This window comes from Microcaecilia unicolor, chromosome 10 (assembly GCF_901765095.1).
Source record: "Microcaecilia unicolor chromosome 10, aMicUni1.1, whole genome shotgun sequence".
Taxonomy (NCBI): domain Eukaryota; kingdom Metazoa; phylum Chordata; class Amphibia; order Gymnophiona; family Siphonopidae; genus Microcaecilia; species Microcaecilia unicolor.
This window is the reverse complement of record NC_044040.1, coordinates 49,490,433-50,377,625: the sequence shown is the minus strand read 5'-3', so window position 1 is coordinate 50,377,625 and position 887,193 is coordinate 49,490,433. Positions and strand designations below refer to the sequence as shown.

The window sequence follows — 887,193 nt, the reverse complement described above, 5'->3', positions numbered from 1 at the left end:
GGGGAAACCCGTATTATCGAAACAAGATGGGCGACCATCTTTTGTTTCCATAATACGGTCAGGGACGCCCAAATCTTGACACGTAGGTCATCCCTAGAGATGGTCGTCCGTAGACTTGGTCGTTTCTGTTTTTCGGCGATAATGGAAACCAAGGACGCCTATCTCAGAAACGACCAAATCCAAGCCATTTGGTCGTGGGAGGAGCCAGCATTCATAGTGCACTGGTCCCCCTCACATGCCAGGACACCAACCGGCAACCCTAGGGGGCACTGCAGTGGACTTCACAAATTGTTTCCAGGTGCACAGCTCCCTTACCTTGTGTGCTGAGCCCCCCAAAACCCACTACCCACAACTGTACACCACTACCATAGCCCTTACGGGTGAAGGGGGGCACCTAGATGTGGGTACAGTGGGTTTGTGGTGGGTTTTGGAGAGCTTGCTGTTTCCTCCACAAATGTATCAGGTAGGGGGGGTATGGGCCTGGGTCCGTCTGTCTGAAGTGCACTGCAGTACCCACTAAAACTGCTCCAGGGACCTGCATGCACTGTCATGGACCTGAGTATGACATCTGAGGCTGGCACGGCGTATTTTTAAGGATGTTTTTTGAAGGTAGGAGGGGGTTAGTGACCACTGGTGGAGTAATAGGTCATCCCCAATTCTCTCTGGTGGTCATCTGGTTATTTCAGCACCTTTTTGTGCCTTAGTTGTGATTGAAACAGGTCTAGCCAAAAATGTCTTAATTTTGGCCCTAGATGTTAGGTGTCACCCATGTTCTACCCCCAACACACCCCCTTGAAATTTGGACAAACTGTGGAGCAAAACTTCTAAAATCAGGGTGTTAAAATTGCAACTTGAATGTTTTTGAGATTTTTTTTTTTAAACCTTCTTTTGCCACCTTATGACATTTTTGGACTTTTTACTCTCTTGATGAACTTGAAAGGCTATGGGAGATATCAAGGTATCAGGAAAGGGGTCTAAGTGTCATTGTTGATACCCTTTGCTCAGTGTGCAGCGGCGGCAGCTAAGAAAGCAAATAGAGTGTTAGTTCCCATCTTTGCACATGGGTTGTGGGACCCATTACAACATTTCATCTGCAAACATGCTCACGATTTAAACCCAAAAAAGAATGTAAACTAGTAGAAATTGGAAAGGGGTCATGGAGGCACTTCACTTAGATAAGGAGCCATTTTCATGCAACATGTTGTCTTCAACATTTTACCAAATGTAGCAGAAGTAATTGTAAGCTGCAGTGACCATCTTAAATTCATAAGCCAAACTTAATTTTTGGCATTTCATTGTCATTTATGAAGTTAGCCAGAAATCCATCAATGTTTTTATTAGGATATATGTCTATTATATTATTGCTGTCTGAACTTTAATATTCATTTTCCTTTCTTATCTAGTGTAACCTAGCTGCAGCTTGGAGAAGGCATTCAACTTTACTATTAATCTTAGTATTGTTGGTCATGTAGGTGGAGATTACCTCAAGTGAAGTTATTCTCCAAAGGCAGAAGTTGGCAAAACACTAACCATATTCAAATAAGTGTAGAACTGCTTGGGGAAAATAATTTATTTTATTTATTTAGTTCATGTTGGAAAGAGAATCGATAGTTTAATTAAATGCATAGAGAATTTGATATTCTGACTCGCCAAAATAGATCTGAAGAAGTAGATGTTTTATTCAACTTTTAAGGTTCGTTATGTTCCCCAAATTGTTAAATAAGTAACTAGGGGAGGTCTCTTACTGAAGCTTAATGCAAGTTATTTTAGGAATTTAGCAAAAGACCCCCTAATCCTACATAATAATTCTCACCTCCAACGTTCTGTCTTGCCTGGGACTGTGCCTCCCTCGGAGGTGGTCTGGTAGGCTCCGTAGATCAGACAGAGACGTCACTGGCCGCATTATGATGTCAGCTGATCGACACCCACGAACTGACGCGCGCAAAATTAAAAAAAAAACAAAAAGGCTCGAGACTGGCTGCCGCCCTCCCCAAACTGCCCCGCTCACCAACTGCCCTCACAAAACCTAGCAGCTGACAACACTGCCGCCCTCCCGAACCTGCAGCCCTCAAAAAAAAAACAACATAGCAGCTAATGAGACTGCCGCACTCCCAAAACGCCCTCCCGAACCTCCCGTCCTCAAAAAAAAACCAAACAGCTGACGAGACTGCCCCCCACGAACCGCCAACACGAACCTGCCACTCTAAAAAAAAAACAGCTGATGAGAGCCGCCCTCCCGAACCTACCGCGCTCAACGAACGCCCTCCCGAACCACCACTGACAGAACAGACAACTCCTGCTGCCATGACACAGGCGCCTGACAGGCAGCTCCAAAATCAAAATGAAGATGATGTCAAACGTACTGAGAAACCTGTAACTGTTCTGCAGCTCCAAAATCAAAACGAAGATGATTTCAATACTACTGAGAAGCCTGAAACTGTTATGTGTAAGTGTCCTACTGGGTATTATCTCCTGCGAAAAATGGAAAGGGGGGGAGGGAACGTCATGCAGAGCAACCTTACATTGCCACTCACACAGGATGGGATGGGGGCAGGAACTTCGAACGGAAAGGGGGGGGACCTGCACCTAGGACGGAAGGAGGGGGTCATGCACACACACACATACTCTGGCACAGTGTAGCTCAATGTCACACACACACACAGTCTTTCACTCTGTGTCTCACTGTCACACACACTCTATCAAAAACACACAGACACACACACTCTGTCTCTCTGTCACACACACACTCTTTCTATGTCACACATACACATACACTGTCTCACTGCCCGCCCCTGTGGTCCTGCAAGGGAAAGGACTGTGGATGTTACTAGAAGAAAGGAGTGATGCAGAGCACCCGTACATTGGCACTCTCACAACTCTGGCTGGGGGGGGAGTAGGGGAGAGAGGAGGGTCGCTGGACATGGGTGGCTGCAGGGGGGGCAGGGGAGAGAGGAGGGTCGCTGGACATGGGTGGCAGGAGGGGGGGCAGGGGAGAGAGGAGGTTCGCTGGACATGGGTGGCTACAGTGGGCGCAGGGGGAGAGGAGGGTCGCTGCACATGGGTGGCTGCAGGGGGAGAGGAGGGTCGCTGCACATGGGTGGCTGAAGGGGAGCCGAGGAAAACCTTGCTAGCGCCCGTTTCATTTGTGTCAGAAACGGGCCTTTTTTACTAGTTTAATATATTATTTTCCTTCAGTTGAGCCTAACTGGATCCAGTTTATATAGACTAAAGTATTCTGCAGTCAACTCTTTCACAATGCAACCACCTCAGATAAGTATGTTTAATATTATTTCTTTCTTAATTCAACTTAACACTGAATTTTTTAAAAATTTCCAGAAAGATTAATTCATTGTATAATTTCTTTCAGGATATGAACTGCTCCCCAGATTCAAGATATTATTGGGTATGTATATTTCTTTACTTTTCTTTTCTTTCTTTACTACTGAGTTGTTTGTTTAAATGTCACTTATTTCTCCTTTCATGTAAGGTGGGTCCCTTTATAGAAATGTCCTTCTTCTGGACTTCATCTTTTTACCTACTACACTAACTTTAAAAAAAATCACTAAAAAAAGGAAAACATCTCTCCCTGTTGTCTTACTGTAATGCTTCTGTCTCTGAGGCATATTTTCAAAGCACTTAGACTTACAAAGTTCCATAGGTTACTGTGGTACTCATTTTCAGAGCACTTACAAAATTCCATAAGTTACTATCAGGCTTATTTTCGAAAGAGAAGGGCGCCCATCTTTTGACGCAAATCGGGAGATGGGCGTCCCCAACTGCTTTCCGTCACTGAGATGACCAAAGTTCCCGGGGGCGTGTCGGAGGCGTAGCAAAGGCGGGACTGGGGCGTACCTAACAGATGGGCGTCCTCGAGCGACAATGGAAAAAAAGGGCGTCCCTGACAAGCACTTGGGCGACTTTACTTGGTCCATTTTTTCTTACAACCAAGCCTCAAAAAGGTGCCCAAACTGACCAGATGACCACGGAGGGAATCAGGGATGACCTCCCCTGACTCCCCCAGTGGTCACTAACCACATCCCACCCCGAGATAAACAACTTTAAAAACTTTTTTTGCCAGCCTGAAATGTCATACTCTGGTCCATCGCAGCAGTATGCAGGTCCCTGGGGGGAGAGGTATGTGTGTGTCAGCAGAGGCATAGCGAAGGCATGGACGTCCTTCTTTCAAACATGTTGGACGTCCTGAACTGCCTCTCCCCCACAGGGACGGCCAAATTTCAAGGGAGTGGAGTGGAGGAGTGGCCTAGTGTTTAGAGCACTTGTCTTGCAATCCACAGGTGGCCAGTTCTAATCCCACTGCTGCTACTACTTGTGATCCAAAATACAAATAAATAAAGGGTGTCGGAGGCATAGCAATGGCATGGATGTCCTTCTCACAGAAACATCCAGGCATGGACATCCTTCTCACAGAAACATCCACATTTTGGACGTCCTCAACTGCCATCGCAGGGATGGAGGGATAGCGAAGGACGTCCTTCACCCATACTCTTAAAAAAAAAAAAAAAAAAGATGTCCCTGATGAGCACTTGGACATTTTCACCAGGACTTGTATTTTTCTAAGGTTGTAGATGGCAATTTATTTAAGGTTGTAGACGGCTATTATACATGCAGCTTCTCTTCGCGTATGAAGCTGTCTTTGGCATGCACAGAGCAGCCAGGCATAATGCTTGGCTGCTTTGCACTGGCTTCCCCTCCTTAGGAAGGAAATTGTTTGCAAATGAGCTAACAGTGAGCAGCTCATTTGCTTGTGATTTCCTTCATGCATGCCTGTTCCTTTCCGAATCGCTAAGGGATCAGTAAGGGAAGGGCTTTTTCCATTCAGTTAGTGCATCAGTTAGTCCACAGCAGTGCCCCCTAGGGTGCCCGGTTGGTGTCCTGGCATGTCAGGGGGACCAGTGCACTACGAATGCTGGCTCCTCCCAAGACCAAATGAGTTGGATTTCGTCGTTTTTGAGATGGGCGTCCTCGGTTTCCATTATCGCCGAAAACCGGGGACGACCATCTCAACATTTAGGTCAGCCATCTCTAAGGTCGACCTAAATGTTGAGATTTGGGCGTCCCCGACCATGTTATCAAATGAAAGATGGATGCCTATCTTGTTTCGATAATACGGGTTTCCCCGCCGCTTTGCGGGGACGTCCTGCGAGGACGCCCTCAGGAAAACTTGGGCGCCCCGTTCAATTATGCCCCTCTATGTAACTTTGTAAGTCAAAGGTCCTTTTACTAAACCACAGTAAAATGTGGCCTGCAGTAGTGCAGGTGCTTCTTTTGGGCGCATGCTGGGCCAGTTTTTACCGCATCTGGGAAGAAGGGCTTTTCTTCAGTGGGCTGGGAAATGAGCGCGCCTATTTACAGCCTGAGCCTTTATCATGCCCCGCAGCCACTCATTCATTTCCAGGACACAAGCTTCTCTGTTTTGGCCATCTCCCTTGACAGAGAGGATCGATGAGTGTACTGCCGGTACACCTATTTGCTTTACCCTCTCTCCCAGAGCCATGAAGACACAAATGATTCTGCTAGATAGCTGCCAACTTATCAAAAGTGACAACATGGGTGAGCAGCATGGGATAATGGTCAGTAGGATTGATGAGTCTCAGTATACTTTCTCTACCATCTCAAATATTGACACCAGGCAGTCAGTCAGTGCATCTCCCAGGACATTTGTATCATTTTATTTTGGATCCCTGTTTAGATTCTCTTTATATAACTGTGGGGAATGGAATGAGATATTAATTTGTTTAAACAATGTTGCCTGTCAGGATATACTTGGAAGGTTCAGACAAAGGAAGGTAAAAGAGGGGGAGGGGTCATGTTTCTAACTTTTCATCAGATAAGTGTCTGAAGTTTCATTGGAAGTTCTTATGTCTTTCATGTGAGTAGCTTTTTGTTTGATGTATTGGCCTTCTAGATCATGTGATAATTATTCTTTAGTAGTAGAAGTCTCACTTTCCACAGATGATGATGATGGTCTTGAGAATTCTAGAATTTTAGATGATTTGAGCCCATTTTATCACTGATTTCTTATTAACAATGGATGCCTAGGGTTTGTGCAAATTGCAAATCAGGCCACTTATCTGGGTGATAATACTCTAAATTTATTTTTTCTTGATAAATATAATTCTTTGTTTAACATGTGTTTTCTTTCTTTTACGGGTCCTTATAGGAGCCTACCAGGTAAGTAGTAGTAGTTATTTTTCAGGTTTATGTGTATATTCTGAGCTCAGTTTTATTTTCTGTTTCTTTAAAGAATAAATGGCCATGTGTATTTTTTCTCCAATTTATCTTACTCCTGCTTTCTTGTTTTAATTTTTCTTGATCTGTCTAGGTCTTCTTTCTTCAGGTTTTTTCTTCTTCTTGTACCTGTTTTCTAGCTTTACTTGTAAATAAATAAAAGAAACTATTCTCCCTCAGTGTGTGTGTTTACTGGTGGTCCTGCCTTATTTCCTACTGAAATGTATATTTTAAAAATCAAGTAATGATTTGATATTCCTCACTATTAAAACCTTACTATCTGTTTAACTTTTCTCCCAGTCTAACTAATGGGATGTTCTGGCAAAAACTTCAGCTGTTATAACCAAGTACCAGCTCTCTTTCAGTAGCAAAATTTTGTCTTCTAAAAAAAAGTTTTTTTCACTCAAATCCTCTAAGAGTAGAACACCACAAGTTGTTTTTACTAAAGTTTTCCAGTAATACTCTAGTTCAGCATGAAACTGAGCTCCTCTTGTGTTTCAACTACAGAATCACATTGCTGTTCTTAGGAATTTATTTTTCTTCAGAGAATTTTGTTTTTCTTCTCGGAGGTAAATTTCTAAAAAAAAAATTGTATCAAATAGATACAGAGGGGCATTTTCGATTTGACATCCAAATGTAATTTTGGATGTTTTACAAAAAAAGTCCAAAAATGAGGGGCAATCAAGGGATCCCTTTTACCTGTTCACAGTAAAAAGTGGCTTGTGGGATTACTATGTGCCAGGCCATATTTTTTTACCATTTCAGGAAAAAAGCATTTTTTAAAAGTTGTTAATGGCTGTATGCTAATATCAAAATTAGTGCATGTCCATATTCTGCCTGAGCCCTTACTGCCACCTATTCAGTAGGTGGTCACGCACGAACCTGGCGGTAATCAGGTAGTGTGCAACAATGAGCCTACGCTGATTACCATCGGGAACACATACTCACCAAGCTAGAAACGGCATGCAACAAACTCGGAACTGCTGTTGGGCACGCCTGGTAGTACTGCTATTTTGCCAAACACTAACCACATGGTATCTCTACCACTGCTTGATAAAAGGGCCCCAGGTCATCTTTGAACCAGAAAGAGGTCTATCTTTTTGGTTTGAAAATCACCCTATTTTAGACATTTTTGTGCTTGGTGCATCATTCATTTTAAGGGCCATTTTCAAACCAAGAACTCTCAAGGGAAAAATGCACAAAAGCAAGCCATTGGGATGTCTGGAGGCCAGCAGTCTTACTTGACTGGCCACACCGACCTCCCATTACAGCAGTGGGGCAGCGTAGGTGGCACTGCAGTGAACCTTACATAAAAAGTCTGTTATGGCTGTGAGTCCCTGTGCCCAATGAAGCACAGATGAGACAAGCTCAGACCTGAGCTCCGCAGAGCGGCTGAACAATCCCGAGACTTCACCTGGAGCGACCCCTTCCCCCGGGGGGTTGAGCCCCCAGGACCGGGGGCCAACAGGACTTCCGAACTCCAACCGGGAGTGGTCAGACGACAGGCAAGAGTCGAGGCTGGCGGCAAACAAAGGGGTAGTCAGGATACGGGCAGTGATCAGGTCAGGCAGCGAACAAAGAGGTGGTCAGGATTCAGGCAATGGTCAAGGCAGGCAGCAAACAGGTGGTCAGGATTCAGGCAATGGTCAAGGCAGGCACAAACAGAAGTAGTCAGGATTCAGGCAATGGTCAAGGCAGGCAGCAAACAAGTAGTCAGGATTCAGGCAATGGTCAAGACAGGCAGCAAACAAAGAAGTAATCAGGATTCAGGCAATGGTCAAGGCAGGCAGCAAACAGAAGTAGTCAGGATTCAGGCAATGGTCAAGACAGGCAGCAAACGAAGTCAGGATTCAGGCAATGGTCAAGGCAGGCAGCAAACAAAGAAGTAGGATTCAGGCAATGGTCAAGGCACGCAGCAAACAAAGAAGTAGGATTCAGGCAATGGTCAAGGCACGCAGCAAACAAAAAAGTAGGATACAGGCAGTGATCAAATCCACAAACCAACAGGAAACACCACAAACTCCACCAAAGTAGAAGCCAAAACAAACTGATGATAGAGTTCTGTTCTTAAATAGGCCTCTCATCAGGAGATCCCTGCCACAGCTGACAGGCGAGGAACCTCATTGGGCACACCCATAGGAATAAGCCTCTCAAGATGGCTTCCCCTCAGGAACCGATGCAGATGCTCTTCTCAAGATGGCTGATCTTCAGGAACTGATACTGATGAAGCTCTCAAGATGGCCACCGCCAGGAGCAGCAAGGTAGGAGTGTAACAAAGTCCTAGGTATATATCGCATCATAACCCCTTTATATTGTATGGTGATCCCTCCAGGAGTAGCAAAAAAATGTAGTGGTGTACAGCTGGATACAGTACAATAGACCTTATGCCTGTAGGTGTCACCTATTTGTGGTTTCAGTAGGAATTTTAAGGATTTTGGGGCACTCGCATTTTCCACCACAAGTGTACCAGTTACAGTGGGATATGGTCCTAGGTCATCTTCTCTACAGATGAACCTAGTTAATTCTGATACTATGGTTATAATACATCCATCAAATAAGACCTCAACAAAATCATAGGTGATAGGTGATAAGTCTTTGGAAAATTCAAAAACTTCAAATTTCATTCTCTATATAGATTTTCCAAGTTTTCTACCTAATCTCAGATTCTATATATATATATGGCAATTAAAGTTGTACGTGCAAATCAGCATGTCTAGCCAATTTGCATATTTTATAACACTTTGTGTGGGGGCATAGACAGGGGCATTCCCAGAATTTACACGCATTCTTACAGAATTGCCTAGATTAGCAGAATAGACTTGATCATAATTGCCAGTGGCTAAAGTTAAGCATTGTTTATGCACTTAGTCGATTTTTGGCGCCATTTATGGACTCTATCCAATATGTGTAAAGTATCTTTTGTATGGGCCACTCCCACAGACTTTACTGCTTGCACTTAGGGCCCTGTTTGCTAAGATGCACTAGCATTTTTAGCACACGCCTAAAATTAGCGTGCACTAAACGCTAGAGACACCCATATATTCCTATGAGTGTCTTTAGCGTTTAGCATGCGCTAAAAACGCTAATGTGCCTTTAGCGCTGCTTAGTAAACAGGGCCCTTAGGCATCTAATTTCTGAATTACCTTCTCAGTTTGTTGTAACCTAGAGTCCTAATCCTGCAGTTAACACATACTACTTATGAAAATGTCACTATCTGTTTCATGTTACCAGCCAAAAACAAATTGGTCTTCTGAAGCAAAATCCAAACATCTTTTAAGGTAATCTCCTGAGGCTATATATCCTCAAGATGTGGCTCCAAGGCTGCTTCCGTTGACAATACAATCGTGTGCGATAAAAGAATCAAACTAGAGGGACCAAAGGATAATATGGACCAGTGGTGTAGCTATGTGGGAGCAGGGCCCTTGGTTTTGCTGGCGGGGGTCCCCAACCCCCACCAGCTGAAGCCTTGTCCAGCGCCGGTCTCCGATGCTGCCGTGTTGCCTGCCCTGCTCTGTCTTCCCCTCACATCCAGCACGCTCCTTTTAGTGAAACTGACCATGCTCAGTCTCACTAAAAGGAGCATGCAGGACATGAGGGGAAGACAGATCAGGACAGGCAGTCCGGCGGCACCAGAGACCGGCGCTGGACAACGCTTTAGCTGGCAGGGGTTGGGGACCCCCGCCAGCGAAGGTATTCGCTGTGGCAGTTGGTGGGGAGCGGCAGGGCAGCGGGGAGGATTGGGGGAGGTGGCGGGGGGGCAGCAGACTAAAATGTGCCCCCCCCCCCCCACCTTGAGCACTGGCCCCTTCCCACCGCGTGGTCTGGCTATGCCCCTGATGGACCCAGAAGGGAGAAAGGGGGGTTCCCCCTCCCTGCTCACCAATCATAAGCTTGTTCTCAGGAATAGGAGGAGGTGTTCTCAAAACAGTGCTTTAAAGGTACCCCTGAAGAAGGAGATGTGCTTCCATTCGGAGAGAACATTTTAGTTGGAAGTTTTGAAACAACATATCTATGCATTGGACCTACTGGGGTTTCAGATGATTCTGGTACAAGCGTCACTCTTTCCTTCTGCATTCCCATCTTACCACCAGGTGCTCTAATTACCAAATAATTCTAGAGTATTTCCAAAGTATTCTGCACTGCCCCTCCATGGGAAGACTGGATTTTAAGCAGCAACCTAATGATGTCAGACTGGGATGGGCAACGTCCCTGCGCTCCACAGCAGACAAGCAAGCTCCCCTCAATCATCAGCATTGCAACAGAGCCCAAAAAGCAGATAACAAGCCTCCATCTTTTATTTTCTAAATAAAACTACAATTGCTACTCCATGCAGTGTAATGTGGCAGGAATAGTCAGTTTCCAAGTAGAAAGGATTGCTGTATATGTAAAAGAGAAAATTCTCCCAGGTCAATATCAATGTTTAGTGGCTGCCCACACCACTAAACATTTACGTCATCTATCTGTGAATCTTCAATGCCACTATGTGGATAATGTGCAAAACCAGAAACCATATTAAATCCAATACAATCAAAGGCAAAATCATGTACAAAAATATAAATAAATTATATAATTATTGTGTGCTCGGTTTTTTTTGGTGTATATACAGAGACTCGGGAATTGAGATGTAAAACACCTTGTATACATCATTGTACGCCCTGCCTCCTCCTAATAAAAAACTAAGTAGGGTCTTGCTTTTAAGTGCAGCAGTTATATGCACATATTATACTATTACTTAGCTTAAGCAGTAAATTTCAGTCCGATTGTTTGACGTGCATGCAATATCCAATCTTGCTTCCTGGTCAGTGCAATACTTTTCTAGTGTAGCTTGTTTCACATCACAAAATTAAAACAAAAAAATCAAAAAAAGTCTCTCAAGTTCCCTACATGGGCCATGTTTCGCCAGCAAAGCAGCATTTTTAGGGGAACAAAAGGTACAGCAGCTTTGGGAGGAACCCTCTCCAAATCAGTCTAAGTCCAGGACTTAGACTTTTTGGAGAGGGTTCCTCCCAAAGCTGCTGCACCTTTTGATCCCCTAAAGACGCCGCTTTGCTGGCGGAACATGGCCCATGTAGGGAACTTGAGAGACTTTTTTTGATTTTTTTGTTTTAATTTTGTGATGTGAAACAAGCTACACTAGAAAAGTATTGCACTGACCAGGGAGCAAGATTGGATATTGCATGCACGTCAAACAATTGGACTGAAATTTACTGCTTAAGCTAAGTAATAGTATAATATGTGCATATAACTGCTGCACTTAAAAGCAAGACCCTACTTAGTTTTTTATTAGGAGGAGGCAGGGCGTGCAATGATGTATACATGGTGTTTTACATCTCAATTCCTGAGTCTCTGTATATACACCAAAAAAAACTGAGCACACAATAATTATATAATTTATTTATATTTTTGTACATGATTTTGACTTTGATTGTATTGGATTTAATATGGTTTCTGGTTTTGCACAAATTGATATATAAGAAACTGAATTTAAAGAGTACCCATTTGTTAGAACTATGTGGATAATGCCAAGACCATTTTACTGAGGTGTGGCAAAATGCCCAACTATACGAATAGCAGAAATATTCATTTGCTATCTGTAAAGCCAGAAAAAAGCTGCATAGTTATGCATATAGCAGCTTAATATCAGCACTATACATATAGCCAGTAGCTGTGACTGCCTTATACATAAATTCAGTGTCAGCACTGCTCTATCTATATACATATGTTTTTAAATGTCTTGGCCAGTGTTCAAAAAATGCAGTCACCACTAACTACCCTTTACTATTAACCTATCTGTTTTCAACATCTTTGCTATGACTTGCTTTCCTGAATTTCTGTCAGAAATGAAAAAGTAAGAATGGCCATTTTTGGCTGCACGCCCTTCCTCTGCAATGATATCACCAGTTATGAGTATGCTCGCTGCTTCAGTTCCAGATTTGTCTGCTGTTTTCAGGAGGAAAATATTGAGAACAAAGCCAAGGTTTAGAGGCTGCAAACCCCAATTAAATATGAAAGCTGAGGTTTGCAAATTCTTTCTGGCACCATTTTCCAAAAATGAATTCAGCATTTTTATTTGATAGTCATTACAAATGTCCCTGTACATGATTTTTCACACACCACCTAAGTAGTTGAATCTAGCAGGGAGCAGTATCTCCAAATGGGCTAGCATCTATGTGCACATTCATATGCTGAAGAGAGAGAAGTAAAATAATTAATAAAGATAAATTAAGCATGAAAGAGAAAGGGTCCTCTCAAATATACACAAAAATATAAGCCAGACCCTACAACTTAATGCTATATTCTCTAAGCTAAAGAATGCTATCAGCTGAGTACTGTTACTGGAAACTGCCTAAATGCTATCCTGGATAATTTATTTCAGTGGAAGAGCATTTATTATTGTGGAATAATTTCTGTTAAAGAAAATGATGGATCTCAGAAATGCATTAAGTTATACGTAAAATCATTTTGAAGTTTTCTCCTTTTAAAATGTCTTATAAAAGATTTATGATAAGTCCTTATTTTGATCTGAAAAGAACAGAGATATATGAAACATTCTGGCCCCAGTTTACAAAAGCTTAATGTGTGATAACATAAAATAGTCTTTTTGGCAAATAATGCACGTTAATATTGTTATCACATGCTAAGCATTAAGAAATAGGGGCCTGTATGAATAAAATACCCAATTAAAAGAACCAATTTGCATCAAATAATGGAATTGGCAAATAAATCAAGGAAATTTGTTCAATGCATGCTTGATAAATAGAAAGGAAGTCCATTTGAAATTTGGAACAGATATACAAAAGCGTTTTGACCATTTGCCAAAATAATTAGCTTTCTTGCATCTTTATATTTATGGTATATGAGCAGTGTTGAAAAATGCATGAGCATCTCCATTTTATCCCTAAAACAGACTTGTACAATGCTGTTTTTTTGCTGCTAAGAAAATTTACTTTGTTAATCCTATTTATGAATTTATTACTTTTTCAGTTGTAGCTCAAGGTGAGTTATATTCAGGTACAGTCGGTATTACAGACCTTAAATACAGGATGTATCCTGTCGCATTCTCCATTTGTCCATCTCCCAAGTCGTTTCCAAAAGTCGCTCTTTTCAAACTCTGATAGTACCAAAACGTATTCATTACCCCTCCATCCTACCAACCCCTGCATTTATACTTATCACATTGAAAATCCATCTATCTGGTCAAAAGCTCAAGGTGAACGACCACAGAGAGCTGCACAGGAACAGGGACAGCGGGAATCCTGCAGTGATGGACCCCAAGTCCTGCAGGGTTTCCACTGAACTGTACGGCGAACTGAGCTTTGTTTTCCCTCCCCCTAGCCTCCACACACATACCTCAAGGCACCCTGGTGGTTTAGTGGCTCCTGCAGCGCAGGAAGATCCCCACTCTTTCCTGCCCGCTGCCGCCGCTTCTTTAAAATGACTGCTGAGACTTCATGCGGTGGCCTCACTCAAAAACTTCAAATTTGGGGGGGAAGGGGCATGTCAGGGCATTCCTGCACTAATCAGTTAGTGCAGGTACATTACCGCATGCTAGCTGGTTAGTGCCAGATTACCAGGTGAGCCCTCACTACCTACAAAATAGGTGGTAGTAAGTGACCAAGCAGTAATTTTTATTAATGACTGCATCCACATGGCTATTAATACAAAAAATAGGCCACGGCTGCTGCAAAAATAGCCTTAGCGTGCAGGAAAAACTCATGCAAGGGTACGCTACCGCGTAGTAAAAGGACCCCACAATTTTTCTTTACCTTTCTTTGCTGTGTTTTAAAATGATGTAAAGTACACATCAAAAATATCTTAACTTTTATATTATAACTAGTAAAAAAGGCCCATTTCTGGAACGAATGAAACGGGCGCTAGCAAGGTTTTCCTGGGAGTGTGTATGTTTGAGAGAGAGAGCCAGAGCGAATGTGCGGGTGTGTGACAGAGTGAGACTGTGTGACAGTGTGTGTGTGTGTGTGAGAATGAGAGTGTGTGACAGGGCCCCCTCCCCTGTTCCTAATGCCCCTCACCCCGTTCCCTCCCCTCCTTTTCCTCCTCCTTCCCACACTTTGGGTTCCTTAAGGCTTTCAAAAGTCTATGTACCCCCGTGGCCCTAACGCCCAGTATCCGGATACCCCACCGCTTTCCTCCTCACCCCTCCCCCAAGATGTAATACTTTCACGTACTTCATTTTTTTAAAAAAGTGTCCTATCTACCCGGTGTACAAATGCCCGGCATTCAGATTGTGTTCCTCTCGTAAATTTTCATTTCTTTCATTCATTCAGAACTTCCCCCCCCCCCCCCCCCCCCGCCCCCGAACACTTTTGGTTCCTTCAGTCTTTTAAAACTCTCCTATGTACCCTGTGTGCTAATGGCCAGCATTCAGATTGTTCCCAAATGAACTCCCCCCCCCCCCCCCCCATTTAACACTTTCGGTTCCTTCAGTCTTTTAAAACTCTCCTATCAACCCTGTGTCCTAATGGCCAGCACTCAGATTGTTTTGCTTTGCAAAATTGTCTGTCACTGATGTCACTGAGGTCAGAGCATGCCTGCCTAGCAGACCACTTCCGGCAGGCACGGTCCCAAGCACATCCTGTTGGAGGTGAGAATTATTATATAGGATCTCCAACTGGCACTTATCTTTTAGCTCCCTCGCCCACCAGCTTTTTCAAGGGGAAACTGTACAGTAACGTGTCATTACAAATGCTGCCTCATCATTTGCTATTCGTCTTAAAACATTCTTTAAGCCTGGAGATATATAAAAGTGTATTTAAGATATTTTTGATGTGTACTTTATATCATTTTAAAGCACAGCAAAGAAAAGTAAAGAAAAATTTCAAGCACTGCTGGAGGTTTTTGGCCAATGACAAAGCGAGTGTCTGTTGAATACTGAAAATGTTTCTATGAGTCATCATTGAGTACCACAGACTTTTGAAGTCTTTCCTCTAAGCTGTTTTAAATGATGTGCTAAGCATTTGATATTCATGTCACATTGTTTTGGATAAGGTATTCTTATAGTCTGTATTTATTTATTTATTGCATTTGTATCCCACATTTTCCCACCTATTTGCAGGCTCAATGTGGCTTACATGATGCCGTAATAGTGATCGCCATTTCCGGAATGAGAAATACAGAGTGGTATAAGTGACAGAGTAAAATAAGCAGGCAAGTATAAAGAGTTCAGTTTTGGTCAGTCTACTACTACTACTACTACTTAACATTTCTAGAGCGCTACTAGTGTTACGCAGCGCTGTACAATTTAACAAGAAGGACAGTCCCTGCTCAAAGGAGCTTACAATCTAATGGACGAAATGTCAAGTTGGGGCAGTCTAGATTTCCTGAATAGAGGTACAATGGTTAAGTGCCAAAGGCGACATTGAAGAGGTGGGCTTTGAGTAGGGATTTGAAGATGGGCAGAGAGGGGGCTTGGCGTATGGGCTCAGGGAGTTTATTCCAGGCATAGGGTGAGGCTAGGCAGAAAGGGCAGAGCCTGGAGTTGGCAGTGGTGGAGAAGGGAATGAGAGGGATTTGTCCTGTGAGCGGAGGTTACGGGTAGGAACGTAATGGGAGATGAGGGTAGAGAGGTAGTGAGGGGCTGCAGATCGAGTGCATTTGTAGGTAACTGTATGCGGTACCTGATCGGAAGCCAATGAAGTGACTTGAGGAGAGGGGTGATATGGGCATATCGGTCCTGGCGGAAGATAAGATGTGCAGCAGAGTTCTGAACGGAATTGTAGGGGGGATAGATGGCTAAGTGGGAGGCCAGAGAGGAGTAGGTTGCAGTAGTCAAAGCGGGAGGTAATGATAGAGTGGACAAGTGTTCGGGTGGTGTGCTCAGAGAGGAAAGGGCGAATTTTGCTGATGTTATAAAGAAAGAAGCGAGAGGACTTGGTTATCTGCTGGATATGCGCAGAGAAGGAGAGGGAGGAGTACACTTCCCCCGATCCCGAAGTATTCTAGGATGTTTAGTAGTATTTTATGGTCTTCCATGTCGAATGCACTAGACATGTCGAATTGTAGGGGAAGTACACTATTGCCAATTGCAATTTCTTGTTTGAATTTGGTTAGGAGAGTGATTAGTACTGTTTCAGTGCTGTGGTTGGATCGAAATCCTGATTGAGATTCGTGTAGTATTGAGAATTTGTTTAAGTAGTCGGTGAGTTGCTTGTAGAAAGTTTTCTTTTGGAAGTGATCTTTGTTCCAATTCTTGAAACAAGAAAATGCTTGCGTGACATTAATTACACACCAAGAGCCTAGATTGTTTACTCCTGTACTAAATTTTCCCCCCCACTGTAGTTCCTTTTTAGAGGACTGCAAACTATGGAGACAGCTGTTTTTAAAAACCTGTGTTCATATTTCCCTCTCCATACCTACCCTCATTTTATATTGTAATCTTTCCCTTTTCCTAGAACCCTCTTGTAATTCAATGTCTTAATATTTGTTAGTGCTTTTATTATTTTATATCGCTCCCCTTTCCCACTTTCTTTTGTTTTGTAAACCACTAATGGAGGGATATGAGACCTATCACCCACCATTATAGCATGCAAATAAATGTAATGCCAATATATCAATAATTAAGACCAGAAACTTGCCTGGGTATAAAAGGCCGCAGCTTTGTTTATTGGTGACATACAGAACCCAAGCTAATAAATATCCAATAACATTATTTATTCAGTAGCAGCACTTGACTACCTTTCATTTAACAGGAGTTATAGCCAAAGCATTAAAACCACACTACCTTAACCAGCATATCAGCATGGCTTAACTCTCAAAGATGTGGACCTCCACGTCTATATTGAGTTGGCCCAGTGTCCACTGCTGGGTGAACCCTTGAGGCCCAAGACATGGACCGCCACATCTGTATTGTACTGTGGCCCAATGTACACCGCTGGGTGAACATTGAGGCCCTGTCCAGAAGGACCTCTGCACAGACTTTAGTTCGGGTAACCCCCCCCCCCCCCCCCGCCCAAAGCTGCGACAAAGATGCACATCCTTTATTCTTGAAGGCCCCTAGAAAAGCAAAGGGTGGGATGGGCGTGTGAGCAAACTTCCTCAGAGGAGCAGGAAGGATCCTGGTTCTCGGAGGGGCTGGCCTTATATCAGCACTGCTAAACCCACCCTTCCCCAACCAGAGTCGCCTTCCCATTGACAGGTGATTCCCGCCAGCAACATGACAGCCCAATAATGGCTCACCATGTTCTCTTGCACAGTCCAGGTGAAGGTTCACCTTTCCATCTTGACAACTGGATGTCTCAGCCTGAGTGCCAGAAAATGTGGGTTGGCTCATCCCCCCATTAAGGGACGGGCTCCAGATGGGCCATTTACCCTATCACCCATCTTTTCCTTAGATATAATTATAACATGCAAATAAATGTAATACCAATACATCACTAATTAAGACCAGAAATTTGCTTGGGTATAAAAGGCTGCAGCTTTGTTCATTGGTGACATACAGAACCCGAGCTACTAAAGATCCAATAACATTATTTATTCAGTAATAACACTTGACTACCCACCACTTAACAGCTAGGCATAATCTATAAACTACGCCTAGATTTTGACGTGGTTTATAGAATACACCTAAGCGCATTTATAGAATACGCCTAGCGACCATGTCAGCACCTAACTAGGTGCATCCATTTACGCCAAGGAAAACTTGGTGTAAATACCGGCACCTAAGTTAGGCATGGAGCAGATGTATTCTATAAACCTGCATGTAAATTTTTGGAACATCCATGAACCATCCATTCCACACCCATGGCCATACTCCCTTTTTGTCAGTGCACATTAGAATTTACATATACAACTTTATAGAATACGCTTAGCAAGTAGTGCATGTAAATTCTAATTAATGCTAATTAGTGCTGATAATTGGTTAACATCCAATTATCAGCACTGATTAGCTTGTTAACCAATTAGGTTATGCACATTGTTATGGAATATGCTTTAATTTCCGTGCAGAAATTTCAGCACTATATATAGAATTCAGGGGGAAATGTGTATCAATGAAACACCTAGGAATCGGGACCCAGGATAACATTTTTAAAAAGCAAAAAATGACCAAAACAACCCCCCCCCCCCCAAACAAAAAAGGAACCAACAAAGAATAACAGAACCGGAAAAAAAACTAATTACAAACTATACTAACTTACCCCTAAGGGGTCACATTTACCTACTCTTAAGCTCACAAAACTTAAAAAATTCTCATGCTGTCCCAATGTCAATTCTCATGCTGTCCCAATGTCAACCTTACAAAACTAATAGTCTTCAGGTATATTAATCCAGCTCAAAGTCAGTCACAATCAGGAGTACAAGTTATTTTCCTGCCCAAGGTTGCTTATAAACTATGGGCCCTGTTTACTAAGCCGCGCTATAGGCACACTAGCGTTTTTTAGCACATGCTAACACCAGAGACACCCATATATTCCTATGGGTGTCTCTGACATTAGCATGTGCTAATTTTTAGTGCATGCTAAAAATTCTAGCGCACCTTAGTAAACAGGGCCCTAAGGGCATTTTTAGTGTGTGCTAAAAATTAGCGTGCACTAACCGTGTAGATGGCCATAGGAATATTATGGTCATCTACACGGTTAGTGCATGCTAATGCTTAGCACATGCTAAAAACACTAGTGCACCTCTAGTTCAGTATAGTAAATGGGGCCCTAAGTGGTATCTGAGGCAAATGAAAATGACTCACCTAAAGTCACAAAATGTCAGTAAGAGAAGCTGCTCTGACTACTAGGTGGTTACTTCACATTTTTTAACACGAGTTTTACATTTACTTAGCAATTCTGACTGTTCAGTCCTCTCATGCATCCTTCTAATTAATGTTTAGGAATTATGTCCTCACCACTTCAGACACATATGGTAGGCAATTCCGACTTGAAGCTTAGAGCCTAGAGCCTAATAAAGACAGACAGCTAACACGGACAAAACATATGGTATGAGGGACTTAGATTTAAAAATGCAAAATAACCAATTCAGTTTACACAGTCCACAGCTCATTTAGTTGCATTTTGGTCTTTGAGTTAAATCAGTGAGGCCAGCTGCAAGAAGTGGGGCTTCTTGAGTCTCAAAGCTAATTGAATGGTTGGATCCTTAACACCATAAATAATAGTCATGTAGCAAAAAGCCTCTCAAGGACAAACTTGTTTATCAAGATCTTGGTATTCAGTGGCAGTGGTAACCATGTTAATTTAAATGTCTGTACCTACATTTAAATTAATATATTCAGTGCTATTATACATATACTGCCAGATTCTATGTAGTGCACCTAGAGATCCGCGCTGAAATCCAGGTATAAAGCTTAATTGGCTTAACAAGCTATGGCTATGCAGAGGAAAATGGTCGTTCTGTGGGCATTCCCAAATTTGCATGCATAGTTATAGGATATGGCCAGTGAGCATTAAATCTATATGCAGGGATTTACGCAACATTTTTGGTATAAATGGAGGCGCATAGTTTCAGGTGCTGGAATATCAACTAAGCGTATTCTATATACCGCACCTAAATCTAGGCACCGCTTATTGAATATGCTTAAGTGGGAATGTTTACTATGTAGATTTTTTAGGTGCCTTATGTAGAATCTGGCCCAAAGTGCTAAATTCTATAAATGGCACCTGAAAAATCGGCGGTGAAAAACCATGATCCTAGTGCGATTCTATAAACTATGCCTAAAGTTAGGCTTACTTTATAGAACATGCACATGTGCTGTTCTTGCAACTACAATTTAGGCGCACCCGTTTAGGCCACCTAAAACCAGGCCTAAATACCTGCGCCTAACTTAGGCACAGATCAGGTGTATTCCATAATAGTGTGCCTAGATTTTTGAAGTGCCCACAACCTGCCCATGGCCACGCCCCCTTTTCAGCTGCACACATTAGAATTTATGTGCACCACCTTAAAGAATACGCCTAGAATGTTGTGCACGTGCATTCTAATTAAAGCCAATTAGTGTGGCTAATTAGTTTCAATTATCAGCGTCCATTAATCAAGTGTGTACAATTTGGTCTTGCGGCCAAATTGTCATGCAAAACTCAAGGCGCCATTTATAGAATTTGAGGAATAGTCAGCATTACTGAATATATATGGGAAGGGCAATTGTACAGATTACCAGCACTTTTATGGGTAACTGTAAACTTACGTAAGTGGCTGTAAAATAACGAAGCACTATTCTGAATCCTGAGAGCACATGTCAGGGGGGACTTGTGTTGTGTTCTGGAGACTGAACTTTGCCTATGGAATAAGATTCTCAGGCTGCTCCACTAACCACTAGGCTATTCCTCCACTTAGGCCCTTAACTAGCTATGTTTCTGCTGGATGCATATACCCAGAAATTCAATGCCGGAGCTCAGATATGGCCAAGCATTGAATTTCCATGGATAACGCCAGTAATGCTCAGCAAAAAGCTGATCACTGCCTGCTGAATATTGGGCCCATTGTTTAATTCAAATTTATTTATTTATTGCATTTGTATCCCACATTTTCCCACCTCTTTGCAGGCTCAATGTGGCTTACAATACATCATAAGTGGTAGAAGTACATTAAAAATAGACATTTAGTGTTACAGAATAATCTTGGACAGCATAATAATGATAAAACATGGTAGTGGTATAACAAGCATATATTGTAAGACAGTTTTGACTATGTGTGGGGGAGTTATGTGTATTCCATTGGTTGATCTTTGTGGTAAGCCTTATCGAAGAGATGTGTCTTCAGTAGTTTGCGGAAGTTCATTAGTTCGCTGATCGTTTTCAAGTTGCGCAGCAGTGCGTTCCATATCTGTGTGCTTAAGTAGGTAAAGTTTGACGCGTGCATTAATTTGTATTTTAGACCTTTGCAGTTAGGGAAGTACAGATCAAGGAATGTGCGGGATGATCTTTTGGCATTCCTGGGTGGGTGGGATCAAACATCCCAAAAAAAAATGTTTCGCCTGCCTACTTGCTGCATGTAAAGGTTTATTTTCTTTTTAACTAAATTTCTCTAGTTCAAATATTCATTTAAATGTTTTGAATTTTCCCTATATTCAGTTCTCTCTTGTCTTGCAGCAGTCACACTAATTTTCTCAGTGAACAGAAAATTTCTTCAGCTTGAATTTTAAAATAAACCAATCCTTCTGAACAATGCCAAAAAACAGTTTCACTTGAACAATTTACTATCATATGAGTGCATATGAATTCACATTTGTTCGTTTCATTGTTCAAATGTTCTAGCAACAAGCTAATGCACAACCCAGAGCAAAATGATCATGAATTACACTACAAGACTGACATCTGTTGGCTAACAATATGCTTACTTGTAACAATAAATATACAGCTCTATATTTTTCAGGTGTAGAAAGATAAACTAGAATATAGCATGTGGGTGAAAGAGTTACAGTAGACTAAATTAAAACACGGTTTTAATCCAGTCAAAATTTTAGTTGTAATGTGAATTTTAAGTTATGTCTCACAAATTTTGTATATAACATTTTTCAAGTAAAATAAAATATGTATGCCAACAAATGTTTATTTAATAAGAATAAGGAAGAGGATCGAAAGGTGCACACTATCCCCCACATTCTAAAAATGGCATGCAAATTTACATGCACAGAATTGCATACTATTCTGAGATGCATGTGCAACTAAGTTGGCTTACGATCCAATTAGCACCAATAATTGGGTGCTATAATCAATTACTGGTATTAATTGGCACAATTTGGATTTGCACTATTCTATAAAGACCCATGTGCAAATATTTTAGCATGCAACTCCAGAGTGCGTGGCCATAGAAGGGGCATGGGCAGGTCAGGGCCATTCACTATAGATGGGCAAAGTATTACTGAATACCGGGATCTGCACCTAATTTACACAACAGGATTTGCACCAGGTTTTAGTTGGTGTAAATCCTCACACCCAAAGTTTGGCATGGAAATTGGCTCTAAGAGCTATTCTATAAATAGCACACAACTAGGAGCACTGTTTATTTTCGGCACCCAAATTTGAGCGCCACTTACTGAATTTAGTTCTATTTCCTAGACAAGCAGGTAGCAATAGGGGAAAGGGGGAAAGGGAAATGGGATTTATATACCACCTTTCTGAGGTTTTTTTACAACTACATTCAAAGCGGTTTACATATATTCAGGTACTTATTTTGTACCAGGGGCAATGGAGGGTTAAGTGACTTGCCCAGAGTCACAAGGAGTTACAGTGGGAATTAAACCCAGTTCCTCAGGATCAAAGTCCACTGCACTAACCACTAAGCTACTCCTCCACTAGCAACATTCCATGTAGAAGCCTGCCCTTGCAGATCAGCAATGTGGCCGCGCAGGCTTCTGTTTCTGTGAGTCTGACATCCTGCACATACATACGTGCAGGACGTCAGACTCACAGAAACAGAAGCCTGCGCGGCCGTGTTGCTGATCTGAAAGGGCAAGCTTCTATATGGAATGTTGCTAGTGAAATAGCAACATTCCATGTAGAATCTCAAATAGTAGCAACATAATCTCATAGTAGCAACATTCCATCTAGAATCTCAAATAGGGAAAGGGAAATGGGACTTGATATACCGGCTTTCTGAGGTTTTTTTGCAACTACATTCAAAGCAGTTTATATATATTCAGGTACTTATTTTGTACCAGGGGCAATGGAGGGTTAAGTGACTTGCCCAGAGTCACAAGGAGCTGTAGTGGGAACCGAACTCAGTTTCCCAGGATCAAAGTCCACTGCACTAACCACTAGGCTACTCAGAGAGAGATGATAAATTTGGTCAGTGCATTTTTAGCTGGATTTCCATGACTGCAATTTTATTCATTGTAAGTAAGAGCAGACAGTCATCTCTTATGTGAATCTAGGGGGGGTCTTTTACAAAGGTGTGCTAGCTTTTTAAGCGCATGCTACAAATTAGCATGCGCTAACCATGTAAATGCCCATAATATTCCTATGGGCATCTACACAGTTACTGCATGCTAGAAATGCTAGTGCACCTTTATAAAAGGGGCCCCTAGTGAATTAAATCTGTGTTTCCCAAGGCCAGTCCTGGAGTACCCCTTGCCAATCAGGATTTCAGGATATCCACAATGAATATGTATGAACTTGATTTGCATGCACTGTCTCCATTATATGCCAATCTCTTTCATACACATTCATTGTGGATATCCTGAAACCCTGACCGGCAAGGGGTTGTCCAGGACAGGACTTGGGAAACACTGATTTAAATACAGCAAAACTTTGTATAGTATAGATGTTCATTCTGCCCATTCATTTTTCCTTTCCTTAATATGCTTTATAATTAGAAATCACAGGAACAATTTAGTGCACCAAAGGTCATTGTTTACAATCAGTGTTCTTTATTATATCATATCAACAGTTCTGTAATGTAATGGAGTGCTTGATGCAGTAGCTCTCCCTCAATGTTCTTATGAAGGTAGAGAAGTGTAGGCTGAGAAAGCTGTCCTGTGCTTTGGAATAAACTTTCAGCATCTTTAAAATGTGAGTTGGACTTCATGGCCTTCTATAAAACTTTAAACCTCCTTTTTTGGATCAACTTGCAACTATGGTGTGTCACAGGGGCAGTCACGGGGGGGGGGGGGGGGGCAGGTCTGACGCCTCCCACTTTGGGCTCAAGCCCCCTTACCGGGTTAATGGCTGGTGGGATGCCTGAGCTCCACCAGCCAAAGAGGTCCACTGCCTGAGCTCCCGCCCTTGCGGTCTGAGTAGTGCAAAAGTCAGCGGTATGTTTCAGCCACCCATGCTAACACTCTCACACTAATTGGTACTTCTTAACACCAATTATTAGTATTTTTCACCAGTTTAGTGCCAATTAGTTGTGTTATGCACATAACTGGCCCTATTCTATAATTGCACACCCAATTGCGTACCTAACTTTGGGCGTAGTTTATATAATTTGGGGGTTAATGTGCATTCATCTATGAATTAGTGCATGTATAATCAATTTGCACATATTAAAAGGTTTCACAGTACATTAAACAATTTGTTAAACCAAATATATTTTTTAAAAAAGCTAAAAATTGAAACCATATCTGAAAATTCCAAAAATGAACCAAAACATTTTTGGCTGTACTCATCCCTAGCCAGCCATAAAAAGCATATGGGGTCCTTTTACTAAGGTGCACTAACAGATTTAGCACTTGCTAAATGATGACTCCCATAGGAATGTCATGGGCTTCTTTTCATTTCACACAAGCTAATCATTAGCACATGCTAAATCTATTAGTGCACTGTAGTAAAAGGACCCCTTTATAACAGAACATAAGATATGAAAATGCATTTGCTAATTGACCACACACACACACACACACACACCAGCCAAATTTGACATAAAATGAGAAAAATAGAAAAAGGATTTTTCTGCACAAAATATCCTTTATTTGGCAGCCTGACACCCTAGCGGTAGTACTGTGAGACTACTGCTCAAACATTCCTGAGGGTCAGAATAGACTTCCTGAGCCGGTACATCAAGCTCATCTGTGGCCATCTTCAAATCTAGGCAAAAAGCCCACCTTTTGATGCTGCTTTTAACTCCTAACCCTTACTCACCTGTCAATACTCATGATTATCATTCCCACCTTAGTAATTCCCTGATCCCTTATTTGTCCTGTTTGTCCTAATTAGATTGTAAGCTCTGTAGAACAGAAACTGTCTGTTCATGTTCAGTGTACAGCGTAGTGTACGTCTAGTAGCACTATAGAAATGATAAGTAGTAGTGCTGAGGCATCCATTTTGATGCTGGGAGCTGTAAGGCAGGAGCATGTGGGTATTACTACTGCCCCCTACTCACCACCCCCCCTGAAAACCTTCCAGTAGGTGCCAAAGGGAGAGTGTAGGGGTTGGAGGGCTTTAAGAAGAGGAGCAAATGAGATGGATTGGGCCTAACTTGGGGTTCCTATCTTTGTGTTGCTGTGGCTTGGAAGCTGGAGCAGTGCAAAATTAAAATTTACTATGCAAGTCAGAAGTCTTTCATACTGCAGGTTAGTAGAGGCACAGCCTAATGGTTACTGCAGTAGGCTACAAACCTGGGGAACTGAGTTCAGTTCCCATTATAACAACTTGTGACCCTACGTAAGTCACTTAATCCTCCATTGCCCCAGATACAAAAAAAAACTTAAGATTGTGAGCCCACTAGGGACAGAGAAAATGCCTGTGTATAATATATGTTAACTGCTTTGGTTGTTCCACAGAAAGGCGTTATATTAAATCAATGACCCTTTACCCCTCATTTAGTGATTCACCTATTAAATTTTGCGAAAGTAAAATATCACATTTTACCACAGCTTAGTAACTAGAGCTGTGGATACAGCACTTCAGTTTACAGTTCACCATTTATATGTTAGCTGCCACCTTCTAGTTTATATCCTTTGAAGGTGCAATCTATAGACTTGCACACATTGCTTCAAATGAGATCTCACCAAGCCCTTCTACAGAGAGACTGTCACCTCCTTTTTTTTTTTTTCTGGTGACCATTCCTCTTCCTATGTGCCCAAGCAGCCTTCTGTCTTTTGTCATCAGGTTATCTTCCTATTTGGCTACTTTAAGTTTATGCGATGTGATCACCCCCCAGATCCTGCTCTTTAAAACAGAACTTCACCTTCTATACACTCCTGGGTTTTTGCAGACCAAATGGACGGCTCTGAATTTTTTCACATTTAATCTTAGCTGCCAAACTCTAAACCATTACTCAGGATCACTAGATCAGCCTCATGTTTTTCACCTTTCAGGGTGTCTATCCTGATGCAGATTTTGGTATCTGCAAAAAGGCAAACCTTTCCTAATGGTACAACTTTCAATATCTCTCACAAAATATTGAAAAGAACAGACTAAAGACTGATCCATGTGGCATAACACCGGAAAAGCCTCTTTTACTTTGAATGCTGACTGCCCTGGCTGAATAATTGGGCCATTGTTATTGTTAATATTTTAAGTGATCTAATGGTGCCTTATCACAACTGACTTCATTTTTTCACATGTATTTTAAGTTACAAAATTAGCAATACATGACTATTTTCACTTTGGTAGTAGCATAATAAAGTCTTACAACATGTTGACCATCTATTGGAAACATTTGTATTCGCTCCACTTCACTCCTTCCTACAATAATGCTTCCCCTCCTCCTCATGCCATTTCCATTCTCAAAATGGTGGTTGAGACTTCCTGCAGCAGTCTTGGCTGCCATTTTCACTATACAGCAGACAGGGACAGGAGCAACTTGGAATCGTTCCTACTTCAAAGAGGTCACTAGACCACCGGGGCTTTTAGTAAGTAGGCCCGGAGAGGACCTATGGATGAGAGGTGGGGAGAGGGTAGTGTTGATGGGCAGTGGCACAGACTGGTCATGGGGGCAGAGAGTTTCGGTTTTAGCCAAAAATGCACTGGCACCTGACCCATATTTCTGGCCAGTTTCGGTGCCAAATCCGAAACTAAATCTGAAATTCTGTCGGCTCTAATCAGTTGCATATACAGATTTTTATCTTCATCTTCTAATTCTTATCCCTAGACCAGGGGTTCTCAACCATGTCCTTGTGACATACCTAGCTCATCAGGTTTTCAAGATATCCACTATGAATATGCATAAGAAAGATTTGCATACGATGAAGGTAGTGCATGCAAATGTATCTCATGTATATTGATTGTGGGTATCTTGAAAACCAGACTGGCTGGGTATGTACTGAGGACTGGGTTGAGAACTCTTGCTCTAGGGATAGGAATTAGAAGATAAAAATAAAAATCTGTGTATGCAACTGGGTTTAGAACCCCTGCCCTTGATCTGGGAAACTCTGACCAGTACAAGGAACTTAAGTAGTGCCTCTCATATTGTTTATCTTTCTGGATTACATTGTATATCTTTTCTTGTCACTTTTGTTCATGCTTATTTTCTAATGATTTTTATTTAAACCCTTTGAACAACAAATTAGTCTATATTGATTAAAGATTATACTACAGTAAAGCAGACATATTTCTTTCTAAGTCAGCATATCATAGTTTCATTATGAATCATCACATGTGGTTTTCTATTCTGCTAACCCTGAATATCCCAATAAAGATCAAGAGTCTGTGATAATATGGTACACTTACTACTACTACTTAGCATTTCTAGAGCACTACTAGGGTTACGCAGCGCTGTACAGTTTAACAAAAAGGATAGGATAGTCCCTGCTCAAAAGAGCTTACAATCACTTGTTATCCTAACAAGTTTAAATGCTCTATGAAAAAATAGTTTGACTTTCTATGCATTTTATCTCAGTTCTGATTAACTTTGATGCTATATAAATGCAAAAGAAGGATAATTTGTGTAATTTATTATATATTAACATAACATAGCATGATGGTTCTTATATACCATGTTAACACCAAGAGGCTCAGAACGGTTCATAACAGGATAAAAAATACATATTAACTACTAACAAAATAGTAAAATTCCTACATACAAATACTAATTATCCTGCATGAGAATACAAACCTTAACTGTGATTCATGAATAGTACTTAGAGAAAAGCCAAGACTTAAATGATTTCCAGAATTACATGTAATTTGTTTCAGTCCAAATAGTTATAGGCAAGGCATTCCATAAAGGGACCATAGCCAATGTGAATAATCTCTTGGTAGTAGAAACCAAATGAGATCTAAAGAAAAAAAGGAATCTATAACGTATTTATTTATTACATTTGGATCCCGCGCTTTCCCGCTCATCACAGGCTCAATGCGGCTTACATAGTAACAAGAGAATATTCATGTTGTGGGGACTAAGCACATATTACCAAATCCAAAACAGAGTTGGTACTGAGTGAGAGGAATAATTTACCTTTAGCACTCTGGAAAAATAAACAAGCCAATCTTACAACAATCTCTCACTCGTGATCCTAATTCGCAGTCCAAAATTATGCTTATATACACTATTACTTTATACTGAAAGTAATAGACACATGGCTCAGATGTTATTATAGGAAAGTAAGCTGTTTATTGTACCATACTGACAGCAGACAATAATAGATGTAATCAGAGACAGTGAATTATGCTAACTTAGAATGATGGTACAGGGTCTAAGTGATAAGATAGCGCACACTCCCCTAATCCTGAAATATTAGGATACCTAGCGCCCCCAGGCATTCATAGGCACTAAGGAGATAACAGTTCAGACCTGAAAGATGATATCACACAACACTGGGTCAGGAGACAGTACAGGAACTGATGATGCTGAATCAGGATCAGGAACACAACACTGATAATGATGAAATCAGGACTCAGGAACACAGGTACTGATGATGATAAATCAGGACTCAGAAACACAGGCAGCAGATGGACTCCCCAGCCAAGAAAGTTTACAGGCAGGCGATGCCACAGATTAACGAGCCTTCATTCTGGTTGAAGGCTCAAAGCTAGATGATGGCCGTTACTGAGGTTCCAACAGATAACAGCTCATGTGCCAGCTAATTCATAACACCTTCATGGATGGGGTCTTTATACCTTTCTCCCCAAGGCTTGATGCCAGGTGTTCTGTAACATGACGTCCTGAAGTCTCTGCAATGACATCCACACTGATAACAATATAACAACAAAAAGTTGTTATTTTTTTGTTACATTTGTACCCCATGCTTTCCCACTCATGGCAGGCTCAATGTGGCTTACATGGGGCAACAGAAGGTTAAGTGACTTGCCCAGAGTCACAAGGAGCTGCCTGTGCCAGGAATCAAACTCAGTTCCTCAGGACCAAAGTCCACCACCCTAACCACTAGGCCACTACTCCACTCCAAGTTGTTTTGCTTTTAGCAGACTGGATGACTCTTCATGTACCTTTACACAGTACCAAGCCTCTGCATTAGGTCTGCAAAAGGTTAAGTCTATAAAAGTCAGGTTCATATTGCAGGCCAGTGCCTAAATGTAGTGTCTTATGCAGTGTTTTAGCCCTTCAATGTGGATAAGTCTAGTAGTGGTTCTGTAAGGTTGAATACAAATCAAGGTTGAAAGATATTTTGGACAGAATCCATTTAAGATCTTAAAAATAAAGCATAAAGCTTTAAAATGGATTTGAGCTTGAACCAGTAACCAGTGAAGGATCTTTTGCAAAGTTACTAGCCCATGCTTTAAAGGACCAGCTGTAGTAATAGAGGGAGCCAGAACAATTAAAAATAGTGGGCCTGATATTCAGCCCACAGCAGTAAGCAGCTTGTAAACCACTCACAGCTATGGACTGAACTAACCTTAGATATTCAACGTTGGAGCGAGAGACTTCCAGCATTGAATATCTCGGTATATGTGACAACCCGGAAGTTTGCCAAAACCAACTGGTATTCAAACTGGTGCCCAATTAACTTGCCGGATAAAGTTAGGACAGCTCTTTTGCTCTCCTAAATGTATCCGCATACTTAGCCAGTTAGCTGACTGAATATCACTGCTAACGGGCTCATTTTCAAAGCATTTAGACTTACAAAGTTCCATAGGTTATCATGTAACTTTGTAGGCCTAAGTGCTTTGAAAATACACCTCAACGTTACTCTGCCTCCAGACCATCCCTAACCTAGCCAATCAGGAAATGGCCAGTTAGTGGTGTTATTCAGCAGCATTAGCTGGTTAATTGCCGCTGAATATTGACAACCGGCCATCTCACTGGGGTTTAGCCAGGCAAGTGTCTATCCTGTCCAGTTAAACTCCTTGGAATTTGGATTCCAATCATATTTATCCTGTAATACAGAAATGGGTATTACGGAGGATGTCACTTTTCTTGCTTATCAGTCCATCTCTGTGCAATAGTCAAACCTTCCTGCCAGTAACAAAACAACTCTTGAGTGACCTAGAATCCGTCTAGAACCTTACTATACCATAAATATTACACTGGGCAGACCCTAATACACCAATATACCACCCATACGAACATCACAGACCATCAACAATATGAAACAAGGGATCATATCACAATTCTCATGTATAGCCACAAAACATCATTTTAGGGTGGATGGTATTCACAATGAGCTCCTTTTATTAATGACCAGATAGAGATAAGAGTTTTCAAATTTCAGTTTTGGCACAGTATAAGCCATCAAAAACACATAGAACACAGATACATCCTCACCAAGTATAGAATAAGTAACCACAAACTAAAATAGAAATATATAGACAAAAATTAAACTGAACCCCCAAGAGGCCAGATTCCACATTCAATGCAACACCACAGAAACAGTGATGCATATCCCTAGTACTGTGCAAAATATAAAGATAGCAGACGTAAATTTGAAAAAAAAAACTGACAAATACCAATCACCATTTTATAAATTAAAAAATAGAAATAAAACAAAACAGAGAAAATAAGATAATACCATTTTATTGGACTAATACTTTTTCAATTAGCATTCAGAGGCTAAAACCTCCTTCCTCAGGTCAGTACTGCTGTTACGGTCCTGTCCTGACTGAAGGATGGAGGTTTTGGTCTCTGAAAGTTGGTCAAAACTGTATTAAAATTAGTCCAACAAAAAATCACCTTATTTTCATTTCTATTTATCACCACAGCTACAATACTACTTTATTCTAAAGCAAATAAATAAATCTTTTTTTCTACCTTTGTCTCTGGTTTCTGCTTTCCTCGTCTTCTCTTCACTCTCTGCCTTCCATCCAGCATCTGCTCTCTTTCTCTCTCCCTTTCATCCAGCGTCTGTCTGCTTTCTCTGCCCCTTCCATCCACTGTCTGCCCTTTTCCCCTTTTCATATGGTGTCTGGCAGCTTTCTCTGCCCCTTCCATCCACTGCCTGCCTTTTCTTTCCCTCCTGCCTGTGTCTTCCTCTTTTCTTTTTACTTATGCATTCCAGTATCTCCCCCCTCCATCTTTATTTCTCCTCTCTCTGTTTCATATTCATCTTCTGCTTACCTCCTATTTGAGTTTTTTCTCTCCATGTCCACTGTCATTCCCTCTGACTCACTATCTCTCCTATCCATAACCTCCCCTGTCCCCTCTGTGTCTCTGTCCCTATTCCACCCATATTCAGCATTTGCTCTCTGTGTTCCCATCCCTGTTCCCCCTATGTTCCGTATTTGCTCTCTGTGTTCCCATCCCTGTTACCCCCAAGTTCAACATCTGCCCTATGTCCCCTTCCCTTGATGTTCCTCACCCTTCTTTCTCCCTCTCTCCTGTACTCCCACCCCAGGGCCAGTATCTCTCCATCCTCTTCTCTCCACCCCCCTTTCCCTTTGGTCTGGCTGGAATCACTCTCCCTCCGTCCTCCCCCCCCCCCCCCCCGATTAGTGCGGTATTGCACTCCCCCTCCTCACTCCAAGACCGCTCCTGCATGCCTCCAAGGTTCCAGGCTCGCCAGCAGCATCTCAGCAGTAATGAATGTGCTGCCTTCTGCCTGCCCCAGAAGCCTCCTCTATACAACTTCAGCGTCCGCTGAACAGAGAATGCTTCCAAGGATGGCTGAAGGCAGCACTCACATTGCTGATGCTGCCGGAGGCTTCGAAATTTAAACAGTAGCAGAGTGGGGCGAGCGATACCGCACTAGTTGGAGGGGGGAGAAGCTGGGACACCCCATGCAGGACCGCACGGAACCTAAAGTGGCTACTGCATTTCGGGACCAGCCGCGGAACAGGCATTGCTGCATTCTGCATAGGCAGCGGGCGCGCCTTCCGATTCTGCAGCTCTCAGTCGCCGGGGGCGGGGCCCGGGAGAGGAAATGACGTCAGGGAGGGGGAGAGGCTGGGAAAGTCGGCAGCTGTGAGTCTACATGTTGATGTGACCCCCGCTGCAGCTCTCTTGTGTTTTGGTGGTACTTCTAAACCGGCAGCAGTGGCAGAGTTAGCAATAGAACGGGAGGAAGGTAGAAGTCATGGTTGGGGCTGGGGAGGCTTAGCCTCCCCAAGCCTCTTATACCGGGCGCCTATGCATGTTAGGAACCAGGACCTGTGAGAAAGATAAGTGCACTTGCTAAAGCAATTTAAATATATTGAGCATTTGTCATCTTCGTTGGATGCGAATGCACAGCGAAATCAACCAGTTTGAGTCCTCGGTAACCCTGAAGCAGAAATCGAAACCTTGGCCAATGTCGGGCCGTGGGTAGTTGAAAGAGCTTCAACGAACAACTGGACAGCTGGAAAGCTAAGTCTTTTTCAAAATTACATAAAAGTACTTAAACAAGTGATTTGAAGAGCTGTAAATTAAGTAGCCAGGAGGTTTTTGCCAGTGATAAGTCCGCAGGTCTCCCTAAAGTTGATTCGTTAACATAAGGAGTGCCTTAACAGTTCGTTTGAGGCTTTTTCCTCCATTTAGTACCTATCTTTGCATATGTAGATATCTTGTATTTGATTGGTTATTACAATGAACAGAAACATCTGATAACCACTTCAAGTTATATAGAACAAATAGAATCAAAACCTGATCATTTCAATTTAACAGATAATTTAGATGAAAAACATTGTAATAACAAGAAGAATATTGTGAATCATGAATGTTACGATCTTACCAAGTTTTTAGCAGTTTACGAAATATGAGATATTTAGTTGTGTGATGTAATTGTTTGCGCAGGGAATTCCATCTTTTAATGCATTTTCATAAGAATCCAGCCATGTGACTTGTTTTGTATTTAATTTTATTACATTGTCGAAAGTGTAAAGCAAGGAAATCTCTAGAGGATTTCTTAATATTATGCATTGGCAACTCAATAAGATTTGTGTATATGTTGAAGAGAGACCATAAATTATTTGATAAATGAATACCCATAGTTTGAATGTGATGCATGCATTTATTGGAAGCCAATGTGGTTGTAGTAGTAGTGGAGTCACTTTGAAGTAACAGGGAGCTCTAAGTACAAGGCGAGCTGTTGTGTTCTGTGCAGTTTGTAATTTTCTGATTAATGAGGTTTTTAGAACTGTATAAATGGCATTGCAATAATCAAATTTAGATAACACTTATAATTGAGGGGCCATTGTACTAAGGTGTGTAGGCCCCTATGCGCGTCCAATATGTGACAAATTGACACTACTGCCCGGCTACCATATGCCCTGGGCGGTAATTCCATTTTTGGCATGCGCCCAAAACACACAGTAGAAAATATTTTCTATTTTCTACCGTGGGGCGCTTACCCAGTGGAAATCGGCAGTTGGTGCACACTGGACACTAACCGCCCAGTTAGCATGCGAGACCTTACCATTAAGTCAATGGGTGGCATTAAGGTCTCAGGCCAAAAATGGATGCGCGCTGGTTTTCATTTTGCCGCACATCCATTTTCTGGCACAATAAAAAAAATCCCTTTTTTCTAAGTGCGCTCAGGAAATGGACCATCACACATCCAAAACATACGCCTACACCAGCGCAGGCCACTTTTGGGCATACCTTAGTAAAAGGGCCCCTGAGTTAGGGATCTGAAGACTGATCTGAAGAGTTGAACATGCTGTTCAATTCGAACCAATGTAATTCTGCTAAAAATGGTGTAACATGCTCTGAAATGCTGCAGTATGTTGCAGTTTTTGTGGGACTGTCTTTAAGAAATAGACCCGTATTTTTATATCTTTCTCCTGAGATACTTTACCTGACTCCATTCCAATGAAAGTGGATAGTGCTGCACAGCTAAGAAGATTCTTCACTTGAGGAAATGAAAACAACCCCTTTTCTCTAATACTGAAAATAATGCGAAATAATATAGGATAAAAAGGGAGCAGAGTAGAAGTTTTAGGGTGGTGTATATAACCTAAGTACTGTATCAACATGAGAAAATAACTTTGAATATCATTTTTGGACTATTCCAAATAAGGATTAGAATTTAAAAACATACCAAATAGCAGGTGAATAACCCCTTTTTATTATAGTAGGTGTTCTGGAAAATGTTATTTGGTTGCAAGTCACCTGTTGCAGTATAAAACTGCCAGGAAGGAAATAACCTATAACTGTAAGGTTACTGAAATTGTTAACTGATAAAATTTTATTAGCAAGATATTCTAATGATTTGGTTCTCCCATAAGCCAAACAAATTAGCAATTCATGAATCGATTCATTTCTATATCTGCCTGCCCACTGTACAAACTATTGACCAGCTGTGTTGTTGCATCTGAAACCCCTCTGAAATCTGAACAGCGTAGCAAGCGAGACTGAGGATTCATTTTGATTTAAAAGAATACCCAGATGGTTATCCTGACTGTGACAATAACAGCTGGTCATTCTAAATTGAAAACACTCTATAAATGATTTGTTTTTTTTGTTGCTTGAATCTATGTGCAGTGCCCCTAAATGTGGGATCTTGAGACATTATAGAGGTACTTCTCTAAATGCATTTTTGAGCATATGATAGTATATGTGCTTAAATGGTACACGTGGAGGGGCATAATCGAACGCAAACGCCTATCTCCATGGGCATTTATCTCCGAGAACGGGTCCGTGAAGGGGCGGGCCGAACCGTATTTTCGAAAAAATGGACGTTTTTGAGCTGGGCGTTTGTTTTTTTTAGCGATAATGGAAACTACAAACGGCCAGCTCAAAAACGTCCTAATCCGAGCCATTTGGTCGTGGGAGGGGCCAGGATTCGTAGTACACTGGCCCCCCTGATATGCCAGGACACCAACTGGGCACCCTAGAGGTCAGTGCAGTGGACTTCAGAAAAAGCTCCCACATGCATAGCTCCCTTACCACGAGTGCTGAGCTCCCAACCCCCCTCCCCCAAAACCCACTACCCACAAATGTACAACACTACCATAGCTCTTAGGGGTGAAGGGGGCACCTACATGTGGGTACAGTGGGTTTTGGAGGCCTCCCATTTACCAGCACAAGTGTTACAGGTAGGGGGGATGGGCCTGGGTCCACCTGGCTGAAGTGCACTGCGGTACCCACTAAAAGTGCTCCAGGGACCTGCATACACGCAGGCCTCTAGGACTTGTTGCTGCTGTATAACATTGACACACCAGTTTACACCTGAAGACTAATCTCTCCGAAAACGTCCTTTATTGGAATAAGCACGTTTACTCACAGTTAACTGCAGATCAGAGGTTGTGCCCCACTGGCAACGAGTCTCCCTGGTACTGAGATTAGCAGTAGGTCAGAGCTGGCAGAATGCTGTACAATGCCCTCTTTCAGCCACATTCAAGGTAAGAACTAAGTTCTCTAACGTGACTAACACATGAAAGGGATCTAAAACTGGCTTACAAAAATGGCCACTACCTCGTGGAATACCGGAAACAAAACTGGACACAATCTCTGACCCAGTAGGCAGGGGGAAAAGCACCATGGGAGAAGAGCCTACCAACTACCAACATCGTGAGACTGTAACACAAGCTAGTGAAATCACGGAGCCCAGTACCCTACACCCACCACAATGCAATGCTGATGTGACCTTGTAGTGCACCCGAGAGCCACATCTGACCCAGGGAAAGGCTGTGAGAGGATCGAACACATTCTGCTGTCATGGCGGTGGGTACTGTTGGAATGTAATTGTATTTTACATGCATTGCCTGTCACCTATTATTTCTCTGTGATTACTCTGTGACCTCTGATGTGAATTACTTAGAGAGGTCACACAGCTATGCAACTTCCTGTGTGGGGGTTAGATGCAGCACATGCAGCACATGGAGCACATGGAGCTCATGATCTCTCCTAACCTGAGAGGATCTATGGTGGTGTGAGCATCCATTACCATCTAAGCACATGGAAGGAGCTGATAATACAAATGTATAATAATATGTATATATAAGCCTGTCTGATTATAATCTAACTACAAACTGTGAGTAAACAGATGTTTTGTTACTTCAACTTTAAAGTGACTCAGCAGTGAATTATTCAGGGGTGAATGAGAGAGAGATGAAGAAAGAAATTAACATTTCTAAAGCTGAAGCTGTGTGTACTAAAATCTGCTAATTATTTACTACAAATAATCCAACAAAAGGGTTATGGGCCCAGGGCCAGGAATTGAAAAAGAAGAGAAATATTACCAGGCAGAAAAAAAGGCCACATTTTTCTCTTAAGTTTTAAAGGAAAGATTCAGTCTGTCTCTCTCTCCCCCCACACAGCAGACAGAAGGCTAAGAAAATGGCTGAGGGAAGAAATTCACCATTTTTCTATTCTCTCAAGGTGCCTAAATTAAATGAGTTTAATTATCAGCAGTGGGAATTAAGATTCATATGTCTCCTTCGAGCAAAAAGATTAAATATATGCTTAGACCAAGACAGAACAGCTGAAAATATGGCTGAATGGGACAATGCAAACTATTATGTGAAGTGCATGCTTTTGGAAGCTCTCTCAGAGAAACAAGCCATATTAGTGGAGGGAAAAGATACACCAAAGGACATTTTATGTAAGCTGAGAACTATGTATGCAACTACATATGCAAAGCAGCAACCAATTTGGTTGGCAGAGTTGAATGAAACCAAATTAAGGGATAAAAGTAAATGTAATGATCACATTATGTATCTTATGTCTTCATTTCAAAAGCTAGAACTTTCTGGAATTCCCATGTGTGATGCATTGAAAAGAGCATTTCTTTTTACCTCACTATCAAAGAAGTTTGATGTTTTTAGGTCTGTAAATGAGGCCATTGAAGGGCAATCTTTTGAACAGACAACATCAAAACTAAGGCAGGAATGCATAATAAATGATTCTGAGGAGATGTGTTCTCAAAGCAAGTCAGAGAGAAATGAAACAAATTTCTTGGCAAAGAACAGAGGAAGGCGGAGCTATGGGAAAACTCCACCCAAGGGCAAGCTGATTTGCTACTCATGTGGAAAGGAGGGACATGTATCTAAATGGTGTAAGGAAACACAAAACACTCCCTCTAGCTCACCTAAGCCAATGGAACTAAAGAATTTTCAAACCAGGAAATGTATGAAGGACAAAGATAAACACAAGGGCTTTCTAATGGCAGAAAAATCTTTGACTATGGTAAATAATAATTCAAATGAAAGTACTTGGATTTTGGATTCGGGGAGCACATGCCATTTAACCAATTGTAAGGATTTCTTTCAGGAAATGTGTCCAGAGGAAGGTATTCTTAAAACTGCAAACGCAGGGACTGCTAAGATCCAAGCAAAAGGTATTGGATTCTTAAAATGCAAAGTGTCTAATGAAGTTAAAGAAATTCCTGTAAGTGATGTCTTGTATATTCCCCAAGCAGTTTGCAATATGCTTAGTGTATCTACATTAGATAAGAAGGGATTTGTGATTCATTTTGAAAACAGTAAGTGCACAATCTCTAAAAATGATGAAGTGTATGCTGAAGCTTTTATGCATAATGATGTTTATAAACTGAGCATTTCAGGTGAAGCCTCACATATGGCGCAAGTAAGGAAGAATGAAGGTAAATGTAGTCTGGAAATCTGGCATCGCCGCCTGGGACATCGTGATTCTAAGGTGATCCAGGATCTTTACAGTAAGCAACTGGCCACCGGCATTCAGATAAGTGCAGATGCTGGTAATATGGAGAAATGCATAGACTGTGTTACTCAAAAAGGTGTGAGACCCTCATTTCCTGCATACACAGGAAATAGGAGTAATAAAGTGCTGGACTTAATACACAGTGACTTATGTGGACCGTTTAATATCCCATCATTGGGAAATAACAGATTTGTGCTGATATTCTTGGATGATTTCTCTAGATATTGTGTGGCCTATTTGCTGAAAGAGAAAAGTCAAGTCACAGACATGCTGAAGAAATACGTAGCCATGGTGAGCAATAAATTTGAAAGAAAACCAAAGGTTCTTCAGACCGACAATGGTGGTGAGTTCACTTCACAAAGCATGCGCACATTTCTAGAACAAGAAGGCATTCAGCATATCACAACAGTAGCTTATACACCAGAGCAAAATTCTGTTGCAGAGAGAAAATTTAGGTCAATTGTGGAAATGACCAGATGTATGCTGTCAGATAGCAATCTCCCTAAAAGACTATGGGGGGAAGCCATTCTCACAGCAGTGTACCTACAAAACAGAATGCCAACTAAGGGCGCTGAGCGCACACCACATGAGACATGGCATGGTAGGAAGCCAAACCTGTCACACATAAGAACATTTGGAAGTACAGCATATGCTCATATACCAAAACAAAGAAGGCATAAGCTGGATTCCACAACAGAAAGGGGCATTTTAGTTGGCTATGCTCCAGGACACAAAGGATATAGAATTTTGAATCTGAAAACTGGCATTGTTGGCATAAGACATGTTACATATTTTGATGAAAACAAAAGGGTTGATAAAGGCTGGATTATCCCAGATGAGCCTTATCATCCAGAATATGAAACTAGAACCATAATAGACATGCCAGTGTATATAAATGCCATACCAAGGCAGATGTCTGAAAGCAACTCATCTGTATCTAACGAGGAACAGGCAGAGGAAGCAGACACAGAAAGGATCATTGAAGAAGACAGTACAGTTGGAGAAGGGGAATCAATTGGAGAAGAACTCTCAGATTTAGAGGATGCGGAAAGGTCAGACCAACCTGTTGTCAGACGCTCATCCAGGGAAAACAAAGGTGTTCCACCCCCAAGACTGTCTTACCTAACAAAGTCAGCAGAAGCTCAAGAGCCCTTAACATGGGATGAGATTGAGAAAATGCCAGCAGAAGAAGCTGCTGAATGGCATAAAGCTGCACAAGAAGAAATTGATGCATTGGATAAAAATAATACTTGGATTCTTACAAAATTACCTCCTGGCAAGAAAGCTATAGGATGCAAATGGGTATTCAAGTTAAAAAGGAATGCACAAGGAAAAGTGGAAAGGTATAAAGCCAGATTAGTGGCAAAGGGATATCTTCAAAAATATGGAGAAGATTTTGATGAAGTGTTTGCACCTGTAGTGAAACACACGACAATCAGAACACTTCTGAGCATTGCAGTCTCAAAAGGCATGCAAGTCAAACACATTGATGTGAAAACAGCATTTCTTCACGGAGATATAACTGAAGACTTGTACATGGAACAGCCAACAGGTTTCATAAATACAAAACAAAGACAGCTAGTGTGTAAATTAAACAAAGGTCTTTATGGATTAAAGCAAAGTGCAAAATGTTGGAATGATAAATTGCATGAAATATTGACAAATTTAGGATTTAAGCAAGGTGAAGCAGATAAATGTTTGTACACTAGGTGCACAAATGGACAATATGCATACATTTTAGCTTTTGTTGATGATCTGCTCATTGCAAGCAAAAGTGAGCAAGAGTACAAGGACATTGTAAAGTGTTTAAACCTCAATGTTGAGATAAAAGAACTTGGTAATGTGTCATACTATCTTGGTATAGAAATTGAGAAACAAAATGATGGTTCTTATCTTCTAAGCCAGAAGCAGAAAATAAATGAGCTTATTGAAAGTTTAGGTATGCAAGATGCCCGAGTTGTAAGCACTCCCATGATCACTGATTTTCTGAAGGATGAAACAGTAAGAGAACCTTTACCAGATAACATCCAATATAGATCAGCCATAGGTAAGCTTTTATATCTAGCTACCACATACAGGGCTGATATAGCAAATGCAGTAGGAATTTTGAGCAGAAGGGTCAGCTCACCTACCAAATCAGATTGGACTGCAGTTAAAAGGATGGTAAGGTATTTAAAGGGTACCATTGATTGTAAATTAAAGATTTCAGCCAATAGTAATCCAAAACTAATATGTTACTGTGATTCAGATTGGGCAGGGGATCATTCTGATTATAAATCCACAAGTGGATATGTGTTTATGTATGGAAATGTACAAATTTCATGGGCCAGTCATAAACAAAGTATTGTGAGTTTGTCTTCTACAGAAGCTGAATACGTGGCTGTATCGGAAGCGTGCAGAGAACTGATGTGGATTGAAAAACTTTTGCTGGATTTTGGAATAGCTGAAAAGAGACCAATCCAGATAATGGAAGATAATCAGAGCTGCATCCGACTGTCACAGAATGACAAGGTTCAGTCACGCACCAAGCACATCGCAACGAAATACCACAACGTGCGAGAGTTGGCGAAAGAAGGGGTCATCAGTCTACACTATTGTCACACCAGTGAGATGACAGCTGACATCATGACCAAACCGTTACCCAGAGAACATTTTGTGAATCTGCGTATAAAGCTTGGACTTTGTATGAATAAATAATTGCATGACAGTTATGCATGAGAAGGGGTTTGTTGGAATGTAATTGTATTTTACATGCATTGCCTGTCACCTATTATTTCTCTGTGATTACTCTGTGACCTCTGATGTGAATTACTTAGAGAGGTCACACAGCTATGCAACTTCCTGTGTGGGGGTTAGATGCAGCACATGCAGCACATGGAGCACATGGAGCTCATGATCTCTCCTAACCTGAGAGGATCTATGGTGGTGTGAGCATCCATTACCATCTAAGCACATGGAAGGAGCTGATAATACAAATGTATAATAATATGTATATATAAGCCTGTCTGATTATAATCTAACTACAAACTGTGAGTAAACAGATGTTTTGTTACTTCAACTTTAAAGTGACTCAGCAGTGAATTATTCAGGGGTGAATGAGAGAGAGATGAAGAAAGAAATTAACATTTCTAAAGCTGAAGCTGTGTGTACTAAAATCTGCTAATTATTTACTACAAATAATCCAACAGGTACGGCATTTGAGGTTGGCATAGAGGCTGGAAAAAAAGTTTTTAAAGTGGGGGTTTTTTGGTGGGAGAGGGTTAGTGACCACTGGGGCAGTCCGGGGAGGTCATCCCCGATTCCCTCCAGTGGTCATCTGGGCAGTTGGGGCACTTTTTTGGGACTTGTTCGTGAAAAAAAAGGGTCCAAAAAAAGTGACCCAAAATCACGGTAAAAACACCTTTTTTTGTCGATTATCAACTAAAGACGCCCATCTCTTCTCGGCTGATAACCACACCCCAGTCCCGCCTCCGACACGCCCCCGTCAACTTTATTCGTTTCCGCGATGGAGTGCAGTTGGAAATGCCCAAAATTGGCTTTCGATTATACCAATTTGGGCGCCTTTGCGAGAAAAACACCCATCTCCTGATTTGGGTCAAAATATAGGCGTTTTTCTCTTTCGATTATAAGCTGGATAGTGACCAGTATGCACATACGTTTACATAGCATTGGTGTATGTGTATTTGGGGGCAGGTTTTAGGCAAAATATGGGCAGAGCATGGTTGGTGTTATGATTTATGCATGTATGTATTTTGGGATAGATTCTATATATGGTGGCAAAAAAATTGGCCCCTGCAAAAAATCATTATTCTATAAGCCACACTTAAAATTAGGCATGATTTATAGAATAGCTCTTACACCTGAGAATCATGTCTAACTTTAGGTGCAGTCACAATATACTAATTTCCACTGAATTAAAGAATAAAAATATTCCACTATAGCACCATTCAATGTATAAGAGGAAAAAAGACCTCACAGAGCTCCTAGACTATGAACATCTATCGGAGCTTAAACGGATCACTTTAGACCCTCTGTTCATTATTGGCCAAAAACCTCAAACAGTGTGTGATGTTTTAGAGTCCTTCACAACACTAGATACATATAAATTCTTATCTTGATTCTGTCTTCTTGTCTTGCTACACCGAGCTACTTAACAAGATGATATAATGAATATATGTAGTTTGAAAGAACACATATCTTTCAGACCGCTCACGCTAGGACATTCAAACAATTAACGTTTCCAACATGCCTAGGTGTAATATTTTTGCAATTGGATTTTTCAGGCGCCATATATAGAATCTAGCCCTTTATCACTGTTGCTAACAGCTGCATTTACCTGCCAAAAAAAAATGAAATGATACAAGAAACGTTTGGAACAAAATATGAAAACAAGTGGAACTAACATATCACTAGTTACTTCTTGGTAAATATCATAATCAGCTAAAACATTTGCAAGATGTTTTCTTAACCTACACATCCTCAATAATCTCTTATAGAAATTGTTCTCTGTATTTTAAGGATAGTTAGATTGTTTCCAGTGTGATATATCTTTTTTTCTATATTATAACAATTACCAGCTATTCATGAGAGACAAAATAATTGGCAGTGCTGTTGTTCCTTATCTATTTTTATGTATAATTATGGGCTTCAGTACACTAGAAAGAATTTAATGTTCTTGAAAATATATACTGTTAGATGATTTCAAACAAAAAAAAATGATGGTCATGAAAATTAATAGTATAAGAAATTACAGCATTTCACAGACCAATAAGCTTTTTTGGTGCTGAATATTTGATAGTATCCTAAATCTGACTGACTCCAAATTATCTTCATAATTGAGTTATAGGGAACATTTCAACTTGCACAGGTCGAAGGAAAAGTTCAAAGTAGGGTAGAGTAAGGTGAAAAAGACAATTCAGGTACACAATTGCTAAATGCAAGGTAGTCCATCTAATTTAATTGGAGAAGTAATATAAAAGTTAATCAAATAATCAGATCAGTTTACAGCGTTCATTAGAGAGGGATGGGGGTGGGAGAGAGAGAGAAAGAAAGGAAGGAAGGGAGAATGAGTCTTCTATCATTGGGGAAGGGACCAGAACATGACAGATGTTTGAGTCGAAATGACAGAAGATCAGCTGCTTCATGAGTCTTCCTCACAACCTTATCACTTAAATATGATTGTGGAGGAGTGGCCTAGTGGTTAGGGTGGTGGACTTTGGTCCTGAGGAACTGAGTTTGATTCCCACTTCAGGCACAGGCAGCTCCTTGTAACTCTGGGCAAGTCACTTAACCCTCCATTGCCCCATGTAACCCGCATTGAGCCTGCCATGAGTGGGAAAGTGTGGGGTACAAATGTAACAAAAAAAAAATAGAGTCCTTTGGTGTGTGTGTGTGTGTGTGTGTGTGTGTGTTGGTGGGGGTGGGGGGGGGGGTGAGAGTTAAATTCAGTGTACAGCCTCAGTAATTAGACCACCCTGTGCTGGCATTGTAGTATGAGTTGCTTCAGAGATTTTGCAATCCTTATAAACAACTGTGTACAGAGAGAGTAGAAAAATAGAAACAAAGAAACATAAAGGCAGATAAGGGTCAAATGGCCCATCCAGTCTGTCCATCCTCACTAACCTCTAACTCCTCTTTTTCCTAAGAGATCCCATGTGCTTGTCCCACACTTTCTTAATAGTACCTGTCTCCACGACCTCCACCAGAGGCCATTCAATGCATCTTAGATTCCTCCTAAACCTATCTCCTCTTACCGTCATCCTATGCCCTCTCATTCCAGAGTTTTTCTTCAGTTGAAAAAGGCTCACTTCCTGTACATTAATGCAACTGAGGTATTTAAATGTCTTTATCATATCCCCTCATTTCTGCCTCTCTTCCAGTTTATACATGTTGAGGTTCATAAGCCTGTCCCTATATGTTTTATGACAAAGACCGTTGACCAAATTTGTAGCCACCATCTGGACCGACTCCATCCTGATTATATCTTTCTGTAGGTATGGTCTCCAGAACTCTAAATGGGGCCTCACCAGAGACTTATACAAGGGCACCATCACCTCCTTTTTCCTGCTGGTCATCCCTCTCCATATGCTCCCAAGCATCCTTCTGGCTTTGACCATTGCCTTTTTTACCTGTTTGGCCACCTTAATATCATCACCCCCAAGTCCCGCTCTTCTTTCATACACAGAAGCTCTTCATCCCTTATATTGTACTGTTCCCTTGGATTTTTGTAACCCAAGTGCATGACCTTGCATTTCTTAGCATTAAATCATATTTGCCAATTATTGAACCATTAGATGCTATCTCACTGATCTCCAAGGCAGGCAGTTTGAGAATTAGTGGCCTGTTTTTTTGTTTGTTTGTTTGTTTTAGTTTGGGTGAGTTAAGATTATATAACTTGTAGAATTATTTAGAAGGTGATCTTAAGGGACAGAAGTATATGTACATGGAACATCTTGATAGGCCTAGATTGTCATTTAAGTCTCCTATGGATTCTTTACTCAACTATTATGATTTTTTTATTTGTCTTGGTAGATGTTGGCATGCCCTTTTCTGAATTATTTGTTGATGATCTGATCATGCATTATGTAGACCGCTTTCATTAGTTTTCACCATTTATATGTGACATCAATAAAATGAGACACCCAGATAAGTTCACCTCTAGTTTATCTAAGTTGGACAGACAAATCAGAATTTACTGAAACCTTGTAATAACTCATGTTTGTTCACACTTTAAAAAATTGTGAACAAAAAATTTCCAACAGAACTCATGAATTGGGCCAAGTAATTGTAGTTGAAAGAAACATAATCAATAGGTCAAGCAGGATAATTCATTTGATGCAATTACTGAAACATACAACAGTATTTACTTGCATTATAAAGGTTATCAATAGAAATCAAACAAAATAAAACATGGAAAAGAAAATAAGATGATACCTTTTTTATTGGACATAACAATACATTTCTTGATTAGCTTTCAAAGGTTGCCCTTCTTCGTCAGATCAGATAGTATATATAAGAGAAACATCAAAGCATTACTTTGACAGTCTGACAGAGTGGGAGGGTGGGGGTATGCATGGGGACATCAAAGCATTTCATTGATATTCTAACAGGATGGGTGTTGATAGGTGAGAGGAGGATAATAAACAGAGAAATAAAGAGAGAAATACAGCTTTATGGTTTATAATGGGTTAGAAAACCCAGATCCTTATTAAGTCCTGTTTGTTGGGTGTCAAAATATTCAATCATTCTTATTTCAAAGGTCTTACGTTCCTGTTCCTGTTCCTGTATTGTTTTAAAATTACCTTTCAGTATTCTTACTGTGAAATCACTGGTGCAGTGTTCTGGTCTTGTGAAGTGTTGGCCCACAGGGGAGGGGGCCTGACTGGCACCGGCTATTTTCATGTGATGTCTGTGCAGATTGAATCTTGTCTTAAGCATCTGGCCTGTTTCTCCAATATAGCATCCTTCGTTACATTTTTTACACTGAATGATATATACTACATTGGAAGATGAGCATGTAAAATAGTCCTTTATGTTGAATATTTTTCCTTTGTGAATGACCGTGGGGTCTTGTGAAATGTTTTGACATAGTTTGCAGCTGGCTGTGTTACAGGGAAACGTGCCCTTTTCTTTTTCCGTCTGTGTTGGAAGTTTACTTCTAATCAGCTTGTGTTTTAAATTTGGTGGCTGTCGGAAGGCCAGCACTGGTGGGGATGGGAATATCTCTTTCAGTAATTCATCTTCCTGGATTAGTGGCTGTAGGTTTCTTATGATTTTCCTCAGTTTCTCCAGCTCTAGGTTGTATGTCACTACAAGGGGAATTCTGTCTGTGGCTTTTTTTTCTTTGTACTGTAGCAGATTTTCCCTGGGTGTTTTGATGGAGGATTGATAACCTTAAAGAGTGGACTAACACGGCTACCACACCTCTCTACTTTGCATTATAAACAATTCCTGTACAGTTGCTAAGTAATGTAGGATATCTTTCATTTTCTTCACAGAATCCTCTGAGATATATTATCTTTCTTGCTTTTACATTTTTGCTTTTGGTGATATAAAAAGTGTTTAGAACCTTTTGGAGCCCCCATGAGTGATTGGCTTCTCTATTATGGAAAGCTCTATTATGTCAAAATGGCCCTGCTTTCAAATCAAGCAGAACATTTGCATTTCTTTCACTTATACTCTGACATTTTAAATCAGGGTTTGAAACTATAAATTAAATACCTAATAGGTGCTGAGTGTGTTTATGCATTCACTGAATACCTATTGTGGGTATATATCCTGAATTTTAAATAGTGCAACAAGGTGGATGATGCATATAAAATAAAGATTTGTGCAATATTATGTTTGCACCTGTTACATTTGCATAATATAATAGTTTAATATGAGACTAATGCAATTTTCATGAAGTGACATTCATAAATGTTGTTAAAAAGGTAGGAAAACTGCAAAATGTTTATATATATATATATATATATATATATATATATATATATATATATATATATATATATATAAGAATGGTAAGCTTGGAGAGCTGAATCATTTTTCCTCGGGAGAGCAAGTTGTACATTATGAAGGATGAGGATGTCAAAGTTTAGGTAAATAATTGTAACCTAAACCAAAATACTCTGTCATTTTTTGGGGTTGTGTCTTCTGAAAGGAACTTCTTTTGCCAGCTCTCTCTGGGACATCTTCTCCCTACCATAGATTATCTAACTTCTGCTCTTAATCCCAGAGTCCTGTTTTCAGTGCAGCTCATAGAAGGCTTTATGCAAAGATATTTTCCATAGTCACAGAATTAGGAAACAGTCCTTTTTCAATAAGCCCACAGAATAGATAAGCAGCTACAGCTGCTCTTACGTAGACCCCTCCAAACCTGATCAACAGGAAAAGGAATGCAGGAAAAGCAAAGAAAAGATGCTGGTTGGTAGGCTGCAGCTTAGCATATACTATCCATCCATGCTCCATTTGAAAGACATGTGGAGCAATTCTATAGGCTGGTGCCTAGAGGTACACACTACTTAGGCATGTCAAAGGTGTTATTGACAGGTGCCTATGTGCACTAGGTACTATTCTATAATGAAGCACCTAGCTGCAAGGGGGCATACAGAAAGAGAGAGCATGGGTGGGCCATGGGTGTGTCTCCAAGTTATGTGCAGTTTATTGAATACTATAAGTTATGCACATCACTTGGGGGCTAAAGCACAAAGACTTACAAAGTTCCATAGGATACTCAAGTAACTTTGTAAGTCTAAGTGCTTTGAAAATATGCCTCCATGTACACTTAGACATGCCAGCTTATGCCTGCCATTGACATGCTGTATAAGGGCACAATGCCAACATGCAGTAGTATTGTTTAATGAAATCTTGGTGCTAAGGGATGAATTCTATATTTGGCACCAAAACAAAATGCTAGTTTATAAACCACATTAAGTTAGGCACAGTTTATAGACTAGCACGCCTAACTTTAAATGCAGTCATTTGCACCAACTAAAAAGTGGTGAATGCCCTTATTCTCTAACTACATATGTAACTTAAAGGAACATCCCCAATCTGCCAATGAGACACCATTGTCACTCTTTCAAAAGCAGGAACTAGGTTAGTGAGCCCTTGGGCCACTGCCGAGGAGCGGCATATGTAGTTAGAGAATAAGGGCATTCATGCCTAACTTTAAATGCAGTCATTTGCACCAACTAAAAAGTGGTGCAAATACCTGCACGTAAATTTAGGCATGAATGCCCTTATTCTCTAACTACATATGTAACTTAAAGTAACATCCCCAATCTGCCCATGACACACCATTGTCACTCTTTCAAAAGCAGGAACTAGGTTAGTGAGCCCTTGGGCCACTGCCGAGGAGCGGCAGTGGCAGGCAAAACCACCCCACCCCAGGAACAAGACAGAACTCAGATAGGAACAGCAAGACTTCACCTGCACTAGCCACCCTTCCCCAGGAGTTGAGCCCCTGACTGCAGGCAGCCGACAGGACTTACAGGACAGGGAAGGAACTGGAAGCTGCAAGCAGCCACTAAAACAGGGAACAAACACTGACAAACACAAGACAGAACTGAAAGCTGACAAGCAGCCTCTGAACAAGAGAGACAGAAAAACAGAAACTAAACACAAAAGACAGACAAGGAACAAGTCTAGGAAACAAACAATAACCCTAAGCTAAACTACACACAGACTAACTAGCATCAGACAAGGAACTAGAAAAAAAAAACCAAGCTAGGCAGAAGTGCAACAAGCACCAACAAACCAGGGCCTTAGGCGATGCAAAGGCAAAGCAGAGAGCTTCCAAATGGCTAATAAGCCCAGCAGCAGCTGAGATTCAGCTGCAGCAATCACCAGGCAGCTACGGGTGCTGTGCAGGCTCAAACAAGACAAGCAAGTCTGGCAGGCCGGAAGATCCAGACTGGACTGGGCTGAAGTCTGGAACGGGAAACAGCACACAGACAATCCAATGCGGCCACCAGGTCTGGCCACCAGGGGGCGAGATGACTGAGAGCCTGAAACCAGGGCACGACCGTGACACCCATGACCTTCCCATTTCCATACCCCCTTTTTGATTCGCATGTAAAATTTAGGCGTGGATCCCATGCCTAAATTTACACACATACATTTTAATTAAATCTAATTAGTGGCAATAATTTCTTATTAAAAAGCCAATTATCAGTGCTAATTAGCTCATTATTCAATTAAATTGCACATGAAAATTTATGCATGCAATTTTTAGTGACTTTTATAGAATTATAGGGTAAGCACACCACATTGGGCACCTAAACTGAGACAATTTATAGCACTGACCCAATTACCTCCTTTCCTCCACTACCTAACACCTGAGCAGAAAGCTTAACCTAACCCTCCCAAGCCTTGTTACCTTGTACATATTTTATGTGGTTTGGCTAGTCTGGTTTTAATTAATTAATTTTATTTTATTTATTAACCTTTCCATACCCTATTCTTGGCAAAACCAATCAAGATGGTTTACAAAATGATCTAAATTACAATAAAAACAATAAAACATCACATCATATTAGAAATAAATAAAATTTTGGAGTCTTTCTAAAAGAGATGATATATATTTAAATTCTTCTTAATTTTACTTTACTATTATTCGATACTCGATTCATCTAAAATAAGTCTCAAGGCTGCTTATTTTTGAAGGAGATGGCTGGCCATCTTCCGACACAAATCGGGAGATGGCCGGTCATCTCCTAAACCTGGCCAAATCGGTATAATCGAAAACCAATTTTGGCCGGCACCAACTGCATTCCATCGCAGGGCCGGCCAAAGTTTAAGGGGGCGTGTCGGCAGGGTATGGAAGGCGGGAAGGGGGGGGGGGGTTACGAGATCACCGGCTTCAGCCGATAATGGAAAAAAGAAGGCCGGCTCCAGCAAGCACTTTGCTGGCTTCACTTGGTCCATTTATTTTTAGGATCAAGCCTCCAAAAAGTGCCCCAACTGACCAGAGGACCACTAGAGGGAATCAGGGATCACCTCCCCTTACTCCCCCAGTGGTAACCAGCCCCCTCCCACCAAAAAAAAAAATTAAAAATCATTTTTTTGCCAGCCTCTATGCCAGCCTCAAATGTCATACCCAGCTCCATGACAGCAGTATGCAGGTCCCTGGAGCAGTTTTTAGTGGGTGCAGTGCACTTAATGCAGGTGGACCCAGGCCCACTCCCCCTACCTGTTACACTTGTGGTGGTAAATGGGAGCCCTCCAACCCCCCCCCCAACCCACTGTACCCACATGTAGATGCCCCCCTCATCCCTAAGGGCTATGGTAGTGGTGTACAGTTGTGGGGAGTGGGTTTTGGGGAGGATTTGGGGGGCTCAGTACACAAGGTAAGCGAGGTATGCACCTGGGAGAAATTTTTGAAGTCCACTGCAGTGCCCCCTAGGGTGCTCGGTTGGTGTCCTGGCATGTGAGGGGGACCAGTGCACTACAAATGCTGGCTCCTCCCACAACCAAATGCCTTGGATTTGGCCGGGTTTGAGATCGCCGCCATTAGTTTCCATTATTGCTGAAAACCAATGCCAGCCATCTCTAAAGCCGGCTCAAATTTTGAGATTTGGCCTGCTCCGACCGTATTATCGAAACGAAAGATGGCTGGCCATCTTGTTTCAATAATACGGTTGGGATGCCGCTTTATGGGGCCGGCTGTATAGATGGCCAGCCATATAGATGGCCGGCCCCGTTCGATTATGCCCCTCAAGGTGAGTTACAGTTTAAAAAGCTATTTTTTTTCCAGAACAAGCTTATTAAAAACTACTTTAAAACATCATTTAAAAAACAAGCTTTACGTTTTCTTTTAAAAGATCCATAACAGACCAACACCTCTGTTTACTAAGCAGTGCTAAGTGCACCATAGCACTTTTAGCATGTGCTAACCATGTAGGCACCCATACTATTCCTATGGGCGCCTACATTGTTTGTGCATGCTAATTTTAAGCACATGCTAAAAACACTAAAGCACCTTAGTAAACATACCCCCAACTGTCTAAGCTCCAACAGGGTACTATTCCATAACTTTGGACCCACGTGACTAAACACACTGGCAAATTATTCCATCCCACTACAACCAGCTGACTAAAAGCCCTCCTGCACCATGTCTTCTTCCAAAAAAAAATCACCCATCTGGTATATGCAACAAGTTCTTCTGTGCAGAGTGTAACAATCAAGTTGGGACATTGTGAGGCATGTTTTCAAAGCACTTATGGGCCGATGATCAGAAGCAAATGCTGACACTAGAGCCTATTAGTGCCATACTAGCACCCATGTTTGCTACCGTCACATAATCAGAGCCCCCAAGTGCATGAAACAATGCCCTCCTGGGCTCTGACTGCAAGAAGTACACAAGTGCATGCTAAACACGACTCTTACTGCAAGTAGTATGCAAATGCATACTAAACATATTCCTCTCCATTGATCAGCGGGCAGCATACCAAACATTGGCATGCTGCATGTGGCAAACCCTATACCAGCTCGGAGCTGGTGTTAGGGTTTGTGGAACATTGGGGTGGAATGGAAAGCCCGGTACAGCATGCATTCGCATACTAGCAGGCCCCCCCATCCCACTCCCCCTGCAGGAGCCCGAGCCCCCACCCCAAGCTGGCAACATAGGGGCTAGAGGTCTGGCGTACCTGCAGCCCCCCAACCCACCGACACAATTTCACCCCTAAAATAGCCCTGGTGGCCCAGTGGCCACAAACTCAAGCACCCCCCCCCAAACCTGGTGGTCTAGGGGCCCGCCCCCAGTACCTTAACAGTGGAGATGGGAATGTAGTAGTACACGTCCTCCTTTTCCAGTACCGCCTTGAAAATGGCAGTGCCTGGCCCTGCCCATCCTGAGAAACTCCCATATATGGTGGTGATGCATTGGGCAGGGTTGGGTGCTGCCATTTTCAAGGTAGTGCTGGAAGAGGAAGGAGTGTACTACTCCCTCCACCGTTAAGGTGCCGGGGGTGGGCTGCTAGACCACCAGGTTTTGGGGGTGCTTGAGTTTGTGGTCCCATGTCGCTGGCTTGGAGTGGGGATGTGGGGGTTTGAGGGGCACTAGGCCACAAGGGCCTTACAGTTGCAGGGGGGGTCTGGAGGTCCCACGGACCTCTAGCCCCTGTGCTTGACAGGTCTGGGGTTTTGACAGCCCGGACCTGTCAAACAAGTGCAGCAGGTTGTGCCTGTGCTATCCTCCTGCACTTTACCCTATGATCTGAGATAATAGCGTGCATAAATTTGCATGCTATGATCGCTGATCATAGGGGTGGTAAAGCCCCAAGCTTTTCCAGTGCTATTTTTAGAGTGCTGTTTGGAACAGCCCGGGGCTTTTGATCATCTGCCCATTAGATTTACAAAGTTCCATAATAATTTTGTAATTTTAAGTGCTTTGAAAATGAGCCCCAGTGTGGAATAAAAAGACATAGCATTAGGCACACCTGAAGATGTGAAAACCTTAAAGCTCATACGTTCCTGAATCTGCAGCCAATGTATTTGATGCAGCAGTTTGAGGCAATAGTATTTCTCCTGCAGCTCAACAAAATTCTTGTCACAGTATTATGGGCAGTAATATATTATTTTTAAAAGTAACAAGTAATTGTAATGATTACTTTTGTGCAAATGTAATGAAATAACTCTAATCATTACTTTTTCCACTAACGAGTAATATAACGTCTTATTACTTTATATAGTCACAGTAACTTAACATTACTTTTATTAAACAAGCAACTAGTAGCTGTAATAGTTTATGTTTACAAAGTAACTAGTAACTAGGGGGCAACTAGAGGACTTTGGGAGAGATGGACGCATGAACAGAGAGCTTCCTCCTGGGCACAAAGACTTAAATATTTTTCAGTGTCTCTAGCTACAATTTTTATGTGATGATTCTTTATTACAAATAATAAAGATGTCCTCTGACAAAGTGCATAAAAAGGAATCTGGATCAGCATCATCCCTCAGAGTAAAGCAGTGGCGTAGCCACAGGTGGGCCTGGGTGGGCTGGGACCCATCCACTTAGGGCTCAGGCCCACCCATTTAGTGCTAGCTAGTGGGGATCCCAAGCTTCGTCAGCTGAAGACCTCCCCCTGATGGTGCTGAAAACACTGCTTTCCACTTCAGCAGTCTAAGCTTCCTAAGCTGCTGATATTGGCCTCATTGCATTTGGGGGGGGGGGGGGGGAGGAGAACACTTGGTGCCCACCCACTTCTTGACTAGGCCCACCCAAAATCTGCTGTCTGGCTACGCCCTTGGAGTAAAGCAATCGAAATGTGACCCACCTTCCTCTGAGAAAATGATGCCAAGCAGAGCCAGAACAACATTGACAGAAACTCTCATGGAAGAGCTTAAAGCTCTACATGAACTTACAAGGAAACACTTTGAAACAACATGTGGCCTTAAAAACGACCTGGCCATGTTCTCTTCCTCAATGGCAGATTTTCAAATCTGACTAGATGTGGCTGAACAGAAATCGTAGACTACAGCTAACAAATTACAACAACACATGGACATTTCACGTGATAAATTTCAGATTGTGGAATGGCAACTTGAAGACCTATCAAATAGAAGCAGGAGGAACAAAATCAGAATTCTGGGAATGCCCGTGCAAGCAGAAGGCTCTGACATTACCAAATGTTTAATCTCACGGTTGATCTCTATCCTGCAACTTCTGCCAGACACCATGTTGGAATTTGAGCATGCCCATTGCTCTCCAGGGAAACTAAGAACAAATGCCAAAGGCCCATGACCAATCATCGCAAAATTGCTCCATTACCCTCAGGCGCTGATGATCCTTACAACGGCTAAAGCAATTCCATCCATTTTGTTCAAGGGTAGGAGGATGAATATCATTCCAGACCTTTCAAAAACTATCAATATCTTTGGCAACACTTTTTCTTATATCTTCTTAGGAACCTTCAACTCTAAACATACGATCATATAAGGATCCTAAAACCAATTACACTCACCCTACTTTATCCATACAGCATCATCACACTTCTCATATTTCTTACTATTCGCCTCAGCAGTGCTCATATCCAACTTTCATTCAATGTTGGAAATGTATAAATGCACCAAATTCTTCATGGGACATTTCAGATCCCCCGGTCCGATTAATTGCTAAGATAAGTACTTTATGGAGGAAGTTTAAATAATATTATTAAACTAAGCCAACAAAGTTGATGAAATTAATGCGATATAAATTGCCCATGAAGAATTTGGTGCATTTATACATTTCCAACATTGAATGAAAGTTGGATATGAGCACCGCTGAGGCGAATAGTAAGAAGTATGAGAAATGTGATGATGCTGTACGGATAAAGTAGGATGAGTGTAATTGGTTTTAGGATCCTTATATGATCGTACTTTCAAAACAATGACATTTCTACAAATGTGACCAAGACTTAAAGACCTTGGGCTAGATATGGTCTCCAGTTTCCAGCTTGGATGACTGTCACACTCGACAGTTTCACCCCTGTTTTTGACACTCCTGAGGCTTTACAATCCTTTGTCAATACAGGGCTTCAGAGGGTATGGCTGAATGAATGTACCAGTTCTGTTTGCATTCAAACTTGCCTGCATTATGCATTTGTACTACTAGAATTTTCATTTCATTTCAGTATTTATATGCCGCTTAGGCCTAAGTGGTTTACAGTTTCATTTTACAGGTACTGGGTCTGTCCCTAGTGGGCTCACAAGCTAAGGGCCCCATTTACTAAGCCGTGCTAGAGGCACGGTAGTGCATTTAGCATGCACTAACCATTAGCATGCGCTAACTGTGTAGGTGCCCACAATATTCCTATGGGCACCCACAGAGTTAGCATGCACTAATTTTGTGCACACGCTAAAAATGGTAGCGCACCTTAGTAAATAGGGCCCTAAGTAGTAGATTGTACCACTATTGTACCTGGGGCAACAGAGAGTTAAGTGACTTGCCCAGGGTCACACAGAGCTGCAGAGGGAACTGAACCTGGTTCCACAGGATCTCGACACACTACAGACCATCAGTTCCCCAGGTCTGCAACCCACTGCACTATTACGCCACTCTTCCACTCCCTATAAATGCCTATGAAATTTACTAATTGCTTGCTTGCTTATTTATTTATTTATTTATTTATTTATTTGTTGGGATTTATTAACCACCTTTATGAAGAGATTCACCCAAGGCAGTGTACAGTGGGTACAGTTTAACATAGAACTCACAATTTTGTTAACAGCTTAACAATAGTAAAATAACCAAGAATAAACTAAAAAAAATAAATGAGGTAAACTTGAAAACATTATTAATTGTTTACTGCATATCAAATTTTATTCATATTAATGGTTAGTAAGTTACTGTGATGCAAAACATGCAGTGCAGCTCATTAACTCTTAAGATATTTAAACTATGCAGTAATTGGATCCACAGAATATTTTTTCACAATAAGGTGTAGCTATTTTGGTGTTTTACTAAATTTAGTACTCTCATGCCTATAAAACTTAGTTCTACACATTCTTGATATAAGGATTCTTTCAGTGCTGGCCCTGTGTCTGCATGCTCAAAAGTGAAATGCCTAGAATAATCCAGCTCTGCAATTGCATATTGTAAGACCTTTCTCATTGATTATTTCAATATCATTTATACTTGTTTGTGCACAAGTGTGCACACTCATTACTAAGGTGCCTCCAATAATTTCACTCTGCAATCATTTGGTACAAGGTTCCATTCATTGTTTTGTGCAATCAGTTAAAAAGAAAAATAATGTCATTTGTATAGTTAAATGTTCTCATTTAAGTTTAGGTGCAAAGACCTTTAGTTGCACAACTAAGACGCTTACCGTATTTTTCGGACTATAAGACACACCGGACCATAAGACGCACCTAGGTTTTAGAGGAGGGAAAAAGGAAAAAAAAATTTTCCTTTTTCCCTCCTCTAAAACCTAGGTGCTCCGGTGCATCTTGTCCGAGTTCGGGATCGCCCTCCCCCCGAGTTTGGGATTGCCCTCCCCTACTCACGTCACGCAATGCTCCCTGGTGGTCTAGTGATGTCGGGGCAGGAAAGAGCCCCCTCTTTCCTGCCCAGCGCGCTGCTCTCCGTCCTCCTGTATGCTGCCTGACGGTCTCGGCGAGATTCAAAATGGCCACCGAGACTTCAATTCTCGGCAGCCATTTTGAATCTCGCCGAGACCGTCAGGCAGCATACAGGAGGACAGAGAGCAGCGCGCTGGGCAGGAAAGAGGGGGCTCTTTCATGCCCCGACATCACTAGACCACCAGGGAACATCGCGTGATGTGAGTAGGGGAGGGCGATCCCGAACTCGGGGGGAGGGCGATCCCGAACTCGGAACTCGCTACCTTCAGACTATAAGACGCACCCCCCATTTTTCTCCCAAATTTGGGGGGAAAAAAGTGCGTCTTATAGTCCGAAAAATACAGTATATTTTCATAAATAATAACAGTTTGCTCTTGTTACCCTTAAGGCCCTGTTTACTAAGGCGTGCTAGCGTTTATAGCGCACGTTAAAAATTAGCATGCGCCAACACTAAAGACACCTATATATTCCTATGGGTGTCTCTTGCATTACCATTCGCACTGCCCAGTTACTTCCAGGTTAGTGCGGGACCCTTTACTGCCACCTCAATAGGTGGCGGTAAGGGCTTCCCCAAAAATGGTGAAGCAGCAAGTGCTTCACTTGCCACATGGCCATTTCTTTAAAAAAAGACCTAACTTTTACCTGCTGTGGTAAAAGGGGGCCTCGGCACTCATCAAAAATGCTTTTGCCGCACCTTGGTAAAAGGGGCCCTAAGTTAAAATTTTATACACAAACCCAACAGCACGAATTCTTGACAACAACACCCTCTCCAATAATATATCCCTTCAGAGAGGAACATGTCAAAGGTGTCCACTATCACCTCTAATTTAGCTTTAGAGCCATTATTTATAATACTCAGACTGGACGTAGGAATTCAAGGTATTACCTTAAATAATGCTGAGATCAAGGCAGCAGCTTATGTTGATAATGTATTTTTTTTTTCTAATCCCAGATCTTCTATTCCTAACTTCCTCAATTTAGTAGATAACTACTCTAAATTCCCTGGATATAGAATCAACTATCAAAAAATGGAGGTTCTTCATCTCAATATGCATGCAACACTTAGACATTGGATCAGCTTTTCGGCTAATTTGGTCCTCCAAAGGATTTAGATACTTAGGTTTAGATTTATTGCCTGACACAGACTCTACTTTGGAAACTAATTCAAAAAAAAAATTCCTTAATATTATCAAAGAATTAAAGCTATCCTGATGTCTTCTGCATTTAAAATGGTGAAAGAGACTGGAATCTATTAAAATGATTAATGCTAAGATTAACTTTATTCTTAGCATGCTTCTAGAACTCTTTCCTAACTCCTTTTATCATTGTATAGATACCCTACTGCCTCAGGGGTCCTTTTACTAAGCCATGGTAAAAAGTGGCCTGCAGTAGTGTAGGCGCATGTTTTGGGCATGCGCCTTGCCAGTATTTACCGCATCTGCAAAAAAAAGGGCTTTTTTAATGGGACGGGAAAAGGGCATGTGGTAAAACTGAAACCAGTGACTGCCTAAAACCGGTCTGAGCCCTTAATGCCACCCATTAATCTAGCAGTAAGAGCTCACACACTACACATGCGGTGACCGGTTGACGCATTCCAACTGATGATTACCACCAGAAACGCTGCATGTGGGAGGAAACAAATAAATCATCCAGGCAATATGGGCATGTGGCAAATCTGAAATTATTGCCAGGGAGCAAGGTAGCCTGGCAGTAGTCTCATTTAGGCATGTGCTACACATGCATAGAGCCTATGTGCCTTTGTAAAAGGGCCCCTAAATTTTTATGGGTCTCTAAAATCCCTAAGATAGCTCTCAAAACCTTGAAACAACCAAAGGAACTCCCTGGTGTCTCCTTTCCAGATTTTCTTACCTACCATAGATCCTTTATCACTCAACAAGCCTGTTACTGGGTTAACACGCCAACAAGATATATTCCTGTATGGTTTCAATTAGAAAAAGAATTGTGGAGCCATTACTTAATACAAAATATTATCCCTTTTTTCTTACCTAAGCATCTGGCTACAAACCCAATCATAAATGGAGGAGTAGCCTAGTGGTTAGTGCAGTGGATTTTGATCCTGGGGAACTGAGTCTGATTCACACTGCAGCTCCTTGTGACTCTGGGCAAGTCACTTAACCCTCCATTGCCCCTGGTACAAAAATAAGTACCTGAATATATGTAAACCGCTTTGAATGTAGTTGCAAAAACCTCAGAAAGGCGGTATATCAAGTCCCCTTTCCCCTCTCATGAATGTCTTTTAAAGCTAGATACCTTCATGGAAATTATGAGTGAGGCATCCACACACTCTGATTTAGGGCAACCCACATATCAAAATAAATCTTCTTTCTTTTAGAATGAATGGTACAATAAAGGAATTTGGCTAATGGACCAAATACTTAAAGAGAGACATTTTATTTCATTTCAAACATTGCAAAAACAATTTTTGTTACCTCATAATCAAATATTTAAATGGTCTCAACTACAGCATTACTTTTCCAGAATTGAATCTAAAGTTGTTAGTACTCCAACAACCGTCAATATCCTCCTTTATAGGAAAGCTTTTTTGTACTGGACACATTGCCTCATGTCTCTACAAACTTTTCATTTCTAAATCATCTAGTTCTAAACATGGACTCATGCAATCATGAGAAGCAGACTCAGATTACAAAATGTCTTTAGAGCAATGGGAACTTTTTTGGTCCAAAATTAGTAGACTTTTATGATCAGCTACCATTGTGCAATCTTTGTATTTCCTCCACCGCTGCACCATTTGGACCCCACAGAAGATGGCAGTTGAGGGATTACTTCATAACAACTCTTTTGGTCCTGTAAAAACCATCCAGGCACTTTAAAATACATACTATTCAATTGTAGTATTACACAAAACTTTTGGCAACAAGTTTGGAAAATTATTTCATCAGTCCTACAAATACATCAACCATTACCCATGAAAGTCATAATTTTTAGAGCACTCTCTTTGGATATAGATTTGGATAAATATGACTCAAAGCTTCTACATATCCTCCTTGCTTTAGCCTTGAAGACAGTATTAAGTAACTGGAAAGACAATTCTTATATCAATATTCATTTCTGGTGGCAATCTGTAATACAAGTTCATAAATTTGAAACCTCATTAGCAGATAAACATGGCTCCCTGCTTTCAGTATCTAAGGTATGGGCTAAGCTTGACCAATATATGTCCATTACTTAAATCATGCCTCTTTAGACAGCTACTAGGTATTGATTTGCATATGGATTTTCTTTACTAACTGTTGCTACATCTATAAAAGAAAATGTATGAATTTAAATGTATAACTCATAATTTGCAAAATAACATTTTGCCTTTCCTATCTTAAGTGTCACGTTTTTGTTACATCTTCTTTGTATGAGTACACATAAATAAATAAACATACTTGGACAAAAGAAATTAAGCAACTAGTAATTGTAATAGATTACATTTATAAAGTAACTAGTACCTGTAATGTATTATTTTTCACAGTAACTGATTAAACACGCAACTAGTAACGTTAATAGATTACATTTGCAAAGTAACTTGGACAACACTGATTATGGGCTACCTGAAGTTTCATCAACAATTTGCTAGATAAACCTGCATATAAAGTATTACAATAATTGAAGGAACTAATAATAACAGCCTGTACCACCTTCCTAAACTATGGAATCAATGCCTAAAGAGATAAGATTAGAATATAATTATCTTAAATTGTGGAAAGCCATTAATCTTGGCTATTTAAACAATAGATGAAGCAATTCAATCTGGGAAAATTAGATTAAGGAAAGGGTTTTGTATAAATTGGGAATTTGTATTGTATTTTTTTTCGAATAATATCATTTACATTAGTTACATCTGTCATTCGTAATGAAGAACTGATCTAAGAAATGTAATTAAACTACAGTCAGAATACATATTATTGAGAACTGTTATAACCATGTAATGATTATTTTATTGATTATGATGTAAACTGCCTAAGCCCCTATGGGGGATAGAAGCAGGTTATAGATTCCTGATTAAATGTTACCTATAATGTCACCTACCACATAATAAGGTATGCAAATTGTCAGAGCATAAAAGCAAAATTTCAGTGTTATGTAATGGTAAAAATGTACAAAATCACATGAACGATCTGGAAACTAGAATGTGTAATGCCCTAACTAGCTGAGTCACAGGAATCTGAGAAAGTGCCAATCAAAAATGGAGACCCATTAACAAGTCTAGAGTTTCTTCCAATTAGGCTATGTAATTTTTGCAGGTTTTTGAATAAAGTAATCTGGTTGCCATATTAATCCACCTAGATTGGCCTGATGAAAGGAGTGTAGCTCACCAAAGCCAGTCACAAATGTATTAAGTTAGTCTAATATCAAAGCCAGTTGCAAATATACTAAGACTAATTACCTAATATTTGGTGGTCTCTGTAATTTAACTCCCTTGCAAACAGTCCTCTGCTTTCATATCACTGAACAAACTAATTAACTGGATCAGACCTATCCAAAGTGAGAGATGTGAATAGAATGAAAACCAGTCTGAGGTCTGAATCATTAACCTCCTTGGCTACTTGGCAGAGTTCCTCCTCAATGTTCCAACCAAATCTACACATAAGGAAAGGGTCACTTATCCTTTCACCCTCTCCTCTCCTTGAAAAGGAGATGGGATAAACCTGCAACAGCTGTCACTGTTTCCTCTAAGGTACCCACTGGCCATCTCACTTTGAATGTACAGATCTTCTGTTAGAATACAATCAGAAAATGTAGTGATTTCAGTGGTGTTTTGTAAAAACATATATAGAGAAACATAAATACCCATTTTGGAGGGTATTCAAGAAATGATTTGTATTGAGTGGCCTTTACACATACCTGCAGGGCAGAAATGGTTTTTTTTTGTTTTTTAACAAACTACACACTTGAGACTGGCTTTTTTGAAGACATGGATAAACACATGGATGTCTTTCTGATAAATGAATAGCTATAGTGAAATAAAAAGCACACAACTAAATGTATTTCCATTTCTAAAGTTATCACTAATTCAGATTCCAGCATAAAGTTGCTAATATGGCAGGAAGTTATAAATGACCCTGCAATCAGAGGAAGAATTACAAGGCATGGAATAAAGCCATTAGGATTGTTTGTGACAAAAAGAAATGGAGGAACTCTAGCCACTAAATCTTCTCTGTTTTCACACACCCTGCTCCAACCTGTTTCTAGAGGAAGGTACCCTTCCATGCTTGGAGTTATCTGACACAGCGGCATCTCTACAACTTTATCCAAGCTGTGCCAATACAGAGAAACCTATAGTCATCAACATATCTCTGCAAAAGACAGTCTTAAGATAATTTCCCATTGTCTTTGCTCATTTGGTCTAAAATATCTGCTTTATGATTTTGGCATATTTACATCATGTCTGGGGGTTTTTTTTTCGTCGGGTGGGGAGGGGAGTTGAATTTGTACTGCACGGAGTGTTGAGTAATGTGAATGTTTTAGGCGCTAGTTTTGTGTGTGTAAACGTTTTGTTAAAACAAGTACTGCAGAATAAATAACCTTTGTCAGGATACCTATTAAGGCACTAAAAGGCTTTACTACATTCATCTGAGACGCGTAGACCTAGCAGTTGCAACAATGAGTGCGATAAGCAGCTGCAAGCAGGTTGAATTGAACTCTTCGACAATAGAAAAGTTTTCAGACCCAAATACCAGGAATCAAAGAGAATTTTGCATATAATCCAAATGAAAGGAAATAAGAAGAAGAAAAATGCTGCCCAACTCTACATCAGTTAGCATAAGGTTGCCAACTAAAACATGTCAGCTTAAGAGTGGGCCGCAGCTCCATTCTTTTGTAGAACTATTTTTCCAAATAATCCCAGATGGCATGCCACCATTTCGATTCATTGAAAAAGCCTTCTTTGCTGTTATTATGTGATTGAAAGTGCAAAAGCAAGTTTCCATTCTCATGGCAGTATTTGCATTGGCTATTATCCCCTAAAATCCCCTTTAAACAGATACATTGTCAGCCTACAGACCTCATTTAGGGCTACAAAAAAGCCCAGATTAATTCGATCAAAGGCAGAGCCAAGTACAAAATGCACTTTTCAAACTGTATCAGAGCAGGTCCCTTTTAGAGATCGTTGCATCGCAAGAGCACTGTAAAAAATACTTTACTGAAATAAAGCTTATTTAAAAAAGAGAAATAACTGTTTTGCCTCTAGTTTCACTCTTTAGGAGTCCCTGATAAATCTGCAATTAAATCTGATTACAGAAAAATTCTGTTTGAAGAAAATTTGCAAAACCAGCAGAGCAGTATGTATCATTTGTGCCTTTGGCTGTCTGCCATCATTGCCCGCAGGCAGTCTGATGAATAGTTTAGGATACCTTGTTAGCTGCAGACATTTGAGGCCTTTCTGGCTGTAGAGTTTAACTCAATTCTGAAATGAGAGATTTAGAAATTGATCTGTAAGTGTAAATAATTCACTTGGTGTATTTGAACACCACAACGAAAGGTTTTCTATAAAGATAAAGGTTAATACAATTTTGAGAAAATAATCTTATGAAAGAAATATGTGAACTCTAATCATGCTGCAGGCCAATTCTAGCCAGACTAACTTGAAGACCTTTTTTTGTTTTGTTATAATCCCATTTATGAGATTAGGATTAAGGAACAAAACTGCATATTGTACATAGGTGTCTATTGGGCTCATTTTCGAAAGAGGACGTCCATCTTTTCACATTTATTTATTTATTGCATTTGTATCCCACATTTTCCCACCTCTTTGCAGGCTCATAAAAATCAATTGGACATAAATCGGAAGATGGACGTCCTTCTCCCAGGGATGTCAAAATCGGTATAATCAAAACCCGATTTTGGACATCTCCAATTGCAGTCTGTCGCAAGGATGGCCAAAGTTCAAGGGGGCATGTCGGAGGCATAGCGAAGATGGGGCTTGGGCGTGCCTAACACTAGGATGTCCTTGACCCATAATCGAAAAAACAAGGACGTCCCTGACAAACACTTGGAAGTTTTCACCCGGACATGTTTTTATTGCGACTAAGGCACAAAAAGGTGCCTGAAATGACCAGATGACCACCGGATGACCACCCTCAAAAAACATCTATGCCAGCCTCAGATGTCATACTCAGGTCCATGACAGAGCATGCAGGTCCCAGGAGCAGTTTTAGTGGGTACTGTAGTGCACTTCAGACAGGCGGACCGAGGCCCATACCCCCCCCCCCCCCACCCCACCTGTTACATTTGTGGAGGAAACAGCGAGCCCTCCAGAACCCACCAGAAACCCACTGTACCCACATCTAGGTGCCCCCCTTCACCCATAAGGGCTATGGTAGTGGTGTACAGTTGTGGGTAGTGGGTTTTGGAGGGATTTTGGAAGGCTCAGTACACAAGGTGAGGGAGCTATGTACCTGGGAGCAATTTATGAAGTCCACTGCAGTGCCCCCTAGGGTGCCCGGTTGGTGTCCTGGCATGTCAGGGGGGACCAGTGCACTAGAAATGCTGGCTCCTCCCACACCCAAATGGCTTGCATTAGGACATTTTTGACATGAACGTCTTTGGTTTTGAAAATCCCCGAAAGTCAGAAACGTCCTTGTCTAGGGACGTCCAACTCTAGGGACGTCCAAATTTAAGTATTTGGACATCCCTGATGGTATTTTCAAAATGAAGGATGGACGTCCATCTTGTTTCAAAAATACGGGTTTCCCCACCCCTAGATTTCGCCGTTTTGCAAGGACGTCCAAATTGCAACTTGGACGTCCCTTTTCGAAAATGCCCCTCTTTGTCTCAAAGAATTCTTTAGATACTAAAGGGTATATATACAAATATTAAAATCAGGAGTCAACACAGGCCAACTCACCAGTGTTAACATACATTAGCCTCAAGGGATGCTGGTGAGCTGAATGCTGGTGAGCTCACTGCAGATGACGGAGTAGGAGAGTTGCTATTGGCAGACAGCCTATAATTTGCTTATGAGCTCTGACATTGGTTACACCATGACTCTAGAATATGTAATCATTTTGGTTCCCTGAATATTTTGCCAAGTCCAAACCAGAGTCCAGTGTACCTTCTCACTGAGTCCAGTGGTCAGTGCTCCAAGCCCGAGATGACCTCCCCTTATAAGATGGTGTCTGAATCTAAACAGGAAGAGCCACTTTGGTGATGATTGTGGCAGAGATACTCTCACTGAAAGATATCCATACCATCAATGAAATGAAAGCAGATCTTGCCCTGCTCAGAGAGGAGGTGGCAACTTCCAATGCCTGAGTAACTGCACCTGTGGAGCGCACTGCAGATGTGGAAAATGAGCTAGGCTGTCCTCAATGCAAACGTCATACAGTCAATGCGCTAGAGAAAGTCCTTGAAGACTTAAGCAACTGGAACTGGTGTAATAACTTTCTTTTATTGTCAGTTCCAGAGGGGTCTGAAGGCACAGATGCTGTAAGCCTTCACTAAATCCTTCGTGCCTAAATGTTTTTGGACTGCAATTTGAAAAGCCTTTTGAAACTGATAGGACACATCATGTGCCTGCCCTACTGATTCAAGGCCTAGATATCTGTGGTCTATGGTGGTGAAAGCTCTGCATTATCCTTATGTGGTGCAAATTCTGGATAAGACTAAACAGCATGCCCCATTGATATAAATCAATTCATTCTTCTTTGTTCTTTGTCAGCATTTCTAATGCAGACATCCGTCTTTATCCTCCACAGAGCAGTGTGAACACTTTATAAAGTTGCCCAACCAATCCTACACTCAATGCTGGTTTTTCCAGTGAGAGAAAGGTGCTCTCTCCCCCAAGCTGTATCATTGTTCTATGTTGTGTGACTACTAGAAGAGAATGGGAGAAGCTCAGCAATATTTTTCAGCTTAATGAGTCAAAGCATTTTAAACATGTAATTTGGAAATCTTTGGGTTTATCCCAGACCGTTGTGAAACCTCACCATAAACATTTTTGATTTGTTAACTGCTGTGGCTCTTCAAGTTATTTTGTACAACTGGAAAGACTGTTCATGTATAGAATATAATGTATGGTGGAACATGGTATGTCATGTCACAATGTTTGATGTTGTTGCAGCTGAGCATCTCAATTGCAAACAATCCCATCACAAAATGTGAGGACCCTTGAATGATAACTAATTGTACCACACCTGCAATCCACATTATTGTTTCTGTACATGGTCTATATTGTTGATTTGTTTTCTGCTTAAATCTACAATAAAATGTTGAACTAAAAAAAACCATACATTAGCCACATTAATGTAAAATGTACTAAGGGGTTGACATTCAGCATGAGTTAACCAGTTAAGAAAGACTCTTAACTGATTAACTAATGCTGACTGGAAGATAGAGGCCTGCTGTCTATTCTTCCTGTCATTTTGTGACAGGATTTAACACTAGTATTAATATAATAAAGGCTAAAGGCTAAACAATGATTGAAAATTTGTGCAAAAAATAGAATGAGTACTGTAAATAGATCATTCAGTAAATGAATTAACTCCTAGACTGTATTCATAGAACCATTCAAGAGTTTATACAGTAGAAACACAGATCCAAGTAGTAGGCACATGCATTACTTTAGCACTGCATTGTTCAAGGATGTTAATTTTATTGTAATTCAAAAGAGTTCATTCAACTATCTCCCTCTCACTATTCGGTCTGTACAAAGAAAGGTTTCTGGAGAAGTTTTGCTGGTTTGAGAATATAAATGAACAGGCAGTTGCTAGGCGGCACTGCTTCTTCCCTCACTGCCATGGAACCAAACAGGCTTAGCAGTGATTCGATAGCAACACCAGTAACTGGGAAGCAAAGTCAGTGCTGGGCAAGTTTCTACGGTCTGTGCCCTGATTGTGGCTGGACAGATTGAGCTTCAGTAGCTGGAGAACAAGGTCAATGCTGGGCAGACTTCTACAGTCCATGACCTGAAAATGACAAATCATGATCAAGTATACATATGTAGTTCACATCATACTTTATGCAATGAGTTATCATTTTGGGCAGACTGGATAGACTGCACAGGTCTTTATCTACTATCAGGCTTATTTTCGAAAGAGAAGGACGACCATCTTTTGACACAAATCAGAAGATGGACATCCTTCTCACAGGGTCGTCCAAATCGGTATAATCGAAAGCCGATTTTGGACGTCCCAAACTGCAGGGACGGCCAAAGTTCACAGGGGCGTGTCCTCGACCCATAATGGAAAAAACAAGGATGTCCCTGACGAACACTTGGACGACTTTACCTGGTCATATTTTTCTTACGACCAAACCACAAAAAGGTGCCCGAACTGACCAGATGACCACCGGAGGGAATCAGGGATGACCTCCCATTACTCCATCAGTGGTCACTAACCCCCACCCACCCTCAAAAAATATCTTTAAAAATATTTTGTGCCAGCCTCAGATGTCATATTCAGCTCCATCACAGCAGTATCCAGGTCCCTGGAGCAGTTTTAGTGGGTGCAGTGCACTTCAGGCAGGCAGACCCAGCCCCATTCCCCCCCCCCCCCACCTGTTACGTTTGTGGAGGTAACAGTGAGACCTCCAAAACCCACCACAAACCCACTGTACCCACATCTAGGTGCCCCCTTCACCCGTAAGGGCTATGGTAGTGGTGTACAGTTGGGGGTAGTGGGTTTTGGGGGGGGTTGGGGGGCTCAGCACACAAGGTAAGGGAGCTATGTACCTGGGAGCAATTTTTGAAATCCACTGCAGTGCCCCCTAGGGTGCCCGGTTGGTGTCCTGGCATGTCAGGGGGACCAGTGCACTACAAATGCTGGCTCCTCCCATGACCAAATGGCTTGCATTTGGTTGTTTCTGAGATGGACATCCTTGGTTTCCATTATTACCGAAAATCAGAAACGACCAAGTCTAGGGATGACCAAATCTAGGGACGACCAAATTTAAGGATTTGGAAGTTCCTGACCGTATTATCGAAACAAAAGATGGACGTCCATCTTGTTTCAAAAATACGGGTTTCCTCGCCACTGGTTGGGGACATTCTGCGAGGACGTCCTCATGAAAACTTGGACGTCCCTTTCGATTATGCCCCTCCACTAAACTTGAGGATGAAATACGGTTATAACCAAGATTCCATCATGTTTGGCTGTCTGTATGGTTGGCATAGTAGAGAATTGCCAAAATCAGTAATAGGAGCAGGAGTTACATATATCTAATTTTATTGAAAAGGAGGAAAAGACCTCAGAAGCTCGGCTTTTTAACAGAATTATTGATGACTGAGATAGCTGCGCAAACATCCTCATGGGTCTAAAAACCTCCTCTTATTTTTATGCCAATTTGTTTAGTTGTATGATGCATAATTCAGATTATCTATACATTGTGTGACTGATTTCTAACTCAAAAGTGAAAACATGAACACACTTATCTGCAGCATAGGAGTCAATATTTTGCTTGACCAAGTTGATCAACAGTGCACCTGTTTCACTGTGCGTTCCTTCAGGAGCAAGATCGTCAATTTTGCTTTTTGATCCTGGTGCGGTTTCTTCATAAGTTTTGCCTCTATGCTGCAAAATTGTGTTGGTTGTAAGTTACATGACATCTTTTCAGATACAGAATAATATTGTAGAAGTTTTCTGAGGTTGTGATTGTGAATTCTACAGATTCTTTATAGTGTGGTAATTGAAATACACCCATTTTTATTGTGTTACCCAGTTTATTAGTCTCCCTAATTTCTACTAACAAGTCTGCATCTGTCTGTTCATTCTGGCCAGGTGGATAATAGTACACTCCTGTCACTATCCTTTTCCCCTTCACACATGTAATTTCTATCCATAAGGATTCCAAAGTGTATTTTGTGTCCTGCAAAATTTTTACACTATTCGATTCAAGGCCCTCTTTAACATATAACGCTACCCCTCCACCAATTCAAACCACCCTATCACTACAATATAATTTATACCCTGGTATGACTGTGTCCTACTAGTTAACTTCCTTCCATCAGACCTCAGAGATGCCTATTTTATCTATCTTTTCATTTAGTGCAAAATATTCTAACTATCCCTTCTTAATTTTTAGGCTTCTGGCTTTTGCATACAGACATTTCAAACAATATTTTTTATTCCTATTTACAACTTGCTCTGCAGTTGACAGTGATCATTTGCAGTCTTTAAATTCTGTCTGCTCTTTATTTAAAGACACCTGCTCTACTATGGCCTTTATTGCAACCTCACTACTTGGATACCCTATACTCTCTGTTTTGGTGATATCCTTCAAAGATACCTGTTCCAAACTGCATGCTTTTGAGCGACTGTCAGCCTTCCCCCCAATTTTTTTTTTGTTACATTTGTACCCCGCGCTTTCCCACTCATGGCAGGCTCAATGCGGCTTACATGGGGCAATGGAGGGTTAACTGACTTGCCCAGAGTCACAAGGAGCTGCCTGTGCCTGAAGTGGGAATCGAACTCAGTTCCTCAGTTCCCCAGGACCAAAGTCCACCACCCTAACCACTAGGCCGCTCCTCCACTCCTTCTAGTTTAAAAGCTGCTGTATCTTCTTTTTAAATGTTGATGTTAGCATCCTGATTCCACCTTGGTTAAGGTGGAACCCATCATTTTAGAATAGCCTCCTCACGTCCACCAGCCATCCAGCTATCTACATGCTTAATGATCAAATCTCCAACTTAAACAGCTGTCCTAACCCCTTCCTTCTGAGGTTTCCTGTGACAATTAGCTGTGCTCTATACTGATACTATGGTAAACTGTAAAATAACCCCTTTAAATGATAGCCTATAGAACTGTAAGGGAGACTAAATCTTAGAAAACAAATAAGCAGAATAACTTAAAATAAAATCACTGAGGTTATCTATTTAGCTCTACCTTTCCCAAAGTTTAAAAGAAACTTCCCAGCAAATACCAGTGAAGCAGGGGTGGGCTGACAGTGGTCGGGGATCCTGGGCATACAAGTCATTGGGACCCCCCCCCCCCCCCAGCCATTGCCCACTGTCCCATTAATGCACCATCGCCCCACCACTGCACTTCCACCCCCTTGCACACTACAAACCCCACCAACACCGCAGTTGCTGCCCTCCCTCCCACACATTACAGACCCCTGAGCCAAATTGGGCCCTCCCTGATCCTACCTTGAAGGGCCTGATGGTCTAGTGGCTTCTTCAGGGGCAAGAAAGAACCCCACTCTTTCCTACCTGTTATAGCCACTAAGCCAGGCACTGCCATGTTTTCAAAATGGCTGCCGAGACTTCCTGTGGTAGTCTCGCGGGTCTCGGCAGCCATTTTTAAAACACGGCACCACCACCAGGCAGAGTAGCAGCAGTAGGCAGGAAAGAGTGGGATTCTTTCCTGCCCCTGCAGAGGCCACTAGACCACCAGGGCCCTTCAAGGTAGAATCAGGGATGGGCTATAATGTGCGGTGGTGGCAGGCGAACTGGAACGAGTCTCTGGGCCCCCTAGAGCCTCTGGGCCCTTTGGCACTGCCTTATTGCCTGAATGGTCAATCCACCCCTGCAGTGAAGGTTTTTCCCTCTTTGGAAGTCCTCTCACAGCACAGTGTTCTATAACTTACATGTATAAGTGGGTGTCCCACCATGCTCCACCCATGAGTATGCTCTCTTTACAAATATGTACTATATAATTTATGTGCATATATATGTATGTGCACAAATACATGTATAAAGGAGCAAGTCTGAAGTCTAACAGGGCACCAGGTTCCTTCCTCAAAGGAAGAGTGCTTATAGTGTGAACATGATAAGGATACCAGTTGAATGTAATTCCTGATACACAGGATCTTTGGAAAACCTAAAAACATTTATCTACTATGTATTCATTAAAATGAAAATTATTTAAAGAGAAAAAGGTATAATAATCAGCTACCTTTTTAATTAGGTCAGTACAAAACTGATAACAACCACATGAGGTAAAGGTTCCCTGAGATTATATTAGTTCAGTGTAAATCAGTGATTAAATGCACCTGACTTCATTTAAAACTTAATATCTTTCCAAGGTCTAGGTCTGGTTGAATTATGAAGTTCTGGCAGCTGATCTCTATTAGAAGACAAATCAAGCCCATTTTGCTGTTTTCCATTATTTTATTAGTTAAAGCTTTCTCTAAGCAGTTTGCAGAGCTACATCTAATTCAAAACCAAAGGTTTATCTAAAGCCAAGGGATATAAGGGATCCTGGCACTGCAATAGAAGCAGAGTGCAATTATTCTAAATGTGATAATAACATACTTTAAATCTATTAGTTGCAGCTAAAATAATCATATGCTATCATTTTGATATCAATGTTGAAAAAATGTATATGAATTATGAGGTTTTAATCTCTGATGGTGCTTTACTATGATTGGCAGATACTTATCAGTCATTAATAGAATATAAGTATGTATGCAATTATATGTTAATGCTGTTACAAAATAGATACAGGTACAGTAGGGTAAATGTTGCAGAAGCCCTCCCATGCAGGCTATAAATACACCAGCACTTTTGCCCATCCAGTTTCCATATGGTGTGCATATTTACTGATCTTTCTCTTCACAGTCTGCTCGTCTTGGGGGGCTTTTTAAGCTACTCTAGATTTGCTGAGGAAAACATAATGTCTGGATTCCTTCCCTTAGGTGGAACACATTTTTGTACCACACTAAACCTGCATAAACTCTCAGAACATCAAAAAATATCTTCAATCTGCTGTGCAGATGAATGAACCTAATTAACTCGACCATTTGCCTCCAACTCAAAGTTTACCAAATGTTTCTTATCACTGTAACAGATGCTGACTTTGGAAGTTGCAATATATACTAGAAATCATTAATGAGCGGCTATAACAGGAGCATGTGAAGAAATAGTGAGAAGGATTATTGGATTTTACTGACTAAGAAACAAGTTTGATGAGAAATGCAACTTACCAACGCCCCAGAATTTGTAATTTGGTTTCATGCTTAATAGATAGTGAGAAGGCTTATTGGTTTCTACTGACTAAGAAACAGGTATGATGAGAAATGCTACTTACCAACACTCCAGAATCTGTAATTTGGTTTTGTGCATACTTAAATATATATAGTAAAAAAAAAAAAGTCAGACCATGAAATAAATCTTCCACAGCATATCCAGTGAAACTTGCACAAAATAAATGTGTATGACTTGTTAAAATAGCTACAGTGGGTCCATTAAATAGCCACTTAGGTGATAATTCTGTGAGACATACATAGAGAACAACATTTTTGGGTTTTTATTGGGGATGTGACAGTCAGTATGGATTACTGAAGAATGTGACTCAGCCCTGTTCTAGCATTAGACAATGTGGTGTCAGAATCAAATATTTCTATTTTTTTATCTACAGACCTGAGCTTATACCACCCAAATAATAAACAGAACTAACTCCATACCCAAGGGTATTAAACAAAAAAAATAGAGTGCTTATTTATTTATAATAGCAGCAAAACAGTTGCAGTTCTTATCATAGAAAAAGCTCAGAGTAAACACATGAGAAGATTTATAATTCAGTCAGCTACACTATCCACAGCACTTACAAAATGGCTATATATGACTACTATACAACCTGGCGCAGACATCCAGCAGATGGAAGAATGTTCCTCAGATGGTTGGTCAGATGGGAAGCAGGGGCTGCTCAGATGGAAAAAAAGAAACCCTTGTCCTCACTAATGTGCTTCTTCTAGAAGAAAAAAACAGCTCCAGGTGACATGGTGATTTCACTCCTGGCTTGGCCCAGATGCCATATGTTCTGTGAAACAAGCTTGTTTGTTACAGATTGGTATGACTTAAGGACCATAATACTGTCTCATTGGCATCACAATAAAGGGTTCTTGAAACACAAAGCTAGGGTTTCAGGGAGGAAAGTGTTTTTCCTGAGATACAACTGTGTTACCATGTCTAAGACAATAGGCCTGGGATTTTCCATCATTGTGATTTGCAGATCCAACCACTATATCACATCCGCAATGTACCACCACTCTGACCGTGGACTGGAATGTCCCAGGAAACAACATGTTAACATGTTTTTGATATTATGTATCTCCAACCATTATGTAAGCTCAGTCACCAAGAGAATTTCCAGTGGTCTTTGGATGGCCCACGGTTTTTGATGAGATCTGCAGTGTCCTTGCTGACTGTGCCACCACCACCACCACCACAAACACACACACAGGTCTTAGCAGTGAAAGATTAAGTTAGCCAAAGTCTGTATTTAAAGTCAGGTTGGAAATGCTGAATAGTGCCATGTACTGTACATAGTGCTTTATACAGGTGCCCTTTGCCCCTACAATTCTGTAAGTTGCCTCATTTTAGGCACCCCTGGTGCCATAGTAATGTATGGGTTAATATGTACAAACAGGCAAAAGACCACAAAATACTTTAACATACACTCTAGCACACGCAAACATGCTATTGCAGAAACATGTCCTATCATAGGAAGATGAGGACCCTGAGCCAAGCTGGCCTTATAGAATGACTACTTGATATGAGTTTAGTCCCGGTGCCCTCTCACACAGTTAAGGCAAAAACATTGTAACCCTGCATGGGAGGTCAGGGAAGGCTATATGGGGAGGTGGTAGGGGGGGACTAACCCTTCTGGTTTCTAGTCATACAATTCACCCTAACTGTAAAGATAGACCTAAATAAAGACCCTACAGCTGGTGAGCCTAAAGAGTTAGAGGCTGTTCTCCCTCCCAAAGGTGAGAGACTGTTCTACTGGAGACAGTTGCTGGCTTTGTGGACTCATCTTTTCCTGGATTACCGAAGTGGACCATGGACTGACTTCTGTTCAGAGGAACAAAGCCAGACGACAATGATCAAACAAGACTGTTTGTACATGCTAACCCATGTGTTACCAATTTTATAAAAATGTTTTTTGGAGTGGGCATAATACAGAGTTAACAGGGAAGCACTTGGGCAGTAAGTGCTCCTGTTTTAATTCTAGGCAGGTACTACATGCACTACCTACATTAAAATATTTTTTTTAAACCCCAAAGGTGTTGCGTTAAATCCAGGCTTAATACGAGGTAAAATACCAGGATACCACCCACTAAGCACAGATTCTAGTGCATTTTAGTAAAAGAGCTGCTTAGGGGTCTTTTTACTAAGCTGTGGTAAAAAGTGGCCTTATTACTTCCCAATTAATGGCCATGTGCTACTGTTGCCATTGGTGTGCAGCCATTAACAAAAATTAGCATGAGAGACTTTACCACCACCCATTTCATAGGTGGTAGGGGTTCATGCACTAATCTTACTCTAACCAGTTAACACAGAGTAATGTGGCTGTGCTAACTAATTCACACCGTCACTCCCGCTCTCCACCCTCCCACCCTCAGACATGCCCCCTCAGAGAAAAATTCTGAAAGATTTTTAAGCGCATGGTTTACATATGCATATTGGAATTTTACCACAGGACGCCTCAACGCATCCCTTTTAGCTTGTGGTATGCATGTGCTAGTGCTTACCACAGCTTAGTAAAAGGATCCCTTAGGGCTTCTTTTACAAAGCCATGCTAATGATTCCCATGCAACAAATGAGAGGAAGCCCATAGGAACTAAATGGGCTTTCTCTCATTTGCTGCACTAAGAATCAGTAGCACAGCTTTGTGAAAGAAGCCCTTAGTGACTTATGTATATGCCTAAGTGTACACCTACCCATGAAAGTGCTGGTATTCAGTACATTTACAAATACAAGTAGTACATAAATGTAGACAACCAGTTATAGAATTGCCCTTCACATGAGTGATGCAGCATATGTATCCAATATTGTTCACGCTAATTTAGCTGAAAGTCGCAATCCCCTTCACACAGATGTGCAGGTACATAATCAGTAATCATCTGTAGAATACCTGTAACATTATGTTGTGCTTGCAACCAATGTTGTACTTTGCAGTTACTACTTGTCCTGAGATGGCTCATATATTCAGATGTAGCCATATCAGTTTTTTTGTTCAACCTACATTTGTTTGTGGACAAGGACAGATGATAACATACACTATGTAAGGTGTTTCACAATTAGTTGCACCTTTTAACACAACATTGGTTGGATGATCAACATAATATTACAAATATCCTATGGGGGATTATTGATTATGTACTTGCAAAAAGAAGCAAGGTCTTGATACTTCGATTCCAGCAATTTTCTGCCTACAGCTAATCCTCCTTTTTTTTTTTTGCTAATTTCACAGAGAAGTCAGTACACCAGCAGATTATTCATTTCTGGAGCACTAATAACATTTCATCTCAATCAATCTGGTTTCTGGGAGATTCATTTCACTGAGACACCTCTTGTTTCTATGTTAAATGATATCGAGGCATATTTTCAAAGCACTTTGGGAGGCTAAGTGCCATAGATTTCTATGGAACTTTGGGAGGCTAAGTGCTTTGAAAATAAGCCTCAATATCTGCCACATGGACGACAGGAAAGATATTATGCTCATTCAGCAGTACTTACAGAAAGTTCTACATTTTATACTGTTGATTATTACCTTCTTCTTTCCCATATTCAAGAGACTGGTGTGAAAGGTTTGGCATTAAAATGGTTTTGTCATACCTTTCAGATGTGATGACGTCATTGGAATACACATACTGGAATGCATAAGCTCTACGGCATTTGAAACATCTTTTGAGCATTTTTATGGCTTAAAATTAAGGAAATAGTATTATTCTACTAACTCAAGTATACTCTTTCAGAATTTGTCATCATTTGGTTTTTTAGATTTTTTAGAAAATCTGCCATTTTACAGCATTGGGAGCATTGGCAGTGTCCCAAAGTTGTTTTACATGTCTTTTTTTTTTCATTAACCACAGTTCTTTAGGGAGGCATTGTACCATTTTAAATTTGTAAATACTTTTAGTGTGGTTTTTAGGAGAGGTTTCTTAGCTAATTAAATTATGCTGTGACCTATGACCCCCACACGTGGCTTTTAAAGCAAGTATCAGCACAGATGAGGCAGATTTACCACGAATTGCTGCTGTATAGAGTTAAGGTATGTTGGTTATGCTTTCACTTTGAAAATGATTTAAAGTTGTTTAAAATGATTTGTTATTAGCCATAGTTCCCTAGCAGGACCATAATTCCTTTGCATATTGGACCCTATATTTTTACCCTTATAGAAGGTACACAGATTCTATCTGCAAGTAACAAATCAGCAAAAGCATCCAGTGCCTCTACCAGTATTAGAAAGAAGAACTTTTGACTTGAAAGATCTTGCAGTTTCCAGAACAAGGTGTTCTGTCCTGCCTGATTAGCAGTACTGGGAGGGGGAAAACTTTGGTGGGAAACTCTTGGGTAGTATAAATGCCAAGCCCAGGGGGAAGTATTTGGCTTTTTGCTACCTTGGCTGCTGTACCATTTAATAAGGGGGAAGCTTGTGATTGACTAATATTGCCAGTTCACAGGGGGAGAGAAGGAGTGAGGAAACACTAACACAACCTACACCATAGGCGGTCGGTGGCCCAACTGTTTGGGGAGGCTAAAGGGGGTGGGGCCAGGGGTGGAGCTTAAATCCATAATTGTCTGATAACACACAGAAAAAATAAATAAAAATAAAAGTCACAATTAATACCTTTTATTAAATTTAGATATTATATATGTATCTTATGTCAAAGAATAAAGTGGTTGCTCAAAGCATATTCTAAGCACAATCGCTCAACTGCAAAACACTATGCACAACTTTGTGCAAAAAAAACACTCAGAATCTTACTGTACCATAAATAGTACATTGGGCAGAACCTAATACACCAATATACCACCCATACGGAAAATGCAGACCGTCAACAATATGAAACAAGGGATCATATCATCACAATTCTCATGTAGAGCCACAAAACACCCTAATTCATGTTTAATGTGGGATAAAATGCCATAAATAAGTAAATAAATATAAACTTTTAATGTTGAGCACCTGATTCTCAAAGTGGACATATTCCAAACACTATAATGAAAATAAAAAGATCTTTTCTACCTTTGTTGTCTGGTGACTTTTTCTGATCATGCTGGCCCAGTATCCGATTCTGCTGCTATCTGTCCTCAGTGCAGGTCAGGAAGTCATCCTCGTTAAATATCTCCCTGGCAAACCAGGACACCTCCAGCCAACCTCCCCTGCTCTCCCAGCAGTAAAGTAAACAAATTAAACCATAAACCAATTTCTACAACTGGTTACACAAGGCTAGAGGGCTTTCACTGCAGCTCCTGCTGTGAGGATGGAGGTAAATCAACAATTTAAACCCCTCAGAGCACAGCAGGGGAGGCTTAGCCTCTCCAAGCCTCTTATACCGGGCACCTATGACCTACACAATTACTGCACTGATATCCAGAAGTCATCAACATTGACTTCACAGGAGAACAAGGGAGAAGGATAGTGGAAATATCTATCCAGAAGAAGCATCGGGATAAAGAGCACCAGTAGTGCATTCCCAATGGGGAAGTAATCCTCTACCACTCTACCAGCTTCCTGAAGAGCTATCTACCTCATAGCAGCCCTTCTCTGGCACCAGAGTCCAGCGAGAAAGAGAGCAGCTGTAAAGAACTTTCTATAAAGAACCTCTTCCCAGGCAGAAGGTTCAGCAGAGCTACTACAAAAGAGACTGTAGGTGTTGGTTATTATCTTTATATTAATAGAGACTTCTGACTGGAAATAGTTGATGCTGAGAAGTTGTCCCATGTTTCTTTCCCCTCATCATCCATGTTTGAGTAAACCTTGGTTAGAATTGCATCTTCTGGCCTGGACTGACTTATTAGATGAAAGGAATGTGCTGAATGAATGGATTTGCAGCGCCTTTGTTTTCCCCTCCAACTACTGTCAATAAGGTAGGAGAGAACACCCTTGTTCTGAAAACTTGCAATCGTGTGCCCTAAATATAGCCACTGGGTGTCACCATTGCATGATGGCTGAATCTCTTTCTGACAATAGCTCTGAATGCTGCTTCTGTAGTATCACTTAACATAAAAAAAAAACTGGCACATAAAAATTCCCACAAAATATCTATCAAAAACTGAGCAGTGGAAAAGGGATACACACTAACTGAATGCAACTCCAATACACATAACTATCCACATATTAGGAGGAAAGGGACCTCAGAACAAGAGTTTTTGTGCCACTTCCATGTGGCTTAAAATAACAACTGTTAGCGACAATTCAATTACTGGTCCCGGAAAGCCTCCTACCAGTCTTTATGACTTTATTTAACTTCTTGCTGGTCTCTCTCATTATTACACAAAAATATTTTCAACTTCTTGCTCGTCTCTCATCAAAAATATTTTTATTTTTTTTTTATCTTTTTTAAAATTATTAGACTCATTAACCTTGCTTGAGAGTGTCTCCTTACTCAAGCTTATTGCATGCCATGATTTCTCAGAACACACTTGCCAAAACATTTCACAGGATCCCACAGTCACTCAGAAAGGAAAAATATTCAACATAAAGGAATCCTTCACAATCGCATCTTCCAATGTGGTATATATCATTCAGTGTAAAAAATGTGATGAAGGGTGCTACATTAGAGAAACAAGCCAGATGCTAAAGAAGAGATTTAATTTACATAGACATTATATGAAAAATACCAGTACCAACCAGGATGTCACTTCTGTGGGGCAGCACTTTACAAAACCAGAACACTGTACCAATGGTTCTATGGTGAGAATACTAAAAGGGAACTTTAAAACAACACGGGAACGTAAGACCTTTGAAATCAGAATGATTAAATATTTTGACACCCACCAGACAGGACTTAACAAAGATCTGGGTTTTCTAGCCCATTATAAACCATAGAAATTCTACTGCCTTGTCACCCTCTTATCACCATGCATATCTGTTCTATATCCAGTTCCTGACTCAGGATTAATCTTTTTTCCAATTGGTCATCTCTAAAATATCCAGTGCTGATTAGCTAGTTAACCAATTAAGTTATGGGCATAGTTATTGAATACACCTCTGTTTCTGTGCGGATTTTCAGGCACCATATATAGAATCCGGGGGATAGGGGGGAATTCTATAAATGACACCCAAAGTTAGGTGCCAGGAAGATCCGCACTAAACTAGTATTCTGCAAAAGGTGCTCTCCGCACAGGGTCCTTTATAGTATACTAGTTTAGCACAGATTTTGTGCATAACTTTGAGCATCACATTTATGCCTCCTGGAACCTGGTATAAATGCTGTTGCACAACTAATTTATATGTAATACACAGTCCAGGTTCACACAATCATCATTTTTGACTTCATGGATGATTTTTTGTACGGGGATCATCAGAATATTTGACAGCAAGACCCATTCGGGAGCAGCGTCCCATAGTTTATGGCGCTGCATACATCGTCATAGATCACCCGATTTCTTTTAAACCTCTTTTTTTTCTTTTTTTCTTTTATCTATATTCGTCAATCTTTTTCTTATTTTTAATTTAAGATTTTGAGATGCTTATAGGTAGTACTTAGTAGTAGTAATAGTACTTAGCTTTGGCAGTAATTTTTCACTCACGCTAAACCTCCTTGTTTGGGACAAATCGATCTGAAAAATTTAACATAAGTCCCCACACATATACTGTGAGGTCCTTTTAAATTGGTTGCACAACTAATGGCAGTTGGGAGCGTAAATAACCCTATTCTATAACATTGCACCTAATTTCTGGGAATGCCCCTGACCTGCCAATGGCCACACCTCCTTTTCAGTTGTACGCTAAAAAAATAGAATAGGGCAGATCCACATGTAAACTTAAATGAGTGCCAATTAACACCAATTATGGATTGTTAATAGCTCATTAATTAGTTTGTGCACGGATCTGGGATCTGCACCCAAATTTGAGTGATCTATATAGAAATCAGGGGATGGAGTACATCCTAGATTAGGGGTTCTCAATCCATTTCTCAGGACATACTGAGCCAGTGTGGTTTTCAGGGTCTCAATAATAAACAGAAATCAGCATGTGCTGCCTGCATTGTATGCAAGTATATCTCATTCAGAGTCATTGTGGATATTCTGACAATCTGACTGTCTGGGTATGTCCTGAAGATTGGACTGAGAACCAGTAGCATAGACTGTGTATATCTTAGCTTGTCACTAACATGTGCAAGGTCAATTTAGACACACAGATGCCCTGGACAGAAACTTAAGTACCCTTCTCTACCCACCTGCCCCCCATCACCAATTTCTCTTCTCTTCTGTTCCTTCTTCATGATCCATTCACAAGTTTTCCACCTATCCCCTTCCTCCTTGAGCTTTAGCAGGTCCTTTCTCTCCCACTCCTACCCAACATTTTTCACCCCATTGCTCTTCTTCTACTTCTTTCTCTTCTACCCCTTTTTAACCTTTCCCAACCCCTCTTCCTCCTATGACCTCCTATTAACCCTATGGCCCCTTCCTGCGTACTTTCCCTCCTCTCACCTTTCCTAATGGTCCCTTCTCAACTCCTCTTACGGCCTCTTCCCCAGTGATTCTTCCCTGCTCCTCTCTCATCTGCCATACTCACAGACCCATTGGAGAACCCATCCTTTGCATGGTGTTCTTTAACACCAAAAGACACACATGCAATATGAAGATATGTGAATGTGAGCTGGATCATAGGCCCTGCAAGGATTTTCACTGCAGTGCTTCCACCAACTGCCCATTGATGAGCTGTGTTTTTCACATCCTGGTAGACCTGTGGCTCCTCTGTGGTGTGGGGCACTTGGGCAATTGTCCTAGTTGACTCTTCTCCTCCTACAACACCAGCCCTGGGTACTATGGAACTCTCTTTGTCTTTTCAATGTTGGATTCAACTTAACTCTGTTCTGAAACATTGAACTCTGAACAATAAACTGTTTTTGATATATAGTGTTACGTAAAATATATGCATCGCTAGTATATCATGCTCCTTTTTTGTGAATTGCCATATGCTGAGAGGAATTAATCTGACCAACAATGACATTTTTTTTATTCCTTTGTGTTTCTTTAGAGGTAGGACTGAATTAAAATCTGTTGGAATTGTAAAGTTTAATGTTCAGTTTCCCAGAGAATAAAAGGAACTGGCCGAACACTAGAAAAGAAAGTCCAATTGCATGAAGCTATGTATAGATCACAGGATCTCTTTCAGGGAGACAGCAGAGTGTAGTCAGTTACACAAGCATGCTCAGCATGGTTTTCTTACTTTATTCTATATGAGACAGACATTGCCTAAGTGACTTTGCATGCCTAAAAAGCAATAATGAGGCTCATGCATAGGAAAATGAGGCAGTTAAGGCACTCCACAGTTGGGAGCAGGTGGGCTTGCAATACTTCATTGTTCACTCATTATCACCCAATTTGCCCCTATTCATTCTAGGATGCAACCTCTGATCCAGCATTAAATAGCAAATATATTTATTCATAAGGGTTCCTGAACATCTTTTTGTGTCTGCATCCTTTCTAGCCTCACAATCAGGGATCTCAAAATTACAGTATATTACCAGAAACAACAAGTATGTAACTCTTGTTTGCCCAGTGAACATAAAGAATGTGACTATAACTAGAATTACGAACTGTTGTTGGGGTCACGGCTGCGGCCAGCAGAGCTCAAAGGCCAGATGGTACAGTAAATCCACACACACTACTTCCCTCACACAATAATGTGATCCATGCCCTTGTCTGTAAGCTCCAACCAAATATTTACGCAACCTGAGTGATGTAAAACATCAACAAACCACTTCTTTCGGGAACTATTTACAGTCACACAAAGTATTCAGTAGAAATCTGTTTCCAAAGTTGGTATACTTGAGGTTTTCTTTAGAAAGTTCTTATTGGTTCTCTCTCTCTCTCTCTCTCTCTCTCTCTCTCTCTCTCTCTCTCTCCCTCTCTCTCTCTCTTTGGGATCCAGTTCCAGAAAGGATTGCTTTGAGGTAGATGGATATTTTTCTCTGAGGAAGGTGAGCTCTTTGAGCCTGCAGTACACAGTCCTGGTAGAGGCTTATTCCCCCATTGGGAACACACTACTGGGTTCTCTGATCTGGTACTTCTCTTGGATAAAGGTTCTCCCACTGCTCATTTCCTTAATTTCTTCTATGAAGTGGTGTGGAGGTGTGATCCCTGCTCCAAACTCTCCTTGGACTCAGCTCAGCAAATTTACAGATTCTGCAACTGATTCCCCACTTCCCTTCTTCCCTTTTGGGTGTGAGGGACATGCTGTGTTCAATCCCTTAATCCCTCAGACTTGATATCCCGGGGCTAAGATGGAATGCACCATATTGGTCCCACTCATCTCCTAAGGTACATTCAACAAATAACACTGGTTCTTTCCTCCAGACCTTCCTTTCTGCCTGTATCTCTGCAAGGGGTATAGCTATCAATATGGACTATCATTAAGATGTGTTATTTTACCATTAATTTGTGCTATTTTAGTATAGGTTCCATTTTATGCAATGAGACCTAGTTACTAATAACAGGGGTTAACAGTAAAATAATACATAAGAATATAAGAATAGCCATACTGGGTCAGACCAATAGTCCATCTAGCCAAGTATCCTGCTTCCAACAGTGGCCAATACTGTTCACAAGTACCTGGTAGAAATCCAATTAGTAGCAACATTTCATGCTACCAATCCCAGGGCAAGCAGTGGCTTCCTCCATTTCCATCTCAATAACAGGCTATGAACGTTTCCTCCATGAACTTGTTCAAACCTTTTTAAAACCCAGATACACTAACTACTGTTACTACATCCTCCGGCAGAGAGTTCCAGAGCTTAACTATTCGTTGAGTGAAAAAAATATTTCCTCCTGTTTGTTTTAAAAGCTAACATAGACAGCTCCTTACCCTGTACAAGGCCTACTCAGCCATGATGAAAGATATCTCTTTGCTGCCCCTTCACATCTCAAACTTCTGCCAGCCTCAAGAATAACTCCCTCTAAATCATGCAGGCTCTTCCTCCATTAAATCACAGCATCCACATCACATGAGGAGTAGAAACTTCAGAACTGACCTCATTTCAAATACAGATGGACATTTCCTGTGGTCCTGCTACCACTACAAGGGATTACCCAGTGCACATACATTTATCCACACTAAGGAAATATGTTTTTGGAGATGTGTATTGGGCAGGATCTAAAAATGATGCATGTGGATTTTGTTTTCAAGCCTACACACCTTAAAAAATCTACCTGAATACAAAGCAGGTGCAGGAGGATGAAGGACCTGCAGCATGTTTCAAAGAGGAGGTATGTGCAACCTTTGAAATTCAATGCAGAGTCCACAGGTGAAAAGTACTCACGGACTTTGACCCAAATCAAGCATCTTGAAAGCGTCTAGGGATGTGTATTCATTAGTGCAGATTAGGTTTATTTGGGTTTCTAAAAAAAAAAAGTAATCTCAGAATGGACTGCACATATATATACCTTAGAATCTATGTACATATAATTGATTTGCACACATTAAAAAAAGTTCTAACGTGGAGATTTTAAAAATTAAAGCAAATGTGTGAAATGAACCCATAATACACTCAAAAATCTGGAAAAAAATATTTCAACAGAAAGTGAAAATGAACGAAAAGGTTTTTGGCCATACACATCCTTAAAAACTGCCCCTACTGAGGTCCCTTTCAGCTGTGCTGTCTTTCGCTTACAGTTCATTTATTTTTTGAGTCTGTTTCACTGGCATTTTCCCTCTGCCTATTCAAAGACCAGAGTATGTTTGGCGACCAGCTGTTCCTGGCCTCAAAACCAAAGGCAGGGTCCCAATTCTAAGAGAGTTGTCCCAAGTTTTTAAAATGCATACCACTATATCCTGTGCCAGTAGCCTTCAGCAAAGATCCCTGCTGTTAAAGCACAGATGTCAAGGGTCCCCACGGCATAGCTAGATAGATGCTGATGGACAGGCTGGCAGAGATAAATGTTCCTGAAAGCAGCAGATTTTATGATTCATTCACCTTTTGGGGCAAGGTTAAAAGTAATGAGAAATGATACTTGCTTTCTACAGAGGCTCTCTTTCAGAACAGTAGTGGTATCTATCAGTGAAGATTCTTTACAGAGGTGTGCTATTGTACAAGAGAAAAGAAATGATGAAATTGTAATTAAAGTGAGTTGTGGTCAGCACAGTTTCCAATATCTTTTGGTGTGTAGGACTTCCAAGTTTTAGCCTGCTAACTGATATAATGTATGGATATAAAATACTGTACTATAAGATGATACAGTGTGAAATACTGTACTTGAGAACCAAATATGCTATGAAGTGCTTCATCTGATATATGAAATAAGCAGAGCAGGAAAAGATGTGCCCTATAAAAAAGGCACACTATGAAACTACATCTAACATATAAAACAGATACAAGATGAAATAATATACCTGAGCTATGAACTGAGACCATATGAAATGCTCTACACATGAAATAGATACTGTATGAAATGCTATGAAACAAAAGCATTATGAAACTTGGTACTCTACTAATGACATAGAGGGGCATAATCGAACGGCACCGGCCATCTATTTGGCCGGCGCTGCAAAAAGCAGTCCCGAATTGTATTATCGAAAAAGATGGCCGACCATCTTTTGTTTCGATAATACGGTTGGGACCGGCCAAATGTCAGAGATGGCCAGGTTTGAGATGGCCAGCATTGGTTTTCGCTGATAATGGAAACTGAAGCCAGCGACCTCAAACCCGTCCAAATCCAGGTCATTTGGTCGTGGGAGGAGCCAGAATTTGTAGTGCACTTGTCCCCCTGACATGCCAGGACACCAACCGGGGACCCTAAGGGGGCACTTCTAAAAATGAAAAATAAAAATAGCTCCCAGGTGCATAGCTCCCTTACCTTAGGTGCTGAGCCCCCCCCAAATCCCCCCCAAAACCCACTCCCAACAACTCTACACCACTACCATAGCCCTTATGGGTGAAGGGGGGCACCTACATGTGGGTACAGTGGGTTTTTGGGGGGGGGTTGGAGGGCTCCCATTTACCACCACAAGTGTAACAGGTGGGGGGGGGGTGGGCCTGGGTCCACCTGCCTAAAGTGCATTGCACCCACTAAAAACTGCTCCAGGGACCTGCATACTGCTGTCATGGAGCTGGGTATGACATTTCAGGCTAGCATAGAGGCTGGCAAAAAAGTTTTGTTTTTTGGGGGGGGTGGGACGGGGTTGGTGACCACTGGGGGAGTAAGTGGAGGTCATCCCCGATTCCATCCAGTGGTCATTTGGTCAGTTGGGGCACCCTTTTGAAGCTTGGACGTGAAAAAAAAGAACCAAGTAAAGCCGGCGAAATGCTCATCAAGGCCGGCTTTCTTTTTTCCATTATCGGGCGAAGCCGGCCATCTCAAAGCACGCCCCATCCCACCCCCTCCCGCTTTTGCTACCCTACCGAAACGCCCCCTTGAAGTTTGGCCAGCTCTGCGACGGAAAGCAGTTGGCGTCGTCCAAAATTGGCTTTCGATTATACCAATTTGGCCGACTTTAGGAGATCACCGGCCATCTCCCGATTTGTGTCGGAAGATGGCTGGCGATCTCCTTCGAAAATAAGCTGGATAGGCACATTATGAAACATTGTAACTGATATGAAAAAGTCATATGATGAGATGTACATGAGAAGAAATATAGGGGCCCTTTTACTAAGCCATGGCAAAATTTGGGCTTAGTGTGTGCTAACGCAGGACTTTCCCACACACAAAGGCCATTTTAAATTTATTATTATTATTATTTTGCAGGTCCTGCATTACATTTCCATTAGTGCATGGGATTTGCACCTACCACCTCCTTTTTAGAGGTACTAACCCCCGGATTTTATATTGGTTGCCCAAAGTTGGGCACGGAGCCCAGATGCGCATGTAAACTAATTAGTCATTTATGTGCTAACAACCAGTTATGGCGTTAATTAGTCAACCGGCACTAATTTGGATTTATGTGCACATGTGCCGTTGCGCTATTCTATAATGCTGTGTGCCCAAATTGTCTTGCGTGCATACCAAAATGGGGCATGGCCATGGGAGGGGCATGGGTGGGTTAGAGGTGCTCCAAATGTTTCAGTGCAGTGTTGTAGAATTCCAGGGTTGCATGCCCATCTTGTGTATCAGGATTTGCACCAGGTTTCAGCAAGCATAAATCCTTGTGCCCAAAGTTGTGCATGGGAATCTGCATTAAGTGCTAGTTTATAAAAGGTGCGCAGTCCGGAGTGCTTGCTTTCGAATAGCACTTGGCACAGATCTTTCCCTGTATCTATTTTTTAGCACCATTTATAGAATTTCCTCCTACATGCTCCAGCGTTGTTGGTATTATCCAGCTAGCGCATGCTAATGCGATCCTGCCAGCTGGCTAACACTTTGATGCTCATTCCCCAACCATGACATGCGCACGCCTTCAAAAAAAAATTTTTATTTGCTGACAGGCAAATTACCACAAAACACTTCAACACATTTTATGGTAAGCCTTTTTCTCACATTAAGGGCCAGATTCTATATATGGTACCTAAAAAAATCATATGGTAAACATTTCCACCTAAGCATATTCTATAAGCTGCTTTGCCCAAAGGAGGGCGTGTTGAAATTGAAGCAGTAGCAGTGTTGGGCCGCATCGTGAATGCAGCAGCAGCACTATAAAAATGTAACCCCCAATCTCTGATTTTGGAATGTTTATCTTTATGTTCTTTGTGGTCCTAGAAAGATGCCAATGAATTTTTTTCAAGCAATGGGTTGAATTTGGCTCACACTCCCCCCCAAAAAAGGCAAGATCCCTGAAAAACAGCAGGATCATATTCAACTCATCCCATATTTTATTTATTTATTTATATATTTGTTGCATTTGTATCCCACATTTTCCCTTTTTGCAGGCTCAATGTGGTTTACAGTATGCCGTAGTGGCGATCGCCATTTCCGGAATGAGAAATACAACGTGGTATTGCATTGGAGGAGTGGCCTAGTGGTTAGGGTGGTGGACTTTGGTCCTGAGGAACTGAGTTTGATTCCCACTTCAGCCACAGGCAGCTCCTTGTGACTCTGGGCAAGTCACTTAACCCTCCATTGCCCCATGTAAGCCACATTGAGCCTGCCATGAGTGGGAAAGCGCAGGGTACAAATGTAACAAAAAAAATGGTAGAGTAAATTATGAGGGCAGTCTCTGTTCTGATTGCTTGAACAGTGTGAAAGTACCTCGTAGACATTCTGGCCTCTGCCCATCACTGAGGCTAATTACCAAGCAAGCATAATATGGAAAATGATGACCTGACATTTTTTGGATCCATTTCTTTCCTATTCTATAACAATCCATTTTTTTTTACAGGGTGAGGCTTCTTCTATCTACTAGTAACATTACCTTGTGCAGAAAGTAACAGTAATCTGCCATTGTAGAGCAATATGCATATGGAGGGGAGGCATGGCCTAGTGGTTAGAGCACTGATCTTGACATCCTGAGATACCCAGTTCAAATCCCAGTGCTGCAGCTTGTGACCTTGGGCAAGTCACTTAACCCTCCATTGCCTCACGTACAAAATTAGATTGTGAGCCCTCCAGGGACAGAGAAATACCCAGTGTACTCAAATGTAACCCACCTTGAGCTACTACTAAAAAAGGTGTGAGCAAAATCCAAATAAGTAATAAGCAATGCCTAGATTTAGGCACAGTTATCCCAGTGCTTAAAACTAAATACATCCACTTACACCAATGAAAACATGGCATAAATCCCTGCATGTACCTGTATGGGCCATATTCTATAACATGATAAAAAGTGAGGAGAATGCAAAAACAAAAGGAGGTGAAACCCTCACGAAACCATGTTCTTGGGGCCTAGTAAAGCCTGCTGAGATTGAGCAGACCAAGAAAGGGGACGGGTGAAAAGTAACTAGCTCCATATTTCTTTGTCATTACAGATATCTGTACATTTTCTGTTGGGAGTCAAAGAGACTACATGGCAGGCAAGTGGTCTTATGAATTGTAATGTATCAAGGTTTCATTGGAGATCACCTGCTGTGTCTACTGGAAAGAATGTGTCATTTACCAGCCAGTCTGCACCCAGGATTTGCAGGTACAAAAATGGGAGACAAGGGAAGTTCTCCAGTTCTCTGAAGCATGCTTCATATGCCAGAGAAAAAGAAAGCTCTAATCTGTGGTGTGTGCAGTCTTTTTTGATGTCTGACATATAAAATATGAAATAATAATTTTAAAAAAAAACCTCCAACCCTGAAATATATTCCAAACTCGATCAGGAAGAGGGATGACAGCACCATTTTGAGATATTTAGTTGCACTTTGTATGACATTATTTTGGAAATCAACACCTTTTTTTTTAGTTGCATCTATAATTTTATTAAAAATTGAATTGAATTAGACTGGACCAATGGTTGAAAGGTAGATTTTGATTAGCCCTGTACTCACACACAGCCAACTCCTCATATCAAATAGCAACATTAGTAATTATAATAACCACATTAACTCTAATTTAGAATTGATGCAAGTTGGTGCATTTCAGGATTGGTTTTTTTTGTTGTTGATGGTGGTGGGTTTCTTTTTTTAAATGTTTTATGTTGGATTTGCCATTCCTGTGAGGGTAGTTTGCTTCAGTGATGTCCCATATGATATATGGAATAGACACAGCATGAACTACTATATAAAATGCCACAACACAAAGTGCTCATAGCAGGAAATAGAATAAGTAGCAGTGACATGGAACAGCTGTGCTATGAAACTATGCTGCAAATCATCCTTATGTGCAATATTGTTGTTTCCAATTCCCAGAGCTTACTATCTATTTTCCACTAGATGGCACTATAAAAACAGACATGGAGCCTCTAGTTGCTGTTCAGAGGTTTGAGAGTTCTTTCCAGAATACATAGCTTTTTCTCCTCTACACAGGAGGTAAGCATACTTTCATTTTAGATGGTGTAGGTTTTTTTTGTATTTATAAAGTAATTAAATTTCGAATGTATATAATGCCTCTGTATCACTCCACGGCATGACCTCACCTTGTCTATTTCATTCACTTCCCACCACTGTCTCAACAAAAGATATAGCAGAACTAGAAAAAATTCAAAGAAGAGCGACCAGAATGATTTAAGGAGATGGAATGCCTCCCATATGAGGAAAGGCTGAAGAGGTTAGGGCTCTTCAACTTGGAAAGGAGCCGAAGTGGCTGAGGGGGGATATGATCTTTAAAATCCTGAGTGGTGTAGAATGGGTAAAAGTGAATCAATTTTTCACTCTTTCAAAAAGTACAAAGACCAGGGGACACTCAATTAAATTACATAGAAGTACTTTTAAAACAAATAGGAGGAAATATTTTTTCATTCAAAAAATAGTTAAGCTCTGAAACTTGTTGCCGGAAGATGTTGTAACAGCAGTTAGCATATTGGGGTTTTAAAATGTTTGGACAAGTTCCTGGAGGAAAAGTCCATAGTCCATTATTGAGATGGACATGGGGGAAACAACTGCTTGCCCTAGGCTTGGTAGTATGGAGTGTTGCTACTAAGTGGGTTTCTGTCAGGTACTTGTGACCTGGATTGGCCATTGTTGGAAGCAGGATACTGGGTTAGATGAAATATTGGTCTGACCCAGTATGACAATGTACACCTGACAATTGGTGCTTTTGCTAGCTATTCAATTGGCTTCTTCCTGCACAGAGCCTATGATTGGTTGAGAGAACTGGGGAAGAGGACTGGAAGACAGAACTGTCAGGAAAAAGTCCTATGACCAGATAGAAATAGAATGGTTAGAGAACTTGCAATCAGAGGTTTTTCTGATGGGTCTATGACCAGTGATGGTACTGGGAAAAGAAGACATTTAGCATTAATTTATGTCAAGGGGGGGGTGGAGGGTGGATATTGCCAAACAGGAATCTCCTGGGTTCAAGGAGCCCACAACTGAGAGTGCTTTTTAAGATTCCTGATAAAGAACCATAAGTACAGAATGAATTCCAATCCAGAAACTGAGAAGGAGAGATTTCAAAAGTAATAAACCCACCTCTCTTTTCAGTGGTTTTGGCCTTTTCCTTTCTTTGTTTTTACTTGTCAAGTCTGTGAAAATAACAGATGAACTGTATAATTACTGATTCACCCAGTAGATTATGGGGTCAGTATTCAGGTCATGGCACTTAGCTGGCTGAATTGTCTGGATATTCAATGCTGGGTCTAATCCAGACACCAGCACTAACTATTCATATCTTGCCCCACCACTGGAAAAGTTGTCCGGTGCTGGTCTCTATTCAGTGTCAATACCTGGCTAACTATCTGGGCAAATTAGGCCTGCTATTTGTATGGTCCTACTTGCTCGAATAGTTATCCGGCACTGACATTCTATATCAGCGGTGCCTGGATAACTTATGGGTCCACCCTGACTTTACCCCTGGACCGACTTGGTTCATTTACCAATTCATGCTAGAAAGTTCCAGGCGCTGGTAGGTGCACTCTCCTTGATGCTCCCAGAAGTGCCATGGGGTCTGCACAGATGCATCTCCAATGTCCTCTCGGCCTCAGCAGTCACATCAGACACAGGGACTGACTTGTCTCAGCGGGACATTTAATCTCCCCAAACTGGGGCTTCAGGGCTTTTGCGTCGTTGGCCACCTGTGTTCCTTAGATGCTGCCTTTCCAAGGAAGTTCCCTAATCACTGCCTTGCCCTTTGTGGGTTCCTGAGATACTTCCAGCTTCTCTGTGTGAGTGGATTCCTGTAACACTTCCAGCTTCTGTGTGTGAGTGGGTTCCTGAGACACTTCCTACTTCTCTGTGTGAGTGGATTCCTGAGACACTTCCTACTTCTCTGTGTGAGTGGGTTCCTGAGACGCTTTCAGCTTCTGTGTGTGAGTGGATTCCTGTAACACTTCCAGCTTCTGTGTGTGAGTGGGTTCCTGAGACACTTCCAGCTTCTCTGCGTGAGTTGATTCCTGTGACGCTTCCAGCTTCTGTGTGCCAGCCTTGTTCCTGAGATGTTGAGGCACTGCTTTGTTCCTGCCAAGCTTCTATCCAGCCTTGTTCCTGAGATGCTGAGGCGCTGCCTTGTTCCTGCCAAGCTTCCATCCAGCTTAGTTTCTGAGATGCTGAGGTGCTACCTTTTTCCTGCAAGCCTATCCAGTCTTGCTCCAGAGACGCTGAGGCCTTATCTTGCTCTTACCAAGTTCCCTTGCCCTACCGGAGATTTGTCTACCATAGTTCCATTACTATGAACGGGCTCACTGTCTGGACCAAAACAGCAAGAACTTTAAACTTCCTGTGAAAAAGCCTTTTTAAAATACTTTTTTGCCAATATAGCTGAGCTTCTGCAATCTGAGTCTTCCACCACAAGGTATAATAAGATTAACTACTATTCATTAGATTTCACTAAGACACTGAAACAATTATGTGTTAAAAAAAATAATTCCTCAGCAAATGATGCATAAAGGAATACATCTGTGCAAAATCAAAAAGCTATAATTCAATCTAAACTTCTGGAGATGAGATGGTAAACAATATTGATATATTGATATTGCTAAAGTTTTAGCAAAGTTTATATGCAGAACAACAAATAACTACTGTTCCATCATCTTTATAGGTAGAAGAATTTAAAAATTTTAGAGCTTTGCAATGAACCCCTGTTGCATTAGGACCACATGTTCCAAAGTGTTTGTGCAGTGTCTGTGCAGTGGTATGATGGTTGGATATATTCATCACTTAGAAATCCATAAGTACATAAGTAATGCCACACTGGGAAAAGACCAAGGGTCCATCGAGCCCAGCATCCTATCCACGACAGCGGCCAATCCAGGCCAAGGGCACCTGGCGAGCTTCCTAAACGTACAAACATTCTATACATGTTATTCCTGGAATTGTGGATTTTTCCCAAGTCCATTTAGTAGCGGTTTATGGACTTGTCCTTTAGGAAACCGTCTAACCCTTTTTTAAACTCTGCCAAGCTAACCGCCTTCACCACGTTCTCCAGCAACGAATTCCAGAGTTTAATTACGCATTGGGTGAAGAAAGGTTTTCTCCGATTTGTTTTAAATTTACTACACTGTAATTTCATCGCATGCCCCCTAGTCCTAGTATTTTTGGAAAGCGTGAACAGATGCTTCACATCCACCTGTTCCACTCCACTCATTATTTTATATACCTCTATCATGTCTCCCCTCAGCCGTCTCTTCTCCAAGCTGAAAAGATCCTAGCCTCCTTAGTCTTTCTTCATAGGGAAGTCGTCCCATCCCTGCTATCAGTTTAGTTGCCCTTCGCTGCACCTTTTCCAGTTCCACTATATCTTTCTTGAGATGCGGCGACCAGAATTGAACACAATACTCAAGGTGCGGTCGCACCTTGGAGCGATATAACAGCATTATAACATCCTCACACCTGTTTTCCATACCTTTCCTAATAATACCCACCAGTTTAGGATGGGCTGGAGAGGGCTTCGACAGAGACTCCAGTAATTTGTAATTTGAGGATAGTGCCAGGCAGTATTTATGATCTGTGTGCCGCAAACGACATGACAGATTCAGGTATGCTGGAATGGGCTTTGACGGCATCTCCAGTAGTTGGAATGTAAGGACAGAGCCGGGCAGACTTCTACAGTCTATGTCCCAGGAAAACAAAGGAAGACCGTGATTAAGTATATAATCTCACATTCATTGTTGATTTAATCTTGAATTGATAATGAATGTGACTGTAGGGCAGACTGAATGGACCATTCAGGTCTTTATCTGCCATCACTTACTATGTTACTTTTAATAGGTGGCTGTGCTGGAGGTCCATAAAAATTAGGTTCAGACATCTTGAAGGATATTGCTATGTGTAGAAAGACTCCTAGTGGTTTTAGACTTAAGAACAGTAGTTTCACATCTGCAGGAGGCAGCTGAAATGAAAATTTTTCATGCTACCCCTTGGCTCCATCATGAACTTCCAGCTTTCCAAATGACTGAAGGAAGAGGCAGCACAACCTTTAAGAATTCCCTATATCAAGGAGTCCTCTTTATCATTTTCCCATTCTGGGAAAGACCAAAGGTCCATCGAGCCCAGCATCCTGTTTCCAACAGTAGCCAATCCAGGTCACAAATACCTGGCAAGATCCCAAAAAAGTACAAAACATTTTATACTGCTTATCCCAGAAATAGTGGATTTTCTCCAAGTCCATTTAATAACGGTCTATGGACTTTTCCTTTAGGAAGCCGTCCAAACCTTTTTTAAACTCTGCTAAGTTAACCGCCTTTACCACATTCTCCAGCAATGAATTCCAGAGTTTAATTACACGTTGAGTGAAGAAACATTTTCTCCAATTCGTTTTAAATTTACTACATTGTAGCTTCATCGCATGCCCCCTAGTCCTAGTATTTTTGGAAAGCGTAAACAGACGCTTCACATCTACCCGTTCAACTCCACTCATTATTTTATAGACCTCTATCATATCTCCCCTCAGCTGCCTTTTCGCCTTGGTTACTGTAAATAAATAATTTCTTCTGTGCAGGGTTTCTGAAGTATCAGTCCCCTTAGCTGAAATCTTCATTTTCCTGATGTTTTTATCCGTAATGTGTTATCAGTTCATATAAGCAGATACTAAGAAATAACTGTTGTGCCCTTGCAGTACCGGTGAACCAAAAATTTAAATATGTAATCCCCTACAATTCCACTGGTATCAATCAATGAACCAACACACACAAACTAGGGTTTTAGAACTTTCTTTTAAAAAACCCCAAAGGGAACAGATAGAGAGCTACATAAATGCTACTGTGCACTTAAAAAATATTTTGTGTGAAAGGGAGAAATACTCAGAGGTAAGACTCAACCAAGCGGTGTATCACCATACAGTTTGAAGGCGATCCCTAGAGGGTGGATGGGTTTCTCTATCATTAAAAATCTCCCAAATGTTCAACAGAACAACAGTGAGCTACACCAGTGCTAATCAAGAAACTAACACAACAATAAATGTGTAAATAAAGTTACTTCATAAATGAAATAAAGCTCTCCAACTGTATCCTAATATCTAAAAAGATTAACTGTCACTTACATACCTACACTCACTCACACAAAACATTCATCCCCCGTAACATATTATTTCATTTACACATTTCATATTATTCATACTATAACATGGTCACAATATGTTGGCATTAGTTGCATTAGTATTACCTAACATCAATATGGTATATAAGTATTCACATATTCACTTACATTCCGACTAGTCTTTAGAAAAAGTTGTCCTACATGTTACCATACTATGTAATGCCTTACAATACCAATGTTCTTTTACTTCTCTTTTTGGATCCAAAAATACAATTAAAATACATTAACGTATATACTTCTTAAATGCAATAAAGTAAATCTTGCCCGTGACCACTAACCGACATGCAAATCTTTCTGTATATCCATGAGCATTTCTCTAAACCACATACAAATAATATGAGAGGAAAAAGGACTCTTCAATGAGAGTATTGTGAGAAAAGAGGCGCACTTATCTTAATGCTGCCGAGTGTGTGCACTACACCTGGCACCTATTACTTCTCCAGACGTTGCAAATTTTCTACGCCACTGTGTCCATCTATGTCCATCAATTTTTCGCTGCTGTGTGCTATACAAGAAGAATATCATCTGTGTAAAAGTAGAAACTAATACTATGGGTCTGAATTAGTTAGGCCAAGGGACTTAAGAGATTAAAGAGATTAACACGGCTACCACACTCCTCTACTAGAGATTAAAGAGGAAAGGAGAAAGAACAGAGCCCTGAGGAACACCACAGGAAAGATCAAAAGGAGAGGAGAGAGGAGACTGCATAACCTGAAAAATGTGATGCTCCAAGAAAAGAAGAAAACCAGTTCAGTATTGTCCCAGAAATTCCAATAGATGCTAAGCACTGGAGCAATAAATATCCACTGTGTTACATAATGTAGTGTTCCAGAAATCAACTTGTTCATCTAGTGATTAATATTGAAAATTAGGTGGAAATAGATGAAGACGGGATGGACGAGAAGATTGATCAGTGTGATGAAAGTGTCTTGTCCAATAATCAGCAGAATCAGATGCCGATGAGGTTTTTTTTTTCTTACATTTGTACCCCGCGCTTTCCCACTCATAGCAGGTTCAATGCGGCTTACATATTATATACAGGTACTTATTTGTACCTGGGGCAATGGAGGGTTAAGTGACTTGCCCAGGTTGACATTAGTGTTATTGAAAAGAACAAACAAAGATGATCAGACCATGAAACTGAAATAGTGCGTAAATTAGAAAAGGTAATAGATGAACTTTGAGTGATGGCCAGATTGCAGTATAAGTACTGTTGCTGTAAACCTAGATCAGTCAAGAAAGATGAGAAATAGGCACAGCATGGATGAGATGAAACATCAACATGAAGTTTCCTAGAAATAAAAGATTAGGAAATTTAGCCGAGGCATCTGCCACTATTTGATACACTAATGGGCTCATTTTCAAAAGAGAAGGACGCCCATCTTTCATCATAAATCTGAAGATGGACATCCTTCTCCCAGGGTCGTCCAAATCGGTATAATTGAAAGCCAATTTTGGATGTCCCTAACTACACTCTGTCTCAGAGATGGCCAAAGTTCAAGGGGGCGTGTCGGAGGCGTAGCGAAGACGAGACTTGGGCGTGCCTAACACTTGGACGTCCTTGACCCATAATTGAAAAAAACAAGGACGTCCCTGACAAACACTTGGACGTTTTCACCCGGACCTGTTTTTCTTACGACTAAGGCAAAAAAAGGTGCCCAAACTGTCCAGATGACTACCAGAGAGAATCTGGGATGACCTCCTGTTACTCCCCCAGTGGTCACTAACCCCCTCCCACCCTCAAAAAACATCTTTAAAAATATGTCGTGCCAACCTCTATGCCAGCCTCAGATGTCATACTCAGGTCCATGACAGCAGTATGCAGGTCCCTGGAGCAGTTTTAGTGGGTGAGTGCACTTCAGACAGGCAGACCCAGGCCCATCCCCCCACCTGTTACATTTGTGGAGGAAACAGCGAGCCCTCCAAAACCCACCAGAAACCCATTGTACCCACATCTAGGTGCCCCACTTCACCCGTAAGGGCCATGGTAGTGGTGTACAATTGTGGGTAGTGGGTTTGGGGGGGGGATTGGGGGGCTCAGCACACAAGGTAAGGGAGCTATGTACCTGGGAGCAATTTATGAAGTCCACTGCAGTGCCCCCTAGGGTGCCCAGTTGGTGTCCTGGCATGTCAGGGGTACCAGTGCACTACAAATGCTGGCTCCTCCCATGACCAAAGGCTTGCATTTGGTCATTTCTGAGATGAACGTCATTGGTTTCAAAAATCGCTGAAAATCAGAAACAACCATGTCCCTGATGGTATTTTTGAAATGAAAGATGGATGTCTATCTTGCTTAGAAAATACGGGTTTCCCTGCCCCTGGATCGGGATGTTTTGCAAGGATGTCCAAATCGAAACGTTGATGACCCTTTCGAAAATGTCCCTCCATGTCCACTCCTCAGTCCTCAAAGAGGGTGGACAATAGATCATCAAAATATGAAACAGTGGCTTTGTAGAAATTTCCACCAAAAGTAACTCTGGATAGGAAAAATCACTAATAGATAATTCTGTAAGGTGAGAGTAAATTGCTGAATAATTGGATTGGAGACAATGGAACAAATAGGCTTCCTAACCTTGAAGAAAATATCTAAATGATAAGTAGTTATGATATCATGAAATAAATGAGATTTCTGTCTAAGAGACAGGCAGTTGAGACATGGAAAATAAAGTTGCATATTTATTTTATTTATTTATTTTTACATTTATAACCCGTGGGTTACATAAAAACATTCATAAAAGTATCACAATATCGTATGCTGCAAGCAGGGCTGTAGGACAGTCCAAGGACTAAATCTCTACAAATACCTGTACAAAATAAGAAGTCTATAAAATTTCTTCAATTGTTGCTTGCTAGGGCATAATCTTAAGCAACAAGGTAAATTATTCCACAATTCTGCACCTGCAATAGAGAAGGATTGTTTTCGTGTGTCAGAGAAGAGGCAAGTCATAACACATAGTTATGACTTGCAACACATAGTTGCTTCACCATTTCTGAACGAAGAGCTTGATTTGGTCGATACTTGGTCAAACTATCCTGCAAAATGGGCATAAAAGACTTGCAGCAAGGAACAAGATGATTTACCTGTGTATGTCAGTGAATTTGCAAGATAGCCTGTGGGCAGTGTCTCCACCAAGGTGGTATAGAGAAAGTCCCTGAGTCCATACAGGAGAGTGGAAAACATGAAAAAGGATCTGTGGAAGCTAGAAGAATGGTCTAAGGTTTGGCAATTAAAATTCAATGCGAAGAAATGCAAAGTGATGCACTTAGGGAGTAGAAATCCACGGGAAACGTATGTGCTAGGTGGTGAGGGTCTGATATGTACGGACAGGGAAAGGGATCTTGGGGTGATAGTATCTGAGGATCTGAAGGCGACGAAACAGTGTGACAAGGCGGTGGCCGTAGCTAGAAGGTTGCTAGGCTGTATAGAGAGAGATGTGACCAGCAGAAGAAACAAGGTTTTAATGCCCCTGTATAAGTCGTTAGTGAGGCCCCACCTAGAGTATTGTGTTCAGTTTTTGGAGACCGTATCTTGCTAAGGATGTAAAAAGAATTGAAGCGGTGCAAAGAAAAGCTACGAGAATGGTATGGGATTTGCGTTACAAGACGTATGAGGAGAGACTTGCTGACCTGAACATGTATACCCTGGAGAAACAGGGGTGATATGATACAGACGTTCATATATTTGAAAGGTATTAATCCACAAACGAACCTTTTCCGTAGATGGGAAGGCGGTAGAACTAAAGGACATGAAATGAGATTGAAGGGGGGCAGACTCAAGAAAAATGTCAGGAAGTATTTTTTCACGGAGAGTGGTGAATACTTGGAATGCCCTCCCGCAGGAGGTGGTGGCGATGAAAATGGTAACGGAATTCAAACATGCGTGGGATAAACATAAAGGAATCCTGTTCAGAAGGAATGGATCCTCAGAATCTTAGCAGAGTTTGCGTGGCAGAGCCGGTGGTGGGAGGCTGGGCTAGTGCTGGGCAGACTTCTATGGTCTGTGCCCTGAAAATAGCAGTGCAAATCAAGGTCAGGTATACACAAAAAATAGCACATATGAGTTTATCTTGTTGGGCAGACTGGATGGACCGTGCAGGTCTTTCTCTGCCATTATCTACTATGTTACCACGTTACTATGTTACAGGCAAAGCCACATAGAGATAGCAGTTAGAGCCAATGACATCAGGGCATACTAGTGACATAAGAGAAATAAAAAAAGAGTTATTGCTATTGAATTTGGTACAGATGCTCACCTATCCCTAATCATTTGCTTAAATTAGAAATGATAAATAGTAGTAGTAGTAGTAAATTAGCTGCACTATATCCACAAATGAATTTTATGCTTTGTGAGAAGCAGCATACTTCAAATATTTTATCAGGTGAGTTTTGGCATGACTGGTAGATTGGGGGGAGGGGAGTTTAATAGTTATTCATGTAAACCCAGCACAGCTGCTTTTAGTTCTCAGACACATAAAACTTTAATAATCTGATCCTTTCCCCTGTGTCTGAGAGATGACTGTGATACTGTAATAGATTCTCAAGTATGCATCTGTACAAATGTATAAATTCTTTAAAGCAACAGTGAGGAAGCTTCCTTCATTTTCTTCTTTGCTTTCATTCACCATTTTATTCAACTTTTCCTTACAATCGATACCAACTCTTTTGTCTACAAGAGAGGTCCCCAAACTTTCCAAGAGAAAGGGCCACCATGGACATTTCAAATCAATTTTAGTTATTCTTACACCAATTATTGAAAGTCAACAGAGTGTTAACTCATTTTCCCATCACCGATGTTTTGGCATCCCTTGTGCCTGTTTCGGGGGCTGTGTAAAAAGTGCTACATTTTGCTGAACCTTGAGGGATGCTTGTCAGTTTATGCAGGTTTATTCTAGACCCTTGATTTGTATACTGCTTTCGACACCCTTCAGGCTGGGAAAGCAATATAAGTTTTGTTAAATAAATAAAATTTGAGATAAGCTAACCATATCAATTGTTTTGTTTCAAATATCAACCTCATCTTTATGAACTTTCTATCTACCTCATCTCTGGGGATCCTGGCTTATGTTTTTCAAATTAACAAATGGACCAGACTCCAAAGAGGCCCACCTCCACCATTAAACAAAACTCCAAAGAAAACCCCCTGCCTCACTAAGCAAAACTCCAAAGGGATCCTCTATCTCACAAAGGAAAACGTCAAAAGGGGACCCTACCCCCACTAAGAAAGACCAAATAGGATACCCCACCCCACATGAGCTCTCCCAGTGATTTAAAATATCCTCAGTGGCACTTCTCTTGGAAAGTTTGCAGACCCTCTTGTAGACAAAAAAGTTGGTATCATTGTAAGGAAAAGTCAAACAAAAATGGTGAAAAGAATGAGAGCAAGCAGGAAAATGAACGAAGCTTCCTCACTGCAGCTTTAAAGAATTTATGCATTTCTACAGATGCTGAGTTGAAAATCTATTACAGTTTCACAGTCTTATCTCTCAGACACAGGGAAAAGGATCAGACTATTAAAGTTTTATGTGTCTGAGAACTAAAAGCAGCGGTGCTGGGTTTACATGAATAACTATTAAACTCCCCTCCCCCCAATCTACCAGTCATGCCAAAACTCACCTGCTAAAATATTTGAAGTATGCTGCTTCTCACAAAGCATAAAATTAATTTGTGGATAAGGCAGAGTAAGGGCTATAATGCTGCTAGTTTTAAATAAGTGATTAGAGATAGGTGAACTTTCTCTGACATGGTTCATATCCAGATTTAGGCCTTGACATTTTTGGCCTGAGATATGTGTCGATTATTGGTTTCACACAGACCCTTTTTAAAAATTCACAATTTATTCAAATTGATATGGAACTGTAAATGCCTATGTGAAGATTGTCATCTGGTCATTTACATCTACACAGCTCAATAGATTACAAGTGAGTATCGGAGCTGCCTTTGAACCCTGATTCATCTGTTGTTAGTGATTGAAATACAAGCGCAAGATTGCTGGGGAAATAGCCAAGAGATAAATCAAAAAACAGAGAGAAGAAGAGAGAGAAAGTGTAAGAGACTTTCTATTTAGCTTTTCTAGAAAACAGAATTTTACTACATGTTAACTTATTTTAGTTTTTTTTAGTCCATTTGTTACAATTTTACATATAAAGCCCCGTTTTACATAGAACATAGAGATTAAAATTGAGACATTAGGTTAAAACGTGCTCAATTTTGGTGGTATTTGGAAAAGGAATTGCCAACAAAAGGCCTCTTCTAAAATGCCCACTTATAGGTATGCACAGTACATATTGAAACATACATGTTGAAAACTGGATGGCATGAAACCGGTAGCTTCCACATGGAATGCAAAAATTATAGGGACAGGATTTTGAACCTCAACATGTATACGCTGGAAGAGAGGAGGGAGAGAAGAGACATGATAGAAATGTTTAAATATCTCAAGGGCATTTATGTACAGGAAGAGAGCCTTTTTCAAATGAAGGAGAGCTCTGGAATGAGGGGGCATATGACAAAGTTAAGAGGGAATAGGCTTAGGAGTAACCTAAGGAAGTATTATTTCACAGAAAGGGTGGTGGAGGCGTGGAATGGCCTCCTGGTGGAAGTGGCGGAGTCGAGGACTGTTCCAGAATTTAAAAAGGCATGGGATAAGCATGTGGGATCGCTTAGGAACAGGAAGAATTAGGGGTTACAGTGGATGAGCAGACTGGATGGGTCATATGGCCTTTATCTGCCATCATGTTTCTATGCGTTGGTAGCACTTACACCTGGTCAGGGGATTGACCACTGGGACAATAGGGCAGTGCCCAAGGGCCTACAGCAGTAAACTTCTATCTAGTTTAATCACTTTGATAGGTGATCAGGGAGCTATGACACTTAATTCCCAGGGGCCAAGATCACTGTCAGTCCACCCCTGCACCTGGAAGTGGCAATTTCACAACTTCATGTACATCGTGCCACTTCAGGAATAGCTGCCCCAGTTTACAAACCTATTTATGTAAATGCAGCCAATTAAGGTATTGAGGCCACGGTTTTAACATGGTTTCATTTTGGCAGTGGAAAAAAAATACATATTATTAAGACTAATGATTCCTTTAATCCCTCATGTAAAGCTCTGGCTGAAAGGAGCACCTTTTAAAAACCTATATATGCCTTTGAGCTGGTGTAAAACTTGACGTGGAACCTTTTCCTCATAAATATGTATTCCCTTTGTTAAAAGTGAATACACATGTAGCTTTTAGTTCCACCCTGACCATGCTCCCCTTGAAATCTGGTGTGGATCACTTGGTAGGTATATGCAGTCATTTACAATGACAGAAGAATTGTCAACAGCATCTCTTCTGTAGTTGCCTGTTAGTAAAATGAAAATGGGCATAGTTTCATTTGCCAATGACAAGATCACACATAAAAGCCCCTCCCCTTACGATTCCAGTCCTCATTCCATATCCCAGTGCCTCTTCACTGCAGCCCCCCCCCCACAAACAAACACACACAAAACCCAAGGATTCCCCCCCCCCCCCAACCTACCTTAATCATTGGCGATCAGCATGAGCAATGCCTACCTTGCCAGATCACCAATGATTCTGTAGACTCGGGAGGCCTACAGGGGGAATGGGCTTCTGGCACAGGGGAACAGGAAGGAGGCCTGGCATGGTGGGGGTAGGAAGAAAGTACAGAATGTTGTCATGTTATCTCCTGTGAGAACACAAGGGGGGGAACCCCAAACGAAATGGGAAACTCTCCACCCCCACCTAAATTACACGGAAAATGACATGAACATTTTTGGGTACCCATCCCTAGTAAATAGCAACCTTCTGAAATTGTGATGTAATAGAAATAGACAAATGCCACAATGTACCATTGGATATATTTGTAAAATAATGGCCTTTATATATATTTTTATTTTTTTTTCTATTATCTATGGTGTGCTAATCATGAGAGTGGTGAATTTCATGTATGCCTGACTCTGAAACATATCTGAAGAGAGAATTTGAGGAGTGTGTCAAGATTATGCAAGTGATGATAGTGAAGTTAAAAGAAGAAATTAGACCCAGATGTGGACATAAGGGTGGAGGCTGAAAAGTTTGAGTGGAGTATTGTGTTAGAGGAGATGAGGAACAGCAAACCAAGGAGTAGAGTGAAGAGATGGCACTTCCAAAAACCACAAGGGAGACGTATCAGTCCAATTCAATGGTGTTTATTAAAAGCACATCAAAATACTTAACATAGCAGCTGTGTTTCGGCGCTCAAGGCACATGCCTCAAGACTCTATAAATCTACTATAATAAAACTCACCCTCAACGTTGTGAAGACAACGTTCTGAAGTCACTCAGTCACTCCCTGAAGGGTTCATGGATTCATGGTGGTGAAGCCACAACACTGACCATGTCTCTCTGCCCCGCCCTCGCATGACGGACCAATCAGAAAAAACACCCTCAACATTCTGAAGCACAAAGGACCATCACAACACCGTTCCCAGGCAACACTAGACAACGTAAGATGGACCAATCAGAGGAAACTACGTGACAATAAGGGAGGAGCATTCCGCAGCAGAATGGCTCATTATCTGTGCAGCACGGAGAGCCCAGAACCACCGCTGGAAAAAACAAAACAAAAAAAGACACACATCAACAACCTGCACACATACCGCACCCTCACACACTCACACACACACACACACAAAATAACTCTGTGACACATACACACACACAAAAAAAAAAGCCACATGCTAGCGCCCGTTTCATTGGTTTCGGAAACGGCCTTTTTTACTAGTTGTATATAAAATAAATATAAATTACAAATGGTAATAAACATTTAAAGAACAAAATCTAAAAATAACACAAACTTGTTAAATATAACATGTAAAAAAAAAGTATGCAAAAGAATATCAACATAATGAATAAACAATGTAAACATTACATATAAAAAAAAGTATACTAAAATGGCCATGCAATATTTTTATGATAATAAAGACAAGCTAAATAAAAACATAAATCTAAAGTCTGTCTCTATACATTAATCAAAAGGATTATATAGGAAAATAAGGACACTATTACAAAAAAAGCTATAAATCTTAAAAACTGATACAATCTTCTGGCTGTGTTATCATTAAGCTCCACTTCACAATAATTATGGTTTCTTACAAAAGGGGGACAGAAAAACACAGACATAAAGAAGACTACCTGAAAGTGAATGTGTAGAAATATAGTTCTACAAAAACAGGTGCTTAAAATACCCAAAGTACACTGCTTTAAAGAGACCATACCTATAAATTAAGGGAACAACATAAGAGATATACACAATATGGGCCATGAGCAAAATGACGGTTTACACGGTGACCAAGCTGAACAAATATCAATGCGCGAGTATTACCTAAATGTGCTTTGAAGAAGGAATATCTACCAGGACATGAACAACATACAGTGAACAGAAGCGGTTATGACCCACGAAATACAGAGAATGCTATAATGAGGTGCAAAAAAAATTCTTGTCTTCTGAAGACGCTCATGCTGATGCCCCAACATAAAGAAACGTTGTCAAAGAGATTAGCGTTGCTGTGCACTACCGTGACACTGAAAACATTCCTTGTAAAATAAAACAAGAGCAGTGGAAGCCTATAGAGTACCTGGACAAAAATAACACAGTAAGGACAGTGGTGTTTAAGTCATTGAAAAAAACTCCCGTGACACTGAAACCTTCCATAGTGCGGTAAACAAGAACCGTGAAAGCACAAGTACCTTGTCAAAAATACTATCATAAAGTGCTGGAATATAGATGTACCTTGTGAACATACTTGAGTGCAGTCTCAAAAAATCAAAGCATCCGATAAAGCTGAATAGTAAAAGTGTGCCGCACTCCAAAGATAAATATTTATCCAGTGGCATCACTGACTAGTTAGCGCCAATAATGTACTGCACCATGTGTACCCGTAAACTAAACAGAGCACTATGAGAAAAAAGAGGGATAACCATCAAAATGTAAACAAAGATAAATATATGCAAACGGTGAAGGAAATAGTGAGTGGTTTTATAAAATAATGTGTTCACATTTTTGGATAATAGCACTAAAATAAAATTATACAGTGGGGGAAATAAGTATTTGATCCCTTGCTGATTTGTAAGTTTGCCCACTGACAAAGACATGAGCAGCCCATAATTGAAGGGTAGGTTATTGGTAACAGTGAGAGATAGCACATCACAAATTAATCCGGAAAATCACATTGTGGAAAGTATATGAATTTATTTGCATTCTGCAGAGGGAAATAAGTATTTGATCCCCCACCAACCAGTAAGAGATCTGGCCCCTACAGACCAGGTAGATGCTCCAAATCAACTCGTTACCTGCATGACAGACAGCTGTCGGCAATGGTCACCTGTATGAAAGACACCTGTCCACAGACTCAGTGAATCAGTCAGACTCTAACCTCTACAAAATGGCCAAGAGCAAGGAGCTGTCTAAGGATGTCAGGGACAAGATCATACACCTGCACAAGGCTGGAATGGGCTACAAAAACCATCAGTAAGACGCTGGGCGAGAAGGAGACAACTGTGGTGCCATAGTAAGAAAATGGAAGAAGTACAAAATGACTGTCAATCGACAAAGATCTGGGGCTCCACGCAAATCTCACCTCGTGGGGTATCCTTGATCATGAGGAAGGTTAGAAATCAGCCTACAACTACAAGGGGGGAACTTGTCAATGATCTCAAGGCAGCTGGGACCACTGTCACCACGAAAACCATTGGTAACACATTACGACATAACGGATTGCAATCCTGCAGTGCCCACAAGGTCCCCCTGCTCCGGAAGGCACATGTAGCGCCCGTCTGAAGTTGCCAGTGAACACCTGGATGATGCCGAGAGTGATTGGGAGAAGGTGCTGTGGTCAGATGAGACAAAATTGAGCTCTTTGGCATGAACTCAACTCCGCCGTGTTTGGAGGAAGAGAAATGCTGCCTATGACCCAAAGAACAACCGTCCCCACTGTCAAGCATGGAGGTGGAAATGTTATGTTTTGGTGGTGTTTCTCTGCTAGGGCACAGGACTACTTCACCCGCATCAATGGAGAATGGATGGGGCCATGTACCGTACAATTCTGAGTGACAACCTCCTTCCCTCCGCCAGGGCCTTAAAAATGGTCGTGGCTGGGTCTTCCAGCACGACAATGACCCAAAACATACAGCCAAGGCAACAAAGGAGTGGCTCAGGAAGAAGCACATTAGGGTCATGGAGTGGCCTAGCCAGTCACCAGACCTTAATCCCATTGAAAACTTATGGAGGGAGCTGAAGCTGCGAGTTGCCAAGCGACAGCCCAGAACTCTTAATGATTTAGAGATGATCTGCAAAGAGGAGTGGACCAAAATTCCTCCTGACATGTGTGCAAACCTCATCATCAACTACAGAAGACGTCTGACCGCTGTGCTTGCCAACAAGGGTTTTGCCACCAAGTATTAGGTCTTGTTTGCCAGAGGGATTAAATACTTATTCCCTCTGCAGAATGCAAATAAATTCATATACTTTCCACAATGTGATTTTCCGGATTTAATTTGTGATGTGCTATCTCTCACTGGTTACCAATAACCTACCCTTCAATTAGGGCTGCTCATGTCTTTGTCAGTGGGCAAACTTACAAAATCAGCAAGGGATCAAATACTTATTTCCCCCACTGTATGTTACAAGATGACTAATATCTTATACTGACACCCTCTGTAGTCTATGCATTCACACAGTGCAGAACGTTCTATTACACAAATAAAGCAATTGAATACAAATAATACTCATACTAAATATACATCACAATATACCCTGCCTCCATGAATATGGGGGCAGAACAATAACAACAAAACCCAAAGATATTATGGGTGAAATGGTATCTCACATCAGAATTGAGAGCTATTAAGCTAGATCCAGCTCAGGATTGGTTCATGTTCCAAATATGAAGGGCTGGGAAGAAAATTAGTTGAATCCCTATACTACACATGCAGTGTAAGTTCAGTATGAGTTTCACTATAATTTTACAATACCAACATAGGAAGTGTCAACGTCCCTCCACTGTGGTTGTCCAGTAAATGGGGTCAAAGAGAGACAGGATTGGCCCTGCAACTAGGAGAACTAGGCAAGGTAGCATTTGGGCGGGAAGGGTAAGGCGAGCAGCATCTCCTCTCCCCACCCCTCCACCCCTTGTCCAGTATTTTTCCCCTCTGCTCTGCCCCAGCCCAGTCGCAAGGTAGGCACTGTGCCAGTGAAGGGCATTTAAACACAGCCTAAGCTCATGCCCTGGTGCATCCTGCACTCACTCTCTTCAACAGGAAGTGCTAGAGTGTTGAACAGAATGAGGCAGTGCCTCAGTGTGGGCCTGTATTTAAAGGTCCCTGTGTTGAAGTCCAGATCTACTTGTGACTTGGGCCAGGACCAAGTAGGGTAGTAGTGGCCGGCAGGGGGGAGCAGTGCTGGGTATGGACAGGAAAGAGGGTTCTGATAGGGGGATAGGGATGGAAAGGGGATGTGCTGGCCACCTGAGGAGGGACATAGGGAGTGGCTATTCTTTGGGAAGGGTAGAGAGGGAAAGGGGAAATGGTGGAGGTTCAGGGAATTAGGGCCTAAAGCCTCTCCAGGAGAGAGAGCACAAGGCTGAAAATTTACCTGGTGCATCAGGTACCCCTTGGTCACCAAATGGCACATATGCTACAATCTGTCAGTAACTCAATTCAATGAACATCATTTTGTTCGATAAGCCTTCATTTGACCTAATTTTGACATGAAGATCTTACTAAAATAGAAACTGTTGGCTGCCTCAGTAAGCAGCAGCAAAGAAAACACACAAAAAAGGAGGAATATATATCAGGAAATTATATGTCTTTCTTATTAACAGCACTGATGTTTTCTTCTCCTAACTCATGCAGAGGTTAAAAAATTGCCCCTGCATCTTTGGATGCCGACATAGTTAGTTAAATCTAGACTGCTTTCTTTTGGAGACAATGAGTGATTTTTTTTTCCTCCCCTCAGCATGCACAAGTTTTCAGTAATAAAGAAAATGGATGATAAGGGTTTTTTCAGTTGCCCACTATTGTGTTAAAAGGAATTTAAAATAAGGACATGCAAGAAACCTATTGCATGCTAATTTTTCTTTTTCTTTTTTTTTTTTTTTTTTGCATTTTTACACTTGAGTGGATTTAATATCAGGAAATGTTTTGGATTAATGGCACAAGAACTGAGATTACTATCTCTCCTACAAGTGGACCGTCTCTAGGGGAATGGTAATTTAGGATTATTAAAAGAACCTGACTTAAAACCAGATAAACCTAAAGCTCTCATACTTTTGTGATAATAAAATTAAAGTTTACATGTTGATTTACAGGTATTGACACAGAGCAGAGAAGCTGGTCTGTATTTGGACCTGATGGCCACACTGGGTTTATGGGTTCCTCCTGGAAGGTGCTAAAACAGGGAGTGCCCATGGAAGGCTGAGGGATAGGTGTTGGTTCCCCTCCTTTAGGGCTGATGGTTGAACAGTGACATCACTTCTAACCAGACAATGTTGCTTCTGTTCAGAAGTAAAATGCTCTTAGGACCTGACTCACTATCGTGGAAGCAATGGAAACCTCATGTGGCCCTGCCGTGACCCATAGGCTATAGCTTATCCACCTCTGCTCTACAGGGACTGATTCCAGTGCACACTTCCAATAGTTGAAGCAAACAAATCCTACATGAGAGCTTCTCCACATTCACTGGAATGTTTCAAATTGGGATGAAGGTAGAATTCAAAAAAAGTGATCATGTTCTTAGATTTGTACAATGGAGTTTTGATACTCTTTATTTATTTATTTATTTATTTACTTACTTACTTACTTACTTACTTATTTATTTATTATGGCATTTCTACCCCACATTTTCCCAAGAACGCTCAGGTTCAATGTCGCTTACATAACAAATTAAGAAGAAGCATTACAAGACAATATTAATACAACTATTTAAAAAAATGTTTCTTTTCATATTAGCTGAAAACAGATCTAAAGAACTGGGCGTTAAGTAAACATCTAAATAACGTATAATCGACTGAGTGTCTGAGCATCTTGGCTACTTAATTTAAACAGAAAATAGCAAAAATCAGACTACAACTTAACAATACCACTTCATCTATAGACTATTTTCTCTATTTACATGATCCTTTACTGCCTCATTCACATTCAGATAGAACCTGGTCCATTTTTCATCCAATCACAACTGATCAGGTCAATCACGCATTACACAAATACACAAATTGTCTGCTTGATACATGCCCTACTTATCTCCTCAAGTCAGCTCCTGATTTATTCTTACATCATTTGTACTCGAATCTTACTTTGATGTTGTCTCAAGATTTCTTTCCCTCTGACAATGCAATATTTTTTTGACTCCTATACCTAAAAATACCAAAACTAGCCTAAGTTTAGTTTTCACCTATAGACCAGTAGTCTCAATTCCTCTTCTTGTTAAAGTCATGGAAGGACTTGTCATGTGCCAACTTATGTGAGTTATGTCAAGTAATTCCTTAGAAGAAGGAAGACCGCAGAAGCAGAAGACTGAGGTCCACTACATATAAGAATACACACACAAAAAAAAAAGGAGTAGTGTGACCAGCAAGGCACTTCCAAAACGCAACAGGAAGACAGAGCTACAGTAGAAAAACTTTATTCTTATAATGCCCGACACGGCACCATGTTTCGGCCAAGTGCCTGCCTCAGGGGTCTACAATAAACAAAAACAGAACTCAGATGATTAGTCTAGGAATAAAACTTATGGAATCATGGGCTTCTAATTTCAAAATAAAACTTAATACAGGTAAAACTAAGTTTCTAATTATAACTAACTATCACCATCCTATGAATCTTAGTAACTTTACTATTAAGAACAAAACCTATTCCTTTGAGTCATCAATGAAAATCTTGGGAGTCACAGTAGATCATTTCCTCACCCTTGAAACCAACTCTCTAAGTTGACCTCGAGTGTCTTTCACGCACTTTGGAAGCTAAAGAGATTGAGGCCATTTTTCTCTAAATCTGTCTTTCGTACTTTGGTTCAATCCCTTGTCCTCACCAAATTCGACTATTACAATTCCATCTATGCTGGACTTAAAGATGGTCTTCTCAAAAAATTACAAACAGCTCAAAATGCTGCTGCTCGTCTTATATATAGATCTCCTCACTCCACCAAAGCCACTCCTCTTTTATATGAGCTACATTGGTTACCCATAAGAGATAGAATATCTTTCAAATTATGCATTTTCATTCACCATATTCTGTTTGGTCAAGACCCATCATATATAAATAATCTTATTGAATTACCCCCTCATAATGCTGTTTCATCTTCTAGAGAATATCTTGTCTTAACATTTCCCTAGCTGTAAGAATGTGATATATAAAATAATTCACTCTGCTAATTTCTCCTATCAAGGCACCAAAATTTGGAATTCTCTTCTTAAATCAATCAAGTTTATAAATGATTTAACTTTTAGAAGTCTTCTAAAAACACATTTCTTCAGTCTGGCCTTTCTAAATACTGTAATAGGACAGGGTCCTTGAAACCTCCCTTGAAGCCAGTAGAGTTAGAACTATCGTACCCAGAAGCCAGCAAGGGAAGGGGTGAGACCCAAAACCCGGATCAGATTCCCTTATTGGGAGCGGGCCCGAGCACTTAGCAGTAAGGGGGATGCAGAAACACCAGCAGCCAGGAAGGGGAGCAGGAATGGGGAGAACCAGTTTCCCTGGGTCAGGAAGCAATATGTAATTCCTGCCACCTGTGAGGGAGAGAGGGCTGCCTTTCTGAAGTCTTTGAGGAACGGAGGACTGGAGGAGATCTTTGGTGAGGAGAAAAAGGACATGGAATGGGAGGAGAGTGGAGCTGATCTCCCAGCCGCTGCACCCTATGAGGAGGAGCAGATGGACCTAGAAAGTTAAAGATAAGTGACTTTTTACAACTGTGGGAGAGAGCAGTGTGTGGGAGGCCACAGAGTGTTTGTTGCTGTGCAGAGGGTGGAGCACTGCTCAGTCTGAGAACCAAAGTACTGTGGTTCCTGACTAAGAAGAGAAACTGATTTGGACTTTGTGGAAGCCAAGGACTACTAACTGTAGAACACTTGAAAATAAGGAACTTTATTTGGGAGGGAAGGGGAGAGGGGGGAATGGACCGAGGTTTGCGGGCTGAGAGAGGAATCTCAGCTCACCTGTTGGTTCTTTGATATTCTGGGGATTGTGGATTTCTGTTAGGACGCTGCACTTGCTAAAAGCTGAGGACCTCAGAATTGTTTTCCTGAGTTTAAAGGGGGGGAAGCGCCAGTGAACAGCGCTCCTGTACTGAGGAGGATTGGAACTACAATAAGAAGGATTTTTATTCAACCAGTGTGGTATATGTGCTGTGCCCACAGGGACAGTTGCAGCTGGTGTTGCACCTGGGGGAGGAGGCCGAGCCCTACGGAAGAAGAGCGGAGTTTACAATACAAAGAACTCTGAATTTCACCCACACCTTTTTCTTAATCTCGTTTCCCATCTTGTCCTGCTTAATTATGCTCTCACCTATCCACCCTTAATTATTGTCTTTGAGATAGTTTAAATCCATGGTTACTTACTGCACATGTATTAATTTGCTTCTTGAACTTAATTGTAATTTGTGTTATATTCTGTGCATTATTATGTTTTATTCACTTTATTGTTTGTAAGCCCCATTGAACTTCAATCTATTTCCGGCTAATGTGGGCTATAAATGTCATGAATAAATAAATATACTTGGGTAATAAATTCCAGAGTTTGGTACTTTGGTAAGAAAAAGTAGCTTTATGTAGGTTTTGTAGGATAAGGTTTTACAACTTGGGAAATGTTATATGAGATATTCTATAGATGATGAGGGTGGCATTTCTTGGTGATAAACTTAATGAGATCTATCATATAAATGGTAAGATACCATAAAGAATTAGGATGAACAAAAACACAGAGTTTAAAATGAAATCTTCCATTGATAGGTAACCAATGTAGATCCTTAAGAAGAGGAGATGCTTTAACCTAACACGGTGAGAGCAGGCCAGCATGTTTGTGCAGTGTGTAGTTTTTTTAGGAGACTCTTCTTAATACCGCATAAATTGAATTGCAATAGTCAAATTTGGTTCGACTAACGACTGAACTAAAGTGCAAATGCTGATCTTAATCTTTAAGTTCCCACAATTAATTAAAGACATTGAGACTATTTGGGAAATTTGACAATCAAAAGAAACTGAAAGATCCCCAAGATTTTCATTGTTGAATCCAAAGAATAAGTAACACTATCAATCTTAAAATTGAGATGGTTATTGGGTGATAAGGGCTAGTTAGTATATAATTTAATTTTATCAATACTAAGTTCAATTTAAAATTAAGAGCCCAGTAAATTAAGTCGATACCTACTTTGATTTTGTTTGCAATCTCATGAAATTCTTTGATGAATTGGGATATAAATTGTAATGTCATCGCTAATATTGAATGCTGCAAACCCATTTGATTCTAGCAATGACCTAAAGGGATAATCATAATAGATGATAGAGGAGAACCCTGTGGCACTCCAATACAAGAAAACCCATGACGACGAGATAGTACCCAGTTGTATAATTTGGTGAGACCTGGATTTTAAAAATCCAGAGAACCATTTCAGACAGTTCTACAGATCTATATAATCAAGTATGTTTAAAAGGATGTCATGATCTACGGTATGAAATGCACTAGACATTTCAAATTGGGATTGCCTAAGCTTAATTCTCATCTAAGATGGCTACTAATGTAGTAAGAATGGTTTTCAGTACTATATGAGAGCTTGAAACCTAATTGATATTATGTAGAATTGAATTATGATGAAGATTTCCATAACTGATAATATTCTTTGTGTCTGGGACTCATAGCCTGTTGGTGCATATTTTATTTTGTTTTATACCAGGGACTGAATTAACTATTTTTATGTAATTAATGGAATTATCCTTTATTGTTTATTAATGATAGCAGATTTGTTTGTGTTGCCAAACCCTCTCTCACTACCAGGAAATGCTAAACATTATCTTTTCAACTTTCTTAGTCTAAAGAGCAAGTTAAACACTAGGAATGAACCTTACATAGGATAAACATCTATTTGAAAGGAATGCATTTCCAAATGCTTTAATGTCAAGATCAGACATAGTAAACATTTCTTTAATACTATTACATATTGGAATCTAAATCTAATTAACCTATGGAACAGAAATAAGTTCACCCTTTCCTCACCTCTAGGATATCTCCAGCACTTGTTATGAAACTCGTTAACTGAACTTGGTTAACATATCCAGATTCCTTTCCCTTCTTGGTCTGTCTTGAACTTTCTTATTTTCAGCTGTCTTTGACACTACTTCCTGTCACTCTCCTTCTCTCTCTCGGGTTCCAGTTTTGATAGGGACACCAACTGACTCACAATCTGTACCGAAAGAATGCTAGGGTCAAGGCCACTATGAACAGAGCTCCTCATAGGGTGAAGAGTATACTGGTCACTTTGAGGGTAATTTTTTAAACAGAGCTCTAGACAGAAAAAGGCATATATATGATTTTATAAAATATACCAGTGACAGTAGGCACACATATTTACATCTATTCCAAGGCAGGTGGAATTATGTGCATGTATGTGGAGTTTTTACACCCAATGATAGGAATCTGGGCGGGTGTTACTTTTGATATTAGTAACCTCGCTCTAAACCTGTCTGTCCCAGGTTTCTGAGGGTTTTCTCCACTTCTAAGCACATTATTTTGAAACTTTGCTTCCTAGAGTCACTGCATATTTTGTATCTAGTTAAGTTTGTACCTTGTGTGAAGCTTCTGTTGACTTTAGAGTTTGTGTCCAGTGTGAAGTAAATGTAGAAACTAGAGGGGTGGTCAAAAGCAGTGGAGCAGCAGCTTGACTGTTAAGCTGAAGAAACAAGGAGAAAGAAGCCAAATTCAGGAACTGGACTACTGGAGGAGGTACTGTGTTCAAGATTATTCTTTTTGAGAATGGTCTGTGTGAAAGTGGATCCCAGAAAGAGAAACTGTGTGTTGACTCAGAAGGAATAGGTTGGCTCTGAGCATCTGGTAGAGGGGAAGCCTTTTACCCCTAAGACTGATTATTACTGGAAAAGATCACACGCAGGTAAAGGAAGAGTGTGGAGCATTACAGTGTATATGCAATGCTATCCAACCTCAGGACAGAACTAAACATTTGGGGCAGAATTCAGTAAATAGAGCCCAAAGTTAGGCATCGGGAAGATCCGCACTAAAGTACATTCTGCAAATGGTGCTCGGTGCAGAGCACCCTTTACACAATACTAGCTTAGTGCAGATCTTGTACCTAACTGACATGGAACTTATGCCTGTCAAAACCTGGTGTAAATGCTGGTGCCCAACTAATGAAACTTAGGCACACAAATGACATCATTCTATAACATGTGGAGGAGTGGCTAGTGGTTAGAGCAACAGTCTTGAAATCCAGAGGTGCCAGTTCAAATCCCATTGCTGCTCTTTGTGATCTTGGGCAAGTCACTTAACCCTCCATGGCCTCAGGTACAAACTTAGATTGTGAGCATACCTGAATGTAACTCACCTTGAGCTACCACTGAAAAAGGTGTGAGCAAAAATCCAAATAAATAAACATTGTGCCTAATCCTGGGAATGCCCCTGAACTGCCCATGCCCCTCATATGGCCACACCTCCTTTTGAGCTGCACACTATGAATTTTAGGTGCACTGTTACATAATTGGACACAAAGCAGTTCCATACGTATTTTCCAATTATTGCCAATTAAGTGCTAGTTAATTCCAATAGTATTTTCCAATTATTGCCAATTAAGTGCTAGTTAATTCCAATTATTAATGCCTAATTAACTAATTCGTTTGTGCTGAATGCAAGAAGGCAGAGTTAGACATCACCTTGAAGCTACTACAGCAAGAAAAAGAAGCAGCTTTCCTCAAGGCCAAAATAATAGCACTTCAAGAAGCCACAAGGCAGGATAGAGGGAAGAGCCAGCTCAGTCACATTGTCGCAGAAGATTCTGCCATGCAAACAGCAGAATATGTGAAGGTTCATACTCTGTCTCACAAAAGTGCACAGTCACAGTCTATCTCAGAAAAGTCATCAGATTCTGAGCAAGCATGTTCCTCTAAACCAGAGCCTAATTCACATGAAAGAAGCAAGCCTAAGGCCAAGCATGCTACAGAGGTGAGCTGCCACCACAGTGATCCACATATTCACATGCAACGGATGCAACTACCATGGGCTGTTGCTCCAGGAAAGCACACCAAGGGAAATACTTCCTTTCAACACGGACTCTGACACTACCCAGGAACTGGGCTCAGACAAAAGTTGAGCAGCTATGCTCAGCAAAACACCCTGTAATTAAGCAAGAGCCATCTGAGCAGCCACACTTCTGACAAACCCAGCACACAGCCAGCCACAGGTATCTGCTGCCAGTGTGCTAAGGACTTCAAAAAGAGAAGATCTAGCAACATACATGGCTCACAAAAAGATGGTGAATATGGGGCTACCCAGTTCAATGACTGCCCTGAGAAAGTATAGAAATGGAAATCTAACTTTAAGATGCCATATCAATTATGAAGCCCACCCTGAGCCAAGAAATAAACCTGATATAAAATGGTTGGAATATAGTCATCTGAGTGTGTGCAGGGATTACTGGGTGGTATTTGCATGACCCCTTGAGAGGTTGAAAGAAATCTGGAGGAGACTTGACTAGCACTATGGAAGCCCAGAGGCTATCCAACAGGCACTGATGAAAGAATAGTTACCTAAAGGTGACAAATAGAGATAATGGACAAGTTACACAGATTAGGAGACCTCTTCCAGGAACTGGAAGAATTCAAACTGATCCAAACCTTCCTTGCCTATACTACTTCGATACAGCTTGGGGCATAAATGAGATTATATCAAAGATGCCATATGATGTAAGAGAAAAATAGTCATCAGTAAGTATCAAGTATAAAGAAGACCACCAAGAGAGGTTTGCTCCTTTCACAATCTTTGTGAAGTTCATCTGAGATTTGGAATAAAAGAAGAAATGACCCCAGCTTCATTTTGATGTACCTGAAGCAGTCAAGACAGGCTACTTCCCGAGTAAAAGGCTGGTCAAGAAGTATGGCAACACCAAGAAACCTGTAGCTGTACATATGATGGATGTCACCCATAGCAATCCTACCAACTTATCATCCTCCTAATACAGAAAGGTAGAGGATCCTGATAGACAGTGTCCTATACATAAGAGGATTTAGGGAGAAACCTTTAAGAGATCATAAAGAGCTGTTGAAAAGTACAGAATCTGCTACAAAGTTGCTCTTCATCCAAGCTTATAGCTAAATACTGTAAAGCAGAGCCATCAAATGTTACAGATTACAATATTGACCAGCATGTCCAGTGCCTTATATCATGACAGAAGTGAAACCTACTTCTACAGGAACCCCAGCCTCAGAATCAAGCCACAACAGAAAGAGTGAGGCAGAGCAAGCATCAACCCCACCAAATGTTACTCTAAACTATACACAAGTGTGCGGAGAAGGCTGCAGTGGACAGTCATGCACCAAGATTTCTGTAGCTAAAGTATATCCAAAAGAGCAACTAGAAAAGTAGTAAAGACGTATATCATTATAGAAGAGCAGAGTAACCAGTCCTGGTATGGATAGAATTATTTGACTTATTTGACATCAAGGGAGATTGCTATCCCTATAGCCTCAAGACCTATACAGGGATGACTAAGAGGATGGGGAGAAGAGCAAGTGGATATGTGATAGAAGTGATGGATGGCAGCAACAAGACCCAGCTACCAATTCTTATTGAGTATAATCAAATACTTAATAACAGAAAAGAAATTCCTACCCCAGAGGTTGTGCAATCATCTCATTTGCAACCTATAGCTGAGTATCTGCAGCATTTGGACTCAAATGCCAAGATCTTGCTCTTGTTGGGAAAGATTCACCAACATTGATCAGAGTTTGTGAGGTCATGTGCAGGGTCACTGATGCTCCATGTGCCCACCGACTCACCCTGGGATGGGTAATAGTGGGTGACATCTGTCTAAACAGACTGAGGAGACCAAATGAAGACATATAAGTATACAAATGAGCATCTTGGAGAATGGGCGCACCACCTTGTTCAAGCCATGTCATAATCATTTGCATGTGAAGGAGGTTTACAGCTTGGAAGAATCAGACCCAGGCTCAACTATCTGTCAGAACACTTCTCCAATAGATTTAGGAGAACATCTGGGGAATTCAGTGTTCCAACTCACCAAGGATGAAGACAAACCAACTTGTTCAGTAGAAGACAGAGTTCTTAAGAGTCATGAATATGGAATTCTACAAGGATGAGTCCAATAGCTGAGTGGATCTGCTACTTTTCCAGACACCCAGAGCAGGACTATCTACCAACAGAGAGCAAGCCCTCTGTCATCTCATTTCATTGCAAATGACTCTGAGAAGGAAACCAGAGAGAACAGAGCACTTTACAACATTCATGCAGAACATGCTGAATAATGGCCATGCAGATCCAGCTCCACCATTAAAAGACAATGAAGTATATTGGTATGTACCTACCTTTGGTGTGTATCATCCACAAAAACCAGGTCAGATCCGGATTGTGTTTGATTCTAGTGCTCAATTTCAAGGAATCTCACTCAACAATGTGCTGCTTTCTGAGCCAGAGATGATTAGCAACGTATTAGCAGTCTTGATTCGCTTCAGAAAGGACCCTATAGCCCTAATAGCAGATATCCAGCAAATGTTCTATTCCTTTGTTGTACACCCAGACTACAGAAATTACTTGAGATTCCTGTGATACCGTGATAATGACATCAACCAGGAAATTGTAGAATACAGAATGAGAGTTCATGTCTTAGGTGATAGTCCATCACCTGCAGTAGCAACCTACAGGCTTAGAAGGACATCCCAAGACGGAGAAAGAGAACATGGCACCGATTCCAGATGCTTCATTGAGAGACACTTTTATGTAGACGATAGTTTGAAGTCCTTACCAACTGAAGTAGAAGTCATTGACTTGCTAAAGAGAACACAAGTAGTGTGACAGAGGCCAATCTGAGACTTCATAACATTGCCTCCAATAGTCCAGAAGTAGTGAGAACATTTCCTGCACAGGATCATGCCAAAGATTTAAAGGACCTAGATCTAAGAGTAGATACCCATCCACTTCAGAGAAGCCTTGGATTACATTGGGATCTAACGAGAGACATTTTCACCTTTCAAGTCTCCACTCCAGGGGTGTAACCAGACCTTGTGGTGGGAGGGGGTCAGAGCCCAAGGTGGGGTGGCACATTTTGGTGTGCTGCCCCACTGCCATACCCCCCCCCCCCGCCACTCCCTGCCTCCTTGCCATTGCAAATACCTTGGCTGGCAGGGGTCCCTAACCCCTGCCAGCTGAAGCCTTCATCCAATGCCAGTCTCTGTCACCGCCATGTTGCCTACCCTGCTGTCTCTTCCCTTCATGTCCTGCACACTCCTTTTAGTGAAATTGAGCTTCAGCATGCTCAATTTCACTAAAAGGAGAGTGCCGGACATGAGGGGAAGAGACAGCAGGGCAGGCAATGCTGCAGCACCGGAGACCAGTGCTGGATGAAGGCTTCAGCTGGTGGGAGTTGAGGACCCCCGCCAGCAAAACCAGGGGCACAGAAGAAATTTGGGGGGGCCCAGGCCCCCGTGGCCCCACCTAGCTATGCCACTGCTCCACTTAAGAGAAACTGTATAAACGCAGAGGTGTCTTGTCTACAGTTAATAGTCTGTATGATTCACTGGGGTTTGTGGCTCCAGTCACTATTCAAGGGGTTTATTTTACCTGTGCAAGCCACGGCAGAGTTTCTTGAACCAGACAGAGCTATAACTGAGCAATCGGAACAGAACACAGAACAAGCCAGGAAAAGCTCTCAAAAATCTGTCTTTTAGAAAAACTCTAGCTCAAAGTAGAACAAGAAATGCTTGAAGTTCCAAAGAGAAGCAAGGCTAGGAGCCTAAATACTGACCAGCTGCAAGCAGTCTATAAGCAATATCAACATAAATCAGAAGAGTACTGTCAATTTCTTAGCAAGAAAGATACTTTAGTGTGGCCCAAAGAGAGAGGCAACAGGTCTTTGTTTATTCTGAGTACTACAATAAAGATTTGCTTAAGAATTGAGAGTCTTCTAAATGAGGATGGTTTAAGCTAGCTGTTGAAGCTACTCTATACTTTGCCTAGAACAGCACAGTTGTTGTTCATTTGTTTTGTTTAGTTTTTTGAAGCAGTAACTATTTTGAGAAGAATTCTCCTACTGACTTGCTGTTCCTGAAGCAGTATTTCCCCTGAAACAGCAGTTGGCGAAATAGAGACTTAATTGGGAGCTTGAAATAGTTTTTTGGGATTAGTTGAGCATGTTTATCTACTCCTACCCTAGCTGAGATAATATTAAACCATCTCTGACCTCATGTGCAACTTTCGTTAAATTAATCATCTTACTTTCTAACTCTTCTTACTCTCTTACCTATCTATACGTTATATCTTTGCTTTACCCTTCACTATCAATTACAATGTTCTATTACATATTGTGTTGATATTGTAAGTAATATACTATCATACTTTTTATTGTTATTTGAATATTTTTACTGCTGTGATTGCCTATTGCTCATGTTTGATCCATTCTTACTGTATTCCCCCTTGAATGAATTCCTTCAAAAAGGCAGTAAATAGATCCTAATAAATAAGTAAATAAATGATCTTGGAATTTTGTTGAATAATTGAAGCTAAGTATATTTTTCATATTAACATTTGGAAGTGGTTTCTGGATGTAACAGAGGAATATTTGACCTATGATTGAAGCCAAATAGTCTGTTAGGTTACTGAAGTTACCTGGGCTTCTCTCACTACCAGGAAGTTGTTCAACAAATAGAACAGTCATTGATCAGTGTTAATGGTATATATTGTTATAAATAATAATAACATCTGTCACTAAATATATCCTGCTGTATTTATACCTTGGAGATTAAATAAGTATCTGCTGGCCCTTTATTTAAGGGATATTCCTATTCCCTGAGGAAGCTGGGAGTGGTAGCACCTATATGAGATGTATTCCCTAAAGGAATATGGAAGAGAATATTCAGATATATTGATGTGATCAGTTGCAGTATAAAAACTCCTGCTGGGAGAGATTTTGCCATATTTTCTTGTCTTATTTTTTTCTGCTACTCTAATAGAGTATTGGATGCTCAGGAGTATAGATCCTCGGCTAAGAGGTCTGCAGACAGAAGACACTTTGAAGTCAGATAGGGAACTTTGAAATCCACAGGCACTGTTTTCATTAAATCCCTCTTCAGTATATGCAAAATGAAAAAAAAATATATAGGAAATTTGATTCATAACACCTTTAAAAAAGAGATGAAATAGAAAAAAACATAGTCTTGAAAACCACTCAAGCAATGTGTTGCAGCTGTAGGGATTGTTATTTCTTTGGAACTGCCCTTATTGAAATTAATGAATGCATTACATGTAGGAACATTTAATGCATTTATTATTATGCATCATTATCATATATTCCCTATCTAACTTTACAAGTTTAAAGTACATTCTATTTCAGTTTTCATTTTCATGTAAAGTTCCCAAGGGCAACAGGGGCAAATTTAATCCTCAGCATCTAAAGTAACTCAGTTTTGTATAAGACTTGACAATGCAACAAACATAAAAAATATGTTCAATACAAATAAAAGATCATTTTCCCAGACCTGATATCAGAAGGTTGGACTAATCGCACCTGCATCCAAGACTGCAATGTCCTCATCAGCTATTTTTCCCCTCTTTGGCTGTTAATAAAACACTATTATGCTGCCAACCATTCCATAACCATTCCATTCGTCGGTCATCTCTGTCTCCCTTTCTTTTTCCTTCATTCCCTGTTTTCCCACTCTAATTTACTAAAATGTAACTGCAATGTATTTGTTTTTATTTATTTTTAATAAGTTCATTGTAAGCCGCTTTGGGGCCGCAACACTGTGGCAAAAGGCGGGGTGTAAATGTACTGAAATAAATAAATAACCATAATTACGGTGTGGCAACATCTCTATCTCAGGCAACAGAAGTCTGATAGTTTAGTAAACCTGGACTAGATCCCAGGTTCAAGTAATACATGACAGAAGAGTCAAAACCCCACTGCACAGACCGTATAGTGAAACAAAGAGCAGAGGGGTAAAAGATTTAGCAGGTGCATTCTGTGTGTCACCTAAGCAGACTCCTAGCACAGGGTTAGGCAGTTCCAGTTCTCAAGAACCCCAGGCAGGTTAGATTTCAGGACATCAACAATGAATATGTATGAGATGGATTTGCATGTACTGCCTCCTTGGTATGCAAATCTATCTCCTGCATAGTCATTGTGGATATCCTGAAAACCTGACTTGCCTGGGGCTCTTGAGGACCAGAATTGCCTACCCCTGGCATGTACCTGGATAATGGATAACCCTGCACGTAATCAAGATTTATTGGTTGGGACTAAGGCCAAGAATAGCATACACCACAAGGCCAAATAAGCAGCTCCACTCTTGTTCCACACTGTTCAGTCTCTCAGTGCCTAAGGCCAAGTCAATGCTGTGTTCTGAACCAACAGTTTAGTAAAATCATTTAAATGGCAATCACAATACAATATTGCAGAGGCAGTAGTGATAATGGGAAGTAACAAGCATCAACAGAAAACATTTACAAAGTCAATAAAACTATTCACTCCTAACTCCAATCTTAGAGGTTATTGAGGGTAGCGAGGAGTAAACACAGTTCCTTTAAAGCAGGGAGGGGCCACCTCGGTCCTCGAGGGCCACAACCCAGTTGAGTTTTCAGGATTGGACCATTCGGTTCCAGTTGTCCCTTCATTCAGATATCTTCAGATGACAATTGATACACATTTGACTTTTGGGGACCAGATTTCCTCAGTGGTGAGAGCAGGGTTCTTTGTGCTGCACTAGCTTAAGGCTTTGAGGGATTACTTTGATGAGGACTCTTTGCATACTTTGTGGCATGCTCTTCTGATCTCTAAGTTGGAATACAGTTATGTGGTATACGTGGGGGGTTAGCCAGGCTGCGGTGAAGAACTTTCAGACTTTCCAATAGTGATATGATTGTTGGGGAAGGCACGTCTACGGGATCATGTGACACCTTTATATGTCCACTAGCACTGGCTCCCTCTTAAGTACCATGTTGATTTTAAGGTACTTTTGCACACAGGACCTTTCAGTCTGGGTTCCCTTCACATTTGGCAGAGCTGCTTCTTTCTTATGTGCTGGGTAAATCACTTCAGTCTTCCTCTGCGCATAGGATGTCTGTAGTAGCTGCTTCTAGGGTTTACCTGGTGGCTACCCATCCTAGCACATTTTTTTTTTGTTGGCCCCTACTTTGTGAAGTGTTCTTCCTTTGCCACTGCGGTTGCAGCCATCCATTAAGAGGTTCAGGATACCATTGATCCTTTTGTTTTCCAAGGCCTTTGGATGGTCTGGATAACTCATGAGAGCAGTAGGGAGCTAATTCCACTTCAATACCTTTGGTGTAAGACAAAATCTTGGGACCATGCTCTTATCCCTCGGACTCAGGGATTCTTATCCTTCAGGATAGTGCTTCACTGAGTCTCATCTTGACTCACTCCCAAAAGCACACATGAAGAAGCACATTCCAAATGGAAGAAAAAAAGCTCATCCTTTATCCATCGGAGCTCCGAAGAGCCCTTGGCTGCCTCCCGCTGTTCCCTGAGGTCCTCAATCCCCTTTCTGGTCCACCATCCTTCATATGGTCATGATGCCGAAGGATTCACCATCCCTCCTTTTATATTCCTGCCCCAGTATTGAAGAGGAGCTGCTCCTCTCTTAAATCTACATTGAATCTTTTCATACCTGGATAGTTCCCCTTTTCTGCACAAACAGTAGGACATGCTGTATAAATACACTGAAATAGCTCAAAGGATCTCCACATTTATATCACACTTGGCTCTTTTACTAAACCGTGGTAAAATTTGCAGTTATTGAGGCTTAATGCAGGACTTTAGCGCACGGGAGCTACAAATTTTAACACAGTAAGCACTGGGGGCATTCTCACTATTTTGTATTGCAGTCTGTGTATTAACATTCAGATTAACAGTGGTACCGGCTCCCAATTAAAGCAGAAACACTTAGAGCCAACTATTTAGTTGCCAGTAAGTGGTCCTGCATTAAGTTTGCATTAAAGGTCCAAAAAAAAAAACCAAATAGGCAATCGAACTACAAGATCCAGTATGGAAAAAAGAAGCAATAGATCTAAAAAAAAAAAACCCTTCAAGATGTGCAAAATGTATAAAATGTTCAATTTATTCACCACTATTGCTGCTGCTGCTTCTTCTGAGGAGAGAGTAGTTTAAAACCAGTAAGTGAAGCATTCTGTCAACACAACTGGGTTCTGTTTCAAGCCCTGATGCAGCTCTTTGAGAGGGTGAAACATGGCCATGTCAGGTTTTAATTATCTATGTATTTTTTTTTTTTTTTAAGTGGTGAATGCATTGAACATTTTGTACATTTTGCACATCTTGGAGTTTTTTTGAGATCTACTGCTTATTTTACATTAGGCAGCACAACACATTAACTGCCAAATGCTTTCCATGCTCACTCTCCACTCATACCATGCCCCCTGGCACAAAGAACACTTAAAGCACGGTTTACCGTGTGCTAACTATGAAAATACCAAAACTCTGCATTAGCAGTTAATGCAGTTTAAATTGGGCATATATCCCAGGATTCTATATATGTACCCAAATTTGGGGGTGCTGCCAACATATGCATGCAGATTGGTTAATGAACTCAACTATCAATATTTGGGTGCCAACTACCAATTATTGATGTTAATTGGTACTCATTAAAATTTGCGCACACATCTGGCTATGCACTATTCTGTAAGACAGGATGCCTAACTCCCATAGGAGGTCTTTTACTAAGCCACAGTAGCGTTTTTAGCACGTGCTAATGATTAGCACACAGTAAACAGTAGAGACGCCCATAGGAATGTATGGGCGTCTCTAGCGTTTAGCATGTGCTAGTCATTAGCATGTGTCACGTTCTCAAGGCTGGAAACTAGGTTGTGAGCCCTTGGGCCACTGCCACCCCACGCTAGAGGCAGGGCAAATCTCAGGCAAACAGTTAGGCTTCACCTGCACTTGGCCACTTTTCACCAAGAGTTGAGCTCTGTGGCTTCAGGTGGCCGGCAGGACTTGCTGGACAGGGCAGGACTGGATAACAGCAAGGCAGCACGGGGACTGAGGGTCAGAGGGGAAAGGGAGGAACATGGGCAGCAAGGCAAGAGACTGGCCAAGGAAGGGAAAGCTAAAGGGCAGAACAGAAAGCTGCAGAACAGCCACTAAACAGGGAACAAACACTGACTAACAAGACACAGAACTAAGAGCTGCAAGCAGCCCCAAAGCCAGAACACAGACCAACAGAAACTAAACACAGAATTACAAACAAGAAACCAGGCAAGGAAAGCAAGCAAAACCTAAACTAAACACAGACTAACTAGAAACAGGCAAGAATCTCAGGCAAACACTGGACTAGCAGAAGTGCAACAAGCACCAACATACCAGGGCCTTAGACGCAATGCAAAGGCAAAGCAGCAAGGTTTCAGAATGGCTAATAAGCCCAGCAGACCTGGAGCTCAGCTGCAACCATCACCAGGAAACTACGGGTGCTGTGTAGATTCAATCCAAGCAAGCAAGTCTGGCAGCCCAGAAGATCCGGACTGGGCTGAAATCTGGAATGGGTGACGGTCCACAGCAGCCACCGGTTCTGGCCACCAGAGGGTGAGGTCAGCACAGACGTGACAGCGTGCACTAAAATCACTACCGCAGCTTAGTAAAAGACCCCCATAGTGTGTATCTCAAAAGGGGATGTGGCCATTAGGTGGTGTGTGTGTGTGTCAGGGCATTCCGAAAAGTTACGCACGTAAATATAGAATACTGGGTAAGTGCTCCTAACTTGCATGCCAGAATTTACACCAGGTTTCAGCAGGTACAAGTCTGGCATCCACAGCTAGGCCCTGGAATCCACACTACATGCTATTCTACGAAGGGTACATGCCCTTTATAGAATAGTGCTTACTGCTGATTTTTTTTGTACCCATTTTGAGTGCTATTTATAGAGTTCTCTGATCATGTGTCTCTTTATCTGATTTTTCAGTCCTGTATAAAGTTTGAATGAAGAAACGTCATTCTTATTTATCTCGGGGAATTTTATGGGCTTGTAAAAGGGTTAGTTTGATTGGACTGTCCGTAGCTCAAGATTTTGAACCTGCTTTCATATTCAAATATTCAAAAGTAATATCCAGGATCAGTGAGGTGGCGGTCGTGGAGACAAGGACTGTCAGAATTTAAGAAAGCATGGGACAGGCATGTGGGATCTCTTAGGAAAAGGAGGAGTTAGTGGTTACTGAGGATGGGCAGACTGGATGGGCCATTTGGCCTCTATCTACTGTCATGACTCTATGTTTCTATGCTTCTATTTTTAAGATGTATTAGATGTTTTTCTTTATCCTCTTTTTAGTTTTGTTTTAATGGAGCTTTCTTCATGAATCCATCTAGGACACTAATTGATCTTAAATGGCTTTTTCCAGACCTCTTTAATCATTATTATTTTCCTAATAAATAATTTCTTCTATTTACTGAACAAACAAATCATTAAGCATAGCGGCCATAAAATTTGTTTCATTATTGCCTTTTGCTTTCAGATCATTTGCAAAATTACTTTTTCTCAGTTTGCAACATGCAGTGATTAACACACAAGGCAACTGATTGAGTCTTTTGACCAATAGACGAGTGCTTTCTGAATGGTGCTTAGGTGGGGTTTTGTTTTTTGTCCCTTGATATGTATTAGATATGTTAACTTTTTCCAAAATATATGCTTCTACATGTCAGCAAATTAATTAGTTTTATAATGCATTCTATCAAGTGCACACTTCATTATCTTTATTAGAACTGAACATGCAAATATATCTACTAATATTGGTGAGCTTCATCATTCTAAATAGGGTATTCTTTTTTAGGTTTCTTATGTTATCATATGTATTAGACTATCATCCAAATACCAGGTAGATGTTTTATTCTTCATCTGATTCTCAAGTTTAAATTCAGTTTCTTCCCTGGCATTGTCTATTTATTTATTTGAAAAGACTTCAATGCCACCTTTCCAATCCAAAAGGAAGTCCAAAGCAATGCACAGTCAAATCAATAAAACATTGTTTTATTAGTTTTATTTAACTATCAATCAAATAAATCAGTCTCACCAACTCATAAAACTGAATCACTACCTGCCTACTCCCTGAGGGCTTCGCTAAAGATGGCATGGAAATAACTAGGCCTTAACCTTGCTTTGAAAGCTCAAATAATTTTCTTCCAGCTGAAAGTACTAGCTCTGAAAAAGGTTTCACATACTCTGCACGTACTCTGTATGTACATGCATGTCATCAACAAAGATGAGGTGAATTAGAGTGCAGACAACATAAAAATCCCCATTTTGCATAGGGACTCCACAGGGGAAATGGGATGTTTTATTCAACATTTTTTTAGCTGGTCTTTTGACCTTGATTCAATCTTTAAAGTCTTACTGGTTTTGCCTGTGCAGATGCATTAAACTTAAAATCAGATGTCATTATGAACTGCTTATTTCATAATCAACTTAACCCACAACGTTCCCATATGGGAACAAATCAATTTGTTCCCATATGGCTTATTATGGGAACGTTGGGTTAAACTAAATTCTGACAAGACTAAAAGGTATTATTTTTTTCCAGAAAAGAAGCGAGACTACCAATAAATACTAATCTTGATTGCTAGGGTCCATGTAGTTATTGTTCCCTCCTTGACAATTTTAGGTGTAGTTCTTGATTCAGATTTATCATTTCATGTATACATTAACTATGTTAAATTTCTTTTCAGACTGGATCTGAGTCAAAATGCTGTAAAAAAAATTGCGTACGCCAGCTCCCATTTCTCAGCAATAGTTTTCTGAGATGTGGAGGGGCATAATCGAACGGGAGCGGCGTACCCGACTGTATTATCGAAACAAGATGGCCAGCCATCTTTTATTTCGATAATCTGGTTGGGGCCGGCCAAATCTCAACATTTGGGCCGCCCATAGAGATCGCCGGTGTTAGAGATGGCCGCCATTGGTTTTCGCCAATAATGGAAACTAATGGCGGCTATCTCAAATCTGGCCAAATCCAAGCCATTTGGTCGTGGGAGGAGCCAGCATTTGTAGTGCACTGGTCCCCCTCACATACCAGGACACCAACCGGGCACCCTAGGGGGCACTCCAGTGGACTTTACAAGTTGATCCCAGGTGCATAGCTCCCTTACCTTGGGTACTGAGCCCCCCAAAACCTACTACCCACAACTGTACAACACTACCATAGCCCTTAAAGAGTAACGGGGAGCACCTACATGTGGGTACAGTGGGTTTCGGGTGGGTTTTGGAGGGCTCCCATTTACCACCACAAGTGTAACAGGTGGGAGGGGATGGGCCTGGGTCCGCCTGCCTGAAGTGCACTGCAGTACCCACTAAAAACTGCTCCAGGGACCTGCATAGTGCTGTGATGGAGCTGGATATGACATTTGAGGCTGGCATAGAGGTTGGCAAAAAAATGTTTTTTTAATTTTTTTGGGGGGTGGGAGGGGGTTGGTAACCACCTTTTCAAGGCTTGGTCGTGAACAAAAAGGGACCAAGTTAAGTCGGCCAAATGCTCGTCAGGGCCGGCCTTCTTTTTTCCATTATCAGCCGAGGCCAGCCATCTCTTAACCACGCCCCTGTCCCGCCTTTGGTACACTGCCAACACGCCCCCTTGAACTTTGGCCGGCCCTGCGACGGAAAGCAGTTGAAGCCAGCCAAAATCGGCTTTCGATTATACCGATTTGGCCGGCCTTAGGAGAAGGCTAGCCATCTCCCGATTTGTGTCGGAAGATGGCCGCCCTTCTCCTTCGAAAATAAGCAGGATAGGCTCCAGCTAAAACCACGCTAGGTGAAACGGACGGCTCCGTAGAGCCCAAAAGATGTAATTAGCCAGTGAAAGACAAGTTCTTCACTTATCTCATGTATCTTATTATAATATTAAGAAGAGATTTTGACAAGTTTAAATGCAACGTATTGATTTCAAATGCTATCAGGGTTTGCAAGAAAAGCTGCCAAAAATAAAAATAAGGTGAAAGTGAGTGTTTTTCTAACCGATAATGGTGCTATGATTGTGAGATTCTTCCATGCATTCCTTATTGGAAGTATGAGAGCCACTGAGGTTTTTTCCCTCCTCTCAATAAATGCTTAAGAAAATGTAATTTATTGTTATTTAGTTATCCTTCCTATATTCAGAGTTCTAATTAGGGATTTGTATGAACATATTTCTACCATTCTCAGGAAATGTTTCTACAAACAAAGCTGCAGCAAAAAGTGACCTTAGCACGCCCTTATGTGGGTGCGTGGGTGTTTCCCACATACTAAGGCCACTTTTTACTGCAGGCCAGAAAATGGCTGATTTTCCAATTTCTGATTTAATGGCCATACGCTAATTTTGCCATTAGCATGTGGCAATTAAGAAACATTAGTGCATGAGCCTTTACCGCCATCTATTTTGTAGGTAGTAAGGGCTCAAGCTCTAATCCTGTTTACCACATGGGTAGCGCACGCATATGTGCACCATACCGTGGGACACTTCAGTGCTCCCCATGGTTCGCCATTTTGAGCAGCAGTAAACACATGTTAGTGTTTACCACAGCTTGGTAAAAGGGCCCTTAAACTGATTCATTCTGTAAAATCACTATTAACAGGAAAAACATTAAACTTTAGTTCATTCATTAGTCCTCACACACTTGGATTATTGTAATTTCTTATATGACAGTATTCGTTTGACAGAAATTTGTTGATTACAATTAATGCAAAATACTGCAGTAAAGCTTACAGATGGTGCAAATAAATTCATTCATGTTACCTTTATTACAGAAAGAACACTGGATCCCAATAAAACATTGCATTGCATACTCCTATACATCAATATTTATTTTATTTATTTGGATTTTTGCTCATACCTTTTTCAGTAGTAGCTCAAGGTGAGTTACATTCAGGTACACTGGGTATTTCCCTGTCTCTGGAGGGCTCTCATTCTAATTTTGTACTGGAGGCAATGGAGGATTAAGTGATTTGACCAAGATCGCAAAGAGCAGTAGGGGGGATTTAACTGGCCATCTCAGGATGTCAAGACCAGTGCTCTAACCACTAAGCCACTCCTCCACTTTATTATTCAGGTTTACCAGTATTTCTATCTAGGCATTTAATATCATATTATACCTCACAGACATTACATTCTTCTCAACAAAAGTGGCATTTCATGTTATTTTTAAGGCTGCATTATAATCGCAGTTAACTCTGCGATTAATGCATTAATCATAATCGTGATTTTAAAAATTTAGCACATTGCATCTCCTGTCTCCTCCAAACATCTCTTCTACTGTCTTCCACTACCAACCCCTGTCCAGGATTTAGTTGGGTTAAGGACAAAACCATGTGAAGAAAGCCAGTTAACTGATGAACCCAAGCAAACCTGAATAGCTGAGAGATTGGGGGATAACAGATCGATCAAAAGGTTATAGTCCATGTATATGTATTCCTTGACCAGGAATGTATGAATGAGAGTCACTAAAGGGCTCAAGAAGAGGTAAAGAAAAGGGGAGAGAGGCTACTAAGATGGTTAGTGGTCTTCATCATAAAGCATATGAGGACAGACAAAGATCTCAATATCTACACTTTGCAAGAAAGGCAGAAAAGGGGAAATATGATAGAGACATTTAAATAAATGCACAGGAGGTGAGTCTCTTTCAATTGAAAGGAAGCTCTGGAATGAGGGGGCATAGGATGAAGGTAAAAGGGGGCAAACTCAGGAGTAACCTGAGGAAATGCTTCTTCACAGAAAGGGTGATGAATTTGTGGAATGGCCTCCCACTGAAGGTGGTGGAGACAAAAACTATCTGAATTCAAGAAAGCTTGAGACAGGTATATAGGATCTCTAAGAGAGAGGAAGGAATAGTAGATGACATGAATGGGCAGACTGAATAGGCAAAATGGTCTATATCTGTCTTCATTTTTCTAGGTTTCAGTGTTTCTCTCCAGCTTTTTCTACTGTACTGACTGGTGTACTTTCAAATCAATGTGGAGGAAAAAGGGATGGAGAAAGGAGTGAAATACTGTTTTTGCAGGGTACCTTCTGGTTTCCCAAAGCAAAGATTATGCTTTCTTAGCCACAAGAAGGCCCACAAAATACTAGATCAGTACTCATTCTTCTACCCCTCCCAGTGCTACGACCCCACCACCCAAAAGATCTAAATAGTGCTCTATACAACAACAAAGTTAAAATACCTATACCTTATGTTACCCAGGCAAACAGATCAGACTTTAAGTATGCCTCATCATTCACATCAGGGAACATAACAATCTTCTTGGAAGAGGTTTCTAATCAAATGGTAAATTTGCAAACAATACATTATTTGGATGCTGAAATAAAAACTGAAGAATTTGAAAACCGATCTACTGATGCTTTTCAAATGATTTTGAAGATGTGGATGTTTAATTAACTGGATAACCATTTGTAGTGAGAGACATAAAAAAAAAACAAGAGATGATGGAGAGAGAGGATAATCACATGGACAACCATGACAAAGTGTAGCTAAGTAATACATTTGCTGATGCTCTAGCAATGAACCATATCACTTAGAGAATACACAGAGCTTCACAATAATCACCAGAATGCAACACAGATGATCACAAATAATAGTTATGAATCGCACATTATCTTTATAATTCTTATATATTTCCTAAATATCTCTTAATATGTCTGCTTGTTAAAATACGTCCATGTTCTATCATTATCATGTTACCAAAAATTCTCTGCTATTACTAAATGTATACTTTCTCATGTATTCTTACTATTCATGATGTATTGTAAGCCACATTGAGTCTGCAAAGAGGTGGGAAAATGTGGGATACAAATGCAACAAATAATAATAATAATAATAAGACTAGCTTTTGGGAAAGTTGTTTTCCTCTTTAGCATTAACAGTTTAATTTGTAAGTGGACCAGCCCAGTGACTTAAGTGGTTGTACAATACAATGCTATATGAAATACCTGGGTTGAGTTCTTCGCCTCTTAACAGTCAAAAAGTAGGTTTAAGTCTCAGTGGTTAAGTTTTACGTTATTTTCAGCAAAGTGTTGTGACTGAAAATGTGCCTTGACATCACCAGCTACTGAGGCTCATAAGCCAAATGTAAATGGCCCTATTATTGGCTAGGCAACTACGGAGAATTTTAGCTTCCACGCTAAGATCTATGTTTCCTCTGGGAACAATTCAGCTATTTGAGTTACATTGGGAATACTTAGGGCTCCTTTTACAAAGTGCTGCTACTGATTAGCATGCACTGCATGCGAAGAAGCCCATGGGAATTGAATGGGCTTCTTTGCATTCAGCACATTGCTAATCAATAGTGCCGCTTTGTAAAAGGAGCCCTTAATAAATAGAAATATCGAAAAGTAGCTAAAATCCTGAAAAATATTTTGGGGTCAATATTCAAAGGCATTACTACTTGCTGGTTAAATTGCCTGTTTGGGGCTAACTGCAAATATTCAGTGGCATTTACCTGGTTAGTGCTGCTGAAAATAACCAGTTAGTGTCAAACTGAAAATCAGCTATTTTGCCACTATTCAGCGCTTAACTGACAAGGGTAACTGCATAAAAGTCAGTCCTATCTTTATGCAGTAACAGATAGCTGGTTAACTGCTGAATATTGCTCTAACAGGCTATCCAGCTTATTTTCGAAGGAGAAGGGCGGCCATCTTCCGACACAAATCGGGAGATGGCCGGCCTTCTCCTAAGGCCAGCCAAATCGGTATAATGGAAAGCCGATTTTGGCTGGTTTCAACTGCTTTCCGTCGCAGGGCCAGCCAAAGTTCAAGGGGGCGTGTCGGCAGTGTACTGAAGGCGGGACGGGGATGTGGTTAAGAGATGGCCGTCCTCGGCCGATAATGGAAAAAAGAAGGGCGGCCCTGATGAGCAGTTGGCCGACTTTACTTGGTCCCTTTTTGTTCACGACCAAGCCTTGAAAAGGTGCTCAAACTGACCAGATGACAACCGGAGGGAATCGGGGATCACCTCCCCTTATTCCCCCAGTGGTCACCAACCCCCTCCCACCCCAAAAAAAATTTTAAAACATTTTTTGCTAGCCTCTATGCCAGCCTCAAATGTCATACCCAGCTCCATCACAGCACTATGCAGGTCCCTGGAACAGTTTTTAGTGGGTACTGCAGTGCACTTCAGGCAGGCGGACCCAGGCCCATCCCCCCCTACCTGTTACACTTGTGGTGGTAAATGGGAGCCCTCCAAAACCCACCTGAAACCCACTGTACCCACATGTAGGTGCATTCTGAAGATGATAAATCTGATTCTGAAATCTTACAAACCATAATCTCTTCACTTGACTTGTCTAACTTGTCAATGTCCATGGCAAACTTTTCTATTCTCATAATAAAAGAGTAGCACTTGAGTACACGGTGGTGACATAATCTTTCCTATCATACATCCAATGTAAGTAACTGAGATGCCTCCAGATGATATCTCAACACCTCTACTTTTTGATGTTGGAATCCAGTTTTATTCTCTCTTCTAAAGTTTCTCATTCACATGCATATCCATTCATTGAGAACTAATTTAGGTCAGCCTGACTTATTTTTTTCCATGAAGATTTCTTTTTATCATGTCTCTTTGTCCTGTTTTTGTTCACAGTTGAAAAGAGAAGTTTTATCAATATTTAATTTAGATAATACCCAACAGATTCATATTAGCTGTTCTTCTAAGATATTCATTATCAGTGGCTTGTTGAATAATGTCTCACTTATGTTTTTGTATTGTTAAAAAAAAAATTTCCAAGATAGCTTGGCATTTTTATGTGTGTTTGGACAAAAGACCAATTTTGTTCTTGTTGTTGATGATGTAATGGGCCTAGATGAATTTCCAGATCTTTTTCATTAATATCTTTCAAGGGTTATGCAGGGGTGGGAAGGGTGGGGGTGAGCTCAGTCGCACTTCTTGTACTCAGGGAGGTTGGGAGGGAGGGAGGGAGGGGAATTAGAAAGGGGACATCTACATCCTTCATGTGGGTCCCAGCTAAATATTGGCCAGAACCTGCATAAGTTCTAGTGGTCAGCACAACTGTAATTAGCCCTGGATATTCAATGGTGGTGCCCAACCAAGGCCCAGCAATGAAATCTATGACCAATTCTGCCCGCAGAGATCATAGTAACATAGTAGATGACAGCAGATAAAGACCTGTATGGTCCATCCAGTCTGCCCAACAAGATAAACTCATAGGTGCTGCTTTATATGTATACCTGACCTTGATTTATCCTTGCCATTTTCGAGGCATAGACCGTAGAAGTCTGCCCAGTACTTGCCCTGCCTCCCAACGACCGGTGCTGCCATCCAATCTCCACTAAGCTTCTGAGGATCCATTCCTTCTGAACAGGATTCCTTTATGTTTATCCCACGCATTTTTGAATTCAGTTACCGTTTTCATCTCCACTACCTCCCGCAGGAGGGCATTCCAAGTATCCCGTGGGAGGTGGAGGAGATGAAAATGGTAACGGAATTCAGTATGTAAAAAATCACACACTGAAAATTGATTGATTAGTTTTCTTTACAGAATGATGGTGGGAGGCGGGGCTGGTGGTTGGGAGGCAGGGATAGTGCAGGCCAGACTTATATGGTCTGTGCCAGAGCCAGTGGTGGGAGGCGGGGATAGTGCTGGGCAGACTTATACGGTCTGTGCCAGAGCCGGTGGTGGGAGGTGGGGCTGGTGGTTGGGAGGCGGGGATAGTGCTGGGCAGACTTGTATGGTCTGTGCCCTGAAAATGACAGTTACAAATCAAGGTAAGATATACAGAAAAACTAGCACATATGAGTTTGTCTTGTTGGGCAGACTGGATGGACCGTGCAGGTCTTTTTCTGCTGTCATCTACTATGTTACTATGTAATTAGGTGCCTTCTAGATGCTGCTGAAATCCATGGATGGGTCTGACTGGATAACAGTTGCCATTATCTGGATAAATGAATATCAGTGCTGTAGTGTTAAGAGTCTCACTAAGGTCCCTGAAATGATACCTATGTCTCCTGAGCCATAAATGAATTATACCCAGTCCCTAGGTAGACTGTGTGTGGTAGCTCAAGGGACCTAGAAATACAGTGATGTGAAAAAGATTTACCCCATTCTGATTTCCCCTATTATTGCATATATATCATACTGAATGGATTCAGATCTGTAAACAAAATGTAATATTGTATTAAACAAAGGGAACCTGAGTAAAACCATAACACAGTTTTTCAATTATTTCATTTATTTAAAGAACAAAATTAGCCATCATCCATATCATCCATGTGGAAAAGTAACTGTCCCTAAACTTAACTGATTGCACCACTTTTAGCAGCAATATTTTCAACCAAACTCTTCCTATATTTGATCAGTCATTCACATCACTGCTGAAGAATCTTAGCCTACTTTTGTAGAACTGCTTTAATTCAGACACTTTCATAAGGTTTTTGTGCATAAACTGCCCATTTCTGGTCCTGCCACAGCATCTCCATTGGGTTCAAGGCAATCCAAAACTTTAATTTTGTTTCTCATCAGACATTTATATGTAGACTGGCTGTACTCTATGCTATTCAATGTAATGCTACAGCTTTAGGGAGAATTCTGGAACAGTCAAAAGGTCTTATATATATATATATACTGCTGATATCACCATTCTCTTACCAGCTTCAAAAGTACATATGGATACTCTAAGTGAAATTCGGAAACGTTATTAATGTTATTGAAAGTTGGCCACAGGAATTTAGATTAAAACTAAATCAGGACAAGAGAAATTTATTTGGCTTGGTTCCCCAAAAGAGATTGAGGGTAAGGAAGATTTTGTTATTGATAACACTCAAATGTTTTTTATTTATTTTTTAAAATACTTTATTTATGCAAGCGTATGCGGTTACAATAATAAGGTAGTCAACAGTCTTATTATTTATCATTTTGTCATAAATCCCCATATACACTTGCTTAACCCCCCCAAAAAACTAAATAAACCAACCCCCCCCCCCCCCTCAGGTTCCCTCTCCCACTCCCATACCACCTTCTCCCTCCCCTGGAGGACATCAACCATGCAGGTGTTAACGTATCCCAGAAGGAGGACCAGCCTTGCAAGAGGCGGTCCCTTCGCTGTGAGGCCAAAACCCGAACGTCCCTGAGTTGCATCGCACTCAGGGAGATCATAAGGGACCGCCACTGTTGAATCGAGGGATGGTCAGGAAGTAGCCAGCCACTCAATATGTTTTTTTTCCCCCCATCAGAACCCGCCTTAAAAAGTTTGTCATACCCCATATAGTACACATCAAACAACAATGCGGGGGAGGGTCGCCACTTAATCCTCCAAATCCCAGACACATGGGCACAAAGGGTCATCCAGAATGCCAGGACTGGAGGACAAAACCAGAACATATGGCCCAAGTGGGCCCCAGTTCCCACACACTTCAGACAATCATCACAGGGGCGCAAGGTTGCCCTAAAGGCCTTATGCAGTGAGATGTATAGGCACATAGTAAATTTATACTTCAGCTCCCAAATATCAGCACTCCCAAAAGCCCCATAACAGGCACGTAAGCTAGTTTGCAGTGTTTTATCTTGAATCTGGTATCCCAATTCCCCAGACCAACTCTGCGCCAAGTCCCTATAGCACACCTCAGGCAACGCCTCTCTTAATTAACTATGAAAGTATTTCAAGGGAACTGCCAATTGTGCATCTAGGTCATATATCTCAACTAGTTGTTCCCATTTCATCAGAGACAAGGAGGCCTGTGGCAACGAGGCAATATAGTGACGCAGTTGTAGATAGGGGAGAAAGGCCCAAGGGGTCAGATGTTTACTTGTACACAAGTCCTTAAAGGCTTTACATGTGCCATCTTTATTTAAGACCTGGAAGAGAAAAATGGTCCCCTCCTCCCTCCACCCGCGGAAAACCGCCGAAGACCTACCCACAGGGAAGTCTGCATTCCCCCAAATTGGCAACAAGGGGGATACATGAGGGTCAAGGTTATGAAGTTTACAAATCCATCGCCATGCCCTCTGCAGGGGAAGGAAGAGGGGAGCAAAGCTTGGCCTCGTGGCCGCTCAACCAAGGCCGCGTGAAGCCAGTAACTAAAATGTTGCGGGCTCATCACCATAACCTTCAGTAACCGGGAAGGAAAAAAACGTTGTACCCCTAAACCAATCACTCAGATGCCTCATACAGCCAGCCACTGAAAACACTTTAATACTTCGCACTCCAAGGCCACCCTTGGCCATAGGAAGGTAGGTCTGCAAAAAAGAGACTCAGGCTCACCGTTCATTCCACCTTATGGGTGAAACCCTTCACGTGACTATTTTAATCACAGACAAAAACCCCTTCCGGCCGATGTGTGCTACAAATTTTTGTGAACACTCACTAATCGTGTTACTATTTATTTTTCATATTTTCTGTATTTTTTGCATTTTTTTTTGGTTGTTCTTAATTGCTGTCGTGCACACACACACTGCTGATTCTTCACATCATAATACTACACATGGCAGGCTTAAAGTGGTCACTTATCTGAATAATCAGTTGTGCTGAACACTCACTGGACCCCACAGGTGCCTGTTTCACTTTCAAGCTTTGTCAAGGGATCTTCAGTTCATTAGCACCGGATCTGTTAAAAAAAGACAACGCCTGTCAGCTGCTGCATTCACTGCATTATCCCACTCAATCATTCAGGATGGAGGCTCACATCCACTCGACCTCGTCCTCAGTGTGCCGCCACATGAAACAAATGGTAGCAGCGTCTTATAACTAGTCACTTCACCTGGTCCTGTTTTTCTTACAACCAAGGCATAAAAAGGTGCCTGAACTGACCAGATGACCACCGGAGAGAATTGGGGATGACCTCCCCTTACTCCCCAGTGGTCACTAACCCCCTCCCACCCTCAAAAAACATCTTTAAAAATATGTCGTGCCAGCCTCAAATGTCATACTCAGGTCCATCACAGCAGTATGCAAGTCCCTGGAGCAGTTTTAGTGGGTGCAGTGCACTTCAGACAGGCAGACCCAGGCCCATCCCCCCTACCTGTTACACTTGTGGTGGTAAATGTGAGCCCTCTAAAACCCACCAGAAACCCACTGTTCCCACATCTAGATGCCCCCCTTCACCCCTAAGGGCTATGGTAATGGTGTACAGTTGTGGGTAGTGGGGTTTGGGGGGCTCAGCACACAAGGTAAGGGAGCTATGTACCTGGGAGCAATTTGTGAAGTCCACTGCAGTGCCCCCTAGGGTGCCCAGTTGGTGTCCTGGCATGTCAGAGGGACCAGTGCCAGTAGCATAGCTAGAAGGGGCACCAGGGGAGCAGACGCTCCCCCAAATGGAGTTCTGCCATTGCTTATTTTTTTTCATCCTGTTGCACTGAAAATGTGCGCCGGTGGAAGTCCGCTCACGCTCCCCCCACGCCGTCATCCTACCTCATCCTGGCTCCGCTTCTTACCAGTGCACTATGAATGCTGGCTCCTCCCACAACCAAAGGGCTTGCATTTGGTCGTTTCTGAGATGGACATCCTTGGTTTCCATTATCGCTGAAAATCAGAAACGACCAATTCTAGGGACAACCATCTCTAAGGAAGACCTAAATTTCAGGATTTGGGCATCCCCAACCGTATTATCAAAACAAAAGATGGACATTCATCTTGCCCCTCCATTGGGACGTTTTGTGAGGATGTCCTCAGCAAAACTTGGGCGTCCCTTTCGATTATGCCCACATGATCCATATGGAACTGTGTAGGTCATTGAGGAATAGAAGCCTACAATATAATGTAATGTAATTGTTGTCTTACTGCATAAACCAATTACACATAAGTACATAAGTATTGCCATACTGGGAAAGACCAAAGGTCCATCAAGCCCAGCATCCTGTTTCCAACAGTGGCCAATCCAGGTCACAAATACCTGGCAAGATTCCAAAAAAGTACAAAACATTTTATACTGCTTATCCCAGAAATAGTGGATTTTCCCCAAGTCCATTTAATAACGGTCTATGGACTTTTCCTTTAGGAAGGCATCCAAACCTTTTTTAAACTCTGCTAAGCTAACCGCCTCATTGACAAATGACCAGACATTTTTCTTAAGGATTTTTTGGTACAATGCAGAATTCATGGTTCCTTCCTTAATGGCAAGTTTTCTAGGTCCTGAGGCAGCAAAGCATCCCCATACCATCGCATTACCACCACCATATGTTACTGTTGGTATGATGTTTTTACCGTAAGATGCTTTATTTATTTTATGCCATACATAATGAGATCTGTGTTATCCACAGAGTTCCACTTTTGACTGATCTTTACATAGAGCATTATCCCAAAAGGCTTGGAGATCATTCCAGTGTGTTTTTGCAAAAGTGAGACAAGTATTGATGTTACTCATGGATAGCAGCAGTTTCTGCCTTGCTATTCTCCTATGAATCCCATTTTTGCCCAGTCTCTTTCTCATTGTGGAGTCATGAACGCCAACTTTAGCTAATGCTAGAGAGGCTTGCAGTTCTTTTGATGTCCTTCTGGAATGTTTTGTGACTTCCTGGATGAGTTTTTACTATTCAATTGGAGTAATTTTGGCAGGCCAACCACTCCTGGAAAGATTCATCACTGTTTCAAGTCTTCTCCATTTGCAGATAATGGCTCTCACTGTGGTTCAGTGGAGTCCCAGGGCTTTAGAAATGACTTTGTAATGCTTTCCAGACTGATATATTTCAACAAATTTTTCCTCATCTCTTCTGGAATTTCCTTTCATCATGGCATAGTGTTCTTGTAGAAACTTTGTGGTAAGCACTTCATCCTCATTGTATGGTTCAATATATATTTAACTTTAGATTCAACAGAGCTGGCTGAAATCAGACCTGGCTGTATTTAATCAGCTGAATCTAATTAGCAATTAAATTTGGTCAATTGCTTGATTGTGTGGTGGGGAAGATTGCTCTTCAAGACCCTAGTTCTGCTCCCATTGTCTCTCACCCTCTTCCTCCAAGCACACAGTCACCTCATCAAATATCATTGTCCATGTCAGAAGATAGTCTTTGATTTACACACAATCTTTATTGGATGAATTAAAGAAACAGATAAAGTTCATCTTTTATATCCACAGATAGAATGCAGAACCAAAAACTGCAAAATTAGAGAGTTAAAAGATACTGGACATTGTTCTTTTTCTTATTCTGGTGGACTCTTTATTACCCTTCTCCTTTCAGACTTGAGCCCATATCCAGAAGTATTCTCTTCTTCTGATAACTCTCTAGATCTTCTAACAAGACATCCCCCCCCCCCCCACCACCACCACCACCACCACTCACACACACACACGCGCGGACACCATTCCTGTTCATCATCCTCTATACAGCAACTCCTCTTTGCCCCTAAATGTCCGGATACTTCTCTCTTTTCATTCCTTTTGGTTATGAGTACCCTGAAGCTAGAGAATACAGGCTGGCAATCTCTCCAACTTCCAACATTGACAAAACCTCAAGCTCTTTTGTAAGCTCCCACACTACACCCCTTTTCTCTCCATAGCCATCTCTGCATAGCCTGAGATTTCTTCCCTTGAGCACCCACCTGCTTCTGGGAGGCTGAAAAGAAGCCAAAAAAAAATGTCTTTCCTCAAAAAAACACCTCTACTTATAGACTCAGTGACCTACTTATTTACTTATTTGTTTGTTTATATAATTTGGTATACTGCAAAATCACCAGAGTATCGATGCAGTTTACAATAAGCCTTAGAATAAAGCAGAACAACACATTAATTAAACAAAACACCATGAAACTGATACAATTTTAAAAGATACAAAAGGAAGCATGACCAAGACAGCTGAGATAAAAAAATGACTCTAAATAGAACATAAGAGGAAATAACACTAGACAGAACACAAGAGGAAATAACTCTTACCCTGGCCACATCCTAGTGGGGGAATCCAAGTTCAAGATCATTTCCCTTTGTTTTAGTACACAGGGTTGGACCTTCCACTAGATGGACTAGTATATCCACCTAGAGCATCAGAACTGGGGAAATGGTGGAGTGGCACCAGCATGTCCAGAAAGACAAGGCACTGCAGCACTTTATAAGCTGCCGTTAGCTCATAGTCAGCCTTTCACAGACTCAAGGACTATCACATCCTGCTACCTCTGACAGAAAATTTACATCGTAGAAAGTGGGACATGACAAACCTTCATGGGGTACATGTGCTCAAGGTAGCTTACAACAAATTGTGGAGCATTAGGAATTGGAAAGCTCAGCTGGAGGTAGGGTATGGCAGCAGTGGAGGCAAAAGAACGGAGGAAGCAGGCTGCAGAAGGGAATACAGGGGTGTAGGGAAGAGTGTTGGATTATTTGTAGTAAATAATTAGCAGATTTTAGTACACACAGCTTCAGCTTTAGAAATGTTAATTTCTTTCTTCATCTCTCTCTCATTCACCCCTGAATAATTCACTGCTGAGTCACTTTAAAGTTGAAGTAACAAAACATCTGTTTACTCACAGTTTGTAGTTAGATTATAATCAGACAGGCTTATATATACATATTACTATACATTTGTATTATCAGCTCCTTCCATGTGCTTAGATGGTAATGGATGCTCACACCACCATAGATCCTCTCAGGTTAGGAGAGATCATGAGCTCCATGTGCTCCATGTGCTGTGTCTGCTGCATCTAACCCCCACAGGAAGTTACATAGCTGTGTGACCTCTCTAAGTAATTCACATCAGAGGTCACAGAGTAATCACAGAGAAATAATAGGTGACAGGCAATGCATGTAAAATACAATTACATTCCAACAAACCCCTTCTCATGCATAACTGTCATGCAATTATTTATTCATACAAAGTCCAAGCTTTATACGCAGATTCACAAAATGTTCTCTGGGTAATGGTTTGGTCATGATGTCAGCTGTCATCTCACTGGTGTGACAATAGTGTAGACTGATGACCCCTTCTTTCGCCAACTCTCGCACGTTGTGGTATTTCGTTGCGATGTGCTTGGTGCGTGACTGAACCTTGTCATTCTGTGACAGTCGGATGCAGCTCTGATTATCTTCCATTATCTGGATTGGTCTCTGTTCAGCTATTCCGAAATCCAGCATAAGTTTTTCAATCCACATCAGTTCTCTGCACGCTTCCGATACGGCCACATATTCAGCTTCTGTAGAAGACAGACTCACAATACTTTGTTTATGACTGGCCCATGAAATTTGTACATTTCCATACATAAACACATATCCACTTGTGGATTTATAATTAGAATGATCCCCTGCCCAATCTGAATCACAGTAACATATTAGTTTTGGATTACTATTGGCTGAAATCTTTAATTTACAATCAATGGTACCCTTTAAATACCTTACCATCCTTTTAACTGCAGTCCAATCTGATTTGGTAGGAGAGCTGACCCTTCTGCTCAAAATTCCTACTGCATTTGCTATATCAGCCCTGTATGTGGTAGCTAGATATAAAAGCTTACCTATGGCTGATCTATATTGGATGTTATCTGGTAAAGGTTCTCTTACTGTTTCATCCTTCAGAAAATCAGTGATCATGGGAGTGCTTACAACTTGGGCGTCTTGCATACCTAAACTTTCAATAAGCTCATTTATTTTCTGCTTCTGGCTTAGAAGATAAGAACCATCATTTTGTTTCTCAATTTCTATACCAAGATAGTATGACACATTACCAAGTTCTTTTATCTCAACATTGTGGTTTAAACACTTTACAATGTCCTTGTACTCTTGCTCACTTTTGCTTGCAATGAGCAGATCATCAACAAAAGCTAAAATGTATGCATATTGTCCATTTGTGCACCTAGTGTACAAGCATTTATCTGCTTCACCTTGCTTAAATCCTAAATTTGTCAATATTTCATGCAATTTTTCATTCCAACATTCTGCACTTTGCTTTAATCCATAAAGACCTTTGTTTAATTTACACACTAGCTGTCTTTGTTTTGTATTTATGAAACCTGTTGGTTGTTCCATGTACAAGTCTTCAGTTATATCTCCGTGAAGAAACGCTGTTTTCACATCAATGTGTTTGACTTGCATGCCTTTTGAGACTGCAATGCTCAGAAGTGTTCTGATTGTCGTGTGTTTCACTACAGGTGCAAACACTTCATCAAAATCTTCTCCATATTTTTGAAGATATCCCTTTGCCACTAATCTGGCTTTATACCTTTCCACTTTTCCTTGTGCATTCCTTTTTAACTTGAATACCCATTTGCATCCTATAGCTTTCTTGCCAGGAGGTAATTTTGTAAGAATCCAAGTATTATTTTTATCCAATGCATCAATTTCTTCTTGTGCAGCTTTATGCCATTCAGCAGCTTCTTCTGCTGACATTTTCTCAATCTCATCCCATGTTAAGGGCTCTTGAGCTTCTGCTGACTTTGTTAGGTAAGACAGTCTTGGGGGTGGAACACCTTTGTTTTCCCTGGATGAGCGTCTGACAACAGGTTGGTCTGACCTTTCTGCATCCTCTATATCTGAGAGTACTTCTCCAATTGATTCCCCTTCTCCAACTGTACTGTCTTCTTCAATGATCCTTTCTGTGTCTGCTTCCTCTGCCTGTTCCTCGTTAGATACAGATGAGTTGCTTTCAGACATCTGCCTTGGTATGGCATTTATATACACTGGCATGTCTATTATGGTTCTAGTTTCATATTCTGGATGATAAGGCTCATCTGGGATAATCCAGCCTTTATCAACCCTTTTGTTTTCATCAAAATATGTAACATGTCTTATGCCAACAATGCCAGTTTTCAGATTCAAAATTCTATATCCTTTGTGTCCTGGAGCATAGCCAACTAAAATGCCCCTTTCTGTTGTGGAATCCAGCTTATGCCTTCTTTGCTTTGGTACATGAGCATATGCTGTACTTCCAAATGTTCTTATGTGTGACAGGTTTGGCTTCCTACCATGCCATGTCTCATGTGGTGTGCGCTCAGCGCCTTTAGTTGGCATTCTGTTTTGTAGGTACACTGCTGTGAGGATGGCTTCCCCCCATAGTCTTTTAGGGAGATTGCTATCTGACAGCATACATCTGGTCATTTCCACAAGTGACCTAAATTTTCTCTCTGCAACAGAATTTTGCTCTGGTGTATAAGCTACTGTTGTGATATGTTGAATGCCTTCTTGTTCTAGAAATGTGCGCATGCTTTGTGAAGTGAACTCACCACCATTGTCGGTCTGAAGAACCTTTGGTTTTCTTTCAAATTTATTGCTCACCATGGCTACGTATTTCTTCAGCATGTCTGTGACTTGACTTTTCTCTTTCAGCAAATAGGCCACACAATATCTAGAGAAATCATCCAAGAATATTAGCACAAATCTGTTATTTCCCAATGATGGGATATTAAACGGTCCACATAAGTCACTGTGTATTAAGTCCAGCACTTTATTACTCCTATTTCCTGTGTATGCAGGAAATGAGGGTCTCACACCTTTTTGAGTAACACAGTCTATGCATTTCTCCATTTTACCAGCATCTGCACTTATCTGAATGCCGGTGGCCAGTTGCTTACTGTAAAGATCCTGGATCACCTTAGAATCACGATGTCCCAGGCGGCGGTGCCAGATTTCCAGACTACATTTACCATCATTCTTCCTTACTTGCGCCATATGTGAGGCTTCACCTGAAATGTTCAGCTTATAAACATCATTATGCATAAAAGCTTCAGCATACACTTCATCATTTTTAGAGATTGTGCACTTACTGTTTTCAAAATGAATCACAAATCCCTTCTTATCTAATGTAGATACACTAAGCATATTGCAAACTGCTTGGGGAATATACAAGACATCACTTACAGGAATTTCTTTAACTTCATTAGACACTTTGCATTTTAAGAATCCAATACCTTTTGCTTGGATCTTAGCAGTCCCTGCATTTGCAGTTTTAAGAATACCTTCTTCTGGACACATTTCCTGAAAGAAATCTTTACAATTGGTTAAATGGCATGTGCTCCCTGAATCCAAAATCCAAGTACTTTCATTTGAATTATTATTTACCATAGTCAAAGATTTTTCTGCCATTAGAAAGCCCTTGTGTTTATCTTTGTCCTTCATACATTTCCTGGTTTGAAAATTCTTTAGTTCCATTGGCTTAGGTGAGCTAGAGGGAGTGTTTTGTGTTTCCTTACACCATTTAGATACATGTCCCTCCTTTCCACATGAGTAGCAAATCAGCTTGCCCTTGGGTGGAGTTTTCCCATAGCTCCGCCTTCCTCTGTTCTTTGCCAAGAAATTTGTTTCATTTCTCTCTGACTTGCTTTGAGAACACATCTCCTCAGAATCATTTATTATGCATTCCTGCCTTAGTTTTGATGTTGTCTGTTCAAAAGATTGCCCTTCAATGGCCTCATTTACAGACCTAAAAACATCAAACTTCTTTGATAGTGAGGTAAAAAGAAATGCTCTTTTCAATGCATCACACATGGGAATTCCAGAAAGTTCTAGCTTTTGAAATGAAGACATAAGATGCATAATGTGATCATTACATTTACTTTTATCCCTTAATTTGGTTTCATTCAACTCTGCCAGCCAAATTGGTTGCTGTTTTGCATATGTAGTTGCATACATAGTTCTCAGTTTATATAAAATGTCCTTTGGTGTATCTTTTCCCTCCACTAATATGGCTTGTTTCTCTGAGAGAGCTTCCAAAAGCATGCACTTCACATAATAGTTTGCATTGTCCCATTCAGCCATATTTTCAGCTGTTCTGTCTTGGTCTAAGCATATATTTAATCTTTTTGCTCGAAGGAGACATATGAATCTTAGTTCCCACTGCCGATAATTAAACTCAGTTAATCTAGGCACCTTGAGAGAATAGAACAATGGTGAATTTCTTCCCTCAGCCATTTTCTTAGCCTTCTGTCTGCTGTGTGGGGGGGGAGAGAGAGACAGACTGAATCTTTCCTTTAAAACTTAAGAGAAAAATGTGGCTTTTTTTTCTGCCTGGTAATATTTCTCTTCTTTTTCAATTCCTGGCCCCTGGGCCCATAACCCTTTTGTTGGATTATTTGTAGTAAATAATTAGCAGATTTTAGTACACACAGCTTCAGCTTTAGAAATGTTAATTTCTTTCTTCATCTCTCTCTCATTCACCCCTGAATAATTCACTGCTGAGTCACTTTAAAGTTGAAGTAACAAAACATCTGTTTACTCACAGTTTGTAGTTAGATTATAATCAGACAGGCTTATATATACATATTACTATACATTTGTATTATCAGCTCCTTCCATGTGCTTAGATGGTAATGGATGCTCACACCACCATAGATCCTCTCAGGTTAGGAGAGATCATGAGCTCCATGTGCTCCATGTGCTGTGTCTGCTGCATCTAACCCCCACAGGAAGTTACATAGCTGTGTGACCTCTCTAAGTAATTCACATCAGAGGTCACAGAGTAATCACAGAGAAATAATAGGTGACAGGCAATGCATGTAAAATACAATTACATTCCAACAAAGAGTAGGGTGGAGAAAGAAAGGGATTATGGTTAGATGTCGGACTATGGGGAGATGCTGGTCTAGGGGGCAGAGGTAGAGCCTTGAGTTGCCAGGGAGTATACAGCTGAAGGTTTGCCTAGGGTAGCTACTGATAGGCTGGCCCTATTACTACTCCATACCCACTGTGTAAGTAAGGGAGTAAAGGAGTAGCTTAATAGTACAGTGGACTAAGAACCTGCGGAACTGGGTTCAATTCCCACTGCAGCTCTTTATAATCCTGGGCAAGTCATTTAACCTTATATTGTTCCAGGTACAAAAACTTAGATTGTGAGCCCACTACAGACCGAAAAAGTACCTGAATGTACAATGTAAACCAACTTTGCTGTACCACACAAAGGTAATATATCAAATGTCACTCTCTCCATGCACACAGCCTCCACATAGGTACTCTTAGTGACAAGGGTCACAAAAGTAAAATTATTTAAATTTGAGTTTTGAAATCAAAATTTAAGGTATTTACTGTACCTGTGATCAATGCCCTCTGCAGGTAAAAGCATGCATGCATGCTGCTAACAGTGCGTTTATCTTTCTTAATTGAGGAATTGGGGAAGGCCACAAAAAGTAAGCAGATTTCAGATTTCTATGGGAAACTGATTAAGGAACCATCCTCCAAAACTCAAAGTTTTTGAATTTTCAGGTGGGTTTGAACCTTAACAAGGTAAGCACAATTCACCCTTGAAGTTCATCTTCAAAGCCCAAGTGCAAATGAGAAGTAAGCCAATAATTATGGGTAGCTTGAAATTTTCATGGATATGTGTATATTATCATTCTTAAGTACAGAATGCGTATATATTTGAAGGACTGTCCAAATTATGCCCAGAACACACTTTCTTGAAACCTGCTTATGCTGCAGGATATATGTATATACCTCCTTGGGAATGTCCCTGGGTTTGGGGTCTGATCTCATAGGAGTTCCTCTTAAGCAGGCTCCATCATTCCCTTAAGTGTGTGGCACCTGGTACTTCTACCTAGATCAGAAATGTGTTAGTGGTTGAGATTTCCCTCCCTTTTTCCCAGGACAATTGAAACAAATATGGTTTATGGTTTATTGGTTTTAATTTACCGCCTTTCGTGACTAACGGCAAAGTGATGTACAACAATTTTTTAAAAAAATATAAGAAAGTGGGAAATGAACTACAATATCTTCTAGAAAAAAAAAGCAGAGTAGAGTGAATATGCATTTTAAATGTGCAAATGGCATGTAACTGTTCTCAAGTTACCTCCTTAGATTGGTAGTTGCTAAACTGCAAAATTTACTGCATAAGTCACTAGCCTATGTTGCCTCGGTACCAAAGATTAATAACTCATGCAATAAATTTCATTTTGCATTGCTGTGGCCAGGAACATTGCATGCTCCTGGCCACACCAACAGAAACACAGCAGCCTCTAAGTTGGACTCACTATCTTTAAATCCTGGTGACTAAAAAATATACCACCCTAAGGCACCCCCACCCAATCCAAACCTCTCACCTTATCTTCCACAACATATTATCTCAAACTTCCCCCCCCCCCCCCCCCAATCTACCCCTGGCACCAACTGAGGGTTTCCTTGGAGGCTAGTGGGGGGCAATTTCTTTGATGTTCCTTTCCTGTCACTGCCCAGGTTCAAATGGGACTACTGTACTCAACTACTAGTGATAATTCCAAAATAATACCTCTAGGAGTCCAAGCTCCAGCCCCATTATAAAGCTCCCCGGGAGCATCAGGTCACTCCTTAGTGATCTGATGCTCCTGGGGAGGAAAGATAATGCCAGCTCAACGCTGGCATTATCTTTCCATAAATAACATAGCTTCTGAGGTCAAATTCAAACTGTGCTATCCATTTTGCATAATAATGAGCTGCTTGGCATGCATGTTCATGCTTTGCATCTCATTATTATTTAACTGGCATGACATTAAAAAAATGTGGATTAAGGGAAAATATTACACACTTTAACCATTTAGTGCAATGTTTTTAAATGTTATTTTTAACTATTTAGTGCAAATTTGTCAATAAACTTGTGCTGTTCCCGTAATGCATGTTAGTAACCTCTCCTCTCAATGTGTTACTTGGGCAATACTTGTAAAATTGTCGTGCTAATAAAATTTGAAGCTGACACTGAAAAAAGCTCAGCAATGATCCTTGATCTGCAGGGAAAGTTGTGGGTGTTTCCTGAAACATTCTTTTCATTCCAAAACACAAGACCAACAAAACAAGACAGCTCTAACCAAGGCATCAAAAGCCAAATTCAAGTCTCCAATGTGCTTGTGAGCCATTTACTGAAAGAATGGAAATAAAAAATAGATGAAAGGCAGATGCCAGTCTTCCCTACCCTAGCTACAGTCACCTTTGAATAAAAGTGTACTTTAATACAACTTATCCATAGCAGACACTTTTGTACTGCTATCAAAGCAATTATATTTCTACAGCTGAACAGTGAAAGCAGTAGCTAAAGTGTTTAAGCTCCATGGAATGTAATCTCCCAAGAAATGACGTGTGAATGTTTTTTTGTGAATGGTGTTCATTTTTCCCTGCCTTGAATACTTCCCATGGAAAGGTGTGTTACAAATTCAAAACAGTAGAGAATATATAGATATGCCTTGATCTTGTTTAATGGGAAGTCATGCTGTCTGATAATTGTTATGGATACTGATGACTCCTTTCACTACCATAACCTGTGTATGGTAACATCTAATCACAAGTAAAAGAAATACAAACCTGAATTTCTTGACATAGTCCTAATAACACCCTATGAGAAATGTGCACCTAGGTGACACTGGTCCAGTTCTGGAATGGGTACCCAATATGTGCATCTTCGGCTCTTGTATCTTGGAGCCCGAGGTCTGTGTGAGAGGAAAGAATAAACCAGACACCAAAGTATATGTATGGCAAAAACTTTAGGAAAGCAGTTTCACAGTTGCAAAATCTAGCAGCCTTGCTCAATTGACTTCTGACTTCCCTTCTAAGTTCTGGCTTTTTATTAGCAATAATCAAGCATGACTGCACATTCCATACATGATCACAAATTTGGTGAACAATATACTTCTCTATTTCTTCCACATTGCTTGCAACATTTACAGCCCACCTTATCTTCTTTGGCTAGACTACACGCACATTTCCTCCCTTATGCTTTGTTTCTCAAGATCCTATATAATACATTCTGGTTCAGCAATTACAAACAGCAGATAATATTAACAGCTTGTTACCTCCAAGGTTACAGCACTCATCAAAAGAAGAATTTAATAATTCTTCTTTATATAACTGGCACAAATTCTCCATTTCTCCATTAGTCTCCTACTGAACCCCAATGACACAAATTCTCCACTTTCTCTTGGTCCCCTACTGGACCTCCTCCACAAAATCTGATGCAATGCCATTCCCTACCACCCTATATTTAGCACTCATTTCCTCCCCCATCCTAGCAATGATCATTTACTAGGGGGTGCACAGTGGGGAGGGGGTTTGTTTATTTTTGTTGTATTGTTCTTTCATTTTTTTACATTTTAACTTTTTTTCTCTTTGTTTTCATTTATTTAGTGTATGCTATTTTTCAGTAGTGCATGCTAAAAACTGGTCTCCAAACCCCATTATAATCTGCCAACTAAACATGATTAAAGTCCCCCCCCCCCCCAAAGCTTAGCAAAATATCCCTCAGCTCCAGAAGCCCTTGGAGCCCACCATCCTCTCTGATTGGGTGGACAGCTCCAAGGTTGAACGCATATTGTTCGAAACCAAATGAGACACTTACAAATTGAAAATCTTTACTGAGATTTACTAGAAATTATAGACTAATACCTAGATTCTTCTCTTATTCCTAACTCCTAGAAAACCCTCCTTCCCTTGTTTTTTAGAATTTTAGGCTTTCTCAATAGTTTTAGGACTCCCTGGACCCCCAAGAACACTTTTTGATTACTGACATCCAATTCCTGAATATCTCCTTAGTTCTCCTCTCGTCTTCTAGAATTCTTTGAGCTTCTGGATCTACAATGGTGCAAGGAGGAGGGTTTTAGATTTGTCAGGAACTGGGCAACATTCTGGCGAAGGGGGAACCTATTCCAAAAGGATGGACTCTAGCTTAACCGGGATGGGATCAGGCTGCTGGCATCAACATTTAAAAAAGAGAGCAGCTTTTAAACTAGGAACGGGGGGAAGTCCGACAGTCGCACAAAAGCGTATGGTTCGGAATAAGGTATCTTGCAAAGATATCGCCCAAACAAAGAAGACAGGTTTATGGATAGTGAGTATGAAAAAGAGACTGTAGTGGATTCGATGTCCATAAGTAAAAATAACAAAAACCGGACAAAAGATAGCAAATTAATACTGTCAAGTAATCAACATGCTGTAATAAGGAATAACAAGTCTAGCTTGAAGTGTCTATATGCAAATGCTAGGAACCTAAGACATAAGATGGGAGAATTGGAATATATTGCACTGAGAGAAGAATTGGACATAATAGGCATCTCTGAGACCTGGTGGAAGGAGGATAACCAGTGGGACACTGTCATACCGGGGTACAAATTATATCATAGTGATAGAGTGGACCGGATTGGGGGAGGAGTAGCACTGTATATTAACGAGAGCCTTGAATCAAATAGATTGAAAATTCTACAAGAAACAAAAGACCCCTTGGAATCATTGTGGATCAAAATTCCAAGTGTTAAGGGGAAAAGGATGGTGATAGGGGTGTACTACCATCCGCCCGACCAGGATGAGCAGACGGACGCAGTCATGGTAAAGGAAATTAGTGACGCTAATAAAGTAGGCAACACAATAATAATGGGTGATTTTAATTACCAAATTTAGCCAATAGTTCTACAATTGTAATCAAGGTGTTCAAAGGTGAATGTGGTAATCAACAATGAAAAATTGTGGAGAAAAAAGACCTCAGTGTGACCGGAGACACCTCTTTTTTAAAAGGACACGCTAGTCTTAAAAAAAACTCCACATTGCTTATATTCATAATACAGATACCACTACACTCTTTCAAACACCTATAGGTTGAGACACTGATATTAAATTAAAAGTAACTAGAAAAATGTTACTTATCTTGGATGGTGATTGTACAATATTCTTCCACTGACTAATAGTCTCGTTATCTAATCGTGCACTCTCACAAACGCCCGATAGGGAAACCCTGTTTCGCCAACAGAAGGCTGCTTCAGGGGAAATTCCAAGCATATTGTACACCTTGTGGTTTCCGTTTGGCACCAGTACAAAATGGCGGTCTGCTTCTTCTTCAAACATCCTGATTTTATATTTAGCGTGTGATGTCAACTGACGTCTCTTCCACTCATTTATGCAACTCTATTAAAGAAAAGCTTTCCATTCGATGGAAACATTTAAACCCGTCGGAATCACTGATTGTAAAATAAATATCCATTGTTGCTCTTTTTGTCTTAATAATTGTCTAATATCCCCTCTTCGTTCTATTACTTTTATCTGTTCTACAACGATACATTTCAGTTCACAAAACTTATGTTGTCTCATCAAGCAATGTGATACCATGGGTTCCTGTGTTTTTTCTGCTTGTATACAGTGTCTGTGTTCAATCAACCATGTCTTCAGAGGGCGAGATGTTTGCCCTACATAATATAATTTACACGGGCAACATGTATATGACATTATCTGAAGTGCAAGTAGTTGTAGCAAAAAGGGGATAAACCTTGTTAGTACACGTATTTATAAACACATTTGACTCAATCATGATTCCACACACAGAGCAGCTGCCACAAGCTTTGTGGGAACCTTCCTTGGCATTGATGTTATTCGTGCGGTTCCATGTATCAGCGGGACACAATGTATCATTCAGGTTATTATTTCTTTGAAAAGCAAATAGAGTTGCACATCCCAGGATGCATCAGGCAGGGCAGAGAACTGGCATTTTGAGAAGGCGCCAGCAGAGGAGGGAGGGAGGAAGTGTAGTCTCTCCCTCCTCCAACTATGAGGTAGGCCACGAGGGAGGGGGGTACCGGTGCAGATGTGGAGGGCTAGAGGTCCCACTGGATCACCAGGGTCTTTTTAGTGTTTGGGGGGTAGGCTTAGGTTTGACAGGTCTGGGAGAAAATCTCAGACCTGTCAAACCTCTTCTGTTGGTCTCCCTCATTCCTCCCTTGTTGGTAAATCCTAACGCTAGCTCTGAACTGGTGTAGGGTTTGCAGAAGAAGCAGCGCCCTTGTTTGGCGCTGCCTACTGATCATAAGGGAGGAATGCAGGAGACCCTTGTTTATTAGCAATCAGAGCCGGCGAGCACATTGTTTCATACACTCGCTGGTTCTGATCCTGGGGCACAAGCAAACATGGGTGATAGTCCGGTGCTAACAGCCTCTAGTGCCTGCGTTTGCTTCTGATCATCAGCTCCCTGGTTCTGCCCCGCTCCCCCCTCTTTATCTTTAGTGAGTTGCACAATGCTTTCTGTTTAGTCATAAGAATATGCTGATGAGAGATATTTCCTGTCATTTCTTTTGCTAAATCTGCCTTACTTGTTCAATTCATGAGGTTGTTAAAATTCAAAATGATTAAAAATAAAAGCACTTTATTTAAATAAAAGCACAAAAGATTTCTATTGTGCATTACATTTTCTATTATTTTCTGCAAATATTCAAGTTGTCCATCAGCAATGATTCATTAGTTTCAAATGTCCGGATTTTCTCTTCGTTCTCACAAAGGCTTGTAACCTTTTCCCCAAATCCTCTTTACTTTGAGATGAGCCATCTGAGATTTCAGTATTTGATGGGATAAACTTTGAATCTGCCTGGAACAGGTATACTGCAGACCTTAAGTAGCTTCCCAAATCATCTCAAACATTAAACACAGATGGCCACAGTGGAAGATAATTGAGAAATACTCCCTCACTGCTACCAAAGCTACAGCTCAGTAATTCAAGCCATGTCCATTCCTGCCCACTTGGGGCCTTTCTTCACTCATAGAGACTATCTCAATGGCATCCTGCCACAGCCCTGCCTTTCCATTGCTAAGATCCTCCTTCCAGGCAGCGGGCACTAGCAGCACAACATCAGTAGGCACAGATCGTTCTAGCAACTCAGTTCTTTCAGCTGCTGGCAGCTTTGGAGACGCCCACATTCCAAGAGAAAGGAGCAGTGCTCCAAGGATGAATGAGGGCTCTCCACACTTCCCTCACTAACCAACAATGTATCAACTGAAGACGTGACTGGCCCTTGAAAAATGTAGCATCAGGCCATATGTTAACTGCTGTGGTGTGCACACACCGGATACATATAAGGTATGCTCAGAGTTTTCCTTTCCTCTTGACTTACACAAGAGGGCGAGGGCATCACACACCACTAGCTATATCTATCATCTTAGACACACACACATCCAGCTTCCCCTGACTCCCAAAACATTTCAGGAAAGTCTCTTATCCAAAAGTTCATTATTCTTTTCATTTTGGGTTCCCTAAATCTTTCACACTGAAGAACAGCATTTGAGGAAAGAATCTTTAAAGACTGTAGAACTGGCTTTTAATGTGTCATTAACCATATCTTCAGAATATGTTTCAGCTGGTCTTATAAAAGGTATCTCTACTTATGGTGCCTTTGATCAAGCAGATTAAGATCATTGCTACTGGCTTAGATGCTAACGGATTAAAGCTCAATCTTAAAAAAATAAAATAAAAAACAGAATTGTTGATATTATGTTCAACTACATCAGTAAGTTCCGCAACAGTGATGGGAAATGCACTCCAAATATAGAAATATGTTTGATACTTAGGAATAGTAATGGATGTTGACCTAACATTTAAGCTACATTAGTTGAATATTAGATAAGTGATCATGCCTTGCATAAGTCTTTTTGGTAGGTGATTTTCATACTGTTTTACAAGTATTCCTTACTACAACTGACTACTGTAACATTTTATATTTAAGACTTCCATCATCATCAGTAAAGGCCTTACAACTAGTGCAAAACATGACTGCATGCTTTTTTTTTTTTAATGGGTATCAACATGCAAGCTCATATCACTCCTGTGTTTTCTGAATTCTATCAGCTCCCAGTCATATGGTAGGTTATATTTAAAGTGTTCCTGTTAAGTAAGACTTTATATGGTCCTGTCTTCTTTGTACTTTATGGCTCTGTTGATGCGTTATTGTGCGTCCAGAGATTTATGGTCTCAGGAACAAGAACTGACAAATGTGCTCTCCCTCAAAGTTACTCATAAGTCATTCATTCAAAGCTGGGCTTTGTTTATTGTCAATCTCTTGGTAAGGAACCAATTGCCCACTCACTTATGATTTGAGAAAGACAATGAAATTTTAAAAGGGTGTTAAATCCTGCTTGTTCATTCAAGCTTTTAACACTGATTATTTAGTTAGCTTCTCTTCTTTTTTAAAGTTAGAAATGTTATAACCAAAAAATATTAGGTAATGATTTTTTTTACTATGAATTTATGAGATTCTTTACAGATTTTAGTATATTATGATGTACTGTTATGTTATTTTTGCTGTCAATGATTGTTTGAACTTTTAAAATAAACTCACAAATAATTCACTTTTCTCCTGAACCAATACTCTCAAAACTTGTTTTAATGACCAAATATGTTTTTTTATAGCTGAATTTGGGTTTATGCAACAGTTTTAAATATCAACCCATAATTACCTTCCCATAATCTGAGTAATTCTTTACTACATCTTCTCCTCAGCAGGTTTAATAAAGATTTATCACATTTCAACTTCTCAAGTGATTGTAATTCCTGCTTAGTTAGCATCTTCTCTGCTTCCTTTATCTGCAGGTTGTACATACATTAACTATGATGAGCCTAGTTAACCTTCTAACATAGTAACATAGAGGGGAATAATCGAACGTCGCCTGCCAAATAGTTCGCCGGCGATCTATTGTGGCGGCGGCGCTACAGCTGGCCGGAACCGTATTATCGAAAAAGATGGCCGGGCATTTTTTTTTCGATAATACGGTTTAGCCCGGCCAAATGGCTTGGATTTCGCTGGGTTTGAGATGGCTGGGTTTGTTTTTCAGCGATAATGGAAAAAAATACCGGCGATCTCCAATCCGGCGAAATCCAAGCCATTTGGTCATGGGAGGAGCTAGCATTTGTAGCACACTGGTGCCCCTGACATGCCAGGGCACCAACTGGGCACCCTAGACATGTGGGTACAGTGGGTTTTGGAGGGCTCCCATTACCAGCACAAGTATTACAGGTAGGGGGGGATGGGTCTGGGTCCGCCTGCCTTAAGTGCACTGCGGTACCCACTAAAAGTGCTCCAGGGACAGGACTTGTTGCTGCTGTATACGCTTGGCACACAGGTTGACACCTGTAGACTAATCTCTTCGAAAAAGTCCGTTATTTGAATAAGCACGCTTACTCACAGTTAACTGCAGATCAGAGGTTGTGCCCCACTGGCAAAGAGTCTCCCTGGTACTGAGATTAGCAGTAGGTCAGAGCTGGCAGAATGCTGTACAATGCCCTCTTTCAGCCACATTCAAGGTAATAACTAAGTTCTCTAACGTGGCTAACACATGAAAGGGATCTAAAACTGGCTTACAAAAATGGCCACTACCTCATGGACTAACGGAAGTAAAACAGGGCACACTCTGACCCAGTTAGCGGGGAGGAAAGCAGCTTGGGAGTACAGCCCAGTACCCTACACCCACCACAATGCATTGCTGATGTGACTCTGCAGTGCACCTAACAGAAAAGGTGTCACACTCACAACCAGGGAAAGGCTGTCGGAGGACAGAACACAATCTGCTGTCATGGAGGTGGGTACAGCATTTGAGGCTGGCATACAGGCTGGCAAAAAAAGTTTTTAATTTTATTTTTTTAGTGTGGGAGGGGGTTGGTGACCACTGAGGGAGTATGGGGGGGTCATCCCCATTCCCTCCGGTGGTCATCTGGTCAGTTGGGGCAGCTTTTTGAGGCTTGGTCGTGAAAATAAAAGGACCAAGTAAACCCAGAGAAATACTGCTTATTGCCGGGTTTTTTTTCCATTATTGGTGAAAGCCGGCCATCTGGTAGCCACGCCCACACCCGCCCATGTCCCGCCTTCACTTAGCCGGTGACACACCCCTTTGAACTTTCGCCGGCGAGGCGACGGGAAAGCGGTGATGCTGTCAAAAAAGCAGCTTTCGATTATACCGATTTTGCCGCTTTTCCAAGATCGCCGGTCATCTCCCGATTTATGTCGGGAAATGGCCGGCGATCACTTTCGATTATAAACTGGATAGTAAATGACAGCAGATAAAGACCTGAATGGTCCATCCAGTCTGCCCAAAAAGATAAACTCATTTTACATGGTATGTGATACTTTATATGTATACCCGAGTTTGATTTGTCCTTGCCATTCTCAGGGCACAGACCGTAGAAGTCTGCCCAGCACTCTTCTTGTACTAAAAGTTCTGAAGCTAACGTCGAAGCCCCTTAAAATTTACACTTTATTTAGTCACGATCAGGGCGTAGACTGTAGAAGTCTGCCCAGCACCAGTTTTAAGTCATGGCAGATAATGACCTGAACAATTCATCCCGTCTGCCCAACAGTCACATTCATTATCAATTCATGATTAAATCAACAATGAACTTGATATTATATTGATATCTACCTTCTTCGCCCATCAATAGATCCATGCCATGTGTTCATACATTGCTTCTCTCTGTTGTCCTTTCCCACCTAGACTACTGTAATGCCCTTTATGCTGGTATTCCTCTCTACTAAACATCTATAGTTAATCCAATCAACCGCTTTAAGCTTCTGCATTTTTCTCTCTACTAATAGAAATACTAAAGGTGATTTTTGTCTGTCTGTATATTCCTGAACTATCCAAGGTATTTAGGGGTCCTTTAATGAGATGCCCATTATATTCCTATGGGCATCTTATCATTTAGGGTGCACTAAATCTGTTAGAACACCTTAGTAAAAAGACCCCTTAGTGTCCTACAGGAGCTCAGATAGACTCTGTGGAAATGGGTAAAAAAATTCTATAGCACAATTGTTGAGATTATGTTACATATGAAAAAAATGTAGGTTTTTATTTTGTTTTATGTTTTAAAGAAACATTACAATGGAAATAAAAGTGTAAAATTATCTTGAAGATCACAAATATGGAAATAAGGATATTATTCAGCAATATAAGCATTTTTTAATCAAGTTCTACATTTGAAAAAAATTGAGTAGTTTCGCTACATCTGTTAGTCCAATAAATGATCAAAACCCCTACCAGGATGGCAATAAACTCTGTAGTAGATAAATATAACCACTTCTAATAAGAGTGTAATGAGGGTACTAGAGAACAGCTCACAATAAAAAGGAAACAAGATTTTCCTTCATTAAATCCATGTTGACTTTGTCTCATTAATCCATGCTTTTGAATATGTTCTGTAATTTTGTTCTTTATAATAGTCTCTACCATTTTGCCTGACACCAACGTCATACTCACCAGTCTATAATTTCCCGGATCTCCTCTGGAATCCTTTTTAAAAATCGGCATTACATTTGCCACCCTCCAATCTTCCGGTACCACGCACGATTTTAAGGATAAATTACATATTACTAATAATAGCTCCGCAAGTTCATTTTTCAGTTCTATCAGTACTCTGGGATGAATACCATCTGGTACAGGTGATATGCTACTCTTCAATTTGTAGAACTGCCCCATTACATCCTCCAGTTTTATAGAGAATTCATTCAGTTTCTCTGACTCGTCAGCTTCAAATACCATTTCTGGCACTGTTATCTCACCCAAATCTTCCTCGGTGAAGGCCAAAGCAAAGAATTCATTTAATCTCTCCGCTACGGCTTTGTCTTCCCTGATCGCTCCTTTTACTCCTCGGTCATCTAGCGGTCCAACCGATTCTTTTGCCAGCTTTCTGCTTTTAATATACCTAAAAAAAAAAAATTTACCATGTGTTTTTGCCTCCAACGCAATCTTTTTTTCGATGTCTGTCTTAGCCTTCCTTATCAGCACTTTGCATTTGACTTGACGTTCCTTATGCTGTTTCTTATTATTTTCAGTCAGTTCCTTCTTCCATTTTCGGAAAGATTTTCTTTTAGCTCTAATAGCTTCCTTCACTTCACTTTTTAACCATGCTGGCTGTCGTTTGGTCTTCCATCCTTTTTCAATACGCGGAATATATTTGGCCTGGGCTTCCAGGATGGTGTTTTTGAACAGCATCCACGCCTGATGTAAATTTTTGACCCTCGCAGCTACTCCTCTAAGTTTTTTTTCACCGTTCTTCTCATTTTATCATAGTCTTCTTTGAGAAGAGATATGGCTGATGGGAGATAAGATAGAGGTTTATAAAATGCTGAATGGAGTGGAACAGAAAAAAAAACAATTTGTTTATTCTTTCAAAATGTATAGAGACTAGAGAACACTCCATAAAGTTACATATTAAATAGGAGAAAATATTTTTACACTCAACCTATAGTTAACCTTTGGAACTCATTGCCAGAGCATGTGGTAAAAGCTGGGTTTAAAAAAGGTTTGGACAAGTTCCTGAAGGAAAAGTCTATAAACCATTATTAAGGTAGACCTAGGCAAAGCCACTGCTTATCTCTAAGATTAAATAGCATGGAATCTTGTTATTTTTTTGGAGACTTCCACTGTTAGAAACAGGATGCTGGGCTAGACAGATCCTTGGTCTGACCCAGTAAAGCAACTCTTAAGTAAAATGGCTGCCAAAACCCAGTAGTAATATCGAGGTATTACTGCTAAGGGTCAAGCTTCCATATATGAGAGTTTTCAACCTGGGGGGGGGGGTTTAGCCTTCGAGGAGGATACAACATGGTGGGCAATTGCTCACACTTGGGTAGGGGTTGGTGCTACAGGATGCGGAACATTGCTATAGGGGGCCACTGACAATCGGGACCCTTTCCAGAGGGAACAGCAATGTTGACAACTGCTCCTATGTCTATGCTTGCAGCTTTCTAAAAATCATTGCTCCCTCTATAAGTGGAGGAGCTTTGGCATGCAGTCCTGCACCTATTTTACAAGAGGCTCACATTTGGCAGATCCTCTTGTAAAATAGTATGGGAATTCCTCTCTACACATTCTTTCTAAAATCTGCCTCCACATTATTCAAATACCTAATCAGGGAATACTTGAGTAAAAAAATAATATCTTTAATTATGAAAAGTAGCCAAACTGGAGACAGGAAACAATTCCAAAGAAAAGGGATATTATAGCTAAAAGCTGTTTTTCTACTGTAAACCAATGTGACTGAGGCCAACGAAGGAGTGACAAAAAGATTTTTTTGAGTCAAGCATAATATTCAACTTGTTTAATAGAGTGGAAGCAGATTTGGAGATACACAGGTGCAAGGTGTTGATGACATTTGAAGATTAATGACCAAAACTTTAAATTTAATTCTCCATTTAATAACTGTCTTCCTTTCCTTGGTTAATCCAGCCTTATCAATAAAAACCTCCATGCATCCACAAATTTCTTCTAGAATCTTTTCATCTTTAGGAACGTAGCAGGTGCACTATTAGTAATTGCTCTCCTATTTCAAATCAAGGCAGAAATCAACTTAGCATTCCTTAATCATTCAACTAAGCAAAATTCAAGCTGCTAAAAAATACACAGTGGGAAAAACAGGCAAGCAGCAGAACCTCGATCAAAGTAAAGCTGGCTCTTTTTTAAGCTTTATTTTGTTTGCCACAAGTAAGTGCTCCATACCTGAGAAAACCATCATGTGTAGTTATATTTATTTAATTTATGTTCCCTGTGTATTCAATCCTGGGCACATTGGGTCACAAATATTCTCCAGTGTGTTCTATCGGCCACAACAGTTTCCATCTCTTCCCCGCAGAAGAACTTTGAATCTGTTATGCCAGGTTTTATTTTGGCCTCCCTCTTTTCCTCTTCCTGCCTGTTGATATCTATTGCATTGCATTTTTGGAATGTCAGTAATTATTTAGTGTTAGAATATGTCCAACCTTCATCCCGCTACAATATCTTGAGCCAGTATGAGTCATTTCTCAGGATCTCCTTATTGGTAATATGGTCAAGATAGGTGATACCAAGAATCCTTTGCAGGCACCACTGAAGTAATACATTCAGTTTTTGTTCTATCTGTGTAGTAATTGTTTTTGTTTTGAAAGCAGAGATCACATTTGGCAGGCCAATAGCATTATGGAGCTTAATTTTCATCAGTGTTGATTATTGTTGTTGCCCACATTCGACACATCTGCTGAAATATGATGCCACCTTGCAAAGCTCATAATTGGTATCCCTCTCAGTACTAACATCACTAGACATAAGTCTGCAAAGGCAGGGGAAATTGTCCACATCCTCAACTAGGTATTGGTTAATGATTTTTTATGTAGAGGCTTAACCACCAACTTGTATCTTCTTGATCTTTTCATCATAGATTCTCAGTCCAATCTTCCCAGCAGACTTCTCCAGGCTGGTGGTCAGTTCCTAGAGGTCTTCTCTTATTTCTCCCTGCAGTGCTATATCATCAGCAAAGTCCAAATCTGTGAGCCAGTTTTGATCATTCAACTGAATGCCAACATTTGGCCTCTTCAGTATGTGTTGTATGACAAAATCTATAGCTAGAAGAAACAAATGTGAGGAGAGTACACAGCTTTGTCACATACCAGTGATGAAGAAATCTGTGGTGCTGACGCCTATCTTTTAAACAGCAAAGAGATTTCCGAAAATATTCTTGAATATGTTGATGTACTATTGACGAGTGCTATATTTTCTTGCAGTGCTCCAGATTGATTTCCTTTGCAGGCTATCAAATACCTTTTTGAAGGTGATGAAATTTATTGACAGTGGATTTTGAAACTCCAATCTTTGTTCAATGTCTGCAGTGTACAGATTTACTCAGTGTGTGATCCCCACTGTGAAAACTTGCTTACTGTTCTTACAGGATAATATCAACAGCATGTTGCAACCACTTAAGCAGCATGGTACAGAAGTCCTTACCAAGGACCAACTGAAGTGTAATGCCTTCCAGTTGCCGCACTCCATGTTGTCACCTTTCTTTGGTAATTTAACAATCGCTGCTCACTTCCATTCTTCTAGGACACATTCTGCATACCACCATAAGTTCAATAGTCTTGTTAGTTTTTCACCATTCCACTATCACCATACTTCATCAGTTCTGCTGGAATCTGGCCTAATCAAACGGCCTTGTTACTTTTCAATGCTCCTATTGCCATATTGACTTTGTCCATAATTTCCTAAGCAGATCACAAAATCGACATAGATGGTTCGTTAAACAATACAGTCACCCTGTTGGCTAATTCTGGAACCTCCTCCACATATATCTTCCTTATCATCCCAGAACCAAGGAGATATAGATATGAAAACAAGATAAAGAACCTACAGCACAGATAAATAAAGACCAAAGGAGCAGTAGGGAAATCAAAACGGAGGCACAAGAAATCTCTAATGAAATATAATATACATTTTTAATAGTACATTGCAAACAATGTAAAAAATACAAAAGTAAAAAAACTGGTCATGCTATATCAATCAAGCGCCTGACATATTTCAGTAACTGCCTGCATCAGGGATAACGAGTCTAACAATGTAGATGTCGAAAAGACCAGCAATTATCTTTAAAATTCTGTTATGAAGATGATTTGTTATGCTAAGAGATTTGATCATGTTACTCCTCTATTGAGAGAACATCACTGGCTTCCAATCAGATATAGAATTAATTTCAGGGTTATTAATGATTGTCTGTAAAGCCATATTGATCAGCCAACCTACTTATTTAATTAGTCATATTATTCCCTATTCCCCTCCACATACTTTGAGGTCCACTAGCTTGAATCTCATGATAGTGCCCTCTCCAATTGGGATACAACTGGAAGGTACATGTAAAACTGCCTTTAAAAAAACTGTCTTTGACTATCAGATGTTGATTTTGTGGAACTTTCTTCCTAATGACTTAAGAACTAATTTAACTTGTTCCATTTTCTGGGCTAAAACGTTTTGGTCTATAACAAGAAACTCCTTTATATGGTAATTAGGCCCAACCCAATGCATCGCAGGATGCATTGAGCAGGGCAGGGCACTGCCATTTTGAGATGTGTCTAGTGGGAGGAGGGACTAGGACTGTGTCTAGGACTAGGACTGTGGATTTGGTGGGGTTGCTGCTAGACCACCGAGGATGTCTTCAGGTGGGGGCCTTGACAGGGTACTACTGGACCACCAGGGTTTCTAGTTTTTATGAGTGTCTGGTGGTAAACCAGACCACTGGGGCATTACCTATTGGGGAGTGGGGGGTCCTGGGGTCCACCGGACTACTGGGACCTTGCCTATTAGGGGGGTAGGGGCCTGATGTCCACTGGATCACCAGAGCTCGGCAGAACCCTAACACCAGCTCCAAGCTGACATAGGGTTTGCCACGGGAAAAGTGCCCTTGTTTGGCTCTGTGCCCGCTAAGCATTGGGGAGGAATGCAGGAGACCCTCTTTTGAATGCCAATTGCATTCACAGCTAGCAAGCTCATTATTTCACATGCTTGCCGGCTCTGAACAATAAGTGGTAGCAAATGCAGACACTAGACCGGCGCTAATGACCTCTAGCACCCGCATTTTCTTCTGAGCATCAGGGCCTCAGTGCCAAAGCCACCAATGGTAGAACAGAACAAATACCAGTCAAATTAAGATCAAATTAGACCTGATTAACCCACCCCAAACATAACTACTACAATCACATAAAAGCATGCGCATATTTGTCATTATATGTACTTGTACACATGGGTAATTTTACAAGCTGCATTTTATGTGCATATACTGTAATATATACATGAAAATTCCTTTATAAAATTCCCCCAGTTGGACCATGCAATGCTGTTAACCAGCATAGTGTACTTTAATGGTATGAGTACACACCAACTGTTAGTAAATGATGTCATTAGAGTTACTAGCTGAAGATGCAAAAAAGTATTTGGGCTTTATTTATATTAACCCAGGGGTGTGCTGGTAAATTGTTAACAGGGGGTTCTCTCTCGCTAGCAAAGTAAAAGAGAATTCAAGAGGGGCCCAAGCCCACATTTTGGGATCCATTTGTTAAAGTAGCCATGGAGAAACGGCTCCCAAAATTTTTAAAAACTTAACAAACGGCTCTCGAGAGCCGGTGAGAGCCTGCTCCAGCACACCACTGCATTAACCCCCAACTCATACTTTAGAGAAGCACAATTTTGACTGCACCAAAGGCTATAAATTAAAACTTTTTGACACTACTCTGTGCATGAAGTGCAAAGCAGAAATTGGCAGCTTGTTACATTCTTTTATTGAGTGCTGCCTTTAAAAGTATTTTGGTGTGATGTATTCTCTTGGGTACAGTTATTTGTGGGAAAACAAATTCTCATGCAGCTGAACATAATCATTTTAGATTAAGAGGATATACTCTCAAATGTTTACCCTGGGCCAACTATTTTGAGGGCTGTGAAGGGTAAGCCAGTGAGATAGGCTTTAGGCACCCTTGAACTTTGACACTCTGAGCCAGAGCTTCACCTGTGACTCATGGCTTAAGCTGACCTTAATTTTACCAAAACAGATCACAGAGTTGTTTACACATCCTTCCTAAAGGATGATTTTAACCTTCTGAATGAAAGATCAGCCCCTGCTCTAGAGCATTACGTTATTTTATAGCATGTGTTCTATTCCGCCGCTGCCTTTACAGTGCAAGGTGGATTTCATTAATAAAGAAACCGGACCAACCTATCCAGGCATTACAGTAGTAAACAATCAGAATTTAAAACATAACCAGAAGTATTATACCCCAAGAGATTATAACACTTAGGGCCCTATTTAATAAGCCGCACTATAGACATAAGTACATACGTAAGTACATAAGTAGTGCCATACTGGGAAAGACCAAAGGTCCATCTAGCCCAGCATCCTGTCACCGACAGTGGCCAATCCAGGTCAAGGGCACCTGGCACGCTCCCCAAACGTAAAAACATTCCAGACAAGTTATACCTAAAAATGCGGAATTTTTCCAAGTCCATTTAATAGCGGTCTATGGACTTGTCCTTTAGGAATCTATCTAACCCCTTTTTAAACTCCGTCAAGCTAACCGCCCGTACCACGTTCTCCGGCAACGAATTCCAGAGTCTAATTACACGTTGGGTGAAGAAAAATTTTCTCCGATTCGTTTTAAATTTACCACACTGTAGCTTCAACTCATGCCCTCTAGTCCTAGTATTTTTGGATAGCGTGAACAGTCGCTTCACATCCACCCGATCCATTCCACTCATTATTTTATACACTTCTATCATATCTCCCCTCAGCCGTCTCTTCTCCAAGCTGAAAAGCCCTAGCCTTCTCAGCCTCTCTTCGTAGGAAAGTCGTCCCATCCCCACTATCATTTTCGTCGCCCTTCGCTGTACCTTTTCCAATTCTACTATATCTTTTTGAGATACGGAGACCAGTACTGAACACAATACTCCAGGTGCGGTCGCACCATGGAGCGATACAACGGCATTATAACATCCGCACACCTGGACTCCATACCCTTCCTAATAACACCCAACATTCTATTCGCTTTCCTAGCCACAGCAGCACACTGAGCAGAAGGTTTCAGCGTATCATCGACGACGACACCCAGATCCCTTTCTTGATCCGTAACTCCTAACGCGGAACCTTGCAAGACGTAGCTATAATTCGGGTTCCTCTTACCCACATGCATCACTTTGCACTTGTCAACATTGAACTTCATCTGCCACTTGCACGCCCATTCTCCCAGTCTCGCAAGGTCCTCCTGTAATCGTTCACATTCCTCCTGCGACTTGACGACCCTGAATAATTTGTGTCATCGGCGAATTTAATTACCTCACTAGTTATTCCCATCTCTAGGTCATTTATAAATACATTAAAAAGCAACGGACCCAGCACAGACCCCTGCGGGACCCCACTAACTACCCTCCTCCACTGAGAATACTGGCCACGCAATCCTACTCTCTGCTTCCTATCTTTCAACCAGTTCTTAATCCATAATAATACCCTACCTCCGATTCCATGACTCTGCAATTTCTTCAGGAGTCTTTCGTGCGGCACTTTGTCAAACGCCTTCTGAAAATCCAGATATACAATATCAACCGGCTCCCATTGTCCACATGTTTGCTTACCCCCTCAAAAAATGCATTAGATTGGTGAGGCAAGACTTCCCTTCACTAAATCCGTGCTGACTTTGTGTCATCAGTCCATGTTTTTGTATATGCTCTGCAATTTTATTCTTAATAATAGCCTCGACCATCTTGCCCGGGCACCGACGTCAGACTCACCGGTCTATAATTTCCCGGATCTCCTCTGGAACCCTTCTTAAAAATCGGAAGTAACATTGGCTACCCTCCAGTCTTCCGGTACTACACTCGATTTTAGGGACAGATTGCATATTTCTAACAGTAGCTCTGCAAGTTCATTTTTTAGTTCTATTAATACTCTGGGATGAATACCATCAGGTCCCGGTGATTTACTACTCTTCAGCTTGCTGAACTGACCCATTACATCCTCCAAGGTTACAGAGAATTTGTTTAGTTTCTCCGACTCCCCCGCTTCAAATATTCTTTCCGGCACCGGTGTCCCCCCCCAAATCCTCCTCGGTGAAGACCGAAGCAAAGAATCATTTAATTTCTCCGCTACGGCTTTGTCCTCCTTGATCGCCCTTTAACACCATTTTCGTCCAGCGGCCCAACCGACTCTTTGGCCGGTTTCCTGCTTTTAATGTATCTAAAAAAATTTTTACTATGTATTTTTGCTTCCAACGCTAATTTCTTCTCAAAGTCCTTTTTTGCCCTCCTAAAAATTAGCACGCGCTAATGCTAGAGACACCCATAGGAATATATGGGTATCTCTAGCATTTAGCACAGAATAATTTTACCATGTGCTAAAAACTCTAGCTCTCCTTAGTAAACAGGGTGCTAAACTAGAATTCCAGAACTCTGGATAACCCACAAGACTTCTGGAAAAATGTTCTTTGGTTAATATGGCCAAAAACTGAACTTTTCCGTCACAGTAACACATTTTTTGTTTGGCAAGAAGCAAAAAAACTCCCTTCCAAGCAAAACTTTGTATCTGTCAAGCATAGTGGTGCAGGTATTATAGTGTGAGGCTGCATCAAAAACTGGATGACTTGCCATTACTGATGGAACTTTGAATTACTGGATGACTTGCCATTACTGATGGAACTACGAAATATGTGTTAGATCATAAAATTCTACAGGAGAATGTCAAGGTCCATGAGCTGAAAAAATTGGGATAGGCAGCAAGAGAATGACCGTTAGAGGTCACAGCATCCATTTTCAGGATGCTACCACTAGGGTCAGGAGAGAGGGGGTTTAGATCTTCCCTCTCCCCCCCCCCCCCCCCCCCATCATCCTCACTGGACCACCAATGCTTGGAAGTAGGCACGGGGCCTATTGAGACTTTGGGGGTGGGAGGGGAAATGGGATGAGGAGCCTCTTTCTGTAGGCCTGAAGGGGCTCAGAGGGCTTCACAAAGGGTTTTCATGGTTATGTGGGTCCTGACTGGTATTCAGTGCCGGGATCCTCATAGCTACCCCTGTCAAGTTAGAACAGAGTAGCAGATCAACCTTGGATTCAGAGGACGCTTATGGCTGCAAATCATGCAAAAAATACCTCTCTCTTAGTTGAAGCTTTAGTAGTACTTTAACTCTGTTAGCAGGAATCCCTGGGGCTCTGGGGTCAACTGCAGCATCCAGTCTCTCCTGTGGTTTCCTCTCAGCTCCCAAATGAATCTTTTTCTCCAGCTGCATCAGAACCACCCCCCACCCCGAGTTTAAAACAGCCCATGGAAGCCGACTCTGTCACTGCTGGGAGGGGCTGAGTAATTCAGCAATTTACAGTGGGTTTCACTGTGGTACATCAAAGGAATCCATTCAAGGATTTGTCCATAGCTGCCTGCAGGGTGTACTTGAGTCATAAAGCAAGCAGCAATGTCTCTGTTTCTGTTTTACTCAACCAGGGAAGGAATCTGCAGAAATCTGTTAAGATTTGTACTCACAGGCCAATGCTTGGAACTCCCGCGGTAGAGCCAACAGCGCAGAACAGGGGCGTAGCCAGACAGCAGATTTTGGGTGGGCCAAGGCAAGAAGTGGGTGGGCACCAAGTGTTCTCCCCCCAACATCAAAAAAATATTTCAGCTGGTGGAAAAATGTTTCTCTGCACCTTGGCAGTCTGCAGCAAGCATGTGCTGAAAACTATTGTGGAGAGAAGTGTTTTTGTTACCATCAAGGGGAAGTCTGACCAAGCTAAATGTGTGCTACTGTTGGGTGGGCCTGAGCCCTAACTGGGTGGGCCGAGGCCCACCCAGGCCCATCTGTGGCTACGCCACTGGCGCAGAACCCACACCACTGGAACAGAACAGAAAATTAGCTTGCCAAAGCTCAAAGCGTGACATATAGGATCCAATGTGATCATTGAAATGAATGACACCATCCTTGGAAATCTGTAAATGTCGAAGCACAGCCCCTGAGGAAGACATTGGAGTGAAATGGATCTGGACACCATCGGGTGTCAGCTAAGTGCTCAACTTTTTTTCTTTTAGAAATAAGTTCAATATAAAGTGATTATGAAATAAATAATAAAGGAATGCTGTCTTCACTGAAAAATTAAGAAGAAAAGAAATAAGAAAAAATATATGTTTTAAACTAAGGATTAAAATTTAATAAATAAATACAAATTTGAGAAAAAATAGAAAAAATATACCATGAGGTTTTTAGACTGATGATGATCACCACAACCCCAGCTAAAGACGCTAAAATCTAAGTAAGCGTTTGGGTGTACTGAGGTCTTTTGCTCATTTCAAGCAAGAGTAGTGACATATATCTTGCAATAATACTGGACTCTTCAATATTTTGTCTAATTTGATTTTTTAGAGCCACAGTTACCTTTCTTCTTTTTTTTTAATACTAGGCACTATAAAGGAGCCATTCCTAGAAATAAGGTTTGAAGGGAGATGCTGGGTAGAGAAAAGGATAAAGAAGAGAGGAGAATGAAAGAAATGCTAGATGGGGGAATGGAAGAGGAGAATGCTAGGCTGGGGAAAGGAAGAGGAGCATGCTGGATGGAGGGAGAAGGGAAGAGAGAAGAATAAATGTTGGATCATGTGGGAGGGGAGGAAGAGAGAGGGAAGATTCTGAGCCATATAGGAGAAGGGAGGAGGAGATGCTGGAGAGGAGGGGAAAAGGGGAGAGGAAAAGGAGGGGAATGCTATATGGGGCATGGAAGAGAGGAGAGTACTGGATGGAGGGGGAGGGAAGAGAGAAGTAATGCTGACTCATGTGGGAGGGGAAGAGAGAGAGAGTGTGGGAAGATGCTGGACTATGTAGGAGGAGGAGAGACAGAGGTGGAGAAGAAAAGTGGGAGAAGGAAAAGGGAAGAGGAGAAAGAAGAGAATCCTTGACAGAGGGGGAGAGAGGAAAAATGCTGGGCAATGTAGAGGAGGGGAAGCAGATGTAATATGTTGGATGGGAGAGGACTGGAGATGAAAGAAGAGAGACAGACAGACAGACAGACAAGAAGCTTGATGCTGGCAGATGGTAGGGTGGGGGAAGAGAACATCATATTAGATGAAGGGTCTGATGCTGGGGCTGGGAGAAGGAGGCTGGGGGCTAATAATAGCAGATGCTGGGTTCAGGAGAAGGAGATGCTGCTGGTGGATACTGGTGATGTGACAAAAGGGTTAATTTTGGGATAAGAGCTAATGCTTGAGACAGAAGAAGGAGCTTAATGCTGGTGGAGCGAGAAGGAAGAGGACAGCCTGTAGAGAGAGGGAGAGAGAGAGAAGGAGGGAGAAAAGGGGAAGGAAAAGAGAAAAGCATGTAATGTGAAAAGGGAAGGAGGACAGAAGAGCCTGTAGTGGGAGAGAGAGGAGAGAAGGAGGAAGAACCTATAGTGAGAAGGAGGGAAAGAGTGTATGAAGGGAGAAATAGAGACTTGATGTGAAAGATCTGGAGGTTGAGAAGCAGTATACGGAGGCAAGACTGTGGCAGGACAGAAAAAAAGTAGAAATAGGAAGCTGGGTAGAGGCTAAGAGAATAAAGACTGAGGGTGCCAGGAGGGGTTGAGTTACAGAGAAGGAATTGAGTCTGGTGAGGGAACTGAGGCAGAGAAAGATGGATGAAGACTTGGGAAGTGAGTACAGAGGATGGAACTGATGAACTAAGGAGTGGATGAAAAGGAGAGAATAGGCTGGGAAAGAAGAAAGAGAAAAAGAGAGAGAGAGAGGACAATGGAAGGACTGGGAAGGGGTAAAAGTGGAGACTGAGAGATGAAAATAAGGAGACTGAGAACCAAGTAGGGGAAATGAGCAATAAAACCTAACTATGAATGAAGAAGCAGAGAAGAGAGAAACTGAGAAAAAAAGATGAAGGAAGATAACAGACAGATGTAGAGAGAGAAGAGAAGAGGGGAAAAAGAAATGGAAAGAAGATACTTTAGAAGACAATTTAGGAGAAGACTGACGAAAGTGGAAAACAGACTGGAATCATAGAATTAGAAAAATAAAATGCCAAGGCAACAATAGAAAACAAATTTTAAAATATAACATTTTTAGGGGTTGAAATGTGTCAGCTACAGGAAATGAGTATCTTTTCTATTTTTATATTTTGCAGAGTACAAACGGAAATGCATTTCTGTTTCTTTTTCCAGTATTGCACTGCTTATTAAATCTGGCTTTTGGGGATTTCCATTTCTGTTTTTGCTTTCATGTTTCTGTTTGTTATTTGTGGTCTTCTATTCTGTATTAGATTAAAGTCTGTCCATGTGCCACATGTGTGACAGAGGTGAATGATTGTGCTAGTGTGTAGTGTCTGTGTAAGAATCTGTAAAAGTCCAGCTCATTCTTATTTATCTGTAGTAGGTGTATTGATGCTCTAAAACCAGGCTTAATTTTTACAATGCTGTCTTTTCATAGGCCACTTAACAATGAAATAACCCTCAAGGGAGAAATAAAACAGCAGCAAAAAAAGAATCAATCCCGTTAAAGAATATGAATACATATATCGCTTAAAAACCAACCTGGGACCTGTACCGCCAAATATATATCCATGCTGTATTAATATATATAAAGAGAATCTGGAAGAGGAACAGGAAAATACAGTATAGGCTGTGAAATACAGTCGAACTTAATTTCAGTGAGCATTGCCGCATTTACGGCTCACTTAGAAAGCTCTGTACATCATTAGAACTCCTGCCATTATTCCCCTCCCATTTTTCCATTTGTTTTAATTTATCCAAATAAAATTTTTTTTGTTTTATTATATAAAAATAATAATAGAAAGAGTCCTTTGCTAACTTTTGAAGACATAGCACTGGCGTCCCTGATGAAGGAGTTCTTAAATGGAGTGCTCTGTTGGACGTCTTAGAGCAGCTTATGAAAAAATGATGAAAGTTTCAAGTATCGGAGATTGAGGTAAGTTTCGCTTCTAACTGCTTCCTTTTGAAATTCCGGTGCTGGTTTATCCAAAAAAATTTTGAACTTGTGATTGTTTTTTCAGTTTATGGACATTGTAATATAACACTTACTAGACCATTATGGACCTGTTAGTCTTTTATATAATAAACAAACAAACAAAACAAAACGGAGTTTGGCAGGAGTTCTAATGATGTATAAAGCTATCTGGTCGATAGTGGTTCAGAGAAAAGCGACAAAAATGGTAGGGGGTTTAGGCAGCAAGACGTACATGGAAAGACTTGCTGATCTAAACATGTATACACTGGAGGAAAGGTATTAATTTGCAAACAAACCTTTTCCAGAGATGGAAAGGTGGTAGAACTAGAGGGCATGAATTGAAATTGCAAGGGAGCAGACTCAGGAATAATGTCAGGAAGTATTTTTTCACTAAGAGGGTGGTAGATACCTGGAATGTCCTCTCCAGGTGGTGGAGATTAAAATGGTAACAGAATTTAAAAATGTGTGGGACAAACACAAAGGAACCTTGTTTAGAAGGATCGGATCCAAAGAAGCTTAGGGAGATTAGGTAGGAAAACCGCTGCTGGGCTGACTTCTACGGTCTGTGCCCTGATGGAAGCTGAGTAGATTTGGATGGGCCGGCGTGGAGCTTTTGGGTGCTTTGACAACAACTTCAGAAATTTTAGAACAAGGCCAGTGCCAGGCAGACTTTTACGGCCTATGCCCTAAAAATGACAAGGATAAATCAAGAACAGTTATACATATGATGTAACACTTCATACCATATGTAATGAGTTTATATTGTTAGGCATACTGGATGAACCGTACACATCTTTTATCTGCTGCTGGAAATATACCCATTTTTAAAAAAAGAAAAACGCTTTTTTTTTTTCTTTTTTTTTAAATACTGTTTGGAACAAAGTTTTATGCTTTGTGTCTCTATCTTTTTATGCCATTTTTGAGAAAAAAAGTACAAGTTAAAAATGAACAAAATCAAGCCATTGAAGAGCATTCCAGGAGAGCAATGGGGCACCCTAGGGTGCACTGCTATGGACTTCATATAAATGATCCCAGGTACACAACTCACCGTTACTCCCTTATCTTGACTGCTGAGCCCTCCAAAACCCACCCAAAACTTACTACCCCCAACTGTACACTACTACAATAGCCCTTATGGGTGAAGGGGCTATATGTCAGTACAGTGGGTTTCTGGTGAATTTTAGAGGGCTCACAGTTTCCATTACAAGTGTAACAGATAGGAAGAGGTATGGGCCTGGGTCCAACTGTCTACAGTGCCCTACACCCACTACTATACAAATCCGGGGACCTGTATGCAGCTCTAATGGACCTGGCTATAACATCTAGGGCTGTCATCGAGGCTGGTAAGTACTATTTTTATTCACATTTTTTAGGGGTGGGAGGGTGTCAATGACCACTGGGGGACTAAGGAGGGGGGTCATCCCTGAATCCCTCCAGTGGTCATTTAGGGCACCTTTTTTGTGTCTTATTCATTAGAAAAACAGGTCTAGACCAAAACATTGAAGTGTAAAGCACACCATAGTCCCTCCTTTGAAACAGCCCGACACGCTCCCTGCACTGCAAACAAAATGCATAGACATCTGCAAAACATTTCAAAAATACCAATTTGGACATTTTGAGAAGAAATCCATCCAAATGTGCTTTATGACACTTTTTAGATATTTTTCTGTTTTGAAAATGAGCCCCATAGAATAGGTTGCTAAGTGCTTAGAAAATGAGCCCTGTGATAGGCACCCAAAAAAATGTTTTTCTGTGCAAATCGTTTGTATGCATCCACCATAGAAGTCTGCCCAACACTGACCTTAGTTACAACTGGAGTTGCAGTCTAAGCACCATTCAACCCTTCAACACACATGCAGTCATTTAAGGTTTGTTTTTTATACCATCCATTTCCTAATTAGGGATCCTCAGTGTTCATCCCATGCCCTTTTGAATTACATCATTGTTTTTGTCTCCACCATCTCTCTCGGGAGGGCATTCCAGGTATTGACCACCCTCTCCTTGAAAAAGATTTTCCTGACATTACTCTTAAGTCTATCACCCCACAACCTCAATTCATGTCCTCTAGTTTTACCCTTTCCCTATCTCTGGAAAAGATTTGTTTCTATACTTTTAAAATATTTAAACATCGGTATCATTATCTCCCCTGTCACCTTCTTTCCTCTAGGGTATGGTATTCTAGTCTCTTCTCATACATCTTTTGACACAACTTTTGCAGATTACTTTTCATGTTGTCCACTCCCTCTGGGAAGTGTATTCTGTTGCAAATCTTGGTATCATCCGCAAAAAGGCAAGCTTTACCTTCTAACTCTTTGGCAATGCTGATCATAAATTGTCCCGTTCCACATTCCTACCTGCGCTCCTGTTGTGGGGGGCGATGGTCGGCGGCCCTCGCGGTGTCCGGGGCTGCGAGGATGGACCTCCGGAGAGGCCGGTGCTGCCGCGGTCGGGCCGAGACCGGCGACCCGCTGGAGCGAGCGCCGGCCTCGGAGAGCGAAGCGTTGCGCCGGCCAAGATGGCGGCACCGGCGCCGACGCCTCCCGGGGCGGACCAGCGCGGAGGCTCCACCTACCTCACGCCGGATGGACGCGCCGGGGCTAAACCTCCGCCTGGAGGGCGGGCTGGCCAATCCGGAGGCTCCATCGCCTTCCAGGGTCGGGTTGGTTGGTTCCTCTCCCGGGGAGGGGGCGGGGCGGCGCGATATTTAAACAGGAGGACTGGAGGACTCAATTGCTTCCGTTTCATGTATGCTGAAGCCGGCACAGTGGGTTTGTTGGAGTGCTAGCCGCCCTTGCTAGCCACCTTTCAGAGACTGTGCTACTTGTCCTCTCGGAGTGCTAGCCGCCCTTGCTAGCCACCTTTCAGAGACTGTGCTACTTGCCCTCTCTGAGTGCTAGCCGCCCTTGCTAGCCACCTTTCAGAGACTGTGCTACTTGTCCTCTCGGAGTGCTAGCCGCCCTTGCTAGCCACCTTTCAGAGACTGTGCTACTTGCCCTCTCGGAGTGCTAGCCGCCCTTGCTAGCCACCTTTCAGAGACTGTGCTACTTGCCCTCTCGGAGTGCTAGCCGCCCTTGCTAGCTACCATTCAGAGACTGTGCTACTTGTCCTCTCGAAGTGCTAGCCGCCCTTGCTAGCCACCTTTCAGAGACTGTGCTACTTGTCCTCTCGGAGTGCTAGCCGCCCTTGCTAGCTACCAGTCAGAGGCTGTGCTACTTGTCCTCTCGGAGTGCTAGCCGCCCTTGCTAGCTACCCTTTAGAGACTGCGTTGCTGACTACCCGCCAGGTCAGCCGTCACCCCGCGGTTCCAGCAGTCCTGCTGGCCGCCTGCAGCTGGGGGCTCAACCCTTGGTGAACGGCGGCCGCCGCGGGTGAAGATTCGGGGTGCACGGCTGTCCTCTGAGGTCTTGCGGGGCCTTAGGGAACCTAAGGGCTCACCACTAGAAACAGGACATAAATGTATTGAATAGAATCAGTCCCAGCACTGATCTTTGAGGCACTCCTCACCTTTTCTTCCTCCAAGTGAATTCCATTAACCATCACCCTCTTGAAGTCTGTCTGTCATCTAGTTTCTAAACCAGTTCACCACTCACGGGTCCTAACTTCAGCACATTGAGTTTATTCATGAGCCTCTTATGAGGAACCATGTCAAATGCTTTCCTGAAATCCAAGGTTATCAATAGAAATCAAAATAAAACATGGAAAAGAAAATAAGATGATACCTTTTTTATTGGACATAACTTAATACATTTCTTGATTAGCTTTCGAAGGTTGCCCTTCTTCGTCAGATCGGAAATAAGCAAATGTGGTAGCAGATAGTATATATATAAGTGAAACATCCAAGCATTACTTTGACAGTCTGACAGGGTGGGAGGGTTGGGGTGGGTAGGAGGTATGCATGGGGACATCAAAGCATTTCATTGATATTCTAACAGGATGGGTGTGGATAGGTGAAGAGGAGGGTGATAAACAGAGAAATACAATTTTATGGTTTATAATGGGCTAGAAAACCCAGATCCTTGTTAAGTCCTGTCTGTTGGGTGTCAAAATATTCAATCATCCTGACTTCAAAGGTCTTACGTTCCTGTATTGTTTTAAAGTTACCTTTCAGGATTCTAACTTTGAAATCACTGGTGCAGTGTCCTGGTCTTGTAAAATGCTGGCCCACGGGGGTGGGAACCTGACTGGCACCGGCTATCTTCATGTGACGTCTGTGCAGATTGAATCTTGTCTTAAGCATCTGGCCTGTTTCTGCAATATAGCATCCTTCGTTACATTTTTTACACTGAATGATATATACCACATTGGAAGATGAGCATGTGAAAGATTCCTTTATGTTGAATATTTTTCCTTTGTTTCACTTATATATACTATCTGCTACCACATTTGCTTATTTCCGATCTGACGAAGAAGGGCAACCTTCGAAAGCTTATCAAGAAATGTATTAAGTTATGTCCAATAAAAAAGGTATCATCTTATTTTCTTTTCCATGTTTTATTTTGTTTGATTTCTATTGATAACCTTAAGAGTGGACTAACACGGCTACCAAACCTCTCTACTGAAATCCAAGTAGATTACATCTAGTGCATGTCCTTGATCCAATTCTCTGGTCATCTAGTTAAAGAAATCAATCAGATTCATTTGACAGGATTTATCTTTGATAAAACCATGTAACCTTGGATCTGGAATTCCAGGTTATTAATTATCCTTTACTTCAGTAGTGTTTCGAATACTTTTCCAATGACTGAAGTGAGGCTTTCCGGACTGTAGTTTCACACTTCTTCTCTGTCACCACTTTTGTGAAAAGGACCATATCTGCTCTTCTTCAAATCCTGCGGAGCCTTTCCTGTCTCCAAAGATTTATTAAGCAAGACCCACCAGAACCTCTCTGAGCTTCTTCGGTATCCTAAGATGGATCCCATCCGGTCTCACGACTTTGTCCACTTTTAATCTTTCAAGTTGTTCATAAACAGTTTCTTCTGTGAATGATGCAGTATCTACTCCATTCTCTTATGTATCTTTGTCAGCCAACTGTGGTCCTTCTCCAGGATTTTCATGAACATAGAAGTATTTGTTTAGCATGTTCACTTTTTTTCTCCTCACTCTCCACATAGTTCACAGCATCTTTCAGTCTTACAATTCCATTTTTAGCCTTCCTCTTTTCACTAATATACCTAAAAAACATCTTGCCAACTCTTCCTTATATTTTTAGCCATTTGTTCTGCTTTTGCTTTGGCCAGCTATATATCTCTATTCACTTCCTTCAGTTTCATCCGGTATTCTTTTCTGTGTTCCTCTTTTTGAGTTTTTCTGTAGGTGGAATGTTCACACTCTGTCCTTACTCAACCCAGCTCTATCCAGATAGTGTGAGGCAGTTGGTAAGAATATTGAGCGGCACTATCTAGAAACTGTATCTGAATATTGGTAGTTAGGGCACTTATCTATGTTTCTCATATTGATCTTTTTATAAATAAATTACCAATATACTTTTTTAAAAATTTAATATTTAGTATTTATTGTATTGCAAACAAAAGCACAAACAAACACTTGCTACGGAAATATGAACTAATGCTGAAGAAAACTGATCAATAGCTTCAAAGGAACTTGGGCCCCATTAGTCTCACAACATAGGGGGAAAGGTGTAAAAAAAAGTTAGAACATAAGAACCTAACATAAGAACATAAGAGTAGTCATACTGGGTTAGACCAATGGTCCATCTAGCCCAGTATCCTGTTTTCCAAACAGTGGCAAAGCCAGGTCACAAGTACCTGGCAGAAACCCAAATCGTGGCAACACTCCATACTACAAATCCCAGCACAAGCAGTTGCTTCCCATGTCTGCCTCAATACCAGACTATGAACGTTTGCTCCAGAAATTTGTCCAAACCTTTTTTAAACCCAGATACCCTAACCACTGTTACCACATCCTCCGGCAAAGAGTTCTAGAGCTTAACTCTTCGTTGAGTGAAAAATATTTCCTTCTATTTGTTTTAGAAGTATTCTGTGTAACTTCCTAGAGTGCTCCCTAGTTTTTGTACTTTTGGAAAGAGTAAATAATCGATTTACTTCTACTTGTTCTACACCACTCAGGATTTTGTAGACCTCAATCATATCTAACCCTCATCCATCTCTTTTCCAAGCTGAAGAGCCCTAACCTCTTTAGCCTTTCCTCATACGAGAGGAGTTCCATCCCCTTATCATTCTGGTCTCGCTTCTTTGAACCTTTTCTAATTCTGTTACATCTTTTTTTTGAGGTACAGCAACCAGAACTCAAGTTACAAATGCACCATGGAGCGAAACAAAGGTATTATAGAATTTTTGGTCTTATTCACCATCCATTTCCTAATAATTCCCAGCATCCTGTTTGCTTTTTTGGCCACCGCCACACACCGAGCAGAAGATTTCAGCGTATTTTCTACGTATTTTCAGCGTATTTTCGTTTTCCTGAGCACTGACCCCAGTGTAGACCCTAGCATCAGGTAACTATGATTCGGAAATATGAGGAAACATGAGCAATATACTTCCTATATACACTTCTGAGAAAAAGTTAGTAAACACCTACTAGGGTGGTTTTTACATTAGAACAATTAATATCAGTGGTGTTTCCTAAACATTTGGGCCCTATTTACATGCCTAGTTTGCTTATACTTGACAAGGACCTGACTGAAATCGCGACCAAAATAATCCAAGGAGTCCTAGAATCCTGGGCAAATGCATTCAAATTAAAACTGAACAAAGAGAAAAACACAATTCTTAATCTTCATATGCACCTACTGCAAGAACACTTTCTCCAGCATCAATCTAAATGGATTTACCCACCCAATAGCAGACAGCCAACGATAGTTCTAGGGATAACATTAGACAGAAACCTGACCTTTGAACAACCAACAACAAATGTCATAATGAAAATATTCCAAGCAATGTGGAAACTAAGATGCATAAGAGGCTAGTTTCCAAGAACAGACTTCTGCATGCTTGAGCAAACATTAACCTTAGCACATCTAGACTACAACAATGGAATCTATGCCGGGTGCAAAGAGCAGGTCTTAAGAAAATTACAAATAGCCCAAAACACAGCCGTACGACTAATTCACAGAAAATCTCACAATGACAGTGCCACACCACTACTCTAGGCCTTACATTAGCTTCCCGTCCAGGCAAGAATTACCTTCAAGTTATTTATACTCATCTACAAAATCATATTCAGTCTAGTTCCAAGATACATGGCAGACCTAATAACCCTACCAATGCGCAACATAAACACGGATTCAAGAAACCACTGCCCCAACTGCAAATGACTGAGATACATATCAGTTTACTCATCGAGCTTCACATATCTATGCACACAGAATTGGAATGCACTCCCGAAAGCCTTAAAAATTACGAACAACTACTTGAACCTTCTGAAAACAACTCACAGTGTTCTTCTTCAAAAAGTTCTGTTACGAAGACTAAAGAGAACTCCACAGTAGACCTATTAATCAGATGATTCCTTGTTAACTTGAATTTCATCTCCAATCTGTATTTCACTTCTCTTCCTATCACCGACACATATCATTCCATTAATGTAACTACTCTATTTGGTTTGTAAGCCACATTGAAACAATGTCAATTAGAAAATGTGGGATATAAATGCCAAAATTAAATAAAGCAAATAAATAAAATACATTTGGGGGACCTTTTACTGAGCTGCAGTAAGCACTAGCATGTACTTACCGTGTACTAAAAACCACTACTGCAGGGCGTTAAGGAACCCCACGGTAGTTTTAGCATCTGTGCGTACTTCTCGTGTGCTAAAAAAATCAATTTTATTTTTTAGTGCTGCGGGCACGTTTAGGGGCAGAGAGTAGGTGTATCCAGCACTAATTGGTTAGCGCATCTACATCACCACTCACTAACTGATTAGCACGTGAGCCCTTAATGCCTAGAAAATAGGTGTAGTTAAGGGCTCATGTGCTAATGGTCATGGATTAATAGGAAAATCAACGCATGGCCATTATTGCTAAATGGAAAATGTGGCCATTTTACAGCCATGCTAAAAGTGGCTTCAGCGCGTTGGGAAACCCATGCAATAGTCATAGCACAGCTTAGTAAAAGGGCCCCTTTATAAACAATTTTCCTTTGTCAAAGCTTAGGGTGACTTTTACTGCCAAAGAATTCACCTGATTGGCTATACCCAGAACAGGATTAACCCTTTGATGGACAGTAGACAAACAAGTATATTGCATCACAATATAAATACATTTATGCATTTCCAAATGAAAACAAGGCACGGGAAGTGAGGAGCACATACAGATGTCGATGTGTGGAAGTACCTCTGTGTCACGATCTCAGGTTCAAAACATACAGTCACTAGAACGTGAGCCCTTAGGCTACTGTCGAGGAGCGGCAGCAGCAGGCAGAAACCCCAGCCGGGACTGGGCAAACAAGCAAGGCTGGAGCTGGAATCTTGGAATGGACTTGGCCAGAATGACAGGACTAGAACTGTGGCTGGAACCACAGGACTGGGATAACAGGAGGCAAACAGGACTGGAGCAGCTCCGGGTTTCACCCGCTCTGACCGCCATTCCCCAGAGGTTGAGCCCCTAGGTGCGGGCGGCCTGCAGGACTTACAGGATGGAGCTGGACTGGATCAGGATTCAAAGACAGACTAGGCAGACAGGGCGTACATAAAGGCTTGGCAGAAGCAGGATTCAGGATATGCATACAAGCTTGGCAGAAGCAGGGGTTTAGGCTATACATACAAGCTTGGGAAGAGCAGGGGTTAGGTTATACATACAAGCTTGGCAGGAGCAGGGTTCAGGATATGCATACAAGCTTGGCAGAAGCAGGGGTTTAGGATATACACACAAGCTTGGCAGAAGCAGGGGTTTAGGATATTCACTCAAGCTGGGCAGAAGCAGGGTTCAGGAAATTCACACAAGCTGGGCAGAAGCAGGGTTCCAAACAGAGGGAAGAAAGCTGAAAGCAGACAGGGTAGACCAGGAGCAGACCACCTGCACAGCAGAGAGCTAATTAGGGACAATGCTGGCTACTGCAGCAGACACTCAGAATAACAGACCAGGGCTCCACACACAGGCAACAGAACAGAACCAAGACTGAAGGCTGACAAGCCGCCACAAACAGGGACACGTAGGCACAGACACAAGAACCAAGGCTGAAGGCTGCAAGGCAGCCACAAACAAGAACACAGACAATGAACAAGGCAAACACAAGGACTGGAAGCCCACAGACAAGAGCAAGACAAAGCAGAAGGGCAAGAGCCCACAGAAAAAGGCTAGGTAAACCGTGCAACAGCACACTGACTAACCTGACGACCCTTGGCAATGCAAAGGCCCTGAATGTAAGTGCACCACTTCCTTATAAAGACTCTCACTGATGATGTCACCTACTGCAGGACAAGAGCAGGGAACAGACTGACACCAAAGAGAGGCATGGAACACACAGGAAGTGAGCACACAGGAAAGACAGACAGGAGCCATCTTGGAAGCTGGACAGACAGGAGCCATCTTGGAAGCTGAACATCAGGAAATAAAGTGAGTAAAAAAGGAGTCGCGACCACAGTTGTGACACTCTGTCTCCTATTCCCTCCCCTTCAAACACAATCATTCTTCTTTCTGCCAGCAGCTGACTTACCAGGCCATAACCTGTCTTGGGAACCACAGAATTAGCACATCTGAGAAGACCTCTCCTAAATATTTGTACTCTAGAGATGTGCCTAGCATGCCTATGCCTTAATTCTGCCCTGCCTGTACCTCCATTCAGAAGGATTGAGCCATCTCCAGTTCCTACCTGAATTCTGAACATTATCATGACTTATAATTCTGTAACAATCCTATATCACCATATGCTCTTTTGTTTTGTCATATTTTCCCACACGTTAGGATTCTCTTTTCTTTCTCAAATTGATATCCACTGCAGCAGCCTTGCATCATGGGCTTTTATCTGTGCCTGAATTATTTCAGTTTCCCAACAAGCTTGCATCACTTCCATTTCTTTTAATTGTGGTTTTTTTTAAATAAAATGTTTGGATCTCTATTGCCAGACCTATCACCAGTCCAACCAGCATCCCTGGCACTCTGGGAACTAGCTGCAGGGGATGAGTTTCCTCCAGGGGCGTAGCCAGACAACAGATTTTGGGTGGGCCTAGGCAAGAATTGGGTGGGCACCAAGTGTTCTCCCCCCCCCCAAAAAAAAAAAAAATTATCTCAGCTGGTGGGAAAACACTTCTTTCCACCTTGGCAGCAGGCATGCACTGAAAACTGAGTATGCGCAGGTGGCGGTGGTGTGGAAAGTAGCATTTTCGTTACCATCAGGGGGAAATCTTCAGCTGGCAGAGCTTGGGATTCCCACCAGTTATCACTAAACATGTGCTACTGTTGGGTGGGCCTGAGCCATAAATGGGTGGGCCCTGGGCCCACCCAAGCCCACCTGTGGCTACGCCACTGGTTTCCTCCAATGACGCATCTGTTGCATTTGAGATTTTGAAGCCACAGCCTGACAAAGTATGTTAGCACCTACCAGGTCTGGTACAGCAGTAGTGCCCAACCTCATCCATCCCTTCCAATAGCCCTTCCTAGGTAGATAAATGTTAAAGCCTGCTTTTGTAGAACCTCTAATTGGGCATGCTGAAAGATGAAAAATGAAAACAAGGCAAAGACGATCCCCTAATGTAAAAACAAATGTAAATAAAAGGGAGTGGGGGAGGACCAATCTAATTCCAACAAAAGGGTAACTTACAAAGTCTTTAATTAGAAAGTCTAGGGGGCGTGTCAAGACGGCGACACGCTGCTGATCGCTGCTTGATTCTCTCGTGGAAAGCGCTGAATTAAAACTTTTTTTCAAACTTAATGCCTCATACTAAACGTAAAGGAACGATCAAGGCCGGTTTCTCGATGACCAGAACCTCCTCACCTCAGCAGCAAACCATTGAGAGATTTTCAACTAGAGTTCCCACCCATAACGCCAGGAAAATCCCTGTTGTTGCTCCAGGAGGAGTTGACACCGGAGACTTGGGGCTAGATATCACTCTCTCACCCCCGGCGCTCAACCCTCCACCTCTCCCCGAAGGACCCGTGTCTCAGTGGAGGTCTCCTGAACTCAAAGAAGTTGCAGGAAGTCCTCCGGATTAAGGCATTGAGAACACGGGACCATTGGGAGATTTGAAACCTTTTTGTGATTCGATTGAGCGTGTTACGTCATTAAAACAGCCAGAGTCAGTAACGCTGGAGACTATCTGGGAAGTTCTCCAGCAGTTGGATAATACAGTGGCTAAATCTACAACTGAAGTCTCGACTTTAGTGAGTACTGTTGAAACTTTATCAAATACCTTAGTAGATATAAAGACAGAATTTAACACTCAAGTGAGTAAAATTAAAGAAGATGTAAGGAATTTGCAAGATTGTGCCGCAATGGTGGTAAAAGATAAAACGATATTACACCGTAAGATTGAACAGATAGAAAACTATAATCGTAGATTAAATCTTCGCTTTCTGAATTTCCCAAAATCTCTGGGTATTACCCCTTTGGAAGTATTTAAGAAATATTTGCTTGAGATTTTGAAATTTACCCCGGAAACGATTCCACCGATAAATCGGATATACTATTTACTTAATCAGAAAATCTCTGAGAGTTCTCTGGAAATGTCTGGTCAAGAAAAGAAAGACATTAAATATATCTGAACTTTTGGAAACATCATTATCTTCAGACTCGGAAAGAATGACTTTATTGGTCTCATTTGTGTTTGAGCAAGATTTGGAAGCGGTGAGGTTATCCACTCCGTAATTTACAAACTTTGTTCTATGGGAAAAAAGTCTGGATATTTCCAGACGTAACAAAGCAAACACAAGATAGGAGGAAAGCATTTTTGGCTTTAAGAACGGATACCTTGGCATTAGGGGCTTCCTTTTATCTTAATTACCTATGCAAATATGTGTTAAATATCTTGGCATGTCTTTTTTTCTTCCGTAACAGTTACGTGCCTTTATAGATTTGAAAAGGATTCATACTGTATTACCCTCAGTTGAGAATAAGTAAAAGGGGTGGGGAATAGCATGCTATAGCATTTATGCTGTGATCTGTGTAATGATTTTGTGTAGCTTTTCTCCTGAGCTCTGTGTTATGTACCCCCCCCCCCCCCCCCCCCCCCCCCCCCCCCACAATTGTGGTCTAAAAGAAGATTAACCATTTGTTTTCCTTAGTCTTTATATTACTGATGTAAAGCTTTTATTTTATTTTCTGAATTTCTTGATCAAGTGTTATGACTTGTAAATTGATTATATACTAAGAAAAAAAAAGAAAGTCTAAAATACAAAATACAGTGGACGCAACACAGATCTGTGTTTCGGCACCCAAGCACCTGCCTCAGGAGTCTACTGTTTGGTTTCAAAGGTTATGGACAGCAAAGTTCACAAAGTATTTGAAAACAAGCATGCTCAATTGCACATACCACGTAAATGATGCCAACATAGAATGTAGACTATAGCGATTTGTGAGAGATTCACTTAAAGTGCAACTTGCCCACAAAACAACAGTAGCCCTTGCTAGGTAGATAAAGGGTTAAAACCTCTTTTTTCAGAACCACTAATTGGTCATGCTGAAAGAAACCAGGAATGTAGGAAATAATAACATCACTGTAACAATTCTAGTGATAACCAAAGAGATTGATCTTTAATTATTAATAGACATGGGTGCACTGAGGGCTCTTAAAAAGTGGTTTAGAAAAGTACAGGGTAAGATGCTCTGATCTGGGAGAAATGGACATTTGGAACACTTTCACAGCAAAATAATTGCCATGCTTAAACCTAAGTATTTCATCTAACATTCTGGAATGTTGTTTTGACTTGGATATGTTGTCTGCTTGCATTTTTCTGAACAGAAAAGAGAATGTTTAATATGTATTACCAGGGGCGTAGCCAGACTCCCAATTTTTGGTGGGTCTGGGCCCAAGATGGGTGGGCAGAAGAATCCTGCCTCATTCCACAAGTGATTTGGTCTCTCCTTCTCTCACCTGCAAGCCATATAGGTCTCTCAAACATCCACCCTCTCCTGCGTATCTTTTACGTAGCAGATTTTCACTGGCAGCGAGCAGCAACTAGTACACACTGCTCATGTTGGCCCCACAGCCTTCCCACTGATGCAACTTCCTATTTCCACATAGGCAGGAATATGTCAGAGGGAAGGCTGTGGGGCAGGTGCAAGCAGTATGTATCAGTCGCTGCTTGCTACAGGGGAAGATCTGCTATTTACAAGGTATGCAGGAGGAACAATCCCAACAATTGTTGGGAGTTTTCAGCTGGTGGGGCATCATAGGTGTGCTGCTACTGGATGGGCCTGAACCCAAAGTGGGTGGGCCTGGGCCCACCCTTGGCTACGCCACTGTGTATTACAGCTTTTTAGTTGAACTTTGTGTGGGTACCGGAAGGCTGCAAGAAGATGTTCACAGTTCATAGTAAACAATAGCAGATGTGGTCTATCTAGTCCAGAGCTGACCAACCTCAGTCCTCGAGGGCCGCAATCCAATCGGGTTTTCAGGATTTCCCAATGAATACGCATAAGATCTATTTGCATGTACTGCCTTCATTGTATGCAAATAGATATCTACATATTCATTGGGGAAATTCTGAAAACCCAACCCGGCAAGGACCAAGGCTGGACACCCCTGCCCTGATCTAGTCTGTCCACTAAAGTGGCTACAGTGGTACCTGCCACTGTATACATAAATAGATGTAACCTGTACAGAGTAGCAGGTACACCTTAAACAAAGGCTACTCTGTGCAGGTTACACCTCTTTGTGTCTTTTCTGATGTGTGTGGAAGTCATTTAAGTTTTGCTTGATCCTTTGTGTTTATCCATTCCCTTTTTGAATTCCATCACTGGTTTTCCCCACCTCCACTAGAAGGGCATTACAGGCATCCACCAGCCTTTATGTGAAAAAGTAGAGTCCTGATGTTCTAAAGTTTACTTATTTGCATTTCATTTCATGTTCTCTAGTTCTACAGCTTCCCAGTCTTTGAAAAAGATTTGTGTGTTCATTAATACCTTTTATATCTCTCCTGTCTCTCCTTTGCTCTGGAGTGTACATATATTGACAAAAAAGCAAATCGTTTTATTGACAAAAGCAATAAAACAGCAACCAACACATAGTTTTTCTTCCATTGTTGGCTCTATATATTTAATCATAAGCAATGCTGTTATGTTTCCCCCTACCCAAACCTTCCTCCTCATCTTCTTTTACTCCCAGCCACCAAACATGGTATATTCTTTCCTGACAATTGTCCCCGAGTCAGAGAGTACTCGCAGAAATTAGTGTTCAGTCCTCTTTTTGTTCAAACTCTGATTTATTTTTTAAATAAATAATCCTGAGCCTGCTGACAACACATTAAGCCCTCCAATTTTTATAACACTACTGGACAGTGGCTGCCCTACCATTAGGCCAACTGAGGCAGTGGCCTCAGGCGGCTCTCTCGATGGAGCAGCACTCTCCCCTTCCCTCCTCAACACTCTTTCCCAAGTTTACCTTATTCTTTTCTTTTCCAAAAGGTAGCAGTGACAGCAGCAGCGATTGCCATAGGCTGCCCTGCTGCTGGCACCGGCCTCTTCTCCCTAGTGTGGCCCACCTCTTCACGTAACTTCCTGTTTCCTTGGAGGCGGGACGCAGTAGAGCAAAGAGGCCGCTGCCATCGGCAAGGCAGCCAATGGGAATTGCTGGCTCCTTTTGTAAAAGAAAAAAATAAGGTAGACATGGGGAAGAGGGTTGAGGAGGGAAGGGGAGATGCTAGACCAGGGGCGTAGCCAGACAGCAGATTTTGGGTGGGCCTAGGCAAGAATTGGGTGAGCACCAAGTGTTCTCCCTCCCCCACACACACAAAAAAAATATCTCAGCTGGCGGGAAAATGCTTCCCTCCACCTTAGCAGTCTGCAGCAGGCATGCAGTGAAAACGGAGCATGTGCAGGTACCAGTATTGTGGACAGCAGCATTTTTGTTACCGTTGGGGAAGTCTTCAGCTTGCGGAGCTTGGGATCCCCAACAGCTACCGCTAAACATGTGCTACTGTTGGGTGGGCCTGAGCCCTAACTAGGTGGGCCTCAGCCCACCCAGGCCCACCTGTGGCTACGCCACTGTGTTAGACCATGCAGGTGTGATATTCAGCCAGCAGCGGTCAGCGTTTTGCTGGTTGCCACCAGCTTTATTTCCAGATATTCAATGCCAAGTCATGTCCGGGCATCTGTATTGAATACCTGGGCATATGCAGTCAGACAAATCCTAGCCAGTTAAGTGCAATGAACTTAACTGGCTAGGATGAACCTTATAAAGACAGGATTGTGTTTTATGTGGCCCTATTTACGCAGTTATCCTATCAGATTAAGGACTGAATACTGGCACTTAACTGGCTAAGTGCTAATTGCACCCCTAGAACACCCACTAAGAAGCTGGTTTCAGCTTAAGCGCTAACCGGGCATTTTGAGCAGCACTATCCGATTAATTGCCGCTACATATGACCGGTTAACCCTGGACAAGCAATTTAAACAGGCAGCAGATTGCTTTGAATATCGTCCCCTATGTTGCAATCTGAGTAGGAAACCATTTATCCCTGTAAAATTGCTTGGATAACTTTTATATCAGTCCTCTGTATATCTTTTAAACTCCTCCCAACACAGTCTGCCTACTTGATCCTCAGGATACCTTGCTGCTCGAAAAGCTAGAGAAGGTTGTTCTGCAGAGTGGAGCCTCAGAGACACATTGTCTGCTGGGGGTCATTCCCCCTAACTCTATAAAGAAGGGCACCCAACTCTTGCAAAGTTGCCCATGCAATTTACAGAATAAGGTCAGTCCATTACGTACCTAACTTCATTTTTGTAATTAGATGCTAATTGGCTAAGGCTTTAACAAACAATAATTGCCAAATACTGGCGTTGGTGCTAACTGACTCCAATTGGCAGTTAGGGATATAATTAGCTTAATCGGCATTCTATAAACTGAGAATAGGATTTCCATAGTCTGCAACTGGATCTGGGAGGGGCATGGCAGGTCAGGGGCATGCCTAGGAGCTACACATGTTGGTTATAGCAGCGATTTTCTACCAAGGAGGCTTCCCAGATGTGCCTTTGTCAAGAGGGAATCTCATGGGGATATCCTCTCCTGCCCTTCTCTGCCTTTGCAACTGTGTGCACTCTTAAGAAGCTGCAGCCAGTTTTCACTGATGATTTGGCCCAGGTTCAGCAGTACATCCCACTCCACCTCTTGTGGGAGTATACAAACTTCTCGGTGAGCACCTTCATACCTAAAGGTCCTCCAAGACATCCAAGTACTACCTCATCCTCCTCCCTCCAATAATTCAGTGCAGCCACAATTACTCTCTGCCTGGGCTGATGCAGCAAGGCTCACACTGACACACACATGGGCCAACAGCATCAGAGATTACCTGATCTACTGGTGCACATGTGTAGTGACCTCCAAGTGCAGCTGGCCCGTGTGCGTGTCAGTGTGAGCCTTGCTGCATCAGCCCAGGCAGAGAGCAAGTGCAGTGCTGAATTACTGAAGGGAGGACCCAGAGGTCTTGCACACTGGCAGTTAACCATGGTTTGTCACCAAAGCACTAAGTATGTGTTTGATTTTATGAGTCTCAGATGAGGACATATAGGGGGCTGGAGTGTGGGTGCAGGGACGGGAGTTGGAAAAAATGTGGCTAGTATGTGGGAGCAGGGGGGTTGGAAATAGATGGATGGTGTGTGTGTGTGTGTGTCATATTGTCTTTATTGAAACTTGCAACAAGACAAACCAAGCATACAAACAAGCGATAAAACAAGCAATAAAACTCGCTAACTAATACATAAATAAAACCTTACTGGCCAAAACCCCTGCCCCTCAACAAACCCTCCTACTCAGGGAGGCTGAAACGAAAAACCCCTCCAATGCCTTGCCCACTGTAGTCCAGAACAATGCTCCTTCTCCCTCACTGCCAGCTGCTGGACAAAATGTACCACATCCCCTGCCACCTCCTGTACAGACAGCCACTTCCGATATAATGAAGCTTGGCAGCGTGCCTGCCACAGGAAGTAACAAAGGGCTGCAGCGATGATATACAGTGTCTCCCTACACCACCCCTTTCCTTTTGGAAACCCTCCATAGGCCCATTCTGCATAAGATAGCTGGTGGAAGAAAGGAATCCCTAATTGGCGGGCTACTGCCTGACAGACTTGTTGATTGAACGGGCACTTGAGGAGGAAGTGGTCCATTGTTTCATCCTCCGTCACGCACTCCCCCCTCGGGCACTTACGATCATTGCTGTTTCTATTTTTCATGTTAGCTCGAACATAAAGCCGGCTGTGGAAAGTCAGCCAGGCCATGTCCGCGATCTTCCGGGGGAGGCGTGATGAATTGAGGAAAGCCAGACCTTCCTCCTGTATTGGACCTGGGCAGTCCCTCAAGGCTAGACGTGTTGAAAAGTGTGTCTGAATAATGCGGTGTTGTAGCTGCCTCCTGTCCTCCTTCTGGATTTCCTGTACTGTGATGCCCCATCTCTTCACCAATCTCAACAGAGGTGAGATGTACTGTGGCAAGTATCCCGCCTTCCCTCGCAGGGGCATTGCCTGACCTCCCCTCACCCAATCCCTCAAGTACCGCTGAAGCCAGGAGGCCATGCAGTCTGCCCAAGCCGGCCTCCCTTCCCGCAAGACCCCTCCCAGATTTTGTTGGAAAAAGAAACAACTAAAATGTACCACAGGGTTGACCATTCCCAACCCCCCCTCCCTTTTGGGCAAATAGGTCACCTCCCTCCGGATAATATTCATCCTGTTCCCCCATAGCTGTTGGAAAAACAAGCTGTATACTCTGGCATGTAACGATATAGGCAGTAAACAGACCTTGGATATGAACAGGAGAAGGGGTATCAGATAGGTCTTAATGACATGCAGTTTTTCCACAAACCGCAACTTATATGATTTCCACTGGGCCACCCTTTCCTCGACTCTCCCCAGCCCCTTCTCCCAGTTGATCGTATCATAGTCCTGTCTGCCTACCCAGAGACCCAGGATCCGTACTTCATCCCTTGCTACTGGGTACTGACTGGGAAGTTTGAAGCTGGTCTGCCCTGTCCTACCCAAATTGCGGAGCTCTTATCCTGGTTTATCTGGGCCCCCGCAGCCTGTGTGTATTCTGCCATCCAGGTCTGAACTCGCTCGGCTTCCTCCTTGCTACTGATTACTACTGTGACATCATCTGCGTAGGCGACACATCGCCATGTGTGTGAACCCAAAGAGATGCCCTCTAGTTGACCGCTAAACCCTCCACTCAACCTTCTGAGGAAAGGATCTAAGGAAAGGACGTACAGCAAGGGGCTGAGGGGACACCCCTGCCGTACCCCTGACCTCACTGCAAAGCTCTTGCCCACCCAACCATTTATCAGAGTGCTACTCCTTGCATTGCGATACAAAGTCTGGATCCACCCTATAAACTGGTCGGGTATCCCATAGCACCGAAGCACTAGCCATAGGTACTCCTGGGACACCCTGTCAAAAGCCTTAGACTGATCAAGGGTCAGCAAATACTTTCCCTTTGTCCCACCTTGACTCCTTTCCACTATTTCACGGATGGTACAAACTGCTTCCACTGCCCCTTTCCCCTTCACCGAGCAAAACTGTGCTGAGGACAAGAGACCACCCATTGCCCCAGCCAGGCGGTTGTAAATAATCCTGGCCATTATTTTCCTATCTACATTCAGAAGACTTATGGGTCTCCAGTTCTCGATAAGTTCCAGATTTCCCTTCTTTGCGAGGAGAACCAAAATAGAACACTGCTGTGAAGGGGCCAAACGCCCGTTCTGCAAACAATTATTAAAAATTGCAGCTAACACTGGAATCAGGACCACATGGAATTTTTTTTAGAACTCTGGGGTCAGCCCATCGGGACCCGGAGTTGTACGTGCTGATAGCGTATCAATAGCATCATCTACCTCTCCTGTGGTAATGGGCCTAAGCAGTTGTTCCATCTTCCCCTCCGAAACCTTTTCCAAGCCTGGGGCACTCTGCACATATGATAGCATGAAGTTAGAAACCAAGCTCTCTTTCCCCCACAATTGGGTGTAAAACCGAATGACCCTGGCCTCGATTGAACGTTGGTTCGTCAATCGCTGCCCTGCTTCATCTCTCATAGCATAAATGACCTTGTGTCCTACTGCTACCTTGCAATTCTGGAAAGGATCCGGGGAATACCGATGCCCATATTCCCTTTCCAGAAGCAAAGCCGCGTATCGATCATATTGCAACATCCTCAACTGGGCCTGCAAAGCTTCTATCTCTCCCTTCTCCAGATGGTTGAAGACCGCGTGGTCCAATTGCTTACGAAGACGACAGCACTGTGCCTGTAACCCCTGACTCTGCTTCCTGGCTAGGGACCGGAAAAGGGCCTTGACTCGCCCCTTTACCATGTCCCACCAGGCTCCCTTATCATCCATCACCTCCCATAGTGTTTCTTGGTCTGCTAAAAAACCCTCAAATATTTGTCTGTTTTCCTCTACTTCTAATAACTTTGCACTCAGTTTCCAAAATCCTGGGCCTTTCTGCGCCCCTTCGCATATTGTTAAGACTGTGGAAACTAAGGCATGATCTGAATATTCCGTCCATCTATTCGGCTGCCCCTGAAACCTAGCCAACCCGCCTACAAAGAGCCAGTCAATACGGCTCTCCGTGTCTCCCCTTCTAAAAGTGAACCCCTTCCCTCCCGCCACCTCCAGTCTTGCCTGTTTTACAATTGCTGCCAGCTGGAGGCTGTCATAACCCACCTGACGCCTGGACCCCTTTCTATCTGCTTGCTGTAAGACCATATTAAAGTCTCCTCCAAATACCACCAATTTGCTTGTATATAAATACGGTTTCACCCGGAGCAACAGCTGCTTGCGTTCCCAACTAATCTGGGGCCCATAAAAGTTAATGATTCGCACTGCTACCCCTCTAATGAAAACGTCTAAGACAACACACCTCCCTATCTCCACCTCTATTTCCCTCGTAATCTCCACTTCTCGGGTGGCAAAAAGAATAGCCACCCCTGCGCATCTTTCTTTGGCCAGAGACCAGAATGAGGGCCCCCCTTTCCAATCTCTCTTGGCCCGGTGCAGGAGCTGCAAAGAATCCAAATGAGTCTCCTGCAACAAGATGCAGTCTACCTTGCACTGGGTCAAATCGCTAAAGGCGACAAATCTAGTTCTCTCTGCCTTTATGCTGGCTACATTCAGAGTTGCAAAGATTAAGGACAAGGCAGCCATGGTTTATTTCTTAAATTTCTTACCCCTCCTCATCTCTTCACAGATATTCCTGCCCCCATCATTTCTTCAGGATCCTCTATAATTTCTTCTAATTCCAAATCCTCCCACTCTGAGTCATCTTCCCCGGCTTTCTTTCTACCCTTTTTTTTTCTTGGTTTCCTCTGGACCAGCCCTTTCCCCTTTCACCCCTTCCTTACCCTCCTCTATTTCCTGCATGAGGCCCTTCGTTAAACTAGTAGGATGTGATGTTAGACTTGGGGGTAACACTGCTGGCTCCTCTCTGTTAAGTCTTTCAGATGATTCATTCCTCGCTCCCCTCCCCTCCCTCCTCTTCTCCTCCAAAACCTCCCTTTGGGGTGGATTCATCTCAAGATCACCCTCTCCTTCACCTGAAACCTGAAACACTGCATATCGATTACTCTGGCTCTTCTCCAGAATATCTGTTCTCCCCGCTCGGGCTAGCCCCCTCCCCTCCTTCCTCCGACCCCCCTTCCCTCCATGTTTCCCTACCAGGGCCCATGCTTCCCCTTCTTCTCCCCCCTTCTCCCCACCTCCTTCTTCCATCCTTTCACAAATACCCCTTCTTTGAATGTGATCCAAACCTGATGCCCTTTTCTCCCCCTTTCCCTTAGTGCCTGCCTCTGTATGAATAGCGGTATTTGATTTCTCCATTAATCCCTTTAATGCTTCCCGCTTCTGTCCTTGTATCCTTGTAGTTTCTGCTTGTGCCCCTTCCTCCCCCCTCCTCTCTCCCTCTACCTGATTGTGCGATGCTTGTGGGCACTTGCTAAAAGGGTGCCCTAAGCCCCCACACAGGTTACAGCATATGGTAGTGCAGTCGCTGGTGTCATGATCTGTACTGCCACATCGAGAGCACTTTAACACTGTACACGACATGCTTAAGTGACGGAAAGATCCGCACCTGTAGCACTGTCTGGGTTGTCCTGCATAAAAGCATTGAATTCGATCCCTTCCAATGTATGCGGCTGAAGGTATATGTTGGGTGACATAGCCTGCCTGTTTTAATTTTACAAGGGCACTCCACCCCCCCCCCCCCCCCCCCCCCCCCCGCCCACACACGACTCTGGTCTGGTATTTTGCTTAATGGGGTCCTAATTTCGGCATACCGTCCCAACCAGTACGACAGGTCTGCAGCGGTAAGAGACTCATTACGTACCAAAATGGTAATCTGGACTGCGTCCTGTCTACTGATGGGGACAGCCTTAAAATCCACCCATCTACCCTGATGCTGCACCTCTGTGTACTTTTCCCAAAACAGGTCCAAACCTCGCCCTGTTAAGAAACTAATATCATATTCAGGGATTCCCACAGGGTGTATGCATGCATACAAATCTTCAGGGATAAAGCCAAGGGAGAATACCATTCTTAAAACAACCTCTCTAGGTGGTGCTACCCCTGTGCCCACCCAACGCAGCTGGACAACATTTCGACGTTTTGGGGTAACACCGCTCCCGGGACCCCGCAACGGACCAGAAAATGGATTTCCCCTTGTCCCCATGTCTGACTCCTGCCTCCCCTCCTCCTTCCCTGTCTCTGCCCCTCCTCTCCGTACTACTGCTGCAAAGGATAAAGGGGCTGATACCAGTATGCTCCCCCCTTCCCCACTCCCTTCCCCAACATCTTCTTCTTGCCTTCCTCCCCTCCCCCTCTCTTCCCCTCCCTCCTCTCCCATGTCCACTAACCCCACTATGTTCAGTTCACTTGTGCTGTTTCTGTCTCTTCCCCCTCTGCAATATTCTACTTCCAGTCCTTTGCCAGTTGCTGCTGTTCCCAACCAGCACTCGTTCCCTTGCTCTGCAACTGTCCCACTCAGACCAGGTCTGGGATCTGTCTCCTCTTGTAGCTGACACTCTCCTCCATGCATTTTCTCTGTTTCTGACACTGTCATACTCAGTCTGAGTCTTGGTTCTGCCTCCCGGTGCAGCTGACACTCTCCTTTATGTACTCTCTCTGTATCTGGCACTGTCTTACTCAGTCTGGGTCTTGGCTCTGCCTCCTGGTGCAGCTGACACTCTCCTCCATGCACTGTCTTACTGGGTCTGGGACTTGGCTCCGCCCCCTGGTGCAACTGACACTCTCCTTCATGTACTCTCTCTGTATCTGGCACTGTCTTACTCAGTCTGGGTCTTGGCTCTGCCTCCTGGTGCAGCTGACACTCTCCTCCATGCACTGTCTTACTCGATCTGGGTCTTGGCTCCGCCTCCTGGTGCAGCTGACACTCTCCACAATTCTCTCTCTCCTTTCTGGGACTCCTGCTTTGATGGGCATGAGTTTCTGAGAAGCTCCCTTCTGCTCTTTCTTCTTGTTTCTGAGTGGCAGAATCTATTGGGAGCCCCTGCCTGTCACTGAGCTTCCCCCATGATGTCATCAGCACTTCTGATTGAGATTGGATGGCAGCTCTTGGACAGCCCTGCTCAGAGGTCTGCCCTATCAATTCTGTCCATGAGTGACTGTGGTGTTCCCACGATGTTCCCGCCCTCTGTCCACCATATTTGCTCTCAGCTTCTTCCATCTCTTGTAGTACTCCACTACTCCATTCCTGTACTTTCCCATCCTCTTTAGTCTCTGTCTCCATCTGCAAAACCCCTTGTTTTTGCTCTACTTTCCCTCCCGTTGTTCCTGGTAACTTCTGTACTTGCTCAGTGTGTAGTGATTCTTCTCCTACCTCAGCATTCAAACTGTTCTGATTCTCCAGGCTGTCTTTCTTCTCTGTCTCTCCCAGCAAACCTGAGCTCTTCTCTGTGGGTTCGGCTATGCCCTGCCAGCTCTCTAAGTATAATGGACGTTTTTGAATTTTTTTCAGTTTCATAGCTCTTTTGTGTTCCAAACTTGCCAGGCTCTCTTGCTGCATGCAGTGCTGGAGCCCCTCCTTATCCACAGTACCTGCCACAACTGGACTAGGAGCCTCTGTTCTACAAGGCTGGTAAGTGGATGGAGCACCTAGCTCTTGGGAATCCTGTAGGAAATAAAATACTGGTGATAACTGGGAATTATTTGTGTCAGTCTTGTCTTTCCCTCCTTCTGGCTGCTGCTGTTTCTCTTCCCCTGCTGTCCCTTCCAGCATAGCCTCTGGGGTGTCTGGAACCATGGAGTCCTGTGTGTCTCTGGGTTCTGCTTCCTGCTGGATCTGGGACTGCGTCTGGGTCTGCTGCATGCGTTCCCTGTTCAGGAAAACCTCACGAAGGGGATTATCTCTGCAGTTCTTTAGTTTTTGTAGCTGCCTTTGTTTTGCTGTAAGCCGCTTCTGGAGTGCTTCAACTCCCTTAACCAGGGGTGTAGCCACGGGTGGGCCTGGGTGGGCCCAGGCCCACCCACTTTTGCCCAAGGCCCACCCAGGAACGGCGCTGTCCCCAAGTTGCATCCATTCCCTAGCTGACTCGCTCCCTTCCCTTCGCTCCCACTCGGCGAGTCCTTCGTTTTGTTTTGTTTTTAATTCTGTAGCGGTGCTTCCAAATTAAGAGCCCCGCCCGCCCGGAAGGTCATCGCTGTGTTTTTCCTCCCTTGTTGCTCCTTTCCCTGTGCTCCCACCTCATTCCGCGAGTCCAGCACTTCAGTTTTTTTTTCTCCCTGCTTTTGCCGCGGTACTTCTAACTGGCGTGCGTGCGCAGCGATTCACACACACAGGCCGGCTTCAGGGTTCGCTCTTCCGCATCCCGCCCTCTCCGATGCAACTTCCTGTTAGGGCACGACGCACGCGGCAGAGGGAACCTCGGAGCCGGCCCGTGTCTGTGAATTGCTGCGCACGCACGCCAGTTAGAAGCAAGCACCGCGGCAAAAGCAGGGAGAAAAAAAACTGACTCGCGGAACGAGGTGAGGCACAGGGAAAGGAGCAATAGAAGGGAGGAAAAAGACAGAGATGACCTTCCGGGGGGGGGGGGGAGCGGAGGGAAGGGAGACAAGTGCTGCCCTGTGGGAGTGGCTGTAGGGAGAGTGAGTGGCTGCATGGGTGCTGGACATATGGGGGGGGGGGCTTTAGGGAGAGAGGCTGGAGGGAAGGGAGAGAAGTGCTGGATCCATGGGGTAGGCTCAGGATGGAGAGAAGGGAGAGGGGTACTGGACATGTGGAGGGGGATCTGGAGGGAAGGGAGACAAGTGTTGCCCTGTGAGAGTGGCTGTAGGGAGAGTGAGTGGCTGCATGGGTGCTGGACATATGAAGGGGGCTGTAAGGAGAGAGGAGCTGGAGCTGTGGGGGAGGGGCTGGAGGGAAGGGAGAGAAGTGCTGGACCCATGGGGGTAGGCTGGAGAGATGGGAGAGGGGTACTGGACTTGTGGGGGGGGGTCTGGAGGGAAGGGAGAAAGGTGTTGGACCCTTTGGGGGGAGGGGGGAAGGGAGAGAGGTGTTGTACTCATGGGAGGCGGCAGCGGTTGACTGGCTGGAAGGAAGAGAGGTGCTGAACCTGGGAGAAGGGAAAGGAAAGAGGTACTGAAGCCAAGGGATGAAAGAACAGGGAGTCAAATACTAAACAAAGAGAACAAGTGAGAAAAGGAGGGAGGGCAGGCAAGCCAACTGCGGGCGGGAAAGAGGGAGGGGAGAGAAGCTGGATGGGGAAAGATAGTGGCACAAAGATGGATGGTGAGCATGAAGAGAGAAGAAATGTCAAATGAACAGAAGACCCTAGTGAGAGAGTTAAGAGAAGGCAGTGGTTAGCAGAAATCAGAGCCTGGGATGAACATTATTTGGAGAAAAAAAAAAGACCAAACAACAAAAGGTAGAAAAATATTTTTATTTTCTATTTTGTGATTAGAATACATCAGACTTGAAATGTACATTCTGCCAAATGTGGTGTTAGATATGGCTGGGGCCCAGGGCAGAAATCTAGGAGGGACCCCAAAGCACATTATCAGGCTGCACCTTCTTCAAGTTCTGGCAGGCTTGGGGCTGTCTCTGGCCAGGAGGCCAAGGGCAGTTGCCCTAGCTGCACTCCTCTAACACCATCCCTGGCATGTGTCATCTTTCTTTTTTGCACAGTATAGGAGGAAATGCATCTCTTTCTATTTCTCTGGTATTGTACTACATGAAAAGGCTGGCTTCTTGGGATTTCGGTTTAATTGATGTTTATATTTGTGGTCACCTATTCTGTATTTGGCATTTGTGTTCTGTGTGTGTGACCAAGGTATACTTTTAGTATGAATTTTCTATGTAGCATTCTGTAGTAATTTGGCTTGTTCAGTTTTCCTAATAGATGTTGATATTTTAGGGCATTACTGTAATATTTAGGCCCCTAAAATATCATAGGTAGAATCCTTGTTTTGGGACCTAGTGCTGAAATGATAGATTTGATCTAGGTTCTGAGTAGCTTGAATTACTTTACACATCTGTTATTGAGATTACACAAGAGATTTGGTGAGTTTTATGGGGAAGTGTCCTAGCCCTGCTCTGCATCCACTGTTGGGGAAGGGCCAGGGGGTTCTGTGGATGCAGAATGTATTTGGCTTCAATACCATATAAGACAGAGCTTCCAAAACTGTGGGGTCACAACTTGAGTGGGCTCTCTATGGTACATTGTTCTGCACCTTCGGGGGGGGGGGGGGGTCACATAATTTTATTTGGCCACTATTATGGGGTTGTGGCCACAAAAGAATTGACAAACCCTGATACAGGAGAAGCATAAATGTGTTGGGGGACCATGGCTCAATGGGGACTGAAGCGTGCAGTCTTTTGGACTTCCCTCTAGCTTCAGTGTGTCCTGCACTGCTACCCTCATTGAAGTTATTGGGAGCGAAGTAGGGGTGGAGCATGGGGTGAGGCAGAGCACGGGTGCATCAGGTGGTGGGTTTTTCTCTTTCAGAAAGTTGGCAACCCTAGTGCCCACCCATCCAACCTGTTGGCCCACCCAAAAATTGCCTTCTGGCTACGCCACTGCCCTTAACATACTTGTCTCGTGGGCCAGTGAAAGCCAGGTTACACATAGTTTTTGCTAGCTTCAGCCGCTTCCTCAGTACCTCTATTTCACCTTCTACTCGATTCATTTTCTTCACTGATCTAATTACCTCTTCAGGAGTCATATGCTGGGCCTCTTTCTTCTGCCAGGCCCTAGGCCTGGATTCCTTCTCCTCCTCTTCTTCCTCACTAACGTCCTCTTCAGACTCTCCGCTATTCTCTTCCACCACCTCTCCTCTGATACTGGATGCAGAGAACCCTGCTCTGGAACCCGGGCCCTGCCTTCTTGCCCCCTGTTCTTCACCCAGCTTAGGAATGTTATGGCCAGGACTTACAGTCAGGGTGAGCTGGCTCCTCAGCAAGCGCTGCTGGGCTCTGGTCCTTCCTCCGTCCACAGGCCTGGGCTCTCCTGGTTCTCCTGGTTGCATGCTTGGGGCTTGGGTGGAGGAAGCCTCCCCTTCATAGTGTTTCTCAGCTCCAAGTGTGCTAGGCCTTTCAGCCTGGGGCCCTCCTGCAGGGGGGCCCCCTCCCCTCTGCATTGTTCAGCAGCCACAGGGTACAGCAGCTCTCCTTTCAGCACCTCTTCACCACAGGTCTGTACTCTGTGTGTGTGTGTGTGTGTGTGTGTGTGTGTGTGCAGGGGGGTCCAGAAAAAAGGTGGATGGAGTGTGAGTGCAGAAAGAGGGTCTGGAAAAGAGGTGAATGAAGTGTGAGTGCAGGAAGAGGGGCTGGAAAAAAAGGTGGATGGAGTGTGGGTGCAGGCAGAGGGGCTGGAAAAAAGTTGGATGGAGTACGAGTGTAGGGAGGGGGCTGGAAGAAAGATAGATGGCATGTGGGTATAGGGAAGGGGCTGGAAAAAATATAGATGTTATGTGGGTGCAGGGAGAGGGGCTGAAAAAAGGTGAATGGATTGTAAGTATATGGAGGAGGTCTATAAAAAAAAGATGGAATGTTGGTGCATGGAGTGGGGCTGGAAAACAGGTAGATGAAGTGTGGGTGCAGGGAGGAGGCCAGGAAAAATATGAATGCATGTGGTGCAGGGAGACAGGCTAGAAAAAAGGTGGATGGGGTGTGGATGAAGGGAGGGGGGCTGGAAAAAATATCACCAAGCACAGACTTCCCACCGAGTTATTTTTTTAAAGATGAGGATGATGGGTGGGTTGGGGGGATTCACTTTAAAATTGTTGGTTTTCAAATGCATGTTATTTGTGGCTATAAAGATAACACAGTGCTAAAATTTTAATTATTAAACTTTAAACACAATCTTAATACTCGTTTGTTAAATGATAAAATGGTGTGCCTTGATAACTTTTACATAAGAACATAAGAATAGCCATACTAGGTCAGACCAATGGTCTATCTAGCCCAGTATCCTGTTTCCAACAATGGCCAAGCCAGGTCACAAGTACCTGACAGAAACCCAAAATCATACCAAAATTCCATAAACCAATCCCAGAGCAAGCAGTGGCTTCCCCATGTCTGTCTCAATAGCAGACTATGGTCTTTTCCTCCAGGAACTTGTCCAAACCTTTTTTAAACCCAGATACACTAACCACTGTTACCATATCCTCCAGCAAAGAGTTCTAGAGCTTTAACTATTCATTGAGTGAAAAAATATTTCCTCCTGTTTGTTTTAAAAGTATTTCCATGTAACATAATTGAGTGTCCCGTGGTCGTTGTACTTTTTGCACCATGAAAGTGTGCTTCAAGATGAAAAAGTTTGAAAATCACTCGGTTATAGAATACCAGCAGATATATGCCTGCCTATACTTATGCGCAAACACCTATTCTAGCCATTTGGCTGGTGTAAGAGCTCATGCCTAAAGTTAGGCATGGAACTGTGAACTTACACTAGTATTCTATAATGACAGATCCATGTGGAACTTTCATTATATAATTCATGCTTTGCTTGCACCATCCCGGCGCCTAAATTTTGGCAATCTTTTGAGAATTTACCCCACTGTGTATTAAAGCACTTCCACAACATGCCACAGGTCAACTGGTCACAAAGCACAGGGGATACATACTCTAATCTCTAACGTGCAGTGCCATTATCTGAGCACAGAGGTTGCCTATGTTATAAACTCTACAGAATCTTCATGAACCTGTCATGGGATTCATGTTTTCTACATAGCAACATGCTTCAAATATCTGGAACACTCACTGGTGATCATTGGGGTGGGGGGGGGGGGTTCTATACGCTGAAGGTATTGTAAGCACCAAGTATTTCTACATAGGACATAGTAAGAAATTCTACTATCATATGTGTATCAAAGACTTTCAAGCAAAATGTGTTTATTGAAATATTTTCCCGTTGTCTTCTATGTTGGAAAAGAAATGGATGAGAGGGGATATGATTGAGGTCTATAAAATCCTGAGTGGTGTAGAAGAAGTACATAAACATAAGAACATAAGAGTTGCTATACTGGGACAGAGCAAAGGTCCATCAAGACCGGTATCCTGTTCCCACAATGGCTAATCTAGGTCACAAGTGCTTGGCAAGATCCCAGAACAGTTATCAAGATTTTTATGCTGCTTATCCTAGAAATAGGCAGTGGATTTTCCCAAGTCCATCTTAATAATGGCTTATGGATTTTTCTTTTATTAAAATAGCCAAACCTTTTTTAAACCCTGCTAAGCTATTTTTACCACATTCTCTGACAATGAATTCCAGAGTTCAACTATTCATTGAATGAAGAAATATTTTCTCCAATTTGTTTTAAATTTACTACTTATTAGCTTCATTGCGTTCTCCCTAGTCCTAGTATTTTTGGAAAAAGTAAACAAGTGATTCATGTCTACCCGTTCCACTCCACTCATTATTTTATATACCTCTATCATATCTCCCCTCAGCCATCTTTCCTCCAAGCTAAAGAGCCCTAGCCACTTCAGCTTTTCCTCATAGGGAAGTCGACCCATCCCTTTTATAATTTTTGTCGCCCTTCTCTGTACCTTTTCTAATTCTGCTATATCTTTTTTAGCACAGGAATTGCACACACTATTCAAGGTGCAGTTGCACCACGGAGCAATACAAAGGCATTATAATATTCTCAGTTTTGTTTTCCATTCCTTTCCTAATAATTCCTAGCATTCTACTTGCTTTCTTAGCCACCGCTGCACACTGAGCAGAGGGTTTCAAAATATCATCAATGATGACACCTAGATCCTTTTCCTGGGCGGTGACTCCTAATGTGGAACTTTGCATCACGTAACTATAGTTTGGATTCCTCTTTCCCACACGCATCACTTTGCACTTACTCACATTAAAAGTCATCTGCCATTTGGATGCCCAGTCTTCCAGTCTAGTAAGGTCCTTTAGCAATTTTTCACAATCCTCTTGCGATTTAACAACTTTGAATAACCTTGGGCCCCTTTTACCAAGCTGCGGTAGTGTTGGCACCAGTGGCATGGCTACGTGGGGCCTGGGGGCCTGGGCCCCCCATAGATTTGGCCCTGGGCCCCCTGCCGACGACCCGCCCAACCCCCCCTCCCGCCGCCAACCCGCCGTCACCATCGCCTGCCTTTGCTGGTGGGGGACCCCACCCCCCACCAGCCGAGGTCCTCTTCTTCTCACAAAAGGCTTCCTTCTGTTTCTGACGTCATGCAGGATGTCAGACTCACAGAATGAAGCCTTGCAGATCAGCTGATCTGTAAGGCTTCGTTCTGTGAGTCTGGCATGCAGGACGTCAGAAACAGAAGGAAGCCTTTTGCAAGAAGAAGAGGACATCGGCTGGTGGGGGTTGGGGCCCCCGCCAGCAAAGGCAGGCGACAGCAACGGCGGTTTGACGGCGGGAGGGGGTTTGGGCGGGTCGTTAGCAGGGGGGTCCAGAGCCAAATCTGCCATGCTTTGTTCTGTGAGTCTGACGTCCTGCACATACAACGTGCAGGACGTCAGAAACAGAAGGAAGCCTTTTGCAAGAAGAAGAGGACATCGGCTGGTGGGGGTTGGGGTCCCCCGCCAGCAAAGGTAGGCGACGGCGGGTTGGCAGAAGGAAGGGGGGGTCGAGAGGGTCGGCGGCAGGGGGGGCAAAGTCGGCAATGGCGGGGGGTCGGCGGCGCGGGGGGGGGGCTAAAATGTGCCCCCTCACCTCAGGCTCTGGACCCACCAAAGTCTGGCTACGCCCCTGGTTGGCACATGTTTTGGATACATGTCAAGGCCCCCTTTTACTGCAGAAGGTAAAAGGCTGGGGTTTTTTTATAAGGAAATGATCCTGTGCTAATCACAGGGATTGTTATGCGGCCATTTCTGTAGGGGGAGGGGAGCCCTTACCGCCACCTATTTAAGTGATGGTAAGTGCTCCTTAACTAACCTGAAGCCCCAGTGCTACAAAAATACAGGGGGGCCCTTTTATAAAGGCGTGCTGAAAAATGGCCTGTGGTAGTGTGTATACCTTGAACACACTGGCCTCTAAATCACCTAAATTTATCATTTTTATCCAAGCAAACTACATTGAATTGAATTATAGAGAATCCAATAACTAATTGCCTTACTGTGATTTAGAAGATTATTTGAGTGTTTGACCTATAGTTGGATATATCTGGTTAAATTAATTCTTTTTAATTCTTTTGGCTTTATACCAAATATAATGCTGCTGTTTTAAAATTAAGATGTAAGACACAGGAAAGCACAACTGTTCATGGAGGTTGTGCAAACAAAGAATGTAGTTGTCAAAGTATACATTTTTGGTCTTTCCTTCAATGCCATACCTCTCCAGTGTCAAAATATGAGAAATGTGAGTCTCTGCTGTATTAAGATATATTCATTTGCTGAACTCTAGGTAACATAGACTTGACTGTTGAATGGAAGGCTATTATGCCGGTTACCGCTCTCTGAAATAGAACCTATACTGTAGTAAGTTGAATTGCAATTTGAAACTAACCTTTCTCTGAGGTGCAGTCAGCCGTGTTACTTCAAGAAATAGAATAATAGAGATGTGAAAAACATAATAGACTTCTTGCCATGAAAAATTCATGTAAATGGCCCAATTTAAGTCTTCACCTACTAGATATGTCATAAGAAAAGGCACAGGCACTTATTTTAGAAACACCATTCATGTTTTAGATATGCATAAAGTGGCACTTAAATGTTCACAATGTATAAACATCAAAGAGGCATAGTTATCAATATGGGCTACTGTTAAAATGTGTTTTTATGTTTAAATCATTTTTATTAAAGGCACCAAAAAGAAATGAACAACTTTACAAGTTATATTATCCAAAAACCAAGTAACAACTCTTCTCCTTAATCCACCCCCTTTTTCTACCCCCCCCCCCCCCCCCCATCCCCATCCCCATCCGGTCCACCTCTAGTCCAACATATTACCAGTATAGTCTAAAGATTTAACAGATGGCTATGCACCACCGGCGAAAGTGTGTTCCAAAATTTGCTCCAAATCAGCATACTCCTGGTTGTGATTGATGTCTTACACCACCAGCCGTTCCATCTTTAGCAAAGGTATCCAGTGAGAGCACCATTGTTGTAGTGAAGGTGCCGTTGGAGAGATCCAACCTTACCTACGAATATCATTTTCTTTGCCATAAGCCCTGCTCTCTGCAAAAACTTAGTCATTTCCTGGGCACTGGGGATTGCAAAGTAGAACAGTCAAAAACTGTAGGGGACTCTTTTTTTTTTACTCTACAGGTCCATAAAGACAATATGTACATTGATAATTGATGCCAAAATCCAGATATCTTTGGGCACTGCCAAAACATATGACCCAAAGTTGCTGCTTGTAGTTGACCTTTTGGCAAGGTGCTGGAGGCCAATATGCCAGCTCTCTGTGCCCTTGTGGGAGATACATAAAGCCATAATGCAAACTTCTACTCAGAGGCGCAGCCACGGGCAGGCCTGGATGGGCCCAGGCCCAGCCACTTTCCCTCCAGGCCAGCCCACCCAACATCCCCTTGCCCGGGGTTTAAATCTTTTTTACCTCCGTCGAAGCGGCTGCGTCATTGAAAGCCCTGCCCATCAAGCCTTCCCTTCATGAGTTCGTTCCCTCAGAGTCCTGCCTTCTGATGTCATTTCCTCTTTCCACGAGGGCGGGACTCTGAAGGTACGAACTCACGAAGGGCAGGCTTGATGGGCTGGGCTTTCAATGACGCGGCCGCCTCGACAGAGGTAAAAAAGATTTAAACCAGAGGCTGGCCCCGGTGTAAGTGTTCTTTCTGCTAGGAGGAGATCTTCTGTTGACGGGGCTTGTGGATCCCCTGCCAGCTCAGGTATTTCTTTTGGTTTTATTGGGGGGAGGAGAGAACCAGAGGGAGGCTGAGGAGAGCACCGGAGGGGGAGAAGGAGGGCAGGGAGAGCACTGGAGAGGGGCTGAGGAGGGCAGGGAAGAGATGAGTTTTCGGGCCCACCTTCTTTGGGCTCAGGCCCACCTTAAATTTGCCAGCTGGCTACGCTCCTGCTTCTACTGTAATTCTAATGCCCAAAACATAAACAGTAAACATTTCTCAGGATATCTCACTGGCCAATTCTGTGCGCCAGGCTGATGACAGCCTACTATAATCAAACTCTGTCGAGTAGATGGTTTTTTTTGGTATGACAGTGGCACCTTTAATTGGGAGCCTAGTGTGAAAGCTGATGTAAGCTGCTCTTGTAGATCATCACTCAAGTCCTCCCTTAATAAACTCGTTACATAGTGTCTTAATTGCATTTATGCAAAAAAGAAATATTGTTTATTTTATTTTTATTTATTTATTGCATTTGTATCCCACATTCCCCCACCTATTTGCAGGCTCAATGTGGCTTACATAGATTTGATAATATTGTCATATCAGGACATCAGATACAGTTAGTAATGTGTGGCGATTAGGAAGGGAGGAGAGAAGAAGGAGAGAGTGAGGTGACTTAATGAGGTCATAGGTTCTCATTGTAGGCCTTGTTGAAGAAGAATATGAAGCAGATATAGAAAACTCCTGTTGTAAATCCGCAAATAATTTGTTACTATATCTTACTCCTACAGCATCCCATTGACGAAATACCCTGTTGATCTTTTCCGGCAGGAAGGAGGGGTTTTGAAAAATAGCAAAGAAGCAATGACATTTGCAAATTCCTCACTACACAGACATGGAAGACATGTTTTTTTCTTTTGTTAACCCCAGATATTACTAAAGGTCTCATTGCATAAAATGGAGCGTGTGCTAAAATAACATGAGTGAAGGGTGCAGCTTCTGTTACGACATGTTATTTTACCACTAACTCGTGCTATTTTAAGTTTGGGTAAAATAAATGTTTATGCTTCAGAAATGCCTAAACATTTATGTTCAGTGACATGGATGTTTGTGTTGCTATTCCACAACACGAACATTTATGTGCCGGCACATTAAGCTTATGTGCTGTTTTGACTCATTGATATTTTAGTCATTTATTAGTATAAAATGAATGTTCATGCCGCATGTAACTGGTGCATAAATGTCCATTTCTCCTTGTATTTTAGAATGGGCTTGTTGGCAGATCCTGTTCTAAAACACCACCAGAACTTGAGCTGTTCCAACCTGGATGTCTCAATTCTGATTAGTATGTTATTTCTAAAATGCCACTTTCAGTGTACTTTTTTCACATCTGTGTGCCAATGTGTAATCTGTGGCAATGTGAAGTGGACAGAAAATCACATATAATCTTCATAAGAACATATGAATAGCCATACTAGGTCAGACCAATGGTCCATCCAGCCCAGTATCCTGTTTCCAACAATGGCCAATCTAGGTCACAAGTACCTGGCAGAAACCTAGTTAGTAGCAACATTCCATGCTAAAAATCCCAGAGCAAGCAGGTGCTTCCCCATGTCTGTCTCAAAAGCAAAGCTACAAGATCCAAATTAAACTTGACCTACCCGCTGTTGTGCTTCCAGTTCACAGGTAAGTGACGAAGATGAATGCACGTGACCTTTGCTCCTTCCCTCTGGACCTCTCTGGCCTAACTGTGTCCTGAGCTTTATGCTTCCTAGTTCCTCTCTTCCTGGATCCACCCTTACCATGTCACTTATGGATCTTAAGGCAGCCCTGGCACTGTGATGGAGTATCCAGTAGGGGGAGTGGTAACACCCTATAGACTCCCTCACACTATCTTTATTCATTTTTGAAACATTGGTCAATATTACAAATTTATCCTGCATTTGATATGTCAGTCACCAACTATGCCTGTACTCGAACATGCAACTTGAGAAATATGTTGGTTCATTTGATGTTTGTTTCTTCTTTAGTTGTTAATATAGACTGCTTTGGATCAACCTTGTGGTCAATGTTCAATCTGTCAGGCAGATCATTTGTAACTAAGGGCCTGTTGTACCAAACCGCCCTAACGATTTCTGCACAGCAGTGCTGACGAAGTCCATTCAAAGTGAATGGGCATTGTCGGCATTGCCACACCGGGAATCACTTGTGTGGTTTGGAAAAGGAGGTCCTAAGACAGATTACACAATTGCTTTGACTTTTTCTAGCACTTGTGCAACAAGGGATATGATGTATTTATTTGTTTGTCCTTCTCATCAGTATCATTTTGGCAACCCAAAATGATTATTGTGAACCAGAATGATTGGACATAGAAGCTGCATTCTCAATACATGAATTAAGGCTCCATTGATTCCCATTGCATTCATAAACAATATTCATTTGATTTATAATTTATAGCCCTTAAAAAATCATAATTTAATGTGGGCATGTGGCCCCATCAGAGGTGTCCCGCCCAGTAGACCTTGAATCCCTGGTGGGCCAAAGCATCACTGTAGGCTTTCCCAACTCACAGTGACTAAAAAAATTACTATGAAATTTTCTGGGAAGCTCCACCCTTTTTTAGCCCACCCCCCTTTGATAAAACAGGTTTCCAAAGCCCCTTTAGAAGTGTATGAGTAGCCTAATGATTAGCATAGCAGTCTAAGAACTAGAGAAGCCAGGGCTCAAGTCCCACTACCACTCCTTATGATCTTAGGCAAATCACTAAACATTCCGTTGCCACAAGTACAAACTTAGGGGCCCTTTTACTACAGCTTTACACATTCTAACAGACATTGATGTACGCTAAGTGCCTTAGGGCCCATAGGTAAAAATAGGGCATGCAGCATTTAGTGCACACTAATGTCCATTAGTGCATGCTAAGCTTTTGTAAAAAGGACTCCTTAGTCTGTAAGCTTTCTGGGGCAAAGAAAACACTTACTGCACCTGAATGTAACTTATCTTGAGCTACTACTGAAAAAGGCATGAGCTAAATCCCAAATCCCTTTTTTGCCCCCTACCTGATCTCTCACAAAGTTTAACCTAAGCAGCCTTTCTTAATAGGGAACAGGAACACTCCCCAGCATGGACTTACTCCTATCAGCACTTTCATTAATTTAAACCAGCACTGAACTTCAGGTTCCTCCTCACTGTTTCTCCACCTCTGCCACAGGAACCACACAGTAAGAGACTGAGGAAGTGAACCACCGCACATTGTGGCACATCCTCCTCATCTGCTGGCCTAGATCCGACTGTTTATGTGAACCACGCAGGCCTCTGAACATCCCTGTGGTTCATATAAATAGTTGGGTCTGTGCTGCCAGAGGAAGTGGCCTGATGTGCAGTGCTTCACTTCCTCCTCCTCCCCCTGTTGCCTTGTAATCTCTGTGGGAGAGGGAGAAAGAGACCAAGGAGAGACCTGACACCAGCTGAGCATATGCCATGGGGATGAGAAGGGAGCAGAGTAAAGTGAGGGGGTGTGCCATAGGGATGGAGAGGGACAGAGGAAGGTGAGAGTATACCATGTGGATCGGGGAGAAGACCAAGGGGAGAGTGTGATATGGGAATGGGGGACAGAGCAAAGTTGTGAGTGTGCCATGAAGATAGTGGAAGCAGGAAAACTGAGACTGTGCCATGGGGGTGGGGACAGAGCAGTCAAAGAGTGTGTCAGTGGTGTGGAAGGAGATCAAGCCTGAGGGTGTGCCATGGAGGCAGAGATACAATGATAGGTGGGGAACAGAGGAGGAGGGGATGTGTGCCTTGGAGGAGGGAGCATGAGAGGCAGGAATATTGCATGCAGGAGAAGACTTTGGGGACAGACAGAATTAGGGGTCTTGCTGGGATTTAGGAGTGAAGATTGCAGCTGGAGTGAGAGAGGGAACTGGGAAGGTTGAAGAATAAAAGGGAAAAAGCAGGAGGGAATTTCAGGCAATAGGATGGAGAAATTCTGTGCAAAAAAAACTCCCCCCCGCAATATTCAAAACTGTTAAATTGGCCAGGGATGACTCCTGGTCAGTTAAATAGTGTTTAAGCACCTAATCATGGATATTCAGCAGGAGATAACTATTTATCTCCCTCTGAATATCTCGGTTAACAACTATAATCACACAACATAACCAGTTAGGCATGGATATTCAGCACCAAATCGGCTATGTTGAGCGGTCAAAATAGGCCACTTAAATAGCAGGCCTATCTCTGACTGCTAAAAAGTTAACCGGTTAGCGCTGAATATTGGCATGACTAGTTAACTTTTTATCAGCCAAAATAAACCTGGATATTCAATGCCAGTCACGGTGGCAGTGAATATTCAGGTTTAATGCTGGTGGCAGACCTCAAACGCTCTGCCCACTGCTGTCTGAACATTGAGCACACTAAAAATAAACAATGCAGAATTAGGCCAAATTTTAAAATATGGTGTGCAGAATTTTCAAAAATTGTACACAGAATTCTCCCAGGAGTAAAGCATTATCCACTCTATAGAAACAGGAATCAATGTTTAACCTTTGCCTATCATGATAACATAGATTACAGCATCATCATATCCAAAACATGACAACTCTGATCAGTAGAAGTGTCTTCCAAAAATCAATGAGAGGATATTTCTCCTACTAATAGAAATGTTTCATAATTAGTATGGAGGAACATGCTAATGCAAATATAATGAAAATTCTATTTAAATTTGGATGATTTTTCCACCAGATTAAATATGTTTGCATGCACCATGTGGGATGAAAAGATCTGATCTGAATAAGCCCATTTAAAACAGGTGTAGGAATATTTATACAGAATAAACCTTTAATTAAGCACAATTATGGTTCGTAGCAGAATATGCAGAGAAATTCTCCTTGCAACAGTGACATTTTCATAATTTTTCAAAGAAGCAGTAAACTGAAATGTGCCCTGGCATCTCATTTTCAATATTATAAAGTCAAAGGATATTTTTGTAAACCATGAAAAAAAAAACATGATCTGCCACAATACAAGTTTGGTGGTTTCTGAGAGGGAAATTGCAGGCTCTAATTCTGAAACAAAACGTCTTGGGTTATTAAGGCAGTGTAGCTGATGCAAAGTTTTGAATTCTGTCTTGAGTGATCCAGCCCTTTGTTTTTAGAAGGGTTGTCTAGGAATGATTAGAGAATACCATGCTTTGATTGTTTTTGGTTCTCCATGGCACAACCTTTCTATAATGCGAGACCAGAGGAAGTTGTTTTTTTCACTTCTTTTCATCTTCAGAAGAGAGAATGGAGAAGGTAGAGAGGGGAGAGGGGTAGAGAAAAAGGGAGACACTGGAGAGAGAAGAGAAATCATAACAGTGGTATCTGTATATTGCTATAGCTGTAAAGTTCTAAGCAGTTCACGAACAAGCTCATTTTCAAAGCACTTAGCCTCCCAAAGTTCCATAGAAACCTATGGAACTTAGCCTCCCAAAGTGCTTTGAAAATATGCCTCTTCTGCTAGGAAACCAAGATAACCTCCCAGGAATTACAACACTCAAATCATTAAAAAAAAAAAAAAAAACTCTATTTGAGAAAGCAAACTTCTTGAAAAGATAAGTTTTAAGATTCCTCCTAAATAAAACATGGGAGTCAGATTGAGTAAAACATAGTGAGAATTCTTGCCAAAATTTAGGGGCTTGATAGGCCAACAATAGCTCATGAATTTTCAATCTCCTAAAACCTTTGGCTGAAGGAAAGCTAGAAGGAGAATTGTTTACGGTTCTTTGGGATCTAAGGGGGTCTTTTAAAAAGCCGCGCTAGCGTTTTTAGCTGGCGATAAATGCTGAGACACCCATACGAACATAATGAGCGTCTCAGCATTAACCACCAGAATAGTGTGACTTTATAAAAGACCCCTTAGTGAAGATGTGAACTGAAAGTTATCCAACATATAAACTGGAATAGCTCCATCTAAAACCTTAAATAAAAGACAAGCAAGCTTGAACAAAACCCTGGCCTCTATCGGCAACCAGTGTAACTTTACAAAATACCCCAAGTTCTCATCTGATTTTTTTAAAAAACAAATTAAATGCACCACTTTGTTCTGTATTGTCTGACGCTTTCTTCATATATATATTTTTTGCACTTCCCAGAAAAATCAAATTACAATAATAAAACTTCGACAATATTAGCGATTGGACTAGAAGTCTGAATCTGTCAATTTCAAAAAAGCATCTCACCCGTCTGTTTTCTTAATAGGAAAAACAAGACTTTTAACTATGAGAGTCCAGAAAGAGAGTACTATCCGCATAGAGCCCTAAAAGTTTGATTACTAAGGAAAAAGTGTGCTTGACCTGAATATCCTATATAATAAAAAGCACCGCCAACATTCTGAAGCCGAGAAAGTGAAGCCTTCAAGCCTTGAAGCATTCCTGCAACGTTCCGGAACTACGTGTCGTCAATTGAGGAGATGGAGCCTTACAGAGCGCACGAATGCTTCAAGGCTTGAAGGCTTCACTTTCTCACACACACACACTCACTCTCTGTCTCTCACATACACTCTCTCTCACACACTCTCTCTCTCACACACACACTCTGTCTCTCACACACTCTCTCTCTCTCTCTCTCTCTCTCTCTCTCTCTCTCTCTCTCTCTGACACAAACACACATACACTCTCTGTCTGTCTGTCTCTATCTCTCACTCATTCTCTTTCACATACACACTCCATCTCTCACCCACACACTCTCTCTCAAACATACACACTCCGAGGAAAGGGGGGCATGGAACACGCTGGGGAGGAGAGGGAGGGGGCATGGAACTCGGAGGGAAGGGGGGCCAAGAACTTGGAAGGGAGGAGAGAGAGGGAGGGAGGAGAGGAGAGAGAGGGAGAGGAGAGGGAGGGGGCCTGCACCTCGGACGGAAGGGGGGCCTGGAACTCGGAGGGGAGGAAAGGGAGGGAGGGAAGGAGGGGATCATGGAACTTGGAGCCCCACACACACACACTCACTCTCTGTTTCTCACATACACTCTCTCTCACACACACACACTCTATCTCTCTCTCTCTCTGACACAAACACACACACACACTCTGTCTCTCACTCATTCTCTCTCTCACTCACACACACACACACTTTCTCTCTCTCTCAAACATACACACTCCAAGGAAAACCTTGCTAGCGCCCATTTCATGTGTGTCAGAAACGGGCCTGTTTTACTAGTGATTTAATAAAGAATCAGGGTTATTGGATAATAGCAAGAATTTAGTCTTCTCTGGATTTAACCTAAGTTTGTAATTCAACATCCAAGATGAGATAAGATCTAGACAATTCTTAACTAACAGAATAGCCCGACTTACGGTCTGATAAACGTGGATCACAACAGTAATATTGTCAGCATAGATATAGCACAAGGATCCCTGAGATTCTAAAAGTGAACCTAGGCTATGTAAAATTATATTAAACAATGTTGGTGACAGTGGAGACCCCTGCAGAACACCACAGGGATTACTCCAAGAGTTAGACTAATCTGATTTTTGCTTAACTCTATAAGATCTTAAGAGAAGAAAACCTCTAAACCAACAGAGGACAATAGATAAGGGGGGAATAAAAGTGGAGGTAATGGGAGAAATGAGAAAAAATAAATGGATATACATATTCTGGAAAGAGAGGGAGAAATGTGGGGGGAAAGGAGAGAATAAAGTGGAATGCAGGGATGAAGTGAAGAGAGAAGGGGAGATTTTGGTGAAGAGAAGAGAAAAAGGGGGACATTGACATAGAGGAGAAAGAGAGAGGGTGACAAACTAACCCCCCTGTTTTCAAAGCCATGCTAGCAGCTGGCAGTGCAGTAATGCCGACACAACCCATTCACTTCGAATGGCTGTATCAGCAATGCCATGCGGCTTTGTAAACAGGGGCCTAAGTGAGGGGAAAAGAAAAGATGAGATGCTTATGTGGCGGGGGGGGTAGGGGAAGAAGACATTGGAAGAGAATAGTAGGTGATGGCAGATAAAGACCTGCATGGTCCTTCTAGTCTGCAAAAAAAGGTGGAATAAAATATGCATATTTGATCTGATCCGTCTTTGCCATTTTTGGATCCGTAGAAGTCTGCCCAACACTGACCATACTTCCTAGCTACTGGAGTTGTCATCAAAGCCCACTCCAGCCCATCCTGATCTATCTTTGCCATTTTTAGAACATAGACTGTAGAAGTCCACCTAGTAATATCCTTACTTTTCCACTGTAGAATTGCTTTCTAAGCACCACTCCTGCCCATTATAACACACAATTGTCATGAGATCATTTAAGTTTTGTTCTGAATCCATCCTGTATCTATAAAAGGATCCTCTGTATTTCTCCCACACATATTTGAATTCCGTCACTGTATTTATCGCCACAGCCTCCTCTGGGAGAGCACTCCAGGCATCCACCACCCTCTCCATGAAAAAGTATTGCAACTTCAGTTTATGTCCTCTAGTTCTGCAACTTCCCTGTCTCTGGAAAAGATTTGTTTCAATATTAATACCTTTCAAGTAGTTAAATATCTGTTCTAACATCTCCCCTGTCCCTCCTTTCCTAGGATATACCCATTTAGTTCTTCATCTCTTCTCATATGTCTTTTGGTGCAAACCTCATTCTCTGAATTGCTTGAAGTCTTTTTATGTCCTTAGCAAGACAGCCTCCTAAACTGCACACAAGACTCCATGTGGCCTCCACAGTCACTTGTACAGGGGTATTAACACTTCCTTCCATCTGTTGGCAATGCCTCTCACTATGCAGCCTAGCATCCTCCTGGCTTTGGCCACCACCTCATCATATTGTTTCACTACCTTAGGATCTTCAGACACTATCACCCTCTCCCAGTCCATGCATATTGGCCTCTTGCCCCCTAATTCATACAGCTTCTTTGAATTTCTACTTCTCAGTTATTTAGTCTTACTGTAGATAGTCTAGGAGCCTTTAGTATTCTGATCTTACTATGTCCTCTCAGATTTCAACTGTGACTAGATCGTCTTCACATTATCTGACAGCTGAACACTTTTATGGGGTGGCCACGCTTGTCTACACTAATGCAAGTATTTCATTAAGTATAGGTTAGATTAGTGCAAACTTTTATAGATGGGGCTTCCTAAAAACTTACATACATGGAAATTACAATTAATTCAGAATATGGCTGCTGAGGTCTTATCTGGTTGCAACATCATAATCACAGCTGTCCAGTTCTAAAACAGCTTCACCATTTGCAGGTTGAATCTAGAATCCTTTTCAAGTGTCTAACTGAAAGTCCTACATGAGCAGCTAGTTATTTCATGAAGGTTTTATTTGATATTTTCCGTGTCTTGCATTCATATTGTTACATCTGTGGCCATGACCACCCTCAGACTTACCCTGTTTCTGGGAGTCAGTGGCTGTGCTGGCTTCTGCTTGTCTCTGTGTCTGTCTCTGTCTTAGTTTCTCTCTGGCTCTGTGTGCTGATTGCCCTACTGAACCTCACCTGTGTGGGCTATGCCTTTTCCAAGATGGCTGCCGCCGACTCATCTATGCCAGTATCCAAGATGGCTCCCGCTGGGCTGACTTCTCTGTGTGTCAAGCCTCTGTTTGGATGCAAGGTGATTGCTGCAGCTGTGCCTCTGGTGTGGAAGGGCTTTATTAATCACTTAGAGACTACAGCCCTGGCCTTTGCAGTTCATCTAAGGGCCCTGGTGTATAGAGTGCTCTGTACACTGTTTCAGTGTTTGCTCTGTGTGAGTTTCTATGTTTGACTAGATAGCTTAGGCACCATGTGGCTTGTTAGCCTGTGTATAGCTTTGCTAGTGCTCTGTGTTTGTTTAGACTAGCCAGCTTAGGCACCGTGTGGCTTGTTAGCCTGTGTATAGCTTTGCTAGTGCTCAGTGTTTGTTTAGGCTAGCCAGCTTAGGCACCGTGTGGCTTGTTAGCCTGTGTATAGCTTTGCTAGTGCTCTGTGTTTGTTTAGACTAGCCAGCTTAGGCACCGTGTGGCTTGTTAGCCTGTGTATAGCTTTGCTAGTGCTCTGTGTTTGTTTAGACTACCCAGCTTAGGCACCGTGTGGCTTGTTAGCCTGTGTATAGCTTTGCTAGTGCTCTGTGTTTGTTTAGACTACCCAGCTTAGGCACCGTGTGGCTTGTTAGCTTGTGTATAGCTTTGCTAGTGCTCTGTGTTTGTTTCCAGTGCATGACTTGTTAGCTTGGGCACAGCTTTGTTGTTAGCTGGTGTATAGCTTTCAAGTCTCCTGAGTGTGCTCTGTGTATGTTTCTTGTGTACGACTGGTTTGCCTGGGTATAGCGTTTCTATTAGCCTAGGTACAGTTTACCAGTCATTGTGTTTAAACCTGCCGACTGCCAGAACCCGGACAGTCCCTGCCTGTCTGCTTTGCCTGCGCCTAGGTGCCAGGGGGCACTCCTGGATCTTCATTCCTGCTGTTCCTGCTTGCAAGTTCCAGTTCCGGGTTTTCCTGTAAGTCCTACCGGCTGCCAGAACCTGAGGGCTCAACCCTCGGGGAAAGGTGGTCAAGCGTAGGTGAAGCCTAGGTCCAGTGTGTTCCAGTCCAGCGGGTTTCACTCCTGTATGTTCCAGTCCTGTGGGGCCCTCCAGTGTGTTCCAGTCCAGCGGGCCCCACTCCAGTGCGCACCCGTCCGGTGCGTTCCAGTTCCGTGTATTCCGGTGTAGAACTCCAGTCCGGGGTTCCGGTCCAGTTTTGTCTCATCTCTACCTTGGAGGTGATCTTGCCTGCCACTGCCGCTCCACTGTAGTGGCCCATGGGCTCACGAACCCAGTGCTCCCGGGGAAGAAGCCTGACAGTATGCCAAGGTCCTCGAGCACGCGACACATATCAACCTTAGGATGTGTGTTTTCTATCTCCCTCTTTAATGAATGTGTAGGTGGTGTCAATCAGATAAGGGTTTCTTTGTACAGTGGCAGCTATGTGGAATTTGATACCCAGCCTCTGTTGTCAGGACAATCCTGTAATTTTTCAATGTGACTTAATGACTATGGGTTCTTGCCCAAAGCATTTACATGATACTGGTGTTTCTTTAAATGGTATTCCTAGGGTTTGAATGTGATGTGGGGAGTTTTGGGAAGGTCATCTTGGGGATTGCCAAGAAGAAACTCCAATCCTTGATCCAATTTTTTATTTAATACAGTTGATGACAAGATAAAACAAATCAAATCACTTACAGTTGCATTGAACCAGATTAGGGATTCTGTTTATATAGAGTGAGTCTGTGTCTATGATTAGCCCTTCTCCCAGAGAGGAGGAACTGTCAGTGACTGGTAATTTGAAACACTGAAACAGCACTAACAGTGACCACAGCAGCAGCTGCAACAGGTGAAAAATCAGTATGGATTACTATTCTGAGAGGAAAAACAAACAGCAGTTTACTACCTCAGCATGGAAAGTTCAAGGCCTCTACATGCTGGATCTATAACCTAAGTACAGCTACCATCTGTCTCAATTTACCTCAAGAGAGAAATCGGAAAGAGGGGGAATTCTGCTCCCCCCAGCATGCCCAGAGGAAGGCAGTAACAACAAAGCTCCAAAAGGCCCTGAAAGCAGAACACAGGTATTCATAAAGGTTAATCACAGAGGACCACAGAAATGCAGGGACCTGGTTCATCATACACAGTTAAATGTACAGATATATAATCTGTTACACATAGACAGCACAAGCTGCCACATGCAGTGGGGTCAGAACACTACTTACCTGATGTCAGTGTATATCACTATTAAGCCTTTACCAATAGCTAAACATTTTAGGCATGCAAGTCCACATAAGCTGGATCTTTTGTTGCTTGATGAACTGCTTGTCATCTCAGGTTCTCTTTCATCCAGGCGATTTCTTCTGCCTGTCTCACAGAAGCTGAAATGAGAAACAAACAATATAAAAGAGAGAAAGAGAAAAAGTCTCCGAGTCTCTGGAGTAGACAATGGTCCACAGAGTTCATGTCTCTTTATGAGATATGAGGAGCACCACTTTGGTAACTGGTTGGATGAAAGTCTTCACTATTCCTTAGTCTTCACTTGCATCTTGCGGACTTTTACCATCTTAACTAGGAAAGGTCTTGATGACAAGCTCCAAAAGCCAATTGCTGCGTTGGGCTTGATTGTATTTCAGCAGGACAAGGTCTCCTTCTTGGATGTTAGGTTCTGTGAATTGCCATCTGTTTCATGACTGTAGTGTTGGAAGGTACTCCTGCTTCCAGTGATCCCAGAAGACATTAGATAGGGTTTGAACTTGTTTCTAGGATGTGTATATATGGGGTGGAGGGGGAGGGCAGAGTGTTATATACTGGAGGAAATGTGAGTATATGAGGAAAACTGGTGAGGGATGCACATTTGTAGGCTGCATGAGTACAGGTCTATTTATTTATTTATTTATTGCATTTGTATCCCACATTTTCCCACCTATTTGCAGGGTCAATGTGGCTTACGTAGTATTGTTATGACATTGTCATTACAGGATATCAGATACAATTAGTAATGTGTAGAGATTAAGTAGGGAAGAGAGAAGGAAGTGATTAGGGTAAACATAGAAGGTGAACTTTCATAACTCGTATAGGAGATATGGGTCTGAGCTACTGCCTAATTGTGTGAGTTTGAGGTATGTGTATACAGTATATAAGGGGAATGTAGGGTAGGTGTGAATGTGGGTGAAGGCAGGGGAGTGGGAGGTGATTTTAGATTCTGACAAACTGCAGATCCTCAGATTTTATTAGTAACTAGTCATACAATTTTCAGCTTATGTAGGGTTAAATATCTTACAGAAAAAAGTACAACTGGGCCTTCCAGACTTTGATGTTTTACTTTAAATGATGATGTTCCACAGGAGCCACTGCTTTCTTTTCAGTGGGGAATTATACATTTAACCTGATATATGCTCCCACAGAGCTCCCTACCTTGATTCTATACTTGGACCCCTGAGGCAGGCGTTATGTACGCCAAAACACAGCCCGTGTCGGGTCATTTACCAATAAAGGACCCGTGCTGTCCCAGTCTTGAAGGCTCAGTTGTGCTTTTTTCTGTTTGCTATTTTGTGTATACTATTTGACCCTCTCTGGTTGTCTTGGGTTAAATATCTTCACCTGTTGTTTGATAGGGCTGCTTTTATTATAATCATTTATGCTTATGTGTTGTCTCATTTAAATTACTGTAATGTTTTATATGAAAAAATGTATGTAAATTACAAATGGTTAGACAAGTTGCATCCCAGGTTTTAAATGACAGTAGATATTTTGAGAGAATCCCATCTATTTTACAGGATTTCCATGATCTTCCTATAACCTACTGGATGGAAAATATAATTAATTTAATTTAACTTAAAGACATTAAATCATGATGGCCTTTAATACATAAGCATCCACCTTAAATTCAACCCTCATTGTCTATGGTCAGTAGCTAAAAAAAAATAATAATTTGTTTGGGAATATTTTTTTCCACCACTTGATATTGTTCTTAAAACTTGCTACAACTCATACTTTCTAGTAATAGGCTTTGATCTATTAAATTTAGTTTCCAAAAAAGGCCCAACAAACTGGACACATACTCCCCATTTGCACTCTCCCCCATACTTAGAGGTTGATGCAGAAAAAAATTCACCATTTGTGTATCATATTCAGTGCAATCATGGACACATAATACAGGAAGTTTAGCACAAGCATAATCTATGACAGAGTTCTGCTTATTATAATTGCATAGTAATGTGCTCTGTGTAATATAATGGCATGGTAATGAGGTAATTTGCCATTTCACCCAGATGCAAAATGTGTGCAGAAGAGCAGAAGGCCAAGCACAGGGTTTCTTAGTGCTCTGCATTTAGTGCATAGCGTAAGATGGAGTAAAAATGCTACTTACTGTGGCATTAACCTTTATTGTGCCAGAAACTGAAATGTTTTGTGCAGGTGTGAGTTACCTGTAACTTCTTTTACCATTCACGAATCTATATGAGGACGCTGGAACAGGAGAAGATGAAAGAGAAAGTAGAGAAAATAGAACAAAGGAGAAAGAAGGTCAGGGAGACAGAAGAAAAAGGGCAGGAGAAACATCAGGGGGACAGGCTCAAGCTATCATCCTGAGGCCCCATGGCAACCATAGAGGGACTTAAAGAGAGACATGTGGTGAATACCTATCATTTGTGCAAAAGGACAATTTTGTCCATGTATTTTATTTTAATTATTATTTATTTATTTATTTATTTATTGGGATTTATTTCATAAAGAGATTCACCCAAGGTGGTGAACAGCAGGTACAATTTAACATAAAACTTACAATTTTGTTAACAGTATAACAATAGTAAAATAACCAACAATAAACATAAATACAGCCTGTGGGTATGACTCAGCAGCACTTGAACACAAGTTTCTACTGAAAGGTCCCATGTTGGCACTGAGTTCTTTTAGCTAGGAAGAGGTACTGCAACTGTGGCAATGGCAGAGGAAAGAGAATTTGGACACAGGGGCAGGAAAGGGAAGGGGACATGAAATGCTGGACATGGGGGGTGGGGTTAGTGGAGAGGAGAAGGAGGGATATGGCTATCTGGGGGAGCAGAGAGGGGTAAAGGGAGGGAAAGGGAAATGGGACTTGATATACCACCTTTCTGAGGTTTTTGCAACTACATTCAAGGTGGTTTACATATATTCAGGTACTTATTTTGTACCAGGAGCAATGGAGGGTTAAGTGGCTTGCCCAGAGTCACAAGGAGCTGCAGTGGGAATTGAACTCAGTTCCCCAGGATCAAAGTCCACTGCACTAACCACTAATCTACTTCTCCACACCCTAAAGGGGTTGCTGGTCACCTTGGGGGAAGTGTAGATGCTGGATAAAGGGGGGAGCACATGGCTGCAGTTTCACCTATGTCATCAGGAACCCTTAGGCTGACCCTGCTCTCCTAGAAGTCACAGCACTTCTTATTTTCTGTGACCTATTGTTATCCACTTGCTTTACTGCAATAACTATTGGATAAGAGTACGTGGAGGGGCATAATCAAACGGGGATGACCATCTCTAAGGGCGCCCATCTCTAAGGACGTTCCGGTGAAGGGGCGGGGAAACCCATATTATCGAAACAAGATGGACGTCCATCTTTCGTTTTGATAATACGGTCGGGGACGCCCAAATCTCAACATTTAGGTCGACCTTAGAGATGGTCGACCTAAATGTTGAGATTGTCGACCTTAGAGATGGTGGTCCCCAGTTTTCAGCCATAATGGAAACCGAGGACACCCATCTCAAAAATGACCAAATCCAAGCCCTTTGGTCGTGGGAGGAGCCAGCATTTGTAGTGCACTGGTCCCCCTCACATGCCAGGACACCAACCGGGCACCCTAGGAGGCACTGCAGTGGACTTCACAAATTGCTTCCAGGTGCATAGCTCCCTTACCTTGGGTGCTGAGCCCCCCAAACCTCCCTAAAACCCACTCCCCTCAACTGTACACCACTACCATAGCCCTTAGGGATGAAGGGGGGCACCTACATGTGAGTACAGTGGGTTTCGGGTGGGTTTTGGAGGGCTCACATTTACCACCACAAGTGTAACAGGTGGGGGGGATGGGCCTGGGTCCGCCTGCCTGAAGTGCACTGCACCCACTAAAAACTGCTCCAGGGACCTGCATACTACTTTGATGGAGCTGGGTATGACATTTGAGGCTGGCAAAAAGGCTGGAGAAAAATGTTTTTAAATTTTTTTTTAGGGTGGAAGGGGGTTAGTGACAACTGGGGGAGTAAGATGAGTCATCCCTGATTCCCTCCGGTGGTCATCTGGTCAGTTCTGGCACCTTTTCGAGGCTTGGTCGTGAAAAAAAAGGGACCAAGTAAAGTTGACCAAATGTTCATGAGGGACGCCCTTCTTTTTTCCATTATCAGCCGAGGACGCCCATCACTTAACCACGCCCCCGTCCTACCTTCGGTCACTGCCGACATGCCCCCGTGAACTTTGGTCGTCCCCGTGACGGAAAGCAGTTGAGGATGCAAAAAATCGGCTTTCGATTATGCCGATTTGGGCGACCTCGGGAGAAGGACGCCCATCTCCCGATTTGTGTCCGAAGATGGGCGTCCTTCCCTTTCGAAAATAAGCCTGATCATGTATTCATAGCAATAACTTTGTTGCATAGCACCTTAAAAACACATTTATAAGCTCGTTTATATATAGGTTTTACTATGTAAGCCGCATTGAGCTTGCTATTGAGTGGGAAAGTGCGAGGTACAAATGTTATAAATAAAATAAATAAATAGGTGCATTTATATGTGCTTCTATAAGCACAGGTTCAAGTTCTATTTATGCATTCCCTGCGTTGCGACCATGCCGATCCTAATCACTTTCCAGTTGTATGCATGCACCTTATATATCTATATAAATAAAATCCCCCCTCAGACGTTCTGAAGCTCACTCCATCTGTTCTGAACTCCTGTCCTCCTGGTAGGCTAGGCTATTCGGACTACTCACCCTCAGCCACGCCCATCTGGGCCGTAGGCCAAGCCCCATCTGCACATAAAAAGCACCCTCAACGTTCTAAAGCACACTCTGAGGCTTCAACAGTTCGTATGTTCGAAGCTCTGTAACCATTTTTAAGCACACTACATCTCTGCCCCGCCCTCACCTATCAGAAAAGGGAGGAGTGTCACAGCTGCACCGCTCTGACCTATCAAAGGGAACTGAAACAGGAAAAGGGAGGAGCGTCACACCGAATGACGGACCTATCAGAGGGAAGTGAAATACAAGAAGGGAGGAGCATCAGAGGCCAAGGGGACGGCCGTATCTACGTCTCATAGGTTTCCTTGCTTTCTTTTCAGTGTATTGCAGCTGCAGCCACTTAGGTAAGTCTAGCAAGCCTGTCAGCTACTGAATACAGAAAGCAAAAGATAGCATGTGGGAACTTGCTCCATTTTGTTCTCTGGAATGCAGTGATTATTATACAAATGGTCTTGCTTTCATTATTTTGTTAGGGGCTGCCTTCATGACTGTCCACAGTCCCCCCAGTCCTGACACCTGACAGGAAGGACAGGGAAGGACACTCACTGTCTCACATAAGCACTCGCTCACACTCATTCTCACACACACGCTCTCTCACAGACACACTCACACCCACTCTCTGTCACACACACACACTCTTGCACATTCTCACTCTCACACAGTCACTCTCACAGACACTCTCTCAAACATACACACTCCGCGCAAAACCTTGCTAGCGCCCGTTTCATTTCAGCCAGAAACGGGCCTTTTTTTTACTAGTGTTAGATAATGATCTTTTAAGTACTATTACCTTTTATGTGATTCTGCTTCTGGTACCCAGTTCAAAAAAAAAAACTTGTGCACATATACCACTGCAATGTGTGCATATTTTTGCATTGGCTTTGCTGAATGGCTGGTGGGAGTCAGGAAAAGAAAGGATGCCTATGAAGAAATTAGAGGAGATGTGCTGGAATAAACAGTAAAGTGCTGAACTGCTCACATTAATATTTCTGCATAGAATTATATTAACGTTTCTGCACAGACTAGCATTCCAGCACACGCAACAATGTAACCCGCTAGCTTTTTCTTGTGAACATAATATGGCTGCCACTAGTACAAACTGAACAGAGAGGGTAAACAGCATACATAGGAAGTACACGAACCAAAAAGCAACACTGGGCCTTCAAGATTGAGACAACAGGAGTATTTTATTGACAAGTGACCCGACACGGGCCATGTTTCGGCATAAAACAACGCCTGCCTCAGGGGTCAGGGTATAGATGTAATTAGTATAAAATGTATATATCCAATATCTCCAATAGTAGACGGAGAAAATCTTTGCAACAAGCTCGTCTGTCAAAATGGACAGACGTGATGTAGAGTGAAAAACTCCTGTATTGGTCTTTGCTTCATTTGATTTTTCACTCTACATCGGATATGTGAGGGCTGTGGGAAGTGGATATATTGTGAGGATATAGGTATGCGGGTGAAGTGAATGCCACCATGGTTGTAAATGTATGTGGTGATTTAATATTATGGTGGGGCAGAGGGTGAGTATGATGTGTGTGTATTCTGATGAGCATATTGATTCTGGGTTTAAAGGCAGAGGAGGAAAGAGTCCCTTTCTCCCGAAAACCCTGGAACCCACGTGGAGCAGGTACTAGATAGTAGAGGCAGCAGGAGAAATAACTGCCCTTATCAGCAGATAATGTCACCAAGTCCCTGGGAAGCTGAGAAGGAAAAGGTGGGGGAAGGGTATATATGTTTCAATGAACAGGGCATACCCAAGGAATCAGGGGAAATGAGACCCCGCCCTTCCACCCAGTGACAGACGAGGAAGATAACCAATCAGAGGAATCTAGGCATTGGGGCAGAGTTTTAACCATCCCTTCCCCTGAACGAAGAAGGAGAGAAAGGAGCTTTCAGAAAACTCTGAAATGCTTTCTGAATGAGAAGAAATGGAAATGCCCATGGATAACTCAGAGCTGGAGACCCAAATGGAGATGGATATTGATAATTAAGCTGCTGGATGGAGAGCCAATCTAGATAACATACTTGAGGGGTCTTTTACTAAAGCTTAGCTAGAGTTTATCTGTAGCAGGGACCACAGGAATAAAATGGCCTTTTCTGCAGATAACTTGAGCTAAGCTTTAGTAAAAGACCCCCTTGATCACCTGAAAGGTTTGGGGAGTGGGGAGGCCAGTTTATAGAGGCATTTGCTGGTGTGAAGCTGTGAAGCTTGCAGGTGGTGGCCTTCCTCCTTTTCTTTCCTCAATTCGATTGGAAAGAAAGGCTTGGAGGGGCATAATCGAAAGAGAAGGGCGCCCATCTTTCGACACAAATCGGGAGATGAGCGTCCTTTTCTCAGGGTCGCCCAAATCAGCATAATCGAAAGCCGATTTTGGGCGTTCCCAACTGCTTTCCGTCGAGGGGACGACCAAAGTTCACGGGGGCGTGTTGGCACAGTACCGAAGGCGGGACTGGAGCATGATTAAGAGATGGGCGTCCTCGGCTGATAATGGAAAAAAGAAGGGCGTTCCTGACTAGCACTTGACCAACTTTACTTGGTCCATATTTTTCACAACCAAGCCTCAAAAAAGTGCCTGAACTGACCAGATGACCACCAGAGGGACTCGGGGATGACCTCCCCTGACTCCCCCATTGGTCACTAACCCCCTGCCACCCTCAAAAAAACAACTTTAAAAACTTTTTTGCCAGCCTTTATGCCAGCCTCAAATGTCATACTCAGGTCCATCGCAGCAGTATGCAGGTCCCTGGAGCAGTTTTAGTGGGTGCAGTGCACCTCAGGCAGGCAGACCCAGGCCCATCCCCCCCTACCTGTTAAACTTGTGGTGGTAAATGTTGAGCCCTCCAAACCCCACCACAAACCCACTATACCCACATATAGGTGCCCCCTTTCACCAATAAGGGCTATGATAGTGGTGTACAGTTGTGGGGAGTGGGTTTTGGGGGGGGCTCAGCACCGAAGGTAAGGAAGCTATGCACTTGGGACCAATTTGTGAAGTCCACTGCAGTGCCCCCTAGGGTGTCTGGTTGGTGTCCTAGCATGTGAGGGGGACCAGTGCACTACGAATGCTGGCTCCTCCCATGACCAAATGACTTGGATTTGGTCGTTTTTGAGATGGGCGTCCTCGATTTCCATTATGGGTGAAAACCGGGGATGGATCTTTTTGTCAAGGCTCATTCATTAAAGAACTGTGTTCCATTTTTAAAGGCCCGTGGTGCTGTTTTTTTTGTTTGAAAACCGGGGACGACCATCTCTAAGTTCGCCCATCTCGACATTTTTTTTTTTTCAATTTTCAATAACCTTTATTATCCTTTCAATCTGCACGTCAGTGTACTTATAACTCTATTTGTACTTGTATCTCTGTACTCATATCACACTCATTCCTCAGCCCATCTCGACATTTAGGTCGACCATCTCTAAAGTCGACCTAAATGTTGAGATTTGGGCGTCCCCGACTGTATTATCGAAACAAAAGACGGATGCCCCTTCGCAGCACCGTCCTTACAGATGGGTACCCTTAGAGATGGTCGTCCCCGTTCAATTATTCCCCTCCACGTATGCTTTTTTCTTCTGTTTCCCTCTACTAGGTTTATTGTGACTTAAAGAGAAACCCCATTAGTGTGGAGTCTAAAGGAAAAGAAAGTGGATGTTTGAAACCCATGAAAGTACAAGAAACAAGGTCCAGTTTTATTAAACTATAAACTGAACTGAAAAAGGAATTCAATAGAAAGAGCAGACTGGTATTTATTGTGGGGGGGGGGGGGGGGTTCTTGGGATCCAGTTTACATATGCAGTGCCTGCTGGGAAGAACTGGGCTAAATTGCATATGCAAGGCTTGCTGGTAAATTGTTTCCATGCAAAAAGAAGATAAAACATAAAGACATTACAGAGCTAAGTTGTACAAAGTGGAAACCTGGATGACTGACATTTGAGATATTGTACTGGGGGAAAAACTAAATGGTGGTCTCCATTTGTGTCACCCTGAATGTAAAGGAACCCAAACCCACAGTGTGACTAGCTGACACAGATCTGGTTCTTTTTCCAGTAGTTCCTGGAAGCTACAGCCTTAACAGTGTGATACCAGCTCCATGCTCAGCACCTTACTGGAATTTTTAGTATGACAGTATTCATGTGGGTGATAGGTGTTGGGAGGTAAGGGTTGGGCTGAGTCTGGAAGGAGAGGTACAGGGGTATAAATAAGGACACAGCCCTTAGCTTTCTGCATCAGATTAGGGTAGATTCTATGGCAACAATTAGAAAATTCTGCAGCAGTGTGAAGAGGTATACAAAATACTGCCCCTCACCTTTAAGGATAGTCCCTCAGATAGCCAGAGCCACCTTAAACCCATTAGTCCCACGCAGGGAGGGAGTGAGACAGGAGAGGTGGAGTCGAAGGTACAGGAAAGAGGAAGTATAAAAGGTAGGAGACTGGGGTTAAGGAGACCCAGAGAAGGAGGAGTTGAACCCCCACCATATGCCTCTACAACTTATGTCTCATGACTGTGACTTGGCTGAGGAAAACTACTTTTGACTTCGGACTTGTAAGCCTTGCCCTAAGGTCTGGCTAGAGCTAGACCTGGAACTCAGAGTTTGAAAGAGAAGAGTAAGCAGGCTGTGCTTGGGGCATGGCAGCCAACAGCCTCAGATTGTGTTTGGGCCCTTTCAACCATAGGCCAACCATAGGCCCTGGATAAGACTGTATTCGTTAAATCAAAGAGACTTTTCACCCTGTGTTCCTAAACCTGTGATGTAACAGGCCTCAGGTTTTCAGTTAATAAAGTAATTATTTTCAGTTTTACATCTTTGTCTGGCTGTGTTATTGTGCAGGCCTTTCCCCAACCCTCACTCACAGTATCACAAGCAATTATGCAGCATATGTACATTAATTCTGAATAGCAAAAATAATGTAATTTTCAAACCTTCTTTGTGCCTGAATATTTAATTTTAATAAGTACAAACTTACTTGTAAGCATCAAGGAACAGGAAAAATAGCAGTTGTACCTGAATGTAACCCACCTTGACCTACAATTGAAAAAGGCTAAATCCAAAATCTATTCTTTTAGGAGATTAATGGCTGTGGAATTTCAGGTATTGATGTGAAGGAAAAGCAAAGGTGAGAAACTTGAAAGAGAAAGGAAGAGGATTGGGAATGGGGAGACAAGGAGGAGGACAGAAGGAGCATTGGGCATAGGGATATGTGAGAAAGAGGGAAGATCAGAATGGGGGAAGGGAAGGGATCATGATAGAGAATGGAGGAAGGCGAAAGGAAAGGAGGTTATGGGATCTTGAAGATACAGAGTAGAAGAAAGGAGTTCCGGGATCTCCTCACCTTCTCCCCAGCTGTAGTCCCTAATCTCTCTCTCCTCCTTCCACCCCACCTTTTTTTTTTTCTCATTTCCTCCCTCTTTTATATGTCCCCATCCTAATTGTCCATACACACACACACACATATTTACTATTACTACTACTACTTATCATTTCTATAGTGCTGCAGCGCTGTACACTTATTTGGATTTAGCTCACACCTTTTCAGTAGTACTTCAAGGTGTTATATTTAGGTATAGTTCCCAGAAGGCATACCCAGGATCACAGAGAACAGCAGCAGCAGCAGCAGGATTTAAATCAGGCTTCCTTGGTTGTCAGCCCAGTGCTCTAACATCATCTTCTGTCTCCTCTATTCCACAAAGTCCTAAACCCTGAAACCAATGACATAGGAAAATGGTACATGTGGGCTCTTCCCCAGCACTATCTAAAAACTTATCTAGGTGATGCGTGAGCTCTGCCACCTTCACACCAGGCAAGCAAGTGACCAGGCGATCCTCATGTTAACCAGCGACCCAGCTATCTACATGCCTAATGATCGAATAACCAACTACAACAGTTGTCCTAACCCTTCCCTCCTGGGCAGAAGCTCCTGGAGACACATCCTCAGTGTGAGAGGCATCCCCTGGTGGACAAGTCCTGGCTACAGGATTACTTACTATTTCACCAAAGTGATGATCTCTTTCTAGGAGACTTCCATCCTCCAAGACAGCACAGGGGCTGCCAGACTGGAAGTGGGACTTCTTTACAACATCCCTGTAGGCCTCCTCTATGTACCTCTCTGTCTCCCTCAGCTCCTCCAAGTCTGCTACTCTAGCCTCAAAAGAATGGACTTGTTCTCTGAGAGCTAGGAGCTCTTTGCATCAAGCAGACACATATATCAGCATGTTAGTTTTTGATATAAAGCTCAGAAAATGCAAAAACCGCACTTTAGTTAACAGACCCCTTAGTGATGCTCAGTTTACAGAGCTTTTATTCAAACCAAGCCCATTGTATTGTGCCAATAAACAAAATGTCTGTAAGGATCAAATTATAACTTCTCTCTAGAATTCTGATCAAAGATGTCTGGAAAAGTCAAGTCCAGACATGTACAAGAAGCTGCTTTGTACATATGAGGCACATTTTCAAAGCGCTTCGACTTAAAAAGTTACATAGTAACCTATGGAACTTAGTAAGTCTAAGTGCTTTGAAAATGAGCCCCTATAGTCACTTCGAGTGGAGGAGTAGCCTAGTGGTTAGTGCAGTGGAATTTCATCCTGGGGAACTGAGTTCAATTCCCACTGCAGCTCCTTGTGACTCTGGCCCAAGTCACTTAACCCTCCATTGCCCCTGGTTACAAAATAAGTACCTGAATATTTGTAAACCACCTTGAATGTAGCTGCAAAAACCTCAGAACGGCAGTATATCAAGTCCCATTTCCCTTCCCCCTTTCTATTTTTATCCTGGATACTGCATGTTTTGACTACTTCTGCATTTCTACTATTAGGTGCCAAGTGCAAACATACAGCAATGGCCAAAAGTTTGCAACCACCGTTTTCGTTATTTATGACCAATATATAACAACATACACATGAAACAAATCAGATTTTAAAGCGTTTGCATAGAATGGAAGCAGTGAATGCAAATCTATCTCATGTATATTCATTGTGGGTATCCTGAAAACCTGGCTGGCTAAGTGTGTCCTAAGGAATGGATTGAGAAACCCTGGTCTAGAAAGCAGCATTGATGATTCACTGGAGGACACATATCCATCTGAGCCATTATGGAGTGGCCGCTTCAGCTCTGGGTGTACATTTGTAATAGATCCCATGATGCTTATTCACAGTTTAGGAATGTTAATTCTAGTGTTCTGGTTAAATTCCAGTGTGGTTTGTACAGCCTGGTTTTACTGTGTAAACGAAAAACTCATAAGTCAAACAGAAACAGACTCCCACTCACAAAACATGAAACCGTAAAAAAAGCAAACAGTCAAAAACATATAGTAGCAGCTGATAGACATTGATAAGATATCAGACAAAAATGTTATACAATCTTATAGACCTTTAGTGCAACAGACTTATCATACTGTAAAACTCTACTGCATGTACTCGCCCTAACGTATTCAAAATATTTTATTTCAAAAATCTTCCTGTATAAAAAAAAATGTTCTCTTCTTAGCCAAAAACCCACAAAGTATGATGAAAATGTGAAAACAATACCCTATACTAAAATCCAACAAAGGCTCTCTTCAGCATATAATTACCTGCTTTGGGAGAAAGTATTTGAAAAACCTAAGGATTTGGCAACCACAAAAGCCTTACATCCTGCAAACAAATCTGTTATTACTGCTATTGTTCATCCAAAATTTGCCAGACAACAGTCTCCAAAATGTGCCAAAAGTATTTATTATTTTCAGCCTGAGAACACCAAGATCTAGACCAGGGATTCTCAATCAAGTCCTCGGGACACACCTAGCCAGTCAGGTTTTCAGGATACCCATAATGAATATGCATGACATAGATTTGCATAGACTAGAGAAAGTGCATGCATATCTATCTCATGCATATTTTAATTTTTTTATTTTTGTTACATTTGTACCCCGCGCTTTCCCACTCATAGCAGGTTCAATGCAGCTTACATATTATATACAGGTACTTATTTGTACCTGGGGCAATGGAGGGTTAAGTGACTTGCCCAGAGTCACAAGGAGCTGCCTGCGCCTGCAGTGGGAATCGAACCCAGTCCCCCAGGACCAAAGTTCACCACGCTACTACTACTACTGCTTAACATTTCTAGAGCGCTACTAGGTTTACGCAGCGCTGTACAGTTTAACAAAGAAAGACAGTCCCTGCTCGAAGGAGCTTACAATCTAAAGGACGAAATGTCAAGTTGGGGCAGTCAAGATTTCCTGAATAGAGGTGTAGTGGTTAGGTGCCGAAGGTGACATTGAAGAGGTGGGCTTTGAGCAAGGATTTGAAGATGTACAGGGAGGGGGCCTGGCGTATGGGCTCAGGGAGTTTATTCCAAGCATGGGGTGAGGCGAGGCAGAAAGGGCGGAGCCTGGAGTTGGCGGTGATGGAGAAGGGTACTGAGAGGAGGGATTTGTCTTGAGAGCGGAGGTTACGGGTAGGAACGTAAGGGGAGATGAGGGTAGAGAGGTAAGGAGGGGCTGCAGATCGAGTGCATTTGTAGGTTAGTAGGAGAAGCTTGAACTGTATGTGGTACCTGATCGGAAGCCAATGAAGTGACTTGAGGAGAGGGGTGATATGAGTATATCGGTCCAGGCGGAAGATAAGACTTGCAGCCGAGTTCTGAACAGACTGAAGGGGGGATAGATGGCTAAGTGGGAGGCCAGTGAGGAGTAGGTTGCAGTAGTCAAGGCGAGAGGTAATGAGAGAGTGGACGAGAGTTTGTGTGGTGTGCTCAGAGAGGAAAGGGCGAATTTTGCTAATGTTATAGAGGAAGAAGCGACAGGTCTTGGCTATCTGCTGCTAACCACTAGGCCACTCCTATTCATTGTAGATATTCTGAAAACCTGACTGGCTAGGTGTGTGCCGAGGATGGGGTTGAGAACCCCTGATCTAGACAGATACTGTGTACATAGATCATCTCAGATTGGAGAAAAACAGAAAAGGCTGTTTGAAATGTTCTGAAATCAACTAGCAAACCATTCAGAGAAAAGCAGAGACAGAATTTCAAAAGTGCAAATCAAACAACATGCTGTAATATCTGAAAAGGTCTTCCATACAGACTGGAAAAACCATAGGGACAAAATGAAGGGACTTAAAATCGCATCCATCAACCCCAGTATCTTGTTTTCCAGTGCCCAATCCAATTCATAAGCAGAGCCAGAGTTAGCCATGCTGGGGCCCAGGGCAGAAATTTGTAAGGGAGCCCCAATAACTGCCAGCAAGCTACCTTCAGTGTTGAGCAGGCTTGGGACCCATTCTAGCATGGAGGCCAACGGCAACTACCCTGTTTGCATCTCATTAACACTGACCCCAGTCACAAGTACCAAAAAATAGTGAGATTCTGTGTGGCTAATCCCCAAGGCTAAGCATTGGTTTTCCACAGTTCTACCTTAATAACAGTTATTATACTTTTTCAAATCTTTTTTTAATCCCACCTCTGCTAACTGCTTTTACCACATCCTCCAACAATGAATTTCAGAGCTTAACTATGAGTTGAGTGAAAAAATATTTACTCTACTTGGTTTAAAAATACTATTTAGTAACTTCATGGTGCATACCCTAGTCTTTGTACTTTTTGAAAGCATAATTGATTCATGTGTATCCATTGCACTCCATCTGTCGTTTGACCGCCTAGTCTCCCAGTCTGCATGTGATTTAACAATTTTGATTTGGCTATTTAAACCAGTTCCCAATCCACAGTAGGATATTGCGTCCTATCCCATGGTTTTCTATTTTCTTCAGGAGACTCTATGAGAGGGACTTTGTTGAATATGTTTTGAAAATCCAGATACACTATGGCCCTTATTTGTTTTATTTTTATTTTTAAAAATGTCCATCTAAAGAAACATTACCTCTAGTAGAAATACTGCAATATTACCACTAGGGAACTCAGTGGCTATTTTTGAGACTCAGCAGCCATGAGGCAGGAGTGAGTGGGCATCACTTCTAAATCAAGAGATACCAGAGACCCCTAGTAAGCCTGGGGATTGGGTTGAGAGAGTTGGCTTTGGAGGGCTAGTGACTCAATGGCTATTTTATAGGGCCTTGGGTCTCACAGATGAGTGTGGGGGGAGGCAGCCACATGTTGGGATTGTGCCCACATGTGGGGACTTCAGGGTGGTCTTGTTGGGGAGTCAGGTTTGTTGTGAGGTTTTGGATGTGTGGGGGTCTCAGGTGTCATGTCAGGGGTGGATGTGCTCTGAGGTCTTTGGTATGATGCGGGATGGATGGGGAAGCTGCATCAGAATGGAGATGTGATGGAGGGGGCCACCAATGCTGGGATCAGGGAGCAGCAATTTTAGAAAGCTGTTCCCATGTCTACGTGTGGGTGATGGGGAGGGGAAGTACTTTTTCTCCATGTCCAGCCTTCTAAAATTGCTATTTCCTCTGGACTTAGATAAGCAGCTCTGCTCCTATTTTACAAGAGGTGTTATATTTGGCAGAGGATCTTGTAAAATAGTATGAGAATTCCACACATCCCAAGTTGGACATTTGAATTCTTCTCTACACATCCTTTCTAAACTCTGCCTCCATATCAACAGGATCACCTTTATCCACATAATTGTTCCTGCCTTCAAAAATATGTACCAGATTGGTGAGGCACGACTTCTTTTGACTAAATCCATGTCAGCTTTGTTCCATCAAACCATGACCATCTATGCATTCAGTAATTTTATTCTTTATGATTTTGCCCAGCACTGACCTCAGGCTCACCAGTCTGTAGTTTCCCCAATAACCCCAGATCTCTTTCTAAAAACTGACATTATGTTGGCTACCCTCCAATCTACAGGTGCTGCTGCTGATTTTAATGATAGGTTACAGATTACTAATAGCAGTGCCGTAGCGAGGGCTAATGGCACCCGGGGCGGGTCGCCGCTGTGCACCCCCCCCCCCGGGTGCAGCATGGCGTGATCCCCCCCCTCTGCGGTGCACCCCCCCCCCAGACCGCATTCTTACCTGCGGGAGGGCCGATCCGCCACGAGTGCACGTCACTCGGAGCTGCGTCAGCCCCGGAACAGGAAGTAACCTGTTCCGGGACAGAGAGAGCAGGGTACCAGCGGGGCCGGCACCCCCCGAGCGCGTGCACCCGGGGCAGACCGCCCCTCCCCCCCTTCCTACGCCACTGACTAATAGATCCACAATTTCATTTTTTAGTTCTTTCAGTAATCTGGGATGTATACTACTAGTCCAGGTAATTTGTTAGATTAGTTTTTTTATTTGCTCTATTACATATTCCAGATTCATTGTTTCCTTTCCTCCAAATTGTCACCATTAAATACCATTTCTGGCATGGGTAGCTCTCTAATATCTTCCTCAGTAAAGACTGAAGCAAAGAATTCATTTAGAGCGGCATTTTAGAAAGGACGTCCAAGTCTGTATGTCACAACTGGGCGTCCATTTCTCATGTATTTTAGAATAGAATCTACCAACATACAGCCTGTTCTAAAATACATGAGAAATGGACCTCCAGCATGAGCATCCATTTTACAAACTGAAACGTCCAAATTTTGAATGGGGCAAAACAAGAGACATGGATTTCTTTATGGCAGCAGAGGACCTTCCATGTTATAAAATGGTCACATAGGCATACATGCAGAGCGGAGGAGTAGCCTAAACATTAGAGCAGTGGGCTAAGAACCAAGGGACCCAGTTGTTTATGATTTCTCTCTTTTAAATTTATTTTATTTATTTGGATTTATTTACCGCCTTTTTTAAGGAATTCACTCAAGGCGGTGAGCCCTCCTGGGATAGAATAATACCAACTGTACAATAATGTATACCACAGTACATTCAAGTATAGTAGGTATTTTTATGTCCCTGGAGGGCTCACAATTTTAAAAAAATCACAAAGAACAAAACTGTAATTTGAACCCCAGTTCCCTGGTTCTCAGGCCACTGCAATAAACTACTTATCAACTCTGCATGGAAATCATAAGTTAATTTTTAAAAAGATTTTAGGACCATGAACATCCATAGTTCCTTAAGTTGTCATAGAGCCCAGTATCCCTTTCTCATTTCACATTTAGAGGTAGGAGGGGAACAACAACCCCTGGGGACTTAAGGAGCTGACTTACCTTAATCCCTTCAATGAACAGCTGCTCAATCAGAGCATCTTTCTGTTACCTGGATATGCCAAGTACCAGGTCTAAATAACAACGCCCATCCTTTTGAACATAGATGTCCCTTCCCCTTCTGAAATCAGAGTTGGATATCCATATTTTAGCCCCTCCCTAGACCTACCAAAAGTCACTCAGATCATGCTGCCTTGCCATAAGAACATACTGTAGTTTTAGATGTCCATACCCTGGCTTTATCAAATCGAGCTTCTAAAATAAGGGCCTTACCAGTGGCGTCGGAAGGGTGGGGCAGTGGGGCGGTCTGCCCCGGGTGCACGTGCTGGGGGGGTGTCGGCGCCACTGGTTACCTGCTCTCTTTGCCCCGGAACAGGTTACTTCCTGTTCCGGGTCAGAGAAAGCAGGGAACCAACGGAGCCAACACAGCTCCCAGAGACGACGTGCACTCGGTGGGGCGGAGCGCCAGTGGTAAAGATGCACTCCGGGGGGGTTGTGCGCGCCGAGGGGGGGGTGCACCGTGCTGCACCGGGGGGTGCGCAGAGGCGACCTGCCCTGGGTGTCAGCCGGCCTCGCTATGCCGCTGGGCCTTACACACCCTTTTACAAAGCCGTGCTAGCGGCTGCCAGTGCGGTAATGCCAACACAGCCCATTCATAGTGAATGGGCTATGTCAGCATTACTGTACTGTACTGTGCAAAAGGAGGGGTTCGTCTTTCAGGATTTGCCTAATTCTTCCCAAGTATCCCTTTTACTCTCAGTTCATGGTAAAACTCACTCACTCATAGACTTCATGTTTTCAATGTGCCTGAAAACATTTTGTATTATGAGTTTTTGCCTCTATGGCAAGCTTCTTTTCAATTTCTCTTTTTTGCCTTGATTTGATTTATTAACATTATATACCACTTTTTACACTATTGCATTAAGGCTGGCTAAAACCAACATCACAATAACATTAAAATTATATAAACATGTAAATCATCATAATACTTAAAATCTAACTGTTGAATCTCTAGGCACAGATTGTAAACTGCAACAGCTAAATTTACTCTTTGGGCTGTAAATCAATTTAATTATAGTTCTTAGTAAACAACCTTATCAATGATTTGCATCTAACTTGCCAGAACTTATGTTGTTTTCTGTTTTCTTCATTTGAGTCATTTTTTCCATTTTTTGAAAGATGTTCTTTTTGGCTACAATAACATTTCCTCACTTTAAAAAAAACGCTAGCTCTCATTTGGCCTTCCTTCTGTCTTTTTTAATGTATAGAATACGTCTGCTCTGGGCTTCCAAGATCATATTTTTAAACCATGTCTATGCCTGATGGAAACCTTTGCAGTTGTCTCATGATCCTATACAGAAGACAGACCTATCCAATTTTTCATTCAGTCCAAATGGAGGCAGCATTGTGAGGTGGACTATCTACCTCTGTTCAAGTTGTAACAAACCATAAAGCAAAATGTCCCTTACACTAGACAATTGCAAAACTGTATACCCAATAAGACCAATGTGAATAACCAAGCCATATATGAACTTAAGACATTTATGTGCAAATGAAAAGAGCCCTAAAGAAGTTTTGGCAATAAAACCCACGTTGTTGAGCGTTTAAGGCCCTGGGCAGAAAAACTGAGTTGGGTCTCCTACCCCCCATAACACTATTGCTCCCTAAATGGCGGGGACGGGGGTGGGGAGAATGCACATTTCTCAAAGCTGGCATACAACAGTTAATAAATTAAGAAAAAAATACTTTTTTCTACCTTTGTTGTCTGAGCAACACTTTGGTCCTATTGTCTCTTTCTGCTTTCTTTTCTTAACTTTCTCCAGGGTCTCTATGTCTACCATCCATCTTTCCTGTGTGTCCCTGTTCCTATCCTCCTCCCCCCCCCCCCCCCCCCCCATGTTCAGCATCTCTCCTCTATTCCCTTGTGACCAGTATTGCCCCTCTGTGTCCCTGTCCCTATGCTTCCTCCACGGCAAGCATCTCTTCTATGTCCCTGCTTCTCTCCTCTCTCTTCCCTTCCTCCTGCACCCCCTACCCTCTGTGATGTGGCATCTCTCCCCACCTCCCTCTTGGTCCAGCATCTCTACCCCTCTCTTCCCTGATCCAGTCTCTCTCTCTCTCTCTCTCTCTCTCTCTCTCTCTCTCCTCCCTCCCCCAAGTCCAGCATCTGCCCCTCCCTCCCCCTTTGGTCCAGATCTCTCTCTCTCTCTCTCTCTCTCTCTTCCATCTATTCTCCACTCCCCACCCCAACCCCTGCACGGCATCTGCCCCCTCTCTTCCATGTCCCATTTGGTCCAGGTCTCTCTATTACTGTTCCATCTGCCCTCCCCCCCCCCCCCCCATCAAGGTCCAGCATTACACTCCCTCTCTTCCCATTCCCCTATGCTCACTCTCTCTCCACATCTTTCCTGCCCAGCTGCCCTCCATTCCACCCCCCACCCCCAATCTCTCTGGTTTCTCCCTGGTGCTGCAAAAAGTGGCCAGGTCTCCAGCTGGCTGCGTTCTGCCCACAGGAATTTACATTAAAGAGGCAAGATGTGAGAGAGGAAAGGCCTCACCTGTCAGAGAAAGATAGTTTTCAGCTCTACCTCTGCCTCTGCCAGCCACCTGCCACTGTATCAGGGAGAAGCAAGAGAGACAGGGGATGGGGGGGATGGAGCAATGACAGACTGGGCTACTCCGGTCATGGGGAAAGGGGGAGGAGGAGGAGAAGAGGGAGAGAGGTAGGAATGTTAGAACTGCAGGTGAGGTGGGAGCAGCTTCAGGTGGCCCTTACCATTGGGCAGCACTGGGTATTTTGCTAGGCTTGCTCAATGGTAGCTATGCTCCAGGGAGGGGGGAAAAAGGCTTTTTTAAACAATACATTTGAATCTGATCACACTGGTTGGTGCTGGTTCAAGCACAGATAAGCTACTCTGGTTTTGTACTATTATGAAAATATTTTTGATGCTATAATTTGAATCTGGGACTTTAATTATTTGGCCTTTTAATTGTGTTAGTTTGGACATGGAATCAGTACAAGGGAGCACAAGGACATTGTACATTATTTATTGCCATAAAAGGACCTGATGAAAGATAACTCATAGTCACCTTGTCAATCCTTTCTAATAAAGGGTCAATACATTGGTGAAAGGGCTCCTTTTATTTACATAAAAAATTATTAAGTTCATATATAGATTGGGTATTCACCCTGGTCTCATTGGGTACACAGCTAACTGTACTACTACTACTACTTAGCATTTCTATAGCGCTGCCAGGGTTACGCAGCGCTGTACAAGTTTAGACAAGGGGAAGGACAGTCCCTGCTCAAGAGAGCTTACAATCTAAAGGTAATAAGCTATGTAGTCAGTGTATGTATCTGGAATGGGGAAGGTGGTTAGGCGCCAAAAGCAAGGGAGAAGAGATGGGCTTTGAGTAAGGACTTGAAAATGGGCAGGGAGGGCGTATGGGCTCGGGAAGTCTGTTCCAGGCATAAGGTGATGCGAGGCAGAAGGGTCGGAGTCTGGAGTTAGCGGTGGTGGAGAAGGGTGCAGATAGGAGTGATTTGTCCTGAGAGCGGAGGTTACGGGTGGGAACATACGGGGAGAGGAGGGTAGAGAGGTAATGGGGGGGCTGCAGATTGAGTGCACTTGAAGGTCAATAGGAGAAGCTTGAATTGTATACGGTAGTGGATCGGGAGCCAGTGTACCCAAAATAGAAAATTACATATCATCTAATATATGCCCATGTCATAGTAGATAGTGTAAAAGAAAAAAGGGAGAAACCCCCCTACAAATGTTTACAGGTCTCAGTAAAGGGAGAAAGGGAGGACCAATGCAAATAGATCTCATGCATATTCATTGGAGAAATCTCGAAAACCTGACTGGGTTGTGGCCCTTGAGGTCCAAGGTTGCCCATCTCTGCCTTAGAGCCTCCTAAATATAAGACAGTAACATTAGCACATGGCCAGAAAAGGATATAATTAGAAAAGGCTGAATTTATGGCCATGCTAGAAATGGGCTTAGCATGTGGAAAAGTCCCATGTTAGGACTTGCTAAGCCTATTTACTACAACAGCTTAGTAAAAAAAAAATAAAAAAAAAGACACCTTTTATCGTTGTCATATTGGTCCTCCTAAGTTTTATTTTTTATACATACCATCTTTCATAAAATACTGAGCCAGAACTGGCAGCCCCACACCATTGAGCCAATAAAACTGCAAACCCACCTGCTTCAAATCTGTGAGGAACAATTCAGACCCTTAATTACTCATTGGCATTCCCATCCTGCATATTGACATACACAGATTTACATACAAATCCATGAACATTCTTTCCCCATTCATACCCTTATATCTAACCCATTTGGCACAGAATTACTGCTTTCCTTAACCATTTCTCAAAACCACACTCCTGCTTCATCAGATCCTGTCAAACAAGAATAGATTTCAAAGTCCAGTTCTTCAACCATTGTTTCCTCTCTCTTGTGTTGCTGTTATTCTTTTCTGCTGCTTCAGTGGTGACTCTTTCTCTTCCTATCCCAACATTTTACAGCCTTCTTCAGGCTTCTTGCGTAAATCTTTGTCTGCTACATTTGAAATTTCATAAAATTTGAACCCCAAGCAGGATCTCTTTCTGGAATTGTTTCACCTATGAAAACCTCTCTCTGTAATGTCCGTCCCTGCTCTCACCAAATCTTGAAAAATTATATATATATAAAGTCTCGATTATCCAACATAAATGGGACCGACCTATTGTCGAAGAAGTGAAAAGTCAGATAATACGGAAAACAATAGTAACCCCTCAAACAATGCATAAACAAAGGCTGTAAAATCAGGGTCTCAGGTCACAACAGTGCTGTTTTGCTGTAAAAGCAGGGTCCCGGGTCTCAGGTGCGAAACTTTGCCAATGTGCACCGTTTCTGTTTCTTTGGTTTTGCACTGTACGCAGAGTATGGCTTCTTGGGGTTTCGTTTAATGTGCTACCCTAAAAAATGGAGAGAGACGATGATGACATCGATGTCCGGGGGGGGGGGGGGGTGGTCTGATATGCCGGATAGTCAGATAGTCAGATAATCAAGATTGTACTGTGTATATATTTTGTTTTCTTCCAAAACAGTGTTCTCTCGAACTCTGATTATTTTTTTAAGGCTAAATTCAATAAACGGCACCTTAGGCGCCAGGATGATGCCCGCTCAGCACAAATTATATAATTGCAGTTCTATGAGGTTTTCCGTTATACAATACTAACTTGCACATTCACACCTAACCTTAGGCATGAGCACTTATACCATGTCAAAGGGTATACGTGTTAACGCCTAACTTTTCACAGTTATGTGCATGACTGCTAGTATTCTATAACCTGCGTGCATGCCCCTCCTATGCCACATGCCCCTAGAACTTGCACATGATAGACAGTGCATGCGCAGCTTCTAGAACAGTGACTTAGGTCAGTTGTACGTGCAACAGTCAATTGGTGCCAATTAACACACATTTGAGTCAATTAGCTGTTAATGCCAATTAATAGCTAAATATGAAATTAAGTTGCATGTGCAACTGACCATATTCTAATAAATTGGGTGCCCAGCTTTGTAGGCTAAGCATAAAGTTGGACATCCAATTTTATAGAATTAGGGGGTTATTGTCGTTCCATGATTCCCTGTACCAATTTTTCCACTTAAATTATTTTACTGTCCGAGGCCTGTAGAGTCAAATCTCTTTTCTCCATCCACACGTGTCCATTTTCACCTGCAAAATGCCTTTTTTAATATCCCCAATATCTCCTATAGTTTTAAATATACCAGTAATTGAGTTCTTATATGTACGTTTTTACTGTTATACCTGTCATGGATTCCTCTCTTTATGAGGTCATTCCCTTTCTTAGGACATTCTGCCAAATGCATTCAAATACTGGATTAGGGCCACTCAGACTTTCCTCAACTTATCTTCGCCTTCTAATGGGACAATTTTGGGGGTTGGCTCATGAATGGATCTTTGTGATTTCAGTCAGATATGGGTGCTGGAGGGAACAGCCATCACATTATTCTATCATCCATAATAGGATCCCATGATCCTCCCTCTCCCCATTCCTTAACCAATCTAGATGTAATCAGAGCTGCTTTTTCAGGTACCCAAATCTGAATTAATGCTAAGATGGCACATGGTCTCATTTTTCATTTGGAAAATATCAGAAGAAAGAAGACTCCAGAGAAGGTCTAGGTGGAACAATGGATAATCATTGGAGTCACACAATGTTTCTGCATATGCCTGCATCAAAGGTCCTTAATTCTCCATGTAATCAGTTACATCAATGTAAGTACACAGAGAAAATCCTCACACAAAACTGTGTGTTCCAGTTAAAGTGACTGGCGCTTCAGCTCTTCATGCAGCAAAAGTCAAAACAAAAAATACTAAAGCAACAAACGGCTTCTCCAACAACAGCTGCTAGGGAAGTCCAGATCGTAAAGAAAGGTTCTAACCATTGGCATAGGATGGGGTAAGCCACAGAGGCCATGGCCCTGCCTATTCTTGTACCCCAGACAGCAACAGCAACCAGAGAAGTTGAGGCACAGGGTCAGAGTTTGACTTGTTTGGCCCTCTCAGGCAAAGAGATGTTCCACAGCCCAGAAACAAACAACTGCAAAAGTGAATCTAACAACTGCAGAAGTCATAGGGAGGTAAGGACATCGCTTTACTACTACTACTACTACTACTTAACATTTCTAGAGTGCTACTAGGGTTACGCAGCGCTGTACAGTGAAAGCTGAGCTGACTTACATTGATCATCACAACCACCCAGTGCTGGCTCAACCATTAGGTAAGACTAGGCAATTGCCTAAGGCAGCAGCTTCCAAGGGGTAGCAAAAAAGCAACTGCAGTCAAACTCCTGACAGCCAGGACTCAAAGAAACATCAGCACCTAGTTTCATCTGTAAAACAAAGTTTAATATAAAAAAAATAGTCAATTATCTGTTTTTATAGAAATAGCTGTAGGGTGATCATGATTGTACAAGTTTACAGGGCCAGGAGCAATTTTCAAAAGCTGTTTTTCAGCGGGTAAACACGCGTGTGCTTCAAGCTTTTGCAAGTTACCCCTAAGGTGGACAGAAGACCCAAGTTCAACACGTGAGAAAGAATGCAAATGAGAGGCAAGTAATGCAGTGAGAAGTCAGGACCTGAAACACCAAAGCTTTGCGTCTATCCTGGAGCACATTTATAACTAAAAAAAAAAAAAATCTCATTCTCCCTTTAAATATCAAAGTTACATTCCATAGCTGCAGGGGGAAAGGTCTAAGACAGACAAATTCCTTTAATACTTTATGATGTCTAAAGAGAATTTGTGCTGATTCTTACTCCTAACTTTTATTAACACTCAGAGATAGAAGCTGGCGAGGCTGGCTGGTCTTGCTCTTTGCATTCATTACAGGCAGTATATCAAGGTGCAAGATCAAGGGAAGCAAAGATTTATGGAAGAAGAACTGAGTTAATATTTGATATGCTAAACAACCTGGCATCAGCACAAGAGCCTGGGGTGTGCTTCTTCAGAGATTTATTTTTGATTCAAGAAACAATCCTAACGTTTTTATCAACAATGGGTTTGTTCAAGGAGGAGCTCTGAGAAGTGATTCCTCTCTTGCAATGTTCCCTGCTCTCAAATTTCTAATGAATTAGTGCTCCAGAAGGACAGAGCACAGTGACTGCACTGACAACCAAATCCAATTTGCCAGCTGCTATGAGCTACTCTTAATCCAGCCCAGGGTGGGCAGATAACCAAGCTGCATTTGTCTTGTTTCCAAATTTATAACCATGTCACATCAAACAATATCAGACATGGTATATCTGTAATTAACAACTCAGCTATGTAAATGTTAGGTTTCATTCTATGGGCCGTATTTAAACATTTTTCTTTCATTTTGTCTCAATGTAAAAGAAAAACTGCTATCAAACAAAGGCCCGTAAATTGGTAACCCCAAAACTTTATTCACCTGCAGCCCCATTTTACAAAGAAACATTCCATGACCACAGCCCTACCCTATCTCCATGCCATCATCTGCAACTGGTCAACAATGCCACAACAGGCCTTTCCTCCCACTGAGCCTATATAGGTTGTTATAGCACTCTCCTAGGTTAGCTTTTTATTGGGGGGGGGGGCACTGTCACAACCCCAAATGAAGTTCTTGCAACCCCATTTTGGGATGCAACCCGAGTTTGGGAATCACTGCCATAAACTCTCAGGGGTCAATATTCAAAGTGGTTGCTGGCAAAAAGGGGCTGAATCGGAAAGCTATGCTGTTCACTTTAACTGGTTAAGCTGGCCACCAGTTACCACAAGTTGTATGCCCACATTACTTTCTGACAGCAACACGGAGAAGGTCAAAGAACAAGTGCGTAAACAACAAAGAAAAGCACCAAGAGCCTTCGAAGTAGGACAAATCTTTAATTCCTGGACCAGACATGGGCCACGTTTCGGCACACAGCGCCTGCGTCAGGGGTCATAGAAAGACAAAATCTCAATCACAGCAAACCCAGCCTCAGGGTTCTGGCTAATGCAGTGCCAGAGACCATCCAGAGTCAGCGTTTTGCTTAGAAATGCCACTGACTCATTGAAGAATTCTGGAAGGATTCCTGATGCATGGCCCCAGGTCAAGGATTTCCACTGCAATGATTGCCCTTTAGTATACTGGAAAGGAATATAAACATAGGAGAAAAAAGCACCTTCTTAGTTATGGATAAAGTCTTATGATGCCAGATACAAAATAGAAGAAAAATCAGCAGGTAGTGAAAATGAAAGCTCAAGACACCAGATTCCAACCTGGGTCTGATTCATTAGGAAAGAAAGGGAACAGGATAGAACTACAGACCCCAGTCCTTGGTCCAATTGAGCTGGATGCACAAAGAAGCAGGAAGAAATTGCTGGGGTCTGTAGTTCGCTCCTATTCCATTTCTCTCCTGAGGAATCAGGCCCAGGTTGAAATCTGGTGTCACGAGCTTTCATTTTCACTACCTGCTGATTTTTCTTCTATTTTGTATTCCCCTTCCCCCTCCCCAAGCATACTCAGTTAAGCAATTGCAGTGACCATCCTGGTCCAAGGGCCATATGTGCCAGCTTGCTTTGGAGCCTTGCAATCATAGGCCTTAACTTTGATTGTCTAAATATCACTGCCAACTAGAGCAAGTGCAGTCTCTCCCCCCCCCCCCCCCCCCCCAAGATTGTGAATACTGCTTGCATAGCATCTTCAGCCCCAGCTGACCTGGAGAGAAATCTAGTCATGGACTAAGGTGCAGCACTTACCATCTGAGCCCTGCACTGGCCCACAAAAAAGTCAAAACAGAAATCCGCGGGAGCGGAGAACTGTATGATCCCACGAGGATACACAAACGGAAATAGTGGGTGATGGACCATGGATTCCAGCGGCAAAAGAGACAATCTTGAGTTGTAAACGTTTATTGATAAAAGACTCGACCCAACGCTGTGTTTCAGCCACAAGGCCTGTCTCAGGAGTCTTTCTTTTTTGTGAGAGTTACTTCAGGATTTCAAATATGTGGCACTTTTAAATCAGATAAAAGTGGTCTTGATAAAGACCTTTGTAGATAAACAATGCATGCCTTCTAGGGCCAGATGCACTAAACTTAACGAGCCATTAACGTGGGTTTTAAACTGGTTCTAGCTAGTTTAACGTGCAAGTAGTAAACCAGGACATGCATAAAAGGGCATTGTCCTATCACGGTAGCAGCTAACGAAAATGGAATGCAGATGAGAAAATTAGTATTATAATGTGTATAAATCGTATTGTAATGAGATGCACTACCGTTTTCCGATTGCCTAACAATGGAAAATCTAACGGGAGGTCTGCACCTCTCGTTGGGGCTGAGCGGGATTTATTCGCCTTGTAAAAACTTCTGTACATTTAACAAAAAAAAAATCGGGAAAAAAACGTCCAAGTGCTCGTCAGGGACGCCCTTTATGGACATCCTTCACTCAAAACAACAACAACAAAAAAGGTTGTCATACTTCTTTTTACTCTCGTTCTATCAGTTTTAAATCTTCCTTTAAAAACTCGACATTCAAAAGCTTCGCTAGACACGAGTAACCCTAAAGTAGGGATAAACGGCAGTTTGTACTGTGCAGCCGCAAAGCGTACATTTCAAGGTGCACTGGAAAGCAACCAGCCGGAAACCTTTGCCTAGCCACATCCAAGTGCTCGTCAGGGCCATCATTCTAAAGTGCCTAACATGGACGTCCTTCACTAAAACCAAAAAAGGACGTCCCTGACAAGCATTTGGACGTTTTTCCCCCAGATTTTTTTGTGATGAGTACTTGTAATGACCACCGCCGGAATCGGGACGTGCAAGGACATCCAAATCAAAAAACTATTTGGACATCTCTTTCAATTATTCCCCTCCTCCAGGCAGTGGCGTACCAAGGGGGGGCAGTGGGGGCGGTCCGCCCCGGGTGCACGCCGCTGGGGGGGTGCCGCGCACCGGTCAGCGTCGTTCATTTCCATGCATGGAAACGAACGACGCTGACCGGCCCGCAGCACCCCCCCAGCGGCATGCACCCGGGGGGTTCTTTTGCCGGGGTGGGGGGTGTCCCTTCACCAGGACGGGGTCACGATGCACGGGGGGGTGCTGCACCCGGGGGGCGGGGCGCATCGGCGATCCGCCCCGTGTCAGCGCCCCTCGGAACGCCACTGCCTCCAGGTCTCTCTCAGCCAATCACAGCCCGTTTAGCTGACACCAGTGACAGCTAAACGCGCTGTGATTGGCTGAGAGAGACCTGGAGGAGGGGCATCAGATGTGCTGCTAACACCCCGGGGCAAACAGAAATGAGCAAGGCGGCCCGCCGATAGCTGTCAGCAGCATCGGGAGCCTCCTCGTAGCTGCTGCTGCTGCTGCAGGCTCAGCCGGCAAGCAGCGAGATGTAACATTTTCCCCGCACCATCCTGTCTTCACCTGCCTGGATTTTTCTTGTGGATGGCATTGATTTGGTGTATCTTGTTGCAATGAGCTGCTACTGCTGCCCTTTGATCTCCCTCCCCCTTTGATCTCCCTCCCGAATATGGGGACGACTTGTTTTTTTGAGTGAAGGACATCCATAAAGGACATCCTTGGCATGCGCAGAGCAGCAAGCATAACGTTTGGCTGCTCTGCGCATGCTCAGCTGGCAGACTGGCTTGGAAGGAAATCCCATGCAAATGAGCTAGCAGCGACCAGCTCATTTGCATGGGATTTCCTTGATACATTCCCATTGCTTACCGATTCGCTAAGGAATCGGTAAGGGAAGGGCTTTAACGATTGTTTTAGTGCATCTACCCCCTAGTCTGGTAAAAGTCGAGCAGAGAACAAACCCAAAAAAAGTCAAGACATATGCCCAGAGTTTGAATTTCACAGGATCTTATCAGATAAGTCTCTTTATTCAAATTAAAATACTTTTCCTAGTAGATAGCATTAGGGTCATTTAATTTCCTTCCAGCACAAAGTCCTTCAAATGCTTTTTTATTACCATATTTCAGATAATGATCCCCTTTTTTGTGTAATTTAGATAGTTCTTGGAATATCTCTGCAATAGAAAGTAAAATTATTGCCGTCAGTGCTTGAAACATCAGATCCACCAAAGTAATATAATTAGATCATTACTGTAGTTCTTTTCTAAAGTCCAAGTCTCTAAAGTCCATTTCTATTCAAAGGATTCATCTCATTCAGCCCATGTTAAAGAAAACCTTAATCATGTTGTGTCTTTTGTTGTGATTAATATGACTCAAGCAAGATAAGACCATGAAAGATTCCACTTTTAATATTACAGATGGCATTTCCATGTAAAACAGCTCTGTCTCCTTTTTCATTTGAAACCAACAGTTTCTAAATGTCCTGAGAGCAGAACTAAATCAAGAAAGAAATCAAGAGAAATAATCAGAAAGATCAGATAAGTGGACAACAGAAATTAATCTGATCATTTTCCTTCTGATGTAGTTGCAGAGATGGGTTTGATACTGGCTTGAAAAGTAGTGAAGTAAAAGTATAAAGTCTTATAAAAAAAACTTAAGTAAAAGTAATAAAGTACAACTCTTAAAACTACTTTTTTACTACAAAGTAAAAAGTATTCTTAACAAATTGGACCACAGAATCTAGTACGTTTACAAGCTAACTTTCGGGGGGTTACACAATGTCCTTCCTAGAAAAAAAAACCCTGAACATTGCAGTAGGCAGAAGAACATTAATACACCTACTGGAAAACAAAACAAGCTGAGAGCTCCTTTTACAAAGCCGCAGTAAGTGCAACGAAGCCCCTAGAAACTGAATGGGCTTTGTTGCATTTTCTGCATGGGAATCAGTACCGCTGCTTTGTAAAAGGAGCCCTGAATTAGTACAGATCAGTCCTACAGAGACTCATGATGCTAACAGAATATGCGGCCTTTTTCACACATGAACAGAGGTAGCCCCTCATGAAGTACAGAATAAGCAGGGCTTTTTCTGAGGGGGTACTTGGGGGTACTGAGTACCGGCACCTTTTCCATTGTGTGCTGAAATTTGCCCATGGTCCACAAGTTTTAATGAAAGAGCTCAGATTCTACACACCGATTATGCTTTGTCATAGATTCTGTGACTGCTTGCAGGGGTCCTGGCTATTGTGGGGTGAGTCCCTCAGTGATCACCTCATCCCTGAAGGGTGGCCTGACATTTGAGTACTGGCACCTTTTTTTGCTAGAAGAAACACACTGAGAATAAGTAACCATAAACTAAAAATAGAACTATGTAGACAAAAATTAAACTGAACCCCAGGAAGCCATACTCTGCATACAGTGCAAAACCAAAGAAACAGAAACTGTGCACATTGGCAAAACTGTGGGATGCTCAAAATGGGCCCCTCTCTCTCCTTCCATCCTTCCTTCCTTACTTCCCTCCCTCCCTGTAGCATCTGACATTCCCTCCCTTTCCCAAGGTATCCTGTCATGGCCGGCTCTCAGAATGTTTCACCTCTCCTACCTGCACCCACACTCCATCCACCTTTTTTACAGCCGCCCCCCCCTCCCCCCCGCCCATGCTTCATCCATCATTTTTACAGGCCCCAGGCCCTCCCCCTCACTGGATGAGCTTGGCTGGCTGGCTGGCCCTGGCCTCCCCTTTTTTTTACAGCATACCACTGCTCTCCGTGATACCACCACATATTCAAAATGACCACTGAGACTTCAAACAGCAGTCTCATTACTTTTACTTGTAACGAGTTACATTTTATGCTATACTTTTTACTTGTGATTCATTACAAATAAGCGGTACTTTTGTACTTAGTAACAAAGTACAAGTTAAGAAAGTATTTTTTTTTTAAGTATTTTTCCTGTCTCTGCTTGAACTCGATTGGCTACAGCGGTCCCCGTTCCTTCAGCATCCAAGCAGAGGCAGGGAAAATAGTGAAGCTCTGGAACTCATTGCCGGAGGATGTGGTAACAGTGGTTAACGTATCTGGATTTTAAAAGGTTTGAACAAGTTCCTGGAGGAAAAGTCCATAGTCTGCTATTGAGATAGCATGGGGAAGCCCTGGGATTGGTAGCATGGAACTGTGCTACTAATTGGGTTTCTGCCAGGTAATTGTGGCTTCGATAGGTCACTGTTGGAACAGGATACTGGGCTGAATGGACCATTGACTTGACCCAGTATGGCTATTCTTATGTCCATTTAGGCACCCAAGTTATGTGGGCTGGGAGCCTGTTCTATATGGACGCTTGGGCACCCTAGCTTCCTTATTGGATACTAGTGTTTATCAGTGGCATAGCCAGACAGCTTATTTTGGGTGAACCTAATCCAAAAAGTGGCTGGGCACAACATTTTGTCACCCCCCCCCCCCCCCCACCACCACCACCACGGTTCTCTGCCTCCTCCCAGTCCTCATCTCCAAAAGTATAAGCACTTGAGCTGCAGCTGCAGGGACCCCCAACGGCCATCAGCTAAAGATCTCCTCTCCTGGCAGCCAGGACTTTTAGAAAGTATACAAGAAGCATTCATGTGAGCACCTTTGAGTCAGAGGGGTAAAACAGCACAAATAAGGTTTACTTAAGAGGCGTACCAAGGGCAGGGCAGTGGGGGCAGTCCGCCCCGGGTGCATGCTGCAGGATGGGTGCAGGGAGCAGCCGCACAGCTGACGGCTCCACTGGTTCCCTGCGTCCTCTGCTGTTACTTCCTGTTCCAGGGCAGAAGGAGCAGGGAACCAGCATAGCCGACAACCACATGGCTGCTCCCTGCACCCCAGCAGGTAAGAAGAAGGCACGGGGGGGGGGGGGGGGGGGAGGAGAGTTATGCAGTGGCAATCCGCCCTGGGTGGCAGCAGACCAAGGAATACCACTGATTTACTTCTTGAACATACCCCTCCAAAGCTGCTGGTGGGATTTTATCCTTCTGAAGCTGTGTGTCTGGCGGAGAATGGGGAGTCTCCCTCGAAAGATATATTATGATTGATGGGGAATTTGGCTTTTACTTTTTTCAGTTGTAGTTCAAGGAGAGTTACATTCTTACACAGTTAAGGCTGCCAACTGACTTCAGATTCACCCAGCTGGCGAATTCAGTCCTTGTTTTACCCCACTGCATGCAGGTACTTTTAGTCTTGCTTTTCTTAGGGAATCCATTTTAGAAATTAGAACTACAAGTAATAGGGTAAAACAAGGTTCTGGATTTACCCTGTCAGGTGAATCTGGAGCTAATTCACAACCCTAGGTATAGGAGGTATTTCTCTATCTTGGAGAACTTACAATCTACATAATGCACCATGATGGGGTGGTTAGAAATCCAGGACTGGGACAAAATCTCCAGCCTGGAACTGGGTAACTTGGCATCTCTGCCAACTGGCTCCCGATTCGTCTGACAGGATTGATCCAGTCCATGTTTTACAACATTGTATGAAGGGACTTGTAGTTCTGATTATCCAAACTGGATGCCCTAGGAAAAGCAAGACTGCAAGTCCTTGCATACAATGGTAATTGGCAACCCTAGATGTTAAGAGACATGGTTAGTTTTTGTTGTTGTTTGTTTGTTTGTTTTTTTAATATCCCTGCTAAATAAGTCTTGTGCCTACTAGGCACCAAAACTCCACAGTCTCCTGCCTGCCCCCTGCACCTAACTGTACATTCACTTCCTACAACTGAAGCTCTCAGACAGCAAGGGCACATCTAGTTATGCCATTCTGCTCCCTCCAGCTCCTGCTCTTCTCTGGTATTATTTACTGTAAACATTGCAGTAATATTCTCTTCCCCCCCCCCCCTTGAAATATCATGATTTCGGCCAGCTTTGATTCCACTCCTTTCTTGTGTCCATCTTAACCTACTAGTCATGTCCCCATGCTTATCAACGTCGATAAAGGCCAATCCTTCTCAAACCAATGTACTGGTATGGCTCAGCTGTTGTTTCTTTCCTGCCTGGCATGCCAATATTGTCTGCTAAATGTCTCTGGCTCTATGCTAGCTTCTCCTTCAGCTGTAACTAAATATGGCTGCCAGCACCATCTGAGCTGAGCACAGCACTGGCTCCATAGTGAATAATCAACACTGAACTGCCTGACTCCATCATCTCACTTAGCACGGTCTCTTGCTCCAATAGTTCATCCATAGATAAATCATTCTTAGTTGCAAGGTGTAAGATGGCTATGCATTTTTTGAAATTAAAGCAAGGGGAATGGGGTCTAGTGTGAACGGAAAGGGATTCCTGAATGGCTAGGAGAAAGTGGGGGGACACACATTACACACATATTTTGTTTTCCTTGTAGTACATTGTTGTACTATATTGGGTTTTTAGTTAAATGAGGGTTTTTTTCCTGTTATTGTTGAAAACTTTAGTATTTTTTTAAACACAAAAATATAAAATGTGCATAATATTAAACATAGGTTTGTAAAACTAGCAAACAATATCACAACATGGCCGTGTTTCAGCAAAGTGCCTGCATCATGGAAAAATATATAAATAAAAATTTAAAGGCCCTGTTTACTAAGGCGCATTAGCATTTTTAGCGCATGCACAAAATTAGTATGTGCTGTGTAGGTGCCCTTAGGAATATTCCTCTGTCTTCTTAACCTTCTTTGGTAAGACACGATTCCAAAGTGCCACACCACTTCGTGAAAAATTGCACTGGCTTCCTATCAAAGAACGCATCTCTTTCAAAATCTGCACCTTTGTCCATAAGATTATCTATGGTGAAGTCCCAGGTTGCATGATCGACCTAATCGATCTCCCAATCAGAAATAGTACCAGTTCATCAAGGTCTTACCTGAATTTCCACTACCCAAATTGCAAGGGACTAAGGTACAGGACAACCCACGCGTCCAACTTCTCTTAACATAGGCACGCACCTGTGGAACGCATTACCACAAATGATGAAAACAACTTATGATCACCTAAAATTCAGAAAATTATTAAAGACTCACCTATTCGGAAAAGCATATCCGAATGGCCCAACTTAAGTGACTCAACCCTGCAACACTTCACCATTAAGATTGTATTGGACAGTGACAAACTCGTTTACCTCAACCCAACATGATTAAATCTTACCTTCCCTATCCCAATACAACATTTTGTACTAATCCCGTACCGGAATTGGCGAATGCCTTAATGGTATTATGTAAGCCACATTGAGCCTGCAAATGTGTGGGAAAATGTGGGATACAAATGTAACAAATAAATAAATAAGATCTCCAGTTCATCTGCCACTTCTTCTCTCCCTTCCTGTCTTCTTCACTTCCTCGCCTATATCCATCTCTGACTTTGATTTTTTTTTCCTGTTAGCTGTCCTTTATTTCTCTGCCTCTCTATCTAAACAGTCCAACTGTGGCCAATCCAGATCACAAGTACTTGGCAGAAACCCAAATAGCAGCAACATTCCATGCTGCCAATCCCAGGGTAAGAAGTGGCTTCCCCTATGCCTTTCTCAATAGCAGACTATAGATTTTTCCTCCAGGAACTTGTCCAAATTTTTTTTTTAAACCCAGATGCGCTAACTGCTGTAACCACATCCTCTGGCAATGAGTTCCAGAGCTTAACTATTGATTTGAGTGAAAAAAATATTTCTTCCTATTTCTTTGAAAAGTATTACCACCGCAACACTATCTGGTTAGTGCTAAAGCTTTAAGGGACGGAGCCAGGTGTTATTTGAGCACTACTGTTATTCAACAAAGGAACCCAGACAGCTTCTCAGTTAACTTAGGATAGCAAAAAAAAGGCTGAATATTGATATTGTTTGGTAAAACCCAAAGGCCACCCCAGACCCGGATATTCAATGCCATTACCCAGATAGGAAATGACACTGATATCCAGGTCTAATTTTAAAAAAACGCCAATTGCCGCTGGCTGAATGTTGAACGGATAGAAGTCAATATTTAGTACGATAGCTAATGCATAAAGTTGTATAGATATGTTATCTGTATATTTTATGCAGGTTTTCAGTCAGGCTACATGTTCAAGCCTAAACCTTGAAAATGCTGGCATAGCTTTAAATTATTCCTGCTATTTTGTGTTCCGGTAGGCAGACTTTCAATTTTCTTTTAGGTTTACCAATGTCTAACAGTTACAGGGGGCACTGAATATCTTACACAGCATTAGTGGAATTATAATTAGAGAACAGTTTCAGCTTGAAGTCTGCTTTGCCGTTAAGATGTATAAAAATACTAGATTTCATGGCTTGTGGGCAGACATTATGGGCTCCTTTTACAAAGCTGCGCTAGCAATTCCAGCATGGCAAATGTGACAAAGGGGAAAGGGAAGGGAATGGAATGGGCCTTGATATACTGCCTTTCTGTGTTTGTTTGTTTGTTTGTTGTTTTTTGTTTTTTTTTGCAACTACATTCAAAGTGGTTTACATAGTATATACAGGTACTCATTTGAACCTGGAGCAATGGAGGGCTAGGTGACTTGCCCAAAGTCACAAGGAGCTGCAGGGGGAATCTAAGCCAGTTCCCCAGGATCAAAGTCCACTGCACTAACCACTAGGCTATTCTTGTACTCCACTCTAACCCATAGGAATTGAATGGTCTTTGCCACATTTGCTGTGCTGGAATCGCTAGCGCAGCTTTATAAAAGGCAGCCTATAACAGCTACGTTACCATCTGTTAGAAGATTTCAGAGTACAGCTGAAGAGACAAGTTGCTCTCTTAAATTTCTTACCTTTGCAATACAATAAAATTTGAAGCAAATTCACAACGGGTTTCTGTGATATGCCAGTGCCTCTTTAAAATTAATTGAACTGTAATCCCTACAGTGTTTACTACTACTACTACTACTTAACATTTCTAAAGCGCTACTAAGGTTACGCAGCGCTGTACAATTTAACATAGGACAGTCCCCGCTCAAGGAGCTTACAATCTAAAGAACAAATGTACAGTCAGTCAAGTAGGGGCAGTCTAGATTTCCTGAAAGGTATAAAGGTTAGGTGCCGAAGGCGACATTGAAGAGGTGGACTTTGAGCAAGGATTTGAAGAAGGGTAGGGAGGGGGCTTGGCGTAAGGGCTCAGGAAGTTTATTCCAAGCATAGGATGAGGCGAGGCAGAATGGGCGGAGCCTGGAGTTGGCAGTGGTGGAGAAGGGTATTGAGAGGAGGGATTTGTCCTGTGAGCGGAGGTTTCGGGTGGGAACGTAAGGGGAGATGAGGGTAGAGAGGTAATGAAGGGCTACAGACTGAGTGCATTTGTAGGTGCATTTGTCTCTCACTGTACAGGAGACCAGGAGCACATGCTTGGGAAGGCAGCACTGGTCCTTCTCAGGTCCACTTTACTGGGGGATTGGGTGCTAGAATGGGACTAGTTTAACTAGCATAGGAGCCAGCTCTGTGGGTGCCGAACACCCTCCATATTGAGCAAGCTCCTTCACTGTGGCCAGGGAATAGTAATTTGTATTGCGTTTGGCACGCCCAATCATGTTGAAATGTTGACGCTTATGCATGCTAAAAACGCTAACACACCTTTAGCGTGGCTTAGTAAACAGGGCCCTAAATACATATAAAAATAAGAACAACAGATTAAAATATGGCAATTTAAAAACGTATCAAAAATAATCCAGCAAAACTATCTAAAATGTCCAACCTTTCAGGGGAACAGTATGAAGTGGGTAGATGTTAATTTCCAACGGCACTTATCTTGAAATGGTGAAAATCAGAGGAAGACTGAATGGAGTAAAGCTTCAGGGTTTCCATTAAGCTACGGAGCAGTGGAGCATGTACCAGATCTGGATTCAGTCTCATTAAGAGATGTTTCTCAAAAGCACATGGACTGATGAAATCAGATGAAAAGGAATCAAGTACACAGAAGTCAACAATGCAAAGCAGAAGCAAAGAGCAACTTGAAAAAAACAGCAAACACATAAAGAATTGATGATGTTTTTAGAGACCCTTTTACTAAAGCTTAGTGGGCTTCTTTTACTAGCGAATCCTGGTGCTGCAAATGAGAGGAAGCCCATTCAATTCCTATGGGCTTCTCCTCGTTTGCCGCGCAGGAATCGCTAGCACAGCTTAGTAAAAGAAGCCCTGAGTTGTGCACAGAAATCAGAATATGCCGTAACTCAAGTCACATTATATAGAATTTGCAAGATAACGGGCTAAGCTCCAGTCACTATCTGGAGACTGGTGCAGAGAATATGGATATTCCATAGCTGAATATCAGGCAAAAAGTGTTCTTTATTGCTTTTGAGTAAAAAATACCTAACATTAAATCAATGAAATAACATTTGACATGAAGAGAGCTACTGATTTGTTTTATAAAGCGCTTGCCCGATGGGAGGGGTTTCAGGGCTTTTTGGAGCATTTGATGTTCGCATGTTTTATTGTAATGTTTTAAGTGTTATTTTATGAGTGATATTGTACTCCATCCAGATGTTTGGATAGGCGGGTTATAAATGTATTAAATAAATAAATACCATGTATGGTGAGCCCTCCAGGAATAGCAAAAAATGCACTGTACACCACTACAATAGTCCTTTTGCCACTCTCCTCAAGACCCTTCACTGGCTCCCTATCTGTTTTCGCATCCTGTTCAAACTTCTTCTACTAACCTATAAATGTACTCACTCTGCTGCTCCCCAGTATCTCTCCACACTCGTCCTTCCCTACACCCCTTCCCGTGCACTCCGCTCCATGGATAAATCCTTCTTATCTGTTCCCTTCTCCACTACTGCCAACTCCAGACTTCGCACCTTCTGTCTCGCTGCACCCTACGCCTGGAATAAACTTCCTGAGCCCCTACGTCTTGCCCCATCCTTGGCCACCTTTAAATCTAGACTGAAAGCCCACCTCTTTAACATTGCTTTTGACTCGTAACCACTTGTAACCACTCGCCTCCTGCTTACTTTATTTATTTTTTGTCTATTAGATTGTAAGCTCTTTGAGCAGGGACTGTCTTTCGTCTATGTTTGTGCAGCGCTGCGTATGCCTTGTAGCGCTATAGAAATGCTAAATAGTAGTAGTAGTAGTAGTAGGTGTCACCTATATGTGGGGTCAGTAGACATTTTGTTGTTTTTGGGGTGCTCACACTTTCCATCACAAGTGTACCAGTTAGAGTGGAATATGAGCCTGGGTTCCCTTCTCTACAGTCGACTGCACCAACCACTATGCTAATCCAGGGACCTGCTTGCTGCTCTAAGAGGAACAGTGGCGTAGCCACGGGTGGGCCAGGGCCCACCCACTTAGAGCTCAGGCCCATCCAACAGTTGCACACATTTAGCGGTAGCTGGTGGAGATCTCAAACTCCGCCAGCTGAAGACTTCCCCCCCGATGGTAACGAAAATGCTAGTCTCCATGATACCAGCACCTGTGCATGCTCAGTTTTCAGCGCATGCCTGCTGCAGACTGCCAAGGTGGAAAGAAGCATTTTCCTGCCAGCTGAGATATATTTTTGGTGGTGGTTGGGGGGGGGGGGGGGGAAGAACACTTGGTGCCCACCCACTTCTTGCCTAGGCCCACCCAAAATCTGTTGTCTGGCTACGCCCCTGAAGAGGAATGGCCATTATATCTGCAGCTGTCTTAGAGGCTGGTATGCACTGTTACTGTCACCTTTTTGGTACTTATTCATTATTGAAACAAGTCTAGCTAAAAACGTACTACTATTTCACTGGATATTTTTATGATGTTCCATTATCACAGAAAAATATCCAAATCATAAGCCCACCCAAAACATATCTCATAAGTACATAAGTATTGCCATACTGGGAAAGACCAGAGGTCCATCAAGCCCAGCATCCTGTTTCCAAAAGTGGCCAATCCAGGTCACAAATACCTGACAAGATCCCAAAAAAGTACAAAACATTTTATACTGATTATCCCAGAAATAGTGGACCTTCCCCAAGTCAATTTAATAATGATCTATGGACTTTTCCTTTAAGAAGCAGTGCAAACTTTTTTTAAACTCTGCTAAGCTAACAGGCTTTACCACATTCTTTGGCAATGAATTCCAGAGTTTAATTACACGTTGAGTGAAGAAACATTTTCTACAACTCGTTTTAAATTTACTACACTCTAGCGTCATCATTCCCTCTAGTCCTAGTATTTTTGGAAAGAGTAAACAGATGCTTCACATCTACCCGTTCAACTCTACTCATTATTTTATAGACCTCTATCATATCTCCCCTCAGCAGCCTTTTCTCCAAGCTGAAGAGCCCTAGCCGCTTTAGCCTTTCCTCATACGGAAGTCGTTCCATCCCCTTTATCATTTTCGTTGCCCTTCTCTGCTCTTTTTCTAATTCCACTATACCTTTTTTGAGATGCGGCGACCAGAATCTAACACAATATTTGAGGTGCGGTCACACCATGGAGCGATACAAAGGCATTATAACATCCTCATTTTTGTTTTCCATTCCTTTCCTAATAATACCTAACATTCTATTTGCTTTCTTAGCCGCAGCAGCACACTGAGCAGAAGGTTTCAACATATCATCAACGACGACACCTAGATCCCTTTCTTGGTCTGCGACTCCTAGCATGGAACCTTGCATGACGTAGCTATAATTCGGGTTCCTCTTTCCCACATGCATCACTTTGCACTTGCTCACATTAAACGTCATCTGCCATTTAGACGCCCAGTCTCCCAGTCTCGTAAGGTCCTCTTCTAATTTTTCACAATCCTCCCGCAATTTAACGACTTTGAATAACTTTGTGTCATCAGCAAATTTAATTACCTCACTAGTTACTCCCATCTCTAGGTCATTTATAAATATGTTAAAAAGCAGCGGTCCCAGCCAGGGCCATGCCTAGGGTCTCTGGCGCCCCTCTGCAGACTATCAATTGGCGCCCCCCCCCCCCCCCCCCGTGAAAATGATCACGCCCCCCCCCCCATGAAAATGATCGCTCACCACTTGCCACACTGAAAGGAATTGTCAGCAATATTCTTAGAAACAAATTGGTATACATTGCAAAATAAGATAGCAGATGTAAATTCTCAAAGTGGACATATTCCAAATGCTAAAATGAAAATAAAATGATTTTTTTTCTACCTTTGTTGTCTGGTGACTTTCTTTTTTCAATCATGCTGGTCCAGTATCTGATTCTGCTGCTATCTGTCCTCTTAACTCCATTTCCAGGGCTTCCTTTCCATTTATTTCTTTACTTTTCTCCTTTCTTCTTCATTTCTTGCTCTATATCCATTTCCAGCAATTTCTCCTCTCTCCCTGGGTCCTGCCCTCCCATCCATGTCCATTCTTGTCCCTCTCTGCCCTTCCCTCCTCCATCCATAGCCAGCAATCCTCCTCTCTCCCCTCCCCTCCATTTCCAGCAATTTGTCCTCTCCCTGGGCCCCCATGTCCATCCTTGTCCCTCTCTGCACTTCCCTCCTCCATCCATAGCCAGCAATCCTCTCTCCCCTCCCCTTCCAGCAATTTGTCCTCTCCCTGGGCCCTGCCCTCCCATCGATGCCTCTCTGCCCTCCCATCCATGCCTCTCTGCCCTTCCCTCCGCGCCCTGGGGCCTTTAAATCTTTTACTTCTGGTCGCAGCAGCGTCAGTGAAAGCGGAGCGCTGCCGACATCTCCCTTCCCTTTGCGCTCTTGGTTCCCTCAGTGTCCGCCTTCTTCTGACGTCAGAAGAAGGCGGGACACTGAGGGAACCAACGAGTGCAAGGGAAGGGAGACGTCGGCAGCAGTGGCGTAGCTAGGGTAGTTGACACCCGGGGCCGGTCATTTTTTTAACACCCCCCCCCCCCCCAAATCCAGTACTAGGCATACCGAGAATACAAAACACGACCTATAGAGCAATTTTACCATAGCATAAGCAGTCGTTTCTATGAGTCACACAAGGAAAAGGAAAGCATCTTAAGCACTACAGTGAGCACTAGAACATCAATTCACCTATTGTAAAACGAAACCAGACAGAATAGTACAGATCGTCGATCCTGCACAGTCAATGCCAACTGAAAGCCATGTCTTTTTCACAAACACAGATACACCCTAATCCACTATAGAATAAGTAATCATAAACTTTCTATTTAGACAAAAATTAAACTGAACCCCCAATGCCAGACTCTGCATACAATGCAACGCCACAGAAACAGAAAATGTCTCCTAGTACTGTGCAAAATATAAAGACAGCAGATGTAAATTTGAAAAAACTAACAAATACCAATCACCACTTTACAAATTAACAAATAGAAATAAAGCAAATACAGAAAATAAAATAATACCATTTTATTAGACTAATACATTTAACTTCCAGAGGCCAAAATCTCCTTCCTCAGGTCAATACAGTATAGTGCTGTTACAGTATCCTATCCTGATCTGAGGAAGGGGGTTTTGTTCTCTGAAAGTTAAGTCAAAATGTATTAAAATTAGTCCAATAAAAAGATTACCTTATTTACATGTTCTATTTATAAACATTTATTAACACAGCTAAAATACTATATCCTAAAGCAAAATAATAAAAATATATATTTACAGTTTGTTGTCTTTGGTTTCTGCTTTCCTCATCTTCTTTTCACCGTCTTCCTTCCATCCAGCATCTGTCTTCGCTCTCTCTCTGCCATCCAGTGTCTGCCCTCTCTAATGTGCCTTCCATCCACATCTGCCCTCTATTTCTGCCCCTTCCATCCACCATCTGCCCCAGTCTGCCATCTCTCTCTCCCCCTTCCATCCACCATCTGCCCTCTCTCTCTCCTTTCCCTCCAGCATTTGCCCTCTATCTCTGCCCCTTCCATCCACTGTCTGCTCTTTCACTCCCTTCTATCCACTGTCTGCCCTTTCTCTCTGCTCCTTCGATTCACCATTTGCCCTCTCTCTTTCCCCCTCCCATCCATTCAGGGTCTGCCCTCCCTCTCACTCCCCATTCCATCCAGGATCTATCCCCCCTCTCTCAATGCCCCCTCTTTTCGGCTCCCAGTTCCCACCTGCGGCTGCCCCTAGTTCCAGATCCATTGATTCTCCCATCCACCTCTGCCCCAGGCATGACCCCATTCTCCCTCCTGCTCACTTTTCAGACCCCAGTTCCAGATCCATGCCCCTTCTCCCATCTGTCTCCCACCCAGTCCCTTCTGCCCATCCAAGTCCCCCTCACCCCATCTGTCTCCCACCCAGTCCCTTCTGCTATCCAAGTGCCCCCACCCTCACCCCATCTGTCTCCCACCCAGTCCCTTCTGCCCATCTGAGTCCCCCTCACCCCATCTGTCTCCCACCCAGTCCCTTCTGCTATCCAAGTGCCCCCACCCTCACCCCATTTGTCTCCCACCCAGTCCCTTCTGCTATCCATGTGCCCCCCCACCCTCACCCCATCTGTCTCCCACCCAGTCCCTTCTGCCCATCCGAGTCCCCCTCACCTCATCTGTCTCCCACCCAGTCCCTTCTGCTATCCAAATGCCCCCCACCCTCACCCCATCTGTCTCCCACCCAGTCCCTTCTGCCCATCCGAGTCCCCCTCACCCCATCTGTCTCCCACCTAGTCCCTTCTGCTATCCAAGTGCCCCCCACCCTCACCCCATCTGTCTCCCACCCAGTCCCTTCTGCCCATCCGAGTCCCCCTCACCCCATCTGTCTCCCACCCAGTCCCTTCTGCTATCCAAGTGCCCCCCACCCTCACCCCATCTGTCTCCCACCCAGTCCCTTCTGCTATCCAAGTGCCCCCCACCCTCACCCCATCTGTCTCCCACCCAGTCCCTTCTGCCCATCCGAGTCCCCCTCACCCCATCTGGCTCCCACCCAGTCCCTTCTGCTATCCAAGTGCCCCTCACTCTCACCCCATCTGTCTCCCACCCAGTCCCTTCTGCCCATCCGAGTCCCCCTCACCCCATCTGTCTCCCACCTAGTCCCTTCTGCTATCCAAGTGCCCCCCACCCTCACCCCATCTGTCTCCCACCCAGTCCCTTCTGCCCATCCGAGTCCCCCTCACCCCATCTGTGTCCCACCCAGTCCCTTCTGCTATCCAAGTGCCCCCACCCTCACCCTATCATCTGTCTCCCACCCAGTCCCTTCTGCCCATCCGAGTCCCCCTCACCCCATCTGTGTCCCACCCAGTCCCTTCTGCTATCCAAGTGCCCCCACCCTCACCCTATCATCTGTCTCCCACCCAGTCCCTTCTGCCCATCCGAGTCCCCCTCACCCCATCTGTCTCCCACCCAGTCCCTTCTGCTATCCAAGTGCCCCGCACCCTCACCCCATCATATGTCTCCCACCCAGTCCCTTCTGCCCATCCGAGTCCCCCTCACCCCATCTGTCTCCCACCTAGTCCCTTCTGCTATCCAAGTGCCCCCCACCCTCACCCCATCTGTCTCCCACCCAGTCCCTTCTGCCCATCCGAGTCCCCCTCACCCCATCTGGCTCCCACCCAGTCCCTTCTGCTATCCAAGTGCCCCTCACTCTCACCCCATCTGTCTCCCACCCAGTCCCTTCTGCCCATCCGAGTCCCCCTCACCCCATCTGTCTCCCACCCAGTCCCTTCTGCTATCCAAGTGCCCCCCACCCTCACCCCATCTGTCTCCCACCCAGTCCCTTCTGCTATCCAAGTGCCCCCCACCCTCACCCCATCTGTCTCCCACCCAGTCCCTTCTGCCCATCCGAGTCCCCCTCACCCCATCTGGCTCCCACCCAGTCCCTTCTGCTATCCAAGTGCCCCCCACCCTCACCCCATCTGTCTCCCACCCAGTCCCTTCTGCCCATCCGAGTCCCCCTCACCCCATCTGTCTCCCACCCAGTCCCTTCTGCTATCCGAGTCCCCCCCACCCTCACCCTGCCTCGTCTTCTCCCTGCCACCCGGTCTTTAAAAATAAATTGCCGACGCGATAGGGAGCGCAGCACCTCGTGTGCAAGTAAAAGAAGCGGATCCGATCATCTCATTGGGCCTTCCTTCACTGTCCCGCCCTAGAGGAAATAGGAAGTTGCGTCAGAGGAGGGCGGGACAGTGAGGGAAGGCCCAATGAGATGATCGGATCCGCTTCTTTTACTTGCACACGAGGTGCTGCGCTCGCTATTCGCGTCGGCAATTTATTTTTAAAGGGCTGGTGCGGGGGAGGGGCTGCCAGGAAGAAGAGCAGCGGGAGCGGCGGCACCCCCCTTTCTGATGACACTCGGGGCGGACCGCCCCCACCGCCCCGCCCTTGCTGGTCGGCAGCGCTTTCACTGACGCTGCTGCGACCCAGGTAAAATATTTAAAGGCCTTTGCGGCGCGGGGCGAGGGTAAGCACCGCGGCGGCGCCCTCCAGAGGTGGGCGCCCCCCTGCGGCGCTTACCTCGCTTACCGCATCGGCACGGCCCTGGTCCCAGCACAGACCCCTGGGGTTAACCCTACTCTCTGTTTTCTATCTTTTAACCAGTTTTTAATCCACAACAGAACACTACCTCCTAACCCATGACTCTCCATTTTCCTCTGGAGTCTTTCATGAGGTACTTTGTCAAACGCCTTCTGAAAATCCAGATACACAGTATCAACCAACTCACCTTTATCCACCTGTTTGTTCACCCCTTCAAAGAAATGTAGTAGATTGGTGAGGCAAGATTTCCCTTCACTAAATCCATGTTGACTTTGTCTCATTAATCCATGCTTTTGAATATGCTCTGTAATTTTGTTCTTAATAATAGTCTCTACCATTTTGCCCGGCACCGATGTCAGACTCACCGGTCTATAATTTCCCGGATCTCCTCTGGAACCTTTTTAAAAAATCGGCGTTACATTGGCCACCCTCCAATCTTCCGGTACCACGGTCGATTTTAAGGATAAATTACATATTACTAGCAATAGCTCCGCAAGCTCATTTTTCAGTTCTATCAGTATGGGATGAATACCATCCGGTCCAGGAGATTTGCTACTCTTCAGTTTGTAGAACTTCCCATTACATCCTCCAGGTTTACAGAGAATTCATTAAGTTTCTCCGACTCGTCAGCTTTGAATACCATTTCTGGCACCGGTGTCCCACCCAAATCTTCCTCGGTGAAGACCGAAGCAAAGAATTCATTTAATCTCTCCGCTACGGCTTTGTCTTCCCTGATCGCCCCTTTTACTCCTCAGTCATCTAGCGGTCCAACCGATTCTTTTGTCGGCTTCCTGCTTTTAATATATCTAAAAAAAATTTTACTAAATTGTTTTTGCCTCCAATGCAATCTTTTTTTTGAAGTCCCTCTTAGCCTTCCTTATCAGCGCTTTGCATTTGACTTGACATTCCTTATACTGTTTCTTATTATTTTCAGTCAGTTCCTTCTTCCATTTTCTGAAGGATTTTCTTTTAGCTCTAATAGCTTCCTTCACCTCACTTTTCTTTTTGTATTCAGATTTTCAATATTACATCCATTTCACATAAATGCTTTGAAATGACAAGAACTATAAATTAAGATAATAATTATTATCCTTTTGAGAAATTTTAGGAAAATTCACTTCTAACTTAGTCCACAATTATGAAGCAAGATACAAGGACAAGGAAATTAAAAAAAAAAAGGAACTTTTAAACATAATACATTAAAGCGGGGAAATATCAAACTCTCGCAGCCAATTTTAACAGCATAGCATTAACCTGTTGGAACATTCCGGGCAGAAACTCTTTCCTCTTCTTTAGACATTATAAACTCTTGCATTTTCTTCGGGTCAAAGAACATATAATTAATCAAGTTTAAAGATATCAAACATCTACATGCAAATTTTAACATAAATGATCCACCTAAGATGAGAATTCTTGGTTTTAATCCCATGAATTCCCGTCTGCTTTTTTGTGTATCTTTATTTAAATCAGGAAATGTTTGAGGTTTGGCACCAAAGAACTTTGCATCAATATATCTGAAATATAGTCGAAAGATATTATTCCTGTCTGGTTCAAGAGCAAAAGTCACCAGGAGAGCTGTTTGTTCTGTTACTACCTCTAAAGAACTTTCCAGAAATTCAGTGAGATTTAATTCAGGTTGAGGTTCCAAAGTCAGAGATCTAATTCCAGATATATATTGCGCTCTAACAATGGGTGGAAAACCATCCATCGGGATTCCTAATATGTTTCCAAAATATTTTTTCAACATGTCCATAGCAGGAATCAAAGGGGATTTTGGAAAGTTAAGAAATCTTAAATTATTTCTCCTCGCTTGGTTATCTAGATATTCCAGCTTCCTAGCCAGAATATCTCTCTCCTTAGTCACTGAGCCTGCTAAGTTTTGTAATTTTTTAAACTCTCCATCTAATGTTTCAGTTCTTCCCTCTTGTTCTTGAATCTTCCCAGATAAGGATAACTGATTTTGTTTCAATTCAGATAATTCTCCTTTAAATGAGTTAGTTACCTGGAGAAGGGAAGAGTTCAACCCCTGAATGGCGTCCCACAGGCCATCCAAAGTCACCACAGCCGGTTTCCTACTATCCCAGCTTGCCTGAGCAGTTACCTCCAGTTCACAGGGAAATGTGTGTTTGGTTATCCACATTTTCCCTGATGTCATCGCTTCTGGGGTCGAGGTGGCGGAGGGTCCTCCTCCAGTTGCCTGAAAAATCGATACCACTTTGGGCAATTTTCGACGCTGTTCTTCCTCCGACAGCAAACTGTTCCCAGGTCGCAGGGGGGGGCTTAGCAAAGGCACCTCTATGCTGCAATTCGAATGCACAGACTCGGATCCAATTGAAGCGGGTGTCTGTATTCCTGGCGTCTGAACGCCAAACCTCTGTAAAGTCGTTTGCCGAAGAGAGGGACTCTTCCCGGGGTTACAGGAGGGTTGAACCCCGGTCTTTCCTTTTCCCCATTGAAATCTGGGGTAAGGCACTACTTCTTCAGATGGTCTAGTAGAAAGTCAGGAGCTCAGATAAGCACTCCCACTCAAGACGCCATCTTGCCTCGGAAGTCAGTGACCCCTTCACCTCACTTTTTAACCATGCCGGCTGTCGTTTGGTCTTCTGTCCTCCTTTTTTAATATGCGGAATATATTTGGCCTGGGCTTCCAGGATGGTGTTTTTGAACAGCATCCACACCTGATGTAAATTTTTGACCCTCGCAGTTGCTCCTCTAAGTTTTTTTTCCACTGTTCTTCTCATTTTATCATAGTCTCCTTTTTTAAAGTTAAACACTAAAGTATTTGATTCCTATGTATACTTACCTCAAGGCTAATATCAAATCCGACCATATTATGATCACTGTTATCAAGCGGCCCCAGCACCATTACCTCCCGCACCAGATCATGCGCTCCACTAAAGACTAGGTCTAGAATTTTTCCTTCTCTCGTCAGCTCCTCCAACATGCTCCTTTCAGATTTAAATGAACTGCATAGAAAAACATCTTAAAAATGAGTTTCAAAAATAGCATTTTGGATGTTTTTGTGAAAATAACGTCCATCTGCCGGTTTGTGCCATTTTTTGGATGTTTTTCTGTTTCAGAAATGGGCCCCTTAACCTTCCATTGCCCTAGGTACCAAATAAATTGCTTTGATTGTAACCACAGAAAGGCTGTATATCAAATCCCATCCCCTTTCCATTTTGGGCTCCTTGTTAATTCCATTCAAATGGCTGGTTGTGGTTTTCAAAGTTTTTCAATGTTTTATTTATAATATTTACCATAATTACAAAGCTACAAACTGCACAGTAACAACACAAAGAAATAAAAGAAACATCCAAATTAAACACATACACAATTTTTACAGTCTGCAGCACTCCACAAATTAGGGGGAGAAGCCTCCACAATGCAAGAGAACCTGCAAAATGAAAGAAAATAATCAAAAGGATTGGTTTTCAAAGTTTTTAATACCTAAGAAGATGTTCAGGCCATATCTTGGCCTCGCTTCTATTAACCTAGACTAGAAGTAGGACAAAATGGTTTCTGAGAATCATGCAGGGAAGAAGCGGAGTGGCGGAGTGGCCTAGTGGTTAGGGTAGTGGACTTTGGTCCTGGGGAACTGAGTTCAATTCCCACTTCAGGCACAGGCAGCTCCTTGTGACTCTGGGAAAGTCACTTAACCCTCCATAGCCCCATGTAAGCCACATTGAGCCTGCCATGAGTGGGAAAGTGCAGGGTACAAATGTAATAAAAAAAAATGCGCCTGGACCAGAAAGTGTGCTGGGACCCCTTTTATCCCTTATTCCTTCTTGTAACCTCAGGGTTGAAGCTGTGTCTCAGTGTGGACTGCCCTTGTGTTGGGACATAGGCCTCCCAGAACAATCTTCACATGTCCAGCCTGTCTGTGGCTTGCGGCGCATGTGAAGAGGCGGGGCTTGCTAGCTACTCCAGACTGGGTACAAAGGATTCACCTTGGGATTTTTTTGAATCCTGTAGTATTCTCTGATGACTGGACCCTGGTTAGGGAGGTTGCTAGGAGAGCCCCTTCCCCCTACTAAAAGCTACTATCTGCTGATTACTGTGGAGCCAAAGCAGGCACCTACCGCAAGCTCAGCATAGGTAATTTTTTGTGCATTAAGTATGTGTTAGCCCTTAATGCAGCTTAGGAAAAAGATACCCAAGTCTCATTGTATAAAATGGGACTTGAGCTAAAATAGTACATTTGTGGAAAAAAAATAACAAGTCTTAACAGTAGAATTCATAACTGGGTCCCTTAATATGCACTGTTTGTATTCTCTGTAAAACACTGTTTATTATTTTGCATGATCTGAGTTACAGCAATTGGGGGCAGAAACCCAAGCCTAGCTGGCTGCAGTGGCGTACCAAGGGGGGGGCGGTGGGGGCGGTCCGCCCCGGGTGCCAGTGGGTGGGGGGTGCTCCGCTCCCGCCGCCTCCCGTGGCCGTTCCCGCGGCGCCGCACATTAAAAAAAAAACGGCGAAGCAGCGTCGCAGGCAGCGCCTCGTGCCCTGCTTGTAAAAAAAAAAAAATCAAATCTCCTTCCTTCTCCTCCTCGTCTTGACGTCGACTCGGGGCGAAAGGGACTCGGGTGGGGGTGTTCAGAGGGGAGAAGGGGACTGGGGTGGGGGTCTCAGACAGGGGAGGGGAGAAGGGGACTGGGGTGGGGCTCTCAGAGGGGAGAAGGGGAGGGGAGAAGGGGACTGGGGTGGGGGTCTCAGACAGGGGAGGGGGAGAGGAGAAGGGGACTGGGGTGGGGATCTCAGACAGGGGAGAAGGGGACTGGGGTGGGGGTGTTCAGAGGGGAAAAGGGGAGGGGAGAAGGGGACTGGGGTGGGAGTGTTCAGAGGGGAGAAGGGGACTGGGGTGGGGGTCTCAGACAGGGGAGGGGAGAAGGGGACTGGGGTGGGGATCTCAGAGGGGAGAAGGAGAGGGGAAAAGGGGAGGGGAGAAGGGACTGGGGTGGGGGTCTCAGAAAGGGGAGGGGGAGAGGAGAAGGGGACTGGGGTGGGGATCTCAGACAGGGGAGAATGGGACTGGGGTGGGGGTGTTCAGAGGGGAAAAGGGGAGGGGAGAAGGGGACTGGGGTGGGGATCTCAGACAGGGGAGGGGAGAAGGGGACTGGGGTGGGGATCTCAGAGGGGAGAAGGGGACTGGGTGGGGATCTCAGACAGCGGAGGGGGAGAGGAGAAGGGGACTGGGGTGGGGGTGTTCAGAGGGGAGAAGGGTACTGGGGTGGGGATCTCAGACAGGGGAGGGGAGAAGGGGACTGGGGTGGGGATCTCAGACAGGGGAGGGGGAGAGGAGAAGGGGACTGGGATGGGGATCTCAGACAGGGGAGAAGAGGACTGGGGTGGGGGTGTTCAGAGGGGAAAAGGGGAGGGGAGAAGGGGACTGGGGTGGGGGTGTTCAGAGGAGAGAAGGGGACTGGGGTGGGGGTCTCAGACAGGGGAGGGGAGAAGGGGACTGGGGTGGGGGTGTCCAGAGGGGAGAAGGGGACTGAGGTGGGGATCTCAGACAGGGGAGAAGGGGACTGGGGTGGGGTGTTCAGAGGGGAAAAGGGGAGTGGAGAAGGGGACTGGGGTGGGGATCTCAGAGGGGAGAAGGGGACTGGGGTGGGGGTGTTCAGAGAAGGGGACTGGGATGGGGGTCTCAGACAGGGGAGGGGAGAAGGGGACTGTGGTGGGGGTCTCAGACAGGAGAAGGGGAGGGGAGAAGGGGACTGGGGTGGGGGTGTTCAGAGGGGAGAAGGGGGCTGGAACTGGGGGCTGAAAAAAAGGGGCAGAGAGAGAGAGGGGACAGATCCTAGATGGAAGGGGGAGCGAGAGGGAGGGCAGACCCTGGATGGATGGGAGAGGAAGGGCAAATGGTGGATTGAAGGGGCAGAGAGAAAGGGCAGGCAGTGGATGGAAGGGACAGCAGAGAGGGCTGACACTGGATGGCAGAGAGAGAGAGAGTGAAGACAGATGCTGGATGGAAGGAAGACGGTGAAAAGAAGATGAGGAAAGCAGAAACCAGAGACAACAAACTGTAAATAAAATATATTTTTTTATTTTTTTTGCTTTAGGATAAAGTATTGTAGATATGTTAAATGTTTATAAAAGAACATGTAAATAAGGTAATCTTTTTATTGGACTAATTTTAATACATTTTGACTAACTTTCGGAGAACAAAACCCCCTTCCTCAGGTCAGGATAGGATACTGTAACAGCACTATACTGTACTGACCCGAGGACGGAGGTTTTGGCCTCTGAAAGCTAAATGTATTAGTCCAATAAAATGGTATTATTTTACTTTCTATATTTGTTTTATTTCTATTTGTTAATTTGTAAAGTGGTGATTGGTACTTGTTAGTTTTTTTCAAATTTACATCTGCTGTCTTTATATTTTGCACAGTACTAGGGGACAGTTTCTGTTTCTGTGGTGTTGCATTGTATGCAGAGTCTGGCATTGGGGGTTCAGTTTAATTTTTGTCTAAATAGAAAGTTTATGATTACTTATTCTATAGTGGATTAGGGTGTATCTGTGTTTGTGAAAAAGACATGGCTTTCAGTTGGCATTGACTGTGCAGGATCTACGATCTGTACTATTCTGTCTGGTTTCATTTTACAATAGGTGAATTGATGTTCTAGTGCTCACTGTAGTGTTTAAGATGCTTTCCTTTTCCTTGTGTGACTCGTAGAAATGACTGCTTATGGTATGGTAGAATTGCTCTATAGGTCCTGAGTGTTTTGTATTCTCGGCATGCCTAGTACTGGATTTGGGGGGGGGGGGGTGTTAAAAAATGACCGGCCCCGGGTGTCAACTACCCTAGGTACGCCACTGGCTGGCTGAATCAGTTTGTAGTAGGAATGAAAATGGGGGAGTCTTAATGGCGTTGGCTTAGGGAGCACCTCAAAATCATTGCAACTTAGGCTGAGACCTGGTGGGGAGGTCTATTAATTCAGGAGTTGGGCTGGCACCTAAAAATCAGGAGGGCTGAAGGTTACATGTGCTGGGAGGTGCCTCTGAAAGGGAGGGGCATCTAAAAAGAAAAGACTTATCATTATCTTGGAGTGGGGCTGGGTGTGATTTGTAAAGGCCTTGCAGGTGATTCTCAGAACCAAATGCGGGCACTAGAGGCAAATAGTACCAAACTAGTGAGCACAGAATGCTTAGAGGCTCTAGCACAGGAGATAAGTGTGCTAAAGATTAGCACAAATCAGGGGCGTAGCCACAGGCGGGCAGGACTAGCCACTTTCCCTCCAGGCCCACCCATCCAACATCCTGCTGCTGTCACTGCCTTTTTTTCCGCGGCTCCGCTGGGTCCGGGAAGCAGCGTTCAGCAGCGTTGCCTGCCTGCCTGCCTGCTAAAATAATTCGTCTCCCCAGGCTCCGCTGCATTTACTTCTTCGCCCGTTGCAAAGTGCTGCCGTTTGCACAGGCAGCTCTGCTCCCCTTTCCTGCATCCATCTGGCCCTACATATCCACTACAGGAAGTAGATCAGAGAGGGCTGGATGGACATGGCAAAGGGGAGCGGAACTGCCTGTGTGAATGACAGAGCTTTGCGACGGGCGAAGAAGTAAATGCAGCGGAGCCTGGGGAGATGAATTATTTCAAAAGGCAGGCACGCAGGCAATGCTGCTGAACGCTGCTTCCCGCCACGCTGGTGACTGGCGCAGGGATGAGACTTCTCAAGATTCTTCAGCTGGCAGGGCCTGGAGATCCCCGCCAGCCCAGGTATTTATCTTTAGGGGAGGGAGATGGATAGAGAGGAAATATGTGGGTCATGCCCACCCAAAAATTGAGGTCTGGCTACGCTATTGGCACAAATAACACACTAATGCAGTCAAATGGATTTTAGTGTGGCCATTTCCTATTCCCTCCCAATACTCAAGAGAACTGCACACAAAACAAAGCCACCCTTACCACTGAAAAAATGTTAGCTTGGAGCAGCAGAATCATAAGAAATCCTCTCTTCAAACACTCTTTAAAAAAAAAATCTGCCATTTTTTAAAATACAATTTGGAAGCGGAAGGAAGCCCGTGCAAGCCCCTCAGTGCTGGTAGTGAGAAACGAATGTGTGCAAATCAGAGCAAACCCTAAAGTGAAAGCACGCATTGATTGATGTTTCCTGTATTTAAATATAAGCGTTCCAAGTTAAGAAAAATTGGAACGCTTTTATTTAAAGGCACAGAAAGCAAACGCCAACGTGCACTTCACGTTCAGGTTTGCCAGGCGCATGAGCACAAGAGCTGAGCTTACTGTTAAGCTCTTCTGTGCATGCACCAAACACGTTTCCCCTTGCTTTAGCTTTTACAGTGTGTATATAATTTGAATATCATTTCCTTTGAGCACTGTTAAGCTAGGTTTCTGCGCTGTTGGCTTACCATGGCAGTTCTGAGCATTGGCTTGTGGTTTTGGGTAAGATATAAAAAAAAAAAAAGCCACAGCCCTTGTTAACTCCATTCAAATGTCTAGTTCTGTTTTTAATTCCTGGTAAAGATGGGCTATCTCGCCTGCCCATGTTAATAAAATATAAATCACCACGAGAAAACTAAACAAATTAAAATCCACTTTTGTTGTTTTCTAGAAACCCATTTTATTCGCAGTTACCCCCCTTCTTTCCACAGCATTTCAGCAATTCCCAATAGCTAGCGCCTCTGTTAATGTTTTATTTCCCTTTGTACTAAAGTCAAATTAGATACGAACGACGATAAAGATCGTGTCCAGTAAGCCTGCCCTGAAAAAAACATAAAAATGTTTTCAGTTCCACTTTCAAGCCAGAGAAACCACAACACATTCTTTCTTTCAACCCCTGCTTTCCCGTCCTTCTCTTCCAGTTCCTTCGTGCAAAAGGATGGCCGAGCATACAAGCATGAAGATAAGATACCAACCTCTAGGTGCGACAAGCACACTGAGATTTAACATACACCACGCCAGCACCCACCAGTAAAGGCAGGGAGGGGACCGCCCCCTCCCCAATCGCCAGCGATTAGATGGGAGCTGGGAATGGGGGGAGGAGGAAAGTAGCAATTGGTAGAGAGCGGTGATTGAACTCATACATATTTAAATCAGCAGGAGGAGGAGGCGCGGTCTTGCTCAAATACAATTACAAATCGACGCGTGCTTCCCTTTAGAAGATTGCTTTTTTTAAATGTAACCCGAATGAGTGCTTTTAAATAGATCTCATTTTCAACCTCGGCAGTACAGGGCAGCTGTTCGTTTGTCGGAGGATGTTTGTGACCTTGCTTTATAATGGCCGAGATGTAAACTGATCCTGCTCTCTGGCCCTCAGCTTGGAAGGGTTGGACTTTTCACTCTCTCTCCTTGATTTGCATTTTTTTTCCTCCGCTTCCTGTTTCGGAGGCTCTTTTTTCAGGAGAGAGAGAGAGTGCATGCAGCGCCCACAGGTGTGTGTGCAAGACTCTCGCTTTCTCCCTTAGCCAAGGAAGAGCTGTGTGGTTGGTTTAATTACCTTTCTCTCTCTCGCTGACTGGAGATTCCTTGGGAAAATAGAAAGAAGCTGCGTTGGATCTCGGTCCCCTCTGGCTGTGAAGCGGAGTTGGGGGGTAGAGAGTGGTGAATCTCGGGGAAGGGAGACGGCTACGTCCAACCAAGCCCGGGCAAGGAACTTTGGTAAGTTGTGTTGCTTCCCTCCCCCGGTTCACCTGTTGAAAAGTGGAGCAGAGGGCGGCTCCCTTCCTTTTTTTTTTTCTTTCTTAAAAGTAGGTTAGGAAGAGCCTGGGGAGTCGCTCCCCGGCGTGACAACAACTTTCACTGACAACAGAGAGTCTGGCTTCGAAAGAAACCGGCAGAGATCCACAAGGAGGAGGGAAGCAGGGATCTGCTCAAGGGTTTGTGCTGCGAATAGGGGAGCTTTGGCGTTTTTTGTTCTGTGCAAACAACATCTGCTTCTCATCAACTGTGAATTCTGCTGTGGCTGGCTGGACTTTGGCTTCGAGGCTTATCTAGTGTACAGAGCCATAACCTTGATCAAGTCGTCCCCCTCCCCCCTCCGGTATTCTGTATGAACATTTAAGCTTTTAAATTATAATTAGATTGGTGGTTGTTTAATCCAGTAAAGCAGTTGCTAGATCCGAGGGATTGGGAACTGCTTAGTGTCTCCAAGATAGATGAATATAGCCTTTGGTTGTGGTGGAATGGGGGGGGGGGGGGGGGGGGGGGGGGGGGGGGAAAGGTTATTGATCATTAGAAAATGGATCATTATCGCCGGCCAGTGTCGAGATTCAGTGGACTATAACGGATTTTGAAAGGCCAGAGATCGCGGGTGGTTTACAAGGATGAAAATACAAGCTAATGATTTTTAAAATGTTAATTTTATTTTGTAATACAGAACGTGCCCTTAACTTGGGGGGGGGGGGGGTATGGTCTCATCTTATGGCTTCAGCCATCTGTCAGACTGGGCAGTTAGGACACTCCACTTTTTAAAACAGTATACTTGAGAAACCCCATTAACTGATCTGATTCTTGGTGAGAAGTGAACTTTTGTTCTACTTAAGTCCGGTTAAAAGCATTTGCGTTTTGAGACTAAAGGTGAAACTTGAACGCTCCGTGATATGTATTTAGATCTGCATAACTTGTTGGGAAGGGTGTCAGCCAGAAACCATGTTACTTGCTGTACGTGTTAGCGGAAAGACCCCATTCTTACATAGATGGGTAAACTATGGCCCTTTCTAAAATTGCCTGGAATATATATGCATGTTTGTATGTGTTTATATCTATATACATGTTTGTTGGGTAGAGGTGGAGCAATTCCTGGGATGGGCCTTGGACTTGATATGGTAACTTTTTTTTATAAAGGATTTTTTTTCTTGTAAAAACTTATATAAAGTTACTCCCGGGGTTATGTGTGCAAATCCTTATGCAGTGGCAAGAAGTTACATACTTTTAAGGTAACCTGTGTGTTCATGGGTGGAGTGCAGGCACAGTCATATGTGCATAACCATTTTATAAACATTCATAAACCACTTTGAGTCTCTTTTACTAAAGTGTGCTAGAATCTGAGCCCAACTTATTGTAACAGGATATTATTGTACGCTAAGCTCAGATTTACTTCATCACCTTTGATGCAATAAATCTGATTTGTGCCGTCTTTTAAAAAAATTTTTTTGTTATTATAGACTAGGGAAAAAGGCCTGTTTCTGACACATATGAAACGGGCACTAGCAAGGTTTTCCTCAGAGTCTGTTTGTTTTAATGAGTGTGTGTGCCAGGCCCCCCCTCCCTCCCAGTTCCAGGGTCGTTGCCCCCCTCTCTCCCCCTCCTCCAGCCACCCTGTGATGTTTAACTGCAAAATTAGGGAGCTGTGTAGTGTAATAAAATGCACCTGCAACGTTGTGAAGCTGACTCCGTGGCTTCACTGAAGTGAAGGGTTCGTAAGGTTCGTCAGATTCGTCAGTCTGTCACCATCTCTCTCTCGGCCCCGCCCTCGCGCCTCTGATAGGTCCACCACCTTCAACGTCATCACGTTTTGATGTGAGGGCGGGGCCGAGAGAGATGGTGACAGACTGGCGAACCTTGCGAACCCTTCAGTGAAGCCACGGAGTCAGCTTCACAACGTTGGAGGTGCTTTTTTATTATAGTAGAGAGTGTGCATTATTAGCATGTAGCCCCTACAGAAAGTTAACATGGGAGTATTTACTGCCTCCTGTTTAGAAGGTGCTAAGTACTCTTGCGTTAACTGTATATAGCCAGTTAGCTAGTGCTTTATACTTAACATTGTCTATCTCGTGGGCCAATGTTCAGAATCAAACGCGGGCACCACTGGTGATTAGTGCTGGACTAACTACCCGCATTAGTGAGTATAGAATGGTCAGACAATGAGCGCACCAAACATTTAGCGCAAATAGCATGCTAATGTAGTATTCTCCTATTCCTTCCCAATGCTCAGAGAAGAGCGCGTCTCTTTACTACTGAAAACCTTACACCAGCTTGGAGCAGGCATTCGGGTTTTGAAGAGAGGATTTCTCATGATTTTTTTCTTTAAAATCTGCTGGGTTTTTATATAATTTGGAAGCAGAAGGAAGCCCGTGCAAGCCCCTAAGTGCTGGTAGTGAGAGACGAATGTGTGCGAGTCAGAGTAAACCCAAAAGTGAAAGCACACTTTGGCGTCTGTTTCCTTCATTTAAATACTAGTAAAAAAAAAGCCCGTTTCTCATTGAAATGAAATGGGCGCTAGCAAGGTAATCACCTGCCATTAATTGTTATTAAGGGAAGTTCAAGGGTCCCCCCTCCCTTCTTCCCAGTTCCAGGGTTTTTGTCCCTCCCTCCCTTCCAGTTCCAGGCCCCCCTCCCTCTGAATTTTAAAAGTCATCCTGCCTTACCTCATCGGGGTTACGGTGGCCGGCAGCAGTGGTAAAAAGCGTACAGTCTCGGCACTTCAGTTTTCCCTTCTCCGTCTCTCAGCTCTGGTCCTGCCCTCATTTCCTATTTCCTTAAGGGCGGGACCAGAGCTGAGAGACAGAGAAGGGAAAACTGAAGTAAGTGCCACGCTTTTTACCGCGCAAGGTAAGTCAGGATGACTTTTAAAATTCGAAGGGAGGGGGGACCCTGGAACTGGGAGGGGGACGGACGACGACCCTGGAACTCAGAGGGAGGGAACGAACTTCCGGTGGGTGAATATTATATGCAGCCTTCCCTTCCCTCCGAGGGCGGGGCACTGAGAGGGATTGCGAGGCCTGTGGTTGGTCCCTTCTCCTTCTGACATCGCATTTCTTTCCCTGGCAACTATACAGAGTTCCCTTGAGGGCGAGGCGATTACAAACCCTATGAACACTACACGGCTTCACTGCCACGGAGTCAGCTTCAGAACGTTGGAGGTGCGAATTATTATATTAGATAAGCCTTCCAAGTTTTAAAAAAACAATTAAATGCTTTTATTTAAAGGCGCAGAAAACGGATGCCAATGTGTGCTTCCCCTTTTTGGTTTGCCAGGTGCATGCGCATAGGAGATGAGCTTACCACAAATTCTTCTGCGCATGTGCCATGCACGTTCCCAATTTTCTTTGTTTTACAGTGTGTATATAATTTGAATGTTTTTTCCTTTGAGCGTTGGTGAGCTAGGTTTCTACACTGTTCCGGTTCAGAGCATCAGCCCATAAAGCTTTTACACCTATTGCACGCCTGTGCCACACCTCTCTAACAGAAAATTACTGAAAAATTCTGCAATGTTTAGTTTAATGTGTGGAAACAGGGAAACTACCACAAAACCCCTTAATGTGGCTGCACAGTTGCCAGTTTGTGTGTTAACCATGTGTTGAGAGCTAAGATTTATACTTATTCCTGAGCAGAAGTAAATACCTGTAGCTTCAATCTAGCTGCCATTTCTACCTCTTTGCCTCTCATATTTTATATAGGCACACAGGTGTATAACATTCAGTAACAAATGGGTACGTATGATCATGGCATTTACTCTTTTTAATGCCTAGGTGTTTGTGAAGAAACAATGTGTTTTAAGCATGTAAAATGTATTGGGTATTGGCTATTTTCCTGCATTATGTTCTGAAGCGTACTTCTCCTGTTTGGCCAGCAGATGGTGCATGGTTATGCTTTAAAGCTGTTACAGAGGACTGACTTCTCTTTTTTTTTCTTTATTTGGCACATATAGTAGGAAGTGCCTTTAGTGATGTAACCAGTTTTGAAAATTACCCAGCAAATGCTGGCTGTTGCTTCAGTCTTAGTTCAGGAAGGAAAGAGAGACAGATCTCTTTGCTGAGGCTCAGTGAATTATATATCCTGACCTTCCTAGGTACTGTTTAGACAGTATATAGATGTTTAGTTAGTGTTATAATTGATCCATGTTTCAGTTACCTGTTATTGATTTGCTATGTGAAAAAAAATTTTTTTGTCCACTGTTCCAAGTTCTGAGAATAAACACAATTGTTTGTTCTGCCTGTTTGGACTGATAAAGAATCCTGGTGGTCTGTGTGTTGGGTCTGTGAATGCTTTCTGGGAACTGTGGGACCACTGGGAGTGTGGCTCCAGTAACCTAGAAATCACTGGGGATAATTGGAGAGCAGGAAACTCGCCCAGATGCGTTTGTGACCCAGTTGGTGGGAGGAAGGTGCTAGTGTAGAGCACAAACGGCAGGTGCAGGTGGAGCTGTGCTGGGGTGGTAACCCTAGGCGTGTGGCTAGGTGTTTTGTGACAGTGTTTTTATAGTGTGTACTAATAATAGGTGCCTGATTGCTCTCCAGACTGAGGGGCCAATGCTTAAAACTAACTCGGTGTTAAAAAGCAGATTTTTGTGCATGTTGTGCACCAAATGCTGAAAGGTTTTGAGTTCAGGTCTTAGTGTGTGCTAAAGATGGCCACAAATTGTATTGAAATGTATTTAAATGGATGTTAATGAGGTCAGTAAACATTCCTCAGCAATGCTCGGATGGAAACACTGTAACGTGCAGAAGGAAATGATGGCTGTAATGCCAAAACGTTTTCTCCAGGTCAGGGGCAGCATTGATTTCTTGTCAACTTTTTACACTGAATTGCGGGCTTTGTTTTCTCTTACAAACACAAGGAAGCTTATGCAAGATTTAAGTGCTGATGGTGAGGAACAAACATGTATGCGAGTCTGAGCAAAACCAAAAGTGAAAGCACCAACTGGCACCTGTTTTTCTGCATTAAGTATGAGCCTTTCAAAAATTGTTTTGCATTTTAAAATTTTTGAGAGGCTCATATTTTAAAAGTGCAGAACAGGAGTCACGTGATGTGCTAGAGGGAGCAAGTCGTGTTGCTAGCTCCCTCTGAGGATCCTGAGGCCTTATCTGTGTTTAAAACAACTCAACCTTGCCAATTGACCATCTAAAGCTATCTGGAGGATTGTGAGCAATGGACAAATTTGTGGAAGCCACCGCCAAACCGATGGCAAGTCGCTCCAACAAACGGGACAAAGACAAACTTAAACAGGATGAAGCCACGGCTGAGCAAAAATGGCCACAGAGCGGGAACGTGGGACTTACCAAGGAACACCTGCAGCAAATTACCGCAGCTGTGGAAGCGGCGATGGAGTCGAAATTTGAGAAACTTTCGCTTCAAATAACCACTTTCGAGGCAGCACAACTTGAATTAACACGCCGCACAAGAGAGCTTGAACAACGCGTCTCGGATCTCGAAGACGCTACAGCAAAGACACCCCCGCTCCTAAAAACGCTAACGGATACAATTGCAGCGCTGACGGCCAAGGTAGACGACCTGGAAAACAGGTCACGAAGAGTTAACCTTAGGCTGATTGGCGTTCCGGAATCTGTGGGGGATAGGAATCTTGCCTCCGAGTTGGAACAGTGGCTCAAGAGCGAGTTCGCGCTGTCGGACCACACGGGACCTTTATCATTGGAACGGGCCCATTGTCTGGGGCGGGCGAGAGAAGAAAGCAATGTGCCCAGAACAGTGATTGTAAAAGTGCACAACTACGTACACAAAGTGGAGATACTTAATGGATTTCGCTTGAAAAGAGAATCCACCACCTACAAAGGTAGTCCGGTGAGTATCCACCAAGACTATTCCACCTCTCTATAGGAAAAATGGAAATTATTCACCCTGCTGTGCACCCGATTGCATAGCATGAAGATCCAGTTCAGGCTGGTGTATCCAGCTGTTCTAAAAGTCAAACAGAATGGGACCTGGCGCTCCTTCACGTCAGAACCAGAAGCTAAAGAATACGTGGAGATTCTGGAGAGCAATGGACCTACTCACAGTGTAGGATGAATAGTGGACTCAACTTTTGAGGACTTACACAATAGGACTGGTTGTGGCTTCCAAGTAACTGGTTTAAGAGATAGTGTAAGTGTACAATATTAAGGTTGATGCATGTTATTGTCATAGAGGATTCGAGATCCCCCACATAAGGGTGACTCCATTATGTTTGCAAGGGGATGGATAGGGGCTGAGGGGGGGGGGGGGGGGTCAATTGGGTATGGTGGGAAGGGGATGACAGGAGGGATGGGGGAAGGGAGGAAGGGTAGTGGGGGGGGGAATGGGATTAGATAGGAGTAGATTGGGGTGGGGGGGGGATAGCAAACTCACTGGTTCTCGCAAGGAGTGTCTCAAGGGTGAAGAACGGTCTCCAGGGCCTTGTTTTGTATACTCTCTGGGGGGGGGGGGGGGGGAGTAGGTCTCCGGGGAGTAACCAGGGTATGATTTTTGAAAACACCTCTGCAGAGGCGGAGCTATTAGTTATTCTGGTGTGAAGATCTTATTGTGGAATGTATCGGGCATTACATCACCCATAAAACGCTATAAGTTCTTGACTCAGATTCGGCGGCAGGGCGCTGACATCGCCTGTCTGCAGGGAACAAAACTAAATGATGTAGAGCATGGGAAGCTTTGTCAAATGTGGGTGGGTGAAAGCCACTTCTCGGGCAATAGAAAAAGTGGGGTCGCCATTTTAGTACACAAGGGGCTTCCATGTGTAACCAAATTGGTTCATAAAGACACAGAAGGCCATATAGTACTTAATTCATGTGAACTATCAAGGCCAGAAGTTCTACCTGTGTACAGTATATGGTCCGAACTTCTACAGCCCAAGCTTTTTCCAATCTCTTATTGCACTAGGGCTACAACATACTGATGTCCCGTGGGTGTGGGCGGGGGATTTTAATCAAGTATATGATCCCGCTCTGGATAGATCCTCCCCACTAGTTATTCCTGGGACAGGACGAGGAAAAGGGATACCAGCACTTTGTACACAACTTCACCTACTTGATCCCTGGCGGTCCCTCCACCCCAACACAAAAGATTACACCCATCAATCTAAGGTGCATTACACCCATCAATCTAAGGTGCACCACTCTTGGTCCAGAATTGACTACATCCTACTATCTCAATCTTGGTTTTTTAAAGTACAACATGCTGCTATTGGTCCGATGGAGATTTCGGACCATAATACGATATGGGTGGTGTTAGATTTAAAGAAGGACACCATGTCTAATAGACAATGGAGATTTCCCGCATATCTACATAATGATAGGCAATTCCTGGAACATTTACAAAACAAATGGCAATTATATGTTGACACAAATATGGACTCGTGTGACTCCTCTGAGATATTTTGGGAAGCATCTAAGGCAGTCATGCGAGGTGAAGTGATAGCATACACGAGTGCCAGGGCAAAACGTTTGGCAGTGGGTATACAAAGGCTTGAGAGAGATTATGTGATGGCAAAGAGGAAATACTTGACCTGCCCCACAGCAGTCAATAGAGACCTGATGTCCTCAGCCCTGGTCGCGTTAAATTCCCTTATACATGACCAAGCTATGAAGCAGCTGTTGGCACGGCGGTTGAACTTCCAGATATTTGGGAATAAGTCAGGTAAATTATTGGCGAGGATAGCTAAAGCGCAGACCTCACAGCATTTTATCCCAACGATTGTAAATTCCCGGGGGGACAGACTGACCAAACTGCAGGATATAGTGGGAACATTCCACAACCACTTCACCGATTTGTACGCTGCTCAAGATAGATTCCAGGGCCCCTCAACTAGGGACTATTTAGATGATGCAAAAATGCCCCAGCTGCCGGAAGCGGCCCAGCAGACCTTGTCAGCACCTATCTGGGAGCAAGAAGTATTAAGTGTTAAGGGACCTGCAACTGGGATCAGCGCCAGGGCCGGATGGGTTTCCCAACGAGTATTATAAAATGCTAGCACCACAAATCTGCGGAGCCCTGGTAGATCACTTTGATGCAGTGGTGAAAAAGGGATTTTTTTCACCAAGAGAGAATGAGGCCCTAATCACCTTAATTCCGAAACCCGGTAAGCCTAAAGAACAAGTAGAATCCTATAGGCCCATATCACTTATTAACGTAGACATAAAAATACTGTCTCGTGTATTGGCCAATAGATTGACGCAATACATTCCGGAACTGATAGGAGAACATCAGGTGGGATTTGTTAAGGGTAGACAGGCGGTTAAGCATGTACGTAAAGCCCTTTTAGCAGCGGCATACGGGCAGGCCTTGAAGGATCCCCTACTACTGATCAGCCTAGACGCGGCCAAAGCCTTTGATAAGGTTAATCGGGACTACTTGTTCCAAGTGCTTGAATACATAGGGTTGAGAGGATGGTTTTTAGATGCTATACGAACACTGTATCACAACAATACTGCACAGATTCTGATTAATGGCATTAGGTCATCACCTTTGAGAGTAGCGCGGGGAGTTCAACAAGGATGCCCATTATCACCCCTATTCCTACTGTATCTTGAACCCCTCTTGCGTACGATCTTGCTAGACCCAGATATTAAGGGCGTTGAGCTTCATGGGCAGCAGATAAAAGTGTTGGCCTTTGCTGACGACATGTTTCTAACCCTTACACAACCGAGAGAGTCCATCCCACGATTACTGGAAGCTCTCGAAGAATTTGGCTTCTTTTCCGGCCTGCAACTCAACCTACAAAAATCACTGGCACTTCCGATACAGGAAGGGGTGAAAGAGCAGTGGGGGGATGACTTTCCCTTTAAATGGGCTGTAGGGTCAATAAAATATCTAGGAGTATATATACCGAGTGACTTAGCGACCCTATATGAAGTAAACATGGATCCCCTGAGGAGGTGCACGAAAGAGGCTCTACAGGGCTGGCAGGGCTTACCCTTGTCATTGCGGGGTAGAATCACAATGTTTAATGTGTTTCTCTTCCCCAAGTGGACCTATGTTTTCCAGATGATCCCTGTTACGTTGAGATATAAGGAGGAGAGGTGGCTACACAAAACCCTTACCGAATTCTTGTGGCAGGGCAAGAGAGCACGTATGGGCCTGAAGAAGCTCATGCGACCTTGTCATAAAGGGGGATTGGGGTTACTGGATTTAAAGCTCCTGGCCGTGGCGTGTTGCCTGTGGCACTTGTCCGACTGGTTCCGTTCGAGGGATTTTTTTCTCCTGCACCTTGGTGGAGACTTCTCTGATGGCACCGATGGGGTTTGCGTACTGGCTCCATGCGCCGGCGGGAGAGCTACCGGCGCTGGGGCCATGCGGGTACATCTTAGGTTCCCTACGCAAGGCATGGAAATGGTTAGGCAAAACATTTAATTGGATCAGTTCCATATCTCCATTGCACCCCATAAAGGGTAATTTGGCGTTCCCAACAGGGGGGGGGGGTCTTCTGCATTGTTTAAGAAATGGGAAGCTTGTGGCATTCTATACTTGTTTCAGGTGGTGTCTGAAAAGGGGACCATGAAACCTTACCAAGCTTTGTGTGATGAGTTTGGGCTTGAAGGGAAGGATTACTTTTCTTACATGCAGCTTAGTCACTATGTTAGATCCTTGCCTGCAGCTAATCTCACACAGAATGTATGGGACTCTATGAATGAACTGTTAGGACTGGAAGCCCAGCTAAGAGTGCCTCTAAAATACTTTCATCATCACATCAGAGAGTTACAGAAGGCCATTGATTACGAACAAGTAGCGAAACTATGGCAACAGGAATTACGTTGTCGCCTTGATTCTGGTCAAGTGGAACGCTGTCTGAGGAGCATATATCAGATCACAGAGAATGTGGCCTGGCAGGAAATGCAATACAAATTTCTCATGCGCTTGCACATCTCCCCACATAGGGCCTACAGAGCGACCTTAAGACCAACAGACGACTGCCCTAAATGTGGTAAGGCGGGAGCCTCCCTTGGGCATATGTTTTGGTTCTGCACAGTGATACGATCCTTTTGGACAAAACTGGGCAGGCAAATCTCGCAAATGTTGCAAGTGCAATGGTGGCCGACACCAGGACAGCTCTTTGAGCTCTTTGTTGTTTGAGGTAGGCCCCCAGCGGGGATGAAAGACTTCTTGAAGCGGTCAGTTTTGATGGGTAAGCGTACTATACTGCAATTGTGGTTGAAACCAGACCCGCCTAGACTATCACAGTGGCGTGGTGCTATGATGCAATGCTCTATGTTGGAAAAGAAGAAAGTGGGAGACTTGGCATCTAAGAGGGGAGACAAGTTCTGTAAACTTTGGCTACCTTTCTGGGATACTTTGACACCTATTGCGAGAAGCAGGATTTTGAACTGTTAAAAAGGGAAGGGAGGGGAGTGGGAGTTGTTAAGGAGGGTAGGATGGTGGCGGAAGGGGGAGTTGGGACGCAGTTAAAACAGATGACTAGAAATCATAAATGAGATGTACTGTGGTACGTGCTGGATAAAATTGTCCTATATTATGTTATGCATTGTTATAGAATATGTGTCATCAATAAACATTGTTTCAAAAAAAAAAAATGCAGAACAGTTCCAATGTGTGCAACTTGAAGCACACAAACCCCATGATCCTATAAAGGCTGCCAAAAATTGTGTGCAAATTTAAGCACATTTCCAATTTGTGCTCACAATTTAATTGAACAACTCAATTAGTACCAATAAATGACTCCTCTCTCCCACCCTAGCATCACCCACATAGAATAGACAATCGGTCAGGATCTAGACCAAATGTTAACTCTTCACAGCGACCCAGACCCAATCCCAGCAGCCAGTAACAGTCAATTCCTCCGTGCCCCAGGTCCTAAGTTCAGTAGTGCGAGGTAACAATCAATCCCACATTGGGGACCAAACTTGTTGAAACAGTCGCCATGCTCTAGGACATCGCCGTTGGACATCCAGCCTCTCCAGTTTGATTACATGAAATAGCTCATTTCTCCAAGCAGTCACAGAAGGTGCAATGTCCTGATGCCAACACTGTAATATACACTTTTGGGCCAGAAAAAAAGCCTTATGTAAAAGATGATTCGGACCCGATCTGAGGCCCCAAAGAGACAAAGTTAGAAAACAGGATGGCAGCCCAAACAGGCAGGTGTTTACCCAAGATTGAGGTCGTATAGGTCAGCCCCCTCGCCCAAAATGGCTTAGTCAATGAACATGTCCAAAACGTATGTAACAAGGGCTGCTAGAGCAACCCACAACGTGGACAAACAGAAGTAGATGCAATATGGGCCAAATGTGCCCTATGAGGTGAGAGATACAAGTCAGAGCAAAAATTTATACTGTTTCGGGAAAAATCCTGGATCGAGTAAGTCTTTTGATGTTTTTCATTAACAGGCGGAGGCCATCACTTGTGACTCCGCTCCTCTGCCCTCAGGCCCCCATTTCAGGCGTTGGCCAAGGTTTCATAGTCCCAAAGGGGCATCATACTGCATAACCTGAAGTGGTAGAAAGAGAGCATCTAGAGTCTCTACTTAAAAATTAATGTAATTTTGTGCCTTTTTTAAAATGCAAAATTAGGTGCTCTGTTAAATTACCCTCGCAGGGGAAAGTTTTCAAACTGCATTTCTACAAAGTTTGCAGGTAATCTGTTTGCACCGGTTGTTCAACGTGAAAATGAGTTCATACTTTCATTTTTTGGGTACACGTTCCTCATGCAATTTTCAGTCTCCTGCTTGATTTTGCTGGTCGAAATTACCTGTGGTTATAGCAGTCCTGCCCAGGGAAGGCCTCCAAGAGATGTGGCTAATCAACATGCACGCTTTGACCCTCATAAAGGGTGGGCAGTTTCCAAGTAGCCTTTTTACCTGTATAAAGAGTTTCTGAAAATTGCTCTCATTCTAGATGCTAATTCAGCCATTTTAAAAATACAATTGTTAAATCAATTTTTATCCTACTTTCCAAAGAGGAAGAGAATGTTTGAAATTCCTATCCCCTCCCCCCCCCCCCCCCCCCCCCCCCATTTTCAAGACACATCATGGTTTGACAAGGATGTGATGGTTTTCGGATACATACGGACAGGCGGTAGGTGTGCGAATCTCAGACAGGGCTGCTGCTAGACATGCTGGGACCCATCAGTGGCCCAGATCCTGGAAAATAACCTCCATTGGTTACAGAGAGAACATATCAAATTCATTTATTTGTTTGTACTGCATCTCATAATACAGCAACAAAACATTTCAAATTGTTTGTTTGAAAGCAATTTCTGTGCCAAGTCAAGTTTTTTTTTTTCCTATGCCCCCCCCTTTTTTTCCATAGAAAATAGTGGTATCATACTGCTGCAGAGAAACTTTATAAAACCCAAATCGATTTTCATCAACTTGTCTCCTCTCTCCAACACATAGCTTTGAATTCTGGTATGGCCTTGAGCGTAGGAGCCAACTTTTGAACACGATTTGGAGACAGTAAACACAACACACATGACCCCTTCTGGACGCAATGAAGGCATTTGCTCACTGCTGGAGCATGCAGAGCTGGCACCTGTGGCACTGAGCATGCTAATTATTGCATTGCGTCTGTTGCCAGAAATTAAATGCATTTGGTTTTTGAATGTTCCTAGCTACAAAAGCGCTCTTGACCTTTGCCCACAACTAGGTTATAATTCATTTCCTGCACACATGTAATGTATTAGCTTTTCTTCTGACTAATGAAAAAGCTATTTACTTTCTTCACTAATGCCAAAACTGTTGTCACAAAGGAGAACTTGAGTTCCTGTCTTATTTAGTTATTTGCCCTCTAGCAAACATTGAAACCAGTCTTATTAAGGAATTGTCAATCCTGTTCCAATCATTTCCTCGTAAAGCTTCCCTGGTAAATTCTTCTTGCCAGACCTGTGCAGGGAATGTGAAGGGGACAAAGATATTTGGTTCATTTTCTTTATTTTTCCTAGATATTTTCCTATTCATTTACACACATTTTGTTGTAATTACATTTTAACCCACATTAAAACTTTTAAATGCATGCTGATTGAGTTATTGTGCAGTATTTTGCAAATGAACATGCATTAAATTATTTAGCAGCACAAAATTTTTTAAGGCAGGCCAATAAACCAAATCGTACCCTCTGTGTAGGTTACTGCAAAGGTGATGCTAATTAGGGGCCCTTTTAATAAGCTTGCCATTATGTGGGGTTTTTTTCTGTGCGTGAAGGCCACTTTTACCACAGCTGTAAAATGACCAATTTTCTAACTGTTATGTTAATGGCCATGCACTAATGTTTCCATTGGTGTGTGACCATTAAAAAAAACAAACCTACCATGTTAGCCCTTACTGCCACCTATTTTGTAGGTGGTAAGGACTCACCTGGTAATCCTGCACTAACCAGTTAGAACATCTATATTCGTGTGCACTGTTTAGTTCAGGAATGCCCACACTCTGCCCCAACATGTCCACCTCAAAAATAAAAATATTTTTTAGTGTACAGTTATTAGAAACATGATGGCAGATAAGGGTCAAATGACCCATCCAGTCTGCCCATCTACAGCAACCACTATGTCCTCCTTTCCCTAAAAGATCCCATGAGCCTGTCCCATGCGTTCTTAAATTCAGACACAGTCCTCATCTCCACCACCAGGAGGCTATTCCATGCATCCATTAACCTTTCCATGAAAAAGTATTTCTTAGATTGTTCCTGAGCCTATAACCTCCTTAACTTATCTCTGAAACTGATGTTAGTGTTTAATGATCTAATAAAGGAGCTGGATTATGGATGAGTATCGGAATTTGAATTTATAGGGCATGAATTGCTATTGGGTTGATTGATCACAGAGCCTCTATATCCGCTCCCTCCCCCCCCCCCCCCCCCGACATTTCAAATTAATGTGCCTCCCTAATGTCCATTACATAAGTGATTTGTTATGGAATAATAAGGTGCTTTCTGTGTTCTCTCTCTACTCTCATTTACATGTTCTTTTGCTCTTCCACTTCTCCTCCCTACATATACTTCCTTCCTCTCTCTCCTCTGTCTGCTCCCCCACACCCAGTACCCACATTCTTGATCTGTTCTCACACACGCAATCTCTTGGGCTTTTCTGTGTGTCCCCACCCTCACTGATGCTTTTACTGTCTTCTCTCACAGCCTTCTCACGACTCTCTAGTACTTTCCTCTTAGTTCCTCCACATTCCTTGATCTTCCCCTGTCTCTCTCACTTTTTTCCCCTCTTCTCTGTACACACTCAAACCCCACTGTCAGCCTGCATTCAATCCCTGAGTTCCTACTTGCCCCACACTCCAACCAAATTTCCTGTTCTCCCTCCTATCCGTGTCACCAAGTTCATGCTTTCCCCAACTCTTTCATTCTCCTACTCAATCCCAAAATCTTTTCTCACCTCCCTATTCCCAAAACTCTGGCCTGAGTTCCTGCTCTTTCTTCCCCAGGCAGCTCTTTTTCACCCCAATCCTGTTGCCAGATCCTTGCTTTCCCCTTACTGCCTAATCCACACATGCCTGCTGTCTAGCTCCATACCCCAGTCCCTACCTGTACCCCTCCCCGTGGTTCCGAAATCCCTGATCTTTTTCCCTGGCCAAGTTCCTCATTTTTTGTTCCTCAGATCATGCTTGCCGTTCCTCACCTAATGCTGCTGCTGGATTCTTTAAATAAATAGCCCCTTGTGGGTTATGTACTGCACTTTGCTCAGACGTCTGCAGAGGTAGAGTGAGCTGGAGCGGGGGGTGGAGGTGGATCTTATAACAAATGAGTGACTCCTGTTGAACATAGGTCCTGGGGAACTGGGTTCGATTCCCACTGCAGGCACAGGCAGCTCCTTGTGACTCTGGGCAAGTCACTTAACCCTCCGTTGCCCCAGGTACAAATAAGTACCTGTATATAATATGTAAGCCGCATTGAGCCTGCTATGAGTGGGAAAGCGTGGGGTACAAATATAACAAAAAAAATATGCACAAGGTTGATTTGCATACACTGCCTCCATTATATGCAAATTTTTCATCCATATTCATTGTGGGTATCCTGAAAACCTGAATGGCAAGAGCTACTCCAGGACCAACTTGGCAAACATTGGTCTAAAGGCACTATAATCTGGACATTGTCTGCATAGGTATCAAGCTCAAAGACTGTATTAAAAAGACCAATGGGGACAAAAATGTATTAAACATAGGTGCAAGAATGGACTCCTTTGGGACATGGCATGGAAGCTCATAAGAGTCAGAGACAGTCTTTTGCCAGACAACTTAAGTTCTGCCAGAGAAATTAAGATCAAAATCACTGGAGCACTCAGCTCACTATCCTTATTTCTGTCAAGCGAGATAGGAGTAGTTCATGGTCTACCATATCGAAAAGTGCTTTGAAATGTAGAGATAACAAAAGGATGGTTGATTCTTAACCAATTCTGACTGATTGTTTGAAAGCATCCCTAACATAGCTGTCTCTGTGCTATGGTGAGGATGGAAATCAGTCTGGTTGGGATGCAGTACCTTAAGAGATTCTAAAATTCTGTTGGATAGTCCTTAACAACATATTCGGTAACCTTAAAGAAAAGGCATATTGGCTATCGGCCTGTAATTGTGAGATGAGATGGGCCAGGTACTGTTCTTCAGACTTATGGGACTGGAATGGAGAGGGAAAGATCTGCTTGTGGACTGCATAAAATTTGTTGTCAGGCCATAGGCTGCCCACCCCGGGATAGAACATGATCCTCCATCACTTAAGTAAGGCAGTGGTGTTGAACCAGTGAGTTTACAAGTGCATTCATTAATAATGGTCATGTGGTAATTAAAATGAGAAGTGTAAATGATTGGTTAGAGCTGTGTATATTAGGGTGTGTCTTTATCTTACTGGTTTCTTTTTGGCCATTTTGGTTCGTCAGTGATTCTGAAGTCGGTAATTGAAATCATAGGGAAAAAAACACTTTGTTTGTTTCTCCCAACCCTATCTAGTATGTCTGCCTTCTTTTGGGCAAGGGCCACTGTATCTTGGCCTTGTGTGGCAGAATCTTTATCTAAGAGAGTCCTTTCTGTCAGATCTATAGGTTTTCCTGATGGCAATGGTGCTTGTCTTTCATGCTTGTGAATGTGATTTCAGTCTTTTGTGCATGATATTTTAATTCACTTTGAGATATTCATGGGGAAAAGCCTTAATTGTTTAACTGCTTTAAGAATAGGTTCTGGTCGGTGTGGAAGAGCTGGCTTTTCACAGAAGAATGAAACATTGGGAGAAGGGAGTACCAGTATGGGATGAGAAAGTTTAATAATTCATAAACAATGTGCATAGTGCATACCATGGCCAACTTAATTGGAGCATTGACAACATATCAATGTTTTGGCACAAATCTTTTTATCCTAATGTGAGATTTTTTTTTTTTTTAATGAAGTTGACTATAGGGCTCATTTTCAAAGCACTTAGACTTACAAAGTTCCATAGGGTTACTATGGGGCTCATTTTTGAAAGAGAAAAATGTCCAAAGTGTCATAAAGCAGCATTTGGACAAATTTCTTCACAAAATGTCCAAATCTGTATTTTTGAAACTTATTTTGTAGATGTTTTATCTGTGCAGTTCATCTGCAGTGCATCCTGAGGGTGTGTTGGGGGGTGTTTTGAAGGTGGGATTAGGGCATGCCTAACATTTGTACATTTTACAGCTATAATGGAACAAGATCAAAATGTCTACGGTGAAAACTTCAATGTTTTGTTCTAGACCTGTTTTTCTAATGAATAAGACACAAAAAGTGCCCTAAATGACCAGATGACCACTGGAGGGATTCAGGGATGACCCTCCAAAAAAGTGAATAAAAATAGTACTCGGATGTTATAGCCAGGTCCATCAGAGCAGCATGCAGGTCCCTGGAGTAGCCTAGTAGTGGGTGCATTCATGGATCCAGGCCCATACATCCTCCTAACTGTTGTGGTGGAAACTGTGAGCTCTCCAAAACTAAATAAAACCCCACTGTAACCACACATAGGTGTCCCCTTCACTCATAAGGGCTATTGTAGTGATGTACAGTTGGGGGTAGTGGGTTATTTTTTTTTTGGGGGGGGGGGGGGGGATAGTGTGTTTTAGAGGGCTCAGCAGACAAGGGAGCATTTGTATGATGTCCACAGCAGTGCGCCCTACAGTTCCCAATTGCTCTCCTGGGATGTCCGGGGAACCAGTGTGCTAAAAATGCTCGTATGTCCCAATGGCTTGATTTTGTGCATTTTTAACTTGTACATTTTTTTTTAATGGCCTAAAAAGATAAATTCACAAAGCACAAAATCTTGTTCAAAACGGTATTTTCAGGGGGGCAAAAAGGCGTTTTTCTTCTCCAAAAATATTTAGGATGCCAACCTTTTGTTTATAAAAGATTTCATGTTTTAATTTTATTCTAAGCAGAGGTATATGTTAGTAAAAAGGTACTAAATGTCAATCATGTATTCTTCTTTTTTGTTGGGGGGGGGGGGGGGACTGTACAAAGTGAGCTTATAGCTTTAAAGAAAAGACTTGAGAACAAGAAATTCCTTGATGTGACAGATGTTGTTGATATAAAACCATACCTTGAGGCTTTTTTTTTTTTTTTTAGTAGTGTTTTGAAATAGATCAATAGCAAATATTACTCTGTGTATGAATCCGGAAGGTTTGTGCAATAACTCTGCTTTGTGGTTACTGAGATGGATCTTACTGTTCATTCCTGTCTGATGGGTTTGTGGGAAGGCAGAGACTTTGCAGTTTGATAATTGGTTTTGTTAGGGAGGTAGCAATGGTAAAGGGTCAGCTATTTTAAGCTAATTAAATCAGCTGTTTTACAGTATTCATCTACTGAGAAAAAAAATGCTGGATTCATTGATTGCAACACAAACAATGAAACTACATTCATGTGCTATGCTGAGAAAGCATTTATTGCTGTACTGACCAAAAGTGTTTGACAGAAAATATTGCAATAAGGATCTTTTGAAAGATTTCTGACCCATGAGCCATCACGTCACAAGATATTTACTGCAGTTTTGCTTTTATTTATTTTTTTTCTTTTGGCACATACCCCAACAAAACCGTTTTGTATTCTTTCATTTAGAGTTTAGTAATAAACCAAACGTGATATGTATAAAACGGTCAAAAAGCAAACTGTATGTTTGATACTACTTTGTAAAATTGGATTCTTACAACAAATTACTTTCTTATGCATTATTCTTTATGTATCCTATACTATTTATTGTAAGCCACATTGAATTCAAAGTTTGGAATAATGTGGGCTATAAATGTCACAAATAGTAAAGGAGAATTTTCACGCAACATGAGAGTGCAGTGTTTATGAAGCTGCTGTGTTATGGTTAAAGTTAGACCTTCAGATCTTTCTCCCTGTGTCTATAGTTTCAGGATGACTAACCAGCTTATAATCGAAATTTTTCGCTGGTGATCTTCCGACACAAATCGGGAGATGGCTGGCCATCTCCTAAAACCGGCCAAATCGGTATAATCGAAAGCCGATTTTTGGACACACTCGCCAGCATTTGGTCGCGGAGGCGGCTAAACTTCAAGGGGGCGTGTCGGCAGGGTAGTGAAGGCGGGACGTGGGCGTGCTTATGAGCTGGCCGGCTTCAGCTGATAATGGAAAAAAGAAAACCGGCGATGACGAGCATTTGGCTGGTTTTACTTGGTCTATTTATTTTCACAACCAAGTCTCAAAAAGATTGTGAAAGATCAACAATTGAGACACAAATACTAGGAATCATTCTCGACAAACATCTGACCCTTGAAGGCCAAGTTGCTGCAAACCACGTCAAAAAGCTTCAAAACACTATGGAAACTGAGAAGAATCGGAGACTATTTCCCCAGATGGTCATTCTGTCTTATAGTACAGATGCTGATGTTGTCCCAACTAGACTACTACAATGTAGCATATGTAGGCTGAAAAGGAAACCTACTACAATCTTTGCAGATTGTCTAAAACACAGCAATGAGACTGATATTCAAAAAGTCGAAATATGATAGAGCAACCCCATTACTCATGCTACATTGGCTCCCAATCAAGGCCAGACTATTTTTCAAAACCATCTTCAAAATATTTTTTGGCGTGTCACCGGACTACATGTTAGACGTGATCAAACTATCACCAAGAAATGCAAACCCAGGAACCAGAGGTTACAGACTACTTCACCTGCCCAACCACAAAAACTGTTCAAGTACTATACAAGTTCATCTACATGGCGAGATTTAGCTACCTGGGCTCAAAATGGTGGAATTCAATTCCCATAGTCATAAGAAGCATCGCGATCTAACTCTGGTTCAGAAAAGACCTACCTCTTCAGGAAATTCTATGAGTAAAATATGCACTAATCATTCTGGAACAACAATACACAACACAACCTCTAACTGTAATGCATCTTTTCATTTAAGAAATGAATTGACGTATCTTCTCAAGAAACCCAGTGACTATTCCATATGCACTAATAGTTATTTTGCCAACCACTGTAAAACACAGCATCATACAACCTTGTAAATGTAACTGAATCAATGTAATACAGCTGTTAAATGTAAGCCACATTGGACTGAAACTTGTTTTTATATAATTGTGGGATGTAAGTATGAATAAATAAAATTCATGGTTCACCTTTGTCATAGGTCTAGTGTCTTTTTTTTTTTTTAATATATTCTCCATTTTTTATCATGTAAATTCAACCTTAGTCATTCAAATTATGTTAGTTCAAACAAATGGCGCACTTATCTTCAATAAAGTGCATCAATCAAAATACAGGCCCCCATAGCCGGTATGATCATGTTTCGCATTAGCTGCTTCCAGGGTTAGTCCTTACTGCAGTATAAAATCACAAATAAGTATCTCCTAAACTAAACAAAATTCTGGATACAGCTCTTCATTTACTGACCTGTGAGAGCAACAACTATCTTCTCATGTCTTGATAAAATCAACATTCTACACAAGAATTTATATATAAACACTAGTAAAAAAGGCCCGTTTCTGACACAAATGAAACGGGCGCTAGCAAGGTTTTCCTCGGAGTGTGTATGTTTGGGAGAGTGTATGTGAGAGTGACTGTGTGAGAGTCAGAGTGAAAGTGTGAGTGTGTGTGTGTGAGAGAGAGAGTGAGTCTGGGTGTGAGTGTGTTTGTGAGAATGAGAGTGTGTGCAAGTGTGTATGTGAGACACTGTGAGAGTGTATGTGTGTGTGCGAGAGAGAGAGTGTGTGTGAGACACAGATTCTCTGTGAGAGTGAGTGTGTGAGTGACTGTGTGGCACATAGAGAGTGAATGTGATACATTGTGAGACAGAGTGTGTGAGAGTGAGAGTCAGAAAGACATTGTATATGAGAGAGAGAGTGTGAGCCTTGCCCTCCCAATCCATGCCCATCCATGCTTCTCTGTCCCCTGCCCCCTCCATTCATCCTTTTCCAGCAATTCCCCTCTCTCCCTGAGCCCTGCCATCTCAATCCATGCCCATCCATGCTTCTCTGTCCCCTGCCCCCTCCATTCATCCTTTTCCAGCAATTCCCCTCTCTTCCTGAGCCCTGCCATCTCAATCCATGCCCATCCATGCTTCTCTGTCCCCTGCCCCCTCCATTCATCCTTTTTACAGCAATTCCCCTCTCACCCTGAGCCCTGCCATCTCAATCCATGCTTCTCTGTCCCCTGCCCCCTCCATTCATCCTTTTCCAGCAATTCCCCTCTCTCCCTTCCATGACCCCCCCTCGCATCCATGCTCTTCTGTCTCCCATGTCCCAGCATGTCCCGCCCCCTTCTTCCCCCCCCTCGCATCCTTGCTGTCGTTTCTCCTCTGCCCTCCCGCTCCCATTGTTCAACTGCCCACCCTCTTCTCTTCCCCCTACATCCCTTTTTTTTTTTTTTTTAAATTTACCTCCGTGGCGGCGGTTCCGGCAGCGTCAGGGAAGGAGGCGGCGCTCCCGACGTCTAGCCTTCCCTTCGTTGTGTTCCATCTTCTTCTGACGTCATCCTTGACGTCAGAAGAAGGCGGAACACAGCGAAGGGAAGGCTAGAGACGTCGGGAGCGCCGCCTCCTTCCCTGACGCTGTTTTGTTTGGGTTTTTTTTTTGCGCGAGGGCGGGGCAGAGACGGCTGGCAGCCTGGCTGGCTTCACACCACGAATCCACAAACCCTAAGAAATGTTTGAGTGACTTCAGAACGTTCACGGTGCGTTTTATTATATTAGATATGGCAACAATGCATCTATATTGCCACCTTCAACTCCCAATTCAATTCTGTCAGTGACCCTCCCTCGGGATGTTACCAATAGAATGTCCACACTCTATCCAATGAGAAACCAGGGGCGCTGCCAAAACTTGATTCTGAAGCCTAGATTTGTGTTTATAGAGTCTAACTTTTGACAATCTGGTGTTAAACTCGTGCTGTAATAGGATGCTGGTGGTGGCCAGTACTGAGCCACTGGGTACCTTGAATAGTTGAACTACACTATTGACTGTGTCACACTGAATATGTCCTGGTGTATGCATATAGTCCCGACTGTGTCACACTGAATATGTCCTGGTGTATGCATATAGTCCCAACTGTTCATAGGACAAGATTTTTTTTTTTTTTTTTTTAACCACAATCATGAATGGTAAGTATATCCCAAATCGGTAAAGTCACAGTTAAGGGAGTAAAGCTACAATTTTATCTTGTTGCTTCTGATTTGATATATTGTAGTAATCTCTCTGGGCAAAGTTTGGCTTTCAAACACACTGACCGTGCTATTCCATGAGGGTAGCCATGCTCAACAAATCTGAAATAGACTTGTTGAGCTTGACTTTTTTTTTTTCTTTTTCAAAATCCATCTCATTAGAGTAAATCTGTCTGACCCAAAGAAATTGGCTCACTGGTAAAGTAGCGCTTAAATTGTGCAGATGAAAACACTGGTAGTGTAGAAATGTGTTTTTGGCAATGTTTGGGAGACAATCCAGCTTATAATCGAAAGACAAAAACGCCTATATTGCGAACTAAATCGGGAGATAGGCGTTTATCTCCCAAAAACGAATAACGCGGTATAATCGAAAGCCGAACTTGGACGTTTTCAACTGCACTCCATCGCGGAAGCGTACAAAGTTGACGGGGGCGTGTCGGAGGCGTGGTTATCACCCGAACAGAGATGGGCGCCTTTCGCCGATAATGGAAAAAAAGTATGCGTTTGTAGCTAGAATTTAGGGCACTTTTTCTGGACCCTGTTTTTTCACGAATAAGGTCCCAAAAAGTGCCCTAAATGACCAGATTACCACCAGAGGGAATCGGGGATAACCTCCCCTGACTCTCCCAGTGGTCACTAACCCCCTCCCACCACAAAAAATGTTTCACAACTTTTTATTTTCACCCTCAAATGTCATACCCACCTCCCTGGCAGCAGTATGCAGGTCCCTGGAGCAGTTGTTAGGGGGTGCAGTGGACTTCAGGCACGTAGACACAGGCCCATCCCCCCCCCCAACCTGTTACAATTGTGCTGCTTAATGCTTAGTCGTCCAACCCCCCCAAACCCACTGTACCCACATGTAGGTGCCCCCCTTCACCCCTTAGGGCTATAGTAATGGTGTAGACTTGTGGGATTTGGGGGGCTCAACACACAAGGGAAGGGTGCTATGCACCTGGGAGCTCTTTTTTTTTTTTTTTTTTTTTTGTAAAAGTGCCCCCTAGGGTGGCCGGTTGGTGTCCTGGCATTTGAGGGGGACCAGTGCACTAAGACTCCTGGCCCCTCCCACAAACGCCTTGGATTTATTCGTTTTTGAGCTGGGCGCTTTCATTTTCCATTATCACTGAAAAACAAAAACGCCCAGCTCACAAATTGTCGAATAAAACATGGACGTCTTTTTTTTTCGAAAATACGGTTCGGTCCGCCCCTTCACGGACCCGTTCTTGGAGATAAACACCCATGGAGATAGACGTTTTCGTTCAATTATACCCCTCCACGTGGTTTGAATGGTAGATCCCTTTCTATAAACACGAGCATTTGTCTCCCCTGCAAGTTAAAAAAAAAAAAAATTATTTTTGTTTTGGTTGTGCTGTGAAGAATGTACTTGTCTCATTGTTATCCTAATGGCTTTTGTAAGTTTCTGTGCTTAGTATCGTAGGCCCCCTTTTAAAAAGCTGCGCTAGTGGTTGCCGGACGGCAGTGCTGACTTAGTCCATTCAAAATGAATGGGCTGTGTCGGCATTACCATACTGACAGCCGCTATTGTGCCTTTGTAAAAGGGGGCCTTATTGTTTTACTTAACCTTTTTTGCTTGCATGTGCTGCATTTGGTTTTTGTAATTTGCATTGCTATTTTGGAACCCACATAGATTTTAAGGCAGAGGGATACAATTTTTTTTTTTTTTAAATAGTGGTAGAACACAGGATTAAACTTCTGTATTAAAACAATAGATTAAGAGGTTTAAGTGTTCATGATCTATGAATTAAACATGGATTTTGACTGTTTCTTGTTTTGTTTTTCTCCACCTGACCTGGTTATTTCTAGGATACTTTAGCCTTCCAGTAGCGGAGGTTAGGCTGAAAACCACTTAGAAGGAAGAAAGACAGTGTCCTAGATAATATACAGATTATAAGGTGGAATCTGCAAGAAAAATTAGTGGCATCAGTGTGTGTTTGTTTCTTAATAGCATAAGAAATGAGGGAGACTGGAGGGCCCAATTTCTAAATCCGCCTGGCTGCTCTCTGCCATAAATGACTCTGTTTCATCCTCTGTAAAGTTGACTAGTGATTTCATTAGGTGATTGTATCTCGGTGGGGTGTTGCTGCCTCTCATTCTGAATGCAGCAGCAGAAAAGACAACTACAGCCCTTAACTCATGATGCCTTCATCCATTCAAACATAACAACTGATGAAATGCATTGGAAAACCTTATTTCTTCCCCTGCTGGCTAGTCTTGCAGATTTCTTTTCTTCCTTCTCATGTGTTTGCCCCCTGTCCTGCAGCCCTGTGATTTTCCTCTTTCAGGTCCTACAGTTGCAACGTAGTTGCACCACCACTGACAGCTTCCCGGGTGTTGCAGCAAAGTGTATATGTGTATCCCACTGGTCCTCAACAGTTGTAACTTGGGCTGCATCTAAGGGTAATGACACATTAGGCTAGATTCTATATATAGCACTGAAAAAAGAGCTTAAAGTTAAGCATGGTTTATAGAATATTGCTTACTCTTGGGAATCAAGCCCAGTGTATCCCCGTTATTCTATAACATGTGTGTTAATTTTAGGAATGCCCCTGTTACGCCCATGACCTTCCCATTTCCGTGCCCCTTTTTCAAATCCTGTGTGGATATGCCAATTAAATCTAATTACTGCCAATTATTGGTGCTAATCAACCTGGTTAATGGTGGGATTTCTTTTAGTAATGATCCCAAATGTCTGTTTTCCCAGATTCATGAATCATTTTTGATTTCTCCTCTTCCAGCCAAAATCTCAATTGGAGAACCAGATTGAGAAAGTGAATTTTGGGTTACCGTCTCACTAATGTGACTTCTGAAAGTTGTTGCTTCTGAGTAGAATGATATCATCTGTAGTTATTGGTTGCTAGGAGTAGACTGATAGAATCAAATAAGCTTTTTTTTTTTTCCCCCCCTACTGTGGGAGGTGGGATCTCTCTGGAACTCATTGCCTGTTCCTCTCTGGAAGGAATCTTTGCTTAAGAAGCATTGTCAAACTGAAGACACAACTTTTGAGTGTTTGCTTATTATTCTGAATAGGACCTTCCATTAGCCATTGCCAGTAGGAGATTGTGATGCTGTGGACCACAGTTATGGTGTTTTTAAATGTTTCCTTGATTGTATTTGCCATTCCTTATCTTTTAAACCACTTTCTTAGGCTTATGTTTGTTCGTGTTGTTACTATTACCACTTTTTGTAACACAATTGGATAGCTTTATAGTTTCATGTTGATGCCTTCAAGCAAATAGCTCTAAAAATTAAAAACTTTGGTCATTACATTATTGTATTAGTTTTGACATGACAACAATTTGACCCTTAAATAAAATTTGCTGTTCTTTTACAACTATCAAAGGTTCCATGCTGTTAGTCAAAACTACAGCCATCTTGGTTTTAGTTTTGACGTTTTAAATTGCATTACATCTTTCAAATGTCTTGGGAATAGGTGTTTGGTATTTTTTGTTTTCTAGTAGACAAGGTAGGTGTAAATATTACAACCATAGTAGAGAGAAGATGCAGCCAATGCTGGCCAACTATCAGGCAATTGCCTATAGTGGCAGTTTAGAGGTAACAAAGAGTAGCTGCAGAGAAAGCAAACTGATATATTAACAGGCACACGAAGAGGTCCTTGAATTGAGAAGATCAGTACAGGGAAAACAGAGTAAGGCGTGTAGTTCCTTCACTCTTCCACCCCCCCTCCCAAATAGAAGTCCACGGTAGAGATTATACAATAGGTGGCATGTAGAAAGGTGGGGGGGGGGGGGGGGGGGTAACCATCCTTTTAAGAGATGGAGGCCTTAATTGTCAATCCTAGAGTGGAATCTGCAGCAAGAAACGGACCACAGAATAGTAAGAGGGAAGAGGAAGGGAAAACAAATTCTCTTCCTCCATTCTACTGTTTCATCTCTTGCTGCTTTGCTGCCCATTTTTCCATTATTGCCTATGTTCTGCTGTAGATTAAAGATGACGGCTGCTTGTGCCACGTATTTTGTAGTTCTATAAAACCCTTTGCCATTATAGAGCACTATTTTTGAAGATGGAAGAGTCCTTAATAAAAATATAGTTCTAACAGGAAATTTGACATTAAACCGATCTAAGCTCTCAGGTGGACTGATGAGTACAATTTCATAGCACATGAGGAGATCGTTATATATTGGCTTTAACTGATAAGTTATCTTCACTTTTAACTAGCTAATTTTGGCTTCCAACGTTTATCGATTTATTGAAACCATCTTGATGCTGTTATCCTGTATGCTGTGCAAACTTAATTTCCACAGGCCAACGGTTTGATCAATGTATCGGACCTTTGTCATTTGAAAGATGTTTTAAGGTCTGTGATACAACCTAGGGTCTGATATTTAAAGGCACTTGGTGCCTGGATAAGTGATGCTCTGTCAGTTAAAGGCAGTATATCAAGTCACACAAATTAAATAGGGATTAGTCTGATTTTCAGCAGCCTTGTCCAGACAATGCTATTGAAAATTATTGCAGACTGCCCTGGCGTTACATGGAAAGCACCAGTTTGGTTCGGGGCAGAGCCTGGGTGGAACTATCCTAAGAAATCCAGATAATGGACCTGAATATGGCCATTATTCAGATATCTGTAGTGGTTGCCTGGACAGATATTCAGGTACATGTTAAAATACTATGTCTGGCTTTGATGTAAAAGAAATGCTGATTGCATAGTTTAAATAGTGACCAGCAAGTATTTGAAATGCAGAACAGTATGAACTTGAACTGGTAGGATGCTTGGTTCCAGACTTTTTATCCAGTAGTGTATTAAAAAAAAACAAAAAACGGAAGAACTGAGGCAAATATTGAACTGCTGGAGGCAGTCCTGTAAGGATGTTTTCTTGAGCAACATTTGCAGGTTGTCTCTTTGTGGACCAGTGAACTGTGCTGTTCCTGTGTGAAATGCTTGTCACTTAGCTGCATCCATGACAGACCTGACAGTTGCCTTCGGGCAGATTTTTAGTCTGATACCTTGGTGCCTCTATCTGGAGAGAGGTTTTTTTTTTTTTTTTTTTTTTTTTGTGGATTTTCTCCTTCCCTTACTTCGTACAGATTAGTCAGAATGGGGCGGCTCAGTTGCTTTCTTCAGGATCTACCTCATCTGGATTTTGGGCATAGTATAAACATCCGTTTGCTTTTGGTACATTTTAAAGTTCCTTTCTCATGTCTCTCTGACAAGCATGTCTTTTTAACTCTGTCGGACTTTCTAATTCATTCCCCATTTCTCTGCCCACAGGGAGTATAGACAGATTCCATATCTCGGTGACTCATGAGGGCAAATCTAGCAAAACATTCTGTTTGAGCCACTGTATTAGTGCAGTCTGTTTTCCTTCACATGCAATGGGGATTTTTTTTTCCTGCCCCATTTCCCAAGATCCCATTTCAGAGTCCCTCTCCCGGTAGGGATTAGAGCTTCTGTCTGACAGCTTCACAAACTCTTCTCCATTTCTTCTGAAGGTGCCACTCATTCCCTTTTCTCACATTTCAAACCTTAACTACTCTCCCAGAAGTTCCTAGAATCCTTCCAGTCCTTTCCTCGGTCTGGTTCACTTCACGCTTCCCTCTGCCCTCGGGCGCATTCCATTCATGCCAGGCAACTCTAGGGCTGCAGGCCCCTCCCCCACTAGGTCACCCCTTACAGCAGATATCTTACAGCTGCTAATATTAGCTATCTCGCCCTCCATAATAGATCCCTTTAGCTGTCTCTGCGTTACTTGTGTATGTGCTCAAGTGTTCCATCTTTTTCTAAATTTGCTCAGTTAAGTATACTGAATCAGTCCCTCTCTGAGGCAAAGACACATCAGAAGATTCCTTAGGCTTATCCTTCTTGAGCACTGGGGTGCACACGTTCTGGCTCTTTACCTGCTACTGTCTGAAAGCGTATCATCCTGTTATGTACATGACTCTTGGCTTCTGTGTTTTGCCCTCAAATAGGTTTCGTTTTCAGAGTAACTGAAAGCCAAGCTCATGACGGACATTGGAAATTAATAAACCAGGCTGTGTTGAAGCTGAGCTTGTTTGGGAGTCCGGTAGAAAAATAGTAAACTGTAAAATTCAAATTCTGTGGTGTTTGCATTAGTAATTGGACATTCTCACCTGTTGTGTATCAATACTAGGAACCAGTTTTTCCTCTGCTTCTCCCATTCCTCTTCCCCCCCCCCCCCCCCCCCCCCCCCCCCAGTGATTTTCTTCTACCTTGTACAAAATCTGATGTTTTATGCAAGGGAAAAGAGCTTAATTGTGGTGATGACACTTCAATGTTTTAGCATCTTTATGAAAATTTAAAATTTTATATATGCTAGAAAACTCTAGCTTCTTCTGTTGGTTTACCACCAAGAACTTTCACACATTGCCCTTTTCCTTCTGTGTTTTTATTTCCAATTGTGCTAGTGAGGGGCTGCCCAGTTAATCGCATGCATTTATAGAAACAGAGAAAATAGAGCCAAATGTGCCTTAGTACAGGGCTGTCAGAATTGGGAGCACAGGCCTGTATTTCAGTGCTTTATAAGAAAGTAAGCCATCCGTTTCAAGGCTTTCCAAACTAGCCATAATGGATGGGCCACTTCTGTGCCTGTTTTGGTATGCCAGCAAAGCCCTTGCTCCTGACTCTCCATGTGATTTTTTTTTTTTTTTTCCTTTTCCTGTTGCCGGCTGAGATCATGAAGAAGTGGCAGGTACAGAGCACTTTCACCCTGTGCCACCAGCTTGCTTGAAGTGCCAAGTAGGCACCAGTGTGACTACTGTATAGCTTTCCAACATTTGGGAGGAAAATTTCATTTTGCATAAGTTCACTGGCTGCCATTCTCCCCCCCCCCCCCCCCCCCCCCAAATCACATTATGTGGATAATGTTGGTGAGAAACTTTTAACGATTTTTGCACCGTTTATATAGTTCTAGGGCAGAGCATGGGCGATGTCTGTGTCCCTCCTGCAACAATACAATTGTCATAAAGGAGTGTATTCATACATTTAATGAAAGCGCAAAACCCCCTCCTCAAAAAACTACACTGGCTCCCAATCAAAGAACGCATAGCTTTCAAAATCTGCACTCTGGTTCACAAAATTATGTACGGTGAAGTCCCCGGATACATGACAGACTTGATCGACCTACCAACTAGAAACATATCCAAATCAACACCTAAATCTTCACTACCCAAGCTGCAAAGGACTCAAATACAAATCAACTTATGCATCCAGTTTCTCTTACACAAGCACACAACTGTGGAACGCATTACCAAAAGCTGTGAAAACTACGTACGACCACCTAAACTTCTGGAAAAAAACTAACCTGTTTAAACAGGCATACTCTACCAAGCCAACATAAATGCCTGATCTCTGCAACACAACAAAACTAAAGTACGTAATGGACATAACACAATTCTTCTGTTGTACGATTCCATAATGTGGCTGTGCCACATGAACTTTATCTAACCACAATATCACTTTGTATTTGTTTACACTGAGTTTGCAAACGCCTCTCCGGTACTATGTAAGCCACATTGAGCCTACAAATAGGTGGGAAAATGTGGGATACAAATGTAACAAATAAAATTAAAAATGTTCTCAGGACCATCAGAGGTCTACTTATGTCGAAAGTATATATAATCTCACACACGTGCGTGCACACACTTTTTGAAGTGTCACAAGCATAGAGATGGTCACCAATGCACTAAACAAACAACATTTACACATACCGATTCAGAGAAAAATCAAGAATCTAGCATTACCTAAGGGCAGGGGTTCTACTACTACTACTTATCATTTCTATAGCGCTACTAGATGTACGCAGCGCTGTACACTTGAACATGAAGAGAAAGTCCCTGCTCCACAGAGCTTACAATCTAATCAGGACAAACAGGACAAATAAGGGATGAGAGAGTAGCAAGATTCTGGAATCCCAAAGAGTAGCAAGATTCCGGAATCCCAAAGTGTAGCAAGATTCTGTGCTGAAAGAGTAGCAAGATTCCAGAATCCAGATTCTGTGCAGAAAGAGTAGCAAGATTCCGGAATCCCAAAGACTACTACTCAATCCAGTCCCTGGACACAACCAGCCAGGTAGGTTTTCAGAATCTCCACAATTAATATTCATGAGATACATTTGCACATAGTGGAGGTAATGCATGCAAATTGACTGTGGGTATCCTATAAACCTGACTGGCTAGGTGTGTCCCAAGAACAAGACTAAGAACCGCTGACTTAAGGGGAAGGGACTAATTTAAAATCCCTATTTAAAATTCAATCACCTACTGGTAGGATCATTAAAATCAGGTCAAATATTCAGACCTGTCAGCACATATTTTTAAATGTTGCATTGCCTTTAAAAAAATATATATACCACAACAGGAAGAGAGGCAAAACAAAATCAAATTACAATATCAAACTGGCACAGTATAAAGTTGCATGGTTCTGGGTTCCTTGAGAAAGTGTTTTGTGAAACGTGGTCCACGTTGAGACCCATGAATGCGATAAGTACACATTGTAAATTGTAGCTATAAAATAGAATCACTTCAAAAAATGCATATTGATTGATGATTATACCAACCTTCAGGTCTGTGGTGGTATTGAAAACATCATTAAATATATGAACGCTTTTTTTTTTTTTTTTTTGTAATGAAAATTTTTGTTGCACCTTTGCAAATGTGATAAATATGCTATTGCTCTGTGGGATTTGGGGGGGGTCTGATATTGCAATTTCCCTTTCAGTTATTTGATTTTGTCTGTCCTCTCTTTTTGTTGTGGTATAACTTTTTAAAAATGGCACATGCAACATTTAAAAACGTGCTGACAGCCATGTCTGAATACTTGACCTGATTTTAATGTCCTACTAGTAGGTACTAAAATATTACCTACATGTGCTTGAATTTTTAAAATAGTGATTTTAAATGAGTCCCTTCCCCTTAAGTCAGCGGTTCTTAGTCTATTCTTGGGACACACCTAGCCAGTCAGGTTTGTAGGATACCCATAGCCAATTTGCATTTACTGCCTCCATAATATGCGAACGCATCACATGAATATTAATTGTGGAGATTCTGAAACCTTGGCTGGCTTGCTGGATGAGAACCCCTGCCTTAGGTAATGGTAGATTCTAGAGCTTTCTCTGAATCGGTATGTGTAAATGTTTTTCATTTAGTGCCTTGGTGATTGTCTCTATGACATGAGAACCTGCAAAATTAAATTTTTTTTTTTTTTTTACTGGTTTGAGTGAAAAACCATCATTTAACCACCACAATAAAATTGTGTGTAACTTTTTTTTTTATTTTTTTTTTAAACGATGTATCTGAGCTGTGGTACATGGTTCAGGAAGGAGTTCTTGCTGTGGACTCCCCCACCTGCTATGCAAATTTTTAACCTGTCATCTGAATGCTTAAACTTGTTCTTCCACATTCTAGTCTTTTCTTGCCTGAACTTGCGGGTAGCTTATAAATCTCTTAACTAGTACTTCTGGCATAATGTTCTATAACTACAACTGGATAACTATATTTTGAGTCCAAGAGCTCCTATTGTAGGACACGTTTAAATTTAGGCTGGGTGGATTACTCTGCTGCCTTGTTTAGCCTGAAGGCCTTGAGATAGGAAGTGACTTCAGTAGGCAGCAGAAATGAGGAGGAGGGAAGACTGGAGCAAGGCAGAAAGGGATGGTGAAGGGGGGGAGGGGACGGATTGGTGGTCTAATTTTAAAATGTTTTGCTTGCCTAGGACTTGCAAAAGGATTGGAGGGCCTACCAAAGGGGGCAAGGTGGGGATGGGCCAGGTTTTGGTGGCTGGTGTGTTGCGGTGGGTAGATACCTGAGCTACACAGCTTCAGCTCATCAGGTGATGAGCGCTTAATTTAAGGTTCTAAGAGTAGGAGGGTCGGGCAACCTGGAAAGGATGAGCATGGAGGTCCATGCCATAACCTTTGCCCTAGCTGTCAAGGCGGGGTGGTAAGGTAAAGAAATGCTATAAGATGTATTAAGGTGTTAATACTTCATTTGTAGCTCGGTGAAGGTAGTACTTAAGGATTGTTTATGGTCTATCTTTAATAAACAGAGCTGCAGCCTATTTTACTACCAATCAGTCAGGCAGATTTTGTTTCATGTGAATCTAGAGTTCTGATAAAGATGAAGGGGGAAGGAGGTGGTGGGGGGGGGGGACTAAGAGGAATGTGGGGGGTAGGAATTGTGTAACGGGTTTAGTCCCAAATCCAAATGTTGTAGTGGGCATTTTTTTTTCATTTTTTAACTTAATATTAAATCGGGCGCTTTTTATCGCCTGCTCAGACTGAAATCTGTTCCATATTTGCAGGATGAGCTCAGGACGACTCCAGAGCAGCAGATCTGGCCTTGAACTGTGATTGATCAATTTCAGGGCTTCATCCCTAAGAGGACTAGTGCTAAGCTGTTTTGATTCAGAAGAATGTTGACATTTTATGGCCTTCTATTTGGAATGTGCCAGCTGGATTGGTGTGGCCATCCAGGTGCAAGGTACATGAGCTGGGTCCAGGTATAGATCCATCTAGGCATTCTTTTGTGTGCCTTCTCCTTTTCTCAGATGAACTGTAACCTTGTTGTAGGCATTTGTTAATGAAAAGGTAGCTGCTGGGGTGCTTGCCAGAGGAAAAGAAAGCAGAGCTTTGTTTTACTTGTGAAAACTGTTCTTTCGGAAACTGAAATACAGTTTTTGTTTAACCGACCTTTCTTTTAACAAGAGGTTTGTTTTTTGTTGATATTTGGGAGCCATAAAGGTTATAGCTAAATTGCATGGATGGAAAACATCTAGAGACCTTGGTAACCAGCCAAAATATTTTAGGAGCCAGGGCAAAAATGACTTTTTTCATATAACTTTTTTTTTTTTTTTTTTAAAGCAAATTGTTCTCCATTTTTGCTGCTTTCTTTGCTCTCATTTTTTTTTTTCTCTCCTTGGCTACTGTTTTTTTTCTAATTTATTTACTTACTTTTTCCTGTCTTCTGGTCTCTCGGGCTACCATTAGTTATATCCTTATCCAAATCACAATGGTGGAGTTGCCACATCTGACCAAAACCTGCTACTGCGAAGACAAATATCTTAGTGCTATTCTAAGATTTTCAGGAAACTCGGTACCCAGGAATTTTCTACCCCCAATTAAATTTATCGATTTCCATATGCATAATGTGTGCCTGAGCCAGTGATACCGGTGCTGCTTTGATATTGAGTGGATTTGATCGTTGTAACAGTGTCTTGAATTTGCTAGTTTGAAGGCATTGCAAACTGTTCAAAATTATGCCACTCATCGTCTTTTGGGTTTATCGTGTTTTGATAACCCCCTACCTCAATAAATTACATTGGCTTTTGATTCACAGATTAAGATTTTGTTGTTCCATAAAGCTTTGTATCATGATTCAGCATATGAAGATTTAAACTTCATGAAAATCTTGTAGCTTTTCAAGCTCCAAAAGTTTGGAAGCGAATTTTGTTTTTGAACGTTAAAATTCCTATTTAACTTTTAGGAAAAATGTATAAACCTTTTTATTTTCAATGTTATTTGAACTTCCGCTTTATTGTATGATTTTATATTTTGTATTCCAAAGTATTTTCTATTGGAGTGTAATCCCCAAGTGACTATCTTGGTTTCGTGCTGTTGTAAATTGCTTAGAACCTTGCAGTATTAGTGGTATAGAAATAAATAAATGTTAATATTTGACTGCTGTGTTGCAATTTCATACACCCCTTTCTTTTGCATGTCCGTTTGTTGTGGTAGGTTTCATTCTGAAGAAACTAGGAAATGTGCTTTTTTTTAGCTGAAGGCCAAGGGCGTGGAAGGAGTTACCTTTCCAAGCTACACTGTAAACTGACACCGTTTCTTTAAAAAAACAAAAAAAAAAACAGCAACAAAAAACAAACAAAACCTGTAAGACATTATCTGTTCAAGCTAGCATATGTGGTATTTGCTAATTGATATCAAGGTACTGCCTGTGACTGATTGCACTTCAAGAGCAGTTATTGGGCCTAGTTTTTTAATATCTTTGATCAGCGGTGGCTTTTTGTTGTCGCATACCATTTTTTGTGTTTGAATGTTTTGCTTTATTTTTTTTTATAATGTTTAAAATATTGATGTTGTTTTTATTTGTATTTTATCATTTTATGTATGTTATTTTTGAAATCTGCTTTGAGAAAAAGCAGAATAGAAGCAAATAAACCGTTAAACCAGCTGTCCCTGGGTTTAAGTAGAAATGAACTTAAATGTTGCTTTTAAAGTTTTACACCTTTTTAGACTTTTGAAAGCCTTCAAGTTCTGGGAGCATGATCTTATGTATATAGTAATGGTTGAATATTCAGTTCCAATGTCCAGGTATTGACCAATACTGAATACCCCAGTATAATGGGCGGAGACTGAAATACCCAGATAATGGCGATATTTAGTGCCCTGACCCAAGTAATAATCTAGGTAACTTAGGTCTGCAAAATTGCTGTTCTAGGCTATTCGGAAAGTTATCCAGATGCTAAACGCTGAATATCGCTATGATCTGGGTAACTTTAGGATCTGCCCATTATACCCAGGTATTTGGGTATCACCAGCACTGGACATTGGCACAGAATATCCAAGTTTACCATTGACCATAGTAGCCAAATAATCGGGCCATTACTATATAAGGGGGTGATCCATGGCATTATCTGGATAATGCTGCTGAAAATCTCAGTGTGACCCTGTTCAGGGCACCTACCTAGATATTCTGTGCTAGTTAGCAGGAGAACGCTCCATTCCTGGGGAAAAGTCCAAACAATTAGTGCATAAGTTAGTCCGTTGAAAAGATATCACCTAATTTCTTTGATATTTCTGGGCATTTATACGAAGCAAAATGCTTGGGTAGTAACTTTTTTTTTTTTCCATATGAACATGCCATTCATAAAATGTAAACTAGAAGCATTTCCTTAGCACATGTGAGGTGTGTGTGTGTTTAATCAAATCTTTCTTGCATGTTCTGTGCCCATTGTGAGTAATTGTGGATAATGGGATCAGTTAGAAAAACCATGCCTCAATGCCACAATGTGCATTGGTATGTAATAAGTGTTTCTAATGTCTAATGTACTTGTGATCTCCTGATGACATAGGAACCCTAATCTTTGAAGGGAAGAAAATTTTAAACTAGGTCTTCAGATTATTAGGACAGCCCTAATATAGGCTCTTTAAATTGTGTTCTTTCAAATATCAGAAGGATAAATCTCTTGATCAGCGTTTTACTATGGCATTTGCATATCAAATTGCTGATTTTTTTTTTTTTAATTCTCTCTCCTTCCCCACCCCTGCCATTCTCTGGTGGCTGAAGTGGCCGGAGATGTAGCAGATATAATTTTATCTCCTCTGCACACTCTACAATCAGACTTGAGATCTATTTAAGTTTAATCAGTTCGGCAAATATGTTCTTCTGTAAACCTCTTCCCCCCCCAAGGTTCCTCTGACACTTTGAGCTCTGGTTGAAACAGCTCCACTAACAGCACTAACAGCTTCTTTCAAATAATGTTAGTTCCATTTAAATCAGTGGTTCCCAAACCTGGTCCTGGAGGCACCCCAGCCAGTCAGGTTTTCAGGATATCCACAACGAATATTCATGAGAGAGATTTGCATGCACTTCCTCTTCTGCATGTCGGACTCTTGCATGAATATTCACCCAAAAACCTGATTGGCTGGTGTGCCTCCAGGACCAGGTTTTGGGAACCACTGACCTGATAGAATTGTTAATGTTTTGTTATTCTCCTTTGTTTCATAATTGTTTAATTCCTGAGATGATGTGTTCCTCATACTTGACCATTCCCAGTATTGAGTATCGTTATGTTGAGCCTATTCAGAGGTCATAGAAAAATGGGGGTATATTTAGGGCTAGGAAAAAGAAACTAAAAGGCCAATGCTCAAATACCACTGGTGTTAATATGCTGTTAATATTGGATTTGCATTCAGGTTAGTGAGGGCCCATGCTCAAATGGTTTCAGTGAATGCTGAAACCATTACTGCAGATGGCATTTAAATGTGGTCCTTTATAACAGTGTAACTGTATTAAAGGGATTTTTCCCATGCGTTTTTAGCATTAGAACATTTTTGACGGGTCTGGGGCAGTGTAGAAGGTTTGGGTTGGTTGAGAAGAAATGTCTTCCTCCAACCTGACCACCCTGCCCTGGACCCAAATCCAGCCCCCTCATTGGCAAGATGGTGTGACCCCCCCCCCCCCCCCCCCCTTCTCTCTAATGGTAAGAAAAGTACCAATGGTCTAGTGGACCTCCTGGATCCCATGCTAAAAAAAAAATAATAATAATAAGGCTTATTGTACCCCAGTCCTCTAGCTGCCTAAGGCCCCCCCCCCCCCCCAAAAAAAATCTCCCTGGTAGTCTAATCTGACCCCAACCCAAGGCCCCCAGATCCCCGTACCTTGAAGTGGGTGCAGCCATCTTCAAAATGATGGCGCCCTGCCCTATTTACTATCTATAAGGTGTTTCTCCCTTTTTATGGTAGATAGGCCCTGCCCAATGTATCCTAGGATGCACTGGGTGGGGCACTTTCATTTTGAAGATATGGCACCCAGAGGCAGGAGTGAGCGGGCCTCACTCCTGCCTCTTTCAAGGTATGGGAATGGGAGGGGGCCTTGAGTTGGGGTTCCTGTACACTACCAGGGAGACATTTTGGCCCTTAGGAGGGTGGGGAGTCCATTAGACCACGAGGCCTTTTTATTTATTTACTTTCACGCGGGAGGGTTAGGAAGGAGCCGCAGCATATTTAATGTGGGGTTTTTTTTTTTGTGTGTGTGTGTTTAAATGTTAACTTTCATGTCAGTGCCTGAGCCAATCCCCACTCAGCCACTGACAGGAATGTTGATGTTTTGTGCAAAACTGCAGATTACTGCCACGATTTTTAGTGCAGCAGTAACTTTTCATGCTCATTGGTTTGAGCATGCAGTAGCTATTTTTTTACGCAGAGTTCACCGTAAACCTTTGAGCATTGGCCCCCTAAGGTTTCTAAAACTAGGTATCTGGCTGCTAGAGCTGGGTGGGGGGGGGGGGGGGGGGGCAAAACTGCTCTCCAAGCTCAGAAGAGCTGGTAGAGCCTTTGTAAGTAAAGGACGCAGTACCAGGAAGAAGTGGAGGGAGGGTGGGAAGCAAAATGCCAGGAGGGAGTAGGAGGATATAACAGGTGGGGATAGTATCTGGAAGATGGGAGGCGATCAAAGGAAAATAAGCAAAAAGAACAATGGAAACTTGGATATTAGTAGTAGTAAAGCATAAAGTAACTTGAAAAGTAGCAGTGAAGGGCAGAAAACAGGGACCATGTATTCCCTGGGTTCTAAAAATTGATTGACACCTAAATGATCTTTCATTTTTTACCCTTTAAAATCCAAAGTAGCACATTTTATATCTTCCTTTTTTGGGGGGGGGGGAGGGGCGGGGGAGACCTATGGCCTAAATGAGCTGCAGGAGTGAAATGAAAAGAGGACGAATGCTGAAGCAATTATGATGTTCATAATCTTTCTAGTACTTCTCCCGCTTTGCTTAAACTAAAAGTATCGTTGATTACAGAGATGTGTGAAGATGAGTGTCTGGCACTTCCAACACCACCAAGTAGGATATAGGAGTCCAGAAGAGCTGGTATGAGTTTAGCTTTTATGTGAATAATTTTCACAGATGCAGGTTTAACATTTAAACCAGTTTTTCTGGCATTGTGCATGGTCTTTAGTTAAAGACAGAATTTGTTAGACAAGCAAGGCTGTGGAGTCTATACATCAAACTTTGGCTCTTGATTCCAGCTGTGACTCCTACTGATATTAGGCTTTAAAACTTTTTTTTTTTTTTTTGTTCTGAATCTGAAAATATATCTTTAGATCCAGCACCAATTTTTATATGTATTATATGCAAGCATAAAATGATAAGTTTACCATATATTTTAATGTAAATCTTTGTTTTGAAGCTGGAGTTAATACATTTTTACCAGCTCCAATCTCACTTCCACAGCCCTGCAGGGCCACCGAGAGGGGGGGGGGGCAAAATTCCTCAGGCCCGGCCTCCAAGGGGGAGGGCCGGGGGTGGGGTGTGTGTGTGTGTCTTGCTTCTGTTCCTGACTGGCCCCAAATGATCGGGTCCCAGCAGGAAAGAGAGAAAACTCTCTGGATCCCTCTCCAGTCCTGCTGTTTGCTCGCTTCTACTGAAGCCAAGCGTATGTGTCGAGAGAAAAAAAGCAGGGGCAGGGCAGGCATGGAGTGAAGAGCAGTGCTGGATTCTTCCATTGGCGGGGCCTCAGGATCCCCGCCAGCCCCAAGGTACCTCCAGTTGCAGCAGCGGTGATCCTGGGGGGAGGAGTGGGGGGAGCGGCGATCGGGAGGGATGGCAGCCACCCTGCCCCGGGCCCGGCTCAGCCTCCCGGCAGCCCTGAGGGCAGGTACCAGGGTATTGTGCACCCTGCGTGAACCTTCAGCATTCACACCTCCTTATTCACTTCCAATAATCAGGATAACCTCCCATTCTTACCCCTTCCAGAACAGAACTCCGTACGAGAACATTGTTCAAAAGCTAGTTATATGTAAGTATGGTGGGTTTGCCTAGCTAGAAGGGCACTCCTAGGCACTTTTAGGATGGGCAGTTTTCAAAATATGTTCTTAATTGTCTGTATATAATTTTTGAAAATCGCCTTCCATGTTTTTAAATAGACATTTTTGAATTATATATTTGTGGTTTTGCTTTGATTTTTCCCAAAGGGCAATTATGAGTGTGCTGTGTATATTGAAAACTGCCCTAGATATTTTAAAAATGTTTTCAATATACACCAGGCTAAGCAGGGATCATACCCATGTTGCTCAGGAATGGAGGCTAGTAACTTTCAGCTGTGGCCACAAGAGGCACAAAGCCAAAAAAGAAGAACCCAGTGAATAATTTGTTTTGGGCAGTAGAATAGACATGTTTCCTGATTAGAGGTGAAAAGAAGTAGTGCATAACACTACAAAGAAGTCATTCGGAACATAACAAACTTGCTGCACCAAGAGTGCCAACTCCTGGAACTCAACAACCCTACCTACGAGAAGGCACCAATGCAGAAAATACATCCGGACCTAGAACAGCATTACTGTTCCTCATAACAAAGAGGAGGAGGAGTGGCCTAGTGGTTAGGGTGGTGGACTTTGCTCCTGGGGAACTGAGGAACTGAGTTTGATTCCCACTTCAGGCACAGGCAGCTCCTTGTGACTCTGGGCAAGTCACTTAACCCTCCATTGCCCCATGTAAGCCGCATTGAGCCTGCCATGAGTGGGAAAGCGCGGGGTACAAATGTAACAAAAAAAAAAAATGAGTAGCCTAGTGCTTAAAGCATCGGGCCATGACCAAGAGAAACCAGGGTTCAGATCCTGCTTTCCCCATTAGACGTGCTTTGGGTAAGTCAGTTTCTCTCTCACTGCCTGTGGTACACTACTACTACTGCTTATCATTTCTGTAGCACTACAAACATAGCGCTGCACACCTGAACATGGAGACAGTCCCTGCTCGACAGAGCTTACAATCTAATCAGGACAGATGAACAGGACAAATAAGGGATAAAGGAATTGCTACGGTGGGATGAGTACCGTACAAGTGAATAGGGGTTAGGAGTTAAAAGCAGCATCAAAAAGGTGGACTTTTAGCCTAGATCTGAAGACAGCCAGAGATGGAGCTTGACATATCAGCTCAGGAAGTCTATTCCAGGCGTATGGTGCAGCAAGATAAAAGGAATGGAGTCTGGAGTTGGCAGTGGAGGAGAAGAGTGCAGACAAGAGACTTACCCAATAAACAGAGTTCCTGGGGTACCTGAAATCTAAAATCCCTGCAGGTCACTGTCACTATTTTGACAGGTCATCTAAAATCCAAATTAATTAGCAATACACCTATTTGGTATAAAAGCTGGACTATACAAAAACTGCCTTTAAAAAAAAAAAAAAAAAAAAAGCAGACTACCTCATGCTGGTCATATACAGCACATAGAGTCCCTCACCAAATACAGAATGAGCAACCACAAAGTAGAAACATGCAGACTGAAAATGAACTCCACTCCAGCTTCACAGCAGAAAGGGAGGGGGAAGGGCTGGAATAGGGAAGAGAGCACTTTCTCTGGCCAATTACACAATTAGGCACGCTCTTGTTCTGAGCTGTCCATTTAGTGCCTGGTAGGGGAAAGATTGGAGCAAGAAGCAGTGGGATAGTTTCAGCTGCTTGAGACTCGAGTACTAACCAGTGTTCATTTGGGGTAAAATCCTTCATAGTCATAGGGAAAGCCCCTGGTGCTGCCACCAAAAATTTCTCTCTAGGCAATTGTCTAGTTCACCAAATTAAAGACTTGGCCCTGAATGTGAGTTTTTCTGTATAGGTATAGCTGACTTATTTATTTTTATATTTGTTTACTTGGATTTATTTACCACCTTTTGTGAAGAAATTCACCCAGGGTGGTGTGCAGCAAGAACTTTAGACCAGGGCTAAAATTTTTGTTATAACCTACTTTCTTGGTGTTTTTATTTGGTAGTGACAGCAGAATATTTGCTCAGAATTCACAAACCTGACATATGTGTGTATATGTATATAATCCAGGCTAAAAGCTCACCTCTCTAACGTTGCTTTTGACTTCTAACCACTACTCACTTGCCCTGTACCCTTTTATCCCCACCTCTTTAATTCCCTTACCTCTTAATTGTTCTGTTTGTTTTGTCCTATTTAGATTGTAAGCTCTTTGAGCAGGGGTTGTCTTTTTCTTGTTTGGTGTACAGCGCTGCGTATGCCTTGTAGCGCTATAGAAGTGATAGTAGTAGTATAATGTGTGTGTATATATGTATACACTTTTTTTTTCCCAAAACTAATAAAATATTTGGCTTAGGCTGAAAACAAAATTTAAGTGTCAATGTTTTTGGAGGTGAATTAGGGTTTAGCTGTTGCCTTTTCAGTGGTAGCTCAAGGTGAGTTATATTCAGGTACACTAGGTATTTTTGGCTTAAGTGCTTCTGTTACCTTGTGCAACTTCTCAAAGCAAATGAAACCATTTTAGATGTTTCCGGTTCAGCTGTCACTTGGTGAGTGCAGCAACGCTTGCACCCTCCTGGAAAAGTAGGGTTGAAGATTAAGCAAGTTGCACTCACCAATGTACAAATTATCTTGTCTGCAGTCAATGTTTCTCAGCAGAGGACAAGCACTTCTCTATATGTTTTTTTTGTAGTTGAATCTGACAGAAGTAATCTGTTCAGTTTTTCCAGTTGCTAGTTTCTCATACCTGGAGGTACCTGAAGCTCTTTAGTTTTTCTCTTTTAAGTATTTAAACATGTTCTTTATTTTGTAATAGTTTTGATCAGTCCTTGTGAGTACTGAGACAGAAGCTTGAACTTTCTTTAACTGTTACTCTTAAGTCTGGTCAGAGTATCTTTTGTTAGCTGTACCTCTGCTTTTTGAGCACAGAAAAGTTAGAGGGGAAATACTAATCCAAAGTTACTGACTGACGTAATTTAAAATTTCCTACACACACATTTCACCATTCTTCAGTCTTCCCTATTCCGTTTCTATATTACACCAGTGTAAATTAAATTTTAATCTTCTTTTTTTTTGTGTGTGTGTGTCCTGAATGTCAGGTAAATTCTTTCCTGTCTCAAATGTAAAAGCATCAAATACCATAGGTCCAGCCCATAGAAATGCAAATGGTTGACACTTTGAAGACTTAAGACTGTACAACCTGAAACTTTTGCTGGAGCATATGACAATAATGGACTACACAAATATTCCAGTCTCTCTATATGCAGTGATTTAAAAACCTGGCAGATTACTTTGAATTAAATTCATGGATTTGGATGTGACACATTGTCTTTTTGTGGTACAGCCAGAGAAATTTACACATTAACATAAAGGTACTGTACAAATTTCCTCTGTGTCTTGTGGGCTTACAATCTAAACTCTGTACCTGGGGCAATGGAGGGTTAAGTGACTTCCCCAGGGTCACAAATGCTACAGTGGGAATAGAACCCAGTTTCTTAGGTTCTCCGCCCACTGCATGAATATTACTCCTCCACAGGGAGTGTAGGAGTAATATTACATGACCAAGTATCAGCTATGTTGATTGTAAGACTTCATTTCTAGTGACAAACTTGCTGTATTTTGTACCAGTTGTAAAGTTGCTATTTCTGTAAGCCACACAATAGACTATCATAATAGTTTAAGGGGGAAAACACATGAATTAAAGTTGTAATATCTTATTGGTGTACTAAGTTGCACGGGGACATAAATCTTTCCAGGCCCCGCTGGAATCCTACCCATCCCCACCCCGTCCCTCAAGAATTTAATGGTTTATAAAAATAAATTCCGGTCTGCTCTCTGTCTCTCTCTGGTTTCGAGCCGCAGCACTGTGTAGGCAAGGAAGGAACGGAAGTTGGAACACTCTGGTGCTCGTATGTAAGACTTGTCTCTGATTCACTGGCACTGTGTGCTGGGGTCGCCACATTCATGCAAGTAGGTCAGGTGACATCTGGTGCCCGTGCCTGTGTCAGAGCTGAGGTCCACCCATCAGCCCGGGAGCAGAGAGGATTAATAGTAACATAGTAAGTGACAGCAGATAAATAAAAAACTGGAACGGTCCATCCAGTCTGCCCAGTAGTCAGTCAGTCATCAATTCATGATTACATCAACAATGAATGTGATGATATATACTTGATTATGGTCTTTCTGTGGTGTTTCTGGGACATTGAGCATAAAAGTCCGCCTGGCTCTATCCTTCTTTTGCAACTGCTGGAGTTGCCCTCAGAGCCCACTCCAGCCTATTCATCTTTTCATTTGTGGGACACACACAGTAAAAGTCTGCCAGCACAGTCATGTTCCAGCCGCTAAAGTTGCTGTCTAAGCCCTTTCCAGCCGGCCCTAAACCAGATTGCCATATATGAGAGACAGACCATACAAGTCTGCCTGGTATCAGCCCTAGTTCATCACAGCCAGAGTCACCATCTAAGCGTCACTTGACACATCCATTTTCCAATTAGAGATCCTCTGTGTTCATCCCACGCCTTCTTGAATTTCGTCACCATTTGTGTGTCTACCACCTCCTTAATGGAGACTTTCTGCATCTGTGCTGTTAAAGCAAGGAGGAGGAGACAATACTCAAAGAGCTTGGTACTCAGTAGGTGAGAGGCTGGCGCAAGTGTAGCATATACTTCCACAGGAACCCCGAAGGAACTGCTTCCGTCCCCGCGGGAATCCTGCAAACTCCGTTTCCGTGCATTTCTCTAGTAGGGGAAGAACATCCCCTGATGAGATTGCTAAACCAAAGACCATGTGGTGTCCAATAACTTTACCAATCTGCAAGCCACTTTTTTGAAGCGCAGCTCTCGAAGGGTGCTAACAATACCACCCAGCGTTAGTCCTACTCACCCACCCATATGCAGATTTTTCTGGGTTCAGTTTTAACCCTTCAGTGTCCAGTGTTCCCATCGATCTGTTCCCATATGGCTTATTACGGGAACATTGGACACTAAAGGTTTAATTTAATCAAGGAGAATTGTTCATATGTTCCAAGATGAGGCTAAGATCTATCTCCACATATCATACTAACTGAGTATTCTTGGCATATATGTGGCAATGCAATAACACACCATTGGACTCGCTTTTCCCTAGTTAGAGAACTGTTGTTAATGATCTGTCCTTCAAAAAAAAAGATTGTATCTAATGCCATACTTACCCCTGAACGCTAATCTGAATTAAGTTGCCATAGAACAGTGAAAGATCAGTACTACTGAATACCTCAGGTCAAGAAAAACAAAATATTACTTGCCCTCAGCCATCTTACCCACTCAGAAATGATGATAAAATTATCTGTCCCATGCTCCTAACAAACACCCAATTGGAAAAGAGATGGAGAGTTCTTAGCCTCAAAATCTAACAGCTGCCTAAACATTTCTTAAAGATAAATTAGAATTGGAATGATTGTCTGAGGAGAGCTTGCATCCAGGCCTTTTTTTTTTTTGAAAGGCCTCACCATTGCCTGTTTCACTGATGTGTATGTTGAACACAGTGTTAGGTTATCACAATGCAAGGGTTACCTTTTTATAAACCTTTTTTTCACTCATATCTGTTGGAATTAGTCAAATCTGACATGCTCTAGATGAGTCTGCACTGACCTTGAGAATTTTGCATATGGCACTGGAGAAAGTTTGCAAAACCTTCACACCAGATTGTGAGAACTGTATTGTACATAAATCCTCTTCATTCTTGTAGATACTCCATCTTTATCACAGCATCTCATCTAATTTTCCTGATGATATCATATTTACTTGTACAAAACCTGCTTGTCACTGATTCCACCCCCCCCCTCCCAAAAAAGTTTCTAACATCAGCAGAAGGCAGAGATGCCGACAATTAATCCCCAAATCCCCTATTTCCAATACATATCCTGCATCACCTGTTATCAGATAATGCCAGTTCTTCATCCATATAGAAATGCTTGTCTTTAAAATCGTGTATGCTCTTTGCACATTAAAAAAAAAAACAACTCTTAAGGTGTTTTGTTTTTCCATTTTCTTTCATGGTGACTTTGCTGCTCTTTCAACAGCTTCAATCCTGGGTGAAACCAGGCAGCTTACCTTCTCGCTGTCTGGTTCCATATTTTCTCTGGTGCCAACACTTCCCTGACATCCATCAATCTGTTTTTCTGTATTCTAACTCGCTCTTCTAAAGACTTCCCCTTCCACATTTTCTTCCCTAAGATATCGCTCTTCGACTGCTGTCAGAACTGATATCCAGTCATTCTTTTTTGAGATATCATCCGCCGTAAAGAAAGAAAAATGGAATTCTTAAAAGGAAAGGATCCACACTTCCATTTCTAAACCTAATATTCTTTGCACCGTCTAACCTACTCCCTTCTTTGATTTGGTCTCTTCACATATTGAACCTATTCTAACTCCTGTAATAACTTTTAAAAGGCATTCTCCATCCCAATTCATCTCCTCATAGTAAAGCGGTGAGGTAGCCGTGATAGTCCACTTTTAAAGGTGGTAATAGAAATAAATCAAAACATAGAAAAGAAAATAAGATGATACCTTTTATTGGACTAATTTAATACAAAAGAAGTTAGTCCAATAAAAAATGTTTTACAGTCTTAATAAGGAAGTGTTTCCCAAACTGCGTTGCAGCACCCTGGTGCGCCGCAGTGACCTCTTTGGGGTACTGCGGCAAATCCCGACCTCGCGCACGAACCACTACTGCACGCAGCAGCGGCAGAAAAACAACAAGAAAAAAAAAAAAGCAAGCACAGGACTGCAGCAGCCTTCAAGCATGTACTGTCAGTTCTGCCAGTCCTCTACTCCTCGAACTGGAAGTTGACGTTAGCGGGGGCAGAGGACCAGCTGAGCTGACAGCACATGCCTGAAGGCTGCTGCGGCCCCGCACTTGTTTGTTCATTTTTTTTTTTTTGTCGCGGCCAGTGGGGACAGGGAGTAGACGGCGTTCGGGACTAAAGAGGTGACTGCTAAGGAGGTTGGATGAAAACAGGAGATGAGATGAAGTCAAAAAATTGAAGCCAATAAGTCAGTAGTCTTTGTTTCCATTCCCAGAGGTTGAGGTATAATTTTTAGTGACAATTAACTGAATATTATGTCTGCCACAAAGCTAGTGCTACAGTGGTCTGGGGACAGAGTCATGGCAGACCCAGAAGTTATACTAGTGTCTGGATATCTAACTGCATAAACAGTGATTAATTATGCCCACTTAGTTGTCTTGGTATTGGCATTGAAAATTGATAGTACCCAGATTGCTTCCAGGGCCCAAAGACCCAGATATACCCTGGCACTGAATGGCCTGGAGTAATTCATCTTTAAAAAGTGCTGACTGCTGTGGGCTGAATATCACCCCCCCCCCCCCCCCCCCCCCAAAGCGTTTACTCTGGGTTTAAATAGTACAGACTCAACTAGGTCTTACTCTGTGTGATTATGCCATTATAGCTCAGTAAAAGGAGGTGGGGTGGGGTATAATCACATCCTAAGACCCAGAGGAATTTAAACCCAGTGTAATTGCTTTGTTTATTCACTGACCAGATGAAGAGAGGAAAACTCGAGTTTGTCATGGATATCTGTTCATTGGACAACTTGTTTAGACCCATCTTTCCAAGTGCAATAACATGGCAACCACTATTCCCTATTTTAAGCAGAAATAGGATTTGATTTTGCTGTAGCAAAAATCAACATATCTCCCCCCCCCCCCCCCCCCCCCCCAAGTAGTTCTCAAGCTCTGTCCTGCAAGTTGAACTGGAGAGGGGAGACCAAGTAGCTTTTTTTTAATCACTCTTTAAAATCAATTCTGTTTACAGGCACTGTTTTTAAATGAGGTGCTTGGTGCATGTATATACTTCCAGGCCAGTGTTTCTTCATTGTTCACTCCAAATTATACAAAACAGCAGTGTGCCTGCCAGAAGGGGGTTTCACTGCTTTTACAGCACAATGTGTAAATGTAGCAATAAGGGAACAAAGAAACCTCTGTTGTCCAAACAAACTTGTGTGGTTAAGGAGAAGGGACGGAGGAGGAAGGAGAAGTCTTGGGTAGACCTACTGTATCTAACTTCCTTTTACAGAATATGATTTTTGTGGTGTCTGATTTTCGTTTTTTGGGGGGCTTGCATTACCTTCTGTAACATTTAAAGTCTGAATGCTGCCGGTGGGTAGCTTTTATGCTTTGTCCTTCCTTACGGATAAAGCATACTCAATCAAAGTGTGAATAGTGTTTTTTTATGCTGTGGCCACTTTTTACAGGAGATCAAATGCAGTATTATGATTAAGGACAGGCATGCGTGCTGCTGATATGAACACCTAAACAAGTTCTTGTTGTGTTTGTGTGTGATGTTTTTTTTTTTTTTTTTTTTAATGCAGATGATGTATTACAGTGGTTCTATTCTTTTTGATTTACATAAAAATGGGAGAGTAAAAATGAAACAGAATGAAATACATTGTAGTATAAATCTGCTTCCCAGTTGTTTACAAGAGTGTTGGGTTTTTCTCCGGGTCAGTCATCTTTTTAAGACCTAAGTTGCACTACATACCCAGGGGTATATTTACTAAGGTGCATTAGCATTTTGTTAACACGCCTTTAAAGTTAAGGCACGTTAAGCGCTAACCTGCCTATACATTTCCTATGGGCGTGTTAACGTTTAACGTGTGTCAACCATTCACAGGCTTTAAACAACGCTAACATGCTTATAGCGCACCTTAGTAAATATACCCCCTAGTATCCATACGTAGTTTTCTAGTGAAAGTGTTGTTCAGATGCTCTTGACAATTCCATTAAGAAGGGGGGGGGGGAGTTGAGATAAGAATTAAAAGGAGGACCAACTTCAAATCCCACCTATTCCATGGATGTGTCTTCTGACCTTGGGCGAATTGCTTTATTTCTCATTGCCTCAGGCACCCGCTTTAAAAATGTTTTAAGCTCTTGGAGATGGTGGGGGGGGGGGGGGGGGGGGGGCTTATTGTAGAAGAATACACACAATGCTGTAAGCCACCTTTTTACGCATAATTTGGAAAAGTGAGCCTGAAACCAACAATTATTGTAGTAATTCATTAATTTTATTGCATTTCATATTTGTTTAATACAGAAGCATACAATGAATGTCCTACCGAGTAAAACAGTGGGCTGAGAACCCAGGGAAGCCAGAGCATAAAATCCTGCTTGACAAGTTTAATAATCGATATAGTTTTGATATAAAAAGTATTTGAGGTTTACAATAGAGTGGAGGAGTGGCCTAGTGGTTAGGGTGGTGGACTTTGGTCCTGGGGAACTGAGGCACTGAGTTCGATTCCCACTTCAGGCACAGGCACCTTGTGACTCTGGGCAAGTCACTTAACCCTCCATTGCCCCAGGTACAAATAAGTACCTGTATACAATATGTAAGCCGCATTGAGCCTGCCATGAGTGGGAAAGCGCAGGGTATAAATGTAACAAAAATAAAATAGATACTATTGGAGATTCTACATGGAATGTTGCTACTATTTGAGATTCTACATGGAATGTTGCATATTCCACTAGCAACATTCCATGCAGAAGCCTGCGCGGCCACATTGATGATCTGCAAGGGCCAACTTCTACATGGAATGTTGCTAGTGGAATAGCAACATTCCATGTAGAATCTCAAATAGTAGCAACAGTGGAGGAGTGGCCTAGTGGCTAGGGTGGTGGACTTTGGTCCTGGGGAATTGAGTTCAATTCCCACTTCAGGCACAGGCAGCTCCTTGTGACTCTGGGCAAGTCACTTAACCCTCCATTGCCCCATGTAAGCCGCATTGAGCCTGCCATGAGTGGGAAAGCGCGGGGTACAAATGTAACAACAACAATAGTTAAAAGTACAAAGTCTAAAAAGAAAAGGGTGTAATTTTACCAAGAGGATAGAACAAGCATCGGATGACTAGTTCTGCACTCCTGCACACTGGGGTCCAGGCGCTGCTGCTGTCTCACAGATTGATGTAGCATAAGGCTTTAATTGCAATTGGTTTGGGGGCTTTAAATTTTTGATACGAGGTCTCAAAGCACAATTGATGGAGTAAGTTGTTCCAAAGTGTAGGTCCGATGACACTGAACATTGAATTTGATGAAATAATTAAATCATAATAGATTCTGCTGAGCTGAACGTAAGACATGACATGATGCGTAAGGAATGATTAAATGAAATAGAAATAAAAGGAAGCTAGTATTCTGTATAATCACTCATGTAAGAATTTTACACAGGATCCTCACTGATACTAGTATCCAGTGTTCTGATTTAAGAAGTGATAAGTGTCTTGGATGTTGCATTTTCTCAATGTCCAGCCAGGTGAAGGCCTTTGAAAAAAAGAGCATTGTATTACTCTGAATGTCCCAAAACTAATGAATAGAGCAGTATACAAAATGCTGTTTTGTCAAAGCATGGCCTAACTGAGCAGATTTTCCTTGATTTGAAAACGTTTTTTGCATGACTGATAATGTGCAGTTGAAAATACAGATGATTGTTGATGACCCCAAGAGTTTTTAAAGAATGACCTATTTTTTTGGTACTGTCAATTAATAATGGGCTTGGCAATATTGCATCTGATTTTTGTAGAGTCTAAGGCTTTAGTTTGCAAGAGCATAACCTGGCTGCGGTATCTAGTTTCTTACAGTATTTGAACTGTGCACGATAATGCTGGATCTAATGTACAAAGAACCTGGATGTTGTCCATGTAAATAGTAATTACTAGTGTTTTTATTTTAATGTTGTTCAGAAAGAAAAAAAAAATGTTACAGGGGTTGGAGACAAAATTGATCCCTGTGGAACTCCACTTTTGTAAAGAGAAAAATAAGTGACATGTCTGCATTTGGACGTTTATCTCACAAAAACGTCCAAATCAGTATTTTCAAAACCTCTTTTTAGACACTTTTCTCTGAAGTCCATCAGAAGGATGTCTAAATCTCAAGGGGGCGTGTCAGGGGTGTGTTCAAAGTGGGACTTGGGTGTTCCTAAGACTTGGATGTCTTTCAGCTATAATGGAACAAAACAAAGACGTCCAAGATTAAAACTTAAGATGACGTTTTGAGCTAGACCTGTTTTTATAACGAATAGCTGCAGTGGGAATTGAACCCACTTCCCCAGGATCAAAGTCTGCTGCACTAACCACTAGGCAACTCCTCTACTCCACACAAGAGGTGCCCCAAATGATGAGATGACCACTGGAGGGACTCGGGGATCACCTCCCCTTACTTCCCCAGTGGTCACTATCCCCCTCCTACCCCAAAAGAATGTGATTAAAAATATTACTTGCCAACCTCAGATGCTATACTCTGGTCAATTAGAATAACATGCAGGTCCCTGGAGTAGTTTAGTAGTGGACCCAGGCTTCTACCTCCCCCTACTTGTTACACTTGTGGAGGAAACTGTGAGCCTTCCAAAACCCACCAGAAACCCACTGTAACCACATATTGGTGCTCCCTTCACCTGTAAGGGCTATGGTAGTGGTGTATAGTTTGTGGGGGGCTCAGCAGACAAGGTAAGGGAGCAATGGTGAGATGTGTGCCTGGGAGCATTTTATAAAGTCCACTGCAGTGCCCCCAAACATGCCCTATTGCTTTCCTGGATGTCACTTTTCCTCTATTCTACCTGATGCCAATCTTTCTATTTTTTTTTTTTTAATAACATCGGAGCCTTAGATTTGGGCTTTGAATTCAGATCTATAGATGAAAAGGAGGTCTCATTACATACATCTAAATACCAGAGTGCTATTTTTCCATACTTCATAACAAGAGTGTACATTCCAAAATTACCTGTCCCAGTGCAACTGAAGCTTTTACCTCCTCAGTGCATGTAAATGGTTTCATCCCTGTGTGGATTCTCTGATGCCATGTGAGGCTTTCTTTCCAACCAAAGCTTTTACCACACTCAGGACATGTAAATGGTTTCACTTCTGTGTGTATTCTCTGGTGCTTCTGACCAAAGCTTTTACCAGACTCTGTGCATGCAAATGGTTTCTCTCCCATGTGGACTTCCTGATGCACTTTGAGATTTACATTACAACCAAAGCTTTTACCACACTTGGAACATGTGAGTGGTTTCACTTTATTGTGGATTTTCTTGTGTATTTTGTACATTTTTCATTTGGATGTATTTATTTGAAAACGGACCAAAAAATAAAACATCCAAATCGCAAAACATTTTTCCAAACAGTATTTTCAAAAGGAAAAGACTTTTTTTTTTTTTTTTGTAGAAAATGACCTTTCCTGTTCTGATTTTGGATGTTTTACAAAAAACGTCCAAATTCAGACTTAGATGTCCTATCCAAAAATGCCCCTTATGCATTTGACTTACCCAAAGTCACAAGGAGCAGCAGTGGGAATTGAACCCGTATTGCCAGGATCAAAGCACGCTGCACTAACCATTAAGCCACTCTTCGTCTGTTTTGGACGTCTTGCATTTGGATGTCTCTTGTTCGAAAATGGACCCCAAAAAAAAAAGACGTCCAAATCACAAGACGTCCATAGCATTTTCAAACAGAAAAGATAGATGTCTATCTTTTTCGAAAATGACTTTCTTTACTGTTCAGAATTTGGATGTTTTGTCCAAATTCTGATTTAGACGTTCTATCAAAAATACCCCTCGGAGCCTCTTATTCTTGTTTCTCAGACTTCCAATGTTGGGAGCCTCTCTTCTCCATCCCTACCACCACACCCAACTCTACCACATGGGCTTTCTCCCACTGCTGCAATTGGGGGCAGCTCCTCCCCTCACCTGGTGGATCCCAGACCAGGTGAAGATAGTAGTAAGGCTGCAGTAGTAAGAGGAAAATCAATGTGGGCAGGGTAGTGCAAGAGTATTGTGCGCTGTCACGAAACACCTAGTCACCCACTTGGGGTTACCCTGTGGCCACTTGGAGCCTATCCCCAGAACAGCTCAGGTCCCCCTACAGCTGCCTGTTGTACTCTACACCAGCACCTGCTTCCCACTGACTGGGTCCCAACTGCCTCTGGATGAGTCTCCCGCTCTCAAATCATCCCCAGTGATTTCTAGGTTACTGGGGCAACACTCCCAGTGGCCCTACAGTTCCTAGAAAGCACTCACAGACCCAACATACAAACTTAAAATTCTTTATCAGTCCAGACAGCAGAGAAAATAAACTGAATAGTGTTTGTCTTAAAAAAATATTGAACAATGAGCATAAAAAGTGCAATCAGTAAACAATAACAGGTAACTGAAATATGGATCAATTATAACACTAGCTAAACATTTGTTTACTTTCTAAAAAGTACCTGGGAAGATCAGAACTGTTCAAGCCCCAGCAAAGAAATACTACTTTTTCCTAAGACTGGAGAAAAAGCCAGTAAAATCCAAATGAAATGAGCTCCTGGGTCAATCAGAGCCCAGAACAACAATCTTTGAAAGTATACTGCAGACTGCATTTCCGAAAGGCTTAAACCAAGAAAACAGCCTTGGTTCTACAGCAGCTTCAAAAATATGCACCACCTGCTGGCCAAACTAGAGAAATACACTTCAGGAAATAAGGCAGTTTTACAGGCTTAAAACCCACTGTAATGTCACAGGCACATGAACTTTCAGTTTTACAACCCCCCCCCCCCCCCCAGCGAATTTTTAGGTCCCTAATTCCCCCCCCCCCCCCCCAAAAAAAAAAGACTTTAGTATACTGCCCTCATTTTACAGTTTTCAAAAGTCATTTCCCAAGGTAAATGGACTATTTCACAGTTATCCACCTTTCCTGCAGGCTAAAGTATGCATTGATAGCTTCTATTCTTTTCCTTTTGACTGCGGCTACCCCCAGAAGCTTCTGCACTAGGTGGCTGCTTGGTCTTGCCTAATGGTTGAGCTGGCCCTGTGTGGGAGTCATCACAGATTCATAGGCCCATGACCTAGTTCTGACCCTCGCACAGTTTTGGTAACGGGAACCACTGCAGAACCTCTGCATATGCGTATCCCCAACAGGCCGCATGCAGAATTTTTTTATTCTTACCACTTATTTCTTATGGCAAGCGACAAGGTATCATGCAGTGGTTCTTAAAGCTTCAGTAGATCGACAAACACCTTATTTTTGTGGTCCCAGGAAATGTTCTTTGTGGTTCCTCCTCCAGAGCTACCCCTGTAGTCTGCAACATCAGTTCGTTTTTTGCCTAGACATTCAGTTTTCCTAAGTCCCTTTGATTTAGTTGGTGGCGGTAGGGTACCATCAAGAACAGACACCCGATACCAAATGTATCAGGTGCGTAAACGTTCTCCCCGTGACGTAACGTGGCCTTCTGGTTTGGCCATTTTTAGCCACCTTGTGGAGAGTAGGGGGAATTTTCACTCCTTGAGATCTCCACACTCTTCTTATCAGTTTTATTCAATGTTGCATAGCTGGATTCATTTTTGTTACTGTTATCAAATTTTCAACAGCTAGACTGAGAAGTTGTATTAGTATGGGAATAAGGTAGAGGTTTTCTTATTGACACAAAATTGAGCTCTGCTGAAAAAAAAAAATGAAGTTGAGAATTGAATCCAAGGCAGCTTTTCTTGGGTCTGGGGAACAGATTTATTCTGAGCAGTGGTTATTTGTGTTTTAATGTCAGGTGGCACAGCAGTATACTGAAAGCGGTTACTACCTTAGGGAGACTGGGCAAGGAGCTGAGATAGCACAGGTTTATGTAAAGATGTTCTATTCTCCAATCTGACAGAGCGCTGCTAATTGGCCTGATGGAAGACCACATCTGTTTACAGGCTGCAGATCTCTTATTTAACACAGCTAGATAATGCTGTTAGTGTTGTCTAAATTATTAAAGATGGTGACTTCTCTTCCTTATCTTGGTTTCTTCCTGTGCTAGGCTTCAGGGCTGAGAGAGAGTTCATTTTTAAATCATTTTTATAACCTTTTGCGATCTTCTTCCTTGCCCTAGTTTGGAGCCCTCCTGATTTTTTTTTGGCCCAGGGGTTGCTATTGGTTTTTGTTCAGCTGCTGCTGTTTCTCCCTCCACAGGCTGCTGCTACTTTCACCGGTAGCCGCCACACCTTGTTTTTCACAGCCTTAGTGATGAGCTCTTGACTGGCCTGATGGCAGGATTTTTTTTCCAGGCCTGCTTTGGTGGTTGGGGGGGGGGGGGGGGGGGGGGGGGGAGGGGTGAGGGAATGTACTGTTTTGCTGGGTAAATCTTCTTAGTCATGGTCTGTAAATCCTTTCCTGTTGGAGGTCCCATTTTTGACTTTTCAGGTTGCATTCCAGCTGTGATTAATAAGCACCAGGTGGTGATAGCGAAGATTCCTCGTGACAAGATTATAAGCAGCAGTATCCTGCTAGAACAGGTTCTCGACCTTTGAGTTGGGACACACTGCATATGTGATCTTCATAGTATGGTATGACAGAGTATAGCAGTTCTTATGAGTTAAATGTTAAACATGCCTGCATATGCAAGTCCAACCTCCCACCAATAGGTGCAGAATTAGGACATTTCTCCAGGGAAGTCACCATACAAAACAAATTCTGATTCTCATGTTGTATGAGCAGTAGCCACAACCTAATAGTGAATATTTACAAATGGATACCAAGTAACTAAAGGAGAGAAAAAGGCTTTAGAAGCATGTGCTAATACATTACCCTACAGTCTGTGGTATGCAAAATTTCATACAACACTCTACAGACCATAATTCTATCATTGGCCTCCTTCCAATCTTATTTATCCTCACTTATCTTTTATTCACATTACTTTATTTGAACAGCGCACACATTTTTCATGTTTCCCGACGGGGATCCATTTCACCATACGGCTTCATCAGGGATAATCGGTGTTAACATTATGAGCAGTAGCAACATAAATCTCTCCATTACCAGGCATGTTGTGAAATACAATAATACAAAACCTGAGAAAGTCCTAACTTGGCATATAAGTAGCAAAGTCGCCATACAACAATAGCACTAATTCCTATTGTTCAAAGTTCAAGAACTCTACCTATGAATAGGCAGCACTACAAATAGTACACTGGGCCCTAGAACACCAATATATTTACTACTGGTAAAACAGCATAACACATATTGCAAGAAAAGCTAGCTAATCTATGGGAGGAAGAAGAGGAGGAGGTGGAGCATATTTGGCTTGGAGATTCCATGGAAGAAAGTGCCCAGGTGTGGTTGAATTCACAAAAGGAGGAGGAGCTGAAAACCAGCCCAGTTTGCTGCTGAGTGCCACACTTCAAAGGGCTGGCTCTGCAGAAGAAGCAGTCTGCTTTGCAAGCATGTGGGGGGGGGGGGGGGAGCAGAAGCACTGGCTCTGCCTCCTCCCTGATATGCTGAGCAGGAGCATTGACTCCACCCCATCCCTGACTGACAAGCTGAGCAGGAGCACTGGCACTTAAGAACCTTGTTCTGCAGCTGCTTCCTGCCTAATACTAGGTTGGTCCAGGGCTTGTATTAATATACTGTGCTTGAGGAGGAAGCTTCAAAGCACTCCTGTTGGCTATGCCTCCTCCCACTTGAGGCTGGCTTGTGACCCCTCAGTGGTATGCGGGACCAGGAAAATTGCCCTATTTGTCACCCCCTAACATCATCCTTGGATTGGTCTTTCAAAGCCATCTCCCCTACCGCCACCACCCACTTTTGGAACTGGATCATCTGCAACTCTAGAAGACTACAATGAGTATCTTTGTACCTCCAGTTCCTTTCTTTTCTCTTGCTGCCAATCTGCCTACCCCTCTTTCAGTTCCACACACTCTGCCCTTCCTATTCCCCTCATTCCAGGTTTCTGCCACCTTCTCTTCTCCATATTAGAGATCTGCTGCTTTGCCCATCTCTCCCCCCCTCCCCGTTGTGGTAATATAATTGGAGCAGCCTTTGTGTGTGTAGGGGGCAGTCAAGATGGGACCCAGTGACCTGCTGTTTGTAGGGAAGGTTATAAATTATTGCATTGCCCTTAAGTAGCAAATTTGAGGGGCGGGGCAAACTTTAAAAGTAGTAGACGCTCACAGTACTAAACGTTTAGTGTTGATGCTGTGCCTTCCAGTCTTATGCTTGTTATCCCATTGAACCCAGCAGCAGAAGAGTGTAAGAGTGCTTAAATATATCATTTCCTGCTGCTATGGGGACCAAGTCTTACAATAAGAGTAAAACATACAGAATTTTTTTTAATTTGAATTTTCAAGATTTTAACAAAAAAAATCACTAACAAAGGTAAATCAGCCAAATAATCCAAAACAATATCACACATTTTCTTTCTTGACTCTTATTGTTATGCATTTCAAGTGCAAGGGAGGGGAAGATCAATAGAACGGCCTCAAATATGTGTGGGTCAGGTTTGTGCATTACATGTTCAGCTGTGTTACTTTATTCATTAGGAATGAAATTAAAGTGAGAGATTGCCGCTATTAGTAAGTGTCTCAGTCAATTTGCAAGTTTTCAGACCTCCATTATGCCAATTTTAGAAGCCAATTTGCCTCTGTTCAGGTCTGTTGGCTGTGATTCCGTCAGCATTGCAAGCAGTCCGGGTGGTTGCTGTGCGCATGGCTGCATTATTATTGCATGTATGAAAATAGAGTTGTAAAGCTGTCTCGAGTTGCACATTGGGGAGACCGGCGGCACTGCCTATTAATTCTGCTCTATTTTCATATCCGACAGTTCCCAAAGGAAACACCATGTAGGGTTTTCACAATCAAATCTCATCACTTTTTTTTTTTTTTACTTGCGAGGGAAGAGCCTCTCGACAGTCACACTGAACTGCTGATAATGTTGTTTGGCTCCCTGTTGGCAGATTTTGTAGAATATAATATGCATTTTTGCAATTTGTCACTTGGTACATGTCGCACCATCAGTTTCTTATCTTCGGATGAGTCTGGATTTACTGGAAAGAAGTGTGCTTTTTCTTCACTAGCTGCCTGGAAAATGGTGGTGTGTTGTCTGCAAAGAGTAAAACTACTTTGTTCTACTTCAGAGCCTGGTGTTTTGCATTTATTTGTTGTGTACCCTTTTAGAGTGAGCCATTATTCTTCCAATGAATTGTTAATGGATTTTTCATTGCTGATAAACAGGATCCTCAAAAAAAAATTGTTGATGCCAAATTTTGTCTGCTGTACTGCCTTTCAAGTAGAGCATGTCAGTTGGAGCACAGTAACACCATTTTATTTGCTTATCGCAAGCGCAGTCCCCTGGATTCCACATATGTGGCTAGATTCTATATACTACGCCTGAAAATTCCATGTGGAAAAAATACGCCTAGTCATATTCTTTAAAGTATGCCTAAAGTTTATAGAATAGGCGTAAATCCCACCGCCTAAATTGGACACAGAGCACGCATATTCTATAACGCGCATAGATTTTATGAAATCCCATGCCCCTTTTCAGCTATGCACCTTAGCATTTATGCGCATCATGTTACAGAATAATCTTAGCAAGTTGTGCTGGGCTAGTGGGGTGGAGGGAGGAAGATGCTGGGAATGGTGAAACCATGTGGGAGAGGCCAGGAGGGGAAGGAAGAGGGTAGCAAAGAAATGAATGAAAGGATGGTGATTATAGAGGATAGAAATATGGTAATGAAAGGGAATGGAGGGCTGGGGAAGGGGTGAGATGGGAAAATGGAAAAGCTAGTGGGTGAGAGAAGAAGATGGAAATCTGGTAAGTAGCTATAAACTAAAAAGGAGGAGAACAGTGCAAGGGTGAAAGTTGAGTTGACAGCAAGGCAGAAGAAAAAAAAGAGTAAAGAGCTTAAAACAAAAACCCAATCAATATGTCAGAAGCAGGTGTAGTAAGGGTAAAAAAGACAAATGGACAGCAGCCGCTTGAAAGAGAATTAGAATCAGACAGGAAAGCAGAATAGAAACTGCAACCAACATGATGGAAAAATGCAATGTCCAGACCACAAAGATAGAAAAAAAGCAATTTATTTTGAATGTTTTAAATGGAATATGTTGGCTTTGGGAAATATGCATAGCAATGTGTGTGTATTGTGTTCAGTAGAAAAGAAATGCATTTCTGTTTTTATTTCTCCAGTGTTGTAGTACATGCTAAGTTTAACTTCTTGTGGCTCCCAGTTCAATTTTTGTCTAAATATTTTTGTTTCTGATTTGTGATCCTTTGTTCTGTATTTAGTTGAGGGACTGTTGGTATGACGGTAATGGCAGGTGCGGAAATCGGAAGGCAGGGAGGAGAGGGGATCAGGGAAGGAGGCCCCAGCACGTGCAACACCAGTTCTGACCCTTGCTGGTATAGCTGGTAAGGATCCCAAGCCTCCCCAGTGCCCAGATGATCAAAAGCCCGGCGCTGTTCCAAACAGCGCTCTAAAATAGCGCTGGAACAGCGCTGGGTGCTATTGGACCTATGATCAGAGATAATGCCTACAAATTTAAGCAGCGCAATTATCTCTGATCATGGGGTAGCAGTGCGGGAGAATTGTGCCTGAGCATGTGCTCAGCACAATCCTTCCGCACTTGTTTGACAGGTCTGGGCTGGCAAAAGCACAAACCTGTCAAACACAGGGGCTGGAGGTCCATGGGACCACCAGGCCTGACTACCCCTGCCCCGAGCAACGGGGCTGGAGGTCCAACGGACCTCCGCCCCCTCGAACCCCCCAGAAAATGGTCCCTGGTTGTCCAGTGGGCGCCGGCCAAGCCCCCCCCCCCCCAGCGACAGGGGGGCTGGAGGTCCGCTGGACCGCCAGTCCCCCTCCCCAACCCCCAGCATTGACAAGGGTCCCTGTGTGATAGACCTGTCACTCCCTCTGCCGCCCCCCCTACCTTGGTTGGAGGAGGGACGCAGCCTGCCTCCCTCATCTTCCTTCGCCGCAAAATGGTGGCGCCCTGCCCAGTGCATCCTGGGATGCGCTGGGCGGGGCTACACACCATATAAGGGAGTTTCTGCCTGCAGCTGAGGACCTCCTCCAAAGATGGCCAGAACTTCCTTCTACCAAGCTCTGCAGCTGATGACAGTATACTTGGGGATGCTGCTGCCTGCCAAGCTTGGTAAAAGGGAGTTCTGGCCACGTTCAGAGAAAATATTCAGCTGAGAGAGCTTAAGGATCCTTATTAGCTAATATATTTATATTTTGCAGTTGGAGCAGGGCAGAGAAAATATTGTGCCCACCCACTTTGGGCTCAGGCCCATCCACCACTGGGGCAATGATTAAAGCATAGATATGTTTAGTAATTGTTAGAGAGTGCTCGTCAAACTTTTTATTTTTTTTATTTTTTTTAAATCTGATATGACCGTAAGTGATGATGAAAACAAAGTAGCAGATCTCTAAACCCCCCTCGTTTCTCTCACCCATTGCCTCCATCCCACCCACCCCCATGCAGCAGTACTCGGCATAGTGTCCTATGTGTCAGTGTGCTGACAGACAACCATTACTGTTTTTAACAGGAAGCCTACACGAGGCCTGTGAACACTGAGGGACTTGCAGGCCCCATGCTGACCTCCACTAAGAGGCATATGTCACAGTGGAAGTGAGGAACAATTCTGTTCTAATAACCCCGTGTATTGATGATGTGATCCTTTTATGAGGTCCCAGCACAGTTTTGGGACCCAGTGGAATAGGAAGTGTCTGTCTATGATTGGCCTTTTCTCTACAATTTGTAATAGTCCACTTTGATGATGATGATGATGTCGTTGATGATCTAGAAGTGTGTGTTGTATTTTGACCATAGTGGTGTGCCACAGATCCTTTTGTTGTGCATTTTGTAAATAACTTTTCCTGTTTTACACTGACCCAGTGAGTTGGTAAAATGCCTGTGGAATGCATTCAGAGCTATTTAAAACTAGTCTCCAATGCACTATGAAGAGTTCAGTTATTGTATACTCAATTTTGATTCTACTAGCATATTCTTCTTATAACAGTGGGAATAAGGGGATTAAGATTTGATACACACACAGCCTTTCTGTGGTTACAATCATAGCGGTTTATATATTGTATAACCTACCCCTTGTTCCATATCTCTTGCATAGGTGAATGTACTGTAGGATCTCTTAAAAGTATGACACAAAATGTTGAGAAATCCAGATAATTATACTTTCTTCTTAAGGCAAGCCATTGTTTTAATTACCATTTCATATTTTAAGATGAAATAAGAAAAATGAAGTATAGCAAGGGAAACGAAAGCTAACTAATTCACACTCTTACCAGTCTGTCTGTGGCTAGAGGTTCATTTTGGGTCCCATCTTTCACTTGGTTTGTTTTCGGAAGGCCGAGAGGCGCAGTGATGAGGTTACCATGGTAACTGTGGGGTGGCATACACTGCTTTCCACTCTGTTGGCCAGCAGCCAGAAAGGCAGGAACAGAGTACCTCTTCCTGCACCAGTGGGAGCATCTTTTTTTCCTTTCTTGTCTGACACCTTTAACACCCATTTTCTGTTGTGCTGCTGCTGAGAGAGAGGCAGGGAGGAAGGAGTGAGAAAGGAGTTGTACCAGGGAAAGAACTAAGTGTTAAAAGGGTATACAGATTCGGCATAAAAAGTTTTTGGGAAAGGAAAACCTCAGGAAGCCGTTCTTTGTGACATGGACTAGCAGGAGCTAATTGCTGTGAGTTGCATTCCTTGGATACTGCATTGGTCAAAAGGCTGGGTCCAAGCCCCTTCTCTCTAGGACCAGGTGCAGCTAAGGAGATTTCAAAGGTTGGCTGTCTGAGACAGGCCTTGGGCCTTGCAGAGAAAGCTGGAAATGGTGGAGAGCAAATTTAAGGGCTTCAGCTCTCTTTGAAAGGCTGGAAAACTGGATGGAGGCTCAGCCATGGCAAGAACTGTAAGGTAAAGGTGCCAGGCAGGGTTTCAAAATGCCCACACTCAGCTAGGGAAAGTACGCTTTTCTTTGTTGGTAGGCCCAAGAGCTGATGGAGATGGCATAAGTTTCTGTAGAAACTATAACGTGTATGGGGTCAACTATAACCCCTTACCTAGATCAATACCTTGGAATAAGTTTCTTTAGTCCATGTTGTAGTCCTGGCACAGAACACTGGAGCAGAGGAGTTGGCAGAATCATCACTTGGGCATGAGGGAGTCTGCAATATCCATCCCCATTAAGGCTCTTGGAGGTAGAATAAAAGGGAAGGAAAAAAATAAAATGGGGGAGGGGGACTGCTCATTACTGGAGTGGATGGATGGATTGAGTAATGTTTTGTGGATTGGGGGAGGGGCATAAATGGACCAGTAAGTGGTAATGGTTGTGCAGTCACTGAAAAATGCCTTTGTCATGGACTCCCCCCAACCCCCAAAGAAAAAAAAAACTATGAGAAGAGGAAGAAAGAGAATAAAGTATGCAACAAGTAGTTATCTTTTAAGTAAATCCCAGAAGTTGCATTTGATTTTTACTATGATATCATAGGAGCCTGGAACTAAGACGGATTTAGTTTGTCCCTACAATGTCGTCCCCCCCCCCCCCCCCCCCCCCTAGTTCTCTACCATTTGGGCTGGATGAGCATATGAACTTTTTATTCTTAAACCAACAGAAGTAGTAGATTGCTTTAGATCTATTATGAATCTAGAAGATGACATTCTTTCATCCAACACTAGGTCCCTCTTCAAACCTTACCATCAGGCTTTGTAATAATCCACACAGCTACCAAATGTAAGGATGATGTTCCCGTTCAAGTTGCTTCTACCTCCTACCTCCTTGGAACCTTGTACAATCATACCACTGCTATTAGGTTTATAACTGTCATTCTCTTTATGTCATAGGAGTAGCTCTGTGGCTGCTTCAGCATCCACAATTTTGAACAAATTCCATTTGGGTCAACATTCAGCTAGCTGACTACCGCTGGCTAAACTAGACCCCGATAATTAGACACCAACGCCAAATATCTAGGTCTTCAGCAGCAGAAACTATCTATCTAGGTTTTTCTTGGGGGCAGATGGACCATTCCGGCAACCGGGCAGTGCCCGAGGGCCCAGAAGGTCTTCCTGGTTGCCTGCTGCCATCGCACATTACATATCTTGAAGGGCCCTGGTGGTAATGGCCTCTGTGGGAGATGAAAAGAATCCCACTCTTTTCTGCCCGCTGCCACTACTCTGCATGGTGGTGCCAGTGCTGCTGTGTTTTAAAAAATGGCTGCCAAGACTTCCTTAGGAAGTCTCTCAAGACTGCTGAGACCTGCGAAACTACCATGGTAAGTATCTGCAGCCATTTCGAAAAACACAGCGGCACCACTGCCGATCACAGTTGCAATATAGGGCAGGAAAGAGTGTGGTTCCTTTCTGCCGCTGAAGAAGCCACTAGACCAACAGGGCCCTTCAAGGTAGGACGGGGGGAGGGTGGTGGTGCAGGAGGGGGGGCGATGGAGTGCTGGGCAGGCGGCCCTAAATGACCTTTACTGCCCAGGGGCCTCAATCACTGTCAGTCCGCCCCTGGTTTGGCTGATTTATTTAGTGCTATACCTACATAGTTAACTGGGCCTAAGTAGGACTACTCTTCATGGTCCATCATGCCTGTTAACTGTGCTGGCACTGAATATTGCCAGTGTCCACATTAACTGCCAGCACTAACCAGAGGTTGCAACCAGGTCAGTGAAGATATTCAGTGACACCATCTATTAAGTGCCACTGAATATATTGTTCCTGGGTCAGCCACTGCAATTGAACTGAACAGGAGCTTCTCCTGTTCTGTTAAATTGCTTTGCTTTGAACATCAACCATACCGTGTCCAGGGAGGGATTGTTTGATAGGATTAGGTTTATAGTCCTGGTAGCCTAATGCTACTGTTAGAGTTGTAGTTTTGAATGACACCTTTCTCCTTTCTGTTTAGTTATATGAAACTACAGAGGGTTGAGCACTTTAAACTTTTGTTCTGATTAAACTGGATGTTCAGTGGCACGTCTGAGGGCAGCACATTTACCTAATTTTAAAGAACATGCATTTGGCTAGGACGGTAATCTTTAAAAAAAAAAAAAAAATGTTAATCCTAAAACTGTTATAATCAATGTTCCCTTTAAGCTGTTTGGGAGTCCTTCAACTGCATTCCTGTCAGTGGGGGGTGATCCTTCAATATTGTGTTTTCAATCACTAGAAACCAAGGTCCTTTAGAGTTCTGCAGAGCTTGCTAGTCTCCTGCTATTGGAAATGTGGTTTTGAAACAGCACCCCCTGCTGGTAGGAAATGTTGGTGGAGGACTCCTGCACAGCATAGAGGGAACATTGATTTATAACTATAAATATGTTGTTCTTACTGGGATGTTAATCTCTCTCTTGGGGGAACTGCCTTTTCTTTAAGGTATGTTGACTTTTCTGCTTCTCCTAGCTGACTTTTTAAAAGGAGCTTATTTTTTATTTTTTTTATTTTTTTTGAAGTTGAGCTGCTCAGTGTTTCTGAGCCTGATGAGGAGCATCTGAAAAAGAGGGAACTGTAGATGCTGCAAGTTCCCAAACCTCTTTCATTTTAATGACCTATAATTTCAAAACCTATTCTGACAGGGGTGGTTTTGTTGGAACAAAGCATGCCGTCATTTTTGGCAAATTTTACATTGTCTAAGTAGGAGGTGCTGCTGATTTTTAAGTACTGCTTTGTTGTTGTGTAAAATCTGTTATCTGGTACTTGGGAAAAGAAATTGCTACTATGTGGCGTAGGAAAATCCTGTTGACAGTTCAAAAATGTGTTTTTATTATTACTGCGCTGATGGAAGAAGCAAGATTAGACACGTCTTGCTTTCAGTTGGGCCCTAAAGCAAGGAGGGATTTGGATTCTGGAAGCCATTTTTTATTTTGTTACATTTCACAGCAACCTTCAACGCTATTAAGTATTGGTTTCTTCTATTAAGAATATTGGCTGTTAAGGAAACACCAGAATCTTGCTGCCAGAGGCAACATAAGGTTATAAATCTTTCCTCAAGGAAAGGTCATACTTTGGAAGGAGACATTCTTTTCTCCAAGATTTATTTAGATTGTGAGGTACCAGAAGGGAAGATTTATCCCATGTGTTTGATTATGCTCCCTCCCTCCCTCCCTCCCCCCCCCCCCCCCCCCCCCCCCCCCCCCCCCCCCCCCCCCCGTGGATGTTGTATCAGTCAGTTTTGATCATTTTTATGCTATGACCTACAATTTCATAATTCTTTTGATCTTAGCCTCTGGTATGCCTTACTTTGAGAGTTAATCTCAAAGAACTTGTCTAAGGTGATGCAGAGCCAGTGGTGTGCTGCTTGAACATTTTTAGATCAACTTATTGTGAATCAAAATTTAGTGCTTCTAGCATACTCTATTTCATTTCACTCATCCTCAGCCAAATATTTGTAAGGCAAGTATTTCGCCATCTCCTGTTGATGTGTAAGTGGGGTGGATTGAGATTTGACTTGGCAAGAATAGCTGAAAGGGCATCATAGCTAAATTTTAACAATTTCACGACTCTCAAATCTTAGTAGCCTGTCCCTTAAATATGCCTATCATAGACTATCTTTATATTCCTGAAATGGTAAAATAAGTCCATACACAGGTGCATCCAGTCCATTAAAAAATTCAAACACTATAAGAAGTGCTTGTCTGTGTTCACTCTGAATAGGTAGTAACAGTTCTTCTTCCTTTCACTTACTGGGTTTGTGCATTGGGGTGACATGTCATGCAGCTGAGTGTGATTACAGATTCTTCGGTTCTTTTGGGGGATTCTACGTCTAGAATCACAAACCAGCACTATTTATATGCTATGAAACTGTTGCATCAATTCAGGTTTTTGTTTTACAGGTTTGTGTACATTACATTCCTCTGCTGCCTTACTCTTCAAACTGACTTCAAACCAGTTTAAAATGTATTTGTTGAGAGATCCTGACATTTCATTTTGCAATTCAGAATTGGTTTCCTAATGAATTTGAAAAATAATTACGCTGTATTTTTTTTTTCCATAATCTTTTCCTTCTGTATGCTCCTACTACCAGGCTGGCATGAGAAACCAGGGCCAGCTTAAGGGCACACTAGAAAGTCGGTGGCTCAGGATGCCTAAGCTTAAGGGTGTAGAAAACCTGTCTCACCAACTTGCCCCTTCCAGTCATGGGAGCTTTTTGCTTCCCTTCGCCCTCTTCTCCTTTATAGAGGGGACAAAAGGAAGAAGCAAACTCTTATTGCCATGTTCAACATTTTGGGGGAAGAGCTGGGACTGGCTGACACTGCTGTTGAATTTGTGAGTGGGGCTGGCTGGGGCTGGAGCCTGAAGAAATGGGCTGATTCTTGCAGATGCCGAGAGTGAGGTTGGGAAGGGATAGGAGAACAGTTACTTGTGGGGCAGTGGGAAGTAGGAGCAGATAGGTGGAGATGGAGGGACAGAGAAATAGATGGTGGAGGGACAGAGTAACAGATGCTGGGGTAAGGAGGAAGAAAGACAGGGTTGATGAATTATTGGAGAAGGAAGTAGGTGAATGCTGAGCAAAGGGAGAAAGGTATGGTGGAAAAGGAAGGGGCAATGGATGCTGGGGACATGTGAATGTGGTAGAGCATGGGCTCATACTTATGCAAAGAACCTGAGACTGAGTGGGAGACCAGAAGATGCTAAGATTTTACTGGGTATAAAGAGAGGCCAGGATGGAAAAAGAAAATCGGACAGGTACAATCAGTTTAGAGAATAAAATGTCTGCTTTAATCCAAAAACTGGGTAAAGCAATGGCATTTAAGCTACAGTTCCTTTTGGGTGGGGCTGTTCTCATGGTTTGAGCCTTGACATCTGTGCTGTTCATGATCAGACTGGCTCCAAGATGGGGTCACAAAAGCAAAACTTGGATCAAGATGCCACAACCCCTTGAGCCAGCACTGGGGGTCAGGGTCAGGGCCTGCCAACTTCCTGTGCCCATCAGCTACACCAGTGCCTTCTAATTCTTAAAATCCTGTGTAGTAGCATGGCTAGGGTCTGGCTGTAGGACCTTTATAGAAATGCGGCATGCATATTTATGTACATCAAAAAGGCTGTAATCAACTGTTACTTCCTAGGCTTAGTCCTTTTAAGTAGAGTCTCTCACTCGTTGGGAGGTCCTCTCTCAGGGCTGCTCCCATGGAGACCTCTTGCCTCGGGGTCTGTCTGATCTGTTTTACCTCAAGGCATTTATGGGCCGATGATCAGAAGCAAATTCAGGTGCTATAGGCTATTAGTGCCATATTAGTGCCCATGTTTGCTACCACCCCATGATCAGAGCCCCCAAGCACATGAAACAATGTGCTTGTGGACTGACCACAAGTAGCATGCAGATGCATGCTAAGCAGGGCTCTTAGCACAAGTAGCATTCAAATAATGCATGCTAAACATATTCCTCCCCAATGATCAGTGGGCAGCACGCCAAACATTGGTGCGCTACATGTGGCAATCCCTGTGCCAGCTCCAGATGGCGTTAGGGTTTGTGGACATTTGGAGAGGAGTGGATAGCCCTGTCCAGCATGCATTTGCTTGCCAGCAGAGCCCCCACCCCAAGTTAGCGAGACAGGGACTGGCGGACCTCTAGCCCCCAACCCCCGACACAATTTCACTCCCCCCCCCCCCCAAAAAAAAACAAGCCCTGGTGGCACAGTGGCTGCAAGCTCAAGCACCCCCCCCCCCAAAAAAAACCTGATGATCTAGTGGCCTGCCCCCTGTAGTACACTCCCTCATCTTCCAGCACCGCATTGAAAATGGTGGTGTCCAGCCCTTCTCAATGCATCCTGGGATGCACTGGGTGGAGCTGGACACTGCCATTTTGAAGGCGGTGCTGGAAGAGGAAGGAGTGTACTACTTCCTCCATTGTTAAGGTACCGGGGTGTGGCCGCTAGACCACCAGGCTTTTTTTGGGGGAGGGAGGGAGGGTGTTTGAGTTTGTGACCACTGGGCCACCAGGGAAGGGAAAGGGAGGACTTGATATACTGCCTTTCTGAGGTTTTTGCAACTACATTCAAAGCGGTTTACATATATTCAGGTACTTATTTTGTACCAGGGGCAATGGAGGGTTAAGTGACTTTCCCAGAGTCACAAGGAGCTGCAGTGGGAATCGAACTCGGTTCCCCAGGATCAAAGTCCACTGCAGTAACCACTAGGCTACTCCTGCACTCCACCAGGGCTTTTTTTTTTGGGGGGGGGGGGGTGAAATTGTGTTTGGGGGGATCCAGCCCTGTGTCGCTGGGGTTGGGGGTTTGGGGGCACTAGGCCCAGTTGCAGCTTTTGGTAGCCCGGACCTGTCAGACAAGTGCGGGAGGATTTGCCTGAGTCACAATCCTCCCACACTTTACCCTATGATCAGAGATAATAGCATGCATACATTTGCATGCTATTATCTCTGATCATAGGGTCAGTAAAGTCCAGTGCTATTTTTAGAGTGCTGTTTGTAACAGTGCGGGGCTTTTGATCATCTGCCCATTAACCGCCTCCCTGCCTGAGCCCTACCCCTCTGACTTAGCAGGTTTAACTCCACCTACCCATAGTTGGCTCAATCTCCTTTGGGAGTTTGGTCCTGTACCACCCACTTCCTCGCATCCTGCCTTGCTTGCTTCAGGCCTTTCCTCCTTATCTTCCCCATATTCTGCCCCAGGTACATCAGTGACTGAGAATGCACTGAGCAGCAGTTCATGTGACATCTGTGATAAGACCTTTTTAAGTACAGCCGACGAAAAACTTTGAACGAATTGCCTTTCTTTTTACCAATGACTTAATAAAGATATATATATTAAAAAAAAAAAAAAGAGAGAGAGAGAAACGAATTGCCACCTGAGCACTTCTTTATATAATTCTCAGCCAGTTCTTTATACCCTGCACCTAACTTCTCTGTTGCTTCTGGAATGTGGAACCTTTGACAGATTGATGCAGGGTTCCATCAAGGAAGGACAAGAATCATCAGGCCTAAACTAGAAGTTTATGGTTGTATTTAATTTTAAAATATATATACCCATTCTGGGGGTAATATAATTTTCCATGAATAAAGCACATTTGTATGCACAGAGAAGGCAGTTTATAATGCTGTGTGGCTGTTTGCATGCATAGACATTTTTGTGGGCATGGTTTGGGTCAAGCAGAGGCAGAGCCCGAAACCTCCGTTCACAGGACAAATCCCTCCTCTTAGTACCCTTCTCCACCACTGCCAACTCCAGGCTCCGCTCATTCTGCCTCGCCTCATCCTATGCTTGGAACAACCTTCCTGAGCCCATACGCCAAGCCCCCTCCCTGCCCATCTTCAAGTCTTTGCTTAAAACCCACCTCTTCATTGCTGCGTTCGGCACCTAACTCTTACCGTTCAGTAAATCCAGACTGCCCCAATGTGACTGCCCCTATCGGACTGACCGTTCACTTGTTTTCTAGATTGTAAGCTCTTTCAGCAGGGACTGTCCCTCTATGTAAATTGTACAGCGCTGCGTAACCCTAGTAGCGCTTTAGAAATGTTAAGTAGTAGTGGAGTTGCTGTGTACATGTAATTCAAAAATATTTGGGCACACGCATAGAGTACACACAATTTACACCAACTTTGGAGCAGTTACAAATGTATGCATCAGCATTTGAGTAGTAGTGGTTCTGGAAGCCCTTTTTCTATAGAGATACATATGTGCTTTTTATACTGCTTGAGCATAGGTGTCCTCTTATTTTAAAAAAATAAATACATTTCTCCTTTATGGAGAGATGGAGCTACCTTTTAAGATTTGCCTTTGGAGGAACATTTTCTTGTGCCTAACTGCTTTAGTAACCTGATTTGCACCATTAGTAGTTTTGCATAGAAAGGCATTGTTTGTAAAGGGTCACATTCCTTGATGGAAAGGGTTCTGTTGCTCAGGTAAGGTGCAGTGCTTCTAAGACACTGCAATTAAATTAAAAAAGTCAGATTAAGCTCAAGGAAAGTAATGATAGACAAATACCTCCTTTCCTTAACCGTAACGTGCCACATTTGAGCCATCTAGCACAGAGCCACAAACCACTCCCAATAGCTAGGATTTAGTGGAATTTAATATGCAACGTAAAGAGAATACACAGTAGAGTAACCTTTCACAGTAGGTTTACTTTTATTTATTTAGTCACGAAGCAAATGAGCTCAACTAGATTGTGAATTTGCTTCATGTGATTCATAGCCCTTCCCAAGGCAGCACATGATGGTTTTTTTTTTAATGTATCTTTATTGAATCAGCCAAAAAACAATCATAGTCGCAGGACTGGTATCAAGTAATTTTTGTTTTGATATTACATCCTCCCTCTCCCTCCCCACATCCTTATTCCCAGCTATCCAGTCTCCTAGATCTGGTGATTTCTTATCCAGGCCTCAGAAACAAACAATGGAGTGAGCAATATAACAAGAACTTAATTTAAAACCCAGCTGAGAATCCTAGATGACATGGCTAGCCAAAAGGGCTCTCAAATATGTTGAAATTGAGCCCAGTGCCTCAGATGCTTACAGCCTGCTTTATAACATTCCAGGATCATGAGGGCATATGCCATATTGAGCCATTGTGTCACATTAGGAGGTTCAGCTTGTAACCACTGGAATAAAATTACACATTTAGCCAGTAAAAACAAGAGGTAGTGTGCATTTAGCCATTTTTTGGTCTAACAGTATGATCATTGAATAAGAAAATCTGGGGTGTTAAAGTAAAAAACCCAAATATTCACTGAACATGATGTTGAACTGACTGCCAAAATTGTTGTATCAAAGAGCACGTCCAAAACATATGTCCCAGTGTAGTTTCTGATTGCGAACATTTAAGACATTTACTGGTTTCGGTCAAGCCCACTCTAAAGGCCCTCTTAGGAGAAAAGTTCAAAACAAGAACTTGTAGCGCTGTTCCTGATGTATTGCAGAGGTTTACTTGACCAATGGCTTACAAATCAGCTGCTGAAACATTTCCGATGATAGTTCAATCCCCAAGTTTCTAGACCATGCAGTTACTTCCCGTGTGAAATTCAAGTGGGGAAGGTCTGCTCGAAAAATCTTGTACAAAAAGACTGTGCGTCTCCTAGGAAAGAAGTTCCTTCCACCTTCTCTGTAGTATCTTCTGAGTTCCTCCTTGGGTAATGTGGCAACATACACATGATGTTTAACGTACAGCCATCAAATGTTCTTATTTGATTCAGGTATATTGCATTAACTATTCTATAAATCCAAGGTAATCCCTGTAATACTAGAAGAGCAGACATAGAAGTGTAGCACCAGACCCACCCGCCCACCTTACACCAGCTTACTACATGTGAATTAACAGGGGAATATCATGCGAGTATTTTGTCACTAGTACATGGTGATATTTAATAGTGATGTGCAGTCCAAAATGTTTTCCATTTTGTTCAGTTTTTTGTGGCCGGGACTTTTTTGTTTTGGAGCAAAAGCACACCCTTGGCTGCAATAGGGTATTTTTTTTCTTTCAAGAAAGACACAGTGTTTTGGAAAGAGAGCATACTAATGACAAATTTCACTGTTTTCCTGTCGCTTTGGGTTGAAAGTGACATGGGAAATGTTATTTTAAAAGGATGCATAGACCTATTTGATCACAAATTGTGAAATGTAAGCATTGTAAGTCTTTGAGATATATTAATGGCTGGTGAGTTACATTTCTTGCAGTGGAGACCATATTTATTACACTTACAAATAGTTGGCACTTGAAAAGGATTTTTGTGAATATGATTATCTAAACTTTATAGACTTTTTTTTTTTTTTGTAGGACATTGCCAGGGTTTAATTCTGTTTCTCATCTCCCACTCCACCCCCCTCATTCTAGTAAAGCTGTAATTTGAAACCTTGTTTTGTAGCTAGAAATATGTAACTACTGTGTTTGCCAATTCTTGTCAAATCACTGATGCTTTGCAGAGAATTTGTGGGAGTTTTGCATGGAAATGAGTGTGAAATCCTTCTTCCTTTTGAAAGAGACACCCCATTCATTTAAATTAGCATCAGCTTGGCATGGCGCTAATTAAAACCAAGTGCTGTTTCTGGGTATAAACTACCAATAACTTAGATTGTAAATATACAGTGCTTTTATTATATATCTGAGAGGATCAGACTAGACATGTGAATTTTGTTTTCACACTTGCACAGGCTTAACTAAGATCACGAATGATTAATTGTTGTGAAACTGGGTGTTTAAGCATAGTTAATACCTTAATTTTCTAAACAAAAATGAACACTTTAATTTTGGCTAGGTTTAAGTTTTTCAATAAGATTGAAAGGACATTCTGCTGTTTACTTACTACCTTAAAACAACTTCAGGTTATCCTCCTTTTTTTTTTTTTTTTTTTTAAACTGTAGTGTGGACGCTTCACAATTTTTCTGTAATGTTCTAGAAGGGCAAATTCCAATATATGCCTCGATGCTATAAAGGGGAATGCTCACTTGAAGTATTTGTTGGTTGGGGACTAGGGACGGTCAGAAACTGGGAGGCTGTAGTTGAGTGTGCAGTATGTGTGGTAAAATGTCTTTCAGATAAAGCACACCACACTTGGGGTCTAGTCTTGTGACCTAACAAATTTATATTGCATTAACCATTTAAGCAGCAATTGACTAATACAATAACAGAGGCAGCAACTAAGAGACAATATTTATAAAGTGTCTCTATCTTTTCACCTTCCTTCTGCTTTCTACCTTTCTCTTATCCGCCTCTTACTTTGCCTACTAATGTATAGTGGATGGTATAGTTAGTTTCAAAGCCGCGTAAGGCTCTACGTGTGCCAAAATGAAGTTACAGCCCGGCTACCGCGTGGCTGTTGGTGGTAGTTTCATTTTTAGCGCGCATCCTATACGTGCTGACAAAAAATAATTTTTTATTTTCAGACGCGCACCAAGTGCCATTTGGCGTGTGTAGGTCACAACCGCCTGGTTGCCCTGTGAGACTTTACCACTAGGTGAATGGCTGGCGGTAAGGTCGCAGGCTCAAAATGCGGCAATTTTGATTTTGCTGCATGTCCATGTTCAGCAAAAAAAAAAAAAAACCCAAAAACATTTTTTACAGGTGTGCTGAAAAATGTTTTTGCGCACACCCAAAACCCATGCCTACACTAACATAGTAGATGACGGCAGAAAAAGACCTGCACGGTCCATCCAGTCTGCCCAACAAGACAACTCATGTGTGCTACTTTTGTGTATACCCTACTTTGATTTGTACCTGTGCTCTTCAGGGCACAGACCGTATAAGTCTGCCCAGCACTAGCCCTGCCTCCCAACCACCGGCTCTGGCACAGACCGTATAAGTCTGCCCAGCACTATCCCTGCCTCCCACCACCGGCTCTGGCACAGACCGTATAAGTCTGCCCAGCGCTATCCCCGCCTCCCAACCTCCAGTCCCGCCTCCCACCACTGGCTCTGGCACAGACCGTATCAGTCTGCCCCGCACTATCCCCGCCTCCCAACCTCCAGCCCCGCCTCCCACTACCGGCTCTGTTATCCAATCTCGGTTAAGCTCCTTACTGCTAAGTCAATGGCTGGCGGTAAGGTCTCAGACCCAAAATGGACGAGCGCCAATTTTTAATTTTGACACACGTCCATTTTCAGCAAAAAATTTAAAAAGGCATTTTTTGCAGGCGCGATGACAAAATGGATTTGCGTGCGCCCGAAACCTGCGCCTACACTACCACAAGCCATTTTTTTAAATGCACCTTAGTAAAAGAACCCCCTACTTTTTTTGGAGGGGGGGGGGAGCCTCAGAATACCCAAGTCTCAAGCTGCAATTCATTTGGCTTGTCCTGACTGAATTTGAAATGGTCCTCTGAAGACCTTGTAGCTTTTATAGTTCTTGTTTCTTCAGGCTCTGGAGCTGTACCAGGGTCCTGTACAGATGATAGGTGGCCCTTGGCACCCTGTTGGTAATACACAACTATGCCAAGCTTTTCTTTTTGTCCTTTGCCCTTGTCCCAGGAGTGGGTACAGTGGGTTCCCCGTTTCCACAGTCCCAATAATAGTACAGCGCTTAAGTGAATGTTTTTACTACTAAATGCTGTGAGGTTTCTTCTAATTAGTTGCCAGAACTTTCTTCTATAATTTAGTTGTTGCTAGTTGATTAGGGCCTTTGGGCTGGGTACGCTCTCTCCTTTCATGCAGGTCAGCAGCTAGTTAGGCAGAAACCAGTGGCAAGAATTTGAACTATGCACAGGATTTTATACACCTAGCTAGTCACCTCCCCTAATTGTAATACTTGTCAAAGAGGATCCTCTTCCTCTCTAGAACCAGTGAGATAAACTCTACCCTTGTTCCAGACCCCTCAAAGAAGAATTTGGATAATGTACAACCTGCTTATTTCAAGCATTTATGAGAATATAAATCTTCTCTATTCCTTCTGGGGTCCTTTTACTAAGGTGCGCTGATAAATGGCCTGCGGTAGTGTAGGCGCAGGTTTCGGGTGCACGCAAATCCATTTTGTCATTGCGCCTGCAAAAAATGCCTTTTTAAATTTTTTGCCGAAAATGGACGCGTGTCAAAATTAAAAATTGGCGCTCGTCCATTTTGGGTCTGAGACCTTACCGCCAGCCATTGACTTAGCAGTAAGGTATCTCGCGTTAACCATGCGATAATCACCTATGTGCGTCAAGTCGGAGTTAGCGCCCAATTTTCATCACAACCCATAAAATAAATTTTTCTGGCACATGTAAAAAAAAATGGAAATTACCGCACGGACCACGCGGTAACTCCAAATTGGTGCATGTAGGCCCCTCTATGAGATCTAAGGGGATCCAACTGACTCATAGCTACCAAGGTCTTTAAACCTAACTATCTCTATTGCTAAGTTTATCTCACAGTCCCTTATGATATAAAGATGATATAAAGAAGAAGCAGGGAAAAAGTTGCTCAGGAGCCTCTGGAAATTTACTACAGAAATTTCCGTTGGATCGTAAACGTTTCCGCAAAGAGATCAGGGCTGGAAGATTTCCACAGCAGGGTCTGTTACTCCCTCCATCAACTATGGAAATCCTAATTTCAAAATCTAATATGACTGCAGAAGACCAGCTTCTAATCTGACCAAATGGGACTATCTCGGCCTTTTGTACAATGAGTGTAATGTTTTCAATGCTTCTGCCCTGTAAGTAGTCTCCAGGTGTGAGGATTCCACACCCCCAAGCTCCATGATTTTCTGCAGGCTGCATCTCTGATCCCAGCATTTGAAATACAGTAATGGCTTATCCCATTTTTGAAGCAATCATTGGGATTTAGATTGACAGTTGGGAAAAGAAACATAGGAATTTAGGCAGGGAGACTGAATCTTATTGGTGTGGGGGTGTAATTTTAGCTAACAGATCATCCAGTCTACTCAACATTTGAATCTCTACATAGCATTATTCCCTCCCCTCCCCCCACTACCTGAAATAGAGGATTACGGGGAATGTTGTATTTTTGCATACTTAATTTGACTCCAATTTATCCACATTGATTGACCTTTAAAACCCAAAATTTCAGAAAATATATTCCGTTTCTCCAGTAATGCTGGAATACAACTCATTGGATTAGATACCTGTTGATAAAATGTTATGCTTTTTACTGTCCACCCTTACCAGTGCTAATAACGGGGACCACCCTTTAGCATTTATTTTTTCAGTCATCTATACCCCACCTCATAACCTAAGCAACCTAAAATGTAAAAAGTATGTGTATATATTTCAAAATTGAAATTATTGAAAAATATAAAACAGTACAAAAGATCATTCAACAATTTTAATGCTGTTCTTGCGCCAAAAATATGACACTTGCACCTATTTTTGATGCTTTCAGTCTTATTTACACCAGTTTAGTTCTGAGCTCAGTCTGTTTCCCCTCCACCCACCCACCAGGACACTTGTCATTTTACATTTCCTGTTCCCCCCCCCTTATTTTTCATCTTTCAAAGGGATCTTAATAAATTTCTTTTGTGCCCCCAGGATACCCTCATCTCCTCAGTCAGAGGTGGCTACATATCCATGATGACAGTTTTACTGTCTCTTGTACTTACTGTCTTCTATTGATTATTGCAGCAGTTTTTGTGGGTCTTTCTTCAAAGACCTTTTTACCTTTTTCCTTCTGGTTTAGAATATGTTTGCAAGGCTGGTCATTGGCAGCACTTTGGTTAAACATATTCTCTATAACATTAAATTTAATACTGGTTATTACTGAGAGAGGCAAATTATCTTAAATAGCATTTAAAAGTTTCCATAGGTGAGGATCATGATGCATTTCTGGAAATATTTATTTGCCAATATGTTCCTAGGCACAATCTGTAGTGTAAAAAAAAAATGTGGATGAATGAAATACAATAAAAAGGAAGAATTTTGTCTTACCTTCTAATTTTCTTTCCTTTTAGTCCAGTCAGACTTCTCCAGGGTCCCACTCATAGCTGAAGAAAGGAATCCTTTGCAGTGGTTCTGAATGTTTCCTATCCTTATATTTATTACTAGTAAAAAAAAAAAAAAAGGCCCGTTTCGTAAACAAATGAAACGGGCGCTAGCAAGGCTACAGAGAGAGTGAGTGTGTATATGTATGTGTGTGTGTGACACAGAGAAAGTGTGTGTGTGTCTCAGTGTGAAAGAGAGTGTGCACAGGTAGGGTGAAAATGAAGAGACAGCAGTGAAATTTTACATAGGACAGCTGAACCATTTGAGGCGTGTTTGTGTGTCTGTGTGAGAGAGTGTGTGTGTATATATGTGTGTGTGTGTGTGAGAGATAGAGACAGTGTAAGTGTGTGTGTGTGCGTCTGTGTGAAAGGGTAGGGTCAAAATGAAGAGACAGCATTATAATTGTACATAGCACAGCACAAACATTTGAGGAAGTTATTGCCTTATCTCCCCTGCCGCCCCCTCCATACCCAACGATTTGTTCCTTGTCTTCCATCCCCTCTGTGTCCCGTGTGTACGTGTGAGAGAGAGGTGCTAGCAGTCCCTGTGATAGTGGCAGGTCAGTTGCTCATTATAGCCAGTTAAGAGTGAGAGTGTGTGTGTATGTGCCGGTTTTTTTCCTTCCCTCATATGCCCTCCGTGTCCATTGTTTGTGTGGAGAGCAGAGATCTATACGGTCCTTTTAGAGTTGCTGTTGACGTCGCGTAGCAACTGTGTCCTGCTGGTTTTCATTGTTCCGCGATGTCTTATGTCACTTTCCGTCGCTTAGTAACGGGTTTGCGATGCGATTGGTTGTGTCATTGGTCCGCCCTCGACGTCATGACGTTTTATGTGGGGGGCGGGGCCAACACTCATGGGCGAGTTCCTGGTTTCACCACCATGCGTTTAGAACGTTGGGACTTGTGGAGGCTTCAGAACGTTGGAGGTGTGTGTTATATAGAGAGAGAGTTTTAGAATTGAAAGCTGTTGCACTCTAGTGATATAAAATTTCAGTATATGATCATTATATCAGATGCTATGGCTGCAACCTTTTTGTATCATTAAATAAAAGGTCACATTTTTATATTCACTCACTGGAAACCAATAAAAATTCTACTGAATTCAGTTAAAATATATGAATGCAAAGAAAAATAAGTGTTGGTCACAGCCAAATGAAGGAGGGGACGGAGGAGATGGGTGATTCAGTGTTATTTCTTTGATCTTTACTTTTGTCAGATTAAATGACTGTCTTTGTAGCTACAATCCTCATGGTGGTCAGCCATTTATATAATCTGCTTGAGATGTCAGATCCAAGAGATTTTTGATGTAACAATGCTATATTGTTCATGGGTTGTTTTGGTGAGAATTGTTAACTTCAAAGCAGCTTATTTGCTGAAATGGTACCCACATTTAGGAAAATATGACTTCATTTGAGAAATATCAAAAAAATATTTGCCATAGAATACCAATGGTTGTTGGCACCCTGTGAAAACCTCAACTGCCCCAGGAGACACTAAAGTAATCATCCTGAAATGGGCTACTATCACAGGTTTTTGTTGGTGTCCGTAAAAAAAGAACACTGGCAACAACTGTCCATCTAAAGAGAAAAAAAAACTGTGTTCCCAAAAAATCAAACAGCCAGCCATATATAGATACAAGTAAGCCAACACACCAAAAGGTATTACCTACATATAAAAATGCAAAACCAAAAATCATACAAAAATTCCATGTGCTTAATACTCTTATCTTCACAGCTGTAGGACCATGTAAACACACCCACAAATCCTCGGACTATTTAATATTCCAGTCATCTTTCAGCCCGTTTCAGGATGATTACTTTATAGTGTTTCCTGGGGCAGTTGAGGTTTTATTTATTTAATTCTAGTAGCTTTTTACAGAGTGCCAACATCCATTGGTATTCTAAAGCAAATATTTTTTGATATTTATTGATTTGATAATTTGCAACATTTTTTGGGTGTTGCTCTAAATTTGAGGAACCATGGGCACCAGAACAGGGTGGATTACCAGAACCATGGCCTCTTTGAACTTTTTGCCCCACATAGCATCAACAACTTGGGAGCTTGGGGGTGGAGGAACACAGGTAGGTATTTCTGCTGCCCCTGTAGAGAATGTTGTTCCTCACTAAGGTGCGCTAGCGTGCACAAAATTAGGGATCGCTAACTGTGTAGGCGCCCATAGGAATATTGTGGGCACCTACACAGTGCACGCTAAGAGCATAACGTGCCTCTAGCACAGCTTAGTAAACAGAGCCCTTGAGTTCCTAAATTCATTCTATCTTACTACTGAACATCTTAACTTGGAATCCACTTCCCCCCCCCCCCCCCCCAGGGCAGTAGACTAAACAAACCCATCTTTGTTCCCTATTCTCTCCCCCCCCCCCAGTTTCTGATTCTCTGTGCAGCAAAACTTTGGTTGGGTAATGATTCTACTCTGTTTCTCCAAATGAAGAGCCTGTTTTCCTGATGTTGATATCTGCAAATAAGCATGCTTTGAAAGCCACAATGCTCATCAGTCATGTCATCACCAGTATAAAGTGTGATGCATCCTTGTAACTTGGCAGGATTTCTCACCTCCAACAGATGGTACAGATAGGTACAACAGGATGTTTTTTTAGTCAGCTGGTCAGACAGACTGGACTCAATTCCCTGGGACAGAGGTTGTGTCTTTGGCTTGGCAAGTAAATATTTAAATTGGTTTTATAGCCTTGTGCTTACAAACTTTGTTTAGCAGACTGCAGAAAAATATGTGGAAACATTTAAAACTAAATGATTAAATTTCTTGAAACACTTGATTATTTCTTCTCTGAACTTCTACCATATTCTCTGTTTTTTCATCTTCAAAGTTGGTACCATAGGCAGCTGTGGGACAAGATGCAACACAAAGGAGACTGATCTTATCACCGAGCTTGACAATTTGGGACTTGTACCCATGTTTTTTCAGTTGAGCTAAATAGAATGCAGTCCCTCTGACAACTGTGTAGCTATTTGAAGTGCGGTATTCAGCTGTATCCAGAGACACATCTCGGGATACTTTTATCCTGCCCAGTTAATTACATCTAATCATGGGATGAAGGGGGGCTGGGTGGCAGGGAAACATTGCAGCTGGGATTCACACTAGTTCATCTGCTTCCAGACTCTCCCTCTTGCTGTTTAGTTTAACTCTGGCCCCGGAAGTGTGTGTGTGGTGATAGGGCAGCACAGGTGCATACCTGGTTTATGCTCAATTGTGTTCTTACTGAGTTTTTGCAAAGTATACTGGTCATTTATGGTGGTTTGTATATTTTCGTAATGGGCAATCCTCCCTTTAACTCCATGCAGAGAGTAGCTCTTGTATATTATGTGTTAACAGGAATCACAATGTATTAGAAACGCTTGATGGCAAAGGAATTGGACACTCCCAGCCTAGGCCTGTGGAGAACAGCTGTTGCAAGTATCTGACGCAAGAGGAGTAGATAATGATTTACAAAATAAATTGGACTTGGCTGTGGGCTTGGTGGTATCCAACCTACACTGTCAACAGATTCAGCAGAGAGGGTTATAACAAAACATCTTATCTGGTGTAAAAGCTTGCCTTAGGTGATATCTAAGTTGATAGGACAGTCCTGCCTTTAATATCTATAGTGTAGAGTAGAAATATCCTCTTTTATGGTGTTTCGAGACTTACAGGGTAAAAATAAGTTTGGCACTGTCCATATGAATTTTTAACAATGATGCATCACGCAGATTGGAGGTTTAAGTGTTTTGCAAACTTTTGTGTTTCACGGCATATACCAAGCACCTAACCCAAAAACTAATCGGTCTCTTTCCAGGTTTTAGGTACACTGGGATGTTTTGTAAGCTATCTAGTATTGTTATACATGTGAATTAGACAAACAAAGACGTATAAGAGTTCACTTTCTGTAATGCACACACACAGTCTAAAAAGTCTAAAACTGGTGGTTGTCAATCTAGTCCTTGGATTGCCTCACCAGTTAGGTTTTCAGGATATCCAATTAAAAATAAAAATATAAAAAAATATCCACATGTATGTGCATACTAATATCTCATCTCGTGTGCATTTATGGTGGTTAGCCTGAAAACCTGACTGGCCATTGCTCCCCCAAGGACTGGGTGGAGGATCATGGTTTCAGACTAAAGATGATGGCTTTACTCAAAGCCAGGGGTTCTCTACCAGTCAGGTTTTCAGGATATCTACCATGAATATGCATGAGAGATTGGCATGCACTGGCTCTACTGTATGCAGATCTTTCATTGTACACATCCTGAAAGCCTGACTGGGTTGAGAAACCCTTCTCTGAGCGCACCATTTTTGGTAAGATGTTAGTTACTGCCTCTTCCCCCCCCCCCCCCCCCCCCCCCCCAATAATGGTGGCCTCAATGTTCAAATCCATTTACTGGGTAACAGCAGCCATTATCTGGATAAGTAGCTTAGTCCATGCCACTGAATATTGATGTGTAGTCCCTTCTGATTAGTGCTTTTGAATATCATTGCAGACTGGGCAATATGAGTGCCATCTTTTAACATAGATGCTAACATTTACATGCCTACTGCGGGCCAGATTTAGTAAATGGTGCTTAAAATTAGGTGCTATTCTATAAAGGGCACTCGGGACTACAATGTATTTGTGACCTGGATAGACCAATGTTGGAAGCAGGATTCTGGGCTAGATGGACCATTCCCAGTCTGGCTGACTTTGAGCACGAGGATGTATGCCTGCTGAAGCCCGGTGTAAATCCTGGTGTGCAAGTTGGATGTATAACACCTAGTATTCTATAACGCTGCACCAAAATTCTTGGAATGCCCCTGACCCACCCATGCCCTCTTTTGGGTTCCACATGAGCACTTTGAGCACTCAAGGGCCCTTTTACTAAGCCAAGTATGTGTGTCCTACACATGTCAATTTTGAACTACTGCCCGGCTACCGCATGGCCCGGGTGGTAATTTCATTTTTTACACGCGTCCACTAAGCATGCTGGAAATTTTCTGGTGTGTGGTGCTAACCGGGTGGTAATTGACATTTTACGTGCATAGACCATTACTGCCCGGTTAACGAGTGAAACTTTACCATTAGGTCAGTGGGTGGCAGTAAGGTCTCGGGCCCAAAATGGACGAATGCTAATTTTAATTTTGCCGCAGGCCATTTTTTGGCACACCTTAGTAAAAGGACCCCTCAGCGTTATAGAATAGCACATAGGCAGATCCACACATAAGTCAAAATTAGCGCCGTTTAACGTCTATAATTGATGGCTCATTAACTAATTTAGTTTGCATACAGATCTCAGATCTATGCCCAGATTCGGGTGCCATATATAGAATCCAGGGGTACACGTCTAAATTGCTGATTAGATCAACTTGTTAGCCTCGATATCTTTGTAACACCAAATGTATCTTTTGTACTCAGAAATGGTGATGCCATGACAGGTCTTTGTAAGCCACATTGAGCCTTCAAATAGGTGGGAAAATGTGGGATACAAGTGCAACAAATAAATAAAGAAATAAATGGTTAGAATAACAGCACATACACACGTATGAAGAGTGTATAAGAGGCCACAGATGGAACAAAGAGACGGATGCTGAAGTCGGAGAGAAATCCTATATTCCAAGACCCGACATGGCCCGTGTTTCGGTGAAAGCCTGCATTGGTGGTCTGTCATTTAAACATTATACTTAAACTTTAAAGTTTAAATAAAATATGAACTGTGTATGTTAAAAATATATAAACACCTGTCTGATCAAACACTATATCTTGTGAGTGCTCCTCAATGCTAAATGTGCAAGTACATAAGTACATAAGTACATAAGTAGTGCCATACTGGGAAAGACCAAAGGTCCATCTAGCCCAGCATCCTGTCACCGACAGTGGCCAATCCAGGTCAAGGGCACCTGGCACGCTCCCCAAACGTAAAAACATTCCAGACAAGTTATACCTAAAAATGAGGAATTTTTCCAGTCCATTTAATAGCGGTCTATGGACTTGTCCTTTAGGAATCTATCTAACCCCTTTTTAAACTCCGTCAAGCTAACCGCCCGTACCACGTTCTCCGGCAATGAATTCCAGAGTCTAATTACACGTTGGGTGAAGAAAAATTTTCTCCGATTCGTTTTAAATTTACCACACTGTAGCTTCAACTCATGCCCTCTAGTCCTAGTATTTTTGGATAGCGTGAACAGTCGCTTCACATCCACCCGATCCATTCCACTCATTATTTTATACACTTCTATCATATCTCCCCTCAGCCGTCTCTTCTCCAAGCTGAAAAGCCCTAGCCTTCTCAGCCTCTCTTCATAGGAAAGTCGTCCCATCCCCACTATCATTTTCGTCGCCCTTCGCTGTACCTTTTCCAATTCTACTATATCTTTTTTGAGATACGGAGACCAGTACTGAACACAATACTCCAGGTGCGGTCGCACCATGGAGCGATACAACGGCATTATAACATCCGCACACCTGGACTCCATACCCTTCTTAATAACACCCAACATTCTATTCGCTTTCCTAGCCGCAGCAGCACACTGAGCAGAAGGTTTCAGCGTATCATCGACGACGACACCCAGATCCCTTTCTTGATCCGTAACTCCTAACGCGGAACCTTGCAAGACGTAGCTATAATTCGGGTTCCTCTTACCCACATGCATCACTTTGCACTTGTCAACATTGAACTTCATCTGCCACTTGCATGCCCATTCTCCCAGTCTCGCAAGAAAACACTGCAAAGAAGAGAGACAAAAATAAAAAACAAAATCACACAATAAAACACTAATATGAATTAGAATAAAACAATATATCTTAAAAACATACATTTATCCAAATAAATCTCGGTAAAGGAAGTTTTCCATACATTGAAAGAAAGCATATAATAATCTTATGCACTTCCACATGATGGATTCCTGAATTTAAAAAAAAAATGCTGTCAGAGAAAACCTGCACAATGCATATTGATCTCAGAGAAGCATGTTCTTATTAACAATAATACACCATTCCATAAACTTGATCCATATTAGGAAAAAAAATATTGTAAAGAACATACATGATGAACGGTAACCTCCAAAAGGTTAATATTCATTCCCACATGTTGGTAAATGCATTGTGGCATCATAAAACATAAGTATGTGATTAAAAACATTTTTAAAAAACCACTTACACTTGGTTATGAACTCCAAAAGTGTACTGCCTCTGTGAAAAAAAGATAGTGCTAAAACAGGGATGTCCTAATAACTAATAACAAAATAGTAAGCAAACAGCTAACAAAACAAAGCAAAAACGAAACCACTCATATAGAAAATATATGGCATTGCACTTGCAACTAAATCCATTAATGAACAAACAAACAGGGCTTGGTGCCAAACATACTACTCAAAATAACTAGATTAATTAAAAACTGCAGTCAACCATCCATTCAAAATCGCCTAAAGTTTCTTAGTGATGGATAGTAGCTTTCGGTGGCCTTCCTCAGGTAACAAACCACTAATTTAAAAATGTTACTGTGAAAAAATCTTACCAGGGAAAAATCTCCACACAGCGGTAGCGAACCAGCGCGTGAGCTGCGTTAAATACCAAAAACTGTAAATGGACTTGTACGTCAATCTAATTTACACAAGTGATTCCAACTTGAAAAGCACACAGAGCTCAGGCATTAAAAAAAAAAAAGAAAACCGACTTCACAACGCTCATTTGCATTTGATTTGCTTTTGGAATTGCTCTGTATTTCCAAATTGGTAATTTTTACTGAAGTGGAACTAGAGAGTGATTCTTTATGGGGGACCTTTGTGCATCTGGGTCTTACAGACTTGCCAAGATCACAAGGAGCATCAGTGAGATTTTAAGCGTGGCTTCGCTGGTCCTCTCTGTACTCTAACCATCAGATGACTCCTCCACCCTTCACACCTTATTTTATTTCATAGTTGCTCTCACTTGCATATGTGCAACCAGTTCATTTTCCTTCAGTTTCCATGGGCAGGTGCTTGTACATTGATTTGCTCTTTTCAGGATTAACAATAATTGAGTGTCTCAAGAAACAAACCATCTTTGGTCTCTGGGTATCCTCTGTGCTCTTTCAATCTCGCTCATGCATATTTACAATAGCTTCATCAGAGAGCTCCATAGAATTCACTGAATTATCGCCTTTATTCCCTGAGTTTTGGAAATTCTCAGATCATTTCTGATTCCTATTAGTTGTGTGTGGAGGTGTCACATGAGTTATTTCATATGATAAATATTTAGGAGAGGCAGCAATTTTACTTACAGGGGGTTACTTTTATCTGAGAACATGTTGGACATTCAAGGGTTTTTTTTTTGTTTGTTTAAATCCTAGTAGCAAGATCTATAGTCTGCCTCTCTCTCTGCCCCCTCCTCTCCCCCACATGTGCACAAAATGTCACACTTAGAAATTTTTTAAGAGGGTATCTCTCCTGTATAGAAGCACCTGAAAAAGATGCATTAGCTAAACCTATTGGTCAGTTTTGACCTTTCTCATTTGAGTCTCTGTGAGAGATCATAGCTGCGTGCATTTGAATTTGTTACTGTATTACAGAGCTACGAGAGAGAGATTTTCTAATCATATCATTACTAGAGTATTTGTAAATTGCCATAACTTCTAACTGACCAACAAGCCCATTTTTATCATACCTTACAAAAGCTCCAATGCTATCTTTCCATATCAGAATGAAAGCAACAGTTTAATAAATGAAATTATTTGTGACAATATCATTTCAGAGCATGGATTCTGCTGGGTTATCTGGTTTTCAGAATATCCTTAACAAGTAAATGAGATGCATTTGCATATAGTGCAGTGGTGTAGCAACGGGTGGGCCTGGGTGGGCACAGGCCCACCCAGTAGCAGCACCCCACATCAACATGTTTTCTCCTCTGCAGTGTCCCATCTGCCCGCCCACCCATCGTTGAAACCCGTTCCCCTCTCGGTGTACCTTAGTCATCCCCTGCACCTGCAGTGATTCATTATTGTTTCCTGCGCCAGCCCTGCAGGCTTCCATCAACCAGGTCCCATTCACTGACATCATTTCCTGTCTGGCAGTACCCGGCTGATGGAAGTCTGTGGGGCTGGTGCAGGCGCCAATAATGAATCATTGCAGGCACCGGGGATGTCTGTAAGGTACAGTGGAGGCAGTACATGCAAATATCTTATGTCTATTCATTACGCACATCCTGAAAACAAGATTGGTTTGCATCCCTCCAGGATTACAGTTTTGACACCCCTAGCCTATTGCAACAAGTCTTTTGCCTTCTGCCCATTGTAAGATCTCTTGAGTTGTAACATTTTGCACATACTGGTTGGTGCAGTATAGCTCAAAAGTAAACTTAATGTAGATATGAATCAACAATTTTGTCACACTAAAGCACCTCATGTAAAATTTTTTCTACCTTAGCTTTAGTGTCCAGTGTGTGCTTTAAAATGGATTACTGAGAAAAATTAATAAATACTGTACATAGTGCAGTTATTAAATAAAGCAGGTGAGCAATGAGTTCTGTCAGAATCATTTTAATGCTAAAGTTGGTTTGGCTAGTGCTTTTATTTCCCTTGATGCGTGGGATTATTTTATGCTGGTAATTGAAAAGGACAGTAAACTAAAACAGTTATTCAAGGCTTCAACTGCAAAGAAAAAATGTGAAAAGCATTTCATTTCTTTCCTGACTGTTTCTTCATCCTGCACTATTTGGACTTCTGTTTAATTAGAACCTGCCCTAACCAGGGCTACAGTCTCAGTGACCTGTGTATCTCAAATTTGTATTTCTTTTCTTGGGGTTATCCTCTCAACAGTCCTATCATTATAATAGCTGTCTGTAAGAAATGCATATTGGAGCCTCCCGTGAGTCTGGTATAGTCTAGTGCACCTTGAATCCCATCCTTGGTGGGGTGTTGACTGGAATTCTTTCCTCCTGGTGATATGTAGGAATATACAACATCCCCAGCCTCTGTGACCCTCATGAACGGATGCTGGTTCCAGGAAACCAGCACCATAAGAACATAAGAGTAGCCATACTGGGTTACACCAATTAGCCATCTAGCCCAGTATCCTGTTTCCAACAGTGGCCAAGCCAGGTCACAAGTACCTTGCAGAAACTCAAATCATGGCAACGTTCCATGCTACCAATACCAGGACAAGCAGCGGCTTCCCTGTGTCTGTCTCAATAGCAGACTATGGACGTTTCCTCCAGGAACGTGTCCAAACCTTTTCTAAACCCAGATATGCTAACTGCTGTTACTGCATCCTCTGGCAAAGAGTTCTAGAGCTTAACCATTTGAGTGGAAAAAAATATTCCCTCCTATTTGTTTATCTCGTGTCCATCCACCACATTACCATACCCTCTAGACTAGGGGTGTCCAACCTCAGCCCTCGCCAGGTCATGTTTTCAGGATTTCCCCAATGAATATACATTGGAACTATTTGTATATAATGGTGGCAGTGCAAGCAAATATAGATCTTATGCATATTCATAACGTTTTGTATATGGCATAGTTGTTGTGTAATGTTTATAGAATACATGTAACTATAGTGGAATCAAGGAACCCAGATAAGAGTGGATATGCATATTCATTGGGGAAATCCTGAAAACCCAACTGGATTGCGGCCCTCGAGTAGCGAAGTTGGAAAACCTTGCTCTAGACCATCAAATTTGACACGTTCTTTTTTTGGTTTAAATAGTCACTTATCTACAGCAAGGTAGTTTTGAGTAAAGTCCTGTACAGTGTGCTACCAATACTGAAAGATGTTGATATGAACAAAATTTTTTGAATTCTAATACTTTTTGCTGGAGAGAGTAGAGAGGTATGGTAGCTCCTACGATAAGGACAGGTAGATGATCTAATTTCATCTTGACCAGTCATCACATCAAAAATTCAACCATAAAAATAGTATGGAGGCAGCCTGTCTTCATAGTGCGAGTCAACAGAGAAGTTACTGCTTGTGAGTAGTCTGGGAGGGACCTCAAGTTAGCATGACCACCTAAACCTGCAGCTAGCTGTTATAGGTACAGAAAGATGTTGCTGATATCAAGATCAAAAGATTGACAGCACTCCTTCCTTTTCCTCTGTGGAAAACAGAACTGAGAGAGTACTTACCAGAAGAGAAACCAGGAAAACAGCAGAGCCAATGCAGCTGGAGTCAAATGTGAGTTTTACCCATACTGAATTCTAGTAATCCTTATTAACCGAGACTGCTGGAAGAGTCAGGTCTATGTGGGGAAACACATTACATACCTACTTTTCACTGCTGATCACTTTTCCTCCATGGACATTTCTGACGGTCTGAAAAACTCGACACAATCACTAATGGAATCCTTACTAATGGTCTTGAATATTGCTGTTCTGTTTTCTGGATGGAACTCTTCTCCTTTGCTTTCATTGAACAGAATCGGTAAAGATTCTTGGTGTGGTCAGATGTACAAATACGTTTGTCAGAAATTAGTGCAACTGGATTATGATTACTTGGCTAGTTGACATCATTTCCACATATTTTAAGAACAAATATAAGAATATACTGAATTAACAGGAGATGCCTATGACATTTTATTCAGGAGAAAAGGGTATGTTTTTGTAGCCCGTCTGAAGGGTTAATGGTTTAGACTGAAATATTTGGGAGTTTTCCCCACTTGGCACATCACTTGATTGCAGTTCAGCAATCATATAGTCTTGTGATCTTGTACTTACGACTCTGGAGGATTCCTGTCATCTCATCTCCCCCCCCCCCCCCCCCCCCCAATTCTGATGATATTTCCTATTTCCTACCCAACCCTTTAAACAGCATTTCTGTTGAAGATCAGTCTTTCCTTGGGTGTGTTCCTGCCTTTGGTTGAATTGGCATTAGTTTGGTTAATCCTGGGAAGTCTGAATATACCATATGGAAGCAATATGTTTGTGTGAACACAATGCCAGTTGTAGCATTCAAATTCTGCCATTAAAGCCAGTGGTTATGGAAAGTGGGGTCTTGTAAATGTACTGCATTCTTCAGTCTGTTCTAATTGCCATCCTTCAGTCTTCATGATTCAAGATGGCATACCACATCTTGGTTTAGGCTTGTGGTTTATATTTAATCAGTTGAATAGTTTAAACTTTTGCCCACAGGGCAGTATATCATGCTTTGCAGCTGACAGTTTTGAAGCTGATAGCTTCTGCTTATATGAGCAGTTAAAAAAAAAATAAGTTTTGGATTCTGATACCACTTAAGTTGAATTTAAGGACTAAGGTTGTCTGAAAAGACAAATAATTGGGCCAACTGTATTCTGTGGATCTGGGTGAATAATAATTTTTTATAGCACGTATCCACATAGAGAAACTTTAATAGACCTTGAAGCTCACTACACAAAGGGCTTTTTACATCTTTTAATGCTATGTGCATGTTCAAGCCATTGAAGCCCCTACAAATTCTCATTTTTTTTTGTTTCTCAGGCTTATCTTCTAGCATGTTGTGTATAAGAACCATCCCTGAAAAGGGGCAAGATATTCCAAAAGGCATATAGGAACTGAGTCCCTAGGGGGGTTGTGGAATCCAGGAATGGTTGAGGGAAAAAACATAAGCTTTCTCCTTTCTAAGGAGTTGGAGAGGAAGGAGGCTTTCCTTCTCCAAAGATCATCTAGACAAGAATCCATTTGTCCTGGGACACTAAAGTCTGGTGTATTGGCTGTGTAGTTTGGCGGAAGCCTGTGTTAGAAAAAAGTCCATTTAAGGTCAAAGGATAGGAGCATCTGCCATTAGAACAGCAGAGTTCAGGTGTTTAACAGCATTCATAGGTTTTCTGTCTCTTATTTAGACTCTCCTTTGAAGTCTTGGACAAGGGAGGCTATCAGATATGTAGGGGCTCCAAGAACTGTAGTTCTGTCTGTTAATACAACTATAGAGACCTGTTTTATTTACACTGCCCTTGAAAGTGAAACTCTTTTCTGTTTACTACTCTTTTTGCTACTCTTTTTACTACTCTTTTTACTACTCTTTTTGCGTTGACAGATGATGGCACCCATTCCTCCAGTTGTTAATTTTTATAAAGTAGCAGGCTCTTCAGTACCAAATTGTTCACTCTATTTGATATACTGCCAATAAAGGAAAGATTAAAAACTTTTGAGGGGTGAGAAACAGGAGATGAGCACATTGGGAAGCCTAGGTTACAGTAATTTACTCGGATAGGATGGGAAAGGACAATATCAGGAAATATAAAGAATATACATTACTAGTAAAAAAAGGCCCGTTTCTGACACAAATGAAACAGGCGCTAGCAAGGTTTTCCTCGGCGTGTGTATGTTTGAGAGACTGTCTGTGAGAGAGAGAGTGAATGTGCAAGTGTGTGTGAGAGAGAGTGAGTCTGGGTGCGTGTGTGTGTGTGAGAATGAAAGTGTGTGCAAGTGCGTGAGATGCATTGTGTGAGAGAGAGTGTGTGTGTGTGTGACACAGAATCTCTGTGAGACTGAGTGTATGAGACCAAGAGAGTGTGTGAGTGACTGTGTGACACATAGAGAGTGAATGTGATACAGTGTGAGACATAGAGTGTGTGAGAGACAGTGTGTGAGAGAGAGAGAGAAAGACAGACATTGACTGTGAGAGAGAGTTTGTGTGTGTGACAGAGATACCTCCCCCCCTCTCTGGTGTCAGGCCCCCCTCTCTCTCTGGTGTCTGAGCGTTACTGTGCAGTACGCTGAGCTCTGGCTGTGCTTCAAGGAACTGACCAATCCTATTTAATAGAATGCACCTCCAACATTCTGAAGCCGAGAAACCTCGTGTGGTTGGTCACTTCTGCTTGTGACGAACCCGGAAGTAGGTGATGTCAATTCAGGAGATGGATACAGAGAGCAGGAATGCCTCAGCCATGCAGTCAGCTTCAGAATGTTGGAGGTGCGTTTTATTATATAGGATAAAGCCCTTTAGTCTGGAGGGAAAGCCTTAGTAAAGTAATAGGTTTTAAATTTTTGTTTGAAGATCTTATGAGAGGGTTCAAGTCTAATATCTAATGGGAGTTGGTTCCAAAGGAATGGAGCAACTACTTTGAAATAAGTTACGATGTGTTTAGAATTTAACTTCTCAATAGGAGGGGACCACAAAGGGGGTTTGTTGACCCGAATACAAAGCACGGGATGGAATGTAAGGAATGAGAGCACTACTAAGAAATGATTTTTCTGTATGGAAGATTTGATATGAGATGGGTAAACAATGCTCACTATGAAAGGGGGGGGGGGGTAACTTGATTCAATTTTTTTTTTTTTTTTTTACCATAAGCTTAACAGTAGTATTCTGGTTCAGATTTTTTTTTCTATCATATGTTTTTGAGCCCACAGGCTTGTCAGCTCATTTCTGGACTTCCTGCTTAACGGAGCTGGGGATGTGATCTGGCTTCATTTGCAACTACCTATGAATGAACCATATCTGGCTCCTAGCTAGCTACCTTTTAGCCTAAGACAGATTCTCAACCGAGTCAGCTTTTTGGATATCTACCATGCATGTGTATGAGATTTGTATTCACTGCTACTGTCTTAAGCAAATCTATATACTATGTATGCATAGCTGTATTGAAAACCTGACTGTGGCTGTGTGTATCCGAAGAACTGGTTTGACAACCAGTGAGCTAAAGTATTCCAGTTTTGTGTTAGCTGACCTAAAAAAATTCCTGGAAGAATTCTCCTGCTTTTGTTGTATGTCATTAAAATGTAATGTTTTGGGTAAAACAAGTTCCTAATAGTCATTTTTGTGGTGCATTTTTATGGATTATTTTAGTGTGGAGGAGAAGAGAAATGTTCTGGGTGCATTTTCGTAAGGCAAGAGTAGCTTTAGAAAGGCATCCAAAAGAGAACAGACTTTTCAGGGTACTCTAACCTTGGTAATATTATCGCTTTAAAAAGTATGCTTTCCTGCTGTGTATGTTCTGCTTTAATGCTAGCTATTTACAAATGGACAGCAGAACATAGTGGAAATGGAGTTTTCCCAGAGGAAAGTAGGCTGGTTTAGTCAAATGCCTCGGGGATCAGACCCAAGGCCTGTTGTGTTCATGAGTTAGCAGTTTTGGCATTTTGTAGATGATTCTAATATCTACAGTAGAGTAGACAGCCCTGAGGGAGTGATCAAATGTGAAATGATCTAAGAGACTGAAAGATTAGTTAATGTTTGATAGCTTTATGATTGAATACAAAGAAAATGACTCTACACTTTTATTCATTTGAGATGCAGAAATCTGAGGGAGCAATACACAATAGGGCCTGGGGGAGGAGTTGGAGGGAGGAGGGGGGTATGTTGAATTGCACCAAACAAAGAGGTTTTGGGGTGAAGGTATCAGTAGTCGGAATGTGATAAGATGCTTGTGAGTCCGAGGAAGCTAAGATGCATAGCAAGAAGCATGATCAGCTCAAAAAATATGGTGACTGAAACAGACAAATAGCATCCACTCTGCCTGTCCATTCCAGCTACTAAGTTCTACAGCCTCTTTTTCTCTCTCTCTCGGGTCTTATTTGTTTTACCACACTGGGAGACTTGAAAAGTTGGGTTTATCAAACCAGCTATCAGGTGGTCAGCAAATATTTCCTTAGATTACTCCAGAGTCTATTCCCTTCCCCCTCATTCTAGGACTTAACTTCCTTTTAAGTGAGAGACCCATCTCCTATGTGTTTATACCTGTGCATATTTAAATGTCTATCATGGTTTCCCTGTTTTGCCTGCCTTCTAATGTATACATGCTGAGATCTTTGTCCCTATATGATTGATGACAAAGCCCACTGTCCATCATAGTAGCTGATGCCCTCTGGACCAAGCTCTATGCAGTTAATATCTGCAGGCCCTGATCTGGGATTCCCTCACTGTGCACAGCCAGGGTTTGTTCTGAGCCAATAACATTTACTGAAAGCCAGTAAGTAGTCAAAATCAAGACATGCAGGGGTATACACACAGTTCACTTTTCCCTTGTTCCTTGGGCATAGAAAAACTGCTCTTCTTGGACTGTTCTTTCTCTTCACTGAGAACTCATTTTCTTCCCTTTTACCTCTTTGTCCTTGGGGGCTGGACATAGAAGCAAGCTGCAGGTGCTCCTTCCTTGAACTCTGGGCCCTCCTGGATCCTACTCAGGCAAATGCATTGCAGCTTTTGAGGTTGTTTGCTAAATCCCCCTCCTCCTCAATTCCAGGATTAGTGGAAACCTTTTGCTCTTCTCATTTCAAAGGTCTCCTCTTGCTACTAGCTCCTTAATGCACACCGAAGAGCAGTGCCCTAAGAAACCTTTGTGGTACATATGTTGGTACAATGGCTTTGCCAGCCAGTGACTTATACACTGTGGTGCAGTGGTTAGCCAGGCAAAGAAGACATGTGAATTGTTCTGAGTTTTCTCTCTCAATATGAGAGAAGCTCTAATGGATGTATTAAACACTCATTCTATTAGGAATAAATGTTTTCTACTCTAATTCAAATGAACACAGTCAGGTTCTCTGCTTGATAGAGACTTGGCTTAAAGGTAAAGGAAGATTGTCTACAACAGGCCTATCAAGCAGAGAACCTGACTGTGTTCATTTGAATTAGTGTTACATCAGGATAGAGGTGGTAGGTAAGGTGATGGCATGGTTCTCATCTACACTCGCTCCCTTTCAGCACTTACCCTTGAGCAACCCACATTTCTCTGTTTAGTCCAGTTTAACTCATCTGACTGTTATGCTCCCATTATTGTACTGTCCTCTTTCATCTGATCTAGCCTCCATGTATGCTCCTTTTTCATAACTTGGATGTCTTCTCTCATTATTCCAATCTACTTCCCTTTGGAGACATCAGTATTCATACCTAGAGCTCATGAGCATGCACAGAAAGGTTGTCTGTCTTTCATTAACATCTTCTTTGAGTACTGCTCTAACTCCAGTTGTGTTGTTTTGCCTAGTATCTAATTTACCTTTTTAGCTCCAAAATTCTAGAAAATGTTCCTTAGCTTTTCACCTTTCTAGGTGGTCCATACCAGTCACCCAAAACCAGTCAGGTTTATGTCCAAGTCATAGCACAGAGGCATGGCTGGTTGCTGTGACCAATGAAATTTGATTGCAGCTAGTCACATGAAAAATGGCTCTGGTCATGTCACTAGACCTGGTTGATCATTAATTGTTCATCTGTTAGACCTTGAATCTGGGGTGTTGTCCTAAACTGGTTCAGATTCCTTTTTCAAGCATCAAACTTGAGAAGTACACCGTGATTCTCCCTTTTTATGGTTTATACTCTATAGTTGTGCTGTTCTGGCTCTGGTTCTCTTCAGGATCAGGTCTCCTTTAGTCACACTTACTCAACCTCAGGAGATTAGGTATTTGATATTCAACTTGTTGTATATATAAATTCTGACTTTTGGGGGAGGGGTAATTTGTGCCTGGTTATGGTTGCAGATTTGGTAGGATAGAGCAGTGACCGGTGAGCCAATCTAAAGCCCTGTGGCTTACTAAGGAACTCCCCCTTCCCTCTCTTTTGTCAACCATTCTTGACGCTATATGACCTTAACAATCTTGCTGTTTTAGGTGCTTGGCTTGATGCCCTCTTAACCTTAACTCCCAAATTGCCGCTGCTACTAAGGCCTCTTCTTCTTTTTTTTTTTTTTTTTTAATGCATCTTCAGATTCATATAGTTGGATCAGTTGCATTGACTACAGTAATTCTCTCTACAGTGTACTTATTCTACTGACGCAACGTGAAGTAATTCAAAGTGCAGCTGTCAACTTGTCCCATACTACATGCAGGACAGCTCTTGTCAGTTCTATGCTAACTAGACATCACTGGCTGCTTTGTCCTATAGAGTTAACATATCGTACAAGTTACAGAAAGATCCCTATTCATCTTCAGTTTACTATGCTTGTGTCACTCAGAATGCAGCATTTTCTATTGCTGGACAACAGTATTGGAACAATTTACCTGGGAGTTTTACGACTGTGTAGCTGCATGGCACAGTTTTGCAAACCTTTGAAGTCATTAGTTTGTGAAAGCATGGGGCTGATTTTCCTGTTTTGACTGAGGTGAGAAGAGTTTTTTAATTTATTTGTTTATGGTTTTACTGTATGTATTCTGCTGTAATCCACTAAGTTGTAGGCGGAGTAGACATGTTTAAATCCATAAATTCTGGGTTCTGTGCTTTACGTGGAGCAATCGACTAGCTATTCTCCCACCACCTAGAATTTTCTGTAGGACACTGGTCACTCTGTTTAAGGAGATGAGCACAGGTTGTGGAAACAGCAAATTTAGGGAGTCTTACTAAGCCACGGTAGCATTTTTAGCTCGTGGTAAATACAGAGACACCCATAGGAATATAATGGACATCTCAGCGTTTACCTCCAGCTGATTTCTACCGCAAGCTAAAAATGCTACCACAGCTTAGTAAAAGACCCCCTCAGAGTTAAACTGGCAGTTGGTTCTGTCTAGTAGACTTCTAGTAGTGTAATAATTCAGCACAAGTACCTATCTTTCCTTGATTTCTATCTGGCAGGCTATGCAGGGGACACAAGCCAAATGTTCAGCCAATAGTTTTGTGGTTTGACATGAAGAAAGGAGGGGACTTGTATGTGAACCCAGTTTATGATTCTGTGACCTAGATTAGTAGCATGTTAAGGAGGAAAACAAATCCTTTCCCGGATAGGAGTGGTATCTTACAAGCAGTTGCTCTCTGTTAGTTGGCAGCTGGGATATTTCCATAAAAGTGTGGACAGAAGTAGTTGTGCAGACTTGCCTTCTCCCATCATCTACAATGAATTGCTGTTGTTTTAAAACTACTAACTGGCAAAACATCATTGCATATGTCTCTTTTGTTATAAAATAGGTGCTTTGAATAGGCTAGAGATCCAAAGGAGTCCTGATATTTAGTTTCAAAACTAAAGAGCAGCAAAATCAGCTTCTGATTGCATGTTTGGTCAATGTAAACTTCTTCTTGAAATGTGAATAATGAATGCAGCACTTGTAATTAAAGGATCACCACCCTTCAGCACATGTGCTTTCTTTGATTGTACCTCCTTGACTAGTGACAGCATTAATAACTATTGTTTTTCTTTTGATTTACTAATTATGTAGGAGATCATAATTGCATGCCTAAAGTTGAACATGTTTGTGTTTTCCGGCTGTGGTTTAAGTGCTATACGCTTGGTTTAAAGCAGAATTGCATTCAGTCCCTCTTAAGTATGCATGCTAGGAAGAGATGATTAACGTAATGAAGTTAGCCCAGAAATGCTTTCTATGTTTCAAGAATTTGTTTCGACCACAACACGCAAGTCTTGGTGATACAGTATCAGTTGTACCTTCTTGTTATCCCTTCACTGTAATAGTATACTGCGTTTCTTTTTTCTTCTAATGTGATTGTCCGATACATATTTGTGAACTCTTTGAAAGCAGGGGTTCTCGGCCTAGTCCTCGAGACTGTTCCGTCCCCACGTTGCGGGTGTAAGTTATCCTCTCTGCATTTGTGGTCCAGTATATTTTGAGCTATTAGCTGCCTTTCTTCCTGTTGTAGTTTCAGGCTCATTGGTCACATCCCTATGTATGTGACCCCTGCTCCCACTCTCACATGCCCTTTGCTTTATTGGCCCAGGGCTCTGCCTTCATGCCTATTGGATACTGCTCCCCATCCCAGTGTGCACAGAGAAAAGCAACTTCGTTTTGTATCCTAGCCCTGGAAATGGCACCCGCTCCTAGCTCTCTGCCCCCCACCCCCCCAGTCTGCATTACATTTTTCTTATACATCCCATATTATCCTGTACTGTGTCTCATAGGGTCCAAGAAAACAAATAGACAGGCGATTCTCATGATCCAGCATGGAATAGAATAGAAGATGCGAAACGCCAATGGCAATGTTGAGAAAAATAATTTATTCACCAACGAAATCAACCAAAGCTTCCAAATAATGAACTCCTGGGTTCATTCAAGTAAAACTCAACGTAGAAAAAACAGTGTCTCATTCTCACCTCACAACACAACACAAATCAATTCACCTCCATAACCACCCCTAACTTTTCCCTCCCCATCTCAAACAGTCTGAAAATTCTGGGAGTTACCATTGATCGAAATCTCACACTCGAAACTTATGCAGAGAATACAACTAATAAAATGTTCCACTCCATGTGGAAACTCAAAAGAGTAAAACCTTTCTTCCTAAGAACCATCTTCCGGAACCTGGTACAATCAATGGTACTAAGCCACCTGGACTATTGCAATGCACTCTACGCTGGATGTAAGGAACAGACCATCAAGAAACTTCAAACAGCCCAAAATACTGCAGCCAGACTTATATTTGGTAAAACAAAATATGAAAGTGCAAAACCCTTAAGAAAGAAACTACACTGGCTCCCACTCAAAGAACGCATCACGTTCAAGATCTGTACGACCGTTCATAAAATCATTTACGGAAATGCCCCAACCTACATGCTGAATCTTGTGGACCTACCACCCAGAAATGCTAAGAGATCTTCCCGCACATTTCTTAACCTACACTTCCCCAGCTGTAAAGGACTAAAATACAAATCAACACATGCGACCAGCTTTTCTTACATGAGCACGCAACTGTGGAATTCCCTTCCAACTCAACTGAGAACAATCAACAAATTAATGAGCTTCCGCAAATCCCTGAAGACTTACCTCTTTAACAAAGCCTACCACGAGATCCCTTAACTAACTATAACACGTTCACCTACCCAACTTATTCAGAATAGATCTTTTCACTGCTTGACCAAACCCTCTTATCTTCCTTGACTTCTTTGTAACACCAATTGTATTCTTTAACCTGATATGGTGATGCTATAACAGGTCTTTGTAAGCCACATTGAGCCTGCAAATAGGTGGGAAAATGTGGGATGCAAGTGCAATAAATAAATAAATAATTTAAAATAGGCCCGATACGGCCACGTTTCGTCCTCCTAAAGGGCTGTGTCAGGGGCTAGCATATAACAACCCAGTGGTGCAGTAAAACCAATTTCGCCTACTGGACTAAAACAACTCCTCTACAGAGAAGCAGCAGCAGCAATTTGATTTCCTCTACCACGAAATGCTGCTGCTGCTTCTCAGGAGAGGCGTTGTTTTAGTCCAGTAGGTGGAATTGGTTTTACTGCATCATTGGTTTGTTATATGCTAGCCCCTGATGCAGCCCTTTAGGGGGCTTGTTGCCACCTACTCCCGATATGCAGTGGTTATTCAGGTGCCAATAATATTCAGTACCAACACCCATATAGCTAAGGTACTTTACTTCGAGCTGCTGCAAGATGTCATGGCATCCGTTTTCTTTCAGCAGCCACATGTGGCAGGAGCGAGGGGCCTGCACTCCTGCCCCCAACGACCACCAAGGCTACAGGTAGGCCTGGGGGAGGGCCTGCCTAGATGATGGGAGGGGGCCTGCCACGGCCTGGGGGAGGGGGTGAAGTAAAGAGGGCTGTTGTAGGGGGCTTGCTTTATTTTTTTTTTACCCCCCCCCCCCCCACACACACACACAACGTTATGCAAGCCCTAGCCCGTTATTTGGACAAGACCACATAACTCTTATGTGGCTCTGGCTGAATATCGGCCAGGCCCACAAGTTCTAGCAGCCTTCCTGCTCCAAATTATCCCCAGATATTCAGTGCTGGTGCCCGGATATGGCCTGGCACGGAGTATCTAGGGAGAATTTATCCGGCGACAATCAGCGTTTAAAAAAAAAAAAAAAAAAAAAAAAAAGCAGACTGCCTCTGGCTGAATATCGGGAGGGGGGGGGGATTATTCAGAGGTTGATTGCAGTAGATTTATTAAATATCAAAATACATGTAGACTTGACGGAACCGCGTTTCAGCAATTACATTGGCTCCTGAAGCAGGCAGTCTATCTGATATGTAATATCTGCATATCACAATTGTTATAGATGGCAAAAGCCAAGGGCCACTTTGGTGTGAAGCAGCAAAAGCCAAGGGCCACTTTGGTGCGAAGCAGCAAAACACAACAGTGTTCGCACTTCAAGCTCTGAAGCATGAATACTGTTGTGTTGGGCTGCTTCGTACCAAAGTGCCTGTTTAGCTTTTGTCATCTGTAACAGTTGCAGTATACAGACATTCGTATCGGATACATTGACTCCTGAAGCAGGCAATTTAATTGACGAAACACTGTTCTGTGTATAGTCTACATGTATTTTGCCACTCTAGGCCTGAAATCAATGAAGTATTCTAGAGCCACCCAAGTAAATGTATTGGGGTAGGGACCACTGACATGATGAAAAGGGGCCAAAAAGTGTGACCTCTTGTATAAAAGTGTTTTTAACAATTCCTTCATTCTGCGTGGTGATACACTACCTTTACTAAGGTACAGTATTTTTTCCTCTGACTAAGGATAGCCATGCAGGGAAAACATAAAGTTCGGTAAAAATGAAAAATAACTGTGAAGGGTTCTGTTGGGTAAGAGGCAAAATGCCTTAAGGTTTTTGCTGAAATTATACTTGTGGGAAGAAGATGCAAAAAGAAAGAAGTCTGCCCCAAAAGGGGGTCTTTCATGTAAAAGCACCTCCATTTGTTATAGCCACAAAATAAATATCTCAGAATTGTAGATGGTGTGGGGTACAAATTTTTAAATATCTATGAGGAACAACAGTAAAATCAAAAGAGTTGAAATAATAGGCATAGTCAAAAAGAGAGCCCTTATCTCGGGTCTTAATCTTGAGTAGGCTCCTTTTTGTTAAATTCCTCTTGAACTCTCTTCTGGGGGCCTGGCAGAAGGAGTCTTCTGCTTTTTGTTTTTGTTTGTAGGATTTTTAAAAAAAAATTTTCTTCAGAGTCCTGGCCAGGGGACTCAGGCTCATGTGAGTATATTTTTGTTGGGTTTGTTCGAAGGAGTCCTTCTCCACAATACAAGTCATTAATCTGATCTAATTAAGTAAAGTGCTGGAGGTGTCAGGATCTCTGGACTTTTAAGTGGAAAAATGCTAAAATCACTGAACAAGAAATCACCATGGGGGGGTGGGGATATGAAAACAAGCAAAAGATACTTTACTCCCCCAAACCACCTAGTTATTCTATAAAATGTTTCTTTAGAATAATTTGTGTTTGGAATGCACTGGGGGGACACCGGTCCCTCAGAAAAGAACTTCTCAGGGCATGACAAAAGAAAATTGAGATGGAATATATCTAGTGGGTCCTATTTGCTTCCTGAGAGAATCGGGGAAAACTCTTCTGGCTGCTGAGCTCTGTCAGACCATATGAGCTGAGTCCCCTTAGTATCCACTGTTTTTCAAAAGACCTCTCCCAAATCCTCTTCCACGCTTTCATTCTAAGTTTCCAAGTTTATCCCTCTCCACGGCATTGCCATCCAGGCAGTTTACACTCAAAAGTAATTAAAAATAAGAGGGGAAGTACCAGAATAATACAACATAGTGAGGGGTTAAAAACGGACAGAACTATAATGTGTGATAGAAAAGCAGGTGGTGGGGGGGGGGGGGGGTACACACAAGGATTTGCATAGGTTAGTGCCTCAAGTATAAACATCTAAGAAAAGATAAGTTTTCAAAACTATTTTAAATTGAGTCAAGGATATCTGCAAATGGGAAGGAAGTGAATTCCATAAAAGTGGTCCTTGTACTGAAAAACTACATTCTCTAATATGTTCATGTAATATTTCTTTGACTAGGTATGATAAGGTTTGTAGGTATGATAAGGTTTGTAGCTTTGATCAGCAATTTTCTTCGATAATACCTTGAAATGAATCCGTTCAGTTTGTTCTATTTTGGCTATCTCCTGTTTGTGGATTCTTATTTTTGCACTTGTGATCTCCAGACTTGATTATTGCAGTTCTTTATATCATAGTCTTCCTTGATGTGACCACATTATTCCCCTTTTGGTGTCTGAACACTAGCTGCTTATATCTTACAGAATTCTCTTTAAAATACTTGCCATTGTTGCCTACTATCTGGCTTCCTTTCATTTCTCTCTGATCTCTGAATTCTCTGAATTCCTTGTTCACTTTGTTCCTCTCAGCATATTCTACTTATCGCTCCCTCATGCTGTATGATTAGATTGCACCATACAGATGACGTTTTAGTTCTCTTGCATCCCTCTCTGGAGGCCCTTCCTTAGACATTCAGATGGAGCAGTCTTTTATAAAGTTCAAATCATTCCTCAAAATGTAATTTCTTTGCTTAGGCATTTCCTCATAACTCCTAAATTTTGTTTCATCTTGGTGGCAGTTCAATTCAGGTTTTCCTGATCTTCCCTCACCCATTTCCCCCTGTATATTCTGTGGTTCTTCTCTCCTTTTTTAAATTGTAATCTTTCTTTTTGTTTTATTCTCCTGTTTCCCTTCCTCTACCCTAATAGGCTTTCATGTTTTCTGTTTTGCTTCCCCTGTTTTTTTTTAAATTATCTATAAACAGCTTAGATACTTTGCTGATGCTCGGTATATCAAGTAAAAGCGAACTATGAACTATAACCAACACTCTTCTAATTGAGAATCAGCATTTTGTTACTTTGGCAAAGTTACTGTATGAAGTCAGTTTGTATTAACTGCCCAGCAAGTTGCAGAAGTCCATCTGTTTTAGCATCATATGTGACCATGGGTGAGTTGTTGTGCTAAGAGCAAAAAGATGATCAGAAAGTGGGAATTTAGGTTGCTTCCAACTTTGTTCAAAGTGGAATGAGTGATTCATGCCCTGAGGATTAAAACCTTCACTGCTTTCCAAAACAAAGGATAAGAGGGAAGAAAATGCTGTAATGTTGATAATTTGTTTTGTTTTAGGAAAACCTATAATCTGAGAAAATCTGTGGTGGGAAAAATGCCAGGCACCTGGTTTCCTAGGGTGAATGTGTTCATAACTGGTACCTATTAAGTCACATTCAGACTAAATGCTATCACAATCCAGTATAGGTAGGTCACTGGACAGCATTAGTGTAGCTTATGCTTCCCTGGAATAACAGGTGCATACCTAGACTAAATGCCAGGAGGAATGGTGGTTGGCCCTGGGCACCATTATTAGTAAGAGTAGGCCTAGACTACTAGGAGGTGTGGGGCACGGGCTAGGCCAGGAGCACCGCCACCAAGAGAAGAGATGTGGGCTGAAGGTTCACCAAGCTACTGTAGACAGAAAGATGAGAGCTTGCTTCAGCCTAGCACAAGACTGAAGGAGAAGCTGATGGAAGTAGAAGGTGTAGAGGAAAGGGAGGAAGAGGAAGAGGATTTTAGATGAGGAAAGTGAAGAAAGCCCTTCTCCCACCCATGAGTAGAAAAAAAAAAGCAAAATAAGCTTGCAGTTGGTACTTCCTTTTTTTGTCACCTTTGTTTAGCCTTCTAAAGGTCCATCTGTCTGACTTGTTGCTGCCGTCTTCCTCTTCTTCCTCCATTTCTTCTGTTATCCCTCACTCATTCTCACAGTGCTGTCATGCTGGGGAGAGATGACTCAGTAGGGACAGGCATCTCTAGTAAATTTTACCAGGTGTCAGCAAATGTGGTTCTACATGTGTAAATACATTTTTATAATAAGTGAAGAAAGCATGGAGAACATGGCTCATGGAAATCTTTCCTATCCCTCTTCATGTAAATGCATTGTATGTGTGTGTGTGTATTTGTGTGTGTTTTGAGTGTTGGGGTCAGAAGAAGAGATGAGAGGGAAAGCAGTTTGAAAGGTGCAATTTTGTAATCACTGTATTACAGTTCATCAGTATATTTATAATGCAGCTGTTGGAACTGCTACTTCATTGAAATGTATTGGGGCATTTTCTGGGAGGGAGTTCATTTCTGTTCCACCCCTCTCCCAGTACATGTAAAAATTTCCCTTGTAGCAGAGTAACTTCATCCAGATTACCTCCTCCCTTCCTATGACTAGTTGCCTGTCAGTCTTTTACCCTCCCCACTGTTTTTCCAGTGGATGGATCCTACCCATAGTCTCTGCAGTTAGTTGCTATGGAAGCAGGTAAGGCAGGCTCGCTCCCACAGGTGAGGGCGAGGTAAACTAGAGATCTGCAGATCAGGTTTTACCTATCCTCCTACCTTCTGGGGAAATAAGGATGGGATCAACACTATTGGGTGAATCTGGATCCACTTGGCAATACTACCTACAGGGGTGGGAGGTGGGGACCCTATCAGCCCCTTTACACTTTGGAGGTGGGAGGGAGGAGAATTGAGATTGCAGGGGAGGGAGGGGGAATCAGAGGAGCAGAGGGCACAGACTTGCATCTCTTATGCAGGTCCCGCCTGATATTTAGTCGGGGTACGCATAAGATCTGGTAATCAGTACAACTTTAATTAGCCTGGATAGTTTTTGGAGTGAGAGTTTTTGCAAGTGGGGGTGGTTTGTGAAAAGGTGGGATACGTTTTGGGATAAGGGACAGTTGCATTGTGGAGCAGTTTGCAGACAATGGTAGAGGATGGGGAGTAGTTTGCATCAGTTTCTAAAGATATATTTTTTGAGCGTGAGGTGGTGTGGCAGTTGGGAGTGGTTATTTGAACTGTAGGGCGGTTGTCAGTTGGAGGATAGTATTGAGTTGAATAGGGACAGTTTGGGATTTAGAAGAGAAGGGAGAGACGAGACATTTACCTGATAGTCACTGATCCAGAGAGTTTACTTTCCATGAAAGGGGGTAGAGAAGTACCGCTGCCATTTTCCATCCGGCACTCTGTCAGACACTTCTCTGACATACGAGGGCTTTGTGTCTCCCCAATGAGAAGTCGGAGCCCTTACAGTGCACAGCTGCAGGGCATGCCCAAAGGGACATACCTTGCTCCTTGGGAGCACTGAGGACACAGAGGAACATTTGATAACTTAGTTTGGTTTTGGTGGCATTTTTAATTATGGGAAAGTGCAAGGTCAAGTTTAAGGCATTAGTCCGATCACCACGGGACCAATGGATGAGCATGTAACTCTATCAAGTCCTAAGTAATCCTGTAGTGCTCAGTGTCTCTTATTGAAGTCTCTGAGCTCTCCTGATCATACTCCCCCTCCCTCACATTTTTGTTTCTGGTTCAGCAGGAGCATCCCAACTGGTTTCCCTATCTCCTTATAGAGTGCCAAAGAGTACTGTTGACTACCCCAGTAGTAACTTTCTGAATTGCCTGTTTTGTTTCAAATAGCAGACTCGGTTGCCACCCCCAATATCGAGAGTTACTCAGAAAATTGTTAAAGGATTGCGGGGTGCACGCCGCTGGGGGGGTGGTTCCCTGCTCTCTCTGCCCCGGAACAGGTTACTTCCAACGCAGCTCCCAGTGATGTGCACTTGGGGCAGAGCGGCCCTCCCACCCGTCGTCCCCTTTCCTATGACAGTGGTAAGAATGCGCTCCGGGGGGGGGGGGGGAGGTGCCCAACGGCGAACCGCCCCGGGTGTCAGCCGCCCCTCGCTACGGCACTGTGTGCTTGGATGTTAAGTGGAGAAAGAGAGGGGGGAAAAAAGGATTTTATGGAATGTGGCGCTATCTATGCTAACTTAGTGAATGTAGAGATCTTGTCCCTGTACACCAGGGGTCCTTGAGGGCCACAATTCAGTCAGGTTTTCAGGACTTCCCCCAATGAATATGCATGAGATCTATTTGCATACAGTGGAGGCAAAGCATGTAAATAGATCTCATGCATATTCATTGACTAACACACTGTACCTTTACAACTATAACACATCACAAAATCTTTTTCATCCAATAAATACTCCAGTACAAACTTCTAAAACATATTACATATACATTTAGTCCTGCCGTTCACCAATATTGCACATTCATCACATACCTTCAAAATACTTGTCCCTACAAAAAGGACGAAAAGAGCCAGCACCCAGCCTGTTAATGGAGAGTAAAAAGTCTTGATACTTATCTTAACAGTCCTCAAACATATTTATTGGGGACATCTTGAAAACCCAGCTGGGTTGTGACCCCCCCCCCCTCCCCGAGGACCCACATTGAGCACCCCTGCTGTAGACTTAAAAGAATGAATATCTTGAGGAAGGAGCAATGTGTCCATTTTACTTTACACTTAAAAGATTTTATAACCCACAGTTACCATTCAGGTTCAAAGTGGCTAACAAGAGTAACTAGTCAGTAACTAGGAATTATGTCAAAACAAAATGATTATAAAACACCAACTAAAACAACATGAGAGAGCCTAATACTTTCTAAAAAAAAAAAAAGTTTCAATAGTTTTGTAAAGCAAAGATAATCTGTAGTTTCCCTAATAGATAAAGGAAGGGCATTCAGATTAGTGCTGCCTGATAGGGTAATGAATTGCCTACCAATTTGAGATTTTACAGATTTTGTCAATGGAAATCCTAGAAGTTGTCTCTGTCTCTCTGTCTGCCTCACTCCCCTTGAGGATAAACCTGACAACAGTTGGAAATGTAGATATTCCTTGTCATCAAGCAAATGCAGCCATTACAGATGGGTTGTGTCCATCAACCAGCAGAGGGAGATCTGCAATTTCAAATGACCGTTTAAGTGCTGATTCCAGTCTACGGTCTTGAATATCCTTCAGGGCAACACCTCCTTCAAGAGAGAGGGTAGCTCTCTTTGTCACAGCTGTGACTAGGGCATCCACTTTAGGCATAGCAAAGCGAGCCATATGCTCCTCACTCAGAGAGTATAATTGCCCCATAGCCCTGGAAACTTTCAAAGGTCCCTCGGGGTCAGCCCATTGAGCCAAAATAAGCTCTTGGATGGAGTCATGCAAAGAAAAGGCTCGAGCAGGCTTTTTGGTACTAGCCATCCTAGGATTCACAGAGAAGGCTGTGCCACTGGCAGGGTCCTCAATAGAGAGAGCCTGAAGGGCATCAGAAATAAGCGCTGGCAGCTCATCACGGTGGAAAATCCTCACCGCGGAGGGATCGTCCAGATCCTGAGTCACTTCTGCACCAGACTCTGGCTCCTCAGACCATGAAGGCCTGCCAGTCCTCCGAATCCTCGCAGCCCGACCACAGGGGGGGGGAAAAGGAGGTGCAGCACTCTCTGAAGGGGAATGAGCCCTTCTGCGCTTCATATTCTGCCAATTATCAGGGAATAACGCCTCAGAGGGCATACCCAGGCTAGAATCCACCGGGGGGGGAGGGGGCATTAGAAGAGGCCTGTGCCGGGCTTTGTGGGAGAGCTCTTTTAAGCATGTATGCTTTATGCATTAATAAGACAAAAATCAGGGGAGAAAAACTCACCCTGGGCACCCGGATCTCTGCCGGGGCTAGTAGCTCCCATATCAGCCTCACTCCGAGGCCTCCCCCCGAGCTCAGGACTCTCCATCTCAGCGGAGATCGCGCCATGTGGTAAATTAAAAATGGCGCCGCTGCCAGCTCAGAGCGCGAAGAATCGTCGCTCGCCATGCTCGGGCCGGCTCTAACGTCTGTACAGCACAATTTACAGAGCCCCGCTGCTGATCTGCGCTTGCCACACTTGGAACAGCGCTTTACTGTCTCCGCAGCCATTGCCGAAAACGGCGGTAAAATTCAAAATGGTGGTTCGCACCAAAATCGCCCCGATCGCAGGCCCACCCCGGAGGAGTCAGAAAACACTCTTACCTCACTGGACCGAGTATCACAGCTCGTCCCACAGAAAAAGGCAAGGAAAAACCTCTGTTCCAGCGCCAAAGCGCAACACGACTTTTTTTTTTAACACTGTGAGGAAAGCAGAGGTAAATAGAATTCCAGAGGCTCAGGTGAGTGGGAAAGGCAGGGAAAGGGCGAACCTATGTGCCTGCATCCACTGTTGGTGGGGAAGGACATGGAAAGCTAAGCAATGTGTCCACATCCACGGAGGTATGGGTAAGGCAGGGAAAGGGCGAACCTATGTGCCTTTAAAGTGAAGCTGCTATAGCCTCCAACACCCCTGCTAACAACTGGCAAAAGCACAGGAGCAACCTCCAGGCAGATTTTAGATGGAGCTCGAAGAAGCTGCAGCCACTCTGCTAGGGGAGATAGAGAATACTGAAGAGAGGCAGTGGAGCAAGCTGGTATGAGGCACTGAAAAAAAGTGTGCTCTCTATCTCCCTCTGCTGGTTGATGGACACAACCCATCTGTAATGGCTGCATCTGCTATGACTAAAGGAAAGAAAATTATCACGGTAAGAACCTAATTTTCCCATTCTCCATACAATACGCAAAAACATAAACTTTAAAATGTAATCTTACCAGTAAGGGAATTATTGAATCCTATTTAGACACAGAATAAATCAATCTGGTGGCTGAATTTTGAACCTGCTGACGTCGAGATATCTGAGACTTGGTCCAACCTACAAATATAACATCGCAACAGTTCCACTGTGAAAGGACTAAGGGTTGGAACAATAAGTTTAAATACGTGTAGTTCAAAATACTTTTTCAATTTTTTCAGAAGTATAAATGAGTTCCTAATAATCTTATCATCTTGATTTCTCAATGTGAGAAGATGTCCACTTCCTCTGCAAAGATTTGAGAAAGACTTTCCAATTTAGAATTCAAATCTGATAGCAGTAAAGTTGGGTACATATCCTGCAAATCTGGTTTCCCAATCCAAAGAAATTTTGTCTTAGTTTATTCGTTTTCAATTTATGAGAAGTAACCCAATTCTCTATTAATTCCAGACAGTGTAATAATATCGAGTATCAAGTTCAGACTTGAGTGGAAGGAAAACAGTAGTCATCAGCATAAACATATGAATTGAATATTGTTCTTCTCTAGAGCTACCCCTAAAGACTGCATCAAACTGTGGAATAGAGTGGGAGAGAGAAGTGAGCCTTGAGGGACACCACAATGAGATCCCAAGGCTTAAATAGTTTTCTTAATTTTAACCATTTAAGGTATTGTCTCTTTAAAAAAAAAAAAACCCACACCCTGAAACTGTATACTTTTAGTTGACCACCTGTAAATGTTACTATGTGCAAAAGAATCCATTAGACAATAACAATGTAAATGTCTGAAGTCTGATTCCAGCTTAAAGAGTGGAAATTGTTTCCACACAGCTATAGATGAGCTTCCCAAACTGAGGGTCACTCACTGGGCAGGCCCTCCACAGAGACATTGTAGCTGCCCGAATGGGGTCGAGGCTACAAAGATTGATAAGCACCATTATAGATGATGATGGCTCTAGGCAATATGAAACTTCTTTGGTAATATTAAATGTTTTCTTGTCTCCATGATGAGTGAAATGTGAGCAAGCATGGGAAAATATCAGGGAACTCCACAAATATGTCCTTGTGAAGGACTAAATTGGCTTGTGGTTTACTTTTAAACAGGGCCTTATGCCAGACACTAATAAATTAGACTTTATTATAAATACAGATTTGGAATGCTTGTTTAAAATTGCAGCCTTTTCTAGTACAGTCGGCTGTATACGTGTTCATTACAAACTCATAAAACAAAGCTGCTATTTCAGTTTACTATTTATGTATTCTCGCAATAAACTATTTTATGCTCATAGCATAAATTCCTGTCAGATTACTTGCTGCTATTTCTTACTTCTTTATGGATAGAGTGGCTTTTTAGATCCCTGCCCTCTTCCCCTTGGCCAATGGTCTCATTTTTTTCCCAGTTCTTGAGAGTTCCTAGCTTTTTTTTTTTTTTTAACATATCACTCTATTTCCCTTGGTGATGTTATCTATGGTTACAAAACTTAATTCTTTTGGGGTGGGGGAAGAATTGGAGAATTAATAAATGAATACATAATGCTTATTTATGAAGCTTCATATACCAGTGTCGTTGTGTGTGTGTGTGTCCTAGCAAGTTAGTTACTACTTCCATTTAAAGGCCTAGTTGAAGAGCCAAGCTTTCACCTGCTTTCTGAAGTAGAGAGAGTGTGTTAAGTGAAGCCTTTCAGGGAGTGTATTCCAAAGTGTGGTGGCTACTCTGGAGAAGGCTTTCTGATGGGTGTCACATCATGTGATGCCCTTTGGAGAGAATGTGGTTAGGGATACTACTTGGGAGGACCTTGATGACCTTGGAGGTGTGTAGGAGGAGAACCTGTTCAAGTACCCTGGGCCACTTCCTTTAAGGGCCTTGAAGATCAGACATAGTTTTAAATTTAGCCCTGTATTGTACTGATAGCCAGAGAAGTTTTTGCAAAAATGGTATGATGTGGCCCCTTTGCTTACAACCTTCTATTAGTCTTGCTGCAGCATTCTGAATCAATTGGAGCTGGTGCACACCAGACCAGTGTAGAGTGTATTACAGTAATCCAGTCTTGTAGAGTGTATTACAGTAATCCAGTCTTGATGTCATGGCATGCACAACTGAGACAAGACTTGCCTTCTCAATGTGAGGAGAGAGGCAGTGTAGTTGTTGCAAGTGACAGGAGCAGCTCTTGAAGGTTGCTTAGATTTGGGGGATCAGAGTAAGTGTTGAATATAGCTGTATTCTGAGGTGGCATTCATAAATCTCTGGTATGTGCCCACTTGTGTTAGGGAGCCATAGAAGCTCGGTTTTACTTGTTTGTTGTTTTTAGCCCATTCTTGAATTGACATTAGACAGGGATTGTTTGTTCAAGGCTATGGGTAAGTCAGGTTCAGTGGGTATAAGCAGCCACATGTCATCTGCATAGATGTACAACGGAGTGTCCATCAACTGAATTAGTTTGGCTAGTGGCTTGAGGTAGATATTGAACAGAATAGATGACGGTATCGATCTTGTGGTACCCCACAGCTCAGTGCCCATGGTGGCGATGAGGTGCTGCCGAACAGTATGGATGTTGCCTGTCTGATAAAATCTGAACCACGCAAGTACTGTTCCATGATATCTGTCTGCCAGTCGTCTTATGATATTGTGATCCACAATGTCAAAAGCTGCTGTGAAATGTAAGAGTACTAACATGGATGCAAATCCCCTGTCTGGGTTTCTGTGAAGATCTAACAGGGATACAAGGACTGTTTCTGTTCTATAACCCTGTCTGAATCCAGATTGACATGGATCTAGCCAGTTTCACTCTTCTAGCCAATGACTGATTTGATCACAGACTGTTCTATAGGTTTTACTAGAAATGGGATGTTAGACACTGGCCGGTAACTTTAAAGTTTGTCCTCGTCAAGGTTCTATAGCAAAAGACTGCCCTTTTTAATGCTGTTGGCAGTTACCCATTAGAAAGAGAGGAGTTCATAATTTTTGTGACACCTTCTAAGAGGCCTCTGCTTGCCTGTTGCATGATGGGCAGGGGTCGAGGGAGTATATAGTTGTTTGAAGGTCTCTTAGGATTTTGTCAAGGCCCTCCTCTGTTGTCGGGTTGAGTCCCATATGTCAGGATGGGGCGAGTTTATGCGCTCCTGATTAGCTGATTGGAGGCTGGGTGGGACTGCCTGTAAATCTTAGTGGAGACTTTTTTTGTTTTGTTTTTTTTAATTTTGTTGACAAAGTATGCAGCAAAATCACTGCACTTCAGTTTTGTCTGGACAGGCTGGTTCTGTTGTGAGGGTTGCAGTAGGCTGCTTGGTTGAATTGGCAGCCTGCTCAATGCATTGAGAAAAATATTGCTTTTTGGCCTCTGTTTAGGCTTGGCAGAACTTTGACATGTGATTCATACAGTTTAACCTGTCCTTGTCCAGATGAGATTTACACCATCCCCTTTCCAATTTCCGTTCTTAAGGGTCCAAAATTCTGAGACAACCAAGGTGAGCATTTGTGAGTGAGGCATAAGACTGTTTTTTTTTTTAGTTGTGCTACTTTTTTCTAAGGTCTTAGCTTTATCATTTGTTTATTGCTTATATACTACTACATATTGCAAGGAAATCAAGGTGATATACAAAGTCTAATTAAAACATTAAAAGAAAGGAACTCCAAATTATGATAGGAAAGAGTTAACCACACACAGGAATACAGAAGGAGAAAACAGTCTCACAACATAACAAAGAAATAACAACAAAAGTTCTTTACACCCAGTTGCAGGAACCGGTCAGATATATTAATCATCAAAAGTCAGTTGAAAAAGATAAGTGACTTCTGAAAGAGAGTCTATAACCGAAGATACTGTGGTCGAGAATTCCATAATGTTGGTGGCAAGAAATAAAAACCAGAAGAGCAGGTGGACTCCCAACTAACCTTAAATGGAGGAGGTAAAACAAGTCTATTATCAGCTAGAGATCTGAGGGTACGTATTGGTGTGTATGGTATAGTCAGTGAGGCTAAGTACAATGGGGTGGATATATGAAGAGCCTTATGCATCAGAGTAAGGATCCGGAAGCCTGTGGAGGTGTTTCAAAAGCGAAGTAGCACGGTCGTAAGAGTGCAAAGCAATTAAGTATCCACCATGTTACGAACTGATCTTAATTGATGCAGAAAATAAGTACCCATTTTAAGAACATGTGAAATTTGAGGGACAAAGGATAGAACAGAATCAATAATGATCCCTTAGTACTTAAAAGAGGGAGCCACCAGTGATTTACTTGTCAAACAGAACTGCATTTGGAGAGGGGGACAGGTAAAGAGCCTATAATCCAACTAGCAATTGTCTTATCAGGGTTGAGTGCAAGGTGTTGAGACTTAAGCCATGAATTCATCTCTTGTAGACAGCTTTGAAGAGGATGCCCGTTAATAGCAGAAGGATCTGTATAATAAACTAAAAGAAAATCATCTGCATAAGAATATGTGCTAATGCCCAAAGTCTGAATTAATAAAGCCAAAGGATTAACAAACAAATTAAAAAGTGAAGGTGACAAGACTGATATCTGAGGGATACCGCAAGACAAAGAAGATCTAGTTAAGGATTGGGAAACCTAGAAAGACCGGTGTTGTAGGAAGGAGGCAAACCATTTATAGACTGTTCCTGTGTTACCTAGCAAGTGCAAACTCTAGAGAAGGTCATGATTAATCCAGTCAAATTCGGCCGATAAGTCTATGAACACCTACCGGAGCTTACTCGGGAGAGCAGTAATGACAGCTTCTGTGCTAAACCCTGACCTAAATCCTGATTGTCGCAGATGCAGAGCATTGGTAGACTGAATGAAAACCTGAAATTGTTTGGAGAACCAGAGTTTCCATAATTTTAGCAAGAAGTGGCAAATTAGAAACTGGATAATTACCTGGCTGTAGAGGATCTAGGTTAGTTTTTTTTTTCAAAATTGGCTAACCAAGGCTTCTTTAAGTGATGCAGGCACAAGGCCAGAAGAAAAAACGTAGCAGTCATTGAAAAAATGAATGGAAGTAGACCCAGGGATGGCACACCTATCCAACTAGAAGGAAAAGGATCCAATGAACCATACATAGTCTTCAACTGTGATAATGATCTAGAGAAAAATTCTACAGAAGGAATATTAAGAGCTTCAGGAAGCTGATTGACGGAAGGGGGAGAAAACAGAAGTGAATGGGGAAAGTATTAAATTTGCCTGTACTTTCTCAATCTTGGTAATGAAGTAAGAGGCGCCAATTGCTCTCTCTAGATGCATTAGAGGTGAGGCTATGAAAAACTGAAAAAAAGCTGTTTGAGCTAGAAACTCTCATGATCTGCTTAAAGAAATAGTCCTTTTTTGCTGCTCTCAGTTGAGCTATATAATACTGGATGTGTCTGCCTGCAATAAAGGAGCATTTGCTCAGTTTTGAGCTGTCGCGATTGATGCTTAGCTTTCTGTGCCTGCCATCTGCATAAGTTCAGGACAGGATGAAACCATGGTTGATGTTTTGTAAAAAAAAACAAAAAAAGACTGAATAGAAGAGGTGCAACTTGGTCTAGAGCAGTTTGGAGTAAAAGATTCCAAGAGGATACTTGATTATCTAAAGAGAGGTCTGAAAATCAGATGTAAAGAACTGCTGTAAGGGCGGAAGAGTAAGTAGATCCACATGGTGAAGACGACGAGACCAGTAACCAATGGGAGAGGGTTTAACTAACTGGTGCTAGAGTCATGGGGATTCAACAAAATAGATAAAATCGATCATACCAGGAGACAGGTTGGGCTAGAAATGTTAAGAGAACTAGAGAGAGGAAGATTGTTCCATTATAACTAAATCAAGCGTAGAATGTGTGGAAACAGATACATGTTGTATAAAACCTAAGTCTTCATTTAGATTTTGCTCACACCTTTTTCAGTCTGTTAGAAAAGAAGAGTAATATGTGACATGGGCATTGCTGCTGATATCAACATGCACTGTAGTTGTCTTTTCATCCACATTTGGATAGTCCCAAGTCCTTGAGGAAATTCTCAGCAGTCAGCTTTTTCTGGTCTCTGATCTCCTTCCAAACTCTGAGAGGTGCCATTTGTTTCAGGTAGTCACTTAGGAAAACACGGGCTTACTGCGTCTAATCTGGAATTACCGCTGGCCCAACGTAGGCACCAGTAGTAGTTCCAGCCTTGATTCATGCCATTTGTCGTGCTACAGAAAATAGCATGATATTTTCCAGCCCGGCAGTAATCGGGCAGCGCCGTTCACTACCCAGTTACCACTGGGTTAGCATGGGAGCTATTAATGCCACCTCAACGGGTGGTGTTAAGTGCTCCCCCCCAATGTGTCCACGCGATAACTGAAATCTTACCGCATAGCCATGCCACTTTTTGGCCTTTTTACCCACTGTGGTAAAAAGGGCAGCTGTGCATTTTAAAAAGGGCCCTCACCGCTAGTGCAGATCCCTTTTTATCACAGCTTGGTAAAAGGACACCCGAGTGAATTCCTTCAAAAAGGCGGTAAATAAATCCTAAATAAATCCTTTAGATTGTAAGCTCCTTTGAGCAGGGACTGTCCTTCTTCTTTGTTTTTTGTACAGCACTGCGTAACCCTGGTAGTGCTCTAGAAATGTTAAATAGTAGTAGTAGTAGTAAATATATTGCTTAGCTTTGACGGATCATGATCATTTACACAGCATAACGCAACAAAAAAAGGAAAGGGACGCCGTTTAAAGTGCTAAAATATGAACTCACTCGCTTCAAGGTATGATATACTCTCTAAATAAATCAGTTACAGAAGATTTTAATCACCCTTTAAAAAAAAAAAACCCTTACAAAATCACCTCTTCCCACCATAAAACCACTGTAATATAATTATCCCAGTCCACTACCCCAATATATTTTTTTCACTCACTCACCCCCAGCTCCATAAAGCAAAATCAGTATCTTCACAGTCCAATGGATCAACATCTTGTGGGAAGCCACAGTTTTAATGGTAATACTAATTCTGAAAGTAGTTTAAAAGATGTCAGCATCTGTCTATGAGAAAGAGTGGTTGGCCACTGCTTTCTGTGTACTGCTTTGACTTCTGTTTGACTTTTTTTTGTGTGGTTCTTGCCATTAGTAGTTTCTTATCCACAGTTTCCTACCTATTGTCCTACCTATTATTGCTGGAGAGGCATTAAAGAGATCTCAGTTTGTCAAAACAAAGCTTGCATTAGGATAGCTATTTTCTCAATGCCACCTGAGCAAATAGAGGGGGAGGGGTGGTGACTGTGTATCATGTTTTTACAGTGCTGGTGCATGTTAACTTTGACAAGGCAACAAAAAGAGGGGAAACTGCTAGCAAAAATTGTGTGAAAACAAATTAAAATAGAAGATATATTTAAAAGCCAAGTTTTATATAATGCCCACAATGTTTTTCCTGAAGACCCTGCAGCCAGTTGAACTGTCAAAATGTCCACAATGACTATGCACCTAAACACAAACTGACCTAATTTAGATGTGTTGGTAGATAGGTAGGAGTAGAGTTACCATATTTGCGGAGACAAAAAAGAGGACACAAAAATAAAATGCAACCCAGCCCCATCTCTGCTGCGCCGCACAGTCACCCTGACCCCCCCCCCCCCCCCCAAGAAGCCAGATTTTCTTCCGTACTCTCCTAAATACAAAATTAGAAAAGATGTACATTTCCAAAAAAAGCAAACAACCATTAGCAGCATGTCCCCCTCTCCTCTCCTTCTATCCATGTGCTGTATTTCCCCCTTTTTCCTTCCCCCTCCCCTGCTCCGCTCACCAAACTTTTTTCCAGCCCCCTCCCTCCACCTACCCATGTAATTCATCCATCCACCGATTTCCACACACCTCCCTCTGCAACCCTGAGTCAGGGAGCCCAGCCCTTCCCCAAACATATGTTATTGTGCCCTGGTGGTCTAGTGGCCTCTTCTGGGAAGGAAAGAGCCCCACTCTTTCCTACTCGTTGCATCTGCTTCTTCAAATAGCTGCCGAGACTTCAGTTGGTGACCTTGCAAGACTTTCATGGAAGTCTCGCAATGCAACTGGATGTCTTGCCAACCATTTTGAAGAATCGGCTTCAGACTAGCTGGGGAGGGGGGGGGAGGGCTATCCATTCTGCCTAGAAACTCGGACAAACGGGCAGGCTGCACAAAAACCCCTGACAGTCCTCTGAAAAGGAGGACATATCCGAGGAAGACCGGATGTTTGGTAACCCTAGGTAGGAATAGTTCAGTGTGAGGAAATAAATGGGGAGCATTTTTGTATGGTGAAAGGTGGCTTGGTAGTTGGAGTTGTTGGGTCTGGACTAGGAAACATCCTGTCCAGAGGGAAGTAAAGTTTAAAAGTTTCAAAATGGGGGGGAGGGGGGGGAAGGTTCTAAACATTTAGGTGTCAACTTAGTAAATGGGTGCCTCCTTTTAGACACCTCAATGCAGCACGGTGAGTGCCTATTCTATACCGGCATCTGGCCTTCATAGAATACTAGCATAACTCCAATATTGGCTCACCTTTCATTTAGGGCACACACATCAGCCATAGAGCTGGCATGTAAATGCAGTTAGGACATGTATAATTTACAGTATTCTGTAAGGTTTTTCTTTTTATGTGTGTCTTGGGAGCCCCGCCCATGCCCTTCCCATATGTATGCCCCCTTACAATTGTGCACTGTAGCACCTGTATGGGCCCTTATAGAATGGTCTTCAGAGCATTTAAAGTATGGTAATTTTCTCAGCATGTGCGCACACAAGGTGCATGTAACCTCAAGGCCTAGCTGTAGAATTCCTTTCATGTGCAGATTTTCAGCACCCTTATTACATTGGCCTAATCTGTTTTACATGTGGTCAGTATAGTTCTCCTCAGTCTTGAACAACTATTAAGTAAAATGCAGTCTAAAATTAAATTGCTAGTGCTTTTAAACAAGAATTGTATGGGTGTTTTTAGGATTACCCTTCCATTCCATGCTAGGTACCACAAATATAGCCAAACTGCAGTGCTTAGTTTACAAGGACCTTCACTTTCTTGTGCAAACACTTTATAGTCTGTTCCCAGGAAGCAGCATGGGCTTTTAGCTTTTTGGTAAAGTACATGCTGAGAGGTTCATGTGTTGCTTTTGTGAGATTGTACTTTTTTTTTTTTTTTTTCAAGTGGATTACTGTTGCGTGCATTCAATGAGACTTAACAACTTCAATACTAACTTATTTATCATCCTGAAATTGCTAGGTAAAATTGTCTATTTCGGGGGTATCCAGTGCTGATCCTTCAGGACAAAGGTGTTTGGGTTTTTTTTTTTTGGTGGTGGTGGTGGGGGGGGGGGGGGGGGTAATTGAAATTTTGCTTATTAAACCAAATGCATGCAATCCTCATGGATGTTCACTGTGTGCCTTCTGAGAAACAGACCCAACTAAAGCCCTTGAAGAGCTGTGCACCCTGCTTTAGCTTGTTAGTTGCATGATAAGATGTTTTAACTAGAGCTATTCTCTCTAATGCATAAATAGAGCTCTCATTGAGAGAAGATTTTTATTTTTCCCCCTAGAATAGCACATGGATAGATTACTGAAATGGTGCAGATGCTGCTGCCTGTAGGTGGCTTGAAGAACTGCTTAATTTTCAGTAGAAGTACTGAATGTGGGAGATCACCAAGCAGTGGTGTACCTAGGTTGGTTGCTACCTGCGATGGAACACCCTCTCCAGGTGTGTCACCCCCTCCCTTCTCCAAGTAGTAAGGGAGTGTATCGAGCAGTCTTGGAGCTGTAGTCTGCAGGCATTTGGCTGTTGGCTCCACTGGTCCCCTGCCCCCTCTGATATCCACTTCCTGTTCCATATTGATTGCATGTACAGCTTCTATTGTGCGCAGATAGATCTCATGCATATTCATTATAGAAATCTTAAAAACCTGAATGGGTTGTGACCCCCAAGAACCGTGGTTGCCCACTTCTGGTTTAGCATCTGCGTACTTTTAGCTGTAGTAGAGGGAGATTTTCCTGGGACAGGGTTTGGGAACATGTTGCCAACCTTTTACTTGAGGGTGAGGATGGCCCTGGAGGTCCTACACACAAGAATTGGGCTGCCTGATCCTTTAAATTGGGAGAAAAGATCAAAAAGAAACAAACCAGTGCACTGAATGTAAAATGAAGGCTCCTGGTGGATAGGAGGATGTAGAGCCTAACCGGAGAAAATTTAAAAGATGAAAGATCCAGAAAAGGTACCAAAAAGTATTTTAAGTAAAAATGCCTTTTATCAGGGGATCCCCCCCACAAAATAAATATTTAACAGTCCTACAGAAGCAATACAAAAGTTAAAGTAGAAGCAGTGGTTCAAAGTCCTTGGACTTGATGTACTCTTGAATACTCTTCCCCCTCAGTTCTTTTATGGCTGGTCCCTAGGTGTTCATCTTCTCCCTCGCTATCGCTATCTTGAGGAGGCTATAGCTTCAGTTTCAACTATTTGAGGTACCTAGTTTAATTTAGGCACCTTTAGTGTATTAATGTTCTAAATAAAAGAGCGAACAGTCTCTCTAGTTTTAAGAAGGGGTACATCCCCTAGTAGGAAATATAGGTAAGGGGATATACTTGCTCACCTCCCCAAGAGTACAGGTAAGAAAAATATAGAGTCACAAGTTTAGAACCACCTGTTTCCTTCCACCTGAGCTCAATCCTGCCCGCTCCTCCTGTTGGGTTTGTGATTCCAAGCTATCTGTGCTGGCAAAAGCTGTAACTCAGTGTTGGGAAGTTGATTCATTTTGGATATATATATATATCAGGATATTTAAAGCAACTTAGGAGATGCATCCCTTCCCACCATCATGTCTCTTGGGTGTAAAGCAGGATGCACCTGGGTAGCTGGCCTCTCTCAAAACCATAAGTTGGTTTTCCTCTTTTACTTGTTTCTCATCAGATGGTTACATAGTTCTCTCTTTATGGTACCAAAGGCTCCAATGTATTGTTTTGATTTGTCCTTGTTCCAGGACAAATCAAGAACAGGTATGTGTATCTTACCACATTCATATAACTCTGTTGGGGAGGGGAAGACCAAGACAGTTTGTCAACACTGTTGTGCAGCTTTGGCCGCCTTGTTGGGCAGACTGGATGGACTGTATGGGGCTTTCTGCTATCATTTACTATGTCACTGTGGTGGTGTTCCTTCATTTGGTGCATAGCTAGATCAAGTCTAGCTGGGTGAACTTTTCTCTTTAACTTGGCTGAGTAATCTCATCAGATGCAGCTCCCAATATTGGACCCTCGGATCTGGGCTTGGACAGTTTCTCTTACTACTTTCTGGAAGGAAGACGTGTGTACGGCATAACTGTTTTATAGCTCGAAGAGGGACATCTTCCTGCCCAAATTATTGATGGGCAAGTCCAGTATCCCTTTTATCACTTTGTAAGCTGGGTTCACTGTAGGAGCAAGGACTCCAAAATGTCCTCTCTAAACATTATTCATGAGACTATCTATACATACTTTAGAATTTCCTATAATGCTTGTGTTTCAACTTGTAAAAACTACCTGTACAGGTCAGCAAATGTGTGTGGGGATTCTTTTACTTGAGAAATTTTTCACAGTGAAAGTTCATTAACACCATTAATTTTATATTTACAATACTCAATATACCACTTCTAAAGGCAAAAGAGTACAAAAAATAGTATAAGACAAAACAACTTTAGAAAATTGAGAGAAAATGTTAATAAGCTCTGTTTGATCCTCCTAATCTGAGGAAAACACCATCTGAAAGAGCTGGAAATTTTTTTTTTTCAAAAGCGTTTATTGTCACAAACTGAAAATACAAGGGTGTACGACACCATAGACCACTAACAATCAAACAAAGCTCAAGCAAAACCCCTGGCCTCCCCCATCACCTTTTGGGTAGAAAGAGCAATAAATCGGACAGTCCAAAAAACTCGCTCCATCCCACCCCACAGAGCAAAACTCATAGAACATAATGGAATACTAACATAGGCTACACATTATGCAAGGCACAATAGTCATTCAACAGAGCTAAATTTTAATGGCTTTCTTAAATTTGGGACAGTAAGCTTCAAGGCATAGTTGTGAAGGGATAGAGTTAAAGCTGTGGTTCTAAGCACAAAAAGGCTAACTCTTAAGTTATGCTTATCAATCTAGTATGGGGAGGGGAAGTCAGTGCATCCTGAAAGGATCCAAAAGTGCATTGTGGGACATACGGGTGATGAAGACACTTGGGTGAAATAGGCCTTATGAACTAGTGCCAGCGCTTTGAATTGAATACCAGCTGTGACTGGTAACCAGTGTGTCATTTGCAATAGGGGGCAGATATGATCTTATTTACCTATGAAGTCCTTGAGTGAACGGTATCCAAGGACTTAACACCAGTTGGACTCCGAAGCGCTAAAAGCTGAGGAAGGTCAACTAGCAGCTCACTGCCTCTTCCATGTTTTCAAATTCATTTTAAAAGTCTCTTGCTTTATAGAGGTTTACAAAACTATAGTATTGCAGAGAGACAGAGGTTATAGCGGGGCATCTAGGATGTTAAGGTATTTACTTATTTAAAAACATTTATATTCCGCATAGTCCACATTTCCCAGCTGATTACAGTATTACATACATAATAAGATTACCTAGTATAACATAACAGAACATACTAGGACACAAGTCTCATGAATTTACCTGGTGTGCCAGTTTTGTAAAAACAGTATATATACACGTGTTTTTTGTTTTAAATTGCCATGTGGAAAGTAGCAACATACAATACATCTACTCTGAGCAGGTATGCACGTGTGCATAGATGTGTATTATAAAATATGTGGTTAAGTGCTAATCCCACATCACTCAACCCCTGGGAATGTCTACCCATATATCTCCAAGCAGAAGGCAATTTCTTTTTACAAGAGCCTACTTGAACCCCTGACTGAATATCATTCCTAAAGTGGTCAGTTTCTCAAATTGCAAAAGATGCAGATTCCTGGGATCCCAAGTTTATGAACATTTAGGTCTTATGAATTTTCCATCTGAGGCCTTGGAACGTTAAGTGACGTGTACTGTGCCCCGCTATAAAAGAATATCAATCAACCTATTTTCTGCAGAATAGTGACTAATAGATCAATCAGTTTGTTGGTATATTTAGAGAGTCTGATAGAGGGCCTGGCTTGAGCATACATAGCTTGGAAGTAGAGCTTTACATCAACAAAGAAAATATATTTAATGTTCACCAGACTGGACTTCAGAAAACATTAATTCTCTAATTTTAAAGTAATAACCCCCCCCCCCCCCACACACACACAGTTTTATAGTTAAAGAACGTATCCCAGAATATCCTAGATAGCTTCTCATATGTGCAGATGAGCAGTAAAGACCAGATGGTCAGAGGAGACAGTGACACTCAGATTCTCCCAAAAGTAGGGCCATCTAACTTTTTGGTCATTTCTCATTCTTGGCTGTGCTCAGTGCCCTGACATTGCATGGGTTCCTAAACCTTCGGTATGAAATCTGGAGTCACATGGCTTATATTTTAATATTGTATTACAGAGCAAGATTCCTAGGGACCGATATTCAGACCATAGGAGTTAGAACAGCTAACTTTCGCAGTCGGCACTGAGCCTGGATATTCAAAGTCAGGCTGTTCCGGTTTATTTTTTGGCCAGTTTTAAGATAACCGGCTAAGTCGATATTCAGCCGGTTATCTTTAAACCAGTCAAAGATATCTCACATTTTCATGCGGCCAAATATGGTCACTAAACCGGCTCTAAAAATCAGTAGATAGCCGCTAACCGTAGATATTTGGGGGGGGGGGGGGGGGAGACAGAGAAGGTAGCCGGTTATCCCCCACTTAATATCAACGGATAGCTGATTAAGCGCTATGTAACTTCTGGGTATCCATTAGAAGTTTGGCTAGCATTGTAAAATGCAATATTTTAGTCTTCAGTGCAATGGCATAGCTACGTGGGGCCATGGGGGCCTGGGCCCCCCAAATTTCCTCTGGGCCCCTGGTTTTATTGGCAGCTGAAGCCTTGTCCAGTGCCAGTCTCCGGCACTGCCGCATTGCCTGCCCTGCTCTGTCTTCCCTTCATGTCCAGCACGCTCCTTTTAGTGAAACTGAGCATGCTCAATTTTACTAAAAGGAGTGTGCAGGATGTGAGGGGAAGAGAGGGCAGGCAACACGGTGGCGCAGGAGACCAACGCTGGGCAAGACTTCAGCTTGTGGGGGTTGGGGTCCCCCACCATCCAATATATTTGCTGCAATAGTGGGTGGGTTGTGGCAGGGTGGTGGGGAGGTGGCAGACCAAAATGTACCCCCCCCACACCTCGGGCTCAGGCCCCCTCCCACCGTGAGGTCTTGCTACGCCCCTGCTTCAGGGCCTTGAAATTCCTTCCAAGAAGCAGGGCTAGGCATAGCTTATGAGGTGCTTGCCCCATCTCTATTGGACCGGGACCCAGACAAGACTCTTGCTTCCTGCTCCAGTCCCATCTCCTCCAAAGCAAAATATAGAGACCAGAAGAGGAAAAGTACACCTGGAGTAAGACAGATAAAATAAGAGCTGCTCTGCTTCATCTACCCCTCTCTTCCTGCCATTCAAGGATAGAAGGGAGAGTGTGATAGGATCAGACACTGTAGATCAAAGAAGAACCACTTACTCTTTGTTCCAACCCCTTTCTCTTCTATCCTAGAGGTAAGAAAATGAATTTTATTTTTAGGTTAGTGATTAATATGTGATATCTTAGTTGTATGCTTCTGAAGTAAGCTGGATACTGTATAATCCAGTGTGCCGTCTCTGACGAACCTATCTCCAACTTAGAATTTACATGTTGGGAATAGTTTGAATGTATTAGCTAATCTAATTTTTCTCTGGTGTATAATTTTCTTGTCTTGTTTTCAGTACATACCCATCAACTCTGAGGCTTTTGTATCGAGTCCAAAATGTTTTGTGGTAGCCAGAATTCAAAAAGTATGCTTTTGGATATAGTTTGAGTAGATGGCTATATTTTAATTATAAGTTTCAAATTTACAATAGAAGCGTAAACTTGCAAAAGAAAAAAAATATTGCACAACCATACAATATTGCAAATAATTACTACTGAAGATAATACATACTTTTCCTACTAGTCCACAATATAGGGGGGGTAAAGAGAACACAAATCACTATGTAATAGGAAAAAGAGGAAATAAGGTCCTCTAGCTAATAAAAAGCCACCTTTATAATGCTAGCAATCACCTCTACTCATGAAACCGGCTCCAAACCCTGAACTAACTGTGGATCAGTAGACATCCTATTAGTAACAAACATTGTCAATTGTTGTGGATCAAAGAATAATTCTTCCAATTTTAATCATTTTCAAGGAAAACAGAGGGGAAAAAAAAGACCACCTACTTGCTGAATCTTAGGGTGAAGCAACGGAACCTGTTCCCACCTTTTCTGTTACACCTTGGATACATCAGAAAAAATACATATACAGGAATTCATACACACACAATCTTTAACCTTAAACGTACGCGTAAGCCAGTCTCTATCTGATTCAAGTGCCAGCGTTACAAGCAGCACTGCAGTTGTATGAGAACCAGCAGAATCTGATCTTTCCAAGAATCATGTCAAATTTAAACTATCCATAGAAATCTGAGGAGATTGCAAATGCTCCTCAGAAAAGCTCTTTCTTGCTGAAGGGAGATAACACCCTTGCAATAGGTGGAATATTCTCTGCTGGAATTTTTAAACACACAATCAAAAAATTCTTAAATCTTGTGGAGGAAAATTAGGTACCTTCGGAAAATTCAAAACCCGAAGATTTCTCTTGCGTACTGCATTTTCCAACTTTTCCAATTTCCTATGCATATCAACAGAATCTTTCATAAAAGGTTTTCCACATTGTTGAACAAGTTTCAGCGAGTCTTCCACAACACCCACACGTTGTTTCACTGAACCCAGTTCCTGTGCTTGCACAGCTGCATTTTTGCAATGCTGCTGCAAACTTATTAATAGTTTGTAACTGAGTAGAAAGAGACCATTCCAACTGACATATGCCTTTCCACAATGATTAAAAATTAAAGGAAGAAGGCTTACCAAGGTAGTCTTCTTATCACTCGCAGTTCAGGAAATAGCCAAAGATTTAGACTTCATAGCAACTTCAACTCCAACCTGATCCTGGGTCAGAGATTACACTCCAGATGAGGAACACAGCTGAGGAACCAAGCCACTATTTGCTGCACCAAGGAAACCGCTACTGATGGGGCCTAAGCCTGCACTACTCTATCCCACTCGGTGGTGGTATTTAAACCTCTGGGCTAGCTCTCACTGGTTCGTTGAGCCTCTTTCCGCCCCTGAAGATAATGGTGTTCCCGGGTGCACAAAGTTGTCCATCAGGCCCCACACCAGTGTCAGTGTCTGTGCAGGATACTGCTTAACCTTCTGTTTGTGCCCCATACAACAAATAAGCCACAAATTAACAGGAAATCCAAGGTAAAGCAGGAGCTTGGCAAAAGCACATCTGGTGAGGACACCATCTTAACTCCGCCCCAATTTCACTGATTGTTATAATTTTCCATAGACAGGGGTAGTAGGTTACAAAGAGGGGAATTTTCGAACGGGGCACACCCATCTCTGAGGACACCCATCTCCGAGGACGTTCCCTCGAAGGGGCGGGACATCCCATATTATCGTCCATCTTTCGTTTCGATAATACGGTCGGGGACGCCCAAATCTCAACATTTAGGTTGACCTGAGAGATGGTCGACCTAAATGTTGAGATGGTCGAACTTAGAGATGGTCGTCCCCGGTTTTCGGCCATAATGGAAGCCGAGGACGCCCATCTCAAAAACAACCAAATCCAAGGCATTTGGTCGTGGGAGGAGCCAGCATTCGTAGTGCACTGGTCCCCCTCACATGCCAGGACACCAACCGGGCACCCTAGGGGGGCACTGCAGTGGACTTCACAAATTGCTCCCAGGTACATAGCTCCTTTACCTTGTGTGCTGAGCCCCCCCCCCCCAAAAAAAAAACCCACTCCCCACAACTGTACACCACTACCATAGCCCTAAGGGGTGAAGGGGGGCACCTACATGAGGGTACAGTGGGTTTTGAAGGGCTCACATTTACCACCACAAGTGTAACGGGTAGGGGGGATGGGCCTGGGTCCGCCTGCCTGAAGTGCACTGCACCCACTAGAAACTGCTCCAGGGACCTACATATTCTGTGATGGAGCTGGGTATGACATTTGAGGCTGGCATAAAATGTTTTTTAATTTTTTTTTTTTTTTGGGTGGGAGGGGGTTGGTGGCCACTGGGGGAGTAAGGGGCGGTCATCCCTGAATCCCTCCGGTGGTCATCTGGTCAGTTCGAGTACCTTTTTGAAGCTTAGTTGTGAAAAAAAATGGACCAAGTAAAGTCGGCCAAATGCTCATCATGGACACTCTTCTTTTTTCCATTATCAGCCGAGGACGCCCATCTCCTAAGCACGCCCCAGTCCCGCCTTCGCTACACTGCCGACACGCCCCCGTGAACTTTGGTTGACCCTGCGACGGAAAGAAGTTGAGGGCGCCCAAAATCGGCTTTCAATTATGCCGATTTGGCTGGCCTTGCGAGAAGGACGCCCATCTCCCGATTTGTGTCGGAAGATGGGCACCCTTCTCTTTCGAAAATGCTCCTTGATAGTAACATAGCAAATGATGGCAGATAAAGACCTGTACGGTCCATCCAGTCTGCCCAACAAGATAAACTCATTTTTCATGGTATGTGATAACTTTATATGTATACCTGAGTTTGATTTGTCCTTGCCTTTCTCAGGGCACAGACCATAGAATTCTGCCCAGTACTGTTCTTGTACTAAATTCTGAAGCTAACATCGAAGCCCCTTAAAATTTACACTCCAGCCCATTCCTATCTATTCAGTGACGATCAGGGCATAGACCGTAGAAGTCTGCCCAGCTCCCGTTTTGTTTCCAATTACTGGCGTCCCCACCCAATCTCCGTTAAGATTCCACGGAACCATTCCTTCTAAACAGGATTCCTTTGTGTTTATCCCACGCATGTTTGAGTTCCATTACCTTCCATTACCGTTTTCATCTCCACCACCTCCCACGGGAGGGCATTCCACATATCCACCACCCTCTCCGTGAAAAAATACTTCCTGACATTAGTCCTGATTCTGCCCCCCTTCAATCCTCAATTCATGTCCTCTAGTTCTACTGCTTTCTCATCTCTGGAAAAGGTTCGCTTGCGGATTAATACCATTCAAATATTTGAATGTATGCATCACATCACCCCTGTTTCTCCTTTCCTCCAAGGTATACGTGTTCAGGTCAGCAAGTCTCTCGTACGGTTTGCAACGCAAATCCCATACCATTTTCGTAGCTTTTTTTTTTTTTTGCACCGCTTCCAGTCTTTTTACATCTTTAGCAAGATACGGCCTCCAAAACTGACACAATACTCCAAGTGGGGCCTCACCAATGACTTGTAGAGGGGCATCAATACCTCCTTTCTTCTGCTGGTTATGTCTCTCTCTATGCAGCCTAGCATCCTCCTGGCCATGGCCGTCGCCTTGTTTCTTCACCTTCAGATCCTCCGACACCAACACCCCAAGGTCTCGCTCCTGAGTCAAGCTTACTAATCTCTCCCCTCCTATCCGGTATCTTTCTTTTGGGTTTCTGCACCCCATGTGCATCACTCTACACTTCTTGGCATTAAATTTTAACTTAAATAATTCTAAACCCCCAAACCTCTATTCAGACATTCATAAAATCAAAACATCAAACTTGTGAAAGTGTGCAAACTCAATTTTCTGTTTTTTTTTTTTTTTTCATGCTAAATGTGCTCAGTATTAGGGTATACCCTTGTTGCATCGGCTGGTCATCCAGATTTTAGGGTTTTTCCCTTTATAACATCATAGCACCCTACCGCCTAAATTTTAACTGCCAGACCCTCAACCATTCTTCTAACGTTCGGAGATCCCTTCTCATCGTTTCTACTCCCTCCAGGGTATCCACTCTATTGGCTATTTTTGTGTCAGGTTACATGAGATGACAGGGCTGCACCAGGGGTCTATGCAGAAAGCCTCAAGTAAGGACCATGGGTTGATGGCTGAGCACAGAGCTTCCTAAACTGTAGGTCAGGACTCCAAATGGTACATCATTGTTCTGCATCTCCAGGGGGTCTCGCAGTTTTATTTGGCTGCAATCATGGGGGCCACAGGCACAAAAAGACTGAGAAGCATTGTTCTGAGATGAAGTTAGCAAGGTTTTTGTCTGTAGATGCAGTAAGCTAATCGTACGCCACAAATTAAAATGGTTAAGTAGCTCTGTTCTCATTCTGTGTTGGGGGGGGGGGGGAGAGGGGGAAGCTTATAAACCTGGTCCTCAATGATATAAACTGTCTTTGTTCTTTTGTATCCTGAGACACCTCATCTCTGAAGTATGCCACAACCCAAAAGATGTATGACCTATTAATTTTTAAACAAGGATTTTGCCAGAGGGACCTCTGCCTCAATGCATTAAACTAAGTTGACATGACACTTTTTTGAGCACTTGAAATGCATAATATGTTGCTTTAATAATTAGGTGATTCTTCAGCAGGAGGAGGACTCACCATTAAAAGCAAAGGTTGTGGTATTTGAGAGGAAATTAGCGTATGTTCCAAGAGTAACTAGCTAGCAGTGTCTAATTAACCTGGGAGACAGCAGATCCTCTGAAATGTGGTGTTGAGGGGAAAGGGAAAGTAATTTTCCCTATTTTTTTTCTGTGCAATTGTCTGATTTTTGAAAGTCATCTTTAACTCAACAAAGCTTATTTCTTCACAAGAACCACCATGCTCAACATAAATATCTTTGCACTCTGATCTGTTTCTTATATTATGATTACATGTTCAGTCTAGTTCTTAGTGAGTTTCAGGGGTTGATTTGTCAGTCTTCCAACTGTGCTAATTTAAATGGTTTGCATATGTGATACTGGCAAAAGATGTTAATGCCTACTTTAGTATATTTTTAGTCCTTACAGCTGAAAAAGTTGATAAAAATTGTTCAATGACAAATTAATGGATTTTTAACTTTACAAAATTGATTTTTGAGGTATATTACAGCACAGAAATATAATGAAAAGGGTCTGTAACTTCTAGTAGAGGTGTGGAGAAAGGGGAATCTTTGAATATGTTCTAAGTGAGACTGTTGGGGGAATCTGACTGGGTATGTTGCTAGTAATTGTTGCCCCTCTCTTTTCCCCAGGTAGGGTTATAGAAAATTACAGAAGCTGCAGGTTGCTGTTGAGTGCTGACCATTTATCAGCATTGGACACATCTTTTATGCAGTGGCAAGAAAGTTAAGTCTCTAGTACAGCTGACCAATAAAGATTGGAGGGCTATGGGACTAGAATTGGAGTGGATGGGGGGCCAGGGGATTGTTGAAGCACACTCTACCTATATTCTCATTAACTCCTTGATGAAAGAGGGCACGAGGTGATTTTTGTTTAGGTTCCATCTTTTCCTTTCTGAGAGGGACTTTCACTAAGGCACGCTAACTAGTGTTTTTAGCACACACTAATAGGAATCATCTCTAGCATTTAGCGCATTGAAACGGAATGGTTCAGTAAAAGGAATAAATCTGACTGTGACCTAACCCTTCTAAGAGAGAGCTGTTGATAGGTTGGAGTAAACTTTTTTTTCTGGATGTTTTAATAGGATAAATATATTTTATAAATGTAGTATTCTTTTATACATTTTTAGCTTTATTTGTTTTTGTCCCTGTAATCATCTCGGAGAAATGGGGGTATAAATGTAAAATTTTGTGTTCTCTGGCAGTTATATAATTTTTTTTTTTTTAAACCTTTGTAGTTTGTTAGAATGGATTCTATAAGTTTTTGTAAGGAGTAAAGAAAAACATTCCATACCCAGTGCTCAGCCCAGTAGATTATGGGGCCCTTTTTACTAAGCTGCGTAAGCGCCTATACGCACCCAATGAGGCATATTTTCAAAGCACTTTGGGAGGCTAAGTTCCATAGGTTTCTATGGAACTTTGGGAGGCTAAGTGCTTTGAAAATGAGCTTGAATGTGTGCCAATTCCGAGTTACCACCTGGCTACCACGTGGCCCTTGTGCATAGGCGGTCGGTGGCCCAATTGTTTGGGGATGCTAAAGGGGCGGGGTTAGGGGTGGGGCCAGGGGTGGAGCTTAAATCCATAATTGTCTGATAACACACAGAAAAAACAAATAAATACAAATAAAAGTCACAATACCTTTTATTAAATTTAGATATTAGATATGTATCATATGTCAAAGAATAAAGTGGTTGCTCAAAGCATATACTAACCACAATCGCTCAACTGCAAAACACTATGCACAACTTTGTGCAAAAACACACTCAGAACCTTACTGTACCATAAATATTACACTGGGCAGAACCTAATACACCAATATACCACCCATACGGAAAATGCAGACCGTCAACAATATGAAACAAGGGATCATAATATCACAATTCTCATGTAGAGCTACAAAACATCCTAATTCATGTTTAATGTGGGATAAAATGCCATACATAAGTAAATATAAACTTTTAATGTTGAGCACCTGATTCTCAAAGTGGACATATTCCAAACACTATAATGAAAATAAAATGATCTTTTCTACCTTTGTTGTCTGGTGACTGTTTTTCTGATCATGCTGGCCCAGTATCCGATTATGCTGCTATCTGTCCTCTTAACTCCGTTTCCAGTGCTTCCTTTCCATTTATTTCTTTACTTTCTGCCTTTCTTCATTTCTTGTCCTACATCCGTAAGTAAAAGCTGGGTCCTCCGCAGACTTGACTGTTCAGTGGATCCAGCTTCTGCCTATTTTCTTCATCCATGTGCAGTTTTTCTCTCTTCCTTTTCCCTCATCTCATCTCCTTCCTCACGCTTTCCTCCCCTCCATCCATGTCCAGCATTTCTTCTCTCTCTCTTCCCTCTCCTCCATCAATGTCCAGCAACTCTCCTCTCCCCTGCCCCCCCTCCAGCCATTCTCTTCGCTCCCCTTCCCCCCCCCCCCAACCATCCACACCCACCCACCCATTGATTCTCTCCTCACCTCTCTGTTCCCGGGCAGATTTTCTAATGGGAGCTGCTCATCCAATCAGAGAGCTCTATTTGAATGCAGATTAACATACAGACACTCTAATGGGAATTTTTAGTCAAAACACTAGCTAAACCCTTTGTTTTTGGAACAAATTTCACATTTTTGATCAGAGCCATGCCCTAACATTAAGGCTGTAAACATTTCCAACAATTTTACCCATAAATATGCAAATGAGAACCTCCCAAAAAGACTAATTTGCATATGGCTTGAGCAAATTTGAGTAGATAGTATACCAATCCCACTTACTAGCACCTAAATTCTGCAATTAGATTTAATGCAAATACTTTTAAAACTTATTTTTAGCACTTTTAAAATTTAAGGGGTCAGTGCAAGTCTCTTTGGTATGAAGTGCTCATGTGCTGGAATTCAGCCTAGTTAAATATCTCCGTGGCAACCCAGGACACGTCCAGCCAACCCCCCCTGCTCTGCTCTCCCAGCAGGTAATCAAATTACAACTGGTTACAAAAGGCTAGCGATGGCTTTCACTGCAGCCTGCTGCTATTTAAACCCCCCAGAGCAGCGGGACTGGCCGGAGAACCACTACTACTACTATTTAGCATTTCTATGGAAACAGCTGATCCATCCTGCTGTGGCTGGGGAGCCATAGCCTCCCCAAGCCTCTTATACCGGGCACCTATGCCCTTGTGGTAATTTAATTTTTGGCACGCGTCTACTATGTGCGTCGAAAAAATATTTTTTTATTTTCTGCCGTGCATCAGCTACGCACACGAAGTGGCATTTGATGCACGCAGGTCATTACCTCCCGGTTACTGCGTGAGACTTTACCAGTAGGTCAGTGGCTGGTGGTAAGATCTGAGTCGCAAAATGGACGCGCGGCAATTTTCATTTTGCCGCACGTCCATTTTCAGCAAAAATTTTAAAAAAGGCCTTTTTTTCACAGGTGTGCCGAAAAATAATTCTACGTGCGTTCAAAACCCACGCCTATACTACGGCAAGCCATTTTTCAGCACACCTTAGTAAAAGGACCCCATGGCTCTTTGTTCAATAGTAGAGATGAGACTTGATGACATAACCATCAACTCCAGTTTCCCTCTTCAAATTTTTGTACAAGTCGGACCATTTAATCTCTTTTTGTAAAAGAACAAAACGTATGCCAAAAATATTCACAAAATATTCACAAAATACCTGTGGTTAATCTAGGCCCTAGACACCTGTTCATCAACTGGAAATGTGAAATTGCCATAGATACTAGCATATAGGCAGTGGCGTAGGTCGGGAGGGGCGGTCCACCCCGGGTGCACGCGCTCGGGGGGTGCCGGCCCCGCTGGTTCCCTACTCCCTCTGCCCCGGGAGAGAGCAGGGAACCAGCGGGGCCGACGCAGCTCCGAGTGATGTGCACTCGGGGCGGATCGGCCCTCCTGCAGGTAAGAATGCGGTCCGGGGGGGGGGGTTCGCTCCGGAGGGGGGTGCGCCGCAGAGAGGGGGGGTCACGGTATGCTGTACCCGGGGGGGTGGTGCGCAGCGGCGACCCGCCCCGGGTGTCATTAGCCCTCGCTACGGCACTGCATATAGGCTGCAAAATTTGACCACTTTGAAACTTAGGAAGGTGACCTATAAGCAAGGCAATCCTGTGGTCCAGCATTTCCCTTCCTTGATTTCCCATGCCAAGTTCAGCATACCTCCTGTGCTCTCCACATTTTCTTTCCCTCCCTCTGTTTTCTCTTCAGGGTAATGGTATAAGCCATGAATAAAATGAGCTGGATTTAAATCGCACTCACTCTGTGGGTCAGAATTCAGCAGTGGTAGTGATTTGCAACTGGTGTTTGACCCCAAGTGTTTAAAAAAATATATACATATAGTTAGTACTGCTATATGCCTAGAGGATGGCACTGAAGGTTTGTTTAATGTGGTCGCTGCCTCCAGCTATATGCTGTAATTAGCTGTATTCATGTAGCTGAGCACTTTATTTTAGGTTTGCTTTCTTTGCAGTCCTAATTAAACCAGTTAGTTATTCAATAATACATTTTTTTTGAGGCTCAGAAACCCACTGTTTCATCACAGATACTCCCCTAACGAGCCTTCTCAGGAGTAGCCCTCACACTCTCTGGAATTTATTCCCAGAGAGGCTACCTATAAGAGACTACCTCAACTTCAGGAAGCAGGTGAAAGGTGGCTCTTCTTCCAAGCCTTTAATGCATAGGGTGACTGACATTCATTCTGCACCTGGACTAGCTTTCTACACACACTGTAATTTAGATCAGTTCCTTATCACTTGCTTAACTATACAACGAACTTGCATTAAGTTCAGCAAACCACCAAATTATCCCAGTTGACTTGTACCACGTGTCTTGTTCCCATCATATCTGCTCTTGGTCCCTCAGCTATATGGTAAGCCATATTGTAGAAGTTTGTAGCATCATATCTGTTGAATGTTCTAATGCGTGCTTATTAGGTGTATCATTAGTATTATGCTAACATTGTATTATACCCCTGGTATTTGAGTTTCAGTGCTGTTAAATGTGTATATTTTTGATACTGTTTCATGGTAGTTCTATTACTAGGTTTCAATTTACTGTTTCCAAGTTTACCTCTTTTTTTTTTTTTTTTTTTTTGTATTTTTATGTTTATTCTTGGTTATTTTACTATTGTTAACAAAATATTACTGCTGTTAACAAAATTGTAAGTTTTATGTTAAACTGTACCTGCTGTACACCACCTTGGGTGAATCTTGTCATAAAGGCGGTTAATAAATCCTGATAAATAAATTTAAGGGTAAGTATTCAGCCGGTGGAGATCAGTCGTTTTGGCTGCCAGCTGCTTTATCCCTGGATAGTCAATGCCGGACCATGTCTGGGTATCAGCGTTGAATAGGGTATACCTGGCTGGTTAAAACTTACGCAGTCAAGTGCAATATTCACCATTTAGGTGAATAGCATAAAGATGGGACTGTGTTTTTATGTGGTCCTTTGGTTAATTGGAGGAGTGGCCTAGTGGTTAGAGTACCGGTCTTGCAATCCAGAGGTGGCTGGTTCAAATCCCACTGCTGCTCCTTGTGATCTTGGGCAAGTCACTTAACCCTCCATTGCCTCAGGTACAAACTTAGATTGTGAGCCCTCCTGGGACAGAGAAATATCCAGAGTACCTGAGTAACTCACCTTGAGCTACTACTGAAAAAGGTGTGAGCAAAATCGAAATAAATAAAAATATTGGCACTTAACTACATAAGTGCTGCCTGCGCCCCTGAACTACCCACAAAATAGCCAATTTTGGCTCAGTTAGCGCCTTTCTGCTTAAGTGCTACTGAATACACCTGGTTAGCTCCAGGCAAGCGATTTAATCAGGTAGGAGCTGTTTCTAGCTGTATTTAAATCAGTTTTGTGTATGAACCACAAAGTGACTAAATATCCACCATTGTACCTACTAATTGTTAATTGTTCTGTTTTAAATGCACCATAACACTATCTAGTGCTGTGGCAATTTAAAGGGATTAAAGCAGGGGTTCTCAATTCCAGTCCTCAGGACACACCTTGCCAGTCTGGTTTAAAGGATACTCTCAATTAATATGCATGAGGTAAATAAATTTGAGAATCCCTGGATTAGGGGGCAGCTGAGAGAACTTGGTGGGAGGGGCAAACTTCCTAAAGTTTTTCTAAGTTAAGATATTTATTTCCTTTTATATTTTTGGGGTGGGGGAGGGAGTGGTTTCATGTGTGTGTGTGTGTGTGTGTGTGTGTGTGTATTAATGCTAAATAAATCATTTTCTAGTTAAAGTTGATAGTTCTTAAATAAGTCTGTTTTATTTAAGAAGACTTCAACAGTTTACAAAACTGAATATAGAATATTGACCATATTTCCTCTGGTAAGGAATTCCAAATTTTTACATTAAGGAATGCTGATGCAGGATCTCAAAACCGTTTACTGAAGGAAGATCTGAATTACAGCAGTAACAACTGGAACTTAATAATTACATAGAGGACTATATGGACTAGTGACCTTCCCAAGTTTTAAAAACTAAATAACAAAGTTTAACAAAACATGGGTTTTCAAAGGTAAGGGTTTTGCACATAAGTGTGAGTCTTGCCCAGACTCCGCCTCTGTGTACACCTACTTAGATAGGAACCTTGTAATTAGAATGGCACTTAGGTGGAATTTTGACATTTATATGCATATGTGCACGTGTGTGTGTATGTTGCTGTTCTAATAATTTGTGCATGGAATCGGTACATGAATGTTAGCACCCACTTCATAGAATTCTTCCGTAGTGGTTCCCACTAAATGTATAAATCCATTTTGGAAATTAATATCTGCCTGGTTTATAAATATCTTCTGATGTTCTACCATGTCACCATAATAACATCGATCCAGTACACTTATTCGTTTCAAAAAAGTGAGCAGTGTCAATTTTTTGTGCTAGTAAGACTTTAATTTTTTCTCCTTTTCTCTTTTTTCTTTCCTTTCCATATAGGCAAAAGAATTCAAATTTTGGCGTGCACACCTAATATTCATATCCCGTATGTCTACTGGCACTGGAACTAAGAAATAGCTACTGTTGCTCTTGGAGAAGAGTTGCCCCTGCCTTATTTTGCAGCAGCTGTGAATTAGAATGACACACATTTTCTCAGAAATAAAATTTTCAGGTAAGTTTATCTTGTCATAAAACCTTGCTGTACCAGAGGTCTACCCAATCAAGAAGAATCTAATGTGCCCTGCATCAAAGAAGACCCAGTGGGACTTGAACCTGCCACCCCAGGATGTCACACCCCACCCCCAAACCATTATGCCATGCCTCCAGTAACTAGAAAAAAGGTGACAGGGAATGTGTAATGGGCTGTCCCAGGCAGCAATAGCCTTTGAACCTAGGTTGCCCACTCTAGCACCTGACACAGGTGCAAGTTATATGGAAGCTGCTACCAGGTTCCACACGGGAGGGGGGGGGGGGGAAGCACCCATGCCTGTAGTCTCCCTTTCCATTCCCTTCTCCTAGATTATGGCTGAAGGGCATCTGTGAATGTAGCCTTTCCTGAGATTGACATTGGGCCAGATATGCCCCTGCCACTTCCTGTAGAAGCATAACCAGATTGAAGGCGCCGGGGGAGCAGAGAGCAGACTTCCGACAGCGCCGGGTTTAAGTGTAAAGGATCGTGTAAAAAAAATAGGCAGCAACATACAGCACAGTGACAAACTGGGAGTGAACAAACATAGGAGCTGAGGGACAGAAGACAAGCAGATAGGGGGTTTGAATGCAAAGAGTGTGGGTTTGGGGACAGTGAGGGTTTGGTGGGGGAAGGGGGTGAGATGCACAGCAAGGGACAGGTGTGGTTGGGAGGCTGGCAGGTGTGGGCAAGGACTTGAGGTGAGACACAGTGGAGGGTAAAGCAGGAAATGTGAGGGTTCAAAGGTTCAGACAGGAGCAAAGAAGCAAAGCTTACAGACTGCTTAGCAATTCTCCACTCGTTTGTGGGGAAAAAAAATTCCACCTGTCCACCCTCCAACTCAGCAAAATCACAAATGGGTCCAAAGACAAGTGTAGTCTTGAGCTAGTCACTTTTAAAGCAAGTCTTAATTCATGACTTTGCTGTTTCCGGCATAAGGAAATCGTTTTGCTATCTGTTAGGGCAAAAATACTTACATCACATAACGCCCATGGCACACCCACTCTCAAAACATTTTTCTTTTGGCAAATATCAAACATTTTTTGTATGTTTTGATTATATGGCTTAAATATTTTCGTGTTTGAAACACATTCATTTTCCCCTTGTACCATTTTTTTTTTTTTACATGTTTTCTTTTGAAATTATTTTCATAGTTTATTATATATATTCTCTGTACGTATGTGTGTGTTTCTTGTTGTTTTTTTTTTAGATTTGTTGACTGCTGAGGCAGGCGCCTATGCACTGAAACAATGAACTGTGTCAAGTCTGACCAATAAACCATACTTTTTTTTTTTTTTTTTACCTTTGTGTTGGCATTTGATTGCTCCTCCCCTGCTTTCCTTTTTCTCTGTTCTGAGCATTTTTCATAGGGGACCCCTCTTTTTTTTTCCCTTTTCTTGCACAATAAACCATCCAGTTGCAAGTTGAACTGCTGATGTTTTTTCCTAATGCTAAGTTGTAAGATGTCTTCCACTTCGAGAAGGATTCTGCATTTTCTTCCATTTAGTGCTCAGCAGGTTGTCATAGCTGTTTTGGTACTCGCAACGCTATTTCTTTTAAAATAAAACCAATGTTTGACCAACCAGGCATCCTACCATACATTGTTTTCTGAAACTTGGCAAAACTAGGGTGGTTGAATTTGCTGAAACTTTCCTTACTTGCAGTATTACCCATAATCCTCCTTGAACTGGAACAGTCTCTTGCTAAAAGCAATGTAATAAGTTCTCGAGGCAGCTTATCTCCAAATGACTCATGCAGTGTCGGACAAAATGTTGCTCTCTGTTATTCCGACCAATATTTCCCTAGCCTTCCACAGTGGGCTATTACATTAACTGTGACTTAATTAAAAATAAAATCAAGTTGCTTACTGCAGTTTAATTGGCACTTGACTGTTTTTGGAATTCATTAGCTGTATTTTTCCAGAGGGTGCCATTTCAATGCAAAGTATAGGCCGCAGCTAAATTTGTACTGAACATGTAATTATGCAAGGGCCTAAATATTCAAAAGCAATTAGATATACACAAGAGTTCTGAAAACTTCAGGTAGCAGCTGGTGAGCCGGATCCGAGATAGAAGCATAGTGCTGTGACTTCCTCATAACCAGGCAGATTATATACTCCAGCGACATTTTGGTTGCCGTTCTTGCCCATCAAGCAGAGCAACTTAGTTTAAAATGATGAATCTTAAACCTGCCAAGTTGGTCTTCTCAAGATTCCTTGGCTTACAGTTTAGACTCTCTGTTCATGAATTGACTAAGCTTAGTGACAATGGTGCACCTAAGTCTGCTCATTGTGAATATGTGGATGGACAGTACAATTGCTATGAAAGACTGACATCTATACTGCTAGAATGCGGTGATGACTTGGTTCCCTCCATCTCTGCTACCACACTTGTTCTGTATGGTTTATTCAGCTTGTTGATCTGAGTTTATTGGGTTAGTAGTTGTAGAAATAGTCTTCTGTCTCTTTTGGTATATAGCTGTGCTTCATGCTGCTACTCGCATAATCATCCTTCTGGTGCTTCTACATTTTCTGAAAAGTTAATATCATGGCTAATAATGGCCTACATACAGTACAAGATCCTATCTCTGAATGTTAAAGGGGTAAAGGAGAATGTGGATTTGTTATTTCCGCAGTAAAGTGGTGTGGTAGCTGTTAGTCCACTTTTAATGGTAATAGAAATAAATCAAAACGTAGAAAATAAGATACCTTTTTTTTATTGGACTAACTAATACATTTTTCGATTGGCTTTCAAAGGTAACCCTTCAGATCAGAAATAAGCAATATATATGTGAAACACAAAAGCATTCCAATGGCAGTCTCACAGGAAGAGGATGGGGATGAGTTAGATAAGAAACAGGAAGAGCTGGGTAGGTGAGAGACAGGGAGAGATGGATGGCTGATAAGAGGGTGACAAAGCAGTAGAACATTATGGTCTTATAGTGGGATAGAAAGCCCCGATCTTTAAGTCCTGTCTGGTGGGTGTCAAAATATTTCATCATTTTGACTTCAAATGTCTTACGTTCCTAGATTGTCTTAACATTTCCTTCCATTACGTTCTATCCCACTATCCCAGGACAAGTGGGTAGTTATGTCCATCGACCAGCAAGTGGAGATAGAAAATCCAGAACTGAGCACTAGTACCTAGCCAAGTGCTAGCCGCCCAGTTCCTCAGTATTTTCTATCTCCAGCAGGTGGATGGACATACTTCGTTTCTCTCTGTGTTCCAGTTGGTTTCTCCTGGTCCGGTTGGTGACTGGTTCCCAGTTGAGTCACACCTGAGGAAATTTAGACACACCTGGGTGGTGCTGGGTCCCTGTCTTGATCCCGCCTGGAGGCTTTCTTCCCTTTATTTCCCTCCTGAGCCTCCCTTGTGGCAGGGTGTGTGCAGCAACCCCCCCTAAAAAAGCCATGTTTCGGCCATATCAGAACGGCTCGGTTCTGACTGGGGAGGTGAGGAGGTTGGAGAGTTCGGGGGTGCACACCCTGTTTCAGGATCCAGGTGGTGAGTTGGAGATCTGTTAGCGGGCCGTGGTAACGGTTGCGTGGTTCCCGTGGCGCGCCTTTTTTTTCTATTACACACTAGCACCAAAAGTTAGGAGCAAGTTAGTGGGCTTGTAGTGCGTTCTTGCGAGTTGGACCTCTTGACTGGGTGTTTTTTGGCGCGGCGGCATGTCTGTTCCCGCTGAGATGGTGAAGTGCTTCTCCTCATGTGGGGGTAGATTCTCCTCCTCGGGCCGCTGCACAGTGTGCAGACTGGTGTCCCCAAGTGGAGGAGGAGATCCTGGTGGCCTTTCTGTGGGGATAATGGGCCTGGATCAGCGCTCTGGATCCCCAGGGGGATCTCTTTGCGACTCCTCTCTGGCGGAGATGGGAACTTGGCCATTTTGTCCTCCGTGGTCAGGGAACGTGCTCTGCCAGTGGCAGAGAAAGGGGCAGTCACAGCAGGGGGCTTACCTGATCAGGATATGCTTTTTTTCCCCTGAATTTGTCCTGTTAATGCACCAGCCATTTTTATTGAAGCGGGGGGGGGGGGGGGGGGGGCGCTGCTCTGCCTCCTCCGGGGGTCCCGGGGGGTGCAGAGTCTAACTCGGCACAAGTCAAGTCCACCGTTCAGGTCTTACTGTCTCTTCAGGCCATTGTGCCCGTGCCGCTCGACGAGCGCAGAAAGGGGAGGTACTCTATCTATTTCGTGGTCCCCAAGAAGGGAGGCATGGTTTGGCCCATTATGAACCTCAAGAGTGTCAACAAGTGCCTGCGAGTTACATACTTTCGGATGGAAACCCACAGGCCCATCATTGCCTCCGTGCGGGAGGGCGAGTTTCTCACCTCTCGCGATCTCAAAGAAACGTACCTTCATATCCAATTTGGGGCCTCCAATGGCAGTTCCTTCGTTTCGCAGTACTGAGTCAGCACTTCCAGTTTCAGGCGCTCCCATTTAGCCTTGCTACGGCCCCACGAACCTTCTCCAAAGTGATGGTAAAGTGATGGTAGTGGTGGCAGCCTTCCTCCAGAAGCAGGGTGTTCGAGTGCACCCTTACCTGGACGACTGGCTAATTTGCACGTCATCCTACCAGGACAGCTTGGAAGCAACTTCCATGGTTGTCAGGCTGCTTCAGTCCTTGGGATGGGTGATCAATTTCGAGAAGAGCTGCCTGATCCCCTCTCAGCGCCTGGAATACTTGTGTTCTATTCGATACCCAGCGGACTGGGGTCTTTCTGACCGACCCGCGGCGGGTGAAGCTGGTGAGGCAGGTATGTTCCCTTCTTTTGGCCACCAGGCCACGGGTTTGGGACTACGTCCAGCTTCTAGGGTCCATGACAGCGGCCATGGAGGTAGTCCCTTGGGTGTGAGCTCACATGTTTCTGCTTCAGAGGTCTCTGCTCTCCCGCTGGTCTCCGGTGTCGGAGGCTTACCAAGTCAGACTGCCTTGGATGTTGGAGGCCAGACGGAGCATGAGATGGTGGCTCTACCCCCAGTCTCTGGCTCGGGGAATGTCCTTTCCCATTCTGCAGTGGGAGGTAGTAACAACGGATGCCAGCCTGTCGGGCTGGGGGGCCCATTTTAGGGGCCATTTAACTCTGGATACGTGGTCACCGCAGGAGTCCCGCTGGACCATCAAATTTCTGGAGCTTCGGGCGGTGCGGCTAGCTCTGAAGTCTGTTCTCCTGTTCCTGAAGGGGACGGTGGTCTGAGTGTTTTCTGACAATGCGACGACTGTAGCTTATATAAACCGGCAGGGAGGTACTCACAGCAGCCGCCTGGCCAGGGAATCTGGCCTCTTGATGGTCTGGGCGGAGCGGCACCTGTCTTACCTCTCAGACGCCCACATTGCCGGGGTCCTCAACGTAGAAGCCGTCTTTCTCAGTCGTCATGTTTTGGATCCCAGTGAGTGGGAGCAGTCTGCTACGGGGTTCCAACTAGTGGTGCGGATTTGGGGCCTTCCTTGTATGGACCCGATGGCCACGAACGACAATGCCAAGGTTCCACAGTCCTTCAGTCGTCGCAGGGAGCAGGATTGGTTAGGCCTGGATGCCCTACTTCAACAATGGCTGGTAGAGGGAGTCCTGTATGTCTTTCCTCCTTGGCCGATGTTGAGCCGTGTGCTAAGAAGAGTAGCGGCTCATCGCAGCAGAGTGATTTTGGTGGTTCCGGACTGTCCCGGGCGTCCTTGGCATGCCTATCTCATTAGTCTTCTGCACGGCTAGCCGCTGCGGCTTCCGCAGGAGAGGGGTCTTCTTCGGCAGGGTCCGGTAGCCATGGAAGATCCCTCCCACTGTGGTCTTACGGCCTGGCCCTTGAAAGATCTCGTTTGAGGAAGAAGGGCTATTTGGATTAGGTTATTACTATCCTGCTTCAGGCTCGCAAGTGGTCTACTTCGGCCTGTGCCCAAGTCTGGCGTATATTTAAAGATTGGTGAGTGGAAAAGGGGTTTGGATCCTTTTAGCACTTCGGTGGGCAGCATCCTTGATTTTCTGCAGCAGGGGGTGCACAAGGGCTTAGCGCTGGGGTCCTTGAAGGTCCAGGTGGTGGCCTTGGCCTGCTTCCGAGGGCGTTTGCGCAATTCTTCGCTGGCGGCTCACCCAGATTTGGTCCGTTTTTTGAAAGCAGTGGGTCGTCTTCAACCGCCCTTCCGGGCTCCCTGCCCTGACTGGGATCTCCATCTGGTGCTTGGAGCACTTCACGTCCTCCCTTTGAGCCTCTTCATCAGGCTTCCCAGAAGGCTCTTACTCTGAAGGCGGTATTTTTGGTGGCTGCGGTATTTTTGGTGGCTATCGCTTCGGCCCGTCGCATTTTTGAGCTCCATTCGCTCTCTTGCAGGGACCCCTTTCTCCGTTTTTCGGGGATGCCTCTACAAACAGTGCCATCTTTTCTGCCCACTTGTCCTGGAATAGTGTAATAGAATGTAATGGAAGGAGAACTTAGGTCTTACCTGATAATTTTCTTTCCATTAGTTCTTCACACTATTCCAGGAGCCCTCCCTGCGTTTTTGGCCTATTTTGCTTCTGACTGCCCTGCTCACTGTTCTGGTTCCTGTCGTTGGTTTTTGGGTTTTTTTGCCTTGTTTGTTGGTTGGTTGATTGCTGTTCATGCATTTAGGTTGGTTTTCTGCTGGCTTATGTACAATACTGAGGAACTGGGCGGCTAGCACGTGGCTAAGCAGTAGTGCTCAGTTCTGCATTTTCTATCTCCACCTGCTGGTCGATGGACGTAACTACCCACTTGTCCTGGAATAGTGTGAAGAACTAATGGAAAGAAAATTATCAGGTAAGACCTAATTTCTCCTTTTAGTATTCTCACCATAAGATCATTGATGCAGTTGGTTTTGTAAAGTGCTGTCCCACAGAGGTGACATCCTGGTTGGCATTGGAATGTTTAATATGTCAATTTAAATTGAGTTTCGTCTCTAGCCACCTAATTTGAAACAGATATTAGTGAAAAGCAAGCTCCCAATACAGGCTTAAAAAGAAGAGAATGGCACACATCCCTGCATTATACTGAGCTGCAAAATGCGCGCACACATCTCAAGGATCCCACTATCACTCACATGGGAAAAACATTCAGCATGTGGGGATTGTTCACACGCTCATCTTCAAATGTGGTATATCATTCAGCGCAAAAAGTGTGGCGAAAGGTGCTGTATTGGAGAAACCCGCCAGATGCTAAAGATGACTCATTTTACATAGACATAATATTAAACATTCCAATGCAAACCAGGATGTCACTTCTGTGGGACAGCACTTCACAAAACAAGAACACTGGTCCAAAATTACCCAGTTTTACTATACCACCATTTTTACTTTGGAATCTGATTAGTAATCTTAAAGAAATCCTCTCCTTTAGCAGTGAGCAGAGGCTTTAAAGCCTCTTCTCTGACTTTTAAATTTTTTGTGTGTGTGTGTGTTTTTTTTTTGTTTTGTTTTTACCCATCTGTACTGTATAGAATACATCGCCAGCTTTTGGCTCAGCAGACTAATTGCAGTGTTTTTAGTAAATGTTCACAGGATTATTTCTGTTCTTATCTCTGTTTCAGTCCTTCATTGATAGACATGGGAATACTAGAAAAAGAATAAAAGAAAAGTTGGAACATTGGTTTAGGCTGCTGTTCTGTTTCTACTGGTTATACTCAGTTTCTTGCACATTGTTTTACCAGTGTGGTTTTGGTCTAGATTAGCAGAAGGCTAGCAGAAATAAAGAATCAGTAACAGAGAAATTCTTATCTCTTGGGAAGGGGATGTAAATGTTACTTGAATTTTTGGAAAAGAAATGGTTGCAATGGAGTAAGCTATTAAAAGTGCTACTGGGGCCCTCTTTCCTTTCAAATAGGCTACCTTGTTTCCACCTTAAACAATATTGCATTTTTTTTTACCAGAAAAAAAAAAACATTTTAAATTTTAACCAGCAAGATCAGTGTAAATACAGACCATTTTCTGCACTTTCCCATCCTTAACCTTGGGGTGACACCACTAAGAACAGGAGCCAGGTCTATTCAAAATGTTGAGCATTGATTTATAGCCGGGGTTCTCAGTCCAGTCCTTGGGGCATGTCTACGGAGTCAAGCTTTGAGGATATTCGTAATGAATATGCATGAGATCAATGTAGGTAGTGCATGCTAAATTAATACAGATATATCTTATACATAGCCACAAAGAATATCTTGAAAAGCTGACCGCCTGGGTGTGTCCAGAGGACTGGGTTGTGAACCCCTCATTTTTATAGCATCTCTCTCATTCAGATAGCATTCTATTTACAAATTGTGAGCGCATCCATGTCTGGAATGGTAGCTTTGGCTCCCAGTGTTAAACTCTGTCTGTGACATCTCTATTTTCTTTTTATAAAACTTTATTTATCAAAATTAGAAGCATTAACAAACATTACATTACTGATGTTGCCAACTCTTTTCAACAGTAATAAGCATCTATATATCATTGAGGTCTGTAGTACATTTGCAATGAAAACAGCCATATTCCTCTCCCAACTTCCTCTTCTCCCCCCCCCCCCCCCCAACCAATATTGTGTAACCCAATGTTCGACATCTCTATTTTCAATATATATATTTCACTTGTTCCTCTCTACAGTGAAAAATATTGCCATAAATATATTGTGGGATATGTAAAGGCAAGACTCTTTGCTTCCCACCCTCTCTAAACAATCGTACAACAGAGGAAATATGCAGAAACAAGTCATGCAATGAAACTGCAAAACTAAAGAAAGTGTCTTTTTGTAAAGAGAGAGAAGATCAAAGGGCGAGGGTGTATGTGTTAATTCACTACCATTCCTCACAGCAGATACTCTTTGTCCTTCTCAGAAGAGAATGCAAAACCATATTATATTTCTAAAGCTTTCCCTGCTCTGATTACAGTAAGTCTTTCAAAGGCAGCCATTTTGGAATTGTGAACCATTGCATGGCCTATGTAAACCCACCAAACCTGTTCTACAGCGTTTCAAGCACCTGTGTTATTTTACCTTCAACTGATAGGTAAGTTGTGTGCCAATAAGTGTGAGAATGAGGTGATATAAAGATATTGGGGAGGGGAAGACCTGCCTGGAGCAGCACTAATCATTTTACTGTATAGATTAGAGGGTCTAATTCATTGGTTCCCAAACCTGGTCCTGGAGTCACCCCAACCAGTCAGGTTTTCAGGATATCCACAATGAATATAAGAGATTTGCATGTACCGCCTCCACTGGCTGGGATGCCTCCGGGACCAGGTTTGGGAACCACTGTCTTAGAACACTCCCAGAACTCACATTGTGTGGAATAAGGAGCATCTAGTGTTTATCAGAATATAAGGAGTCCATTAAATCACATTAAAGCAGGCTTACATCCTGTTCACTCAGAGCAGAGCTGCCTGTAGCTGAATTCATCCATCCATCCATTCATGATGCCTTTCTGAAAAGCAGCGAGAACAGCAATATTTTAGTCCATTTTACTTGAGTGACCTTAGCCAATGGACTTGTCTAAAGCCACATAGATGGGGTGTGAGCAGGATTTGAACTCGCGTTCCTTTTAATGTCTATATATTGAGTGGAGTTTTGCTGCCTTGAAGTTTCATCCTGACTTTATTCACACCGGCAGTAAGTCAGCCTGGGGTCAGCCAAAAGTCTTGTCTTTTATAAAGGGGAAATGCTGAGGATCCGGATGTGCACTCCTGACTAGCATTTTAAAAGCCTGCATCCCTTGTATTCCTGCCCCTGTGCCTTCCTCTGAGAAAAAGAACTTTAATGTGAACATCTGAGGGATGCTGCAAAAAGCTTTTTATTTTGTGGCATTTTAGGGTTGGCATTTTTGTATAGAGAAAAATAAAAATAAGATAAAAGGTACCTGTTGTACTCGACTTCCATTTCAGAAGATCTGCCAGTAACATAAGAACATATTATGTATACCAGATGAAGGATGGCTGAACTGTTTCTTTAATTTTCTAAAAGATCTCCATTGGTTTAAGATAAAATGTCAGCTTTGTGTTCCGGAGAAGTCTGATATGTATTCTGAGCGCGGAGGATTCAGTGTTTGTAATTTAATGTGGGCTTCTCAGTCCATGATGTGTGCTAAAATAGATACATCTGTAAAGAGGAATTTCTTTATACTATTTTAGTTTTGTCAAAATAAGAAATGTAATCTATAAAATACAGGTGGCATGCATACAGGAGTTCTGAGAGGCCTCTAAGGGGGTAATTCCATAAGGAAGGCGCCAACATTTAGGTGTCAAGAATGCATATTGGTATATACACACATGTGCATAAATGCCAGTTTTCTTCTCTATGAACTGTTCTATAGCATGCTGTCTAAATGTGATATAGCATGTAGTGTGACATGAGCAGAGTATGGGTAAAGAGTAGCCATACTGGGTAAGACCAGTGGTCCATCTAGCTCAGTATCTTATTTCCAGCAGTGGCCAACCCAGGTCACAAGTACCTGGCAGAATTCCAAAGAGTAGCAAGATTCCAGAATCCAATTAGTAGTAACATTCCATGCTACCAATCTGAGGGCAAGCAGTGGCTTCCCCATGTGTCTCCATATGCAGACTATGGACTTTTTCTCCAGGAATTTGTCCAAACAATTCCAGGCATAAACTATAGAATGCTATAATTTGCAGGTTTGTGGGTTTAAAAACAAAACTAGGGGAGAGCATTTATACCAGTTTTATGGCATATGTAAGTAGTAATGCCTCTTTTACTTGCTAAGCTAGTATTTTGTAGAACTAGCCTCTCTCTCTCTCTCTCTCTCTCTCTCTCTCTCTCTCTCTCTCTCTCGACAAAGGCAGCAGCTTAATTTTGTTACCCACTTAGAAATATTTATGTAAATAAATAGTTTGATTTTGAACATGATAGCCGGTGAAAAATGATTCATGTACCATATCCTACAAAGGTAACGATGTGGACAAGAAAAAAAATCTGGATGGTGAATTAAATGCATCATTTTGTGAAAAGTAAGCCACATCACTGATGATCAACCTTTTATTCTTATTATGGAGAAGCACAAACTAATACAGGTGGGTTTGCTTTTGTAGGGCTTTTTTTTTTTTTTTTTTTTTTTTACTGAGCTGTGGTAAGCATTAGTGAGTGCTTATCGAAACTGAAAAGGGAGTCCACGGGATGCACTGAGGTGCCTGCGGTAATTTTGCAGTCTGTGTGCAGACCACGTGCTAAAAAATATTAAAATTAACTTTCGCATATCCTTGAAGACACATCTCTTCAACAAGGCCTACAAAGAGAACCCATAACCACACAAAACTACCTCACCAATCCTTCCAATTATCAAAGTCCACCTTCCATACTATCCTGCCTAATACCTTCCTACTCTCTTCCCTTACATAATCTCTATTCAATACTATGTATATCTGATATTATGTAATGACTATGTCATAACAAACTCTGTAAGCCACATTGAGCCTGCAAATAAGTGGGAAAATGTGGGATACAAATTAAATAAATAAAATAAATAAATAGACTTGTCTGGGGGGGGGGGGGGGGGGCAGAGTGGTCATTTCTGCGCTACTCAGCACAGCTACATTGCTGTATGCTAACCGATTAGCACATGAGCCCTTACTGCCTACAAAATAGGTGTCTGTAAGTACTCTTGCGCTAACTTTTTTTTTTTTTTTTTTGGTTAATGGCCACATGCTAATAGCAACAGTGCATGGCTATCAATTTGGAAAATGGAAAATTGGCCATTTTCTGGCTGTGGTAGAAATGGCCTTACCATGTGGGAAAGACCTGTCACTTTTTCCCGCAACTTAGTAAAAGGATTCCTTAACCCATTAGTGCCCAACGTTCCCATATGGGATTTTATTATGGGAACATTGGGCACTAATGGGTTAAAGAGCATTCACCAGGCATAGTGATAAGTGGATAATCCACTGTGTTGTAGGTTAGAGACAACTTTGTGGCCTTTTACTAAATTGTACAACTTTTACAGGCCTCGCAAGTTACACAGAACTCTGCTGCACATGTTCTTTTGCGTTTTGGGTCGAGAGGCGCATATTACGCCTCAGTTTAGGTTGTTGCATTGGTTGCCTGTGTGCGCAGCGTATTGAATTTAAACTTTTGTTCCATATCATCAAGCTGATCAATCCATAGACTGGGTTGTGTCCATCTACCAGCAGGTGGAGATAGAGAGCAAACTTTTGCCTCCCTATATGTGGTCATGTGCTGCCGGAAACTCCTCAGTATGTTCTCTATCTCAGCAGGTGGTGGTCACACACAGCAGCAGCTCTGGCTAGGCCTCCAAGCCTAATCCTTAGGTTTTGTTGAGGCCTGGGGTTGAGGGCTCTTTTGAGCAAGTGCAAACCTGGTGGTGCCAGGTCCCTCCTTTTCTCCCCCCCTCCCGCTGGCTCCGTTAAAAAAAAAAAAAAAAATTTTTAAACGTCCTTAAAGGCGTTTATTTCGACGTTTATTTAAACGTTCATTGCAGCTACTCACTGGGACACCAGTTCGTTACAGCTCGGAGCGGCAAGCAGGTAATTTTACCTTTTTATAGCGGGCAGGGGCTTCCCCGATTCTTCTCCTCGTGGCATATGGCGTCGGAGGGCGAGGGCGCAAAGGGTCGCTCCCCGGATCGCTTGAGCGCTTCTAGAGGGGATGCGGGGGTCTTACAGCCTGATTCGCCCTTGTTGGGTGACAGTTTCGTGACCGATGAATGTCCCGGTCCTTCCTCCGGCGTGGCGGTTTATCCCGCCATAAACGCCCATCCCCCGCTCCTCGCCTCCGCCATCTTGGCCGGCCACGCGGCTCGGACGGCTTCTTCGTGGGCCGCCCTTGAGGTTGGAGACATTAATGCCATGAACGCCCTTAATTTGGGCGACGGCACAAAAGCGGCTAAAGTTAAGCGCCGTTCTTCCCGCGCGGCTCCTTCGCGGAGTGTCGCGCCGGACGCCATTTTGGATGCGCAGCATGTCTCTCCCCCGCTCTTGCGAGCGCCGGTTGAGGGTGCGTCTAGGGCTGTTGCCCAGGCTGCGGAAGTGCACAGTCTGGGGGGGTTTCTCCCCCGAGTTTGTTTTGCTGCTGCATCAGGCTTTCCTCATGCAAAACGCTGCCCCTGCTCCCTCTTCTGGTAAAGAGGTTGAGGTTCCCAGAGGTAAACGCCCTCGGGTTGATTTCCAGGCCTTGGAGGACTTTGTCTCCTCCGATGTAGATGAGGGCAGCGTGTCTGAGGTCTCCCAACGGTCCTTTGCGGATTCCTTAGAGGAGACGGATCCCCGCTCGGATGGAGCGGATGACCCCTCTGCAGCGCGGCTTTTTAGCCCAGAGGAGTTGCCCAACCTGTTGATACAGGCCATGGACACTTTGAAGATTTCCTCTCCGGAGGACGTCTCTCTCTCAGCCCCTGTTGGCTCTGCCATTATGCTGGGGACGAAGCGCCCGCCTATAACCTTCCACGTGCATGATGCCATGCACACCTTAATTTCGGCTCAATGGGATGTCCCGGAAGCGAGCCTTAAAGTGGCTAGGGCTATGTCCCGCCTCTATCCTTTGGCTGTGAGTGAACGTGAGGCCTATCTGTGGCCTACCGTGGATTCTTTAATCTCTGCGGTGACTAAGAAAACGGCGTTGCCGGTGGAAGGTGGCACGGCCCTAAAGGACGCCCAAGACAGAAGATTGGAGGCGGCCTTAAGGTCGTCCTTTGAGGCAGCTGCTTTAAGTTTGCAGGCCTCAGTTTGCGGCTCCTATGTGGCCAGGGTGTGCCTGACTATGGTGCAGCGGGCTTCCCCCTCGGATCATTCCTTGAGGGCTGATTGGCCGCCCTGGAATCGGGCCTAGCCTATTTGGCAGACTTGCTGTATGATGTCTTGAGAGCCTCAGCTAAAGGCATGGCTCAGACAGTCTCTGCGCGGCGGTGGCTTTGGCTGAAACATTGGTCTGCTGACCACGCCTCTAAATCCCGCCTGGCTAGATTGCCTTTTAAAGGCAAGCTGCTCTTTGGGGTCGAGCTGGACAAAATCGTGACCGATCTCGGCACGTCCAAGGGCAAGAAATTACCAGAGGTCAGGGCTCGGGCTAGTACTCGTCCCGGTACCTCCAGAGGACGGTTGCAGGAAGCCCGTCGGTACCGCCCGGGCAAGTCGGGTTTCCTCTGCCCCCTCTTCCTTCAAGAGGAATTTCTCCCCCAAGCAGCATTCCTTTCGCAGAGACCGCCGTCCCGGAGGTGCTCCCTCCGGCCCTCCCCCAGGGTCTCGTACCCAATGACGGGGCCTTGGTCCACGCCTCAGTGCAGATTGGAGGACGGCTGTCCTCGTTTCTGGGCGAGTGGACCACAATAACTTCAGACGCGTGGGTGCTGGAAGTCATCAGAGACGGCTACAAGCTAGAGTTCTGCCGACCCTTAAGAGACGGGTTCGTACTCTCTCCCTGCAAGTCTCCGGTCAAGCTGTGGCAGTGCAGCAGACCTTGGACAATCTGATCCGCCTGGGCGCGGTCGTTCCGGTGCCAGAAAGTCAGCTTGGCAAGGGACGTTACTCCATTTACTTTGTGGTACCAAAGAAAGGAGGTTCTGTCCGGCCTATCCTCGACCTCAAAGGGGTCAATCGGGCCTTGAAAGTGCGGCACTTTCGCATGGAGACTCTCCGCTCTGTTATAGCGGCAGTGAAGGTAGGAGAGTTCTTGGCCTCCTTGGACATCAAGGAAGCGTACCTGCATATTCCCATCTGGCCTCCTCATCAACGCTTTCTGCGTTTTGCAGTCCTGGGACGACACTTCCAGTTCAGAGCCCTCCCATTCGGGTTGGCTACTGCTCCGCGGACCTTTTCCAAAGTAATGGTGGTCATAGCGGCCTTCCTGCGAAAGGAAGGAGTACAAGTCCATCCTTATCTGGACGACTGGTTGATCCGAGCCCCCTCTTATGCAGAGTGCGGCAAAGCTGTGGACCGGGTAGTTGCTCTTTTGAGCTCCCTGGGATGGATCATCAACTGGGAGAAGAGCCAGCTGCGCCCGACTCAGTCCCTGGAGTACCTGGGAGTTCGATTCGACACCCAAGTGGGCAGAGTGTTCCTGCCAGACAATCGGATTGTCAAACTTCAGGCTCAGGTGGACCAGTTCCTGGTAGCCTCTCCTCTTCGGGCTTGGGACTATGTGCAGCTGTTGGGCTCTATGACGGCCACGATGGAAGTAGTGCCCTGGGCCAGGGCTCATATGAGACCACTTCAACACTCTTTGCTGCAGCGCTGGACTCCGATGTCGGAGGATTATGCTATGCGCCTTCCCTTGGACCCAGCAGTGCGCAAGGCGCTGAGCTGGTGGATGCAGACAGACAAGTTGTCTGCGGAAATGCCTCTGGTGACCCCAGAGTGGATTGTCGTCACGACAGACGCCTCTTTGATGGGCTGGGGAGCCCACTGCTTGGGAAGGACAGCGCAGGGGCTCTAGTCTCCTGCAGAGGCAAGTGGTCTATCAACCTCCTGGAACTCAGAGCCATTCGGTTGGTGTTATTGGAGTTCATCCCGGTACTGGTGTTGAAGCCTGTACGGGTCCTGTCGGACAATGCCACGGCTGTGGCCTATATCAACCGCCAGGGAGGTACCAAGAGCGCCCCTCTAGCCAAGGAGGCTATGAGTCTTTGCCAGTGGGCAGAAGCGAACCTGGAGCAGCTTTCAGCGGCCCACATTGCCGGAGTCATGAATGTCAAGGCGGACTTTCTCAGTCGCCATACCTTGGAGCCCGGAGAGTGGCAACTATCTGCTCAGGCGTTCTTGGACATCACGAAGCGCTGGGGACAGCCGAGCCTAGATCTGATGGCGTCATCGGCCAATTGCCAAGTACCGCGCTTTTTCAGCAGAGGACGGGACCCTCGATCCCTGGGACTAGATGCTCTTCTCCAACAGTGGCCGACACAAGAGCTCCTCTATGTGTTCCCGCCCTGGCCCATGTTGGGCAGGGTGCTAGACCGGGTGGCAAAGCATCCCGGCAGGGTAATCCTGGTGGGTCTGGATTGGCCCAGACGTCCCTGGTATGCGGACTTGATCAGGCTCTCAGTCGACGATCCTCTGCGGCTGTCAGTGGAGCAGGGCCTGTTACATCAGGGTCCCGTGGTGATGGAGGATCCCTCTCCCTTTGGTCTTACGGCCTGGCTATTGAGCGGCAGCGTCTGAGGAAGAAGGGCTTCTCAGACAAGGTCATCGCCACTATGCTGAGAGCGTGGAAGCGCTCTACTTCTACTGCTTACGCCAGGGTTTGGCGTATCTTTGCAGCATGGTGTGAAGCAGGCTCACTTTCTCCCTTCACTGCTCCAATTTCTTCAGTGTTGGCGTTCCTGCAAGAAGGTCTGGAGAAAGGCCTGTCGCTCAGTTCCCTTAAAGTCCAGGTAGCTGCTCTGGCTTGCTTCAGGGGCCGCCTGAAGGGTGCTTCCCTGGCTTCGCAACCAGATGTGGTGCGCTTTCTCAAGGGAGTTAATCACCTGCGCCCTCCTCTGCACTCAGTGGTGCCTGCGTGGAATCTCAACCTGGTGCTAAGAGCATTGCAGAAGCCGCCTTTTGAATCCTTGTCGAGGGCATCTCTGAAAGACCTGACGTTGAAAGCAGTCTTTTTGGTGGCTATCACTTCAGCCAGAAGAGTTTCCGAGCTCCAGGCGCTCTCATGTCGAGAGCCTTTTCTGCAGTTCACTGAGGCAGGAGTGACTATTCGCACAGTGCCTTCCTTCCTGCCCAAGATTGTTTCTCGCTTCCATGTGAATCAGCAGCTCTGTCTCCCTTCCTTTCGTAGGGAGGACTACCCAGAGGAGTACTCCGCTCTTGAATATCTGGATGTGAGACGAGTCATCATCAGATACTTGGAAGTGACCAATGATTTCCGGAAATCGGATCATCTGTTTGTCCTGTTTGCAGGTCCTCGTAAGGGTCTGCAGGCTGCTAAGCCTACAGTGGCAAGATGGGTCAAGGAAGCCATTGCAGCGGCTTATGTGGCCGCGGGGAAGGTGCCGCCTATCCAGCTGAAGGCTCACTCTACGAGAGCTCAGGCGGCCTCGATGGCAGAGGCCGGATCCGTCTCCTTGGAAGAGATATGCAAGGCGGCAACGTGGGCTTCGGCTCATACATTCTCCAAGCATTACCGTTTGACTGTGGCTGCACGGGCGGAGGCCCGGTTTGGAGCTTCAGTGTTGAGGTCAGGGATTTCTATGTCCCGCCCTGGGTGAGTACTGCTTCGGTACATCCCACCAGTCTATGGATTGATCAGCTTGATGATATGAAAGGTAAAATTATGTATAATCATACCTGATAATTTTCTTTCCATTAATCATAGCTGATCAATCCATAGCCCCTCCCAGATATCTGTACTGTTTATATTCTGGTTGAATTTTAGGTTCAAGTTTAGCCTTCAGTTACTTCAGGAGGACTTCGTGTTCAAGTTCTTCTTTCACTTGGATTCTTCAAGAGTTGAGACGAGTTTGTGTTACAGTGAGCTGCTGCATTCCTCTCCCCTCCGTTTTACGGGGCTGGATTGAGATTTAAATTCTGCCGGCGCTCCCTCCCGCTTCGTGCGGCTGTAGGGCAGCTTTGTTCCTCCCGCTTCGGCGGTGTTAGGGTCAGTCAGCTCCTCCCGCGGTTGCGGTTGCAGGATAAGCCAGATCCCCCCGCATCGGCGGGTGTGGTGTCCCTCCCCCGCTCCGCGGGGATGAGCTGGACGGATTCCCCTCCCCCACTTGTGTGGGGATGAGCTGGGTTAATTCCCCTCCCCCGTTTCGGCGGTGGTGAGCTGGGCAGAGTGTCCCTTTGTGGGTGTAATTCTCTTAAATGCTGAGTCCTGCGGATGGAGCTTTGATATCGACATACTGAGGAGTTTCCGGCAGCACATGACCACATATAGGGAGGCAAAAGTTTGCTCTCTATCTCCACCTGCTGGTAGATGGACACAACCCAGTCTATGGATTGATCAGCTATGATTAATGGAAAGAAAATTATCAGGTATGATTATACATAATTTTACCTTATTGGTGTTTCAAGCGCGGCAGGGTGTTGCTCTGTTTGCAGGCTTATTGTCCTCTGGCATTACGGTCTCAAAACCAGAATTTATTGGTCATTTCTTCTTTTCATCTGGTACTTTTGGAGGAAATTCGTAGTCAAGTTTTGTTTATTGCTGGTCTTCATTTGTGGAATTTGTTACCATTGGTTATATGCCAGTTGGCATCTGTTCCCCAGTTCAAGAAATTGCTAAAAACCTGGCTATTTTCTAGGGCATTTGGGGGGTGTGGTCTGAGTTTTTAGAGTTTGATTTGTAAGACTGTGTATATTGTGGTTTTTTTTTTTTTTTTAAATTTTATAGTACCTCGCCTAGATGTCTGGATAGGTGTGTTATAAATGTAATAAATAAAATTGCAGTTCCTGTGGCTTAATGCAGGACTTTAGCGCTTGGTAGCCATAAATATAATGCAGCAACCACTGGGGTGTGTTCTAGCACCTGCATTTACAGGTCCCGCTTTAAAAAATTCCATTAGCATTGGTGCTTTATTTGGAGTTAGCACCTCCTGTTTAAAAGGTAGTAAGTGGTCCTGGGTTAACCTCACATTAGTCAGTTAGCACATGGTAATTGCAATGTGCTAACCACAAAATTCCTTCCATGCCCATTCTCTGTGCATAATATTCCTCCTCACATAAATACATTTAATACATGGATTAACATGCACTAACCACAAAAACAAAACAAAACTGCAGAGTCCCTTAATGCAGTTCTGTGCTAGCACTTAGTAAACAGCACATTAAATTGGTGCTTCCCAAAGCTAGTCCTGGAAACAGGTTCTCTGGATATCCACAATTTTAATATTCATGAGAGAGATTTTCATGCAATGGAAGCATTAATTTTCAATATGGATATCCAGTAAACCTGATTGGCTGGGGTGCTTCCGGATCCAGTTGTGGGAACCAACGTTTTATGTAGAAACTAGAGTGCTTTAATTTGGAAATTCATAACGTTTCAATGATTACTTGTTCGTCTGAGCTATGGGTACGTTTTCTGGACGGTGGCTTTGTAAATAGCCAAGTAGACTTAGATGTCTCTACTGCTAGCATCTGGGAGCAAGCAGTGTGGAAAGGGCTTTCCTATGTAGGATGTCTGGGGTATTACCAGGTGACTCAGACTGGTCACTTTTTGATACAGGATGCTGGGCTTGATGAACCACTGGCTTAACCCAGCTTGGTATTCCTTAGGTACTTATGATACCAAACATTGGAAGAGCATCTTTGAACGTGCATTTTTACAATGACATTTTCTCATTGAATCACCAAATTGGATTTTTCTGAATGAGTGCAATTGAGATTTGCCTCGGTGAGAAACAGCGTTTTGCTGACTGCCACTGGTGGTTAAACCTGGATATTCAATTCCGGACCACGTCCGGGCTTCGGCATTGAATATCTGGTTTTGCAGAGCCAGCTACCCCATAACCAGTTGAGTCCAGTATTCAGCACTTAACTGGCTATGGGTTACCGCATAAAGATAGGACTCACTTTTATGCCATCCTATTTATGCGGTTAACCTGACTGGTTAAATGCTGACTTTTGGCACTTAACCGGACAAGTGCCTACTCTACCCCCAGAACGCCTCCAAAATTGCCGATCTGCGGTTCACCACTAAGTGGTTATTTTCAAGATTACTAAGTGTTGCTGAAAATTAGCAGTTAACCCCAAACAGGCGACTTAACCATCCAGGGGCCATTTCTGGCCAGTCAGATCACTTTGAATATTGACTCCAGCCAGGAGCCATTTTTGGCTAGTCAGATCACTTTGAATATTGACTCCAATGTTCAAGTGGGTTTGTTTTGCGCATGCCATGGCAGTAATGGATCTAAACCCAGAGTATGTGAAGTACAACCTCAGAATCTCAAATTTACTGCTAATGCTCCCTGTAGTTGCTACATCATGCCGAAGAGATCTTCTGGAATTCCATGCTGCTCCACTAGCATATAGAACAAGAGTGAGAAAAGCACAAGGAAGGACAACAGTTCTAAATTTTAGAATAGGTAAGGACTGTGCAAAATATCCCAGGTCAAAGCCACTATGCAAACTTTTTTCCATTTGTTTTGTTTGGATTTTATGGAAACTTAAAGCTCTTGAGGTATTTAAGTCCTCTCTAAATGCTTTGTCTTGAAGTGTCACTTCTACTTACTGATGTGTTACACACTTGAGTGTTTTTCCTGCTCTTTCTTTCAGGCTTGCTTTCCCTGGTGATTTAAATTATTTTAGATATTGTATTTCTTTAAATATAGAAGAAGAGAATAAATCTTTGTGACAACAAGCCCTGTGAGATTTTGTTTTGAAGCTTTAATAGTTTGCCTGCCGACACGAGCAGGTTGGAACCCTCCATGCTGATAAAGTGGAGCAGCCTAGACGAGGAATTTTTGGTAATCTTGAGTCAAAACATATGTCGAACCTTCCCTGAGCTATTATGCTCAGGAAATAACTCAGTGCTAACAGTTTCCTGTATTGCTTCGATATTTCTTAGGGGGGTGTGGGTGCTTTCATTCCCTTCCTCCCCTAACTCTAGGAGGAGGGAAGAATGAGTACATACAAAATTGCCATGTTCTCCCAGGCTGGAATCATGGAGTGAGAATCCTCCTCCTGTACTCAATAGCCTATTTTATTTTAGCGCAAGTGAAAAGTTGGAGCTGAAACTACTGTACAACTGCAAATTTGTACGGTGCTGACTTAATTGCAGCGTTGAACCTCCTCATTACCTTTGACAAGCACCAATGAAGCCCTGACTTCCTTGATGATATAAAAATCACTTTGTGGTAATGACCATTAACTCACTGACAGGGTGAGGAGGAGATTAGAGGGTTTGCTTTCCTTTTCTAAAAGTGGCTTGCACATGTGCTTTTCATCTGTGTGAGCTGCCAGCAAAAGTAGTGTCAAGGATTTGCATATTTGTTGAAATTTTTGCTAATTGTCAGTGTAATCCTTCCACGTCTCTAATCATTATTTTGTCTCCTTGTATCTGTTTCATACCATTGTCAAATACGCATGCTGAGGTCGGATAATGTGTTTCAAAAAAGAAAAATCCCACTTGAACAATATAATCAGTTTCCATCTTCATATTTCAAATCTGTGACAGGCAGCATTGATAAAGATGTTAAACCTACAGCATGGTGCCCGCTACCAATGTGGGGAATGAGGATGACAAGCCCCCAGCTTGTCATTTAACATTCTAAAGCAGACATCTTCGTGGGGTGGGGAGGGCACAAAAAAAGGTTCTTAACATTTTGGGAGTCATCTTTGAAATAGGCTTGGAAATGTTGCCTATTTTATAACTTACTCAGCTTTGCTACTGGGGTTCCCCTTCTAAGCCTCAAAAATCATTTTTCCATATTGAGAGAGGGTGAGTGGCCTTGTCATAACTTTCTCCCTCCCTTCTGATGTACATTGAGATCTGTCAGCCATGCAGTCTGATGTCTAGACTTTTCTCTCTTCCCTTAATTATTTTTTTTTGTTTCCTTTTTGAGCTAGCCATTTCCTCCTGCTGCTTGAAATGGTCTCCTTTAAGGCAGTGATTCCATGGGTCATTTTCAGCTCCCTGGGAGATTTTTTTTTTTTTTTTTTTTGCCCCTTTAAAGCTCGCTCCTTTTCTCACCAACCCAGCTGTCACAGCAAGCATCCTTGACCCCAGTCACAGACAGTGATGCCCTTAGAGGCTTGCATGTTTTAACCCAGAGTCTGAACAGCAAATGCCCTTGTACAAGGACAGGGGCTGTGAGTGTGGTTTCCACAGCAGCTTCAGATCAGGCTGTCCCAAAGAGTGGAGCTTGATTCCAGCACTGGATCAGGGCTTCCTGCACCACACTGCCATTCAACCATTGGGCTCGACTTTCTCTTTTGTTTTGAGGAGTAGTCTAGTGGTCATTTCAGCAGTCTGAGAACTAGGGAAGCCAAGTTCAATTCTTGCTTCTTGTGGCTTTGAGAAAGTCACCACCATTTATTGCCTAAGTATAAACTTAAGGCTGATGTTGATGTATTACTTATCAGAGCCCCTTCTTTGCTGCAGAACCTGTTTATTAGTGATATATGTTAATGGCATTAATACACGATGGCGTGTATTTAACTCCATCCTTTTGATTCTAAGCCCTCTAGGGCAAGGATCCACCTACTGTACTTGAATTGGAAACACAGACTAAATTGAAAATAGAAATCCTTTGCTGTTTAGAAGCTGTACATAAGCATTGCCCAACAGGGGCAATCCAGGTCACAAGTACCTGGTAGAATCCCAAAAGGATAATTTTAGCGTTATTTGCACACAATGTTTTAGCCTATTTGTAAGAAATATTTAATTTTTTAGCCTATTTGTAAGAAATGTTTAATGTTTTACTGCATTTGTGTGTATGCACTTTGAAGATACTATGGGGCTCATTTTCAAAGCACTTAGACTTACAAAGTTACTTGTAAGGTCAGTGCTTTGAAAATACGCCTCCACCATAAGAGCCAACTTTTCGTAATTATTGGGGGCGCTAAGCCCAATGGAAATAACCCCTCCCTGTATGCACACAAGGAATTTTCTTAATATTGGGGGGTGCTCAAGCACCCACAGAGTCGGCTCCTATGGCCTCCATGGTGCTGTAAGTTATTCTCCTCATGTCATTGCTGCCTGTACTCAATGTATCGCATATGAAATGATCCCATAATCCTGTTAGATGCTTCCTTACTCGAGCAGAAAAACTGTTGCAAGTACTGGAAAAGATTGCTGAATTCAAATATTTGTCAAAGCACTGTGCTGCCAGCCATTTATTCTCAATGGTTTTAAGTCAATCCTGGAAATGTGGCATATCCGCGGAGAATGGGGGTCTGAGAGCTGAGGCACTCTTCTCATTTCAGCAGTATGCAAAATTGCTTGTAAATTGTTTTTCTTTGGGTCCCATTTGGTGGCTGTGCTTGTAAAATGTGTTTGAATTGGTGCAAGGTCTGGTAGTTCTTAATTTTACTTTTGAATGTCTTTAATTATCCATGGTGTAATATAGTACAGATACTAAATATGGTGGGATGAGACTGTATAGAGAAGATTTTTTTTTCATTGGTTTCGTTAATGTGTGATATTTGTTGCATCCTTCTATTAATTGAAAGTGTTGAGGTTATGTTAGTGGAGATTTTGGGGGAGTCTGTGTTGGCAGTATGCCATTTAGTGTGTTGAGAATTTTGACTCTGTGGTTGTAGCCAAGACACCCTTCTCACTCTTACGCAATCTGCTATACAGCCCATATTTCCATCTTTTCGACCCAAATGAAGAGGTGGAAAGAACTGTGAGCAGTTGGTTGAAGAGACAAGATGTGCAGTTCTTTCACAACGGCTTTTAAAATTTCCATCATTGGCAGAAATGTGTGGTGAATAATGGTGACTGTAGAAAAGTTAAATACATGTAATAAAAAAAGCAAGTTTCAAGCATTATTTCTTTTTTTATTCTTCATATCTCCATTTAAACAAAAGTTACGGAGGTGGAGGCGTTACTTTTCAGTTAACCTTCATAAAAACTAGTCTAGAGAGGATCCTGAGGCTTCTTCACCAAAGCAGTCCAGTAAAGAGTAAAAATGTAGTATGCAGGATCTTAGTCATCTACCCAAGAGGCTAATGAAGAGGAGGAAAAGGTCAGGAGTGGGGCCCATTCCAGTATTTATTTATGTGGATTATACATAATCTCAATTTTTCTTGGCAGAGAAAAAACATACCTACATAATAGTTAAGACAATAAAAACACTAGGTACAAAACAAACTCCTTAATATCAATATTCCTCCAACCTGAATGAAATACAGTTCCAATACAAAATTTAAGTCTCCAAGTTCTTAACTTCCATAAGAACATAAGAATAGCCATACCGGGTGAAACCAATGGTCCATGTAGTGCAGTATCCTGCTTCCAACAGTGGCCAATCCAAGTCACAAGTACCTGGCAGAAACCTAATTAGAAGTAACATTCTATGCTACCCATCCTGGTAGAAGCAGTGGCTTCCCTCATGTCCATCTCAATAACAGACTATGGACGTTTCCTCCAGGAACTTGTCCGAACCTCTTTTTTTTTTTAAACCTTGTTATTCCTGGAATTATGGATTTTTCCCAAGTCCATTTAGTATGGACTTGTCCTTTAGGACTAGCTGTTGTTACCACATTAACTATTCTTTGAGTGAAAAAATATTTCACCCTATTTGTTTTAAAAGTATTTCTGTGTAATTTCATTTAGTGTCCCCTGGTCTTTGTACTTTTTGAAAGAGTGAAAAATCGATTCACTTTTAGCGTTCTACACACCTCAATCGTATCCCCCATTAGCTGTCTCTTTTTCAAGCTGAAGGAAAAGAAAGGGAGAGTTGCATCCCCTTTATCATTTTGGTCACTTTTCTTTCGCTGTATCTTTCTTGAGATATGGCGACCAGAATTGAATGCAATACTCAAGGTTAGATCACACCATGGAGTGATAAAGGCATTATAGTATTCTTGGACTTATTTTGCATCCCTTTCCAGACACTGTGTGTGTGATCACTGATTAAACTACATACACATTTTATTTTATTTAAGATGTCCATTGCAGCATCTGCACTCAATGCTATACACTGCAGCTGTCTTTGAAATCCATAACTCACCTTGAACCCCACTTTGGGGTGAATTCTATATATGGTGCCAAAAATAAATCAGCTCTGAGAAACTGTGTTTAGCTCTTTTCTATAAACCGCACCTAAAGTTAGGTGCGGTTTATAGAACGTGTGTAGCACCTATTCCCGCAACTAAAATTTAGGTGTGACCATTTATGCCAACTAAAAGCTGGTGTGAATGCCCCTGTCTAGCTTAGACGTGGATTGGACATATCCTATAACAGTTCATGTAATTTTTCGGAATGCCCTTGCCCCCTTTTGAGATCCGCTCCTTAGAATTTACATGCACCACTTTACAGAATACGCTTACAAAGTTGTGCGTGCAAATTCTAATTAGTGCCAATTAGTGCCAATTGCTTGTTAGTGGTCAATTATCAGTACTGATTGGCTTATTAACCAATTAAGTTGCCTATGCAATTTGTCAACACTGACACATTTGCGCATGCAACTTTAGGTGCCACATATAGACTCTGTGGGTTCGTGTTTTCCTCCCCTATTTAGGGGGGGAAGGTTGGGGGTGTGTTTTAAACCGTTCCTATGCAGTATCCACAGTCTTTGCTTCTTAGAACAGAAGTTGCATCTGAGAACCATACATGGTAACCAACTGGACCATAGGCTGAATAAACACAAATTACATGCTGTACTAGCTGCCATATTTTTTTTATTTTTTTCTCTTGTCACTATTAATGAAAATTAGCAATAATGTTTAGTCTTGTTTACTTTCTGCTTATTGGTCTGTACTTGCCATGTTTCTCGTGATGTTTCTGGTGTCAATAAAGATATTTTAAAAAAAATTCAAGTTGAAACAGAAGACAAAGATAGGAAAGAATTTGCGATCCAAATTTAGCAGACAAAAAGAACAGTAGATATAAGTTCAGAAGTCACCAAATAGAAGTGAATTTTTCAGAAGGCTTCTGCAGTACACTGTAATTGATCTTCTTTATCTGTGTAATAAGCCTGGGCAGAAGGCCCAACTGTGTGTGTTATCTTGCTAATGACACCATGTGGAGGGGAGCAGTTACTATGGAGGAAGTGGCAAGAAATTAGATTAGAATTTAAACTTTGTGTTGAGGGCTGACATCTGGCAATGAAATTTTGTGTTAAGAAATGTAAATTGAGAGATGTGCGGAAGACTAGATTCAGGGAAAAACAAACGGAGTAGAGCAGAAAGCGTAACGTTTGAATGTTGTGCCATGTATTGCTATGAAGAGAGCTATAGGAATTAAGACTGCTAGATGCAGAAACTGGAACAGTAGAGTGCATATTTCAGATCTATGATTGTCTGGGCAGTTGTCTAAAAAAAAAAAAATCAGAATAGCGCTTAACAATTTAGTTTCCCATCTGCTGGAGCTCCAGGCTGCTGAGGTTACACCACGACAGTTTGGGACTGAATGCTTAATGGCAAACCTCCCCACATTTAGCGTTTCTATAAATTGAAAGGCTTCAAATGCAAAAGCTTCTGTTTAAATAAAAAAAAAAAAACTCATTGCAACTAAATATTTTTTCCATTCTTTTTCTTTACCCTTTCCTTTATTTGTATACCTCGTTCCATTTGTCAGTTTTGTTTGTCATATTGTCCCTATGTGGCCAACCCCCTCCTTTGTTTTTTCCCTTATGTGAATGATTTTCTATATAGCTCCCATTTCCCCTCTCATATTTTACCTTTCCCTTTTACCTCTATCTCAATTATGTTTGACTCTAGGATCAATGCTCCTAAATGATTCTACTTCTGTTTTTCTTTTACTGTTGTTTTCGGGTGTGCTACTTGTAATTTGAGGGTTGTCCTGCTCCTTTCCTCAGTCCCTAAGCTGCCTTATGTCCTTGACAGAACGTGAATGAAAACATGCTCCAAAAGAGTTTACTTATGCTGAAACAGCCATATGCAGCCCCATAAAGAAATATCATGACCGACCTAAGAAAGCTCACCCACTTAAATTGTCTTGGGTCTGCTTCAGTGGTAGACTAGGGAAAGCTATGGCTTATCCCTGGGTATCTGTGGCATAGCCATGGGGGGCCCTCTCACCTTTGGCTTGGGCCCCCTCTGTTTTAACGGCTGGTGGGGATGCCAAGCCCTGCCACCTAAAGATGCCTCCTGCACAAGTTCATCCACTGCTGTCTGAGCAGCACTTAATTCAACAGTCGCACTTTGGCTGCTAATGCTGGCTCTTGCACGTGCTTAGTTCAGCGGCTGAACTGAGCATGCATGGGAGTGCCAACTTTGGTGGCTGAAGTACACCACCAATTTGAGCCCTGCTCTGGCAGCACAGGCAGGTAGGAGACGTCTTCGGCAAAGGTATAATTTAATGTGGCAGCGGGGGGAAGAGGAGAGAATACCTGGCCCCCTCAGGCCACCCTTAGAACCCCCCCCCCCCCCCCCCAAAAAAAAAATGGATTTCTGGCTTACACCTCTGCTAGGTATGGGCAGGAAGAGTTGAATTTGTTCTTTAGGATCCTGTCAGGTACTTTTGAGCTGGATTAGCTGCTGTTGGAGGCTGTAGGCCTGGCTTGATGGCTGTTTTTTATGACCTAATATTTGTTCTTATCAAAGAGAATGAAGGGAGTCTTAACAGCCTGGAGTGAGTTCCTTCAAAAAGGCAGTAAATAAATCCAAATAAATATATCGAGTCATTTTTGCTTCTAATTTAGTCCATTTTTATAGTTAGTTTTCCATACAATGCTCGGTGCATTAAACAAACCAAATTAAAATGTAATCAAAACACGTAATAAAACTAAAGCAGCATAAAACAATAAATAAATATCTTCTCCCATCAAATAATTTTAAAAAGTCTAAATAAACGAGGAAATTAAAATCGTAGATTAAAAGCCCGTGCAAAAAGTAAGTTTTATATCAACAATTACCTTCAAGCTCTTGGCGGATGTGAGCACAGTCATATCCTTAGAATGTTCAGCAAACTGGCTGCTGCTGCTGCTGCAATTAATAGAATGCAAAATTTTGGTTTGCTTTGAACGGTAGGAATATGTTTTTCTTTACTACTAAGAAGAGTTCTTTTGGTCTGTCTTGGGCTCAACTAAAAATTACCTTAAGCCCAGGGGTACCTTGGATAATAGAGCAGGAAGATGCCTATTTTTTGCACTGACAGATGTCTGTCTTCATAAAATACTAGCATAAATCCTGCAGGAATTGTACCTAAACTGAAGGTGCAGGTATTACACCTGCTCGAGAGCTGGTGTATATATTTGTACATAGAATACGCATATAAATCAAAACTCTGTCCATGCTACGCCCAAAAACCCACACGGAGCATGCCTGGTGTTCAGGTATGTGCCAGTTTACCGTGCTTGCATTTTTAGTCATGACCTAATTTCATGAGCCCATTTACACATACATATGGCTTGTAGAATTATCTTCTGAATATGAAAGTGAAGTGGTTTCTGTATTTTTAAGGGGCCCTTTTACTAAGCTGTGTTAGGTGCTAATGTGCACCTAATACAGCAAAAATGGCTTAATGCAGGATGTGCTAAATCATCCAGTATTACTGTTGGCATTTTTTTGCAAGTTTTTTGAGGGGGTGTGCCAGGTGGAGAGTGGGTGTGGAAACAGTAATCAGTTAGCTCATGAACATTAGTTCACACTACCTGGTTATTGCAGAGTGAAGGCGTGGCTTAGTGGTTAGAGCACTTCTCTTGACATCCTGAGGTTGCTGGTTCAAATCCCATTGCTGCTCCTTGTGATTTCTGGCAAGTCACTTAACCCTGTATTGCCTCGAGTATGAACTTAGTAAGCCCTCCAGGGACAGGGAAATGCCAGTGTATCTAAATGTAACTCACCCTGAGCCATAGGAGCCAACTTTTCAAAATGATTGAGGGTGCTGAATTTGTTTTTAACAGGTGGTGCATTCCCCCTTCCCTCTCCCCCCGGCCCTCCTCCCTCCCAGTTTCGGGGTCATCCCCCGCTCCCTCCCAGTTTCGGGGTCATCCCCCCCCCCTGAGTTCCAGGGTCATCGTCCCTCCCTCCCTTCGAGTGCCAGGCCCCCTGCCTCCGAATTTTAAGTCATGTTGACTTACCTCGTCGGGGTTACAGCGGCCGGCAGCAGCTGTAAAAAGCGTGCAGGCTTGGCGCTTACTTCAGTTTTCCCTTCTCTCTCTCTCAGCTCTGGTCCCACCCTTGTGGAAACAGGAAATGAGGGCGGGGACCAGAGCTGAGAGAGAAGGGAAAACTGAAGTAAGTGCCAAGCCTGCACGCTTTTTACCGCTGCTGCCGGCTGCCGTAACCCCGACGAGGTAAGTCAAGATAACTTTTAAAATTCGGAGGGAGAGGGCCTGGAACTCAAAGGGAGGGGGGACCCTGGAACTCGGAGAGGGGGGGGGAACGAACTTCCTTTGTGTGAAATATTGGGGGTGCTCGAGCACCCACGGAGTCAGCGCCTATGCCCTGAGCTACTACAGAAAAAGGTGTAAGATTCTAGATAGGAGGCAGTAAGGGTTCCTGCATTAGTTTTTTTTATGACCATATGCTAGTGGTAACAGTGCACAGCCATAAACGAAACAAATACAAAGCAGGCTTTTTCACGGCCACAATAGAAATAGGCTTATTGCACACAAAAGACACGCATAAGGGTGCGCTAAGCCCATTTCTTAGCGCATCATAGTAAGAGCCCCTAAATTTGACTTAGCCCTCCATACTAGACATATTTGTTTATTTGGCACTTAATGCACAGATTGCAGAGAAACATGGAAGGCAGTCTTCAGGCCCATTGTTCCATGTGAAATATTGCATGACGTGCTTCAGCACAAGCAGCGGATTATTACAGATTAAGATCCTATATAATAAAACTCACCCTCAAAATTCTGAGGACACTGACGTCACTGTCAGGTCCTCCGGGCACTTCCTTCCGGTTCGAAAACTTTGTGGTGGTGAAGCCACCGAAAACAGTGTTTGGGCCCCGCCCTCGCGTCAAACATGATGACGGCGAGGGCGGAGCAATGGCGTCAGTGGCTTCACAACCAACGACTCAGCAGATTGAAGGTGGCGTGCCGAGGTCCGCAACAATGGCGGTCAGTGCCTTCAGAACACCAAAGGGGTGAGTAGGGAGGGGAGGAGGTTCGGAAGGAAACCGTGCTAGCGCCCGTTTCATTTGCGCAAGGAACGGGCATATTTTACTAGTGTTTTATAAATGATACAAAAATACAGTATTTCAGGCTTTGAGATCAGGGAAAAAGTAAATCATCTAGCTAAGAATGAAAGAATATAGTACACATTATTCAGTGCAGAGAATGGGAAGTAGGATGCTCCAAGTGTTGCCAGCTGGCTCCAGATTCAGCAGATGGGGTTGATCCGGTTTTGGATCATGCATGCAGGGACTTTGATTTCCCAATTGTATTCCCTAAGATGGGATTTCCCCAAACCTTTTTTCCAATGTGACCCCTTTTTAGTAGCTGAAAATGCATGTTACACCAGATAGTAACAAAAGCAAATTATTTGCTTAGACATTAACAAGCAGCACATTCATTGTATTTCTTAAAGATTCAGTAATATAAACATATGCTCTTTAATTCTATTTATATCTGATATACTCACCATGTCCAATTCTTGAAGACTCATTTTGCACAGGGCTTCTATGTGGTAAATGGAACATACAGACCAGATCAATCACACTTCCCCCAGTAGTTTACAAAAGGTTCTTCTGAATGCAGAGCTTTTTCTAAAATATGTATGAGGATGAGCAGGAGTATACATGTAGTTGTCAGCATGTATAGCCAGAGCATTCTTTTTTGAAATGTTACATGTGTAAAAAGTGAGCAGAACTTTGTATCTGTAAGCACTGGTATCTATATGTATAGGTAGGGGTTACCATATTTTGGCCTCTCAAAAAGAGGACACATGTTCCGCCCTTGCCCCACCCGTTTTGCATCCTGGCCCCCCCCCCCCCCCCCCCGTCACATATTCCCCTCCCCTCTCCTTACTTACTATCTACTGCCCTGGTAGTCTAGTGACCTCTTCGGGGCAGGAAAGAGCCCCCTCTTTCCTGCCCGGAATGCTGTCCTTGCCCTGCATCCTGTTGCTGTGACGGTCTCGGGATTCAAAATGGCCGCCAAGAGTTGAAGTCTCGGGAGACCGCTTCAACTCTCGGTGGCCATTTTGAATCCCGAGACGTCACAGCAACAGGATGCAGGGCAAGGGCAGCGCTCCAGGCAGGAAAGAGGGGGCTCTTTCCTGCCCCGAAGAGGTCACTAGACCACCAGGGTAGTAGATAATAAGTAAGGGGAGCTAGGATAGGCCCGCCCGCCCGTTTATCCAGAAATCCGGACAAACGGGTGGACAGGCAAAACCCGTCCGGACGCCCGGACATGTCCGGGTAAATCCGGACATATAGTAACCCTATGTATAGGTGCTGATTTCACAATGTATATGTGTATGGTTGTCAGCTGTATGGGTGCCTCCCCCCCCCCCCCCCCCCCAATATTTTTATGCTATACTTTATTACAATTAGAGCAGAAATCTTAATGCTGTAGAGCAGGAAAGAAAGGCAGAAAGTGCTTGTGTATCCCAGATAATGCCCCCACCTTCCCCTATAGCCTGTTGACTGGAATGTCCGACGAATGGGCTACATGAGGGAGGGAGAGCTTTGCAACCTATTGGTTGGCTGTGTCTGAATGGTGGACTTCAGGGGGAGGAGGAAACTGCTATAACCAAGGAGACAGCATGATGTCAAAAACCTGAAGCCATCTCCCTTGGGCTGCTGCTGCCATATTGGTGTATTTTAAACAATCAGCTAACAGTTACCGAGAAGAAAAATCCAAATGCCTGCCTCTGCAAACACAAGAATAGGTACAAAAAAGAGAAAACATCTTTAACTTCTTAGCTGAGATGCTGCCTTCATTTACTGCCACCTAAACACTTTCCTACCTGCTTCTTCTTGCCTTCAGTTCAGTGTGTGGCATCTCATCCGTTTCGAAGCTTGTTTCTTCTGGGCATTCAGTTTATAGCTAAACGCTGACTAATTTTTTATGCTGTTTATTTTATTTCATGATATATATGTATGTATATGTGTGTATGTATGTATGGGAAGCTTTCAAATAAATTTTAAAAAAGCTGTCAAAAAAACCCTCACACACATATAGGCAGTCATAAGCATTTGCTATTGGTTTTATATAGACATTTCTTTGTCATCAAAAGCAAAAATAAGGCATATAGCGCAGCATCTGAAATCCACAGTACACTACTACTACTACTACTACTACTACTTGACATTTCTAAAGCGCTACTAGGGTTACACAGCGCTGTACAATTTAACATAGGACAGTCCCTGCTCAAAGGAGCTTACAATCTAAAGGACAAATGTACAGTCAGTACAGTACAGCATTGTAAATAAAGCTCTGGAGCACTGGCAAACACATTTTGAATATAGCCCCCCCCCCCCAAAAAAAAAAAAAACTTTTTTAATCCCCTCATCCCCTCCTAACAAAAAGAATGCAGAACCCAAGGAGGTTTACTAAAACAATATAAACCTCACACTGTTTTCAATAGTGTCTGCGAATGTGTGGGGTCACTCAATATGGCGGCAAGTTCCACCCACTGCCTGCAGCCCAAATAATGGTCCAGATAGGCTCATACTGTCACCTGTAGTAAAATCTCCGTGTCTGTAATCAAAGGTACAGGCACATCCTGCCTGCAACTGTCAGTGGGGAAGGAGAATGACAGCAGATAGACACTGAGAAAAGGAAATGAGACTGAGTCGCATGACTATATTAGCATGACAATTTTACATGTGTTACCACAGTAATACACTCAGCATTTAAGGTTAAAAAAAGACAAGTACTGGGAGAGGAGTAGAGGAACAAGGAAGGGTTAAAGGTGTTTAAAAGGGATTACAGGCTGGGAAGAGCTGGAGGTGGCAGAAAGCAGCTATAAGGGGAAGAGAAGCTGAGTGATGGAGACTTTCACTAGGAGTGGAGCTGTAGGAATAGAGGGGGGCTAGGAAGGGGTTACTGGCTGGGAGAGAATAATGCTATGTCTATCTGGTGGAAGAAAGCAGTTATAAGGGGGAAAGAAACAGGATAATGAGCACAGAGGCTGTAATTGGAGCAGCAGGGGAAAAGAATAGAGGGAGCTAGGAAGGGGTGAAGGGAACTGAGGGGTAGAATTCTGTTGTGAAGGACTGGAAGGGGCAGAAAGGAGCTGTAAGAGAGAGGCAGGGTGATGTGGACAAGCTGAGAGTGGAGCTGTAGGGAGAGGAATAGGAAGGGGTAAGTGAATTGAAATGGGCACTGCCTAGGAGAGAGAGTTCTGCTGTGAAAGGCTGGAACAAACAGAATAGAGATGTAAAGGGGAGAAGGCCTGGGTGAGGGATATGTGCAGGGGGTGGAGCTGTAAGGAGAGGAATAGAGAAGTCTAGGAAGGGGGTGAAGGGGATTGAGAGGCAGATGCACTAAAGCTTAATGAGCCTTTAAGGACCCTCCAACAAGGAAATTTTGATCCGTTGCATGCATCAAAGGGCTTTTACCGAGGAAGCTAGCAGCTAACGAAAACGGAATGCAGATGAGCAATTTGTGTACAAACCCCATTGAAACGAGATGCACTAACCTTTTCCGATTGCCTTTACGCAGGAAAAAGGCAGGAAATCTAACGAGAGGTCTGTACCTCTCATTTGGACAGCTCTGTGCCAGGAAAAATCGTAAAGTGAAAAAACAAACTGTGAGCCAATCCCAGCGCATTAGCAGAGCTAAAAGTGCTGTGATTGGTCAAAAGGAAACTGAAAGGCACAATCCATAAACAGAAGCCTCTACCGGCCCCAAGGAGTTCAAAAATATTTCTTAAATAAGCTTTCAAAATGTCCCCATGGAAGAGAAATCCAGAGGTAACAAAGAGATGTCTTCATTTTTTTAGGCTCTGGGATAGCGTTAGGAAGTCAGACTCCACGTCTCTCTGCTGCTGTCTGGCAAACAGCCCACGCATTTCAATAACAGAAGAAAGTCTGAAATTAAACTCAATTGGAAATGTAATCTCCTAATTCCCACCTCAGTATGTTGGCAGTCTTCAAACCCCTGCCTCTGGAAGCCCTTTCTTCAACCCTGTCTTCACACAGCTTTAGTCGCGCGTCTCTCTCCTCCTGGGCCTGCCCCCTGTCTGACGTCAGTAACCTACGTAGGTTACTGACGTCAGACGGGGGCAGGCCCAGGAGGATAGAGACACGCGACCGAAGCTGTGCGAACACAGGCATCAGCTTTTCTTCTTGCCCGTGCAGCACCTTCGGACAGAGGAGAGAGGCGCTGCACGGGCCTGGTAAGAGGGAGGGGGGCCCGGTGGAGGGGGGGAATGGTGGTGACGACCCCAAGAGGGGGGCGGGGCACATGGCGGAGAATGTTGGGAGGCGGAGATGAGGGGAGACAGAGTAGTGAGGAAGGGAGGGGGGCCGGAGCTGCTAACGGTATGTTTTGCTTAAATTTATAATGCAGGGGGAAGTGGGAGGGGGGGGGGCAAGGACGGCCATACAGGACGCTCCTGACGAGTGCCTTTGCCCCCTCCCGACCCTTTTTTTTTATTTTTTATTTTTGTTTTGATTTGGGAGCCATGTGCTTGTGCTTTGACTGTTTGTGGCATGCGCAGAGCAGCTAACAACGCTTGGCTGCTCTGCGCATGATCTAGGGGCCGATTACCGACGTGTATTGTGATTCTTTGATACATTGTACTTTTCAATACCGATCCGAGCATGTGTGACTTGTTGTTTTGGTGCATTCTTTGTTTTTTAAAAATCGTTAGGGACTTTAATGATTTAGATTTTTTAACGTTTGCTTGATGCATCTGCCTCTGAAAAGGGTTTCTGATGAGGGACCATTCTGCTTTGAAGGGCTGGAAAAGGCAGATAGTAGTTGTAAGGGGAAGAGGAGCTGGGTAATGGGGGTGGGCAAGAGGCTGGGAGTGGAGTTATGGGAAGGAGTAGAGGGGCTACAAAGGGGTGAAGGGAGATGAAAGTGGTTGTAAAGGGCTGGAAGTGTCTGAAAGCTCTAAAGGGAAAATAGTGAGTAATGGAGCTTCAGAGAAATGGGCTGTGATGGGGAAGGGATTTGGGAGGAGGAGATATGATTTGAGAGGGGAGGGGAAGAAATGCCAAGTAGTAGGAGATGGAAGGGCAAAGAATGTCATGTGGGGGAGGGGGAGGTATTGGGAAGATGAAGGTGTGCCATGACAAAGGCTATGATACATTAGCAAAATAGAAGCTTGGGTGGGAGAATGAGGGGTAGGAAAGAAAGATGGAGAGCTTGCTTGAAGAATGAGGAGAGCACAGAGAGGGAAAGAAGATGAAAGTGAAGCCAAGTTTTGCTTCTACCATGACTAGCCTTTGTACTGCAGGTGGGGGGAGGGGAGACTGACCATTCAAACAACAAAGTTAAAAAAAAAATCTTTCTTCCCTTAGTGGTGACATTAAAACTAAAATTAACTCAACATTTCTATCGGAGCTCATTATCAAGAAGCTCCAAAATGTTAAATGAATCAAGAGTGATTCCCGGCTTTTAAAAGTACAAAGGAACTGATATAACGTATTGGGTTAGAAAAACAGGCTAAGAACCAAAGGGCCCAGGTTCAAAGCCCATAGTGGATCCTTGTGGCCTTAGGCAAGACACCTAACCCCCTATTGCCTTGGGGTGGCCAGGGGTGGAATTCAGACCGGCACACTTGTGGTGGCCCCGTTATAAGCTGTTCTCATCTTGCTGCTTGTGGGTAGCAAGAGGAAAGCACATTGTGGAGAAATAAAACCATCCTAGGTTAGGTGTAGGGCAACGAGAGATATTTGGATACTTTATGTTGAAGATTGTTTTCTTTTGAAACATTTGTAAGTAGTTGGCAGACTTAACATAACATAGAACCTTGTGGGAAAATTTTAAATGACAGTTGTAAGAGAAAATATAATTTGATATTTCTAGAGATAGAAGTGGGTAAGATGATTGGAGCAATTTCAGTAAATTCCTGAAAGCATGATCAGTCAAACGATGTGGAAAACATGTATTTATGTTTGACAGTAATTTAGTATTTTGAGTTTGTCTAGTGAATAGAAGTTTCAACCCTTTCTGAAAAGCTGAAATAAATAAAAGGAGATTGGAAGGAGGAAGACTTTTCATTCTTTTTGAGGGTAATTTTATAAATGTTTAGGTTAATTAGGGCGGGAAGGTTCCTATTCTTAGCCCGTGTCTTAAAAAAAAAAACACGACTCTTGCAGCAATAGCACCTAGATTGTGGAAGCATATGCAAATATTAGTGTGTAATAAACAACATATATAGTCTTATAAAATATACTAGTAAAAAAGGCCCGTTTCTGACACAAATGAAACGGGCGCTAGCAAGGTTTTCCTCGGAGTGTGTATGTTTGTGAGAGTGTATGTGAGAGTGACTGTGTGAGAGACAGAGTGAAAGTGTGAGTGTGTGTGTGTGAGAGAGAGTGAGTCTGGGTGTGAGTGTGTTTGTGAGAGAGTGTGTGTGTGAGAATGAGAGTGTGTGCAAGTGTGTATGTGAGACACAGTGTGAGAGAGAGTGTGTGTATGAGAATGAGAGAGAGAGTGTGTGTGAGACACAGATTCTCTGTGAGAGTGAGTGTATGAGACCAAGCGAGTGTGTGAGTGACTGTGTGGCACATAGAGAGTGAATGTGATATAGTGTGAGACAGAGTGTGTGAGAGTGAGAGTCAGAAAGACATTGTATATGAGAGAGAGAGTGTGAGCCCTGCCCTCCCAATCCATGCCCATCTGTCCCCTGCCTCCTCCATTCATCCTTTTCCAGCAATTCCCCTCTCTCCCTGAGCCCTACCCTCCCAATCCATGCCCATCCATGCTCCTCTGTCACCTGCCCCCTCCATTCATCCCTATTCAGCAATTCCCCTCTCTCCCTGAGCCCTGCCCTGCAATCCATATCCATCCATGCCCATCTGTCCCCTCCATTCATCCCTATCCAGCAATTCCCCTCTCTCCCTGAGCCCTGCCCTCCCAATCCATGCCCATCCATGCTCCTCTGTCCCCTGCCCCCTCCATTCATCCCTTTCCAGCAATTTCCCTCTCTCCCTGAGGCCTGCCCTCCCAATCCATGCTCATCCATGCTCCTCTGTCCCCTGCCCCCTCCATTTTTCCTTTTCCAGCAATTCCCCTCTCTTCCTTCCATGACCCCCCCTCGCATCCATGCTCCTCTCTCTCCCATGTCCCAGCCTGGCCCGCCCTCTTCTCCCCCCCCCCCTTCGCATCCATGCTGTCGTTTCTCCCCTGCCCTCCTGCTCCCATTGTTCAACTTTACTGCCCACCCTCTTCTCTCCCCCCAACATCCCTTTTCTTTTGTTTTTCTTTTTAAATTTACCTCCGTGGTGGCGGTTCCGACAGCGCAGCGTCAGGGAAAGAGGCGGCGCTCCTGACGTCTAGCCTTCCCTTCGCTTTGTTCCGCCTCCTTGTGACGTCATCCTTGACGTCAGAAGAAGGCGGAACACAGCGAAGGGAAGGCTAGAGATGTCAGGAGCGCCGCCTCCTTCCCTGACGCTGCGCTGCCGGAACCGCCACCACGGAGGTAAATCTAATATACTAAAACGTACCGTGCATGGGTGTGATCAGTTTGTTTGTTTTTTTTTCCCGCCCTCGACGTCATGACGTTTGACGCGAGGGCGGGGCAGAGACGGCTGGGTGGCTTCACACCATGAATCCACGAACCCTTCAGGAAGTGTTTGAGTGACTTCAGAACGTTGTCTTCAGAACGTTCACGGTGCGTTTTATTATATTAGATATGTAAATCATGACTTCACCTGGGCTGTGCCCAAACTCCTCTGCTGAGCGTGCCTCCTCTACAAACGTCCAGTGGTTTGTACATTATGTATTTTTAGGTATGACCAAATTTATAAAGGCCATACGCCGGGCCCCCTCCCTACCCATCTTCAAATCATTGCTCAAAGCCCACCTCTTCAATGTCGCCTTCGGCACCTAATCACTACATCTCTTCTCAGGAAATCTCATATACCCCAACTTGACATTTCGTCCTTTAGATTGTAAGCTCTTCCGAGCAGGGACCGTCCTTATTCGTTAATTTGTACAGCGCTGCGTAACCCTAGTAGCGCTCTAGAAATGTTAAGTAGTAGTAGTATTTATAAAGGGCATTTTAGGCAAGTAAAAAAGCAATTTATTGCACAAAAAGGTTTATAACATTACCCTCCCACAAATCTGGTAAATTTCTGTAGCTGATAGTAGAATCTTGACGTACTTTGGTGGCACAAAACACGAAATGATTTGATTGGATGAAATCTGCTAACAGGGCATATAAGATTTGAACAAGTGTGTTCTAAAACCTGTTAAATATGAAAAGCATTTTCTGGATAATTTTTTTTTTTTTTTTTTTTTTTTAGCCTTGCCTTTATTTTCAAGAATTCTATGCAACAAAGGAAAGTGGTTTATGATATTCAGTGAAAAACATTATGAATGAAAAATCCAGAGATTATAAATAGATTCTTAAAATTCTGCAACCAGAATGTGAAACGCCAAAAAGTCTGCTCAAAAAGCACGGGAACCATAGCGATAGTGGCTTTGTGCCACCTTTATCTCTCTCTTGGGAGAACAATGTGCTTGGTTTATACAGGGAGACTTTGCCTCCTGAAGCAGGCATTTTGCCGAAACATGGGACCGTTTCGAGTCCGTTGAACCCTTTTGTGGCAATAAACCCTTCTTTCTTCATTAACCTCTGGAGTCTTGTTTAGATTATTTACCTAACATCCCTTCCCTGCTTCTTGGATTATTATTGTTTCCTAGAACATCCTTCCTTTATTCAGGGCCGCCGAGGGGGGAGGGGGAGAGAAAAATTCCCTGGGCCCAGGCCTCCAAGGGGGACCCGGGTGATTGTGTCCCAACAGGAGCAGGAGGTAGAGAACTCCAGCGCCAGGTCCCCCCTTGGAGGCTGGGGAGGACCCGGAGGAGCAGACACAGCAGGCTGGTGGAGGTTCGGGAGGGGGAGGAGCCCTGCTAGCTAGCCAGCCAGCAGAAGATATCTTTCTCCAGCGCTGTTCTTCTTCACAGTCTGCCACATTGCCTTCCAAGCGGCTGATTTTCCCCTCAGGCCGCACATGCTCATTTTTGAAATCGAGCATGCATGACCTGAGAGAAAAAGCAGCCACAGAGGCAGGCCATGCGGCAGAGTGAAGAGCTGCACTGTTGGAAGACTTCTGCTGTTGGGGCCTTGGGATCCCCACCATCCAAGGTATTTACGGTTGTGGCAGGAAGTGGGGGCAGCAGCAGCGACAATCCTTGGGGAGCGGGCCGGCGGCGGCGATGATCTTCGGGGGGGGGGGGGGGGGACTGGGCTCTGCCCTAGGCCTGGCTCACTCTCTCGGCAGCCCTGCCTTTATTCATCAGGTCCCTTGAACAGACCAGCTGCTTTATTTGCTCTAAGGCTGATTCACACTCTCGGCTCTTCAGGGTCAGTATCTATACTAGCCAAAAGAAACTTCAGCAGTAAACTTTTTTTTTTTTTCCTTTAATTTATACGAAATCAAATTTACAAGCAATAAATTAACTTGCCAGAAATACAGAGAAAGTAATACACAAGAATTATTTCAATCAGGTAATTCTGTACTCTTCCTTAGACCACAAAATAGGGAGAGTGAAACAAGACAAGGAGATCAAATTTTTTTTTGTTACATTTGTACCCCGCGCATGGCAGGCTCAATGGGGCTTACATGGGACAATGGAGGGTTAAGTGACTTGCCCAGAGTCACAAGGAGCTGCCTGTGCCTGAAGTGGGAATCGAACTGTTCCCCAGGACCAAAGTCCACCACCCTAACCACTAGGCCACTCCTCCAATTAAACAGTAAACAAAAAAAAAAAACCGTGGTATTAACCTGATTATCCCCAGTTATTATTTATCTGAATCATTATTCCACATTGATTCCACATTGATCATCTGGTTGGCTTCTTCAAACCCAAAACGGTGTATATTCAATTTATTTTGTTGGAAACATACTTATTGTCCAATATTAGTAGAAATAATACACCTAATTTTATTTTTTTCTCTTTTAAAACCAGGAATTATTTAACAATGTGAACACTTGAGTCTTTAATCCAATTCCCACTGATTAAGGTAATCCCAATTTCGCAGGCTTCACTCCTTTTGAATTAATATTACTAAGTAATAATTTATATTACTAAGAGGAATCATTACAAAGGAAAATAACATTTTCAGGAAATATTTCTGAGGAAATCTTTAGGAGTCATACCCGGAACTCTGGGAAAAACAATCTCAATATTAATCTGTAATAATATTCATTTTGTCCAAATTTCTGGTCTATTATCATTTTCAAAATCTTAACCGTTTCCTACTCCTGTAGAACTTCATTTGCTGTATCAATTTTTCTTTCTCAAAGGGTTCGATTAGGTTGTCCATGTAGCTCACTAATAAGATTATATCTGAAGCAAAGTTATTTACTACCACCATTAGGTCCTGGAGCGCCTTCCAGATGATATTCAATGTAACCTCCATGGTAGCCAAAAACTCCAAGCTGAGAGCTCTTACGGGTTTAGGAGTGGCACCGCTGACTCGGATTCAGCTGTAAACGACTTCCGTTTCAGCATGGACTCCTAACTTAATCCTCCACCATAGGCGGTCGGTGGGCCAACTGTTTGGGGAGGCTAAGGGGGCGGGGTTAGGGGTGGGGCCAGAGGCGGGGCTTACATCCATAATTGTCTGACAACACAGAAAAAAATAAGTAAAAATAAGTCACAATACCTTTTATTAAATTTAGATATTAAATATGTATCATATGTCAAAGAATAAAGTGGTTGCTCAAAGCATGTACTAACCACAATTGCTCAACTGCAAAACACTATGCACAAATTTGTGCAAAAACACACTCAGAACCTTACTGTACCATAAATATTACACTGGGCAGACCTAATACACCAATATACCACCCATACGGAAAATGCAGACTGTCAACAATATGAAACAAGGGATCATAATATCACAATTCTCTTGTAGAGCCACAAAACACCCTTTTAGGGTGGAAAGTGTTCACAATGAGCTCCTTTTATGAACGGCTATATGTAGATCCTTCAAGAGGTAGTGTTTCATGATTTAGGTTCTAAAACCCTTTCTGATGATTTGGTGCCACCTCAGTAAGCCCAATACACAATCTCTCCACTGCAAAACACTATACACAAACTTGTGCAAAAACACACTCATAACCTTACCAAACCATAACAGCACTAATTCCAAGGACAGGACGAGCACAACCTTATGCGTGGAAAGGCAGAACTGTAATTATACCAGGCTCTAAAACACCAATACACTACCTCGTAAAAAAAACAAGACAAAAAGGGCTGCAAATGCTACATGCTAGCAGGATACTGCACCTTGATCACGCATGAAAAACACATAACACAACAGATATGAAGGCAAAATACTGAACTGGAAAGTTACCTCAAGAAGTCAGACTCAGCATGCAGCAATACTAGAAAAATTGAAACTTACATGCAAAATAACACATATGCACATTTCCAAAAGCTGACATATTGCAGTTAACAAATTCTGACTTTTTTCTACCTTTGTTGTCTGATCATTTAGTTTTTCTATTCGCTTTGGTCCCAGTGTCTTCTGTTTTATGCAGTGTCTTCTTTCCATTTGATATTTTTTCTCTGCAGTGTCCACCATCCTCCTGTGTCCTTATGCGTCCTATCTACCATCTGTAGCCCTGTCCCTATCCTTCAGTATCCCGATCCAGCTCTTAAATTCAACAGTTTTCCCTCCATCCATATCCAGCATTTCTCCTCACTCCCCTCCATCCATGTGCATAAACTTCCCTCCCCTCCATCCATGCCCAGCACCTTCCTTCTTTCTCTTCTACCCTTCCATCCAGTGTCATCCCTCTTTCTCTCTCCATCCTTCCACCCATTACCCTCTCCCAATCCTTCCGTCCATTGTCTCCCTCTATCGCTCCTTCCTTCTAGACAGTTCTCTCTCTTGACCCTTTTCCATTCAGCATGTCCTCTCTCACACCATCGTTCCAATGTCTTTCCTCTTTCCCTCCCTACCAGCGTCTTCCCTCATTCTGCCCCCTCCTTCCAGCATTTTTCCTCTTTCTCCCTCCTTTCATCCAGCCAGCATTTCTCAGTTTGACAGCAAGGGTCTCCCCCAGTTTCTCCCCAGCAGCTTCTCTCTCTCTCCTGCCCATTTCCCCTCTTTCTCTCCCCATCTCTCTCTGGCTCTCCCCTGCTCTTTTCCATGTCCCTGGCTCTCCCCTGTTCTTTTCCATGGCCCATCTTTCTCTCCCCATCTCTTTCTGGCTCTCCCCTGCTTTTTTCCATGTCCCTGGCTCTCCCCTGCTCTTTTCCATGGCCCCTCTTTCTCTCCCCATCTCTTTCTGGCTCTCCCCTGCTTTTTCCATGTCCCTGGCTCTCCCCTGCTCTTTTCCATGGCTCCTCTTTCTTTCCCTATCGCTCTCTGGCTGTCCACTGCTCTTGTTCATGTCCTCTGGCTCTCCCCTGCTCTCCTTCCCTCTCCTCCTACCGTTTCCACACGTTCTCTTCTCTCCCTCCGGCCCGGGCCTCTTTACAGCAGCGCTGACAGAAGAAGAAAAAGAAGCGCGGGGCCACAGCAGCGTTCAGACATGCGCTATCGGCTCTGCCAGTCCTCTGCCCCTGGAACGGGAAATTGACGTCACGGGGCAGAGACCGGCAGAGCCGACAGCGCATGTCTGAACGCTGCTGCGGCCCCGCGCTTCTTTTTCTTCTTATGTTATGCTGGCTCCGGCAGCGGATGAGCGTAGGTGTTGTTCCTGGCTGCCGCTGCGCTGCTCAATAGAAGCAGCGGCAGCAGAAGATTTTGTCATCGGGAGTCTCGGGATACGTTTGGAGAGGGAGGCAGTTGGGGCCGCCGCGAAGGTCACAGCTGGGCTGGGGAGGCTTAGCCTCCCCAAGCCTCTTATACGGGGCGCCTATGTCCTCCACTCCTTTGGACATGGTGGTTAAATGGTTTGGGAGTGATGAAGTTGTTTCCAGATCCAAGAGCGTTGACGCTCCTTCACCAGTGCTAATCAAAGGACTCACCAACCCAGTCATCTGTGGGCAGCTCGTCACACAGCGGTCCCACACTTGCTGCACAGGGGACAAAACTCTGGCCATCGGCGGCTGACCCCCAATTGTCCCCTTACTCTCAGTTAAGGTAACTGCAGTTGCGCAGAGGAAATTTCAAGTAAAGACAGAACTTCAGAGGACAGCTGGACCATTGAGCGTATGAGCTTCAGGTCGCCATCTTTCCACTCTCCCTAGTTTGGGACACTCTTTGGTTTCTCCTCAGAGGCTTGTCTGATATGGAAACCCTTCAGCATAGCCCTCTGAGTCATTGAAACACAGAAGCCCCTCCACCACTGTAAGGTGGTGTCCCTCGGAGGGGTAGCAGTAAACTTTTATTGTAGTTTGAAGGTTGAAAGTAACTGTGGTCCCATTGCAGATGAATTAAAGGAATGACCAGGGTTCTGAACTGGTATGGCAGAAGGAAGTAGGTTCATTCTGACTGATTTGTGGGGAAAATGGGAATGGGGGGGGGGGAACCCATGTTTGTCTTGGTTTCTCTGCAGTGAATCTACTACCTTTTACCTCTGAAATATTGGGGATCCTGAAAGGGCTGTGTAGAAGTCCAATATAAGTTAGGGTAGGACATACTTCCTAGATTACAGATAGGCCCTTAACTTATTTCTGAGCTTAAGTGAACTTAACTTCCTTCTGCTATTGCAGAGCCATGTTCTAGTAGACTAACTGAAGGGTCCAGCATTGTTCTAAAATACCCAGTGTAGCTTTTTTGTATTTTTAGGTAGAACTCGGTAAAGAAATTGTGTACACATAAGCATGTAGTTTATAAGGGAAGTCTGAAAGTCAGAAGTAATTAGTTCGATACTAGTTAAATGTTCTTAGGGCCTGTTTGGAATTCTGCCAGGTGCTTGTGACCTGGATTGGCCACCATTAGGAACAGGATACTGGGCTAGATGTAGGTTTGGCCTGACATAGTATGGCAGTCGTTGCACTTAGCATAGCCTGTTACTTCTGTTTAAATATAGAGTTTTATGCGCTAAAATTACTTTGAATGTTGTGGAGGGTTTAACGCACAAAAATGTGCTGAGTGGGAAAGGAGTGAGCTAATTTTAGTGCAGTTTTTCATGCTAATGACTTGCATAGGAAATTATTTCCAATTCAGGAAAGTGCGCTAAAAATTGGCATTCCTTCCTGTTTAGCAAAGCACCTTTACTTCAGCTCTTGAACTGAAGTAACATTTTTAAATTCCATTTGACTTTTTAATTGGAAACTTAAAAAAACCAAAAATCAGCTATCAGAGGCCTGATATCCCCAAGATGGGGATTCCTGGAGACAGAACTCCCAATATGGGGGGGGGGGGGGGGGGGTGGTGACAGGACTCCCCAATCCAAACTCCCCATATGGGCAAGTAAATGAGAGAGTACTTAAGAGGTAACATTGATCATAAACTTGTATGTTGGCAGAGAAGATGTTAACGTACAGTAAGATGTTAATGTACAGTAAGGAAACTATGTTAGCAGAAAGGGTCAAATTAATTGTTCTTTTATCATGTGTGTTGCATGTGTTCTAGAACAAAAATTATTTATGCTGATAAACCAATCTAACTGCTGTGATTTTTGCCTAGGATCACAGAATTAATAAATTTGCACCTCCTGTCTGTCTTTGAGAGCATATCTGATAGTGTGAGTTTACCCATTATTCAAGCATCATTTGTAGACTTGAATAGATAGAGCCTCTGTCTAATGTAGGACTTCAAGGGGGCATTAAATATTGAAGTCATTATTTTACTGTAAACAGTAACCCTATGAAGCAGGAAGCCCTTGACCCTTTGCACACCACAACATCTAACCCAGGTTATAGATGGAGCATTTCTAATGGACTTTATGGAGAGATTCTCCCAAGGCAGTGTTCAACAGGTACCTGCCTCTTAATTTGGAGGTTTTATGTGACAAAAGTTAGTTTTTAAGTGCACATTTCTTTATGTACACGAACTTTTCTGAGCTGAAACCAGAAACCAAATGCACATTGTTAAATATTCCAGACTTCCTCTCTGAACAGACTGAGAGCGGGCCTCCTTCCTTTTTCCCTCAGACATGATTTCTGCTGTCATGGTCAAGGGCCAGCTCTTTAGTCAGCTTTTCTAAAACTCTTCTCCTCCTCTCAGTGGATCCTTTGTAAGGTTCTTAGACCCAGTGTTGTGCTGGAGCCGGCTCCACCAACTCACAAGAGCCGGTTTTTAATTTTTGTGACATTTTGCGAGCCGGTTTGCCTCTCCTCTCCCCGGAGCTGCAGGGTCCCCAGCACAAACCTGAAGGCAGCCGCCCTGGTGGTCTAGTGGATTCTTTGGAACAGGAAAGATCCCCCAGTCTTTCCTTCCTGCTGTCGGCGCTGACCCTCTCGCTGCCGCATTGCTCTTTAAAAATGGCTGCCAAGATTTCCAGCGGCATCCTTGCGAGACTTCCGCTGGAGTCTTGCAAGGCCACCCTTGTAAGTCTCGGCAGCCATTTTAAAGAGCAGTGTGGCAGCAGGATGGTCAGCACCAGCAGCAGGCGAGAAAGACTTGGGGATCTTTCATGTCCTGAAAAATCCACTAGACCAACAGGGTGGCTGCCTTCAGGTATATGTTGGGACCCTGCGGCTCGGGGGTGTGGGAAGGAGGTCTGGAATAGGGGGTGGGGTGGGGAAAATGGGGAGGATATAGTAAAGAAAAAAAAAAGGAGTATTTTCAAACATGCCTGCTTGTGCTTACGGATGTACACAGAGGAAGTATAATAAGGGAATAACTTTTCATAGGTAGAGTAGTCATTTGTTATAAATCGTAATCAGTGTGTTATTTGGAGGGGCTGGTTATAGGGACACCCTAACCCTGTTGGTGCACAGATCTTTTTTTTTTTTCTCCTGGTAAAGGGCTTCTACAACAGACATTATGTTATGAGAATCAGAAACTCTGAATGTTGAGCACCTATGTATTTATTTACTTATTTATGGCATTTTATCCCACATTAAACATGAATTAGATTGGAACCTGGGAGCATTTAAAATCCTCCCCCCCCCCCCCCACCCCGGAGAGAGTAATGCATTGCCCTCCACCTCAGGTTCTCTTCCTGAGTATAGCCAGCTGTGTAACTTGGGGGGGGTGCAGTAGTGTACTGGGGTACCCAGTCCACCCCCCCCCCCCCCCCCCCAAGTTGCAGGTTTGGCTATACCCGGGGAGAGAGCCTGTAGTTTAAAAATTTACCAGCACACCACTGCTTAGACCCATCGTGTAGAAAAGACTTCAAGCTCCTTAAACACTCACCCTGTACCCCAGACTTTAAATGGCACTGGGGATGTACCACTCTGAAGCTCTGCTGCTCCCATCCTTTGAGACCGTGGCCCTCCCAGGTGCTCATGGTTTTATACTCCAAGAATACATCATTTGACATATCTCACACAATCTGTGCAAGGAGAAGTGGTTTACATTTTAAATCTTGTACTATGTATCACTAACAAGAGTTTGCTGTGCTTCCGCAATCCCCACACAATATATTATTAAATGGGGAATTTAGTGAACAGCATACCCAAGAAAAATTTTTATTTGCAAAAGTTGCTCCACAGCACATAAAGGCCATTTGTACCCCAATGGTAGCAAACCCCTTTGTGAGCAACGGTCAAGCTGCTTGGGAAATAGGAAAGAATATGTACAGAAGTTGATTGATTAAAAATGAACAGATAATTTGTGGGGGTCTTTTAACTATCCTCTTTCTGTGCTGCTAGTTTCAGATCAGGCTGAAGCAGACATGTGTGGTCTCAAGTACATACCACTGAAGGCCCTGTTTTCTAAGCCACGCTAGAGGTGCTGTAGTGTTTTTAGTGCATTCTAAGCATTAGTACACACTAACCGTGTAGATGTCCATATGAATACTATGTGCAGCAACATGGTTAGCACGTGCTAAAAAAACGCTAGTGCACCTTAGTAAACAGGTCTCCAAATGTCTCTATGGTCGATCTTTTTAATTTAAATGACGTCTTTATTAAGAATTGGAACATCCCTGTACATAGGATACTACGTAAGGAAAAACGACTTACAATGGTGCAAGTAAATCCCAACAGAATAGCCCAGGTGATAGTCACATCAAGTTACTTAAAAACCATTTGTTAACATAGGTTCCAAAGCTACATACAACTCAATGAATGACCTTGAGTTTTTATTTTTATTTTTGCAGAATAACCTCCCCCCCCCAACACCCACCTACCCCATCCAAGTGAGTCAAGCTCCCTCCCCAGCCCTACCCTACTCTCCCCCCTCTACCCCCCCCCCCCCAACCAAACATGCACAGTGTTTCAAGAAGGGCTCCCAGATTGCCTCTATGATCAATCTTTTTAAAGAGATTTCACCTAATACAGTTTCAGACTTGACAGGGGAAAAAATAACCCTTTTTTTTTTTTACCTCCACCCATTGAAAAATATCCCTCAGACTCTCGAGACATGTATAGATGTGGTGATTAATCTCATGGAATGCTTCCAAGTCTAGCATATTTTCCTACCAGCCTTTTGCTGTCTCTTCTGATAACATTGAGAAATCTGTGCAACTTTTTTTATTCACTGTTCATATTGAAATGTATTTCTTAGTTCAGCTGAGTTAAACTATCCTTCCAGAGAAAAATGCAGAAATGTTCTACGTCCAGCTAAATGGAGTACTTTTTTGGAAGAATCTTAAAATAGTACAGGATGCGAGCATATCTTTAATCCACAGCAACTTTCGTTTTAGAACTGTGCTGAAGCACCAGGATCTCCAGCCATCTTGCAGTCTAAGTGTTTGGCCTCGGTTTTCCCTTTAACACAGTAGAAAGTGTGGAATTTCTCTTAATCACATTCACCTTTTTTTTTTTTTTTTGCATCCTCTATTGCCTTTCCTTAGAAAGCTGATTAATACTGGGAAGCTGGCTTCTTTCTGAAATTTGCTAATTAGTGTTGTAAGCTCACACACACTGGGAGCTTGTCTGTTGTTTTCACAGCCTTCTCACTTCATACCAGGGGACTTGCTTGTTTTTTTTGCCTCTGCAAAAACCTTAATTCCTTCTCTGCTATGTTGCATGCGTAGTGGGGAACTGAAAGGTTATTTGCTGTCAGCAGATTTCTTGGTAAGTACAGCATACCATCTTTTAATTTGTTGTTTTGGGTAAGTGCAGGAGATGGAGGTGGTGGCACAAATTATGTGATGTGACAAATTGTAGCAAAATAGCATTATTAAAAGCCAGGTTCAAAAGATTATTTGAAAATATGGGTATAAACAGGAAAATTTTTGTTTGGAATGCTTTCATAGTTTAACTTGTGTGTGATTTTTTGAGATTTTTTTTTTTTTTTTTGCTTTTCCCCTCCTCCTCTTGCAGGCAGCCTCCTTTTCTCCCCTAGCCCGACCACGGTAGCAGCATATCAGTCCTAGACAGAAAGGGAAAGCGGTTTATATATTATATACAGGTGCTTTATTTTGTACCTAGGGCAATGGATAGTGAAGCGACTTGCCCGAGTCCCAAGGAGCTGCAGTGAAATTCGAACCTGGTTCCCCAAGTTTCTTAGGCTTTCACTAACCATTCGGCAACTCCTCACGCTGGCATCTCCTCCCAGCACATAGGTGGGGGCAGGCACTGAATTTTTGCTTGGGATTTTTCTGCCTCTCACTGAAAGGGTTTGGTAAGACTATGCATTTGATTGGCTACGTCCCACTGAAGTTTGTAGGAGTCTTCAGACTTTTCTGCACACTAAAGCAGCTGAATCAAGTGGTCCATTCTGAAATGACTCAGTGGGTTTACAGTGATGTTTATACTGCACATACTCTGAAGTGGAAGAAAATTATACTGTATTGTAGTCATTGTGGAAAGGCAAAACCCCGATCACTTATAATTCCACAGTTGCTGGAAGTGCTGCAGAAGGAGTCAGTCCTCATAGAATGGCCATGGGAGATTAGGAGCCAGGCTAGACTGGGATGGTGTCTAGGTGGTGTAAACTTACTCTTCTCCTGTTCATAAGGCTAAAGTAGGAAGAGGTAGGCGGGAATGCCCCAGGCTGGATCAATCTCATTCTCTTCTGCCACATGGGGTCTGGATGCTTTCTGGAACCACAGAACACTACCAATGCCCCAAATAGTAGGAGAAGGACACAACACAAGGTGCCACTGCTTACCACCACTTGTCAACCTGATTAGCACAAGACGAGGCAAAGGGGAAGAGAGTGACATGCTCAAAGGGGGTTAGATGGATGGGGGGGCGTTCTTAAAGAGGAACCATGGGGGATCAGGAGAGGTGTGAAAGAGGGACAGGGTGGATGCATGTGTATATATTAGACTTTGTGATGGAGGTGAGAGGGGCAGCTAGAAAGGAGCATAATAGGGAATGAGGATGGACTGGGGGTGGAAGTGGAAGGGAGAGACCAGGGTAGGCAGGCTTGCATAAGGGAGCAGGACAGGAACTTGAAGATGGGTGGTTCACTTCCCCCCAGTAAAACTCTATGCCCCAAGCAAGGTTGGAGACCTACTTTATTTTTATTATATAAAATTGATGTACATTAAATAATATGCAAAAGAATTGCTGTGGAATTTTAGAACTCCTGCCAAACAACCTGACCCTGAGCTGGTACAGGAAACTAGGGACTGTCAGTATAAATGTGGTAGGAGCTAATCAGCATTGTTTTCAGCTCCTTTTGGATTTTGTGAGTGAGGAAGCCCATACCAGCAAAGACATGCTTTACTGGAGCCCTGGGAGTCGAGTAAGCAGTCTTTGCTACTAGGCTAAATAGGATATTAATGAAAGAAAACATTTAAAGTAAAAACATGTCAGTTTGTGTCTTTCACTATAATAGTACTTGTCTTGGTACAAATAAATATGGCTATTGAACAGGACGAACAAATATTAGGTGCAGACAAGTTCAATTTTTGTAATCTAACTCAAGTTCATAATACCTGGTGTGCAAATTCTGTTTTGCAACGCTTGGATCCACCGACTGGAGGAAAATCTGAATCTATCCTCTCGTCCTTTAGATCACAAATGCTATGCAACATGATAGGCAATTTTGACAAAGAAAACTCCACTCTAGATATGCAGGGAGAATCGGATGAAAATCAGGACTATAGGCGCTGAATACTAGGCAGTCATGCTGAGGTATTCCGGAACTGGAAGTCTGTTGAAACTTTTCTTGATAAACGTTAGTTTTTGAATGCAGATTTTTTTTTGTTTGTTTTGTTTTATTTTTTTTTAACTAAACTTACCTGTAAAGATTTTTGTAACAATGTAAAATGACACATTTTGTAGCAATTAAAAAAAACAAAACAAAAAACAAGCCTACTATATCTGATGGCTTATAAACATAGTAAACCCCTATACCCTTGGTAGATAATATTTTGTAGCTGGCAGGATAGTTGAGAAATTCTTTAAGGGTCATAAAGGTAAAGGTAGTCCCCTGTATGCAAGTACCAAGTCGTGAATGACTTATGATGGCTGCCACTTGCATGACATTTCATGTCGGATGATCATCTGGGTGGTTGCAATTATCTATCCCAGTCATTTCCTGACTAAAAGTGGATGGATGGCTGAGTTGGCTAGATGCCAGCAGCATAACAGAAATCCTGTACTAAGTATTGGGATTCAGACTGGTCTTGAGTGTAGTAGGCAGGTGGCTTACTGATTTGCACCACAAGGCATGGAGCGCACTATAATTTCTTGACAGTGTTGACTATGTCAAAGTAGGTCATTGTCAAAGATTGGAAGAGGCATAGGGACCCTGTCTACACTGCCACAGGTCTGCTGTTGCCCGGGAACAGGAAATGATGCTGAGGGTGGGGCCTGAGGCAGTTGAACCAGTTCCCATCCCAGTCCCTAAGGACCACCTTGTTCCTATGGTTTAATACTGCACAATCTGCAGAATTTTGTAATGCCTGCTTTCAGCTGTTGAAGTCAAAAATACAGGGAATTTAGGTAGCTTTCAGAAAATAAGAGTAACAAATAGCAAAGATCCTGGAAATTATTGTCTTGCGTTCACACACTTTTCTGGGAATAAGACTGGTTTCAGTTGCTGAATATAAAAGTTCATTTTCCATCATTAAATTGTCTTAATTCAGTGTAGATTAGCCGAAATAAATTGTGCTGGAGTCCTAGCTCTGTAGATGTTATATTACAAGTGAAAATAAATGTTTTCATGAGTCAATATTTACCCTATATTTAGTAATATTTACACTTTACAATTGTACTGCATTTAGCTGTCAGTAATATTCTTATGGCCCCCACTGTAAATAAGTAACATTTTTCATCAGGATTATGTACTTATCCTACAATTATCTCTGAAAATGCAGATGAATATATTAGTGGGAATGAAGGAGCATATCATACATTTCCTTTGCAAACAAAAGGTTGGATGCGACAGGTTTCAATCTGTGATCCCTTGGTCAGGCCTTCCATTCCGGAGGTAGGTTGGGAGATACTGCAGAGGCCGCATTCACAGCATCTATGAGGAATCCTAGTTATTGCATAGTAGTGACACCTAGTGGCTGGAACGTTCTCACAGTTGCAGGGTTCTGGAATAACCCTCTTACTAGCACCAGCACAGGACAGTCACTACATTGCCAGCACAGAGTAACTTGAGAGATAAAAGGGGAGGGATTGAACCATTCTAGCATAATCAAGACTGATTCAACTGACCTAGATACCTAAAAGAGTGGAAAACTGCAAGATGGCAAATGGTCTGGGAAAATCAAACTAAGAAATGTTAATGTGAAAGTACATATTAATAATGGTAAAGAAACAAGAAAAGTTGCTGCGGTAGAATAAAAATAAGCGGAGCAGTTATTTTTAACTTGTAACACCGGTATAGAGTAAAAAATTTTTTTGTATGTCCACTCTGTACATTAAGGGGTAAATTCTATAAATGGCACTGACACCCCCCCCCCCCCCTCCGCTTAATTGCTATTCTATAAGCTATGCCTAAAGCTAGGCATGGTTTATAAAAGTGTTTCAGTCCCGGGGTTGCGCTTAAATTTAGGTGCGTCCATTTCCTTTAGTGAAAACATGGTGCAAATATCCACACCTAAGTTTAGATGCAGAGCCCCCTTATTCTATAATTGCACATGTAACCAAAAACCATGTCCACGATTCACCCCGAACTGCCCACGACCCTTCCCATTTCTGCTCAGCCTTTTCTGGGACTTGTGTAAATGTCAAATCCAATTAGTTCCAATAATTGCTGGTTAAAAAGCCAGTTGGCACTAATTAGCTCTTTCAATTAAATTGTGCGCATGCAAATTTGCATGCTCTAATTTGGCGACTTACAGAATTAAGGGGTAAATGCTGGAAGCATTTGCTGTATGTCATGGCAAGAGATCAGTTCAGGACTGGAATACAGACCTTAGTAGTTTTGGTCCCAGGCTGCTGGAAGCTGCCCATCCCTGTGGTACTTATCTTGACATCTACAAGCAAGCAGCATGCTGCAGTAAGTACTGAGAACTGCATTCTACCTTCATGGGTCCTGGGATTGCAGTTATTACTGAGGTCAGGTGGAAAATGGTCAAGATATTTAAAGGACAATACCAGAAGGGAAAATAAAAAAAAACACTGGGAGAGATAGAGGAGAAAGAAAGAGAAGGGATAGGGGGATTTAAAGGAAGGGGATAAATGGGGGGAGAGGGTGGATATTGCTTGCTATTAGAAAGTCGCTGGCTGCGTGAAGCCCCTGACTGATAAATGCCACCACAGTGGTTTGAATAGGCAATGCTAAGAAATTTTAAGATAAATAGTGCAAGTGGTTGCAAATGGAAAGAGTAGGGCAAACTGGGGGGTCAAAAACACAATTTTTAAAAATGGGGGCAGTATAGATTTCTTTCTCTTTTCAGGCTGTAGTGCCCTGAGTGGCTTGGCAGCTGAACACCAGCAATATGCTATGAGGCAGGGGCAAATCTACAGTGTTCTTGTCCCCCGTGGCCTTGTTGGATGGGTGGAGGATGAACCCTAAAGGTACTACTATGGAACACTCTTTTCCTTCTCTGGAATCCTAAATCTGTTCATCTCTTAAGTAGAGATCTGCAAAGGAACGAGATTAATGGGACTCCTGCAGCAATTCCCTCCATGTCCGAGGGGATGGACATAGGTCCAGTGTTCCTACGGAAGTGTAGTGCCAGGCCAGCCTGCCTATCCTTTCTTTTTGTTCTAACTTAAGCAATTATAATAGCACTAAAAAAATTAATGGATATGGTCAATAGCATTGAAATCCCCATAAGCACCGAGGAGGGAAGTTAATCAACATGGGCTACTGTTTAGTTGGGTTATTTTAGTACAGAGGGCAGACAGGGATGGAGGAGATGCCAGTGGGGACAGGTGAAATTTCTGTCCCTGTGCAACTGTCTACTCTCAAGCATTCTATTTTGTAATCTACTGTCCAGGCCATAAATCACAATTTATTAGTGCAATTTATTTAAAGTAAAAAAAAAAAAAAAAGGCCAACACTCGGGTTGAATCAGAGTCCTCTGCTTTATAGTCGGTGATTGTTGGTTGAAGCCAACTCTCTCCTCCTTCCCTTGGTTCTTTTGGTGTTCTTCCTTCTGTTTCATCTTTTCTTGGGATTTTTAATGCACAATCCCTCCCTCCTCTTCCAACCTGGTCTTCTGTTGAACTCTGGTCCCCTGCAGTAGTCCTCTCCTGTCCAAGAAATTTCCAGCACAACATTCCCTCACTGTGAGGTCCAGGTGGTCTCGTTCATCCCTCACTGCTCACCAGCAGCGTGAGGACTCCTTTGTAGGATTTCCCTCTCTGGTCTTGGGCATGTGCTGCCCTGGTGACCCCCTCACTGTAGGGCATTCCCTTGGGTCCTGGCTACTTATTAGCAGGGTAAAGAATGAAAAGGATACACTAATCCTTCCTTTAACAGGATTTTTACTATTTCTTCATTGCCTCACACCTAGGACACATACCCTTTTTGAATGTGTCACACATTACTCTTCCCCTATGGGAGATTAGATGCCACTCAGTTTCTCTGGCATCCTTTTCCTTGCAGAGACTCGTGCCTCATAGTTCTAGCCAATAGATACTACCATTGATTTAATGCCTGGGATCTTTCTCCTCCAGAATCCCCCCCCCCCCCTGCGTTCCTCACAGCATCCCTTGCTGGACTAGAAACCAAAGCTGGTATGAGATCTTGAACATGGTCCTTTCACATGGCAGTCTCCTTGCTCTGCATTAGAACCACTCAGCCACTCCTTAATCTCATTTGTAAATACATCCTTTTTGTATGCAGGAGATGAATGGACAGAGTAATTTATTTTCTAAGGATGATTGAATTCTAAGTGTTTGTGAAAGATGCTGAAATGTTGGTCGTATTCCTCACAGGTTTTAAACTTATGCTAATTGAACTTTTTTGCATGCATTAGCATATGCTCAGTATATGTGCATATGCTTCTCTGTAATCCTCTACCATTGAAATATTTGACTACAAATTAGTCGATAACTTGTACAAAATCAATAACTGCTGCTCATAATGACCTAAAAGTTTCTCATGCCTCCAGTATGATCCTTTTTGTATAAGAATTATATCTTTGCAGTCTATTGCAGTAATCCACAACACCTCTTGTACCACCCAGTTAATTTATCTGGGATAAGCAAGAAAGATAGAATGGAAAATGAAATTGACAGTGAGCAGGAAGCTAAGGGGGTATGAGACATAAAAAATGTTCAGCCAGAGTCTGTTATTAATTAGCATGTGTTGAAAGATGAAAAAATTGTTTGAATTAACTAGCATCTTGGGAAAAAGGCATTTGGTTGGCTGTGACATCTACACTTTCTCAGTCCTGTGATGTTCATATTCCTTCCAGTCTCAAGTGGAGTCTACATGATGGAAATTAAGGGAGGAGTGGTATAATTATTACCTATGATTTCCTTAAGCTTTTCGCTTGTATATATCTCATTGGAGCCGACTCTGTGGGTGCTGTGGGTGCTTGAGCACCCCCAATATTGAGAAAAAATCCTTGTTTTTGTTCAGGGAGAGGTCATTTCCATTGGGCTTAGCACCCCCAATAATTTTGAAAAGTTGGCTCCTATGATATATCTTATCCATCATTTTCGTTCTCTGAATCGAGTGAAAATGAAATGTTTGTGTTTCACTGGTTTCCTGCATAGCTTTGCTTTTTTTCTATAATATTCTTATCTGTGTTGTCTCTAAGGTGTGAAAGATACCTTTGAACTGATATCAGGTATTCCATGATATCACCTTTATTTGGTGGGCTGGGACTCCGTACTTTTTTTGTGTGTAAACTGAGGTCTTGATTCAGTAACCTGATCATTGGTAGGCATCTGTCATAAATTAAAAAAAGGAAAATTTTTGTTGTAATTACTATTTCCTGCCTTTTACTTTAATCTGTTCTGATTGTTTGGGCTGCCTTGAGCACACATCTGTTTATCTGCTGTTTAATTAGCACCAGTGCAGTTTTCCTTTTGGGTTTACTTGTCGAGCAGGAAATTAAAAAAAAAAAAAAAAAAAAAATGGAAGGCTTTAATGGAAGCAAAATCTGCATGGAAAATGTACAGTTTAAGGGCCTCTTTTATCAAGCTGTGCTAGTGACTCCCGGTGCAGTAATGCACTTTGAATGGGCTCCATTGGCACTGCCGCGTGGAAACTGCTAACGTGGCTTGATAAGAGGCCCTAAACATTAACAATCAGTTGTCTTTAAATTTACAGAAAACGCAGGTTTTATGTCTCTCATTTTATAGAAATTTGCCCACCTTAGATTTCGACTTTGGGGTGTGTCTGTCAATTTTTGGATAAAGTTAAGAGCTTAAGTGTTGTTTTAGACACCTCATCTTTAAACTACAGATTGCTGCTGTTAAGACAGTTTATTTAAAGATACACACTGTTATGAGGGTTACACTTTCTCTCTACTGACAAATGTTTCGCGTATGCCACACTTAGATTACTGTAATGCCCTTGATTGTGGGCTTCCCCAGGTTTCCTTGAGAGCAATACAAGTAGCCCAGAATTCAGTGGTATGTGCGATTAGTGGTCTTGGGAAGACAGAACATATCTCCCCTCAACTTTATAGAATTATATTGGCTCCCTGTTGCCTATTGTATTAGTTATAAAGCTCTGCTGCTTTGTCTTTAAGGCATTGTGGAGCCCTTTTACTAAGCTGCGTAATGGCCTTTGCGGGTACCTCACGTGGCAACTTGGCACTACCTGGCGGTAAATATCAGTTGGCACGTGCTGCATTCTTACCATGCAGGTAGCGTGTGAGACCTTACCGCTAGGTCAGTGAGTGGCGGTAAGGTCTCAAGCTGAAAACGGGACACGCGCTGGTTTTAATTTTAGCGAACGTACATTTTCCAGCTCCTTAAAAAAAAGGCCCTTGTCCAGGACACAGTAAAAAAAAAAAAAAAATGGACCATCATGCGCCCAAAATATGTGCTCAACACTACTGCAGGCCACTTTATACTTAAGCTTAGTAAAAGGACCCCCTGTATGATGAGACACCTGTTGCTGTTTCTCAAAGTTTGAAGATTTACCACCCACCTAGAATGTTGAGATCACAAGGAAAAAAAATCTTTTGGCTGTTCCTTCATTTCATCAGGTCTGTCTAGAGGAGAATCGTGCACAACTAGCTGGACCCACTGTGTGGAACGATCTTCCTCTGGATTTGTGCCAATTTTCTGCCAATTGATTTAAGAAACAGTTAAAAACACATTTGTATACCTAGGCTTTGAATGGGAGTTACAAGGGGGGAGAAAACATTCCTTGGAAAGGCTTGTATATTGTGGAAAAATGCATCCTCCTTCATTGGACTCAGGATTGCCCATCCACCTTTTGGCACTGGTGTAACAGACTCCACGAATTGTTGGCGTGGGAATCTAGAGGGGCAGGTATGTCACCGGGAAGGCAGCGGAGGTTTCTAGCAGTATGGGGGGGGGGGGGCATATATAAACACCATTTCGCCGAGAGCAAGAAGTCATATTTTGAGTAGGCTTCCATGGAATAAATGAAGGGAATTTTGAAATTTAGCAATGCTTGGGGGAGGGAGGGGGGAGGATTATGGGCAAGGAGAAGAGTTTTGGATTAGGGAGTTTAGGGACAAGTTCTGGTTTTGTTATTAAAGATTGTATACAGGTTATATTAATCATTTATCAATACAATTCATGGCAATACATTATGTTACAAGGAAATGCATTGATATTGTATGATAATATCATATCTAACTGTGGAAGAATAACATACCTGAGGAGGGGAGGGATGGGAGGAAACTTGTTAAAAATGCAAGATTGATGGCTGGCATGTATTTAATTCAATATTGGCTCATGAAAGGATGTTAACACGGATGTCAAATCAACAGTTGTATGTTTATCAATTTTCTTTTGTCGTCAATAAAAATATTGAAATATAAAAAAAACCAAAAACACATTTGTTTCAGAAAGCCCTTTTAAAGAGCTAGTCAATACATGTGACAGATAAATGACTGTTCTCATATGATTTAATGCATATGACAGATAAATGAGTGAACTTGCATTATTTATTGCAGTAAGGGCTCCTTTTACAAAGCCATGCTAGCAGTTCCTCCTCGGCAAATCAGAGGAAGCCCATAGGAATTGAATGGGCTTCCTCTCATTTGTCGCTCCGAGAATTAGCATAGGTGTGTAATTTGAATGTGATTTTTATTTTGTGTGTGTGTTAAGATTTGTAGAAATTTTCCATCGTAACCTGCTTAAATCTAGTGGATAGTGCAGGATATAAGTGTGATTGATTAATTAAAAGGAGTTTTTTTCAAATGTTTCTTGTTCTTATTGGGAGATTGCTTAGGTGGGGATATGTCTTAAAAGAACCAGTAAATGAGGCTTATTTCATAGATATAAAACCTTACGTGTTTGTTTATTAGGATTTATTTACTGCCTTTTTGAAAGAATTCACTCAAGGTGGTGTACAGTAAGAATAAATTAAACATACGCAATAGACAATCACAGCAATAAAAATATTCAAATAATGCAAAGTATGGCATAGTATACTAACGATGTCAACACAATACGTAATAGAACATTTTAATAGACTACATAGGGTATAAGCAAAGATGGAACATATAGATAGGTAAGAGGAGAGAGAAAATAAGGTGACTAAAGAAAGTTGCACATGAGGTCAGAGAGACGATTAAATGTTATCTCAACTAGGATAGGAGTGGATACGCATGTACGTCTGCAGTATGTGCGGCCTCTGTCACTCCTTGTGTGTATGCAAGACTAAGAAGTTAGTTGCTTCTTCCATTAAAGGCCTGGTTGAAGAACCAAGCTTTCACCTGCTTCCTGAACTAGAGATACTCTTGTGTTAAGCAGAGCCTTTCAGAGAGTGCATTCCAGAATGTGTGGGGGCTACCCCTTGGGAGGACTTTAGTTAGTGAGATCTTAATATCAGGGCTTTCCAAAGCTGTCTGGAAGACTCTACAAACAGGTTTTCAAGGAACACAAAATGAATATACACTAAATCAGTTTGCATGCACTAGGTCTTCAGTGAATCCAAGTTGATTTCATGCTTATTAATTGTGAGTATCCCAAAAGCCTGACTGGTTATGGGGTCCCCAGAACAAGATTGGGAAGCCGTGTATTGGAAGCTCATATCTTTTGTTGGTTCTTTATCTCAGTCTACGAAGCCTCCGTTTTTTTTCCAAGATCAACATGGATATCGGAAATCAATGCTAAATTTTTAAAGCAAGGATGGGCGACCTGCGGCCTGCCCTTGAATTTTATGTGGTGTGCAAAACCATGGGAAGTATATGCAAAAACATCATTAACCAATGTTTGGGCCTTCCCTATGAGGAAAGGCTAAAGCAGCTAGGGCTCTTCAGCTTGGAGAAAAGGTGGCTGAGGGGAGATATGATAGAGGTCTATAAAATAATGAGTGGAGTTGAACGGGTAGATGTGAAGCGTCTGTTCACGCTTTCCAAAAATACTAGAACTAGGGGGCATGCGATGAAAAGGCAGTTAGCTTAGCGGAGTTTTAAAAAGGTTTGGGCGGCTTCCTAAAGGAAAAAGTCCATAGACCGTTATTACATGAACTTTTGGGAAAATCTACTATTTCTGGGATAAGCAGTATAAAATGTTTTGTACATTTTTGGGATCTTGCAGGGTATTTGTGACCTGGATTGGCCACTGTTAGAAACAGGATGCTGGGCTCGATGGACCTTTGGTCTTTCCCAGTATGGCAATACTTATGTACTTATATAAATACTGTATTTCACAGATAGTTTAAGAATAGCCACTCTAGCAGTTTGGTTCCATCATTCTTAGTTAAATAAATAAACATTTATTTCAGAAGTTTTGGGAGGTCTGTGCATTTTAGGTTCCACAATTATGTAATGTTGCGGTCTTCTAGGGTAGTACTGATAATCATGTTGCCTTCTGTGTATAAAGGAAAGCATAGTATATAGGTCTTAACATCTTTCTAAATAGTGCTATTCTTTTACACTTTTGAGGTAGACAGTTTTGAGATTTAAAAGAAATACAAAGAAAATAGTTGGGTTTTTTTTTCACTCAACACATGGTTCAAAATGGGCTATTTTAAATGCCTATAAAAGGAAGTCTTAGCCCCTCATATGATAAAAATGGAAAGTTCACTTGTTAAATATGTTGTCTACCTGTAGAAGATGAATGAAACAGTTAACTATTTTGGTGTATTTTTGGCAGCTGTCTGTATTGTATCATGTAATCTGCTCTTTAGAATTTCTGGGTGTGTCCTCTACCGTGCTCCATCTTGCTTCTAGCACAAAGCATTTTGATCATAGCTAAATTTAAAAAATATATGTATTTAATTGTTAGATAATTTTAACGCCCACATGTGTAAGGGCACACATACCTCGATAGACTATTGGTATAACATATTCTTTGGATAGCTCTGGCAGCAGGCTTTCATTTCTGTGCCACATTCAGTTAATGTAGGGCTTCGGGTATATCCTGGCACACTGTGAGGCAGTTGAAGTTATGAACCTAGTGCACACAGTATCGTGTTTCATTAGGTGTTGGTAAAAGATAAGAACTTTATAGGTAATGTATCAAATGGTTCAACTAAATGGTAATGACTTTTGCTTTTGTTGAGGAAGCCTATGTTCTAATTTTGATTGTACTGGTATCGTTCCAGAAATGTAGTGTGCCAGTACTTCTGTGTAAGAGATTCTGCGTGCCTCTCCATCTAAATTTATACAGTCTTGAAGCTGAAGGCACTATATTTTATGTTGTAGTTAATAATATGGTTATGAATTTGTTAAATAAACTACTTCTCTTTAGGGGCTGATGTGGTAAGATTCATTAGCACTGACCATCAAAACATCATATTCATTGTGCATTAAAACCATTAATGTGCATATAAAGTTGGCATTAAATAGTAAAGCACACATATCAATGCAAATGGCAATGTGATAACTTATTTCACCTCCCCAGGTAGTGACTTTTTGGGGGTTTCATAACACTGTGCAGGTGCATTATTTTAACAAGTGTACTTTTTTACTGCATTAATAGTTAATGAGATAGCATACTTTTGCATTACATTAGCATAGATTTTGCATTAACACTACTACTACTACTACTAGTGCAAGCTAGTTTATATGGATGGCAGGAAGTGTTTGTCCCTGCCAGAAATTCTTGCATCTGGATAAAAGAGGGCATGGGAAAGCATTACTGTGAACTGGAGATTCTGGGAAAGGTAGTTCCAAGTAGAGAAGTCCCTGGAAAGACAGGTGTGGCCAGAGAGGAAATCCACAAAGAGGGTTTGATAGGATAGCAAAATTCCAGCGAAGCCAGGGTTTAAAAGGACCAGGCTAGGATACCCTGAGAACTTAAGTGGATAGAAAAGTGTATGTGAGAGCTTCTAAAAAACTGCTTGGCGTTTTAGTAGTTTGGCAGTACAGCATGGAAAAAGCTGTTTGAACTGTTACAAGAGAGCAATTGCTCGACGGTGAGTAGCAGTCTTCACACATGCTTGCTTCAGAAAAGAAGAGGTGTTGGTCGGATTACCTCTGCAAAGTTAAGCAGATATATAACAGCACAGTACATGGGTCAACGAGGTATAAGCCAGCGTATCTATTTTTGGGAAGAGACTCATTGATGCCATCAACTTTGTTTGATACATCGGAGGATGAGAATCACATGGATATGGATGATTGGATTCTGAAGAGAAGACAACGTATGGAAGAGGCTCAAGTAATAGCAAATCTTACATCTGAGAAGGTCGAATTGAAAAACAAGAAAATCTATGACAGGAAAAGCCGAGGCAAGATCTTGGAGCCCTGGATTGGGTTCTGGTTAGGAAGCAAGGTTTTAAAGCCAGGAAGAAATTAGAGGATGTTTGGAATCCAATTCCATTTTTGATAATTACTGCATTTGGGTCAAACTGACCTCATGTGCAACTTTCTTTAAATTAGTCACCTTATTTTCTAACTCATCTTACTCTCTTACCTATCTATATGTTCCATCTTTGCTTGTACCCTACACTGTCAATTAAAATGTTCTATTACGTATTGGGTTGACATTGTAAGTAGTATACTATGCCAAACTTTGTATTTGAATATTTTTACTGCTGTAATTGCCTATTGTTCATGTTTGATTTATTCTTACTGTACATCGCCTTGAGTGAATTCCTTCAAAAAGACGGTAAATAAAACCAAATAAATGAATGTTTGCCTTGGTGCCATAGGGGTTCAGCCTGAGGGACTAGCCTGTAAAATAACCAATAAGTGAAGAAAGACATTTTGTGCTGAGCTGTAAACATTTGTGTCTCTCTGAAGCACTTTCATATACCCCTTTGTATTGATGGAGTAAGAATTATTGTGGTCCTGTGGAGTTCATCAGCTGATTTCAGACAGGAATTTTTTGTCTATTAGATTGTAAGCTCTTTGAGCAGGGACTGTCTTTCTTCTATGTTTGTGCAGCGCTGCGTATGCCTTGTAGCGCTATAGAAATGCTAAATAGTAGTAGTAGTAGTAGTAGAATCCACTGGAAGAAACAATGCAAGCAGACTGGACACTAGAGCTGTACCTAATAGCATATTTTACTATTTGGCCAAATACAAATACCGAATATGAATAATGGGTGTTGAGCTTTAACATAAATAATAAAAGAAGCAGTGTGAAATCAAATCAAGTGTTTATTTCAGTAGGATTTAGTACAGTAGAGCCTTGGATTATTTGTTTTTGTTTTTTTGTTTTGTTTTTTGTTACATTTGTACCCCGCGCTTTCCCACTCATGGCAGGCTCAATGCGGCTTACATGGGGCAATGGAGGGTTAAGTGACTTGCCCAGAGTCACAAGGAGCTGCCTGTGCCTGAAGTGGGAATCAAACTCAGTTCCTCGGTTCCCCAGGACCAAAGTCCACCACCCTAACCACTAGGCCACTCCTCCACTCCATTCAGATTTAAAGTACTATTTGGCCAAATACAATGAATGTATTCAGGGCACTATTTGAGACTAAATCGGATATGAGTATTCGATACAGCCCTACTTGGGCTACTGACGTTATACTACATTGATACCCACCTCGCCTCTCATATCTATACAGATTCAAGTCCACGATAGCAGTAAGCTCTATAGATTCTAACCTGTTTGTTTTGTTATGCGTCTGAATCTAGGTTGGATAAAATAGTGTGGTTACTATGTTAGTCACCTTTTAAAGGTTAATAGAAATAAAACAGGGTAAAAAAAAAAAAAAATACCATTTTATTGGACCAACTTTATACATTTATGACTAGTTTTTGAAGGCCGGGACCGCATTCCTCTCTCTGTTCAGGACTCTGGGGAAGAATAATGGCAATATCAGAATATATAAGTAACATAAAAGTGACAGCAGCAGATAAAGACCTGAACTGTCCATTCAGTCTGCCCAACTGTCACACTCATTATCAATTCGTGATTAAATCAACAGTGAATGTGATGTAAAATACTTGATCATGGTCGGTCTTTGGTGTGTCTGGGATATAAACCATAGAGGTCCACCCATATGCTGTAGTTGCCCAGCATTGTCTTCAGGTTCCAGCCACTGAAGCTGCTATCGAAGCCCTTTCCAGCCCATCGTAAACCGGATTCCCATATCTGGGGCACAGACCGTACAAATCTGCCTGGCACCGGCCCTAGTTCATCACAGCTGGAGTTACTATCTAAGCTTCCCTCAACACATCCATCCACATGCAGCCATTTAAGTTTAGTGAAATATAAAAGCATTCCTATAGCAATTTCAACGGAAAAGGTAGGGGTAAAGGAGGCGAGAAACAGGGAGAAATGAATGGGTGATGAGCAGTATTCCTGCTAAGTTTAGCGGGAGCCCTCCACCAACAGTCCTGCCAGTGGGTGATGCTTTTTCACTGTCACATTTCCAATAGTTAGGGACAGGCAAGCTCTGCAGGACTCCAGGGAACCTTCCTGTTCCTCATGATTTGACAACACAACATTGAAGCATCAATCCCAACTGGTAGCAGTGCGGTTGGATGACCACCCACTCAGTTTAGAGGGAACAGTGGTGATGAGAAGATGACAAAGCAGTTTAGGGGTCAATATTCAAAGCGATTTAACCTGGTTATATTGCTTTTGCGGGGCTATCTGCTAATATTTACTGGTACTTAACCAGTTAGTGCCGTTGAATATCATCTCTGATGGCTAAACTCAAAGCCAGGTATTTTGTGGGTAGTTCAGGGGATGGAGTTGGCACTTATGCGGTTAAGTACTGATATTCCGCATTTAACATATCACATAACTTGGTCCTATCTTTATGCTGTGTCACTTATGTGGATTAAGTACTAAATATTGCATTAACTGTATAACAGCTGTCCACATAAACACAGATATTCAATGCTGGAGCCAGGGCATGGGCTAGCATTGAATATCCAGGAATAACGCTGGTGGCAGCAAAAAACAAAAAAAATGCTGCCACTGGCTGAATATCAACCCTCTATCTTTATGGTTTATAATATGACAGGATACCCAGATATTTAAGTCCCTTCTTGGTGTCTGTGTCAAAGTAACATAGTAACATAGTAGATGACGGCAGAAAAAGACCTGCACGGTCCATCCAGTCTGCCCAACAAGATAACTCATATTTGCTGCTTTTTGTGTATACCCTACTTTGATTTGTACCTGTGCTCTTCAGGGCACAGACCGTATAAGTCTGCCTCGCACTATCCTCACCTCCCAACCACCAGCCCTGCCTCCCAACCACCGGCTCTGGCACAGACCGTATAAGTCTGCCCAGCACTATCCTCACCTCCCAACCACCAGCCCTGCCTCCCAACCACCGCTCTGGCACAGACCGTATAAGTCTGCCCCGCACTATCCTCACCTCCCAACCACCAGCCCTGCCTCCCAACCACCGGCTCTGGCACAGACTGTATAAGTCTGCCCAGCACTATCCCCACCCCCCCCCCCCCAACTACCAGCCCCGCCTCCCGATCTTGACTAAGCTCCTGAGGATCCATTTTTACTTCAAAGGTCTTACGTTCCGGGATTGTTTTAAAAAGTGTCGTCTTAGTAGTATTTTAGCCCTGGTCATTGATGCAGTGCTCTGGTTCTGAAAAATGCCGACCCACATAGGTATTACCACCTTTACTTTGTAGTGTCAGATGGTCGTACCTGTATGAGATGATTTTTTTTTAATAGCATTTGTTTTTTCTCCCTAATATAGCACTCTTGTTGACTTTTTTATTTAAGTTCAAAAGAAAAGAATTATTAAATGTTTCAAAGAAAAGTAGGAACAAAAATAGCATGCAACTTATCATAGTAACATAGTAGATGACGGCAGAAAAAGACCTGCATGGTCCACCCAGTCTGCCCAACAGCATAAACTCACATGTGCCATTTTTTGTATATACCTTACCTTGATTTGTACCTGTCTTTTTCAGGGCACAGACCGTATAAGTCTGCCCAACAGTATCCCCGCCTCCCAACCACCAGCCTCGCCTCCCACCACCGGCTAAGCTTCTGGGGATCCCTTCCTTCTGAGCAGGATTCCTTTGTTTATCCCACGCACGTTTGAATTCCGTTACCGTTTTCCTCTCCACCACCTCCCGCAGGATAAGCATGCAACTTAAACCAGAAGGCAAGATGGTGCTAACCCATAACCCCACAGACATTTTGTTAATTGAATAATTATACTAAATTTGCACAAGGGCATGAGTAGGATCCCCTTATGTTAACGTCCCCTCAATGTGGAAACTGTGGGGTTCTGTGATATGTTTTGACACAATTTATGGCTTGGTATATTGTAGGGACTTGTGACATTCTTTTCGAGTTTCTGTTTTGAGTTTGCTTTTCACTTATTTTTGCTTCAGATTTGGTGGTTGTCATAAGGCCACACTGGTAGAGCTGGGAATATCTCCTTCAGTAATTCATCCTCCTGGGTTATTGGCAGTAGGTATTTTTATGATTTTCTCAGTTTTTCCACCTCTGAATTGTATGTCACAACAAGAGAGACTCTTGCTGAGATTTTCTTTTCTTTTCCTGCCGCTTCGGTTAGAGCGTATACATTGATATCTCGTGGCTTGGCTGTACATAATGGATTTTTTTTGTTTGTTTAATGTTGAGGGAGAAGCTGATATTGTTGAGGTAGCTGCATCTGTCAGTTGGTTTCCTGCTTATAGAGGTTTGCATATAGCCATTATTGATGAACTGTGGTGTCTAGAAAGGTAACTTTTTCTGTGGAGTACTCAATTTTGAATTTGATGTGAAGAATGAAATGCATTAAAAGAAGTGGGAAATATTCAGAGTCTCTTCTTCCTCAGTCTCCCCCCCCCCCCCCCCCCCCAAAAAAAAAAGCTAGTCATCAATGTTTCCAGCTTGGAAGGCAAATGCTATATGGACTGAATAGAGATGCACTCATGGAAAATGCTATATATACAATGCCATGCTTGCTTTTATTTTATCCCAATAAAATTATTTCTTAGATGCGGAACACAAAAATATTATTTTTGTAGGCTTTCATGTGAGTACTGTAAGTTTATCATAAGACTAAGACCCAGCTACTGTCCCCCCTTCTCATATGCTAATAATCTCCTTTTCCCACCACCCCCAAGCTGAACCCTCCCAGCTCACTACTACCCCCCACCCCTAAATTCCACCTCCCAATTCTCTTCCTGTTAGAGCTTGACCTCCCAACTCTGTCTTCCTCTTAGCTTGACCTCCCTAACCCCAGCTCTGTTTCTCTCTCTCTCTTTCTCTCTCTCCTCCTCCCCCCCCCCAAGCTTGATATCCAGATGTTCTCCCCTCCCCCCCTCCTAGGGAGCTCAACTTCATTATTCTCTCTTCCTTTCCAATCCATGGAGGTTGATGCAACCAGTTCCTCTCTCCTGATCTGCATGGGACAACACTGACACTTATTTTTTTTTTTTCTGAGCCCTGCAGACCACTGTTACCACCTCTTAGTCCTCGCACCAGATTTTTTTTTTTTTTTCAAGAAAAGGTTTTGTAAATTCTGTCTGGATTGTACAATTGTGCAGAAATCTTGCAGTAGTAAATGATATTCTTTGAAAGAATATTTTTCAATCTGACCCTTGTTAAAGAACATGGATTTTGTATAAAATGGTGGGATCAAAAAGATGCTTGAGTTACAGGTCCTTCCTGTTATAGCAGTGGTTCTCAACCTTTTGTTGTGGTACACCTGACAGATGATGATCATATGTGTGGAACGCTGGTCAGTAAAATTTACTGCTCGACAAAAATAAAATCCTAAATGTTTCATTATAACGATGCAAGGGAAGTATAAAATATTCTTAATTTATTTTTTTTTAATAAACTGTTAAAATGATAATTGCATTTTTTATTTAAAAAATACAGGCTGTATGCTAGCTGGGGCTAATGTGTTGCATGTACTGTAGCTTTCAATATGGGGTTGAATAGTAGACAAATTCATACTGTGGATATCAATAAACATTTACCCATTCTAGAGTATAAAGCTAGGGATGTTTCTCTTACAGCTTGTCGTACATTCTAGTGTCACCTCGATAGCAGCAACACAAAATTCCTATACTGCCAGATACTATAAAGTAGCACAAAACCCTGCAAATATGCTACCCAGAACTTATGAACCGCAGATCTGCAACATTTCTAGTTGGGGCTGGTGGCAGTAGTTATCATTGGAAGTAGTGGGGAAGTAGAAATAGGGACCAGTTAACGGGGATTTCGATTACATGACTCTCTGGGTCTCTGCTGTCCCCAGCTTGGAGGCACAGGCTTGCTGTCTAATATGTCAAAGTTTTGGTGACACACAGGTTGAGAATCACTGCGCTATAGCATTTAAAAAAAAAATTGACCAACCAGTGAGGTTATTCTTAGTAAAGGTTATTGAACCCGTGTAGTTTCAAATTTAAGTGATTTCCTCCTTAACCTAATACACCCTTGAGTTTAAAATCAAGCTGCATTAGTTACGGGACAATTCATAAACTGGAGTCAAAGGTACCATTCATTGACAGGTGCCTGTATGAACTAGGCGTGGTGATGATGTTAACCTTGCTGTGAGTGGGGAGTTCCGTACTTTCCGAAACATTCTATTGTAGTCTGATCCCTATTTCTTGCATTTAGTTTAGCTTTTCCTGGTAATCCAAGTTGATGATTAAGATTGCCCTCTTATGTATCACTGAGTCCTCAGGCTTTCAATAATACTCTTCTGCTTGCCCCCTGATACATAGATTTTTAGCACTGGTGAGCAGGTGGAGTAAAGCTAAAGAACCCTTGTATTTAGGGTTAAGGAAGTAGTTGATGGCGCTAGCTGTGACGACACTACAGCAACTGAGACCCGGAAGTTACATGACAGAACCAGCTGTGAGATTGCCACCCCTCTCCACCGCAGAGCAAAAATAGTATGTCTGCGTTTTCAGTGAGTAGATTTTTGCTGGAAAGATTTGAAAGCGTAAGTTCCATGTACAACCTTTCCTCTCCACCCCCCCCCCCCAAAAAAAAAGCCTAAACACTGAGAATGTCTTCTCTCAATATATGGGTCTTGTGGAACAATGCACAGCTTTGTAGCTGCTCTGAGGAAGTACAAATATCAACAACCAACACACAAGAAAAATCAAGTGAATAGTTTTGAAAGTTGCCTTCCATATCCCTTGAATTGAATGGTCCTGTCTCTCTTCCAGCAAAATGGTTGCTGTAGGAGTCATTTTTCTGCGACAGACCTGGCAGCTTGAATCCATGTTTTGGGACTCTGGAATGCAAAGATATATTTTCTGTGGTCTTCTGTTATTTAAGATGAGTTTACCATGCCCTTGTTTTGTAATGCTATTCCCCTCTGGAGCATTTCAGTTCTATGAGTGAACATTTTTCTCCACCCAAAACTTGTTGTGACACATCTGTTTCACACTGTGGTGACTGATTCTCGGCTGAAGCCTCCTGCATGCAAGAGACTCTTGAAACATTTTACTCTGCTTTCCAGAAGCATTTTTAATTTTTTTTTTTTACTGGGTTTTTTTTTGTGTCTGTTTTTGTTTCCAGCCCCGTCGACTGCAGCAAAACCACACGGAACTAGTAACTTTTCTTTCTCCTTTTAAAAATCTGCTCTGTTGAACTTCTGATGAGTGGGAATGCTGCTGGAAAGGTTTGTAAGTTGAATGACGTGTACTTTGAAACTGCTGTGTCGCTTTCGTTACCTGGGAGCTGGATTTGTTCCATTTTGTCTGTGGTAGATCTTGTTTGTTGCTCCTGCCTCAGCTCTTTTTCTTTTCTTTTTTTTCTTTTTCTTTTGAGCATGCTCTCTAATTATAGTGGGATGAACCAAGGAGTAAAAAGTTCTTGACTCTTTCCTGTTCCATATTTGGGTTGTCTATTATGAATGATCATTGCTGTGCTAATGCAGCTTAACGGTAGTAGATTGCTTTGCATAAAATGGAACCTGCAGTAACTATGGACAGTAGTGCACTTTAGTAAATCTAACCCTCATATTGTAAATGAGAAAGGCAAGAGACAAGTTGAATTTGCTGATTAACCTATTAAGCACTGAATGTTATTTACTACGATGAAACTACAGTGTAGTAAATTTAAAACAGGAGAAAATTTTTCTTCACCTAACGCATAATTAAACTCTGGAATTTGTTGCCGGAGAACGTAGTGAAGGCAGTTAGCTTGGCAGAGTTTAAAAGGGTTGGACGGTTTCCTAAAGGACAAGTCCATAGACCGCTACTAAATGGACTTGGGGAAAAATTCACAATTTCGGGAATAACTTGTATAAAATGTTTGTTAGTTTGGGTAGCTTGCCAGGTGCCCTTGACCTGGATTGGCCGCTGTCGGGGACAGGATGCTGGGCTCGATGGACCTTTGGTCTTTTCCCAGTCACTTCACTGGCTTCCTATCCGTTTCCGCATACAGTTCAAACTCCTCTTATTGACCTATAAGTGCATTTACTCTGCAGCTCCTGAGTAGCTCTCCACTCTCATCTCTCCCTACATTCCTCCCCGGGAACTCCGTTCACTGGGTAAATCTCTCTTATCTGCACCCTTCTCCTCCACCGCTAACTCCAGACTCCGTTCCTTTTATCTTGCTGCACCATATGCCTGGAATAGACTTCCTGAGCCGGTACGGCAAGCTCCATCTCTGGCCGTCTTCAAATCTAAGCTAAAAGCCCACCTTTTTGATGCTGCTTTTAACTCCTAACCCTTATTCACTTTGTTCAGAACCCTTATTTTATCATCCTCACTTTAATATTCCCTTATCTCTTGTTTGTTCTGTCTGTCCTAATTAGATTGTAAGCTCTGTCGAGCAGGGACTGTCTCTTCATGTTCAAGTGTACAGCGCTGCGCACGTCTAGTAGCGCTTTAGAAATAAGTAGTAGTAGTAGTATGGCATTACTTATGTACTTATGGATATAAAGTGTGTTGATCCAGTCCTGGGAAATCTCCCTAGATCTATTATGCCAATATTGCATTATACTCTGTTGTTTGAATTTCAGAACTGTTATATGTATATATTTTTACACTGTTTCATGGTAGTCCTCTTGGGTTTTAATTTGCTGTACTTAAGTTTACCTCATTTATTGTATTTGTTTACATTTGGTCGTTTTTACTGTTATACTGTTTAACAACCTTGTAAGTTTACAACCTTGTAAGTTTTGCGCTAAACTGTATTTGCTGTATACCACCGTGGGCGAGTCTCTTCATTAAGGTAGTTAATAAATCCTAATAAATAAAATGGCCAGCAGGGTTTTCAGGATGTACACTATGAATACACAGGAGACAGATTTGCATGCACTGCTTGCATATTGATGACTGAAAACCTGACTGGCTAGGGAGTATTCCAGCAACAGCTTAAACATTGCTGGAAGACACCCTGATGAGAATACTAACACTGTCACAGTAGCCTTGTTGGGCAGTCAAATTAATGCTTATTTTGCTCATATTATCTATTGTATGTAACAGTTGTCCTCAAACAGATTTGACTACCTGTGTTTCCTAATTTTCACCTGCCAATGTGATTTGAAAACCATTTGTATAATTACTGGTCCTGTGGGAGGTGAAACGAATTGTATTTGTTAACTACGGCCACAGAAAAAATACTGTTTTGTGCTGCTGCTGTGTTAATAGTTTGTGTTAAGTTGGCACACTTTCATCGCAGCTGCATACTCTTGTATCAGGTTGCAAACATATTGTACTGTACCTCCGGTCTGTGACATTCGCTTTTCATTTTGAATCAAAATGTTTTTTTGGAATGCAGATAGAGTTGTTTTAAGGAGAGATTAACCAATGTATCCTGACCTATTCTTTGCTGAATAGTGTGCTGTTTTATGGAAAGGCAGCTGCTCGGGTGAAGCGCGTTAGCTCTTCATTTCATGGCCCAGGGGACAGTGTGTGGCCCCCCCCCCCCCCCCCCGACTCCTTTACCACCTTTTCTTCAGACTTTCTGCTGACATACGTCCTTAACAATTATTCTATTTAATATCTGTACCATGCAGTTCTCAGTGATTTTGAGCTATGTGCTGCCCCAAATCCCATTATATTCTCTCAAGACTGAGAACATCATGCAATTCAAATGTAACCGGGGTTCTCCCCCTTTACTAGCGCAGGTCAGCAAAAACCCCGACCCAGGTTACAGGGATTTGTTTTGTCTCTCGGTGGTCATGTCGTCATAAGGGATCATTCTCACACCGCACTCAAATTCCATGTCGCCTGCTGTCGAGCCAGAAGTGGGTAAATGGTCCAGAATAGAGATCCGGGGTGTTGGGTGTTTCAGAATCTTGGGGCGTCACTTCTATTCCATCCAGAACACCTGTTTTCACTCTTTTGCCAATGATAACCCTGCACTCAGGGAGCTTTATAGAATGCAACTCGGCTTCAACTGTCAAACAAGTATGCCAACTCTTCTCCTATTTACAGTTCTGTTTGAGATCATTAGTAATGCTTTTGGTTCTCTTCCCACTCAGGATGTCTGCTGTACAGATTTATTTATTTATTTGTTGCATTTGTATCCTACATTTTCCCCACCTATTTGCAGGCTCAATGTGGCTTACGTTATGCCGCAGTGACAAACGCCATTTCCAGATCTGATAAATACAAAGTGGTATAGCATTAATATTCGTAAATGATGAGAGTATATTACAAAGTGGTATTGCATTAATTTACACCACCTCCTCTCCTTTTACCCATCCTTTTGTGTCGGCAATAAATCCAAATCTGCTTTATTACTCGACTCCAATCCACTACTTTCAGGAACAGACCCTTCAGACTGTCCTTCCAGCAGTGTACCTTGCAGGGCTATGCTCTGGCCTTGGACAGGCTCTCGTCCTGCTTCCAGGCTGGACTCCCCTTGTCCACCTGAAGTTCTCACACCCTCTCCAGTTGGGGCAACAACTGCTCTTTTAGCCAGCTTGTATTTATTCCTTCACTCCAGCTCCCCCAGTTCTCCCGAGGGTTCTGGTAGGGGTACAGGCAACCAAAGACCTCTTGTACCTCAGCACAACTCCTTTTATTAACCCCAAACTTTGTGCCGCTAATTGTTTTTTTACGTACCAATTATCACTGCTGATGGGCTTGTTAATCAATTAAGCTGTGCATGCAGTTTGGTCATTCGGCCAAATTAGAATGCACAAGATAAGACGCCACATATAGAATTTGAGGGAATGTGGGTAATAACGGTCCCTTCGTCTGACCTGTCGTATAATATAATTGTACAAACTTAGCTCTGACTTGTTTCAGTCGTTATGAGGCAGTAAACAAATACTGTTTAATGCTTTTTGAGGTCAGCTCTGTTTTCATTAAACACACTTTTCTCTTGTCCCACTGGAAGAAGTAGATAAATGAAAATGAGTGGCTCTAGTGTAAATGGTGGACTTGTTTAAGAAGGCCTACTCCTCTGATCCAAATTAACTTCCAACTTCATGCGACACAACAAAATATGGACCGTACTAGATTTCCATAATCTACCCTCTCTTTATTTCATTGTTCTTGTATACTGATGTTTGTTACATGCTTTCTACTGTACTATGTATTTGTATTTTTGAACCGGAGTCTACCTCTACGGTATTGTGTAAGCCACATTGAGCCTGCAACTAAGTGGGATAATGTGGGATATAAATGTGTTAAATAAATAAATGGAGAAAAAGTAGGTGGAATTTGAAGACTAAAAGGCTTGTATTTGTTTTTTCATTATACGCATAGAAATCACCTTAGGGCAGATGTACACATATTGTTAAATCGTGTAAATATATATAATGCATATATTTGTGTGTGCATAATTCTTGACTGTTGGTCTTGTGCCTATGTTTAGATGGTGTTTACCACCCACATTGGACTTCATTGTAAAACAATACAACTCTGAGGTCTGATTTATACTGCATTCATGTTTCTGTGGGTATATGTAATTATATGAAGGCATACATAACTTTTTACCTCTATGCATACTATTTTCATAATGCATATTCCTGTTCACTACTCAACAGTAAGCTAAATCAGTTCAACATATAAAGTGGAAACTCACCCTTTTTAATTGAGTTTATAAGTAAATGAGAAACTTACTCTATGTAGATGAAACCAAGAGTGTGCTGCACTGGTTCTGGTTCATTACAATCAGGATGAGTCACTGTATCTACTGCAGAGGAATAATTGCTGACTGGATAGATTGCTGAATTAAGTGACTAAAGGAATAGAAGTGACTGCACAGATGGAAGGTTGAGAGGTAGTGGAGAGCTGCTGATCATGTTCAACTCATTGTGGTTGAATATTGATTAGCCGCTCCAAGAGTGTTAAAAAAAAAAAAAAAGTACCATAAGGATCAAGGTCTCCAGAAATGACCAATAGGGTCAAAGGTTGTACTTTGGGCAGAGACATGAAACCAGGCAGGTCTCAAAGAAACTGGAGAGAGTAGGTCAGATTAGAGAATGACACGGGAACAAAGTTTGTCCCTGCCTCCGTCCCCTTGGGTTCCAACTAGAGAATGACACGGGGATAAAATTTGTCCCCACCTTGTCCATGTGGGTTCTATCTCCGTCCCCGCCCCATCCTCACATGCCCCGTCTCCATCCCTGTCTCTGTCCCCGCAGGCCCTGTCCCCATCCCCGCCCCATCCTCACAGGTTCTGTCCCTGTCTCCGCCCCATCCCCTTGGTCTCTGATCTCATCTGCAGAATCCTTGAACACTTATGATTTTATATTTAAATCTTTTTATTAAAGTAAAAAAAGGAACAATATGTTGTGCAACTGTTGTGTATAAATTACAAATAGAAAACAATAATAAGAATGAGCAGCTATAATTAATAAACACTCCCACCACTACTCTCTACCCTTCCAACCCCAACAATAGCTGACTTCTACTACCCCAAGGAATCCTAATCCACCCTGTTAAAATGTCCAGGGGTACAAAATACAACCCGTTCTGTATGACCTAGAGGGGAGAAATATGAAGCACTATTATGATTGTTTAATCTGTGGATGAGTAAGAGGTTAACAATTTCAGGATTCAGTCTAGCTCTCCTGTCTTGCACAGTCCCTTCTGCAATAGAAGATGTCTTCTTAAAAGATGTGCTGTAAACAGGATGTACAGGATCCCCCATGCAAATTTGTGGGCAGCATGTTTGCTTGTTTAAAAAAAAAAATAAAAAAAAAATGTTGTATGCATCAATCAAACAAACATAAATAGTAGTGCAGTTCATTAACAGGCATCAAATTGCCTGAGCCCTCCTGGGACAGAGAAATATCCAGTGTACTTGAATGTAACTCACCTTGAGCTACTACTGAAAGAGGTGTGAGCAAAATGGAAATTAAAAAAAAAAAAAAGTAGAAAGTGACATGGGGACAAAGTTTGTCCCCATCCCTGTGGGATCTGTCCCCATCCCCATGGTTACTGCAGGTCCCCATCCTGTGTCATTCTCTAGTTCAGACTCTGTCTCTGCGGGCCCTGTCCGCATCCCCATCCCCTTAGGCTCTGTTCTCATCTGCAGAAGTCTCAAACACTTATTTTATATTTAAATCTTTTTATTAAAGTATAAAAAGAAACAATATACTGTGCAACTGTTTATAAATCATAAATAGAAAACAATAGTAAAAATGAGGAACTCGTCGTCTTAGAAGATGTGCTGGTAACAGGCACATACAGGATCCCCCATTCAAATTTTGCTAGTTGTGGCATGCATGTTTGCTTGTTTTTCCCCCCAAAAATCAAAATATCATTATTTGCATCACTCAAACATAAATAGTCCAGTTTATTAATAGGCTTCAAAGTAGAAAATGACTTGGGGACAAAGTTTGTCCCCATCCCCACGGGTTCTGTCCCTGCCCCGTCCCTGTGTCATTCCCTAGATCAGATGCAACCTTCAACCTGTAAGACCAGAGATTAATTGAACCTAGCAGGAATCTGCTGCTTACTTTAATTTGCAGGCGATAAGTACTATACCAAACACAATATACACATGCACAGATGAGCTATAGGGGTAGAACAGTATGAAATGCATAGTTTCATCTTCAGATCTTGTAGGTTCCTTTTGTTGAAGGGATACATTTGAAAGTGAAATAGCTACTGAGTTTGCCCTCACTAGCACCAGGTCACAATTTGTGTAGGTCCAGTGTGTTTAATATACGGAGGCACTATGAGGGTGATTCTGTAAACTAGGCACTCGTGTACGCATTATGCATGTACTTTTAGAATAATGATGTATGTGGACATGTGCAGAAGCAAGAAGTAGGAAAGGTAGGCTCTTCTAAAAACCGTAGACGTCTATAAAGAAAACTCTTTATTGCAAGCGAAGTGACGACGACTCAACACAGCTGTGTTTCGGCGCTAGCTCGCACCTTCTTCAGGAGTCTTATGATGTATAGCTGATTGTGTAAAGTCGATAGTTGTTATACCTTATATGAAAGGTTTTTTGTAACAAACTATCGACTTTACACAATCAGCTATACATCATAAGACTCCTGAAGAAGGTGCGAGCTAGCGCCGAAACACAGCTGTGTTGAGTCGTCGTCACTTCGTTTGCAATAAAAAATTTTCTTTATAGACGTCTCCGGTTTTTAGAAGAGCCTACCTTTCCTACTTTTCCATGTTTTATTTTGTTTGATTTCTATTGATACTTATTGTGGAAATCCTGAAAACCCAGCCTGGCGAGGGCCGAGGTTAGACACCCCTACTATAAAGGAACCTACGTACCTAGGTTTTGTGTTTAGAACAGTATCCTACTGCGTCGCTTGGGGCACTCAAGAAGGTGCCCAATTACAGAATTGCCCCCTCTTGTGTTTCTAATTGGCTTCAGGAATGTGCAATATGTTTTTATGGGCATTAGCTGCTGTTTCTGCAGTCACTAGGTTTTTCCTGCTACAATGGAAGGTGTCAGACAACATATGAAAACAGGAGCACTTGTTGAAAAAGCTAGGCATAATTTCCCACGCTTCAAGAAAGCGGAACTTTTATAATGCAATAGGCCTGTACTTTTCATGAATTAACTTTATTCAGTGTAAATTAGACACAAGAGAAATGACTTGCTCTGGTTTCCTTTATGCATATATTTACATTTTTCCTTTAGCAATTATTTGAGATGCACTGTAGACTTTAACAGTCGCATTTCAAGTGCTGTCTTGATGGCTGCTGCTCAGCCCAGGATCTACACATAAGTCAAAAATAGCAGGGTTAGGCACAGTGGGAATTCCTTAAGCCCTGGTGTGGGAAACATCCTTCTCCTTTGGAGCATTGGGGAAGTAACATCACTCATGGCTTTCAAAGCCTCGCAGTTCATGTCATCCAGATAAGTGTGTGTGTGTGTGTTCTGCTCTATAAAATGAAGCTTATGGTCTGTAGACCGTGGGACATTGTTCCAGGCATGTACTTGTACATCTCAGCCCAGTGAGATCAGCTGCTTCTAAAACACCAGGGTAATTCATTCTTCATACTCAATTGAACCTGAGTGTTTTTTTTTTCCAAGCACACTGCCAACTGTACCCCTTGCATTAGTGGTTTTCTTAGAGCACATTCTTTTGTCCTTGTGCTGGTAAATTAGGATCCCTAACCCTGGGCTTTGTTCATCAAGTCTGGAATGATAAAATGACAGCGCTTCAAGTTGTGGGAAAAGAGGCTTAATTTTTTTTCTCCATTTTGTTTAAAGCTTGCTATAAAAGAAAAATTCCCTGGTATTCTCCGAAGAGATTTCAGCACCCTGTTTGAGTGATCAAGCCACTTCATCAAGTTTGGTTTCTAGGGCTCAAATGTAGGTTTTCTTGATTTTTTCCTTCCTTCCTTCCTTTCATGCGTTTGCTGCTGAAATTTGTTGAAGGTGGTGTCCTATGTATTTGCCCCTCACAGGCTGAGGGGTGTTGGAGAGGGTTTCTGGTTTTTGATGAGAAGATGGGAACATAATTTTATTTATTTATTTTATTTTTATTTGTTACATTTGTACCCCACATTTTCCCACCTATTTGCAGGCTCAGTGTGGCTTACATAGTACCGTAATGGCGTTTGATAAGTCGGTTAATGGCAAATACAAGGTTGTATTATGGTCGAATGAGGTAGGTGTGTGTCAGGCACCATGAGGGTTGAAGGAAATGAAGACTGTATATTGTCCAGCACGATCATTGGTAATGCTGTGTTGCTAGGTGTGGGGGTTTTACGGTGGATCGGTGGGGTAAACCTTTGTGAAGAGGTTGGTTTTTAGTGATTTCCTGAAGTTTAGATGGTCATGGATTGTTTTCACGACTTTTGGGAGTCCATTCCATAGTTGTGCGCTTATGTAGGAGAAGCAGGTTTAAGTATGATCATGATGATCCGATTCTGTTTCTGGTTGGTAGGTCTACGAGGTCTATCATGTAGCCTGGGACTATGCTGTAGATAATTTTGTGGACTAAAGTGCAGATTTTGAAGATGATCCTTTCTTTGATTGGGAGCCAGTGCAGCTTTTCTCAGAGGGGTTTAGCACTTTCAAATCGAGTTTTACCAAATATCAGCCTGGCTGTTGTGTTTTGGGCGGTCTGGAGTGTTTTTTGTGAGTTGTTCTTTGCATCCCGCGTAGATTCCACTGCAGTAATCTGCATGGCTTAGGACCATTGATTGTACTAGGTTTCTAAAAATTTCTCTCGGGAAGTAAGGTTTTAATCGTTTAAGTTTCCACATTGAATAGAACATTTTCTTTATTACGGAGTTTACTTGGCTCTCAAGGGTAAGGTTGCAATCGATTGTGACTCCGAGTATTTTTAGGCTGTCTGAGATAGGGATGGTGTGTCTGTCCTGGGGTGTTTTTTGGTTGTGGGTTTGTACTTGTTATGTTGAGATGAGAGGATGAGGCAGTGTATTTTTTCAGTGTTCAGTTTCAGTTGGAATGAATTTGCCCAACTGGAATGAATTTGCCCAAGAGTCCATGATGTTCAGGCCGTCATTGATTTCATTGGTTATTTCTGTTAAGTCATGTCTGAAGGGAATGTAGATTGTAACGTCATCTGCATAGATGAACAGGTTGAGACCTCTATTGGATATGGATTTTGCCAGTGAGATCATCATTATGTTGAAGAGTATTGGTGATAATGGTGATCCTGGAGGTACTCCACAGGCTGCTTTCCATGGTGATGATATGTTTGAGTTCGATTTTACTTGGTATGATCTGGTGTTTAGAAAACCCTTGATCCAGTTAAGTACATTTCCAACAATCCCAAAGTGGCCAAGGAGTCTTAGTAGTATATTGTGGTTTACCATGTTGAATGCGCTCGACATGTCAAATTGGAGAAGTATGCTTTTACCTGTGTCTATTTCCTGTTTGAATTTCGCCAGGAAAGTGACTAGGACAGTTTCAGTACTATGGTGGGGGCGGAATCATGATTGTGAGTTATGTAGTATTGAGAACTTGTCGATGTATTCCGTAAGCTGTTTGGTCACCAAGCTTTCCATCAGTTTGGCTACTAGTGGGATAGACGCAACTGGGCGGTAATTGGTGAGGTAGTTTGTGTTTTTCTTGGTGTCTTTTGGTATCGGGGTGAGTAGGATGTTACCATATTCCTCGAGGAAGAGACTTGGTTGTAACATGAAGTTTAGGTGGGATGTGAAGTCTGCTATGAAGCGGCCGGGGGCGGATTTAAGTAGATGACTGAGACATATATCCAGTTTGCAGTGAGTGTTGGCGAACCTGTGAGTCGCTTGTGTAACTTGATTCAGTGGTGAGGAGGGTAAATGTTGACCAGATACGGTCAGCTGGGTATCCACCAGGCTTTAGGTCCAGGTCGTTTTCGATGTCTGTGTTGTGCTGGGGAAGTGTGCTGCGTAATTTTATTATTTTTTCGTTAAAGTAGTTAGCAAGTTTGTCTGCGGGTGGGATGTCTGTGTTAGTTGTGGTGATAGGGGTGGTGTTAAGTAACTTATTTACGTGTTGGAATAGTTTCTTCAGATCTTTGTAGTCCAGTCCTATTTTAGTTTTGTAATAGGACCTTTCGGTTTGTCTGATTGCATATTTGTATTTTCTCTGTGTTTCTCTGTATTTCACATTCTGACTTGGAAATAGAGGTGAAACTGGCACTGCTGGAGTGCACAGTGGGTCTGCACATTTTGTCTGTAATTACCAGAAGGCAATCAGCTGCAGCACTGCATTCGATTTTCTACATGTCACCTTTGAGTTGCTGAAGGCGTGCTCTGCCCAGATTCATGGCATAAACAGCGAAAATAAAGGCAGAAAAAGGCCATACAGCCTATCCAAACCAGCAGCCCAAGCTCCACAGAAATCAGAAAATGTAAAGAGAATGCTTTTAAAAATTTGCTTCTGTACATCTTTGCAAGAGAGAAATTTGGGAATTTGTGTTTGTATCTGCTCTTTCACTTTTTACCTATTTCATTAGTCTGGCTTTCTTTTCAAAATGATTTTTTATGCAGTTGTGTGTCAATTCTTTCTGGTATTAAGAAAATAATAATAATGCAGGGTGGGATCCATTTTGTACAGAGTAATGGGGCAGTAATTTTATTTATAAGAACTTGATATCTCTCCTTACTCTGTTGCCAGCATCGAAGCAGCTCAGATTAAAACTTCAAAATAATATTGTCAAATGAACTCCACCACCATAGTTCTACCAGTGATATTTCACCTAGAGCAATATTATTTCTTCATTCCAGCTGTATGCACAAACTACAGAAAGTGCATTCAAAGAGAAAAGACTTTACGACCCTATGAAGTTTCAAACATGTCTCTGTTCAAAATTTCAGTGGCAGAATATTCCACAGTTGGTGTCTGAAAAAAACCACCTTTTTTAAAGTTGTCTGTAGTTGATTCTTCTTCAGAAGGATTTGCTCTGAAGACTGCAGTAGCCTTACTGGGAGCATACCTAATAATTTAGCAAGATAGCTTGGATATCTGAGAATAAAACCTTTAAGAACCGATATCAATATTTTAAAAATAATTCATGGTTTCACAGGAAGCTACTGCAGCCTCGGCAAAGTAGGTAAGATTGACATGAACTTTAGTGAAAGGGGGAAGAACCATTACTGTGGAACCTCGTCTGGTAGAAATGGATATTCACGGGAACCGATGGAGAAACTGACCTTCAGGTAGCACTGCACAGGCTTCCTGGCTGGATTCTGTGAGAACCTTATTTGACTTGTGTGTCTTCTCCCTCCTCTGTTATTTATTTGTTTAAGTTCCTAACAGGTTAATGCATAGTCGGAGTTCACGCTGAAAGCATATTTAATGTACAGAAAGTCACGGAGGCCAAGATGGTTTATCCAAAGACCACAAGGAAAACGGGAGAAAACCTCTATGAAGAACACAAGATGCAACACAAAGTAGAGGGTGACTCGCTACTCTCAAGATGCACTTGCCGCCTGCCTCAGGGGTCACAGTACTTGGTTGAACCATTGGGCTTTATGAACTGCCCTTATGTAGAGATTCACCCAAGGCAGTGTACAACAGGTACTGTTTAACATAAAACTTAAAATGTTAAAAGCATAACAATAGTAAAAACAAACCAAATATAAACAGAATAAATGAGGTAAACTTAAGAACGGCAAATAAAATCCTAATAATAGAACTACCATGAAACAGTATAAAAAAATATATACAAATAACAGCACTGAAATTCAAATAGTATGTTACCTTATATAATGTGTGAACACATCAAAAGGATACTGCCAGCAGAAGGCAGTTCCGTCAGAGTAGCCTTTGAACCTCGCTTCTCTTTTGACGAAACTGCCCTCCAATGGCAGTATCCTTTTGCTGTGTACACACTTGCACACACATTACATAAGGTACCATACACAGAACAGTGGCTCAACCAAGTACTGTGGGCCCTGAAGCAGGCGGCAAGTCCACGGAAACACAGACCTCTGTCAGGTCTTGCTTTGGCGCCTTAATAAATACTGTTCATCTGCTTCTCCCTTCTTGAGTCGTGAGTCACCCTCTGCTTTGTGTTGCATCTTGTCCAAAGACCAAACTAGTATTGTGTTTCGTGCAGAGGATGTGGGAGCAACATTTCTGCGAGTCGCACACAACACAAAAGAGATCATGAACTCTTGAATTAAATGGGTGAAAAAAAAAAAAGAAATCCTTGATTACATACTGTTTACTCCTTTGCAAAGTTTCAGAACGTCAACATTCACATCACACTGTGCTCAACAAGCGTTCACATCAATAACCACAAAGTTTGTGTGGTATAATAAAGGGCCGCAGCTTTATTAACACACAAATCATATTTAATAAATATAACAATCACCCCTAAACCCCAGAGAGGCCTTTCTTCCATCCCTGAAGCTAGTCTGTGCTGAACTAGCCTCACCAAGCACTCTTGACCAAGTTCAAAGTCTGCGGTAACTCAGGACCTAAAAACACTGTGGTGGTGTAGCATATAATTTGCAATTTTTACTTCACTTAGACAAGGCCTCCTCATCAGTTTTACCAAAAATAAAAACCACAAAAGCTGCGACCACCCAGGGAAGAGTAGGTGACCACCTCCCTCCCACACAAAAATATCTGCCCGCCAAAATCCCCAATATTCCAGATCCTTTACCTGGCACCCCCACATTCATCCATTCAGGGAGCCTGCAAATTTCTGTATCACTCGTCACTCACTCTCACCTATACCCGATCTTACCTTTAACTTACCCCCCACCCCCCATTCACTTACTACACAGGCTGGCTCAGCTGCTGTTATCCACTGACAACCAAGGCTGTGAGTCTCCTAACAGCATAAAATGAAAAATACCTATTCATCTCTCTAAATTTTAGCAGGAGAACAATTGCTGTCTATTAAAGAATAAGATTTCCCTCTTCCAGTTAGGCTGTGGAAACAGTAACCATTGCTGTAGCAAACAGGAAGCTTGAGTCCAATATATCACAGGAAGCTAAGTGTTGCTAGTTAGTATCAATATGTTAGACAAAAAAGTAGCCAGCACATCTGTTCTTCCAATGTGACCTAGTTGTCTGGATAATACTTTGTAATTATTTGATTTGGTGCGTTGTTCTCAAACACATTGAGTATGATTGATTCTGAGTGTCCTTAGGAAAAGATACATGTATATTTATGGTGCTTCCAGGAGTACTTGGCGCTTTTATGGGCACATAATAGAGAATTTATTTTTAAGGTGCTTGATTTATTGCCTAAATACACAAAGTGCCACTAGGTGGTTTACAACAAAGCAAGCTTACAGTGATGAAAGGAAATACAATAATTTTAAAAAGTAGGAAAGAAACTCAAAATAGAGCCAGACAATGAAGAGAAATAGAGGACAGATCGGAGTTAGCAAAGGAAAACTGAAATAACCAGGTTTTAAGATGGGTGTAGAATTGCATAAGTGATAGGATATAATCTGGGGGAGGGTTCCTGCTTCTTGGCGCTTTCTTATAATCTAGTCAAGGCAGACGGAGGAAAACTCAAGGGTATTGAGGGAACAATGATGACATGATTGGAAAGGAACTAACCAGGTGGAAACAGAGGAGGGGTCAGCTGTAACTGTAAGGAATCTCCTCATCAAAATGGTGAATTGGCCAGAAATGAAATCTTTGGCCCAGAAGCAGCCTATCTAAGGAAAGGAGAATGAGGAATGGGTGAGAAGGTAAGAGCCTAGGGTAACTCTGGGTGTCAGAGGCTCTTTTAGCTACTCATACTTTGGGACTGTAGTGCTGTGGTTAGTGCCTGTTAAAACCAGCGATTTTGTGGTTGGGCCAGGGGAAGTGGGCACTTAAGTACTGGATATTGCATTAACCCCCATAATTGCATAAATAGGACAGCGTTTAATCCCAGTCCTATTTTTATGTAGTTCACCTTATTATGGTTAAGTGCTGAATGTATTCTTCCTTAACATATATAGGCACATGATATATATCTATACCATGATCTGTTCATGTATGTTATGTTACATGGTTACCCATGTATGTATGCAACTTAACACATTACCATTTGTAATTGTTACCTGGAAATGGCAACCGCCATTATGGCAAATGTAAGCCATATTGAGCCTGCAAATTGGGAAAATGTGGGATACAAATGCTACAAATAAAATAAATATTGCACTTAACTACATATTCCTGGATATTCAGTGCTGTTACCTGGACATGGATAAGGCCAGCTGAATATCTACCTCTTAGATTGTAAGCACTGTGGGGACCAGAAAATACGTAGTGTAACTCACCTTGAACTACCACTGGAAAGGCATGAGCTAAATATTAAATATATTGGTACTTCTGATGTTTCAGAGTGCTAGTGCTGGAAAGATGTATTGTCTGCTTTCCTTAGACCAGAGTTTCCCAATTCCAGTCCCGGAGTAGCCCTTGCTAGTCAGGTTTTCAGGGTATCCACAATGAATATGTGTGAACTTGATTTGCATATACTGCCTCCATTATATGCAAATCCTTCATGCATATTCATTGTGGATATCTTGAAAACCTGGCTGGCAAGGGGGTCCAGGACCGGACTTGAGAAACACTGCCTTAGACTACACTATCTGCTTGTCCGCCATGATCTTTAAGTATAATGTCAAGGGTGACACTTGGGCTCATTTTCAAAAGAGAAGGATGCCCATCTTTCGACATAAATCGGAAGATAGGTGTCCTTCTCACAAGGTCATCCAAATCGGTATAACCGAAAGACGATTTTTGGACGTCCCCAACTGCTTTCCATCGCAGGGACAGCCAAAGTTTAAAGAAGCGTAACGGAGGCATAGTGAAGGCGGGACTTGGGCGTGCCTAATACTAGGACGTACTCGACCCATAATCGAAAGAAACAAGGACGTCCCTGATGAACACTTGGACGACTTTACCTGGTCGTGTTTTTCTTACGACTAAGGCACAAAAAGGTGCTTGAAATGACCAGATGACCACCGGAGAGAATCGGGGATGGCCTCCCCATACTCCCCCAGTGGTCACTAACCCCCTCCCACCCTCAAACATCTGTAAAAATATTTTGTGCCAGCCTCATGTCATACTCGGGTCCATCACAGCAGTATGCAGGTCCCTGGAACAGTTTTAGTGGGTGCAGTGCACTTCAGGCAGGCGTCCCCAGGCCCATCCCCCCCCCCCCACCTGTTACGTTTGTGGAGGAAACAGTGAGCCCTCCAAAACCCACTACAAACCCTCTGTACCCACATCTAGGTGCTCCCCTTCACCTGTAAGGGCTATGATAGTGGTGTACAGTTGTGGGTAGTGGGTTTTTTTTTTGGGGGGGGGGGGGGGTTGGGGGGGCTTGGCACACAAGGTAAGGGAGCTATGTTCCTGGGAGCAATTTTATGAAGTCCACTGCAGTGCCCCCTAGGGTGCCCGGTTGGTGTCCTGGCATGTCAGGTGTACCAGTGCTGTACAAATGCTGACTCCCATGACCAAAGGGTTTGCATTTGGTTGTTTCTGAGATGGACGTCCTTGGTTTCGATTATCGCCAATAATCAGAAACGACCAAGTCTAGGGACGACCATCTCTAAGGACGACCAAATTTCAGGATTTGGGCGTCCCTGACCGTATTATCGAAACGAAAGATGGATATCCATCTTGTTTTGAAAATACGGGTTTCCCCGCCCCTGGATGGGGACGTTTTGCGTGAACGTCCTCATCAAAACTTGGACGTCCCTTTTGAAAATGGCCCTCACTGTGAACTGGAAAAGAACATTTGCCATAAGTTGATTGCATGAGGCTGTAGTATGTTGTGCCAACAAGTTCACAATGTGGGTTCCTTTCAGCTTTGCAAGTTTCTTGTGGTTCTTGTTACTGTACAGTTTTCAGTTAATGTTAATTATAGAGAAAACTTCAGATCACTGTATACTCCTTAAACTACAACCATCAATGTGAAAACTGGCAGTTGAAATTTTGAGGCAAATGGTGGGAGGGGGATCAGGGAGCACAGGATTTGTGTACTACTTTCAGACTTCTCTTTGATATATAAGTAGATACCTAATGCCTACTAAGAAAAGAGGAGTGATGAATTTCACAGCTAGCAACAATGAATGCATCGCTGTTAGAACACAGAGTTAAAAAGTTAAAAGAATAGGATGATCCTCCACATACCGCCAAGGACACTAAGGTCCTCCCAAGGACTTTCACTAACCCTCTCCAACAGACATTACATGATGGGATACCCACAAGTGAGCCTTCTCCGGAGTAGCCCCCACGCTCTGGAATGCACTCCCTGAAAGGCTCCGCTTAACACAAGACTATCTCTACTTCAAGAAGCAGGTGAAAGCTTGGCTCTTCAACCAGGCCTTTAATGGAAGAAGTAACTAACTTGTTAGTCTCACTCACACACACACACAAGGATTGACTCAGGCTGCATATACTGCAACAGGACATGTTTATCCACTCCTACCGTAGCTGAGATAATATCTAGCCATCTCTCTGACCTCATGTGCAACTTTCTTCAAATCAGTCACCTTACTTTCTAATTCTTCCTACTTTCTTACCCATCTATATGTTACAACTTTGCCTCACCCTTCACTACCAATTATAATGTTCTATTACATATTGTACTGATATTGCAAGTAGTATACTATGAGGCGTATTTTCAAAGCACTTAACCGTACAAAGTTCCACTATGGAACTTTGTAAGGGTAAGTGCTTTGAAAATGAGCCCCTATGCCATACTTTGTATTGTTTTTTAATATTTTTACTGCTGTAATTGCCTATTGCTCATGTTTGATCTATTCTTACTGTACAGCGCCTCGAGTGAATTCCTTCAAAAAGGCGGTAAATAAATCCTAATAAATAAATAGTGTGAGAGTGAGGTACGTTTTTTTTTCTCTGGTACAACCAAAGCAGTTTACGTATTATAGACAGATGCTAGGCATTTGCCTTTATGGTATCAGATGATGAAATATATGCCCACTTTCATAATACCTGCTCATATCCATTTGAGTAGCCCTTCCAGTCTGTCTTCTGCGTGAGTGGTTATTTCTGTGCCCCTTCTCTTATGTGTGGATCTGGACAGCTTTTTATTCTTTATAAAAGACATATCAAGGTTATGGTTATCAAGTTATTTATCCTGGATTTTCCATATCCTCCAATTTAGGCCTTTGATTTTGGTATTATATATACTGTTGTGACCAGGCTGCCTCTTCTCATGGGACGGTCTCTGCACCTCTGAAAACCTGGGCAACATCATTCTTCCCATGCAGACTTCTTTTGCAGTTTCCAGATGAGTTCTAGCAACCTTAAAACAGTTTCCACAAAATCCATAAAGCAGGGAGTCTTTCCACAGATGAAAATAGGAACAGGACAGTCATTCAGCTTCTTTATCTCCAAGCTCCTGCCCCATAGTGACCACTTCCAGCTGCTAACTTGGTTATTCTGTTGCCTGCTAACTTTTTAAATAGTTTAATATTAAGGCTTTAAACAGTAGCACAGTTTCATAACTAAGTTTTAAACTGGAACACAATCCTCTAACCAGATTTTCAGTGGCCCCGGCATTAGCAGCTTACAAACATGCACCCCCCTCCCCACACACACACTGATTTTTTTTTCTCCTGATCACCTCTCCATTCTCCCCATTCTGTATTCCCTCTTTCGCTGTTGCCCCCCCCCCCCCCCAATCCTCACTCATTATTTGGATGCATTCACATTCCTCTAACCCCCTTCTGCCTTTTGATTTCCCTATCTGATCGATTTTTGCCTCGTGCACTCACTAACCAATCCTTTGTCTCTAAATTCCCCTCCCCCACCTTCCGATCAGCCCCCATATATACCCAGAGTTCCAACTTAACCCCATAGCAGATCTCTGCTCACCAGCCCTCACCGCTTTCCTTCATCTTCTCCCCTCTCGGCCCATGCTAATTGGGCCTACATGCAAGAAAGGAATAGCTGTTCATTGGGCACTTTGATCTGTTGTTTCTGAACTATGCAGGACACCATAGTGCCGGCATGGTTCAAATGTGTGTTGGACCCCAGTAGCCAGGAGGAGGAGGAAGCGCCCAGTGCACTGCTGGTCCTACAATAGGTCCAGTCAGCATGGTGGGAAGTGAAGTGAAATCCATCAGTGCTGGCAGACAAAGGAGGGGAAGGATCTGTGAAGAGAAGTGTGCAAACCAAAAACTGATTGGGTAGAAATAAGTCTAACGACCCAACAATTTTATGGAATCCAAGGCCACTCTGTATACTGTCTGAATTAGACTCCAAACTGGTACTGTAGAACTAAAGCAATAGTCTAAACTTTTGTTAGTCCCTTCTGAAAGAGTAAAATATGATTTGTATGTATCAGCTTTTCTTTCCATGAAGTAGTTTTACATTCTCAAAAAAAAGCTGACAAACATGTTGGGTCAAGCTTCTTGCATATAACTGTGAATAGTTTGGTGCTAATGTCAGCCAGTGTGCAGAAGTATTTGTCACAATTTATTTTTAGCTCTTAAGTTTTTGTTTTGAAATCTAATTTGGCAAGAAAAAAAGCCCACTTATCGTTTCATGTGTGACCCTTGGTTTTGTATCCAGACCAGCAGACTACACTTCCCCATGTGTTGTGAAAGAATAGATTGTAGAGGAAACGTACATCATATGTTGTCGACGTGCTTTTTCACTTGTGAAGACTGTTCACTAAGCAATAATACACAAACTTCTGCAGAGACAACTCCCAGGTTAAATCTTTGTTATATGAAAGCTACACAGTCCTATAGAGATCCCAGAATTTGTGCAAGACATTTGTGGTGAGTGAGGGGCCAATTCAGAAGGCTGCAAATTAGAGCCACTGGTTGCACGACTTTTAACTCAAAGTTCCTGCAAACTTTGCCACAGTAATCAATGAGCTGGCAAATTAAGCCACATTAAAATCATAGCAGTAATCTGAAGCTCATTGTGAAATATCCTCCTTCCTGTTGGTCTGTGAGCGATGATTGGCTCACTCGCTGACAGGAAGGGAGCCATCTTTAAATAAAATAAAATCTACGATAGTCTGCATTGACCCTATTCCCCTGAGTGGTCCCCTTCCCTGGTAGTCTAGTGGCCCAACCCAACTCCCCTGCCCATGACAATAATATTCCCCTTTCCCAACTTAAAAAATAGTCCTTATCTAATGGCACCCCACCCTGACCCTGCTATTTAAATAAAAAGAAAAAAAAAACCCTAGTGTGTAGGGCATCCTTCCCCCAACCACTGTGCACCTTAAAGGCAGGAGCATTGTCCATTTGCTCCTGCCACTGCACTGCCATTATGAAAATTTCTGGTTACCGACCCATGAAGTGCATCTTGGGATGCATTGAGTGGGGCCAACCTACCAAATAAGGGGTCAGGAATTGCCAATTTTCAAGATGACAGCGCAGAGGCAGGAGCGTGTGGGCATCGATCCTGCTTCTTTGAAGGGTATGTCTTTGGGGGTGGGTATGCCCTAGAGACCAGGGATATTTTTAATGGCAGGGTGGGGGGATGGGTGAACTAGACACCAGGATTTTTTTTTTAAGTAGGAGGAGTCAGATTGGGGGTAGAAGTGCTGCTAGACACTAGTGATACTGGGCCTATGCAGAAAGCTATGTCTGGCCCAGGGTTTGGTTCAGGGTATTGTCCACTTACCAAATGCAATGGTTTACAGGGTCTTAAGAAAGAGATCTGGCTCTCTCTTCTTCCTGGCTAAGACTGGTGGAAAAAAAAACAGTAAAGTCCAAATGAAAAGAGCTCCTGGGCCAATCAGAGCCCAGTCAACAAGTTTTAAAAGTATACTGCTCACAGAACTGTAGGTCTTTTCTTCACTGAGCGAAACTAAAAGAGGGAACATTCACTCTTCTATAACAGCTTTGTGGCAAAGGAACACCACCTGCTGGCCAAATAGAAGAAATACACTTCAGGACATAAGGCAGGAAAATATCCAATACATTTCACAGGCTTAAAACACACTGTTTCTTCATAGTAAATGTAAAGAAAATCTATATAGAGTCAAGATTTTCATACATAGCAAGAGGAGGTTATACATGTATTAGGAAGGAAGGTCAGGATTGTTTAACACCGCTGAGACGGTGGATTGTTCTTTGTGAGGAACTGCTTGAAAAGGAATGATTATAGGATCTTTCTGGATCTAATGTACTCCTGTGTGCTTATTTTGGAAGGCAGAGAGTTCCACCATTTGGTCCCTAAGTATGTGAAGTCAACAGAATAAACTGATTCATAGATCAATTTTTTACAATTTGGGAAATGTAGTCTTAGATATATCGTCTTTGCTTCATAACTAGCATTGTTCGGGGTAGATTTATAAATGGTTGCATATATTTCGGGGCCATGCCATTCAAGATTTGAAAGATGAAGGCACATAATTTGAAAGTGATTCTCGCTTTGATGGGAAGCCAGTGTAATTTACTTAATAAAGGGGAAGCACTTTCCAAGCATGAAACTCTAAATACAAATCTGGCTGCAGTGTTTTGAGCTGTCTGAAGTTGTTTTAATAGGTGTTCTTACAGCCGGCATATATGGCATTTACAGTAGTCTGGGTCAAAATTAATGATTGTACTAATAGTCTGAAGGTGTCTGATGAGAAATAGGGTCTGATCCTCTTCAGCTTCCAGAGAGTCCTGAAGGATTTTGTGACTACTGATACTTGAGAATCAAAGGTTAAATGTTTGTGATTTCACCTCATATTGTCAAAGTGTTGTCCAGGGGTGGGGGGGGGGGGTTGATGTATTATCAATTGTGAATCTGTTATAATCAATTTGATCAAATAGATTGGCAATGACCATGAATTTAGTTTTGTCTTTATTTAGTTTCAATTTAAATTCTGAGGCCCATGTTTCCATCAAATCGATTTCTTGGGTGATATTTTCAGAGGACATGTTTCTCCGAGGACAAGCAGGCTGCTTGTTCTCACGACTGGGTGACGTCCGCGGCAGCCCCCACCAACCGGAAAAAAGCTTTGCGGGACGGTCGGCACGCAGGGCACGCCCACCGCGCATGCGCGGCCGTCTTCCCGCTCGTGCGCGACCGCTCCCGCCAGTTCCTTTTTTTCCGCGTCTGGAGAGAGTCGTGCTTCGAACCGCTCTCTCTTTTTCAGCCGCCGGATTTTCGATCGCGTTTACGCGATCGCGCCTTTTCTTAGTTTTTCGGTCTAGTTACCGCCCGGCTTCTTTTTTCAAAAAAAAAAAGAAACCCTGCGCGTGTGGAGCACGCGCTCCCTTTTTCCCTCGCTTCCAGCGGGGACGCCGCGTTGCGGCCTAGTGGCCGCTCGGTCGTTTTCTTTTTCGTGGTGTGATTTCAGCCACCATTGACGACTTTGACTTCGCCGACGCGATTTTTCCGTCGATGTCCTCGAAGGTCCCGAGTGGATTTAAAAAGTGTGGTCGCTGCGGCCGGCCGATCTCGCAGACCGACACCCACGCTTGGTGCCTCCAGTGCCTCGGGCCGGAGCACAATATCAAGTCGTGTTCTCTGTCTCTCGGTCTCCGGAAACGGACTCAGGTTGCGAGGCAAGTTCTGCGGGACCGTCTTTTTGGAACTTGCGCCGGCCCCTCGACATCGGTATCGACGCCCGGCCCTTCGGTACCGGTATCGATGCCCGAGACATCGGCACCGATGGCAGCGACCCCAGGAGAACAGGTCCCGTCGGCCCGCCGGTCCTCCGGTGAGAGTGGGGGTGAGAGGCCGCGTGGGCAGTCGGCCCCGGTCACTCCCTCAGCTCGTGGGCCACGGGACCGAACCCTGTCTGACCCGGTGCCTCGAGACCAAGGGGGATCGACCTCCTCCTCCTCCATGCCCTCCGGCGCCGGTGACGGGCACCGCAAGAAAGATAAGAAGCGTCGTCACCGGTCGCCCTCGGTGCATCCGGATATCGGAGAGGAGGCGACACCGAAGCGTCATCGTCGGGAGGAGAGGTCTCCGTCGGTTGTGGAGGTACCGACGCATCGGGGTTCCGGCACCTCGGTGCCGTCTCCTGGCTCCCAGCAGCTTCTGGCGCCGACACCCCTACCGACTCCACCGCCTTTCCCGGCAGCGGGCCTGGACGAGTGCCTCAGAGCCATCCTTCCGGGGATCCTGGAAGGGCTGATGCGCCAGGCTGTGCCGGCGCCAGGGGTGCTTGCGCCCTCGGCGCCGATGACTGTGGCGCCGGCGAGCTCTAGCCCGGCGCCGGGGTCGTCGACACCGCCGCCGCTTGCGGTGCCGGTCTCGACCGCCACGCAAGTGGAGTCCCCGTCGATGGAGGGAGCTCCGTCCCCGCCGGCGCAGGAGTCCACCGCTCGACGACACCGAGACCCTGGTGCCTCGACGTCGAGCCGGGCCCGGTTCAGGACTCAGCTACATGAGCTTATGTCCGACACCGAGGATGAGGACTCGTGGGGGGAAGAGGAGGACCCTAGATATTTCTCCTCAGAGGAGTCTACGGGCCTTCCCTCGGACCCCACGCCTTCACCGGAGAGGAAGCTCTCACCTCCTGAGAGTTTCTCCTTTGCCTCCTTTGTGCGGGATATGTCTATCAGCATTCCCTTTCCCGTGGTCTCTGTGGAAGAGCCGAGGGCCGAGATGCTCGAGGTCCTCGACTATCCATCACCAGCTAGAGAGTCCTCCACGGTACCGCTGCACAATGTCCTCAAGGAGACACTGCTTCGGAACTGGGTGCGACCTTTAACTAACCCCACCATTCCCAAGAAAGCAGAGTCCCAGTACAGGATCCACTCTGACCCAGAGTTAATGCGGCCCCAATTGCCCCATGACTCGGCGGTCGTGGATTCTGCTCTCAAGAGGGCACGGAGTTCGAGGGATACCGCCTCGGCGCCCCCGGGGCGGGAGTCTCGCACTCTGGACTCATTTGGGAGGAAGGCCTACCAATCCTCCATGCTCGTGACCCGCATCCAATCATACCTGCTCTATATGAGCATTCACATGCGGACCTATGTGCAACAACTGGCGGACCTGGTCGAGAAGCTCCCGCCGGAGCAGTCCAGGCCTTATCAGGAGGTGGTCAGGCAGCTGAAGGCGTGCAGAAAGTTCCTGTCCAGGGGTATCTATGACACCTGTGACGTGGCATCTCGTGCTGCGGCCCAAGGTATAGTGATGCGCAGGCTCTCATGGCTGCGTGCCTCTGACCTGGACAACCGCACCCAGCAGAGACTGGCCGACGTCCCTTGCCGGGGGGATAACATTTTTGGTGAGAAGGTCGAGCAGATGGTGGACCAACTGCATCAGCGGGAAACCGCTCTCGACAAGCTCTCCCACCGGGCGCCTTCAGCATCCACCTCCACAGGTGGACGTTTTTCCCGGGCCCGGCAGGCTGCACCCTATTCTTTTGCGAAGCGTAGGTACAACCAGCCGGCCCGAAGGCCTCGTCAGGCACAGGGACAGCCCCAGCGCGCTCGTTCTCGTCAACAGCGTGCGCCTAAGCAGCCCCCGGTGCCTCCACAGCAAAAGCCGGGGACGGGCTTTTGACTGGATCCACGGGAACATAGCCGCCCTACAAGTGTCCGTACCGGACGATCTGCCGGTCGGAGGGAGGTTAAAATTTTTTCACCAAAGGTGGCCTCTCATAACCTCCGACCAGTGGGTTCTCCAAATAGTGCGGTGCGGATACGCCCTGAATTTGGCCTCCCTGCCTCCAAATTGTCCCCCGGGAGCTCAGTCTTTCAGCTCCCATCACAAGCAGGTACTTGCAGAGGAACTCTCCGCCCTTCTCAGCGCCAATGCGGTCGAGCCCGTACCACCCGGGCAGGAAGGGCAGGGATTCTATTCCAGGTACTTCCTTGTGGAAAAGAAAACAGGGGGGATGCGTCCCATCCTAGACCTGAGAGGCCTGAACAAATTCCTGGTCAAAGAAAAGTTCAGGATGCTTTCCTTGGGCACCCTTCTGCCAATGATTCAGAAAAACGATTGGCTATGTTCCCTGGATTTAAAGGACGCATATACTCACATACCGATACTGCCAGCTCACAGACAGTATCTCAGATTCCGCCTGGGCGCACGGCACTTTCAGTATTGTGTGCTGCCCTTTGGGCTCGCCTCTGCCCCACGAGTGTTTACCAAGTGCCTCGTGGTGGTAGCGGCCTACCTACGCAAGCTGGGAGGGCACGTGTTCCCATATCTCGACGATTGGCTGGTCAAGAACACCTCGGAGGCAGGAGCCCTCCGGTCCATGCAGTGCACTATTCAACTTCTGGAGCTGCTGGGGTTTGTGATAAATTACCCAAAGTCCCATCTCCAGCCATCCCAGTCTCTGGAATTCATAGGAGCGCTGCTGAATACCCAGACGGCTCAGGCCTACCTTCCCGAAGCGCGGGCCACCAATCTCCTGGCCCTGGCTTCGCAGACCAGAGCGTCTCAGCAGGTCACAGCTCGGCAGATGTTGAGACTTCTGGGTCATATGGCCTCCACAGTTCATGTGACTCCCATGGCTCGTCTTCACATGAGATCTGCTCAATGGACCCTAGCTTCCCAGTGGTTCCAAGCCACCGGGAATCTAGAAGATGTCATCCGCCTCTCCACCGGTTGCCGCACTTCACTGCTCTGGTGGACCATCCGGACCAATTTGACCCTGGGACGTCCATTCCAAATTCCGCAGCCCTCGAAAGTGCTGACGACGGATGCATCTCGCCTGGGGTGGGGAGCTCATGTTGATGGGCTTCACACCCAGGGTCTGTGGTCCCTCCAGGAAAAGGATCTACAGATCAACCTCCTGGAGCTCCGAGCGATCTGGAACGCACTGAAGGCTTTCAGAGATCGGCTGTCCTATCAAATTATCCAAATTCGGACAGACAATCAGGTTGCAATGTATTACGTCAACAAGCAGGGGGGCACCGGATCTCGCCCCCTGTGTCAGGAAGCCGTCGGGATGTGGCGTTGGGCGTGCCGGTTCGGCATGCTCCTCCAAGCCACGTACCTGGCAGGCGTAAACAACAGTCTGGCCGACAGACTGAGCAGAGTCATGCAACCGCACGAGTGGTCGCTCCATTCCAGAGTGGTACGCAAGATCTTCCGAGAGTGGGGCACCCCCTCGGTGGATCTTTTCGCCTCTCAGACCAACCACAAGCTGCCTCTGTTCTGTTCCAGACTTCAGACACACGGCAGGCTAGCGTCAGATGCCTTTCTCCTTCATTGGGGGACCGGCCTCCTGTATGCTTATCCTCCCATACCTTTGGTGGGGAAGACCTTACTGAAGCTCAAGCAAGACCGCGGCACCATGATTCTGATAGCGCCCTTTTGGCCCCGTCAGATCTGGTTCCCTCTTCTTCTGGAGTTGTCCTCAGAAGAACCGTGGAGATTGGAGTGTTTTCCGACTCTCATTTCGCAGAACGACGGAGCGTTGCTGCACCCCAACCTTCAATCCCTGGCTCTCACGGCCTGGATGTTGAGGGCGTAGACTTCGCTGCGTTGGGTCTGTCTGAGGGTGTCTCCCGGGTCTTGCTTGCCTCTAGGAAGGATTCCACTAAAAAGAGTTACTTTTTCAAGTGGAGGAGGTTTGTCGTTTGGTGTGAGAGCAAGGCCCTAGAACCTCATTCTTGCCCTGCACAGAACCTGCTTGAATACCTTCTGCACTTATCAGAGTCTGGCCTCAAGACCAACTCAGTAAGGAATCACCTTAGTGCTATTAGTGCTTACCATTATGGTGTGGAAGGTAAAGCCATCTCTGGAGAGCCTTTAGTCGTTCGATTCATGAGAGGCTTGCTTTTGTCAAAGCCCCCTATCAAGCCTCCTACAGTGTCATGGGATCTCAACGTCGTCCTCACCCAGCTGATGAAACCTCCTTTTGAGCCACTGAATTCCTGCCATCTGAAGTACTTGACCTGGAAGGTCATTTTCTTGGTGGCAGTTACTTCAGCTCGTAGGGTCAGTGAGCTTCAAGCCCTGGTAGCTCATGCTCCGTATACCAAATTTCATCACAACAGAGTAGTGCTCCGCACCCACCCAAAGTTCCTGCCGAAGGTGGTGTCGGAGTTCCATCTTAACCAGTCAATTGTCTTGCCAACATTCTTCCCCAGGCCGCATACCCGCCCTGCTGAACGTCAGTTGCACACATTGGACTGCAAGAGAGCATTGGCCTTCTACTTGGAGCGGACACAGCCCCACAGACAGTCCGCCCAATTGTTTGTTTCTTTCGACCCTAACAGGCTAGGGGTCGCTGTCGGGAAACGCACCATCTCCAATTGGCTAGCAGATTGCATTTCCTTCACTTACGCCCAGGCTGGGCTGGCTCTTGAGGGTCATGTCACGGCTCATAGTGTCAGAGCCATGGCAGCGTCGGTGGCCCACTTGAAGTCAGCCACTATTGAAGAGATTTGCAAGGCTGCGACGTGGTCATCTGTCCACACATTCACATCACATTACTGCCTCCAGCAGGATACCCGACGCGACAGTCGGTTCGGGCAGTCGGTGCTGCAGAATCTGTTTGGGGTGTAAATCCAACTCCACCCTCCAGGACCCGAATTTATTCTGGTCAGGCTGCACTCTGTTAGTTGTTCTTCGTAGGTCAATTTCTGTTGTACCCTCGCCGTTGCGGGGTTCAATTGACCTGGGTTCTTGTTTTGAGTGAGCCTGAAAGCTAGGGATACCCCAGTCGTGAGAACAAGCAGCCTGCTTGTCCTCGGAGAAAGTGAATGATACATACCTGTAGCAGGTGTTCTCCGAGGACAGCAGGCTGATTGTTCTCACCTACCCTCCCTCCTCCCCTTTGGAGTTGTGTGTTTCATCTTTTGCTAGTCATTCAACTGGCGGGAGCGGTCGCGCACGGGCGGGAAGACGGCCGCGCATGCGCGGTGGGCGTGCCCTGCGTGCCGACCGTCCCGCGAAGCTTTTTTCCGGTTGGTGGGGGCTGCCGCGGACGTCACCCAGTCGTGAGAACAATCAGCCTGCTGTCCTCGGAGAACACCTGCTACAGGTATGTATCATTCACTATATAGTGACATCATGCATTCTGTAACAATGCGCATAGTTTTTAGAAACACCCATGACCCCACCCATGGTCACTCCCCTTTTCAACTAGGCACCTTAGAATTTACATGTATTACTGTACAGAATATGCTTAGTTGTGTGTGTAAATTCTAATTAATACCAATTAGTGTCAATAGTTGCTTGCTGATTGGTTTGTTAAGCTAATTAAGTTGCATGTGCACAAATCCAGAATACGACCGGATTTGCGCTGCAAGTAGGTCGCATTTTATAGAATCCGGGAGATATGCTGTTTTACCAACATTTCAGTAATTAAACAAAAGCATAGGGCATATTAAGTTCATCTTTTTATGCCTCAGATTACTTCTCATTTTTAAGGTTTTGGCCTGGCAGTTACCCTCTTCTTTGTTTTGAGCATTCCACTCAATCAGGACTATAGTTTGACGCCTGGATCTTCCATTCACAAGTACCCAGTAGGAACGTGCATAGTGCAAAAGCTTTTTTTTTTTTTTCCTTCTTTGGCCCATTCCCCCAATTGTGGGGTATTTATTCAGTCATTTTGAACATTCATTTTAATTAAAATGTTCTAATGCATGCTAATCAAGACATGTTAATGCATTAAATCGATTTAGCATGCACTAAATTTGTAAGGCATTAATGAACTAAATGCATGGTAACAAATGCACATCCTTGCTTCTTGGGGGGAGTCTTATTTCTCATCCTGACCCTCCCTCTCCCTCATTCTGTTACTGGCCAAGGACCACAGACTGTGGAGCTCAGTATAAGTATATCTGGATTCTGGCCACTAAATGTTGCCCTTTTGTGACGACTGGTACTCATCCAACACTGTGAGCTTGAACGCTGCAAGCACAGCCTCCCCAGCTCTGGTAAGTCCAGCTCCCCAAAATACTTTGTAATTAGCTATGTTGACATTGCCTGTTGAGAAATAACAGACTGTCTTTTTTTTTTTTTTTTAAGAGCATAGTCAGAAGGTTAAATGATGTGGGTAACTTGCATTCTTTTTAGACGTACGTAATTTTAATTCTGTCTGCCAAGCCTCCTGCTTTGGCATATTTTCAGGGTTCTATAACATTCTGGAGCAACCACTCAATAAACATACTCTGTTTAGTCAATCAAGAAAAGACTTTGAACAAAGGTCTGAGATTGTATGGTATTTTATGGGATGGAAAGCACAAATTTACTTATTTGCTCTGGGTTTGAAACTAGGATCCCTTTTTATTTGGAGGATATTTTTGTATTGTCTTTTGTGTGTGTATGTGTGATTCAGGGTAAATGTTTTCTTATAATAAAGTAAGTCATTGTCTTTGAATACAGTAAGGGGACTCTCTTGATCAGCAATAGGCTGAGAACTAGGAGAGCCAGAGTTCAATTCCATCCTACTTCTCCAACTTTACCCTCCAAGTCACTTTACCCTCTATTCAGCAGCATAGCAAGGGCGGGGTGGTGGGGGCAGTCCGCCCCGGGTGCATGCCGCTGGAGGGGTGCAGAGAGCAGCCACGCACCTGTCAGCTTCACTGTTTCCCTGCTCCCTCTGCCCCGGAACAGGTTACTTCCTGTTCCGGGGCAGAGGGAGCAAGGAGCCAGCAGAGCCGCGAACGGCGCAGCTGCTCCCGGCAGCCAAGAATGCACCAGGGGGGGTGTTGTGCTGCACCCGGGGGGGGGGGGGGGGGGGGGGGGGGGTGCGCATCGGCAAACCGCCCCGGGTGGCAGCCAACCTAGGATCATCACTACCTCTATTGCCTCTGGTACAGTCTTAGCACATACTAAGTACTAAGAAGCCCATAAGTATAAAATTGTCTTCTTTAGTGTTTAGGGCACACTAATTCCGTTAGCACATGCTAAGCTTTAATAAAAGGGCCCCTTAAATTGTAAGCTCTCTGGAACATGGAAATATATACTGTACCTAATTAGAGTAATTAATATGCTTTAAGAGAATAGTGCCTGTTTAAATGCCAAAATCATGCATTATTTTATGTAATGCACATTTGTTTCAGTGCATGTTACATGAGATGCAGAGTACTTCATTATTATGCAAATTGAATAGTGCAACTTGTGTTGAAGTTCACAAGCTGCGTTATTCTTTGAAAAATAGTACCATCTTTGAGCTGGTGGTTATTTTGTGCCCGAGAGCATCAGGCTTCTAACATACCATCTTAAAGGGGCCAATGCAGTAGCAAAAAAAAAAAAAAATGTAAAAAGTGCAGACCCCCACCCCAAAGATACTTTGCAGAGCCCCTTTCAATATCCCCATTTAAGGCCTACCTTGGACATTCTTAGTGTCTTGCAATATGGGCTGGAGTGAACCCTAATCATTGCACCCCTTCTGTCTCTTGGTTCAAAATGACACCTTTTGACCCCTAGCAATGTAATGGAACTTTGCAGTCTGACATTCTAATTAAACTTATGTTGGGAGTATCCAGCATATGCCCCGCCTGACCTTATGATATTGAAGAATTGCAGAGATTTCAGAAGAGATCCAGGTTTTGATGAGTATGAATCATGCAATAGGAGTCTAATGTGGCCCGTATACATAAAGATTCCTGATGATGTGGCCCAGTTTAAAAAAAAATGCAGCCTGCATTCTGCGCACACGTGGATTTTTGATCATGTGGTCCACTGTTGAAAAAACTTTGGATGCCCCGACTTAATGCATCTGTCAAATTCATTGCTTGCTTTTCCAGCAGTGGTTTAGTTAAAGGACCCCTCTTGTTCACTTATTTTTCAAACCAAAAAGCAAAGGACCATGCAAATAACAAATATCTTTCATAAGTGCATAAGTATTGCCATAGTGGGAAAGACCAAAGGTCCATCAAGCCCAGCATCCTGTTTCCAACAGTGGCCAATCCAGGTCACAGATACCTGGCAAGATCCCAAAACAGTACAAAACATTTTATACTGCGTATCCCAGAAATAGTGGATTTTCCCAAGTCCATTTAATAACGGTCTATGGACTTTTCCTTTAGGAAGCCATCCAAACCTTTTTAAAACTCCGCTAACTGCCTTTACCACATTCTCTGGCAATGAATTCCAGAGTTTAATTACACGTTGAGTGAAGAAACATTTTCTCCAATTCGTTTTAAATTTACTACATTGTAGCTTCATCGCATGCCCCCTAGTCCTAGTATTTTTGGAAAGCGTGAACAGACGCTTCACATCTACCCATTCAACTCCACTCATTATTTTATAGACCTCTACCATATCTCCCCTCAGCTGCCTTTTCTCCAAGCTGAAGAACCCTAGCCGCTTTAGCCTTTCCTCATAAAGGGTATGGGATGACTTCCCTTATCATTTTCGTTGTCCTTCTCTGCACCTTTTCTAATTCCACTATATCTTTTTTGAGATGTGGCAACCAGAATTGAACACACTATTCGAGGTGTGGTCGCACCATGGAGCGATATAAAGGCATTGTAATAACCTCAATTTTTGTTTTCCATTCCTTTCCTAATAATACCTAGATAGTGGGCATCTAACAGAACTGAAATTTGGCAGTAATGGTGCCATCAAAATAAATCTTGAGCAACTCAACTTCCTATGTGAAAATACATGAAAGAATGCAGCTATCATTAGACATTTTCCATTGGTCTTGACTTTGCAACAGTATGTTATCTGCCAAAGCTAGATGAGTAGTTTTACAATAATGTCAGTACGTTTTGGGTCAGTCAAAGGTTACATAGTACACTTCAGTAATTCTTAACAGCTATGTTGAAAGGGCCTTCTGTTGAGATAATAATGTCCAATAACGGTCCTTTAATAATTTTAACTCAACTTAGTAATTTGCCTCTGATAAATAAAGGATTGGAATACTTGCACCACTAAATAATTTATTTTCTGCTTTGCAGAGCACACTTGCTTTTTCATGAGGTAAAATAGAACATAAGTTCCAAACATGCAATACATGTACCCCAAGGCGAGATGACAGTAGTGACTATGTGGTGCCCAACAAGACAAAAATTGACCAGTGTAAGTGCCGGTTTTCTACTGCTGCTGGTCACTCTCAGGCTATGTCATCATAGATGCCCCGTATAAGAGGCTCGGGGAAGCTAAGTTTCTTCAGCCCGAGCTGTGATCTCCCCCTCTTTCCTGCTCCCTTACCGCAGCAGAGGCAGAAACAACATGGAAGTGCGTGGGAATTTCACAAATAGATTATTGCAATGTTGTATATCTAGGATGCCCTAAAACTAAAAATAAACTGCAGGTGATACAGAATATATCGGCCAGATAATTTACATTGGCTGCCCATACAGGTGAGGGTAGAATTAAAAAATTGTATGATTATATTTATGATTTTGTATGGGCAGGCTCCAGTATATTTACAACCTTTAAGTTTGTCAGGAGGTAAAGTTAATAGTCTTTGGAATCAGATGCTGCTGCGATATCCTTAAGTTTCCAAAGTTAAATCTAAAAATTGCTGTCCTCTTTTATTTCATATTCAGGGGTAAAAACTCAGAAATCTTTGCCGTCCATAAAAAACCAAATATGTTTCTATAGTACATTTCAGAGGGCAATAAAAACCTTTTCTGTATGGGAAGTACCTCTTAACAGAAGGTGAATTATTATAGAAAATGGATGAGGATGAATGTCTCAAGTAAAAAGGAATTAGATTGTTGTCACCTTGTAATATAGAAATTTAACTGTATCTGTGTATTTTCTGGGTATTGCCCAAGTTGTCTTCTTATGTATTCTGCATAGAACCTGAATAAAGAGATTATAGACTAGAAGAATCATTATAATGTAATAATACAGCACCTATAAATATTTCCAGAAGGCAACATAGGTACCTGTGAGGCCTAGTAAAATAGGCTTCCAGAATGCACAAATGGCTTCACAAAGTTACACCTGGTTCACCACAGGTGCACCTATATGCCTGTACTCTATACTTGAATGTGCATATTTTATTAAGTGCATACATCCCAATTCTATCCCTACAAATGTGTACATACCAAATCACAGAAAAGTAGTTGCCTTTTTTAGCACCTACTTTATAAAGTTACCCCCATATGGAATGAAAACAAAGAATTTCTCCTGATTTTGTTATCTTGAAAACTGGGCAGGAACACCCACCAGCTCCAAGGCCCCTTTTACTAATGGATTGGCACATGGCAACAGGATCGCCATGTGCCAATCCTGAAGTAGTACGGAGCCCGGCAGTAGTTCCACCCCCCCCCCCCCCCACCCCCCCGGCGTGTACCATTTCTGGCACTACAAAAATATTTTCTATTTTTGTAGTGCCGGTGCTTACCCAGCAGTAATCGGCGCTGCCCGGTTACCGCTGGTTTAGCGTGGGAGCCCATACATAAGTGCTCTCCCTGAAATGGCTGCACAGCAAGTAGTTCAGTTACCACATAGCTATTTCTTTTTGTGACAGGAACGACCTTTTACCCACCACGGTAAAAGGGGGCCTCGGCACATGTCGAAAATACACGCTGACACTAGTGCAGGCCCCCTTTTACCATAGCTTAGTAAAAGGACACCTGTGTTTCATATTCTACCAATTGCCTTTGAAAAGTGCACTCGTACTCGACAGAAAGAAGATCACTTGAAAACAGCACTTTATTCAAAGAACCTAGTTTTCTGTAGTGCCCAGAGGGTTAATTTCGTCTCAAGCTGCACAGAATGCTTTGGTTAAAGTTTTTGTGTGTGTGATTTTTTTTTTGTAAGTCCTGACATGGTTCTACAGTGCAAAATATGCTTAAACATAATTTAAATTATTGCACATGAAAGGAAGATATTTAATTAGTTAATTTAGTCTTTGAAAAGGTTTTAAGCTAATTCTTTACCGGCAATCTAAACATTAGGTTTTCTTCAGTACTATTGCATTTTGGGTGAGGGGAAGTTCAAGTTAGGTATACATGCAAATTCTGAAACAGTCTTAACCTGTCTGTTAATTACTAAAAGTTCAGTACTCAATTCAAATACAGATTAGGTCAGTTTTGAGGCAATTATGTTTACTTAGCTTGATCGGTGTTTGAGCAAATTGTTCCCCCCCCCCCCCCCCCACCCCCTGGTGTATGTGGGTAAAACCTATGCATGCAGTATGACAGAGCGCTTCTCAGTGGGGAAGGGTAAGTATGCACAGGCAGTTTTGTTTTGACAGTCACTTCCAGTCCTTAAGGGCTGTAAATGGGTCAGGTTGTCAGGATATCCCTATGCATAAGGGAGATTTGCATACAAAGGAAATAGTATGCATGTAGATATCTCATCCTGAAAACCTGACCCTTTTGGCAGCCCTTGATGATTGGGAGCAAATACCACTTCCCTAGTCATTCTGGTTTTCAGGATAGCCAAAATATATGCATGAGAAATGTTCATGCACTTTATTTCATGCAAATGTATCTCATGTATGTTCATTATAGATACCCTGAAAATCCCACGGTGAGTCTGACGTCGGTGCCGGGCAAAATGTTAGAGACTGTTATTATGAACAAAATTACAGAGCATATTCAAAAGCATGGATTAATGAGACAAAGTCAACATGGATTTAGTGAAGGGAAATCTTGCCTCACCAATCTACTACATTTCTTTGAAGGGGTGAACAAACGTGGATAAAGGGGAGCCGGTTGATATTGTGTATCTGGATTTTCAGAAAGTGTTTGACAAAGTACCTGATGAAAGACTCCAGAGGAAGTTGGAGAGGCATGGGATAGGAGGTAGTGTTCTATTGTGGATTAAAAACTGGTTAAAAGATAGAAAACAGAGAGTATTTATTTTATTTATTTATTGCATTTGTATCCCACATTTTCCCACCTCTTTGCAGGCTCAATGTGGCTTACAATACATCATGGATAGTGGAAATATAATAGAAAAATAGGCATTTAGTGTTACAGAAAATTTTAGGTAACATGATAATGATAAGACATGATAGTAGTATGACAAGCAGATATTATAAGACATTTCTAACTACGTATGGAGATTTATGTATATTCACATTGGTTGATCTTTGTGGTAGGGTTAAATGGGTAGGGTTAAATGGTCAGTATTCTCAATGAAGAAGGGTAGTTAGTGGGGTTCCCCAGGGCTCTGTGCTGGGACCGCTGCTTTTTAACATATTTATAAATGACCTAGAGATGGGAATAACTAGTGAAGTAATTAAATTTGCTGATGACACAAAGTTATTCAAAGTCATTAAATCGCTGGAGGATTGTGAAAAATTACAAGCGGACCTTACGAGACTGGGAGACTGGGCGTCTAAATGGCAGATGACGTTTAATGTGAGCAAGTGCAAAGTGATGCATGTGGGAAAGAGGAACCCCAATTATAGCTAACTCATGCAAGGTTCCACGTTCGGAGTCACGGACCAAGAAGGGATCTAGGTGTCGTCGTTGATGGTACGTTTAAACCTTCTGCTTAGTGTGCTGCTGTGGCTAAGAAAGCAAATAGAATGTTAGGTATTATTAGGAAAGGAATGGAAAACAAAAATGAGGATGCTATGCCTTTGTATCGCTCCATGGTGTGACCGCACCTTGAATATTGTGTTCAATTTTGGTCACCGCATCTCAAAAAAGATATAGTGGAATTAGAAAAGGTGCAGAGAAGGGCGACGAAAATGATAAAGGGGATGGGACGACTTCCCTATGTGGAAAGGCTAAAGCGGCTAGGGCTCTTCAGCTTGGAGAAAAGGCGGCTGAGGGGAGATCTGATAGAGGTCTATAAAATAATGAGTGAACGGGTAGATGTGAAGCGTTTGTTCACGCTTTCCAAAAATACTAGGACTAGGGGGCATGTGATGAAGCTACAATGTAGTAAATTTAAAACGCATCGGAGATGGTCACACATTCTCTACATTTTGAGATCATCATACCCTGATGCAGGCAAAGGCTAAAGCGTGGTCTGTGCTGGGTCATTTAATAAAATCTTTATTGGAATTTATTGACTGATTTCCTGTGGTTCATCCTTATCGTCTGTGGCCAACTATGTTTCTCTTGTGATGCTTTTCCTCGGTGTTTATATGCATACCAACCCTACCTTAGCCAGGCTTCCTAATCACTAACAGCAGGAAAAAGAGGAATATTGGCCACATTTGGGGCCCAGGAAATGACGACTAGGGACCATGAGGAAGAGAAGTCACTCTTGGGGAAGGACCTGCTCCTTCTTCCCTAGGGACTGAGGCTGCCGCTACTGCAGCTACCAGCAGCACCACCACCCCCTCCTCCTCCGCTGGCACACAGTGCAAAAAGGAACCCGCAGTGTACCAGAGTTCTTCCTTCCTGTGCAGGCAGGGCCAAAGCAAGATAGGAGCTCACGGCAGGTTTTGACACCAAATGTCAGCGCCCCCTGGCTGTGCTTAGGTTTTACTATGTTGCACCACCCCGGTCTTCCTGGCCCCATATGGTGGTGAGGGAGGGGTTTACAGCAGAGATGGGGGAAGAACTGCTCCAGGGTGAGGAGTACAGAAGGGAAGGAAGGAGGAGGAGAAATGAGGACCACATCTAGTGAGCTGCACCTGCATTCACACTTGGGGGCGAGTGGGCGGGTAGGGGCTCCAACAAGAACAGAGGTTTGCTGAGGGAGGTGTACGGAAGGAGCAATGTATACCTTTTCAAATCTTTCTCTCTTTTTTTTGTTTTTTTTTTCTACAGAAGGAAACTTTTGATTCTGCCCATATCGTCTGTTTGACGTTACTCTGTGTAATAATGTGTGCAAGAGGAGAGGGCTTATCTGACATTCTGCATCACAGGGCAGGTTCTGAGGCATCCAAAGACTGGGTATTTCTATGTACCCATTGAGAACCAAAAAGGGTAGCAGAACAAAACTACCAATAGCAAGATGATTTAGAATTCTACTCAGAAGTCCAAACGTCAGCTAAAGTAACATAACAAAAAGTACCATAAACATGAAAAGAACAAAAATGCCCCAACTGAAATGACAGATCGGGGTTAAACAAGGACAAATCTAATCATCGGTCTTATTTCTCAAAATTTTGTGGAGAAAAAAGCAGAATTCTTCGTTGTAAAATCATATCATTGTATTTAAAAATAATTATGCAGTTATCAAATTTATTCTGCAAGAAAGGTATAGTTTATGGCCATTGACATAGAAAACATGGGAGTCGGTGTGGAAAGAACAAAGGGGATGCCATATGCTCTACAAAGTTAATTACTACAACTGAATTAAACATTAAGAAAAAATATGCAGGTCATGAAAGATGTAGACAAGCACAGAGACCTAAACTGGGTTGAAAAGGGCTGTTTGCCCTACACCAACCTAATGGATATATTAATAAAATCTTATTCTACATTATCGTAAGTGTAAAAACTTAGTTATTTTTAGGCGTATTTTACAAAAAAAAGTACTTGTTTGTCAAGATCTGTTTGTTCATCCATGTGCATGTGTTTATTTATACATTTGTACATACATAGGGATACAGTTGAAGGAGTGAAGTAAGTGTAAGCCGTGAGGGTACGGTCTTGGTATATTTGAAAACTGGGGGAAGTTGGCTGCTGTGAAGATGGGTTACAAAGTTGTGCTCAGCATTGTGGCCTACAATTGTATTTATTTGTTTAAAATGTGCTGCTGAATTAAGTAACGGACAAATCGGAGAGAAAAACAACACAAAATGTCATAGAGTAGAGAAAGTGTATCAGGCCACAGATAGAACCACAAGGCGGAGTTAGAATTCAGAGGAAGCATTGTTCCTCTGAATTCTGACTCCACCTTGTGGTTCCATCTGTGGCCTGATACTTTCACTACTCTGCTGATTTAAGTGACAAGCAGAATGCTAAACTGGAAGAAAGTGTCTATCTTTAATCTGTGATGGTTGAACCTATAATTGTAAATAAGGTACAGAAAGTGCTTGTGACCTGTCTCATCTCTGGGTAGGAGAGATGAAGTTTCTCCTCTGAAGGGCTGCTATGTTGCATTAATAATATAAAATTATATTCCATACTTGACAATATCTCATACCTGTAAATAAATGTTTGCCCTTCTTAAAATGGAAAGCTAGTATTAAGTAATTGTACATTTATTTACCTTTGCCTTGGTGCTGTGGTATTGGCAATGACATTGCTCAGGAAATGTTGCATGTTGATCCTGTTGGCAATTTATGATCTCCTTTGTGCATCCTTCCTGCACTCATTTTTTCAGTTTAAGCAGGAACATAGTCACTGTTCTCTATGGATCTTTTTTGACAGTCTGTTCCAGTTAAGTCCTTAACACCCTTTTTGGAATAGCTGGAGGAGTAGCCTAGTGGTTAGTGCAGTGGACTTTGATCCTAGGGAACTGAGTTTGATTCCCATTGCAGCTCCTTGTGACTCTGGGCAAGTCACTTAACCCTCCATTGCCCCTGGTACAAAATAAGTACCTGAATATAAGTAAACCACTTTGAATGTTGTTGCAAAAACCTCAGAAAGGCAGCATATCAAGTCCCATTTCCCTTCCCTTAATTTGTTCCTTGAGAAGAAATCTGGAAGAGATTTTGGGGTTAGGCCATCCTATTGTCCAGTAGTTCAAGGCAGATTAAATTCAGGTACAGTAGGTATTTTCTTGTCCTCGGAGGACTCACAATCTGTATCTGAGGCAGTGGAGAGTTAAGTGAATGATCCAGGATTTCAAGGAGTGGCAGTGGGATTTTGAACCTTGGCTTACCTGTTTCTCTACCCATTGCTCTAACCTTTAGATTACAACAGGAGTTCTCAACCCAGTTCTTGGGACACACCCAACCAATCAGGTTTTCAGGATTCCCACAATGCATATGTATGAGATATATTTGCAGGCGCTACCTCCACTGTATGTGAATTTATCTCGTGCATATTCATTGTGGACTGACTAGGTGTGTTCTGAGGACTGGACTGAGAACACCTGGATTTGAGACAATTTATTTACTTAAAAAATATATAACCTGCACCATCTACCATTCTGAGTGGTTCATAGAATAACATTCACAATAATAACATAACGAAAACAGACATCAACCATACATAATAAATAACATCATTACAAAGCAAAATCACAATCCATCAAAAGCCTGTTGGTAAAGGGGGAAAAAAAAGGCTTTTAACTGTTTCCTGGATGGGTAATTGAACGTTTTGTTTTCCTCATTGTGTGGAAAATCAGGACCCCCAGTCCTTAAGAATCAACATAGAAGAAATATGACATCAATAAAAATACAGAGTTTATGTTCAGGAAATGGTCACTTTGCCTAAAGGAAACATTCTTTTTAGATCTCTAGAATTAATTGAGCAGCGAGAGTAACAATCTGTAAAGGTCACAGAGAAATATGTTGAAATTAAGTCAGTTGAATAGTGGTGAAATGTTAAATGAGGCAGTCCAAATATCCCTCAAACTTAAGTAAAATTTTATAATGCTAATGAGAACTGAGTGGGGATCAGAAAACTTATAGTACAGCTGCTAACAAATTAGAGGTAGATATTCAGCCACAGTGGTCAGTGGTTTTCAGCCACTGGCAGTGTCGCTCCCAGATATTCAGTGTCCGGGCATGTCTGGGCACCAGCATTGACTATCTAGGTTTATGCAACTGTCTATCTCACATGTGGTTAAGTGCGATATTCAGCCCTTCACCGCATAAGCGACACATCAAAGATAGGACTGAATTTTATGTGGTCTGATTTGGCCACTTAACTGGTTCTTAGCCGTGTAAGTGCTGACTCTGCCTCCAGACCGCTTTCAGTTTAGTGATCTTTGATGATAACCAGTTAAGTGCCTCTGAATACTGGTTGATAGCCCTGCGCAGGCAATTTTTTTTTTTTTTAATTATTTTTAAAACATTTTTATTTATAACCAGTTAAATTTAAAACAACTTGCTAGAAATACAGAGAAAGTAATATATAGGAATTAGTAAAAAAGCCCCGTTTCTGATGCAAATGAAACGGGGTCTAGCAAGCTTTTCTTCTGTGTGCATGTGGGAGTGTGTGTGTCCCTGCCCTCTGGCCTCTCTCCCCTCCCCCCTCTGAGTCCTTCACTGTTACAGAGCCAGCGATTTGATTTCGTGCTCTGCTGTTTTCCTTCACTGACTGTGTTACACAGAGGGCGGGGCAGATACTCATAGGGAAACTGGATATCTCGCCCCCTTCACACTTCCGGCTGGAGGCTTCATAGAACGTTGGTGTTGCCTTTTATATAGAGAGATTATTTCAGTCAGGTAATTCTATTCTCTTCCTTAGACCACTAAATAGGGAGAGTGAAACAAGACAAGGAGATCAATTAAACAGTAAACAGAAAAAAAAACGTGGTATTAACCTGATTATCCCCAGATATTACTCGTCTTTCATTATTCCACATTGATCATCTGGTTGGCTTCTTCAAGCCCAATACGGTGTATAGTCAAATCATTTAATTGAAAAACATACTTATTGTCCAATATTAGAAATAATACATCTGATTTCATTCTTTCTCTTTTAAAAACCAGAAGTTATTTAACAATACATATACTTAAGTCTCTAATTCAGATCCCAATGATTAAAGTAATCTCAGTTTTCACAGGCTTCACTCCTTTTAAAGTAATAATTGAGGAAATATTTCTGAGGAAAACTTTAGGAGTCATACCCGGAACTCTGTGAAAAAAAATCTTGATGTTAATCATCTGTAATAATGTTCATTTTATTATTCAAAGTTTCTGGTCTATTATCATTTTCAAGATCATAACCACTTCTTACGCGTTTTATATCAATTTTTCACTCTCAAAGGGTTCAGTTAAATTGTCTGTGGAACTCTCTAATAAAATTATATCTGAAACAAAATTATTTACTGCCACCGTTAGGTCCCGAAGCGCCTTCCAGATGGTATTCAATGTAACCTCCACGGGAGCCAAAAACTCCAAGTTGATTTCTCTTAGGTGTTTAGTAGTGGTTCCGCCGATTCGGGTTCTGCTGTAAACATCCTCCGTTTCAGCATATGCCTCTAACTCACTCCTCCACTCCTTTGAACATGGTGGTTGAATAATTCGGGAGCGATGGAGTTGTTTTTTTCCGGGTCCAAGTGCGTCGACGCTCCTTCGCCGGCGCTAATCAAAGGACTCGCCAACCCTTTCATCTGTGGGCAGTTCATCGCGCAGCGGTCTCGCACTTGCTGCTCAGGGGACAAAACGCTGGCCATCGGCGGCTGACCACCGGTTGTCCCCTTCCTCTCAGTTAAGGTAACTGCAATTGCAGCGAGGAAATTTACGTAAAGAAGACAAAACTTCAGAGGGCAGCTGGGCCGTTGGGCATACGAACTTCAGGTCGCCATCTTACCACTCTCCCAGTTTGGGACACTCTTTGTCTGGTTTCTCCTCAGAGGCCTGTCTGATATGGGTAACCCTTCAGCATAGCCCTCTGAGTCATTGAAACACAGAAGCCCCTCCACCACTACAAGGTGGTGTCCCTTCGGAGGGGCCTGCGCAGGCAATTTAAAAGGCCAGGAAATGTTCCTCGATGATTAAATCATTTTGCATATCAACCCCTTAATTTTTGCTGTTCCATCGTATTTTTAGAAGAAAATATTAGCAACAGGGCATCTCTTAAAGATCGTGTATCATCTGAATGCAGATTAAACCTTGTGATTCCAAGTCCAGGCCTGACGAAATCAATCGGCCATTTTTTCTTGAAAACTTCTTCCAAGAGAAATCTAAGTAGACGTTGATCATCAAGTTTGGAATGCAGATGTAAAATACAGCAGTGGTAATAAAGTTTATTTCGAAAAGATAAAGTAGGAAAGTGCCATAATTTCCTTGGCTACGTGAAGCAGACTGCACCTTCCATATCTGACTGTTTCTGGGAAAGTACCCAAGCTTCATGCTCGACTTGTCAGATATATTTGGAATGAGCAGTTGTATTTTAGAAGCAGTTGTTTACAAGATACTCAGTAGATTCTGACTGTTCATTTCTTTGTTTGGAAATGAAAGAACTGAATGTAAGCAAACAAAAAAAAAAAGACCTCCAAGAGTCAAGTTAGTTGCTGTTTTAGTCTTTGTATCTGGTTACTGGGGGGAGGGGGGGGAGACAGACTGGAAATATTTTAAGCCACTGTGTAACTGTCGTGTTTAGAAATTAAATAGTAATTTCAATAACAATGATACACGAAAAAAAGAAAAAAAAAAACAGGGTTCCCTTTTACTAAGCTACGGTAAAAGTGGCCCTGCGCTAGCGGCAATGTCCATTTTTGCCGTGTGCCAGGGCCCCTTTTACCGCAGCGGGTCAAATGCCCAAAAAAGAAGTGGTTGTGTGGTAAGTTTGCAGTTGCTGCACGGCTATTTCAGAGGGGGTACTTCCTGCCACCGATTGAGGTGGCGGTAAGGGCTCCCGCACTAACCCAGCATTACTGGATTACTGCCAGGTAACCCCTTGCGGAAATATTTTTCAAGTATTTCCACTAGTTCCATAAAATACTGCATGCTGGGGTGGAACATACCACCGGTGCCCACGTTGGGCCGGCGTTAGTTCCGGATTGCCGTGCAGCAACCCTTTAGTAAAAGGGCCCCTTAGGGCTTCCTTATGCTTTATTGTGTGCTAAGCCCTTTTCTAGCATAGTCCATAAATATATGGCTGTGGATTAATATCAGCATTAGTGCGCGGCCATTAAAAATTTAACATGGGAGCACTTACCCCCTCCTGTTTAGAAGTCACGGTTTATGGACACGCTAACCAGTTAGTTCTTTGGTGATGTTGGCATGCTAGTTGATCAGTGCATTCAGACCCATTCTCTGCCCCTGACCCGCCCCTTCCTATAAAAATAAAGCAAAATAATTACCACTTGCTTATATACATGTGGCCAGTGCCGTAGCGAGGGCGGCTGACACCCGGGGCGGGTCGCCGCTGCGCACTCTTCCCCCCCCCCCCCGGAGCGCATTCTTACTTACTTTAGAAGTGAGGGGTGGGAGGGCCAATCAGCCCCCGAGTCCACTTCGCTGGGAGCTGTGTCGGCTCCATTGGTTCCTTGCTCTCTCTGCCCCGGAACAGGAAGTAACCTGTTCCAGGGCAGAGGGAGCAAGGAACCAACGGAGACGACACCCCCCCCAGTGGCGTGCACCCAGGGTGGACCGCCCCACTGCCCCCCCTTCCTACGCCACTGCATGTGGCAAAATTAACATGGAATGCTTTAACGCATCCCACGTTCAGCCATTTTTGCTGTGCTAAGCACGCATTAGCCCCACAGTCCTTTAAACCAGGGCCAAGCAGGAAATAGATTTTGAGCTAAAACGAAACAAAGAAATATTTTTTTTTTTTTAAAGTGGTTTCTTTAAGGGTCTGTACTGTTAGGTTATCCAACAGCTACAGAGAGACAGCTGTGGAGGTGCAGGGGCTGGAGATGTCAGTTCAAACTAACTTCTGTTGCTAAATGCCGAGCTGTAACATATTGAAAAGTTAGGTTTTGAGAAGCATAGATAGGATGTAGGGTTACATAGCCTTTTAAGACGAGCAGTTTTCTGTGATTTTTTTTTTTTTTTTCAGAGGTTAAATTATCTGGTACGTTGTATACAGTAGTACTTAATGTGCATGGAAAGTGTTTTTATTCCAGACCTCAGTGGGTTTGGATCTGGTTTCCTGAGTCATCTTTTACAATTGGCAAGGATTTTTTTCCAATATTTTGCAATCTCATCTCAACTCCCCCCCCCCCCCCCCCGGGGGATGGTCTTGAGAAGGTGACCATGCACCCAGGGTGCCGGGCTTTGTTCACCTACTAGTCCCCAGCTGACTCCAGTAGCAAAAGACCAGACCTGAGGAGTTACTGCACAGGACCTTACAGAAGGCAGTGTGCAGCATTGCCACTAAGTCCCAGACTGTCCCAGTTTTTCTTTGGGACATTTTTATGTTTACTAAAAATTTCTGGTTGCAAAATGATTTTTGTGACTGCACTAATTGTACCAGAATTATAGCTTGCTTTACATGATATAGGGTCCTTTAACTAAGTAAGCTGGGTTAAAAAGTGACCTTAGTTGCCCTTACGTAGGTAGGTCTTTTCCATGCGCTAAAGCCATTTATAATGCAGTAGGAAAATGGCTGATATTTCCATTTCTGAATTAATGGCCATGTGCTAATTTTGGAAGAATAAAAAAAGGAGCAGAGGGTGACAAGACAGGAGAATTTGTATCTAAAGTCTACTGGGCACCAAAAATGAAGACCTGATACGGGCCTGTGTTTCAGCAGGGGAACCACCTTCATCAGGGGTCACAGGACTTTGTGTAGTCACTGGTGTTGGAGTGGTGCCTATGGTATTGGGTTTACAAAACTGCCGAGCCGAAGAAATCACGGTAAATCTCACCAAAATGTGGCAGAATACAGGAGTGCTGTCGTTATTAGCACTTGGCCATTAAAGATTAGTGCGTGAGCCGTTACTGCCATCTATTTTGTAAGTAGACATGGCTCACGTGCTAATTATACTCTAACCAACGCAAGAGATTGCAGACATGCTAACTGATTACTGCAGAAATGCCAACTCTCCCACAAATGTGCCCCCTTGGTGACATAAATTTTTTAGGGTGCGGTATTCACATGCACTTTGCAAAATTACTACGGGATACCTCTATTGCAACAGTGATTTGGGGCATGCATTATTAGTTGCTGGTATAATGAGCGTGCTGGACCTTACATTCAGGACCTCCATTGTTTGCCTGTTATTAGGTATCTTTTGAAATAGCAGTTTTAATGATGCAGATGGTTCACAGGTTGGCTTCCCCTGTATGTCCAAGCCTTGGTTACTGCTTATGTCCATAGTCAGACCTTACACTGAGGGGATAAGATACTAATTTGGGTTCCAGAAAGAAGTGACTTACATTTGGAATATTTTCGGGCAAGATTGTTCTCTTTGCTGATACAATGGCTTGGAATAGTCATCTTGAGTGTCTACAGGTTGTCTGATTTGTATTTATATAGTTATCTATTTGCAAGAATTTGAAAGTGCTCTTTAAGGAAGCATTTGGGTTATAGGGGCTGGGGCTGTGAGTAGCTTTATAGAATGGGACCGAAGGACCGGTGATATGACTTAGTTTTTGAATCTTTGTCTCGTTATTGAAATCTTAACATTTTGTTATGTATGGATTGTGACTCGCCAAGAGAAGGATCTTTTTTCACTGCATTGGTGGGATAGAAATTTGGAGAAATAAAAAAATATATATATATAAATGGGCTATTTGAGAATTGCCCATTCTTGCAGGTAAAGGTTACATGTGTCCAGGCTGCTGGATCTATTTTGGCTGCAGCTTCTTCGATATTCCACTTCCCCCTAGAAATTGTCATCCCTACTGCCTAAACTGCTGAATGGTTAATCCTGCCCTGAATGCCAACGGTGCTCAGATTAGACTCTGCTGTAACAAGTTATCAAATTTGGTTTTAAAACTCGAGTTTTTGGGTTGCACAGGTGTGAGGATTCTGTAAAGGTTTCAGTGAATATTTTAATGTTTCTTTGTTCTTCCTTAACAACTGAAGCATGTTTTTTCTGAAATCTGACTTACCGATGGGGGTATGTTACTGACACCAGATGTCAGATTTTAATGCGAAATGTCTTTGCTTAGTGACACCATGCAAGAGTGACAGTTTTTTTTTTTTTAATTTAAACCTAAAAGCATCTAGACCTTAATAACTATGGAGTGAATAATGCATCTTTTTTAATAATGCAGAATTGTTTCCTGTTCTTTTCATGTATTACGTTCTAAAAGAACAGCCACTATTCTTTCCCTGGAGTCTTTTTACATCTTTCCTGGCAAGCTATAAAGAAACCAGCCTCAAACTGCCATTACGTAATCATTAAAATGGTATGTGGTGCCTGGCTTACTGATCAAAAGTGCAGGAAGAAGGTAAATATTTGCATTAACATTTGTATAAACAAGGGACGGATACCTTTCATTTACACTCAAGCTTCATGGGCTGTTAGGGGAAGGTCGCTGCACAGGATATTATTTCACTTTCTGCAGCTGTAAAATTAGGCAGCAGAGCCATTAAGAGTCAGAAATTCTGTGTTACAGGACAGGAACACTGCTCATCCTAATGTATCATTCATTTAGTCTGACTATAAATCCTGGTCTTTTGGGTTTCCAAAACAATGATCCTTACTACTTTTTGGCCTGGTTTCCAGGTCAGTCAGAACTGGCTTTTGTTATGGGTATCGGTCTTTAGTTTTAGACAGGCACTGAACCCAGTGCAGTATATAATAATCACATAAAATGTACAATAAAACCACAGAGACAAAAATAAGTAAAAACAATATACGAACAATAAAAAGAGAATAGAAGCAAAAAGAGAATCACAGTGTATCAGACACTGGAACAGACCACACCCATCATTCTAATTTCAGGTTGAAAATCACTCGGTGCAACTTGGCTTTTGCTAGCTTTTTCCCTAGTTATACCTTACTTTTCCTGCTCCCCCTAGTGGCGCAGTATTCAATTACATTTTAACAGCCATGATAGGCACTACTTTCTATAATACTAAGAGCCCTTTCTATAATACTAAGAGCCTATTGTCTGTCTTTATATCCTCCAGCCCTCTCCCCCAAAAACCTTGCCCCACCCACTGTGCCACAGGTACTGCATTGGTGACAGTGGACAGGAAGGGATTTATTATTCCCTGCCTCCCTTGTGCCCTGTGCAGCTACACCTCCTGCACAGAAGCCATGCAAAACTGTCATTTTTCCCATCAGACTTTTTATCCAGTACAGTGGCGTACCAAGGTGGGGGCGGTCCGCCCCGGGTGTCAGCGGGTGGGGGGTGCTCCGCGAGAGCCGACAGTTTTTTTTTTAATCCATGCAGCGATCGCCGATGCAGGCAGCGCCTCGCGTCTGCCGTGCATGAACTGAAAAGAGGAAATCGCTTTGCTGACGTCGGGCCTTCCCTCGCTTGTTGTCCCGCCCTCGAGGAAATAGGAAGTTACCTCAAAAGAGGGCGAGACAACAAGCGAGGGAAGGCCCGACGTCAGCAAAGCGATTTCCTCTTTTCAGTTCATGCACGGCAGACGCGAGGCGCTGCCTGCATCGCTGCACGGATTAAAAAAAAAAAAGCAGGGTGGTGGCTTTAGGGTGAAGAGGGCTCAGGCCTCTCGACGGAGGGGGGGCTCAGATGGGAGAGGGGGGGCTCAGGGGAGAAGGGGATTGGGGAGGGTGGTCATAGGGGAGAAGGGGATTGGGGAGGGTGGGGGTGCTTATAGGGGAGAAGGGGATTGGAGAGGGTGGGGGTGCTCATACCGTAGGGGAGAAGGGGATTGGGGAGGGTGCTCAGAGGGGAGAAGGGGATTGGAGAGGGTGGGGGTGCTCATACCATAGGGGAGAAGGGGATTGGGAAGGGTGCTGATAGGGGAGAAGGGGATTGGGGAGGGTGGTCATAGGGGAGAAGGGGATTGGGGAGGGTGGGGGTGCTCATAGGGGAGAAGGGGATTGGGGAGGGTGCTTAGAGGGGAGAAGGGGATTGGGGAGCTCAGAGGGGAGAAGGGGATTGGGGAGGGTGAGGGTGCTCAGAGGGAAGAAGGGGATTGGGGAGGGGAGTGCTTAGATGGGAGAAGGGGTCTGGGGGTCTGACAAGGGGGCAGGAGGGAAAATGGATCCATGCCTGGGGCAGGTGGGAGAATGGGTCTGGGGCTGAAAAGGGGGGATGCAAGGCATGTGGTGGATGAAGGGGGCTGGAACTGGGGGCTGAAAAGGAGGGTATTTGGGATAAGGGGGCTAGCACTGGAACTGGGGGCTGAAACGGGGCAGGGGCTGAAACTGGGGGCTTTAAAGGGGACAGGGAGAACTGGCTGGGGCTGAAGCTCGGGACTGATGGGAGAAAAGGGCTGGGGACTGGTGGGATAGTGGGGCTGAAAAGGGGGGCAGGTGGGAGATGTGGGCTGGGGCTGGAACTAGGGGCAGGTGGAATAAGGGGGCTGAAAAGAGGGGGCAGAGAGAGAGGGTACAGACCCTGGATGGAAGTGGGGAGCGTGAGGGAGGGCAGACCTTGGATGGATGGGAGAGGGAGGGCAGACGGATTGAAGGGGCAGAGAGAAAGGGCAGATGGTGGGTGGAAGGGGGAGAGAGAGAAAGAGGCAGACTGGGGTAAATGGTGGATGGAAGGGGCAGAGATAGAGGGCAGATGTGGATAGAAGGAAGAGAGAGGGCAGACAGTGGATGGAAGGGACATTAGAGAGGGCAGACACTGGATGGCAGAGAGAGAGCAAAGACAGATCCTGGATGGAAGGAAGACAGTGAAAAGAAGATGAGGAAAGCAGAAACCAGAGACAACAAACTGTAAATATATATATTAATTATTTTGCTTTAGGATATAGTATTGTAGCTGTGTTAATAAATGTTTATAAGTAGAACATGTAAATAAGGTCATCTTTTTATTGGACTAATTTTAATACATTTTGACTTAACTTTCAGAGAACAAAACCCCCTTCCTCAGGTCAGGATAGGATAATGTAACAGCACTATACTGTATTGACCTGAGGAAGGAGATTTTGGCCTCTGGAAGCTAAATGTATTAGTCCAATAAAATAGTATTATTTTATTTTCTGTATTTGTTTTATTTCTATTTGTTAATTTGTAAAGTGGTGATTGGTATTTGTTAGTTTTTTCAAATTTACATCTGCTGTCTTTATATTTTGCACAGTACTAGGGGACATTTTCTGTTTCTGGGGTGTTGCATTGCATGCAGAGTCTGGCATTGGGGGTTCAGTTTAATTTTTGTCTAAATAGAAAGTTTATGATTACTTATTCTATAGTGGATTAGGGTGTATCTGTGTTTGTGAAAAAGACATGGCTTTCAGTTGGCATTGACTGTGCAGGATCTACGATCTGTACTATTCTGTCTGGTTTCATTTTACAATAGGTGAATTGATGTTCTAGTGCTCACTGTAGTGTTTAAGATGCTTTCCTTTTCCTTGTGTGACTCGTAGAAATTACTGCTTATGGTATGGTAGAATCGCTCTATAGGTCCTGATGTTTTGTATTCTCGGTATGCCTAGTACTGGATTTGGGGGGGTGTTAAAAAATGACCGGCCCCGGGTGTCAACTACCCTAGGTACGCCACTGATCCAGTATGACCCCATTTTAACACTTAAAAAATTTACATGATCCCAAGTGCAAGTCCATTGACCCAGGTACAAACACTTAAATTGTGAGCCCACTAGGGATAGAAAAAGTTCCTGCAGCTAATAAATCGAAGCAGCTTTGATTGGTACCATAGAAAGGTGCTGTATTTATTTATTTTATTTATTTGTAGCATTTGTATCCCACATTTTCCCACCCATTTGCAGGCTCAATGTGGCTTACATTATGCCATAATGGCGATCACCATTTCCGGGATGAGAATTACCAATGTTACCTTAAGGTGCATACATGGTAAAATATGATACAATTTGATATTGCATAGAGGTTCCTGAGTGATAGAGTTAATTATAGCATAAGTTGGATAGTCAGCTATAGAGAGTTCGTTTCTGACATAAGAAATAAAGTGATAGTGCGTGTTGCGTAATTTTCATTAGTAGTCATTTGGTCATCAGTCAGGTGTGGGGTACGGTTTTGTCTAGTTCATTTAAAGTCTGCGGTTAGGATGGAACGTTGTGGTATGCCTTCTTGAATAGGTCTGTTTTCAGCTGTTTTCGGAAGATTGTTAGGTCATGCATTGTTTTTATGGCCTTTGGTAGTGCGTTCCAAAGTTGCATGGATATGTAGAAGCTAGATGCATATGTAGACTTATATTTTAGTCCTTTGCAGCTGGGGTAGTGGAGATTCAGGAATGTACGGGCTGATCTGTTTGTGTTTTTAGTTGGCAGGTCTATGAGGTCTAACATATAGATTGGGGCTTCACCATGAATGATTTTGTGGACCAGGGTGCAAACTTTGAACGCAATTCGATCTTTTAGTGGGAGCCAGTGAAGTTTTTCTCTTAGTGCATTACCCTTATCCTCAGCCTAATGATGAAAACAAAATAGCAGACTGTCCCATCCATGTCCTCCTCTCTCTCGCTTATCCGTACATGATAGTAGCAGTAGTGGTGGCAACAAAAGCAGCTGTCAGCACAGGAACCTGTGTGCCATCGCCACCCAGTACTCTGCATGGAGGGCAGGGCCTCGGAACAGTCAGACTTAAAGGCCCTGTACTGACCCCACTACTGGGGGAAGGTTACCACGAAAGCCCAAAGGAAGGAGCAGCCCTGTTTCTGTGACCCCGCCCCCCATCCATTGATGAGGTGACCCCATTTGGGATACCAGCCCACAGTTTGGGAGCCACTGCTATTAACCCTTGTTTCGCGTTATAGAAAGTGAAGGAAGCATATGTGTATATTGGACATTACAGCAAAAAAGTAACATAGTAAATGATGGTACTTAAAGGCCTGCACAGTCCATCCAGCCTACCCAACAAGGTGTCCAGAGTTGAATTGACAGTCTGCACAGGTTCTGCTTCTTCATGATTAAACATTGGTATACAGAATCTTTATCTCTCCCCCCCCCCCCCCCCTATTTTGGGGCATTGCCAATAGAAGTCTGCCTGATGCCCATCTTACGTCCGAACTACTGGCTAGTATTCTTCAAAATATACTTGAAATTGCTTGATGGCAGTACTTGTACTGCAGTTCAGTGAGCAAGGTTAATTCCCAAGCCTAGGTTTTGTTCACACTACCTGGGAATGATGAATATTGTGGGGGGGAGGGGGGGGGGGCATAGTTGCAGCCTCCAGCAAAATGAAGTATAGGCTATTGTATAATATGTCCACTGCTTAGCTCAGAGCACACTCCTGCCTGGTTTCAGATTGCAGGGCTGAATTGTCTTCTGTCATAGATGACCATGGCAGAAGGAACCAAGTCCACCTATGCTCAAAAATAAATTAAATGCCTACCCGTAATCTACGAAATATATATATATATCCCATCATAATAGATATTGGACTTCTGCACAAGCCCTTCAGGATCCCCAGTATTTCAGAGGAAAAGGGCAGTAAACTCATTGTAGAGATACGAAGGAAAACATCAATTTTCCATTTTCCCACAAATAGGCCAGAATGGACTTGCTACTTTCTGCCATGGGGGGCAGAATTGTTCTGATGACTGGGAATGAAGGCTCCATGCTGATACAGTAGGAGCCAGATCCATTTTAACCTGGAAACTCAAAGGAGTGAGAGAGGAAGCAGTTGGATACAGAAAAGTGGAATAATATATCGCATTTTCACACAAATATCATGCCTACATACATAACACACACATGCATATAACGTGCGGAAATGACACATTCAAGTAAAAAAAAATATATATATATATAGCATACCCATGCATATAACGAGCTATTGCATGAGGTGGATCTGATGTATCCGTTCAGTAAACACATGGATATAACACACGGTGGAGCCACACAGAGACAGTAGCACACATATTGATTTTCACTGCTGTTAACCAACGTAAGAGAAAGGAATTTGGGTAATTTGTGTCCAGCTTATACCCTAATCCATTTTTTAAAAAAATTTGTAACATGCTTTATAGGATGCCATGCTTAGAACAAAAGGTAAGTCCTATACTGCAGACTTTAAATTGAAGGTCATTGCTAGAGCACAGGAAACAGCAGCTGAACAGCAATGAGAATATGAACTACTGGTGAAGAGGATGATTAAGGATGTTACTTCTGCCTCTGAAGACATTTTGTGTTAGAAAAATACACATACTAGTACCGTATTTTTCGGACTATAAGACGCACCGGACCATAAGACGCACCTAGGTTTTAGAGGAGGGAAATAGGAAAAAAAAATTTTCCTTTTTCCCTCTAAAACCTAGGTGCTCCGGTGCGTCTTGTCCGAATCCCTCCCTCCGAGTTCGGGATCGCCCTCCCCCCGGCCCTGTCACCACTTCTCCCGTCACGCGATCTTTCCTGGTGGTCTAGTGACATCGGGGCAGGAAAGAGCCCCCTCTTTCCTGCCCAGCGCGCTGCTCTCCGTCCTCCTGTATGCTTGCTTGACGGTCTCGGTGAGATTCAAAATGGCCACCGAGAATTGAAGTCTCGGCGGCCATTTTGAATCTCGCCGAGACCGTCAGGCTGCATACAGGAGGATGGAGAGCAGCGCGCTGGGCAGGAAAGAGGGGGCTCTTTCCTGCCCCGACGTCACTAGACCACCAGGGAAGATCGCGTGATGTGAGTAGGGAGAAGTGGTGACAGGGCCGGGGGGAGGGCGGTCCCGAACTCAGAGGGAGGGGGAGGGCGGGCGATCCCAAACTCAGAGGGAGGGAGGGAAATCTCTACCTTCGGACTATAAGACGCACCCCCATTTTCCTCCCAAATTTGGGGGGAAAAAAGTGCGTCTTATAGTCCGAAAAATACGGTAATTCTAGTTAGCTATAGGCTAAAAGTTATTTTTATTGAGAGACTTTAGGGGCATATCTACCATTGAACAAGGCTGGCAAAATGCCCAGGGTGGCCCAATGATAGAGGCTGCCTATAATTGTCTTCCTACATTGCCTCTTCCCACCCCCTCCCCCTGTGCTTGGGTCTGAGGTCTCTCCTTTTTGACATCTGTCGACCTTCCCCTGCCAGTTCTGTAAATCTTATGGATTGTGGCAAGATGCAGCACTGAAGGCTGCTCTTTCTGGTGGGCCATTTCCTCTGCCATGTCCTGCTCACAGGAAGTTGCATCAGAGAGACAGGATGTGGCAGAAGAAAGGTCCCGCCGGTCAGAGCAGCCATCAGTTCTGCCTCTGCCGCAGACTGCAACAGTTTTACAGGAATGGAGCATGAAGGTATACAGATGCCAGTGTGGAGAGACCCTGGACCTGGATCCAGGCACTTGGGGGGTGGAGGAAGCTAGACAGATGCCAGTCCCAGGCACGGGGGAAGAAGGGGAGAGATGCTGGACTTTGGGGAAAGCAGAGGCAATACAGAGCCAGAGAAACCTGGAGCAAAGGGGAGGGGAAGAGAGGAGGCAGATGCTGGACTAAGGGGGGGGGGGGGGGTAGACAGTTGATGGAAGACAGAGAGGAGGAGAAAAGATACCAGATTGCAGAGGGGAAGGGGATACAGGAGGAATGGAAGAGAGGAGAGAAGCTGGACATGGGGCGGGACAGGGTCACAAAAGCAATACTGGCTCTGGAGGGAGGATAGGGACAGGGATAGAGGGGAGACACTAGGACCAAAGCAACACTCAGACAAAAAGATAGAAAAAAAAGTATTTTCTGAATTTATTAATTGTAATGTCAGCTTTGGGAAATGTGCATCCTCGCTACACTCCTGTCCTGACTTCCTTGGAAGTGATGGTGTTATGGGGTCCCTCTCAATTTTTCCACCTGGGGCCCATTCAATCCTAGCTACACCACTGACTTTAATAACTATGACTGTTATATTATTAACACGACTGCTTCCGTTGTTCTTTGAGTGATGCATGCAATGCATGGTATTCCAAAAACGTTGCAAAAAAAATGTATAATGCATTCGTTATCCCGTGGATTCTGTATAGCGTGACTTTAGTTGTATGCGCAAATCCAGTTGTATTCTGGATTTGTACATGCAACTTAATTACTTAACAAGCCAATCAGTGCCGATAATTGCCAATTAAGCAATTGATACTAATTGGCATTAGAATTTACGCGCACAACTGTTTAAGCATATTGTGTAAAGTGATGTGCATAAATTCTTATGCGCATAGCTGAAAAGGGGGCATGGAATGGGCGGGTTGTGGGCATTTCTAAAATCTATGCAGTTGGTTGTTATAGAATACACCCTGTCCCCGCCTAATTTATTCGCAGGCATTTACACCAACTTTTACCTGCCATAAATGGCCACGACTAAATTTAGTCATATGGAGAACCACTTGGCATATTCTATAAATTTAGGTGTATTCTATAAAGTATGCCTGGGTGGATTTTTTTCCACGTGGATTTTTAGGCATGATATGTAGAGTCTAGCTCTATATGCATAAAAATACAGTACTTTCTTTGCAAGATTGAACCTAATGCTGCAATCATTTGCTCGGTGCGTGAGTTCAGATGGTTTGTAAAAGAACAGAAAACTGTCCCAAGACAAACCAGTATGCTTTGGTAACGCATTCAGCTTCAATCTTTCCAGGGCCGTGCCTAGGGTCTCTGGCGCCCCCCTGCAGACCATCAGTTGGCGCCCCCCTGCAGACTATCAGTTGGTGCTTTAAATTTACCTCTATCTGCCTCTGATGTCTGCGCAGCATCAGTGAAAGCGCGCCTGTCTGACGTCTCTCCACCAGCCTTCCCTTCACTCGTTCGTTCCCTCTGTGTCCCGCCTTCTTCTGACATCATTTCCTTGAAGGCGGGACACAGAGGGAACGAACGAGTGAAGGGAAGGCTGGTGGAGAGACGTCAGACAGGCAGCGCTTTCACTGACACTGCGCAGACGTTGAAGGCGGAGCGAGGTAAATTTAAAGCGCCGGGGAATCGGGGATGGAGCGGAGGAGTAAGGTTTTTTTTTTTTTTTAAATACAACTACGGCGTGGCACCCTTGAAGGCAGGCGCCCCCCTGCGGCGCTTACCGTGATGGCACGGCCCTGAACCTTCCCCTTAAAAGCGAAACCTAAGCAAACTTTACCTATGGAAAGGATATTTTTTTCCTTTTTAATAACATTTTTTTTAGTAGAATACCATGGTGGGAATTTATATTTTAGAGGTACTGAATCTTCATGGCATATTTCTACTGCTAGTGTGTTTAATAAAAACAAAACAGAACTTTGTGCTGAGCAAATGATGATAAATTATCCTAAATTTGCCATGGAAATGAACAGCCTTGCCTTGGCACATATAAGTAATATAATCATTAGACAAGGGCTATTTAGCTTCAGTATTATCAGCAAAAAAAAAAAAAAAAAAGCCGAGATGAATGAAATGTTGTTGTATGGGGGATAAAAAACCCAGCTGCAGCCATCAGATCTCTTGGGAAGCTCAAATGTCTGTGATGTGTTTGGAAAAAAATGTCTCTGGCTTTCTGGGGATTTGTTCAGAAGATGCCGATGCTGTGTAGGGCAGACTGTTTTCAAGTGATTTTGGAATGTCCTGCCTTGCAGACAGTAAGGAGGGCTGGAGAGGAGTGAGGCGGGGTAGGAGCAGGGTTGAATAGATGTGCTATGTAGCTTTCAGTAGTGATTTGTTCTTTTCTTTGCTCTAAGGTACAGTGCATACAGACAGAAATGCTATGGCTCAGATTCAAAATGTGATCCATTTGGGTTTTTTTTTTTTTTTTTAAACATCTTGAAGCAGGGAGTTGCTCCTCCAAGGATTTTGCATGAACCACTCAAAAGAGATGTGAAATAGGGGTGTGTGGACAAACTCCAATCCTGTTTCAATAGTGCAGGATGCATTTCTGACTCTGAATGTGACGTGAGGTTCTCTTCCCTGTAATGAAATTTCAAGTGTTCTGTTCCCAGAGGGTTGTCACATAGTTTCCCAGTATAGTCGTCCGATGTCAAGACACTTTTCTTTAAATCACAGGCCAGAAAACCACTTCAGAAATCTGCCAGTGCTAGCTTATTGATGTCCTTGTCGCCCAGGAAAAGCTGTATTTTGCTTCCTTGTCACCCATCTGTAAGGCATTAGCGAAAGGGTGTGAGTGTGACATAATCATGGATGTTGACCGAACATTAATTATAAGAAAACATGAAAAAAAAATAGCGTCATGGAGCCAAATTTGCAGTGCATGCTGAGAAAAGTGTTCTGCTCTCATTGAGAACATTTTGTAGGATGTTTCTGTGGAGGGACCTTACAGAATATGGTCATGACTCATTTATGTAAGTCTATTTCTGTTCTCTTCCTTTCATCACATATTTATATTGAGTAACAAATAGAATAAAACAAAAGACAGAAAAAATAAGGTGATAACATTTTTTTCACACGTTTTGGAAGGCAGGACTACCTTCAGGTCGAATATGATCAAAAGCTGATCATATTAAAATATAAGTGAAACATGAAAAGCCTTCCAGTGACAGTCTCAAGGCAAAGTTAGAGGTGAGAGGGGAGGAGTGAGAGATAGAGAGGCGGATGGGTGATTAGAAGTGACAAAGCTGCTAATAAAAGATCCCCTTAAGTACCGTATTTTTCGGACTATAAGACGCACCGGACCATAAGATGCACCTAGGTTTTAGAGGAGGGAAATAGGAAAAATTTTTTTTTCCTTTTTTCCAACTCTAAAACCTAGGTGCTCCGGTGCGTCTTGTCCGAATCCCTCCCTCCCTCCGAGTTCGGGATCGCCCTCCCCCCGGCCCTGTCACCACTTCTCCCTACTCACGCGATCTTCCCTGTATGCTGCCTGACGGTCTCGGCGAGATTCAAAATGGCCACCGAGAATTGAAGTCTCGGCGGCCATTTTGAATCTCGCCGAGACCGTCAGGCTGCATACAGGAGGATGGAGAGCAGCGCGCTGGGCAGGAAAGAGGAGGCTCTTTCCTGCCCCGACGTCACTAGACCACCAGGGAAGATCGCGTGAGTAGGGAGAAGTCTACCTTCGGACTATAAGACGCACCCTCCCATTTTCCTCCCAAATTTGGGGGGAAAAAAGTGCGTCTTATAGTCCGAAAAATACGGTATGTAGAGGTATCTCCCCTGTGTGTGATTTCATGATGAGTTAAAGCATAATGGCATTTGCTTGTTTTTTTGTTTCAAACAAAGGAGTGGAAGACACCCATAAAAAGTCTTTTTTCTACTACTACTACTTATTTCTATAGCGCTACTAGACGTACGCAGCGCTATACACTTAAACATGAAGAGAGAGTCCCTGCTCAACAGAGCTTACAATCTAATTAGGACAGACAAACAGGACAAAAAATGTAATCTCTCAGTACAATCTTCACATGCAATATAGAAGATGCACTTGACAAAGAATCCTTTATTTTTTAAGCACAATAAAAGTATCCTCACAGTACAATCTTCATATGCAGGATGCACTTGACAAAGAATTCCAACACAGGCTGTGTTTCGGCACATATGCCTTCATCAGGGGACCTGTCCAAGTGATACTAGTCACAATACTGCAAGCTGCAAAGCAAATGTAATGTACGGAGTGTGCTAATCTTAATCTCGCAGGAAAACGTAATACATTTGAGTATAGCCCAAGGCGTCCCTGGTTGTTCTGTGAGAATACTTTTATTGTGCTTAAAGAATAAGGGATTCAGTGTCAAGTGCATCCGTTATTACTGCATGTGAAGATTGTACTGCGAGAATACTTTTTTTTTTTTTTTTTTTTTTTTATTATGTTTAAAGAAGAAAAAAGACTTTTTATCTTGGACTTTGCCTTTGTCTTGGATTTTGTCTGGGTATCCTCCACTCCTTTGTTTGGAACTGTTGATCGCTTGTGGAAGTTCTTTTCCTTTTTTCATTTGCATGTCGTTGGCCATCTGATTCTTTTGGCCCCCAGCCAGTGGCAATTTTCTAACAAAAAGGTATCTGGTCAGGGATAGTGGTAGCCTCCAACTTGTGTTCCCCTCCAGCTGCTATGGGGTGGGGGGAAAGGAAACTAGTTAATAGATCCAGATTAGTGACCTGGTAGTACATCAAACTCCAGTGTAATATAGTACATTAACAACTCTCAAACTGCAAGCATATAGGATGGATCTTGGAAGGGATTGGGAGAGGGGCTGAAGTTTATCTTGACCAAACTTGAATTGCAGTACATTATGTTGCTGTTCTGTTTTTCTAATGCTAAAGTTGACTTGTTTTACATGGCTAGGGTCTTAAAAATATTATGGAGAAAAAGAGAGTGGTAGCTCCAAAGGTTTTGAGGAATACTGAAACACCTACAACTCAAATTGTGCTTCTAGAAGAGATGTAATGAAATTCTAGTTTATATATTTGAAATCTGACTGCTTTACGTGGAACTTCCTGTTGTCAGTTTGTCCAGTTTTGTGGACTTCAAGTACATGAAAAACTACATGGGACTGTATAAATGTTGTTGGATATATGGCAACACAGGTTGGCTTGCGAGTTAATAATGCTCATAAGCAAGCATGTTTTTTGTACTATAAAATCTTGTGGTTGATTTTTGAGTGTAGTCACAAACAACACACAAGAAAACGTAACCATGAGTGCAACTGCCTCTTGTAAATGCCTTAGGTACAAGCAAGAAAAAAAAAAAACAGAAAAAAAAACTTGGCTGACGAAAACCATGTGTAGTGTTGCTAGGCAAGTCATAGAGCTGCTAGTGCACATTCCAGCAGTCAGGTTAGATTAGATTAGAGTTGCAGGCTGAGACTGGAATACCTTTGTCATAGTTCCTGTGTCTGAAGCTGGTTTTGTGTTTTATAACAAGTCGAAACACTTTTCAATGACCTTGGTTAAGCTTCCGTACTGGGGCAGTGTAATGATGTTAACTGAGTCAGCCAAGAACTGAGTGATAAACGGGGAGGTTTTTTTGTTTGTTTATAGTGACATCTTTTCCTTTTCCATTACCAATTTGCCTCACCTTGCTCACCCAACGCCCCGCCCCATGACAATACCATATGTGGTTCTTTCACTTCCATCATTATCTCTGACTCTGTTTTCACACATATGCTTCCCTATCCAGCTGTCTCATATCCTCTGGCTTTCTTGTATCCCTCAGTTAACCCAGTAGTTTTTCATATGCAGCCCCTTCCCAAATGATTCTCATACACATTCTGCCCTGCCTCTGTCCAATCTGTTCCATTTCCCCACACTCTACTGCCAGTCCTATTTCACCTCCTGCAGAGCATGTGATCGTGCGGATCTTGGGAAAGAAAAAAGCTGGACAGCCCAAGTTTGCATTGTTGACTTCAAGAAGATGTGGAGGATATGGCATTCAGGGTTTTTGAAAGTGACTGGCAAACAGGGTGACCACTTGAGGGACCAAGCTGGGGGCTGGGGTGCCACAGTGTCCTTTCAAATCATTTCTGTGAGCATGAAAAAAGGTGACATCAAAAGGAAATCTTGCCTTGGCCACCAATTTGTCTAGCAGCTGCCCAATGATATTCAGCTTCCTTGTGCTATTTCTAACCATCTATTCCTCACCTCTTCCCTAATTCAATTCCTCTTCGCCTCCCCATTTACCCCCTCGCCAACATAAGAACACTGAAGATGCCATACACAGACCAAGGGTCCATCTAACCTAGTATCCCATTTCCAATAGTGGCTAGTCACAAGTATCTGGCAGAGTCCCCAAAAATAGCAAGGTTCCATGCTACTTAACCTTAGGAATAAGCAGTGGCTTTTCCCCAGGTCTGCCTTAATCATGGTTTATAGATGCTTTCTCCACAAATTTGTCCAAAGATTTCTTAAAACGCAAGTGCAGACTACCTTCTCACCTACCCTGCATTAATATTAACACCATCTCACACTACCCTCTCCCGGGTATTCACTTCCTCTCTCTTCAGCATTTACCTTCTCTCACTTCTGCAAGTCATTCACAGAAATTGCAGCTGTGACCTTGGGCTGTTTCTGCTTGAGCTCTCCCCCTTTTCTTGTTCCTGCTGGCAATTAGCATCAGAGGTGGGGGAGGGATGAAGAGAAACCAGGGTCTCCCCCCCCCCCCCCCCAATCCCATGTTTTTTTTGCTGGAAAACATGAGGAGGGAGAGGCTTTTTCTTGCAGCCTTCTGTACCTGAAGGATAGGAGGGAGAGGAGCTGAATTCCTCCTTTTGGTTCCCTTCATTCTGACTAGGAGGATAGGATGTAGAGCAGCAATCGGAGAACTCTTCTCAGAGTTTGAAACACTTTCTAGTAGATGTGAGCATGAGCTCATGACTAAGGACATCTGAACGGGTGGTTAACTAAGAAGGAAAAAAGACTGCACTGTATAAGTTGCTGGCTGACTATTGGATTTTACATTCCAGAGGCAAGATTAGATCTTGGTTTGCTGTAGGTACCATAAAGGTTATTTGTTTGCAAAGAGATCCCAGTATAACATGGCTGCACTGTGTCTCAACCTACTCAAAAAATACCCCACCTGTGTATATGGTGTTTCAAGTCCTGTGCTTAGACTTGTAAATGGAAATGGCCTTACTGTTCTTGAAAGAGAAGTTCTCAGTACAGGCAGCTATCATCTTGAAGGGTATGCAGTCCTAAGTCTTAAGACAAAAATATACATAGAATCGAGAAAAAAATAAACTCAAAATAAAATGCAGACTCCCTGGGCCTCTTAAAATAGTGTTAATCTACAGATGAAGACACAGACTGCTGAAACAGGACATTCAGCTTTTAATTTAAAAGGTCATAGAGATTGCTGAAGCTCACAGAGTTAACTGTAAAAATTATTGCTGGGATTTAGAGTTGGTTATGGCATATCTAGACTAGATTTGAATTAAACTCTGAGCTGGCCCAGTATGCTAGGCTAGCAGTGAGCAGCCCCTTGTGATCTAAGTTGGCCTCTTCTCTCAACCTACAAGCGCTATATTCAGTCTTACAGCAGTTGGACCTAGGTGATTATGTGAATAGGAGCCACCCTTGTACCAGGAAAAAGATCACAGATGGGATCAAGTGGAATTACGTGGAGAGGGGAAGAAAATCCAACATTGGCTTAAATAATTGGGTGAAAGTCAAAACACCAGCCTTCCTATCCTCCCTGAACACCCAAATCCAAAGGTATACTTCCATCAGAGTTGAGCAGTATTAATAGTGTCTGTCATTTTGCAAGGCTTTAAAGGCTTGGTTATTTGAGAAGAGTTATGTATTGGACTTTGAATGCAAGTAAATTTCAGGGATATTCATGGTATATATCTTAAAAAAAAAAAAAAAAAGATATTTGCAAGCCCCTGAGGTCTAGAATTTGAGATCAGAAATGGCATAGGGGAGAGAACATGAATGCATTGATTGAGTCTATCTGCAAGGGTGAGAGTATTGGAAATGGCAAGTTCAGGTGTGCTAAAGACTACTCTGGGAGGTTTTCACTTTTGCAAGTTTGTATTGGGTTCATTTGGAAGAAAATAACTATCCAAAGCGTGAATCATATTTACAACTGGAGCTTTTTTTTGCCAGTGCTGTAGAAAACAAGATGCTGGACTAAGGGCTTTTACTTGCAAATTTTGCAGAGCATAGGAAGTTAGAGCATCTCAAGATATAGTTGAAGGTCCCCCCCCCCCCCCCCCCAAACCAATCATTCTGGTATTTGGAGTAACTAAAGATGCAAATTAACCTGATTCTAAGATGAAATATATCCATGTATCTCATGCATATTTATTGGACAGGTCCTGGAAAATAGACAGAGGCCTGAATGTAGAGAACCAAAGTGGTAAAGCTATAAATGAGTTATAAGGAACTTCCATTTATTTGTACATGGAAGAAAGAATCTTCATTAAGGTCCTGTGAAAGATGGTTTTTGCTCCTTTTTGGCATTTCTAATAGCTTTAATTATCATTACAAAGATGAGATTTTAGTTGGTAATTCTGTTCTTTCGCACATTGCTTTATGATATCTGTATGCATATTCATGGTGGGTTTTGTTTCTCATTTGCTGCTTGGGTGATCATGTGAACCATGCCAGCTATGGTCCCGTCTATTTATTATTCAGCAATCACTGGATTTGTTCCCCTCCTTACAGCTCCATTTGGGGTCCCTAGGTCTCTGTGTGAGAACTTATTGTTACTAACAAAAGTGTTTAATCTAGCTGAGAATGGTTCGTAATTGAAATGTGTATGATGACCTTGAGAGGGCTTTGACACCGGCTGGCATTCAAGTTGTGTATTTGACCTTCAGTTCAGGAAAAAGTTACAGGAATCGGTAAGAAATAATTTCCCTTGTATCCAAAAGCAAAACGATTTATTTATCTAGTATAGGATTATCTGTGCATATGTATATCCAGGGTGTGTTATGTGTAGAGCAGGTGTGTGACATGTTGTCAGGTTCTGTGCTCGGCCAGTCAGCTTCATGCAACACTATAAAAATAGCCTGTTTAATTTTCTGAGACAGAGCTAAAGTACAAGCCTGAATAGTGTTTGGATGTTTGGTTAAGAAATGACAGTTTAATTTCATTGCTTACATTACTAGAATAACTGCATTTCATCATTTAATACTCCTCACTAATCTACTTGGTTATATATATATATATCCCCTCTGCCTTCACCAGACCAACCTCATCACCATCTATTGCTGACATCACATCACTGTGGCCATATCCCTTCCATGGGCCGATGGATTTTCCATAGGCACTGTAGATTCATGCTGACCACTGTCTTCCTGCTGTGCCACTTGGCTTTCCTCTTTGTCAATTTTTGCTGCACGGGTAGAAGCCAATGCTTGGTCCTTTTTCCAGCCCATGTAGCTGCCCGAGCCATGCAGAGATGCACACCACTAGCCACTGATTAGACACTGATTTCAGGCACCTCTTGACAGTTGGCCTTATACGTGTTTCATCTTATGAACTCTTTGCCATGATGCAAGTACTACATTAAATAGCTCAGTAAAAGAAGTAGAGTTGTCCAAACCTTTTATTCAGTTCAAAATATGCCCAACACCATTTTGATTTTCAAGAGGTATACTCTGATGTAGCCTGTTGATGAAACATGACTCATGTTGGTTGTGGGGCTCTCTGTGCAAGTTAAGTAAAACCTTTTGCCTTTAAAATGTGAAAAATGTTAAAGAATGACAAAATAGTCAAGTAATTAAATAAATATATAAGACCGATGAAGATTTGGGTTGTCAATTACAGTCTTGTTAGAATGGAAGCTCAGAAATAATACTTTGATACAAAAAAAAATAGAGGAAGCTCCATTTTCAGCAAAAGAGCTTTTTGCTGTTGTAAGGAAATTTACACAAGTGTATATGCAAAAACAGATGATTTCTTCTAATGGTATCTGTCTTAAAGTACAGAAGGTAGTTTCTCAATTTGAAAATAATCCTCTTCCAGTAGAAATATGTAAGCTGGTAAATGAATCACAGTTTTGGTCTTAGTTTTCAGTGGTTTCAGTGTCTAAAAAAAATTCTGATGTCAACAATTCTTTTTGTAGATTAGACAGTGTTCACCCTTTTATAGTGAAAGCTTTGAAAGTTCCTTTTTTGTCTTATACTCATGTGGTCAATGCATCTTTAAACAAAGGTGTTATGCCATCTGCATTGAAAGGTTGCAGCAGTTAATTAATCCTTTGATCAAAAATTCTAAACTAGACCACACAAAGATTTATAACTATCATCCTATTTTCTCATTGCCTTTTTTTGCAGAAATAGTTGAGCAAGTTGCGTTTGAGTAATTAGATGAGTATCTTCAAGAACAGAAAATTTTTAGATCAACATCAGTTTGGCTTTAGAAAAGAACATGGTCTGGAAATGTTGTTGATCTCTCTATTGAATGGTATTAAGACCAGTTTTGACAAAGGGACAAAGTTCCTTTTGATTACTTTGGACATTTCTGCAGCTTTTGACACCATTAATCTCAATATTTTACTATGTTACAATCGATAGGTGTGACCATAATGTATTATGTTGGTTTCGCTCCTCCTTATCAGGTAGGGAGGTATTATGTTTTCAGTGATTTAGAGAAATCTGAGTTTGTTCCATGTTCAACTGGAGTCCCTTCGGGCTCCTGTTTGTCTGCAGTTCTATTCAATATTTTTCTTATACCACTATGCATGTTGAAATGTCTTGGAGTGCAGTATAAGTTGTATGCTGATGACATCCAATTTTTATTGCCAGTTGAAGTTTCTTTTGAGGACACTTTCAAAATTGAGATTGTGTCATATGAAAATCACTCAATGGATGGAAGGTAATCAGTTAAAATTTAAACATTTCAAAAAACTCAGATTCTCTTTTTTTTGTCAGTTTTATTGGTATTGATTGCCCCACAGTGTTTAGATCGATTCAGCTGAAATTCCAGTACTGAGAGAAATTAGAAATTTGGGTGTTCAACTTGATACAACTTTGTCAATGAAGAAACAAGGTCAGAATATGATCTCAAAGGTCTAAAATAGTTAGACGTATTAGAACTTTTGTTACAGAAGATTATTTTTGAAAGGTTGTTCAATCAGTGGTTTGTCCTTTGATAGTCTACTGCAATGACCCTTTTATTGGCATTGCGAGTAGTTCATTGAGAGCATTGCAAGATACTCAGAACTCTATAGCAAGAGTTATCTCAGGTCACACTATGATCATATTACTCCCATTTTGAAGTCCCTGCATTGGCTTCCTATTAGGTTTCATATTGAGTTTAAAATTGTAATTTTGTTTTTTTTAAAGTATTGAATGGCTGTAATTCCCCAACACTTGATTCCACTGTAAGATGTTATCAACCTTTACACTCTTTGAGATCTTCCCCATAACAGCTGCTTGATGTTCCATCATTTAGGCATAGATCTTCCATTTTCTTTACATTAAAGGCCCTAAGTTATGGAGCACTTTACCTGTTGAGTTTCACTCTGTGCAGAATATTGCTCAGTTTAAGTAAGAATTAGAAACCCATATGTTCAAGCATATGAGTTTTTAGATTACGTTTATGCTGTTTTAATTTTGGTAGTGTATGACTCTGTATTAGTGCTGATTTTTGTGTTGTTTGGTATGTATTGTTATACATTATTTTGCATGTATTTTTGTTGTCCACTTAGAATGTCTCAGATATAGCAGGTGAGAGAGTTTTTTTTTTAATTATTATTAAACACTGTATTTTAATTTCTTATACCATCTGCAAGCCCAAAATCTATCAAAGCAATATACATTCAGGTATAGTAGATATTTTTCTGTCCCTCAAGTGCTCACAATCTAAGTTTGTACCTGAGGCAGTGGAGGGTCAGTGACTTGCCCAAGATCACAAGGAGCTGTAGTGGGTTTTGAACCAGATTTCACTGGTTCTCAGCCTGCTGCTGTAACTATAGGCTTCTCCTCCACCCCCATTTCTCCACCTTGATCCTTTCTGACCAATACTTTAGAGAAACAAAACAAACAAACAACAAAACAAAAAACCCTACAAAGAGAAACATACACAATATATTTTCTGTTTCTGAACTTGTTAGTCTTCAAATTATGTATCTATGCCATCTTATAATCGAGAGAGCCCCCCCCCCCCCCCCCACACACACACATTTTTGAGATTCTTAACTGTAGGGTATAAAGCATGCCAAACAATCTTCTAGTTAATGAATAACAAAACATACTGGAGGGGTAAAGAGTAAAAGCAATCAAATGTGGCTTGTATAGTACCTGTAATAGCACAGAAAAATATCGCAAAACGGAGGAACCAAAAAATCATCATAAGCTTCAAAGGAGTGGGATGCAGGTTTCAAACGTTTAGCCAGTTACCTTTATCAGTGTAGTGAGAACGGAAAGCAACTCAGCACTCTGGGAAGTAGGTTGACTGACTTTGACGTTTGGTGAAGCTAGCAGCTGAAAAATGGAGGTTTGCTTAGAAAAATACTTTGGAGGCCTCGGTGGAAAGGGAATTCTACTCCTACAGCTGCTCTAGCCATCTCTTGCTTCAATTCTCTGTCCTATTTTGATTGTAATTCGGCTGCTGTTAGTATGTGAACTGCTTTGATTGTGCCCACTGAAAGGCGGTATAATATGCAACTAATAAATATTCAATAGGTATATGGTAACAGTACAAGATGGCCAGCAAGTAAAGAGGTGTTAAGCATCTCGGGCATGAATTTCCTTTGATAAGTGTGGCATGAAAGCCCTGCGATTTCAGGATACCTACTGATATCAGCACGCTCGAATTTCTTCAGCACTGTTTTTTTTTTTTTTTCAGGCAGTCTAACTCAGTCCGCTAGTGCAAAGTTCTTGGTGTTGACAGAGGTGGATCTAGTCATAAGTGTGATGGAGTAGAGGAGAAGCATAATGGTTAGATTGGTGGGGGCAGAGCCAGGGAAATCATGTCCCCTGATGCTTGTGTCACTTAACCCTCCATTGCCTCAGCAACATGAACTGCTCACAGAGAACAAGTATCCCGGATGTACCCATCAGAAATAGGATAGCCTTAGCCTCACTTCCTCCTTTCTGTCTACTGGTTGGAAGAGAGCAGCACTTCTTACTTGTGCGCCTCATCTACTGTCTTCAATTTTAATGTTTGAATGTGTGGGGTTTTGTAGTCTCACGAGAGAGTCACTGCCCCATAGGTACAGGCATCTGAGTGAAGCCAGCAGAATAAGGCGCACACAGGTAAAACGTACTGCTCCCTTTCTGTGTCCTGTTGATGATCATGCAGAATTTAGTTGGGTGTGCCACAGGGGGGAGGAAAAGGCTAAGGAGTACTGTTCTAGTGTATCTGCCTTTTGACGCCTTTTCTCTTTCCCCACTGGGCCTAATCAAGGTCAGAATGGGGAATCAGTGTATGTGCTTCACACAGCATAGTTCTGAAGTGTAAAAAAGATGAATTTCCTCCTCCTAGACAGTTCTAATGCAGGTTCTGCTCACAGCATAGCTCAGTCCTCCGGTCCTGGTGCAGCAGTTGTCACAGACAGAGTAAGAAGGAAAAGAGAGGGAATCTGCTTATCAGCTCTATTTTTCTCTAAGAGACATAATTTCCTTTGGCTTTCTCATACCTCCCTTCCATAGAAAGGTTGAACTCGTAGGATACAACTGTGCTTTTCTTTGGCATGGGTTAAGACTATAGGGTCCTTTTACTAAGGTGCGCTGAAAAGTGGCCTCCGGTAGTGTAGGCACGTGTTTTGGGCACACGCAGAATCATTTTTCAGCACACCTTCAAAAAAAATGCCGTTTAAAAATGTTTGCCGAAAATGGACGTTCGTCAAAATGAAAATTGCTGCGTGTCCATTTTGGGTCTGAGACCTTACCGCCAGCCGTTGACCCTAGGGGTAAAGTCTCATTCAGTAACCGGGCAGTAATGACCTAAGCGCGTCAAATGCCACTTGGTGTGCATCCGAAAATAAAAATTATTTTTTGGACGCACATATTGGACGTGCGCCAAAAATGAAATTACCGCAAGAGCCACATGGTAGCTGGGCGGTAACTCCATTTTGGCGCATGTTGGGTGCACGTAGAAGCTTACGCGGCTTAGTAAAAGGGACCCTATGTATTTTCCCTCCCTACTAAATGAATTCTATGCAGAACCAGCCCCCTGCATCTGTTCTACGCGCTCTCTCTGCAAGCCCAGATAAAAGCTTATTCCAAAACTTCCAAACGTTTCTTAAATAAAAGCAGGTGCCCACCGGTCCAAAATCGCAAGCAGACACTCCAGAACAGTGCATCTCAACACTGTCCTGGAGGCACACCTAGCCAGTCAGGTTGTCAGGATTTCCATAATTAAAATGCATGACAGAGGTTTGCATATAGTGGATCTCCTGCATATGAAAATCTCTCTCATGCATATTCATTGTGGTAGTTCTGAAAACCCTACTCTAGAATATAGGGTCACTATAGTTGGTACGTACAATACCAGCCTAATGGGTTCCGTGCAGGTCATCTGATCCCTGTGGAGGACTGAGGGCAATGTCTTTATTTTTGTCTGACTGCCTGCTGTGTTAGTGGTTACAACTGCAGTTAACCCTTGACTGACAGAAACACTGGTCATCCCCCCCCCCCCCCCCCCCCCAAATGTGGATTTTTTTTTCTGTAAAATTGAATCAATACTGCATTACAGCGCAGTCATTACTAAGGAGAGTTAATGCAGGAAAGAGGTAGGATTATGTAAGAAAACTTATTAGTATGCTTACCTACCAATAAGATTTAAGTACAACAAAAAAATCAATCATTGATAATTTATTTTGTCTTCTTGTCCAGATGCAACATTTCTTTTCTGTGTAACTAAGCTGCAAGACAAGGTATTCAGGGTTATTACTTTCTTGGCATTTGACTGTTATATTGAAAGCACTTATGGATCTGCCATTTAAACTAAAGTTGATAAGGTGCCTGAAAAGTAGACAGTTGATAGATAGATATATAATTAGGCATTTTCTTAACCAAACTGAGGGGATATCCTTTATAACTCATGGCAGCTGATAATCCTAGTATGACATTGTGGATTCAGTCTCCCTTTATTTTTGTAATCATTTTTTTAGTATGCTCATTTCAGGGTGGCAGGTGAACTGAAGAATTTCTCTACATCTTCTTTCATACAGTTCATTAAGTTCAGTATTTTGTTCTTGAGGTTAATAATTTTGTTTTTCATTAACCCAGGCATGCTTTATGCCCTGCAGTTGAGAATACGAGAAAGCTGAAAAATGTACTTTCTGAATTTTAACATGGCTTTGACATATTTGAACAAGACTAGTTCAGAAAGAAAAAATGATCAATGAGGCCCACTTTCTCCTCTTATTAGTAGTGGTGAAGTAGGCAGGGCTGGGAGGAGGCACCAGTGGTTGAATCAGGGGACAGCTATAGCCAGGTACAGCACTGTATCATAGAGTCTTTTAAAAAGAAGTCCATAAAACACTGTGCCAGGGGTGACCTGTCCGTTTGGCATCTCCCTCATTCCCACATTTACCTTATTTTTTTTATTTTCCAAAAGGTGGCAGCGATTTCCATAGGCTGCCCTTTGCGGTGCCACCGGCACCAGACTCTTCATTGTACTGTGTCCTACCTACCTTTGAGGAAACAGGAAGTTGTGTTAAGAGGTGGGCCGCAATAGGAAGAAGAGGCCGGTGCCAAAGGCAGGGCAGCCTATGAGCATCGCTGCCACTGCCATCTTTTGGAAAAGAAAAAAATAAGGTAAACGGGAAGGGGGAGAGTGCCACTGGAGGCTTCCTCCTCAGTTGACCTAATAGGAATCTCACCCTACTGTAGTTTTACCAAACTCCAACTGATTCCCAAACCAGTTATTCTTCTGTACTTCAAGTATCTCAATATTAAAATAGAAGTAAAAATACCTCAGCAGCTCTCATGATTTCTTAATAAGGAGGAAACCATGGAAGAACCTTACATTTAGCCAGCACCATCATCATCTTTTCTTTTTTTTTTTTTTTTTTTTAACATATATTCCACTCATGCAATATGTATCACTTATACTTTAAATATTAATATAAATAGTGAATCATGTTCCCATATGTTCATAAACCAATATTATAACATGGTTCAGTTTTCTTTAAACATGAGCCTCATAACTAAATCACTTAGCTTTATAGACCACTGCTCTCAAGCTCAATGGAGCTGTCTGTTTCACCGGCAATGGCTTCCTCGGGAGCAAAAACTGTCCACGCTATATTAATCGACTGGAGAGCTGAGTTTTAATTCTCTAAAAGAATAAAAGGGAAGGGAAATGGGACTTGATATACCACCTTTCCGAGTTTTTTTGCAACTACATTCAAAGCAGTTTACATATATTCAGGTACTTATTTTGTACCAGGGGCAATGGAGGGTTAAGTGACTTGCCCAGAGTCACAAGGAGCTGCAGTGGGAATCAAACTCAGTTCCCCAGGATCAAAGTTCACTGCACTAACCACTAGGCTACTCCTCCGCTCAAAATATTGTTCGAGAAACAGCAAATGGAGATAAGCTCTTATCGGATGCTTTTTCATCACTGCATTCAAGGATGGATGGGTTTTGCTCCCGAGGAAGCCATTGTTTGTGAAACGACAGCTCTGTTGAGCTTCAGATCAGTAGTCTATAAAGCTAAGTGATTTAGTTATGAGGCTCATGTTTAATGAAAACTGAACCGTGTTATAATAATTGTTTATGAACACTCATTGCACGTCTTAAGTGACATCACTGGTAAACCGAAAACTCTGTCAGCTGTCATTTATGTGTGAAAATTCTTTAAAAATATAGATATTTTAGTGTGATTATATAGATGTTTCCATTTTCCACAACAAAAGATGAATATGGAGCTAGTTATGGCTAGGGATAGTGGATAGACTGGAAATCCATTGTGGTCTACCTACGCAGGTTAAAATCCTGCTGTCTATGGGGACTGGTCATTCATCTGTAGAGTGGGAATTACCAGTACTTATAGTCAGAGCAGTGGGCTGAGGCCCACAGAAGTCTGATTCAAATTTCACTGCAGCTGCTTATAACCTTGGACAAGTTGCTTAACCCTCCTTTGCCTCTGGTGCAAACTTTATTTTATTGGGATTTATTAACCTCCTTTATGAAGAGATTCACCCAAGGCAGTGTACAGAAGGTACAGTTTAACAAAACTTAGTTTTGTTAACAACGTAATAATAAAACCGACCAAATATAAACCTAAATGCAGCAACTTAGAACCTAATAGTGCACCATGAAGCACTATCAAAAGTATATACCTGTAACAGCACTGAAATTCAAATAACATAGATGTAATACAATGTCAGTATAATACTAATGAAACACCTAAAGCACGCATGAGAACATTCAAATAACATAGATATGATTCTAATGTTTTTCTACAACATAGCTTACCATGTAGCTGAGGGGCCAAGTGCAGATATATAGATGGGAGCAAGATTGGTGGTACAGAGTCAACTGGGATAAATAGATGGGTGGTTAAACTCAAGGCGACTTAGATTGTGAGCCTTCCAGGGACTGGAAAATATTTACAGTATCTGAAGGTAACTTGCCTTGAGCTAGGACCGAAAAGGGTGAAAGCTAAATCCAAACTCTTTACAAAACACTACAGAGTATGTTTACATGATGAGATGAGTACTGTGTGCTCAGCAATCAATTTTTTAAAGAATTCCTGAAGATGGTATTAAAGGATGAGTAAAACTGGACTCTTAATTTTTGTTTTTGTTCTTGTCAAGATTTTCTTTTCAAAATGGAGACAGTTGTGATAGCCATCTCTGAACAGCCATAGTTGGGTACAGGAGTTCGGGTTTATGCTTTCCTGTTTTGCCTTTTGCTTGATTGGAAGGACTATTGTGATTACTTTTCAAACTCTTCCTTCCCTCAGCTTAGGTTGCACTATTAGCTTTTGAGATTTTTTTTTTTTCGAAGGATAAAATATAGATGGGGGACTTCTTCATATTCTTAGGTCATCCTGCTTGCCCATTCTTTAACTGCAGCCTGACAATTCTGCTTGTCATTTGATTGAATGTGTGCTACTTGCTTACTTTATGCAAAATGTAGCATAAGAAATAGAGGAAAGGCACTTCTACATTCCAAGGTATCTAAAAGAGGATTGGAGTTTTGCCAGCAAAGAACACAAGTTAAACATTTTTGCAAGCCAATTAATCTAAGGAGAGAGCCTCTCAAGGAATGTCATAGTTACCAAGCTACGTAGAAACAGAGCAAACAGATAAACCATACAGCCTATTTTGCCTGTCAGTCCATCCCAACTATTAAGCTGTACAATCTCTTCATCTCCCTTAGAGAATCCTCTGTGCTCGTCCCATGGTTTCACTGGGAGTTTGTTCCATGCATCCAGCACCCTGCCCATGAAGAATTATTCCTGCAACTGTCCCCTTTCACTTCCATTCAGCGCTTCCTTTCCATTCAGAGGGCTGCTTCCTGTGTGTTTTTGCCACAGAAGTATTTAAATATCTCTATCATATCTCCCTTCCCTCCTTTCTTCCAAAATATGCACAGTAAGATATTTCTGACCCCATCTGCTTATAAGACCACTGACCATTTTAATAGTCACCCTCTGGACTAATTCCATCCTGTTTATATGTTTTTGAAAATATGGCTTCCAGAAAAGTACACAACTCCAAATGAGGTCAGACAGACTTAAACCAGAGGTTCTATCACTTTCTTTTCATGTTAGCCATTGCTCTCTCTGTGCAAACAAGTATCCTTCTGGCTTTTGCTATCATCTTTTTTTTTTTTTTTTTGCCTGTTTGGCCACCTTAAGATAATCAGATAGTTAACCCTCCAGGTCCTGCACTTCTTTTGTGCACCACTATACTGTACCACTCCTTTGGGTTTTTTTCAACTCAAATGTATGACCCTGCATTTATATATTTTTTTTTAGCATTAAAACTTAGCTGTCCAATTCTAGATAGCTGTTCAAACTTCACCATATCCCTCCTCATGTTGTCACCACCTTCCAGATATCTACTCTATGGCAGATTTAGTATCGTGCGCAAAGAGGCAAACCTTACCAGAGAGCCCTTCCACAGTACCGCTTACAAAAATGGCCCCTCTGCTTCCATAGGATGGTGTTATCCAATTTTCTCCTTTCTAAAGGGAAGGGAAAGGGAAATGGGACTTCTGAGGTTTGTAACAACTACATTCAAAGCGGTTTGCATATATTCAGGTACTTATTTTGTACCAGGGGCAATGGGGGGTTAAGTGACTTGCCCATAGTCACAAGGAGCTGCAGTGGGAATCGAATTCAGTTCCCCAGGATCAAAGTCCACTGAACTAACCACTAGGCTACTCCTCCACACACAACAAGGAAGGTTTGTTTTTTCATGACTAATTTAAAAAGCTGGTTTCTGAACTTAACTTCTGGACTCATGCTGTGCAGTATGTGGAAGCTCTGAATTCAGTATGATATGGAGTGACCCAAAGTCTCATTAAGAGATCCTTACAAGCTTTAATCCTGTTGCAAGCAACAGCAGCAATGGAGATTATCCCCCAAATTCTGTATGGTTCTTGAAATTGCACAGGCAAATTTGGGCACATACCCAATTTTCATGCATAATTTAATTGAATAATGAGCCAATTGTAATTGAGTGCTAATAATCAATTAGCACTAATTGGCATTGAAGTTTATACACATAGTTTGTCACGAAGATCTGCGTGTAAATTTTATGTGAGACTTGAAAAAGTGGATGTGGTCATTGGAGGATCGGGGGCATTTCTACAATTTATGCACGTTTAGCCTGTTATTTTTCAGTGCTATTTATAGAATTTTATCCTATATTCATAATTGTGTGCAAAACTTTAATACACTTAATTCTTTTGATTACATTATCTTAAAACGCTAAACATTCAATTACAGGAGCCTTTATGTGGGGGAGGGAGGAGGACAAGATGATTTCTCAAAGGAGTCTGACTCCCCTTTGTCAGAATTTTTACTTATTTATTTATTGGGATTTATTAACTGCTTTTAAGAAGAGATCACCCAAGGTGGTATACAGCAGGTACAGTTTAACATAAAACTTGTTAGCAGTATAATAGTAGTAAAAATGACAAAATTTAAACAAATACAATAAATGAGGTAAACTTAAGAACAGCAAACTAGAACCTAATAGGACTACCATGAAACAGTATAAAAATATATGCATTTAACAGTTGTGAAATTCAAATAACAGATGTTTCAGCATAATACTGAACCATCTAGGGAGGTTCCCCAGGACTGGACTTGATCAAATATACACAACATTTACACACTTTATATCCAAGCAAACAACAATCAGTGCTTAAAAGGTTGTTCAAAAATTAGCAAAATCAACTTTTCGCCTTTCTCATTTACAATATGAGGATTAGATTTTCAGAACTGCACTATTGGCCATATTTACCACAGTTCCCGTTTGGTTAGGGTGGTGGACTTTGGTCCTGGGGAACTGAGGAACTGAGTTTGATTCCCGGCACAGGCAGCTCCTTGTGACTCTGGGCAAGTCACTTAACCCTCCATTGCCCCGTGTAAGCCGCATTGAGCCTGCCATGAGTGGGAAAGCGTGGGGTACAAATGTAACAAAATAAATATAATACAGTCTACTACCATTGAGGTGCGATAACACGCATCATTCCTAATAGACAACATAAGTATGAAACAGGAAAGAGTTGAGAACTTTTCACTAGTAGGTTCATTCCACTATAATTAAAGAGCATGCTCAAAAGAAAAAGGGCTGAGGAGACAGCGACAAACAATATCTACCAGACAAAATGGAACAAATCCAGCTCCCAGGTAATAGAGGCACAACACTTTGTTTTCTTTATTTTTTTTTTTGTGTGTGTGTATGTTGTATATATGTGTATACGTAATGCATTTGATACACACACACACACTCTAACTGAATGTAAAACACTTGATTATAATGGACAAATTATATAAATTAAGATAAATGATTAAAATAAAGATCAAGCAATCTTTAGTGTGTGGAAGCAGTCTTTGCCTGGCCTGGAAACCGTTGAAATGTGCTTGGCTGTGGACGACTCGTGTACAAGATTTTCTTTGACAAGCAAGTACAAGAGGCATATATTCTTTTTAGGGTAATGGAAACCACACAGATTTTCACTTGAATTAAATGTAAACTAATTCTTCTGAAATGATTTCACATGCAGCTGCTGATATAAATAGATCTAAAATTTCTGCTGCCCAGCCTAACAGCATGTGGGTCAAGAGAGAGGTAACCAAGACCACCTATGAACTGAAGCTAGTGAGCATGCATATCTCTCTCATACATATTCATTAGGGATATCTTGAAAACCTGGCTAATTTGCAGCCCTTTGAGGACTGAGCTTGGACACGCCTGCATTAACTAATCATTGTCATATTACAGAGAGCATTCAGAAGTTCTGATACTATTTATAGAGCTAACAAAACATGATGCAGGGCTAGAGCTTGGGAGACCACACTACAGCTACATATTTGTTTGCTTATCGAATTTGATAAACCACCTTTACTAAGGTGGTGTACAGACCAAAATTTAGAATTAAAAAAAAAAAGAGGAAAGGAACTAAAAATCACAAAGGAAAGAGGGTTCAGGGAGAAAAGAGCGGTTTGCTAGAGTGCTAAGTCGCAAACTCAGCTAAGCCCCCAAAGGCAAGACCAAAAAGGTAAGTTTTCAAACTAACTTTAAATCTATTGAGGGAGTGTTCAGAGCAGAGGGCTACTAATGCATTCCAGAGGGAAGGGGCAAGGCAAAAAAAAAAAAAAAAAGGTATTCTACCTGGTCAGTGCTATGCGTGATTTGGAAATAGGTGGGACAAAGCCAGTAATCCAAAGCTGAGCACACGGATCTAGATGGAGTGTAGGGAGAGATCAAGGCAGAGAAGTAAGGCGGCATCTGTGTGCAGAAGGCCTTCTGTGTCGATGTTAAAATCTTATGGTGGATATGAAAGGATACCAGCAGCCAATGGTAGTGATGTAGAGATGGGGTAACATGGTCAAAGTGGCTGGCACAGATAAGAATTTGAATAGTGGTGTTACGTATAAGTTGTAATCTCTGCATGAGGTGGGCAGGGATAAATCCAGTTGCAATAGTCAAGCTTCAAAAAACAAGGGCACAGAAGAGTGTGGCAAGCAAATTCGTCAAAATATTGATGAAGAGAATGAATACGAGCCAGAAAGCTCGTTTTAATGACTGCTCCCACCTGCAGTTCAAAGGAAAGGGCAGAATCAAGTATCTCTCCCAAGTACTGAAAAGAAGAAATTAGAGAAACATGGGCTCCAAGTAGGGTAGGGATAGGATAGGGAAGACATTTATAACAGCTGGTGATCCAGGGCATGCAGGATTTTGCTGGATCGAGAACAAGGTCACGTGAAGAGAGCCAACTGATGGTTGAATTTATGCAGTCCTGAATAATTGAGAGGTCTGGGGCCAACAAGTCATGAGTAAAAGTCAGAAGTATGTTGTCTGCATTCACGTTCACCTTGACCAGAAAGTTGTGAATCAGAGTTGCCAAGGGGCTCAAGAATAGGTTAAAGAGGATCCGAACTGTAAGGATCACCACAAGGGAGAGGATTACAGTAGAAGTAGAGGAAGGAAGAACCACTGTAAAGTTTCTATCGGTAAGGTAGGAAGTAAACCAGTGATGAGCAGACCCTTGAATATTTGCTGCAGAGAGGCAGATAGAGGAAGCTAATGTTTGACTAGTTTAAGAGAAATGACCAATGAAATTTATCCAATCTCTAATGTGTTGAAGGGCAGTCTCTGTGCTGAAAGCAGGCTAGAAGCCTGAGTGGCAGGGGTGCACTCATTCCACCACCTGCTTCAACACTTGGATACCACTTTCTCAATAAGCTTAAGTAAAGTGATGTGGTAGCCGTGTTAGTCCACTTTTAAAGGTAATAAATAGAAATAAAACAAAAACAGAGAAAAGAAAATAAGTTTGATACCTTTTTATTGAACTTACATTTTTTGATTAGCTTTCAAAGGTTCAAATCAGCAAATGTTAATAAATATCGGTATATATAAGTGAAACACAAAAGCATTCCAGTGGTTTTATGGTAAGAATACTAAAAGGAAACTTTAAGATAATCCAGGAACGTAAGACCTTCAAAGTCAAAATGATTAAATATTTTGATACCCACCAGACAGGACTTAACAAAGATCTGGGTTTTCTAGTCTATTATGATCCATAAAATTCTACTGCTTTGTCACCCTCTTATCTACCACCCAGCCTCCCCCTGTTTTCACCTAACCCACCTACCCTCTTCCTGCGAGACTGTCGTTGGAATGCTTTCAAGTTTCACTTATGTATACTGATATTTATTAACATTTGCTTATTTCTGATCTGAAGAAGGGTTACCTTCGAAAGCTAATCAAAAAGTGTATTTAGTCCAATAAAAAAGGTTATCTTATTTTCTTTTCTATGTTTTTGTTTTATTTCTATTTATTATCAATAAGCTTAGAAAGATAGGGAAATTGGAAATAGGATGGTAATGGGACAACAAACTTGAGACTAGGTTGGTTTGTTTGACAATTGGGAAGCTTTGTGTTCCTTTATTTTGTCCACTATTGTCTGTGCATTTGAAGGGCAATTCAATAAACTAGGTACCTGATTTTATGCGCCCCTTGTGTATATAAATATGTAAAATACTAGCACTTAGATAAGCGTACATTAACCTGTGAAAGTGCCAGCATGCCACTTAATGACACGCCTAACTTACATAGCACACAAATGCAAGGGCAGTATATGCACAGGTTCCCACTTAACATGTATAACTTACATGTGTCCCTGCTGCATTTTATGCACCACAGTTATGCCAGCTCTATGGCTGGCGTTCTCTTTAGCTGTGTAAATGTTAGGCACACTGATAACTGGGTTACATTAGCATTCTGTAACAGAATTTGGGTGCCCAGATGCCATTTATAGAATAGGCTCCCATTGCACTTTCTCAGGGCCCCTGAATGGAAACACCTGGTTGTAAGAATTGTCCCCATAGGGAGCAGTTCTGTAACAGAGTGCCTCCAATTAGGTGCCTGGACTTCTCTGCCATGTCAGCCATTTTGAGCCTGTGGCTCAATTACTCATTCAGTATCACTGGTTAACAGTCGAATATAGAATCATTTATAAGGTTCTGAGGTTGCCCTTTTTTTTTTTTAAGAGCATGTTGAATTGGTTTCCCAGAATATCTGTCAGCACTTGTAATCCCTTATACACCTACTGGGGGTCCTGCAGTCCATAAATGGACCAGCATGTGGTGCTCCCAGGGCCTAAATCTGCATGACTGTCTCCTTTTACCTGGAACAGTCTCCCTTTATTCGGGGGTAGCTTTCATTTAAAACCTTTAAGGTTGCAGTAAAGACCTAGTTGTTCCAGCGAGCATTCCAACCTGGTTAAGGTCGTTTCCCAACTTTAGTTACTGTCATTTCCCTTCCTCTTCCCTCTCCCCACCTCTCCTCCCTCTCCCTTGTTCTTTCTCCATCTGTATTCTGCATGCGGTTTGTGTGACTTTACCTTTCCTGTCATGTATTTGGCATTCCTTTTCAATTTACTTTTTAGCCTGTACATCGCTCGTTTAGTAAATTTAATAAGCTATAAACTGGAAGGCACACATTAGCCTATATCAAGAAGTAGGTGCTTTTTTTTTTTTTTTAATATTGAAGACTAGCCTATTAATGCCCAATGTTTAGTTGCGCCCATGCCAGCCATAGAGCTGGTGTAAGTGCTCATGCCTAAGTGAGGTAGGAACGTGCATATCTTAACAATATTGTGTAAGTTATGTGCGTAAGTGGGGGCCTCACCTGTGTCCGCCCATGCTCCAACCCTGCATATGCCCCCTTGCAAATGTGCTCTGTTTAAGCATTTACACACGCAGGTTCACACATCTACGCATAAATGCTAGTATTCTAAACATTTGTGCATAAAATTCATAAGTACTGATATGTTCACATGTTATTGGTGCTGGCATGGAATATTAAGGTGTCTGGTACTAGATAAAATTATAATTTCTGAGCAGATTTGGTGTCCGGTGAGCTTGCGGTTTTAGAATACAGGTCAAACTAATGGGGACTTAAGGTAAACTGAAATCCACGAGAGACATATGTGTTAGGCGGTGAGAGTCTGATAGGTACGGATGGGGAGAGGGATCTTGGGGTGATAGTATCTGAGGATTTGAAGGCGACGAAACAGTGTGACAAAGCGGTGGCCATAGCTAGAAGGTTGTTAGGCTGTATAGAGAGAGGTGTGACCAGCAGAAGAAAGGGGGTGTTGATGCCCCTGTACAAGTCGTTGGTGAGGCCCCATCTGGAGTATTGTGCAGTTTTGGAGGCCGTATCTTACTAAGGATGTAAAAAGAATTGAAGCGGTGCAAAGAAAAGCTACGAGAATGGTATTGGATTTCTGTTACAAGACGTATGAGGAGAGACTTGCTGACCTAAACGTGTATACTCTGGCGGGAAGAAGAAATAGGGGCGATATGATACAGACGTTCAAATATTTGAGAGGTATTAATCTGCAAATGAACCTTTTCCGGAGATGCGAAGGCGGTAGAATGAGAGGACATGAAATGAGATTGAAGGGGGGCAGACACAAGAAAAATGTCCGGAAGTGTATTTTCACGGAGAGAGTAGTGGATGCTTGGAATGCCCTCCCGCAGGAGGTGGTGGAAATGAAAACCGGTAACTGAATTCAAACATGCGTGGGATAAACATAAAGGAATCCTGTTCAGAAGGAATGGATCCTCAGGAGCTTAGCCGAGATTGGGTGGCAGAGCCGGTGGTGGGAGGCGGGGATAGTGCTGGGCAGACATACGGTCTTTGCCGGGACTGATGGTTGGGAGGCGGGGATAGTGCTGGGCAGACTTATACGGTCTGTGCCGGGACTGGTGGTTGGGAGGCGGGGATAGTGCTGGGCAGACTTATACGGTCTGTGCCCTGAAGAGGACAGGTACAAATCAAGGTAGGGTATACACAAAAAGTAGCACATATGAGTTTATCTTGTTGGGCAGACTGGATGGACCGTGCAGGTCTTTTTCTACCGTCATCTACTATGTTACTATATGTTACTATGAACTTAGATTCCTCCCCCATCAAATAAGAATGGCGTTGCATTTCAACACGTTAAACTTGTTATGCTTTTAAAACAGGAGCAGAAAATGAATATTCATTTGAAATTGAGAGTTCTGTCTGGCTTTTCACAGTCAACAAATGAAAAATTAATATCACATTGGACTTCTTGAAATCAAAGTGAATCTTCTCTCTAGTATGTTATCAGACTGTAATGGTCAGGTGTTCCAATTTCCTTATTTCGAGCTGGAAGAACTCCAGACGGAGGAAGAGTGGCATTGATCCTGCCTTTCCCACATGTCTTAGTGGCAGTGACTACAGGAAGTCCGATGCAGCGTATGAAGCCTGTAGGTCAGAGATTTCCCTGCTTAATCATTGAAATTGTTTGTCTGCTCGCTGACAGTTTCTGTTAAACATCTACAGCAAAATGAAGGAAAGGAAGGGGGGGGAATGGGAATGTTGTTTACTGATTTGAGCTTTGCTATGAAAACTGCTCCTCATGGGTCAACTCTTGATCTAATTATCACAATTTATACAGCTCATACAAGATGTGTAGCACTTCACAGAGACTGTTAATAGACAGTTCTGTTCCTTGGAGCCTACAGTCTAGTTGTGATGGACAGGATGCACAAGAAAAGCAATTAAGGAGGATAATGGGCTCCACTGGAGGATTTTTTTTATAGAGTATAACCAAATGTATTTATGCATTTGGTGGGTTTTGTTAACCACCTTTTATGAAGATATTCACCCAAGGTGGTTTACAGCTTGAAATAAACTTCCAATTTTGTTAACAGCATAACCATAATAAAATGATCAAATATAAGCATAATCAGAGATAACAAATATAATCCAAAGGATGTTGAAATGGATTATTCTGTTGCTAAACAGAACATGCCCTAGTTTGCCTAGTTTAAATCATGTAATTTGTAAAGATTTGTTCCTGTCACTATAAATAACTTTACCCTTCGGGATTCTCTTGCTGATGATGATGTGTTGGGGGTAGTGTAGAATTCATGCATAGTTCAAACTTTGTTCACTGCTTCTATAGCTATATAAATTACTTTTCTCCATCCTATGGACTTCCTTAGCTTTCAGAAACACATCCAAGGTTCACACAGTTGACAAGAAAAGGCCTAAAATGCCCATGGGTTTCCATTCTACAGTACTTACCATTCAGTGCTTGTGTTGTTTAGATTTAGCTTAACTCATTTATAATTGTATCAAGGTGAGTTATGTTCAGGTTGGGTACAGCAGTGGCGTTCCTAGGGCGGCTGACACCCAGGGCGGATCGCTGATGCGCCCCCCCCCCCCCCCCCGGTGAAACAACACCTTCCCCCCCCCCAGCGAAATGACACCCCCCGGGTGCATTTTTACCTGCTGAGGGGGTGCAGCGCGCCTGTCGGCTTCGCTCGTTCCATGTTCCCTCTGCCCCGGAACAGGAAGTAACCTGTTTCGGGGCAGAGGGAGCATGGAATGAGCGGCGCCAACAGGCGCGTGGCACCCCCCCAGCGCCGTGCACCCGGGGCGGACCGCACCCACCGCCTCCCCCCCCCCCCCCAGGAACGCCACTGGGGTACAGTAGGCGTTTTCCTATCCTGTAAATCAGTGGTTCTCAACCAGTGTGTCAGGATACTCTGTGTCCCCAAGAAGTGGGAAGGATATGGCAAAAAATTTGGTATAAGACAGCAAGTTTGTGCTTTCCTTTATAACAATCTGTGTGTGCAACCTGAATTCCTCATTACTAGTCTGCTTCCTGGCTACCCTCCATTTGTTGCAAGTCTGTTCTCCCCAAGTTCTGTTTGCTACATAGTTTCTGAGTCACACATTGGCAGGTCTTTGTGTTGCTTCACAGTATTTAACAGTGGATGGATTTTGTGATGCTGTTACTGAGGTGACACCCAGAATTTTGATTATATATTTGTTTTGTACGAAAAGCAAGAAATCTGTTTCTGATGTACTGTGTACATTGTTTTGATATGGGATTGAATGGTAGACAAATTCACACTAAACTTACTGTCAACAATGAAATGTTTAGGAGTTATTTTGTTCAGCTGTGAATTTTAGTGTTTAGTGTGTCACACACACATGAGCGTTGCCATCAGGAGTGTCTCAAAAGAAAAAGCTTGAGACCCACTGCTCTAGAGGGTTTGCACTCTAAATTTGTATCTGGGACAATGAAAGATAAAACCCAATTTCCCCAAGGTCACAAGTTGCCTCAGCTGAATTTCTGCCTGGTCCCATCACCATGAGCATGGTAGCACAGTGAATTTCTTTGGCTGGGGAAAGAGAGCATCCTAATTCCCCACCATGTGTTCTGCCAGAAGCTTTCAAAGCAGTGGACCAGAGTTACACATGCACATAGTATCATTTGACCTAATGCCATGTGTTTTCATAGGTTAGGGAGGGGTAGATGCTGGTAGTGCACCTTGCTTTAGGTGTTAGTGTGGACACGCGGTGCAGCTCATGGTATCCCAATGAGCTTTCTGTCATTGCTAATGATGGTTTTTCACTTTTACATCTTGAGAATTGCTGTGTTCCAAAATGGCATAGGAACCCTTTCCCTTCATGGATAGCTTAATGTTTTGTTTTTTAAAACATGGTTAAAAGGAGAACCTAACAGCAGAACATATAGGACCAGATTCTATATAAGGCACCTAAAAAAATCCACGCGGTAAACATTTCTGTCTAAGCGTATTCTATAAGCGGCACCTAGTTTTAGGCACAGTATATAAAATATGCTTAGTTGGTATCCTGGCGTCTTAAAATTATGCGCCTCCATTTACACCAATGAAAATGTGGTGTAAATCCCTACACATAGATTAATTCACACTGACCATGTTCTATAATTACGGAAGTAAATTTTGGAACACCCACGTAAATATTTCCTGCCCATAGCCATGCCTCTTTTTAACTGTGCACATTAGAATTTAGGTGCAGTTCATTACGGAATACGCTTAACAAATTGTTTTGTGTAATTATTGCCAATTAGTGCTCATTAAGTGCTGTTATCAACGCTGATTAGCATGTTAAGCCAGTTAAGTTACACCCATTGCTATGGAATAAGCCTGGATTTCAATGTGGATCTCTAGGCGTGTTACATAGAATCCGACAGACAGTGTGCGCTGAACTAAAGTTTTTAAATGCACCCATTGTGCTCCATTCAGTGATGAACTCTGAGCAAATGCTCATAATCTGTGATAAATGTTAACCATTTCATCTTCTCTAATTGTACTGTTGTAATTTTACTGCATGCTTTCATTCATTCGGGATAACTTGTTCTCTATCTGTAGAGAAATCCTCATTATCAGAAGTCTTTTCTCTACAGCCACCTTATATCTACAAGTTTAGATCTGACAGCTTAAACTGCAGCAAATTAAACCAGTATGCCTCTCCTTTTTTGGTATCTAAAAACAATGTTTTATTTTTGGTTTCTTTCCCCACCGTCTCCAGTCATAAGTACATAAGTAATGCCATACTGGGAAAAGACCAAGGGTCCATCGAGCCCAGCATCCTGTCCACGACAGCGGCCAATCTAGGCCAAGGGCACCTGGCAAGCTTCCCAAACGTACAAACATTCTATACATGTTATTCCTGGAATTGTGGATTTTTCCCAAGTCCATTTAGTAGCAGTTTATGGACTTGTCATTTAGGAAACCGTCTAACCCCTTTTAAAACTCTGCCAAGCTAACCGCCTTCACCACTTTCTCCGGCAACGAATTCCAGAGTTTAATTATACGTTGGGTGAAGAAAACTTTTCTCCGATTTGTTTTAAATTTACTACACTGTAGTTTCATCGCATGCCTCCTAGTCCTAGTATTTTTGGAAAGCGTGAACAGATGCTTCACATCCACCTGTTCCACTCCACTCATTATTTTATATACCTCTATCATGTCTCCCCCTCAGCCGTCTCTTCTCCAAGCTGAATAGCCCTAGCCTCCTTAATCTTTCTTCATAGGGAAGTCATCCCATCCCCGCTATCATTTTAGTCGCCCTTCGCTGCACCTTTTCTAATTCTACTATATCTTTCTTGAGATGCGGCGACCAGAATTGAACACACTACTCAAGGTGCGGTCGCACCATGGAGCGATAAAACGGCATTATAACATCCTCACACCTGTTTTCCATACCTTTCCTAATAATACCCGACATTCTATTCGCTTTCCTAGTCGCAGCAGCACACTGAGCAGAAGGTTTCAGTGTATTATCGACGACACCAGATCCTTTTCTTGGTCCGTAACTTCTAACGTGGAACCTTGCATGACGTAGCTATAATTCGGGTTCTTTTTTCCCACATGCATCACCTTGCACTTGCTCACACTAAACGTCATCTGCCATTTAGCCTCCCAGTCTCGTAAGGTCCTCTTGTAATTTTTCACAATCCTGTCGCGATTTAACAACTTTGAATAACTTTGTGTCATCTGCAAATTTAATTACCTCGCTAGTTACTCCCATCTCTGAATCATTTATAAATATGTTAAAAAGCAGCGGTCCTAGCACAGACCCCTGAGGAACCCCACTAACTACCCTTCTCCATTGTGAATACTGACCATTTAACCCCACTCTGTTTCCTATCCTTCAACCAGTTTTTCATCCACAATAGGACATTTCCTCCTATCCCATGACCCTCCAATTTCCTCTGTAGCCTTTCATGAGGTACCTTGTCAAACGCCTTTTGAAAATCCAGATACACAATATCAACCGGTTCCCCTTTGTCCACATGTTTGTTTACTCCTGCAAAGAATTGACGTAAATTGGTCAGGCAAGATTTTCCCACACAAAAGCCGTGCTGACTTGGTCTCAGTAATCCATGTCCTCGGATGTGCTCTGTAATTTTGTTTTTAATAATAGCCTCTACCATTTTCCCCGGCACTGACGTCAGACTCACCGGTCTATAATTTCCCGGATCTCCCCTGGAGCCTTTTTAAAAAATCGGCGTTACATTGGCCACCCTCCAATCTTCCGGTACCATGCTCGATTTTAAGGATAAGTTGCATATCACTAGCAGTAGCTCCGCAAGCTCATTTTTCAGTTCTAGCAGTACTCTAGTACTCTATCAGTCCTGCTTATGTCTGCATCTGATGATCCAATCTGATGATCCAAGCTGGTCAGATGCCCTCACTAGAGGAAGACTTTGTTGTATTTTGTATTCTGTATAATATAGGTTTTGTATTATACTACCAGTCAGATTTGAATACAGTGGAGGTAGGGCATGCAAATCTGTGTCATGCATATTCATTGTGGGTATCCTAAAAACCTTACTGGCTAGGTGTGTCCCGAGGATGGGGTTGAGTGTGACATGTTCCTTGCAAGCAAGGAAGTGACGTACTCCTCACTGATCAGGAAATGACATCTGGGTTCCTCCAGGGGCTCTCCCCTTTATCCAAGGCTTCTAGCTGGGGAACTATCACCAATTAGTTTTCCTCTTCCTCCCAGCAAGAGGCGCTAGAGAGTTAGAAACTTTTTCCCAGAAAAAGAAGTCCATAGGGGAATTGTTGCTGCCTTTTCACTCAGAGTCAAGCTAGAGAGTCCCTTTTTCCCTTAGGGTAAGTTGTTCTCTGACCAGTGATTTGGTCCTCTCTTCTACTCAGTGATAAAAGGGTTCTTTCTTTTCTAGTTCATCTCTTTTCTTTCTCCCAATGAGAAGGAAGGAAGTCAATCATGCCCTTCATTTAAGATTGGGGGAAAACCATATGCAAATGAGTTCAGGTTCCTATATTCACTTCTCTGGTCCCCTACCAGGATCAGTCTAACTTTCCACACCTGTTTCCTGGCAGTATTTTTTTTTTTAAGCAGTCATTCAACAGTTTAGTGAAACAAAAAGGAAACTCTTTTTGTGTTTTCCCCAATGTATTTACTACAGTTCAGAATCTTTAAAAAAAAAATAAAAAAAAAAAATTAGGTAGCAAACCTCCTCAGATGGGACCTTGTGAATAATTTTGTTAAAGTTAGGAGTCCTCTCTCATGGTAAACCCAGGGCTCAAACACTGGCAGATCCAAAACCCTCTACTCCCAGTCTACAGGCTTATGCTGTATTGGGATCTGTCCCAATCTGCCAGCAAACAAAAACTTGAAAACACAAAAGTATTACTTCTTTCTTCATAGGGAGGGTTACCATATGTCCGGATTTACCCGGACATATCCTCTTTTTGAGGATATGTCCGGGCAACTGGGTGGGTTTTGCCAATCTGCCAGTTTGTCCAGAAATCCGGACAAACGGGTAGATTGCTAGCCTCCCCTCCCCTTACTACTGCCCTGGTGGTCTAGTGACCTCTTCCACCTTCGGGGCAGGAAAGAGCCCCTTCTTTCCTGCCCGGAGCGCTGCCCTGCATGCATCCTTCCTGTTCGTAATCTCAGCGCCGATTCAAAATGGCCGCAGGAAGTTGAAGTGACCTCATGAGACCTCAACTCTCGGCGGCCATTTTGAATCGGCGCCAAGATCATGAACAGGAAGGATGCATGCAGGGCAGGAAAGAGGGGGCTCTTCCTGCCCCGAAGAGGTCACTAGACCACCAGGGCAGTAGTAAGGTAAGAGGAGGGGGGTGACGGGGAGGGGGAGTGACGCGGTGTGTGACAGGGGGGAGGGGAAAATATGACAGGGGGCAGAGCGAGGGCGTCAAAGGGGGCGGGTGGTGTGTGTCAAAGGGGGTGGGGTGTGAAAGGGGGTGGGGCATGTCCTTTTTGGGGGACAAAATATGGTAACCCTATTCATAGGTTATTCACACAGTTCCTTTCTCTGAAGCACTTCTTAACTCTACCTTTATAGGAAGTTAAATGTATTGAACGTCTATCTCTTCCTCTGGGCTTTGGGTATCTGGTACACCTTCCTCATAGCCTTGAGCCTCCTCTGTTCTGGGCTATTCCTGGACCTCCATGGGCTCGCTCATTCCCCCCTTCTCTTCTGCTTCAGTGTGAGTCTTTATATGTTCCTACTCCTCTCTAGGAAGCCTCTCCCCTACCAGTCAGTACCACCAGGGTTTTTCTGGATTATTCCGCCCCCCTTCTGTCATCCCTCCCTCTTCTTGGCATAAGTGAGCCCCAGTGCCCTCTGCTGGGGAAACCCTTAATTTCAATTAATTTTCTTCGCTGACCTTGTTCCCTTGAAATAAGAGGGAAAGGAGGTGGGCCTCAGGAGGTTCCTCCTTTTGCTCCAGTTTCCCTCTTACAAGAGAGAGTCTGTATTAGCATAAACTGTGTGTTGGCTTTAGCCTATAAATTTGTAAGCTTTTCTCTGATTGGGCAAGAAATATGTTCTGGGAGATTTGCTTCTTTGTCTCAGGCCCTCCATTTTCAGTCATCAGCTTAAAAAAAAAAAAATCCAGAACAGCAGATATAGATGAATTAGAAAAGTTCAAAAAAAACATCTGTGTATCAAAAATCTTTAATATGTAAATCATTGATAAATGTCCAGTTAGCAAACACTTGTATAACTCTTGTAGGGTCCCAACACGGACCATGTATCGCTACCTGCTTTGTCAAGGATTAACCCAAGCAAAGTATTGCAACTTGCACAGCTTGAACTCGTCATATTTCTGCTTGCTACAACTTAGAACACTATACAGTGTTTAACTGGATATGGAAATACCTTTAAAACAAATAAGAGGAAAAATATTTTCACTCAACAGTTAAGATCTGGAAATCTTTGCCAGAGGAAGTAGTAACAGGGGTTAGCATAACTGGGCTTAAGAAGGTTCCTGGAGGAAAAGGCCATAGTCTGCAATAGGAGACATGGGGGAAGCCACTGCTTGCCTTGGGATTGGTAGCATAAAATGTTGCTACTGTTTTTTTTTTGTTTTGTTTTGTTACATTTGTACCCCGCGCTTTCCCACTCATGGCAGGCTCAATGTGGCTTACATGGGGCAATGGAGGGTTAAGTGACTTGCCCAGAGTCACAAGGAGCTGCCTATGCCGGGAATCGAACTCAGTTCCTCAGTTTCCCAGGACCAAAGTCCACCACCCCCACTAGGCCACTCCTTTGGGTTTCTGCCAGGTACTTATGACCTGGATTGGAAACAGGATACTGGGCTAGATGTACCATTTGGTCTGACCCGGTATGGCTATTATGTCCTTATGTAAGGAAATGGGAAAAGAGCTGTAACCTTTCAACACGACAGAGACAAGAAGAAGAAAAAAAAAAAAGAAAGTTGCCAATTAGCCCAAGGCCAGCAGTCCTAGGATTCAATTTAATTTAATGTCTGCATTTATAATCCGCTTAACCTTTAAGTTCAAGGTGGAGTACAGACCAGTTTAAAACTACATTATACAGTGGAATATTATAGCATATTCATGCATAGAACAAATTAGTGTACAATTAAACAGATTAAAGACAATCAAACAAATGTGTACATTTAAATTGAATAAAAATGATTGAAAATGCAAAAGTGATCACAAGGAGTTAGGAGTCTATATTCTTGATTGTATAAGAACATAAACATTTAAATGGCTTCTGCAATTGTAGGTTAAGGACAGTAGTGTCAATTGTATGGCAACTGTATTGCTTTTCCTAGGGATCAGTGGGATTGCTCTCATTGTTCTGTCTGTTCTATGGTTACTTCGTCTTGGTGTGTTCTTGTCATTTGTCTGGGATTCACTGGTTTTTGTCTAGGATTCATTGGTATCCCATAGTGTTTTTGAAAAAGCCATGTTTTCAAAAGTCGACGGAAGTTCATGTAGTGTAATATTAATCTGAGCTTTAGCGGTAATGAGTTCCACAGTTTTGCTCCTTTTCCTAACAGCATTGAGTTAAATGTACTTTTGAGATGACCTTGTTTGTTGGTGGGGGGGGGGGGGGGGGGGTTCTAGTCTGATGTCTGTTAACGATCTAAGAGATCTCCTTGGCTGATAAGTTCTTACAAACATTTGTAAGTATTCTGGGACAGTCCCATACAGGCATTTGAAAATCGTGGTAAGGAGGTTGAACTCCACTCTGGCCTTACAGGAGTCAGTGCAATTTAAGCAAGAATGGAGTAAATGGAGTAGTGGGTTCACACAATTTCCGTCTTCCAATTAGCTTGGCTACGACATTTTGTATTACCTTTAGTTTCCTCATAATTTAAGCAACAATGGAGTAGCGGGTTCACACCATTTCCCTCTTCCAATTAGCATGGCTGCAGCATTTTCTATTACCTATAGTTTCCTCATTAGTTTGGAAGGCCCAGATATATAATATATTGCAGTAGTCTATGATTGTTACAATCAAGGCTTGAACTATGATCTGAAATTGTGTTGTGTCTAGCAAAATGTTTGATATGGCGAAGGAGTTTCAATTTGCAGAAACATTTGTGTATCACGTTATTCATTTGCGTTGTCATGGTTGGGTGAGAGTCTATCCAGATACCTAACAGTTTCATCTCTGTTTTTATAGAGTTATTGTGGAACCTGCTAGCGTAGGTTGCTGGTTGAGTGGTTTGAGTGATTCATTCCCAATCCATATTATGTTGGTTTTGTCTGGGTTTACTTTCAGTTCACGGTCACACAACCATGCAAATAATGAGTCAAAGACCTCATTTATTACTGAGTGTGCCATGGTCAAATCTTTCTGAGGAGGAGGATAATGATGTCATTGGCATAAGAAAAGTATTTAACTCCATATAGCTTCAGAATTTTCCCCATCCCTCTGAGATAAAAGTTGAAGTGAATTGGGGACGGGGTGAGCCCTGTGGCACCCCACGTTTCATGGTCAGTACGCGAGATAGAGATTGTTGCCATTTGACCTGGACTGATCTGTGTTGCAAAAAACCTGTGGACCACCTTAGGACTTCCCTGGTGACTCCGACTTCCACTAGCATTCCTAGTAGGTAGTTGTAGTTCACCTGGTTGAAGGCAGCAGAAAGGTCTAGCTGCATTATGAAGATTTGTTGGTCCTCCTGAAGCAATACGTGGGTTTTCTGATAGGAACCCTGATATTAGTGTTTCCATGCTGAAATATGGGTGGAATCCTAATTGCATTGAGTCTAGAAGTTGATGTTGATCCATGTAGACATAGAATTATTTTACTACTATTTTCTCCATTTTTTTTTTGTTTGTTAGAGTAGGTATGTTGGCTACTGGAGGATAATTGTTTGGGATAGTTTTGGTTGAGTGATTCTTCCTTGGGGGGGGGGGGGGGTAGTACAATACCTCCTAGTTCCCTGGGAAAGGATCATGCATGTAGTTGCATCATATATATGTATTACTGCATGTATTTTAAGAGAGGCTCTGTCCGATCTTTTTTTAAAATACTATCAGAATTGGTCATATTCTGAACTGAACGTATTAATTCTGTTATCCTTGTTCTATCTAAAATGGCCTTCATAGCTCTAAAAGTGCTGCATCGGTTTCTTCCATGATTCTGCTCCTTCATACTTAAAATCGCAACTTCAGAACACAGAGATCATCTTCAAGACAGATCACCATTATCTACCCTTAATTTTATTTTCAACTTTGTTCCTGATAATCCTTGTGACCTTTATATGCAAGTCATTTTCTCTCCTGTTGCCTCAGGGTACACTCTTATGTAAGCTCTTCTGGGAAGGGACATCTTGTACCTCAATATGTATCATCACTGTAGAGTCCTGTGTTTGTCCGGTAGTACTTTAAAAAAAACCACTTTAAGCAATCTGTGGAAATCTTTCTTTTCCCAGCTGCAGAGCGGGATGTGTTTTGTTTGCTTTTGTGTTTTTGAACTTGTTTTCAATTTTTGTTTCAAAGAAATATATATATTTTTAACAACCAAATATTTTTTTTCATGAAGCTATTTCTTAGTATGATGCTTGGCAGAGCCCAGGGACTTTGTGCCACAATACAGTGCATCAACACATACTTGAATACAAATATTTGCATACTGCTTATTCGTGTAATTATGAGCAGTCCTAAATGATACATGAGCATTTTGCAGAAGGGCTTAGGTTCAGCAGTAGCCACACTAGTTTTCACTTGAGTGAGCTCTGTGTTTATGGTAAAGTCATGTGCTTCTGTTAAAAGTACTATATTTAGTCTATACAGAAATCAACAACTATTATTGGATGCCGCTAGGGTTTATCTGAATCCAAAAGCCACTGTGAGTAGAAGTTACTTTTGTAAATATGTCAGTTCCTATGTGCTCAAAGATAACGGTAAACTAGCAATTCAGCCTTGGGGGGTATGTGTAAAGATCTTCACTTCTAAAGGAAGATACATGAGTTTCTTATAGATCTTGAGCATCTTTGGACATACCCCTAGGCTGAATGGTTTACTGCTATTCTTGAAGTTCATAGCAATATGCCAAAAAAGTACAACAGATTTTATGCTGCTTTATCCCAGGAATAAGCAGTGGATTTTCCCAAGTTCATCTTAATAATGGCTTATGGACATTCCTTTTGGGAACGTTTCCAAACCTTTTTATTTTTAAACCCTGCTAAGCGAACTGCTTTTACCATAATTGTTAGAATGTTTCTGGCCTGCTTTATCGCTACAGGTTGCAGCTTTGCCCTGTTTCTGTTGTCAGCAGATCTCCTTTATCTGCCTCTTTCCTCTTTAAGTTAAAAGCAAACAAATGGACTAAAGACCATTTATAGACCCTCAGACTTTATTGAAGTTTGTTTTTCTATTGAACCAGAAAGCCAAAAGAACAAACAGCTTGAAGCACTTAGCCCAGCAGTAGAATGTTGTAGTAGACCAGTGGATAAGGATTTTGTATTAATCACTTGCCTTCTCTAAATCTGAGCCCAAGGAAAGTTACATTTTCAGATATAGTGGGTAGCTCTTTGTCCAGGTGGGCTTACAATCTAAATAGTGGAGGGTGAAATGTTCAGCGAAATAAAATGCTGCCTTGAAATATATAGGGATAAGTCTTTGGTGTGTTCCACATTTGCACAGTGAAAAACGTGCATGGTTTTTACTTAGTGTTTTGTATAGTGCACCTGAGTAGAGGGAGAGAAAATGGTGAGTGGAGGAAAGTGAGAAGCCTGCACTGCATCGGTCTGTAGTGAGGTGGTTGTCCACTTTTCAGTGAAGTGCACTCACCATGTGTTCTTCCCACCTCCTACCCCTAATCTCAAAAAAGTTGATTTTGGAAGACAAGTGGTAAAAGGATATCTAGTGATTGCAAGTCCTTACAAAAAGAATAACTTGCCGGTGAGAACTTTTCTCCATCAGTTCGAGACTTTCTTCCATGTGCTGTGCACCTGAATGTCTTTTGGATTCTGTTGAGCATACTAGAAAAAATTGTGGCAGAACCACAGGGTCTGATAATATCAATAAGTTGCACTATTGATAGGAGCAGGTTATCTAGTTAGGGGAAATTTGAGGCCTGCTTACTTGCCAAAGTACATTCTGAGTAAAGGGGTAAAAAAAGTTCTTTCCTGTCCCCAAGGACATATGATTACGATGTGTCTTTCTGTAGAAACATGTCAGTTTAGCTTGTGGTTTGAGTAGACCAGGTTAAAAACAGATATGTGAAAGACCTGTGTAATTTACATGCACCTTGGTTATTTTAATGGTTGCACCTCTTGCAACAGAGTTGCTCAATCTCTTGTGGAATCTGGTTAGAGTAGCCATGGATGGGCATACGTATAATATATTTCTGAGACCCATTCCTCCTTCAGCTCTAGGAATGTACAGTCTTGGCCTACACCAATTCTTACAGAATCATGGTAGAGTTTTCTTGTTCGCACATCTAATTTTTCAAGGTATTTAAGAGGCCAGTCCACAATTCTGTTGCAGTATATGCCATTGTTGTCCCATGTGATCTTCTGGCAGGTCCAAAGTGGCAGGAGGAGTTGGAGGCACCAGTGTTCTCTTTTTGCTTCTAGGCAGTCCGTATGGGGAGAGGGGCAGCAAAGGAGATGATGAAAATGAGAGAAGATAAGGAGGGCGAGAGGAGCATAAAATTCAATGCTAGGGGTAAAAGAATGAGAGGAAATGGGGGGATAGGATGTGTGCATGTGAAAGGAAAGTTGGCATGGTAGGGAGTTTGAGGAGAATCTGTTTTGAGGTGGGGAGTTATATGTGAGAATGAAGACATAGATTTGGGAAGGGTCCTCAGGTCCTGGATACTTGGTCTTCCCATATAAGCCTCCTTTCTCTTCACCATCTCCAATTCTTCCCCACATTTCAGTTTGTCTTTCTCTTCTTTGCTCTCCTTCTCCCATCTGTGACCTTTTTTGACTTCCTTTCCTCCTCTATCCCTACACCAATTCATTACCATTTGTTCTCTCCAGTAATCACTAGAATTCCCTTTCCCTCACTCTAACGAATTTTTAATAAAAGAAATACTGCTCAGATACAGGCCAGAAAGCAAACTGATTTGTATGAATATCATAAAATGTTTAATATGTGCTACAGAATTTAACACGAAGTTGCTGTGGGAAACTGAGGGCTGTGTTTCGTGCCTGCTGTTCTCTATTTGAACCTTTCAGCAGCTGAGGCCTAGTAGTTACACCACATTGTGTATAAAAGCCAAAAATAGGCCCACCGATTACATAAATACCAGATGGTAAAAATGAAGCAAGACCAGTATACCTGCACACACTCACTGATCTGTCAAATGTTGTGAACATTTTTAAAAAGAGGTTTCCAGTTTATATATATATATTTTTTTTCAAATGTTTAAAAACCTTTTTTTCTTCTCTTGAACATTTTTACATTTAATAGAGTGGTTGATTGGGTGTATGCAATATATTGGTCTCATTTCAGTAGTTAGATGTGCCACCTCATCATCATCTTTAAAAATAACCAAAACAAAAAAAAAGCCCACTCTAAGTGTTAAGTATCCCATCCTTAAGGGAGTGATGCACCAGAATGATGACTCTTCTTAAACCCATTTGTCAGAAGGCCTATCTCATCCTCTTTATGTGTATCCAAGCATATTGCTTGTTTTTTCTCTTCATGGGAAGACTTCAAGACTAGAAGACTACTTTAATTTGTGAGAAACGAGCCTACCTAGGTTGTGCAGTGGTATCTGGGAATGGCGAGTACCAACCAGGAGTAATTTTCTGCTGCCAGAGGAAGTATGAAAACCTCTTAAAAAAAAAAAAAAAAAATAATAACTTTTCCCCAAGGAGATATCAAAACACATTCTTTATTTCCCATGGACAGAGCATGAGCTCTGATTTAATGTACGAGGATGTCGAGGTGATTGTGGCAATTGTGTTTATTTCTCTCTGCTGCGGTTCTTAAGACAAAAAGATCAAACTTGGGGATACAATTTAAAAGAGCAATGAAATTTCACACCTACTGGTTGTGGAGCTAAAGAGGAAATACTGCAAGAAGCCATCATAAATATCTCCTGTGTCTTCCTAGCTCGGTCATAAAATAAGGTGCCGAAGTTCAAACATCAGATGCAGAAACATGAAGACACAGGAAGTGGGATTTGACAGGATCAAATTATAAACAGTAGAGAAGAAAAATAGTACTTATCGTTTATTGGAATTTAATATACCGTTCCTCGTTGAAACATTGAAACGGTGTACAGGAGAAAATACAAAATAAGGAAAAGAACTCTGTAGTAATGATAGGAAAGAACTCAGTCACACAAGCCACAAATATATATACACTCATACCTCAAATAATAATACAATCTGTTTAACCATAAGAAAGGAACAACAACACTCAAAGTACATCTATATGCAGAGCATAATAAAATTAAAATAACCCCCCCCCCCCCACACACACACACACAAATCACTGCAGTAAAATTACATAGAAATCAATGTAATTTAGTGTATGCATAAGCAGCCTGACTGTGTGTGCATGGATCTAAATGAATCAATAGAAAAAAAAATTCCCATAGATAAAAACCAGTAAAAATGTAGTGAGTACAAAACTACTAAATGTTATATAATGTGAAGAGAAGGCCTCGGTGTCAATTACGAAACGTACCGTAAGCCAATTGCTCAGCTGCAATGCTCTGTGTTGTGAACAGTTTCATTTCAAGTTCTCACAACCACACTATCACAGGGCTTCTCATATGTGGCCTAGTGGTTAGAGCACCGGTCTTGAAATCCAGAGGTGGCCGGTTCAAATCCCACTGCTGCTCCTTGTGATCTTGGGCAAGTCACTTAACCCTCCATTGCCTCAGGTACAAACTTAGATTGTGAGCTCTCCTGGGACAGAGAAATATCCAGTGTACCTGAATGTAACTTGCCTTGAGCTACTACTGAAAAAGGTGTGAGCAAAATCCAAATAAATAAAAAAAATAAATAAATGTTAAGTGTTACAACCAACGTAACTTAAACTCATGTGTAAGAAATAATAATGATGATTTTGTTTTTCAATTGTAGTTTTAACACACCCAATAACACTGTCACTGAAAGCTAAAAAAAAAAAAAAAAAAAAAATAGCTCAGTCCTTCTCAAATAGCAAGCAATCGTACAAATTCACAGTTCATTAAACCGGGTGCCAAAAAGTCAATTAAATAGGGTGCACTTATCTTGAAGTGTCTTCCCAAACTTCCTTAACATGACGCACCAACCTGTTCGACAGAGCTCCTTTCCAGAGAAGAAAAGATCTTCTTCAGGAACCTGTTACTTGGCTCCCTTGCGGAACAGCACTTTCCGAGTAGTTGTCGACATGGCGTAAATGGAGGAGGTAGTGGGCAGTACCCCACGCACTCAGAAATGCACTTCCTGTGATGGTCACTTCTACAAACTAAACTTTATACAATGGTATTCCATTCATTGTTGTCGTTAAGATCACCTGCTTTGACAAGTTTCCAATTCAAATTTGCAAAATTGTTCTCTTAGTTGAATCCTTTGAAATGATGCAGTGAATTTGCAGTGTATATGGAAGGATTTGGTATTTTTTAAAAGGTCAATGCATGACAAATGGTTTGTAAACTACACATACAAAGATGCCAGGGTGAAATTAGAATCGGCGGGAAACCTGGGTAGGAGAATTTGTTTCCAGGGGAGGAAAGAGGGGAGGGACTCTGACTAATCAGCCCTTCAAATCTGAGCTGGCTGGTGGAGTGGAAATAATAAGGTATAGGCAAAGTAAATGACATCTGATGATCGGCTCAGATTAATGTATTGTGACAGTTGTCCTATTTGTTATTACATTGTGGTATTTTATTTGGTTTGTTTGTCACCTGTTTGTTTTTATTTATTGGGATTTATTAACTGCCTTTATGAAGAGATTCATCCACGGTGGCCTACAGTAGCTGTGTCTAAGTTTATTGTTATTTGTTGAATTTTGTGTTAACATTGTGTGTGTGAGGTTGTAACTTGCCTAAAACAATGGATAAATGACATATACATTTTATGAATAAGTACATAAGGTCTGTACAACCTTTCATGGAGACTTTTCATTATGCTTGTGCTCTATGTATAATTATTTTTGGTACATTGGGCATTAAGACCCAATATATCATGCAGAAAGAAAAATGTTAGCCATGCCAACTTCAGCCTGCCTTTTATTACATGGGTCACTTCATAATGTTAGTGCTAAAATGCTAGTCACAAATATATTTACTGCAAATAAATGGTAATTGCCTACAACTTATTGTAGATATTTCTTTCTATATTGAAGTAGACTAACGCCACATTACTTTTATCATGCTCGAAACTGACTGTGTGACGCATGTCCAGAGTGGCCAATCTGAAGGGAGTTCAACACCTAAGCTAAATGTTCTCCTGCCTTATCACTAGGCTGTGTCACTCTGCTGGAATTTATGGACTTTGCCTTTCTTAGAAAATGAGCAACAGTGGTAGCGACATGACCTGCAAGAAAAAAGCTTATTGTGTGTCTCTTTTTCTCTTTTCGTAGGTAACACTCATCCAAGAGACAGGTGAAATTTTTCCTGGAGAGGGGTGAAAAATCTAGTGGCACGGAAAACAGTTGGGTTAAAAAGCTCGTAAGTATCTGCTGTGGCTGGAGAGTATAAAATGTTTTCTGGTTTTCTGTTTTAGATACTTTGTGAAATGATGCAGTGAATGTGCAGTGTATATGGAATGGAGTGTCAAACATGATTAACTACGCCTTTCTTAAGAACATTGATTAATGTATCACTAACCTAACTTTCTAAAGCATAAGTAGCTAAATATATTTGTTAGAGCAGTATTAATGTGTGTGGGTTGTGGCTGCATGAAGGCAAAGTATTGGGTACATAGACTGTATACACTGGGTTTCAAAAAACAGGACCCCTTTTTTATTTTTCTCTATAACAGATGCCTGGATGTACAGTAATAAAACTTAGCTAGTAGATGGGCCTGTGGTAGAGTGACTGAGAGAGCAGGGAGCCTGTGGTTGTCAGCTTGCAGCTGTCTCTTGCCCTGGGCTCACTAGTGAAAGCTTCTAGCAGAGGTTGTATGTGCTAGATTCTTTATTAAACTTTATCACTGGTTGCCTATTGAAAAACATATTACTTACAAGATAGCACTTTTAACATTTAAGGCATTCCAGATTACATCGCACTATTCCTTACTCTCCTGCAAGGGTTCTCCATTAACGACCACCATCTTGTCCTTCATAGCTCCAAATCTGCTTGTTATGAATCTACTAGACATAGCAGGGGCGTAGCTACGGGTGGGCCTAGGCTCGTCCAGTCTTGGTTCAGGCCCACCCAGAAGCGCTACACCCAAACCAATTCCCTCCCTTCCTTCCAACCTCACTCCCATGTACAGTACAGCGCCTGTTCCTGCACCGCGACCTCCGTGTCTTCCTTATCCAACCCCCATCCTATCCGCAGCGCTTGCTCGCTCTCTATGATCGCCGCCCAGCAGGAACTTCAAACAGCGCGTCAATGCTGTGTCAGCGCCTTCCTCTCTGATGCATTTCACGCAACTTCCTGTTTACGCAGGCTGGGTGGGACGCAGCAGAGAGGAAGGCTCTGACACAGCGCTGTCGCACTGTTTGAAGTTCCTGCTGGGCGGCGATCATAGAGAGTGAGCAAGCGGCTGGGGTGGATAAGGAAGACACGGAGGTAGCGCCCTGGCGGTGCCGGAACTGTGGGAGGGGAGAGAGGCACTGGACATGGGGGTTGGAGGGAAGGGAAGGGAAGGGATGGATTGGATATTGTTGTAATGTTGCAAGGGGGAGGATGGGAAGGGGGAGTGGGGAGAAAATGTTTGATATAGGAACTTCTGAGTGAGCAAGCGCTGCGCAGCAAGGGTGGGGGTTGGGTAAGGAAGACATGGAGGTGGCGGTGCCTGAACTGTGGGAGGGGAGAGAGGTGCTGGACATGGGGGTTGGAGGGGAGGGAAGGGGCCCTGGACATGTATGCTTGTGGGTGGGAGGTTGGAGAGAAGGGAGAGAGGTGCTGGGCATGTAAGGAGGTGCTGGAGAGAAGGGATAGAGCTGCTCGATATGTGGGTGGGAGGGAAGGGAGAGAGGTGCTGGATATGTGGGTGGGAGCGAAGGGAGAGAGGTGCTGGAGCAAATGGAGAGAGGTGCTGGATATGTAGGAGGGAGAGAAGGGAGAGATGTGCTGGGTGAGGGTGTGGGAGGGAAGGTAGAGAGCTGCTGGATTTGTGGGGGAGGGCAGGCGGGAAAGGGGAGAGGTGCTGGGCATGCAAGGGAGTCTGCAGCAAAGGGAGAGAGGTGCTGGATATGCAGGGGAGGACTGGAGGGAAGAGGGAGAGATGTGGACCTGCAAGGGGGGGGGGGGCGAGAACGAAGGGAGAGAAGTACTGGACCTATGAGAGGGGGAAGGGTTAGTGTTAGAGGAAAGGGAGAGGGATGTTGGATCAAGGAGATAAGGAATGGGGGAGGGTGTCAAATGCTGAACCCACAGTGGAGAATGAACCAGATGCATAAGGGGAGGGAAGAGAGAAGGAAAGTTGCTGGTTAGAGAGGAAAGGTGTGTGGGAGGGAGAAAGGGGACATAGAGAGGTACAAAGAAACAAAAGGAGATGATGAGCATTGGATGGGAGCATGGGGACAGGGACACAGATGAGATGCTGTATTGGGATGGCATATGGGCACATAGGGGCAATGCCTGACATGGGGGTGGGGAGGGAGATATGGGAATAGAGATACAATGGACATGGGGGGGAGGTATGGGAATAGAGATATAATGGACACAGAGGGGAGATACCAGACAAGAGGGAGAATAGGAACACAGATGGGAGATGCTGGGCATGGGGTACATGGGTGCACAAAGGAATGATGATGGATGCGGGGATATGAACACGGGAGATTCTGGATAAGGAAATATATGGACACAGAGATGGGAGATGGATGGTGGACATGGAGACAGAAGAAATGTCAAATGGACAGGAAAGACACAGGGAAGCAGAAACCAGAGACTGGGACCAATATGATATGAAAAATAAAATGACCAGACAACAAAAAGGTACAAAAATTATTTTTATTTCTATTTTGTAATTAGATTATGCCAGATTTGGCATATGTCAGACATGGCTGGGGCCCAGGGAAGAAATCTAGGAGAGGACCCCCAAAGCCTATTACCAGGCTGTACCTTCTTCAGCTTCTGGCAGGCTTGGGGCTCTCTCTGGCCAGAAAGCCAAGCACAATTGCCCTATTTGCACCCCCCCCCCCCCCCCCCCAAAAAAAAAAAAAAAAAAAACCATCATCCCTGGCATGTGATACCTTTATATTTTGCACAGGAGGAAATGCCTTTTTTTTTGTTTGTTTCTCTAGTGTTGTACTTCATGCAAGGTCTGGTTTCTTGGGGTTTCAGTTTAATTTATATTTATAGAGTTTGTGGTCACTTATTCTGTATTTGGCTCTTGTGTTCTGTGTGCGTGGCCCCGAGGTATTCTGTCACCATGAAGTTTCTATGTAGCATTCTGTAGTAATTTAGCTTGTTTGGTTTTCTTGATAGATGTATCAATATTTTAGAGCCGCTTTTCATAGGTAGAGGATCCTTGTTTTGGAAGTTAGTGCTGGCACGATAGATTTGCTCTAGATTCTGAGTGACTTTTTGTTTGTAGATTTTTTTAAATTACTTTACAACATGTCTATTATTGAGATTACCAGAATTTCTTTGTATGGTGAGTTTTATGGGGAAATGTCCTTGCTGTGCTCTGCATCCATTATTGATGGAAGGCTAGTATGTGCTCTGGATGCAGAATGTGTTTGACGTTCAGTGTTTGGCTTTCAGTACCATATGTGTGTTGGAGGACCTTGGCTCAGTGGGGGCTGAAGAAGAGTGCAGTTCCTTGTACTTCCTTTAGCTCTCAATTAGTTGGCCACTGAAGCCTGCACTGCTACCCTCATTGAAGTAATGGGGAGTGAGGTAGAGGTGCAGCATGGGGTGGGGTAGGGGCAAAGCATGGGTGTATTAGGTGGCTGGGTTTTTTTTTTCTCTTTCAAAAAGTTGGCAACTCTAGTACCCACCCATCCAACTTGTTGGCCCACCCAAAAATTGCCTTCTGGCTACGCCACTGAGACATAGGCATGTATTTTCAAAGCACTTAAACTTACACAGTTCCATAGGTTACTATGATAGGAGCTCATTTTCAAAGCAGTAACCTATGGAACTGTGTAAGTTTAAGTGCTTTGAAAATGAGCCCCATAGTGCCTTTTTCTTTCTTCCTCCTAACCTCTAGGCTAGTGGTTTGTGCAGTGGACTTTGATCCTGGGGACTGCATGGCCATGCTAGTCTGTATCTGCTGTCATTTTCTATGTTACTATGATTCCAATAGTGAGAGCTAGTAAGACCGTAAAGTAGGTGTTCTCAACCAGTCTTTGGAGGTCACCCAGCCAGTCAGGTTTTCAGGATACCCACAGTGAATATGCATATGAGAGATTTGCATACAAAGGAGGCAGTGCATGCAAATTTATCTCATGTGTATTTACTGTGGATATGTTTAAAACCAGCTTGGCTTGGTGGGTCCTGAGGACTGGTTTGAGAACTTACTTTAAAGCAGGCTTGTCCAACCTATGGCCCGCAGGCCAGAATCTGGCCTATCAAGTCCTTTTAGCTAGAACTCAGAAGCTTGGCAAATCTTATGGCGCTTATAGCGGGATTCCTGCTTCCTCACCATTACTTGACTCTCTGGAAGTTCGGATCAGTCTTGCAGTTTCAAGTCTCCTAAGACTTCAAACCGTGAGACCAAACCGAACTTCTGGCACCACGCAGTTCAAGCTTGCAAAAGGAAGCAGGAATCCCTCTGCAGCTGAAGCCAAATGAGGGGAACGAGACTGGGTGAAGACTTTGTTTGTGTGTGTGTGTGGGGGGGGGGGGGGGGGGGGGGAGGTATATGAGAGAGAAAGAGAGACTGAATGAAGGCGGGGTTGGTGGTCAACGCACCTTTGTATTTTACCATTATTTCCCAAAATGTGGGGCAAAATATGACGGTGCATATTTTGGCCCTCCGAATGTTACAAAAATATAAAATTTGGCCTCTGATAGGAAAAGGTTGGACAAGCCTGCTCTAAAGGATGTTAATTTGATCGCAGCATTCATATCCTGAAAATAGAGTATACTATGTAAGCAAGTGTCCTGAGCAAAATGGAATGGTGTTTTTAGCCAACTTTTTAAAGCAGTTCTTTCTGAAGAGCTGTGATTTTCTCAGGAAAAGTTTGGCTTATATCTAGCCCCCAGTAGAGCGACACAAGTGGGGCTGTGCTAAAGGACGACACTGATGCATCCTTTGTGGTTTCATCGTGAAAACATAATTACCCTTTCATTGAACTGCTGCTTGTGACCCCTGCACTGTATCTTCTTTAATTATACAAAGGAACTGTATAATACAAATTCATTTTTGTTTTTATTTATCTACAAAACAGAGCTTGGCCTCTGAACTCGAGGGAAGCTGTCTTCCTGGTCACATTTCCCAAATGAAGTCAAAGAACAGCCTTCTCTTGGGAAAGTTGCCTGGGAAGGGGAGTAACGCACGGTTTGAGACTGTGCGCAGTCCGATTAATCTGCTCTGCAGTTAGTTCACAATTTCTGTGAAAGTACTGCTAGATTTGTAGTTGACTGCCATCGTTAATGGACCGAAGAGCAGTTTTCACCCTTGGCATGAAGTCAGAGGTACTAAGTGGATTTTACCATTCTCCTGTATATCCAATGGAAATACATCTAGTAAATGTAGCCAAAAGTGAGTGGTGCTAAGATATTCAATATGAAATGTAATAGGCTACTTGTAAAATATTAGATGTTAAGTGGAGTAGTTGATATATCAGATTGGGTTGTAATGCTCCTCCTCCTCCTCCTTCTTCTGGGTTTCCAGCTAAATTGCAACTGGATTTTATTGGGTTATGACAGTAGGATTCTTAATAACTTTCCAAGGTTTTTAATTTTCTAGTTTAAAACCTGCCCTGCTGACTTAACCCAGCTATCATGACTACTACATTCAGGGGCAAGAAACTGCAGCTTTCCTCCAAAACCCAGCATATAGATTTTGGGCCCTGATGCTAAAAGTTACGACCAGCATAAACATGCAGTTAATGCCGGGTGTGCCCACACTTTATTGTGTGCCAGATGCTAAGAGGGCTCGAGCGTGGGTATTAACGTGTGCAGTACAGATGGCTGCAAATTGTCTTGAAATGTATTTAAATGGATGTTAATGATGTCATTAAGTATTCTTTTATTTATTGGGACTCAGTGTTGTACAGCAAGAATAAGTCAAACATAAGCAATTGACAATTACAGCTGTAAAAATATTCAAATAATGCAAGTATGGCATAGTACGATACATTACAATTCCAACACAATACACAATAAAACATTTTAATAGACAGCATAGGGTGTAAGCAAAGATAGCACATGTTGATAAGATAGAGTAACAGGAGTAAGAAAATAAGGGGGCTGATTTAAAGAAAGTAGCACATAGGTCAGAAAGGTGCTTGAATGTTATCTTAGCTAGGGTAGGAACGGATTAACATGTCCTGCTATAATACCAGTGTCACTGCTTGTATGTGTGACCAGCAAGTTACTACTTCCATTAAAGGCCTAGTTGAAGAGCCAAGCTTTCACCTGCTTCCTGATTTGTCACTTAATATGTCCCATTCTTCATTTCTTTAAAATGTATTTTAAAGTAATCTTGTGTTAAGCGAAGCCATTCAGGGAGTGCTTTCCAGCGTGTGGGAACTACTCCTGGGGAAGGCTTGTTGAAGGGTGTCACATTGAGTGATAGCCTTTGGAGAGGGTGTAGTTAGGGACACTCCTTGGGAAGACCTTAGTGACCTTGGAGGTGTGTGGAAGGAGAGATCATGTTCAAGTACTCTGGACCATTTCCTTTAAGGACCTTGAAGATGAGACATAGTTTTAAATTTAGCGTGTATTGAACTTCTAGCCAGTGAAGCTTCTGCAAAAATGGTACGATGTGGTCACATTGCTTACAACCTATTAGTCTTTCTGCAGCTTTCTGAATCAATTGGAACTGGTGCATTACAGTAATCCAGTCTTGATGTTATCATTTCATGCACAATTGAGACAAGTCTTGGCTTCTCATTGTAAGGCAAGAGGCAGCATAGTTGTCACAAATGATAGACACAGCTCTTCAAGGTAGCTTGGATTTGGGGGATTAGAGTAAGTGCAAGAAATGATGGCCTATAACACTGCTTCCCAAGTTGGTCCTGGAGTACTCCCTTGCCAGTTAGGTTTTTAGGATATCCACAATGATTAGGCATAAAAGAAATGTGCATCTAATGGAGGCTGTGGATGCAAATCGAGCTCGTGGCTATTCATTGTAGATATCCTGAAAAGCTGACTGGCAAGGGGGTACTCCAGGACTGACTTGGGAAACACTGGCCTATAACACTGAAAAGTTTTCATCAGGACAGTGTAGATTTTGAGAACAGGATTTCTTGTAAGTTTTTCACATTTTTTTTTTCATCTTTTATAAGTGTAAGGAGGCTCCTACAAGACAGATGGGAAGTAACAAACATATGTGCATATCAGAGCAAAAGTGAATTCCATGTGCTAGTAGTATTTGTGAGGCTCATATTTAGACACTGAATAAATTCCGATGTGTGCTGATACTTCCATTTTTGTCTGGGCTTATAACAAAACTTTTGTGTACATGTGTCAAACATGTCCCCTTCCCACCCCCCATTAAACACAAGTTAGTGCAGTTTTAACCGTGCATAAAATTTAAATGATTTCCTTCAAGCATCATGGTGCTGGGTTTTTTTTGTTTGTTTTTTTTTTTGCATTGCTGCTGTTTTGTGGACCCATCTACGCTCGGCTTTGAGCATTGGCCCCTGAAATTCATGGCTATGCGTCATCTTCTTCTCTTCTCACCTCTAGGGCTGTGAATGCTGCTTCTTCAACAGCACAGTCAATCAAATCTATAGTTCCTGTACAGTTGGTGCACAGCACTGGACACCTGGCCTGCCTTCTGCAGTTATTGCTTTAATAATTGTCTTGGATAATGTGCACATTCTATTCCCTCCTGTTCCCCCAATCATGTTCAAACCAAGCAAGTATCAGTAAAAAAAAAAGAGAGAAAAAAATTAATGCTACAGCTCAACAGAAAGAATTGATACTGGATAAACTCCAAATACAGACATCATTGAAGTTAATGCCCTTGTAACAACTTCAACTAGCCAAAAAAATAGAGAACCTGCATGAACAGTAACCAAACAAAATGCTTTCAACTTGCTAAACAGATTTGTACAGCATCTTCAGGTTGATTTGTCACTTAATGCGTCCCATTCTTTGTTTCTTTAAAATGTCTTTTAAAGTAAGGTCAATAAAATTATGGATTGTTGAACACGTTGTAGCCTTGAATTAATCTGCTCTGGGCTAATGATGATACTTAAGGCACTGAAGTCTTTGAACTGATGAAAGAACAGTTTTAGAACGCCTTTATTGCCATTATAAACCAGGCTGTGGTTGAAAACAGAAAGAAAGGGTATCTAGTGCAAGCTTTTATAGGTTTACCCTTGTGATACTGGTGTTCTGTCAAAATCTGCTGAGGGAAGCTGTAGCTACTGCAGTTGAAATATTTTGTGGGCATGTGCATAGAGCAAATGGACTTTTGGTCCTTTTTCATGTGTTTTTTTTTTTTGGGGGGGGGGACGACTTTTGTTAGTTCGTTTCACACATTGGTGTTAAAACCTTAAAACATTAACACAAGTAAATCAACTTTACCTGCGTTGTCTAGATTATCACATTCATAAATATTTTGTGCTCAATAAATTTAAGGTGCTTTAACCGAATGCACGCTAGCCCATGCACATCCCCAATATTCCTAGTCGATGAGGGAAACCGTTAAAGTTGCTTATCTTATTGAACCTTCTAGAAAGTAAATTTAGACCTTCCTTGGTCATTCAGCAAAACTGTCTTGAGAACCAGTAGGGTGAGCTTGTGGTAATGGAATTGCTGGCTTGTCGGAAATTTGCTGTGAATGATGGTCAGTAGTGGCGTGCATCTCGTGAACAGTTGAGCCGCTAATAAATGTATTAGGGAGTTTTAGAGGCAGGGCTCCCTGAGGAAAAGCTTATGAGCAGTTCAATTCTTCTACAAGTTGAAAAGCCTTCTTTCAAGGCCCTTCTATCTATAGACTTGACAAAATATTCATGCATATGTCCTGAAACGCTATATAGTGTGACCTAAGTTGCATGCGCAAATCTGGTCATATTGTGTTTTGCACGTGCAACTTAATTTATTTATTTAGTTATTTATTGCATTTGTATCCCACATTTTCCCACCTCTTTGCAGGCTCAATGTGGCTTACAATACATCATGAATGGTGGAAGTATATAAGAGAATATACATTTAGTATTACATAGGATCTTGGTTAACATGATAATGATGAAACATGATAGTAGTGTGACAAGCAAATATAAGACAGCACTGATAATTGCCACTTAACAAGTGGGTTACAGACATCAGGCCCATTCAGGTACCAAAAGCTTGCTGAAAAAGCCAGGTTTTAACAGCTACTTTAAAATATTTAAGTGAAAGTTCACTGTGAATATTTAAGGGCAGGTAATTCCAGGCAGCTGGTGCTGTGGAAAAGAAATCACTGCATCTGGTGGATTCCAGTTGAGCAGCTCCTGAACTCAGCAGAACCAAATGATGGTCTTTTGAGGGATGAAGAAAAGGAATAGGCATATAGGGAATGAGAAGAGCAGACAATAGGGTAGGATGCCCATCCAAAATGCCTGGAAAGCAAATATCAAACTTGGAAACCTGATTCAATATTCAAAGTGTAGCTAGTGGTGGTTGAGCAGTATTTGAAGTTTTTGCAGTTTCTTCAGATTAGTCTGAAAGTACAAAATATTATAGTACAGTAATCCATTCTGGAAATGAGAGTAAGTAGAAGAGGGTGATATTAATCATGGTCAAAGAAACCTTTCCAATTGGACTGCAGGATATCAGGTGACAGTTCCTTTCATCTGTAAAAAGAGTGGAGGAATGCAAAAATAAAACAAAGGATATCGTAATGCCTGTGAATCATTTTGTGATTGGCACCTTGGGTATAGTGTGCAATATTGGTCTTCTCATCTCAGAAAAGATATAATGGAATTCAAAAAGGTACAGAGAAGGTTAACAAAAACGGTAAAGGGGATGTAATGATTACCCTATGAGGAAAGACTAAAGAGATTAGGGTTCTTCAGTTTGGAGAAGACGGCTAAGGGAAGTTATGATAAAGGTGTATAAAATCCTGATTGGAATGGGTAAAAGCGAATTCATGGTTTACCTTTTCAAAAGCCACAAGGACTAGGGGATACACCATGAAGTTACTAAGTAGTACATTTACAACACATAGAAAATATTTTTGCCTCAACAAATAGGATTTGGAGCTTGTTGGTAGATGAAAGTACCTGTATATAATACGTCAACCACTTTGGTTGTAGCACGGGAAGACAGAATATCGAATGCATAGCCCATGCCTATGTGATTAAAGCAGCTAATGTAGCTGAGTTTAAAAAAGGTATGGACAAGCTCCTGGAGGAAAAGTCTATAAACCCATTAAGGCAGACCTCTGGTGAAACTACTGCAGGCAGTTTATTCCATAACACGGGCCCTTGTACTGTAAAAGCAGCCCCCTTTGTTTCTGCATAATGGATACCAAGATGGTACAACCATCTCTCACCCCCTCAGACCTTAATGTTCTCGATAGCTTATACAACTGAATAACCTGCTTCAAATATAATGGCACATCAAACAATATTGCCTTATATAACAGTGTCAAAATTGTGTACACAATTTTGTATTCCACTGGCAACCAGTATAACTGTTTCAATCCCAGTGTAATGTGGTCAAATTTTCCACAACACACAATGTTCGTACTGCAGAATTCTGTGTAACATGCAATGCTTTCCACTGAGTTGTAGTAATACCCAGATACAATGGATTGCAGTAGTCCAGTTTTGTCAAAACTAACATCTGAACAACCAATCTGAAATTAAATGCTGCTAACACAGACTTCAATCACAGACTTCATCATAGATAATTTTGTGTACTAGGGTGCAGATTTTAAATGCGATTCGATCCTTGACAGGAAGCCAATGCAATTTCTCTCGGAGCGGTTTTGCACGAACAGCCACCTAAATTTCCGAAAAAAAACTAAAAACGCACCTTTTTAGACAAGTATACCCCACAGAACCAACATAAACGCCCTGCCACAATATCACTAAAACACAACATGGACTTAACACAAAACCTTCTGTTGCTCGATCCCCTAGTGTGGGTGAACCACACTAGCCTCATTTTAACCATTCTATCACCTTGTATTTGTTAACACCCGATTTTGTAATCATCTTTCTGGAACCATGTAAGCCACATTGAGCCTACAAATAGGTGGGGAAATGTGGGATACAAATGTTACAAATTAATAAATAAGCGCAGTTGGGAAAAGGCTGCTCTCATCACCTTTCCAATCTGATCCTTCATTGATAGACGTACATTCAGAATCCACACCCAAACATTTCACTCTAGGTTGCACAGGTAATAGCTCTCCATCCACCTTACAAAGTAAAAGAGGTAATGCCTGTACATCTCTCCACATTATACCTCTGTTTTCCCTATATTCAAAGCTAACCCATTCTTCCCCATCCATTTTCAAACCTTTGCCAGACAGTTCTGTATTTTTTTTTAATGTCTCCTTCATAGTTCCCAAATTAGGAAAAAAAATTGCACATCGTCTGCATATAACCTATAACTCTCTCCCAACTCTTGGAGCACCTTACCCAATGAAACCTTGCATAAATTAAAATAGTAAGGCAGATAGGACCCCCACCAACACAGGATACACCTGTGACACTGTCCCTGCAATCCCAGCCTGCATCCTTTGATTGGTTAAATAGGATCCCAACCACTCATATACCATCCCCTCTACTCCCACTATACCCAGCTTTCTCAACAGTATCCCATTATTTACTGTATCAAAGGCAGAGGAGATGTCTAATGTGACAAAACAAGTGTTTATTATCCATCCTCCTTAATCATGGAGATCAAAAGCAGTTCAACACTATATCTTCTTCGAAACCCATATTGAAAGGGGTCCAACAACTGCCTAGAATCTACATATTCCACTAATTTCTAGAACACAGCTTTCTCAAGTACTTTTCCCATCGCTGGAGGTCTGAGATTGGTCGATAATTACCAGGCAAGGTTGGATCCAACCTTTCAATAATGGCTTCACTGTCAAATGCTTTGACACTCCAATAATGATGATGGAAACTAAGACTTGCCCATTCTTTAGATTCACTGCAGCTTGAATGTGACTCATTCCATGCCCTCCCCCACCAACCTCATCTGAGCACACATTACTAATGCCTTCATTCAGACAAATACCTATTATATGCATTGTCTTTTCTCCTATTTACTATACAGAGCAAGAATCTCAACTGCATTGTTAAATATTATTTTTTTTATGTTACTACCCTATTTTTCCCCCACCCGCTTGTCTTCCCACCTTTGAAAAAACAGAATACTCCTGCCTGACTGGTTTTCTTTGCTTAGTTCATACTGAGATCAGCCTTTTCCTTTTCATTCCCCTTTAGTAAGTAAACAAAGGACAGGTGTTAGTAGGTCTGAAGCCACCTACCTGTCGGTTTCTATTCTTCTTCTGCTGGTTTTTGCAGTGGCCTATAACAGCACAGATCACTGAACCCAGACATGTCTAATTATGCCTGGCACATGTTCTAAAATATGTAGAATCCTTTGCACTGATCTCTCTGTGTTGCATTAATTTAAACTTGGGTCTGATGTGAATTTATGCAAATGTAAACCAGAACTGGTCAGTTTTGCACATGGTGCCCATTATCGTTTTCCCCTAGAAATTTTCATTTCTTATATGGATGGGGATGTCCCAGTCTTTTGGGATAGCTCTAGTTTTGGATCACATAAATGTGTATCCACTTAAATGCTTAATTCATTTTATTATTTTACTAAATCAATATGAGCAATATTTATAAACTAATGTATTGGATTAAAGATAATCATTCCCATTGAATGCATGTCTGGGGCAAGGCACTGGGTTAAGCAAGTATTATGTATTGTAACAGAATTTGGTATTGATCTGCCTTCTCTTGCATTTTCTGGAAGGTAAAATCCAAATTTAACCTGGTAGGTAACAGTGCGTAGGGTCCAATTAGCTCATCTAGCATGCCCAGTTATTTTCCACCGTGATCAGGTAAGTCTATAAATTCTCATCTAAAGCCCATAAAATCAAGCAGCAGTGTGGCAATATTCTCTCACATATGTACTTTTTTTAATAATTTTTTTTTACAAATTTTGCATTTTATATATAATTTTGTAATTATTCTAATCACAGAAGCCCAAATTTATTTACTGAAGGTAAAAAAAAAAAAAGGAGCAAAGGAGGAAAAAGGACCTCTGTAAACTGTGGTTTGTTGCACCTAACAATTTGATAATCACCCTTACTGGGTTATAATATTGCCTATACCACAGTACATAGAATCGATCATTGATCCAGAAAAAACCTCCAATATAATTTAATAATGTCCTACTGCTCCTAATAGCAAAATTATCAAAATTTTCAAGTTAATCTTCAAAACCTCTTGCAATTTAGAGCTTCAGTCTGAAAAATTACTTAATCCACATTTGTTTTGCTGATAGAACAAAGGAAACACAACTTCGCTTTTTCTTGTAGCAGAAGTCATCTACCTCCTCCATTTCTCTTACCAAACCTCTCAGCCCTGTTCTATTTGCCCTCTTTCTGTCCCAAGAGCTTTAATTTCCATTAGAGATCATGGTTTCTACCACCTCTGCTGCTAGTAACTTTCCTCGTCTGTCTTTATGGTTCTTAGTCCTGTACTTGATCCACTTCCAATGGTTCTTAGTCCTGTACTTGATCCAGTTCCAAGTCTCTCTTCCCATTTCTTAGTCACGCTTTGTAGTAATCTAAGCACATCAAAATTTAATGGCTTTATTGTGTGAAACATCCACTTGCCCCCCCCCCCCCCCACCATTACTTATTGATGGTAGGATTATAACCATGGCCATTTGTGCAGGTTATACCAGCCATCTTGAGAACCTGATGCAGCTGTACCCCCCACTTTCTGTGGTTTGCATTTTCTTGTATTTGACTTTCTGTAGTTTCATAGGACTAAACAAACCCTCTCCCTTCCCTCATTTCTGCCTAACATTCCCCACCTGCTGCAGCACTCTATTTTTCTACTACTACTACTACTTAGCATTTCTAGAGCGCTACTAGGGTTACGCAGCGCTGTACAGTTTAACAATGAAGGACGGTCCCTGCTCAAAGGAGCTTACAATCTAAAGGACGAAATGTCAAGTTAGGGCAGTCTAGATTTCCTGAATGGAGGTATGGTGGTTAGGTGCTGAAGGCGACATTGAAGAGATGGGCTTTGAGTAAGGATTTGAAGATGGGCAGGGAGGGGGCCTGGCGAATGGTCTCAGGAAGTTTATTCCAAGCATAGGGTGAGGCGAGGCAGAAAGGGCGGAGCCTGGAGTTGGTGGTGGTGGAGAAGGGTACTGAAAGGAGGGATTTGTCTTGAGAGCGGAGGTTACGGGTAGGGACGTAGGGGGAGATGAGGGTAGGGAGGGGCTGCAGATCGAGTGCATTTGTAGGTTAGTAGGAGAAGCTTGAACTGTATGCGGTACCTAAAATCGCCTTGACTACTGCAACGTACTCCTCACTGGCCTCCCACTTAGCCACCTATCCCCCCTTCAGTCCGTTCAGAACTCTGCTGCACGTCTTATCTTCCGCCTGGACTGATATACTCTATTTTTCTCCCAAGCACATGTTTTTTTCTTGTGGCTGCTACTGCAGGTAGGCTATTCTAGACATCTACCAAATAAAGAAATATTTGATTTGGTGAATCATTCTTTTATGATAAATATATTGAATGGATTTGGAATCTAAAATAAGGTTCTAAATTGGTTTCAATGTTTCCTGACTGGTAGATGTTATACTGTAAAGATGCAAGGAGAATTATCGAGTCCTTGGGGGCCACCTTGTGGAGTTCTTCAGAGCTCTCCTCTTTTGCCAACAGTATTTGTCTTGATGTGGTCATTAAGAGTAGCTTTAGATAAAATTAATATTCAAACTTTTATTTATGCAGATGACATTACAATTTTTTTTTTGCCTTTAAGGATAGTAAAGATGTGATGCGTAGGCTTCAGTGCTGTTTACAACTGATCAAATCTTGGGTAATCTCACATAAACTGAAACTAAATAAAGATAAGACACTGAGGCGTATTTTCAAAGCACTTAGACTTGCAAAGTTGCATAGAGGGGCATTTTCGAAAGAAACATCTAAGTTGGAATTTGGACATCTTTGTAAAACGTCCAAATTCAGAAGCGGGGAAAAGGTCATTTTCGAAAAAGATGGACGTCCATCTTTGTGTTCGAAAATACCATGGACGTCCTTGGATTTGGACGTCCCTGGATTTTCGGCCATTTTCGAACGCAAAGACATCCAGGTCTAAAACGTCCAAAGTCAAGCCATTTGGACATGGGAGGAGCCTGCTTTTTTAGTAGACTGGTCCCCCTGACATGCCTGGAAAGCAATCAGGCACCATAGGGGGCACTGCAGTGGACTTCATAAAATGCTCCCAGGTACACAGCTCCCTTACCTTGTGTGTTGAGTCCCCCCAAAACTCACTGCCCCCAACTGTACACCACTACCATAGCCCTTATGGGTGAAGGGGGGGCACCTATATGTGGATACAGAGGGTTTCGGGTGGGTTTTGGAGGGCTTGCTGTTTCCTCCACAAATGTAACAGGTAGGCGGGCTATGGCCTGGGTCCTCCTGTCTGAAGTGCACTGCACCTACTACGAAACTACTCCAGGGACCTGCTGAATATGATATCTGAGGCTGGCATAGAAGCTGGCAAGTAATATTTTTAATCATGTTTTTTGAGGGTGGGAGGGGGTTAGTGACCACTGGGGTAGTAGTGGGGGGGTAAGCCCTGATTCCCTCCAGTGGTCATGTGGTCATTTCATGCCCCTTTTTGTGCTTTATTCATAATAAAAACAGGTCTGGGTGAAAACTTCCAAGTTTTAGTCTTGGACGTCTCTGCTTTTTTCCATTATGGCTCAAAGACGTCCAAGTCTTAGGAACGCCCAAGTTCCGCCTTGAACACGCCTCTGATACGCCCCCTTGAGATTTGGATGTACTTGCGACGGACTTCTGAGAAAGACATCCAAAATCGGGTTTTGATTATACTGATTTGGATGTCTCTGTGAGATGGACGCCCAAGTGCCGATTTATGTCACTTTTTGGATGTCTATCTCTTTCGAAAATGAGTCTAACCTATGGAACCTTATAAGTCTAAGTGCTTTGAAAATGAGCCCCTAAATTTTTGTGGATCAGTAAACCAAATATTCAATGTATTGTCAATGTACTTCTTTCCAAGTTGTTTTGGGAGGTAGAGAAATTCATATAGAATCTTCATCTTGAATTTTAGATGTTTAGGTAGATGTCTTTTGATGGGCGTTTGGGTAAAGAAGATAATTAAAAACTCCTTTTTAATGCTGAAAAAGCTTAGAACTATTAAGAAATTTTTCAATTATTTTTACACTGATTACTTTAAAGTTTTATTTCTATCACAGGTAGATTACTGTAACTGTCTATGCTGGATGTTCTACAGCATTGAAGAAAATATTACAATTACTACAGAATTCTGCTGTTTTAGGTTAATTTATTCTATTCGTAGGTTTGAGTCTGCCTCCAATATCTTCTTGATTTTACATTGATTCCAACAGTGGCTAATCCAGGTCACAAGTACCTGGCAAGATCCCAAAACAGTACATTTCATGCTGCTTATCCTAGAAATTAGCAGTTGATTTTCCCCAAGTTCATCTTAATAATGGCTTATGGACTTATCTTTTAGGAAGCTATCCAAACCTTTTTTAAACCCCACTAAGCTAACTGCTTTTACTACATTTCTGTGGCAACAAATTCCAGAGTTTAATTACTTGAGGAGGCAGTTAGTGCACCTGTGCTAACTACTCAAGTATCGCACATAGTAATTGCCATGCACTAACCCCAACGTGCAGTCCATATCCATTCTTCACCCATAATCTGCCCAGTTCTGCCCCGTACCATGCTAAGCAGTTAGCATGGGATTTGTAGAATGCTGACTGTTTTAGTATGGGTCGTTGCTAGCAGCACATTCTAAATCCCACACTAACTGCTTAGTATGTGTTGGTGAACAAGCTCCTTAGTTTGCCATAAACCAACTTGTACATCTTTTCTCAGTAAGACTTTTAACTTCAGCTCAAGCAAAAACTACAAAAAAAAATTGATTACTGTAACTCTCAATTTCTGGGAATACCATCATCCTAAATCCTAGCTCTGCGGGTCATCTAAAACACGGCTGCACGATTGATTACTGGAATCTCAAGGTCTGAATACATCACTCCAAACATTAAAATAATTACATTGGTTTCCTGTAACATACAGAGTTCAATTCAAGACTCTCTTGTATTGACTCATCAATGTATATTTGGGAGTGTTCTGGCCTACTTATATGCAATCATTTAAACCGAAATGAGCACTGAAATCCGAGACATCCTATCAGCTCCGTTTACCTTCCGCAAAGTCGTATAAATACGTAGAGACAAAACTACAGGCCTTTTCTGTCGCTGCCCCATCCTTGTGGAATTCTGTACCTGGATACCAGAGATCATATGAAGATATTCAACAATTCAAGTAGTTGCTAAAAACGGATATATTTGTAAAAGCCTTTTTGGCTACATGAGGACTTGTCTTTGACTTTTTTGTATGTGTGTGGTTACAACCATTTTACTGATCATGTTTCATCATCATATGATTAGTGATTGTTGTGTCTAGGAACATGTTTGTGACTGTTGTTACATGCAGTGGATAAAGGCGGGATATAAATGTAGTAAATAAATAAGTACTGTAGTTGAATGATGCACCTCAGTTACCCCTTATTTAGGTAGTAGGTGGGAGTGTTTCACTCTGGTGCCAGACATTCATGACCTGGCTGAGAGAGACCTGTAACCTGTGTTTGATTAATGTCCTGCTACGTAACTCAATTGAAAACATGCATTAGTGTGTGTATATCCATCCTGGCAGCAGAAGCTTTTAAAATGGCATTATCTCCTACTGCCCTGGGCAAAGTCTCATTTTGCAGTTCATACCGTGAGACTGGTCCTGCAGCGGCAAATGATTTGTGTTTCTCTTGCTGCCAAGCTGAAAAGGGTGAGGAAAATGCAAGATAAGATAATACTGCAACTCTATTAGACCTAAATACAGGGCCTACCAAGCTCACTTCCTCCCAGGGTTCTAGCCTAAATAGACTATCTGTACATGGGAAGGAATGGTAGGGGTAGTGTATTTTCTGAACAGTCCACTGCATCCCCAAACCTTCCCTGCACATCCAACTCAGACAGCACTCAAACCCACAAAAGTGTAGATATTTTGTATCAATGTCAGTGGCATTCCTAGGGGCGCTGACACCCAGGGCGGATCACCGATGCGCCCCGCCCCCCCCCCGGGTGCAGCGCGACCCCCCCCCCGCGAACCCCCCCCCAGGGTGCACGCCGCTCACGCCACTGGGGGGAGGTGCCGCGCGCCTGTCAGCTCTTCGTTTCCATGCTCCCTCTGCCCCGGAACAGGAAGTAACCTGTTCCGGGGCAGAAGGAGCGTGAAAACGAAGAGCCAACAGGTGCGCGGCACTCGGGGCAGACTGCCCCCACCGCCCCCCCCCTTGGTACGCCACTGCAATAAGTTGACCTCAAAGCAGGCATGACATAGTTCAACTGATTAGTAACTAGGAAAGAAAGTAGAATGATATCCATGTTAATTTGAAACATATCCATTGCTATTCCTCTCAAAATATTTGGAAGCCTGGTACTTTCAAAATAGAAGGTTATGAGATTTGATTTGTGAGATGGAGAGGAATTTGTGAGAATAGTTTGCCTCTTTAAGTAGCATTTTGTTATGTACTGATTTGAATTCTTATTGTAATTTTTTGTATTTTTACTTGCCTCAGGCATTTAGGTGAGTTGTACAATTAAATTCAAGAAAAAGGAAGTTGCAGAGGCAACACTATCCTAGGCAAGTTAATAACTGCATAAGAGTAGAGTACTGTAGATGTTTGGAAACAGAGGTACTTCACCAACTTAAGGCCTGAGGCTGTGAAACCCTCAGGTGCTTAGTTCAAACTTGACTTCCTTTAGCCAGGTTCAAAGGAGTATCAACTGTCACTTATGGATCACGGTATGGCATCAGTCACTCTGCATGTGACTCATCATACTTCAGAGACTGCACTGTTTCCCTTTTCCCAGAAATGTACACAGTGGCAGCAAATAATTAATAAAACAGGTTGCTTTCTTTTGTCTAGCAAGAGATTGGGCAGCTACCAAAGCTGAAATCCAAGTTTTATGTCGTAATAAGGGTTTGTTTGTTCTTCAATTGTCATTAAACTTGTTTATGATTTGGATAAAGCCACTGCCATAGAGTTTAAGGTATATGGCTATAAGCTCTCAGAACTATTCTTAATGCTCGAATTCTCTTACACGTTCGAAGGTGATTTGAAAACGTGTATCTTATAAAATACAGTCCACCTCTACACCCCTGTTCCCATCCAAATAATGGACCCAGAAATGCCTATTCACAGTCCACATATAAATATATACTTTCTAGTCAGCACATATATATAGCTATTGTGTTCTATGGGAGCCATTTTCTGGATGTTAAGACCTGCTTCACACATTCAAAACACTTTATAAAATGTATCCTCTTACTGTTTAGGAAAGTGGTTCTCAAACCTGTCCTGAGAGACCACACCAGCCAGTTGGGTTTTCAGGATATCCTCAATGACTATGCATGAGAGAGAAATGCATATAATGGAGGTAACAGGCATGCAAATCTGTTTCCTGTGTATTCATTAGTGGTTCCCCAGGATTGGTTTGAGATCCACTGGTTTAGGTCTGTACAATAGTCTGATTTTAAATGTGTTGTCCTATGGTTATAAATCCTTTTGTCTTGTACAGTTCAACTTTCCTTCCTGTACTGAAGGCTCCCTGTGCAATTTGGAAAGTATAAATAGTATGAATCATCACACCGTAGAGATTTATTACTATCTTTGAACCAAGTTATTTAATCAGCAGGCATCCAATGCAATTTAACAAACTAAAGTAACTAGAACATGTGCTGCTACTTTTTACCAGCTACAAACACATCTCTTGATGTATTTTTCATCAAGAGATGGATGAATAGAGCATAGCCATCTAGTCTTGATAAAATCAACATGTGAATGACCTTAACACTGGGAGATTCTAACAAGGGCAAGATCTAACAGGTTTGTCACGGTTGCAAATAACTGAAAAGGACCATGGAAAGAATATGACTTTTCATAGATATCGCCAAGTCCACTAAATCCCTTAAACCTGTTTCAGTGATAGACCACAAAGGATGGTATTTGGAGTTCATGGGAAGGAGTGGAGATGACTAGGAGGGTGTTGTAGAGATCAATCTTTTTTTAAACATTTGACCAAGCAGATTTTATAGTGCTCCAAGACTAGATTCTCAGAGTTATGCAGGGGTTTTTTTTTTTTTTTTTGGGGGGGGGGGGGGGGGGGGGGTTCCTGACACAGGTTGATGACTAGGTCTTCGCAAAGATGCAGTTCTCACAGATATGGAAAATGTTACTAGCTAAATTGGTTACAAAATAAGCATGTTTTGTTCTTCGGTCATTTTTCTGTTAAAGCGTGCCCTTGTGTAGCAGAATGTCTGGATGCTCCTCCTGCATTTTAAAGATTTGATCCTCTCAGCTGGGAACCACTTACAAGACAAAACTAGAGAGAAATATGGAAATAATGCAAATTTGAGTATCCTCTGGTGCCGCCACACTGTGTCACACATCGGAGGATACTGAGCTGCTTCAGAGCATCGCCCCTCAACGATTCATAACAGACCTCACCAGGGCTGGTCTTAGCAAGTGCGGGGCCCTATGCAGACCAATTTAATGGGGCCCCACCCTAGCCCTTCCCCCATCCTAACTCCACCCCCACCCTAGCTCCAGGGCCGGCCACCCCTCCCTCCGAGCTCCAAGGCCCCCAGCTCCAGGGCTTCCCCCCCTAGGGCTCCCAGCTCCAAGGTCCCCCTCCCTCCCGGTCATTTTTTAACACCCCCCTCCAAAATCCAGTACTAGGTATGCCGAGAATACAAAACACTCAGGACCTATAGAGCAATTCTACCATACCATAAGCAGTCATTTCTACGAATCACACAAAGAAAAGGAAAACATCTTAAAACACTACAGTGAGCACTAGAACATCAATTCACCTATTGTAAAATGAAGCCAGACAGAATAGTACAGATCGTCGATCCTGCACAGTCAATGCCAACTGAAAGCCATGTCTTTTCCACAAACGCAGATACACCCTAATCCACTATAGAATAAGTAGTAATATTTAAACTTTCTATTTAGACAAAAATTAAACTGAACCCCCAAGATGCCAGACTCTGCATACAATGCAACACCACAGAAACAGAAAATGTCCCCTAGTACTGTGCAAAATATAAAGACAGCAGATGTAAATTTGAAAAAAAAAACTAACAAATACCAATCACCTCTTTACAAATTAATAAATAGAAATAAAACAAATATAGAAAATAAAATACCATTTTATTGGACTAATAGATTAAGCTTTCAGAGGCCAAAACATCCTTCCTCAGGTCAATATAGTATAGTACTGTTACAGTATCCTATCCTGACCTGAGGAAGGGGGTTTTGTTCTCCGAACATTAGCCAAAATGTATTAAAATTAGTCCAATAAAAAGATTACCTTGTTTACATGTTCTATTATAAACATTTATTAACACATCTACAATACTACTTTATCCTAGAGCAAAAAAATAAAAATATATATTTTATTTACAGTTTGTTGTCTCTGGTTTCTGCTTTCCTCATTTTCTTTTCACTGTCTTCCTTCCATCCAGCATCTGTCTTCGGTCTCTCTCTGCCATCCAGTATCTGCCCTCTCTGCTGTCCCCTCCATCCAGTGTCTGCCCTCTCTCCCTGCTCCTTCCATCCACATCTGCCCTCTCTCCTCTCTCCCTTCCCCTTCCATCCACATCTGCCCTCTCTCCCTGCCCCTTCCATGATCCATCCACCATCTGCCCCTGTCTGCCTCCTCTCTCTTCCCCATCCATTCACTGTCTGCCCTTTCTATCCCTTCCATCCACTGTCTGCCCTTTCTCTCTGCCCCTTCAATCCACAGTTTGCCCTCCCTCTCCCATCCATCTAGGGTTTGCCCTCCCTCTTGCTCCCCCATCCAGGATCTGCCCCTCTCTCCGCCCCTTTTTTCAGCCCCCAGTTCCAGCCCCACTATCCCACCAGTCCCCCATTTCAGCCCCAGCCCTTTTCTCCCACCAGTCCCGAGCTTCAGCCCCCTAGCCACTTCTCCTTGTCCCCAGTTTCAGCCCCCGTCCCCAGTTTCAGCCCCTGCCCCTTTTCAGCATTCAGTCCCAGTACTTAGCCCCCTTATCCCACCTACCCTCCTTTTCAGCCCCCAGTTCCAGCCCCTTCATCCACATGCCTTGTATTAGAGTCCCCCTTTTCAGAACCATTCTCCCACCTGACCCACGCCTGCCCCATTTTCCTACCAGCCCCAGGCATGACCCCCATTTTCCCATATTGCCCCTTCTCAGACCCCAGTGCCAGTCCCCTTCTCCCATCCAAGAACCCCCTCCTTAGTCCTCTTCTCCCATCCAAGAACCCCAGTCCCCTCCTCACCCGTCCCCTTCAACCATCCAAGAACCCCCTCCCCACCCCTTCTCCCATCCGTGAACCCCCTCCCCACCTCAGTCCCCTTCTCCCATCCAAGAACCCCAGTCCCCTCCCCACCCGTCCCCTTCAACTATCCAAGAACCCCCTCCCCACCTCAGTCCTCCTTTCCATTTGAGACCCCCCTCCCCACCCTTCCCCCACCTGAGAACCCCCATCCCACACCCTTCTCCCATCTGAGTCCCGCCCAACGCCCTCACTGCTTTTAAAAAAAACCTCACTGCCTTAAAAAAAAAAAAAAAAAAAAAAAATTTCGAAGCACCGGAGTGGCAGGCAGCGCCTCGCGTCTGCCCTGCTACTAAAAATCTGTTCGACGTCGTTCGGGCCTTCCCACATTGAGTCCCGCCCGCCCTCGCGGTAATTGGAAGTTACCTCAGAGGAGGGCAGGACTCAATGTGGGAAGGCCCGAACAACGTCGAAGAGATTTTTAGTAGCAGGGCAGACGCGAGGCGCTGCCTGCCACTCCAGCGCTTCAAAATCATTTTTTAAAATCCAGGACAGGGTGGGAGTGGGACGCAGCAGCGGGAACGGACTCGGAGCACCCCCCCCCCCCCCCCCCCCCCCGCTGACATCTGGGGTGGACCGCCCCACCACACCGCCATCGTTGTGCACCGTTGGGAGGGGGGACTGGAGCTGCGGTCGGGGCGGGGCCCCCCTGAGCGCGAGGCCCTATGCGGCCGCTTCGCCTGCCTCGCCTTAAGACCGGCCCTGGACCTCACAATGTATTTGAACTTTGTTACAACACGGATTCTTCCCGAAGGATAAAGGAAATATTTTACTTTCCCCAATACCTAAATATTCAAAGAAAAAAACAAGTGACTTAACCAACTACCGCCCAGTAGCATCTATCCCTCTGGTAACCAAACTAATGGAAAGTGTGGTAACCAAGCAACTCACCAACTACTTAAACAAATTCTCAATTCTTCATAACTCTCAATCAGGATTTCGGTTCAACCATACTACTGAAACAGTACTAATCACTCTCCTAACTAAATTTAAACAAGCAATTGCAACTGGCAACAATATACTTCTCCTACAATTTGATATGTCCAGTGCATTCGACATGGTAAGCCACAAAATATTATTAAACATCCTAGAATACTTCGGAGTTGGAGGAAATGTTCTTAGCTGGTTCAGAGGCTTCCTAAATGCTAGATCTTACCAAGTTACATCTAATTCGAACACATCAGCTCCATGGAAACCAGAATGTGGAGTTCCCCAAGGATCACCACTTTCACCGTCCCTCTTCAACCTAATGATGACACCTCTGGCCAAATCGATATCCAACCATGGCCTCAACTCATACGTTTACGCAGATGATGTCACAATCTATATCCCGTTCAAATATGATCTAAAAGAAATCACTAATGAAATCAACCACAGCTTCCAAATCATGAATTCTTGGGTGGATGATTTTCAATTAAAACTTAATGCAGAAAAAACACAGTCTTGTCCTCTCATCACAACATAACACAAGTAAATTCACCACTATAATCACACCAAATCTTCCCCTCCCTGTATCAGACAGCCTTAAAATTCTTGGAGTCACAATTGACAGAAATCTTACACTTGAAAGCCATGGTGCTTCATCTCTGGTCACAGAACATGTGGTTTTTATGCTGTGCTTTAACTCTTGTACATTGCAGTTGCCACTCTCTGCTTTCGCTGGCAGTCTGCACTCTCAAGGGGAATTCTACTTATGTTGCTGCACATGTGCTGTTCTATATGTTAAATGCTGCCTTTCTGCTGGGATTTCTTGGATGCTGGTTGTGTTGCTCTGGTGTCCAGAACTCTCATCTGTACCTCTCTCATATCCTTTTCTCGCATTTGTGTGGGAATCTAGTTTTCTTGGCTAATACTTTGATTCTCATGCTCCCTTTTGCAGTTTTTTGCTATTATTGTGCCTAATGCTCATCATCACCACCAAAATTGTACTTTTACTTTTTCTGCATGAAAATAATTTCTATTAATGTGCAAGGTTTAAATAATCCTATAAAACATAAGAAGGTACTAATATACTTTAGAAGACTGCAGGCAGACATTATTCTAGTGCAGGAGACACATCTCCTTGCCTCTGATGTGGTGGGATTCCAGGACCAGTTCTATTCTCTTGTTGCTGCTTCCTCTGCAGCGCATAAAAAAAATGGGGTTGCAATTCTAGCTCGTAAATCCCTTCCAGTTTCCACTGTAAAACAATGCTCTGACAATGAGGGTAGGTGGATATTGGTCGACTTAAAGCTCCATGATTCCAATTTGTTGCTTGGCACCTTGTATGCCCCAAATTCTGACTCTCCCTTGTTTTTTCATAATTTACTCTCAGAGATTGTTTCCTTTGGATCCAGCAATATCGTACTTGGGGGCGATTTCAATCAAGTGCAGGATCCTATTCTGGACAGGAAGTCTGCTTGCCTCTTTAGCGCTTCCTAAAATCCAAGACCTAATGACAACCCTGGGTTTAGTGGATCCTTGGTGGGTTTTCCATCCCACAGAGAGGGATTTCACGTTTTTTTTTTTCTCCTCCTTATGGCAGCTTTTCGAGAATTGACTATTTTTTAATCTCCTCGAGTTTCTTACCTCAGGCGTGTAGTGCAGACATTCTTGGTAGAGTTGTCTCCGATCACTCACCGGTGTCTCTCAGTTTAAATATTGTACTACCTGGCCAGGGTAGACCGCCTTGGAGATTTAACTCCCTATTGTTGCAGGATGTCAACTTTATTCGATTTACTAAATCCAAAATGGATGAGTTCTTTTATTTTAATGTCTTGGAGGAGGATAAAGCGCTGCTCTGGTGGGATGCTTTTAAGGCTACTATTAGAGGTCACATAATAAGTTATTCTGCCATGGAAAATCATAGGCATAAAACAGACTTGTTGGATAAATCAGCCAAAATTAAGCAGTTGGAAAATAAGTTCCTTGCAGATAACGATCCGGCTACCCTTTTGAGCTTACAGAACTTAAAATATGATTTTAATACCACCCTCTCCAAAGTGGCGCTGGACCTAATTCACATGTCTAAATCCACATTGTATGCTGAGAGTAATAAAGCCAGTCACCTCCTTGCACAATACCTTAAAACTAAACGGAGTAGGAATAGGATCTCGCAAATTGTGGACTCCTTGGCGGTCATCCATACTACGGATGACGCCATTGCGCAGCAATTCCAGATTTATTTCAACAACTTATTTGACTCAGAAGTTCAATTCTCTATGGAGTCCTTTGGGGCCTTTGGGAACCATCTTGACAGGCCTCTAGTAGATGCCTCACAAAATCGCTCCTTGAACAACCCTTCTCCCACAAAGAGATTTCGGATGCAATTCATTCCCTTTCTACCGGTAAATCACCAGGGAATGATGGTTTTACTGTGGACTTCTATCGGGCGTTCGCGGATCTGCTCGTGCCGAAGTTGCAAATCCTCTATAACACCCTTTTATTGCATGAGGGTCAACTTGGCTCATTTTACCAGTCAACGATTATTGTTATACCCAAACCAGACAGAGACCCATCTAAATTATAATGAATGGTGGAGCTACGTGTGTGTGAACCGAAAATATGAACTAATACTGGCCCATAGGCATCGTAATGTTAAGTCGGTTTTGAGGACTTGGGCCCGGTTGGACCTTTATTGTCAGGAACCCAATAGCACTACTTGACTTCCCGCATCTAGTTTATTTGTCCAGAGGTATTGTCATGGAACGGGGATAATGTTGTTCTGATTTTTACTTTTGTTTGTTTGCCATGGCTTGTTGTTTTTGTTTGCTTTTCTGTATTATGTTTGGAAAACCTTAATAAAAATATGGAAAAAACCTTTCTTCCCAAGGGAACTATTTTGTAGTCTGGTACAATCATAGTAACATAGTAACATAGTAGATGACGGCAGAAAAAGACCTGCACGGTCCACCCAGTCTGCCCAACAAGATAAACTCACATGTGCCATTTTTTGTGTATACCTTACCTTGATTTGTACCTGTCTTTTTCAGGGCACAGACTGTATAAGTCTGCCCAGCACTATCCCCGCCTCCCAACCACCAGCCCCGCCTCCCACCACCGGCTCTGGCACAGACCATATAAGTCTGCCCAGCACTATCCCCACCTCCCAACCACCAGCCCTGCCTCCCACCACCGGCTAAGCTTCTGGGGATCCCTTCCTTCTGAGCAGGATTCCTTTATGTTTATCCCAAGCACGTTTGAATTCTGTTACCGTTTTCCTCTCCACCACCTCCCGCGGGAGGGCATTCCAAGCATTCCAATCAATGGTACTAAGTCACCTAGACTATTGCAATGCACTCTACGCTGGTTGTAAAGAACTAATCATCAAGAAGCTTCAAACAGCCCAAAATACTGCAGCCAGACTCATATTTGGTAAAACAAAATACGAAAGTGCCCTTAAAAGAGAAACTACACTGGCTTCCACTTCAAGGTCTGCACCCTGGTTCATAAAATCATTACGGAGATGCCCCGGTCTACATGTTAGTCCTCATAGACCTGCCACCCAGGAACACTAAAAGATCAGCACGCACATTCCTGAATCTACACTTCCCCAGCTGCAAAGGACTAAAATACAAATTAACACATGCATCTAGCTTTTCCTACATAAGCACGCAGCTATGGAATGCATTACCACTTGACGTGAAAAAAATGGGCGACAACCAACTTTCGGAAATTACTGAAGACTTACCTATTCAACAAGGCATACCGCATCAACCCATTTTTTGAACTTTAATGTATTATATGAACAGTAATGCATTATCACTGTATCATTCCAAATTTGATCTAGTTATACCTGTTTTGCTTAATTCTACTATATCACTTATGTTCTTTATGTAATACCGCTTGTATCTTTTACTCTGGAATGGCAATCTCCATGGCGGATAAATGTAAGCCACATTGAGCCTGCAAATAGGTGGGAAAATGTGGGATACAAATGCAACAAATAAATACTGAGCTGCTTCAGAGCATCACATGAGTTTATTTGGAATCAGAGGTTGTACAAGCTTTTTGATAATACACCAGATACACTGACTCGTGAAACAGGCATTGTACTGCCGAAGCAAGATTCCCTATCACGTCTGTTTTGTTTGCTACTCGATAAATTTGTATTTCCATATTTACCTCTGGGTTTGGTTAGCTATTGGTCATTCCCTCCTTTTTTTTGTTTTGGACTTACTTTTGTAAAAGTTTGCCTTTCTTCTGTCATTTTACAACATTTACAAGACAGCACTGTAGAGATAGTGGTTGCTGTGGAATTTTTCTAGTCTTAACAATTTTGTACTGAGAAGCTCGTGAACGCAAAAGGGGGTGTAAATTAAAGCCGAAGTGAAAATTGCATTTGAATTAGTTCTTTATGTATTGCCTTGCATTTTGTGTTACATGCGGATTACATTGTCAAGTGCTTTCCCCATAAGGGAACACAGCTTGGATTGACTGAATCCATGTCAAGGTGGTGTGACCTGAATGAAGGCAGACAGATGTGTTACTAAAAGTTGTCAAGTACACCTGCCAAGGAAGCCCCTTCATTTTACAACTCATTTGCTGTTTGTGTCTCACTTTTCTTGTTTGCTGATGTTTAAGTGATATACCCTGAAGCCAGACTGGCGAGGAGAAAGGTGTTAATTGAATCACACCTGATTTTGTTGATTTGTGGACAAATTAAATGAACTGCGGGCGCGTATTGGTAGAAATATTAGCGCATCATAGATGAGCTTAGAAAGTAATTTGATGTTAATCTCAGGAAGCCAAAGATACATTCAGCAGGTAGATGTGCTGTTTTTGTGCAATATGAGCCTTCATTGACTTTCCAATAGAAATAGTCTCTTAGGTGCCTCCGTGAGGCCAATGAAAAAGTGGATGGCAACAGCCTAAATTTTACGTAGCAAGTATTTAATCTGCATTACATTTTAAGTGTTTTTTTTGCTCAAGCAATAGCGCCTCTTGGAGTGGCTCAGACTGTATGCATAAGCACAAATCTGATAAAAGCAGCAAGGAAGATGGGTTGCAACATTCAATATAGAAAACAAAGAAGAACAGACTGGTCCTATATGACATAGACTTTATTCACTACACATGATTGACAGCTTTGATGCTTGGGTCAGAGATGCTGTGTATATCGGTTTGGTGAAGCATTAATTTCACACTAATTGGTAATCAATTGCCCCTGAAGCAGCCCCTTGAATGAAACATGGCCGTGTCAGGCGTGCATATGTACACGCCCAGGAACATGTGTAAAGAATAGTCTGTCATATAGGTCTGGTCTGCTCTTTATTTTCCACATTGCCTAAGCACAAAGGCACACACAAACACATAGTAACGTAGCAAATTAGAGCAGAGAAAGACCAACATGGCCCTTTGTACTTTTGCTGCACAGTGCAGGTTACTTTGCCCATAATTTCTTAGTGGTGTGAAAGTCATTTTATAGCTGAAGTGCTCCGTTTGGTTTTTATCATGCCTTTTAGAGACCCACTAGGTTTATCCCATTCCTTTTTAGAATTCCAGCACTTTTTTTGCTTCCATCACCTCTTTTGGGAGGGCATTCCGGACATCTAGTGGAATGTTTCTGTGCAAAAATATTTCTTGATGTTGTCTTTTGACTCTACCCCGTTTGTGTGTGTGTACATGTCTAAAGTTTTTGTGCTTTTATATTTCTTTTCTTTTGATAATGTTTGCTATTGTAAACTGCTGTGATGATTCTCCAAATGGTGGTATATCATTATCAAGTGGACTTTGCCATGTCTCTTCACACCCAGTCCCTGAACAAACATTCATGCTTTTGCAAACAGAGGAATGGGAAATACACCATTTTATCTCAATATAAACGTGCACTTTTCAACTTGTTAAAGGTTCTCTCAGTTCTCTAAACATTTCATGGTTGACTAAAAATGGGAATGATGGGAAACAATTATAGTCCATAAAATTAAGATATCTCAAATTTCCAATACAGGAGCTTTGGTCAGTTCACAAGAACCCATGTCATTTCCTGGTCTATGAATAAAACATATTTATTTTTGAGGTTTTTCATGCCTTTTAGCAGTTCCCCTCTGTTTGGAGTTGAGCTCTCAGGAGAGCAGTAGCATAGGGTAACCATGGCAACATTTGGAAAAGGGCCCACTGCAAACTTGTAAGAGGGACTCAGATGATCCGTGACTTCATGGGCTAATTGGAGAAGGGAATTGCGTCGCTGTGTACAGCAGGCAGTATGTTTTGCAGGCTGGTGTTTCTGAAATTCTGTTCAGGCTCCAGATGGGTGTTTTACTATGTTAACTTCTGTGGTGGTCTGTGTCAGTCTTCAGTTTCCTGCTGCAAAAGTTAGAAAATTATCCCACACGTATAAATATCCATGCATAGAGAACATGTTTCAAAGGCCAGTTACCTGGTTTTAAAATTGCCCTTTTTCGCTGATAGGGCTGATACAAAAAGTCTCATGGTAGAACCGGCGTAGCACATGACTCTACCCTGAAATTTGGTGCAAAACTGCTAAAGCATGCTATAAGCAATGAGCATGTAGATTACTGTCAGGAGTTCAATGCAGTAGTAATCTGTAGCTCGTTGCAAAATCAGTGCCCGAGCAGGGATTGGCTCGGACACTGACAGGAAGGGTGATATATAAAATAAAATAAAAATTGCCAACAGTCAGACTATGATCTCCCTTTCCCCTAATATTAAAAAAAAAAAATCCTTGTCCCAGCATTCTAGTGGCCCCCTCTCACCATTTTCAAAAATAAGTTTCCTGGTAGTCTAATAGCTCCCCACTTCCAGAAAAGGTCCTTGCTGCCTAGTGGCACCCCCTATTACCCTTTGCCCAGCCCCCCCAGACCTTATATCTTAAATGAGGCAGGTGTGATGCCCACTCACTGCTGCTATGGTGTCGTCATCTTTAAAATGGCTTCACCCTTCCCTGCGAAGTACATCCTAGGATGCACTGGGGCAGGACCAGCGCCAGCCTACCATATAATAGAAATTCAGGTCAGGAGGGGGGGAGCTACTAGACCACCATGACAACTTTTTTTTTTTTTTAATACCAGGAGAAAAGGGGACAGTCAGGTCCAGAGGGAGTGGGGGTTGCTGAAAGTAATTTAGGGCACAGTGGTCTGCTTAGAGAGAGAGAGAGAGGGGAGAAGCCACTAGATACCCATGCCTCTCAACCAAACCTTATATGCTGCCCTGAACCTAACAGAAATTTTCCCACACACAATATGAAAGACAATCTTTTAAAATATTGCTGCAGAATCAATAATGACTGCATTACTGTGCATTTTAATGTGGTTTGTGTTAAGGATTTTCCACACGAGAACACCTTCACTGAAGCCCTTTCTGTATTGCTCAGCCACTAAAACCCATGGTTAAACCCACAGAAATGCTTTCTGCATTGGCCCCTCCGTGACTAAATGTATACACGGAGTTCAACAGCATGCTTTTATCAACATAGAAATATGTATTCGGGGGAGGAATAAAATGCGTTTACATTGCATTTTGAAGTCTATATACTTTGTTAGTATTGAAACACCGCAGCAAATGTTTCTTATATATTCAGCACTGCTACAAGCTGCCCTAACATAACATGAATTAGCTGCACATCGGCAACTCTGGTTGTGGCGTTGGGCAGTAGATGCAGCTTCAGTCACATCTAGTTAAACTGTCCTTTTGGGGCAAGTAGCTATTTGGAGAAGATCCCAGTAACTTGGTGAAGGAACTGAAGGAAAACAAGCCACAGTGGATCTGTCTTCAGCTGTCTCTCTCTCTTGATTTTGAGATGGCAGACGATACTGGCCTTTTCAGAAGTCCCACTTTCAGGCACCCCAAACTTCCTTTCATGTGGACATGAAGTTCTCCTCTGTCAGCTGGAGCACCCAATGCCTCCAGCTTCACAGTGATGCAAGGTTGGTCTTCTCTTTTCTTCTTCCGGTGGGAGGACATTTTCAGGAGTTTCAGGAGGAGTGGTCAAAAATCACGTCAAGACCAGTGGGTTCTGGATATTCTTCCAGAAGATTACAAGTGGGAGTTCTCCCACTCAGTCGCGCCTCTCTTCTTGCAGTCTCCTTGTCGAAAGGGAACCAAGGAGGTTGAGGTTCAAGCCACTGTAGATTCCTTGCTGGCGCTGTGGGCCATTGTTCCAGTTCTCCAGGCAGATACTCTATCTTCTATCTGTCTGCTGGATGAAAGGTGCCTTTCTTCTTTGGGACAATGAGCTACTTCATTGTCCCAAAGAAGAAAGGAACCTTTCATCCAGCCTTAGATCTAAAAGGTCTAAATCACTGCTTCTGAGTGTCCTACTTTTGCATGGAGACACTGTCATAGCCTCAGTTCAAGCAGGAAAATATCTTACCACCCTCTATCTTAAGGAGATATACTTTCATATACCCCATATAGCCACTGCATCAGAGGTTTCTACGTTTTTGCAGTGCTTGGCTGGTGGTGGTGTCCTTCCTTCAGCACCAGAGAATCAGAATTCACCCATATCTTGACAACTGGCCCATTCATGCATCCTATTCAGACAGCATGGCAGGTGACAGACAAGTTGTCCGTCTTCTGCAGTCATTGGGTTGGGTGATCAATCTCAAGCAGAACAGACTAACTCCATAGAAGATGCTGCCATATCTTGGCATTCTGTTGACAGTACGAGAGAATATCTTCATGGAGCGCAGGAGGTCGAAGCTGATTCAGTAGATTCATTTTCTCAGTTTAAGCAGGCCCAAGGTTCTGGGGTCAGAGACTGCAATGGACGTGGTGCCTTTGGCAAGGGCTTATGTGTGGCTGCTACAGGAGTTTCTTCTCAGGCGCTGGTGTCTGATGCCACAGAAGTACAACCCTCGTCTTCCTTGGACGCTGGTTACCAGACAAAATATGCGGTGGTGATTGTCACCTAGGAATCTGACCGTCAAAGCTCCTTTCCAAAAACACAATGATAGTGACAACTGATGCTAGCAACTTGGGTTGGGGAGCTCATTATAAGTTCCATCTGGCACAGGGCACCTGGATGGAACAGGAGTCTTGGTGGCCGATAAATTGCTTGGAGTTGAGGGCAGTGCAGAATGCCTTGTGCAAGTTTGCTCCCTTTTTGGCGGTGGGCCCAGTCCACGTTTTCTCCGACAGTGAGAGAGCAATGGCTTGTATCAACAAGCAAGATGGGACCTGCAGTCGTCCAGTGGCGGTGGAGGCAACCTTCCTTGTGAGTTGGGTGGAGAAGAATCTGCTTAAGGCAGCTCACCTCACAGGGTCCTTGAATATGGAGGTGGACTTTCTCAGCAGGCACTCCTTGGACCTAGGAGAGTGGGAACTATCCAGCCAGGGGTTTCTACTGATAGATGGGGGTTCTCTGCTTCTGGACTTGAAAGCTATGAAAAGGAATGAATTGGCTTAATGGGGGATCAATGTCCTACTGCAGCCCTGGCCGGAGACACATCTACTGTACGTCTTCCCTCCTTGGCCCATGGTAAGCCGCATATTGAAAAGGATCGCTTTGTACCAGGGTTGAATTCTCATAGCCCCAGATTGGCTGCGGAGTCCGTGGTATGCGGACCTGATTTAACTACTGGATGCAAGGTCCGGTGCTCATGGAGGATCTGTGCCCCTTTGGTCTTACAACTTGGCCATGTTGGCCATTGAAAGGGCACTGTTGAGACAAAAAGGTTATTCTGATTTGGTCATTTCTACCTTTTCTTCAGGCTTGGAAGTGCTCTGCATCTAAGGTGTATGTGAGGGTATGGAGGATGTTCGAGAGCTGGTGTTCTAAATGAGGACTTGCTCCCTTCTCTGCTCAGATCGTCCACATAGCATTTCTCCAGACAGGCCTAAAAGTTCCAGTTGGGCTTTGGTCTGTTTCAGGGGCTGACTGCACAAAATGTCTCTTGCAGCTCACCTAGATATCATTCAATTCTTACAGGTAGCAGCCCACTTGCAGCCTCCCTTTCATACGCCATGTCCAGAGGGAAACCAATTTAGTCCTCTTGGCTCTTCAGAAGCCTCCTTTTGCAGCACTCTGGAAGGCCTCCTTGAAAGATCGTACACTAAAGACAGCGTTTTTGTTGGCTCCTGCATTGGCACATAGGGTTTTGGAGCTTCAGTCTCTCTTGTTGGGGATCCCTTTCTTAACGTTTTGGAGGCAGGGGTCTCCTTGCACACACAGTTCCTGTCTTTCTTCTGAAAGTGGTATCAGCATTTCATCGCATCCAATCTGCAGAGTTTCCATCCTTTTGCGGAGAGGACAAAGAGGCACAGTATTCTTCCTTGAAGCTTCTCAACATGCACAGAGTCCTCAGATATTTGGACGTCCCAAAAGAGTTTCGCAAATCGAACAGACTGTGCTTTGTGGTAATCAGAAGCTTGTTGTTATGGCTTCCATCCCACAATTGTTAGATGGCTAAGGGAGACTATTGTGCCAGCATATTTTGCTTGCGGGAAAGCATGCTCCTCTGGCCTTGTGGGTTTATTCTACAAGGCATACAGTGACATCCTGGGCGGAAATTGCCTTACTGTCTCTGGTGGATATTTGCAAGGTGGCAACGTGGTAGATGCTACATACCTTTACCATGTACTACAGGGTGGACGTTGCAGCACAGTCGGAAGCCCATTTTGGGGCTTCGGTTCTCAGGGCAGTGGTGCCAGGATCCCACCCACTCTAGGGGTTTATTTTGAACATCCCCCGGGTTCTGGAGTAAAGCTATGTAATGGAAGGAGAAATTAGGTCTTATCTGATCATTTTCTTTCCATTAGTCCTTCCCACTATTCCAGAGGCCCACCTGAGGTTTCTGAGATCTTTAGCCAGTGTGACGTAATGTCAGATAACAATTGTAACCTTGCATGGTGCTTTCTGCGTAAATCTCGTGTTCTACAAGTTGTCCACAGATGAGAGAGGTCCACATATGTTTGCTCGTGTGATTAGTGTTAGTAAGGAGTTTAAGTGGTTGTGTTCTGATATTTCTCCTTACTGCTTGTCTGCGTAAATACTGAGTAGCTGGACTGGATGCTGAGAGAGAGATGTCTCAACTCAGTTTTCAGTCATCTATCTCCACCTGCTGGTTGATGGACACAACTATCCCACAGGTTCTGGAATAGTGGGAAGGGCTATTAGAAAGTTATCATGTAAGATCTAGTTTCTCCTTTGCACTGTTAGTAATGAAATGACAGTGAGAACGTGAAGCAAATCCACAAATTTAGTTTTCACATAGCCTCTGTAGTAACAGAAGTAGTTTTAGGCAAAATATTCACTTGTTTGCTCTTGTATAGAAGCATATTAAAGGATGAATAATAGATGGCTAGCTGGCATTCCTACCAAGCAGAGCCATTGTGATCAAACATCTGTTCAGTAACCTAATTGGCCTGCTGAGTGTGTTTCTGGTGTGAATTGTGTGGGTAAATTGTATTTTTTTTCTCCATATATATATATTTGATAATTTATTGTAACCAAATCTTACTGCTGTTTCCTCCCTCCCCCCCCCCCCCCCAAACATGGCATTAAGCAATTCTAGTATTTAGAAAATTACAGCATTAGGCAAGGTGACCTTTTTTTTTTTTAATATTTGTTTTGCTTGCAACCTTTCTTATATAAGACATAAATAACATTAAGTATATAATACAAGTTACAGTTTAACAGAAACTTACAAGTGGACTATGAAATACTATTATGTAAACACCTTCTGCCATGGGCAGATGAGATCAAGATGTGGTCAGATAGGAGTTGAAGAGTAGACTATGGTTAGAGTATCAGGCTGAGAACCAGGAAAGCTATTTTCAAATCCAGCTGATGCTCACTGATCTTGGGCAAATCACTTAACTCTCTGTTGCCTCATATACAAACTTAGATTGTAATCCGTTTGTGGACAGGCGAAATGCCTACCTACTATGCCTTATTGTAGCTTGCATTGATCTACTAATGAAAAGGCATGAGTTAAATCAAAATACATAATACAGTAATAAATGGGAATGTTTCTAGGAACATTCCCATTTATTACTGTATTATGTCGGTGGTGTTATACTGAAAAACAAATAGTAGACCCAAGTCAACCTGACGGAACTAAGGGGATGTTTATTAAAGTGTGGTATGATAGTTGCAAAAGTTAATGTCTGTTTACAAAACTCGATTAATCATCAAAATTGGACCAGCTAAGACATGGCAATATACGATTAAAACTAAAAATACATTAAAAATAAAAAGGAACTCCATTTTCATTAAGAATAAAGGCTGTATGGAGATTGTAAGGGGCATGGCCAGCATCTGCCCTGGGTTTCCTGCACAGGCAGATAGCTATAACTTGTGCCATGTTACATTCCTCAGCAGATAGCATGGATACCCAAGGTGGGAACCTTTAGCCATTCACCTCTACTACCACCAACATCACAGTATTTCTTCTTCCATTCCATACCCTCTGCTCAGCCGCTCTCACCCTACTTCCATTCTTCACATTATCCAGACGCTGCATGGTAGCAGGCATTTGAGCATGCGTGCACTAAGCTCTGCCATCTCCTCTGATGCAATTCCCAGTGGGGCTAGACACAACAGAGTTTGAGCTGGTGGGTCCTCAGACACCATATTCTGACAGCAGCTTTCATGTGCTGTCCTATGTTACTTGTGGTAGAGTTGACCCTGGTTGGAGAAAAGGCTTCCCCCAAATATTGAGTGAAGGTGTGTGAAGACTTCTGTAATCCAAATTGTTTCTTCTTAATTACTTTTTAAATATTTCTATAATTCTTTTTTTTACATTAACAGTATAAGTATGTTATACTGTATATATTTCTGAAACAGTTTCCTATTTTAATGTATATGTCTTTTATACAGAAGAATGTGAAAAAAATACTCACACAGGTTATAAAGACCTCTGTAAGACATTGTATATGCATGACAGGCACTGAATGTAGGCATACATTTCCAGTCTATCTAAATGCAATAGTTCAGTGGTCAGAAGGTGGGCCCTTGTCCTCAAAAACCAACTGTGTAGGGATTGTTATCCTATGTATACACTCTCCTCTTCCCCCCCCCCCCCCCATCATGTATCTAGTCTGGTCATTGCAGTAATGTTCTTGATCTTGAGGCAGTACATTGGGGCTCCTTGTAGAACCCTATATTTATCTAATTTAATTTTTTCTAATCTACTGCTGTCCCAACAGAGGTTCAAAACAGCTTAAGGTTGGGTTTGATTGTATCTCGCCAATACATTTCCTGACTACATAAGCAAATTTTAAAACAACTCACCATATAAAATCTTAACTAATTCATAAAATTTCCTAACTGGCCAAAATACAGGTCATTCAAGCTAATATAATCTGACCACTGCTCAAACCACCAGGTTTTAGTACGTCAACATAACTGATCGAACAACCAAATCACTTTAAGTTAGCATAATTTAACCATTGTTCAAATAGCTAAGTTTTAACTAGTCTAAGAAATTTCATAACATCTTTTCCAGCCTAGATACCCTTAATTTGTTCCAGTACTAAACTTTCCTGTGTATTTTTCCTAGTTGAAGATAACTTACATTGTTTCATCGATGGTATTTTATGTTTCAACGTTTTTAATTGAAAACAGTACAAAGATAAAGCTTTTACAAATGAATCCACAAAGAGGTAATTATAGTCTGTACTCATTAAAGAGCAACTGCTATAAGCTGTTTCCAAATTTGTAAATATCATATCTGTCCCCTCTTTCTATTCATATAGAACATTTGACCTATAACAGACCAACTGCATTTAACTTACTGAATAAGCTGTGAGTCTAAAGCACTCTTACTATTTGGCGCTTCTGCATTTATTTTATTACAGCATTCTTATTGATGAATCTACAAAGCTGATTAACATATTCAATAGCCAGTAATTTGAAATCATAAACAACCTGTTATCAGCAAAGTCTTATTAACGCCATCAAGGTTATAGAGCTTAACTCCTCATACAATCTTTCCCTCCTCCCTCCACCCGAACCACCCATCCCCCTCCCCACCCCCTACATTCTTCCCTACCTACGTTCTAAAACTCCCCTTTCCACTCCCCTCCCCCGAGGTTTCATCGATGGTATTTTAATAAGAAAGTCTTATACAGATCACAAGGAACTTCCAGAAGTACAGATCCTTATAGTATCTGAAAGGTAAGATGGTACTATACTCATATAATTTTTAAAAGCAGAAGTAAAAAATCTGAATCTATCCCAAATTAAATGGGCAGTCAGTGTATTTCTTTCAAAATTGAGTGACTCTATCCCATTTTTTTTTTAGCTTATGTGCTGTGATTTTGGCCATTTGAGTGATAAGTACATAGACATCCCTATACTGGGACAGGCATCTCCATACTGGGACAGACAAAAGGTCCAAGCCCAGTATCCTGTTCCAACAGTGGCCAATCCAAGTAACAAATACCTGGCAAGATCCCAGCAAAGGCTGATTCCTTTCTCCCCTCACTGGAAGAGGGGCTGTGGATGTTTCCCAGGTATCCTTAGCTCTAGCCAACCCAGAAAGCAGATGACACAGCTCTGAGTTTGAACCAGGGACCTTCCACATAAGAGTGCAGAATATTGTCACTGAACCACCAGTTTTGATCATTTTTATTTTAAAATCTTGTCCAGTTCTTGCTTTAAACTGTGTTTCGGGTTATGTAAATGCAAAGTACAAAGGCTTAAAAGAGCAAGTTAATTTTGTTTCTCCAAAAGAAAAATAGGACATTAGCCTAGTTGATGAAAGGTATCGCCTGCTGCTTTTGACCATTATTTGTGCATAATTTTGTGAACTAATACAGCAGTCATACTTCTGTGACTTTTTAACATAAAAACAAGGCAGACAGCTATTGTCATTCTTTGGGGCAGAGTGCATGTGTAAACATTTTGGCTCTCTTTTGGCCTGTTTTTGTACTTTTAAGTTTGTTTCAGAGATTAGTGCATGTGAAAATTTTATTAGAGAGCATAAATGTTTTAATACATGCAAATAGCTTCTTCTGCTTTAATTTGGAGATTTTATGTGAATAAAGTCTATTCAGTTTGCATTTTTACATAAATTAAAATTCCCAGAGCAAAAGCACAAACCAAATGTCCCTTTTTGTCATTCTTTATACTTTTATTCTTGTTGAGGAATGTCGGAGCTGGAAGTGCTGTCAGCTATACTGAAAATAGTATTAAATGATCTCCAATTAATATGACAGGCAGAGACCAAAACATTAGTGTAAAAATAACAGATGCAAAGAAATTAAGCTAGCAGTAGGCTTGAAATAAAAATAGGGAGGTGGGAAATGTGAAAAAGCAAGACCATTTTATGTTACCTTTTCCCTATAACTTTAGAACAAGGTTGCTCATGAAAGAATCTCTGCCATTAACAGGAGCTAAATCCTAAAATAATATAGCGGGGGGGGAGGGTTGCAATTAATAGAAAAGAGTGAGGGGTGCAGGACTGTACTAATCTATAGTTTCACCCTGTGAGACACACCTACTGGACTTGGAGATGGTGAAGCAAGAGCAGTTTTTGCACCTTGTGCATCCATACCGCTCTGTTTTAAGAGAAGCAGAGAAGGCTGCTTTCTTTTCGGTTTAAACCCTGAGAGAATCACTCCTTGGTGGAGTGCTTGATGGTTGTAGATAAAATGTTACTAATATAGGATGCTAGTAAATTGGTGTACAAAGGAAGGAGAATATCAAAGTAATCCCACACGAACCAACACAGATAGCACAGTGGGAAATGACCAGACGGGTGAACCAGGAATTCTTCAAGAGATGGCCTTGATTCAGCAGTGGTGCACAATTCACATATGTTCAGGATAATATAGTGTGAAGAGACAACGGGACTCAACACAGGCTGTCAGTATCAAATCCTTCATCAGGAGTCCTAGAGAGGTTGTCTTGTATATGAGCAAGGTGTATATGAGCAAGGTTATAAAAGAAGCAGAGAAGCGATCTGATCAATCATTAGCAAAGAAATGCCTAGACTCATCAAGTCTACTCACTACTCTCCTATGCTGCTCATCCATGTGGGCACAAATGATACTGCTAAGTATCCTACTGAACATATCAAACGAGACTTCATGGCTTTAGGTCGGAGGGTGAAGCACCTAGGTGCACAGGTGGTGTTCTCATCTATCCTCCCTATTGAAGGTAAAGGCCAAATGAGAGAAGCTCACTTCCTGGACCTAAATGTGTGGCTGTGTAGATAGTGCCGGCGTGAGCGCTTTGGTTTCCTAGACCATGGGATGATCTTCCAAGACATGTTCAAGTGTGAAGCGCTGCGTACGTCCGGTAGCGCTATAGAAATAAGTAGTAGTAGTAGCTACTGAGTAGTGATGGTGTCCTATCAAGGAAGGAATGGAGTGTCAGTGTGAAGCGCTGCGTACGTCCGGTAGCGCTATAGAAATAAGTAGTAGTAGTAGCTACTGAGTAGTGATGGTGTCCTTCTATCAAGGAAGGAATGGAGTGTCTTCAGCAACAGTCTGGCTAAGGTACTAAGGAGGGCTTTAAACTAAACTTGCTGGGAATGGGTAATAAAGGTCCCAAAGCCATAAATAACCATCAGGAAAGTAGGACATTGGAATGGCCCTATAGAAGGGGGGGGGGAAGTAACACCTGGAGGGCCTTGTATACCAATGCCCACACTATGGGAAACAAACTTCTAGATGTAGAGGCTACAATGATTGAAGCAGATTTGGATTTAGTGGCAGTCACAGAGACATGGTTCATGGAGAACGATGACTGGGATATAGCTATACCTGGCTATAATCTATTCAGGTAGGAAAAAGGGGTGGAGGAGTAGCATTATTTGCTAAGAATATTAGTGACAAAACTGCAGGACACATGGGATACGGACGAAGCGCTGTGGGTCAAACTGGAAAGAGGGAAAGGAAAACGTATTTACATCGTCATATACAGGTCACCTCCACAGTCAGAAGAAATGGACAGAGACTTAATTGAAGACATCCACAAGATTGCTATGAAAGGGGAAGTAGTACTGACAGGTGATTTTTAATATGCCAGATGTCATTTGTGGCTTTCCTGCTGTGTCATCCAGAAGCAAAAGTGATCTTGGATTCCTTACAGGAAGAATTGTTTCAGCAGTGGGTAATGGAACCAACGCGGGATGGAACTATTCTGGACTCGGTGCTTACAAATGGAGAGAATCTTTCTGATGTTATAGTGTGAGACTATTTGGCATCTAGTGATCACCGAATAGTGTGGTTCAATATCAAGACACAAGAGGAGAGAGCTTATTCGATTGTTGGTCCTAGATTTCAGAAGAACTAACTGTGCCAAGATGGGGAAATTTCTCAAGGAAGAGGTAGTTGGATGAGAACAGCTGAAGGAAGTAGAACATCAGTGGGCAAAATTGAAAGGAGCTATTTTAAAGATGACAAACCTTTATGTTAGAAGAATATATAAAAGGAAAAGAAAGCCGCTCTGGTTCTCAAACATAGTAGCTGAAAAGGTAAGGGAAAGGAGGTTAGCCTTCATATGATTATAAGATGACTGAGAAAGAAGAAGACAGGCAAGAATACCTGGCTAAGCTAAGAGAAGCTGGAAAAGATGTCAGGAAAGTGAAGAAGCAAACGGAAGAAAAGATAGCTAATAACGGTAAAATTGGGGGATAAGATGTTTTTCAGATATGCAAGCGACAGGAGGAAATGCCAAAATAGCATTGTGAGGCTCAAAGCAGAAGGGGAGGAATATGTGGAAGCTGATAAGGTTAAAGGGTAAACTGCTTAACAATTTTTTCTGTTCTATGTTCACAGATGAAAGGCCGAAGGTAGGACTGCAGAAAACAAATGCAAAAGGAGATGGATGTATGATAGACGAAGACCCATTCTCGGAGGACAGTGTTTGTGAGGAGCTAGCTAAACTAAAAGTAGACAAAGCGATGGGGCCTGATGGGATACATCCAAAGGTGCTCAAGGAACTTAGAGAAGTTCTGGCAGCTCCACTGACTGACCTCTTCAGTGCTTCCTTAGAATCTGGTGTGGTCCTGGAGGACTGGAGAAGGGCGGATATGGTCCCTTTGCACAAGTGGAAGTAAGGAGGAGGTTGGGAATTACAGGCCTGCCAGTCTGACCTCTGTGCTGAGTAAACTAATGGAAACACTTCTAAAGGGGGGGGGGGAATTGTGAGGTTTCTCAAATTGAATGGAATGCAGGACCCGAGGCAGCGTGGCTTCACTAAAGGCAGGTCGTATCAGACGAATCGGATTTTTTTTCGACTGGGTGACCAAACAGTTGGATGTGGGAGAGACTCTGGATGTGGTGTATTTGAATTTCAGCAAGGCCTTTGACAGAGTTCCGCACAGGCAACTCAGAAATAAACCGTGTTCCCTCGGCATGGGACCTAGAGTAACTGACTTGGTTAAAAATTGGTTGAACGGAAGGAGACAGAGAGGCATATTTTCAAAGCAGTTTGGGAGGCTAAGTTCCATAGGTTTCTATGGAACTTTGGGAGGCTAAGTGCTTTGAAAATGAGCCTCAGAGGGTAGTGGTAAATGGAGTTTGCTCTGAAGATAAGGATTTTATCAGTGGAGTACCGCGGGGATCAGTCCTAGGGCCAGCTCTTTTTAACGTCTTTGTGAGTGATATTGCGGAAGGGCTATCTGGTAAGGTTTGTCTCTTTGCAGATGATACCAAACTCTGCAACAGGTGGACTTCCCAGAGGGTGTGGATGGCATGAGGAAGGACATAGCGAAGCTTGAGGAATGGTCCGATATTTGGCAACTAAGATTTAATGCTAAAAAATGCGGGGTCATGCACTTGGGTCGCAAGAATCCGAGGGAACAGTACAGTATAGGAGGTGAAGTGCTGTGTACAAAGGAAGAGCGGGACTTGGGGGGTGATTGTGTCTGATTACCTTAAAGTGGCCAAACAGGTAGAAAAAGCAACGGTCAAATCCAGAAGAATGCTTGGGTGCATAAGGAGAGGGATGACCAGCAGGAAGAAAGAGGTGATTTTGAGGCCCCATTTAGAGTACTGTGTGCAGTTCTGGAGACCACACCTATGGAAAGATATAAACAGTATGGAGTCGGTCCGGAGAGCGGCTACAAAATTGGTAATCGGTCTTGTACATAAAACATATAAGTACAGGCTTATGAACCTCAACATGTATATGCTGGAAGAGAGGAGGGAAAGAGAAGATATGATAGAAACATTTAAATATCTCAGGGGTATTAATGTTTAGAAAGAGAGCTTTTTCAAATGAAGGAAAACTCTGGAATGAGGGGGCATATGATGAAGTTAAGAGGAAATAGGCTTAGGAGGAATCTAAGAAAGTATTTGTTTACAGAAAGGTTGGTGGAAGCGTGGAATGGCCTCCCGATGGAGGTTGTGGCAACGAGGACTTTGTTAGGACCGTGTGTTAGTTTAAGAAAGCATGGACAAGCATGTGGGATCCCTTAGGAAAAAGGAGGAGTTAAGGGTTACGGAAGTTGGGCAGACTGAATGGGCCATTTGGCCTTTATCTGCTGTCACATTTGTATGTTTCTCTTTCCTGAGCTGCAGCATCTAAGAAAGTGAAAAGTAAATTGGTGTACCAGAGTCAGGCTTTTTTATAGCACTTCTCAGTGTGAAATTCCAAGCTGTCCACACTTGAAATGAAAAGTCAGCTGGGACACTTCATGTCTGTCTGCCAAACAGACATGTAGAAACATGTCACAGCAGCCCTCACTCAAAAGCTAGGGTGCCAGTTTGTCAAATGGGATGTGCAGTATTGCTTTGTACTTGGGTGTATTTTAATCGAAGCATTTGAAGATTTTGTTTGTTTATCTCAAGTCCCCTCTTCCTTGTTTTTCCTTGTTTGCAGCCCCCCCCCCCCCCCCCGCCCTGATTTTTTTTTAAGCTCTTTTGCTTTTTTTGTTGTTGTTAAAATTGGGCACTTAATGCCCTTAAACCTCTTTTTAAAAGTCATTAGAGTGATTAGCTTGCTAGATCCCTGTTAGGAAGGAAAACAGCTGTAATTAAGACAATTTCAGGCCATTTTGTTTTATTGAGTGGATTCCTCTTCATAGGGCTATTGTGGAGAACTGAATTTGTTGTGCTTGTAGGGAAGTGTTCATGAGGCACAGAATGTTGGCAGAAAGTGTCCACAGCTGGCAACTTGGCCTGAACATGCAGTGGCCTTTTGGTACTGGTCAGCCTCCCATAGACAGCCTGACAAGATCATGTTGCACTGCATTGTGAAATACTGAAACGCTGAGGGACAAATTCTAAAAATAAACTGATTCTCAGCAGAATGGAATTCTGGCTAATGTAATTCTTCCGGATCAGTCTCCAATTCCTGTTGTTCATGTGGATCTAGAAAAGTCATCTGGCACTAGGATTTAGTATGGGGATTTGGCTTTTAACTCTGAGATTTAAAGTGTTTATATGTTTTTTTTTAATACTGAACACACATCTGAGGGAGAGAAACTTGATCTGTCTATGATGAATAAATATCTTTTCTTTGGTTCAGTTTTGCCTCTGTATTGCTGTCCAACAGCTCCTTCCTCACACCCTGCTAAGCCATGCTAATCTCAGGATGTGTAGAACTCAAAAGTTCCTAGGTTTTAATCAGTTTTGTTACCATTGTGGCAACCAAAACAAGTCATGAAAATAAGACCAATGTTCAGCTTATGTGTCAACATTTTTATTGATGATTCCACCTGGTAACACATCCATTAGAGTACATACACAACAAATTGTAAAGCTATCGTTCTTATGTACATTAATCTTAAATTGCTATCATCAAGACCAATGTTCATCTTAAGTTGATTCATTTTATGTTCTTACACCAGAAGAGTAGAGGTGGCCCAGAGGATAAAGACAACCTGGAGATATTACCAGGATTCTTTATTGTGGCAATGACCCAACATAGCTGGGTTTCAGCTGGAATGCCTGCATTGTGGAGAGGGGTGGCACACGGTTTCCAAATGGATAAGTAGTACACTCAGTTCACAGCGGTGCACTTCCTCTCCTCTTTAGAAACAATCATGGGGTGCCTGTTCTTAGTCATATTCATAACCAACACACATTTGAAATCATGTAAAAAATTAGCTAATGAACATTTTTGTTTTATTTGGAGGTGGAGGTGCAGACTGGATGTTGAGTTGTGGCTGACAAGTCAAACCATTTTGATTTGATTATTTCTGTAATGTATGATTACTTAAGTACATACGTACATAAGTATTGCCATACTGGGAAAGACTAAAGGTCCATCAAGCCTAGCATCCTGTTTCCAACAGTGGCCAATCCAGCTCACAAATACCTGGCAAGATCCCCAAAAAAGTACAAAACATTTTATACTGCTTATCCCAGAAATAGTGGATTTTCCCCAAGTCCATTTAATAATGGTCTATGGACTTTTTCTGTAGGAAGCTGTCCAAACCTTTTTTTAAACTCCGCTAAGCTAACCGCCTTTTCCACATTCTCTGGCAACGAATTCCATTATCAGGATTTGCTTCCAGAGCTCGGTTCTCAGATAATTGCTTCCAGGAGCAGTCCATATCATTTGTGTGACACTAACAGATGAACACAGCATGTTACAGATATTAGAAAGTTCCCTACTCCTGGAGCTTACAATCGCAGACTAACAGGACACAAAAGAAAAGATTTAGAGTTGAGGGATATTGATTGACAAAAGTAAAAGTGGCATGCAAGAAGGGTGACCACCCTGAGCACCAGGTGTGGGGGAGGAGCCGCCTTGCCCTTTTGAATCGGTCTAGTCTGTGAGCACTTCAGCCCAAAAGAGGAGGGGTGCCACTAAGTTCTGCAACTACCCTGCTTGAGCCTTCGGATTTCCCTAATCATGTTATTTTTATTACAAGCTGCTCAAGATCTTGTGAACTTGTAGGATATGAATTTCTTTTGAATTTGGGGCTGGCTCAGAGGTTGTGGCACATAGAGCAAGCTTTTGCTTTTATGCTCCCTACCTCAGAGGCAGTTTCAGGGTCTGAGCCACACAGATCTCAGGGCTCATACTCCAAGACTGGCCCTGTGCCAGAAGGAAGCCAGCATTAAATGTCATTGTTGAGACAGTTTTTGAATCTAAAGTGATCCATACACTTAGATCTCAGTATGCCATCCCCTCCATAAACAAGCACTTTCTGTGCTTTGTGTTTTGCCTCCCTAAAAGTGAACCCTCCCTCCTTTAGTCCTCTTACTGCTTGGGCAAGTCCAGCAGCAGCTCCCAGCTAGCCCCAGCTGCAGCCAATAAGAAGAAACCTCCAATTGGCCACTGAGTGCTCTTTTGATGTATTCCAGTCCCAGCCAGTTTCAGCCACCTAGCAAAACCATTACAGTTGATATCATTGAATGAATTCTCCTCTATGAGAGTGATTTCTGGATTCTATGAGGTTTGGACAGAATGTCAATATGAACTCTGGAGCCCTAGTTTACTATTCCCCTGTCCATGGAACTTAGGATGTCCCCCCTTAAAACATCAGGTCACATTTAACTGTGCTTTTTGAATTTTGGCTGAAGGTTTGGTGGTTACTGACTCTTGGAATTGGACCAGAGCTGCTTCTAAGCAGATGTTGACTGCATTCTTTTACTTTTGACATTAGAGCTTATTTTTCTTTTCAACACAGATATTGCAGCGCTTGCTTTGAAACTATGAATGTACTGTGGAAACCTGTGAGACCCCTGACGAAGGGTTTTCCTAAACTTGGCCAGGTTGGGTCCTGTTTCCATTAAAGTTGACATTTGAATAAACTATTGCTGTGTCCGTCCTTCCTTGGATCGCTGGTGCTGTTTGGTTGTCTGTTCTGTTCTGAAATAGACTGTTTCCTGTTTGTTTCTGCCCCCTTAAAACTCACCATGCCCAAAAAAAAAAAAAAAAAATTCACATTTTGTTGTCACTTTAGGAATAGTAGTACACTCTCTCTACTGCCAGATACTTTGTGATGTTACACAAAAAATAACATTCAGCTCGCTACCACACCATTCTAGCATCAACACCAACACTCAGACAGCACCATCTCAACCTATAAAAAGTCATCCCTGTAAATATCGCCCATATACCTCCAACTGGGAAAAGAGAACAAGCTGGATTACCAAAAATCTTTATGCAAATAGAATTCTTCATGTCACTTACACATTCAAAACAGACAGAAATCACCTAATAAAGAATGAGACTAAAATTAGAAAAAAAAAATATGCAGACAAATGAAATGGAAAATCCAAGAAATCAGACTCCATGAGCAATGAAACATTGAAGAAAGGAAAAAATAGATTGCCTTTCCACTCATTGAGCAAAATATAGGCAAAAGAGGCACATTTTCAAAGCTGATATTTTCCATTATCCAAAAATTGAGCATAATTGTTTTTTCAGACCCTGGGTATGATTATTTGTTTTAAATCATTTGGTCCTGGTCTCTCTATAATTTTGTTTTCTTGATCTAAGTCCTTTTTCCAGGGCCTCATTTCCATTTTCTTATTCTTTTCTCTCCCTATGTTATTCCCTTCTTACATCTATTTATGACATTGATCCTTCTGTTCCATCTTTTTTCCCCATCTCTCACCTGTCTCATAGCCAGATTTTGTTCATCTTCCCCCTCCAGTCCTCAAGCTCATTTTATCACCTCTCACCTTTGTACTAATTTTCTTATTCAACATAATCTTGTCTGTCTAGTCTTCTTATTCTTCTCGTATCTTTCATTCCCTCAGGATCCCATTCTTCCATCATACTTGAGCTCCAACTCTCCACTTATACTCCTCAACTTGGAAGTCCTCACTCGTTCATCTAATACTCAGCCAATCTTTGAGTCTGTGTTCTTCTGTTCACCAACCAAAACCTCGAGTCTCCACCTAAGTTAAATGCCCTACTACCAATTTCACTCTCCCCCAAAATGTGTCCTCTGCTGACTTTTCCTCCTAGCATCCTCTTTACCTAACTCGCATGAGTAGAGGAGTAGCCTAATTGAAGAAGAGCAGGCTGAGAACAAGGAAGCTAGAATTGAAATCCCACTGATGCTCCTTGTGACCTTGGACAAGTCGCTTAACCCTCCTTTGTCTCAGGTATAAACTTAGACTGTACAGGGAAATACATATTTCTCTTCGGGTATTGTGAAAAGGGCATGAGCTAAATCTAAATTCCTTCACACTTCTTTAGCATACACCATCTGCCTCTTCATCAGCATCTGCCCACATCCCAACATCCATTCTCCTTCCCCAATGCCTTATCAACCCCCATCTCCTACCCTCCCAACTAGCATCTCCCTACCAGTGGTTACCAAGGATAGGCAGACTGGATGGGCCTTTTGGCTCTTATCTGCCATCACGTTTCTATGTTTCTCTTCTCCACATCTCCATTCACTATCTGCTGCTCTGTTTATCGTCTTCCCACTGCCACCTGCATTTCTGTATCTCACAAGATGCAAAAGGGGTGGTGCCTTCCATGCTTGGCATGCTCACAGTCCAAGTGGCTAAGACATAGCAGTAGGGAGCAAAACGAGCAGGCTCCCACCGCTCTGCCTAAGCAGCGGAAAGGTTGGTTGGTCTGCAGTAAGGTACAGCAAGGCTTTTTGCTGCCCTTAAGCTTCAGCACCCTGAGCTGATGCCTCACTAGCTTGCCCTTAAGTTGGCCCTGGCTGGAAGGGGAGGTTCTTGAACATATGATTTGAATTAAGGCCCAGGAAAAGGCTTTAGAAGTCATCATTGATACATTGAAATCCTCTGCTCCGTGTGCAGCAGTATCAAAGAAAGCAAATGGAATGTTTGGGATTGTTAGAAAAAGAATGGAGAACAAAATTGAGAATATTATATTGTTTTTTTATCACTCCATGATGTAACCACACCTTGAATATTGTGTGCAATTTTGGTCACTGCATCTCTAAAAAGATTAGAAAAGGTACAGAGACAAGTGATAAAAATGATAAAGGGGATGGGACGACTTCCCTATGAGGAAAGGCTAAAGTAGCTACAGCTGTTCAGCCTGGAGAAGAGACAGCTCGGGGGAGATATGATAGAAGCCTATAAAATACTGAGTGGAGTGGAACAGGCAAGCATGATTCACTTTTTACTCTTTCCAAAAATACAAGGACTAGGGGCCATGCAATGATGCTACTAAGTAGTAAAGTTAAAACAAATCAGAGACAATATTTCTTCATTCAATATGTACATAAACATGTAATTAAACTCTGGAATTCGCTGCCAGACAATGTGGTTAAAAAGTGGTTAGATTATTAAGGTTAAAAAAGTTTTGGACGAGTTCTAAAAGAAAAGTCCATAAGCAATTATTAAGATGAACTTGGGAAATTCCACTACTTATTCCTGGGATAAGCAGCACAAAATCTGTTTTACTCTTTTTGGATTGGCCACTTTTGGAAACAGGATACTGGACTTGATTGACCTTCGGTTTGGTCAGGTATGGCTATTTTTTCTTAATTACATTAAGCCTCACCCATTATTCCATGTAATTCACCCTACATCCATTCTCTCCCTTTACTGCCTCCTCCCCCATAAGCTATCATTTTCCAGAATCTGTCTTCCTCCCTCCTCTCAAATGCTGCTACCCCCCACCCAAGTCTAAGCTCTGAATCACGATCCCCCCCCCCCCCCCCCCCCACCACCACCACCACCACACACACGCATACTGTGTTTTACTTCCTACATCTTCCGGGCTCTCTCACTCCCCACAAACATTACACGGAACCTGTTCCTACTCCCTCACCATAAACACCCCCTCCCCCCCCAGTCCACTGAGCTCTTCATTTCCATGACGCCATCCATACTTAGTTTTCTCTCCCACTCACATCCTACTTTACACCTGTCTCTGGTTTATGCTTTATTTTTAATATACCGCTCTTTGTGGGCAACAGCAGAGCGCTGGATAATAAAAACAATTAAAAACAGGAAAAATGAAAGGAACTGCAATAATATCAAGAGGGTTAAAGATAAGGAAGAGAAGAAATGCCCTGTAAGGAAATAAAGATGAAGGCAATAATTTATAGCCAGTGCAGTCCACATCCTTTGCTAATCTGAGCCACCAGGCTGTTCTCCATTCCTCTTTTATTCCCAATACATTGTCTTCTGCCCCTTTCAATGGAGTGACTGATTTCCACCTCGTAGCCTTCTGTATCTACTTCTTTCCAGGGTCAATATAGATACTTGGATTAATGATACCAGGCTTCTGCTTGCCTGCAGTACCACAGGATCAGACTCATAACACTAGGGCAACAAGGCAGGGAGAGTGTCATGTTAGGTGAGAGCAACAGCCACCCCCACCAAAGCAGAACTGCAGAGTAGAGTAGAAATCCTTGTGAGCAAAGTTCAACTGCCACACTACCAGTGGTGTAGCTACGGGTGAGCACAGGCCTACCCAGCTGCAGTGCCACACTGCTCTCTTCCCCCTTCTCCTCTGTGGCGTCCCAGCATCTACGCTCCAGTCTCTGAACCCCTTCCCTCCCCAGTGTCGGTGCAGGCATCCACAGCGCCTGCAGTGATTTATTCTTGCTGCTTGCACCGGCCCCGCAGGCTTCCATCTGCCATGTCCCACCAGACAGGAAACAGGCAATGACGTCAGTGAGGGCAGGACATGGTAGATGGAAGCCTACGGGGCCGGTACATGCAGCAAGAATGAATCACTGCAGGCACCGAGGACGCCTGTACTGACATCAGGGAGGGACAGAGTTCAGAGACAGGAGTGCAGAAACCGGGATGCTGCAGAAGAGAAGGAGAAGATGTGGGGTGGGTGAAAAAAGAACTCTTATATTAAAAAAAAATATCTCCGGCAAGATATTTGTGGTCTGGTTGTGGGGGAGGGGGCACATATACGTTGAAGGGCCCATTCAGTTTGCCTCTGTGTCCGTCCAAAATACCCAAGTCTGGCTACACCTCTGCATACCTATGAACTGACCAACTTCCGCAAACTGCTGAAGACCCATCTCTTCGACAAAATATACCACAAAGACCAATACATTTGAAACCCCCACACACATCTAGCCACGTTAAGAATGCCTACATCATATTACTATCATGATTTCCATTACCACGCAACTCAAATCACTTCTGTAACACTAAATGTCAATTCTCCTATCATTTCCACTACCCATGATATATTGTAAGCCACATTGAGCCTGCAAAGAGGTGGGATAATGTGGGATACAAATGCAATAAATAATAATAATACTACCCCAGCTAGTCACCTGTCCTCAGTCATGTCCACTGTCAGCCTGCAGAAGGCCAGACTAGGAGCCAATACCCAGAGCAACAAAGCCCGGAGAGCAGGTGGGGAGGTGAGAGGAGCGCAGACAGCAGCAGCAAAAGACACCACCACCACCACCAGAGAAGCAACCAGAAAGATTTAAGACTCATCTTGAGAATGAGGTTGGCAAAAAGGAGTAGCTACTTTCCAGGAAGTGGGAAAAGAGAACTGCAGTAGTACAGACAAAAATTGTGGCACAAGACTGAAGCAGCGTGGAAACAAACGCAGCAGATCAATCAATGATATGGTTCATTGGGATTTTTCGGATCGTTTGCCTATCTGTTTTTTGGGACAAGACTGAAGCTTGCAGGCTTTGCCTGCAATTTATTTGCTACTTCTGAGGCTTCCAACAGCAGCTGCCTAAATCAGAAAAATGGGCATTATAGTCAGTTACCACATGTAAGTGGGCACAATACAAAAACAGCTGTTGGCCACCCTACAGTCTCTCTCTTTCACCTAGTGAATCCAGAACATACTATACTTTTCTCTACTTTTTTTTTTTTTGTTTGTTTTTTACTGTAGATATGCATGTGGTTTTCCATTTATTCTTATGATTTTCTAGTTTGATTCTACTATTTTGTGTTAATTATATACCGCTGTGATGGTTTCAGCCAGTTATCGAGATATCAAGTGCAATAAAATAAATTAGTGATATGTTTATTTTACAGAAATCTTTTCTGATTCACCGTAGCAGAAAATTAAATAGGTTGATACATGCAAGACCATAAATACCTTATGAAATTTAAAATACGCAATCGGAAACCTTTTTAGAAATTTACTGTGCTAGAACAGGGCAAAAATTTAAAAAAAAAAATTGTTTCCTGGTAATTGGATAGGACTATATTTTTATTTTCTGTATTATCTTACAGAACTTTTAAGAATTTAACATAATGGCATTTTCTAACATTACTAATTAACAGAAATTATTCCAAAACAGTTCTTATCACTGATCAGCTTTATTACCCATGAGGAGTTTCTTATAGTTGTTGTTCTTGGTTTGTGACTTTGTTATATTGTAGACTAACAGGTAGAGGGATTGGTGCTGGAGAATTTTGTTACATTTCTTTGTAAGAGAGATGTTCATTTACCTCCAATCATTTCTCTGTGGTTTTTATTCCTTTCTTGACTTGTGTGTTTGTATATGTCAAAATAAAATGTGTAACAACATTTAGGGTTTCTTTTACAAAGTTGCATGAGGCACTAATATGCATAATTGTTATACTGTTAACAGAATTGTAAGTTTTATGTTAAACAGTACCTGCTGTACACCGCCTTAGGTGAATCTCTTCAAAAAGGCGGTTAATAAATCCCAATAAATAAATCTAAATCAGGTTAAAATGGGATACTGTGGGACACATTCATGCAACAAGTGTCAAATGTGTGCTTGCTAACTGTTCTAAATTTTATTTTTTGTTTTGGGAGTGAGGAGTAGGCATTCCTGCGCTAATCATCCAGTGCATCTACATTAGCATGTGTTAACTGGTTAGCGCAGGATTACTGCATGAGCCTTTACTGCCTGTAAAATAGGTGTCGGTGAGTGGTCATGTGATAATTCTTTTAATGGCCGTTTGCTATTGACAATAGCACATGATCATTAATACAAAAAATGGAAAATCGGCCATTTTACTGCTATGGAAAAAATAGCCTTGGCACACAGGAAGAACTCACGCAAGGGAGTACTAAAGCCAGTTTTTGCCACAGTTTAGTAAAAGGACCCCTTAATTATGTATTCCAGCCTAAAGCTTTTTCTCCATGTTTGTTTTATAGGCATTCAAGCGCCAATGACTGCATTTTTGCTGGAGCCGTCTTCATCATCTGTGCTTCTTGTCTGTGTCTTGCTCTAATGACCCATTTACAGCAATAAATATAACTTTACAATGTCCACACATTTTTCCTGAACGCATTTTCCTATTTGTTTGCCTTGGTTTTAATTTGATTTTTTATATTGTTTTTCCTTTATTCTCTGCTGAGATTTCTATGTATTTCCATAATTGTTTTTTTTTTAATTTAGACAATTCATAGGAAGCTTTGCACACCTTTAGCTTGAGGTGGAGATGGGAAGGAGAGTGGGGACCCAGAGCAAATATCTTGAAAACAAAAGATAGTAATAAGTGATCCTCTTTGCCAATTCTCACATAAGTTAGTGTCTACTAGATGCTATGCCAGACCACCTTAATTTCCGGAAATCAGTAAAAACGGTCCTGTTCAAAAGAGCTTACCCCACCGACCCAACATAAAAATGCATGGACACCTGCGACACAATGCAACCAAAGAACGTAATGGACATTACCTGCCTCTTCCTCCCCCCCCACTTTTCTAAGCTCCCCAATCTACACCTACCTTATATGTACCTTATCTATCACAACATCACCTTGTATTCATTCGTACCATGTATTCAGACCGGAATCAGCTAACACCGTTAACGGCAATATGTAAGCCATATTGAGCCTTCAAAAAGGTGGGAAAATGTGGGATACAAATGCAACAAATAGATAAATAAATGCTGACATTTATGTGACAATTGTTTGTTGAACATATGAAGAACAATTTTGTTATGTAATTATGTAAACTGCCTAGAACTTTTTGCGATAGAGCAGAATATAAGATTTTAATAAATAAACAAATGTTTAGAATACTGCTATATGTTTTGCCAGGAAACCAAATAAGGAGAAAACATTTTACGGATGGAATCGACAAAGACGAAACAAAAGTGGCTCACACAGTCCAGTGGCGGAACCAGAGAAAACTTTATTACTAGCGTCAATAACATCTGCAAGACAGCCCAACACAACAGTGCCTATGTCAGGGGCCAGTGCTGATTACGTGCAAGAGTGAACACTAGTTCGGGATCCTCAGTCTGCTGTTGGATATAAGGTCCGTCAGTTTGAAAAAATCAGTGTTGAAGCAAATCAAAAGCGCTGCATCTGCGACATGGAGTTCGATTCATGGCACACTGATTTACAATGAAAATCTTATTTGACCCCTGACACAGGTACTGTTCTGAAACACAGCTCTGTCATGTCATCTTGCAGATGTTATTGACGCTAATTTTTTTTCTGGTTCCACTTTTGTTCCATCCTTGTGCACTTGTGTGTACTTGTATGCATGTAAATGTCAAAAATGCACCTAAGCACTATCCTCTAAATACATGCTTGCCTTATGTAGTGGCTATTTTACAGGCAGGGAGACTGGATAGAGCATGGGCAGGATTAACGTGCACATAACTTTTCTTGTAAACTGCTGTGATTTATACAAGTCAAGCGGTGAAGCAGGTTTTAATAAATTATAAAATTATGCACATCTTTTCCATGTTTGGTGGGAGTGTCCTCCTATCAAATCCTTTTGGACTACTTGGGCACAGGTTTTCTCTAAAATGCTTTCTACCTCGGTGGTGGCAGACCCTGCCCTTTTTCTACTGCATGTGGTACTTGCTTCCATCCCCCCAAGCGTGCGACAGGTACTTCTCCCCTGTTTAATCGGTTCTCAGAAGGGAGGTGGCCAAGTGTTGGAAGTCACCGACTCTCCCAACCCAGAAACAATCACGAAGTGCCCTGTGGGATGCCTACTATCTTAGTAGGCTAACTGCGCAGAGAAGAGGGCATCTGGCTTCATTTCAGAAGACCTGGGCACCCTTTCTCACATGGTACAAAACCTCATCAACCAGATTAGTTGGCTTGAATCTCTCTGCTTTGTGTTGTAAAGGGATATTTTGAATAAGCTGGTGGTATATTGTTTCTCTGTATCTGGACCCTGGTTACCCTTATATTACTACTTATACATTATATTCCTACTTAAACTTTAGGCTTCAATGCATATTTTAGGTAATGGGAGGGATTAGGGTTTTTCTTCTTTTCTTTGCTTAGTTCATATATAGACTTTGGACTAAGAGGATGGTTGTTGATGCAAGTTATGTATTGCAATGTTTATGCAATTCAGTGTGGTTGTGCAATGTAATTTTTTGATGTTGGAAACTCAATAAAAACAAAGTAAAAAAAAAAAAATTATGCACATCTCTGGCATTTAGAAATAAGTGGGTATACCAAGGCTGTCTGGCGTAAGTGCTTACACTTAAAATATATCAATTTCAGCCAGTATCAATATCACTTTAATGGAGGGTTTAAAAAAAAAAAGTCTTTTATTATTACCCAACTCACATCAACCTCTCATCTTTATCTTTACACACTACTTATAGGGTATTGAGTATTGGATCCATCAGACCTTCATGACACCTTCAGGCTATATGTTTGTGAGCCAGGCACTTTTCAATGGTGGGCATGTATTCGTCATTGATCCCAAAGTTTTTATATATTTTGTGAAAGTAAAAAGAGAGAATACAAAATATATAAAAACTTTGAGATCAATGACGAATACATGCCCACCATTGAAAAGTGCCTGGCTCACAAACATATAGCCTGAATGGTGGTGTCATGAAGGTCTGATGGATCCAATACTCAATACCCTATAAGTAGTGTGTAAAGATAAAGATGAGGTTGATGTGAGTTGGGTAATAATAAAATACACTTAAAATATGTGCATTTTATATACCCAGTTACACTAGTATTCTGTAGGAACCTAAATGTAGACATAAAGTTTCAGTATTAACCCCACCCCCCACCACCACCACACACACACACTACCTCTTGCCCCCATATGCTCACATACTCTGATCAATGCTTTTTGCTAGGCATAGCAAGTGTGTGGGAATTTTACTGGTGCCCCTGAGGACCTTGTTTTGCAGCAATTAAAATTTTCAGGCAAGCAGCTCCCTGCAGTTGTATTAAAAGTTCAGCAGCAATTAGCTGCTGATCAGCAGAACAGTGGGAGATAGGAGAAAAGTAAAAAAAAAAATGTATATAATTGGTATACATCAAAGAACTATTATTAGAACAATTTACTCTTCACAGGTTATTAAATATAATGTGCCAAAAGGCATTTCAGCAAAGTGATAATGTCATTTACCATTCAAGAAAAGTGTGTAGTTTTTGCTCATTTTTAACATGGAAGAAGCGTGCCTTAGTCACTCAGTACTGTGTATACTTGACGTCAATAAATAAGGTGAATGTTAACTGTTTTGATATTATTCTTAAATTGTTTCTTGAGTCATCCTTCTATTTTAGTAGTGGCTGCAATTTTTAAATTTGAAGTAAGTTCACAATTGAGCTTATGTTTTGGAATGAAAGTTTGTTTTTATTTGCAGAGAATATTAAGATCTGCAACAGAGTGGGAGACACCTGAAGGAGCAGATGGTATGAGAAATGATCTAAGAAAACTCTAGGGGTGGTCAATTACCTCAGCAGCTAAGTTTCAGGAGTTAAAAATAAAGCAGAGTTTGATGCATTTGGGATGCAGAAGCTTGAGGGGGAGGAGTAAGGAAGGTAAGATTGATTGAGAGAGAGAGACCTTGGCTTGTGGGGAAGAGAGCAAGAAGATAAATCTGATTTTCAAGGTGGAAGGAACATGAAGTCCCACTAGTTAGCTGTGGGACGTCTACCTAAATTAGCAAACTCTGTTAAAGAATATTGAATTGAATTTCAGGAAAGGCAATTTAATTCAAGTAAATGGTCCTTCCTACATTTAGCTGTTGTAATCAGCACATCCAGTTTTGGTAGCTATTTAGATTATTACAAAGCCTTGTGGTTAGACATGGAAGGGGAGGGTGCTGATTGGAAACTAACTGGGGGATTTTTAGGATCAAGTATAACTACTACTACTATAAATCACTTCTATAGCGCTACCAGTCGTACGCAGTATAAATGAAGATAATTTTAAAAACAAACATTCCTGGGAAAGGAGAGAGATCTTACATGTGATCACACTGTTTTGTTGGCAGCTGGGGTACATCCTTTCAGTAAGGACAGGCATACCTGGGCAGAGTAGATGTATCAGCTGATCTTTTTCTGTTATCTACTATCTTACTCAACTGTGAATCATTTTGATGGATCAATTCCCGTTCCTTGTGCTTGGCAAACTCTCTGTGATCTTCCATCTATGTCTGGTCAGAGAATGAGGTAATATCAATACTGACCTATCCAGGGGCCTATATAATATCAAAGGAGGTCTTTTACTAAAGCTTAGCTCGAGTTATTTGCAGCAGGACACATAGGAATAAAATGGGCCCTGCTACAGATAATGCGAGCTAAACTTAAGTAAAACACCCCCTAAGATTCTGAAACTTGAGAGACAGGCTTGCAAGTGCTTCAGGGGTGGCAGTATATTGTGTCAAATAGTTGATGGAAAGTGTAATTATAGCCACACTATATTTACCATTGGCGTATATTTTCAAGGATTGGAATTTCGTTTACCATTGCTTTTGCCACCTGGAGACACAGGTGCTATTAAAATGCATGCACTTCTGCTTGAATAAACGTGGCTTTGTAAACCATTCTCTTGAATGAATGATGTGCTCATGGTCTTCTGTTACTCTGTATACAAAGAGTTTTTCAGTTACGCACTGGTGATAGAGGCAAAGCAAATGACAGGAGTTTTTATAACTTTTGCTCTGATTGGACAGAAAGTAGTGTGTTTTTCATTCACTGTGTGGGGTCCCTTCATTTTCTACTAGAAGGTATCAGATAAGCCTGGTGGTCCTGTTTAAATTGTTCTCTCTCTCTCTCTCTCTCTCAGAACTTATAGAAAGGAGGGGGGAGTGTTGATCTGATTAAGCCAAAACATTCAAATAAGACCTCATTACAGCTATAGCACAGTTTTGAAAGATTGTGGTATTTACTCTCTCCTTTTCGCTTAGTTTCCCTTGTGAAAATTAGATGCCATTCCATTACGTTCTATCCCACTATTCCAGGACAAGTGGGTAGTTATGCCCATCGACCAGCAAGTGGAGATAGAAAATCCAGAACTGAGCACTAGTACCTACCCACGTGCTAGCCGCCCAGTTCCTCAGTATTTTCTATCTCCAGCAGGTGATTGGACATACATCGTTTCTCTCTGTGTTCCAGTTGGTTTCTCCTGGTCCGGTTGGTGACTGGTTCCCAGTTGAATCACACCTGAGGATATTTAGACATACCTGATGGTGCTGGGTCCCTGTCTTGCTCCTGCCTGGAGGCTTTCTTCCCTTATTTCCCTCCTCAGCCTCTCTTGTGGCAGGGTCTATGCAGCAACCAACAAAAAAAAAAAAAAAAGAGAGAGAGAGAGAGCCACGTTTCTTCTGGCCGTATCAGAACGGCTCCAGTCCGGTGGTGTCGATTCTGGCTGGGGAGGTGAGGAGGTTGGAGAGTTCGGGGGGTGCACACCCTGTTTCAGGATCCAGGTGGTGGTTGGAGATCTGTTAGCGGGCCGTGGTAACGGTTGCGCGGTTCCCGCAGCACACCTTTTTTTTCTATTAAACACTAGCGCCAAAAGTAAAAAAAAAATAAGAGGGAGCAAGTTAGCAGGCTTGCAGTGCACTCTTGCGAGTCGGGCCTCTGACTGGGTGTTTTTTGGCGCGGTGGCATGTCTGTCCCCGTTGAGGTTCTGAAGTGCTGCTCTTCGGGCCACTGCATGGTGTGCAGACTGGTGTCCCCGAGTGGAGGAGGAGATCCTGGTGGCCTTTCTCTGGGGATAAGAGGCCTGGATCAGCGCTCTGGGTCCCCGGGGGATCTCTTGGCGGCGACTCTGTGGCGGAGACGGGAACTTTGGCCATTTTTTCCTCCGCGGTCAGGGGACGTGCTCTGCCGGTGGCAGAGAAAGGGGCAGTCGCAGCAGGGGGCCTTACTTGATCAGGGTATGCCTTTTCCCCTGAATTTGTCTTGTTAATGCACCAGGCATTTTTATTGAAGCAGGGGGGGGTGCTGCTCTGCCTACTCTGGGGGTCTTGGGCAGAATCGGACTCAGCCCCTCCTCCTCCCGAGGACATTTGTGCAATTATTCGCGGGCAGCTCACCTGGATGTGGTCCTTTTTTTGAAAGGAGTGGGTTGTCTTCGACCGCCCATCTGGGCACCCTGCCCTGACTGGGATCTCAATCTGGTGCTTGGAACGCTTCAACGTCCTCCCTTTGAGCCTCTTCATCAGGCTTCCCTGAAGGATCTTACTCTGAAGGCGGTATTTTTGGTGGCTATTGCTTCAGATCGTTGCGTTTCTGAGCTGCAGGCGCTCTCTTGCAGGGACCCCTTTCTCTATTTTTCGGAGGGGGGGGGGTTGTCTCTACGAACAGTGCGGTCTTTTCTGTCCAAGGTGGTCTCGGAACTTCATCTTAATCAGTCTGTAGAGCTGCCTTCCTTTCGTCGGCAGGACGTGGGGAAGCTGGTATGTGCCCTTGTGCTTCTGGATGTTCAAAGAGTTCTTATCCAGTATCTGGAGGCGACTAACGAGTTTCGTCGCTTGGATAGATTGTTTTGTTCGGTAAACAGAAGTTGGACCTAATGGCCTCCAAAACATCCATTGCCTGCTGATTGAAGGAGGCAGTGTCATCTGCCTACCTCCTGGCTTTTGGTTTGAAGGCCCACTCGACTAGGTGTGTGGTGACGTCGTGGGCAGAGACGTCTTTGTCTTCTCCAGTAGTCATTTGCAGGGCGGTGACGTGGTTGTCATTGCATTCTTTTAGCAAGCATTATAGGGTGGATGTTGCTGCGCGGTCAGATGCGTTCTTTGGGGCGGCGGTCTTAAGAGCAGTAGGGCCGATGTCCCACCCTCACAGGGATTGCTTTTGAACATCCCACTTGTTCTGGAATAGTGGGATAGAACGTAATGGCAGGAGAAATTAGGTCTTACCTGATAATTTTCTTTCCATTAGTTCTTCACACTATTCCAGGAGCCCTCCCGGTGTTTTCAGCCTATTTTGCTTCTGACTGCTCTGCTCACTGTTCTGGATCCTGTCGTTGGTTTTGGGGTTTTTTTGCCTTGTTTGTTGGTTGGTTGCTGTTCATGCATTTAGGTTGGTTTTCTGCTGGCTTATGTACAATACTGAGGAACTGGGCAGCTAGCACGTGGCTAGGTAGTAGTGCTCAGTTCTGGATTTTCTATCTCCACCTGCTGGTCGATGGACATAACTACCCACTTGTCCTGGAATAGTGTGAAGAACTAATGGAAAGAAAATTATCAGGTAAGACCTAATTGCTCCTTCTTAGTGTCCTCTTGAACATTTTATGTCCACTTGCAAAGTGAGTCCACCACTGTTACTTCTTGTACCAAATTCTCATACCAAAAAGGGCTAGGTCTGAAATATTTTCCCCTTTATATCAGGTGCTTAAGTACTTATTCATCTATATAATACAATAGCATGGAGCTGCCAGTTGTCTGTCACCCAACAGGTGCATGTACATATATTTACCATGCGTGCACACATCGCATTAGACATTGGCTTCAACAATGTATGGGTAGCCATGCTAGAACATCCATAAAGGAAGGTAGACCGTGTATTTGGTGTACTGACTGTAGAGTAAAAGTGACTCCTGGGAGCCACAGGAAGTTAGTAATCCAATGGGAGGAGGTTTGAGAGAGTGACTACTGGGGTGGAAGTGATGGAAAGCAAATGAAAGTGGTTGGGGCTTTGGTGGTTATGAGGGCCAAATATTCAGGACAGATGGTGATGGGGTTAGCCTGAGGACAGGTGAATTAGTAGAGACAAGGAAAGAGAAGGTCCCTCTGCATAGAGCGGTGTGTGATGTGAACAGAATGATACATTTTGTAGTAGGATGACACAAACCACAATCTCCTGTATAGGTCGCCCAAAGTTGGTTGAGCAGATTTAAGTGTGGATCATAGATCTGTGTATAATGAGCTAATCAGGTGTAAACAATCAATAACTAGTCTTAATTGGCAGCTATTATACGTTACATGCAGATCTGCCCTAACCCCAATTCTATAACATGCATGCATAAATTTTATGGCGCACAAATCCATGGGATTGTGTTCAGTTCTGGTTTCCCTTGAGTATTGCGTTCAGTTCTGGTCACCGTATCTCAAGAAAAATATAGCGGAATTAGAAAAGGTTCAAAGAGCGACTAAAGTGATAAAGGGGATGGAACTCTTCTCATATGAGGAAAGGCTAAAGAGGTTAGTACTCTTCAGCTTGGAAAAGAGAAGGATGAGAGGAGATATGATTGCGTGGAGGAGTGGCCTAGTGGTTAGGGTGGTGGACTTTGGTCTTGGGGAACTGAGTTTGATTCCCACTTCAGGCACAGGCAGCTCCTTGTGACTCTGGGCAAGTCACTTAACCCTCCATTGCCCCATGTAAGCCGCATTGAGCCTGCCATGAATTGGGAAAGCGCGGGGTACAAATGTAACAAAAAAAAAATCCTGTGTGGTGTACAATGAGTAGAAGTAAATCAATTTTTCACTCGCGCCAAAAGTACAAAGACTAGGAGACACTCAAGGAAGTTACATGGAAATACTTTTAAAACAAATAGGAGGAAATATTTTTTCACTCAACGAATAGTTAAGCTCTGGAACAATTTTCCAGAGGCGGTGATAACAGCAGTTAGCGTATCTGGGTTTAAAAAAGGTTTAGACAAATTCCTAGAGGAAAAGTTCATAGTCTGCTATTTAGACAGACATGGGAGAGTGTTGCCACGATTTGGGTTTCTGCCAGGTACTTGTGACCTGGTTTGGCCACTGTATGGAAAACAGGATACTGGGCTAGATGGACCATTGGTCTGACCCAGTATGGCTATTGTTATGTTCTTATGGGATGGGCATGAGCAGGTCAGGGGTGTTCTCTGGATTTAGGCACAGTGTTGTAGAGTAATGCCATGTATGCACCTAACAACCATTAGTTGGGTTCCAGCATTTACACCAGCTTTTGGCAGGTGTAAATGCTTGCACCCAAAGTTAGGCACAAGATATGCACTACGCTAGTATTCTGTGAAGGCTCTGTACAAATGAACTGCTGTAAAGGAACGCAACCAGTAAAGACCTACAGTTTCTCCAGACAGTTAACCTAGGGCAGAGGTATCCAATCCTGTCCTCAGAACACACCTAGTCTGTCAGGTTTTCAGGATATTCACCATGAATAAGCATGACAGATATGCATATGCTGCCTTCGTTGTGGGCAAATTTATCTAGTGCATTAAATATCCTGAAAGCCAAACTGCCTAGGTGTGTCCCAAGACTGAGAAACGCTGCCCAATGGGAAAATGGAGTTAAGGGAGTCTTTCTTAACATTGACATTCACACTTCAGGCAGCCCTTAACACATACTTAAAATTTTTTAAATAATTCAAACAACAATTTCTTTTTTGGAATAAAATTTGGCTGCAGCTTTATTTCCAAATATTAATAAATTCATTTACTTAACATCAACTTAGTAACATATAATTTTCCACCAGGTTAACTTCAGAATGCGGTTAATAATGTTAAGCCCTTCGGTAACGAACTGGCTCACTTTCTTCCCCCCTTACCCCCCTCCCCCCAGGTGACTTACGGTACCGTCAAGCCACCTCTTACTCATGGCGGTTCCGCCCACGAGTTCATTTCCATTTCATATATTTCATACAATTCCTTTAACCGCTTCTGGTGCCTCTTAAACTCCTCATCCAGGCACCCCTTTCCATTTAAAAGCTTCTACCATTTACCCCCAAATCCTCCACTTTCCCTAACCATCTCAAAATTTTGTCCCCACCCCCCCCCCCCCCCCCCCCCCACCAAGGGCGGGCTGGGATGGGTCTTTCACTCCCTCCTATTCACCCTAACCCTCTCCTACCTAACTAAAAACTAATTCTGAGAGCCCAAATCTTCCCTATCATAGCACTTCCCTTCCAGCCAATCCTATCCCTTAATTCCTACCCAATCCCCTTTCTCCCTTTCCTGTTGCTAACCTAAACACTAACTACTTCCAAACTAACTCCCTCCTGCAACTCCCCCCCCCCCCCCCCTTTCCTTTCTTCTTCTGGCTGCCTGGCTTCAGTCAATGTTAACACCCTCACAGCTTAACTGTGAGGGCTTCCATATAAAGAAATGCTGTATTCTTCAAGTTTTAAGGTATCCTATCTCAATCTTCTATTGAACTATGCCCTGTTAAGCATATAGATAGCATTACTGCCTAAAGCAACATGTGCTCTACAGCAGTGGGTTTTCAACCCAATCCTCAGGGACCACATGGCCAATTGGAGTGGAGGAGTGGCCTAGTGTTTAGGGTGGTGGACTTTGGTCCTGGGGAACTGAGGAACTGAGTTCAATTCCCAGCACAGGCAGCTCCTTGTAACTCTGGGCAAGTCACTTAACCCTCCACTGCCTGCCACATTGAGCCTGCCATGAGTGGGACAGCGAGGGGTACAAATGTAATTTAAAAAAAAAATTTGGGTTTTCAGGATTTCCACAATGAATATGCATGAGAGATTTGCATACAGTGGAAGACGTGCATGCTGATACATCGTGGGCATCCTGAAAACAAGACTGGCAAGGCGGTCCCTGAGGACTGGGTAGGAAATCGCTTCTTTAGAGGAATGCATAATAGTGAAGTTGAAAAGCTGTTCCTTCAGTACTCTGAAAGAAGTAGTTCAGCTGCGCTTTATTCCTTACTGGGATCTCCTCTTGATCTCTGGATTCCGGCAGGGGATAGATAGCATGGCTAAGAAATAGTAATAGTGCAAGTACATTAAACAATTATGGATTAAATAATTTAACAAGTAAGTTATTTGTCCTGAAGAGGCAGTATGTGCAGATTAATGTTTTGTTTTATTTTTACAGTGCTCAAATCTTTGTCTTTTTATAGAAATGCTGTTTTACACTTAAGTGCTGTTTTTGCTTGCCTTTTTTTTTCTCAGAGCAGTTTCTCCTATGATGATTTATTCCCAGTGTTGTTCAACAATTTTCATATAAACCATATCTCCAAATGCTTTATAAACACTAAATCAAGATATAGCCTGTTGCATATCTACCAATACACTTCTCTGCAGTGGGAGGAGGCAGTTAGGAAAGAGCAAGGACAGAGAGACTTAAGGGCCTTTTTACTAAAAGTTGGTAAAGTTTTTAGTTATCCTGGCTTAAGATGGGATTTTACCACGAGGTAGCTTAAGACTGCCAACTGGATCTAATTGCACAGGACGGGGTTGATCCAGTGCTGGGTTTACTCCATTGCATTCAGGGATTTGTAGTTCTGATATTTCATTCCCTAAGAAAATAGACTAACAGTCCCAGCATGCACTGGAATAAGCCCAGGACTGGATCAACCCTGTCTTACGCATCCGGATCCAGTTGGCAGCCTTAAGGTAGCTGCATCTTTTAACGTGGCACCTACTGGGGGCGTTCTCACTTTTTTTTTTCCTATTGCAGGTCATGGTTAATGTGGAGGCACTTATCACCTGCTGTTTAGGAGGTGGTAAGTGGTCCTGTGTTAACTCCATGTTAAAGTGCTATGCTTACCATGTGCTAAGTACTTAACTACAAAACGCCTTTCAAGTGCACTGTCCACCCTAGCCACACCACTGATGCAATAAACACTAAATGAGTGGTTTGCCATAAGCTAGCCGTGAGAATACTTCAAAGCTCCTTAATGTGGTTATGTGCTAGCAATTGCCATACTATAAAATGTTCATTATACAGTTTAGTAAAATGGCCCCTTAGTGTTTGAGACTCGGGCGCTTTATCAATGAGTAATGACAGTGAAAAACTGAACAAAGCAGCTTGCCACTCTGACCATTTGGTTAAATCTTGCATTGCTGTGTAATACAAAGAATTCCCGTGACTGCCACATTCCTTCTATAGTACCATGATATATGTATGTTACTATCTTATTTACATTTTGTGTCTTTCCCTTTTAGGGGTTACATAGAGATGGCTCTATGGATCTTGTCACTTAGCATGTTGACCTGTTGCAGTCTCTTCAGGGGATCTCTGGCCGAGAAGTTCACTTCCAAGTCATTCAAAACGGAGCTGAACCATCTGACCGTTGACACGAACACGGACACTGTGTACTTAGGAGCTGTTAATGCACTGTATCAGCTCACAGCAGACCTGCAGCTAAAGTTTAATGACACCACAGGTCCAAAACAAGATAACAAAATGTGTACACCCCCAATTGATTTGAAACAGTGTCCAAATTCAAAATTGACAGACAATTATAACAAATTGCTTGTACTGCACAAGTCAAGTAATTCAATGGTTGTATGTGGGAGTATCTTCAAGGGAATCTGTTCGTTGAGAGACTTGGACAATATCACAAATATAACCACCTACGAAGAGAGCAATGGAGAGAAGTCTTTTGTTGCTAGTAATGATGAGAAAGTAGCCACTGTAGGTTTGGTCACAGACATTCCAGAGTTAGGCTCACAGGCTCTTTTTGTTGGGAAAGGCAACGGGCAGCATGACAATGGAATAATTATCAGCACTCGGCTGCTTGATGGTCGGGACGGGAAAGATGTTTTTGAAACCTATACTGATAGTTCAGCTTTTAAGTATGTGTCTGTGTCTACAAGCATTCAACAGTTTGTCAAAACGTTTGAAGATGGTGGATATATCTATTTCATCTCTAGTCGACTGGATAAGAACACCAATAAGAATCGAACGCTAATCACACGTCTATGTAAGAAAGACCTCCAATACTATTCCTATATTGAGATGGACTTGGAGTGTAAAAACAAGGAAAATGCTTACAATATCTGCCAGTCTGTCTATGTTACCAATCCTGGGGAAAAGCTCGCCCAAAACATGTCAGATTCGGGGCAGTATGGGAGCGTTGCAGCTTACGACACAGTGCTTTTTGCTGTGTTTCACAATGGCACCAAGGACCAGGGCTCAGCCTTGTGTATGTTCTCCCTGCAAAGAATTAATGAAAAACTGGAAGAAAACAGGGAGACGTGTTACAGCACCAGTGGAAACAAACAGATAGATGGGAGGAACATCTTCTATAAGCCTTATGGTAGTGACATCACCTGTGAAATAAAGGTAGTAGAATCATGAATGTGTACTCTATGTGACCAGTATGTTGATCATTTTGGGGTTAATTTTATACAGTTCACTTGGGATAGACTCTATTTTATGTACGGAAAAGGGCTTTTATAAAATTGCCTACGTCTCTGCATAAAGGTACATGCGATGACAAGACGACATATAGTCTATGCAACCTGCTTGTAGGCGTGTTCAGTGATGGAGTCTGGGCAGAATGCAGGTGAAATCCTAAATAATGCGTGTACATTTTCACCACCTGAACATGTGCAAATGTACATGTGCAGAAACTGTGACAAAAATGCAGACATGAGGTTATTTTATATAAAGACGTGGTGCACCTCTAAGTGTTTAGAGGGCATCTCTGCATCCCCTATTCTATAAAGGAAAGTAAGTTACTTTTCTTTATAGAACACTAGCATAACCAGGTAAAACGGACGCTTAATTTAGGTGTGTGCACATAAGCCAACCATAGATCTTGTGTTAATGCTTGGACCGCAATTGCTGAAATGCGCACATAACATTGCACCTGTGCACTCCCACCTTCAAATGATGTGCTATTGCAACCTTCTGATGGAAGTTACTTGGGTTTTTAGCATTTGTGCACTTAAGTGCACTCATACACACAACGCTTTATAAAGAGAACAATCAATTTGAAAAATGACGAATGAACTAGAATATTTATTTTATATATGGGAGTATCAGGGAATGAATAGATTGAATGAGTCAATCTTTTTTTGCATGTTTACCTCTGGAAGTTGTCCTTTGCTGTTAAGGAGCTATAACTTTTTTTCTCCCAAGATAAAACTATAAAGGGTATCAAAATGGAGCATAGCAGGAAGTTAGAGAGCCTTAGGGGAAGAATCCAAATAGGTCTTGAGCTGCATCAGGCTAGAAAGTACAGAGGAAAGTTTGTTTTACAGGTGGTATACCATAATATGTATAATAGTACTTCATGCTACAGTGGGGTTTGAGGTGCTGCCAGAAAGCTGTCTTAATGTTTGATATAGGGGAGTCCTTATACAATTACAGAGAAGCACATTATTGTATTTTAACCAGGGAAGGTGGGGTGTTCCGTAACTTATTTTGACGAAATGCTTATGTTCCCTTAGACTTCCGCAACTGGCTTCTTGATTGTTGCACTTGTCTGGGTCTTGCCGCGTCTGAGTAAGTGGAGCCGTTTCAGCCATCATGCTATGGCTTTCTGCAGAGTATGCTGTAAGGTCTGCAGTTCCTTTATATATAGTGTGTTCTCAAACCTGATTGGTTGGCGTTCGAGGTGGGTAGTTTCGTCAGGACCAACGGACTTTCCCGCCTCAGTTTCCCACCAAAATCTCCTTCCTTCCTGAGGAAACCACCGACCTGAAACCCCAGCCAATCAGGTTTCAGAACACACTATATATAAAGACAAACTGCAGATCTCGCAGCATACCCTGAAGAAAGCCACAGCAGGATGGTTAAAACGTTGGTTCCACTTACTCAGATGTGGCAAGACCCGGTCAACTGCAACAATCAGGAAATGCTTATTTTGCATTTCTGATATGAACTAGCAGAGATTCTGCAAAAAGGTTAAATGTTTCCCATAGCTGGGCATTTGTTATAATGAGTGGTGTGTTAACTCTGAGGGTTTTTTAATATTGATTTCATGAGGTAAGACAGAGGAGTAATTACTGCATTCTGTTGGAAAATATAAGTACCAATCAATGCTTGGCGGTGATCCTCACCCCACCACATAGGGGCTTACTGCTTAGTGAAATCATGTCCCAATCTCTCTGTGTTCATAAGTACATAAGCATCGCCATACTGGGACAGACTGAAGGTCCATCTAGCCCAGTATCCTTTTTCCAACAGTGGCCAGTCTGGGTTACAAGTATCTGGTAGAGTCCCAAAAAGTATTTATTTATTTATTATTAGGATTTATTTACTGCCTTTTTGAAGGAATTCACTCAAGGCGGTGTATAGTAAAAATAGATCAAACATTAGCAATAGGCAGTTACAGTGCAGTAAAAATATTCAACTAACAATACAGAGTATGGCATGGTATACTATTTTCCAAATGTTTTACAAAGAATAGATATTTCCAATTTTTAATATAAATTTATACAAAATACTTTTTCTCAACCTTATACAATAAATCTCTTTTACAAACTATATCCCTGTATCAAAGATTTATATTTACTTGCAATGGTCCTTATAATTGAAAACCTTCAGGATGTTATAATATTTCCTTTGTTTTTCAAACTAATATCATAGAATATGATATTATTGTGCGCTGTCCATAAAGCTATGGCACTGAAATGTCCATCGCTATTAATGTCCACACATTCTCTCATGTGGGTCAAGATTTGGTTTAGCGTTTGGGACCGCTTGGTCCGACCTGAGTTTGTTGTGCTGGAAACAGTTATGAGATTGAATTTACAGTAACAAAATATTAATAGTAAATCCATTGTGGTATGGTGATATAATGAACGGCTCCTGAAGACGCCTTTGGTGAAACACAAGCTATGTGTAGAGCTGTTTGTAGCTGTTGGAAGACAAATCATGAGCTGTGAATAGCTGTTGACAAGATGTATCATGGAATATAACTGAAAATCTTGACCCACGTGAGAGAATATGTGGACATTAATAGCGATGGACATTTCAGTGCCATAGCTTTATGGACAGAGCACAATAATATGATAGAATATAATATCAGTCTGAAGAACAAATGAAATGTTATAACATCCTGAAGGGTTTCAATTATAAGGACTATTGCAAGTAAATAGAAATCTTTTTAACAAACCATATCCCTGTATCAAAGATTTATTGTACAAGGTTGAGAGAAAGTATTTTGTATACATTTATAATAATGGAAATATCTATTTTTTGTAAAACGTGATCAACACAAGGAAGAATAGTGATAAGTATAAACCCAAAATTGCTAATTATTGTACTTATGGTATACTATTTGCAATGTCAACACAATATGTAATAGAACATTATAATTGATACTGAAGGGTAGGACAAACTTGTAACCTATAGATGGATTAGAAAGTAAGGTGACTGATTTGAAGAAAGTTGCACATGAGGTCAGAGAGATCGTTAAATATTATCTCAGCTAGGGTAGAAGTGGGTAAACATGTCCCGCAGTATGTGCAGCCCGAGTCACTCCTTGTGTGAGTGAGACGAAAAAGTTAGTTACTTCTTTCATTAAAGGCCTGGTTGAAGAGTCAAACCTTCACCTGCTTCCTGAAATAGAGATACTTAACCCCAGGGATAAGAAGTGGATATCACCTAAAATTTTTATCCTGCCTTTGGGGGGGGGGGGGGGGGGGGGGAGGTAGCAAATATGATTTCAAATCCAAACAGAACAAGCAGCAGAGTTACATACAAGTCCAGTGTAGAGCTCTTGGCTGCCTGACCACCATTGTGCAAGCTGGCAATATCTTAAGAGCTAATAGGGGGGGGGGGGGGGGGGGGGCAGGGAGGGGGATTCTTATTTTGCAAGACTCTGAGCCTAGCAGTTCTTAGATACATTAGAAAAATGGGAAAATCTTTGTACTGTCTCAGCCACTGACAAGAGAATGCAGCCAGAAATGCTGACTTCTCAGTCTCCCTACCCAATCTTGCAGAATAAAAGTACCTGAAGATTGTAGGTCCTGAGTAGTGTGTTACTGCAGACAGAATACTCACTGTTACTGTTCTGCACCAGAGATGGGGCAAGGGTCCAGCAGGAGGTTAAGGAAGCACATGTGGATGAAAACATCATCTAGGTGCAATAATGGACCCTAAAAAACAGATGTACCTCCAGATTTTTCAATGTAAATATCCCAGTTTTCAGTAGGAAAACTGGTGGAACAGATCTGGAGCAAATGTTGCATTGGAGGGAAACTTGTATAAATCTGCCCCTTTAAGTAAATAAAAATCCACCCACTTCTGAAAAGGTGTAACCTAATGGGCTGAAAACCAGGGAAAGTAAAATTGAAAGCCCTCCTTTTTCCACCATCAATCCTTGTGACAGGAGGCAAGTCAGTTCCTTCAGGTAATCCACTTGGAATGTCAAGATTTATTGTACCTGTATTCTAATAAGTGTCCGGCACGTATTGTTTTTATGGTGGAGCATGAATTGGATAATATTTTCTCATTCACTTTTCCCTTCTTTCTGCCTCACAAATAACCAGGTGTTCTCAGAGTGGGTTCTGCTGGTCCAACACACGTTTCATTGGCGGTTGTTGCTGGATGATTTTGTGGCAATGCCGTTTCTCTCTGTAGAAACTGCACATTAAAGACCTGACTACTTACTCACACTACTTCTATTTGTTTCAAGGAGAAAAACACAGCTAAGAACTTTCCCTGTGGCTCTGATCATTTGCCATATCCATTGGAGAGCACAGACGGTGTGGTTGCAGAGCCCCTGTTGCAGCGCGAAACGAATGTGTTTACGGCAGTGGCGGTGGCACTAGAGGATCAACATGCAGTTGCGTTTCTGGGCACGTCAGATGGCACGGTTGTTAAGGTAATGCCAATATTCTGTCCTCTATGTGAAGGGAAACAAATATCCAACATGACCTTTAACAGTGACATCAAAGGTTTAAGAAAGCTTTTAGGTAATATGGTAAGAATATGAGAGTTGGCTTACTGGGTCAGATCATTTAGGCCAATATCCTGTTTCTAACAGTGTAGTTCACAAGTATTTGGTAGAGTCCCAAAAGGTAGAGGCCTGGTCACCAGCAATGAGCATAGAACTAGCCTGAAAGTAGGAGGCATCAGTTGGGGTGGGAGGGTGAGTGGCTGAGCCAGCTTTCGGCAGTGGCCCTTCAGGTTGGAGGGCTGCAAGCTGCTTCATCTGCTGGAGAGAGGAGGAGTTGCAGCAGACTCCTGCTGTGTTTTCCTCTATTGGAAAGCTGCAGGCTGACTCTCAGTGCTCTAGGAATGGGTGCTTCTGCTGTGCTCTGGGAACAGGCACTGGTTCTGGGAGGTGCTCTAGTTCCTTCTGTCATCTGCTTGTTCCTCAAAGCAGGGGTTTAGCCAGACTACGGCGGGAGGGGGGTTCAGAGCCCAAGGTGAGGGGGCACATTTTAGCCCCCCCCCCCCACGGCGCCACCACCATCACCAACTTTGACCCCCCCCCCCACCCCGCCGCCAACCCTCCCCTGCCACCATCGCCTACCTTTGCTGGCGGGGGACCCCAACCCCTGCCAGCCAAGGTCCTCTTCTTCCTTCGTTCTGTTTCTGAGTCTAACGTCCTGCACGTTGTACATGCAGGACGTTGGACTCACAGAAACAGAACGAAGCCTTGCAGAATGAAGGAAGAGGAGGACCTCGGCTGGCGGGGCTTGGGATCCCCCACCAGCAAAGGTAGGCGACGGCGGGTTGGCGGCGGTAGGGGGGGGTCAAGAGGGTCGTCGGCTGGGGGGGTCCAGGGCCAAATCTACGGGGGACCAGGCCCCCGTAGCCCCACGTAGCTACGCCACTGCTTCAAAGCAGAGAATGGGTATATGATACAGCGGTTCAGTCTGAACACAGCATGAGCCTGCCTCTCTCTGCTATTTTTCTATGCTCTTGAATCAAAAGGTGGGTGCTATGTTTTGCACAGTAATGAAAGTATGTGACCATATGGAATGTAGTAACTCGACTTCAGAAATCAATCGCATGGCTTTCGCTTTGAACTTTGAAGTTCAGATTATAGAAAATAACACCTTGGACCATTTTTGAGCAGTAGATAATGCTTCTCTGATGTTTCATTCTAATAAGCAATATCATATTGAGCGGCATGATATTTGTTTTACTTTTTTGAGACAGAAATCGTGAATGCTGAGTTCATAATGGTAAACAGAAATTTTCCTACCAAGTGTGGCTTTGATTCTCTTTCTGTTATCGGTCTTTTTGATGTGGTTTATAGTAAAGATGTAATTGAGCCATAGAGAGAACCATCTTTTCTTTCTCAGTGCCTGTGGGGGGTACAAGGGGGGCCCACCTGCTTTCACAGTATCTCCCTAACTGAATTCTGGTATTAATACTGATGCTCTCTCTTAACTTATCTAGGTGTTCTTGGCAAGTAATGCATATGAATATGATACCATTGTCTTGGAAAACAATAACCCTGTGAACAACGAGCTTGCCTTTGATGCCAAACAAGAAAACTTGTATGCTATGATTAAGAATCAGGTATGGTTGTGTTTTATCTTGATACTAGCCCTTAATGCCTATTATTCCAGCCTGACTATCTAATTTTGGACCTTTTGCAATTTTTGTTGGCCGGTAAAAGTATTTTAAAATCTGAGATACTTGAAGCACGCTGGCATTGTGGTGCTGGAGACTTTTTTCTTCCACTTCGATGTGAACTTGACAATGCTTAACCTCCCTGGGTGCGGACATAGGCACCAACATTTCCAAATAATTGGAGAGCCCAACAGAATAGAAACTGTAGCTCTTCCTAGAGACCATGAAGGAGCTTGCTTCAATATTGCAGATTCTCAGCACCCACTAACACCCACAGAGCTGGCTCCTGTGGGTGCAAAATTAAGACTGTTAGCTCTTCAAGGCAGGGGCCTTTTTAATGGCCACGTGAATTAATCTTGTTGCACACTCACTCTAAGAAGGAGTGCTCCTCCTTCAGTAATAATGAAAACATTAGACAATTTTAATTTATTTTATTTGTTTGGATTTCTTTTTCTTTTTTTTTAAATTAATTTCAGAATAATGTACCAAGCAAATTAATACTTGTACAGCAAAGTAATGAGAAACAAAGAATAACAGATTAAAGCACTATATAAAACAAAAGAATATATCACTCAAGTCCCAATAAATAGGATCCAAGACTTGGGCAAGGAAAATACAGGGTAATAAATCCAAAGAAAATATGGCAAAAATGATACTACCAAGAAGCTATACATTTCAATAAGATGGGAGCGAATCTAGCTCCCCAGATGTACATTTAGTGGCCAAAAAAGTTGTCAGATGTGATGGATCAAAGAATACATATTTAACTGACTGGTATCTGATAACACATTTACAGTGAAATCTTAAGAAGAAAGTTGCCCCAATCTGAAGGACCCCTGGTTTCATTAACAAAAATTGCTTCCGATGTTGTTGGGTTTCCATTGAAAAATTTGGGAATAACTATCTGAAATCATATAAATGTCTTCGCTTTGTTCTTAAAAAAACACTCATCAACTAATCTTTATCTGGGGTAAGGCAGAAATGTCTAAATTACTACTACTACTACTACTACTATTTAGCATTTCTATAGCGCCACAAGGCGTACGCAGCGCTGCACAAACATAGAAGAAAGACAGTCCCTGCTCAAAGAGCTTACAATCTAATAGACAAAAAATAAATAAAGTAAACAAATCAAATCTATTAATGTGAACGGGAAGGAAGAGAGGAGGGTAAGTGGAGGCGAGTGGTTACGAGTCAAAAGCAATGTTAAAGAGGTGGGCTTTCAGTCTAGATTTAAAGGTGGTCAAGGATGGGGCAAGACGTAGGGGCTCAGGAAGTTTATTCCAGGCGTAGGGTGCAGCGAGACAGAAGGCGCGAAGTCTGGAGTTGGCAGTAGTGGAGAAGGGAACAGATGATAAGGATTTATCCATGGAGCGGAGTGCACGGGAAGGGGTGTAGGGAAGGACGAGTGTGGAGAGATACTTGGGAGCAGCAGAGTGAGTACATTTATAGGTTAGTAGAAGAAGTTTGAACAGTATGCGAAAACGGATAGGGAGCCAGTGAAGGGTCTTGAGGAGAGGGGTAGTATGAGTAAAGTGACCCTGGCGGAAATTAGTTACGTTAGATTCAATATCACGGTTTGCTCCTAGAGATTTAGAAGACAATTTGTCTTCTAAATCTCTAGGAGCAAACCGTGATAATTTACCACCTTTTTCACAAGACTTGTGAAAAAGGTGGTAAATTATCCTCGGGAAAGGATTTATTTTCTGCCTTTTTGAAGAAATTCACCAAAGACAGTGAACAAGATCAATCTGAACATAGGCAATAGAAAATATCAACAGAAAATTTTTTTTTCAAATGACAGCATGCATGTCAACACAATACACATTAAAATATCTTAATAAACGGCATAGGGTGTATGTGAAGGTGGAGCTTACAGATAAGATAGAGTAACAGGAGTTAAAGAATAAGGGGACTATTTAATGTGAGAGATTAGCAAGTTAGATGCCTCTTCCGATAATTAAGCGGGTTCAACAAGGTATAGAAGCCCCCTGAAAACTGCTGCTACTAGTATGATGGATTTAAAAAATACTACACAGTGTCTGAATTGTAACTCGCCCTGAGATTGAAATTGGAAAAGGTGAACCAATAAATCAAAATTGAAACTTTCAAATAGAATGGGTTTAAAATAAAATTGTTTCTGTGATAAACTTGCCCTTACCATTTTGCTAGACTCATCACCGCTGACACAAGACATCCAACTATAGACATGAACAGTTATTTCCCAATAATGCCTGCTGCTTAGAAGCAACTGTGCTTGGGGATTTCTGGGTGAATCCACATCTATGCTTCCTGCAAAGATGATGCTTTACTTAATAGTAGAGAAACAGAGGGAAGGGCTTTGATTTTTCATATTCTGCAAGTCTCCACACAGGCAAACTGCTAAACTCTCTCTTAGCGTAACTGGGTTTCTCTTTTTATAACCTTCAGAGCAAAAGGTAGTCAAGTGAAACCAAAGCACAACTAAACACACACATGTAAGCAAAAGTTAAAAGTAATAACTAGACTACTACATGTGGTAGGAAAGCAGGCCCTCCTATAACTAGGCCCTGTGCAGCAGCTGTGCAGTCGACCTAGGAAGCCAGATGTTGGGTAGTGCTATGCTAGTATTGCTGGCTCTTTAGATTATTGCAGCATTTTGGACATGAGAGGTCCAAATCCTGGAAGGAACTCGATGGAGTATCTTTGTGTACTCTTCTACTCAAAACAGTGGCATAGAGTGGAGGAAGAAAAAACTGGTCTGAATAAGAAATTTCACAAGCAATCAGACTCTGTAGCTGGGATGTGCCTTCAACAGAATGGACAGAAGGAACTAGATAGACTTGGTTAATGTTTAATTGCCAGGAATTATGTTACTATGTTGTTGCTATGTGTGGACAATACCCGCCAGTCTTCTTCAATTTGAATTATCAGGCTTGCTATGGTGCATTTTATTTATTTATTTTTGTATTTTTATTGAGAGTTTTAAATACCAATAAGGGACCCACGGTGTATTACAAAATCCAAACAGAGAAAATATCTACAGAACAATCATATAATCAAGAACTGCGATACCAAGAAAATTTGGAACCATCAGTGTATCCCCCCACTCTAACCCTCCCCCAATACCCTCCTCTCACATTCAAAAGCCTTTAAGGTACAAGGATAATTGGTCCCAAGTTGATGACGTTTTAGGGCCTTTGTTCATCTTTGCTGCTGTTAAAGCTTCCATAGTGACCATATTTTGAAAACACTCCTTCCATACCTCCAGCAAAGGAGCAACAGAGGATTTCCAATACCGAGCTAGGACCCTTCCAGCTGCTAGGTAACATAAATGAGTTTTGAGGCCCAAAGAGGGCTAATCCCCACCCCCCCACCCCTACTCACAAGAAACAGGACGCATGAATTAATGACATCACCTGTTCCACCATCCTCCATTGCAGTTGTGCAACCGAGCATACCTACCAGATATGAAATAGGGAATCTGTTCTCCCACAGCCTCTCCAGCATTTGTCAGATGGAATCAACTTCAGCTTATATAATTTATCTGTAGAGATTTGCCATTGCATGAGAACTTTGATGCCAGTCTCGCTAATATTAACAGCCACTGAAATTTGTGAGTGGTTGTTAGAGTATCCTTCCATTGAGAATCAGAGTATTCCACCCCCAGATCCCGCTCCCAGGCTAACATAAAAGGAAGTTTTAGGAGACCTGTGGAAACTCGTATTGCATAAATAGAGGAAATGAGGCCTGTAGTCCCCTTTCCCCCACCCGGGTGGGATAACCATAACTCCTTCCACTTACTCAGTAGCCTAGTCCATACAGTAGACCCTGGCTTTTGAACCACAAAGTGTCGAATCCTTAAATAGTGCATTCATTTCTAATATAGTACTGTGGGTGGTTTTGAGCTGCCTGGTTTTGCATATCACCTTCACTCTTGTGTTCCTATTTTATGTGGGTGGTTTTGAGCTGCCTGGTTTTGCATATCACCTTCACTCTTGTGTTCCTGTTTTATGTGAGTGCTGTATCTTTGACATATTGCTCCTGATTATATACATTTTTGAAAGTAAAATACCAAAGACCAGGCCCTCTGAGAGGGAATTTAGAAAGTGCACTGCATAGGTAAGAACTTGAGAGGTTGTGCACTTAAAGATATATGAATATGCCTTCTAGGCACTGGGATATGGGAGGCCAAAGACTGACAGAAGTATCTGTGCCTTTACGATGGTGCCGTCAACAGTTTTATTCCCACTATAAAATATGTAATTTTCTCAGCAAACATGAGTTAATGTAGTGTATGATGAGACTGGACTAAGCATTTTGCCCAGAGATACAAAATAAGAAAACCCCTTTAAACGTCTGGCCAAAATGGTTTCTGAAATAACATCGAACAGCCTAATTAAAAAAAAAAATGAATTAATTTCCATAAAATTGACACTGTGATGAGGTTCATTAGATATCAGAGAGGTCCTAGAGCATAAGGTTTTTACAGGCTCCTCTCGTGAGCTATACGTCGGCTGTACAGAGAAGCGAGGTACAAGTGGTCTTTATGGTCTGCCGCAGCTCTTAACCCTCTCTTACAAAAATGATAGACTTTCTGCCTTTGTGTCATACAGACATGTGAATTTTGTAGCTTTAGAAAGGTGGGAAGAAATTGGCTGCTCTGTTTTGGCACAAGCCGAAATCATAAATGGTAAACTCTCTTAAACATTTTAAAAAGACATTTTTTGACGCGCATTTCGTTTCACTAGCTGCTTGATATGCAGGATGTCTGAAGTTGAATGTGAAAATGAACACCACCTTTTAAATCATGTGGACATTTAAACCACTAGCCAATCATCAAACAGCATCTTTGATTTCAAAATCATTTGCTATTTTTACTTTCCTAGCATTCAATTAGTTATTGATTCTTTTTTTTTTTAAATTGATTTACAATTTAATAGTTACAAGTAAAATACTTGATAGGAAAAACAGACATATTACTATTATTATATAACAAGTATTAGATATTAGGAATTTTACTTTGACGTCTTCTTTAGACCACTATATAGTGGGGAGGAGTTGCATATTATTCAGGAGATAACATTGAAGCATAATGTTTAACTGAAGAATATTGCTTTACACGTCTTACATCAGACCTATTTCAATTCTTTAACTCAATCAATAATATCAAACTGATACTAATTTTTTAAGTTTAACTCTCTTAACTGTTCTGGTAAAAAGAAGATATATTAGTTATTGATTCTAATCATTCAATGTAGCTGTCAGTATCATCACTTACTTTAACTCACAATTCAGTTCACTTTACTACTTATTTATTTATTTATTTATTATTATTAGGATTTATTTACCGCCTTTTTGAAGGAAGTTATGCGGGATGTCAGAGGTTAAATGTGAAATAAAACCCCCACCGTTTAAATCATGTGGACATTTAAACCATAAATCAATGATCAAATGGCATCGTCACTTTCAGAATCATGCTGGCATTAATTAACTCAACATTTAATTAATTGTTGATGTCAAGACATTCAATATGGCTGGCGATTACTATACACAACTTTGATTGAAAAAAAGGAAATTTCACCATTTGGATTGTATGATCACTTAGTCCTTAACTGCTCGCCAAGCATCTTTTGTATTTAAATAAACCAAGCTGTTATTTATGACTAGCAATCAAACTTTTCGTTATGTATAAGAGCTAATTGAAAAATGCACACCATTCAGTGGCTTGGGGGCTCAGAGCAGTTGTCCTGTTCGCACCCCCATAACACCAGCCATGAACCCAAGACAGGAGGTAAATGGCGTAAGTTCTGATGTATAGTTCTCTTAGGTCCAGCTGAGGATGGAATAAGGTGGTTAGCTAAACAGGAAGAAAGGCCTATGTAAAAGGCTTTGTCTGTGAGCAAGAGGACTTTCAAGTGAACTCTGTAACTGCTGGGCCGTTGCTTTAAACACAGTTTGCAAGACATGAGAACAATGTAATAAAATGACTTCTAAGTGAAAGCCAAATGTTATGTGGTAGAAGTATTGGCCATTATGATAGCTGCTTTAGGGAATAATTAAAAAAAAAATCCTGAGGAGAGAGAGTAATGAGTTAAAATGAAATTCAGACTATTATGCATTGGACAGATATGTACACCTGGTAATGGAATGCTCTCAACTAGTTGGAAAACTGCCTTCATTGCTTAGATTTTATGAAGAACTGTAGTTTCCATTCTCTCTCTCATTCATCCAAAACACATTGCATGCATCAGTCGGTCGTTCTGATTGACTGATCTGGGGTGTTTGCTGTAGGAAAGTGCCATTTATGGGTAAATATTTTGAATTGCATTCCAGGAGTTCTGAAGGAAAAATATTCCCACACATAACCTTTCTGTAGAATTTCTGGATTTGCTTGTAATGAATAAATCTTCCAAAATTATGTTAGTTTAAAGGGGATTTCAGTGCTATATATGGAGAGCTCTTGACCAGCCCTGCAGTAGAATGGCTGAACTTGAGAGTACAAGGGTCAGGCCATTCTGCTGCTGCTGCAATGAAAAGCTGTTGAAATTTTTCTAGTGCTGATTTTTCATAGCAGTGATCAATCCTAAGCACGCCAAATTGTCTGTGGAACAGTTATTGGTTGCAGAGCTCCACTGGGTGAGTTTTCATAACTTGGCAGAGAATTGCCTTAAATGAACTTTAGAACCTCAGTTAGTGAAAGAAGAATAAAAGAAAAATTTGGAAATTTTACAGGAGAATTGAGGGAAACTTGAGGGTGAAAACATGTTGGTACTTTCCCTTTAAGGGCTTGTCCTATCAGAAACCTTCGCTCTGTTTTATTGAAGATGCTAAGGTAGAGGTAGTCCCCTGTACACAAGTAGCAAGTTGCGAAAGACTTATGGGGAGCCGCCACTTGCGTGATGGTTTTGCCATTTTCTTCCCCAGCCATCTTTAACTCTCCCCCTCCCCCGGTTGAGGCCAGGTACTCATTTAGGAGTCAATTCTATAATTTGGTGCCACATTTTAAGTTCCCCAGTGCCAAATGCTGAGCACTAGTTCTATAAGGCATATGGGTGCCCCTAAGCAGTTATAAAATACTAGTAAAAGTTGGCATTCTTTCACCTTTAATTAATCGCAGACACTTATGCCATGTGAATGGCTGGTGTAAATGGTCAGCCTAAGTGTGCCAAGTGACACATAATTGATGATAATCTAGAACTTGCATATGCTACTATGCTCCTCCTACATAGCCACCCACCTTGGCATTATGTGCTATAGCACATAGATGGCTACTTTATTGAATAACCCCTAGTGCACTTATGTACAAAACCAGCAATTACAAGCCCCTTTGATCTGCATAAAAGTGGCATGTAACTCTTGTGTGAGCTTATAGAATTGCTCCCTTACTGACCAAAAGTGGGTAGATGGCTGAGTTAGCCAGAGGCCAGATACCTGATAAAAATTCCAGTGCAGGATTCAAACTCGGTAAGCAAGTGACCTACCGATGGCACCATGAGATGCTTAGCTAACATGTTTTTCATCAAATGTTAGAATTTTTATTGGCAGCCTGTAGGAAGACCAAGTGCTCTAAGCTGAGCATGTCATAAACTGTGCTGTGTGGTGGTTACTTCCTGTTTGTGTTATTTTTTTTATGAACTATGATTACTTCCAATGTAGCAAGTGCACAAAATCAGTGCTACTCCTGAAGACCTATCCATATATGTAAATGTATGCTAATGAGCAGCAAACTACATTAAAGATTAGAGACATTTTTTATTTCTTCTTAGTGCTGTAATTTTACTTCAACACCAGAGGTGAAGTGTTAAGTTCCTATTGACTTCAGTGGAAGTCAAGATTAAATTTAAGACTTCAGCTTAGTTGGATTCCCAATTTGGGGAACTCATGGAGATGGCATCTGCAAATTCGAACTCAGACCACAGAGCTTCCAAATACAACCCAACCTTACCCAACAACCCATCACCGATGATTCAGAAATACTTAATGGAACCCAATGAAGTGTTGCCCTAGGCATCTCTCTCTGTCCACCTCTTATCTTGAAAAATTGCAGCAGTTCCGCTGATTTATCTATCTTATTTATTTTCGACATTTATATCCCACATTAGCCTGAGTAGAATGCAAGTTCAATGTGGCTTACATAATAATTAGAAAAGCATGAATATGTTCAAAATATATTAACAGAAAGTAAAATACATCATATGTTAGACCAGTAAAACTTGAGTTAGGAGCAGATGCAATTAAATACTTAGGGACCCTTTTATCAAGGTGCGGGGAAAGGGGCCCTGTGCTGGCGGGGGGGGGGGCTGTTTTTCCCCGCTTTCCAGGGCCCTTTTTACTGCAGCGGGTAAAAAAGTCCCCATTACACATGGCCATGTGGTAAGAGAACACTTATCGCATTGCCCATATGACAGGGAGCCCTTACCTCCATCCATTGAGGTGGCAATAAGGGCTCCTGTGCTGACCCGATGGTAACCAGGCTGTGCGTGGCAATGCCCGATTACCATTGGGTTACCGCTGTGCAAGCCATTACTGGGGGGTTTCTTTTTCCGTTTGAGAAGAGTGCTTATTTCCTTAAAGGCTAGACTGAAAAAGTGAGTTTTCAATAGACTTCAGAATAACAAATAATCGCCATTTCATTTGATGGTTTTAGTTAGTTCCAAATTTTAGTGTGTTGATGTGAAAATTTAGCAGTATGGATTGTTTTGTAGGTTACTTTCTTACAATTCGGGAAATGTAGGATAAGATATTCTCTATATGATTTAGAGGCATTACATGAGAATAATTCAGTGAGGTAGTTAGGGATATTGGGGCTGAACCATACAAAATTTTGTGAATGAAGGTACTTACCTTGCATGATCTATCTTTTATTGGCAGCCAATGCAAATCGTATAGAAAGGGGGATTGCTTTGGCGAAGTATGGTAGTCTGAATGTGAGACATGCGGCAGTGTTTTGAGTGTTTTGTAGTTTTTTGAGGAGATCCCCTTTAAGTCCTGCATAAATAGAATTGCAGTAATCAAATTTTGTTAGGACTAGGGATTGAACTAGGGTACGGAACACTGATTTTGCGAAGAATGGTCTTAAATCTTCTCAATTTCCATAATGAATCGAAGCCACTTGAGACCACTTTGGAAATTTGGTTATCTAGAATGAGGAATTGATCAATTGTGACTCCTAAGATTTTCATAGTTGAGTCAAGGGGAGATGTGATGTTCTCTATGGTAAAGACCATGCGAAAAATACAGCAAAGAAAATGTTCTACTCATTGTGGAAACTTAAAAGAATCAAACCTTTCTTCCCAAGGGAAGTATTCCGCAGCCTAGTGCAATCAATGGTGCTAAGTCATCTAGACTACTGCAATGCCATTTATGCCGGATGCAAAGAACAAATCATCAAGAAGCTGCAAAACGCTCAAAACACAGCAGCCAGACTCATATTTGGGAAAACAAAATATGAAAGCGCCAAACCCCTAAGAGAAAAACTACACTGGCTCCCACTAAAAGAACGAATTGCGTTCAAAGTCTGCACCCTGGTCCATAAAATCATCTACGGAGAAGCCCCGACCTACATGCTAGACCTTATAGACTTGCCTATTAGTAACGCAAAAAGATCACGACGCACATTCCTCAAACTCCACTACCCTAACTGTAAAGGGATAAAATACAAATTCATATATGCAACCAGCTTCTCATACATCTGCACGCAGCTATGGAACGCACTACCGAAGGCCATAAAAACAACACAAGACGTAACCATCTTCCGAAGACTACTGAAAACAGATCTTTTCAAGAGGGCCTACCATAAACATCCATCTTAAATACTAAATGTTAACATTATACACGATCTATACCGAACTTTTAACACATGACTGCTCAACCTCTTTGCTATTAATGATCAAGCACTACCACTTTAAACCTTATGTTGAATAGGACTTCTCTACAGTCGATGACCTAATGTCTGTTACAATCTAACTTATTACTCAAGAACCTTCTTGCAATACCATAATGTATTCTTTACCATATATGTATTCACATGGTATATATATATATATATCAAGATTTGTTCCATATACACTATGTTCCATATATGTTACCATGTATGTATGCACCATGTGTGTTACCATGTATGTATGCTCCTTAATGCAATACCATTTGTAATTCTGTTACCCGGAAATGACAACCGTCATTACGACAAATGTAAGCCACATTGAGCCTGCAAATAGGTGGGGAAATGTGGGATACAAATGCTATAAATAAATAAATGATTTAAGATTTATGGAGTAATGAGGATTAGTAACTATTAAGAATTTAGTTTTATCGGTGGTGGTTTAATTTGAAATTGATGTCGGTGATGTCCCTGTCTTGGAGACCCAGGAGAGCCTCCAAAGTCAAAATAAGAATGTGGTTGAAAAAGTTGAACTTTATACCCATTTTAATGCTGAAGTTAAAATTGTGTTTGCTCTCATTTTAACCTATTACTCTGTTTTCTACATTTTTATTTTGCTGCTTTTTACGTATTATCTCATGTCAGAAATTTAAAAAAAATGTTAAATATAATGCTGATCTTTTATAGTTTTATTAAACTGGCTTAATAAGCATGAGTTTTATGCTTTCAGTAGTTGTGTGGGGCTTCCCACCTATAGTCCCAGCCTAGGGTGGGTGAGACAGATCATTGGGATTCAGGGTCTCTGCCTCAGATTTTGTCTGTCCTATTTCTCTGTCAGACCTGAAGCCATGAAAATTGCCTCTTGCAAATGCAGCCTTCAAACCATTTGGATTTTGGCTGGGTGTACTGAGCAGTGTGGGTTACAGCTGTTGCTTATAATGGAGCTGGGAGAGAAAGCGGGCCAGGTGGCAGCCATCATGTGCTGCCAATTTCTTATGGGCGTGTTTTTCTCTTGCAAGTCATAAATCATTATGAAATAGTATCTGTCTTTTGTGCCTGTTTCCCTGCATTGTCTATAGATTTTTTAAAATTCAATATGTGGTATAAAACTTCATGTAGTCAATAGTCTGTGTGAATTCTCTTCATGCATACGCTCACACACATTTGTATATAATTTTTTCTTGCACCTAAGTTACAACCCCCTATTCACCCTTCCAACTCACGCACTCATAACCCTACTCAGTACTACTAACAGCAGAGACTCAGGGCTGAGAGGTGCCATGTGTCTGTCTTTATGGCTGTGTGGGGTTTTTCCCTAGTTTTTTTTAACTCCTCTTTCCTTCTTGCTTAGGCCTGGCGTGGTCAATGGCTTCCTCAGTAGCCTCGCACAACCTTTTTTCTTAACCAGCCAGTAGGAGTTGCTTTTGAATGAGAGCTGAGATTTTATATCTCATTTCCACTGAAGAAATATGATGCTTTAGATGATCACCAGTGTGCTACACTGTTCCAGGGCTGCCAAGGGGGGGGGGGGGGGGTAATTCCCCATGCCCGGGCCTCCAAGGGGGGCCAGGTTCCCGGGTTTCACTCTGTCCTGCTCCTGATCACGTCCCGACAGGAGCAGGAGAAAGAAAACCGGCGCTGGGCTCCCCTTGGAGGCTGGGGAGGACCTGGAGCTTTTTCCAGCGCTACTCTTCTGCCTGTTGCTGAGCGGCTACTTTTCCTCTCAGGCGCACATGCTTGGTTTTGAAACCAAGCATGCCCTGATGCAGCCACAGGGGCAGGCAGTCAGCACTTGAGGAAGCAGTCTCTTCTGCTGTCGGGGCCCCAGGATCCCCGCCAGCCAAGGTACTTCAATCCTGTTGCGGCAGCGATGGGGGAGGGGGGGACTGCAGCAGCCCTGCCCCGGGTCCGGTTCATTCTCTCAGCAGCGCTGCACTGTTCATCCTTTGAACAAGGAAGTGTTATACTGGTTAATACTGATGCTAGTGCAGGCTAACTTTTAGCGGTCAGTAATCCAGGAAACAGACATTCTACTTAGAAAAGAGACACGTGTCTAAAGCCTGCAGGCTTTACAGATTGCACAGAATACAGTGGCAAGAGCTGGATCAGATTCTGCTTGATCAGAACATATTATTTCAGTTCGGATAAGCTTACATTGGCTCTCATGTTACTGATCAATATGGTTTTATGTGATGAAGTACCTTTGAGTATGCCTCATTGCTTAGGATTTATCGACCATCACAACAGTTGAAATCACTGAATAAAGGATTATTGGAGTTAGCAACAATCTGCTAAGTCCATTTTACTGACACCGGTGCTAAAATTTTTGTAACAGCTGAAACAAATTTATGAAATTCATTAACTCATTAAAGTCTGTTCTTTCTTTAATAGCCTTTTGAAAGTCTTAAACCATATCTTTTTAAACAGGCTTTTTCTACATAAGCTGCTAATTAATGGGATCTGTATGTGGCTGGAATATGGTCATGCAAGGGTTTTTTTTTTAATTCTGTTTTTACCTTTTGTTTTAATTTTGTATGATATGTTGTATATAATTTTATTATGTATATTTGTAATCTGCCTAGAATTTCTAATGCAGGATGTAAATTCTAATGATATAAATTTGTAAAATAAACAAACTTTGGTTTCACCAGTAATTAATTTTCTGGAAACCAAAACTATCTCAAATAGGTTTTCATGTTTCAAGTGTAATCAAAAGTGGAATTACAAAATACCATTTCCTTTCTAGTATACTGGCTGGTTTTGGTACTTGTCCATTATTACTCTTTCACATAGTTGGTATCTTGTCAGTTGAACTTCCAGCATCCCAACAAGTTGGATATAATATAGATGCTGAGCTCAGGAGATCTGTGAAGACTGAGTGTATCAATCCTTTGAGCTTTTTGATGTTTTTTGTTTTGTTTTGTTTTGTTCAATAATAGATAACTTCAATAGAATATGAGCTACAATAAAACTTGCAATAGGGCGTCTTTTGCCCTTTTATGATCTCTATGTATCTGTTTTATCCCTTTTCAGCTTTTCCGCATTCCTGTTCAGGATTGTGCTCATTTTTCTGACTGCAAGCAGTGTTTACAGGCGAAGGATCCATATTGTGGCTGGTGTGTAGTAGAAGGAAGGTAAGTGTGTAATGTTTTATGTTCTACTACTACTATTTAGCATTTCTATAGCGCTACAAAGCATACGCAGCGCTGCACAAACATAGAAGAAAGACAGTCCCTGCTCAAAGAGCTTACAATCTAATAGACAAAAGTTATCAAACATTGCTGCCAGGAAGAATCTGTGTGCATACAAAGTATATGCAATCACTAGACTAATGTACTACTGGAAAAACTAGTCAAAACATTTTTGGGGGGTGGAGGAGACATGGACACAGAGAAGATGCTGGACAAGGACGTATAGGAGACACAAAAGAGATGCTGAACATGGGGAAAGATAGGTACAGAGAGATAAAAATGGATGGTGAGCATGGAGAGAGAAGAAATGTCAAATGGGCAGGAGACCCTGGTGAGTGAGTTGAGAAGACAGAGGGAAACAGAAACCAGAGCCTGGGACCAACATGATTTGAAAAATAAAATGACCAGACAACAAAAGGTAGAAAAATATGTGTTTTCTATTTTGTGATTAGAATATATCAGATTTGAAATGTGTATCCTTCCAGAGCTGATTTTAGACGTGGCTAGGGCCCAGGGCAGAAATTTGGGATGGGACCCCAAAGCCCATTATCAGTCCATACGTTCTTCAGCTTACAGCAGGCTTAGGGTTCTCTCTGGCCAGGGGGGGGGGGGGGTAGTTGTCCTAGTTGCACCCCCTAACACCATCTCTGGCATGTGTGATCTTTATATTTTGCAAGATATATGAGAAAATGCATATCTTTCTATTTCTGTGGTGTGGTTTCTTGTGGTTTTAGGTTAATATGTTTATCATTTTTGCTCAGCTATTATGTATTTAGCATTTGTGTTCTGTGTGTGTGACAAAGGTATTCTGTTGGCATGAATTTTCTATGGAGCATTCTGTAGTAATTTGGCTTGTTCAGTTTTATCTACATCGAAGCCCACTCCGGCCTATCCAAATCCGTCTTATTTGTGGGACCCTGTCCTCGCATTCCAAATTACTGGAGTTCCCGTCCCCTCCAGCCCATCCTAAACCGGTTTGCCATATACGGAACCCAGATTATAAAATCTTGTCTAGCACTGGCCTTAGTTCTTCACAGCCAGAGACGCCATCTAAGCACCACTTCGCATGCAAACACATATGCAATCATTTAAGTTCTGTTTTTTATACCATTCATTTTCTAATTAGAGATCCATTGTGTTCATCCCATGCCTTTTTCAATTCCACACCACTTTTTCTCCACCACCTCCCTCAAGAGAGCATTTCAGGCATCGAACCACCCGCTCTGTGAAAATGAATTTCCTGACATTACTTCTACCACCCTGCAACCTCAATTAATGTCCTCTAGTTATCCTGTTTTCCCGTCTCTGGAAAATTATTTATATATACATATTGCCTTTCAAATATTTAGACATCTGTATCATATCTCCCCTGTTCCTCCTTTCCTCTAGGGTTTACATATTCAGGCCTTCCAGCCTCTTCTCATATGTCTTTTTGTGCAATCTCCATACCATTTTTGTCGCATTCCTCTGGACCGCTTTGTCTTTTTACAGCCTCTAAAACTAAACACAATACTCCAAGTGGGGCCTCACCAACAACTTGTACAGGGGCATCAATACCTCCTTTTCTCTACTGGTTATGCCTCTCTATGTACAGCCTAGCATCCTTCTGGCTATGGCCACTGCCTTGTCACCTTTAGATCCTCAAATACTATCACCCCAGGGTCCTTCTCCCTGTCTGTGCATATCAGCCTCTCACATACAGCTCCCATGGATTTCTACTCCCTAAGTACATCACTCTGCAGTTTTTTAATTGAATTTTAATTGCCAAACATTGTTGTTCTAACTTTTGCAGATTTTTTTTCATGCTTTCCGCTCCCTCCACTCTGTTACAAATCTTGGTATCCTCTATAAAAAGGCAAACCTTACCTTCTAATCCTTTGGCAATGTCGTTCACAAATATATTGAACAGAATCTGCCTAGCACCGATCCTTGAGGCACTCCACTAATCACCTTTCCTTCCTCTGAGTTAATTCCATTAACCACCACCACCACCACATCAAACCCACATAGAAATTTTTAACAGTAATAAAATCTTTCCAAGCAGCACAGAAGACTGATACGCATGCTGGACACTATTGAGAGTAGGCCAGGAGTATGTGGATTGGATGAGCAACAGGTTGCAGGAAGTGGGGGTAACAGAATCCCTTGTTGTCAGACCAGTGAGAAATGATGTCCAAGGGCTGAATACTGGAACTGGTTCTTTTCAGTATCGATTAATCTTACCAAGGCATCATCTCGTATATTCAAATGCTTCTGGGTTGTAGTAAATTTATTTGGGGGAGGGGGCATGTGTGTGACTACATTTGATTGTTGAACAGGCTTGATCCTTCTGTTTGGCTGTGGTCATAAAGCAAATGATTTCCGTAGTGGGGCTGGGGGCAGGCCATTAAACCCTCTTCTCCCTCCTTCTATGAGTGTTCAAATTCTGGCCAAAAGACCAGAAAGGGACCATTGGTTCAGACATTCTATTTGGTCTTAGCCATATAGTTTGGACCAACTTATCGCTCCTAGACATACACCTGAAACGACTGTTGAATTAACATTTCTGGGAATTGTTCATCACGGTTGCCTTATTGAGTAACAATTTTATTCTTTTTGCTCTTGACCATTGTGATACACTTATAACTCATGCATGAGCTCAACCCCATGCCACAGATCAGTGAGCATGAATCCTGCAGGTATTGGATGAACACTGTCACTCAACTTAGGTGAACAATGACAGTCGTGTTGCATTTAATGTAGCTTATTTCTGACTGCTGTCATTGAGTTGTCAGAGTATTTTTAGGAAGGTTATACTTAGCATTGGAATTCAAATAAAATGATAGAATAGGCCACCTCCATGCAGTCAGAAATGGAGAATTGACAGCATTGGCTGTATTCGTAGTGATCAGGGATGACAATGCCAAAGAAAATGTAACTACTTCTTGCTAGAATGTTTGATGTTAATATTCATCATTCTGGAATTATTATTTGAGCCAACATATACAGAGTGTAGAATAGGCTGTGTTTGTCTCAGATACCAGAAAATATTTAGTACTGGTGCCTGCCTGCTGGGAAGGGCATTGCCTATGGTTGATCTGTCAGAAGGTTCCCATGAGATGTGATAGAAGGGTATAGGTTGCCTCATTAATTTCAGCTTAGATTGGGAGAAGATGATTTCTTGGTGACAAATGTCACCAGAGTCAGCTAGTCTACACTCATGAAATCTTAGCTGAAAGTGGGGCTAGGGGAGGGGTGGGCAAGGGGCAGGGACAGCAGAAGAAGAGGAACTGGATTTTCTTGACCAGCATCTTTTCTTCCCCACTCTGGTTCTATATACCTTTCGCAATACATCCTTACTAGCAGGGAGCAGCATAGCTGATCTAATAATATATACACATATATACGTTGGGGATGGGCAGCCAAAAAACTTTTGTTAGTGCACACTATTGGGAAAGAGTGAGCACTGATAGGCAAATGACATTCATTTCAATACATAGTAAACATAGTAGATGACGGCAGAAAAAGACCTGCCCAAGAAGATAAATTCATATGTGCTACTTTTTTATTTGTACTGTCCTCTTCAGTGCACAGACCGTATAAGTCTAGCCAGCCCTATCACCGCCTCCCAACCACCAGCTCTGGCACAGACCCTATAATTCTGGCCAGCACTATCCCCGCCTCCCAACTACCAGTCCCGCCTTCCACCACCATCTCTGGCACAGACTGTATAAGTCTGCCCAGCACTAGTCCCGCCTCCCAACCACCAGTCCCAGCACAGACCGTATAAGTCTGCCCAGCACTAGCCCCGCCTCCCAACCACCAGCTCTACACGCCCATATACTGCTAAAGTGGCATTTCTTCAACTCTGAAGCTCTGTTATCCCTTCTCTTTTGTGAGATGGGGTTGAATGAACTAATTGGCTTGGGGCTATCGTTCTCAAAACTAGCAGTATTCCCCCTGCTCCTGTGGACTGCCAACTCGGTTGAAACAAGGGCTGAGATCTGGGATCTGGTCCCATGAGCTGTAGTTCACAACTATTTGTGGATTTTTTTTTCCATCTTACGTCCTCCCAATTTCCTTCAGTCCCATCATTTATAGCTACAGTTCTCAGCCACATGCCATGCACCAGAGATTCTCCTTCTAGAACTCTGGGCTATAAATGTGGCCACTAGCTGTCGCCATTGCACAATGGCAGATTCCTCCTTTCCCAACCCCAAAGGGGCTATGGTCTTTGCAGCATCCCCTAGCCCTGGTTGGTACAAGGAGCAAAAAAACTGACCTGGACTTTTTAAACGTAGCCATTGCATTCTTTCCGTACTGTCTGTAAATCCTCCTTCCAGGTGTACAAGACAGGTGGACTGTGAAAGAGCTGTTGAGGAAAACCACTGGCTGTGGAGTCCAGAGGGTACATGCATGACAGTTGTCAGTGCCAGCCCAGAAAGCATGAGCCGGAAGCGCACAGAGTTTGGAGAGGTAAGGAAACAGATATTTTATTCTGGCTGTCGATGAGCTTCACAAAGGAGAACTGAGACAGATAGCTGCAAACCTACATTTAGATTGATTTCCTTGAGACACATTACAGTTATCTTGGTCTTCAGGTATTATCAGGTGCTTCACTGTACAGGGAAGGAGTCAGTAAACTGATTATTCAAGCAAAATTAGTATTTGTCTATTTATTGTTATATTTCTTGACCAGGGACTATAAATAACTTAGAAAAATGTTAATCTGCCTAAACTCTTCACTCTTCCCATCCACCTACTCCTGTCTAATTAAATAATGAGATACTGTGGTTCCTCCAGACAGTGACACTAATAATGTGGCAAATAATTCATACAGCTCTCCAGCTTTTGATTCTTAAGGCTATTTTAATCATTTCCTTAAAGGTATTAAATGTCAGATATATTTAAATATTTATTAGTCAAATACTGCCACTAGCTTCAATTATTAAATCTCTCTCCAATTTGACTTTACTCCCCAGTGCGCTCTCAATGAATTGCAATGCAGACAGATTTAAGAGATTTTTAAGTTGTTATTGTGGATTTAATTCATGTCTTTTCAGTAGTAGCTCAAGGCAGGTTACAGGTAGGTACAGTGGGCATTTCTCTGTCCCCAAAGGGTTGCAGTCTGTGGGGTCACTAAAGATTGTGTTAAGGCCATGCGTACGGTTTTCTAATGCAAGTGTAACGCTGGATTTGTGCATCCTGATGCAGCAGACAATTTGTATGGAAATACAACTTGCGCAGAACTTTTGCGCTATCCTGGAAGGGCACACCAGACAAATGCACACATGATTCTGCACTAACAGCAGCCAGACCTTGTGCACACACCTGTATGCACTGGAACACCATGCTGCGCATAATATTTTTGCAATGCCAATATTTTATGGATAAAATAACATTCCAGCACATGCGCAGAAGTGTGTACAATTTTGGGTGCCAATGCAATTTTTTGTGCTCTGATGTGTGCACAGCTCAAGCTGCTGGTAGATATGAAGTGTTTGATTGCAGAAGAATGAACATACCCTCCCCTTCAGTTTTTTTTTTTTTTTTTTTGTTACTGTGCTCTTTGTGGAACCAGAAAGAAAAAGTTGGTGGTCTTATATGTTGGCAGGTAACGAGTTAATTCTTTAAGCCTTTCCTGACTTGACATTCAAGCCTTAGTATTCTACTCAAGTCTTCCACTCTTCTGTGCACTTCTTTGCATCTGGGCAGAATAGCCAATAGCCTCACTGCGCTGGTGTCACGCAAATTTAAGGGTTAATTTCTGCCCAGAACCCTATTCTGCATCCAAGGGCATCCCAAGGCAGAAAAGTGTCCTGTTCAACACATTTCTTTGTGCTCCCACCCTGCCCACTGTGTTACGGCCAAGCAGGAAAGGCAATAGATGGGGAGCAATTTTCTCCACCCTGTGCGGTCGCACCACCCAGACATAGCTCACTATAGCCCTATCTGCATGTGTGCCTATGAAATGTATGCTAAAGTTGTACTCGCTCTGCTAACCCTGTGCAAACCCTGGCACACTTTACTCCATCTGCCCCAAAATTTGTGCCTGAGGCAATTGGGGGGTGGGGGTTAAGTGACTAACCCAAGGGCACAAGTAGCCTTGGAGGGTTTGGAAGCCTTATTTCCCAGGGTTTTAACTCGCTGCTTTAACCATTTGGCAGCTCCTCCATCATTGTGTTGTTCAGACTATAAACTTGTCAGTTTCTTCACTCTGTCCAGATTCATCGAGGGCTGGGTGAGCATGTAACTGCAGATGATCTATTTTCTACATCAAAGGTCCGAAATTATGGAATGCTTTGCCCATTGAACTTAGTTCAATACAAAATATGGACCAGTTTGAAAAAGCATTGAAAACTCATTTACTTCAGACTTTTGGTTTCTCTGATGGATAAATTATTTTAATACCAAGTAAATTTTAATCTGCTGTATGTTTGAATTAGAGAGTTTTTTGTAAGAAATAATTTTTATTGCTTTGTTTTTTTAAATATTTTGTATGTGATTTGTTCCTCCGCATAGACTTTTAAAGATATAGCGGGTTATAAATAAATAAAGTTTTATTATTATTATTATTGGGCAGTCACCCAGAAGGTGCACAGTGTTAGCTGCCCCTTTGCTATTACTATTTGGAATGCGGGTGAAGGAAGCCTGTGAGGAGGGGGGAATGTAGGAGCTCAGGCATGTATGTGCTCATCACCTGCGACTGCCCCACAGGGCTCAGGACCAGCTCTGACAACTTCTCCTGCTACAAAATGAGGGTAGACAACAGGAAGGGAGAAGTGTGTGAAGGCCCATAGGGATGAGCTGGGCCTTAGAGCCCCAGACTCAAAAATATCTGGTTGATCCACTGGCTTTTATTCCCCCTAGTCTTATTCCTTAGATTTCCTTTCATTTTCTTCTGAACAGATTTTTCACTTGTGCTGGGAGAAGTCTGTAGCTTTTCTTACTCTCCCTTTCTACTGTATGCTCAGCTTTCAGAGTCTTGGGTGGAAGGATATTGAAAATGTGTTCTGTTTCAAATCAGGAGCAGTAACATCTGACTTTCCAGGATAGAGTGAAAGGAAGGCCAAGGTGTCTGTCAGAATGGGGCATTTTCAAGGTAGTGTAGTGGTGCTCAATCCAGTCCTGTAGGCATATCCAGCCAGTCATGGATAATGAATACACATGCAAGATTTTCATACTGTGAAGCCAGTGCATGCAAATCTCTATCATGGAAATTTGTTGCGAGTTTCCTCAAAAACTAGTGGTTGTATGTTGAAGAAGCACTAGTGAGGGTGGTGCTGCCCATCCCCAAGGATGGGGGAGAGGTATATAGTAGACTCACCAGGGAGCAGATGGGAGATAGCAGAAGGTTGTGCCTTCTGGTGCTCCAGGGATGGGAAGAGCAGTGGTTCTTGTAGCAGGAGAAGTGGTCCTTGGCCTAGCAGTATAGTAGCTGTGGTAAGCACAGGGGCCTGAGTCTGCAAGTGCTCACAGGTATGATCTGTTCACACCCCCTCCCCCACTTCCCAATTAAGAAAACTGGAAACTTCTTAGTCTGAGGAACACAGTGGTAGAGTGTAGCCTAGTACTTAGACCAGTGGGCTAAAAACCAGGGAAGCCAAGGTTCAACTCCCACAGATGCTTATTAGAAGAGCAAGTAGCTCTTCTGCCACCTAATGAGGGGGGGCCCTGAGGATTGAGCTTGGCCTAGTATGGTAAGTATTCCCAGGTTAGATGAATAGGAGTTTTGCCTTGGCATTGGTGTTCAGTGAAAAAGTTCTTTTGATGTGATTCTCTATAGAAGTGGGGGAGAAGGATTTATGCTGTTTCTTGGGGTTGGGGAAGTACAAAGCCCAGAATATTAGAAGGCCCAACTTTTCCTCCTAGTATGTCTAGAAGCTTGGATTTTGGCTTGATAGCTATGTATTCATTAAAGTTTGTGGAAGCTACATCTTTCTATAGGCGAGATTTACTAAACTGCATTATTGCATTGGCATGCATTAATACTGTTTATACATGTTAGTAAATAGGTCTCGTGGCATGAAGTGGAATCTGTGGTAAATAATATGCACTAACATGTGTTAGCGCCTTGTATTAAATCTAGACCCATACTTTTCTCAACCATTCTTTTGCTGTGTCCTGGATTTGGAAACCCAAAAAACCTGGAACGGACTTCTGAATTTAATTTTTCTCCTTGTTTTGGATCACCGGTTGTCTGTGAAGATTATTTTGTGTGTGTGTGCGCCTTTTGGACCCTGCAGCTACTTCTGCTCCCCACTGAAACATCCTGATCCAGGACAGCATCCAGTTTTTCCCACAGCACAGGGCCTGAACAGGGAGTGCCCTAGAAAAAGGGATTTAGAGCAACAACACTGCCAATAACTTGTGTGGAGCACTGGACTACAGTACAGTGCGCACCCATTCCCCTTCAACACACAACAAAATAACCTATAAGTACACCAACCTTAGTAGTTCAACTGGATTCACATGCATGAAATGAACATAAGTGTACTGTCACAGGACGTTGCACAAGAAGCAGATGGCCATGTCCTTCCACCATTCAAAAAATTTTTTAATTACTATATTCACCTTACAGAGTTCAAAATAATGAATTTCAGGGGTTCTGCTGCCATATCTTCTTACAGCTGCTTTTGTAATAGATTGACGGAAAGAATCCATTTCTAAAACCAAACCAGCATTTGGAAGTTATAGTTGTGTGGGGTTTATGGGGTGTGTTGGATTGGGGTCTGAGATCTCCTAATATAGCCAAGTCCCTGATACGTGCACTAACACAGAATACTGAAAAGGAAGTTGATCCTGACCTGGTTGTAATAATATGAAAGAATTGGTCACAACAGGTAATCTTTATTCCTTTTGTTATTTTAAATTAATTTCATTGGGTCTCCCAATACAGTACGAAAAGCTTTGCCCATTGATGCAGTGCATAGCTAACAACTGGGTGCTGGGGAGTTTTTTTCCCCCCCGTTTTGGGGGGGGGGGGGGTGGATAAGGATAAGGAATTGTTACCTTGTTTTACAAGTTCAAATCACAGACATTGCAGCTGTACTTTAGATAGTATATAGTCTTTTGGTAGCTGTATGAAAGCTTTTTAAGGGTTAAAAAAATACTGTGCATGAGCTTTTGAGATCTTGCAGGCCACCTCACAGGCAGCGAGGAAACCTCTGAGATCTTGAAAACTCATACAATACAATCTCTGATCTGTTAATCCTTCTAAAGGTATTAGTCTATAGACCCAGTACCATGGGTATAACTGTACATTCCACAAATTGGTATTAAAGCCCTTGACTACCCGTTTTCCATGCAGATGCTTTTCTAGGGTGGCACTCGGTGGAAAGATCAAGGCTGTGCTTTTGCAGAAATTTTTTTGTTTTATTTCTTATTAAATTGCCAAGTAGGTTATTCTCTAGCCCTTTATCCCCCCCCCCCCCCCCTTTTTCCCTTTGACCTCGGCAATCATTTTCACATTCTCCCAACTAGAGAGGAAGCTACCTTCCAGATTAAGAACATTTTTTAATTGAAGTGATTTTGTTTTAGGTCATGCTGACTGTTAGTCCATCGATAACATTAAGAGAGGATGATGAGTTACAGTGCGAATTCCTTCAAAAGCCTGTTCCAACCCGCCTGGAACCTTCAGGAAGCATCATATGTAAAACACCTATCGAAATACCTCCCACCCCAGGAGGCAAAGGTAAGGAGATAGTTTTGCTTTCTAGGAAGTTATCTGTAGATTGCAGAATGATCTGCTCTTTAATTTATTTGTATTTATTTACCGCCTTTTTGAAGGAATTCACTCAAGGCTGTGTTCAGTTGCACAGTGAGCTTCTACAATGGTCATGCATGACAAGTTATAATATAAGCTATTTACTGCAACCCCATCCTCCTCCTTTCGCAGTGCATTTATACCTAGCCCTTCTCCAGCATGTAATCTCAAATGACTCATTGTAACTGTGAAATAAATGGCATTAGACTGCATGGTAGTGTTGTCTCACCTAACAGCACAGCTGCACTGCTCTACAAAGCACAAATATGAATCACCAACTCGCAACGGAATAAAATGCACCTACCTCAGCGCTAAGTGAAAGTGCAACAGTGAAAAATATCCTCCTTACAGTTGGTATGAGGCTTTTTATGTATGTGAGCTATTGTTTATGGTTTTGGCAAGCGTGCCTATTCATATTGGTAACTGTGGTTTCATGATGATGGGTGATCTGCTTGTGGTGAGGTGAAATTTCCATCCACCTCTTATTGCTCCATAGTGTGCATTCTTTGACTACTACTACTTATCATTTCTAAAGAGCTACTAGACGTACGCAGCGCTGTACACTTGAACATGAAGAAACAGTCCCTGCTCAACAGAGCTTACAATCTAATTAGAACAGACAAACAGGACAGATAAGGGAATATTAAAGTGAGGATGATAAAATTTTTTTATTTTTATTACATTTGTACCCCGCGCTTTCCCACTCATAGCAGGTTCAATGCGGCTTACATATTATATACAGGTACTTATTTGTACCTGGGGCAATGGAGGGTTAAGTGACTTGCCCAGAGTCACATGGAGCTGCCTGTGCCTGCAGTGGGAATTAAACCCAGCTCCCCAGGACCAAAGTCCACCTCTCTAACCACTAGGCCACTCCTCCACTGAACAAGTGAATAACGGTTAGGAGTTAAAAGCAGCATCAAAAAGGTGGGCTTTTAGCTTAGATTTGAAGACGGCCAGAGATGGAGCTTGACGTACTGGCTCAGGAAGTCTATTCCAGGCATATGGTGCAGCAAGATAAAAGGAACGAGTCTGGAGTTAGCTGTGGAGGAGAAGGGTGCGGAGTTCCCGGGGAGGAATGTAGGGAGAGATGAGAGTGGAGAGGTACTGAGGAGCTGCAGAGTGAATGCACTTATAGGTCAATAAGAGGAGTTTGAACTGTATGTGGAAACGGATAGGAAGCCAGTGAAGTGACTTGAGGAGAGGGCTAATATGAGGGGCCATAGCCGGCGACTTGATGTTGTGGCTGGTCTTGCAGTGATTAAAGGAGTGGCTAAAGGGTAAACACTACCAATGGAATGCATAGTGCAGTACTTTCTGGCTTCTCTTTAAAATAAATAAGTGTTGCTCTCGGCAATTTTTTATTTTTGGCTAAGATGAAATGCAGGGCGCTGCGAGTTAGAACAGTCCCAGCTTCTTGTTATAGCTGGGACCAAGATCTGGTACAACATAAAGGGAATTAATTGCATCATTTGCAGCTCTGTGGTTACTGAAGCAGCCCCAGTATCAGATCTGCTTTCTGCTGCCCTCACCTTTTTCAGTCTCAGACATATGACAGTTTAGACTCGAAGAGAGATTTTAGAGATAAGGAGTCAGGTCAGATACTGGGAATGCTCATGGACCCCCAGAACTAGCATCTTTTTGTTAATGTACTGCCTTGTGACCCGCTCTGGGGGGCACTCTGATGAAAGGACCATAACAAAAGCAGGAGAATTAAACCCAGCAGAGGAGCTCTCTGATTACCACCTTGCCCGTTTCCTTCTATCTCTCCTCCCCCACTCCTCCCTCAGCTTTTAAAACGATTTGGAAAAATAATTGACATGTTGCTGGAAAGAAAATGTAACGTTCCATCCTGAGTGAATCCAGTCACATTCAGGGTAGCGTTTCTAGCTGATGGGGCAGTGAGAATGGCTGATAATCAGAGCCCCTTTCCTGCTTGCTTTGTATTTGGCTTTATCTGCACAGCCCTTTCTATGTTGTTTAAATAGCACCTAGAAGCTACCAGACCAACCTCCTTTAGTGTTGCAGCCCTACCCTTTGAAACTATTACAAACTTCCTTTAAAAAAAATGTACATCTGGTCCAAAACACCACCTTCTTTTAGGTTGGCATGGTGACCTCTGTTCCATTCAGAACATGGTACTGGCAAGTAGTTCACATTTTGGAACTGGTATGGGCGGGCCAGGAAAGCAGCAGTGAGGGTCTGTAATCTTTTCTACCGCTTGCTAGCTCTCTTGTTACTCCGCACGATTATTAGTGTAAACATTGGGGTCAATATTCAGCCGGCGGCCTTCAGCGTTTTTTGGGCCGTGGCTGGCACTATTCAATGTGTTGTTCAGCACTTAACCGGATAAGTGCTGACTTCGCCCCAGACCACCCACAAAATAGCCAGTTTCGGTGCTGACTGTGTATAGTCAGCAACAGTATCTGGTTAAGTGCCGCCGAAAATATCCAGTTAGCCCCAGACAAGAGAGTTAAATCGATTTGAATATTGGCCCTATTATTTTAAACGTGAGGTTCTCAACCCAGTCTTTGGGACACACCTAGCCAGTCAGGTTTGCAGAATATCCACAATAATTTATTTATTTATGTTACATTTGTATCCCACATTTTCCCACCTATTTGCAGGCTCAGTGTGGCTTACATAGTACTGTAAGGCGTTCGCCATTTCCAGTAGAGAAGCAAATACAAAGAGATGTTAAGGTCAGATAAGGTTCATGTGTTATAGACACATTGGGGAATCATAGAGAGGAAGAGTTATGCAGTGTCTTTTACAAGCTTTGGTTTTGTTGTGTTGCAGGGTTTAGGCACTTAGGTTGGGTCGATAGGGTATGCCTTTTTGAACAGGTTGGTTTTTAGTGATTTCTGGAAGTTTAGGTTTATGTGTGTGCTCAGGGCTGGTCTTAGCAAATGCAGGGCCCTATGCAGACCAATTTGATGCGGCCCTATCCTAGCTCCGCCCCCACCCTAGCTCCAGGGCCGGCCACCCCTCTCTCTCTGAGCTCCAGGGCGGCCACCCCTCCCTCCGAGCTTCAAGGCCTCCCCCCCCCCCCCCCGAATTTTAGAAGTTTACCTCGTCGACGTCGGGTTACAGCGGCCGGCTTTTCACTGCTGCTGCTGGCTTCTGTAACCCGACGTTGACGAGGTAAACTTTTAAAATTCAGAGGGAGGGGGGTACTGGAGCTCGGGCGGTCGGGGCGAGTTTGGGTGCGCCGCGCAGGGCCCCCTTGAGCGCAAGGCCCTATGCAGTCTCCTCGCCCTAAGACCGGCCCTGTGTGTGCTAGATTTGCATAGAATGGAGGGGGCAGTGCATGCAAATTTATCTCCTCCATATTCAGTGTAGCTATTCTGAAAACCTGACTGGTTAGTTGTGTCCCAAGGACTGGGTTAAGAACCCCTATTTTAAACTGTAAACTGCATAGGTGAATGGATTAATGTGTGGTATATTGAAGTTGATAGGGCTCTACAAGCTCTTATGAAGAGAAAATCTAAGTAACATGAGGGGAAAAAAATTATTTTCTTTACTGTCCCAATGTGCCATTTTTCTCCAATCCTTAAATACTCAGAATAGAGAGCATTTTATTTAAGCTTCTAATCATTTTCAGCCAGGCTAAGGAGGACTTAGAAGCTGCAACTGATTAAAGTCTTTGGTGTCGCCCCTTGAGTGTTAGAGTCTGTGGCATGCACCTTATGTATGCCCTATCGCTTATCAGGGCTGATCAATTTTAGTTCACAGGATTTTCCTCTTTAATTGATTCATTGCTTATAGACTGTTTAAAAGGCTGGAGGTTTAGTTATTCACTCTTGTTTCATTCTATTTTGTTAGATCATGTTTCTGTTGAAATTCGACTAACCTTCAGAGGCAAAGTGTTCTTTGCGTCCTACCCTTACCCTTTCTATGACTGTGAAGAGGCGATGAACTTAATGGACAATCTCCCGTAAGAATTCAAAACTATTTTGTGTCTTGGTTACATAATAACTTTGCTGGTGCTTTCCTGCTCTTGAGAATAACCTGGTGTGGTTAATATTTACTGCTGACATTCTTTCTTTGCATTTGGAAGGCATTGCTAATGAGTAAACATTCCTGCAGTTGTACGTGATTGATTTTTAAGTATATTTGAATTGAGTGCTTTATAAATATGAGCTACGGAATTTTTTTTTTCCAGGGGGGAGATGTGGGACAGGTAATTTCCAGCTATGTAACCTTTGCTCAGCTCTTTAGGGATTTTCCCAATTTTTTTTTTTTTTTTTTAATACTCCCTCCTCCTCCATTTCAATCTAGCCCAGTCATAGCACTGAGAGTCCTGCCAAGGACCAGAAATTTGTCTTCATATAGAATTTGCTGGGCACATTGCTTGACCATTCCTTTGACCCGTCACCACTGCTCAATAGCTGAGACTTTACAAAGCAATGAGAGCAAGCCAATGTGTGTGTGTGTGTTACAAATGACCCTGTAGGATTTATTTCCTATATATATATATATATATATATATATATATATATATATATAGGAAATGCATACGTATATGTGTGTGTTTGTGCACACACAAGCACACAAGTTAAGGAAAGCTCACATAGGGCCCCTTTTTATGAAGCTGTGGCAAAACAGGGTTTGTGCTGGCATCAGAGCATGTTTTTGATGTTCGTCGAGGCCCCCGTTTACTGCAGTGGGCAGAAGGCAGGCTTTTTTTTTTTCTTCAGGAAATGGCCATTTGGTAAATGAAGCACTTGCCGCATGGCCATTTTGAGGGGGAGCACTTACCGCCACCCATTGAGGTGGCGGTAAGGGCTCCCGCACTAACCGGGCAGCGCACAGCACCGCCCACTTACCGCCGGGTACTTCCCTTTTAGTGAGTGGTAAGCCCGCATTGGGCTTACCGCCGCTTTGTAAAAGGGGCCCATAATGTTTTTTGCTACTTAGTAATGTAAAGGTATTTCCCAAGCAAGATGTTGAGGACAATAAAGGGGGCAATGTGGGTTTTTCTATTGTGTAGTTTAGGATGTTCCCACAAAATGTGTGGCAGCCATTTTAATCCACATTAAAGGTTAATAAATAAATATAAGAAATAAAACCAAAAATGGCTACTTTCCCCTTGAGACCATCACTGGACTGCGTTTGTTTTTATGTTTCACTTACACATTCTGATATTGCCGTTTTTTTGTTCCTACTGTCCTGACCTGAAGAAGGAGGCTTTGACTTCTGAAAGCTAGTGAAAATGCATTCTTAGTCCAATGAAAAGGTATCCTTGTATTTCCCATTTTTTTGTTTTTGTTTAACTTCCAACTATTGTGAGAACATAAGACTAGCCATACTGAGTCAGACCAATGGTCCATCTAGTCCAGTATCCTGCTTCCAATTGTGGCCAATCCAAGTCACAAATACCTGGCAGAAACCCAGATAGTAACAACATTTCATTCTACAAATCCCAGGGCAAGCAGTGATTTCTCCATGTCTCTCTCTATAGCAGACTATGAACTTTTTCTCCAGGAAATTGTACAATTTTTTTTAAACCCGGACATACTAACCCCTGTTACCACATCCTCTGGGAATGAATTCCAGAGCTTAACTATTTGTTGAGTGAAAAAAAAATGACCTGTTTGTTTTAAAAATATTTCCATGTAACTTCATTGAGTGTCACCTAGTCTTCATACTTTTTGAAAGAGTAAAAAATCAGTTCACTTCTACTCATTCTATACCACTCGGGGTTTTGTAGACCTCTTACTGCCAATATAACTTGTTTAGCCTTGCCCCTGCCCCCCTGGTAAGCAGGGAAAACACCCCGGCGGTTGGAGCTGATATTTAAGAAGTGCTCTAAATTAAATAATACATTCGATAGAAAAAGGTACTTATTATCTTGAATTTGCACAAATATTCAGAGCCTGAGAACATGTGTGTATTTAACACAGAACTTGATTGGTTTTATTTGTAAAACTTTCCAAGTAACTTGTAGCTGTAACTTGTTTATTTTCCATAATGCCTCAATTTTGGTGAACTGACCCCCTCCCCCCCCCCCCCCCCCCCCCCCCCGAACTCGCACACCTTAAAAAATGAATCCAGTCACACTGTCTTTGCTGATTTCTGTATGTAACGGATTTCTGACATGATGATTTTCTTTTCACCCCTAGTTTGTGTCGCTGGTTTTGTTCTGATATACTTCCTTGCTGTTAATTGTGGTCTTGCTAAATGCCTGTTCCTGGGCTGCTAATGTTGATTTTTTTTCTTTTAATCACGCTTTCAGATGCATTTCTTGTGTGAGCAGCAAGTATAGTTGCCAGTGGGATTGGAGCCGCCATAAATGTGAAGAATCTTCCACTGCGGGATATGTGATTAAATCAAATGGGGTAAGGCTGAGAGGAAAAACCGGTGCTTGTGCTTAAGAGCATGATGGTAGCCCAGGATGTGCTTTGGAGACTTTGGGTTTTAGCTTAAAAATTCTGTACTGTTGGCTGTAGAGGGCTGAGAGCCTCAATCCTCTTAGTCAGAAGCAGCACTGGGCACCATGCAGGAGATGGATTTTTTTTAAAGATATGATTTATACTTTTATTTCTTAATCTACGTGCATGAATACAGGAAGAACCAGCAAAATTAATTTCAGTCCTTTTTAAAGCATGAACGTTCGCTGTTCAAGATTATGTTCTAGGTACAAGTCTAAGGATTTGTGTATCTCCAACTTGTCCAGTGTCTGTTAGCCTTGTTGGGTCTCTCATAGTCACCGTCGGGGAAATTCTATGACTAGATGCCAGCAGTTGCGTGCATTATGTATGTAAGTGCCAAGACATTTAGCACAGATTTGTAACCGCAGTGTGCACTATTCTGTAAGGTAGCACGCAAGTGCCTTAATGCAAAAATGCAATGGGCCTGTGAGGGAGTCTATAGGATATTACTGTTCCCCCTTAACAGCACTCCCTCAGTCACAGAGCCACCTTAAAAGGCGGACCACAGATCAAGGAAGAGATGATTCCACAGGAGCAGAGCAGGGAGGGCGTGGTCCAAGGCATGATAAAAAAACAGAGCACAGATCAGATAGGGAGGCCTAGAGGAGCGAAGAGAAGCCTTCCACCCCATGCCTCTACCACAGAAGTTTAAGCTTCAGAAGCTGTACTCAGCTAGGGTTACCATGTCCGGATTTACCCGGACACGTCCTCTTTTTGAGGGCATGTCCAGGCAACCAGGCGGGTTTTGCCAATCTGCCCGTTTGTCCGGATTTGTGGACAAACGGGCAGATTGCTAGCCTCCCCTCCCCTTACTTACTAGTGCCCTGGTGGTCTAGTGACTTCTTCCGCCTTCGGGGCAGGAAAGAGCCCCCTCTTTCCTGGCCTGAGCGGAGCCCTGCATTCATCCTTTCTGTTGCTGATCCTCGGCGCCGATTCAAAATGGCCACCGAGAGTTGAAGTGACCTCGCGAGACTTCAACTCATGGCGGCCATTTTGAATAGGCGCCAAGGATCAGCAACAGGAAGGTTGCATGCAGGGCAGCGCTCCGGACAGGAAAGAGGGGGCTCTTTCCTGCCTCTAAAGAGGTCACTAGACTACCAGGGCAGTAGTAAGGTAAGGGGAGGGGGGGGTGACAGGGTATGGGACAGGGGGGAGGGGAAATGTGACGGGGTGGAGCGGGGTGTGAAAGGGGGTGGGTGGGTTGTGTGGTGGGGTGGGGCATGTGTCCTTTTTGGGGGACAAAATATGGTAACCCTATACTCAGCTAGGCCAAGTTTATCTTGGAACCCTGCTGAAATTATAACTTTTGAATTGATGACCAAGCCTGGCCAATTGTACTGCATTTTTGAAAAACAGAACTGTGAAAGACAGTTCTATCTTGTGCAAGATATATTAAAGCACATAGCCATACAGGAGCTAGCTATGGGATAGTACTTCTTGAACAAAAGAACTATTTTAGGTGGGTGTTTTTTTTTTCTCCTGACCTGTGAGAGAAACAAGTCACCCATTTTTCTGTTCTTAAAGTGGTTTATTTCGTTTTTAAACCTCTCTGAGGCTGAATTTTTCAAGACTCTAGGCCAGCCCTGACTCATGCTACTACAGCGCCATACATATGGGTAGATTATAGGAGGGGCACAAGCATGTCCTCAACATGTGTAACTTATACTATGTTATGGTGTTGCATAAGGCACTTAAGTGCACCCATTTATGCCTGCTATTGATCTGGTGTAAATGGTTATGCCTAAATGTAGGTTCACCAATTCAGGTTTACATTAGTATTCTTAGGCCCACATACGCCATGTATGGAATTGGCACTCAGTATGCCTAACTTGAGGCATCTAGATACAGAATTGCCCACTCATGGTCTCAGTTTGAATTATGTGGAGTCTTATATAAAACATGGTGACAGATGAGGACTGCCCAGTGTGCTTCCTTTAGTAGTATCACAGGATCCAGTATATCTCAGATTTCCCCTCCCTGTGATCCTCCCATGCTCCCTTGAATTCTATGGCAGGTTTGCCTCCATGTTGCCTGAGGTGCGGCTCCATGCTTCCCCCTACATTTTCTGTGAAGAAATACTTTGCCACACCAGAGTTTCTCTCGTTTGTGGCTTGTACTGATTTGTTCCAGAATTTCCTGTCCACTGGAAAAAAGTTTGAATCTTGTGTATTGCTTATTTCTTTAGGATGAATTCAGGATTTGGAAAGTACCCATCGGGGGTGAAATGCATTTGCCATGCACTTTTGCACCATGTTCTCTTCCCTCCACCTAATAATGTTTTTGGGGGAGAGGAAGGGCAGCAGGTGTATGTGTATATAATCAATCTCTCCCGTGGTGCATGCACTCTATCTACATAACACAGAGCTTCCCAGACATGTTTGACATGATTCCATTAGTACCTGAAAAGTCACATGACTACAGATTACTACCTACCAAAACAAATTAATAGAGTGGGAGAAATGCATCTTCCAAAATTCAGAAAAGATCTACATATATTAATAGATTCATTGTTAGTATTTTGCGATAATATAAAAATACATTTTCTGAGGTACTACCTCTCAAACTTAAGCATTTGTCCTGCTGCTCATATCTATTTCCTCCTGTTTATTTCCTATTTTAGCTCAACCCCACTCCACCACACCCCAAAGCTTGAAACTATCACGTCTCTCAAACGCTCCCACATATAAGCTTAAACTGTGGTCTTGGAGGCCAGAACATTCCCTATCCAGATATTTGAGAAACAGTAAATCATACTTAGCCATTTACAGCAGCAGAATCTGACCAGAGTGTGTCTGCTGCTACACCTCCACATGCTGCCTCTGGGTATTTTTGTCCTGCTAGTGTAGTCCTGTGCTGATAATCTACCCTAAACTTCCACCCTTTTATACCTGTGGGGAATAATCACGGTGGAATAATCCCTTGTTCCAGACATGCTCTGGGTCCTTTTGATTTCTGTGAGAATTGAGGACCTGAGCCACAGGCTCTCTGCAGGCTGTAAGCATGTCACTGGCAAATGTTCCTGCTGCCTTCCTTCTTAGCTAGGAAGAATCCAGATGTACTGTAAGCTGTCTTCTAATTGGTAACCCTGGTGATTGGTTGTTTGCTTTGTTACTCTCAGGCTGCTTCATTGGTTTGAATAATTTTTTTCCCCATCCCTAGAAGCTCACACACACAAAAGTTGGTCCTGTAGAAGTGATTTGGGCTTTAGTTAAAACCTTTTCTCCAGGATCCACTTATGACTGCATTTGAGAATCACTGATCTAAATCCTACATTCCCCACCTCGCCAATATGCAGTCCTCTTTCACGTCCACTCCCTACCTTCTTAGTTTCCCTCTTGTATTCCCCACTGCCCTCTCACTCTCCTCCCCTATTACCCACCACCATCTACTGCATCCTCTGGCCATTGGCCACTATCCTCCCCCTACCACCCCAGTTGGGGCTAAAGTCAATGATGTTTTTTCCCACAAAACAAATCCTCTTGCCCCTAATAAGAAAGTGAATAGATCTTTCAAAATCTGGGTATTTGAATGTTGGTTATGCTCTCTCTCATCTAAAATATGTATAGTTAGGTCTCTAAATGTATCTCATGGGTTTTGTTGCAGTCTCTGAAGCATTTTCGTAAAGTCTGTTTTCTTCCCAGCTTTCAAGCCCATGGCCTCTAGAACTGAACCCAGCCAGCTGTCCAGATGAAGTCTCGCTTATCATGTTTTTCTACCCATTGTATTCTTAGGAGGAAGACTGCCCACAGTTCTTTGACCCCAACCCATCCATAGTACCTATGGGGCATAAAACCATCATACACTTCAGAGGAAAAAATCTCCAGCATTATCAGGTGAGTGAATTAAATCAGTTACATCATTCCAAAATGTATCAGCACAGTAAGGCAGTAGGTCTCCAGGACAGTGATTTGAGAGACTTGGAACCTCTTGTTTAGGTGTGATGTAAATCTTCAAAGGGTAAAATGAAGCACAGAGAAGTAATGGGGGGGGGGGGGGGTTGTAAGGGTGAAAACAGCCATAAAGAGCTGTCCATCCACTTCCAGAAAGATGTTATTGTATATCTGGATTTTCAGAAGGCGTTTGACAAAGTGCCGCACAAAAGACTCCTGAAGAAATTGCAGAGTCATGGAATCGGAGGTAGGGTATTATTATGGATTAAGAACTGGTTGAAAGATAGGAAGCAGAGAGTAGGATTGCGTGGCCAGTATTCTCAGTGGAGGAGGGTAGTTAGTGGGGTCCCGCAGGGGTCTGTGCTGGGTCTGTTGCTTTTTAATGTATTTATAAATGACCTAGAGATGGGAATAACTATAGTGAGGTAATTAAATTCGCTGATGACACAAAATTATTCAGGGTCGTCAAGTCGCAGGAGGAATGTGAACGATTACAGGAGGACCTTGCGAGACTGGGAGAATGGGCGTGCAAGTGGCAGATGAAGTTCAATGTTGACAAGTGCAAAGTGATGCATGTGGGTAAGAGGAACCCGAATTATAGCTACGTCTTGCAAGGTTCCGCGTTAGGAGTTACGGATCAAGAAAGGGATCTGGGTGTCGTCGTCGATGATACGCTGAAACCTTCTGCTCAGTGTGCTGCTGCGGCTAGGAAAGCGAATAGAATGTTGGGTGTTATTAGGAAGGGTATGGAGTCCAGGTGTGCGGATGTTATAATGCCGTTGTATCGCTCCATGGTGCGACCGCACCTGGAGTATTGTGTTCAGTACTGGTCTCCGTATCTCAAAAAAGATATAGTAGAATTGGAAAAGGTACAGCGAAGGGCGACGAAAATGATAGTGGGGATGGGACGACTTTCCTACGAAGAGAGGCTGAGAAGGCTAGGGCTTTTCAGCTTGGAGAAGAGACGGCTGAGGGGAGATATGATAGAAGTGTATAAAATAATGAGTGGAATGGATCGGGTGGATGTGAAGCGACTGTTCACGCTATCCAAAAATACTAGGACTAGAGGGCATGAGTTGAAGCTACAGTGTGGTAAATTTAAAACGAATCGGAGAAAATTTTTCTTCACCCAACGTGTAATTAGACTCTGGAATTCGTTGCCGGAGAACGTGGTACGGGCGGTTAGCTTGACGGAGTTTAAAAAGGGGTTAGATAGATTCCTAAAGGACAAGTCCATAGACCACTATTAAATGGACTTGGAAAAATTCCGCATTTTTAGGTATAACTTGTCTGGAATGTTTTTACGTTTGGGGAGCGTGCCAGGTGCCCTTGACCTGGATTGGCCACTGTCGGTGACAGGATGCTGGGCTAGATGGACCTTTGGTCTTTCCCAGTATGGCACTACTTATGTACTTATGTTACTGAAAAGCTGCAGTGAGACCAGTAGCTAAAGCTGTGATGTGATGAGGTGACAAAATGAGAAGCCTTTCTAGGCTAGTTGAGAGGCTTCATCATTGTTATTTCTGAGGAATTCTTCTCTGATTTAACCTGTAGCTACACTTCTCATAGCACAATCCCCCCCCCCCCCCCCCCCCCGAACCAGAAAAGGCTACTTTATAGGATGTGCACAGGGCAAAATATTAGGTCATTTTTTATTCATTTGGGGATGATGCAGTTTCACATTTTTGGGACTTTATTCCATTTATTTTATATACTTTGGGTGCCAAGCTTTCCAAAGCCCAAGATTTTATTTTTCCAGCTATGCTGTTCTAGTGGAAGTGGTGTGTATAAAGCACCTCCTTTTCTTCCACACTGGAGTGGGGGGAGGGGGAGGGTAGAGGTTCAGTTTTCAGATGAGAATCCTTCTGGAAATTGCCCTCATAAATGGCAACACTACCGCCTGGTTTTGTTTCCATTGTTTTAAGAGTTCCGCAGCTCATTCCTTTCCCTTCTACCATCTGAAACCAGGTGTGGGGGTTTCTTGACACCTGGTTGGCTAGTTTCTAATGCTGTTTGACTAATCCCTACCTAAGCAACCTCCATTTAAATTGCTTGCACTTCTGGAATTTTGTTGCCCTTTACAGCCCCTTTGTATTTCTTCTATCAAACACCATCACAAATAGCTTCATAGCTTCTTTTCTGCCTGTTCCAGTCAGGATTATATGTGTCCAACAATAAAATCCCCCTTGACTTTTCTTAAGGAATGTAGCCCTGATATTTTGTAGCCTTTTAAATATTCAATGTAGTTTAGTCCCAACCCTGGCTCTGCTTATACTCTCTTCTTGTAGCTACTTCTGAGATGCCTTTTTTTTTTTTAATCATGTCAGCATTGCTCATACTAAATTTTTATTTATTTGGATTTTGCTCACATCTTTTTCAGTAGTAGCTCAAGGTGAGTTACATTCAGGTACACTGGGTGATGTATTTCCCTATCGCTGGAGGGCTCACAATCTAATTTTGTACCTGAGGCAATGGAGGGTTAAGTGATTTGCCCGAGATCACAAGGAGCAGCAGCAGGAACCGGCCACCTATGGATGTCAAGACCGATGCTCTAACCACTAGGCCATGCCTCCACATTTTAGAAATTTTGTGTTTTTTTTTCCTTTGGCTGAATTCCTTTGTATCTTCCTACACTTTAATACACTGCATTCTAGATTCAGAATCTTTAGTTTGACTGGCTGCTTTAAGAAGTAATGTATAAGGGGTCCGTTTACTGACCTGTATTAAATGTTAACGCATGCTTACCTGGTTATATAAGAGGTGGAGGTTCTAAATGTTCAGATATTAATTTTTTTTTTTTTTTTTTTGCAAGTCCCACACACACATGGAAAAAATTAGCACAGGACCTGCAAAGAAAAAAAGGGAAGAGGGAAGCAGTAAAAATTTGGTTACCATATGGGAGAGTCTCGTGTTAGGATGTGTTAAGCCCTGATTTTGCCCCCAACTTTGTTACATACAAACTCAGTTGTCGCATAATTGTTTGCATGAAGCACCATGAAAAAAACTCATTATGAAAGGACAAAGAGCTAGCTTCCTAACTCACAGGCCAATGATCAGAAGCCAACCCAGGCACTAGAGTCCAATAGCGCCATACTAGCGCCCATATTTGCTCCTGCCCGATGGTCAGAACCAGTGAGCATGTGTAATAACGCACTCACTGGCTCTGAACGCTAATTGCATGCAAACAAGGGTCTCCCTAATTCCTCATGATCAATGGGCAGTGCCCCAAACAAGGGTGCTGCTCCAGCTGCAAACCCTGCGCCAGCTCGGAGCTGATGTTAGAGTTTGTCAGCAAGGGAGGAATGGAGAAGACCCACTGAAGAGGTTTGACGGGTCTGGAATTTTGTCCCAGACCTATCAAACCTAAGCCTGCTTCCTCCCCCCTCCCCCAAGACACAAGGCCTGGAGGTCCACTGGACCTCCAGGCCCCTCACCCCCAAAACACAAAAAATGCTGGTGGTCCAGTGGAACTGCTAGCTTCCCACTCCATCTCCCCATCCCACAAAAATACCCTGGTGGTCTAGTGGGACCGCTATCTATCTAGCTAACCTGCACTCCCTCGCCCTCCTTGCAGCCTACCTCTCCGAAGTAGCAGTTAGAAGAGGGAGGGACTAGCACTCCCTCCCTCCTTCTTCGGGCACCTTCCCAAAATGGCAGCGCTCCGCCCTGTTGGTGCATCCTGGGATGCATTGGGTGGGGCTTAACTTCCATATAAGGGGTAAGCCCCTCCTGCCACATCCAAGGAAGCACCGGGAAGGGTGGGACGCTACCATTTTTAGAAGGTGCCCGAAGAGGAGGGAGGGAGTACTAGTCCCTCCCTTCTCCAATTACTACTACAGAGAGGTTGGCTGCCGGTGGTGGGGGGGAGGAGAGGGAGGGATGGGGTGCAGGCTAGATAGATAGTGGTCCCACTAGACCACCAGGGCGTTCTTGTTCAATGTAGGGGGATGGGAAGGGGGAAGCTAGCAGTCCCACTGAACTACCAGGGTTTTTGTGTTATAGGGGTGGGCGAGTGGACCTCCAGATCTTGTGTTTGGGGGGGGGGGGGGGGGGGGGCCTTAGATTTGACAGGTCTGGGAAAAAATCCCAAACCTGTCAAACGATTTCTGCAGGAGGATTGTGCCTTGGGCGCATCCCTAAACATAATTCTCCTGCAGAAGTACCCCTGTGATCAGAGTTAATAACACACACAAATTTGCATGCTATTAGCTTTGATCATAGGGGCCTTATAGCCCCGTGCTGTTCTGGCGCTATTTTTAGAGTGCTTTTTGGAACAGCGCGGAACTTCTGATCATCAGCACCTCAGTATGAGCCATAAAAATTCTACTGCCTGTTGCCCACCAACATTCCTCCAGGTTTCCACTATAGACTATCTTTGGAATGCTTCTTAACACTCTGGTATTGAATATTTGTACTGCTGTAATTGTCTATTGCCTATGTTTGATTTACTCTTACTGTACACCGCCTTGAGTGAATTCTTTTAAAAAGGCAGTAAATAAATCCTAATTAATAAACAAATAGAATTTTCTAGTACTGCATCCTTAGCTCATTCGGCTTTGACCTGAGGAAGGGGATGTTGGCTTCTGAAAATTAGTTACGAAATATGTAGTGAATTTGCCTGTTTTAAATTAGGTTCTTAGGGGGCGTTGTTTGTTTCATATTTATGGAGCTTAGCCGAGATTGGGTGGCGGAGCCGGTGGTGGGAGGTGGGGCTGGTGGTTGGGAGGCGGGGATAGTGCTGGGCAGACTTATACGGTCTGTGCCAGAGCTGGTGGTGGGAGGCGGGGATAGTGCTTGGCAGACTTTGTACGGTCTGTGCCCTGAAAATGACAGTTACAAATCAAGGTAAGATATACACAAAAAGTAGCACATACGAGTTTGTCTTGTTGGGCAGACTGGATGGACCGTGCAGGTCTTTTTCTGCTGTCATCTACAATGTTACTATGTGATGGGTGGATTGGTTGAGTAGTAAGGGGAAGTATTTAAAGCAGTAGTGGGGCAGTTCTGTTACCTAGGTACTCACATGTATGCATGTGTTACAAACATACATTTTTAGAATGCTAACATTTATATGCATATGTGTACACCTAGGTGTATTTATTTGCAAGGAGGGGACACACCTAGGTTGAAGCATGGGCAGGACATAGGCAGTGCTCCCACTTTTGCACATAGGACTAGATTCAATAAATGCAAACAGCACTGAAAGAATTCTGCAGTGAGCACTAATCCATAAACAGCGCTCTGAGTTGTGTGCTGTAGCACTTAGAGCCGATTTCCGTGCTAAACTTTGGGCACAAGGATTTACACCAACTGAAACCTTTCGTAAATTCTGGTATGTAATTTAGGCACAGATCCCCAGTATTCACTAATACTGCGCACACATTTAATGACAAATTCTTGTCAATTAACACCAATAATTAGCGCCCAGTTATTGGCTCGTTAACCAATTTAGTTGCAAGCACATCTCAATATAGTACACAGTTTTTTGTTCTAATTTTCACTCCATTTATAGAATCTGGGGGACAACTTACAGAATATTGTAAGTTTTCCACGTCCCTGCTGCTCCTAAGCACACTCTCTTATTCCAGCTCTGTGGCTGGTGTAGATACGATCACCTAAATGTGAAGTGCATTAATTCCCAGTTATGGTAGTATTCTGTAGGCATCTGCTTTCCTTTTCAGAATAGGCTCTTCTAGCACCTAATTGGTGGTACCCGGTTTTTTTCTCTAGGGTGTGGAGAGAGTCGCATAGGCAAATGTGGCTCTGGAGTACCCCTTGCCACTCAGGTTTTCAGGATATTCATGCACATTCATTGTGGATAGTCTGAAAACCTGACTGGCAAGGAGTTCTCCAGGACCGAACTTGGGGAATACTGGCATAAAGATTTGCAGCGTTATCTGTATGCTTTGCTGAGTTCTTTTCTGACTGATGTGTCTTTTAGGATCTATAAAAGCTCCCACTTAGGAATGCATATTTCTTGTCAAATCTGTTTTTGGGACGAGAAGAGACTTATTCTATGCAATTTGCCTTTAATTCTATGCCTTTCCCTTTAAAGGCTTGCCTTTCCTAATGCCTTTTAGTTGGTGTCTTAACAAGAGAATTCCTAGGAATTCATTGGACCTTTTGGCCTGTGTACTCAACTTTGCGTATTTATTTATTTGGATATATTCTCCTTTATGAAGAGATTCACCCAAGCTTCTGTAAAGCGGGTACATCTCTATATATAAAAGGCAACACCAACGTTCTATGAAGCCTCCAGCCGGAAGTGTGAAGGGGGAGAGAGATCCGGTTTCCCCATGAGTGTCTGCCCCGCCCTCGCTCTCTCTCTAACACAAACAGTGAAGGAAAACAGCAAAGCAGGAAATCAAATCGCTCTCTCTGTAACAGTGAAGGACTCAGAGGGGGGAGGGGAGAGAGGGCAGGGACACACACACTCCCACATGCACACAGAAGAAAACCTTGCTAGCCACCCCCGTTTCATTTGCATCAGAAACGGGGCTTTTTTACTAGTTTTGACATAAAACTTACAATTTTGTTAACAGCACAACAATAGTAAAATGACCAAATAGAAGCATAAATTCAATCAATGAGGTAAACTTGGAAATGGCAAATTGAAACTTAGTAATAGGACTAACATAATACAGTATCAGAAATGACACAGCACTGTAAAACAATCCTATAACAGAAATATGATAGCTCTGCAAATGCAACCAGTGCCACATGTAATAACAGTAATACTGTTTGTCTATAGGGAAAGACCTTCGATGTTGGGATTGATGAATTTGCATTTAAAACTAACGTTCAAGATAAAGGCGAAAACTTCAGCTTCATAACTGAGAAGGTATGTAGGGCTCTTTGTAGTATTTCTCATCCTATGGGAGGTGGCCTGGTACTGGGCCCCAGAATGATCATATCCAACGGACTGAACCCATCATTTGCTACAGATAGAAACTGTGAAGTGAATGATTTCTATAGGCAATGTGAGGAATGGGGTTTTCAGTGAAATGCCACAGCTCTGCCCTTGTACAGGTGCTATCTTGGATATAAATGGAAGTAAAATACAGTAAGTGGAATATGATGGTATATTAGTCATCCCAGGGGATGCCTGGTTCTTTTAAATTTTGGAATCCGCTTAAAACTAGATGGTATAAGCAGAATATAAGAAGAACATAAGACTAGCCATACTGGGTCAGACTAATGGTCCATCTAGCTCAGTATCCTGCTTCCAACAGTGTCCAATCCAGGTCACAAGTGCCTGGCAGAAACTCAAATAGTAGGAACAGTCAGTGGTGTGCTGGAGCCAGCTCGCTCCGGCTCACAAGAGCCGCTTGTTAAATTTTGACAGCTCTTGCGAGCCGGTTGTTCTTTGGGGCTAGCCGGCTCCATTACACGAGGTAAGCATGGCAGGAGGGCGCCATCACAGGCCATGCTTACCTCCCCTCCCGCTCCCAAACATTTCCAACGATGTCCTTCGCCCCGACCCTCCCCTCCCGCTCCCATCCATCAGTTTGTATTACCTCCGTCGAAGCGCTGCCTTATTTAAAGTTCTGCTGCCCGTCTCCAGCCTTCCCCTACTCCCTGCTTGCTTCATGATGATGTTTGTGCCCTTAGTCCCACTTTCTGGCGTCATTTCCTTTTTCCGCGAAGGCGGAAACGAACATCATGAAGCAAGCAGGGAGCAGGGGAAGGCTGGAGACGGGTAGCAGGGCTTTAAATAACGCAGCGGTTCGACGGAGGTAATACAAAAAGATGGATGGCAGCGGGAGGGGAGGGTGGGGGGCGACAGAGAATCGCTGGACATAGATGGGAGTGGGAGGGCAGGGGAGGGAGGAGAATTGCTGGGCATGGATGGGCAGAGGGGGGCAGGGGAGAGAATTGCTGGGCATGGATGGGAGCAGGAGGGCAGGGGAGAGAATTGCTGGGCATGGATGGGAGCGGGAGGGCAGGGGAGAGAATTGCTGGGCATGGATGGGAGCAGGAGGGCAGGGGAGAGAATTGCTGGGCATGGATGGGAGCGGGAGGGCAGGGGAGAGAATTGTTGGGCATGGATGGGAGCAGGAGGGGAGGGAGGAGAATCGCTGGGTATGGCTGGGTAGAGGGGGGCAGGGGAGAGAAGAGAATTGCTGGGTATGGATGGATAGAGAGGGGCAGGGGTGAGAAGAGAATTGCTGGGTACGGATGGATAGAGAGGGGCAGGGGTGAGAAGAGAATTGCTGGGTACGGATGGATAGAAAGAGGCAGGGGAGAGAGGAGAGTTTCAGGACATGGATGGAGGGAAGGGAGAGAGAAGAAATGCTGGACATGGAGGGAAGGTAGAGGAAGGAGATTAGATGAGGGAAAAGGAAGTGAGGAGAGAAACTGCACATGGATGGAGAAAATAGGCAGAAGCTGGATCCACTGTACAGTCAAGTCTGCGGAGGACCAGAAATGAAGAAGAAAGGAGGACAGAAAAAAAATAAAAGAAATAAATGGAAAGGAAGCCCTGGAAACTGAGTCAAGGGAACAGATAGAGAGCAGCAGAATCAGATACTGGGCCAGCATGATCAGAGAAACAGTCACCAGACAAAGGTAGAAAAAAATAATTTTATTTTCATTATAGTGTTTGGAATATGTCCACTTTGAGAATCAGGTGCTGAACGTTAAAAGTTTATATTTATTTACTTGTTTATGGCATTTTATCCCATATTAAACATGAATTAGATTGGAACCTGAGATCATTTAATTTTTTTTTCCTGGAGAGAGTAATGCATTGCCCCCCCCCCCCCCCCCGGCTGTAGCCAGCTCTGCAATTTTGGGGGGGCACCGAGGTGGACGTGGGGGCACCGAGGTGGACCGGGGAGAGAGCCTGTTGTTAAAAATTTACCAGCACACCACTGGGAACAGTCCATGCTACCAATCCCCAGGGCAGGCATTAGCACACACTATCTACTGCATTAAACACTTAGCTGTAAAAGCAGCACTGTGCTGTTGAAATGCATTAAAACCCACATTAAACACCAAGGGGGCAATTCTATAACATAGGTGTAAACATTTATACACCCCTTATTTATGTCCATGTTTAGAATAATAGCATTTGTGCATAACTGCCAAAATTCCACCTAATTGCTAATCTGTGAATACCAGTGGAGTTTTTCTTAATAGAGAACAAGGGCAAGGCTCAAACTTGATTGGATAACTTATAGAATACTGTAAGGTACACAGGTATCTGCAGCATTTATGTGCTAACATTTAAATCAGCTCCAAGGCTGGTGTAAATGCACATATCTAAATGTTAGACTTGTGAGTACCCACTTGAGCTCATATTCTATAGAGCAGGGCTACTCAGTTCCGGTCCTTGAGGTCCACAGGCAGGCCCGGTGGTCAGGATATCCACAATGAATATGCACAGGAGGGATTTGTATATCAAGGAGGCAGTGCATGCAGATCTCTCTCGTGCATATTCATTGTGGATATCCTGACCACCTGGCCTGACTGTGGACCTCAAGGACTGGATTTGAGTAGCCCTGTTACAGAGGAAAGTAGATACCTACATTCCTTCCTTTTATAGAATAGGTTCTTACCATGTGCTCTTATAGAATTGCCCTCAGACCGGGGGATTCTATATATGGCAGCTAAAGTTTCATGTGCAAATCGGCGCTCATTGCTGATTTATGCGCACAACTTAACTGATTATTGAGCCATTCAGCACCAATAATTGGCTGCTAACAACCAATTATAGCATTAATTGGCCTTTACGCATCAATCATATTTTATAGCGCGCCACACGTATATCCTATAGTGTGTAAATTCAAGGTACTGTGGCCAGGGGGGTGATCCCAGAATTTATGCACATTGTTACATGCCCATTGTTTGTGTGTTTTCAACAGGTGTAATTTCCAGCACCTTAAGTTAGGTGCCACTTATTCATTTAGTGCTATTCTATAAAAATGGCGTGGATCATTTCCAGAATATCAGCGCAGATTTTTTTTTCAGTGCCGTTTCTAGATAGGTAGATTAATAAATAGGCCCCTGTGTTGGCAAGCTTAAACTAAGGGGTATGCATCAATTTAAAACATGGGAAAATATCATTTGTGGTATTTCTAATCAAACATATAAGCGGTGAGTGACCGTACTCACTCGCAAACGCGCAGTAGAGACTTCCCTCTCTGTCCCACCCCCGCGTCAATACGTGATGACGGGGGGGGGGGCGGGACAGAGAGGAAAACTGTGTGAAGGGGTGGGAACCGCCGAGGTCGCCACCGCTCCACCTCCCGTCGAGGTCATCGCCACTGGTGCCCTCCCACCCGGAGACACCGCTACCACCACCCCTCCACCCGACCCGTCTCATCGCTATTCAACTTACATCTCCACAGCAGGCAGATCAGCTGAGCTGCCATTCGCCTTCCTTCCCTGCCTGTGTCCCGCCCTCGCCGACGTTACATCACACGAGGGCGGGACACAGGCAGAGATCGAAGGCCAACGGCAGCTCAGCTGATCTGCCTGCTGCGGAGATGTAAGTTGAATAGTGATGAGACGGGCTGGGTGGAGGGGTGGCGGCGGCGACTCGGGGGGGGGGGGTACCGGCAGCGGCGAACTCGGGGGGGGGGAGGGGGCAGCGGCGACCCACCAGCCCGTTTTAACGGGCTCAACGGCTAGTTTAAGACAGAAACAACAACAAAAAACACACACATTTTAATTTTGTTTCAAGTTTTGAGTTTTTTAAGCACATGCTAAAATAGAAAAACAAAAGCTAAAGTTACACCATCAGCAAAACAGAAAATTATCATTATTATTATTTTGCTTGCACACCCCTATAAGGCATATGGGTAAGGAGGTAAAGGTAATGCATTTGATATACTACCTTTCTGTGGTACAACCAAATTAGTTTACTTGTATCAGATGATGACGTATCATGCAATGTAGCACCAGGAGCCTTCAGGTCTGGAACAGGTCCTTTAATCAGCATGTATATCGATACTGTACATCATTGACTCAACACGGGCCATGTTTCAGCACTGAATGCCTGCATCAGGGGTCGTTCAACATAAGGGTTTCAAAATGAACCAGCCTGCTATCGGGCTGCTAGCAGTAAAGAAGTCGATCTACAGAGTGCAAACTGCTAGAAGATTGACTCCTTTAGAGGTCATTTATCATTGCTAGGTGCCCGATGTTGGGCTGGTTCATTTTGAATCCCTTAGGTTGAATGACCCCTGTTGCAGGCATTGAGAGCTGAAACATGGCCCTGTCGGGGTCAATGATGTACAGCATCGATTTACACGACTGATTAAAGGACCTGTTCCGAATTTGAAGGCTCCTGGTGCTTTTTTGCCTTGTATTGTTTGTTGTGTGCTTCAAATCTCTCTCTGTACTGCTGAGCTGTATCATACAATGTCACACACGTTGGAATGTGAAATATGTGGTATTGAATTTAATGCAAAAAAGTCTTTCTGAATTTATCAATTTTTCTTAGTTTCTTTGGCATGCTGTAGAATATTCTATCAAGTTAAGGTGCTATGAAGATGGAAAGATAAAACCATTTTTTTTAAAGATGTTGGCTTATAGTATGGTTTAAACTGTGTCTGTTAATTGAACCTAGTCCTACTGTTTCCAACTCAAAATAAGATTGACGGCCCAACATCTCAGATTCAGACTTGGAGGCTGATGTATTAAGTTGCAAACTTTTTTTGCAAGCAGGACTTTGCTTGGAAAAACATGCAAAATTGCTAAGTGTATGGAGCATGTGTATTTTCCTCGCAAAGCCACACTTCTAAGAAAATTTGCAAGGTTGCTGTTTGCCAGGTAGGAAGACTTTGCACCTAGTCTGCTCCATACAGTTTTACTACAGTTGTGACTTAATGAGCGCTACAGTGCATTATCATGCAAGCAGCTGATTAATTCAAAATTTAGTGAAAACTGGCACACACAGTCATCCAAGAAAACAAAAGAAGGAGGAAGTGTGAACCTCACAGATGTGTAGACAACAAAAGAGTGAGGCATAGAAAACTATTTCCAAACCTCAGTGCATATTGGCTTTAATATAGTCAACAAATTGAACACGTCAAGGACCCAACACGGCCGTGTTTCAGCTTGTGCGCCTGCTTCAGGGGTCAACAAACTTGTAGTAAATGTTGATGAAAGATGATCCTATATTTAGTGGATCAAAGTGCGTTTAGTATACTGTGCTGCACTGAGCGTCAGGACTCTGAGGAAACCTGTCAGCATTCCGCATGCAAATTAGGAACGCTGCCGAAAATATGGTCCTATATTTAGTGGATCAAAGTGTGCTTACCGTGTTTCCCCGAAAATAAGACACAGTCTTATATTAAATTTTGCTCCCCAAGACCTGCTAGGTCTTATTTTCAGGGGAGGCCTTATTTTTCGGGGAAACATCGGGGTCACCCCCCCACCCGAGATCGCCGGCTCCCCCCCTCGATCGGCGGCTCCCCCTGCCCTCAGTCGCTCCCGGAACTAACCTCTTAAACGCTTCCTTTCACCATTCATCTTCGCACTCGCCGCAAGCAGCAGGGCAGGCCACTCCTTCCTTCCGTGTCCCGCCCTCGCCTGACGTAACGTAACGTCAGGCGAGGGCGGGACACGGAAGGCAGGAGTGGCCAGCCCTGCTGCTTGCGGCGAGTGCGAAGGTGAAAGGAAGCGGTTAAGAGGTTAGTTCCGGGAGCGACTGAGGGCGGGGGGAGCCGCCGATTGAGGGGGGGGAGCCGGCAATCTCGGGTGGGGGGTGACCCCGATGTTTCCCCGAAAAATAAGGCCTCCCCTGCTAGGTCTTATTTTCGGGGGAGGCCTTATATTTTCAAATTGCAGCAAGACCTCTACTAGGTCTTACTTTCGGAGGATGTCCTATTTTCGGGGAAACACGGTAGTATACCGTGCTAGACTGAGAAAGTTGTGCTGCAATTAGTGTCGGGACTCTGGGGAAACCTGTCAGCATTACGCATGCAAATTAGGAACGCTGCCGGTTTCCCCAGAGTCCCAACGCTCAGAGCAGCACAAGTTTCTCTGGCTGTCTCGGGTACTTGACTTACTGAATTTGTTGACCATATTAAAGGTCCTACACACAGTCATCCCTCATATGCCAGTTTTGACAAAAAAAAAACAACTGTACTTCAATGACATATAGTTGATTGCTATGGGGCCAGCTCAAAAGAAACATTCTGGCAAAAGTTCCCTGGAGTTTATTTACATTCTTAACAAACCTTCACCAGAACGTAGCCTGTAGCCCACAGCTTAGTACATTGTTGTGAAGGAATTTGATGATAGGTCTTTTAGAAGCAAAAAATCTTTTATAAATTTACCTCATCAATCTAAACTTTAATATTACTACTTTTTTTTTTTCTTCATCATTGTGACTATCAAAAATGTTCTTGCCAATGTATTGTAACGCTTCCATGCAAGAGAAGAAAACTGCAAAATTGTTGTAATGCCTGGTGGTAACTTGATTCCATGATTCTTTTTTTCCCATCCTCCCCAGTTTAATCGCAATACAAATGAAACTCTGCCACTTAATTTCTATGTTAAAGTGGAAGGTAGAAAGATCGACAGTAAGCTGAAAGGTAAGTACTGAAAACATTACGTTTAAAAAAAAAAAAAAACTCTCTTCAGAATGTGTCTGTGTGGAAGCTGCCTTCCAAGATGCATTATGATACATCTGAGCAGGGGCGTAGCCAGACAACAGATTTTGGGTGGGCCTAAGCAAGAATTGGGTGGGCACCAAGTGTTCTCTCTCCCCCCCCCCCCCCCCCCCCCCCCCCCCCCTCACCACCACCAAACGCTTCTTTCCACCTTGGCAGTCTGCAGCATGCATATGCTGAAAACTGAGCATACACAGGTGCCAGTATTGTGGAGAGTAACGTTTTTGTTACCATCAGGGGGAAGTCTTCAGCTGGCAGAGCTTGGGATCCCCACCAGCTACTGCTAAATGTCTGTTACTGTTGGGTGGGCCTGAGCCCTAAGTGGGTGGGCCCCGGCCCACCTGTGGCTATGCCACTGCATCTCAAAAATCTGAGCATGTGCTGCTCTTGCTTAATTCTGAGGAGAGGGAAGAAACCATTTCCTTTCACCATGGTTTTAATGGACGACCCTGTAGAGTTCCCTCTGTAGACCAGTTGGGGATTTGGCGAGAAATGACAATTTGTGGCAACAGGCTGTTTGTGATCTCCATAAGGACAGCGTGTGTTCCCTACAGCACACCCTGCCTCTGCTGCTTCAAGGAATAGGCAGTTACGCACATGGCCAGATTACATTTTCTTATTTGACAATAATGAGTGTAACTGATTTCTCTGGGGGAGAGGTTATGTAGAAGGTCCTGAGCCATTGTATAGCATTTCACCAATAGAAACCTACCAGTGAATACAGTTATAAAAATAACATCCTTGTACTCAACTACCTGTCCAAAGAAATTTGATCACTCAGGTCTTCTAGTATTCTATAGCATTCCCATATCCACTGGAAAAGTGGAAACGAGAAGAGATTTTGAAGAAAATCTTGACTTATGCTGTGGCCTTGTCTTTTTACAAATGCTCATGTGATACTGCCTGGGTGTATATTTCCAGCTGGTGCTAATGGTGATGGTAGGGTAGCCTCATAAGAAGACTTCACTGTGATTATCTAATAACATTTCTTTGTGCTGCTATGATTGTAGTGAGTTTGATTAGGTGTTAATGTAGACCATATCTTTCCCTTTCAGAAGGGGAAATCTGCCCAACTATCTCATCCATATTATACAAAAGCACACATGTGAATATGCATATGAGAGATTAGACACACTGTCTTCACTGCAGGCAAATCTCTTGCACCAGTGACTAGGAGGTATTCCATGACTGGCTTTAGAAACACTGAACTAGTGAGCATTTTTTTTCAGAGCATTTTTATTTTCTTTATAGTGGTTTTATACAACTGTTTATATGGCCGGAGCGACTGCAGCTTGTGCCTTGCTGCAGATCCCAAGTACCAGTGTGTTTGGTGCAACAGCCTCGATACCAGCAACAGCCTCGATACCAGATGCATCTATAAAGACCTGTGTGCAAGTGAACCTGTCACTGACTGCCCAAAACCAGTCATCACGGGTGTAAGTTAACTATTTTACTGCTTACCCTTTTTTATGTGTTTCAGGGGCAGATGCACTAAAGCTAAATGAGCCTTTAATGACTCTCCAACGAGGAAAATTTGATCCGTTGCATGCATCAAAGGGCTTTTACCGAGGAAGCCAGCAGCTAACGAAAACGGAATGGAGATGAGCAATTAGTCTGAAAACCCCATTGAAACGACATGCACTAACCTTTTCCGATTGCCTTTACGCAGGAAAAAGGCAGGAAATCTAACGAGAGGTCTGGACCTCTCGTTAGGACAGCTCTGTGCCAGGAAAAAGTGTAAAGTTAAAAAACAAACAAACTTTGAGCCAATCCCAGCGCATTAGCAGAGCTAAAAGCGCTGTGATTGGTGCAAAGGACCTCAGAAAACTCATCAAATAAAAAAATAAAAAAAGGGTCGGGAGGGGGCAAGGGCGCTCGTCCGAGGCGTCCTGTACGGACGGCCTTGCCCCCCCCCCCCCCCGCTGCTCCCCACTTTCCGCCGCTCCCCCACCCCGAAAAAGCAAAATTCAAGCAGCCCCTGCCCCCCTCCCTTCCTCACTACTCTCTCACCTCAGCTCCGCCTCCCGACATCCTCCGTCCTGTGCCCCGCCCCCTTTTGGGGTCGTCGCCGCCATTCCCCTCCTCCCTCGGGCCCCCCTCCCTCTTACCGGGCCCGTGCAGCGCCTCTCTCCTCTGTCCGAAGGCGCTGCACGGGCAAGAAGACAGCTGATGCCTGCCTTCGCCCAGCTTCGATGGCGCGTCTTTCTCCTGCTGGGCCCGCCCCTGTCTGACGTCAGTAACCTACGTAGGTTACCGACGTCAGACAGGGGCGGGCCCAGCAGGAGAAAGCAGGAGAAAGACGCGCCATCGAAGCTGGGCGAAGGCAGGCATCAGCTGTCTTCTTGCCCGTGCAGCGCCTTCGGACAGAGGAGAGAGGCGCTGCACGGGCCCGGTAAGAGGGAGGGGGGCCCGATGGAGGAGGGGAATGGCGGCGACGACCCCAAAAGGGGGCGGGGCACAGGACGGAGGATGTCAGGAGGCGGAGCTGAGGTGAGAGAGTAGTGAGGAAGGGAGGGGGCAGGGGCTGCTTGAATTTTGCTTTTTCGGGGTGGGGGGAGCGGCGGAAAGTGGGGAGCAGCGGGGGGGGGGGGGGCAAGGCCGTCCGTACAGGACGCTCCTGATGAGCGCCCTTGCCCCCTCCCGACCCTTTTTTTTTATTTTTGTTTTGATTTGGGAGCCATGTGCTTTTGATTTGACTGTGTTTTGACTGTTTGTGGCATGCGCAGAGCAGCTAACATAACGCTTGGCTGCTCTGCGCATGATTTGGGGGCCGATTAACGATGTGTATTGTGATTCTTTGATACATTGTACGTTTCTATACCGATCTGAGCATGTGTGACTTTTTTTTTTTGGTGCATTCTTCGTTTTTTAAAAATCGTTAGGGCCTTTAACGATTTTGATTTTTTTACGTTTGCTTGATGCATCTACCCCTCAGTGCTGTTGAACAGAAAGTCTTTTGATCCTTACAGTGCTTAGCTTGGTCATGGTTGTTCTCTGGAATAAGTCAACAGTTTATTATTTGATCAACAGAGATTAGACAGAATGTTATATATTACATATTTTGTGAATGTAAATGTATGTAATTTTATTTATTTTTATTGCCTTAGATTGAGCCAACCACTGGACCATTACTGGGTGGAATTCTCTTGACAATAAAAGGATCTAATTTGGGTATACAAGCTGAGGATGTGACCGGTATATTTGTAGGAAATACACCGTGTGAATTTAAAGAAGAGTTCTATTCTGTTTCAACAAGGTAATTGCTCTCCGTTGTCCCTTCTTGCAGTAAGAAATTAATAATAGTTGCTACCAGGAAACATTAGGAGGACGATGGAAAAAGATTGTGTTCAAATATCAGTAGAAGATGATTTGATATAAGCCATGCAGCCTTTCACCTGTATATTAGGTCATATCCAGCTACTAAGGAAGTCCTCACTATCGCATGCTTTCTGCAGGACTGGATTTAAAGATGTTGGCACCCATAGGCAGGACTCAAAAGCAGCGGGGAGGAGAGATTTCTCCCCGTATATCAGAGATCATGGTTCTAAAGCAGGAGCTCTCAACTCAGTCCTTGGGACACACCTAGCCAGTCAGGTTTTCAGGATACCCACAATGAATATTCATGAGAGAGATTTGCATGCAATAGAGGCATTGCATGCAAATTTATCTGATGCATATTCATTATGGGTATCCTGAATACAAGAAAATTAAAGCACGTAATGAACATAACACAACTCTTCCGCTCTACGATTCCTAAAGTGGCTTCTGCCACATGAATTTTTATCTTACCACAAAATCACATTGTATTTGTTCACACCGGAGTCGGCAAACGCCTCTCCGGTACTGAGACATAAGATGGGAGAGCTGGAATACAGTGCACACAATGAAAAATTGGATATTATAGGCATCTCTGAGACCTGGTGGAAGGAAGATAACCAGTTGGACAGAGTCATGCCGGGCAACAAATTATATCGTACTGATAGGGTAGATAGGATGGGAGGAGGGGTAGCACTGTACATGAATGAGAACCTGGACTCGGATAGGCTGTAAATATTCATATCCAACTACCCAATACACACTAACATATTGGGTAGTTGGATATCCTTTCTAGAGAAGCCAGTGAGTGAATCCGTATGGAAAGTAAAGTTGGTTCTCACCCCTCAAGGTGGTGCTGATTCTCCTATTAACTGCTCTAATGCAGGACATCAGAGAGTATGAAGATCCCATATGTTCCCTTTATCTACCTCTCCCCTGCTAGTCTTTTCTCTTTAGATTACTTTAGTTTTAGGGTTGTTGGTTTGGTTTGTTCTTCCCTGGTTAAAGTTTACATTTTAAAAATGATGGCAATATCTGGAAACTGTACCAGACAGAAAAGTGCAGTGAGTACAACTCTACAAGTCGTTGGTGAGGCCCCACTTGGAGTATTGTGTTTAGTTTTGGAGGCCATATCTTGTGAAAGATGTAAAAAGACTGGAAGCAGTGTAAAGAAAAGCTACAAAAATGGTATGGGATTTGCGTTGTAAACCGTATGAGGAGAGACTTGCCAACCTGAACTTGTATACCTTGGAGGAAAGGAGAAACAGAGGTGACATGATACAGTCGTTCAAATATTTGAAAGGTATTAATCCGCAAATGAACCTTTTCCGGAGACAGGAAGGTGGTAGAACTAGAGGACATGAATTGAGGTTGCAGGGGGGCAGACTCAGGAGTAATGTCAGGAAGTACTTTTTTCATGGAAAGGGTGGTAGATACAATGAATGCCGTCCCGCAGGAGGTGGTGGAGATGAAAACTGTAATGGAATTCAAACATGCATAAGGTAAACACAAAGGAATCCTGTTTAGAAGGAATGGATCTACGGAATCTTAGCGGAGATTGGGTGGCAACGTCGGTAATTAGGAAGCAAAACCGGTGCTGGGCAGACTTCTACGGTCTATTCCCTGATCGTAACTGAATAGTTCAAGAACAGTGCTGAGCAGACTTTTATGGCCCGTGCCCTAGTGGCGTAGCCAAGGGTGGGCTTCGGTAGGCCCAGGCCCACCCAGTAGCAGCATACCTATGATGTGGCTGTCAGGGATCCCCAAGCCCCACCAGCTGAAAACTCCCAACAAGTGTCCCTCCTGCATACCTTGTAAGTAGCAGATCTTCGCCAGCAGTGAGCAGTGACATACATACTGCTCGCACTGGCCCCACAGCCTTCCCTCTGATGTATTTCTGCCTAGGCGGAAACGGGAAGCTGCATCAGAGGGAAGGGTGTGGGGCCAACATGAGCAGTGTGTATTAGTTGCTTGCTGCTGGTGAAAATCTGCTATTTAAAAGGTATACAGGAGAGGGGGGATGTTTGAGAGACCATATGGCATGCAGGCGAGAGGAGAGACCAAATCACCTGTGGGACGGGGCAAGGTTCTTCTGCCCACCCATCTTGGGCCCAGACCCACCCAAAATTGGGTGTCTGGCTACGCCCCTGCCGTGCCCTGAGAAAGGCAAGGACAAATCAAACTCTAGTATACATATAAAGTATCTCATACCATGTAAAATGAATTTATCTTGTTGGGCAGACTGGATGGACCGTATGGGTCTTTGTGCCGTCACTAACTATGTTACTATGAGTATCCAGAGTGATCACTTGGGATTGGTTTAAAGAGGTCTAAATGAGACTGTCCACCCATGAGCATTGTTTTTGTGTAGGGACTGCTTTTAAGTCTTAAACCCTGTTCTTTTCAAACATGGCCTTATTGATTTGAACTTGGATAATGTCATGTTAGATTGTAAGGACCGCAGAGCAGAGACACTATAGAGCTTTGTGTGTTTTGTTTCAATCACAGTTAAGGTCCTTTCTGCATTTTTTTAAAAAAAGGTTTTACACGTGAAATTGATGAAACTATTCCTCACAGAGGATACATTTTTATAGGTTATCTGGGTCCAACGGTGAACATTTAGGTCTGTACGTGCAGAAAAAACCCTAGTATTTTTATTAAAGGATTGGTGAACACTGAGGCTTTTCTAGAACACCTAGTGGTGCTAGTAAGCACCTGTTGGTGCCATGCACAATCGGAACAGCTATTTTAGGAAAATGAGTGGCCTCACTGGTGATTTGTATGTGTAAGTAGTACTATATGCAAGTATGTGCTGCTTTTTGCTGCTTATGCATACAGGCAGCTGCTTAACAGCAGATTTTGGAAATCTGCATGTCTGCCAGGAACTGGAGTGGTTTGCTGAAGTCAAACATTATGTAATTTGGAGGTGGTTTTGTAGTTAGTATCTACCCCATACTCTTCTCCACATCCCAAGTCCAAACCAGATGTTTGCTAAGAATTATGCATGACTTGAAATAGGTATAAATGCTGCCAGAGAAATGTTCTGAGGAATACATGTACTGACGTTCTGAAATACTTAATATGTGTATAATAGGGTTGTGCAGGAAAAACGTTTTGTTTTGTTTCGTTTTTTAATTTCCTGTGTTGTTTACAGGCAGTTTCATTTTGTTCATTTAAATTTTCATTTTGTTTTGTTTTGTTTTTTAATTTCCTGTGTTGTTTACAGGCAGTTTCATTTTGTTCATTTAAATTTTCATTTTATTTTGTTTTTATAACTGAACAAAAACAATACTGAAGCAACAAGAAACAAACCCAAGGGCAGGGCAGAAATATTCAAGCCTGCCCTGAGCTGGTTCCTGCTGGACCAGTCAGGAAACAAGAACTAAGATTACCAGAAGTACAAGATCAGAAATATAAGACAAAGCTAGGCATGAGCTGGCTATTGCAAACTCTCTAGAGGCAGAGTAGCTCCTTCAGGTGGCTGTCTTCCAAACTGAAGGTCACAGGTTCACAGCTGTCTTGTGCATATTAACAATTAACACCAGAAAAAAATGCTGAAATGTAATGGCACTGGCATCTTTGCTTTTGGTTGTTTTGTTTTGTTTTTTTGTGGTCCTTTTAGATTAGGCTCAAATTTTATTTTTTTATTGCATTTGTATCACATATTTTCCCACCTCTTTGCAGGCTCAATGTGGCTTACATTATGCCGCATGACAATCGTCATTAGCAAAATAAGAAGAACAAAGTATTATTTCAGTTAAGGTTCATAGGATATCAGCTTTTTTATTTAGATGATTGAGTCAATCTTTCAGTATCTTTACTTTGGCTGGTTCATTCTTTCAGAGTCCCCAGCAAGGACTCCCAAGGCTTGAACATTAGACTAGAACAAGAGAAGAATGATTGCTCAAGGTTTCCTAGTTCTTGTCTTGTTCTAGTCTAGTATTCAAGCCTCAGGAGAATAACATTAAAACATGAAACAAACATGGGGCAGAAATTCTTAACTCTACCATGAGCTGGTTCCTGATGGTCTATTCGGGAAACAAGAACTAAGATTATAAGAAATGCAAGGCATATCTAGATATGGATGGGTTTATTGTATGCTCTCAAGAGGCAGAATATCTCTTCCTGGAAGGCTGCTGCCTTTCAACCTGAAGGTCACGGGTTCATGATTAGTTGGTGCCTGAAAGCAATGAGCACTTGGGGTGGGGGGAGGCTGACATTTTAATGACACTGAAAATAAACCTGTTTTGAGTTTAGAAATGACAAGGTAAATGTATATATTTCTCATATCATTTAAATTTCTTCATGCCCCCAGTACAAATAGCACTTGTTCTACAATCACTGTTTAGACACACATACCAATTTGTACATCTACAATAAATATGCATTTTGCCTATGCAGCCAAAACATCTCTACTAAAGTTCCTTCCAAAGTTTACTGAGAGAAAACATAGCCAGTAACCTGGCAGACTACATGCTGCCCAGGATTGGTATAAGACTTTATGAAACTTGGATTGTTCTGGCTATACCTCTGTTTGCAAGACAGCCCAGCGATGAAGTGGAATGAACATAATATGACATCCTGGCTGGCTCAGTCATCCTTACCGTTCATACTGGTTGAAAGGTGCCACAGCAAGGAAAAGAGACTGTCATGGGCAATATAGCCAGGTCAGTCTAGAGGAGGTGTTGATATCAAGGGCCAGGACATGAGGGGGGTGGGGGGGGTTTATAAGTTTTGACCCAGAATACTTTGTCCTCCATTTTGTCCTCCTTCCAATATTTCCCTTCATCCCTAGCAGGACAACAAGCAGAGCAGGATGACAGTCACATGAGGTGGGTCAGTACCCGAGAAGTTGGGGGGGGGGGGGGGGGTAGAGAGAAGGAGGCAGATATAGAGGGTCTTTTTTGAGCTGACAGGAATACATCCTCTTACGGCTAAACCTGGTGTACGTGGGGATCATCAAAGCAGAAATCTGCTACTATAGGGTGATGGTCAACTTGAGGCTTTGAATTTTGAACTATTATCCAGATTTATAGTTTCAATGAAACTTAACCTAATACCTTTCAGTTCTTATCACTAGACAAACTTTTCCTTCCTATAACCTAATCCATTCTGTCTCCTCTTCCTCAACTATGTATTTCTCCTCTCCGGAACTGGTAATCACCACTTACGGAACTATGTAAGCCACATTGAGCCTGCAAACAGGTGGGAAAATGTGGGATACAAATGTTATAAATAAATAACATAACATACCATTTCTATAACTTGGAGCATGGTCAGTCTGAATTGTGATCCTGCATTTCCATGGACTTTGAGGGCATGGTACAGCTACTGCACCTCACTTGGATTAAGGTTGACCAGCCATGGGATAGTAGCCCCACAGGGTGAACTACAGCCACTCTCATAGCTATTGCACTCTTTGAGTGGTCTAGTAGCCTCAGCATGGGCTAAGACCAGGTGTGGGGCAGGACTGTGTAATGTATATAGTTTGTCAAAGATCTGGAACTTAACATTGTTGATTAAATAAAGCTCCTACCTCCGTTTGCTTTTATTGTAATCATGGGAGAGCAGGGGGCACTGGCATGAATGCAAGTTCTCATGCTAATCTCCTTGTTTACAGTATTATAAATCACATCCAAGAAAGCAATAGTTCATCATGCAGTCTAGTGTTTCATAGTATTCTACTGCATCTTATCTATTTGTAGAGCTTTGATGGGCTCACTCTAGACCACATCCTCAATAGTTGAGGTACTGTAGAAAACCTCAAAATACTCTTGGTTTACTAATTTTTTTATTTATTTGAATTTAGCTTACAATTTTTCTGGTAGTAACTCCAAGCATTCAGGTTCAGTAAGTATTTCCATGTCCCTTGAGGAGTCAGGATATGTTTGTCCCTGAGGCAACAGCGGATTAAGCCACTTGCCCAAGATCACAAAGAGCAGCAGTGGAATTTGAACTGGGCTCCCCTGATTGTCAGCCCACTGCTTTAGCCACTAGGCTTCTCGTCCATGCCTCACTTTTTATGTGTTTCAACAATTTTATTAATGATGGTACAGATAAATTAGTCGCCAGACAATAAACTTAGCTTACAATATCACAACTTATAACTAACAAGATCCAGCTGCATAAGCTAACATTTTAACAATTGCACCATCCATTTTATTCTATTCCCCCCTTCCCCAACTTCCCTAATCTCTCCCCTAACTGAATAGTAACATTCCTGAAGATTGTGGTCAAAGAAATAACTTCACCGACAGTCCCCAAAAAGTAACCCCTCCTCTAGCAAAACCTCCCTCCCATTAACCCAACCCCCACGCCATAATAGAGGCTACAACTTCTGTGGAAATAACGAGCAAGGAGGGACCCCCCCTCTCTCCACCTTAATCAGAACCCCACCTCCCTCCCTGCCACCCCAAACCCACTCCCAGTATAACCAGAACCATATCCAAATACCAACCACCCAACGAAACTCCCTCCTCAGTTCTCCTACGCACCAAACCCGTCCCATGTAACTAGGTCAATGAGAACCTACAGGTTCAATCCAAAAGACTGTGGGGATGGCAGGGCCAAGATAAATCCCCCTTAACCCTCCCTCCCCCAATAATGACAGAGGAATGAGAAACCCCACATCTGGGTTCATCCTTCCTGAACTAAGGATTAATCAGCAAGCTATACCCTTTAGAACTAAGAATTTGCAAATAAGGGAACCAAATTTGAGTACAAACCTTCCTACGTCTGGGGGATTGTCTCGCTTCTCTAGCCTCCCAGGTCATGCCTCACTTTTTGTACTTTTACATTTTTGATGGGAATGAGTCTCTGAGAAATGTGAATGTCTTGGGCAGTCAGATCAATTCAAGTCCAGACACTGTTTCAGATGCAGTGTCTTTAGCTCAAGTCTTACATGTGTAGCATTTTTACAAGGCTTGTTTAAAAATCTACTCTGAAAATATTCATCACACAATCTTTTTCCAATTAGGGTCGTGTGTGAGGTCCAGGAGGCAGAGGCACAGGCACCGCTGTCAAACAGTGTTACAGTTGACATAAAAAACAAAAGAGGCACTTCTTCCCAGAAAGTTCAGTTTACATACCAGGTGAGTAAACATCAGATTCACATGGAACCAGCATTTGCAATGCAAATGTTGGTGGTAACACTTGTGATCAGTTTCCATTTGCTTTTGTGATGACTAATGACATATAGTATATGGGCATTAAAGCTTTGGAGATTAGGAGTAGGTGTTATCCTTCAAGGAGGCAAAGTCTAGACTTGAATCACTGAACCTTCTGACCATCACTGAGGGAAGGGTAACCCAGATATAAAGGAAGTTTTAAGCTCTGTGAGTAACTTTATTGATTTAGAATGACTGCCTTTAGACAGTCGTGTATTCTGAAGATAACCTGCCCTCTTTTCAGGGTTTATTGAAATTTAAGCAAAGCGTGGTAGCACTCTTGAGATTACTCATTCATCTGAATTTTGTGGTGTCACGATATCAGTAGGGTTCCCTGGTATTCTTAGGCTCTCTCTTGCTAAACCATGGCCCTGTCTTTACACGATCCAATGGCATACTATCTGACCCTTGATGTAGAACTTGTCTGGTCTCCATGGGAAAGTAGGAGCTCAGGTTGAAGTGGTGGTGGCAGTGAGGATGCATATCTCCTTATCGCAGTGGCGTTTCTAGGCTGGCTGACACTCGGGGTGGATCACCGATGCGCCCCCCCCCCCCCCCGGGTGTATTTTTACCTGCTTGGGGGGGGGGGGGGTGCCGCGCGCCTGTCGGCTCCGAGTCCGTTCATTCCCTGCTGCTCCCTCTGCCCCGGATCAGGAAGTAACCTGTTCCGCACAGAGGGAGCAGCAGGGAGGGAACGAGCGGACTCGGCCAACAGGCGCGCAGCACCCCCCCAGCAGTGTGTACCCGGGGCAGACCGCCCCCCCCCCTTGGTATGCCACTGCCTTATCTCACTTCTCATCCCCTCACCCTGGTCAAATCGCCTTCTCAGCTGTCTCCACCAACCCTCAGTTCCCTCATTCTTCCTCCAATTCTGTCTCGGAGCTAGGAAAACCATGGCAGCATAGTATTTGAGGCTGCATCGTCCTCCCAGTGTGTCTCATGTGGCTCAAAGTGCAATCTCAGCCATGAACAACAGCAGCAGAGGAGGAGAAGGATGCAGCCGGAGATGCTATATTAACACTGTCATCCTCTTAGCTCTAAAGTGGGTTTAGTGGAGGGGGGAGGGAAGTCGGTGAAGGAATGGGGGGGGGGGGTCATATCTGAATGAGGGGATACAAGGAGGGAGAATGGGAGATGGGAGTATTGAGGGAAAGTGACTGAGGTGATTGGCAGGGTACAAGAAGTGTGAGGAAGGAGATAAGAATGAGTGATGGGATGGGATTGAAGTGGTTGTGAAGAGTAAATGTGAGGGCAATAAGGTGATGTGGGGTGTGAATGAGGTAAGAGATTGATATTGGGGGTGTCTATAAGAGTAGATCTCTTGCTCTTTTTCCCAGATAGTAACATAGTAGATGACGGCAGAAAAAGACCTGCATGGTGCATCCAGTCTGCCCAACAAGATAAACTCATATGTGTGTACCTTACCTTGATTTGTACCTGCCTTTTTCAGGGCACAGACCGTACAAGTCTGCCCAGCAGTATTTCCCGCCTCCCAACCACCAGTCCCGCTTCCCATCACCGGCTCTGGCACAGACCGTATAAGTCTGCCCTCCACTATCCTCGCCTCCCAACCACCAACCCCTCTTCCCCCACCTGCTCCGCCGCCCAATTTCGGCTAAGCTTCCGAGGATCCATTCCTACTGCACAGGATTCCTTTATGCATATCCCACGCATGTTTGAATTCCGTTACCATTTTCATCTCCACCACCTCCCGCGGGAGGGCATTCCAAGCATCCACCACCCTCTCTGTGAAAAAATACTTCCTGACATCTTTCCTGAGTCTGCCCCCCTTCAATCTCATTTCATGTCCTCTCGTTCTACCGCCTTCCCATCTCCGGAAAAGATTTGTTTGCGGATTAATACCTTTCAAGTGTTTGAACGTCTGTATCATATCACCCCTGTTCCTCCTTTCCTCCAGGGTATACAGGTTCAGGTCAGCAAGTCTCTGCTCATATGTCTTGGAATGCAAATCCCATACCATTCTCGTCAGCTAGATGTCCTCTAGCTTTCTCCAAACCCAAGATCCTTCTCCTCCTCTTCCTCCCCTTCCTTCCTTTTCAGGATCTAGTCTCCCCAATATTTCATCTATGTCTTATTTTTCTTTCCTTCTCTTCTGAGATTATGAACCATGGATGACCAAGGGACCATATTTTTTTTGCTTTCATCTACACCAGGAGGTTTCACTGTACATCTCTGAATTCAGCAGCACGGGGAGCAGGAGAGAGGTCTCCTTTCTCCGAACACCAGGCAGACTATTGCCAGAGGGAAAACAAACAAAATTTACATAATAATGAAGAAAAATATATAAATACTAAGAATTTGCAAAGCTTGTACTCTGCAGAAGAGTTTAAATTTTTTTTTTTAATTTGTAGCCTAGGAGTATAATATTTAAAACAAAAACATTGAGGCCAGCACTCTTCCCAGCCAAACCCCAGCACCCTCTTCTTACCCTGCTTTCTTAGCTTGCTGCCTTCTCACTCAGCTTCCACAGGCTTCAACTGCAGTTGCATCCATTTCCTTTATCAGCTGCCTGCACAGCTGTCTCTTCCTTTGCTTGCTTCTGTGGCAGTGGTTCCATGGGCCTGATATTCAAAAAGATTTTACTGGGCAGGAGAGGCTCCTGCCCAGTTAAACCCCACTGAGTGACCCGGCACCTTTATATTCAGCAGCACTAATCAGTTATCACTGCTAACCAGCCATCTCCTAACCAGTTAGGTTAAAGGTGGCCAGAGGCAGAGCGCCTGCGTAGGTGGTTAGCGGCGATTTTCATTCCATTAACCAGCTACATAACCACATAAATTTAGGACAGCAAAAAGACTGCCCTATCTTTGGGGTTCTTTTACTAAGGTACGCTGAAAAATGGGCTGCGCTAGTGTAGGTACATGTTTTGGGCGCATGCAGATCCATTTTTCAGTGCGCCTGTAAAAAAGGCCTTTTTAAAATTTTTGCCAAAATTGGTGCAAGTCCATTTTGGGTCTGAGATCTTACCACCAGCCATCGACTTAGCAGTAAGGTCTCTCGCATTAACCGCATGGTAATCACCTACGTGCCTGTTTTCTGGCGCGTGTAGCAGACGCGCATCAAAAATGAAATTACCATACAGGCCAGTTAAATCATTTATAATATTGTTTGGGCTGGGCTAAATAATCCTTCAAGCTGTAGGGTTACCCACCCCTATCCCAATAGAAACACATAGATTAATCGTCCAAAAACTGTCAGAAAAATTGAATAAAAATAAAGCTTAAAAATGAAAATATATGCAATTGTGCCACAGAATTTTCAGACTCGTGGTCAAGAATATATCTTGAGCAAAATGTAATTGCATTTTATTTCTAGCTGATAAAGCAAACCTCTATAGTGTGTTTAAGATATTTGCAATAGTAGTTTAATCAAATCTGTTTTAAACTTCAAAAATCTTTTACTTCACTTCCCAGTCATAGCAATAGATCTGTACCTCCCACTTTTTTTGGTGGTGATGGGGGAGGCATAGGGTTGCAAGTAATTAACAGCATTAAAATTTAACTTTAACCAGATTTTTATTCCTTTTATTTGTTTTGGGTTTTTTTGTTGTGTATATTGTCTGTCCAGACTAAGCTCTAGGGAACAGGGATTATCATATGAATTGATAAAGTGCTATATACAGTAGCGTACCAAGGGGGGGGCGGTGGGGGCGGTCCGCCCCGGGTGCCAGTGGGTGGGGGGTGCTCCGCACCCGCCGCCTCCCGTGGCCGTTCCCGCACCGCCACACATTAAAAAAAAAACGGCGAAGCAGCGTCGCAGGCAGTGCGGCAGCGCCTCGTGCCCTGCTTGTAAAAAAAAAAAAAAAAATCAAATCTCCTTCCTTCTCCTCCTCGTCTTGACGTCGACTCGGGCCTTCCAATCAATTTGATTGGAAGGCCCGAGTCGACGTCAAGACGAGGAGAAAGAAGGAGATTTGATTTTTTTTTTTTTTTTTTTTACAAGCAGGGCATGAGGCCCTGCCGCACTGCCTGCGACGCTGCTTCGCCAGTTTTAATGGGACTGAGGTGGGGAAGGAGAGGGGCGAAAGGGACTCGGGTGGGGGTGTTCAGAGGGGAGAAGGGGACTGGGGTGGGGGTCTCAGACAGGGGAGGGGAGAAGGGGACTGGGGTGGGAATCTCAGAGGGGAGAAGGGGACTGGGGTGGGGGTCTCAGAGGGGGGAGGGGAGAAGGGGACTGGGGTGGGGAGAAGGGGACTGGGGTGGGGTGTTCAGAGGGAAGAAGGGGACTGGGGTGGGGATCTCAGACAGGGGGGAGGGGAGAAGGGGACTGGGGTGGGGATCTCAGAGGGGAGAAGGGGAGGGGAGAAGGGGACTGGGGTGGGGGTGTTCAGAGGAAAGAAGGGGACTGGGGTGGGGGTCTCAGACAGGGGAGGGGAGAAGGGGACTCTGGTGGGGGTCTCAGATGGGAGAAGGGGACTGGGGTGGGGGTGTTCAGAGGGGAGAAGGGGGGCTGGAACTGGGGGCTGAAAAAAGGGGCAGAGAGAGAGAGGGGACAGATCCTAGATGGAAGGGGGAGCGAGAGGGAGGGCAGACCCTGGATGGATGGGAGAGGGGAGGGCAAATGGTGGATTGAAGGGGCAGAGAGAAAGGGCAGGCAGTGGAAGGAAGGGATGGCAGAAAGGGCAGACACTGGATGGCAGAGAGAGAGAGTGAAGACAGATGCTGGATGGAAGGAAGACGGTGAAAAGAGGATGAGGAAAGCAGAAACCAGAGACAGCAAACTGTAAATAAAATATATATTTTTTATTTTTTTTGCTTTAGGATAAAATATTGTAGATGTGTTAAATGTTTATAATAGAACATGTAAATAAGGTAATCTTTTTATTGGACTAATTTTAATACATTTTGACTAACTTTCGGAGAACAAAACCCCCTTCCTCAGGTCAGGATAGGATACTGTAACAGCACTATACTGTACTGACCCGAGGACGGAGGTTTTGGCCTCTGAAAGCTAATGTATTAGTCCAATAAAATGGTATTATTTTACTTTCTATATTTGTTTTATTTCTATTTGTTAATTTGTAAAGTGGTGATTGGTACTTGTTAGTTTTTTTCAAATTTACATCTGCTGTCTTTATATTTTGCACAGTACTAGGGGACAGTTTCTGTTTCTGTGGTGTTGCATTGTATGCAGAGTCTGGCATTGGGGGGTTCAGTTTAATTTTTGTCTAAATAGAAAGTTTATGATTACTTATTCTATAGTGGATTAGGGTGTATCTGTGTTTGTGAAAAAGACATGGCTTTCGGTTGGCATTGACTGTGCAGGATCTACGATCTGTACTATTCTGTCTGGTTTCGTTTTACAATAGGTGAATTGATGTTCTAGTGCTCACTGTAGTGTTTAAGATGCTTTCCTTTTCCTTGTGTGACTCGTACAAATTACTGCTTATGGTATGGTAGAATTGCTCTATAGGTCCTGAGTGTTTTGTATTCTCGGCATGCCTAGTACTGGATTTGGGGGGGGGGGTGTTAAAAAATGACCGGCCCCTGGTGTCAACTACCCTAGGTATGCCACTGGCTATATACACACTGTAGTGTATGTAAAATAGTTTCTAAAGAGATGCCTGTTTAAGACCACATAAATATCATATAGTGTAGTAGCGTTCTGCTGACCCTCTTGATAGGCCTATGCAAACGTCACATATTCATGGGGGGGGGGGGGGAGAGTGACGTACAGTACACACTTTAAGACTTTGCTATTAAAAAAAAAAAATAAGGGGAGGACTGGTGTTTAGAAATATGACCCCGGGGGAGGAATTGGTCAAGAAACAAGGAATCTGGTCTTTATTTTGCCTGTACTAGTACTGTCAGGAGTCTGGGCTGATGATTTTGCGCTGGATTCAGCTGCCTTTCTCTGATGTCCATAACAGCATAACTTTATTCTCGATCACCCGGAGGATGCAGCAACCTTCCTTTGTAGTTTTTGTCCCCTGAAAGGCTTCATGAACACAAACAGATGGTGTTCCCATTGGCATACTGATTGAAACTGGACCACAAAAATAGCCGCTAGGATGAGGAAGTATGCTTGAAGAATCTCCTTACTTGTACATGAAGCTCCTTTAACTCCCCTTCGTTTCCTATGTTGCAAGGATGGAAGAATCATAATTTGCAGTCTGTAAAGACATTACACGTACACGGCACTTGAGGCAGTCCCCTGCGCCAAGGAACTTGAAATCCAGTCAAGGCATGCCGACAAGACAAATGAGACTTCAGCAAATGTATTTATTACAGTAAACTAGTTTAAATCAATGAGGAACACCATCTTTTGGGGGGGGGGGGGTTGTTTTGTTTTGGGGGTTTTTTTTTTCTTGTTTTGTTTGTTTTTGCTTTGTTTCATTAAGATATATGCTATAAAAGAGGTCAGTAAGCTCAGAAACAGGACTCCATTTACTCAGCATCCAGTCTCCCTAGCTGCAGTGAACTGTCCTCGTGGGTTCCTCCTTCCTTCATGGCAGGAAATGCCTCCTGCTTATAATTGCAGCACCAGCTAAGCTGACTGACCTTTCCTTGGCTGCTCTCCACATACCTCCAGTAAATGTGAAATTTCTGGTACTTTGTGGCCTGGCAGCAAAGGATCAAATCTGACTTTTGTTGCTTGATAATAGCTCCTGTCAGCTCTGGTTTTCTGAATCTTATGATTCAGGTTGCTCTGCCAGAATCCCTCCAAGGGTAGTCTGGCAACGGTCAGAGTCTTCACCTCATTATTCAGTTTTGTTCTTTAATGAAAGGGAAGTGAGAGTAAAGCCCAAAATGAAGTGGAGTGTGCAACGTTGCCATAAGTTGGTAAAAAAACATGGTTAAAGCAGATAGGGGGGGGGGGGGCAACTCTATAATAGAGCCTCTGGAATTGGTCATCTGTAGGGAGCACAGTAAGAGAGCCTATTCTATAAAGGAAAATAGGTACCTACTCTGTAAAGAACACTAGCATAACCAGGTACCTACGTGGTAACATTTAGGCTCAAGCACTTAAGCCAGCCCTAGAGCTGGTGTATCCAAGTGCAGCAGAGACCTGCATAGTTTGCATAAACGGGAATCCTGCCTAGGTCCTACCCATGCTCCACCTCTTCTTACACTCCCATGCAAATATGTGCAATTTTGAATCATTCTGTCTTTATTGAACTTTTCCAATTAAACAGTGTAAACAGTGGATGATGCCTTGGAGCCTCTTTGGTGATAAGCTGGCACGTTCAAATTTGTCTGTTGGAATTTATTAACCATCGTTATGAAGAGATTCATCCAAGTTAAGCAGATATTTGCAGAAGAGCGAAGGCATACACGTGTGTTTAGGGCACACATACATTCTCTAAACATTTACGCACATAACACACATGTAAATGTTAGAGGCAATCTATAGAATTGTCCTGATGGTCTTTACCTGTACCACATTCTGGCCCGGATTCTATATATGGCGACTAAACTTGCACGTGCAAATTTGGCAGTGCGGCCAAATTACGCGCACACAGCTTAATTAGCAAGCTAGTTGGCGCCGATAATTGGCCAATAACAGGCAATTATCGGCACTAATGGGCATTGATTAGAATGTATGCATGCTGCTTTCTAAGCATATTCTGTAAAGTGGTATGTATACATTCGATTGCGCAAATCTCAAAATGGGCGTGGCCATGGGAGGGGCATGGGTGGGAACTATGCACACTATTATACAATATGCCGAATCCATGCCTAAGTTAGGCACAGACATTTACACCAGGTTTTAGTTGGTGTAAATGGTAGCGCCTAAATTGTAGTCGTGGGGACGGGCGCTATGCGTATTCTATAAACTGCACCCAACTTTAGGCGAACTTTATAGAATAGCACTAAGCGTGTTTTTTTTGTCGGCGCCATATATAGAATCTGCCCTCTATGGGTGAATTATCTATAGAAGGCCATATATAGAATATAGGTGATTCTAAAACCTTTATACTTGTGTATAGGCACCCGGAGAGCAACTGACTGGTACATATTCTATAAAGCAGGGGTTCTCGGACCAGTCCTCGTCACACACCCAGCCAGTGTATGCAGTTCTCTCTCATGCATATTCTATTGTGGGTATCCTGAAAACCTGACTGGTTAGGTGTGTCTCGGACTGGGTCGAGAACCCCTGCTATGAAGTAAAGTAGGCACCTCCTTTCCTTTGTAGAATACTAGAGCAGTGTTTCACAAGTCCAGTCCTGGAGTACCCCTTGCCAGTCAGGTTTTCAGTATATCCACCATGAATACGCATGAATTTGATTTGCATGCACTGCCTCCATTATATGCAAATCTGTTTCATGAATATTCATGGTGCATATCCTGAAAACCTGACTGGCAAGGGGGTACTCCAGGACTGAACTTGGGGAAACTGTACTAGAGTTACCAGATAGATACATATGTGTGAACTTAAGCATGAGCACTTCTGCTAGCCATAGATCTGGCATAAGCTTTGTTTCATTTTTATTTTATATCCCACCTTATAGACAACCTATCTAGGCAGTTTCCAATATAAATAAATCACAAAGTATAGTAGCAAAGTAAAGTAATAAAAGGTGAATTCATCTAGAAAAGGCAAGAGATTTGAAATCATTCTGCTGCTGCGCTCACAGACCCCCAACACATCTGCAGCTATACCCTCCCAGCGCTGATTGAAGTAGAGGAGGAGGAAATATTCTTTTTCAAGAGGAATATTTTAAGAGGATTTCAATTTTTGATATGAAGTGGGGGACTGTGATGCTACACATAGGATCTCACAGTATCCAAGAAAACATGACAGTATAACGGAACAGCTAAAAGATTCTGTTGAGATGAGCAGAGAGTGCGTGAAGTAGATGGCATGTTTGGGCAGACTGGATAGACCATAGGGTCTTTATCTGCCTTCATTTTTCACTGTTTCTATGTTTCTAAATTACGAAATAGAACAAGTGGTAGTTTTGAGTAATGGATTTTGTATACTAGTATTAACATTTTATAGACTGTACGAGATTCAATGGGCAGCCAGTGCTCCACTTTTAAAAGCGGAGTAACATAATCAGATTTTTTTTAGCGCCAGTGATCAATTTGATTGCAACATTTTGCATCAGTTCTCTAAGCACCTAATTTATCTCACACAGAGACCTTTAAACAAAGTGGCAGTAATCAAGGTGTGTAATTGCCAGTGAATGTATGAGAATTCATAATGCCTTAAGTTCAAGCAAATATCGGATGGAGTGAATCTGGCGTAATTTCAAAAAGCATTTCCTAACAGAAGAGAAGTGGACAAAACTTCAAATCAGAATCTTATCATTACACCCAAGATTTTTGTGGTTCTGCTAATGAGGATTTGCATATCTGCAATGATGATAAGGCTCCTTTTGCAAAACGGTGCTACTGATTAATGTGCGCTGAATACGAAGAAGCCTATGGGAATTGAACGGACTTCTTCGCATTCAGCACACTGCTAATGGTTAGTGCTGTTTTGTAAAAGGAGCCCATAGATTCCATTGAGGTTTTTTTTGCGTATTTTAGAGTTTAGTAAGGCCTTTGTTTTATTTAAATTTAAGTGTATCCCATTAGTTTTCATTCAGATAAAGACGATAGTAAATTTTGAGTTGAGTGCTGCAAGATCTTGTTTTACAGGGATCCACAGTTGCCAGAATTTGTATATCAAACACTTTAAAAGTTTTATTCAAAGGTATTTTCTGTGCACAATGACGATATAAGGAAGATTGCAATTTTTGACCTTTGGATGCTTTGCACATTTTTTACTTCCTTTTTTGAATGTTTTTTGTAAGTTGTGTATGGTTTATACTGTTTGCTATATCCTGTTTCTAGTTGTTTTGTGAGGAGAATTTGTAAATTGTGTAAATATATGTGGTTAATTCCGAGGTTTACATTAGTCTGCAGACTTTAGAGAAAGGTCCTCAAACTGTTAGAGAAAGAAGCTCTACTTATGCAGGATTTTTTGAATCTTTTTAAGAATCTGGAAGACCTAGAAAATAGAGAAAACACACACTAAGATACTTAAACTTTCCAAAATGTTCTTGTATCAGCCAGTGGATATGCTTTAAAAAAAAAAAAAAAAAAAAACTTTCTTGAAGTTTTGAAAGTTCCAGAAGCAGCTTGCCCTCCTATTATTCATACTTATTTGCTTCCTTTTAAGAAAGTTCAAGAGGCTGGTGAACTTACATTTAATATTTCTTTAGACTGAGTGCTTTAAACTTCCCTCGGCTGAACCCATGCTGACTCTGTACCATTAAACCATGTTTGTCTACGTGTTCTGTAATTTTGTTCTTTATGGTGGTTTCCACTATATTGCCCAGCACGAACATCAGGCTTACCGGTCTGTAATTTCCCGGATCGTGCCCAGAACCCTTTTAAAAAATCGGTGTTACATTGGCCACCCTCCAATCTCCAGATAGTACGCATGATTTTAACAACAGATTACATATTACTAACAGCAGATGAATGGTATAAAACCAAAACTTAAAGGGTTGCTTATATGTTTGCATGTCAAGTGGTGCATAGATAGCATCTTTGGCTGTATTAACAAAATGTTAAGTAATCGTCCATGAGTTTTAGGTCTTTTGGTAGTGGCTTCCAGAGTTTAGTGCAGATGTAGGTGAGCAGACCATTATCCGCATTGAGCCTGTCATGAGTGGGAAAGCGCGGGGTACAAATGTAACAAAAAATAAAAATAAAATTTCTATCATCTCCTCAGAGCCGTAGCGAGGGGAGCTGACACCCGGGGTGGGTCGCCGCTGCGCACCCCCCCCCCCCCCCCGGAGCGCATACCTGCGGCGACGGACGGGTGGGAGGGCCGATCCGCCCCGACTGCACGTTGCTGGGGTGTGTCGGCTCTGCGCTGGTTCACTGCTCTCTCTGTCCCGGAACAGTGCACCAGCGCGGAGCCGACACCCCCAGCGGCGTGCACCCGGGGCGGACCCCCCCGCCCCCCCCCTTCCTACGCCACTGCATCTCCTGTAATTCCATATACACCAGCATGTACCCTGAAATCTCCAAATGACAATAGACTCGTCCTTCAAAGGCAAAATGGGAATCAACAAGAATGTCAGATCTTTATTTTTTGACGCCTGCCTTATGGAATTCCCTTCTGCACTATTTGTACTTGGAGAAACTCCTTTACCGCTTTCTATTCATTGTTAAAAACGCGTTTCCTTGAATTGGGTTTCTTCGATGGTTAGTTCATTCTTAAGAGAACCTGTACAAGTGGGTGGGCCGGCTTTGAGCACAGTGATCCACAATTGAGACTGAATGATTGTTTCATCTTATTGACTGAAAGTTACTGTCCTATCATATTATGGAGTTCTGTTTTACTTTCTTTTTCTTTGTAGTTTTTAATCTTGTTAACTGCTTTGATTGGTTTTGTCGACAAAGGCAGTATACTAAAATAGACGATAAACTATAATGTGGTGAAAGGTAGGTCCCAGAATGCTGGTTACTAAGTGTGAATTCTATAATGGGATCTGGGCTCCCAGATTCCATTATAAAATTCTAACATAACTCAGCATTTAGGTGCACCAATTTACGCCTGTGGCAGGTGTAAATGCGCATGATGAGGAGTGGCCTAGTGGTTAGGGTGGTGGACTTTGGTCCTGAGGAACTGAGTTCGATTCCCAGCACGGGCAGCTCCTTGTGACTCTGGGCAAGTCACTTAACCCTCCATTGCCCCATGTAAGCCGCATTGAGCCTGCCATGAGTGGGAAAGCGCGGGGTACAAATGTAACAATCAGTGACTAAATGTGGCACTTCAGCGTATAAGAGAGAATATTCTATAATGAGTGCGTAATTGTGGGAGACGTCCATATGAACTCCTCCACTTGCATTTGTGTACTATGCAAATTGAGCACCAAGATCATAGAGTACCGCTTAGCACTTAACCAGCACTTGTGTGAATCTGTAACATCCACGCGCCTAGGAGTTGAATTCAATAACCTGAGCGCACACATGGCATCTACATTTAGACGCTCACAGTATAGAATTGAGGGAGAGTGTGCATAAAAAGCTGTACATGTGTAAATTTAGAAACATTTAGGAAGGATAATTAAAGTTCATTTCTGTACCTGTCACCTTTTTTTACCCATAGAAATGCTTTTAAAATTGTCCTTAATATATATTTGGCATCAACTGTCATCAAGGTATAAATTCTGTGTGCTGCCATCAGATGTATAATTTAATCCAATGTTCTGCTAATGCCCTGCTGAAGGTGGCAAACAGGGTAATTGCCCTGAGTTTCCATGCCGTAAAGGGCCCCAACCCTCCTCAAGCTGAAGGAAGCAAAGCCTGCAGTTGTGCTGTGGGCTTCCTCCCAGCTTCTGCCCTGGGGCCTGTACATATCTTACACCACCCTTGGCCCTACTATGAAAATGAAAGGAAGGTGGGGGGAAGGCCTTCCTAAAAGTGAGGGCTCCCGTGTCTGATTTTTGCCACAGTCTCTTTGATGCAGCGTTTAGCCAATCTGTCATCTGTGAAGCAGCATCCTGTCAGATAAAAGGTTGCCTAGACAGTGTGCGTATTCTTCAAGCATAGGGCTACCGATCCTTGGGTGTTGTGTCAACTTTCATAATTCTACCTTCACAGATCAGGAGGAGCAATAATTGACTTGCCAGCTTACACAGGTAGACACAGCTTTACCTGTAGAAACTACTTCAGTTATTAATCTCTAAAAGAAAAAAAAAAACACTTCAACCAGAAAGCAAGCAAATCCCCTATGGCCCACCCTTTTCAACTGCCTTTATATGTAAGTCACATCTGCAGGATAGAAAACCGAATTGTGTGCCCACCTCTTTTGATTTTTTTTTTTCTTTCAATATATTAAATGATCCAGTTGTTGTAGTGTATAATTCAATACTGCTGGCATCTTTTTGAGCTAGATGTGTAGTTAAGCCAAACGGATTCAACTTATTCAGACATGTATTGGCAGTACTATTGAACTGTTTAAAGAGCAATTTTGAAAGGCTTAACCATAGCCAAAACAAATCGTTATGTTCCTTTTTGTAGGTCCCTGTTCCTGATGAAATTAATCCATCACAAGAACAAGGACGAGGACCGAAAGCTGGAGGAACTTCTCTTACAATCACAGGCAAAAAACTAGACACAGGCTCCGAGAAAGATGTTAGGGTGGATCTCAATGGTGTGCCTTGTACAGTGTATGTATTCTGCATTTCTTTTGTCTAAAACGTATTGTGGAAGGTAGGGTTATTTTCCTGTGAAGTAGAAATTACCAGAGAGTTGTCACCCCAGGTAACTGATAACGGTAACAGTATGCTCGAATATGTAACAAGTAAGTATCAGCAATAGGAAAGGAAGATGATATTGCCCATAGACACAGGGGTGACCAGACCATTAACTCTTCAGGAGCGTAACCTCGAAGGGGCGACATCTGCTCCTTCACGGCGTTTTACCTCACGGTAACATTCCAAACCTGGCAGCAGCAATTCACGATTCCCATATGCTTCCCTGCCACCGCCGGCACCCACCTCTTCCCTTTACTGCTGTCACCTCTCTGATGTAACTTCCTGTTTTGTCAAAGGCACAGCCACAGTAAAATGAAGCGGCGAGTGCCAGCAGCAGGGCAGCATATGGGAATCACTGCCGGGTTTGGAACGCCACTGTGAAATAAAACGCTGCGAAGGAGGGGACAACATCTCGTCCCAGAGGGGGGGTGGCATGTTAGCTCCGCCTCAAGCGGCATCTTGCCTTGGGCTGGTGCTACATGGGCAGACCGCATTACCTGCAAAATCTTAGGGGGTTACAATCTAGCATCCACAAAATAAGATTCGCAGACAAAACATTACATACAAATAATGCTTTTTCTAAAGAACACATTAACATCTTCATTCAACAGCTTCTTATAGCACCATGCCTTTCATAACATTCTAAAAATTGCTAAAGCAGGTTATCACCACCAACTAAAGACTTGCTGAAATAAAGGTTTTGGGTATTTTTTGGGGCATTGAAGATGGAGGCTTTTTGGAGGAAGGCTGCTCAATGTATGTGGCCTGAAACACAAACCCTACACAGACAGGCTTAGGGAGCTCTAAGAAAATTTTAAAAAGTCATGCTGAGTCAAACCCAAGGTCCAACAAATCCAGCATCTTGTCTCTAAAAATGGCCAGTCTGAGGCATGAGTACCCAGCAGATACCAAAAGGTAGGTCTAATTTCTCAGAGCTCATTTCCAGCTTTCCCACGTCTGGCTGATTTTTATGGACTTTTCCTGCAGAAACTTGTCCAGATCTCTTTTGAATACCACTAAGTTATTCACCTTGACCACATCCTTCAGCAACAACTTAATTTTTGAATGATAAAATACTTTTAACATTTATTTTCAATCCACTGGTCCTGATTTTCATGATGTCTTTGTGTTTTAGTGTTTAGAATATTAATGACTATTCCCTATTTAACCATTCCATCCTATAATTTTATAAACATTGTCTCAACTCCTCTCAATTGTCTGTTTTCTAAGCTGAAGAGTCCCATCTGTTTGGTCTGTCATCCAGGGGCAGACTGAGTGTGATCTGGGCCCCTGGACAATAAGGATCATGCCCCCCCCCCCCCCCCCCCCCCCACATACACACAAACCTCCCATCTGACAGATTTACTGGTTCTGCATCTACTGTAATATTTCTAAAGTTCATCAACTGTGGTGATCAGAGCAGGGGCGTAGCCAGACAACAGATTTTAGGTGGGCCTAGACAAGAAGTGGGTGGACACCAAGTGTTCTCCCTCCCCCCAACCACCAGCAAAAAAAATATCTCAGCTGGCGGGAAAATGCTTCTTTCTACCTTGGCAGTTTGCAGCAGGCATGCGCTGAAAACTGAGAATGCGCAGATGCTGGTATCGTAGAGAGTAGTGTCTTCATTACCATCAGGGGGAAGTCTTCAGCTGGCCAAGCTTGGGATACCCACCAGCTACCAATAAACGTGTGCTACTGTTGGATGGGCCTGAGCCCTAAATGTGTGGGCCCAGGCCCACCTGTGGCTACGCCATTGGATCAGAGCCCTCTTCTTCCTTCTGTTTCACCTTAGTGTGCATAAAACTATCCACTCCCCCTTCTCCTAGGCTGCCCTATACTCTTTACATTAAAAAAAAAAAAAAAGACTATTGGTAGGGAGTTTCCCTGCACCTCTCCCTGCTCTGAGTGTGTCTAGGAATTCCCCTACCTTCTATTCCAAAAAGTATAGTAGTGGGTTACCTCAACTAGGAACAGCTGGGTGAAGAATCACTCTTTTTTTTGTGAGAGAGAGTTTTATGTATTATAAAATATGAAAGGAGGTAGAGAAAGGAACTGTTGGTCATGGGGAACATTTTTAAAGATGGGAAGGAGGGGGGACAAGCAATCCATAGAGGTAATTTTAAATGTTCAAGATAGAGAGGGCAGGGGTCATGTGACTCTACTAGGTCAAGGTGAATTACATTCAAGTACACTAAATGCTGCTGAGGCTCTGGAGATATTGAAGTGGCACCTCCAGTGGGTCAAAATGATGAAATGATAAACTTACCTGGATGCTAAGGGGCAAGCTTGCAAAGTTTGAAACTGTATAGAAGTAGGGGCATAATTCCAGGTAAGATGGAACAAAAATGAACTGTGTACTGGTTTAGTTTAAGGGAGATGAGGGATGGGGAGGATGTTAATGCCATCTTTAGCATAAATTGGACTTTAGGCTCTCTTGTTTATTGTACAAACTCATTTCTGGTGGTGATCAGATCTATTATGGTCATTAGGAAGAGTGGGACAAGGGAGTTTAGAGCTCTTCTGGTGTAAGTAAGGTTTGGGGGGGAAGGGTTGGTATTATATTTTTTGCATATGGTATATTTGTTCTGTTTGGTACTCTTGAGCTTTTGACAAATATGAATCAGGTTCCAAATGAGATGGGGAATGGAGAAGTTTTATGTGGGTCTAGTTGGTGGGGAGAATTGGAATGTTTGTATTAAACTTTACTAATAGCTCTTGTTCATCCAGTTTTCCTTGTTTTCACATGATCCCCCAGATTCTCTATGTAGCTCGACTTAAGTTGCACACAGAAATCCCGGGTGTGCTCTGGATTTGCACGCACAACTTAGTTAAGCCAATCAGCACCAATTGACAAGCAATTGACACAAATTGGCATTAATAATTTACGTGCATAACTGTCTAAGCGTATTCCGTAAGGTGATGTGCATAAATTCTAAATCACATAGTTGAAAGGGGCATGGAATGGGCAGGTAATGGGTGTTTCTAAAATTTATGCTCGTTATAGATTTATGGTCATTTGAGAAGATTGTTATAAAATGTTTTACCAATTTGAAAAATATGTAGGAAAAAAGCAGAAAACTATGTTAACACTGATTTTACTGTATATCGTGGCTCTCTGTATACCGTTATATTTACATAACTGAACACAATTTTTGTCTTCATTGTAGTACGTCATTTAGTGAAGTAATAGTTTGCACTACAGGAAAATATGAGAAGACTGAGGATGTCAAAGTGAAATTATACTATGGAAGTAAAACAGAAATAAATGTTGGGACATTTTCATATAGAGACAATCCTGTGATCAAGGAATTTGGTCCAACAACAAGTTTTAGCAGGTAATTTGTTAAAGCACATTTCCTTATTAATACTTTGAATGTGTTGAAATAGATATAGAGCAAAGAGTCTTCCCTATGTATCACAGATGTATCCTCCACATCTCAAACCAAAAATAGCCTGCTCCTCCCAACTCAGTCTCCTAACCTCTTTCAAATAAAGATCTTTTTCTTTTAGAGTAATCAGAATATCCATAAGCCAGTCCTCTTCAGTAAGTTCTTTCTCTTTCCAGTGTAAAGTAATCCTCCTCCTAGGCAAGAAGCATATCCACTTGCTTTACGGTATGAATTAGGAATGCCATGGGTAACATCCTCCCCAAATACATGTAGTTTTCACATTGCCAAACCATATGAAAAGTGAATCTCCTGCCTGACCACCTCTTGTACAATCTGAAGAAGCCAGTCAGCCTAATAACATCTTGAATACTAAATGTTCAATGTGTAAGCTAATGTGAACAGGTCTCACATTACTGTAGTATTGGTGGGACAAGTCTAGAGGACAACAAACTCTCTCTTCAGTACTCATCAGAAAAGACAATCCCAGCTCTGCACATACATAAGCGGCTTATCTTCAACTCTCAGAACAGTATCTAGGTGAGTTTTGAAACTATTACCTTTTCAAGCAAAGAAATGATTGCGTTGGAGTCCAACCAAATTTCAGTGTCAGCTTTGATGCCGAAACTGGTCTGAAATCAGCCAGTGCATTTTCGGCTGAAACCAAAGCTTCCGCAACCAAAAGTGGGCTGCATGCTCCCACAGTTTCCGCTGCCCTCCCACTACCTGTAGGCCCTTTCCAGGCTTACCTTAGAAGCCCTAGGGGTCTAGTGGCCTCTTCGGGGCAGGAGCAATCCCCAGTTGCTCCTGCCTGTGCTGGCTCCAATCTCAAAATGGCTGCTGTGACCTCTCGCAACGGTCTTAGCAGTCATTTTGACTACAGAGCTGGCATGGACAGGAATGATTGGCGATCGCGCCTTCCCTGACAAGGCTACTAGACCACCAGGCTTCTAAGGTAGGCCTCGGGAGGGCCTAAGGTTGGTAGGAGGACGGCAGCCTTTAGTTGGGGGCCAGTAGAACTTTTAGTGGGGATGGGGGGGCTGCACAACCCTCTTTAGGTCGGGGGGAGGGGCATGCTACCTGGCTTAAGTTTCAGCCCAAATTGTGCAGTAGATTCCACCAAAACTGAAAACCTTGGTTTTGGTCGCCCGCTACATAGTGTAAGACTATTCCCCAGTACATGTCTGTTGTAAATATCTGAAAAAGTAGGAGTACCAAACTTCCCCTGTATACTTGTAGGCTGCCTTTCCAGCCTAATACAAATTGCCAAAGCAATATAAACGAAGTTTTAAAATAAAAAAAAAAATTAAAAACTAACTAAAAACAATAAAAATATATATATATGTATATATATATATACATATACATTTTTAAAATATATACATTTTTCTGTGTGTATGTATGGGTGTATAGATATGGATATACAGTGGGGGAAATAAGTATTTGATCCCTTGCTGATTTTGTAAGTTTGCCCACTGACAAAGACATGAGCAGCCCATAATTGAAGGGTAGGTTATTGGTAACAGTGAGAGATAGCACATCACAAATTAAATCCGGAAAATCACATTGTGGAAAGTATATGAATTTATTTGCATTCTGCAGAGGGAAATAAGTATTTAATCCCTCTGGCAAACAAGACCTAATACTTGGTGGCAAAACCCTTGTTGGCAAGCACAGCGGTCAGACGTGTTCTGTAGTTGATGATGAGGTTTGCACACATGTCAGGAGGAATTTTGGTCCACTCCTCTTTGCAGATCATCTCTAAATCATTAAGAGTTCTGGGCTGTCGCTTGGCAACTCGCAGCTTCAGCTCCCTCCATAAGTTTTCAATGGGATTAAGGTCTGGTGACTGGCTAGGCCACTCCATGACCCTAATGTGCTTCTTCCTGAGCCACTCCTTTGTTGCCTTGGCTGTATGTTTTGGGTCATTGTCGTGCTGGAAGACCCAGCCATGACCCATTTTTAAGGCCCTGGCGGAGGGAAGGAGGTTGTCACTCAGAATTGTACGGTACATGGCCCCATCCATTCTCCCATTGATGCGGTGAAGTAGTCCTGTGCCCTTAGCAGAGAAACACCCCCAAAACATAACATTTCCACCTCCATGCTTGACAGTGGGGACGGTGTTCTTTGGGTCATAGGCAGCATTTCTCTTCCTCCAAACACGGCGAGTTGAGTTCATGCCAAAGAGCTCAATTTTTGTCTCATCTGACCACAGCACCTTCTCCCAATCACTCTCGGCATCATCCAGGTGTTCACTGGCAAACTTCAGACGGGCCGTCACATGTGCCTTCCGGAGCAGGGGGACCTTGCGGGCACTGCAGGATTGCAATCCATTATGTCGTAATGTGTTACCAATGGTTTTCGTGGTGACAGTGGTCCCAGCTGCCTTGAGATCATTGACAAGTTCCCCCCTTGTAGTTGTAGGCTGATTTCTAACCTTCCTCATGATCAAGGATACCCCACGAGGTGAGATTTTGCGTGGAGCCCCAGATCTTTGTCGATTGACAGTCATTTTGTACTTCTTCCATTTTCTTACTATGGCACCAACAGTTGTCTCCTTCTCGCCCAGCGTCTTACTGATGGTTTTGTAGCCCATTCCAGCCTTGTGCAGGTGTATGATCTTGTCCCTGACATCCTTAGACAGCTCCTTGCTCTTGGCCATTTTGTAGAGGTTAGAGTCTGACTGATTCACTGAGTCTGTGGACAGGTGTCTTTCATACAGGTGACCATTGCCGACAGCTGTCTGTCATGCAGGTAACAAGTTGATTTGGAGCATCTACCTGGTCTGTAGGGGCCAGATCTCTTACTGGTTGGTGGGGGATCAAATACTTATTTCCCTCTGCAGAATGCAAATAAATTCATATACTTTCCACAATGTGATTTTCCAGATTTAATTTGTGATGTGCTATCTCTCACTGTTACCAATAACCTACCCTTCAATTATGGGCTGCTCATGTCTTTGTCAGTGGGCAAACTTACAAAATCAGCAAGGGATCAAATACTTATTTCCCCCACTGTATATAGAGAGAGATATGTAGATAGATAAAACAGAAAAATTCCCATTAAAAAGAGAGTTTTTCTCCCATCACCACTTGCAATCCTACTGTCAAATTATTCAAATGTCTTTAGCGAGTTTTCATTATTTTGTATTTGTTTCTCTACTGGAGACGGCGAACGCCTTCACGGTACTATGTAAGCCACATTGAACCTGCAAATAGGTGGGGAAATGTGGGATAGAAATGTAATAAATAAATAAATAACTGCTCAGGGGTGTTTAAGTTACAGGAAAGCTTTCTTCTGCACACCAGGTTAAGACAACATATCGCATGGCACTTAACACTTGATCTTGCTGGCGATTACCTGATTGAAGCCCTTGAAATTCCACAGGCTTAACTCAGTTTTTCATTACCTCAGCACTTCTATTTGTAAGTCTGTACATTGTACCTGCCCCTTCATGGTCACAATGTTCAATCTGTGGTTTATTGTTAGGGGAGCTGTACTTAGCATAACAAGGGCAGATTCTCCATGAATTCTGTGTGTGAGTTTGACCTAAAATTCCCGAGCAGCACTTACTGACTGTTCTGCTGGTACACAAGAGATGTGGCTCCCAACTCCAAATGAATGAAGTCCAGCTGATGCTGGCACTTACCAGTTTGTGTAGACTCCTAAACTGAAGAAACTGCTCCTATCTTTGCTATGTAGGCAGGATTTGAAAACTCTTAAGGGAGGATTAGGTGAGAGAAAAGGCCATATTTTAACTTCTCACTGAAATGTGGCAGTGCTTTCCTTACCTCCTTGATATGCTCCTGATTAAAAGAAAATTTTGTCCTTCCTGCTGAAAAAAAATTGTTTACCAGCTATGAATGCCAGATGCTTTAATTCTCTGAAATGATCTTGGACAGTATCCAACCCTGAAGTTAACAGACTTGCTATTTTCACATGAAATAAGATCAGAAAGAGGATATGAAATTAGAGCCATGTTTTATTATATAAGGTGCAGGGCCAGTGCAAGTTTTAAGCACCCTTGTTGAACCTTCATCGTTCACCTCCACCCCCCACCCCCACGTTCATATCTGACTGGCAGCATGGCACTCCCTTCGTAGACAGCAGTGACCTGGCACAACATTGCTTTTTATCTCATAAGATCATAAATTATCATAAGCAAGCATACTTGCACAGCACTGGGAGGACTGCTGAGTCTGTGCAATATGCCAGGAAGTGCAGGGCAGCATGGATGTAACAGCTTCAAGAAGCCAGAGGGACTCAAATGGGGAAGGGGACCGCTTTTGCAGGCCAACTCTTTATTTATTTTTTTAACTTATGGATATTGTTGCTTGTTTGCCCAACCTAGATTTTGGTTTTCTAGGTCAGTTGTTTTCAACCCAGTCCTCGGGGGCCACCTGGCCAGTCAGGTTTTCAGAATAGCCACAATGAATATGCATGAGAGAGACTTTCATACCAAAAAGGCTGGATTTCTTTTTTTCCTCTATGTAGTTGCAGGCAGAGGTGGCCCAAGGCAAGATACTGCCTGAGGCAGGGCTGAGATGCTGCCCCCCCCCGGCCAGGGTGTAGCATCTTCCCCCCCCCCCCCCCCCACTTCCTTGAGTTTACTTTTCTTCATTTTTCCAAAAGCCAACAGCGGCAGCAATTCCCACATGCTGCCCTGCTGCTGCCCCTGGGCCTCTTTTCTACTCGGCTGCTCCTAAGGAAACAGGAAGTTACATCAGAGATTCAAGCTGCAGTAAAGAGAAGGCACAGGTGCCAGCAGCATGGCAGCAAATGGGAATTGCTGCCACCGCCAACTTTAAAAAAAAAATTTGAAAAGAAGGTAAACTCGGAAAAAGGGGTGGAGGAAGGAAGGGGGAGATGCCATTCCCGGAAGAGTGCCGCCTGAGGTCCCCACCTCAGGTGGCCTAATGGTTGGGCCACCCCTTGCTGAAGGTTTCTTAAAAGCAATTCTATAAACTAGGTGTTAACATTTCCATGCCCATTGGGCATATGTATGTGCATATATGCGCACTTACACATATATTCAAAGAACGGATCATCTTCAAAATCTGTACCTTAATCCACAAAATCATGTACAGCGTAGTCCCAGGATACATGACAGACCTTATAGACTTATCAATAAGAAACAGTCTGATCATCAAGATCCTACCTAAACCTACACTACCCAAATTGCAAAGGACTGAAATACAAAACAACTTACGCAGCCGGCTTCTCCTACATAAGCGCACAACTATGGAATGGGCTCCCAAAAGCTGTGAGACCACTTGAACTTCAGGAAATCACTAAAAACCTACCTCTTCAAAAAGGCCTACCCCAACGACCCCACGTAACCCTCTTCACCTACCAACACAGTTACGACTATGATCGAACAGGACATCACGCAATCTTCATCCATTCCGACCCTCTACTTATACCTCATACGATCACTATACAACTTTGTATTTGTTATCCACCGACTGGGCAAACGCCTTTGACAGTACTATGTAAGCCACATTGAGCCTTCAAATAGGTGGGAAAATGTGGGGTACAAATGCAATAAATAAATATATATATATATATATATATATATATATATATATCAGTATGCCACCCACGCACTATTCTGCAAATAACAACTTAATATATAATGTATATGCAAGCGATAGAACATGGCCAAGACATAGGTGGGGCTCCCATTTATGCTTGTAACTTATAGAATATTGTGAGCTATGCACATCTCTGCCTTAATTTAAGCACTCACACTTAGGCCAGCTTCATGGCTCAAGTGAGAACCTAAACACTAGTATTCTGTACAGTCTCTAGGCACCAAAGTTCCATTATAGAAAAGGCTCTTACCACAGGCCTTCAGGGCACATAAATGGAGATGCCCTGTTTTAGAATTACCCATTATGCATGCATGCATTATACTACTTATGAGCAAAGTTCATGACGCTTAACATTTTGCTTTTCAGTGGAGGAAGAAAAATCACTATTTCAGGAACAGGGTTTGATTTGATACAGTCTTTTGCTATGCTGGTTCGTCTGCCACCCAGCAGAGAGAAGAGGCAAACAAGCAGTTCAGAATCAAGAGTTGTAAGTTCCTTTTCTGTTGTTATGAAGTTTATTGTTTTAGTTTAAAATGATAATTAAATAGCAGTTATTATTTAAACTCATCTGCACAAGCTAATATTTTAGGCTTGGTTGACCCCCATTTAGTATATATACAGTGCCTTAGAAAAATCTACAAGCTTGTAAAAACTTTCATGTTTGCTTAACAAAAAAAGAATGAAAATAGAAGTAGGTGTTTCTTTGATATGCTCTACATTTTCAACTTTCAATAGCAATTATATAAATATTGAAAAAGTAAGAAATCCAAAGGTCTTGAGTATATAATTCACACATCTTGACTCATTACTTGCTGCAAAACAGGCTTCTGCCGTTCACTGCCATGAGTTATTTAGGATGTCTTCTCACTTTGCACAGTGAGAGAGAGCAGTTTTGTCCATTTTTCTTGGCAGAATAACTTAAGCTTCACCAAGGTTGTTAGGGGTCCATGTGTAGACTACAGTCTGCTAGCAGATTATCCATCAGAATTGGGGATGGGCTTTGACTGGGCCACTTGAGAACATTCACTTCTTACTGAGTTGATTCGGTTTGTGTGATTCTTCTCCTCAGTCCCAGATCTATGACAGACTGGAACAGGTTTTCCTTCAAACTCTACCTGCACTTTGCACCATCCATCTTTCCCTCAGTCTTCACAAGCCGCCTTGTTCCCACTGCTGCAGAATAACCCCACAACATTATGCTGCTACCACCATGCTTGTGTAACCCTTGGTTAGAACTGAAATCATTAACGGAGACAGCCCAGGGAAGGTTTATGAAATCATTTCAATAAGGGAGTGCCCTGATTTGCAGAGCCTCAGAGTGGGGAGGAGTTTAGTAGATAAATAGGGAGAGTAAATGCAGGAAATTGTCCTTGGGTGCCTAGATCCTGAACTGTTACAAGCCCCCTGCCAAGTGACCCTTAGAAGATTAAGGGGGATCCTGAATTGCCAACTCCAGTTAAGCTGATCCAAGAGGGGAACAGTGGCAATCAAGTTCGTAGAAGCTGGTACAGGAGCCAGACCTCGGGCGGATTGAGGAGTCCAGCCTGTAACTGGGGCTCAGGGCATGACGCACTCTGCCCACAGCCAGCTGTTAACCATATGGCAATACCCATGGATGAAGATAGCCACATGTGGGGTCCCGACCCGACAATTGTAAGCAGTTCGTTGAGAGGAGGAATTACCACCTCTGGTGTTCCATCTGGCTATAGGATAGGCATCGCAGGGTTGTGCCTGAGTGTATGGTCTTGTAAGAGAAACCGCTCCTTACAAAGAGTCCTGCTGAGTGTGGAGAAGTGCCCAATGATGACTACTACTACTCTGTGCTGCGCGTCCAGAGTTAACCCGGGTGAGACTCGGGTTACCCTTGCTGGCTAGATGACAGCATGATCTGCCATGTCTGTTTACACTAGATATCTCACTTAACATTGAGAACAAAATTTTTCTCTTTGATCTATCTCATCAGATCATAAAACTTTCTCCAAAGTATTTCCCTTGCTATGTGGCACATGATATGGTACTTTTTCTCCTCCTTACCAACCTTCCGTATAATTCACTTGAGTCAGCATTTTCACCAGTCTCAGCCAGAAACCTCTGTAGTTCTTTTAAAGTAATCATAGGCCTCATAGTGGGTAATTCTATGAAGGACCCCTATTTTTAGACACCAGAAATGCACGTATTTGGAGCTTGTTCTATAAAGAAAAGTAGGGTCCTGCCTGTCTTTATAGAATACTAGCCTAATAGATAAAATACTTGCCCCAACTTTATGCACAGTCACTTGTAATAGCTATAGAGCTAATATAAATGCTCATGCCTAGATTGTTAAAGAAAACACACAGATTGTATTTTAGAACCTATGTTTGTAAGTATATACCCCATCTATGTTCTGCCTGATCTCTACCCATGTGAACACCCTCCCGCTAAGTATGCACCATCACATCTACGTGTCATGACTCGGGGTGAGCTCTTGGGCCGCTGCCAAGTTGATGCTACCTAGGCAACCCCCAAGGACTGGCTAGACCTCGACTAATAGTAGGCAAGAAACCCAGGGAAGACTAGACTGAAGACAAGGCTGGAGCTTGTCCAGTGATTTTATTTTTCTAATCATCTTATTCCCTGTGTCTGGTTCTGTTCCTCTGACTGTGCTCTGAACTCTGTTTTTAGGGCCTTCTCTCTCCTCACTTTTTCTTTTCTCTTCTCCTCTTTTTCCCCTGCAGCTTTTTCTTTCCTGCCACCCCACATTCTCTCCAACCCCTCCCTCCCAGCACCGACAGCCTTTTCTTTCCCACTACCCCGTGACTCTCTCCCAGACTCTTCCTGCCTCCTGCATATATTTTTCTCTCCTACCGCTGATCCCTCCATAATGCTCCTGCTGCATCTTGTTCTCTCCTATCCCCCCCCCCCTTTTGCCGCCCACCTCGTGTTCTCTGGAATTTTATTCTCTACTCCACGCAGCCCTCCAAGCTTGCCTTGCACACATGGCGGCATTAAGCACATGCTGCTCTGTTCTTCTGTAACCGGAGCCCTCTCTCTCTAATGTCCAACTCCTGCAGCAGGAAACGGGAAGCTTCATCAGAGGAGGCGGGACACTAGAGAGGAAGGGTTCCAGTTACAGAGAAGTGGAGTAGCGTGTTCTTAATGCTGCCTTGTGTTCAAGGCAAGTTCAGAGATCCATGTACAGTGGGTGAGGATAAGATGCCAGAGAGTGGGGTGGCAGGAAGAAAAGACTAACGGTGTACAGCTGTGGTGGGGGAGGGGTAGGAGAGAACAAACTGCAGGAGCATCGGGGAGAGAGGGGAGCAGCAGTAGGAGAGAAAAATATGCCGGAGGGAGTCTGGGAGAGGATGAAAGAGAGAGAGATAGGTAGCGGAACCAGGAGAAAGCAGCTTGACGCAATTAATGCGTTAAAACTATTAACATAAGTTAAAAAATTTAACGCGTTAATCACATTAAAACACGTTAAATGTAAAGTCCTACTTTATAGTGATAGACCTAATGATGTTGCTATGGATATTCGAATACACTGAAATTTGCTTATAGCCTTCCCTCAATCTGTACATTTGAATAATTGTGTTCTTTCAGCAGTTCCATGTTTTGATATGTTTAGACTTTTGCTTTAAATTCATTCTATACAGAGATGCAGCTTGATTCTTCATCTGGGTGTATTTGATTCAGTTTGAGTACTGTGGACACACATGCACTCTAGTTTCATAAAGCAACTTTTAGAAAAAGAGCTTATTTGACAGGTATGACAGAGGGTGTGAAGACTTGTGCAGTCAAGATTCTTCGGTTTCCTACTTTTAATTACTTTTTGAATATTTGTATAATTGTTCTTTCGCATTGAAAGAGTAGCATTGTAGTTTGCAGATCAGTGAACCTTATTTTAATGCATTTTGAATTGTTTCTGTAGACCAAATAATGTGAAAAATATTAGTTTTATAGACACTGTACATAATGTGAATATCCCTAAATGATTTGGAATGTTCTTATATATTTTGTCATGCTGGTAATGTAGGTTGTGTTGCATTATAACTGAAACTTTCATTGTCCTGAACAACTTCTGAAATTTTGTCCCCTCTCTTTTTATATTAGATTGTAGAAAAATATGTCAGAACAATCAACGATACAACCATTATCTTTTCTTCTCCAAAACTGCCTGAGGATTTTAATAGCCACAGTCAAGTTACTACTCAAATTAAGATGGATGGGATTGAATTGGATCTAAAAATCAATGGTCTTTCTTTTACGTATGTTCCTGATCCAACCTTTGAAAACTTCACAGATGGCATCAAAAAACAAGTCAACAACCTAATTCATGCACAGGTAAAGTGTTTCAGGGGAGTAATAATTACTTGACGTAGCCTAATGGTTAGAGCAACAGGCTAAGAACCGGGGAAGCCAGGTTTTAATCCCTCTGCCATTCTTTGTGTTCATGGGCAAGTTACTTAAGCCTCCCTTGCCTCAGGTATAAACATAGATTATAAGCCTTCCAGGATTGGAAAAGTGCATGCTGTTATTGAATGTACCTTGAACTACTGAGAAATGCATGAGCTAAATCTTTAATTGAAAACACATTTCAGGTCTTAATTTTCTTTCTGTTGGTGATCTTGTAGCATCTTCCAAAAGATCTTCCATTGAACTTGCCCAGTACTGCTTAGACAAAGTGATATGAACTGGGTAAATACTTTATGAAAATCCCTCTTGATTCTTCTACAGTAGTTTGTTGGAGAACTTAGCCGGTTATCTTCTAACCAGCCAAAGATATCCCACATATTCACGCAGCTAAATGTAGCCACTAAAGTTGGACTGAAAATTGGCGGATAGCCACTTGGCTGATATAACCGACTATCTGCTAGCCGCTAACCAGTGATATTCAGCGGGAGATAGCCAGCTATCCCCCATTGAATATCACCTGTTGGTTGTGGGGCATTTAACCAGCCGGTTAAATGCTGTTGAATATCGGGGAGGTAGATTTATTTCTTTCATATGTTATGTGATATTCTTTAGTTTCACTCACTCTTTTTATCATATGCTTCATTATGTAGGTATGTACAATGCATTGTCTTTGTTTTGTTATTTTTATCTACTATGAATGTTCTTGTGTAACCCACCCAGAACTTTGGATGGAGTGGAATAGACATTTGTGAAATAGTTAATAAACAAATGTTGCAGTTAAATAGAGACCGCTAAATATTTTATGTGCTTGGATACCCAATGAATTGGAAGTGAGGCCTGCAAGGGCACATCTCTTCATGTTAATGTGTAGTGTGCGTGCGTAAAAAAATGAAATTACTGCCCGGGCCATGCAGTAGCTGGACAGTAGTTTCAAATTGGCACGGGTTGGGTGTGTGTATCCGCCTACATGGCTTAGTAAAAGGGCCCCTTTACTCGCCATTGCCCCAGATGCAGAATAAGTACTTGTATATAATATGTAAACCCTTTGATTGTAACCACAGAAAGGTGGTATATCAAAATCCCATCCTCCCCTTTCCCTAGACTACAGTGTACTTATCCGGCCCCTAAAATATTCCTGAAAGTCAAATTTTTGCAGAGCTTGATCCAGAAATTCCCAGTCAAGCCTATAAAATGCCTTTTCAACGTCTGAAAATACTAATAAGCAGGCCAGAATGATATCCCACTGAGTTACACAGGTAAAATTGATAGTTATCTGCTGCTTGGGTGTGTTATACGAAACCCACTTGGTCAGGATGAACCAGGGAAGGCAAAACTTTGCCCAACCTAGTAGCTAGCACTTCAGCAAAAGTTTTAACATCCATATTAAAGACTGAAAATGGGGCAATATGACTGGCATTCTGTTATATCTTTCTGCTCCTTGGGAATAAGAGATCCATGCCTCCAGCATAATAGCGGGGAAAGGCTCACCCTCTAGAGCTCGATTAATGTCAACCAAACTGGGAGTACAAATACCCAGGAGATTGACCTGAAGTCAAAGATTTGATCACAGCCAAACCTTATTTGCTCCTCTAATCCTTCACATGATTAAAGTGGGCAATGAGACCATATCCAAATATGTGTGAGTCGCACATATGAAGGTCTCTAAAAAGGACGTGAATTGTTTTTGGTCAGAGTGTTTTAATTTTGTGCCAAATGTTCTCTTAAACCTATCTTTTATCTGGATAGTTTTTAAGCGAAAGCCAACAACCTATTAACCTCTCATAATAGGACTGCTTCATCAGGGAAAGTCCAATTTCATCATTATATCATTGTTCCAGTCTTGCTTTGTGCTGGTCTCTAAGTACTTCAGGTGAAGTGCTAAGCTGCCAAACCATGTACCCAGGCCTTCCAGTGCAGAATTAACTCTCCTTTCCTTTCCTATGCTAATGCTGAGCAGCAACGATAATTACAATAAAACAAATAAACTTGGAAACAAGTTTTCAGAGCATCCCAAACTATATTGTTAATTAGCTTTTCCTGAAGGAAGGCCCTGTACTCAACAAAACTCTTGTCCTTTACTAGGCTGTTATTGAGGGTCCTGCACCTATCCCTCAATCCCTTCTCAGAAATCTGGGAGCATGAAATGTGGTCCAAAAAAGTAGTATTACCAATTTGTGACCATCTCTGGGGAGAGGTGACTAAAGTCTCCAGAAACAAGTAATAAGGATTTAAAGAATTCTGCTAGAACAAACATTTGTAATATACCAGTCCAAACCCCATCCTTTTATGTGGAAAAAATTAAAATTACAGACGCAAACATGCAACTTTTTCAGTTTGCTTATGGCTAATTTTTCATTCATGGGTCCATTCTCAACATTTTGAATCCGCTACTTTAGTCACCTTTTGCCAGAGATGGTCACTTTTGGGAAGGACAGTCCTTTGTCCACTAGGTCCCATCCAAAAACAAATAGTCTATGTGGGACTATCTCCCAATGTGGGGTCAAGAAAAAATGTAGTCTCAAGCTTTAGAGTTACCCTCTCTCCAAACATTAAACGCTTCCAAGTCAATCACCAAATCATCGAGATCACAAGCATGTTTATTAACCACTGTGGAGTACCCACCAGTACAGTCAAACACGGGATGTGTAGATGCATTGAAATCTCACCAATTTCACAATTAGGTAAAACCTTTCTTACACAAGCAAGTACCGTCTCACAGAAAGTCTCCTATATGGAGCAGAGAATAGACAATTCTGAGACTGAAGTTTAAATCCATGGTTGTACGAATGGAACAAATTGAAAACAATATTCTTAAGGTGGAAAATACACAGTTTTCAATGATTAAGGGTTTATCTAATTGAAGGAGTAAATCTGAAACTTTTGACAATTACCTTAGAAATAATAATCTTCGATTTATAAACTTTCCCTTGGTATCTTTGGTGAGGCCATTGGATATGTTGAAACGCTACCTAAAAGAAATACTGGGAATCTCAGAAGATAAATTCCCTCCTTTTATGCAAGTTTACTATTTACCAAAAAAAGATACCAGAGCAACAATGGCAAAATACCTTAGATGTTTCAGCTTATTGGACACCTCGGACTTAGCCACTGCAGCCACTTTGGTAGCAACAGTGGCATTATTACCGGACAAGCAATGGTTGTTTCGTATGTTTTTCAGAAATAGAGAAACCCTTTTTAGGTTTTAAAATCCAACTATTTCCTGATCTTTCAGGAATACGTAAGCAGTTCCTGGTATTCAAGCCAGGTGTCTTACAATTATAGGGTACGTTTTTAAGGTACCCCTTTAAATGTATTGTTAGATATAATGCAGTTAAATATGTATTTACAGATTCTACTCATGTAACAACTTTTATAGCAACTAAAAGATCATTAGGAGGATAAATAAGCTTGAATAGTAACTATCAGCCTTTAATCTTAGGTACAATATTACCTTAGAATATTTCCTTAATTTTCCTCATTAATCTTGGATCTCATTGAATGTGGACTTGAGTGTTTATGTTGTATACATTTTCATTTTGTTTACAAGGTTATGTTTCCTTAATTTTATGAGAATAACACTTTTCTGTACAAGTATAAATTCTTGGTTTAAAGATGTAAAGCTTATAAATAAAATAAAAAAAATAAAATAAAATCTCACCAATTTGCTATACTGAAATGATGATATTAAGAGTTCCAATTGTTTTATACATATTCAAAGTGAATATCTTTGCAATGGTAAGCTCCAAGGAGCCTGAGAGCCCTCACAAATATTTTCCCCTGAATCACAGCTGACTTTGAGTATCTGTACTTGTATATCCCTATTAAATACGATGGCTGCCGCTCCCTTATTTATTTATTTATTTATCCCACATTATCAATGTATAATCTAAGCAAGTCACAGTAAAACATTAAAAGTATCAACAAACATAACAAAACAAGCACATACAATTATCATTCAAGATTAAGTACAGCAGTTCAGACAAAGCACAAACTCATAAATCCTTATTACCAGATACCTTGGAGGAAAACAGAGATCAGACAGTGTCTGTGCTGAGAAACTATTCATGATTAGTCTGAAGGTTCACTCCTGCAAGAACACAACTGACATTTTCAATTGTTATATAAAACAGTGTCTTTTGCTAGGAGAATTGAAAAGTGAGGATCCTGAGCTACCCTTCCAGTGAGTGACAGCTCCCTCCTTTCACCTCCTCAGAAAATGCTTGTATACAGCATTCTTCTACATACACTCCCATCCAGATTAGATCCAAAACCACTCCCAAAAGAACAGAAGCTTATTCAAGCCCAGTAGTTAAAGTGGAATAGAATTACACATGGTCAACTGGCCGTAAAGTCTTAACACCAAACTCAAGTCAATCCTTTTCTTGCTGAAATGTTTTTCTGCAGTCTTCTGCTCTTATCTGGAATCTTTTGCCACTGTTATAGCTGTTACAAGAGCCAGAATCACTCCAATCTCTTATAAAATTTTCCAGGCTTCCTCAGATGTTTTGGCCCTATGCAGTTTGCCTACTACTCCAAATCAAAGCCTGAAAAGAAATGCCCATTTGTACTTAATCTCTTTTCGCTTTGCTAAAGTAAAGGTAGAAATGTCCTGAAACACTTGGATCCAAGCTGTTTTGAAAATGCACATACTCCCTTTTTGGCTATAAGGTGAACCTTATAGCCATGGATTTATTGTTCCAGGGGAACAGGGGGCCCCAATGCCCTGTTTGCCTGTTCCAACTCTTTTAAGGTCCGGTCCACATCTCCAGTAATTGCTGGCAGAGTATTTGCACAATAATAGGGGCATCCTCCTGGCCCTTGCACTCAGGCACACCCCTAAGTTCTAATAAACTATAAAGTGCGGGTTCTTTCTTCTCCCGTGATTCTCAAAATCATCCAACTTATACTTCACAGTTCCCTGTGATGGTGGCTCTTTGGGAACGGGTATCACACAAAGTTTCCGTCTCTTCCTCCACATGTTTCCATATCCTAAATCGTTTATCATTTATTAAAATTTGCTTTTTAAGTAGAGGAGTGTGGTAGCCGTGTTAGTCCACTCTTAAGGTTATCAATAGAAATCAAACAAAATAAAACATGGAAAAGAAAATAAGATGATACCTTTTTTATTGGACATAACTTAATACATTTCTTGATTAGCTTTCGAAGGTTGCCCTTCTTCGTCAGATCGGAAATAAGCAAATGTGCTAGCTGACAGTGTATATAAGTGAAAACATTCAAGCATTACTAAGACAGTCTGACAGGGTGGGAGGATGGGGGTGGGTAGGAGGTATGCATGGGGACATCAAAGTATATCATTGATATTCTAACAGGATACCCACCCCCATCCTCCCACCCTGTCAGACTGTCATAATAATGCTTGAATGTTTTCACTTATATACACTGTCAGCTACCACATTTGCTTATTTCCGATCTGACGAAGAAGGGCAACCTTCGAAAGCTAATCAAGAAATGTATTAAGTTATGTCCAATAAAAAAGGTATCATCTTATTTTCTTTTCCATGTTTTATTTTGTTTGATTTCTATTGATAACCTTAAAATTTGCTAAAACCGCCTTTGTCTCAAAATCAAATTAAGGCAGGATAAAATAAAATTAGGAAGGAGCCCTATAGCATACAAGATTTCCTCAACCATACTATCAACTATGTTCTGTAACAGCTAACTGCAAGCACGGCCCTAGCACAGACAACCCCGCATGAACAGACACTCATAAAACCTAGGATCTGTTATTTAGAAAACTTTCAAATTCCAAGTTTTGAGCCTGGTTGCTATGGATTCTTTTGACTGTGGCAAATATTTCAGATTGCATCTCCTCTAGCTCCTGCCGCAAGTGCCCAAGGCACTTCAAGTCCTGATTAGTGCCTCTCTCAGATCCAGGCTCATCGTCTTTGCCCAGGGAAGAATTCGATTCAGAACCGCAGGGCAGCCCACAAATGAAGGAATCATAGAGGGATGTGGCCTTAACTCCTTGGCACTAAGCCAATCACAGTCTCATTTCATCAGATTTTGCTTTGTGAGCCAGTGGCAGAGTTCTGGGAGCACCGATAAGTGAGTAAATACGAAAATGTTTTAGGATACATTAATAGATTTTGACTTTCTTTCATCCAGAGCAATGGTTTTCAACTCACTGGCTTCCTATCCGTTTCCGCATACAGTTCAAACTCCTCTTATTGACCTATAAGTGCATTCACTCTGCAGCTCCTCAGTACCTCTCCATTCTCATCTCGCCCTACATTCCTCTCTGGGAACTCCGTTCACTGGGTAAATCTCTCTTATCTGCACCCTTCTCCTCCACCGCTAACTCCAGACTCCGTTCCTTTTATCTTGCTGCACCATATTCCTGGAATAGACTTCCTGAGCCGGTACGTCAAGCTCCATCTCTGACCGTCTTCAAATCTAAGCTAAAAGCCCACCTTTTTGATGCTGCTTTTAACTCCTAACCCTTATTCACTTGTTCAGAATCCTTATTTTATCATCCTCACCTTAATATCCCCTTATCTCTTGTTTGTCTGTCCTAATTAGATTGTAAGCTCTGTCAAGCAGGGACTGTCTCTTCATTGTTCAAGTGTACAGCGCTGCGTATGTCTAGTAGCGCTATAGAAATAAGTAGTAGTAGTAACTCAGTCCTCGGGGACCACCTGGCCAGTCGGGTTTTCAGGATACCCAAAATGACTATATATGAGATAATTGTATGCAATGGAGGAATTGCATGCTAATACATCTTGTCATGTTCATTGGAGATATCCTGAAAACCCAACTGGTCAGGTGGCCCTTAAGGACTGGGTTGAGAACCGCTGGTCTAGAGAATTATAGTCATAGGCGCCCCGTATAAAAGGCTTGGGGAGGCTAAGCCTCCCCAGCCCGCCACTGCCCCGCCCCCACCATCGCCCACCGTACCTTTAAATATTATATTTTTGCTGGAGTCGCGGGCAGCGCCGGCATTGAAGGCATCAGCAGGCTCATCGCGGTTCCAGCAGCCTTCCCTCGCAAGTCGGATGATGGCTCCGCCCTCTTCTGACGTATTTCCTGTTTCTACGAGGGCGGAGCCATCATCCGACTTGCGAGGGAAGGCTGCTGGAACCGCGATGAGCCTGCTGATGCCTTCAATGCCGGCGCTGCCCGCGACTCCAGCAAAAATATAATATTTAAAGGTACGGCGGGGGGGGGCAGGAAGGAAACGAGGGCAGACGGGAGAGTAGAGGAGGGTTGCTGCACATGGTAGAAGAAGGAGAGAGGAGAGGGCAGGGGAGAGGAGGGTTGCTGGACATGGGTGGATGGAGGGAAGGGAAGGGTTGAGGAGGGTTGCTGGACATGGGTGGATGGAGGGAAGGGGAGAGGAGGGTTGCTGCACATGGTGGAAGAAGGGGAAAGGAGAGGGCAGGAGAGAGGAAGGTTGCTGGACATGGGTGGATGAGGGAAGGGGAGAGGAGGGTTGCTGCACATGGGTGGATGGAGGGAAGGGGAGAGGAAGGTTGCTGCACATGGTGGATGAAGAGGAGAGGGCAGGGGAGAGGAGGGTTGTGGGACATGGGTGGATGGAGGGGAGAGGAGGGTTGCTGCACATGGTGGATGAAGGGGAGAGGAGAGGGCAGGGGAGAGGAGGGTTGCTGGACATGGGTGGATGGAGGGGAGAGGAGGGTTGCTGCACATGGTGGATGAAGGGGAGAGGAGAGTTGCTGGACATGGGTGGATGGAGGGGAGGGGAGAGGAGGGTTGCTGGACATGAAGGGGGAGGGAGGAGTGAGGAAGGAGATGAGATGACGGAAAAGGAAGAGAGTAGAAAAACTGCACATGGATGAAGAAAATAGGCAAAAGCTGGATCCACTGGACAGTCAAGTTTGCGGAGGACCCAGCTTTTACTTACGGATGTAGGACAAGAAATGAAGAAGAAAGGCGGAAAGTAAACAAATAAATGGAAAGGAAGCCCTGGAAACGGAGTTAAGAGGACAGATAGCAGCAGAATTGGATACTGGGCCAACATGATCAGAAAAACAGTCACCAGACAACAAAGGTAGAAAAGATCATTTTATTTTCATTATACTGTTTGGAATATGTCCACTTTGAGAATTAGGTGTTCAACATTAAAAGTTTATTTACTTATTTATGACATTTTCTCCCACATTAAACATGAATTAGGATGTTTTGTGTCTCTACATGAGAATTGTGATATTATGATCCCTTGTTTCAATATTGTTGACAGTCTGCATTTTCCGTATGGGTGGTATATTGGTGTATTAGGTTCTGCCCAGTGTAATATTTATGATACAGTAAGGTTCAGAGTGTGTTTTTGCACAAAGTTGTGCATAGTGTTTTGCAGTTGAGCGATTGTGATTAGTATATGCTTTGAGCAACCACTTTATTCTTTGACATATGATACATAACTAATATCTAAATTTAATAAAAGGTATTAATTGTGACATTTATTTTTATTTTTTTCTGTGTGTGATCAGACAATTATGGATTTAAGCTCCACCCCTGGCCCCACCCCTAACCCCGCCCCCTTTAGCCTCCCCAAACAGTTGGGCCACTGACCACCTATGATTATAGTGCAAAATCTTGATTTTTCTCAATGGTTCTGTAAAGTGTGTTAAATATATTTAAATATCCAACACTACAATCTTCCAAAACAATATCAAAAAAAGATCTTTGGCGTGTTAATGTACAAGACCATGTGTACTTGGATTATCGGCATAATATATCAGTCTTGTACTTAAAGATCTTGAGCATAAGATGTTTATCTTTTTTATTTGCTGTCAGAAAGCAACCACAGCACTATTTGTTAGCAAACAGATTTTAATAGTACAAGAAAAGAAAATAACAGTGATGTAGTTTATTTAGATTTACTATACCGCCCTGCTTAACTAGCAGATCTAGGCAGTTTACGATGATTCAAAGCATACAAAAAAGGAAAGGAACTACAATATGTTTGATAGGAAAGAGTAATCAATTGCACCAGAGGACAGATATAGGAAAAACATTTGCAAAGGAAAAAAAAAAAAAGAAAGCTTGCAGAGGTAGATCACCAGTCAGATGAGGTTTAGGGCAGGTTGAAAACCTGAGCAAAAAGCCAGGCCTTTAGCTTGGTCTTGAAACTTTTAAACAAGGGTTTAGCACGATCATACCAAGGGAGGGATTTCCAGAAAAATGATGCCACAAAGACAGGGTGTCTTGTAGACTCTAACTGGGCAAATTTGGGGACTGGTAAAACCAAACGATGATCATTTAGTGAGCAGAGTAGGTGAGATGGTGAATCTGGTATAGTAATTGAGAAGAGATAACTGGGGGAGACTGAGTCGGAGGGCTTTAAATGCAAGGGTCAGGAGCTTAAAAATGATGTGCCGTTGAAGTGGTAGCCAGTGGTATTTCTACAATAATGGTGTAACATGATCATGACATTGGGCGTGGCAGAGAAGGCGGATGGCCACATTTTGAAGGGACTGGAGTCTTTTGATGTGAGATTTGAAGCACCCTAAATAGACTGTGTTGCAATAATCTAATCTAGTGGTCAGTAAAGCCAATATCAAGGAATGGAAGATATCAGTACTAAAGTATCAACAAAGTTTTCAGAGGATAAAACTGTTTTACAGATGTTTGTGATTTAAGGGGTGATTGTAAGATGGGAGTCAAAAATGGTAAGTACCGGAATGAGTCTACAGATTGAACGAGTTAATCAAATAAGGTTAGTGGGATAGATGGACTAGAGAAGCCACATGTAAGCCAACAAGCAAGGCTCTTTCTTTGATTTGAGAACCAATCTGTGGTCAGCTAGCCAATTTGAGAACCAATCTGTGGTCAGCTAGCCAATTTGAGAACCAATCTGTGGTCAGCTAGCCACTGTGAAATGAGTACCACGCAATCTGGAAGGGGCCTGATGGAAGAAAAATTGGATGAGATACCAACAGATTGAATCAGGGTGGCAAGGGGACTAATGAACAGGTTAAAAAGAAGAGGAGACAGAACAGATCCCGGGGGGACTCCGCAAGTCAAAGGGTAAGATGCCACACTAGTTGATCGAGTGGTTACTGTGAAGGAATGGCCTGAAAGAAAACAGGTGAACCAGGATAGAACCAAACCTGGAGAAGAAAGGTGGGATAGGAGTAATGAGTGGTCCATAAGGTCAAAACCGGCAGAGAGGTCAAGAACATTGTTTATCTAGATGTGTCTGGACTTCATTGCGGACCTCAGGAATGATAGTTTTGGTGCTGTGGTGTGATCTGGAAACCTGATTGTTTAGGGTGAATGGCAAAAGATTTTACTGCAAAAGAAGACAACTGTAGAAATGCAATTCTCTCTAGGACTTTGGAGAGAAAACAAAAACTTGAGACTGGTCGGTAATGGGAGGGGACATGGGGATCCAATAACGGCTTCCTAAGCAAGGGTTTAACAGTGGCTGATTTCCAAAGGGCAGAAACCTGCCCCCCCCCCCCCAAAAAAAAAAGACTATTGTTAATTAATGAAAGTATATAAGAAGACAGATTCAGTTCCTGGAATTTCAGCCTGGAAGAAGGGAAAGGATCTAGATTGCAATATGATTTAGTGGCAGAAAGAGCCAATGCAAGGGAATGTGAGGTCTGGAGCTGAAACAAGAACCGTGATATCGAGCCACAAAGAGTGGGCATTACAGGGAGTGAAGGATGGGGGACCACAAGAGGGAAGAGCACTCAATAAACTTTGAACCTTGCTAAAAAATATAGTGACACTGAGCAGAGAGAGCAGATGTAGCAGATGATTGATAGACTGACACAGCCCATGCAGTCTGCTCAGTAAGGTGGTTCAGAATGTAACTGCTGCTCCCTGCAGGCTACTTTCCTCCTGTCTTAATTTAGGGTTGTAACTGCTATTCTCTGCAGGTTATTCTCTGCCCCACCCCCACCTACACACTTTCTTAAAGAGTGCAAAAAGCCCTCCTAAATCAGTGGTTCCCAAATCTGTCCTGGGGACTCTCCAGCCAGTCAGGTTTTCAGGATATCCACAATGAATATTCATGAGAGAGATTTGTATGTGCTTCCTCCACTGTATGTAAATCTCTCATATAAATATTCAGTGTGTAGGTATCCTGAAAACTTGACTGGCTGGAGTGCCTCCAGGACAGGTTTGGGACCACTGCCCTAAATATTGTTTGAAGTACATATTACATTAGGGCATTGAACTGGCAAATTATACTTTTCTCACCTTGACTGATTTCTCATGGTAAACTCAAACCGCCTGATACTTGAAAATATTTAACCGGCAAGGAACAGCACCTCGCCGGTTAAATACCCTTAAGCCGGCTATCCGCCAATATTCAACAGGGATAACCAGCTATCTCCTGCTGAATACCCCTGGTCAGCGGCTAGCTGGTTACCACTGATTTTCAGCGGCTGACCGGTTAAGTTTAGCAGCCAGATAGACCCACATAAATAGCACATCTATCTTTGGCCGCTAAAACCTAGCCAGTCAGCTGATGAATATCGGCTTAACTGGCTATGGTTGTGGCTCCAAAAAAACCCTGGAAATTCAATGCTGGTGACTGAATACAGCCCCGGCACTGAATTTCTGGATTCGCCAGCAATAGCGGGCATTAACCAGTCTAACTCCCGCTGTCTCAATATCGGGGCCAGAGAATTTTTATTCAATTTAAATACCTTTTGAAGTTCTAACCATGAACTTTCTCCTTTCAAAAGGAAGGGGATGCCATATTTGGAAATATCTATTTCATTTTATTTATTTATTGCATTTGTATCCCACATTTTCCCACCTCTTTGCAGGCTCAATGTGGCTTACAATACATCATCATAGGTGGAAATATAATTAGAAAATATACATTTAATGGTACAAAAGGATCTTGGGTAGCATTATAATAAAAATGTGATAGTAATATAGCAAGCAGATATATTAAGACAGTTCTGAATATATGTGGAGGAGTTGTATATGTTCATATTTGTTAATCTTTGTGGTATGCCTTGTTAAAGAGATGGGTCTTCAGTAGTTTGCAGAAGTTGGTTAGTTCGTAGATCGTTTTTAGGTTGCACGGTAATGCGTTCCATAATTGTGTGCTCAGGTAGGTAAAGTTAGACGCATGCATTAGTTTGTATTTTAGACCTTTGCAGTTGGGGAAGTGCAAGTTAAGGAATGTGCGGGATGATCTTTTAGCATTCCTGGGTGGTAAGTCAATCAGGTCTGACATATAGGCTGGTGCATCTCCGTGGATGATTTTGTGAACTAGGGTGCATATTTTGAACGTGATGCGTTCTTTAAGTGGGAGCCAGTGTAGTTTTTCTCGTAGGGGTTTAGCACTTTCATACTTTGTTTTACCAAATATGAGTCTAGCTGCTGTGTTCTGGGCTGTCTGAAGCTTCTTGATTATTTGCTCTTTGCAGCCGGCGTAGAGCGCATTGCAGTAGTCTAAATGACTGAGCACCATTGATTGCACCAGGTTGTGGAAAACGGTTCTTGGGAAGAAAGGTCTTACTCTTTTTAATTTTCACATTGAGTGGAACATCTTGGTTGTGTTTTTCACGTGACTCTCAAGTGTTAGGTGTCGATCGATGGTGACTCCAAGAATTTTTAGGGTGTTTGAGATTGGCAGGTTCAGATTTGGTGTGTTGATGGTGGTGAATTTGTTCGTGTTATGTTGTGAGGTGAGTATTAGGCATTGGGTTTTTTCTGCATTAAGTTTCAACTGAAATGCATCCGCCCATGAGTGCATGATATGGAGACTTTGGTTGATTTTATTGGAGATTTCCTTTAGATCTTGTTTAAATGGGATGTAGATCGTTACGTCGTCTGCGTATATATATGGGTTGAGGTTTTGGTTTGATAATAGTTTGGTCAAGGGTATCATCATTAAGTTGAATAGAGTCAGCGAGAGGGGGGATCCCTGTGGAACTCCGCATTCAGGTATCCATGTGTCTGAAGTAGTCGAGTTAGATGTCACTTGGTATGATCATGTGGTTAGGAATCCCTTGAACCAGTTGAGAACATTACCTCCAATTCCGAAGTACTCAAGGATGTGTAGTAGTATTCCATGATCAACCATGTCAAAGGCGCTTGACATGTCAAATTGTAGGAGTAGTATGTTCTTTCCGGTTGCAATCATTTGTTTGAATTTGGTCATGAGTGTAACTAGTACTGTTTCGGTACTGTGGTTAGACCTAAATCCTGACTGGGAGTCGTGGAGTATAGAGAATTTGTTTAGATAGTCTGTAAGTTGTTTGGTTACCATCCCTTCCGTTAGTTTGATTATTAAGGGAATGGATGCTACTGGTCTGTAGTTGGTTATTTCACTGGCACTTTTCTTTGCGTCTTTGGGTATTATATTTTAAGCGAATGTTAGCTTTTTCATGTGAGACGAAAGCTAGCTAGCCACATAGATTCATGGATTGCAGACTGTTTTCGTCAGGAGACAGCTACACCTAGGCATAATGTGAGGAAAAACATTCATAAACTGGGCTGTAAACTTGGGTTTATGTGATGAAATAAGAGATTTGAGATGTTGCTGTTCTAGAAAATGTTCTCTTCAGGATGCCCCTGATCCTTAGGGATATGTATGAAGTCTAACCATGATGTGGTATATAAGTTCACTGTGAGCTGATATGTAGCTGCAATCAAGTTCATGCTTGTATCGTTGAGAAAGAGGTTCTGTCTGATTGATTTATGCCTTTCTCTTTGCTTCTATAGGGAAGTAACCTGAATGCAGCTATGACAATAAAAGAGGCTGAAGCATCTGTTGGCGAAGAGCCTTGCAAAATAAATACACTAACGGCTACTGATTTATATTGTGTGCCACCAGCGGTTCAGCCGCAGCCGAAAAGACGACACAAGAGGGACACCAGCAATAACCTTCCTGAGTTCACTGTAGGTCATAGGTTTAAATATAGTTTGTGGTAATGTAGGGTCCAAGGCTAAACACGAACTTCTTATTTTTGGAGTCATGGCCCTTGATTTCTTAGATATACCTCCTGCAAAAAAAAAAAATTTTTCTAGTTTGTTGCTTAAATGGAAGATGAGTTCCCTCACTACTAGAGTAACTTTGGAATCTTGAAGATGGGTAAAGGTAGATATCTGGGGGAAGGGGGAGAAGGAGGCAGCTTTCAAACAGAGGTATTCTAGGTACCTGCAGATATTACATACATTTTCAAAAGGAAAACCTTCCCTTTGAAAATGGGCTGAGGAGAATTCCACACTTCATCTATTTGTACAGATGCTGTTACCTTGTAGACTTAGGCAGGACTGCTGAGAGGCAGAGGTGGGGCAGAGCTGCCGCAGCAGCACCTCCCCGGGACGCAGCTGTCACTGCTGTCCCTGCCCACCCTCTACCTTCCTGCGTCTGTCTGTCTCCTGCTTCTGTGTGTCTGGACCGGGTTATTGCATTAACACAATTACCTGGGTCGTGACAAGAGCAGGAGAGAGACCCCAGCACTGGGCCCCCCTTGGAGGCTGGGCCCGGGAAATTTTGCCCCCCATCTCAGCGGCCCTGACTTAGGAGCAAAAGTATGAGGGTATTGTTCAGAATAATGGCATGTATATGTGCTATTCTACAAATACTTGCTTAACTTATATGGTCAATTCTATATATGGTGCCAAAAAAAACGCTATTCTATAAGCCACGATTTAAGTTAGGCGCAGGTTATAGAATAGCACTTACACCCGAGACTCATGCCTAACTTTAGGCGCGGCCATTTGCACCAACTGAAACGTGGTGCAAATGTACATGCCTAAATTGAGCACATATCCCCTTTATTCTATAATGATGTGTAAATGCTAGGAATGCCCCCGTTCCGCCTATGACCATCCCATTTCCACACCCCCTTTTATTTTATTCATGCATAAAATATAGGTGCTCATTCAATTAAATTGCACTTGCAAATTGGGCACACGCCCAAATTTGCACGTTCAGTGTTTGCCAACTTTATAGAATTAGGAGGATAGTGCATATCTGTAAGGGGGCATATACATGGGCAGAGTATGGTTGAGGCTCCTGCGTACACATATAATTTACAGAGTACGGTAAATTATACACTTATCTCTGATATTTGACATTTACACCAGCTGTATAACTGGCGGATATGCTGGCACCTAACTTTTTAAGCATTTATATATCCCGTTAGGCTAGTAGTGTATAAAAAAAAAATAGGGGTCTACTAGGGCTGTTGAACGATTAAAAAATGTAACCATGATTAATCTCACAATTACAATTTTTCATCTTCAGTTAACTAGTCCAGCATCGCTGTACTTGGCCCGGGTCACAGGCAACATCTGCAATACAAATAGGCTTCCTCTGCCGACCACAAGAGCCTTCCTTCAGCTGCGTCCTGCCTCCTGCTGCAACTTCCTGTTTCTGTGGTTGCCAGAAGGCTCTTAGGGCCAGCAAAGGAAGCCTGCTTGCATTACAGATGCTACCTTTGACCCAGGCAAGTACAGCAAAAACTGACCAACCCTCCTGTTTATTAAGCCGCACGGCAATGCCAACACAGCCCATTCAAAGTGAATGGGCTATGTTGGCGTTAGTGCATGGCAGCCGCTAGCACGGTTTAGTAAACAGGGAGGCAAGATTAGTTCATTGCATTAGTTAACTCGATTAATCCACAGCCCTAGTGTCTATGTTCCTTTATAGAATAGGGTTCCACCAGGCACCCTGTCAAATTGCTCTTGCTCTTTACACGCATAAGTGTTAGGAATATGTACAGAAAAATTTAGGTTAGATTATTTTCAGAGTTCTTGCAGATTTTCAGAATTATTTTTTTGATTTGTTTCACATTTTTGTGATGGTAAAAATACTTTTAATACGTATTGATTTTATGCATGTTAGTGTGCACCCAGTCAATTCAGTGCACACTAAGAGCCCTGTTTACTAAGCCGCGTTATATGCGCGTTAGTGTCTTTAACGTGCATTAACCATGTACCTCACGTTAATCGTGTAGGCACCTACAATATCCCTGAAGGCATCTACATGGTTAATGTGAGTGCTAATTGTAGGCGCATTAAAAATGCTAACGCATCTTAGTAAACACTTAGCACGTGTTGAATGCTAAGAAGCCCATTGGTATATAATGCACACTAATGTCTGTCAGTGTGTGCTAAGCTTTAGTAAAAGGGCTCCTAAACTTTTAAAAGTGTCGAAGGGATCAAATACATAACTCTAGTGAGTACCTTTTCAAGTCCCCCCCTCTCCCCCCCCAAAGAAAAATATGCATGTACAGTCTCTTGATTATATGTGCGAAATTGTAATTACGTGTGTGTGGTGGGAAATTTTCATAAACAGAAAAACTAAGCAAGAGTAGGAGTGGACCAAAAGACCTCCAGCTTCTATTTTCCCACGCTGAGTTAGCAGGAGCACTGCACTGAGGTTTGGTTGTTGGATGTTTAGTACAGTATCCTGTGTGCAGCACCGTTACATTTTCAAGTATAACCATCTCTACATTTTGCCTTTTACTGTTCGTCCATTGTGGCATACAGTGCATGTAAACCTTGAGACAGGCGGTTTCTCCTGCTGAAACACAGTCCGTTTTTGGGTCCTTTATATGGTGCTTTTCTAATGAAGGCTTGTTCTTCACTCAGTTGATTGATAGAGGTCTTTTGGTCCACCCCTACTCTCGCTTTGTTTTTCTGCCTTAGACTATGTAGGGATTGCTTTTTGCCAATTTTCAGAAACCCCATTTCTGCCCATAACACCCTGGGTAGGATTGTGTTATGCTATGCCAAATACCCAGTCTTTATAAAGAAGCTTGACCTAAGGCATGGTAGAACTTGGTATGCTCAAATTATGATTCTGGAGGATATTACATCTAGTGGTGATTTTATGTTTACAGAGTTTTATTTTCAATAATTGTTTAGGTAAGATTTGGCAATCGAGAATGGGTCCTAGGAAAGGTAGAATATGGGCAAGCAACTTCCATGCCACTCAACATTATCTTGCCACTGGTTATTATTCCTATGGTGGGCATCATCCTTGTATCTATATATTGCTACAGGTAAGATTTATTGTATATTTTATTAAACTTGTATTCTAAGACACCATTGATAGAGAACAGGATGCAAGGTCAACATCCATCCATGGTTACCTTTGGCCCCAACAAAATAAAATCGGTCCTGCCTATGACACTGGCCCTGGGCAACAATTAGTCCCATGTGTCAAGCTTTTATACATGGTTTTATAGCAAGGAGGCCAAGATATGAGGAATGTTTGACTTGGCGTGTGCACACAGGGCCAGCCGCCTGAGGCAGAGCTAGGATGCCCCACCCCCCTTGGCCAAGATGCTGTCCCCTTCCTACCTCCAGCCTGTTTGCAGTGTTGCACTGCCGCTGGCACCCGCCTCTTCCCTTTACTGTGACTGCCTGAGCCAGAAACAGGAAGTTACATCCGAAAGGCAGCCACAATAAAGGAAAGCGGCAGGGCAGCATATGAGAATAGCTGCCGGGGTAATGCAGCGAAGGAGAGATACTGGGTGCTGGCGGCAGGGCAGCGTATGGGAATCGCTGCTGGGTAACGCTGGGGAGATGCCGATCCTGAAGAGTGCCACCTTAGGCTATAATATCCCTCCTTCCCACCACCACCCTCTACCCTTCCAACTAGAAAATGACATGGGGACAAAGTTTGTCCCCGTCCCCATCCCCACGGTTACTGTGGTTCCCCCTCCCAGTGTCATTCTCTACCTCGTACTTACTGCACACATGCTATTAGCACAGAAAAGCCACAGTGACACCAAGAGAGTTCCTGTGCTATTGAGGCTAATTTAGCACAGTTAAAAATGTAGAGGTAGATATTTTGCTGGCCTCCCTTAACCTTATACCTGCAAATTCAATGCCAGGCCATGTCAGGTCTCCGGCATTAAAATTCCAGGTTTACAGAGCCAGCGAAAACATATCAAGTGCAATATTATTTATTTTATTTATTTGGTTCACTTGTATCCCACATTTTCCCAGCTTGTGCGGGCTCAATGTGGCTAACAAAGTTAATACATCAAAACATAATACAGCAGGATATAATAATGACAGAAAATTATAAAATACAGTAACGAAAGCAGCTAAATTGGAGAATACGGATGGGAAAACAGGAGCAGCAAAAGGAAAGAAGACATAAGGCAAAAAAACGGGAAATCAGTCAAAATGGAAATAGGGGATTAAAAAGTAATGAGGTCTTTGGGATAAGCTTTACTAAACAAATAAGTCTTTAGTAATATTTTAAATGTTGGGTGATCCGATGTCTCTTTCATTAGTCTCGGCAAAGCATTCCAGGAGTGCGGGCTGATGAACGAAAAGGAAGAAACGTAGATTGTCTTGTACTTTAGATTCCTGCAGGAAGGATAGTGCAGAAGGAGATAAGTACGAGATGGCAATATTCAGCACCTAACCGGTTATGGCAAACTGCATAAAGCTGGGACTGACTTTTATGTGGTCCTATTTATGAGGTTACCTTGACCAGTTAAGTACTGACTCCTGTCCCCAGAATGCCTCCAAAATAGCCAGTTTCAAGTTGGGCGCTAACCGGACATTTTCAGCGGCACTAATTAGTTTAGGGAGGGTTTTTTTTTAATTGCAATTTATTAACTGCCTTTATGAAGAGATTCACCCAAGACGGTGTACAGCAGGGTACAGTTTAACATGAAACTTACAATTTTGTTAACAGCATAACAATAGTAAAATGAACAAGTAAAGACATAGCATGAGAGAGGAAAACTTGAAAGCAGCAAACTGAGACCTAATAATAGGACTATTATGAAACAGGATAAAAAATATACATACTTAACAGCACTGAAATTCAAATAACAGAGATTTAATATGATATAAGCATAATAGTGATGGAATATCTAATAAGCGAACAATTAGAACATTCAAATAACATTGCTATGATACTAATGCTTTTCTACAAAACAGCTTACGATATAGCTGAGGGACCAAATGCAGATATATAGATGGGGGCAAGATGCGTGGTACAGAGTCAGTTGGGATAAATAACTGAGTGGCTAAACTAATCAAGTTAATCAAGCAAGCTAGTCCAGGTGCAGAATGGGTGTATAGTCAGTCACCCTATGTATTAAAGGCTTGGGAGAAGAGCCAGGCTTTTATCTGCTTCCTGCAGTAGAGGTAGTCTCAAGTTACATGTAGCCCCTCTGGGAGTAAATTCCAGAGCCTGGGACTACTCCTGAGAAGGCTCACTGGTGGGTATCACAGATGGTGATGCTCCTTGAGAGGATCTTAGGTCTTAAAGGTGTGTAAGTGCCACTGAATATGATCGGTTGGCCCTGAAAAGCGATTTAACCAGCTAGCAGCCATTTCTTTGAATATGGACCTCGTAGTGCATGGCACATGTGAAGGACAATTCTATAAATTAGGCATTTTTACGTGCTTGTTAATACGCATAAATGTTTGGAATACAATCATATATGCCAGTATTCCAGCCACGCACTATTCTGTAAATACCTGCTTATGTTGTGTAGCTTGTATTTGCAAAGGGGGGGGGGGGTGCACGTAAATGGGACTCATACTTAAAGAATACTACTTGTGGGAATCCCATGTACACAGGCTGATTTCCTCCTGTAAACTATATATCTGCAGAAACACTACTCCCTGAACCAGCTAAAAGTCCACACACTTTTGAAACCCCATGTACTGTTAGTCACGTTGGAAGGACCCCTTTTCAATCCAACCTTATTTCTGAGTAAATGCCTTTAAAAAAACTGCCCTACCTATGTGTACCTTCATAGAATTTTGGTTTTACTTCCCCAAGGCGAAAAAGCCAGCAGGCAGAGCGGGAATATGAAAAAATAAAGTCACAGCTAGAAGGTTTGGAGGAAAGCGTAAGAGATCGCTGTAAGAAGGAGTTCACAGGTATGTCTTGGGGACTTGTGTCCTATTGCTATTGTACAGTATGTTTTCAGAAATGCTTGCCTTTTCCAGAGTAACTACAAAAAGAAATAGGTTTGCTTTGGCTTTATAAGCATAGCCGCCAAGAGGGGGGGGGGGCAAACGTGCCTGGGCCTCCAAGGGGGGCCCGGCACCGGTGTCTCTGCTCCTGACTGGATCCGAGTGATCGCATCCCGAGAGGAGCAGGAGAGAGAAAATTCCAGCGCCATGGCCGGGCCCCCCCTAGGAGGCTGGGGAGGACCCGGTCCTGAGGAGCACCTCCAGCGCTGCTCTTCTACCTAGCTGAGTGGCAGCTTTTTCTCTCAGGCGCATGCTCAGCTGGGTAGAAGAGCAGCGCTGGAGGAACACATTTTCTGCTGGTGGGGCCTCGGGATCCCTGCCACAAAGGTAATTGGATTGTGTGTGGGGGCGGGCAGCAGCGATCGTGGGGGAGGGGCAGCAGCTCTGCCCCAGGTTCGGTTCACTCTCTCAGTGGCTCTTATCCTTCCTTTAAGACCAGCTAAGTCTGTCGGCTATAAGAGACTGAGAAAGTTGTCAATTGGGGCAGATACTAAAACATGAATGGTCATTGTCCACTGAACAGGTAACACCATTGTGTGAGACAGAGCCGAGGCAAACTTTGTAGATTTGCAAGTAAGAGTTTGTTTCGGGTAAAGCCCCACTAGAAGAGGCATGTAGGAAATTGGAAGGAAAAAAAATTAATCACACTAGACATTCCTACCCAAGAACTAGAAAGCAAAACTTAAAAAAAAAAAAAATGAGTTGGATAGGATTTGATTTTTTTTTTTTTCTGGGTCTTTATTATCATTTTGTTCTTGCCGTTGATTGAATCCTAATAGGAGGTTCTGGACTACTGTATCTTTAGGACAGGTAACGCTATTCTGTTGAGATCTTGACTGCACAAGATTTTTCCCATACACGGTACTGATCTGGGAAAAGTGACAGCTGCAGGACTGAGCTCAATAAACCACTTTCCACCAGTTATCATCTTTGTGAATCCTACTCTGCAAACTGTTCTGTCCATACCTTGACTTGGAGAAATATTTAATGAGTATATCCCAAGCTATTGTTTTTCTATTGTATTTCAGTGGTTCTGCAATGGATAAAAAATGTTCACATAAATCTGCCTCACAAGTTACAAAAAAAACCAGTTTATGAATTTTCTTTCATTATAAAGACAATATAGTTGGCCTAGTTTTGAGTGCAGAACCCGTCATCTTTCATTTAAAATGGAAAATGAAATTAAAGTAATGAAAGTGCATTTGTTCTGATTAGCCTTTCCGACCACAATGGACTTATGTAGTTAATTCATGCATAATTCCTCACCAAACTCAAAAGGAGTACTGCAAGCAACAATAAATAGACTAGCTCAGTGGTTCCCAAATCTGTCTTGGGGAATCCTCATCTAGTCAGGTTTTCAGGGTATCTGCAAATAATATGCATGAGAGAGATTGGTGTGTACTACCTCCTTCACATGCAAATCTATCTCATGCATATTCATTGAGGATATCCTAACACTCAGCTGACTAGTACTCCAGGGCATATTTGGGAATCACAATTTTAGCCTGATGTATGTAATTCTTTACCATTCTGGGAGCCAAATTCATGCTAAATAAGAAGGAAGAACAATCTGTAAATTAGAGCATTTTTCCAAGGTTCAAGAAAAGTACTGGGTCATGGACTTCATTTAATTTATTTAAAGTAATTTAGAACTTGCTTCATCTACAGTTCTGAGCAGGGCACAAAAAAAAACAGGCAATAAAACAAGGATCAACCAAGTAAAATAAGACCACACACAACAATTAAAATAAAATGTTATTAGATTGTGAGCCCATTAGAAACAATGCAAAGTACCTGTAATAGAAATTGTAAACCGCATAGTCTCCTCAGGGATCACTTGCAGTATATCAAGCACTGAAAATAAGTAAATATTGTATAATATTTTTAGTTTAACTCCCCTTCCCCTACTGACTGAAAGAACTTAAGCCCAGTTGAAAATGGGACATCTTGGGCGTTCCTCATCAGTTCAATTAATACTGAAGGTAAGAAGGCATGTGACAATGCACTTCTGAAGGTACCCCTAACATACAGATATGGAATATTGCAGATCTGATGATAGAGATGGAAGACCACACAAATGAGGCCAATGAATCATGCATCCCCTTCTTGGATTATAAGACCTACACGGACCGGGTTTTCTTCTTACCATCGAAAGATGGTGAGAAGGATGTGATGATCACAGGAAAACTGGACATACCTGAGAACAGGAAGCAAACAGTGGAGCAAGCTCTGAATCAGTTCTCCAACCTGCTTAACAGCAAGTCATTCCTTATAACGGTAAATATTAGAATCTGAATCGTATCTGTATGCTTCTGTGCTCCCTACCACTGCATGTCCTGGTGTGCCCCTTCCAGAACACCATCTATACAGCGCGGTAGCGTATTTAAACCTGGTGCATCAGTGGCGTACGCACCACTTATCAGACCCACCCCTCCCCCAAACTTAAAGTCCTCTCGGCTTAGTTTTCACCCGGTCAGTGGCACTCATAGGCTGCCTCCAGCCTGCTCAGGGACGACTTCCCTGAACTGTTCTGCCCCTTCACAAAACAGGAAGTTGCATTAGAAGGGGTGGGAAAGTTCAGGAAGGAAGTCCCAGACCAGGCTGCAGGCAGCCTGTGAGTGCCGCTGCCCAGATAACAACTAAAGCCAAGAGGATTTTAAGGTATGGGGGAAAATAGGGGGTGGCATAGTGGGGGCGGGGGGAGATGCACACCTTGTAAAAAGTTCCTGGTTACGCTACTGGTCCAGCATAGCTGTTTTGTGGACACGCACCTATATGTTTGTGCAGTCTGCTTTATGTAAAACATTGGTGTGCAGTGTTAAAATACTACTTAAATCATATCTTTATATCATGCAAAATTCACATGCAGATGAAAGATGCTTAAGAGGATACCATTTTTGTGACAGGAGATGATGTAATTTAACAATCTGTATGCAGAACCAAAGGATCCTACATTCTAGAATACGTACATGTGCAAATGGATCCCCGAAAACTTTTTATCATGATCCCTGTGGATCCCTTGCAATTTACTGAAAATTGTGTGGCTCAGAGAATGCAGTTCACTGTTGTCCATTACCATTGTTGTCCACTAACTTCTGCACACCAGTTCTAACATGAAAGAAGGTTGCAACCTAGGCCAGCTTAGTGCAGCTATACATGGAAGCTGGTTGGGTTCTTGAGCTTATCTGCTGTTACTCTTAAGGTAGGTGTCGGCTGGGGATGGGCCAGAGGCAGCATTCACAGCCCACAGGGAGAGTCTCAGCAATTACACAAGACTGACACTAATGGCTAAAAGTACACTTGTACTATTCTGAAGAGATCTGTGAACCATGCATCTGAGTATTATTGCTGCAATGGCTAGACTAAGGGAAGAGGATTGAATAAAAGAAGCACCAGGTAGCAGAATATTAAGGTCTTATCACCCTATTGGCAACAGAATGGGCAGATAAAGACCATATAGTCTATTCAGTCTGCCCATCCATATCCTCTACTGTGCCTTCCTCTACCTTAAAGGTCCTATTGGCAAGAGGCCCAAAAACCTTCAAAACGTTGTGACCCTGGGTAGTGATTTACATGCGCCATTTCTCTCAGTACAAATTACTAAATCATTGACTCCTGGCTTTATAACAGAGAATAAAAGTTTGAAAGCAAAAAGGCATATGATAGTGTATATATTTTTAGGTTAACATGTGCCTGTACTATATAAAAGCTTTGTCCAAATTAAGATAATGACCAAACTTATTTCTGCTTTTTCATAGTTAGAGGAAAACGTTCCTATATGACATACAGTTTAAACACAACCACCTAGTAGCAGAAGATACCATATGATTCCCATCTCAGATTTTGTGTAAGATTACTAAGCTACACATGAGCATGTAAAATTCCTTTTATAGGTAGAAAGTCAGATCATGCCTTACTGAGATTAAAACAAAAGCCGGAGTGTGTCAAACTACTGTGCCTTAAGGGAGCCACCTAGTTTTAGGAGGCAGGAAGGTATGTAATGATAGAGTTAGTCATATATGCACGTGAATGGCCTCTTACATAATACCGACTAGTGCATGATAGCTTAAGGTTGTGTACTTTGCAGGTGTGCACATGGGCGGAGTTTGGACGGAGCTCATAGGTATTCATGTAAATTATAGAAGTCTATCATTTATGTGTGTACACTCTTAACATCTAGGCATGAGCATTTACACCAATCATAGGGCTGGTATAAGTGATCACGCCTTAATCATGGCATGTTTTCAGCCAGTTACAATAGTAGTATTCTATAAAGAAAAGTAGATACCTACTTTTCTTTCTGAAATGGGCTTACCGTAGGTGCCTTGGTGAGCCACTCTATTATAAAATTACTCTATGTGTGTGTGTGTGGGTGTGATCAAATATTTCCGCTCTAACACACTTTGTAGTGCAGTGGTTGTCTTCTGATTTCTCAAACATTTATAGACAAAGTTTTGGAGGGTTTTTTTTTTAATGTATTGTTTTGTCTTCCTTATAAAATATATAGCTTAAGTCCAGTTTTGGAATTATTTTTTAAATCTGCATGCTTTTCATTAGAAATATCACATTTTTTTCAGCAGCTTGTAATAAAGCATCTTTTTTGAGTGTTGTACCTCTTTTCGTTTTTAGTTCATTCATACCCTTGAAAACCAAAAGGACTTCCATGCCAGGGCCAAGGTCTACTTTGCATCTCTGCTGACAGTGGCTCTTCATGGAAAGCTGGAATACTATACAGATATTATGCGAACATTGTTCTTGGAGCTGATGGCGCAATATGTGGCCAAAAACCCTAAGCTAATGCTCAGGAGGTAAGTGCAGCATTATCTATTGCTAGCCCTTGGTTATTGTTTCTTAGCATCGTTTTGCATTCTCGCCCTTGGTCCATCCATTGTCTACCCCCTGAAATACCTATGTATATATCACAAAAAAATAGCCCCATAGGGTTAATTCTGTAACAGTGCACCTATAGATGCCTACTTTCCTCCATAGAATAGCATAACTGGGTGTATACGTGCTTAGGCAGAAGCGCTGATGCTAGCCATATATCTGTTGCAAATGTGTGCACCTATATTCCTGAGATATGCACATACCTTAACACCCTCTGTGGGGTAATTCTGTAAAGTAGGTGCTAACGTTTACAATCCAGTTATGCAAGTAAATGTTTAGAATGGTAACATATACGTCACCTAAGCACTGTTCTGTAATTTATTTAGTTATTCATCACATTTGTATCCCACATTTTCCCACTGATTGCAGGCTCAAAGTGGCTTACAAATAATACTGTAATAAAGTTGCGATGCAAATAAGTACAGTTTTGCAAATTAAGAACAAGGTAGGGATAACAATTGAACAGCAATAGTTATTTAGTAAGAAGAATTAACAATTTATCAATAATAAAATGAGGAAAGATATGTAATTAGTGTCCATTGAATCATATGATGGTAAGGTATAATTCTGATTATGTTGAACCTGAGGAATAAGCCTTTTTAAACAATACTGATTTCAATAATTTCCTAACGTTTAGGTAGTTCTGGGTAGATTTTACTGGTTTAGGTAGGGCATTCCACAGTTGAGTGCCAATGTAAGTGAAATTCGAGATGTAAATTGATTTATATTTTAAGCCATTACAGTCTGGATAGTGTAAGTTCAAATATGAATTATGCGCATGTCTTCGATGTCACATAAATTGCAGGTGGGTATTCATATGGGCATAATCTGTGTGGACTTTGGGCGGGGCACAGAATTCATATACAACTTAAATGTGTTTCACCGGAACTTAGGCAAGAGCATTTACACCAGTTGTGTTGCTGGCCTAATTAGATACACACATATATATCCTGTTAAGCTAGTGTTCTATAATGGAAAGTAGGCACCTACTTGCCTTCATAGAATATACACAAATCAGACGCCCTCTGGGTGCTTCTATATAGGTGCACTCTCAGTGAATTATATGTTTTCCACCCATTGCCAAGCCTATACATTATGGGATCAATATTGATTTAACCAGGCAGTAGAGACTCCTTTGCAGTTAAATCATGGTGAGTGGGCCCCTGAATTTTCAGTGCTGCTGAAAATCTGGTGTGACCATTGAAGCACTTGCCGAGGTGGTCCAGGGCAGAGTTCAGGAGAAGTCAGGAGTTATGCAGGCACCAGCAATATTCAGTGTAATGCCCACATAACCAACCAAGAACATAGAACTTCACGTACTGAAAGTCTTAACTTTGCTTGATTAACCACATGGGGGCAGTACAGAATATTGGCTGTACCTCATAATTTCCAGGAGCTGCCAAAGACCTAGTTCTCCGAGGACAAGCAGGACATTTTCTCATGTATGGGTGGCATCATCCAACGGAACCCAATGTGGATGCTACTCAGCGTTCTATTACTTTAAGAAACCTTTGGCAGTACTGTACCATGCATGCACGAATGCTTTCCCACCCAACATGAATGCCTATGCCTGGATAGAGCCTAGCGCTGAACACCACCAGCTAATTAATATTGGCCCATATGTATATAGCACGTATACTCAGTCTCTTATAACTCTACTCTGGTAATGTCATTTTAATCTTATCTTTGTGTGTTTAGGTCAGAAACTGTTGTGGAGCGGATGCTTTCTAATTGGATGTCAATCTGTTTATACCAGTATCTTAAGGTAAGGCTTTATTTTTGCCATTGTGTTTGATGTTTATAGAACCAGAGAAATAGAGCTCTCCTGGATCTCAAGTCATCACCTAGTCCTTGGTCTCCACTCCCGGGCCTTGAAGACCACTAACAGGTCAAATGAATATGAATGAAGGAGAGCTGCATGGCTCCAACCTCCATTACAAATTTGTCTTGTACATATTCATTAGGGATATCCTGAAAATTTGACCCATTTATGGCCTTTGAGGACTAAGCATGAAGACCAAGGACTTAGTTCATTGTCTTACTTTGTACCTCTAGGCACTTCATAAATGTAAGATCAATATTCCGGAAAAATATAACTTAATATGAATATCTGTTTAAAGTTATACATTCATAAGTTGGTTAAATATTTAAGTATAATTTTCAAATGGCTATAATATCCATATACAGTGGGGGAAATAAGTATTTGATCCCTTGCTGATTTTGTAAGTTTGCCCACTGACAAAGACATGAGCAGCCCATAATTGAAGGGTAGGTTATTGGTAACAGTGAGAGATAGCACATCACAAATTAAATCCGGAAAATCACATTGTGGAAAGTATATGAATTTATTTGCATTCTGCAGAGGGAAATAAGTATTTGATCCCTCTGGCAAACAAGACCTAATACTTGGTGGCAAAACCCTTGTTGGCAAGCACAGCGGTCAGACGTCTTCTGTAGTTGATGATGAGGTTTGCACACATGTCAGGAGGAATTTTGGTCCACTCCTCTTTGCAGATCATCTCTAAATCATTAAGAGTTCTGGGCTGTCGCTTGGCAACTCGCAGCTTCAGCTCCCTCCATAAGTTTTCAATGGGATTAAGGTCTGGTGACTGGCTAGGCCACTCCATGACCCTAATGTGCTTCTTCCTGAGCCACTCCTTTGTTGCCTTGGCTGTATGTTTTGGGTCATTGTCGTGCTGGAAGACCCAGCCACGACCCATTTTTAAGGCCCTGGCGGAGGGAAGGAGGTTGTCACTCAGAATTGTACGGTACATGGCCCCATCCATTCTCCCATTGATGCGGTGAAGTAGTCCTGTGCCCTTAGCAGAGAAACACCCCCAAAACATAACATTTCCACCTCCATGCTTGACAGTGGGGACGGTGTTCTTTGGGTCATAGGCAGCATTTCTCTTCCTCCAAACACGGCGAGTTGAGTTCATGCCAAAGAGCTCAATTTTTGTCTCATCTGACCACAGCACCTTCTCCCAATCACTCTCGGCATCATCCAGGTGTTCACTGGCAAACTTCAGACGGGCCGTCACATGTGCCTTCCGGAGCAGGGGGACCTTGCGGGCACTGCAGGATTGCAATCCGTTATGTCGTAATGTGTTACCAATGGTTTTCGTGGTGACAGTGGTCCCAGCTGCCTTGAGATCATTGACAAGTTCCCCCCTTGTAGTTGTAGGCTGATATCTAACCTTCCTCATGATCAAGGATACCCCACGAGGTGAGATTTTGCGTGGAGCCCCAGATCTTTGTCGATTGACAGTCATTTTGTACTTCTTCCATTTTCTTACTATGGCACCAACAGTTGTCTCCTTCTCGCCCAGCGTCTTACTGATGGTTTTGTAGCCCATTCCAGCCTTGTGCAGGTGTATGATCTTGTCCCTGACATCCTTAGACAGCTCCTTGCTCTTGGCCATTTTGTAGAGGTTAGAGTCTGACTGATTCACTGAGTCTGTGGACAGGTGTCTTTCATACAGGTGACCATTGCCGACAGCTGTCTGTCATGCAGGTAACGAGTTGATTTGGAGCATCTACCTGGTCTGTAGGGGCCAGATCTCTTACTGGTTGGTGGGGGATCAAATACTTATTTCCCTCTGCAGAATGCAAATAAATTCATATACTTTCCACAATGTGATTTTCCGGATTTAATTTGTGATGTGCTATCTCTCACTGTTACCAATAACCTACCCTTCAATTATGGGCTGCTCATGTCTTTGTCAGTGGGCAAACTTACAAAATCAGCAAGGGATCAAATACTTATTTCCCCCACTGTAAATGACTGTGGCCAGAGTTATCCATAATTTATATGGCTAGTAGCTGAACATTTTCAGCTCCTATAACTTGGGTTGTTAGGGCAAAAGGCGTCTAGCCACCCCCCCCCCCCCCCCACCCCCCCACTTTCCACAAAATACTGAGCTTAAAATTTATGCTTATAAATTTAGGCCTGCTATTTTGGTTAGTTTTTTGAACCTAGTGCTAAAAATCAGTGCCAACGTCTTTACTTCTTTTCCCTGTCCTAAATCTGCTCCTGTTGCAACCTACTTTTATTCTCCCATTTTTAAATGTAGTGAAAGTTTGAGCATAAATTTAGACACTTAGCTGTAGTAAATTTTCAGAGAAGTCGATTTAGGAACATAACTCTTAAAGTTAGGCGCATAATCCTTTGACTAACAGGTCCATAAATTATAGCCATGTAGAGGATAATTTTATAAAAAGTTGGTGTAAAAAGCAAAAAGGTCTCTACTTATAAGCTAACTTATAAAGAAGACACCTATGTGTCTTTATTAAAATGGTAGCAGAAATTCTGCAGAAATTATAGATCAAATGAACCCATGCACATTTACACCATGGTATAAATGAATACAGTATGCATGATCACACAGATTTGTGTGCATAAATCGTGACACCACCATGCAGGCACCCAAACTCCACCTCATAATGTCTACACTGAATTTGCATACTAGTACATATGTTTGTCATCGCACTTCATACCTAACTTCTGTGTACTGTTAGCGCCATTTTTTAGTTCAGTGCGGAAGCCACGATATTGAGCACATAATGATATCTCCTGAAGAAGCCCAATGGGTGAAACGTTGGCCCTGTTGGGACTTTTTTTTTTAATAAGTTGATAAACTAAGTGTTCACTTTTGGTTCAACTAGATACATAGTGGCTGTACAGTTAGTAGCAGCATTGAGAATAGTAATCATTAAGAATAGTAACAGTTAAAAAAAAAATCTTTTTGAAATTGACATAAAATTGATCACACAGTACACTATTTGCACTTGATTAAGGGAGATCTTTTGGACCAATGAGTGAGAGTGGAGTCAAAGTGTGGAACAACACGGTCATAAATTCAAAAGTGTTGCCATAATCTTATGAGGACTCTTTCTCCCTATTTATCAGTTGTTACCTTCTTTATGGTGCTTTTGTCAACATCAAAACATCAGCATGAACAAAAATAACTAAGCATAATTACTCTGGCTCTCAGAATGTATTCCAGCTGCTCAGTAATAAAGCATGACTGTAAGTAAGATAAATAGTGTGGTGCATTGTTAAACCACTTTAAAAGGAATAAATAGAAACAAACACAAAAAAAACAGACAATAAGATGATACCTTTCTTGTTGGACTAACTTAATACATTTTTTGACTAGCTCTCAAAGTCCAGAACTACCTTCAAGTTGAGTCAATATGAACAAAAGATGACGGTCTTCTGATATTGTCCTCTTCTGTTCGTGTTGTTCTGATTGGAGGAAGAAGGTTCTGGCCTTTGAAACCTGTTTTATTTATTCATTATACCGCCAAATGATTCCAGGATACTAGGGCAGTATGCAATAAAATGTAATCAGGTGAACATAAAAACAAATATATAAACAATGACAATATACAATATGGAAAGGGTATGCATAGCACAACAAATCAGACCTATGACATAATTATTAATTAAACAGAAATAACAACACAAAAGGTGGAGGTAAAAAGGAAAAGAGAGAATTAAAAAGCGGTAAAAGATCAATAAAAGTATATTTCAAAGTCAGGAAATGATCGCTTCAAATGCTTACCTAAAAAGTCAGGTCTTGAGTGCCATTTTAAATGTAGGCCCGGAGGGAGATGGATCTAAGCTCTGGAGGAAGATTATTCGCGAGTGAGGGCGTTCAGTCAAGTGACAGGCAATTCTGTAACGGGGCGCCCACATTTACACACCACTTGCACATGTAAATGTACAGAATACTAGTGCTTCTGCATGTAAGAGTGTATTTACATGCAGAGCAAAGTGATTAAGTGCAATTCTGTAAGGGTACATAGGTCATAAACTTGGGAATTCTATATATGGCGCCTAGGTTATGCATTATTCTGTCATGGAACAAGGCGCCAAAATAGCTCAAGAACAGCAGATCCACTCAGAACTACACCTATGGAACCCTGTTATAGAATAGCGCCTAAGTGTTTCTGCACAGATCTGGAAAGGGGACATAACGATGGGAGGAACATGAGTGGGTCAGAGGCATTCTCTTAAAATGTGCGCAGTTTTATAGAATTCGGGTGATCCGTGCCCAACTTGTGCACCTTGATTTATACCTGGTTTCAGTTTGTGTTAACGCTCATACCCAAAGTTAGTCGTGGATTCTATCTCTACACCCTATTCTAAAGAGCGCCCATCCAGATGTGCCCTTTTATAGAAAACAGTTCAGCACCTGTTTTTTTTTTTCAGCGCCATATACCAAATCCTGCCCAAAATGTGTAAGTGCAAAGGGAGGTGTTCACATAGATAAAGCATGGGAAAGTCATGGGCAGAGCTGTCACCTATTCATTCAGTGTTCAGGATACTATAAGCTATGCACTCCCTTGCCACATTTATGCAAGTTCAGTTAGACCAGCTATACAGCCTCTGTAACTTGTGAGCATATAAATGTTAAGCATACCGATACCAGGTTACACTTCTATAATGGAATCCAGGTGCCCAGATGTCATCATAAAGTAAGCCCTTAACCATACAGCATTGAGGCACCTAAATGGAAGTGCCCACTTACAGGATTGCCACTAAAATGTATTTAGTCCAATAAAAAAAAAGGTATCATTTTATATTCCTATTTATTACCGGTAAGAAAGACTTCACCTCTTCTCCTACTTGGTGCATTATCATCTTTGTTTAATGAGCATATCCCAGTGCCTCTCCTTCGCATATCTAACCGCAAAGGTACTGCCCAGACATACAACGTCCTAGGTCCTTTGTGTGGCCTGGCAGTCAGACCTGCTTACGCGAGCACCTGTCCCTCTGCCAGGACTTCGTCTTCATTGTTCTTGCAGCCTGCCTGAGAGATCCAGCTGCTAGTTTAATTCTGTAATTGCAGCTATACAGTTAAAAGCACTGGGGAGCAGTTGAGACTTTCAAAATGATTAATAATCATAGTGCCTTTAGGTTAGGTTACTGTTCACAGAAATGTGAAAACACCAACAGCAGTCCAAGGATTAATTGGGCATTTAAGTTTGGGGAGAAGTCAAGTCAGAATTTGTGTAGCACATGAAAGACAATCCAGAAAACAGAGGATTTACATTGGATAAAAAGTGACTGGGAGGACCTATGGGACCAGTGATTGGAAGCCTGAACTGTAAAGTGCAGCAGTGCGGAAGTTAACACATTTCCGTGAGTGGGTTTCAGACTCTGAGGGCCCTTTTTATCTTGATGCAGTTCATTTGGATGCAGCTCTGACCTGAGGGGAAACCATTCTAACCCTGTGTTGTTGTTTTTTTCAAATGTGTTATTGGTGTATTATGTGCAGCCCCATTTTAGATAGAACATATTTTAGTAAAATGGTGTGGCAGCCATGTTGGTCCACATTTAAAGGAAATACATAGGAATGACACAAAACATAACATAAAATTAGATGATACCTTTTTTTTTTATTGGACTAACAATATATTTCTTGATTTAGCTTTCAAAGGTAACCCTTTACATCAGTCACCTTTCTGACCTCATTTGCAACTTTCTTTAAATTAGTCCCTTATTTCTTACTCTTGTTACTCTATCTTATATAGCTATATGTTCCATCTTTTCTTACACCCTATGCTGTGTATTACAATGGCTTATTGTGTTAATGTAGCATACTATGCCATACTTTGCATTTGAATATTTTTACTGCTGTAATATTTTATTACCTATGTTTCTTATACTTACTGAACACCGCCTTGAGTGAATTCCTTCAAAAAGGTGGTAAATAAATCCTAATAAATAAATAAACAAACATAGAAACATCATAGAAATTAGAATTGAGAGACAGCAATAAAACTGATCTATAATGTGAGATATTCGAACTACATCGCCCCTTTGCTCTCTTTACAACATTGATTCCCCATCATCTTTAGAATCCAGCAGTTGTTATATTAAAAGGTATCCAAAACCTCCCACACAGAAATATACCTACTCCAAGACTGGAGTACTTGTGCTTGTGTGTGTCCGTTGGAATTGGCACGAATGGATGTATTTCGTAAAATACACATGATGCACTGATCTCATCCCATATCTGGCATTCTCTGCTCTCAGAAATGCCCATTTATATATCTTGTAAAAGTGTGCACCTGCTTTTATGCAAATATACACAGAATAATTTGATAAGCGCCTGCATGAGCTCAAATTGCTTATACAACTAGTTTCTACTCCTTAGAGTTTAAAATCTAGTTGAGATCTTGTGCAGACAAGATTTACAACAAATTGGGCTTTACGTTAATGAAAGCAAAGCTGTGACTGAAAAGGTTAAAGGTAGTTGGTTATAGGCGGGGTTAAATTGAATCTGATGCTCAGCATAGAGAACCATCCTTAAATAGGGAGAGGGTTTAGTTTCTAGAAAAAAGGCAGCCCAGCCACCCACATTTGCCAGCTCTATTCTTTCCCACATGGAAGCCCTGTGGGAGAAGAACTCTGAGCCAGGTAGGTTGAATGCAAGCAGTTGCTGATGGGCTCTTAGCAGCTACATAAGAATAGCCATACTGGGTCATACCAGTGGTTCATCTAGCCCAGTATCCTTCTTCCAACAGTGGCCAATCCAGGTCACAAGTACCTGGCAGAAATCCAATTAGTAGCCACATTCCAAGCTACCAATCCCAGGGCAAGCAGTGGCTTCCCCTTTGTCCATCTCAATAACGGACTATGGTCTTTTCCTCCAGGAACTTGTCCAAACATGCGTGGTATAAGCATAAAGGAATCCTGTGCAGAAGGCATGGATCCCCAGGAGCTTAGTCAAGATCGGGAGGCGGGGCTGGTGGTTGGGAGGTGGGGATAGTGCTGGGCAGACTTATACGGTCTGTGCCAGAGCCGGTGGTGTGAGGCGGGGCTGGTGGTTGGGAGGCGGGGATAGTGCTGGGCAGACTTATACGGTCTGTGCCCTGAAGAACACAGGTACAAATTAAAGTAGGGTATACACAAAATTAGCACCTATGAGTTATCTTGTTGGGCAGACTGGATGGACCGTGCAGGTCATTTTCTGCCGTCATCTACTATGTTACTATGTTTAAATCCAGATACGCTAACCGCTATTACTACATCCTCTAGCAGCGAGTTCCAGAGCTTAACTATTCTTTGAGTGAAAAAAATATTTCCTCCTATTATTTTTAAAAGTATTTCCATATAATTTCATCGCGTATCCCCTGGTCTTCGTACTTTTTGAAAGAGTGAAAAACTGATTCACTTCTACTCGTTCTACACCATTCAGGATTTTATAGACCTCAATCATATTCCCCCCCCCCCCCCCCCCCAGCTTTCTCTCTTCCAAGCTGAAGAACCCTAACCTCTTTAGCCTTTGTGTTTCTTTGAGCACAGGATACTGCCGGTGAACCTTTCTACAAGCTGTTCAAGGCAATCAAGCATCAGGTGGAAAAGGGGCCAGTGGATTCTGTGCAAATAAAAGCCAAATACACGCTGAATGATACAGGACTGCTTGGTGATGATGTGGAGTACATGCCACTGGTAAGAGCTTCCCCAACTATGCAAGCACTCGTCAGCCTTTTATCGTTTTAGCTGTTTCTTTAATTCTTTTTTTAATGTCAGACTTATTATGCTCTTGTTAAGATTTCATGGTGGTATGCCAGCTCCATTTATCTTTTGTCATACTAGAATAAACAAATCCATTAATTGCATTATAAAAGTGGGAGAGTTATGTTCAGTTGCTGCAACATGGCCCATAATTTCAGGAGTGTGTGCAGCATCTGAATGTGTCCTATTACCCTTAGAAATCAAGGGGGATAAGGCTTATAGTCTGGAACAGTGATGGTAAATCTTTGAGCTCATGCCTTGCATTTGGAGTTCTCTGGCTGCCAAGTGCCAACAAAATGGCTCTAAATACATCTTCCATTTTTTGTTAGTTCCTCTAGCATCTAAAAAGCTTGACCGTGAATGGCGCAGTTTCAACTTCTTTATGCTACGCCATTATATGTATGTGCTCCATACTATATAAATTAAATAGGCAGGATCCAAGATGGCTGCTGCCTGGAGCAGCCTGTGGGCTGCAAGGGTCCCACTCTTGAGTTTTTGCCTTATATTTTTACTGAAAACTTTTACCTCTTGAAATGGCTCTGAAACACAGAGGGAAGGTTTGGAGCTACCCATGAGAGCCTTCTAATCCCCCTGATGTGTTGCATCTTTTGCCGTGTCTCCCAGTAGTAAGGCATCTCCAGCCATAGAACCGCTAGCACAGGAGGCTCTGTCTGACGTCAGTAACCTACGTAGGTTACTGACGTCAGACGGGTGGGCCCAGCAGGAGAAAGACGCGCCATCGAAGCTGGGCGAAGGCAGGCATCAGCTGTCTTCTTGCCCGTGCAGCGCCTTCGGACAGAGGAGAGAGGCGCTGCACGGGAACGGTAAGAGGGAGGGGGGCCCGATGGAGGAGGGGAATGGCGGCGACGACCCCAAAAGGGGGCGGGGCACAGGACGGAGGATGTCGGGAGGCGGAGCTGAGGTGAGAGAGTAGTGAGGAAGGGAGGGGGCAGGGGCTGCTTGAATTTTGCTTTTTCGGTGGGGGGGAGCAGCGGGGGGGGGGGGCAAGGCCGTCCGTACAGGACGCTCCTGATGAGCGCCCTTGCCCCCTCCCGATCCTTTTTTTTATTTTTATTTATTTATGTTTTTCTGACGTCCTTTGGACCAATCACAGCGCTTTTAGCTCTGCTAATGCGCTGGGATTGGCTCAAAGTTTGTTTATTTTTTTACTTAATGATTTTTCCTGGCACAGAGCTGTCCTAACGAGTGGTCCAGACCTCTCGTTAGATTTCCTGCCTTTTTCCTGCGTAAAGGCAATCGGAAAAGGTTAGTGCATGTCGTTTCAATGGGGTTTTCACACTAATTGCTCATCTCCATTCCGTTTTCGTTAGCTGCTGGCTTCCTCGGTAAAAGCCCTTTGATGCATGCAACGGATCAAATTTTCCTCGTTGGAGAGTCATTAAAGGCTCATTTAGCTTTAGTGCATCTGCCCCTTAATGTCCATTGGGAGCCAGAGGCTTGAACTGTGTTTATCATCTGTTGGGCCTAGGATGCAAGCTCAACCTTCCAGTGATTCTGCACTGAATAACAGCCCTAAAATCATGCTGGCTAAACCCCGGGTGGTGACTTTGGACATCATTTGTTCTGCTTTAGTTTGGTTGAAACTCTGTTTCTAAGAATTCAGCTGAACATGCTGCAGCTGCAAATAAATTAGAATTAGATAAAACCCAGCAAGAGGAGAAAGTTAGAATACTTTCTTGGAAGGTGAAGAAGATGGAACAAACTTTGAAACTGCATGATGATTTAATCACTACATTTCTGCAAAATAGACTGTCTTCAAATGTAAGATTGAGGTCTTGAAGAACAAGTTGAGATTTGTAAACTTCCCTAAAGTACCTAGGGACACTTTGAAAAAGTACTTTGTGAAGATATTAAAGATCCTGCCTGAGCTATACCCTCCTGTTGCTAAATGTTATTTCTTGCCAGTTAGATCAAGGCAAGGGGTGGTGAAAGAATGTCTCTGATGATAGTCTTGAGGTGTCAGCCATCCTTGAGAGATCTGGTGATGAGACTAACAGAGCTACTTTATTAGTAGCATTTGTTTTTGAGCAAGATAAGGACAGAATATTTACTTTGTACTGCCATAATTGTACTGCTTTATTTCTTGGTCAGAAATTGTGGGTTTTTCCTGATTTAAGTAAGACAACACAAGGTAGAAGGAAGAAATTCCTGGTTGGTGCCCAAGAGGCACACAACCTTGGAATGCAGGTCTTATTGATTTCCATGTACATGTATTGTGACTTGTGATGCTCATAGATATATATATTTTTTTGGTCCCCTACAATTTCAGAATTTTATAGAAAATAGAGATCTATCCTTGTTGGGGATACTAGGGCGTTGTAAAAGACCCATCGTAAGTAGTATCTGGTAATTAAGTTTGTTTCTTGGCTCTATATAGGTTAGTGGAGAGCCAGGCTTCTTCAAGTTGTATTAGTTGAAACTTTTTCCTTAATGTTTATATCCTATTTTCTTTTCTTGGAGCCCTCATTTTTTTTTTTTTCAGTTATGTGTGGAAATGTATATCTTCGAGTGCTTTGATATATTTTGCCTAATTATTTGATATTGCTGAATGTTTTCCTTGCTATTGAAATTGTGATTTGATGTAATTGAAAATCTTAAATAATAAAAATGTTTGAAAAAATTAATGATGGCTTTTCAGCAGGCAGCATATCAAGGAAATGATCATCAATGTTGAGGAGGGGTAAGGAAGAACCAAGAAAGAGTCCAGTTGGTATAGTGAGGAGAATGTATATTCTGTTTTCATTTCTTTATTAGCATTTAAGTCGTGAAAATTAATTAATATTAACCTTATGTTGACAGTTCTGTAATTAAATAGTTATAGCCAGTATGTGATGTGTGAATCCATTGTACTGTATTGTACTTTGAAATCCATCACTTGGATCCCAAGACCTATATGCAAATAGCTGATCAAAGAAAAAGTTAATAAATGGAACTTTGTATGAACATATTATAATTATCCAAATATTTTTAGGTTTGTTTTTCCCTTGAACCTCGATTCCCCCCCCCCCCCCCCCCCCCCCCATGAGAGGGAATATCCAATGCAATTTGCATCCTTTTAGGAGGAATCAGGCTTGATATATTGACTGAGTCAGAAAGAAGAGCTTGTACCTGGTTACTTCTGACCTTAACAGCTCTCATCCTACACAAAGTACTTAAATAAATTGTATGTTGGGTTGTAAGCATGTCAGGGGCAAATAATTGTGACTGTTGTGGCAATAAGAGCCAAAAAAAAAGTTATAGGTGATGTCATTTTCTATTGGACAAAGTTATATCTTTGACAAACTTTCAAGAGTTATCTTGATTCATTGAATCAGTGAAGAAACAGCACAGTTAGACTGGGTTTAAATAACACTCATCTAAGCCATGAACTGCCTTGCATATACCATTACACCTCAGTAAAAAGAGGTGAGAGAGCTAGGGGTGGAGACAGTAACAACTTTACAGTTAATTGGAAATGATATTGAGAGAATGGTCGCTGCTGCTGTATTTAAATAGTACTTTATGGTTTTTGCTTCTACAGACTGTAAGTGTAATTGTCCAGGAAGAAGGGTTAGAATCTGTACCAGTAAAAGTACTCAGCTGTGACACTATAACTCAAGTAAAAGAGAAAGTCATTGACCAAGTCTACAGAAACCTTCCTTATTCTCAGCGGCCTAAAGCCGACACTGTGGCTCTAGGTAGGTGGATTTGTGTGTGTTTTGTTCAGTTACAATAGTCAGGTTGATCTTGATCTCATTTCATACACTCATGAGAGGCTGTCTTCTCTTTTTAACGCTGGAGGGTGGGGGAGAGGCTTGGCATGCATGGAGTTAAATAGTGGGACTGACTGGGTCATCTCATGCACTGCCATCTCTACTCTCCTGCTGCGGACTGGCAGGAGAGTATTCCATGCCTGAAAGCATTTATTAATAAGGTTAGAATTTGAATGTTTGAGAGAGATTAAATACTTATATTTTAGCATCATCATTGTAAAATCAGTTTTTCCTCACGGCATGCAATATTGATGATCCTTTGCAAAGGGCAACTCAGTAAGAAAATAGTTTCACGATTTCATTCCTTGAGCTAAAAGCATAAAAGACTGATTAAAGAAGCCGCTGTAATCGATATAGAGAGTAGATTTGCCAGCAAATGCCTTGGCATAAGAGACAGGCAGAATCTGCCCAGGGATTGCCCTTTCTTAGACAATTTCATGGGTGGGCAGTGGGTTAAATCCAGGAGTGAGTTTGGCTGCCTCTCATGACGTGGCGTTCGACAACCCTAGTCAAGGATTTCATAATTTGGCAGTTTCCATGCAGAACAGCTATCAATAAAGATCATTAGAAAGTAAAAATATTAAACTAAGCAAACACTGTAATGAAAAGCTGTGCAGCTGGAAGAGTATTTGCTTTTTTTATTTCACTGGTGTATATTAGCATGCTGAAATCCATGCACTAGATAACAAAATGTAAGCACGTACATTTTTATCTTGCTTATAACTGTAATGTTGCACTATAATTGCATGCCCTTGTCAGTCTGTTTTTATGCTTATGTATAGTTTTACATTTTTTAAGCTATTTAACATTCACTGAAGATGACTTGAAAATTTGTTCATGTAATCTCTTCATGGGCACATTGGCAGGGAAACACCTAATTAACACTTCACAAGCCTTTCTGTCTGTGTAAAAAGAAGTGTTAAGCAAATTTAATTTGGAAGACGAAAGGCCAGGCAGCACCTGTGGCGTCTTTCATCTCTTTATCTGCAGGGCTTTGTCAGCTGTATCTTCCCTTCCTTTTGCAGAATGGCGGCCGGGATCCACTGCACAGATTTTGTCCGACTTGGATTTAACATCTCAGAGAGATGGCCGCTGGAAACGCTACAACACCCTGATGCACTATAATGTGAGTTAGATTTTTAGATCCAGTCCAGTGAACTGCAGTTTGTCAGGTATTTGGTCCTTAAGAACTCTTACCTGGAAATTCCCTGCCTTAATACAGTTGGAAAAGGGATGGGAATGGTATTTGATGTACCACCTTTCTGTGGTTACTTTCAAAGCGGTTTAGATATTATATACAGGTACTTATTCTGTACCTGGGGCATTGGAGGGTTAAGTAACTTGCCCAGAGTCACAAGGAGCTGCAGTGCGAATCAAACCGAGTTCACCAGGATCAAAGCCCGCTGCACTAACCAGTAGGCTACTCCTCCACTCATGTATAAGAAAACAACTTGACACATGGAAAAAGTGCTGCTTCTATAATGGCTAGTGTAAGTTAACTCTGGGATAGTAATGTGTCCTTAACTGGTGAGATTTACGCTAAAGACACCCATAGGAATATATGGCTGTCTCTAACGTTTAGCGTATGCTAATTTTAGGCAAGCACTAAAAATGCTAGTGTGTCTTAGTAAACAGAGCCCTAAGTATCAGACAAGAGGGCCCAATTCATTAACATTTACTGTATGGTCATTTTAGAGTTTGCATTTAGTTCTTTGTTTCTTTTGCCCATGATGCTCAAGTTACTATCAATATATATAAATGGCGAGTGTCGTACTCACTCGCAAATGCGCAGTAGAGACACTCTCTGCCCCGCCCCCGCGTCAATACGTGATGATGAGAGCGGAACACAGAGGGTCTCTACTGCGCATTTGTGAGGGACACAGCCGTCGCTAACGCTCCCCCCACCCGGAGTCGCCGCCGCCACCTCCTTCCACCCGGTCGGGCCCTCGCTCCGCTATTGAAACAGCGAGGGCACGCAGCACACAGCTCTGCTGAGCTGCCGTCGGCCTTCCTTCTTCTCTGCCTGTGTCCCGCCCTCGACTACGTTACGTCACACTAGGGCGGGACACAGGCAGAGAAGAAGGAAGGCCATGGCAGCTCAGCAGTAGAGCCGTGTGCTGCGTGCCCTCGCTGTTTCAATAGCGGAGCAAGGGCCCGACCGGGTGGAAGGTGGGTGGCAACGGCTCCGGGGGGGGGGGACGAACTCGGAGGGGGAGCGGCAGCGGCGAACTCGGCGGCGGGGTGGGGGGCCTTTGAACCTCCCCCCTCCTATACTAGCCCGTTTTTACGGGCTGAACGGCTAGTTATATATAAACCAGCCAATATTCAAAATGATTTAACCTGCTGGAAATGGCCAATGACCAGTTAAATCACTTGTTTGCGACTATCCGATCATTATCAGTGGCACTTAACCGGTTATCACTGCTGAAAATGACCGGTTAGCACCGAATTTAAAAGCGGCTAACTTGTAGGTGTTCTCAGGGGCAGATTTGGATTAAGTGTCAGTATTCAACCCTTCGCAGCATAAGTAAACTGTTTAAATCAGAAAGTCCTATCTTTAAGCGGTTTGGCTTATGCGGTTAAGGGCTTGATATTGACTTAACCGGCTATTCAATATCAAAGCCCAGACAGGGCCCAGCATTGAATATCCAGGAATAACGCTGGTGGTAAGCAGCAAAACGCTCACCACCGCCAGCTGATTATCAGGGGGAAAAATATTTTATATAAAGCCACATCTGAAAAATATTTCTCTCTATATATGTTTGCATGTGTATTTGTATCCTTAAAGGTGCGAGATGGGGCCACACTTATTCTGTCGAAAATGGGCATCCACCAGCAGCAAGAAGAGAATCACCAGGAATTTGCAGGGGAAAGTAAGTTATTGCATTGTCTGTATCCTTCTCCAGAGAGACATGAGAAGCATGTTCAGTGGAAACCAGTGGCATGATATGTGCTCAGATTGTCTTCCAATACAGAACAGATTCTCTCCATATAAGAGCTTAGAGATGCAAGATGTAACAGAATGTAGTTATCTTGGAAACTCATAGGAGAGATCTCCAGACTTTCAAGAAAGGGCCACAGAGGACATTAAAATCACCAAAAGAGCAACTGAGGGAAGTTCCCATTGGAGTTTGCTGAGCAAGGGTTTAGGTGGGTCAGCATTGGCGTTTGCTAAGTTTGTTGCTATGTCATCTTACTTTGCTGGTGGAACATGAGAACCCCACTAGCCTTGCTGTCTCCTGGTTGCCATACGTGTGGAAAATAAAATTAATGAAAGCAGAAGGCCACAATTATCCATCCAAGAGTAAACAGGAAACAAGGAAAAGGTGACAGGCCAGGGCAAAAACTGATGAACCACAACAGCTTTATTGAGATGGGACTCAATGCGTCCCATGTTTCAACAGTGGTGACTGCATCAAGGGTCAGCTCTGCCAGATGCCCTCCATTGGCAAAGCACAGTATCTATTACAAAATTTTAAAACCAACAAATGAAGTACCCAGAAAACTGCATGAAGACTATTATCTATGCTTCGGCAAGAAAGTCAATGGTCTGCTATAATCTACCACTATTGCTTTTCACAGGACATGCCTTATTAGAAGATGAAAATAAAATCTGGCACTTGGCACGGCCAGCAGATGAAGTGGATGAAGGTAAATCAAAGAGAGGGAGCATGAAAGAGAAGGAACGAACGAAAGCCATAACGGAGATTTACCTAACAAGGCTTCTCTCTGTGAAGGTGAGGTTTAAGCCTACAAATGAAATTAGTGCAATGTTTTGTGAGCATTATAGTTTTACCTTAATGAGCTTTTATATCTTGGGAGCATGTTGGCTTTTATTAAAGTGTTCATGTTCAGTTGGATGGGAACTGAATTCCAGTCAATCACAGGATTGCATTACACCTCCCACCATCAGGCAAAAGAGAGTAGAGCCAAAGCCTGAGCAGAAATCTCTGCTCTTCTGAATCTTTGTAAACTCAACTTTCTGTAAGCTTTGCAATGCATAGGATTCATGTTCTCTATGTTGAAGACTGCCAAAGGTCCAACAACCCATTAGAGGTGTGTGGTATTGATGTTTGGTCCATGGCTTGCATTCCATTGATTCTGCTCCTCTCCCTTTTTCTAACTTTGACAAGTCTCTGCTTCCTTTTTGATTCTTCTCTTTTTCTCTTTCCATATCCAAGCTGAGCTCTAATCTCAACAACCAGTATTAGTAGAATCCATTTTTCACTCACTAGCATTGCCTAATATTTCCTTCATCAGACTCTATCCACATGTCGTCTAACCATCTAAATTATTGAAATAATATCCTTGCTGGCTTGCTCTACTTCTTGCACAACAGCTCACCTGATCTACCGGAGTCCTTGGCACATCTTCAGTTGGCTTCCCCATATTCACTACCAGTTACGTTACTTTCATTAAATGCTGTAAACTTAAGTACTCACCTTACCATCCAGCTCAAAGTGACTTTCAACATATCAATACCGAACAAAACCCTACTGTCATGGTCCTCATCCCACTGAAAATACTTACATCATTTGTTACATTTAAAACTATAAACAAAGAACATTCATACCAACATCTTAAATATACTAATATCAATTTTCTAACTAAAATGTTTTAATAAAACCATGCGTTCAAATTCTATTTTGAACATCAAATAACATTGCATCTGTTGTAATTTCAAAAGGATGCTATTCTATAGTTTAGGGCCCATCACCCTGAATATCTGCATACAAGTGGACTGCAGCTTAATGTCATGTGATAGTCGAAGATGACCTTGTTGGAAGGAACATAGCCTTCTCAAAGGTTCATGTGTTGGGAAAAGTTTTATAAGGACACAGAGCCCTCGAACCACAATGCTCCAAAAGCCAGGTTAACTTAAAATGAACTTGCTAGATCTGTCCTTTGATGTTCAGGTCCTTATATAATCAAACCCTCAAGTTTTTTTTTTGTTTTTTTTTTTTTTTTAATCAGTGATTTCTCACTTAGTGGATCAATAGATGAAGGCGAAATCATGACCCTCTGATGTTTGGGGGGAAAAAATATATATATATATATATAACTCCTGATGCTATAAAGGTTGTCCAAATTTAGTCATGATCCTGACTTATGCGTGCAACTAAATTAATGAGCTGTTAACGCTCAGTAATTGGCTGCTAACAATCAAGAATTGGTGTAAATGGACACTAATTTAGATTTGCACACGCAACTGCCTATGTGCAGTTCTATAAAGCACCACACCTAAATTCTCTCTCGCACAACCCAAAGGGGGGCTTGGACATTCCCAAAAATATTACAGAATTGGGGGAAGAGAGGGTATGCACCAGGTGTAAATCCTGGTGTCTTATTTTAGTTGCAGGAATCGGAGCCGATATTTCTGGGCACCATTTACTAAGTGTAGCCCGTAATGGGTTTTTTTCTAAATTGAGTTTTAGCTTGGCTTTATTGAACCATTGCAAAAGTTCCTGCAGATCCCTATCTAACAAGCACGAAGCAGCACCTTCTTTTCCAACTTTAAACAATAGAGGAATGCCATTGGTAAATAAATGGCAAGGCAGTCCAAATCCTGCCATTATAAAAAAAACATAGGATTCAGATTAAAAAAACAGTGGTGATAAAACTGAGCTCTGTGAAAGACCACATTGTAGAAAGCCTCTAAACTCTGCCCATTCCAAAAAAAAAAAAATCACTTGGGACTTATCTGATTAAAAGAAAGGAATAAAAGAAAATATCCAACTACCATGGACCCCTACATCCCTAGTGCAAGATAACCTCTCTTTTTGTGTCCAGCTTTATTCTTGCAAATACCTGATAGCCTTACTTCTTCTCCATGCTCATCACCATCTTGCATACCTCTTTCTCATAGCATCCAAGGAACAAATCAGTTGACATAATCAAAGCAAGCCTCAGCATTGACCTCTTCAGCTGATCTTCTTTATAATTGCCCTTCATTCTTCTCCTTATTTTTGTACTGCAGTTTTTAATTGTCATTTGTCGTATGTCTTACTGGACTAGAGCAGCAAATGCATGCAGTTAATATAAATCAGAGCTGCTGGTGGCAGATATCGATTTTCATGGTTATTGCTTTGCATCCTGTATTTGTTCCATCTTTTCAGAAACAAGTAGCTTCTTATTAGCTGGGTATGACAGCTGATTAAAAGGACAGCTGGCAGTGCTCCAGAGATCTGAAGTACATTTGTGTTTTCAGAAGCTTAAGTCAGGAATTGTCACTTCATTAACAAATTTATCCAAGAAAGCAGTTTCCTGCCTTTGAGGTAGATGCACTAAACGTTTTTCATCGTTAAATGAGCCCTCAGGGAAGAATTTCCTATCCTTTCCATGCACTTAAGCCTATTTTCCGACGACAGTAGCAGCTAACGAAAACGGAATGGAGATGAACAATTAGTGTGAAAACCCCATTGAAACGACATGCACTAACCTTTTCCGATTGCCTTTACGCAGGAAAAAGGCAGGAAAACTAACGAGAGGTCTGGACCTCTCGTTAGGACAGCTCTGTGCCAGGAAAAATCATTAAGTGAAAAAACAAACAAACTTTGAGCCAATCCCAGCGCATTAGCAGAGCTAAAAGCGCTGTGATTGGCTCAAAGGACGTCAGAAAACACATAAAAAAATAAAAATAAAAAAAGGATCGGGAGGGGGCAAGGGCGCTCATCAGGAGCGTCCTGTACGGACGGCCTTGCCCCCCCCCCCCCCCCCCCCGCTGCTCCCCACTTTCCGCCGCTCCCCCCACCCCAAAAAAGCAAAATTCTAGTAGCCCCTGCCCCCCTCCCTTCCTCACTACTCTCTCACCTCAGCTCCGCCTCCCGACATCCTCGTCCTGTGCCCCGCCCCCTTTTGGGGTCGTCGCCGCCATTCCCCTCCTCCATCGGGCCCCCCTCCCTCTTACCGGGCCCGTGCAGAGCCTCTCTCCTCTGTCCGAAGGCGCTGCACGGGCAAGAAGAAAGCTATTGATGCCTGCCTTCGCTCGCGCGTCTTTCTCCTGCTGCGCCCGCCCCTGTCTAACGTCGGTAACCTACGTAGGTTACTGACGTCAGACAGGGGCGGGCGCAGCGTCTCTCTCCTCCTGGGCCCGCCTTTTTGGATTTAAAATGCATTCAGTCTCATTGCATTCTCAATCTCATTGGGGGGGGGGGGGGGAGGAAAGGCCGTTTACTGGGTCGAGCTGTGGAGAGCTGAAACAACCTTTCGCCTCCTCTGCTAGAAGCTGGACGAGCCGGATCGTGCCTTCTTGCAGTTTGACTTGGGCAGTGAATTTAGGAAGACCCCCTTCTCTCCAGAACCCAAAGCAGGTATTTCCTCCTCTAAAATGTTTAAATTGTCTGTTTTGTGCTTCTGTGGGACTGGGGTGCGAGGATCTCAGAACTGCTTTTAACAATGCTGCCACTGTGAACGGAGAAGCCTCGGGATTTTGAAGCCGCTGTTTTGCTGCTTGCGATGAATCTGTTTGTTTAGAGAATGGAAGACTGGGTTTTTTTTATGTGTTTTCTGACGTCCTTTGGATTTGGGAGCCATGTGCTTGTGATTTGACTGTGTTTTGACTGTTTGTGGCATGCGCAGAGCAGCTAACATAACGCTTGGCTGCTCTGCGCATGATTTGGGGGCCGATTAACGATGTGTATTGTGATTCTTTGATACATTGTACGTTTCAATACCGATCTCAGCATGTGTGACTTTTTTTTTTGGTGCATGTTTCGTTATTTTAAAATCGTTAGGGACTTTACCGATTTAGATTTTTTTACGTTTGGTTGCTGCATCTGCCTCTTTGTCAGGATCAGGACCAAGCAACCAGTGTAAGCAAATAAGACAGGATGGGTTTAGTGCTCTGTTGCATTCTCACAAGTGGCCATTTGTTCAATTTTTGCTATGTGATAACTTACTTTTCCAATTAGAGAGTTTTAAGATTTAAACCGGCAAGCCTTTGATCCCAAATAAGGAACTCTTCCACTGAGTTAAAGGGACAGGACCCTAGCCAAGCTACTACAACTTGATAACTTTTATTTGTTCATATCCATTCTCTTATTACTGTACCTCAGGGGTTCTCATCTCAACCCAGCCCTTGGGATACACCAAGTCAGTCTGGTTTTCAAGATGTCCACAATGAATATATATGAGATGAAAATTTGTATGCAAATCTCTCACGCATATTCACTGTGGGTATCCTGAAAACTAGATTGGCTGGGTGTGTCCCGAGGACTGGTTTGAGAACCCCCTGCTCTATCCTGTCATATCACAGCATTGTGAAAGAGAAGTCAGAATGCTGTGGAGAGACTAAGCACTACTCATTCATATGTTCTGCTGCTGGGCCACTTCTCAGTGTGTCTCATTTTGATTTCTCTACAGGGCACCCTTCAACAATTTGTAGATAACTTTTTTCAGAGTGTTCTCACATCCCATCAAGTTGTGCCACCTGCTGTGAAATATTTCTTTGACTTTCTCGATGAGCAAGCAGAGAAACATGAAATCAAGGATGAAGATACAATTCACATCTGGAAAACCAACAGGTGGGCTTAAGAAGGGTACAGGCCAGAAAAAAAATGATGCTTTGAGTAACTATAACGATGAGACATTGTACCAGGGGGTTCTGGTTTATTTGTTGCCCTCAGAATGAGTTTCTTTTTATGATTGTCTGCCTTGGGTTACCTGTGGAGCTGAGCAGATTGGGCTTAGTGAACTAACTACGGTAATAACTTTTTGCATTCAGACTTGTATGCAACTTCTTAGATTGGCTGGTTGAACTGGTGCATTAAATATGATACATTTTCCAGGTAGGCTGCAACTCCATCACCCATAATGCTTTTCTTCATCCTTGGTGATGTGATGGTGAGTCTACCAGTGCACATCCTGTAGTTGTTGGTGAGATTGATCTTTGGGGGCACCAGAAATCAAGTGTGATGTTCAACATCTTCATCTAGAGGGGATGAATAGAAATAGAAGTATGAATTTAGACCAGAAGTTATGCTCTCTCTCCCCAGGGGCACTGTGAAATTTTACAAATGATTTAACTTAGTAACACTGATGTAGGAGCCTTCATAGTCAGTATCATCTATGTGCCATGCTTGTGAAAGATGTAAAACATCTTTTGGGCCAAAAGTTAAGGTTACAGAAGGATTTCACTGCACTGCACCACATTTCTTCCTTCTGCAGCTTACCTCTGAGGTTTTGGGTGAATATTTTGAAGAATCCCCACTTCATCTTTGACGTCCATGTTCATGAAGTAGTGGATGCATCCTTGTCGGTTATTGCACAAACCTTCATGGATGCGTGTACAAGGACAGAGCACAAATTAAGCAGAGTAAGTGGTCGGCAACCTGCTGTGTGGTGGGGTGATCAGGGAGAGCTGTTCTCTAGGACAGGAGGAGTTGTATCCAAGTTTAAATAAAGATTTCATGAGGGTAAAGCTGAAGTAACATTTGCACTGGCCCAAGACTGACAAGTTCCTCCCTACCCCACCAGTGACTGTTATGGAGTGTAGCAGAAGCAATTGAAAACAATATAATACATCGCTGCTGTGGATGTAGTTTTGTTCCTAATGTCACTTCCGCAAAGAACAAACACACATTACCAATTCATCTGTAAAGAGAGAGAGCCACAATTTTAATGCATTTGCACTCAGGGCAGTTTTTATCTACGGGGGAAAAGGGGCAGCTGCCTCAGGCCCAGCTTAACAGAGGAGGACCATAGGTTAAATCATCCCTGAGCACAGGGACCACTCCAATCCAACATCTTGATGCCTTCTCCTTGCTCAATCCAATATCTTTCTCCCTGTCCCTTACTCGATCCAGTAGCTTCCTTCTCTTCCTCCCTCTCCCATGGTCCAGCAGCTTCCTCCTCCCCACCCCCCTCCTTAGCACCGCTGCTTCCTGAGAGGAAAAAAGCTACAGAAAGGTGCGGAGCCATTGTAGACTGTGCCGCTGATGGTTCTGCCAGTCCCACCCCTTCTGATGTGGACTTCCTGATAGAGAGGTGGGACTGGCAGATCCATCCGTGGTGTGATCTAGACACCAGTTCTACATCTTTATGCTGATTTTTTTTTCCCATTGGGAAATGACTTAGCAGGTTAGAGGGGTTAGGAAACTGCACTGCTGGGCTGGGGGAGGGAGAGGTAGAAGGATGCTGCTGGACCAGGGGAGAGAGGCTTCCAAAAATGTTTGCCTAGGTCTCCCCACACACACACATACAAGGGGTTAAAGTGGCCCTGTTTGCACTAGATGTAGCTGCAGATTTTGTTCTGTTGGCCAGATATTGTGATGTGGCTGGATGTTCTGGTTTGCTTGGGAAAAAGTACCCAGCAGACCCTGTTGATGAAATCCAATCCCTGTTCACTCCCAGCTCCTTGACAGTAAGAGGTTGTTTTCCCCAAATCTACCTGGCTAGTAGCTATTAATGGATCTATTCTGGAACATGCAATCTTCATCCATTTCAACCCTCACTTATACCTCATATGATCACTTTACAACTTTGTATTTGTTATCCACCGACTGGGCAAACGCCTTTGACGGTACTATGTAAGCCACATTGAGCCTGCAAATAGGTGGGAAAATGTGGGGTACAAATGCAATAAATAAATAAACCTTGTCCAGGCTTTTTAAAAACCCACCTGTACAACTGTATATTGACTGAAAGACACACCAGATGTTAAGACCAGTAACTAGTAGAAGCCTATTCTAAGCAATCAAGTTTTTTAAGAAATACTGTATATACAGTGACCTCAGGGCAGTTACTATGCCATATTGCTGGACAGGCATTCTACAAGGCAGCTGTCCTAACTAACCACATTCCCAAATTCTTCTTCCAAACTATGGAAATAACATAAATTTATAAGGAATACAGACCTAAAAAAAAAACATAAGTACTGAAATTCTTGACACATCTGTCTCGCTACTGCCTAGAAAAATTTGTCCTCTCCACGACTCGGTTTTTCCAGGATTAAAGGGAAGCAGGAAAAAGGAGTGTAGTTAGCCATAAGAAGTGGTGAAGGAGGCAAATTTTATTGAAGATCCATAAGGGGCTGTGTTTCAGCGTATCGTCTACATCAGGGGTTACAGTTATGGAATAGCATAGCAGTTAATAATATGTGGAAATGGACAATGAAATACCATCAATAATTGAATCTGTAGTATACTGCTTACCCGTAGCAACTTGATCCACAGTGCAGTCCAAATTTCAACAAATTGAGTAGTTTATTTAAAGTTTTTCTTCCATATTATATTTCAGGATTCTCCTAGCAACAAGTTACTTTATGCAAAAGAGATCTCCACCTACAAGAAGATGGTAGAAGAGTAAGCCATTTGCTTTCTTTAATTCAAAATTTGTATATATGTTTATTTTCCTCTGCTACCGAGATACGAAACTTCTTTGTAGATATGATCAGAGGAAATAATATGCTCATGAAATTGAATAGTTATCCCTTTGTACATATGGGAGCAATTTTATGAACCGTTTTCTGAATGAAAAATGTTTACACGTGGAAAATTATGTGGGGGTATACAAAGTAGACACAAACAAACATAAAGCCTACTTCTACACAATGGGGTAGATTCATGAAAGAGACCCTGTCATGGAATGCCTAGCACCCACCTGGGGTTAACCCCGCAGCCACCTAGAGGGTCTGTCCCAGCACTGCTCAGGCCCACCTGCACCTGGGCACATGCTGTATACTAGCCAACCGTCCACCCCACACACTAGGTTCCACTTGCATCTGGGTGAGTCTTCCACTCACAAGTTATTCCCTAGTGATTTCTAGGACACTAGGGCCACACTCCCAGGGGTCCCACAGTTCCTAGAAAGCACTCACAGACCCAAAACACAAACCACCAGGATTCTTAGTCCAGTACAGCAAAGCCAATAAACTAATAGGTTTATTGTTACAGTAAAACAGTGAACATTTGAAAAACCAGGTGAAAAGGTACAGCAAGCAATAACAGATAACTAAAACAGGGATCAACATTAAAACTACCTAACATTTTGTTACTACCTGGATAGCACCTGGGGAGTGTCAGAAAATAACTGCTCACAAGCCTTGAACAGGGTCTCAGGACAGAGATGTTTCTCCTCTGTACCCCCAAGCTGAGACTAAAGAAAATCTAGTACCTCCTGGCTAGCTTTAAACTCCAGGGCCAATCAGAGCCCAGGGCACCAATTTTGAAAGTAGTCTGGCCAATGGTACTGCAAGTTCCCTTTTTTACAAGGCTAAATTGAAAAAGAAAGTAATCTTCTCTGCAACAGCTTTAAAACTGAAAACAATCGCCATCTGCTGACCGAGGAGAAATACACTTCATGAAATAATTAATATGGTTCACAGGCTTAGAAACCCACTGTTTTCATCACAGAACCAAACCTGTGAATGGGTATATAAAATAAATTCTCATTCTATCTGATGATGGTATCTCTCTTCCTCAGTGAAATGCATAAATGCTGCCTTTTATCCATGCTGGTGTCCAAATTGGTGTAAAATTATATTCTAAAGCCTTCTAAGCCCCATTTTGGTTTAGTAGTCAAGACTTGCCCAAGCTTTTATAGTCACTATGTAACACCTGATGAATATTCTGTGATCTACTGGTATTATTTTAAGGAGCTTTTGCCAACTCCGCTCTCCAGACAGTAAGAGATTTGGATTTGAACTTAGCTCAAGGCAAGTTACATTCAGGTTCAGTAAGTATTTTCCTGTTCCCCAAGGGAATACAATTTTCTATCTGCCCTCTATTCTTTCTCCCTCATTTTTTTTCTTTTGAAAGAATAGATCAGAAGGACAGAGAGAAGAAGCAATGTGACAAAGATTTGTACTGCAAGTAAAACCACAGGACATGCTGCTTTCATAGCAAAGCATTTTTTTTTTCTTTTGCAGCTATTACAAAGGTATTCGTCAAATGGTACAAGTGAGCGACCAGGATATGAATACACACTTAGCTGAGATTTCCAGGGTACGTATGGGGAATATCTCTAACTAAAGGTCTTTAGCTCTCAAGCTCAACAATGTGACATGAGAAAATAAGAATTGCCATCCTGATCAGATCAAAGATCCAACAAGCCCAGCGTTCTCTTTCCCAACAGTGGCAAAGTCAAGTCGCAAGTAACTGGCAGGTTCCCAAAAAGTAGACATAGTTTTCATGCTACTAACCCCCAGGGCTGAGCAGTGCCTTTCCCTAGGTCTACCTTAATAATGGTGTATAGACTTTGCTTCCAGGACAGTGGTTCCCATACCTGGTCCTGGAGGCACCCCAGCCAGTCAGGTTTTCAGTATATCCGCAATGAATATTCATGAGATAAATTTGCATGCAGTGAAGACAGTGTATGCAAACCTTTCATGAATATTCATTGTGAGTATCCTGAAAACCTGACTGACTGGGGTGCCTCCAGGACCAGGTTTGGGAACCACTTCTCCAGGAATTTGTCTAAACCTTAATTAAACCCGGGTAACGCTAACTGCTTTTACCACTTGCTCTGACGAGTTCGAGTTAATCTATCTGTTAATTGACAACATATTTTTAAACAAATAGGAAAAAAAATATTACTGTGTAAATTCATGGCTTGTCTCCTAGTTTCGAAAGGTACAAAATTGATTTACACTACTCACTGTACTTAGGATTTAAAAGACCTATCATACCTCCCCTCAGCTGTCTGTTCCCCAATTTGAAAAACCCTAACTCATGAGACTTAATTTATCCCCTTTAATATATTGATTGTCCAGTTCTTTTACACACTTTTTGCAAAACCTATTATACCGCACTTTAACCTGGTAATTTTCTGTCCTCATTTCTGTCCTTTTTCTTTTACACTATTTCATTTTTAGTTTTTTATGCAAGGACATAATTTCTTCCATACTCCTTTTTTTCTAAATAACAAAAACAGTTCTGTTGTGAAAAACAAAGAAATTAAGTTTCTTAACCAAAAAAAAGTCTATAAATAAGCTGGTGAGAATTATTTCTAAGTTTTGGTTTGTAAATTTGCAACCAGGGTAAAACCACGTTATTTCAGCTGTAGCTAGAGGCTTTCTTTTTCAAGTATCAGGTAGCTCTAAATAGTTCCAGCTTTTGTAAAGCAGCCATGCTGGTTTGAACTTTAGAATGTATTAAATACACAATTATGCAGCTATGTTGAAAAATATGGACCTACTTACATAGTAAGTGACGGCAGAAAAAGACCTGTACGGTCCATGCAGTCTGCCCAACAAGATAAACTCGTATGTGCTACTTCATTTGTATACCTGACCTTGATTTGTATCTGCCATTTTCAGGGCACAGACTGTAGAAGTCTGGCCAGCACTAGCCAAGCCTCCCAACCACTAGCCCCGTCTCCTAACCACCGGTGCTGCCACCCAATCTCCACTAAGCGTCTGAGGATAAATTTCTTCTGAACAGGATTCCTTTATGTTTATCCCACACTTTTTTGAATTCCGTTACCGTTTTCATCTCCTCCATCTCCCTCGGGAGGGCATTCCAAGTATCCACCCTCTCTCCGTGAAAAAATACTTCCTGACATTTTTCTTGAGTCTCTCCCCCTTCAACCTCATTTCATGTCCTCTAGTTCTACCGCCTTCCCATCTATGGAAAAGGTTCGTTTGCGGATTAATAACTTTTCAAATATTTGAACATCTGTATCATATCACCCCTGTTTCTCCTTTCCTCCAGGGTATACATGTTCAGGTCAGCAAGTCTCTCCTCATATGTCTTGTAACGCAAATCCCATACCATTTTTGTAGCTTTTCTTTGCACTGCTTCAATTCTTTTTACATCCTTAGCAAGATACAGCCTCCAAAACTGAACACAATACTCCAGGTGGGGCCTCACCAGCAACTTGTACAGGGGCATCAACACCTCCTTTCTTCTGCTGGTCACACCTCTCTCTATACAGCCTAGCAATCTTCTGGCTACGGCCACTGCCTGGTCACACTGTTTCGTCGCCTTCAGATCCTCAGATACTATTACCCCAAGATCCCTCTCCCTGCCTGTACATATCAGACTCTTACCGCCTAACACATACGTCTCCAGTGGATTTCTACTCCATAAGTGTGTCACTTTGCATATCTTCGCATTGAATTTTAATTGCCAAACATTAGACCATTCTTCTAGCTTCTGCAGATCCTTTTTCATGTTTTCCCCTCCCTCAGGAGTGTCCACTCTGATACAAATCTTGGTATCATCCGCAAAAAGGCAAACTTTACCATCTAACCCTTCGGCAATGTCACTCACAAATATTTTGAACAGAATCGGCCCCAGCACCGATTTCTGAGGCACTCCACTACTCACCTTTCCCTCATCCGAGTGAATTCCATTAACCACCACCCTCTCTGTCCATCAACCAGTTCCTAATCCAGTTCACGTCGGGTCCTATCTTCAGCGTGTCAAGTTTATTCAAAAGCCTCCTGTGGGGAGCCGTGTCGAAAGCTTTGCTGAAGTCTAAGTAGATTACATCTATAGCACGTCCTTGATTCAATTCTCTAGACACCCAGTCAAAGAATTAAATGAGATTTGTTTGGCAATATTTACCTTTGGTAAAACCATGTTGTCTCAGATCTTGCAACTTATTGGCTTCCATGAAATTCACTATCCTTTCCTTCAGCATCACTTCCCCAATAACCGAAGTTAGGCTAACCGGCCTGTAGTTAGTTTCCAGCTTCTTCCCTATCACCACTTTTGTGAGGAGGGTTCACATCCGCTCTTCTCCAATCCCACGGAACCTCTCCCGTCTCCAAGGATTTACTTGGTACTAGACTATGACTGTCACCTGGACAGCACAGCTTAAAATGAATGAATAGAACCATAGCGCCAAGCCAGATTTCCTTTAAAAGAAACAGGATTTCCAGGCACAATGATGGACATTCCTATTTGAGTCCCAGATGCAGGATCAGTGTTACGACAGTTGCCCTGGGATCCATATCGCAGGGGGAATTAGGCTTGTGCAAAGCTCAAGGAGGCATTGCCTTCTGGCAGGCTTGAATTCTCCTTTTGAAATTTCAGCCCTGGTCCCTATCGTGTCTGACATGACCCTACACAGCTGAAGGACTCCATGTAGCCCTGGAATAGGCAGTTTCTCACACATGTAAAATCATTTTGGACTGGCGTATGAACACATATTTGCTCTTTTTAATTTACAAGAAGAAATCATAACATAGAAATCATTGTGCAAGTCACATTTTGGTAAAGCTGGTGCATTTGTTAGCATTAGCAGTTAAGATGGTTGTTGTGAATAATTAGAACAGGTAGGGGAGGGGTCCTTTTACTAAGACGCGTAAGCGTCTACGCAAGCCCAACGGACGTCAAAATGGAGTTACCGCCTGGCTACCATGTGGCTGTTGCGGTAATTTCATTTTTGGCACGCGTCTGATAAATTTTATTTTCGGACGTGCGTAGGTCATTACCGCCCAGTTACCGTGTGAGACTTTTCCACTATGTCAATGACTGGCAGGAAGGTCTCGGACCCGAAATGGATGCGCGGCAATTTTCACTTTGCCGCACGTCCATTTTCGGCAAAAATTTTAAAAAGGCATTTTTTTTCAGGTGCGCTGAAAAATAATTCTGTGTGCACCCAAAACACGTGTCTACACTACCACAGGCCATTTTTCAGCGCACCTTAGTAAAAGGACCCCTTATTTTCTTGGAGGTGAATTTATGGTGAAACACTGTCTTGCTCGGAAATATGAGATTGTTGCAATGGAGAAACATAACGATTCACACAGAGGTCAGTGGAAATGAGAAAGACCTTGATCATTTTAACATACTCGAATTGGTTCTGTTTCTCTTTTATGGTGGTTCAATGCAATGCAACTCTTAACATTAACTAAAGCTCTTAACATGAAGCAACTAGCCTATGAGAGGACTTCACTGTTATAGTAGGTTTTCTTAAATGTTTAGTAGTTGTGCCAGAGTTTTGACATTTTATGTTTTTGTTTTGCAGGCTCATACAGAATCATTAAATACACTAGTGGCACTACATCAGTTATACCAGTATACTAACAAATATTATGATGAGGTAAGGTATTGGATTTAAAGTGGTTCATTTGGGCCTGATCATGATGATTTGGTAACCTCAGGAGCAAACAAACATTCGTGTGTATATGTTTTCTGGCTTCCTCTCACTGTATTGTGATCAACCAAAATTCTACTTCAGAGTCAGTGGCAGAATGTGCTGGTGAACCTTGCTCTCCTAGAGTCACCAATAATCTCAGTAATCAGTGTACCACAAAATAGTGGTCCATTGTCAGCCTTAACATACCGAAATCATTGCTCTTTCATTATCAGGTAAGTTTATTGGCATGACAATTTTAAACTGTGTTTACAAAGTAAAGTGAATTAAGTAAAAAGTGGCAAGAAAGAAAATAATAATACTAACACTGAAATAAGTTACAGAGTACAGAGAGAACTCGGTTCTGGTCCTAGTCCGTATTTCCCAACAAATCTTCAGTTTCCCATTTAAGACTCCTAAACCTGATCTATTTACAAGGACAACAAAGTGTAAACATTTATTTACATGTGCTCCTCGCCTTTTGTACATACCTCAAAGGGAAGTGCAATAAATAGCAGCAACCCAGCAGAAAATACATCATAAAATAAAATCAAATTATCATAAATAAAACAAACTCTGGATGCAAATTTAATGCATCAATAATGTGATTAACTCATAAAGTTATTAACGGCTGCTAAAATATTTAACGACCACTAAAATATTTCATCGCAATTAGCGCTGACGTCTGCTGCAGGCAGAAGGCTGGCTGTTCCGGACCCAGATGTAACTGCTTGTTTCTGGGTCAGGCAGAGCCAGCCATAGGCTACCCTTCATTCTTCCTCTGTGAAGCCTTACGCGCAGATGGTCAAGGCCATGCATTGGGTGGGCTTTCTGATGCCGGTGATGCAGCTCCTAGAGTCACCGCCCCGCGGCTGCCTCAATGCTGGTTCCTGCAGCCTTTCTCCGTCCCCTGGGTTACTTAGTACAGAGGACTCTCACCAGGGAAGCCCGAAGCTGCTGTACCTGTCTGCTTGTGCCACTCCTGCCAACAGGTGAACCCTCCTTTGTTTGTTTTTTTTTTGTTTGTTTTTTTTATTTCAGGGGGAAAGAGAGGGCAGACGTAGATGGAAAGTGGGGAGAAACTGCAGAGAATGAGAGAGTAGAGTAGATGTTGGATGTAATTGAAAGGGGGGAGAGAGTGCAGAAAAGGGTAGACATTGGGTGGGAGGGTGGAGAGAGAGCAGACGCTGCTGCATAATGCATGTAGAGGTGACATATTATTTTTTATAGGGGATGGAACAAAGAAGGGGTATGGTACCCATAGAGGGGAGGAAGGAGGGAGAGATGTTGGACTGGGGGGCAGAGAGGAGGGAGAGACAGAAATAAGAATCTGGCAGGCACCTTTTAATTGCACAATTAATCATGATTAAAAAATTTTAATCTTCCTGCAAACCTAAAATGAGCCAATAAAATTACAGAAAACTACAGAACACAAATGGTCCCACAATACAGAAATACTTAAAAGCAGCCCTCTCCCAACCAGGTAAGACAGCAATTCAATAACATCATTACCCAAAAGCTTTCTTAAACAGCCAGACTTTGACTGGCAGCTGAAAGGTAATTCTTAAGCCTGGTTTTTAGTAGTAAATTTTTCAATACATTCACTTTACAAGTAAATATACTCATTTAATTTAAAAAATATAACCTCTGGGATTAACAAGGCAGGTATTCAATAGAAAATATAATTCCCAGCCTGCATCATAGAAGAAGGGAGGGAATTCAGAAAGGTATTAAATCAATCTGAAAGAGAATGAAAACCAAAATAAATTAAGTATACCTCTGAATCCTACCCATAATAATATAGGTTACTATCAAAAGGAAACTATCCTCATATTTTACACATACCCTTAAGGAAATGTTTGTAAGCCTGGTTTCGAGGGCATGCCAGAGAAAAAAGGATACCAAAGCAAAACATATTTTTACCTTGTCTATGTTCATGAACATTATTGATTTCTCTCTATATTTTACATTAGTGTATTTTTTTACATATTGGCCATTATTTTAGAAACAACCATGTATAAATAGCATCTTCTACGTGTGTATATCGCATAGACATGTAAAAGTTTTAGAAATCTGCTATTTACAAATGGATATCTTCACTATGTAGAGATTTCAAGAAGGTGTGGCATGGGTGGGACTAAAATCTGGATGTATATTTCCCATTTTACAAAGGAAAGACGTGTATGGGGGAAATTTCCACATCAGGATTTACTCCTGCTTAAAGACGAGCATAGATTTCAAAATGTTCATTTCAGCCAGTGCTTTTCAAGAGAGATTAAACTAGTCTTTCTCCTTAAATCCCATTTATATAAGAAAATAAGAATAGCCATACTGGGTCAGACCAATTGTCCATACAGCCCATTATCCTGTTTCCAACCGTGGCCAATCCAGATCACAAGTACCTGGAAGAATCCCAAATAGTAGAAATATTCCATGCAACCAATCCCAGGGCAAGCAGTGGCTTCCCCCATGTCCATCTCAATAACAGGGCATTTCCTTCAGGAACTTGTCCAAGCCTTTTTTTTTAAACTCAGATACGCTAACCGCTGTTAACTACATCTTCCGGCAGAGAGTTCCAAAGCTTAACTATTTGTTGAGTGAAAAAATATTTCCTCCTATTTGCTTTAAAGTACTTCCATATAATTTCATTGAGTGTCCCCTAGTCTTTGAATCGATTTTTCACTCTTTTAACCCGTTCTACACCATTCAGAATTTTGTAGATCTCAATCATATCTCCCCCTCAGCCATCTCTTTTCCAAGCTGAAGAGCCCTAACCTCTTTAGCCTTTCTTCATATGGGAGCAGTTCTATCCCCTTTATCATTTTGGTCACTCTTCTTTGAACCTTTTCTAATTCCACTATATCTTTTTTGAGATCTGGTGACCAGAACTGAACGCAATACTCAGAAATGAAACCAAGTGAAACTTGAGGCCTCACTACTTAATTGGTGGCACTTAACACATGCAGGCTTGTAAAATGGTCCAGCTATATGTGGAAATGTTAACACTTAGATGGGAAAGTTGTGAAATCGCCACTTCACGAGTAAGTGCTGCCATCTTCATACGGAAGCTGCCAGGTCTGTGCCATGCATTTTTTTTCAACGTGCATCTTTGTTAAATGGCTGCTTCCGCCGCATATGCTAGCAAATACCCGTGCATTTCTGCAGGTATTTTAGAAATTATCTGATTAAAGTGCTCTTCACGGAAAGCAAAAGCTTAAAAAAGTTATTTAGATAAAATAGACCAATCAATAAAATCTTAAACTGACTCCAGTCTCAAGCACCGGAGGTTAATGAAGTTCTCTTAGCCAAGGATCAATATCCTTATTGTATTTAAGGCCTCATGAAAGCTTCTAAACTGCATTATGGACCAACTGAAAATTTGAGAAAATGCCTATGTACAAAGCAATTATAATTAACCAGCTTCAATGTTAGTTAAGACATGAATTTAAGTAGTTCTTTTTTTTATCCAGAAAGTGACTGAGTTGATGGATTTGCTTTAGTTGAGCAAAACAATTTCTTGACACTGCTCCACTTTGTAAATGCCGATTCAAGAGTGGGTCAATAATTCCCAAGCTACATACATGGGAGAGAAATAACCCCCCCCCCCCCCATCTGCTGAAAGTAACAAACTTATATTTAACACAGTAGGGGAACTGAGCCAGAGTGCCTTTCCTTTTATAGGGTTTAATCAAAGGGTAGTAGCATGCAGACCTCAATATGGTTTCTGCAGTTGACCAGAAAGGTCTTACAGCTGTAAATCATCAGCATACATCAGACGTAAATGTTAACGTTTTCAATAACATAGGCCAAAGGCCTCACAGAACTATTAAACAGTATGGAGGATAAAGTGGACCACCAAGGAACTCTGATTTATAATGCCCAAGACACAGAAAAAAAAATCCCTTATTATAACCCTTCATGAAGGTCGGAAGAGAGTCAAAACCAAGCATGTCCATCAATGCAGCAGTAAGGGTAAGGAGTTTTTTTTTTTTTATGCTTGTTTATGGGCCTGGCAAGAAACTTAGCACAGCATAATCGAAACTAACCCACACTATCTGCCATGGCTGAATTAGTCCTCAATATTCAGTGCCAGGCCTAATCTGGGTATCAGCACTGAATATCCAAGACTTTCCCAGCTGTTGAAAGTTATCTGGGATAGCTGATATTCCTTGCCCTGTACCTGGATAACTTGGTTTGCTTGCTTGCTTATTTATTTATTTATTGGGATTTATTAACTGCCTTTATGAAGAGATTCACCCAAGGTGCTATACAGCAGGTACAGTTTAATGTAAACCTTAGTTTTGTAAACAGCATAACAATAATAAAATGACCAAATATAAACATAAAATACAATAAGTGAGGTAAACTAGGAAACAGCAGATTGAAACCTAATAATAGGACTTGGATGTGGACAGCACAATTTAACCTGTTAGGAGCCATTTCTGCCTAGTTAACCATGCTGAATATCATCCTCTCAGCTAATGTGAGAGCAATTAGGAATTGGGTGTAACTGCGTGAGTCGTGTACCATGAGTATGTCAAGGACAGGAATCCCAGCTGAATGACTACAGGCCCTGCCCAGCAAACAGTCACTGGATTATAAGACTGGGACTCAGTCCTGCAAAGTTATATTTGAAAAATGGTCAAAATAATTACAGGCTTAGAAATGATGAAAATTAACAGCAGTTTATGAACAGTGTGTTAAGCTTCCAATTATCACTTTACTGCCATAAGTTAAAGAATACAGTTATGTTTGAGTTGGCGCAGCTGCAAAACCTTGAAACCCAAAGAAAATCCTCTTGGAATCATCTGATCATTTAATCGACTTGTCTGCATTTGGTTTAAACAAAACCAAACCAGAGGTTAAAATTTCTTCTGGGAAGAGTGAGTGCTCTAGAGATGAAAGCTTTTCAGTTGGACGTCAGCCATAGAGCTTGTCTGTACAGATGGAAAAACATTTATTTTGAGGGCTTTAAGTAAAGCAAAAACCCAAGTGACTACTTGTTTTTCTGCTTTAGGAAGGACATTGGGTTGAATGGTTAGGGCAAATTGTAACTGGTCTGTAAATTCAGTGGTGAAAGTTTCTAGAGGGTTAAAGAAACATTAGGCTGGCATGGCTCCTAATCCTTGTGCTTAAAACGCTCGGGCATTGCACTTGGCAGCTAATTCAGAGCACATCTTTCTGTGTAACCCAACACTTCAGGGCTCTTGTTCATGTTGTGCTACATACACAGTTGTACACCCTAATAATTAAAATCCTTGTAGAAAGAGGCTGGTGAGCCAGAAAAAAAAAATGTATCCATATCAGTGGAATTGATGCTTCCACTGGCCATTTGAGTTCAGAAGTTGTGGGGAAGCAGAAGGATCCACACCCTAAACAAGTGAGCACCTTCTGCAGGCAGAAACGATCTTGGAAGGATTCAGTGAAAAGTTTCTCTTGATCTCTAGAGCGTTTGTAAAACAAAAAAAAAAATCATCTAAGTGAAGCAGATGATGGGGATATGCTTAATTTCGAACTACATTTAAGCTAAATAAGTACATAAGTAATGCCATACTGGGAAAAGACCAAGGGTCCATCGAGCCCAGCATCTTGTCCATGACAGCGGCCAATCCAGACCAAGGGCACTTGGCAAGCTTCCCAAACGTACAAACATTCTATACATGTTATTCCTGGGATTTTGGATTTTTCCAAGTCTGTTTAGTAGCGGTTTATGGACTTGTCCTTTAGGAAACCGTCCAACCCCTTTTTAAACTCTGCTAAGCTAACCGCCTTCACCACATTTTCCGGCAATGAATTCCAGAGTTTAATTACACGTTGGGTGAAAAAAACTTTTCTCCGATTTGTTTTAAATTTACTACACTGTAGTTTAATCGCATGCCCCCTAGTCCTAGTATTTTTGGAAAGCGTGAACAGACGCTTCACATCCACCTGTTCCACTCCACTCATTATTTTATATACCTCTTATCATGTCTCACCTCAGCCGTCTCTTCTCCAAGCTGAATAGCCCTAGCCTCCTTAGTCTTTCTTCATAGGGAAGTCGTCCCATCCCCGCTATCATTTTAGTCGCCCTTCGCCCTTCGTTGCTACAAGAAAGAGTTAAACCTTGGTTCTGGAGTTGCAAATGTCTCCATCAGGTCCCTTGGAATCAGGGGTGTGCTGGTAAATTTTTAACAGGCTCTTTCTCCGGACGTAGCCAGCTCTGCAGTTGGAAGGGCCAGGGGTGGCCGGGGTGGGGGAGCAACACTTGCCTCTCTCTCCTCCCTCCCTTCGTGCGAGCACGCTAGGCATACCTTTGCTGGCAGCCAATAAATGGACTGCCACCACTCCCAACGTCTTGCTCTGAGCAGCATGCTGGAACTTCTCTCACATGCTTGAGAAGTCTCAGCCTGCTGGCCAGAGCTGGAAACAAGGAGCGGGGAGCAGCAGTAGTCTATTTACTTGGCTGGCAGGGCTCAGCATCCCCACCAGCAAAGTAAAAGATAATTCAGCAGGGGGGCCCAAGCCCACATTTTGGGAGCCAGTTGTTAAAGTAGCCATGGAGGGCCCTACTTTAACAACCGGCTCCCAAAATTCTTAAAAACTTAACAACCGGCTCTTGCGAGCCTGTGAGAGCCTGCTCCAGCACACCACTGCTTGGAATTAAACCAAAGTCTATGAGATGCTGATATTTAAAGGATTTTTCTGTTCCTTGGCATCTTTTTCCCATCTCTATCTTGAAATTAAACAAGAAAATGCTTTACCACAGAAGCATGTTAATGGACTTCCTTCTCCAATAGTCAGGGGTTAACTGTAGTTCAAATAAGTTACTTTCTATTCTGGGGATGTGAGATGTCCATTGATTGGTCAGTTTCAGCTACCGTGCCTTCATGTCTTTGTAAATTGTTCAAATTCTGCTGTCTAAAAGTGATTCAAGATGCTACACTTGAAAGAACAATTTTTGAAACATTAAAAAAGTAATTCAAATTAAGAAACCGAGCAGTCTTGACTATATAAGCCATTCCATCCTTTGTCATAGTAAACCAAAATTATCACTATTTTGCACAAGGCCTAATAAGGCCTGTAATAGGTTAAATAGATGAATGTGAATGTAAAAATAAAGGTAGCAATCCCAGTCACCAATAAACATAACTATATATCACAAATGTTATTGGAAAACCATAAATAAGTTGAAATAAATTACGTGTGTGTGTGTATATATGTGTGTGTGTATATATGTGTGTGTGTATGTATATATATATATATATATGTATATATATACAGTGGGGGAAATAAGTATTTGATCCCTTGCTGATTTTGTAAGTTTGCCCACTGACAAAGACATGAGCAGCCCATAATTGAAGGGTAGGTTATTGGTAACAGTGAGAGATAGCACATCACAAATTAAATCCGGAAAATCACATTGTGGAAAGTATATGAATTTATTTGCATTCTGCAGAGGGAAATAAGTATTTAATCCCTCTGGCAAACAAGACCTAATACTTGGTGGCAAAACCCTTGTTGGCAAGCACAGCGGTCAGACGTCTTCTGTAGTTGATGATGAGGTTTGCACACATGTCAGGAGGAATTTTGGTCCACTCCTCTTTGCAGATCATCTCTAAATCATTAAGAGTTCTGGGCTGTCGCTTGGCAACTCGCAGCTTCAGCTCCCTCCATAAGTTTTCAATGGGATTAAGGTCTGGTGACTGGCTAGGCCACTCCATGACCCTAATGTGCTTCTTCCTGAGCCACTCCTTTGTTGCCTTGGCTGTATGTTTTGGGTCATTGTCGTGCTGGAAGACCCAGCCACGACCCATTTTTAAGGCCCTGGCGGAGGGAAGGAGGTTGTCACTCAGAATTGTACGGTACATGGCCCCATCCATTCTCCCATTGATGCGGTGAAGTAGTCCTGTGCCCTTAGCAGAGAAACACCCCCAAAACATAACATTTCCACCTCCATGCTTGACAGTGGGGACGGTGTTCTTTGGGTCATAGGCAGCATTTCTCTTCCTCCAAACACGGCGAGTTGAGTGCATGCCAAAGAGCTCAATTTTTGTCTCATCTGACCACAGCACCTTCTCCCAATCACTCTCGGCATCATCCAGGTGTTCACTGGCAAACTTCAGACGGGCCGTCACATGTGCCTTCCGGAGCAGGGGGACCTTGCGGGCACTGCAGGATTGCAATCCGTTATGTCGTAATGTGTTACCAATGTTTTTCGTGGTGACAGTGGTCCCAGCTGCCTTGAGATCATTGACAAGTTCCCCCCTTGTAGTTGTAGGCTGATTTCTAACCTTCCTCATGATCAAGGATACCCCACGAGGTGAGATTTTGCGTGGAGCCCCAGATCTTTGTCGATTGACAGTCATTTTGTACTTCTTCCATTTTCTTACTATGGCACCAACAGTTGTCTCCTTCTCGCCCAGCGTCTTACTGATGGTTTTGTAGCCCATTCCAGCCTTGTGCAGGTGTATGATCTTGTCCCTGACATCCTTAGACAGCTCCTTGCTCTTGGCCATTTTGTAGAGGTTAGAGTCTGACTGATTCACTGAGTCTGTGGACAGGTGTCTTTCATACAGGTGACCATTGCCGACAGCTGTCTGTCATGCAGGTAACGAGTTGATTTGGAGCATCTACCTGGTCTGTAGGGGCCAGATCTCTTACTGGTTGGTGGGGGATCAAATACTTATTTCCCTCTGCAGAATGCAAATAAATTCATATACTTTCCACAATGTGATTTTCCGGATTTAATTTATGATGTGCTATCTCTCACTGTTACCAATAACCTACCCTTCAATTATGGGCTGCTCATGTCTTTGTCAGTGGGCAAACTTACAAAATCAGCAAGGGATCAAATACTTATTTCCCCCACTGTATGTATATATATATATATATATATATATATATATATATATATATATATATATATATATATAATGCACACACACTTAACCAACTTTCGGAAATTACTGAAGACTTACCTATTCAACAAGGCATACCGCATCGACCCATTTTTTGAACTTTAATGTATTATATGAACTGTAATGCATTATCACTGTATCTATTATTCCAAATTTGATCTCATACCTGTTTTGCTTAATTCTACTATATCACTTATGTTCTTTTTGTAATACCGCTTGTATCTTTTACTCTGGAATGGCAATCGCCATGACGGATCAATGTGGGATACAAATGCAATAAATAAATATAATATGTGTATGTATGTTCAAATAAGGGGTATCATACACTTACCCTGTTCAGTGTCTACTGATACAGTTCAAAATACAGGTGCTTTAGGGGGTCCTTTTACAGCGCTGTAGTGAAAAGTGGCCTGTAGTAGTGTGGGCGCATCTTTTTGGCGTGCACTAGGCCACTTTTTACCATGGCTGGGAAAAAGGGCATTTTTAATGAGCCAGGAAATGGGTGTGCTCAAAAATTAAAACTTGTAAGTAGCTATTTATGGCCTGAGCCCTTACCACCAGCCATTGACCTAGCGGTGAAGGCTCACACGCTACCCACACGATAACCATGCAGCGCGTACCAACGTGGCAGCAGTGCCGATTACTGCCAGGAATGCCCCCCCCCCCCCCCCCCCCCATAGTAGAAAGTAGAAAAATATTTTCTACCACGAGGTTTTCACACATTGCAAATTAAGAATTGCCACTGGGCGCATGAACTACCCCGGCAGTAGTGCCGATTTAGCATGCACTACCCACACGTTAGCCTTCCTGCAGTTTTGTAAAAGGGCCCCTTTAATCTTTTGCCCCTTCATAGAAAAAGTGGTGAATTCATTGAACGGCCTCTCTGTGGAGGTAATGGAGACAAAAACTCTATCTGAAGTCAAGAAAGTTTGGAAGAAGTACACAGGATCTATAAAGGAGAGGAACGGATAGTAGATGGTATGGGTAGGCAAACTGGATAGGCCATATGGCCTTTATCTGCTTTCATTTTTCTGTTTCTGTGTTTCCAGAGGTATTGGTTAAGGAATGGAAGGTGGTATTGAGATTGTATCACATGGGGAAGCTGTAGTTGGGAAAAGGAGGACACTGCAGGGGATTTGGTTTGCGAAGCAGTTAATTGTGGTCTATGGAGAGGTGAAAAGAGCTTAATTGAGTTGAATGAAAAAATGGGGCCACTAAAAGTAAAAAGGTGTATGGGCTCAAGATGATTTTAAAAAAGCCATTGTGACCAAGTAGTGGCAGTCCTCGGTAAGTTGGCATTGAGATTTTGGATTGAGTAAACTGATGATGCAGGGGTCTCTTAAGGGAAGTGTGGTAGGTCCATCAGCTGAAGCCATAACAGATTATTTTGAGAGAATGTCGACCATCTGCAGGGTCCAGTAGAATTGTTGAGCCTTCAGTTTCAAGATGTGATAGGCTAGTTCACCAGTGAAGAGGTGGCAGATAAAGAGATAACTAAAGTATTGAAGAGGGCTAAAGCTGAACAGATGTAATATTTACTTATTTGTTTACTGCTTTTTTACAAGAATTCATTCAAGGCGGTGTACAGTAAGAATAAATCAAACATAAGCAATAGACAATTCTAGCAGTGAAAATATTCAAGTAATACAAAGTATGGCATAGTACACTACTTACAATGTCAACACAGTACGTAATAGAACGTCTTAATATATGGCATATGGTATAAGCAAAGAAGGAGCGTATAGATAGGTAAGAAACTAAGGAGTTAAAAAATAAGGTGACTAATTTAAAGAAAGTTGCACATGAAAAAGAGATGATAAAATGTGGATTGTTGCCTGCTCTCGGTGATTAGAATATGTAAGACTCGTTTCTTCCATTTGGGGGTTAAAAGTTAAATCCTCGCTAACCTCAGAAATAGTTCCAGAAGGGTTAAAATGGCTTGATGGCTGCTTGCTGAGTGACTACCATCTGGTATTAAATCTGCCACTGTTAGACAAAATCCTGTGGAAATGTATGTTACTCCGACTAAATGAATTTATAAGGGGTCCTTTTACTAAGGTGCGCTGAAAAATGGCTTGCAGTAGTGTAGGTGCAGGTTTTGGGCGCGCGCCGATCCATTTTTCAGCAAGCCTCTAAAAAGGTTTTGCCAAAAATGGACATGCGGCAAAATCAAAATTGCCGCGTGTGCATTTTGGGTCTGCGACCTTACAGCCAGCCATTGACCTAGCGGTAAAATCTCACGCGGTAACCAGGCAATAATGACCTACGCGCATCAAATGCCACTTGGCGCATGTCTGATACGTGCGCCAAAAATGAAATTAGCACAAGGGCCACATGGTAGTCGGGCGATAACTCCATTTTGGTGCACATTGGGCATTCGTAGATGCATACATGGCTTAGTAAAAGGGCCCCTAAATGACTATGGGTCTACTTAAATATCAGAGTGGATTTCAAAGAGGCCACAGAAGCAGTAATCACAGGGTCCCTTCATGGCTTTATAGAGAGGCAGTAAGTTGATGACCTCACTCAGTCACAGAATTATATCACAAAAAATTGACACAGAGTGTGTGTGTATGAGTAACCATAAAACAGGAGCAAATATAACTAGGTGAGGCAACAGGATCATTTATTTTTATTAGATGTTGCTTCTGGATGGTTCTGGGGGGAGAATACAAAAGCTGGAGATGGGGAAGAAGAATTGGCTTGGTTTTCATAATGATTAGGTGTACCAGCAAGTTTTTGTGTCTTTGTTTAATATGTACATGCAGCCATTGACAGTTGTCTTAGGAACCTATGTACATCGTAATCGGGGCTGGGCAACCACAGTCCTCGAGGACCCCAACCCAATAGAGTTTTCAAGATTTCCACAAAGAATTTGCACAAAATTGTATACAATGGAAGCAGTATATGCAAATCAAATACACCTCATATATATTTATTGTGGAAATCTTGAAACCTCTATTGGGTTGTGGCCCTCAAGGACTGTGGTTGCCCACCCCTAGACTACATGGTGCAAAACAGCCTCAATGTTTCCAAGGCTGAGCTATTATGGGCGGGCCATGGAAGGATTCCAGATGTGTCAAGCACAGTGAAGGTGGATGGTTCCAAGATCATTGTGAGGTCAGTAGTCTATGACCTAGGACTTTGACTGGATTCTTCTTTGTCAGACAGCGGGTGAAAGTGGTGATTAGTGCTTTTTATATGCTTTACCTGCTACAGCAGCAGAGTAACTACATGCCCGCTTCCCAACTAAAGATCACTTTACAGGTCTTCATGATGGGAAGCCTCAGTTATTGTAAAGGGTTGTCTTGGCCTGTCTGTGACATTAAGATCTCTCTGGATGATGCAAAATGCTGTGACAGGTTCTTAATGGTGTCAGAAGGGCAGCTAGAATTTTCCTATAACTTAAGTCATTGCATTGGTGCTGCAGGTGCTACATGAGGATGAACCAGGCTCCTTAAAGGAACTCTTGGGAGTGAGCCTTCAGTCATCTGGGTCCAATTGAGTGGTTGTTCAGGGTTACAGGTAGCAAGGTTCGTGGGCAATTGAGCCACTACATTTGCATTCACTGGGCCAACATTGTTCAACACCTTGCTACTAAGTTCTGGAGAAATTTGAAAGTGCACTTTATAGGAAGGTATTTGGTTATCCCTAAGGTCAGAGAGAGGGTTAATGTGAGCTGAGGTAGGTGATGGTGTATGTATGGGTCTTGTGTTTTTAATGCCTAGAATTGGGCATCTTGCGCGGAAGAAGCCTATTGTGTAAAGCAGTGGTTCATTGGATTGACTTGCATGCACTGCTTCCATTGCATACAGTTTTCTCTCATGCATATTCAGTGCCGATATCTAGAAGGCCAGACTGACTGGGGTTCCCCCAGGACAGGTTTGTGAATCACTGCTATAAAGGAAAGTAGGTGTCTACTTTCTTTTATAGAATACTAGCATAACTAGATTTTAATGTGCTTAATATCTAGGCATAAAGCACAAGTGCCAGCCATAGAGGTGGTGTAAGTGAAACCACCTAAATGCAGCAGGCCATCCACGTTTCTTACTGTATTCTGGAAGTTTGAAGCCTACCAATGCTCCATGCCGTGATATTCAAATTAAGCAGGTATTTGCAGAATAGTGGTTGGGAAGTGTGGTGACATCTGTGTGCTTAAGTGAGCACATACACACACATGCTAGCATTCGTAACATTTACACATGTAACTTGTACACAAATGTTAGCATCTGTCATTGAATTGCTCCCTTAATATATTATATGCTTCTTTGTATTCTGAATGTGAATTTGAAACCCACCTTGAACATAAATTTGCTGGGCAACCTATAAATTGATGAAATAAATTATTTTGATTTGTGCAAGGGTATAAATATCTTTAAGAGGCACTTTATATGTAAATAAGATACTTGGGGCGAGTCATAATGGTTTATTGAACCAACCTACAAAACAGCTATGGAAGCCATTGGCCTTTCACAATTAGACTACTACAGTGGTATCTCTGGGGGATCACGTCGGCAATTTACAAAATGTTCACAATTCAGCAGCACAGCTCATTGCCAGGAGGGCATGGTAGGAAAGACAGACAATCTCTATTGCAGTGCTTTTCTACCCTCTCCTGGAGGCAGACCTAGCCAGTTGGTTTTCAGGATTAGCACAACACGAGATTTGAATACAATGGGTGTTTGCTGTGTGCAATTCCTTGTCATGGTAATCCTGAAAAGCTGACTGGTTGGGTGTGCCTCGAGGAGAGGGTTGACAAGCACTGCTCTGTTGTAAAACTGTTACACTGGCTTCCTACAGCATTGGGTTTTAGGTTCTTTATTTCACATTTTGAATAGAAATGGATTTGGATATGCCAGCCAGGCTCTTCTGATCTATTAAGGGGAAATCCATTATCTTATTTATACAGTAGAGTCCCGATTAACCAACATTTGGTTACCTGATGTTTTGAATTATCCGACAGTTGGTAATCTGGGCTCTCCCAAATATTGGGGCATTATCACACGCTACATTCCTCCCTCCCCGGCCCCCAAATTGTAGTAGCCGCACATCCTGGAACTGCCACTCCAGTGCCTCCACTCCTGCCCACCAACCCACTCAAACAATAGCAGTTGCACATCACAGACGCCCCACCCCCCCCCTCACACACACACTATTTTATAGTCCCAGGTAGTCTAGCAGTGAAGTCAGTGCAGGAGTGATCCTCTATGCCAGCTCTGCTGTCAAAATGGCTGTCACAGCCTCTAGCATTTTGAGATTGGAACCAATATGGGCGAGACTGTCGCTAGAGGTCGTGGTAACCATTTTGAAAGTGGTGCCAGCATGGGGACTATAGGGTAGACCCATGGAAGGGGGGCCTATGGGGGAGGAAAAACTTTGGGGAATTTCTGGGGACGTGCAGGTTGCAGCTGTTTGGGGACAGAGGGAGGGATGCAGTGAGTGTGATAGTGGTGCCCTGACATATCAGGATTATCTGAAATTTTTGGTTATTCCAGTTGGTCCCATTTTATGCTGGATAATCAGGACTCTACTGTATTAATTTCACACCTTTTCATTAGTAGCCTATGTATTGCCTTGACTAAAGTATTAAGAAATTTCTTACTAGGAACTGTGCATTTTTGTGTAGTCACTCAAATTTGGAATCCTATATTGGCATCTCATAGGGTGATGGGAGGATATATCCTTTTTAGAACCAGTTGAAAACATTGTTTTCTAATTTGCAAATTGTGAATGTGGAAAATCCCCCCCTTTATTGGGATTATTTTGTTTTTAAGTATTTTTGTGAGGGGGAGCTTTTGTCTATTTGTGTTTATATTTCACTGTAATTACTTTTTATGTTTGTCAGATCATCAATGCGTTAGAGGAAGACCCTGCCGCGCAACGGATGCAGCTCGCCTTCCGACTGCAACAGATCGCTGCAGCACTGGAGAACAAAGTGACTGACCTCTGACAGTACATGTCTCAACCCTGATAATCAAGATGTTTAAATTCTTTCTCCTTGGCAAAGGAGTTACGTAGTGTTATATTTTTAATGTACAATTCAGATTTTTTTTAAACAAAAATTTTTCATTGCAATACGTGTAAAAAATTTTTTACTGTAAATTGTCTTAATTGAAAATGATTCTGTGTGTGTGGACTTTTTAAAAGTGAGGGCGGAACAGAGTCCAAAGGAGATGCATTCATGAACTATAGTCCGAGATCAGCATTTTTAGAAATTGTTATGCAATTAACACTAAATGCTTCAGAATCTCAAACATAAGCAATATTTGTACTAAGAAAAGAAAAGTTGTCAGCCACGTACCTGGAGAAAATGCTGCAATATTTATCTGGTTTCTGTCGCAATATCCAGAAATACATGCCAGTGGTGACTAAGCTTGTTTACTTTTGACGAGGTTTTTTTTTTTCTGTCTTGCTGTGTAGTCATTAAGCACTATTGAAACAAATCCTTAGTCCAGTGGTTCCCAGACCTGATTCTGAAGATACCCCAGCCAGTCAGGTCTTTGGATATCCACAATAAATATTCTTCAGAGAGATTTTCATGCAGTGAGGACATATTCATTCATTGTAGCTATCCTGAAAACCTGATTGGCTGGGGTGTCTCCAGGACCAGGTTTGGGCAGTGGCGTAGCTATGGGGGGCCTGGGCCCTTCCAAATTGTCTCTGGGGCCCCCGGTTTGGCTGGCGGGGATCCCCAACCCCTGCCAGCTAAAGCATTTGTCCTGTGCTGATCTCACATTGTTTGGCGCCCTGTCCTGTTTTCAGTCGCTGTGCATGCTCGTTTTAATGAAACTGAACAAGCATGCTCAGTTTCATTAAAATGAGCGTGCACAGCAACCTAAAACAGAACATGGCACCAGGCAAAGTGAGACCAGTGCGGGACAAACGCTTTAGTTGGCGGGGTGGGGGGGAGGCGATATCATCCGCGGTGGGGGGGGCCGGTGGCGGGGAGGAGGCCAAAATGTGCCCCCTCACCTTGGGATTTGGCCCCCCTCCCATCAAGGTCTGGCTACGCCCCTGGGTTTGGGAGCCACTGCCTTCATTCCGCAAAAAAAGGGAGGTGTTATTTCAGCTTCTCAAAATGTTACAAGCACATAGGACCCTTAACAGCACTATTTCTACCTTTGTATTGTGAGCTGCATTTTATTAAACACACATGCAGTGTGTGTGTGTTTGTGTATATATATATATATAATTTTGATAATGTGCCTTACTTGTACTAAATCTTGTGAGTCAGACATTGTTTTTTAATGTAAAAAAAAAAAATCAGGAAAATTTTATTTATGAGCATATTGATTTTTTTGTGAAAGATCGTGACCGATAGGATACCTGTAATCAGTTGCTTATCAAGACTGTCATCTGATATGAACTTTCATTAGGGTTGGAGAAATTGTTTTCTTTTCTTTTCTTTGAAGAGGGAGTTAACTCATCATTGCATTTGTCACTCGTGGACAGTAAACTATGAAAGTTGGAAAGCCTTGCACTTGTTGATGAAAAGACCACTGAATGGGACAAAATCTCAAGGCTCTGGTGTCCTGCATGCCTCCTAACATCTGAACTAAAAAAAAAAAAAATACCCAGATGTGTTGTGTGTTTTGCAGAGCGACCAACGGGGTAGCAGTCCATGTTCATGATATGATTTTGTTGTCATATTGTATGCTGAAAAATCTTTTATCTCTTCAATGTGGTTCATTAAGTAGCATTCTAAGGCCCTTAAGATTGGTCTGCCAAAAGTGTGCATCTTCTGGCTGTCATTGTTTAATGACATATCCAAGTGTGTGTTTCGAGGACATCTGGATGCTTAAAGTGGGAGAGGATTAAGTTCTAGCCAGGATCCCAGTGCTTTCCTCTCCCTCCCACCTCTCCACCTTGTCCCCAAGCCTGTTGGAATTGGACTCAATGAACTTTGTCCAAGCGTTGCTGGATCTCGCTGTTTTTCTGAAGTTGCTGAAAAGGAATAGCAGCCTCATCGCATCTGAGAATGAACTTATGTTGCTTTCTGTGTCCTGGTGCTTAGAACACAATTTCCTCTGAAGTTTGTTGAGCTCCAGTCCTCCCTACTTGAAAGTTTTTCCATTTTCTCATATCCTAAAGGAAGACAGCTAGGACACAGCATCCACGGATTTTGTGAGAGCATGTGTAGGGCATGTTCCTCTTCCATCCTCCCTCCTTCCATGGCTATTATAGAGCCAGGCATCTCTCTCTCAGCATTCTGAGAGAAGCAGTCATGGGTGATATATATAAAAAATATTTTGTATTCTTCAGATGTCCTATGAAGCAAACCCTGTGGTCTCAAAAGCATATGTATGGCATCTTTCAATAATTTTTATGTTAAATAAAATACATTAACTGCTATAACTGTGCATGTCTTATAATGAAAAGCATTCCTAATCGTGTTGAGTTAACTCCATTTACTTCCATACCCCATGATTGCTTAAGAAGGTCTCATCACGGTTAGTATAATATGAAGTTGACATATTTGAAAAAAAGAGCTTGGCATGCATAGTTATCAACATGGGCTACCATTAAGACGTTATTTTACTGTTAACCCCAGTTATTAGTAACCAGATCTCACTGCATAAAATGGGGCCTGTGCTAAAATAATACAAGTTAGTGGTAAAATAATGCCCCTTTGTGTTTTACCAATGCATTGGAATTTTTATAGCTTTTTGTTTGTTTTTAATCATTTTAATATTTGAAGGAATCCAAGAGTCAGGGTTATATTTAATGATAGGAAGATGTCCTGTAGGCCAGTTCATGCATAGTTGAGGATGCAAATTTTTTTTTGTGTAACATCATCTTCATGGGCTGTGTCAAACCTACACTGTTCAGTCTTGCAGCATTTTTGTAGATTCTTTGCACACCACTTTATTGCATAGGAGAGCATAAACTTGAGTTCTTGCATTAAAAACAAAATTATTGCTGTAATTCTGTCCAGCTTATTCTTACTGTGCACTGCATTGGGTGAATTTCTTCAAAATTGATGATCAGTAAGCCGCTAAGGTGCAGCGGAAACGAGTCGGACACTGATAAGCCCGCCAAAAAACCACACAAGGCATCCAACTTGTTTCCGCTGCACCTTAGCGGCTTACTGATCATCAGTTGTACTATTCATCCCCCTATATTTTGTAATTTTCAACAGTAAGTGTCAGACCCCTGAAGCAGATGGTTGTTCCGTTGAAACAAGGCCCCATGTCAGGTCGTACACTTGTGTGGTGCTGAATAAAGTTGTTTTTATCAACCTCTGGCTGGTAGTGCGCAGCCATTGTTAAAAATTATCACAGGAGCACTTACCGGCACCTATTTTGTTTGTAGTAAGGGCTTCCGTGATTTCTGTGCACTAACCAATTAGCACGTGGTAATGTAGATGCGCTAACTGGTTAGCGGGGGAACTCCCACCCTCTGCCCCTGACATGCCCTGTTAAAAAAAAAAAATACCAAAAAATATTTACCATTTGGTTACCACACTGACATTTCAAAACTAACCTGTGATGCTTTAGCGCATTCTGCTTTAGGCCATTTTTCGTGGGTTAGGCGGGCGTTAGTGCCTAACTCAGCTTAGTAAAAGTACCATTATATTAAAGTTTGATTTTTTTTTTTGCTTTAATCTCAAAGTCTCAATGTGAATTATGTAATAAAATCATAAAACAAGCATAACTATAATAAAAACAGTTAAGTATTTATTCAAACAAGTCCACTCCTAAAATAGGCTAAGTAAATAGCCAAGTTTTTCATTTTTTCTTTAAATTCTAGATAATGATTTTTGTAGTAGATATTAGGGTGAATAATTCATAATTTGGGTCCCATATAAAGAAAGACAGATATGTCCTGCTTTCCAGCTTCAAAAGAGATGAGGGAAGCAGTTAATGTCTCTGAAATGAACACAGAAATCTAGATGTTATATGTTCTATGGGTTAAACAACCTTTCCCCATTCCACCTCACTAGACTTCTGTTATGTCCTCTCATCATTCTCCAAGCTGAAGCGCTCTAACCTGCTCAAAGTCCCTTCATAGGGAAGCCGTTCCGTCATCTGTACTTTTTCTAGTTCTTCTGTACATTATTTGACACGGGTTGACCAGAACAGCACACAGTACTCAGTGTGTAGTTGTGCCATGGATTGATACAGAGGCATTTTGATATTCTCTGTTTTATTCTCCATTCCTTGCCAAATAATTCCCACATTCTATTTGCTTTTGTACTTAACATTGCACACTGAGCTAAGGATTGCAATGTATTGTGTACAAAAGTCCTGAGATCCTTCTTCTGGGGGGTGATTGCCTAATATGGAACCCAGCATTATGTATGTATAGTTTATTTTCCCATTGTGCATCACTGCACTTGTATGCAATAAACTTAATCTACCCTTTAGACTCTTGTTTTCCAATCTCACCAAGTCCCCTGCAACTCCTCACAATATGCTTGTGACTAATAACTTTGTGTCATCTGCAAATCTAATCACCTCTCCTGTTCCCCTTTTCTAGTTCATTTGTAAATGTTGAAATGCACTAGGCCCAGTACAGATTCATGGAAAGTACTTCTCTCCATTGGGAAAACGGCCAAGTTAGTCCTACTCTGTTACCTGTCTTGAACCAGTTTCCAACCAAAAATGGCACATTTCTTCCTTATCCAATCATTTTAATTTTATGAAGTGTCATACGTTATTGTGCTTATAAATATAAAGTTTTAAAAAGGTGCTATTTGGGTTTTAGATGTGCATATACTGACAAGATGCTACATTCTGCACATGGCAAGAGGGCATGGTCTCAGCAGGGTTTGGACAGGACTAGGGTGGGCTTCAAAAAATAAACATGTATTCACAGGGCCGCTGAAAGACTGGGCCGGACCTAGGGCCCCCCCCCCCCCCCCCCCGAGGTCGCTGCCACCAGTCCACCCCTTCCACCCGCCCCCCTCCGTCCACCACCGGGCTGGGCCCCCTGCATTGAAATCACAGCATCTCTCACCTCCGTGTGAAAGCGCAGCAGGGCAGCAGATTGCCTCCCTTTGGCCCTCCTTCCCTCCTTGTGTCTCGCCCTCACGGAAGTTATGTCAGATGAGGGTGGGACACAGGGAGGGGATCTGCTGCTCTGCTGCCTGCAGCGCTTTCACAAGGAGGTGAGAGCTGTGATTTCAATGCAGGGGGCCTGGCCCGGTGGCAGACGGTTGACAACGGAGGGCAGGTGGGACTGCGGCGCTAGGCCCCCCTTGGAGGCCCGGGGAATTTTGACCCCCCCCCCCCCTCTCGGCAGCTATGTGTATTCCCTGTTTTAGAAGGGGAATGTGTGGCTGCATCCAAAAAGACATTGGGATTTACACCTATTATCTGGGACATCTAGATTGCAGAAGAATGCTCCTAATACAGCAGCCCTGCACTGGAGACATTAGGGGAGGTTGCCTCCTTAATCCCTCAGTGATTGATGTACCCCCTTCCCCCCCCCCCCCCCCAAAAAAAAATCTGGCAAGGGATGTCAGGTTCTGTGACAGCTTCGGGGGGAAAACAAAAGGTTTATATGGATGGTACTGGGTGGTTTGCATAAGCATTTCTGTTAATGTTGCTCTTTCATAACTAGCTCCTTCATATTTTCAATGTTTGATTCTAAAATAGATGATCCTGCTGCATAAAACTGGTGCATAAATGTCCATTTTGCATATATTTTAGACAAGGCTCTACTTCGTCAGATCCTGTTCAACAATATTAGCAAATTGTATTTAAATGTAGTCAGACATATATTAATGAGGTCACTTTCTATGCCTTCCCAATGCTCAGAGAACAGTGCACAAATAAATCCTGCTCTTACTGCTGGAAAAAATAACGCCAGCTTAGAGCTGGCAGAGGAAGGTTTGAATTCTTTTGATTTCCAGTTTAAAATCTGCCAGTTTTGATTTCTTTTGGAAGTGGAAGAAAGCCTGTGCAAGCCTGTAAGTGCCAGTACTGAGAAGGAAATGTGTGCAATACGAGAACCTGAAAGTGAAAGCACACATTGGCGCCTGTTTTCTCTGTTTAAATATAAACCTTCCAAGTTTAAAAAAATTTTTTTTGAAAAGCTTATCCTTAAAGGCGCAGAATCAGCACGATGTGTGCTTCACAGTTGGGCTTGCCTGGCACATGCGCACAAGAGGTACGCTTAATGCAAAACTGCGCATGTGCTAAGCATGTTCCTCTGTCTTGCTTTTACAGCATGCATATAATTTGAATATCATTTCCTTTGAGCACTGGAGAGCTAGTTTTCTGCTCTTTTGATTTTATTGTGTGTGAGTTCTGAGAATTGGCCTGTTAGTGCCTCAGTTTTCCGGCCTTTCTCCACTTGTCCACATTCTCTGTTTTGTCTGTTTTTTCCCATCTGTGTTGCTTTTTGTTTTTTTGTTGCTTCTCTTTGCAAGTTTGCATTAGATCAATCTCCAGGCTCAGTCCACCCATTCAATAAAACTTGAGAAGACTGCAGGTGTGAGGAGACAGCATGAAGCTCCTCTCACCATCCCCCATTGCAGGTAATATGTGTGGAAAAAAAGAAAAAATGCAGGAACCCTACTGCTCAGTCTGCTTCTGGTTCTGGCCTGTTCTGGAAGACTGCATCTATTGATATTAAAATGACTCTGAAATGCAGAGCCTGAATTATTCATAATTTGATAAATGAACCGCTTGAAATTTTTTTTTTTACATGTGAATAGAGCAGTAAATTGAATGGTTTGCCAGACATGGATATATAAATAGGTACCTTTGTAAAATGTATGGTATTTTTGAGTACCTGTAAAATTGTCACAAAACTAATGATTTTCTGTAATACATTTTCTGTTGTAAGTTTAGTACTTTCTGTTTCTGCAAAATATCCCTGTATAACTTTAGTGAAAGTTTACAGGATTGTGAAGAGAGAGTAAGTGGGGGAGGGGGTGCCCTGCATATACCTGAGAAAGAGACCCCAGTATTCCTTATACCAGACGTGCTCTTAGAGATCTTCTACTATAAGCTAACAGAAACTTGTCTCAAAGTGACATCTAGAGGTCGCATAATAAAACTACCATTTTATAATTTATTCAGGGCCTCTTTTACGAAGCCGCGCTACTGATTCTCGGTGCGGCAAATGAGAGGAAGTCAATTCAATTCCTATGGGCTTCCTCTCATTTGCTGCATGGGAATCACTAGCATGGCTTTGTAAAAGAAGTTTTCAATTTATTAGATTGTAAGCTCTTTGAGCAGGGACTGTCTTTCTTCTATGTTTGTGCAGCGCTGCGTATGCCTTGTAGCGCTATAGAAATGCTAAATAGTAGTAGTAGTAGTAGTAGTAATTTGTCACCTTTCCAAAAAATAATCTAAGCCATTGTGCAACATAAATACATATACTAAGCAAAAACTCACCAAAAAAAACCCCTAAAAGCATGTAATATTAGACAAAATAAAAAGTTAATAAAACCCCACATTTACCAACTTAAACATTCATAATTATCGCATAATAAATAATATACTTAACACATCTTCCATTAGGTGATGGTAGCCCTAGAGAGAGGCATTAATTTAATTATAACTTTTTTTTATTCTGCTCCACTAGAAAACCTAGCAAAAACATACAAAATATATAAAAAAAAGGAACAAGTAAAGTATAAGTAATGGGTCTTGGTGGACAGGGGAGACAAAATGCCCCCAAAATACAAGAAGATGGTCCAAAAATACACTGAAACAAAAATAGGCAACAGCAAAACTGTCTAAACAAGAATGATTTTCCTTTTGGACTTTGCTTATCTCAAATCCGTAAGTTCTGAGCAGGTTTCTTTAGGTAACTTCTCCTCTGAGGCCCTCAGGGTCCTAGGCTGGGTACCTCAGAGTCCTACAGGCAATCCTGCAAGGCACTCCAATAGAACAGCTCTCAAAAACCACAAAACCTCTTCTGCACTCTAGTTAAGGTACTGCTCGTGCTCTTGGGCTTTCAATAGAAGAATCCCAAAAGCCACTTCAAAATATCTCCTCTGGGGGAATATAAACATAGGAAATGTACTCTCCTCTCCAAAAGGATAAAGCCTAAAACATCTTCTAACACACCCTGCCTATGTGTTCCAGATGCAAAGGGGGAGACTGGTCCATTGCACATCAGATGTTGGACTTCTTAAAGAGGCAGATCTGGGATGCACCTGACCAGTCCCCACCCACTTCTGTGGGAATCTGAAAAATCCTGCAGCTGGACTGTCAGGACCATAGGAGCCAGCTCCGTGGGAGTTATGGGTGCTTGAGCACCCCCAATATTGAACAAACTCCTTGACTCTGTTCAAGGAGAGCTGATTTTTATTGGGTTTAACACTCCCAATAATTTTGACAATATGGCTCTTACGGTCAAGACTTTAGAGCTTAGTCCCTTTAGTGTCTGCTGATTCCAGGAACTCCCCTTAGCTAGCTTATTCACTCTGGATCCAGCCAGCCTTTCCTTCACTTCCCCCTAGAGAAATAAATCTTCCTGTCTTGCATAGGAGCCAACTTTTCAAAATTATTGGGGGTGCTAAGCCCAATGGAAATGACCACTCCCTGGACACATACAAGGAATTTTCTCAATATTGGGGGTGCTCAAGCACCCACAGAGTCTGCTCCAATGCTGTCTTGTATGACATAGCTGGCCATCAGAGAGGCAGGGCCACCCTTGCTACTCTTTAAAATGTATTTAAATGTTGTAGCAACACACCCAGCAACAGCTTAATACAGTTTAAGATCATGCAGAAAATACCATTACAATTTGTTGCCAGTTACTTGGCATAAAGGATACTAGTATAATTATATTTAACAGTGTTTTCCACCCCAACAGAGAACCCTCAAAGAAAGACATAAACAACTATAACATAACATAAATCCCATTCTACAAACCTTAAATGGGGCACCATATTTTGTCAAAGGAAGCCAACAGATCATTTTGGATAGCTAATAATTGGACAAACCAACTCTGGAACATATACCTAATGGAATAACCTTCAAGTTTTGGTGGCTTTACTTCCCATGCAATTTCACATACTAGCTTCCCTTTTTGCACCTATATCATCTAGTATTATACCAAGTAAATTTTTTATTGGATCCAATTTCATATCTTCCTGGAGGATATCCTTTTTATATATATATCTCCTAATAATTTTGGAACCTCCAGACATCCCCACCAGTATATATCCCATATTTCTGACATTTTCTGCCAGCAAGGATCAGATATAGAAGGGTAAATCTTATGTAAATGGTCAGTCAAATACTATTGAAACATCACCTACATATTTTTTTTTAAACTGAGATGCAGGAGTAGATAGCATCTGCTTTTGCTCTTCTATTGATCATGCCACTCCATTTCTCAGAAGATTGCACTGGCTTCCATTAAAAGCCGGGATTCATTTTAAAGTTTTTCTTCTTTTTTACTTTCATTTTAAGGTTTTGGGTATTTCATTTTAAGGTTTGATTGTTTTAAATTTTTTATACGGCGTACCACCTGAATATTTAAGCTCAAAATTTTCATTCTATTCAATTGGCAGAATGTTATATTCTACCCCAGAAATTCAATTGTCAATACCTTCTTATCAATGTAGAAAATCTTTAACTAGAAAAAGAATAAATTTCCACCATGTAATCTTACAGCAGTGGATAGTTATGCTATATTCATGTGCTTGTTGAAAGCATATCTATTTTGTGCAGCGCTGCGTATGCCTTGTAGCGCTATAGAAATGCTAAATAGTAGTAGTAGTAGTAGTAGTAGTAATTTGTATCTTTTGGATAGTTGAAATGTAGTTGATTCCAATCTTTGAATGTTTGATGTGATCAAGCACTGTGATATCTTATTCAGGTGTTCTCGAGAGCATACTTGTTTGGTATGAACTTATTGATGAACGGTATACAGTTGAATTTAGTAATTGATTTTATTTTATTGTGATTCAGAATTGGGATTGTACCCTTTCTTCTACCCTTTTTGTAATTCTCCTTGAGCCATATGATTGGTTAAGTGGAATATAAACGCTTAGATTAGATATATAGCCCCTGTTCTCACCTCACCTTATATCCAAGTTTAACCACTGGAGCTCAGTAGAGAAGGTGTTAAATCTTAATAACCCCATAGTTGTCAGGATTTTATTTATTTCTCCTACTTTATATTCCACTTATGATCAATCAAGGCTCTCAAGTGATGTACATTTAAGACAAATAACATATACTAATCAGCATTTTAAAAAAATACTTAAAATCCACCTCACCATGTCCCCTCCCCAAAACTCACTCTCAACAATACAGCCCATCCTACTCTTCAACTACAAAATAAACCCTCACTCCCCAAATGAATCCTCCGAAAAACATACTTTACCAACTTCTTAAAATACGAGTAGTTATTCTCCTCTTTCATTTCTGCTGGTAACCGGTTCCTTAATGCTGAGGCAAAGCAATGGAAGGTGCTCTGTGATACATCTTGTGCAGAGCATGAAGTGTCAGGAAAAGTTTGAACCTTCTGACCCCAAACCATGTCATCCTTTTTCTTGATTGTTAAACACAATAGATTTATGATGCTCAGGAATAAATGACAAGCAGGGTAGCCCTCAGCAAAACATTATCATGAGAAGTCTCAAAATAAGATGCTCAAAATTACTAGATGGTGTCACCACATCTAGGACCCCCTCTGTTTCATTGTCTGCTGTAGAGCTGTAATTATATTGATGAAATGGCCTGTGCTGTGTTACTTTTTACCCTCTCATTTAGATTATTGTAACATCACATGTACAGGTCTCTTCAATCCTTTTAAAAAGACTACAGACTGTCCAAAAGACATCAGTTCACCTTCTCTCTCATGCTAAATATTCTGACCACGTTACTCCTCTTTTAGCCCACCATCACTGGCTCCCTATAACATTTCAGGTCCAACATAAGCTCCTGACAATGTCCCGTAAGGTTCTCCAAACAGGGACCCCCCTTCCTATTTATCTTCCTTGATAGTTCCCCATACCCTTTCAAATCCCCTCCACTCTGCAGCTGAACACTGGTTATCCATCCTTTCTGTTCACTGCTCCTGTTTAGAATCCACATGTCACAGTGCTTTTTTTTCTAGATTCTTTCCTTCTGGAGCTCTTTCTCCCTGCATTCAGAACAATCATATCCACAGTTCTGGGCTGCTTTAAAGACCTGTCTTTGTAACTTAGGGTAGAGTGATAAGGTGTCATGGCCTTTAGTCTCCCTCCTTTTGTTGGCCTCTCCTACCCTATTCCCTGTATTTCTCTTTCCTATTCTATATATTATTGTGGTTCTTTTTCTTTCCACTTTGCTTGTTTTATTGAAAGGCAGCATATCAAAAGTTTAATAAACATAAATGGTAAATAATAACTTTAGAGATGCCAATATCCCCCACTTTGGAGATAAGTATTGCCTATCATCCTGTTTCCAACAGCGGCTAATCCAGGTCACAAGTACCTGGCAAGATCCTAAAAAAGTACAATACATTTTCTGCTGCTTATCCTAGAAAAAAAGCAGTGGATTTTCCCCAAGCCCATTTTGATAATGGTCTATGAACTTTTCCTTTAGGATACCATCTGCATTTTTTTAAACCCCGCTAAGCTAACTGCTTTTACTACATTCTCTAGCAACAAATTCTAGAGTTTAATTACACATTGAGTGAAGAAATATTTTCTCCGATTCATTTTAAATTTACTATTTAGTAGCTTCATTGCGTGCCCCTTAGTCCTAACTCCCACGGTGATGGCAGACATTCAATCCCAGGCCATTTCCGGTGACCAGCATTGAATATCCAAAATATTTCAGAGGGCAGTAGTTTCATAACAGGACAATTAAGGAAATTCACCTTTTTTTTTTTTGCTCTAAATTAATTTTCCAACTTCTATTTATGTGATGCAACAAGAGACTGTCTTTAATCCCTCAAACACCAGCAGCTTGTAAAGCCAAGTTTTGTTCAAGAAAGTTTGTTCAAGCACAACAGTCCTTTTCTCTAAATCCTCTAGTTTGCCAACTGTTCCTTAAGTAAAAGTGCATCGTTGAGAGAGAGTACTTCTGAATAAACCCTCTATCCTGATCCCTACATTCCAAATATCCTTCAAAGAAATATCTGCCCCAGAGACACCTTCAACAGGTGTTGCTTCTAGAACCTGAATTAAATTCACCACCTTAGGGAAGGGAACCACATCAAAAGCATTTATATTATTTAAAGCAGAAGCAGAACAAACTAAGATAAAATGTCCTCTGCCCCCAATCATAGCAGGGGGAAATCATAGGTCGAGGTACAGCCGTTCTACCTCTGGAGCTCAGGGAGGTTTGTATATCCAACAGAGAAGTATTAACACTAGCTGGATTAGAAGCTGCTCCTCTTGCAATTTTCAAATGTGTGTCCATGGCAGGATAGCCAAAACAGGAAACTTTTCTTGCCTGCTAGGTTTCTTTTCTTGAGTCTTACCGGACCAGTCCACAAATGAACATGCTATGTATTTTTACCAGAAGATGGAGACAGAGAAGAGCAGACTATGGCAACTTGCCCTTTACAGAGCACTGTATAAGCTCCAGTAAACTTAGTAACTCTGGTCCATGGGGCTAGTCACCTTAGAACAGTGTCCTCAAGACATACCCAGCCAGTCAGGATTTTAGGCTACCCCACAATGAAAATGCATGAGATAAATTTGCACACACTACTTCCATTATATGCAATTCTATCTTATGCACACTCATTATGATTATCTGAAAACCTGACTTGCTGGCTGTGTCATGAGGACCGGGTTAAGAACCCCTGTCTTAGAATAAGTAGATAAGAGCACCAAATTTTGCTTTCTTCTTCCCCATAATAAGACCAGAAGATTTACCAACAAATTCTTCCCAGGTTTCCAGTACTCCAGTGGACTCCAAAGGGTGTTCCCCTTTGGGCACATGCCCGCAGTCATGTGCTGCTGTCAGGCAGCTTAAGATGTTAGATGCTAGCTCCAATGACGACAGCTTCTTCCAATCAGGTGCTGTTGATTCCAGTTCCTTTTTCTCGCAGGGGTATGCCATCCCTTTTAAGTGTAATGACTCGTGCTCTGTTACTTTTCATTTTTTACTTTTACTTTTATAGGATTTGTTTTCAGTTCACTGGTGATGGGTAAAATAAATGTAAGTGTAACCTCTCATTTGTGTCCGTACTGAAAAGATGGCTACTATGATCGTGCATTAAAAGAGGTGCTCTTACAAATGGGACCTATTTAATCCTTATTTAAAACTATGCCACTGTAAATGACACACATGCTAGTCTTGAATTCAAAGACAGGGAAGATGACATCTCCACCTAAGACAGTGCTAGGATTCACTGCTCTGGAATTCAGCACAATAAGGAAGGAATTGTGCATTGTTGAAGAACTAGTTCACAAACAATTGCAAAACATATTCCACTGAAGCTGAGAGAGAAAGATCTGAAAATGGCACATTAACTAGGTCAATAGATCACAAAAGAAAAGACTGATATTCAATGTGTAATGACAACTACCAGTGCCCCAATCGGTGGTGGTGATGGTCTGACAAGCCGATGCTCAGAACTGCCACTGTAAGCCAACAGCACAGAAACCTAGCTTGCCAATGCTGAAAGAAAATGATATTCAAATTATATGCGCTCTATAAAAGAGAAAGCAAAGGAGGGAATGTGCATAGCACGTGCACTGGAGAGTTTTACGTAAGCTCAGCTCCTGTGTGCATGCGCCTGGCAAACCTGAACATGAAGCACACATTTGCATCTCTTTTCTGCGCCTTTACATGTAAGCATTTCAATTTTTTAAACCTTGGAACGCTTACACAGCAAACGGGTGTGAATGTATGCTTTCACTTTTGGGTTTGCTCTGACTCACACACATTCATTTCCCACTACCAGCTCTTAAGGGCTTGCACAGGATTCCTTCTGCTTCCAAATTATATAAACACCTGCAGATTTCAAAGCGATAATCATGAGAAATGCTCAGTTCAAACACCCTAATGCCTTGCTCTGAGCTGGCGTTATTTTTTTTAAGAGGTAAGGTGGCTTTGGTTTGTGTTCTGTTCTCTGAGCATTGGTATGTTATTTGCAGTGCTAATCTTTGGTGTTCTCATCGTCTCCCACTTTTGCTCACTAATGCAGTCTCTTGTTTGGTGCTAATTGCCTCTAGCACCCGCGTTGGGTTATGAGCATCGGCCTGTGAGAGCGTTCCGAGTTTACAAGTAAACTTGCAAAAGGATTTGGAAATGCTGACTAAATGAAATTGTTGGGAGTTAAACATGCTGGAGAGTCTAGTAAAATGCAACCCACAGAGGGCTACAAACCACCAAATTCTCTCTAGGAATGGTCAGTATGACCATTAGGAGATAATGTGCTATTGCTTATTACTCCAGCATTGTGGTCTGAAGATTTTGTTCAATGAAATGTAAAAATCTTTGCAGGCTTGTATCCATTCTCTCAATGATCAGTAACATCAACATTCTAGAAAAGTATTTCAAATGGGTCTTAACCAATTTCACACCATTGTGGAGAAAGTTAAATGAACGTAAGACATTAGTCTTATTAAAACATCACTTCCTTAGATCAACTTCCTAAAATACACCCATTCTTCTGGTAAATCAGGAAATGTTGATTTCATAGCTTGGTAAAGTTCTATTTCTCAACCTGTAGATTAGCAGGAGAATTTTTTTTTAATCTAAGTTGGCATATATAGTGTTGCACATTATCACTATACGCATGTCCTGAAATGACCTCTCTACTATTTTTATGTTGGTAGATGAAACATTTTCTAATGAATGAAAATATTATTCAAAAACATTTTCAATTAATTTGTCACTACACTTGTGTCCTGAAATGCCCTATCTACCATTTTTTTTATTTTGGTAGATGAAACAATTAGATGGTCTATAACAATGTCCTTGATCAGTTGCTATATACTGCAATTTTCATTTTTCTTATTGTATAGGGCTCCTAAGCATTCCTTTCAATCTGTTTGTTGAGAATATTCAATACCCATTATAGATTCATTAAAATTATGGCATAAATTCATTGAAAATCTTATTTCAATTGTCTGTAGACAGGTTTCACATATTGTCCTACGTGGTATTCAAGAATATAGTTTTATAATATAATACTTATATAACTGTGGGTAGATAACAAAAAAAAAAAAAAAACACCACAACTCTAGGGAACATGGCAATTCCATGACCTGTATTTGTATGTCTTGAATTGCTCATGGGTGGCTACTCACTAGATTCTCATACCATAACATCTTCTAATAATATAATCTTTCCACTGCCAAAAATCAAGATGTTTTTGCCTCTGCCTGATTTATATCTTTACACTACTGAGGCATTTATCTCAGTATTATGTACTGTGTGAAACAGAGAACAAAACAGAGGTAATAATGAGAATGATACACAGCTGTCAGACCTAACCCAAAATTAAAATAAAAAAAATTCCCAAAGACACAAGTCTTTACTGACCTGTCAAAATATTTTCCAAGACTGCATGTACAAAAGACTATAACTTTCTATTAAAGACAAGACCTCAAAGATTCAAAGATCCATTGTTCCATCCACACACAGCATACAGATCATTTAAAACCTGAAATCGTGCTCTCTGCAAAACACTCTAGGAGAAAACCTGCTGTGAGGCTCAGAATAGAGCGATTGGCTAGCCTGGAACAGTACAAATCCAGTACTCGACAGTCCTCTACTTGTTTCTTTGCATAAATTTTGGAAAAACAAATCATAGGACAAGTGTTCAATGATTTCACCTCCGGTATACGACTCTTGTAAGGCTTAGAGTGAAGCTCACTTTTTCCAAAAACACAGACTTTCCCATCCTCAGACACTGCACTCTGCTGCACAGCTCTTATAATATTTCTGGTAAAGCTGAATGCAAGGTCTTACTTGTGCAACCTTTAGGCTAAATGCATAAAAGGACATTTTTGATGTGACATCCAAATCCGATTTTGGACGTTTTGCAAAAAAAAAAAAAGTTCAGTGCCAAACATCTATCTTTCTGGTTAGAAAATTACCCTATTTTAGCTGTTTTTATGCTCAGTGTGTCTTTCTTTCAGGAACATTTTCAAACAAAAAAAAAAACATCCAAGGGAAAAGCACACAAGAACAATCCATTGGGATGTCTGGGGGCCAGCAGTCTTACTAGACTGGCCACACAGACATTCCAGCACAGCAGCCAGGCAGCCTAGACAGCACTGCAGTGAACTTCACATAAAATGTCCCAGGTACGCATCACATCATAACTCCCTTATTACTGTAAGGTGAGTCCTCCAGGAATAACAAAAAATGTACTGTACCCAACTGTACACCACTATAATAGCCCTTATGCTTGCAGGTATCCCCTATATGTGGGATCAGTAGGTCTTTTGAGGCGTTCACACTTTCCACCACAAGTGTACCAGTGGGATATTGGCCTGGGTTCCCTTCTCCACAGTCCACTAGGCTACTCTAGGAACCTGCTTGCTGCTCTAAGAGGAATGGTCATTAAATCTGCACTTTCACCTCTTAGGGGGTGGGAGGGGGTCAGTAATGACTCGTTGATTAAGGAGGATCATGCCTTTATCTCTCCTGTGCTCATCTGGGCACCTTTTGGCACTTAGTTGTTATTGTAACAGGTCTAGCCAAAAAGTCCAATTTTTTTGCCCAGTATGTTTTTACAATGTTCCATTATTACAGAAAAGCCCAAATTATGAGCCCACCCTAGTCCTGCCCAAAATATGCCTCTAGCATGCCCCCTTAAGACATAGAAACACTTCTTAAAAATTAGTTTTCAAAATAGCAATTCAGACTATTTTCTTTTTTGCAAAAAGTCCACCTGTCACTTTGTGCTGTTTTTTTGGATGTTTTTCTGTTTTGAAAATGAACCCCATAATAACATAGTAGATGATGGCAGATAAAGACCTGTAAGGTCCATCCAATCTGCCGAACAAGATAATATGTGATATATCCATACTTGAACTTGATCTATCCTTGCCATTTTCAGGGCACAGACCGTAGAACTAGAGTTGCTGTCGAAGCCCACTCCAGCCCAACTATATCTGTCTAGACATAATCAGGACACAGAACATAGAAGGCTTGGATGGGTTGGGAAAGATCAGAGCTGGTTTGGACTAGATGGAACCAGTTGGAACTGGTTTGTTCTGGTCTGGACTGGTTTGAACTAGTAGGGTCTTCTTGGGACCAATGTGGACCAGTTTGAACTGATTTTATTTTGTCTTGAAATGAGCAAGGTATTGCACAACTGGTGACGTTACAGGGTCTGATAGTAACCCTGGCAATACCTGCTGGCTTACAGATCAAACAGCCCAACATTTATAGCAAGTAGATTATTCCCTTTAAATGTCTTCTTTACTTCAGTGTCTTTCTTAAATCAAATTGCTAAACAAAACTTTGAGCTTTTACAGTACCTCAGCTGAAAAGCCTCTTTTTTTTTTTTTTGCATGGAAGGAAGAAAGGTTGTTAAAATTAGGCAGCCAAAATCTGGATGACTCACAGAAAATGGGTAACGAAAGCAGGAAGGGAAATGATGAGGAAGCAGCGATGATCAGATTTAGACATGATAAACTCTGTGGATAGAAACTTTGGTGAAAAGAAGTGAAAGAAGTTGACTGTGAATACAGTGGCAGATAAAAATAAGAAGGCCCATCAAGTCTATTTCCTCCATTTGATCTCTGACTTTATCCTTGTTTTGCTACAACTAATTATCTTCTATGCTTCCCGGTGTTTGCTTGAACTCTGCTACCATTCTGGCCCCCACAATTTCCATTGAGAAACTGATTCATGAATTATTTGAAGAACTACCTTCATATGTTATTCCTGAGTTAGCCTCCTACCGCTTTAATATCATAACCTCTTGATATGATATTTCTAGTGTAAAAATGCACTTCTATCATCACTCTTCTCCTTTTGTTCCAAATTATTTACGAAGCATGTGTGGGGCTTCATTTACAGAAGTAAAATCAAAGATGCTACAGAGGGAATGACATAATATGAATCAAAGGAAATGAGTAAGAACATGAGAGGCCATGGATAAAAACTGCTACCAAAATGATTTTACATCAGAAATATATCTACGTTGGGTATTCAGTTAAAGGAAGGAAAAGCCTCAAAGAGCTCCAGATCGACAGATCTGTAGAGCTTTGAAATGATCACAAAGATCTACTTTTCATCATCGGCTTAAAAACCTTCCAAGTCCATTTTTCCAAATTTTATAATTTTTTTAGAACTTGTTAAATATGTTTTCTGTTTGCTACTGAATAACTGCTGGATCACATTGTCTGTGAACAGCACTTTACATACTTTTGAGTGTTCCTAGCATAGAACAGCATCCAGTATTCAAAAGTTAGAGAATGATACTTAGTCAACTTCACGAGCCACCTCTCAGTTCCCCAGATCAACGATGGGCAGTGTTTCACTTAGCTCCATCGTGCTATCCTGCTTCAGGGATTCATGCAGACAGCGTCTCTACTTTCAAGCATAGTTTTTTTTTGTACGCCAAGGTTCTGATGTCATCTTTGAGGTTGTATCTCAACAGGAGTTCCATAAGCATTGTCAGCTGTGCTTTCTGTAAAAAAAAATCAATTGCTGATGCTATTCAACAACTACCGGCAGATACCAGTTGAAAGTAGAGATGCTGTCTGCATCTTTGATCCAATGGATTACCAGAGTCTGGTATATTTGTGAAATGGAACGTTTAACTGTACTAAAGAAAAAGTGCGAGGACTCGTGAGCTCCATTTTTGCAGACTAATTCTGTGTGAGATGGTGAGGAGTCTGTGTTTATTCATATGCTTATTTCTGTCCTTTATGAGATGAAATGGAAAGACATAGATTTTCTGTGGGGGGGGGGGCTTTAATGGAGGAGGGAGTCAATTTTTATATATAACAAAACTGTATTAAAATATAGAAGCCTGTTTTTGTTTACTTTCACTGGGAAATCCAGGTAGAGGTTTATTCTGTTATTGTTCCTGGAATGTTGTTCCTTCTTCTACTTGGATTTTCAATAAAGGTGCTTCTACAAATTAAAAAAAAATTTTCAGTTAGACTATTGGATTACAGAGGGGTAAAAGGAGCCCTTAGAGAGGACAAGGCCATAGCAGAGAGACTAAGGGCCCCTTTAAAAGCACGCTAGCATTCTTAGCGCATGCAAAAAATAAGCATGCGCTTAATGTTTGAGATGCCCATATATTCCTATGGGCACCTCTAGCATTTAGCATGCACTAAAAATGTTAGTGCGCCTCTGTAAAAGACCCCCTAAATGAATGCTTTGCTTCAGTCTTTACTGGGGAAGATGTGGGGGAAGATACCTGTGCCTGAAATGGCATTTAATGGTGGTGAGTCAGAAGAATTGAAATAAATCTCTGTAAACTTGGGAGCTGTAAAGGGGCAGTTTGACAAACTGAAGAGTAGCAAATCACCTGGTCTGGATGGTATACATACGAAAATACTGATAGAACTAAAAAATGAAATTGCAGAGCTGCTATTAATAAGTAATTTATCTTTAAAAACAAGTGAGTTTCAGAAAGATTGGAGGGTGGTCAATGTGATGCATAATTTGGGAGTTATCTTGGACACTAAACCCCTTGTTTACAAGCTGCATGCTAATGCCGACACAGCCCATTCACTTTGAATGGGCTGTGTCGGCATTGAAGCGTGGCTTAGTAAACATGGGGGGGGGGGGGGGGGGGGCAAGTTAACAATGAAGGACCAAGTTGCTAAATTGAATAGTTTTATCTTTTCTAAACTAAAGCTTGTGAAATGATTGCGAGAGCTTTGGGATATTTTCAACTTCAGAATAGTTGCTCAGTTCCTGATTTTCCCTTACATATAACATAGTAAATGACAGCAGCTAAAGACCTGTACGGTCCATCCAGTCTGCCCAACAAGATAAACTAATTTTACATGGCTCAGCACTCTTCTTGTACTAAAAGTTCTGAAGCTAATGTCAAAGCCCCTTAACATTTACACTCAAGCCCATCCATATCTATTCAATCACGATCAGGTTGTAGACCGTAGAAGTTTGCCCAGCACTGGTTTTGCTTCCCAATTACCGGTGTTGCCACCCAATCTCTGCTAAGATTCCGTGGATCCATTCCTTCTAAAGAGGATTCCTTTGTGTTTCCTTGCTCATATAATTATTGTAACAGTTTGCTCCTGGGTCTCTGAAAGACCTCTCTAAGGGGTCCTTTTACTAAGCTGTGAGAAAAAGAGCCTTGCAGTAGTGGCAGGAGCCATTTTTCCCACATGCCAGGGTCCTTTTTACTGCAGCGGGTAAAAAGCCCCTCCCCCCCTCAAAATGGCCACGCAGTAAGATAACTTTTACCACATGGCCATGCAGCAGGGAGTACTTACCGCCACCCATTGAGGTGGCAGTACGGGCTCTGCTGTAACCTGGTGGTAACCGGGCAGCTCACAGAGATGCCCAATTACTGCCAGGTTACCAGCACACTAGAAAGAAAATTCTGGAGCACCAGAAATGGCACACGCTGGAACCGGAACTACCGCCGACAGCTGCATTGGGCTAGCGGTAGTTCAGTTTTAGCGCTGGGCTTACCAACGCTATGTAAAAGACCCTCTAAAAGCTTTATAAGCAGTACGGAATGTTACTGCAAGAATTTTGGCTGGTGTCTCCAAGTATACCCATATTATTCCTGTTCCATAAAAAAGAACTTGCATTGGTTACTGATAGAGCAACAAATAAAATTTAAAATTTTTATTTTATAAGGCTCTTCACCAAATGCTTTCACCTATTCTTGCATTTAGCTTATCAACCAGCTAGATTTCTTCGTTCTCGTTCAAAAGATTTTCTTGAGGTTCCTTCTTTTCATCTAATAACATTAGACTTAAAATCAGTAGGAAAACGCTGCTTAGAGTTATGGGACCGAGATTCTGGAATGAATTGCCTGCATTTTTTTGGTAATATTACCTCTTCTGTTCAGTTTAAGAAAGAGCTCAAAACATGGTTATTTCAAGAAGTCTATGGTCATAAGATTCATTAGCTGCTGTACTTAGCATGTTTTAGAATTCAGGTTTTTATTTTATTTTGTTACTAGTATAAAAGGCCCATTCCAGTAGGCAATGAAACGGGTGCTAGCAAGGTATTCCCCCCCTCCTCCCTCCCTGCCTCCAGACCCCCTCCCTTATTCCACACCCCCTCCCTCCCTCCCTCCCGAGTTCCAGCCCCCCTCCCTCCCTCCCTCCCAGACTCCCCTCCTTCCCTCCCTCCCTTTCCTTCTGAGTTCCAGACCCCCTCCCTCCCTCCCTCCCTTCGTTTCCGAGTTGCAGACCCCCCCTTCCCTCCCTACCTCCCTCCCAGTTCAAGGCCCCCTCACGCCCCTCCCACCGAGTTCCAGATTCCCCCCTCCCTCCTATTTCAACACCCCCACTCGGCGTTACTGACCCCTTGACCCTCGTGCCGTGACCCTGTCGACCCCCCCTTCCCACAGAAAACCCTCCCCCTTCGCTGTCGCGTACCTGTGCTGACAACAGCCACATTTTTCTTGTTGTCTGCGCCAGTGATTGATGTTGTTTGGGTGGTGGATAGGTCCGTTATGCGTCTGAGCGATGTGATTCGACGTCATGACAATCGGGTGCAAGCAAGGTAATCCTCCACCCTCCCTCCTTATCTCCCTCCGACGGTGAGTTGGTGAGTGTGAGTGCTCCGCCCTCGACGTCATCACATTGTAACGCGAGGGCGGGGCACACACTCATGGGCAAAAGCGATCTACACAACTACGGAAGTTTCGGCTTCATTGGAACGTTGGAGATGCGTTTTATATAGAGAGATGGTTTATGAACCTTTGTTAATTATTATGTATGTGTTCTGTAACCTGTCCAGGACTGTGGATGGAGTTGAAAATAAATTTGTAAAATAAATAGGTTTTTAGAGGTAATCGTGGAAATTATATATCAGTGAGCCTGTTGTCAGTGCTAGGCAAAATAGTGGAGACTATTAGAACAAACTTACTGAACATATTACATAGGTGTGGATAAATGGGACAAAGCCAACATGGATTTAGCCAAGGAAAATCTTGCCTCACCCTCACCAATCTACTAAATTTCTTTGAAAGGGCAAATAATCATGTGGATAGAGGTGAGCCGGTTGCTATTGTGTATTTGGAGTTTCAGAAGGTATTTGATGAAGTATCTGATCAACGACTTCTGAAGTAATTAGAAAGTAATGGGATAGAAGGCAGTATCCTGTTGTGGATTAAGAACTGATTAAAAGATAGAAAACAGAGAGCAGGGTTGAATGATTGATATTCTGAATGGAGAATGGCAGATAGTGGGGTTCGCCGGGGGTCTGTGCTGGGACTACTGCTTTATAGCTTATTTATAAATTATCAAGAAATGGGAATAATGAGTGAGGTGATTAAATTTAAAGTTAAGTCACAAAAGGATTATGAAAAATTGCAAAAAGATCTCACAAGACTGGCCATCCAAATGGCAGATGACGTTTAATGTGAGCAAGTGCAAAGTGATGCATATAGAGAAGGGGAACCCAAACTATATAGCTACATGATGCAAAAGTTCCACATTCAGAGTCGCCACCCAGAAAAATGATTTAGGTATTACATAGTAACACTAGCCGTTAAGCCCGTTAAAACGGGCGCGTATTGGAATGTTTTTTTTCCCAAGGCCCCCCTCCTGTTGCAGCTGCAAGGCCCCCTGCCATCCTCCTTCCCTGGCAGCTCCAAGGACCCCTCTGTCCCTCCCTCCCAGCTCCAAGGCTCCAGTCCTACCCCCTTCCCAGCTGCAAGGCCCCCTGCCCACCCTCCCTCCCTCCCAGTTCCAAGGCCCCCCCTGTGCCTTCTTCCCAGCCAGCTGGAAGGCCCCCTTCAGTCCAGCCCTCCCAGCTCCAAGGCCCCCCTCCTTCTGAGACCTCCCATGTCCCCCCCCCCAAGGTAGCCGCTACCACCGCCCCCCCCACCCCGGAGTCGCCCCCGCCCCCCTTCACCCGGCCTGGGCCCTCTCTTCGTTTTTCAACTTACAGCAGCGCCAAAACAGCAGCAAGCAGCAGCTCCCGTTGGCCTTCCTTCACTGCCTGTGCCTCGCCCTCGTGTGACGTCACGTCGGCGAGGGCGGGGCACAGGCAGGGAAGGAAGGCCGACGGGAGCTGAAGCTGAGCTGCTTGCTGCTGTTTCGGCGCTGCTGTAAGTTGAATAACGAAGAGAGGGCCCGGGCCGGGTGAAGGGGGGCTGTGGCGACTCCGGGGGGGGGGGGGCGGTAGCGGCTACCTTGGGGGGGGAGCGGTAGCGACGTCAGCGGTTCCCTCCCTCCCCTTCCGCGCAGTTTCCCTCTCTGTCCCGCCCCCCCGTCATCACGTCTTGACGCGGGGGCGGGACAGAGAGGGAAGTCTCTACTGCGCATTTGCAGGTGAGTTGGTCACTTGCCATTTATAGGTTTGATAGTAGATGACGGCAGAAAAAGACCTGTACGGTCCATCCAGTCTGCCCAACAAGACAAACTCATATGTGTTACTTTTTATTTGTACCTGTCCTCTTCAGGGCACAGACCACACAAGTCTGCCCAGCACTATCCCCGCCTCCCAACCACCAGCCCCGGCACAGACCGTATAAGTCTGCCCAGCCCTAGCCCTGCCTCCCAACCCCCAGCCCCGCCTCCCACCACCGGCTCTGGCACAGACCGTATAAGTCTGCCCAGCACTATCCCCGCCTCCCATCAACGGCTCTGGCACAGACCGTATAAGTCTGTCCAGCACTATCCCCGCCTCCCAACCACCTGCTCTGCCACCCAATCTCGGCTAAGCTCCTGAGGATCTATTCCTTCTGAACAGGATTCCTTTGTGTTTATCCCATGCATGTTTGAATTCTGTTACCGTTTTCATATCCACCACCTCCCGTGGGAGGGCATTCCAAGCATCCACCACTCTCTCCATGAAAAAATACTTCCTGACATTTTTCTTGAGTCTGCCCCCCTTCAATCTCATTTCATGTCCTCTCGTTCTACCGCATTTGCATCTCCGGAAAAGATTCGTTTGCGGATTAATACCTTTCAAATAATTGAACGTCTGTATCATATCACCCCTGTTTCTCCTTTCCTCCAGAGTATACATGTTCAGTTCAGCAAGTCTCTCCTCATACGTCTTGTAACGCAAATCCCATACCATTCTCGTAGCTTTTCTTTGCACCGCTTCAATTCTTTTTACATCCTTAGCAAGATACGGCCTCCAAAACTGAACACAATACTCCAGGTGGGGCCTCACCGACAAATTATACAGGGGCATCAACACCCCCTTTCTTCTGCTGGTCACACCTCTCTCTATACAGCCTAACAACCTTCTAGCTATGGCCACCGCCTTGTCACACTGTTTCGTCGCCTTCAAATCTTCAGATACTATCACCCCAAGATCCCTCTCCCCATCCATACCTATCAGACTCTCCCCACCTAACATACAGTGGTGGAAATAAGTATTTGATCCCTTGCTGATTTTGTAAGTTTGCCCACTGACAAAGACATGAGCAGCCCATAATTGAAGGGTAGGTTATTGGTAACAGTGAGAGATAGCACATCACAAATTAAATCCGGAAAATCACATTGTGGAAAGTATATGAATTTATTTGCATTCTGCAGAGGGAAATAAGTATTTAATCCCTCTGGCAAACAAGACCTAATACTTGGTGGCAAAACCCTTGTTGGCAAGCACAGCGGTCAGACGTCTTCTGTAGTTGATGATGAGGTTTGCACACATGTCAGGAGGAATTTTGGTCCACTCCTCTTTGCAGATCATCTCTAAATCATTAAGAGTTCTGGGCTGTCGCTTGGCAACTCGCAGCTTCAGCTCCCTCCATAAGTTTTCAATGGGATTAAGGTCTGGTGACTGGCTAGGCCACTCCATGACCCTAATGTGCTTCTTCCTGAGCCACTCCTTTGTTGCCTTGGCTGTATGTTTTGGGTCATTGTCATGCTGGAAGACCCAGCCATGACCCATTTTTAAGGCCCTGGCGGAGGGAAGGAGGTTGTCACTCAGAATTGTACGGCACATGGCCCCATCCATTCTCCCATTGATGCGGTGAAATAGTCCTGTGCCCTTAGCAGAGAAACACCCCCAAAACATAACATTTCCACCTCCATGCTTGACAGTGGGGACGGTGTTCTTTGGGTCATAGGCAGCATTTCTCTTCCTCCAAACACGGCGAGTTGAGTTCATGCCAAAGAGCTCAATTTTTGTCTCATCTGACCACAGCACCTTCTCCCAATCACTCTCGGCATCATCCAGGTGTTCACTGGCAAACTTCAGACGGGCCGTCACATGTGCCTTCCGGAGCAGGGGGACCTTGCGGGCACTGCAGGATTGCAATCCGTTATGTCGTAATGTGTTACCAATGGTTTTCGTGGTGACAGTGGTCCCAGCTGCCTTGAGATCATTGACAAGTTCCCCCCTTGTAGTTGTAGGCTGATTTCTAACCTTCCTCATGATCAAGGATACCCCACGAGGTGAGATTTTGCGTGGAGCCCCAGATCTTTGTCGATTGACAGTCATTTTGTACTTCTTCCATTTTCTTACTATGGCACCAACAGTTGTCTCCTTCTCGCCCAGCGTCTTACTGATGGTTTTGTAGCCCATTCCAGCCTTGTGCAGGTGTATGATCTTGTCCCTGACATCCTTAGACAGCTCCTTGCTCTTGGCCATTTTGTAGAGGTTAGAGTCTGACTGATTCACTGAGTCTGTGGACAGGTGTCTTTCATACAGGTGACCATTGCCGACAGCTGTCTGTCATGCAGGTAACGAGTTGATTTGGAGCATCTACCTGGTCTGTAGGGGCCAGATCTCTTACTGGTTGGTGGGGGATCAAATACTTATTTCCCTCTGCAGAATGCAAATAAATTCATATACTTTCCACAATGTGATTTTCCGGATTTAATTTGTGATGTGCTATCTCTCACTGTTACCAATAACCTACCCTTCAATTATGGGCTGCTCATGTCTTTGTCAGTGGGCAAACTTACAAAATCAGCAAGGGATCAAATACTTATTTCCACCACTGTATATGTCTCCCGTGGGTTTCTATTCCCTAAGTGCATCACTTTGCATTTCTTCGCATTGAATTTTAATTTAGGTATTGTTGACGATATGTTGAAACCCTTGTGCAGCAGCAGCTAAAAAATCAAATACAATGTTGGGAATTATTAAGAAATGGAACAAAACTGAAAATAATATTATGCCTTTGTATCGCTTCATGGTGTGACCACACCTCAAATTTGTATGCAATTTTGGTCATCATCTCCAAAAAGATATAGCTGAATTTGAATAAGTACAGAGAAGAGCAATGAAAATGATAAATGAGATGGGACAACCCTATGAGGAAAGGCTACAGAGGCTAGGGCTCTTCAGCTTGGAAAAGATAGCTGAGGAGAGATATGGTAAGAGGTCTATAAAATACTGAGTGGAGTGGAACAGGTAGACATGAATTGCTTGTTTACTCTTTCCAAAAATACAAGGACTAGGGGGCACACAATGAAGCTGCTAGGTAGTAAACTTAAAACAAAGAAAATATTTCTTCACTCGTAATTAAACTGTGGAATTCACTGCCAAAGAATGTGGTAAAAACAGGTAGCTTAGCAGGGTTTAAAAAGAATTGGACCACTTTCTACAAAAAAAGTCTGTAAGCCATTATTAAGATGGACTTGGGAAAATCCATCGCTTATTCCTAGGATAAGCAGTATAAAATCTATTTTTATCTTTTTGGGATCTTACCAGGTACTTGTGACGTAAGGCCCTCTTTACAAAGTTGCACTAGCGTTCTTAACGTGCGCTAACTGTGTAGACGCCCATAAAAATATTATGGACATCCACATGGTTAGTACGAACTAAAAACTAGTGTGCCCTTGTAAACAGGGCCTGTAGATTGGCCACTGTTGGAAACAGGATACTGAACTTGATGGACCTTTGGTCTGACCCAGAATATCAATTCTTACGTTCAAAACAAAGCATTATTTCACCCTGTCTGTAATCTGAGACTGTGGTATTAGGAAATAAAAACCAGCATGAACAAATCAAGGTTCCAGTATTTAAACTGAGAAGTCAGTTTACGTAATTATACCTTGAATACAAATTCAGTATTTTTGTCATGTTATCAACTGCATTTCCAGATCAAGGGCGGTCCATAGATTATTAATACTCTCCACTCACTTGAACCTACATATTCCACTCACTCACTCAACCCATCTACTCACATACTCAGTCCTCTCACTCATCTTATGCATATTGAAACACACACCCTACCCACTCACAGACAGAATTTTAGTCTTACTGACTCAGGGAAATGCACTTATGTGCAGTACTTATGGCATGCACTTGATAGCTATCTCAACTATTTGTTCTTGGTAGCCTTGATAAAATTACTACTACTACTACTACTATTTAGCATTTCTATAGCGCTACAAGGCATACGCAGCGCTGCACAAACATAGAAGAAAGACAGTCCCTGCTTGATAGAGCTTACAATCTAATATGACAGACAGACAGGACAAGTAAGGGATAAGGGTTAGGACAGAAAGGACATATCAGGGATAGGGGACAGCTGAAGCATTAGGTTTAGGAGTTAAAAGCAGTGACAAAGTACATAGTGGCATTTTGTAGTGATCTGAGCATTTGTTTGAAACGACATGGAAAACATCAATAGCCTGGAAAAAAAAAACAGAAAACCTAAAAAGTGAATTTTTTCCTGTATTGTAAATAGTGTGCACTCTTCTGCAGAACTGTGCACCCTTTGGAAAGAGTGCATACATGTACATGCATGCCCCCACTATTGAAAACTAAGGGCCTGTTTACTAAGGTGTGCTAGTGTTTTTAGCACGTGCTAACTGTGTAGACACCCACAGAAATATTATGGGCATCTACATGGTTAGTGCGTGCTAAGCTAAAAATGCTAGCATGCCTCTAGCACAACTTAGTAAACAGGGCCTTATAAATTAAACAAAATGAAAATTTGGGGGGGCTGCACCCACCTAGCTTAATGGAGACTAAATTGTTGTTAATGGGCCTATTTACTAATAACATGTTTTTAAGTGTAATAACATGCATTAATACAAGTTAGTACATTTCACCCAGATTTTGACAAAGCCTACCATGAGAACCCATAGCTAACTATAACACAACACCTTCCAACTTGAGTCAGAATATATCTCTCTACAACTGCTTGATCAAATCCTTTTGTCTTCCTGGACTTCTTTGTAACACCAAATGTAAATTTCATCCTGGTATGGCGATACCACAACAGGTCTTTGTAAGCCACATTGAGCCTGCAAATAGGTGGAAAAATGTGGGATACAAGTGAAATAAATAAATAAAACTTACTTGCTGCACGATCAATATATAAATGGCTGTGGAGGAGCTGTTTTTAATGTTCGATGCTGAAAGAAAAAAAATTGAAAATTGCTACTGGCATAACCAAAATCATTCTTTACACAGTCAGGAACAAGTGCCTTTAAATACCCGCAGATATTATATAGACAAGAACTGTGGACAAGAAAAACTGGGTAGAAGTGGATGGTGTGATTATTTATTTGTATCCCACATTTTCCCACATATTTGTAGGCTCAATGTGGCTTACATAGTACCGGAGGGCATTTGCCGGCTCCGGTGAGAACAAATACAAAGTGATGTTGTGGTAGGATAAAGTTTGTGTGGCACAGTCACAATTAGGGAAATGTACAGCGGAAGAGTTGAGAGTTACAGCAAGACAGAGTCAGGCCCGAAGCAGAGCCGCCACCCCCCCCCCCCCCTCACTCCGGCTGCTGCCGCTGCCCTCTTGCCTTCCTGCATCTGCTCCTCCCTTAGTCTGTCACTCCCTTGTTCCTGTGTGCTGGGACCCAGGTTATTTTATTAATGCAATCACCCAGGTCCTCAGACAGAAGCAGAAGAGGCGCAGAACCTTCTGCCTGCCTACGGAAGCCTTGTTGGTGCTCAGTCCCTTTTGGAGGCTGGGCACAGGGAATCTTGCCCCCCCCCCCCCTCCCGGTGGGCCTGGTCTTTATCTGACATCAAAAGTGTAAAAACAATATATGAAATGCTATTTTAGGTTGTCTTAATATGTGACTATCTCTGGGAAAAGTGACTACAGTTACCAGAAACAAAAAAAAAAAAAGGTTTTTAAATGAGTTCTAGTAGTAATATAACAGTCCAAACCCCATCCTTTTATGTGAAAAAAAAAGTTATAGAAGTTAAAACAGGTAACTTTTGCAAAGTGCTTATGGACATACGACACGAAATATTGTCCATTCTCAACATTTTAGATCATTTTAGACATTAGTCACCTTCTCCGAGAGACGTTCCTATATTTGAAAGCTAGTTTTGAAAAATGTAAATTATGAAAACATTTTTTTTTTTTAAATCCATTCAGAACAGTTGCCGCATTTTGCAGGAATATCAAAGCTGACATGCACTAAGGAAAGAGACATTCATTAACAGGTTCCTTCCCTTAAACAACAATACAGGGAGGGGGTCTAGCTGGTGCTGTTCCTGGCTTTTTGAGAAGATAGTCAGCCTGGAGTAGAGCAGTTTGTGTCAGCATTACTAAACAGTAACAAATTAAAAAAAAAAACTAGCAATTAAAACAGGAAACACTAACTTCAGCCACTTTCTATAACACCGAGTCAAACAGCCTTCTATGCGCTCCTTCTGAGACTGTTACTGCAAGTTTAAAAAAAAAATACATTGGGAGAAAATTATATCAGCGGAAAATGTGATGAACAACAATCAATTGTTTTTTTTTTGTTACCCTTTTTTTATTTAGAGATATTACAGTTCACTTCTGCTCCCTCTGTCATATCAAGAAGTAGGACAAGTTGCATCACCAGGAAAATAATTTCTGAAACAAATTCCTTTCCAACTGACAAACATAAATTTGCAATGAATAATATCTAGAACTGAAGCGTGAGAGGGTATCTGAAATTACTGAAGTCAAACAGCTGCTCAGGGAACAATGTACTATCTGGCCTCACCAGTAATTTGATTCCCTCTCACGCTTCAGTTCTAGATACTATTCACTGCAAATTTATGTTTGTTAATTAGAAATGAATTTGTAATAGAAATTATTTCCCTGGTGATGCAATGTATGCCTAAGTTCTTGATTTTGATTACTTATACCCTGGTTTTAGCATTTGTTGTTCCATCAGACGTTAAGCTTAGCTAGTCGTGTACCAGCAGAATTCTTTCAGTACAGGTTTGGATATTGCTTATGTTATTGTATTTGCCCCTAGTCCTCAAGGCTCACCAGCAGTTCAGGTTTTCAGGATATGTCTAATGACCATGCATGGGAGAGATTCTGGACTGGCCTAGCTAAACCTTCAGTCATATACCTCGCTTCCTCCTCCACTCTGGCAGACCTGAAGAGGCCGTTTCTCCCATAGGTCCAATATTTCCCCATCCCTTCTGGAGCTCCTCCCTCAAGATGTCTACCATCTCATCATCCCTGCCATTGCCTTCCCCCTTCCCCTTGTGCCCAGGGTCTCATCTGTTCTCCACCCCCCACCCAGCATCTCTCCTTCCCTTGTCTACCCTTTCTGTCCAATGGGAAGGGATTTGATATACCACCTTGCTGTAGAACAATCAAAGCAGTTTAGATATTATATTAGTTCTAAAGGATTGGTGGTCACTCAGGACGGGACACAGAGCGGGTTCTACATTTCCTAGGAACCTTATTGGGGAAGTAAGTTATTCCCTGGCTCATGGAGTCCTGGAGGCTGTTCCTTGCACGCTTTACAGGAGTGCGGTATAGTGTGAGGAGCATTCTTTTTACAAGGGGGCTGTGTTTCATGAGATGAGGATTCTTGAAAGGGCCCCATAGTCTTCATCCCCTGGTGGTCAGTGTGGTCTTAAAAGCTGACAGCTACGGCCTATAAGGACCAGATATTCAAGACTGGGCCTATAGTCTTCATCCCCTGGTGGTCAGTGTGGTCTTAAAAGCTGACAGCTACGGCCTATAAGGACCAGATATTCAAGACTGGGCCTGTCCAGGCACCAGCACTGAATATTGGGGCTTATCAGGGCATTTGTAGGTCCCAGACACTATTCAGCTAGGACTCAGATTGTTCCCAGCTGAAAATCAATTGGACCTGCCTAAGGGGATCTGTCATGTGGCAGGTCTCGAAATTCTCTTCCCCCCCCCCCCCCCCCCACAAAAAAGGAAAATAAATTCTGATTCTACCTGTACCTCGTCCTCTTGAAAGAAACATAGAAACATGATGGGAGATAATGAATTCTTTGCTTCGGTCTTCACCGAGGAGGATTTGGGGGGGACACCGGTGCCGGAAAGAATATTTGAAGCGGGGGAGTCGGAGAAACTAAACAAATTCTCTGTAACCTTGGAGGATGTAATGGGTCAGTTCAGCAAGCTGAAGAGTAGTAAATCACCGGGACCTGATGGTATTCATCCCAGAGTATTAATAGAACTAAAAAATGAACTTGCGGAGCTACTGTTAGAAATATGCAATCTGTCCCTAAAATCGAGTGTAATACCGGAAGACTGGAGGGTAGCCAATGTTACTCCGATTTTTAAGAAAGGTTCCAGAGGAGATCCGGGAAATTATAGACCGGTGAGTCTGACGTCGGTGCCGGGCAAGATGGTGGAGGCTATTATTAAGAATAAAATTGCAGAGCATATACAAAAACATGGACTGATGAGACAAAGTCAGCACGGATTTAGTGAAGGGAAGTCTTGCCTCACCAATCTAATGCATTTTTTTGAGGGGGTAAGCAAACATGTGGACAATGGGGAGCCGGTTGATATTGTATATCTGGATTTTCAGAAGGCGTTTGACAAAGTGCCGCACGAAAGACTCCTGAAGAAATTGCAGAGTCATGGAATCGGAGGTAGGGTATTATTATGGATTAAGAACTGGTTGAAAGATAGGAAGCAGAGAGTAGGATTGCGTGGCCAGTATTCTCAGTGGAGGAGGGTAGTTAGTGGGGTCCCGCAGGGGTCTGTGCTGGGTCCGTTGCTTTTTAATGTATTTATAAATGACCTAGAGATGGGAATAACTAGTGAGGTAATTAAATTCGCCGATGACACAAAATTATTCAGGGTCGTCAAGTCGCAGGAGGAATGTGAACGATTACAGGAGGACCTTGCGAGACTGGGAGAATGGGCGTGCAAGTGGCAGATGAAGTTCAATGTTGACAAGTGCAAAGTGATGCATGTGGGTAAGAGGAACCCGAATTATAGCTACGTCTTGCAAGGTTCCGCGTTAGGAGTTACGGATCAAGAAAGGGATCTGGGTGTCGTCGTCGATGATACGCTGAAACCTTCTGCTCAGTGTGCTGCTGCGGCTAGGAAAGCGAATAGAATGTTGGGTGTTATTAAGAAGGGTATGGAGTCCAGGTGTGCGGATGTTATAATGCCGTTGTATCGCTCCATGGTGCGACCGCACCTGGAGTATTGTGTTCAGTACTGGTCTCCGTATCTCAAAAAAGATATAGTAGAATTGGAAAAGGTACAGCGAAGGGCGACGAAAATGATAGTGGGGATGGGACGACTTTCCTATGAAGAGAGGCTGAGAAGGCTAGGGCTTTTCAGCTTGGAGAAGAGACGGCTGAGGGGAGATATGATAGAAGTGTATAAAATAATGAGTGGAATGGATCGGGTGGATGTGAAGCGACTGTTCACGCTATCCAAAAATACTAGGACTAGAGGGCATGAGTTGAAGCTACAGTGTGGTAAATTTAAAACGAATCGGAGAAAATTTTTCTTCACCCAACGTGTAATTAGACTCTGGAATTCATTGCCGGAGAACGTGGTACGGGCGGTTAGCTTGACGGAGTTTAAAAAGGGGTTAGATAGATTCCTAAAGGACAAGTCCATAGACCGCTATTAAATGGACTGGAAAAATTCCTCATTTTTAGGTATAACTTGTCTGGAATGTTTTTACGTTTGGGGAGCGTGCCAGGTGCCCTTGACCTGGATTGGCCACTGTCGGTGACAGGATGCTGGGCTAGATGGACCTTTGGTCTTTCCCAGTATGGCACTACTTATGTACTTATGTACTTAAAGGCCATATGACCCATCCAGTCTGCCCATCCTCTGTAACCCCTAATTCTTCCTGTTCCTAAGCGATCCCACATGCGTATCCCATGCCTTTTTAAATTCTGGAACAGTCCTCAACTCCACCACCTCCACTGGGAGGCCATTCCATGCCTCCACCACCCTTTCTGTGAAATCCCCTTCTTTCCTCTATCCCCACCTTGGACCCTTGCCACCCCAGGACTTACCAAGGTGTTATCCCTGGTAGGCTAGAGGGAATGGGGCAGGAGTGGTACCCCTGCCCCATCTGGCTCTGGGTTCAAATTGGTAATACTGACCCTAGTAGTAGTCTCATAGGGATCGGAGGGAGAGAGAGGAGGGGAGAGATTGGACCCAAGGTGGACAGATCAAGGGGGTAGGGGGAAAATTAGACCCAAGGAAAGGATTGGAGTGGGGATCAATGGGTCAGGCATCAACCCAGAAGTTATGCAGATGCTGGTCACAATTCAGTGCCAGCACCCACATCTGGCTGCTTAGAGCTATGTGGGCACTGTTATTGACTATTGTATTGTTTTAAAAATATTATATTACCTCAAAAGTATACTTGAACAATGCAATGGAAGTGGGAAAATAATTTCCTGACTGAAATTATCAAGAAAAGGGAGAAACACTTACATATAGACCACCAACCTAGGAATTCAAAGAAAAAAATGGCTGTAAAGGGAAATGAGACTTGATATACCACCTTTCTGAGGTTTTTGCAACTACATTCAAAGTGGTTTCCATATATTCAGGTACTTATTTTGTACCAGGGGCAATGGAGGGTTAAGTGACTTGCCCAGAGTCGCAAGGAGCAGCAGTGGGAATCAAACTCAGTTTCCCAGGATCAAAGTCCACTGCACTAACCACTAGGCTACTAAAAATCAGAAATCATATTAGAAATATTACATTACAAACATCACTGGCCAGTGCCTTCCTAGGCTCTGCCAGTAGCTTAACTTTTAAGCCCCACCACTGTTGTCCTAAAATGAGAGACCTCATAATATTAAGAGTTAAAAAGAAAATCATAATTTTGTTGGACAAGATGGAGCAGCCACTGTGAAGTAGGAGCCTGTACCAACTCCTCCACTTCCCTTTTTTTTTTTTTTTCCTTCTTACAGCGCTCCATCCTATGACCCCTCTGCTTTCCCAGGCCCCTTTCTCCAGGACAAGCGGCTTCAAGGCTAGCTCCTCCCCTGACCATATGGGCCAGCAGCAGCTTTTCCTCTGTCTCCGCCCCCTTCCAAGTCTCCGCCTCCGTCCCCATTCATCGGCTTCTCTTTTCCCCTCCCCCCGCAGCTTGGTCCCCTCTGCTGTATTTTCCTCCTGGTTGGCACTAGTGTGTGTGTTACGGTGCTGTTTTCAGAGCCACCTGCTTCGCCGCACGGGACCATGTCGGAGCGCGCAGGCTTCTACCGGCAGGAGCTGAACAAGACGGTGTGGGAAGTGCCTGAGCGATACCAGAACCTGACGCCCGTGGGCTCCGGGGCCTATGGCTCAGTATGGTGCGTACTACTGGGAAAGGGGGGGGGGGGGGGGAGAGCAGGTAGTTGGTGATGGTGCCTTCGCGCTGTGGAGGTGGAATTGGGTAAAAGAAGCGCGCGCCTGCCCCCCTTCCCGCCACGAATCCAGTGAGCTCCCTTCCCCCACCCCCGGGGCAGTTCGCACAATAGGAGGCTGCACGGCAGACGCGAGGCTGGGGATGCAGTTGCTCCGGCTTCCTTCCCCCTCCCTCCCGCGGGCAGCACAGTGCTGCAGTGCACTAGGATCTTGGAGAGGAGGGGGGGGAGAGGGGAAATCGGATGCCAATAATCGTAAACTTTACTGCTTTTTCCCTTCTGGGTAGGGGTGGCTTTTCTTTTTCGGATTCTCTCTCGGTGCCGCTTTTTGATAATAATGATAACCTCTTGGTGATGCTTCTCTGCACATCTAAAGGGACTGCATTAATTTGTCGGAAGCTGGCGAGTTTAAATAAGGGAGACCAACTAAGTTATTAGCGATACTTTTACATCTGTGATATGGGCTTATTTTAGGAAACTGTAAGCTTGATCCGTAACAATCGGTAAAATAAAGTTTTGGAGAGGCAGAGGCAGGTATAAAAGAATTATTAGCTGGTACAGTCGAGTCTGGCTCCCCCCACCCATCCTTCCTTCCTTCCTTGTCTTTTTAAGTTTGAAATAGGATCTATGGATATGTTTGGGAGTAATAAAAATGGTACTAGATGTTTCCGTTGCCAAGGTAAAAGAAGGTACAGACCATCCGCTATGGGGCACCTGGGTAAAAGTTTGCCCAGAACTTCTGTGCAGAGTCAACAATTCCATTAAACCAGTTTAAAAAAACAAAAAAAACAACAGGCTGGCCATGTTGAGAGAACTCAAATATGAAAATTGGTGTGCCTAAGTGTGTTAGAATCTTGTTGGGCTAGATGTAAATTCTGGTGGGGCACTTAGAATAGAGTGGGTTGTACTGAATAGTTATTAAAGTACAGTGATTATATGATGTCACAAGATGCTTGAAGTAGTGAGTGTACAGGGATAATGAATACATTTGTACAATCTGATGTGTGTTTCTGTAAGAGCAAAGAGATTCCAGCTCTGTTTATGTTGTGGACTTCCTGTCTTTCTAATGTTATACTCAGATTTCCAGGATGTATTAAAGAAAACATCCAGGCTATTGGGGGGGGGGGGGGCACTTTTATTTATTACTTTTATAAGCCTAGTTGTATCTTATATTGTAACATCCAGCAGAGTGTTCTGTGTTTTAGTTCATTACCCTGACTGAAGAAGCATAAAATGTTTCCTCTTTGTGAATCCTCTGAACTAGGTCAGATGGGTTTTCATTAACTGTATGCGACACCTATCAGTGGGGTTATGGTAACAGTTTCAGTACATGACCACCTGTTAACGAAAGTAGTCATTGGGACCTGCTCCTCATTCAGTAACTTGTTACTGTAATTAATCCTCTCTATTCCTCTGTGAACAGTTTCATTTCCTGTAGCTCAATCCTGCCAAGCCAGATCCCCACAGACAAGTTTCTTGGGTGTTTTCATAGAGTAATTAGACTGAGGCCTGCTAGGGCCTGGTTTAAACACTACAATCTCTTAAGATCTGCAGCAAGCTTGAATGGCCATAGCATAACATTTCATAGTTAGTATAAGATCTGTTGTACTATGATATTTGTAATTTATGTCCTAATTATTTACTGCTAACATACAGGATCAATTGTAATTAATAGGCTAGCTCAGTAGTTCAGCAGCAGTAGCCCTATGCGTTGCTTTGCAGTGGACCCCTCTGTGAATTTTGCTTTTTGAAAAGGTCCAGCTTTTCTCTTCACAGGGTAGCCAGGGTTGAGGATACTGCAGAGGCTACATTAATATACATTAGATTGTAAGCTCCTTTGAGCAGGGACTGTCCTTCTTTGTTAAACTGTACAGCGCTGCGTAACCCTAGTAGCGCTTTAGAAGTGTTAAGTAGTAGTAGTAGTAGTAGTAAATCCCTCTTATCAATAGTTCTCGCACGTGCTGTCTCTCTCTGGGCCCCTCCCCCACTTACATAAATCTCTTGCTTCCACATGCAGGTGTAGTTTTATTTCAATCCCTACCCACTGTAGGTACACGCTATACCTTAGCTCTCACAAACTCCCCAAGTACTTGCAGCACTATAGCGCTCTCTCAAATCCATTTCCTCCTTGCATACCACCTCCCCATAATTCATTGGTGAATCCCCCCAATATACTTCTACCACTCTCCCCACTCCCTTGTGGTATATCTGGCACAGGCACAAACCCTTGGCACTTCTGGCTTAACCCCCCCCCCCCCCCCAGTACCTCCAGTGTGCATTCTCTCTCCCATGGCACCCTCCGGTTTGCCACCCCGTGTTCTCTTTCTCTTCCTTCTCAGCACTCTTCAGCACAAGTAGAGGAAAGGGAGAGTGGTTACATGTTGACCACATCCTCCTCTGCCAAGCTGGGTCTGACTGCTGACTTTGAACCACACAAGATACAAGATCCCCATGTTTCTAATTCAGCAGTCAGACCCGGCAGAGCAGGAGAAAGCAACCCAACATGCAACAACTCTCCTTCTCTGCTTGTGCTGAAGTACGCTGGAGGGGGGGATAGGAGATAAGTAGGGAAAGTCTGGGTGGGTTTTGTAGGATGAGGGGTGTGAACCACAGGTGGGGGTGAGAGTTAGTTATGTAAGTGGAGGAGGGAGGGCAACAGTGTCCATTGCCACTATCTCTTGTTCTTGTGCAGAATTCTGCATTGTGTGGAAGGAGACATCTCTGTTAATTCTGCATTGTGCAGTCGTACAAAATTACCCAGCAGTAATATCCATTGTGTGATGGGGGTGGTTGGGTTCAGCCATTATTCAGTAGAAATATCAGCTGACTAGGGTGACTGAAACCAAAACTACCTCCCCCCCCCCCATGGCAGAAAGTGGATCCTCCTTGGCCACCACCACCCCCCCCCCCACCCAGCCAGCCACAACCCCACCACCTGAAGGCCATCCTTGGCCTACCTTTAAATGCTATGGTGGTCTAGTGGTGTATCTCCCCCCCACCAGGCCACCAAGGCCTACCTTTTAACTGTCCTAGTGGCCTCAGGCAAGAGCAATTCCCAGCCACTCTTTCCCCTACCGGTAACTCAGGCCAAAATGGCTGCTGGAACTTTCCACAGTAGCCTTGTTAGACTGCTGCGGGAGGTCCCTGCAGCCATTTTGAGAATGGAACCAGCATAAACAGGAGTGGTCAGATGGCCCAAGGGGGGCTGGAGAGTGAACGCAAGAGGGTAATGTTTTTGTTTCAGCTGAAAATGCACTAGCACACTTAGCTTTGTAGAGATCTTTCAGCAAAAAGCAATCTCATTCTGCAATATAGTGTTGGTCCCGATGGAGACCCTTTTCACCAACAGTTTCTTCTGGAGACCACACTGTTGATACTCCTGTCACTCTTGCCAGCAAGTCTGGCCTCTCTGTTTAAATGGAGCAGCGCTGTGTGGAAAGCCACAGCATTGCTTGGATGCTTAGAAGTCTGTTGCAGAATGAGATAGTCAGCAAAAGCAAAGTGTGATTTTGACTTTGATACAATTATCATTTGGATTTTGGTGTATAGAAGGTTATATTTTGATTGTGTTTGGACTTTTTTTACAGGAGGTTTTTCTGACTGATAATTATTTTTTCAACTGGTTGCAGTCGAGTGATTATATTATAAAGGTTCATATAACCGAAAGACTGTGCCAGTTTGAGGTCTTTTCCTCTTATTTTTTTTTTTTTGAATGGATAATTTAGGTCATTTGATATATGTTTTTTTTTTGTTTCTCAAGTTTCATTATATTCACTGTTGTACTTGTGAGTGTTTAAGTGAATAAGATCCCGAGTTTTTAATTTTATTGGCTGAAGCCCGACTCTGATTTAGGGTTGGTTTTGGTGCTGAATCCAAAACCAAAATTGGTTGATCGCTACAGCAGACCATTCTTAGTTTGCTTGGTACCAAATTCCAGAGCAAACTGTGGTGTGAGACCTCTAGGCAGAGACCATCAGTGCATTGAAAGGGTTTGTATTTATTTAGCAGAAAGTAACCTATGATGAGCGGTATATCACATTAGAGTAGTTTACAAAAATGGGAAAACAAAAAAAAACCAAACAGAAGACACAACAAGCACAAGTTGCTGTGACAGGAAAATGAACAAAAGGAGGGGAAAAAAATTGCACAGTTCCATCCGATAGACCAGTAAATAAAGAAACAGAGGGTAGGAACAAAGAAAAAGGTGTCCTGTGGCCTCCACCTCTAGGACTTTTAATCGTGTCTCAAGTCTAGGTGGGACAGTGCTCAAGAGAGACTGTCTTATGAAATAGCCATGTTTTAATAGCTGCTTTGAATTTCTTGTGTAAGCTTTCTTGTCATATCAAGAGGCAGAGTATTCCAAAGCAAGGGAGCTACACTAAAAGCAATGTTTGTTGATCTATCAAATGTGATTTTTTTTTTTTTTTTGCATGTGATGGAATAGTCAATTAGCCTGTAAAGATCTAAGGGCTGCCTTCTGGATGCTATAGTATTAGGGCCGAATGTAGGTAGCTTGGAATCTTTGTGTAGTAGGAACAATGCCCAAGAATCAGGTATGAATGACAGCTCATGGTACTGTTAGCCAATAGAGAGGCCAGTTCTGATTGAGCTGCAAGCCAGCTATTGGGCCCAAAAGTTTAAATGAAACATAGGCCAGAAACTGAAAACAGATGAGAGGAAGAAACTTCTGAAGTGTATTGTACTACTTTTTAATCCATGCTGCTGTTCCAAACTGTTTGATCTGCAGTGTAGTCGACAAGCCAGAGAAAGCAGATGGAATGATTTAAGAAGGCAATGAAGCATGGCCAGTTGCTTGGCACCTAAGTTGAGTATTAAAAAATGTCCTGAACACATGAAATCTGCAGAAATCCAAGGAAATAATACACAGAGGGTTAGAGACTGATATCCATGAAGATGGAAAGTAATCTCATGGTGACCATATCTGATGAGTCTAGGATAGTGAACAGTGTTTTAAGGTGATAAGTAGCGCCAGAGGGATGGTAGGGTGCATAAGAGATATTGCTTCTTGTGATCTTGGGCAAGTTACTTAACCTTCCATTGCTTTGGGTACTAACTTAGATTTTGAGCCCTCAAGGGAGAGAAATACTTAGTATACCTAAATATACCGTACCTCACCTTGGGCCAACACTGAAGAAGAGTTTCTGTGCTATTCTAAAACCTTACTCAAAGTTAATAATAAATTTAGAGAGAGAAACAAAAATACAATCTTTCCAAAAATAACTTTCTACATTCAGGCTGATGGTACTTTCGTTACCAAAATACTGTTCAAGTACAGAAAAATCCAGAGGGAAAAAGCCTCAGAACCCTTCCTCCATTTCCGTGTTAAGGAAGAAATAATGGTAGGAATGTGCTTGAACAGACTTGTACCAAGGGGGGGGGGGGGGGGTTGCCTGTGAAGTGATTTTACCCTACACATTCCTACCATTATTTCTTCCTTAACACGGAAATGGAGAAAGGCTTCTGAGGCTTTTCCCCCCTGGATTTTTCTGTACTCTATTGAACACTATTCTAAAACCTGACTGGTAGTAGTGAGGTACAAGTGAAAAGAGTTATGAGCTAAATCCAATAAATCAATACCTTGCGTTTATATACTGCTTACGCCAACAAATGGTCCTTGGCGGTTTACAGAATAAAAAATAACACATGTACAGTCAACATCTTACATAAAAAGAAAAAAAAAAAAACCACCATAATTTTCCTTATGAATGGTCTACGTTGCATAAAATTTTTGAAAAAGATAAATCTTCAATTTTTTCCTAAAAGAATAATAACTTTCCAACCTAAGACCGGTAAGCCTGATGTCAGTGCCAGGCAAAATAGTGGAAGCTATTATAAAGAAAAAAATTACAGAACACGTAGACAAACATAGTCTAATGGGATAGAGTCACCATGGGTTCAGCCAAGGGAAGTCTTGTCTCACCAATTTACTTCATTTCTTTGAAGGTGTGAATAAACGTGGGTAAAGGTGAACTGGTGAGGTGGTTGTAGTGTATCTAGATTTTCAGAAAGCTTTTGATAACATTCCTCATGAAAGACTCCTGAGAAAATTAAAAAGTCATGGGGTAGGAGCAAGGTTCTGGCATGGATTAGGAATTTGCTATTGGACAGAAAACAGAGGATAGGGTTAAATGGTCATTTCTCTCAGTGGAGGAGAGTGAACAGTAGAGTGCTGCAGGGATCTGTAGTGGGACCAGTACTATTGAACATATTTGTAAATGATATGGAAATTGGAACAATGAGTGAGGTGATCAAATTTGCAGATGATTCAAAACTATTCAAGGTTGTTAAAACACGTGTGGACTGTGAAATATTGCAAGAATACCTTAGGAAATTGGAAGCCTGAGCGACTAAATGGCAGATGAAATTTAATGTGGACAAATGCAAGATGATGCATATTGGAAAGAATAATCCAAATCACAGTTACCTGGAGCTAGGGTACACCTGGGGGGCTCAGCGCTCAAGAAAAAGATCTGGGTGTCATTGTAGATAATACGCTGAAATTTTCTGTTCAGTATGCGGCGACCAAAAAAGCAAACAGGATGCTAGGAATTATTAGGAAAAGGATAGTGAATAAGACTGAAAATACTATAATGCCTTTGTATCGCTCTATGGTGCGTTCGCACCTTGAGTATTGCATTCAGTTCTGGTCGTCGTATCTCAAAAAAGATATAGCGGAATTAGAAAAGGTTAAAAGAAGAGTGACTAAAATGATAAAGGGGATGGAACTCCTCATATGAGGAAAGGCTAAAGTGGTTAGGGCACTTCTGCTTAGAAAAGAGATGGATGGGGGGGGGGGGGGTTGAGATATGATTGTGGTGTAGAACGAGTAGAAGTAAATCGATTTTTTTTATTTGTTGCAAAAGTACAAAGACTAGGGGACACTCGGAGAAGTTACATGGCAATATGTTAAAAAAAAATAGAAGGAAATATTTTTTCACTCAACGAATAGTTAAGCTCTAAAACTCTTTGCTGGAGGAGGTGGTAACGGTGGTAAGTGTATCTGAGTTTTAAAAAGTTTTGTGTTATAGGGAGAAATGGCTACCGCTTGTATCTCACTTCAATGTTGTACAGTGATACACATAATTATTGATGTGTCTCATGTCTCTTGCATGCTCTACACTCTGATTTGGCTCCTCCAGCTCCCCTCTATTCTTCCTCTCTCTTTTCTTGCTTTTAACTTAACCTAGACATGGATAGTTGTTTTCACCTGTGAACTCCAGGGTTACTTTTTGCTGTAAAGTGTTATCTGTTTTGTTGTGAGCTCTTGTTTATCTTTGTATTGAAAACTAATAAAAAGAAATTTAAACTAAACAAATTCCTGGAGGAAAAGTCCATAGTCTGCTATTGAGACAGACATGGGAAGCAACTGATTCCCCTGGCATTTGTAGTATGGAGTGTTGCCACGATTTGGGTTTCTGCCAGGTACTTGTGACCTGGCTTGGCCACTGTTTGGAATATAGGATACTGGGCTAGATGGACCATTGGTCTGACCCAGTATGGCTACTCTTAAGTTCTTAAGATCCATAGGCAGAGAGTTCCAAACAGAAACTGATCCAACAGTGAAAGATGACTTCCAATACTTATTATATTTCACTCCACCAGGAGAAAGGAAAAACAATACACAACATCTCTTGAACATTTTCTGTTACCAATGAAAAAAAATAGTTGCAAAGATTAAAAAGGAGGAGCTACACCACACATTACTTTATGAACAAAGCAAAGCATTTTGAACAGTATTCTGGTGCATATAGGAAGACAGTGACAGGACTTCATCAAAGGAGACACATGGTTGTATCTAGTGGGTTGAAAAATCAGTCTTACTGCTGTGTTTTGAAGCAGTTGCAGTTTAGATGTCAATTTCTGTGGCAGTCCAAAATAGACTGAAGCAATAATTGAAGACAGATAAAACCATCACCTGAACAAGCAGAGCAAAATCTTTTTCATAAAAGTTTGAGCAAATAGATCTAAGCTGCTTTAATAAAAAAAAAAAAAAAGCCCCACTTTGACTACATAATTAATTTGGGTCTCAAAAGAAAGGGTTAAATCCAGAAAGATTCCTAATATTCGAGCAGCTTGAACCACTTTCAAGAGAGAGAGAGTAACTATTTGAGGACTATCAGTCACGATGTTACTAAACCAGGTGGTATATATAACTGGTAGAAAGGAAGAGGTGGTAATTCTTTTATACAAATTATTAGTGAGACCTTGCGTATAGTATTATGTCAGCCTCCATAACACTATAGATACAATTGAAGTGGTGCAGAGAAGGGCTGCTAGAACAGTGCGTGTTCTGCAGCAGAAGCCCTATGAGATGAAATGTAGAAGAGTAAAAATGTACACCCTAGCAGAGAGGTGAGAGAGGGTGATATGACATTCTAAAACCTGATGGGTATCATTCATGGGGAAGCTCCGGCCTATATGTCAGAATTATGGACTTGCCTACCAGGAACGCAAAAAGATCAGCACGCACATTCCTCAATCTCCACTACCCTGATTGCAAAGTGCTAAAATGTAAATCCACATACGCGACCAGTTTCTCATACATTTGCACGCAGCTATGGAACGCACTACCGAAGACCATAAAAACAACACAAGACCTAGCTAGCTTCCGAAGGCTACTGAAAACAGATCTGTTCAAGAAGGCATACCATAAACATCCATCTTAAATACTAAATAATAAGACTTTACATGACCTAGACATAACTGAAATCTTTCACTGAACTGGTTAACCTCTTTGCCATTAATGAACAAGCACTACCACTTTAATCTTTATGTAGAATAGGATCTCTCCATAGTCGATGACCTAATGTATGCTACAATCCAATTTATTACTCAGGAACCTTCGAGCATCACCATAATATATTCTTCCTTACCATGTATACATGCACATGATATATATCTATACCATGATGTGTTCCATATATGCTATGTTCCATGCATGTTACCATGTATGTATGCACCTTAACGCAATACCATTTGTAATTCTGTTACCTGGAAATGGCAACTGCCATTACGGCAAATGTAAGCCACATTGAGCCTGCAAATTGGTAGGAAAATGTGGGATACAAATGCTACAAATAAATAAATGTGTATTAATAATCCTTAAAAGTAAACCTGCTTCAAAGGAAAGGAAGCTGTAGAATAGAGGTCATGATATGAAGCTCCAAGGGAGTGGATAGATGAGCAATGTAAGGAAATATTTATTCAGAGAGGCTGTTAATTCCTAAAATAGTTTGGGCTGGCCTAAACATCAGGCAAACTAGGGAGTCATCTAGGGCAGAAGCTTCTGGGAGGTGGCAAACAGCAGATGCACTTACAACCAATCAATAGATTATGACAACCACACAGACTCAAAGGAACCAACAATACCTTTACCTGCAGTGTGGGCAAGTTTCATTCAAATAGCTCATTGACCCGAAAGTTGTCCTTGTTGTGTATATCTATGCATACAAAGTTTAGTATTTAAAGGTGTATCCAATTGTGTTTTTATAAGATTGTACTGGGAAATGATGTTGGAATGATCATGATTGAGTTTAATTATCAGAAACCCAGGAGTGGTTTTAAGGACCTGAAAGTTTAAAAGTGGGGGGTGCAAGGCTAAAGGTTCATCTAATACTCGTGCATCAGCCCAGAAAACAGAACAAGAGGCTCGGAGAATGTGGGATAAGCATAGAGGATCCTTAGGTGCCAAAACTGGAGGTAGCAAATGGGGCAGGAAGAACTTATGGCAGAAGTATAATGTGAAATGTTAGAATCCGAATGCAGGCATCCATGTGGTTGGATTTGTCTGATAGGCTGTGATCCAAGGTCCTTGGTTTTGCAATTCTTCCCTGATGGCATCTTGAGGCTGGAGGAATTGTTTTGCTTGCTCGGCTCGTAGAAGTAATTAGCCTTGTAAATTTTAAATTTGGGGGTGGAAGGGATAGGACTTAAAGATAAATAATAGTTGCCATGAACTTTAGACTGCCTATCTACCATTCTAAATGGTTCATGAGCAACATATGAAATAACGATCATATAAGTAAACATTGTTAATTTTAATTGGGTTATTGTGTATGCCAAAAAAATATAAAAGCATAAACTACAATCAAATAACACAGTTAGTCCAGGAAAAAAAGAAGCTGTTCATTCATTGGGAAATCCTGTGCGAATTGAAAATCCTAATGGAAACACAGGGGCTTACTTAGCCAGGTCTATCTGGCAGGCTGCTGATGGGGCATATGAGGGTAGATGATTAGCTTGTGGCTATATTATCACTGGCTATCTGAAATGTTGTGAAGCTTTGTGTTTAGGCATGGGAGAGGAAGCAATTGGGGATCTTGGATGTGCTGATATCCAAGTTGGGTTACAAAGAAGGAAGACAGATTGCCCTGTGATAAGTTTTAATCGGTGGTCACACTTGTAGGCAGGTAGCTGGGATATTGTCCCCTTAGCAGTGTGGCAGAATAACTGGATAGATTGGATGGGCCAGAAAGGCTTTTACTGCCATCAGCTTCTGTGTAAATGTTTCATAGCCCAAAATAGACAATAGTAGATGATTTGAAAGTCAAAGGTTTGAATCACTCCATACCTGAATAATAGGTAACATTTTATGCAGGTAGATCTGGTCATAATTAGCAAATCATTATCGGTTTGCCCTAATTAATTATAGGTTAAATTGTATGTACCATAGCAATTCATTTTAATATAAATGACTCATGTGCATAAATATTACTGAAGGAGCAACACCTTGTGATTATCATACATATAAATTGCTGTACATGTCATTGGTTTGATTCATAACATTTTATGAGACAATGTATGGGCGGTACAAGTTTAACTGTTGGATAAATGATAATAGCATTAATATTGCATGATGTTTCACATATGTGTAATATAGAACATTCTTTTATAGAAAATGCATTTATAACACAGCATAGGCTTAAAATTCCTTTGTTCTAGTTGAATTTATTATTTTATGCAACTTCTTTTCTTGGTATCTTTCTAGAGCAGGGGTTTGGTTTTCACCACACGCCCAGCCATTCAGTTTTTCAAGATACCCACAATGAATATGCAGGAGGTAAATTAGGTTTGCATACGATGGAGGTAGTATGCAATCTCATGATACTGTATTGTAAAATTGGATTCTTACAACAAATTACTTTCTTATGCATTATTCTTTATGTATTCCGACTACTACTACTACTTAACATTTCTAAAGCACTGCCAGGATCACGCAGCGCTGTAGAATTCCTATGCTGTTTATTGTGAGCCACATTGAACTCAAACTTGTTTGGGATATATGGGCCCATATGTTGTTAAGCAGAACCATTTTGAACTGATGCTGTGGCTACAACTGGAGAGCCAAATTGCAATACGTTAGAATAATCAAATAGTAAAAATGTCAAAGTTTGCAAAAAAAGTTCTTTAGTCCTGTGAAGTCATCAATAATTTTAACTGTTGGAGAAGGTGTAGTTAGAAAAATGAACCTTTAATAACTTTCTTGATTTGCATATTCATTTTAAAACTACATTATTCCTAATAACCTGAAAACAGCCATCTGCAAATCAGGTTTCGAAAATACCGATTTGGACATTTTGAGAAGACATCTGTCCAAATGGTGCTTTGACGCTTTTTGGATATTTTTCTCTTTCAAAAATTAGCTCCATAGTAACCTATGGAACTTTGGAAGTCTAAGTGCTTTGAAAATGAACCCAAAAGTGTATTATATGGGGAATCCTTCATATCTCACAAATTTAGTCAGACCTTACACTCCTGCCTGCTAACTTATGTCCCTAGTTCCAACAGATTGGTTATACCTAACCTCAGGCAAATTTTTTCCTGTCTGGCGCATTCCCTTTGGAACAGTTTTCCGGGAATGATGTGCTCTGAACAATCTTTTAAAAGGTTTAAAGCCCTTTTTTTTTTTTTTTTTTGAGCAGGCCTTCTGTTAATGTTCCTGTCTCTTTAATCGCTGGCATGTCTCCTGGCTTACAGCTTTTGTGTGTATGGGCTTGGATGAACATATTGAGTGAATGTTTTTGTTTTCTTTCCTATCTGATTTTGTCATTCCTTTCTATTTTTAGATGCTTGTTTTTAATGTAAACTGCTTAGATCTTTCACTGTTGGTACTTGGTGGTATAACAAGTTTTTAATAAACATAAACATGTAAATCATGACTTTGGCTGCACTCTGCCCATATTCCATGCCTACGCCGGAGCTAGGGTAATTTTTATCGGAAGCATTTTATGTATTTATTTGTTGCATTTGTATCCCACATTTTCCCACCTCTTTGCAGGCTCAATGTGGCTTACAATACATCATGAATTGTGGAAATATATAAGGAAATATACATTTAATATAACAGAAGGATTTTGGGTAACATGATAATGATAAAACATGATGATAGTTTAACAAACACATATTGTAAGGCAGTTCTGGATATATGTATAGGAGTTCATATTTGTTGATCTTTGTTGTATGCCTTGTTAAAGAGATGGGTCTTCAGTAGTTTGTGGAAGTTAGATCATGGATCATTATTAAGTTGCGCGATAGCGCGTTCCAGAATTGTGTGCTCAGGTAGGAAAAGGTTGAAGCATGCGTTAGTTTGTATTTTAGACCTTTACAGTTGGGGAAGTGAAGATTGAGGAATGTGCGGGATGATTTTTTAGCATTCCTGGGTGCTAAGTCTATCAGGTCTGACATGTAGGCTGGAGCGCCTCCGTGAATGATTTTGTGAACTAGGGTGCATATTTTGAACGTGATGCGTTCTTTAAGTGGGAGCCAGTGTAGCTTTTCTCGCAGGGGTTTAGCACTTTCATATTTTGTTTTACCGAATATGAGTCTTGCTGCTGTGTTCTGAGCTGTCTGAAGTTTTTTAATTATTTGCTCTTTGCAGCCAGCGTACAGTGCATTGCAGTAATCTAGATGTGTATACTGGTATATATGGGCAAAAAAGTTTTCACAAAACTTACCCCTGCAGAGTGTAATTCTGTACCGGGCACCTAGATTTAGGTGCTAAGAAAGCATCTATTTGAATCCTATAAAGAAAAGCATCCTTAACAGTTTCAGAAGAGACCTGTGAGGTAATATTACTGCCTTCTTTCCACTATCGGTTTCCCTCTTTTTGTATCCAAGTATTCTATCCCTGATTGCTGTGTCATGCTGCCTGTTTGCATTGAAGTTGTCTCAGATGTTTGGAATATTGGAAGGGAGCCAATGTAATGCCAATTTTTAAAGAGTTTTCCATGGGTGATCCAGGAAATTACAGACCAGTAAGCCTGACATCAGCGCCAAGCAAAATGATAGAAACTATTCTAAAGAATACAATTACCTTACACATGGTTAAACATGGTTTAATGGGTCAGAGTCAACATGGATACGGCAAAGGGAAATCTTGCCTCACCAATTTTAAATTGTTTTTTGAAGATGTGTATGAACATGGATAAAGGTGAGCCGGTTGATGTATTTGTAGATTGTGAGAGAGCTTTTGACATCGGAACATTAAAAAGCTATGGGATCAGAATCAGCGTTCTGTAGTGGAGTAGGAACTAGTAAAGATAAAAACAGAGGGTAGTGTTAAATGGCCAATTCTCCCAATGGAGGCGTATGATTGGATCTGTGCTGGGACCTGTGCTTTTTAACATTTATAAATGATCTGGAAATGGGGATAACTGAGGAGATCAAATTTGCGGATGACACGAAACTATTCAAAGTTGTTAAATTACATGTGAACTGTGAGAAACTGCAGGAGGACCTTAGGAAATTGGAAGACTAGGTTTCCAAATAGCAATGGGACCCTGTGCTAAAATAGCATGACTTGAGGTAAAATAGCCCATCTGAATGGTAGAGGACAACTGAAACCAAATCTGCACCCAAAATTTGCCAGTGGACCAAAACTGAAATCATTGCGCTCTGGCATTCAGGGGCCTTTGGGGACTTGCTCTCTGGCAGGTGGTGCAAGTCCCCCCCCCCCGGGCCCTCGGCAGAAAGTGGGCTGATTGGGCCTTCTCCAGACCTACCTTTAGATGCATTGATGGTCTGACTATTCGGGGCAGGAGCGATCCAGAGTTGCTCCTGCCCATTGGGACTACTCATTCAAAATGGCTGCTGTGACTTCCCATTGCATCCTTGCCAGACTGCCACTGGAGGTCACAGCAGACATTTTGAGACTGGCATGGGTAAGAGCGACAAGCAGAGTTATTCATTCACCATGGCAGTTAGCAACCTGCGGTACTGAGATATGGTAAGTTGCTTACTCTCATGGTAAATCAAAGTGTGATAAGTAAACAACTTGACCTCCCTTACTCTTTCAAAAAATACAAAGATGAGACACTCCATGAAATTACATGGTAATATTTTTAAAAAATAGGAGGAAAAAAAATATATATATATAATTTTTTATTTTTTTTGTCATACAACGAATGCTCTGGAACTCATTGCCAGAGGATGTGGTAAAACAGTTGGCATATCTTAAAAAAAGGTTTGGACAAGTTCCTAGAGGAAGGAAAAGTCCATAACACCGCCTTGGGTGAATCTCTTCATAAAGGCCATTAATAAATCCCAATAAATAAATAAAGAAGCTGCTTGAAAAGTAGACACGGGGAAAGCCACTACTTAGGGATTGGTAGCATGGAATATTGCTGATCTTTGGAATTCTGCCAGGTACTTGTGACCTAGATTGGCCACTGTTGGAGGCAGGATATTGGACTTAGATGGACCTTTGGTCTGACCCAGTATGGGTATTCTTGTGTTCTTTTCATTCAGTGCCATTTCTACCTCCTAGAAGGTATTTTATCTTCTATAATAGAGCTTGTTTCAAAAAGTGGCCTATTCTCTTACTGCCACTTTTACAAAGGTATGCTAGCATTTTTAGCGCACGCTAATTGTAGATGCCTATAGGAATATTATGGGTGTCTGCATGGTTGGCCTGCACTAAAAACACTAGCACACCTTTGTAAAAGACCCCCTTAGGCAGATATAAAACAGCGCAGTGACAATTGAATAGCTACTGCACTGTTTCTGATCGTTGTGTACAACGTGCAGCATATGGTAAGCAAGAGTAAATAGGAAGTGTAGGATATTATTTGTTTTTTATCAAGTAAAAAAAAATAAATTGTGGAACTCTTCATCAGTGCATTACATGTGCAACCCTTAGGATGCCCATCTTTATCTTTTCTTTGCTTCCTTCACCCATTTAGGTAAGATGCTTGGGATGTGGATCTTCTGTATTTGAATAACCTGTGGTAATCATTTGTTGTATCCCTGTAGTGCTTTGTGTTTATCCTCTTTAGCTGTCTATGCCATATAGCAGGATAATAAGGAGATGTCTTTCGTTCTTTTGCCCTGCCTCTACCTAGCTAGATCCCCCTCTCTTTATTGCTTGGGGCTGAGGTGCTCATTATGGAGCCAGTGAAGATCTTGGGGATGATAATTGATCAAAATCAATATTTCCTTTTGCAGATTTCTTCTTTAGGGACTTCGATTTTGTCTTTGGCATACAGTATTTGGATTTAACATCTTTGAGGATAGTGTTGCATGCTCTTATGAGTAGAGTGGATTACTGTAATTCAGTATATTTGGGTATTTTGAGGGTTTAGTTTAGAATGCAGTTGTGAAACTGCTGTACCAGAGCTAGGTGGTATGAGCAAGTTATGCTTCTGTTTATAGTGGTGGGGGTTACTACTACTATTTAGCATTTCTATAGCGCTACAAAGCATACGCAGCGCTGCACAAACATAGAAGAAAGACAGTCCCTGCTCAAAGAGCTTACAATCTAATAGGTTTAAATGTAAGGTACTGGTGCTTGCTTTTCAGACTTGTTATGCTAGTGTTCCTTTCTTTACCTTCTCTTTCATCCTCCCTTATGTGCTAGTGAGAGCTTTGTGATCTTCTCTTACTTTTCTTATTTCTTACAGGTCTTCTAGTCTGCAAATACCAAAAATAGTTCATTGCGAACTACACTCAAAGGTCTAATAGAGGCAGTATTCCAGAAGTTGCAAAACTGTCAACAAAACAATATCTAAGCATAGAGTAGTGAAATATTAAAGGTGTTAACAATAATAGTGATATCTTTCAAAAGGACAACAGTCCAGCGTAAACCATTCAACTCTTTTTAAATAAGGTTTTGAGTACTCGACCCAAAGATTGGTAGTTAGTAAATAAACAGGAGCTCTAAGAGTAACAGATTCCACAATGATGCCACTTGACAGAGAAAAGAATTAAACCATCTTCTTGATTTGATCTAACGATGAGAACTGTCATGCAAAAATGTAATCAGATCACCCAAATATGATAGTGTAGCACCATAAATGCTAGTACATAATTTAAACCGTGCTGTGGCCTCTACAGGAAGCCAGTGCAATCTTACCAATAATGGAGTAGCAGGCTTAAATCTACAAACCGAAAAAAATCATTGTACTGCCATATTATGGATACGTTTATGCGTCTCAAGATAATCTTGCATCCTCCAAAATAAAATTGCAGAATACAAGACCATCTGCATTTGCCTGACTGGCTCCTGGATTGTGCAATTTTTTTTTGCTTGTTGGTATTAAGAATCTTTTCTTTATATGTTTAACAAAAGGGCTGAAGACATGGTTTGTTCATGAGGTGTGTTCTTAAAACTGAAGAGAGGTTTTTGAGCTTTGAGGATCTTCACAATACAGAAACTGTCTGTTTTACATATTAGTATTTATTTACCACCTTTTTGAAGATATTCACCCAAGGTGGTAGATAGCAAGTCTATATTTTCCCCTTATATCTTTTTCTTGTGAATTGTAACTTTTTCTTGTGGATTTTTTGTTTTGTTTTGAATGTCTCTGATTTTTTTTTTTTTTATATTATGAGTAAATATACAAACTGCCTTGATGTCTTTGAATGGTGTGTGGTATATGAGTGAAGGGTACTAGAGTGTAGCAGAAATGGATTAGAATGTAAGATGGGCATTTCTAGTGGTGCATGATTCTATTCATTTTATTCACATTCTCAGCTCAAAAGTGCATTATAAAATGAGCCAAAATAATCTAAATATGATTCAAAACCAATAGTAAGAAACAATGAATTAAACCAAAAACAATGCAACACAATTTAAAACAAATAACAGAACATATAAACTAGGGGAATAGTAAGAATAAAGGGGAGGATGGTTTCATAAAGGGGGGGAGGATCAGAAGAAAGCATAGAGAGTGATGGGCCAAATGCAAGGGATTATAGTGTGATCACATTTGCAATTTGTTGAGGATGTAGTATTAAAGTACTGTCAATTGAAAATTAAACAAGGCTGACACACCTGATAGGATAAATATCCGAATACTGAAGAAGCAGAAGTTGATGCTTGCTTTATCCTTCACAGTTGTGTTCACTAGAAATGATGGAGGTTCCAGCAGAGTGGAAAAAACCAGATGATAGAATACAGGAGTAACTAGTGGTTAAGGGAGTGGGCTTAGAACTAGGGAAGCCAGGGTTCAAATCCTACTGACACCCCTTACGATCTTGAGCAAATCACCCAATCCTCCATTGCCTCCAGGGCTGGTCCAAGGGCATCTAATGCCTTAGGCAAATCATAGCCTCTGTTTGACTCAAAGCCTTACCCCATAGTCCAACATCTCCCCTTTCCCTTGGCCTGTGCCCAAAGAGTCCAGTATTTCCTCTTCCTTACCCCTCTGCCCATATGGCCAGGGTGTTCATCTTCTCCCTCCCTGCCTTCATGTCCATCTTGCCCTTCCCTGTCCCCCTCCCTAGGTAGCCAGATTCTGTAAACCACTTTGATTGTAACCACAGAAAGGCAGTATATCAAATCCCATCCTCACTCCCTTTCAAGCTCCAATTTATCCATACCATCAGGGGTGTCCAGCCTATTACAAAGTTTGGTATCTTCTGCAAAGAGGCAAACTTTACCAGGTTGCCTTTTGCAATATCATAAGTACATAAGTATTGACATACTGGGAAAGACCAAAGGTCCATCGAGCCCAGCATCCTGTTTCCAACAGTGGCCAATCCAGGTCACAAATACCTGGCAAGATCCCAAAAATGTACAAAATATTTTATACTGCTTATCCCAGAAATAGTGGATTTTCCCCAAGTCCATTTAATAATGGTCTATGGATGTTAAAAAGCTGAACCAAAGATGGAACGTCCCTTTCCTCAGTGTGAAATTCCATTTATACTATCCTCTGTTGTCTTCCACTTAACCAGTTAATTACTGTAGGGCCAATACTCAGGGCACTCCAGTTTATTTTTAAGCCGTCTATGCGGAACTGTGCCAAAGGCTTTGTTAAAATCTAAGTACACCACATCTACCACCACCCCCACCCCCTCCAACTGTTTGTTCACCCACTCAAAGAAATTAATCAAGTTCGTCTGACAAGACCTGCATCTCGTAAAACCATGCTTCCTCGGGTCATGCAATACATTTGATTCCAGAAACTTCACTCTCCTCTGTCTTAGAAGCATTTCCATAGCCAGCTGTAGTTACCCCAACCTCCTCCTCCTCCTCCTGCTGGGTCCATACTAGGCAGGGCAAGAACTGGATCTGGACACAACCAAGCTCAACACAAGACAAAGCAGACACGACAGGACTGGAGGTGGGCAGGATATTGGAGACAAGGCAGGACTGGAGCTTGGCAGGAACTAGGTGACAAGGCAGGGCTGGAGCTTCAAGGCAAGGCCAGGCTCAAGGCTAGGCGGAACTGGAGTCAAGGCAGGCACAGCTGGAACAGGAACGAGGCAGAAACGACAGGAAGACCTTGCAAGACAAGAGACCTTGAAAGCAAGGCCTGAGGACCCATTTTGAGGGCCCCAAAGCACAATCCCAGCAGCCCTTATCAAGGGCACCACCTCGGACATCAGTGAAGGGCATCCCCCAGAGATTCACAATGCAAACTCTTTAAAAGTAGGGCTGCCTGCACATGCACCTAGGGGGAGCAACATCAGCCAGCAGCCCTCCAGGACCGGAGCTGCAGGAGGAAGGCGGGTGCTGCCTCAAGAAGCGTCGTGGGACCCACTCATAAGGACGTGGTGTGTCGGGGCAGGAGTCATGGCAGGGCCGTGACAATCATGTTTTTTTGTTTTAGCTTTAATGTCTAGTATCTGAATACAATGCAGCTGTTGTGAAAAGGGTTTGTTGCCAGCAATGAGATCTTTCCCAATGTTGTCCATTTATGGCACCAATCATTATGGGTAAACTTGTACTCTGTGCATATTACAGTACATAATCATAGAAGCAGGGCTTAATTTCTGAAGGAACAGCCTAGAGCACAGTTCCACCTCTTTGCAGACTTGAGGATGCATTGCGCCTCTCTCCTTTTTCTTTTCTGGTTTTAAACCTTTTTTTACTATTCTATCTATCCTGTTTTTATGATTTTTGTTTTTAATGCTTGTTAATATTTGATTGTATACTGCCTTGCTATGCTGTGCAGGAAAGCTGGTACATTGAAATGTTGTAATAAACCATAGACTCCAGAGCAGTAGGGCTGCTGGGGCGTGAAACGTTGGCTACAGAACTTGTAGAATAAGGTCAGTTGTACATGCAGCGTAATTTAATAATTGACTGCTAACTGGAATTGCCGTTAATAGAAGCTGTGTGTGCAATTTCTGTCACATACAACTTCTAGGAGGGCAATGCTGTGGAAGGGGCATGTCAGGGGCATGCATAGGAGTTAAAGCGCTTAGCTACCAACAGTTAGGTGTGAGCACTTACATCAGCCTTTGACATGGTATAAGTGCTCACATCCAAGGTTAGATGTGAAACTGTGAATTTGCTTTGGTTTTCTATGTTGTCCGCTCTGAGTGGAACTGCTGATGCACTCGGCGTGCATCATCCTAGTTCTTAAATTTTGGCACCATGTATTGAATTTACTCTTGTATAATAATTACCATGCATAAGCAAAGTTACACTATGAGAGTATGAAACGGCATACAATAAAAATGTACAGACATGCAAAATGCATAGAAACAGGACGTCGTAATACTATGGTACCTGGGCAGTGCAGTAACAATATTTGCCATATTCGTGTTACATGGATGTCACATGTCAAGATTATCTGACAACACTAAGTAATTTTTGACACGGGGGGGGGGGGGGGGGAGAAGAATATTTCCTTTCTGGTTAAGCAAATTTATAATAAATATAGGGCTATGATTGATGAGTTGCATCAAAGAAAAATATTTTTTCTACTATACTGCATAGCCTGCATCAGTGCAGAAGAGATGATCGTTCAAAGATACCCTGATAAGCGGCTGCCTTGAAGAGTCACAATTGAGGCTGGCAGGTTATTAAAGAGAGAAAATTGTACCATTTGAATAATCAATAGGTATGGTTAAACTTTAGTAGACCAGACGGCTGCTGCACTGTAACTGCAAAGGGGGTTATGGTCTAGTCACAGACGCCAGGTATTGAAGCCACATCAAGGCTTTAAATTCTATAAAATTGTCCAAAATTAAGGAAGGCAGCTACCAGGTTAATTTCCCTCATGTATTTGTCTCTTGGGGTATTCCTTGGACTCATTTTCATTGGAAAAGGCTTTTGCTGGAGCCTCCCAGAGGAACTCTTATAATATGAAATCACTTTTCTTGTAGTAGGAGGTAATAACATTTGATAAAAAGCCAGTATGTAAACTGTTTGATCTGAAGCATGTTGCAAGTCATTCTTTTATGTTGCATGTGTTGCAAAAGTACATCAAATTATTTGTGTCATCAATTCTAGCTCGGCTTATGATACCAAAACAAGACAGAAGGTGGCAGTGAAAAAGCTTTCTCGGCCTTTTCAGTCTCTTATCCATGCGAGAAGGACTTACAGAGAGCTGAGGTTGCTTAAGCACATGAAACATGAAAACGTAAGTCTTTAGAACTTTGTTGCATTTCTTGAAAGATCTTAATGTTTGTAAGGTGTTTTGAGGTGGAGGCCCATGGCTATACTTACTTAAGGTCTTGTCCAAGCACACAGACTTGTAAAATCTGAAACTGCCAGGCAGACTACACACTTGTATGTTAATACTCGGTACTCCTTCCATCTGAGCAATTCACTTGATCGATTGTAAATGAATCTCCAGTTAGTTGATTAAACAAGAAGCCAAGTCAGACCTTGTGTGGTAGCACTTAAAATACTGCACGCCAGAAACGGTAATAGCCCTATCTGACTGTCAATGAGGGGGCATTTCTGATGCATAAAGCACTTCTGCCTAGGTTGCAGAGAAGTGGAAGAGATGTATGGGCTGAGTGTAATGATTGTCAACGTTTCTACTCCTCAACTCTTAAAAATAAATAAATAAATAAACCTTCAACAATAAAATATGCTTCAATATCCCTCTCATATTAAGGGGATGTCTAGCAGAGACTCCATTGTTGTTGAATTTTTAAACTAGTCCTTTGTTTGGTCTGAATGTCTCTAGAAGTAGAGCAGTAATGATGTTAGACATATCTTATCATTTTCATTTCGTTGCTTGTGCGATGCTGTCTACTTAAGATGTGTGTTAAGAGTTCTAGGCTTTTTATTTTTTTAATGTGTAATGGGTTTGTTTTTTTGTTTTTTGAAAGAGTTTGATAACTGTTAGCCCATTAGGAACAGTGCAGAGTACCTGTAATAGAAATTGTAAACTGCATAGTCGCCTCACGGATCACTTGCGGTATATCAAGTGCTGAAAGAAAATAAATAAATAACTTTTCTCTCTGTTGCAGGTAATAGGATTATTGGATGTATTTACGCCTTCAACTTCAAAAGAAAACTATAATGAGGTGTAAGTCATGCTTGATATTAATGGGGGTAGGTTGGGGAGATTTTGTGTTTAAAGTAAAAGCTTTATCAGCATGCTTGCTCTTTACTTAGCCATACACTCCCAAGTGGGAATAATGTGAATGGAGTACATTTTTCACATGGTAGTATGGGCTGTTATTCTGTAATACTCATGTTGCCTAAATACTCAGCTGGCTCACATCTGTTTCAGTGCTGCCCTCTGTTTAGAATTCAGTCACATTCTGTCTTTTGTTCCATGTCATGGGAATGAGCAGGGCTGAGACTAAAACCACCAAAGTCATTTTGAAGGCAGTTTCCAAGGGCATTATTGCACATAAAACAGGGTTTTATAAGTTGGGTGGGGTATTTTGAAAATTGCCCAAACGTGCAGGACCGTACCGAGCTATAATTGCACTTCTGCAGCTTGCCCAGTGGCACCACCTTCTCCGCCTGCTTCGCTGCCTCAATGAGAGGAGACACTGGGCTGGGAGAAATGTTTGTGCCCCTCCATATTTGCACCCTATGCAACCACAGTGTTCGCATAGTCCTTGGTGTGCAACAGGGTGACATTCTGGAGGTGTGGTTGGGGTGGCGAGTAGAATTAGCACATACTTTTTGAAATTGGGAATTAGGCACATGGGAAAAGTAGCCACACAAATAGCAAAGTGTGCATAATTTTCCTGACACAATTTTCATTGGGCACTTTTTCCCATTAAAAATTGATGTAAAATCTACGGGTCTTGTGCAATTAGTAGATCAATCGTCTACTATGTCTACAACCTGAGTTAAAATTGTGCACTGAGGGAGGAAGTGACGTCATCGGAGAACATGGCCGCTTAAGTGCCGTGCTCCCGACTGCCCACCGCAATAATTAGCGTTTTCGAGCGTGAAAGCCCAACGTGCAACCGGGAAAAAACAGTGGCAGAACTAGCGGAGGGGAGAGATCCCGTCAGGGCCATGCAGAAGCGGGCGGACGCCGTCGATCTTTCACAGTTCGCATTCGCGAACGACGGGTCCAAAAAAAATATGGCGCCTCAATCGCTAGAGGAGACAGCGGACCAAATGGCAGCGGAGATCCCGTTTTCGGGGGACTTGTTTGCAACACAAGGCCGCGGAGACTCGGAGGGCGCTGGACTACCAGAACTCTGTGGCTGGATTCAAGAGATTCGCGCCGATTTGAAAGCGATGCGCTCAGAGCTGGCTACTCTTGGAAACGACCTCAGAGGAGAGATAAAGGAGCTGGGCCACAGAGTTGAGGAAGTGGAGAACAGCCTGGATGACCATGCGGAGACTCTGGGCTCTTTGGAGAGACAAATAGCCGATGAACGGCTAGGGCAACAAACAATCAATGATAAACTGGAGGACTTGGAAAACAGGAGTAGACGCCATAACCTCCGATTTCGTGGAATACCTGAGACCCCGACTTACCAAAATAGTGAAGAGGTGGTACAAAAGATTGTGAGTGCTATACTAGCGGACTCAGCTGACCCGATCCCACCAGAAAATGTAAACCTGGAACGGGCCCACCGGGCACTGGGAGCCAATAGACGAAATCTCGCTAAGGACATAATTGCATGTTTCCAGGACTTCAAATTAAAAGAGCGAGTATTAGCTGCGGCTCGAAAAACAACAGACTTCCAATGGGACTCGTACCCTATAGAAATTTATCAGGACCTGGCCGCGATCACATTAAAGCGTAGAGCAGATCTTAAGCCACTTACTACCAAATTGAGAGACTTGGGGATTCGCTATCGTTGGAGATACCCGTTTGCGATAGCATTCTACAAAGATGGACAACAGTATCAAATAAAATCACTAGCAGAGGCCCACGAGATTCTCCAGGGAGATCAGCAGGCAGATCCGCTGTCCACGCCAGCTGCCTCACGGCCAGTCCAAGGTCAGCGAACCCACCCGAAATGGCAGAGAGTAGGCCAGAGGCGTCTGCAACGCCAGAAGTCAGCGGGACGCCTCACCTGAGAGATTTCCGGTTTGCGGGAGGCTGGGTGAAAGATGGCCGGCTGAAGACTAACGGTACACTCGAGGAGGCGAGTGGAACTGGCTGTCTGTTTAACTGTGGACATATGGTTGAAAAGTTAAGTTGGGTCGAAGATATTATGCCCGGGGTGCTTAGAGGGCTATTAGATAAAAGTTAATGTTTGGCTGAGTTTGAAGGTGGAAGAGGGCAAGAGGGTCACTTCCCCCCATCTAAGTTCCGACCTAATTGTGGGATCGGATGTTAAAGTTATGGGGTAAGGCTGAGGGGAGGGGGGAGGAGGGTGGGGAAGCTGAAATTGGTTGGGGTATTATGCTATTGGAGGGAGGAGGGTGGGGAAGAGAGGGAAAAGGGACTATCATCTTGGTACACGTTAAGGTTCTCAGTGAATTAGATATCATATTACTATTCTGCCATGTTTAAATATGTTACCATAAATGTACGGGGTTTAAATTCCCCGCAAAAGCGTAAGCAGATGTTCAGAGAAATGCTGCGCCAAAAGGCAGATGTGGTGTTTCTACAAGAGACCCATCTCAAAAGACAACATGAACACCTAGTAAAGCATAAACACTATCCCAACATAATCTGTGCATCCAGTATAGAAGATAAAAAAAAAAAAGGGGTTTTGATTGCGCTCTCGAGTTCTCACCCGTGGATAATACATAAAACAGTTAAAGATAAGAAGGGCAGATATTTACTGCTGATAGTCTCTAGAGGTAATGTGTACTACACACTATTGTGTGTCTATGCACCCAATGAGGGCCAAAAGGTGTTCCTGGCAGAACTGGAGCGGGTCCTACGGGATCATGTCAAAGGCAATTTGATTGTGGGAGGAGATTTTAATTTGACAACTAACCCACAATTGGATAATTCGGGTGGTGCAGAAAGCTATGCCAAAGGAGAGCATATGGCCTTTAGGGCATGGATGGCAAGATGGGGACTCATGGACCTATGGCGAGACACTCATGGGTTAGAAAAAGACTACACTCATTATGCACCCACACATAACACATACTCGAGAATTGATTATTGGTTGGGTGATGTGACCATGAGATCCAAAATAGATAAGGTGGAGATAGAACCATGTACCTGGTCAGACCATTCTATGGTAGTACTAACAATGCTATCAGATACTCGGAAGAAAAGGCGAAAGCCCTGGAGATTAAATGAGGCATTGTTATTGGACCCACAAAATATACCTATAATAGAAAACTATATTATGGAATATATAAAGTATAATGACACGGGAGAGGTGCACCCAGCCCACGTGTGGGAGGGCATGAAAGCGGTCCTGAGAGGTCAATTAATAGCTTTACAGTCCCATACCACCAAAAAAAAGATAGAGCAAGAGGCTGACTTGCGAAAAAAGATAGAAACCAGTGAGAGAGCACATAAAAGGGATCAGACAGATACAAAAATGTTGCAGGAATTACAACAATATAGGGCCCAGCTTAATGAGTTGCAATTATTAGATATAGCACATCAGATGCAACAAGCCCAGCAAGAACATTTCGAATTTGGGAACAGAGCTAGTAGACTGTTGGCCAACAAATTAAAAAAGCAAGTTCAGAGGAATTATATATCGAGTATATATGACGACACGGGTAAACTGTTAACTCAAGCAGAGGAGATACAAACAATATTCTGGGACTATTATGACCAAATATATAAATCAGAGCAGGAAACAGCCCAGGGAGATATAGAGAAATATCTACAGGAGGTCAGGCTCCCAAGACTATCTGAAGAAGCGACTGAAACCTTGTCAATCCCCATGACATTAGAAGAAATTGAGACAGTGATCAGGAAAATGCCTACGAATAAAGCCCCAGGGCCGGATGGCTTTCCCGCACGTTTCTATAAAATGTTTGCCAAATGGTTGGGCCCCTTGTTGCTGAAGGTAATAACATCTTTTGATGAGGCAGGGGAGTTACCATATTCCTGGAGACTGGCTGAAGTAGTCTTAATACAGAAACCGGGAAAAGACCCCATGAGCTGTGGCTCGTATAGGCCCATATCGCTATTAAATATTGATTATAAAATCTTCACTAAAATCCTTGCAAATAGGTTGCAAAAAATGTTACCACATATTATACATGATGATCAGGCGGGATTTATTGAGGGCAGACAGACGTTTGATAATATCAGAAGCCTCTTGCATATCATCCAGCAGGCGTCTGATGAGACAGAATCAGTAATTTTGTTCTCGGTTGACGCGGAAAAGGCCTTTGACCGAGTGGAATGGTCCTTTTTATTTACAGTCTTAGAACAGATAGGAATGGGAGGGAGGTTTCTAAAGTGGTTACAATTATTATACACAAGCCCTATGGCAATGCTAAAAATAAATGGCTCCCACACGAAATTGCTGAACCTGGGAAGAGGGACGAGACAGGGTTGTGCAGTTTCTCCTCTGCTTTTTGCACTCTCAATTGAACCCTTAGCTAAGAAGATCAGGGAGCATGGGAATATACGGGGAGTAATTAGAGGGAAGCGAGAGCATAAGATTATGCTCTTCGCTGATGATGTGCTGATGACATTGGCTCATCCTGCACAATCGCTTGGGCAGGTGATGGAGGAGTTGCAACAATATGGGAAGATGTCGGGATTTAAAATAAATGTAAATAAATCAGAGATACTTAATCTTACCATGCCTCAGGATGAGGCCCAGAGGTTGAAAGCATTATATCCAATTCAATGGGCAACCAAAACAATCAGATATCTAGGCATAATGGTCACATCTAGGATTGAGAACATAGTCCAGGAAAATTTCCCAAAGAAACTGAGGGAGTTGTTCGAGGAGCTGGACAGATGGGAAGGCCTAACAATAACATGGCTAGGTAGAATTCAGGCCGTAAAGATGATGCTTCTACCTAAATTGCTGTACTTGTTTCTGGCACTCCCATTGCCGATTCCCCGAACCTTCTTTCAACAATTAAATAAGAAAATGTTTGCATATATTTGGAGAAAGAGACCACCAAGGGTACGAAGGAGTATGATGTTTCAAACTCCAGCAAAGGGTGGAATGGGAGTCCCTAATTTTTATCTGTATTACCAGGCAGCACAACTTAGGATTCTAGCAGGGTGGGATTCAAGGAACAGCAAGAAGTGGCTACATTGGGAAAGAGCGTGGTTGGGGACCCGATACCTGAGGGACATACTATGGGGCCCGGGAAGGGAGATCTTAGCAGCAGCAGGGAAAGTCCCGATGGGTCTCAAACACTTACTAAATACATGGCTCCAAGTTAGGAGAAAGGTGTTTCCAGATAGAAAGTACTTTCTACAGACGGCTATACGAGGTGCACCGGGCTTCCCCCTTGGAGAAGAAGAGAGAACGTACTCAATATGGGCCAAGAAAGGACTTGATAGACTAGGACAGCTATGGAGTAATGGAGAAATAAAATCCTTTGAAGATTTACAGGAAGAGTTTGATCTAGAGGAAAGAGATCTGGTATTTTATGTCTGCTTAAGGAGTTACATTTTGAAACGAGCCAGGGATGAACTAGAACTGACTGAGACAGGGTTGGAGCAAGCGATGAGAGGGGGAGATGGGAAAGGTAGCATAACACGACTGTATAGAGCATTACTCCTCCTCTCGTCGCCCCAAGGCTTTTATACGAGGAGATGGGAGGAGGATCTCCGGACACAGTACTCGGAGGAGTGGTGGGCGGTTGGATATAGACATCTGTTGAAACTGACCGTGGCCCAGTCATTGGCAGAAAACGGATATAAAATCTTGTATAGATGGTATTATACGCCGATGCGACTACATAAAATTTATCCACAGATTACAACAGACTGTTGGAGAGAATGTGGGGGACGAGGGACATTTTGGCACATCTGGTGGGATTGTCCCCGGGTTCAGGGGTTTTGGACCGAGATTCTAGATATGATATTTGACATGTTAAAGATAAAATACCCAGCTCAAGCCCAGTATTGCTTACTGAATGCACGTCCGGGGAAGAGCCCTATACATTGCCATAAATTGGTTATCCATCTCCTGGGAGCAGCTAAAATAGCGTTAGCTCAAGCCTGGAGACAGAAAGAAGTCCCCAAAATGCAGATAATAAAAGGTAGACTGCACCATCTCTATCAAATGTCAAAGTTGACAGCTATCCGTAAAGGGCAAATACAACAATTCCAAAAAATATGGCATGTGTATGAACAATGGAAAGGAATTTAATGAGGATATGTTCTGTACCGATGATGGGTGGGGGGGAGGGGGGATAAGGGGAGTTTAGGGGATCAAAAATATCTGATGTAATTGGAGGCTGGGAATAGTTATGTTATGTTTAGGTAATGACCATCACATTCTATTGAAGAGCATTTATTTTGTATGTTAAGGAAAATGAAAAATTGATGTTAATATACCAAATGGTGTATACTGTTGGCTAAGGTGTATTGAAGTTACAGAATTTGGTTGTCATTTGTGATATGCACTTATTCATTAATAAAAAGATTACATAAAAAAAAAAAAATTGTGCACTGAGGTTTTGGTCAGGGAGCCAACCTTTGGCCAACTCAGCTAGCCATCCACTTTCAGTCGTTAAGAGTACCTGGCCTTAGCAAGAAGAGGAGGGGATAAAGATGACCGAGGAAGACAACAGCAAAACACCCCTCTTATAATCTCCCAAGAGTTTTTCCACAAATTTTGCGTACAGGGGACTACCTTTACCTTTTACCTACAGGCAAGAAGTACATGCAGACTTTTTGAAAGTTAACCTTTTGCCTAGCAAGTAAGTTGTATTTGAACCTCGATCTCCAGAGTTGTGAGGAGACTTCTGAGAGATGATTTTCTGCTGAAAGAAAGTTTTTGGTAATTTAACTTCACGTATTTAAAATTGTGAGTTCTATAGATAGTCAGTTGGTAATGTGTTTTGTAGCTGTTGTCTCAATGTTAGTATTTGCTGAACTGTAATATTAGTTTCCAGGGCCATAGCAAGTGTGGCTGGTGCAGGTACACAGGGTGCAAGGGAGGTGGGTGTGTGAAAATTATACCCCATCCATTCCCTTCTTTTCTTGTCTAGGATCTGTGATTGCTCTCCTTACACTCTCCTCTCCCCACCCCCACTCCCCCCACACACAAACACACCATCCCACCTTTCCTGTAGGCGGGGTACCGCTAGAGGTTACAGCTGTTATTTTGAATACAGAGCCATCATGAGCCACCTAGACCACTAGAGCATTAGTCAGGGGCTGACGGGAAGGGTGGGTCCTCAGGAGGGGGATGTATGTGTGCACTTTGGGGGGGGGGGGATTCATCATTTGGTGGGGCAGAGAGGGGTTTGTTGGGATGGGAGCAGTGGATGAGTCACACAGGGCACATTTTTAGCTAACTACAACCCTGCTGCTTTCTCAACCCCCCCCCCCCCCCCCCCCCGTCCCCGTCCCCTGCTTTTTTTATGTGACGTGCTTAATTTTCAGCTTTTCAAAGACAACTGTTGAAGGAGCTATGTTTCCTTTAAATAATCATATCTGTGGCTGAGTTAACTCTGCTTGCCCCAGGTGAGGTGACTGTGCCAGATAACTGCTTTGGTGATTGGGTTATTGCTCAACATTTTAAGGTGACATTGAAAAGCCATAGCTCTGAGTGTAGCTGTGTGTTTCCTCCTCAGGAGGAATACTTGGCCTGTATTTAGGAGACATGTGATAGAAGGCATTAAAAAGCTGACATAGTAATGCAATAGTTGGAACATAAAGCAGTAGAACCTGCAAATCCGTTTTGAAAATTTGCTATGACCTGGAGCAATGCACTCATTTGCTCTGTTTACAAACAGAGTTCATTAGCTCTTTGAGGACAGGACCTTTGTCAGTTGTATCCCTGGATACCCTAGAAATAAGAACTGTTGTTATGGCTGCATGGTCTTAATTTCAGGATGAGAGATTTCCCGAGCCTCTTTGGTCGTTCATCCTGGACTTCTCCTCCCTTGCATCAGATGGCAGAGCATTTCTCTTTACCTAGTTTGTTCTGCTAACATTTGACAACATTGCATTAAAAATCTTGTGCCAGTGTATAATGTGGTTTATGCATGCCGCAAGCTGCCTGGCTTCAAATCACCCTTTAGAGAAGGTCCTCCTGGAGTAGGACCCCAGTGCACGTCACTTCTCCTGAATCATCAACACAAAGGAAGGTTTTTATTTTCATCTTCAGTATAACATGACATTTTACTTTTGCAGGTATCTTGTGACAAACTTAATGGGTGCTGACCTGAATAATATTGTAAAGTGCCAGAAGCTGACAGATGACCATATTCAATTCCTAATATACCAGTTACTTAGAGGTCTTAAGGTACTAATTCTTTGATATGCTTCTCTTCTTCTCTTGTTTCCTTTTCTCCTTTCCTTTCATTTATTGGAGTTTTTTTTATCTCAAGAATGTTTGTTGTAAATCGCTACATAAACCTAAAATAAGCATGTACAGAAGATAAAACAAAGGTGTTACAGGCACACAGTTATTTAGATTGAAAGAAAACCAGAGGGTCATAGAATCCAAGCTTTTTTGACATTCTCAAAGCTATTTATATGTTGTAATTCAGCGCAAGGAGGAACAAATACTGTATATGTGTGGCAAGTGCTGCGGTGATGAAAAAAAAAAAAACCTTCCCAGCCTCAAATATAGTGAGTTAAGCAAAGACCCTGGAGTGTTAAGTGACTCATTGATGGGCCATTCTGGAACAGCAGAGGGCTATAACGTCCTTATGATCAAAGTTAATAGCATGCAAATTTATGTACACTATTAGCTCTGATCATAGGGGTACTTCTGCGGGGGGGGGGGGGGATTGTGCCTGGACATGCACCCAAGGCACAATCGTCCTGCAGAAGTTGTTTGACAGGTCTGGGATTTTCTCTCAGACCTGTCAAAGCTAAGCCCCCCCCCCCCCAAACAAAAGACCTGGAGGTCCGGTGGACTTCCAGACCCCTCCCCCCAAAGCACAAAAACCCTGCTGGCCCAGTGGGACCACTAGCTTTCCACTCCCACCCCCTTCCCTTATCACACAAAACCATCCAGTGGGACAGCTATCCACCCCCAGCGACCTACCTCTTCATAGTGGTGGTGGTAGTTGGAGGAGGGAGGGGCTAGCACGCCCTCACTCCTTTTCGGGGGCCTTCCCAAAATGATGGCATCCTGCCCTGCCCGTTGTATCCTGGGTTGTGCTGTGCGAGTCTTAACTTCCATATATGGGTTAAGCCCCACCCAAGATGCACCGGGCATGGCAGGACACTGCCATTTTGGGAAGGCGCCCAAAGAGGAGAGAGGGAGTGCTAATCCCTCCCTCCTCCAGCTACTACCACCACTTTGGAGAGGTAGGCCACGGGGGGGGTGGAGGGGGCAGATAGATAGTGATCCCACGGGACCACCAGGGCATTTTTGTGGGAGAGGGGAAGCTAGCGGTTCCACTGGACCACCAGGGTTTTTGTGCTTTGGGGGTAAGCTTAGGTTTGACAGGTCTGGGAGAAAATTCTGGACCTGTCAAATCTCTTCAGTGAGTCTCTCTCATTCCACCCTTGCTAGCAAATCCTAACGCCAGCTCCAAGCTGGCATAAGGTTTGCACTGGTAGCAGTGCCCTTATTTGGCGTGCTGCCCGCTGATCATGAGGGCTGAACGCGGGAGACCCTTGTTTGCATGCATTTGCATGCAATTAGCATTCAGAGCCAGCCAGCAAGCACCTTATTACATGCGCTCACTGGCTCTCATCATTGGGCGGGAGCAAACACAGGTGCTAGTATGGCACAATTGGCCTCTAGCGCCCGTGTTTGCTTCTGATCATCGGCAAATGAGTCCCATAAGCTTTGCCTTTCCAATGTTATAGTAGATTTGGATGTAGCTTATTCCTTTTTTCCTTGTTCAAGGTGAGTTACATTCATATACAGTAGATATTTTTCCTGTCCTTGGAGGACATACAATAGTGCGTTTCATCAGTATGGACAGTTCTTGGCAACTTTAACTCTGAATGCTTTTCTCTGGTCTTTTTTTTTTCCCCCTCGATGTATTTTGTTCCTCCAGCACTCTTTAGTCAGTAAGCTGTGAATGACGTTGTAGTTGGCCCCTTGAAATGTATGTATCTAGGTGGTTTATCTTTTATCTGTATCTTTATCTTAGTACCACGTTGTGGTCTCTGTTCCTGCAAATGGTCTAGGCTTCACAATCTCACACTGGCTTGTAAGGACCAACTTCTTGAGTTGGCGGGAATGTATAAGGATAGACGACAATGTGAAGACCCCAGTCATGCGGTGGTTTTTGCCTTATCTAGATTATTTTGTCATAGTGTGTATGTTTAGATAGTAGAATATTAGGATTTGGTGGCTGACCTATTATTGTAAACCACTTTGATTGGTCTGTACTAGAAGGGTCATACATCAAATGTAATAAATATACACAAACTCTAGTGAGGCCACTTGCCTACTTTAGAATGCTTCTGTTCTTAACGTTCTGAAAATTTTTCCTTCTTGTTAGTGCTGTAGTTCCCAAACCTGATCCTGGAGGCACCTCAGCCAGTCAGGTTTTCAGGATATCTACAATGAATATTCATGAGAGAGATCTGCATGCACCGACAACTGCATAGAAATCTGTCTTATGAATACTGTGTTAGAGTATGATGTTCCTAGTCACTCAACGTATGTAGTGCTTGAAAGGTTAAAGATGCTTAGGAAAAAATAACACTTGTTTTTAAATGCAGCATGTCATCTGTAAACCGCTGTGATGTTTGATAAATGGCAGTATGTTAAGACCTGAAATAAGCATAATCATAAGTCTGGTGTGGGAAGGGACTTAATCAATATTGGAGTGGCCTAGCGGAGCAAGAAAAAAAAACCTGGTGAATGTGGAGGGAATTCAGAGGAAAAACGGCAAAGAAGGACCTGAAATTTTATTTGGATTTATTTATTTTATTTATTTGGATTTTGCTCACACCTTTTTTTCAGTAGTAGCTCAAGGTGAGTTACATTCAGGTAGACTGGATATTTTCTCTGTCCCTGGAGGGCTCACAATCTAAGTTTGTACCTGAGGCAATGGAGGGTTAAGTGACTTGCCCAAGATCACAAAGAGCAGTGGGATTTGAACCGGCCACCTCGGGATTTCAAGACCGGTGCTCTAACCACTAGGCCACTCCTCCACTCCACACAAATTTTGTTCATTAATAGGGGCAACAAACATATGCATTTCTAGGAAAAACAAACCTAATGAGTTCCAATTAAATGCAAAAAAACATGCAATGACATAGTTGAGATGGACTTTTATAATAAAATAATTGGAAAAACTAGATCATGCATATGGAAGCTGCTATTTTCTGACCATAAATCAAAGAAAAACATTATTTTATACGGAAGTATAAAATAAATCTGAGATAATTATAGGTTATTTTCCTTTTAAACTATTTTATTGGCTTGGTTTGCTTGTGACACCTAATACGTGCCATGAATGGGTTGGCTTCATGCTGACTCTGTACTGTTAATGATGACTTTGATTGATTGCTTTGCTTAAAATGTGGAGCAGGGATTCTGATGCAGTGTTGTCATCGCCATGGGAAATGACTTAGGAGTTATGCTTGGATCTGAGTCAGTGGCATGTGAGCTGAAGTACGCACAACCATTACATGATGTATCACTTGACCTCCTTGGAAACTATTAAATAGGATATCTAGGGCAGCCTAGGTGCAGCATTTTTCAAGTCCTAGACCCAGCTTCTGCTCCCCCCCTCCAGCAGAGGGGTTGAAGATACTTCCAGAGGCAATGACAGTAGGTTAAAAGGATGGAGAGTGTACCATTGCTCATAAGCATGGCTAGAGTGCACTTGGTGCAGCAGGAAGCCATGACTTTGTCTTATCAGAGGGCTATCACTGTAATGAGTTGTAGATTGGAAAGAGAGAGCATGGAAAGCTTGGTATGTGTGCATGAAGCCTCAAGTTTCTAAGATTTTGGTAGAACAAGTTTCATTTGAGGCAGAAGTGGAAGACCAAGGAGTAAAACTTACTTTAGAAATATCTGAAGAGACTTATGCTTAACAGTGGATAACAGTGCAATGATTAACACCATCTGCTCTTTTTTTCCTCCCAACAGTATATTCATTCAGCTGGGATCATCCACCGAGTAAGTTCAGTTAATGTTGTAACAAAAATATCTGTACTTTGCCACAGTGAGATTTTTTTATGCACAATTACATAATCTCTCACATATGTGGTTAATGCTGTATCCATCTGTTCCGATGCAGGACTTGAAGCCTAGTAATCTAGCTGTGAATGAAGACTGTGAATTACGGGTAAGAAGTATGCTCCGTCTGCTAAAAGCATTGCAAGGGATCTGGAACAAGCATTAATAGTCATGTGTTATCCAAGTCTCTTAGAATGGTTGGTAACATACTACTCCACTACAGACAGAGAAATACTACTCTAGCTTATCCATTAGTATCTGTGAATGGTGTAATTTATGAAGCATAGTCTCAACTAGAGTTCTCAAATGAGCGATGACAGAAGGATCAGGTGAAACACTTTTGTTGAATACAAAGTTGCCCTTAGAAGAGAATGCAGATTAGTAATCTGGGCAGCTAGCACTTGCCGTCCGCACACCAAAACACTCTATCCCAGAATCCCTTCCTCACTTGTAGGACAGTCCTCACATTAACTGGACAACACAACTATCATATGGTCAACTGTTGGGTGCAGCTTTATAGAATGTAATAGACAAATCCAAGCCCAAGCCAAGATGTAACACGATTGTAAGATTGTACAAATGTGCAGAAACTGAACTGCCTAGCCACACGCTATATTGCTAACTAAGTAGCCTGTGGCAGCCAGGCCACTCCTATATCACTAGGGATATATCCAACAATCCCCCTCCTGTAGTTCACACCATAGTGTTAGCTGCAGACTACTAATTGCCAGGCTTGGCACCCTGCTGACCCACAGTACCAAATAAGTAATACTACATAGTGACCGCAGGGCCACCACCTCACAGTCAACAGACTATCCTTTTCGCCATCTTCAACAGTTCAACTGGTTTGGGCATACCAGTTCAGCCTGGGCTTCTCTCCTCTTAAATAAAGTTGTGACCAATTATCGGCAAGGTTGGATCACCAATTCCAAGGCCTCCTACAGATTGTTCATGAAAAGTTCCTGACCCATATATGACAAAACAGATACCGTCCCTAAGAAACAAGCCCGGACACTCCAGATCCACCCATTCATGCCTAACCTGCATTTCCCCCTCTAGCCACCACCCACTGAATAATCTTCCTTTTAACTTTTTTTTACCAAGCCTCTCAACCACTGCTTTTGTCCCTTAAAATAAAGCCTTGGAATAATGTCTGACCAAAGAATCAAAATCCCATGCCACAGTACCAAAACAATTTCCACATCCCTCCTCACTAATAAATTGCTTACAAATCCACTCTTCTAAATCCCCCCCCCTCCCCAAAGATGCACCACCAAGACTGCAGGGCATTGCCTTCTCTACATATGATGCTGTAAATAGGGGAGCAACTGCTACCAGCACCTGCCTCTCACCCAACTACAGGACTGAGGCATTGATTGGAAAGAGTATGATGCTGCTGTTTCACCTTAGCCATTGAGACAGGTAATCTCTGAGAAAAGTATGCCCCATAGGAATTGCACAACAAGCAATATTCAACAGTCTCACCAGACTCTGCATGGTTTGAAGCATCACCTTTTGTGCTGTTTTCACCAGGAAAACTTGCTTCCGAAGTGTTCTCACCTTCTTATAAGGAAGACCTGTCATAGCCACTTTATCAATCTCAGTCCCAGGAAAGGTTGATCACTGTCATAGGTCCCTCTATCTTCCTTGCTACCAACAGGATGCCAAGTAACCATGCCACCTGTTTAAAACTTCCAACAGTCACCCACAATTGTCCGATCTCTCCAGGCCCACAAATTAAAAAAAAAGAAACTAAATAATATATGATCTAGCTCATTCCATTGCTAAAGTCTCCTAATGAATGAAGGCGGTGAACATTTCAAAATAAGAGCACGAAGCGGAGCAACCAATTTGTATGCCTTTATCAAAGTAAATTGCCCCGGAACACAAAACCCAGCAAATGAAAGGAGGATGAATGGACAGGTAACAAACGGAACGGCTACTGCATTATTCATCTTGGCCGCCCTGCATTTTCTCACCAGTTGAGCACATTTAAAAGATGCATACTTGACCATACAACATTCCAGAGGGCCAAAGTCATATACCTAAATCACCTGCCGAGTAAGATAAATTGTGAATTAAACAAAACTTACCCATCTGCTTTTTAAGTATGACTCCTAAGGGGGGACAGAAATAGAACTGCAAAGGTCTATCTCAAAAATGGCAGGCTACCCTTCCCAATACCACCCCTGCCATGAATTTCTCCATCATCACCACCACCCCCCCCTTGCAAATGCAAAACTGAAGAGTTGACAACCATTTTATTCCCAAACCGCTCCATGAAAGGAATTCTGAAATCAAACTTAAAATACAAAAAAGATATAAAGGAATTAGAGAAGGTGCTGAGAAGGGCGACGAAAATGATAAAGGGAATGGAATGACTTCCCTATGAAGAAAGGCTGAGAAGGTTAGGGCTCTTAAGCTTGGAGAAAAGGCGGCTGAGGGGTGATATGATAGAAGTCTACAAGATAATGAGCGGATTAGAGCGGACAGATGTGAAGCTTTTGTTTACACTTTCAAACAACAACAAAACCAGGGGACACAAGATGAAGCTAGAATATGGTAGATTTAAAACAAATAGGAGAAAGTTTTTCTTTACTCAGCATGTAGTTAGACTCTGGAACTCGTTGCCGGAGAATGTAGTGACAGCAGCTGGCCTTACGGAATTTAAATGGGGTTTGGACAGATTCCTGAGGGAAAAGTCCATTGAACATTATTTAAACATTTTTTTTTTTGGGGGGGGGGGGGGGGTTGCCGGGTTCTTGAAGCCTGGATTGGCCACTGTTGGAGACAGGATGCTGGGCTTGATGGACCCTTGGTCTTTTCCCAGTACGGCGGTGCTTATGTACTTATGTAATCCAGACCTGCATATCCTGAATCCTGATAACATGTTGGTGCCCTCTGAAATACGTTCTTCATCAATTTCCTGCTGCAGGACCCATTTTTCATATTTTGGAAGTTGGATTTGCTGCCACATGCAACAAACAGATATGTCTGAACTTGCAGTCAGGAAATAGGACGACTTATTAAATATCCAACACACATTGCCTCCTGCAGTGGTAGACCTCGAAGGCTAGTGCCTGCTATAGCAGTTTGAAAGAACCAAGTCTGTGCTGGCAAAGCAGTACCTCGACTCCTTACAACCCCTGGCAATTCAGTCCCCAAATGTCGAGTCAGCATATCCTGAGTCCTAAGACAAGTGCCTGTTCTCCTCCTCCTTGTCACCAAACGTTTTCTTATAGTTAAACCAATACCACCCTTGATGCATTTGATAAGCCAAAAATATACCATATTGTCCAGATAATATTTACCCACACAGTAGCCAGTTGCAAAAAGGCTCTTTTCCAATTCACAATGTTCTTAGCCACTTTCCTCAACTTAACAAAGCTTCCTCTCCTTTTACCATCTTTTATTTATTTATTTATTTATTTATTTATTTATTGGTATTTATTAACCGAATATGAAGAGATTCACCAAAGGCGGTGTACTGTTTAACATAAAACTTATAATTTTGTTAACAGCATAATAATAGTAAAATAACAAAGATTAAACTAAATACAATAAATGAGGTAGACTTGAAAACAGTAAATTGAAACCTAATAATAGAACTACTGTGAAACAGTATCAAAAATATACACATTTAACAGCACTGGAATTTAAATACCAGAGATACAATATAGTGTTAGCAGCATAATACTAATGAGCTAGACTGAACCAGTGCTGGAGAGCTACCTAAGGCATATGCTACAAAGTCCACACTCCAATGCTGCCCAAAACTGTCGAGCTCCACTCTCAAATCCCCCTCCACATACCAGGCAAGTCCTTCCAACCCGAAGTCCAAACACACTTGTGGCCAGACCCAGCACTGCACTCTACTCCCAGACTGGTGACTTGAGAGGCACTTGCCAAGCTTTGACCTTCAGATACTGCTCCCACAGCTTCCATCTGTACTGTGGCTGACAAGGTCGGCCAACTAACTTACTCCACTCCTTCACTAGTGCCCAACAACATGAGCCACATACCTACCCCCCTCAGGTTCTGCAAACTCCTGCACCCACCCTGATCCCAAATCAGTCTGGCTTACAAGGGGTTCCAACTGCTGCTCATATTCCTCTGTTGGGACTGCCTGTCGAGCAGTGGCTTTCTGATGAGAAGTCATGTATCTGCTGAGACCACTGTCACTCCAAGTAAGCAACAGCCCACAAACGCGATGACCAAACAAAAGTGTGCTTTAGCAGCAGCAGTATTGACCCTTGTGGACTGAGCTAATTCATCAACTGCCACTGTACTGAATTATTCTTCCTCCCACTCACCCACACTTCCCATCATTCTGTTGGCCCTACAACCAGTCTCCCCAACTCTTTCTCTTCCAAAAAAAAAAAAAAGCATCAACTGCCATCCCCACATCTCTCCTCAGCCTCTAATTGTGTCCAGGCTGTGGCCAGTGCCTGATTACTCTTGGCCTCTGGGACATCGCCCAGCAGCCTCCCCATTTCACAGCATAATAATTGTAATGAGACGGTACCCTGTGCATCATTTTCTCTGTAATTCTAGTGGCAGTGCACACATTCTTGCAACATTGATGACTTTGCTAAAAAAACAGAATGTCCATCAGATTACCAATAGAAAATATTTATGCTTGTCCCAAGTCTGGAGCTGCTTTTTTTTTCTTGCTTTTTAAAGGGGAAAGTATATGCAAGGGATGAGCAGTGCATAATTTGCTGACATTTGTGAATTATGTATGGCGTTCCACTCGCCAGGAACAGCCCTTATTTTCTCTTAAATGGAAAGCAAAGAAGACTTTTGGGGATAGGCTTTTAAGGGTCATTTTTATTTGGTTTAAGATCCCAGTGCTGCCTTATCCTTATTCTGCCACAGTCATAGGGGTTCCTGTTATCTGATCTGAGCAAGTCCAGACTTTCTTGAACAATAAAAGCCTAGGAATGTTGAACAAATGTTGATCCCTTTTTAAATATCTTCTATAAGCATTCCTTTGCTCCCACCCATCCCCATTTACCACCTCCTAAAAAGATAAAGGTACTCTGCTGGAGGAAGAGAAACTTTTTGTGTCTCTCTCTGAAAGGAAGAATGATGGGTCAGTAGGCCAGAAGGTTTCCATTCTGAGCTTTAAATGAAGGAAGAACAGATACAATTTGCATTTCTATAGCTGTGCCTTTTGTCCAGACCAGCTCCATTGCACACTTAGAAAGTGCTGCTGCACTGTCATTTCAAATGCCCTCTGGGGCGGAAAGTCTGACTGCCAAATATGGTGCCTCGGTCATGTGAAGGCTTTGAAAGGGGCGAGATAAGGAACGTCATCTGGACTGTTGCAAAGCGTGAGCAAGAAGGGCGAGTACCCTGGATGTCAAGCTGGGAGAGGGGTAGCATCACACTGCCCTTTTGAGTCAATCTGCAAGTCTGGGCACGTGACCCAAAAAGGAGGGGGAGGGACTTTTTTTTTTTTTTTTTTTGTCGAGTAACTGCTTTGAGCATAGATAATGATGATGGATACTCGGTTATTCTGTGCCCAGTTATCCATCTGCAAGTGACTTGTGAGATCAAACTCTGTTCCTCCACAAATCCCAAAAGAGCTCTTATCTGTTCACTACTCTGTCCACCACTAGACTATAATCCCCATCCTTGTCTCCAACTTGGCTAGCCTGTGTCTAATCATTCTAACAATAGGTTTTATGCATTTAATACAAACACTAATACAATCTTTCTGCTTCTACAAATGAAAAATTCCTTTTGAGCATATTAAAGAGATTTCAAAAGCACCAGATCAAAAAACCAACCACGTTTAAATACTCCCTGAAGGAATACATCGCTAAAACTTAGCTATGTGCTCCTAAAATAATGTAAAAGTTTTCACTGTGATTTTTGGACTTGCCAATGGTTGAGAATTAATTTATGTATAATACAGCACTGTTCCCGCATGCCACATTCCAGCCTCCTATCCTAGAGTTCAGTATAATAATGCTCTTCAAAAATAAATATGTAATGCCCACCAAACTGTAATGGTGTAACATAGTAAATGACGTCAGATAAAGACTTGAACGGTCCAGCCAGTCTGCCCAGCAGTCACATTCATCAATTCATGATGAAATCAACAATGAATGTGATGATATATACTTTATCAGGAGTCTTCCTTTGGCTTTTCTGGGGTATAGACCTTAGTAGTCCGCTCAGCTTTGTCGTTATGTTCCACCTACTGGAGTTGCCGTCAAAGCTCACTCTAGCCTATCCAAATCCATCTTGTCATTTGCGGGACCCAGACAGGAAAAGTCTGCCCAGCACTATGCTCTATTCCAGCTACTGAAGTTGGCATTGAAGCCCTTTCCAGCCTATCCTAAACTGGATTGCCATATACAAACAAGACCTACAAAGTCTTCCTGGCACTAGCTTTAGTTCTTCAAAGCTAGAGTAGCCATCCAAGAGTCACCCACACATCCACCCCCTGCAGCCATTTAAGGTTTTTTTTTTTTTTTTTTTTTTTTTTTGGGGGGGGGGGGGTTGTAATTTATTTTTGTCTTCTACCATCTGTTTTCTAAATAGGGTTCCTCTGTGTTCATACCATGCCTTTTTGAATTCCGTCACTGTTTTTGTCTCTACCACCTCCCTCGGGAAGGCATTCCAGGCATCGACCACCCTCTTTGTGAAAAAAGAATATTTTACGACATTACTCCTAAGTCTGCCACCCTGCAACCTCAGCTCATGTCCTCCCCATTTCCCCTTCTCTGGAAGAGATTTGTTTCTATATTAATACCTTTCAAGTATTTAAACATCTGTATTCTATCTCCCCTGTCCCCTCTTTCCTCTAGGCTATACATATTCAGGTCTTGTAGTCTTTTCTCATATGTCTTATGTCTCAGGCCTCAAATCATTTTTGTCGCCTTCCTCTGGTCCGCTTCTAGTCTTTTTATATCCTTAGCAAGAGACTGAATACAATACTCGAGGTGGGGCCTCACCAATGACTTGTACAGGGGCATCAACACCTCCTTTTTTTTCTGGTTACTCCTCTCTGGATGCAACCTAGCATCCTTCTGGCTACATCCACCGCTTTGTCACACTGTTTTTGTGCTTTAAGGTCCTCAGACACCATCACCCCAAGGTCCCTCTCCCCATCTGTGCATATCAGACTCTCACCTCCTAGGACATACAGTTCCCTTTGCACTTTTTTTGCATTAAATTTTAATTGCCAAATGATAGATCGTTCTAACTTTTACAGATCCCTTTTCATGTTTTCTACTCCTTCTGGGGTGTCCACTCTGTTACAAATCTTGGTATTATCCTCAAAAAGGCAAACCTTACCGTTTAATCTTTCGGCAATGTCCCTCGCAAATATATTGAACAGAATCAGCCCTAACATCACTCTCTGAGGCACTCCGCTACTTACCTTTCCTTCCTCAGAGTGAATTCCATTGACCCCCACCCTCTGGTGTGCATCTGTCAACCAGTTTCTAAACCAGTTCACCACTTTGGGTCCTAACTCCAGCTTTTCAAGTTTATTTAAGAGCCATCTATGAGGGGCCATTTCAAAGGCTTTGCTAAAGAGGTGTGGTAGCCATGTTAGTCCACTTTTAAAGGTAATCAATAGAAATAAAACAAAATAAAACATGAAAGGCTTTGCTGAAATCCAAGTAGATTACATCTAGCACATGTCCTTAATCCAGTTCTCTGGTCGCTCAGTCAAAGAATTCAGTCAAATTTGTTTGGCATGATTTACCTTGGATCTTGTAACTCATTGGATTCCAGGCAATTCACTATCCATTACTTTTCCAATAACTGAAGTGAGGCTTTACCGGCCTGTAGTTTCCCAGTTCTTCTCTGTCATCACTTTTGTGAAGAGGGACCATATCCGCTCTTTCCAATCCTGTGGAACCTCTCCCATCTCCAAGGATGTATTAAATCTTTAAAAGGACCCGCCAGAATCTCCCTAATCTCCCTCAATATCCTGGGATGGATCCCATCCGGTTCCATGGCTATGTCCACTTTTAATTTTTTAAGTTCATAAACACATACTTCTGTGAATGGTGTGATATCCACCTCATTCTTATATGTACCTTTACCAGCCTATCGTGGCCCTTTTCCAGGATTTTCTTCCTTGAACATAAAACAGAAGTATTTGTTTAGAACATTTGCTTTTTCATTATCACTCTCCACATAGCCGTCCACAGTATCTTTTAGTCTCACAATTCCATTTCTAGCCTTCCTTCTTTCACTAATATATCTGAAAAAAAATGTTGTCTCCCTTCCTTGCATTCCTAGCCATTTGCTCTTCTGCCTTTGCTTTCGCTAGATGTATCTCCCTCTTGGCTTCTTTCTCCCAGTATACTTTCCTGTGTTCCTCTCCTTGAGTTTTCCTGTATTTCATGAACATCACCTCCTTTTCCTTTATTTTCTCTGCCGCTTGTTTGGAGAACCATACCGGTTTCCTTTTCTTCTTTTATTTACTCTCCTTACGTAAAGGTCAGTAGCCATTTTAATGGCTCATTTCAGCCTGGATCACTTTCTTTCCACTTCTCGTATGTCTTCCCATCCCCTTAGCTCTTTCTTCAAGTTTGCCCCCATTTTGTTAAAGTCAGTATGTTTGAAATCCAGGACTTTGAGTTTTGAGTGGCTGCCTGCCACTCCAGCCGTTACATCAAACCAAACCATTTGATCGCTACTGCCCAGGTGGGCACCTACTCTGACATTACACACAATTTCTCCATTTGTGAGCACCAGGTCCAGCATAGCTCTTTCCCTCATGGGATCTGTTACCATTTGTCTGAGCAGAGCACTTTGAAAGGCATCCGCTATCTCCCTACTTCTTTCCGATTCTGCAGATGGAACTTTCCAGTCCACATCTGGTAAGTTGAAATCACCCAGTAACAGCACTTCCCCTTTCTTTCCCAACTTTTAGACACCTGCAACCAGGTCTTTATCAAGCTGCTCCAATTGTGTCTGAGGTCTGTAGACAACACCCATGTGCATTGAGGTTCCATCTTCTCTTTTCAAGGCCCCAGATCCTTTGCATTTCAGTCGCTTTAATATTGTTTCTGACATACAGAGCTACTCCTCCAACTTATCGACCAATGCAATTGCTCTCTCAAATTGCTGTGAATACTTAAAAAGGAAGCCACTTGTCTGGAAAAAAAAAAAACAGTGTTGTATATAGAGCCCAACCAAAACCAGGATCTTCAGTTTCTGCTGAAACCAAATCTGTAACTGAAATTGGTCACTCTGAAATTGCCCCCCCCCCAGTGGTGGCCCCCTCCTGGGCATACCTTGTCATTGGTGAGTACTGGGCACAGACTTATGTATGAGTATATATGGTAATTCAATATTTTAGCAGCCATTATAGATTGAAAAAAAACATGCTTTGGGTTTTTGTATTCTGCAGATTTTAGATTTTGGTTTAGCCCGGCAGACTGATGATGAAATGACTGGTTATGTAGCCACAAGGTGGTACAGGGCTCCGGAAATCATGCTGAACTGGATGCACTATAACCAGACAGGTGAGCAGAAAGTAGGTCTCGACATTTCCATTAAAAATAAATTTGCTTTTTTTGTGTGTGAGAGAATATTGTGAAATGCATTTGTCCATCTCTTTTCTTCTCTTGGCAGTTGATATTTGGTCTGTTGGATGCATCATGGCAGAGCTGTTGAAGGGCAAAGCGCTGTTTCCAGGAAATGATTGTATCCTGAATGTAGACAAACCTAAACTGTATATTTTGTTAAAAGCCATTTGATCCTGTCCCTTTACGTTTCATTTAACACTTTCTTGTTGCAACAGCATAGCTGGCCAATTTATTTTTATTTACTTTTAATGACTCTATTGCTTCATAAGAGGATTCAGAAATGCAACTCTTCATCAGGTGGAAGTTGTGTATAGCACAGGCAGTAATGGTGCAAGCTATTCCCCCACACTGCCCTGCTAGTCAGCCTACATTTTGCTCTGGTGGGGCCACCTCTGAGGGTAATAGAGAGAAAGGAACGCTAACTGGTTTAAATGTGCATTTAAGAAGGTAATTTGATAATGGGTGCCTAGGTTAATTGGGCAGGAAGGCACCTATTTTTATAGATACATAGGCATGTATGCATCTTTACAAAATACTGCACAAATCCTTTAGAAAAAGGCATAGACATTACACCTGCATGTAAATCTTGACTTTGCATTTGCTGCACCCTAACTCTTCCCCTGCACAAACCTGCTATACAAATATGCACTGGCTTGCACCACACATACATTTGTGTGACCCAATTTTATAAGAGGTCTTTTTCTACTTGTAAATCATTTTATGTGCAAGCATACTGTTTTGTCATATGAATGCAGTAGCTTATTTCTCTGTAAACCAGATCTCAAGAGAGAATTTAATGAGCATGTTAAAGGTTTCCTGAACCCTGATTACAGATATTGATCAGTTAAAGAGAATAATGGAAGTTGTAGGCACACCTAGTTCTGATCTGCTCAAGAAAATCTCCTCTGAACATGTGAGTTCATTATGAAATATTATAACCAATTTTTTTTTTTTTTTTTTTAATTTCAAAATGTGTGTAATCATTGAATAGTTAAAAACAGTTCAGTTTGTGGACGTGGGATTTGTCTGTTTGCACTACATACTGTGTATGCACAAGAGTGCATTGTATGATACAGTGCAGCAGCTGACTTGATTCCATCTTGAATGTTACGGTCAGTGCGGCAAGAGTCATGGAGCATCATTCCTGCCCATGAAGGCCTTGCTGGATCCTGAGGTAATGGGGGTGAAGGAGCTGGCTGAGGCCTAGAGCACTCTCCTATGGTCAGAGTTGGAACAATGCTGAGAGGCAAGGGGACACCATGAGTTTGAAGGCTAGATATAGTTATATAGAGATGTATAGAGATATAGATAGACAGATTGAGAGAGAGATTATGTATTACACTAGTGGATTATTCTTAATTTAGTCCAGTAAAAGATGATTACAATTTCAAACACAGGAGAGACATAAGCTTTTTTTAGCTGGGCATCAAGAAACTATTTGTTTAGGAGTAACTATATACTACTACTACTACTACTACTACTACTTAACATTTCTAGAGCGCTACTAGGGTTACGCAGCGCTGTACAGTTTAACAAAGAAGGACAGTCCCTGCTCGAAGGAGCTTACAATCTAAAGGACGAAATGTCAAGTTGGTTCAGTCAAGATTTCCTGAATAGAGGTGTAGTGGTTAGGTGCCGAAGGCGACATTGAAGAGGTGGGCTTTATATCCATGTTTGGTGAAATTCTTGAATGTTCAATATATATTCCTTCTCCCTGAACAATTGTGTTCTTTTCCGCTTTGCCTATTGTTAAGTTAGTTATTGTATGGGAAGTGTTATTGCTATCAGGCCTTGCTTGAAGATATTTTTCTTTATTTAATTTGTCTCAACTATTCCTGTTGCTTTGCCCCTTCTATAATTGTGACTTGTGGTCTAATGTGAACATTTAGGGAGTATGGATTATCCTTGTATTTTTTTTGTTTTCTTTATTATATAGTATATCCTGTTATTTTCAATATTTCTGTTAACAAGTATTGTGATGATTATATAAAATTCAACATAAGATTAAAAAAAAAAAAAACAACTTAAAAGAATCCAGTTTTCTCCAAGACCAGTATGGTTGCTTGAGCCATTCACACCTTTTCATTGATGTTATTTGTTTAGAGGAGCACTATCTAGATTAAAAGGTAAGAGGTCCATTTACTAACTTGGAATGTGCACTTATGCATGTAAGCAAATAGGTGAAGGGGACCCAAAAAGTGGAGACGCAACCACAGTTCAAAATATGAAGTCTCCATATTTTGACTTGTGGTTGCATCTCCACTTTTTGGCCATGTCTGCTCATTGGTCCCCCCCCCCCCCCCCCCCCCAGTGTGCTGTGCGGAGCCTCTCTTCTTAATTTTGCCTCCATTAGCGAACAGGCCCCAGTGCTGCCAGTGAGAGCCAGGTAAAGCAATGTACATTACTGCTTTGTCACAGCTTTTAGAAAATTCCAGTTTGGTGAAGAGATGCTACCAAGCTGCTGTAAAGAATGGAAGGAACATTATTAGGTTTAGTAAAATAAGTCTGAATAAGTTGTGAAACAGTGTTCATGCAGAGATTTTTCTCCCAGATTTGGAAAACTGAATGTGCTTGTTTGATGTATCCACAGGCTAGAAAATATATTGAGTCATTACCATATATGCCACCGCAAGATTTGAAAGAAGTGTTCCGTGGTGCCAACCCACTGGGTATGCTCAATTTAAAGTAATCCAAAGGTTGTATTTATATGCTAATACCATGCAAAATTTAATCTGGGGGAGTATATTGTGGATTGACAAAAGTTCTTTTATGTTTCAACACTTTTATTGAAGGCAACAACAAGGTAACAAAGCACAAATTACTATATTAGCAACATGTCCCTCCATGTATTTATTTATTTTATTTATTTATTGCACTTGTATCCCACATTTTCCCACCTATTTGCAGGCTCAATGTGTACTGAGTATAGCTAATACACCGGGCCTTCTGAGCCTTCATTTAACATTTTAATAACCCCCCCCCCCCCAACTCCCCTCCCCTCAGTCCACCATCCCACATCCAAATCCTATTATCTCTACTGCCCCCATCCCCCATCTCCCATTCTATCCCCCCCTCCCCCCGTCACATAGACTTCCACCCTGGGCGGCCCCTAAAGGCACCCTTGACAAAATTTCTTTAAAAAAGTGCATGTATTCCGGGCATTTTAGAATAAATTGAATTGATTGGGTAGTAATTGACCTGCTTTACAGAAGAACATTTTGTAAAGGAGGTCAATTACTACCCAATCAATTCAATTGCATATAGTAATAGCTGCTCTTAAGCATAAATGTTAAGGGTATGCACAGGGCAAATAGGGCTTTATTTTTCTGGCTCTTTTTTTTTTCCAGATCTTTTCACACATTTGATTTAAAAATGAAATTGTATGCTTTAGTGTGTGTTAATTTGACTAGTGTGCATTAAATCAATTTAGCATGTATTGAATTTTTTAAAGGCGTACTAAGAAACTGAATGCAAACTAATCAATGCTTATCCCTAATAATTATCATTAGATATATATATTTCTTTTTTTTTTTTCACTTTTGGTGGTTGAGAATATTGTAATGTTTTGCCTTTCTAGGGAGCTGTAGTAAAGTTGGTGTGAATGTTTAGATGGTAAGCAGTGGAAAGTGAGTGGCAGTAGAGAGGACTTTGTGATGGAAGAATGGATGTGACTCATGGTGGATTGTCTGCCTCCCTGTTTTGGCATTGTGTGGATTCGTGAGGCAATAGTCTGTTCCAAGACAGGTCCAAGCAGATATGACAAAAGTCCAAAGCTTAAAAATCTAAGGATTCTTTATTGCACAAGTCCCGACATGGCCATGTTTCGCCAATATGGCTGCATCAGGGGTAATTGTAATACACTAACCAGGGATTATCTTCCAGGTTGGCAGAAGTCATCCAGGTCTGCATGGAACTTCTTGGGTTTCAATTTCATTTTTAAGCTTTGGACTTTGTCGTGTCAGCTTGGACCTGTCTTGTGCTTTTACTGCAGACAATGAGAGCCTCTTCCTGTTGTTGCGAATAGTCTGTTCCATCCTCTGGTTGGGGTGAAGCCTTTTTTATTCTCTGTCCTTGGGGTCTAATTCAGAACACCACTGCTACAGTTTCAGCTCATTTGAATCTTCTTACTAAGAGACTGATTCTCAGAATGCCAGTGCAAAAGCCAACAGCGCGCACTCCATACTGCTGGAACAGCACAGAAAACTAGCTCGCTGATGCTCAAAGGAAATGGTATTCAAATTATATTCACATTGTAAAAGCAAAAACAAGGAGGAAGCATGTTTGGCGCATGCGCAAAAGTTTCACAGTAAGCACAGCTCGACAAACCTGAAAGTGTAGCACACATCAGTGCCACTGTTCTGTGCCTTTAAATATAAGCTTTTCAAATTTTTTATTTACTTGAAAGGCTTATATTTAAGCGCAGAAAACAGGTGCCAATGGTACACATTCCTTTCTCAGTACCGGCATTTACAGGCTTGCTCAGGCTTTCTTCCGCTTCCAAAAGAAATAAAAAATCAGCAGAAATTAAACTGAAAATCAAAATAAATCCTCTCTTCAATCCCCCCCCCCAAATGCCAGCTCCAAGGGGGGCAGTAGGTTTCCATTGGTAAGAGCCAGGTTTATGCACTGTTTTCTGAACATTAAGGAGGCATAGCAAAGACCCCATTAACATCCAATTGACTACATTTAATACAGTTTGTGGTCATCTTTGGCACACACATTCTGCACAGATTAATATGCACACAATTCTGGCACTAACTAACCTTACCACCGGCAGTAGGTTTTGAGAATCGGCCCCTAAATTAGTACAAAGTTTCAAGTTTATTTTATTTGATAAACTGCCTATTAGATAACTGTCTAGGCAGTTTACATAATACATTAAACATATAAAAACACCAGAAAAGCAGTCAGGTATAGGTTATTAGCAGCAATAGGAAAATATCTTTTCAAGATATTCTGATCAAAAAAGAGACAGGTGTGTTTTGAAACCATTATGGACCAAATTTATATGGTGCCCCAAAATCAGCACCAAAAAAAAAAAAGTGCTAAGCACTATTCTATAAACAGCACTCCAAGTTTGGGCACCAATAGCATGTAGCACTGGGATCGACACCTAACTTTTAGGCGCAAGGGTTTATAGCAACTGAAACCTGGTGTATATCCCACTTCCTAAATTAGCGTGAATCTTATGCATTCTGTAACACTACGTGCAAATCTCTGGAACACCCATGCCCCTCCTATGGTCATGCCTCCTTTTTGGATCTGCAGACAAGTAGGCACACATTTTTATAAAATAGCATGTAGCAAGGTTAGTGTGTTAATTCTAATTATTGCCAATTAGCACCCAATTATCAGTGGTAATTGGTTTGTTACTCAAGTTGTGTGTGCAAATTGGATGCGCGCCCAATTTTGCTTGTACAATTTCATGTGCCATATATAGAATCTGAGGGTATATGTAGGAAACCCACTCACAAGAATACATTTTTACGTTACCAGAGTCATTACCACAATTTGAAGGATAACCTTCCCATTGGCCAGTTTCAAACGAGTTTACAAACCTGTTTTAAGACTGCATCATGTGCTGCCTTTGATCACCTTGGAAAGTTCCCCCCTCCCCCAAATACCGGTCAGCACCCAGAGTTAACATTATCCCCTTTATCCCACTTTGCTAGCCCCTCAAAAATATACAAATTATAAAGATAAACATTTTGACTTAATACATTAAGCTTGATTCAGAACTTCCTCCCAGTTGCCTATCCCTCCTAGAAGACTTGATGTACCAGGAGAAAGTGTTAAATAACAGCACAAAGGCCTTCTGGTTGTGGGTATGCACTTATGCTTAGAACTTAAATCAAGTCTAAAAGATTTCACTTTAGGCTCAAAATGTGACAAATCCTGATCTTTTGTAAATATTCTTTTTCCACAGGGGTTATTACTCGCTCATTCTTGGTCAAGTAAGGTCCTTGAGTGGCTACATTATAAAAATAGTATATTCAAAACCCATCATAATACATAACACACAGAAGACTTGCTACTTTGCTGTCTCCTTTCTGAGATTTTCCATGTTTCACCATATCAGTGTGCATGTGACAGAACAGAATCATACAGTACAATTAACCTGTTTTCTCCTCTTCATATGTTTTATTGTTTTGTACCTAGAGTAGCAGTGTCTGGTATTTGTATTTTTTTGTAATTTTGAGAGAGGCCAGGTTAGCAGCTGTGTTTGTTCAAATGCCTTCTCTTCCCCCCCTAGCGGTGGACCTTCTTGAAAAAATGCTGGTCTTGGACAGTGATAAGCGGATAACGGCCTCTCAAGCTTTGTCGCATCCCTACTTTGTGCAGTACCATGACCCTGATGATGAGCCTGAAGCAGAGCTCTATGACGAGTCAATAGAAAATAAAGAGCGAACCATAGAGAAATGGAAAGGTAAGGACCCATGGTGCACGGCACTACAAATGTCTTGGCATGAAGAGCTCAGGACTGTTTTGTTCTGCCTTATTCAATGCTCCTGGAACACCAGAAAGATTGTGCAGTGCCAAACAGGCAATTAATATTTCTTCTTGTAACAGTGACGTAGCCAGACCTCGGAGGGAGGGGGCCAGAGCCCAAGGTGAGGGGGCACATTTTGGTCACTGCCTTGCCACCACCCCCCTCCACCACCTTGCCACCTGCTGCTCCCACCCACTGCGCTGTGCATCTTGGCTGGTAGGGGTCCCCAAACCCCACCAGCTGAAGCACTACCGAGACACAAATACCTTGGCTGGCGGGGTCAGCTGAAGACTTCGTCCAGCGCTGATCTCCGGTGCCGCCGCATTGCCTGCCCTGCTTTCTTGTCCCCTCACGCCAGGGACAATCCCTTTTGTGAAATTGAGCGGTGGATGAAGTCTTCAGCTGTCAGGGGTTAGAGGGCCAGAGCAAATTTGGGGGGCCCAGGCCCCCATGGCCCCACGTAGCTACCCACTGTCTTGTAGAAGGTTTTTTGTTTTGTTTTTTTCCCATCTTTCCAACAACAGTATGCATTAAAGTGCCTCAGATCTTGGTCCGTTTGTGTTCTGCTAGGCACTATCATTCAAGGTAAGATTAAGGAATAGGCAAACTATGGCATGTGGTCATGGGTCAAAATAGAGAGTACATCAATCAGGTGTATTTGAAAACATGTCACATGATTTACAATTCTTTGTGTAATATACAAATCTGTTCTACAGTTTCCAGCTGTTAGATCATTGCAGTGTGGCTTTTAAACTATTATTTATGCAGATACTTGAGTAGCTTAAAATTTAATTGGCAGTTTGCAGCTTGAGAAAATAACAATTAAAATAATAAATGTTTTAAGGAACTGTGTTTGCTAATCTTAGTGTTGTAAAATGGTTCACTATAAATCCTGGGATCCTTGTGTTCTTGCAAGGCATTATCTGATGATCTTTGTCAGGACAAATCTGAATAATACAATCCAGTTGGACTCCCAGCTCACAACAAGGAGAAGCTGCTTTTACTGGCCCTCGAGCACCCTTCCCTTGGGTAGTTTCTCCTCAACAAGGGTAAACCTAGCTTTTGGCTTGTCTTTCCAAAGTTCACAGTGCAGTAAAAGTGAACTTGATGGTGTTTTTACCTTTTCAGCATTATAAACAAAATGATGTAGCGGAGCACTGTGGCACTTCTTATGGTTGGTGGGCGTGGACTATCTAGAAACACAGGGACAGGTGACCACACACATTTTTTTCCATTTGGAATTTTTTTCTTAAATTTTGTTTTTATTTTTGTTTGTGTGTTTTTATTTATTTCAAATTAAAACAAAAATGCAGGGACTAGTGCTTCCCTCTTCACCTGACTTTATATAAAAAAAAAAAAAAGAATGGCAGTGCCCAAAATAGAAAAAAAAAACTTTCCTCCCTTGGTCCTTCTTAACTCCCTTATTGCTTCTCTATCAGTGGATGATTTTGCTCATAATTTGAGCAAAATATTCTCAAAATCTGTGCTTCTCTCCCTTCATCTTTAGCTATTCAAGTTTTTCCCCCTTCTTTATCCTAAGTTGCTTCCTCTCTTCATTCCTGATGTCCTGTTCCAGTAAGTCTTTCTCTACTCTTGACTTAGGTTCCTCTTGGTCTAACTTTCATTTACCTTCTCTTTCTGATGTTACTAAGGCTTTCACATCCCTGAGGAAGATTCATTGTGCTGTGGATGCTATGCTTCCATCTTGGATTGGAATCTCTTAACATGGGCTTTAACCTCTTGTCCTTTCCATGATTAGAAACAGCCTGTCTACTGGTGTAGTCCTTAACTCTTAGAAGACCTCTGTTGTACACCCAGTCTTGAAGAATTCATTCCTTGACATTTTGGATCCTACAAATTATAGGCCTATTTCTCATATATCGTTACTCTTAAAAGTTTTGGAAAAGATAGTATTTTTCTAATTGGTGGAGCACATTGAGGCCTCTCTATATTACACCCTATGCAGTCTGGTTTTTTACAAGGCCACTGTACAGAAACTATTTTGACTTCGCTTCTAAATGATATTCATACTACACTTCATAGTGGTAATGATGTTCTATTGATTTCTCTTGACTTGACAGCTGCTTTCCATTTGATTAATCACCCTTCTTTCACATCTTTTTTCATTGGGTATTTCAGGAACTGTTCTCTTTCTTGGTTTCATCATTTCTTGCTGGCTGTCAATACTTGGTTTACACATCCCAAGGTGGTTCTAAACCTTGGTCTTTACGGTGTGGAGTTCCTCAAGGTTCTATCCTTTCCCCACTTTTAATATTTTTCTATCTCCACTCACATTATGATTCAGAACTCTGGCCTTAGATTTTATATCTACACAGATTATATTTCTGATTTCCACTCATAATTCTGTGACACTTAATCTCACTGTCTTACATTCATGTCTCAATTCTATTGATCTTTGACTTTCTTCTAATCTGTTGGGGGGGGGGGGGTCTTTTACTAAAGATTAGCTCAAGTTATCTGCAGTAATGCCCATAGAAATAAAATGGGGCCCTGCTGCAGATAACTCGAGCTAATCTGGTTCTTAATTCTGCTAAATAATTAGACATGTGTTGTAGCCTTCACCAGTACCCACAGTTTGGGGGAACCCTCTTAAAATGATGGATTTCTTTAAATACCTTAGGGTAATATTAAATTCTCAACTTTCTTCCCCTCAATTTCATCTGTAGTATGCTCCATGTTTTTTCTCATTACGCTCTATTCATGCCATATGCCTGCCCTTAGTCTCCTATACCTGTTCCATTCTCCATGCTTTAGTGATAACAGTTTTAAAGTGGCTCTGAAGACTTGCCTGTTTGATAAAGCTTTTTCTGATGGTCCTTAGGGCGGCAGGCTAGCCGGCTGGGCAGCAGTGAGCAGGCTTCACAACTACTTATTCTTTTATTTTCTTTGCTTTTCTTTTAATTCTCTCTTACTTTTATAAGTTGTAATTCTTTTCCAATGTTTTATGTTTTTAGCAATTGTAAACCGCCTTGATTTCATGAAAGGCGGTATATTAAACTACAATAAACTAAACTCTTTCTAACCCCACTTCTGAGCCACAACAGTCCAAACTGCGCAGGAACAATCCTTGTTGGTTGGTGTTTCAAAGTAGCTCTGGCAAAAAAAGCCAACATAGTTTGGGTAAAATGGGTCTGGGAAGAGGGAGGCCTTCAGTTTTTACATTTTGGCTGTCGACACTATTTTTTGGGAAGGAGGGAGGGAGCTGTGGAAATTTAAAATAAACAGAGTGCCATAAGTGGCACCTTGGTGGATGTCCTTCTGAAGGTAGAGCAGTTGTCATCTACTCAACAAAAAGATGAAGTTGAGGCCCCCAAAAACATAAAATTAAAACCAGCGATTTGACATTTGTTGGGGTTTTTTTTTTGTTGTGTTTCCTGCTTTCTCCATTTTCTTCTGGATTGAGCAATGGGATCCTGGCACAATAAGCTTTCATTTAATACATCTACCCCACAATTCGTAGTCTGGTTCTTGAAACAATGGCCCTGAGCCAGGAGACATAAAGGACTCTTTCTGCAACCTTTTTATCAAAGACTCTAAATCCAGCCACCAGATGGTGTTCATAAGGATAACTGTCTCCACCCCCACCTCCACTCCATCCCTCCTCGAGGCCAACGCTCCGTTTGCAACTTCCCTAGCTCCAGTCAGACTGAAGTTGATGGCCTAATCTGGGAATTGAACCAGGGACCCCCTCCACATAGTAGCACCCAGCACTACCACTGGACCAATGATTGATCTTTTAATGAATGCATTTATACCCACTTAAGTTCATATTGCTTGAAAATATGAGATGTTTTAAGAATTTATGTTAAAAGTGTTTTACAATTTAAAAAAAAATGATTTCCCCAGTCATTTCTTTGGTGCCTGGAGTTATGTAGGAGAACTAAAAAGTAACATGACAACTGCCTTCATCATAAATGAAAATATATGAATAGCTACATATGGAGGAAAAAGACCTCCTTAACAGCCACAACAGTCTTTATACAAAAACCATGGCTTAACTCATTAATGGTCAAAATACCTCCAATGTTAGTTCCACTTTTGTATGACTAAATTAATGTCAAATTTTTCAAAAACATAATCCAGTGTCCATCCTAGTGAATAATCGTATCTTTGACAATGACAGTGTTTCAAAAAATTTTGTGTTAGCACATGCTAAAATTAAATGAAACTCAACATTGAAACTTCAGTGAGTAATTTTCCCCCTGTGCATGTCTGCTGAAAACTGCTCCACAATAAAAAAAAATCTTAGTATAATAGGGCAAAGACTATTTAAATCTTTTACAGTAAAAAAAAAAACACACAACAAAACCTTGTCTTCACCATTACCAAAACAGGAAGTCCTACGTTTACCAAAGCCGGTTTCAAAAACAGGGCCAGCACGAGAAAATGCCCACTCGATTGGTGGATGTCAGATGTACTGCTTAATATGGCCACAAAGTACTTTTAGGAAAATGTGAAAATATGCAGTCATATAAATAACCTGGTCCTCCACACCCCCTCCTTATTCTGCTTAAACATTAAGGGAACATTTTACTAAAGTGCAGTGAATTCTTATACTTACCTCACCTTAACTTTTGCAGTTAAATTGTGCTAAGTACAAAGCCTAAGCACGAAGGGGTCCTTTTATAAAGCTGAGGTAAAAAGTGGTCTGCGGTAGTGTGGGCACATCTTTTAGGCGCACGCTGGGCCATTTTTTTTTTTTACCGTGGCTGAGAAAAAACTCAATACCATGGTTTAACGAAGAATTGAAAGAACTAAAAACACAGGTCAGAAGATTAGAAAGAGCATGGAACAAGAAAAAAGATGAAAACAGCCGCAAAGACTGGAAACTACAAAAAATACAAATACACTATCAGACAAACTAAAAGGACGTATTGCAAAACCAAAATAGGACCAAACTACAAGGATACACACAAACTCTTCTCACTCGTAAACGATCTTCTAAATACCACTACGGTAACCTCCAACAACACAGATACCCCATCAGCAACCAATCTTGCAAATTACTTCAAGGAAAAAAATCATAAAACTCTGACTCATGATACCTACCAATATAACAGATTACACAAATATCCTTGAATGTCTAGACCCAAACCCTGGGGAATGCCCAGCAGATCAATCATGGACCAACTTTGACACGCTCTCATCACATGAAATCTTACATTGGCTCAGGAAATACGCCAAATCACAATGCAAATTAGACATTTGCCCTAATAGTCTAATAAGATCCGCACCCAAACAATTCAAAACAGACCTCATGAACCACGTAAATCACAGGCTTCAAAATGGGCTCTTTCCCATGGATAAAGGAAACATCCTACTTACCCCGCTACCGAAAGATGCTAAGAAAAGCACAACTGACCTAACCAACTATGGCCCAGTTGCATCTATTCCACTCATAACCAAACTCATGGAAGGCATAGTAACAAAACAACTTACTGAATACCTAAATAAACATTCAATTCTCCACGAGTCTCAATCAGGATTTCGGTCAAATCACAGCACCGAAACTGTTCTAGTGTGTGCAATGAACTCATTTAAACAAGCAATTGTGATGGGCAACAACATACTCCTCTTACAATTTGACATGTCCAGTGTCTTTGACATGGTCGACCATGAAATACTATTACATATACTAGAATACTTCGGAATAGGAGGCACAGTTCTCAAATGGTTCAAAGGATGCCTGACCACAAGATCATATCAAGTAACAACGAACACGGACAGATCACCCCCATGGATACCTGAATGTGGAGTACCCCAAGGATGCCCCCTCACCAACCTTATTCAACCTGATGATGATGATACCTTTGGCTAAACTTCTAGCAAATCAAAACCTCAACCCCTACATATATGCAGATGACGTCACGATTTCCATCCCATTCAGATACGATCTAAATGAAATCACCAACGAGATCAACCAAAGCCTCCAAATAATGCCTCCTGGGCAGATGCATTCCAGCTGAAACTAAATGCAGAAAAAACACAATGTCTTGTTCTCACCTCACAACATAACACAAAAAACTTCTCCACCATAACCACACCATACTGCTCTCTGCCTGTTTCTCAAAACTTGAAAATTCTAGGAGTCACCATTGACCGAAACCTTACTCTTGATACCCACGTGAAAAACACAAAGAAAAAGATGTTCTATTCCATGTGGAAACTCAAGTGTAAAACATTTCTTCCCGAGATACATATTCCGTACCCTGGTACAGTCAATGGTAATAAGTCATCTTGATTACTGTAAGCACTGTACGCAGGCTGCAAAGAGCAGAACATCAAGAAACTCCAAACTGCCCACAATACTGCGGCCAGACTCATATTGGAAAAACTAATATGAAAGCGCAAAACACCTTAAGAGAGAAACTTCACTGGCTCCAACTTAAAGAACGTATTGCATTCAAGATCTGCACGATGGTACACAAAATCATTCACGCAGACGCCCCAGTCTACATGCTAAACCTCATGGACCTACCTCCCAGAAATGCCACAAAATCATCTCGCAAATTCCTCAACCTGCACTTCCCCAGCTGCAAAGGACTAAAATACAAACTGATGCATGATACCACCTTCTCTTACATGAGCACGAAGTTATGGAACGCACTACCTAGAGACCTGAAAACAATCAACGAAACAATTATCTTCGCAAATCCCTCAAGACATATTTCTTCAACAAAGCCTACAATGAAAACCCAGAACCTCACTAATCCACTTCTGAAAACCCACCGTCTACTATACCTAATAAATGCCTTCCTTCGTCTCTCTACTTTCTTCCCTTAATTAATCTCTGCACAACAATAATTGTACCTGACATCCAGGATTAACTGTGTTAACAAAACTATGTAAGCCACTTTGAGCCTGCAAATAGGTGGGAAAATGTGGGATACAAATACAATAAATAAATAAATAGTAAAACTAGTGCGTGCCTGTTTACAACCTGAGCCCTTACTGCCACCCATTGACCTTGCAGTAAGGACTCACGCGCTGCCCACGCGGTTATCATGCAGCGTGTGCCAATGTGGGTGTGCTGCCGGGAATGCCCCCTGTGGTAGAAAATAGAAAATTTTCTACCACAGAATTAGGCGTTTGCCAAGATCAGAATTGCCACTGGGCACATGTGCTACCCTGGCAGTAGTGCCAGTTGGGCGCATGTTTGCCCTCCACCTTTGTAAGAGGGCCCCTATATGCAGGGGGCATGCCCTGCATTTAGTGCACATAGCAAACACCTCACGAGTACTTCATTATATGCGCTGACAAATTAGTGCAAGAGCATGTACCCCAGTGCCTAACCTAGTAAACAAAAATAACAGATCTTCTATGGTGGTGCAACTTGGCCCCCTTTAACCAACATCTTTCCAACCCTGGTTTGCCTTAGTAGTCCAGGGCAGGAGCAGTCCTCCTCTGCTGTCCTCCATACACTGCTCTGGGTTCTCGTAGTACTACCACTAGGGAATCAGTCTGCTTGACAGGGATGAAATGCTCTTCCTATCTACCTCCTTGTCCCTCAGAAAAGCTGTTTCCTCTTTTTTTTTTTTTTTTTTCCTTACCTCCTATGGCCTTGCTCTCCTGCTCACACCAACTGGGTCCACAGCCCTGTATTTTCTGCTATAAAGGGTGTCAAGAAGACCTACAGCCTGCTCTTCTAGTTGCTCCCAGCAAAAGGCCTTGCAAAGATACAATCAGTCAGGACTAAAACTGCTGCTGCTGCACCCTCAGGAGCTAATACTCTTCCCCACTGCATCCCTATCCTACCCCAGCTCCAGCCTCAATCAGGCCAATGCCACTTGCAGTTTTGGGGGTAGTCTAAACTTGTTTCCAGACATAAAAATCCACTCACCTGGAATTCTCTATGTATAATCTTTTATCAATAGGTTTGATCTTGAGACCAATATCTTGTTGAGCTCTTAACCCTGGGGAGAAGATGAGGGGAAGTGCCTTCAGAGATGGAGGGGAAGGGATGAGGAGGTGGAAGAGAGTCTAGAGGAAGGAGTGAAGATATGGTATGAAGCATTTGGAGGGGCTAGTAAAAGCTTGAAAGTGTAAAGCAACAGGGGACTATAGAAGCCAGGGTGAAAGATTGTGGAAATGGGGTTGAGGACAGTTGGAAGCTGGGTAGAGGTCAGGAAGGGGTTGGATGTGAGAAGGGAAGAAGTTGGAGCAGGTGAAGGAATGCAAGTCAGAGGAGCCTAGATGATAGTGTGAGTACAGAGGATAGCAGTGGGGTATTAGAGAGTGGGTGATGGGAGGGATAGGAAGCTGAGAAGGGGAAGGGACAGGGCCAGTGGGAGACTGCAAATTGGAGTGAAGAATATAGGAAAAAAATAAATGGGTCTGAGGATTGCTAGCAGGCCTCCTTGTTCCGTTTTCCTAAAGGGAATGAAGGAGTAGCCTAATGGTTAGTGCAGCAGCCTTAGAACCAGGTTCAATTCCTACTGTAGCTCCATGTGACTCTGGACAAGTCACAACCCTCCTTTGCCCCAGATACAAAAGACTACCTGTATATATAGTAAACTGCTTTGATTGTAACCACATAAAGGTGGTAGATCAAATCCCCCCCACCCCACTTTCCCCAACAGGTGTACTAGTGCTCTGACCAGTGCTGTCTTTTAATAAGTACAGTTGATACAGTTTTAGTTATGGAAATTAGTGCTGTTATGGTAAGCTTGTTGTATAGGTTCTGCATGCCTTTATGTAGGGTTTTGTTAACTGTGCAAACTGGTAGCAGAAGGAGAATTTTTTTTTAATTGTTCCTACCTTCACAGTATTTTTTTTTTTTGGTATCTTGAGTTGTACAGGCGAAAATCCTATAGTTGGGGGGAATGTGGAGTGTGTTACCGAACTGAAGGTGCAGGTTTTATTTTGAGATTCTCTCTAATCCTAAATAGAATTCAGGCTTTGCTCCCATATGAAATAATTATAATGGTAGTAGTTTTATGAGAGAGCGCTGATACTGGCTAGGGATTTTCTTTTATGTATAAAGGTTCTTGCAACTTTTTATGTTTCATAACTAATTTAAACTTAGAGGGATGGATTCTGATGTAGTGGTGAGCATAATATGTGGAAATTCAACTTTGACTTGCCCTCCTATTACTGGCCAGATTTATCTGTCTAGAGCAGGGGTTCTCAACCCAGGACACATCAGTCTGATTTTCAAGATATCCAGAGTGAATATACTTGAGAGAAATGAGTATGCATTGTATGTAAATGTATTTCATGCATAATCATTGTAGGTATCCTGAGAATCAGACTGGTTGGGTGTCTCTCTAGACCAGGGGTTCTCAACCTAGTCCTTGGAACACCAGTAGTCAGCTGATCTCCCTGCCCCCACCTTGACTGATAGGACCTGCCTAGGCCAGATGATCTAAGGAGAACCACTGCTCTATGCTTCTCTCTTCTGACTCACAATTGGAACAAACTCAAATTTAAACAGTTAAAAAAAAAATGTTAGTGTTTGTGTGGGAGGAAAGCATAACACTGCCTATCTGTCCTGGTCCAGAGGAGACTGGTTCTGGTTTCTGAGACAACGGCGCAATTTTGTGAGTTGGGGTAGGGGACAGGGAGTTCAGCTGGCCTTTTTTTTGGAAATGTTTCATTCCATTTGTGGCAACAGGTGTGAAAGATTGTTTTAGTTTGAGTGTTAGAATGCTGTATGCTGAAGCTTAGTACCATGTTCTAACCAGGGCCCACCGAGATGGGGGGGGGGGGGCAAGATTCCCCAGTGCCCGGCATCCAAAGAGGGCCTGGTGCTGGTGATCGCAAGAGACTGCTCTACCTGCCACGGGTCCTTCTTCCTGCCACGTCCCGCCTCCTGTGAAGTAACTTCCTGTTTTCACATAGGTGGGATGTGGCAGGAAGAAGGACCCGTGGCCAGCAGAGCAATCTCTGTCGATTGCTGCGGCAGGGGTTGTGGTGGGGCCCTGTAGAGTGTTTGCCCTGGGCCCAGTTTTTTCCTCTCAGCGGCCCTGGTTCTAACACATTACTTACTGCATCGAGGCCAGTACTGGAGAGTCTTCATGAATCAAGTTCTTAATGTCAACTCTACTACAGCCTTTAAAAACATTTTCAGATTCTGTATATACCAGCAATTTATCGATAATTGTACACTCTCTCTCTTGCTTGAACCACATCTATTTGTTGTAATCACATGGAACCAGCAGGATCTCTGTCCTCGATCTCAATGCACATTGGCTAGCAGTTTTATAATTCTGACGGTGGTTACCAAACAGTTAAACGCAGTGCAGCTTTCACTACTGATTTTCCAGCTATGCTAATGTTTTGGAAGGGTCTGCTTTTTTTTTTTATCCTGGGGTTCAGTTATCTCTTCTGTCCTCTGGCTGTCAACATGTTTGTCAGCCCATGTTTCTCTTTCTGCAGGTCATCGGTGAGTGTGGGCGTGCATAGCTCTGTTCCTGATAATTTCCCTTGTTGCACACCATTTCTAACAGCAAGTGCTTGAATTTAAAAATATAATGCTTATTATATATTCGGGCTTTCCCCATGTTTTCAGGGCAAGGGTTGTAGCTCAGTTAATCAGCTATTTGAAGATAATAAACCATGGCTCAGACTGTTTGGAAATATTACAAGTCCAAAACACTTGAATATTGATAACATTTCAGCTACTTTGTTTTACTTTCTTTCTCTATAGCCATCTACTTCTTAAATGTCAAACTATAGTACAGTATTTAATGCCACTTTCCTGCTTTTTTTTTTTTTTAGAGCTTACATATGAAGAAATTACTAGTTTTAAGCCACCTGATTTTAAACTGGATACCCTGGAGATAGAACAGTGATCGCAGACAGCCGCACTGTGTCCTTGCACGGCACCACAACATGCTCAGTATTCCCAAAACATCCATTTTGATGCTCACGCTTGCTGGAAAAAAAAAAAACATGGAGGAGTGGGTAAATGATCCTTCACACTGGAGCTGTTTCTTTCCCTTGTGCCATGACTGCCATCACATGATGTACGAGGTGATTTTGAAGTGCTGTGCCAGCAGACCTCACCGAGTAGCTTTTTGCAGGATTTCTGCATGTGTCACTTTCCATGGGAACGGCAAGGAAATGAAAGCTGTCATTTAAAAAAAATAACAAAACATACAGTTTGAAGCATGTTGGTACACAAAATGGAGGCAGTGGTTCCATACAAGGAATTAACTTATTTTTATCTGGTTTTATTTTGATGGTTTTTATGTTTTTCTTTCATTTGTAGCTAATGTCTTTAAGGGAGCACGGCAGTAAGTTAAAATTAACACACACATATGAATCTGACATGGTTGTATCCATTACACAGAATGTCTCTGTGCAACATTACCACCAATTCAGAGCCAATAAATGTCTATCCCCCGTGGCTATGAAATATATTTTCTTACTGCGGTGGTAACACTTTTTTGTTTGTTTTTTCAGCTTTATATCTGTATGGTGGTTTATGTAACTAGCCAACCACTATAAATAGAAAACCTCTCTATATGTATGTGTTAACTTGCACACTAACCATCCATTTCTTCAATGGCAGTATCACAGTATTTCTATGCCTTATTGCTGCTACAAGAATTTAATTCACAGCTGAAAAGTGGTTTGGATGTCTGGGGAGTCAGATGTATACGTAATATTGCACATATATAAACTTAAATGTGAATAAAGAGTGGACTGGTACTAGATTAAAGCAGCAGTAATGTTTGGAAAATTTATTTTATAAGTACTGTAAGGAATCGGCTAAGGGCTGAAGCAGAAGGAAGACAGCTGGTCTAATAGAAGGCTTAACAGGCTACCGCGTTCCTTTAGGGGTGGAAGGGGAAGTGGACAGTCTAGGCCTGGCTTCCTCAGAGCAAGCTTGAGCCTACGTGTGTGTAAAAGGTGGTTCTTTCATGCCAAAATCTTTTTGTATGGGCTGACCTGGGGAAAGGAGAATCACCACCGCTAGGGGGAGATGAAGTTGTCTGGAGTCCAGAACAACAGAAGAAATCCAAGAGCTGATGGCAGGAGGGGAGCTTGGTTTCAACCTTAGGAAGATGCAAAGAATGGTGCCAATGACGGTTTCCACTGCAGGGCTTGAAGGTTGGTTATAAAAGCATATCTGCCCAAGGTTTCGGAAGAAAAGGGGCAGAACTGTTTAGAAGTAGTTTCTTGCAGATGTGGTGGCGGTAAGCTCAACCCGTCAGGAGCAGGACGTGATGCTGAAGCCAAACAGCAGGTTCCTGTGGAAAATAGGCCCTGGTTTCGGGGGGAGGGGGGAACAGGACTGTTTGTAGCTCCGGATGCAGGATATCCCAGGCTACAGGAAAGGAGCCAGTAGGTGGCTACTGTATTTTTTTCACGGGGTGCTCTCTATGGGCCAGGTGAAGCTGGGTAGCAGCAGGACTTTGGCAGAATCAACAGGGCCACTGTGAGAAGCAGGGGAACTATACCAGCCATTCCCAACCCAGTCCTTGGGGCACCCTTAATCCCATCGAGTTTTCAGGATATGTACAATGAATATTCATGAGATAGATTTGTATGCATTGCCTCAATTACATGCAATCTAACTCATGAATATTCGTTGTGGATATCCTGAAAACCCGATAGGACTAGGTGTGCCTCGAGGACTGGGTTGGGGGAATGACTGAACTGTACACCGATGTTAGAACTAAGGAGGGTTTAACATAAGTCTGTAGATAGTATAAATAAGTTGACATGTCAGTGTTAGAGAGCAATGTTAAGGGCTGAGAGGGGCTTGAGCATTGAAACTTCTAGAATAAGACTGCATGTGGTAGTGTAGTAATTTTTCTACTGCTGCTAGCATGGGTATCTAAGATCATGCACAGCCAGGACCCAGTAGAGTAGTACTTTTCACCATCCATGGAGATGTACCAGAGAAACAATATTACCAGCTAGAGGAGTTTGAAGAGTGATGTATTAACAGCATCTTAGGAAGACCCAGTTCCATTCCAGGAACAGTGCATCCCAACCACTGAAGATTCATGTCTACCAGGAAGGAACCCCTTCAGCCAGCACCCCTTAAATAGATCTGAGTCCATGAGGTTGAAGAACCTGAATGCAGGTTCTTTCTAGATAGGCACTTTGAGGGTACTGACAAATCACATTTGTTGAAAAAAGAGCCATAGATGCTGTCGCTGAGGTCATATCGCTAATTTACTGAGCCATTGTTTTCTGAACCTTAGTCCTTTAAAGTTCCATTTTTGGTTCTCATGCCACATCTGAGTGATTCCTTCATACTGGTGGAGAGCAAGCCAAGGGTGCAAATGCCCATGCTATTGGAAGAAAGGCACACTTGGTTTGTATACGTGAATCCTAGAGAGAGACTGGGAGATTTAACCAATTGATGAACATTATTCATAGAGCGCCCCATTTTCTGTGCATGTTTGTCATTCCTGAAGAGAGATCAGTATCTGAAGTTTTAATGAAAACTTGTCTGCATGGGGGGAGTAAACATCAAGTTTGGGAGCAAGGCTAAAAGAGACTAAACAGATTACCTGGGTTACTTTCCTGAGCAGGTGTTCTTCATGATCAATTTCTAGAAGCTTTTTGTGAATTGCCACAAATGTGCACAACCTCTCACATTGTCATCACATGGGGGCCACCTCAGTTCTTAAAAAGCTTACTTAGAAAGGGGGGGGGGGACTTGATATACCACCTTTCTGTGGTTTTTTTGCAACTACATTCATAGAGGTTTACATAGTATATACAGGTACTTATTTGTACCTGGGACAATGGAGGGTTAAGTAACTTGCCCAGAGTCACAAGGAGCTGCAGTGGGAATTGAACCCAGTTCGCCAGGATCAAAGTCTGCTCCATGAACCACTAGGCTACTCCTGCTGCAGTACTAGACAACCTGTAGGACAGATGGGAGGGTAAATGGAGATTCAGATTCTGTTGAATACATGTCACAGTTTGGTAGCTTTTGTTTTCTCTGAGGATAAGTGGAATTATTCAATCTCACAAATGGGACTTCTTAGATACAGGTTGTCTTTAACAAAAAGGGGAAAACGGAAACGAGCAGACATCAAAACTGTTTTGGGGGATAAGAAGCCTTTTATAGTGGGCGTGTGTCTATGGGTGTAAATTTTATTTTATTGTTTGAAAGCAATCTGGAAATTGAAGGGCTTCTTTAAGGCAAGCAGACCCCTGTTAACATGAGGCTACTTCTAGAGGTTAACACTGCCATTTTTAAACCTGGAACAAGACAGGGTGAGAGTGGAGGTGGGGGGGAGATCACCTCTGGCTAAACCTAGAAGTGGTGGTGCAGGAGGGGTTGGGTTGGGAATGGTGGCGATCAAAGGACCTCTCAGATTAGCTGTGGGTGCTGAATTTCAGTGTCAGTACCTACGTAGCTGTAATGAGCAGCCATAGATAGGACAATCTTTTATGTGGTTGGATCTGGCCACTTAACTGTGTGGGCACCAGTGCTGAATATGGCCTGTGTCCACCTGAGTGCCAACTCCACCCCTGCACTGCCTGGGTAAATGCCACTGAATATCAGCACCTGGCCTGTTTAGTGTGGTTTAAGCAGGAAGGAGCCTGTCCTGCTGGCTTAAACCACACTGAATTAAGGACCCCTTAACTTTTACTTTTCTCATTTATATTTTTTATTCATTTGTTTTTTCATGCTTTAATCTCAATATTAACAAACAAAATAATGCACACTGTTGTGTGTTAGCGTATACTAAATCAGTGCACAGTAAACAAGTAGTGCATAACAAATGGAACAAAAACACACGTTCCAATTTCCTAATAATAATGACCTGGTGTAGATCATCCTCAGTGCGAAGAATACTGGAAAAAATGTTCATGGGAACTGCAACAGCATTGCAAAGGTAATTCTAGGAAGCTGGCTAAGTTAGATGGCATTCTAGTCGTTTGCATAGCTAGCCATTATGGTTCAGATTCTGTAAATGGCGTCTAAAATCTAGATGTATCTGATTAATGTGCCTAAAGTTACGCACAGTATATAGATTAGCACATAGGACCGAGGCACGGCTATATGCCACTGAAAACCTGTATAAATACCGCACCTAAATGTAGACATGTTCCCCCAAATTCTATAACCATGCACATAAATTCAAGTAACGCCCCTGATACGCCTCCCATGGCTGCACCCCTTTTCAGCTATGCACATTGGAATTTACACATTTAGAATAGGCCTAAAAAGCACCTATAAATTCTAATTATTGCCAATTTATTTATTTATTGCATTTGTATCCCACATTTTCCCACCACATGGCAGGTTTAATGTGGCCTTACATATTGCTAAAAAAGCGGTTACAAAATTAGTGATAATTGGTGGTTGTTGGCCAATTATTGCATATTGGCTCATTACTCAATTGAGTACATAAATTTGTCATGCGCACAATTTTAACACATGCTACTTGCTGTGACTTATATAGAATCTGGTCCTGTCTGGCTACAAGCTATTCTGTAATTAACCATATATCTCTGATAGCAATTAGCAGATGAGTGGTCACATAAGCAGAGTTTGGCTGGAGAGTGGGTGAGGTCCACAGTTGCATGAATACTGCAAGTTATGCACATACCTTCCAGATCTAAGCATAAGTATTTGCACTAGCTCTATGGCTGGCTTAAGTGGTTGTGCATAATACATGTGCATATATACCTGGTTATGCTAGTATTCTTTAAAGGAAAATAAGTGCTTGCTTATCATAGGTTTTTTTTTTACATATGTGCTCCTTTCATAGAGCTTCTCTCAGAATGTATAAGCTTTTAAAGAGAGTAGCCTAACTTTTACAGCAGTGGACTAAGAACCAAGGAAGCCAGGGTTCAAATCCCACCACCGTTGCTGTTGCTGCTTGTGATCTCTTGGTCAAGTCACTTAACCCTGTATTTTCTCAGGTACAAATTTAAGATTGGGATCCCTCCAGGGACAGAAAAATACCTTCTGGACATGAATGTAACTCACGCCATTACTGAAAAGGCATGAGTTGAACCAGAATCATGTTTCCTAATGGTTCTAGATTAAACCAGTGTCACAATCATTACGTCACGTCTGTAAAACCATATTAGCCACTTTGGAATATTTTACTTTTCAATGTGTACTTTTACATGGACTGCATTTTTCTTCTTCAACCCAAAGCACTTTTGTATTTTGAAAAAAATATAGGCTGTAAGAAATTTTCATTTGTTTGAAAGCATGCCCATAAGCAGTATGAAAATGTCTAGTGCTGCAGACTTTGCAATTAATTACAAAGTTTTCTTGATCTGAAAAATTAACAGCATCATAAAGTATTTTAACTGGCAAGTTTTTATGTTTTATATTAATATAAATCAAAGGAGAAATTTTATAACTCTCTGCATGGGTAAAAGCTTTTTTCTCTGGGCAAACTTTGGCAGATTTTCAAAGGTAATACTTCCACTCTGGAAATTATTCAAGAAACTATGCACGTAGAATACTGTTTTCAGTTCTGGAGGTCATGTCCGGTGACAGTCCAAAGACAACAAAAATGATGAAAATTAAGGAATTAAGTACCTAAAAAGTTGTCAGAGGAAGTGGTAATAGTGGTTAGTGTATCTGGGCTTAAAAAACAGTTTGGACAAGTTCCTGGAGAAGTCCATAGTCTGCTATTCTGACAGACATTGGGAAGCCACTGCTTGCCCTGAAATTGGTAGCATGGAATATTGCTACTATTTGGGTTTCTGCCAGGTACCTTTGTGACCTGGATTGGTCACTGTTGGAAATAGGATACTGGGCTAGATGGACCATTGGTCTGACCCAGTATGGCTATTCTTATGTTCTTACATATTGGTAATGTTCACAAAGCAAACCTTTTCAATGGAAAGTAAGATCTAGAACTAGGAGGAATAATGTAAAGCTCCATGGGAGTAGACTGGGAACAGAGAATTATTTTTAAAATCCAAAGGGAGAGCTTGCGATTTCCTCCCAGAGGAGATGGTAGAGACACATACAGTAGCTTAATTTAAAAAACATTATGGCATAAACAGGCTCTCAGGTGGCAGGAGGATGGAAATGGAGCACTGGATAAAATGCATGTAGTGGTAGTTGCAGCCCTATAACTAATGAACTCTGTGGTAAAGTATTAGAAGAGAACTTGCATGGAGCAGCAGTTGCAACCCTAAAAGGCAATAGTATTTCTCTAATAATTAGGTAAAGGACATTGGTTGATGCATTCACCAAAATTCCTTTATGGAACCCAACCCCAGACATTCTTCTCCTAAGTGAACAAATGGTCACAGTGCATAGTGAATAGAACACAAATACAAAAGAGAAAACCAGCACAGATTTTAAAAACCGCCACAACAGCAGAGGGAACAACCTTATAGTAGATGAAAGATTTTTCTTCAAATGTGTTTTTGTTTTTTTTTTTTTGTGGAATTTTAAATTCACAAACACTACATTCCCAAGTTGGCCATGTTTCAGCATATGCCTGGTTGCTGGTCTGTGGTGAGTTAAATGGCTTATAGATTCCTCCTTCCTTTTCCCTTTTTTTTTAATTTCCTTTTTAAGCTGTTTTTGTTGTTTTATGATTTTCTGTCTTATTTCTATTTATTGCCATTTTCAGTATTCATTTACTATGTACATTTTCTACTATTTCTTACTTGTATTGCCTACTTATAAGGGTATGTTTACTAAGGTGCGTTAGCATTTCTAACACACCTTTAAATTTACGTGCGTTAAACGCTAACACGCCTATACATTTCTATGGGCGTGTTAGCGTTTAACGCACGTAAACCATTTACAGGGTTAAAAACACTAATGTGCCCATAGTGCACCTTAGTAAACATAGGCAATAGTTTGGTCTGCATTCTCATTTTCAGTAAAGACTAGGTGTAAGAGAGTAGGTGCTGTTGGGTTCAGTATTCACTACTATCTGAAAGATCTTTGCCCTTGTATTTTTCAGGTGTATTTATGGCTGTTGGGGTTATTTTTTTTTCTTCTGATGTATTCTGTAATGTGGCTCACCTTTCAACCTTGTATGTATCTAATTATGTATTACAAGTTTTGTTCAACATGTATCTGTTGCCCCTGATACAGTTCTATACCAAAGCTTGTGCAAGTTGGGCTTCTAGTACTTATGACCTGGGATTTGTTTTTCTTCTGTTTTGTTTAATAAATACTTTGTGGAATTAATCTGCTGAATAGTCATTCTTCATGGTTCTAGCTGTAGGCAGAAGGAATAGGACATTCATAGATAGTGGGGTTCCCCAGGAGTCTGTTTTGGGACCGCTTTTTTTTAAAACTATTTATAAATGATCTAGAGATGGGAATAACTAGTGATGTAATTAATTTGCTGATGACAAAGTTTTCAAAGTTGTTAAATCCAAGAGGATTGTGAAAAATTGCAAGGCCACCTTAAGAGACTGGGAAACTAAATGGCAGATCATGTTAATGTGAGCAAGTACAAAGTGATGCATGTGGGAAAGAGGAACCCCAAACTATAGCTACGTGATGCAAGGATCCATGTTAGGAGTCACTGACCAGGAGAAGGATCTAGGTGTCAACACTGATACATTGAAACCCAATACAGAGAAGGGTGACAAAAAATGATTAAGAGGATGGAACAACTTCCCTATGAGGAAAGACTAAAGGAGAAGAGACAGTGATGGAGAGTGGCCTAGGGTTAGGGTGGTGGACTTTGGTCCTGAGGAACTGAGTTCAATTCCCTATGTAAGCCGCATAGAGCCTGCCATGAGTGGGAAAGCGCAGGGTACAAATGTAACAAAAATAAATATGATAGAGGTCTATAATATATGGAACGGATAGATGTGAAAATCATTTTCCAAAAATACTAGGACTAGGTATGCAATGAAGCTACTAAATAGTAATTTAAAGCAAATTGGAGAAAATATTTCTTCACTTAGCATGTAATTAAGCTCTGAATTTGTTGCCAGAGAATGTGTAAAAGCAGCTTAGCGGATTTAAAAAGGTTTGGATTTCCTTTAAAAAAAAAAAGTCCATAAACCATTATTAAGATGGACTCGGGGGAAGATCCACTGCTTATTTTTAGGAGAAGCGAAGCATAAATCTGTTTTTACTGTTCTAGGATCTTCGACCATTGTGCTAAACCACTAGGTACATTCTCAGTTTAGCAGTGTGTGGGGTTATATACAGATGCTTCCATTGTCAAAAGAATGTGTATACCCCAGGAGCTTGTCATGCCATCCTTTGAGGAATCATGAAATTGTAGGCTATCATCATTTCTAGCTTAGATTCCTCCATCTTTCTATCTTAATAAAATGGTATCCGTAATGTGTCTAATACAGTGCTTCTCAATGCAGTCCTTGGGGAACATCCAACCAGTCAGGTTTTCAGGGTATCCTCAATGAAGAGTAAGAGAGAGGCTTTCCTTCACTGCCTACTTCGTGGTGCTAATCTATTTCATGCATATTCATTGTAGATATCCTGAAAACCTGACAGGCTTAGTGTGTCCCAAGGACTATTGAGAAGCACTGCCCTAATAGCCTCTACAAAGATCCCCTCAGATTTCCCCCCCCCCCCCCCCCCCGCTTGAGAGAGGGGTCCAAGAGGAAACCAGTTAAGCCCTCATTTATAAAGAGCTCCGCTGGTTCATATTCTAAACTCCAAAAGTGCTCTGATTCCAGCTCAGGTAAGTAATACAAAGGAGACATCTGGGCCTGTCTGAATAATAGTCAAGGCCTAAGTCAGGGTAGCTCACTTGCCTTGATA

The 887,193-nt window shown here is 42.4% G+C and overlaps 2 protein-coding genes across 2 annotated transcripts; both read left to right on the top strand.

Annotated features, from left to right (window-relative positions):
* Positions 1-263,689: 263,689 nt before the first annotated feature.
* On the top strand, positions 263,690-783,158 carry PLXNB2 (plexin B2). Its single transcript, XM_030217169.1, has 38 exons — positions 263,690-264,226; positions 394,898-395,069; positions 557,740-557,827; positions 621,887-623,009; positions 627,316-627,504; positions 629,034-629,156; positions 642,106-642,206; positions 646,586-646,718; positions 651,783-651,936; positions 655,834-655,945; positions 658,247-658,349; positions 662,174-662,275; positions 669,084-669,173; positions 675,798-675,879; positions 677,209-677,393; positions 679,065-679,213; positions 686,249-686,363; positions 699,428-699,576; positions 702,831-702,998; positions 709,010-709,130; positions 712,733-712,963; positions 726,713-726,889; positions 729,869-730,005; positions 732,762-732,862; positions 735,006-735,235; positions 737,588-737,766; positions 739,544-739,610; positions 747,165-747,311; positions 750,919-751,075; positions 752,176-752,276; positions 753,939-754,023; positions 754,733-754,887; positions 759,512-759,672; positions 760,316-760,463; positions 762,386-762,450; positions 764,016-764,091; positions 768,065-768,139; positions 782,915-783,158. The coding sequence occupies exons 4-38, from the start codon at positions 621,900-621,902 to the stop codon at positions 783,017-783,019; spliced, it is 5,583 nt and encodes a 1,860-aa protein (XP_030073029.1). The 5' UTR covers positions 263,690-264,226; positions 394,898-395,069; positions 557,740-557,827; positions 621,887-621,899; the 3' UTR covers positions 783,020-783,158.
* A 34,147-nt stretch (positions 783,159-817,305) lies between these two features.
* Positions 817,306-878,886, top strand: LOC115479166 (mitogen-activated protein kinase 11-like). The gene is made up of 12 exons (XM_030216955.1): positions 817,306-817,544; positions 838,303-838,432; positions 839,274-839,332; positions 847,493-847,604; positions 851,373-851,402; positions 851,524-851,571; positions 860,848-860,962; positions 861,072-861,143; positions 861,859-861,938; positions 863,616-863,694; positions 867,279-867,452; positions 878,256-878,886. Exons 1-12 carry the CDS (start codon positions 817,432-817,434, stop codon positions 878,327-878,329), a joined length of 1,086 nt encoding a protein of 361 aa, XP_030072815.1. The 5' UTR covers positions 817,306-817,431; the 3' UTR covers positions 878,330-878,886.
* Positions 878,887-887,193: the final 8,307 nt, after the last annotated feature.

Coding starts and splice junctions, on each gene's coding strand:
- PLXNB2 (XM_030217169.1), top strand. CDS start 621,900: ATGGCTCTATGGATCTTGTCACTTAGCATGTTGACCTGTTGCAGTCTC. Junction 702,999..709,009: donor CCAACAACAAGTTTTAGCAG/GTAATTTGTTAA, acceptor TTTGCTTTTCAG/TGGAGGAAGAAAAATCACTA. Junction 759,673..760,315: donor CACATCTGGAAAACCAACAG/GTGGGCTTAAGA, acceptor TTCCTTCTGCAG/CTTACCTCTGAGGTTTTGGG.
- LOC115479166 (XM_030216955.1), top strand. CDS start 817,432: ATGTCGGAGCGCGCAGGCTTCTACCGGCAGGAGCTGAACAAGACGGTG. Junction 863,695..867,278: donor CCGTGGTGCCAACCCACTGG/GTATGCTCAATT, acceptor TTCCCCCCCTAG/CGGTGGACCTTCTTGAAAAA. Junction 867,453..878,255: donor AACCATAGAGAAATGGAAAG/GTAAGGACCCAT, acceptor TTTTTTTTTTAG/AGCTTACATATGAAGAAATT.